We start from the raw sequence: 1,059,657 nt of genomic DNA on the forward strand, positions 1-1,059,657 counted from the left end.
CTTACTGTCATTGAAGAAGGTTGAGGAAACGTGTTTACATGTCACTTTGGTTATAAAGTTTGGTATGAAATGTTTGTTATTTTTAAGATTTGTAATTCCATATTAAGGAATTACATATAACACTTGTCAGATCGGCAATTCTTTATTTGTGGCGCTCAAGAAACTAACTCACTTTATAAATCACATTTGGGTGTTGAATAAGATTCAATACTTGCTTCTTGCTCCTAGCCGGACAGCATTACCAAAAAAAAAAAAAAAAACTGCTGCTAAAGCAAAGATTATTCAGAAAAATAAGACTGAGGAATATTATTTTGTATAACGTCTATATTAAAGTAGTTTCAAGGCAAAGTTTTATCAATTAATTAAAACCACATTATTTTCAAGTACTTGGTAGAACGTAGAAACGATAAATATTTTGAAATTGGAATCATGATAAATTTTACAAAGCGTTTTAGAAAAAATACTAGTTTTTCCCTCTGTCCTAATCACATTTATGTGAAAAAACACAAACTTTACACTATCCATCTCACAAAAAAATTTCAGCATTGGATTTAACTTCATACCGATTTTATAATTCATTGTTTTATTTTTTTACAATAAATCCTTTCATTTCGTAACTAGTAAATTTTGGGACTGTTGGTGTTTGTAGCAGAGTTTTTATATTTTATATTATTTGTATATAAATTAACATATAACGTCTATTTTTATCGATATTAATCTTAGTGATAATTCACATGCTTCATTAAGTGTTGTATGTGTGATTTATTTAATAAAAATATATTACTAACTAAACGTGACATTACTCATTAGGCAGAAGTTTTATTTGACATTACAACGGTGATACACTGTAACAAACTAAAGTAAGAAGTAAGTGTTGAAGTTGTTAAAAACGAAGAGTAAATGAAATTCAGAGGGAAGATAAAGAGTAGAGGAAAAAAGAAAAAATTTATGGTCATACAGTATTTTTCGTTTTTACGATGTGAAGTCCCAGCTGAATTGGCGAATAAGATATTTTAAAATAAGTAAAATTTACTCAGATGGGACATTCACGAGCTAGATACTTTTTTCTGTTGCTTTATTTTAAATAGAAAAACATTATTTAATAAATGTTTATGTAAGCTGAGAAGAAAAAAATTGTCACAGACTTGATTTTTCATTTCTAGTTACAATGTAGAATTGCGGTAGCCACAATAAATGAGATGTTTGAATTTTCTACCTACCAAAAATAATATATCCGTATTTAATTTAAGATAAAAAAATTCAGTCAATGTTTGCTTCATTAACAACGAACAAAATAAAGAATAAGTAGATAAAATTTAATTGAAGAACCGAAACCGAGAAAATTTTCACTTTTAGATCCACTAAAACATAACTTACCGTGTTTTCAATGAACAAATTCATCCTACGAGCAGAAATCGGATAAGAAAGTTAAAAAAAAGCACAATAAATAAAAATATTTTCCTTATCTGGCACTATGATAAGAAGCAGTTTACGATGATTTTATAGACACTAACTATCGTATAATGTCAAGAAAAATACAGTCGTCCAGAATTCATTCGCTCAATGAAATATGTCAACATAATATATGTCCAGCAAATTTTCTTCATATAAGTTTATACCAACGTAATAGTTTAAATTTTGTACAGATCAACGTAATATGTGCATGATTTTCAGCACTGAATTTCACGTTTCTAAGATAACTTTTCCCAATAATATATAGACCGTCATCATGCAGACCAGCAACAATTAGTTCTTTCCGGTTTATAAAGTTAACACATGAATACTTTTTTTTTTTTTCAGTCGGAGAGTGTCCTTTTACTCAAAGGAGACGTCCCCCACCCGCCGGCTATACGTCCGGCACGGCAGGTTGGCCTCCCCGGTCTCGGATCTTTTGTTTTATATTGCCTGCTTCTAATTCCCCGCTTTAGAGCCAAAGTCCGGCTATGCCGTTCCCCAGCCCCTCAGCAGGAACCGGGACTCGGTCTTTACGCCTTTGGCCTCTAATCGACAGCGCCGACCCCACAAAGAGCCTAGGCTCCCGCAGGGACGACCCCGCCGACCGGGACTTGGTCTTTTATTTTAACCCAAACTCAAACTCCCCTGGAGTCCACCCCCTTCACAGGTACCCGCACACCAAGGCGTACGGGCCCTCCATGGAGTGACTGTCCGCCCTACCCTCCTGTTTATACTCCCATTCTTCTGTCTTCATCCTCTTTGGCCCGCAGGACCTCCCCGGCGAACCTACGGAACCATTCCCAGTTCTCATTGTTGTACCCCAACCAGTTTATGAGATTTTCTAGTGTAAGACCATTAATTACTATTTGACCTCTTGGACATATGAACAACGTATGTTCGGCATCGTCGTTCTCTGGACAATAGATGCACTGCGGGGTGGCTCTCTTCCCGATCCTATACAGATACTGACCGAAAGAGCCGTGCCCCGACAGTAACTGTGTCATGTAAAAATTGACATCTCCGAGTCTATTGTTATTCCAGGTTTTAATATTAGGGATTAGACGTCTGGTCCATTCTCCCACTCTGGACCCTGCCCACTCTTCTTGCCATTCTTGTTCTATAATCCCTTCCATCTCTTCTTTCGACATACCGCTGTGTCTGAGGGTTCTGGCTTTTATCTGAAGGTCTATGGGTAGGACCCCGGGCAGTACGCACAGCGCGTAATACAATACCGTACAGTAACTAGCAGCTACACGCAGCAATGCCAGTCTATGGACACTTCTCAACTTATTTTTATTTCGCTGTATGTTCATTGCCGCCCCCCATATGGGAGCCGCATACAGTACCGCCGAAGTGATAGCCGCGGTTATCAATCTTCGAATAACAATTTTAGGTGTGCCGTGGTTTTGGAATAATCCTTTTAATCCCTTTACAGCAGGAGTAACTCTCCCACAAATCATATCAATATGCTTGCTGAACCTTAAACTTTTGTCCAGAAGTACCCCCAAGTATTTTGTTTCTTTTACTTCATCAATTCTCTGTCCTCTGATATTTAGATTCACACTTCTTAACTGTCTTCTACCCGAGAGAACCAGGCAACAGGATTTATTAGGAGCTATTTCTAATTTGTTATCCTCCATCCATTCATCTATTGTTCTTAGCGCTTGGTTTGCCTTGTTCTCCAGTTCATTAATATCTCTCTCTTCTACTAATATTGCGGTATCATCCACGTATCCTACTATCGATACCCCTTCGGGGTAGTTCAGCCTGAAGATTTTATCATAGAAAAAATTCCAAGGACAGATCCCTGCGGCACCCCTCCGAATACCTGAAATATCGCTATCCTTGCTAGGGTTTTGACCTCTATGAAGCTATTTTGCAGATATTGATCTATCTGATTTACTAAGTAATTACTTATTTGCATGGCTTGAAGCGGCTCAATGATGGCTGTCCACGGGACCGTACCAAATGCGTTTCTAACATCAAGCATTATGATCATGGGGATTTTTCTAGTCCTCCATGTACCGCTTCTGCAATTTAATGCCCAGTTTTTTACCTTCTCGATTGCGGTCACCGTGGACCGTCCCTTTCTAAATCCGTATTGTTCCGGATGTAGACATTGTTTCTCCTCTATTTCCTCTCTAAGTTTATTTTCTAACAACTTTTCAACTACTTTTCCCATATTGTTTATGAGCGTGATCGGTTTATATGCTGTGTTCTCTTGAATTTGTCCTGCCTTTGGGAGGAAGACTGTTCTTGCTTCTTTCCAGCATTCAGGGAAGCTTCTATTTTGTAGGCCGTAGCTGGTTGCGTCGACTATTTCCCAAGGTACGATCCTAGCTATTATATTAATGATGGCCGCTGGGATGCCATCTGGGCCGGGGCTTTTCTTATTTTTTAATTTATTTATAGCTTCCATCACCTCTTTTTGTGTAAATCTTCCTCCCTGGCATTCTATCACCTCTCTATTATATTGCTCCTCCGTTCTGGGGAATAACTTTCTGATCTGCAACGCAGCCGTTTCTTCATTCAGTATCGGAGCTTGTCTCCCAAGCCACTTGGTTACTATTTTGAAAGCCTTTCCCCACGGATCAGCATTCATCTCCTGTCATAGTTCTAACCATTTCCTTCTTTTGGCCTGCTTTATGAGGAGGTTAAGCGTCTTTCTCGCTTGTCTATATTGCTCTGTCGCAATGTTACATCCTATTTCCGAACCACCTCTAGCTCGCAATCTCTAGGCCTTTGCATAATTCTTGTGTCTTTGCATAATTCTACGCTGTTCCTCTATCTCCCTGGACCACCAGTAGACCATATTGTGTTTAATATTATTTCTCCTCGGTATGTTCGCCATCTCTTCTTTAACTATATTTTGGAATATTTCAGGTGTTATCTGAGTACTATTTCTAATTCTATTTGCCGCATTATTAGCCACTCTATATATCTGTTGATCAGACAGTCTGATATTGTTATTTATCTGTCTTATTTCTGGCCGTTGTTCTCTGAAGTTAACAAAGATGGCTCTGTGATCGCTGGCTGTTTCGTCATTAAGAACCATGAAATCAGCTGCATCAGTGCGCATCCTTCCATCAATTATATCTAAATCCAGGACCGATTGATGCCCTCTTGCTTGGTAGGTAGCTGTTCCGTCATTAATACATGTCATTCCTGTCGCTGCCAGCAATTCCTCCAGGAGTTTTCCTCTAGCGTTCGAGAAGACCTCTCCAGCTGGAACAGTCCTGCAGTTAAAGTCTCCAAGGACCACTATTCTCTTCCGAGCTCGTATAATGACTTGTTGGAGGTCAAGGAGTCTGCTCTTAAGAGATTCCCTACGGCAGTTAGGGCTGATATATACACCTATTACAATCTTATCGCTTACCTTAACAGCAATGAGCCGTCACCTCTACCATACAGATCACAATCCACATTTCCAACGATCTTTCTAATTGCCACATCACCGTTCCCATCGGTCAGCCACTGTTCTCTGGCCGCCGAATACACATTAGGTTCGGTGGCCACCAGGAAGTCCGCTTCGTATCTAGCTGCTATTTCTATGCTCAAATCACTAGAGAGTAGGCTCCTGTTATTATTAACTAGTATTACTTTAGTCATGACCTTTGTTACAGCACGGGTTCCCGGTCCTATGTGAAGTGGCTCCACAGATATGGTCGCCTCCTTGCAATCTTTAATTACGTGGCCGGTTTACCACAGTTGAAGCAGGGGTTTGAATGGTCCTGGCCTCTGCACTCTCTTCTGCTGTTACCGACATCCCAACATCTATAAAATTTCTCTATATCCGTCCGGATGTATGCCCTGCAACTCACCCACCCTACTCTCAGCCTTGCTGCAATTAATTTCGTTGCATTCCTTTGACTTGTGACCACCGTGGCATTTTTCGTGTTTCCGAATGCCTCCCTTAGTGATGTGACCTGAAAGTTTTCTCCTTGTCCTAGTACGTTCTCTACCGCTTCCCTGACCTCTCGCTCAGTAGTGTCGCCTAGCATGTCTTTTACATGAACGATTGTTCTGTGGTCCCTCTTGTCCTTATATCCACCTGGAGATCCTCTGCTCTGTTCTTCAGCAGGGAGGAAAACTCTCCCGCCTTATGCGCCTCACTAATTTGGACCTCTAGTTGTTGATCCCTTCCCTGTTTAATTGACAGTATTTCGCCGGCCTCCTCAACCTTAACCTTTTCTTTCATGGTTTTCAACAGATCGGCATAAGATTTACCGGGGGCCCTTACACGACCGTTTTACATTCAATGACCGGGGGGGGGGGGGGTTCCCCTTCTTGTTGATAGAGACCTCGACCTTGCCCTCCCTTGTTCACTCAGGCTGGGTAGTAACATCCTCGGCAAGATCTTACCCTTCCTCATCATGTATATTACTATTTTTCTCACTATGATGCCCGTTGGACCACTGGGAACCACAAAGACAGCTGACTCCGGCTTACCTACAGCTCTTCATAAGGACTTTATAATATGAGAGGCCATTATCTTATCTCCTTCTCTAGAGTCATAGATTACCGTGTACCTAGTTCCGGTATTTGTGATCTTTCCATCTTCGAAGATGGTGGAGTCTTGTAAGATCATTGCTCCAGGTGCCGTCCCAGCCTACCGACTGGATGGCTTTAATCCATTCAAATCGATGAAAAAACAGCTGTCATCTCCTGGTCTTAGATCTTTCTCCTGGGTCAGCCTGTTCATTACCCAGGTTGACCATCGTGTGGGTAATCTGTCTATCAGTTGTTCATCTGTCAACTCTACATCTAGAATATCTGACATCTCGTTCCTGCCATGACTTTCTGTTTGCGTACTTTGGTCAATTGTGTCTGGAGTCTCATCATTTATTCGTTGTAGATCTTTATAAATTTCTGTCAGCTCCCTCTTATGAGCCTTGATTACCGTTACACTGGCCTTGCCAGTTAGTTGCCTAAGCTGTAATAGTGCATTACCCAGCCTGTACGTAACCTCCTTCAAATTAAGGGGGGCCTCCTCTTCTTCTGATGAGCCTGCTCTCGGCCGCTTGGCGGTTCTCCCCTCTACTGGCTTCCACTTTGCTTTTCCTTGATTTAATCCTGTAGTGTCCATGTCTTCTGAGACTTCAGAAACACTATCGCTTCTTCCGGCAGTTCCCCTCGAGGGCCCAGCCTCTTGAGAGGCCTTATCGTCTATTGGAAGGGAGCTTCGTCTTCTCATGACACGGATTCGAAATCAGGGGTTGATTCCGAGTCCTATGATACCCCACACGGGCGGGTGCCCTCCATAAACTTTGGTGGGGGTTTGGGGGAAGTAAAATGTATGTGTCCAAATCTGGGGTCAAAATATGGGGGGGGGTCAGAAGGTCAGAAATTTTTAGATTCGGGTAGATGTTTGGGAATTTTGGTTCTATGGTAAAAACTATAGGAGATATGGAGGATAGGAGTTTGCCCGTGTAAAGTATCGCAAACACTTAGAAAAATTTCTAATAGTACAGAGTAAAACTTCTGAAAATTTTACAAGTCCTTGTTTACTTGTATTTCAATGACGTCACAAACAAGCCAGAGCTTGTCGCTTGACTTGCAAAATTTTGTCTCTATATAAGTTAAATATATATACTTAAACACTTAAAAAAACCTTATTCAAAGTATTTTTTAACTCACTCTGTGCGTGTATATCGCCTTGTAGTTGTATTTACTTAAAATCCCACACCCCTTCGGTTCTTAACCGTTCTCCAAAAGGACTGTAGCACTAAAAGTTCTCTACACTTTCCTCAAAATTTTTTATTTTCAAAAAAACACCAATACTTAAAAAAATCCGCGCCCGAAACTCAAAAAATTTTGCACTTGTGTCCATTAACCATACCACTATAATTTCCGATGTCCGTATCCAGTAAAAAATCCAAAAAATCCAATCAAAAAGTAAAATATCGCGGAGCTAGGAAACACGTCTGCACTCGGTGCCGTCCACAACTCGACTTGAATTCATGAATACTTATAAACGTTATGCGTTTCGTAACATTCACAGACTAAAAATGTAATGAAGTAAACTTTTAACTACCTAGAATTAAATGACAGATTAACATAAATTATTTTTCGTGTATATTAACACTGGTTTTAATTAATATTTTCCTTGTTTATTTGAGACAAGACTCAAATATCCGTGGCGGAGTGGTAGCGTCTTGGTCTTTCGTCTGGAGGTCCGGGTTGGAACCCCGGGTAGGCATGGCATTTTTCATACGCTACAAAATTCAATTTCCATATCCCACGCACAAGCTTGAAGTTTGCGGTGTATAGTAAAGCTAAAAAAAATACATAATCAATACACAGTCAATAAAAAATAATTATTTTTCTTCTTTAAGCATAAGGATGCTCCTTATAATTAAGACAAACGTTTTTACTATGTATTGTACTAGAACCAACAATCGAACATAAAAAAATACGTGTAATACGGTAGAGGAATCGTTTCACTACAAATAGAACGCTTTTCTTCGGATTTATTGATATTCAACCTTAGACTTCAGTCAGTATAAAACTTTTCAAAATTTTTAAGGTTATTATTCACTTCATATTTCTCCTGATTAACCATATAAAATATATTATTAATGTACAGCCCTATTATTTAATTAATTCCTAAATGCCTATTAAATACTTATATCTTGATGCAGATTTGTATCTTGATCAAGACTTTAAAACTACCTTTCAAAACTTGAAACTTTGAATCTAAAAAATATAAATAACCATTACTGTACTTTATTTCTTATTTTGAACTGATGAACATTTTAATTTTATTTATTTTCGTGTAAAATTAAATATAAATATTTTCAAATAAACTGCGTTAAGTAAACCATTTCATTGTTTATCGGTAAAAAAAATGAACATCAATACCAGCATTAAATTGTTTTTTTTATTACAAGTTGTAAATATATATCGTAACGAGAAAGATAAAGCATGAAAAAATTTACGAGGACAAAATTTTTCTTATAAATAAATAAACAATTGAAAACAAGGAAAACAAAAATTTACAACTATATCAAGAAAATAATAACACGGTTCTAGGTACAAATTTTGATCAGGGTTGGTATTTTTAACTTCTATATGCTCATCTCTCATAAGCAGCTGTAATCGGGAGATTAGCCTGAGCAACTAAAATAAATATTAAATTACTTGACGGTTAGTGTTTCTAAGCCTGGTTTATTTTGTAGTAAAGTAATTTAAGAAAAAAAAAGACGTAACTAAGTAAATTTAAAAGTAATAATAAAGAAAAAAGAGCCATCACATTAGCACCTGAATATTAGATGATGAATCTTTCAAAGTTTTACTCGATATATTTTTTATAAGAATAACATTTTTTTTTTTATAAAGAAAAAAATATTTTTTATAAGAATAAAAAATATATCGAGTAAAACTTTGAAAGATTCATCATCTAATATTCAGGTGCTAATGTGATGGCTTTTTTTCTTTATTAATAGTAGGCAACAATAAATTATGGAAAAACAAATTTTTGTCTAAAATACTTGCCATAAAAAATATAACATAAATATCCTCTTTTATTTTAATTGAAAATAGCAACGATAAAGTGAGAGATGTCCTTACGAAAACTTAAACAAAGGCATCAAAACTTACTATAGCAAAGCCAATTAATAGTATTTTTAAACCAGATCAACTTCAGCAGTTATTTAAAAAAATATAAATATTATCCCTGCAGAAATTATAAACATTAGAGATAATTACAATGCGTAGAAAGTTGAATTTGTTGAAGTTATCCGTAATTAGTTTTCATTCTCTCTCAAGTTCGGGCAAGAGGAGTTACAACAGAGTTGATCAGACTAAAATTTCCTGGCGTAATCTTATTAAGAATTTAAATTAGCTCAAATTTTTGTTGCGAATTTTATACGGTATAAAGTTACGTTGATTGTAGTGAAAATGGTAACGAGTTTTATTATTTTCTTTATAGGCTACTCTAAACATTAGAAAAAAATAATCCTTTAATTTCACGGATGAGAAACCGTTTTGTTTGGGCAATAGTTGTTTATCGGTAAGGGTTACAAGCCTTCCTAAACTGAAATTTTAATATTGATACTTCATATTTCATTTTTGTAGCATTATGGTTAATATATGTAGCATTATGGTTATAATCTTACTCCACTAAACTACTTATTCTTAAGGACATTTGCGTGAGGTAGTTGTTAATTTAATAAAAATTATTTTATATATGCGAATTAGTTATTAATAAAAAATTCTGTTCTTTTTTTATTATAGCTCAATGAAATTTCCCCATAATTAAAAGAAGATATCTATTTTATCTCAAAAAAATTTTTAAATCATTCTGAAATTCTGTTTTGCATTTTATTCTAAATTATATCAGTTAATATAAATTTCATCAAAATGAAGAACATTATATTTTCGTCGAAATATTTCGCCATATTGTTCTGTTCGTATTATTAATTATTGTGCAGTAATGATCGTTTAATTTACTTTGTCAAACTGATTGTATTATATAATTGTTAACTTTGTATAAAAATAGTATTTTGTGCCTAAAAATGTACTAAAACAATATAATAAACTTAACATTTATATTTTGATTTTTTACTCAATCATGTAAGCTGAAGAATTGGAGGACACAATGTAATGCTTGATTCGAAACATGTAAGCATTATATTCAAGATATTATTGTAGTAATGATGTGATATCGGATATATCTTTTTATTTATGAATATATTTTAATTATTTTAATTGATCCGTCTCTTCCTAGTTTGACATCATCTCGCTGTAACAACAGGGGTAGAGACAGGTAGATCATAAAGTGTGGTCGACATTGGTGGTTGACCTGAGACTGTACAAGACTACAATTCATTTTCATTCTTAAATATCATCCTCTGAAGTCTAATACCTTACGGTGGTTCCAAAGCTAAACAGAAAAAGAAAAGGTGGGCCATAGAAGTAATACAACAGTCTATTTTTCTTTTCGGTATGTTGATACGATTATTATTTTATTATATTTCGTTCCTCAAATTCGGAATAGTTAATGTTTTAGAAGATATCAGGTTACATAGATTATTTATTTAAGTAGCTATACTAAAACTATTCTTTTCGTATAAAATTACAACGATAGCACATCTAAGTGATAAACAGGGATGCATCTTTTTGTTTATTTCCACTCAACAACTTTAACGATCATTTTCATCAGATACAATAAATTCAATAAATGTTTTTAATTAACGAAATAAGATGCAATTATTTAGGTTAATAAAAGGATAAATTATGAAAAGTAAGTCTACTCAAAATTAATTTTATAATTTTATTATTAAGCTTCAAAGTGATCAGCGAAGTCATAAAGCCACCAGTGTTAGGTTTTACTGCCGTTACTTAGAAGTTACCTTTTAAAATACTGTAAATTACTCTTTTGAACTATTAATAACTGTAAAAAAATCATATATATATATATATATATATATATATATAAGACGGTTTAATACTACCTCATTGTTGATCACAATGACATGAAATTTGGTAAGAGTAAATACAAAAAGTAAATTTTAACGGTAGACGAAATAAAAAGTCTTACAGGGTTTTTGTAAGCATTGATCTTGGAATATACAAAAGAAGAGGTCAAGTGATTAAGTAATTATTTTGTATTCTAATTGTCAGTTCATCAGCAACTTAATAATTATTAAGAAAATTAAGAATAAAGATAGTTTTTAAAGATTTTTCCACCGATTCCTTTAGGAATATGAAGAGAAAGTTAAATCTTGGTTCCAAGAAACAGAAATACATATTTTTGTTTATTTACAATTTCAACAATTCCAACGATTGTTTTTATCAGATATATTAAATTCAATAATTTTTTTAAGTAATGGAATAAGCGGGAGTTGTATAAAACATTTTTAGATTGCAAGTATCCCAATCGTTTTTTATAAATGTTTTACGGTGTAGGGATTGATGGTATAGATTGATACTTTAGAGTATGATGATTAAATAAAATAAAATTATAATACTGAGAAGAAAATTAACTTTATTTTAATAGCTTGATTTTATTGAGTTGTAGGAAGAAATTTTTTTTTTACAATTAACATACCTTACTTCGTTTAGGTTTATAAGGTGATTAAGAATTCTTAAACACTTTACACAGAAATAAATTAAAACACAGAATAATAAATCAGTTTAGTAACGAAAGGTTTATTCGGAAAAAGAAAAATATTCCAATGATATATTCTCTCGCTGATAGCGCTTGCCAACTACATCTATTTACACCGTTAAATGAAAAACTCTTCTAGAATGATGTGGTTGATCTGGTTGAATAATGTGATGGTTAACTGGATGTGGATGTCAAAATATTCCTTGAACTACACAACTGAAAGTGATGTGTGCGATTATTTTGTTGAATTTGACCAGCCGATTAAAAAAAAAGTGGCGAATTAATAATACACAGCGTATTTTATTAATGCCTTTATACTAGAAACTTAATTCCATTTTTTGTACATCTTTTTTCAGACCTCATCTAAAATATTTAAATGTCTGGATTGCCACTATTGCACAATAATCCGCTTAAACCGAAAATAAAAACGCCTAGTCATATTAAAGCCTAAAAAACAATTCTGATTCATGGCGGATAAGTTTCTATCCTTTCAATAGCTTTCAATAAAGAGATAAAAGATAATTTTGTAAAGATTCTCACTTCCTAATGAAAATGCTAATAACATCTTTCATTTTGATAAAAGGGTATTGTGCTTTATAAACATGATTATCAGATTATGATAATCATAGCAGATTATTTCAGATTATGACGTCCTAACCATTGTCTAAATTGAAAGCCTCTAAATTAAATTCTACTTTATTAAACAGTCAAAGAATCCTTAAAACTTATTTGAAGACAGATTAAAAATATTGTAGTATCAGTAGCAAAATTCATGAAAAGAGTGAAAAAAGAAACTTTTTAAACAAAAAATATACAGACATTATTAAATTGGGGTTGAAATTAAACTTTTCATGGCATAAAGCTTTTATACATTTAGAAAATTGTTTAAATACACTCATCAAATCATCTGGTTGTCTGCCCTGAGGCAAGTTTCTTGCAATACAACGTCTGTCTCCATTCTTATCTATTCCCTGTTAAACTTTAAAGACCTGGGTAACTCTTTTCTCTTTAGATCAGTAATAGTTACTCTATTCCTGTCTCAGTTTTTGATATTTTCTGGTTCTGTTTTAACCAACCTTTTCTTCTCATGATATGCCTCTGCCAGTTAGCTTTCCTATTCTCAATTTTTCTGGTTTAGCTTCTATTCTCATTGACTCTCCTCATTACTTCATTTTATATTGTAAAAATGTCTGTCTATTTCCTCTTCTCCATTCTAAAAATTTGCAAACCTTACATGATTATTTTATCTTCTTTTGAGGTATTTTTGATTATATCTTCAGTACACATATTAAAGAACGTTGGAGATATGTTTTACCCTTGCCTTCCTCCTCTTCCTAGGTCAAATTTCTAGTTTGAATTTATTTTTAGTCATTTTTTTGATCCAGGCTGACAAAGATGACTGCAATTTCTATATCTATAAAACTTTTACTTATTTGCTATTCCTTTTAACTTTCGTTGCAATCTTTAGACCTCTTACAATAGTTCTTATTAGCCCTGTAGCAACCCTTGTCCTCTTATCTTCCTCAATCCATAATGTTCTTCTGTAAACAACTGTAATACAACGTCTGTCTCCATTCTTATCTATTCCCTGTTAAACTTTAAAGACCTGGGTAACTCTTTTCTCTTTAGATCAGTAATAGTTACTCTATTCCTGTCTCAGTTTTTGATATTTTCTGGTTCTGTTTTAACCAACCTTTTCTTCTCATGATATGCCTCTGCCAGTTAGCTTTCCTATTCTCAATTTTTCTGGTTTAGCTTCTATTCTCATTGACTCTCCTCATTACTTCATTTTATATTGTAAAAATGTCTGTCTATTTCCTCTTCTCCATTCTAAAAATTTGCAAACCTTACATGATTATTTTATCTTCTTTTGAGGTATTTTTGATTATATCTTCAGTACACATATTAAAGAACGTTGGAGATATGTTTTACCCTTGCCTTCCTCCTCTTCCTAGGTCAAATTTCTAGTTTGAATTTATTTTTAGTCATTTTTTTGATCCAGGCTGACAAAGATGACTGCAATTTCTATATCTATAAAACTTTTACTTATTTGCTATTCCTTTTAACTTTCGTTGCAATCTTTAGACCTCTTACAATAGTTCTTATTAGCCCTGTAGCAACCCTTGTCCTCTTATCTTCCTCAATCCATAATGTTCTTCTGTAAACTGTAAACAAATTGTTTACTCGTCTTCTGTTCAGTATTTATAGAAAAATCTTTGCTGAAAGAAAATTTAAATAGGTTGTCCTGTAATCTATACACATTACTGTACCATGGCTTTTTGGGGATTGGAATCACAATTGTTTTAAGAAAGTCAGCTTTTTCCATTTTTGGTTGAATAACTTCTGATTTTACAATAGCAGTTCTTACTTCATTTATTCTATTTTAACCTCAACTTTTGTGGGAATAATAATAATAACATCATGTTTTTTTTTTAGATTGGTATAGTTCCTCCATGCATTACTTCAACCTATTGCTTTCCCAGAATAACAGTTCGACAATTCTACTAGCAGTTCCTTCAGTGCTTACAGTATACTTTTTCTTTAGTTGTCCTAAGTAACTATTTTTAATTATTTTTGTTAGTTGAGCTTTTTATCTTTCTTATCTGTTTCTTCTAAATTTTCTAAATTTGAGCATTTGTCAGTAGTAAGGCATTTCCCATTAGCTTTTTGATTTATTCTACTTATTTACTCTTACCTTCTGCATTCCTGCTTTTCTTGTAATTTCTTCAATCTTCCATTTTTCTAATCATCCCTCTGGTAGCCCATAATGACTTTATTTTTCTTCCCTTAAAAAAGCAGATGTTTGCTGCTGCTGTTTTTGTGACATCTTACATATTCATCTAAAATTCATTTGTATTATTACGGTGTGCATTTCTTCTCTTCAATACTTCATTTAAATTTTCTCATACTACCTCCTTTCCAATTGTTTTAGTTTTTCATCCAGATTTAATTTATTTCCTTTCTTTCCTCTTTTGACCCTACCTCAGTATTAGTTTTATTTCAGCTTTTTGAGGTATAGTTTGGGCACCATTTATATCTGCTCTTAGCAACTAGTATGCCTTCTGTTATTGCATTTGTAAATTTTTCTTCTGCAATTATATGGACAATATGATATCTGTTTTAATATAGTGACTTCCATGTTTACAGTCTTCGTTTATGATTTTTAAACCAAATATTTCTTATGAATATCCTTTTTTAATATCAATTGTGTATTACCAATATTGTATATAATGTACACCTATCAATGCATGCTTTCCTTCTGTAGAGTTTCATGATGTTTACATGTTCTAGTGGTATTTTGTATTGTTGAGATATATTAATTGAATAAATATGTTATTTCTTTTGTTTATTGTTAACAATATAATAGGAAATTTATAATGGATCAGTTTACATGAAAGCTTTTTAATAGGTAAAAAAAAAAATAATTTTAAAAATACAAAAGTTGTATAAAAGATTCTAGTAGGTTTTCTAGTTTGTTAATATTAAACATGAGAAAAATAATAACGAATGTAATCTTAGAAGGCAATTGAAATAGATTACTCTAATTGTGAACAGTATGTAACAGTTGTACAATCTAGTTATATACATTAATAGACAAAATTATTCTTGAAATATTGATTACTGCTATTTAAGAGCGAGTACAATTTTTACTATTTACATGACTGAAAAAGAAAATTTTAACTGTACACAAGAATTGAAAACGGTCTGTATTAGTAAATGCCTGGAGGTGGAATAGTAGAAAAAAAAATTAGAATAATTAAAGTTAACATTCTAGTGATAATGGGCTATATCACTTAAATTAGTGGTCCAGTAATTACTTTAATTAAATTAGTCTGTTATTAAGTTGTTCTACACAGGTTAAGATAACTACTGTTTTAGTTTACTGGACTCTATGTCATTAGTAACTGTGTCCACAGCACTGATGAACTATTTACTCTGCTTCTGACACCAGAGTTATGACTATAATGTACAATCTGTAAGATAAGAAACAATATGAAGATAGTTTATTATTTACATGACTAATAATGGCCATTTATTTTACTTGTGGATCCTTAGTTTTCAATTAATTCTTATACAGTTTTCTTTCTTGTCTTGGCAAATAGTTGTTTTATCTTAAAACTACAAACAGTAAGTTAGTAACTCCATTAAGTAAACAATTTCATCCGCCATTAAATATTTTTTCTTATGAAATAATAATACTTGGTTACTGAAGGAAAACAAAGAATTGTTTATGTAAAGTACTGCTATAAATTACAAACATTATTTGTTTTTAATAATGTTGCAGAATGTAGAAAAATACTGAAATACACTTACTGAGTATAAGAAACTAGGAAAGTTTCTAAACTAGGAAACTAGGAGTATAGGTTAAAAAAGGAAAAATAATAAACAAAACATTTATGAAACTTTTTATTAAAATGAATAAGTGTAGCATGGTATGTTTTAAACTTATAATTGTTTTGCACATTGTAAATGAATAAAATTCATACTTACCTAACATCATGTGAACTGATAATGTGGTTTATCAGCAAATATGCAGTACTTATTTTTTTATCTTTTATGTTGGAAGAAGGAAAATCTCTACCAGCCACTGCCTGCATGTACAGAAAATAGTTTCAGGCTCTCACTGACTAAAACTTGTCCCCCTTAATATAGCATGCCCTGATATCTGTCTTTCAGCATTGCTCAGAAACATGTTGCACTTACCACAGGACTTCAGACTAACTCAGTGAGTCGTAGAAACCTCAACAGTAGCCGACTACCCCTGAGGGCACCCAATCACCTCTTTTTTCAGAATATCTTCTCCCTACTCCTACCCAACAGTGGTAACTTTTCCGATCTTAGTCCTTCTTCACATTTTCTTCTTGAATCTTTGCTTATAGGATGCTCTGAACCAGTTACAAAACAACCTCTATTCAATCTTGCTGTGTAACATAAACTGCATTGCCATCTCCAGGCTAGCATATTCCTCACCATTCTAACTGTCAGCCATCTAGGGCATACAAAAATGCATGCCCAACTGTATCTTCATCGCCACAGCACCTACATTCAGTTGAGAGCCTTCTATCAAACAGGTAACTGTTGAAGGCCCAATGGCTCATAAACAACTGGGTCATGCAAACTTCTATGAATTCATGATTTCATTCTATCCCATTCTTAATGTCTGGAATGAGCGATTATAACCATCTGCCCCTGGTAGCTCACCGCCATCAATTCTGCCACCTCATAAGCAAGATCTCCCTTGCCTCCAACTTGATCATCCCTTCACTTCTCTGACCTTTCCAGGATCACCAAATTTATTGGCAGGGTACCTGTTATAACTAACACAGCTTCTAAGGAAACTGTGTGGTATCTCCTGACCACCCGAAGTTCTACCTTTCACTATAGGCTATCTAACTTCTGCCTACAGCACAGTATTTCCGTCAACCTGTTTCAGACTGGTGATGCATGCAGGAGAACTGAAAAAACAGTGGATGCAATTAACTTCTTTTTCAAAATTCTGGGACCACCCCCACATTTCCCATCAACATTGTTATTGCTGAAGCTGTCCTTTCTGCTTTCATTATCGTTTCATCCATATGCGCTGAGATTTTCTGTTCCTATCCATCTACACTCCAAGATACTTCCCTTTGTAGGATGGCTGGATCTCCAGGTCTGCAACCTTGATAATGAACCACAACATCCTTCTCTTACCTGTCACTTGGGGTACTACCATATTTTCTGCAGCCAACTATAGTTCTCCTCCTAAAATCCACTCCCTAACCATCTCAATAGATGCATTCACTTTTGTCACTACCTCCATCTTGCTATCACAACCAAGGCTAGGTCATCTGCAAAAGTGATAGGCTCCATTCCCTCCAGTCAATCGAGATTCAGCACTCTTTCTTATGTCAAATTCCAAAGTATAGGTCCCAAACAAAACCTTGCAGAACACCCTGCTCCATAGCAACAGCCGCCTCCTCACCACCTGTAGTTGCACAAAGTTTCCTTCCTTTAAAATATTCCTGCAGCAATTATATCAAATAAAGACTAACTCCCTCACCACTAATTTTTCTATGATCATCTTCCAAGACATCTATGAAATGTGTTCTTAACATCTAAGAATATCACTACAGGCAACATCCTTTTGCGTCTGGTTCCACTGATACCTGTATCCACTATATTCATTAACTTCTTTATCATAACAATGGTAGACCTTCCTTCTCTAAATCCAAACTGTTGATCTGAGAGTCCAGTGCAATACTCAGTTTCCCTTTTCAATCTTCTGCACAACATTCTCTTCAGTAATTTCCCAAGAATACTGATAAGGCATATTGGCCTAAAACCTGAGGGATGATCCACCCTTCTTTCTCATTTTTTTAGTAATACTAACCAAACACACTTCCATTCTTCTTTAATCCATGCTTCTATGCAAACTGTGTTCATTATATCACGTACCATAAGTGATGTAACTTGTATGATCATCTCCACTGGTATGCCATCTGGTCCTGAGCTCTTGCCCAGCCTTAATCTTGCCACTGAGTATAGCAGCTATTCCATTGTAAATCTAGGTATATTGTTTGCAACTATTTTTCTCCAATTAACAACATTATCATGCAGGAAGGAAACATCAATCGCATTGGTCAACTGTTTCCGTGTAAGTACAGGCAGTGTACTCTTCTAAATGATCCCATCACTATCTTGTACCCAATCAACCCACGGATTCTTTTCTAGTATTTCACAAACTTCTCTCCACTTGTCTGTTTTGGAATTAAGGATTACCACCTTCAACAATTTGTGGCTAGTCTGTTACCAAGACAGTGCCTCTACCACCGAGATACTATTTCCAATCCCAGGGATGCCACTGCCTCTGTCAAGATTAGTCTCCTCCCATCAGTAATTTGCCCTCCCTACTCCAAGCATTTGACATTAAAATCTCCTTCAATCAAATCACCTGTTCTCTTTCTCCTAACTAGCTGCATCATCTCATCCATTGTGTAAATGAATTCCTCTAAGGGAATATTGGGGAGATGTAACAATTAAACATTCTTGTAGCCCCTACATCAACCCACTAATATAATGGCATTTCCAAAGTTACTTAAAGCGGTTTGAGACCCTCCCTTTTGCACAATCCTGGTTACAATTAGTCATCCACTAATGTCCTCTACACATATGTCCATATGTCCTCATAAATTATCTATACGTCCTCTACCACTAATAGTTTGGATTTCTCACCTATACAAAACCCCCTCCAACTTCCCTTGCTGTAGCCCAGATTAGGTCATGTGGCATTCTACTCCTACTCAAGTTAACTTGAAGAAATTTCATTTTCCAGACTTGTTATATAAGGGACTGCTGTTCTTGTGGCTATCCTTGCCACATTCTAAACATCTTATTGTTTCTTTGCATTGACCCCTAAAATGACTATTATTACCGCAGTTAAAGTATGCATTTGATTTATCAGTTCCATTCATCTAGCTGCGATAAATCCTGTCGACCAACATCTATAGCACCTAACCACTTCAGTGCTTAACACTATTCTACATGCTACCCAGCCAATTTTAAATCTGCTCTTCTTTAACAATATCTCGGAGTACTTGGCTGGAGTCACTACAGTAGTCACCTTTGTGTTACCATAAGCCGGCTTCAGTGACACAACACCCAAAGGATTCATCCTCTGGGTGTTGTGTCACCCCCAGTAATGTGTTGTTGTCCTCATTACCCCCTCCACATCAAACACAGTTATTAAGTTAGTCACCCCTTTTTCAAGGGCACTACCTTTACTAACCCCTGTATGGTTAAGCAACTCATTTGGCCACTTCTTCTGAAGAAGCCCAAACAGGTTCTAATTACTTATACCTTCCATATCCGCCCTGGGGATTCTTCCTTTCTTCTTGCATGCTCGTTCTGTTTAGCTGTGTCTAAACGTTCAGATCCATCCCTATAATGCATGGATTTTCCAGTATACCTCAAGTCCGCAAACACTCTTAATCTTGTTCCACACTCCTTAATTTTTTCTTAGTGTTGGGTTTCTGCACCAGAAGTTTGATAAGTGAACCTACTTCCTTAATCACATTTAGGTAGTCTTTGTGATGCAAAAGAATGTTTGAATATGTATTACCCGCAAATATTTTGGGATATGCAAAAGTGTGTTGGGATAATAATTACAGTTATTTATTATTTATTATTTTTTTAAATTTTTAACCTCCAATATATGTTTTACTACCTACAATATAACTTCAAGATTGTAATATATACATTTTTTTTAGCTTCCGGGACTATCGTTTGGCATTGATTCAGAGGATGAGATGAAATGACAATTTTTTAGCTTGTAAAAGTGCCATGCCTTACCGGGTTATAAACCCGGGACCTCTGGATAATGTAGTAACTAACAAGGTACTAACGGACGTCTATAATAACCATCAGAACTCAAAAAAAAAGTTACCATAGTTACTGTCAAATACATAAATAAAACATAGAGTAACACAAAATAAATTCCTACGGTTTAGTTTTTAATAAAATATAAGTCGAGATTTAACGTATTTGAAATATCCATACATATCACACGCAGTAAAAAAAAAACACGATATAACAATAATAACGCACCCTAACGAAACATGTCTTACTCCAATAATTGTACTGTAAATATGTAGTACTTAAATTGTAGTAGTCTCAAAAACTATTAGAATTCTGTAATTATTTCTGAATCACTCCAACTATAATTAAACCCCTTCAAAGTAGTAAAACGTAAGTTTATTTAGATTATAAATAATATTAAACGTACTCTGTTTATATTTGTATGCTTTTCTGTTACGTGTAAAAATTAAAATAAAAATTTAATATAGGCCAATAATCCAAATTAATTCTGTTAACTAATTTTTGTTTACGTTTCTGCTTAATAAAATTAGACTGATTTAGCTCCTCTTTAAAAGTTAGTTATGTTTTTCATTTTGTACATTCATATGTTACGACCAACTAGAGTTATTATGATCTGATATTAATGGAATTCCGGTTTATTAATTAATGCTTAAGCAATATGCTATTTGATTTAGCAAATGAAAAAAAAAAATTGTTCCTTTTCTCGATCTTTAACTCGAAATAATGAACTCATACAATTTTATAAAATAAATCCTTACTAATATTATAAATGTGAATTTGTTTGTTTGTTACGCTTTCACGCAGAAACTACTCAACCGATCATCATGAAACTTTGTACACATATTCTCAAAGGTATTGCGAAGGACATAGGACACTTTTTACTAAAAAAAAAATAATATTTTTTCGGGAGGGTAAAAAAATTTATATTTTTGATCGTCCGACAAAAAATTGGACCAAATTCAATGCCATCTGGCGTTCCAGTAAGTAAATGAAGTGCCAATCCAACACTGTAATACCGACGGTCAAGTCACTATTCAATTGAGTATAGTGCTTCTGCTGTTTCGAATCCTTCTATATTTATTGTTATTCTTCTGTCACTTCTAAGCAAAACTATAACTTTTCCAGTTTTTGAGGTTAGGTGACTGTTTATTGTTTTACTTCTAACGCTATTTTCAGTTTTTACTCTTTTTTTTCTAAAATGCCTCGGAAGCGCAAATCTAACCTGTCCAGGGATTCATCACGGGCCCGGGCGGGAAAAGTTGCTCGAACTCAAGAATCTTCCGCTCACGCAGAACTAAGACGACAACAACAAGCGAGGCGACAATGTGCTTTGAGGGCTGGTGAAACAACTTCTCAGAGACAAAAAAGGTTAGATGAGCAAGCTGAACGCCGAGCTACCTTAAGAGCAGCTGAAACGCCAATTCAAACACAAATTCGTTTAGAAAGACAACCTGAACAGCAGGCAGCTATAAGAGCGACAGAAACTCCAGAACAATCGCAGGCGAGAAGAATCGTTCATGCAGAAATGCAAATCGCGCCCCGTCGAAAATTTAATGCGTAATAATTGGTCTGTATTTAATAATTCTGGATTTCAATATGATCCTTCTCTTGAATACCATAAGCATTATTTAATTGGTATTGGCTCAATGAATAGAAAATGTCAGCATTGCGATGCTTTGAAATGGAAAGATTAAACTGCTGGAATGTGCTGTTATAGTGGTAAAGTTTCGCTTCCTTTACTTGGTGAACCAGAAGAGCCTTACTCTATATTTAAGTGTTACAGATGAGTCAAAGAAATTTTTAAGTAAAATCAGAAAGTATAACTCTTGCATCCAAATGACATCCTTTGGAGTAGATAAAGTGATAAGAATGCCCGTATTTTCACCAACTTTTACTGTACAAGGACAGATATATCATCAAATTGGATCACTTTTTCCAGCAGATAATGAACAGCATAAATTTTTACAGGTGTATTTTATGGGTAATGAAGAAAATGAAGTAAACCGTCATTGTCAGTATATTGAAGGAGTCGAAAGAGATACAGTATTGAAAATTCAACGAATGTTACCCAGCCACAATTTCCTGGTAAATACCTCTAAAAAGTGCAATAGAAAACTGGCCTCTAGATAATTACATAGTGGTCATTCATGCTGATCGGACACCACGTGGCGAACATGAGAGGCGTTATAATGCGCCGATGATCAGTGAAGTTGCTGTTTTGGTTACTGGTGACCCATGCTCTCCACGAGACATAGTGTTACGGGCACCTGATAATACGCTGAAACGCGTAGCCGATACTCATAAGTTTTATGATGCTTTGCAGTATTCGTTAATTTTCAGTAAAGGTGAGCCAGGATATCATTTCAATATTCCAGTCATTAATCCAACAACAAGACAGCCAGTTCCCAATAAAAAAGTTTCCTGCATGGATTTTTATGCGTATCACATGATGCTTCGAGAGCACGAGTTCAATCTCCTTTCGCGGTCAAGGCAACTCTTTTATCAATTCTTGATAGATATGTATATTAAAGTAGAGAGCGAACGCTTTCGTTACGTTTCTATAAACCAGACGAAATTAGGAGCTGAAAATTACATTCATCTACAAGATGCGATTAGCGCAGTTGGTAATATCAGACCTAACGAAATGGGCAAGATGGTTATTCTGCCTTCTACTTTTGTGAACAGTCCCCGTTATCTGCATGAATGCACTCAAGATGCTTTCACTTATGTACAAACTTACGGCAGGCCTGACCTCTTTGTAAGTTTTACCTGCAATCCTTCGTGGCAGGATGTTACTAAAGAGCGAATGCCCGGGCAAAAAGCCACTGATCCACATGACATAGTTGCTCACGTACTTCGTTTAAAGGTTCACCGCGAGCGAAGCCGCGGGTAAAAGCTAGTATTTAATAATGTAAGAACTAAAGAAGTTGTCTATACAGATTCAAACAAAAAGAAGAAACAAAACTAAAAAAAAAAAAAACAACACAGACTTATTCAGTTTAATGCTTAAAAGTATATATTTTTAAACAAATCGGTAAAAATATTTTCAAAATTAGGTTAAATTAAATTGTTACATTATTTTTTACATTTATATTTAGTAAGGTTAAGTTTTACCATTAATGTTGTCGTAAAGAAAGAATATTTTTCTTCTTTTATTTTCAAAACTATACTGCAAAGAATTACAGCAAAGTCAGATAACGATACCTAATATAACAACAGGTTTTATTACTTTTCAACTGTCCATTAAATTACCGCAGTGGATTAAGTTGCACTGTGGAGCAATTTTTTTGCTGTAACTAATTATTATTTCTCGGATAAGAATATTCTTTTCCACCTTAATTATACTAATAAATAATATTTTTAAATTATTCCTTTAACATGTTAAATGTAGTAAATATCTGGAGATGATTATTTCAGTTAATTATATTTCAATAATTTGTAATAAAGGATAATAAATTATTATTTGAGATAATAATAATTAAAGATTTATTTTTTCATGAAATAGATAAATGTTATGCTCCTTTGTAAATAACTCTAGTGATAATGTAAAAAAAGAGAAGGTTCCTAAGCCGGCCTCCGTGGCGCGAGTGGTAGCGTCTCGGCCTTTCATCCGGAGGTCCTGGGTTCAAATCCCGGTCAGACATGGCATTTTCACACATACAACAAATCATTCACCTCATCCCCAGAAGCAATTCCTAACGGTGGTCCCGGAAGTAAAAAAAAAAATTATTTTCAAATTGTTATACCACTGTAATAGGACGTTAATTTTCTCCACGGTCCAAGGCCGAACCTAGAAGGGAGGGGTTTTGCTGTACCTTACCAACGAAGTTGCTGGCACTAAATTCGTAGATCTGGTACTATAGGAGGGTGTAGGTGGTTGTTCAAGATGGGCGGGTGATTTTTGAAGCGATGCATTCGATTGTAAGTAGATGGAATACGGCTTAACAGAGTCTGTAGAGCTAGATCCAGGCTCTTATCGGTTTATCGTAGTAGAAAACCTGTTAAGGTACGCCATTTTATTTTAAATACATCAAGTTTTTACGATTTTAACTAAATCAGTTGAAAAGTGATTTGATTAATACTATTAATTTATCATAGACTTTAAGCTAAAATGAACTATATTATTAATAATAATAAATCAGTAACCTTCAGTTTTATCTACAGAACTATGTATTTAAAAATTAAAACCACCGTTATCAACTATTAAGAATTCTACTCGTGTATAAGCACCTTTGAAAAAAAAATTAATACATTTCATTTTTAAGATAGCTAAAAATAAAAATAATTTTAGTCGAATAAATGCTTCACTAACCTTAAATCGTTGAGTTCCCAAATTTAAATCGTGTCAGTGCATAAAGGTGAAAGCTTAGATATTACAATACGGTCCGTAGCCAGTTTGACCAATCAGACTGGGTACCAGATGCCACAAGTCGTTAACAAACTAATTCAGGAACTATAACTGCGGTTAATAGTGGTCGACGGATATGAATTCATTCTCATGAATACTAATAGAATATGATGGCAAACACATAATAACAATTTAGTGTAATTGCTGTAATCCATTTCAGAGTATCAATTCTACAATAATATATGTGAAAATAAGATTTCTAATATAGAAGAATATTTTAATATAGAGGAACTTTTATGCAGTATTATTTTTTGCACTAAATTTTCAAATTAAATTATTGTTTTTATTGACGCTTTTCATTTGTTTTAAAAGGTTTGTATTTTTTACATGATATGTATAAAAATCTGTTCAGTTTTATGAATTTTGTTCACCGATTCGACTAAAACTCGTAGTGTGTATAAACAGTAACCTGCTTAACACAGAATGCAAGGAATAGTTTCAATTTTGATTATTACCTTCAATATAAAGTCACAGTGTAACTTTTATTCAATAACCTACCTAGAGAAAGATCTATTATTCGTAATTAACTAAATAAAGTAGTAAAATAGACAATATTTAAAAGATTTTTCTCTGTTTGTATTTACACAAACCGAGAGAAAGTTTTTAATTCTAAGATATAATTTTTTTTTTTTTTTTTTTTTTTTTTTTTGTTAGATAAGTTGTTTTTATTCGGCATTTAATTTTAAGATAATATTTTTAAATGAATATTGCAATATTAATAATATACATTGTGCTGAAAGCTGTTTCATTACGAACTTATTTTATTTTATGACTTACAGATTCTGTTTTAACTTCCTCTATTATTTAAGTAATTTTTATAGCTACGGAATTTATAACTTATCTTGAGTATGTGAGTGTTGTTATATACAGGTGTTTTATTTTACGAGAAAACTACTATTCTAGTAGCTTTCTCGTAAACTACGCTCAAAACAAAAAAATTGACCTAAACGAAAAGTTACTCAGATTGTTGGGGAACAACTCACCTCATCGTGACCTTAAATTTGACCTTGACCGTATTTTAAGGTTAACACGATTTTTTTATACGTAATGACCTATTTTTGACCCCACCAATGAAAAGATCATAAAATTTACATTAAAATATGTGGTCACGAATATGATCTTGGACCTTTTTTGAAGGTCATAGGCTAACCAACAAAGATAGTATTATACGTCAATGTAGTCATTTTTTCGCATATTTTGCGAGATAAATGGCCTGGAAAAACAAATATTCTAGGAATATTGTGTGACCCTCAAAAACGTGAAACTCGTATAACACTATCTCTGATATTTAGCCGTATGACCTTCAAAAAAAGGTCCATGGTCATATCTGTTATCATATATTTCAATGTAAAATTTTCTGCTCTTTTCATTGGTGGGTCAAAAATAGTTCATTCTATTTGAGAAAGAAAACGTGTTAACTTTGAAATTTGGTCTATTTTATGTTTAAGGTCAAATCCAAAGTCTTGATAAGGGTCCCTCTCCAATTTGAGTAACTTTTGTTTAGTTAATTTTTCTGTATTGTATGTAGTTTATGAGAAAATCGCCTTGGACGATTAAAATGAAACACCATGTATTCATATATTTAATACATACCAACTGTCAATAATACGGAGTTACCTAATATACAACATCATTTTTCATGCCGTAATCGGTTTTTACCATTAATCAAAAACAGATTCCAAGTCTTTCTTTGGTACTCCTACATAATTTTCCTGAACTTCTAACTCCTAATATGACATTGTCTAGAGTAAACTTAAAGATTAATTCATTAATACATTAAACTATCTCAACTTGTTTTAACTCTTGGAATATTAAAACTGTTATTTAATCGTTTTCTGCATTATATTCATTAATTGCATCTTTTAATCTCGTTATTTCGTAATCTTTGTTATGCAGATAGGCATTGTTGCCTATATATTAAAAATATGTAAGACCTATTTGCGATAGGTATGTAGAAGTCATTGTATTTTTTATTACACTTCGACAAATCCTAAAATGTCATAAAATGATTGTGGTAGAGGAAATTAGAATAGTTTCATAACGGTATTAATTGGTAATACGGTTTTGTTTATCCGCATTCATTTATAAATTTTATTAATCTTTCTAAAAAATTAATACTTAAGTTGATGTAACAATTTTAAAAACATGTAAATATTTTTGAACTCAAACCATCAGGGTCGAACAATAAACTGAACACGGCGTCTAATTGATAGTAACTAGAATTACTAACATTAAATGAATTACTTTATATTAAATGTGTTTAGCGGCAGATATTCATGTTCTTACCAAAACTGGAAACATCTAATTTCTGATTTTGTTTTATAAATCTCATTTCTTCATGTTAGAAAACAATGTTCGATAATATTACATATTAATTATATTGTAACAAATTTTTAAATTAAACCAAAAATAGTAATATTGTCAGTATCTAACTAGTTTTTGTATACTTTATCACCCGTAATTTTTACTATATTTTCATAGAGGTACTACCGTACCGGGAGTCCGAGAAATATCTGAAGAATTTTGATATCTCATTAGAAAAAAACTAATAGACCTATTAATGAATGGTTGGGTTCTCTTTAACAGGTAACTCATAAAGTTTCCCTCGGCAAATACTAGATAGCGTTGTGATCGCATAAGTAACCGTATATGTCAGTCACCATGAATTTACAGATGAAAGCACAATGCGGAAAGCGGCTTATCGAAACAAAATCAGACGCACAAGTTCGAAGCAATTTTAGAACTCGGTTTAACTTAGAGCCACTCTCTAGAACAAGTATTCGTTCACGGTATGATACCTTTAAAGGAACCGGTAGTGTTAAACATAAGAAGGGAAGGTCTAGATGAAATAATGGAGATCATTTGTCAGTTTTTGTTCGCAGCCCTGGGAAGTCAACTCAGGGTGCAGGACGCGAGTTACATTTTTGCGATCTACCGTTCACAGTATTCGAATCAAAAAAGCAACATGTTACAATCGATGTGTTAGGATTAGCCAAAAAATTATTGTTTGAATCGGACTGCTTCACGATCGCGTGACTGTACCTTTTTTCTTTGCGGAAACAGTAGTTAACACGATAGTATATCTGGACTTGTTAGAAGGGTTTGTTTACCCGAAGCTTAGAGAGATGCAAACCAAAATCATATTCCAACAAGATGGAGCGCCGCTACATTGGGATTTAATAGTGCGTGAATCACTCAACAACACATTTCCAAATAACATATTCCCTCTGGATTGGATGTGATAGACCGATCACATGCTTCGCCACCTCGATCACTGGATTTAACTCCATATGATTTTTTCTATGTAGTTTCTTCAATGATAATGTATACAAAACTCGTATAGTGAATATTGATGACCTTACGGAGCTGATTGTTAACGCATTCAAACTCATAGATGTTTGTTTATATGTTAAAACGAACATCGCATGAAATTGATTACCGGTTGGATATTTTGCAGATTACTAATGGTGCAAACATTGAATATCTTTGATTACAGGAGAAAAAAAAATTCAGTACAACCCGTTTTGTATTTTAATTCCTAATAAATAAATTATTTCCTCAACATCAAAGTATGGGACACCCGATATTATCTGATTTTTTTGCTCAATCCAAGTGGATAAAATTTAATCTTTCAGGATATTTAACCTGCAAGTTTTAAGATTATGTTACTCAAATTCGGTATACTTGAAGAACTCTATCAAACCCTACTGCTGTTACTGTGGTATTGCCAAACCCACAAATACTTTTGTTAATATTTGTTATACGAATTTCATTTTCAACTTTGAATTTTGTGATCGATTTGATAATTGTGTTAGTGTCAGGGCATTTATTTTTCGCAACAAACTTTCTTCATTGCATTTATTTTAGAGGTTCGGTTTCATACCCATTTCTTTGTAAATAATTTTCCTTAGTTATTAATAGTATTAATAAGTTATGATAATATTTGTTTTAATAATATAAAAATAGATAATATATAATAAGTTGCGAACAAAGTTCAAAAATTAAAAAAAAATATTAATAAAATCAAAATTAAGAAAAATATCAATTTAGTTTAAAAAAGTTTAACTTAACTTAGGCCGGTTTTGTTTTTTAACTTTATTAAAAAATCATAATCTACGAAAAAAAAATTCTTGGGTAAAATAAACAATGTTCTTTCGATTCAATAAAGAGTAGAAATAGGATTTTTATTTGAGGAAACAAAAGGCAAATGCATTTAATACAAAGTAAAAGCTAATGCATTTAATGCTCAGCATCCTAATCGTACAATTTCCAGGTCGTAGTCAAAAATTTGGTAGAGAAATTTCAACTCACTAATAGTATTTTTGATGATAAAAAGCCTGGCTACCCGGTAAAGATGAAGTTATTGAGGAAAAATTGTTAGCAGAAATCTGTGTTAATAATCAACAATCTGCAAAAGTGATGGCACGAAATAATAAGTACGAAATGTTTTATGTTTATATCAACGCAATTAGAACCATTTTCTCTTCTATTAAAATCCTTCTAACGTTTGTTAATTGAAACGTTTGTTAATCCGCAAAGAATTGATTTTAAGTAGACTTTTTTCCTAATAAACCCTCATATATGATGGGCATTAATAGTATTTAAACTCTTAAAATATTTTAGAAAATTTTAATCAATTAGTACCGCAATTTGCAACAGAGTTTTAATTTTTCCTTAATTCTGATCGATTCATACAATTCTGACTGCTCATGTTTTCAATTGACTACTAGTTTATGTTCCATTTAATAAATCATGCGAGTAAAATAAAAAATAAGCTGTTAATTAAACATTTCAATTAAGGTTACGGAATAAAATAAAAATTAACTAACTTCACACCAGTGTATTATAGGTTTAAATTTACACAAACAAAAATAACGTATGAAAGTAAGTCAGCTATTATATTTATTTTTACAGTAAAGGTCAAATCTAAAGGTGTCTAGGCACAAACCAGTGTTGAATGAGCGTGCTGTTGACAAACGTTGTCAACACACTCATTCGCACACGCCGTCCTTCACCGACAAGTCAATCTGCGTACTAAATCATTACTATTAATTTTTAAGTAAATTGGCAGAGGAAAATTTTAACTTATTATTGAATTATTGATAATTCCTTTACGGTGAATTTTTAATTATATTAATCTCGCTCGTTAGCTTTTTTTTAGTTTAACGATACGAATCGTAATTTAATAATTTTTATCACTCATTAATGTTTTTTTTTTATTTTTTTATTTATTTATTTATCATTATATGCTTTTTTCCCCGTTAACGAATAGTCCATTCCTTACATAAGCTCGGTGCTTGGAAATATGGAATGAAATGTTTAGTTTATGAAAAATTCCATACCTGCCTGGATTCGAACCCGACATCTTGAAACTGAAAAGTTGAGTAGCTACCATCTGCCTCAGAGATCGTGTTGAAAACAATTGACAGTCTTTACCTACATTTGCTGTTGAACTTAAACGACTGATTTCAAATATTTATTGAACATATACATAATTTTGCCGTTAAAATATAATTTGATTTACTTTAATAATGATTTTCATTTACGGCATAAAAATTAAAATTTTCAATCGTTCAATACATATCATAAAATTGGATTTGTGTATGTTTTAATTTTTTTTTTTATCATTGTTAATCTTTTTTTTTTATTATTCATTTGTTATTTACAATTTTTTGTTTGAATTTTTATGCATTACAGTAGGTCACGTCACGTATTAAATATGTGTAACGTGCCAGCATTAGGAACTACTTGGTAGAGCAATTTATTTTTAATTTGATTATTTCAGGCAATTAAGAAATACATAGAAATTAATCTACCGTATAAAAGTGCTCTTTATTTATAATAAACTTTGGATAAAAAAATATACTTATTTATAACTGGAGGTAATAACTCTTGTACATATCTGAAAATAAAAGATAAAAGGAGAACATTGTACTAAAACTGAAAATTACGTGTATTAATAAAATTTTTCCCTTTAAAAAGCGGTGAAGGGAGTTATAAAGAATAACTATGCAATGATGTGTTATAATACCACTCCGCCGACCACCTTAGTGGAGCGGTAGCGTGCATGCTTTTCAGGTAGAAGGTACTGGGTTTGAATCACGGCTTGTCTTCACATTTTATATAAGCTACAAAATTCATTTCTTATTACAGTAAAAAAGGTAGGATGGTTATAATCGGGCATAAGCCTGCAGTCAACGGCGAAAAAATATATAAACATCTAAATCCCATTTTGTAAAATTAATTTACCGTAGTAATTTACATAAAAAAAAATAAATTTTTAAAGCCGGGAACCGGAGACTGTTTAAAGAAGAATCCCTAGAAGTAATGTTAAAAAATAGATGCATGAAAAATAAATAAGGACGGATTAGCAATTATAAAATTGCGGCAGTAATTATAAAATTATTATATTATTACATGAAGTAAAGATTAAATTAAATTCTTAGAGTATTAGGTATAACAAAATGATGTATCACTACAGATTGTCAATTATTATTTTAATAATTTTAAAAAGCAGTATCTGTGTACAAAATTGTGGAATAAATTAAAAACAAAATGAAATAAAGTTTATTAAGCTATAAAAATGCAGACATAAACTGTTTGATTTATTGTGTTTCGATTAAATTAAAGCCTTTTTTAAATTTAGATAGCCTAGAAAAACTGGAACTAACAATGTGTAGATTCTTAAGACTAATAACTCTCAATCATTCTATCGGTTTCACTTCTCAAAGTTTTGTTAGATGGAGTGCCTATACGTAAAGCGCAAGTGCAATTAGAAATAATAGTAGTATTTTATACATTTTTGGCTATTATAAGAAGTATGAACTAACCTATCCTTCCTCTGTGTTGTTTTAAGTGTACCTTCTTCAAAAACTGCATTAATTTGTTATTTTTTGTAAAATTAACTACTCAGAATTTCAGTAGTTCATCTCTTTCATTGTACACATACAGTTACGATAAGTAATCCTACAGTACCTCACCGCTCGCAATTTTAATAAATATTGATATTAGTTACACTCGTCCAGTAATATTTAATTTATTTGAACCACATCACCTTGGAAAGAGATATATACTAAATTTATCTACAACATCGAGAACCTTATTCATTCCAGTGTAATTTTCAGACTTCTACATCCCATTTTTGTAGTTAATTAATCCTCATAATTACATTACGGTGTAACGATTTTATTGTAGAATTATAGTTATTGTGGTATTTAATTTGAATACTTTTTAATATAGTATATATTTATTCAGTCTATTACAAACATTTAGTTTTTATTTATAGTTATGTCATCTGCTAATTAATACCTCAACACTTGTTAATACAAAATATAAAGTTAAAAATAAAATTGTTTTAATAAACGATTTTATTTTTTATTAAATTATTATTACGCCTCTATTCATCACCCCTGGGTTTGAGGATCACTCATTAATTATGAAATTTCTAAATGAAATATTTAGCGATAATAAGATTTTAGTATATTCAGTGTAACTCACGTTGTAGTCCATTTTCTTTGTAACCGCAGATCATTGGAATCAAAATTTCGAAATGCAAATTAAACTAAAAAATAATGTGGTACTTTTTAAAACATTACAATTAAGATAAATATCTTTATCACAAATTCGTTTAAAGAAATTAGTGTAGTTTTTTACTTTTTTTTAGAAATAATTGTTAAAGAATATATCTAACTAGCTACTAAACTTTGGGTACATCATAACTAAAACTTGTGGGAATGAATAAAATAGAACTATGTCGTTTTAAGCCTACTTAATAAACTTCTAGCAAGAGTTAAATTAAGTTTAAATATCTAAGTATAGAAGTCATAGTTCACGGTAGAAGACTGGGCTAAAATCTGAAATGTATTTGTTGTTCTTACTCTTCTAATTAATGACAAAGTACGACGGTTGGGTAAGTCATTGTTTAGATGGAGGTTAGGAGATCTGGTTGTCACTAGATTAACATTATCGAGTGACAGTTTTAGCTTGTAAATGACTATTACAGGCTTACTGACAGAGAATTTATCCCAGTGCGAGTACTTATAAGTTCTTCTCTTTTGTTAAATAACTTAGTTGGTTAATATTTCAGTATTCAGTTTAACTTCGAGATTAACTGTATGAAATATGTACGCTTGTAACAGCTAATTTTATTAAACTGTGTTAATTTTCAATGTAAAATTATACATTTTAAGACAGTATAAAATCGATTGTTGCTTCGAAGAAAATATCATCTTCTAACATTAAGAATAATTTATGCCAAACAAGTAACTAGAACACTTATTCCACTATTGTTTACTTAAAAACAGCTAACTGTATATAATTTAAATTACATTTCCTTTTCAACTTTATTAAACAAGTGAGCTCTTAAACATAAACAAAAAAATTAAGAAATACTAGAAAAGTCGGCTTTTACCTTCATTAAAAACGCTGTTTTTGTGTAACCATATCCAACAAAAAATAAAAAAACCTATTTCTGTTATGACAGAAGAGACAACCAGCTTAACATGTGGCAAGGCATCGATCGATATTTGTCTTTAACTTATTTGTTAATAACGTATTTATTAACGTAAAATGGTTTCATGACAAGACTCGGCCCCATTTAAGGAAATTTAGGAACACGCACTCATCAATAATAAATAATTTAATTATTAATTAAATTCCTTTTTGTGTCAAGCTGCCTTTAACTAAGTGAATAAAATGGATTCCGAGACTTCGCGTGCGTAAAACCAAATTTACCGTGTTAGTTGAAATCAACGATACGTTATATGATCTACTGCAGTTTAATGAATTTAATAATCGATTTATACTTACTATCATAACACGAAGGTAATTTCTCATGATTTTGGCAAAAGTGTTCAGTTTTTTAAGAAAATTACTGCGGAATATCGTAACTTTATTCGAATAGAAAAGAGGAATACAATGACAATACGTTCGGTGTTCATTCCTATGTACTTCATGAAAAAACTACAAGGAAATATATTATAGGTGATTCCCAATAAATAGTAACACTATTCCTTACGGTGGTTCTGGAGGCTAAAGAGAAAAAGAAAGAAGTATATTTCTCCAGTTAAATATCCTAATTGTTTTCTAAAGTTTTCGTTGAAGGAAGAAAAAGACAACTCATTTAATCACTAAAATACGAACATATGAAGACAGTATGTACACAACACATGGAAGTATGAATTAGGTGTGTGAGATATTCCAAGATCTACCAAAAAGAAGAAAAACCAATCTGTATATGTTAAATCTAGGGAAAGTCATTCTGCCAGCTAACTTAAGTGCACTGCATGCTGCAGCTTTATCATAAACATTATCTAACTCTTATGAACAGCATCATGACGTCTTCTACAACACTTTTATCATAATTTCTATATTGTAGAGTGAAACATTATATATTCTTGTAATAAAAAATCAGTATTACCAGAAAATTCCAACTACTACACCATCAGTTACAAGTTTTTTTTAAGTTGTTAACGCATCTATTACTTAAATATATTATTCTCAGAAACTACACATTTATTTAATTGTGGCTTTGAGTAATCGGATATCCATTCGTCTATGAACCACAGTGCAGCAGCTAGTTACTCCCTCATCTTAAAAAATATTTAAACAAGAAAGAAAGGCAATTATATTCTCTTACCTCACGCAATTTTGATAAATATCTATATTTAGGTACACTCGTCCAGTAATGTTTACTTTATTTGAACCAGATCATCTTGGAAAAAGATATCATATACTAAATCTATTTACAACATCGAGAACCTTCTTCATTCCAATATAGTTTCAGACTTCAAAATCCCATTTTTATACTTAATTAATCCACATAATTATATTACGGTGTAATGATTTTTCATTACATCTAGAGTTAAAGTTATAGTGGTATTTAATTTGAATTTATTTTTATATAGTATATATTTATATATTTATATATTTATAGTATATATTTATATTTATAGTAATATATTTTATAGTATATATTTATTTATGTTTTATAGTACAAGTATATTACAGTAGTAGTGTATTTCTACAGTATATATTATTGATCCTCATACATGGTAATTTAAATTGTACGAGGATTTATTTCTCGTTACAGGTTAAGGTTTATTGTTATTAAGGGTCTTAGTCCCTTTGCATTCTTCATCTCTCAACTACTTTACGCGACTCAAGCATTTATTAATACTAATGGAAAATCTAATGTAAGATTCAATTGTGGTTTTGCCTTTGAGCGCTTATGGTCTGTGAAGACGTAAACTGAACTATTTTACATGACCGACAATTAGAAGCCCCTCATATATTCTTTCCATCTTATTTTCCAGTATCTAATTCTATATAATTAATAATGGAACAACACGGCCTTGTAATACTCTGTTTTCAGGGTGCTTCCGATGGGAAATGAAAAAACTCTGGAAACACAATTCACAGAAGTACGGGTGTAGTAATAAAATTTTCTCTGAAAAATTATCTTTATTTTTGTACTTCTACATACTCATTTAAAGAGTTCATGTTACTGTTAAATAGAAATCTCTTAAATTAGCTTCGTAGTTTATTGCCCATTATAATTTTGAATTGGTTTATATATTCTTAAGGTTTTTTTCCATATGTATAACTATAACTCAATTTATTGCTGGAGATAATTATAATACTAGACTCCTCTTATAGTGTTGAAGATAAATTGTTTAAAATTTACCTTGTACAACGATACATGAGCGATTTTTCTTATATTTCTCCTTCTTACCTGATACTTTGTTCCACTAATACAAAGTTTCCTGTCTTCTTCATCTTTAGTGATTAATTTTATTAAAGTGCTGAATTTTATTTTCCGTATTTTTGGACGATTCTTTTGTTTTCTTAATTTTAGATCTTTTCAAAAATTAATAATTCCAAAAATTCCTAACCATTTCTCATAAATGAAATCGTGAACTAGAGTCGTTACAGAATATTATGAAACGCAAACTTCCTTCGAGAACTCCGTTAAAATCGGAAGATGAAATAAAACATACGGTCAGTTGTTTTAAATATAGTTCAATAAACTACGTAAATTATTCCAAACAGTCATGTCGTCAGTCTAGGTCACAATGACTCGTCTGGTTTTTTGCTCCATAAAACAAACAAAGATTAATCAAACTCTTATACTAATCTTTTATATTAGTTGACTACCAACATGCTGAATTTCTCGCTAGTCCATTTCTATCAGATTCAAACGTAACTGGTAAGCAATACGGAAAAAAATTTGGCAGACAACTTGCAGTCTTATTCGAGTTTTCGCTTCCTAAGTGTTTTTCATCCTGTAAAGTTCATGATTATTAAAAATCTTCCATACAAAAACATTTCCGGCTTTGTTTTATACGTCGGTGAAAATTCTAAGTTAATGCCTTTTTACAACAACGGGTAGGGTTGACAGATGAGTAGCGGAAATACAAAGAATTAACAAAGAGCACAGAAAATTGAAACACAGAAAAACAAATTACTTTAAGCAATTCTTCAAGTAAAACTTTTGAACTGACTACTATACAAATATTGAAGCTTTAAAAATTGTTATTTTACCCTCTATTTGATTGATTTCAAAACATTTTGGTTTTTTTTTTTTTTTGATTAAAGAAAATGACCCAACGTCAATTTTCTTCAAACCATTATAAACCCTGTAAAATTTACGTATAGATGTCAAATAATTTGAACTACTCCATGAAAACCGGTGCAACTGGTCTCGTGTTATGGAGACCTGGTCTCGTATTATTGAGTAGTACAAGGACGTACTTCTCAAACATAATAAATTCATCGGAGCGTCGTTGGACAGAGATCACAATACTTCAGAATTTTGCAAAAGATTTGCCCAGCGATCGAATAATTTTTTTAAAAGCAGTGTTTACGCCGTTTGGCGTAAAGATGTTTTTATTTTCAATAATGTTTTTTGTCTTTATCTTATCTCTTTCAAATATTTTTGATCTAAACTTATTCTATTATATAAATAATTTAATGTTCTGTCAAATTTAGAATATCTTTATATTGTATTGTTTTTAAGCATGTTACTGAAAGTAATGATGTTTTGAAAGTTGTAATTGACAACTACGAGTTACAGTAATTATATGATTACTTATTGTTGGTGATAGTGGAATATAACAAATATTTTATGTATCAATGTTCAGATAAAAAATTTTTTCAAATTTTATATTATTATTGTTGTATAATTAAGTTGTTATTTTAAGAGTGGCATTTCATATTGTATCTAATCTTACTATTTAAATATTTATTGTAATTCTAATGCACAATATGACTCGTGCTCAGGCTACCATTATTTCAGCTAACGCTGCGCTGTTAACCAAAGCGCAGCTTCGGGTTAACAAACTTAAGAGAATGGTCAACTCTCACGGAATTTCTGTAACTAGTAAACAATTTGATGATATCAAAGCCCTCGATCAACAGTTTTATGATATCATTGACCAAGTTCTTATTAATAACTCAGAAATAAAAAACCAGTCCGAAATTTGTGATATAAGTCCTATCACTTCCGAATGGGATTCATTGTTTTGTCCAATTAAACTTATAAAACCAGAAACTCCCGATGTCAAACCGAATATTAAACCAGTTTTTCAATCTTTATTAGAGATCCCGAAATTCAAAATTCCCATTTTCTCGGGCAATTTCCACGACTGGATAAATTTCCACAATCTGTTTAAAGGTTCCGTCCATGAAAATTCACAGCTATCTTCTGAACAAAAACTGTTAACTTCTACGGAAATTGAAAATAAAATTTGTATTGAATCATTTATTTCTATTTAAAATTAATGCTCTTTAATTTTTTTCAGATTAATATATCTATTTTCTATCTATTATAATCGAGTAGAATTTATTAAGTCATACTGGTTTTCTATTATGATAAATAATTATCATTCAGTTATTGTTATGTGCGGATTGTTTAAAATTAACAAAAAATTCGGTTATTAATAATCCATATTTTAATCTATTTAATTATTTTTAAATAAATAAAAAGACTGATCGGCTGGATAAAGTGACGTTTTTGATGCTTCAGAAATGTTTCGATATTTTTAAAGAACTACATAGTAAAAAAAGTTAAAATGTTTGCTGAATTACTGCTTATTGGACTTAGAAGATAGAATTTTTGAAGGATCACTAGGTGGTTGGGCTTGAATTTCCTAGTAATTTTCTTGCCGGATGTTTATGCTTCTGTTTCTTTGATCAGTAAAATATTTGAAAGTGTGTACAACAAGATGTAAAAATTCTACTTAAAACTATAAAAACGTTTCAGAAATGCTACTTACAACTTTAAAAAAGTTTTAAGTAGCATTTCTGAAACGTTGCTAAGGAATATTCGTCATACATTACTATTTTGGTACTTTGTTTTAGATCGTTTTATTGGGTACATTTTTGTAATTACGACTTTATTTTACTGCAATTAATCAGTATTCATTTGTTGGTGATGTATATTGATTTCTTCTTAAAGTGTCATATCAGGTCTAATCTGGCGTGTCCCTCTCTGTTCTGAGCGCTATGAAAAAGCGCTTCTGTGCTTTGGATACCGGTCCAATAGTTAATTTTGTCCAACCAGGAGATTTGTATCCTTCCAACTCTATTACGCCCCTCAATCTTTCAATGAAAACCCAATTTAAAACAGTTGATACCGTCTTTTATAACGTAACCGAAATAAGTCAGCTTCCTGCATTTAGTAGTTATCAGGAGCTTTCTATCAACTCCAGCTCTTCTCAAATCTTCTTCATTACACCTCCAGTCCGTCCATGGGATAATAAACATTCTTCTATTGAGCCATATTTCAAACTCTTCCACTCGGTTAATAGTCGTTGCTTTCAATTCCCAGACCTGGAAATTTGGTGTACATTAACGTACACCAAATGTAACATATCAGCATTATTTGTCTAAGCTTCAAATTCATGTTCTTATTGCAAAACTTGGGTTTCATTCTAAGAAAATTTTTTCTATCTCTATTTTTTATTTCACCTCTTCATCAGGATCCACCTGGTTGGTAATGTAGCAGCCCAAATACTTGAGGGAAGTAACTCTTTCCATTTGATGACCATTACATATAGACTAGCGTCAGAGTGTTGTTCATGTAATACCATGAATATAGTATTTTATGAGTTAACATTTAAACCCAGTCTTCAGTCCCGCTTGATTAATTCAAAAAGTTAAAAATCTTCAAATCTATCACTTATGATGACATTATCATCGACATATCTAATTTTAAAGCTAACCTGTCCGTTCACTCTTACTCCAATATGTTGCCCATATAAAGCTTCCTTAAAGAATTTGTCCGAGTACAAATTGAATAGTAGAAGCCATAGAATACAACTCTGTCTTACACCACTTTGAATACCATATTTGGTACTTGTTTTGTCTCCAAATCTTACTTTCACTCTTTACCCATTACAAATTCTTAATAATTTGGATGTTTGGTGTCAACTTTATCTTCTGTAGCATTTCTACAAGAATGTCACGTCTAAGTTTATCGAATACCTTCTCGTAATCAATAAAATCCACGAAGACATTTCTTTGTTGATTCAAACATTTCTGAAGTAAGTTTATTCAAGGCAAAGAGTACATCACGTGCTCCCAGACGACTTCTAAAACCAAGCTGTGAACAATCAAAACTTTCTTCACACTTTCTCTTATTCCTGCCATGGATGACACGAAGGAAAACCTTCAATATGTGACAATCAGACGATAATGCCTGGAGTATTTTACTCTTTGTTTTATGGGTGTGGTAATGGAAACAAACTTCAGTCAGTCCTAAGGGATGACTCCTGTTGTGTACAGCAAGTTGAAAAGGTTTATGATAATGGCATATTAGTATATTTTCGTCTTCAAGCGCTTTGAGAATTTCCACGGGTATGCTGTCCGGTCCGATATCTTTCCTAGTTTTACCCAATTTAATAGCGTGCAATAGTACCTTAGATCACAGAATGTTAAAACCTTCCACCGTCTGTAGATTCTTCTCAATTATATCAGTTCTGTCATCCTGACATGCTTCGTCCAAGTAAGATGTCTAGGCCTGGCTGAGCTCCTGTTTATCAAAAATAATTCTTTCTGAATCATGGACTAACACACATGGTTGACGTTTTGAACATTCCATCTATCTCTTTGAGCTTTTTAAACAAATTGAAAAATTATATCTCACATTCAGCTACCCAATTTCCTCATAGTTAGTCTTTAACCATTCCCCTTTGCCTCTGTGATTTTGTTCTATATTTGTCTGTTTACTTTTTGGTAAGCATTTTATTATTTTTTACCTTTCTTCTTTTTTCCGTAAGATTCAAAATTCCATCTGTCATCCATATCTTCTTCTTCTCTATCACCTGCAAACTAGATTTGGAGCATGTATCAATCTCATGGTTAATGAATTTTTGTTGCTGTTCCATGTTTCATTCACATCATCTGACTGTCCCACGCTAGGTAACCTTGATTAACCTCTCGTTTCAATATGTTGTAATCTGAAGCAAGAATACATAATGGTTCTTGTTAGTTTTCTGAATAATTTTCTTAAGATAAAATTTACTATGATTAAATTATGCTACGAGCGGATTGTGAACCGATGATACATCGGCCCCGGGATACGCACTGACGCTTTTGACACGGTTCCTGAAGCGACTAGAACGAAATCGATTTGATTCCTTATGGTATATTCAGAATTACCAACAGGGGCCTTTCAAGTATATAAGCGTCTCTTAGGTAATATATACCAAGTTGAGTTTGGATACTCGAGCCGTTCGGACGTGTGTTTGTAGCTCCGCGTTATACTGTGAATTTGGTGGGTTTTTACGGATTTTTTATCGGAAAAGTACATAGGATTATAGTGAAAAGGTTAACGGACAAGTGTTTAAAATTTTGTGAGATTTGGTCAACGGATTACATTTTTATTACGATTTTTTTGTTACGAAGCCATTTGGTCTATAGAAAAATATAAATACTGGTAAAGTGTTTTTTGGACAGTTAATTTTTGGAGCCAGGTTCTGGAAGTTAATAAGTTTTCAAGAGGAAGGGTTCAAGAAACGGTACGTAAAGTTTCATGAGATTTGGTGAACTGGAAAATTATTTATAAATATTTAAAATAATTTATAGGTTAAACATTGGTTATAGCTGTAAGATATACAGCAGAAAATTTTCTAAGTCGATTGGCAGGACAATACAGGCCTGTCAATAGAAGTAAACGACTTAGAAAATATTTCGTTGTTTGCTGTGAGACAAGTGAAAAATCTTTTCTAAGTCAAACTGCTCAGTTATTAGGGAAATTTCAAACCTTAATAACTTTTGAACGGTTGCATTTAGAACGAAATCCTTTCGAATCTAGGCGAATCACGAGTTTGTGCATCTTTTTGTGCCCCCAAAAAATTTGAAAATTTTGAACCCCCTTTGTGGGGGTCTTAAAGTAATAGAAATTGGGCGGAGAACCCAAAAACACCAAAATAGTTGATATCCATCAACCCCATGGAGGAGGGGATGGAGGTAAGTGCCTCAGGGTCTTCAAGGATCCAGGATAAGAAAACTTGGAGGATTGCGGAGACAAAGAGCGTTAAACGGGCCAGGGCGGGCTCGTCCGAGAAGGAGGATGCCCCGCTAACCCTTAACAATATTGCATGCAGACTGGGACACGCCCTACTACAATTACGCCAAGGCCTAGGTAAATCCAGCCCGGGTTTTATGAAAGCAAATGAGCGGGAGTTATCTGAGATTTACAAAGAGCTTCAACTGGTAGAGGAGGAAGTGGCTGGTGATGACAAAAATACGCAGGGGACACAAACAGATAGACCCCACAGGGAGGACGATATTCTAGAACAAGACCTTACTGATGACCAACTATTAGAGGTATTTGTCATACCGCCTGGACCGGAGGGTATATTTATAAGGAAAATAGTTATTTACCTGTTACGGGAGAGAAAATCGCCTCCAAAAATGATCCTTCCTAATTTGGGGGATCAAACACGAGCCAGATCGCGATCGGCTTCTGTGCGTAGGGCCGCCCCACCGGTGATGGAGAGCAAGACAGTGGTGGTGAGAGCACCTGGGAAGTCGTATGCTGACCTCTTAAAAACAGTCAAGGTCAGATTCTCCAGGGTGGAAGCAGGAGAAGTCCTCTCAATTAGAAACGGCCGCAACCAGGCAATGGAGGTCCGAATCCAAGGAACTAAAAAGGCCAGCGAATTTACTAATATATTAAGAGACCGAGCGGCAGATCTACAGGTGGATCTTCGTACGAGAGGCGACAGAAGAACCGTGGTGCATATTAAAGATCTGGAGTATGACACCACGAAAACGAAATAAAGAAGGCGCTAGACAGGGCCCTTGGCAAAGAGGAAAGCTATAGAATAACATCTCTAAGAGGTGCATATGGAGAAACAAAAAATGCTACGGTCATCACTACTCACAGAGGGGCGACCAAGCTGGTTGCCTCCAGGCTTCAGGTGGGGTGGATCCAATGTCGGACGTATATCAGAACAGAAAATGAGTGCTGCTATTGATGTTGGGCTACTGGGCACGGTAGCAAAAATTGCAAGGGTCCTGACCGTGGTAGCTTATGCTAGAATTGTGCCGGTGCGGGCACCTGATTCGAGAATGTCGAGAGGCCACTAGGTGCCTAGACTGTAAGAACTCGACGCACAGGACCGGCAGCCCCGATTGTTGTAAGACATGTTAATAAGGCTGTTATCGAATCACAACCGCAGTCTCCTTGCCAATTATCTGGTGGAGGAGATTGCCAACCGTGGATGTTTTGATTTTATTGTGGCTACCGAGCCAAATATCCTCGCGGCCGTTCACTCGCAGTGGGTGTCTGATATGGCGGGGGACGTCGCGGTGAAGCGGGCAACAGGCAGTAGGGACTTTAATATGTATCACAGAGCGCAGGGTGTGGTAGCCGTGAAACTGGAAGAGCATATTATGTACGGTGTCTACATTAGCCCTAATGTGTCCGGTGAAGAGTACCAACACCAGATGACACAGTTGCTTGGTTATGCAGTCCCCCAAGAGAGCTATTATTTTAGGAGACTTCAACTGTAAAACTGTGGCGGCGGGCGCTGGGACCACGAATAACAGAGGAAGTGTCCTGGAGGACTTCCTTGCAGCTACCTGTACCACATGCCTGAACGACGGAACTCCGACATATCGAGCGAGGGGCCATGAATCCATCCTCGATCTGGTGATCGTGGGTAGGAGAATGGTCACTGATAGAACCGAATTCCGAGTTTTGGAAGAGGAGACCGGGAGTGATCACCTTGCGGTCTCCTTGATAATACACGTCTGTTCGGCGACCCCTGCTGTACGGAACCCGGCAAGAAGACTCACTAGCAAACAGGTGAACATAATTGTGGAGAAAGCGGCAGAAAAAATCTCTGACGGCAGAAGGTTGGATCCGGATGTCCTCCAAGAAATAATCTCAAACGAAATTTCCAGCATACCGGAAACGGAGCATAGATACCACCCTGTGTACTGGTGGAACCAGGAGATCGCCGCACAAAGAATCATACTTCAGCGAAATAAACGAACGGCCCAAAGATTAAGAGCTAGACAGGGATCTGAGGCTCAGACTGAACAAACTATGGAGGCCTATAGGACGGCTCGGAAAACGTTGAACTACCTGATTAAGAACGCCAAGAGATCTAAGTGGAGGGAACTGTGTGGTGAGCTCGATGCTGACCCGTGGGTCGGGCCTTCCAAATAGTAATGAAGCGATTGGGGAGGCGAGTGCCTGCGCTGAAGGGGGACGAAGCGGCGCGCCAGATGTCCGTATTTTTCCCACGGGAGGAGGAGATAAGACGGGAAGCAGTCTTGTGCGAACGTGGCAGGTTCGCACAGGATGAGGTAATTGCCGCAATTAACAAGTTAGATAACAAGAAGAGTCCGGGCCCAGATGGAGTCCTGGCAGTGGTCATTAAAGGCCTGGCTGGAATAGTACCGTGGGAGATGACGGACATTTTGAGTTATGGGCTGCAACACCCCACTTTCCCTCAATGCTGAAAGGAGGCCAGAACGGTTTTTCTTCCCAAACCGAATACAAGTCCAGGCGTTTGTGAGTACCGTCCTATCAGCCTCATAAATAATATGGGTAAGGCTGCTGAGAGTCTTCTTGCTACCAGGATCCAAGAGGAGCTGGACCTAAGCGGAAGCCTACATTTGGAGCAATATGGATTCCGTAAGGGCCGTTCGACGCTGGATGCGATAAACAGGGTGGTTAGCGGGGCGGCGGAGGTACGGAGCGGTACTTGGAGGACCAGAAGGATCCCATTGATGGTCCAGTTAGACATCAAAAATGCGTTTGGCTCGGTACCGTGGACGGCCATTGTAGCGGCGCTCAGAGATATGAATGTTAGCGACCACTTGCTAAATCAGGTTGACTGCTACCTGTCTGATAGATGGACGGAGGTTCGCACTTTGGAGGTGGTGGTGAGATTTCCGGTCTTCGGTGGAGTTCCGCAGGGGTCTGTGTTAGGCCCCTTGCTATGGAATATCTTTTACGACCGGGCGCTCCGGTTGCCTTATCTGGAAGGAGTCAGCGTAGTCACTTACGCTGACGACATTGCACTATTGCTAGAAGATAAGGAAATTGGTGATGCAGATGATAAAGCAAATCGCTCCCTCTAACTCATAGAGTATCTTGGTACCTGTATCTGTACCGCCCTCCGCCTCCGGTACAGGTAAGTCCTAATTGCTCAGTGGCCGGTCAGAAGTAGGATGAGCCAATAACTTAGCTTATCGAATCTCCTTCCGTACATCCCTGATGCACGGAACGAGTCGGTGGGTTCATCAGCCGTTATGAGAGGCGTCCTACCTGACCTGCAACTCAGTAATCATCGCCTCGAATGAGCTTTGACGGTCTACTCCAGCCTTTTCCTGTGGCCAGCCAACTGTTGTGCTGGTACGATCCCAGCAACCACATTACCGCCTCGGTGGACACAGAGTTGTATGCGACCACAACTCACAGAGCAATACGACGTTGTATACCTTCCAACAAACGCCGATTTCGCTCGACCTCCAGTACCCTGTGCCAAATGTGAATACCGTAAAGGAGCATGGAATCTGCAACATGGGCATACAGCTGCCGCTTAGACGTACGTGGTCCTGTCACGTTCCCCGTTAGCCTGCCAAGCAGAGCAGGGCAAGTTAGAAGGGTGATTCGTTACGATGCTGAAAGTTGGAACGTTGACGTTTCTTTATGTGCGGTGTCTATTCTCAGCAAAATTTTTCGGCGTATTCAGATAGCGCTACCTACTTTGAGAGTAATGATGACTGGATATGGTTTTGTGTTTTTTATCTAAAGGTTATGATTGTGTAGGGGTGTATTTTTCATACGCGCTTATGCAATAAATCACGTTGGTGAGCGAGTTGAAAATTAATGCTTGTGTATAGGGTCTGCTGGTTAATCGAACATATGTAGTGCGTTGTACTCTGAAAATCAGTGCATTTCTGACTGCGAAATAGTGAAGGCTTCGTAATTATTAACTTATTATTACTGATTTTCTTATTACATTATATTACAATTTTTTTATTATTATTTTCGTGTTTGTGCATAGTTTTATTGTTTTTTTTTTATTCTTGATTGTTTACATAGTTCTGTTTATTGTTTATTTATTATTTCGTTTTCCTTGTAAAATTTTAGATTAGAATGAGTTGATACCTTTTCAAAAGGAAAAAAAAAATAACGAAAAGGCGGTCTTCTTGCGCAGAACTGCACAAGAGTTTATTTTTTTTGCTTTTTGATTTTGCAGCATAAACTTGAAGATTACCCGTAGGATATGTAAATCTAATTTTGTAGCTTATGAAAAATGCCATGCCTCACCGGAATTCGAATCCGGAACCTCCAGTGAAAGCTCAAGATGCTACCACTTCGCCATAGAGATCGGAAATTGTTTAAGAAGTGGAAAATAACGGTATAAAAAAGTAGATCTTTTTGATTAAAAAATATCGACTTGTTAAATAGCTAAAGTTCCCAGCAACTAGAATCTTGGCACTGTGGCTTTTTGAAATACATTTTGGTTCAAATAATGAGGTTTAAAGTACCTGTTCATAACTAATATTTTTACATATTCATCAGATATTGATATTAATGAGATATTATGAAAAACAATCAGATAATAAGATATAATTCTATAACTCTTTTTAAGAGCAACTAGAAACAATTATATTCAATTTTAATTAAAATTATTTCGATAAAATAGCAACTGGTGTGTAAAATTTAAATGTGTCACTGTATAAAGTGGTCACTGTAAAATGATTATAGGTGATTTAAGGGTAATAAATTTCAGCTTAGTATAATTATTACACTACGAGCACATTACTCCTGCAGCATTATCATGTTTTGCCAGATTAGTTAAAAACAGGTTTTGTTTTTTAAATTTGTCGTACCTAAAGAATTTAAATTTAATATTAAATGACATCAGTTTAAAAGCTTATAATAATTACGATGTTTAATAAATCGTAATAAAATAAATCAATAAAATTAATGGTTTGAACAGTTAAAAGGACATATAATTACTCTTAACTGAATATAAAATATATAAATTTATTTTAAACTACTTGTTTAGGATTATTAATTTTTATTAAATTAATTAATTACCTCGAACTTAATTTTTATTATTGTGATTATTCTTTTTAATTTTGTAAAAGCAGTAAGGAAAAGCATTAAACAATAATATAAAATAATTCTGGGCAAGTATTTGAATAAAGAACCTACACTGAATTTACTCAGATGAAAAGTTTTTGATAATTAACGATTTGATCTAAAAATTATAGTGTGTTTATATCAACTGTTGTAGGTCTTTACGACATGCATTTTTAAGTAAATAAAATGTCCGTATTGTTTTATATAGGTTAATGAATTATTTGAATATTTATCAATCAACTTCTCAAGTACTACCTAGATAGCATAGGGACAACCAAAAGGAAATACGTCATGATATTTAATAAAGCACCGTAATTCATTAAAATTGAATCATAAGTGACATTATAACAGGATATAAGAAAAAGTTAATAAAATGCGAATTAGTTATCTAAAATAATGAAACTAGGTGTAAAACCTTTTAAAAAAATCGATAATTGAATATGAAAACGAAATAATAACTGTTTTTGATAAAGATCAAATTTTTTAGTTAACGGTAATATAATAAAACTTTTTTTAATTAAAAGTGTATTTAGTAAATTTTATAATTTAAGGAAATGCCACAGTTCACAATGCTATGTGGCATTGTCTGTTAAAATCCATAAAAACAGACCTATCTATTCGTGGTATTTATTAATATAACTCATTTTCTAATCATACAATTATTTTGTTAACTTTTATTAAAAATTCTTTACTAACGTAAAGGTTATTTTATTATACATTTTATGTTATCACTGTAGTTTATGTTCACTTCAATATAGCTTAATGAAAAGAGATTATTTAATTTAACTAACTGCAGCAGTTTACTAAACAACGCCTTGTCAGAATTCTTAAACTAAGAATAAAATTTATGTAGCAGGCATGTGACCACTATAAAAGAAATATAAATTTAAAAAAGTAGCTTTTTTCACGACCCGAATTTTTACCGACACACCAAATATTTATTAACTCATTGGGCAATCTATTAATAGAATGTCATTAGATTTTTTTGGCCTTCCATTACATGTTCCATCAGACATGTTTCTACGAGTATAATCAATCAGTTCCTTATATTATCTTAAATGTTCCAGATTCATAACATAACCTTCATTTATATAGATATCACATACAGGAGAAGTGAGGTTTTTCATCCTGAAAACTGTTCTACAAAGCAGTCATGACCCGAAGTCATTCCCTTCCAGTCATGACCCGAAGTCAAGACTGTCGCATATTCCCTTCGATGGTTGTCAGGAATTATATTCTCGCCATTAATTAGAATTTACTCTACTGTTTACCTTCCATCTGAGTTGTTAGATAGATGATTTAGAAACTTTCGTCCTTCAGTTTATAATAATTTTAACGGAGTGGTAGACAAGCTACATTATTATTCGGGTTCCTCACTTTGCCAAAGAGTCAGCCTTCTCATTTCTTTCAATTCCAGGGTGAGATGAATCCACAGAAAGATAACTGAAACGTTACCTTCACCTAATCTACCAAGAGCCTGTTGTTTTCACAGCCCCTCTAATAAATCGGATGGCCAGTAACGGGTCGCAGGACCCGTTCCATCTCAGTCAATTTTCCGAGCTCAGCACCTCACACCTTACAGCAAGAAGGATTTAATGTAAACCTTGTATGTTAAGTTTAATGTTAATAATGAGCATTCCCACTGCTTCCCAGCCAATCTATTAAGTATATTTATTCTATTCCTTACTTTCTCAGATATTTTTTCAACATGCTTCTTCTCCATCATATTCGTATCCAGGAACATACCAAGGTACTTGTGATCGCTAGACTTCTGAAATTTTTCATCGTTGTACACCAAATTAATCTCTGGGAGAGAGTGCACAAGAAAGAATACGTCGTAAAAGATCTTCTCCATATAACCGTTATGCCATTCTCATAGGACCAGTTTGACAGTGGTAAGGGCTGTATTCGTTTTGGTGGATAGTTTACTTGTTTTAATATTCGCTGATGAAATTCACATAATAAGATAGTCTGTTTAAAGTAGTGTCCTGATCCTTTCTATTCCCTGTAAAGTAGTTGATGGTGTTGAACATGGTCGGGTTCAGTGCAGCTACCTGAGGAACACCAACATTTTTATTCCTAAAATCCGATAATGTACCGTCGACTATCGTAGCACAGAACCGTATGCTGATGAACAAGTAAAACCATCTTAGCACATTTCCAGAAATATTACTGTTGCACAGGTTTTCGTATAACTTCATTCTCTAGATAGTCATACGCACCTTTGAAATCCACAAAAACCGTCAGAGTCGATTCAGATTTATCCAGCGAGTCCTTAATTTCCTGGCTAAACCGTAAATTCTGTTGCGTGATCGGTCGATATTTTCTGAAGATTGTTGCTTCTGACAAATAATATTCTTGCTATTCCGGAAATAGGTGAGTCGAGCAGTCATCACCCTCTCCATAATTTTAGTCAAAACGCTGGTTAGAGAAATTGGGCGGAAGCTGGAGAGATAGGCAGGAGATACTTTGGGTTTCAGAATTTATACTGTTATTGCCTTCCTCCAGGATGCTGGGACATCTGATTAAATAAAAACAGCAACCAGCCCGAGGTTTTTGAGGAATTTTGCTGCATATTGCAACAGGCTCCTTTTTGTTTTTCAAGGAGCGAACAATTTGTTTTTCAATTTGCTGCACGGTGAACTCATTATTGAAGATGTCTTGACATTTGTCGTTTCATACTCCTAATATTTGTTCTTTATATACATCTCTTGCCTTTAAGTTCTTTTGGCAGCTGTATGTGTGTGTAAAGTATTTGTTAAGAGCTTTTCAGGTTTTCTCTTCTCAAGGATTAGTGGCCTCTTCTCTTTTCCGGCCACTAATGACTGGTTGCTTCCATGATTCTCGATTGCCACTAAGAAAAATGTATATTTGGAGACTTTTCTGGCCATGTCCCTTTAGTTTATTGTACCCAGAAACTTAGAAAACTATCTTTTTTTAAATTTAACTACCTCTTATTTCATTACTGCTGCCTTATGCATCCACTTAACCCCATCTCGCATCAATTTGCTTCTCTCTGCCTTCATTCTGGCTATTGTTCTTTTGTTCCTGAGTCTTGACAAAGACTCTGTCCAGAAGGGCTTGTAATTGTAGACTTTACGCTTAGGTCTATATTGTGCAGCCGCCTTCAATACAAGGCGTTATAGTTTTGGGCGTTGTTATCAATGGAAGTTACAGTGAAATCAAAGTTGTATGCAGCTAGTATTTCTTCCAGGTCTGTATTAAATTTATTCCAGTTTGCTTTCTTGAAATTCCAGCTGCCCTTAATTTCTCTGAGAGGTCTTTTTCCCTTCCACCCAACCAGCTGTACTACGTAACAAATATAGACTTGTTAAAATTATTGAACACTAATGTAACACAATTGTAATTTATAGCAGTAAAGTCTGCTCATATGAACCCATATATAAATGGGATGATTTGAAAAATAACGTTTTTCAAAGTGGTGGCTGAAAGGAATATTAATACGTAACAAATTATTTATTAAAATGTTGAACACGGAACTACTAAGATTTACACTTTAACGTTGCCACTACTTACCTCAAAATGAACAATCAATATAAGTTTTGAAAAATCTAACTTACCTTTATTTAACTGTGATCAGCTGTTGAAATTCCCAGCTTATAAAATAAAAATTACTTTCTTAAAAGTTTATTATGTAATAAAATTTTATTGTTAAAATATGATTAAATTAACTGTTAATTATTCTTAAATTAAAGACTGTAAGTTTAATTAAAAGAAGTATTTGAAAAATATAATAATTAATTTTTTTCAATTTTTAACGTAATGAAATTTGTGGTCGGCATTTTGGGTTTAAATAGTTACAATTAATTTTTTTTACAGTTTTTCTTGCTTCACAAGGATATTTAAAACAACGCATAAAGTGACTATATTTCCCATTTATTGAGTTAGTTTTTCTTATGGGAGAAGATTTCCAGAAAGAATCGGGATATTTTAAATAACTAAAACGTTGTAGGGGATCATACAACCGTTGTTCTCGTATCAGAAACAAACACATCGTTAGTCGCCATTTTGGATTGGGCGATCAGAATGTAGTTTTAATTATATAATTTTTCTCGTTTCATCAAGCTCTTTAAAATAATATATCAAATGTCCTTTGGCCCCATTTCAGATTTTTCAGTTTCTCCCCGTCGACCAAAAATCAAAAAGAGTGAAATATAGTTTCAATGTTTTTTTTTTTTTTTTTTTTTTTTTTTTTTTTTACCAAGTAGCCCCTTGGTACAAGGAAAAATACCGCAAACCGCATCCAGTTATCTAAACTATAAAAAAAGATGTAAATTACTTTTCAGCCACCCGGTACATAAATTCATATATACTAGTAGACCAGTCGCGGCTTCGCTCGCGTTATATGATTACTTGCGTTTCCCATTGGGGCAGGGGATGTTAATCGGTCAGGGCTTGCTTCACTCGCCCTTTCCATCTAGTCAGGGTACTCTACTCCCTAGAACCCTCTATGTTCATTAAACTTATGCGTGATAAAGCCTGATAAAAACTCAAGTCAATAATAAAGCCTGTGGAATTTATAAAAACTATCAGTGTTTTGATGAAGGGGTGGGTAATTTCTTCACAGCAACAGTTTGTCGGTACAGATCTTATCTTTACCTAAGAAAGTGAGTTTCAAAACCGTCTGCCTCCATTCTAAAAATATTACTTATAACTGGTTACCCGTTCATACGTGTAAAAATATTTTTTGCTCGGCTCTTATCGTTATACCATTAGGAAGGGACCGTACTTCGTTAGTGTTTTTTTTAATTATTTTAATTTTATGTAATTTAGTCAAGTGACCTGAGTCAGATGCAGCCAGATGCGTAGTACATACAGTAACAGTGGCTATCTGGTTAAACCGCTGCATCCCTTCAAAAATCGAAATTCAAAAAACCGAAAATGATTTTTAGATATTTATGTTAAGAATATTTGCAACCCCCAAACTAGTGATTATATCATTTATTATAGTCGGAAATGGGGAAAATTTGCAAGCATTGTTCAAATTTTTTTACCTTTCTTCACGTATTTCAAAGTTGAATTTTGAAAAATCTAGAAATAGAATTTTAGATATTTACATAAAAATTATACATAAAAAATCAAGTTGATATTTTCATTTCTTACCGAGAAATGAAAAAAAAAGTAGTAAATTTCATTTTTACTCTATCTTAACCCTTTAAAGCTCGAAATTAAAAAAAAACATCCTTTCTTATGTGCACTTACACCGTAAAAACATGTATACAAATTTTCATCAATTTATTTTTAGTAGTCTTTGCTTGGTATTAATGAATCAGTCAGTCAGTCATTCAGAATTCAACCCCTAACAAGAAACGTGACTTGTATGCTTGAAACAATCTATAATAGCAAATAATAGTTAAAAGATACAAATTTAATTACAAATCTAGATTTGGAGGTGTAACGCTCTTAAATCTTGCTCGAGAACGATGTGATCATCGAGATCTGCTGGCGGTCCGTTATCGATAGGATTACGCGGATCGAGAAAATTATGACCTGGAAAGTTCATACTTATCAGTCACACAAACCGGGCTGTATTTATATACAGAGCCCTCACCACGTGCCTCACAGCCGCGAACAACAAGCCAGCTTTATACTTGCCCGGATCTGTCGGAGGCAGATCAGACGCATACCAGACGGCAGCGAGTAATATCGGAAGACAAAGCACTTCCGATAGAAAGAGCGATATCGGAATCGACTGGTTTTATAATTATTATTGTAATCGTAATTATTATTATTTATTTAACGTAAACTGAAAGAGAAAAACTTATTATTTATATTATTAATCTATTACGTCTAATTCTGTATTACTATCATTTAATTTTCATGTTAACACAGAACTGATTTTAAAACAAATTTATTAAAATTAAAAAAAAGTCATGTAAATATGTATTCAATAAATTAATAATATGAAATTTAATCAAAACGATATATAATAAAATTATAAGTTTATAAAATTAATTTTTAGTATCAGATTATCAAAGATAAACCAAAATATACGGAAAAAAATTCCTCCATATTAGAGCAAACGCTGAGCGTTAATGTTGTGGTTGTGGTGTCAAGGATAGATCTAAGATTAAGTTTTACCTTACCTTTGGAAAAGCTGGCAAATCGTTCTCTACTATCAAATTGCTATGTTACCGCTACCTTCAGTTATTGGTTTGAAATAAATAGCACATCTTGGTCTATCAAAGCTGGTGTGTAATTCAACAATACATTTTATTCAATTTATCAACAAGAGATATTGTATCAAGAGGTCGTGGACTAATTTAAGCTGGACGAAATATCCCAGAGACTTTTGGATTATGAAATATTAAAATTCATTACCTGTAACGGTTTAATGGATGGAATGAGTCGTTCCGTGATGGGTAGCTTTTTCTTATTGATCGTAGTAGCCAAATTTGTGTTTTCTTCCTAGGAATGCTGCTTCTATACAAGTGTTCCTTTATTATTTCCTTTATATGAAAAGAATAAAATATTTCAAAGAAGGCCTTCGTAGGAATAAAATGTGAGGATTATTTCAACGGTGCTAAAACTGAAAAGTAAAAGGCTATCTATATTGAATAAGCATGTTACCTAAAAAATGTTTATTAACTAAAATATAATAACTTTAATTATAATCATTACATATTATTAAATACATTAAGCCCATGTACCAGGTTTTTTCAGTACCATGTACTGTTTTATTCGTACGATTACTGGCAATAATGGATACGAATTTCTGTTAAATTCATAGATTAAAGGGAAATAATGTAAAGAAAGAGTTGTGCGTTTGATTTTCGGTATAACAGAAAGTAAAAAATAAATCAATGGTTTGAAAAGTAGGCCTGAATTATTCTACTGCTAACTACATTAATACGGAATACTCAACTCTACTCCTTGTCAGTATAAGGAAGCATCATTGTTATCCAACAACACTTGGCTTTCATTTCTTTAAGATTAATGACTGCCAAGATATTTTATAAAATAAACATGATAGAAGCAACGCCCTACGTCCTTTTTAATAAAATGTGACGCAATTTAAAACCCTTTCTTGCCTAAACTTTTAGTTGCTATCACAAGTCACAAGTGTCAGGTTTTGTGTCTTTTTCTGAAAATAAATTATAATTGAATGTTGGTTAAATTTTAATAAAAAAATAAAATCCTAGTGGTTTTAGCAAACCATATACAAAAGAAAAAAAAATCGAAAAAATATTTCTTATTAAACTTTTATGGCTAAATTTAAGTAATAACATTATAAATTTGCTAGTAGTAGAAAAATTACTATCAGATTCTTTGTAATTTATTATGCTAGGAAAATGAAGCTCTGATACTATGATGCCAGGAAAATAAAAATCAAAGAACTGCAATGTGGTATTAATAACAGTTGAATTTTAAAATGTCTTTCCTACCGCAATTTAATTTATAATAGTATATTTAAACTTCTGTAGTTTGTATTTAATGCAAAATTCCAGCATGTGGTTGAAACGGTCAAAATTTGTTAATAACCCCTCACCAAACTTGTATTATTGTATCATTAAACCACAAATGGGTTTCTTTATTATAATTTAGATACCTAACTGCTAAAACAATTATTAAATGTTAGATTATTAGCCCAAAAAAACTACTAACTTATTTAAACTTTTATATTCTGTTATTAATTCCATGAAAATAATTCGTTTAAAACTTTGTTTGTTTAGTTACATTGTAATAGAAAAATTTTTCATCTAGATTTAATGGAGGTAAAACGTTGAACTTTTAAATTCACTAATAATGAGGCTATTATCTATTTATTTTGTTAAATAATTTAAATGATTAAGCTGTTTATTTTGAGTATATTTTTCAGTAATTATGTTAACTCAGTAGAGATTAATTTGTGTTTAAATAATATTTATTTAATTATAATTACAATATCTCTAAACAGGTTTAAGTGGTTGCATTTAATTTTGCATTTAATCTTATTGTCAGGGCAAAGTATTTTTAAGATTGTCGTGTTAGATGAACTCAACTAAATCTGCCAACATGAGGTGGTTTATTGTAATTAAAGCCACTCGAACTAACCGGCTTTGTACCAGCATTCTGTTTCATCTTATTTTAAATTTTACCGCTTATGTTCTCTTAGGAAATATTTCGCAAATTAGTAGAAGTCTCTGGGTCAACATATCTACTAGTCCATTTTTAAAAGCTAAATTAATTAAAAAGCTAATAAAAACGTTTTAATAATAGTTTGTTGAAACGTTCCTAAGCTATAAACTGAGCTTAACATATACACCTTACCAACTGGATAATCATTTACTGAAGATGTTTGCAGATTGCCTTCTCATTCATCTGGCTTTGGGTTAGATTCTCAGCATTAGTTTAATGGTTTTCATCATCATCATTATCGTAACAAAAAATAAAAGGAACTTTCTGTATTTGGAGGTACTCTTGCTGACAGAAAAATCTGTTTCATAGTTCAATTGAAACGGTATTACGTCCAAATGTAAAATTTAGAACTGCTTATCTATTGTTTCTATATTGTTATCTATTTTGTTTCTAATTCTTTTTGCTTTTTTATCAATCCTTCTGCGCTTGAAATATTTATGCAATATTTACTGTCACGTTTGTCAAAATGAGCTCCTCAGGATCCGATACTGATACTCTTTTTCATAATTTTATTACAGGAAAATATTATGTAGACTATTAATTCTTATTTTAAAACGGTTTACATTAATATTTTAAATTTATATAAACTTATTCACATTTTTTGACTGATTTTCTATTAATCATTATTATTATTTTTTTTAAATGAATTAAGATCTATGTACTGTGGAAATATTGTATCATATATATTTATGATATTTTAACAAAAAGAGTATTTTGTAGTCTTCTATTAAGGTTTACTTTAATGTGTACGTACGGGAGGTTTTTTGTTACGGAGTATGTAATTATTTAATTAGTAGGGAATATTGAATAATTTCTCCTACGAATCTTTTTTTTAAAACTAATTTAAGTGAAAAATGAGAGTACAATAATTTTGCCCGTTTTAATTATAAATATAGAATAACTCTGTGGTATGGAGAAAAAGAGAGGGGTATTCAATTTATTCTAAGTTGCTTCTAACTGATTCACAAAAGTTTGAGAACTGAATGTACTGTTTATTTTAATATGTACCGCTCTGAAACTTTCTCGAGGCTCTTTGCAGCAATTTCAATTTAATCCAAACAAACTGACCTAATCAAGTAATTACTACTGTACAACACTGGTTTCCAGCCTTTATGTAGAATAGCAGGACAGTAAGATTTTAACTCGCATCATGTAAAAAATAGTATTGCTTTAGTTATAACTTTCTGCAAAAAAAAACTATACCCTTTCTGAAATCCTTTTGAAACTTTAAAACATTATTCAATTTTCTAAAAAGATTGTTTTCATTTTTTAGTGGTGCAATATTCTTTCACATAAATAAATTACCAAAATATTTTAGCGTAAAAAAAATTAAATGTAATGAAACCTTTCAATGATGGGTTGACATATCATTTTATTTAATTATTTTAATAAAATATTTATTACAGAATAATTGTAGTATTATGGAAATCATTACAGTGTGTTCATTTAGCGTAGACGATCCCGGGTTCGATTTACGCGGTTAGGGACTGGAAAACTTATAACAAATTAAACCCTGAAGAGTTGCTTAGCACGCGACCTTTGTAGATGATATAAAAAATAATAAAAACAATAAATGTTTGCGTTGTGAAAATCACATTGTACATAACATGTCGAAGATAATGGGAGTTTATCCAATAAGATTGAATTTTCAATCTCTTTAAGCGTGTGGATTCCTTTAAACTATTTAAAAAAATTGTAACCGTTATGCAATCTCTAGACATCAATTCTAGTTTCGTTTGATTTTTCGTTTACAATATTCTTTATATGACAATATTTTGGTTGCCGTATGAATATTTGAGTTTAAATATTTATGATTTATTTTTCCTATAAAAACTAGTTAGGTTAAGACATGTCATAATTAAAATTACCGGGAATATAAGCGATACCAATATGCTACCTCCTCAGAAAAAGTGATGAAGAATCAAAGAAAATTGTGGTTATTAATAAAGAAATGATCTACTTAATTTGGGTTTATAAAACCAACCCAACAGTGTACTTTTAGGCCTCTCCAGGTAGCAGTAATCTTCTCCTTAAACAATTCCTGCTGATTTAATTACACCGATTACATAAATAAAAGTATAATTCGTTACCTTCCTTTCAAACGTTTAGAAAAATAAGAGGGGGTTCATTACAACACAACCTATTTTAGTACAGCTGCTGAGTTTTGTCTGACCGTAAATTGAAGAATGCAGTATACGTTTCACAAGGCCACTCTGTTAAATGCTATTGAATAAAGAAACTCCAGAGGAATAATATAAATTTATTAAAGTGTAGACATGAATAATTAAACTTATATTCTTAAAATTTGTATTATGACAGGACTAAATAAAACTCGTTTAGGTTTTCCAAACTTTCTTTTATTTGTTTATTACTTTTTTTATTACGCGAATATTTGTTTGATCATAAACATTAAAGACCATATTAATAATTGTGCCCGAAGGCAATGTATTTAGTTTTGAATGAATTAAGTTTTAATGATAAAACGGATTAGATTTTGTGCGAGTGACAATGTGTTTAAACTGATTTGACTAATTCAAGGCAGAACTGCATATTTTTTAATGCGGCACTCAGAAAGATAATTGGCACGAAGCTCCCGGGCAAATCCCTATCGTTCTGTTACTTTATTTAAAAAATTAAATAATAACGGTAGATCTAAAATTAAATAAAATGAAAAAATTATGTTCCTAAATTACACATACTTTTTCATTTATAATCATTTAATTTACTAGTCAACAGTAATTATATATATATAAAGATCCAAAACTACATATTACAAAGTAAAATTTAATAATCACGTGAAAATAGAATAAAAAAGAAAGGAAATTCAATTTCAACAGTATTATAAACGGTATTGTACAGTTAAAATGGAACAAATATTACTATTATTACAATCATAATTTTTTTTTTTTTTACATATACTTCTGTATATTTTTCTAAATATTAAGTTCCAAGTACCAAAACTTTATGCTTACAAGTGTATTAAGTGTTAAGGTTTTAAAAAAAATTAAATTCTCTCTGCAGTATTATAGATCATTCCTTTTCTCGAAACACAGGCCAATGTTTCGTAAATATTTTTACTGTTAAATAAACAGTATTTTATTATTAACTTGTATTTTTAATATATTTTAAATTTCAGTATCAAGTAAGTTCTTTTAAATAATTTACTGTCGTTGTAATAAAATATTAATTCTCTTATGTTTATAAAATATTCGTTTAAGTGTAATTAAAAACATAAATACTTATACATTATCCATTACGTGGAAGGGTTTAATGTGAAGAAACCCAAAACTTAGAATTCAAAAATCGTCCAGCGATACACACAAACAATTTTAGGGCTGCTAACAGTTGTAAAATTATCGATCGACCTACGTTAAACTATGTTCCTAAAATTATACATACGTTCCAATAAATGTTAGTATCATTTAACAAAGCTTTAATTTATTTACAATGATAATAATGTTACATTCAGCGCTAGTTCTAATTAAAATGTTTAGTGAAGAATAAAATTATTTCAAATCACTATACTTTACACCTCTACAGCTTCCTCTTTAATATCCTTTTTAAAATACATCAGATGTCGCACAAAAATTAGTATCAAAGAATTTAATTTACTCTACATTTATAGTCAATGTTCTTACCATAATTTTCATGTACAATGAAGAAGATAAATATCCTGTACAGTTACTAATATCCTGTTAACTTTACTTAATTTACAACGCATTCTGCTTTAAATCAACTTCCCGCTGGCTAACTTAACAGAAAATAGAACAGAAAAACATTTCTGTATCGCTTTAGTTAGTAGAAGCTTAACAAGAGGGTACGTTTATGGCTACATCTACTCATTTGAAGCCGGAGGCAGTTATTTGGAAGTTCGTTGGCTTCAAACAGCCTATATCCCTTTGAGTTAATCGTTTACGTTTATCCCTTAAGTTCAGCCTTAATTCTGAGTTTCCATATTTCTAATTCCACTGTCTACTCAATATCGACATGTTAAAAAATTTTTAAACGTTTATTATTTCTTTTAATTTTCAAACGGTCAAAATCAGGTTTTATCCACTTTTCTAGAAGTTTGTAATTTAAAGAGATAAATCTGGCCTAGTATATAAAATCCTGGAGTCCTTAGAATTAGACGTTAAATTTTTTAGAAAAGATATCCTCAAAATTTTAAAAAACCTTCTTAAACATCATTGCAAAATTACACTTTTTCCCTGGCTAAATTAAAAATTATATCAAATAAATTCTTTGAAAGAAGAAACTATTTTAAGAGAATATAAATGAGTTACTTAGTAAAGGTTTCTTTAATTTTTTAAACATATGTGTTCATTTGAACATTTTTATGAAATTCAGCCTCCCGTGTAAAACGGAATATTTTGAGGTAACTTTAAATCACATTTCATTGTATGTTAATATGAACCATATTCTTTATTATTAGCAGGAGGATTCAAATCAATTAGCATGCTTACATTCAATTGAGCCTTTGAGAGAACAACTGAACGGTGATTCCGTTGTTTTCGTTATTTCTCCACTAGATGAACGTTCTTAGAAGATTGGATATTTACTATCCGGTACAACTTTATGCGATTCGGTACTCGCCAGATTAGTTATTTTTTCGGTAATTGTAAATTAGTAAGTTGCACAAGGGACTGGTAAAGTATACTTCAAACAAGCTGGTAAGATTTTGCCAGCTTAATGTCGGTTTAAATCCAATTCACTATCGTCAGATTATTATCGTTTGTAGAAATAAGCTCCCTTTCATTGCACTAAAGTTCTCATCGTATTATACATGGGTTTTTCTACAGTACAATTATAATCCGTGGCAGATACTGGTACTACATTATCTTCCTGAGTTAACCTACGTCAAGAAAAAAGAAGAAACGTCCTGATTTTTCCGTCAGACTTTTCCAACTTTTTTACTAAGTTAATCCGGATCGTGATTTACACTTCCAGTTAAGTTGGATGTTTTTTCATAGTAAATAATGAAGGATAAATGATCAGTTTGAATTAGAAACCAGATTATTTACTGATTACTTAAAGTACACCAACAGCCTTACATTACGTCGAGTATGATGGATACGCTGAAAATTTCTGATTAATTTGTTTAATTCAGTAATTCAAGTTAACGCTCAGGACATATTAATTAATTTAAGACTTAGGCTACATATATTGACTTAGAAAAACCACTAACAAATTTAGAAAGGTAACTGTTGTAGTATTTCGAGTATATATTATGAAATTAAAAAAAGTTAACGTAGTTCAAATCTTTAATAAATATAAATATAATAATAATAAATATATATAATATAATAATAAATACAAATTCAGAAATGAAATTAATTTTAGCTACATTAAACACATTATGAATAATAGATTAAAACAAAATTGCTTCAGCACTTGTCTATTTTGTCTTTACAAAATAAAAAAATATAAATAAATAGTAAAGTAGTTGAAAAAATATTTTACATTACTGTAGGAAACGTGATTTTGTTAAATAATAGCGATACATCGACGGAATGGTAAAATATTTAAGAACACGTTAAATGATTACAAAAGATTTTGCTCTTTATTTAACACTATTTTAAAAGAGCAAAGTTCTTTCTAAACGAGAAGAAGTTTTTTATTTATTTTAGATTAATTTTTCAGAAGATCATTTGGATAGTATTTTTCAGTATCTATTAAAATTATATGCTGCAACATAATAAGGCCCTTCATTTATACTGAAATATCATGTTGTAAAATGCGAAAATATTTGTAAGCGAATTTGAAACAAGTGAATAGACTTTTTTATGAATAACTATTTGTTTTAAGTAAATTTTGCACATGCGTGGTCATAAAGTAATGAAAGACGTTTCAATTTATTTAAGATCGATCTATATAAACCATATTTATTAAACCGATTTCTACACGCAATTTTATATTTGAAAATTGCTTCTGACGTTTTGAAGTAACCCTAAGGTGTACTATTATATATTAGACAAAAGTTTTATTGTAGGTATCAAATGTAATAGGGATGCCGTAATTAGCTTTTCATTAAGACGACTCAAACGAATTAATTATCTCTTGATCTTTTTTTGCAAACAAAATCATTTCAACCATCCCGCTTAAATTTATCAGCCCACCAAACTCCAAAACCTTACAAAATTTAATTTAGTTTGTTTAATGGAATAGAAATATTATCGTACTATGTTATAAGTTTCCGACTTAATAACAATCTATTTACATTATTAGTACTTGAGAAGCACACTGCAACAGGTTTTTATATTTATAGTTAGATATTTATTGTAACAACAATAAAAGCTATTTTTAAAGGTTAAAATTAGCTACTTTTAGCATTAATTGAAATACGGTGTTATAATTATTTATACGTTTTATTTTTTAACAGCTTTTGGATCTACTAGACGATGTGAAGGTACGTGAACAAAAATTGCTTTAAAGCTTTCGAATAACAATTCATGCATGAAGAAATAATCCGGAAAGTATAAGCTGATTTTTCCCATTTAACAAACTTTTGGTAACTGAATATTTTTGATGTTTTACCACTTTATTTTTTAAATAAATCAAGTACTTCATTACTTGACATTAAAATAGCAGTACCGCTTACAATATTTAGTTTTAGAATTCAATAATCGGTTGATCTTATGGTAAAATTTCCCGTTTTTAAATTTTAATATATCATGAAATCTTTTTATAACCACAACTTTACTCTTAAAACTAATAAGAGCAGGTGGAATGGTACGGGTATTATCCCACTAGTTAGAACGAGGGCTATGACCGCATCGGTGCGGTCTGAGGTATTTCTGTTTAAACCGATTCTGTTAGTTGACTATCATCTATTGTTTAACTTTTGAATGCTTTATTGTCGCAATTTAGCAATGAAAACCGTTCGTGTTATATTATAATGCAAATTGATTTTTAATTTCGATCTATATATTTCTCAGTTAAGCAAGTTCATTTTCGATTATTTTTCCATGGTTTTACAGTCAAATTTAATTAATTCTTGCAATATTATAAACTCTAATATTATTAATGAACAAAGCTCACCTATTATTTGTGGATTCATTCTTGTTTACATGTACATTTTAAAAATTTCGTTTAATAATACGTATATGTTAAGTAAATTTTCAAATAAGGAAAACTTTTTCTAAAAATTTAGTTATCGAATTTAAAAATAATAAAATCTCAGTAACCGTAATTTAAATGTATATGTTTTATTTATTACCTATGCAAATTTATAATTTCTGACAATTTTTTTAATGAATGAGATGGTACTTCTAGCTTCTCACATTATACACTTTTCACATTAGCTTTTCACTTTTTATACACTTCTACGATTAACATGTTTTCAACATAAAACGTTTTGATAAATTCACCAACAACATATTATTTTTTGGCGTAATTTACAGGAGTTGCACCTTGCCCTTATATTTGATCAGAAAATATTTACCTACTAGTTAGAATACATCCATGTAAGACGATTATCCAAAAAGATAAAGTTTTGTCCAGTTGGAAATAATGCAAATATTTAAAGATAGACTGACTATTTGCGAATTCGATTATCTTATTATTTTTTTAATTGTAATATTACAAGTTGTTTCCCATTATTTAAAAACTTTTTTCCCTAGCAGTTTGTTTATTTACAATCGGTTCCAAGTAAGGAACTGTAAGTAAATCGTATTATAAAAAACACATGATGAGTGTTAGGTAAAGTTAACAAAAATAAAAGAACACACAGCTCGTATTTGCCAAAAGAAATTGGACTTTAATTAGAAAGAAAACAAATGAACTTATGTTAGATCATAACCTTAAAAAATTAAAATGAAATTTTGAAATAAACATAACTTAATTCTATATAAGAAATATCAGCTGAATCAACATATGAACAATGATATTAAATGAGAAAATACATGAATATACATTTTTCAAATACACCTTTTTTAATCTACAATTTAACAAAGCCTGAAAAAAAAGAACATAGAACACCTTATTTACAATTAGATACTTATAAACATAATATCAATAAACATAGTATGACTGGAAAACTGTTGCATTACTGACATATGCTGTAATATTGAAAAATTAGCAATGAACAAATGTCATTAACTTAGAAAAATAAATTACAGTAAATCTTATTATTGGCACTGGCTTTTTCTAATGTATGAACATCAAACTTATCATTAAATAATTAAAACTAGCAATTCTAGTTTAGTGTAGAAAAAAGGCCACAATAATATTCTAGTAAAAAAAGAGTTAATTACAATAATCAAGTTGAAATAAGTAAACATATAAATAGAGTTCATTTTAGTAAACAAGCTTTCTTGAAAAATATAAAATTACAAAGAAGTCCAAAAACGTAACTTCACATCAGGAGTAATTTTCTTTAGGTTAATTTAAGAGAACTAATATGAATACAGTTCATGAGTAGATAAGAATTAATCTCGGCGATTCACAAATAAAATTAAACTGAATGATAGAGTCAAGGACAATAAAAACAAATGGTAATAAGTAAGCACATAAAAATATGTTGCACATGACATAACAACATAACCTTATCTAAGCCACCCGTCGTGACTGCACTTCAGTGAATAAATGTTTTTTAAAACAAACTTGTAATTGAAATGCATAAAGTACGATTAACTGAATGTTTCACAAAATTTACTAATAGCGTAACTGCTTACTATAAAATAATAATGAAGGATTTGAAAATCCCTTAATAACACACGAATATTGGTAAAAAATGAACTCGTAAAATTAAAGTGCACATATACATACAGTTTATCCTTGGTGTAGTCTGTAATGGCGAATCAAAAATAACAGAGGTAACAATTTGTGATTAGAAGTTGAATAATTACGTAGCACCTCAGATATGTAGCAACGAGTTTGGAGAGAATTTGCATCGACGAAAAATGTAATCAGCAGCTGGAGAAGATTCGGCGTCGATAGAATTGTAGATACACAATACCGAATAAAATCTAAAATGATTACAAATTCAAAATTGGGAAACGTAACAAAGTCAAGGTGAATCACTTACTCTACATAAACAATATAAAACTGTATGCAACCATACATACACACATAAAAAGTATTTTTAAATATAGCCAAAGACAAAAAAATTAAGAAACATTGAAAAGGGCTGGTGGAAAAAAGGAAATCAAAAAAAAGGTGGTTGTTGATCAATCAATGAAAAAATGCACAGGTAAATCTATAGTAAGACACGTTTAACTGTTTTATTTGCACATAACGATGCTTTAATTTCATCTTAACGCAATCATCCAAACCATATTGTATTGGCGATTTTAATAAATAAACATGGACTTCATCGTAACATAATTCAGTGCTTCTGAATCCAGCAAAACTTGATTAATATGTTGTTCACTTCCGTTCTTGACTTTCGTAAGCCAATTAAATTTCTTATTGATTTTTTTCCTGTTTAGCCTCCGGTAACTACCGTTTAGATAATTCTTCAGAGGATGATATGTATGAGTGTAAATGAAGTGGTCTTGTACATTCTCAGTTCGACTATTCCTGAGATGTGTGGTTAATTGAAACCCAACCACCAAAGAACACTGGTATCCACGATCTAGTATTCAAATCATGTAAAAATAACTGAACGCTAACACTTGAACGCTGGAACTCTCGACTTCCAAATCTGCTGATTTGTGGAGACGCGTTCACCACTAGACCAACCCGGTGGGTTTCTTATTGATTTTAAGCGACTTTTTTCACACTTTGCATGCTTGAATGTAAAACATACCTTAAGATCTACTACAAATAAAACAACCATAAATAATCAAAAATTCTGACCTAAAGTTCTGCAATTAATACCATTAAAAATTAATAAATGTTAATTTTTTTGTATTGCAAAGCGGCATTTTTTATAACTTTGAAAATTATAGCAAAGCAACTGATTTAAACTGTGCTATAAATTACTCTGAATGCGACTTACTACCGTAGGGTGTAAATAACTGTATAGAAATCAATATTCATTTCTTATAAAAGATTTTAAGTTATCCAGAAGAAAGTGTTTTCAATGTTATTTCGTTTAAAATTAGGAGACTTTTTTAATCCGAATGGGTAGACTTACTGTTTCCACTGAAACTTTAAAAATGGGCATTGTGTGGTAAACTACTTGAAACCACTCACGCTGATAAAAATTACGGTTCAAAAGACCTTATAAAGATGTTAATGCAGAGAACGAGGAGACTCCTTCTTGTTATATATCTTCTTTTTAAGCATTCTTTTAGAATATTTCTATAAGTGCTCTTATTGTAGTGTATGCAGACATACTCGTAGCCACTTGAAAAAGCTATTACCAAACAAGAACTGAAAACAAGAATTACTGTTATGCTGTAATCAATTCAGGCGATTATATATCTTAGTCGGTAAGTTGGCCTTTCACATTTTAAACGTGCTTGCTTTTAGACGTCTTTTTCCGTTAACAATCGCAGATTCCTTCGAACAAATAGCAGTTTTTATCATTATTTTTAACGTTAAATTTCTTCCTTAGCTTACAGAAATTAACATAAATTGGTTTGTATGATTTTTATTACTCGATTATTTTTAATATTCTGTTACACAAAATTATATAAAGAATAAATGAATAACAAATAAGTATGCTGTCTTCAAAATAAAATGAAATCCCGTAAAATCAGTGAATTACGAACTACTATGTACAAATAAAAGGTGATATATTTACATGTACAATATCAGATTTACAAATTATTAAAATTACAACAAAAAAAATTTAAGTGTATATATAACTTATAACAAGGTTATAAATTTCGGTAAAATTTAAAAAATTAGAAATTAGACAATAAAAATAAAATTAGCTTCAGAAGGTCCACAAAAAAATTTTATTCTCAAAAAAAAAAAACATAATATTAATAAGTTTTTGTGTTTTTTTATGGTAAGGGAGGTGGATACGCATTACGCACAGAGTGTCGGACTCCCATTGATTGTATTATCCAATTACCATCAGCAGAGTACCGCCAAAAACCACCCCCCTTTTATACCAGGACTCAATCCGGAACCGTTTAATACATTACTTTTGGATGAGTCCTCCTATCCTAGGCTGAGAAGGCCTACTTAATTTTCATGATTTCCAGGTAACACTTCTTGATCCTGTGAATGCTGCCGACGAAACAGGCACACTCTCCTAGCTGCTCAGGTCACGGAGCATCACCGCAACCACGTTATGGGAACTCAGTGCTCCGAGATCCGTCTCTAGTATCCCTCGATCTGCCCCCCTCAGAGCACATTTGAAAAAGGTGTGCATCATCCCATACACCGGGGCAGTAGACCCGGTGGCAATCGGGGGACGGCGCTTTCCCTGTAACATGGAGATAAGCGAGGAAGTACCTGTGACTCGTTCAAAACTGGGTCAAGTAGTACTCCACTTCTCCATGCCGCCGCTCCGTCCACGGTCAGACCGGAGGGATAAACCTTGCAGTCCATCGTCCTCTGATCTCGTGGTCCCAGGTCTCTTGCCATGCGAGCAACGTGCGAATGCGTTCCTCGTTAGCAATAGTCTCCCGATCTTCGCATGCCCGTCCCCTCCTGTAGGTCACCTGGCACTCCCTTGCCAAAATAGCAATGCGCATGACGCCGGCGACCACCAGTAGTGCAGGCACGGAAACCGTCCGATACGCGGAACGGACTCGCAAGGCTCCCTTGGCAACAAGGCTCGCGCAGGTGCAACGCAAGCTGCGTTGCACCTGCGCGAGCCGCTTCCGGTTTCTTGCAGTTATTAGAGCCTGGGCTCACACTTCCAACCTGTATAACAGGATGGAATGCACCGTGGACATCAGCAATCGCCGTTTGCTGGCCTTCGGTCCACCGACATTTGCCATGAGCCGGCTGAGAGCAGTTACGGCTCCCTTGGCAACAAGGCTCGCGCAGGTGCAACGCAAGCTGCGTTGCACCTGCGCGAGCCGCTTCCGGTTTCTTGCAGTTATTAGAGCCTGGGCTCACACTTCCAACCTGTATAACAGGATGGAATGCACCGTGGACATCAGCAATCGCCGTTTGCTGGCCTTCGGTCCACCGACATTTGCCATGAGCCGGCTGAGAGCAGTTACGGCTCTCGCAGGTTTGTCGGTGGCTCCCCGAAGGTGCTCAGCAAAGCTGAGTTTTCGGTCAATCATCATACCGAGATACTTTGCGGCCGGCAAAATTTTAATTAAAATAATTAAAAAAAGTCATAGAAAATCAGGACGTAAGTGATGAGTGCAGAATATGCAACCAATCTCAGAAGAAATTGATCATTTGATAACTGAATGCTCCAACTTGGCTAACACGGAATATCTGCATCGCCACAATCTTACAGTAAACATTGTTCAGTAGGCATTGGCATTAAAATTAAAACTTATAGAAGACAAGGAACATTGTCCTTACTATGAGTATAAGGCCAGACCTACATTAAAAAATGAGCATTATAGACCGTATTATGAACTTTCCATACATACTGGCAAATCTGTTGCTGCAAATAGGCCAGACGTTGGCCAGACGTTAGCCAGACGTCAGCAAATAGGCCATGTTCTACGCAACATTAGAGAAAAAACTGCTTTTCTCATTGATGTCACTCACCCATCTGCGCAACAATATTAATAACGCTGAAACAGATAAAATAACAAAGTACAACCCTCTGGCAACAGAATATAAAGAAATTTACAAACTAACTTAATAGAAGTCATTCCCAATGTGATAACAGCAAATGTATTATTAACAAAAAATTAAAGAAATACATCGAAAACGTTGGCCTGGATCCTTAAGCCATAATTCCAAAAGCCCAGAAACAGTAATTCAGAAGACGTGCAGGATTGTACGAACTGTGTTTGCTGTGCATTGTAGCAATAAAATAATAATAACCCGTATTGTCCTCCAGCGGGTTAACTGTCCTCCATCGGATGCGCCTATAGATGGTGGATTGGTAGATGCTCGGCAGATATGCTGGGAAGGTGAGAAATAAAATACCATCTGCGGACCAAAAAAGGTAACCGGCAGGAGAGTCAGCAGCTCAACTACCGTGTATAACTTGCTTCTATCACTAGAAGCAAAGCCTCGGGTGTGCCAGTAAATGAGTCTGCAACTCGCCAACTAAGACGACAGATACCTACTGGGGCAGGAACAGCTGCTTTTTTCCTCAATTGCTTGGCGAGCAGCGACCTGACACGTCCAGTGTTGTAGGAAACGTTGTACCTGAACCTAGGGTGCCCGTCCCTACATCCCGGAGCAGAAAGCGGTTTAAATAGACAACGGAAATAATACCTTCCTTTACCACTCCTACCTTCAAATGGAACCAGCAAAAATTCCTACCTAGAAAAATGGAACCAGTTATGTGACCTAACAACTGCACCGCATTATGGTTGAGCGCTTCCTTGAATTGCAGGGCAAGATGGTCCAAAACATCCTTGACCAACGCAGCTCCCTTTTTACATCGCATAGGGTGCCTGCGGATATTGTCAGAGAGATCAGATTGGAGGTTTCGAGAGAGCTCAGTTTGCTGTCCAGCCCATTTTGTGATGTTGGCATGGAGGATGAAGCACTGTTTTTCCAAATCCTATTGCTGACCTGTTTGCGGAGAATTCGCTGCACTACGGTGAAATGGATCCGACAATAAGACACAGGATTTCTGAATTGTAGGAAAAAAGTGGCACGAAAATAATAACAGATCACGTCAATCAGCTTTTAGCTAATAAGGTTACACACGTGACAAAATCCATGACCTTCATGAATTAGTTTACGTCAGTGCTCTCACGGTGTTGGTCGCTTATAGCCAGCGAGTTGAAGGAACTGTGAAGCGAGATAGATCTAGGATGCTGGCTTGGAATTTCGTTTTACTAGGAAAGTAATTAAGTTACAAAGAGAAATTAGTCGTTTGACCAAATTTGTGACAACCCAGAACTCCAGCCAGAAAGTGCAAGCTGCTGCAGAGACCATTGTCAACGTCTATAGGAGCCCGAAAAACAACTCGATTGCTGAAGGTCTGGATTTATTGAAACAACGCCTCGCAGTGCTATCCTGTAGGATGCGCCGTTACAAAATAAGTAATATGCGACGCGAACAGAATCATTTGTTCAGAACCGACCAGCTTGAGTTCTACAACAGGCTGTAAACACCAGCTGTGCAGCAATTCCAGGTTTCAGCAGTTCCTTCTATCACTGACGTTTTGCCTGACTGGACTCCAATCTTGTAGAGCTTGTTACAAATCGTGATGGAGCAGAGTGGATCCGCGATGAGAGGAGGAGAGTAAATCGGGTGCCATCTATGGTTGTCCATATTGTGACTTTGAATGATGTAATTGGGTCTGCTGCTCGAATACACAACTGGAAGGCACCCGGGATCGATGGAGTGCAGAACTTTTGTTCAAGCACTTCTTAGCTGTACATGAGCGACCTGCTGGTTTTATTCGGCGATATTACTGGATGTGAGTCTTGTGTCAAGATTTTTCACCCAAGGAGTTACCTACCTGATTCCCAAGACTGTTCAAGCTGCGGCCGATCCTGAAATCTATAAGATTTTTATATCTATTCTGTTGCCAAAATTTCTGGACATCAAGACTAGCACCAGATTATTGTGGAAGAGCAGAAGGGTTGACGGAAGAACAGCAGAAATTGAAAGAAGCAGTTTGTGGTGGACAGTGTTCTTTCTGCTTCGGCTAAAAAGAGTCGGTGCAATCTATATAAAGATTATACAGACTATAGAAAAGCCTTCTACTCTGTGCCACATTCTTGGCTCGATGAAGTGCTTGTTTTGTATAAGGTTGACTCCTTGGTTGTGGAGTTTATACGACGCGCAATGTATAAATGGCGCACTTGTCTCTAATAGAGAGCTTGCGGCCATCGGTGAGGTAATGATTCGCCAAGCCATATTTCAAGGTGATGATCTTAGTGCGCTCTGGTATTGTATTGTATGGCGTTGAACCCTCTGTCCAATAACCTAAAATCGGCCAATGAAGGTTTGCAATTGGCCAGTACACTTATAGCCACCTCATGTGCTTCGATGATAAAAAATTTCTTTCTGACACTAAGAAGGATGTACAAAATGTTTTTTAAGCTGGTCGAGAAATTCAATGTCGTCATACATAAGAGGTTTGTCTTAGAAAAGTGTAGGGTTAATGTCATGAGAAAAGAATTTGGCTGCAGGTGGATGATTGTAGTGTACCGTTCATGGATCCCTCTTCAGTGATGACAGCTATGCTGCGTGGGGAAACGTACCGGTATCTTGTCTTCATTCAAGATGTGGGAATCAGCTACAGCAACGCGAAAGACGCCTTACACATAGCCTCAAGGCTCGTGTGCATGCTGTCATGAAGTCGCAATTAAATGAGGAGAATAAAGTGGTGGGGATCAGTACAATGACTAATGATTATGCACCCTGAACGAGGTTCCCGATGAGATACAGAAGATGGATCTCATGCACTCATGCATGGTATGCGAGTGATATTTATGGGAGATTTTCCGCCTCCGTGCTGGATGAGGGAGTTGACTTTGCTGCGTCTTTTGTGAGGTTGAAGACCGCCAAATTGTTTGCTGAGACTGAGGGACTTGCGTTTGCAATCCAGGATTCGGTAATCAGCACGCTCAAATTTCGGAGCTACATAGTCAAGGACCCTACCGTACCCGTGGATAATTGCCGTTTGTATGGAAGTACGAGCAAGTCCGTGGAACACGTGATTAGCGGCTACCAGATCATGACCCGAAAAGAATACACGTTCCGCCACAACACGTGGCTTACGAGGATACGAGCCACGTGTGGCTCGCATCCTCCATTAGAGGCTGACCCTGGATCTGGGACTTCTTGATATGTCCGTTCCTTAGTACAAGTATGCTCCTCTGTCCGTGTTGAAAAATCACCATCATAAAATTTATTCCTTATTCCGCGGTCCTCACGGATAAGCCAGTGGGCCACAATCGTCCAGATATTTTTGTGATTAAAAGAACAGGAAAACATCACCTGGATCATCGACATGACGATAACATTCAGGCTTTAACATTCAGAAGAAATATCCCGAGAAAATGTCTAAGTTCAAGGATTTGGTGGGTCAGGTCAGGCAGGTTTGGACCCAGCGAGAGGTTGTAATATTGCTCATCGTCACTGGCGCGCTGGGAGAGATTCCACATTCGCTTCACAGGTCATTCAAACCTATTGGCGTTTCAAATTCGCATCTTCCTGCCTATGCAGAAAGCAGTGATTTTAAACATGTGCACATTGATGAGGAAGTGTATAATCTCCGAACTTGGTGAATGATAAATATGGAGCTCCGACATATGCCAAGTTGCGGTAGTCACAAAAGAACGTGTAAGATGTATTGATTTTTCATATTTATGCAATAGTTTTAACTCCTTGCCTTGTATGCTTGAGTACCGCGGGTCTGTTTATTTTAAGAAAAAAGACCGCGATAATAACAATAATATCTGATGCAAAACATACAAATTTACAATAAAATTTAGTTCTTAGAACACATGTTCACAAATATAATAATGAGGTAACAAATTTGATTTAAAATTATTATATCTTTCCTGTATATTTTGTTTTGGATAAAAGTAAAATTTCTTAAACTATTGTTTGTTTACAATTGCTTTTATTTACAACAATTATTCAGAATTAAATTCTGTTCAATGTTTTTTACAAAGACTTATTAGAAATTCAACAAAGTAAATCTATGCCGAACTTAAAAAAATGTGTTTTCAACTCCCATGTTATGAAATTTTCAACAATTTTCTTAAAAGCTGTTGGAGGTGCAGTTACAGTTTCCTTTTTTCTTTTTGCTACTCAATCAACATTTATAATACCAATTTTGCTTCGAAATACACTTCCCAATTTCTATATGGTTTCATGTTATTCTTGGAACAGATGACAATGTTAAATATGTGAGGAGATGAAACTCGAAAATGAAGGGTTAAGGAAACTATATTTATTTTTTTATCCGCACAAGATATCCAGAAACTGTTTGTTTTTCTTCATCACAAGCTTTATGCATGCTAATTCACTATGATGAACATCTATCTGCACATAATTAACTTACTGAATATATGGTCGATAAAAAACCACAAAATTATTTATTATTTATATTTTATATTTATTACTATTCATCTCTTTTATAATTTTAATTTTCTGGTTACAACTAGCTTTTCTGTATACTCAAGTACTCTAATTGTGTTCATAAAGATGTATTCTATTTTTATAACCATTTGAGTACTTTTATTCATGTTTAACAGAACCAACCGAACTTAACCTATTTTTATAAAAATCTTAGATGTGGTGTCAAGGAATGAAACTACCAGGTAGTTTTTCTTAAAATGACCATGAAAAAATGCTAACCTTTTAAAAAGCACACGAGGAGGTGAATCATTACAAATATTTCGCCGTATAATTAAGTACAGTTGAGAAAGTAAGTGCTTTAGCAGCAAATTTTGGAAGATATCCAAACAATTTTCATAAAATATATAATACATTCCTGGTTACAACTTTGAAAATACGCAAATTTCTTTTTTATCACAAAGTTAATACGTACAATAATTGAGAAAAATATGTACTTAATTTTATATTTTACAGCATACATTAAAATAGCTGACAGTAACTTACATATTGTAGAAAATAATAAAGAAAGGCATAAAGCCTTCAACCCTACTATTTACTTTATATAAAAGTAGTTGATAGTTTGCTTTATATAAAATGAAAATCTATAACGAAAATCTTGCTAAGGGATGGCTGAAATTCCCGTACCACACTTGATACTGATGTCGAGCGCGATATTTTTGATAATAAAACTTTGATTTTATCATGTAGTTTTTTATTTTTTCTGTAAATATCTGAGACAGTATTTTATTCTTTTTCCATTCAAAATATTACTTTCTGACTAGCATAGTTTTTTGTACTAACAGACTGAAATCATCTGTAAAGAATTTATAACTAAAACATTTAAAAAATGTTAATATTACAACGCTTCTAAGAGCAAGCGTTGAGTGAACAGTCTATCAATAACGTTTTATTTATTTAGCAGCTACATAATGCAGTAGGTAAGGAAGTTAATTTAATACTGTGTCATGGTAACCTGTATTTGAAATTCTAATTACCGCAGAACGTAATTCAATACTTATTATCGCTTAATTGTGGAAATACCTACATTTATTTTCATGTTTGTTGTATACATTTAAAAAAAAAGAAGAAATCATGCTTTTAATAAATTTTATGGAGCTTAAAATTAATAAAACCAAGAGTTTTAATGTAATATTACGTAACAATTAAACTATTATTTATCTCATGGACTAGTAAATAAATGCAAAACGTTTTGGTGGTTCTCTCCGTTTGCAACAGCATCATGTGAGAACCAACCTACCGATTGCTTTAAAATTTTCAGTATACATTCTTGTTATCGCAGGAAACGTTTTAAGCCACTGATCAAGGCCATAACTCCTTTGGAGGTGAAGTTGTGAATTTTTCTTCTCGGGCGATGACCTAATACCGTTGTTAATTTCGTTTTTCAACGTAAAATTGATATCTTATGCGTTTTACAACATATTAAATTTTTAGCTCTCTAACTTGACCCCTTCCCAAAATATAGGATATTTTATGGTAATGAAAAGGAGAATAAAAAAGGATATGTTCGTCAGCAGCAGAAGCGTTTATGTTAAGAACGAGGGAAACGCTTTTTTGTCAAGAACGAGGGAGGAACGAGAGGTTTTCAGGCTTTAATGGTTATTTATCAGTATTATTCTCACAAGAATGAGGATAACGAACGCAGCGGAAGTCCAGGGGATGGAGACTCCTGGCTAGGTGAAAAGAGCCAGCGAAGCGAGCCCTTATCGGATGTCATTAATAATATTTCCGTAGATCCATGTGAAAATAAAATTGAGTACTAATTCATATGCAGAATTATTGTTTCCTCTTTACGATTTCCATGACAGAAAATACACTTTAAGATAACGAAAATAGAATTTATATGGGTCCAAAAAAAGTTTTCAAAATCAAGTTTTTGTACTTCTTATCATTCCGTTTTTATACATCTAGATAACTCTGCTTCTTAGAATTAACTGAGGAAAAATATTAAAAGAGGTAAAGTAAAGTATTTAAAAAGTAGAGATTGTACTAAATAAATAAATAAATAAATACATTTATTCATTACGATTTTTCTAAATATTTTATCAGTATCGGTTATTGATAACGTTAAGATATTTTACTATGTTTTTTTTTTTTTTTTACTCTTTAACAAAGTTGTAAACAATAATCGATCTTCATCAACTATAATTTTACCTTGATCAATTACATAAAAACGGCTGAAGCGAATTTCATTAACAGAGTATCAGACTTTCATAGTGTTATGAGTTACATGAGATAGGTAATAATTATTATTTTTCTCTATTCTGAACTCTGAAAACAATGGTTTAATATTTTTTAAGAATTTATATGCTTTTGATCTGTAAAATTCTGCCTTTACTAATTATTCGAAATTCTTCTTCGCTTTTCCTTTCATAATCGATATTCCACAATCGATTTAGGTATATTGTTTGATATAGTAAATTATATCTTTCACGGTGGGGTTTCCTGTAATAGTTATTTAAATAGTTATTTAATTTTTATATATATACATTTACACTTTATACAAAGTGAAATTATTTTTGAAGAAAAAAATTAAAATTATCTTAATATTTAAAGAATTTGCACTCCACAAAAACAATGAAGTCGATATACAAACACCTATTAATTGAATATGGACTTCAGTGGAAAATAGTGACATTTTTGAAAAAAGAATTATTTTAAGAAAGCTTAGAGTCAGTTTTGATTACATAGACACTTTTATGCTCTTTAACCTTAGAAAATCTGTTTCTGCAAATATTTCAGTCATTGATAAGGTAGTCTGTAGGTAACAAAAATAACAAGAGTAAAAACTCAGTACGGAAAGAAGTTTATCTTCGTTTAGTGAAGTAACTGACCTTCAAGTAGACTGGAACAAGACTACTCACAGTACACAAAATCCACAAGTACAGTTAAATACGCTTCATACTGACTAATATGAACCATATAAATTAAACCATTTGAATTATATTTTATTTTACTAATAAAATAATTCATGTTTTCATCTAACAATAAATTATTTAAAATTATTTCTACAAAATTAATTTCACAATTATGTTAACAATCTCTACAATACCGTAAACAAGTTTTTATTTTCTAATATCATTACTGAAATTTTCGTATTAGATTGTAATTTATCATAAGTAATTTAATTTATATCATACAAATTAATAGATCCCGACTTCCGCGTTGATGGTGTAACTATTTAATATTATAACGAGGATCCAGGTTTGATTTCCGGCTTGGGTCAAGAAAGTTTATATCTAATCGACTTCAAGGCACCTGACAATGGTGTAAATAGTTAATGCAACTAAAACTAAACAAAGAAGTAAATCGGAATTAACGAAAGGTAACAAAAACAACGTAGTAGTATGTAATGAATATTAACAGGTGATCATTATTTATCGCAAGTCAAATTATGTTTTACTTAGGCAATTTGTTTGCATATATTAGATAATATAACGGATATGAAAATCGTGTTAGGTCTAGGAAAGAGAGTTTTCCAAAAACCAGCAAGAAAATTTAGTAATATTAAGCGAAGATCTATGAATTAGGAAGGCGTTTTAAAAATATTTATTTGGATTGAAGTTATTTATGGAGACATAAAAAATATGAAATCAGAAATGCAAATAATAGATTTTTTTTAACATGTTCTACGGAAGAATAATGAAAATTAAGTAGCTAGAAATTTGTTCGAATGAGGTTTAACGTAATTTGTAGAGAAAAGAAGTATGAGGTAAACTTTTATTGATACGTCATCTGCTAATGCGTCCAAAATTTATTTATTTAACTATAGAAATCAATGTCCGTAGGATAGGACAAACCGTGGGAGAAAAAATAAAACAACTAAGTATAATTATTTTGGATAATTAGATGGATAATCTAATAAATATATAAAATTTAAGCAGAAGTAAACGGATTGAAAGAGTATGAAAGCGATCGAGTACTGATAAAAAAAATAAATACATAGATTTCTAAAAAAAATGCTATGAGCTCGTTTATTACTCTTAGCATTTGTATTAACAGTTGCACGTATAAAATCACATCTAATAATTGTTTATAAATGGTTCAGTTGAATGTTAACGAATGGTTAACATATCATTTACAACGAGTAAATGTTTAACCTTGACAAGGATCAAGTGTTTCGTTCTTGTGTATTATGTACATATAAATACTATATCTATTAAAATCTAATGCAACTGCATCAATTACAGACTTCACCATCTGTATATATATTGTGGGGAGAATACTCCACAACTCCGAAAATGGTTGCTATAAATATAAACCATAGTTACTTCCACAAAGCTTCTGCTAGTGGAGAATAATTGTTGACCTTATGCTGATATTTTCTATCAATATTTAGATATGATTGAATGAAGAAATGTTTCATGTTAAGACATGTCAGATAACGGGTTATTGTTTTTTTGCTTTTTCAGCAGCACCACAACAGGGCTATCAGACACAACCTGACAATCAGTTTAATCTGTACAACCCAGTTTCACATGTAATTCTCATTCGCAAATGCGACACGAGATTATAAGATTCGAGTACTTTGGATTTCAAAACAAAGTACTGAAACGTAATCCAAATGCTAGTTAATGTAGGTGTCAACGTTACTTGAAATCTTACGTAGAAACATAGCAGTATAAAATACTTAACCACTCTAACGGATGTAGCAACACATTTAATATGCACACACACAGATTAGTATAACAATATAAACATTACATAAAAAAAAAATGCTGAATGTAACGTTCAATTCAGAATAGAGAACAAAAAATATAAATTATTACACAAAAAAACACAATCACTAAATAATTAAATTATGAAACAAATTAATTTATTATTTCGTTTCATAATGTTGGGTGCTGTACAGTTGTTTTCGGTTAACGGTTTTCACATTTGTAGTTATGTTTAAGTCCAAAAGTATTTGGACTTAAACAATTTTTTTAACTTTGGATCCAGATGCAAAGTTAAATTTAAACCTAGGTTTAAATTTTTGATGCGTTGTATGTTTTGGGCAGTTCCATTTATATGTAACTGAATATATAAACTGAGCTTTACCGACTACACGATGTACTACATTCAATACATCGAACCCAAATTCAAAAACCAAAGCGGTAAACATTTAAAAACACTCCATAGAAAAATAGAGTCGATATTTATCAACCACCTTATATGTGCAAAACTTACATCTAGCAGCACTAAAACTAACCATGATATTCTACACCTACAAAAAATAGGACTACAACCTATCGATAAAAAATATGCAAACGTATAAATTTACCAAATAAATATTTCCATTTGAAATCCAGAATACGTTACTACCATACTCTGAATACTCTGTTTATTTGAATGTAAAATAACCCCGCAACATCAACTCACGCCAGGATGGAACAACAACAGAAGTCACTGAATACGGTTGCAAAAGCGATGGGAAGCTTATGAAGTGAGTGAGTTTTTATAACGTTATATTTAATCAGTTGTTTTCGGTTTACAGTTTTCACATTTGTAGTGAATGTCGAGTGGAGCTGTTCTAAACAGAATCTTTAAAAAAACACTAGACGTTAAAACTTCTAATATTTCAATCTATGAAGATTAATACTTTTTTTCCAAACTTCAGATATGTAAAAACTTGTATAACGTAAGATCTACAAATAACGATTATAAAAAGAAACGAAAAAAAAATTAAACGTCTCTACACTTCGAAGAATTAAAAAAATAAAACGAAATAATAAATAACTGAAATTTTTGTATCCAAAGACCTATCAAATTACTGATAATTTTGTAAAATAACTAGAGTTGTTAAAATGTACAGTTTATTTTAAAAATAATTTCTTTATTTCGTATACTTGTGCGTGATGAGTATGGATAAAAAGTTTTTATTATATTAAAAAAATAATTATTCTATATCTATTCCATTAAACCCTGCGACTGTTAACAGGAAAATTTATTCCATGTTATAAAATATAGGTAATATTATCGTGATATTATTACTAATATTATTAATAATATTAATATAATACCGATTATTTAGTATTTTTACATCAATTTGTAAAAATCTTTCAACTAAAACTATGAAAATGTTGTATTTAATTTGAAATTTTATATCAATTGAAGGTATTAAAAAATAGTCATGTTAAGGCTCTAGTGAGGAAATATGTTGGTATGTGACTAATAGTAGTACATTAATTTTAAGATTTACCGCACACCTTTGCATAAATTTGTTCTAGCTCTCAGCAGGAAATCACCTCACGCTCGGATGAACATCATTATACAACTATTAAGGACACAACGCCTCTCATTTTGTGAAAATTAGATCACTTCAGTATACAAACAGTCAAGTGTATAAACGTTATAATTATTGTAATTATTTCCATAATTTATTTATTTATTTCTTTTTTGATTTATTTATTCATTTTCTACAACAGAATAGCTGCTTTAGTCTTTGTGTATTGTACATTGGATACAAAAACTAATATGTACATATACGTTAGCATGTACAAATCAATAACAATTTTACATGTATATGATAATAAATGCAAGTTATGAATCTGTGTGTAACATAAAAATAATAGTAATAAAAGAGTCCAAAACGATTTTAATAATAATAATTATAAATTCAAATACAACAAAACTAATAATTAGAATTTTTATTATGGTAGTTATTAAGTGATAAGTATAATAATAATTTTAAATACATCACATTTCCATATTTACATCTTATCTCCTTCATCCAATTACATTTGTATTATAATTAAAATAGAATTGCTGGTAGTAATAAAACACTATCAATATATAATAAATGTGAAGTTCAAATAATAATCACAAAAGAGATTTATGTTACTATCAAACAATATTGACTGTTTTTAATTATTAACACAATTTCATAATAATTTCACATTTAATAACAATTTATATTTTTACAATTAAACAACTCATAAATGAAAACATATAAAATCAAGAAGACAATATTAATACTAATACATTTTAAACAATAATAATATATTTTACTTTATTAAATTCTGACATTTATAATTTTTTTTCAAGCTAAACTTACTGCATTAAGGAAGATAAAAGGATTGTTATGTTTACATATAAATCTTAAAAATAATTTTAATGTTTACCTGGTAAATAAAAATTTAAAAAAAGAGAAAACAATAATAAAAAACATATATAATAGTAGCATTGAAACATAAGCTAACCAGAAGTATTTCTAGTTTAAAACAGTTACAATTCTTTCTTGGTAATGCGTACTTCGTGGGTTTTGTATATAAAATAATTTTATTACGACAGAAGTTTACAGCTAGAAAATTTGAAAAAGTTTTGTAAATTTCAAGTACGTTATAACAAATAAATATTAGTTAATTTTAGCTTTTGTTAAAAAGTATTACCAAAAGTGGATTTAGTAAAATTAGTACAGGAATGCGCTGAAGTACAAATATGTAATAAAACAACAGTTTTTAGTATTCAAGGCGTAATACCTAAGGAAGAGGTAAAATTTTTTCAAATGTGTCATTATTGTTTTAGGCTAAAAAAAACCAGTATCAATTAAGTAAAATATTTATATTGAATGTAAACAATAAAAAATATTTTAGGAATCGTTAATCCGTTTTAATGAATTATAAATTTTAATTGTATCTCACTTTAATTACAACTGTCTATCCTGAACAAGCAAACTTTTACATAGCTTCCACCGGTTTGAAGTGAGCGTTTATTATTCATACTGATCAGAGTCTCTGTTGAGAAGTGAACGTGAAAGGTTGTGTCAAATAGTGCTCCTGCGTTAGTGTGTGTTACTAGTGCTTGTGTGTTGGTGTTCTGCTTCGTTTCCGGCTACCTGTGTCCATGACCATGTGACGTCGGCAACATCCCGTTAGGACGCCTACCCAGGTCCTCAGCCATATACCAAAGCTATTGTCAACGACCGGATAAGTTTTAAACCTTTGTTTAAAAACGTTCTAATTTTATTCATTTCTATAAATTAATATATTAGTGAATACTATTGAACTTTTACAAGTAATTTTATTCCTAATTCTTAAATTGATTTAATATAAATAATTTATAAATATTAATATTATATTTATAAAATATAATAACTCTGTTATTATATTTTGTTAAATTGATATTACTTAATTTAATTTAACATCATATAAGTTAATTTTAATATAATTAAATTAATTAAGCCATTAAATTGAACTTTATGTAAATTAAATATAATATATAAATAATTTTATTATATTATATTAAATTACTTCTAGTTTTAACCATTTTACTTTTTATTTCAAATATTCTACGACAGACTTTTCATCGAAGTCAAAAATAGTTAAATAACTTAATATTGATTTAAATTGTAGCAGTACTCTTCGGACGATTCTTTCTTAATGGAAAGCTATCTTATCCGAACCTGCCCTCCTCCCACTCATTCATCCCACTCCAAACTTTTCTGATGGTGGAGAGGAAAACAGTGTGGGAGCGAGAATACCTCTAAAGCGTAGGTCTTTCACTCCTTTCAGCTCCAAAAAAATAGGGAGCTCAAAGTGGTTATCCGGGGCATCTCTTATGGGGCCACCCCAAAAAAGGAAAAGAGGAGCTGTCCTCTTACGAGGCAGTTTCAGCTAAAAAGCTGACGACGAGGGTTGGAAGGGGGACTCCCACTTGCCTCGTCGCCTTAAAACGAACGCCAGCCACCAGGGACATTTATGACCTGGAAAACTTATTCTATTGTAGAATTAAGGTGACCGCATTTGTGTCTCGAGGGGGTCCGCTCCAATGCCAAAAGTTGCCAAAACACACCAGGGTCCCAGAAGCCCCACTAAAAAGGCGTTAACGACTGCCGGTCCCTCCAGCGGCAAAATAAATATAACCGCACTCCAGAAGTAGAGTTCCGGCAAGGATTTCTTTTCACAAGTGACAATTAAGGATGTCCTACCGGAAATTTTATCATTATTGCCCCGCCTGCTCGAAGCAAATCTTTGAAGGTTTCAGTCCATCATAAAGTGCCTCATAAATTTAATATCTAAGTATTGTTAGGGACCCTAACCATACCCATAGTATCTGGTTAGATACTCATGGACGACCTCAACGCTAAGCACGAGTCATGGAATAGCAATCTGACAAGTGGAAATGGCAGGTTGCTACACGAAAGGGCACGAGCACGCCGGTTAGTCGTCATAGGGTCCAAGGTGCTTTGTTCATCGAACGTGCAGATAGAGACCTGATATAGTCGACATCGCAATCATGAAGGCGGTAACAACTCCGGTCACGATTAAAAGGATGGAAGACCTCAGCTGGAACCACTCTCTTGTCTTATTGGATTTGGGCCAAGCAGTGGGCGGCCGAGACCCCCCCGACTATACCCCGAAGGTCAGTGAATTGGAAAAGATTCTATGAAACTCTCCAACGGGATTACAGATCAGCGTATCCTGAACTCCTGACCACATCGGAGGAAATCGACAACACAGTCGAACGCGTCACAATGACCGAGGCTCTGTCAAAGAGCCCTACGAAACCACGAGGCCTATTCGTAATAATCTCTCACCTCACTTCTCTGATCATATAGCAGAAAAGCGCCTACTGAGGAGGAGATACTAAATCACCCTGTCCCCCGATGGTAAAAGGGCATTTTATATTCAAACGGACAGAGTGAAACAGCTGCTGGCACAACATCGAGAGGATTCGTGGAAAGAATACCTCGCCTCGGTCTCAGACGACAGCTCCTCGGTGTTCCAGCTAAACAAAAAACTACGAGAAGGAAAGAAGCCCGCCACCCGGTTGTGAGACAACGAGGCCTTCTGGCATATTCGGAGGCGGACAGGGCGAAGGTTTTCGCCGACACCCTGGAGAACCACTTTACTCCAAACCCCCCCCCCCCACTCCACGAACGACGACCACACAACCGAAGTTGAGTCCTTACTCGTAGATTATTTAGCACAGGTGGAGGACGCCCCACTAGAAATAGGCCAAGTCACTGAGGCAGAGGTTTCCGCTGCAATCAAAGCCACAATCCCCGACAAGGGTGTTGTCGTGATCGGTGCTTCCGCTTTCCGGAATGTTTCACCCGCTCTTATAGCGACCATAACCACAATATTCACGTCAATTTTGTACGTTGGATATTTTCCGAATTGCTGGAAAACTGCCAAGGTGGTATGCCTACCCAAACCTGGGAAAAGTCTACTCTTTCTCCAGAATTACAGGCCAATTTCCTTATTACCAGTGTTGTCAAAGCTATTTGAAAGGATTTTCCTGGAGAGACTTAGGCAACATATGGAAAAAGGAGTACGGCCTGAGCAATTTGGGTTCAGGGAGGGCCCTCGACGACCCTCCATGGTTAAAATAATCGACATTCTTGTCGGAGGCTTAGCGGCTTGCTGTATAAACTCGCACATACGACGATTCCCTGTCGCTATGTCAGATTGATATGGTCTTATTTACTAGACCGACAATTTGTTGTACGCGTAGGGGTAATAATCTCTTCCCAGAGACGTAGCCGCTGGAGTCCCCCAAGGAGCAGTGCTTTCGCCGTTCTTGTACACAGCCTACGTCAACGATATGCTGCTATCAGAAGGAATCAAAGCAGCTCTATACGCAACGACACGGCATATTATTATGAATCCGGAAGTGTAGATTACGCGACCAAGAGACTCCAACGGCAATTGGATCTAGTAGAGCCGTGGATCGATATGTGGAAAATCAAAGTCAACGGTGAAAAATCTGTGGCAGTGATGTTCACATACAAAACACGTGCTCCAGCCAGGCAGCTGGAAATCTCAGGAGAGAAATTACCCTTTGGGAAAACATCGAAGTACCTGGGAGTAGTCCTGGACAAACGGCTTACCTTAGGAGACTATGTTAAATATATGACCCAGAGGACAAAAGCCGTCACTGGGCAAAGGCCCATATCCACTGGCGATCAAATTGCACATTTTTCGGCTATACGTCCTGCCGATTCTAACATATGCTTACCCGGGATGGGCAGCTTTGTTGAACTCCACGCTTCAAAAGAAAGAAGCCATAGCATTGGGAACGATATTCAGAGCACCGTGGTTCGTCAGAAACGTCACTCTTCGCTACGATGCGGGATTACACATCGTATCCGAGGTGTTGGTGGCGCAGGCACGCAGACTGGTCGGTAGAGCGGCCGTGTCCGAACACGGCCATCTCCAGGACATCTGCTGAGAGGACCGTACTCCACAGTGTATAAAAAATCCGGCCTCATCTCGTATTAAACGAACCACCGTGAAAAGGCGGTACGAGAGTCAAAAAATGACAAACCAGGTTTAGGAGCCTCTATATCGCGTAACCTATAAATGGAAACCGCGCGAAAATTCCGGCCGCGAAAATGAGCGTTTTCGCAATTAAGTTTTGTTAAAACTATAAAAAGCTAGATAACACCCCACACTGTTTCACGAAGAGACTACTATTTCATTTAGTCAGCATATGCTGACTAAACTGTATTTGACTAACTGGGCGTATATCTCCCTCCAAATAACTAGGGCTCCGGTAGGCGCACTCCTGCTAGCCCATAGGTGCTGGTACCGAAAGGACTTCAGCGGATGGGCTGAAGGGGAATCACACCGGGAAAACTAGGCTCAAAAGCTTAGTCTCTCACGGTCAGAACCAGTAAATAAATTTCACGATGGTCCATACGGATAGGAACGCAAATTACCAAATCCGTCCATAAATAAAACTTAAAATTTATAACCGCCACTAAATAACGAATGGATTCCGCCCGATAATAGAAAGATACAGCAGCAAGGGACATTGTCCAGGCTCTGCGATCTGTAGGGAGAAATATTGAAACTCCCGCCATTTTTGCGTTCCGTTCCATACGGATCAGTCATACAAGAGAAAAATTACAAAATCCAAAATGTAATATTTTGCAGATCAGTATTAAAGTTCTTATACTTTTTAATTATATAACAGAGATATATAACAATTTTATATATATATATATATACACACTATATATTCAGATATATAGACTATTCCCTTCAAAATATAATTTTTAAATATCAGTAGTTAAGCTGAAATGTTAATTTTTTTATGGTTGTGAGTAAAAATAATTTAGTTAGCTAAATCTCAGGCAACAAAAATCAAATCATATTTTATTCTGACTACTCTATTCGTAGTAAAGGAATTTTATTTCTAAATAAATTAACAATTAATATAATCCACCTTACCAGCATTTTGATTCGTTCTCTAGATCTTTCCGCTTACTTGGAAGCCATCATCAGGAGTTAAAATTAATGCATTAAGTCAAAGTTTAAAAATCTTAGATAAAATTTAAATTTATATTTTAACATATTTAAATTTTATTTCTGTATGATAAATTTGCACTTATGAAGCTAACTTTCAATCACATATATTCCTTTAAAGCGATAAGTAAAAAGAATTTCTTTAAAATAATTTTTGACATTTGGTCCACTTATGATAAAGTTACGAGTATGTTTCCTAAAACAATTCAGAACTGTTTTTTTGTATCTCATTTTAAAGTACCAAAAGGTACTTTCAATAAAAGTTTTAAAGGAGATAAAATACAAAGGAGATTTAAATAAAGTATAAAGGAGATTTTGTATTGCTTTATAAAGGCGGTATACCTCCTTTATTAAACAACCGAACAACTCCATTGAAGTAGCTTATATGCCCTTAACAATTTTAATTTTTATTTTATATTTTTATTTTTATTCATGCGAGTGAATATATGTATATATATATATATATATATATATCAATTGATTGGATAGTTGTTGCTGCTCTAATAAAGGCTTTACAACGGTTTTCTTTGTTCAGGCAAATGCTGGAGTACTTTATTTTTTTCTCCGCAAAATAGCACACCTAGTAATCTATACTGTTAATTGTGTAATACATTATTATGCACCGATAGGAGTAATACATTTGTTTACTTATACGTATAACATTCAGTTCTTTAAATCTTCTACAAAATTTACTTCTATTTCTGTTAATTGGTATTAAATATATTTATTTAATGCCTACTGTTTCAAAATTTTGTGTATTTTCTGAAATAATCTCGGTCGTAAAAATTCTGATCTGAATGAAATTCTTGTCAAAAACTAAGTCCCTGTTTGGACTTAAACGACGAAAACAAGACTGCGTCTTGTTTTCGTCGATCCAGCAAATGAAATATAAGCAAGTTTTTGTGTAAAATAACAACGTTAAAATTAATGAAATGTATAAAATCGTACATTAAAGATAACGCCAAAACTTGACTAATTCGATTTTAACTTAAAATGTGTTCGCTAAATTAACAATTTTTAATTCCCTAATGATAACTTTTGTTGTATCGCTATTATTTATTATTTTTAAAATAGAAAGAGTAGAAAGATTGTAATTCTTACATTTTTGACTCCCAGAATACTATGTAAATCACACTTTCCGTCTGATTTTTCGAATAAGTAGATGAGTTGTTGTAAATAATAGACCATTGTGTGTGGTTTATTAAAAATATAGCTTAGAGAATATATAATAGGAATAGATGAAGTCTGGTTGCATAGAATATTAATACATGTCATCACAGTAGACAAGAAGAGCACTTTAAGTAAAATGAAAGAAAAAATAGAGTACAGTATTTATAACGCTAAGAGACCTCGAGCCGTCGGCTATACGATACAACAAAACGTACTGGCTTTTAGATAACTAAGCTGTAATGGAACGCATAGGAGGTAGCTCACCGCCTCTGACGTAAGCAACTAACTTTGAATGACGCTGTAAAATGGATGGGTAGATGTGCAATTCATGAAACTTTTTTATCAGACTATTCACAAGAAAAAAATTTAAATTGTATATTTTCATGATCTTTAAATGTATAAAAAACTTACTAATACAGATGGAGACGTAAAACGTTATAAGCATTTTATGCACGCGTAAAAAAATTTAAGAAATAAAAATATGTAACTATAATTCGTATTTTAATTATGATACACTGACAATTTGCAGGCATATAGACAATTTCGGTTTATAGCATCTGTTACGAGGAAGCATAGGACTGGTAATCCTTAAACTCCTCCGTAAAACAGTCACTCTTACCTTGGGATTGTGCTGTGTTAGGCTAGCTACAGTAGGCTCACAAAGCATATTTTTTGTTACTAGTTGGATCTTTCTGCTCTTCAAAGCAGAAATATATATATATATATATATATATATATGTGTGTGTGTGTGTGTGTATGTGTGTGTCTTAGGTATTTCATTATTTTATAGACATACAGTTCTCTTTTTACATGTATTCGATCGAGGTAAAGAATAATAAAAAAATTTCATGAACAATGTAAATTAATATACCTTTTATAAATTTGCTTAATATAAAAAATACACAGCCTTAATTTTCATTAAAAAAAAAAAAAAAAAAAAATGAATTCTGCTCTTATTTGTGAATTTCCAAGACATTATATTTATGATTATTATTCACTAACTTCATAGCGCTTTCTTCGTTTACCTAATCTCATCTATTAAAACAAGCCAGTTAAAACGTGTTGATCATGATTAGATGTAATTATAGTTATTTGTCAAAAATACCCAAAACTTTTATTTATTTTTAGCTTGTTGACTTTTCCAGATAAGCTTGTAGCTTTTCCGTGGAATATGGAAATGGATCTTTGCAGAGTATAAAAATGTCATGCCTGAACGGAATTCGAGCCCGGGAACTTCGGATGAAACACAATTATTTAAAAATAATAATATTTATTGTTTCTAAACGTTTTAATATGGATGGTTAAGTAATATCTTTCTGCATAAAGCGACATACATCCTTTAAAAAAGAGTGTGAATTTGTATTATATATAAATGTGTTTCTATAAAATCTATAGGAATAAAACGTTATAAATATTTTTCAAGAATAAATGATTAAATCACAAGGAATCTTAAAATTTTCAAATGCTAATACATTGAATAAAATTAATCAAATTAAAAAAACTAACTAATTAGAACAAAAGTAAACTCTGTATTATCTAAATACACTGATAAATTTGCATGTAAGTTACTAAGTCGACAATAAATAAAAATTAATTTCCAATTTAAATAATTTTAATCCATTTTAAATGCCGTGTGAAAGTAAAGAAAATGGAGAAACAATCATAAAGTTAAAAATAAGTAAAAGTTGATAAAGAATTGCAAATCACAGAGTTGTAACCAATACTGAGGTTCAGACTAATAGAATATCAGTCGGTTAGATACTCCCTAACGTTGCATAATTTTCAGGATGAGTGAGGGATTTTCTTAGTATAACTTAACACTATTCTTTGAAGGATTTTTTTAAATCAGGGGAGAAGCATTTAGTTTCAGTAGATACTTAATTGATTGGTGGAAAATCGTTGATCTTTTTCGTTGCTTCTTTTTCTAGTAAAAATATCATTATATGCTACAGAATTTTGAGCATGATGTATGCTCACTAATTGAAAACACCTTGAACCAAATCTTTTGAGCTTTATTTTCCAGTTTAGAATCTCTGTGTAAACTGATAGTTTTGTTCTCTTGTCGACATCTTTTATTTTATATATTCCTTCTTAATTATGGTGTTTCATAGGCTTTGGGTGAACTCTACTTGCTTCATGCTATGTCCTTGACTTTATGGTAGCAGATTCTATGTATCCTACAGTCTAGTGACTCAGCTTACTTACAGATGGCTGTACAAAAAATCTCGACTTGTGACCAACTACTACTTTTCATTTAAGTCGGATTTTGTAATCTTTCCTACTACTGACATACACTACGCATACAGAATTAAATAATTAATACCCTATACAAAAATAGAATAAATACTTAAAAACCTGTCACACATTCTTATATTTTTGTACAATATACAAAAAAAATATTGATTCATTGCACAATAAATTTGAACAGATGAAAATTAATTAATAAAAGCTGATTTATTTATTATTTATGTTAAAATAGCTAAAAAAAGAGGAATACTAAGTTAAATGGTTACAGTAAGGAAAAATGTTACCCTTTATGGAACAGCATATCCAGCTTTTGTATTTTAATTTTTAAGCAAAAAATTTTGTTTTAACCAAATAACCGCAGATTTGTTTTGGGTTGCATAACGATGCCGTTTGGGGCTTCACTATAAGGCATTCAGAGCTAACTCATGATTTACCATTTATTCTGTAAATTGTCGTTAATACTGGTAATTTACGGAAGTAAATGAAAAAGTACTTAAAAAAGATAACTAAAACCTTACAAATGTTAATAGCTCTAAAAAGGAAAATTTAATCAAATGGCGCAATAATAAGAGCAGAAATGATAATATAGCGATTTAAATCCAGCAGTAGTTTATTTTCAAAGTATTCACCCTTGGAAACAAGAGGCAATTTGTAATAAATTATTCTGCATTCCTTACCCTCCCTGCTAAAACCCGTTCTTCTCCACCACTGCTTTGGAACAAAAGAAGTCTTGAGTCTTATGTCATATAAGATATTTTATGTTGACAGCTTTTATTATAGTTTATCATACATCCAAGTATTATACGAGTATGTTGTGTTATGAATAATCGTACACTTATACAAATAACAGATCCCTAATCTTGTAATATTTAAATTTCCTTTTGTCCATTTGATAATTTGTTTTACAATTATTTTAAAATTCACCCTAATAATAATTATAGGATACATAATCCCACAACCGTTAAAATTAAAATTTCAAAACAAATTTTATTTTAACAATCCATTTACAAAATCATATTTATCCATTTGATTTTAGATGACTTGAGATGCTAGAAGAGATAGACTAGCAGTCTCTGTAGCATGTACTTTCAACTTATTATCTGTATTTACTTCGCTTAAGCAGAAATGAATAGTTTCTGCTTAAGATAGTAAATATTTTCCGTTAATTAGATAACATTAATCAGAATAGCTCCCTCTATGAATCTTGACACCTTGTCGTTGATGAGGGGGCTTGAGTGTTCAGTGATGCAGAGTAGCTGGAACGAAGGTGCAACCATATCAGAGAGGTATCTGTAGAGAGCCAGGTTAAGGAATGATTCCTGAAAGAGGGCAGCAGTTCTATCAGTAATTGTTAAGGGCGTAGGTCAGGACAACTTAAACGGGAATATCAACATCACTCAGTCCTCTGAGTACTGCGCAGCTGAAAGCAATGGAAAACTACAGCTGCTTTTTTTCCAAGAAAATGTAGCTCTGCATTTTCATATAGGAATGATGTAAAATATTCCGGAGGTAAACTAGTCCCACATTCGGATCTCCGGGTGGGGATTACTAAGGAAGGGGTCACAGAAAATTAAAAATTAACATTCTACGAGTCAGAGCGTGGAATGTTAGAAGTTTAAAAAAGGTTGGTAGGTTAGAAAATTTAAAGAGGGAAATGAATAGGATAAATGTAGATGTAGTAGGAATTAGTGAGGCTCAGTGGGAAGAGGAAAACGACTTTTGGTCAAGTGATTTTAGAAAAAATAACTCAGCTTCAAATAATGGGCAGGCAGGAGTAGGTTTCATAATGAACAAGAAGATAGGGAAGAGAGTAGAGTATTTCAAAATGAATAGCGACAGAATCATTGTAATAAGAATAAAATCAAAGCTTAAACCGACAGCGATTGTTAAGATCTATATGCTTACAAGCACCCATGATGATGATGAGGTAGAGTGTGTATATGAAGAAATTATTGAAGCAATTAAACAGATAAAAGGAGATGAAAATTTTATAATAGTTGGAGTTGGAGATTGGAATGCAAGCATTGGAAAAGGCAAGGAAGGAAATATAGTGGGTGAATATGAGCTGGGCAAAAGGAATGAAAGGGGGACCGACATATAGAATTTTGCACAAAGTATAATTTAGTAATTGCCAACACCCAGTTTAGAAATCATAATAGAAGAATATACACTAGGTAAAAGCCAGGCGATACTACAAGGTATCAAATAGGTTATATCATGGTTAAGCAAAGTTTTAGAAATCAACTCGTTGACTGTAAACTAACCCTGGAGCAGACATTGATAGCGACCATAATTTAGTGATAATGAAATGTATATTGGGGTTTAAAAACCTGAAGAAAAGGTGTCAGATGAATCGGTGGAATTTAGGGAAGCTTGAGGAAGAGGAGGTAAAGAAGATTTTTGAGGAGGCCATCGCAAGAGGTCTGAGTAAAAAAGATAAGGTAGAAAATGTAGAAGAAGAATGGGAGAATGTTAAAAAGGGAATTCTTAAATCAGCAAGCGAACTTAGGCGGAACAAAGAGAACTGGTAGAAAACTTTGGGTTTCAGACGATGTATTCCAGCTGATGGATGAATGTAGAAAATATAAGAATGTAGTAATGAAGAAAGTAAAAGGAACTATCGACAACTAAGAAATACTATAAACAGGAAATGCAAACTAGTAAAAGAAGAGTGGATTAAAGAAAAATGTTCAGAAGTGGAAAGAGAAATAAGCATTGGTAAAATAGACGGAGCATACAGGAAAGTTAAGGAAAATTTTGGGGTACATAAATTAAAATCTAATAATGTGTTAAACAAAGATGGTACACTGATTTATAATATGAAAGGTAAAGTCAATAGGTGGGTGGAATATATTAAAGCGTTATACGGGAGGAAATGAATTAGAAAATGGAGTTATAGAAGAAGAAAAGGAAGTCGAAGAGGATGAAAGGGGAGAAACAATACCGAGATGTGAATTTAAGAAGGCATTAAAAGATTTAAATAACAGAAGGGCTCCTGGAATAGACAGGAATACCTGTAGAATTACTGTGCAGTGCAGGTCAGGAAGTGATTGATAGATTATACAAACTGGTGTGTAATATTTATGAAAAAGGGGAAGTTTCGTTAAACTTCAAAAAACGGGTTATAGTCATGATACCAAAGAAAGCAGGAGCAGATAAATGTGAAGAATACAGAACAATTAGTTTAACTAGTCATGCATAAAAAATCTTAACTAGAATTCTATACAGAAGAATTGAGAGGAGAGTGGAAGAAGTATTAGGAGAAGACCAATTTGGTTTCAGGAAAAGTATAGTGACAAGGGAAGCAATTTTAGCCCTCAGATTAATAGTAGAAGGAAGATTAAAGAAAAACAAACCAACATACTTGGCATTTATAGACCTAGAAAAGGCATTCAATAATGTAGACTGGAATGAAATGTTCAGCATTTAAAAAAAATTAGGGTTTAAGTGCAGAGATAGAAGAACGATTGCTAACATTTACAGGAACCAAACAGCAACAGTAATAATTGAAGAACATAAGAAAGAAGACATAATAAGAAAGGGAGTCCGACAAGGATGTTCCCTATCCCCGTTACTTTTTAATCTTTACGTGGAACTAGCAGTTAATGATGTTAAAGAACAATTTAAATTTGCAGTAACAGTACAGAAAAGTTGAGGATGCTATGATTTGCTGATGATATTGTAATTCTAGCTGAGAGTAAAAAGGATTTATAAGAAACAATGAATGGCATGGATGAAGTCCTACGCAAGAACTACTACATGAAAATAAACAAGAGCAAAACAAAAGTAATGAAATGAATTAGAAATAACAAAGATGGACCACTGAATGTGAAAATAGGAGGGAAAAGATTATGGAGGTAGATTAATTTTGTTATTTGGGAAGTACAATTACTAAAGATGGACGAAGCCTGAGCGATATAAAATGCCGAATAGCACAGGCGAAACGAGCCTTCATTCAGAAATATAATTTGTTTACATCAAAAATTAATTTAAATGTCAGGAAAAGATTTTTGAAAGTATATGTTTGGAGCATCGCTTTATATGGAAGTGAAACTTGTACGATTGGTGTACCTGAGAAGAAAAGAATAGAAGCTTTTGAAATGTGGTGCTATTTAGGAGAATGTTAAAAATCAGATGGGTGGATAAAGTGACAAATGAAGAGGTGTTGCGGCAAATAGATGAAGAAAGAAGAATTTGAAAAAATATAGATAAAAGAAGAGACAGACTAAGGCATCCTGGAATAGTCGCTTTAATATTGGAGGGACAGGTAGAAGGAAAAAAATTGTGTAGGCAGTCAACTTTTGGAATATGTAAAACAAATTGGTAGGCGTGTGGGATGTAGGGTGTATACCGAAATGAAACAACTAGCACTAGATAGGGAATCTTGGAGAGCTGCATCAAACCAGTCAAATGACTGAAGACAAAGAAAAAAAATGATCATAGTTGTTTATGTTATATCATACGTAACCTACATTAACTGTTACTATTCCTTTATGTAAAGTAATATTTTTAATAAGAGAAATAGCTTACATAAGTTGAAACTATTCACTTCCCTTGCCTGTCAGGTATGAGTTTGTCTGTTGAAGTTGTTACTTCGTTATCAGTTGGTAGTTCTGCAGAGAGAACGTTAGAGAATTTCGATGTCTGTCCACAATTATCTGCTTACGACTGCACACACATATACCCAAGTGTGCACGCGCTTAATGGCGGAGATAATCTTTTATGTACATGGGCAATTGTTACAATTTATTTTATTTAGATTATTTTTTTAGTATAATGAAATCAATGAGAAACGCATTTTAACTGTGTAGAGCAATGAAATGACAAATTACTTAACTACTTTTTAATTATGTTAAACAGATACAAAACCTAAAAAATTCCAAAACATCATTTCGTATTACCAAATTTTTAAATTTTATTTTAATTTCGGGTAAAATTAACATGAAACGTGCAGAGAAATAACTAATCTAAACGCAAAAAAGTAGCTACTACTTACAGTCAACTTAAATGAATTGTAAACGATTACATTAAATGTAATGTATTTATTCTCTTTGTTCTTTTTATTATAATTTCACAGTATTAGGAAACTGTCCTAACAACATGACGCGTAAATTACTTCTATTCTTCAAGCTGCCGACCAAGAATCAGGTATTCTGTGAAAACAAAACTAAGGTTTATTTATCCGTAAACGTGATCATGGCATGAAACTCATACATGTCTCGTAAAAAAACATTTCTATGATAAATGTTTTTTCTCCTAATTCGATGAGACTTATATTATACAATTTTAGTGAATTTGGACTTAGTATCAACTGCGAAGGAGAAAGTTGTATAATTTAATTTTTACCCCCTTAGGTTTATATTTTATATGAATATATCTCTAAAGTAATTCATCCTTTTACTACCTTGTACGAAGTAAAGGAAGTATTGTAATCGCGAAAAATTTCAGTTTTCAGATTTCAACGGAAATATCCATTTTGATCACCCCCTGAATCCGTTTTGACTAGTTTTGAAGTGACGTCTGTACGTACGTATTTACATATGTTATAACTATATTATCTAATTCAAAAACGATTAACCGTAGAATTTTGGAATTTTGTATTTACGACTGTTGTAACGTTTAGTTGTGCACCTCACCTTTTGATTCTAATCAACTGGGCCGGAAATTTGTATACCGTCAGATCTATAAATAAAGCTGGGCTTAAATTTTAAAACATTTGGATTTTGTTCTTAACTGCACTAATAAGCACTCGTTGAGTGCCTTTCAACAATGTATCATAATTGGTACTTACATACATTGATTCCAGAGTTATAACCAAATACAATTTTAAATAATGAAATATTTGCGTCTTACAAGAAGAAGGCATATTGGTCCGAATCAGACTTCATATACATATTTTTTTTAACTTTTGTTGTAATTTAAATTTATTGATTTATTAGTCACTGATAAACATAACTTTTATTTCATAACATGCAATACGTGATTTTAATCTGTTTTTTGATGCTGAAAACCAATATGAACTCAGAATCTTTCTATCACCTACCATTTTTGAAAAATTTGTAAATTTTAATTAAAGGATTTTTTTTCAACGTATAGTTACCATTTTAAGCTTCTATATATTTTTTTGTTAGCTCATTTCTTATTGTTTAAAATAATTTGTAAGCTACATATTAACAATACTACACAAAGAATTAAATCGTATCATGGTCACATATTATGACATCATATCTAATACTGAAGAGTGAGCCTTCATAGACAAGATTAATCATGTCTGTGCAGGTCAAAACATGTAGCTGAAAACACAGTTGTGTTGTTTGTATTAAGCACTGGATTTAGGAATTAATTAATTTTGTTCAATTTTATTGCTGTCTTAAGTTTGTTAATTGTACAGTGTCATAATGTCTTGAAATTTTGCAAATGATGTGAGTGTCTTTTATTATATATGTGGTGAATTGTGTAAATGGTTACGGATCCAATATGTTCTCTCTAACACCGCATATTTGCTTGAGCGACTTGAAACATAATTAATATATAAACTAATAAAATGCTAGGGAAATTTTTAGGGCCATTCTCTTGAGTAAAATTGAATATTGCGTTTGGATTTTGTGATGACACTTTTTTGTTTCGATTTTGCTGATGGTTACACCTTAATAATTTAAAAAAAAAAAAAAAAAACATAATATTAGATAGATATAAGAATTACATTTATTTAAAAAGTAATAAAAGGAACTATTTATCCTAATATTTCAGGTAAGATTGTTGAATTAATAATGATATAAGTATTTGATGTTAATAAAAATAAATATTTTAGCAATTGTGTAACTGTCCACTTAATAAAAGAATTGGAGGATCGTATCTCACTTTCAAATGAAATATGTTTAAATGAAGAGCAGCAAAAATGTATATATGTAATTTAATAGGCGTACAAGGAAATCATGTGGTGTCCACATGAGATTTTTTTTTAAAGATTGTAACATTATTTTTAACTAAGCTATTTAATTATTCCTTCATTTTCTTCTCTCTCCTCTGGTTTACTTTATTTTCTACTTCATATCTTTCTCTCTCTTATCAATTTATCAATATTTTTTATTATAATAATATGAAATTTAATATATGATTATATGCTACCGTGATAATTAATAATTTGGAGGTCTCAATGTAAATTTACACGAATCCTTGAGATCTCTCAGCTTCGATATTCTCTGTTGCTCTCGACAGTAACAGGATTAGTTACCACTGGAGTTCCTTTCCGAACTTCTTCATTAACACGACAAATCCAACTTACATATTAGTCTCTATTATTACATTTCATTCCCTAAATTAGGTTTCATTTTTAACTATTACATTGTACACAAAATTTAATTTACATGACTCTAGGAAGTGTAATTTAATAATGTAATTAAACTGTTCCCACTGTTCTTACAATAAGTAAAATCCGTCTTAATTTATTCAGTTTTAAAGTTACCATATGATATTAATTAGTAAATAAAATCTGGTATGAATAAGTTTATTTTGCTGAAACTATGTAGGTTTTTAGTGTTATAAAATTAAAAACTGGCATCTAAATGTAGCCTACATATATCGAAAACTAATTATTTTTTATTTTGATATATATTCTAATATATCTGGACTAGGTAAAATAAATCGGATGGAGTTTTATACCAAGTATAAATGAAACAGATTTAAAAATAATACGACTGTTAAAATCTATGCAAGATATTATTATATTATCTTCCGCGATTCAAAGGAGTCAAAATTGGTAAATTACCATAATTAAGGGAACTGTTATTATAATTTTTTTTTTCTCCGATTGTTACTAATCCATTATTATTAATATTACACCTAATGTATTTAAAAAAAAATATATAAAAATGTTTTCCTGCCTGGATGAATTGTTTTGTAATGTATTTTCCCGTTTGGAAAAAGTTTAAAATTTAAGCATGAAAAAATAAAGTTTAACTTATTCAGAAACTTTAAAAAGAAAATTTTAGTATAAATTAAATAAACAGAATAAATTTTATTGTAAGCCAATTTTAAACTATAGGATATTATATTTATTAGTATTACGGTTCAGTAAAAGTTGGAAGCAAGTAGGAACTGGCGGTTACCGGTGAAAACCGCTAAATTAGTGAACGTATAAAAATAAAAATTCTGTGTTTTATGTTTTATCTGAAATTCAATCAAGGATATTTTTAGAAAGTAACCAAGCAAAGTTATTAATTGGTTGTTGCATTAATTATTGAATTTATATAAATAGTTATAGTAAAGAACAAACAATTGTAAATAATATAATTGTTTTATAAATTTTTAATGTTTTATCGCTATTTTTATAATTATATTTCACTATATTTTAGTTCTTCATGAATATGGGACGTGTATCCGAATCGAAATTTTTCTGTGCCAAAGGATTAAAATTATTTCAAGATATAGCTGAAAAATTTAGGGAGATTTTCTTTCATTCCCCAGTCACTTTTTCTATTAACCTGTACAATTCATTTCATTAATGAAATATTTTTCCAAAAGACTGACTAATGACATAAATATAATATTTTGACTGCATTTTTACTTTAAGTCGACCTAATACCGGTGTCATTCATTCTCTGAAGTTATACCTTACGGTAGTTCTGGAGGCTAAACAGAAAAAGAAAGATGTCGATGTCAAAAAAAGTGAAATTTTTTTTTTTAATATGCATTTTTTACTTGCTTACATACTACCTGGTTACTGATTTTTTCTTTGCTTTCAGCTCAACGGGTTCTAATTATAGGTACTTTCCAGTAAAAGCTATTTCATACCTACTGAATAAAGAATTGTCTGTTTGATGGTCTAATAAAACAATTGTATAATAAGTAAAAATTGCATTAGGATGATAATATGACACCTAAAACAAAAAATACTTCTCAGATAACTGCAAGATTGATTTCTCTGTTAAGTGAACATTTTTACTTGCCCAAAATGTATTTGAGCCCTTTTATAAACAAAATTAGCAGTTTTTCCTGCAGATGTGATAATTACCACAGAGTTAGGTAAACTCATTCTGAAATAGGTCACGTAAAACTATCCACGAGAGAATCATTCATCTCGTTGGTCAATTCCCGCCACCTTCATTCTACCCTGAGCCATGTTGGTAGTCATGCCGAAACACAGCATTACAGGAAACTGTAGTCTTTCAAATTCGCGGGATAAATACCGTCTACCAGTGGCTACAACCGGTTGGCATTGTAGTCTCGTTCGCATTACTCAAGATCTGGTTTCTTTGCAGAATTTTGGTGGACGGGAATTTAAAAAAAATGGTGAATCAGGTGCCTTTTTCTTTTCAAAAAAAAATTTAAATACCAGTTTTTATGACTAACTTAATATAGCTTAATATAGTTTTATGAAAGATTTTGTCTCCTTATCCCACCAATCTGTATCTTTGAAAAATGAAAAAGTACGTATAATTTTATTTTCAAACAGTGTCCAAATACGTATTTTCGTGACTTTAAAAGCTTTGGTTTCTGTAATATAGATTTTTCATTAAAATATCACCCTATATCCCCTCTTACAGAAGGAGTTCTCCAAAATCCTTCCTTGGCGGGTGCCTAATTTATAAAAAAACCAATATACCCATCCAAAATTCACTTACTTAGGTTAAAAAGTTTGAGCAGCGTGTTGTCAACACGCTGAAAAATTGTGATTTTTTTTTATTTTTCCGTGCTTAAGTACGGAAACTAAGTTTGGAATAATAAAAATAAACGTAATTTTATATTTTTCGATAAATATATATACAGAGGTTTTATATACTACTAAGAAATTTTATGCTTATTAAATGGTTTCTAGGTGTAAGGATATGACACTGTTAATGGAGAAACGGTATTAATCTTTTCTTTATTAGTAAAATGGCCGCAGCTGCTCAATCTATTATTTTCTGAAAATGCTGCTATAGTTTTTAGAAATATTAATAAATTTTGACAATCTTATCTATCAATAATGTAATTATACAAATATCAGAACCAACTCTATGCTGAAAACCTGGCATATGTATTTATTTATTATCTTAATTAAGAAGAAAATAATCTGAATTTTAAAATATTTTAAAATTAATTTTGTAATATATTTGATTTATATATTTATATATATATATATACATATAAAATTTAAAACCTAATATATAATTAATAATATAAGAAATATGTGATATATATGTTCATCAGAAATTTAGTTTTATAATTTTGTGTAAATCTTTCTATACACCTGAATTAGGTAAGTCAGAACTAATTAGATTAAAATTACCCTCATCAATTAAGTTATGTAGATTTTACAGAATGCAATATCAGAATTATATCAGGAAAAAACAATTGTTTTAATTTTATCAGTGTTTAAAAGCAGCCAACAGAATGAGTTAACAAATATATAAATGAACGCGCGAATTTTAGTCAATAAATTACAGAATACAACAAAATAAAAGTTTGTATAACGAAATAAAACAGGTAGATGGAGGTAACATTAACGTTACCAGCTCACTGTACAGTGAGCCGTTTGTAAATTACTGCATTTTTAAGTAAATTAAGGGGAAATTCCGATAAAAAGGTAAATAATAGAAACAACAAATAGCATGAAAAAGGAATTCCTGCAATTAAAGTGAATCTATTAAGCTCCTGTTTCATAAATACAGCGCATTGTATCTATATAATGCCCTTTATTTATTTATGCAATATCACAAAAACGTTTATCAATATCTTTTTAACTAATTTAAACAACAAAATAGATAATAGTGATAAAGATCGAGAGAGGGAGAGAGAGAGAGAGAGAGAATGAGAGAGATAAACCCGAAATCTTATATCACATTTGATATTAACAGTTAATTGCAGTACTCTTACTCGTACTACCTTACGAAATTTTATCATGAACATAACATATTGGTGAAGAAAAGAATGACACAATCACACTCGGTATTTAAAGAAAACGACATCTCAATTATTGACACGGATGATTATTTCTTCTAAGTTGTGTACCTAAGAAATGGTTTCATCAAAAATTCCTCGTTTTTTAGGAAGATATCTGTGGTGGCTTGAGCCATGAATTCCAAACTTTTCGAGATTTTGTTACTCTTAGCTTCTTGCACTGGCACGGAAAACATTTTATTGATTATTTTCAAAAGAAAAATAAATATGTAATTCTTTAGTAAAATATAAATATATTCTTTACAATGCTTATGTTATTGACAATAAAATTTACAAAACTGTGCTTATTACATAGCTTATTTGTCATTATATATTACCGATAATTATTTATCTTGTTAGTATAAGACTACTTTGATGATCGTAACAGTGTTATCTTGTAGTGGCACTGTATCTGGTTATTTATTCACATGCCTGATGTTTCCATCAAGTAAAACCACAAAATAAAACATATCTCCCATTCTGAGTAAGACGTGTTCAAGAAATACGAGGATTTGTTTGCTGCTTCTTGTTAGAGTTGATCAAAGTTTAATTAAGTAACATACATAATCAATTAAACAAGTATAACATATTCAATTAAGCAAGAAATGAAGATACCAAGTTTCCATTCGATACAATTAAGAAAAATAGTTGATCGTAGAAAATAAAATAGATAAATGAAAAAAAACATTGCTAATTTAAACCAGAAGCGGTACGAGTTTTTATTTACTACATTTATACTTATTCAGACCAATTAACCAAGTCCCCAAAAGAATAAATTCGTTAAAAATTAGTTTATAAGATGTTGGCATATGTAAAACTTTTGGACAAGTCACAACATACGTTTAAATAATTTATTTGACAAAGAGAAAATGCAAAAGGCAAAATAATAAAAAGCTGTGAACTACTTTTTTCACATTTTGTTCGATGCCTTTGAACAATTTTTGTGTACATTAAAATGGGAATTTTTATTATTTAGATACTTAACATGGATATCTAAAATAAACCAAATAATTTATGTTATATCCTGTTTCAAAATCATTGCTGCTAAGAGAAAGTAACTTTTACTAAATAATAGATTCTATTATTACTAAATAATAGAATCGTATTAATTTTGCCTCGTTGTCCAGATATGTAAAATTAATAGAATATAATTAAAATAACTAATTTTGTTAAAACTAAAAGGTTTATATCCCTTTGAATGCTTTTCTCCTCATAAGTAGATTAGTAGAAAAAATACAAAAGTGAGAAAGAAGGATCTTGACGAAAATATTCCCACCAGAAAAAACCGAAGGTTGGTAAATGCTCAGTGGGAAAAAATCCCCTCCCAAAAAAGGATGAGCAAGTTTGACTAAATAAAGAAAAGAAAAACATTCAGAAAGAATGAAAATAAAAACGGGAAAACATTAAGTGAAAAAATAAAAGTTAAATGAAAGCTTTACAGTGTTCTTTAGCTGGCTAAAACCGAAATAACGAGCGTCGTTTTCTTATTTTCAAAGTTAATCAATCCATCACCAAAATTAATTGATCATTCTTAAAATTTTATACGTGATGAAAAAATAAGAATATGAAGAACTCACTGCAGTCAAACTAACTAATGAAGATATAAAGTTTTTTATTTAATTAAGTTTATTTTAAACGATGAAGAACATTTTGTTCGTTTTTTTAAATGTATTATTTTTACTCTCTTCTACGTTAGCCACTTCAATTTTTATAATAAAATAAATGATTATCTTATTTCTCAATTATGAGCAAACACTATGAGTATTTATTATTAAGACGATAAATAGACATCGATCGTTTTTATGGTAGATAAACAAGTTCGAAGTACTATCTATCTTTATACATAAATCTCCTAAAAATTAGACAAACGATTTTTAACATATTATTCATTTGATTTCATTTTAAACACAATTATGGCAAAATCTATTGAAAAAATCCGTTTCGTTTTCAATTCTTATTATTTATTTTCCCTTTCAATTCTGTAAGAGGAAATTCCAAAAATTTACATCTAAATACGTCGCGCAGAAATGCAATAACAACGTATGCTTCCTTTTAATGAAATCATTTTTAAACTATTTGAAGTTTGTTTGAATTGCTCTACCTCAAATAAAACGATTATTGAATTAAATTGGCAAACAAGATTAAGCTCTAATACCATGTGCGATGATTTATACAGAAATTAAGCATCGTTTGATATGGTCTTATTACAAAGAAGGTAATATTATTGATAGAGTTGAGTTAAATAATTTTACTAGGAAGACTACCGATATCCCAACCCCGTAGGGCAAAAACACCCACCTTGTGACGTTACCGGTCGCCACACCACCCCTTTCGTTCCAAGCCCTGAGAGGCTTTACCGAAGGTCGTTTTTAGACCCTCTAACTGGTTACATATCACAGTCATTAGCCTGGTCTTGGTCGGGATGCCACCGACATAAACGCCTGAGCAGACATTTGCATCAGTAAAATTCATATCAAATTTCACCTTCAGTAGGCCTCAAACGGACTCCTTCACAGCCAACCTAACATGATTTCCTCAAACTAACTGACCGAAACCGCGGAAGCGCGAACCCCGCGCCTAGTAAAGATTTGACAACACCGTTCATGACTGTGAATGCCTCAGAAAACGAACGAGTTTAAAGTTAAATCATATCTAGCACAAACATATACCAAAATACCAAAATTACTCGTACGTGACAATTGCAATTTTTTAATTTTATTCAAACAAGACAATTTAAATTTAAAACACATTTACGATGATCATGTAAACGTCGATATGCCTTTTGATGATTTTAAATCAATGTGCGATCAAGTTTGGAATACAAACCAATATAATTTTCTAGCCATCGTCAAAGAAAAGGATAAAAATAAAGGTCGATATAGAAACAACATCGATAAATTCATCATTATTGAACGTATCGTATAACGTTAATAAAATGATTGTTTTTAAGTTTTTTTTTTCTTTATAAAGCAATGAAAAAGAGAAACAAATGATTGAAATTGACAAGCTTAGTAAAAATTTTAAACGTAAACATGCAGCCTTTATGATGAGTTTGGCCGAAGAAGAAGCTTTATTTGCTAAACGTTTTAAACCAATAATAGATCCTGTAAATGAAATTAAAGAAAAAGTAAATAGACCCAGACAACTTCCACTTAAAACCGATGGAGAAATTGATGTAGACAGAATATGACGTGAATTGGGTGATAGATTGTCGGCTCATTTAGAAAGACACCAAGATAGATGTGAACAGAGTTTATTGGAACAAGATTCAGAAGAAGAAGAAGATGTAACCTATTCTACAATATTATCGGAACAAACAACATTGCCACTATATTCTGAACAATCTCAAGAAGAACAACCTAGAATATATACAAAATATACGCCTATGTTAGACGACAGTGACACGAAATAATTAAATCATACATGGAAACGTTAAAAACTGGTCCAAAAGTATCTCTAGACCGTGTAGATGATGTAAAGTATGATAAAAATACAGATGTTGTACTTTGGGCGACATTAAATTGAATTTAAAGACGATAAAATTCATTTCGGGGATTTCATTTATTCGGCAACACCAGGTCTTTTAGAATTGTTGGTTTATAAAAATTCACTTGAAAAAAGTTCACACAGAAGATATGAAGGTTTATGGAGAAATGCTGAAATATACTGGTGCTCATTTGATGGAAGGACACGATTCACAAACAGTGAAATCGAATACATCTTTTAAATATAATGAAGTAATTAGAAAATTGTTTCCTATAAAAAGACCCGTTTACCCATTTTATCCCCATATAAAACACCATCACGTCTTTTAGTGGTTCTTGGTTGTTGCACGCACAATTCAATGTTAATCCAGTATATTTATATTGGGACGATCCAAACGAATTGATTGATAAATTGTATACATTTGTGGGTGAATATGATCCGGGAAACAAGACCGTTTCAAATGAAATCATATCCATACTTAAAGAATTGAAAGATGTTGAATTTGAATAAGTTTTTGAATGTTTATTTACATTTTCTTTGTATAGAAAAATGTTGCGAATAAAATTAGGTAAAGGTCGCCGACGTGGAGAACCAGGTATTTCACTCTCACCAGAAGGAAATTTTGATGTAAAACATCATAGATTGTGTAATGTATCCAATCCTATCGATGAAAAGTATGCGTTGAATTTTAAACGATGTAAACTTGTGTTTGAGGATCCCGGTGAAAAGTTTGTTGGTTTAGAACGATTAAATGAAGAAATTACAAATCTTGATGTAAACATTAAAAAATATATAGATGATAAATATTGCCGTTAACCGGCAAAGTAATTAAACAACCTTCATAAGTACAAATTTTAATTGTTTTTTTTTTTTTTTTTTACTTTCACTGAAAGTAATGATGTCCAATTTTAAAATTAATTAAAATTGTTAACCGAGCACATTTTCATTGGATTTTTTTTAAAAATGTGAAAAGGGCGCATCTCGAGAACGGGTGGACTTGGGCGGATGAAACTACCGGCAATCGTTCCCAAATGTTGGAAAGTACCCATTACGTTAAGCCTTTCAAAATCGTGTTAAAAATCGTCTAGGACACACCGTTTTGAGATACGCTCTTTTTTAAAATTTGACAGTATCTTTTTTAATGTAATGAATAATTTACTCGTATACTGAATCAATCTTCTTTAATGAATTTGAATAAGTTACTCGGGTTCTGAATCAATTTATTGAAGACGATGATTGTTAGATTATTGAAAAAAAACTGTTGTTTTTGTAGTAGATAGACGTTTGCGTGGTGAGAATTTAACTGGAAATTGGCGGTGCTCTCCGTGAAAAAAAACCTCGGGTTATAGATCACTGGCTTGTGCTCAGGACTGGTTGGCCTGATCCTAAACCCGAGGTTTAGGCATCTGAAACAGGGCAGAGGGCCACCATAAGTTGTAAAATGCTCCGGATATCACCAGAAAAATCCCTAATACATATTTACATGGACTAGAAGAAGCTACATTTTAGTGTGTCTCGAAAATCGCTATTTCTCCCCTGACACGCCAGTAGTATGAAACCTTACCTACCATATTGTCATCCGTATCCATATTGTCAGCAAATCATTCAACAAAATGTTAAGAACACGGTCCTTATGAATTACCACATCCTCGTGGGTTGACAAGGCTGACAACAGGACATATTTCCTGCGCTTATATCCAAGGGCTCTATACACAGCGCCCCAAGGATCTCAATTCCGTTGCTTCCGTTTCAAAGAAGCGCCAGGAATTACGCTTGGAGGACCTAGTGCTATGAAAGTATCTAGCCCTCGCTCTGCGGTAATCCACAGTTAGGGCCGCACCCCGATCGGGATCACCCTCTCGTTGCGCAGCCCTTCTGAGTCAGTTTTCAGACTTCTTCATTGCTGTCAGATTCCGAGACTACCAACCAGATATACGTTCCCGGCCAGTGCCTCTAGGAATGGCGGCTGCAGCCGCCGCCACCACCGCAAAAGTGATTTTTTCTGCCAGGACATCTAATGGCAGGCCTTCAAGGTCTCGAGAAAAAATCTCCAGTCTGGACGCCAGCAAAGAGGAGAATTTCGGCCAGTCTGCCCTCCTATGCAAGAAGCGTCCCCGGTAAACAAAAAAGTGTCTCTCATGGCCATCGCGCAACTCATCCGCTATTTCAAATAGTATCAACCGATGATCGTTAAAACAGTCTTCGACCGCAGACCAGTCTAGGACCTGGCCAGTGATGTCCCTATCAATAATGATATCAATATTTGTACCTGAAATGGCCCTTCGTCCGTTAACAGTACCGACATTTTAATGTTGCAGACCATTGGTCTGCAACATTAAAAACCTCAAAATTGTGATGCGCGATGAAACTGTCAATTAGGCCACCGCCATGATCAGTGATCCCACTGTTCCAGAAAAGCGACTTCACATTAACATCTTCACTAATAAGGATTGGACCATTACCCACAATACGAAGGATCCTATCTTATCTCGCTAGGTTTTCCTCAGTGGGATCCCTGTGTTGGAAATATGAACTAACAACTGCAAAGTTCTTTCCAAAAGCATACTACCGACAGCTTACAGAAAAAACCTACATAAATTTTGCAGATGCAAACTGCATGTTGTCCTTTGTATAGTAATGTTGTCAAAAAAATGTAAAACAATCACAACTTTAACGTTGCTGGCGATATTTTTATTTTATCTCTAATTTAAGCAACGCTAATGATAAAACAAAGTCCGTTGAAGAGCGGGCAGTTACAATTTGATTTTTGAAGGTAATAATTTCCATTAGGATATTAAAGAAAATAAAAAATAAAAGACTGAAATGAAAATAAACGAAGCATTTGGCCGATTATAAATGTAGTAGACTAGAGAATCCGACTTTAAAGGGTTTGTTGTCTGGAAAACGATCACAAGATTAGGTCATTAGAAATTATTTAATAACAATACGCAAGAAACAGAAATATACTTAGAAGACTTACTTTATCAACAGTGATGCAGAAATTTCATTCTTCAGTAACGGTAAGGAACCGGTAACTAATATCCCTTATCTATTTAAATTTATTAAAAATCTTTTTATCATAACTGATTTCAATCATAAGAAAATGGTTACCGCGTAAAAAAATCACCCACAAAAGGTTTTTGAGGTTATCCGCTTCCCGTAAATTTGTATTCACGAGTGGGACATGTCTTTTTGATTTAAGGCTCATGATTACTTTATTTTTCTTAAGATACGTTTCTTATCTCTCCCACCTACATCAGAAGTTGAAATATTTTTAATCCAAGTTTACGCTTTCTATTGAGATTGATTTATAATTTAAAAATTTAAATATGTTTTGTTTTTTAATTTCTTTCATTAAAGATTTTATCTAAACAAGGAAAGAGATCTGTGTCTCTGTTCATGTTTTATTTTTAATTTGTCTTCAGTGTAGAAATAAACCACAGAAAACTTTAGTAATGAGGTGACAAAGTGCAGAGGGATAAATAATTTTCCTTATTTACGAATGCAAATGAGAATTTTGACTTTTACTTTTCCTAAATGAAATTTAATTAAAATTTTTGTAGTGAATTATTTATAATAAATAATACACAGAAACTCTCTTTAGCAATGTTTCAAAATCCTTGCTAAATATCGGCAATAAAATTTAAACGATTTTAATTTATTAATCTGTTTCTATAAGAGGAAGGTACCGTAAAATATATGGATAGAATATAGTGTATTATAATGTGTATGTATAAAATACACTAATATCTGTATGAATAAAACACCCGTACAAAAGTAATGATCGCAATAAAAAATAAATAACAACGTTGTATGAACTAAATAAGAATACATAAGCTAGTATTCATAACTTTATTTTCCTGTCACTATAATAGTGAAAATGTATGTTTGTAAAATTCTGAAAAGAAATAATAGCTGGATACATAATGTGTAAATAGTGACTTAAGCTATATGTATTTTCAATTTTATAGATGTATATATAAAACTAAAAATTTAACGTTTAATAAACGAATAAAATAAAGATTATGATTCTAACATTTAGTATTCTGTTCGATGGATTTTAAAACTACCGTCTCTTTTCAATTAACTGGTTACAAATTTACATTTGGGTTATTCAAAGATGCAGTCGCTAGATTTTGTTAACTCATTGGTTATAACTAATTAATTATCAGTTGTACGATTATCAATTAGATCAATTCAAAATGTTTGTAGTTTATCTTTCATGGTTAATAAAACTAGATTTACAACAAAATAATTCATAAATAACCTAATGTAAAAAAAAGTAACTTTTATATCAAAATTATTCAATAGAAATTATTTTACTTTGCATTTAACATATATAAATAAACGGTTAAAATTAAAAAGCAAATATCGAATTTTAATGTTTAAGCAGTCACATCAACTAATTCGTCAGTACAAACGAAAAAGTGCTATTCGGCGATTTTTAATGAATCTCTAAATTGATGTCTATGTTTAACAATCTTCTCTTAAAAAAGCTGGACTGAGATTCTATCACGCATTGATAATATTAAACGAAAAAAGCTTAGTATGGTCTTGTATGAAGTAATTTATGAAAGTTAAAACCTTTCAGAGATTAATGATTTCAGAGAAAGATTAAAAATAATTACATGAATTTTTATGTTTTATTGCCACCCATTTGAAAACAAAAAAGCTATTAATAATGACGTAAAATTTTGATGCAAATTTTGACATGAACAGAATTGCTTTTAGAAATAAAATAATATTTATAGGTGCAAGATGAACGTACTGATTTTTATCCGCTTTTGAAGATAATAATATTACACAAATTTGAATTTACCAGCTGTTTACTCCTCTTAATGCACGTCTAAAATTATTTTTCTAACTTTAATAACTACTTATAGTTTTATAGCTTGCAGTTAATATTTTCAGAAAGCCCTACGATTTCAGTTCTAGGAGAGTGCAGTGAAGAAACGGGTAACTTTCTGTCCTATCATAGGTATTATCTAAAGTAAAAAGGATTTTTATTTAATTATTATGTTTATTAGTTGTTCTTTTTACTAATTTAAAATTGCTCATAAAAATATTCATTTAAATTTTTTTATGTATTCTTTCTTAACAAACACAAAACTTAAAATTTTTTAGTTTTCTTTGATCTGATTAATCGATTCTCACACGTACTGAATAAATCATAGGATAGTTACAAAATAATACATTTTTTATAATAATTTAGTTCAGTGTAATATCTGTTGAGTTTAATTATTGTTAATAAAATCTTACTTCTTCCCCAACATCATACTCCGTAAGAAAAAGGATTCTCTATATGATAAAAACTGTTTAAGAACAAATAAAGGTGCACTAATTTGTTCATTTGATCTATCTATTATTATCGTATGCATGGAAAGCCAGAATAACCGGTTTAACTACTTTCTCCGCTTTCTAATGCTGTTCATAATACAGCCAGTCTTTGTTCGGAACAAAGCGAACGTGTACTTGTATGACTAAATATCATGAACATCGTGATAGCTGGCTAGTTGATAAGAAACAGCATATTTAGCTTTGTGAAGAATGTAACGGTTAATCACTTCACTGTTCTACATTTACCTATGGTATTGCAATGAATGTTTTTTATTCTTTAGAATTTCAACGTTGTTTTCAGAAGAGACTTGTGGCTTGCGATAGATCATCTACAGGCTTTACAGTACGGAATTTTGTATTTTAGAAAAGCAAATTGGATTTGATTAAATGTATTACATTAGCCTTAAATAAAAATTGAACACAGTCATATTATAATCAAGTAGAACAATCACGTGGGATCTGCTTTAAAGGCAAATTGAATTAAATTTATTTTATAAACTTTGGACATTTTCTGTAGAACGGATAGAAATCCATAAAACTATAATATATGTAGATAAAATTCTGATTTCCGAGTAAAATAATGATACAATAAAAAGAAATGTGAAAACATAAAAAAGTGAAAATGTAATGTTTGAATTGTTTAGTACAAATAATTATATTTTTATTAATGATTATAAATAATTAACACTGACATTTTTTACTCACTTAAACTCACCAAAACATAAGTTTACCCGATGTCATCTAGTTTTTATAGGCAACATAACCTATTTTTCGGCGAGTATGGACCAGATGCAAGCTTTTCCTAATAACAGCAAAACAATATATTTAAACAATGATCTACAGAGTAATAGAAATCGAGGACTTCTAATGTGCTCAATCAGAGACCCTAGGAAGACGACACGAAATAAACAAATTGGTGAGGATATTATCGAAAATATGATTGACTTCTCGGGGAGTGAGAGTGAAACTGTTAGTACAGATTTACATGCAGACAATTCACCTTGGCAGCCAATACCAATGCAGCGCACCGAAGGTATCACAGCCTCATCTTAAGGACGACTTACCACATTCAATCAGTATGAACATCTAGCAGTGAAAGAGGCCAGCGAGCATATCAAACAAAAATAAGATATTAAACCCCCTCCAATAGGTTTCCATGTCATTGTTGACATAACCGTCTGCGTCTTGGTAGAAACTGTGGTGAACAAAACCGACTGCAGTGTGTAAATTATCAACAATAAAGAGTTTTGACTACTTTCGAAAGACATTATGGCTACAAAATAATCATACAAGTGAAACTGCAGCACAACTTTGTAGGATTTAATTTCACGAGGCGAGACGAGAGACAAATTTGAGTAGTGCTAAAAAAATCGACAGTACTCAATGCCAATAAACGTGATAAAGGACGACACTGATAATTAAGGGTACAGGGTTTGGAGCACTGTCAACGCCCGCCATCAGGCAACGAAAGAACCCTTACCTACTTTTTTGTAAACTTAAAACCACAAAAAAAATCAAGGGATATTTGGATAGAAATACATTGCCAACTGTAGAGTTCATATTAATACCCCGAAGAACCTTCCTGAAATAGTGCAATGTATTCGTTTTCAGAAATACGGAAATACTAAGAACTGTATGCAGCCAGACCGCTGGGTGAATTTCGTGGGCGGCCACAGAATCATTGATTGACAAAAAAAAATGCAAAAGCACTCTGATTACTTGCCTGCGTTATGCCATCTTGATCGCCCCGCTAACAACAAAGGGTGTAGAGTGTATAAAGAAATTCACCAAAGAAATGAGACACAGAAAGAATTACGCTGCGAAAATAAATTCTACGGAGGAAAGGTACTTTGACCTGGAACAAAATAATTTCTCGTCTCTGCGACCGAGAACACCTAGGAATTTGAATGACGGTACCGATACACTTCAATATTCGTTCTAATATTCACCTCGGGGGTTTGGTGAGGCAGCAATGTAAAACAACCATTGTATATTACTGCAGAAAAATTTGAGAAGCTGATGACTAACATTTGGCACAGATCGGGAACCTAGTAGGTCAGTTCAAAAAAGTGATTTCCAAAATCTGTTAGTGAGAAAATACTTAAAAATTGCGACGTGGAACATCAATCGTATTACTTACCAAAGAGAAATATTTGAAACGTTGATCTGTACGAAATTATTTGATGCTATCCTTATCTCCAAAAATCATCTTACTGTCCGCAACTAATTGGATATTTGAGGTTAAATAGTGTACACAATTAATAAGCGGGTGGTAGAAGTTATGAGAATAATGCGATTCTGATAAAAAATGGATTAAGGCATAACCAGTTCTCACCTTCAGAACGGACAACATTTAAATAACCTTTAATTGAGATATTGGAATGGGTTGGACCCCTAAGGTCAGCAGTCTACTTTCTCTTTCTCACATGGTCGCAAGTAATATATTTTGTGAGTACTTCGACACAGTGTATTGCCGGTTTATTGCTGGAATACAAAACATATTTTGGGAATATTGACTCATAATTATTCGTGGAAGGGTCTTAAAAGAGTATACCGAAAAGATTCGGCTCAACGTTACTATGTGGACTACAACAAACTTATTGGCAATCAGATCCAACAAAGGTTCCTGACTTGTTGGATTTTTATATCAGTTCGTGTTTAACACTGATATAAGGAATAATTATTATTCCACGCCCTGTTCTCCTAACTGGATAGCACAATAGTTATAAGGAAGAAAAATTCCTCCATAATTATACGACCTACTGGGGATTCTTTCCAAGCTGGGTAGAAGACGGAGCTGCCCATGGATATACCATTGATGTGCGGAGATCATATCGCTGATGCAACACGACATTTGACCTCAATCATACAGGAGATGGCCTGGTGCTCGGTACCTGAGGCTTCATGGCGTTCGACATGAAGAGCTAGAAGGCAGAGATTACCCTAGGAAGATGGTGGACCTGATTACCAGTAAAAGAAGGATTCGGAGGAGATAACAACGCTGCAGGAGATCTGAGAATAGAACGGCTCTGAACAGGACCAGGTGAAAGAGACTGCTAATCAATAAAAAATTAATCGTTTAAGGGGTACGTTGAAAATCTATCTCCTCTTAGCAGAAATAATTATTCCTTATGGACGGTTGGAAAGAAGACAAATAACATCTACTCTCATTTCCAGCTTTAAGAACATCGAATGAATAGACTTGTAACGGCAGTAAAAAGATCGTTTTTTTGCTGCGCAACTGAGGGAGGTCTTCCAGCCACATGAGAGTGCTGATGAGGAAGACGTTACTGATTTCTTGAATAGCCCGATTCCTTCGTATCTCCCTATAAGTCCCTTCTCATCTGTAGAAATGTAACAAGGATTCAGAAAATAGATAATTTAAAAAAGGCTTCAGGATTTGACTCAATTACTCAGAAATGTTATTTATATTGTCATAAATAACATTTTTTGCCTTTTAAACCATATTATAGATAAGACACATTTTTAATGCAATCCTTCGAACACATATTTCTCACCAGAATGGAAAATTATCACAAAAAACAATGGTCTTGAATCCAGTTAAATCTGTGCAGGAAGTATCTTCTTACAGATCTTCAAGCGTATTTCTGATTAATTCTAAGACTGTATCGAGAGACTTCGAAGATTATGGACTATTTTAGAAAGTAGATTTTTGTACCGACCATCAGTTTGGCTTCAGAAGTGGTCATTCAACTATCTATCGAATTCATAGAATTATTTATCATTAGGTGAATGGAAATAAAGGTATATTGTTCAGTGGCATTTTTGGATATGGAACAGTCCTTTGATCACTGCAGATTTTCCCAGTCCGGACTATATCATTTGCAAATGACACGGCAATTTTCGCGGTTGACGATAACTCTAGTCTCGGGTAAATTGCAATCGATATTTCACATGATGTACCTGGGTTTACACCTGACCGTCATATGATATGGAGATGTCACATAAAAGAGAAAAAAAAACAACTAAACTTTAATTTAAGCGCATATACTAATTGTTGGGTAGGGATCTCAGCTGTTTCATCAAACAAGGTATTTTTTTTATAAGGTATTCTTGAAACCGAAATGAACCTAAGGCATTCAGCTATGAGTTAAAACTTGTAACAGCTACGTCGAGGTCATCCAGCGGTTCCAGAATAACATATTCGTAACACAACAGACCCGTTGTGGTTAGTTAGGAGATTGAACGTCTGAGCCCGAAATATATATCTATTCTAGATACTCATGTAAACCATCTTGGTGTAAATATGTTAGTCAATAACTAGTGCGTTAGACGACTCAAAAGACTCCACGTGTTGGACTGGATGATGCAATCTGGTAAAGATGATGAGTCTGTCGACTAGGATAATATCTGTTAACTTAAGTAAGATGATTTTATGTTTAATGTTAAGACGAGTGTGCTTATTTGAGTTATCCTCAAATAAATTTTCATTGTTTTCATTGTTTTATAACATTTTTCAGTTATTGATTTATTTATCTGTTCCTTAGTTATTGCGTTTATAGAATTTTTTAGTAATTTCTTTATTTGTCGATTGCTTACGTATTGTACTTTTCAGTTGTTTATTGTGTTTTCCAGTTACTTTATTGTAACTTATTTATTTATTCCTTAATTGTTTATACTTATAGTTATTTGTATTCATTAAATAATATCACTTGATGCTCCTCCTTCATGTAAATGTTTATGACACAATTTATTTCTGGTTTCACATAGAAGGAACCGACGGTAAATAAAGCATTATAGCAAATAAAAGTGTACTGCGAAAATGTGTTCTATTGGATGGAAACCGACGATGTGCAACTTATTTACAAAGTGTGTGTTCCCAAAATAGCTCAGACGATTGATCTCATGCAATCGTCATAAATCGATTTTCAAAAGCGAGGATCACTTTATAATCAAGCAATGGAGAAGATTTTTTTTTTTTTAATTTAGCTGATTTTTTTCAGCGTTACAAAGGATTTGGATTAAAAAATAAAGCAGTTACAAAAATATAATTAATTATTTGTCTTCGATTCATGAATCTTCTCAATTAATGTAATTAAAAAAATAAAAATACAACAGTTATTAGAAATGTTTCACATATCAAATGATACATATATACACCCATGAGATAAATGTAACATGTCTGATTCTTGTAAATTATGAATAGATTAAAATGGCTTGTTTTTTTAATATAAGTGCTATGTTTTTATATTAACTGTTTAGCGATTTTAGATAAATTTTCTTGTTTTCTCAAGCTTTGTAACTTTTTGAATGTATTTTAATAAATTTAACAATACGATATGTACTATGCAGTTGTTTCACACTTTATTTTATCGATTCCTTAATCACCAATTTTTTTTTTTCAGAGTTTAATGAATTGTTTATTTTGATAATTGAATGATCCGTTTTTTACAAATATACTTGTTATTTTACATGTATTAAAATAAATTAACTAGGATTATATTGTTTTATCTGGAATTTAAATTTATATTTTTATAATTTTTTGTCGTTTGTTTGAAAATTATCCTTTATGTTGTACATATGATTCATTTGTTAATAAAATTCTTGTTTCCCAAGCATAAAATATTTTAGTCTCTGAAACTTAAATTTATTGCAATGTTTATTTTTGGTAGTGAACTGAATTTTGAATAATTATTACTTAACTTTTAGGGTTTTATATAAATGCTAATTTCTTTTATTTAAATTTATTAAATCCGGATTAACATATGTGTAGATTTTGCTTTTTCATTCAAATCATAAACTCTACAAAACAACTGTATTGGATATCAAGTATATATTCTTGTTAATTTTATTCATTTCTGAAGTTTAAATCTTCATTAGGATAATTTATAAAAAAATTAATTTAAGATATAAATTTAACGCGAAATATATTCATTTAATTTTATTAGCAATTAAAATATTTTGTAGTAAATTTTTAAGATTAGTTGAAGTTTTAACATTATATAGTCATTAATTTTAATTTTTTTTATTTTTATATTTACGCACTAAAGTTTCATCTAGTGCTTGCAAGTTGGAAAAAGTGAATATTATAATTTTTATTTACAAATTATATATAAACCTAGAAGAGGAGAAAATATTCTAACATTTCATTGCTGCGAACGTGATGAGTGAAATCCTTTTTCTATAGAAATAAAATATAATTATTTTTATTAATATCAACTACGGTTAGAGATATCGAAAAATCACATCTAAAAATTATCATATTCAGAAGCATTGAGGTGCACATTTTCAGAATACTAAATTAAGGAATCCTACTGTCATTCAAATTTGAGAGAAATATTTCTCTTTTCTCGCGTTCAGAAGATTTGTTGCAAATCTGAATACAAGACCAGAAGCTAATGTGTTGTCACGGGAAAGCTTCTTGCTGATAACAATAAACCGGACATTCTCCTTCCCTACTAGATTTCTTTGTACGGTATCTAAAAGGTGCCTTCACTTTCAGCCCTTGCGTTTCACAGTAGAATTCCGTTAGCACTCACAGGCCTTCTCAATTCTTACAACAATCTCTCTTTCTATGATTTATTTTTAACGGTCATGAATTTAAAGAAGATAGAAATGCATTTATTTATTCTCTCCATCATTTTACTTTTATAATAATGCTATCTTGTAATAAATGAATTGTTAGAATGTTATTTAATAGAAGTAAAACAATATTTCTTACAAATTACCATAGTCACAATGAGACGTGAATAAATTTCAATAAACACAAATGTATTATGAAATTAATATAAAACAAAAAATCTGTTGATTCATCTGCTAGTCTTTGTATGTTTTTTTATTTATTACTAATATAAGGTGGAATTCTAGGAGATTTCTTACGCAAGAAACTTCTACATAATTTTATACAAGATTAAAATATGCTTGTGATTTTTACATAATTATCTTTATTTATTTTGTAACGGTTGAGCCAAATTTTAAGCTAAAGCTTAAAAATTATTGAACTTTAAACCTAAATTGTAAATTTTTTCCCATATTACATTACCATAATTTTAACTTTTGGCTGCATCGAAACTTTCTTAAATGTTACGACTAAGTCTTTTCATTGAAGTATATTTGTTAATTCTGTATTTTTTTTGTTTTACTGACAAATGTGATTCTTTTATACAAAAATCAACCAATCAGTATTGTACAACGTTTTTTTTTTTTTCAATCGTTTTGTCATTTCAGCTAAAAGGTTGATATATCTCCACTAAACTAATCAATTCTTTATGAAGATGGTGATTTTCTAGCATTTAACAATAACAGATCAACAACGAAGATGAAAAATGAAGTCCAACTTTTGTTATTTAATTAAAACCTCTATTTATACACTATGTGCAGACAGATTATCATATTATTACAGATATCCATAGCAGGCTGTTAGGATCTTCGCCTTTCATTTGGAAAGTACTAAGTCTGAATTCAATTTTAAATGAGATTTTTGCACGTTAATAATTTGTTTGCTATTAATATTTATGTCAGAAAACGCATTCGCCAAATCTCAATAACCTATTAGTAAGTGGAGAAAATTGATCTGAAAGACAAATATATAATGAAATTGATTGTTTTAATCTTAAATAAACTTTTGTTTTCCATGTCTATTATGAAATTTGGTGTACTTTTGAGTAAAAGAATTGTTGCTTTGCAGTTAGGGTAATAATAAATTCAGAGTAAATAAAAAATATTTTCAGTGACGTCAACAATTAGAAATTTTATTTCATTACTACATATAATAATTTATTTTGACTTTGTAACTGATAGAAATATTAATAAAAAGATGTTTAACAGTATTCATTAGTAATATTTTCTAAAAGTCATGATACGCATATAAATATTCGTTTAATGTAACATCTACAAACCAATCCTAAAACTCATTTTACTATGTAAGAATTGTCTGAAGAGAAATATATCAACAGATTTCTGTCCAATTTTTTTCAGAATGTTATTGTTTTAAAGCTTCTTAGAAACAAATACTACCGTTGAAAGTGATATCAAGATAATAGGATTATGGAAGTAGTTCTTATGTCGGAGCAAAGCATGCTTTCATTAGCAGAGCGGAATAATTTAAAAATGATTATGCTTTTCAAGTAAATGTATAACAAAGTGACTTAAGCATCATCAGAAGATAATATCAAGGATTATTTATCATTTAAAAAATAAAATATCACAAAATCTATATTAAAATAAAAAATAAAATATCGGTCGTTATGATTATAGATTTTATGCGGCTAGTACATTAATTACACAACGCTATCAACCACTGTGTGCAGACCAAATTATGTGTCTCTTTGGTATGATACTTTCTTTAACGTTGTCTACTTGCTCTAATCCCTTTTTTTCTTTTTAGTTTCTCAACCACTTCCTCAAAATCTTCTTTCTATCCATTTTTTTTTTCTTTTCTTATTGCGTGTAGGAGTGGTCTATCCTTAATTCTATGTAGATCGTCCTTATTTTTCTTTCAATTCATCCATTTTATTTTCATCGTCTTCCATCATACTCATACTAAAAAGCCTCAATCTTTTCCTTATCTCTTTAGCCCAGGGTGTATTTCACACCTGTACAATTAACAATACTACTCTATTCACTGCATGTTATAAGTTTCTCCTTAGCTTCAAATCTACATGCTATCAGGAAAGAAAAATCTTTCTACATAATAAGTATTTTTTCTCATCGATACAAAAGACTCATATTCTTACTCTTACGTTAACTGAGTTTAGTTTATTTATCATTTGATTGTAATTATCGGTGAGTAATTAGTTAAATAAGTAATCGGAAAAACGATAAAATTATAAATAATTAATATAGGATTGTTGATAAATCTTATTAGGATTTATAAATTGAGATAAAAAAATAAATTGACTAAATTAGGTCATAAACTGATCAAGTGTGATTTAAGTAATTTTCTGCTAAAACAAGTTAGATTTTATTTAAAAATCGCTCGTGAAACAATATTAACCGAACTTGAATTTCTCCCAAACCCCAAAAATATTTTTCACAATCTTGATGCACTTATCCGAATATACCGATGGAGTAAGTGAGCAACAATATCGATGTTGACAATAATTTCCTATTCACCATTATTCATTGCTTTTAGTTATACATATATTTGTTACACCACCCGTTAACTGTGAATACTTTTCATGTGTTTAGAACTCATCTAGTACCTGTGTATTTTTATATGTATAAACAAATAGAAAATAGCAAATTGAGTAGCTACCATGTTGTAATATTATTTATCTCTATTATAACTAAGCGAAATTGAAAGGGTAGATAATATAAAATTATTCGTCTTCATTGGATTTAACAATTTAAAAAAAAAATAAAATAATTACGAAGAATACTCAATTTGAAGGTATTCTCTAAAAAAAACCTGATTTACTGCTGAATAGTAAGTTTTTTTTTATTATTACATTTATTACTTTTTCTATTAGTTCAATGCAAAAGTGTTGCATTCCAAAAGTTCGGATTTCCGCTCTGTTACACATTTTTTTTTTGTACTTTCTCTGTTTTTTTGTTTAACTGAAAATGTTAGCTTGAGAAAACATCCAATGATAAATTGATATACAAATTATAAACTGATATTTTTATTTATATTATAATGAATAAAAAAAAGAAAATCTCAGTTTTTAAACATAAATAATTTTACAAGAAGCTGAAGATATTAAAAAACTCTGATTGCTGCATTTGACTTATGCTTGGATGGTTCTTATATTCATTCTGTTTCTTAGACTGTGGCCCAGCGCAGTTTGGACTTATGTAATTCCGGTTTATTTATTATTATTCTTAATTTTTTATACTAAAGTCAGAAATAATGATTTTGCTAGGAGGGGGTTATTTTCATGTTAAATAAGTTGTACAGATTAAAGAGTAAATGGTTCTCATATTGAAGATATTCTTATTAAATACACTCGTACTGACAAAAATTTAACAACTAATTAAATGTCATAGCATTTCGTCATTTTCGGCCACGTAATTATTTAGAATAATGCTGATTCAACGTACTAGTTTGAAATTCTGTAACTAAGCAGGATAGTTCATATGTATATAAGTGGCTGTTCATTATATGAACAGCCACGATGAGCAAAAATGTGAATTCATACTCTGAAGAATGAATAATACGTTCTATTTATCGTCAAATATCACAAAATAATTTTGGGAACAAGAATAATTTACATTTCTGTAATATTTTAGCAACACCACTTGTTCTCTAGTAAGAATTTAATTTTAATCTCTTCTTTCATGTCTTTTAATCTTACATTACAATAATTATGTTACATCCTACGTTGTAAATCTTCTGTTACAAATTTCAGCACTTGTGTGTTTGTCTTCTCTCGCTGTTAAACTAACTTAATCTTAACCGCTGAAGTTGTAAGCTACTAATCAGTTTCTTCGCACGTCAGTTAGATGCTAACTAATTTTCAACAGTAGGTTTCGATTACATCGGGAAAATGTCGACATTTTTCTACAATACATCAATCTAGATTTCCTGAATTCCTTGTATAAAAAGTTTGTATAAAGGCTTGTAAAAGCTTGTATAAAGCCTCTATCAATTTTATAGTTTTCATTTTCAGCAAAAGTACTCTTTGCTTATCCTAACTCATTTCCTCCAAAAATTTAGTTATAACATCCCCTGTAAATTATTTTCAGTATTTATTGTATTATCATATATTTTTCTGAATGGTTATTGTTTATTAATCCTATGTATAAAACACATTTCTTTTCCGACTACAGTTTCAATTATTATGAAGACGCTTATCGTTATTCAGTTGACTGCTTTTATCACGTTACTAACATTTTTTATTGTGTGTTAATCAATTAAAAAAAGTAGTTTACTAAACATATTTTACCGCATAACCTGCACACATATGCGCGCGCGTGGAGTGCATAGTCAAATTTTCTTTAAAGATTTATGATTTTGGTTAAGAACTATAAACTATATTATTGTGTGCCTCAGCAAAAATGTTCATATCTACATGTTCATAAGTAGACATAAGCCCTATACGAGAGGTTGGTTATATTTTTTTTTTTATATCACGAGTTTTATTATCGTCATATAAAATATTCGAATTAAAAATCGATTAAAATGATACAAAATAATAACACGATAAACTATCGTACAACTGAACAAAATCCTAGCATAACTTAATAAAAGCGTGCCAGTTGTGTTATAAACAAAACATAACTACCGAGTGATGTTGGACATGCGCTAATTACGGATACTATCCTAGTTACGAAAAAAGTCCTAAATTATTTCCTCTCAAACTTCATCGGTTCATTAAATACTTCTTGTAATTCATTTTTTAATGTATTTATATAACATTTTTCAATTTAAAAATTTAAAACGTTTTTATCCACTTTTCTCTTAAATCCTTCGTAGAATTTTTTATAAGTAAATTAGAAATCAAAAGAGTTAGATTAAGTTCTTGTCTCATGTCGTTTCATATTGAAATTAGCCTTCTATAAACATACGAGTGGACTAACCATATCCATAAGAGTTTAATTAAATGCTATTTCTCTCTAAATTTCCATCCCATATTTTTAGTAATTTTATATATATTATTCTACTGTAGATTACCGAATGCATTCACAGGAGCCAGAAACTTTGTTTTTAATTAACCAGCCGTACATTAATAATTGAGAGCTAAAATTTCTGTTTTTCTCCCATTCTTTTTTTTTGAAAAATAAAGAAAATATCATTATCACCAAGTGGTGATAAGCGGGGTCCTTGATTTAGCGTTTGATTCGTAATCCGACCTTACGATCAACTAGTTATAAATGCGTGTACAAATACTTATTCATTTTTTTCGTACAATAGATGACTGTCGTCTACGGTATAGAGATTAAATCAAACCACATGTAAACTGGTCATCCCAACCTCGTAGGGGAAGACATCCGCCTACTGACATTCCGGTCAAACCCCCCCCCCCCCCCACCGGCACGATACTAAATCATATTGGGTTTTAACGAGAGTCGTTTATCGCTCTCTGACTTCTTATATCTCATAATAATAAGCCTGACCTCGTTGGAATGCCACCAATGTAAATGCCTGGGTAGACATTTGCATCGGTGATTTATTAACTCAGCTTTTGCCTTCGCTGTAGGCCTTGTCTTCATCTTGAATGTCCTACATCGTATCCCTCTGAACTAGCTAACCAAGTTCGCGGAAGCACAATCCCACGCCTAGTTCTACTTATATTGACGCAATTTCTCAATTTCAAGGCAAATTTAAACACATCATAAAAACAAAAATATAGACTACAGACTATTTATGCGGTGGTACAAGACCTTCTCGAAAACCTTACCTACTACAGGCAAGAGTATCAAAGGACGGTAAGAAGTACTTACAGTAGGATCCTTGTCGGCACCTTTGAAGAGCAATTTCAACACATCACGTTTCCAACATGCTGGGAAGTACCCAGAAAAATGCAACCTATTAAAAACCCTAGCCAGAGGACCAGCAATCACGGGAAATGTGCGAACAAGGAGCTCCAGTGTGATACCACCATATCCGGGGGCTTTATTCCTAGCCAGGCTACAAACTTCTTGACAGATATCCGCCTCAGTAATTTATGACGACAAAATCTCAGAATGAAAACCAACAAATTCCCTGCGGATACATCGATGATACGAGGTCTTACCAACCTCGGTATCATCTTTAAATAGATCGTCCATCAAATGAGTGAGGACACTATCTTTATCTATAACAACACCATCCTGGGTCGAGAGAGCTAACAGAAGAATTTATTTTTTCCGATTATGACAAATTACTCGATAAACAACACCCCATGGGACTTTTTTTCCTGCTCTTGTACGAAAGAGCGCCAGGAATCACGTTTAAAAGTCCTAATCTAGTGAAAATACTCGGTCCTCTTTCGACGACAATCCGGAATCAAGACTGATCAGGTTCATCCTCACGCTGTGCAGCTCTACTGAGCCGGCCCACAGTCCGCTTCATCGCAGTCAATTCCCGAATCCACCATCCAGCTATTCTCTCTTGACCCGTACTTCTGGGAATCGAGTGTTCAGCGGCTTCAATTACCGCAGAAGAAAAACTCTCTTGGCCGCAAGAATATTCAAAAGGTTGGGTCAATCCGCCCGCCTGTGCAGGAAGCGCCCCTGCTGAACAGGAACGTCACCCATAAAGACGTCGCACAGCCCGCCTACCCAATCAAAAACTATAAGCCGGTGATCGCTTTTGCAATAATCGACTACTGACCAATTCAGTATCCTATCGGAAATATCCTTTCCAATGGTAACATCAATGTTGGTAGAAGCCCCTCTGCAAACCAACTACACCCGCTGAACGTCTACATTGAAAACATCAAACTGATGCTGCACGATGAAATCTTCGATTAATTTACCACCATCGTCCGTGATCCCAGTGTGCCAAAGAAGCGATTTGGCGTTCGCATCAACTCCTATAAGAATATCACGACCCATTACCAGCCTAACAATTCTATCCCATTTTTCCAAATGCTGTTTAGTGTGTTCTCTGTACTGAAAATACGAACTAATAACGACCAGGTCCAAATCATTGACCTGGATTTTTAAGCTTCGATGGTTTGGATTATAATGTTGTCTTACATATCATTATTACGTTATCCTTGTTAATATGTTTTAAAATTCTGTCAAATTCTAATCTTTCAAAAATAATTATCTATTCCTTTTTCTTTTATCATAACCACATGAGGTTTTTGTTTGTGTAGTTCTTCTATTTTGAATTCTTGCCATTTGTCTTAACTTTCTTAATTCTATTACTTTGTTTGTTGTTTCTTTAGGGTTTTTAATTTTTTGTTTTATTTCACAATCTTCTTTCGCATTCTTCTATTTTGTTCAACATTTTATATTTTGAAATTAAAACCAATCAAAATAGAATTTCTCTTAGATCATCCCGTAACGTTTGACTTCTTTAATCCTCCACAGTAAATATATTTTATACATTATTTTTATTTCTATAGAATTTTTGTATTCTCTACACGTGGCGTGGTTTATACTATCCATTATTGTCCCTAAATATTGTCCAATATTATCCACAGATGTATGATTTTAACTTGACACTGCTAAAAATAGATTAAGTATTAGTCTACATTTATCCCTGGTACCTGTTTTAAGATTTATAATCAGAATTTATAATAAAAAAATTGAGGTATATTATTCAACCTCATTTTACACTATTGCAATACCCTATAGATTAAATGAAGATGCTTTTAAAACAGGTTTTTAGCGTTATATGCTCAGAACTACACAGTTACTTACGAGTACGTTCTCATAATGTATTACCATCTGAAAGCATTTATGGAGATTTACTTAAGGATGATAAAACTTATAACAGTATTAGCCAATTATATGCAGAAATATTACGATTTTCTTAGCAATTCTCTAAACTACTTGATTTTTAAAATTCGAGAAATAATTTGAAATACACAAACTACCTTAAAATGTTTGATCTGTAGTGAACTAAATAATTTTACATTTATATCTTAAGTTATTCGTCGTTTCGAGTTTGGTAGGAATTTAGTTCTTGCCACAGAAGTAAATTATTAATGCAGCTTGTTTTGTTAAGTGATATAATATATTTTAAACCATATACTCTCTTTTATGTATTACATTCACGGTGAAATTTTTGATGAAATATTTTTCTGTCCGTAACTGAATTACATCTTAGCCAGATAAAGTGATTTTAAAATTATTTTACAGAATAATAATATCATAATTCTCAAGTAGATGGGTGAAATATGAGATTTATAATAAAGATTTAGTTACAGGCTTAATCAAATGCCGTCAAAAATTGATTTTTCCAGGAATGTTGGTTAATATAATATAATGTAATTTATATAACGAATAATATAATGAAGTAATATATATATATATATATATATATATATATATATATATATATATATATGTAATGAAAATAAGGTTATGAAGTAACATACAGTATTATAAATGGTATCTTTCTATTATAAATCTTTGTTGAGTATGAAGCAGGATTTTATAAAAGGTAACATATATCTTTTACTAAATAACTAGAATGGAAAACAATAAATTAAACTTTGTACTTTGTTCAAAGACATATTTACACCGCATAGGACAAGGTTTATTTAAAGGAATAAAAACAGAAAGAATTGTGTTAAAAAACTACGTTACTTGGTTATAATAAACTTTTCTATGAATAGAACCTATTCTATTCTCCTCCTATTCTAACCTCCTATTCTAACCTCCTATTCTAACCTCCTCTATGAATCATGAGACCTTGCCGTTGGTGAGGGGGCTTGAGTGCTCAGGGATACAGAGTAGCTGGACCGAAGGTGCAACCATATCGGAGAGGTATCTGTTGAGAGCCAGACTAAGGAATGATTCCTGAAAGAGGGCAGCAGCTCTTTCAGTAGTTGTTAGGGGCGTGAGTCAGGACGACTTAAACGGCCGTATCAACATCACTCAGTCCTCTGAGTACTGCGCAGCTGAAAGCAATGGAAAACTACAGCTGCTTTTTTTCCAAGAAAATGTGGCTCTGCATTTTCACATATACAATAATGGAGGCGCCTTCCTTGGTAAAATATTCCGGAGGTAAAATAGTCCCCCGTTCGGATCTCCGGGTGGGGACTACTAAGGAAGGGGTCACCAGAAAATTAAAAAATAACATTCTACGAGTCGGAGCGTGGAATGTTAGAAGCTTAAAAAAGGTTGGTAGGCTAGAGAATTTAAAAAGGGAAATGGATAGGGTAAACGTGGATATAGTAGGAATTAGTGAGGTTCGGTGGGAAGAGGAAGGCGACTTTTGGTCGGGTGACTTTAGAGTATACTAAGGCATCCTGGAATAGTCGCTTTAATTTTGGAAGGACAGGTAGAAGGGAAAAATTGTGTAGGCAGGCCACGTTTGGAATATGTAAAACAAATTGTTAGGGATGTAGGATGTAGAGGGTATACTGAAATGAAACGACTAGCACTAGATAGGGAATCTTGGAGAGCTGCATCAAACCAGTCAAGTGACTGAAGACAAAAAAAAAAAAAAAAAAAAAATAAACTTTTTAAGAAAAAAGAAAAACAAGTAATGGTTCCAATTTTCTTATCATCGAAACTAAATATAACAATAAAATTTATATTGTAAGTTATTATTATCTAATTTGAGTATTGATCACAAAAATAACCGATTTAAATAGGTGAATGTGATAAAGTTAAAAAAGAGTTTAACCTTTTTCTTTAAAAATAGTAATATATTAAATAATTACTTCCTTATGTAATAAAATTTACTAGAGGATTTTGATATTTTACCAATATAAAATTATTAATATATTAAAATTACTAATAAAATACAGAATTATTCAATTTAAAAATAGTAAATATTATTGCAATACTGAATATTGATGTGAAGGAAAGGAAAATGTGTAGAAACAATGTACTACTTCATGTAGATGCTGAATAGACTAGCTAAGAAAGAAAACACCTGAGTTTAAGCTCCTTAAATTTTGTAATAAAAATTTAAGAAATGTTACCCATTATCCTGTTTATCTAATTTTATAAAGAAGTCCTTTAAACAGCAATACACTGGTCGTTTATATTAAGGAAAAAGCGTGAAAACGTGCTTTTCATACCTTATTTTTGTATATACAATTTTCAAGCTCTGTGATTTGGATAAAAATAATTTATTCATTGGGATTGTCTGTTATGATATAATTTGGGACATAGCTCAGTTTTGTAAATTTTCAGTAAAAAGAAGATACAGAAAGTTCTTTATGCGTATGTACACAACTTTATACAACATGACCATAAACTTTTTATGTAATAAAAAATAAATAACTTTACCTGTAAAAATGTAATAACATAAATAATTACAATAATCATGATAATGAAAGTAATGGTAGACTTGTAGGTTAAACATAATAGTCCAATTCTGTAATTTATTCTCTGATTTAACTATAACTTATAAATTAAACGCGAAACTACAATATGTGTTATTATAGTACAAACTTTGTTAAAGATTTCGAAGCAATTAAATGATAGAGATAAGAACTTTTATTAACTCTTGTATCCTAAATGTTATTTATTAAACAGGGGAAAACAGTAAAATTCTACTAATATAAAAAAAAAATATTTTAGTTTTCGGTTATTATGTTTAAAATACAGAATTACTAAATACAGCTACTGGTTTAAGTTTGAAGAATTCATAAACCTTTATTCTAACAGACTTTACAACTTACTTTTTATTTAATTGCAAATCCAGAAATTACTATTTAATTTTCAGTTTAGCAGAATTTCACTGCAATCGTAATCAGGAATTTCTCAATAAACTTGAATTATTGTAAAAAAAAAAAAAAAAAAATCACTTGTTAGCCTAAGTTATATGGTATATGTTTTAGTAACAATTTCTAAACTCAACCTCTTTCAATATCAGATAAAAAAAAAATTATTATGAAATGCAAATAACATCATGATTAAAAACGTAAAAATTTGCATTTTTCTGAAATATATTAGTCGTTTATGGTAGAATTATTTCATCTCATTTTTGCTAATGGTTTTTATTACATCTTTTTTTATCTAACTTTTCTACTGTTATTATTAACCTTTAAATTACGTTTGCGAACTTTTATATAGAGGACCATTATCAAAGTTTTATCACTGACATACACAACATGCTTTAGTTGCTGTAGAGGAAAAATGAAATACACATATTTTTTCCTTTTTTGAAATATAAACTCATTTAAGATCAAAATAAAACTATTTATCTTTGTGAATTTTTCTCATTTGGTGGTTCTGTCCTGCGTATATCTATAATTCTTTCTAATAATCCATCCATAGCCTTGATACATTCCTCCCCCTCCTCGGAGTGTTCTGTAGATTTTTTTCGATACAGACACTGGACCTACTAAGGATTGGACCTGGGAAGGATATTAAATAATACGATAATTACATCCTTGTTATTTTCTGGGGTTCCTTGCTTTTTTGTAGATTGGTCTGCCTACAGGCTTGACTGGGAATGGCTTTCTAACTTTAATTTTACAATCTCCTACGTGATGCATAACAGGTAATATTGGCTTTCATAATTCTGTATAAAGGGAATTCTCTCGAGTATTATCAGTTTCACTTAAAATGTGAATCTGATATTTTGAACCATATCAATTTTGAACCAAATCAAAAATTTTGTACGATATTGTAATTTTCTATATTACTACTTTCTTTTTTGCTTTAATTTATTGCATTTATCACATTTTTGCTGGCAGTGCCAGATTATAAAAACAAAGAAAACTGGAAACAAGGTAAAACTGCTGATGTCACAGAATGATTAAGATAGTGGTGATTACTCTCTACTAAGAAAATGTTTTTTGATAGCTCACCGATAATAAAGTTCAGTATACCGCAGAAAAATGGACTGTGCCTCGATAAACTTTTCCCAACGGTGAACAGGACTGAGCAATCATTGTTAAAGCGGTGCTGATTGGATTTAACACCTCGAAATCTATTTCATGGTGGTTGGTTAATAATACTATATTCCTTCCCCTCCACACCATTGTGATTTACGGAACTTTAAAATCGTATATCTCTTTTCCTGTACAGATCGATTATTTCATTCTCCAAGAGAATAAAGGAAAATAGAACAATTGAAATATGTTTGAGGTGCTTAAGTAAAGCTTTAAGAATCATCCTCTCCTTTAATCTAATCTATTTAAAAATGTTATTTGTATTTTTTTAACTAATTTAAATGTTTCAAAAACTTATGAATAATTTGTTAAACTTGTACTTTAACCGCTTGTTGGATAAAAATTCAATATAAGGCATGTTATGATTTTATCTGAGACTTGAAAAAAAAGGTCTGTGTAGTGCCTATATCGGTATTTTAACATATTAAATTTAGAATTGTTAAATCGTCGGAAATATTGCTATCTGATGAAATTACTGAGAAGCGACAGTGTATAATGCAATATTTTACCCAGAAAGATGTTTTTTCCACTATTTCTCTATCAAATTGCTCTACATGTAAAGTACCTGAGATACATGAGAACTAATGAAAACCTCTCTTACTCAGACTAATAATGCTTACTATTAAGCCATTTCTATTAAAAAGTTGATATAAAACAATATACTTTATTCATTTAAGAATTAAAAGGATAACTAATCACTTCCTGTAAAAAATATTATAAGCCAGAAATGAAGTGTTTGTTCACATGCTTGGGAATTGGAAATGTGCATGTTACGAGTATTTTTGTAAATGACGCGTCTCGTTTCTGGTTGCCAAGAGCAGACATCACCTGTAAAAAAAAAAAATACAAAAAAAAGAAAGCTCATTTTGTTGGTTACTTGGAAAGCCAAGTTTCTTCTCTTTTGATGTAAATAATAAAAAAATTGTTTAAAATTCATCCTAATATATCCAAAACAAAATTTATAATTAATTTAAGAAATTATATCCGTCTACGTGAACTTCCTATCTAAACTTTCTATATCTACTAACTTTTAACGGGTTTCAGAACTCTGTCCCATCCTCAGAAAATCACTCATCGGAGGTCATCCTCACATCAAGATAAAATTAAAAAAACGCAAAAACAAACACGTGCGTATACACACAAAATCATAACACAATCAACAACACATAAAACCTCGCACAAACGTGACATAGGCTCACTACTGTCCACGTAGAGCAACTGAGAACTCATGCAGTGCAGACACTGCTATTGCCTGCCACCATCCCCTGATTTTATCTCCTTATAAATCGAATAGAATAAAATGAGAGTGAAATTTAAACTAGATCTAGTGATAGAATTTTAAAGTAGAAGCTGGTCAAGCAGGAGTTGCATTAAAACACCAAAATGTTACGATATTACCCAAAACATTAGTGTTTTGGGTAAAATGACATATAAAGTTTAACAAAAATTGTTTAATTAAAAAATAGCAAAGTACACTACAATTAAACAATACATAAACAGTATATCGAGGGCTATGAAAATTACTAAAGAAAAAGCACAAATAATTTGAATGAAAGTGGTAATAAAATTTTTACATTCAGAAAAAACCAAACTAAATAAATCGTTGTTTAAGGCCCATTTTGAATTACTTAATAATCTGTAATATATAACGAGATCAGCATGCAAATGCAAACATTAATGGTGTCCTACAACGAATACGCAATAAATAAGATATAAGATATTTAATTTTAAAAGTAAACAGCCGGTTAAGATTAATTGTCAGCAATCTTTTATGAAAAATTTTCTAATTTAACGTCTATGAAATCGAGTGATATCAAATTGAAAACGCTTAATAAAGGTTTTAATTACAACTTCCTTAACAAAACAGAAATAAATAATTTCAAAAAAAATATTTAATACAGAAGCAGTAATAAAATCACTATCTGAACTCAGATTAAAAAATAATATGCGTGTTTTAATTAATGGCAAAATTAAAATGTACATAAAACAAGAGATAAATATTAAAAATTAAAAAACATGACTCCCACATAAAACATTGCTTTTTATAAAATTATGGAGCAAAACGGACCAATGGTGGTGTGCCGGACGGCTGCACACGGCTCCCTCCACGACTCTCTCTGGCTAGAAGCACTCCGTTCTCAATTAATTTACATTATTTACATTATTACATTGTTTTATTTTATTTCTAAGCGCAGATAATTTTTATTTATATTTTATTTTTGTATTTTTATTTACATATTATTATTTATTTATTTTATTTAATTAGTTTTATTAATAAAATAAATGAAAGGGATTATTAGTTAATATTTAGCAATAAAGAACATTTTTTTTTAATGTTTATAAACAATAAATAACAAAGTAATAATAATTATAAAATTAATAATTATAAAATAAATTAATAGATTTTTACTACCGTAATTCATTCATCTGATATCGTAGCAGATCTTAAAACAATTATTTTCGACACAAATAAATCGATACTGAAAATACATTTGATTATCCATTTAGAATAGTAATGATGACTATTCTTTGGCCTTGTAGTTAAAAGTAAACGTAAATATATACATATTTATATAGCATACGACAGTCCCCGTAACGTACGTTCCAACGCGGAGTCATACATCTAAATCGGTTCAGCCGTTGAGCTGCTACGGTGGAACAAACATACACACGTACAAATATGCATACCTATATACATACACCCTAATATTACACTCCTTTTTGGGGAGTAGTGTAAAAAAATGAGTTAATACTATCATAAAACTAGTAAAAAAAATAATAAGTGGATGAAAGAAATAAAAACCTTAAAATAATTCACAAATAAAATCAACGAAAATAATGGAATCATTACTAAAGCCGACAAAGGTAATACCCTAGTTGTAATGAATGTGGATGATACAAACTGAAGGTTGACAAATTTAAGATTAATAATAATATTAATTTATTACTTAAAGATCTCACTAATGAATGTGTTAAAGCCCTGATGAAGCCCATCAATATCTGCTCTCATCTATATAGCGTTAACACAGACACAAATTAAAACCTGTCAACTCTCAAGCGCCCCGGATTTTCCAAATTTCCACAAAAGAGAACATTTAAGACCTTTAAAAATTTTACGACGGCTTCAGGATACAAAACAGCTAAAATCCTGAGAACCAGTATAAAGAATAGCATCATTGTCGAACATAACCACTGTTTAAAGAATCGAAGTGATTTTAATAATAGAGTTAAAGATATTAAATTGCATTCCTTCTAAAAGACCGCATCTTTTGATTTATTTAACCTTTATACTAACTTCTCCGTCGAAGAAACCGTAGCCATCCTGCGGAATCGACTAGTTAAAGCTAAATTATTGGAGTCCTATGCCTTAAAAAACTGATATTGTTACTGTAGGTCACACTTAGTCAGAACTATTTTATATTTGATAACAATCTTTACATCCAGGAGGAAGGACTACCAATGGGATCGTCACTGTCAGGATTAGTAGCGGATAGCTATTTAAATGAATTTGAAAATAAACATCTGCTATCTAAAGAAAATAGATGATACAAGAATATAATACGTACTCTTGTTACGTAGACGATATTATCATTATTGTAAGTGTTATCAATAAATATTAACATATTTAATGGGACCAATCGACAAGTAGAAAATTTAAAAACTACACAAATAGTATATAGCCATAGGGAATGGTTGTAATAGTTCCATTCTAGATAGGATCCTCAAGAAACATATGAAAAACTGACAAAACCACCAAAAGCGAAGATTAGAGAAACATTCCGATATACAGAATATGGTGACATTCTACTCAGCATCCTAATCAATGCATTTAAGAAATTAAATATAAGGACCTTTTTCTGTATGACTAACAATGTACAGAGACCGCTAAATCTAAAGAATAGCACTTATACGGTTAAAATTAGGGATTTACAAGATTAAATGTAGTGATTGCAAATATTTTTATTTAGGGTAAATAGGAAGACGTTTTATAAATTGATTCAAAGAAAATCTGCCCTATCACAACGTTGTTTCTAATAGATCTAACTACGTGCGCTAGATTTATGGTCATAGGTACTCATTGTGAAACCAATTTCCTACCAGGCATATTTGTAAAATAGGTAGATGCGCTCGAGGAATATGAAATTTATAAAGCACGTAAAATTAGTACATGTATTGAACGATCATTTAAACTACTATTCTAATTTGATTTACGATGCGGCGATAGAATCATAGGATAACGGCAGGCAATAGCAGTGACTGCACTGCATGAGTTCTTCAGTCACTCTAAATGTTAACTCTAAATGCCGCATTTGTGCGAAGTTTCATGCGTTGTTGTTTGTTATGAATTTGTGTGTATAATGTGTTTGTTTTTTGCGTTTTTCATTTTATTTTTTGTGAAAAAGACCTCTGGTGAGTGATTTTCTGGTGATGGAACAGAGTTTCGAAACGCGTTAAAAATAAGTAGATGCTACATAGAAAGAATAGATGGTTGTAATTTATTAAATTTATAAAAATTATTTCTTACGTAATATATATTTTTATGTGTTCTGTGTTTTTATAACTAATATTTTATTCACTCTCTGAAGGAGAAAACAATTTTAATTAAAATAACCAAATTCTAATCCGTGCTAATACCGTTATCCTAAAGAATAATGATAACTTTGCGTCAATAAAGGGGATTACTGTTGAAATTATTTCTTTTTGTAATTTAATTACTATGATCCTAAATTAAACATTAATATGTAATGTTTTCATCTTTGATTCCAACTTTTCCCTTTTTCATATTGTATCACAATTTTTTTGTTACTTTCTTTTTCTACTTCTAAAACTGAAAAGTTGCTTAGAGATTAAACTAAAGAACTTAAAATTTGGAATATGTTTGTTAAATACGATGTCCAGTTGGATTAATTCCGAAGGTAACTATAATGTAAGAAATATTTTTGCAATGATAAGAAAATTTTTCCTTATCAAACACGTAAAAAAGAAAGTAAGCCTAAATAATATTTATTTATTTTTTAAAATAAAATATCCTGTTCAGAGGCAAAATTATTTAATTATTTAATCCGCATTAGATACTTTATAGCAGTAATGCATACCTCAAATACTTCTCGGTCTTATATTGTACTATATTTTTATTTCTTAAGCAATTAGTAATGTAATTTGTTATCCACCGATTTTATAATATAATTTGATATATATGTTGATGATATTTTAAGAAAACGGATTAATAAAGTGTCGAAATATACTTTTGATTTTAACTCTAAAGAATTTGCTTTGTCATGTTTTTTGCTGACTATCTACAACGAACACTATTTTGAATTACAAAAGTCTTGTGACTATGAAAATATAGCCTGCTAAGACAAAAGATTCTTGATAAGCAATTAGTCAAATCAAAAGTAATAATCGGCAACAATTGATTAAGAAGTGTCATGCATTCAATATTTAGGATGTAAAACTTTGGTGTGGGATAGTAAAATTGAGCAGTTTAATTATTTAAATGGAAACATTAGACGAGCCCTAAAAAATAAGGTGCATAAAAGACTTTAAAGTTTTATAAAACTGCTTCGGTTCCTACTTTTGTGTATGGAGCACAGACTTTGTATTTAACAAAAAGATGGGAAGAGAATTCAGGAGGTGGAAATGTATTTTTTTTAGAAGTGTTGCAGGATATTGCTTATTGGGTTAGAAACTAAATTCAGATATTCGCACCGAATTGGTTATATTTAATTTGAATAAGCGTATTATAGAACATAAAAGTTGGGGCAAACATCGGGTGAGAACGAATGACGTTAGAATACCGAAGTGTTTATATAATTATGAAAAAATTGGGGGAAGAGGTTTAGGTCAATTGGGTTCGGAAAACGATGAAGTATCAGCTTGTATTGTCGTAAATGGCTATAGTTTAAGTCTGAGGAACAAGAAGAAAAAGAAAAATTTATTATCCAAGTAATTCATTGAAATAATCTATACATCAAAGTGGGTATGCATCACAGAAAATTCTGAAACAATAGTTTAAATTTTTTTCGCTGACAAATAATCAAATTTTTTAATAAATTAATTTTGTTATCGCTTACTAACCAAGAATGGTTATTATCATTATTCTGCAATATAATTAATTATTAAAGTACAGAACAATAGGAGAAATCAACTTTCAGTAAACCAAGGATAAATTATGAACATGTATTTTACATTGCACTTGAAGTCTATAAGTATGTTATATATGTAACTGCACATGACATAATTCGTTAATTAACAGAGAACTAAAGCAAAATTCATATTATTTTTATATTGTATATGTGAGTATTAAGGTTTGAGGTAGACATATTTTTGTTATTTGAATATGCAAGGTAGTTGTTATAGCTTTACTTCGGACATGCCCTTTATTTCATAAACATTTTCTAATTTATTACGAGTACAATCAATTCCCATTTTATAGTTGTATAAAATTTTTAATTAATTCTACATTTCATTATCAGGATTAATTTTTGTTCGCTGTCCTTGAAATCACTTAAGAATTTGCTAAAATGTCCATGATTTATTGTTTTGTCCTTTTTCAAGGAAGACATTAAGTACATTAGCTATTTTGAGCTAGATCATGATAAAATTTACGTTCAGTTTTGTATACTTTATATAAAATATTCCATGTTCTGCAATCCCCTGTAACGTACTTGAACGTTTTTGTTTACCCTTAAACCTTTAAGCAGCTGTAATCCTGTCACCGTTCAGTATAACTGAGTAATGGTATCGGCTGTATATTTTTTTAGTATAATTTTATAACCGAATCATAATGCTGAAAATAATGCTAAAAAAAGTCTGCCGACTCAAGATTTAACTCGTTTTTGAACTAATTATGTCTATGAGGACACAAAAACTTGCGTTTATCGTTATTTCAAAATCATGAACATGAACATGTTCTATGAGTTTTGTCATATCATTTATGACCTTCTTGAGTATGAAATATGTAGTACTTTTTCTTACACCATTTGCAATTTTATTTATGTTACTTTGTAGCTTCATCTTTCCAATAAGTCATTCTATAATTTTAGGCCCTTAAAGGTGATTTGGAGATTTTTTCTCTACAAATATCGTTATTAAAGAGAATATATGGTAGAAATCCTAAATAAATTCTTAGAAACAACAGAAGTAATGAAATAATAACTTGGTAGAACACGTACTATTACATACGTATTAATACGTCCAGTAGTCATCGATCCCATGACATGATATTTACATCTTTAATAGAATCCCATAAAGGATTGTATCAAACCCTATTTAAAAATTGAAGTATACGGATCAACCTGCTCTTTACTATTAACAGTTAGTCCAATGAATTTGACACATCCATTAAGTTTCTGAAAATTGGTTCTCTAGATTAAAAACCGTGCGGTCAAAGTAAAGTGAGGGTACAGCTTACTCCAATCACAAATAAGCCTTACACATTTGATTTAACATTGATTTTTATATAGCTCGAATTTCGTTTTCCCGTTCGCTTTTAGAGAAAGAGATTTTTTAAATAAAGATTTACTGGATAATTGTTCTGCAGTTCTACTTAGATTAATATTATCAGCAAGTGTACTACCAAAAACCTTTACTTAAGCCAATTATTTCTGCTTATATCAGCTGCCCAAGAAGATTCTGTCTCTGTATTTGAAGTATTATGCAAAAAAAAGAGTCAGCAGAACTGTTTTGTTCATCTGGAGAACGTTGCTGCGTAATTAACTTTTTTATTAGTATTTATTCGGATAACCACTGACGTCACGCTTGTTGGTAGTCGTATTCCTCAGAAAATTATTCATCTTTTTTAATTAATATATTCCGTTAGTAGTCATTGATAGTAAGGAGCGAGTGTGCCATCAATTAATCCCGGGTCCAGATAAAACGTTTCCAGCTTTACTGTGTACAGTATTGATTGGAAATGTTTCAAATAAAAATGGAATGTTTCTAATAAAAACTTTAGTGACGGTTCCCTGGTTACTGTTCGGTTTCAGTTTAGTGTTTTCTAAAAAATATTTAAAACATTTGCCTGAGGTTTTAGGATTAAAGTGAAAATGGAAGAGCTAATAATGAAAATAAGAGAGGAAATTAATCTATTGCCGGGTAATGTTTATTTTAACCTTGAAATTGTTTGGCTTTATTTTAGTAATATTTTATTTCGCTAGCCAACCAAATTGATATAAATTTAACCAAAAATGTTGTGTTAAGATGATAAATCATAACGTACATAATGCACAGAAAGAAAAGGTCATCATGTATAGCAGATCCTTTTATCTATATCTTTGGAAATAACCTAAATGTTATGATGACCACTATGCCATCATAAAGTAAAACCTGTTATTTTTCGAGAAAGTGCCATTAGAAAATTTGATGTTTTTATTTCAAATAAAAATTAAATAGATAATTTAGGCTTGATTTTCTTCTTTGCCAATCTAAACTTCTTCTTTGCAGACGGTCGAAACCGTCTCCACTGATTACTTTATTTAGTTAAGCGACCGGGATGATTGCTACCATCAGGGTGATTGGTATTTTAGATCAAATACTCGCCAAGATGAATGAAATTACGTTCTGTGATATACGACTTTGAAAGCAAGGAATCATCTAATGATTCGGCAAGCAGTAAAGCCTTTAGTTCCTATATTCTTCCAACGAGACAGTTGACAATCCAAGTAGAGTAGATACCTTCAGAGATCTAGGCATTAATAAACTTTGCTAGAAACCTTGGTAAGAAGCCCGTTTGGTTACCTATTTGTTGTTACAGAAGTAAAATTTTGTCAGTTTTGTCCTTAGCAGTAATACGGTCACCATGCACAACAGCCGCAGCGTAAGACCGTGGACAAGCAGTGGGATAAGGGTCCTAATCAGGATGAAAATATTGATGTATCTAGTGAAAGTAAGGCTGGGCGCGCCGGCTATTTTGTTTTAATCAGATATTTCAAGTTGTGTTCCGCTAGAGTGCAACTCCTGAAATTCATAACCTCTTTAATACGTATCTTCATTATTTAGATCAAGCTTGCCTGCAATTTCAAGTTCATCTTATATATTTGATGCTTTCTAAGCTATGTTTGATGATCAAATCATCAACATACTTCTAGACAGTACTAATATGTACATAAAATACATCAACCACAGATACTGTAGAGAAAGGGATGCGAAAAATGTTAACAGAGAGGAAACATTTTTGGGGTCGATAATTCTGGCAGGTCTTAATTGATCTGTTCATGTAAATTACGAGGATTTGTGGGAATTAATTCGGTTCTAATATTTATCATTTTCTTCCTCTTTAGGAAGAAAATATTTAAACCAAAGAAAGAATTAAAAGGAAGAAAATGTTCCAAATAAAAAAAAATAAATAAACAGGGAAAAATGTTACAAAGAAAGAAATAATAAAAATATTAAGAGACGATGATAAATGCAAAGAGGAAGAAAAAGGTAAAACCAAAGAAACTATAAAACGATTAAGAGAAAATGATAAATATAAAGAGGAAGAAAACGTTAAGAGCAAGAAAAGAATTAAAAGATAAGGATAGGATGATGAATACAAAAAGAGAGAAAATTTGAAAACTAGAAAACCTGTACACAAATTAAGATCAGAAGAATTATATCAAACCAAAGAGCGATTAAATGATTGACAACAAAAAACAAATAAACGAAATGATGATCATTTCCGACTTAGGGAGAATATTGTGCGACAATAATCAGAAGATTAATGAACTAAAAGATAAAAATTTTTGCACTTCATCAAAGATCCATTTTAGTTGTTCTTGTGATAGTCTATTTTTCAGTCAATCTGTTGTTAACATTAAAAGGGATAAAATTAAATAAAATTTCCAGAATAATTATATAAAATTATAATTAAACTAGAAAATAAAAAAAAAAATGCGATTCTAAATTATAATTTTCAATTAATATTAAATATTCAGATGTTTAACCAAATCTATTACATATACACATATGTAGTAATGTCTATTAAATTACATATACAAATTTTTAAACTTAAAAACTTTTATTTCACTAATAACTTCAGATTTTTTTTCATACTTTTTTTTATTTTTATTATTGAATTATTTATTGTATAAACTTTTTTTAGAATCAAGAGTGAATAATTATTAATAAATCCATATATTTAAATTAAAAGAAGTTAAAAAAAAAAAAAGAAAAGAAGGAAAAAAAGAGGAAGTCTGATTCGAACCGATTTGTCTTCCCTTGTAAGATCCAAGTATTTTATTAATTAAAATTTATTTGGCTATAATTCTGGAGCCAATGAAAATACGTACCACTTATCATATATTGTTGAAAAGCTTTGAAAGAGGGCTTATTACTGCAGTTAAGAAAAAATCGAATATCCAAGTTTTTTTTTGGATTTTGGACTTTTTTGGACATTTTTGCTTCAGTTGATTGCAATCAAAAGGGAAGTGCACAATTAGATGTTACAACATTTCTAAATCCAAAATTTTAACATTCTACGTCTAATCGTTTTTGAATTATGCGAGATACGAACATACATACGTACGTACGTACAAATGTCACGCCGAAACTAGTCATAATTGATTCAGGGATGGTCTCAATGGATGTTTCCGTTTAAATCTGAAAACTTTTTCGCGATCACAATTCTTCCTTTACTTCCTACAAGGAAGTAAAAAGGTGGCAGAATGTCACTTTAAGGAATTTTAAATGTAATTATTATTTTTGTATTATACTTTTTAAGAAGTTTCTCAGAATTTTAAAGTCATAACTAAAACTCTGAGGGTGATGAAGAAAAACCATTTCTTTTTAAGATTCAGCATAAAAATTCCATTCTAATTTACCTATTTTTATCTCAGTTCCAATTTTTGTTTTTGTTTTGACCTGTTTTATTTTTGAGAATAAAATTATATAACTTTTTTGTATATTTTTAGTCTAAACTGTACCTACATTTTTCCAATTGAATCTCATTTTAAAAAAGTGAAATTTTGTCTTGAATTCTTTGTTTGTGACTGCCGCGTCTGTTTGCTCATGAAGAATATGGCGACATGATTTTTGTGTACTATCACGATGAAATGTTTCAGCTGCAGTTGAAGAATACTGACGTAGGAATCTGAAGAGTAATACCAAACCGTAAAATATTTTGAAATATTTTTAATAATCTTCGTTAGAATGGTACACTTCCCAGCGCTCTTGTTTCATCTCAATATCAACCGGCACATGATGATGAAAGGTAAATTATTCTTCAGACGGTAGCCTTAGTGCTGCATCGAGCATGCGAGAAATTTCTAGACAACTCAATATGCCACAAAGTGCAGTATGAAGGACATTACGTGCTCACGGACTGCGTTCATATCATGTTCAGAAATTTCAACACCTCCAGCATGGTGACCGTGCCAGATGAGAGCAATTTTGTGAGTGGGTTAACAATAATTACCGCTTAATTCCGTCCCTACTATTTTAGGACGATCTACTTTTATACCTAATCAAATAAACAACAAGGAATTCATATCGATGGTCTAAAGAAAACCCACGTGCTTTAGTTGAATGGTAAAACAAGTGTTATGGGAAGAAATTACATGTAATTTTTAAAAACTTTAATTCCTACAGTGCTTGACATTTTTTCATTGATGAAACGAATTGAAATGTACTATCAACTTGGTTGATCAACAACGTATTTCACGAATGAAGAAAGATATTTTTCTTGGATGAAAATTTACTGGTAAATTGATTGAACCTAGGCCAGTAAATTGACCATGTAGATCACCGAACCTTATTCTCTTAAATTACTATTTATGAAGATGAATGAAATGCAAGTCTATACAGTAGACACAAGTGATGAACTGATCTCTCGTATTCTCAATGCTGCTGCTCTCATCAAGGAATGAGATGATATCATTAGGTTGGTTGCAGAAAATGCAAGAAAGTAGTTAAAATTCATCCATGTCAATGGTGGAATTTTCAAACATTATAAATTAATACAGTACAAACCAGTGTGAAATTAAATTTTTTTAATGTAAATTTAGAGCATTTTAATTTTTCAAAGGTAAAAATTTATTGAAATAAAAACAGCTTTTTTAAATTTTTATGGATTCATAATATTCTTCTATAAACTTTGTCCTGATCGTTTTTAATATTAAAAGTTGGATTTTTTTTTTTAATAAAATTTATTGCATAATTTTTTTATGAATTAAATTCTCTAAGTTTTACACGTTTAAAAAATCGACACATCTAAAATTTACACATTTATAATCAGTTAACAAAATTATTATATTTCAAAGGTAAAATATATCATGATATTCTTCAACGAACTTTTTTGTTTTACGTTACATATCATGTAAAATACGGGGGATACACTTCTGGGGCCAGTTTATTCGATTTTTCTGATCAAAAAATGTAAGAAACCACTAAGTATTGCCCTTATAGAACGCCTTAAAAATTTCAGTATGACTTTATTTCACAGGTGAAACTGAAATCCAGACGGAGTTTTTTGCTAGCGAAAACTTGATAAAACAAGAAGATAAGTTTTTAAAGAAATTAAGTTTTTAGAAACCATTTTCCTCTTTCAAGCTCTAGAACCAATTCTCAAATTATTTTCCTTTCCTCCTGAATATAAACTATTCAAGAATTTTATAAAAATTTAATTAAATTACTGAACACAACCAAAAGTATTTCATAAAAAAATTACTTTTCAAGAATAAAACGTTAAACATTTTATTTTAACTCTACGTGATATAATCGCTGTCATTAATGAAAAATAAAAAAATCGAGATAGTTCATCATGGAGCACAGTTATTGATTTTTTGAACGGACAAAATTAAAACACCAGTATACAGTTTGGTAATAAAATTTTGTCTTCGGCTGTTTTAAGAGTTTAATTATTTTAATCTCTATTTATTTTTAGCATGTTTGGCATGTTACTAGGGAATTAAAATATTTAATAAATTTATTTTTCATTTATTTATTTTTACTTTCTTGTACGAAATAAAGGAAGTATTGTAATCGCAAAAAATTTCGGTTTTCAGATTCAACGGAAATATCCATTTTGACTAGTTTTGGCGTGACGTCTGTATGTGCGTATGTATCTCTCATAACTCAAAAACGATTAGCAGCAGTAGAATGTTGAAATTTTGGATTTAAGACTGCTGTAACATTTAATTGTGAACCTCCCCTTTTGGCTGCAAACAGCTTGACCAAAAATGTCCAAAAAAGCCCAAAATCAAAAAAAATCGATTTAGGACTTGTTTAAACAGTTTTTCACTAAAACAAATATTCATTATCCCGTCATATAGTAAGAATTTCATCGGAATATATCAGTTCCTCCAGGCAATCGTCGAACCTATTATCATCACGTCTCTTTTACATACATAAATATCATCAGTTTAATGTACAAATTGGTTACAAGCTGTAAAATATTTTTCAATAATCATGTATTTTTAGTTAAGACAAAGTAAGCTCCTTTTCTTGTCATATAATTATTAATAAACAATTTTATTTTGAAAAAAAATATTAATAGACAATTTAACCAATAGCGATTTTAATAATTTTTCTTGTGGATGAATGTCCTTGCCAACACAATAGAAAAGTATGATGAATTAATAAATTTTGATATGTTAATACTCATTGAAAACCAAAATAAGAGTACAGAGATGCTGAGATATTAATTTTACGATCCAAAAGTGGTTCTGAGTGTAAAATGAAATTATATCCATTATTATTTCTTATGATTTTAATGTATGTTTTCAACGTAAAAATCTTAACCGTTTTATTTAGCAATATTTATAACTGGATATTAATCTATTGCACTTAAATTTTTCCTATAAATGTTTTATGCCTCTGTAAATTTGTATTGCATATTAGGTAGCTAATGGTAAATTATCAGTTACTGAAGTATTTAATTTTCGTTCAGACATTGTTTTATTGAAACTAGAAAAAAATTTGAATCGATTTTTAAATTTTTTTCAGCAGCAGATGTAAACTTTACTACACATTTTGTATTTGAATACACCATTAGAAATGAATGAGTGAAGAATATAAAGTTTATTAAAAAATTCAGCTTTGCTTTGCACAGGAACCAGCACCAGCACCATGTTAGAATTTTTATTTACTCTTCTGATAGATGTACTGATATCGTTTTTGTTAAGATCGACTTTAAGAAAGTATTTAAAACTTTTTATCCAAAATGTTAAAATTTAATAATGTGTTAAATTTTAGTTAAATTCAGTATAATAATAATTAGTTAAAATTGTTAAATAATTAAAAATAAGATAAATTATTAAAAATTGTTGAATTTTTATCATCTTGGTTAGAAGTACGTATTTTGCATTAATATTTATTAAACTTGTTTTCAAGTTAATTGACTTTTTTAATTACTTCTATCTCTGAGAATTAAATCATTTTGCTGTAAATTCATTAAATCTCACAAATCTAAGAAATAAATATGATTTTTCAAAATACATTAAACATTATTTTAATAATAGAGTAATAAAAATAATAATGATGATTTAAAGAATGAATTCGGTTATATAACTCAAAACGTTGAGGTTACTTAATAAGTTAGTTATATTTAAATTTGGATTATTTTCTTTTAAATCAAATATATAATGCTGAGAAGTTGATGAAATGTTATATTAGTTATGAACAGAGGTCGATATCAACATTTGAAGTATTATTGTTTCTTGTTGAAAGGAAGGTGTAAAAGAACAGTGACTGTGAAATATGTGTTGAGATGAACATTGCTAGCAGCACGTACCATGCAAGTTGTAATTTTGTGCACGAGCTGGCTGCTTCTGCTCCCCAGATCCCTACTGTACGGCGCCTACTCATACCACAACCTCCCACTGCAACGCATCAGTGCCCTGGGGAGGCCTGGGGTGATTCTCCAGCAGAGCGCGCACAGCACGCTTACAGCGCTTACAGGGGTTTCTCGTGCTCATTTTCGCAACACGCACAAATTATTCAAAGAAATAAAAATAGAGATAATTTAAAGACATGTCAAAGAAACAAAATATAATCAACTTTTTTAAGATCGACAAAATTTGACTTCATAAATGCCAAGGTTATTGCTCTTGTGTATTTTATTAGTAGAATAAATATATAAATACTTTACGTCTCATTACTGAAAACATATGTTTTTAAATAATTTGTATTATTATTCACGGTTCAAATGTTTTGTAATTAAAAATTACAAATTTTGCAACAAATTTATTATTGGTTGACTAAATATTGTGTATGAACGAGGAAGGCGTTTATTCTAATTTTTAATGTTTGTCTGTTGGTTATAAAAATTTTAAGGGAAATCTTTACAAATATAAATATTTTAGTAGTTTAATAATATTTTTTGTTTCATTTTTAAATATAAATATAAATCATTTCCTTTAACACTCAGTTTTTTTTTGGCGTAATAAAACTAAGAGCAGCTAACTCCCTCTTATAGTTGGTTTTCAAAAAGAATGAGTGCCGTATATTCCACCACAAATAACATTCTTAATCAGAACTTGAGGATTCTTGCTTTCTAAGGGTATACTCTTTAGCGTATATTCAATGGACAAAGAAATGAAATACAGACCATGAGTAAAGAAATTAGGATTGATACACAAACTTTTACTAGTTTTTCATCTAAACAAGTCATGGTAATAGTTCATATAAGTATTATTACGAAAAACCTAAAAAATACATAACAAATTAGAATCTTAAATCATCTATAAAAATATTAAAAATAAGTAACCAATTGGGCAATTCTAAATATATAACGGCAATAACACATTTTCAATTCCTCTTGTTAACTATAGTTCCGGTATTGTAAAGTAAACAAAAACGGATCTCGGCAGACTAAATCGTACCATGATCGTGATGTTTATAAAGAATCTTAAACATCAATCACGTAGCTCATTTTAGCGGTTTCATTTATCCAGGAAGAAAGGGGAGAGGAGGTCATTGATTTCCTTAAACTAGGTGCAAAACAGCTGCAGGACCTTAAATATTTTTTTACAGCAAGGAATATCCTTAATTAGACAGTTAGTAGAAGGTGACAGTCCCTCATTTCCATTAAAGCTGAAAGATGTTGATTTCTGAGACTGAGGCCTCTAAGGTCGATGCAAAGATGGATGGATAAAAGGGAAAAGGGTTACATTGTAGAGTTTTGTTGACTATGAGAGGTTGACTATGATGTTTCCTTTCGATGGCTGAGGAGAGTTAGGCTACTTGCTATAAATTTTAGGACCTATATCCATACTGAATAGGGTCATCAGGAACCTCCGTTATGGGCAATATAGGTAAAATATAATCAAATAATCTATGGTTGCCTCCAACTTGTGCCGTCTCTGTGGCAAAAGCAATGAATCCATTGAAAAATAAATTAGAGGTATCAGGTTTTGGCCCCGGGAATCTAATAAAAAATCGTGGTTCATATAGCTCTGGGCCTGAAAACAATTGAGGATTCTGATCCCTACTTTCGGTACACTACTCTCTCTATATTGAAAACCCAACGTTCGTTGTTTATTATGATCATACGATTCTCACATTAAAGTCAGTTGGATATAACAGACCTGAAAGTGTATGACCAGACGAGCACAAAAATATCACCTGATTTCTAGTTGTCGCTATTCCACTGCCAAACCACTTGTGGAAGAAGTATTATAAAAAAAAAATGGCAAGTACAGAGATTTGATTAGGTGAGGCTCTTCCTGACATAAAATTACCGATAGATGAATTTACAAAGAAAAGATGAAATCAAAGCGGAAGGTAACAGCATTCTTTACCCGCTGATCTCACGTGTATAGATGCAATAAAATCTTTTTACGTCTGTCTACGACGGTTGGCAAAAAATAACAAATGTTATTAAAAAAACAAAAATTCAATAACAGGGATTTATTTTTTTTTATTTTCCATCAACATAATTCATTAAATATATTCTGTATCATAGCCGTATTCATTCTGTATTCGTTAAAATGTATCGTTAAAATAGTATTCTGATACAATTAAATAATAATTAAAGTATCTATCTACGTGATGAAGGTTTGTTGCGAAAAGACGAAATATAAAATGATTCGTGTGGAAGAAAATAACAAAAGGAGTGAACATATTAAAAGAAGAGGCTGGAAGAAGACGCTGAGATTCAATATCCGCCCTAGTAAAATGGTGATTTTCTTTTGAAAACTATTACACTAGATTTTCGAAAACATCTACAACAGCTGTGAACTAATTGTTGTTGTAATAACCTTACAAAAGGGTATTTTCAAACAAGGTAATTGAACAACAAATATAACTACCGAACAACTGCTTATTACATTTGCTATTAACCAACCAATTTACTCAACAGTATTATTATAATGTTTTTTCTTCTTCCTCGCGTAATTGTAGTCTTAATCTGCACTGACGGGCTATGCCAAGTCAGTACGAATACTATTATGATTCTGTACTACAGAAAGATCTGACAATGTCGTATGTTTTGAATACGAATGATTTCTAGAAATTTCTCTATATGTGTGTATTGAGTCCTAACTCTGCTAGATGCGGTGTGGATGTGTGAGGTGTGAGATCCGTAACTAACATATTGAGGGGGATTATTATTATTTTTATTGTGATGATGATGATTGTTACTGAATGATGATTATAAACAAAGAAGAGAACAAACAATTATTTGACAGACATCATAAGTTTAATAATTTTTTTTTAAATTAATACAAATTGATACTATTATTTTTTAACGTTCTTCGTGTTAAATCTTCATATTTATTAGTTCTTTAAATGATTTAAAATATCTTTAACTAATTTTATTTTAAATTTTTAAAAAATTATTATAATAAATCATGATTGTGTGTTTTCTACTTTATACCTATATTTTTTAATACGCTTTAAGAAACTTGTAAGCATTTCTTTTTCTTTTTAAACCAGGTTTTCCCAAAAATGTTTGCTAATGAAATAGAATAAATAGTATTACAGTTAATAACAGTTATTGTGCTAATAACAGATTTCAATTGAAGAAAAATTAAATTAATCATAATAATCGCCGATCTATATTCCAGCGGGTTCTTTTCTGAAGTAGAAAGGTGCGTAAAAAGACAATAGAAAATGAACAAGGAAAATTTCGTTTCTGATAGATATAAGAATTTCTCAGGCAAACATTTCTGAAGTTAAAATCTAATTTGACTACAAGGATAAAGCAAGAAAAACAACATTTTTTGTGAAAAAGTAAACATTATTATATTATAAAGTAAAATTATAAAAATACTGTAACTATTTGTTTTCATTACGGATTCGCAATAATGAAAAAATATCATACAAAAAAAAAATCTCTTTCAGCACGCCGAAAAGCGGAGATAGATTTCACCGGTGCTAATAGGGGATAAAAAAGACTTCCACCTTAGTTAAGAAAAATTTCAAATTTACTCAATACGAAAATGGTTACATGTGAAAAAAGCTTCATATGTTTAGCATACGTCAAGCCCCATCTTCTTCCGATTCCAGCAACATTTTAGTCATCCCTTGCCGTAAGGGTTGGTCATATCAGAAATTGTTTACACAAAAGTTTTAGATAATGTTTAGATAACAGACGACCACTTTATACCTATTCAATACTATGCCTATTAAAAGAGATATGATATTTTTTGTCTTCAAAACCCGATTTTTTCCACCTCTTGGGCCAATAGTAGGTGATATCAGAAACTTTTACTTACATAAGTTTTAGGCCCTTATCCAAAGAATAGTAGTAACTTTATACGAATTAGATTTTTTACCTAATAAGAAGTTATAGCGATATTTTGTTTTTTTGAGAAAGCTCCCCCTATTTCCACCCCGATGGTTCGATTTGGCCGTTAACAAACTCGACCGAGATTTTTGGACGAGATTCGTATTTTTAAGGAACAATACGAAAGTGAATGGCAAAAAATTATGTCAGTTATCGTGGCCACAACAAAGTGAAATATATATATATATAAAAGTAGGAATAAACTTTTAGCTGACGTTGGTTTTGGGGTCTGGGGTATGTGAAACGCAAAGATATTTCGTCATTTTCCGGAATTCAAATCATGGTACCCATTACAATAGGTAGCTTTCTTATGAAATCTTCCTAAAAGTTATTCACTCTCCCAGGTACATCTTGTATTTTGTGTTCTCGTTGAAGAAAATTTATATCTAGTAAATTTCAGTTTTATGAAAATTATACCATTAGTTAATTTACACAAAAAACCTGACGATTTTTTTCACTTTAAAATTTCTTGTAATATCTAATTTTAATAATTATAGTAATTATGCACAAAATTGTATTAAAAAATAAATTATTGAATAAAACGATGGTTTTCATTTTTCCTGATTTATTTGGGAATTATGTCAAATTGTTACAACCGATTTAGTTATGATACTTCATTTTTCAGTGATAAAACTACTAGTAATTTTCGTTTCAGTTATGATACTACAAACATTCTAAGTAAATATAAAAGGATAATTTAATGATTATCCACAATTTTTGGATTTTATATACTTTAATAATTAGTTAATATAGTGAATTGATAGTTTTAGATATAATCGATTTCTACAGCTAAGAAAAATGCTTTATAGTCGTGGATTAGCAAATAGAAACTTTTCTAAAAAAATTGAAGTTGAAAACAAAAAAGAAACACATCTGAATCGTACGGTACGGGAAATATTTCTGTGAGTGCGCTCGTGTGTAAATATCCGCTCACATAATAATAGTTTTACAACGGTTTTTGATAACGATTTGTTTAATGGAGTACTGCAAATCCAACTTGATATAATATCGATACGATGATGACCCAATCATTATTTGGAAATTGGCAGTATATAATTAGAAGTTTCTTAAAATTGAATTTCTATTTTTCAATTACTGTAGAAAAAGTTTTGCGTATTAAAATTGTTTTACAAATGTACTACTGCAAACAAGGATAAAATATAAAATATAATTAATTCTTTTAGGGTTACTCAGTTGCAAATATACATTGCAAAGTTAGTACCATTAGTTATTTATTTCAATCGGATAAGATTATTACATTATAAACATATTTATTAATAAAAATCAGTGATAAATAATGCAGATGTAATTTTTTTATTAACATCAGAGAACAAGTATACGATATTTTTTCAGCCCGTGAAAGTATTTTAGAAGAACAAAAAAGTTCTATCTTTCAGACGGTAATTAAAAATGAAACAGCTTGCATTTCACGAGCTGTCGAGGGTTGTAGTTACCGAGAGTGGAATTTATTAAAATACAGCGTGTGAAACAGTAGTACTGTATTATATGTTGCAGTCACCTGATAGTTGGCATACTTTTGTTTTGTTTTCTCTTGTTGAAAGCTTTAAGCTTTGTTAAAATGTTTCTCCTTTCTTAATCTTTTCAAGCTAATTTTTATTTTATAATAACGCATGAAATAAATTTACTGTCGCATTTAGTAATGAATTCCTTTTCATGACCAATTTTTTTTTTTTAATTTTCATTACTTTGTAAAAATATTTAAAATTATATTTTATATCTCGTTTTCTACATTCCAACTTATCTTGAAATTTACTTTATTTAATTTGTTACGTTACAAAAAAAGTGTTAAAGAATTGGGTGGTGTAGTTATTTTATTCCTTGTTTAAATATTATTAAAATATTTAAATGATTTTCTTTATAATTCGGTAAAGAGAAAAATATTAAGTGTAGTTTCGGTTTTATGTAAGTATTATGTACTTAATACTTACATAAAATCAAAATCATATGTGAAACGAAACAAAAGCAAGGTCTTCATTATTTAAATACTCTTTTTAAATGTTGAAAATTTCAACATATATGACGGCCTTAAAAATTATTTAAAATCAGTTTACCATAATAGTTTTTAAAATCTTTGTTCTTGTATTTGTTTATTAATAACTTATGGTTTGATGCTTTCCCAACAATTGCAGTATTTTTATTTATTTAGAAAAAAATTACAATCACAGGTTAATTAATGATATTAATAAATCAATATGTTTAAATTAAAAAAAAAAAGATTAAAAAAGGCAATGAAGTAAAATTCGAAACGATGTGCCTTCCTTTATAAGATCAAAATATTTCATTAATTGAAAGTTTATTTGGTTATATCTCTAAAACCAATGAAAGTAAGTAATATTTATGATATATAGTTGAAATGCTATCAATGAAGGTTATTACTGCAGTTAACAAAAAGTCCAGAATCTAATTTTGTTGGATTTTGGGCTATTTTGGACATTTTAGGAAAAACGTTTTGTAAAGGTCGATCGCAATACTTTCTTTACTTCGTACAAGGAAGTAAAAAACGAATTCTTTGGTTTAAAAAAAACATTAACTGGAATAAAATTTTATTTCAACATATCTTTTAATACTCTAAATAACGTATTTGATTTGATAAGTGGTTGAAAAGACTACTTGCCTCTATTTGTGAGACGCAACATTCTTATCCAGAAATTACAAAATGAGTTACACGAATATTAAATGTTTTTATTGATGATTAATGATTTTTTTTTTACAGTAGAATATTTATCGAGTCAAGAACAAAGCACAGATCAGAACAAAGTGACACGCAATTAAAACAGTTTGAAACAGGCCTTTTAGGTATCGTAGAAACTTTAACTTCATCCTAAGGATGTTTGTAACCTTAAGAACCCTAAAACACTAAATAGTTTCCAAAAGCCTTTAGAAGGCCGAAGAAAAAGTTTTGAAAAAGGTCTCTCAGAATCTAATACAACGAAATGCTGTCGAACAGTTTCAATTCACAATAACTCCTGAATTATTCGATTAATAAATCTATGTAATATATAAATCCAAACTATCCAAAGCGAACTATCCCATTGTAACTAAATAGAAATGTAGAATTTTCTCTGAATTTCATTTGCTACACTGTGTAGATATCTACGACGGATTCCAATTTGGCTGTATTCCAAAAATTTCACTTCATAAAAATGTGGACAATTTGTTTAAAATTAACATCTAAATAAAAAATGATAATTTCGAAACTAACACTGCATCTAAGAAATGAAATTAAATACAAAAAAAAGGCTAGAATGACTGCTCATCAGTTCTTTGTGTTAGTTTTGTGTCATTGATTTGTGTAAAAAGACCAGCCTGTTATAAATAAAAAATCAAACAAAATGTTACAATTTTAATCATCTTATCAACTAAAGCAAGCGCCTTTTCCAACTGATCTTTTCTGCCTATCATTAACTAAATTAAATATTTAAAACACTTTCAGGTTAATGTAAATTGGTTATGGAATACTAATTTACATCTGACTAGCTTCAAGATTGCTTTGTGAGGAATAATTCTGAGAACTTCCACATCATTATCGATTACAAGAGACAACATACTGACAAGATCGACTTTTGTTTAACGTTGATGAAATTAGTAACATTCATATGACATAAAGAGTTTGGCACGTTATTTATAAAATTTAAAAATCGTTTGTGTTGTAATATTAATATTCCATGAATATTTTTTTTTTTTTTTTGAGGTTTTTTAGGGGCATTGACTACTTTGGTCATTAGCCCCATCCCACTTCAAAAAAAAAAAAAAAAAAAAGGGTTCAATATTTCACATTTTCATGTGTCAAAAATTTATCAAAATTTTACTTTTTCTTATAATTTCTGATCCAATAAAACTACTTTCTAGGCTTTCCTTTCGGCCATCCTTTTTTACACCGTTTTTCCATTCTGCGAACGGCCTCAACTTCCGACGACAGTGTGTCTGAGGCTTCGGACATGGCATCGTCTTCTCTTTCTGACGCCAATGACGTTCGCCGGCTTACATCAGGTGATGAAAGCTTCAATGGTGCTGTGAGCATCGTTGCAATTGAATCTAAACTTGCAACCGATGCACTTTCGGCGGCTGATGAACTTGATTCAATGTCTAAGGCTGTGCTTGGGCCGGCTGATACAGATGCTCTCGCCACAGTTGTTCTTTGAGCTTTTGGGGCCTCTGTACGTACAGTTTTATTATCGTCTGTGTCTGGTGCTTTTTCGATAGTTACTTGCACCTCCATTTTTGTTGACGCAGATTTTTCCTGTACTCTTGTCACAGTATACTTAGCTATATGACTCGTCATCGGGGTGATCTTTTAATCTTTGTCGGATAAATCAAGATTTTTCTTCATTACGTCTATTGATGGAGATATAATCGAAGATTTTGCCGGTTTTTTAAACTGCGCTGGTACGGTCTTCTGTCAGCGACGTCAGTCCGGGAATGAGCCTGCTCATGTTTACTTTGTTTTGTCTGATGAGTCGACTCGATCTTGGAATCAATGATTCTTTCTATCATTGTCGCGAGACTTGGTGCCATCGTATTAAGCAACTGCTCCACGTTGATTTTAGGTGTGGGGGGAGCAGCAGCTGCTTCTGCGTATGTAGTCGATGGTCTAGGTGTACGTAGGTTTACAATCTTCTTCGCCTCAGGGTAGCTGACTTTTTGAAGCGTTTTAACTTCCTGAATGGCTGTTTCTGATTTGTATACTGGGCAGTTCCTAGATCGACAGTTATGGTGCCCTTTACAATTAATGCAGACTCCATGTAAAGACCCTCCCGTCTTTACATGGATCACCCTCATTATCTTCATTCCGCATATACAAATTTCCTGCGCTTCACATCTAGCTGCAGTGTGTCCGAAACGTTGACACCTAAAACATCTCATCGGCTGCGGAATAAATGCCCGTACATCAAGCCGATGGATGCAGGCTCGTACCTTTTAAGGAAGATTTGGCCTATTGAATGTCAAAACATGAGAGGCCGAAGGAAGAATCTCACCATTTCGTCTCATAGTAAGTCTGCGACAATGTGTCACTCCTTGACTAGACATTTCCTGCACTATTTCTTCTTCAGTACAGTTAAGAAGATCACGGCAAACAACAACTCCTCTGGATGAATTAAGTGTACTATGCGGTTGGACAGTAACCGCAAATTCACCGATCTTCTTCAACGCCTGGACTTTCTGGCTTTGCATGTCGTTGATAGTTTCGACATGTAATCCATTAAACATCTTACGGATTTCCTTGACAGGACCACCAGCACAATTTGTAATCTCTCTAGCAATTAAAAATGGACTTACCTTTTGGAAGTTACCATTCTCTTTCGTAATGACCAAAAATCTTGGTTTGGGAACATTATTTCCAAACAAAGCTCTTCTTAAATCTTTACTGATTTTTCAGCATCTTTTCTCATGTTATCGCTCTCCTTACTTTTTCCTCTTCGGTTGTGGCGAATCGTCGGTTTCTAAACGAGGGTGTTTACGTGCACCCTCTGCCACGTTAGTTTGTTCAGGAATATTCATGAACATTGATCCCTTCTGTAGCAAGGCTAGCCGCCGGGGTACACCCCCACTCCAGGGCTACTAACCTTGGAGGTCCGATCCGGTACTCCGGTGGAACCGGCATACGTTCTGGCAGAGAGCGGATGCGCAGTCTCTGCACTGACTCCAGGCTCCTACTCATCGAAGCTTTCAGAGCTCCCATGCACCGACATACATGGGCACCATTGATACATACTTGCCATCGCAGAGGGCATGTGGACAACGGAAGGGTCTCCGTTACACCTGCAATAACATTGACCCTGGCCGCCACACCGCTAGCTCTAAGAGTGGTATGAATCCATTTCCAAAATCGTTTGTTATTCCATTTCCTGCAGGTAGCCAAAAATCCAGTCCGTTTAGTGACCTGAAGTTGGAACCAGGTCAACCTTAACAAAGCATATCCGAGAAACAACACTCGGAACCCCGTTAGCCAGCTATATGTAATGTACTTCAGTACAGCTGTTGCCGCCCTGGACGTGGAACGTAGATGTTGTGTTCCGGACGTGGGGAATATCTACCTCAGGGCAACGAGGTATCTACCTCGATGAATATTTATTTATTATTTTAGTTTATAACATACTGGCTTTATTCTTTTACATCTTAGTATCAATTGTTTTTAGTTTGAAATACCTATCTTAAGACTAATATTTTTGCTATTTATTCACTTACATTAGACTATCGGTAATTAACAAAAAAACCAGCTACGGTTGCAGACGATACAGGTTTCTTATAAAAAAAGTGATTTTTCTTTTACATATTTTATCATTTTGTTTTCTTCTTTCTCTTCTTTATTTTATATATATATTTCAGTCAGTTTTTCCTTTTCAGTATATGCTGAATTTCTTGACTTATTGTATTAAGCCGACTATCGTTGTGCACAAATGAAATTTTATAGAGAGTGATTTTTTAGTCCTGTTACCCAATTTTAAATGTAATTTAAGAAAGGACATTTAGGTGGAACAAAAAATGTATTTGTTGCTTCCAAAAGAGATTTAATAAAAAGCTATTACTTACATAATTTTTAAAGAATATGTTCAAAATGCCCACCCCTTGCCGTTATACACGCGCGGACTCTTTTCAACATATTAGCAGAAAACCTTTTAAGAGTTGCATTGAAAATATTCGTGATTAAGTCTGTAATATTGACTTTAAGTTCGTCAATAGTGTGAGGATTGTTTTTGAAGACCTCGGATTTAATATAGACCCACAAAACGTTGTCAGGAGATGTGAGGTTGCTCGCTTATTATTCGATCATCAAAGAACTCTTGCAGAAAATCCATGGTTTCTCGAGACGTGTGGCATGTAGCGCAGTCTTGCTGAAACCAGCAATACCGTTCTTGAGGTTCCAGGAGGGACACAAATTGGCGCAGAATTTCCTGTATACTTCACCATTTACTGTCTGTTCGAAGAATATGGGTCCGACTATACGATGGCGAGATATCGCACACCTCACACCAATTTTTTAGGATGCAAAGATTTGTCTTGTAAAGTGTTAGGATTTTCAACCGCCCAAATTCGACAGTTTTGACTGTTCACATAACCATCGAGATGGATCCAAGCTTCATCACTAAAGAACACTGTGTTTAAAAATTCGATTCCGTTATCGTTTACGAGAGACCTAAACCAACGGCAATATTGCAATCGCTTGTTTAAATCTGAAGGCTGAAGTACTTGGACTAATCGTACGCGATACGGATACAATTTCAATTTTTTAGCAGTTTTCTGAACACTCGAATATGACAAACCAACTTGCGTGGAAAGTTTTCGTAAACTTTTCCGTAGAGAATTGAGCAATCTTGTTTTCACATTCTCTAAACAGACATTCTGTTCGTAACACGACCGCAAACGGCACAAAATTTTACACAGCTTAAGGAGAATCAACTCACACTGCCGTATCTATACCGGTTGAGTAGCGCTACCAACATCGTATCACAAAACAAAATTTCCCTTTCTTAGAAGAAAATTACCTGACATTAACAATTGGGCAACAAGACTAAATAATTACCCTGTATTTCTCGGTATAGTAAGATAATCGTTGATATTTCTTATATTATATTTTGAAATTTTTTCGTTTGGAAGTGAAATATTAGAATTTCAATATTAGTTGCCCGATTTACTTCAGATTGAACTCATAATGTGGCAAAAGGTTTTAAAAAGGGCTTTTATACATTCAACCTAGATTTATTTCATATTTGAAGCCGTTTTGTAATCAACCATTGTAGTCTTACCGTCAATTCCAGTTGCTTCATTAAATTTTTAATGGTTTCTTCCACATAATAAGACGATCAATAAGCATTAGCGAATACTTGACATACTTTGATTTTGCTAACCACACGTTATTAAGTACTCGAAAAGACACACTTATTTAGCAATTAATATATTTTTTTATTTATTAATAGATTTATGGGATAAATTCTGTAATAATCCACTACATTTCTTCTTTTCCGTAGTGGTATTATTATAATAATGATATTTTTTGCAAATAATTTGAATTTGAATGAACCTGTTTGCAGCGCTTACATTATGCGCTATTAGTTTATTGAAATTAATGAATGTAAATTACAGTTTAACATCTTTGAACTATGTTCAGCATAGTTGAATTGTAATCTAGTAAAATAACTGATATGGAATGCAAGTTTAGAATACTAGGAACCTGGTTTTGTAAGCAACAGAAAAAATCAGGAATGAATTTAATTAAATTTATCATGAATAAATAAGAAATAAGAATTCCGGATAAACATAATCATTAAAGTTAATTATAATTCATTCAGCCTTAACAAGTCATTAGGTAAACTGAATAATAAAATAAAATGTACAATAAAGCTAATTGAGAAAAATAATTAGAACTCATTTTATCAAAATCAATCCTTTCGTTGAATATTTTATGAGTATATGAAATAAATTAAAGTACTCTTACTAATGTGTGTATCTCCAATCTTATATGCACGTTTTTAATTGGTATCAGCAATTAATTGTGTATAGCTAAATACTGAAGCCCTGTAACAAATCAGTAAAGCTCTTAAAGGAGTTATAATCTCCATTATAAAAGATTTCATATTAAAATTTTTAAATATTACTTTTTTCAGTTTTATTTATTTTTAATTATAATAAAAATTGAATCAGACGTTGATATGATTTAGGAAACGACTGGTGTAGTTTATAACCTTGAAATTCTGAATCTAGTGATACTTCTACATAGATCTGTCTATACGAGCCTCTTCACTTGTTCTTCGAAATGTTTCTTGTTTTGATGAGAAAAAAAATTATTTTCTGTAATTTTGTTTATTGACGAAAAAGTGTATTACTGTAGCATACTAGCGTCAAAAAATTATAGAACAGAATTTTTAGTAACAGAAAATTATTTTACTGCAATAATGAATTCTGTCAAATTTGAAATATGATTGTCTTTAGTTTTTATTTGTTTACATTGGCGAACAGTAAATCATTCGATCTTTATATGTCTTTAACAAAAATTTTGTGTTTCAATTCTTGTTAAGGTTAGCGTTTTTCATATGCTAAAATTTTTCCTATCATATTCCAAAACACAAGTTTGTATTCCATTACATGACTTCAATCGTAAAAATTGTACATCACAAGATTTTTTTTTTTAAACAAGGGAAGTTGTGTCAGCGCTCTTTATACATTAAAAGATTGTTAAAATTAGCCAAATAAACATAGGTATCTTAATTTTAATAAAAATATAATGATTTATTTAACTGCACTAATAAATCAGAAATTTATTTAAGGGAAAGCTCATATCAGTAACCGAAAGGTACTACAGGATTCTGTTTAAAAGCTTAAAATAAGTGGATTATTAAACTCTTATTGAATAAAAATCAGGGCAGTATTCACTTCCTTCTGTAGCTACGGTTTTAACATCCTGTAAGCTAGTGTTTCATATCGCAGCAGAAGCCGATATGAAACTCAAGTCGTGTCCAAATTGTGTAGTAGTAAGCTTCGTTAATAAGAATCGCCGCATCGCTTCGCTTAATAGAGAAAGTGAAGAGTGATTTATTACTACCCTTTGCTTACTTGAGTACATCAGTTTATCAAGCCAACCAGAACTAAAATAATATCAAGCCTAAAATTGACACATTCACCCTGTTCATCACAGACAATAGTTTTAATGTAAAATTATTTTCTCGGAGATAGCATCTGTGAGGCTCTACATTATTTGGATCCCAGCCTTAAAAACAAAAATATATCGTGCAAAACGGCAAAATCACAATAGAAGAAAAACTTAAATAATCGACATTTGTTTTCCGAGTACAGTAAATAGTGCATATATACAAAATAAGATGGAAAAACTAAAATTCATAGGATTACTTAGTTATTACTCCGCAAACAATCAGCTGTGAATCCACCTAAAATATTGCTTTTAACTTTATTGTATTCATCAGACGTTAATTATACTAGATTACTGTAGTCTGAGTAGTTATTATTCTTATTAGATAAGATGGACTTCGGTCGTGTATTATTTTGAAATTAGCAATAAAGTAGAAAATCAACCACAGTATATAAATTAAATCCAGTTTTGTATTATATAGAACTTTGTTAAGAACTCTTTATGCAGCAAGTAATGTGTAGTTTACTCTTTTAGAGATACGCAGAAAATGTAGTTTTCTCGCCTTTTTGTACATGTAATTCCAAATCCTGTAACTTTGACAAAACAATCCTGTATAATATTTAACTGAAACACATTATTTTACTGATCTGTGTTTTTACTTTCATTAAATCTCAGATCTCTTCGGTGAGATTTTGGCTAGAATGAATCTTCAAACTATAATATCTCCACTTCGAGTCTATAAAATTTCATAATTAAATATTAAGATAGAAAATGTATTTTATAGATGTTTATGTAAATCCTAGGATTATTCAAATGAGGAAGAAAATCAAGTCACCCAAATACATAAGTAATCTATAATCTACCAGTAAAAGTATCAATAATTTAGGGTTACAACAGAATAATATATTTGAAAAAAAAAATTTTTCTAACTTACTATTAAGAAATGCGATAGGAAAATATTTCATAAAGTAGTATACAAAAATATAAATGCGGTACTAACTTACAATGACAAGTTCGTGAAAAAAATGGTAAGGATTAAATCGACATTTATTACGTTAGTTTACGTTACTAATGTTACTTAAAGAAGTACAACACTTTAAAACTCAACGATCTTTTTGTGAGCAAAATTGCAAAACCGTAAGTTATTGTTATAGTTATTTTTATATAGGAGTATTTAAATAGGAAAATGTTTTTCACCTAGCGAAGTTTCAGGGTTGTTGGTAAACTAATTATTCTGCTACACCTTTTAATGTTAATTATTATTTCACTCAAAAACCTACACTCACTTATAACCCCTGAAATTGCGTTTTTTGGCCTCCTTGACCACCTTAGGTATTGCTTCAGAGGATGAGATGAAATGACAATTTTTAGCGTGTAAAAATGCCATACCTGATCGGGATTCGAACTCGGGAGCTCCGGATGAAAGGCCGAGACTCTGCCACACGCGCCACAGAGGCCGACCATGAAATTATTTTTTTCTCCTTTTTTCCCCCGTCCCACCCGGGCCGGATCCGCAAGTAAACAAACTCGGCTCGAGGGGTGCCATAGTCTCTATCTTGTCGGGAACAAAGTTCCCGCCAGATAGCCGGGACTGGTCGTTTAGGCGCCATCCCTCTAATGAGGAACCCCAAAGGATCCCCCCACCGGGTCTTGGTCTTTATGCCCTGCCTTTAATGGGGAACTCTCGAAAGGATCCCCCACCGGGACTAGGTCTTATTTCCCCCAACGGTACTGCAAGGGATTCTCCACCCGATCATCATAAGCGGGAGACCGAGGCTTCTCACCCCCTCCTGGATGGGGCTGTTCCTCAAAGACACCATGATATTCCTAAAAAGAAGAAGTTCCAGATGCCGATGAAGTCATCTTACATCTCCTACCTCCAGGTGCACGACCATGTTGTGACTTGCAAGATAAGCACCTAGGGTTCTGCTGGCAGTCCTTGTGTAAACAGCCAGCCTTACCACATGTAAAACAGTGGCCGCTTCTGTCTGCGCCAGAACAGAACTTGGCGCTATGGCCATTCAAACATCTGAAGCAAAGGCCGTCGGATGTTCGCCGCACCACTCGACAGGCCACCCACCCAATCCGAACTCGCCCATCAGATAGTAGTTTTTCGGTCAGGATTGGCGGCACTGCTAGTGTAACCACCTGAGTGAAATTACTTGTAATTGAATAAGCATACTCCTTCCGAAACTTCTTTGAGATTAGGGAAAGAACCTTGCTCTTCATTAACTGTATCGTAAACGATTGTACATCACTTTTTATAAATTATATTTCTATTTTGTATATATTTCTTTAATATTTTAACTTTAAGTCAAAAAGTACAAAGCTCCATACATTTTTCTTTAATAAAATTCAAGTAATCCTTTGTTTCTACAAAGTTTTTAAATGGATGTATCTCTTGAAGGGGGACTAATTTTCAATATTTTAAATTTTCTTTTTCTTATAAAATAATGTACTATTGTGCAGTTAAATTGTCAAATTTGTAATTTTTAGGAATTGCAAATTTTTGTGTGGGAAAAACAATAATTTATTACGGCATGATTTATTGGACTGCTTTTTTCCATTGGACTAATAACTTGCCGAGTGTGATTTTAGGCTTTATATCTCTTGAAAGTGCTGTTAATTCTAAATAAGATTCTTTATAGTCTTTATATCATCTTTACAAATATTCAAACTTAAACAGCTTATATATAATTTTAAAATAGCTACCAAATTCCAGTTTGATTTCCTGGAGCGCTTTCAGCTATTCTGCCATCTTCAACAAGAGTATAATTATGGTTAACGTAGATAAAATTATAATCTTACATATTTAAATTACATATAGATATATATAAAACAATTGACTGACATTTTGACAAAATTCGTAAAAAATTAAAGTTTAAGTCTAAGTGACTACGTCCGTATTGTAATTGTTTCGCAATTGTTATAAGCTCTATAAATTATGGAATCAGTTTAGCCAACTTAATTATTATTGTTTATTATCTGGTTATACAAAATATAATCATCGAACTTAACTTGTTCATTCATTAATTTGTTATTATTATTCTATAAATGGAATTTTTCGAGATTAAAAGTGTAACAATAGTTATTAGAGTAATGAATAATTTCATAAATTTATTTGGATCATAATTATACTTATTTTCCTATATATGATTAGCAAAATTTGAACGGTCTTTATATTTCTTTGTTATACAAACAAGATGTTTGTCATAAAAAACTAAAATTAAATATCTTAATACACTTATAGACAAATAAAAATTTTTTTAATGTTTCTCAAGTGTGATACCATTTCTTGAATTGTTTTTTTTTTTACGTAAATTACAGATCTGTAAATACAATTTTTTATCTCCCTTAGTTTTAAATAAATTATGCTTCCAAAAAAAATTAAGGGAAAATATAATTAAAATCTGTAAAATTTATAATTTTGCATGGACATATCTATGTTAGAATGATTTCGCTAATGCTTTTCTTTTATAAATAATCACAGGCACATCCCGAATTAATCTCCAACAGTAATCGGCTAGCATGTTAATATTCTATTTCCATTTATAGCGGCTTTCCATCACTGAAATATCTTGGTGGAAACGTTCGCCGTGTCTGTCACTTACGTCTCCGAGGTTCTCCGGAAAAAATCCAAAAATGTATTTTCAAAGATATATTACATCCCATAGCTCTGTAAGAAGTAAGAAGTTGATTAATAATATCGTGGTAATTGTCGGCTTTTTGTTTGCCGTGAAAACATTTGCAATCGTCTTTAAATAAAGCCCAAGATGCACTTTCCACATTATTTAACGTTTAGTTACGTATATAATCTTTGACCAACTCTCTTATTTGCGAACCAACAAATATTCCGTCTTTGATTTTTTCTTCACTTACTTTCGAAAATTTCTGCCTGATGTACAAAAATCTGGGACTATCCTTCTTCATTTCTTTTACAAAATGTTTCATAAGTCCTAGCTTGATACGGAGAGGTGGTAAAAATATTTCTTTGGGTACAACTAAGGGCTCATGAATAATATTTTTCCCATTTCGAGTTGAGTTAAAATTTATTGTATTTAAAATTATTTTTGATTAATTAGATCTTTGATTTTCAATTTTTTATAAGTTCAAATTTTTATATATGATAATAATTGGTTAAATTAGATAAAAAGATGGTTAGAGTGTATATTTTTTTTTTGATATCAATATTTAGGTCTTCACTAGTGGTATCAGTAATGTAGAGCGACAGTCTGACTTTCTGAATCATCAATAAGCAGTACGATTTTTAATTTGCTATTATTTTTATACCTTATAAAAAATAATAGTCTGCTAGATAGCGAATAATATTATCCAAAATGGGAATTGTGATGGAAGTTTAGAAAGTTTATCTCTCCCTGTTTCCAATTTGAATAATGTAATTTAATATTTTAAATACGAGAGTTGTGCAATTTTCGTAAATCCTCTAACTTCCTGAGATATTTTAGGAAATTCTTTCCTTTATTTAAGAAGTCCGGCTGCTATCTAAGGCAGTTCATCAGTCCCGCCGTAGCCAAGTAATGAAGTTGGCAATCTAACACTAACCACTACACAACGAAGTTTTGCAGTCTAATACCATTTGTTAGATTTCTCCTGTTCGATGCGAGTAATTTAAAATTTCAGGGTTAATTTTTTAAAAATAAATTTCAAAAAATAACAAAATTTTTTGTAGTACAGCTTTTATTAGTATTCTTTAAATATGTATAAAAGTATCGGAGATGAAATATTAAATCTTATTAACTTAAATTAAAATAATTAAAAATAGTTCTTTATTTTTATACTAAGAAAAAAATTTTTTATACTATATGCTACAAAAAATAATTACTCTTTGCTAAAACTTGTTATTATTATTATTTTTTTAATAATAAAAGTAATAGTTGAAGTCAGATATTTTGTACTTAGTTTAGTGACAGCACCAGAAGTCTCACAAAACGAACTCCACGCTCTTTCGAGTTAGATTGTTTACCTTTTCTTTACGTTAAAATATTAGTATTTTGTTTTATTCTAATTAGAACAAAAGAGGACCTTCAATGACAATTCCACAGTGAAACAATATTTAACAAATTTGGTCAAACTGTCAGTCCATTATTCCTCAGCTGATATCTCATCTGTAAAGATCATCCCATTTGCGTGCTGAAGTTTTCACTGAAGTCATCTGATACATAAACTTCATTATCAATGTTCCGGTTCTTTACAATCAATAAATTTAAATTATGGTGACGTTTTATTGCTGAATATTTTATACTTTCCAAAAGCTTCAACATCTGTTTTACATAACAACTCCTATTGCATTTACTGGGCCCTCTTATGTAATTTTTGACAACCTTCTCTAAATAATCTTTCTATACAAGTTTTTCAAAATGTTCAGTTGTGTGATCGGTATAACACCAAAAATAACATAAAAAAAAACAACGGGTATTAAATCAATTCATTTTTTAATTTATTCAAATCATTCAGGTACACATATAATTAAGCTTGGATGAGATAACGACCTAACATGTAAATAACAATTGTAAATATTGTATTTATGCCAACAAAAATTTAATGTTCCAGTTGACTTCATGAGACAGTATTGTTTTTTAAAATTCATATTCCCAGAGATATTTCTTTAACATATATATAAAAACTTACGATAAAATATAACCAGAAATCTGGGAAAATTCTGAACTGATATCCAAACTTGCCTAATCATACAGCGTAAAGCAGTTCATAATTAGAGCAATCATTTTTAATATAACAAAGCAGCAATGAGCGAATTAAAGTCACAACAAAGTCGAGTTAATCTTTATGACTAACAGCTATTTAACTCTACAACACAGATACAAATTAGCTGTATAATACTATTCTGGTCGTAGTAGTTGTAAACTTAATACTTGGTGACATTTTTCAACAGTACTAGGTTAGATTTAAAATCTACTTATCCCATGTTGTTTATTCATATTTGAGATCAATTAATTTTTACTACTTCCATCGATTTTTCTTTTAGCTTCTTTGACCACTGTTTAATTTCTTGATGTTTTCAATTATCAACAGTAAAACTACTTCCTTTATTGTATGAATATAAATAATACAACTAATTAATTTCTTAAATGGTTTCATGAATTAACCTTTTCAAAAAAAAAAGTTACATTTACTAAATTCATGAACAGTAAATTTACGTATTAAAAATTACTGTTACCCTTTAAAACCTCTAAATGTATTTTTATTTTATTTTTAAAATAACAAAAATGAAGTGTATAAAATTTAATATCTTCTTTTTTTGTAATTTAGAACCATCCTACTTCTCTTAAAGAAAAGAGAAAATCATCTAAGAAAACAGGAAGAAAGGAAAATAGCATTTGAGGCTTCAGATAAATTAAAATTAATAACAATAATTTTGGCTAATATGGTTAACGTATTATGCATAAAGATAAACGTTCATAATCTAACAAACGTTAACGAATAATATTTTGTATATTAGTAAAATGTATAAATATTTTATAAATTTATGTATAAATAAATGAAAAAAAAATATATATACATTAAATACCTACATATTTTATAAAGAACTTATAAGTAGAATACACCAGAAAGAGTGTTTCACCAAAAATGTTTTTTCGTGTGTTATTGTTGTGTAATATATATATATATATTTTAATTTGAACGATGTTTAAATAAGATAACAGTGAATATAATAGCTACTTTAATTTGAGTTGATGTTTTTTGTTCTAGTTCAAACTCAGTTTTGTTTCTTTTCATAACCGCTTTAGAAATTCTATAAAAATTCATAAAAGCTAAACATTAGTTCTGCAATTGACATAGGTTTAGTTTCCAATTGTTAAAACATGACAGCAACCGAAGGCTAATTCGTTCAACGGAGCCAACACAATTACGTTTTGAGAGGAATAGCTGAAAACAAAAAGATGTCAATCCAATAACATTAAAAATCAACAAAAAAAATGTAATACTTTATTTCGTAGTTTCAATTTACAACAAACATTTTTCTCATAGCACGTTAGAGTTGAAATATTTATTTATTAAATAAATTACTCTTATTTCTTCTCAAGGTATTTTTTTTATTTTTTGGATAAGTTCTATGTAAATTCTTTACGTTTCATTTCTAGTGATGAAAATTGCAACAACCCTTAAGCTATAATTTAAAAACAATTTTCAGATAATGTCAAATATTCGATAAAATTACGAATATTAAACACAGACACAATTTAACGTTCCAATGACAGAATATTATGTTCATAGAATATTATGTTTAGGAACCGATGATAAACGTTGTTTGGAATGATAGGAAACTGAAACGCCACATCGCTTGTTAGTTCGTTCACCAAACATTCAGTAATATCAGATATGACTTTATTTACCTGCGTGTTTGGTATAACGTGTTTAAGCATTGTTTGACCTACACCGGATGTAGGACGTACCCAAAAACTGACGCGTTCTTAATTAGGAAATCATTCTTGATAATGGAATCTTAAACATTTTCTTACAAAGCAGTTTATTCGTGGAAAATATGGTGCACAGGAGACAATAATATTAACAATTATTAAGTAAAGCTTAAACGAAAAAGAAATTTCCCTTTAATCTCTTATTTTTAAATTTTGGCGAAAAGAAATACACTTAGACATTACATTATCGAGGTACAACATACCTCAAATTACAAACATAGGTTTACAGAAGTCTATTTTCTTATTTTTATTTCCTTGTAGGAAATACAAGGTATCTACGCCTACATAAGGTAAGTACGTATATATCTAGCATAATTAAAAATCGATTAGGTGAAAAGTGTTGAAAGTTTGAATTTAGGACTGTTATAACATCTAATTGTGCACCTCCTCTTTTAATTTCAATCGACTGGACCAAAAGTGTCCAAAAAAGCCCAAAATCTAAAAAAAAAATTATTTAAAATAAAATTTTAATTAATGAAACATTTGGATCTTACAAGGAAAGGGCACATCGGTTCAAATTCGACTTCATTTATTTTTAATTTAAACATATTGATTTATTAATAATTATTAACCTCTGATTGTAAAAAAAATTACAATAAATAATAATTCAATAATAACAATTCAAAAAAATATGAAAAAAATCAGAAGTTATTAGTGAAATAAATATTTTTTACTATTAATGTACTTTAATGAAAGTTTATGTACTTTTATGTGTACATGCAATCTAATAGGCGTACAAGGAAGTCATGTAGTGTCAACATCAGATTTTTGAAGTATATTTACTGAATTGACGTATTCTTTTTTATGATGTTTGGGGTTAGTATGGTTTGATGGACTTAGTGATTTCCAGCAGCTGGTTACCAATTCAAAATAGCCATATGATTATTAGAAATGCATAAGGATAATTCATAGGAACGGCAAATTATACTGGATTTATGTGAAAGTTTGAAAAAAATATTTCTTATAAATTAGGACTTAATTTACAAAAACATTGTTTTCCTTAAAAATCGTAAAGAAAGGAATCAGATAATGACTTTTATGTTTGATAAATTTATTTTTAAGCTACGTAGAATATTTTTCATTTCAATTCATAAAAGAGTAAATTCATATTGCTAATGTTCGAATCAATTTTAACAATTAAAATTAATCTTTTCTTGAAAGTTAAAATGAAGAACATGAAATTGTTATAACGATAACGATAGACAAATAAGTATATTATGAACAAGTAATATAAATCTAGTTAAATTTTAAACAAATATATATTTAATCTGTCAAATACTTTTATTCGAATGAATGATTATGCTTTTCTAATGAAACCGCTCATGTGGTATACTGCAAGAACAAAATTACATAGAAAATAATTTCACTTTCAACAAAGAGAAGAGGTTTTGTTGTTAGAAAGAGAAAAACAGAATTCAGTCAAGTACGAACAACGGAGGAACAGAAGAACATCTCATTAAATACAGACATGTGTGTCAAGAGGATTCTTTTTTACTCATATTCAGGTATACTTTCAGAGAAACGCAGAATAAGAGACTTGTTTATAGGTACGGAAATTGTCAGACGTATCCTTTTTATTTTAACGTAATTGACTATTAAAACAGTAAAATTTAATTGGCTGTTTTTGTGGGTTAGTACTGTACTTCTTCGTGTTATTATTATTTCTTCAAAGTAATTTAATAATATGGTTTTTATTATAAGGTCAATAATACAATTATTAATTTTAACTAACATTTATAAAATATAAAGCAGTTATTGGAAGAGGTTTCTTCAAGTTAACTATACAACAAATAGGGAATATTATACAGTTTATCATACATTTTTTTTCTGAATTTTTACGGGCATCGACTGCTAGGGTCATTAGCCCTCGTCACATCTTTAAAAGAAATTAGTATCACCATCAGGATCGTCATATGTAAGGGTGTAAAGGGCCCTTACATTTTATTTAAAAGTACAACCAACATAAAAAACATTAAGACACAACAACAAGAAAAAACAACACTTACGTGGTGTAAAGGGCCTCGATATTAATATTTGATATAAGGTTCTCAAAAAGACAATGAAATTAAAAATACAACTTGTCAATACCATTTCTTTCTTCTACCTGTCTCGTTTATAGTTTGTTTAAGCACCCTCGGGGCGACAAGAACCGCCGTGAAGCAGTATATTAGTCGTGCCAGAATGCCGTGGCAGTTGGCTCCTTATAAACAGGCTACAGGCATCCATTGCGCTTACCCATAGCCTCGCGGCCTCAGTTTACCCTTAAGGGTCCCCTATGCCATCATTGGACACACCCCGACTCACTGCTCTTGAATGCAGACGAGCCAGGATGATCTAGGCAAGAGGGCTACCTCCCGTCACTACATGTGCACGCTTCGAGACTCCCATATACATAAAGAATTCCACTTAGAGATTCTTTAACACAGCTTTAAAAATTTTTCAACTTTTACAGACTTCTAAGAAGTCCACTGGCGTGTAAAAATGCAACTATCTTTTCTTCATTTCCATTATCCAGATCAGCAGTAATGTCACTTCTTAGACGGTCCTCATATATTGTACATTCTTCTATTAGATGCTTAATTGTAAGTGTTTTATTGCAAACACCGCACATTGGTCTCTCTTCGCCGGTTAACAAATATGAATTTGTTAATCGCGCGAGACCGATTCTAAGTCTGGTCACAGTACTTGTTCACAGCGAGTCAACTTAAAGTCGCTTTTCCATTTATATGGAGAAGTTTTCACTGAGTTTAATTTTATATTTAAACTCCTCCAGTCAGTATTCCATTTGATTCTTACTATGTTCGTTAGACAGTTTTTAACATCTGCCACTCTTACAGGAAATGCATCCAAATGATCGCAGACTGTTGCCTTTCTGGCAGCTTCGTCTGCGCTTTCATTACCTGTAATCCCAGAATGCCCTGGAGTCCATACAAATACGCATCGCTGACCTCGTTGGTTAAGAACATACAAATTGAACAGGATGTTTGAAATTAGGACATCCTTAATGTTTTTGTTCCGAATTGCAACAAGTGCACTTAGAGAATCGGAACATATTAGCACTCTCTCTTCGCAATAGTGTTCTGTGTAGCAAAGAACTTGTTGAATGGCAGTAAGTTCTGGCGTATAAACACTGGCCAAATCTGGCAGTTTCCAAGAATGGGCTTCTCCATTTATATATATGGAGCATCCAACACCATGCTCGGTTTTAGAACCGTCAGTATAAATTCTAATATATTCTTCATAACTACTGACGGATGCCAAAAATTCCTGCTGGATGGTCACTGCTGGTTTCTTTTTTATTTCTCCCTGAGAGAGATCCGACCTTGTATTTACCGCTGGCAAGAGCCACGGCGGTATTTCTCTGGTGGAAATTTCTAGAGTCTCCGGAATAGCAATTTCGTATTTTCTTCTTAATTCGTGGTACCTAATACCGGATGGTCTGAAATAGGTAGCACGATGTTCGTATAATGCAGCCATAGGATGATTATTAAGAAGTTTGTTATTTATATGGGCAGGAAAAGCCTACATATTTGCTGTGTATCTTAGCAAAAGGATCTCTCTTCTTTAATGTAGTGGGAGTATTCCGGCTTCAGACATTAGACTAGTCGCTGGACTTGTGCGGAAAGCGCCTGTTGCATATCTTATTCCGCTATTGTGAATAACGTCTAACTTTCTTAAATGCGACTTCCTAGCGGATGAATATACAACACATCCGTAGTCTAGTTTTGATTGGACCAATGCCTTATACAATCTCAATAATATCTCTTTATCAGAGCCCCAATTAATGTTCGATAAACATTTAATAATGTTTAGGGCTTTTTTGCATCTAACACTCAAGTCTTGTATGTGTAGTCCCCACGTAAGGGATTTATCCAATACTAGTCCTAAAAATCTCACGTTGTCTTTATATTGTATTGGATCATTGCCAATTCTCAACATAGGACTTTGATGAGGAATTCTCTTCCTACAGAAGTGTACACAGCACGTTTTTTCTGGTGAAAATTGGAATCCATTATTTCTCGCAACTTCATTTAGAGCGTTGATCGCCCGTCGCAATTTGTACTTCACCATAGCAGTTTTGTTGCTGGCATACACAATTGCCAAATCATCAACATAAACGCTTTTGCTGATTTCTACTGGAATGGCTAATATCAATTTATTAATGGCGATGGTAAACAAGGTACCGCTCAACGGCGATCCTTGTGTTATGCCATTTTCCAACATTCTTTCAGATGAATATTCATTGTTGACACGTACTTGGAAAGTACGGTCATTCATATAGTTGCTGAGCAATACTGGCAGATTGCCACGAATGCCCCATTCATGTATCGGGAGCATTACTCCATGTCACTAGGTCATATCGAAAGCCATCTGAAGATCAAAGAAGACTCCGACACAATGTTTTCTTGTAATAAAGCTGTTATATATAATATTCTCTAAGTTGATCATTTTATCGGTGGTAGAGTGGTATTGTCGAAAACCTGCTTGATATGGTGATATCAGGTTTTCTTTTTCTAAAACACAGACGAGTCGATTATTAATCATTTTTTCGAGTATTTATCCCATAGAGCACGTCAAGGAAATAGGACGATAGCTATTGGGATCTGTTAAATTTTTATTTTTCTTCGGTACTGGAACAACATGAGCTTTTTTCCACTGCTGCGGGTACATTCCATCCCGCCATATTTGATTACACAGTTCTAATAGCCTGCGTTTTGCAGTGGTATTCAGCTGCCTGATCATATTATAATAGATTTCATCCGGACCAGCAACTGTGTTGCCTGCTTTCTCCAACGCTTTCATGAATTCTTTTATTTTAAATGGTACATTATATGAGTAATTATACTCAGTACGAAAATTTAGTACACCTTCAAGTTCTTTTTTCGCTCGAAAATCTTCTTCGTAGTTAGCCGTTTTGCTGGTTTTCTCGAAGTGAACGGATAATAACTCTGCGATTTCGTTTGGAGTGTTCTTAATTTCGTCTTCATCTTGAAGGCTAGTTATGGGTGCAACATTTTTACGCCCACAAATCGCCTTCACTTTCCTCCAAACATCTGATGCAGTAGTGGTTCTGTCGATGGATGACACGTATTGCTGCCAGGATCGTTTCTTCGAGTCTATCATGAGACGTTTTGCATACGCCCTGTATTTTTTATAGGCAATAAGATTTTCTAGGGTAGTACGTGTATTTTAGAATTAGGTGGATAAGAGCAATTGTAGAATCTGAAAAGTCTTAGAAAAAAATAACTGTTTTTCCTAGTGTTTCCTAGTGAGAAATTTGAAATACGTTTGTACCTCGAGAAAGTCGTGAGTCGGTTAATTTCATTAACAATATCAGTCATAAGTATTTTTAACACTATTTCACTCAGAAAAACCGTCAAAGTTTAACTTGTTTAGTTTACAGAATTGAATGAATTCATAGCCGTAAAGGAAGTGAAGTAGAATACAAATATTACCCTATCGAATACGGCGTAAAGAATATGTTATATTTTAGGCTTCATATTTATAATCTTTGCTTTTATGAATTATTCACAAAAAAATTAATTAAATTTTAAATATTGAAGTTTGAAAAATGTACATTAGTAAGCGGTGTTACAAAGTAAAATAAGTTTCAGGACTTTTATAAGAAATGAATCACATCCAGATAAACGAGGGAGTAAATTTGTTTAAAAAAATGCTCTTAAATAGATTTATATTGATTAAAAATACATTTTTGTACCTAAAATTTACCAATTTTATCTTACTTTGTCGTTAGGGAAAGCGATGCTCTTATTTAATAACACTAAAATCTCGCTATTTGCGGTATACTTTTAGCGGTAATTGCTGAAATATATTACCGCGAACCGTAAGGGATTACTGTAGAGAGATAAATTTCTGAAGAATAAAACGGCCTTTAATGGGATACATCTATCTCTAACGGTTTTGGTGTATGGGGAAATTTTGTACGAGGAGTGTAATAAAACGTTAAAAATGACTACTTTAACATCCTTTCACGTTTTAAACATAGTATATAGAGGGATCATATTTACTCTACGCTCTTTTATTCGTTGCTTAAAACCTTTTTTAGGAAATTTTGTTACTTTGCTGTTGTGAACTTTTGTATATTTATTAGTAGTTTTTCCTATTTTTTGCTTTTCGTAAAAAGTGGTTCGAAAGTGGTAACTCACTCTGATCTGATACACGTTTATTACTCAGCCTATATGTGATAACAATCGTATCATTCTGAGAGTCTGACACCTTCAAATGTAGAATTTTCGTTTATCTAAAAAAAAATACAAAATGTTTGCGCAGTATCTGGCTGTATCATTCTCAAACTGAGAAACAACGTTTGTATATGTTTTAAACATGTTCTCTTTTATATTTTTCTTACAATTTTAATTAAATTTAAGACAAATGAATTTGGTCAAAATAAAAGTTTCTATAAAGAAAGGCCTGATAGTTTTCTTTTTCGAAAAACAGAACATTATTTTTTACTAAAAACAGTAATAATTTGATAGATAAATTAAAAAAAAATTACTTAAACGTAAATTTTTGACATTTAATTAATTGTTTTACAATAACCAGCAAGACTTCGCGCATCAAATTATCATTAGAATTTAAATAGATTTTGCCGAAAATCTAAGAAAATCCGCTATTTTTATTTTAAATTTAACGCTTTATTAATCTCTTTCGAAATGGTAAACGAAAACAAAATTAATTTATAGGAGAGATATGGAAAATTGTCCCCTACTGATTAAATTGTATTTCCCAGTTTCCAACATATAAGTTAACATAATAAACAGAAAAAACTACATAATTGTTTAGGAATCTTTATTAACGACATTAAAATGGATGTTATTTTAACTGATCTCTCGAAATTAAAGACACTATCCACAGAATGATATAATATATTAATAATAATTCTTTAAGTTACATGGGAATTTTGAGTATTCAATAACTTCGAAGATTAAAATTGTCTCTCAAGAGGCGGTGCTTGATATTTCTGGTATTAAGCCCATTGATATCCTTGCGACTGAGTGCCAATTACATTATGATGCCATGAAGGTGCCAACTTACCTCTGAGCGCGTAACAGAGATTGACGTAAAATGGTGGACTGAATCGTTGGATGACCATTACACGAATGGTCATCACTAATACCATACACAATGGTATTTTCTCTGATGTGAGAAATATGCAGTAGTTAGGTGGATCTTTCCCAATCGGCATATTGCACAGTTTATTCTGAACATGGCGCTTTTCAAGATAGGTTAGTCAGATTTGGTTTGATTAATTCAGGATTGTTTCCGGAGTATAGGGCCATTAATGATGCGTGCCATGTCTTATATGTCTGCCCCAGATACGAACCTGAATTTACCAAAGTAGCAAGACTAGTAAATCAAACTTGCGAAGATCAAGTTTGATTTTGACCAAATCAAGTTCTTAAAACTTTTTTTGTAAGTTAATTGAAAAACCGAAAGAAAATTGAATATAGTTGCTGGATTCCTTAGATTCTTAGCCCTGCGGAGAATGGCTGAGGGGATCTGATGATAATATGAATGAATAGTTAGAATAGCAGCCCAGGTGGCTAGGAGCTCGACAAGGTGTATACCTAGCCAAGATAGGCGTTTTGGTATCAAGCCCCGGTTAGCTCAGAAATTCGCTGTTAGGATGAGAATGGATGTATGGGAAACTGTGTGAAGGAGTTTCAATGTGGAAGAGTGCTGGCACCTCCATTCCAAAAGTGAACCACAGCAGATAGAAAAAGCGTATAATTTCATTAGAAGGTTATTGAATTTGTGAATCTGTTTCTTGATTTTTAATTAAATTACGAGGATTTTGAGCAAATTAAATTGTAGGATAAAATTGTCGTTGCTGCAATCAACACTTGTTTTTTTGGTATGAGGATAATATTTTTGGTGATTAAAGACTTGGTCAAGTAATGATCTTAACGCATAGTCTAACTGAAGATATATATGGGAAGAGTTTTGTGTCAAAACTTCGGTGTTAGAGGAAGACGTGGAGATCGTGCTTCCGCGAATCAGTTAATTTGATAGGTGAGCGTTGTAAGTTATGGTAGGTGGTCGTGGTTGGAAGAGGACATAGGAAGACGACAGTAGGTTATACACTGATGGAAATATCTGCCGATCATTTGCTTCGATGACATCCTGACAGAGGCTAAACTGATGACTGACTGTATTGTGTATCAAGTTTAGAGGGTCAAAAAGATGATCTCCGTTAAAACCCATCATGGCTCGGAACGGTGGGTGCTGTGGTGACCGGGATCATCACTAGGAGAGTGTATTCCCCTTCGGGGTCAGGATGTTCTATAGTTTAAAGGGTCACGCATGAGGTTTGAATTTCCTGCCTACCACAAAAACCTTTTACCTTTATTAGTAAACTTTTACATTTTTTTACTTTTGTAATGTTTCATATTATATAAATTATCTTTTTTGGGGGATGAATTCAGTGAAGTTGATATTTTTAAAGTTTACCTGTAAAATAAATTTTTACATGTAATTCAAATGCAACTGAAAGTTTTCCAATCTTTTCTCCGATGTATATTTTTGACTACTTCGATTATATTACTATACAATATAAATTATTTTAATTTAATTGTCTCTCATCATTCCGGTACTTTAAAATCAAGGATAAATGAATTTTACTCAACAATGAAATGTTAGAAATTTAATTTTTTCGGAATGAAAGCTTCTAAATTAAAAAAAAAATTCTTGAAAAAATAAATTGAAACGATATTTTTAATGTTAAATTTCATAAATAAAACAACAGCAAAGTTTTGTTTTATTAATTAGATAGAACAATAAAGTCATATATACGACTAGATAAAGTTAAAAAAGACTTTTATTTAATGATCAGAATATTGTGGTTGTGGTACTGCAAATGGAATTGTTAAAGTTTTAATTGTAAGAATGTTTTCGAGATTGCAACTTTCCCACAGAACATATTTCTATAAGAGAAGGTAACGTATTATAAGTCACAATAAAAAACAAAAAAAAAAAATTTGTTCTAATTATTGACAGCAGGAGAAAAAGCATTATTTAGTAATTAGAAAATTACTAAAGGAACCACTGAATAACATGATGATAACACCAATAAATTGTTTTTTTCAGAAAACTAAAAATTTATTTTTAGTGTAATTTTTATTTTGTACAGGTAAATTAAATATTGTTGCAACTAATATTTCTTTCGTACTATATATAGTATTAGAAAAATAAATTATATTGATAAAATAATAGATAGAGAAACTTTAACTTCAAAAACGCAAATACCTGAAAGAAATAACTTCTGTATGAATTAAAATAATTTGTTACAGTCTAAAATTTATTAACCACCAACCTCAGTAATGGCGAATTCCTGATCAACACATATAATTTAGACATAAATACACAAATTACTTTTAAACTCGCCCATTATTTTTTTTTTTTTTATAAAACTAGATTTATTTACTTATATTTCGCGTAAATTTTGAGTTTCATAGCGCGTTAATATTTTAAAGATTACATTTTTGTTAAAGATTTACTTGTTTTTCAAAAAATTTTTATCTTTTTGTTCTTTCTTAGCATTAGAGTTTACTACTACGTACTTTTTTATTGTATGTTTTAGGATAAACTGTACCCGGTGACAGTTCATTTGAAGAAATGTAAATAACTTGCTCACAATGAAATTAGATTAATCAATGAAATAGGCTCAATCCAACGTTGAAGCATATACTAAATCTTTCTGTCAAAATATTTTTATTTATTTATTTATTTTGTTGATAGCCTAACTATAACTTTTCAGTATTATTGAATTATTTTATTCTTTGTATGTTTCTAATTCACTGTATTTTGTAAAATTTGTTTTTAATCAATAATGGGAATAAAAGTAGTATTAGAACTGAAAACAAGTTATTAAAAGTAACTATTTACAGTTACAGAGATATCACAATAAATAAAAAATTAATTAATCAATAAAAAGGAATATAAATGAAAAAGACACAAGTTCAGCAAACGTGAATGATTTTGATAGAGAATGATCCAGAATGACATCCAAAGAATCTTCAAAATCATTCACGTTTACCGTCCTGCTAATCAGGATGTTAAATCTTTTTCCACTCCGTTAACAACTTTTCAGGAGAGTGATTCGTCTTTTCCTTTCTTATGATTTTTATTGTACCCTCTGATACTTTACCGTATTACGTGGCTGTAAACATTGATTTAGCTACAGGAAAAATTAAATACTTGTTCTTTATTTCCTTTTCACAACAATTACCCTACCAGTTTTTTTCTTTTCTTACTGTGTATTGTTTTAAAAGATTTACGTTCAGAACTCATTTCATATTTTAATAAATAATCATAATAGTAAAAATATAAACAATAATATTAAAAATACAAAAACAATTTATTCAAACTATATTATACACATTTACAAAATAAACCAATTAAAAAAAACTTAACGACCTTAAGAAGATCTTACGAAACTAAAATCCTATTATATTGTCATCTATATTTGCAGTGTAGAATAGTATAGAGTGATTATTTATAATATTAAATCATTTTGACCAGAGGTTATGTAAACTCTCGATGCGTTCGGACGTGTTTTTCCCGCTCCGTATTTCTGCAGTTTCCTTCCGATTTTGTATTATAATTTAATTGTTTTCCCGTTTTTGAGTTACTTTTGTTGTTTTACGTTATTGTTTAACGTTTTGTTTGTTTTAAATTTTATTTTTTGGTGTTTGCTTGGTTATACAGCTGTTAATATTAATTTATTCAGTTTGTTTACATTCGTTTCTTCGTTTTGTTTCATTTTAGATTACCTTTTATTAATTTACTAAATTTTTTGTTGGACTATGACCGAGCCAGATTGGTTCGGGGGTGCATCACGACCTGCTGTAGGGGATTTTGGTGCTTCTCGGTTATGGTGCGTGCGGTTCCCACGGACAGAAGCTGATAGTGCGGCGGAAATGGAAATTGCGGAATTTCGGCGTGAGGAGCAATTGATGAAAAGACGCAGAGAAACCAAGAATAAAGGTACGTCGGCTTGGCGGTGGAGGCAGGCTGTCCTTTCGCCGGGTTTAGCTGCTGCGGGTTTCGCAGGAGGTAGCGGCCTTGAGAAGGACTCCCCGCTCCTTCTAATATGATCTGACGACGATATGGAAGTGGGGCAGAGAATTCCGAAGACATCTGGTTAACGGAGATTGCATCTTTCCCCACCGGTTGCTGAAGAATCAAAGAAATCCAAGCCAAGGCAGGTGGTAGGGGTTCCTTGTACTCCTAAGGAAAGGCCTCTGAATTGGAGAAGTGTGGGTCATTCCAGGACATCTCCTGCATGAAGGAGGGGATGACAGAGGGGAAGAGAATTTCAGGGGGTGCAAAGAGCTTTATATTTCGGAAGTGTTATTTTATTAGTAACAAGACTTTTTGTTTAACCACGTTAGGGAGTCAAGCTCGTTTGTGCGGCAGCACACAAATACAAAAGTAGAAATCAAGGAGAGTTTCAAACGTACAGATGACTCTGTTCGTGTGATATGATGTTTCAAGTTGTTCTTAAAAATAATCGTAGAGCCTCAGGAGGGACAATCAACTCGGCCGGGTACGGTGAAAGAGGCCACCCAGATATTTGTCATTGTCATGGACATGGCTTCCCAGACTCCAGCCGCGGGTCTTTACCGGACTGCTTCCTGTTCAGATGCGGAGCTCCATCGAGTGACTGATGATGGTGTTGCTGACGAAGACCTTGGGATACTGGTACTTCAGGGTTGGCCTGAAGATGTTTTTCAATCTTCACTCCTGGTGGAGGGCATCGCTGGGGTAGAAGATTTGCATAGATAATTGATCTGGCGGATGAGGTGGACCACCCAGATCACACTCCAATATTTCGAAAAGCACCATGGATGAGGGCCTGACTCGTTCGGGTAAATTGGTGGCGGGCAAGTGCTTGTTGTACAGTCATCTGCTCGAGACCTGTCCGGAAATGGAGGTGGTTAAAAAATTTACCTTGTTCGTACTGATTACGCCCTAATAATTAACTCGGCGGCTGGGGACCGTGAGGTGACCTCCATTGACTGCCGGTCGGTTCCTCAGCTGATGAAGGATGGGCACAGTCGAGAGGTGTGTTTTTCAGGGCTGTCGGGGCGTTTTGGGCAACTTCTGCGCCGCACAGCTGAATATTACATCCCAACCCCGTAGGGAAAGACACCCGCCTAGTGACGTTCCGGTCGCCACACTACCATCCCTGACGGGATGTTTGAAGCCCTGACGGGCCGTAACGGAAGTCTATCGCCCTCTGACTTTCTTCACCTCATAGTAATAAGTCTGGCATCGTTGGGATGCCACCGATTCAAATGCCTCGTTATACTTTTGCATCGGTGATTTAATAACTCAGCTTATTGCCTTCACTGCGAGCACGGGCAGCCGGAGAACTTAAATATTCTCCTATCACACTATGCACCTCTTCACCACTACTGGATCAATTAAATGCAATACGTAAACGTATGGCAAGAAATCACGGATTACTGCCCTCGTTTTTAAAAGAACGTGATTAGAACTAAGGGCATACCCTTACTCGTAACGGGGACTTACGACCAAGAGTCGTTGCCACCTTATCGCCGCGCTGAGGCGGGTGCCCGAACAAATTTTCGCCTTGCACTGCGTGAATAAATTAAGATTAACGGGTCTAAGTTTAAGTGATGCTACCTTTGCTAAAGCACTCAATTCAAATCGCTCAGAACTGCAAAAGGACACGACTACAGCTCAAACACAGATAGAGAGACTCAAACACAACGTAACTTTGTCCATATCAAAGGGCTAAAGTAGCTGAATATTACAGTCTACGGATCGGGAAGAAATACGTGTGCACCAGTTAGTGTCGATGCAGAAGTATGTCGGCAGGAAACGGTCGGTAGGCCCGCCGCCGATGACAGTGGTAGTTAAAGCGGAGGGGAAAACATATGCTGACTTCTTGCGCTCAGTGAAAGGAACTGTATCACCAGATGAATTCGGGCTTCTCTCCGCGCGTAAGGGACAAGGTGAGGGCCTCCACATCCGGGTGGGGGCCGATAATGGTGCTGCTGAACGGATAAAAAAGGATATTTTGCTAAGGTTGAGGGCATCACTACGGCTCTGACAGGGAGGTGTGTCACATACTTATTAAGGATGTGGACCTTTCGGAACATCCGGGTGGCGGGGTAAAGGAAGAGTAACAAAAAAGAATTCTTTTGATTATAGTTGTAACATAATTTCTATATAGAACTTTCAACATAATAATGTTTAAATTATAAAACAATACTTGCATTAACGATTCCAGCAATAATTAGTAATTGTTGATTATTATTTTTGCGGTATAATCTTATTTAATTAAATTTTTTTAGTATTTTGTACGCAAAAAATTTGCAACTCATAGCCTGCTAACGGATATGGTAGCATTCATTCTGCCTGAGAGTTGAGGGCTATTCTCTTGCCTTGTCAACAACATGAGTAGAATTTAAGTAGTTTTCATTATTTTGTTAAATTTTAACAAAATTTTAAATATGTAATCAGTGACAACTCCAAGGGTCTTTTGGTATTTAGCAATTTCAGTTGCGGTCTTTTGAAATTGGCTGAATATTCTGCCGCTTCGATTTCTTACTTTATAGTTTCCGTGAAGATTTATCATTTTAATTTTGGTTAAATTTAGCAAAGTCAATGAAAATGAAAATTAAACTGCTTAAAAGGTTTAATTTTCATTTCCTTGGCTAAGGGCTTCCTCAAACTAAGTCCTTCGATTATAAACTGCTGAAGTATTATTTGTGAACACGATTCTTTTAGAAAAGAGGATATTACCTTTAACGTCATTTTTAAAGATAAGAAACTAGGATGAAACTGCTGCTCACTATTAACTAAAACCATATCTGAATTTTATTTTTACCTATCAGAACCACTTGGAACCAATATTTTAAATAACTCGTATATCAAGATTTTGTAACAGTCTAATATTTTTAAAAAAATGGGAGAAAATCCCAACCGTAAGAAACAACTAATATGTTGTTTCTTACGGTTTCTAACTTATTGTTTCTAACTTATTGGCTGCATGTAAAGCCATGCAGCCAATTTTTCGCAAGAGGAGCGGGTGCATTTTATACCAGCTACAACAAAAAGATGTCTACTGCTAAAATTATGATAAAACTTCTGCCTTTGTGACACAATTGAGGTTTTTTTATATTATTTTATTTTAAAATAATGTAAAAATTTGTAAACAAGAGATTCATCACGACTTAATGATAAATTCAGGATTTTGCCGGCATTATTAAAACAATGTTTTAAAGCTTTTTATTTTATTTGTTCTAATGTTAAAGAATTTGCTATTATATGAAATTTTATCATTTAAAAAACGATTTTTTTATGGATTTGTATTTTTAAACACAATAAAAAATCTATATCAGGAAAATGTTTCATTAATTCCTGCATCTAATTTCAGATATTTTGATACGGTTAGTTATTCACAAATTACCAATTAAGAGGTTTATCATAAATCGGACGCTTATTTTACGAAATTGTATCTGAAACTGATTATATCTAATATTAAAATGATATATTTTACCAATGTTAAGATAATTTCTTGATAAGATATTCTCGATAATTGCTTGAGAAATTATTTCCATACTAAAATTTGCAGTCTTAATAGTTTTAATAGATAGAATACTGAACTTTACAACTATTTCCACTAAATGATGAGTTAAGTGGGATACTATCACTGATAGTATAAAATAGATTTTTGTACACTCATAGAATTTTTGCACGTCTCTTTGTTTAAACAGATTTTAAAAAAAGCTGCTAAATCAAAGATCTAAACAATAATCTTTTTTGTCTTTGTTTCTATTTTTTTCTTGCACATTGTTATGACGTTTGCTACTAGTCTTTAGAATTTAAAAAAAATAAAATCAAAATAGGAAATATATTATTTTACCCTGCGATTTAAACAACTATTATATATGTAAGCTAATTTGTGATGTAGTTTTGATGATATTGATTGAAAATAAATGTTCTAGCGATAATAGGAAGCTTGGTTAAATTCCGCTCGAGTTTAAATTATTCTACTGCTTGGGTAAGGTAAAACCCATGTTGAGATCACTTCAAGCCAATGTACGGTATACTTCCACATAGCTGGGATTCCAATTGATCAATTCTCTAACTAAAAATATTCTCCTCTATCTACCATCTACACTTCTTATTGATGTTCGTGCTGTAAATAAATATCCTAATTAAAATTTAATATCGTATATAACGTATCACATAATCTTTTAACAAGTAAATGTTTAGATAAATAAATCGACCGACATGAATAATGAGTTGGATTTTTAATGAGTTTTTGTTTTAATAACACATTCAACAGAAATTACTCTAAGATTTGTTGTCAAAATTTACGTGATTCATCCCAGTTTAAATAGTTGTTTTTTTTCCACTAATTACTCCTCAGTAATGTTTCAGCCCTCATTTTGTTATTATTTTTTATTTAACAACTGTCCTGATCAGCCGTGGATGTAACAAGCTGCACTTATCCTCATTACACAGACAAAGGAATTTAACTCCCTATAAATCATGAATAAGGAAAGCTGCACTAAATAACCGAAGACTTTACAAATAAAACACAATTAATTAATTAATAGTTGAATTTGCAAAATGAATTAGTACTTTAAAATTATTATAAGAAAAACGGTATTTAACTCACTTAGATACGTGTAAAAGTTTTTTTAATTACTTCCGAAGTTGATTCAAGACGTTAAAAAAACAATATTTCATCATAGATGTATTTCATTGTTGCCCGTTTATTATCTATTATTTAAAGTGACTGTTTATGATTTTATATGCACATTTATAACAAAGCTGGCTTGAGCTATCTCTTATTATATATATTTTTTACTACAAAGTTCGCTGATAAATAAAAAAATCTGTTGTAAATTTTAAAATTTCCCATCTATATTCACCTCTCTACTGGCCAGAACCACGGCACGCGTACTGCCGACCACCACTTGGCCCATTCGCAGTGAGCACGCCGAAGCAACGGCCCCACCCAGGGCATCTTCTCCAATAACATTGAGGTGGTCCAACAGTCCGCACTCCGTGCCAGATCAACCATCCATGATAATCCGTCATAACCTCTGACGTCCTCAAGCACTTCCGTAGACGTAAACACCTCTTTACCACCTCTTTAGACCACCTTTGAGTGACCAGTCGGTGTAGGTAACCACTATCCACCACACTATCAAGTGCCTGCCACACATCCATGAGAGGCCTCGGCTCTAAGTTGACACCGCTGTCCTCCGTCTGCGAGGCCACATCAGAAACAATAAAATATGTCTGTGTGGCCTCCTCCACTACGCTTACAGCCGTCATAGGCGCTAGCTTAGTCTTAACTGGCTGTTCATCCAAAACATCACGAACATCTCCACCATTCTAGCTAGTCCTCCATGTTCCGAGAGCAATCTTTAATGTCAGTTTTCGTGTTCATGTACTTACGAACCAACTCATCTCTCTTACTCATCTCTTTGATGAATCTGAAAAGACAAGAAACATTGAAGGCAAGACATTTTCCCGCTTCACCCTCCTCGCCAGTTGTTCCTCTTCTGCACCGGGCACCATGTTTGTTGCCACCTCCATCGAGACTTATCCACTGAAACCTCGGCCAGACTTCCCAATCACGGAAGAGCCCACAGTCATCGCTCAAGGCTTTTTTGTTCCTTCGTGATCGGGGGAGAGGGAGAGCTGCAGCCATCGCTTAGATGTTTTCGCCTTACTGGTATACTCTCTATCTCGTCGACAGCAGAAACCGCCGAGAGAGGAGGAAAGTCAACTTCACACTCGCTGAGGTCATCACCATTATCACTAAGTTCCATACATAGGGCCTCGGCTCGTTGCCGACGACGCTCAGACACATCCACCTGCATAGTTTTCCCTTCTAGATTCTCCATTTGCCTAGCAACCAACCGCCGGTGTGCTTCACGTTCGGTGCTTGTTGCACTGTCGGTTTCACTATGTCCTGAGGAAAACTTGCGTACAATTCTAACACCCTGCGACCAAACGGATCGCCGTCTTCCCACTGGAGTGAAACTCTCCCCGTAGGCGGGAGAGTACCCCTGGACGTCATAAGTTCAAAACGACAACAGAAAAAAGAAAAAAAAAGTAAGTAAATTAAATTACGTACAAATAAACAAGAGAATTCGTATTAGAATCTCTACAATTCGAATGTAAACTGCTAAATTAAATAAATAAATCAGCGGTAGTTGCCAAGGAAATAATCCTTGGTGACCGTAGGCTAATCAATATGAAATCGAAAAATAACACAGTAATTAATATAAAATAACAGCAAAACGTAATAAATACCAACAAAACGTTAAATTAATGTAAGGAAAACAGAAACTTATAGTAAATAAAGTCACAAGTAACGAAAGATTAGCTCAAAAACCGATTAAAAACCAATATATTACTAACTTAAATGAACGACCTAAAACAAAAACACAAAAACTCAAGAAAACTGAACGAAACACGAACAAAAAAAAAAACGAAAATAAACAACAAAACTGAAAGTAAATATGCAACGTTAATATGAAAACAGACAGTGCTAACGACACGTTTTCCCTAGCTCAGATCTGCCAACAGAACTCCAATTTAAAATATTTAAAATTATGAAACCACACGAATAATCTAAATTCATAACTAACTGAAGTTTCTTACGGTTTAAAAAATATAATAAAAATAAAATAATAGAATTGTGTAGAACAAATGTGTACACATGCTTTCAACTGTAAATAAAAATTTCATAAATTTTGAATTAGTTTTCTGACATATTTCATATTTACTGACTTAAATAGGCTGAAATTTTATGTAATATAAATTATTATCTAACCGCTCAAAACTTTCACCTTAATTAAACTGAATACAAAAAAAAAACATACAATACACATTTTTTAATTCATTCTTTCTACATTTTTATAATAGATATTTTTCATAAAAGCTCAATTATTTACTCTTCTACTTGCAATTTGAAAAGGTACAATAAAAAAACAATAAAATTTATTATTTTAAGTGTATTAAAATTAAAAATATTATTATTTATTGATTACGCTAATTATTATACAATTAATCACATTTATTATATGTAATTTAAACATTGTAAAATAAAACAGAAAATTAATTCATAAAATAATGTAATATCCTTGTACCGATACATATAAAACATCCGTTTGTATGTATTAATTTTTATCTTTTATTACGTTTTTTTTTTTTTAATTCGTCATGTAAATTCAAAATAATTTATATTTGATTAGTGGAGAATAAAGGAATACAATAACAAATTAAACAAAAAGTAAAAAGCAAAATAAAAGCAGAATTATTAATATTTTAAAATAAAATCATTTCTTTATTATTCGTAACGCGCGCACGCGCGCTCGAATAGAAACTGTCACACACAACATTAGGTATCATATTTATATACTCGCTTAAACGTATTTATATGAATGAAAATTTTTTTCTTTCTTTCTTTTTCATGATTAGCCTCCGGTAATTATCTTTTAGATAATATTTCAGAGGATTAATTGGGATGATATGTATGAGTGTAAATGAAGTACAGTCTTGTACAGTCTCAGTTCGACCATTCCTGAGACGTGTGGTTAATTGAAACCCAACCACCAAAGAACACCGGTATCCACGATATAGTTTTCAAATCCGTGTAAAAAATAACTGACTTTACTAGGACTTGAACACTAGAACTCTCGACATCCAAATCAGCTGGTTTAGGAAGACGCGTTCACCACTAGACCCACCCGGTGGGTTTATGAATGAAAACAAAAGATTAAATTACTTACGTCCATAAATAATGACACATAAAAATTCGTATACTTATAAAACGTAAAAGTAAAACAAGTAAACTTTAACAAGGAAATAAACGTAAACAAATATTAAAATTACATCAAACTATTAGAGATACAGTAAAGAGAATTCCATATTAAAAACAAAATAAAAATAGATCATTCTTTTATATTCAGTAATATTTCCCTCATACTCGGATTTTAGTAACACATCATTGTAGACATCAATGTAACACCTAATTGAAATATTTTTTTTTAATAATATCACAAATAATAATTAAATTTTGAGTACCAAATAGAGAGTTACGTGAAGTTTAGTTAAGACAAAATTAATACATAACTGTGATTCACGTTAAGTTGATTTTTATATGATGGTGTATTTACTAATTTTTGAATTGAAATCGGTAAAATATATCTATAATTTATTTTACTGATTAATAAAAATTTAATAAGGGTTTATTTTTTGTGTATCATGTTGGTTTAGTAGCTGAGGAAATTACATAATACATTTACTAAACTATTATAAAGAAAAGAACAGATATTCCATGGATATGAAAGCAGACTTGGTTTGAAATATAGCGTTCTTTGTAAGAGTGTTTGTGAATACCGGCACATTATTAGCAATTTTTTATGTGTCTATTCATCAAAAATGTGATAAAAATCCAAAATTCTCTAAATCTTAAATGTGAATTGATAAAGATGAATATTTTCTGTTACCTTTTATTGGCGTTACCTAAGTCACATGATATTCCAGTTCTCTTTGATGAGTTATGACTCTTAAATTTTTATTCAGATAATTTTTTCTACTTTTTGAAGGAGGATGAAAACTGTATAAATTATTATTCTTTATTTAATATAAAAGAGGTGTAGATATTATATTCTTTATGATATATAATTTTAACTTCAAAGATACGATTTTCATAACTGATGATGTCTTAATATTATCCTTGCTTAATCTATGAACCAAAGGATTTCCACTTTGTAAGAAACAACATTTCAATCTAATAAAGATAAGTTTATTCTGGTAACTTTGCAAAAATCTGATTGGCATTTCTTACATAATTATTTTTTTGGAACAACATTATTAATTAAAATAATGCCATAAATTAGTTTAAAAAATTAATTTCCTGAAGTGACTTGATATTAAATTGTTCAAAAGAAGGGTCAAGAAGGGATTTATTTACATAATAACGTCCTTAAACAATTTAAAAAAATGTGTTAAATATAATCAGCATTTTACAGCAACTTACGAGACTTATGGATGATAAGTTAAAATTATTTCATTTTAAACCGATTAATGACTCATATGCATTCAAATATTTTAACATATTTGACTATTTTTAAATAAATTTTTAAAATGTACAAACAAAACAGTAACTTTGATTAAATTGCTCTGAAAATGAAAGCTTACGATCAAAATGATTGAACTTTGTAGAAAACCGGAGCATATTATAATCAGAAAAAATTATTATTTTTAATAATTTCAAATAATTAGGGCAATATCACTGGAAATAAAATGTAATACTTCAAAATATATGATACAGAAAATATTCCTTCAATAAAAATCAATAGCAACGAATGTATATAGTAAAACAAAATTAATAATATTATTATTATTATTATATAGTACACCTACTATAGATACATTGTAGGTGTTAACCATATGAGTTTTAATAAGCCGTGATTCCATACCACTACCAATCTCCCAAATATACATTCTTAAGTAGAGTTATAAATTTGATCGATAATTCTAGTTCAAAACTTCTGTAATTTAAAAAATAATACATAATTATTTTATCAACAGCAGACTAAAAATCTACAAAAAAAGCCAAACATTTTTTGACCTTTCGTACTTAGATTATGTATGACATTTATTAATGTAAGTTATAAAGTTACAAATGCACTTTTGTAAAACCGTCTAATACATTTTATTTTCTGTTCACGAAGTTATCCTATTTAATAACATATCAAATAATATTTTTCCAATACTACCGTAAAATATTCTTCGGAAATTAGTTAATTTGTTTATATTCCCTTTTTGAAAAATCAAAATGATTGTTACCTTTCTAATTTAAAAAATTATTCGAATTCATACCGACTTCGAATTTTTTTTCAAAACCTAACAGTAGCACTAAAAGAATTCATAAACTACTACCTTACACCCAAGCGCTTTTTTATTGTTTACTTACTTAGAATATTGTTTCAGATCTTCCATTGAGAAGACAGCATTCTAACTTGTTTTTCCATATTAGTCTCTACGTATTACAGTCTGTTATGAGGTTTATGTGGATTTAATAACTTCTTATTTTACGGCACCCAATCTTCCTAAGGAATAATATAAACTAATAAAAATTTACCCTTTCCGAAACGCCTTACGAATTTTAGAAATTATCTTTCTCGTATTTCTTCCTGTACCTCATTCTATCCAATACTTAATTTTCTTCTATTTTTTTAAGTAATCAATTTTTTTAGCTACACTTAATTATTGTGTTCTGATCATTCTATAATTATTTTTCCTTAATAAATATATGCAATTATGTAGTTTATTTGTTAGACGAGAATATTTTATATTGTTAGGATTTGGTGAAAAAGCATAAATTATACTTAGTAGTTGCATTCATTTTAGTGAAACTATTAGTTAATTTTAGCCTGTCAACTAGGTTATACATTTGACTTTGAAACTAATCTGTTAGTCAGGTTCGTTATACCGGTCTTGTTACAATATGAATGAGTACAAAATTATTTTATACATAATTGAAACTGATTTTTTAAATCTAAAAATATTCACATTGCTTTAAGTGTCTATATACATATAAAAGTCGTTTCTGCTTTGAAACAAAATGAACCTGTATTTTTAATAATTATGAATATAATGCAAGTTAAAAGAAGGAACTTCAATGATTGAATCATATTTTTTCATACAATAAATTATACTGTTATAAACGTATAAGATCACACAGCTGCACAAACAGCTACATTATACTCCTCGTAGAGTAATCGACACTGAAACCCACTTGCATCCATACACACGGACGTGCTACACACACAGTCTTCTAGTTACGTACAAAGTTATGTATAATAAAATATAAATTTAAGTAAATTTCCACATCCAGACAACAATATGAATTAATATAGGCCACATTCAGACTTTTATAATTAACCGCAAACGAGTCAATCAACCACCGTTTTCACGAAGACTCTTCAATCGGTCGGCCTTTAACAGAACTCATCTGGGGTCCATCCGAGACGTCTGCGACAAGAGAAGAAATTCCCTCCTCAAATCATTCTCACTGCCGTCTTCAACCTCGGACAAACTATCGACTGCAGACTTGGCGATCACCACTCCGCGCCTGCTACTCCGTAAACCCATCCTAGAGGTCATCCTCTCTTGAGCAACCGTTTCTCCCCGGTCTGGGGCCGAGTAAGGTCACCGCCAGAACAACTTTGCCCAGTACCAGACATCTCAAAACAAACAAAAATACAAAATAAATAAACAGAGTTCGTAAAACATACAAAACATGCAATTACCAGGAAAACGTCCGCTACAACCACAGAGAAATGTTAAAACAAAAACCAGTAGTGCAGAACAATCTGTGTCCAAAGCACACCAGAAAAATCAGTAAGTTCACAAAATCGAAAACTTTTCACAGGCCAAACATAAACAACGAACAGCTGATAAAAACAAATCCTTCCTTCCACTAATTTTCAAAGAAAATCAAACGAAAAGTACAAAAATATATCAACAATAATTATGAAAGTAACAAAATAGATGAAAATACCATCCACACCCACGCAAATGCACTACTTTGGCGGAAAATTGCTAAAAACCGTAGTTAGCCTACGGTTGCTAGGCACGAGTTTTGGTCTGATGAAATCGTTAAAAAGAAACTCTCAAGCCTTTAAAACGACACGAAATGGGTCGGAAGGTGACCGAATGGCCGTAAAATTGTCCAGAGGCACCAATTTCAGTAAAAATAGCCCAACATCAAAAAATAAACTCCTAGCTCACCGTTGGTAAGGCAAGCATAGCCTAGCTAATTTAAGGAGGCTTCAAATATAAGATATAAATAACAGGGAAAACTAAACGGATAACACAAAAAAAAACTGCAGGAAACAAACATAAGTCAATAAAACGGAAAGAAGAAAGAAAAAAAGAGAAAATAGAAAACACTGAAAGCGAGTTGTCGCAGACTCGTCTAGACTCCACGACGTCTCAGCTGTGTTTAATGTCTGTTCTTTAACCGGAAAATTTTCACTCACAAAACAGTATTAATATCAACTAAGCTTACTTTTATATTTCATATTCTCTATTTGTGAATTAGTTTATTAAACTAAATGCAATTATTACTTCAAATTCTTCATAGGTATACCATAAACATAATAAAGTGTAAGGAGCTTCCTTGCGATCTGGGAATAAAACAATAAAAATAATTAAAAAAAAACATTAATTCATGTAAGTTAATAGTCAGTTGACCTATCATACACATAAGAAAACTTCAGAGGTAATAACTATTTTAATAAGGAAATGTGATTTTAATCATTTAAAACACACGAAAGATACTCATAATTAAAATTAATAATTTAAGAAATGTATTTTCATTTTTAAAAGAAAAAAATTTAGCTGAGTTTATGGAAAAGCATAGAAAATTTATGTAGTAGGCTACAAATAAATCATTTTAATAAAATTATTAATTTTTAACAAATTGAATCTTCCAAATAAAATTAATTTTAACACTTTCTGTTTTTCGTAGAATGATTATAGTATTATCATTTAATATTTCATTAAATGATAGATACTATTTTATTTAAAACATTTTCCAGTGGAGTTTAATTTTATTAAAATAGATTACAATTGGACTAAGAATAGACCGGCACAGTGAACGTAGAACATGGTCATTGTACCTATAAACTGACATGTTTGGCTGTCACATTGTACATGCAAAGCCACTCAGTGTCTTCTCTGTACATGAATAACTAATATTCCCCCGCTCATAAAGACTGACCTGTTGAATAACCTACGAGTAGTCTAAATATATCCACACCATAGGCAGTCCAATCACGGGATTTATGACATAATTAACTACTGCTAACGAAATGACTGATTATTGTAATAGATAGCTAACGGAAGGATCATATTTAATATTTCTTGGTTCTCTTCCGTAATTTATTTTCTCTATCTATGATGCTAATTTTTTTCTAATTACAAAATTACCTGTTATTCACTTTCATTCATTTTACAATACATATCAGTATTTTCCTATCATAATCGTTTAAATTGAATGGAATTTATTTACTAGTAGGTATGTGTACCAATAAGTTAATAACTTAAGAATCGCGTCGATTTCAAATTAGGATTGTATAAATTACATGTAAAGAATAAAGAACATATATATGTATATATATATATATATATATATATTTATTTATTTTAGAAATCTGTAATCTGTAACATGTTGATTATTTTATTGAATGCATTATATTCACACACATATCTATATTTATATAAAAGAACATAATCAATGCCTGACTGTTAATCAACAACGCCGATCTAAAACTGCTGAAAATAAATTCATGAAAATTTGGATGACGTTTTTCTCACGTCATAAGTGCACACTAAGTTTTGAAATTCCGAGTCTAAAGGGGTAAAATAGAGTAAGAATGTTTTTTCTTTAAAATTTCCTTGTAATAGATGAAGATATCAACCTGATTTTTGGTATGTGTAATCGTCATGTGAGTATCCAAAATGTAATTTCTAGATTTTTGAAATCCCGAGTTTAAAGGGTTAAATGGGGTAACATTAACCCCAAATGGAAGGGCGAACGAAGCGAGCCCTGATCGGGGACGGCAGTATGTATGTATATATGCGCGCGCGCGTGTTTATATATATATGTAGGTGTAACTTTAACATGCAGGTATCACACTGAAAAAAATGGAAGTAAATATCCAAGAATAAGTGAATTATAGATTTAACTGCGACGTAACTTTGTAAACAGTTGTTTTTATTGTATTTATCTTAGCCACTCCTTCAATTGAGTAAATTTATACGGGTATGAGAATATCAATCAAACTGTAAGAACTCTATTTAGCAGCATGCTAAAAATTCAAAACTTCCTTTAATTCAATCCTGTTACTTTGTCATTTTTGTTTTACACTGTGTTTCCTTTCGTTCAGATGGTATCGAACAAAAAAAAATATTGATTTTAATACTAATTAAATCATGCCGGCATGATTTATTTAGTTTTTTATTTATCTTTTATAACCGTTGTCACGGTTTGTTTTCCGGTGACATAATACACTCGTAAAATTCTCTTAGTGGTACTCATTTAGAAAATGATTGTATCATGATTATTTATTGTCTTTAATCAGACATTAATTTAAGACAAACTAAATAACTTAAGACAATAATTTTATTGTCATTAAAATAATTTTGGTTTTTCTGTCTTTTTTCGTATATCTATTGGAATGATTTAGAAATAAAATTTAAAAAAGAAATAAAATGACAGTATCTAAGTATATAAACTATATGTATTTTTACGTTGAAGAAATTGTTATTGTTATTGAAATTGAAATTGTTACAAAGGATGTGTATAATTAACAATAGTTGCTGATCAAAAATACATTTTATTTTTATCTTTTTACTATTGAATTAACAGCTCTTTTAAATCATTACAAAAAGTATGATTAGCTACTTCTTTTTAAACTTTTGTTAACTTATTTGATTTTTTAAGTTTTCCAGACTAATTATAAACTTTTGCTAACAATTGAGGTGGATTTGTGAAGTGAATCCTTTGTTTAGTCTCAAGATGTAATGTAATGTACGTTTCAGATTAGAAAATATTATTATCATACCCATTCTCATAATTTTTTATTCATAAACGCCATCACCAGTTCCAATAATTAAGTATTTGGAAATGGAAGCAACTGGTTCTCACAAAAAAATATCGAAATATTAGTAGTTTTCCAAAATAATTATTGCGATTACTTTTTATTTACCCTTGAAACAGACGAGTAGTCAAAAGTTAGCATCCAAAATATTATACAATATCTTATGATTGACTCTACTTGGGCATACACAAATTTCAAAGCACCCTTTCCATAAAACTGGAAGTCTTTAAATAAAAATCCTCTCTTTATTCATTTTTCAGTTTACTGTTGTGTAATTATCTAAACAAGAGTTTTCCTCTTTCTCAATAATATTAATCGCAGTTATGATTCATATTATTGATGGAAGGATTTAAGGCATCTAAAATAGATTATTGTGGTATAAATCATACTCGCTAGCCAGCTGTCAAGGCTGTCAGATGATCGTTTTTTAAGTTTTGGGCAGATGAGAATTTACTTATATCTTTAGTTATAAAAAGGTAAAAGTTTAAATATTTTACTCAATGCCCAAATATTATGGTTAAATATGGAAGTCAGTATGTTTCCCTAAGTATGATAGACTAATAAGTTAATATTCCTGAAATTCCTTAGCAAGATAAAAATAATTTAATAAAGTATAATTTTGTTTTATTTTTTTAACCTTCGGGACCATCGTTTAGGCATTTCATTTGAGATGAATTAAAATTTTGGAGCGTGTTAAAAGTGCCATGCTTGACCGGGATTCGAACCCGGGACCCAGAAAAGTATAAATTACAATTTTTTAATAGCACGCTTACCAATTTCTGGCCAAAAGGAATCAACGAACTTTTCCTAAATGAATATTTACTCGCTCAAATCCAGAACTTAAGTAATGATTTCTGAAAAATCACTCGCTACCAGAAGTTTATCGATAAGCAATTTGTAAATTTACAAACCTTCAATAATTCTCTTAGGTATTTAAATTATTTAAAACAGTAACATTTTTTCTCACCTGTCAGTAAAATAAATATAATTTATGAGAAATAAACGGGTTTGTTTGTTAAATATTAATATTATTTTTATTCTGCCAGAAATTTAATGACATATGACTTACATTTTTATATCCTTCTTGAGAGCTGATGAGAAAAAGTAAGCAATTTTACTAAATTTGGCTCACAAAGTTATAGTAAGATAAATTCATGATTTATCTTGGTTTCTTTCCAAACAACAAATTGAATTAATCTCATGAACTTAGACTATAATAGCCTCTAAACCGGAAAATTGTGAATGATATCCAACATTACATACCTTCGAAAATAATTCATCCTTTTTTACATTTTTTCAGTTTAATTCAAATGAAGAATTAACAAGCTGGACAGATTTAACTTTTATTTTATTTCCTTTTGGGGGTCTCTTCAAAAATAAAGAATGCGACTTCGTTTGGAAAATTTACGAGGTTGAATGCAGCCACCCAGGGTCGATCTTTATGTATGGAACTGTTGACTTATGGCTTTCTGTTGACTTTAACTGTTGGCTTTCCTCATTAATTTTCGTCTACAAACAGCTAATTTCTTTACTCGATAAGCACTAGTTACTTAATTTTGCAGTTATTCCATGAATATTCAAAATAACTATTGTACTTCAAATTACAATTTCCTACTTTTAAAAAGACATACTGGATGGTATGCCCCGCGTTTTTTCAATCTTCACAAGCAGATCATTTGCAAGATGATTTTTTCCAAATAGTCCTTTTTGTTTCGTAATGCTACTAAATTAATTGCTTTGAATTTCTTAATTTTTGAAGATAGAATTATAACTAAAGTGTCCCTAATAATTTAGAAACTAACTCCCACATAAGAAATGAATTTGATGATCTCAATTCGCAAATACAAAAGTGTCTTGGTGTAATCACATTTAGTTTTGTAAGACTTTGTTATCCACCTTAAACTAAAAAAGGAAAATATTTTTACATTTCATGTGTACTTTATGTTAAAACCTTTAAAGATAATTAAAATCTCACAAAATATTAATAATTTCTTAAGATTGTTATCAATTGTTTGATAAAGTAATAAATACAGTAATTAAAATGGCATGGAACTTTCAATCTCACATGTATTTAGATTATATACAAAAGTTTTATTTTGTGACAATTATGGCAATTAATTATTAACTACAATAGAAAAAACTAGGTAAAATCTCTATGAATTGTGAAAAACTGTTTTATGAGTTACTCATTCAATTTGTTTTTAATATATATAATTTTTTTTTATCAGATTAAGTTTTGCAGCTGCCTCATTTATTATAAAAAATGGATGTAAGTAAGATAGATGTAAGAGTGACTACTCGTGCTGATGGCGGAATAAGAAAAGATTACTTTTGTTTGGATTGTAAAGTTTAATTGGATTTATCTATCCCTCTACTTTCTACTTAGCAAACAAACAACTTAAGTATTCCATCCACAAAATGTACTCGTTACTTCTGCTTGATAACACAAAGAAATTTATTTTTGACAAAATTTTACTGAATTGGTATTCAACATAATTTAATAGGAAATTTTCTTGTGATAAATCGTGTGTAATTTATTTTGTAGAACCTCTATAAACAGATCATGTTTTATAATTCTCTTGTACAAAGGCATTTCATTTTAATGTTAGATAAGCACTCTTATGAATTAATTTAATCTAAAAAAATCACCTTATAAAACAGCACTAAACTTTAAAAATAATAATTTTTCTAGACTCCTTCAAATTTCATCGTTTAGAAGTCGTCACCCAGTTTAATAACAGATTTTTAAAAATGTATTGTTTTGTTGCCGCTAAATTACGCAACTTTAAAAATTGTTAGCGCAGTGTTTTAAGACGGTTATTTTTTTTAAATGTTTAATTTAAATTTTATTATTCCACTTAAGTTACTTGCAAAAGACTTACTATGGCATTACCAAAAATATTAAAACCCACCGGTTTGATCTAGTGGTAAAATCGTCGTCGTAAATCAGCTGATTTCGAAATCGAAGTTCTCAGGTTCAAATCCTAACAAAGGTAGTTACTTTTATTTGGATTTGAATACCAGATCGTAGATGCCGGTGTTCTTTAGAGGCTGTGAAACCCAGCCTCCACACATCTCAGGAGTAGTCAACCTGATTTTGTTCAAGACTACAAATTTTCCAGTACAGTTACATTACACTGATAAGTGCCTATACTTCCAGCAGCATCAAGGCTTCGCTGATTATCAGACTGTGGACACAGTTAGTGCTTGATCATTTTAGGGTTATTATTTCTTACTTCTACGGAAGTAAAAGGGTTCCATTTATACGACGCGTACCCGCCTCATCGCGGCTGAAAGGTGGCAACGACTCCTGGTCGTAAGACCCTGTAACAAGCAAGGGATTTTCCTCATTTCTGATTGCGCTCTTTTCAGAGCGGGAGCCGTAATCTGTGGTTTAGTACCGTACGTTTACGTCTTGTACCCAATCGATCTAATAGCAGCTAAGAGGTATTAAGAGTGACAGGGGAATACAGAAGGTCCCCAGCTACCTGTGCTAGCTGCAGGCAGTCGTCGCATTTGTGGGCTTGCCCAGTGTTTCAGTTAGGAAAAAGACAGCAAGAGTTTTGTAAGGTCTCGTCAGGTTAGGGAACTTCGGCCATGACCAGGTTCCTAGAAGTTAGAAAGTCCAGGGGGAAGAGGAAGCCTGAGCCTGTGCCATCGACGAGATCCTCTGAGGACAAGGTCAGCGAAATGGACACGGGTGCACCCACCCAGGTAAAACCCACCCCGGCAGTAGAAGCATTTAAAAAAGCGAAGGGCAGCCTGGCAGTTCAGCCTCGCTGGCTAAAGTAGTCCAGGAGGACCTGTACTACTTGTATGAGTTCTTGGTACATCCCGACGGCGTCAGCGTGGGAACGAGGAAGACGGTTATTCCCCGTCTCGCCAAACTCAAAGAGGCGTTTTCAGCGATGGTAGAAGGTTTTGAGGCTTTGGCCTCTAAGCCCCGCGAGGTCAAAGTTCAACCCAAGGTGGTCCAGGCCCCAGCTCAGACCAGGCGCTACGCTGACGTGCTGAAGACCAAGCGCGAGGTCAGCAAGGCGGCTGACAAGCTGGATGTCCTATTTGTAAACCGTGCAGAGGGCTCGAAAACCACGAGCCAAGAACTAAAGAGTGATTTCCGGGATGCCCTTCGTGGCGACCGGAATCAACTAAAGATAAGGGACATAAAGGAGACCCGCAAAGGAATGGTAGTTGTCGCAGAAAACCAGAATACGGTTCGTGTCATTAAGGAGTCTCCTGCAATCAAGAAGCGTGAGATGAAGGGAGACCCCAAGCGTCTAAGAAGGCCCAATGTCATCGTGTATGACATCGAACGGATCCTCTGCGATGACGAGGATCTGTCTATCATCAGAGCCGAACACTGAATTGGATGAGGCTTCTTTCAAGGATCAGTGTAGGTTTGTCTTCGAGACTGATAAGCGTGATGCCCCACGGTATCACGGAGTGTTTGCGTAAGGGGTTGGTCTCCACCAAAAGTTCGTGTCGGAGAGACGAATCTTCGTAGATTTCACGGCCTGGCGCGTCAAGGAGTACCTTGACGTGCAGCAATGTTTCAATTATTGTAGGTTTGAGCATAGGGCCAAGTTCTGTAAATATGCGTCGATCTGCGGGCATTGTGGCGAGAAGGGCTTTAAGCGTGACGACTATCCGCAAAAGAAAGAGGCTTTCTGGCGTTGACTGCAATGGGTTGCGCAAAAGTCATCGGCACTAGGTTAATAGTAAGGAGTGTGGTTGTTACGTAAGAGCAGTTGAAATGTACTTTAACTCTCTCGATGGTTATGTTGGGTAAACCAAATGCCCAGGGAGCCTATGCAGTCGGCAGAGTAGAGTTACAGGAGATTGTTGAGAAACAAAGCCTCGATGTTCTTCTTCTTCAACACCCGTATGTGGTCAAGAGGATCTGCCAGGTTTGTCAGGCTAGAATAACTTTTTCGTAGGTAACAGTCAATCCACCGTACTGTGCAGGAAGTCTATAGATAGTGTCTTCATACGTCGGGCCTCTGACACGCATCATGTTAAGCTTTCCGTGAATGGTTTGGACCTGGTTGTAATTAGTTCGTACTTTCAGTACAGGAATCCCACTGAACAGCACTTGGAAAGATGGGATGGAATTTTTAGGTTGGTCATCCTATTTTTAAAGGAGTTGATGCGAAAGCCAAATCACAGTGGGATCACGGACGATGGCGGTGAATTAATCAAAGGTTTCATCGCGCAGCATCAGTTAGATGTTTTCAATGTAGCCGACAAATTACCTTCGCCGGTGCAGTTGGTTTGCGGAGGGCTTTCCATGGTAAAAACATTAATGTTACCATTCGTAAGACATTTCCGGTAGGATTCTGAATTGTTCTGTAGTCGATAATTGCGAAAGCGATCACCGGCTAATTGTTATTGACTGGGAATGTGGGCTACGCGAGGTCTTTAGGGGTGACGTTCCTGTTCAGCAGGGGCGCTTCCTGCACAGGCGGGCAGATGGCCCAAGTTTTCGAACATTCCTGCGGCCAGGCTAAGAGTTTTTACACAAATTCTGGACGAGGTCACATTTGACAAACTGGCAGAGATTTTCTTTTCTACGGTATTTGAAGCCGTTAAACATTCTATTCCCGGAAGTACCGGTCGAGAGAGAGTAGCTGGATGGTAGACTCGGAAATTTACTGCGATGAAGCGGACAGTGGCTCGACTCAGGAGAGCCGCACAGCTTGCGGATGATTCTGATCGGCATGCGGTCTTGATTGCGGATTTTCGTCGGAAGAGGACCGAGTATTTTCATAAGGTTAGGTCTTCTAAACGTGATTCCTGGCGCTGTTACGTTCAACAGCAGGGGAATAAAGACCCCCGGGATAAACAACACCCGTAGGGTGTTGTTTATCGAGTTCTTGGTCATAAGCGGAAAAAAGACATTCTTCTGTCGGCTCGCTCGACCCAGGATGGTGTAATTATAGATAAATATCGTGTCCTCACTCATCTGATGGATGATCTGCTCACAGATGATACCGAGGTTGGTGAGACCTGGTATCAATGACGTGTCCGAATGGAAGTTCTTGGTTTTCGCTCTGAGATTTTGTCTTCAGAATTACTGAGGCGGAAGTCCGTCAAGAAAGCTGTAACCTGGCTAGGAATAAAGCCCCGGGATATGATGGTATGACAGTAGAGCTTCTTGTTCTTGTTCGCACATTAGCCGTGATTGTTGGTCCTCTGACTAGAGTCTTCAACAGGTTGTTTTTTGCTGGGCACTTCTCAGCGTTTGGAAAATTGGTGTGTTGAAAATCCCCTTCAAAGGTGGCGATAAGGATCCCACTGTAATTTTCTCTTACCGTTCTCTGACTCTCTTGTCTGTAGTAGGTAAGGTTTTCGAGAAGGTCTTGTACCTCCGCATTAACAGTAGGTTAACTTCTAACCATATGCTAATGGACGACCCCAGTAAGGTTTCCGTCCCGGCAAAGCCACAGAGGACGCAATTCTTAGGATCATAGATTTCGCTTCGGCCAGTGAGTACAATTCTCGGTGTCTTTTTTGACATATCCAGGGCATTCAAAAACTTGTGATGGCCCTCTGCCTTGTTTCAACTGCAGCAGCGTGGTTGCACGCTAAATATGATCAGAACTCTCTCGGGCTACTGCAGCGACAGAACTGCCGTCGAGGCATGTAAAGTATTAAAGTTGTGAAGTCTTCAGCATAAGATGGTTTCCAGTGGTGTCGAAAAAACCACTATGATGTACTTGAAGGGTCACCTAGCCACAATTCGTCACCGGTGGGTTGTGATGGACAGGCTTCCAATTATTATGTTACCGTTCAGAAGTATCTGGGTGTTATCCTTGATGAGAAGCTTCTCTTCAAGGAGCAACTCCATTTTGTAGCGAAGAAAGCCATCGATGCTTTCTTCTGTGTCCGTAGGGTCATTCATCCCGATTGGGGGTTGAATTACCGTACCATGCGTATTTTTTACAAAGGTGTCTGTAAGGCCATATTGCTGTACGATGCGCCCGTCTGGGATTATCGTTTACAATTCCAGTGTTATAAAGATATTCTTTTGCGAGCGCAGCGTCTATTGTTAGCTATTGTCGGTGGCTAAGGAACTATTACGCGAGAGGCAGTCACTGTGATCGCCGGAATAAAACCCATTAACATTTTGGCTACGGAATGTAGCCAGAGGTACATTTCCAAAAATGAAGGCCTTCTAACGTCATGGCGTATGCGAGAAATTGTAGATCAAGATATTGACTCTTGGCAAGCTAGGTGAAACGATTCTTCTACTGGTCGATACACGCATGGTATTTTTCCAAATGTTAGGGAGTTGCAAGCGATTACCTTGGATTCCCTCAATCGGCATATTACTTAATTTCTTTCGGGATATGGATGCTTTTAGGGATAGTTTGGCTAGGTTTAGGTTGGTTGACTCCAGCTTATGTCCGGACTGTAGGGTCGATGACACTTTGGACCGTGGTCCCCGGTACGAAGCTAAGTGTACCTGAGTTGTTATGGAACACGAGAGAGTAAACTTCTTGTTTGATCTGCGAGTCAACTGAAGAACCCGCAGAGATTGGGCAATTGTTGCTGGCTTTCTTCGATTCCTCGACCTGCGCAGGACGGCTGAGCGGATCTAGTAGAGTAGGAACCTGGGTTGATTGGCCGAAGGTAGGCGCTTGGGTAGCGAGCCACTTTTAGTTAGACAAGAGTTGATTATAATTGCAAAAGCTGTCGGCGGAACGGCGAGCGCAGAGCCGATGGGCAAGAGATACCATGCAGCCGTGAGGTGTAGCGACATCTCGACGATGGTTTATGAGGTGAATGTCACGTGGGACTCTACGTTGGAGCCGAGTTGGAGTGGGAGTGGGAGGAGGTGTGTTCACCTCTCCCTATTGGACCATACCGGAGTCCATAATTTAACCTAAGTCTGAGGTTTGAAATAAAGTTGATTTCACTAAGGGAACTAGGACTACATTTCGTTGTTGCGATCAACAACTTTGGTGGTATGTTGTGTTTAATTTGCCTCGAATTTTGAGACATTCACGACATTGGCTCATAATAAGTAGAACTAGGCGCGGGGTTCGCGCTTCGGAGCTTGGTTAACTAGTTCAGAGGGATAAGATGTAGGACATTCAAGATGTCATTACGAGGCCTACAGCGAAGGCAAAAGCTGAGTTAATAAATCACTGATACAAATGTCTACCCAGGCATTTACATCGGCGGCATTGAACGAGGCCAGGCTTTTTACTATGTGATGTAAAAAGTCAGAGGGTGATAGACGACTCCGTTAAAGCACAACAGGACTAAGAATGGGGGGTTGGTGTGGCGACCGGAACCTCACTAGACGGGTGTCTTCCCATAAGGGTTTGGGATGATAAGTGCCTAATGACTTTCATTGTTGATGCGACTATAATTAAACGTATTAAAAAAAATTAAATTAAAATAAAGCAGTATAAACTTACCTCTCAATAGTGACTAAAGATTCTTGCAAAGAAAACGTAAACAACAAATAATAAATTCCAGGATTTCAAAATAAGTAACATTCGACAACTATAATTACCATTCAAAGTTTTCCGAGAGTACTAATAATTCATATTAAATGTCGCTCACCAGGCTGGTCTAGAGATAATTTCGTTTTCGCAAACTCACCTGCTTTACAGTTGGTTCCGAGGGTCGAATCGTAATAAATTTTAGCTGCACTTATACGGATTTGAATACTAGCCAGTGGTTACCGGACTACTTTTGTGGTTGGGGTTCATTTAACCACCCAACTAAGGAACGGTAGTCCTGAGTCTGTAAAATACTTCACCTCATTTACATGCCATATATATCATCCTCACCTCAATGGGTCATGGAAGGAGTTGCTAATTGTTCACTAATTAAACATATTGCAACGTAGATATTAGGAATAAATATAAAATATTGCATGTAATTATAATAGATTTAATATGAATTAGTATATAATTACTATTATTATTATTACATAATTTATATTTATTACATTGCATGTACTGTATTTTGATCTAACAACCATAAAAACCATAAGACTGTTCCATTCCACGCCGAGCCGTCCGGTTCTGCGATCTAGTGGGTGCTAGCGCTCGCCGGAGAGTTCCGCTCGTAGTAGCTTTCGGCGCTCGAATCTGATCCGAGGCGGTCACATCATCCTCTTAGTCCAGATGGACTCCATTCTTTGTTCGGATGAACATCTTAAATGTTCTTTAATTTTTAATGTTTTATTCAATTTTATATTTTTTTTTTTTATATGTCAAGTTATACGTTATGTTACAATTCATTTCATTAACTGTCAAGACGACAATTCATTATATATATCATTCATATATAGTTCTGAATTTTTACCTACCCATCTAGCGCTATATTAGAGCTATAGCTGCAGAAAGGAAAGTATTGTAATTGGTGCAATTTGGGTGTATGGGGTTTTCACCAGATCTTGACGTTTTGACACCTAAGGAACTCAAAAAGCCGGGTGGAAATTTTTCGGATGTTCATATGTACGAGTGTTCGGTGTCACACTCTAAACGACGTTATATCACCAGAACTACTGGACCGGTTTTGACCAAATAAAACTTGATTACTTCTATATTTGGCGCGTTGATGCCATTATACTTTCAACCTAATAGGACAACGAGGTGAGATTGTAGAACAAGGTTACCCTTAGTATCTCTAGATTTCTCCAAATTAACGTCTTATTTTTCTTAGGCACATTTTTTAACAAATATAAAATAATAATATTTGCAAAAAACTTTTCCAAAATCGCACCCCATCCAAAAAAATACTCAAAACATGTGGCTAACTGGGTATACTGCGTCAATAGTACCCCCCGTCAACACAAGGAGCGCTAGTGTAGCACTGACGTGCTAAATTATGTTGCATGTGTATGCGAGTGTAAACCGCGTGACGGGAAATTCCTACAACTGTGTTGTCAGTTTTTTAAGAAATCTTGCAATATTGCTGTTAAAGTTCCTCAAAGTTTAGAAACAGTATAAAAAGCGATAAAATTCCATTTGAAATCCGTGGGCTATATACTTCTTGAGACGCCTTTTTTTAAAAAGGTATGTAAGTAATTTAAAGAATAATAAATATAAGAAATATTAATAATATATAATTTATTATAATCACTTAATTTAATTTTAACATACATATTTTTTAATTAAGTTTATGACTATTTTTTTTCTTATAACAGTACGTTAACAAAGGCAAAATTATTTATAATGGATCATCCATACGGATTTAGATATTCGCTACCGGAAACAAAATGGTATAATATTTTAAAACTTCTTAATACTTACTTTATACAAAACATCTCAGTTACCTTCAATTTATTGCGTCGATGTATGTACAGGAGAAAATGTTCAATTAATTCATTATAAAATATACTGTTCCCAAAGGAAAACAATACTCAATAAAAATTATAAACAATAAATTTACCGATTTAAGAATGATTTTATTGTTTTTATATGATTTTTTCATGAACAATCTCCAAAAAGCTCCAAAAAAAAAAAAAAAATAAGAGTAGCATTAATCATTTTTGTAACTTGTAAAATGGATGTGCATGTTATAATTGTTTCAGTGCAGTTATGAATTTTAGTGTTAACATTTATTACATTTGCTGATTTTCTCTGTTAAATAATATTCTAAAAGTTATAAAAATTAAAATATACTATAAAAGTTTTATTATTGTGCAATAATTCTTATTTTTTCATGTAAGATGCAAATTTATACCATTATTTGTTTAAAGTCTGTAATATTGAAGAAGGATTATATTCAAATAGATCAGTATTACGTATAACAACGCGTAGAATAAACTTTTAACTAAGGAGACTTTACTGATTTATACGATAATTTGTTTCTTCTATTGCAATGCGATAAAACACAACAATAAAATCTCTAAAATAGGCAATAAGACTTCAGTTGACATACTAGCTTTATATTGTCTCCACTCTCCATCATTCGTTTTTACTATGAAAAAAGTCGAAAGAAAAATGTTTTCTCAGAAAAATAAAATCGTATAAGATTTGTTATATTGATCGAAATAAAAGAATAACATCACTTGTAAGAAGCACCGACCTGTTTATTCTTCTTTATGTTTTCTGTTAAAACATAAGTAAAAAAAATCGTTGTATAATCCAATATGTAAATCAAATATTATGTTTATGTTAGAAGAAAAAAACACAGATCTGTTTTTGATCGAAATATTTTGATCTGTTTACAACATACTGAAAAACCTAATAGAGGAAGTGATATGTGTATGTATCATTTAAAATTTTTTTCAACAGTAATAGAGTATTGTAGTTTTCTTTTAATACAGTGCGCGAATATTACTTCATTATTTATAGAATATAAAATCTTTACGGATTTCCAAAAAAAATTTTGAAATCGCTATTGCGCCCGGTGATGTTTAAATACATATGTATGGATGTATAAGATTTCTTCGTCAGCGACAACAAACGCAAATCTTAACCGATTTTGAAAAATTTGGCGAGATGATGTAAACTTAGTGAGATTAGAGCAATATTGATTTTCAAGTTTAAAGGAATCGGTTAGAGCCAATAAAAGTGGATTTTTTGGTAGATTTTCATTTTTATTCGTTCTACTATTTTGCACTATTAAGTCATGGACTTAAACTAATGCTTTCATCAATCTACAGCTCCATTTAAGTATACATCCAATATTAGGCTAATTATTTAAAAATACATTGTATAATAAATTATTTTTAAAATTACAAAAATAACAATACAGACTAAACTGTTTTACTTTGGTAAAACGTACATCAATAAAACAATATTTACTGCGATCTAGCGTATTTGATGTATATTTAAATAAAGCTGTAGTTTTTTAGAAGTCATTAGTTTAAGTTCATGATTGAATTCAGGGGTACCGATAACTGAGAAGATCTTTTATTGACGTTAAATTGAGTGTATCTCAAGAACTCAAGCACTCATCATAAAATTTTCACATGCACAACTTCAGGTACACTACTACGGTACAACTAAATTTCAATAAAATTAATTTCATAGTTTTTGAGATTTTCGAGCACAAAATTTTATAATAGGTATAATACCTGAACGATATTTTCGTACTCCTGATATCTCAAAATGTAAAGAAAATACATTTTATATCCCTACTCCCACCATGCAACTAATATAATAATATATAAAATATATATTACTTTTCTTCGAAAAGTCGGTAAAATAGACGTAATTGCATAAAAAATATCTAGTATTCTAATCATCAAAATTGTTATATACCGGTGTCTTCGTGGTAAATATGTTCATGTCAACAAGGAAGCCAGGCTCAAATGCTGGCACGTCTCCATGAATGGGTTGCAGGGAAACCCCTGGCAGCTCGCAAAATCATGTTACCTGCCCAAACCATTGCACGTCATATCCAGTGCTCAATGCGGCTTTGTTAGAAGAGACCACACTTTAACACCTGTGGCAACTTACCAGGCGTTGCTTGATACTCTGTTTCCAGATGCTCCGGAGGATGAAGGAGAAATCGACTTCCCTGGCATGCGGGCTGCGGATTCTGTAGACATTTACCGAGTGGATTCTCCAATGGCACTGAAAAAGGCACCGGGCTTTGATCAACTTTTGACCCGGATATTTTTTACCATCTGCTGCCTGTCATACGAGAGTTGGAACTTAGAGCCGAAGGGGATAATTAGCCACTCATAAGCGACGAGTCAATCTGGTGTAAGGCCAGTTACTTGCTGGCATACAGCGACTAAGGCGCAGCAGTGAATTGCTCTCTTTATTTAGTTAAATCGACGAGTTAGATTTTTAATTTATGACAAAATATATTGTAATATATCTTATTATATGACGGGGTGCGCCTACCCACTTAGAAAATATATGACATGTGGATGGCTGGACACAAAAGTAATAGTGTAAAAGTAATGGTGTAATAGACCGTGCTTATAACGTTCACGCAATTAGGTTAGTTCCAGGAACTAGGTCGCTTAAATTGTTTCAAGGTACAGTACAGACCTTTGAGGCACGGACATTCGGTCTCAGCTTTAGAGCGATCGAATGGGGTGATGGCGGGAGTAATGCCAGTAAATCCAATCATAATCCAGAGTGTGGTCTGGTATAAAGGAAAGGTGTTAGTGTCAAAAACATCAGTTTTGAAATTTTAATCATTTTGAACGCACGATACTCTAACATAACATGAAGTAAAAAAAAAAATAAAAAACTCTGAAAGCAATGTTATTTTAAAAAATCATTACAACAGTGTAACATAATTTTTTCTTAACTAAAACCGGAAATCCACTTTTCCGACGCACTTCCTGCGACATTTTTTTTTGTAATCGTAAAACACACGTACAAAGATTTATTCAGCTTGATTTTAATGAGAATAAATCGCCGGTACTGTGGTAAAAATTGTTGATTTATTATAAATTATACTATCTCTTCAGATCATCCATATTATATTATCTTCTAGTTTAAATTTCTAAGATTTGAAAATTGAAGCGATGTTCTTAAACGTATCTCAAGACCCTTTGAACGGATTTATTTTTCAGATATAAGACTCATGAACAGGGAAAATATTTAAAGTATTAATTTAGATATTGCAGAAATAATACGAGTATGTATATATATGTCTGATAAAAAAATTATTCTAATAATAAACAACTTAAATTTTAGAATGGGAATTTTTTCCGGTATCATTATTTTACCCTAACATCATTTTACAACCAATATTCTATAAAATATATTTTATGGCCGTAACTATCCGTCATTGGAACTTAGTTCAGCGTTTCTAAGCGATATGACTAAAGTAAAAATTATTTGTTTTTGCCTCAATTCGAATTTTCTGCGATCGATAACAATCTTTTGGACATTATAACTCTTCAAGGTTAAAAAGAAATATTAAAAATGATTAATAATTATTAAAAAAAAAAACCCAAAAAACAGTATTTTTATAGTTCTTTTTACCTCAGTAATTTTAAAAATCTCCGTTAACCGGAAATTAATAGTTTTATTTTATTAGATTATTTTATAATTTATATGTTCTAATTTGAAAAGTCATTGAGAAATATTTTTATTGTAAACCTCTTATCATTACAGTTAAAAAATCGATAAAATATAGTTTACTAGAGATTAGCTCTTTATGTGTAGTTGATTTTTAAATAATAATTCACACCTAAAAAAATGTTGAGGCAACTTAATAGAATTTATTTTACATTTTAAACCAATATTCTCCGCCAAATTTATTAATATAGATTTTATACATCTACAATGTAAGAAATTGAAACTAATCACGTAAATAATTAGTCCTTTAATCCGAGAATATTATTTTAATAAAATTATTTATATTATTATCTTATGTATGGATTTTGTTAAAAATTAAAAGTTTGTAAATATCACATTTTCTCAAATATGATATGAAATTCTTTAGTATGGCTGAAAGTGTTTGAGCGAGTTGATTCAGAAATTTCAATGCTTCAAAATAATTCAGTGTGAACAGATAATATGGTTTCGACAAGTTTTGTTTCCTAAAAAGGTAAAAATATTATTTCAGTTAAACAAAACAGGATCTATACATTTCAAGGAAACGTTTATAAGAAGTTTACAAATAATTTGTAACTAAGTTTAATGCCATCATTATAAATAAATACAGTAAATCGTACTACTGCCAAGGTGCCAAAGTTCTGGTGGTCAGTAGTGTTTTAATCATAAATTGCCTGTATAAAATTAATTTTTATGGGGAATTTAACAAAATTTTAATTTTTTTTTAAAGAGAAAGATTAGAGTGCTACTATACAAAAAATTAATAATTTTAAATCAATTCGTCAGGCTGATTAATTAAAAGAGCACTCAGCTTAATGTAAAATTAATCTCTTATGGTTATTTTTTAACAACTATTCATTCTATCATTTTTTTTTTTTTGGCGCAATATTTGATTTACAATCATTTCTAGTTTACCGGTACCATATGTAAATTTGAATTGAAAAAATGACATGCACAGACAGGTTTCAGTTGAAATCTCTCAAAAAAACATTGATGAAAGTCCAAAATTCAGAACACAAGAAGCAAAGAAAACACCAAAAAACAGTCTTATCAATCACACAAAGAATAAATAATCAAACAAAAAAACAAATCAAAGAACCGACAAATGAAGTGGCAAAACGAAATAATGAATTTTAACGATGCACAACACCTTAAGGTAGAACTTACAGATCTAATATATACAGTCGCTTTAGGCGCCTACGTCCTCGCTGTTATCCAGGAGGTTAACCGCGAGCCTGTTAATATGTTTGTTTAGTCTCATTTTTTATCTTGTACTTAATCGTCATATCTCTTCTCAAATGGGTAGCAATCCCAGATAATCGTGTATTTGAGTGATTTTGTAAATCACGGCGTTTCTGTTATATTTCTCAAAAGCTTGTTTCGGAATCGCTGTATAACTTCGATGTTACTCTCGCTTTTCATACCCTAGAGTTAAATTCCTTAGTTCCAAGTTCCAAATCGGTTACAGCAATTGCTTGTAAATGATAATTGTGAACCTCTTGATTGGTTGTTAAGCTGTGTCCTTCTCTGCCTGACATGACTCTACCAAGTCAGCCAGTGATCCAGATCAGTTCTAGGTATCGGACTCTGTTAGCATGTGAAATGAAAACGTCATTAAGTTGAACTCGCGTGCAGTTATCTTTTCCCATTGTAAATGTAATATGCGTAGACTTCACCACATAATTCTTTATCTTCCATTTAGCTATCCACTCCTTAATTAGATCCAGTACAGTTTGTAGTTTAGCAGAAGCAACGATAGGATCAGCATCCACAGCCAAGATTACTGGGTCATCCGCATACTATGCAACTGTGATTTCCTCTGGAGTCGGGAAGTCCACATTGAAGACCGAGTATAGAACCGGCCCCAGAATTAGCCCTGAGGAGCATTCGACCCAGTATCAAAGAATACAGACAAGTCTTAATTGTACTTCATCTGGGAAAAACATCCGTCTTGATAGCTGTATAGGATCAAGTAATACGGTTGAGGAAGTTTCTTTTTCAACTTATAAGGTCTGCTACATATCCAAAATATCTGATGTGGACACCACATTACTTATTTGTACGCCTATTAAATTACATATACACTTTTATTTAAATGAAAAATACATAAAATTTTATTTCAATAATAACTTGTGATACTTTCTCAGTTTTATTTTTATTGTTACATTGAATTATTACTTATCGTTAATTTTTTCTATAATCAGAGGTTAACAATTATTAATAAATCAATATATTTAAATTAAAAAAAAAAGTTAAAACAAAAAAATGGAGATGAAGTCTGATTCGAACCGATCCCTTCCCTTGTAAGATCCAAATATTTCATAAATTAAAATTTTATTTGGTTATATCAATGTTATACCAATGTTATATATCAAGATTATACCAATGAAAATAAGTACCACTTATGCTATATCGTTGAAAAGCTCTCAATGAGGCCTTATTAGTACAGTTAAGAAAAGATCCAAAATCCAGATTGTTTTAGATTTTGGACTTTTTTTGGCACTTTTGATTCAGTCGATTGCAATCAAAAGGGAGGTGCACAACTAGATATTACACCAGTCCTAAAATCCAAACTTTCAGCATTCTACGATTAATTGTTTTTTAATTGTTTACAGACGTCATGCCAAAACTAGTCAAAATGGATTTAGGGATCCAAATTGGAAATTTTTTCGATCACAATACTTCCTTTAGTTCGTACAAGTAAGTAAAAACAGCCGAGCAATAGAGTTTCTCTTCCAGGTACTTGCTGACAATCCTGTGTTTTTGTTGAATTGTTGAGTGATCACGTCTGAAGCCGAACTGATGGTCCCTTCCTTTCTTCAAAATCGGCCATAGACTCAAAAGAGCTTTCAAATACCTTCGATAGAATAGGTATCAGATGTACCGGCCTGTATAAGCTAAATCATGAGTCGGCTTACTCGGTTTCGAGGCTATTACCATCTGTGACACCTTTCATCTCTTGGGTAGTTAGTATTTTGAAGAATATCATTAATGATATGTGTTACATACTGGATGGCCTTGAATGGAAGGATAAAAAGCATATTATTAGTTATTATTTTTTAAAGAAGTTTACCTAATTGAACGATAAATTTTAAAGAAAGGTGAAAACATATCTTACGCAAAAAGGTTCTAATTAACTTCAGAATTTTTTTTTAAGTACTTTGAAATTTGAGTTATCTTTGTTCAGTAATTATTGAAGTGTTTGACCCGAATAAATAAAATTAAGAATTATATGAATAGTAATTTCATAGATAAAAGAATTGAAACTCAAATAATGGACTAGATCAAAAAAGATTTTTTTCTCCAGAATAAAAAATAGTTAAATACAAATATTAAATATCAAAGATTATGGATTTCATGTTCATGACAACAGCAAACAAATTTAAAAATATCTAAAATTTGAATTTTCAAAATCGATTGGTAAGTTGAAGGCTTATATGCTTTAAAATTAATGCTTGTTTATTAATACTAAGAAATAATTATTTATCCTAATCGAATTAAACAAGACATCATATAAATATTTTGGTTGATTTCAAAAAATCTTAATGGAAAGATCAAACCAAAATAAGAATTACTAAAGAGAAAATGGCATAAAATGTAACACTGCAGAAAAAAAACAAAAAAAAAAAACAATCTATAAATTCATAATAAATCTAATAATAAATTCATAAACAATCTAAAAAATTATAATTTATATTACTTTTACCTAAGAAAAAAAATACTGAAACTAATCTATGTATTTGAAAAAGGCTGACAACACAGTTGTAGGAGGGTTGTTTCTGATGCACGGCTCACACAGCTAACGAATAATTCCTAGAATAATACACAGCATAATTCCTCTAAAAACTGTAAACTCACTAATTCAATGAATGTAAATGTAATCTTATGTATTTTATTAAATATTGGTCGCACAATAATTAAACTCGAATTACATTTAAAAAATTTTTATTGATGGAAATTAGGATGAAAAATTTATGAAAATCTAAATGTAAAAAAAGTAATGGGGACAAATGAGCAGTCCCGGGGCAAAGTGCGAGAGTTGGCGTTGACAGAGTCCAGTTTTTCTGATGAAAAGATAAACTATGTGAATAGTATTTTCTCTGCACAGCTTATTACCCTTAAAATGTACACTAGATTAATTTAAAAATAAAATAAAGAATTTAAAAAAAAATGGTTATCTAATATGAAATTATTTACTTGAAATAGTGATATGTTAGGTAATCGAAATATACACATATATATATATTTTTTTTCAATCCATTTAAAAAACTCAGTGCAGACAGGAAAAACGCTAAGAACATATTGCTTTTATATGTTGTTTTTTTTTGTATGTAATATAGGAATTTCATTTTATTCATGGATAATTTATGAATATATTAGTGACTTTGCTCTAAAAATGACTAACAAAACAGGTATTTACAATTACTTGCAGGCAAAGAAAAGGAAGACAGTCGGCAATTTTCAGTAATTTCGTAAGGAAAACGTTGTCAATTGCATGGTTATTCTGAAATACAAGAACGTTCTCAAAAGTTCACAAAAATAATCTGGACAAATAAAAATTTCAAGCGTTACTGTATTAAAAACATTTTGTATTATGAAGTTAAATCGTTCAACGTGCCTATCATCTTGAAGAAGATGATTGATTATCGGTATTTAATTATTGATAACGGTTTGTAGAGCAAAATTCTCCCAAATCTTAAAAAAAGAATTTTATTATAACTTGGATAACATAATTAAGGTTATTTTTCAGCAATTCTTATAAAGAACATGATGAAAATAATGCAGTTTCAAAAACGATACAGGTGCTGGAAAGCTATACAAATATTAGGAAAAATAAAAATATTTTTTAAAAATTCCTTAAATAAAGTACTAAATGACCAGAAATACTTTACGGATGCGAAACCATATTTGGACCGTACCAGACAAGGTTTACCGACAAACTGGAAAAGATTGAAAGGCAGATTCTACGACGATGCATCGGGAAAAACATTAAAAAAGACGGGATTGGAGAATTATTCCAAACGAAAATATTTACAAAACTATCATCCCGATAACTAATAAATTTAGAAAGAAGAGAATTTCCTTTCTAGGACATATTTTCAGAATGGAAGAGACCAGACTTATCAGACGGATAATCGAACTTTTCTGGAACAAGAAAAGCAGACCGAACTGGTTATACGAAGTTCAGAAAGACATGGAGGAATAGGAGGACATGGAGGATTTCACAACCCGTGAAAACCTAAAAACGAAAACCGGAAACTATGAGAAATTAAAAAATAAAGAAACAAGATTCCTATCAAACCCAAGAAAACAATAAGCCGGGTGTACTCTGAACAAGAAAGGGCAAGAAGATATGAACCCTTAGAAATTACTGGCAAAAAATAAAAGCTGAAAAACAACAAATCAGCAAGAAAAGAAAGAACTTGCCAAAAAAAAAAATGAACTAAAGTGATCCTTTATGGTCTTAAAAGTAATAAAAAAAAGTATTAAATGGTGGCCATTCAACTTATAATAAAACTAATTGAATATTAAGTAAGGCATAAACGTTTTTGTAAACAATATGAACTCTAGTATAAAATTATTGACTCAGCCTTAATTCAAACAGTTCGAGCTCGTGATTGCAGTACATCAACCGTAATTTAACTGCTTGAAAGATAAATTAAAAAACTTAAAAATCTTAAATGCTTTAAAAAAATTATTTATTTTTAATTACATTAACAAACGTTTAGTTTAAATCTTCACTCTGTGTTGTTTATTTTTTAATATTTTTTGTAAGATATGTAAAAGAATTAAACAGTAAATTGTAAGTAAATTAGATAGGTAAGGTATATTCGGTCCCGAATTTTATAATAAAAAAAAATTCTTTACTTCAACGATGTTCTGCCTACAAAAAATGTTGTTTCTACATTTATGTTACGTGAAATAATTCAGTTTTTTCGTATGTAAATAACGTTAAAATTTCTGGATTGATTTACATGGGGTAAATTAGTCGGTGAGTTTCATGTAATAAACTTTAATTGATTTGGTTTAATGGATAAACTTTGATGGGTTATGCTATTAATTTTAACACAAACAACTAAAGGACATAGCAAACTGGTTTTAAAATCGTTATTTCTGAAATTTTGTAAAAACGTTTAATAATATGAAATTAATCTTTTTCTAGGATTAATGTATAGCCGAAATAAATATTTTCTATTGTTTTTCTTCACTGGATTTTCATCGAGGTTTCTATACTCTTGTTTAACTTTTTTCATAAACGAAATTCTTTATCTGCCTAAGTAGATGAATAAAAACGTTGTTAAATCGGCTACGATCTGCCATCCATTTCCAGCTGAGAGCAGCTACCAAATGGTGACAGTAAAATTTGTGAATGCTGTCTTTCAAAATATGTTTTTCTAATTGAGTTAGTCGATTAATTTTAAGTTATACTAATTTTTTAGAATTGGTCTTCCGGTGTTTTCAAAAACTTGTTTAGAAAAAACATATTTGAACGTTAGAATTTTTATATTTCCGTTTTTGTTTATTTTTGTATTTTAGATCTAAATGCTATTAAACCTACAGTCAAAACAAAGGATTTTATTTTTATAAACCATTTACATTTTTTCCATCTAGCCATTTGCAGCCATCTTTGATTGTGTTGGAAAGTTCAAATCTACTGCATTTGCACAAATAAAAGTCCATTTCACCTCTAACGAACCACCATTATTTGCCCCTCATTTAATAAAATTTAACTTTTGTTTTAACATCAATATATTCGCAGATGTATTTCTTCTTTACTAAACACACTATCATAAAAAATGGGAACAAAATTTTCTTCGTATTGTTTATTCTTTTAATCATTTTTGTTGCTTTGATACACTATGGAATTTCAAAAGATTTCTTTCTTAAATATTTATTTCTTATTTGCTCCTTAATTAAAAATTTCTCATCAAAAATGTTAGGATGTATATATATATATATTTTAATAGTTTTCACAACCGCTAATTGAATGAAATAACTTACCTTTATGGTAGAATCATAGTGTTCAAATTAATAATTTTGTTATCGACTGGAATACTTTAAAAATCAACTTTCCTGTATGATTTTTTTATTTGAATTGTTTTAAATAAAATCAGCGTGGAATAGCAAAAAAAATAAGGGCAAATATATTGTAAACTTTGACTCAAAATTAGAAATAAAGATGGCTGATTTCTTATACAAATTTAGAAAATGTGTTAGGGGAAATAAACGACAACCTAGATGGGAAAAGTGTTATTATCTGATGGGTTTTTTGATTAATATTAATATATATTTATTTTGATTAATATTTTACAATAATAAGGAAATAAATAAAGATTTTCATTCTAGTATTACTTCATATTGAAATTATTCGGATTTGTAATTAGAGAAACTGGGTACTGAAATACTGAAAAAATCATTTTAATATAATTTTGTAATAAATTAAGTTAGCTCCAAAAAAAGATTTAGAAATGAAACTTTTAAATCCTTGGGGGACCTTCTGATAGAGTTATCTTGTGGACAAAAATATTGTGAGAAAAAAGTTGGTCGTAAACACACGTATATTGTAAAAAGAACCCTGGAAATCCCAATTGACGCTGTGTGTCAATAGAGTTTTGTCCTCTTTTTACGTACATTGTTACACTTTCATGAATACAGAATAAAACTTACACTCAATTTTATAAGAGAAAGAACCTCTGACAATCCTAAATGATGGAGCGTTATCTAAAAGGGATCTGATGAAAGAGACCTATAGGAAAAAGTTGAGAATTCTTATATCTTTGGGAGAAATTGAGAAAAATTTTTTTAATAAAAATATTTTTTTTACGGTGGTATGTACATACGATGATATTTCGGATTTTGCAAGTAACTTCATTTTAGATGTATTAATTTTCTTGATTTTTTATAATTTTTTTATTTTTAGTTTTGTGATATTAATGCAAAAAAATTCACCACTGAAAATGTGTTAAGTCAAGAATACAGAAATAAAAGTTAGTACTTAGCATCCTTAAATATATAACATAAGTCACAAAAGATTTTTTCTTAAAAAGGACATAATTCTTTAACATTGTATTACAATTATTATAATATATGTAATAGACCGCCAATCGTCATTTCATCAGCAAACGAAGCAACAGTCTGGAGATGGAAGTTTGCAGTGAATAAAAAATCGGTCCCAAAACTGAGACTTGACGAACACCGGACTGACTGTCAGAAAAACTCAGACATCTCCTGATCATACTTGGGAAAAAAGGCAAGCTCGTTTTCAGCTTATAAAATAAACTAGGCAATCACACCTTCTCGAAGGTCTGCTGGACATTCCAAAAGACTACGGAATATTTCTTCCCTTCCAAACACCTGTTGACGTCACTAACAATCCTACGTGTTTGTCCAATAGTTGAAGAAACTCTTCGGAAGCCAACCCGAAGGTCAGGAATAACATGTCCTCGCTCTAAAATTTTAGAGTGAGGGTGTATAGTCTTTGAAGAAAGTGATTGTCAAAAATCTTAGAGAGAATAGGTAATAGGCTTGTTGGCGTTTACGAAGACAACGTGCACTGGTTTATCCGGTATCGGGATGATTACTGTTTGCGACATTTCTACTCTGACGGGGAAGTACATTGTGTAAAAGATGTCATTAAAAAGGAGCGTTATATCCTTGAATGGTAATATAAGTAGCATTTTGTGAGAAACTAAATCAAAACCAGGAGCCTTTTTTAGATTTCTCTTCTTCTTGATCTCTTGAGATACTTCTGTTAGTGAAAACGGCCTTCTGTGTCTTTACAGAAGGCACAGAAGAATTGGGCTGATGAAAAGTTCAAGAATTTCATTTTCATCAGCTCCCATTATATTTTATAGTTGTAAATCCTTGCTTAGATGTGCAGAAAATAGGTCTGACTTTTAGCCAACGCTTTGCGTCCATGACCCATGCGATGCTTTTAAATGTGGAAACGAAATTGGAGGTCAGTAAAACTTCTTTTCTAGTTTTCCACAGTGGTTAGTCATCTCTACTCAAAAGAGAAATGTTTTCAAGGTAATTCTTACATTTTTCGTTTTTAATTGATTTTAGTAACCACTTCAACCTACGAACAGCCCTGTTCAAAGCTGTACTATCTTCAGGTCTCCTATAACATTGCCATATCCTTCAAAGTCTCTTTGCCAATTAAAGGAAACAGTGTTTTTTTAAAGTATTTATTATAAAAGAAGTGTTAGAAGTGCTTCTAACAACTTCTGGCGTAAAGAGTTGCAAAAAAGCAGATAAAATTATTTTCTTCTTCTTCTTCTTCATTCATGAAATTTTTTTTAATTTTTTCGAAAGATATTTTTGAATTATTTAGTCAAGGTAAAAATTTTCATGGTCGAATATTATTGTTATTTTTTAACATCAAACTTGTTACATCAAGCTTGATGTACTGGTAAGAGATCACAACTTTCTTTGTCCAACAAGGTTCTGCTCTAAACCGATATGGACGTACGGGATTAAACTCTGTGGAATGGCCAGTGACAGCAATCTGGAGGTCATTCAACGGTTTCAGAACAAACTTCTACGGAACATAACTCACGCGCCGTAGGTCGCGGAGAATGCTGAAATCCTCGAATACGTAGGCATTCTATACGTTCGAAAGGAAGTTGGACGTATAGTTTCTAGGTATGTATCCAGGTTGCATAAGCATATTAATCACCCCGCTTTGAATCTGCTAGACTACAGCGCGGACGTTAGGAGACTAAAAGGGCTCCATGTGTTCATGTGTCCATGTGCTGGTGCTCAAGTTTTTTGTTTCTTGGCTGCTTCAAAGTTACTATTTCGTTTACTGTTATATTTAAAGTTATTTATTTAGTTGTTTTAAGGTTAATGTTGGTTGGACATTCAAAGACACTATCAAATGTTATATTATTATGTTATACTATTGTTTCTTATGTTATATTATTGTTTTTGTACGAGTATTACTTGAGGATTATCATTGGGTGGTGTTCTTTCAAGTAATGGTCTGTCATACGACTTTTAGCTACATTGTAGAAGCTGATTATAAGTAATTAAAGAAATTCAGCAAAAAAAGAATTGTATTTGTTTGTTTAGTTTAAAATACACATAACAGTAAACTATAAAATTAAAATCTTATCACTTAAAAATAAAATGAAATCTCTGTTAATGAGGCTATTTTAACTATGAAAATGAGATAGAAAATGATGTACACTAAAATTGAAAGAAATGATAAAGTTATATTTTTTATGGCATTGGATTAATTACGTTATTAATTTGTTAATTATATTATTTGAAATCTAAGTGATTTTTATTAAACAAATGTTTTTTTTACAACTATCCACATTTATTTACAATAAGTTTTCATTCGGTAGAATAAAATATTTATTACTATGATTACTTTACTTAAAATTCAATGATTACTGGAGATTATTTTTATACTGAACGATTTTCCTGAGGAAAACAGTTGTTAATTTTTTGTTAAGGTCGTATATTCGCTTCCTAAACTGCTATTTTAAGTAACATCATAAACCAACTATGTAGAGTTTTCCTGTGTTCTTGTTTCTTTTTTCTGTGTACTCCATAATTATTTTTTCTACCAACAACCATTATTTTTCTCAAATTATATAATGTATTACAAAAGTCACCAGTCATCTGAAAATCTTCTAAAACTTTTGGTAAATATCTAAAATACTGGTTTATATTTTTATTTATTTATTTATTTTTTTTTTATTTTTGGTTTTCTTTCGAAATATCAGAAATACACTGAGAGGGAATAAAACTAGGATGTTAAAAGACAGTTGGAGAACATTTCTGTTTTCTTACTTAACATAACCTCACACATTAATTGGCCACTAGTTCAGTGTCGTACTTTTGAAGTCACTTGATATCTAAAGTTTAATGATTAAGGGAATTGGAATATCATATTTTCTTATTGTAAATGTAACAGTGCAATGAGAAACTTCTTGTTCCCACCAAAACAATTAACTAAATATTATGCAGTCTTTCTACATTGCGAATATTGTTATTAAGCAGTATAGTAGAAATATCGGATTCAAAATATATCAATTGAATTCAGTCGGTAGAAAAAAAGCTGACTGAAATAAAACAATCCAAAAAAAAAGGTTTATAAGAAAATTTCAAGGAAGAGAAACCTTTCCTACATCTTAGCACAAGAAAAATATCTGTTTCGTGTTGCCAAACTTTCCTTTACATATAATATTTAGTCCTAAGGTATTATAATTTTATCAAAAGTACTTCATATGATTTAAGCTATGTGAATTGAAAATTAATAAAAAAAACATAGATTCATTTCTGTCCACTCCTGCAACAAAAGTTGAAAATAATTTCCCCTAAGAAACAAATAATTCTAAGAAAAATAGTAAAATAATCTCAAGCCGACTGTAACAGTAAAAAGTTAGACAAACAAATAAAATTAACATTTTTTAGATATGAGGCGTTTCATTTTTTTTTTTATATTTACCATATTAAATGTTTTCAGCTGTGTTATTTTCACATCTAGTTTCTCAATATTTTTTGAAATTTTTAACCTCAAACACATCACATTATATTGTGATAAGAATCTTTTACTGGGCACGTGTAGCGCTCCGAAGTATGGATTCGAGGTATCTTTCCAACGGTTATTAAAGATTTATCTTCATATATTATATTCATTTTTTCACGTCTCATTCACAGGTAGCTTCTTTTATAACAATTCTAAATGCGTTTTTGTAGTAAGTATATTGTACTTTGTAAAATATTTTAAAGCATGTCTTCTCTCTCATTTCTTTGAACATTTTCACACATTTCCATTACTTTTCCTTGTTGTCCTTCTATTACGGAATTCTATTTTCCAGTTACTACCAAACTATCGCCTCTTTTTAAAACATTTTTAGGTCACTTAGTTCGTTTTATATGTTTTTCTTTGAATTCTTTTTTCATCGAAGAGGTCGGATTGTAAATCTGAACTGTTACTCTAGGCTTCTAATACATCCTGACAAAAAATAATTATTACTGATGATAATATTTTCTTTGCCTACGTATATCCTCATTCAACATTATTCCTGCTCCACCAATCCAGCATTTTCTACTGTATTAATTAACTTATAAATCCTTGATCAATCATCTTGTTAATCCGTTCTGATTGAAATATTATTCATCATACTTTTTCATTTTTTTATTTTGGTGGTTCGGAGAACCACATTTACGAGCGAACTATCGGACTCGCTAACAGGTTTCGCAAGATGTTATTAGAAGTGTGTATATATGCCTGTGTTCTACCGACTGAACTCCTATCTCACTAACCTTTCCTCCCAGGGCCTAACCAGAAATTAAGCATTATCACGGTTCTCGGATGTACCATCGCCTCTAACTACCAGGAAGGAGCAGTGCCCCGCCCGGCTATGCCGTTCCCAGCTGCCCTGCTACCGTAGCCGGGACTCGGTCTTTCATTGTCATCGCCTCTGACAGAGGCACCCCGTAGAGGACGATCCCGCCGGGTCTCGATCTTTTCAACTCAGGGATCAAGAGTGTCCCTGTTTCATCATCTCCCCCCACCCGAGCAAGCCCGGACGAACAGTGACTTCAAGAGGGCTGTCCCTCAACCCTTCGCTCCCCAGTCTTTTTGTTGCATTACATTTTGTTACAACGTCATAACGTGAGATAGTAGAGATTCAGTGTTTACTCTTTAACATCTTGCTGACAATGTTGTCAGTATTCAACAGAACCACCAGCAACTCGCATGCCTGACGTTGATCACGGGAACACCGTAAAGGAGTATGGAATCTACCCCGCGGGCATACAGCCGCCGCATAGATATTCGTGGTCTTGTAATGTTCCCCATTAGCCTGCCAAGCCCCGTCACTGCACGTTCAGCCTGGTGACGCATCTCTTTCATATGCGTAGTAAATGACCTTCGGGTGTCCATCCATATTCCTAGATACTTAATTGCAACTTGCATATCCACTCGCTATTCCCCCACCCAAAGGTCAATCTGAAAAAGTCTCCGCCGTCTCGTGAACGACACCGCTCCCGTCTTCTCTTGACACAGGCGCAGGCCCCTCCTCCCGAACCAGTCCTGTACCCGTCTGATGGCAATCGTAGATAGATATTTTTCCGTCTTGGCCGTGATCAATATGACAAGGTCATCTGCGAAAGCCAACGGGGTAACCTCCGGAGATAATTCTATGCCGAATGCCCCATCATAAGGCAGGTTCCATAGAAGAGGACTCAACACACAGACCCCTGAGGAAAGCCGCACGTAACATCGAAGCGCAACGCCCTTACCCCGAGATTTGTTGAGGACCTGTCAGCCAGATAATCGTTAAGAAGCCGACGCAGGATGCCCCGGATCCCCCGATCCCCAACTGCAAAAATCGATTCCCAGCGAAGAGAATTAAACACGTTTTAGACATCGAAGTGACCAGCACCGGAATCAACCTCGTCTGCCTGGTCCCAGCCGCCGCTGGAATCAGCACGTCCAATGATCTCTGCCGTCGCATCCACTGTGGATCTCACTCTCGGAATCCAAATTGGTGATCATGGAAACTCCCCGTACCCGGAACATCCTCAACATGCGGCACGTTAACTTACTCTCCAGTAGTTTGTTGAAGTTGTTTTTTAATGCAGATAGGCCGATGGAATTCGGTTACATCCGTCGTGTTTGGCTTACGCGACAACGCTAATCTTGTCTCCCTCCAAGAGGAAGGAATATGACCGCTCAGCAAAATCGAATTCATCACGTCTAACACTGCCACCGGAACCACATCCAGCATGATCTTCACCACCTCAACAGGAAGACCATCCGGTCCTGTACTCTTGCGGAGCCTCATCCGTGGCCCAGTCGTCAGCAATTTCTCCATCCGAAATGAGACAACTTCTTCCACCGCAATCGCTTTCCTTACCGGAACTGGAGAGACTGGAAACAGGACTCTCATACATGCCCTCACATTCTCCTCCGGCAGTAGTGGCAACCGTCGACCGAAGTTCTTAGTAATAACTCTGTATCCTTTCTCTCACGGTCATTATCTACCGCCGTCTCCAATGTCTTCCAAGCCCTTCTCTTCTTCTCCTTTGTCCTGAAGCGATAATTTTGTAGCGACAATAGCTCATGTGGTAGAAAATTAATACCCTACCAAAGAATAAACCTTGTCATTACTTTTTCGTTTGTAATATGAACTGCCGTTAGTAGGTGCCGGGTTTTTTGGTGCGGCAGAACTCAGGCATACGTTTGTTATGTAACCATGTAACAGACAAGTGCATAAAATTCTTGTAATAAACCTTATCATCCTGAAAATGAATGAATTTTGTGAACTGAGGAGAGATTTTGAACTGAACATTTATCTAATAATAAGCAACGGCTGGTGCAGTTTAGTAATGATTTTCGAATATGTAAACGAGTTTAAAAACAGATTAAGTGAAGTGCAACATCACTACAGTAAAGGTTATATCAGGAAGATTGTCATAAATACTTGTGTGATATAATGTGTAGTTTCTCACGGTTTCGTGCTACAAAGTTTTGAAGTCCTTTTTTCAAGACTTAACTAAGCAAATTTCCAAAGAAATTTTATTAAATACGGTTTATGCACTTATGCAATTAAGATTATTTAAACAAGAATATATTCTTTCATGGCATTAACAACTCTGACATAATATAACATGTCAGTCACACTAGAAGCTAGGGTTTTTCTTGTTAATAAGGTAAAATAAAATAAAAAAATTATTATTTATTCATTAATAATATTAATACTGTTGGACCTTAAATTCTAATGTGTAATGTAGACTTTGCAAATGCTCTTTCTTTTAATACAATATTATGAAGTATATTGATAAATGTGAACGACCAAAGTTAAAAATACGTATTATAAATGTTAAATATTAAGTAGTACAGAAATTAATTTAAAAAAATTTAAAACACAACTTTACATCAGAACGTAAAGTTCTATTAGTGTATTGTTTATACACTCTTTTACTTTTGATCCTACTAATAATAAACTGCAATTTTAATTGATAAAGCAAAGCCCTATTTAATTACATTATATATTTTTTTAAATGTTTTAACTTAAAAGGAAAAAACTATCTCTTGCAATAAAAATCAATATGCGATTGCAGTTAAAATCTTTTACCTTTTAGTAAATTATGGTTGGGGTATAATGATAATTAATCTGGTTTTTTCTAACTGATACGTTTTGGGTATCTTCTATATACTCATTAAAGGAGTTAAACTTAATTTGACGAGGTGCAAGTCCAATGTTCCGTGTATTTTTCGCCGTGAAATGACATGCGATACAAGCTACTTCTTTTCGAAGTAATTTTATTTTAGGGTATAGACTTTTCTTTCGTAAGATTTTATGTGTTTTAATAAAACTTACCCTTTGTATTTCATTTGAATGTCTAGGAAGCCCACTGGTTTACCGAGCCCGCTATTGGCCCTGAAAAACAGTTCCACACTTTGGAAATTTTTTAAGTGAAAATTGAAAGAAAAATTAAAATTCATAATATTTATTAATAATACTAAATTTACCCATTTGATGGAAGTTTGTTCCATAAATATTATTCCATTTCTTTACAGAATAATTATATATATAATCGTTATCATCGATCGGTCACCTTAATTAATTACGGACTACCTCAATTCTTTTTCTTTAAGCTGAAAATAAATAATTATTTTCTGTAAATAAAATCGAATTTTAGGTCACAAGTGTCTTGAATCTCTGGAAGTGTTATAAATAAAAATGTATTCCCAAAAATGAATATTTGATGCAAATTACTGGAAAAATGTATGTTTTATGTAAGTAATATTTTAGTTGTATTGAAAATGAAATATAACACTCTAATTATCCCGTGCACATAACATAATGCTTTATCCCGGTCAGGCTGACAATTTTCATACTCTACAAATTTCTAACGGGTTAATGATCAAAGCAGTCGATTCCCGTAATCTCAAAAGAAAAAGAAAAAAACAATACGTAATAATAACAAAATTAGATCATTCATACCACCGCTATTACAATTTACTTTTTTGTAATCAAGTGCGTAAACATTCTTGTTAATTTACGAATTGAGAGTAGGAAAAATTCTTTGATAAATTTGATAAGATTTTCTCCGTTCAACTATACTTACGAGATAGGATGATGAGATTCCGGAAATTATATTCCCTTAGGGCATTTAAATTGGTTTCCACTCGACTTGCTTAGAGCAGTTATTTTTCTTTGCACTGTACTACGTTTGCTATAAAATTTAAGTTATATGAATTTCAAGCAAAATAATTTTTAGAAGATTTTCCCTATTTTATTTATTTTCAATCCATGCATAATTAATATTTATAATCTTAATAACAATAAAGAAAATAAAATAAATTAAAAATTTTCAATGTTTTAGTTATTAAACGTTAAATTTTATATTTCAATTAATAAAATGTCATATTCTAATAACTTCTTAAATTTTTGCTTTGCAGTAAAAAATTTCAGTTTTTAAATTACAGATTTTTCTTTCATTAAAAATCTAACAGAATTAACTTACAGCAGTTTGAAAAGGCCGTAAAACTTCTTTCAACATATTTTGTAAGATTTGGTTGAATTATTTTATATGAAATACATTTGACGAGAGTCAGAGATTAAATTATCTTGAATAGGGTATCATCTATACTTTTTACTGTCTATGATTAATTAACTTAAAGAGAAAACTTACTTTGAATATTTTTCTTAACTGATGCCTTTTTTTATACGAGACAAGCAACTTGTATAAAGTGAGACATTGTCTCACTGGAAAAGGTCTGCCTCGATCGGCAATTGTATTCCATTTAAAATGTGATAAAAATAGTCATTCGGAGGTTCTCGTTTGTCCAGCGGTATTAAGTGAAAATAGAAAGAAAAACTAAAATTAATAACATTTATTAATAATACTAAATTTCCCCATTTGATGGAAGTTCTGTTCCATGAATATTATTCCATTTGCTTATAGAATAATTATATATATATATATATATATATATATATATATATATATCGTTATCACTGAAGGGGAGCAGTTTTAAGTTTTCTACCGATTGATTTAAGATGTTAACAGTATATTTTTAATGGATTAGTATTTAGTTACAAAACATTTTTGTTATTTGTTTTATAACCTTGTAATTGAAATCTGCAGCGAGTGTTAGGTGTAGCTGACATTAAAACGTAGATCCAAAATTCAGAGTAGTAAGAACACATCTACATAATGGATTGAAATATCTAATTGATTGAAACATAATTTCCAAAATAAACTATTAAATATCAGCAGCTAAATGTTTACAGTTCGTTTACGATTTTTAGGAGAGTAACTGAAAGGAATAGTTTCTTTTAATGAAATCTATTTTTAACAGTCGATACTACAACGACAATATCAATACCCGCGTAGTCTTCAGATAAAAGCACTTTTTTCCGTGCTGAAGTTTGATTTCAAACCTTTTTTGTTGCGTGCCACTTTACGGAGGAAAATGTTTTGTAAAATTTTAAAACAAAGAATTTGTAAAAGAAATTTTAAAAATCACATTTACCATTAAACTAACAAAAGGATATTAATAAGAGACACTAGTTAACATTTGCTAACTACTGACACAGTTAATAACTATTAACATTTATAAAATCAAAGTATTAGACAAAATAAAATTGTAATAATTTTATTTTAGTGTGTTTACTTAAATGAGAAGCGAATATATTAAATTTTATTTCATTATTTTTGTAATTTAAACAAAGGATTAAGTGAACAATAGGATTATGAATTGCGTGAAAGTTAATCAAAAATATAAATATTCTCCAGTATAAAATTTTTAAGATCCTATAGTTTAATCTTTTTATCTCTGGTGACCATTTCAAAAATACTTTATTATTTCTATCTATATTTCACTTTCCTGTATGTAAATTACTGCATAGAGTGCTTCTTACTATAAAAAAACTCTGATATAAATGTTAAATACAGATAAATTTGAGTAAAAAACGATTTTATATAATAATCCAACAATATCAAGATTTATTTTTTGTATATGCGTGCGCGTGTGCTATTCACACACACACACACACACACACATATATATATATATATATATACATACATACAAAAAAGAAGTCTTCTTCTTTATTTATATTGTTATTTTAGTGGTTTATAATATTGTTTGGCGTACTAAAGTTGATTGACGTATAATTCCGTCAGCGATTTATGCTATAGCGTATGAATAATTCGTAGGTGACAGTTATGAAACAGAAGCAAGAAAACAGGAAATTCTGTTCAGTTGGAAGTAAAGATAAACTTTAATAATAACAAGTTATTATAATTCAAAATCTAATTTAGTATCAAATAATGACAAGAGTAAAGTTATTGTCGACAACGGAGTCATTCATAAAAGTTAATTCGAATAATTTAACAATTGCTTAAAGAAGTGTTTTTCGAAATCAAACGATTTTTTACAGGAGTAACTCTTTAACTTCAAAAGAATTGCATCCAGTATATACATTAAAAGGTATTTCCGTAAACAGAAAGTGTAGGTGTTAAAATTACAATTAAACTTTTATTGTAATAACGTAACGTATTATATCACAGAAAGTTTTACAAGCATTAAATTTATCACAGTTATTTCAGGTACAGACTTTATCACGTAATATTAAAAAATATTTTATTTTGATTAAAAATGCTAACAAAGGACATTTATTATTATTATTATTATTATTTTTATAGCAATTAACAGCTGTTTCGAATAGGTGTTTAATGAATGATATTGATTTAAAAAAAAGCTTCGACAAAGCCTCGGAGAAGACAGAGGTTTACGGAATAACAACTGAACATTTACTGGAAACGCCTTAACATGAAACGATTCGGGAAATAATAAAAATTGCAACATGGAGTGTGCAATGGTTAGCTGTGGAAGAGCAGGCTCTGGTGAGGAAGGTGGAAATCGAGAATGAGGATATTTATATATTGACAGAGACCAAGAAAAAAATTAAGTGGCACGAAAGATTTGAATAAAGGTGCTCTGATCTACAGCACAGGATAAACGTACTGCAGCAGGATGGCTGTTTTTGTGAGCCAGAGATGGCTCACAAAAACCTGACTAGGTTGATGTAACTTGATATAATGAGTACTAGGTTTAAACTTGACAGAGGTTATCTCACCTTCATATCGGTGAATGCTCAAGAAGAGAGAAAGGGGGAGTTATCAAAGGAATTCTATTTGTCCCTTTAGTGAATTGTTGGTATTAACAAGAGCGCTTGTTTGTTTATTGGAGAAAATTTTAATGTTAAATTTGGGAATAGTTCTATCCATAATGTTACGTGTTCATATCGGGAATCAGTCTGGAATGTGAATGAGAGAAAACTCATAAATTTTGTTGCTTTGCATCATGTACGACTTATGAATTCTTCTATCAATCACAAGAACATACATAGATACACATGGACTGCTAGAGGAGTCTGTCATTAATTTCTTTGAGGCAAAGGAAAAGTTTGCAAAGTGATTTAGAGATGTGAGGGTCTTTAGCAACTATGAAATCGGCTCGGATCATTATATCCTGATCGATGACTTTTACTTCTTTAATAAGTGACCAATCAGAGTTACATAAATACTGCCAATAGCTGCGTTAAAAACATTCATGTTCACAAGTATTGGTAATTAAAGTATAATTTTTATTTGCAAAACTGAAGAGATAAACTAGTTAATTATCAAAGAAATTGAGTATTTACTTTGCAGCGTGTTGAAAAATTACTTTTTAAAATGAACTCAGATATAAAGTTACAATTAACGAGAAAGACTTCGTGTTGTGTGTTTATTTTTCAAATGAAGCATCTTCACAAGATACGATCAACTACGTCTAAATACTATTATAATATAAATATTTAAATTCTTAAAATTATACTAAAAAACACATCTTGATGTATTTTCAGAAACAATTCTTTTATGCAGGGATTTATAAGGTCATTGATTAAACATCACGTTTGTCATTAAGATGTAGGTAATCGATATGACGTTTGTATATTTCTTTACCCTACATAATTTTGATTAATACTTAAGCCTGTTTAAGCATGCAATTTTTCTCCTTACGGCTTATAAAGTCATGAACTATTGATTTTATACACCTCCATTAAGCATGAAATGAGTGAATGACCTTATAAATTAAATGATAAAATTTCATTACGTGATTTATAAAAGATCGAGCGCATAGCAGGGCAAAGTACCTACATTTGTAAATGTTGTACTAAAAGATGTTCAGAAACATTTTAAGTATTAAGTGTTGTGTAATTTAGATTAGTATGTGGGTTACGGTAAATTTTATTTTCATTCAACATCTCTCTTCTTATTATTTAATTTTAAAAAAATTTGATGTGGACATCACATGACTTCCTTTTACGCCTATTAAATTATATATACACATTTTTTTAAATGAAAGTACATAAAATTTAATTTCATTAATAACTTCTGATATTTTTTCATATTTGTTTTTTTTTTTTACATCCTTGTACGACAAGGAAGTAGTCCCTCATTGAGTGATTTTCAACTGTATATCATAAGTGGTATTTATTTTCATTGGTTCCAGAGTTATAGCCCAATAAAATTTTAATTAATGAAATATTTGGATGTTGCAAGGGGATGCCTTCCCCTTGCCGAACCGATGTGCCTCATCGGTTTGACTTCATTTCCTTTTTTTAACTTTTTTTATTTTAATTTAAATATATTGTTCTGTAAATAATTATTAACTTCTGATTGTAAAAAAAATATAATAAATAATAATTCAATAATAATAATAATAAATAAAATATAAAAAGTTATCAGAAGTTATTATGAGAAAATTTTTATACTTTTAGAAAAGTGTATACGTAATTTAATAGATATACAAGGAAGTCATGTGGTGTACACACCGGTTTTTTTTTATTGTCCATTCAGATTTTTTATGGTCCAGTCAATTACAATAAAAAGTGGAGACGCACAACTAGATGTTACAGCAGTCTTAAATACAAAATTTCAACATCCTACGACCAATTTTTTTTGAGTTACGCGAGATTTTTGAGTGACGTCTGTTCGTACGTACATACATACGTACGTACGTACGTACAGATGTCACGTTGAAAGTAGTCAAAAAGGATTCAGAGATGGTCAAAATGGATATTTCCGTTGAAATCTGAAAACCGAAATTTTTTTGCGATCACAATACTTCCTTTACTTCAAACAAGAAAGTAAAAAGACTTGATTTTGTAATTACCATTAGTTTTAGCACAAGTAGAGTGTTTTTACATTAAATATCAAAAGGTTAAACGAAATACGAATGTTATATACCGATGACGTCGCATTGTTGGCTGCTCCATCAATGACTTAAATAAATGTGTTTGGCACTTCAATTGTACAGCGTATTAAGTAAACAAATGTTCAGTGTAAGCTCCTGCAGTTATAAAGTAATAACAGCTTATTTACCTTGTTTAGAAAAAAAAGTAGTTCGCTCATAAATCTGATGATTTGTCACTAAACAATTATGATCTGAAAATGATTGTTGAGATTTATCGTTATTTTAATTACTTGTTTTTAATTTTCCTAAAAATTAAAAAATATTGACATCATTAATAATAATGATTTGCTACCTTACAATAATCGTTAAGAAAAATTTAGTTTCGACACTCCTTATATTCTAAGATTCCTCTGTGGTATTTTTTCTGTTTGTAAATCTAATTATGAGTTAGGAACTGAATTTTTATTTATTGGAACCGCAGTGTACTGCGGTTTCGCTTTTATTTTACACAAAATTACTTCTATTTTACTTCTATCTTAAGAAAAGATCACAAAGCTAATCATTGTACATATAGAACCTCACAAATAGAAAAAGAAAGTTATTTATTTGAGATACGGTCACTTTTCAGAATAAGCAACAAATTTTGTTCTTGAATTACTTATTACTTTTTTAGAATAATGAGCAATATAAAATTAATTATTAGAAATGACTATCGATCATAAATACTTTTTTCAGATAATTTTGCAATTACAGAACTCAGAGAGCACGATCTGTGAAACGAGAAAGTTTAAACGTACAAGCACCGTAACAGAAAAATATTTTAGCTTCAGGGATATTATTCAACCTAATGCCACTCAACAAATACATTCTTTTGTTACAACATTGTAGAAATATATTATAATCTATAGTATTTATTACATACGCATCTAACTGAAGGATCATATACTTCTTTATTGTACAATTATTTAACTTACGTAGATAATATGAAATTTTCTAAAAGGATCTTCTTCAAAAACCGTATTCAAGCACCTGAAAGAAGTTAAATTGTTGTAATAAGAAAAATTATTCTTAAAAATTATACTATTAAGAGTTTTCGCTTGTTTCTAATGGTACATTTTTTTTTAGAACTTTCGAAATATTTCATTATGTGTAATCCCTTTCAGTGGAAGAGATGAGTTTTACCAATGTATTGTATAGTTCTACGAACGGTACTCTACAGTTAAATAACTGTCTAGGTTTCTCCTTACCTTCGGTTTTCATTTGAATAACTCTTACTCATAACCGTATTTTGGTATCGATTGTTGAGATTGTAGTATTGCGGTTACAAAGTAACTGGTGAACATTACCGTGTTCACACCGCATACTACAAAAATAGTACCGACCTCCCTCATTCTCTTAGATTTTAACAGAATTTGTAATGCATAGTGGTAGAGGGAAGAAGTTGCACCGAATTTGTAATGCGCGCAGAGGTAAAGGAAAAAAGTTCCACCACTTAACTTTCTCTCCCTTGATAAATAGACTCTGTAACTTATGTCTGCCTGAAGCGAGAACGGGGATGGATGGTGAAGAAGTAAGGAAGGGAGAAGAAAAGAAAAGCCCTTGCTAGCTTCTACTCTCTCTTCCCTTCGCAATCGTATGAACCCGTTTCTCCGCCTACTCACTTCTCAACTAAAGCTTGCATGTCAGAGATAAGATCCTGGATAAAAATTGCCTCAACATTATTAAAGCGTACCGTACTCGAGGTAGCGCTATTCTCAGCAAAATATAAAAGAAAAATTAGCCCTGCAGTCGGGGTTACGTTATTGCAACTAAAAATTATTAAATTTATACAATATAAAATTTTGCTAGTAATAAACATATAATAATCTAATATTTCGTAGATTTACAGGTTTATTATTTTCTGTAAGTTTTAATTAATCAAGAAACAGTGAAAAGTGTTATGTTAATGTGGAACTTTTTTCAATTTAAAAAAATATATGAATCTATATTTAGTCTGTTTCTGGTGGCTACGTCGCACGTAGCCACGTGCGACGTAGCTACGTTTTTTAATGAAATATTACTATTGATGTTATTTCAAAAGTTTCTTCACAACCTTATACAGTATGTTTTTAGTCGTTGCTTCCTTTAAACCAAAAAGGTCAACGATAGGGATCTCTTCAAGGTACCAAGAGGACGCGTGCTATGGATGAACAAATTTTTCCAATATTCATGTGCTGAACCAAATTCTAGCTCACCAACACAAGAAGACACCCAGATGTTTTGAATTTATTTTATTAAAAAGGGTGTGTAAGACGCATACACCTAAATCAAATACAGTTACTACGTTTCATCGGACCACTCACCAATTATTCTATCACTTTCTTCGACTTTCTTCAGTTCCCATCACCTCAAGCTTTAAAGAATAAATTTACTGACAAATTAATGATTACTTCAGAGAAATTTTAAACGATAAACCTGCAACATCAAACTGAACGATGGGACCGATATCAATAATTCTGTAAACTATCTAATCAGGACCATTCAAGATACAGAAAGACTTCTAACATCCGACAAAATTCCTTCTAATACAGTATTATATATTCCAGTTAACATTAAAATTTCAGTCAATGAAAACATAGGCGAAGGAGAGTATGGTTAATTTCAGGAAACCCTTTTGACAAACGAAGTTATAATAATATATAACAATGCTGCTTTTAATTTTAAATAAATATGCAGAATTTTAACAATGAATGATTACAAAAATATCTGGAGCAACAGTGTCCAAACGACAACGTTTTCTGTGGAGGCCGCTAAAACGGATGAAAGGAATTAGTGGCACTATTGAGCATTCAAACTTTCAAATGGCAATTGGGCAAGAAGTGAAAAAAATAGAATAATTTCCCACTTTTCAGTGTTTTTTCTTTCTTTACTACCTTCTAGTGAAAATAATGAGGATGATAATTTTATTCGTCTCCTCTGTTAAAAATATTCTCTTTTAACGAAATTTTTGAGATCATTACTAAAAACGTACATCTTAAAAACTCTCCGGGTAAGACTTAATTACTGGAACTAGATTGAATGAAATATCGCAAAAATTATTTAAACTTATTACTTTGATTTTTAATGCCAGTCTCAGAATTAATCTTTTTTAAAATTCGAGACCCCCTTGAAGTAAATGCGCATATAGGTTTTAACGGTGTTGAGCTTTTCTTCAACAAATTTACGATAATTCATCTCCTCTATTCAATGTTCTAACCGAACAAATTATAGATGTCTAAGTGTATTGAAAATATTATTAGAGAATTGTTTAAAGTAGGTGCGTTTATGTTTACGTAAAGATTTGCAGTTAAACTAGGTAGAGGTTAATGAAAGATAGATAAATTATAATAACGATTCTATTTATCTTTTTATTTTAGTTATTTTCCTTTTAATGTGAAATTAAATAACTTCCAACTAAATCTATTCTTACTAACCTATTTGAATAAGGCATATAAAAGCAACAGTATTATTTATATATTATCTTCTTTTTATAATATTTATTTAATATTTCTTTATTACCAAGAAAATATTTATTTTTTTTAACAGAAAACACGCCTACTTCCCGTCATAAAAAAAGCTACAGAATAATGATTTTCTTTAGCGTTCTTAATAGCCCAAAACTAATTTTTTACTGCATCACATGAATAAGAATATTCTGAAAAAAAATGCACACCTGTATTGCAAGGAAGAATTATTGTTGTGTATTTAAAATTGTTATTAATATTTACTTTCGGTTTCATAAAATTAATCAGAACCCTTGCATAGGAATTGTCTTCACCTAGGCATATTAAAAGGTTATTTCATAGATTTTAATTTATAGATTACACTTAAATATTTGAATATTTATATCTTCTTGAAGGACGAAAACTAGTGATTGCAGAAACGAAGCTATACGATGCTTTTATATATATATATTTATATATACAATCATAATGGTAATTACAGAAAATAATGTAATAAGATCTGAATTCTATTACAATTCACGAATTTATAATCCATTTATTCTAAACGCAAGGGAATTTAATGTTGTCGGATTCAAATGTAACTTTGTGTGCGAATAACCATAATGTATTAGCAAGCAAACTGACGTGAAATTAGGTAACACAGTCGCAGGGACAAGCCACATGACTGGATTAATGGATAGCTTGCGAAATCCTAAACTGTCTCTCACTATACACTCAGAAGATAAGCCCACCTTACATCACGAAGCTTAGCAATTTTCCATTAGTAATTATTTTGCTGAATTGCTTACAAATTCAAAATGTTTTTGATTTTATTATTATACAATATTATGTTATGGGAAAAAACTATTGATTGGTAAAGAGATGTTTTATTTTTTATATTAATTTTTTAAATAGCTGAACATTCCATAGTTAGTGAATGATCAAATTACAACAGAAGTAGAGTCATTTAGTGTTACTCATTTATTTTTTCATTCGTATATCTCCGTTCTTAATAAAAAAGAATTAAACACAAGAAGATAGATAAGCCAACAGGGCTAATCCTACTGGTAAATTCGTCGTTGCGAATCATTTGTTTAACAGATCCATTTTAGTATTCAAAGTTTCTGAGGTTCAAATCCTAGTAAATTTTAGTCACTTTTAAACGGATTTGAGTACTAGACAATGGATACCAGTGCATCGGTGGATACAGTGGTTGGGGTTCAATCAACCACACATCTCAGGTATAGTCGGCAGGAGTCTTTATAACACTACATACCATTTACATGTCATCCATATTGGGCCTTGGAGGTGTAGGGGGGGGGGGGTTGCTTATTGTTCACTACTTGGAGCAGATTATAACGTACGTACTAGAAAAATATAAATTGATAAAACGTTAAAATAATTTTTTCTTCAAATTTCTTAAATACGCTTTTATTTAGTCTGAATCTTTTCTACTTAAAAAAGTAAGATTAATATTCTTTCACCAAAATGTTAGTAGAACCACGTATTTTTAAAGCGTTCTACTAAACCAGTTTAACCCGAATTTAACTCGATTGCTTGAGTGTTAGGTATACGGTAATTGATATAAATAGTTATAATATAAACCAACTCAAGTAAAACTACTTAAATTTTTTTACTGGGATACTTTTAAAAAAATAATTTTACATCAGTTTCGACAAAATTAAATGGATATGCTTTAAAGTAATTAATTTTCAATAAAAAAATATTTAATTTTTGCTTTATTTTGTGGGTTATAAAAATCAGATCCTATCATCGCGTATGATAATGTTTTTGAGAACTGTATGCGATTGCATCTATATAGAATGGAGAAAAACTGTATGCGATTGCATCTATATAGAATGGAGAAAAACTGTATGCGATTGCATCTATATAGAATGGAGAAAAAGTTTAAAAGTTATTAAAAAAACTGTTTTTGTATTATTGATGCCTGTAAAGCAGGTTCAGAGAATCATTCGTAAATCAGTTACACTTTCTGTAAATATACTCATGTGATTATGATGATAAAGTATATGGTAAGCCTACTATAATTGTATCGTCTAATTTCAGCAAGACAATATTAATTAATTTTGCAAAAAAATACTTAAAGTAAAATAATTTGGAAAATACTGACTAAACAGTTTTCTCTGTAGTAATACTTTAATTTTTTTTTTTAAATGGCAAGATCACCGTTTTTAAAATAAAATTTAGATACAAGTACACGATTTGAAATTTTATTTCCTATTGTGGCTATCAATTTAATATTGTTGTCTAAAAATGACTACAAAAATTGATTAACTTAAAAACAAAATGTGGCAGTCACGGGACTGGCTGACAGAAGTGAAAACTTGCCGTTTTAGAAATACTCTTGGCCGAATAATACCAGCTCTGATGATATTAACAGATTCTTCATCTGTTTGTATACCATTTTTTCATTAAAATCATTCATATCAAAATAATTTAAATTTTCTAAATTGTTTCGAACTATAGTATATTTTTTTCTTATAATGTGCAAATCCATCCTCAGTATTCTTAATTGGTGTTAAAATCATTGTTTTTTTGGACGGCATAAAAGGAGCATCAAATCACATTTTTGTTTTTGTTTGGATGTAATTCTTTTACAACACGTGAAAGTATGTTTACCTGTTTGCAATTTAAAATAACCAGATGATTCTGATTCTGAAATGGATGTTAGACAACCTATAAGTTCTATAATTATATCTATAAGTTCATTAATTTATCTTTAGGAGCGTTATCAAGCCACCCTAAAATGTGAGCATGAGGGATTTCCTTATGTTGGAATTCAATTCTTTTAAAATAGTGAATTACTCTGTGTTTTTTGAAAGGACTTGACCGTTTTGATTGCAATATTTTGAGAATTACATTAACTAATTTGTTAAAATAAATTGCACATATAACTGCATCCTCATTAATTAAGGTACTTTTTACCATATAATGTAAATTTGCAACAGCTTCAAGAGATATTTCTTCTTTATTTTTTAGTTTATACAAAAGTTAAAGTAAATTTGGCCATTCTATTTCATTAGCACTTATTGCGAAAAAACTGTGGGCTTTCCTAATTGTCTGATCGTAGCAAAAAGGCCTTTTTTTCCTTTCAGACCAATACCAAGTTGAATTTGGAATAGAACGTAAAATATCCAAATTACTTTCAATCCTTGAATGTAATTTTCATTTTCAATCTGTTCTTTTGTAATGTCTGTATCTTTACCAACGTGCTTAAATGCAATTGTTAGTGAATCATTACTCTTATTCTTATTATTTTCATAGCCATATATAAAAGGTGACGAGGGATAACTCCCCTTCTATCTGAGCGTCTTAATTCACTAGTTGCCATCATAAATGGCGTAACATTAACGCCATTTCTAAAATTGCGGGATTGCCCATAGTATATTTGTGGAAATGATAATTCCTATGCATGTTCGTCAAACAAAATACTGATTGGAACGTTATTTTCTCCAGGAGCTATTCGTAAATACATCTCATCATTGTACATTATTGTCTGTTGTGAAATTAAACTTTCTTCAATTGGAATCCTTTCAATAATTTCATGTTCAGTAACTGCTGGATAATTTTCTTCCAAAAATTTTTCATTAATACTAATGTTGTAGACTTCATAAAGAGGAGTTGTTATTAAATATTTTAACCATTCTGTAATTTCTCTTTTGTTAACCAATCCATATGCATAACTTGACTTTTGGATTTTTTTTTATATAAACAGTAATAGAATGGTCATCGTCAAAATTTCTTGGTAACTGATTGACCATTGTATTAAATTCTATAGGAACATTAATAACGTATCCATAGATGCCAAATTGTCCCTGAACATACCGTAATTTTCTAATCTGCATGAATGGTATTCTTGGTGAAATAAGTCTTTCTGATACTAAATTTAATAATTTTTTTCCAATTTTCTGGAATAGGAGGATATTTGAATCCATTGTAAACAGATAAGGGTGGTATTCGTTGTTTATTAATTGGAGATAGACAAGTTGAGCTAATCTTAATTTGTGGTATCTTACCATTAGTGAGTAGCGTTCTTATAAATTGAATATTATTATTTGATGTAAATTCATTTTTGAATATTTTTAAATCATAATCTATCACAAATATCACAAACATGACCAAAATCATTTTGAAGAAATTGCTTATGGAACTCAAGATGTGCACTGTATGATAAGAATAGAAATTTTGATTATTTTTATAACAAAATTGTTAATATTTTGCGTAAACGAGTCGGAATCACTGTCTGAATTGAATGTTGAAGATTCTGGATTCGTGAATGCTTAACGTTTTTTTTGTATTTTCTGAAATAAATGGAACATTAACGTTAACGTGTGATGGACCTGCTATCTGTGATGTATGTTTGTTTGCAATTTTGTATTTTATGAAATAACTGGAACATCAAAGTTTGATGGACCAGCAATATGCGAAGTATGAATTGTTAGTAATTTTTTATATTTGGTTTTATCTCGAAATCTTTGAGATTTTTTTTTTAATGATTCTTTTCTCTAAATATTTTGTTTTTGATCAAGAGTTTTTTTTTTGTTATCTCGAAATCTTTTGGGACGCAATTTCAATAACACTTTTTGTCTGGTTTTATCATTGCACATGTCTGTTTCTGAAAATTTTCTCTTTTGGCTTTCCCTATATCGCTGCTTACGTAATCTTCGTAATTCTTTTGTACGTTCATATTTTTTAATCATTTTATAAATATCATCATCGCTTTCTTCATCTGTATTTCTTTTCTGAATGTGAACTGATTTCTGCCAACTATCTTCATTATCCTACATAATTGAATTATCCTAATAAAAATATATAGTAAAATTTAGTAAATCAACTATAAGTAAATTATTAGGAAATGTAAATGTAAAAAAATATTGTTATTTGTTCTTTTGAATAACCCGAATGGCGTATATTTATCTACCGCGTTGAGTGTACTACTACGCCTATATATATATCATACTTCTATAAAGAAGTATAATTTATTGCATTCTTTTTAGAATGTAGTGTATTGCATGTATTTAGAATTTTAGAATGTACAATATATATAATGCTGGTCTTGGTTAGTTCTATTAAATTGATGTGAGATTATTTGAATAGAGTTAAAAATAATTAAGGAATTTTTTTAATTATAATAAATTATTACTGCTAAAAATAAATATTTTATCAATTCAAAACAATTTTTAATGGTTAAAAATTATTTAATTTCTAAATTAGCTAAAACCAACAATTTTTAAAAAACCTTTATTAAACTATTTTAAAATACGCGGTCATACATCAGCGCCATCTGTGTATTTTCTGAGAACTAACCCATTTATAATATATATAGCTCTAGCGTCTCGTGACGATTTTTTATTACGAGTCAGGCTTTTTTTCCCATGCAAAAGTCTATCCCAAAATCTCCGCACAACGCGCCTAAAGAAGTTTTCACTTCAAAAAAGACAAAAATAAAAGAAACTATACACCTTTTAAAAGAAAGGAAATGAAGAATAATCCTGATAAGAAATATTTAATAACAATTTAATATTGTTATAATAATAAAATATTTTTATTGAAATAACATAGATAATCATAAAGCCTTTATAGAATTATTAATTTGTAAAAATTAATAATTCCATTAATTTACGTAAACCAACATAACAGCCACATAATGGCTGTTATGTGGGTTAATTATTCAGGTTAAACGTTAATCATCAGAAACTACACCTCTTAAATCTGTAAATCCAATTTAAGTGTGTTCATAATCTCTCCAACGTGTTTTCAAAGCAGTAATAATTTTTTTTTATATAAATTGCATTGGTAATACTTATCTGTTAGAAATAATTATTATCTATAAATTTTATTTATAACAAAATGAATTCTTTATCAACATATGATGAACAATATATTTTTTTATCAAATACACAACATGCATATCTATTTTAGAAATAGGCAATTAAGTTATTTCAATGAAAAATTACTCAACTTAAAGACCCAAATCTAATTTGATTTACTGCAATTGTTGGCAATACATGAAGGTTCTGAGAGCGTGATTGATCTTTAAAATGTTTTGTTTCTTCAAATCTCTTCTCATTTTTTAAAACGCGGACTTCTAATGAAACGAAGGTTAGAAAATTCATTACTGAATAATTTGCTGTAATCCCTCATCATCTTTATTATTATGCTTTACCTTCCATTTAACAATGAAAAGAAATGAATTAAAATGTTCTAATTTACGTATGCTACAAAATAATAATCGGAAATGCAATAATTTAGGCCACGCCAGAAATATTATCCTAATAAGCTACCTTGAAATAGTCCTCGAAGGAGCCTACTTTGAAAGGCAATAATCTAAACCAAAAGGATCTTTCCTCGCTCACTACCTAAGCTGGTGGAAATAGGAACAAACTGGTTTTTCAAAATCAGTCAATCTCCCTATAGTTAATATACAACGTTAAAATTTATCACCAATAATAACTTTGAGATTATTTTGAGGAACTCTTCATACTTAGAAATTAAAGATTCTGCACTCCTCGGTTAAAGTGAGAAGTACTATCATAATTAAATCACTTTTTTCAAAAATTATTTTGTAATATTTTTAGATAAATGTTGCTAAGTTTTCTGTTACAATAAAATATTATTTTTCGTTCAATTGTATCAACCAGACTTCAGAAAGTGTTTTAGGAGGTTGTTTATGAATATTACCCAACCTCCACTCGGAATTTTCATAGGCCCAATAACGGCTCTGTTAAGTTGAGCAACGTAACAGTAATTCCTTTAAAATTATGCCTACGAAAGAAAATTGTGTTAAAATTAGCATTCGCTGATATTCTTATGTCTTCATACAATTATGAAAAAAAGTTTAGTGAAAATTTAGTTTGATCTTAATACCATATTTATATTGAGTTTGATATTTTATGTATATTTTTTAACATTAAATCTAGTAAAATTCTGAATTTTATGCAATTTTTTAACAATAATTATATTTCTGGAATTTTTAAGAGTTAATTTTTACCTAATAAAAAAACAATGAAAATATCAATAAATTATCTTTTTATTATGATTTTATTGTTATAATTAGATAAATTATTATGATTTTTTAATCTATACCGATTGGATTTCATGAATACCATTTAAGCAGTTTCGGTAATTCAATCTTTGCACTTAAACTTTATTGCATTGTAAGTGTTTCTCGTTTCAGTCTAATGGTGTGACAAGATAACTCGATATACTTATTTACAATTATTTAAATTATTTAATGTTTAATTGTTTAATAATAAAAATAATAAAGCAATACTTTCTATTTATTAAATTAATGTAAAGTAACTTTGTATATGACTATTAAAACAAATACTATAATCTATAAAAGCTGCAAAAAAAATACTTATATTGAAATAAAATTTTTAACAAATTTTATCGACTTTCCAAGAAAAGTACACTATTATTTTCGGTTGCATGGTGTGAATAGGGAGTGAAAATTAATTTTCTCTTTGTCTTTAGTTATGAGGAGTACGAAAATACCATTTACTTAAAATCGATTTTTCTTATATACAAAGTGTATCACGAAGTTTTTCCCGACACTTTCATAACCTATTTTACTAGTGAAGACAATGGAAAAAGTTAATACAAACATATGTTCTAAAATGATTCCTTTGCGAGTTACGACTAGTGAAATATATTGCTCAGATTTCAGCTAGCCTGGTGAAATAAAGTCTTTCTGAAATTTCTAGGATGTTAAGAGGCAGAATTAGTGATTTCTTATGTTTATTGACCTGAAATTTTTTTTTAGCCCAAGTTATTGGTTTTCGCCAGATTTACCAAAAACTACTGCAGATATAGTTCTAAGACCTATTTATTCGATTTTCAGGACAATAACGATAAGAAATCCCTAATTGCGCCCCTTAACGTCCGGAAATTTCATTACGACCTCATTTCACCGGGGTAGCTGTAATCCGAGCAATATATTTTAGTGGCCGTAACTCGCAAACGAATAATTGTATGACATATGTTTATATGAACTTTTTTCATCATTCTCATCGGTTGAATATATTATGAAAGTCTTCAAAATTTCCATACCTACTCCACCAATTTCATTGAAAATTAGTACGCTGTAGCAATGCATCTGACGTTGGGCGTGTCAGTTTATGAAGATTGGTTGAGTCGTTCTTGAATAACGCTCAATTTAGTGTTGGAAAAATTTCATGTTATATTGACTGTGAGGTGGTGATATTTTTGATATGCACTTATGCAGTGAGTCACAGAGGTGACTAAATTAAACCTTGTTTATTTTTATATTTTTATTATAGTTTTTTTTTTTTTGGAGTGAAACTATTTTTTATGGATTAAAGGCTTTTTTGTAAGATTTTAGATTAGAATGAGTTGATACATTTTCAAAAGGAAACAAAACAAAATAAAGAAAGTCAATCTTATTGCGTTTTTTTGAATTTTTTTACGTTATCTTTGAAATTTAGGAAGAAATAAAATTTTGATTTTAAACTTTATTTTTAACCTAGCTAGTCACTAAATAAAAGTGTTCTATTCTGTTTTAGTAGTATTATTTAGTTTATAACAATTCAACTGGTAATCTTAGCAGATTAAACTTTTCAGTCTAAAAAGTGTGGGGTTAAGATTAAAATTGATACGATCATTTTAATTCGCGCGTCGTTTATCGAAATCCTTACATTTATAGAATACACTGAGAATACGTTGAAAACATTTATTAAATTGTATTTCTAATATATTTTTTCAGAAAATAATTTTAAAAATTATACAAAAAAATATTCAGCGAAGAAATGAAAACTATTTTTAAAAAAATTATTACCTACTATAATAAAATTTTAAAAATAACAACTGATGCTAAGTGGTATCACTGTGCTGCAAAGAATAAAAATGAACTCCTTTTGATTTTAAAATTGTATATTTTAAACAATAACCAATAAATAATGAACCGGTTAAATGTTTTTAATTATCTTTCCAGAATCCTTTATTAACATCTATTCTGACCAGTAATTACAATTTACATTCATAATTAAATGACTAGTTGTTATTTTTTTCTTGTCATAAAAAACTAAGGTTTATAGGAAAGTTGTTTATCAATCGTAAGAAAAAATAATTTTGTTTTTATATATGTACATAACTATATAACATGTAAAGGAAAGGAAATGAGATAAAATCGACTAATGTGTAACGTTTAGTTGAATGAATGGGTATATGTGCGTGTAACTTTGTAGGTTTATATTTGATCTTATAATAAAATTCATTTTAAAAAGTTTACTAATAATAAATGTAATTCGTGAAAACATGCACACATATATACTAACATTAAAAGATGAAACAATACGACAATATTTAAAACTGTCTTTGATATTTGTTAATAAACTGTCCTCAAGAGCAATATAAGAGAGTAGGCCTTGTGAAGAGTAATTTGGATCCGATGGACTTCTGCCAAGTATTGTGGCCAACTGGAGCGATACAGTTATGTGCCAACTCTTATAGTAGTATCTACTGGCATGGTAGTCGAATAAGTGTGAGGCAACTTCGACTTGGAATGTTTAATACTTTGTATTACATCTTTGCTTCTGGAAAGTTTCATCGTAATATCTTCCCCTACTGTATTTACTTCTTTTGCATGCAATCAAGTGTTTTCTATATATTCTCTTCAGTAAACATAAAACATTTAATACATGGGAGAGGTTTTAAGAGAGAATTAATTCTACCAGTGAAAAATAAAATTATCTATTTTATATTTACCTTTTATTATTACTATTTTACATTAAAATGCATAAGTTTGCTCCATTATTTGATATTTTTTTTAAATAGCTGTAATTGAAAATGTAACGAATTGGTTTGGATAGAATTATATTAAAACTTGCTACGAAATAGAAAAATTATGGAATTCCATAAATTTGAGATAAGTTTATGATACAAATGAAAAATAATATCATACTCTTCCTTACTGGTGTCTCAACAGATTTAAAATTTTGTCTAACTTTCAAAAAAGAAAAAACTGTTAATAAATGTCCTATTCTGTGCAAACATTCATACTTATATGAATGCTGCAATACAATATTACGAATATAATTGAGATACACTTTGAATAATGAATTTACGGAAAATAATATTCTTCTATTCATAAAATAAATGGTTTCTACTGAACTAGAACGACCAGAAAAGATCTCTCTGGTTTCTTCAGTCTCTCCATCATGAAGTTGATCGTGGAGACACGATATGAACTTCATAAAGCTAACTACAAACCAAATCCATTAATATTGTACAAAAAATTAATCACCTTGCACAAGTACAAGATGTCTGCATATTAACGTTATATTATATAAAAAAGATAATCCAATTTTTTTTTTTTATATATATTTGCGAACAATACGTTGGAACGATCCTATAAAACGGTCGATGTTATAACAGTGTTAATCTTTCGATTAATTTAACGAGTAACGATGCTAGATCTGATCATCTAGAATCAACTAGAAGGATACTTGAACCTTTGTTTGGTATTCAAAAGTTAGTATATTTCCCTGTGATGTTTTTGAGTTATTATTTATTGTTGCAGATTTAGTTTTAGTTGTATTAATTACAGTTATCTTTTAGTATTCTACTATTTTTCAGTTGAAATATCTCCTTGTTACGGGGCGTTGAAGATGAGAATTTCAAAAATCAATTAGTTAACAAATGAGGCTTTGTAATTTGCCAAAAATATATAAATCTTGAAAATGTTAGTATATCAAAATACAGAAAAATATTAAAGAATATTTGATCGTCTACTGCCAAAGATTTCTGAATATCAGAACTATTATTAGGTCAGGTGTAAGGGCTGATGTCTACAAGCTATTCTTAGGAAACAAACGATGGATTTATGAGGAATTTTTTTTACGGCGGAATCTTCGTTTCATTAAATTTTCTTTTACTTCTTTACAAAACACTAAACAAATACCTTTAATGACATCCAAAAGATAATCTTAAATTTTTATTCGATAGGGAACAACCTCATTTCTTTTTTCCTTTATTTTCTTATCCCTTCCAAAATAATTGAATAATTGAGATTTTTTCACAGACGGCAAACGAATTTTTGTTATTTTTATATTATAATTACTATACAAAATTACTATACTCATACTATTATTAATCTTTTTAGACATGAAAAGAGAAATGAACCATAACCCTCCTGTTTTTTATTCGATAATTTAATAAGGTATTTTACCGATTAACTTTTTTATCCGTACATTATTTACTATTGGAAATATCTGAATTTCATTCGTTACTATTTTAATTTCCATACTTATTTCTTTGTGATAAGTTAATGCAAATAAAATTATTCTTAGTGGTGCTTGGTCCAAGTTCTGCTCTTTTCACTCAGCAGCCAGGTAATACCAATACAGATTAATGAAATGAAAATAAAAATTCAGAGATTAATATCTAAATGCATATTTCCGTCATCCGTCAAACTGGTTTTCGTTTTTATTCTAACAATTTCAAAATTAATGCTACAATTTCATTATATAATCCTTACCTATTACTGGCTCGATGAGCAGTCACATGGTTTTTGTCTTACAATGATCTTTCAATAACAACATATTTTTTACATGACAAGTTTCCTGTTCTCATTTAGTAAAAAATAGTAAATCATTCATTTCATTTACATTTCTTTTTATTTATCACAGTTTAACCACATACTTTTTAACAAAATTAATTTCATTTACAGACTTTGGATTTATCTCGTTTCAAACCTGAATAAGATTTAATTAAGATTTTTAAATTCATTTTTTTAATACTGCTCACAGTGTATCTCGAGACAAACTTTGATTTTCATTATTCATTTTGTTTATAATTTAGTCATCAACCGTTAAGAAAGTCCCACAACATTACATTTTATATTACCGTTTTATTTATTGCCACCCTCTACCACAATTTAGCATTTTTATTATGTCGCGTTTGGCAATTCTGCAGGTTTGTGGTGGGGTTACTCTAACTTTGTCCTTACTGTTAATAAAGAGACAGCATTTTTTCAGAGCAGTTAGATGTTATTTTAAATAAAATTTACTTTCAAAATGTTAAGTTTTCTGCACATATCTTGGAATTCACCAGATAAGATTTGATACGTTTATGAAGGTTTTGTATTAAAGCCTCAAGGTAAATCTTCATTTATAGAAGTGAAGAAATCTGTTTTTTTTATTTTGATAATTAATTATGGATGAAGATAAAAATTGAGCTCCTTATGTTTACTTTTCAGGCTGTAATATGACTTTAGTTCTTTAAACGAAAGGCAACAGAATATGAATCGCATATTCATATTAAATGACTGTGCCATTTTATTGCCCCTCTGATTTGGTGCGAGCTTAAAACCAACTTCATGATAGCTACTTTATTCCTAAGAACACAGAAGTATATTGAAAAAAAAAAAAAAAATGTAATTAAATATCAGTATGTGACATCTACTCCCTATGACACCTTCTTCTCAGGTAGAAAGCTTACTGATACCGATTTTTCCTTTGTAGTGGAATGATATTAAGATTTCAGAACTTAATGACAGTGATGATACACAAACTGATGAAAATGTAGATCCTTCTGTAAACCCTTTTGATCTCACCTATAATCCTCAAATATCCATTGAACTCCATCCTAACCGACAAACTAAATAAGTGATTTGGTACATAACTCGGACCTATCAAGATAGCAAGCTGATCATCTAGTCTCTAGCTAACAAGAGTGGAACAAGATGGTAGGAAACTTCAAATTTAGAAATTATGCTTTCTTAGTGTTTTATAAAATGTAGCTTTTTTGTGCATGTCTTGATATCGATGGATTAATGACTAGTGAAAAAATAAATTATTAACCTACAGAATAGAACCTGTTTATAAATTCATCTAAATATAGCCTAAAATTAATTTTACTCCTCACTAGAAATAAGGATTCGTCTAGCATTTGCTTATTCAGTTTCAATGAAAAAATCATGTGGTAACATGGTTACTTTTCCAAATGCGATTACTGGTATTATATTATCTGATTATGATATTAATGCTTCTTCAAAATAGGTAAATATAGCTGTTTTTTATGTTTATGAGATAATAGAGTAGTATAGCAGCATTTAGTAAAAATAAAAATTAATCAAAGCAAAATTCTTTTAAAACTATGTTAAAATGTCTCTAATGCCATCAGGTTAAACAAGAGGATTCTTCTTCTTTCGCTCACATCAAGTTATGGTTTATAAAAAGTTTTGTGAATATCATTGATGAAGAAAATGGAGGCTACAAATATTTAATAAAACTTTCCCACAGTTAGGTGAAACCAACCTTAAAGAGAAAATATTTACTGAATCTTATATTAAAAAAATGTTTTGCAACCCTGAGTGAATTTTGAAGAAAGCTGCGGGATACAAATCTCCCCAAATATACATTTTCTGCATTCACATATCGACTTTCATTAGGGGAAATCTTGGTAAACTTAACGACAAAAAAGGAGAAACATTCCACAAGACATTAACAGTACGAGGATCTGTTATCAAGGCTGTTGGGATCCAGCAGTGATTAGTGATTACTGTTGATTTGTTAAAAAAGATTTAACGCCGCATAAAATGAAAAAAAAATATAAGAACATGTTTTCATAAAAAGGGTATGTCAAATTTATTTTATTTTATTTATTTTTACGTAGCCTAACAAATTCTTATTTAGTAGAATAAAATGTTATTTCATGATAAATATAAAAATTCATAATAAAATAAGTATTCAGATCATTGTTTATTGTAATTTTTTTGGTAGGCGTGCAATATTGCACAAAAAAATTGAAGAAAAAGTGCATTATTTTTTATAATTTTCAGCAGCGAATTCAATTAGAAATAAATGTTTCATTTTTAAATCAATTATTGTTTGAATTAATTAAATATTATTATATAAATTAGGATAATTTTATTGATGCTACGAAACAAAGTTTTTTCTTGTAGACGAGTGTTATCATAGGTACTTTTAAAAAATAGTAGATTAAAAAAGCTGTTTGAAGGAATTATGATTATAGTTCACTCTTTATAATTCTAAGACGTAATTCTAATTGAACAGTATTTGTTGGAAAGATATTATAAACATTTTGTTCCGTTAACTTTAGGTATCAGTTTTGATTTCTTTTAGTAACTTTCAGAAACTGGAAAGCGCGTAACAACTACATTTAAGGAAAGAAATTGCCAAAAATATAAAATTAAAATTTATGAATTAAAAATAAAAATATATGCATTGGTCACGGAATTACTTTTATAAAAGTTATAACTCTAATTTTAATGTAATTTGTAAAATTTTACAAATAAAATTTTGTAAAAGAAACCAAGGTTTCCTCAAAACATTTCTTTATAATATAAATCTTTAAATTCCGTAACAAAAATGTTTTATTGAATAAATTATAAAATTTTAAATCTTTCTTTTACTTTAGTTTAAGTAAAAGAAGTTACCGGATCAGAGTTAAAGGTGGTTCTATACCAAAGTTTTCCTGTGAGATTAATGAAATAAACGTGAGACCAAACTCTTTTAGCAGGGTGATTCTTCCTCAACGCATTACTGTAACCTTTAAACTCTTTCAAGCAATGTGATTATTTTATTTATATTTTTGTTAAAGTTTTGTTAACTTCTCGAAAAGAAAACAATGGATTTCGTGAAAAATAACTCCAACAAAAGATTTCGTTAATGAAATTGTGCGTATTATTCTCATTTCTGCTATATTATCATCAAACAGAAAGATACATTTGTTTTTCTGAAGTATAAAGATTATTTACCGTAGTTTTATGTTTTATACATAACGTATAACTGAGTAAGAGAAGTATATTTTTAGAAAAGCTTACGGCAAATGACTTAAAGGAAAAGTTTAGTTAACACTGAAACACTATTCTCAATCTAAACACTGTCGTCTCATTCAAAAAATTTACAAAAGTTCTTTCAACTGATCATAATGACTATCTCAAAATGTTCAAACGTATGCTAATGTTATTATAACATTGATTATACATGCAAATTCAATGGAAAGATGTATATTACGGGTTAAAATTTCTGCCACTTAAATCTTTAACGTTTATTTTATTAAAAAAATGTTCCCTTTGTGTAAAAAGAAAAATACCTAAAACAAAGTTAATAGTTAAAGTTTACCCAAAAAAACCTTGCTTGAAAACAACTGGAATAATTTGTGAAATTTACATTTTAGTTATTCTACTCTGACCTTAACATGAAAGGATAGTACGTCATTGGTGGAATTTTTTTCGCCCATCGCCTTGCGAGTTCAAATTCGTCAGACTTACTATTTTCAAAGAAAAAATTTTGTATATCACTATTCTACTCACAATATTTTAAGCATTCTGCTGAGAATAATACCTGTAAAAAATAACAATCAGTATAAATAAATAACACCTAAAAATGATTTAATTTCTATCAAAAAATTATACTTAAAACTCACCTCTACCACATCTCTTCTTAAGATTTTTTTTTTTTTTTTTTTGTCTTCAGTCATTTGACTGGTTTGATGCAGCTCTCCAAGATTCCCTATCTAGTGCTAGTCGTTTCATTTCAGTATACCCTCTACATCCTACATCCCCAACAATTTGTTTTACATACTCCAAACGTGGCCTGCCTACACAATTTTTCCCTTCTACCTGTCCTTCCAATATTAAAGCGACTATTCCAGGATGCCTTAGTATGTGGCCTATAAGTCTGTCTCTTCTTTTAACTATATTTTTCCAAATGCTTCTTTCTTCATCTATTTGCCGCAATACCTCTTCATTTGTCACTTTATCCACCCATCTGATTTTTAACATTCTCCTATAGCACCACATTTCAAAAGCTTCTAATCTTTTCTTCTCAGCTACTCCGATTGTCCAAGTTTCACTTCCATATAAAGCGACACTCCAAACATACACTTTCAAAAATCTTTTCCTGACATTTAAATTCATTTTTGATGTAAACAAATTATATTTCTTACTGAAGGCTCGTTTAGCTTGTGCTATTCGGTATTTTATATCGCTCCTGCTTCGTCCATCTTTAGTAATTTTACTTCCCAAATAACAAAATTCTTCTACCTCCATAATCTTTTCTCCTCCTATTTTCACATTCAGTGGTCCATCTTTGTTATTTCTACTACATTTCATTACTTTTGTTTTGTTCTTGTTTATTTTCATGCGATAGTTCTTGCGTAGGACTTCATCTATGCCGTTCATTGTTTCTTCTAAATCCTTTTTACTCTCGGCTAGAATTACTATATCATCAGCAAATCGTAGCATCTTTATCTTTTCACCTTGTACTGTTACTCCGAATCTAAATTGTTCTTTAACATCATTAACTGCTAGTTCCATGTAAAGATTAAAAAGTAACGGAGATAGGGAACATCCTTGTCGGACTCCCTTTTAAGATATAAACTTTATTAATATACTCATTTTCAGTAGGTTTTTTTAAATATATAGAAACTTATTAAAATAATTCAACTAATATTTTTTGTTAATCTGTTTATGTATGAATATATTTTATCGTACATATTATAAACGAAATTTTAAATTAGAAAAGAAAGCTGAGATTGATACATTAATAACATATAGTTCATTATTTCTTATTAGTCATATATTGAAAACATTAATTTATTCAAATTTCTCTAGGTTACGTTCTCAGAATAATTAATATAAGTTACTTTTCTTTTTTTTTTAAGACAGGCTAATTAATAAAATATTCGACATGGAAACAACTTGATTTTCAAAAATATATCATTGATATTCCTTACTGACTGAACTAGCAGTGGTCATCCACCTCATCTTAATCGGTTAGTTGGAGAATAATTGGTCCCATTACAAACTTCGTATATTCAACATACAATTACGAACTAATATGGTAAATGCTATACTATACAAAATGTGAATTAAGTGATATAAAAATTTATAATGATAATTTTTTCTTTTTTTTTGTAAATTATAAGGTACTTTCAAATTTATCTTTATAATTACCATTACAAAAGATATGAAACCATTTAAATTCTGAATTATAACGCTGAAATATTTCTCACAATTATTAAATAAATTTATTCCAGTATTAACGTTCAGGAAACTTGTTGAGTAAAGTTTGCTTTGTTCATAAATAACGTTACGGTTACTTATGAAAATCATTTATTTTTCTTTCCTAACTTTTTAGACTTTGTTTCATAATTCGTAAACTTATGTAAAAGCTCTATAAAATATTTAGTAATGTAATTAATTCACTGTACATTATACGTAAAACATAAATCTTTTTAAATTAAACTTTTAATGTGCCCTTTATTCATTTTTGTTCCACAAATTTTAATTCTTTTCAAACTTCATCTGCAGCAGGCTACTTAAACTGAGTTGCAGTTACTCTTCAGTTTATGGCGTTGCATAAAATTATCGATAAATATTAAGGTATGTCTACGACATACCTTAATACTTGAGTTTTTAATTGTATCTGTAAAAATGTTACTGTACAAATACATTATTTTTATTGTTAAATACGCGTAATTTAATTATAAGTATCTTACAATAACGGAAACAATGGTTTCATGTGTTTCTCCATTACATTCTGTTAATCTTGCTAATCTGTTAACTTTATCATAATTACTATTTAGTAATTCTTATAGTTCTACAGTTCTCTATATAGTTCTTTTCCTTTCTGCTTTACCTGTTAACTTTTATAACCATAAATCACTATACTTCACATAATTATTTTTAAGAATCTTTCTGATACTTGATTCATGCTTAATATTAGCATATTTCTTATTTTCATGGCAGCTTACCTATCTTGGTACTTGTGCTTTTGTTCTCTACCACGGTTGGTCCATCCTATCTAATAAACAACATTTTTCACTTCTAATACGTTATGATTAGCTATCATAACAATTAATTCTTTGGTATACTTCTTTCTATCCATATTATTTCTGTCTTATTATATAATTATTTCCTTAATTATGTACTATTATTTATAATTAATTCTATATTTTTGTTCCTGCCAAATGAACAATTCATCATCAAACCTTAACTTCTTATCCTTACTTCTTGAACAGTTATTCCAGTCTCAAAATTTCCTTCAATTCTTGTATTGCTTCTCAAATATGCAAGGTAATGGAGATGATTATGACACACTAAGCATACATCAAGCAAATTGGATTTTCGTCTTAATTCTTTCAGAATTAAGCGCAAATTTCATGTTCCATTCCTATCACTGCTTTTTGATTCTTGTACAAATTGCACGTCTTCTTTCCCTATACTAAGTCTTATTCCTTTAAATAAAAAAAAATTATATTAGCAATAACCACTTCCAGATCTGTGAATGCCTTGCAGGTGGTTTTTATCAGTCTTAATCCTTCTAAGATTAACGTGAGGGCTAGAATTACCTTCCATGTTCTCATCCTCTTTTTGAAGTCGAAGAAGATAGTATCTATCCATGTTCCAGTACATATTCTATTTACATTTTAATTATCTTTTTAGTATTTTCAGTAGATCTGAAAAACATTGCGTTAATTCTCACATAATGTGCTCCTGCATTCTATGGTGTGGTAAAAACCTATGGTTAGATTGTTTCTTCTAAAATCTATTCATAATTTACCAGTATTATAAATTTTTACATGTTTCTCATTAACACAACGAATATTATAACGGTGTATCTCTTCTGCTGATGACTTTATTTATTTTTGTTTAGATTTTTTAAAGCTTTACCGTAAGTTAATCCCAAAATAAGTGTCTCCACTGATATTATCATCAAATCTTTTTTCTTTCTATAAACTTAATCTGATATAATTTACCCGGTTGTTCATCTGTAAGATCATTCTCTACTCCTTACATAATAATTTAGACCTACTTACTTATACTTACTTGCATAAATAATTTGCTTCTGTACTTGTGATAACGGTTTATTTTGGCAGTATTTTTCAATGTACCTACATTTTTAATAATCACTCAATTTTTTCTTCGTTATTAAAATTCAGCATCAATCAGTTTTCCTTTTCCATTTTCCAAGATTTATTATTTTATCTATGACATGTCTGCAGCGTTTCCTTCCCTCAAGTTCTTCAGAATTTTACACTTTATTTGTTTATACATCGGTTGAATTTTATCCATATTGCTGTCTTCTTTTCTGCAGATTGTCTACTCTTCTCTATTAATAAAACTTTTTTTTTGACATTATCCAGTTGTTGCTGACTGAATCTCTTTTTGTAGTAATTTTTAGTCCCGATCTATGATTTGCTGAAATTTTCCTTTTGTCCCCAATTTTTACTTTAATATCTTAAACTTCAACTTACTCTCTTTTTTACTAAATCTTGTCAGAACCGGTCATAATGCATTTATCAGTCGAAAATACGGTTCAGAAATCTGAACCAGAATGTATTTTTTTTCCAAATTATACTGCACAGTCCTATGTCCTACAAAGATCATCGATATCAAAAATACCATCTCATACATAACACCATGATTTTTGAGAATAATCCTATTATTTTTTATGCTACACACAAACAGGTTTCGGCTAAATGTATGATTAATAAAAAATTGACGGTATCGCATTCATCACGGTATTAATTTCTACTTTTAAATATTTTATTATAAACCAGTGAATAGTGATAATAAATTTTGATTAATTTATCCAAATTATTAGTTCTGTATTACTACTAATTGTAATTTTTGCAACCTTCAATTCTCTAAGCATTATTAGCGTGAGTGAACGAAGCGCTTTGGAAAATAAACGACCGGTTCAGAAAATAAAACTATTCAAATAATACAATAAAGTAAAAATATTGAATTTTCCCTACCTTTATGAGCTTAACTAATCAAAAAAATCTTTGTGTTTTTTAAAGAAAAATCATTAATTTCTCGCTGTGAATTTTTTTAGTTCATTTCATTAGCCTACCACTTCATTACAAATACCAGATAAAAACAAATTCCCTAATTTTAAGTTCGTTAACCGAGACAGGATTAGAAATTTTAAATAACATTAATTTATTTTTTGACAATTCTATTAAACTTTTTTGTATCTTTGGATTACTGTTCAAAAAAAAAAAAAATTTTGGTCTTCTAGAAATTGGAAAAAATATCATTGAACTCTTTATTAATTAGTGATTTGGTTATTTTCTCATTAACTAAAAAAGGTTTTCGTGTAATATTGAGTAACTGCAAATGGGAAATAACTGTAATTGCCGATGATGATGATTCTTCATAATGAACATTTACCTTATGAAAAATGGTAAGTCTGTTCTGGTTACAAAACGAGAAACGTGAAATTCTAATTCAGTTACTGTATGGTAACAGAATTCCTGCATCATTAATATTTTTTATAAATAACAGATATCTACCAGTGTTCTTCGTGCAGAAAAAATTGTTTAATTTTATAAATTTTTCCTTCCTTGAATTCATTCAATTAAGAAGATTCTTTTTACTTAAATTAGAGGTTTAATAAAACAAGGCTGTTTGTTTTAATTATACTCAGTGCAGATTTTTATCGATAGGCTAACTATTTCGATTTTCTCAAAATTTTGCTTTACTGAATTACTTTGAAAAAATTATTAAGAATTTACAATTATAAATTTGAATTTAAAGGTTTATTCCTTATTATTTCGTGTATATATATATATATATATATATATATTACGATTAGTCCAATTCGTACTCTTTTGCATTTAAATAGTCGTAAAAAACTTATGAATTGTGTGACGTGATATGTCACGTTATGATATTATATGATAGCATGTACTTATTATATAAATGTGCTTATACCGTTTATTAATTATTGGGTTTTGTGAACAAAAGCTTTCTATAAATCTTTGTCTGGTTTTTCTTAATTATTATTGATATTTTAGATATCAAAAATTGTCTAAAAAAACACAAAATTCGTAACTTTTCGTTTAAATATTATCAAATTTTCTGTCATACTAACTTTTTGGTTAAACATTTACTTTATTTAAACTATGTTGATACTAACTTTGGTGAAAAAATGTTAAATAAATTAAATTAGTAGAAACATACGAATACATATAAGTGAACACTTATTTTTTTTAATTTTGCGGCACACGTATGATACTTATCTAAAAGTGACTGTAAAAATTGATATAAAAATTAAAAAAAAAAAATGTTCATTAACAATTAGAAAAAATGAATATTTGTTGGTCATTATTAATATATTATACATTTAATAAATAATGTATTATATGTATATGTTTTTAATGTATATAATAAAATATTTTATCGCACGTACGATTACTAAAAAAAAAATTTTTTATGTGATATAAAGCTATATTCTGCAGGCTGAAAACATATTTAACGAGGAAAATTCATATTTGTGAACGGTAAAGCCTGAGAAACGCTTTGATTTCTGTCAATTGCCCACGTCCTAGGCAACCAATATGCACCAAATGACGTCACCTATTGTGGAAACTCTATTGTGTCATGTTGATAATATGAAACAATGTCCCCTATCACCTGGACTGTGTTATATTATCTGGCTTGACTACATTAAAATCATCTCTCGTATTTACTGTAACAAATGAATGGACGTTGCAAGAACATTATAACCTTTAATTACTACCGTTCCGGATTTATATTGTTCGCTTTAACAAAAGGTTTAGACGATTATAACAATTTACTTTCATGATTGTGGCTATTATTTTTACTTATAAGATTATGTTATCGTTAATTTGAGGAATATCTTAAAAATAATACTTTTAGGCTTGCTGGAATACTTATGATATTTGTACGTAACAAAATTAGAACAGAAAATAAATGAGACATTTTCCTCAGGATTTATTTTACAAATCTTGTTCAACGCGATTTTATCTCTGCGTAGTGACTTTGAATTTTGGTCACAAAAACATTGATTATGCGACAATTTTGCAAAACGGTAATAATATATTTGTTCCTCCTTAGGTGCTTATTACGCATAGTTAAAAAATGTAAGGTCAAACATATATATATATAGGTTTGTAAGTTCCGTGTGTGCGCGTGTAAGTATATACCGATACCTAAATACTGTAAATACCCAACAAGTAAGTTAAGGAACACCGACTATCTTTGCCTACTACACAATTTGAAAATACAGGATTGTCACTTATTCATTATTCCAAATGTTTTCGTTGAACATCATCATATGAATTACATGTAATCTGAAACTCCTAGATAGTTTGGTAATGACCATAATATATCATGAGTTTTTCATTAGTAAGTAATACTCACTCGTCTACCAAGATGACAAATTTTTCACTTCACGTAATAGAAGGTACGAGTATGGGGGTTTGCCTAATTTTACTTTTAAGAATAAGCGCTGTAGCCTACTTTTTTAAATCGGATAAAATCAGCAGGCAATATTTTATGTAAAAACCGCTTGTTTTAATTTAACATGTCACACGTTTTCTATAACCGAGTACAAAAATTTTCAGCTCAGTCCTCGTGTTTAAAAGTACTTAAAAATAAATTCTCGTTGTAGTTGGTCATTAATTTCTTTAATTAAAACAGCTGTTTAGATTTATAAAATATGATATATATTCCTTATCGTTGTATAAAAGGATTTTTTGCACGCAGTATGCTTCAGAACTTCTTAGGAGAATATTAATATAAATACCGGAATGCTATCACATTTCATGTAACAGTAAAAATTCCCTGATTTGCCGTGATAAAAACTCAAAGAAGAATGCTACCATCATCAAACGTATCATAAAAAAATTTCAATAGAATTTCTATCAGATTGCTTACTGACCTTTAGTGTAATATAGAATCCTTGTATAGATTTTCGTTAGTGGATATGTCAAGTCACACTTATCCTACCCTACTAAACGGAATTTGCATTTCTATCTGCGTGTGCGTCCCCCTTAGTTTAGCACCTGAATGTACTGATCACTAACGGAAAATCCCGATTCATTGGTACATGTCTCGTGGTGGTCAGGTGTGTAGTTGTTATTGTACTTCAATATACCGTACATATATCGATATACATAAGAAATATATATATACATATATATCAAAGTTTTGGGAAACTTTAGTACTTCTTAACCGAATCTAAATTTTAGGACGAAAATGGCAAATATCTCGAAAACGGTCGGTCCTAGCGCTCTGAAAAATATTTTCAACCCCCTTGACAAAGCATCCGCTCCCAGTGGTACTAGTGGATGACAATAATTTCAAGTTTTCAAGTGCCCCCTGGGCGCCATTCAGAAATTGGAGAGGGGGTGCGATGGGGTGCCACCGTAATATCTCGGCAACCGCTCTTCCGATTTTCACGATTCTAATAGTGTATGTATCAGCAGGTAAAGCGCTAACCGTGTAACTCTTTGGGTAGACGCTTCATCGACCGGATATTGGTTATCCGGAAATTAAATCATTTAGACCTATGTTTATATTGCACTCACCCACCGTAAAACGAACCGATCCGATCTTTTGCTATGTAAACACAAACCTTGCGCTAGCGCAGCTGTAAAATATAAACTTATGAAGACAAAAAATATAAAATAAACGATATATATAAAAAAAACTTTTTAAAAACCACTGTTATACTAAATAGAAAATTTAATTTTATATAATTTTCATAGTTTATGAATCAAATAGGAATATGTTAACGTATTATGATCTACAGATTGAAAAAATTCATCTTCGCATTTTTATTTCAGTGTTTGAAAGTTGTACGAGTTTGAAAGTACGAAAGTATCCGTACTTCAAATAAATTTATTAAAAAAATGCACGCTTATCAGCGGAAAACACACATAGTTAACACAAAATAAAATGAATGGATACTGAAATAATACTATGCATAACACAAAGTTATTAAAGTGCAGGAAACAATAAATGGAGTATTGCCACATTGTCAAATAACGTGACGTAAAATTTACCCATTTCTACGTTATACACCTTTATTCTAAGGGTTATGGCTTTTTGTAAACAATCTGTTACAAATTAGATCGGGGATAAAAATAAAAAAGATTCTAGTTTAAACTAATTTGTAGTATAAAATGTTGAATTATGATTTATGCATTGAAGAATTACGTATAGTATTTCGTAATTTTTGTCTTTCAATTTATAATAATTTTACCAAATATAATTCATATATAATAGATACAAATTTGCACCAATATCTTTTCTCCTCAAAAAATATCCATTTTTACTTCCTTGTACGAAGTAAAGGAAGTATTGTAATCACGAAAAATTTTACATATATACATATATACGAGATACATACGTACGTATATATCTCGCATAACTCAAATCGATTAGACAGTGGGTTGTTGAAATTTTGTATTTAGGACTGTTGTATCATCTAGTTGGGCACTATATTGAAATCAATTGAACCAAAAGTGTTCAAAAACGCCCAAAATTAAAAAAAATCTGAATTTTGGACTTTTATTTAACTGCTGTTTTAGGCTATTGAGAATTGTTCAACAATAAATCATAAGTACTACTTATTCTCATTGGTTCAAGGGTTATAGCCAAATAAAAGTTTAACTAATTAAATATTTGGATCTTACAAGGGTAAGGCACATCGGTTCGAATCAGACTTTATCTTTTACTGTAACTTTTTTTAAAAATTAAATACATTGATTTATTAATAATTATTAACTTCTCATTGTAAAAAAAAAACTACGATGAATAATAATTCAATCACAAACAAAATATGAAAAAATATCAGAGAGACGTTCTTAATGAAATAAAATTTATGTACTTTTCATTTTAAAAAAAAAGTACAAATGTAATTTAGTAATTGTACAAATAAGTCATGTGTTGTCCACATCAGATTTTTATGGATAGTGATACGTAAAATGTAGTCCAGGAATCAAAATACGTAGCCTATATACATACATACATACATACATATATATATATATATATATATATATATATATATATATATATATATATATTTAATTTTAAAGAAGTACATACAGTTAATTACATACTTGTAATAATATAAGATATTTTTTTATTAAAATATATCATATGTTAATAAAAAAAATATCTTTATGAAAAAAAATTATACAATTTGTTTATTTATATATAACCAAAGAATATTCAAATTCATCAGAACTGCTATGATAAGAAAGAAAAAAAAGTTTAACTGATATCTGTACACTTCAACATGATTAAGAAAAGACCTAGGAATAATGTCACAAATTATTCTGTACTGTGGTACAGAATTCATAATAAGCTGTAATTATACTTTGCCCAAATAAAAACACTAATAATAATCGATTATTCATTAAATTACATTCTATTATAAGTGATCTAATACAATTGACCATTTATTTTTGTACTTGCCATTTTAAACTTAAATAAATAATTTCACCATACAATTATTTATTTCATGTTTTAATTATTATCAAACATAATTAAGGAGAAATAATCCGAAATTAGGCTAACGTTACATAATACGATATAAGAACTTCCGGTCAGAATTAAGAAATTGTGATATTTAAAATAGAAAAAAAATCGACAGATAAAATGTTACTCGATTAATTAAAAATAAAAAGGTAAATAAGTAACTACCTTTAAAAAATTAATAAACTACGGTACATTATAATCAAGAACTAAAAACTGTACACCTGCTAAGCCAGTTACACTCAATCGATATTATTAATAAAACGCAGAGAAACAGCGGAACTGTTAGGTGAAATGCGTGCGATAGAGTGAGAGTACGCTGCACGAGAGGAGCTGATATAGATCAAGGTAGGAAATGAGTCTACTGAACTACTTTCGCGTGGACGAAATTATTTTGTCATATTTTCACAATACCTGCTGCTGCAATACACTAGCCTTAATTGTTTAACAATATCGTTAATAAATAAAAAGCGCCAAACTAACAGAAGATAAAAACACGTGTTAATAAATAGCCAGTAACAAAAATTAATTTATGCTAGAAGCGAAAAATAATTTTAAATCAATTAAAAAAAAATATATATATATATATTTACATACATACTCGTGTAATAATTATTTACTTATACATTAATAATTTCTGGTTTATGATAATGAACTTTGTAGCAGGTAAAAAGAACTAATACTGGCCTTGAACCCAGAACCTCCAGGTAAAAGGCAGAGTCGCTACCAGTCCGCCACTAAGATCCACATAATAATAAATAATAATAATGAGCATACATTTAAATCTGAGATGAAACTTCTTTTGCAGCAAGCTTCTATCATGTCCACTATTCTCAAGAAGATCGAGTCAGTTTTAGCCAGGCTGCGGCAGCGCATTATTGATCATTAATTTTACATCAACCAGGTAAAATACATAGTAAAAAAAATCTGATGTGGACATCACATGACTTCCTTGTATGCCTATTAAATTACATTTACACATTTTTTTAAAAATGAAAAGTACATAAAAAATTATTTTATTAAAAACGTCTGATATTTGTTCATTTTTTTTTTGTCATTGAATTATTTATTATTGATAGTAAAATTTTTTTTATAATGAGAGGTTAATAATTACTAATAAATCAATGTATTTAATTTAAAAAAAAGGAGATGAAGTCTGATTCGAACCGATGTGCCTTACCCTTGTAAACTCCAAATATTTCATTAATTAAACTTTTATTTGACTATAACTCTTGAACCAATGTACTAAGTACTACTTAGGATTTATCGTTGAAAAGCCCTCAATGAGGGCTTATTACTGTAGATAAGAAAAAGTCCAAATTCCAAAGTTTTTGGGCTACTTTGGACAATTTTGGTCCAATTGCAATCAGAAGGAGAGATGTACTAGATGTTACAACAGTCCTAAATCCAAAATTTAAACGGACTACTGCTAATAGTTTTTGAGTTATGCGAGATACATACGTACGTACAGAAGTCACGCCGAAACTAGTCAAAATGGATTCATAGATGATCAAAATGAATATTTCCGTTGAAGTCTGAAAACCTACATTTTTCGCTATCACAATACTTTCTTTACTTCGTACAAGCAAGCAAAAATTGATTTTGCTTCAAGTAATAAATATTTAGAACAGAAGAAAAACTCATTTCTTTACAGAATACCTTGTTTTATCCCTTGAATTGCATGGCATGAAGTAGTAGTATTCAACCAAAGCACATTCATTCAGCACTGCACAAGTAATTGTAGCGTTTCATTCTGAAGGAGAAATAAATAGGCGCCCATAAACAGCGGTAATAAAATGGTCATATACATATTTTTACACCAGGTAGATGCTTTACATAACAGCTTACTATAACCCGTTCACAGGAGTTCAAATTTGTGTTACATAATTTTCAGCTAATAATTTGTAAAAATAATTGCAAAAAAGCCTTTTACAAAAGAAAATAACGTAATTGGATATGACAAGTAAATAAATTACGATAATATAACATGAAATCGACAAACAAATAAAAAATACATACAAAATTCAGTTCTATTTAGATTTAGAAATTAAAGAAAAACATATCTTTTTTTAACAAATCATACTAAGGTTATAAAGGTGAAAAAACAGAAGGTTAAATAACACATTAAAAGATAAAAAAAGAAAAGAAAACGATGAAAAAACATTAATGATACAAAAAACAGAAAAAACAATATTATAAAGTCCTAATATTCGTACTAATACTGTTCCGAACTTGAAGAAAGAACTAATACCAGCACTCCAACAACTTTGGCTTGAAGATAATAATTTGATCAGAGAGTTTAAACGCAATATTGACAATACACCTTTGTGTAACGCGGAGTATTTTAAATTAATAATTCGTGCTGATCGTATACTTGTTAATCAGCATAGGCATCGCTATAATACTCCAGCTACTAATGAAATTGCTGTTTTACTGGTCGATGAAGAAAATGGACCTAGAGATATAATCCTACGTTTTCGTGACGGTCAAATGCAACGTGTGTCTGATCTTCATCGCTCTTATGATCCTTTACAATATCCCATTATGTTTTTGAAGTATGACAATGGTTATTATCTAACTACTCAGATAAATAATAATGAACAAAATAGAATTCAGTTTCCTGCATGTAATTTTATGCTTATCGACTTCGAGATAACACTGGCAACTATTCACATTATTACAGAAACTTATTTAATCATTATTGTATTGACAAGATGGCCAAAATTGTCACTGAAAAATGAGCCTTCATCCGTAATAACAAAAAAATTACGTGCTGATGATTACATTTATCTTCAAGATACTGTGTAACAAGACACCAATTTTAATGCTAACAACATGGGTCAAATTGTCACACTTGCCTCATCTTTCACTGTTTTACCACTGTATATGCATGAGAAATCTCAAGATGCAGACATACATGCGTAAACATGAGGGGTCCAGATTTATTTATAACTTTTACGTTCAATCCTGAATGGCCAGAAATAAAAAACCAACTATTCACCGGTCAAAAATCTACTGATAGACGATATTATATCCAGCTTTCCATTTGAAAATGAAAAAACTTCTAGACCTTATTAACAAAAAATAAATATTTGGTTCGGTCAACTGCTATGCGCTAGGTTTTGAGTGGCAAAAACTAAACTAGGTTTACCTCATTGTCACATTGGTATGGTTAGTAACTAAAATGCGACCTAACTAAATTGATCATATCATATCTGCTTAGCTCCCTCATAAAAATACTGATTCATTATTATATGACATTGTTTTTAAACATATTGGTCATAGTCCATGTGGTGATAAAAGTAGATCATCACCATGCATGATAAATGTATAAAAAAAAGTATCCTCGATTGTAAATTTGCAACACTCAAACTGCAGATGACGGTTACACGACTTACCGCGTCCTCTGGACTTTCCGTCCAGAGGACGGAAATCATACAACTTTAAAAATGCAAGTTAAGATAATTGATATTGATAATAAATGGATCGTCCCACATTGTCCACAATTGTCACGTTGCACCAGTAAAGCATATGTTGAAATAATTCACATAAATGTTGAATTTCGTGCAAGCAATTCGATGTCTCTGTAAATATATTACCAAAGGTTCAGATCAAGTGACTTTCTCGGTTGAAAATCAAAGAGATGAATGGAATCAGTATATTAATGTTAGATATATATGTACATCTGAGGCTGATTTGTGATTTTTTAACGTTCCAATATATCTACGGTATCCCACTATTCCTTGTCCACAGAAGACCACTCTTATATCTTTTTTTGAGCTTTGTCAGTCCGATGACTTCGCTAAGACGCTGTTATACCCTGAAGTTTCTACATACTATACCTATAATAATAAGTTTAACATGATTTAAAGAAAAGTCAAAAGTGATCTCTCAAGAAAAAAAATAAAGTAACACTCACTATAAATCTAAAAATGAAGATCTAAGTTAACTCTGAGGCTTGACTGTAATTCAATCTTGCAAATAACTATTAATAACAGACTTAAACACGCTTGAATATGGATCAACATATAAAAGTTAACAAACATTCTGTTGAACAAACTAAATTATCTGTTTACTGACAAGTTACAGTCAAATTTATGCTGTTGAATAAAAGGAAGGAAACATAATTTCTTAATGTAAATACTTTTATTACTGATTTAATTTGTAACTTAACACAAAATTATTAAAAGTGGAAGATTTCTTCGTGATTTAAAAATGAGAGGTTAAATATCAATACCATATGGATTTATGAACAAACTGAATTCAGGGACGTTTTAATCATTACCAAATTATTTAAAATATAAATATAATAAACAATTATTCATAACCATTTCAGAGTATAGAATACTGTGACTTCACAGATTTTAATTCATCCAAATAACGTAATTATATAGTTCGAAGAAATTATTTTATTCAGAATATGAAATTAAACTTCCTTTATATAACCTAAAACAAACCCCAAAAATATGATTAACGTGAATTGAAAAAAAAAATCTTTCCGCGAAAAGTTAAAATGAAACAATAATACTTTTTTAAAGATCTTATTATTAACTCATTAGTATTACTTAATTATTTTCTTATTTAAATTTAATACCAAATTACGCCTTTTTTTAGTATCTAATCTGAGAAAATAATAGAAAAGTTTATTATTAAACCAAATACTTTTCATCATTTCTAAATTTAATTTTTATCCTCAACTGAAGGCGTTTTTTTCTTTCTTATCGAGTTTTGGATATATAAAAACTACAGTAACCATATCGCAATTGTTTAGACATTATAAATACATTTACTGTGATTTTTTCTTTAATTTATCGTATTTTCATTCTGTTTTTAATGTGATCGAAAAATGTACATATTGTTAAAATAAATTAGAAATAAAAAAGTTCTAGTAAAACAAACATGTAAAATATTAAACCAGGTATGTAAATGAGAAAAACTTATGAAAAATACATATTTTATATTTGAATGATTGTAAAAGGATTTTAATGAATTCATCAGTAGAGCACTAATTTAACTCATTTAAGTTCTGCTTTTGTCTATTGTGTATCTCATATAACGCGGTTTCCAGCATGAAGACCGTATCAACTACTCATGAATAATCCGATCCGACATATGCTAATTTACTCACAACTTGTACCGTACTGTTACTGTGTATTGCATCATCATTCTGTTAGTGTGGGATGAGTGAGCGGATAAGCAACTAAGCAATTTCTATGCAACGTCTACATTCGCAAATTAAATCACAATAATTACTGTCGTTTTTTTTATTTAGATCCTAGATTTATAAAAAATGTAACTCACAAGTTTATGTATGATAAATCTTGTTTTGATATTTATAGAAATTTATATTTTCAAAATAAATCAAGGTCCTTTTTGAAATTTGGAACAACAAAATACTTAACGAAAGATTTGATATTCCAGTTCTTAGTATTAATGGCTTTGTATTAATGTCCGGTTTAGTATTAATGTCAGTCATTGATAAAAAAAAACTGTATAATTAGTTTTCCAATTAATTTATTTTTACATATGGACTCCATGTTTAGCACTGTACTCGTGTATAAATAGATGAAGGAAATAGTCCTTCCGTTTATTTGATTTGACAAAAATATTCAGATGTATTAAAAGCTAAGAAACTCGTAATTAAATGATTCTATAATAGAAATTTCAACAGGTAATTTGTGTTGGCATTAAGCTTTAATTTTTTTTTTTTGAAGTAAGTAATTGATTGCTTCGTTTTAGTAATTTTATGAATTTTGATACAGACTTCATAAATTTTATTACAGTACACTATTTCTTCATATCAAAGCGTAATAATTTCTTTTAGAGAAGAAAAAGAAATTGTATTGTTACTTATGGATGGGTGTGTAAGCCGAAAGTGTGTAGGAGTTTATCGATTAGATGAAATACTGAAAGAATATTCAAGCTGGGTAAATAACTGACACCCGAGACCGATACCAAGCGGAGATCAGGTCTATGCAGGCAAATAAATTTGAAATTCACTCTTCTTTACCGAAATATTTTGACAGTTTAAAGATGAATATTACCGAAGGATTTTGTTTTCGCATCGATGACCGTTGAGCAGCTAATATAAAATTATCACCCGTATAATTATACATTATGTACATTAAATTTAAAAAAAAATTATTATTACGCATTATATGCTATTAATGTAATGGTAAAAAAGACATTCGTGGTGAAGAAATGGGAGCTTCTACATGGATAGTATCTTTCTTACTTGCTGAACTGATCACAAACCTGAAACACCTGAAAGATATTTTATATAGGCTGTATTAAAATTTGATAATCAAAGAGTGTGACACTACCCGGTACCCTACTGTTGATTATATCGTATCTTGCGCACATATGTGATGATGTAAAAGCGATGTTGTCGAGCGTAATCGACTTGACTGTGGTAAGGGAATTCGATATTAGTCTATTTTTGAGTAATAAAACCGAAAAACTCGGAATCTACGAGATGTATAGTGCGTTAAACTATTACAAAGGCGTGTTATTTTGTGTAAAAACCTTATCAGATTTTTAATAATTTGTCTACAAAACTTTTACCTGATTGATTAACGAATTGTGGTTGGTGTGACATCATATCTACTCGACTTAGTGTCTGCGTAACAGTTTGAAATCTAACACCGTCAACTTTAGTGGTGTCGTATCTAATTTCTTGTTACTTCTCTTTCTTTTTCTTTTTTATTTGTTATTAACGTTTGTTTTGTGGACTATATGGTGCTGAAATTGTTGGTTTGTGATTTATGACTGAGCTTGAAATTTCATATTTGACTTTAAGTTTGCTTGCAACTGTTTATTATGTTTTATTTATTTTGGGGGTTCCTTAAGGACCTTCTTATCACGCGCTTTTGTCAGGAAACTTACTTATGGCTCCGCAGGAGAACCGATTGTAATTATAATTGTTATTGAGCAAAAAAAAAAAAAGTTATCCATTCAATCTACTAGGAAGGTCATGCTACAGATTGTAATATACGGCACCGGCTTGTCTGAGAAGTGTTCACGAGATGATTTTCGAAAAAAAACGATGGTGCGTGCATCAACTTGAGGTAGAATTGTTATGGGAAAGCCCAAACACGTGTTAAGTCATCGAGGAAGATTACAATTACCCATTATTGTGTAATGACGTAGGAGGATGACTTAAACAACTAAACACCCTCCTGAGACTGCGTCATTTAGTCGTGTGTAAGTTGAAAATTGTAAAACATTATCCGACGCACTGACTAATTACGGATTGAAAACTTATAGTATTCACAACGTAAGATAGGTTTCTAAAAGTCTTCAATTCTTTTCAAGATTTCCTCCGTCGAGTGTTCTTTGGCATACTCTGGAGAAATTTTACTTGTTAATAAAACAAGTTTCAACAAGCCGTGGTTGCTAAAACAAAAAATTATATTTCTATTATGGTGTGAAAACGCAACCGTATCTTATGAAATTTTTATAAAGTATACCTCTAACCAATTTTCTTTACCAAAATTTGTAGGACGACACATTCTCTGATAGATCCGGTAAAATATCTGGAAAGAATTTTTTATATTTTTTTTTCTGAAAAAACAAAAGAAAATCCCGTATTTGTTTAAATTTAACAAAAATATATATCTTTGTTCGGGTAGTAAAGATTCTGCTTAGAAGGATCCTACTCATTACCTCTCACGACGTTGACATATCTTTATGAAGCTTCAGAACTGGAATAATCACAACCTTAGGCAAATATATTTTTTATTGTAGTTCATAGTAAAAGTGTTTTTATTATTATTTTTTCTTTATTCATCGACGGTTGTGAAAATTTCTTAATGTTTCAATATTGCCAGCAATTTGAGTAAATTATTAGCATCGTTGTTCTCGTTATTGTTGTTATCGAAAATATTTAACATTAATTTTTCGTTAGTAGTTACATCTATTACAGTAAATGATCACAGTAGGCAAAGCTCCTCAATTAAATATAAAATAATACTAACCACAATGTTAACCTGATAGTATGTTTAAAGTTATTAAAAATGTAATTATGTTACAAAAATGTAAATTTTGATCTCCCACCATCCCACGTATGTATCGACGGAAGCTACATCTATATTGACTCTGTCTTATTTAATTTTTAATACAATAAGATATCTAACTCAAACGGATGTGGGTTCCTGTTCATTATTTTATTTAATTTTAAATATATAATTTAAACGAAAGTGACTTCCTATTGATAGGAAACCCAAAAGTTGTAAAAAAGATGGGATATTAAATGTTTATATAAAATGATAATCGGATGTTTTAGACAAAGAAAAATAGAGCTGTATATAAAAGGAAATAGTGTGAAAAGATGAAAAAATTTCTGTCAGAGCTCTACAGAATAAAAACAAAGAAAAAGGAAATACAGCAATATAAATAGTTATGAAGAAAAATATGTGATAAAATGTTTATTATTACAAGTAAGACAATGAGAGAATAATTTTAATAAGAACAGATACAGAGCCGTAGCAGTGGCAGTTACAAGAGTAAAAGATGAAGAAAGACCAGTTCTAATTACGAACGGAATAAGGCAAAGATGTAATCTGTTCCCATTGATTTTTAATTTGTATACTGAAGAATTGGTGAAAGAATTGCGGTAGTATTTTCATGAGTGGAATCCAAGAAGAAAGAATAGAAATACTGAAATTTGTTAACGGCTTTGTCTTTTTCGGAAGGTACTAAAATTGAATTAGTAAGAATATTAATAAAAAAATTATATGGACTTATGAATGTTGTAGAACTTGAGATTTTTTTAGACTTAGTAATCGATTACACGATAAACTTATTTTTTCACCGAAAAAAAATTCTGAAAAGATATTGATGAAAAGGTTTATTCTAGAAGTGTATACTGGCAAAAAGAATGATTTTTACAACATGTGATAAAATTTCAAGTAATTTTTAAATATTAGTAATATCAAGTTAAAAATAATATAACGGAATTAAAGAGCCTCAAGTTGACCTTATTGAATAAGTATTACATAATCATAAATATTGTTTCAATTAATATATGGTATTATTATGTCTGATATCATAAGATTTGATATTCAGGATGGCTGTTCTAGTTCTCCAGCCATCTAACCTTCAGTCTTTCTTCTAGTAGAATTGAACATGTTTTCATCTTTAACGGTTCTGATTTAACATCCTACTTCAATAGCAGTGGTGAAAAGAATTCCCCCTCCCTAACTAGAACATTTAATGTTTACCTAAATACCTGCTTTATTTACATTATTTATAATCAATAACATACGTATCTTTTAAGCTTCTTTCTTCTTTTTTCAGCGTAAATAATTTGATTATGTGTACATTATTGTTTATTTACTCACATTCTTTTATAACTTTGTACCTTTATTGTCGAAATGGTATCTCATATATAATGGAAATTTTTATTTATAATTAAATAATAGAAAAGTGGTGATTTAAAATATTTATTTTATATACGGTGTTTAAAGACAGTGGAATCTAGAATTCCATTAGAAAAAAAATCGATTTATTTGCTAATGTCTTGTTAACGTAAAATAAGTGTACCTTTTTATAATAGAAATATCTCCGTTATTAAACGTCTGTTACTTCGCATATAAGTTCGTGTAGCTTTACATTTTTCTTTAAAAATATCTAAACATTTTGTGAAGGGTGTACAAAGAAGACATTTTCACAATCTTGGTAGAAGTGAGTAGGGTGGGTCAAGAGCAGCTGACAGGTTGTGACGTCACTAGAACACTCAACCCTATACACATTTAAGCCCTGATCTTTATCTGGAACACCTCTATTGTTCTAACCTCCGCCACTCATTAGCCTATTTTTAATTGTCTTTCAATACACTTCCTTCCTTCTTACTTTCCTTCCTTTCTTACATCCATCCTCACGATAAGAACAATAGACTGTGTGACATTGTCGTGACTGGTACGTTGCCAGATAAATGAGTCCCCTCTATTCACTTATGCAGCTTACAAATTCAAGTACTGTCGTCTTTAAAACGTATTTTAATATTGCTTCTAATTAAAAAAAAAATAAAGTATTTAGATTTTATTACGCGGCAGTTTATTAATGAAATTACAAACAACATCGTTACGAATAAACAATTCGCATAAATACGTAATAATATAAACAGTTCTAAAATAAAAAATAGTCTTTATTTAATCGTTTACTGGTAAAAATGTCTCCAGTTAAACAAGGGAAAATATATTAACCCCGAAAAGCTTGTAATTTTCAAGATAGAAGAAGATCTGTATCGTTTTCCGTAACAATGAAGACAAACACGTTTGCACTTCCGTACACTCTTTCTCACAAAACAAGTTCTGTCATAATAGTGCATGTATGTTACTTAGTTTAATACACCAGATATACAAACTAAATATCGTCTGATATTAATATCTTCCTGCATATATTTATAGTTTCTAGCAATTCAAGGATGAATCCTGTAGAAAATTTTATTCTTTATTAAAATTCTACATTATTTTTAGGTTCTGAGAGCTCAATGTCTAGTTAGAAACCACAAACCACATCGTAGACTTTTTTCTATTTGCGAACTCATAATGAAATATCTGGCCCAAATATCATCCTTTTCTATATTTATAGCCACTAGTAATTGATGACGCTACATTACAAACTCAACCAATTTAATTTATTTACATTCTTTAAGGGTGAATTTATTTACATTCTTTAAGGGTGAAATTATTTACCCTTTATAACAGGGTGTTGTACCCTTAACAAGACAGTTGGATGTCTGTGGAAATTTCCCAATATCAATTGTTCAGATCCCAAATATTTCAAAGTTCACTTAATATTCTATTATTACATCAACCGTCAATTATAATTTCAAAAAAACCGCTTAAAATGTTTCAAATAAAATTTCAGGTAATTCTATTATGTTTATATTAGTAATTTTGTTTTAGTTCCTAGCTTATGCAATGTATTCTTAACCTAATTATCTTGATACATTACAATTTTAAAATCTTCTGTTCTTTTACTCTTAACTATTCTATTTTTTACGAATAGATTACATTTTGCATACCCTCTCGATCTAAGAGATCACAGTTATTTGGAAATATATATATATATGGGTGTGTGCACAAAATTTGTCTGTTTGTTTGTTATTGCATCACCCAAGAACCAACCAACTGATTACGTCCAAATTTTCAGGATACGTTGGTGTTATCCCAGAGAAGGTTTTAAGCCATCGACCGAGGCTCTAGCTCCCTAGAAAGTTAATATATTAAAACTATTCATTATTTATCGCCCCACGAAGGATGAAGTTGAGTTGAATATATTAAGAAAAAATAGATTAATACTTTTACTTCATTATTGTATTTCTGCCACCATGACAAAGAAATAAGTAATGAATTTTTCGTCGTCAAAGGTTTGAGTACTTCAGTTACCATAGTTTTATTTTACCTTTTGTAATTTAGTTTCTGTTTCAGGCTTCTATAAAACCTGAATATAATAATTATTATTTATCAGTATTATTCTCACAACCATGTGGATAACGCATAGTGCTGGGATCCAGGGGGCGGAATCCTCTGGGTTGGTGGGACGGCGACCGACGCAAGCTCTGCGGATGTCAAGGGCGCCGGTCCGCCTAGCAAATTGGGAATGGCGAGCTCTGCTGTTATGGAGTAGGCTCCTTGGCCCCCGAGGAGTCCTTGAATTTTCTCCGGAATTCGTCTGGACTGACCTGAGCTCCGAGGATCCAGGTTCTGGCTAGACGGGCCGGCTAGTATATGTGTATAATAACATACGTAAAAAAAAATTGCCTATAACACATTAATTTGTACTTAATAATACTAATGCACCTGAAGCTAACTGCCTAAATAGATGAGAATTTGTGATTTCCCGGGTATACCGTTTAGCAATCAAAGTGCCTTCATTTATATATCTGTTAACACAAAAGGATTTTAAAAGAAAAAAGATATATATAATTCCACTGAAAAATTAATCTAAATTCTGAAGGGTTTCTCATTGGATAACCAATGGATTCTCTCTCATTGGATAAGCTTGGTTAATTAAAAAAACCTCGTCTTTGAGCTGATATAATAATAAAATAAAACTAATTTTTTTTTTTTTTAACAGTAAATGATCTTACTGCATATCAAATTAAATCCTGTTCTATTTTAATTATTACTAGAATAATAATTAATGTGTAGTTTAAATTTTAAACTACACATTTTAACTTTTTATAAAATTAGAAAAGCCTATTTCAAAGTTTTTGTAGTATATCTATAAAATTGCACTGCCTTTCGACCATTGTTTCAATAAAGAAAGCTGTTTAAAATAATTTGAATTCTCTATCCTCAGGTACCGTACAAAAAAAAAAAATTTGTAATAAATAGTTTCACCATAGAAATTTAGAATGCATCCGTTTACAAACTTAACTGATGATTAAAAAGAATGTGGTAATATAATAATTGTAAAAATTAAATTGAACAAGGTTATAATAATAATAATAGCTGATAATTTAATTATTTTATGTAATGTAATTTTTCTAAAACATTTGACAAATTTGTACAGCAAGTCTTTTTTTTCTTTGTTCTTTTTAGTTCATATGAATTATTTATTTTTTTTAATTTTATTGTCATTACATATTTTGCTAACTACATTCATTAGAGTTGCAATGTTATTAAGATGTCCTTTTTTTCAATTTAATAAATTTTGTTTATACTAAACCTATTGGAATAAGTATTTGAATGCTGATTTGTGAAATACTATTGCAGATTTAGCTGTCTGATTCCATTTTTAGATAATTCAGTAAAGATTAAATAAACATTCACAGGTTTTTCTCAATTGTTTCATCAAACACGATACGGTTATCTGACCTGAGACACGACCGTTGTTACACATCCGTCTCCATTTTTCTCTCCTCCCAGCTAAAATTTTGAGTTTTTCATAAAACCCATTTAATCTCAAATTACATGTAATTTTTTGGCGTTCCTTTTTCCACTTTCAATTAATATTTGTAACACTCTTTTTTCGTTACTTCTCCTCTGATAGTGACGTACAATCGGCTTTCCTATTCTGAATTTTTCTCCTTAAGTTTCTATTTTCGTTCACTCTTCTCGTTTACTTTTCCTTTTTCAGTCTGTCCATTTAATCTTCTCCATTTTGGAGTTTTCAATTTATGAAAAATCTGTCAACACATTACAAATGCATTTGGTCTTTCTACTTCCCTTTTGCTTTCTGTCCAAATTTTATATCAGTAAAGAAACATTTCTCCTTGTACATAAAGACACAAAACTGCAGAAGATGCTTATTTACGTCTAAACTTAAACTCATTACATATTAACACTTTCTTTTGATTAAATGCTTTCTTAGCCATTAATACTTTCGCTTTTATTTCGGTTTCGTTTTTGTCAATATATGCTTATCTTTCCAAGTATCTGTACCGTATTGGTTCCAATCGTTATTGATTCTGTATCCTTAACATTCTTTTTCATACCGTATCCATGAATTTCTATAATTCTGAAATCATCTCTTTAACTTTTTGCGTTTCTTCTCCTAAAAACTAAACCATCTGTGAACAATTTATCCTCCTTCTTCTATTACTGATCTGTTCATCCTTGTCTTCAGCCATTTTGTTTACATCCTAAATATAGGTAATAAACGAGGTTAGGTATAACGCAGTATCCTTTTTTATTCTTCTTGCTATGTAAGAAGGCTCAGTTTTCAAATCATTTATTTTCATTTCGATTTACCTGTTCCAAACAATATTATTCGATTAACTTTCTAGATTTACTGTCTAATCTGTGATTTTTCAATATTTTCATGAGTTTTTCTCATTAGACATGACCAACCTTTATATATGTAATATATAAATATTTCTGTAAACCTTTAATCAATGGTTCTTGTTTACTCAATCACATTACTTGTGAATCCTCCCATCCTGAATCAGTACTATATTCTATTATCATTTACTAAATTGTTTTACTCAATTTTTTGTTTATTATTCACAGTAGAATCTTTGCTGAATGTGATATTAAACTAATTGTATGATTTTTACACTTCATCACACCTGGCTTTTTAAGAGTAGAAATCCAGGTAGTTTTTGAAGTCCAAGGTTTTGTCCGCGTCTTGTTGTTATACAACAAAACAACTTGTAATCCATTTTCATTAAGATATTCTATTCTATAGAACAATCAATTTAATAGTAAAATTATGCTGGGTATTCTGCTACCATCTCTTATGATTTACACATGTACAAATAAAGTATTCTTTTAAGATCTTTAAATCGAATAAATATTATGAGCGCTTCATTTTGCTTGCAAAACTCTATAAACCTTTCTCCCCTTTCATTCTGTATAGTAGGTTCACACTTTCCTGCTATTAGTATTCATGCCCTTCCCCTACCATAAGATTCCAATCCTGCTTTGATTTTCTTTCAACAGTCTTTACTTTCTCTTCCATACTCTTCTCTATCTATATATATATATATATATATAATGTTATTGACACTAACTTCATTTTGAAGCTGTAAATATAATAAGAGCAAATTGTTTTGGGTACATTTCTATCCTAACAACCAATCTGACATTACTAAAACATAGTCTTTGTATACAAATTTTGCTGTTTCCTTATTCTACAATGATTTCTAAGCCAGTAAGCATATAACATTATAAGGTCATTGCAACCTTTTTCTTACCACTTCACTTCAGTTACTACAATTATACCCATTCTGTTTATATTCAAAAACTCCTTATCTGTTTAGTCTAAGTTACTTGTTTGCAAAAGTCCTCTTACATTCATGCGCCTACTCATATGTTTTTCCATCTCATGCTATTTCCTTTTTAATAAATGATTGTCAAATCATCTTATGTGACTTTCTCTAGAAAACCAAAAGGAAAGGATTTTGTCTCTGGAAATTTTAACTAAAGAAGATTATGCCTGATGCTAAAATTTGGAGAATCATTGGAATTAGTATTCTTTTGCATTTGATCTATATATCAGCTGCTCCTAATATGAGAAATAGAAAGTTTTCTTTTAGTAACTATTAAATAGAGAACAGATATTGTTGTGAAGTGGCCTCTAGAATGAGAACAGAAGGTTCTAAGTAACAATTTCTTAGTCTGACTTTTAAGGTTTTACCTGTCCGGCTTGGGTAGGCCTCATGTAACTGATTCATCATCGAAATAGCTCTCAGGATTAATTAAGTCCCACCACTAATATCAAGGTCCTATACTCCCAGGTGAGTGTTCAATTACAATATAAATCTAGTATCATGTTGCTATATATTTTAAGCTTAAAAACTATTTATTTTTTTTACTTTGAGATGTATACATTATGTGTGTGGGTACAATCCAGTTACAAGGGAATTATTAAGTAGGAGTTGTCAGTGAAATTACAATTGAGTAACTCAAAACAACATTAAACTAGTTTTTATTGCATTCCATAACTTAATGAAAGGTTTCACACAATATATTCTGAAACGTTGTTGAGTCGTTTGTAGATTAATGTGCATTGACGCTACTAAGTAAATTTTTACTGCAGGCTGGCCAGTTATCTTTATTTTAACACTATCTTTCTAGTATGTTCCACTTAATCAAATCCTCTGGAAAAATAATCTTATATAAAAACCAGCGTGAATAACGTTCAAAAGATCTTATTATCTTACAAAAATCTTGGCCTCAGAAGTCAATCAAGATCTGAGGAAGGAATCGCTTAATGAGAAGTGTGTTTGTAGTACATAACTGGCCGCTTTTTGAGTAAAATTCTATAAATTTCATTAAGAATAAATAATTAATACCAATTAATAATACGTATTCAAAAAGAAGCTAAAGTCAAAAATTAATTAATAAACACTGATCACTGTAATTTAAATATTGGAAGATAAATTAGTTAATATAGTTTGTACACTCATAATTAGGGTAATCAATGGAAGTTAGTAAATTATAACATGTAAAATTACACATTAAATGATTGGCGAACAAAACTGCTTGTCGGATATAAATATTGTAATTATTAACGTACAGTTAATAATACTATTTAACGTAGTATATATTTAAAAGCAATAATTTTTTAATTAATTAATATTTGTAAAAGTACGATTTTAGTCGTAAAAACGTTTAGATAAAACTTTATTATATAAGTTTTAATAAAATAAAAGGAAATTTAATAAAATCGAACTCATTACGATTTTTCTGTATAATTTGTTTTTATTTGCTCCTGTTTTCTCCGAAAACCGCTAAATTATCACAATTATAACTAAAATTCAGCGATAAATAACTTCGTAGTTATTAGTTTTGTGTTGATATCACGGCCCAGCCACTGAACATTCTATCGGTAAAAGTTCTTGTAATTACGTACAGAAATCGTTAAGCGTTCTACAGCTGACTCCCATATTACAGGTTTGTAAACCCATGTTTGCTATGAAAACACTATTTGGTAACTTATGTTTATTTAGTTAACTAAACCTAAACACGCCTTATCTAAAATTTAGCCAGTCTATTTAGATTCATAATAGATGACGTAAAAGTAACAATATTGTAATTTATATAAAGTATATAAACATACACTATAAACTATAATACGATATAGATGATATAAACTATACTGTAATATATATATATATATATATATATACATTTTTATGATTATATTAGTTAATAAAATTTATTACTTACAAAAGTGATTTAACATTTGTAATCAACGTTTAAAATATTTCTATCTGTAATTATAATCAATCTAAAAGTAATTAATGAAAATATTTCAAAATGATTATTATGTATCATAAGGAAGAAACCATGATTAATAAAATAGAGTGAGCGAAATTAAAATATTATTCTTGTTTACCGATTCATTTATCATAAAATGGAAAAGGATGAAATTTCAGCTATAATATCTGAAAACCAATTCTTCATAACTTCTGTTAGAATACTACTTATTTGTTAGGTGAATTGTTAAACGAGTTGAAATGAATGAATTGTTAAATGAATAAAATTAAGTGAATTGTTTTGTTGGTTAAATGAACTGAGTTATATTTAATGTCTTAAAAGGTTTACGGTTACAAATATTGAGAACTTATCATTTCAAATAAAAGGTAATAAATTAATTTTGAGAAAGGAATTCAAAATTTTGTCATTATTATTTTCATGGATGTAAAACTGATGAAGTGTAGGAATAATTCTTTAACAGACTGATAAGACTTATCAGTCTATTTAACTCACTTCTAATAAGACTCACTTCTTCTTAATAAAGTCACATTAATTAAATCTTCCAACCTAATAAAATACAATAAAACATAGGTAGTTTTTTAAAAGAAAATCTTTTGCCTTACAAACTGAAAGGACTTAGCGGTTTTATGAATTTTCTATTCGTGTGATAAATCTATTAAATAAATAAATGTATATTCTCAAGAAAATACAATCACAAAATGTAAAATAATTTAAACTTTCATGTTATCAAAAAATAAAAATAAAAATAAAATAATAAAAATTTGCAAGGCTGACATTAATCATATTTTACGAGAATTTGCATTAACTTCTAAATTTATTAAGATATAAAGTTAAAGGTAAAATGCAATTAAACCAAAAACAACGAAAAAAATAGACAATCAAGGATAAAAATATATCATGGGATTTTAAACAGTTGTAATTCAGTCCGTTTTACAATTTTGACTCAGTTTCGACTTAGTCAATTGTGACTAAAGTTTTCTAATGATCAAGAACAACACGTAATTGAAAATTTTAACATAAACTTAATATGGCCTAATAAAATTATTCTTTAACACAATATGATTAGGTGATGATTCTTTTGCAGTATTTAATTAGAAATATCACGCTTTTTAATAGAAATTCTTAAATATTTTTAGCCATGATAATTGTAAAAATGTCACTATTTCTGATAAAGGACTTGATAAAACCTATCGATTTAACTTCAGGAACAAATAAAACCACTGCAAAAGTATTTTAAAGCATTTAAATGATCTATCATGGAAAATGTTGATTTAATTTGAAAATGTTTTCAAAGGTATCGAGAAATTTTAAAATTATTATCAAATTAGTAAGATATAATTTTGAAGCTTTCTGGCCTGATCACGTTACTTATTCAAGTAAGTCGTTTATTTACATACGAAATGACAAGTTAAACTAAATTTTTCCCTCGGCAGAAAAACATCATTTTCAGTATCAAAATATTTACTACATAATGTTATAAATGATTTTTTTCCAAGAAAAAATCACTGCAGCATCCTATAATCAAACCAATAAAATGATTACAAACCATTCAAATGATTTCAATGTGATAATAATTAATCTCTACCAGAATCATGGTTAATTTCACTAATCTTATTAACGCTTGCTATGATGAATAATACTGATTGTATTTTTTACGGATGGGTCTGCTACTTTAAAAACCTAGAATTCAACAAAATTCCCTCACCTGATTCCAACATCTGACAACTATTGTTTTCAACTTAAATTGTTATTCTCGCAGGAATACATATCTATTTCTTAACAAATGATTGTTGGATTCAAGTGCCAATGAATATCAGTAATTTTTTATTTTTCTCTTTGGACAGGAAATTGTATGTAGACTTACCAACAATTAAAAGATTACAATTTTAATTAAATTTTCCTCAAAAAAGATTTAAAAACTGCCCCTTTATTAAATGTTAATTAATCAAATATATCATCTTAACAAAAAAATGTTTATATACAAACTTCACCCAAATAGAATTTTTTTTTTAAATTTAAATAAAACAAGAAACTAAAGATATAACTTGAACCTGATGTATAACCGCAAATGCTGATAGAACATATTTTATTTTTAAAAAATATAACTTTTATTACCCAAATAGGTTTTTAAAAAAATTAGCCCTGAAATAAAAATTTAAATCACTAAAAATTAAACACCTAACAAAAATCTACTTTCATTATAAATCTAAGGCCATATTAAAAAACAAAAATCAAAGTTAAAAAACTGGGTAACCGAAAGCGATTTTCACAAATTCTAGCTAACTGAAAACGTAAAGTTTTTTATATTCGTTTAACATTGAAAATATAATAGCCAGCCATTGCTCTTTGATTGACAAAAAGTAATATTTTAAAGATGTTCATGGATTTATTGTTTTCCTTAAAACTGCAAATTTTGTAGGAAATTGTTTTTACTGGTAACTGGAAAAAAATAAATTTTACGTTATACATTTTCTCCACGAAATAGTCTTTTTTTCTGAAGAGCAATTTTTGTATATTTTGTGTGAAATGTATTTAATTTAACAAATGTGTAATGATAAAAAAATGAAGTCAAACCTGTGAAATTTAATTTATCAAACATATGTCTGTTATTTTTTAAATTAATTTTTTGTAGTGTTTGAAAGTGAAATGTACGAGTATATTAAAATTCTGGCAAAAAAGAAGAAATTTGCTTTGCATTTAAATTTGTAAGTGGGGGTGTTAAATGAGTGTTTTTACGACGCGATTTTTGGCAATGCAAATGAATTTCAGCTAGTGTTGAATTACGCTTCACTGTCATTTTGTTTCCATACTATCGGGCACAGCAATGTATAAAACGATGTAGGAGATGAAATGTAGCGGACAGGGGTGAAAAAAGCTCACTATCTAGCTATCAGCGGGGTATTCTGTTGCAAGATTCATAACAACAAATTTTACAATGAACAACAAACACTGCTTCATGACTATAATAGATTAAATAAATATTGCATATATACGATAATTAATGTCTTTTTATTTACATTATCAGATGGAACTGTAGTACCGCATCATCATTTACGGTTATAAATTATCAACAAAGAATTTAGAACACACGAGATTACCGAGCAGTAGTATTTATTAAAATTGAATTTACCGTGTCTTTTTATTAGATTGTTTGATATATTTATATATTTTCTTACAAAGAGAATGTGTTCCATTTTGTAAAATTTAGTCTGAAATATAGAGTGGGCCCAGTGTTACTAATTAATGTATCCTATTTTTTTTTTTTTTCATTAGTATAATATTAATTATATTTTAATAGTAACACAAAGAATAATACAAAAAATTGCGTTAAACTTTAAAAGTTGTCTATTAAGGTATCATAGTGAAATTAAAACGTTATAATAAAAAATTTTGATATTTACTTTGACTTATTGATTTATTTCACGATATGGTGTGCTTTTTGAGATAGATTGGCCAGATCTGGTTTGATTAATTCAGGCTTGTGTCTGGAGTGTAGCGTCATTGATGAAGTGAGTCATGTCTTGTATGTCTGTCCCAGGTGAGAAACATACCAAAGTTGTTAGAGAGCCTTTGAGGATCAATTCTGGGTTTAATCTGCAAGTTAACTGAAAATCCGAAAGAGAATGGAACGAAGTTACTGGCTTTCTGAGATTTTTAACCCTGCGGGGATGGCTGAGGGGGTCTGAAGTTGTTATGGATGTACAGGTAAAATAGCCATCCGCGACTAGTGACTCGCCTCGGTACTTACTTCGCCAAGATAGGTATTTTAGAACTGAGCCCACGTTCTCTGAGATAATCGCTGTTAGGAAGAGAATGAATATGTGGATAACTCTTAGATGGAGCTGTAGTGAAAGAGAATGCCTACATAAGGCATTAACCTCACTTCCGAAAGCGGGCCAGAGCACAGAGATATAGGGTATGTTTTCATTAGAAGTTTATTAAATTGTGAATTTATTTAATGCTCTTTAAGTAAATCCAGAGGACTTTGAGAATTTATGGTGTTTAAAGTTTCGATTAAGTAATGAAGATGAGTACAAGTATGTTAGTTCTTAATATCGATCTTACATAGGTTACCATAAACGTTGGCGGAGCTACTTTTACGTGACCCATTTGTATAATCGAAACCAGTATGTTCTTTCCAACCCATGTGCTACAATCATCAACCATTCTGCTGTTTCCGTAATATGTCATGCAATTCTATATGGTTGTATACTTTAATGACTATACTTTCACTTACGGATTCTGTGTTGAGAAGTGAACGTGAAAGGTTGTGTCAAATAGTGTTCCTGCGTTTGTGTGTTGATGTTCTGCTTTGTTTCCGGCTACCTGTGTCCATGACCATGTGACGTCAGCAACATCCCGTTAGGACGCCTACCCAGACCCTCAGCCACATACCAAAGCTATTTTCAACGACCGGATAAGTTTTAAACCTTTGTTTCATATTTTTCTAATTTTATTTATTTCTATAAGTAATAATATAATATAATTAATAATATAGGTATTAAGTAAAAATATATTAGTGAATACTATTGAACTTTTACAAGTAATTCAAGTTCAATAGAAACTCCACTCTGGAATAAATTCCTGACTTGTACAGTAGTCTGTAAATTTCTTTTCGTAACGTAACCATATGGTATTACTTCAGAGGATAAATGAGGATATCTCATTCTTTTCTTAACGAAAAGAGAATTCTGTTCTTTCAGTTTCTACGATTTCATATACCTTTTAAATCTAGCTGCCTTAACAGTATATTTCTGTTTTTCTTCTTTTTATGATTCTCTGATGTAATGATTTTCATTAAATTTATCTCTTTGCAAATTGATAAATACTGGCTGCAATTTCTTGTGTCACTTTCATGATTTATTGTTAATGTTTTGCACTGGAGGATATGCGCTACTTAATCCCTGAGACGTGTATATCAAGCTCAATGTTCTCCTCCACGCTGGTTTGGCTGTAGTGTTCAATTTCCGTTTTGAAATATTTCTCCACATCCATATTTCTCTCTCATCGTGTGTCCAAGTGAACTGACTACAGTCAATACACATCAATAAACCCACCACGTTGGTCTAATGGTGAACTCATCATCGCGAATCAGCTGATTTCGAAGTCGAGAGTTCTAAGGTTCAAATCCTTGTAAAGGCAGTTACTTTTATACGGATTTGAATACTAGATCATGGATGGTGTTCGTTGTTGGTTGGGTATCACTTAACCACACATCACAGGAATGGTCGACCTGAGACTAAAGAAGACTACACTTCATTTACATTCATACATATCATCCTCATTTACCCTCTGAAGTAATACCATACGGTTGTTCCAGAGGCTAAACAGAAAAAAGAACCAGACATCAATAAACCAAAATGTGGAAATCAGTAATCAGGAAGTATATTACACTCATAAAATTAGTGTTTTTCGCAAGTCTGATCAGTGCAATTATTTTAGGCCGCCTAGGCTTCTTTATATGATCCATTCCATTTTTAGTTAGTATAATAAACTACAATTTCCTTCTCAGGTCTTTCCTTTGCCCTCCTCTTCATTAGCATTGGTATTAATCACATGTTAATTTTGTTATGTGACAAAGCTCCTAAAAATACTTCTGCAGTAAAATTTTGCCTTGTATTCTGGCTCTTGATTTTCTTGAGATGTTTATGGTTCAACATTTCTAGACATCTCAGCTTGCAACTGTGCTGTCATATTTTCCCTATTTTGAAATAAAATTTAAATTCAAAAAAACTATTCCGGTTGGAAATACAATTTAGGGGCTTTTAGTAATTTAAGTTATTTTTAAATTTTCAATTTCTTTATTGTTTAGCGCCTTTAAGAAAACTTTTCATAAGCCCAAATTTTATGTGAAGATGTTTGAGCATGAGACTGAACGAATTTTAACACTTTACATTATTTTTCACCATGTATAAAGTACTTCCGCAGAGGCTCGCTAGTTATTTACTATGTAATGACTAATTTGTATCACGATTATCCCGTACATAAAAAAGAAAAAATCATACTTAATAGATCTACCTAGTAAATCACAAATTAAATCAACAACTTTCAGATCACCTCAAAATATCCACATTTAATCTTTATATTTGATTGATTTTAATACTAAATCCAAGCCTTCATATTGACTACACCATCTAATGAAATTGATGACTATTGGTTACATAATGTAGTAAAACTGATTCTCAATTACTTTCTATGAGTCTATAAAAATATATCATTATTCAGGAATATTCTGCATAATAAGCTCTTACATTACACTCACAGTCTCACGCGCATACACAAACTCATACAAAATTAATATTCAATTCTAAGATAAGGTAAATTGTTTTATGTTTCTAAACATAAATGAAACAATTTTTTTTTTCTTTCCTGCTTAAATGTTCCATTGTTGTACACCTTCTATCAGTTCAGCTTACTCTTTTAATAACTTTAAAGCGCTAAGTAAATGAATAAGTTCACCTTGTTGAATGAAATGAGGGGATTTCTCACCCGAAGTATTAATAAATTCTTCTAAGCCATTACTTCATCTACTTAGCTATCAGATATTTCTTGTAGTAACTCTTCTCCATCCGGTACCGTCTTTAGATTGGGACTGCATTTGTGTATTTTATTGTGTTTTAACTTTATAACGAGAACTCTTCTGCTCATGGGCTCGTTGATCGGCCCCCAACTAAAAAGGAATTTTTTGAAACCTTCTTTATTTTAAAATGATTTCAGCCTACAAACACGAAAATAAATCAATTTATCCTAGGAGATTAAGGTGAGCATCCATTTGGATTTATTAACGAATTTTAATAGTAAAAAATTTAATTAATTATTAAGTACTAATCAGCAGTGAGTGCGTAATTCATATACTTCATAACTAGGGATATTAAAACAAGTCACTTTTTCATGCTTTATACTTAAGCTAAGCGTAAACCCTATATTTATTTTTTTAAATTTTATTGTCATTTATTCGATTAAATAATCATGGTACTTTATTTTTAAGCTCAATTTTTTGACCTTAATTTTTAAGTCCTTAAATATTTCTTAATGGGGCACACCTGTTAAAATTAATTTGCTCTCAGCAAAGGGACTTATTATATTTTCTTTTATTTTTCTCATCTTTTATTTTTTTTTAGCAACTTTTTTTTAATTTGGTTTATTACACTGCAATTTTATCACGCTTCAAATTTAGTATTTCACAAACATATGACAAGTGCATGTGTATAAAAATTCAATTATATTTTGTCCCTTGTATGTTTTATACTGTATTTATTTATACTTGTATTTTTTAATCTGTATTAAGCCATTATGCTGTACGTATTAATCTTAAATTAAATAAAATCATAGCTACTGCTATTAATATTTTTCGTAATAATTAATACTCATCATGAAACGAGCAATATTAATTAATAGAGAAATTTAATGTAAAAGTATGGTGGAATACAACTATGCATGTCTAGGCAGTTCTCATGCTTAAAGTCGTACTAGAAGATTCGATGTTAAACATTTATTATTAAATTACAAGTTTCAAGAACATTCTTCATGTTGTCAGAACTCCGAATATAAGCCCCGTCAGTTGCCACAAGCTAGATTCTCTCGTGACTTTCATGACTCATGACTCTCAATCTACCTTAGTCACTCAGCTAGACAGTCGTGGTCATTAGGGATTTGAAACACCTAGGGCTCTAGGGTATCCGAGGTCTTCCATCTACACCACTCCAGTGTCCTTCTTGACGTGGTTCGACCAGCGGCTACGGACGCCGACTCCAGCTTGACAAGATTTAAATCGATACAAATAATTATATTTTTATCAAAAAGTTCCTTTCACAAGTATAATTAAACGCTAGTATTATCACAACCCTGGGAACTGTATTATCCGCTCAACCACCAAGGGCTAGCAACCTGTAATACTTTTATCAATCTACCTTTTTTAAATTTAAAACTTAAGATTTTTTTACTTTCAGTATTAAAGATCACAAATTCATCTTTTTTTTCCTTTTACAGATTTAACTACTTTTATTTATAACCTATTTTCATCAGTTCAAAAATTAGTGTACTTAGTATTTTATTTCAACATAATATTTTTTTAATTAAACTATTTTAATACTATATTATAACTATCTAATACTATATTTTAACACCATCATTAATGTTATAAATAATATAACCTCTTATTCATCTACGGGTTGATAAAAATCATACGATTACGATATTACATGTCCACGTGAGCACAAGCGCGGATGTGTGAAATAAAACTGACTAGTTTTGACATTAAAGAGATTTAAAAAATCGTGATTGTAGCAACTGTCCACAATGGATAATTATAAATAAACAAATGTATGTTTTAGAAAACAAAAATTTTGAGAAAGAATAAACCACAAACGTCACTGAGATTTATTTAAGTTGTCTTCTAAAACAATTCTGTTGTTTTATATTTTACTATTGTGATCCGTTTCCGTGAAGAGAATATGTTTAAGAAATTTTCATTCTAATAATAATTTTTCTTTTTCCAAGAAATCCTACTTTTTCTATCGGCCTTTATCTCATATATTGATTAGTATTTTACTGGAACACCAACAAACCCATTTCCACACCATAATTTACGCACGATGTTTTAGGATTAAAAGTAGACGAAAATCTTCATTCTTCATAATGAAATAAACACGGTAAAAAACTGAGTGATTAAAGATGTTTATAAAAATTATGAATACTTCTCAAGTAAGTATCTAGTAATATATTTACCTGTCACTGTAATTCCTACTAACGTACTACTAGTAGTTGGAGTTGAATCGTTAAATAAATAGTTACAACAACTTTTTCCATGAAATAAATTAACGAGTCAATTAACTTAAAATACTTTTATTACAAAATTATTTTAAAAATATAATTAAGTTTTTGGTTTAAGTAATAAAATAATAAAATTATCCTTAACTACGGTATTTTCCCTTTATAAGAATTATTATATAATATAATTATAACATTATACTAAAAGCCTGGGCCGGAAAAGTTTTCAGCAGAATAAAAAGCCAACAGTAAGGTTCCCTGTTATTAACCACTAGTATGAGCCAGCATGTAATACAACGTGCAATAAAATTAGCGTTTGTTCTTTGAATTATCCAGTTAGGGAAATTTTTTATTTTAAATCAGAAAAATTATTGTTCATAAATGTGATGTAGTAATATAAAATTATTTCCGTCTATTTTTTCGCGGTAGCAAAGAGCTACGTAATATTACTCATACAGTCTAACATATATGAAGAACATATTAGATATTCTAAATCTTTAACACTTTAAAATATCTACTGATTGTGGGACTTCTGTGTTACAATGTTTAAAAATCATTTTGTTTATTAATTATAGGAATTTTACTAAATCTATTTCTGTTTTTAGAATAGAGGTGAGGGAACGTTTTTTTTAAATTCCAGTTCGTGCAAAAATGTTATCGAGTGGTCTATTAGTATTTCCAAATATTTACTATACAATATATTCTCATTGGGTATTCTTTTAATGTAAATATTCCTTTTTTTAAATTATTTCCCTTCAAAAGATTAAAAGAATATGTTTCAATATATGTAAATTAAATTTTAAATCGGATTATACAATTTGTTTATTTTAATCCATTTTTAATATAGAAATCTATGTAGAAATACATACGTAGATGAATACGTGAATGGATATACATTCATAATTAATCAAATTTTATTAAATTCTGGGATTCTGAAAACTGATGTTTTTTTTATTTAAAGAGATTTGTCTAGAGTCTTTAAAAATATTCAATATTTAAATCCACGTCTGACTGAAGACCTTGTACGCTCCATCTGTACAACAGTAACTACATATATATATATATTTTAATTTATATTTCATAGCTATATTATCCTCATATATTATACAATTTTTAAGTGTGATTCATATGAATTAAGACTACTTCAAATTCCAAAGAATAATGATGATGTAATTCCACCTGATTAAATTGTTAATTTGACCTTGAATTCCATGACTATCACAGAATAAAGGCAAATTTAAAAAAAAAAGAATAAAAGTTACTTATTAATTTGTTACAACACCATACTACTATTAGTCGGAGTTTAAATTATAGGTTATTACCAAATGGGAGTTCGAGAGAATCATTTCCATCCTGCATTTATACTAATTATTTACAATTTACAAGACTATTACAGAACAAATGTATAAAAGTTTTAATATCGGTTGGAAAAGTTGATGTTTGTATATAGGCTGGCGAATCTAATCAAATTAGCATATCTACTTAAGCGTTGTTATTTAACTAACGTTATTAATTGATCTAAAGTTAATAAAAGATATTACTTTAATATTAGACCAATATTTTCTATTTTGTAATATCTAAGATTTTTTTTTCATTCTTAGATCAGAGGTTTTCCTTCAGCTATAATTTGAAATATCTAAAAATGTAGAAATAAGTGAATAGTTTTCCCTAAGTATAGATTTATTTTCCTATTTGAAAGGATTTTTTCTAACTTTCTACGAAATTTCCTTATTTTACTAAATCTTTCCATACATTTCTAAACTTTTTTCACTACACATTCGAAATAAAATTCAAACTTTTTTGTAATGTAATGGTTATCTGTTATCTTGGTTATCTTGGATTTTGTTTATTTATATTTATTATTAAAATCTTTCACATATTTTTTAACTCTTTAACGATATCTATCTCTGTGTAGTTATTTTATCCTGTGAATTTTTTATGCTAAATTAACAATAAATCAATTAATTGTAGGTAAGTATTCAACAGTTTTACCACGTAAAAGTAATTTATTGACTTGTAAAATCCTATCCTCCAAACAAAACCTTTTTCTTTTATTTAATTTATCCACTTCGTTTACTCTATTTTACTTTCATCCTGTTTTTCTACAACCGTTTATCTGATTATTTAAAACTACTTGATTCTAAATTTATTTTAAATTCACTAATTATCTGTGGTAGTAGAAAATCTTCTCTTCTATTATTTTACTTAGTATTCCTAGATATTTGATTGATCTGACATTCTTAATTGAACTTGTCCACATATGTTTGTAAAAAAAAAACTGGTACTAAATGTATTTAGCAGAATATTTTTATTACGTGAATAAAATGGATCTGAAAAGTTGTGTTGAGTTTAATTCGTAGAAGGAAAATTATATTAGTGCTTAGAAGTTATGGTTTAAGAACCCTGCTGAGATTCTACGACCCGAAATCCTGCAGGGTGAAATGGTTTTAATATAGTTTTTATTGGAAGTAAAAGACGTTATATGTATTCTCTACATAGCCTATGTTAAATACGTAGTTATCTATATCAGAGAGTATTTTACGGTTTGGTTTTCCGATTGAGCGATTTTATCTAGATTTATTTCGTAAGGTTTTATCTTATTTAACTTTTTCCAGGAAATAAGCATCTAACATTCGCAACTCTTTTCGAGATCCAGAGGCACAAACAAATATACATTCCAAATAGATTTCTCCTGGATTTGACGGGTAATATAATCGAATATAATACAAATAAACTTGTCCTGTCAATAAATACGATGGATTAGGTGAAATATTTTCTTTGCTTTAACAGATTTTAACCGATCTGGGTTGCATTAGAATCGGTTATATTTAAATACGCAAGCCTTTCTTTATCGTACTACTGTAATAATCCTTGCGCTTGAATAGTTAAAATTTGTTCAATAATAGAACAAACGCACTGGATGATGATTTTGAGATATTAACATTTTAGCTAACTTTGTTAACATATTCTTATTATATAAGCTGAAAGAATAAACAATCATCGATAATTGGTGAGTTGTCACAGAAAAATATTTACAGTATTATTTTAATAACGCAGTAATACATATGGAACACTTAAAATAATTCACTATATTTTGAATAAAATTAGTCTTTAAAAATTATGCTTTTAAAGCAAGGAAATATAATATATAGGTCTAATGTATAGCGGCTCATCAGTTAATTGACTTGCTACATCTCTTCAAATTGTCTATTACTTATAACAGATTTAAATAATACAGAAAACTTCTATCCTTACTTAGTCGTAATTTTGTTTTAACAGAAACAAATATACCCCTCATATAATTTCCGTTGGGTTTACTGAAGTTCATATGATAATTTGAAAATCCGGAGTTGCACGGTTACAGTGGAATATTACTAGTGTAGTATCTGAAAAATCAAAGTTTGTGGAATGTTAAATATTTAACAATTTTTATAACGATATAAATTAAAAACTGAAATTTTCTTTGATGAAAGAGCTTTTCTTTGATGTTCATATTTATAGGTGAAAAACAAAGCTCCCCATCAAAAAATCACAATCGTTGTACACTAACATAAATAATTTAACTTTGACCGGTTGTGACCTACTTTTACTACATCTTATCTTAAATGAACATCTTACCTTAATGCAGTTTAAGCACTCCCTAAAAACAAATGTTTGAATAAATAATATAGATCCAGAGTAAAATACTATGAATCTTATAAACAGAAACCAGTTTCAGGAAATGAAAAAAATATAACTTGAATCAAGAAGTAGTTCGTTCTATTTATAACAAAAAGGGATTGTTGTAAACAGCAAAATATTCAGACTTAATACTGTATTATTACATGACTACCTTTAATAAAAAATAGATATGATATCATGTTCATCATTTAATTAAGTTGATAAAGTTAAAAAACTTAAAGGAAAATTTCCCAGATGAGTACATGAAGTTTCAGTTCATACGTTTTAATTCTTTAGAGTAAAATAAAGTGAAAAAGTTAATATTTTTTATGTCTCACTGAAAGAATTATTACTAACCCAGTTAAAAAGCATAAACTATTAAGATGGATAAAAAGTTGTTTTCTTACACCAATTAGGAAAAAATTCATGACCGAAGAAAAATAACTAATTTAATAATTTTTCTTCAGATAAAAATTAATTAGCTTCATATTCGGAGCTGTAATCAATTAATATAAACTACAATGAAATTAATTTTTATGATCTGATTTTTATGATTTCATTGCTTGATAAAACGATAAATAATTGTTTAATTAGCAACTAAATGACATTTTTTTAAGTACTTAAACGATTTATATTAGATATATTCCTGATATTTTACTAACACTTGTTACATTTTTTTTTTTTTTAATTGTTTCAGATAGTTTAGTATTGTCTACGTGGAAAGAATTGCCCTACTTCTTGGCTTATCCATATTTCCGCAAGCGATATTACTTACTTTGCTGTATTCATGAATACACTATTGCTGTATTCATTAGTAACGCGATTATTCATCTGTGTGATGCGTTTGTATACACTTTCATTACTATTCTCCCAGTGTAAAATCTTTCCCATAAAAAAGAATGGTGCGTGGGTTTGTTTGTTTCTTCATACATGTGCTCACATTTTTATTTTAGCTACTACTGGCGCAGAGCGGACTAATAGTGGTGAGCCCCGGGCGGCTGCGAGCAGTGCACGAACGATTCAATCGTTCAAACGATTTATACTTCTTGATACAAACGATATCTAAAATTTTAAGTGTTTTGGAGATTAAAACGAGATTGTGGTTACGCCTGTGTTAAACAATCATAACTCAAAAAACAACAAAAAATGTTCAGGATTTTGAAACTTTTATTTGTAAAAGTTTTTTTTGTTAGTACGCTAAATTCATGAATGTTATTTATTTACACTTAGCAAAAAAAATTAACAAAATCATGCTAATTAACTATAAATCATGCAACATTTTCGCGGGGGCAGTAGGCTTGTTTTTTTCATACTTTTGATTATATTTAATTAATTTATAATTGTCATTAAAATTATAAAAATTAAAATTAAACTTTGTATATGCACATTAACCAATTTAAAAAATATATATATAAATAAGCTACTGCCGAGAAAAAACTCATAATACAAAAGTAATAATAATCGTCATAAAAATTAAGCTCGGTACAAATCCAATCTCAAGTTCATCCAATTACATCTACACAATTGTCTAGGGCTGGAAACGACGTGGTACTTCAATACTTTCACTTATGTGGAATAATGAGACAATGGTATTTTTCAGGAGCTTCTGTATGAAATAGGCTATTTCATTGGTGGTCCCCAGCTGTCCGACCTCGTCGGCGGTGTGCTTCTCGGTTTTGCTGCTTGCAGCGGTGTCAAGAGATAAGTCTGTTTTCGCAGACTTCGTAATGCGGACGGGGAGTGCTTATCCCTCCTTCCAATGTTAGAGACCGGGTTAAGGCTGATCTGACATGAACTAACTCTGCAGAAGTCTTGCGCCGCTCACCGTGAATCAGCACTACAGCTCTTGGCAGGGATTTTTCCAGGGTAAGGTTGTTGGAGCCCTTATTGCTACGTGCGAGCCCTGGGATGTCGGTATTGCGGTTCAGATAATACCTTACTCTCTAACCCAAGCTAAATCTATGTAGGCTGCTGATTAGGTGAATTTAGGTAGGATCAGTGATACGGGGCATACCCAAATGTCTCTCCAACCGCACCTTCTGACATATTCACTGGCGTCACTTCCATTCATGGAAATTTAAATTTCCACAATTTCCGTGGCAGGGGGTTCACGTAGATACTCTCGTCCAGGAGAGCCTGAAAGAGAAGGAAGAGCGTTAAGTTTAGTGATGTTAAAAAGAAGGATAGAACTAAGTTCCGAAAAAATCGCAAATATTTGAACATACTGAGGAACGATGCACTAGGAAAGATCTGGCCTTGTTGTTCACTAAATCCGGATGACACGTGCAGGGACTCGCGGGTTTGTATCAACTGCTCTGCGCATCACTCTGCGAGATCGCGAAATTATCTGGTTACGGATTACGAAGTATCAATCCAGGAGGTAAAGATCATTCAAAAGGTAAGCTACTTTGAAACTAGAAAACCGAAGGTTGAATCTTATTCTCAGATTGTTGCTGCAGCTTCCTTTAGACCAAAGGAAAAACTGAAATTGCACCAGGTCTAGAAGAATCATATCGAACGAACAACAAAATGGAAATTCGACCAATTAGAAAAACTAGTTCAAAGTCGACGCAGAAACAAGTAGATGTTCAAAACAAAAGATTGTTGCAAACCACAGAAACGAGATTTATACTCAAGCCCAATACTATTTGATTGATTCTATCGTAAAATAAAAATTAGATCGTTAAACATACGTAAAAATAAGCGTAATAATATTGTTAGCTAGTCAAAAGGATGTAAAAGAAATCATTTTAAAAGTTGTTTAGACAAATAGCAGTTGAAGTTATTTGTGTTATGGTTGGAAGTTACTCTTCTAAGCTAGAAGATATTTTCACTCAAGTGAAGTAATAAACAATTTATAAATTTGCTTGACTATTTATATTTGCTTTCCTGATGTTATTCATCTAAGAAAAAAAATGACAAAGGTGAAGTATGATTGCAATTTTTTTACCATCAATGCAATTTTTGCGATTGTTAAAGAGAAGGTTGCTGCTTAGATCCGTAGAAATAAATAAATTTTACTAAAAGTTGTAGAAGCAATTCAATCCAATCAAAACACATAGTAAGAATTATTTTACCAAGTGTTTATATTACATAACTGGAATAAGGAATGCGACAAAATTTTCTTAGATTAGTGGGTATATAAAAACAAATTTTACAAAAAATATCAATATTGAACACCAAAAAAATTGAATTATATTGTAAAATAAAACACCGAAATTGTTACTATCGCGGAAAATAATATTAATTATCGATGGCCTTTCTCCTTATTCCTAACAAACCCTAATTGTGAATAAAGAAAGATAAATACAACACCTGAACTAAATACATCACTACCCACATACACTTTCATTCGACTTTTTGTGAAGTATAAATTTTTGTAAAATATCAGCTAACTACTGTGTGTTGTGTATCACTAGTTAGTATATTTTTCGAACTAACTATTTATCATGAATCCATTTTTTTTTTTTTATTGCTATATATATACAAAATGAGAAAGGCTTGGAAGTTTAGTTAGGAAGTTTGACGCCAGGAATCTATTGGTTTTTTACACGGACTTGAATACTAGATCGTGGATACCGGTGTTCTTTGGTGGTTGGGTTTCAATTAACCACACATCTCAGGTATGGTCGAACTGAGAATGTACAAGACTACACTTCATTCACACTCATACATATCATCCTCATTCATCCTCTGAAGTATTATCTAAACGGTAGTTACCGGAGGCTAAACAGGAAAAAGAAAAAGGAATCTATTGGTCACATCGACACAGCTGTTAGAAGAATAAGTTTCTACGTTGTTTGCATTTCATGTAACTGTTTTTGAATATTTTTGCTATCCGCTCTTTTATAAATAAAAACTTTTTTTCCCCGATGCGTCTGAGGAACCCAATTTACAGGCTTCGTTTTGTACTCGCTAACAGGTTCCGCTAGATGTTCTTAAGAGAGCATACGTGTGCCTGCGCCCGACTGACTAAACCTCATATTTCACCGATCCGCCTCTCCCGTGTTCGGGTTCATTATTAAGCACTGCACGTCTTAGCTTCACCAGCCATATCTTTTATTCTCAGTTTGAGAATCCCAGGACCGGGATACCTATTCTAATATCCAGCCGACCCACCACACCCCTGGTCGGGCGCTTCAACCCCTCTAACCTCCGTTGGCGACCTCGAGCCCCGGTCAGCCGACCGCAACTTCTTCAAGTCCTCTTCATTAGGAGAAGAGCTCAACCTCCGTTTCCGCTCTTCTTGAAATTGTCCCTCAAACATGTCTATGTGGAAGTTCCCATGTGACGCCTCTGGCAAAGGTGGAAATTCGAAATAACAGTAACAGAACAGAGAAAAGTAATTACAAACAGGAAAATAAGCGTTCAATTTTCTTCGAGTTTGAGGACGAGATTATGGTGGTGAATGCAAAAGTTTAAACTTATATCTAACGCAATAAAAATTACCTTTCTGGATCAGATCAATCAGATTAAAATTTGGTAGACTTTCTCGCTAATAAATTTAATAAGTGATTTTCTCGCTAATAAATTTTATTATTTATTCATGTATCTTTAATAAAATTATTTATATTGGTAATATGAGTTAAATTCAAGCAAGGGAAATAACATGAACAGAACTGATTTAATTACTTTGTATTTAGGCTTAGCCTTTGTCATTAAAAATGTTATACAGCTTTTCAAATCGGTTAAGAAAATGAAGGTTCCTTTACACAAAATAGCAAATGTTGACTCGTATAAAGATAGCATATAAATAATAATAATAATAATAATAATAATAATAATAATAATAATATGGAAAGAGACGAGTGATCTCTACAGTTAACTATATTTATTTTTTCGCGAAAAATTGTAGGTGTATATATTTGCAGTGCAATTCACAATTTATTTCACTCCTGTTAGTATAATAAAAGTGGTTGCCTGCCAGTAATGTAGAAGTTAAACTTTCATCTTTTTTTTTTTTAATTTGTATTAGTGTAAGTTTATTATTTTTGTACATTCTTCAAAATTTCTACCTATATTTTAAAGAAATTTATTGCGAAGAAAATAATACAAATAAAACAATTACATTTCTCTGAGTACGTTCCAAGGTATTTTTCTTGACTTTTAATTTAGATATTTTAATTGTAAATAAAACTTAAAAACAAAAATCAAAACTTAAATAACAAAAATCTTAAAAACTATTTCGATTATTAAATAATCATTATTAGATAAAAATTAATAAATTAATGTAGTTACAAATTAAAAAAAAAAATGCAACATAAGAATTAGTAAAATCATATGAATATAATAATAATAATGCCCCGGACAAAATCCAAGGTATCTGCACATTTCTGCAGAAACCACTACGCACACGACCAAGGTGGGCAATGACTTGTTACTTCTGTACTTTCATTTACGTCGGAGAACGGGACATTGGTACTGATCAGGAGCTCCTCTCTACGGAGTACGGTATTTGCAGTCCCAAGTTGTCGGAGCTGGTCGTATTTATGCTTCTCGGTTTTGCTGCTTGCGGTGGGGTTGGTAGGCATGATTGTGGTCTGTTTTTGCAAATGTTGAGCGAAGTACGGACGAGGAATGTTTATCCCGCTCTCAAAGTTGAAAACCGAATTGGGGGTGAGTTGATGTGAGCTTTCTCTCCGAACTCTTGTGCCGTTCATCGTGAGTCAGTTACTTAGGCTCTTGGCAGAAATTAACTCTCTGGTTAGGGTTTCGGAGCCCTTACTGCTAAGTGCGGGCACTGGGATGTTGGTACTGCGAGTCAGGCATTACCTGACTTCCTGGCCCGGGTTATATCTGCGAGAGGCAGCTGACTGATGACACTCAGGTAGGTTCAATGATCAAGAGCGTATCCAACAGCCTCTCCGCCCACACCTTGCTTTTTTTATGAAAATATGTTTCCAGAAATTCTATAGCAAAGGGTTTATGAAAAACCCTCGTTTTTAAGAGTCTTTGCCTTCGCAAGCGAAGTAAAGGAAGAGCGTATAGTTTTACAGTTTACAAAAGTATAAAAGATGGATCGAACCAATTTTCGAACGAAAGGAAGCGTAGCGATACAAAAACTTTTTGTTATCAAAAGAAAATAAGGAGATTTTGGCAAGATTAGTCTATTCCTAATAAAGATATTGCACGAAGCATCGCTGAAGCTGCTGGAAGAACGGTAAAGGAAGTTAGATAATTAGACACTTTTAAGACGGGTTATTGAATGTTTGTTGAAACCTTCAACGATTTACTATCTTCACGGTTACTCAAGGCAAAGAAAATATTAATGTTGTACATTGAGGTTACGCTGTACGGTAAGTAAGATACCTCAAAGGATGTCGTTATGTGCTGGAACTTGCTGAACTACACCAAATAGGAAATCGTCGAAGAGCTACATGAACAAAGAGTTGTTGTGTGACAATGATTAAAAACACGAAGAAACGGAGAAACTATTCAAAACAACTAGAAAACCATGTCAAAGGATATGCCACCTTCCGAAGAATATGTCGCATGTATGTAGGAATCCACCTGTTTGTGTAAATCGTCATAGCCATCACCTAGCAGGATCACGAAGCTGTCCAACGTATACTGAAGAATTGCTAATTTAAAAGGTAAAGACCATTAAAAAATTAACTACTTCGAAGTGATAAAAATTGGTCAAAGTAGTTCGTTGAAGGTAATGTCTTATGCACCGTTTGTTTAAATTAAATTATATTAAATAAACTGAAACAGATTGGCTAAGGGTAAACCTACGCATTAGATAACATAAAAGAAGCTAGTTTTTGTAGGTTTTCTGACGAAATTTAATTAAAAATGTGCTTTTAAAAATTGCGAGATTAATAAACCCGTTGTTTATAGATATGACCACATTTCTTTAGAAATGGATATATGTTTTAAAATGGCAAGGGTCTTATATATTTTGTCATCTTGTGTTTTTTTTTTAGGTAGTTAATGTTTTACGACAAGCCTAGTTTTGGATTACCTAGTTTTTTAACTATGTCACTATTTTCTTTTTATTAGGTGAAAATTATTATCTTTTTTTTTTTTTTTGATTGAGACGAGGGCTAATGGCCGTAGCCGTCGATTCTCGTAATATCAAGAAAAGAAGTATCACAATAATAATTTTTACGAAACAATTAAAAAAAAAATTATAATTATTATTATCTATTTCCCTTTGTCTATTAATTACGATTGTTTAATAATTAATATATATGTGTATACTTTAATTTTCCAGTGGGTTGTTTTTCAGCATTATATATTTAAATAAAACGTAAATTTATTTCAATAACTATTCAGCAGAGCACTTTTTTATGTTTGTTTTATTAAAGTAATGTAGGAATTGGCAAAATGCTCCTTCACTATGTCTGTACTAATATTTCCTTGGAATGAACAATTCACATAAAGTTCTACTCGTATCTAAGCGCACCGTAAAAGCTAGGATCAAAGAAGTGTTTAGCAAAGAGATAAACACTAGAGAAAACAACAAATAATTATTCTACGAATGTTATTGAAAGTGTTTCAAAATGGTTAACGTTTAAAGCCCTTTCAACACATATAGTTAGAAAAATTTTTAAGACAAAAGATAATAATACCAGAAATCTAAAAATATATCATGGAATATTTTTATTATTATTATTTTTATTATTAAAAATAATAATTTAATAATATTTATTAAATAAATATTATTTAATCCGTTTGAATTAGTTTAATTAAGCTAACTAACCTATTGTTTGGCGTCTTGTTATCGTTCAGCTGCTAGCTGTTCCTAACAGTAACAGCAATATGAAATAAATAACATTAATCTACAGGCTACCAGAAAGCGAGGACTTCTAATGAGTTCAAGCAGAGACCCTAGCAAAAGAACAGAACGTAAAATAACTAGAGATATTACTATAAAGAATAAAACTGCTGTCTCGAGGAATGAGAGTACAACTGACATTATAGATTCTTATAGTACAATCTACCATGAAAGAATATACTAATATTGCATACACCGAAGGTGTCGAAAACTCATCTTATGAATGATTTACAATTATCCAATTAGTACGAACATCTACCGATGGAGGATACTAGTGAAGAAATCAAACAAAAGGGAATTAATAAAATCCCTCCAATAGCACTATATAGCATTACTGATATAATAAAATTTTGAATCGCTACAAACTGTGGTGACTCGAACCGACTGTAATGTATGGATAATTAATAATAAACAGCTACGAATAATTTTGAAAGACATTGATGCTTACAAAAGAATTCTTCATGTGTCTGGAACCACCAGGTGTTCTTATAGGATACACTTTTATTACAAGGCAAGATTATAGAGCATTTTGGTAGGGCTAAAATTCATTACCCAATACTAATCAAGGAAGCTATTGAAAATCAAGGGTACAGAGTTTGGAGCATTGTTAACGTTAGCCCCCTGGTAATGAAAGAACCGTTACCTACTTTTTTTTGTAAAATTAAAACCTCAGGGAAACAACAGAGATATTAGGTTTGAAATATATTGCCAAATGTCATGTTAGGCGTGATCCCAACAGATCCTTTGGGATAGTGCAATGTACGCGTTGCTAATACGGTCTTACCAAGAACAACTGTTTGCAGACATACTGCTACGTGACATGTGTGGGTGGCCACAGAACCGCAGATTGCCGAAAGACGGACAGAAATACCTGGAAAGGAAGGAATATCGTTCAACGGAATTTTTGTATGTGCAGCAAGGCTTTGACAAGGTTTGGTTGCCTGGTCTTCTTTACATGCTGAATATGAGCCTACCCCAACCATTCTATTTAATCCTACTTTGGTACCTGTATGATCGCTTTTCGCAAGTTAGATATAATCAGGAACATTTTGGACATAAGTCAGGAGTTCCACAAGGTTTAGTTCTGAGACCGATTTTATACTTGATCTTCCCTGCATACCTTTCTAGCCCGTACTAGTATTAGTTGCATAATTTGCAGATGACACAGCAATTTTGGTGGTTGACGATAACCCTACTATAGCCTCGGGTAAACTATAATCAGCGTTGGATCCTATCAGAGTGCGGTTACGTAAATTGAAGATAAAGGCCAAGTTCAATTACGTGACTTTTTCGATGAGGAGAGGAGACTGCTCACAAGTCCACCTGGAAAATATCGGCTTTCCAAAATTTTACGTTATCTTGGATCGAACCAGGATCGTCATATGACATGTAGAGGTCAAGTAAAAATAAGAAGAAAGCAACTAAATATTAAGTTTAAGCGGATGTACTGGTTTCTAGGCAGAAGATCTCAGCTGTCTTTGTCAAACTATTGTTGTACAAGGTATTCTTGAAACCGATAAACAACTACAACATTAAAATATGGGGAATAAATTTAACAGTCATGAGTACGTGTTGATCCCGTACATTCGTGACGAGATTCAACGACTAAGCTTGAAGTATATCTGTAAGCTAGATACATATGTGAACCATCTTGCAGTAAATTTGTAAGAAAATAGCTACTATGCTAAACAACTTAAAACGTTCCTTGTATTGTACCTGAATGATGTAACGTTATTGCTGAGATGATGGAACTCTCAGCTAAGATTATACCATAACAACTAAGAATGTGTTAATGATAAGATGATTGCGTTTAATTCAGTTATCCCATTTATCTACTCTTTTATTGTTTTGTAGTATTCTTTTTAATTGTTTTATTTATATACTGTTTAATTGTCTTATTGTATTTTCCAATTATTTTATTTTAATTTATTTTTCTATTGTTTAATTTGTTTTATTGTATTTTCCAATTATTTTATTTTAATTTATTTCACTATTGTTTAATTTGTTTTATTGTATTTTCCAGACATATAATGCATACTAAAATTTATTTGTGTTCTTTGTGGAGTATCATAGGATGCTCGTCTTTCATGTAATTATTCATTATTTATTCATTTATAATTTACTTATTGTTTACGCCAATGCGTAAAGTAGCTTTTAATCTAATAAATTCAAGGTTATGGTTGAGTCTTGTGTTACTACAGGCTTGGTAAATTTATTTTGCACTTTTGTAAGGCTTATCTTATGTGTACTTTTAGAATAGGTTGTTTTGACTTGTTTTCTTTATCAACTCTCTCGGCTCCAGTCTGACTGACTGTTGAGTCATCTTAATAGTGTCAGCGTATTTCTATTATTTATTGCTGTTTAGTCTTAACATTAGTCTTAACTGTTTTTTGTTATTCTCAATTTTAATATTGTCATAGTTCCTGCAAGTCTAATTTTCTTTGTTAGCCATGATGTCATTCTTCAACTTGTTCGTATTCAGCAACTATTTTATCAGTTTTACGTAATTTTTTTAATGGTCTGCTTGCTTGTAAATATTTTTGTTTTGACTTCGTTCCTGAATTCCACACGTTTTTCTTATCGTTCTCACACTAACACTTGCATACTACCCGTTGTCGTTAACACGGTCACACACACACACACACACACACACACACACACACACACACACACACACTCTTCTGTCCATTGCCTAATTCGCTTCCCCTACTTCTCACCACGCCACCTTTTGGGAGTCCAGTTCAGACTTTCACGATGTGTTGGTCACTCTCGTTTCGCTCTCTCTCGTATAGTGCAGGATAGACTACCACGATGTGTGGGTCGCTCTCGTTTCTCTCTCTCTCTCTCGTATAGTGCAGGTCAAATTTGCACGGTGTGTGGACCTGCGACTCGGTCACGTTTTCTCTCTCGTTTAGTTTTGTAATACTCGGTCCCCATTTCGTCTTGTTGTACTCCTCAGTGTTTCGTGATTTCACAAATTTCTATGATTGTTTTTGCCTCGTTTTTTTGATAAGTTAATTTTGTTAAATTCAGTAGATAATGTGTAGTGTTGAAAGTGGTCAGTTACTACAAACCAACCAAATTTATCGATGCAAACTTTAATCTTTCCAAACTGATTATTACAAATTTGTGATGCTCCGTATTATTCAATTTCTAGTAACAAAATGCTATCTCTGTATTTTCTGATACACCACTGTAGATTACGCCAAGGATAAACTGTATGTATATATGTGTACTTTAATTCACATGTTCATTTTTTACAAAATATTATGTGTGATTAAGGGCAATTAAAATTATTCATTATTTATTATATTAAACAGTTATGTTACTAGTAAAATCAGTGAAATACTCAATTAATTGTAAATTACGAATTTGAAATTCAAGATTGGCTTAAAAAAACCATTTCTTCACCCAAGTATAGTCATGAAAGGTGGCTTAGAAAAGGTTATGTTATTATTTTTTCATGTGTAACATACTTTATGTGCTATTAATGCTAACTATTGTTATTATAAAATCGACTTGTAATTAAACAGTACATCAGAATTATAAAAAAAATGTGTATGACACAAACATTCATGAACATGAATGTGTTGTTTGATAATATTTTATATACATTTTAGTTACTTCCAGGAATGTTTTCTATTGTATTTCATTGACTCATGTAACTGCACAAATTTTTGATTTCATTTGGAAAATAACAGTTTTAATGAGACAGTTATAGTCATTTGACAATAATTATTTATAATTTTGTTTCTTTGTCTTATTTAAGTACTAAAATTTGTTATTCGAAATTCTTCTATTTTGCATAATTTTAATGTGTTAGATTATTGTTGTTAATATTTTTAATCAATGTTAAATATTGTTTTGCTCAATCAAGTATTATATTATTTTTATCAATTAGAAAAAAAAGAAGTCATTAACATGAGAATGGCTACGAAACTTAATTATTTTCAAGACAGTTTGCTTACTAAATGAACTCTATTTATATGATTACTTATTACAATTTGATTATATTGTAATTCATTTTCTTTTTTATACTGGAATATTATCGTGGCCTTATTTCTATAGCAAACTAGAAATGCAAGTTTTAATTATTTAATGATAAGTATGAAGATGTTCATAAATCAGAAAAGGCCAGTGCCAATGATAAGAATTATTGTAGTTTATTTTTCTAAGTTAATGACACTTGTTCATTGCTAATTTTTATTATTGCAGAATGTGTCAGTAATGCAACACTTTTACAGTTACACTATGTTTATTGATGTTATATTTATAAGTATACGATTGTAAAAAAGGATGATTTACGCTCTTTTGTTTTCAGGCTTTGTTAAATTGCAGATTTTCATATTATTAGCCTATATGCAGTTTATTTGTATGATAAATTAAAAGTCCAATTCTTTTGGCAAAAACTAGCTATGTGTCATTTTATTTTGTAATTTTTCCCAAAACTTATGGTTTCACTGTAGGAAGAACCGATTATAAATAAACCATTACAGCAAAACAAAAATCATAGCTATATGATTCTAGCTGATTCTAAGATCACAATACATTTTAATGTGTTGTGGCTTATCTACTAAGTGCTGCTAAAAATTATATTAATATTTATCGAAAAATAATGAAATTTGAACCTGTTATTTTTTTCAGTTGTAGGTAAAAGAAAACTGCCGTGGTATTAAATTAAAGGTCGAATGATTAAAAAAACGTTTAATCAAACATACAATTAAATTTCTTTAATATATTCTTCCTTCATGTATTTTATGATAAATTGAGTTAATATTAATAGTAAAGTAATTATTGTTTTGTTTTAGATTTGGTAGATAGTATTATTCTTTTGCAAAGACGACAAAAAAAAAAATATTATCTCCCAAATCGAAACTTTTTCAAACTCATTTTTATGAACTTATTTTTTAATTTATTCTCAATTTTTTTGAACTTATTTTTTATGAACTCCGTAACATAAAAATAAAAATAAAAAATATTTATAATATTTCCTAACAACTTACTGTGAAGTTGTAAATTTATAGACAAATTACTCATTCAGGCAAGAGCAGTGGCTCATTCTGTAGCATCACTGGCAGCTAAACTGATCCGTATGGAATATCGACAAGTGGTTGGATGTTTCAGTGGGATAGAATTACTATTAAGGGCCTCTCATCTTTAAATTAATTACAGTAATTAATCATAAGTCTAAAAAGTCCGTAAAGAGACTGAAATACTTACAGAAATTTCTGGATCATTTAAATCGTACCGCCTGATTATTTTTTTATTTTAAAAATGATAATGTTATAAATAATTATCTTACGTAGATACTAGTTATTATTCAACTTATTTTCATTGCAGGATTACTATTACTGTGAAATTTTTATATTAAAAATAGTACAAATTATATATTATTATTAATTTTTATTTAAGATTTTTTTTTGTTATCAGATGAATAATAAACGAAATCTTGTCTTAAATTTATCAAGCAAGTTTACATATACATTGATTACGAATTATATTCATGTAAAAAAATACTTAAAAGGAAAAGATAAGTTTTCTTTAGCATGCTTTGTAAATCCTTTTATAAACAGATTTAGATGCATGGATTTCAAATCCAGCGGTGCTAAAAGGGTAATTTAAAATCCATTAAAATCTTCCAATCAAAATTTCTTTATAACCACCAATTTTCCGAATTTTGTATTAGTAATGTATATTTTAATACACTGTATCTAAAATTTCCTTTCAAATACATTTCTTTTAATGAACTTTGCTCAAAGTAATACATATTCACAAAAATAAACTAGGCAGACGTTAGGCAATACAAAAAAATGTTATCAAAAGATAAGTCAGGAATCTTCTCTATTGACAATTCTTTTAATACTCATTCATTCTTAAATACCTGACATTAATAAAAGCAGTAAAGTTTCAATTTGATCTTTCTTTTCTATTCCTTTTTAAAATATTATTGAGTTTTCCATTCATATCTGTAGTTAACAGTTTTATTGTATGATATTGTTGTTATACTCAGAAGTACAATTGTAATTTAAGAGTAAATGGTGGAAAAAATTATTCATTACAAAAATTATTCAATACACTATTAATGAGAGATTTAATATCTTTAGTTAATTTTCCATGAATATGTGTAAGATGTAAGCGCAATTTACAATACTTAACATGAAAATTAATACTATCAATTCCGAAAAAATGAGTACAGGTTTTATTTTTTTTTATTTTTAAAAAGCAAATATTAATTGGAGAACAATTGAAAGTACAGCATTTCCAATGGTGTTTATAATTGACACTAAAAATTCCATTTTGAAACCTTCTTCTACACTCAGTGGCATGATTAAATAACAATAACTAAATTACTGTAAAATATTTATTAACATGACATATAACAATTTCTTTGTTGTTATTCTATTTAAAAGATGTGGCACTAGTCTGTATTAGATAATCCTCACAGAAATAAATATATAAATCGTATAATTTAAAAGTTTATCAATAAATGTAATTTTTTTATTAAATGGTTTAATTTAACATTAACGAACCCATTAGAGAATATAAGATATAGGAATTTAAGCATTTGTACATATAAGATTTTTGGCTATTGAGTTTACGTGATATACTTCAAACGGTGGAATTCACTTCGTTTAACAGCACAATTAAACATAAAAAAGCAAAAACATTATTATTAACTTTTAAACTACTCACTTTCAAAACAGTAATTTTTTTTCAAAATATTTCTTGGTGGTAGTTATTAATACTTTCTTCAGTACACAAATGCCGGTAGAACTGCTATTAATGTCGTCTATTTTTAAAAGATTTCAATACCAATTAAGTGTATAATCTATTGTTAATAAACGAATATAGGTGACGTATTTTCATTTCTTCATTTAATATGTTGTTTTTAAATAAGATATTGATTATTTTGTGTTTTTAAATTTGATATTAGCCCTTGAAAAACAACATAGACCGAATGGTCTATTAAGACCATTCAAAGTATTAAGTATTAAAAGCCATTTAATACTTAAATGGCTTTTAAGATAGGAACCATTAATAACAATGCTACTTACGAAGCTGTTCCTAATTACCTCCAAATTCCCTTTAAAAATATCAATTATTTTAATAGTGAGTAATAATAATTAACAATTTTAAATTGAAACTGAAATGAGCAGTACTGTCGCGTTGTTTAGAACTGTTTTCGTGTAAGATATTCCTAGTTAACTAAAGACTTTAATTACACCATTCCGTGGGATTGATGTTAACGATTCTTATACACAATATCATTAATAGAAAAATTAATAAATTTCTGCCGAATAATAGATTGCATTAAATGAATTCTTACAATGCTGTTTGTTTTAATTGTTAAATTTTGTGTTAAAATCGTCAAAATATGTTACGAATTTATATACAGCTCAAAAAAACTGTGGGTAAGCTATTATAACCGCTTAAAAATATGAATTTATTGATTACACTCTCGACATTATATATGTTGGGATAGAAAACATTAGTTTTACCATACGGTTCAATTTTTAACATTTGATGTATGTATATTCCTGCTAATTTAAGTGGCAGAGGAGTATTGTGCCTTTCATGTGCCTCAGCTCTTCATCCGGAAAGATCTGAATGCAATACCAGTCATGTTGGGGTAATTTTATTCACAGTAAAGTTTCTGTTATGTATTCCAAAATAATTTTCATCCTTATGTAATGAAATAATAAAATCCCCAAAAAATTAAAAGTTCTAAATTAAAATATAAAAAATATAAAAAGTTAACGAATGAGGAGAGACTCAGGTCTGAGAGAAATTAAAGTTATTTATTAGGATTAGTCAAAAATATGTTTATTAAAATTCTGACAAACAAAAATAGAGATTTTTAGAATTAACCGGTTCTGATGTTGGGTTTTTTATTTTTTATATATAAAATAACTTTTTTTCATATTTTACTAAGTTTCTACCAGTTTCTGATTTGCTTATCTGCTTAATTTTGACTAATTTAATGAATAATTTTAATTTATAAAATATATGTATATATATATAAACAAGTTATTGATTTAAAAATTTATTACACACACTTAAAATCATAATTTCAACAATTTATATATTTTTATTTCCTTTCTCCTACTTTTTAAACATTTAATAAAGTCTAAGAAACTAGTAGACTATCGGTCTGGTTGATTTTTATTGTTCACTGTCATTATTCCAAAACACATATTAGTTTTCATTTTTCATAAGCGGTCCTAAAGTGAATGTGTAACAGTCGGTGATGAGTCTAGGTGTTGGAGGACGAGACTGTAAAGGTAGGAGGGAGGTACTACACAGTAGAGAGCTTGGGGTTGCTTGGTGGTTGGCTGGTCCGCTGCCCGGGCCTAGCGTCGCGGCGCCCAGTCGAGCGTCGAACCTTGACGACGCCGCATGACGCGCGTCTGGTCGGATAGTTTCGGTATTCATCGCTCGTATCACTCACGACCCGAACGAAATAAATATGTGCTAACTTTGTGCAGCTAACTGAAAAATTTTACAGAATTATTGTATTAACAAAAAATCTTATCAAAAGCTTGGAGATTTGCAAGTTTTACTTTAACAAAAATTTCTTTTTTTTTAAGCAGTAACTAATTAAAAGTATTATGAAACTATCATGAACTCGTTTGTGTGAAGTAAAAATCATTTTGCAGATTTTTAATTTCTACGTAAGTGACATATCTATTAACTTTTCCAGTTTTTTTTTTTTGTTTTCAATGTTGCTAGACAAAAATTTATTTTTAATATCCATATGTTAATAAAGTCGCGCTACGAATTCATCGAGTAGTGAGGTAACTGAATTTTTAATTGTTTTTGTACCCAAGAGTTTTACTGGTGTTACCAGTTGTTATTTGTTTTGTGAAACTAATAATAAAGAATTGTGTTAGTGCGTAATTCTAAAAGTAAAACATTGTTATGATTTGAAATTTAAATATTGTCACTTTTTACGCAACTGCAGTATTACAGAAAGTTTGCTTTACAAAATAAATTAAAGTATTTATTTTGCAGTGGTAAGTGATATTAAAATACCTATATAAATACACATTATTGTCTTTTATTTTGATATAAAAGGACTAAAATCTTCTTTTTTTACTTTTTTCTATTATAAAAAAGAACTAAAATTATTTTTTTTTCGTTTTAATGAATCAAAAAACTACTAAAAATTATTTTTTCACATCAAAGGGTCTTTATAAAACATATAAAATGAGTTTTATTATATTACAGATATTTCATTGTTTTGTGAGTGTATATGTGTTTTATTCTTTTTTAATTGATCCGAAAATAACTACTTACATTTTTTAAATACTTGCGCACATATTAATCGAAAATTATCAATGAAAAAAATAATTTCAAGACTTATTTGGCTGTAGTAGCCTACTTATTACAAACGTATAAATTGAAAGTAATTTTTAATTTTGGTATTATTTAGTTAGAGAAAAAAATGTTATATTTTTTAATATTTCATATTTTATTATCTTTTATTTGTATTTTTTTCTCTCGCAGTGAAATTTCTCTTTTAGTTTTGTTGATGCGTTATGTTAAGTTCATATTTTTTTTAAGACAATACCCTTATTTCTGAAACTAATTTAACAAGGAAGCAGCTTGTAGCATATTTACGTTAGAAATCAATAGATAGAACAGGTATTTTTATCTCTTTCGTGTAGTATGCCTAGAACTATTGATTTAAAAGTTAAATAAATATTTCCTTTTTTTTACTTTTAAAAAATAGAACAAAAGTTATCAAATAAGAATTACATAAAAAATCTATTTAAAAAATACCGAAATATCTTTTAATTTATTATTATTGTTATTATTATTATTATTATTATTATTATTATTATTATTATTATTATTATTATTATTATTAGTTTTATTACATAGCATATTATTATTTCTTTTAGGAAGGTAAAAAATAATTTACCTTATATCGTAGTTACAATGCGTAGTACAATATGTATCCTTTACAATACTGCCTGAATTTGTGTCTACTGCTGAATGTTAGCGTTATTAGAGCGTTCAGCTATTGAGAATACTCATTTATTTTACTCAGTTTTTATTATTGAAGTGATTGTGATACAGAAAATTCGGTAATAATATAAAATCAAATTCATACCTGTTGAATGTGTGTGATATGTTATTCAAATACTTTTTTAGTTATTTACTGAATTTAACCGAAGGTAGTTTGAGAAAAAACCTATTATCTTTAAGAAAAGTAGCTGGTTTTTGCGGTATTGCGGATGAAGACTTGAAAAAACGATAAAAGGAAAAACCGATGTGAAGAATTATTTGCTACAAGTTTTATAGCAGATACGTTCATGTTATTAATCGTTGCATCTAATTTTATATTCATCTTACTAAATAATAACTCGTAGCTATCAAGCTTTCAGTTTTACATTTTTTGACTGAAACAAAACTGACTGAAGCGTCTGGCTTTTTTTGTATCAACTATTATCTAACTATGGATTTTAATAAAAATAAGTCAACATGTTTTGTACATTCACCTAAAATGTTTGCTTTTAACTTAGATTTTACCTAAATCTATACGTTTTAAATCAACTGCCTATTAATTTACTTGAAACGAGCTATCTATTAAAGAGTAACTAAAAAAAGAGAAAACCAATCTAAGAGTCGATATATTTATAATTCTTTCTCTGAGTGTATGAAAAAGAAACATTTACCATTGGAAATTATCACATTTTAAAAATCCTTCCTGGTGTAACACTAAGTTTCATTTTGTTCATTAGTTATGTAATTAAAGCTATTAGAAAGACATTTTTTTTATAAATATCAATCAAATTCATTACACTTTCAAATGTTATTCATAAAGGCAGGAATTTTAATTTTATAAATGTTTCATTTCATCCTGATACAAATATTTCCAACAGATTTAAAATTATACTCGTGAAGGTGAATTATGTCAGTTCAAAACTGAAAATACTGGGCTCCATATTGCACGGTTAGGGGTTTACAGTAAGGGAGTAACTTTTGGGGTCTATTGTGCACTGATCTGATTTAATTTTGATCAAATTTTTACTGAAGTATAATTTTTCTAAATACGTATAACACAAATTATTCGTACTTTCTATATTATGTTGAGCAAAATATAAATTCATCTTTCAATGATAATACTAGTTTTATAAATACGTTTAATATATTTATTTCCAAGTAAATTTTTATAAATTATTAAATACTTTATTAGTTTATTGTTAACTAACTCTAAAGATATAAATTGTAAACAGTGTATTTGAATTCTTTTAAAATTAAATTTTATTCTGCAAGCATTTTTATTAGTTGAGTAAAAAAAGATTTTCTAGGATGATGACTAAATAACTGTCACCAACCATAACGTCATCATTATGAATACATAAATACAAGCTACAAATAGCTTTGTGTAAGATTAACAGAGATTTTTTTTTTTAAGTTCCGTCTAAAAACAAAGGTTTTCAATCGTCAAATTCAGTGATATTATAGAATCTACTTTTATTTTTACTCTACAGATTTATAAGAATAAAAACAAGAGAGAAAAAATATATGAAAATCGAGAAATTTTCTTTTTAAAATAAATATGAATAATTACGGATTTATAAATTTTGATTAACATAATTCTGTGTAATTTTTAATTTTAATTTTCGTATTATCTTTAATTAATTATATAATTCTATATAATTATAAATATTCTTATTCATAATTTTAACATATATTTTTTTAATTAATACGTTTAAATTCTAAAAGCGAATTTAGAAAACTAAGTGCAACACATTTTTACAACAATTGTGGATAAACATTATTTTATAATTTTAATAAATAAAAAGAAATTATTATTATTAAAGAGAATTTTGCATGACCCTTTTACGAGTTACATTAACAGATTATTTTATAATTTAGATTACGTTTTATCTGTTCTTTTTCGTGGTTAATTTCATAATTTATATAAGCTAACTTTACTGTTAACATAAAAAATTCCTACAACCAAAAAATCCACACGGTTAAGTGGAATTTTTAATAATATTTTGAATTCTAAAATGAATCGTCCGACTTTAGTAGTCACCTAGACCTTGTTAAAAACAACATCTGGTCGGTTTGTTCGTTAACATGTAATTTAAATAAAATAGTGACTGGAGTACGTTTAAGTACCGTTTACAAAAATTAAAAATCAGAACTTTTCAATTCTTGAACGATCATTTTCATTATATACGACGGAATTTTAAAGATTATAATGAGAATATTTCCGTACTTTAACCATCGAAATGCATAGCTTATTTTGTTCTTGAATCTTAAGTTTTATAGACACATAATTTGAATAAATCAGACATAGCTCAATAACTGATTGCATATTATTTAAATTACTAGTAAAATATTGTAGCAGACATTCGTTTTGCGTATTTAATTTAAATCGTTTTCTTGTTAATCAATTAGTAAAGCACAGTGACAGTTTTGAATATTTTAAAAATGAAATGATCATATAACATTTTTGTTTTAATTTTATTTAAATTTTTAATTTCGAGATGCATTTTCTTAATTTTTTTTTTTTTTTTAATAATTAAGCTCCTTGGTGATATTTTTAAAATTAGAAGCATTTTACATTCTGTTAATACTAATAATTACGTTTGCCTAATGTATTTTTTTTTAATTAAATAATTCATCAGTTCACCCTAGTAAAAATATATTTGCGTATGTGTGTGTGTGCGCGCGCGTGTAAAATTGCTTAAGAGCCTGTATTTTAAGACACTGTTTGCGCTTCTGTCATATAAACCTACATGTCGTATATTGCAAACTGTAATTTCCTGAAGGAAATTCAATTCGACCGAATCAAAATAGGAGTCACATTTGTTGACTGTAATTTTATTATGAGAATATTGTTGTTTTTGGTAATATACAAATTTGATTCGTAATTGAAAATATAGTGCCAAATTTAAAATGTAGCGTGAATTTTAATTACATAAATGAAGAAAAGATAAATAATTTATAAAAATAACTTGCTGCTAGTATTAGGGTTATGATAAAACCTTAGATGTTTCTAATTATTACATTAATATTAATTTTATTGACCATATTTAGAGTTCTGTAGCACATTTGCTGCTTTTATATGCTTTTACATAAGAACAGACTTAATAAGTTAAGTTAAAAAAAAAAGAGATAGTTTGTTAATCTCCAAATGGGGGATTTGGTAACGTCTCCACCTTGATTCAATTATTTACGGGTTTCATTTTCATTCATGCTTACTAATACTCATACATAATAGATTTTGTGCATCATTCCCTTACGAAAAAGCGAATTTTAAAAAACAAATAACTTTCTCCTAAATGAAAAATGAATATAGATTTATTCAAATTAATAAATTTTCTTGTAACTTTCATTTTACAGAAACATATAATCTAGGTAATTGATACTTCCTTATCAGGCAATATATCTGGAAATTGTGAACTGAAACTGTGCACATTTATTATCATCATTTGCTTTCAAATACAATGTGAATTATAGCACAAGTTCTCTTTTATAGATTATGCACCAATTTTATCTTTCTCTGTTCAACTCTCTAGTCTTCAATTTTCGAGCATTGCATTTTTAATTGATTTTGAATTTTTTTGTTTTTTACGGGATCCTATAAACTAGTGTGACTGCAGTTAAAATAAACAGAGATTAATTAAGTTATCAATTAATATTTGTTAAATAAGAAATAATGACAAATTGATAACATATCAAAACTAATAATTTAGTTGACTTTGTGATGTTGATGTTTTATTGGTATAAAATAAAAAAAGAGATTTTACATAACACACGGAGTAACAATGTATCCCGTAAAATTCCTTAATACTTTATTAATCGTGAAATTAAATGTTTATACCTATACTTGATAACAGTAATTGATATTAATATTAAAGAATTACAACTTGTATAGCTTGAATGCAAAAACTTTCTTTTATCTTTTAATTGTAGGATATGTATTTCAAATAGTGATCCGGATTCAGAAGCATGATTTTTAGCTTAAAAATTAAATTGTAAATAATTTTGAGAAATTTAAAATATTAGAACAATTTACTGTGATTTTGTTCATGACGATGAGTGATGATATTAATTTTAAAATATTTGATTATAAAACTTGGTTCGTTTCTGGTAAAAGTTTACATTTTTAATATTTAGCAAGATCTTTTCGGTTAATAACAAGATTTTACGCATATCGTATTTAATTGTTATCATTTAATTGATCATTATATCAAAATAACTTGTGGCTTGTTTATTGTTTGTATGTTTATTTAGAAGAGGCATAAACATTACTGTTTTATTTTAACCTCGAAATCATATTGTCTAATAATATTTTTAAGAAACAAATCATCAATCAGGTGTTCTTGTTCATTCATAATCTAATTTTTCTGAGACTCTACCATAATTGAATTCCGATGCCTAAATACATTATTAATGGAATTATCCAAATTGATTTAAATTACTAATTTAACTCAATCTTTGGTTTAAACCCCTGCCTAGCAACATCATAATTTTAAATAGCTGATACCACTTCACCCTCTGCAATAAATTTAGAAACTACTTTAATTGTTTTTAAATATACAGTATTTTCAAATTTTACACTGAAGCTTTACTTTATTTTCCTTTTCAAACATTTAAAATTTTTATTTTAAATATTTTTCAAATATAAATATCAAACACTGACTTTCCATGGAGATTTTGTAAATAAATTGCATAACAAGCGTGCAATGACTTACATTAAAATATTTTTTTTTAAATCCATTCATTATGTAATATTTTTAAAATAATCTACCTGTCCTATGAAAAGAAGTAAAACATTTTTATTAAATATGGTTATATCAGAAAAATATATTCAATTATAAAATTACAACATAAAAATTATAGATCGTTTATATAAAACATAAATCTTGTGGAGTAATGGAAAATTATAGAAAAATAATAATTACTAACGTTACTATTGAATAAAATCACAAATCTAAATTATAAAGACGTTAAAAAAAACGAAAACTTGTAAGTCAATACAGATTTATTATGGCTCCACTATCATCATCATTTGGTACATCAATAGATTACTGTAATTTGTTCCATATATTTATTATAAGTGTTATTATTATTATTGAAGAAATAGTACTCTACAAATCTTTAGAAAATGAAAGCAATATGTTTTCATTAAATTGTTTATTACTATTTTGTTAAAATGAAGCTAGAATGTGATATCCAGCCTCTGTCGGGTTACGTGCTTATATAAAACTATGTAAATATATATAATCCTGTAGATTAACTTTTAACAATCGCTCTTTTTTAAATATATTTCCTTCTAAAAAGCTCCTTAAGACTATCTTTTTACCAGCAGTTATTTGTTTATAAACTAAATAATTTACTACTCTTTTCTCTTATTTTATATATTTTTATAGAACATCAGCGATAGTGAATGAGGATATATCCGTTTATGAACACGTCTATTACTATAAAAAAGTATGTCGATACGTTCTTGTTGGCAATCAATCCACAGTTTTCATCTTATTCAAGTGAACATCCATTAAACAGTATTCTTCCTGATCAACGCCTAGCTGTTTCCATGTTACTTGTAATTTTTACTATGAATTCCTCTTGTACACTGAAATAATCTGGTCGGTAATAAGCGAATGTAATTACAGATTCATAACTCTTTCATCGCGTAGAGTTTATACATAGGAGTAAAACATATATATAGTATAGCTGGAATTCTTTTTTATTTTGTAAAAGATTTTTGGTGCTGCAGCTTACTATTTAAAACGTTTACATACATCTTTTAGAATATATAAAACGTCTGTAAAGTGAACAATTAAAGATATAATTTGATAAATCTGATAAGACACAATTTTTTGAGAAATATAAAATACACTAGTATATTTATAAAAAATTCCTTGTCAGTCAATATTTATTTTATAATACAATAAATTATGTATTGAAAAATAAATTATTAAAATAAAAACACTTTTGAACACTACTGTTTTTTTTTTTTTATTCTTTCAAAGCTTATTTACAACCGTTTACATTTAATTAAACCTTTAGTAAATTGGATCACATCCCAAATCACATGATAAGGAGTTCTCGGCGAACTCCTCAAAATTACACAAGAAGTATAATTACAAAAAAAGTATATGTAAAAAAAATTGAAATTAAGAGTTGAATAGATAATGCGCATTACTCATATCCGAGGTTACTATAGATATACTATTCCAATATGGGGACACCTAATTCTAGAACGTGCAGTCCGTTCACCTTCTAATCTTCCCTATTATATAGTTATTTCACTGCCAGGTGATTTATGTAATAGTTATGCCGAAGTTTTTAATTTCAGCTCAGAAGCTGTAATTTCTTTCACACGGACAGTATTTCTAAACAATCCTGGATCTTATTGCTCCTTGTAAACCAAGGTGTTATACACCTCGCTAGCGTATTCTGAAAGCACTGTAAGATAACATTGCCTGTGTTCGCGGTACCCCATAAATCCAGATAAGTTTTACAATTGTTCAGTAAACCAACAGCTTATTATTATAAAAGGACAAACGAGAACGTCTGCCCAATAAACAAAACATCTCCTTGAAATTTATATCAAGTAGCCATCTCTTACCTCTTATATGAACTCTCAACGTTAGGCGATGATCGAGGTATCAATCTAGGTACCTGACTTTTTAGATCTGTAGAATTACAACGCCATCAAGGTGCGCCAATGGGCAGTCAACTCTTCTCATCGTGAATGTCACATGGTTCGATTTTGCTTGCCTAACGCGTATTCTCCATGAACTTAACCATCTGTTGATTAAATCCAACTCAGATTGTAGGTTATTTGATATAGGTTGGGCAGAAGTCACAGTAACCTCGTCTATAGTTAAAAGGTCTGCAGTAAATATGGAATTAATACCGGCGCGTTGTAATTAAATTTAAAAATATTGACATCTTTTTAAAAAAATGTATTTGTTTTATATTTCTCACGCTCTATCTATTTGTATTCCTTATGGCCTAAAAAAATGTGCATCTTAATGCACATAATGGAATAATGGAAACTTCCAGATTCCTTATTCGCCCGGTAGTGCTTAATCAGTAATGAAGTAATCTATTTAACTTGTCTAGGCAAAGAAATAAGACTAAATTTTTAATAATATGCTTGTCTGATTGTAGTAACATAAAACCTGCATCAAATAAAACTAAAAATTAGTTAACCTTACAAAAATAAATCTGATGTGGGCACCACATTACTTCCTTGTACGCCTGTTAAATTACATATACACATTTTTTTAAAATGAAAAGTACATACAATTTTATTTCATTAATAACTTCTGATATTTTTCATAGTTTTTTGTTACGGTTATTAATGAATTATTATTTATTGTAAAATTTTTATAATTAGAGGTTAATAAATATTAATAAATTAATATAATTAATTTAAAAAATAAAAAGGTGATGAAGTCGGATTCGAACCGATGTGCCTTCTTGTAACATCCAAATATTTCATTAATTAAAATTTCATTTGCCTCTGGAACCAATGAAAATAAATTCTATTTATGATAGATCACTTAAAAGCTCTCAAGGAGGGCTTATTACTTCAGTTAAGTAAAAGTCGGTTAAGTTCATTCGATTGCAATCAAAAAGGGAGGTGCACAATTAGTACAACAGCCCTAAATCCAAAATATCAACATCCTTCGGCTAATCGTTATGCGAGATACATAAGTACGTACATACATACATAGTACGTACAGACGTCACGCCAAAACTAGTCAAAATGGATTCAGGTATGGTCAAAATAGATATTTCCGTTGAATTCTGAAAACCGAAATTTTTCGTGATAACAATACTTCCTTTACTTCGTACAAGGAAGTAAAAATGTGTAATTTGATATACGAATGCCGTTTAAATTCTATTTTTTGGCTATATGTGTATTTTGATGCTAAACTAAGATGCAGAAATTGAACTCTAACTATTAGTTTAAATAAGCGCTCTAAAGAAACTAAAATATTTTGATTTATTTAGAACATTTGAATCATTAGAGTTACTTTAAATTTTTTTCCTGTATTTAAATATATTAAAAAACAAATTTAAATACTTAGGAATACAATAGTCATATTAATTTTTAGCGTCTGGATTTGATTCCACCGGGTTGGCTTGACATTTTTCATACTCAAAAAAATCCATTTTTTGCAAGTAATTGTAATAAAGGGATTAGCCTGTAACTGCTAAAATAAATAAAATAAAATAAAATCAAGCGATAAGTTGTATTTTAGTATATTTTATTTTTTAAGTAAATATTAGTTCACAGTAATTTTAGTCTTTTGTTGAGCTATAAGTATTTTTTTATGTTTATAATTTACGAGTCTCCATTCAGCTACAAGTTTAATATCGGTTACGTTAATAATTGACGGCGGTGGAACTCCAGTCGCATGACAAGAGTTAATTCAGCTTGGATAATCAAGCAATCTGGATTTTCGGTACATTTTATAAGTAATTTTCAAATCGCATTTAACAGAAAAATCGAAAATAAATAAATTGAATAAATTAATGTATACAATGAGACAGAATTAAATGTACTTTAATACTTAAAAATTAAACTGAAAAATACATCGGTCGGTTAATGTCTCCTGTTTTAGTTCATCGCCTAAAAAATTGATTGTGTATACCTTTATAAAAGAATTACTAATATAAGAAACCAAAATAAATACACATTTTTTTTTAAAGAAAAAGATAACAATAATTGTGGTAGCTAAAATCATATATTTATTATGGAGTTTACATGTCCAATTTTGTGCGTAGTGAGAAATTGAGAGAGCGTTCGGGTAAGCGGACTTATTTTTGGTAATGTTAGTTTACGACCGTATTAGTTTGTATATTTGCACGTACAAAATATTATTCTGATATCAGGTACTGCATGAATGAGTCTAGAAATACTGAATTAAATTGTTTTGAAAATAAACAAGCGACAGCCAAACACAGGTAGTGTTTCATGTTTGAAAGAGCCTGACAGATACAAAACACAGCTTACAATCAAAAGTATATTCATGCAATGGCTTCAAGCGTTATCTAGTATCCGATGTGGTGTGTGGTGGAGCTTTATTGTAAACCTTTTAATGCAGTTATAGGTGAAATGTAAAGCTTGCGGGATTTAACTGATAACGAATACCTGATATATTACATTCTGTCATCATTTTACTCTACGATATGTATTTATATAAATATAATTTCCAAATCCTATACTTGGCTGATGTTTACTAAGTAGGTAAGTGTGTGTGAATTGTAATGGTGTGTGTGAAATCCCGGACTTATTTTAGCTTTATAAACATACTGCGTTTTAGAAAATTTTTGTAGCCACTTTATTAACAATAACTGTACATTTATAAAATTAGTTTTAATAATATGACTTACCTAACGGTATGAAATAAAACACACTTTCCATCGAGATGTTAAATTAGCATATTTATTGTATATTTTACAATATAAAATATATATATTTTATATTTAATATAAATATATTAAATATAAAATTTATATTTTGTAATTTTATTTATTGTATATTTTACTTAGTCGCTCAAATAGTTTTGTTACTCAGATATTTGCAATATTAAATGCACTTTTATTTTAATCAGATAATTTTTGTTTTTAGAATTAATAAACTGTTAAGAAAGAAAATTTATAACTGCAGATTTAAAACTTGGAGTTTCAGACAGAATAATACTGAGTGGGCATTCTAATGTGTTAGAATATATTACTAACACCAATTAGAATCTAACACATTTTAATTTACATTTTGGGTTTACGCAGTACCATATTATATGACGAACAGAATGATCGAATAGCTGCAGCAAGCTCTACCAATCCGCACAACCAGTTCACACAACAATAATTCTTACTCCATTTAATATTAGCAAGCAAATATCACACGGAATGGATGAATTATTTCCTCTAAAACAGTTGTATTTTTTCTAAAGTTCCTATGCTCTAGAATTAATATTTCAACCTTGTAAATTTATCATGTTTCTGTAAAAATGTGATAAATATAAAGAAAACTTATTTTACTCCAGTCATTCAAATTTTTAAGCAATACCACAGATTACGGATTCACAGAAAACGTTCCTGATCGATCTCCTTGAGGTGATGAAAACGCGCTGGAATTTTGTGAAATGTCATATTAAAATATTGCTATTTTATCAAACGGTATTCCTTTTATGGTTTTAAATGTTCAGATAAATAGGACGGAGATTCTTTAATATTGTCTAAGAGATAAACTGCTGTTTATATTTACATCTGTTTATAGATACTTTTTACATCTAAGGTATTTTTTCCAATTTTCCGTGGTAATTAACTTGTAATCTTTAACCATTAAACACTTAACGCCGCCATTGTTTTTTAATGATGTATTATGGTACAACTTTGTGTTAAATCGATCCAAACCATTTTTATGTGATTAAAATAGCAATAGTATGGTGCGAAGATATTATTGAAGAAAAAGTGGTTACCGTAATACTTAAACACGTTTTTCTGCATCGCTTTTTATATTTGCATTTTTTTATATGTCCCATTTTTTTTTTATTGAATTTATTAAAAAAAAAGATCAAATAAATTGAGGATTATTTCCCTATTTAGTGAATCACGTGTAGCATCCTTTTTTCTTCCTGTATACAACCTTTTATTTTTAAGCCAAGTACATGTGTACCTTATTATAGATATAAGAGGCAAAGTTTCTGCTTTCCTGTTGTGATACTTTGCATTGACAATCACGCTTTGTTGTTTTCCTATGCTCCCATATTTACCTAACTATTATACGTAAAAAACAGAATCGTGGCAAAGCTTTGACATTATGTTAATTAAAATAAATTATTCTAATGTTTGCGCACTACAAAGATATCAGCATAAATCAGTACTATAAATAACATGTTTGTCATTATATATGTTACCGTTTTCCACTTGATCATTCGGGTATTTGTAAGTATTGAAAGGACGAAATATGATAATTATATTGGGAAATTTTAGTTAATGAATTTAAGAATGTTTTTGTTTATACGTTTTATTAATAACTAATAAGAGACCAAATAAAATTGTTTAAAAATAAAAAAGAGCCAACCCGAAATCCTTTAATGATTTAAGAAACAAAGAACAAATAATTTAAATGTCAACCCTCGAAAATATAAAAACATTGTCTCCGATAATTATATTGACGTTTCTTACGTATTTCTTCATATGAATACCATCAACCAATTAACTACTTGTGATTAAGGAGAAGATATTTATTATTTTGAGCTTTTTAAAAATGTTTTTATTTATACAACATCTACGTTTCTGATAGCGAACACCATTTTTAAAAGAACGAATTTTTCAATGCTCAAACAAAAATTCAGAAGTAAATGTTTTCTGTTTGATTTTCATGAAATAAGATTTGTTCGTAAAATACAGATTTACTTCCAGATTGTATTGAATTTTCTTAAAAAAAGCCCCATTTAAATAAACTTCCTAGCTAGAGATCTTACCAGATGATTTCGATCACTATGGAAAGTAAAAATTATAATATTCTTGATGAATTTCACGTAATCATATATAACGTATGATCATATGTCCATGTAGTATATGGTTTCCGACCTTAAGGGCCATTTCTTTATATTTTTTTATATAAGGGCCATTTTTTTTATATTCGTTCACTCTAAACAGCGTTGATGAATGATATAAACAAATATACAGTTATGCTAAACAATTATTAAAAAACGACTAAACGATTATTGAAATAAATTAAAAAATCATCATTATATTTTTCGTGTTAGATTTTCAGTAAGATGCTCTTGAGGGTAATTAGGTAATAATTTTTTTGTTTGTTGAAATATATTTACTATAACGCCTATAGACTGAATAATAACAGAAAACATCTGGGTACGAATTGTTATAATTTTTAATTTCTAAACCATCAATGCAATCAAACTAAACAGTAATATGTTTTATGTTAGTTTTAAGAATTCGTTTAAATAGAAATAACTCGTAATTTTCACTTAAAGAAAACCGCGGAAAATAAGATTTTTGCATTCAGTTTATATTTAAATCTTTGAAAATCTATAACATTGTAAAAAATAAATAAAATTCACTGTGCAATGTAAATTGTAATAACGACTGCTAAAATATTACTTATAATTAATTAAAGTTATTTTTTATTTATTATTTTTTTTTTTTTTTTCATTCCGTAGGGGAGGAAAAAGCTCTGCCAGCCGCCGTCAGGCCCGCACTGACGGCAGTGCGGGGCTCTCATCCGCTAAAAAACCTCCCCTCCTAGCCGCAGGGACCGGATCCAAGCCATATGGTATGTACCCCTGCATGATCACCCAGGCACTCTACTATCCGAATCCGTGTGACCGGAAGGGGTCTCCAGGGGGCGATCGACGACTCCGAGGGGCCCCGCCGCCCACCCCAGAAGCTGGCCTCCCTTGATCGTCATCGTCATCGAACTTCAAGTCTACATAGATTCTCATCTGCTCAGCCTGCCGTCGCCTCTCTTCATTGGCCTTCTCTTGTATCATTGATGCGATCGTAGTCGAGACACACTCCCACTTGTTGCTATTGCTGAGCATCACCTCGATTATATTGTTGGCCCCCTCCACAACCTGATCCTCGAGCACAACGCGGAAGTTGCGCCATCTAGGGCAAAAAAATACTACATGCTCTGTTGTATCCAGTCCGCCGCAATCGTGACAGCGACTTGTATGGCATCTGCCCATCCTGTACAGGTAGTCCCGAAAATATCTCAGACAGGAACTGAGTGAATTCGTAGCCTGTGTTACCATGCTTTCGCTCCACCCAGTTTCTGACGTCTCTTATGAGCCCGTAGGTCCACCTTCCTTTGTCCTAATCTCGCCATCTGTCACGCCAAGCCATGTAGAGTCAAGTTCCTCCTTTCTGTCCCCTCCATTCACTATTGAAGCTCTCATTTGCGCTTGTAAGTCTATAGGCGGTACTCCAGCTATAACCGAAGCCGCCTCGGCGCTGGTCGTACGATACCCTGCGATGACACGTATGTTTAGCCTACGTTGTTGCATAACCAAACGCCTCACGTTCCTGGCCCTCGAAAACGCTTCCAGTCATACAGGAACTCCATAATAACACCACCGAAGAGTACACACGTGGCCAACAGTTTCCTCTTACTCGTTTGAGGACCGCCAATTAAAGATATTGAGAATATTAAATAATTTATTTGTTTAAAAACAAACAAAAAGATAATAATTCCAGTTTTAAATTATGATAAATATTGTTACATACTATTTAAATAGTTATATCGTATTATAAGAAAAAGTGAATAACTTAATTTGTAAACGATGGTTTAAAATATTTACGAATAACAAAACGATCAAGCGTATTGTTAACGGCTTTCATTAAACGTTATCTCCCAACAAAAATAAAAAATCAAGATAGAGCGCTGAAAAAAACGGAATAACTTTCGTGCATCCTGCATATCTATTACAAATAGGTTTTATATGTAACTAAAGTTAAAGTTCAACATGTAATTATATTTAAATTTTATATATTGAATAATTTTTTAAAGTGGCAGATTTTCTAAACGAAGAGGAAAGAGAATCAAGTAACATTAGTACTCATAATTAATATTTTATAAAATTACAACTAGATTGTAAAATTTATTCAAATGTTAAATAAATAGAACTATAAATACTTCTTTATTAAAGGTGGATTTATTAATAGATAATTAATTTAAAACGCCATTAACAAATAATGCTAATATGCATGTTGAATTACATGTTTTCAATAATATTAGTACAAAGCTGACAATCATGCTATTTCAAAGCTCGTGAATTGTTGGCGCACTCTATACATCCTTTCTGTAACTCATGTTTTTTAAATTATAGTACTGTATTCATGCCTTTAAATTAAGTTTTATTTTTTTCGACTTTTATTACAATGAGCGTTTGAAACAAGCTAAATACATCGCATATTGTAACGCTGCTAAAGATATTATAACAAACGCGTTCTCTATAATCTATTATTAACAATGATATAAGTTATCCTTTACTTTAGGCTAAATGTAACAATGTATAAACCGCAATAGTCAATCCGAAAAAAAATTTTAATTTGCGTAAAAGTCGATTTTGTTTTTGGAGTTTATAAAATATTACACTTAAAAGACATGCGTTATCATTCGTGATATAATTATAAACGGCGTAATAACTTAGTTATACATATTATTATTAGAAATACACTATTCAAACGGTTTTAAATGTTAGATACCCAGTTATTAAAACAATTTCGTTTACTTTCAAAACTTAGTAAAGAAATAATGTTACGAAATATTTATATAACTTTTTTTTATATAATATTCTGAGTTATTTTAATTACAAATTTGGAATTCTACTGATACAGTAGATTTTTTCGTTTTTTACCGCTGGGACCACGGTTAGGTATTGCTTCAGAGGATGAGATAAATGAAAATTTTTTTAGAACGTGAAAATAACATACCTGACCGGGATTCGAACCCGGGACCTCCGGATGAAAAACCGAGACGCTACCACTCACATCACGGAGGCCGGCGATACACTAGTCTTAATTTGTTTAATGTATACAGCTTTTTTGTCCCTTACGAATGCTAGAAAACATATATGCACAGTACATATATGAAGGAACAATAATATTATTATTTACAAATAAATGTTAACAAATAAATTTATTTTATCTAGTTTATATAAATATTTATTACGTGTATTGTAATAGTTTATTTTTAATTTGAGTTTCTTTTTTGTAACTTCATTTCCTCGATAGTAGGTAATAGATGGCAGCACTTATTTTAACAAATGAAGAGCCTTAGTTATTCGTTAATTTTGTGTACTTATGAACACAATCTTTATAAAATTATGTAATACTAAAAATACATTTTGCAGTTTTTTAACTTTTTTAAAACATTACAATCAGATAAATCGTCAATTTGTTAAATTATATTTCTTCACGTAAAATACTGTAAAGACTACATGGTTAAGTAACCGATTAATTAAATTGAACATCTATTCGGCATTCAATCACAATGGATAATTTCCTGGCCAGTATTAAAATATATTCCTGGTAATTTTAGATTAACCATTAAAGTATTTACAAATGGAAAAATTAATTACTGTATAATAAATATCATTATAAACAACCTCTTTCACATTCCAAATCTGAAACTACTAACGAGACTTGATTTAAAAAAAAAAAACGTTTTGTTAAAGAATTTAATGAGAAATTAATAAACTAAAACAGTTAATGAGAAAGTCGGCGTCCGTTCGTACTTGTGTGGGTGGACGCAAATGATGAAACGCGGGGACTCTGGCACCTCGGAGAAGTTATGACCGAGTTCCGGCGGAGGAACTTTTGGGAAGTTTCTGTTAGAGGCAGGCATTTGAGAAAGTCCGAATCTAGGCGCGGTCTTTCCCAGTAGTGGTGGCTGTTGGGTTGCCTCCGTTTGTAGCAGGCACTAAAAGACCGAGACAATATTCAAACTGGCACCGGACATTCTGAAAGTTAAGAATGAGGAATATAGGGAATGACAGGCAGACAAGGAAGACTCATTTGAAGTTAGATCGGTAGAGATAACCTCCAGTGTCTGAGGTGAAGAAAACGGACCGGTGAGTGAGGGGCTGACGGGCAGTCCCATGCGGAGCCGTCGTTCGAACCCGTGCCGCGGATGGGCGACAGTGATGAAGCACTGTCGCCCATCTCCTCCGCGCCCGAAGGAACCTCCCGGGGCTGCGTACCACCTACACTAACGGATGTATTTGGAACAAGAACCAGCTACACCAAAGGATGTTGGACGTAGGAAAATAAGTAACTAATACTAGAGAACAACCTACTCCAACACTAATAAAGATGTAATAAAGATTTCCGTAATCCACACTTATTGAAATTATAAATATCAGAGCAACCGTGTAGACAAATAAGTATACTACCAGATATGATCAATGAATCGGTCATTAATTTTATACTACTCGAAGACTGTGAACACGGTGAAGCTGAATGTAATAGAGTCTGCTGTGGAAATAAAGTTCAACAGTGTATTGGGTGGTTTACTCCTGTAACATTTTAACAAATGAAAAGCCTTAGTTATTCGTTAATTTTGTGTACTTATGAACACAATCTTTATAAAATTATGTAATACTAAAAATACATTTGCAGTTTTTTAACTTTTTTAAAACATTACAAGCAGATAAATCGTCAATTTGTTAAATTATATTTCTTCTGGTAAAATACTGTAAAGACTACATGGTTAAGTAACCGATTAATTAAATTGAACATCTATTCGGCGTTCAATCACAATGGATAATTTCCTGGCCAGTATTAAAATATTGTAACAACTGCAAACAATCCGATAAGACTGGCATACGACGAACTAGAAAAAGAACAAGACAGAAGACTACTACAGCGGATAGAATCGAAAATAAAACAAATTGAAGAATATAGAGAGACTGTTCATAAAAATAATGACAACACTAGAAATACTGACGAAACCACGGCCGTGCCGAACAAAGTTCACGAGAAACAAGACTATTTGACAATAACGAACAAAAACTTACATTGCACCGAGAAGATATGTAACACGGCTGACATTTAAACGAGACGAAATAACTCTAACGGACCAACAGATTTAAGACATAAAACAGATAGTGAAAAATACATACATGCAGCTTTGCGCTGAATCCGCTGAGGGATCTGGTTTCCATTTTCCAGCTCCTGGTAGAAAGGAATGGGATTGAGGTATATATACTTAGCGATTGTGAATACGTTGAGTCAGGTTATAAGAAAGATGATATGGTCAAGTATATTAACGATTTTAAATCAAAATTACAAACTGACAATGACATGGATACAACACAAAAAAAAAAAACGCAGGGATTCCATCTTACGACACGACAACGGAGGAGGAAGAGGTAGTCGCGATAACCATATCAAAGACAAAAACGATAAAACAATTACAGATGGTCAATGCACCTTCTCTATGGAGATTTGTATACAGAACAATAATAACACATACAATGACGGACAGGGAGAAGACAGCACAAGAACCACAACGTCTCATTCCACCACCAAAAAGAAAAAGGGAACTAAACGCACGAGAAAAAACGATAAAAAAAATCGAAAACTGAACATACAAGAAAACGAAATAAGAAACACAACAGAGACGACACAGACGGACATACATGATTTAATGACTACCACTACAATTTTGGTAATTTCGGAATTCATTTCACTTTCTGAAAAGATACTGTTTATTGAGATTATTATTGAACGAAACATTTGTTTCTTTTTAACCTTTCTCAAAGGAAACTAAGAAATGATTTCATAAATACCAATTGCAAAAAATGTAAAATAGTTTCCTTTGACTTTGGGTGTGTTACTATATTTAACTACACATTATACGCATAAAACATTATATTGTAATACTTTTTAAATTTTAAATGTAATTTCGAAGGACTTTATTAGGTAGTCTGGATTTATTATATAGCTGTAACAAGAAGAGATCCCAGGAATTCTATTCCGGAAATATATTTAAATAAATGAAAATTCTTGTTTTATATAAAAATTAAAATTTGTAAATGTAATTATTTTACTCTACCGTGAATGGGGAGCAAACATTAAACAAAACCTTTCTTCAAATAAGAACAGTCATCAAGCCAAAAAATGAAACATTATGAGTGGAATGCATCCATTTTATTAAATTAGTTCTTAAATAACAAAAATGTTGAAAAATATGTGAATATACTTCTTTAGAATCCCGTATGAAAGCTTTGGAAGCCTTTAAATAGTAGCGAAGGAATAAAAGGTACATTAAAAATTTCGTTGTGTTAAATAATATACTCTACGCTTAAAAAAAGGAAAATTTCAATTAACACTCGACTACTCCATGTACGTTAATTTATTGAATGAGTTCTAAACCTAAATGTTAAAGATATTCAGGCACACTTTTCTTAATAATAGCTATTCAAAGTTGTTTTCCGATTCTTGACAAATTCAATTAGTAAACAAATAAGTTAATAATGGACCTACTCAACTCAAAATTTTCTTCAATATTTAATTAAACAGAGATACGCTAACAAAGAACAACAATTAACTGTATAAAATATAGATAAGAATTTGTAATAATTAATTCTTAAATTCACAAGCGATATTTTAATTAAATAGGCATAATTTCATAGAGATCGAATGAAAAGAATTTCAAATCCCGATTTTCATAAGATCTGTTAAGTATTTACTGATCCAAGTTCTTAGCAATAGATAAATATTGTTAAAGTTTGCGAATTTTCCTCTTACGCTGCATTAAGGAGTTAATATTCTAAAATCTTGGATTGCCAACCACCGAAAATAAATTGAAAAAATACCAACCCAATAATAGTTTAAAATAAAAACATCTTACAAAGAAAGAAAAATACTCGGATGATAATTTGAAAGAATTCTTCTTAGGTGTTCAAGAATAATCTAATCATCAAAGACAGTTGTTTATTTTAATTTTAGTTACTTATGTTCTTTAAAAAGAAAATATATTACTCTAAAATTCAGATGCAGAATTAGTTCCGGCAATGAAGTTTTTGAATAATATTGTTAATGGTATCAGACTGAAAAGAATTATTTATAGCATTTATCAGAATAAAATGGGAATAATTTTCTGTGAAAACAAAAAATGAAGAACCAAACATTAAAAAAGGGGTGCTACAAGGCTGTTCATTGTCTTCATATTTGTTCAACTTATATATACAAGAAGCCATCGATAGAGTTAGAGGGGAAGTGAATGAAGGTTTAAAGATTCAGTGAGAAAGAGTTGACAAGTTGTGATTTGCAGATGATATAGCTGTAATTGCAGAAAGCAAAGAGGACTTGCAACGAATTTAAATGTTTTGGAAAAAGTATTGAAAGAAGAATTTCACATGTGTATTAACAGTCATAAGACCAAAATACTAGTATACACTAAGAACAGGACGATTAAACAACAATAAAACTGAGAGGTGAGACTATTCAGGAAGTGGAAGAGTTTAAATATTTGGAAAGTAAAGTAACAGGTGATGGAAGACTCAACAAAGAAATAGTGAGTAGAATAAAGCAGACAAAGGACACTTTAACAAAAATAAAAATATTTTTACAGCAATAATATAAGTCATGAGGTGAGAAATCAGTTACTGAGAATATTTGTATAGAATATTGCATTGTATGGAAGCGAGTTATGGACAATTGCAGGAGAGAAAAAGAGGAGATTTCTGGCTTTTGAAATATGGCGTTACAGAAGGATGATGAAGATAAGTTGAATGGAAAACGAAGAAGCACTTAAAAGAGTTAACGAAGAGAGAAGCTTTTTGAAACAATTAAAAAGAAGAAAAGCTCAGCTAATAGGACAAATTCGTAGGTACTAAGGTCTAATTAATAGGGTGATAGAATGACAGATAGACGGGAAAAATTGTAGGGGAAGCCCTCGGTTGGAGTTCATAAAACAGATAATGGACGGTATGATTTGTGATACTTACTTGGAGCTAAAGAAAAACGCTGATAAGTGAAAAAAGTGGCGAGCTGCTGCCAACCAACTTAAGGCCTGTTAACTAAAGATCAGCTGCTTGGTAGATTTTTAAAAAAATATGAATAATTTCCTTTTTTATATAGATTCACGTGACTGTATTTCATTTAATAATATGTGAACTATTGCTGATAAATTCTTTTCTTTCAGTTCATTCATTTAGGAAATTTCTGAACATAAAATCTGTGCAAGATACTACTGCATCTCTTCCTTATCGTATTTTTCATTTTAATCATATTGAATTATTATATATTCCTTAAACCTGAAAAATGCACAAATTAAGATACGATTGACATACGCAAGGTTATCTTAATTAACATTTTACAAAAAATACTTTCAAAAGCATTGTTCACCGAATGAAATAATCATCGTTTACTTTTTAATCGGTTAAATCTTTCATTCTCAAAGTGGGCGATAACGCCCCCTTTTAGACGCTGAAGGTCTTCAGGGAGGGCGTAGAAGGCCCACAGAAAATTAGGGACGTTCAGGCGGTCTAGAAAGGTGATGGCCGATTAAAAAAATTATGTTTTTTTGATATTTCAAACTAAACTTAAGTACCTACACACTAGTACAAAAAACTATGTATATTTTATGATAAAGAATGATTGAATTCAAACTACTTTAACTTTACAACCAAGAGGCTTAGAGAGAAATAAAAAAAACAATAATGGATTTAGTGCTGTAGCATAGTTGTTAACCAAAAAGAGAAATCGGCTGCATGTTACTGTATGCGAAGACTTACGGCTGTTTTTAAGTAAATTCAACCCCGATATTAACAAACTCGTTAAAACACATCAGATTCATCCTTCACATTAATGTAAGTGTAATTTTTTAATTGAAAGTTTTGTTTTAATTATTGTATTGTTGTATCGAATATAGTATCACTATTTTGGTTTTTTAATTAGTTAGATACAATTCTTACTTTTTTTGAAAGCAATTTTAACAAAAATACTTCCAAATATGATTAAATTTGCGTTTTAATTGCTTTCATTTAAAATGTAAATTTCTACTCAGAAATAGGATATGCCACTTTTAAAAACAATAATTGCAATTGCTGTTTTTAAGAGCGCGTCTTAAAAACAACAATTGCAATTATTATTTTGTAACACATAGTATGTTTAAACATTTTGGGGCGTTAGGAAATTTTTTATTCTCAATATAGGTGGTAGGCGAAAACCTTTGAGAATCAATGTGTTAAAGTTTCCTTCAAAATCTCTTAAGAATCATTTCAGAGTAATCCTTTTCTTCTAAAAATCCTTTCTTCGTATGATACCTATTTTACGCACTGTGTTGTTTTTTTTTCTTTTCGTTCACCGATTAAATTTATATTCCCATAGGAATAAGTAGGAATCATTTCCTATAGGGATTTAAGATTTTCCTCTACTGTCATCTAACATTCCCTACATCTGTCTACATAAAATAAGATATGTATTTGATATCGGCCTCTGAACTTTCCTTTTCATTTCTGAAACGGTCAGAAATGCCACTTCACATTTTTTCGGTGCCTGACAGCCTAGAAGTCTGATTTTTTTCACATTCTTTCAGAGCGCATAATTCTCCCAAGTATGTTTTTGTCAAAAGCTATTATCGGATTTAATTATTAAACACTTGTTGTCAACGTGGTAAAATCAATGCTACAATTCCGCAATATTACGATTTTTTTTCTTTTGCTTGATATGGCCACATAAGATTGAAGCTTGTGCGTTAACTAGTTAAAAAATTAACTACTTGTAAAATGCAAATGTAAAAAAATTAAGACCAAGTTAAATGTTATAAGATTTAAAATTAGAAAAGAGTATACTATATTGTAACTTTATTATTTTTCAGGACCCAGGACAGTAATTTTTTCGTTGAATTAAACTTTACATTTTCTTTCACTCATTACGTTTTCAAGAATATCAGTGAAAAATTAAAGTTAGATAACTACGATATTTAGGAAATTGTTCATTACAAATTCAATAATTAAAACTTTAAGAACGTATACAAAGTTGCAAATTCATTAATGACGTTATACTTCCTTTAGAATGAAATCGTTTAAAAATATTTTTTCATTGGAAATTTGTAATAAACATATATACACCATAGAATAATTTAAGAGTCTGAATAATTGGTTCATAAGACTGCAAAGTCTTTACTAGCAAAAATTTGTACAGTTAAATAGAACTGAGTTAATAAATTTCACTTCTTCCACAAGTTTAAAAATGTTACTACTTATTAATTTATAAATAGCAAAAAAAGTATTTTAAGATAGCTTCCAACTGGTAGAATTTCAGCATCATTGGATGCTCTTTTAATACTGAATTGTAAAACCGAGATCCGGAAAAATGAAATCTGACATACATAACACTGTTTTACAGTTAAAAAAAAAACAATTTGAAATCGATGCATAAGATTAAAATTTTTTATTGATTTAATTAAATTTGATTTTATTCTATGAAGTAAGGGAAGTGTACGAATTTATTGAAGATAAAATTGAACTTTTTAAAATTTCCTAATTTATATACATCCATACGATAATCACTTAAATTTTCTATAAAAAGAGATTTACAAGGGTAAAAATAATAAAAGCGTAATTGAAATACTAAAAAAAAAATAATTTGTGGAAGGACTTGCTAATTTTGTGTAAGACTCTCCATTAGATTAATACCAGAGCTTTACATATCCTGTTTTTTGTTTTTGTACAAGCATTTAAAATGTTGCTCAGAATAAAAAATGTAATATTCAACTTTTTTAAAACTGTAAATATTTTAATTAATGTAAATATTCAGGTTTTTATTGTTTTATATTCTAAAATTTCATAATTTAAAATTTTTAAATTGAAAGAAAAAAATTAGTTTTTCTCTTTATTACAAGCCAATTTGAAGTGACGTAATGTAATAGTACCTTACAAAGACAGAATTTTCAATAGAGCACTCCTTAACGACAACTTTCAGCTGCAGTTAGCGGAGATTTAAAAAAATATTCTACCTAATTTGGGCACTAAATAAGAACTACACAATTTCCTAGATCACATAAAACATTAAATTTAATTTATTCAAGTAACTGTTTTGAATAATAAGTTTAATTTAATGATGGAGATATTAATTTATATATTTTGTATTAATTTTTTTATTACTTGTTAAGTTACCAGTACGAAAGGAATAGCTGATGATAATAGACTAGAAATAAGAATAACTCTATGAAAAATGAAGAACTCCCTCCTCTGGCCGTTGTTGAAAATTAGCTTATTGAACTACTTAAAAACATCTCCATTGGTGTTGAAAGATTAATTTTTATTTATCGTAAAAGGTTACTATTAAAATTCAAAACGTTCCGTGAAAAGTCATACATACATCACAATAGAGAAACCAAAAAAATTTTTGGACAGAGAAAGTCGTTATGAAATTTTTGAGTGAATACACGCACACGGATGACATGTCATCTGATAAGCGGAACAAAAGATACTCAACAAAGTAAGAAAGGATATGGATGATTCAGGTTTTATAGTCAATGCGAATAAGAATGTTTAAAAAATATGAAAAGGAATACTTTGAAAATTTCAGTAATAAGAGGTGAAAAGAATGGCCATTTCAGATCACCAAAAATTGGCATTAAATATTACGGGAACGAATATTCGGAGACAGTGGGACAAGTTACGTTTTGCGAAAACGGATAATGATACATGTAATGAAAAAAAAGGATATCGGTGACAGAACTATTTAACGATGTTAATGAAAAGAGATATTTGCATATTTACGGCCGACTGAAAAGATTAAAAACGAAAGGTTTTATTCTGATACCGTATAATGCTGGCCTCCACAGCATTACAAGAAAATGTGTACCCAAGAGACATTGAAGTGAGCAGTTATATGGTTTCATAAATAAAAGAATATGCACGATGTTTGCTGACTTGTTTCGAATGTGAGATTCTGCTTAGAATCACTAAACCATTTGCCGTAAAGAATGGAAGTAATAGAATGATTCAAATTTTTATTTATAATAATATGTCTGAATAAGAAATTTTCAGCTTACCTGAGTCCTTTACGGCATAGGAAAAAATCCACGTATGTCTTTTTTTGTAGGCTTCCCCACCATACAAATACACAGTCCTACAATCTGCATTAATTGTTTAATATAGTTTTAACTAATACGTTTCTGTAAAATTGTTTTGTTTAGATGAGGAATTCTAATTCTTCATCGAAAAAAAATTTCCTTCATTAGACTTAAAAATTGAAAAAATAATTACTCTATTTTTGATCACAAAACAGATTTAATTTATAGATTCAGTTACATTAAACAATTTTTTTTATAACAAAATTTCCTGTCACTAATTAATGGCCGATCGATGTACTACTTTAAGCAATAGTTTTCAGTAATGCGCTTGAACTGCAGCTTCAATAGTTGGAGGAAAATACTTTAGAATTAAATATACTAGTATTATTCACAACATTTTTTATTTATAATAAAATTTCTTTTGAATAATGGTTCTACATTTATAAACTCTCTATAGAAATCATTTCTCTCTTTTTTTATTGGAAGTTATCACTTGCATGTGTTCACCCAAGGGAGCCTGTATTGTTGTACGGTACTACTGTTTTGTTTCCTTGCGGGTAATATCTTCTCATAGGGTGATCTAGTGGGTTTTGTTTATCCACCTTTTTTTTCTTTTTTTTTTAAGTAAACTGTAAGTTTAAATCTACCACCGATCTAATGCCGGTAATATTATGTAATAAAAAAGAAAAACTTATCCATGATAGTACTATAGTATATTTAACATTAAAATTGTTATTTTTTATATATAATATGCAATCTGCTTTTAATGATGAAACTAGATTGAGACAATACTTTTTTGATCACCATTAAAAATTAAATTTAAAAATTGTCGAAATTATATTTTTATATAAATTATAATTTATTTTCTAGTGTTAGTTTTTCATTTCTGTGCTCAGTATTCCTTTTTTATGTATGGGTAAAAATTCATATGTTACAATATAAGACAAAACATTAAAACCAAATATTTTACAATTATCTTTACAATGAAATATATTTGTACAAATTTTATTATCTGTAGTGTCGAAATCATGTTTTAAGTTTTCAATATGTCTTATGTTCATATGAATCATACGGTTTGAATGATACAGTTTGGTTACATGTTTAATTTTGTACACCAAAAGAATAACGTAATAAAAATCATAACATGTTCAGAAGCTTATAATTTATCATTTGATAATAAAATCTGTGATCAGAATTAAGAAAGGGGACTCAAGTGCTATTTGTTTAAATAAGAATGACTCACCACTCTCAAACACTCAAATACTCAAACAGTGTTTCTACTATTTGGAATAAACCAAAAGACCATTTAAACGACTAATGTTTCTGTTTATTTTTGTATCCGATTTGATTAATAAGAGATATAAAGTTAAAGAAATGTTCTAAAAAAGTAAACTTTCTTCATTGCGAAAATCAAATAAAGGTCATTTGAAAAAATATCACTTCATTATTTATATTAACCCTGCATACAGTCTATGTTAATCTAGTACGTAAAGATCTATGTAAACAAGCTCTACGCTCAATCGAAACAAAGCTTTAAAACACATTCTGATGAAAGATGAATTGAATAACACCAGTTACCGCTCATCTTATGCAATTATTAATCTTTTCTTTGTCGAGAAAACTAAACACAGAATCTTTACATTATTTTTTTTTTGTATTAATATGGAACTGAAGATAGTATTATGACTATCGCCAAAGTTTTTGCAAAGAGAAATCAGTTGATATCAAAATATGAGTACCATTGTTCTCCAAACTTATCTTTTATAACATATTTTATTCAGTTATCTAGTAGAGTTCAAGTAAACTAACTGCGTGTACGAGTGTTCAGACGGCCGATTTACAAGCATCTCTTGTAAATCCTGATGAATATAAAAGAAACTGCACGACGTTAGTATTTAGTAACCAGATCTATTATAATATTTTTATTTTAAATAAATTAAAGCATTTTATTGAGATTTTTAAGAGTTATGAAATTGTCAATTGTTGACAAAAAGTGAAACTTCTCTAATATCTTGGAATAAATTTCTATGATAATCAGCAAATAATAAATTCAATTCAGTTTTCGTCATATGTTACGTCAAACCCGTAGTGCTGTCATTACTAAGAGATACAACGGGAAGCTCAATTTTGTTTTCTATTACATTATCCAATTCTCAATAATTTAGTTCAATAGTTACATGTTTTATACAATTTTTCCATTCCTGCTGGCCTGTTTTATCGATGGCTTTTAAATATAAATTTTTAACGTCAGATAGTTTAAAAGCAGTATTTTCTGACGCTACGTAACTTTTGATTTGTCGCCGATTGATTCAATTGGGTTTAGTACACAATGATACGGAGGTAATCGAAGCAGGGTTTTGCCGTTGGATCTTGTTAACTCATCAATTTTATACTCGTTAAGATTACTTTTAATACATGAAACCCTTTGCATTAATCGGACCTTATGATCATTCTCTTCAAACATCACTCCTTTTGAACTAAGCAGAATTTTAGCATCATTGTTTTTTTAAGGCTGTAATTCTTTCCTTTTTACATGAATGATAAGGGGCATTGTCTAAGACAATAACCAAATTATCCTCCAGAGGAGGTAACACATCTCTAAACCATTTTAATAAATAAAACTCGTGTACTTTTTACAAATCGCGTTTTTATCGAAATCGTTAACTTTTTCTTCATTTGATCAGCGGGGTTTTGTTTTTTTAGGAAACCGTAATTCATTAGTAAATTCAAATACTCCAGAAACACATTGTACACTGAATTAGCACAACTTCTACTTATGTTAGCAGTTTATGAAGGACAATTGAAATCAACGCCGTTGAACTATTCTGTAATTCGCTTTTGTAAGCATTTAAAATTATGTGATTTTCCGTATAACTTTAGGTCTTTTCTTGCGGCCTTTTTTTGGAGGAAATATTAGTAATCGTGCTCTACTGTCAGTTGAATAGTATCATATATGGTGCCAAAGTAACGACATAACTAAAGTCGTACAGACAGAAATCTAGGAGTAAAATACATACACATTCCAATAAACTTAAAAAAAAATTGCGTTATATTAACTTAAACTAACATTCGATTAAATAAGTATTAGAAACACAAAATATGAACAAGGGAACAGACGAGTGATCATATGAAAAGATCGAGGGTTTAAATAGAACTGAGAAGATATAACATTATATAAACTCTTGATATTGGCTAAAATGCTTAAAATGATAAAATGCTATTGGCTAAAATATAAATAAATATTACTATATGAAAAATTACTTATACGGTGACTATATATAATTAATGACTGCATTGTTGTATGTAGATATGGCCGCATTGTGAATTGGCAGTGATGCAAGGTATGTGACTCGCCAGAATCATGACGAACTTTTTTTTTTCTTCTTTTTTTTTTCCCCCACTCTACTCCCCTGGGCCGGTCCGACTGGTTGGTATTACGCCACCCAGGGGAGTGTCTGGTAAACTCTAACGAGCCTCTCCGCCTACCGGCTGAACATCCGGCATGACAGGTCGGCTCGCCGGTGTCAGCTCTTTTGAGTGATTTTCTGTTTGCCCATTTGGAAACCACGACATACCTCAAATAGCCGTAACGTGGCACCAGGTCTTTTCTTACTCTTCTTCTTCATCGGAACCTATCTAAACCCTTGGAGTCCTCAGTGGATCATTGAGAACGACACACCTCAGCGTGCCGTCTCTCATCACTGAGGCTGTCCACCCTACCCTATTCTACACTAGTAACCTAGTCGCCTTTCATCTATATCCTTCTCTGTTAATACTGCTACTATAAATTCCGTAACCTTCTTCCAGTTTATTTCGCTCCTCAACATGTGCTCTAGGACCTCTGCTGGGCTCATACCTATTATGCCACAGTTCCTCCTTTTAATTGCCCACCTCTCGCAGCAGAAAAATGTGTGTTCTGCATTGTCAATTCTCTCACAGTACATACATTCTGGACCTGGCCTTCTTCCAACACGATGGAGGTACTCATTGAAATTGCCATGATCTGTAAAAAACTGCATGATATGATAATTTAACTCACCATGTTCCCTGTCTAACCATAGTGCAAGATCTCGAATCAGCTCCTTGGTGCGTCTGGCTGGTCCATCCTCCTGCCATCTATGTCAAGTCTATCTTTTGCTTCATTTGCTTCGAGGCCTTGCGCCCTCTCGACTCTAGAATCATGACGAACTAACGCACACAAAGGCAACGTTTGTTTATTCTTCACTCTATAAGCTAACTGAATACAGTTTATTTTACAGTATAAGGATATTACTTTGTGCACTCCGGAATAATAACTGGAGTGGTATTTAAATAGGAAATATAGTTATGTTTACTTTGCAGTAATCAAATTCACAGTTTAAGTTGCTATTCTCTTTTACTGTGTACTGATTATTGAAAATTACTGATAATTGTTTATTACCAAGTTCATTATTTTTATGTGTATTATGCAAGAGTGTTTTGTACAAAGTTCGAATGAGAAGTTTCAACAAATGTAGATAGTGGAAATGATAGTTTATTAATATACAGAGAATGATTATATATAATAAGAATAGATAATATATAGAGAATGTAATTAAATATTACACGCACACATAAGTGAGCTTAATCACAAAAGCAAAACTATTAATAAGAGGGAAAAAATATTAATAAATAAAAAGTAGATATTTCATCCATTAATCTTCATTTCATAATGTTAAAGCAAATTTATAACATGATTTTTTTTTCATTAGTGGGTTTTCATTCAGATTAAAAAAAATATATAAAATACTAAAGAAATTATTCTTTAGTATAATTTGGGTTTCTCTGAAAAGAAACCCAAAGCTATGAAATGGAAGAAAGGAAATAAATATTTATTCATCAAAATGATTTTATTATCCATTTCAGCAATCAATAGATACGTCCATTCGTACACACATAAATAACTCCAAACAAGCTGGAGAATTTGTTCTCTTTTAAAATCAAAAGAACATTCTTCAGAACGATCTTTACATTCTGATGATACAAATTCAAAAATATAAAAAAGGAATGTTGCAATACAAAATCTCATTTTACAAAATATCGGTACTGTAAATACTGGTGTAAAATATCACTTTTTTCCTTTTAATAGTTATTATAAAAGGCCTGAAACAATATTTATGTGACAGAATAAAATTATCATAGAATAAAATTAATCATAATTATCATAATAAAATTAATCAATGAATGCAAATTAGCGATGCAGGCGTCAATGAATGTTTTTAACAAACGGCATCGGAATGAGGCAACCTTTTTCGAATATAAAAACCGACGCTCGAAGGCTAGAAGGACATTTAAAGATAGTAAACGTCTAGCGTGCTGCAATTTCCTTGCCTCGCTTAATAGAGACACTCATATGAGTGAGATATGGAACAAGATCAACAAAATCAAGGGAACGTATAAGATCGATCATGATCATGATCTGGTGAGAATAGTCACGAAATTCACAACCCTTTCGACATTGCGATTATTCTGGGTGACAGGTTTTCACGGAACTCGAGCGACTCAAACCTTGATAACAATTTTCTGAGGATTAGAAGCAGCCCTGAATTCAGTTTAGAGGACATACTTCGACGGAATAATTTGAACGCTCTTCTCACCTTGAGTGAATTACGAGATGTACTTGTACGTCTAAAGTCTTCTACCCTGGACCTGATGGAATATTGTATGTCTTCATACGGTAAGTCTCTTCTTAGGGTTTTTAGCACCTTTTAAACCTATTCAACAATATCTGGGAGGAAGGAGTGTTTCCGGACATCTGGAGGGAGCCTGTAGTCATCTCGTGGGTAAGTCCAATCGTGAAATCACTTCAGCAGAGAACTACCGTCCGATTGCTCTAACGTGCATCTTTTGCAAGGTGATGGAGAAGATGATAAATGACAGACTGAAATGGCATCTAGAGAGAATCTAATTCTTCTCCCAATACCAATACGGATTCAGACAAAAAATCTACCATGGACCACCTCCTAATATCTATACAGTCAGATGTGTGTGAGGCATCTCACACACATCATCAAGGAACATCTCCTTGCTGTGACCTTAGACATTGAAAAGGCTTATGAAATGGCTTGGAGAGAGAGGATAATTGCTACGTTGTTGTAGAACGATGTTAACGGGAATATGTTGCGCTTTATAGCTAATTTTCTAAGTAAACGGACAATCAGTGTTAGAGCTAATGAAGTCCTTTCAAGGATCTTCAAAATTGAAAACGAAATCCCACAGAGATCTGTCGTAAGTATATTAGTGCTCTTCTTTGTTGCTACCAATGGGGTGGCTGATGTTATCACTCTGCCAGTTAAGAAATGTATCTTCGCTGATGATATCACTGTTACCTGCAGAGGTAAGGAAATTGGAACTACGAGGGAAATAATAGCGAATTCGTTGAATTCGGTGCACAGATGGGCACAATGTAGTGGTTTCAAATTTTCGGTAACCAAGTATAAATTTATTTTTTTTCTCTATGCAACCAGTCGGATGCAAAGACTTGGTGAGACCTCACTTAGTTGAAGACGAGATGTAGGGAACAAACAAGATTAGGCTTCTTGCTGTAACGTTTGATGAGAAACTGATCTTTTTGAGCTACTTTAAGTATACCAAGGTTGAATGTCTCAGGAAAATGAATGTCCTTAAACTCATTTCATATTACAACTGAAGTGCGGGTAAATCCATCATTCTGAACACGTACAGAAGCATTGTTCTTTCGAAGTTAGAATACGGGTCTGTACTATATGACCCTGCGAAAGAGATAATCAAGGGCAAACTTGACCCCTTGCAAAACAACTTCATTCGCATGTTAATAGGGCATTTGCCACTTACCCTTTACCAAGCTTACAGGTGGAATCCGATGAACGTCCATTGCGTTACAGGAAGAAATACAGGACTATCAATCACGCGATCAACTGCTCACACCAAACCACCAGAAACGCTCACACTTCACTACTTGAAGGAAGGATGTCCTTACCGCAGTCTTTTAGCCTCAGGCTGCTTTGCTGTCTCCAAGAACTAGATTTGCCTGCCGCAAAGATTCTTGAAAAGGGAATAGGATGCGCTGCCCCTTGGTTACGCACGTCTCCAGAGATCGTATAACTACAATATGGAAAACGGAAACGGGACCCAGTTTCCATTCTGCTAGAGACCAATTTAACAACATGGCAAAGAAGTACAATGGGTACACTTTCATCTACACAGACGGCTCTGTCTCGGCCGATGGATGTAGCTGTTTTATTGTACTTCCTGACACCAAGGTATTACATAAACTTAATGCCTGTTCTGTGTTCTTTCGCGAGGCCTATGCAAATAACTCCGCCTTGAAAGTTATTGAAACCTGTAGTGATGATAGCTTCCTAGTAATTACCGACTCTAGGAGTGTACTTGAGAGCTTGAGCTGCAGACGTTCTGAATCCATCGTCCAGATTATTCATGATATCCTTTCAAGGATAAAGAAAACTGTGGTACTGGTATGGGTTCTTGGCCATTGTGCCATCCTCGGCAACGAATGGGCCGATGAGAGAGCCAAGAAAGCTGCAATAAATGGCATCCGAGTACAATCGACATGTGAGAGAGACTTCATGAGATCAGTCCGTGTAAAATTGCGGACTCAGTGGTACAGTTTCTGGCTGCTGAGTCCTCCCACGGCATTACATAACTCCGGGAGAATGTGCTCGAGAAACCTCCTTCCCCGAGCTACAGAAGAGACCACCAAGTCATCTTAACTCGGCTAAGGATTGGACACACCAGACTTACCCATACTCATCTATTTGGCTTTCCTCAAAAGATCTGTGAGGCTTTCAAGTTCAAATTGTCCGTGAACCATCTGCTCTCTGACTGCTCAATCTTTGGAACCATCCGAAAAAACTTAGACCTGGGTTCAGATATGAAATTTCTATTAAACCAGAAAGAAGGTATAAAACATCTGTTGCGGTTCCTCTCCTACAGCGCAATGAAGAAAACGATTTAGTGATTTTTGCCTGATTTATGTATTTTAGTTTGTATTTGTTGTTGTTACTTGTCTATATTTTTTCTTTGTTTTTCCTGTTTTTTTGTTGTATATGATTTTTTGTTGTTTAATGTAACACTATATGATAGTGTTAATTTAGTCGCTAATGACTATAATTGTTGATGCAACTGTAAATAAAAGTATTAAAAACAAAAAAAAATTGATGAAGAATTGTATTCATGAAGATATGAATTCTTATGATAATAAAATAAAAAAAAACATTTGTCGGCCACATCATAGAAAATAATTACAAATAAATATCATCAATATTTTTCACGTGCGCAAAAACAAAACACATCAGGGACATAATTAAACGTATAAACACACAATATTCAATTACTAAATTAATAGTAAAAATACAAAGTTATACATTTCTCAACCGAATCACTACTACATTACACTCTAACTCCAGAAATAAAACCAAGCTGATATTGCTACGTTAATTTCACTGAAAATGATTACAGGAATACCTGTATTAATATTTTTTTTATATATATATATTTTTTTTATTTGTTCCTAAAAAGAATTAAAGTAAATATATTCTGCTTTTTATTAAAAATTAATGATTAGTTTTGTATTTTTTTTTTAATAATAACAAAAATAATTGTAAAGACATTATAGCCAAAGTTTACAAAAACGTTTTACTGAATTTATAATTTATAATCACCATAATCATAATAATGTAAATTAACAAAATATAAAAAGTATAAAATACAAAAAATTAGCAAAAATATAAAAAAGAAATATTGCAATACAAAATCTCATTTTAATATATATATTTTAAAATATATATTCTGCTGCTTATTCAACAGGATCCAGAGAATTAGCATTGTTCACAATAATACTGACAGATTAATCTTAGAATGCAGGTTTCTCTCCACATTATTTCTGTGATAATGAAGATTAAAAATGGTCTGCAGATCGTTATTATAATTCTACTTTTTAGTTTTAATAGCCGACTCAAGTCGGCTATTAAAACCATAAGACTAACCATAAAACTCGGCTACTAAACCATAAGACTAAAGTGAGTCTTTAGACTTGAAATTGTGATGTTTACATTATCATTCCATTATTTTCAACCTCTATTTCACTATGTTTCTATATCAGTTTCAGTATCTTCAAACAGAAGTTTTGAACTGGAAGGAAATTGTTTTTTGCATTACAAAATAATAATTGTAATGGATATTTTAGCATAATATGAAATGTAATTAGGTTAACTTAGTGTTATCAAGTTTAAATTACGATTGTCCCTTACTGCAAACTGATTAACGAGAACATTCTAAATTTAACGAAAAGTTTTATAATAGTTAAAATACAGTAAGATGTAGTAAATAAGAAGTGATTAAAAAGTGGAATTATCTTAATAATAGTTTCAACCGTTAGGTAACCGATCACTTAAAAAAGTAGTACATGCAAGGGACTAAGGAATAATTTCATTCGAACTATACTGAAGATAATATTGTTATTCAACCAGTGTATTCGTGCCGGTATGGGATATACGTACTGAATAGAGTATACTTTAGGGAAATATTACCTTTCGGCAATTTCTGATGAATGAAAGGTGTAAATAAAAACTGAATATCTTCTTGTAATGAATGCCAAGTTAAACTTAATTTTATTTTGGCTTCATTAAAACTTTTCTCCGTAAAATATAAAAGTGTTTTCGACATTTCCTTTGTAATTAACCATTAAATTTGAATCTCAATTATCTATTATGAATACTTTGTTAGTTACTACATAATTGTCATCACATAAATAAACGGTCCTGAACTATAAATTTCCATGTAACTATAGCATTTTCATATTTCAATATTTCTTTCTTTCCTTGAGCTTGTGTGTTTACGCAAACATTCGATCATCATTAACGCATCTCTCCTGATTTATAAAAGAAATATTATTCTTTTGATTTTAATATTATACATTTATAAATGTGTGATAAAGAGTCAGTAAATTAAAAAAAAAGTTCAAAATTCATATTAAAAAGTTATATTATTAAGTTGTTCAAATAGTCTCGCTTAATTTATTCCTTCTGAATATTGATTTTTACCTTTTTTTTTAAGTATATTTCGACATTAAAATCGAAAAATATCAGTGTAGCTTAAAAATGCAGACAATAAGTTATGATTTCTGAATTAAAATCGTTTTTAATTTTTTAAATTCAATAATTTTACGGGTTCAGTGTATGAATATTATTTGGCTAGGCGATTAATTTATAAATATCACTGATAATAATTACTGGCGGTAGTAATTTCACTGTACTCGATTGTAAAATGTTATAATGTCAGCGAATACGTGTACGTACAAAGGATTTTATGGATTTACAAATACGTAACACATAGTGCAGTTTGTAGTAAGCTTGTCAGATCGGTAACTGAATGTGTTAATGAACTTAATAATGGATGGTTTGGATAATGATCTGAACACTGCTGTACATTGGCCGGAGATGTAATGTCCAATCTATAAATAGGGTAGTAGATGTTTAGAACGGGGTTGATTGAGGTTGGTCATGCTTCACCGGGAGGAACTGTTTAGTCAGTCATGGTCCTGCAACGAACAACGAAAATATAACTTCTATGTCAATCCTGCACTCTATTAAATATCAGCAATACCCGCATAAAAATTGTTCTAGCATCGTTCTTCAATAGTTGTGTATAAATAATCAAAATAATAATGTACCGAAATCATTCAACGTAAAGTTAATATGTGGATATTTGATTATTTTTTTGTTTGATTTTTAAATAATATTCATTATTTAAATTGCAATAAACTCATTGATTATCATTATTAACGTAGCAGAATATTAGTTTTTAATTTTATAGTTGCATATCGCATTTCAGTAGCAAGCATAACTCGGTTAAAATAAGTCGACAGTTAATCGAATAAATTCGGTAACTTATTACATCGCGTCAAGACCTGCTGATTTTTCGTTAATTATCAGTTTACGCATAAAATATATTATTTCAAAATATAATTCAACAAAGAGTATTAAAATTCAATTACAAATATGTAATGTGTAAAAAAAGGTTTTCCCCAGATTATTGCTCACTGAATTGTAGTTGTTGTCGTTAGTTATTTTATAAATAAACGTTTAAATGGAACATGTCTACACCTGTATTTATAAAGTAAATCACGTGTATTTACGTATTGCATTTACAAAAGCCCTAAGCTACACCTGTAAATACACGTCACCAGAATGTTTATTTTAATTTTGCAGAGATTACATTAAGTAGCAAAATACTAGGAAACCTCACTTCTATTATTAACGATACGTATTTTACAGTTAGATAATCAAGTATTCCAGAAACTGATAAAACTACTCGCATATATTTTCATATATTCTATGAAAGTTTTTCATGGAATCAGTGAGTATCAATTGATTACAGTTATAAAAGTGAAAGAAAGACTTTCCCTGATTAAGCTTTTTATTAAACGTTCTGAAAACCTTCTGAAAAAAAAAATGTGACACCGATTTAGAAACTTTTAATGAGAATGTATAATAGAAAATAATCAATATATGAAATATTAGTTTTCACTTACACGCATTTGAGATCTAATTAACTAGTACACGAGGTATTGTAATGTACGTATTATTAAGATACTATTAACTTCTGTTTAATAATATTTCTTTTGTTGTAATTGAAAATTTTAATTCTGTCGACACAAACTAGAACACAGCGATTATTTCATATACTAGTTTTTGAAATATTCTTTATAGTTTTATCCATTCATATTACTCGTAATTTTTACCTCCTTAGAGTAAATTTTAAAAAAGAAAATGTTGATTTCCTACTGCTGAAATTTGAGATTTTATAACAGAAGCATGAAATGAAGGAGATATGTTTATTCGGTTTAAGAATTGTGGGATTTCTAAAAGAAATCCTATCCTATAATTCTAGGATCCGATCTGAATTCAGATAAACTTATACGTTAATCTGATTTATCAAATGTATAATTTGTAACTATTTTAAATCTTATCTATTGTAGTTATGTTCACTTTTCATATTAATTCAATTAGGTAATTCTTGTTTTCTAGGGAAATCGATAAATAAAATGATTTAATATTAAATGGACTGCAACTGTTATTACTTGGTATCGCATCCAAATTCTGCCTAAAAGAAGAATGTAAAGTAAAGGAATAATTCAATGAATGATGAAGAGGACAAATTAATAAATTTATAATTTTATCCACCACTTAAGCACGCAGTTAGAATAACACAAAAAGTAATTCAGTGTAATTTTATTGGTTTTATCCCCCCGGAGGTCGTAAAGATTGTAGCCGATACGGTGCGGTATTGCATGCAATGAATATGATATTGGAGATGTAATGGATACCAGAACGGTGGAGGAGTGCGAGATTTGTGATGCTGACGAAGAATGCTCTGGACCTACGGGAGCACAGATATCGTTTAGACCACTTAGCTTATTAAATTGCTTCGCGCAGTTATTTGAAAGACTGGTTCTCCGGAGATTAAACGTAGAGATCGCAGGGGGACTTCATAAGAACCAATTTTGTTTTCGGTTCGGTCGCTCGGCGATTGATGCGATCGGGCGAGTGATGAATATTATTCGATCAGCTACGCAGAGAACGTGGAGGTTAGAGAGAGATAGAAGCGGCCATGATGTTACATATACGCAATGCGTTTAATGAGCTGCCATGAGAAGTTGTATTTCCTGACGAATAAAAGCCAGACGAATCCCGGCATACCTGCGAAGGGTGTTTCATGAATATTTTAAGGACAGATTCGTGGTGGACAGGTAAGAAGGTGGTGAAACGAAATTTCCGGTTGAGAGGTGTGTTCCTCAGATATCGGTGCTGGGTCCGGCCTTGTGGAGCATTGCTTTCGATAATGTTCTAATCAGCACTACCCGGCGGACGTAACTCCGGGCGTCACTCATCGATGTTCGCCAATGATATAGCACTTGTGATTGTGCGCAAAACAGAATATGAACTGATGGCGGCCGGTGAAGAAGCGGCTGTCATGGTTAGGAGGTGGCTAATGGCTAATGGTATACGGCTCGCTGAAGACAAGGTGAAAGTGGTTGTTATGGCTAGGAGACGGAGACTATATCCATTGAATTTTAGAGTGGGAAACACGATGGTCTACTCTAGCCTAGCCGCAAAGTATTTAGGCATGTGGATGGACAAGCACCGGTCCTTTACTATACATGTTAATGAGGCGGCGAGAACGGACGAAAATGTGGTGCAGGCGCTCAGCAAAATCATGAGGAGTAAGGGTGTCCTCAGACGGGAAGAGGAAACTGTTGGCCATTAAGCACACTCTTATAGTAAGAGTGTTATATGGTAGTGTTATATGGAGTTACTGTATGATTGGGAGCCTTGTCGGGGGCCAGGATCGTGAGACGTTTGGTTATGCAACAACGTAGGCTAAGTATACGTATCATCGCGGGGTATCCTACGATCAGCGCCAAGGCGGCACCGGTTATAGCTGGGGTGCTGCCGATAGACTTACAAGCGCAAATGTCAACTTCAATAGTTTCCGGATGGGACAGAAAGGAAGCAACTGACAGTCTCTACATGGCTTGACGTGACAGATAGCGGGATTCTGACAAAAACGAAGTTGAATCTATGGGCTTATAAGCGATGCCAGGAACTGGGTGAAGCCAAACTGTGGTAATAGAGGCTACAAATTCACCTAGTTCCTCTCTCTACGTGGATGTTTCCAGGACTATCTGTACAGGATGGGCAAGTTCAATACAAGACACTGTCATGATTTCGGCGGGCTGGATACTGTAGAGCATGGGGTGTTCTTTTGCCCTAGGTGGCGCGAGTAGCGCTTGCGGATCAGGGTGTGGGTGGGGCCAACAACATAATCGAGGTGATGCTCAGCAATAGCGATAGATGGGAATGTGTCTCGACTGGTATCGCAACAATGGTAGGGGAGAAGGCCAATGTGGAGAGGTGACAGGTTGAGGAGATGCGGATAAATAGAGAGACGGTTCGATGACGGATGATCAAGCGGGGCCAGCTTCTGCGGGGGTTCCTCTGAATCGTCGTTCCAGGGGACGCCTTCTGGTCATTCAGATTCGGATAGTGGAGTGCCTGGGTGATCATACAGGGGCTGTACATACCATATGGTTTAGATCCGGCCCCTGGATGTTAAGAGGGGGAGGGTTTTTAGCGGGTAAGAACCCCGCATTTTTTTTTAAATATTTTATTAGGGTTCCGAAAACTATGTGTTTCATATAATACGAATTTTGCTTAAAACTGAGTAGGTTAATTTAATGAAATTTAGTTTTTATTAAATTTTCTCAAAATTATAATTCTATTTCTTCATCATAGGTTGTAATATTTGGCTAAAATATGTATATTTTAATGGTATAAGTAATAAAATATTTTGCGAAAAGGTGAAATTAGTTTTTCTGTTTGATTAATTTTTTCTTGAGTTAAGCGCATCCTGTCTGAGGAAATATTAAAAATTATTTGATCAAGAAAACTGGCTCATCTATAAACAAAATGTCCAGTAAAGAATAGATAAAATTTCCATATTATAAACGAGTGGCTTTTAAAAATCTGATTGTTCTAAATTTTACAAATTAACAATTTTTTATTAAACAGAAATAAATTACCAAAATAATTTTTTTTCTAAATTTCAGTTATGAAAATTTTCTTTTAAAAAATGTGATTTAATCAGCGGCTCAAAATATTAATAAACGAAGAACACGTTCCCTGTTTAAACTTTTCTAGTAACCTGATTACGGATTTTACTGCAAATTTCAATAAATATTTGTACGATGGTAAAAGAAAGAGTCAAATAATCACAGTTGTTCGTAAGTACTTAATTTAATCATTTAAAATTTTTTGTTAATAAAGTATTTTTTTTTAATTTAATAATTAAATTATAATTTATAAATATTATTTTAAGTACTATTGTATATGATTCTTATCTTAACTGATCCATAAAAAAGTTTTATAAATAGCTACATTTGTTCTCCAAATTATATGTTTTCTCAAATAAAATGGAGAGAAATTAATTAAGGGGAATTAATTATTTAAGAAAACACAATTACTTCTAAATAACGACATGGATAAGATTTAAATCCTAAGATATAAATATAACCTATAATTATGATTTACTACTACGAGGTTTGGTATGTAAATAAAACGAGCAGTATATTAAACTAGAGTCAATGACATTAGTCATTGACTCTAGTTCTGCTTATAGATAAAATAATTATATATAAATAATAATTATAGATAAAAATAATTTGAACAAACAAAAATAAAAATATTGGTGGCAGTTGTGGGATAATTGAATCGACTTAAAATTAACCTTGTGAAGTGTTAAGTGACATATAAGCGCGCGTTTATGTAAAGGTGTGTGGATATAACAATACCAAATCAGTCGATCTTATGGTTAACTATAATAATTAAACGTAACATGACAGTAGTGATTTATGATTTAATAAACTGACTTAAGTCAACAACCTGTTAAGCCTACCCTGTTAGCCTTGTGTTTAGGTGTTTAACTATAAAACATATTTATTTAGTTGCCTTTCACTGCACTAAATAACATATATCCTGAATCTAATTGATCCAGTTATTTGATGAAATTTAATAGATATTTAAATTTACTCGTGTTATTAATTAAGTGAATAACTGTTTTGGAATATCCGTATCTACAACCAGTTCCAAAAGAGAAAAGAAGAAATTTAGGCGATCTTTGCTAATCTACGAGAAAAAAGAGTTAGCCCAGTTTTTTGACATTGCTTCTGAAACAATATACAAGCTATGTAAACAAACGTTCAATGCTTTGTTACGGTTTTTTAAAAAAATATAAGACAAAGTATATAAAAATAAAAATACACAAATGACTTTTAGTTTTCTAGCTGGCTGTTTCTATTTTGCAAATTCATATTAATAAATCAAGAACAGATTAAATAAAGTTAATAAAATTTGGTACACTGTCAAATCTACATTATAAATAATATTAAAATTTTATTCCGGCGATCACAGAGACTGCCTCTCTTGAGAAAGTTCTGTAGCCACCGACAACAGCTAACAAAAGAAGACGCTGGGTTCGCAATAAAATGTCCTTATAACTTCGGAATTGTAAACGATGAGCCCAGACAGGAGCAGCGTACAACATTATGGCCTCACAGACACCTTTGTAAAGAATACGTATGGTAAGATAATTCAACCATCAAACGGGATGGATATCTCAACCAACACCAAAGAAGGCATCAATAGCCCTCCTTGCAACAAACTGAAGGTGCTCCTTGAACTGAAGCCTTTCATCAAGGAAGAGAGCCAGATACTTCTAAACGATGACATATTATCGGAAGGCTGTCCATTACGACCCGCGGTTGAAGGGTCGTAGCTAGACGACCTTCAAGAAACAACATAATGGTTTTCTCTACACTGAAACCTATCTTATGCTAAAAACTCACCTTGTATGCCCGCATCGCTCTGAGCTCTATCTCCGCACGCGAGTTACCCTCGACCAGCAGCAACCCATCGCCGGCATACGCCACAATGCGGCAACCACTAAGCATCCGCAACCGCATGAGAGAGCGAACTCAACGACCCAGACGAGTTGATTTAACACACTGCCCTGTGGACAAGCTTTAGACAGGGTCTTACCTACTTCCGAAGCGCCGTCGTGAAGGAAGACGATTCTACCAATGAAATAATTCGAGAGAGTTCTAATCTCATTTATGGTGCACTTAAACTGGTGAAGATGAAACAAGGCAGAGAGCCACCACAAGTTATTGAAGGCCCCAGACATGTCCAAAAAGACGCCTAGTGCGTATTGGCACTCGCTGGTCGAAGCCAAATCCATTACCCTAAGAATTGCATCTTCAGTCCACTTGACGGGGCGTAAACCATACTGGTCGTCCATCAGCAAATGGTTAGAAGTCAATCTATTATTGATGTGAAGGTACAAAGCCTTCTCGAAAACCTTACGTATTACAAGCAAGAGGGTCAGAGGTTGGTAAGCACTTACAGTGGGATCCTTCTCGCCACGTTTGAAGAGCAATTTCAACACGCTGGAAAATGTGCAGCAAAAATCATCCTATTGAAAACCCTAGTCAGAGGACCACGAATCACTGTCAACGTGCAAACAAGGAGCTCCATTGTGATACCATCATATTTCGGGGCTTTATTCTTAGCCAGAATACAAATTTCTTGGCGGACTTCCACCAAATTAATCTTAAAAGAAAAATTCTCAGAGCGAAAACCTACGACTTCCCTATGGACACATCGATGATACGAGATCTCACCAACCTCGCTATCATCTGGAATGAGATCGTCCATCAGATGAGTGTGGACACGATCTTTATCTATAACAACAACATCCTTTGGTCGAGAGAGCCGGCAGATGAATGTCTTTTTTCCGCTTCGGACCAAGTACTCGATAAACAACACCCCATGGTCTTTATTTCCTTGCTCTTGCACAAAAGAGCGTCAGGAATCACGTTTAGAAGACCTACCCTTATGAAAATAATCGGTCCTCTACCGACAATAATCCGCAAACAAGACTGCACACCGATCAGGATCACCCGCACGTTGTGCGGCTCTCCTGAGCCGGCCCACAGTCCGCTTCATTGCAGTCAATTCCCGTATCAACCTTCCAGCTACTCTCTTCCAACCCTTGCTTCTGGGAATGGAGTGTTCAGCGGCTTCAACTACTGCAGAAGAAAAATTCTCTGCCAGGTTGTCTAATAGTAAAGTCCTAGTAAATCTAGTTATTTTTACACGGATTTTAATACTAGATCGTGGATACCGGAGTTCTTTGGTAGTTGGGTTTCAATTAATCACACATCTCAGGAATGGTCGAACTGAGAATGTACAAGACTACACTTCATTTACATTCATACATATCATCCTCATTCATCCTCTGAAGAATTATCTAAATGGTAGTTACCGGAGGCTAAACAGGAAAAAGAAAGAAAGGTTGTCTAATAGGACTACGTCCAGACTTCGAGCAAAAACTCATGGCCTGGCGATTTGGCGATCGCATCAACTCCTACAAGAATAGAACGACCTGCAACCAACTTATCAATTCTATCCCATCTTCCCAAGTGCTGTTCAATGGGATTCCTGTACTGAAAGTACGAACTAACTACGACCAGATCCAAACCATTTACGGCAAGCTCAACAACGACATGATGCGTGTCAGAGGCTTGCGGTAGGAATACACTATCTACCTACTTGCACTCTACGGCGGATTTGCTATCACTAACGAAAAACATATCCCAGCCTGAAAAACCTGGAAGATCACCCTTCATCGCATACGGGTGCTGTAGAAGAAGAACATCGAGGTTCCTTTTCTCAATAACCTCATCTACCTCAACTTGGACGGCATAGGCTCCCTGCGCATTAAGTTGGTCGAATCTAACCATCGTGAGAGGTCTACATCTCAACTGCTCTCAGATAGCAACCTTACTCCTTACTATTAACTGATTGTCTATGACTCTTGCGCAACCTTTTGCAGTTAACGCAAGACGGAGCCTCTTTCTTTGCGGACAGTCGTCACGCTTAATCCCTCCTCGCCACAATGTGCGCAGACCGACGCATTCTTGAAGAACTTGGCCCTGTTGCTAAACCTACAACACTTAAAGCATCGCTGCGTGTCAAGGTATTCCTTGACGCGACAGAACCCAAAAAGAGCTCTGTGAAATACATTTATAAATTTTTTTTTTTCTAAAATTATCAGCACATCTTTCTTCTACAGCACATTATCAGATAATTTTTCCTATTTATTCAGTCCTTTTACGTATTCCCACCACCTATCAACTTTTTCCCTAATATGTTGGTCTTCCTTCTAAATTTAGTAGTTAAGTTATGCCTTAATTCTTCGTAATTTTTAATACTTTACACCATATTTCGTCTAATTGTTTTATTTGTTTACAACCCCATCTTCCTCTCAGCTCCATTTTTTTTATGTTTTGCACTACCTTCTTATTTTTAAATATATTTATTTGTATTTTAAGTCTTCCGATTTGCTGTGTAATACGTAATAAAATATTTTTAAACCCTATTTACTCTTTCAATTTCGTGACCTTGTCTATAATCTCAAACTCCAGAGAGACCTTAGCTCAAGTTTGACAGCAATCTTTTGGGCCACCTTGTTTCTCTACATTACTTCGATATTTTTACCTAGATTTATCTTAAATTCTGTCATTTTGAAGACGGCAACAAGTTAATAGTTAGCAATGTATCATATTTTGTTTTTAATTTAGTATCGACTTCCAAAAGTTTAGATTTATAAAATAGGTTGAAATTCATATTGCACACTTCAGCGAAAATGGTTCAATGAAAGTCTATTTTATTTATGTTTATTAATTATAACATAAATTACTTTTAATAATTTGTACTGATTATATAGTTATTACTCAAATTGCACTTTATTATTATTTTTAATATTTTTATTTCATTTTTATTGCTATTAATCCAGTATTTACGATATACATTACATTTTATTCCGTTAATGAAGTGACAAAGTACATTTTTATAAATTGTTTTTAAGAATTTTATTTTACATTGTTCACAAAATCGATGAGAATTTTTTTTTCAGATAGAATGCTTTACATTTCGCTTATACTTTCCAGCTCATTTGGGTTTGTGGTATACATGTTCCTTTCATTCATTTTTTCGTTTTTTGCTTGCGGAAACAATTCACCTCAGAAGCTCACAGAGAACGTGGGAATGTGGAAAAATGGAATTTCGTAGCGTATGAAAAATTCCTTTCTTGTTTCGAACCCGAGACCACTGGATGAAAGGCTAAGAAGCTATCACTCCGCTACGAGGATTGGCGGATATTATTTGTAAATATAATTTTTCAACCCTTTGTTTAACTTTTTAGGCATTATATACGGTAGTACATAATTATGTATATCTGAATTAAACGCTTTTTTGTTGTATGTGTAATACCGAGCAATTTACTGAAGCTTCTAATCGGAATATTAGCCGATAATTAAATTAAAACGTATAACTAACACAATAGTAGCAATTATACTGGTAAAACCTAAAAAAAAAACTTTGTAAATGAATCAGAATTATAAAAAAGATATTAGTCTCTTAAGAGCCGTAGCCAAATTGTTTTTGGCGACTTGATAAGAGACACTTGCCACTCGGTCATAGTTAATAATTATAAATTATAAGTCATTGTTACAGTCATCATCAGGACAAGTATCTCATTCTAGATTACTATCATCCGATAAATGCTTCTAAGCATATCTACAAGATTCTATCTTATGTTCTAATAATTGCCTTTTATGCGTCGTAACTAAAGTAATAATACACTTACTTTAGTAGAAAGACAAAAAAAAAATAGAATGTATTAAACAAGTAAAGAAATACATAAACTACAATGTCAATTTTTATTTAAAATGTTTAGTTTTACCCATTTATTAACATTTTGAAGTTCGTGTGAATAAGTGGGTCTACTGATGATTGGTACGGTAAAAAGGGTATAAAATAAGATTTGAGAATATATATAATAAAGTACTGATTTATCAAAAAATCATATAGAGGGTAAAAACTTTTTTTATAATAAATAAATAATCTGAAGTGGTAGCGAGTAAAAATAATCTAAAGAATATAAAGTAATATTTTTGTTTCATCACCTCCACTGTTTATTTATTTATTTTTTTACAGTTTAAACGACGATTGAGCTTAGTCCTTTTACCACGAGAAATAACAAACACCAAAGCGAATAATAACTTCTTTGTTTTCAAAATATTCAATGTTAAAATATCTAACAAAAGATCTTAATTATATTGAAAAGAATATATTTCAACAAAAAGACAAAATAATTATATATAAATATATATATATATATATGTGTGTGTGTGTGTGTGTGCAGCTGATTTATAGAAGTTATGTTTACATAATATTTCGTGAGTTATGTGGGAAGATAAACTGTGCATCGTTTGTATAGATTGATATCTTCCGAACTTAACGGGTATTGCATTATATAATTTTTTTACTGCTTTACAGGAATTTCTTTTAGTCTGTTTTTAAAACAATTGTATAGTTAACCTCTAGCCTGCACTGGCGAGTACAATCAACTGTCAACTATTCCAGGCGATGGAACCAAGACTTCTAGCAGTACTGGATTCTTATTTAACAAAAAGCGAGGTCCTTTGGTACCATCGGAAAGGGACCCCAGGAAGTTTTCTCGTCGAAAGCTGATCAGAGATAGTTTAACGTTCGATATGGATGACATATCTAAAAGCCAATACGGGTGACATTCCTACCGTCTCCGCTTGTCGAGAGTAGGAATTAGAAGCTTCGGTGCATACCAATCGCTTATTAGTATATTAACATATATATTATATTAGTATAAACGCATTTTACTGACCGAGATTATTCCCGTCTTTGAGGATACTCGTTTTAGATGACTAATCACCCAGATAGTACGGCCCATGTGAATACAGAGATATTCATAAAAAATATTGTAAAGCCTTATTAAATGAGTTATTGCCGGAGTATAGGACCGAACATATACAGACAACCTTATTTGATATTCTCAAGTTTCTTGATTGGCTTTGACATTTTATGTTATTTGCATTCTTCTGTCCTCTATCCGTCATGTGATTAGGAATGGCTTGTTCTCTTATTTCCTTTCAACGCAGGATACCCGTTTTATACAAGGAGGTGACTGGGATGAAAAGCATCGGTTCTGGAGCTTTCAGTTCAAAACTGATTGCTCCAGAAGGGGGAGGGGGCCTGAATATCATCTCTGGGATTCAACCCAATTACTGGCCGTCGGATCTGACAAACGTCCCAGACTTCTTAGACTTTGTTGCCCCCTCGGATATTTTGCCGATGTACACTGAAGTTAGGAATATCCTTGATTCGTCGTCTGATCATTCAGCTATATTTCTTACCATCGGTACGGTAATCAGGAAAAGAAAAAAAATCTGTTCTATATAATAATAGAAAAGACAGGAACGCTTATCAAAACTGTATCTACATCAACGGCGAGCTACATCTGTTCGTTTAAACAGTAGTGCTGATATAGATAATGCAGTGCAGTACTTGACCGCGTACTGCAAGAGGCGGCTTGGTCGTTGACACCAGAGAGAATATACGTAGAGGGCAAGGAGGTTCGACCTGCCCGAGAGAGGAAAGAAATCTTATTTATAACATGAGAAGACTTACGGTCTTGTCAATGTTATAGAAAGCCTGATGACAGGAGGTCTTTTAACTGGGCTGCTCGTCTCTATTTATGAAGTATAGTATTTCAATCTAGTGAATGGACTCAAGTTTTTATTTTTAATTCTTTACCTAATAGTAGGCCTACATAGGATATTCCCTTAATTTAATACTACTATGTAGATTTGCTAATAGCAGTTACAGAAAAGTTCCCTTTTAAAAAAAAAAATTGTGAATTATTTTTGTGAACTCGATCGCAGCACTTATTCTTTTTTCTAAGTGGCACGAAAGGAAACATAAACTACTAGAAACCTTCCATTCACATATTCATTACAGAATCTTTTTTTTGTATAGGAATAAGTGATCCAGGTAATTTGAAAACAGCTAATTTAAGACCGACTGAAAATTCTATTTTAAAAGAACGGTTGTCCATGATTCAAATCTTGGTTGTCAAAAATTCAAAAATATTAAATATTGTCTATAAACAAATAAAAAAGCCAATATCTTAGAAAAATAATCCTTTTCAAACCTCATAATATTATCTAACCAGAAAAAGAAAAATCGCCAAACATAATAAATTCCGGTCTTTTAACATCTAGTATGTTGTTAACAAGTTGTTTGTATTACTTGTATGTGCAATAGTTATTTTTTATGGATTTTGTTTTTGTCTTCAGTCATTTGACTGGTTTGATGCAGCTCTCCAAGATTCCCTATCTAGTGCTAGTCGTTTCATTTCAGTATACCCTCTACATCCTACATCCCTAACAATTTGTTTTACATATTCCAAACGTGGCCAGCCTACACAATTTTTTCCTTCTACCTGTCCTTCCAATATTTTTTTATGGATAATTACTGATATTTTTATTATCATTAGTTATCAAGTTATAACTTTATACTTTATACTTATAAATTTTACTTGAGTAAAATTGTTTTTTTTTTTGTATTTTTATAAAACAAACCATGGTAAGAGTTATTTTAAGATATTAAATCCTCTAATGAATTAAATAAATAATTCATTTAATATAATTAATACTGCTTGTAATGCAGTAAATATTATTACTCTTACTATCCTAAAATAAAATAAAACAAACAGAACATGCTTCATAATAGGTACTTCTAAATTTTGAATTTACTGAGAAAGTAACAATTTAAAAGTCATCTGTTAAATATCTTAGTTATAAACAAATATTTTTGTCATTTTACATGCAGAGTAGGATAAAAATATACTTATCATACATCAAAACATAATCGTAAAATCTTTATTAAAAAGGGTTGTGAATTCCTGTTTATAATTTACAAGCTGAATAAGCTGGTGTTCCTCCTGGTACCAAATTTATCTCTAGGAAATAACCCCTCAAAAGGTAATTCAAAAGTCACAAAAGCTAATTCGAAAGATTTTTTTCAAATTGTATTTGCTTTTATTTTTGGTTTTTATAATTATTTAAAAAAATTATTCATAGTGAGTAAATCAGGAAAATAACTGGACTCGCATTTTGGGAGAAAAAACCTCCGTTTTAATTAGAAAATATTTACTGTAAACGTTCTGTTTTTATATTTTTTTTTATTGTTTTTATACTTTTGATGGCATCAACAATTGAAGCCATTAGTGAGTTATCACTGTAATGTAATTGTAATTGTAAAAGTGTAGTGTTGAAAGTGTTGAACAAACACTCAAGCCGACCATCCCTGAGACGTGAGCTTACTATTAAAGAATACCGGTATCCACGATCTTTATGCCATGTATCTTTAAAAGTTTGTGTTAAGGTGCATCCTAAATGTCCAAATTAAAAATAGCTTTACCAAAAGAGAACATGTTTTCCAATTGCTTTTATTTGAATGCATCCTGAGTGAATAGATTTTTTTTCATGACATACTTCAGTCCTTGGGGAATATTTCAACAACATAATAACACACACTGCCAACATATTAATGGTATTTGTTACTATGTGTAACTCAAGAATAACTTAATTCTTAATTTTGATTTAAAATAGAAGCATTCAAGTGTAATCGGTTAAAAAACTGAGATAAGGGGCACAACTGAAAGAAAGAACTGAAAGCTATTCTGCTTTAGTAATGTATGGAATGTAAAGATAATATGAAAATAAAATGGCAGCTTTCCAAATTTTTTGGCATAAGTACACATGCAATAACTGGATAGCGTTTGCCACAAAAAATTAATTATATTAACTACATCAGGAAAATCGTGATGAATTTTTTTTTTAATTTCTTACATTATGACAAAAATTTTCCCGATTTTTACATATAAAAATGATAAAAAACTGTCTTATTTTTTAACTTACACTTTCAGTAATCGTATGAATTTACATTTCAGAACTTATTTTAGAAACAGCTAAATTAATATAGATTCATAACTTTTGTCCAAAATTCTCCAGTTTTTCGGAATAAATTTTAATCCATTACTATCCTCTAAGTTAAAGAATAATAAGCATTTGTAAAATAGTTATTTTGAAAGTTACAGCGACTGGTGAGTTTTAAAGCGAAGATCGTTGCATACTTGTTATGCATGGGTATCTGATAAAATATGTATGACAATGAATAATTTGAACAAACATAAATATCTATTAAAATGAAGCACTAATATTAATAAATAATAACCAAATAATGTTAATTTATTTAATAACTTTATATTTAAATCAAATTAAATTATTAAAGTGGAAACAAAATTATTCGCATTATAAATAATATCAAGAAAGCATTTCATCTTTAATTCCCTATTTTGTTGATTGAGCAGAGAATCTAAACGTAATTTCACATACATATTCTATTTGTTCAGTATTATGAAAACATTATTTATTAAAGAATAGAAGGTATGTCAAATTAGTTTTATTAACAATAATATTTTTTCTGGGAAATTATTGTCTCTCAATTATTTTGGTTGAATTTACTTAGAATGAAGTACGTTTTCAATTCCCTGATACGTGTACAGATATGCAAACATTACATTCACCACCACATTACTGCACGCAGTTCTCCCACCTCATGGAGTATTAGCTTGCACTAGACCGAAAAATTAAAAACCTAGTTAAAAAATGATATTAAGTTCAGGATTACTGATCATAATTGATACATTGTTGTACCGACTGTCAGATTTATTTGAATGCACGATTATAATATAACTTTCTAAGTAATAACTTTTTTATTTGCAATTTTAAGTGATTAGATTGGTTCATGTGAACGGAATTTTGAGTTACAATTACTCATGTAACTTTCTCCATAGCCGTTTTTAAACTAGAAATCTAACTTATTTTGGTTTTTAATGATAATCATGTAATGATATATATATATATATATATATATAGTATATGTATATAGTATAGGTTTTTTAATGATAATCATGTTTTGATATATATATATATATATATATATACGGTATATATAGAGGGATGAGAAAAACTTTTGTAACGTTTTTACTTTTCATAGTTCAAGTCTTTCGGGTTAACCTTAAAAATTTTCTTTCTTGATAAATAAGGATAACTGTATAAAGAGGGCATAAGCTGTTATAGATATTCAAATCATGAAATCTAGGAATACCCATAACCATTTTCACATCAATAACACTAAATATAGTTGAAATTTAGTCACAAAAAAGCCAGTACGCTACTGGTATGGTGGTTTTCTTATTTAAAAATTAGAATTCCAAAAAAAAAGCGTTCAGCAGATACATGTAAAACTATTATTATTAAATAACTCATTGAGATAACGAATAAACTTGATTCGATAACGAGACTGACTACGTTATGACGTACAAAAATGAGCAGACATCAAAATTAATTGAGTCTGGATCCCGTCGAGAAATATTTTTACTCAAGTTTTTCCACATACAAATCGACGTAAAACAGCATTATTACAAAAATAGCAAATTTCGCTGATGACGAAGTTATTCATACAGAACCTCTATTAGCATTAGATCCTCCACAGTATTTACACCATTTTACAGGATTGGCATAAATGGACAATGTATTTAATTACGAATATACAAAAGTATCTACTTTTCAATCTTACAATTACATAGTTCACATGTGCTTCATTATTTATAAGCAATATAAAAATCCAGAATCTAACAGGAATAAATATCTATGTCTACATTTACTTGGTTAACAGAAATATGAGTCAAACATGTGCCAGATATATATTTTATTTTTTATTCAACAATAATCAAAGTTATCTTTGAGTAAAAAATTATTAATGTTTAAACTTTAAATTATTACTGCTTCCAGTCTAAACATAAGGCATACAACTATTTGTTACATAAAGTCATACTGTACTCTTAATACTTCAGATTCTAGTCTGAAACGGTTCGCGCTACTAAAAAAAAAAAAAACATCAACCAAGTGTGCACCCGTTAGATTTATGGGAAAGATTAAGGATAGATCTAAGAACGCTTCCCATAATAAATTAAAAAATTCAGTAACTACTTAAAAAAGAAAACCAGAAATTATGTAAATTCAGAAGCTATTAATTTTCAATACCACTGTAAAATACCTAGAAACAACTATGTCCTACGGACTTACTTTAACAACTACCACTCACATCTGTGGATCATTTTCACGTAGAGACCCGAGGAATACAATTGAATATCTTAATAACCAAAAAAAAAGAAGAAATTTATTAATTGTTTTACGAGTAGATCATACATTTTTTATATACATATAAAAATTATTTACAAAACAACAAATATAATCTTTTACTTTATCTACGTTTTTTCAATTGAAAACACCAATCACAATTGAAAAAGATTTTAATGTTGTACACATACACAACAACTCAGGATTTCCAGGTAGTTAATTTTAAATCTGCTGCAAGTGGGAAAGGTAAGAAAAATCTCTTTCTGAAGTATCGTTCATACCTTTCAAAATGATAACCATTACGATGGAAAATTATTTTACTACTTAGTCCAGGGGTTCCTTGATATGATGAAATTTTGTCATTTTAATTATTTAGTATGACATTAATAGTAAGATGCTGCATCCATTAAGTCAAAAAATGTTCGAATCATCTCTACGTTCCATAATAAAAATTATGTTTTGTATGTATTTGATCTTATAATTTTTGGGAGCTGGTTTAGAGGAAACATTTACCGCTTTTATGAGTTAATATAACATCTCAGCAACAACTGGGAAAACTGAATACTTTTGTAAATTTTTTTGTGTATAAATATGCATATAAATATACATAAATTACGTGTATATATAAAACAAAAAAAAAAAATGATGGACAAACAATACAAACCTTATACTTGTAACATATCATATAAGAATAAACATCATCATACTAGAGAAAAAAATTATAATTTGAAGATATTTTAGTACACAGAAATATTTTTAAAAAATAAAGAAAAATTAGGAAAAACATTAAGGTAATAAGGAGCGGTTATTTGAAATAAACTAAATCGATAAAAGTTCTTCAAATTTAAAAGCAAAAGAAAGTGACACGTATTGTAGATTATATTATTATTTTATTTAATATTTATTTACAAAAGTTACAATTTTCACGATTTAGGTAGAAAATAATTCGTCCGTATCCTGTGAGTGACGTTGAATACATGTTGAAAACTTATAAAATATGTTTTGTATTCAAGCCCGAAAGATCATTAACGATCGAGAGACTCTCGCCATCATAAATCATGTGTTTTCCTTCTTCCCCTTTTATCAAAATAAATTATTTATTTACTTTTTCAATGTTGGTGTTGACATATATTATGAAGATCGACGGCAATATGTTGTTTTTCCGTCATATATTTCGTAAATATAACACTGAGTCTAGTTTGTTTTATTATGGTCGGTGGTGGGTATGGGAAAAGGGAAAATCAAACAATTACAGAACAGTTGTTTGACAGCAGAATACACATCAGTGTTATAGTTACAGTTTTCCAGAAATTTTTATAAAATAACATTTTAGAGTCTAAAAGCAAGTAAAAATAAATCTGTATGCAATATAAAACTTCGTTATACTAAACAAAAGTAAAATAAATATAAATGCATTATTATTATATTTATTATTATTATTATTTTTGGAACTAATTTTTGTGAATCTTCGACTTACCTTTACACTCGGTGCTTCTGTAAATCTTTTTAAATACAGAATGTACAAAAAAAATGTTTAAAGCTACTTAATAGCTTTTAACTTTGATTTGCATTAATTAATCACAAATAAAAACGAACAGTAAGTCTTACAGTTTTCTTTGCAATTGATCAATGTATTCACCTGTTCACCTTTCGTCATGTGGCACACATCCGTTCGATAGGAGAGTTGGTCCAATACTTAAAGTAACATGTCAGGAGCAATGAAAGTGGTAGCTGCTTCAATTGTGTGCCACAAATCGGTTAGATCATTAAGTAGCGGAGGCAAGATCCTTTATTCTAAAGGAAACAATTTGTTGGATTAAAGTGAATGACCTGGGAGGTCACCTCAAACAAGCTCTCTCAATCGAGTAACGAGGGAACCAGTTCTTCTAAAGGGTCCCATCGTACCATAACGAGGGTACGAGACTATAGCTGGTTCGAGAACCATTCGAGAATATCGATGGTTTTCGAACCAGTTCGAAATGAATCATGGGGCACCATTTTATTGCCAAATAAAATTCTCTGGTCTATCTTACAATTGCGGAAAGTTCCATGTAAACAACATATACTCGTACAAAGCAGCAACTCCTGTTATACTTACTTCAGTGAAAAAGAACGTCCCGTAAACTTGCCATCAGAATATGTCATAGAAAACGTTCATTTTGGGGAATTTCTTTCGCATTTTAAGAGTTCTTGGGAATTTTCTGACCAGCAAATACGGACATTAAGTGTGTTAACCTTTCCTTTAAGATTAAATGTAAACACATCACTAAACACACAACTATCAATGAAGTTATAAATAATCTTATTCGATCAATGCCACCAGATTTTTTTTAGGATTTCTCAGGAAAGACTCCAATAAGTTCAAAATTTTCTTCAGACGTCCTTATGTTCATCACGTACATTTCCCTTTATCGAGACATCTGGTAATTTAAAGAGATTGTGCCTTCATCAAACGTTATAATCATTTACAGGATCATAATTAAACTTTCTGTGAAACCCATGTTGAACTGTAAATATAGATTCACATTTACCAAACTGCAAAATACAGAAATGGCTTCTGTTCAGGAGTCACCATCTTTGACATTGTTAAGGGGAAATATAAGGAATTATGACCATATGTGCTGCTAAACTGTCCTTTTATCTCTTTGATTCTAGCCTTAAATAAACTCATCCATGAGATATTATAACGACAGAAAAACTCTAAAAATTTTTTTGCACACACGGTGCAAAATTTCATTTATATGAATTTTAATTCTGCTATTACGAATAACAGTTTCAATTTTGAAGTGGTAAAAGGAAAAAAATACTACTTTATAACGAATTCAGCTAAAACTAAATCATTAATTAAATGAAAATTGAAACTGGACCGAACATAAATTAATTTTATGAAAAAATATTGTACTTTTTATTTTCATAATTAAGATACTCCCTTATTTGATTATTGCAATTTTTTTTTCTTAAAGTTAAAATAAACAGAGGTTAACGGAGGTTAATGAACATCAGCGAGCAGGCTATAAAATCTGTGGATGTGTGTTATCTGTAGAAAGGTGACCACCGAACTTATGAGTGCACTGGTAGGAGGTGCAATTATTTCCCGGCAATGCGGGGAGGAGCTGGAGACCGTCGGTTCTTCGTGGAGTGTTGTCTTTTACCAGTCTCCGGATTTCCTTTTTCCTTCGGGGATGTTATAGAACATCTTCAGTACGCTTGCGGAAGGCGAGTAGTGAAGTAGTGTAAAACAGTCTTCTGTGGAGTTTACGTCCGTCCATACTTGTGCGGGTAAGCGTCGATGATGAAGCACAAGAACTCTAGCACCCTGGGGCGGTAAATACCGACTCCCAGCGGGGGCGACTTTGGGTCGCTTCCATTAAAGGCAGGCATTGGAAAAATCGATTCCCATCCGAGGTGACTTTCGAGTTGCCTCCGTTAGAGGCATGCATCAAACAACTGAGTCCCGGAGGCGGCGGGGGCGATTCTCGGGTTGTTGCTGTTAGAGGCAGTCATCAAAAGCACAACGAATTATGGATCCTCTGAGATCAAAGGCATTTCCCGGAGCTGAGTAATGCTTAATTGCGGGTCCAGCCCCGGGAGGAAAGTAGGTGTGATAGAAGGTTTATTCACTAGGGCGCAGGCACACATACGCATTTTTATTAACATCTTGCGGAACTTGTTAGCGTGTCCGACACTCAGCTCGTAAATGGGGTTCCTCCGACTCGCCACAACAAAAAAATAATAAAAAACATAATTGTCAATAAACTGTGTTTACTATCTATCCGTGTTGCGTATCAAGCACATGTTTTTGACCTGATTCAAATTTCATCCTATCCGTATCTACTTTGATAACCGATAGAAGCTAGTAGCTTTATTTTTCAGAGTGGATAGCTAATAATATGGAAATTGCATAAACTGTTTTATAAATTAACAAAATTTAGGTGAATAGTCATCGTTAAGACAATTTGCATATTCAGTCGCTACAAGGATCTTAAAACCAAACTGATACGATCAGTCATTTCCAACAAAGTGTTGACTCCGTCTGCTTTGTCGATAGAAATCTCCGGAACATTGTATGTACAAGGAATAAATTAATTTTGAATAGCCAAACAAAATTCTTTATTTTCCGCATATAGAAAAACGTTTTACATCAGAAGACCAACCAAATCGTTAAGTATCAACACATAAGTGGGAGAAGATGAATATTATTTTCCGTTTAATACCTTTTTACTCACTTACATATTTATTATTATTATTATCATCAGTTATTATTGTTTTATTGTAAAAATAAAAATAAAAAAACATTTGTTTCAAGGAATACCAGATAATTTAATGATAATTATCTTGTAACTTTTTATCTGTGTAATCTCCATGTGAATAACTAAAAGCCAATTTCTAGATTTTCCGAAATTCGATCAATGATTGCAAATTTTTCTCAAATCTCTCTATACTAAACAAAATATTCAGTAGATTTGGACTTCAAATATTTATCTTCAGATAAATATTTAAAAAGGTTTTTTAATTTCGATTTTTTACGACGGCGTACAGCGCGGTGACTCAACCAACACAGCCACTTCACTGTAACTGTTATGTGCAACGCGACTGGGAGCACCTGCCTCCAGTTACTTCACTAAAAAACATAAAATAAAAAAAAATTGACCGCGACGGGAAATGCAAGTAACCATGTAGAACCGGGAAAGCCGCGACGAAGATGCTGTTATATTATTTACACCGTAATTAGTCGTGTATTCACACACCTGAATTTTTAAGTAGTACATTTATTATTCAGAAATAAAATAATCACTCAAATAAATATAATTTTCTTACTGATTTTCGCACTTCATTTTCATTATAAACCCATATAGAATTTTTCCTCGCATAAATAACTCACCTTCTTTTTTTGATATAAAATATTGCTCAAAAAAGTGCGTGAATAAAAAATAAGTGGTAGTAAAAAATAGTAACTATTGTTTTAAGCTTATTTTTGCTGTTTTAACGTTATTACTGTTTATTTATAAGAAATTAACGCTGTTTTCATTCGTAAGTTTATCTACTCGTGTTTATTTTATGTTTGAAAACATCGCGTACGAGTTGAATGTGTTGGATACATGTGGTTCATAGAGTAGACAAGTTACAGATCCCAGTGATGATAGTGGTTTTAACATAAATAGTGTTTATTAGATCTAAGTTGTTGCAAAAATATGTTTATTAACATGAACATTTACGTTATTATAATCTTTTACTGGTTGCTTTCGTGGAGGAGTCATCGTTGGATGGCCCTCTGTCATGTGATATTTTAACAAACTTGTGTCAAGAGAAACATACATATTTTTCTCCTTACACATGTTAAAATATATATATATAAATAAGTACTATATGGATATAAACATAAACAAGTTTCACATGAAAATTATTGATCTGCTTCTTGTCATTTTAGCGGCAGTCCTTTCTATAATTAAAACTCTATTTTGCAATGATACATAACATCCTACAAGCAGAAAAGTCTTGAGAAGAATATGTAAAGATATTGAGATACTTACAACCACGTAGAAGACAAAGTTCATTGGGTAAAAGTGAATTTTATGAAAGGGCTTGGTGACAGAATTATTGGCATCGAAACTTATGTTACTTATTTTAATATCCTCCCAAATTGTTTGGGAAAGCAAACAAGAAAGTTAAGATAGCAATGCGAATAGCTGAAATATATTGAAAATTAGTTGATTTCAACTAGAATTTCCAGTTACTCCGATTTCCAGTTATTTTTAAATTCAAAATTATTTATCTATCACATAAAACATCTTTAGAAATAACACTGATAAATTAGTCGAATTTACTTTGGTGATACAAAATAATATAATATTCGTTATTTTTGAAACTAAATAAAAATGGGGTTGATGATAATGCAAATACTTTCCCAACATGAATGGTGACTACTACACTAATTGCGCTGCTGGGATGTTAATTTTCTCAACTACATGAATTTTCCGATGTATGTCCGGTTATAAATTATTATTCATAACCCGGAGTGGAACAGACTAACTCTCATCAAAGTTGTAGAAAATGTTTTCTGTGAAGGTTTTTAATTGCTTTAATTTGTTTCCTCTAATATTTATGCTAAATTATTTCCAAGCTAGTAAATACAAAAAAAAAAAATTGTTTTAAAAAATGCAAACACTCAGACTGAGTGTATTATTTCTGAGAGGTGTTTAAATTTTTTTTTTTTTGTTAAATGTTGTAGTAAATTCCATTGAATTTTGTATTCTTTTTCTATTTAGCCTCCAGTACTACCGTAACGTTTTACTTCGAACAAGGATGATATGTATGAATGTAAATGAAATATAGTCTTCTACAGTCTCACGTCGACCATTCCTGAGATGTTTGGTTGTTTTAAATCCAACCACCAAAAACACCGATATCCACGATCCAGTATTCAAACCCTTATAAAAGTAATCGCAATTACTAGGATTTGAACCTTAGAACTCTCTCGACTTCGAAATTTGCTGGGTTGCGATGACAAGTTCACCATTAGATCAATTCGGTGGGTTAAATTCCGTTGAATTATTTTACTCAAATATGTCCTCAAGGAGCCATAAAAAAAGACATACGAGTACATGTTTGAAACTACGTTTAACATTTAAGGACAGTAGAATATTTTCAGTATTATTTTAATTTATTTTTGAAATATTTTGGTAAATTTTTCTTTCTGAAGGGTAAAATTTAAAAAAATAATCAAATGAATTCAGATGAAGAATCACGTTTGAAATTACAAAATATTATATCTGAAACTGTTTTATTTAATCGGTTACAATGTTTTTCTTGTAAAACTTTTGCTAAAATACATCCTCTGAAAATAAGTCAAATAGACAATTTTTCCGCTAGGAAAGACTTAGAACCCACGGCTTAAATCTATTTACTAACGTCGCTGAAAATGCTTTTAAATATAACTTCGTCTAACTATCATTATTTTAATAGTAAATCTTTAAGATTTTCTTATTTGAAAATATACCACAACAAAAAATTATTTTTTTCTGGAAGAGGGTGGGCCTGTAATGAATACATAGCTAGGTTTAAAGAGCTAACATTACAATAATGGTTATGCTTATACAAAGCATAACGAAATATTTTCGTTATGCTTTGTAGCATAACGAAAATATTTCCTAGATTTCATCAAATTTCCTCCCAGACACGCAAAGAAGTCAGTGGTTGGGTGAAGAGTGATTCTAAAAAATCGGAACTATTTGCTTCATATCTTTTTCCGTAATTAGTGAAATAACATTTACATAATTCCAAACAACGTTTTCAATAACCTTCATTATAAAGTTGAATAATTTATACCTTTCTTTATCGTCTCTTTTGTTCAGTATGCTTCATGTATCAAAAGAGATAACGAATTTAATTTGATAATTTTTATTTCACTCGACAAACTTGAAATATATAGAACCAATCAGTAGTTAAAATTAAAATGTATACTCAGTAACAATACATTTATAAAATATTACATTTACATACAAATCAAATTCCATGAGTTAAACAAAAATAATTAATTGATTCGTTAAAAATTTAATTTCCTTTTATTATTGTATTCTATTTTTCTCATATATACTGCTAGTTATAATTATTATAGTGTAATTTCCTATTTCTATTAATTCATGGGAGGGAAATTAGGTAACCTGTTTAAAAAACAAGGTTTAACTTGTTTTGAGTATTCCATTATGAAATACGACAGAAAGTCAAATCAGTGACTACTAACAGTTACTACGATGTTACACGTTGTGATTGCAGTTATATTTCAAATAAAAAAATATCCTATTCATAGTACACTATAACATTTATTTTGTTATAAGGCTAATAATTACAACATATACTGATCAATTTAAAACTCTGTATTAAAAAGAATTTAACCTATTAAAATAGATGTCTTAAACTATTTGATAAATTGCTTCTTGTTGGCCTCGACAGAGGTTTCTCAAGCGGCCTTTTAAAGACCTGTATGTCTGGAACACTTCTGTTTCTACTAAATATTTTTAAAAAAATATAAGCAATTTAAATATAAGTAGACAGCTAACTGACAAAATAAGTAATTCTTAAAATAAGAGTAGAGATAGCAAAATATTCCATAACAAACTTCAATCTTGAATGATTAAATTCAACTTTTAACGGAGACAGTCTCCATGTTCTGTAAATTTTCTTTATATGACATCTAATTTCGAAATTCTATAATGTCATACTTCATGTTAAACATTCGATCAAGGGTAATACAAAATATTTTACACAAATATTATATTTTATTACCACACAATCGTAATTTTCTATTTTATTAAATCTCGACTTAATTGTATACCATATTGTTGATCATTATTATACTAAATTTTCTAGTCTAAATAGTCATTCATCAGTCTAAATAGTTCTTAATAACTCTAAATATTATTATGAACTTAAAATGGAAAAAATATTGTTGAAAATCACACAACGTTTGAACATTTTCATTCACTGCCTCTATTAGTTGTTGATCAGGTACAGATTGATACACTGCTACATCGCACGCAATTGATATACCATTAAATCTTTCCTGTTAAAGATCGTAAATGTGGATAAAAAAATAAGATAGGACTCAATACAGAACTCTAAGAGACACCATATTGCACTGGTCTACTTTTAGACCCAAAAGCACTGAATCTTGACACCAAAATTGCTTTTGGTGTCATGCTCCTCGTACTTCAGCTTTCTACAATTTATCTAACACATATACTTTTGGAATAAATTTTTTTTTTATTCACTAATAAAATATTTTCTTTGAGTTTTCTAATAACTTAAAAAAGCTCATATCAGTAGAATGGGCTACCTATTCTTTGTAGTTTTATTTTTATATAACGGTAATGTTACTGCCTTTTCAAGTTTTTTTCAGCAAATTCCAATTAATAAAGTTTATTAAATATTAATGAAGAGGTATTGCGGCAAATAGATTAAGAAAGAAGCATTTGGAAAAATATAGTTAAAAGAAGAGACAGACTTATAGGCCACGTACTAAGGCATCCTGGAATAGTCGCTTTAATATTGGAAGGACAGGTAGAAGGAAAAAATTGTGTAGGCAGGCCACGTTTGGAATATGTAAAACAAATTGTTAGGGATGTAGGATGTAGAGGGTATACTGAAATGAAACGACTAGCACTAGATAGGGAATCTGGGAGAGCTGCATTAAACCACTCAAATGACTGAAGAAAAAAAAATTAAATATATGTACATGCTAATGGCTAAGAAATAATTTCACTTATTCTTAATACTACTAATGACATAACATCCACGCCAGGTGAGTTTTTTAATTAAAACTCGAAAACTCGAAACTTTACATTTATCAATTTTAAAAGACATTAAAAATAATTAATATTTGCAATTGGTGCCTTTGACCTTTCTCTTCTTACAATACTTGCTACATTTACAAAATGATTATTTAATTTTTCATCTATTTCTTTAGCACCTGTTTATAGTCGCATACAGTCATTTTATATCATCAGTCTGCAGACATTTTATATCATCTATTAAAAGAGTAATACGAATGATTTAGTTAATTAAATAATTTTATATTAACCAATTTCCTTCAGATTTATAATACTACTGATATTTTTTACTATAAGGCTGTTTTGTACATTTTATATATAGATTATATATTTTCTCATTTCTAGAACAAAGTTCTATTGTTATCCATAGTTTAAGTTTAATGTATTTTATTCTTAAAGTTTACTTCTACCATTGACATGTTAATTAAATTTTTAATAATATTAATTATTAAATTTAAAAATTCGGTAAATAGTGATCTTCTAAATTTTCCTGTTTTAGGAACTCATAAAATTTTCATGATTAGAGATATCATGATGAAGATAAGTTATACCAAAATACTTTAATCTGCTATTACTCTAATGTGAACATTATCTATATATATGTTTTCAGAATTTAGACATACCCTAATTACAATATTAGTATAAGACATATTGTAAAGGTTATAAAAGATTTGTATAAATCCATTACTTGACACTAACAATTCGTCCTCACCATGCTAAGTAACGAATGTAAAAAACTCAACTTATTGAAACTTTTGAAACAACAGTTTCGATGTTAAATTGTAAATAGGAAAGCATATTTGTAAAACTGAAAAGGTTTAAACTTGCCTTCCTAAAAGAGATACGCATTGCAAAAATTTGCCGGAAGATGCAGGACGTTCAGATTAGTCGTGAACTAATGAATCAGCAAAATGCAATTTTTCACATCCGTTACTTTAGCATGGTGGTGACGAATTAAAATGAATAAACTATATCAGTATGATTTTTTAGTATGTTTGCTTTCAGATTTCCCATAATTAACATATTGCTGTTTGTATTACTCATAAAATATTCTCATAATTCAGAAATAAAAACATTTACCTGACTTCCTTGTTACTTACAAACAGGTAATACTAGAACATCAAAATGCTTATTAGAAATTCTAATATACAAACTTCTGCCGACGTCATATTAATGGAATGTGCAATATGGAAGTAAAAATTCCTAACAAATATATTTCTCCTCGTACTATTAGTAAGTCTTTACACTTAGCATAAATATATATATAATAATCAAATGAATTATTCATTGAGTATTTCATCTTCTTCTGTCCTATATTACATCGTTCTTTTGATGGAACACAACATCTCAGCCACAAACAATTCAAAATCTCCTCTTACACTACAAATATTTTACATTATAGATGGTAACTTATCGCTATCAGAATCCCTAGAAGATACATACATTTCAATAATAGACCTCTGAATGTGTTACTATTAGTACTATAAATTAGTACTATTAGTACATTTGATAGCAAAATAAAAACAAAATGTAAAAAAATTATTTATTCATATTTTCAATTCTAATTAAAATTATTTTCCCTTAATCCCTACATAGTAAAAGTTTTTCTACATTTTCCATTGAATATAGCTTTATTTCTGGAAAACCATTTTCTTTTCTAGTGAGAATATTTTCATTTAGAATCCAGATATACTTGTAGCCGTTCTCACTCTTTGCCACACTTGCTGCCGAAAACGTACGCCAGCATCCTGGACAAAAGGTTTCTTTTATATATTTGGGCAGATTTAGTTCATCCCAATATGCACTGCAGAAAAATCTCCCTCTTTTTTATTTACAAAGGATGTAATAGACACCTATACTTTCTTAATTTATTTCAACTCACAACCTTTTACTCACCAGCTGAACAACTTCAACAACATTTTCATGTTAACTACATTTTCAACTTAATCTTAATTATATAATCAACTTCAACTCAATTACATTTTTAGTTCTAGGAATACCGGCTACGGTAGATATTTACGGTATTTTTCCTTTAATATCTTTCTGCATTATCTGGAGGATTCGAATTTCTTATTAAAATTTTATTTTTAACGGTACGTTTCATAAATCTCTTTAAACAAGTGTCCGCTTTCAAATTTTTTCTCTTATATTGTTTTATTTCATTCACTGATTATCTCATAAGGGCAATCAAGTGGGGTAGGTCGACTTTCCTGGATTATTAACATCATTTGTTAATGTCAATACGTAACTTGATAATTAGATTTACTATATGGACATTAGTCGGTAGGAGCGTCAGTAGATAATGCCGCTTTAAAAGTAGCTGTTAATTTTCTTCTATCAATTTTTCATGCACTGAATACCGATTGTTTGCCGTCATCACTTTTTCATTCGCTTTTCATTATCCGATTTCATATTTGTACATGCATTACATGTCATCATTATTGCTGGATGCAGATCAGTACCTTTAACTTGATTAAAACCGCAAACAAAATATTTATTTTTATCTTTATTTCTAAAAGTTACTAAGAAAATGATAAACAATAATATTTATATGTTGGAGATATTGTTATTATTTTCAAAGCAAGGAAATTTTAAATCTAAATTTTTTTTGTCTTTAGTCATTTGACTGGTTTAATGCAGCTCTCCAAGATTCCCTATCTAGTGCTAGTCGTTTCATTTCAGTATATCCCCTACATTCTACATATCTAACAATTTGTTTCATGTATTCCAAACGTTGCCTGCCTGCACAATTTTTTCCTTCTACCTGTCCCTGCAATATTAAAGCGACTATTCCACGATGTCTTAATATGTGGCCTATAAGTCTGTCTCTTCTTTTAACTATATTTTTTCAAATGCTTCTATCTTCATCAATTTGCCGCAACACCTCTTCATTTGTCACTTTATCCACCATCTGATCTTTAAAATTCTTCTAAACACCACATTTCAAAAGTTTCTAATTCTTTTCAGGTCGTCCAAGTTTCACATCTATATAAAGCTACCCTCCAAACTTATACTTTCAAAAATCTTATTCATCAAAAATTTTATTGTTAATTTTTGATGTAAACAAATTATATTTCTGGATGAAGGCTCATTTCGCCTGTGCTATTCGGCATTTTATACCGTCCTGATTTGTCCATATTTAGTAATTCTACGTCCAAAATAACAAAATTCTTCTACCTCCGTAATATTTTCTCTTCCTATTTTTATATTCAGTGGTTCATCTACATTATTTCTACTACATTTCATTACTTTCGATTTGATCTTATTTACTTTCATTCACTAGTTTTCTCGTAGGACTTCATCCTTGCCGTTCATTGTTTGTTATAAATCTTTTTTACTCTCAGCTAGAATTACTATATCATCAGCAAATCGTACATCTTTATCTTTTCACCTTATACTGTTACTCCGGATCTAAACTATTCTTTAACATCATGAACTGCTAATTATATGTAAAGTTTAAAAAGTAATAGGGATAGGGAACATCCTTTTCGTGCTCTCTTTTTATTACGGCTTCTTTCTTATGTTCTTCAATTATTACTGTTGCTATTTGGTTCCTGTAAATGTTAGTAACTGTTCTTCTATCTCTATACTTTGAACCCTAATAATTTTTTAAATGCAGAATATTTTTTAAAAAAATTTTGATGTTTGGTTCGATCGATTTTGTTTTGACTATGAACTTTTATTTATCTCTAAACTCAACACTTTTCCTCCTCTTCGCATCAGCAGAAATAGGTTCTCCAAGGTTTTTACGACCTTCTGCAACGTAAGATGTGGATGAAAAGTTGTCCATAATCTATAATTATGCCAGTCATGATGTCACATGTTGCGCGAGTAGAGACGGTTGGGCATACCTCAGATCTCTTAACCTGCCTGGGTTCCCCCATTCAGCCGCCTCCCACAAATTTAACCGCACCATGGAGTCAGGTACTGCCTGAACCATCGACATCCAGGGTTGCATGTAATGTAAGTGTAACTAACTATACCCTTACCCATGGGACAATCTTTGTCAAGGGCCAAAGTGACTGACTCACGCTGGACGGTGCAAGACTTCGGCAGAGCAAGCAGCCACAGTAGCCCACCCTCAACTCGGCTCCAGAACCGAGAAAAAAGATGAGCACTGTCCGTCCGCACTACGCTCAGCGTCGGCAAACAGATCACGGTCATGCCTCCCATCCACGCTGCAAAATCAGCAAAACCGAGAAGTACAACCACAACCAGTTCGGACAGCTTGAGACCGCCAATCCCGCACTCCACAGGGAGCTCCTGAGAAGACTATTTTCCCATTGGCTGACATAAGTGAAGGTACTGAAGAAGCAAGTCGTTGCCCGTCCCGGATGTGTGTGTAGATGTTATTTCACAGACGTGGGGTTGGATTAATCCGGTACATTATTGTTATTGTTGTTGTTGCCGTTGTTATTATTATTTAATTAAAATTTGCTTTATATGTCCAGTTATTGTGCAAGTTTACCTTCTTTTCTGTCTTCATCGGAACAGTGACTTTCACTACTACTGACTGGATGTATGATATATTTATCCGTTATTTTGTTGATTAGCTCTTCCATATTCTTATCTACAATTTTAGTTTTTATTGCATGTTCCACCATCTTTGTTGCATGGTTTACATCAGCATTATTCGATTCATTCAATTCTTCCTAAGCTAATTTTTTAATATCTAATATTAAAAAATGTTATGCCATTACTACCAACATATCTTCTCAGAGCCGACCATTCCATCTCAATCGGATTTAAATCGGGATGGTATGGTAGAGTCGCAGAACCTGACTCTGTGTTTTCTCTGTAGTTCCTCAAAATGGTACTTTATTTCTGAATTTCTATGTGATTTAATTATGTCACGTAATTATGGTTTTAACATTACTTTATTAAACGGAATATTGTTCTTTTCTAACCAATTAATCATGCCAATTTTCTTATCATTTGAATTGAGAGGCTTTTCTAGAAGTGAATTGAAGTAAATTTTCGACAATAACCACTTACTGAAGGGAGTAGTTTAGGAATTCATTTTCCAGATGCCCACTTCATGAAATTTTTGTTGACGCTTTTGTGATAGCTGCCACTTTTTGAACTCGTTTTCCAAATTAACATCGCGTTTGGAATGAACTCCATTTTTCTTCCAGCGTGGATTTTGATTAACCGGTCACCTTTATTAATCGGCACTTTTACTCCTGCAGCACCATCATCCGACCGCGACTTTGCCGTCGAATAAGACGTTAAAATATACTTACTATTCGTTCACATAAACAACTGAAAACTTTTCTGTTTTGCAGTCGGTCATTTTTATTGATTATTCTATCCTCTTCCACCAGATGTCTTCTTTTTTAATCAAAAGTATCCTACTATTATCAGTTTTACCCATCATAAACTCTACCTCTTTCAGGACAGCTGTTAGTGTATTGCTAGAACTTTTAAATTGAGTACTCTTTTGAAGTTGACTATTCTTCTTACAACTCCTTGATCAAAATTGTCTAATCCGTTAACTGGTTTTGAACGATGTTTATAATTTTTTGTTGTGCTGATTGAGCACGACTGCGATTTACATCTAAGAAGACCCTGGATTTTTCGGAGTTTTTTAATTTGTGATCTTGAAATCCCACAAGTTGCAGCGGTTTTTTCTTACATTTTTGAATACGTATTAAATATTTGTCATCTTCTAATTTTCCTAACTTTATAACTTTTTTCTACATAAAGTCGTATACATTACTAACTATTTCACGAACTTGACTATGGAGCTTTTTATGCTTAATTATGGATTTTAATACTGCTCCTACTAAAACAAAAATTTCACAAACAAAAAAAGTAAGCCATACGAATTCATTAATACACACAAAACATTAACTAACACGCTACACATTACAAAAGGAAAAACTATATCATTCGTATCGGACACGCCAAGTATTGAACTAAATCAGTGTATTGAAAATAAAAAGTAAATATTGTTATTGAATATCAGTCAACAATGAGAAAAAAATTACTTTGCTGTTTTATGAATACGTATACAATTACCAAGATATTAATAATTTATTACAAATTGTAGAGTACAATTGTAGAGTATTACACAGTGGTTGTCTGCCTCGTGCAAGCAAGCTGTTATTTTAATATTGAACGATTTTGAAGGAATATATCAGCATTGATATTGTAAATCCAAGCGAAATAAAGAAAGAAATATTTCGTTATAAATCTGCCATTTAGTTATCTTTAACAAACTACCCGATTTAAAAAACATTTCCTATTACCTGCATTTGCAGCTGAATATTCTCCTTTAAATCTCCTGTTGACAGTTTCATATGTCTGAGTCTGAAATTAATATCTTTTTCTTTTACTTCAAATTATCTTGCTATTAAAACTGCCTTAAACATCTCAATCAGAAGTACATAGGAATAGTAATTAGAATCTATTATTATTATATCGTTAGAATCAGCATATTTAACTCTCTAAGAATACAAAATATAATACTGGAAGGAAGGACGTTTAAAGTGAATATAAATTCGTGTAATCTCTTTTTCTCCTTTAGTGTAAGCGTTATTGGAAAGCGACAATTAAAAGAGTAAGAAAAAGATTGAAAGACTTGTAACAGATAAGTTACAAATTCGTGAAGCGAAAATAATAGTGATGATTATTAAAATCTTTTATAAAGCCAGAAATAATATTTTACTGAAATCATTAAACGGTATTACAATAAAATTAAATATCTATATGGAATTAAAAAATATGTTACTTTTAATTTTTTAATACTCATAATTATAGTAAACTTTTACTATTACGTATCGAATAAAAAAATAACTTAATAATAGCTGAATTAAGTGAATCTTTGTTAGGAAATATTTTATTGAAGCAAGTAATTTAGAACAAAACATTTTGATTTTTATTGTTTACGGTTGATTGCAATGCATGTTATCATTTTTAACTTTATATGTGTCATTTTATAAATGTAAGAAAAGGTTTATTAATGTTCAATTGTTAAAAAGAAAGCTTACATTGCATGGTACCATTACTATAATAAATAAAAACTTCATCCGGTATACAAAACATTTGTCTTACAAGAGTAGCATCTGCATTGCAATGGGCTTGTTGTACTGAAATGCAACTGTATATTTAACGTTGTGTACAAGTCAGAAAAAACCGCTTCATTCCTCACCTTCCCTAGTAAACCTAGCATGGAATCTTTTTATGCACGCAAGTAGATAAAAATCAATGCTAGGTATATTAAAGTTGCTTTACAAGCTACAATTCAATAAGTTAATATGATTTTATAAACATTTTTTTTTTCAGTTTTTAAGAAAGTATCTTTCATAGTAACGTGATTTTTATTATTTATAATGTTTATATCAGTTTGGAGATGTTTTTCGTACAACATCTATTCCGAAAAAGACAGACTAATCTGAGACCAGTCTGCAGTTAACTATTTTGGTGTCTAGATCTTACAGAAAGATTACGTTGGTAATTTAAAAAAATATAATATACCAGAACGTATGTGATTTGTAACGATACGATTAAGTTGACGGTTTTGAACTTGTCATTGTAATAATAATTTTTCCATCGACTTAAGACATTTAAAACAGTATTATTTTCTTTTGAAGAAGAGAATAGTTAAAAATAATGATAAAGGACAGAGATGCATTTAATTAGTTGTTAATTTTTTTTTAAATGTTGCTACCAATTTTAATAAATAAACTGATAATTGCCATTTCTACTAATATCATCAAATTAAATTAAATTCATTTTGTTATAACAAATACAGATAAAATATTATAAATATGCTTTAAAGGTGTCTGGCGGATTTTTAATATTATATATGCATATCGCTACATGTTTTTTTTTTTTAATTTCGTTATCTCTTTTTATTGTAATGTCATTATCAAGCGTAAATGCTTTCAGAAAATATATGGTATATAGTCATTTCACTTACATCCCCACGACAAGTAAGATGGTATCATTAATTCCTTATGCATAGAAGTATATTAGTATATTACTGTATTTTACTAATGATTACTATTAAAATAATCGTGTAGTGATTGAAAATAATAAAAGATCTAGATAATATTTAAGGTATAATCTGGTTAAGCGATTAAAATACGAATGCGTGATCGTAATCAACAAAATATTTCTTTTGCTTACCACTTTTTGAAAAAAAGGACTTAAATTTAGGCTGTTTTTAATTCAGAGCTGTACTTTACTTTCTTTTGAAGCGAATCAAAAATCTACAAAATTAAATGGCCAAGAGTATTTTTTGTATCCTACGGTTTCTGTAGTTCAAAGAAACTAACAATTTAGTGCTGTTTTACTCAGTAAATGAATATAACAGCTCAGTTCTCTGTTAAGAGGAAACAAAGAGTTTTTCCGACGAAAAAAGAATCTCGTTTTTTTACTGTTTATTGTTTGCAGAAGTTATGCATTTTAATAAATAACACTGAAGTGATATATAAAAAGGAGCAAGGGTAGGCGGATCAATAATGTACCATGAACCAGACCGAAAAACACGTCGTAAAATATTTAAATTTTTTATGTTACACTTAGCAAACTTTTCATGCAAACATAATATAAAAAGTTTATAAAATACATATTTGATTCTGTTATTGAAAAATAATCTGAAAAATTAATTATTTTTTATTTCTGCAATGCGTACGTTACAATCTGTTCCAACTACTGAACAATAAGCAACCCCACCCGTGGCTCAATGAAATGGGAATGATCTGTATTACATGTAAATGAAGTGCAGTCTTATACAATCAGACCGACCATTCACAAGAAGAATGATTAATTGAACCCCAATCACAAAACTACATAGGTAACAAATGTGTAGTAATCAAATCCGTATAAAAGTAATTATATTTTACTAGGGGATTTGAACCTCGGTACCTTCAACTTCAAAAATCAGTTCTTAAACAACTTATTTGCGATGACGAATTAACTACTACACCAGGCCGGTGGGCCTGAAAAATCAATTAATGGAATGTTGAATATCACGATTAACATAATTATATGAAATTAAAATAAAATATAAATTGTTTGCTATATTTTTTTTCTCCCTTATTCCATAAAACAGAGTATTTACGATATATCTTTTCAAAAATTCTGGAAATTACTCCTGCCTTAACGATTGTTAACGTTTATATGCCTACAAGCGCCCATGATGATGATGAGGTAGAGTGTGTATACGAAGAGATTGATGAAGCAATTAAACACGTAAAAGGAGATGAAAATTTAATAATAGTTGGAGATTGGAATGCAAGCATTGGAAAAGGCAAGGAAGGAAATATAGTGGGTGAATACGGGCTGGGCAAAAGGAATGAAAGAGGGGACCGACTTATAGAGTTTTGCACGAAGTATAATTTAGTAATTGCCAACACCCAATTTAAAAATCATAATAGAAGAATATACACTTGGAAAAAGCCAGGCGATACTGGAAGGTATCAGATAGATTATATCATGGTTAAGCAAAGATTTAGAAATCAACTCGTTGACTGCAAAACTTACCCTGGAGCAGACATTGATAGCGACCATAATTTGGTGATAATGAAATGTAGATTGGGGTTTAAAAACCTGAAGAAAAGTTGTCAGATGAATCGGTGGAATTTAGAGAAGCTTGAGGAAGAGGAGGTAAAGAAGATTTTTGAGGAGGACATCGCAAGAGGTCTGAGTAAAAAAGATATGGTAGAAAATGTAGAAGAAGAATGGGAGAATGTTAAAAAGGAAATTCTTAAATCAGCAGAAGCAAACTTAGGCGGAATAAAGAGAACTGGTAGAAAACCTTGGGTTTCAGACGATATATTGCAGCTGATGGATGAACGTAGAAAATATAAGAATGCTAATGATGAAGAAAGTAAAAAGAACTATCGGCAATTAAGAAATGCTATAAATAGGAAATGCAAACTGGCGAAAGAAGAGTGGATTAAAGAAAAGTGTTCAGAAGTGGAAAGAGAAATGAACATTGGTAAAATTGACGGAGCATACAGGAAAGTTAAGGAAAATTTTGGGGTACATAAATTAAAATCTAATAATGTGTTAAACAAAGATGGTATACCAATATATAATACGAAAGGTAAAGTCGATAGATGGGTGGAATATATTGAAGAGTTATACGGAGGAAATGAATTAGAAAATGGTGTTATAGAGGAAGAAGAAGAAGTTGAGGAGGATGAAATGGGAGAAACAATACTGAGATCTGAATTTAAGAGAGCATTAAAAGATTTAAATGGCAGAAAGGCTCCTGGAATAGACGGAATACCTGTAGAATTACTGCGCAGTGCAGGTGAGGAAGCGATTGATAGATTATACAAACTGGTGTGTAATATTTATGAAAAAGGGGAATTTCCGTCAGACTTCAAAAAAAGTGTTATAGTTATGATACCAAAGAAAGCAGGGGCAGATAAATGTGAAGAATACAGAACAATTAGTTTAACTAGTCATGCATCAAAAATCTTAACTAGAATTTTATACAGAAGAATTGAGAGGAGAGTGGAAGAAGTGTTAGGAGAAGACCAATTTGGTTTCAGGAAAAGTATAGGGACAAGGGAAGCAATTTTAGGCCTCAGATTAATAGTAGAAGGAAGATTAAAGAAAAACAAACCAACATACTTGGCGTTTATAGACCTAGAAAAGGCTTTCGATAACGTAGATTGGAATAAAATGTTCAGCATTTTAAAAAAATTAGGGTTCAAATACAGAGATAGAAGAACAATTGCTAACATGTACAGGAACCAAACAGCAACAATAACAATTGAAGAACATAAGAAAGAAGCCCTAATAAGAAAGGGAGTCCGACAAGGATGTTCCCTATCTCCGTTACTTTTTAATCTTTACATGGAACTAGCAGTTAATGATGTTAAAGAACAATTTAGATTCGGAGTAACAGTACAAGGTGAAAAGATAAAGATGCTACGATTTGCTGATGATATAGTAATTCTAGCCGAGAGTAAAAAGGATTTAGAAGAAACAATGAACGGCATAGATGAAGTCCTACGCAAGAACTATCGCATGAAAATAAACAAGAACAAAACAAAAGTAATGAAATGTAGTAGAAATAACAAAGATGGACCACTGAATGTGAAAATAGGAGGAGAAAAGATTATGGAGGTAGAAGAATTTTGTTATTTGGGAAGTAAAATTACTAAAGATGGACGAAGCAGGAGCGATATAAAAAGCCGAATAGCCCAAGCTAAACGAGCCTTCAGTAAGAAATATAATTTGTTTACATCAAAAATTAATTTAAATCTCAGGAAAAGATTTTTGAAAGTGTATGTTTGGAGTGTCGCTTTATATGGAAGTGAAACTTGGACAATCGGAGTATCTGAGAAGAAAAGATTAGAAGCTTTTGAAATGTGGTGCTATAGGAGAATGTTAAAAATCAGATGGGTGGATAAAGTGACAAATGAAGAGGTATTGCGGCAAATAGATGAAGAAAGAAGCATTTGGAAGAATATAGTTAAAAGAAGAGACAGACTTATAGGCCACATACTAAGGCATCCTGGAATAGTCGCTTTAATATTGGAAGGACAGGTAGAAGGGAAAAATTGTGTAGGCAGGCCACGTTTGGAGTATGTAAAACAAATTGTTGGGGATGTAGGATGTAGAGGGTATACTGAAATGAAACGACTAGCACTAGATAGGGAATCTTGGAGAGCTGCATCAAACCAGTCAAATGACTGAAGACAAAAAAAAAAAAAAACTCCTGCCTTCATTCGTTTTTCCTCTAAGTGTACGAGAAGTGATTTCTTGAGTTTTGAAATACTAGAATTTTGAATATTAAACAAAAGATTTGGAGCTTTGTAAAAATAATGAAGCTATTATGAACGATTTTAAATCTGCAAAATCAAGGTAAAAACAAACAAAACGACTTTATTAAATGAAAAAAATAATAAATAAATAAAAAAGCGTCCTGATTTCTAGAACCCCTTCAGTTTATATAGCGGTGATTCTTAATAGCGTCTGGAAAAATAATTATCTTAAAAACTAATATCAAGGAATCGTGAGAAGAAAATTGGTGAGTGTAGGGAAAGATTAATGGTAGCAAAAGATTGAGCGTGGTGACCTAGTTTCAAATCAAATGTGCTTTACTTTCTAATAATATTTTTTAAAATTGATCAAAGATTTTCAATTATTAAAATTTTTTATAACGCGATCGGTTTTGAATTACTGTAAAACAAAAAAAATATTATCGTGTGCAATAAAGAAATGATAATAATTGTGTTATTTATTATTTTTTGTTGTTTCAGTGTTTAACAAAGAAAAATATAAAAACCACCGTTAATCAAGTATTACGATACAATTTGTATGTTTCCAATAATTTCTTGATAAACAATCAGTGCAAGTAAAGCAATAAAAAATTATTTTATTAATTCAAAATAAAGAAAACTAAACTATTAAAAGATAGAATATTCTGTTTCAGTAAGAGATAAAAAAAACTCGTTTTGTTGATTAGAAGTCAAAACCGTTTATTTCATTTCCATAAAATAAACATGTTTTTCTTGAATTACACAATTTCATTTCAGTAGATTTTTTATAGAAAAACATTGAAGAAAAAATAAAGAAATATACACTTTTTTTGGTAAATATTTAATGTAATTCAAATTCACATCAAAGTGACAAATCACATTAGAATAATAATACATTAATTAGTTTGCAATTAATCGATACTCATTGTTCTATCAGAATTTGGACAACAGTTTTACGATTATCAAACACTTATTAAATCATACCTGATTCAATTATGAATGATTAAATTTGTTTTAAATTAAGAAATAAAAATGTTTTTTTTTTTTTTAAAGCTGAAAAAGCAAATGCATATTACATAATCAATTATAAACGTTATTACAATCTCAATGGAGTTGGACTATATACTGAAATTTTATTAAATTACTATTTCTATTACTATTGAACCGGTTCAATAAAATTTTATATTTATAAAAACGCAAAATATCCTAATAAATCATGATTTTAAAATCATGCCCTAGAAGTTGGTTTTTCCTTGAATTTATCACTGAAAACACTAATTTAAAATTTTAAGAAGTGCTTTAAATTATTCAAATTGGGCACGATTTAAAAAAAAAATTGCAAACAGTCATAACATAATATCCATATTTATATCTATCATATTATTCTGTTGCATATAATTTTCAAAATAAAAAACCTAGAAAAGCAGTCTGTTCTATCAATAGCACTGTTTGTATTTTTCTGGAGTGCTATGAAAATAAGTTCAATCTGACTACGCTTCTATTCATTAGTTTTAATCAAGAGCCAAACCACATAAATCTGCTTCAAACGGTAACAAGTACGGTAGCAAATAGTTGCTTATTACTTCGTTATCCGGCAGACGTTGCAAAGTATTTAACTCGATAGAGGTAATACTCCTCGAAAAAAACTAACTTTCTTTTCGATTTTTAAACGTTATAATGAAAAAATATTATTTTTATCCAATTAAAATACATATTTTATGATAATGTGTAATTGATTTAACATCATCTTGACCCGCTAGGGGAAGACACCCACCATGTGATGGGTTCGACCGTCACCCCATCCCCTCCGTACGTAGCCCTTAGGGGCTTTACCGGAAGTCATATTCATGGCCTCAAGACATATCTAATCTGACCGCTGACAAGATACCACCGATGCAAATGCCATAAGCGACATTCGCATTGGTGTACAGCGCCTATCTCGGAACCTACAATGATAAATATTTTTATCAGGTTCTAAACAGGACCACCCGACTGAGCTGATGCAACCACTATCCTACCCAGTGTTAGGGATAAGTTCAGCACACAACTGAAGCATCCAACTTACCCGTAAAATAATAAACAACAAACTAAATTAACTGAACGTATAAATAAAAACTAAATTATCCATAATAAAAAACACTATCTGAATAAACAACAATAAATACCAAACAAAAATAATACCTCAAGAACACATTAAAAAAAAAATAAGAATTCCTTAAAAATAAAATATTAATAAAAATAAAATATTAAAAATTAACTATTAATAAAACTACCCTAGAAAACAAACCTATTAACCCTAATAAACAAAGCATATACTTAAAATCTAATAAATCACAAACGAGAAACAAGAAGTGTGGACAGTCATAGACATAAACTAAAAAAATCACATAAAAATAACAAAATACCTATAAATAACTAAAACCTATAAATTTAAAGACCATATAGACCATATATTTCTCTTGTATTCTTTTTTGTTGATGTTTTGTTATTAATTATGTTTTTGTTGTTGTATTTGTCCATTGTTTTGTTTCAATGTTACTGTGTTGTTATTGCTCCGTGAAATATTTCTGTTTCGTGTTGTGTGTTGAACTCACATTTACCTTCTACGGGTAGGAAGTTGTTTGTTTAGTTAGGTATTTTCAGTCTTACTTAAGATTCGACAATATGTGTTTTGTTCTGATTTCATTAAATAGTAGTGCATTGACGGGAATGCCACTCGTGGCATTCGCATCAGTGGCATACTGGCCGAGGCGGACTGAAATATGTCAAAAGCTGAGGTTTCGAAGATGACCTGGTAAAGCCCATAATGGTTAGGAACGGAGTAGATGGCGGAGGGTGTCTTTTCCTACGGGGGTCAGGATGTACGTTTAAATAGAGAACAAGGGTTATGATTAGTTGATTCTAATGATAGGAGTTAGTGTAGATTTCTTTTTTTTTTATTCTTGTTTTGGTTAGTTTAATTTTGCGTTTAGTGTTTAGTTACAAGTTTACTGTATAGTTTTTTGTAAGGTTTTAGTTATTTATAGGTTATTTTGTTATTTTTATGTGATTTTTTTAGTTTATGTCTATGACTGTCCACACTTCTTGTTTCTCGTTTGTGATTTATTAGATTTTAAGTATATGCTTTGTTTATTAGGGTTAATAGGTTTGTTTTCTAGGGTAGTTTTATTAATAGTTAATTTTTAATATTTTATTTTTATTAATATTTTATTTTCGTTTTATTCTCGGTGTAGTTAATCATAGACTATAAATGACGAATAGATTAAATTATTAATTTCAGTCAATGGGAAGGATATTCATCTGATCGACCTAATTAAATTGAGCATGGCAGTAGATAGAAACAAAGTTTATTTCACAATAGCTGGCTTATTGCAAATAAAAAATTGGCAAAATTGGCTATTGTAAAAATTTCGGTTTTCAGATTTCAACGCAAATATCTATTTTGACCATCCCTGCATCCATTTTAACTAATTTCGGCGTGACGTTTGTACGTACAATGTATACGCACATGGGAGTACGTATATGCGTACGTACGCATATATCTCGCATAATTCAAAAACGATTAGCCGTAGGATGTTGAAATTTTGGATTTAGAATTATTGTAATATCTAGTTGCGCACCTCACTTATTGAATGCAATCGACTGAACCAAAAGTGTCCAGAAAAGCACAAAATCCAAACTAATTTTGATTTTCAACTTTTTTTTAATTGCAGTAATAAGCCCTCATTACTTTTTCAACGATATATCATGTGATACTTATTTTCATTGATTCCAGAGTTATAGCCAAATAAAATTTTAATTAATGAAATGTTTGGATCTCACAGGAAAAAGCACATCGGTTCGAATCAGACTTCATGTCCCCTTTTTTTTAAACATATTAATTTATTAATAATTGATTATTAACCTATGATAGTAAAAAAAAAAAAAATTACGATACATAACAACTCAATAACAACAATAAAAAAATATATGAAAAAATATCAGAAGTTATTAATAAAATAAAATTTTATGTACTTTTCGTTTTAAAAAAATATGTATACATAATGTAATAGGCGTACAAGGAAGTTTTGTGGTGCCTATATCAGATGTTTTTTCTACAATATTCCTTTCTTAAACAAGAGTTTTAAAGAAAAAAAAAAAATTTTACTTATTCTATGGAGATGCTAATTTTGAAAGAATTATTTGTTTAAAAAATACATAAATTAAAAGAACAAATAAATCCGTCAATATTGAGTATTATTATGGCTATACTTGGCATGTCTTGAATTATTTTAACATTCCATTCAACAATAATTTTTGGTTGATTTGAGTTTTTTTAGCTAATAGATAAATGGATTAATAAAATTCAATGATTGTAATAAGTTTTCTTAATAGAAGTTAAAAATGAAAAGAGTGATTTCTTTTCAGAAATTTTCTAATTATATCCGTTTTTTTATAATTTCACCTTATACTTTGCAAATTTCACTTCGTTAATTAGTGATCGTGTTACTGATTTCGTGCACTGTTAGATTAAATCTATTAAAAATTTAGTTTCCTAAATTCTATCTAAAAAGTTTCATACGTAAACAGTAGTATACAGACTACATACTAACACATCTAGAAGGAATCTGTACTCAACTTCTCTATGGACATTATGATAAGTCCTTTGGTAACATAGAAAGCAGTGGCAGGGATAAAACTACACTACCAACCCCTCCGATACTAATACTTACTCCTTCACCATCTGTCGTCCAGCAACCACACTTTGTACAAAATTTCAATTACGTCCTACTTTTTACACAGTATAAACCACGTTATTTGGCGTTCATCTTATAATCTTGTAACGCTTGAGTCTTTCTTCTAGCTAACTTTATAAATCGTGTTATTAGTTCATCTAATCAGAATAGAGCATAGGAAATATTTTAAAATGCAATTATCAATGAAGATTAACAATACAGATTTTAAAATGCAGGTAGAATATGAAATAAAAATACGCAATCGGCGGATGAATAATATTTGTTGACAAAACTAAACAAGGAAAAATACTAACATAAAGTACTAACACATAAAATACTAACACTACTTTGCTAATAGTTTGCATCATATTTATTATATTAAAATATTTAATACGCAATATGAGAATACTTGGGTCCAAGCAAGGTATTTTTAATGCTTGAATGCATCAAGATAAATTAAATTAAAACATTTTGAAAAAAATAAAAATAACAATTTAATGGAAATTAATAGCCGATATTAAAAACATAAAGTTTGTATCAACTTCGTTGTTTAACAATAACGATCGTTATAATAAAACGATTACATATAAAATTGAATATTTATTATAAACAAATTTCATCGTCAAAATTATTGAAATGAAATGAGAAAAAACTTTAAAAAGGCGTTCTAAAAATTCAATTAAATATATTTTATATTTAATTTCACGGTCCTATAGAAGCTAAAATTTTTCAAAGGACGGTATTTCCAACTTTTATAGATTCTCCATAAGCAGTATTTTATAATTTATCGATAACAATATTTCAAACACAAAGAGTGAATTAATGTCATGCAAAATTAATACAAAAAAAAAACATAATAAAATGGAACTGATTGATCTCCGTTCTAAAAAAGGTTTTTAATGAATATAATGATAAATATTTTATAAAAAACATGAAGGGAGCTCATTCTATCAGTAACAAATTTTATAAACTTCTTTAATACTTATTAGAATAAATTAATTTTATTAGATTAACAAATTGTGTTAAAATTTCTATAATGAATGTATATTAAATTAATTCAGAAAATGACTTATTATTATCTGTTATGAATCTCGATAATTAATTTAAATATGAAGAGACACGGGTAAGGATGGCCCTCGGGATTACTTTTTGATCATTTCCACTAGTGAATCATGAATACGTTACTTGTTTTCTTCTAGATTATCTGTGTTTGGAATTCGTTAACTAAAATTCTTTTATCAGACATTCTTCCTAACACACTTTAGTCATGTCAACGCATGCTGATGAAATAAGCATAATAAGTTAGGTAAATGTTTCTTTATTATCATTATATGTATTATAATTGAATAATTTTATTGACGGATACTAAAACGAAAATTTTTTAAGGGGCCAATAATATTGATTGTTTTAAGACGCCTTAGGATTTCTGTGTTTTTTCTTCTGACATTTCATTTATGGAGGAATTAAAATATTCATCAAATTTTAAATAAAATCTTTAAAACTAAAAATAATATATCATGTTGCTTATTACACTTAATATCAGTTTTACGTGGTAAACATTCATTATACAATTAACATTAATTTTCTCCTTTAATTAATATTGCAAGAGTAAGTATATTGTTCATAAATTAATCATACTTTATACACATACTGCATTAAATAAAAAAGTCAAAAAATTAATATGGAAATTTTCTTGAAACTTAAGATGTTTAGTTTAAATAACACCAATTATCTAAATTAAAGAGTAATCGAGGTAAATATATATTTTTCTATGTATATTATTGTAATTTTCAGCATTTAATCGTTCCATTTCTTTTGAACGATAAAATATATAAATGTGTACTAAAATACCATTACAAAATTATATAAAATTATATTATTAAAATTTATATATATAAATATGCGTGTGTCTATGTGCGTGTGTGTTTTTAAATATTTAAAGTTCATCGTCAAAATATAACGTAAGGTATATAATGTTAATTTTATATTTCCTTTCTGAATTTCTAATCCCAGAAAAGCCAACTTCCAGTATGTTCAATGATTTTATTATGCACAATTACATTTTTGTACTCAACTTCGTACTTCTTATGTAAAGTATGTATTCCATGCAGTATTTACATTTTATAATTTCATGATTATTTACTGGCTGTACAAGAACCTGAATTTTCTTATATGATTTCTTTTATTGTTTTAAGTCTAAATACTTTTAATTTTTTTTTTAATAACTATCATTACCTTGCATTCTGGTGGCTCTTCTTTTCTATTTTATATTCATTGTTAATTCGCAAGGAAATTGTTGTTGTGTTATAAATTTTGGATATTTCTACGACCAATCTAAATTTCAGAATGGTAAAATTGCAGAAATTTATAGAAACTTTGTTTTGTTGTTATGAAGGTACTGAAAGTAGTAATGATATTGATTTTACAAGCACTAAAATTTACAACAGGATAAATGATATAGCAGTGAACTCACACCAAAACTCAACTCTAAAACACTAACTCTTGCCACTAAGTGAACTTAGATCCATCTAACCGATAACTCGACATGGTATTGTTTAAAACATTTTCGGCCTTTCCAGAAATCAGATGAATTGAAAGTAAACAGAATTCGTGACAGAAAGGTGTAAAAATTAAAAATGTGTTCGTATTCCTTATTTTAGGGTCTCAAGATTAGATAAATTGGTAATAAATTGATTTTCTGAATAAGGGAATATTATTTGGCAATAAGGGAATAATAAGGGAATAATAATAAGGGAATAATTCGGCAAGCATTTCAATGCTGCCGATTATTGCGAAGGGTTCAAATACTATAATTGTGATGTGGTCGGTGAAACCATGTCATAAGTCGGCACGCGTTATTTTGCAGTAGAACAAAAATTAAAAAGAACTGTAAAAAAACACGATTTTTAGGTTTAACGGAATCTGTTGAATGAATTGACTAACTAAACATTCAACTAAATTAAAATATTGCCAACAGCTTTTAAAATACCGAAAACGGATCTTGAAATACTCACGACGCATTTTAGAAACCGTGTCATAAGTCAGTAATGTTAAAACTCCATTGCGACTTAGGGCACGGTTTCTAAAATGCGTAGTCCATTGCGAGTTAAGGCATGGTTTCTTCAGAACTTACTGCGATGAAAATACTGAAATATTTATTATGTTCGTCCTTTTTTACGAGGCTTAGGAAATTATTTTTTAAATAAAAAATATTAATTAAAAGTTTCAGTCAATTATTTTGCACAAATTTTACTACTATTTTCGTAAAGTTGGTAATGACATTCATATGTCTCCATTTCTTGTTTACGGTATGTATAGTGATGTTCGTGATTTTCTATGTCCGCATTGTTATTTGTGAACAACAAAAAATTTATATTGATTATATCGTTATCATATGGCATCTGCTCAAAAGGTGATTTCATACTTTTTTATTATATGTAGATATTTTAAATTCATGCCCATTAAGCGCTAATTTAAATGCAGAACTGCAAGAAGTATACAATGACTATTATAATCCTTTTTCACTTTCCGACTCGGAAGATTCGAGTGAAAGTGATGACGAAGCTGGACTTGAGGTTGAAATATTAGCTGGAATTCCAACTTATGAAGGACTGTAAAGTAAATTTGTAGTAATTTGTACTACTGTTCTGTTTAACTAATATAAGTTCTGTACCGACAAAAAAAATCAAAAATATATTTGAGTCAGTGAATTCCCATGATTCATTAATATTATTGGTAACAAACATTATACAGTCAGCACAAAGTACAAAATTTGGACAGCCATTTGGAGTTATTTTTTCTGATTGTTTTTTTTTTTTTGTTATTTATCAGAACACATAATGCTGAGGTTCAACATATTGCCATAAATATTTACGTAGACCTAAATACTGATGAAGCTGATGCGATTTGTAATTTACTTGATTTTAACGAAGAATGCAGGCCTGTTGTTCCGGCTGACCCAGTGATATGTCATAAATGGAACACAAGCTCGTTAGAAACTTTATTGTTTCATGATGTGGCTGTAAGCAAGCTCAAGACTCTAGTGTAGTGGGTTATTTTCAGAAAATGAGTACCTGGAAATGAGAACTGAGAGATTGAGCTTCAATTATTATGAGAGCCATGTAAATAAGTAAGATTTTTTAGTTCTTGTCCAGTTAGGTACTCTGTGCTGCACTGGAGAAAAAACTGTTGGGCAAAAAAGAAAACAGGCAGTACGTTAACGATTAAGAACAAGATTTATGATGCGTGGCTACGACGTCTGTGAAAAACCTTTCTTGTTCTATTATTGATTTTCACGGGAAAGGTTTAAAATGCTTAAAAAAAGTGTTCTTTCTGAAGCCGTTGTAGGTAAACTCGACGGTAATATATCCAAAATACACTGCATCCTCTGATGCAGTAAATGATGTCAATTTTATTCATAATTATGCAGAACAAAATGTTCTTTTTCTTCCTAGACGGCAGGCAACCCGGTTCAACCGATTAGTTAAACTGCTGCCTACCAGTGATACAAAGACTGGAAATTATCGTTTGAATCAAAAGTGTTGCTCAACTAAGAACATTAGTATGCTATTGATCGTTCTTTCAGAAGGTTCTGGCAACAATTTTGTCCCGATATTGTTGTACAAATAACCAAAACTGACTTATGGAAGACCTGTCAATCAAATTACACTACCCTTCGCCTAAATAAAAGTAGAATTTCTTCAGAAGCTAAAAAAATGGAGTAGTTCGTAACTGTGAATGCCTCAGAAAACGAAAGAGTTTAAAGTTAAATCAGTGCTACAGTCGTACCAATCAAAATTGTGTTTTACCCAACATAGAAATTCAGACCTACACCCAAATAATTCGACCAGTTTAGGTCACCTAAAAAGGGGAAATCAACCTCATTCCTGTCCGCGCAGGAGCCGGGGACAAACTCCCCCCCCCCCGGTCCATTCATGGTGTATCGCGTGGCATTACCAAGTCACGATCAGGACCGCCACCGGCGAAGGGAAGCTAGTCACACCCCCGGTCTCACGGGCTACCATACCCCGGCAGCCACCCTCACCAGCGGGATCCCCAAATCAAATCACAAATAATACCAATATAACCGTTGCACGATGCCAATGCGCCTACCTCCACCTAATCCAGAAACATGTAATTTAAGCAGTAACCTAGTTCTTAAGCTAAAAAGTAATTTAAGTTTGTAATTTTCAGCTTTTTAAGTTTCATTACATGATTAATCTTCAGCCCTCATACATTGTAATTTCTTTATAATAAGCTGTTTTAAATTTCTTTTGTTTAGGTCTTAATAGTGTTATTAAATCTCTTACTAGTCAGTATAATGATGTAGTTTTTTTTAACTGAATAGTGTTTGAATATTTATGCTTGTATGTTAGAATTAATGGATAGTCGATAATAATTTGCCAATTTAATTTTCTATATTATGTTGCATGGTTTGGTTATTCATTTTGTTTCACGTTATTCATAACAGTTCTTTCACTTTGTATTATTAGTAATTATTATTTATTTCTTTGGGTTCAGTAAATGAACTGCCAATGAAATTGTAAATTCTAGAGTATTATGGAATTCTTGATGTGAGAATAATATAATTTCTTCAGTTCTTTCTATGATTATTCTTTATAAAAAATGATAAAATGACTCTATTTATTTTTTTTAAATATATAACATAATTCTACACGAAATTCTAAAAATTTTAATATAATATTCTCATGGAAACAATCTTTCCTTCTTCAGCTATTGAATTTTACCTCTCAAAAATTTTGAATGCATTTTCCCGAAAATCAACAATTCACTAAAACGGATTGAAAAATCAGTTAAAAATTCTATGTTTATGATAGAAGATTGATTTTAGTGTCAAAATGTTCAAAATTTTGTGTTCTATTAGAAACAGTGAAAACCAGAAAATTGATTTTTCCTACTTATGGAAAACACGCTTTTACAATAAGCTCGAAAGCACGCTTTCACAGAAAACATCACAATTAATTATTTTGTTAATTATTAACAACTAATGGCAAATATTATCACATTCATAGAATGAATAAGCAAAATAAAGAATAATATATGAATAAAATAGCCTACATAAGAAAAACTAATTAAACAAAATATTGAATTAATTAAGCTCATTTCACAGCAACGACGTTAATAGTATTGGCTATGATATCACTTCAAAACTTGTGTGAGTGCGTTCCAATTGTAAGTTTAATTATTTACAGTAATAAGTCATAAGTATAGTAATTGTCAGTAAAATATAAATAATAAAAATTATAACAATTAATACAGTTGAATTAATAAATAATATATACGAGCTCCCTATCGCAGCCTCGCCTGCACTATATGGTTACTTGGGTTTCCCGTAGCGATCAATTCTTTTATTTTACGTTCTTTAGTAAAGTAACCAGAGATATTTGCAGCCGGTCTTCACATATAATTACGGGGGTAGTGGCTGTGTTGGTTCAGCCACAGCGCCGTATACCTTCGTATCCCTTAAAAAATCGGAATAAAAAAACCCTAAAATGGTTTTTAATATTTACCTGAAGATTTGCAGCCCAAATCTACTGAATATCTAGTTTAGTTAGGAGTGGGAAAATTTACAATCATTGTTCAAATTTTTTTTTACCTTTCTTCATCCCCTTACAAGGTCGAATTTCAAAAATCTAGAAATTGGTTTATTGACATGAAGATTACAATGACCAAAAATCAGGTTGGTTTCTTCATTTGTTAATTGAAGTTAAAAAATAACAGGGTTAAAAAAAAATTAAAAATCCATTTTTACACTTCTGAATTTCAAAAAAGATCTCTGAACTTCAAAAATCTCTGAATTTCAAAAAATTTGAAAAATAAATTTTTAGATATTCATATTAAGATTAATCACACCAAAAATTAGGTTGATATCTATGTCTGTTACCGAGAAATCGAAAAAGATAATAATAATTTCATTGTTATTCCATTTTAACGCATTAAGATCGGAATTTCAAAGTGGATTTTCTTAGTATGCACTTACATCGTAAGGAGAAAGTGTATACAAATTTTCATCAATTTAACTTCAGCTGTTTTTTCTAGGCGTTGATCACTCATGACATGATATTTTATACATATATATTTAGCATCCCCCGTCTCGGCTTCGCCGGAGATTATAATACAACTAAACTATTTCCTTACAGTATTAAATTGATAGAACTTGCGGGTATATGATATTTTTTACGGCGTTTTGCCAGAAAATATTTTTTCTGGTAGCAGAATATATTTACTTTCAGAATTATCAGTACTGGAAAGTCCAACATATAATTGTTCATGATGAAAATAGTCTAATCGTTAATTAATACTAATGTGTTTAAATTTCTGGTTTTACTCTTTACTAATTGTTATAGCAAACGAAAGTTTTGTAGGGAATTGCAACCTCTTGAATTGGAATGGTAAATCTGTTTGGATCATTGGGATGAGGAGTATAAGCTCTGCTGTAGCAGAGCTTGCTCTGCTGCAGCTAGACCTGTCAAAATAGTAACCTCAACAATGTGATTTTGCATCGTTTTGATTTGCAACCTTGTCCCGTTACATAATTTTGGAGGGTTAAGTTTTCGTAGTAAAATAATCGGAACTCCCATTTTAAGATTGAGAATAAGAGCTGGAAAACCTGTAGGATTAAAAGAATTTAAAAATGCTGCAGACTAGTGGACTGCATTCTCATTATTGATTACAGAATCTACAGATCAATATTCCTTGCTTTGCCCTTCAACTTTTTCTAAAATCATATTATTATTCAAATAAAGAAATATTTCGAGAAGTTATGATAGATATTTTGCAAAGCCACTCTTACGGTTTTTGTAAAAGCTTACTGATTTCTGGATAAATATTGGAAATGAGATCATCCATTATATGCACAACGGTACCAATGTTTTCATCGACAGAAATATAGCTATCATTGTGAGGAAGACTCCCATTTCCAATTAAGGGAAAGTTAGCATCGCCATCCCCAAGATGATATCTCACATTTGTTTTTAAGTTAATAGTGAGGACATATTTTAATAAGGATGATGATTTAAAGCACGCCTGAACATCCCTAGTTCCTCCCGCGATCACAGGCAATGTTTGCTGAAAGTCTCCAGCAAACACAAAAGTTATACCACCCATTAATTTACCACATAATATAATATCTCGCAGGGTTCGATCAATGACTTTAATACAAGCTCGATGACTCATCGTGCATTCATTCCACACTATAAGAATCCTGCAAAATTTGTCCAAGAGGACCATTTTTATGAATTGAAAAAAACAGATTCTTTTCCACATGCAACATTTAACGGTAACTTAAAAGTGGAATGTGCCCTTCTCCCACCGTTTATAATGTAGCAGCTATTCCTGATGATGCCAAACCGATTGCAACGTCTCTAGTTAGCTAATTTGAGCAGAATCAGATTGATTAAGAAAGTTTTCCCGGTGCCTCCAGGAGCATCTAAGAAAAAATCTTTGGGTTGTTACTAACAACATTGTCATTTATATCATTAAACGCCTGACGTTGATCTGGTACTAATTTAGGAAGACTAATACTAACAAATTCTTTCATTAATAACTTCTTGATTATCACGTGTTGGTAAACCGAAATCGCATAAGTATTTCTCACTTAACCTAACGACAATATCTTCAATCTCAATGAGACCTGTATTCGATTTTTCATCTGAAAACTGTAATCTCAACGTTATTGGTTTGACGTCGAAGTTGGTGTAAAATATCTTTACAAAAATCATTTTGGATCATTTCCCACAATACTTTCGATTGGACAGGATGACCAAAAACTAATATAATTGCAAATAATTATCTCAATTTAGGCGAAGACTGACAGATAGGAGCATCAGCAAGCGTGTCTTTCCAGTGATTATCATTTTCAACCAAGAGCAGCGCAGGCACCTGTAAACGTATAAGTTTGGTGTACATTATCATTTTTCAAGTAATAAAAAGATATAGGTTCTTTAACATTATGTAATAACATACATAGTAATTACTTGGTTTGGATGAATTCTATACACTCTATCCAGAGCAACATCCTTTTTGATTCTAGGAAATCCTTCGACGTCAGTTCCGCGCTTTCTTCAGTTAAACTTTTTATTATTATAAGTATAGTAGCAACTTCAGGATGTAACAGTGCCTTAGCGAAGTTATCGTACTGGCAAAGTTCAAAAAAAGCAATAAGAGGTTTTCTGTGGACTTTTAAGGACTCATTGGAGATTTTGTTCAGTGAAATAAATACATTGATAGTTTTCTAAGTGAACAATAGCGGGATAAAGTAGATATATTGGAAAGTCAAAAAATCGCCAATCGGTCTCAGATGTACATATATATCTACCATTAATATACTGACTGATTCAATTCATCTTTGATTTTCAACCGAAAAAGTTGCTTGATCTGAACCTTTGGTAATATATTTCCAGACATGTCGAATAGCTTGCACGGAGTTGAAAAATTCACCATTTATGTGAGCATTAAAGCAACGTAGTAGTAGTGGGCAATGTGGGACAATCCATTTATTATCAATGTCATTTACGAGGTCATACGACAACTTTAAACATGAAAGGTAAAAGTTTATCTTGTAAAAGTTTAAGTTGTATGTTTAAAGTTGTCGTATGACCTCCGTCTTCCGGACTTCTCCTGGAGTTAAAAAATTCACCATTTATGTGAGCATTAAAGCAACGTAGTAGTAGTGGGCAATGTGGGACAATCCATTTATTATCAATGTCATTTACGAGGTCATACGACAACTTTAAACATGAAAGGTAAAAGTTTACCTTGTAAAAGTTTAAGTTGTATGTTTAAAGTTGTCGTATGACCTCCGTCTTCCGGACTTCTCCTGGAATAAATCGAGTAATCGTGATCAGCAGTTGAATGTTGCAAATGTACATTCCAGGATATTTTTTTAAACATTTGCCATTTATCATGGATGATGATAACCTATTTATATCACCACATGGTTCGTGACACATGTGTTTACGAATAATGTCATATAATAATGGGTCAGTATTTTTATCAGGAAGTTCAGCAGATATAAGATGAATTCCGTCTGGTCGTATTTTACTTACTAACCATACCAATATGTGACAATGAGATAAGCCTCGTTTTTGCCACTCGACACTTAGTGCATAGCGGGTGACCGAGCCAAATATTTCTTTTTTATTAATAAGGTATAGAAGTTTTTTTAATTTTCAAATAGAAAACTCTGGATACAATATCGTGTCTATCAGTAGATTTTTGAATAATAAATAGATCGTTTTTTATTTTTGGTCATTTAGGATTGCACATAAAAGTTATAAATAAATCTGGACGACCATGTTTACGCACGTATGTCATAGTATCTTGAGATTTCTCATACGTTGGTAAACCAGTGAAAGATGAGGAAAGTATGACATTTTGACCCATGTTGTAAGCATTAACACTGGAATCTTGTTTCACAATACCTCGAAGATGAATGTAGTCATCAGCACGTAATTTTTTTTTTTTTTTGTTAATAACGAATAAAGACTAATTTTTCAGTGATCATTTTGGTCATCATAACAACAGAATATTAATTAAATAAGTTTCTGTAATAATGTAAAAAACTGTCAATGTCTCGAATCATAAGTCGATAAGCATAAAATTGCATGCAGGAAACTGTTTTATTTTGTTCATTGTTATTTAGAGGAATCGTTAGATAATAACCATCTTTTTTTAGTTAGATAAAAACAGTTGTATAATTTTTTTAAATTAACACTTTATATAGAAACACTATATAGCTATTGTTGTAATAACTGGAAAATTAAACTCAAGAAGTTTAAAAAAGTTAAAAATATTTAATATTTCGCACTTACTCTTAACTTCATGAACAGTTACTCTTACTAAAATTTCAAAATTTTTTAAATTTTTATTTTTTTAACATTAATAGTAAACAAATCCTTAAGTTTATTTAGGGATTGATGACTACTTATAAATATTTATAAAATTACAGAATGATATATATATATATATATATTTTATCTTTATGTTTTAATTTATGTATATAAAATTAAATATATTACATATATACATATTACTAAAACATAAATGGTTTCTATTTTTATAACCTTTGCAATAAAGTTAACCGAGTTTTCTGAAGGTTCTTTAGACTAAACCTATCGCAATATAATTTTATCTTTAGCTAATTGGAGAACGACTTGTCAAGAAACAATATATATGCAGTTCAAGAACTGATTGACGCAAAGAAAATAATAGCAGATAAGATAAGTTGTATATTTTTGATTTTACTTAAATAAATAGATTACGCATCCTGTCATTAAAACAGGAAAGAAACAAAGATCTGAATTCAGAAAGTATACAAAATAGCCATTTGCCCAGCAGTTTTTACAAAATATCTAGTACTTGATCGATCACACAAACATGTAGACAACTGCCTTCAACTTCTTCCGACGGTTTTGGCGGGCAGTTTCAGCGAAATAATACCTTTCGTCACGACTTTGTTGTTGCTTTCCTGAACAGGATTATAAAAAACAAAAATCGGTGTTTTTATTGTTTCATAAAAAGTATTTTTGCGGGATTATTTACAGTGAATACTTACAAAGAGAATAATGGGATGAAAATATGCCTTTTATTCATATGATAAACAGAAGCGGATTTTATAATGGCAGGTTTCACACATTGTATATTACTTTAAATTAGAATGAAGATAATTTTTTCAAAGATTATGATTACCCTCATTTATTTAATTGAACAATACTGGCCTTCTACATAGAAATAAAGCGTGTAAAAGACATTTTTTAAGACTTAACGCAAGACCAAACAAGTGCCAATCTCGATAGCACGTGTGTTACTGATGCCATGAACATGCCTAAATAAGCCTAAATATAAAACCCTTAATAAAATATGAGAAAATAGCTAATTTCTATTTAAAATATGTATTCTAGTATTTGACTAGTAAATTAAATGTTATTAAGTACCTGGTAGACCAGGGTTCTCTATTCTGTAACAGAGGGTAGGTAGAACGATATAATTACTAAAGGTTGAAAAGTTAAAAAATCTCAGATTTCCTCCAAAACTATACATAAGTAATAAACTATTCTAATGCTATTTTAGTTATTTTAAACTATCCAATAACCCAGAAAAAATTATATTACTCAGTAAGAGAAAAGCACGATCATCTGTGAAATACATTCAGTGCGCCGGACGAATACAAAAACTTTATTATATGTGCCAGGTACTAGCTGTGGCATGAATTGTACTACTTTTTTTTAACCTCCAGAACCATCGTTACGTATTACTTCAGAGGATGAGATGAATGACAACTTGTGAAAATTTCATGCCTAACTGGGATTCGAACCCAGGACCTCCGGATAAAAGGCCGAAACACTACCACTCGCGCCACGTAGGCCGGCAGTACTTTTATCGTAACTGATAAAAGTACTAAGCTTAGGAGTCACTACACCAACTGAGTTACAGTTTTACCAATTGTTACTCATTTTAGCATAAGGGTAAAAATTCAAATAGAAATAATTACGTGGTTAAAATTATATGGTCTCCTTTTATTCTTTATTTATTCGGTGTAAAGTCAAACTGGGATAAATAGTAGAGAAAATGAGACACTTTTCTTTGCTTTTCCAACAGTTTTCAGCAGAGAATAAAATCAGTTCACCTTTTAAAATTATGAGACCATTATTTGAGTTACCAAGCTCAAAATAATTCAGGAAAGAAACAACGAGATTGATCATCAAGAACAATTTTAAAAAAGGAGTAAACTAAAAAACTGTATACTTTTTAGATTATTTTGGAATTTTTTTAATAACACAATGGACTTGACCAGAAAGTAAAGGAGAATAAAATAAGACTAAATAATTTTAACTTCATTATAATTATATTAACATTATATTTATCCTTATTGTAAAGCGAATAACTAATCATTAAACTCATTGGCAAAGTAAAATAAAAAATTTTTACATACAAATATGCATGGTTGAATATGTACAATGAAGCATATTTTTATTGTAGCATTTACTCTTATTTTTGTTAGTAGAACTCAAATCACATATACAATAAAACGTAATGGTAAAAGAAATAAACAATAGTGAAATAAAAATAGTATACTAAAATAAAATGTAGATTTTACTGCACTACCTAGCAAATTTCAATTCACTACATCAGTTATTTATTTATTTATATTTATTTTTATGCTGTACTGATCCAAGGTACACAGCACGTTAAAAGATTAGTATGAAATAGAAGACGACCGGAGTGAACAGAATATATTCTTCGTTTTCAAGTAAAATCTACCAGTAAACATTATATACTTCACCGGTCCAAACCTCATAAAAATGATACAATGGACTTTGTGACGCACCTACACCCCTAAAGTGGGAAGCCTAAAAACTGTTAGTGATATAACAAATCTTGTCAGTGTTTGCATATGCAACGTGTGTTCTTCGAATTCAGGTCCCCCCTCCTGACCTTGTCTTGGACCTGGACTTCAAGACGTCTCCGAATTAAACGTTTATAAACTAAACTAATATTAAACGTTTGTGATCATACGAATTTATTAATTTTGAACTAGATTTTTATACGAAGAGAAATTATATAAACCCATCATTTTATTTACTTTCTAATATCAAGTTAAGTTGAATATTTTAGTTAACCTTCCGTTGTTTTATGTCGGGTATACATTTTGTAATTATTTATTGCATAATACTTTACTGAAAATTGATATTACCAGCTTTTTCTTGTAATGATAAAATAAGTTGAACCAAAATAAAGTGAAATAGTATTTAAAAAAAAAAATAAAATCTTTAAATTGTTTTCAATAAATTTACAACTTAAAACCTGCAGTGATATGGAATCTTAAGAGATTTTCTTTCTAAAAACTAGTGACCAAATAACTTGTCATGCTATCAGTATCAATTTGAAAAGTTTTAACTTATTACTTTCTGGTATTATACGCAAGTTACATATGTGACTTTTTATACAGAAAATTAAGTTATTTATGTATAGTACTTAATCTGTTGAGAAATTACAGAATGATGAAATTTTAAATGCTTAAAATCATCTAGTACAATGGATTATATCGTAAATGTGTTTTAAAGCCCATTTTCTACAATCATTATTAACGGATTTGTCGGTCATTAACTGTTGGATAAAATTTCTATTTATAACCCAGATAATAATATAAAATTATTTTTAACACTATTCTTAAAGCTATAATAACGTACATAAAGAAAGCGATAAAAAAATACTATCAAAATATCCTTTTTGATTTTTGTGTTTTTTCGTTTTACGTTTATATTTATAATTTATAATTTTTTTTTTCACGTTGCTTGATCTTCGTGATAAGCTAAATTTTAATTTCATTAATTCACTTGGATGGAAGTAATGGTAGTTATGATGGATATTTGTATTATTTCATGTAAATTTAAATAATGGCGAATAATTAATTAATAGTCATTCAGCGTTCATCTTTTAATACACAATATAAGCAACTCAACTATGGCGGAAAAAGTGGACTGTCAAATAGAAGTTTAATAGACAAACTTGGCCTACATTCTAGACTACTTCCATAATGATTTCAACCGTAGACGTTACCCATTAGGTAACAAAGGAAAGCTAATTGCTATTTTTAACGAGATAAAGTGAAACTTCTTAAAAATAATTCATTATTACATGTAGGCAACTACTAACACTGGCAAAATAAAAAAATATCACATGGAAGCAAAATAAAGTCTTACAGTCAACAAGTATTACTAACTTTTTATTTTTATCTATTACGTTTATTTTTGGTTTCATAAACAATCTTACGTCTTCAGCGACTACGTTGTTAGTAGAAATCTCAAAATTATTAAAGTTAGAGGAGAATAAAATCCAGTAATAAAGTTTGATAAAAGGTTAAAATTTTATGTATTGAAAAATAACGGAGAAATCTTTTATGAAATTTAAATTATAATTCAGAAAATCTAATAGGTAATTAAAGTTACTAGTGATTAAATTTTAAACCTTTTCTAATATAAAACAGATTTAAGCAATTTCCAATTAGGAAACAATAAATATAGCAACTGATAAATAACATAGAAACAAACATATCACTGAAAGTTATTACACGTACTAATATCTTATCAAAAATTATAATAAATAGATATTCCTTTAACTTAATTTTTTTTTGGACATGTGTTCCCTGATTAATATTATCTTCATGTTTCGATATTTTCTTCTAATGCTGTTGGAATGGAATAAATCAGAAATTTAAATAATCGCTATGTATTAGGCTTTAAAAGATCAAAATGATTTTCTACCATTTTTACTTCCTTGTTCGAAGTAAAGGAAGTATTGTGATCGCGAAAATTTCGGTTTCCAGTTTTCAACGGAAATATCCATATTGACCATTCTTGAATCCATTTTGTCTAGTTTTGGCGTGATGTCTGTACGTACATACGTATGATGTATGTACTCGTATGTTCGTATGCATATCGCATAACTCAAAAACGATTAGACGAGGGATGTTGAAATTTTCGATTTAGGACTGTTGTAACATCTAGTTGTGTACCTCCCCTTTTGATTGCAATCGACTGAACCAAAAGTATCCAAAAAAGCCTAAAATCTAAAAAAAATTGGATTTCGGACTTTCTCTTAACTGCAATAATAAGCACTCATTGAGAGCTTTTCAACGATGTATCATAATTGGTACTTATTTTGATTGGTTTCAGAGTTATAGCCAAATAAAATTTTAATTTATGAAATATTTGGATCTTACGGAGGAAAGGCACATTGGTTCGAATCAGACTTCATCTACTTTCTTTTTAACTTTTTTTAATTTAATATACTGATTTATTAATAATTATTAACCTCTAAATGTAAAACAAAATTACGAGAATAATAATTCAATAACAACAAAAAAAAAAATCTGAAGTTTTTAATGAAATAGAATGTTACGTACTTTTCATTAAAAAAAAAAAAAAAAAAACACAGTGTAAATGTAATTTAATAGGCGTACAAGGAAGTCATGTATTGTCCACATCAGATTTTTTCTATAAAATGAATGTTAGTACTATAATAAACTAATTGTAATGAAAAATAAAGAAAACTCATTATAATAATCTCCTTTTTTACATTCGGGTTAACCAGAGCGCATCTCCTCAGCAGTTTGTGTTTTCGGATGATATTAACAATACGAATATTCGGCATAGGGATTAAATGTTGGTTATCTGTAATCATTACATAATACATTAAATAGATCATTTGTAGCAACGGTCTGTCGACGATTAATCAGATTGTTTAATAATATAAAATAAACTTATGACAGTAAAAGAAAATAATTAGTAAACATAAATAGTTTTTGGAGTAACAGAGCCAGAATTTTGTCCTATTCAGTCGTGCGAAATTTATCTCTGTTGGTATTTTCTTTGGTTGTGCTTTTAACTTGTGTTTTAGTGTGTGCCTCCACATCTGTGTGCCTTTTCTTCATTGTATCTTTTATGTATTTGAAAATTTGTCAATCTGCAAACCTGCGTGCGTAAAGTTCTGCTTTCAAATGTCAGGAGTTTCTTTTTTACTTCGTAGTACGAAGTAAACGAAGCATTGTAATCGCGAAAAATTTTGGTTTTCAGATTTCAAGAGAAATATTCATTTTGACCATCTGTGAGTCCATTTTGACTAGTTTCGGCATTACGTCTACACATATGTACGTATGTATCTCGCACAACTCAAAAATAATTAGCCGCTTAAACAAAAACAATTAATTTAAATTTATTGATTGAATAATAATTAATCTTTGATTGTAAAAAAAAATACAGTAAATAATTATTCTTTAATTACAATAAAAAAACAGAAAAAAATGAAAAATATCAGACGTTATGAATAAAATAAAATTTTATGTACTTTACATTTTAAGAAAAATGTGTATATGTAATTTAATAGGCGTACAAGGAAGTCATGTGATGTCCACATCAGACTTTTTTTTAATACATTATATTTTAATTAATACATATTGTCGCCAAATTGCTCCGACGGAATGTGGAATCTTAGAACTTTGTGATAACCCTAAAAAGGCTGTTAGGGTTTTTGTAGTGGTGGCTCGGAAAAGGACAGTTTCTGTGATTGGTAGAATAAGTCTGGGAAGAGCTGTTGAATTCGGTCGCTGGTCTCCGAAGATGTTGACTAGGCTGCAGAAGATGAGTTGTGGCTCGTTCACTGGAATCGGACCAAGCTTCTCTAGATCCCCGCAATGACGTGTTGGCATCGGTCGTATTACGCTGGTGCTGACGAGGCGATTCACCCCAAGCCAACCGACGTTGTGCTGGCTCGTAATGGTAAGCCCGTTGGACGGATCGCCGGCCAAGGTGCTTCAAGTCCGTTAACTCTGGCGGGAAGGTGGCGTTCGCGCTCAGAGGCTCCCTTGGCAGCCAACCAGGCCTGTTGCTCCAGCGGTGATGTTGGCATCCGCCGGGAGGTCCCACGTTCTGTAAGCCAAGGAACGTTTTCCTTTCTCTTCCATGTTCTTCTTCTTAGTCTGTTCCTAGCGGTGGTTTGCGAGAAAATGCTCTTGCAGCATTCAACTCTTGATTATAAAGCTGGGCCTCTCGTGAAAAGGCGCAGCGCGACTGTGGCAGAAGTTGCGCAGTCAGCTGGGTTGACGGAAGGAACGCGTGTACAGCCTAGTAGGTAAACTGCAAGTTCCTCCGACATCTACTGTCTAGCAAGTTATAACAACCATTTTTTCCCCCTACACTCCTGAGCTGGTCATCCAATTAAGTATACACAGCCCAGGAGCATATCCAAGCCGCATCGGAGCCTCCCCGCCTACCGGTTGTATGTCCGCCGTGGCAGGTTATCCCGGCGCAGCTAGCTCTTTTGAATTATAATTTTTCTTACTTCCCTCACCCTTTTTCCCGTGCAGGATATCGTGCGATATCCTGCAATAACACCGAGTAGCGACCTTCGATGTATTTTGATGAGCCTAGTCAGATTTCTTTTGGTGTTAATTGCGTTAGTCCATGCAGGCGCCGCATATATCAACATAGACAATATCACCGTCATGATTTTTCTATTTTTAGAGGTTCTAGGTGCTGGATGAGAAGATATCAATCTGCTTAACTTCGCCAACCTATTCTCGGCTCTTCCGCAAGCTTTAACTACATGCTCAGGGAAAGAACAACGCCTGTCATGGGTAACCCCCAGATATCTGACCGTAGCTATCTCCTGAATCAGTTGGTTACCACCCTTCAACCTAATGGGGCGCAATTTACGTCTACCAGTCAATAATATGTATTGTTATTGTTCAAGTGATAGCTCAAGACCATTTTGCCTGGGCCATTGATCAACGGATCGTAGGGCCTCGTTTCCTCTTGCACAAACCTCGTCCTCGGATATACCTGCCACCATCCCCGCCAAATCATCCTCATAGGCTATGGCCGCCGATTGCTCCGGATAGGATTCGAAGTATTTCGTCGAAGAGGATAATCCATAGAAGGGGTCCCAGAACAGAGCCCTATGGAACCCCTCCAAACAACTGTTGTAGAAACCCTCCTTCCAAAGTCTCAACAGAGACCCACCTTTCCCGAAAATATTGACCGATCTGGCGGATCTGGTAGTCGACCCTCGTCCCGATTGATTGATATCTCTGTGGCGAGTTGCTGAAGGTTGTCATTGTCACCGGCGGATATGCAGCATGGGTTCAATCCCCGCAATGAGCTGATCAATTTTGTTGGGCGCCTGGTGTGTTTGTTGTCTAACACGTAGACGGCAGAGGCGTGGATAGGTCTAATCTTCTCTTCCAGACAACCTTCACCCCATGTTGGGTGCCACTTTTCTTCGAATGGCTGTAATGCCACATAACACTTTGTACCTTTTAGTAGCCCCAAACAGGGCTGTTTGATATTTTGTTGTGGTAACTATAATAAGGTTCATTTGTGAGATGAGGTAGTCCTGAAAAGGGCAGTTAAGTCAGGTCGCTGGTCTGCGGTAAAGTCGGCTCAACTGGTGATAGTCGGGGAGTGGCAGCTTATCCACTGGAATCGGATAAAGCTTTTTTTCAACGGCAATTGGGTCCCCCTGCAGCGTCCACTGTAGTGGTAGTCCCCAGTATCGGGTCGACATCGGTCGTATACCGCCGACACGGCAAAGGTGGTTCTTGTCCGGCTCCGTCTTCAATGCTATGCCTCGTAGCGCTTGAGGGCTTTGTATGGCGCGGAAGGCCCATACTAAAGCTCCAGCTAAGATGTCGTCATCCACTATGAGATCCCACTTTGGGCCGGCCAGGTTACTTCTTCCTTCTTGTTCTGCTCTTGGTCTGCCTGCATGACTCGCAGTACTGGAATCTTGCTTATAAAGCCGGCTAGTGCCTTGAGGGGGGCCGTGTCATTGTACTGAGATATTGGGTGGTCAACTGGCTTGCATCGAGGATGGATTGATCTAAAAATCTCCTTATTTTGAGTTGCTTCAGTCTTAACTGAAGTGCTGTTTGAGTATTTACGGGGACCTGGTAGAGAATAATTTCTCTGCAGTTTTTACTGCTGTATTTTTGGCAATTTTACTTGGCTAGCTTACTTCTCCTCACATCTTGCACTGGCGATTACAGGTTCATGTAGTGTTAGTTACCCGGGTAGCTAGGGTGCAGCTCAAACAGTTTGATTGGCCGGAGATAGGATGCTTAGCATAGAATATTTCAGGTATCAATGGTGGTCATGCTTAAGAGCATGATTTTCACTCTCCTGGGTACGGTTTCATTAACTTTAGCATGGAGATTCGTTGAACTGGAGTGCATTAAGGGGAAAAATGTAAATGTAAGTTCCGTTCGATTTAGCATTAAATTCAAGTGGTCCTCAAAGTTGGAGCTGAAGGGAGAGACTAGAGGTTATACTCAGCTCCCAAACAGACTTGACCTGAGGTCCTCTGGGACATCTCATTTCAATTGTTAGCACTTCTGTTACTAAATTTATTAAATTATGCTGTTGTGGCATTGGAAATTACCGAAACAATAGTATTGTAAAATAGGTACATATGATTTTATGTGGTGGTAGAATGGTAATTTAGTTAGGCATGCGGGGTCTTTGATCTTCTGTGGGAAGGCATATAGTTTTAGCAGTTCCTGAGGGCTACATTTTAGGCTTAGGTATCTGATGTCCTTTTAGAAGGCAAATCTTGACTAGGGTGGAATTTACTGATGTGAATGTCTGTTGAGGCATTTGCATCAGTAGCATCTCACTGAGGCCGTTTGATGACTGTAGAATGTGATCAGTTTAAGGGCAAGAAGATGTCCTCCGATTAATCAACTAATGCCTGTGAATGGAGGGGGTGGGTGTTCTTCTCCCTGGGGGAGGAATTGAGATGGTCGGCTGGCTTGGAGGGAGTGATAGTGTACTGTAACCCCCACTGATATGTGAACGGCTAGCGGAAACACACCATGCAGCAACAATATATAATTTTTTTAGGTATACACAACATAGGTTTGCTTAAGATTTAGTTTATACGTTTTTAAGTATTATAAGTTTTGCAAATAGTTTAAATCTAAAATCTATCTTAAATTCGCTCTCATTTTATGGTTCTAACTTTGCCTTTGGTTGTGTATGTATTTTTTAATGCACCAAGGACAACATTCAGTTCCATCACTAGTTGACTGTTCAAACAATTTATATTTTGATTCTCAATGCTAACATTATCACGCATTAAAAGAAACTTTAATAAGTATTACGATATTCTTTCTAAAAATATTTCATGTCACAAATAGGAGAACATAAAATAACTAAGTGTAAAAAATAGAGCTAGAACTAGAATATGGAAATAATGCATCAGATTTAGATTAATATTTATATCAATGCCATTAAATATTTTTCATCAGACAGCAAAGTAGGTATAATAAAACTCTTTAAACATTATATTGAATCAAGAGTTTTTTGACTAAAGGTAATATTTAAAATAAATATTACCTATAAATTTAACAACTCACAACAGAATCACGTACCACAATTACAGATTTCAGATGAGTTTCTGGAATGTGACCTGAGTCTTTCTGAACACCAAGTAATATTTTTTTCCCTTCAAGTTTGGTGTTGGTAGTAGTACCATTATGGAAGTATTGAATAATAAAAATTATATTAGAATTTATATGAATAAATTTGTAAATTGTTCTAGAGAAAGTTTGAAAATGAACTGAATGGACATTTGAAAGTAGTTGATCATAATATAAATTAAAAGATAAATTAAAAGATAAACTCGATTTTTTGTGAATAAATTTCATGAAATATTTCTTAAAAAATGAAATAAAAAAGATATAAATCCTTCAAAAAACATCCAAGTAAATAATTTATCCAGTCACCACAAATAAAATTATACATAGTATTGGAAATACAAAAATCATGGTATAAAAGATAAAAATAAAAAAAGTAGAATAAAGTATATTCTAAAAATGTTTTACAAGGGGAAAGAAAATATGTAATAATGCAAATAATATAATAGGATGAGTTTATATAATGTGCCAAAACTAGAAAGTTTGTAGGCCATTTGACAAATGATATGAGTCACACCTAAAACTAACATTAACATTCTCAACTTATTAAACATTATTTGGTAAACTTGAAATGAGTAATTAAGTGACTTTCCAGTGCTTTCTTCGCTAAGCTAAAATATAGTGTCACGTATTGCCATTTCATGTCACTGATGGCATGTTCAGCTCTACAAATTACTTCATACTGTTCACCTCTGGTGCTAGCTGTATAGTGAACATTATTATCTCAGAGAAGTAATTCTGGCTATTGCATCAAGTATCTCAGGTGTTTTACATACACCTCAGCAATAGAAACAATGTAAAGGAACAATTTATTGTTGACTAATTCAATTCATTTCAATAACTTTATTGAGAGGTTCATACAGAGAATTAATGTTACACATTTAAGAAAATACACAACCATACTTATTTTAGAGGTACTTGCAAATTTAAATATAAAGTAATGTAATTTCAACCAGAATGAAAATAGTCTTGTTTGACAAACAAAGTAATAAAAATTACTGTCAACTCATAAGTAATATTCAGTAATCAGCAAATTTTGTTTAGCTTATAAGCTTAAAAAAAAAAAAATTAATTCTGTTCATTAAATTTTTTCAATAAATTCAATAACATTTACTTAATGCATTTAAACAAAGTTCACACTAACACCCTTTATTAACTGTAAATACAATTAAAAACTTTCCCTTAAACTAATTGATTATACATTCCATAGTTATACAGCAATACTATGATAGCAAAATAGCATAAAATCAATTCCAAACATGCGTTGCCTACAATAATAACATTTTTACAAATCACTATTAATTTTTATTTTAGTTAATTTTTTCTATTAATCAATATTATTAAAAGTTCGGTATACGAATTATTAATGCATTGGGGATAAATGAAATGTTGTTTACCTAAAATAATAAATTTATTAAAATTTAGATACAATAGAATTATTAAGACCAACGGGTTATTAAGATAAAGATTAACAATAATTTAGTAAGATAAAACCAAAATTCAAAGTAAGGTATAGCTCTAGTAAATCATTTTCGAATTTAATAACATCCGTAATTTAGTAAATACGATATAACAAAACTTTTATCATATTTAAGTATGAAAATAAAAATCATTTACCGGTATATAACAGTTAATAAGACAATAATTTTAATAAAATTACTAATAAAATAAATGCACTTAAAATCTCCTGGGGTGTAAAAACTTTCAACACAAAAATGTAAAACTCAATAATTAGTATAGAATGAATGCAACATAAAAATTATAATTTGTACTCATAAAAACATTTCAAAATCCATTTAAAAAGGCTGCAGAAAAAATAAGTAACTATGGTGTACCAAATTACTTTATTAATTATAAAAGTTGCTGCAATCTTCTAATACTTTTTCACTTTGATAAAGTTTTAACAATTGCTCTAAATGTGCTGATAATAAATCTATTACATCGATTTTAAAATCTACCCTTATATCAAGGTTTTGTAAATAATGATCATTAAGAGGTTTAAAAATTGGACAATAGATTAATAAACTTAAAAATTTTTCATTTATGTATATATATATATATCATATATTATAATTATAAATAGTTCTTAATACATAACTTTATACAATACTAACTAGAAGTTTTCAATTGTGCAAATGAATTAATTGTAAATTAGGACAATTTGATTTTTAGTAACTCCTGTAGAAAATTCCTTCAAAGAAGTTGTAAATTGAAAATCGGCTAGAGCAGATTAATATCTAAACATCCAGCTTCATTAGCTGCTGATAATTCGATATCAACACATACTTCATTTTAAATTTAATGACAGAGGAACAATATAAATTCCACTGATCCTCAGACCAAAATTTAAGAACAACCTTTTTTTCTTAGATTTATATCTGCAGGACCCAGTTATAGTAATAAGAGTAACGTGACTCACCAAATATTGTAGCCTCTTAAAGAAATTATCTGTGCCTTCACAAATAAATGTTTTACCTAAATCACCAAAAAGGTGTCCCATATAATAATACAGTACACTCCTCTATAAACTGTTGAATAATTTTAACTGTGAATCCTAAGTATCACATTTCATGGAAAACAGAATGCTTAAAACACAATACCAAACGCAGTGTTCATTGTACTAACAGCATAATTTGATATCACAAAAAAGAGTCCTCCAGAGTTATTAAGTAATTCACATTGTATAATAATATGTAATTCCCACCATCGGCATTAAGATAGATGCTTCTTTTTCTCTAAAAAAATGATGAGATAAGTACATGGATAACAGCAGTGGATTATGAATTCCCCTCGTTCCACCCTCTCAGAGAGAAGAATACCCTAGGTAAACTTTCCATCAACTTAGAAGGAGGCACAACTATACAAACTATGCAAAAGGTGGAAATATTTAGTCCTCAAACCCAATGAAAATAACTTTAAATTTTAATCAAGAGAGATTATGATTCATGGAATAAAGGCTTGTCTGAAATCAATGAAAGCCACAAAAAATTCCTTTTTGGGAATGGTGTAGTTGAACGTGAACAGCAAAGCAAAGGACAAAAACATTGAAATATCTTTTGTGCAAAATTTGAGAATAAACTTGTAAAATATAAAAAGCCAACTCAATACCTCTGTAACCAGCTAGATTATTTTAGTTGTCTTTCTTATACACATTATTATCATAAAATTTGAACACATTTTTTAAAACCATTTTGTCTCTAATATTTTATTACAAAGAATGTCTAAGTAAAACAACCAACATTGAAGCAAATATTGAAGAAATTTTACTGACTTCCTGTTTTTCACTTTAGAACACTTAGCACATCTTCCACTATGATAAAAAACAAGCTTAATCACCATTTACATGAACTGAGCAGAAACAGTGTTCCCAACATTCTATCGATATTGCTTTATAACAATTTGTTAATTAAAATATTTTGTACCTGCCTCGCACTGAGTTTTAGCCAGTTTATAATCCTTCAAAATTTTAATTGGAAAATTTAATGTAAGGTTAACAGGAAAGTAGTCCGAACTCAGAGAAAATCTGTACCAACTCCTTAACAATATTTAAATAACAAAATGGTCATCAAGTAAAATCTATGTTACTCTGTTCTGATTTAAAATATATTTAAATAAGGCAGGGCTATCACTATAACCTCTGACATTAATCACCATTAAGAAATTGACCCCATAAACTCTGCAACAGCCTATTTTTAGTATTCAAAATATTATCACTAGAAGAGGACCTAGGTTGGATATTAGTTCCAGAGAAATAAAAATCATTCGGGAGAAGGAAGTCAATCTAGGCATTTAAAAATACCACAAATAAACGTAGTAAATTAAATTTTATAAATATAAATGCAGTATTTTAAATGCTTTTCAAGCTTCTCTAATACGAAACATATATATATATATATATATATATATATCTGGTACAAAAGTAAACATAGATTAAAACTGTACAAGTAGACCTATATAGAAGAACAGTATTGAATCTAAAAGTTATCCATGAATGACGTGTATCAATTACACCCAGAAAATCATGACTATAAATTTTTCTTTTGATACCATAAGTCCACCAATGGCTTTTCCTCTTGATTTATCATTTCAAGCTTTTAAAATAGCTATAATTTAAAAACATTTTTAAGAAAAAGGCAGTGTTCTTACAGTTTTTCCCAACCAGGTTTAAAGTAAAGGTTTTAGGTTTTAAAATAAACCCACCGGGTTTGGCCTAATGGTGAACACGTGTTTGCAAATCAGATGATTTCAAAGTTTAGAGTCCTAAGGTTCAACGCCTAGTAAAAACAGTTACTTTTCTATGAATTTGAAAACTAGATCGTGGATATTGGTGTTTTTTTGTGGTTGGGTATCAATTAACCAGGAATCTCGGAAATGGTCTACCTGAGACTGTACAAGACTACACTTCATTTACACTTATACATATCATCCTCATTAATCCTCTGAAGTAATCCTGACAGTGATTCCAGAGGCTAAACAGAAAAAGAAGAAAAAGTTTTAAAATAAAACAATCATGGAATAAAAAAAAATTATAATAATAAAATTAATATAAATAATAATTAAAACAAATACATATTTGTTTTTTTGTGTGTGTCTGTATCTTAAAAAAATTCTTGATAAGCGAAAACTTGACCTCAGAACTGTAACATAGGATTTCAACCAATCACTAAACATAGGTGCAATGACTTTCAATGCATTACTCTCCTGACTACAAACTTGTAAAGAGGAAATTAATTATATTTTGTCATCAGTTCTCCTATCCCACTTTTCATTTTGAAATTCTGCTTTTTTATTGAATGCAGCTGAATATTTTCATCATGAACAAGTAAATACCAACAGTATATTGCGTCAGAATATGCAACAACTTGCATAGAAATTTGTGGTTATTTCAACGATTACATTTCATTTATATTTTACATAAGTAAACAAAATAATTGCTTTTTTAAAAGTTTCCACACAGCTACAAATATAGACAATGTAGTAATATAAAAATTTTCTTTTACAGATTTAAAAGTTATGAAGCAAAGGTTTACCAAGAAATTCAGCCTCCTAGCTGCAAGGCAGTAAGCTGTAAAGTAAGCAGAATTATTAACTAATATATTAAAAATAAATAAATATTTTATCGGGTTTAAGAATTTAACGTAGAACGTAAAAAATATTGAATTTACAAGTAAGCCTATGTAGAAGAACTGTATTGAATCTAAACGTTATCCACCAGAGACAGGTATCAGTCACACCCAGAAAATCATTACTATAAATTTTTCTCAACAATACCATAAGTCTACCAATTGCTTATCCTCTACATTTATCTTTTAGGGCTTTTAGAATAGCTATAATTTAAAAACCTTTTTAAAATAAGTCAGAGTTCTTACATTTTTTCCCAACCAGGTTTCACATAAACAAATAATATCTGACAGACTAATAAAACAGCAAGATGCTTAACACTATGAACATTCCAAAGTATTATTATTAAATCCTGTCACACACTGTTCAATGTCATATGATCACCAGTTTCTGAAATTAATTGTTATTGTTGGTTTTCCACCGCATTCCATTTTTTCTTTCAGTATCTTACCACTGCCAACAATCGGAAAAAAGACCATTTCCCCTGATCCAATTCAGCATAGGACCTACATCTAAATGAGTGTGTAGATGTTTTGCTAATCCCAGATGATTGCGCCTTCCTATCTGACTCTTCCAGTTCTGATGCAGTATCTGAGCCCATAACTGCCCCTTTTTCTGAAGCCTATTGCTGAATAAAATAAATTATTCTGCTTATTTTTGTTATTTTCAACCTGTGTCATAAGAACTTTAATATTCACTTCCATTAAGGTTCTTAACTTTTTTCAACAGATCAAGTTTTAGTGCATATGAAATAAAGTGGACCAGAACAGGACGATTCATTCTCTGCTCATTACAGCTTAAACATTTTATTAATATCATTCAAATTAATTTCAGTTTTAAATAATTCAAATAAACGAGCCAACAAAAATATTTTTAACTCCTCATAGCCAATCTTTGAGCTCTGTTTTGGATTATAATTTTTAATATTATTTTGTTTTCTAAATTTTATAAATCCATACTGATTTAATTTTTTCTCTACAAAACACCTTGATTAAATTCTGTATTATCTGTTTGCCAATTACATTTTCCGTTTTTGTTTGATAATTATTTACTTCAATTTCAACATATCTCATATCCCATTATAAACTACAATTAACAATAAATTATTTAAGCTTATTATTAATAATTAATTAAGCTTTACCATTTTGACTAAAATCATAGGGATTGTAAAATATTAATATCTTGTTTTTATTAATATATATAATATAATATTATATTAATATTAGATTATAATATGACATATATATATATATATATATATATATAATGTAATATATCTCCCTCTATGAATCATGAGACCTTGCTGATGGTGAGGGGGCTCGAGTGCTCAATGATATAGAGTAGCTGGACCGAAGGTGCAGCCATATCGGACAGGTATCTGTTGAGAGCCAGACTAAGGAATGATTTCTGAAAGAGGGCAGCAGCAGCTCTTTCAGTGGTTGTTAAGGGCCCGTAGGTCAGGAGGACTTAAACGATCACGTCAAGATCACTCATTCTTCTGAGTATTGTGCAGCTGAAAGCAATGGAAAACTAAAACTAAAGCTGCTTTTTTTTTCAAGAAAATGAAACTCTGCATTTTCATGTAACAAAGATGGAAGCGCCCTCCTTGGTAAAATATTCCAGAGGTAAACTAGTCCCCGTTTGGATTTCTGGGTGGGGACTGCTAATGAAGAGGTCACTAGAAAATTAAGAGATAATATTCTACAAGTCGGACCATGGATTAGAAGCCTAAAAAAGGTTGGTTGGTGAGAAAATTTAGAGAGAAATGGATAGATTAAATGTAGATGCAGTAGGAATTAATGAGGTTCGATGGGAAGAGAAAAACGACCATTGGTCAGATGATTTTTGAATAATTAATTCAGCATCAAATAAAGGGCAGGCAGGAGAAGATAGGGAAGAGTGTAGAGTATTTCAGAATGCATAGCGACAAATTCATTGTAATAAGGATAAAAACAAAACCTAAGCCAACAACGATTGTTAACGCCTATATGCCTGCAAGTGCCCACAATTATGATGAGGTAGAGTGTGTATATGAAGGAATTGACATATCAATTAAACACATAAAAGGGGATGAAAATTAAATAATAGTTGGATATTGAAATGCAAGCACTGGAAAAGGCAAGGAAGGAAATATTGTGAGTGAATATGGGCTGGGCAAAAGGAATGAAAGATGGGACTAACTTATAGAGTTTTGCATGAAGTATAATATACTAATTGCCAACACCCAGTTTAAAAATCATAATAGAAGAATATGCACATGGAAAAAGTATACTGCAAGGTATCAGATAGATTATATCATGGTTAAGCAAAGATCTAGAAATCAAGTCGTCCACTGCAAAGCTTACCCTTGAGTAGAAATTGATAGCAACCACATAATTTAATGATAATAAAATGTAGACTGGGGCTTAAAATCCTGAATAAATTGTGTCAGATGAATCGGAGGAATTTAGAGAAGCTTGACGAAGAGGAGGTAAAGAAGATTTTTGAGGACATAGCAAGAGGTCTGAGTAAAAAAGACTAGGTAGAAAATATAGAACTAGAATGGAAAAATGTTAAAAAGGAGATTCTTAAGTCAGTAGAAGCTAACATAGGCAGAACAAAGAAAACTGGGAGAAACCTTGGATGTCAGAGGATATATTGCAGCTGATGGATGAATGTAGAAAATATAAGAATGCTAGTGATGAAGAAAGTAAAAGGAACTATCAACAATTAAGAAATATTATAAACAAGAACTGTAAAATAGCAAAAGAAGAATGGATTAAAGAAAAGTGTTCAGAAGTGGAAGGAGAAATGAATATTGGTAAAATAATGGAGCATACAGGAAAGTTAAGGAAAATTTTTTGGTACATAAATTAAAATCTAATAATGTGTTAAACAAAGATGGTACACTGATTTATAATATGAAAGGAAAGTTTGATAGGTGGGTGGAATATATTTAAGAGCTATATGGAGTAATTAATTAGAAAATGGTGTTATAGAGAAAGAAGAGAAAGTTGAAGAGGATAAAATAGGAGAAAAAATACTGAGATCTGAATTTAAGAGAGCATTAAAGATTTGAATGGCAGAAAGGCTCCTGGAATAGACGTAATACCTGCATAATTACTGTGCAGTGCAGGTGAGGAAGCGATAGATTGATTATACAAACTGGTGTGTAATAGTTACGAAAAAGGGGAAGTTCTGTCAGACTTCAAAAAGAGTATTACAATCATGATACCAAAGAAAACAGGAATAGATAAATGTGAAGAACACAGAATAATTAGCTTAACTACTCATGCATAATAAATCTTAACTAGAATTCTGTACAGAAGAATTGAGAAGAAAGTGGAAGAAGTATTAGGAGAAGACCAATTTGCTTTCAGGAAAACTATAGGGACAAGGGAAGCAATTTTAGCACTCAGATTATTCGTAGAAGGAAGATTAAAGAAGAAAAATAACATACATGGCATTTATAGACCTAGAAAAGGCATTTGACAATGTAGACTTAAATAAAATGTTCAACATTTTTTTAAAAATTAGGGTTCAAATTCAGAGGTTGAAGAACAATTGCTAACATAAGATAGAAGCCATAATAAAAAAGGGAGTCCAACAAAGATGTTCTCTATTCCCGTTACTTTTTAACCTTTACATAGAACTAGCAGTTAATGATGTTAAAGAACAATTTAGATTCGGAGTAACAGTACAAGGTGAAAAGATAAAGTTGCTATAATTTGCTGATCATATAGTAATTCTAGCTGAGAGTAAAAAAGATTTAAAAGAAAAAATGAACAGCATGGATGAAGTCCTATGCGAGAAATAGTCCACGATAATAAACAAGCTCAAAACGAAAGTAATGAAATGTAGTAGAAATAATGAAGATGGACCACTGAATGTAAAAGTAGGAAGAGAAACGATTATGGAGGTTGAAGAACTTTCTTGTTTGGGAAGTAAAATTACTAAAGATGGATGAAGCAGGAGCGATGTAAAATTCCAAATAGCACAGGTAAATGAGCCTTCAGTCAGAAATATAATTTGTTTACATAAAAAATTAATTTAAATGTTAGGGAAAAGTTTTGAAAATATATGTTTGTAGTGTCGCTTTATATGGAAGTGAAGCTTGGACAATCGGAGTATCTGAGAAGAAAAGATTAGATGCTTTTGAAATGTGGTGCTATAGGAGAATGTTAAAAATCAGATGGGTGGATAAAGTGATAAATGAAGAGGTATTGCGGCAAATAGATGAAGAAAGAAGCATTTGGAAAAATATAGTTAAAAGAAGAGACAGACTTTTAGGCCACATACTAAGACATCCTGGAATAGTCGCTTTAATATTGGAAGGACAGGTAGAAGGAAAAAATTGTGTAGGCAGGCCACGTTTGGAATATGTAAAACAAATTGTTAGGGATGTAGGATGTAGAGGGTATACTGAAATGAAACGACTAGCACTAGATAGGGAATCTTGGAGAGCTGCATCAAACCAGTCAAATGACTGAAGACAAAAAAAATAAATAAAAATAATATATATACAGGCATTCGTCCATGCTATATGATTACTTACGTTTCCCGACGCAGTCGGGGGATATTTAGTATTTATTCAGAAGGCTTTGGCCCTTGGACCCTGTGGTGTTCATTTAAGTCATACTTTTGAGATTAATAATGATAAATAAAAATTAAAGCATGTTCAATTTATAAAAAACTATTATTGTATTGCAATATCATCACAGCAATATTTTGTTCAGAACTGGCCTCAGAAATTTGAGCTATCCAAGAATGTAGGTTTCAAAACAGTCGAACTCCAACTTAAAAGTATTACTTAAACATGAATATCTCGTTTAATATAGTCGGGAATGTGGAAAATTTGTAAGCATTTTTCAAAATATTTTTAAATTTCTTCACTTCTTTCAAGGCTGATTCTTGAAAAACCAAGAAATTCTTTTTAAGATAACTACATGAAAATTACACACCAATAATTAATTGATATCTTCATTTGTTACCAAGAAATTAAAAAAAGCCAGATTTAAAAAAAAATTCAAAATCCATTTTAAATTTAATACATTTTTGACTTATTTATTTAATTATCGTTAAAATCGTTTTAACAAATTTTTTCTCTTATCAGGACTCCCCGATTGGGATTCGAGTGAATCTCCGCCAAAAGTGGAAAAAGAATAAACATGAAAAACATGACAAACGGGAGTTATTTACAGTAATGGTTAAGCTTCTTCTTATGAAAGGACACAATATTTCATACACTAAAAAAATACACAAACATGTTATCATTTTCAATATTAAATATTCATTAATTGACTCGTTTGTATATTTTCAATCTTTTGTAATCACGAAAAATAATAATAATAATAAAATTTAAAAAAACTAATATAAATAATTAAATAAAACAAATATATTTATATTATGTGTGTGTGTGTGTGTGTGTGTGTGTGTGTGTGTGTGTGTGTGTCTGTCTGTCTGTCTTAAAAAAACTCTTGTTAAACGAGAACTTGACCTCAGAACTGCAACCTAGGATTGCACCGATCACTAGACATAGGGCGAAGACTTTGCCAATGCATTATTCTTCTGACTGCAAACTTGTAAGGAGGAAATTAATTATATTTTTGTCATCAGTTCTCCTAAGCCACTTTTTGTTCTGAAATTCCGCTTTTGTATCGAATGCAGGAAAGGATTTCTCTGTTTTCAGAATAAACAAGTTAATACCAACAGATTATTGCGTCAGAACATGTAACAACTTACACAGAAAATTGTGGGTAATTCAACAATTACATTTCATTTATATTTTACACAATAAGTTAACGAAATAATTAATTTTTAAACGTTTCTACACAGCTACAAATAAAGACAATGTAGTAATATAAAAATTTTCTTTTACAGATTTAAAAAGTTATGAAGTAAACATTTACCAAGAAAGTCGGTCTCCAAGCTGCAAGGCAGTAAACTTCAAAGTAAGCACAATTATTAAAAAATATATTAAAATAAGTAAATATCTTGTCGGGTTAAGTATTAAACGTAGAACGTAAAAAACATTGAATTTTTAAAAAGTAAGAATTTTAAATTTAAAAGAAGCTCCAAATAAATTTAATTTTAACTTATATTGAAAGAAATTTGACTAATAGAAAAAAGAAATCTTTAAAAACATTTTTTTAAATGAATGTTAAAAATTGTTCAAATAATATTACATTTTTAATATATGTTTCATAAGTAAAATTTTGATGATTAGTTTTAAATATTTTTCTTTTTTTACGAAATTTTGTTATTTTTTTCTGGGCGATTTACGGATATTGATCACATCATAACATATTCCGTTAAGATATGAGGTGAAGCAAATTAATCAATTTTGTGGTTAGAAATTATCAAATAGAAGAGAAAAATCAGAGTGAGAGGAGAACGTAAAATAAAGGTCTACCAAGATCAATGGTCACCACGCACCCCGTATTCAAACGGGTACACAATGGAAAAAGATTCTATTTAAAATGCAGTACAAAAACACATTTTTAAAAGCCTTTAAACCTTTTTAAAAGAAACAAACGTTATTAAGAAAACAGTTGAATTTATCACTTTTTGTTGAATTCTTTGCAAAAAGACGTCATTTAGTAAGATTTCACTTACTGAAACCGCAATGTAGACAGAAAAAACATTCTATTAAATTTTATCATTTTGAGAAATGTAGTTTAATAGTTTAAATACTGAAATTAGATTCAGTCTGTTTTCTGATTTCCATTTTTGATATCTTGTAGCTGTTTCTACTGGATATGATTTAATTTGAGATATTATTACACGAAAAATTAACTATGCAAAATACAACAGACTTTCGGTATATGTCTTACTGTTTACCTAATATTAGAGTTACCCGGGTAAAATTTTCCTTTAAACCGGCTGCAAAAATTAAAAATGTTTTAATAAAATGTGACCAACAGCATTATAAACAAATTCGCGGACTTTCTGATTAAAGCCTGATTCATCTAAAAAAGTCTAAAAGCTTGTGAAAATTACGGTGCATGAAATATTACCTGATCATGAGTGTAACAAACTATTAATTATTTAATAAAATAAATCACTTTTTTTTAATGTTAGTCTAAGCAGTAAATCGTGCTTGATGTTAACTTAATTCGGGTCAAATTTCTTGATCAAGTGATCTTGGCTTCTAAATCAAATGTCAGAAAATTTCCTCGACAAAAAACGTAACTAGTATTTTTCTGAATGTCTAAAAGTTTTACTTTGATAATTTTTTCAAGAGTACTTTAATTAATTTTGTTCCACTGGTTGTGTAAGAAATACTTTAATCGAAATCAAATGAGTATTTGTTAAATCTCCATTATGTTTCAGTAAACATAAATTTTAAACTTTCTAATGTAATTTAGAAGCAAACGCATAAGATCATAGAACAAAGTTTCACTCTAATTACACCATTGGGAAACCTACTATAAGTTGAAGCCAACTAAACTAAATTTCTGTTAATTAAAATATTAATCATAAAACTATGTCATGAACTATCAGGAAGGTTCCCATACCACTTACAATTTTGACTACTTTGCTTTCCACGGATATAACAACTCTTCGTCGATTTTTGAAATATTTTTTTTATGTTTGATTAAAAGCAATGGTATGTCTCGTAACGACATATAGCATGTCATTATTACCACTGGTAAGAAGATACGATAATACTCTTTTACGACATGTTATTACTTCTAACTAATGTCTGAAAAAAATAAAATGTCTAAAAGGTTCATTGTTGTGTAAGTGAACCTTTTAAACTGGTAAATTGTTCCCATTCAGAAATGTAGGTTATCATTAAATTATTTTATACTTTTAGACGTAGTAGATTCATTTATGATTTTTCCATTTATTTTTAAAATGTATAATACCGGAAGGAAGAAAAATTGCTTTGTATTCAGATGCAGTACTATTGAAAATGTGAATATCGGACAAAGGACAGTTGATTTACTCTGATACTATTACTTCCTTGAAAGAAGTAAAGGAAGTATTGTGATTGCGAAAAATGTCTGTTTCCAGATTTCAACGGAAATATCCATTTTAATTATTTTCGGCGTGGCGTATGTATGTATGTACTCGCATACATGTACGTATGTATCTCGCATAACTCAAAAAAGATTAGCCTTAGGATGTTGAAATTTTGGATTTAGAACTGTTGTAACATCTAGTTGTGCACTTTCCCTTTTCATTGCAATCGACTAAAACAAAAGTGACCAAAAAAGCCCAAAATCTAAACAAATTTGAATTTTGGACTTTTTCTTAACCGTACTAATAAGTTCTCATTGAGAGCTTTTCAACGATATATGATTAGTGGATGTTATAACCACAAAAAATTTTAAGTAATGAAATATTTGGATCATAGGGGAAGGCACGTCGGTTCGAACAGACAACTCCTTTTTTATAAATTTAAATATATTGATTTAAAATCTACGATGAGTAATAGTAACAAAACATAAATATTAAAAAATATCAGAAGTTTTTTATGAAATAAGATTTTATGTACTTTTCATTTTTTTTAAATGTGTAAATGTAATTTAATAGATGAACAAAAAATTCATGTGTTGTCCATATAAAATTTTTTGTAATAATAAACGTTTTGATGAACATCAGTACAAATAGTGGCATACTCTTATAATCTCGATTCCGATTCCTCTTGTACATCGATATTACTGTATGTAATAGTCGATTTTTTTTTTTAATGTAGGTTAAAGGCTCTTAATGTACGAACTAACAAACATTTTGTTTTAGTGTGTGTTTTTCGTTTCTTTTGGTTAAAAATATATTATAATTCTTTAATTAAAAGTCTAATCCTTGGAAAATATCTCAGGAAATATAGGATAAAATTAATAAACAAAACAGAGTGTAAGAGTGAACAGTTTTATATGTATACATACAGGCACTTTATTTATTCTTGTGTTTATAGTAATAGTATAAACATGAAATTATTATTATGTTACTACATAGAATGCAAAGATTTATTGAGTAACATTAATTGTCAGATCACACACCCTACACATAAAATGGGATCTACTAATCTGTAAAAGGTGTTTCTTTAAGGAAATATTGTTATAAAGAGTCCTTCTTAACATATTAAGGTAGGTCATACAATCGATGATTGGATTTAAAAACGAACTTGTTTATTCGTTGTCGTTTTCGGAATTTCCAATTCATTTGGAGTTCTGTGAGGATATTCAGTGATGAAATTCTAGCAAAGATAAAAATTAATTGTAGACCGCTAAATCGAAACCGTGATTTTCTATAGAAGAGATTTTTTGGATTATATTAAAAAAAAAAAGCTTGAAATCAGTACACAGTTTTTCTTAGGTAACCGAAACATAGACATTTTATTTCTTACAGTATTAACATACAAAATATTTACGGAAAACAAGATATTTTAAAAATATCTTAAATTTCCCCGGTCTTCTTATTTCCATCAACATGTAATTTCAGGGAAGCCACTCCTAAATAGTAGTGTCATACTAATACCAACTGTTACTGGAAAAAATTTCTTAGCTTAGTTTTAAAAAAAAAACTAAATTATTTAGTAAGTATATCTAACTGAAGGTCTTCAAAATAGATTTGATATTTCCTAATTGCATTTTTACATCAATTGAGGGTAAAAAAAATACTAATACCAACTGTTACTGGAAAAAATTTCTTAGCTTAGTTTTAAAAAAAAAACTAAATTATTTAGTAAGTATATCTAACTGAAGGTCTTCAAAATAGATTTGATATTTCCTAATTGCATTTTTACATCAATTGAGGGTAAAAAAAATAGTCATTAAAGTTTGTAGGTAAAGTTTTATATTAATATAGAGAAACGTGGATAAAATTATTATAAATAAATTAACGTTATAAGTCTATTCCAGCCTTCCAGTACACACTATTTATGGATATCTATGATTATCATAAATATCACATAAAGTAAGTAACTACAAATGTAAATTAATAATATTTACAACATTTTTTGCAGAAGGTGACACAGATTATAGTATTATAGCATATAGTATTATATGTGTAATAATACAGTACTAATACACTATAGTATTATGGTATTGCAGACAATACCATATGTACTTAAGTTGACAGAGATTATGTGCTTCAAGTGATATAAACATAACTTTGGATTTTAATGAGAAAAACTTGATTTGTCTATTTTTTCACTAAGAAGAAATTTCGCCAACAATAATACAAAGCAAAAACTACTGCAGTTTGGTTTCCGAACTGCAGTAGTTTTTGCTTTAATATATCCGACTGCAGTTCGGTTTCCGAACTGCAGTCGGATATATTACGGATTCATTTTCAGAACATTACAAAATCTAAAACTTTTTTCAACACGCATGTAAAAGAAATAATTTAGTGATTAGTATTTATGTAAATATTTATAAACTCACATTAATATTGCGAGACCAGCTAAGCATTACGTACGGAAAAAATAAACTAATTCTACCTCTCAGTACCATGAATACCTGTGTTAATATAAGCTTTAATACCAAGTACAAATAATGTCGTCTGCTACTTGCACAACAAGGATTATGGAAGATTATGAATTAAAATTCTATTGCGTTTCCATTCACATCAGTGACTAATATAAACATTGCAGAAACGTAGGATGTGAATTATTTTAGCCTAAATTGTCACACATTATTTCAATAATAATTTAAATATCTGCTCTGCTCCTTTCTATCCTTTCCATCAACGGCCGAAATCATGGAAATGAATAAACATTTCGAAAATGAAGAAGAGATGTAACTAAAAAGATATTAAACGTTGTTCTAACTCTTCTTACAAAATTAAGAGTTTTTAACTATTAAACTCGTAAAATCAAAGGTTCGGGAGAACATACGATAATAATTTCATATGAAGGATAAATAAAGAACAAATTGTTAGTTTTATCCAAATGTTTTAGTAATTTTCCATAAATCTAGATATCGTTCCTAAAATTGCAGTTAGCTGTAAAGAATGAAAATGTTTTTGATAAATATATCGAGCTAGCAACATTTTTATTGCATACTTAATATTAAAAAAAAAATATTTTAAAATTTAATTTACTTACGTTTCAATGGCATGCTTGATACTGAGATTACACGTGCGTGCGCTCATACAAGCAAGTAGGTGTGTTTATTTCATTTTTATGTAGCGTTCAATTTCTTTTTCATTTGCCCATATTTATATTGGCATTGTTGATTATAGTAAATCGTTTAATGAACAGGGAGTATTACGGTTGACATACGAACATGTACTGGTTTTGCTTTTAAAACAAATATGAAAAAAATGAAGATGTTTGCAAGTGTTCTAGTGATGGAATTCTGTCGGTCGTTGCAAGAGAAATTAGGTAGTTGGAAGGAGCCAGCATCCGTGGCGCGAGTGGTAGCGTCTCGCCCTTTCATCCGGAGGTCCCGTTTTCGAATCCTGGTCAGGCATGGCATTTTCACACGCTACAAAAATTGTTATTCATCTCATCCTCTGAAGTAATACCTAACGGTGGTCCTGGAGGTTAAAAAAAGGGTAGTTGGAGGGAGGTGCGCGAGAACGTCTTACAATCGACATTAATGCATTCAAGGATTTCTACAGATTTGTCTAACTATTATAAACCTTTTTATGTATTTACATTGGTTTTCCTTTTGTTAAGTTTATCTAATTACTTTCATTATCTCATTAATATAAAATATTATTTAGGAATCTTATTAACACTTGTATTTTCTGCTGATAATTATTAAACCGACTTACTTTAGTTCAGTCTTTTAAAAGTCTTCTAATTTCTTCTTCTGTATTTATTATTTTTTTAATTGGGTTTGAACAACATTAGACCTTTAATTCATTGTGAAGGTAAAGTTGTAATTAGCAATGTAATAAATAATTTTAGAAAATAGAAATAACTAATCGATAACTCCATCTCACCAATTGCTCTATTCAAAATCTATTGCAAAATTAGATTGGAAAGTCTGAAAAAATCAGAAAGAAACAAAAATTAGCTGGCTATTCTTACTCTCGCGTAAATATAGAATATCAGCTCTTGATAAAATATAAACCGGAGAAATAGATTATTACTATCGCTAACTTTTTATATTGGGGAGATTACAACTGTTCACAGTTTCTAGGAGATAAAGAAGACCTCTTAAATATAAAGAAAAAAACGTTTTAGTGAAAAATATATTTATTTCTGGTTGGTAGAAACTGTCAAACTTCTACTACGAACCGATTATAAATTTATGAAATGTAACGATAAGTGATGAAGTTTTAGGGGAAAAAATCACTTGAAAACTTGAAACTTGAAAAAAATGTGGTAGGCGAAACTGTGATTGCGACTGAAAACAGTATGCTAACCCACAAAGAGATAACTTTAAGTTGAATTTTTATGCCTTACATTTCACTTTTTACATGTACGAATACAAATTTATTTATAACTAAGCAACAAATGAAGCCGATTTTATCAAAAGTATGCGGGCTGTTTTTTTTACTGTCATCATTGTTAAGTAGAAAATTATTATTATAATAAAAATCATTTGTTAAGCCTTAGTGACTATTAGAATTTATATTTGGAGTTATTTAATTACTTTCTACTACAATTTTTTTTTTACTTCATTGGTAGCATAGCAGTTTGGTACTTAATAATAGAAAGGATAAAAAAAAATTAATTCAATTATTAAAGAGTTTAATTTAAAAAAGCCCATTCAAGAGATTTTACAGCCAATAACATAAACGTTGTAATAGTTTCAAATCTAAATACCAACTTTACATTTCATGCTATGTATAGAAACTAAAACAGTTTTGAAAGCTATGCTAAAATCGAGAACAGGATTCAAAAATTATTATTGAAAATGCAATTGATCCCGTGTAACTGTTGATCCTCTTTTAGAGAGTGAATACGAAATAAATGTTATTTTTACAATAATTCAACTGCTATATAATACCGTACACCGTACCGCATGAATGATTGAAGTTAAAATAAGAAAAAAAAAATCATGGAATAAATTATATTTAATTATAAGTACATAGTACATGCTATACTGTATTCAGTAAGCTTAAGTGAAGAATAAACAAACATTGATTTCATCATGTTTCTGCGAATCAGTGTGTCGATTAACAATAATATAGATATCGACCATATCTATATGCAACACAATAATCATTACTAATATTAGTCACCGTATAATTTATTAGTCATATAGTACTCGTGTAATCAATAATTATAAATTTATTTATAATATAATATTTATAAATTTATTATGTCTTTCAGTTCTATTAAAACCCTTGTTCTTTACACATAACTCTTTTGTTCTCGCGTTCAATTTTGAGATGCTTCTGAATCGGCCGCCTGAACTTTCAAACGTGCAATTTTTTGTACTTCAACCCTACAAGCTTTCTTTTTCTGTTTGGCCTCCGAAACCACCGTAAGGTATTGCTTCAGAGGATGAATGAGGATGATATGTGTGAATATGGGTTTCAATTAACCACACATCTAAGGAATGGTCGAACTTAGACTGTACAAGACTACATTTTATTTACACTCGTACATATCATCCTCATTCATCCTCTGAAGTATTACCTGAAAGGTAATTACTGGAGGCTAAACAGGATAAAGAAAGATATGTATGAATGTAAATGAAGTGTAGTCTTGCACAGTCTCAGGTCGACCATTCCTGAGATGTGTGGTTAATTGAAACCCAACCACCAAAGAACACCGGTATCCACGATCTAATATTCAAATCCGTGTAAAAGTAATTGCCTTTACAAGGATTTGAACCTTAAAACTCTCGACTTCGAGATCAGCTGATTTGCGATGACGAGTTAACCATCAGATCAGCTCGGTGGGCTCAACTCTATAAGCTAACTGAAGTTTTTTATAGTACATACAATACATAGTAACACATCAGTATTTAGACAAAATACTCTAGTAAGTCAAAAATAACACTACTATAAATTATGCCACCACTTGAATCAGTATCAAGCAACAAAACGTTGGAGTTGTTTATTCACAAAAAAAACTGAGATGGATGATTCTATCCGTTTGTTGGCATCATACCTATCATTACGACTAAGTGATTGTAAACGATGTGTGATGATCTAACAATCATCCCTACCACGATAAGCGGTTAGTTACTTCAATAAGATGCAGATAAAAGTATGGATGCAGCTTTGTATCTAATCGTTAGAAAAAATTATTTTATCCAAACTATTACCGCAGTGTACATTTGTGTTGTTTTGGTTTTTTTCTAAAGAATTCCCTGCATCATAGCTATAACTATGAAAAAAGAGAAGAATGAACAACGAGTACCCTGAATAGGTACTCACAAATAGATTAATTTTTTCCTATGCGGTTACTTTCCTATCCGTATTTTTCTAAAAATTTTGGATAACTAATTTAATGTGGGAAATAAATGTTGATTGAAAATTATTTTTTTTAATCACATTTTACTCAATATTCGATTAACTTAAAGATTTGTTTAATTCGAGCTTAGCTATATAAAATTACGAGAAAAATAATAATAGAAATTAATTTTTTTTTTAACCGACGTCGAGATGAAAGAGGTTTTCAACGTAACCCGTATGTATTTCTATTTATGTTCAAGTATTCTTCAATTGGATAGTTTTCGAAGCTTCGTTTTTATATTGTGGAGGAAGTTCTAGTGTTGATTCCGTTGTGAATTTTTTTAAATTACTGAAGTAGACAATTTTTTAAAAGAAAGATTTCATCGCCTACTTCAACAATTTAAAGAATTGCTTTTGTCATTATAATTGATTAGTATTAAATCTTTGCAGAATATTTATATTTAGCTTGATTTTTCTGACATTAAAAGTATTTTCTCACTAAAATTAAGACATTAGTTGTGAAGCTTATTAAAAAAATAATTCATTACAATGAGTCTTAGCTAGCACTCTGTAGCAGTTTTTCTGATATGGTTTTAAAATCTATTTTAAATGTCGATATTATGAAAACTCATTTTCAAGTTTCACAATTTAAGTTACTTAATTCGCCAGCAAATGAGGTACTCAATTCGACCGATACACATCAGTTTGTTATCTTTTGAATATGAATTCAGTGCTTACGTTTGTCGAAATTAAACGATTTCGATGGATCTGGTTTTATGTTTAAGACGAATTTTCTTTACTGGTACTGTTTATATATTTTTATTTACTGATAATGTAGTAAAAGTTTTTTTACAAAAAATTACATTGTTTAAAAATTTCCAATTTTAAGTTTTTAATTTTTTATTTTCTGTTGTTTCGTATAAGAAATAACAACAGAAAACATATCTAACAGATTAGTTGGGATCGTTTTTTCGCATTAGTTCTACGTTTTGTTTGATAATGAAGAGTTTTTGTATTTTAAAGGACTGTTCATAATTCAAATAAAAATTTAATAGTAATGAGAAAATGGAAACAATGAAAACAATGAAAAAATAGAATGAAAACAAAATTAAAACAATAACATTTTTTAAATAATAAAATTTAAAAAGTTATCTAAAGACAAACTTTAAACGTAAATAAATAAAATCGTTATCATATTTAAATTTTAACTTTTTAAGTCATAGCAAATTCAAGTGTTCGTATGTATTAGGTAACTGTTTGTAATTTAGACCCGACAAGTTAAATTTTACATTAAAAAAAATGAGAAAACAACATTTTTTTCATGATTTTTATATAATAGATGTTATTAATTTTCAAGAAACAAGTGATTACATCCTCAAATCCTTAGATAATTAATTCAATAAATTTAATTTCAAGACAGTAAAATTCTTGTCGATTATAATTTCAAGATTAGTACTTTGAAGAATATCGTAACAATATAAATATATTGTAATAAATTATGATATAATTAATAAATTATAATGTAATAATATATAGTTATAAATTTTAATTCTATAATAATCTTTGTTATGCAATAAATTATTTAAAATGATAGCTTTAAAATTTAAATGACCAGTAATACAAATATTACGGTACAAACTTCTTCAGTTATACGCTGTACGAAACACTAAACTCAATTAATGAATCCTCATTTTTTATTGTTATTTATAATAGAATCAGAATTCCACATTAGTTCGATTCTCCTTGAATAAATAAGCTGTATAATTTACTTAGAAGTACGAAGAAAGTATTCGTACATGTTAATATTAACAATCGCAATCTTGCTTTTGTTCTTCTCATAAGACGAACAATTAAGTATTTCTTAGTGGAGTCCCAACAAACTTGGGTTTTACCTTGCTTCAGTTAAGTATACCCTTGAGTCTTTTATAAGTCAGTGTATTAAATTTTCATTTTCTGCTTCTGAAGTAGCGTAGTAATGTGCAATAGATGTCATTATCTTAGCACGCTTTCTTCCGTCACCTAACAGAATTGAGAACTTTAAATTACTACCAACTGCAACAATTAATATGAATGAAAACTTTCGCTGTCATTTAAAATTAAAATAATGGAAATATCTTTAACCAGTGAATACGTATTTTATCAATATAAATTTTAATATTACAAGCAGTATTTTTTTTTGTTTTCTTTTTAAGTAAAAAGAATTTTTTATTTTCTTTAAAATAAAAACAATGAAAGTACATAAATGAAAATAATCTTCTGTTACTACTGACAAAAGATTAAAACATTAAGAATTAAATTTCCTTTAACAAATATTGAAACTTAAACTTCGTATTCTGTTGGTTGCAAACAAATTACATTAAAAATTGAAACTGGATCAAGGATTACTTGATTCAAAGAGAAAATACCAATGAGTTGTGTACATTGTATTGTATTTTTAAACGATATTAACACATTTTAGTAAAAATCTTGTAATATGGAAGATAGACTTTGCCTTAAATAGATGTGAATAGCTGATTATAATTTTTGTTTAAATTATGTTTTTTGTTTTCTACGCATCGGTATTTTAGTATTTAAAATGTAACTAGATTCTCTACGTGTTCGCATTAGATAGGCTATCCACTAATTAGACTAATTAGTCTTTAGGGAGTCACCTTTTTAGAAGTTCAATATCCGTAATGTACTTTATTATTATCAAATCCCGGAGATATTTTAATATCATGCACAGAACTGGAAAACGTAACTACTCAAGTAAAATAATAATGCAAAAACATAACCTTTAATATTCTTAGTGAAATTTATTACATTCGTTTTTATGGTATTATATTTCCCCACGATCGTATGTAAGCTTAATTACAAGTTCATTTGAATGCTACTAAATTTTTATCGACGGACCCAGAATCATTCTTTCGATCTTCAGTACCCAAAATACTTTTACCGGTTTTAAGAAATACCAGAATAAGTAAGCTCAACTTGAATAAAACAAGCATGAGTATACAAAATTATTTAAACCTGTAAATGTACGAACTCTATTTCTCCAGTGTAAATGATTTGAGAAATAATGAATACCGTAGAAAACAGTTGACAAACTAAGTACAACTAAATATGACTCACTTGCTCAGAAAAAAAGATTATACAATAAATAGTGCAAGATTTTAAGCGTATCGGTAGGAAAATGCCATAATCCTTAAACGTAGGGAAACACAAGCTCAAAATGTTTTCTTGAAGATATAGTAAAAGGAAAATATCATCACTAAAGATATAGATTGTCATTATACTTTCAATAAATTCATCTAAAATGACTGAAAAATGATCGGCCTAAAAAGTAATGTTAATGAAGGAGGGTTTAGTAAATGGTACGAAGAATTGTACCGTAATAATTTTAATAAATTCTGTAAAATTAATAAACTGACTAACGATTTTCATTTAATACTGGTATCCTCTGAAATCAGTTACTAAATCCCTTCAATCTAAAACTACAAAAACGGGGAAAAGATTAAAGATATTTTTCTGCAATGTGCCAGAAAGTCAGAAGTGATGCACAGATGAAGAAAGTAATTTAAAAGATTAAAATCGAATTTAAAGAATAGAAAAGGACTTGCATGGACTTAACCTGCTAGAGTTTACTACATGAATAATTGCGCAAAATGAGGTAAGGAAGAAACAAATCATACAAATGGATTAAATAGAGGTGACAAAACGTATTTAAAAGAGCGATAAAGCATATTTACCGCTTATGAACTGTAAAACAGAACACGGTCAAGTGGAAAAAATAGAAAAACGACATTAAAATAAATCAACGAATGACTGAAGGGATAGGAAAATAAAAATGAAAATCAATGGGAGTTATTAATCTACTATCGGATTTATAAATCTGGTGATGATTTTATGAGTTTACGCCTTCTGTATAATGTCACTTCCCGTAAAAAATATTGAAAATAATGTATCATTTTTGTTTTATTCAGTCTTAGAACAATTGTTAAACCGAATAAAACAGTTTGTTCTTCTATCCAATCTTTCAACAGTATTCTGATAAAATGTTATTTCTTAAAAAGAAATTACTAATAGATTTTCAATAGCTATAATTAACAGTTTTTACTCATTTTTATTGGTTTAACTATTCTAAATGGTAAAATGCGAAAAAAAGTGTTTCTTTTTTCAAAGTATCCAAGGTATCTTTTCTAATTTATCTTAGAATATGCTACAACTAAACTAAATTATGAAATTCTAAAACCTACGAAAGTAGACGTCTTTCATATAATATTATTCTTTATTATTGGGCAGAGAATGTGCGCAGCTGCTAAAGGGTACAACAAGCTGCTAAGGATCCGGTTAAATATACATTCTCGCTCCGATCCAGAAAGGGGCGCTGAAATTTTTTTACTACACCTACAATTTAATTACTTTCTTATTAATACATATGTATTAAATATATATATATATATTCCCAGCAATATGATGTAAAACAAAGTTTCAATTTAAAATGATGAAGCCGCTCCTCTTGGCGGAGTGATAACATTATGCCTTTCAACTGGAGATTCTGAGTTCGAGTCTCAGACATAACAAACTTCAAAAAATCCATTTATCATTACCTTCAATTTGCAGTAAGTTCAGGGTGTGCCGTTCTATAACTAAGTAAATGGAATAGGGGAGTAAATAGCTACTAGGCTTTCCCTCTTTTAAGTCAGTTTTAATCATTCAGTATATTATTCATTGTTCTGAGAAAACAGATTATAGATATTCAATTATGTTAAAAGAGAAGAACGAAATAGTAGTTTAAATTAAATATAGAGAAACGAGAGAAATGCTTTGGGTCATGTTACTTTGTGTTTAAAAATGTATATCAGTTCGATCCACAAATTGAGAAGTTAATTTAAACGTAATTAATAATAACCAATACCGATAATGAATCCTAAGAAAATGTCGCTGTTATAAATTTCCTAGCTCCACGGTTTAATATTTCTTCTGATCTTATTCGTTATGCATTTTATTATTTCAGTTTGTTAAGTCAATCCCAATAACTGTTATAACTGTCAAATTTTCAATAAATTACTGTAAAATTATGGAATCCTTTGACAGAATCTTGTGAAACTAAACTCACAATTAACTGTTTTGTCGTATTGTATTCCCTCGAAAAAATGACGGCGTGAAAACGTTTTAGCAATTACGTAAAAACCATATTAAACAAAAATACGAGTTTTACTGTGTATTTAATTTATTTTTGATTATAATTATATCATATTTTATTTATTTTGTAATCCTAACACATACCCAATAATTTATGTTAATTTCAGTTATCTCTATTTAAAATTATATTGTTTTACTTTTAATATACTTTTATACTTATTTAAAATTCTAATGTCTAAGTTAATAGGGAGTGTAATACATAGTGCGTAATTCTTTAAAGTATATACTTGCCCATTATAGTAGTTGTATTATTTAATGGATAATTAAATTTTATTTAATCAAAATTATCTACAGTACATCTTACTTGCCCAGTATAAATTAATGCGCTCTCTGAATTAATCTCTTCTCTTTGTTCTCAAGTAAATATTTGTTCAAATTATACTCGCTATTATTGCTGAATTATAATGAAATCCTTAACTATGTGTATTGTGTCACCACAATTCGTGCCGTAGTTTTTGCAATTAAAAACCAGATCATTATCTTTAAAGGGTTGTGTATTCTTTGTTACAAAGATATTATGAAAATTGGGTTTTGCGAACAAGCACTAATTGTTACATTTAAAGATAATAAAGTACAATTAGCAAAGCTTGGAACTTACGTTTAGTAAACATTTTAATTCTCCGTATTCCGCTTTAATTCCTACAATTTGTAACTCAACAGTAAGTTGTAGACATTAAAATATTCCTGAGATCTTATGCCTTTAAATTATCGGAAGAAGAGATATGTAATTGTTAATTTACTTTATTTAACAGAGAGTAAATCGATAAATTTAGCATAGGATAGTAAGTCCAATTTTAATGATATAAATTAGTATTTGAGTATGAGAAAAAATCATACCTCTGAACAAATTTATTTTTTCTATGATGTACTGAAAATAAAATTAATTTTGAATTTATTTATGTATACTAAGTCACAGAGTAACAGCACAGTGACATGATGTCAACAATACTCTGCAGAGATGCCAAGGCATCTGTGGGCAGCCTGGCGTGTAATTGTAAATGTAAAGGGTAAATGTATAGTCAGATTCAGGCCGACCATTCCTGAGACTGGTAGTTCATTGAAACCTAACCACCAAAGAACACCGGTTTCCATAGTCTACCATTCAAATTCATATAAAAGCAACTGCCTCAAACTTTAGAATTCTCAACTTCAAAAATCAGCTGATTTTGCGAAGAAGAATTTAACCACTAGACTAACCCGGCGGGACTTAAAATGAAATCCTAATCTACAGGCCAAAAAAAAAAACCATAGCGATCCAAAACCTACATTTGCTTTCTAATAACTGAAAAGTTACTTAAAATAGTACATTATATTATATCAATATTCTATTTTTTATCAGTGACATCTATTTTGTAGTTGAACATTCATTTACGAAGCTATTAAGAAATTCTGATATCAATGCAGTTTAGTGTTGTCAATAAAACTATTTTTAATTTTTTACATATTTTTATCCTATTGTGATTTTTCTTGTTGTGTAGAAGTTCAGTTTCAGTAATTTTTTTTAAGAAGGTATTTCTAATTTCATACATATATAAAATAGTTAATATATATATTTATAATAATTTTTTTTATCTGTATTATCTCCGTTTCCGGACAGAGACAAAGTAATAATAAGTTGATTAAAAAATTGTTTTAATAATAATAATAATAATAATATAGAAGTAATTTTTCTCTCAATTCACAAAGAATTCCTACTCAAAATATTAGAAGAATTTAAATGTTGACAATAAAACATTATATATTATTAAGAAATGCTAACAAGATAGTTTCAAATATTAATTTTTTTTTTTAAGAAATATCAAAACTGAAATTAAAAGAGATGCAAGACAAGGAGACGGTCTATTACCAATAACTTTTAGCTGTGTCCAAGCGTAAGTTATCAGAGTGAAATAAAGAATTTTAAAATTTAATAATTGATGAATAAATCAAAATGGGAAGCAAATTTCAATTTCTGAATGTTAACCCGCTTCTTCAGTCGCCTCTAGTTATCCTTGCTAAAGATACAGATGAAGTGAAAATCAAAATTCATATCAAAAGTTAAAAAAAATTATAGATGAATTTGATTTTCCTGAAGAAAAAAACAGCAAAGTTGTAAGTGGAGTGATGAGATGAAAAGAAAGATGAAAGGTTTTTTGGAAAAGAAAGAAGTCTGAGCTATGTAAACGCAATCGTTAGATGTCAGAACGAAAGAAAAAGAACACTGAAACAAATGCCTCAGAATAAATATTTTAAAGGAAGTTTTAGTTATTAATCAATAAAAGTTCTAGACTTTGGCTTTTAGAGCTAACTGAAGAGTTAAAATTAACTGGTTACCGTTTTATTATAAAAATAAATAATAAAAATTAAGATGTAAAGTTTAATGAGTTAGTGTAATTTGATTGATAAAATTTTCAGGCTTCACTTCGCATTAAAGTTATTAAATTTAGCTGATAATCAATATTTAACATTACTGTGCCTCCGTAAAATTGATTACGTTCTTTTATTTAAATCTTTTAACAGCAATTCATTTGAGAATCAATCTGTTTTGAGTTAGTCTATTTCTAAATAAACTATTTCTAAAACAGTAATTCTCAGTATCTGATTTAATTTTTAATGAAAAAAAAATATTTAGACATTACATGACTTCCTCGTACGCCTATTAAATTACATATACATTTTTTTTTTAATGAAAAGAACGTACAAATTGATTTCATTAATAATTTCAGATATATTTCTTTCTTTTTTTATTTATTGTTATTATTGAATTTATTGTTATATTTATTGTAATTTTTTTTTACAATCAGAGATTAATTATTATTAATAAATGAATATATTTAAATTAAAAAAGAAAGTTAAAAAAAGATATAAAGTCGAATCGAACCGATGTGCCTTCCCCTTGTAAGAACCAAGTACTTCATTAATTAAAATTATATGTGGCTATAACTCTGGAATCAATGAAAATAAGTACAACTTATGATAAATCGTTGAAAAGCTCTCAATGAGGGTTTATTAGTGCAGTTGAAAAAAGTACAAAATCCAAATTTTTTTTGGGTTAAATTCAAAAATTCAATATCCTAGGGCTAATCGTTTTTGAGTTACGTGAGATACATACATAAAATCCTTTTACTAACACTACCAGTGTTGCTATCTTTGGTTTTAAGATTCTAGTAACATACTTTTCTGCAGAATCTAATTTATTACTTCCTTGTACGATATTGTTATCGCGAAAAATGTCTGTTTTCTGATTTCAACGGAAATATCAATTTTGATCATCCCTGAATCCATTTTGTATAGTTACGGCATGACGACTGTACGTGATCCCTGAATCCAGGGATGGCAAATATTTATATACATACGTACGCATGTATAGTCATCACGCCGAAACTATCAGAATGGATTCAGGGATGGTCAAAATTGATATTTCCGTTGAAATCAGAAAAAGACACTTTTCGCGATTTAAATATCGTAAAAGGAAGTAATAAATTAGATTCTGCAGAAAAGTATGTTACAAGAATCTTAAAAACAAACAATGATAGCTACACTCGTAGTATTAGTAAAAGGATTTTCTTAATTTTAAAATACACCTACCTGGTTTTTGTAGACATATTTCTTGAAGTTCGATAATTTGATTTAACAAAGTTCTTTTTTAATAGATTTTTCTTTTTAATTATTCAGTACTTAGAATTTTTACGAACATTTCAGAACACAAAACACTTGAAATCCACACTATGTGCTTACGATTGAATTTTTTATGTCATCTGCATGCGAAGGGATTTTTAAATGCTCACAATATACTAATGTTTAATAGAATAATCTATTTAACGATGTCATTATCTTTGTGATCAAAGATTTCGGTTATCATACAACCTATTACGTAAGCTAGCAAGTTATTAGGAATTTTTACTTACAATAAATTGAAAATATTTTTCAGCCGGTAAACTCTACTATTTTTGTGTAAATGATATGTAGATAAATCAGCTGATAGTTACTTAGTTGTAAAAGTGAATTTTTTTATAAATTCCATTTGTATAAATATTGTCTTCAATATTAAGCACATCAGCATTACTGCGGATGACAGAAAAATCGAATCATAATAAAGGACATTCAGCTGTTAACGGAAACCATATGGCTAATTTCAATAACTTGAAAATGTGCGTTTACAAGTGAATAAAATGCTTCAGAAATATTTATATGTTTTAACAGGAAAATAAATTAAGTCCCGTACCTGAATCAGTGTAATTTAAAGTTTTTTTTTCTGATTTAATATATTATATTTTTATGCAAAATAACGGTTATTTTTTACCCACATTTACCCCTGACTTCATTCTTATTATAGTTACTTCTAGAGTTGACCTTCTAATCTGCTTGCGCGCGCGCGTGTACATGTTTGTATGTGTATACAAATTGCACGGCCACAAACAGTTCTTACCTATAGTATAAGTTCACACCCATAACATCCATAGATAATGAATTGGCTACAGAATATATCTATATCTTTCGTATTACACAGGCTTATCTTTGGTACTTTACGAGTTTAAAGCCTTACACTTAACTGGTCTGCAATGATTCCATTCATTATGAATTTTAATAATTGTAAAATAACTTAGTTGAATACATCTGATGATGTTAAAGAATAATTACAAGTTTATTTATTCTATTCCTCTGGTAAAATAGTTCTCACCTTTTTTCAGATGGTTTTTTCAAAAAAAAAAAATATATATATATATAATATTTTGTAATATCTACAATGAATCTCAACCTACTTCATTCACATTGACTTTGACTAAACCAGTGGAGCATATTTAAACAACAGAATCACGTACATTTTGACATTATGATCGTGAATGATTATTTTCAACAGACCTATGCCTGTAACTAGTTAAGCTGACGTATGTTTACAGTCTGGTGTAGCTATAACAAGCAACCACATTAGTTTTGCCGAGTGATGCTACAAATAACTCTTTTCTATTAACAGACAAAGGTCAATAATGTTTAGTATTAAGCAAAATTAAATGAGATTATAAATGAAGACTATCTGCTAGTAATTTATCTAATTTATCTCCTAGTAATTTTGTAAAATTTTTATTATCTGTGGGCCCAGGACTTCAAATTTTAATAAATTTCTATAGGCATAACCTTGTAAACAAAAGATAGATTTATGTTAATGCCTAAAAATTAAGACCAGTATGATTTTTAAAATAAAAAATGTTGATTTATTATATTTGACAAATTATTTTTTTATATAATTTTTTTACACGTGAAATATCTTTGACATTTGAAAATTTATTTAAATTTAGTTTCATGAAATTTTGTATTTAAAATTCAATCTTAGTTAATAAGGATATCGTTAAAACAACAGCTGTAAACTTTTGAAACAATGAAAAACTACAAAACTTTACTGCCAACTACTGTTTATTTTTTTTTCTTAGTCGTAATAGTTTTTTTTCTTCTTCTAATATTAAAATATTCTTGAAAAAAGCTGTTTTTTTTTTCAAAATTTCTCATTAAATTGTTTTGAATAGTATTAAACAAGCATGTTCTTTTCCAATAACTGTGTACTCTAACAAAAATAAATAAACGTGATTACATTTCTTTGTGTCTGTAAAAAAAATTACAACTCTAATGCAATCAGTTAGAACATATTTACCATTAACCGTAACCGGAAACTAATATGTATTTTATAATCTATTTTTAAACTTAATATTTTCTGGCGATTAAGGAATATTTAGAAATTAATAAGATTCTTTCTTAAATATATTTCACTGGAAGAAATAGGTAAACCGACTGACGTTGTATTAAAATTGTAATGGCATTATTTATGAAATTATATTGTAAGAAGGGTAAACGTATTGTAACGTAATATATTATTATTATTTCCATTAATAATAAAATATACATTTATAAAATCGGGTTATCGTTAGTATATTATTAAAGTAAATTTAATATTAGTATACTGAGCTGGAAAATGTTAAATATTTGATGTAGGAGCGCAAAAAGAAATCATTACAGATTTGTAACGTTTCAATATTTTATTGCTCTGTCTGTGCGTTAGTGTCTACTGCGGACAATTAGCATTCATTGCCCATCTAGTGACTGTGCATGTAAGTTAAGATGAAACCGAATTTGAAGTAATAGAGATATTACAATTATATGTGATTTTTTTTTATGAAATACAAAATACATTTTTTTAAAATAATTCTTGTCTTCAGGTATTATATATTTTATTTCATAATAAAAATTTACTACAGTCGTCTAAACAAATTTTGCAATTTCTGCATCGTTGAAATTAAATTACTATTACAAGTCGTACCGTAATTTTACACTGAGCACTATTTAGATAAAGTTGTTCATATTTTTACACTCAGCATTTGTATAAAATTCATTGTATAGTCTACAAATTTTAACAATATGATGGAATTATATATTTAACCTACAGCTCACAGATTATTTTATTGATCTTTATCTTTCACGCTAAGAAATATATCATTATAAAAAACGCACTGTGTTTCGAAGTAGACATCAATCTTAAATTTAATGTAATCAGCTCGTAGCAGAAAGACATAAAAATTGTATCGAAATTAATCGATCAACATTGTAATTCTGGAAAAGAACAATACATTTTCTATGACGGAAATTATTCGTAATACGAGTATGAAGATAACGGCAGTATTTAATTTTCAAATTTTATTTTGTAAATTACATTATGTTAGTTCACTACTAACCCATTTCCAAAATAAATAGCTCACGAGAATATAGATCATCTGGTATTCCTTGAAATAAATTTTTTTAAATTTTTTACCGTAACAATGAAAATGGTAATAATAAATAGGCAAGGGCGTAGAAAGATATTAAATGGAAAAATATCAAGCTACTCCCATCATTGAGTTGACACTTGCGGTTTGGTGGCTCCACTGCTGCAAAACGTTCTTCTATATGCGGAAACTAAAGAATTTTGCTTAGTTATTCAAAATTAATTTATTCGTTGTACAATGTTTTGGAAATTTTTATCGGCAAAGCAGATAGAGTCAACACTTTGATGGAAATCACTGATCTTATAAATTTGGTTTTAAGATCCTTGAAGCGACTGAATATAAAATTTCTCATAACAATATGTACAGATTATTCCTCTGAATTTTTTGAATATCCATCAACTTACAAACCGGAAGTTTATGCAATTTTCATATAATTAGCTATCCATTCTGATGAAAAGATAAAGCTACTAACTTTTAATGGTTATCACTGTAGTAGATACGGACAGGATGAAATTTTAATCAGGCCAGAAACATATATACGATAAACACGGATATACACAGTGTTTTTAAAATGGTGGATCGGATATACTTACTCGGATTCTAATTTTAAAACTAAACAAAAAATATTCTTAGGAAAAAAAGCAACTTCAACTTCGTTCTCCCGCTGTCGACCATTTTGTTATCTTTTTATAAAAATTTATATCTCAAATTCGGATAGAGGAATCACATTAATATTTGGTAATCGTCTTTATAACAAAGTTTTAAAATTAGCAAAAAATCAGGACTTAAATAACTTCGCCATTAGCAAAATGGTGGCCATGTTTATTTTTCAATCCGTTACATCTTTATAAATATTAGTTTTATCAAAATGTATGTTTTTGCTAAAATATTGAGCCTTTTATTTTGAAAAAAATTACAATTTATTTTTTTAAATCGGTTAACAATATTTCAGTTATGGCAGAAAATTGATGTAATTTTGTGTCTGTTTCATGTCTTTCGTTTTACGTTCAATTCGGTTAAATGTTAATTGCTTTTATTTATTGTTAATTCTAGTTTTGTAAATTAGTATCAAATTAAGTAATAATTTTCTTACATTAAAATTTTATGTTAAATAATAATAAAACAACCGATATTAATTTTTACATTTGATTATTAGCTGACCATTGCAATGCACATTATTTAAAATAAAACCATATGATTTTAAAATAATTTAAAGTCATTGTTTACTTGTGACTGTTTAATATTCAGTGTCAATGGATTATTTTTTAAGTTTTGTTGTTTCATCATCATGGAGTTTGAATATACTTCTGCGGAAGTTTGTGTGACATGCATTTAATGTGTGCTTTAACAAATTGCAACAGACCAAAAGCAAAAAGACTGTATGAAGACAGGTTTTCTAATAGATGTGCCAAATGAAAGAACCTTTGAAAGACTTCACATACCGCTTAGGAAAACAGATTCATTTACACCATGGAATCATGACCGTTGTAGACCAAGGAGAAATAGGACTATTGAATTAGAAAAAAGTGTTCTAAATCTTGTGGAAGGATCCCCTTATAAAAATATGCTTCTCTGGGAGTACAAGAAGGTGTGGGCAATGTGACTATGTGGCGGATTTTAAATGGTAACTGTCTTTACCTTTATCACTTGTAGCGTGTACAGGAGCTGACTGCCGATGATTTTCCACGTCAATTGGCTTTCTGTTACTGCTTTCGAAGAACATTAATTGAAGACCCTGTATTTTGATCAAAGATTCTGTTCAGGATGAAGCTTCTTTCTACAGGAATACTGGTCAAAACTATCACAACCAGCATATTTGGAGCGACAAGAATCATCATGGATTTAGTACCTTCCGAAGTAGCCATAAACAAAGATTTTCCCTAAACATATGGGCAGACATTTTAACGACTGTCTTTTGGATCCTGTCATTCTACCACATCATTTAAATGGAGAAAGTTATCTTGCTCATTTGACCGAAAATCTTCCACATTTGTTGGAAGACCTACCTCTACAATTAAGAGGAAATATATGGTTTCACCACGATGGAGCTCCAGCACACTTCAGTCAGTTGATATCAGATTTCCTGCATGAAACTTTCAATGAAAGATGGATAGGCTGTGGAGGGCTAGTGCTCTGGCCTCCCCGATCACTTGTCTTAACCCATCTTGACTTCTACTTGTGGGGCCATTTGAAATGCATTATTTATTCGATTCCAATACCCAACATTGAGGATCTTCAACAAAGGTTCCAAACTGGATTTCAAGAAATTAGGAATACTCCCGGAATTTTTGAACGGTTAAGACAATTTCCTCGAGAAAGACTGGAGACTTGTGTAATTTCTAATGATGGGCACTTTGAACATCTCTTTTAAATTATAATAATTGGTAACTGTTTATTTTTTTTTAAATATACACCTAACGTTCTTCAAAAATGAACGTAAAATTATCACAGGTAGTTGTTTTATTTATTTAATTATTAGGTTTACTACTGTGAGAAAATTATTACTTAATTTGATGCTAATTTACAATACTAGAATTAACAATAAATAAAAACAATTAATATTTAATCTAATTGAACATGAAAACGGACACAAAATTACATCAATTTTCTACCATAACTCGGCTATTTCCTAACCTATTTAAAAAAATAAAATGTCATTTTATTCAAAATAAAAGGCTTAATATTTTAGCAACATATATTTTGATAAAAGTAATATTTATAGAGATATAACGGATTGAAAAATAAATATGGCCGCCATTTTGTAATTTGCGAAGGTATTTAAATCCTGATTTTTTTGCTAATTTTAAAACTTTATTGTCAAGACGCTTACCAAAAATATTCATGTGATTTCTCTATTCGAACTTGGGATATAAAATTTTTATATAAAAACAACCAAATGGCCGATTGTGGGAGAACGAAGGAGAACTTGCCATTTTTCCTACGGATATATTTTGTTTAGTTTTACAAGCAGAATTCGAAAAAGTATAGGCCGCCCACCATTTTAGAAATACTCTGTATAGTAACAATTTATCGACTTATCTATCCCGAGTGAAAACTACATACGTTGAACTATCAAGAAAAGACCGAGAAGAAACTGGTACCAACAGAAATATGCATCGTTTCTATTACTTATCCGTCAATCTGATTATATCCAAGTCAACCATTAAATATTTAAATAAACCACGTTTAACGACTATTGTATTGTACGTTTTTAGAATTGAACTTAAACTTTTTGGTCGACGTGAACAATTGCTTCTTAACTTCGCATTGGTCCGTTCCAATGTTAGTCACAATCATATCCTATAATTAATTACGCATGGAAAATTTCTGTAAATTCTATAATAAATCTTATAATTCTACACACTACATTATACCTAGTATGTAGGTACTATTCGTAATAATAACTTTTTAATTTGTATATACTACAGTTATAACTTATTAGATAACTTTTTTAATGTTCTTTATTTTTTTATGAAAAACACAGCAGGATAATATGAAAAATAAATTATTTATTTATTTTTCCTTGTGTTTACATTTAACTAAATTTAATTGTTTTAAATCTAAGTACTTTACTTGTATGTAGGCCTATGGAAATACTCCGTAATTCAAAAAGTTTTTTAAACGTTCCCTCCTTCTACTTTTGTTATTGTTTCTGGATAAGAGTAGAGGGTAGACTAAATTCATTTTTTTTCTTCTTTCATTGTTAATAATTTTTTTCGTGTTTGAATATAATTAATACGGTAGAAAAAAATGAAATTAAAATTAAAAATGTTATTCCAACAAAATATTACCTTAAACAAATTAAGTTAATAGTAAAATTCTGAATTAATTTATTTCTCACATTTATTATTACTGTTATTTAATTTTAGTTTATAAAAATGTATTGTGTCATAATTATATATATATATATATATATATATATATATATATATATATTTATACTATCTTCCCCGTTGCGGCTTCACCTGCGCTGTATGATAATATGCGTTTTCAATTGCGGTGAACTTCTTTTTATTTTATATATTTTATTCAAGTAACCGGAGGCAGGTGCAGTCAGTCGTGTCGCGTATATCCTAAAAGTGCAAGTTGCTGTCTTTATTGAGCCGCCCGCCATTCACCGTCGAACACCTTAAAACTGTGTGTGTGTATGTGTTTGTGTATGTATGTGTGTTTGTCCGCGCGCGCATTGGTATGTATGTGTGTGGAGAATCATGAATATAATTATTTTATGAAGTATTTCATATGAGTAAAAGAAGTTTTACATTACTTTATTTTCTTTTGGTAACGCATTTAATTATGTATGATATTTTTCTTTGTTGAAGGATTAATATTAAAGTTTTTTAAACTTTCATTTTACTTTTATGAGTATAATTTTCGCTTAGTTATTTATATTGTAGTTTATGTGGGTGAAATTTTTCTTCATTTTTTTATTTTCTTATTTTTTAATTAAAACCATCTTAAGTGTAGAAAGAAATAATGTACAGAGTGTTTTATATATATATATATATATATATATATATATAATAATAATAATAATAAAAGTAATTTCATACGTGATGCACAAGCAAAAACTGATTGACTAAGCAGACACTGTAACTGCCCTCTAGATAGCCAATATAGATATCAGAGAAATATAATTTACCCTCAAATTTAAACTAGACTGGTTAAGGAAAATGAAAGATTTTGAATTGAAATAAACATTTTTACGGAAAGAAGGATCTGGATGATTGAACTGATTCTTTTATCTAGAATTTAAAGCTACTATGATGTTCTAGTGAAGATACTTGTACTCGAATTCCACCAGTGGTGTCGAACGAGTCGTACTATATTATAACCATATCTTCTTATCACATATTTTTTAAGACAAAGTAATTTGTTTTTGTTTTCGTTTCTTGACATTAGAATAATCATATCTATTTTGTGTAACATACTTATTTCTCACATTTTATAAATTCAGATGAAACCGTTAAGTCAAACTATTAACATTCTTCATCTTCTATAAGAAGTTCGGAATAGCTGCTATTCCTCAAGCTAGATACATCAGGCTTTGTCCCATTAAGCTTGCTACTTCCTGTTTTAGGGAATATTAATTCTTAGGTGCTCTGCTATGGTATCCAAATTAAACTTGAAACAGCGTTTGGAAGGCCTTCACGACAAATGAGCAGCAGGGTGCTGCTAGATTCCCGGAGGAGGTGAGGGAAAATATAACGAATAGAAATTATTAAAGCAAGAGAGAAATACTTTATTAGTAAAAAATTCGGTTATTAAATTTTTAAGAACAATAGTAGAATATAGGACATCTTTTAAAGTAGTGACAAAAAAGTCAATACTAAATGACTATTTACGCTTTTCATTCAGTCTACCAGTAGCTTAAATTTCACGGTCATTGGGTTCACCGCAAATGAAAATATTTATCAATGAAACCATTGAAGGTGAATTGCCTTTATTGAAGGGTTATTATTGTTAGAAAAGCAGAAAAAGATGTATTAAATCACTTTCTCGGACAAGTTGGGAAGATGTGATAACAGATGAAAAGTTCTTTGGGATTTTTTGTAGGATTGTTGAGATTTATGTTCAATTGTTTTTCACTTCTTATACCTACTTCCCACGTAGGTTTTAAAACTTGTAATACATGTGAATTATAATTACATAGTCATTTTTATTATGAATAGATTTTATCTAAATCCGTTTATAATGATTAATATAATTTTAAAAGTTGAAAGATAAAGTACATTACATTAGCGTAAAATTAGGTTTAGCTTGGAGCTAGATTTTCCTTAGCTTAGAATTAGAAATAAGTAGAACAAAACCTTTGAACTAAGTAAAACTAACGCTTTCCTTAGTTTAAAATTAGCTTTACCAATTTATCTGGTGATGATGATTTTTCTAATTATAAAAATTTTAAATTAAATTATTAATTAATAAAAATAATATGTAATTTCTAACTTCTTACGAAGTTGTATAGTGTTGTGAGAAATTGTTTAGTTTTGTGAACAATTGAGTTCAGCTTTTACAGTAAGCCGATTAAACAGATTACAAATTTATTGAGGTGTAAGATTTAAAATTATATCAATTTCCTGTCTCATTTTTATCTGCGTTGTTTTGAATTAAAATCAAATTCCTGAACTTTTCTTGTTTCTGTTGATTTTATTTACATTAATTTTCTCAATGAAATTTTCTACAAATTCTGTCGGACATTGTTTTTTCGCTATTTAACAAAATTAAGTCAAACCTTAAAACACGTTTTTCTTTTTTCAATTTTTTGGGGTTTGCAAAAGTATTTGCGGAAACTATGAAAGATACACTTGACACGATTCTAGTACTTGTTTAATTAGATGAAATTCATTTTTTTTATCAAAATAAATATAAAAGCAACAATTTTTTTCAAATTAACTTGGGTCATAAAAATTTCAGTCTTAATTTTATCCTTAGAGCAAACATCAGAATGAAATATTTCACTAGCAACGACTCAAAAATAAAGATTTATGGACATACATTTATTACATTTTTACTTACGATAATGCTCAAAATCAGCTTTCGAATTTCTATGCAGAATTCTAAAATGTCCTATGTGTAACACGAAGTTCTCCCAGGGCTTTCATAACATATTCTACTCATGAAAATAATGGAAAAAGATCGTATCACCATATGTTCTAAAATGTTTAGTTTGCGAGTTACGGCTTGTGAAAGATTTCGCACGGATTTCAAGTACCCCTGTAATATGAAATCGTACTAAAATCTTTAGGTTATTAGGGGCATAATTAGTGATTCCTTATAGATTTGACTTGCAAAATTGAATAAAGGAGGGCTCAGAACCGTAAAAGCAGCAGTTTTGAAATATCTGGGGTGAAAACCAATAAATTAGGGTAAAAAACCCTACTTATTATGTTTGACGTACAATAACTTTGTTAAATGGGTAGTAACTCGTAAAAATTAAAAAAAAAAATGTAGAAATTAAATTCTAAAAAAAATGGTTAAAATAAGTTGAATAAAACAAAAAAATAGACAAATTCGTATTTTATTTAGAAACAGTATACTAGATCAAAGGGCGTTATACGTACAGTATATTATAAATGTTCAAAAGTGAGCCTGCCATGTTCAACACAGTTCTTGGCACACTTCTGTACTGCTATTGTCTCTCACTTTAGTTCTTCAGGGCTGTCCTTAATTTACTAAGCCGCATTCATAACCCGAACAATTAATTTCTCATGAGAATGTATTTTTATTTTGTATATAATATTTTTCATCCATCCCTAGACACAAAAATCTGAAGATCAGATGATTTTGGTGGTCAGGAATGTAGACCTCCCCGACCGATCCGTTTCTCAGGGAAATGAGGATTTAAGTGAGCGGACACGGCACTAGAGAAGTGGGGAGGCGCGGCATCGTACCGGAAGTATTATACTTTAATAGCTGGTACGAATACTAGGTAGTGAACCTGTTTTCCGAAGATTGGGAAAAGTCATTCTAATTGTTTTGGGATATGGAATCCTGCGATTCAAAGAACATATTTCATATTCTACTACAGCAACAGTTACATTACCATTAGACACACTTACAATGAATATCTTATCAGCGTACTCCTTTGTTGTAAATAAGTACTTAGGCTTTACTTCAATGACAAACCGATCACATTTCTACTAAAATTCACAGAAAACCTTCAGTAACGACAGCACAGTTCACAGTACCTGTTATACTTAATTATATCGCATTGTTGATCAGCTGTTATTATTTTATTGCCAACTACGAAATAATCATTTTTCAAATAATTTATTTTATTTCTGACGTTAATAAAAAAAAAAATTTATCAAGTAATTTTCATTTATTTTTTTTATTTTACAATAGTTGTGTAATTTACTTTTTTACATTTTTAACAACAAATTTATTTTACAAATTTTTCACATCTCAAAAAAAAATTTGGTTTTTGGTTACATTAAATAAGTAATTTTTTGATAAATGTGGTAATGTACAGTTTGTAAATAAAATTCAAATTTTTCTAACATTTCTTTATTTTATTAAACTTATTTTACAAATATTTGCTCAAAATTGAATTTTCTACAAGTTTTTTTTTAAAAAGTATTATGTGTTCATTATCCATTTAACAAAGTTGCTGTACGTCAAACATAAAAAAACGGTGTTTTTACTCCAATTTATTGGTTTTTCACCAAATTCCTCAAAACCTGCTGCAGGTACGGTCCTAAAACTTACTTTATTCGATTTTACAGGTGAAACCCCATAAGAAATCACTAATTCTACTCCTAATTAACGTTCTAAAAATTTCAGAACTACCTATTTTCACCACGATAGCTGAAATCCGAGCGAATTCTTTCACTAACCTTAGCTCGCAAACGATACATTATGGACATACGCTTATATAAACTATGTCCATTATTTTCATGAAAAAAAGGTTGTGAAAGTCCCGGAGAACTTTGTGATACACTTTATATATATATAAGTATACTAATATTTTTTTATAAAAAGTTCATTAATCGAAACAAATACCATTTCATTTACCATTAGGCAATATGGTATATATATAAGTAAATAAATGTTTTGTACCTTAAAAAATAAAAATAAAGAAAATTATTTTCAAAAGGATTAGAATTTGCAAAGGCTTTATGAATGGTGGAAAGGTTAGATGGATGTTAAGTTTTGTACTTTAAACTGAACTGCTTTGAATTTTACATTACTGCTAAAGATATTACCAGACCTGTTGTGAGTAGTAAATATTGTTTAAAAAACTCACTTCAACTCACCGAAAAAGTAGCTAAACAAGCCTGTTGTGAGTAGTAAAAATAAATAAAATCAATTTCTAAAGGAGTAAATTTTACGTAGGCTTTAGGTGGAAAGTTTTGATTGATGGTAGTTTTGTACATTAAAATGAATAGCTTTGGATTTTAACTTACTGCTAAAGACATTACCAGACTTGTTGTGAGTAGTTGAATTAAATGTAGAGACAACTCTCTGTAGAGACAGGTGGAATGCTTTTGTTCAACGACTGTTTTATCTGACCATAATTCTATTGTCTATTTCAATGCTTTATTACAGTAAAATATGAAGTAAGTTCAATATATTCTTTCATAAATAGTTGTGTTGTCTACTATTACCATAACATTATATTACTGAGAAATATGACTATAACGTAACATTAAATTTCTTTTATTGAACAAGATAATGGCAGACATATACAGGCTGGAATGATTAATTTTGGTAAGTAAATTTTAATAATGTTAAACATTTGGATATGAAATCTGGAAAGGTCTTAATTATTACTAAAAAAAATGAATTTTAGACATTTATTTAGATACTCAGTATTTTTTCTGTACTACGTTAGCAACGCAATTAAAAATTCAAATTCTTTACTGTTCCTAATGAAAGTGTTACTCAATTAAATTGTAACCGGAAAACTGTTTCTACTAATTAATGTAACTAACCGTTTATATCAAACCATAGTTAATTGTCAATTGAGTCGAAGATTCTTTCAATACATTATTCTATATGTATATCTAATTCCATTACACATAAAAATAGAATAAAAGAAAAAAAATAACATTAATAACATATATCTTTCCAAAACTGGTAACAGAACAGGAAATTTCAAACAAAATAAAACTTAAAATTAGATACAGATAATGGTTTAGATAACATCCCCGTCACAGTTGTTAAAATTCTAGAAGAACATTTATGTAACCCTTTAGCATACTCTTTTACTGTACATCTTGAAGAAGATGTATATTTTAAAGAATTAAATAAGTCACAAAAAAAGTCCAATTTATAACGGTAAAGGCGATAAATATGATACAAGTTATTACCGACCCATATCTTTGTTGCCTGTATTTAATAAAATGTATGAAAAATAACTTACGTTAAGTTAAAAAATTAACTAACGTTAAATTATAATTTTTATAGCAAAACACGAAATTCTCTTCAAATTTCCATTCGGTTTTAAGCAAAATCAAACTCAAAAGATTCTATTTCTAAATTAATTTAAAAAGTCGATACTAACGCGCTTGTAGTCTTTTTAGATCTCTAAAAATCATTTTATACAGTCAACTTATAATATTGGATAAACTGGAAAGGATAAATTTTAGAGGAATCGCTTGGAATTTATGTAATCCTTATTTAAAAGAACAATATTGTAATATTAGAGTTAAAAATAAGGTTCATAATGGGAAAACATAATCAGCGGAACTCCACAGCGATCCTGTTTAAGCCTATTGTTATTTAATGCAGTGAAAGTCGTTTATAACGAGATTCGAGAGACTGGCAGTATGTACTCGTTTTACCCGGATGCTCGTTATAATCGAACGAGCCTCTTCATACCAGAAAAAATCTTTCCTTCTAAACACAGAGTAAATAACTGTTCCTCAGCGTTAAATAATGCAACATTATATAATTAATTTTCCTAAACTTAACAACAAAAATTAAACTCATATTGCATTAAATTGTAAGCAAATACGTATAAAAAGTATGCATGCATAAAATGTTGTAAATTTACCTAAAATTGGTGAGGAAGTTCCTTCAAAATAAAATACTGTACCTTGTACATAAGGTTATAACTTACACTTAAGACTGTAATTAAACATAATGAAAAATTATGATCGGTACACAAAGTACTGTAGACTTACAGCGATAAAATGTTAAATATTTTACCCCAACTTAACAAATTGTCTATAGTTGTTTACTTTTATTTTTATAGTTGAAATCCTCAAAACAATCTTTTAACCCGTTTATTTGTTTTTAAACTTATCGCTGACATTGTTTCTTTCATAAACTTTTGTAAGAAATTCTAAATTTTCTTTAGCTGCACGGACGGAAATGACTTGATTGTCAGTCATCGTGTCATCTTCATTTTCGCTTTCGTTTTCAATTTCTTTGATTTGCCTGTGTTCCAAATCATTAATTATTTTTTTCATCTATTCGACTATCGGTTATTAACACATCGTCGTAAGCAGGAAAGCAATCATCCATATTACATTCCTTAAATACATTTCTGAAATAAGTGTTCTAAATCCACTCAGAGAGTCGTAGTTTGTCTTTTGATTCATAATCTTCTTCAGTTGCAACTGTAGCACGACTGGATTTTTGATCCACTTTTTTTTTTAATCAGTTTATACAATTTTATCTACTACAAGCTATTAAAATACAAGGAAAAGCAAATTTATTGCAATTATTACAACTGCATAAAATTTACGATGTTTTTATTTTAAAAGCATTTAAAATAAAAAGTAGATAAATTATATTATATATTATAAAAAAGAGCAAACATAAAACAAATGAAAATAGCGAATATTTTTACACCAAAACTATATTAAATTTTAGGAAAATTCTTTATGTATGATTTAATTAAATATTTTTGTCAGGAATAAAAAAAGAAAAGAAAAAAAGTCTATTGAAATAAAAATTACCGGCATGACAAATGTTCGTTATTAAAACGTAAAATGACATAAAAATTTCTCTTTGTAGAACGTAATCGAACGTTTAAAAACGCAAATTAACGTTTCACTTCTTTATTAAAACGTTTATCAAACGTCAAAAGGAGGTAAAATGAATCTTCAAACCGTAATCAAAGATTTAAGAAACGTCTGACGTTCTTGATCGATCATTTATAAAGTAATTGTCAGACGTTAAAGTTACAAAAAAAAGTAAAAAAATTTTATTTTTAATAATAAAAAAGAAGGAAACTTGAGTCTTAACGTAAATAATAAAAGCGAGCTGTTATATAATATTAGCGAGCTGTTTGTCAATCTGGAAAAACTGACTCAAGCGACAGATGATCGAAGGGGTGAATTCAGAGAATTTCTAAATAAAACTTATTTACCAATAATAGAAAATTATATAGAAAAAAAAAACAAGGAAAGGAAAACATCGAACGTTTAAGCAAAAATCTCGTCACCCCAAGTTCTCTTGCTACACTCAAACATACATAGAGAATAAAATGAAGAAATTTATTGACGACAGTAAAATGTATGTACCGTAAATAATTCGTGAGCATGATAAAAATAAACTGAAGGTTAAAATTAACGCTATAAAATTGCGTAACATTGACCAATGTGATAGGCGGCTTTTTTAACAAGTCAGTCGATTATCTACCGGTAAAGGCTCATTTGCCGGGCTACCAGTACTGCGGCCCCGGGACTAAGCTTTTAAAAAAGATTGAAAAGAGGGGGATCCCAGTATAAATAAATTATATCACGTCTTTAAACTCCACGATATCGCATATGCAACATAAAAAGACGGTAGCTCAAGAGCTTAGGCGGACAAAGGGTTGGCCGAAATGGCTTGGAAGAGTGATACGGCTTCTGATTCGAGTGCGGCGGAAAAGGCAGCATAGTGGGCAGTAACCAACGCGATGAAAGTCAAATCGAAATTGGATACACGATTTAAGAAAAAAGCTACTCCAAAAAAGAAATAGGGCTGAAGATTACATCTAAAGAAAAGCGGTCGTTTGATATTGAAACGCGGTAGCGGTTGCGCTAATAAAAAAAGTCCTAGATTCAATACCGTTACATCCGTCCGCTTTACGATGACGAACTATTAAGAGTACGCTAAACAATTTAAAAATTCCACGCTTCAGCGGAGTTTCCATGCGAGACAAGTTGCCAAAAAAGCCGTGGAACAACGAAGCAGGTGCAGTAAAAATGGACTTTTTAGAGAGTCGGGTACTCACTGAGTTTGCTATATGAAACGCGACGATAAAGATAATTTCTTAGAAACGAAAACATGTCTCCACCGAACGAATTGTTATAATACTGCCAACAACGATATAGAATTCAATTTTAATCGTCATCAAGCCAAGGACGACGTGGTGTGCGATCACTTGTGTATACGTTTTTGTGTGGAATGATAAAGGATGAAATATGAAAAAGCTTATTGCACTTGTGTTTATTTTTTACTTATTTGAACGAAGTAAAGGAAGTACTTAGATCGCGAAAAAAATTGGTTTTCAGATTTCAACAGAAATATCCATTTTGACCATTTCTGCATCCATTTTGACCAGTTTTGGCGTGACGTCTGTACGAACGTACGTATGTATCTCGCATAACTCAAAAACGGTTAGCCGAAGGATGTTGAAATTTTGGATTTAGGACTGTTTTAACATCTAGTTGTGCACCTTCCCTTTTTATTGCAATCGTCTGGACTAGAATTGTCCAAGAAAGCACAAAATCCAAAAAGTTTGGAAGTTGGACCTTTCCTTAATTGCAGTAATAAACCCTCATCGAGAGCTTTTCGATAATATATCATAAGCTATACTTATTTTCAATGGTTCCAGGGTTATAGCCAAAAAAAGTTTAAATTAATGACATTTAAGATCTTACCAGGGAAGGCACTTCGGTTCGAATCCGCCTTTATTTCCTTTTTTTTACTTTAAATACATTGATTTATTAATAACTATTAACCCTTGATTCTAAAAAAAAAAAATTATTATAAATAATAATGAAAAAAATATGGAAAAATATCAGAAGTTATTAATGAAATAAAATTTTATGTACTTTTCATTTAAAATAAATTGTGTACACGTAATTTAACAGGCGTACAAGGAAGTCATGGGGTGTCCATATCAGATTTGTTTCTAATTGTAGGAAGCCATGTCGATCTCTTTACCTTTCGGCGGCGTCGGTTCGAAAATCACCTATACATTCTTTCCGGAATTATAATTGTCAATGGAAACTGGGTTTGAAGAACATAATGACGGGCAACAGCATTCCGAAAGTTGAGAATTTTGAAAGTTGAAGATAAATAAAAATGTAATAATAAATAAACATACCGTAGCAATACCTACCAGCTTTTACAAGTTTGAAGATATAGCCGAATATATTCAAATGAAACTGAAAGAAGTAGGCGGATTCGTGTCGCTAAATGTCAACAAGTACACCCTAAGTCCAAACTGAAATCTACTGTTTAGGTGGACATTACTGATAAACGCAGTATAAAAACACTTCTCGGCTTTAAAAAGAAACTAATGGCACTGGATATACAGTAGTACACAGTTCGAGAACCCGGCGAATATATAGAGCCCATGAACTGTGATCAGCGTCAAGTGCAGCATCATACGCGGCACTTACGCCAGTTGCAAATAGGATCGTATACTGCACGAATTTCTCCGTCGGCGGATCCAGGCGATATGATTGAAGAAATGCCATCGAATCCGATATATTTGCCGGTTACCGAGCGTTCTGTCGGCGAGATAGAAATACAATTGACCGATGAGAACGATCGCCCGTTGAATTTACGCGATGAACAAATAAGCTTGCGGCTGGAATTAGGAGGGTGGGATCATGAACAAAAAGGAAGCGTAAACGAATTTTTGCAATTATGAATAGAGTTTTATTGTTTTTTTATTGCTTCAAAAATATAAAGATTTTGATTTAAGAAATAAAGATGTAGAGATGTTAAGGCATGAGGATATAGAGATGTTGAATGTAAGATGTAAATATTCGATCACTACAAATCCGCATAATTAAAGAGAAAACGTTCTCGTCAAACGGAAGATAGAATAGCCGCGTTACGGTCTAAGCGTTATAAAATTAAATCGGTGGAAAATAAAAAGTAATACCAATATCCTCTACTTATAAACCACTGCTATTAGCTCTTAACTAAACATATGTAGTACGATATTAATCGAATGGTGTGAATACCAGTGTAGATCAACTTGTTAAAATCGAAACGCCATTGAACGCAAGGGGATTCGCGGATGTTTTACGATTTGGCAGTAGGCGATTTAGAAAGAAGCTTCTCATAATTTAAATCATTAATTAACAAATCAATAAAGTTAAATAAACAATAGTTTATTTAACTTTAACAAACTATAACATCACCGTTTGTAAATATAGGTACCACCTAGATTTGTTAGCGTTTGAAGGTACTACTATCAGCTCTAAACTAAACAAGAATGCAATACGGTACTAACGTTACTCCAACCTTACACTGGTCTTTTTTCGTTGCAACCGAGCTGGGTCAAAGGTCAATTTTGTTAAAGAAGGAACACATGCTAACCTCGTGAACCATTTCGCTGTTAATCTTTTGGACAATGGTAAAGATGTTAGGCGGTTAAACGGCTGCATCTATTAGACCTAGGAAACTGAAAGTGATACTCCAGACGAGGTTTCTATTCTTAAGTTACGCATATTCTATTTATGTTTATATTTCTGGTCTCATTTGTTTTTACATTACATTTTCTTTTACATTGTGGTTTTATTCGTATTACTGCAATTTTTATTGATTGTACTGCCTAGTTTTCTAGACTTTATCATTGCATATTTTATGTAGGTATCTCTAGGAAGCTCCTTTCCACTTGGTTATTGTGATGAATTGGTTTCTAGTTATTATGATTTATACCTACGAAACCGATTGTACAGATTGTACTTGAGATACAAAAAAAGATTCCTGTCCTCTTATCCTCTGCTAAAGCGATGATTACATATCCGCAGTATTTTGTTATTGTTACAGATCTGTGCTTTGAATAAATATTTACCAAAATAATTATTTAATTGCAGTTTGTAATAATAAAACTTTTGTTCTACATTCTTATTGACTTTTATTGCTATTCATTTTTTCCCTATTATTATTTATTTCTTATTTAATTTTTTCAATTTGTATTAAAGATCCTATAATTTCCTGACAAAAGTAATTTCTTCCTTTAAATTTTATCAATAAGTAAAATTAAAATTTTCATTATTAGTTGGTTTTTTATAAAATAATAAGTAAAATATTTAATTTAATAAGCACCACTTACTTGGAGTAGGTCATTCGGTGCTTCATTTTTAGTTAGATTATATTATTTCTAAATAAGGGTATGTGAGATTCATCAAGTACTGCTATGTAATAGATAGGATGAAATTTTTAAATAACTTAAGTATCGTTGAAATTATTTTAAACCTTTTATAAAATCTAGAAGAGAAATTAATGCTGAACACAGTTTAGTTATAATGAAATGGAAATTGAAGTATAAGAAATTAAGAACAGACGAAAAAGTGATATTCAGAAATATTAGGGTGATTCATGTGAAGTTATTTTAAGTATCCATAAGTAGAGGCTTAGATTTAATTTAAAGAATACGGTATATTCGGTAAAAAAGAGAGTGATAAATTAAAAAAAAAAAATGACATGAAAAAAATTTATTTAGAACAATAACAGCAGAAAATATAACGGTAAAATTTCTTTTTATTGAAGTTATTGATGGCAATCACGTTTTATCAGTTTTAAAATGAAATTTAATGTGAACATCATAGTACCGGTAATTCATTGAACTAATATTATACGGTTGACTAATATTGTGTTTTGTATAGTAAATTTTTTTTGTTAATATTTTCCATTCCACTTTTTTATCTTTTAGTAAAAGTGATTTTTTTTTGGCTTTTTCTTATTCTCAATTAGAACTAATTTTTTTTTGTCTTCAGTTATTTGACTGGTTTGATGCAGCTCTCCAAGATTCCCTATCTAGTGCTAGTCATTTCATTTCAGTATACCCCTTACATCCTACATCCCTAACAATTTGTTTTACATATTCCAAACGTGGCCTGCCTACACAATTTTTCCCTTCTACCTGTCCTTCCAATATTAATGCGACTATTCCAGGATGCCTTAGTATGTGGCCTATAAGTCTGTCTCTTCTTTTAACTATATTTTTCCAAATGCTTCTTTCTTCATCTATTTGCCGCAATACCTCTTCATTTGTCACTTTATCCACCCATCTGATTTTTAACATTCTCCTATAGCACCACATTTCAAAAGCTTCTAATCTTTTCTTCTCAGATACTCCGATTGTCCAAGTTTCACTTCCATATAAAGCGACACTCCAAACATACACTTTCAAAAATCTTTTCCTGACGTTTAAATTAATTTTTGATGTAAACAAATTATATTTCTTACTGAAGGCTCGTTTAGCTTGTGCTATTCGGCATTTTATATCGCTCCTGCTTCATCCATCTTTAGTAATTTTACTTCCCAAATAACAAAATTCGTCTACCTCCATAATCTTTTCTCCTCCTATTTTCACATTCAGTGGTCCATCTTTGTTATTTCTACTACATTTCATTACTTTTGTTTTGTTCTTGTTTATTTTCATGCGATAGTTCTTGCGTAGGACTTCATCTATGCCGTTCACTGTTTCTTCTAAATCCTTTTTACTCTCGGCTAGAATTACTATATCATCAGCAAATCGTAGCATCTTTATCTTTTCACCTTGTACTGTTACTCTGAATCTAAATTGTTCTTTAACATCATTAACTGCTAGTTCCATGTAAAGATTAAAAAGTAACGGAGATAGGGAACATCCTTGTCGGACTCCCTTTCTTATTAGGGCTTCTTTCTTATGTTCTTCAATTGTTATTGTTGCTGTTTGGTTCCTGTACATGTTAGCAATTGTTCTTCTATCTCTGTATTTGAACCCTTATTTTTTTTAATGCTGAACATTTTATTCCAGTCTACGTTATCGAATGACTTTTCTAGGTCTATAAACGCCAAGTATGTTGGTTTGTTTTTCTTTAATCTTCCTTCTACTATTAATCTGAGGCCTAAAATTGCTTCCCTTGTCCCAATACTTTTCCTGAAACCAAATTGGTCTTCTCGTAACACTTCTTCCACTCTCCTCTCAATTCTTCTGTATAAAATTCTAGTTAAGATTTTTGATGCATGACTAGTTAAATTAATTGTTCTGTATTCTTCACATTTATCTGCCCCTGCTTTCTTTGGTATCATAACTATAACACTTTTTTTGAAGTCTGATGAAAATTCCCCATTTTCATAAATATTACACACCAGTTTGTATAATCTATCAATCGCTTCCTCACCGGCACTGCGCAGTAATTCTACAGGTATTCCGTCTATTCCAGGAGCCTTTCTGCCATTTAAATCTTTTAATGCTCTCTTAAATTCAGATCTCAGTATTGTTTCTCCCATTTCATCCTCCTCAACTTCCTCTTCTTCCTCTATAACACCATTTTCTAATTCATTTCCTCCGTATAACTCTTCAATATATTCCACCCATCTATCGACTTTACCTTTCTTATTATATATTGGTGTACCATCTTTGTTTAACACATTATTAGATTTTAATTTATGTACCCCAAAATTTTCCTTAACTTTCCTGTATGCTCCGTCTATTTTACCAATGTTCATTTCTCTTTCCACTTCTGAACACTTTTCTTTAATCCACTCTTCTTTCACCAGTTTGCACTTCCTGTTTATAGCATTTCTTAATTGCCGATAGTTCCTTTTACTTTCTTCATCACTAGCATTCTTATATTTTCTACGTTCATCCATCAGCTGCAATATATCGTCTGAAACCCAAGGTTTTCTACCAGTTCTCTTTATTCCGCCTAAGTTTGCTTCTGCTGATTTAAGAATTTCCTTTTTAACATTCTCCCATTCTTCTTCTACATTTTCTACCTTATCTTTTTTACTCAGATCTCTTGCGATGTCCTCCTCAAAAATCTTCTTTACCTCCTCTTCCTCAAGCTTCTCTAAATTCCACCGAAATCTGACACCTTTTCTTCAGGTTTTTAAACCCCAATCTACATTTCATTATCACCAAATTATGGTCGCTATCAATGTCTGCTCCAGGGTAAGTTTTGCAGTCAACGAGTTGATTTCTAAATCTTTGCTTAACCATGATATAATCTATCTGATACCTTGCAGTATCTCCTGGCTTTTTTCAAGTGTATATTCTTCTATTATGATTTTTATTTTGGGTGTTGGCAATTACTAAATTGTATTTCGTGCAAAATTCTATAAGTCGGTCCCCTCTTTCATTCCTTTTGCCCAGCCCGTATTCACCCACGATATTTCCTTCCTTGCCTTTTCCAATGCTTGCATTCCAATCTCCAACTATTATTAAATTTTCATCTCCTTTTACGTGTTTAATTACTTCATCAATCTCTTCGTATACACACTCTACCTCATCATCATCATGGGCGCTTGTAGCCATATAGACGTTAACAATCGTTGTCGGTTTAGGTTTTGATTTTATCCTTATTACAATGATTCTATCGCTATGCGTTTTGAAATACTCCACTCTCCTCCCTATCTTCTTGTTCATCACGAAACCTACTCCTGACTTCCCATTATTTAACGCTGAGTTAATTACTCTAAAATCACCTGACCAACAGTCGCCTTCCTCTTCCCACCGAACCTCACTAATTCCTACTATAACCACATTTGTCCTACCCATCTCCCTTTTTAAATTTTCTAGCCTACCAACCTTTTTAAGCTTCTAACATTCCACGCTCCGACTCGTAGAATGTTATTTTTTAATTTTCTGGTGACCCCTTCCTTAGTTTTCCCCACCCGGAGATCCGAACGGGGGACTATTTTACCTCCGGAATATTTTACCAAGGAAGGCGCCTCCATTATTGCTATGTGAAAATGCAGAGAGCCACATTTTCTTGGAAAAAAAGCAGCTGTAGTTTTCCATTGCTTTCAGCTGCTCAGTACTCACAGGACTGAGTGATGTTGATACGGCCGTTTAAGTCGTCCTGACTCACGCCCCTAACAACTACTGAAAGAGCTGCTGCCCTCTTTCAGGAATCATTCCTTAGTCTGGCTCTCAACAGATACCTCTCCGATATGGTTGCACCTTCGGTCCAGCTACTCTGTATCCCTGAGCACTCAAGCCCCCTTACCAACGGCAAGGTCTCATGATTCATAGAGGAGGAAGCCCTATGTATCAAACATCATAGACAGCATTACTTAACGTTACAACATTAGAACAGTCGATAGTAGTGACAAAAAAAATAACAGCAAACGATAAACAAGATTAACACACAGTTAAAGTTAAGATGATATTAAGAGAGGAATTGTAATAATAAATGAGTCACAAATAGGATAATAATAACATTAATACGAGTAAGCACTGGCAGCCAATATCGGAATGTCAGAATAATAGCAATGTCAATAGATATGGCACAACACTGTGTAAAGAACGAGCTAATAAGACGCATAACTTTTATTATCAAAGAAAATTTTATCGTGAGTCTCATCAATAATCGGTAAGGTCCAAACGTGAAGCCTCTTCAACCATCTAAAATCCCCTTTGTTATCCAATAGGTTTATAACTAAATGATTATCATGTCTGTTTAGCCGGGATTTGTGATTCCTACTTAATCGCCTTATTTCTTCCTTTTTTTTTTCCCCCTACTCTCCCCGACCGGATATCCAATTAAGTATACTCAATCGGGGAGAGTGTCCTTTTACTCTCAAAGGAGGCGTCCCCCACCCGTCGGCTATACGTCCGGCACGGCAGGTTGGCCTCCCCGGTCTCGGATCTTTTGTTTTACATTGCCTGCCTCTAATCCCCCGCTTTAGAGCCAAGGTCCGGCTATGCCGTCCCCCAGCGCTTCAGCAGGGAACCGGGACTAGGTCTTTACGCTTTTGGCCTCTACTCGACAGCGCGGACCCCAAAAAGAGCCTAGGCTCCCGTAGGGACGACCCCGCCGACCGGGACTTGGTCTTTTATTTTAACCCAAACTCAAACTCCCCTGGAGTTCACCCCCTTCTCAGGTACCCGCACACCAAGGCGTACGGGCTCTCCATGGAGTGACTGTCCGCCCTACCCTACTGTTTATACTCCCATTCTTCTGTCTTCATCCTCTTTGGCCCGCAGGACCTCCCCGGCTAACCTGCGGAACCATTCCCAGTTCTCATTGTTGTACCCCAACCAGTTTATGAGATTTTGTGGTGTAAGACCATTAATTACTATTTGACCTCTGTTAACGGCCCATCTTGGACATATGAACAACGTATGTTCGGCATCGACGTTCTCTGGACAATAGATGCACTGCGGGTTGGCTCTCTTCCCGATCCTATACAGATACTGACCGAAAGAGCCGTGCCCCAACAGTAACTGTGTCATGTAAAAATTGACATCTCCGAGTCTATTGTATTTCTTCCTTTACGTAGGATATCTGTAGTCAGTCGTGAATTTCGTTGTTTGTTGCAAACCACGTAGCCTTCTTTATAATCCTCAGTACCTTGTTGAAATATTTTGATTTGAAATGTAATTTGAAAGTAATAAATATTATATATTATTTTGAATTAATTCTTATCACATTTCTACATTGTTTAAAGAAGTAATTTATCTATTTTATTTATTTATTTTTTTTTTTTTTATCGTATTATCTGCACATTAATCTTATTCGTCTCATATTAATGCCCAATTTTTACATCACCAAAAGAATTTAATAAACCAATTAAAAAGATTTCAATTACTATAATCAATTTGTAATGACAATTTATTCAGTGGATATCCAACTTTGGAAATATACTTTTTAATAAACTATTAATTTTAAAAAATATACTATTAATGACATAATGTTCACAGATATTATTTTTCTACCGATAAATATCTGAATTTTTTTATATTTAAATTACATTTTTAGGTATATTTCTTAAGAATTATTTTTAATTTATCTATCTTGTAAAAATAAAATATTAATTTTGTTAAATACTAAATTTAATTGTAAAACACAATTAAAACAAAATTTATTGCTGTATATCTTCCACTAAGAGACGTATGATTAGTGTCATGTCTCATTTATTCTGTGTCTTCGCATGCTAATGGTAAAGTTTTACTTGGAACCATCTGTATTTATCATTTCACCATTCAATAAAGTTTTGTAATTAGTCTCGCCTTTGTGACTAAAATAATACCTAATACAACAAAAGCTGGCTTACATGCTAGTCTGCGCATATTATCCTTACGGAATAGCAGTTATTAACTTAAATCATGACAACCCTACCTTATCTTTCAATAGCAAACCACTTAAATTATCAAAACAATTATAATAATGAAGAATCCTAAAATAGCAACAGTAGACTGTTTAATTGTTATTATACAGTTAATTAAAGAAAAAGTTACAATTTATTCTGTTCTAAATGTGTATTATAGTAACATTAAAAGAACTCTTTTTATGAAGACGTTACGAAAAAACTAATTATTTTAAGTAGATGGAAATTATATGACGATTTCAAAGCAGTAATTCTTCTGCTAATTATGCATTCTGATTATAGGAAGTAATGTTCTTTTGATTGCAACTATTAAGAGCGGAATGAAGATTTTGTTATAAAAAGGTGGAAAATAAATTAAAACAGCAGGCAAAAAACCATGGATCCCTAATTGTATAGTATATATATATATATATATATATATATATATATATATACGTATGTATTTGGAAGTGAATGGCTGGAATGGTAAGGTAGAAAAAGGATGAGAAGATCAATTAGTGAGAAAAATTAATTTTGAACACAGGTTGAAAGAAAAAATAATTATTGAATTTTTTAAGGGACAACACCTAAAATTTAAATACAACAAAAGAAAAATTCCTATTAAATCAGCAAAAGTTGAAAACATTTGACTGCAAAAATTCTGAAAGAAAAGTTCAGAAATGTTATAAAAAAGAAAATTGAATAACGAATTAAAAGGAAGACAATAAGTAAAGAACTGGTTTAAAGACAAATACTCAGAGATATAATATTTAAAAAAAGAAAAGTAAACTAATATACAACAAGGTTTTAAAAATGTAAGTAATATGCAGATGTAATAAGTAGGCAGATTTTTATAAAAGAGGAAAAAATACTTGAAAGTTGGAAGGAATAATAAAACAACTAAACCAATCTAATAAAAAGCAAAACCATTTTCCTGTATGAAATCAGGGTGAAGTGGAAGACAATAAGAAGATAAGATAAGAAATAGAAGCAGCCGTACTAAAATCGAAAACAATACAAGATAAGAAGAACGGAAAAGCTATGGAAGTAGATGAGCTACCAATAAAAGGGAATTAAGAAACTTAATGGAAAAGGATTAAAAGAAGTTGTATAACTTGATCTACAGTGATTCGATATGAGAAAGTAATTTATGTAAACAATCATGATTCCAATTTCCAAGAACAATTTTGTGATAAGTGTCATGATTACAACACAACTGGTTAAATTTTTCTGAGAAAGAAAAATCAAAAACTTGTCTTCTCTTTTGTTTAAATTTTTCTGAAAATTATAAATGGAAGATTAGAAAATTAAAAAAATGGTTACAGGATCAGTAATTTAGGAAGAGTGCTGCATAAGGGATGAATTAAACTTATAAGAATAGTTGATGAGGAGTATAAAAGACAAAGATAGTAATAACCATCCATTTTATAATAGAAAAATTCATTATCGTGTGAAGCCATTTGAACTAATAGAGTTATCAAAAATATGAAAGAGTAGATTGGAAAAATAGATGGTTACTTAATGAACAGTACTTGAATTAAAATTGGCTTTGAAAATAAAGGATGTACAAAATGAGTGTTTTGACTAAGAGAAGGAGTCCAACCAGATTTCTATTTATTCCCAACCTTATTTAAGATGTGTGTTGAAGATAATAAAAAGGCTTCAGAAGAGAACAAAATCAGTATTGAAGGTTGAAAATAAATTTGTATATGTTGGCAAATATGGATTTTAGGTGATGAAAAACAAGATATTTAACGGATGGCATCAAAATTTGACGATTATTTAAAAAAATGTTGTGAAATGAAAATAGATGTTTGGAAACCAAAATTATTGAAACAGAAACCAGGAAATAATAGGTTTTTGCAGAAATACTTGAACTGAAGGCCTAATTTCTCCACTAGATTTGGCAATTAAGCTGTATGATGGGATCTCCAAAGGAAGATTATAAAATTTTAAAACATACGCAGAAAACTACACGGACGAATCATATAACTTAGTTCAGACAGGTACCAATGTTTTATTAGTTAAATAATATCGACTTCAAAGAAGATGGTACTTGAATACTTTCTCAAAGGAATATGGAATCCAAAATGTTACTGAGGGAATGAAACATCTGGAGATCCAGACATCGCTTCTAAATTAATAGGTACTTTAGAGAGCCAAACTCTGGAAAATAATCTGTATTATGAATCATACAAAAAATTTAATATACAGTCCAACTATCCTTACATTTACTTTGAGACAGTTTGGATAAAGTCGCAAACTGGCAAATGTGAAAGTTGCAAATAAAAGAAATAGCCATAAAAAATATTGATTGTCATTTTAAAAATATCATCAGCTGAAACATACAAAAGAAAGTCTCAAGGGTTAAAATTGAGATGAGAAATATTGTTCCTAATAATCACGCAACTTGTGAATTGATGAACACACTGCCTCTCTTTAAGAAATTTAAAATATAATAATGAATGTCAAAAATGATGAATCTATCAGAGTTAATGAAATGGATTCCTGAAGAATGTAGGAAAGAGAGACACCTTCTCCAGGAAGTTACAAGGCAGTGACATTAATTGAAGGTGTATTTTGAAAGCCAAATAAAAAGCCAGACAAACCAAATACTTTAGTCCAGTTTCTTTTTTTAATTTTTATTTCCTACAAGATATTTGAATGAATGCTGATTAATCGTGTACTCCCAAAAGTAAATTATTTTTCCAAAGGAACAGATTACCTTCGACAAAAATGATGTTAGATAGATCACATAAGTACAGGGGTACTACACATACCGCCCAAATTGAACAAGGCCTTCAAACCCATAAGAAAGTAACAGTTATTTTAACTAACTTAACACTAGCTTTTGATGCTACAGAGAAGAAAAGTTTACTGTTAAAACGCTTTAAGCTTTTCAAATGTCATAAAACACTTACAAGTTTTTAAAAGATGACATTTAAATTGTGTCTGGATAGTGCTCTAAAAACAACATAATATTTTAAATAATGGAGTATCCCGGGGCTCTTTTTTGCAGCCAACATTCTATTTAGCATTTATATCCGTGAAACTTCGTAAAAAAAGAGGTTAAATTTATGCTCACTAACTACGTAACACTGACTATTCAATTTAAAATCTTTAAAGAGTTGAAGCAGTTGGTTGAAAGTAATTTACTAAATACTAATATCACCTCAAAAATCTTCGAAAATGTTTTTCAACATAAGAGATTTAACCTTTCTTTCTTTCTTTTTTTTCCCTGTTTAGCCTCCGGTAACTACCGTTTAGATAATTCTTCAGAGGATGAATGAGGATGATATGTATGAGTGTAAATGAAGTGTAGTCTTGTACATTCTCAGTTCGACCGTACCTGAGATGTGTGGTTAATTGAAACCCAACCACCAAAGAACACCGGAATCCACGATCTAGTATTCAAATCCACGTAAAAATATCTGGCTTTACTAGGACTTGAACGCTGTAACTCTCGACTTCCAAATCAGCTGATTTGGGAAGACGCGTTAACCACTAGACCAACCTGGTGGGTTAAGAGATTTAACCTGAAACCAGTGAAGTCTACGTGAGTATTTTCAAACCAACAATCATAAATAAAGTTGCTATTCCAAGATGCAATATTATGGAGAAGTACATTTATACATTTTATATTCCATCACCAACTGTCATCCTAACCCGGTAGGGGAAGACACCGCCTAGTGACGTTCCGGTCGCCACACCACTCCCTTCTTAGCCATGTTGGGCTTTAACGGGAGTCGTCTATCGCCGTCTGACTTTCTTCATCTCATAGTAAAAAGCCTGGCCTCGTTGGGATACCACCGATGTAAATGCCTCAGTATAGATTTGCATCAGTGATTTATTAACTCAGGTTTTACCTTCGCTGCAGGCCTTGTCCGGACATCTAGAATGTCCTACATCGTATTCCTCTGAACTAGCTAACCGAGTTCGCGGAAGCACGAACTCCGTGCCTAGTTCTACTTATATTGAGCCAATTTCTCGAATGTCTCGTAATTCGAGGCAAATTTAAACAAAACATACCACCAAAAATGTTGATCGCAACAACGAAATTTAGTCCTAAATTGCCTTACTGAACTTTAGTTCATACCCCAGACTTAGGATAACTTATGGACTCTGGTCAAGTTCACAAGGGAGAGGCGGACAGACCTCCTACTCCCACTCAGCTCCATCGCAGAGTCCTGCGTGATGTTCACCTCATAAACCATCGTCGAGATGCCGCTACACCTCACGGCTGCATGGGATTCATTCCCATCGGCAGTGTAGTCGTCGTTCCGCTGACTCCTTATACAATTTATAATCATCTCAGATCTAACTAACCGTGGCTCGCCGCCAAAGCGCCAACCTCCGCCAATTAACTGTCCAGGCGGTCCCTAATCACCCGGGTTCCTAGTCTACTAGATCCCTTCGGCCGTCCTGCGCATGGCGAGGAATCGAAGGAAGGCAGCCACAATTGCCCAATCTCAGTGAGTCCTCCAGTTGACTCTCAGATCAAAGAAGAAGTTTACTTTCTCAAGTTCCCTAACAACTCTGTTACGCTCAGCTTCGTACCGGGGAAAGACATACAGGACATGGTTCACAGTGTCATCGACCCTACAGTCCGGACACAAGCCGGAGTCAACCAACCAAATCCTAGCCAAACTATCCCTAAAAGCACCATATCCTGAAAGAAATTAAGTTATATGCCGATTGGGGGAAACCCAGCAATAGAAGACGCTAGGATCGCAAAAGAATATCCTTATAACACTGGAATTGTAAACAATGAGCCCAGACGGGCGCAGCACACGACATTATGACTTCACAGATACCTTTGTAAAGAATACGCATGGTACGATAATTCAACCCCCAGTCGGGATGAATACGAAGAACGAACAACGAAGAAGGCATCGATGGCCTTCTTCGCTAGAAACTGTTGGTGCTCCTTGAATTGAAGTTTCTCATCAAGGATAGCACCCAGATACTTCTGAACGGTAACATACCTAATCAGAAGGCCGTCCATCAATACCCGGGGATGACGGGTTGCGGCTAGACGACCCTTCAAGAACATCATAGTGGTTTTCTCCGCACCGAAAACCATCTTATGCTGGAGACTCCACAACCTTAATACCTTACATGCATGTATCGCTCTAAGCTCCATCTCGGCACGAGACTTGCCCTCAACCAGCAGCAGGCCATCGTCGGCATAAGCCATGATGCGACAGCCATTGGGCATCCGCAATCGCATGAGAGAATGAAACTCAACGACCCGGATGAATGGACCTAGAACACTGCCCTGTGGACAACCTTCAGACAGGGTCTTTCCTACCTCCGAACTGCCGTCACAAAGGATGACAGTTCTGTCGTTGAAGTAACTCTCTAGAGAGAGTTCTTATCTCATTTAGCGTGCCACCACACGCTGTATTTGAAATAAGGAAGAGGACCACCACAAGTTATTGAACACCCCAGATATGTCCAAAACGATGCCAAGTACATACTTGTACTCGTTGGTTGAAGCCAAATCCATGACCCTAGAAGCGCCCTTGCCCTTGCCGGGACGGAAGCCCGGCAAGTCATCCATCAGCATATGATTAGAAGGTAACCTACTTTTAATGCAGATGTACAAGACCTTCTCGAAAACCTTACTTACTACAGACAAGAGCGTCAGAGGACAGTAAGAAGAACGTACAGTGGGATCTTTGTTGCCACCTTTGAAGACCAATTTCATCACACCAGATTTCCCACACGCTGAGAAGTACCCAGCAAAAAGCAACCTACTAAAAACCCTAGTTAGAAGACCATCAATTACGGGCAATTTGCGAACAAGGAGTTCCAGTGTGATACCATAATATCCGGGGGCTTTATTCCTAGCCAGGCTACAAATTACTTGACGGACTTCCGCCTGAGTTATTTCTGAAGACAAAAACTCAGAGGGAAAATCTACTACTTTCCTGCGGACAGTTCGATGATATGTATGAGGTCTCACCAACCTCGGTATCATCTGGAAGAAGATCGCCCATCAGATGAGTGAAGACATGATATTTATCTAAAACAACACCATCCTGGGTCTAGAAAGGCGACAGAAGAATGTATTTTTTCTTATTTATGAAAATACTAGTTCCTCTTCCGACAATAATCCGCAATCAAGTCTGCACGCCGATCAGGAACACCTGCACGTTGTGCGGCTCTCCTGAGCCGGCCCACAGTCCGCTTCGTTGCATTCAATTTCCGAGTCCACCATTCAGCTACTCTTTCCCGACCCATGCTTCTGGGTATGGAATATTCAGCGGTTTCAGCTACCGCAGACAAAAAATTCTCTGCCAGGTTGTCTAACGGGACCTCGTCCATACTTTGAGTGAAAACTCATAGCCTGGCCGCAAGAATATTTAAAAACTTAGACCAATCCGCACGCCTGTGCAGGAAGCGCCCCTGCTGAACAGGAACGTAACTCCTTAAGGCATCGCGCAGCCCCCGTATCCAATCAAAACTATTAGCCGGTGATCGCTTTCGCTATTATCGACTATCGACCAATTTAGAATCGTACCGGGGATATTCTTACCAATGGTAATATCTGTATTGGTCCCATGGAAGGCCCTCCGCAAACCGACTGCACCGGCGACTGTAGTCAATTCGCCGGCTACATTGAAACCTTTGAAAACTCATTCCAACCTGAAAAACCTGGCAGATCACCCTTGACCACGTACGGGTGCTGCAGAAGAAGAACATCGAGGTTCCGTTTCTCAACAACCTCACCTAACTCAACTTGGACTGCATAGGCTTCCTAGGCATTAAATTGACCGAACCTAACCATCGAGAGAGTTGAAGTACATCTCAACTGCTCGCAAGTAGCAACCACACTTCTTACTATTGACTGAGTCCCTACGACTTTTTGCGTTAACGCAAGACCTTTTTGAGTTAAAATGAGTTAACACAAGTCGGAGTCTCCTTCTTTTGCGAACAGTCGTCTCGCTTATGGGGGCCTCCTTGCCACAATGCGCGCTGACCGGCGCATACTTACAGAACTTGACTCTGTGACCAAACCTACAACACCTAAAGTGTCGCTGCACACCAAGGTATTCCTTGACGCGACAGGATGCGAAATCAACGAAGATTCGACCCTCCGACACGAACTTCTGATGGAGACCAGCCCCTATCTCAAATACTCCGTGATACCGAGGATCATCAAGCCTACACTGTTCCTTAAACGAGGCCAAGTCAGTATTCTGCTCTCGGATGAGAGACAGAACCTCGCCATCGGAGAGGATCTATTCGATGTCATACACAATGACACGAGGCCTTCTTAGACGCTTTGTCTATCTTCACCTCAACTTCTGGACAGCAGGAGACTCTTTGATGACGCAGACCGTCTCCTTGTTTTCAGCAACAATTACCAGCCATTTGCTGGTCTCCTTGATGTCCCTGATCTTTAGCTGATTCTGGTCGCCACGAAGGGCAGCCCGGAAATCACGCTTGAGGACTTGGCTCGTGGTCTTCAAGCCCTCTACCCTGTTAACAAAAACGATCGCGCTTGGTCTTCAGCACGTCAGCGTAGCGCCCGGACTGCGCTGTGGCTTGGACCACTTTAGGCTGGAATTTCACCTTCTGGGGCTTGGAGGCAAAGCCTTCAAACCATCTATTACCACCGAAAACACCTCTTTCATTTTTACGAGACGGGGAAGAACCATCTTTGTCGTCCCCACACTGACACTGCCGGAGCGCTAAAAACTCAAAGAAGTAATCCAGATCCTCCTGGACTACTTTAACCAGCGGGGCAGAACTACCAAGTTTGCCCTTCGCTTTACAAAATTCCTCGACTGCCGGGGTTGCTTTAGCCTGGGTGGGTGCGCACGTATCCATCTCACTAACCTCGCCCTCAGAAGTGCTTGTTGATGGCACGTGCCAGGCTTCCGCCTGGACTTCTTCACCTCCTGGAATTTTGCCATGACCGGAGTGTCCCTACTATCCTTCCTGACTAACGATATTCTCATCGTCTTCCTCCTATCCACTAGGATGGGCAAGCCCACAAACGTGACAATGGCCCGCACCGAGCACGGGCAGCCGGAGACGTTAAATATTCTCCTGTCAAATTATGCACCTCTTCGCCGCTACTGGATCGATTAAGTGCAATACGTACAGTACGTACGGCAAGAAACCACTGATTACTGCCCTTGTTCTTAAAAGAACGCGAGTAAGACTAAGAGCGCTACCCTTTACTCGTAACGGGGACTTACGACCAGGAGACGTTGCCACATTATCACCACGCTGAGGCGGGTGCCCGAACAAATATTCGCCTTGCACTGCGTGCGCAAGTAGTGATTGACGGGTCTAAATTTATACGATGCTACCGTTGCTAAAGCACTCAAATCGAATTCGCTCAGAACTGTAAAAGGTACACACAGCTCAAAACACACAGAAGAGAGTCTCAGACGCAACGTCACTTTGTCCGCATCAAAGGGCCATAGTCATCACCAACTGAAAGCGGATTGACAACTAACTGAGTCCAAAGTTACAAACACGATCTTCTAAAGTGAAAAAAATTACTTTCTTGAGTAATTTTTATTCGCTGTAGATACGTAGATAAAGTAAAATAAAAATAACTTTACCATCAATAAAATTAAGATTTTATCCTTAAGCAGAAAAACGTAATTAATAGTTCAGTTTAATTAAGATAAAAACCTAAGAAACAATATCAAAGTAATTATCTATTAAACTTTTTAATACTTACAATGGATATTATCTAATTTTCCTAAATTAATCATAATATTTTGATTTTCAATAGATAGATTTTTTGATTTTCAATAGTATAAAATAACATATTTCATGTTTCACATGTAATTCTAAATAAAAAATAACTATTTTCAAAAATTATGATGGCTTCATTAAGGACAACCCGGACGTAATTCCGTAAGTACAAAAAAAACTATGAGTTTTTTTGTACTTACAGAATATTACTTACGTGATATTAGTAAGGTAATTGAGTAAAACTTAAGAAATTTGGTCAAAGTAGTTCATTTGACAACATTGTACTATTATCTAACTACATTTTTTGCATTAGATATCTGCTAAACTATTATTTATTACCATTCGTAATGACTACATATGTTAGAAATAAATTATATATCATAAAAAAGTGATAATTACGTCCAAAAGAAAATTACCTCCAGTTTTTTATGAAATATTCTGTGAAATAACACAAAAAAAAGATTTTATTTTCTCTTTCATATGAATATTAGGGTTTTGAACGATTTTTAATATATCATTTATATTATTTTTAAATTTAATTTCAAAGTGATTAACAGATAAAAGTTTTAAGACAAATATATTTTCTATAAATAATTAACTCTGTGAAGTAAGGATGTACAGTAAATAAATGTTGTAGGTCAGTAAATTAAAAACCGGATCTGTAGGCGTTTGAGAAGGGTAATTGTTTGGAATAGGACTGTTTTATGTATGTTGAGATCGTTCTATTAGAGGGTAGGAGTGGAAGTCATCGTATGCGGAAAGTACACAGTAGCGTAACAACGGTTTGCCCAAGTTTGCCTGAAGTGAAATATAGTGGGGAAATGAAAGTCGGTGTGCGGTTAAGATAGTGTCCAGTCGATATTAGCTTGCGGCGGTATTACATTTGGGACTGCCTTAGAAATGATTCCTCAGCCAAAGATATAGGTAGAAAGTTTTGTTAGTTTACATCTGTCGCAGGGGAATTGAAAATTCAGGCTTACATTTGCCCAACTAATCGGAAAATGAAATATAATATAATTGCATTATTGCTTATAATTATTTTTTTTCTCCCTACACCCCTGTGCCGGATTTATAATCAAGTATAACTCTGCCCAGGGGAGTGTCAATGTAACTCTAACGACCTTCCCATCTACCGGCAGTATTCCGACATGGCAGGTCGACCCACCGTCGGATCTTACTTGGTGCCTCCCTCAAGCCGTTAGGGCAAGGTGACCAGGCCCGGCTATGCCGTTGCTGGGCCCCCTCCCAGCAGCCGGGACTCGGTCTTGAAGCCAATGCCTCAAACAGGGGCACCCCAGAAGAGGCTTCCTCGCCGGGACTCGGTATTTTTCGACACCGGAACGAAGGAGTCCCTGTGCACCCGGTGCATCGCTACCGCCCGGACGGCAACTCCGCAGGGGGCTGCCCCTTATTCCAAATCCCCCCGTGATGTCTCAATCTTCCCCCTATTCTTGATATTCAATCTCCTTTTGGTTTAAGATGACTTCCTTCGAGGTAGCATCTAGCTCCAGATCTTTAACATAATACGTTACATTTTCAGTAAGGGTGCTATGATAAGGAAGAGGTCCACCCCACCATATCACCTTCCACGTGAGAGCCAAGGCGTTTCATAACATCATCCAGTTTGTTGAAAGAGTTCTTTTCATGAAATTTCATTGTGTCTGCGCGTTCCTTTCCCACAGACAAGATGTAGGCCGTTAGATCCTTCCCTATTCCTCCTTTTACTTGCTAGAGCAAATCAGCATAAGGAACCACCGCCTTTCAGATCGTCCCCATCCATGAGGCAGATCCCCGAGGCTCTTTCTTCCTATCGTTCATATCAATCAGATGGAGCAGCCGCTTTTCAGCCGCCGGATTTTGTCGTTTGTTCCAAAATTTGAGGACCCTGCTAAATTTGTCACCAAAACTGTCGTTAGGAGCGAAGAATAAACTATTACCCATATCAATGCTTCGGACTCGGGTAAGCGCGCTGATACCACGTCGAGACTACTCTACACTGTCCTCATCAACTACTATCACAAAGACAGTGAACTTCTTGGGATCCTCGTCCTCGGGATAAAAGACCTCGGTGCTTCTAGATTCCCGGAACACGATCCCATACGGTATAATCGCCTTTCCATCCAGTTGTCTACTAGCTGTTGGTACCAGATGTCTAATGGCATCTACGAACGGGGATTTCTTCCCCGTTCCCCAGATGAACTCTGGGGACAAGGAATGCCTGGGATTCCTCATCATACACGTCCGGGAAACCCCGTGAGACAACTATCTTCTCAAAGGCCTCCTACCGCCAGCTTATTGGGATTTCCTCCAGGTCTACAATATCCCCTGAACTCAAAACGCTCTGCCCTTCCTACTGATCTTTCTCCATCGTATGCGTCGCTTTCTTCACCATGACAATGTTCTTATGCGTCAGTCTACAGACCACACCAACCACCTCCCTGGCCCTCTCCCTACGTGCTTTAGCCAGCCCCTTCACCTTGTTTTCGGTCATTACGTCACTCTCTGCGAGCAATAGCAGGCTGTTGACTACACCTAATAATTTTTCACAGCTATTCAAGGCTGTTGAACTACCGCCAGCTTCAGAACACACTGAGCTCCCCTCTTCTTAACCGAGGGACTGACCGCCGTGGAAGGCGCTGCCTTCATCATTGTCAGGCCGCTTACATCGGCTACAACCTGCCACTCCGCAGACTTGGACACAATAGCCCTTTTGACCGAGAACTCAATCAGTTTCATCTCCTCTCCACCGCGTCCAGGGAGGACACCGACTAGCCCGTCTCCTACTCGGGCTGGCCAAGGAATTCCGCGGGATTCCATAGACCCCGCTCTCATTTCCTGCAGCATCCATATAGCTTCGATTTCATCACGAGACGCCCCTCCGTAACTCATCTCCAGATTAGGAGACCGGCTTCTCCTAGGCTCCCAGGTCAACGAGACCAATTTCCCCAATTGTTCATTCTTTTCCTTAATCCAAAAAAGGAGCATAATCCAAAAAAGGAGACAAAAGTCCACATGTAAATATAAAAATAAATCCAAGTTACAAAGTTTAGTACTGCAAGAAATTTTTTCAAAAAATCTACCTTCTAGAACAGAAAATTAACTCCTGGTTTTGTACGTAAATAAAACACACCATAAACGTTAATATTTCCGAGAATCAAGTCAAAAACATTAAATTCACTAAATTCCGTATAAAACAAAGTTAATAAGACAGTTTCACGTCACCTACAATAGTTTTAATTTACAAAAGCACAATAAGATAATGTAAAAAGGTTTTGTTTAAATTAGTAAACAAGCCTTGGTTACACCTAAAGACTTTCAAAAAGCACTTCCAAACTAAAAATAGTCACGAAAACAGTGAATAAAATGTTCAGTTCCACTAAGGACTGTGTCGGTACGTCTATAAAAACACCGACCGACACTCGAAAACTACCAGAAAAATCAAAGACATAAAAATAACGATTGCTAGAGTAGAGCAAGATGGCCACTCATTAAAAACATAAAGCAAAAATTTAATTAACTAAATAAAAACTAAAAACAACAAACCCTCCAAAAATAACGTAACGAAACACAGAACGATTAACTGGTAACAAAAATAGAACAAGAAACAAAACGAAACTTTGAAAAAGATTTCGTTTATCACTGATAGCATTCGGAACCAACCCGTACTACCATAATACATGGTAGTATTGTACATACTACCATAATTATAAATATAATTCAAACCAAACGTAACCTACGCTCGCTTCGTTCGCTAACCTAACTAATGAGCGTAGGTTAAATTTGGTTAGATTGTATTTATAATTTCCAATTGGCTGGTAATTTTTCAGTAAGCCGGACGGTTTACAATAAGCCTGATTTTTCAATTCCCATACGACATAACCACTGTAGAAAAAGAAAAAAACAAAGAGTTTTACTGTTTTTATACAAGTTATGATTAAACACAACCATGTTCTCTTTTTTAAAAACGGAACATTTATTTATTTTAATTAATATTTTACAAATAATACGCATTTACTTGATTAATATTAATTGTACAATTATTCAATATTCAGAGTACATACTAATAATGTAAAATAATTTAACGAATGTGTACAATAAAAATAAATCCTTACATAGAGAAATCTTTAGTAGTACTAAATAATTATTATTACCGTTATAATAAAGACACAAAGGCGGCAGCTGAATTACATTCTTTCATATGGTGCGTTTTCCTGTAAACTAGCGACGATAGGCAACAAACGTGGGTTATGGAATGTAATGCATCATCAGGCTATTCTCGGTAATATCACACCTCCCACCCACAAGATAAAAATTTGGGGGTTGATCAGAGGCCCCAGCTGTTTTTATTTTTTTAATATTTTAAAATACAATAAAACAATAATTATAGATACAAGCAATATACAATAAAATATCATGACCCAAATTGATATATACCTGTGGCACCATTATGTTTCATGAGCTTTAAACCAATATTTATATTTGTATTTTCTAATCCCAAAGTCTTTAGATCAATCGATAGGTCTGAATGCTGCACCTTCTCTATATTTAATTCAGTTGTATGAGTAAAATATTTATTACATATTATTACCTAATACAATTATTCTTATTCTAATATACATTTTATTTCATCACATAATTGCAGGATTTTAAATTTCATATAGTTGTGTGTGTTATTCTATTTCATAGTATGTTTGTTGTGATATAAACTTAGTAATGTTATCTTTCACGTATTATGATATGAGAATTGTTTACTGTACAGTTCTACAAATGTTCAACAAAATATTTTTATACCTAGTCTCATTCATTTTTTAAATATAATATACAATTTTTTTTTTAATATATCACGTAAATATTATTTCCATAAAACATAAAATTATATCTAAGTTAAGTATTTCATAATTACATTTTCTAAATGTTAGAGTTGCAGCTAAATTGTTTCATTTCAATCTAGTCCTTTAAATAACATTGATAAGCATAATTTTGTTTCCTAACATGCGATTCATGATTTTAATCTGGCTTTTGATAGTTAAAACGAATATGAACTCAGAATCTTTCTATCACTCACCATTTTCGAAAGATTTTTAAATTTTAATTAAAGGATTTTTTTTTCATTTTCAGCGTATAGTTATCATTTTAAGCTCCAATATTGTATTTTTGTAGCCCATTTTTCACTGTTTAACTTTGTTAACATAATTTGTAACCTACAAATAAACAATACTAGAAAAATAATTAAATCATACCATAGTTACATAATATGACATCATATCTAATACTGAAGCGTGAGCCTTCATGGACAAGGTTAATCATGTCTGTGCAGGTCAAAACATGTAGCTGTAAAACAAAGTTGTGTTGTTTGTATTAAGCACTAGATTTAGGAATTAATTAATTTTGTTCTGTCTTAAGTTTGGTAACAGTGTAGTGTCATAGTGCCTCAAAACTATGCAAATGATGTGGATGCCTCTTGTTATGTATGTGGTGAGTTTACCGTAAAATCAAGTAAAAAAAAAAAAAATTACACCTTTAATTAAAAAAGCATATAATTTGTAATTTCAGTTTAAAATTGATGATCAGGATAAGACGTGGGCTCCTCATATAGTATAGACTAATTGTTCTGTATATTTAAGAGTATGATTGAAAGGTACACGGACGGCTTTGCCATTTGGTGTACCTATGGTTTGGCGTGAACCAAAGGATCATGTAACCAATTGTTACTTTTGTTTAACAAGTGTATTTGGAATTTTTTTTAAATTTAAGAATACTGTAAAATATTCTTCATTGAATTCTGAAATCAGGCCTGTACCTCACAGTGAAATTATTCCAGTTTCTGAGCCAAATGTGAATTTATGTTACGATCAAGAATCAGGCAGTATTGAAAAAGACAACAATTTTTATGATTTTAAATCATCTTCCACTATGCCACATCTTATATCACTAGGTGAATTAAATGACTCGGTTAGGGATTTACATTTATCAAAAAATCAAGCTTAACTGCTCGGATTAAGACTGCAAGGTTCGAATTTACTTCAAAAAATACAAAAATTTCGGGCTTTCGAAGCCGACAAAAAGAACTTTATCAATACTTTATTTATGAAAATAATTTGGTTTATTGGACAAATATTGATGAGCTTATGTTGCACTTAGGACTACTTCATAAACCGGAGGACTGGCGCCTTTTCATAGATTCGTCCAAGTATAGTTTAAAAGTGGTTCTACTAAACAACGGTAACAAATATCCTTCGATACCAATCGTTTGTGGTATTAATTTGAAAGAGACATACGATGGATGAAAGACGTTCCTGGAAACATAAATTATAGAAAATATAGCTGGAATATATGTGGTGATTTGAAAGTTATAGCTATTTTATTAAGCATGCAGTTTGCCAATACTAAACACATATGATTTCTTTGCGAATGGGAAAGCCCGAGCTAAAGATAAACATTATGTTGCCAAAGAGTGGAAAAAACGAGACAAGTTATCTCCAAATTGGAAAAATATTATTCATGAGCCCTTAGCTAAACGCAAAAAAAAAAGTACTCCCTCTGCATATCAGGCTAGGACTAATGACAAATTTTGTAAAATCAATGAAAAAAATATAGTCCCGGATTTTTGTACGTCAGGCAGAAATTTCCGAATATAAGTGAAGAAAAAATTAAAGAAGAAATATTTGTTGGTTCTCAAATAAGAGAGTTGATCAAATATTATTTAACTCAGTGTTAAATTATGAAGAATGTGCAGCTTGGACTTCATTTAAATGTATTCAAACATTTCCTCGGCAAACAATCATCCGACTATTATCACGATGTTGTTAATCAACTTTTTCATTCATACAGAGGTATGGGATATAATATGTCTTTGAAAATACATTTTCTCCACTCATATCTGGATTTTTTTCCCGGACAACTTCGGAGACGTAAGTGACGAACACGGTGAATGTTTCCACCAAGACATTTCGGTGGTGGAAAACCGCTATAAAGGGAAATGGAATACTAACATGCTAGCCGATTACTGTTGGACATTAATTCTTGGCTACTGTAATTCATTAATTCTAATAAATAGGCCTTAGCCTATTTATAAAAAAAAAGTAAAAGCGAATTTATTCTAACGCAGGTTGGGCCATGCAAAATTATATATTTTACAGATTTTTAAATATATTTTCCCTTATTTTTTTTTGAAGCATAATTTATTTAAAATTAAGAGCTATAGAAAAATTGTATTTACAGATCAGTAATGTACGAAAAAATGAATTCAAGAAATGATATCAGACTTAGAGAAACATGGTTTTTGTCTATCAGTGTTATAATTCATTTAATAGTTTATTTTACAATTAGTAACATTTGAATCATTTAATATATCTATCCAATAATTTAATTTTATATTTAATCAATTGTTATTCGTTAATTTTAAAATATTCGGCTATAACAGTTGTAGATATTTCATAAAAATAATTTTTGAAAACCAACTCTATTTTACATTAGGTAACAAATATTCTTTAATAAAATTAATTATACTATCAACAAAATTATTTTCAGCTATTTCTACATTTATTATTGTGTTAGTATTTTCAAATAACGTCTGTATTTTACCTTTTTTTGAATTATATTAAGTAATTTTAATATTAATTGATTTTTACTATAATTAGATGCTGACAGTATTTGAAGAATCTGCCATTGGTGATTTTATTCTTCTTTCCTTTTTATACACTATTTTGTAATCAAATTCTTATAATTTTAATCTTCTAAAAATTATTTATTTTTATCATAATTAGTGTTATTTTTATTTTAATTTATCTAGTTATTTAGGACTAATTATTACAATGGAGATTCATAACACTTACTGGGTTCACGGGTGGTCAAAATGGATATTTTCGTTGAAATCTGAAAACCGAGATTTATCGCGATCACATACTTCCTTTACTTCGTACAAGGAAGTAAAAATTTTAATTCTTTATTACAATAAATCTAATTTTAAAACCTACATTTACAATTAAACGTTCAAATAAAGCGGATAGTGATTATCAAATATCTTTTGTCTTTTCAAACGTAAGTATTTTAACAACCCATTTGTTTCATTAGTCATGCAAGTTTTATTGTCCGTTTGAAGCTGGCGTGCTTTTTTTTTTTAAAAAAAAGAGGTATTTCTCAATGTTTAGAATTCATAATATCCCCTAAAGAGTTTTGAGGTTCTGATAAAAGATACAGAATTGTGTATTTTTTCGTTCAAATTAAATAATTTAGAAATAAAATCTAACTTCTTCCAGCATCTTTTTTTCAATAAATGTTCTATTTATTTAAAGTTTTGACTAACATTTGAAGAGTCCATAAGAATTTAGAAAGCGTTTTACAAAATCTTGATTTAAGAAAAAAAAAATAGTTCAATAATACGTTAAAAAGCGTTCTTTAAAAAAATAACACATTTCTTTTTCTTTTATTTTTATTGGGTTGTAAAGATTTCTAAATTTCTGGAGGGTTTTAAAAAGTGTTCTGAATTATTTTAAAAGAGATTAAAAGCTGTTATAATTAAAAAGAAATTTATTTAAACATTCTAAAGGTATTCTATTAAAAATATATACAAATAACTTAATAAAATAGAGAATAGTCTTTAATTACATTATTTAACATTCAAACTCAAATTACATATTTACAGTCAATTTCTCTTAATTATTAATTTTTCTATCTGTTAGCATTTTTCAATCGGTACCTCATAGGGGGCCATAATTAAACTTGAGAAAGGATATTCACGGAACAGACATCCCCAACGAAACCCCTCATAAAAGGAAGAGGTTTCTTGTTCGGGATAACCAAAAAACTACATCAATCGCTACCAACTTTTTACCCATGTTTCTTGACATGCCTGAGAAGGTTTAGAGATATATTTCATCCCTAAAAATCTCGAAAACAAAAATATTAGTAGAAATTTTCCGGTTAAAGCACAAACTATAATGAACTGGATTAATGAACTGTGAATCTCTATCACTGTGTGAGCTGGGTTTGAACTGAATGGTTCCAATCATTCGAATGAATAATATTAGATAATTAATAGAATTAAATTTACATTAAATAGAATAATATTAAATAATTTTTTTATTTATTTAATATGCGTGTAAGTCTAGAGTGGTGTGGTATGCGAGCACCACATGAGTCTAGTTTAATCATCACCACCAACTGGCAAACAACGGATTGCCCCTGGGGCGCTGTTTTGTGAGTTGCAATAGGGAGCTCTTATATCTCTGTAAACAATCGTCCGATTTTCAAAATTCAAACTGGATATTTGTTAGTAGGTTGAAGGCTAACTTTTTCATTCATCAGATACACTTTCATTTTAACAGGTCACGGTTATAGGAAAAAAAAAAATATATACAAAGCCTTCAAATTAGACAGCATACTACCCAAATACACAAGACAGAGATTGTAAAAGAGGAGTATGCAAATTAAACAGTAGTGACTGTATTAATCTGAGAGATCGGACGCATATTAAAGCACATATACAAGAACACGTATAGGAACTAAACACAACAGAATACATTTTTTTTAATTTCCTCATAAAAACAACGATCTGCAAAAGATGTTGCATGCAGATTTTTTAAGTAAGATTTCAACACACCATGTGTAATATAAAAACATATAGAATTTGACAAAACCATGGTAACGAGAAAACACGTTTTAAAGATTATATATACTCGTGTATATATATATATATATATATATTATATTAAGACATATCCTAATTTTTTAAGATTATTATTTTATACCGTATCTTTATGCAGTTCAATAAAAAGTCATTGATGTCAAAGAAAGAATATTACGTATCGAGGACGCTTTTACAAAAGCAACTGCTCTCTATTTCTATTAGAAAATAAATTATAAAACTAAAAACGAAGCCTGATTTAGAAGCCACGTATCTCGTTAAAGAGAAGTAAAAACAAAGTTGAACTGTAAAACTACGTGAATTAAATAGAAATTAAATAGAAATAAATAGAAATTAATTAGGTAATAAACGCCTAGTTTTTTTCTGTCTAGGAAGTTCTTTTTTCCCCTTTTGCGTTACATAGTAAAATAAAATTATACCTTCTTCATATTCCTGTCTATTACAAGTAGGCATAATGTCTGAAATTTATATCCATTTACGGAAAATATAAATAACTGTTGGACAACCGATACTTATAATGAGAGATAAAATAATTTATTAACGTTATATCAATAATATTTTAATAGAATATACCCAATACACAAAAATGGAGGTAATATAATTTTACAAAAATTAATTTCCTTTAGTCGTAATTTAAATCGTAGATAATAAACAGATCCAACAATAAAGCTCAATTGCTACTAATATTTGTATTGCAAAACAATATTATGGTAATTAGTGCTTAATGCAAACATAAATCCAGCCTATTTTTGACCCAGATATCAGAAAACATATTTAAGCCAAAATTATCTTACTACCGCTGTGAGAAAACCAGTATTTCAACCTTGGCCGCCCCTTACTATAACCCACACCTGAAAATTGAAATTAAGATATTAGAATTAGTTCATTATGAATAGCTCGTTTGTAATCACTTTCTGGTAAAATAACAGAAACAAAGACGGTTTTAGTATTCCTGAAAACGTTTTTATATATATGTGTGTGTATCAAATACTGAGAGCACTCTAATGAAGTAAGATATTGATACCCTGGAGCTAGAAGAACCAGCCTCTCTTTAGCGTTTTTTTTTTTTTTAATTTTTATAGGAAAATACATTCGAATTGGAAGAAAAGACTAATTGGATGATCTGAACATCACAAAACATCGTTATTTGGTTCAAAATCTTTCTTTTCTAGTAACTTAAAAACAATAAAAATGTGAAAATAGTTTAATAAATTATGTAGAATAGAACTTTTGTTACTATTACTACATTCAAAGACCACGGAAGGAAACAGTATGCCAGACATATTAACATTATCCGATTATCATTCAACCATAGAGTAAAATAAAAACATACTGATAATCTCAGGATACCGATCAACGTTATTGAAAAATAAATGTTTTTTATAACTGAACCATTTATGAGAACTAGTAGGTCATGACTTCTTCATGGAACATCTGGATAATATGTACGTCTCTAATTTGGATCACTTGTAATAAAATTTCGATATTGAATTTATATATTAAAAAATACAAAATATTTTTAAATTTAGAAAAAAAATAAAATTAATAAATATTGTCTGTTACATACATTTCAATTTATTAATGCTTAAGAAATATTACGTTAAAAAAAAATATTTTGTGGTGTTTGAACTCGCTGTAGCCACTTTTTTGCTTGATACCAACATCATAAGTAGCAAATAATTTTTCTCTTTTTTATTATAATAAAAATAGTTTATTTAATTAATGTGTTTAAATAACTCAGTAACGGTTGACTAATATTGTGTTTTGTATAGTAAATTTTTTTTGTTAATATTTTCCATTCCACTTTTTTATCTTTTAGTAAAAGTGATTTTTTTTTGGCTTTTTCTTATTCTCAATTAGAACTAATTTTTTTTTGTCTTCAGTTATTTGACTGGTTTGATGCAGCTCTCCAAGATTCCCTATCTAGTGCTAGTCATTTCATTTCAGTATACCCCTTACATCCTACATCCCTAACAATTTGTTTTACATATTCCAAACGTGGCCTGCCTACACAATTTTTCCCTTCTACCTGTCCTTCCAATATTAAAGCGACTATTCAAGGATGCCTTAGTATGTGACCTATAAGTCTGTCTATTCTTTTAACTATATTTTTCCAAATGCTTCTTTCTTCATCTATTTGCCGCAATACCTCTTCATTTGTCACTTTATCCACCCATCTGATTTTTAACATTCTCCTATAGCACCACATTTCAAAAGCTTCTAATCTTTTCTTCTCAGATACTCCGATTGTCCAAGCTTCACTTCCATATAAAGCGACACTCCAAACATATACTTTCAAAACTTTTTTCCTGACATTTAAATTAATTTTTTATGTTAACAAATTATATTTCTTACTGAAGGCTCGTTTCGCTTGTGCTATTCGGCATTTTATATCGCTCCTGCTTCGTCCATCTTTAGTAATTCTACTTCCCAAATAACAAAATTCTTCTACCTCCATAATATTTTCTCCTCCTATTTTCACATTGGTCCATCTTTGTTATTTCTAATATATTTCATTACTTTTGTTTTGTATTTGTGCTTATTTGTATTTGTATTTATTTTCATGCGATAGTTCTTGCGTAGGACTTCATCCATGCCATTCATTGTTTCTTCTAAATCCTTTTTATTCTCAGCTAGAATTACTTTATCATCAGCAAATCGTAGCATCTTTTTTTTTTTCACCTTGTACTGTTACTCCGAATCTAAATTATTCTTTAACATCATTAACTGCTAGTTCCATGTAAAGATTAAAAAGTAACGGGGATAGGGAACACCCTTGTCGGACTCCCTTTCTTATTACGGCTTCTTTCTTATGTGATTATTAGAACTAATATTTTTATAGATGTTTATTTTAATTTAAATTACTTTCTAATATTAATTTTCTTTTTTATTAATTAATTAATCTGAAAATACATCAAATTTCCAATCGTACTATTTGGATATATATCAGATATGTTAATTTAATTAATAGAATTTTTATTATCAGTAAAGGTTATCAGATAAAGATTAATTATCGGTAAAAAATATTTAAATATACTGAGATTTAACTAATTTGTTAATATTTATGGAAATCACATACATTTTTATGATTCACATTAGCTTAAAGCACAGTGGTGTTTCATTTTATAACAACATTGTAACCATAAAATATTAGATCAGTATAATAAATTTATTTTGGTAGGAGAAAAATAAACGTGTTCACCATTGATTTTTCAATTTGGAAAAAGGTACCTACGGTTCGCCTTTTCGGTTATTTTTACTCGTCATTTACAAAATTTCAATTGTGGAATCAAATTCTATTATTTTAATCAAAATCTATAAAAAAGAAGTAGCCGAGAATAGTAAATATTAGATATATATATATGTATAAGAGTTTATTAAATACATTTAGTATTATTTTACAGTTGGGTAAAATTACGTTTATTATTAGTCGATTGGGAAGCACATATAATAATAATTAGCGGCATCATGAATATCTTTAGATTTATTGTAAAATGTATATTCTCTATCAGAACATGATATAAACTAAAAAATTTGTTATAAATTCTGAGCTGCCGTCTGTCATAAAGGCAAAGAAATATTTTGCCACCAAAGTATTTTAAATCTATGCTTGCAAACCATCCTCCGTTTATTTAATTTATACAATCAATTATGATGAATATTTTTCTACCAATTGCGACAGTTGGAACTAAATTTTATACAATTTAAAATGTTAGAAATAAAGGGTACAATAAAATAGAGCCTTTTAGTTCTGATTTGCTGAAAAAGTTTATTATGTACTAAAAGTACGTTTAGAAATACAAAATTAAAATACTAATATATCTCTTTGTATTTCGCCTTCTTATTTTTATGTTACATTAAATGTTCAATATTTAGTCCTTTAATAAAAAATTTCTTTCTCGATTAACTTTACTTATAATCATTATACTGTTGAACTTTTAAAAGTTTGTATTTATCTGCATCGTGTGCTTCAAATAGAAAATTAGAATATTAAAGTTTCTGATTGTCTTACATGTAGTCTCTGAAATAGTAATTAAGAGATAACTAAAACTATTATTTCAATCGACAACTAATTTATTTTTTAACTTATGAATTACAACAGGGCATGTGATACAATGTGAGACTAACAATTTTTATTTATCCAAAGTTTCTTAAAACGAATAAAACAATTAATTATTATATCAGATATTTCAAAGAGGTAACACGCCGCCTTACTTTATGCATTTGTTATCTTTTAATTAAGTGGTAAATAGCTTAGTGAACGATCACTATCACGCTTTCAAAAAGATTTGTTGTTTTAGTTTAGAGATATTAATAATAATAATAATAATAATAAAGTTATATTACTTCTATTAACTTTTGACTAACAGATAAAAGTATTAGAATATATTTTCAACTTCCTTTTTTTCGTTTAGCAGTTATACAAAGAGAACATTACATCCTGCTATATTCTGTTGTTTTTACTCGTGCAGCCTACAAATATAAAATTTATATAATTTAAAAATTGTATCCGAATTTCTTTTTACTGATAACTGCCTTCAGTTATATCTGATTATTACTAAAAGTGTATCAACAAAGCACAAATAGGGAGTTGCCATGGGTACCACAACGCAATCAACTGTACGTCAAACTGATGTAAGTGATATAGACTATCGCAAACTGGGGCAAGAGAAGGCTGACGTAAAAACTTACACTTGCATTGTGAGCGCAAAATGTTAAAGGAATGAAAATTAATTTTTTAGCCTGCACATAAAAATGAAAAACAAGAAAATTTCTGATAAAATGTAATTAAAATACTCATCAGTGGTTTATTTTTTGACGTTACAGGAAATAAATGTTAAAATATTTTTCATATGCGACATACAACTCACTGCATGATAGTAGTTAAATTTATATTCAAATAACGTACAGTTTGTAGCTAATGTTAGCTCGTGTGAATCGCCCTCGTATTTATGAAGACATAAAAATAGGTACCTTTTTCGCTTTTGAATTTAATAACTGCTAACATAACCATAGTTGTTAATATTTTCAAAAATAATTTTAAGTAAACAATAAAAGTAAAGAAGAATTAAAAACTTTGGTGTACGATTGTGTGGTACTTGTAATATGTTTTCCCAACAACTCAAAACTTTACTTCATTAATAAAATATTTAATTGAAAATTACAAATCTTATAGTTGTAAAACGAAAATGTCTGTTTAAAAATTCCGCAAATAGTTAATTCAGCAAATTTTAACCGTGTATTACTACAAATTATACACGCAGTAATTTTTAGAAAGAGAGAGAGCGAGTGATTGCTATGCAAGTGTTTATGTGTTTGTCGGCATCTTTATAGGTTTATATATATATTATATAAACACACTCACAATTTGGACAAATTAGTGCAAATAATACAAGCTCGTGTTTGAATTTGTCGTTAATGCTACATGTAACCTTACGTAATATGACTTCTTTATAGTCTTACGGCCGAGAAATGATGTGCAAAAGTTACCAGCCTCTTATCAATATTAAATATTCTAACTATTACATGTACTAAGATTATCTTTTTTTTATTAATGTCGTTATCTGTCTTTTTACATCTAAAAGAAAAAGTATAAATTAAACAGGAAAATCGCCGTAGCGCAGTTTATAAGTAGAAACTTGAAATTTTAAGGGAACCTTCATATCTTTAAGTAGGCGTGCACTAAGAAAGGATTTTGCAAAATCTTGATTTAAAGGGTTCAAATTCAAAAAAAAAACTAAATTTCGTGTTAACAGCGTTATCTGTTGGACGTAAAAGTAGCATACGCTATACTAAATATTTTACGATTCCATTGCAATGTTTCCGATATGTGTGTTCGCTATAGACTAAAAAACTACTGGACCGATTTACGCGCGGAAAAGAGGGGGAAAGGGAAATGGAAAATATAGAAAAAGGTAAAAGGGAAGATGGTAAAAAGGGAAGAAGGGGAAAATGGAAAAAGAAAAAAGGAGAAAACGGGGAAAAGGAAATGGAAAGGGAAAAGAGAAAAAATAAAAGAGAAAAGAGGAAGGGGGATAGGGAATTGGGGCGACGAGGAAGAGGATTAAATAAATTTAATTAAAATTAAAAATTAAATAGAATAATATTAAAATAAATAATTTAATTAAAATGGAATTAAAACATTAGAATATGAAAAACAAATAATTGAAGATGTCAGATGCATAAAGTTGGTTGAGATTAAAAGCGCAGGTAAAACATGGAAATGAAGTAATTCATTACATGTGTCAAATAAGTAATATTAATACATTGTGTGCGCGCGCAGAGCGACTGAATGAGTGTGTGAGTGCTCCAGAAGAATGCCGTTAAATTTTACAGCGGTATTTATCTGTTTAAAATAATGAAAAAAGTTCATAATAAACATGTGTTCGGAAAAGGCTTTGTTTTGAAATTAGGACTAAGAAAAAATTTTACCGTGATTTTTGCTTAGCGGCAAAATGAACCTATACCGAAATTAATCGAAAACCAACTGGAATCGAAAACCGGGGAAGAAGGGAGAAAGAGAAAAATCGGAAAAGGGAAATAGGAAAAAATCGAAAAAGGTAAAAGGGAAGAGGGTAAAAAGGGAAGAAGGGGAAAATGCAAAAAGAAAAAAATGGGAAATGGGGAAAAGGACAAGATAAAAAATAAAAGAGGAAGGGGAAAGGGAAGTAAGGGAAAGAGAAACGGGAAGGAAAGGGAAACGGAAGAAAACGGGAAGGGAGAGCGAAGCGAGCCATGACCCTCTGATCGTGACAGGAAGCGCAAGTAACCATAGAGCACGGGCGAAGCCGCGATGGGAATGCTAGATTTGGGATTAGTAGTTTTTTAGTCTATAGCGAACACATATATCGGAAACATTACAATGGAATCGTAAAATATTTAGTAAAGCGTATGTTGCTTTTATGTGCAACAGATAGCGCTGTTAACACGAAATTAGTTTTTTATTGATTTGAACCCCTGAAAATCAAAACTTCGCAAAATCCTTTCTTAGTGCACGTCTACTTAAAGATACAAAGGTACGCTGAAAATTTGAAGTCTCTACCACTAGTAGTTTTGGTTGTACGTTGATTATAAGTCAGTGAATCAGTCAGGACATTCTCTTTTATATAAGAGACAAGTCCATTTAAACTCATGTCAAACATTGAAGCAAATATGTAAATATTTAAACTAACTGATCATAAGATAGACATAAGCTCAATATTTCATTACAATTATCCTAAAATGAATGTTTGTTCAGACGAATGCTTTATCTAAATTAACTGATCAAAAATATTTACGTAGATAATTTTTTGCATACGAGTCTTGCTTAATTTTACTTTACTTAGAAGAATGAAATGAATTGACTAGAATTTCTGTAGCAGCTGTGTCAACAGTAAAACTAATTAATTCACTGTAATAATACTGGTTTATACTTCATTAACATATATAGGGAATGACAAAGATACTAACTAATATTGTCCTGCCATTATTAAGTATATACAGAGTATACGGTTGATGACTAAATAATTACTATATCAAATAAAGTTTACGAAAATTATATATTATTTACTAACGTTTTGAAATAACTGATGAAACTTTAGCCAGTTCTGAAGTTGTAATGGTTTCTTATGTCTAAACTTAGCGTTTGATCTCGATCAAACTGTTGAATCTAAACATAATTAATCCTTTCCGATATTCAATAAGAATTTAAATGTTTCATGGTTTTTTTTTAATAAATTAACAGCTTTATGGTTTTTATCTTTATGAAGCATTTTTTAATTATTTTTTTTCCTAGTCTTTTCTTAAAAACATTCTTTCACAATAAGCAGATTTTGATTAAATGCTTGTAATGGAGCAAAATATCGGAATTTCTGAAAAACATAACAAAAAAAAACCAATAAACAACTTACTTCTTAGTTATGAAGATTTTTTTCTTACTTTTGTAATCCGGTTACTTCATGCATATGGTACTTCTTTATGATCTGAACAGCAGCATTAGATGAAATGTACCGCTTCAATTTTAAGAATCTTCAGCCTAACAAAATTCTTCAGTATAGTAAAATTATACTCTGATTCTTTGATTCTTAAGTTCTTGTGCATCGTATTTTTTTTACATACATTCAAATTTTTAACTTTCACTGTTTTTTTACTTTTCATTTCGGTAGTCAGCTGACTTAGCCGATCTCTGTTTGATTACCTGTAATTTTATAACTTTATTTACCTAATAAAATTATTTAAAGTCTGCAGTTTGTTCACCTGCATTTTATCCACTTATGTGCTTTAAAATATTTGTATATGTAATTTTGATTATGTTATTGAAATGATTATCGATGTAAGAAAAAAAGTTAAACTTTTAAACCCAAAAGTATTTATATTGAATTTAATGTTCAATCTGTTTAATCCATTTTAATTAATTTCCTTTTAAAGTTTCCAATAAAATTATTAATTAACCATCAGTTATTTTTAAGATCAACATTACCGCGTTGTTACTTATTTATAAAAAACTGTACAACAGCAAAACGTTATGCGTCAGGAAATATCATAAATCGTATTACCATCATTAATAAGGAAAGTTTAATTAGCTACTTAAAATATGCAGCGTTAAATTCTTTAAAATTTGAAAAATACAGCGGATCATTTTAATTCTGCTAATCGAACGGCTCCAATATTCGACAATGTTTATGACGATGAATGTAAATCCCTTTAATTTTTATGATAAAAAATGATTACGGGACTGTAGAACCACACAATACATCGAGCCGTATTTATAAATTTAATATAATTCTTTTAAAAATTTAGTTGAAAAATTCATAAAGTTAAGTGAATTGAGGGATTTAATAAATTTATACAATACTTTGTGAACTAAGAATAACAACGTACAATAAAATAACACATTATTTACGATAAAATAAAAAAAATTTTCTTACAGAAAATTTCCTACCCACAATGGAAGAGAGATAACCGTCAAAAAAGCTGAAGAGATATTCTCACTTTTGTAAAGATAAGCGTGGCACCTCCTCATTTCTTGTGTGACGAGATAGGTAGCTTAAACGTATGGCATACAACTTTCAATTTACAAACAGTTTATCACTCTTTTCTTACACTTCAAAAGTCTGATAAGGGCGTCTTAATAATAATGACACGATAAAGTAAATTGTTATTTGCAACCCTTCCACATTTTTTGTTTCTTTTGACTAAGTCTAAATCTTGGTTTTGTGATTTAATATATATATATATATATATATGTGTGTGTTTCTTTCTCACTCTTTTTATCTGTGTGTGCGTGTGTGCTTTTCCCTTGATAATGATGATAGTGAATAATTCAGAAAAGGAAGCAAAGCTTCAAACCTAGATAGAATCTTCTTAAAGAAAAAAAAGTCATGATGCAACCAATGTAATCTCGTTTGTATTCATATTTTCATATATATATATGATTATATAAAATCACCAGCAGAGTCTGTACTTTCTGTCAGTAATTAGAGTTTTTTTTTTTTTTTTTTTTTTTTTTTTTTGTTTTCACTTTACTCCAAGTATATTAGCATTTATCCAAAAGTGGCAAAATTTCAAAGAAAGGATTTTTTTCTTATAGAATTTGTAATGGATATATTACTTTCAGTTATTCTTTAAAATTAATTTTAAAACCTTTAAAAACGGCGGCAACTAAATTTTTTCTCGTCTTACGTGATCAAGATGCAATTTGTTAATATTATTAATATTTAATACTTTAAATTGAATTCAGAAACTAATGTTAGCTTAATAAACAAACAAATATACATCACCACTTTTGCGGTGACGTACATTTATAATATATGAAATGGCTATTGCAGCCATTTATCTGATCCCAATCTCCCTTTATTTTTTTTTTTATCAAAACCTGTCTCACCGTTTAGTTTTCTTCTGTATTGTTTCATTCACTTCCCCCTGCTACCTACCTCTTGCCCTTATTTTCTCTCCGCAAATGAGATGTCCACAGCTAAAAAATTTCGCTCTAGATACCTCAGCTAAATGATTTTAGGCATCTTTTACGGGTCGACCATTTGCAATCTGGTCATGAGTCCGTGACGTACAAGTCGTTTGTTTTCAGTGGAGTACTCTAATGATGAGTCTACTCCCATTTCTTTCCTAATCCTTTGATTACTTACTCAATCTATAAGAATCCTCTGATAATATCTCCTGCAAAATATTTAGATATTAGAACAAACGGTAACGTAAAATGATTCGCAAGAGTGCATCTGAACTACTTTAATAGTTTTCGTCACGAAAGGAAAATCTATCTTTCAAGTGTACATGTTACTTGTCTTTTAATCCAAATGTCTTAAGTTTTACATCATGTTAAACATTCTTCATAATTGTTTTTCTTAGGAATTTTAATGTATTGGAATAAAATGTGGAATAATTTCGTAAAGAACTAGCACAAGAAGCTTCTCAAGTTTTATATTTATTAAACAGGCTGTTATTTTTGAAGAAAAATATTTTACCTTTCTTATATTTGTTTTTATTGTTCCCTGCGAGATCTCTTATAATGCGACAACTATTAAAAAAGAAAAGTTGTTATTTCGGCTCTTGATATATATACGTCTTTTTACTGTGAATTGTGTTTTACAGACAATATTAGATTATGTGTATAATTTAATAATTTAAATTAACAACGGGATGGGAAAAAGACTATGATGAAAAGAAAAACTTCAATTAAAACTGTTTGCAATCTCTGCTTTCTACTAGAAAAGAAAACAGTCGCTATACACTATTATACCAAGAACAATGACTGCATTGTATTTCATAACTTACATAAGCGTCTGTATCTTTTCCTAACATTCAGTGGAAATGTATTCTAATGTAAGAAATTTTCATAGATTTTTAAAATAATAACAATAAAAAAATAGTTATTTATATTTAGAATATTAACATTTTTTTTTTATATTTTGTAATTTAATACATGGTTATTATTATTTTTTATTCATTTTTCAATTAAATTTAAAGGTGTAAAAGAACTCTAACAAGATAGATTGAGAGAGAAAGAAATTAACTTTGAAGAAATTAAGAAATTAAAGTGTAACCTTTGCTTTTACTTTTACACTAAACATTTTCAGAAAACAAAAGAGCGAGATTTGTACGTTCTCTATTAGAAATACATACTCTTGTATTTCCTCTTCTAAACAGAATACCCAAGTTTTGTACTCTATCATGAATTATGTTTTCTTATCTACACCTATCCATTACTCAAAACCATTATTAAATTTATCTACAACCATTAATCTCCATCTTCAACCATTACTTGAGATAAATTGAACATATCAATAAATATTCAGAATCAACGGGACCGACTAACAACTTCGCAACTCAAGCTTCAATACTTATGAATTTTATATTCACATTGTTACAATTTACTTGCGACTATCATGAAATAATTCTTAAGAAAATAATCATTCAAGTATTAACATTAAAATTTTTTTTATTTGAATAATTTTTTAGTTCATAACCTATAAAAACCAGTGTATGAGCTAAAATAAAAATAAATAAGTAAAAGAAATGTCTCTCTGATTAATTTTATTAAGAATTTAAAGACTTTATAAAAAATCTGGAACTGAGGATATCGAATGAAAAGTTTAAGACTATACATATTTGATAATTTAGTAATTCTAATAGTCGCATACCAAAAACATATTGCCTATAATTTTTTTCTCTTTCAGAGAAATATATATATATATATATATAATATATTTGAAAAGAATTGATAAACTGACAATTATATATACGAATATTTTATAAGTAATGTATTTTATATGTATTTGTACAGAACATTTTGTGATTATTTGATTTTATGTACTTGAATTTTTATTTACATAAAGGATGAACGTGCGGGTAAATAGTATTTACGTAGTACTTGATTGCACTGGTAAACATAATTATTGTTTCATAACATATGATACATGATTTTTATCTGTTTTTTATGCTAAAAACGAATGAACTCAGAATCTTTCTATCACTCACCGTTTTTGAAAAATTACTAAATTTTAATTAAAGGATTTTTTTTCATTTTTCAACGTGTTATCATTTTAAGCTCCTACATTTTGTTTTGCTACCTAATCTTTTATTGTTTACGCTTGATAATATAATTTGTAAGCTATAAATAAACAATACTAGACAAACAATTAAATCGTATCATAGTCACATATTATGACATCATATCTAATACTGAAGTGAGCCTTCATAGAGAAGATTAATCATGTCTGTACAATCAAAACATGTAACTAAAAACAAAGTTGTGTTGTTTGTATTAAGCAATGGATTTAGGAATGAATTAATATTTTTCAGTCTTGTTGCTGTTTTATGTTTGTTAGTGCAGTACCATAATGCCTCGAAATTGTGTAAATCATATGGATGTCTTTGTTATGTATGTGGTGAGTTTATGGTAAAATCAAACAGATAAAGCATTACACCTTTAATTAAAAAAGCATATCATTTGTACTTTGAGTGTGAAATTGATGATCAGGATAAGTGGCTCCTACGTGGGCTCCTCATATAGTATGCAGTAATTGTTCTGTATATTTATGAGAATCGCTGAAAGATACACGGAAGGCTTTGCCATTTGGTATACCTGTGGTTTTGCGTGAACCAAAGGATCATGTAACCAACTGTTACTTTTTCTAAAATTTCTAAAAAATCTAGACATACTGTAAAACATCCTTCATTGTAATCTACAATCAGGCCTGTACCTCACAGTGAAAGCATTCCAGTTCCGAGCCAAATGTGAATGAATGTTTTGAAAGCAGCGATCAAGAATCATTAAATGACTTGGTTAGGGATTTAAATTTATTAAAAAATCAAGCTTAACTGTTATGATTAAGACCGCAATGTTGTAATTTACTTTTAAAAAAAATACAAAAACTTCGGGCTTTCGAAGCCGACAAAAAGAGCATTCTCAGTAGTTTATTGATGAAAATATTTTGGTTTATTGCACAAATATTGATGAGTTTATGTTGCAAGTTCATAAACCTGAGGACTGGCGCCTTTTTCCTTAGATTCGTCCAAGTATATTTTTAAAGTGGTTCTACTACACAACGGTAACAAATATCCTTCGATACCAATCCCTATGGTATTAATTTGAAAGAGACATAAAATGTGATGTGATTGATTCGTTCCTAAAATCATAAATTATAGAAGGAACATATGTGGTGATGTGAAAGTTATAGTTAGGCATGCAGTTAGGCTATATTAAGTACATGTGTTTTCTTTGCGAATGGGACAGCCGAGCTAGGCATAAACATTATGTTACCAAAGATTGGAACAAACGAGACAACTTAACTCCAAATGGGAAAAATATTATTCATGAGCCGTTAGTTGAACCAAAAAAATATTTTTACTCCCTCTCCATATCAAGGTAGGACTAATGAAAAATTTTGTAAAAGCAATGAAAAAATATAGTCACGGATTTTTGTTTATCAGTCAGAAATTTCCGAATGTGAATGAGGGAAAATTTAATGAAGGAATACCTGTTGGTCCTCAAGTAAGAGAGTTAGCCAAAGTAGATGTATTTAACTCAGTGTTAAATTATGAAGAAAGTGCAGCTTGGACTTCATTTAAATGTTTTCAAACATGTTCTCGGCAAACAATCATCCGATAATTACTACCATGTTGTTAATCAACATTTTCCTTCATACAGAGCTATGGGATGTAGTATGTCGTTGAAAATACTTCCCTCCACTCACATCTGGATTTTTTCCCGGACAACCTCGGAGACGTAAGTGGCGATCACGGTAAACGTTTCCAACAAGAAATTTCGTTGATGGAAAGGCGGTATGAAGGAAATGGATATTCTAGCCGATTACTGTTGACGTACTGTTGACGGACATTAATTTAGGATGAGCCTGAGGATATTTATAAAAGAAAAGCATTAGAAAAATCATTGTAACACAGGTTTGGCCATGCAAAATTATAAATTTTAACTATATTTTTTCTTAATTTTCTTTGAAGCGTAATTTATTTAAAATTTAGGATGATAGAAAAATTGTATTTATAGATCTGTAATGCACGAAAAAAAGCAATTCAAGAAATGGTATCACACTTAGAGAAACATTAAAATATTTTTTTTTTATCTATCAGTGTTTTGTTATATTAAGTAATTCGTATCTTTTTAAAATTCACTTAGCATTAATAAAATAATAATAATAATTTAATATATGTGTTATAATGACTTGGAAAATTTCTGAAGTTTTTAAGAATGCTCATTGTATTATTGTCTAAAATAAATTTACGTAAAGAGAATAGTAAAAGGTTTCTTACACCAGATTTTTATAATTGTAAAATTTACGAAGTAAAAATATTTATTTTTAAAAGGATAAATACTAAAAAATTATTTACTATTTATTTACATTCCAGATTGAATGCCAATTATATGTAACATATTATTTAAATAATTTTAAAAAGCAGTATTTAGGAATTCAGATGTGAACAGAGTTAAGGAAAATTCAAAAAAATTATTGGTTAAGAATAATAAATAAAATGCAGTGTTAGGTTTGTTGTATTTAGATTATATTAAGGATATATACTAAGTAAAACAAGGTAGATAAGCCCTACTCATTGTGTAAGATGTTGACTGTAGTCCGGTTATTGATTTATTAAAGGAGGAACTCGATCGTTGTGTGCGTGGGTTAGTTGTTGAAATCAAGTTTACCATATGGATTGCCTATAGTTTAAGGACGAGCGAATTCAAAGTAGACCTAGAAATGATTCTGTGTTTTTATGTTGTTATTTAGGATAAATAAGATCGAAGGGAATATATTAAATTTAATTATAAATTCTTGAAAGTCATTTAATATTTTGAATTTAAGTATCCGCATCGCTTTCATCGCTGGCATTCAGCTACTGTAATCATTCTGCTACTTCATACGTAGCAGAACTTAAATGTTTTTATTCCTTAAATATTTTCCCAAATTAATCTGAGTTATCTTCAACTGAGTGAAAAGATCACCACGGAAAATAATTATAGTAAAATTAATCTCTGACATTCATCAAGAGTCAGGTAAATTCAGTTTTATATTTTTAAATCTTTCACAAATACCGATAAATCTGAAAACAAAATAAATGATTGTAATTACTTTTAACATTAAGGAGAATTGTAGTATTTTTATGGATATTTTAAAATATATTTGTGTCATAAATAAAATCGTTTTTAGTTAATTTATCACAAACACATCCAAAAAAAAAAAACAGAGAACATTGAACTCAATGATACTGATGAGAATACCATAATGCATAATTTCTATTTTAAAACACTTCAGGGATTGTAACATCTACAGTATCTCAAGTCCTTTCGTCTTGTCATGGTAGATGTACTGTTTTACCTCCTTACCTTATGTTAGCGTTATAATTAAAAACTAAAATTAAAACATATATGCTGTTTAGAAACCTGAAATCTGAAGATTTCTCTAAATGTAAATACATATTACTGTTATTGCTGAAGTCAACGAATTATTTTCAACAAAGAATAATACATTAAGTAAAATGATAAATTAAATTAAATGGACATCAGTATTAAGTTTTTCCGCATTTATTTTCTGTTACTATTAAAATTCAAACGTTTTATTTTTATTGGCAGTAGGGTATATAGAAACACTTTTTTCAATTGAGTTATGTAATATCTTAAGACAACCAAGTACTCTCAAAAAATGAAAAATGAAAAGATGATCTGATTATATAAAAATACTGTATAAATGACCTAGGTCCGATTATTTCTGTATCTTGAGATGTGCGTGCGTGTGCACAAGTTCATCTGTATCCAAGGGTTGATGAACATCCCCATAATACCTGATGATGATCGCTAAGTCGTTTTATTATTAATAAGATGCAAATATTTCTACATATCTGGTAAACAAGATAATATATGTGAATTAGCTCTTAAAAATTATAATTTTTTCCTATGTAGTAGCAAATGATGCAAATAATGTTGTCTGATTTCTTAAGGCCTCCTAACCTTTGACACTGAGAAATGAAACATGTTCGCTCTCATTCAACAGTTTGAGAATATGATCGGCTGCTAACTATTCAAACCTCTTACGTCAGCATTTACATTATGCAGATTCAGTGCAATTTGCAGGGTTTACGCTAATAGACTTTTCTTGTAAGGTTTCAAGACATTGCCGATACATTTTTATTTTCAGACATTTTGTCGGATTCCACAAGCAGTATCATAAGATGAAATTTCAAAGAACTACTGGGTTTCTTTATTAAGAACAAACTGTAGTGCACCAAAAAATTTAATATATTCATTTGTAACTGAAAGAACAATGCAAATCACATTTTTTTGTAGTCTTTAGATAAAAAAATTCATTCAAATATTACCACTTATTTTTTACTAGGTATAATCAAATAACCACTAGGAAAGTTAGTTAACAGTTTAACTCTTAAGAGTAAACTTGACTGCCACTTTACCTATTGCGAAGAGACTTTTAAGCTGTGCGTATATCAAAACGTATTCCTTTAAATATACGTTTGTACGGTCATTTGACATCTTTCCTATTTTGCAGCTGTAAAATGATTATTATCCTTCAACAAAATTTTATTCTTCAACGAATATTTATGCTCACCAATTTCTTAAATTTAGTAATGAAATATACGTTTTTACTGTTGTTACGTAAAAAAATTAGTAGATTGTTTTGTGTTTTTTTTTACCGAAAACGAGATTACAACTACTGTAATTTCTTGTTGAATCCCGGTAAAAAAGTTTTGCGGTTGCAAAGACCTTCTTACAAGTGTTTGCGCAGGCTGATTGACAGAATGTTGAATCATAGAGTGATGTGTTGTTTAAACACCATACTTCTTCTATACACAAGAACAGTGCAAATTAGGATGAGTTCTGTCTCTCACCGATCGCCTAATCGGGATGGTAACAATTGAATATTATTGTTAGTATCAACGCCTTGATGTTTTCTTTTTTGGAAGAATGTCATATAACAACACGGCTTGGCAAAGAAATATGTTGCACGATTTTAAGAAATTTTTTGATCCACTGAACGAGGGTAGACGACTTAACTAGGCTTTGTAGCAGCATTCCTCAAGAATCAAATTTTTTGTATTTGAATAATGAAGGTTGACTTCAGAGCGATTAAGCTGGAAAACAGAGTTGGAAAGAACATTGTTCTTTTTGGGTAATTATTTCATGTCGCTGTAAATAACATTGTGGAGTAGAATTAAAAGTCCTATCATCTGTATATTATGTGTAAATTTTTTTCGATCTGAATCAACACACAAATTAACAACTACTGAGCATTTATTTCAAAAGTCAATTCTTTGATTAGTAAGTTGAGAGACGAATACTGATTTAAATTTTTATTTTCAAAATCATCATATGTGTGTGTGTGTGTTTTATTCTTAAATCAACAAAGAACCAAGATATTGAATCACAGGATATTGTTAGACGTTTATTTTTATGGAAACTTTGCGGTTGGTTAGCACCTACGAGAATTGAAAGTTCATGACTTTAAAAGTGATATTAGTAACAAATGTAGGGTTGCTTTAATACATGCTACAATTTTACATCGCATAAGTATTTCTTTTTTTATATTTTTATATTGATGTATTACGGTTATGTTGATAATAATTTACCAACCAATGGCAATCAAAAAGTTTGAAACCGACCATTATAGATTTTTTAACTTGTTTCTGGTCTAATCTAGTCTTGCCATTAGTAAGCTTTTGGTGGAGAGCAAGAATCTTGTCTTTGAAAGTGGTGCGATCAGTTTAGTAATGATATATACGTTCTGTTCTAAAGTACGATCTCATCATCCTGTATAGGTGGTTATTCACAGGAGTGACTTTTTGAGTATTTCTTACAGCATTTCAACTTGACAATCCCAATGGGAGTTTGAGATCAGATTATATTTTTTAAACGAGTCTTTCACCCACTTTCGATATGAACCGCCTATCAGTTCCCTTTTCCACTATGGCTTCAATCATTGAATTGGTAATATTTTGAGTGAACTTTCATATTTTTAAAGTCAGTTGGACATTTTTGCTGAATTTTTACATTTCTTTTTTCACATTTTCGGGGAGCCCTGTTCATCCCTTCCAAATGTTTTGAAGATTTGTATATGTATTTTACTTGATTCATTTACTTTTAAAATACTTTTTATGAAATTTTAAGGATGAATATATATTTTAACAGAAGCCATTTCACGTCGCTTCAACTTTTACAAAATCGTTTAGTAATCGGTGGTCTCATAACAATTTCTACGTAGATAACTTCAGTTATATTCCTTGCATTACGCAGTATTTTAAGGTACTAGCTTCAGTTTGATAATAAATTAAATACTGCGGTTTGTTGTTGATGTACTTCATTTTGCAGTTATTTTTTTTTAAATGTTGTTAAATATTTTAGATTCTCGTAGCCTGAAACAGTTTAGAATTCTACATATTACTTGTGTTTCTCAGCCGACAATAGCTCCTTGATTGGAAGTGAATTACTGCACTGTTTTTTTTTAATTTTCAAGTATTTAGTAATATTCAATAATAAACCCGTTCGTATAATTTTGAAACTTAATTTTTTTTTAAATTAATAGATCTTGTGTTACTAAATAGACGGGTAATAAAATCGTACAAACTTAAAATTAATAAAATCTTATAATTAATTAATAAAATCTTATAAACTATTGTTTTAACTTTGTTGACAATTTTACAAATATAATGAAATCAACTCTGAAATATAAAGTCGGCCATATAAAAAATATAACTCCATGTAGAAATAAATGATGTGGAATATTTCTCTTTCTCTCAGTCCCGTAAAAGCGTTAGAGTCAGGGTGGAATTAATGTAAACAACGGGAGAAATTCCATCCTTCCAGGAAAGAAACGATTCTCTCATTTTAATCTAGTCACCAATCAGGCACGAACTGAAGGGCTTCAGGCTAATAATCTAATTAATTTACTCAAACAATCAGAAAGAAAAATACGAATACAAATAGTTAGCATTTTAACAGGTCAGTAAACTTTTACAGAGTCATTCCGGGTAGTAAATTAAACAACGCAGATACAAACAAGTGCTAAAAACAAATTTACTTTGAATATTTTTACATTTTAAAAACACTTTTATGAATAATAATAAAGTGAAATAAACATATTTTGCAACGTAAAATAAAGAAACTGTTAGTCTGATAGTCTTTTAGATTATAATATTCTGTGCAATTTGTAATGCTATAACATGATAACATGTACTAATGATAAAAAATTCCAGTCACGACTTTAAAGCAAACAAATTTAAAAATCAGCATTCTGACAAAAATATCAGCTAACTGCTTGGTATGAATTTATCATACTATTGGATAACGAGTAGTAGGTCATAGAAAAGCGTAACAAGTTTTGTACACACATCCTTTTCAAGTGTGTATTGTCTCCCTAATTAATAAACCACGTTTAAAATCATACCTTAATAATATTAAATTTAAAAGAGGACACAGGTGGTTAAGCTTACTGTTTATATTATTTTAATACTTATATTTTTTTAAAAGTTTTATAAACTTAAAAGGAATAATAAATAATAAAATAATAACTAAAATTTACAACTTTTCAGTTGTAAACTAATGAAAAACGTATATACAAAAAAAAATTGAATTTGTTAACTTAATATAAACTTAGGTTGTGAGAGTCAACCTGAAATATTTTACAATTTTAACTGTGTTGAGTGGAAGATTTGAAGTAAACCAATATAAAACAATGAAAAATTTAAACGTCATTAAAATATTTTGATGTGGTACAAATATATTCCTTATTTTATTTTATTAAAAAAATAAACAATTTTTATCTTCCATAGCTCAAGCTATAAGACATAACATTTCTCTCCATTGCTTTCATTATGGTTATGGTAAATTATTTAATTTATAATGTAACTTATGCATTTATATTTGCACAAATTTAAGGACAAGTACATCATGATTCACCCTATATCTGTACGTATCTCCGTAAGTAATTTTTCATTTTCATGGGAATTTTTTTTTACGAAAATGAGTATTAGAAGGCTGATGATTTTGATTAAAACCTTTATGAATGTCATTAAAATCTTTTGTAAAAATTATTCTTGCTGGTATTCCCACAACAACCAGTGAATGAATATTCAGTGTAGATAGCTCACAAGTCAGAAAACTTTAAATTTATTTACTCTGAGTTTTGATATGATGACTGTTCAGAGCCTGTGGTAACTCTTCTTTTGTAATTTAAACTTGGGAAATAGTCGCATTTCTCGAGCAAGGGTTAATTTTTTCAGTTTTAAAATGAAGTAGTGCATTTTTTAGTATTTGTCATGATAATATTAACTGTAGTACTATTATTTTTATAATTAATTTGTAAAAATAACAACGATTATTTTATATTTTTTATTTTTATAAAAACTCAGTTTTTTATTTTCCGTGAACCAGAAGCATGAATGCTAACACGATTTTTTATGTGAAGAAAATAAATGTTTTGTTGTCTAAGAGCATTTGTATGTTATAAATTACGATTGTTTCTATATAGTTAGAATGAACCGTATGGATGTGGCTACAGCTCAAGGTTACTTGATAAAATTGATTTTTTGTGATGTTGTAAACACAAGCTTAAAGAAATTATTTGTGTGTGTGTGTATGTATATTTCTACGGACACTCAACGTCCCGCTGTGTGTATATTTTGTTATAAAAGCTCAAGTCGTGGGACATTAAATTGGTAATGTTCTAACTTTTTAAAGTTTATTTTGATGAAATCGCTTTCTTTTTTTCCATTCCGCTTAGGTAAGTAAGAATTTTTGAACTTCTACAAATACAACAAGAGATCTCCAATTAAGCTGATTCTATCCGGTGTAACCACGACCTACTTTTGTCTTTAAAGATTATGAAAGTTTTATTTCAAGAGTATTTTTAACACTTTTGTAAATGATATTTTTCTTCGACGTACTAAAAATGAAAATTCCTGTACTTTTATCCATTTTTAAAAGTTATCCCCAACGTTATAGTAATACGAATCATCGCTGTGCTATATACGTAACTAATACTATGTAAGTTAAAATAAATAATTACGGTTTCTTAATAATTACTGGATTATTTTAAATTTTACTTATAAATTATTTTTAAAAAATTGTAAAAATAAAACATTCACGGTCTGACAGATTCAATTTTGAAAAAAATCATTATATTATAGAAGAATTAGCTGCAGACCGGATAATTTTGAATAACGGTGTTGGGGCGCTAACATGGAAAATGATGCTAGAAATAAATTGCAAAGAGTTTTGCTGTAGATATATGATTATATTAACTAATAAAACGGAAAAAAGTTTAAAAAAATTAAATTTCTGAAACATGGTTTCCGTTAATATATTTTAAAAATAAAAAATTTTAATATTTTTACCACCTGACCAGCAACCTTACCAGCACCTTATAATACATCACTTTCTTACTTCAAGTGTTTTGTAAACGATAAAGTACAGAAAAACTCCTGTTAATCGGCTTGGCTGGGACCGACAAACAGTCATCTTGCTGTGAAATAATAAAATAGATTGTTATGTATTAACCACTAAATGAGCTTTATATTCCCCAATACATAGCGGTCAATCTCATTACACAGCAACCTCCAGGAGTCCCTCTTGGCCCTCTTGATCGCGGATTTGCAGCCGTTACGGCCAGTTTAGTACTCTTCACGTACAAGATCGGTTTGTTGTGGATCACCGGGTCTAGCTCTTTGATTGGCCCGACGAAAGACCAGACATCTTCCTCCGAGCGTATTCAGATGTGGGGATCACCAATATAAGCACTGTCTAGTACTGTCGCGTATGCGACATTGTTATGCCATGTATGTGGTATTGTCCTTGTACGCCTATTCAATTCCTAGATGTTACAACTAAATTCAAAATTTCAACATCCTAAGGCTAGTCGTTTTTTAATAATGCGAGATACATACGAACGTACATATGTACGTACAGACGTCATGCTGAAACTAATCAAAATGGATTCAGGAATGGTCATAATAAATAATTCCGTTGAAACCTGAAAACCGAAATTTTTCGCGATCACAATATTTCCTTTACTTCGTACAAGGAAGTAAAAATATAAATATTTACTCCAAATAAAATTTTAAATATTTACTTCTAATATTATTTATTCAAACTAAATTGTTACTTTATACATAAATAAATATATATATATTAAATATTTATATAATATGCATAATTTTTTTATATAAAAACGTGACAAAATATTTTTTACATCATTATGGTAATGTACTGAAAATTTTTGTTGAAAATCATCCTAGTCGCAATGTTTTGTTACAATCAGTCTAAAATTACACGTAGTTAGTGTTATTACAATTTGGTTATATTGCTTTCCTCTGCAGTTAATAAAGAACTTACAATTTTTTTTTACATATACTACTTCATTTCACTTAGTAAAAATAGCAAAATTTAAATTTCAGTTCAAATTATCATATTCAGTTTTCAGAAACAAATATTCAACTGCTTTTTTTTTAATTTGTAATAACTACATTTTTAACTGAAGAGGCTGTTGAAAAAAAATTGGTCAAACTTCCAAACTGAATGTGGTAAATTATTTAAGAAGAAAGATAGACAACAAAATATTTTTGGAAGTTTTTTCCTCACGTTTCACAAGAAATTAGTCATTGTTTAATATTTAACGAGACTACCATAAGAACGCTTAACAACTCACAATAATGAGCAATAAACTATATTATTAATGAATAGATAATTTTAAATTTCACTCTAACATTACCTAAGGAGAAAAAAATAAAAAATACTTTGCCACTAGACAACCTTCTTGTACGTGTACAAATTTTCAGTTATTTGTAATGGTTGATTTTTATGAAATATAGGGACGATTTGTTTTTTATGAACATTCTGGTTTTAAAAATCCTAAAAAAAAAACATTTTAATTATACATATTTGTTTTAATTACTTCTAAGGGAAAAAATATTGAAATGACTATAACGAAATATTTGCGCGTTTAACGACTTGTTTAGAAATAAAAATTGATCATTATTATTTTCAAAACCGTTGGTACTTTCCAAATGTACTTTTTTATATTAATATCTGAAAATTTGATAGTTAAATCGATTTCCAATGAAGGAGGGTGTCCTGAATTTCACCGTAAAAATATTTTCTAGCTTTACCCTTCAGAAAATTTGCAAATATCGATAATTGCTTTTTTATTTTGTTAAGACAAAACCTCCTGTGGTTTCTAAATCTGTTACAAAATAAATTGCTGTTAAGGTTTTTAAACAAAAGCCTACATGACAAACGATTTGAAGCTATGTTTTAGGAAATAAAGATTAAAAATCTAATAGGATAATTTTTTTTTATATAAATAAATGAATTCAAACATACCGTTTTAAAAATATCCTTTTTTACTCAAAATCAAGTTAAAAGCCAGTCTCTACACTGATTTATACATCAGTTGATCTACGATTCGATTTCTGACAAAATGTTTTTCCGCCGATTATTTCATCTTTCTTAAAATAATATCGGTACTGAAAAATGTCATAAATCACAGTGTTTGGGGTTAATAAAAACCGTTAATAAATACAAATTCTATATTTTCGTAATTTTTAATGATTTTGTGGGATAATACTTTAAACCACCATGGCTTTAACTTTGCTTACTGTGCATATTACTTACTCGTATCTTCAAACGTAATCTGATTACGTTTGAGCTGAATCAATGATTTGTATATTTCCATCTAAAATAAAGACTGCAAACTAAAGTAGCTAGCTATCAAGATTATCCGAATTATTATTGATATCTAATACATTTAGTCATTATTGAAACATACATTCAGCCGGTTGATTAATTGAAATGTATTTAATCTTTTATCAACTGTTCTGATATATAAATCCAAGAGTATGTGGCGGGTTTTGTCTGTCCATTTGCAACAGCATTATACGAGAACCAACCGGTCAATTGCTTTCAAATTTTCAAGATACATTTATCACAGTGAAGGGTTTAGTCATAGATCGAGGCCCTAGCCCGCTTGCGGGTTAAGCTTTCCTCGTCAAAAATCTGTGTACTTCAATTACTATTCAATCTTTTGTAATTTAGTTTCTTTTCAAGTATTTGTAAAGTCTGTTAGCAGTGTTAAACCCAAAAATAACAATGAAAATTGTAGGTTGGAATGCAAAGAAGATTCATTTGAAATGAATAATGTCTTCTAATTAGGATATCCTACTACAATAGCTGAGTATGCACACATCAACTGCAAATTAATTAGAAACAATAAAATTACCTGCCCAATACAAGAGTTAATAGCAAAAAGTGAATCCTTAGATAATCTCTCAGTGAATAAATTGCCCCGTTCGTTGTAGAATCTACTCTTCGACATTAGGGTAGACTTCAGGGTGTAAGTAATTATGGCCATTTTTATCCTATGATATGCTGGGATAAGCAGAACGTCTGGCTTTAACGATTTTGGCAAAATTGTTAGAATATGATGCTGATAAATAAAGTTTCTAATGAAAATCCTACCGATTCCCCCCAAAAGACGCTTAAATAGACTTCCGTTTCTGTAAAATATTTTAAGATTTTGATAGCGTGGGATACAGTGAGGATGGATGATCAAGATAAAAAAAAGAAGATTATGTATCAAAAAATATAATATTTAAAAAGGCAAGGTGTATAAATCAGTGGTAATACGGTAATGACTGATAGAAAATGAGAAAGAAATGGAACAAATAAATTAGACTTAAAAGAAATGGTATTTACTTTTTTCAGATTCAGATGACAGGGTAGGGAAGGCGTGCTTCAGTAAAAATAAAAAAACTTTGGAAAAGCCTTAGAACACGTAATTAGAGTAATTTTTCCATGATATCGAGACTTAAAAAGACGTGAAGACTAAATTGGAGACTTTTTAAATGACGCAAAGGAAAAGAAAACGGCAAAGATATGATCGGTAGGATAAAGAAATCGTAGAATGCTTTGTCAGTTATGTGTAAGAGAGAAGACAAAGTTGAAGTGATATTAAGATCTTATGGTGAAATTAAATTTTATCACAAAATTTGTGTATTTACATTTCAGAACTTTCTTTAATATAAACTGAAGGAAAGGTGTAATAATTTTGGGCTGTATGAGATAAATAAATTTCTATATTAATGTTTGTAATATTAAATAAAAATTAATTCAGTTTATGATTAGATTATGACGCAACTGTAATATTCTAATCACTGTACAGGTTAAATTAGTTGTATTATGAACTTATTTATTTTTAAAACTTTTTTAATTTCATTTTTTTATTTCTTTTTTATCTAAATCAGTTAAGTTGTAGCGTTTACGTATTTTATTGAATTGTTTTAGTTCTTAAAGAGATAAAATAAAAAATCAACATTAAGAAAAATGCAAGTTTTAATTAGAGAAAGAAAAATTATTAAAACCGATGGTAAGTGGAAAATTGAAAAAAAATTAAGCGTTTGCTTTTGTAAAACAAACAAAAGTTTAATGAAGTTACTTCTGACGCGGCTTTTCAGGTAAAATTTTGTCGTGAGAGAAGTCAATTCAACCCTAGATGTGCCATTTGGAGTGTTGTGTAAGCTTTGTTGGTTTCAAGTAGAAAAACAGTTCCCTCATTCAAACCTTTTAAGGAAGAAATATAAAATAAATGAATGAATGTATAAATAAGCGTAGTAAACTGCGCTTTATTTATTCTTGATAAATTTAAGTGTGCAAAAATTATTTCATGCTGGTTCAGTATGTTTTATTTACCTAAACTATTACTAAAATTGTATAACTATTTATTCTATACGTATTTATTTATAGTTATTTATTCTCGTCTGTTTTAAAAATATTAAGAAAATGTTGTATTGTAAATAATCTGCAGTCTGAGTGTAGTTGATTGTATATGTTTCCCATTTTAAAAAGATGGAATTTCAATTTGGTACATTCGTTTTCAAGTAAAAGAAATTTATTGTTTGCTTTTCTTACATAAATTCATAGATAACGGACCTCTCTATAAAGTTATGTCTATAAAGTTGATATTAAAATGAAAACAATAAATAAACACAAAATACAAAATGAGAAACAAATGTCTTCAGAATACCAAAATTACTAAAAAATGTCCATACACATAAAACTAAACTACTTCACTTAGAGATTCCTTAACACAACTTGAATTTGCTTATAGTCTTGTTAATAGTCCACTTTTTTCTTTTTCCTGTTTAGCCTCCGGTAATTACCTTTCGATAATACTTCATAGGATGAATGAGAATGATATGTATGAATGCAAATGAATTTGTACAATCTCATTTCGACCATTCCTGAGATGCGTAGTTAATTGAAACCCAACCGACAAAGAACACCGATATCCACAATCTAGTATTCAAATCCATGTAAAAATAACTGAATTTACTAGGACTTGAACGCTGGAACCCTCGACTTTCAAATCAGCTGATTTGGGAAGACGCGTTCTCCACTAGACCAACCCGGTGAGTTTTGTCAGTAGTCCACTGGCGTGCAGATGCGCAACTACGTTTTCTTCATTTCCATTTACTAAATCAGCAGAAATACCATTTCGTATACCGACCCTCTTTTTGAGGTCCTCATATATGGCACACTCTTCCATTAGATACTTGACTGTAAGTACTTTATTACAAACCCCGCACATTGGTCTTTCTCCGCCGGTTACAAAATATATTGTTATTCGCGTATTAACGATTCTTAGTCTGGTTATCGCCACTTGTACTCGGCGAGTCAGCTTTACGTCGTTCTTCCATTTATATTGAGAAAATTTAACTGCGTTTAGTTTGGTATTTAATCTTCTCCAATCATTACTCCACCAGTTTCTTATTGTATTAGACAACTTTTAACATCGGCCACTCGTACAGAAGTGCTATCCTGATTATTACATATTGTTGCCTTTCTGGCAGCTTTGTCTGCGCTTTCGTTTCCTGCAATACCAGCATGCCCTGGAATCAATACAAATAATCAACGCTGTTCTTGTCCGTTTAAAACGTACAAAATGAATAGGATGTTTGCGATAAGGACGTCCTTATTCATCTTCCGATTTGCAGTAAATGGGCTTCTCCATTTACACATATGGACCATCCAACAACGTGTTCGGTTTTGGAACCATTAATATAAATTTTAATATATTCTTTATAACTACTGATGGTTGATAAAAGTCCCTGTTTGATATTACTGTTGGTTTCTCTTTTATTTTTCCACAGACGAGATTCAATCTTGTATTTACCGCTGGTAAGAGCCAAGGCGAAATTTCTCTTGAAGAAACTGCTAGTGTCTCTGGAAGAGCAATTTCATATTTTCTTATCAATTCGTGATACCGTATTCCGGCTGGTCTGGAATAGGCAGTACGACGTTCGTATAATGTAGCCAAAGAATGATTGTTAAATATTTTATTATTTATATGGGTAGGAAAGGCCCATATATTTGCCGCATATCTTAGCAATAGCATCTTTCTTCTATAATGTAGTGGCATTATTCCTCCTTCTGACATTATACTAGTCGCCGGATTTGTACGGAAAGCGCCGGTGGCATATCTTATTCCGCTGTTATGTATTACATATAACTTTCGGAAATGCGACTTTCTAGCGATTGAATATACAATACATCAGTAGTCAAGCTTCGATTGAACCAAGGCTTTTTACAGCCTGGGTAGTATTTCTTTCTCTGAGCTCCAATTGATGTTGAATAAACATTTTATAATATTTAGGGATTTTTTGTATCTAACGATCAATTTCTCTATATGAAATCCCCATGTAAGGGATTTATCTAGTAATAAACCTAGATATCGCACATTATCTTTGTATTTTACTGGAGGGTCGTTCGGTGAGGAATTTTCTTCCTACAGAAGTGTACACAGCACGTTTTCTGTGGTGAAAATTTGAAACCATTATTCCTCGCAACTTCATTGAAGGCGTTTCTCGCTCGTTGCAATTTGTACTCCATCATAGCTGAAGTCTTGCTGGCATACGCAATTGCCAGAACATCGTCGTAAACACTTTTGCTGATTTCTGCTGGAGTGACTAATATTAGTTTATTGGTGGTGATCGGGAACAAGGTAACGCTCAACGGCGAGCCGTGTGGTATGTCATTTTCTAATCTTTATTCTGATGAATATTCATTGTTGACGCATGTTTGGAAAGTACAGTCGTTCATATAGTTGCTGAGTAATTTTGAATGTCATGATGCCCTAGCGGTCTAAGGCTCCAGACTCAAGGGAAACTTTATCGGGCATAACCCGATTCGTAGTTGCTGAGTAATTCCGGCAGAATGCCGCAAAAGCCCCATTCATGCAATTGAAACATTATTCCATAATGCCAGGTCATATCTTATGCCTTCTTCAGGTCAGAGAAGATTCCCATACAATGTTTTCTTGTGATGAAGCTGTTATATATTATTTTCTCTAAATCATTCGATCAGTAGTTTGGAATTGCCTGAAACCCGTTTGATGTGAGGATAACAGATTTTCTTTTGTAAAATCCAAATGTGTCAATTATTTATCATTTTCTCAAATATTTTCCCCATAGCGCACGTCAAAGAAATAGGACGGTAACTATTGGTATCTGCCAGATTATCTTTGGCATTGGAACAATGTTTTTTTTTCCACTTCTGATGGTACATTACATCCTGCAATATCTGATTCAGCTGCCTGATCATCTTCTAATGAATTTTATCCGTACTAGCAGCTGTGTTGCTGGCTTTCTCCAACGCTTTCACAAGTTCTCCTATTTTGAAAAGTATATCATAAGAATAATTTACTTCAGTTCTGAAATTTAGTAGACAGCCAACATCTGTTCGTCCTAGAATATTCATCGTACTTGGCCGTTTTGCTGGCTTTTTCGAAATATTGGCTAGTAACAGTGTAATTTCGTTTCGAGTATCTATAACTTCATCTTCATATTAAAGGCTAAGGAGTGCAGTTTGTACGCCCACAAATCGCCTTTTCATTCTTTCAAAGTCTAATCCAGTCGTGTTTGTGTTAATGGATGACACATGTTGCTGCCAGGATCACTTTTTAGATTTTATGGTAAGTCTTTTTGCATACGCCCTGTGATTTTTAAAGACAATCAGATTTTTCGATGATGGACGTTTCTAAAAGTGTTATACGCAATTTCGTTTCTTATCATACAAGTGAGTAGCTTCACTGATTTCATCGTTCCACCACGGAACGGAGCGGTTCTTCTGTTTCCCAGGAGTTCTGGGAGTATATCCTGATGCCGAGTCAAATATGGCGTTAAATATAGCGTCGACATTGGCTTCGATAACACCAGTTGTTTCCGGAGTGCCATACCAGCTATGAATCTCGTCCAATCTATCTTATAAAACATCCATCTTTTGCAGATGGGTAATATTTTCCTTGTAAAGTCAGTTACATTTTGCACCGAGAAATGATCGCTTCTGAACAGATGTTGTTGCTCTCTACTGAAATTAACTTCAGCTAAGTTTCCAACTCTTCATTCCAAAGGATAATTCCATCAATAGTTACTTTGTCAAGTGCAGCATTCGATCCTAGTACAACTTTTTTGATTCTTATATTCGTCTAGGTGACCTATTCTTGAAGAAAGCTCTGTCCAGACTCGTCACATCATGTCGAATTTTCCTAATTCATGTTCTTCTTCCATTTCGCCCCAGACGACAAGGCTGGTTCTAAACGAGGGTGTTTACGTGAACCCTCTACCCCGATAGATTATTCAAACTGCATGATGAGTTAATCCCTTCTATAACAAGGTTAGTTACCGGGGTACAACCTCACTCCAGGGGCTGCAAACACTAGAGGTCCCGCCCGGACCCTAACAATAGAAACCGGGGTGTACCTAGCCGGGGTACCGGGGTACACCCTCACCGTTAGGGCAACAACAGCAGAGGTTTGGCTAGGTAAACGTTTTGAGTGAAACCGACATATATCCTGGCTGACAGAGGATGCGCAATCTCTGAACTGACTTCAGCGAAACCGAAAGTTACGCACCGATATACACCGGCACCTTACTATATGCTTGCCATCGCAGGGGGCATGAGAAGAATGGAAGATTCTCTGTTTCACCTGCTATCACATCAATCCTAGCGGCAGATCATCAGCTCAAAAAGTGGTATAAGTCCATTTCCAAAATCGTTTTCAACTGCATGATCTACAAGTGGCCGAAAAGTCCAGTCCTTTAAGTGTAGGTTGAAATCAGGTCAAAAGAATGATTACTTTTCCGAGGAAAGTAATCGGTGCCCGGTTATTCCGCTATATGTATTGTACTTATGTACAACTGTTACTGCCCTGGAACTCTATAATTTTTTTATTATTATCTTATCACAACTATAGTTACTAAGTTATATTTTATGGGATTATTATCTATGCAAAATAGGTTAATTTAATATTTAGATGTCAAAAGAGGTGCAAATTTCAAGAATTTAACTGACCTTGATAAAAAGTCCCGCAGTAATTTCATTTATAACGTGTCAGTAAGTAAAATTTTGTGTTTGAAACTTCCCTGTTATTGGGAAATCACATCGACACGATATGATTTTTTTTTAGTTCTCTGGGAAAGAGATGCAGTTATTTCTGAAAATCTGCAGCCAAGAAGATAATGAACAAAACGGTTTAAAAATTAATATACAGAAAAATTCTATATTTAATCTATGTTTCTTTTATTAATTCTACGTTACAAAGCTTGGAATATTCATATATTAAAACATATCATAAATTAATTTTCTTTTGTAATTTATAATCTTCTAGTATTTTTTTTTAATCGGTTCTAAACAAAATAATTTAGATGAAATCAGGTTTCAGTTTGCTGTGAAATATAATGTTCAAGCAGTGATTATACTTAAAATTATACAAAATCATAAACAAAAACGTAGATTAAACATAGGCGATTTTTACATTTTTGCCATATTATTACTGTTACTTGTACATGACTGCTGAATACTACCTTTTAAACTTCAAACAGTTGAAATAATTGGATAATCCACATTATGTAGTCTTTTATTAAACATAATTTTAAAAACAGGTTACCAAAAGAAATAAAAATTCAGAGTGCTTTCAGTTTCAGTATACAAAAAAGCGTTTTTATTTACTTCCATGTGTTCTGATAACTCCAGAAATACATAACTTGTCGAATTACACTGGCAGGTTAAGTTTTTCATCTTACCAAGAAAAAACAATGAGACTAAAATCACAACGCTAATTTGTTTAAATTCTAAAACGTAGTTAATTGTTCTCAGATGTAATTTTGTTGGTCTAGTCCTGCAAATTCAACAAAATAGCAATATATAGTCAGTCCGCTTTCAGTAATTTCAGAGTACAAAGTTGTGAAACAAAGGGTATTGCCTCAAATATTCATCAGATTCCGGCTGATCCTTTGCTCTAATATCTTATGCCTTTGTGCTCAGTATGAGTACTATTTTATTTCTCAGTAAGTGTGTCTCTCTCTCTCACTCTCTCTCTCTCTGTATGTGTGTGTGTGTGTGTGTGTGTGCAGCCATAATTTATATTACCGTAGTAAAATGATAAAAAAGTTATTTATTTTGCTAATAACGTTAATATAGAAAAATTTTAAATCTTTGCAAGAGTTATAAAAAATTAATGTAATAGTGCTAGAGTGCTATTATGTAATGTGCAGGGGGAGAGAAAGGGAGAGAGAGTGAAAGAGAAGCATACGTATCTTCATAGGAATAATCTATAAAAATATATTACAATTTTTCCGTTGAAAATATTATTTCTTCCCTTTACTCCTTGTAGTAGCTATCATAAAAAAAAAGTTTTGAGAGTAAAATATTAAAATAATATGTAAAATTATATAAATTATACCCAATTTAAATAATTCAATTACGGGAGAAGGAAGATGCCTTTAAGAGCATGAAACTAATTTTTAAAAAAACAATTGCCACCATTGATTAAATAATGGTTAGTACTGGCTGTTTTGTGTTAATAATTTTCATATTACGAGCATTAAAACTGTCTATTAAATCTGAAATGTTAAATAACTTTTCTGAAAGGGGTATAATTACTGTATTATTTCTCTATAAAATACGTGTTTCAGTAAATTTACTTATTTTATTTAAGCTACCTCAGATTAATTAAATCTCCATAGTACTTAAATTAATTACTTAAAAAATTAACTTCAAAAGAATTTCTCAGTTTTCTTTACATTAAAATATTATTACTTTCGTAAAAGAATATTGCAGCGTTAAGTCACATGTTTACATACGGACTAGATAAAAAGTCATTTCACTTTGGTAGACCAGTAACATAACATTAAACGTTAAGTAAAACAACCAAAAGAGCAAAACAGCAGCGTACCGCGACGATTTAATAATTACATCGGATTTAAATAGATTTCAAATTTGATCGACACAGTTTACTAATGAAAATCAGTATTTAATAATCTAACATTCCGCAATCAAAGTTATTGAAACAAAGGCAGGATAAGTTAGCATAAAATACCACACTTGTTCAATTTTTCTTCTATGAACACATATATTTATAAAATCAAGCTTTTCATGCATGGTATATATTAACTTGGTATAGCTAACTAAATTCACCTAATTACATTTTTTAATAAAACTTTGAAGAATCGAATTGATAAAATCGTAACCTGAAACTTCAATAACAGTATCCACTTAGCTATAGACAAGCCCGAATGGAATATATAAGAAATCCCACTAAATTTATTTCAAAACTTCTATTTTTTAACACATTGACAAAAGTTTAGTGTAGTAGCAAATACAGAAGAAAATAAAATATCTTACGTTTGGAAAAGTCTAAATAAGTTAGAAATATTGTAAAACCTTGGGATGGTCAAAATCCATAAACTAAATGGAATCACTCTCTAAATGTTTCAAAAGGAACATTATGCAAATATGTTAAAATTTCATAACAATTTCACTATATTTGTTTTCTTATCAGATTATGCTATTTGTGTTCATTAATTCTTTTGTTAAATCGGTGTTTATTTTTATACTTTACTTTAAGAAGACATTTAAAACCAGCAAAATTTGTGAGCGAAAAAGGTAAAAAACGTTTCATAGCTGTTAACTTATATATCTCTATCATGTTTCAAAATATATATGACAAGGAGTAGTGCAACTACATCTATAGTCTCATAATTATTATCCAAAATAAGATTATGGATAACAACCTTATGATTTAGATTTGTAAAACAAGTACCATATGATAAAGTACAATATTCTTGTAAAATTAGAATGTTACAAAAATATTCTCATTGTTTTCTTTGAATGTATTACGTTTGCAATTCTCTTTATGAGTTTTATGTATGCTACAAAAAGTAACTGAAAGATAAAGACATTGCTCTGAAAAGAAACATTTCATAAACTTTTATATTGTATAAAATAAATTTGGCCTTTCCAAATAATTCCTTTTTTCTTAAGATAAGTTTACGCTTTAAATTTAAATTTAGAGATGAATAAATAATTAACAGTATCTGTAAACGTGTACAATCGACTGAATCAATTAAAAAGTTTAATTAATTTTATTAAGAAAAATCTGACCTGTTTCATAAGCAACAACCTTAATTATGGCTTAATAAAGTTATTTTAGTTTTTATTTTATTTATTTTCTCAAGCAGAAATACTAGAAATATTCACTACTTAAAAAAAAAAAGACTTCAAAACAGAAATATTTATTTCAATAATGAAATTAGTTAAATGAACAGGTAAGTGATTTTGTTGGAACTTACCAACTTCTTCTGGTATTTTTAAAGGAACTTTTGTTACGCATAAATTAGTTAAAGTGTGAAATTTATTTTTGTAAATACTAATTTAGTTAAAAACACATTCACTGTTTAAAAGCGAAAATAAAATATGCTGATATACAAATTCGATATTATGTCCAAACATTATCATCGTAGAGTTACTGGAATTAAATAATCATTTATTCAATGTAGTTTATAAATCTGGTAGCCTAGTGAGAACCACCCGTATGTAGATTAGTACTGCCTCTAGTAATGATGACAAACTTAATGACAAATTATTGTATGTTTTAAACATTTTTTTTTTGTATCGTTACGTATATTATTATTACTTTTTTCACTCTAGGTTTGAAAAATAGGCTTCTTTCTAAGGAAAGTAAATGATTTGAATTTTTCACCAGTGTTGCTTACATTTTTCTTTAGTTAATGTATATTTTCACTATTTTTTTAAATATTTGAACCACGATCTTACATTTTTAGATTAATAAAAGGTAATCAGGAATATGTACGTGAATGAGTATATATATTTATTTATGCTGGATGAGTGTTATATTGGTTATAACATTTATTATATGAGATGTCATATTCTTTATTACTTTACAACCGTAGAAATTCTCTGTTTGTAATTTAAAACTGACTTTTCGTTTTTTATTGAAGTTAATTTGATTTTTTACAGCCCGTGTCTGCGGCATAAAAATTTTAGTAGGTTTAAGGTGTTTTTTTTTTGTTTTGTGAATTCGGTTTCTTTTACATGTGTTATTCAGTATACATCATGTAGTTGAAATTTTCTTTACAATAGCATTGAAGAAGAATGGTTTCACTAGAATATTATTTGCGCTTTATTGTATAAAATAAACGTTTTAAAGTAACTGAAGTCAGCGATAAACTTTCAGCTTTATTTCATTTTCTTAGGATTACATTTCCGATGATCTAGCACTATCACTGAGCTCTGTGGAAAGAGAAGTGGTGGGACGTGAGATGAAAATACCTCTTGTAATTTAGTAGGGTTTGCCTGGCGGGTTTGCTAAGATAAAAGAAAATAATGGTAAGATTGTAGATATTACAAAATAGCTCTCCAGTACTTTATATTCTGCTGTATCGGGTGGTAGATCGTGATGGAGAGACCTTTGTATACTTGAAATATGCTGTAAAATCTGCTGCATACCGCAGTGTTCAGAATATTGTAATATTATAATCGCTTTTAATTAAATAATAATTCTTTAAAATAGTTCGATTAAAAATAAACAAAGATAAAATATCTTTTCAACTTGGTTTTGAGAATTGCTGTCTTATAATTACCTAAAATACTACAAATATTGACATTTAATTTTATTAAAAAAATATTCTTTTCATGTAATAAGGGTCGAATTTTTTAACAAGAAAAAATACGGTAGGATTGAATTATTAAACAATTAAATTAACGCCCTGAAGTCAAAAGTGAGCCCCGAAAAAAATTTCATCAAACTACATCCAAATAAACCTTAGAAATCACAATCTGCAATGATCCTTCTAGGGAAATTAAAATTCTGAAAATGTTTATTCATTTTTTTATGCTGACTAATTTATTTTAATTTTCTCTTAAACTAAAGCAATGTAAATTTTTCATCAGCTAATTAATTAGAAATAACTATATAACAGTTGGTTTGATCCAGATATTAGTTAAAGAAAATATTTATTTCGTGTTCAGTGAGAAAATTTAAGTTAAATTGTATCTATTAATTTTAAAAGAAGTATTTGTATGTAAAAGGTTTTTCCATTCTATATACCAGGATTTATTGTTTTATAGTTATGAATCGGGTGATTTTGCTGCACTATTTTTTATAAATAGAGTTGAGTAGCGTTGAAACCGCTGCAGCAATATTGTCATTTACTGAAAATCGTTTAGTTGTAATGGAACAGCGAAGAGGAGAAGGACGTGCCTTTGTGGTGAAAATATTTTACAAAAACGGTGACAGTTTCGTAATCACTCAGCGTGAATTTCTAAAACATTACGCAATTGATCGCAATCGTGCTGTGCCATCAGCTCATGCTACCAATATTTGGGTTCGAAACATTGAGGCCACTGGTTCCACGCTAAAGAAGAAAGGTGATAGTATAAAAATAGTACGTCCACCCGAGAATAAAGCGATTGTGAGACAGGCATTTAAGCGAAGTCTAAGCAGGCCAGCGCTTCGCCATTCTGTGTCACTCGGACTGTCTGACCGCAGTATACGATGAATTTTACACGGTGATCTCAAACTTCTCCCGTATAAAATTCAAAATAACTCATACAATAAACGAACGTGACTATGGAAGCAGGGTAAATTTCTGTCAAACTTAATTCATGTTAATTAATGCAGTTAACGAAAGGCAAGACCTTGTTAACAATTTACTGATGAGTGATATGGTTCATTTTCATTTGTCAGGATTTGTTAACAAGCAAAGTTTACAATACTCGGCTTCAAAAACACTAGAATTTCGCTAGAAATGCTGCAAAGAATAATGGGTAGCTTTAAGAGGAAACTTACTGAGTATATACTGTGGAAATGTGGCCATCTGCAAAATATCATTTTTAGGCGACAAATTTCTCTTTTCGATAACTTAGAATAAAAAATATTAAATACTTTCATGTCTTTGTTCATACTTGTTAAAAACAAATAAAATTAATAATTTATTCTTCCTAACTTTTTTAAAATCGCTCAGTTCACTGCCGTTCCTGTGATAACTGCAGTTACATATACCCCGTTTAAAATCTTAGAAAGAAGTTTTTAGGTCTGTAACAAACAAAATTAATAATCTCAATTTAATTTCTTAATAATAGTATAGGTCTACATTTACATATTCTGCATTTTTAAATTGATATGCGTAATCTGATTTTAATGGTTCGGCATATTTGGAACATAATTAAATATTAATTAACAAATTAGTTCTAATTTTCAGTTGTGATTATGTACAAACCTGGTCATTACTTTTAAAGAAAGTGATACTTACCTAAAAACATTTAGAGTCCTGTTTCTTTTTCTGTCTTGCAATTTCCCAATTCAGAAAAACTGATTTGTTAAATAATAAACGTGATAAAATATATTATGTTAATTTTTTTGTCTAAATTTTACTTAAGTTATAATGTCATTTACGATTGGTTCTAATAATTATTCACCTACAAAATTATTAATGATATTTTTTTCTACTTCATATTTATTTCTATACATGTAGGAAATATCTTCTAAATGGGATAACCTGATTAATAAGGGGAAAAGAAAAACGTACGAACAAATGTAGAGTCTGCTGTTACTTCGTTATAACTGTCACTTGCTATAAAACACTTCTCGACAATTACCGCCAAGTATGAAATCTCACGCCTAATAAAGATACGATTCGGTCTTTCTGTAAAAAAGGAGTTGTAATTAAACTTCAAAATTGTTTATAAAATGCTTGGTATTTAAGTTTCAAAATTAATTTTATTGTTTTAAATGTTGTTTAAGAAGAATTTAACACTCTATAACAGTTTAAATTATGTAGATTTATTTTATGTTTAACTTGAATAAAATATGTTTATTTTTTTCAGTCAACTCTTGTTTCTCTCAAATGTATTTTTATTCTTGTTTTTGAATTTCTTAATAAGATACTATAACAATATTTTATAACACCATAACGTAAAAAAAAAACTGTATCAATATTAAATTCTTTGATAATTTATGTATATTTCCTTAAAAAGTAGATCTAATACGTATTTTTCTTATAAGAGTATTATATTACACATTAAGGTATATTTATTTTATATTCACATGCGTATTTCATTTCCGAAAAATTTATTGCAATAATTCGTTCTTGCATTTCTGATCTGTATAGTTTTTATTTACTTCATTTAATAGCATATGATGACAGAATAATTAAAAAGTAAAAACAAATAAACGAAGCAGAATGTGCATTTTTTTCAGACCTTAACAACTGAACTACTGCAGGCTAATGAGAATAATGTTTTTTTTTATAATGATGTTATGTTATGTTATTACTATATAGTAACAATGGAACGTGTCCCATTATTAGGCAAATTATTAGGTAATACAAATATATGAAAGCACACAAATATGAAACAAATGTGTTTCTTTTTAAAGAAATATGAAACTCTTAAATTATAATTTAATATTTCTCTTGAAAATTTTTATTATATTGTTTATGTACTGAGTAAAGTTATTTTTAAAAATGGTTGAAGGATATACTAAAAATACCTAGATATATTTTTAACAACGAAACAAATTTTAACAAAGAATGTATATTCTTACATTAACGAGGTCACTTTTTTCAGGTAATTTTATTAATGGTTTTATTTATGAAAATATCTACTCTAATTAAACTTTAGGTTAATTTAATTTTATGCTATGTAACTGTTGTAAGTATCTACGTCCAGGTTTTGTTGCAGAAAACATTCTTAAGTTTTTCTCTCTCTTTATCTTCTTTCTTACTATGTTAATACAAATGAATTATTTTTTTCTGTGCGTTTATAATATTTAATAATGAAATTTCAGGCATAAGGAATTTAGAATAATAATCCGCAAACTGGAATCAATTAAGTTGTAAAATAATTTTTTTATAAATTTGACTGTTTTGTATATTTTAAAAAATTTGGGAATGGCTTAAACTGAAAACAATTAATTAACTATAAATAAGTAATTTGTTACAAAATAAGATACTTACTGTACAATCTAATGAGCCGTTCGTTCATTACGAGTACTAAGTAGTACTCGTATTTAGTATTTAATTTGAGATTTAGTACTCGTTTATTATTATTTGTATTTCATTGGCTATTCTAAAAACAAACCATAACACTTTTGAGTCTCAATAAAATTTAATATATGTTTAATTCTTTATTGGTAACATTTATACGGCAATCATTTTAGTATGGTTAAATAGTCAGGAATTCCTTTATCAACATTATGTTAAGTACTTTCATGAATTTCATTTGATATATTTTACTTAGTTTTCTTTATTATGTGAGCATATCAATTTATTATTAAACAGCTTAACACATATTTTAAAAAATAACAGAGGTAACAATTTGTGATTAGAAGTTAAACAAGACGTGGCGTCTCAGATTTGTAGTAATGAGTTTGGAGAGATTCTGCATCGATGAAAATGTAAACAGCACCTGGAGAAGATTCGGCGTCAATAGAGTTGGCTGGTTTGTAGTAATTGAACCACTTTCAACAGAGACGTTATCTATTGAATTTGCAAATTAACTTATCGAAGAAACGAGGCAAAAACGAATATAGAAATTTGTAAAATCACAAAACACTGATGAGTAGAACAAGAAAATATTTTAATAGAGAAATGCCACAACGTTTATGAGAGTATGAAAATGACGAAAGTATTAACATTAAGTGAGAGAGAGAGAACCGCAAGCTCGTCCCCGCCCGGGGACCAGCCTATACATCCAAAAAACATGAAATACTGAACTGGAATGAACAAAGCTGGCCTGGTGAGAAGTACGGGGAGCGAACAAAGCAATGAACAGAAGAGTGCGTGTATGTGTGTTAACATCAAGAGTAGTGTCGAAGTGTTAGTATGAGAACGATTAGAGAAAACATGTGGAATTCGGGAACGAAGACAAAACAAAAATAATTTACAAGCAAGCAGACCACTAAAGAATTACGTAAGACTGATAAAAATAATTTCTGAATACGCAAGTTGAAGAAATGACATCATGGCAGACAAAGAGAAATAGAATTCTAGGAGCTATGACAATATTGAAATTTACCCCCACAAAAGTTATCGCTAAAGTCACCGCCTTAGGCAGAGGAAAAAAAAGCCCCCCTGTATGGTTTTTTGTGGTCTCTGTGGTTTGAAGACCCGCTTAGTTGAAGGAGGCTTGGGAGAATCCTTAGAATAATTCCAAAGTAACCATCGTTTTTGCACCATCATCTAAAATGTCGGGCAGATTCACTGGAACCGCTGGTTTAGCAACTTTACTTTTCTGTTCAGATGCGGTTTTGCTTATAATTGGTGTACTATATGGAGGTTGTAGTTTTATCAAAGGTTTTTTAAAAGACTTATGAGTGATAGACCTCATTCTGTTGTCTAATACTTTCTCACTCATGATCGACAATGTGGGCTCAAGATTGCCTAGAAGCTTGTCTGTATCAACATGAGTTGAAGTAAGAAATGCAGCCGCAGCCTGAGCATAAGTTGCTGTTGCTTTTGGCTTGCATGCGCTTACAATCTTCTTTGTTTCGAACTAGCTGACCTTCTGCAGGGATTTTACTTCCTGCACAGCCCCCTCGTCTTTGCAAACAGGACAATTTCTTGGTCTACATGGATGCTGTTTTTGCAGTTTACACAAGAAGGAGGATAATTGCACGGTTGTTCTTCATGAATCTCCTCACCATACATTCATATTTTTTTGCCTTTCCCAACGAGCAGCGGTGTGCGCAAAACTTTGACACCTGAAACATCTCATTCGTTGCGGCACGAAAGCCCGCACATCCAATCTGTGTATCCCTTCACGCAGTTTCTCCGGCAGGGTTGGTTTGTTAAAAGTAAGGACATGAGAGGCAGACGGAAGAACTTCGCCGTTCCTTCTCATGTTCAGCCTTCAGCATTCAATAACTCCTTGAATTATCAACTCTTGTACAATCTACTGCTCCTTCCAATTGAGTTGATCCCGACAAACCGCAACACCCTTTGAGATATTGAGGGTGCTGTGTGGATTGACCCGTATAGCAAATTTACCTATCTTCTTTAGTCCAAGGATCTTCTGCGACTGGTTGTCATTAGTCGTCTCTACATGGAGTTTTACGGATTTCCTTTACTGGGCTTCCAGCACAATTATTTATCTCTCGAGCAATAAGGAAAGGGTTTATCCTCGAAAAATTACCATCCTCTACTAATAACCATATATTTTGGTTTACAAAAACTAGTAAAAAGCACTGTGGGGATTCTTAGCACTTTCTCTAACCTTGCGGTCTCAACTCTTCCTCCCATTTGCTTCAGGCGAAACGGGTGATTTAAGACGAAGGTGTTTACGTTAACCCTCTGTCAGGTTTGGAGACTTGCATGGTTTTCTGTTCTTCTGTAGCAAGGCTAGCCGCCGGGATACAACCCCACTCTAGGTCTACCAACCCTGGAGGTCCAATCCGGTACTTCAGTGGAATTGGCATATGTCCTGGCATACGGATCAGCAGTCTCTGCACTAACTCCAGGCCCCTACACACCAAAGTTTTCAGGGCTCCCATGCACCGAGATTCATGGGCACCTTATGCTACATGCTAACCATCACGCGAGGCATGAGGATAGCGGGCCTCCGTTACACCTGCAATAACCTCAATCCTGGCCATACATCGCCATCTTTAAAGTTGGTGTAAATCCATTTCCTTGATCATTAAATTTCTTCATATCTGTAGGTGGCCGAAAATCCAGTCCATGTATTACAACCCTAGGTGGAATCAGGCCGAAGAATTTTTCATCTCCAAGGGAAAACACTCGGAGCTCCGTTAGCCAGCAATATAAATAGTACATATGTACAGCTGTTTTCGCCCTGGACGTGGAATGTACATATTATGTTCCGGACCTTGGGATTATCTACCTCAGAGCATTATTATTATTATTTATATATACTGAAAATATGTAAATGGTTGAATAAAAATAAATCATACACTTTATAACTATAAATATATCTCTGCATATCAAATCACCTGCTGTAATACAACGTACTGCGATATTATTTGTTTAAATTATATTTTACATCGCATGTGTTACATTCTGTACTTATAATTTAATTAAAAATAATAAAATTTTATCTTTCTCTGAAATTTTATTCTTTCTACGTATAATAACGAATAATTACGCAGTACTTCCTGAAATAAACATAATTATGATAAAATTACAAACTTGAGTTATACATTATACGAGTTTAGTCATGTGAACATTCATTCTCTTGTCTATACTACACTGTTACAGAAAAGTCTACTTTTAGACTTTTTGTAATAAATCTTTCGATTTATTACATAGATATTATTATTATTTTTATTATTATTATTATTATTATTATTATTATTATTATTATTATCATTAAAAGAATTCTGATATACAGAATTCATAGCAGGTTGAGGTAAGGTTCTATCATATCAATTTTTGAAGAAAATAAATTAAAAAAAAAATTTTATCCTTATTGAAAAATGATTTAACCAGTAATTCTATTTTTAATAAAATTGCGAAATATAACTAAGAACAAGTAGTTTTTACCCACCGGGTTGGTCCAGTGGTAAATTCGTCGTCGTAAATCAGCTGATTTCAAAGTCGGAGTTCTCAGGTTCAAATCCTAATAAAGGTTATTCGGTCTTTTATTTGGATTTGAATACTAGATCGTAGATACCGGTGTTCTTTAGTGGTTGGGTTTCAATTAACCACATGTCTCAGGAGTAGTCGACCTGAGTTTGTTCAAGTCTATAAATTTACCGGTACAGTTAAATTACACTGATTGACTTTAATTGTTGATGCGACTATAAATAAAAGTATTAAAAAAAATATTTTTTTATAACGTGTTTCATAGCAAGTTTATCTTTCTATGTATGTTATTTATTATCGTCATATTTTATTCAGTATATTCCAAATTTTTAGGAAGAATTATTAGATTTTGGGTTTTGTTTTGGAAATCTCTCTAATATATTTTAGGTAGAAAATAAAAACAAATAAAAGTAATTGTATTCAAGTTTTCATTCAGAAAATGTTAGTCTTTATCTTATAAACCCAATGTTGATATAATTTAACGAGCATTTACTTTTGCTATATTGTTTGAAACAAGCAAATATCTCAGTAGTAAAACTTGATAATAATTATAAAAACATTTCATCACCTCGTTTCTTTCCTTCTGCGCAGTAAACAAATAAAGGATCTAAAAGAGTTAAATTACGACAATGTCATACAGAATTATTAATCAGTTTAAATACTAAAGATACTGACAGAAACTAGGTAACTTTAATTTTTGGGTAAAAATAGGGTTTTTCTTTTAAATATATTGATAAGGAACCTGCTGAAAAAGTTATGGAAATTTTGAATTAAAACACAAAGTATTTATAAATAAAGGTATGTTGTCATTACACCGTTACATCTTTCTTCTGCTAAAATTTAGTGTTTAAATGCTAATATCTGTAAGATAGAAAGTATCGAAAGATAATAAACAATAATTTATTATATATAAATATAAATAAAGAGGACTCTTGTCAACAAATATCAATAAATATTAATTTAGGAGAGAGAGAGAGATAAAGAGGATTTGGGAGAAGAAGGAATTGCGCTTTGTTAAGTTAAATATAACGCTTATGGTTAGCTGTGAAGTGAAGACTTGTGATAGATGCTCAGTGAATAATTCTTCCGTTTTGGCTATCTTTTCTAAGTATCACCAAAAGCGTTATGGATAATTTTTTTTCTTAACTGTTTTTAGAAAAGCATAATCAATTGACATTCAGATAACAAATCACGAATTACACATATGGAGCTGGATTCTTCTCTCTCCTGTTTACAGTTAAATCATCTTTCTTTTAAGATTTTCCATTTTCTTGAGTAAAGCCGGATCTGCCTTTCAAACACCAGGAAAATTAGGGTATGTCAGTTTGTAATGTTTTAGCGTTCCCAAAATGGAACACACTGCTGTCTAAGAGGATTTAATGTTAACTTATTCAGTTTCTTAACTTAAACTTAAGTTAAAAAAACTATTTATATAATTCAGATGCTCAAATCGAATGTTATAAAGTACTGTTTTAATGTAAGTAACTGCTCAAAACTAATTAAAATATTAGAGGAATAATGAAAATTTATTAATTTCAAAAATCTTTTGCTGTCATTGCAAACTGATCAACGGCTACTAATCTCATCTGTTAACTAGAGATGTTCTTTATTGCTTCAGAGAAAGGATAATATTCAGCTAATGTTATTCTAATGGAAGTGGCAGTTCATTTCACTGAAGAGTATTACTGTAATGGGTTTAATTAACGGAGCTGTTTTGAGAGTAATACAAAAGTTATTCGTAAAGGAACGAATCGCTGTAATGTAATAGAGGTTATAATTTTACTGAAAAATGTGAAAAAAAAAATGGAAATATATATCATAAGTTCTTTCCTATTGTTCCAGTAAGAAGAACTTATTCACTATTGTGAAATAAATATGATTTACTTTCTCAACCCCTTATATTTACTAATTATTTTTTTAATGTTAAAATTTATATATAGTAAGAATTTGGTGCAAAAAAGATTAAACCAAAACAAAATAATATTTGCTAAGTTTTGTCTAATATACAAAAAATTATTTTTATTTCATTATAAAACTATTACTCCATTTCTCATTGTATTTCACCATATCGATAACTCCATGAATTAATAACTATAAAATTTACATGCTATACTTTTATTGTATAGCAAATTTATATATTTCTAGAATCAATTAGATTTTTGTAACTGAAATGAGTAATTTCCGATCTGTTCTCCTTTGAATACATTCATCTACAACAATAAAAGATTTTCACGGTAAACAGTACAAAAATGGTTTCATTTTCAAAGTTATTCGTTGAAATTTACTCATTTACCAAAAATGTTCCCATTTACTTTACAGAACGCTGCAACATTTTAAAGTTAAACATTTTTAAGTTCTCTTTTAATTTGATAAATTAATAATTACGGTAATATATATTTTCATAAAATGATACAAATATCTAAATTTTATATCTTCAGAATAACATCAAAAGTATAAAATAATGTTAATAATAAATTACTGAAAATAAAAAAACCAGAACAATCGCTTCATAATAAATTATTTATTTATGTATACGTACATTTAAGTTTCTGTATTATGTTGTAGAAAATGGAACATCAGATTATAAAACGAATTATCCGTCTATTATTCAATTTATGTTGTATTTGGTTAATATAATATAATCCTACGCGCATAATCCTACGAATATAATATATATGCTGTCATTAAATCTAATATATTTAGTTTAGATCTAGGCTTACAAATTTTATTAAAAATTGTTTCCTAATGTTTAAAAAAAAACGTTGAAAATTATGATTATTTGGGAAACTGTAATGGATATTTATAAAGTATGTACGTATTTAAATCACCTTTCATAAAAATAATCACCAATATACTGGCTACCTGGTAACAATCTCTGTGGTTCAGATTATAATACTCATAAGATACTTAAAATTCATTAAAATAATGAATGCTTTTATTTCATTATCTGAACTCAAATAGGTAAAACCTGGTATAAATTAACTCACATGAGTAAACTAAGTTAACTTTTCTTCTGTTAATTATAAAAATACTCTACTATTTATCGTATTTAAGTAATAAACAAAGACTACTTAATAATTAGATTTTATTTAACAATGTATGACCCAACGAAAATAAATCAGGGAGTTAAACTCCTGTAACGCTGACTTTTCTCATTTCGATTTCAACTAATCCCTAAACCTTTCAACCCAATAAAATTCACTGGGTCACAAACTCTGTAACTTCCCTGACAATTGACAACTTGACAGGTTCAACCTAACTGACGTAATTCTTTATTCACGCTTGTACTGAACTGAACCAATGCGTTTATCAATGGTGTATTGATTGCCACTGATTTCAATCAGTACGTGTTAATATTACTGCTTTCTGCTAAAAAAAAGCTTGGAAAAAATTAATTAGCATAACTAATAGTTTTTTCAACTAATTCCAGTATTATTTTTTTCTCTGTCAACTTTACCTCTCCTAAATCTTTTCAGCACTACTACATCTTTTCTGGCTCTAAGGAAAAGAGATCAAATTAGAATCTATTTTTATCTTCCACACTAATTACATGGTGGCTGCTTTGCATTGCACATAGGCTTTACTTTATTTTGAAGTCTTTCAAAGAAATTAACCTTGTTCTTGATTGGTATGTTTACTGTTACTAAATTCAATTTTTTTATCAAATTGTGTATTTTTCCTTATAAGAAAATATTCACTTATTTTCCATTTAACACATTATGTATAGTGAATTTTTAATTTAAGTTTAGTCACAACTGCAATAATAATCATGTTAAATCTCTTTACTTTAATTTACCTATCAAATAAAATAGTTTTAATAGACGGGCTATTAACAATCAATGAAAACCATTTACCCTCGAATCATGTAATGATCTACATTTTCAGTAGATTCGGTGAACTAATTAAATTTTTCTTTTAGAGTTTGCAATCACAATGTTTTCTGAATAAATTATGTATTTGGTTGAACAATAGTAACAAATAAATAAAAGATACACTTTTGATAATGATGAACAGTTGATAGGATGAAAAATGCAATATTAATATATCATTTTTTGACTTGCAATAAACAAATTTGTACATATAAACATACTAATTTATATTGTGCATAGATGCATGTAGTTAACCACATGAAAATATCCCAACAGCTTCATTTTGTAGGCAAACTGTTGATAGTTCAGAATACTGGCTTATATGCCAGTATATATAAATAAATATATATATATATATATTTATTTATTTATAATCTATTTATTTACATAATCACAACAGGCTTACGCCCTTTTACAGTTACTGAATGATAAATTAATTTTGTAGCTTGTGAAAAATGCCACGCCTGACCAGTTTTCAAAACCGGGATCTCCGGCAGAGTCGTTATCACTTCGCCTTGGCCGGAAAAGAGGAGTACGGAAATCGGGAAAAATGTACATGAATGTTACAAATTACTGAACCATGAATATACGATTATTTGATCTTTTAAATCATTCAAATATAATATAAGCTAGAGAATTTATTAGTTACTCTTTTTTTTTAAAAAAATCATTACCTCTTAAAGGTAACGAATCTCTCATATAATACGTTTGATCTCATCTAATACATTTGACTGTTGTTCATATCTATCTGATCTAACGTAACACAATTTCCTTGTGTAAAATATTAAATATAATTAATATTATTGCGATTTAATAACTTAAACATGTATACACTGCAAAAAAACACCTTTAATTTACCACTAAATTAGTGCTACCAAAAATTCAATTAGCTTCGAATAACTTAAACCAATATAATTTTAATTTTTCGTTAAAAAATATAAAAAATATGCTTTTATTTTTGATAACAGTTTATTTTATTAACAAAAATTTGTTAAAAATTATACAAAATTTTTGTTAAAATTGACAAAATTTCGTAAAGAAAGAAGTAAATAGTATGAAAGATGAAAGGTATGATTTTATAAAAACTTTAATAATAATCATTCCACGGGAAAAATGGTATAATTAGATAGCATCTAATTAAATATATTTACATGCAAATACACTCGCATATATATATACAAATTAGGAACAGTTAATCCATTTATGAATTCATATATTTCTAAATGTGTAATAACAGTAGTGCACTATCTGTAAGTCTAGAGTAAAATATGCAGTTTAAATTAATATTTGTATATTTCAGTTCACGAAACGTTCTATAAAATTAATTATCAAAACTATATTCGATGTCAGGACTCCATCCGATTCCCGGTGTTTTGCAGTTTTTATAGAAATGTTTCTTATTTGAAAATATATGAAAAACTTCAACCATCTGGGGTTGTAGATAACTTCATTTTAATTTTTTAAAAATGGAAATCCTTCCTTAAAATTACTTTTTTTTTTCTACCATATATGGCGATGAATAATTAATGCATTGACTCAAACTACAAAAACAATAACAGCCAAGATGGTTAAAAAAATTTAGATGTTTCAAAAATATTTCTACAAATCATTAATAGAGCACATTAACTTGAACACTAAAAGTCAAAATTCAGTTTGAATATTTTCTAATTGTAAAAGAATATCAGGAATGCATAGAAAATAATAATAATAACTCGTTTTAATTATATAAAATAAACATATTCTTTTATTGTGCGAACAAAATTTTAAGATATGTTTTTTAAAATATGTTTCTAAAAACAGTATTATGATAAAAAGTAATATTTATTCACTACATGCACATGATTCTCCCAAAAAGTTTTAATTGTTCAAATCGTATGATAAATCCCAAACTTATAAATAATTATTCCACAATAAAATACAGATTAAGATAGATCTTCACTATTCGGGAAAAAAAAATAAATTTAAAAAATTAATTAACCCTGATACAAAAGGTACTAAAAAAAATTATTATTCTAAAATAAAATTTAATTATCCAACACTGTACAATTAACTAAATTAAAAAAAATCAAATAAAAAAAAAGAAAGACACAAAAAAAATTAATCGTAATAAACATTATTTTCCACAGTCTCTTTTGCAGACAATCAAACAAGCAATTCCAAGGATATCACATGAGCAAGAAAATTTATCAAATTTGATGTGTATGGAACAGGATCATTAAGTCATATTATCACAAAAATAAAGAATAAGATTGTACGAGAACAAAAATAAAAACCGATTAGAGTAAATAAATCGTGAAATGGTCCCCGTACAAAATACAAATAACTAAAATAAAAATGGAATTCAATGAAAAATATGATGAAATATATTTAAGAAAATGTGTGTCTAACCTTGGGTAACCAGAAGTAAAGAACATTTAGCGACTCATTAACTCAGCTCCAGGAAGATAATATAACAAAAAACAGAAGTTTCTTTTGAGGTTGCTTGACTGAAAAATTAATATTCCTCATTATCACGATATTACTCTAATTAATAGCAAAATAATATTGGTTTTACTTTAAAATCTTATTTCATACTTTCATGCACTTAACTTTACTTTGAAAAAAAGTTAAAAGCTTATACCCAACCTTTTATGAAAGGTATATACCTTTGTGATAATATTATCACACGTAGTATTTCAACAAAGAAATTTACCAAGAAATACAGCAACAAAAATTAAATCATGCAATGGGATTAATTATAAAATGAATATAAAATTTTAAATAAATGTTAATAATAGTTTTTTGAGTGTTTCAGAGTTTAATTTGAAGAACTACTACACATTTCAATCTCAGATTTATTTGGCAGAATTGTACTTTAATAAGTTCATTATAACTTTCCAACTAGTTGGTTGATAAAAGTCGTTTCATTAAATTTAAAGGATACACTTTCAAATTCATAGGTTAATTTATGAATTAATGGATAATACCTACAAGATTTTTTTTCTTCACAAAAATCATTCTTCATTTTTTTTTTAATTCCGTAGCTTTTTCTCACTATAATAGCTTCAGTTTTTCATATTCTAAAAAAACAGCTCACAACTTTGAGTTGTTTATGATGCATGGCTTACGCATACCTACTCAACTTAATTTAAAATATTTATTATATTATTTAAATATAATATTTTTCGTTTATTTAATTCAATGAGTCTAACTAAAGCGCGTGCGCATACCTTATTTAATTCGCGTAGGTTTGGCAGTACTAGCGACGAAGATCCCCACTAACTAAACTATTGTAATTTTACAACTTACACAGAATAAATTTTTCCTGTACGGACGGCAGACTGGTGTATTCGCGAGGCTTAACGCACCGGGTACCGAGTCAACCGGGCGATCGAATTGGAGACCCAACCAAACCGAGTTACTTTTTTACATTTTAAATATTATACATTTATCCAATTCTACAGGTCACCTGTGACATCACAAAAGCAGACGTCTGCAACAGCTTTTTCTGAGGTGGGGAGGATTTCGAAAACTCTTTTTGCAAATATTGTTTATTTATTTAATCGTTAACAAATTTTCGTAACACAAATATGACCTTAACTAAGCGAAATCTCGTGATACTGAGGGTCCACCTCACTTCCACAGCCTCATCTCCTAGACTTTTTAAGTTGAAAATTTAGTAGCATTAATGCCTCATAATAGAAGTAATCTGACCAAGTTTAGTAAAAACGATCCAGTATTTCTGGAGATATAAGGTGATTAAGAGGCCAACACTCAACACACGTACATACTACCATTAACATTCGGAAAGTTTTTATCCGGTTTTTTGGGTTCCTTAGATGTCAAAACGTCTAGATCCGGTGAAAACTGCGTATGCCCAAATTAGACCGATTACAATATTTTCGCTTCTAGAGCTAGAGCTACCTAGACGGGAAGTAAAAATTGACTGGAGACAAAAACATAACCAAAATATCGTTATTTTATTTTTATCTTATTTATCAAATTAAGTAAACCAAAAATATTTTGCTTTACTTTTAAAACAATAAATTACAAAAATAATTTAGATATTTATTAATTTTTTTTTTAAATATTCATAAAACCTCTACTTTAGGTCCCTAAGTTAACACTAATTTTACTGTAGATGAGATTTTCGATATACATTACACTTGTTTTTTATAGCCTACAGTATCAAATAACAGAGCTCAGGCTCTGAGGTAGATAATCCCCACGTCCTGATCACAACATCTACGTTCCACGTCCAGGGCGGTAACAGCCGTACTTATGTACAATACATATAGCTGGCTAACGGGACTCCGAGTAAATTCCTCGGATATGCTTTTCTTTTGACCTGTTTCCACCTTCAGGTCCTCACATGGATTGGATTTTTCGGCTACCTGCAGGATATGAACAATTTATTGATTAGGAAGTGGACATATACCAAACTTAGAGCTGGCGATGTGGCGGCCAGGGTCAATGTTATTGCAGGTGTAACGGAGACCCTTCCGTTGTCCACATGCCCCCTGCGATGGCAGGGGGCATGTGTAGCAATGGTGCCCATGTATGTCGGTGCATGGGAGCTCTGAAAGCTTCGGTGAGTAGGAGCTTGGAGTCAGTGCAGAGACTGCGCATCCGCTCTCTGCCAGGACATATGGCGGTTCCGCCGGAGTACCGGATCGGACCTCCAAGGTTAGTAGCCCTGGAGTGGGTGTGTACCCCGGCGGCTAGCCTTGCTACAGAAGGGATCAATGTTCATGAATATTCCTGAACAAACTAACGTGGCAGAGGGTGCACGTAAACACCCTCGTTTAGAAACCGCCGATTCGCCACAAGCGAAGAGGAAAAAAGTAAGGAGAGTGATAAGATGAGAAAAGATGCTGATAAAATCAGTAAAGATTTAAGAAGAGCTTTGTTTGGAAATAATTTTCCCAAACCAATATTTTTAGTCATTACGAAAGAGAATGGTAACTTCCAAAAGGTAAGTCCATTCTTAATTGCTAGAGAGATTACAAATTGTGCTGGTGGTCCTGTCAAGGAAATCCGTAAGACGTTTAATGGATTACATGTCGAAAATATTAACGACATGCAAAGCCAGAAAGTCCAGGCGTTGAAGAAGATCGGTGAATTTGCGGTTACTGTCCAACCGCATAGTACACTTAATTCATCCAGAGGAGTTGTTGTTTGCCGTGATCTTCTTAACTGTACTGAAGAAGAAATACTGCAGGAAATGTCTAGTCAGGGAGTGACACATTGTCGCAGACTTACTATGAGACGAAATGGTGAGATTCTTCCTTCGGCCTCTCATGTTTTGACATTCAATAGGCCAAATCTTCCTGAAAAGGTACGAGCTGGCATCCATCGGCTTGATGTACGGGCATTTATTCCGCAGCCGATGAGATGTTTTAAGTGTCAACGTTTCGGACACACTGCAGCTAGATGTGAAGCGCAGGAAATTTGTATATGCGAAATGAAGATACATGAGGGTGATCCATGTAAAGACCCTCCAGTCTGCATTAATTGTAACTGTCGATCTAGGAACTGCCCAGTATACAAATCAGAAACAGCCATTCAGTAAGTTAAAACGCTTCAAAAAGTCAGCTATCCTGAAGCGAAGAAGATTGTCAACCTACGTACACCTAGACCATCGACTACATACGCAGAAGCAGCTGCTGCTCCCCCACATCTAAAATTAACGTGGAGCAGTTGTTTAATACGATAGCACCAAGTCTCGCGACAATGATAGAAAGAATCATTTTAAAAAACCGGCAAAATCTTCGATTATAACTCCATCAATAGACGTAATGAATAAAAATCTTGATTTATCCGACAAAGATCAAAAGAACACCCTGATGACGAGTCATATAGCTAAGGATACTGTGACAAGAGTACAGGAAAAATCTGCGTCAACAAAAATGGAGGTGCAAGTAACTATCGAAAAAGCACCAGACACAGACGATAATAAAACTGTACGTACAGAGGCCCCAAAAGCTCAGAGAACAACTGTGGCGAGAGCATCTGTATCAGCCGGCCCAAGCACTGCCTTAGATATTGAATCAAGTTCATCAGCCGCCGAAAGTGCATCGCTTGCAAGTTTAGATTCAATTGCAACGATGCTCAAGCACCATTGAAGCTTTCTTCACCTGATGTAAGCCGGCGAACGTCATTGGCATCAGAAAGAGAAGACGATGCCATGTCTGAGGCCTCAGATACGTTGTCATCAGAGGTTGAGGCCGTCAGAAGAATGGAGAAACGGTGCAAGAAAGGATGGCCGAAAGGAAAGCCTAGAAAATAATTTTATTGGATCAGAAGTTATAAGAAAAAGTAAAATTTTGATCATTTTTTGACACATGAAAATGTGAAATATTGAACCCTTTTTTTTTTTGAAGTGGGATGGGGCTAATGACCAAAGTAGTCGATTCCCTTAAAAACCACAAAAAAAAAAAAAAAAAACAGAGCTCAGATTCACAGATCTCCAGATATGTTTCTTATGAGTAAATCAAACAATACTACTTGCTTTTTTTCACAAATATTTATTAATTAAAATTTCCTTTCACTAATACAGAATATTACATTAGAATTTTAGCTAGAGAATTAAAAAAGAGAATCAAAGAAGAAAATTTTAGTTATAAAAGTAATTCAACAGATTAAATTTTATATGAACTATAACGAAAAAGAAAAAATAATAAACTGTAATAAGATAGAATAAAATTAATTTAGAAAAAACCCGAATAACGTTTTTGGATTTTAATCACTTGATTATTTTTTTGTTTTTTCTTTCTTATGAAGTAAATGAAAGTACTGTTAATGTTATAGATTAGCTTATTTATGTGCATTATTCAGGTGTGTTATAGTATATGATATGGGTTTTTCTTATTTCATTTCAGCTATATAAATTTTATATTTACTTAAGTTTTGTTGCATTATGGATTTCAGATCACTGAAAAGAGTAATTTAACCAATTCGTCTGTTCTATGGCAACAAAGTAATATTTACACTGATATTATTGAATCAGCAATTTCTAATAAGTTACTAACAAAAGACCTACTTCACAGATTTATCCAAAATATTTAGTATAATTAAGCAGCCAGTTCTCTATTGTCAGAAAGGAAATAGAACCTTTTTTAAAAATTAGAATTGATTTACCGTTATATTACTTTTATATGCGTTTTAATTTATTTCATAATCTTATGAAGGTTATCTTATTTCAGTTAATTTTTAATAAGCTAGCTATTGTTGAATACATAAAGGGAAAATATAATTTTGTTTTTAATATTCATTCTGTAATATAAATATATTATCATTTAATAATTTTATCACTTTTAAATATAAAGTGATACAAATATAGTAAATATTGGTAAGAATATTTTATGTCAAAATATTTTAATTTTGGATTAATGATTAGATAAATGTATAACCTATTTAATTTTGCCTGAATTGATACCATATTTTCAGTAATTTTATCACTAAATTTATATCAGTATATATTTTGAGTATATTGACTGGTATGATTAACAATTTTCTTAATCATTTTTTTTAATTACCGTATCACAAAATTATGTCATTAAGGTTAATAGAATTAAAACAATAAAAGTTACAAATTATAAAATATTAGCGTACAATAAATAGTAATAAATCTGGAATATTAACAACAAAATAATGTAAAGTATATTGAATCATTAAGTAGAAATAGCACAATTTGATAAACAAAATAAAATTGAAACAGCATGGTAAACGAATTCGTTATTATTAAATGTAATAATTTTAACTAAGAATGGTACATTACGATAATTTTGACATTTCAATAAACTCAGTAGCTTACATTACTCTGAAAATTGTTCAATAGAGTGAACAATTCGATTCGACTTAATTCGGATCAAATGGTAACACGGCCGGCAGTGGGTAACTAAACAAGTCAATGAATATAAATTTAAAAGATGCTAAAAATCAAAATTTACGTAATATACCTCATCCGACACCTTATTATTCAGATAATGTTGAAGTAATTGCCAGGATCATGCAGTAGCATTAAATATAGAACGATTTCAGTGACTATGGAAAAAAAGTAATCCATTAAAGAAAAAGAAACTTAAAAGTGCTCAGTTTAGGTGAACGATTACCACCTAAATCCAAATACGGGTTAATCCAAACAACAAAGAAAATGGGAATAATAAAACAAGATAGTATTATTTTACATATTAATAGTTAAAATTAAAAAAATCAAAAAAAATTGGTTGGAATCAGGATATTGCCATTCTGAAAAGTGCGATCTCCGCGGCCAGGTGCAAGCTGCAATGTGTGCACAGAACCGTCCGGAAGTGATCAAAAGAACGGAGTTCCAATATAAGAATGTCCGTAACGATTGTTGTACAGTGATAAAACAGACAAAAGGGTGGCCTGATTTAAATTGCTAGAAGACCTAAACGATGATCCGTGAGGGAAAGGGTGTTAATGAAGAGATTTGGTGCATCCCTCCCCCTATTATCCAGTGGTGAAGGATTACTTGCTGTTCAAGAACTCTTCCAAATGGAGGAGACGGAACATGTAAATGTCATAAATCAGGAGGTGAGAAGATATGCAATAGCCAAGCTCTGCTGGGCAACATTAAGGATTAGTACTACAAAAATCCCGGGCTCGGACGAAGTATCAGGTGCATTACTCAGGGGATTGGCAGTTGCACATCCGTGGCTGATTTTGGCAGCATTAAACAAGTCCCTGAGCACGGGAGGTTTCCCCGTGTCTTGGTAAATTGGTAGACTGTTGCTTATACCCAAACCAGTGACTACGGGCGTAGCTCAGGCTTACCGATAGATTTCTTAGTAAATCTCATGTTAGTAAATGATACGAGAGGCTCCTAGCGGAGAGTCTTTGGACGGAAGTGGAAGCGGCAGGCGGTTTATCCCAGTCGCAATACGGTTTTATGCAAGAAAGATCTACCATTGAAGCCCTTTGCCGGATAGCGGAATGTACTAATCCACGCAGGGCGGGTACCAGAAAAACCAGAAGGATTCCGTTGATGGTCCTTCTGGATGTCCGCAATGCTTTTAACAGCATCCCGTGGGCGAATATTATGGAAGAATTAAGAAACAGAAATATTAGTTCTTACTTGAGAGTTGCTATAAGTGAATTTCTCTACGGCAAGGAGCTGATAGCACCAAAGAAAGATGGTGATGTAAGTATCCAGATGATGGGAGGAGTGCCGCAGGGGTTCGCCTTAACCCCCTTATTTGGGACATGACCTTCGACCTTCGGGTGCTGCGAATGGGATTCCTGGAGGATGGATCCTTGTTCGCGTATGCGGACGATTTAGCGATGCTAGTGTCGGGCTACTCGGAAGAAGATATTGAGAGAACAGCTAACACAGCGATCCTACGAGTGAGTGTTTGGCTGGGGAATAAAGACTGAAGTTAGCGCCTCAAAAGAGGTCATAGCGGTAGTCGGCTGGAGAAAAATCCGACAAATCAACATCAACGTAGATGAGGTCCGAGTGCGGCCATGCAGCTCCATGTCAAGAATCTTGGCTTATGGTTTGAACAAGCAGGATTATTCAATAAACATATTAAAGAAGTGTCGGGCAAGGCGGAGCGTGTGATTGGAACCTTGAGCCGATTAATGGAGACCAGATGGGCCCTCGAGTAGCAAAAGGAAGACTGCTCATGTCTGCTGCATCATAGTTGTTATATGCGATACCGGCGTGGTTTGCTTCCATTGACAGAAAGAAATACGTTAGATGTTTGACATCGATATAGCAAAGACCCGCGCTAAAATAACATGTGTATACGGAACCGTGTCTGCAGAGACGGTGGGGGTCCCAGCGATTCGTCTCAGAAATTTGCTGAGAAAAAGGCAATATGAGAGAATGACCAAAGAAATTGCGACGGCACTATTATCTCAAGAATGGCAGGAGGCATAGGAAACGGTGAGGAATGGCGCCTGGACGCGCAGACTCATATCTCTACCGATTTGCTAGAAGGATGTTCTAGAAATGCATATATTGCGGGCTGCAGGACACTCTCTACCGTTCTTTCCCTGAATGTTCTCGGTAGGATGGGGCCAAGTTAAATTGTAATCTCGAATGGGTAACACCTGAAACCGCTGTTCCATACATGTTGAAGGGTTTAAGGGAAAGGCTAAACATGGGGAAGCAGATTGCAAACATTTTCAAGAGGAAGGAAACGGATTAGAGAGAATGAGTTGCAGACTGAAGCCCGAGAAGGACAGCATGTGGCTGTTCTTTTCGGAGTGTGTCCGAGAAGGACGGCCCCCCATGCTCAGCTGTCATTCATCAGTCCTTGCATGGGTTGGTGTGGCAGTGAGGAGGATGGAGAATCCCAACCCCCTGGGTTAAAAAAAAAATTGGAGAAAAGACCGAGTCTCGGCGGATAGGGCGGGGTCCCGGGAATGTCATAGCCGGGCCCTGCTACCCCCGCCTCTGAAGTTAGAGGCAGGCAAATTAAAATAAGAAGATCCAGAACCGGCGGGCCCACCTGCTATGCCAGACCTACTGCAGGTAGGCGGGGAGGCCCGTTAGAGTCACAAAGACACTCTTCTGGGCATGCTTGACTGCAGCATCCGATCCATGGAGTAGGGGAAAAAATGTAAAAAATGAGATGAAATGAGACTAAAAGAAAATTGTTTACTATTTTCTGGCTGAAGAAATATATTTCTTAAATAAAACAAAACAGTGAGAAAAAGAAAACAAAAAGATATAGGTATTTGTATAAATTGATAAAGCATTATTAATAATGACAATTTTAAACACCAAATAATAAAATAAAGAAACACGTTAATAAATCTTTCAAGTTAACAGAGTCAAAATGTCGAGACTAAAGAATAATTTACCAGTTCTAAACGAAAGAAAAATTTATTATCAGGAAAGGTGGCTGTAAATTCAGAAAATGCCTAATCTTTAATTATTTAAGAAATAAGTTACTTCTGAACACGCTTGTATGTTACGATTAAATTATAAGATCTTAACTAGCTCATTAATTTCTCTTAGCATGTACATTTTTTAAATACATTTCGAATATTTGTAATTTTCTCTTAATGATATATTTGTAATCAATTTAGAGTTCTGAGTACTTCTCAAGTCTTAATAAGACCTTTTTATTGATTAATCAGCTAAAATAGTTTACAATATATTATTATTTAATTTCCAATATACATTAAAAATGAGGGTGGTTTACATGCAGCTCCAGGTTACAGGACTTAGAAATATGAGTGTGAAATAATGACGCGAATAATTTTACAACAAATTCATAATTTTTTTAACGGTGTAGTTATCATACAGTAATTCACTGAAATAAAAGCTACCAACTATTCAAATTACCGTAGATAGCAAACGGTTACAAATTTTTACGGCAAGGGAATAATTATATCAATCTTTTTAACGTTAGTTCGTAGTTTTAGATTTGATATTTTATGTTTTTCCAGAAAATATATTTACAGTTTCTCTACTTGCCAAAATTCATTTTGTTTAAATATTTGCAGAAATATAAGAAATATGATATTTATTTATAGGTTTAAAAACGTAATATCTCTGATTTCAACAGATATCTAGGTTATGTAAAATTTGATTTATCGTAAACAGCGAAATATTTTTTATATTAATTAACTGTACGATTATTCTAGAAAAAAGAGGTCATCCTCTTTTCGAATTTCTCAGTTTTAACCTTAGTGACGAATACTTGTTACCATAATCTAGAACAACCCATTATTTACATTTAAGTAAATAGTAGCGGTCAAATATTTGCTCAGTTACTAAATGTATTTAATTTCTAAACCATAGTTTACGTTGCTTAAATGGACAATAGTTACTAATTTTACAATTAATTACTACAATATCCTGGAATTTAATTCAAATTTAACAATCAGCAAGAGAATAGGAAGGAAACACCGGTGTCATATTTATCTTTATTAATTAAAGTAATCAATTAAAATAGTATTAATATTAATAATTTTCATTGTAACTACTTCCCTACGTACATTTCCCGGTAATTTATTTCAGGTATACTTAGTTATAAACAGTTAATCCCTGTAAAATATATATAATTAACACATTATGTACCTTTTAGTAACTGAATAAAATGAATTTTTTTGCCGAAAAAAAAATTTTTTTAATGGGAGTTGTAAAATTTAGTTTTCACCTTCAAACAGAAACAATGAGAGAAGAATAGAGACTGATTTTATGTTAATTTAAAATTCTATTGAAGATTTACCTGAAAATTAATGCAGCAAAATCAAAGAACTGAAAATACGTGATTGTTTAATATGAAAAGAATAATAAAATAAAACAAAACAAGATAAAATTAATTACTAGATGGGAAAAAATACTGATTTAAAAAATATGAAAGTAATCTGATTTCTGAAATTTTTTTAATGACATTATTTAGCAACAAACTATTTCTCACTGATGATGATATTTCTCACTTAAGCGAGAACTTATTTTTAACCAACCTGTAAAATAAGGTATTGTGTTACTCAAAGTAGATTTATTTAGATTATTGAAGTTCTCTAGGTATTAATATTGTGTAATTATGTAAAAACATAGTACTAAACAAGGATGTCAGCAAAGTTTTACTTTAAAATAATCCAATTTCCGAATTTTGAAGAGTATCAGTAATATATGAGTTCATGTCGGAAAATTACAAAATAGTTCCATTATATTTTTTACAGTCTGCATTAAAATTACTCGTATTTATTTTAACCTATACTTCTTTTTTGAGATATATAATTAAAAAGATAAAATTAAGATCTCCAATCACGACTAGATGGTGTTAACTATGTCTTGATGGAAAATTTCAGTTTGTAACCGACTATTAAAAAAATAATAATTAATTAATACTGTGTACCACATCCTTCCAAGTATGTAACAATCAGAAAAAAATGAATAAATTGTATAAAACAGTTATTGGCTACAAAACAAGAGACATGAGAAAAGAAAATAAGATCAATGATAAAACATTACAAAATCTGGAAATATTTTTTTTAAATTTATTATAAAGCAGAATTACTAAAGAAATGAAGGTAAGTCTATAAAATATCAAAGACTTTTTTGTATCTGATGTTTCAAAATGCAGCCTTTTTTATACGAGTATATAATAAAATTTTTCATTAAATCTTGATTTTAACGTAATACCTTCAGGAAATAATAATATTGAATTGATTTATCTAAAAAGAAACTGTATAACTTAAATTTATTATTATTCAGTAAAAAATGAATTGACCAAGACTAAGGTAAGAAAATTTACCTCAATCGCCCCGTTATTTTTAATATAAGCAATTATTTTAATGATATTTATAAATGTACATAAATAACAATTAATAACCGCTATAACAAATAATTATCAAACGTATTAAGTACTTAAATAATCAGTTAAAAAAAAATTAATTCTTTAACTAGAAAAACTATTTTAAAGTAGGTATATAAATTAAATAACTGCTTTGTATTTCAGTGCATAAAATACTTTTCGTTCAGAAAAGATTTTACGGTAATTCTTCATGCAAGGTCTTCAAGCAAAAGCTTCTTCAGTTTAGAAGCTTTTAAAACTCTTTTGTTCTTTACTCGTACCTCAGATATTAATCACCGGAAGGGTGATTCTTTTCTTTATTTTGTGCTATCAATCCTGAGCCAGAATGGCGATTGTGTAGCAGGTTAAAATGAACTAGCTTGAAAAGATAAATCTTTCATTTATATTAAAGAGAATAAAACTGAGTTCTAAAAAAAATTTGTATGATGATTAATATAGACAAATCTTGTGAAATAATTTACTAAGACTACTATTATAAAAGTTTTTTTTAAGTAATGTAAAAGTAAATATAAGTTCTTTAACAGTTCATTCTAAATTTTCTTTGTAATAAGTCAAGCTAAAAAACAACCCGATATGCATGTAAATTAATATGATGTAATTGGTAAATATTAATCTTATAATAACTTTGAAACTCATATCTGTAATCATACTACTTACTGGGAATGAATAAATTTCTTAAGAAATCAAAAACAAATTTCCATATAAAAATTTTAACATCACAATTTGACTTTTAAAAAAATACAAGGAGCTATACAATTTAGCCGCAAAACGTTGAACTAATCGTAAAGCAGTTAGTAATCAAAATCAGTATACTTAACTATTTGAGGTACAGTATTGTTTTAATAGTAAGAAGCCTAACATTTACATTTAATCTTTTTTTTTACCAGTATTATCTGTGGAAATACATCATGAATAAAGATGGATTTCAATGATGAAACAGTACGGTGTACTTTATAAATTATATTGAATTTCAGTTATCTCAACTGTTATCTTAAATGTTACAAACTACTCTTAAATTTCGTCTTAACATACTTCTCTAAAGTTCACTACATTTCATTCAAAAGTGTTAATTTTGTACTGTTAGAAACAAGAATTTTAATTAAAAAATGTTTCATATAAAATGTTATGGAATTAAATAATGATGACAATTTTTAACTCTTCACGTATAACAATTGATTTAAGTAGCAAGTTTGTTTTCATGTTGCTACTGAATTTTTGGGGCATTTTAGTTTCAGTGTATTGTTCTAAGAAATGTAACTTATTGGATTTCACAATTTATAAGGCTATTATTTCATATCTTAGATTGATAACTTGAGATAAAGTTCAAGAAAATATTCTGGTTGTTGGGCAGAAGTTGTCGTTTGTCCTTGTCCAATATCTGCTGGTATACTCTACAATTCTAAAATCCTTCTGGACCTATTGGATCGAACTACGGGGCACCACGAACTGAAGCAATGATTTTATCTGCATACGATATTTTTTTTTTCTATTGTTCTAGTGGTGTTGAGTGTCATTCATAATTGTTAATTGTATGTAATTGGCATGAAACCTTTTTAATATTATTGTGTAATATTTGTGAAGATTCGCTGAGAACTTCTTTTGTGATTTGGGATGTGATTCAATTTACTAAATTTTTATATGTTAATGTAACCGATATTTAAATATGTTTTTAAAAGATTCTAAACTCATTTTTTTAAGAATTTATTTAATGAACTATATACAAATGGATGAAAGCCTTAAGAATATGCATTTCGATCTGAAAAGTTTCTAGATATTCATTTAATCATAAAAAATGGACTTAAATATTTCATGATCACAATAAAAACAAGGATAACAATAGTGTATAAATATTAGCCTCTCAGTTGAAAGATTAACATAGAATTTTGAGAATGGGGTCAAAACACTGAATACGCATAATTGTGGTTAGAATATTGGATTTATGAATGTTCAACAAAACTAATACTATCCAGGCGCTTATAACTAAACAGAGAACGTTGTATTTTAGTAAATAGTCTGCCCAGTAAAATAAATCACCGGAATCTCTTCTTAGTGTTGTTAAATATGTGTAATACATTTTTAATGAATTAGTTCAAATCAAGTCTCCGAAGCATTATTTTTTCATAACCTGAAAATATACCGAAGTACAATTTTCGTAAAAATTTCATTTATTTTGGTGTATTGAAATCCGCTAGATATCTCCTGACTTTCTAATCTGATTTTTTTTTTCCAAAATTTCGTAAATGCATTTCTTCAAACGCACAATTTTTATACCAGATTTCATGAATGTACATTTAACCGCAATGTGAGATATATGTGAAACTGGCCGCTTCCTCTGCTAGAGAAAGTTTCCAATATATCAATGTACGGCTCTTGTACCATTTTAACAAATATTTCGAGAATAATATTTCATTAAAGTTTTCAAAACGTAACCATAATATCAATTCTGCTCTTTTCTGGTTCAGTAAAGCTTTTATATAAATTATTTACTTATCAAGATCATGAGATATTGCTTAATTGATGTTTAATATAATTTTCCGAGTACATAGTAATTTTCTAACGACTAGTGTAAAATATATTTAATGGTTTTTGAAGGTGTTGTTTAAAGTGTTCAGAAACTACACCTAAAATATATATTGTTAAAGATAGATTGAATTATGTTTTTAGTTATTTTTGTAAAAACGTTTCAAGTTTTCTAGATGTAAATGAATGTCACTCGATCGTTATTATTAAAATGCATTATTTTGAAAACAAAAAATAAGAAATCCACAAAACATAAGCTGACGGTTTTCTTATCGGTATTCAGACTAGTCTGAGGTATTTATTTCCAACTCGGGAATGAGTAGTTAAATTTTAATGATTTTTTTAACGAAAATATATATATTTAGATTTTTCCAATAATTTACCATCAGCATGTTTTTACTCTATAGGCTGAAAATATTTTCCACAAGTCTCATTCAGCAATTTAAAAATTTTATTCACTGAAGTAAATGAACAGCAATTGATATGTTGTAAATTTTACTCAAAGTAATAAATTACTCCTTTCTGAAAATCATAGACTATTTTAATTTTATTTTGTAATAAACACTAACCTACACACTGTAATTATATTAAATAGATTATTATTAATTAAATCAGAAGAAAGGTCATCAGTATTTGTATATAAGTACTTCATAGAAATTAATAAATAATACAATAAACTCTTGTGTTTTAAAATTTATGAACTTTTACAGATTAATTTCTACATTTATTATTTCTACTATATAAATTTCTATTTATTTTTTCGTATCTTTTTTGTTGACAGGCCAGGAACTAGAATGATCATATTTTTATTTAACAGATTTCTCAATTTCAAAATGTAAGTTGAGCTTAAAAGATGGAAAAAATTGAGTCTCAAAGAATAATTATAGTGTACCACTTAAATTCTGAATTTAATTAGCTAAAATAAATTGAATTAGCAACGAAAAATATTTAAAATGCTACTACAGTTATTATTTAGATTTTAGAAGAAAAGTTTATGAACTAGCCATAGATCAATCTTATCTTTCTAGACAATCTACCAATTTATAACAGTAATGTATACGTTGTCAAAATTAAAAAAAAAATTATTTATTTGCGCGCGCGCAAATATGAGTTTTTAATCTCGATTTTTCATAAATTCTATTTCATGCATTCTCTCTTAATTGAACAGATGAGATTGGGCACTTGGTGGGGACCAATTGTGCTTGTTAGAAGAAAGTGTTTTTATTATCATTATTATTATTATTATTATTATTATTATTATTATTATTATTATTATTATTTTTGTTAAAATATTATTATTGCAAAACATGAATACTAAAATATGAGTTTATGATGATATCCGCCGTGCGGCGGATGTGTGCTTCAGAACATAAACAAGGATTAACTTAATTTCTAATATTAATATATTTTATATGAGGTTAACTTTATGTGCAGTTTACCCTTCACAGTAAGTAGCAAACTCCCCCTAGTTTCTTGTTACGTTTTTATTCTCATTTGATTAATTTCTTTTACATCAAAATCAGCGCATTTTTATTTTTTCACTGAACTGGTCTCACGAAATAATCTGCAGCATGGGATATATTTTATTCGGTCTGATTTTTAATTCTTTGATAAACTTCTATTTCTGTCGTTAGTGGTCTAACTAGTATAATGTAACAGGCGTTCAATTTCATTTGATTGGTCACCACTGTCTTTACCTGATGTGGTCGATGGTGAAGAAGAATTAATTTTCAACCTTCTACTATTTTTTTTTTCTTACTTACCAATTTAGAATTTTTTGACTTCACAGACATTTTGCTTTTTCTTTTGCTATTTCCATCTTTTTAAATATTTTTCATTTTATTTCTTTTGCTGTTTATTCACTTCAGATTAACAATGTTTGTTGCATTCTGCTTCCTCCTTTGCTTTTTATTTTTAACTGTTAGGATGAGTGAAATTCAGTGTAAAACCTTTGTTGGTGTGATTTGATCTTATGTAGGTGTTGACTCCTGGCAACTTTGTTAGATATCTAAAGATATTTCATATTTGAAAATGAAAGAACCATTGATGCGATTGGTGTACCTTTAATGATACAGGAATTTGACTAAGTATGGTTATTACAGGTCACAGAGGAGAGTGAGCTGTGATTTAATATTTTCTAGAAACATCAGATTGTTCATTGCTTCCTTGTTGGGAGTCTGCACATCACAGGATTACAAATAAACATATTGGAGAATGTATCTATCTTGAGAGGATAGTCCCCAGTGACAAGTTGTAGGTTAATAGAGTGAGACAATGCTGATTTTAAAGTTCTCCCACATCCATTTTTATAATTCTATTACTCCCCTGTTGAGCTATGACCAGTATCCCATATTGTTCTGATATGTGATTTGGAAAACTTAAACTTAATCTTAGCCAAAGGTTCAGGTCGATCAAAGAATCTGCGTCATGTGATTTAGCAGCCAAAGTACGTCGTTATCTATGCGAGAGTGATGGCATCAAATGTCAAAAAAACTTTACCTTCCGGTTTTTGTAGAATCAAGTGCATATTTATCCAGTTCATAAATAATTTTTGGTGAAATAAGTCATCGCCCTCCTCATCTTGACTACTGTACCTGGTGGTGGTGGTGGCCTCTCAAAAAAAAGAAAGAAATAGCTATGGCCGTTTATGTAAATTAGTGGTCATTATGTAATAGAAACATTACATACGGAAATTATCTAAACATTATTTCTAAACAAATTATTATTTCTTAAATCATTAATCCATTAATATAACCTAATAAAATTATTTCATCATTACATTAATTAATTTTAAATTAAAACTATAAGAAATTTTTTTTTAATAAAATGACCTAATTTGTTTTGATCGGATTTAAATTTACTGTTAAAGCTTCAAGCTTATTCTTGGATATATGGAATGGAAATTCGGTAGTGTATGAAAATGCTATACCTGACCGAGTTTCAAATTTAGGAACTTCTGGATGAAAGGCTGACACTACAGCTCCGCCACGGAGTTCGCTTACCTTTTACCCTTTCTTATTAGGGATTTCCTATTTTTTTTTAATTTAGTTAGCTCATTAAAGCAAATTTCTAAAAATAGCACTCTTGACTGAAAAAAAAGATTGTTTGAAACTAATATATTACCAGAAAAAGGCTCGTTTAAACATGTTTATTCTGAGTAAGGACTGACAGATACATTACACTGTATTTCTTACTAAGATATTTTTATATTTTTTGGCATTGTTATTTGAAATAGGCGAAACATCAATTTTTCTAAAATTATTCTCTGTTATAATTATTACCATTGCCTAATGCAGAGATTTCCTTTAAAAATTTGTATGTCAGCATTGTACAGTAAAAATATTAATTTAGCAAAGACAAATAAGAGAGTGGCATAATAAATAGTACATGGATGCAAATTTACGTGCCTTCAATCATAAAGAAAATGGAAGATACACATCTGTAGATATGAGGTTGAATGGAAAATTACATTCTTTACAAAAAAAAAAGTTTAAACCACATTCTCACAAACAATACTGCAGACTTAATAAAAATACAATACTTAATAAAAACCTTTCTCTATTTGAAGGGGATATATCTAATCTATATCAGTGGAAAACGTAGTTTTATACATTCTCATGCTGACTTATGCCGTTCATTGAAACCCAGTGAAATAATCCCTATAATCACAGTTCATTCAAATCCGAATAAAATATTTTTCATAATGTTAGAATTTAAATCGAGTATCTATAATTTTAAGCACTTAAGAACAGCTTAGTGGTGGGAACGTTAACAATTGAACTACTACATAATTCTTCTAGCATTTCTCATATATGGTGATCTGTTTAAACAGAGGAAATTCCATTGTAATCTCATTTTTTCCTAAGTCTAACATCTCCATTTATTATAATTAAACCAGAATTCCAAACGTAATGTAAGTAAGTCCTATAATTCTCAAGTTTGAACTGAATTTATCGGCTGAAAACTCGGGTTAAATTTTGTTGTGAAGGTTAGACACTTTGCTAAACTAGAACACGAATAAACTTCAAGAAGATATTAGCAGCATTATAGTAAACAAACAAATACCTACGAACATAACTCAAAAAACAGGTGATTTTAAGTTAGTCTGTCTTTCATGTGTTACAATTTGGTTTTGTAAATAATGCTTTAAGAAAAAAAAAAATTATCTTTTTTCTTCAATTGATAACTTCGAAACTAAATTCTTATTTACACCAAAGCTTCGATACCAGACCAAACTTTATACCTGAAACGATTATCAGGATCTCGTGGAACACATCGCATTTTTAATAGTTATTTATCCATTCCAAACGAAGGGCGTAATAAAATTAAATCTGAACAATGACTTAAATAATAGGTTCGTGATAACAAGTTTACCGGAAAACTTCCAATCGCTTTTAACGAAAATTGAAAATCAATTTGCTCTTTAGAAAGATAGAACCTTTTTAAAATATGAAATTAAAAAACCATTTCATGGTGTAATAGCTTTATGTTTATCTACTCCTTTCACTTTTTTCTTTTTTTCATATTCTCGTTCTTTTTTATTTAATTTTCAATTTTTACTCTATAATCTTCAAAACAAATGAAAAATGTAATTGACTTTACTCAATTTGTGTACATCTTGATGAAGTCGTACATTCCTCGTTCTTTTTATTAAAGCTGCATCATAATCTGTTGTAGCTCGTATTTCATTATTATTTTTATAAAATTTCACGAAGACAAAATTTTTATTTTTTATACTTAATTCTTAAGAAGACAAATTGTATTATTTACGTAAATAAATAGTGGTATTTCAGTCAAATAATATTTTATAATGTTATTTTGTACGCTAAACGTTTTGTTTTTCCTTCATTCAAGTAAAAATTGCCATATGTCTATTTAATAAATTTAATAAATATTTGTTGTAATTCGTGTTCTACTAAGAAACTGCTAGTCTTGTTTAAAGTATATTGAACGTGTTTTTGGTTTTTTTACTGTTCGTTGTTTTGACCTAATATTTTTCTTTTTTTAACATGTAATATTCTTACAGATATTGATCAGTGCTGTTATGAAAGAAAGGTTTGTTGCGAACATGATGAATTCTGTAAACATTCTTAGTAGAACTAAAACCGTGGTTGTTCGAGTGAGTTCTACGCAGTTACACGGTGAAGGACGTTTTTTGTTACTTTGAATGAATTATGGAAAAACGTATTCTATAGCCAAAATATAATTTGGTTACCTTCCGAATTAAAAAAATATGATGATTATCATGCGCTTTAGAAATATGTAAATAAATTTTTCTGTCATTTTACATCACATCATTTTTATTTTATTTTTAATTTACATCTAGTAAATATTTAATTAATCAATTCAATGGTTTAAATAAGAAAATACGTGAAGAGAGAGAAAATTTTAATACATTACTATAATTATTAATACATTAATAAAATTGTAATACATACTAAACCATATTTTTATAAATGAAGCACTATAATGAAGATAATTTCAAAGAGTCTAGGATATGTATCTGTTTCTGTGTCAACCTCCCATTCATTTACACCTTACATCGAAATTACTGTATATTTATCTGCGAATAGAATTTAAATCGATTAGAAATTTCTATCGCATAATTAGAAATCGAGAAATTCGGAAAGAATTTCCAACTTAACGCGTTGCAAATAAACATTTTCAAGAATGTGCGACCCTTTTCAACTTTTAGCAACCATCTATGATTCGTGATCATCACCTATAGACAATGAAATACAGTTATTTGTACAGTGCGACAAACAAAAATACAAAAAAAAAACCTGTTGTTAGAGGTAGCGCCTACCTCTCACAGGAATACATATCACAAGTATAATGTGTATCACAACAAGAGCCTAGGCGCTTGTTGTTGAAAGGTGAGCTCCAATGTGTGAGTTCTTACTTGTGATAATGTTACTGAATTTTACCACATAAGTAGAAGCTATGTATGATGCTCACCCGTCTTCGCGAACCTACGGTAATAAAATAGTGTAATTTCAGCTTAGGATTTCTTTACACTGCAAAATGTCTTTATCTACTTTTATAAGACGAGTGAGGCGTGATACTACCTTGCGGTCCAAAATCATGCAGAGAGTCTTCGTACCTATTTTGTTTCCCTTCCCTACCGAAGTGAACGCTTAAAATTATAAATGTATGGTCTACGATTAAAACCCTATTCATCCACGCAAGCCTATATCAGTGTATAGATACGTACGTAATTGATCTACCGACAACAAAAAGGTGAATTAAAACGAGTCTATATGGGCACTTCGTAAAAAGATTATATTTATAAAGCGTGAAAAATCCCCACTCGTCTTCGCGAATATAACTTGTTTGTATTATGTTTGTGGCATACTAACCAAATTGGAGGGGAAGTATCCTCAGTAAAATCAACTTAAAATTCAATACAAAGACAAAAGCCGTTCTACATACGTCATCTGTAACTCGTATTTCAGGAATAAGAATTTATTAACAAACTTTCTGCAGCAACAAACAAATAAAAATTATTTTTTGTTGAGAAATTTTTGAATTATTTTATTTCGATAAGTTACATGTAGAATTAAAATTTGGTAATTTATCAGTCCTGTATTTTCCTTTCTCAAACCAAAATCAGAATTAGTATTATTAACATGTTGGTTTTTTAAGTTTTGTATTTTTAAGTAAAATAAACGACTGCTATACAGCTTTTTTTTAGAAAAGATGGCTTTGTGGGTACGTGCATGCACTGGATACGTTTGTGTATAATCGCCTATATCCCTCCGATCACACGCACTCACACACACATACTGACACTATATATTCATATAAGTAAGTGACGAATAAGAAAAAATTTTTGTAAGATTTGGATTACAAAAAATTCACTCAAGTTATTTCCCCAAACATATTTTTACACGGGTAATTTAACAGTGATAATTTTTTTTTCAAGTTAAAAAATTATGGACCGATTCACCTCGATTTATTCTGTACAAGAAAATGAAAAAGTAATAGCACAATTCCTTCGTAAACTATCGTGAATAAATGAACTTAGTTTCATTTTTAGGTTCTATAAGGGTATTTGTGCTGTTAAAAAAAGTATAATAGATACCTAATACCCTTTCTTACATTTCGTAATTTGTTACCATTTTTTTCTGTTTTAAACGCTAAAGTGTACTCACAAATTCTTGGTTTTGTATTTTATTATTATTATCAATATTTTTGTTTTTACCTCGTTTTTTTTTGTTTTCATAGGAGGAGGAAAAACCTTTGCCATCCGCCGTCAGGCCCGCACTAATGTTGGTGCGGGGCTCTACCCGCTAAAAAACCTCTCCTCTTTCCATGCAAGGGCCGGATCTAAACTATATGGTATGTACAGCCCTTGCATGATCACCCAGGCACTCAACTATCCGAATCTGGATGCCGGAAGGCTCCAAGGAGCCCCCGACGCCCACCCCCAGAAGCTGATCTCCCTTGATCACCCATCATCGAACTCCTTGTTTCTAACTATCCGCATCTCCTCAGCATATCGTTGCTTCTCCTCATTGCCCTTCTTTTCTATCACTGTTGTGATCATAGTCGAGACACATTCCCATTTGTCGCTATTGCTGAGCATCACCTCTATTATATTGTTGGCCCCCTCCACACCCTAATCCTAAAGCACTACTCTTAAGTGGCGCCATCTACAGAAAAAAAAACACCGCATGCTCTGCTGTATCCAGCCTGCCGCAATCAGAGACTTGTATGGCATCTGCCCATCCTGTACAGATAATCCCGGAAACATCCATGTCCTGAAAGGAACTGGGTGAATACGTAGCCTGGATTACCATACTTTCGCTCACCCTGTTCCTGACGTCACTGATGAGCCCATAGGTTCACCTTACTTTGTCCGAATCCCGCCACCTGTTACGCCAAGCCGTGTAGAGATCGTCAGTTGCTTCCTTTCTATCCCGTCCGGCCACTATTGAAGACTCTTATTTGCGCTTGTAAGTCTATGGGCGGCACCCCAGCTATAACCGATGCCGCCTCAACGCTGATCGTACGATACCCAGCAATGATAGGTATATTTAGCCTACGTTGTTGCCTAACCAAAACGCCTCACGTTACTGCATCTCGACAAGGCACCCAGACATACAGGAACTCCATATAATACTACCGAAGAGTGCACACTGGCCAACAGTTTCCTCTTCCCCGTCTGAAGACCGCCCTTATTCCTAATGATTTTGCTGAGTGCCTGTACCACATCTTCGCCCTTTCTCGCCGCCTCCTCAACATGTACAGTAGAGAACCGGGGCTTGTCCAGCCACACGCCTAAATACTTCGTGGCTGGGCTACGGTGGACCATCGTGTTTCCCACTCTAAATTGCACTGGATCTAATCTGCGTCCCTCAGCCATAACAACGACTTTCGCTTTGTCATCAGCGAGCCGTAGACCATAAGCTATTAACCTCTTCCTAATCTTATCAGCCGCTTTTTTACCGGCCGTTATCAGTTCCTCTTCTGTTCTGCGTACAATCATAAGTGCTAAATCACTGGCGAACGCTACCGGAGTGACGTCCGCCAGAACATTATCAAAACTAATGCTTTACAGGGCCGAACCCAGCACCAAACTCTAAGGGGTGTTCCTATTCCTGAAGGACACCCCTCTCCACCGGAAATTTTGTTTCTCCACCTTCTGACCTGCCTACCTGTTTTTACCTTGTTGGTAAATGGCTGAATTTAAATCTGTAATTAAAATCCAAAAACTTAATAATCAGGCACGTGAAATTATCAGTAATATTTATGATTAATTAAAGACGAAATTTTGAGAAATGGGATCTGAAAAATGAATTTCCAATCATCCTACTCAGAAAAAAGGTAGTTAATTTTAATGCCACATATCATAACTGATTAGCTGATAAAGCTCCAAATTCTAATTAAAAAATATTTTTGGAAAAACGATGTGATGTCTGTTGTTAAAGCGGTTTTTGACAATTCTTGGTTAGTATTTTAACTGGTCAGCAACATTTTCTTTCTGAATTTTCAAAATAGGTTCATTTATGGGAGCGTTTTCAGTCCTATTCAATTTAAACCACATAATAGAAGCTTCGTCCAAATAATTTTTTTTCACATAGTCTTTTCTTTACCTGTGACTGATTTTTTTCGAAAGCTACCCTTAACTAATCACGGTTCTCTAAAATATTGAAACACTGGTAGTAGAAATCCCACGAGTATTACACACATCAGATTTAGATCGCCCGTTTTCTAATTTCCTAATAACTTTTAATTTGACGCAAATTGATAAAATGTTTATTTTAACTCCTGTCATTACTGTGCCGTAAAAGTCAATCAAAAAACACCACAACACGCTTGCAGAAAATACACTGACTTCAGCCCAAGTTAAACACACGAATGCACTGTACAAAGCAGCAACAAACCCGTTTAAGAATCCACTATCTGAACACAACTGTAAATAACTCACACCTCCCACCGACATACTATCTGTTTATAATTCAAAAAATAGCCAGTAAAAAAATGTAAATAGCTTACTACTACATCTGGTTGTTTGTAATTAACCAATTTCTCGTATTGTGAAGAGATCATTGCCTCCCCACTAGTCTAACTGAACAACGTTGTCATAAAATTAAATATTGAAATATACAGTAATTACGAATTTAACACTTAATTACTGTACCGGCATTTTAAAATCATTCACTTTTTTAATTACGCAGGAAACAGATTTATTATTCGAAACAAAATAATTGTCTTGTTATAATCAACTTCTAACTTCGCTATTAGCTCGTTAAAACAAACTTTACTATACATTAATAATATAGGACCAAACAATTTTGTATTTTTTTAGTACCATTGATAAGTAAAAAGAATTGCAATTCTATTGTTTTATGTAATTACAGTTCAATTTTTAATAAACAAATATTTTTAAGGACTAATTTATCTCTAATTTCTCTTTAAGTCATTTACCTTTAAATGTCCTCAAGACATTTAAAAAAAAAAAATATTAATTCATAATTTTAGATTTTAAATAAATAATGTGTGTATTAAGAATTAACTTGGAGACTGTTTCTGTTGTAAAATTTGGTTAATTTTTTGTTGCTATTAAAACTATAAGTCACAATGTAATAATTATTAAAAGGTTTATAATTTTTTTTTTTAAATTAGGAGTAAATTTATTTCGTACAGGATTCCATTTTAAATATGCAAGAAATGTACACTTTGTTACCGAAAATCTGCCGTTGTAATAGATCATATTCCAATTTGATTATCGAAGTGTTAAGTACATATTTTGTTACGTATTCACGATAGAAAAAAAAATTTTAATAACCGTAGTACACATTCTTCTGGAAGATTTATTCCCATTTGTTAATACTGCTTAATTAAAACAATCCCTCTCATTTCTTTATTAGTTATTAAGATAACGATATTTTTATTCTGACTTAAAATATTTTATTCTATATTAAACATCTGTAATAGAATATTTTTATTCTGACTTAATAGTTAAATCTTAGTAGTTTAATCACAATTAAACCTCAGTATTCTACATTCTTAGTGTTACTTTAATCAGTGAAATGTAGTGACAAGAGCGTTTACGTAATTTTATTTTGCCGATAACCAAAGGATATTAATGTTTACCCCTTATATAGCGCTTTATTTATACACGAAAATTCGAAACCAACCTTAACCTGACTGAAGTAGGCCCATGTTCTGAAGTAGTACGTTCTTATAAGCCTAGTTTAATAAATAAATTGTTGTGAGTCACGCAAATACATTTGTTAACTCTCATCTACCGATACTAAATAAAGTGTTAATATAGCCAAGGAGTGAATTATATGAAAATACATTACAAAGAATTCTGCCTGGAGTGAAGATTCAAGAGGTGTACAAATGATAGCCGATGATAAAATGTGCTAAAATTAAAAATACAAATGTTTCTCTTTATTCTTAGGATACCGTAAATTATCTGAAAGATTAATCAATTATTGTATTTATAGGAAATATAAATTTACTGCTAATGAATTAAAATTTTTCACGGTAAAAAAATTTTTAGAACACTACATGATACTTGGAACACAATTTTAATTGAGATATACTGCTGTTCAATGAGATTAATAAAATTCAAAAATCATATGAAGAATATCGGGGAATAACCAAAAATCATATATCTGTTGATTTATTTGAAATTTAACAAGTAGTTATAGGCTTATCCAAATTGTACTACAGTTCTAATACGTACCCAAAATGTTCAAAATATAAAGAAATGGATTTACTAAATTTAACCTTTTTTAGAGTACAAGGAAATAATGAATGTTAAATGTGAATATAATAAGGTGGCATTTAAGTGGCTTATATAAGTTATAATTCAAAACACATTATTATCTGTGCAAAATTACACTTTTTATTATTATAATCTCCAACTGTATTTGTTGTATGTCATGTATCTGCCAGAATTGTTTATTGTCAAACTAACTTCTTTATTAACTTGATGTAATATCTAAATTTTGTAGATGTTTTTAATGGAAAATAGCTTTTAACATCGTTTAAGAGTGAAAGAGTTTTTTTAAATTTTATATTTACATTACACCTAGCTTTGCGGTATGTTTATGACCTAATATTATGATTATTCTAAACTAATTGCTTATTAAAACATTTACACTCTGTGAAAACATCAATAAATTCGAATTTAAATGGTTACTTGGAAAAATGTTAAACAGAGCAGATTGGCTGACAGATATATTAATTAAGACTATTTTTTTGGACGATTTAAATGAATAGTAAAAAACTTACTTTTAGTTATGCCTTGAAATTTTTGTAAATTACGTGAACGGTATTTTTCGATAAGCGACCTTATTGCCGCTTTGTAAAGCTACCTTTTCATCAAAAACAATTATTTTTGGAACTCTGGTAGTTCCTTTTGGACGTAAAGAAATTCAAATTCACGCATCATAAAATCATTAACATAAATATTTTGAATAAGTATGTGGTCATTTTCATAAGGTTTATGTTCAGTACTTCATGATCTTTCATGCGTCGCATATATTCTACTGTGGCCAAACTCCACAGCAGATGTGTTCATTAGTCACTCTCACTCAACCCTACCACTCTATCTCTCTCTTTATCTGTTTAGCCTCCGGAACCACGGGACGGTACTACTTCAGAGGATGATATGTATAAATGTAAATGAAGTTAGTCTTGTACACTCTCAGGTCAGGTCAACCATTTCTGAGATGTGAGGTCAAGCCTACCTGTTTTTCAGAAAACATTGCGTTAACAATATTATTCACCGATATATCTCATCCATAGAGTATGGTTTAATATTCCTATAGCAGACAATTTGTCCATATTTTCTAATAAGTCTGAAAAGGAATACTTATTATTCCTTAGAAGGGTTTTGTCACTCTGGGGAGCGATTGATGTTTCTTGTTATGTCGCCGACAACCATTTAGCCAGCATCCGAAACATATAAATACAGTAAAAGTTGTTTTTATTAAGCTAATATGAACGACTAAGTTTTGTATTATTTCATTTATTCAAAGTTAAAAAAAATAATATTATGCAATTAAATATTCTTTTTATACTATGATAGCTAACAGAATGCTCGTTGCTAAGTTGAAGCAAGATAAATAAGTTATACTTTCACAAGAAAAAATATTACTGTTAAAAACCTCGCAATACTTAACTCGGTGAAGTAGACGATGGAAAATCTTAATTTTTTATTTTAAGTATTTGGAATGCTTGTTCTTTCTGAGAACCGCTGTCATTTTCAGAAATAAGTAGTGACTTGATATCAGTCACTTAATATGTATACAGCTATCATAAATATGTCTTCATTCTAAGCCAACAATAAATTATTTATAATCGGAGCAGTCACAAACTGATTACTTTATGCCGCTGAAGAAAACAATGCGAAGTAAATGTTCTTATGAACCTGTCCACAAGTTAAGAAATCTCGTTGGCAATACCCTCACCTAAACATTCCGTAAATCTGAATTCTACACACACCAAGCTAAATTCTACTCATGTTTTCGCCAAGACATTCCATAATCGTAATATTTTTTAGATATATCAATTCCATAATTCATTCTGCTCAGTAATTTCTAGTCTGCCGATTAGACTATGAAGTATCTGTAAATAAACCCCTGGTTCAAAAACACAAAAATTAAATTTCTAGGATATTTTTACAGATAGGCAGAGAAATTTTATTAATAATAACTTTTTTTTGTTAGAATTAATAAACTTTATGGAGTTTTCTTACTTTTTGTTTACAGTAAGGAAATATCAAAATATAACTTTTAATGAAGTAAAATATTTTGTGTTTTTCAAATTGCGTTTGAAGAATTTATGTACTACTGTAAACTGAGTTTAACACGTGGCATGAAAACTTTAAAACGTGTAATTGATTATAATATTAATTAAATGTTACTAAACTAAGGCTGAAATAAATTTACTTACATGAATTTACTTGTACATTTATGTTATTTAGATCATGTAAATAAAATGAAATCATATGGCCGTTTAGACATCTATAATACTTTAAAATCTAATTTCTCTTAATATCTATATTATAGCCTTTGAGTTCAATTAATAACAGGTGTTTCAAAAACGATGCATCCTAAGATTAAGAAGGTAGAAGTCAGCATAGGTAAATTTTATATCTTCGACTTGTCAGTTGGCAACTCTGTATTCAAGGTATGTAGCTTAAACAGTTGAAATGTCCTTCTTACGCGGTAATGCTATACCAGTATAAATTCCTCTCTACTGTATTAACTAAGTCATTTTCCAAGGACGAACGTGTGTTTATTATTGAGACTTACTTATTGCGCGTATAAATCTTACGAACGAGTGAAAAATGAGTTTCGTATAAAATTTCCCAATTTTTAATTTAGTAATAAGTCGACAATATTGCGTTTGATTTCGTGAAACTGTCAGTGTATATGATCGGAAAAGCACAGGTCGACCATCATTGTTAACAGTATAAGTTCTGGAGGATATGACTCGCTCACTCAGAAAATCGCTCAGAAAGTTATCTTCACAGGTTGGGCTTTCACTAACTACAGCTTTCAGGGCTACTGAAAAATTGCAATTGCATCGCTTATCGCATCGGTGCCGTTCAAGAACTGAAAGAAGTAGACCACGGAAATCGTTTACTGTATTGTCGTTGGTTTTTTTCTCTTGTTGATGGCAACGGTATTGAAAATTTGGATCGTGTTTATCACAGAGACGAGGCATGTGATAAGACTCAGGTTTCATTTCCTCCTTTTTATTTGTAAAAATAAAAATTTTCACTTTTTTCTTACTCTTTTTAAATTTTTACTCTTGCTTTTATTCTTTATAAATTCTCATTTTTTTGTTATTTTTATTAAATGAATTTGTCTAATGCTCTGTTGTTAGTCAGTCATGTTCCATCATTCAAAGATTGAACGTGTGTTTATTACGAATGTATAGTTAATTAATACAATAATGTTTTATATATTTGAATTACAAGTTAAAAGATCACAATAAAAATAATTTATATTATAAATGAAATAAAGATTTATTTATTTGAATGGGCCAGCGAATAGTAAAATGTTTAAAATAATTAAACCTAACCGAGGTAACGAACCAAGGCAGAATATTATTCGGCAGCATGATTTCACTTGGATTAATACATTAACAGCCAAAACTGCCGAATATGAGGCACTGAAAGTCCTCACGCGTTTCATAAACGACCATTATACGCTGGTAAAATTGGTGCGATTTCCCGGCGTTGTGAAATAGAGCCTTAACTTTTTGACAAATCTGTAGATGGTGTGGTTTATCGCAACTTAATCGAACAGTTTTTGCCATGTTAGATTTACGTGAACAAGAATGTTGGTTCCAGCAGGATAACGCAACGTGTCATACTGCTAATGAAACGTTAGATATGTTACGGGAATTTTTTAGCCATCGTTTGATATCAAAAGGGTTGTGGTCTCAAAGAGTCCCAGATCTTACACCAGCCTTTAATTTGGAGGTATTTAAAAAGTGTAGCTTTTATTTAAGCAATCCTCACACACTTGACGAACTGAAGGCTAACATTGAAAATAAAATTTCAAACATTACTAAGCAAGCATTACGAAAAGTGGCAAATGTTATGAAATGTGTACAATCCTTCATCGGGATCACAGGAAATCATTTTGAACATCTTTTGTAAAGTTACTAAAGATAATTTGAATATTATTGTATAAGTATTTTATTAACGTTAATATTTTTGTAATAAATTCATGTTGTCAAACAAATGGGTTCCTTCATTTTTAAACATCTGTTTTTAAACACCTGAGTTATAAAAATAAAATTTTTTAGTAGAACAAAATTGTTTCATCATATAATGCGTTTTTCTTTTCAATTATACCAATATATTAGGAAAGAAAAGTAGTTTCTAGTGTCGATAATATGAGTGAGGGATTTTCTCTTTCGAGGAACAGAAATAAATAGCTACGTTTTGTACAATGATGTTACTAAAATTATATCAGCAAACGCACCGATATTTCCTTTACAAAGATCAAAGATTGAGATTTATTTTAATAGAAACTAATATTATGAATTCTACATTCACATCAAATAATTAAAATACAATATTTCCATTCACTAGAAGTACATTCGATTATATTTACAAAAGAAAACCGAATACCTTCAAGCTACAAGGTTTGAAGGTTACTTTATTCATAAGCTAAAAAATTAGTAATCCTCTCTCTCTTTGAAATTATATCTTAAAAATTATCGCCAAATGAAGATGAAAGAAAGTGATTGACTATAATTATTCCAAAGGTTGCACATGGTAATCGATGAATTAGATAAATAAATGAATAAAATTAATATTAATGTATTCAAACGGAAAAAGATTTAATTTAGTTTTCAATAGAAAACTTGCGCTAAAACATCGACCATTCCGGAGTGAGCATTTTTTTTAATTAGGGAACTCCTTGAAAATCCATTTTAATTAGCCTTATACAGTATTTCGAGTACTAAAAAGTTAAGTGTACATTCACAGCTTACGAATAACTTGTATAAAATTAATTGTACTTTATTTATAAGTGCAAAAAATATGTAGAATATAAGACAATAGAGCAGTGTGCAATAGATTTTCTTAGCGGTTCTGAATTGTACCGGCTGTACTTCTGTCAGACATTGAAGACATATTCTGGGAGCTAAACAAAAAAACATGAAATTAGTTTTAAAAAATTGAATCGACAATGTAATCCACACCGTTACTCGATTTATTTTCAACCGAAAACACACGGGACTTTGACCATACTTGACCAGTCCACCGAAAGAGATTTCAGAGCAAGTTATATTCTTACTTGTAAATAATTGGGCTACTAGGACATGTAACATTTTTGTATTATAGTATGTCTTTAGAATTCTTGTATATATTTATATTTATATTTCTTCTGTGGTGTGTATGTCACTAAACTTCTCCTAAATGGCTGGACTGATTTTGATGAAATTTTGTGTGTGTGATTAAGTTGATTCGAGAATGGTTTAGATTCACAATTTGATCCGATAGAAAATAATTTTTTAATTTATTTATTTATTTATGTGTCGTTGTTGATCTTGCGTTGGTTAAGGTTCACAATTAAATCCGGTAGGCAGCGCTGCGATCGCATTTTAGAATTTTTTTTTAATTTTTGGCATACAGTCAGAACCGGTAGTTGGTGGTTTCTAGAAATTTTTTTTATTTTGTTGTTTTTTCGCATATCAGTTATTTGTGTCGTAGCTTAATGTTGTTATTACATTAAAATTCGTATTTTTAACAGTCTACTGTGTTTAGAGAGTAGTTTGAATTAAATCCCATAGGTAGTGCTGTTCTGACAATTGGATTTATTTACATTCTGACTTTTATAAAGTGAAAAGTTAAATTTTATGAAGTTCCGTAATGTTTTGTAAGTTTCTTAATGTTGAGTATTAATTGTAATGATTTTGCAGCCACAACCCTTTTCGTTAAAAAATTATTTTCCACCGAATACTGTGATTAAAGAGTGGTGTGAATTAAATCCGATAGGTAGTGCTGATGTTTTGTCATTTGGATTTATTTACCTCTGACTTTTATAAAGTGAAAGGTTAAATTTTGTGAAGTTCCTAATGTTCATTGTTTTTAAGGTTTTATGAAACTTTCAATTGTGTTCATTTAATTTGTATGTATACTCAAATCTAGCAATAGCGAAGCATTGCCGAGTCTGCTAGAATTGCACGCTTATTGAGAATATTATTTATTTCAATAACGTTTTAAAGTGTAATTAAAAAATATACATTGTGCAAATTTGTAAGATGCAGTATTGACGTGAGTATTTTACATGATTTTTCATGAATTTTAATGATGTATACAACTGCATTCAATAACAATCTACTTAACCTACAAATTTAAATTGTCAGTTCTCATTTGATTCTATGCAACTTATGAAATATTGAACAGCTCTTTGAAAATAAAAATGTCAGTTTGTAAAATAAATTATAACATTTATAAAATTAAAATATAATTTACGTATAATAATTATAGTTTAAAGTATATTTTAAAAATTGAAGTTATAATTTTTGTAGCTAATTAATTTTATAAAAAAATTTCTAAAATTGTTTTTAATTTACAATTACCTAAAATTTGGTAAAATAGATGTTAAAATAAAGAATGAGAAATATGATAAAAAATTCTACTAAAATTTTAACAACGTTGCTTCTTTTACAGTGCTTTAATTTTTTATTAATTGATTAATTAAGCTATCATATGGTTATGAAACTTCAAAATTATTAAATTAAAAAAAAAAAAAATGCAGGAGGTATTTTTTTAAAATGATCTTAAGTGAAAATTAGAAGTAACGTGGATGAAAATTTAGGCACTTACGTATTAACGCCACCGCAGCTACAGCTTTATTTAAAAACGAAGTAGTTAATCGGATTTCAGTGGAAAATGAACAGTCTCTTTATTAATTTTAATAAATGGTTATTTATATTTATTTATTTTATAAATATAATTTAACCAAACTTAACCTACGCTCGCCAAACTTGACTAATTAATACCGTAATTTTTTGAGTATTTATTTAATAAATTCAGTAATTATTGCAATTATTTAATATTTAAATAATCAAAACACTCCTGTTAATTAGACAAGGTTAGCGAGCGAAGTGAGCGTAGGTTAAGTTTGATTAAATTATATTTATAAAATAAATAAATAAATAACCATTATTAAAATTAATAAAGAGACTGTTTTGAATCTATGTTAAACTCTATATCGACCCATTTTTCACCGAAATCCGATTGACTACTTTGTTTTTAAATAAAGCTGTAGTTGCGGTGGCGTTAATACATAAGTACCAAAATTTATTAATTACACTAATTATTAATTTTACGACGTTTCGATTTTTGTCAGATATCTCAATATTTAGTGAAAATAAATATTAACCATACTACACATAATTAATCAATAAACCCATTACAATAATACAACAATCACAAACTGATAATAGTCATACTAATAGTGATATTAATGAAATTTAGTCCACATTCCTGCTAATTTTAACTTAAATAAGTTACTTATATTTATAAGTTCTGCATTTATTACAGAACAATGCCACGTCAGGGCAACGTCTGCCGGGTCCGCTAGTACTTTATATTTTCATTTAACAATGTAACTTATAAACGTGGAAAAAATTAAATTCAAATCATTTCTAATATGGTAACTACTCCGAGCTGACACCGTTTTTATCACATCTGCTAATATAACTTCAGATATTGTGAAAATTCGTGTATTCCCGGTTTGTCTTCCCCGACGGGGAGTCTTATTCTTTAAGACTTTGGGGGTTGGCTTTCCCACGGGCCTAGCCTCTGCAGCTTTTCTTTCCACTACACACTTAGCTGCAGAATACTTTACACTATACACATATACTACACCAAGAACACTACACAAATTACAACATATACATTTACTCGACTACAGAACAACATCCAACACTATTTTCTCTTTCATTTACACTCGATAGTTTACATCTTACGAAACGATACCGTTACCTAAGGTGGGAACTATCGTGCCGATGGGGGAATGGCTCTACGAAGTGAGTCTCAAACGATGTCCTCTGGGCACCGGAGCAAACCCAGTTGTATTTAGCTCTAGCTCCAGTACGCCTGCGCTCTGCTGGAATGGTCTATTATATCGCTGGTTCTCGTGGGACCAAAATTTCAGTTCCTTCAGAAAATTCTACGATGGTTGGTGGCCCATCTGAAAAAACCACCAATTTTAGTCTAGTGAAACGAGTTATTTTACCCTTTTATTAATAAAAATTCCGGGCGATGATAACGCTCAGGCGTTTTTCGCCCCCAAACAAACAAAAAAAGATTTGTCTTTCCTTTAACTTCAGGTCGCTCTAGCTCCATTTAAAATGCACAGCATGCTGAGCAACCTAATTATCCGAGTAAAAAGCATTTTTTCCATGAACTCATTTCTAGTAAAGAGCCTCAATCTTCTAAAAAGATACTGAAAAAGTACTGAAGCGGTGTTAATGGGAGAACTCATCTAATCCGGTTATCTATAAAATTTAAACTATTCAAATGAAAAGATAAAAGTGAAAATTAGTAATTCGTTAAACCTCTTGGCAAAGTTGGATAAAGTTATATTTTTTAGATGCTTCAATCTCTTTCGCCAGACCGGTCAAGTATGGTAAAGTCCCTAGCGTTTGGGGATGAAAATAAATCGAGTAATGATGTGGGCTACTTGGTCGATTCCATTTTTTCTATAAGAATTCCATTTTAATACGTGACAAATTGTTTTTATCCTACAACGATTTCTACAGATGAATACAGTAAGATACGAAACACTATTAAGAATACTACTTAAAGATAAGTTGTGATACATTTTGTTCATCATCTCTTTCGTTGAAATCTTGTATATAAATGGTTTGTAAAAAACCATTAGCTCAATATAGATATCTTTAGGCGTAGAGGTATATGTAGAAAAAATGCCATGCTGAAATATAAAAGAAACTTCATGTAGTAGAAAATGATCGAATGAAAGTTTAAGCTTGACAAAATATGTTTTCATTTTTTGCAGAGTGTAAGATGTAGATGAATATAATAAAAATTATCTTGTATTGAAATAAAAATGAAACTATCTAGAAGAAAATGATCAAATGAAAGTTTATGTCTGACAGAATGTGTTTTGATTTCATTTTTATATAAAGCTGAAGATGGAATTGTCCATAGAGTTCCATGTAAATTTAATAAAAAAACAGTTTTATATTGAAATGAAAAATAAATATTATGTAGATGGAAAATTATCGGATGAAAGTTTAATCCACTAACTAATGCAGTCCATAAAGTCATTCTTGCTCCTAAATAATTTTTTTGTAAAAGTAAAGAATGATCACTAATTTTGAAAAACGTAGTTGTATGCCGTGAACTGTGCTCAATAAAAATATTAAATAAATCATGATAAATACTTGATAGGATGTGTTTTGATTTCATTTTTATCATAGTGTTGTATTTGAAAGTGAACTGCAAATCAGTCACTGAATTTTATGGAGCATCAATAGTTTCAGGTAAAGCATACTCGACCTCAGAGACATGGCTGAATACCACATGTTGGTTATATGGACGTTTTATTTACATAAATTCTAAGGAAATACGGCTATTAATATAGATATAAATACAGCTGTTAACACCTAGATTAGCCTGTTTTATGTTATATTAATAGTTGTGAAGAACTCCTACGAGTGCACATTACATTTTAACAATGCATAGTTATGTATATCAAATTTTAATTTGCAAACAAAGAACACCTTGCGCAATGAATTCATTAGATGATAAAGAGATTGAGTCTGAAATGAGTAGGACTGGCTAATATGTGACGTTTCGAAATGAGAGCAGTTGATTTTGCTCAACTCATTTTTAATCTGAAAGTTGTCATTCACTTGTAATTTTCTACAGGTTGTGTTTTCACAGTTTTGACAATATCTACGTAATAGATGTTTCATCGCTACACGTTCCAAGAATAGTAAATATACACGTCTTTTGAAGATCATGGCCATGGTTTTTTTGTACATTTTGATCATTTACTCGAACCTGTGCTTGATTATATGTAACATATTTATGTAATGGCCGAAAGTCAAGTCGCTCTCATGTGAAATATAACTCCGATAAATCTAAATTTTTTGTTCCGAAATGTAGCAATTGTTTTAGGTACACCGTTATTTTTTTTTGGAATAATTTCTAAACTACTTAATTTATTCTCTTTATCATCAAAACTCAAAAGTGTTATAATTAAAATAGTATTCAATAATTCAATATCATATCCTTGCAGTTGTTGATATCTACATGTGTTTCAGCAGGTACTATGTACTGATGGCCACTATTCTATATTATAATCAAAAATTTCTTGCAGTGTATAAGAATTTTCATCAGTCGGTAAAGATAGCTGCAATACGCAGTTTGATTCGCACATTGTAACAGTTCTCTCATCACATGCTGGGCATCTTAACAATACACTCAATTTATGTTATCAATTGATTGGCGAAATTCAGCATCATACTGGAATCGTAATGAATATTTTGTGTCGACAAATTATTTCAAGTTTTTGATACTCACTTTTTCTTTAGATACATAGGAAACAAATATTCTTTTTTAAAAGAAATTCATCTTTGGTTTCTGAGAAGATATGCCTAAGAGCTTTACAATGAAACAAACTTTTTAAAGTTGCGTTTACATAACAAGAAAAAATCTTCATTTATTAAACCGTTAACATTTCACTCCACAGCAGCATTTATGCATGAATTACTTTGAATTGAAACATTAATACATGCCGCAATTTTTAATATTCACAATATGGTTTTAACTGTACTGAAAAAAACATTATTTCAACGTGTTAAAAACCGATGATCTAAATACTGTTTCCTTCACAAAGAAACAGAGAAAAACCATTGTAAAACTGAATTTGCAAAACAGGATACACAATCAATATTCTGGAAACCTTCAACACTACAGATATTATTCACCGGAAATAATAATAACAATGTACTTTTTTCTTGATATGATACTTATAAAATGTGGCACCTAATAACCGAGAACTTTGAATGTTCAAACTTATATACATCATACAATCTGTCACACAAGTTAATTATTATAATTATTTATAATTAAATAATTATTAAAGAAATATTTTTATATATTAATATTAATCGATTAATCTGATCATGATATTTGTGTCAGCTGATAGTTGTAGGACCACTCGCGAGTCTGAATATTTTTAGACTAGTAGTTACTGTGGTACTTTGTTGCGCTCTATTGAAAAATCAAAAAACTGTTTTGCCCATAAGATTACATTTTTATTCAGGATTCTTAAACACAATTCATATTTCCAAAATAATTCTAATTTATTTAATAAAATGAATTTGTAGTACGGAAGGTCTCGAAAAACCCTATTTTAAAGAATATAGAGGTAGCGTCACCGTTTCTCTGGCATTGCCATACTTGCCAGAAGGACCGTTAACGACTCTCCTGGATACAGAATTTATTTATTTTAGTACTGTGTAGTACTAAAAAATTACTTTTAATATATTTTTCATTAAAATATTTTTTATTTTATTTTATTTGATAATATAAAGTTTTCTTGACTTATAAAACAAACATTGACATTTTTTTAAACGCTAATGTATTTTTGGTATTCGCCTATTTAGCATTTATTTATACTACAGCATATTTTAGTAATTATTTTCCACACTTGTTAAAATGAAGATTTTTTTTATGTAAAAATACTGCATGTCAGAAGTTGACAACATAAAAGCACCTTAACGTTAAAATTATTACAAGAACTCATACATAAAATATACTTTCAAACATCTATCACATTTTTACAACTTGCATTAGTCGCGGGATGGATATATTGCCCTTCTTTGCCGAGAATATTTTAGACACATAACAATTTATTACATCTTGAAATATTGCATTTTTATTTAAATTCTTCTTGTACACCTATTGAAAACAAAGCATTCATGAGTTAAATTTTGTTTAAACGTTTTATTCGGGTGAAATAATTGACAATATTTTTCGGATTCACTCCAAAAAGTTGTTTGTTAATCTGATACAGTAAAGAACGGTTTTACTCGTTTTGGACAAGTATTTTTTTTAATTATGTAATTCTGCGATAATTCTTCTTTATGATTTCGTCAATTAAAAAAATGATTCAAAGAATAATTAAAAGTTAAATGTAAGAGTAAAATCTCGTCTAAAGAAAAACGAAACATTCTATTTCTACGCCAGTCAATCTTTGTTCTAATTTTTAGCAAATAAATCCAGTTAATGGTAATTAAAAAATATTTATTATAAAAGACAATCTTGTATCTAATTTTTATATTGGAATTGGCTGCAGGAACATTATTAGTATTCCTATTCATTATTTTTTTTTTTGTTTATCTTTTTATACCTCCCCTGTAACGGATACACACAATTACGTATATTGCAGGCCAAAGGGGTGTCCTTTAACTCCTAGCCTGCACGGGCCTTCCCACCCACCAGCTGGACATCCGGCAAGGAAGGTCGGCCCGCCGGTTGGATCTTTTACTTTATGCCTGCCTCTAACCCCCAGCAAAGAGACTCCAGATCCAGCAATGCCGTAATCTTCATCCCGATGTCAGGGACCGGGTCTTTTTAGTGCCTTATGCCTCAAATGAGAAGTCCCCAAGAAGATCCCCCACCGGGGCTCTGGTCTTGATTCCCTCCTAAAAAACGTCAGTCAGGTCAGATGATCGTCGCCACAGCAGAAAGGGTCACACGTTTTACATGAAGTCTCCAGCTGATCACCGGATCCAGAACACCAGGATATACCGGCCCTTACAGCTGGGACTGTCCAACACCTCCCGCTAGAAACCCTTCCTCATTATCTTTGGCTCGAAGCGATGTCCGAAAAAATAGGCTGAACGCATCTAAGCAAGCTGCAAAAGCGATGATATGAAGTAGCAGGGACGCAGGTTACAACCCAGTAATCTCCGCACGAGACCTTTCTTCCTCCCACTCAGGGCACTGAAAAAGGTTGCATTCGACGGTGTCACATTCCGTGCAGTGCATATAATTGGGAATTTCGTGCCTCCCAGTACGATGAAGATAATTATTGCCAAAGTTGCTATGGCCTGTGAACAGTTGCGTGGTGTATTGTCAAGGTAACCTTGTTTTCTCAAACACCACGATCGCTGATCCGGTATTACCACTCTCGTTCAGGCAGCAGTTTCCACGGCCAGCCGCTGATTTTTCCAGCCGTTAAAAGTTGAGTCTTGTACCAATGCAGTCGATATCCCGGCGTACCTTTCCTTGGCGTCCGTTCCTTTACGAATAGATCGATGGGGGGAACACCCATTAGCACGCAAACGGCATCATATGAGGTCCGATATGCGGCAATGATCCGCAGCAACGAACGTCTGTGCACACTCCGAAGCCTGGTAAGGTTCCTTTAAATCAACAACGTAGAGGCCCAAACCAGAGCAGCATACATAGTAATAGATGCGACAGTAGACTCAATGACTCTCCGTTTCGATGCTCAAGGCACCATCTGGGTAGAGAGAAGTCGTCTATGAGCAGCAGGAGTGTTCTCTGTCCGTTCACAGACCACGATGATGTAGTTGCTGAATCTATACGATTTGTCAATCTATCTATTTATCTATCTATCTATACGATAGTCACCCCTAAATATGGGACAATATGTTTTGACGGAATCAGGTATCCTCCAATGCGTAGGTCTATTTGATACACCCTCCTCCGACCGGCAAGGAAGATATACATTCACTCTTCTGAGGCGATAAACGCAGACCGTAATCCGTGAACCATACATTTATTCGAGTAAGTGCCTCATTAGCCCGAACGCGAAGGTCCTACCTCCAATAAGGATAGCCAAAATGTCGGCATATGCAATTGTTTCCGTCTGCTCCTGAAAGTCAAGATGTGTCCTGGTGAACACAACGTTCCTGAGGAGGGGCTAAGCACGGAGCACTGCGGGATCCCCCTGAAATCTGAAAACGTAGATCACCTTGCTGCGTCTCGACGGAGACCCAATTCTGCCGAAAATATTCCCATATTTGCTAAAGAAGATATGAACTGATACCCTTCCGCCGTAAAGCGTCTAGGATGACATCCCATGGGACCGGGCAGAAGCCATTGCTGGCGTCCAACAAGATGATCAATGGCAGTCCTATCGTCCGCCAAGTGTCCCTTCAGTTGTAACCTTCAGGAGGGCTTGTATGGCAACCTCATACCGGTCCGTGCAGGAGCCCGGGACAATATCCGCACCGCCACCCGGCCCCATCAAGGTGTCTTGCGTGGCATTACCAATCGTCACGATCAGGACTGCCACCGGCGGAGGGAAGCCACGCCACCGGTCGCACGGGTAAACATACCCCAGCGGGGCGGCCACCCCCACCAACGGAAGCCCCAAAGCGAATCACAAACAATGCCAATATAACCGTGGCACGATGCCAATGCGCCTACCTCTAACCAAGCCTAAGCTGGAACTCGTATGAAAAGGTCTTGCCTTTTATACTCGTATGAACGACGCCACTGGTAGCATCTACCTCCTGTTACTTGAATAAAAAATATAAAATACTAACCAGTAGCAGAGCACTCTGGCTAGATGGAAAACGGGATGTAACCATATAGTGCTGGCTATATGAATAAAGCTGGCATTTTGGATGTATGAATAAAAATAGCTGACAAAGCATACACATACCATTTTTTTTAAAATCATTTTTCCTTTGTCTTTTTTTTTCTTTTTTTCAATGAACACCTTTTTTTCAACTCATGCACACTTTTTATTACTTGTGTTCTTTTCGCTTTAAGATACTGTTTACTTTTGAATAATTACTCATTTTTTTGTAATGCAAAATATAAAATAAAATAAAACTTACTTATTACGTTGTTCTTCAAAGCTACCTGAATGGGCGTTTCTCCCAGGTAAAATATAATCAAGAATTATCTGTATTCTTTGACACTAAGTCGGAGGTTCCGCAGGTCAGTTTTCTTATTCTGTATCTTCACTGCCGTCTTTCCGGTTTTAAAAAGTGTCTCTTTTGCTTCTTTTGTCGATGACACTGTTATTTTGGCTATTGATGATAACTATCTGGGGTCTCAACTAATCTACAATCCGAATTAAATTTAATCAGCAAGTTGCTAAGCACATGGAAAATAAGGGTTAATCAAACTAAGTCGAGCGAAGTGATATTCGCAATGAGGAGAGGAGACTACTGTCCATCGTTCAACCTTGATGGCATTTTTATCCCGCATACTGAAAGTGTAAGGTACCTTAGTCAACACCTGAATCGTCGTTTGACGTGGAAGGTTTATGTGATAAAGAAGAGAAAGCAACTTAACATGAAGTTCAAGGGAATGTATTGGTTGCTGGGCAGGAGTTATCTTTGTTTAATAAACTACTTTTATACTCAGAAATTCTGAAACCAGTACCATTTATGGCGTCCAAATATGGAGCACGGCAAGCAAGACAAATAGCTAAATATACTCGTACAGTAGTTTCAGAACAAACTGGCGAGGTGTATAGGTGAGGCTATGTGGTTTGCTAAAACTAGTGAAATCCATGAATATTTGGGTCTATTGTACGTTAAGGAAGAAATACAACGTTTCAGTTTGAACTTCGGCTAAATGACCACGTTACCCACTTGGTCGTAAACCTCCTAAACAACGATGAGGATGTAAGAAGACTTAAGAGGCTACAAGTCCTGGAGCTAGAAACACTAAAGTGTAGTTGAACCCGCTGAGTGTCATATTAAGCAATCCTTCATTTCCTTATTTCTGTTTTCACTTTCATTTTTAGTTAATTTTTTCTCTTTTAGGTGTTCATACATTTTATTGTTTTTATGACTGTTGTTGTTATTGTTTTCTACTATACTACTGATCGTAATATTTTTCAAAATTATATTTTGTACGTTCTACGTTCTACTTACAGGAGTGCTATATGTACCAGCATGTAAGTTTTGAGGAATTTCAATCGGGATTCCTTTTTAATGTGAATACATGAGATATAATTTACTTAAGGTTCCTACAGAAATCTAATTGATTATAAATAAAAATTTTAAACAAAACAAAAATAACTAAGCTTAGCGCTGAGGAACCAATTTTAGAATTCATGTTCAAATTATGATTATGTATTTCGTTAGCGAAGTTGCGACGGAATATATATATGTGTGTGTGTGCTTACTATCGGTGAGCGCGACGGTAGCCGGTAGATGTTGGGGAAATTGCAGTCCACCTACGCGATTGCACACTCGTTCTTCCCCACCTAGCAAGTTGACCACGCAACTCTCCTTCTACAGCGGCGCTGCGCCCCTACCACTCTCAGGCGCCTATAAAAAGAGCCAAACGGCAAAGGGAGGATTATTCCATCGTTGATCTTCATCAGGAGAAGAAGAATATAGAACACCAAGAAGAAGGAAGAAGAAGTTCCCTGGCCGGCCCAACGTGGGACCTCCCAGCGGAAGCCAACATTACTGCCAGTGCAGTAGGCCTGGCCGGCCCGCCGAGGGAGACGCTGGCCGTAGACGCTACCTTCCCACCCCAGTTTGCCGGACTTCAAGCACTCTGACTGGTCTGGCACGAAGTACTGTAGCACCAAGAAGCTTAGCAACCGCCTCCACCGCGCCGGCAGAAGAGGACCGACGCTGACCCGACATTGTGGGGCTGTGGGGGTCACCATTACCACGCTGTAGTGGGGGATCCAACTGCTGCTAAGGGGAATCTCGGTTCAATTCCAACGGACGATTCACAACTCCCCGATTACTAACCATCGGGCCGAACTGACATCGCTGGAGGCCAGCTTCCGGACCCGACAGTCCTTCACAGGACTACCACGCCAACAACCAAACGGCCCTTTTCAGTGCTACCAAAGGTTCTAAGGCGTCACATGCCGTCAAAGCCATTCGGTGATATATATATATATATATATATATATGTGTGTGTGTGTGTGTGTGTGTGTGTTTTTTAATATAAGTAGCAGAGTTATAGCTACAATAATAAAAAAATATTACTTTTTTGCAACTATACGTAGTTCAATAATAATGTTAATATCATTCTGTCCGCACTTTTCCTATTTATAACAATTTTTAAAATTTTAGGTGTGGGGCTGTGAAAAATTAAAACTTATACGAATCATTCTGTAAAACTTTTATCTGACTGTAGCTATTAGCAAATAAACGGTGGTGAATTTTCAAGTTTGTTTTCAAGCTATCTAAGTCCAGATATCTTTGTTTTCAGTGATCACCCAAATCGTAGATATAAAGAGTAGTAACTATTGGGCTGCGCCCATAACAAACAATGTTGAATTAATTAACTGGATCGATCACGTCGTGCATATCATTACTTAGTTTACCATGCATGTGCTAATGCTCTCATATACTCATTAGCTAAACAATACCATCCTTATTCTGTGTAGTTCATCCATCCCATCCAGTAATTAACATTTTAGCTTTTCTTGATAAACTAGCCGGATTATTATCTTTCATGATTTTTATTTCATATTTTTCATCGCTTCTGTTTAACTAAGAAAAACAATAATAAAAATAATAATAATAATAATAATGCTTTATTTTTATCTTGAAATACATATACAGGGAAATAAAACAACAAATTAAACAGCTTGATTTACCATCGCATCAACTAAGTCACAGTATTACTTTAATAAATTCCATTTCTAAAAATAAAAATGTAAGTAATAAATATAAATTTAATAAATAATAAAAATAAATCCATTTATAAATAGAAATAATAGATAATTTTATCAAACTGCACAAGGAAAATGTAACTAAACCATTATGAACCTAATTCTGTATAGCGTAGATGCTTCATGAAAATGTTTATAATATTTTTATTTTAGTATTTTGGCCACATAAATTGGTTTGTATAATTTTTTACTAATTAAAATATTAAGAAAGTAATAATACTAAAGAAAGATTACAAATAATATTCCAGAAATGTTAAATGTTCGGAAAAGTTAATTAATGTTAGGGATGTGATTTACTACTTTTTAATGTTTCTTCCAAAAAATAGACTCCTTATATGATTTTATAAATTGATAAATTTGTGAATGTTTGTGACAATGAAGAAGAATGAATGAAAATCACGAAAATATCAAGACTGATAATTAAACACTGATTATAAAATCACTAGAACAATTTCTTCTTTATGTCTGTTTATATAACTTCCATCTGTTATAAGTTAATAAATTGTAATTAATTTTTTTCGTTTGAGAGAAATTATTTTATTTCACTAGTTAATTACCATCAGTTTAACATTTAGTTATCATCAGCATTAATAATTTAATAATGATCCGATTCTTATGAAAATTTCAGTTGTTTCAAAATCTATTCAGATTAATTGTTTCTGTTTCACTGAATTAAATTTGAAGGGAAAGGATCATAAGTTTATCCTTGTTGTACACGATTTATGATTCCTTTATTCTTTGTACGTAGCATTAGCTACAAGGAATCCACTGCTTGTAAATTTTCGACCTACCTTCCATTCTTTCTCAGATTGCTGCCGAATTACATTTCATTCTGACTAATCTTATTATTCCACTTATTTATTATTTTTTTACATTATTTATTTCATGCGATAACATAGGTGGATTTTATAAAAGCTAAACCGTATCGTATCACATAAGTTTTTAAATTACTTTTAATATTATGATAGACAAAATACTGAAATGGATGTGCAGGGGAACAATTACATAGAAGAATATATTAATTAAAGGTTAAATAAATTTATTAACTTTTGACATTCGATTCTCTTAATCGATCGTTATACTCCAAATAATTACAGATGATAAAAGGAACTAAGTACTGTTTATAACTGTTAAACAATTAAAATCTCTACGGCTGTATAAACTAAACTATTTTGGAGCTTAAATCTCTAGTTGTATAAAAGAAAATAATAAACAGCGTGGTTGAAATTTCATTACTAGCTGAAAAATATACACAAGCACAAAGTATAAAAATGAGATTGGTGTAACAACAGTTACTTTTCTTTCTTTTTTTTAAATCATCCCTTATCCTATTTTATCTATGATAATTTGTATCTCGTGTCATACATCTTCAACCATTGCGATTATGGCAACAATCGTGAGGCAGTCACTGTAATAAACTGTTACATTTCTATTGTAATAGTATTTGATTAGTAAGCTATATTCCTTTTATTTTTTCAATATTTTATAACCAGTGAAAATTTTCCAGAGTAACCCGTATTAATATCAAGTTTTGATAATGCTAGTAGCATACAACTTAAGCAGTACAATTTTTTCATCATGTTTCTAATTTATTAATTCACAAGACACAACAATCATATTGTCAAAAAAGGAATATAATTCTTTACGTACTGTTCGCATTTTTTATTATAATACAACAATGGAAGTTAAGTTTCGTCTCTTTCTTCTTACATTTTGTAAATGAATAGATTGAATTGATGCTCAATACAATTATTCGAGTGAATAATGATTACTAAAAATATGTAAAAATGTGGATAATTAATACGTTGTACTAGTTATGTTATTTTTAACTATTTAATGCGATTTTTTTTAATTTGAGAATGTATCGATTTTAAAGCTAAAAATTAACCTTCTCCCGTTATTTAATATATAAATAGGGTAACAAAAAAATATTTATTCAGACTTATTTTAATTTAATGAATTCAGGATAAAAGTAATTCATCAAATTCAATACCGGTTGTGAACGAGATGGTTGTACATAGTGAGTGCGAATGAAACTTTATTTTGTGGTGCTATTGTAAAGTTTTTATTTTATTGTAAACCATATAATTCAATGTAATATTATTTATTATTTCCATGTCCAAGGTAATTTTTTTCAGCCGCTATTATCTCTTAAGTGAATAGCATAACCTTTGTTGACACGTTGTTATGGACCACCTTCAGGTCCTGCTTAGGTTCTTAAAACCGGTTTGGACCTAAGGGATTCAGTTATGGGACACTACCTGTAACAGCAAAATCGATGTGATTTAGGGGTTTCAGAGTGAGGTAAAGGACAATAACACAGCCGCCATAGTTTGTAAGGAACAGTGAGATTCACGACCATCACGAAAACAAATGGGATACGCATTTGTCCGGTAGGAGATTGGGCACCTTGACTCAAAATGTACATAGTCACTAGATTTACATACTAATCATCTTGCTTTCACTCTACTGGACAACGGAGGAGATATCAGACGGCTGAAAAAGCTCCATGTACTAGACCTAGGTGACGGATATTGATGATTGGAATGATGTGCCTCCTGGGGTTACTATTATTGTTATTGTTTTATTGTCCTATCTTGTGGATACTGTTTATTTATGGTTCGCTTAACTTAGCTAATCGGCCCTGACGATTTTTGCGTTCTTTGATGAATAGGCGTTAGGATGATAGGATGATAGGCGTTGCCTGTGAGGCAAATGATAATCGTGAGTTGTGGAATCTAGGAGAGAGGAAGATATGTATCTCAAACTGAATTTTCTTAATGTGTTTTACTGTTTACCACCATTCCTTTTTTTTTTTGCGTTACTTACAGACTGGGCTCTTTTTAAATTACTATCTTCAATTTAATTTGTTATTAGTTATGTATGTATCATCTGTTTTCCTTTTTACATGTTGTTTAATATCAAGTTACGACACCTTCCATATCAAGTTACGATGATCACCTTTCATGCCATAGTGTGTCATTTGATTTACTTATAGTAACAATTTGGAAAGCGATTGTATATTACAGTCGTTAATTTTGTAAGTTACAAAAAGAGCTGACAACACAGTTGTAGGACTTTCCCGTCACGCGACTTTTTTCTTACGCACCGCTTACACACCCATATATACATTACTTAATTTAAAATCAAATTTTATTTAAAAAATAATATTCTTTATTTATTTAATTCAATGATTCTCATTAAAGCGCGCACGCATACTGTATTTCACATTTGCGCGGTTTTAGCGGTAATAGCAGCTAATTTGAATACTTTTTTACACTTTAAATATTATTCATTTATTTAATCCTATCGCTCACCTGCGACGTCAAAACATAGAACTAACGACTACAGCAGCTGTATGTCAGTACTACACCAGCGCTCTTTGTGGGGAGAGGGGGTACTATTGGCGCAGTATACTCACTTAGTCACTTGTTTATTTACAGCATTTTTTGGGGTGGGGTACGATTTTGCAAAAGTGTTTTTTGGAAATACTATTTTTTAATTGTTAACAAATGGGCCTATGAAAAATAAAACCTCAATTAGACGAAATTTCAAAATGCTGAGGGTGACCTTATCTACAGCCTCACCCCTTGGCCTTTTAAGTTGAAAATTTAATGGCATCAATGTCCCGTATAAAGAAGTAATCTGGCGATGTTTTATCAAAATCGGTAGTTCTGGAAATATAAGGTGATTTAGACGGCAAAACCGAAATACACACGTAAATACGAATTTCCGGAAAATTTCCATCCGGTTTTTGGGTTTTTTGGATTTATTAGTGTCAAAAAGTAAAGATCTGATGAAACCGCATATACCCAAATTGGACTGATTATAATATTTTCCCTTCTAAAGCTATAGCACTAGCAGGGAAAGAAAAAAATTCATATATCATATTTATCGTTCCATGCCGCAAATATCATTCCATTATTAGCGTAAAATATTTCGATAAGTCAATCTTTGAAACGATGTCAAGAATATTAAAGTACGCCAATAATTAACATAAAATTATTACTGTTACCAATTATTAATATTAACTAGAAAGTCCAAAAATATTTCTGAAATCCTGTGTCTATAACTGGATCAAAGGTGAAAATTGTATGTCAATATTCATTGGCAGAATAGGATTTAAAAGAATAACTTGTTTTAAGTAAATCATTTGAAAGAACGCAGTGTACTGAAAATCAACGGAAGTAGATACTTCTGAATAATACATTAAATTTTATATGAAAAAAGGTTTCAGCTGTAATTTGGCAAGATTTTTTAAAGCTTTAATAAAATATTCTTTAAAATATTTATTTACATTTTATCCCTACATGTTGATAAATTATGTTTTTAATTTATATTTTTAACATTATTCCTAAAGAACAGGAATTTTTTTTAAATTGTTGATTCACTTTTAAATAATTATGAATGCAATATGAATCTTTGGTTATAAAAAAAAAAAAATGTAATAAAAAGACGCAATAACATTTTTGTTTTACCTTATCTATATGTTTACACAAAGAAAAATATTATTCACTAATTTTTCTATTCTTATTGGAATAATAAAGAAGATATATATATATATATGTCGGAGAATAAAGTACAGTGGAGTATCTTCCGACAAAACGATGAGAATATTCTTTAGAATATCGGTATTTTTAGTAGTTTTAAGAAATGTACTATTACTTGTAATATTTTGTAAAATAAGGTTTAAATTGTTTTATTGCGGTAGGCTTAGGCCTAGGTAGGCACATGGTTGTCAACGTAGTCGGGATCCCAGGACGATAGGGGTATCATAAAATTAATAAGGAAAAGGAAATATGCAGTAGGTATATTATTTGAGAATATGGAGAAAGAGTAGTCTTGCTTTGGAACCCAGATCGAACAGACGTCCTGGTGATCGCGAATTCGTTATTTCCCTGAGCCTCGATCTATCGCAAGTTGTTTTAATATTATTTGAATTCTAAATTGAATTAATCTTATATTGTAATTCGTGTGCTACTGAGTTATTGATAAGTGATAATTATCATTTGTAATTATTTCATTGTACGAGTTATCTACTCATTTTTATTAATTGAACTTTATTGTAATCTTATATATTCTCCACTTGTAATGGTGGGAATGAGTGAAGCACAAAACGTTGAATCCCTGACAAATCTCTTCGCGTCTCCGACATATATATATATATATATCTTCTAAAATAAAACTTTTAATATGATTTCTAGTAAAACAAAATATTAAAAATTAACAAGATAAAATAAGAATATATATAAATATATTATATTAATATTAAATATATCACATATATTTTTAAAAAAAAACTTAATTACACCGTCGACCGATGTTTCACTGAACGGTTTGTACCAAGTAATTTGATTATTTGATTCAAGGCTATCATCATCCTTCTTTCACCTTTACCTAATCTGATAAGTTGTATCTGAATATCTAAATTTTTAATGGTTATTCTACCGATTAAAATTAACTTTCTTTGACATCGATAATGCATTGCTATTTATATACAGATTAAAACTAAATCGATGTGCCTATCAATAATATTATATAAATATAGTTTAATAAATAAGTAGTTGATAAATATTAATAATAATCTATATAATTATTAATTAGCTATCATAAGGTCTACTAAAACTATTAAATTATAACTATACTACAGGCAGAATTAATTTATATAGGTCATATTTTCGTCGGGTCTAATTGTAGTATTATCAGAAATATGTTCAGTTTTTATTACTGTAACATACAACTATAAGTAAAAAATATTACAGATGTACTTAATAATTGCCAGTTCAAGAATATGTTATCTATTTGAATAATATAATTATTTTTATTCTGGAAAAAATCTCAAAACTGTTTATAAAATTATTAAACCTTATGCAGGACCTTTTTTTGATTCCACAACGACTATTATTAAACTAATTTTTTAATTTATTAAATATTAATGGAATCAATTGGTTCTTTAAATGTGGTAATGTTTTTATTTTCATTATTCCGTTAATGTTGAATAGGTTTTGATGTATTTTGACAGTACTAAACAGTTTCCTACAGATTCTTAATATTATTTTTTTGGGGAATATTGACTTGAATAGCTGGAATAAGCTGAGCCTTCAGCTTCTAATACAAAACAGCTCTCTAATATAATAAACTGTCAGAATTTAGATTTTTTACCTAAACAATAAATGAACTGAATGAAAATAAATATATTTTTTTTATTATTCAATCTACGTAAATATGTAATACTAACGTTTGATTTTTTCCTAGCTGAAATGGAAATCCTGTTTCATGTTTACTTGATAAGAAATAAAGGAGTACTCTTTATTACTTCCCTGTTTAAATATTTCGTGTGTCTACTTAATAAAAATAATATATATATATATATATATATATATATATATATATATAAATGCAGTTAGGTGAAGAGAAATTTTTTTAAAAAATTCAGTAGTTTGATAGTAATAATAAAATATATATATTTAAAAATGTATTTTTTATTACGCATCTTTTAATTCGGTTAATTATTTTAATTATACGAATATCTTGTAAATTAAATAAGATTATTATAGCATGCTTTCTTGAAACTAGAATGCCATTATATTACATTAGATTTACAATCTAAACTTCCAGTAATGAATAATAAAATATTATAATTTAGAACTATTCATTGTAATAGAAATGCCCAAAATAACAGCACCAAAAATGAAATTTAAAAGGCGATGTAGTTTTCAGTTTAAGAAAACATTTCATATGGAACACGTAACTGTCTATCCTACTAAACCATCTAAGGAATGTAGAGTATTTCACACATCCTATTTTGGGTTTAGTCGTAAATTTCAATTGCTTTCATTATGTTGAAATGCAGACAAGAGAACAGCTGCGAAAGGAAGGGGTTGTTGTGTGTTGTAAATGCTCGCCTGACACTATTACTATCATGCTTTATTGCTGAATTTTTATTATTGTATTATTATTATTATTATTATTGTAGTCTTTTATTATTAAATTCTGTGTAAATATTTTTTTATACTTTTTTTTCAGATATATTGGATAAGAAAAAAAGGGGAGACTAATTCTTATCAACTTTAAATGCATTCATGTAAGTATCTTTTTTTATATAAAATCTGAAATAAAATATTTTTCTTACCGGTTCGTCGCAATATTATAAAAATTGTTTTTAATTTGTTTTAGCATTATACAAATACTCTTTTGCAATAAAAATTTATTTCACAAATTACTAAGTAATTAAATGAAATGGTTTACTTAATTTTTTTTACTGAATTCCCTTCAGGACATTCACTTTCAAAGAGTTTTTTGATTAACAGAATATATGTAAATATTTATACATGTTATAACTGTGTAATAAATGTTTTGATATCGAAACAAATTTTTAAAAATGAGGAATTATTTACTGTACAAAAATTTGTTTAGCAACATTTTAATTTAAAATCATATAATTTCTTGAAAACAATTAATTGGTGTTGTCAGTACTGTAAAAATTAATTTATTAGCATGCGTAATATTTTAAAAATAAATGGCAATCCGTGTCTTTCAGACCAGTGTTGCAAATATAACGTAACTTACTACTGTGTTAATATAACGTAGTATACAGATCATTAAAAATCCTTCTTCTGGAACAGTACTTGTAAAAATTAATACTGTATATAAATTTGCAAACTGAAGTTGTAAACTATCTGCCTTTTAATTTAGTGTATATAAATTAATATATTAGTAAGTACTCTTAAAATATAAGAATCATCAATATTTCTAGTAAATATATTTTTACGCTGTCGATCTTTAAACATCATTTCCTCGCCAGAAATGATTCTTCAATGGTAGAAAGTCACCCAAGAATAAGCATTATATAAACGCTGTAAATGTCCTTTTAATTTTTGTGCGGAAATCGACTGCTATGATCATCTAGCCGGAATGGAAATGTTTACCGTATGAAAAATTCCTTTCTGACTGGGATTCGTACCCAGGACCTCTAGGAGAAAAGCTGAGACGCAACCACTCGCGCCACGGAGGCCGGCTTTTGTATCACTGTTGCTTGATATAATTGATGTAATAGCATATTTTCTTTGCCCAACAAATTTTATACTTCTAGCAAATCTAAAATTGAGATGTTTATTAGATTATTTACTTCAGAGTAACTAACCTTTTTTTCGGGTAGGAGAAAGGAAAACCTAAAGCCAGACGCCCTGCAGCCCGCAATACTGGGTGTTTGGGGTTTCCCACATAATGCGGTGACCCACTAAAAACCTCCCCTATACAGCAGCCCGGATACCTGCCTTGCGGCCCTAACTCTCAGACTGTTATTCTACCTACGGGTCTTCATTGGATGGATTGGGGAATCTAGGGGATCTCATTGGCAGCTGACTTAAGCCCTCAACTTCCTCCTTGCCCAGACTGTGTTCTCATCATTCACGCATGTTGGCTATGATACTCATGTCCTTTCTTCCTCTAATTTCTTTCTTAGGATACTCTCCGACAAAGTGGCTATTGCTTTCCAGGCAGCATCGCTGGATAACAACGTTTCCATTTGAATGGCCGGGCTTAACTGGTCTACAGCCTCATGACAAAGCTGCCTTTCTTCCACCCGTCTTCCGCATACGAAGAAAGTGTTCTCAACTGTGTCTTCCTCGTCACAATAGACACACTTAGGTGCGTCCCTTCTCTTTCGTTGGTATAGGTAACATTTGAAGGCATTATGGCCCGTCAGAAGCTGGGTAAGCCAAAGTTTTGTCTCCCCAAACTCCCGACAAGTCCACTTTCTGATGTTTGTAATGATACGGAAGATCCACCTGCCTAGCCACTTTAATAACAAGTATTAATTTAATAACAAGCTTCGAGACTCCATTGCTTCTGTCCACTCGTTCTTCTACCCAGAATTCTGCGGGCGGCAAACCTGCTATGACGAAGGCAGCCTCTGCAAACACTGTGTTGCAGGCAGATGTAATGCGGAGGGCCATTTTCCTCGTGACTAGCAGTCAGTAGAGTGCTAGTTTGCACTTCTCAAACTTCAGACCACGTTGTCATATCGGTGCCGCATATAAAACAATAGGCAACACCGTCTTGGCCAGCAGTTTTCTCTTCGATGACCTAGGCCCCCCCACATTGGCCATCAGTCTCGTCAGGTCACTAGTCACCCTATCTACGTTGGTGGACCACTTCGTCTACGTATCTGGTGAAGTTGTGCTCGTGGTCGATCCAGTCGATACAGACACCCAGATATTTCACCTGGCTCTACCAACGCATTACCTAAATTTACTTGTATTGGCGGAAGTCTCCTCCTTCCCGCCGGGACTAACACATCTTTCTTCTCGTCCGCGAGTGCCAATCCCTTATCCTCTAGCCATACCTTCGCCATTATTATGGCCGCATTCGCTTTATAAACTTGTCTTTCTGGGTCTTAATCGACAACGACTAGGACAACTTCATCAGCGAAAGCTACCGCCTCAACTCCATCTGGCCAATCAAGCTCAAGTATGCCTTTGTATACGAGATTCCCCAGTAGCGGACCCAAAAATGACCCCTGAGGTACCCCATGCTTCATGTAAAATTCAATTCTACATTCGGAGGAAAACCAAGGATCTTCCTGTCCAACATATAGTCATTTATCAGTCTTTTCAATTAAGGGGATATGTTTCTTGTTTTAGTTTTTCTGTTATAGCTTTCCATTTAACGCTGTTAAAGCGTTCCGGAGATCAAAGAAGACTAATACCGATATATTCCTATGTCTGGAACCGTGCGCAGCCGTTTCAACAATGTAGTTGACTCTTTTATGTCCATCGATTGTTGATTTCCCCTCCCTAAAGCCCGATTGGTGAACTGAGAGACCACCAGCCACCTCAAATTCCTTCTTAAGTCTATTCAATAGGAGTGCCTCAAAAATTTTCCCCAATGTGTTTAATAGACACAGCGGTCTAAACCTGCTGGGTTCATGTCAACTCTACCAGGTTTCTTCAGCAAGACTAACTTGGCACACTTCCAGTCAGTGGGATAAACCCGCTGCTGGCGACGTGGTTGACTGCTTGCAACACTGCCATTGAGTCAACTTCTAATAGGGCCTTCACTGCTTCTACCGGAATCCCTTCTAGCCCAGGGCTTTTACCGGCTCGTAAATTATGACTAGTTTCATGAAGCTCTCCAACTGTGAATAGAGGGATTTCCATCGCCACCATTTCATTCTGAAGCTGTACTTCACTCTTGGGGAACAGCTCCTAATTATGTCTTGTAATAACTCCCTGGGCAAAACGGGTAACTTCTGCCAAATCGTCCCATAACGATTTTAAATCTGTTTACAGAGTATCGAACTAACAGTTTAAAAGTTTTATTGATTTCAAATAATTATTTTATTATTAATTTACTATAGCCAGTTTGTATCATCAAAAATTAGGGGTGGATTAATGTTGTCATGTTATAACTTTAAATCGGCATTATTTTGAAAAAGGATTGTAGTGTATGAAGCAATATGTACATTTTAAAAAATTTTCTTGTTAAAGAATCAAATTTCCACATTATTTGTACAGTTCTACGCTTTTAGAAAATAAATATAATTTTTTTTAAATTCTTTATTTCGTTAAAATCATTCGTAGTCTCAAACTAGTATTTAATTTAAGTTTATACTAATTAAAATTACTTGTAAATTAATATTAATTTACCACCGATAATTTTTATAATCTATTTTTAAAAAAAACATAAGCTTCATCTGAAAAAATACTAGAGTTTTTGCATCAGTTTCTATTAAAGCAATCTAGTATATAAAAATATTAAAGTCAGGAATGTGTAAAATAGTAATTAAATTGTGGGATTTTCCTAATTTTTGTTTTGTAATATTTTTTTGAACTCAAACTTTCCTAAAATATTCATTGTTATGTTACCGGTAAAGTAACTTGATTTCTTATGGATCTAGCTTCAGTCAAGTCAAGAGTTTATGAATCTGCTTACTGTAAAAAAATAATCTGTTAATATTAGAAAACTGGAAATAATAATTCTTGATTAGAGAGGAAGTAGTACGACTAGTTTTTCTTTTTTTTGATTTTTAGGAAAATACCGTTACGGCATCCGCACGAAGAGAATCTGTTACATAATTATTACAATAACAATAAGATTACACTGATATCTATAAAATTATTTGACAACAGCAGGAAAACATTCAAAGTTTGGAGTGATTTAATGGATCTAGGGTTGTAACGAGGAGCATTATTTACTACCACATTGTTTAACTAGCCCGATTAACATGATTTTACATATTTCATTCCGAAAATTTTATTAATATCCTTTACATTTATTTTCTTCTACTGTTACTTTGTTCTTCTCCACACTATTCTATACTTTACTTTTTTCTGTTTACGGCCGTGTGAGTGACTTAGATAGATTGGAAATAGTATTTTTTTTTTTTAAATATAACAGAAAAAGAACCTTATAATGAGAGAATTTTTTATTCTTTTAAAGGTAAAAGGGTTTCTTTACATTAAAGCGGCAAGGTAAGGCTATAACAAAATGGGAAATTTGAAAGTTGCAGAACGCCTCCCTTCTCGTTTTTCATATAAAAGAACAACGAATAGAATAAATCGCACTTAAAAGTTTGAAAAATGTAAATAAGATCCACATAATGTAAAGGAATCCCTGTTAACCTTCAAGATAAAAAATTATGTAATAAAATTTTATTATGAACTCTTGCAAATCCATTCAGTCATTCTATGAAATAACGAATTTCAAAAATCAAAGAACATACATGAGCAACCACTCCTAAAAAATAAATTATATATTATATCAGTCTATATTTCTCAATATATTATCCAAAATATATGATATAATACCTGAACATCAGATGCATATTTTACTTATTCATACACACACTACTACATACTACTGTCGTTACTTCTGTTGAATTTTCTTGAAGACAGCCAATGTGATTTCTTTACGTAGCATCTACATACAAACTGATTACGTTGTTATTTTGTACTACAAAAAAGGAATTTTTACAAATAATTCAACATGGGAACTGTTACATATTCAAAAATTGTATAAATACTATGCATTAAATAAGAGAAACAAATTTAATTCAACAATCAACAGTGTAAATCCGTTTACATTTATTGTGCGGGCATCATGCCTCTAAAAAGTAAGAATTTGACACCATATGAAAAAGAGTACTTCAAATAATCCGCTCTTAAATTCCCCCTCAATCAAACAAACACATATTTCACACGCGCGTCCTCCCCCCTCCACCAATCTCTCTCTCTCTCTCTCTCTCTCTCTCTCTCTCTCTCTCTCTCTGTGTGTGTGTGTGTGTGTGTGTGTGTGTGTGTGTGTGTGTGTGTGTGTGTGTGTGTGTGTGTGTGTGAAATAATGTGTGAAATAAAGCATGACAGTTCTGTGATTTGATTGCTTATTCAATGTGGACACATCCTTGGTGAAAAAAATAACTATTCTTCGTTTGAGTATATTAAACGTAAATATGAAAAAAAAAGTGCTTACAAATTTGGAAATCAGTTTCAAAATGCCATCATGTAAAAGTAAGTAAAATGGATAGATAGATAATTAAAGTGAAAACATCCATGGATGTGTTTATATAATTATATGTATATAAATATTTCAGGCTCCAAACAAAAGTAATAGTCCTATCACATTTATTATTTGCAACTAAATTTATTCATGAACATTCTTAGGAATACAAGTTTTTTTTTAACTTAGCTGTTTTTCTTTTCAATAAATATATTCAAAATGGCTGATACCAGGCCACTCATAAAAAAGAAACACAGCTCTTTTAAAAGAAAAAGATATCTTATTATATTGTATGATTAGGATGTTCGAAAATAAGTTATTAAATTATTTTAAATAAAAAAAAGAATAGTTACCTTTCTTCGTTCCCTGGTATTTTTATATTTTTAATTTCTTAAAACTTCTCTTGAAATGCGTATACACTTTTTAATATTAAAATTAGTTAAAGAGATATGACGGTTTTTTCCATTGTGATTAGAATCGTTTATTTATTAAGGCAACATTAGCAACGGTGGCTAATAGAATCATTTGAAGACAACTTCATTCCTTACGAAAAAGCTTCCTGAACGGTCTTTAGGATCAGCTTTTATCGGAAAACTGTGGTCAAGTTAAAATATCTTATTAAATGGAGAAAGCATGATTTTCAGTCATTGAAATTTGCGTTTTGACTTGATAACTTTGATATTTGTTAATTGTTAATTTTAGCAGAATGATAATTTCTTTTCCGTAATTGCTAACGACAACGGGGAGAAAAGAATGATTTGCAAATGAATTTCTCCTGTCAAAAATATAACACAGAAGACTATTTGTTTTAATGTCTCAATAATTATTATTTTGTTTATCATAGTAATACTATTAATGTACCTATCTTATTTGATTAGCCGTTATTTTTCATTTAGCTTTAAATTTGTAAAAAAGGAAGATTTAAAGGTATTTAAAGTCATTAATAATTTATAAAAATTGTAAAAACCGACTTAAAAATAACAGTACTTAAAAGTTACAAATAATTGTATTTTTATCTATTAACTAAAATAAAAATATTTACTACAAATAATTAATTTTGAAGCTGGTGCCGGCCATCACAGATGTATACTATTTTATAAAGGAGAAGAAAGGTTTTCTTTGTTCGAGATAAAAAAAAACTACTCGATCAATCTCAACCAAATTTCTATCCATGTTTCTTCGTATAACTGAGAAGGATTTTAGATATATTTCACGTCGATAAAATCTCGAAAAGACATATGTAAATACATATAGTGGAGATTTGCTGACTGAAGCACAAAATTTAATGAATTAAATTAATAATGTGGACTATGAGTCTCTGTCACTGTGTGGGCTGGGTTTGAACTGAAATATTCGAATAATTCAAAATAATAATATTAAAAAAATAATATAATTAAATTTACGTTAAATAAAATAATATTACATAAATTTAAAAAGATTCTATTTAGCAATAATGGGGAGTGCGTGTGAGACTAGAGTGGTGAGGTATGCGAGCATCCCATGGGAGTCTAGACCAATGATCCCAATCAACTGGTAAAAAACGGTGTGCCCCTGGGGCGCTGTTTTGGGAGTTGCAATGGGGTTCTCTTATATTATTTCAGCAAACTGATTTTTAAAATTCAAATGGGGTGTTTGTACGAATAAATATTCCGTTGAAGGCTAACTTTTGCATGCATCAGATACATTCTCGCTCTAACAGATCACGATTATTCGAAAATGTTGTTAGATCATCGCAACCAATCTTTCGATTTTCAAAATTTAAACGGGGTATTTTTGGATGGAGGCATTTTTAATAAATATGTGAATATATATATATATATATATATATAAATAAATAAAGTTTGTTTGTATTTATTTTAATTCTAGCGTCGCGTGAGAATTAACCAACGGCTCATATTTGTAGGATACAGACGTGTTAACCCAGGAAAAGGTTTTAAGCTATAGACTGTGGTCCTAGTCCCCTTGGGAATAAAGTTAAGAATTAAAGATTAAGAAAAAAAAGATTAATTCGTTTACTTCATTATTATATTTCTGCCACCGTGGAAAAAGAATAAGTTATGAATTTTTCCTCGTCAAAGTTAATGTATACCTTTAGTTGCTATCATTCTGTCTTTGGTAATTTAGATTCATTTTCAGGTTTCTAAAAACTTAACAATTTAATTGTTATTTATCAGAATTATTCTCACAACCATAAGGATAACGAACAGTGCAGAGAACCTAGGGGCGGAACCCTCTGAGTAGACGGGAATGGCAACCGAAGCAAGTTATGCGGGTGTCCAGGGCTCCGGTTCCCTTGCCAACACGGCAATGGCAAGCAAAGCAAACTCTGCGGTCCTGGAGCAAGTCCCATAACCCCGAGAATCGCTGAGAAGACCCTGAGTTGGCTTCTGGGTTTGCCGGTGCTGACCTGTGCCCCGAGGGTCCAGGTTTTGGCAAGACGAGCCGGCTAGTAAACAAGCATTTACGTAAAGTTAATGCGTCTACCGGCCGTTAGATGCCAAACAGGATTCCCACATGTAAAATGGGATCTCAGAGCATACAAGATGAGGTATGATCTCACGATCATACCTCATCTTAAGATTGCTTAGGCATATATACTTGGTGATAATATATGTACCTATGCATCTATAAAGTATTCTTATATCGTATTTTTGGTGCATTATATTTTTGTAGATTTCATTTAATTGTAGTAAAACTTCTATTACTAATTTTGCATTGCTTGAAGTAGAATTCGTATTATATAGAGCATAGGTTTTTTTTTGTTTAACTTGTGTTGGCTGGCACCGATTCAAAAATAGTTATTTGCTGCAAATCCGTTTACGTTAGATAATAAATTGGTCATATAAAACTTTTAGTACTATTGTTTTTGGAAATTAGTTTTAATTTTTATTTTTATAAATTATTTTATTTCACAATTCTTAGTGATACCTAATATATATATATATATATATATATATATATATATATATTATTTTTAATATATTTAATATATATAATTTTGTATAATTAAGATGCGGGTAGGGCTACTAAACGCGCTGCTCAAATGAGATAGCGACGTTAAAAGGAAAGTTGCCAAGAAAGGTATGATAGTTTAAAGAAAAATAGATAAAAAAATGCCATGAATACTTTTGCAGAGGGTTCTCAACAGCAAGAATTTAGACTCTCACAAATAACAATGTAAAACAATCGATTCTTACGGAATGAAAGTCTATAGAGTCATGCTCATCGTGTAAGTTTAACACATAGAACGTTTATGTAAAACGTTTACATAGAGCAACATTCTCACCACCTCGGCCTGATATAAGAAGAAGGAGAGTTACCGGAAACTGTACTCATAAAATTTGATAACGAAAATATTGGTCTAAGAGTGAAAGATATTGATGGTTGTGTAGCCATTTTAACAGTTTTTACAGCATTCTATGTAACAAAGGGATATGGAGATGTTGAGCTCAAAATGGTACCTCTAATATTAAGCTGAGCTGTTACTGTTCACAAACTGCAGGATACAATGACTTGACAGGGCAGTGACAGACCTCGGCAAGTTAAAGTTTGCCAGGGGTAGATTTATGTCGCTCTTAGTCGATTTAAAACTTCAGAGGGCATCGCCTTGTCTAATTTGGACCCAAATAAGTTATAAAATAAACCACATGATGAGAGAGCTCTGACAGAAATGATAAGGTACGTAATATATCAAATTTATAGGTTTCATTATTGCGAGTACATCTGACAAACCGTTTGCAAGTACCCGCTTAAAAACAAGTGTTTATAATAACTATAGAATATTATTTATTGCAGTATTATAATATTTAACTCGCTTAATTAAATAATTTTATAATATAAATATTTATATTATAATTTTACAGTAAGGTATAATACACTTTTTCACTATGTTATATGGTGCGAGCGGTCAGCGGCTATAGATGTCGAGCTATACGGTTTTTTTTTTGTATTTTTCCTAAGATTATCATCAGGTTTGGTTAAAATTTATACAGAATAATTCCGAAATTATACTCTTTCGATTAATAAAATAATATGAAAATCGGTTTACTAACGTCGGAGATATTGCGTAAAATACATTTAAAAAAAAATCCCTTTCGGCACACCGGAAGGCGGAAGTATATTTCGCCGGTGCTAAGTAGGGAATAAAAAAGATTTCCACCTTAAAGTTAAGAAAAACTTAAAATTTACTCAATACAATGGTTGCATGTAAAAAATTTTAGCATATTTAGCATACGACAAGCCTCATCTTAAAATTTCTTACGGTAAGTATTGGTCATATAAAAAATTGTTTCAAACAATAGTTTTAGGTAATGTTTAAAGAATTATCGACTACCTTAAACCGATTCGATAATGTGCGTATTAAGGGAGGTATGAATTTTGTCTTTGAAACACCATTTTTTCCACCCCTTGGGTCAATAGTTGATATCAAAAACTTTACTTAAATAAGTTTTATGCACTTATAAAAAGAATAGCAGGAACTTTAACCGAATTCGATATTTTACTTAATAAGAAAGTTATAGTGATATTTTTTTCGAAACAGCCACCCCATTTCCACCCCATGGTTCAATTTTGGCTGTTAACGACTCAACTGAGATTTTGGGTCGAGTTATTTTTAGGAAACAATTTGAAAGTGATTGGCGCAAAATTACCGCAGTTATTTTGTCCACAAGAAAGTGAAAAATATATATATAAACTTTTGAGCTGACGGTGGTTTTGGGATCTGGAGAATGTGAAACGAGAAGATATGTCGTGAGTTTCCGGAGTAGAATCATAGTACCCATTACAATAGGTAGCTTTCTTACGAAATATAATTGAAAACCTCCTCCCTTTTTGAAGTTTGTTAATAAAATGAGTTTAATTCTTATTAAATTATTTAGCAGTCTATTGTTTCCTTCCCACCAATAATTATGCTAGTATTTTCTAATAATAATTTATATAATATTATGTTATATGTTAATAAGTTATGTAAGTTACCAAATATTTGTTCAATAATGATCTACAAAATTTCAAAAATGAAACTTCGAACAAATTTGTTGATTTTCAAGTAGCCTTATTCATGTAAAATCCTCTAATTAGTTGTATTATAACACCCTAAAGTAATCAAATTCTCACTAATGCGTAAAATTGAATAGTATACATAAATTAATGCATTGCTTCTTGACCGAAAGGAAGAATATATTAATGTCATTTAGAAGCATTTAACAATTTTCGAAATTCGTTTTTCTATTTTAACTGAAGAAAGTTATTATTTACAAATTTCCAATATATTTTGCTTCATATATATACACACACACACACACACATATATATATATATATATATATATATATATATATATTTGGGTGTGGGCGCGCGCGCACGTTGTGATCAGGTACTTGATTTGTTTTTCGTGTAAAATCGTTAAATAAGTTAAATATGAATTTTATGTGTTTCTTTCCCTATGAATTATATCCTAAGAAACAATTTACGTCAGTTTATATTAAAGTTTTTTTAACTTTTATAAAAATAATATTAACTTTTTTGGAAATAGAAGTTTACTTCGTAGAAAATATAATAGAATTGTACATAAAATTTTGTAGGTAATTTTCGATGCCGATTTCTTTAACTTGTACCTTTGTGTGCGGTAGTATTAGATATTTAAATCAATTGAATGGTGACATATTTCTATTTTATAATCATAGACAATTAAAAAAAAACTTATTACATAATCATATCATATTTCAGTTTTTTCTATTCATATGAGATCCCACAAAATAAGAAAAGTTTAAGTAACAGAAAGGGAAGTAATGCATTTTCTCTTAAGTAAAAACAGCTTTGCAGGAATTAAAAATTGCGTGATTATAATCTTCATTGATCATTATCATTAACACTAATAATATTGACAACAATAGCAATAATAATCACAAATAAATAAATAGCAATAAAATCAAAAAAATTAAGATGACGAGAAAAAATTCACCATTTGATTGTGAATTTTCTAAAATATCCTCATCATGTCAATCATTTTCCACCCACTTCTTCTTAATTGCAACAATCTTCTTAATATTCAGATAAAAAAGCAAATAAAGTCATTATGAATGTAATGGCTTTGGGACCCTTTTGGTTTACAAATTTTCCATATTTACAAAATTCAAAAGTAGCACGTAATATAATTTAAGTCTGTGCCCCTTCATTCAAATCATAGCGAAATTCGACCATCTACTCACCACTGTGAACGATCTTCCGTGTTTCTCATTGACTTACATTAAAATTTCTCTTCATTTTACTTGTTTATAATTGTTTATCAAAATACTATACTCCGGAAAATATATTCTATTGTACTATTGTTTCTAAGAAATAGAGCGTTAATAATATGCAGTTTTAGAGTCAGAATGTACTCAATTGAATTTTAAATATTAGAATCTTGAGTGAAAATGGCATATTTTCTATTCAAAAAATTTGATGTGCGAGTTTAATAAACAAAGTTAATTAAACCAGAAAAAGATCAACTTATTGAAAAATGTTTTGTCTTTATTTATTTCTTAACCGAGATAAATTACTCTTAGATCTCTTTTATTTCATTCTAACTATATTACTTTCTTAAATAACATTTAAACTGTTTATTTCAATGAAGAATATTTAAGTAACTGATGGCAATGTTCAGGTAATTAAAGTATCGTAATACAAATATATCTTTTTTGCTTATTTTAAACAATTTTAATGATTTTTTTTTTAAATTCAGTTCAAGTACAATAAATAAAAAGGCCTTTTATTTGTGCGCTACTAAAATCAATGTTCCGACCATCATTTTGCATGATTTTAATAGGAAAAGCACATATTTTTCAGATGAAAATAAGACATAACATTTCCACTCAAGCAGTTTCCAGTCGTTCCAGCTAATTAATGTAGCACTAAATATTTAGAATATTAATGAATTTCATAAATATTCTATTACGTAATATTAATATTTAATATTATTATTCCATAATTTAAAAGCTAGGATAATTAAAAATGGTCCATGGCAGTTAAAACAAATATTACATGCATATATATAAGTTGACCCATTTTTTGTAGAGTACCTCCTAGACCTTATTATTTTATAAATCTGTCAAAACATTTACAATTAAAATAATATGTTCAGGCAAATCTATAGATATGTACTTTTAATGAAGTGAACAACGTATGGATACTTAAAACTCAAACTAAACTTGACCTCCAATTAAAAAGTTTAGTAAGTTGTAGTTGTACCAGCTCTAACGTACAGAAGAAAAACTAGAATAATTGGCATAAAAGAAAAGGAATACCCTTTGTACGCGCTAACTAAAATTACACACGACTAAACGTTTTACAAGATCAAAGCATTTAACAGAGTCAGGGTATTTTCTTTGATAATAAGATCAGCAGTTAGAAAATCAGCTGGTATGCACAGTATGCAATATGAATAACTCTCGGTTACATGTTGAAGCTTACGCTCCGTATCTTAAAGCGACTAGTAACAAAAGTAAAGGAGGATCACTAACAGTCAGGCACCGGATCAGAACTTCAGAGGTTCGTTTGCGGAAAGTAACTGTAAAGTTTGTTTTTGTTATTTTTTTTTTTTAAGTTTATTTACAATCGGTTACATTAATATAATAAGCCTTCAGTGTCCTCACTTCTCAAAAATTACACACTAGTAATATAAAGAACGTTTGTGGAAAACAGCACACATACATAAGTAATTATGAACAACATTTGGTAGCTAATAGTATAACAAGAGAAAGCAGAATTAAATAATTCATAAATAGAAAAAAAAATGATGGAATAATGAGAAGAACAAAAAACAGAATTTTCAATAAATTTTTTAAAAAAACGAAGAAATAATGCACTGCACTCATAGATGAAGATACACTGAAGACACTACAGTCATTAAGATCCTGAACGTGTAGCCGTTTTAATCTTCTAACATCATTCCCGTTGTCTTGGAGGTTCATAGCTAAGTGATTCATGCGGTTGTTAAATCGCAGATCGTACTTTGAACTGAAAAGTTGTACTTCCTCCCAGACGTATCGTAAATATTCGTGTACTTCACTATATTTTTTTGCAAACCATGAAGCTTCTGTTATAAACCTCGCTAGTTTATTTTAAAACCGCTTCGACATTGGGCTTCCCCGCAGTATCCCAAATTTCGATCCTATAGGTTCAGATCGGTTTTAGAATTGTTGAGTACACAATCGGTTAATTAGTTAAAAGTAATTAAGAACCTCTGCCCAACAACCAGAACATTTCCTTGCACTTTAATTCAAGTTGCTTTCTCTTAAATGAACTTTCCACGTTAGTTGACGGTCGACGAGGTGTAGGCCTAGGTTCCTCACACTCTCAATTTGCCAAATTATAATGCCATTCAGGTGGGCTCGCGAACGGTCACCCTTTGTGAATGTTAGATGGTTTGATTTTGCTATGTTAACGCGAATTCTCCATGAACTCAACCACCTGATGATTATATCCATCTCAAATTGTAGGCTATTCGGTGCTATAATTGGGCTGACATCAACAACGAGAACAGGTGTATCATCCGTAAATGAAGCGACAGTAATCTAGTCTGTACTCGGAAGGTTTGCAGTAAGATGGAGCCGCAAGACAAAACCATGAGACGAATGTAGCGATAAGTGCTTATTTATTATCTTACATCTACTCAAGTAAGAGCATTCAAGACAAATAATTTACTTGATTTACAACCACGTATTTATTTTAATTTCCGAAAACAACTATTTTATTTATGTCACAATACATTTTCAAATAAGTTATAATAAATATATAATTAAATTTTTAAACTGTATTAGAAGGAAAGGTTGTTGTTTATTTTATATTTTTATTCCTTACGGAGGCATAGCCAGCTTGTCGCAAAATACCTTCTTGTATGCTTTACTTCTTAAAAAAATGTATAACGTTTCAAGGAATAAAAAGTTAAACCAAACAAAATATTTGTTGAATGTATTATAAGATAATTTTCACTATTATTGGTCCACTCTGTTCTCGGAACGTTATTATTATGGATAAAAATGAATAAGAAATTTATTAAAACTTTGAAGAGACCAAAAGATGTTTAAATAAAATTTTGCAATAATTGAACCGGCATCTTCAGTTCTGGTAATAGATGAAATTTTTATTTAATGATCGCCAGATAATACAGGTATTAAAAAATACTTAAAACCTACATAAAAGTAGGTCTTGCCGCCTGCCTTCTCAGGAAGCAAAAATTAGTTTCATCTGTTACTAATAATTGCAGATCGTAAATTTTATGTGTGCGGGTGTGTGTGTACGTATATATATATATATATACGTACACACATATACGTACATATATATATGTACATTATATTATTTTTCTTGTAGTAAAATATTACTTATTTCACATCTTGAATGTGATATAATTTGCAAAAAGCCTATGTTATGCAGAGTGAGCAAAATAAAACCTAACCAATAATGAAACCGCTATCCAACACTATTTATGAGAGACTCTTAAATAACTAGCGCGACTAGTGGACGTATATGTTACTAATGATTGTTGCTGACGTTTGTCAGGTGGTTATGTGTCAGTGCAGTATAGTTTTGTTGCAGTCCAGTATTCTGAGTGCAGCTGTGCTTGTGTAAAATCCCTTATTCAGTCCAGGAGAGAATAGCTAGCCGTCAAGTATTTGTAGAAAAATTTCCGAATCCTGTATCCGAAGAGTAGGATATAGATTTAGTTAAAAAATGGCGTACAACAGGTTCGGTTTCAGATACAAACGAAATAGGTAACCTTCCGTTAGGACTTTACAGGCCATTGCCGATATTGAAAGGAGTATTACTTCCAGTTTAAAAAAATCACGACTTAAGTTATCCCAACAATCTGGTGTTAAATACACATCTTGTAAAATTCTTCTTGAATTAAAATTAAACCATACTGCGTTACAACTGTACAACAACTGAAGGAGACAGACAACGAGCTGTCAGAAGAGGATGGTGGCCTCCATGTTCCCCAGAGTTGTCTACTTGCGATTTTATCTTTGAAGGCTAATTAAAGGAGAGAGTTCATAAATATTGTGTATTGATGAACTGAAGCTGACCATTCAACGAGAAATCAACGCAATTGACACACATTTTGTGTCGGACAACTCTCAATATGATGAATTGAGTACAAAAGTACATTGATGACCATGGTGGTCATTTTGAACATCTTTTGTAACAATGCAACATTTAGATTACATTTTGTGTGTTTCTTACTTATTTAATTTATCCGTATCATTCATAAAATTTCATTCCAACATAACCTATCGATTCTGCAATGGTTACGTTATCGGTTTGGTTTTATGTTGCTCATCCTGTATAAAAGAAAGACAAATATGTTAGTAATAAAGACATTTTAAAAGTTTATGTAACAGCTATTCTTCTTTTAAGAAAGACTGAAAATTTTACAAACTAATTCAGGTATCTGAAACTGGGTTAATATGATTTTATTTAAATAACAACATAGCGTTTTGGCCATTCATCCGGAGGTCCCGGGTTCGAATCTCGGTCAGTCATGGTATTTTCACACGCTATATCATCATCCATCTCATTCTCTGAAGCAATACCTGATGGTGCACCCGGGGGTTAAAAAAAAAGAATGAGATAACATATTGAAAATCTAATCCCTAAGCTATTATTTCAAAATTTTAACATTGTTCCACTAAAAATATGATTCAAAGGATGCGCATTCTTGAGATATTTTAAATTACATTACGAATTTTTTAATGAAAAAGCATTAAGAAGAACCTCAGTGAAAAAAAAAGGTTATTTTTACTGCAAATGTTAAATTAAGTATGAAATCAAATTAAACAAAACTGTAAAGTCTGACAAAACAATTTGAAATGTTTGTAACAAATCGAAATTTATAGCAACCTGATGTAATATTTTTGTTAAGAGAGAAGAAACCAATAACAGCATACTAATTTCTGCAATAGTTTACTTATTAGAATTTTCACAGAAATATTTTATATTGCGCTCAGGTACCCTCTTCTACTGACACAGTACCTATGTGAAATCTCGTCGCCCCTTCAGTGACAAAAAAATTAGGAATATTGTTATGTATGTTTTGTTTCTATAATCACGAACTCATTAGAAAAAAAATTCCAACTGAAAAAGAACACATCTGTCTCGCTCTAACCGAACATATTCTTCTGGGAAACAATTTTGTATAAGGTAGAAATATTTTTATTTAGTGATATAAAATATACCCACCGGGTTGCTCTAGTGGTGCACGCGTCTTCCCAAATCAGCTGATTTGGAAGTCGAGAGTTCCAGCGTTCAAGTCCTAGTAAGACCAGTTATTTTTACACGGATTTGAATACTAGACCGTGGTTACCGGTGTTCTTTGGTGGTTGGGTTCAATTAACCACACATCTCAGGAATGGTCGAACTGAGACTGTACAAGACTACACTTCTCTTACACTCATACAATATCATCCTCTGAAGTATTATCTGAACGGTAGTTGCCGGAGGCTAAACAGGAAAAGAAGAGAAGAAGAAGAGAGGGATATAAAATATGATTAACATTTTAACAAAAATTATCATTAATTTCTTTTGCATATTAAGGCTGATAAAATATTTCGGTTCAAGAAAATTTATTTGGTAAACATGCTGAATAACTCTAGGAATTATTCGATACTGACTGATGATTTGTTATTTATAGAGAATGAGGTTAAAAGGAGACTGATGAAGTTACCCAATCATAAAATTGTCTCTTAAATTTATAAGTATTTTAAATTATTTAGAAAGAGTAGTTACGAGTATAAAGACGATGTTATATAGTGTACTTTTTCCGTTGAAAAATATTATAAAAGAAACCTACGTCAAATTATGATTTAATTTCCTCATATTCTTTGTTTAATGCAATTCTTTATAAACATTTGAGATGAGGTTGAAAAAAACTAACGTATTATATTTCCAAAGATTGAAGGAAGAGATTTTACAGCCAACAGTTTCAATTTCCTTTGTAGTACTTCCGTGACAATTGGATGTTTACCTAGTCTTAATATAAACGATAACTTTTTTTGACCGTGTTCTAGTGAATAGCCACACAGCTTTCTTTGTTGTAAAATTCTATACGTATTCTCGTAGCTGAGTATTGTGCGGTATCGGAATTCCAGCTATTCAATAACCATCTATCCTAGCATCAGTTCTTGAATTCTTCAAATTTTTCATCTCATAGTAGCATTTTATTCTAAAGAAAATGTTTAAAAATACTGTGTTATTATTAATTTATTTTTGGCAGCAATCTTCCAGTGTCCCTCTAGTTAATTAGATAAAATTTATTTTATTTATTGAAACAAAGCACCTTTTCCTTTAACTTTTTCCAGTGTTTACCTTTATTAAATATACACATAATTAGAAAAAAATAATCCTATATCATTAAATTACAAAAAAATTGGCGGGAAATATACATAATGTAAATTACTTATTGATTATAATTGATTCAGTAGATAATATAATAAAAATGAAATATATTATCACTAAAAGAGAAAAATAAAATGAAATTTAACTTATAAGATTCATCGCAGAAGGTACCACCATCGGGTAGATTTGACCAAGTAACCTAACTGTGATCGGAAAGTTCAATCGTAACCCCTAATAAAATGGAGCAGCCGACCATTTAAATACGCTTGTTATGATTGCGATGCCTTTATAAAAGCGTTTTTTAGAGTGTTCGGAAAGTCGCTGTGCAGTATACTTTAGAATTACGTGGTTCATCTTGTTCTTTCGGCGTTAAGCTGGTTCCCCTGTGGGTTCGTTTGGCGTTCCTCAGTAATAAACTAAGACATCAGTTGTTGAGTTGTGACTGAACGTGTTTTGTTTTGTCTTGGGTTATTTCGTTTATTGGAATCAATAGTTCGAAAAATGTAATGTAATGTAAATAGTTCTCTCGGTAAAGGAACGCATTTTTCTCGTTGAACACGTTTTTCGTGGAGGGGACAGTTATGCTGATTTGATGGAGCACAATTTTTTCTAAAACGTTTCGAAATAATCCTGTTCCTCATCGTAATGCTATTCGAACTCTTAAGGAAAAATTTCGGGCAATAGGCTCTGTTGAAGTCGGCGATCGGAGTGAAAGACCACCTAAACTAAACAAACAGAACCTGCCTGATATTTCGGATGGTATGGCCAAAAATCATGCGTAGGTTAACACAGCAGTAAGACATCGGACTTGCTACCGCACATAAAGCTGTAAGTAAAGAACTGAAACTTATTCCCTACATGTAATGTGTGTTCAAGAATTGAAACCTGCAGATAATGCCAAAAGAATAAATTATGGGCAATGGTTTAAACGTTATATTGACCAAAATTCCGTATGTACCCTCGACATTATGTTTTTTTTACAGATGAAGCACGGTTTCACCTGAGAGGGTATATTAATTCATAATTACACGACTGTGGTCGACAACTAACCCTCATGAATTACACGAACAATTTTTACACGAGGTGAAAATTGGTGTCTGGGTCGGTGGGAGTAGAACCTACATATTGTGGGTTCAAAAGTCAGTTAATAGTGATCGTTATTGTGCTATGTTAACAAACTTCATTAGTCAATTAACAGTTGTGGGAATAAATAACGATTGGTTCAAAAAAGATGGCGCCAGAGCTCACGCAGCTAACAGATTAATGACGTTTTTACAAAATGTCTTGGTGAAGGAATCATTTCGACGAGTTTGTGGCCTGCAAGATCAGCCGATCTGAGTAACCCAGATTATTTTCTATGGGGGGCAGCGAAACAAGCTCAGTATCGGTACAAATCACCTATGATTGACGAACTAAAAACGTCATCCAGTACATCAGCTAGTTAAAGTGTTTGAAAACAAATTGAAACGTATGTAGCGTTCTACTGATTTGGAAGAGGTTATTTTCAACACCTTTTATAAACTATTCCAGTTATTATCAACATCCGTTTCTATAGAATAATGAATTAAAAATGCAAAGTAATATTTAAGAAAATTTTGTAATCCTATTTCCACCATACATGTGAACAGCAACTTTCCGAACTTATAAACTGAATATTAAATAGTATAATTACAAGTTGTCTACTGAAGTAAGACAAATATTTTATTATGAGCGCGGTTGCTGGTGGGAGGACATTTTTAAAGTCAATCAAAAAATTTATTTGACTTGAAGTGTTTGTTTGTGAAGGACATAACTGTCTAGCATTTTTACAAATTGAGTAGGGTGAAGTTTTAAGACCTACAGGTGTTAACTTAACAAAAGCTTTTAAATAATGATGATTATAAAATTGGAGGGATGCTTGGATGTTAACGATGTATCTGTTGCATTTTCCAGCTTTGGATGATTCTGGAGAAGACTGTGTTAAGGATTTTTATTTAAATACCATATTGTATAAAAAATAAAGGTAGCTAAGAACATATATTCTAATAAAATATATACAGACTTAGATAAGATATCTGAAACTCGATTTGATATTACTGGAGAATTTTTTAACGTCACATAACTCATAGAATGGCTATTAATTGTTTTCCTAATGAAACAGCAAAACAGATTTTTAGCTGGAGTAATGTTCTGTTAACAATTAAAACCTGCACTTTGTATATTATTTTATCAAAAAGTTTTTGAAAAGCAAAAAATTGTCATTTTATTAGCAGAAAACTACTGGAAACACAGTTTTTCCTTGCTTTTTTTTGTATATGTAACTTCTAAGGCCTATAACTTCAACCAGATAATTCTGTAAAATACAGTAAAAAAGGTACAGTGTTATCTTTAGGCTAATTGAATTTCAGTTCCTTTCGATAATAGTTTCGGCTACAATCGCCGTTTTAAAAATAAGTTATTTCCATTAGCTTTGTCAAAACAATTTTTTGACTATAATAAACATTTTTATAAGAAAAATTTTAAAGACGTAATTTTTGTAAAATTACAATCATTTTTATAAAAAAAAGATTAAAACAATAGCATTAAAATTTGTTTCCGTCGATCATTCTCTAGGAAACAATCGTGCACACTACCGTAAATTGAAGTTTCGCAATATCACAAATATCAACAGTACAATGCAATCAGCTATTGTTAGGAGTAAGAAATATTTTGTTTCTATAAGTGAACAATTTAAAATTTTCTTATAGAAATATAAAGACAGTTATTATCTATGACAATAATATTTGCTTTTTAATGTCGAGAAATAAATAGATTTTCAACTTAAAGTAGACAAAAAACATTTATATCTGTATCATTAGGAAGAAGTTGTACTTTGGTCATGAGTATGCTGGACCGGCACAAAGAAAAGTGAATTTTTTTAACTAGATTTCCGGTTTTATAAATTTCTTACTTATTTCCTGTCAACCACTTATTAAAATTTAGCATTATTATTGATGGCATAAAATTTTTTACTATTTTCAAAAAATTATTACGATAAGATTACTGCAGACAGAGATTAAATATTTCTTTAAAATACCCACTATTGCCGAAATAATTACAGAAACGGACTGAAATGAGATGAAGGTAAATAGAAAAGCTCATGTTTTAATAAAATTTTAACTACGTAGAATTTAAAACTACGTTTTTTACAGTTGTTTTATCCAAGATACACAGCTCGGAAATTTAATACAAATAAGTGAGCAAAGTCGTGTTTTTCTGTGAAATGTACAAATGTGAATGAGAAAGTTGTTTCTGTAAAACAAGATTTTAGTAAAATAATGTAATGCAAAACAGGGTTTATATTATGACTTTTTTTTAGCAAATTAATAACTGCTAAAACTCAGATTTTTTTTTAAATACTTATTTCCATTTATAATATGATGTAATAATGTCGAAGCCTCTGGCAAGCAACAAAAAATTACGAGCGTACCTTAGAAAATAATCCATTCTCTTTTTATGAGTTATAAAATAAAATTATATAACTTCAAATAAAATGTAAAATAATAGTTTATTAACAAAAATAAAATAGATTAGAACAACCCCAATAGGTCAGTATAATATTATAATCCAGGAAATTTTTATACAACTATAATATAGTTCTAGATTTCATTAAATTGAAAACAAAATTTAATTTATAGAATTCTAACAAAAAATAGGATATTGGTGGCTGAACCTAGGGAAACAGTGGTTCACATTCCAGTTCTACTGCTAATGCAACGCTACCCAGAAAATTTCATTTCGATCAGATGTGCATATTATGAATTATCGTTTAGACGGACGGAATGGAGAACATGCATATTTGGTATCTATAATATTCAACTTTTAAACACAAAAAATGCATTTATATATAAAATTTAAGAGTTACCAACTTCAATTTTAACTGGTTATGACCAGTTAAAATAAGTTACTATATCTAGCGTAGCGTATTTATAAATAAATACATGTTTTTGATTAAACACCAGAAAATGTTAAACTCACCTTTTTATAGAAAATAATGATTTTCATTTAATTCCCATAGATTTTTAAGTAGTGTATCTGAATGTAATGCAGATTGTTAAATAAACCACTGGTTAATAGGTATGGTATACGCAGTGAATTTGTAATTGGTTTGGCTGTTTCCAAAGCACAGCTCACTGTTTATTTTGTAAGAATTACTTGGCTTATATATCACAAATTTATTATGTATAAACCACATTTACCACCTACTAATAGTCACTTAAAACCACAAAATTGTTATTTTTAGTATAGTGTCGTGAATCTTTTTTTTATTCGCTATGCTAAGCATTATATTTATTCCGATGTAATAAATAGGACACTTACATATAAAGGTAGGTAGATTTTAAACTAATACGATTGAAATAGTAAAAAACTCTTCTGAAATAATATACTCCGAATCAAAACAAAACTTTTAGATTTTAGCTAGAAATAGAAATGAGTATTTTGACAATCTAATAATGAGAGCTGTTGCTTATAACTGTTACATCAATACTTTGTTATTCAGAAATGTAATTTAAAATATAACCTTTTAAAGTAATTTTTATGGGAAGGGATATTGCCAATTATAGTTTCTATTGTAATTGATGTTATTTTAATAATCAATTATTCAGAGCTCCAAAATAAATGGAACAAACAATTATAAAGAAACGAAAAAATCTCAACGGGTTAAACTGAGCTAAACTGCAATATGCTGAATCTAATTAACGAATGGCTAGCTACATGGAAGATGAAGGTTACAAGTCTGCACATTTACGTTTGTACAACAGGAATAACTGCTCGCGAGTTCAACTTAAAGTCGTTTTCATCCCGCATGCTAACAGCTTGCGTTATTTAGGACTGCATGTGGATCGCCATCTGACGTGGAGAATTCATGTCAAGGAGAAAAAGACGCAGCTTAACATTAAGTCTAAGGAGATGTACTGGTTTTTAGGCAGCGGGTCGCAACCATCATTACCTAACAAACAACTGATGTACTCACAGGTCCTGAAACCAATACGGACCTACGGAATCCAACTGTTGAATACAAGTCAGAGTAACATCGAAGTCTACAACGATTTCAGAACAAACCGTTTAAAGATATAACAGAAGCGCCGTGGTGTACGAAAAACACTGAAATATACGATTATCTGGGATCGCCAACCGTTTGACAGGAGATACGTCAATTCTGTACAAGATACAAAACGAGACTGAACAGTTATGTGAACCGATTCATGGATAACAGCGAGGACACCACTGTTATTGGACTCCACCTTACTTGAGGACAGTAAGGCGCCTAAAGTGACTGCACATCTGTAAGTTCTCCGAGATTTGAGGTGAATCAGTTAACCTATGGTTTGTGCATCGTCAAAATTGTTCATTCCGTTTCGCCACTTACATTTGTCGGTTCTTTTATGTGTTTCACTACATTACTGTTTCTACGCTTTAGTTGTTTTGATTAGTTGTTTTTTTGTCATAATAAGACTACTACATATTTTTTGTGTGTTTTATTTGGTTTTTATGTTCTGAATTTTATCGGTGTTTCTTGGACTAATGTTTGTATATACTTATTAATGTTTATTATATATTTACGTATACCGTATAAGATATATATATATATATACAGTTCTTCGAGAGATTTCATAGGAAACATTTATTGCATGTAATTTTTTTTTTATTTAAATCTATTTACGATTCCGGTAAATTGGAACAGATCGTAAATTAAACCTTGTGGCAAAAAACAAAATTCATATGTATTTCCGAAATATAATTTAAAAAAGTATTGTTGTAATTATCAGTATGCGTCACTTAATTTTTTTTCTTTAAAAATGTATATTTTTTAAATTATTCGATGAAACAAAATAGTTTTGCACCCTATTAGAACGTGGTTTTTTTCTGCGTTGGTTTTCAACTTACAAAACTTTAAGGGAATACAAAAAAAAATTAATATTTAATTTCATTTAAGTATGCAGTTGTAACTGCCACTAAGTATTTTTAAAACCTTTTTCAGAGATCGGTTTCAATATGATTTACATAAATAGTTATTTCGGCTCTTATAAAAGACTGAGATTTTTTCAGAGTCATGATTTTAGCATTATTACACAACGTTCATATATTTATAATTTCAACCGACAACGGGATGGATAAAGGATTAAGAAAGGAAAAGAATTTCTATTAAAACGGCTGGAAATCTCCCCATCTCTTAAAAATGAATACAATCCCTTCATTCACAGAAAAATAACGATGCAAACGTTAACAAAAAGATTTACTTTCCTGATGGTATTTTAATAACCGAGATTATTTAAAATCGAGCTTTTCAAACCTTGTTCTACATGAAATGTATTCTTAATCGATAATATATAAATATTAGCAAGAATTAAATTAGATTATTAAACTGTAATTGGAAAGATAATAATTTAATTTTCTAAGTAATTAGATAAAAAGAAGGGAAAAGGACGGTTTATAAAATTACACTTTAAAAATTAGAGTTGACTCAAATTAAACTATTTTAGACAGGATTAAACTTAAATCATCTAGTGCGATTATCTCAATCTACCGACTATTATTATAGAATTAGTTCTTAGAATTTAAATGAATATTGTAAACGTAATATTTACTAAACCCTCATCGACCCATGACAGTAACTATTTTGTTAGGATCTCTCCTGTTTTCTATGAAGAAATGAAGTATTTTCCTTTGACCTTACTTTTACATTTTAGATCTTGTTATTTCATTTATTTGTTTATAAATGTATAAACCAAAGTAATTATCACCGTTTCTCTTTATTGTGGAGGCTGATACGCTGTTATGTCTGCCAGTATTTGTTTAAATAAATCGTCATCGCAATATCGGTGCCGCCACATAAAGTCAGTTGTAGAAAGTTTACAAATACTGTGCTTGTTCATCACTCCAATTTATTGAGATGTTTAGTTGCGTTTACTGGTGTTTTATATCATTTCCTTATTATCACCGGTTACAACGTCGACAAAAATTTCCATATCTGTCTTTGTTCGGTAAACTTATTATCCCGGTATGCCCTACATCGATGGGAAATAATCATGGCCTCTGTGTTTCATATGTTGCTAAATGATCAGCAGAAAAGTTTTGTAGGCAATGATTTCTACGCGCCTAAAAACACTCTTTATTCTTTCTAAAAATCCCCCGAACATCCAATTCTGAGGCAGACTCACCCGGCATCGTTTTTCCTGCGCGAGAAAAGATTTTCGTTCACTGTAACAGTTAATCTGGGTCACCGTAATCAAATTATTATCTAATACGGAATGGACACACACTTTTTAGACATAATTCGCTCCTTGTATCTTTATTAATTTTTTACTCGGCAATTTTTTCAATAACAGAATTTTCTACCTACTAAAATAAACACTATTTTAGGGGAAAGCAGATTCATCTGGTGAGGAAGGTATCTTTCTATAACTTCTTAAATTTATAAAATCCGTTTTTAGTGCAAGTTCATGGACACCGGCATGCAGTTCGTAAAATATTTTGATCTGCGAACATATCTCCTAAGATTACGTAACATATTACACAATTGCAAAAGTACGATAGCCTCATTTTCATCTTTCAATTGTTCCATGACTCCAAACATTCTTCTGAATTCAAAACGAATAATTTTTCTGTAAAAGATCGAGTAAACTCAAATAGAATTAACTTTACTTGTACACAGGAAGATATACACAACCCATTTGCCAACTTTTCTACGTTCTACGTTTTACTTACACGTTCTTCCCTACAGTATTATAAAGCAAAGCAATAGAGCTTCAGTAAATCGATACAAAGTGCTTTCTTTTCAACCCGCTTAAACAAATCGAGCAGGATTATTTTCTGAATAATATTTTTCAGGAATAAAATTATTGCTACATTTATTTAGTAGCGGCTTCCTATTGGAAAATTACTCAGTTTACATCTGCATCATTAGAATTTTTTTTTCTAATCGTTTGGATCTTTAAAATCCTTTTTGATCTTTTAATTATTTAATTTTAGAAGTAAAATTGCAAAAATTTGTTTTTTTGTTAAACAACAGCAGTTTATTAACAGAAGTCCTTCCCTCTGATTACGAAAAGATACTCATATCGAAAAAAAACTACAAATGGTATCAGTCGATGCTTTTTGCAATAATTTTTTGTAATAATTTTTATTTCTGTTTTATTAAATTTTTCATTTCCTTAGTTTAAAGTATTTTCCTGCAAGTTATTAGGTACGTTCTTACCATGCGTGAATATACAGTATGTACGAGTACATTCTTCAATTTCTATTATGTAGTTACAACTCTCATAGTTTATCTTGCTAAGTCCTGCCCGTTTATTAATCATCCTTATTAACAATTGTAATGTCCCTTTTCAAATAACTCTAAATTTATACTTGTTATGTAATCTATAATGTTATTATTTAACTATAAAATAAATAAATGCATACCTTTCCCAACAAAAAAATAAATTCTCACACTTTATCTTATGTAGCTGTATCAATGTAGATATTGTCTTGACGTTTGTGTGCCAATTTTCTTTATTGTTATATATTCTTTAATTTAATTTTTTTCTCTCTCTTTAAGCTCTGTTGGTCTGTCAATGTGTATTTTATTTAATGCATGTTTAATATATTCATATATATTATTTAGTTTAAGTTGTGTTTTTTTTAACTTTTTAAATTGATAGCCAATAAATAATTAACAAATCAGATAACTTAAAATACTTATCAACCAAAAGACAATAATTATAAATACAGCATATTTACGTACAATCTCAAAGTAAGTAAATAGAAATTTTATATTAAAACAGCTTTCATAACAAACTGAAGATAATTTTTGAAATATAAAATAGAAAAGAAGGAAACAAAAAACTTGAACTAAAAGTTGTATATGAAATTTTAGTAACATTAATAGGTTACGTTCATTAATATGGAATTAATATGTTAATTTCATATTAATTATTCACCACCGAGTGAATATTACCGTTACTTCCGCATATTTTGAACCATTACTTCTCTTCTAGACGTTTTACTTTTTATAACAGTCCAAAGAAAGTTGTCTTACCGAAAGGTGATCTGTGTTTTACGGTAACTTATGTTTATCATTCGGTGAACTTCATTTTCGTTAAGTTTAAAATTTGTGATATGTAATCTTGAAACAAAATTTTCATGACTACATTTAGACTTTTGTAAGAATGGTAAATGTACGCTTATCGCGCTGTTTTTTAAAACGTGTTTTTGCTATACTTCTTACACTGTTACCCTCAAAAAATATTAGCTGCAAGAGGTATAAAACTAGCTGAAGTTTTTCTACAAGCTGCGGGTGGACTTCTATTGAATTTTTACTGCCGGATTAACAAGTAGATGGTTTTCATTTATATCTCATAATTATTGAAATACCTTTGATTATTTAGAGTAGGTAATTTATTGTATTTTTTTGAGTAATTTTTTTCACAGTAATTTTTCAGGTCAGAAATCTAATTACAAAAAAATATATATAAAAATGAAATATACAAAAAATATTTTCATTCAAATATTGTTTATAGTATTTGTATGTGAGGGAATATTATACGAAATACTTATAGCGGATGAAAAATCCCAACTCAACCGGGATTCAAACCAGAAAATTCTGTATGAAAAACGAAGACGCCACCATTGCACTATTATCGGTCGTCAGTTATTATTTTTACTTTCATTTTTCTTGAAAATTCTCTTTAAAATTAAATAGATTTGAAGAAAAGAAATTCAAGCACTGTTTTGTGGTTATTAAAAAATAACACTAATTAATTTCCATTTAGTACATAAAAATAACAAATAAGTGAAATTCAAAAGGGAAACTGCGTTTAATTCAAGGTAGGCATTTAACTGAAGACTAAGCCAGCCTTTTAAAAAAAGTGTCTTTATTCGACTCAGTTTGAAGTTCATTAATCGTTTGTCATAAGGGAATTATCACATTAGAATGTAACAATGTTGTCGAAGCCTGAATAAACCTCTTTAAATAAAAAGCCAAAAGTAATGTTTTAAAATCTTCAGCTTTTTATTGTAGACACGTTACGCTCTGATGTAGCGTTCTTATTGTTCTACCATCGTTGAATTTTGTCATACAAATATCTAAAAAGTTCTTTTATTTGCATCCTTTGTAGTTTTAAACAGCATTGCTTATTTAGAACTCTATTTGTTATTATTAATCTAAATTATCTTGAGAGGTTCATGTGCATTACTGCTACTATCTTTATTATAGATTCCGTTTTTATTTTCACAATAAAATTTCACACTGATTTTTTACTGTTATTCCTCTTATCAGGAGTTATACTTGAATAGCTAGCATCTAAAGCCCTCCACTTGTGTAGAAATATAATTTGGGGAGGTATGCCTCACCTGTACGATCAGTCGCTAATCCGTGTTCAAAATCTGACTACAGTTTCAAGGTAGAGTTACATTAAATAGAGGTAGGACCAAAGCATGGATTCTGCTACCAGTCGATAGAATGTGTGGACTCATAGGGCCAGGAAGTGGGCCTTACGATAGGATAGCTAAAATGGCTTAAGCTGAATAATGACGTACAATTGCGGTATAGTACGAATAACAGTTGTTAATCTTCTTCTTTATTAACTGCGCTTCTCTGTGATATAATGATAAGAATTTATTCACAGGAACACCTAACATCTTTGTTTTGTGGTAATCCAAAGAATCTCTGCCCCATAAAATTAAAATCATGGCAAGTAGTTTAATTATGGATTTTAAAATGCATGTAAATTAATTTAGACAAATTTATACACAGTTTAATAAATTTTAGCTCACTGAACTATTTTAAAAATAGCAGCTTCATTCCCTTCATTACAATCTCATTATTACTTAATGAAATCAAGAAATTCTCGTCACTAGCAAAAAAACGTAAATGAGTAATCTAACATCATTAGGAACTTCATAGATAATCACAACAAATAGACGTAATCCCACGATAAAGTTTCCTCCGAGTAACATTATACTTGAAATAAAATTCTTGTTCATTTTTGACTCATAAGGTAAACTTGAGCTCAATATTTTTTTTTTCTAATAGCCAAATAAGACTTCAAAGGTTCTAACCTCATAGTCGTAAAGCTAAAATTTAGATGTTAAAATTATACTAGTTATCAAATTCCTTGCTTAAATCAAAAAATCTGATCTGGGGACCACATGACTTTCTTGTACGCCTATTAAATTATATATACACATTTTTTGTAAATGAAAAATACAAAAATTTCATTTTTGGAAAATTTTGTAAAAGTCTATTTCATTAATAAATTCTGATATTTTTTCATATATTTGTCTTTTTTTTGTTATTACTGAACTATTATTTATTGTTTTTTTTTTTTTTTTTTTACAGTGAGAGGTTAATTATTATTAATAAATCAATATATTTAAATAAAAAAAAAAAAAAACGTTAAAAAAGGGAGATGAAACCTGATTCGAACCGATGTGCCTTTCCCTTATAAGATCCAAATATTTCATTAATTAACGTTTCTCTAGAACCAATGAAAATAAGTACTACTTATGATATATCGTTGAAAAGCTCTCACTGAAGGCTTATTACTGCAGTTAAGAAAAAGTCCAAAATCTATATATTTTTGGATTTTGGGTTTTTTGGACACTTTTGGTTCAGTCGATTGCAATCAAAAGGGAAAGTGCACAACTAGATGTTACAATAGTCTTAAATCCAAAATTTCAACATCTTACGGCTAATCGTTTTTTAGTTATGAGATACATACGTACGTATGTACAGACATCATGACAAAACTATTCAAAATGGATTCAGGGATGGTCAAAATTGAAACTTCCGTTGAAACCTGAAAATTGAAATTTTTCGCGATACAATACTTCCTTTATTTGTACAAGGAAGTAACAAACTAACGGCTTTATCATATTCATTACTGATCAAGAAATTTAGAGTTAAAAGTTGACCTTTCCGGTTGTAATCCACACTGTTGATGACAAAGTATGTTAATTTCTACTAAATGATTATTTATAAGCGAGAGATTACATAATTTTTAAAATATATAAATGAGAAAATTATTGGTCTAAAATTTTGAATGAAGCTCTTTTGCGACTTGGTCTGAATTTGTAAACCTTGAAAGAAGATGAATGAACTCCTTCACTTCATAGAAGCTTTTCTTGTTAAAATAAAAATATTTTACACTAGATACACTGAAAAACATTTGACACCCCGTTTCAACATCTCTTAAATCCTTTCATGGACTTATTATCAGTTATCGTTTTTCACGAGAAACAGTAAAACTATGTGGCGTAATTATCAACGTTTTTCATTGAATCAAAGAAAAGAGAAGTAACCAAATGGCATCCGCAGTTAATCTAAAGAAGAGCAAACAAGTCATAGAATCGGATAGATTTCTGAATTTTCATATATCCTACTTTCTCCATTAATTATGTCTCATTCAGTTTTTACCTTGTTATTTTTAAAGAACTTCTGGTGAAACCCAAAGTAGGAAAAACAATCGATAGCATTTTACTCTATCACTGTATTTGTTAATTAGAAACTAGGGGAAACCTAAGAGCATAAAGAGAAATAGGTCTTTAAATTCTTTTTTACACTGTCTTTTTAATTTAAGCAGAACACAGATTTAAAATATTTCCTGAACGTAAAATAAATTTTAGAAAAAAATTGTTCTTACACCATAATATTTCAATATTTGTGAATTGAGTTTGACTAGAAAGACATAAAACTTTAAGAAGCATGAAGGTCTAAATCAGTTATTTCTTTTTTTTGATAACTTTCTTTCTGAAGGTAAAACACATTTTTACCAAAGTTAAGCCTGAATATCACAAATTAAAACTTGTATTAAGGGAATTTCGGAGCATAAATTTTATCCGGAAATTAAAGAGTGCACCTCTTTTTCCCCTGTTTCATTTTAAAATTTTTAATGTGGAACACATCTTGAAAAATAAAAATGTTGGAGTATTCCAGTACATCAGTTTTTTATTAGGGTTTGATGGCAGAAGAGGTCACCGAACCATTTCTTTTTCTGTACAATAGTTTTATTTTTTCTTATGGTGGAACCCATTTTTGAAAATAAATTGTGCTACACTATGAATTGTGATTTCTACAAAGCAGTACTCTTTCACTTCTAACTTATAGAATATCTTTCTGGAACAGTCAGGTTCGCTATTAGCCAAATCAGATTAAGCTGGTTAGTAGGCCTAACACTGTTTAACTCTTTCCTGTAGATTCCAGGTAAGAAAACTCATTCTGAAAAAGTAAACTTCAGATGTATACTTTTATTACATTGTTTCTTTTTCCTAATTCTTAGATAGATTCGATGCATTCCAAGCTTCATTCTATATATAGTAGGTCAACTCATATTATATCAATAAATGAAATATTTAAATCGATTAATAAAAAACTTTAATAAGTATTAAATTTGCTACTAATTATTAAAAGACCTTAAAAGAATTTTTTATTTTTTTATTTTTATCTGTTGTTAACAGCAGCAGCATACACTGGTACAAATATTATTAACAAAAGAGTTTTAGCCCGTATTGGCTTTTAAATGATATTTCTACGAGACCATTGAAAATAAAGTATCTTTATTTCGAATAACGAAAGCGATTCAAGCGTGACAGGATCATAGTACAATTATAACTAAAAAGCAGTGGAAGTTGAAGTAATTGAACATGGCTGTAAATGAACAGTTGTTTGAGCTCGTCATCCACTGGGCTTACACAAATTTTCATCAGTGCTGTCTATACTGTATTTTTTACCCATCCTTTGATTTTGTTTGTTCTTAAAAATCTTAATTTATTCAGCACATTTATCAACCTCGGACTGTTAAAACGTACGTGAAAACACATTTGAATAGTTCAATGTTGTACTAATATAACCGTTTATTTTCAATAATGATTCTATTAAAAAACAATTGTTTTATATTTCATCTCGAGTAATATTTTATTTAATTTTCTACTATGTATGGAGATGAAAATTTTAACTTTCTCAATTTACTTATCACACAATTTATATATATATATATATATATATATATGTATATATACAGAGAGAGAGAGAGGGAGATTTAATTGTATTTTTAATTCTCTTAGTGTATTAGTATAATTATGAAATTTAATCCATAATACAAGGTACTTCAGAAGAAAATTTAAATAACATCTAAAATTTTGTGAAACGCTACGTCAAAAAATTAATGGTATTCATAACAATTTATAGCATAAATATAATCATAAGAGAAACACATCAATTTTATCGTAATAAGTTCCCCTTAATTAAGTTTCTAAAAGAAAAGTAATAATACTAATGATTTAAACAACATTAATGAACGTTTTTGTATCATAATATAGAAAACATTTTCATTGAAGGCTGTCTACAGATTCGATCCAAATTTTTAATTACTCAGCATGCACTCGGTAGTCGACGGAAAATAATATTGTGTATTGTCAAAAGTTTCCCTCGTTTTTATGTAACAAGATTGTAATTGTCAAAGTAAAAAACATAATTCAATTTACTCTCGCTCTGAAACAGCATTACAGTGTAAAAACAGTGTACTAAATAATCCCGTTTGTGACCTCTTTGTACCAACAAACTCTATCTAACTAGTAAATAATATTTCCCTTATATGACCGAAACCAGAGTGTTAATGAAACTGAAACTTTTTAGATTTCTCATTAATATCTACAAAGCAAATGCTTTTAATAAAAATTCAAGATTTTAATGAGACTAATAAAACGCAAAATATAGTTTTATTCAAAAGTTATCTCATTTTAAGTAAAACTTATTGAATGATAACTGATTAATTTACTTTTAATAATATTAGCGTATCGATACGTTAGCACATATAAGTTAATTAAAAACAAAACTCCATTACAGAACTTACAGAATTACTATACTAAAAATATTAGTAACTCTTTTTTTGTTAAAAGCAACGAACTGCTAGGAAATAAAAATCATAATTAAAGTATGACTTTTTTATCGTTTTAATGACTTTTAACAGCATTCATATGACTTTACATATACTTTAGTTTTACGTATGACTTTTAATAGCGTACATCCTCTTTAAACTACTTAAACCTAATTTCCATAAAAGTGTAACACTCATCAACAGTGAACAGTGAGTAAAGATTTTTTTTGTAAATAATAAATCGGTAAAAAAAAAATATTACTTTGTTATGCACTGCATCTACAGTACTTTTTAATTTTAATTTTAACATTTGTTTAATCCTGATTATGATTAAAAAACTATTTAAGTCAATATTCAATAAAAATAAACTGTAATTATGTAAATTATTCGTACAGGATGATTAAAAACAAAACAAATTTCTTAGTTAATGATTCAGTTTTAATATTTTTCTCGTTCTTGAAAAATACAAGTTCTTCTAACGCTAAACCGTAATTTTTACGTATTTTTAATTCCTTAGAGAATTAAAATAATTATGATGTAATAATAATGTTATAATTTTGGTATTATTTTGTGAGAAAAGAAGTAAAATAAAATCAGGACAATAGTCATACGGAAATTCCAGAGGGATCAATAATCCTGGAATAGATGTGCAGCGAGAACGAGCCCAGTCAGCACCTTCTCCAGCGATTCCTGCTCTCATCTCTGTTTTCCTTTTGTATAATCTGCTTACAAGGAATCGCACTGTTATGCCTCATTGTTTCATATGCGCACACAAAATGACACATACTATTTTATATTTGTATACACGTATGCATGAATACGTTTTTTTTTTTATTATAAGTTTATTAACTTGTTCTTTACAGGTATGGATTCGTAAGTTAATAAGATTATTAATAAGTTAGTTCATAGTAAGAGTCTACACGTGTTCTTTACACATGTAGAAATTTAAAACTGAACAAATATACGTTCATATAAAATGTTCAAGTTGACTGATGCACATCGGTCGCTGGAATATAACCGAGGACAGAATTTCTTGTGAATAACTACCTTCAATTAATTTCAGTGAAGAAAGAAATCTTTAAACTGAATTTGTATTTTAACCGGTGAAAATAATTGTGAAACATGTTTACAAGCTAATAATTAATTTTCATTCAAGAAAATAATTATTTAATGTTTAATTTGCATATCATGCAGATAAAAATTATTGGTCTTTTTAAACTTATTTGTTGCCATACAACAACAAATACCAGACTCCAACAAAGAAGGATGACTCAAGTTGTACCAGTGATCAATGAAAATAAATGAACTAGGCGATCATAACGTGGGTGTTTAAGTCCAAATCAACTTTACTTGGATTAAACGACATTCTTCATCGTCATACGGTAGCTATCTTAAAAACTTATAAATATTATTATTAACAATCGTCAAACCCTTGAGTATGAATGCGTGAACCCTTAAATTTGAATGCTCAAGGTTTATAAATTATTCACCAGTTTTTGGGTAAAATTTTTTCTTAGTGATCTGCTTGAATCACAGTATTGTTATAAAACTAATCTTGTAATAATTAAATTTATTTTACATTTTACAATAACGCCTTTAAAAAAAAAATAATAATAATAATTTCCTCATATTTTAACCAGGAAATCAATAAAATAATAGTATTCTCCTTTTCTTAAAGTAAAATAATTTTTTAACCTTTACCTTTAACCTTTTTACAATAACGCCTTTAAAAAAAAAATAATAATAATAATTTCCTCATATTTTAACCAGGAAATCAATAAAATAATAGTATTCTCCTTTTCTTAAAGTAAAATAATTTTTTAACCTTTACTTATCTATCACTGTATTACGGCTCACATCAAGATACAAAAATAAAACCAATATTAAACAATACATTGTTTAATAGATCATAATTTAAAGATAACATTTTGAAAAGGAATCAAAAAAAATATTTTATATTAAAATATTCAATACAATGAAAAAGCATTAAACATTGAAACAGTTTTTAAACTGTTAATGCTGCTGACATCTGCTCCATCTTCTGTAAAATCTTCTAAAATCGTTTGATAGAATCGCCTGACATCTGAACAATTGATTTTTGTGAACCAAAATATTAGAAGTAATTCCTTTACATCATCTTCTCCGAAAAATCTTTCAGACTAAAATATTATCTTTAATTTCATTTGTAATGTGGAGATCTGGAAATCAGAGTTGAATTATTGTATATTACTTTTTTTTAACGTCACCGTAAACGTAAAAGAAGTCGATCTAAACACGGGTTTAAAAGGTTTGTATCGAAAATTTTAAAATTTAGATTAATCAGTGATTAAAGGATGGAATATATACTTTTTCTTTATAGAAATAAAAAAAAAACTCATATACTGGCATAAAACAAATTTCAATAAATCCTCTGAAGCGTAGAAGCCTATATTAAGAATTTTAAATAAGTTTCTAAATAATGTATATTCATTCCTTTTATGAAAAGTATGAAAATTTAATTTTTATAAGATTGAAATTAATTGACGGGTTTTTATATTAAAAAATAAATTAGTATTAGAAAGATATTAGAGCGATTTCAACAATAGCTTTTCATTAAATACTGTTTTTACTTCCTTTTAGGATGTAAAATTTGTTCAGGATTTGTTTTATAGTCTTTATTATTTCCGATTCAGAATTTTTCAGCTACAATTCATGAACATTCAACTTTAATTTTCTTTTCCCACTACACATTGTTTTAATGGTTTGTACTGTTAAGTATACGGAATTTGATTTCAGGACAATAATTAGATGACTGAGTTAATCAAAAGGGAATAGAAAAGTTCTTTTAATAAAATTATTTAATACTAAACCTCTAATTTTGGGAAACCGTGATTCCAGCAGATCTCATCGGAGCTACTATTCAATTTCTTTTTGGGCGGCGGTGTAGAGGGTTTAAGTTCGTTATGATGCAATCAGAAATTCTTTAAATGTTCGATTATATAGTGTTTTATGAGTTCTAAATTTATTTATCATACTTATTTTTCAAATTTAATAGTGTTCATATGAGTTATATTCATGGCTTTTATACGTTTATTTATTATTTCATTATTTAAGATACAATCATTTAGGAGGAACAGATATATCCAAAACTGCTCTCTTGATACATACCCTGTTAATTTACTAGTACATCACTCAACCCCTTAACATAAACTACTAGAACTGTAAATTTATAAGTAGTATTATCAATTAAATATATTATTATTAATTAATTTAGTGTTCAAATACTTAAAGCTACTTAGTTTCTAATATTTTATAACTATTTTATAATTTTACTGTTACAAGAATTAATAGCGAAAAATAATAAAGAAGTTGAGAGTGTTTTGTGAAACGTTGTAGCTATATTATATATATATATATATATATATATATATATATGTCCTTTTTCTATGATGTAAGAAAGTTTTTCTTAATCCTTTTAACATAGGCAAAATAAACAACAATGTTATTTTATAATCCCTAGAAGACAAACCAAATAATACAATCTTAAAGATTATACTATTTATTTTGAAATATATAGATTTTTGATAGTTTTGGAAGCAAAACATTCCGAACATTTTGAAGATTCTTATACGTTTTCATTTTTGTTTAAAAAGAAAAATCAATATATCTTAGTTTTTCTCGTGCGGTTCAACGAACATACATAAAAGACGATTTTTTTTTTAAAAAAACTGTGACTTAATTTTAATCAATATTAATGCATTATGCATTAATAATCAATATTATTATTTATGCATAACTCCTGAACAGTAATATATAATTATTTTACAAAGCTTCACGTACTTGCATAACTGAAGTTATGTAGGTTATATAAATGCGATTTGCAAGTATAAATATAACATAAACATTCAAGTTTACTGTTTATTATTCCACGAAATTCATATTCAGTGCATAATTTTAAATGAATACATACACAAATTATTTTTGTTGTCATCGTGCTATTTATTATTAATACATGATAATATAATTAATTATGTACAATAGCCAAAATTTATATTTTCTGGTGTATCATGTTATATATTTTAAGTTTACGATACGCAAGCAGCTGCTTTCAGTTTATAAGATGAAAGAAGATATGAATCGACTTTCTATTACGCACAATCGGATTGTACTGCCAAAATCCTGTCTGCTTACTGCCGGTTGAGCACAAAGAGATTTTCTTCCTGCTATCTATATTCAGCAAAAAACTAAAACCGATAAGAAAAAAGTCTACTTTTCTTAAATAAGTGTGAAACCCTAACCAAATATAACTTTTTAAATAAAAATTTCCAACCGTATTATTTATATACTTAAAATTAAATTTACTTATTTTTAATTTAGTATTTCTTGCTAACCTAAAAGAAGAAATTAATAAACATTGGAAACATTAACAAACTCTTGAAAAACTAATAGATATTAATTATACTGGCAGCATCCGAACACGGATAATATCTAATTCGATCGGCTTAATTCTACTTTACTTGAACCAACTACATTATTTAATAATCTTTATCGGTTACGAATGTTTAAATGGTTCATGAATTTTTTAACTAAGGGAATTATTATCTACTGATATGCTGCTAAATATTAGTCTAATTATGGCCACATTTATGCTTTATTATTGCTCTCTGTATATAAAACTTTTCAAAATGTTGTTTGAAGTTCACATAATTTTACGATATCGCTTCAATAATTTTGATTTTATTATATTTACAATTTAATTTACTAAAGTTTTTTGAGTTTTTATTAGTTATTAGGGATTTTTTCTAACCTTTATCTATGATTTTTTTTTTAATTTTGTATGTTTGAAAATACAACATTATGTATTCGTAATACCTCTCTCTAGTAATCATTTTAATGAGTAATAAAAATCATTAAAAGTAATACTTTTCAGAATTATGTTTAGTGAAAATTAAATTTAAACAGCATTTTCAGTAATTAAAATAAATGAATTACATAAATGATGGTAAGCCTAATTTTTATTTTTGATTAATTCTCGTTTTTACACTTACGATTTTCTTTTCAATATTCGCCTTCCCTAACCGACTAACTCAGAGAAATTTTTTATTTATTTCACTCCCAAAGACAGGCATTTTTTGTTTATTTTTAGTAATTATTACGATTATGATGAAATATTTGATTAAAAAACACTATAATTTCTGAAATGTCTACTATAAAGCAAACTAAAGAGAATTAGAATAATGACAACTTAAAACTGGAGAACAGTGATAACTAATCTAATCTTTAAGAATTACAACTTTTATTTTGCTCTCCTGTTTCGTTAATTAGCATTACACAAATACACACACATATTTATATATATATATATATATATATTATATATATATATATATATATATATATATATATATATATATATATATATACAAATAAACCACAAAATAATATGTATATATACACATATTTTAGGGGTTTAACGATTAATAACCAGAAGGTCATTTATATTCAGCAGACGTGCCTTCCTAATAATTGTACGCTCCTCACCAGTCCGTTGTGATTGATTACAATAAATATTTTCTTCTCTGGCCGGTCTCCGTGGCGCGAGTGGTAGCGTCTCGCCATTTCATCCGAAGGTTCCAGGTTCGAATCGATCAGGCATGGCATTTTCCACACACGCTACAAATCATTCATCTTCATCCTCTGAAGAATGCCTAACAGTGGATTAAAAAAAAAAAAATTTCTCTGTTTCATAAATTTAATTACTTTATGTGATTTAATTATTATTTGATATAGATATAACATTTTTCTCATTAATCTGTACTATTCTAAAAATGACTGCTTGAGGACTGTTTTCATTAATGTTCATGAACCGTTTCAAAAGCATCTTTGGTTACAAATCTATCCCGGGATGATTTCATCTTCATCATCAGAAAAAGTATAATTATTGAATATGAGGCTCTAGAGGGAAAGAGTTTCCATTAAAACCCTTAGTGCCTCTCTTTCGAGAATGTGGGTATTTATAACATGACTAGAAATGTATCGGCTTAAGGTACGTAGAACGGGACTAGCTAATCTTTTGCGAGTGCAAAATATCTGAATTATCTTTAGGGCTCTCGCCGTTCTTTTTTCAGTATAATAAAGAGATAAAATAACGAATGCGTGTGCTTCTTTCAGGTAACATTAATTTGTCTTGTTCTAAGAGGAACTTGTTTCACGTGAATAATTTGACTTGCTGTGTTTATCCAATAAACACAGCAAAACTGCGATTAAAGAAGATGAAATTTAGATGTTAAACCCTTCTTATATAATTTTACATTTATGAAAATTGTTTTAAGATATGTGAGCATAATTTAGCTTTTCGGAAACCTGTTAATAAAACCTATCTGAATCATTTTAATCATCTAAAACACATCTCCATTTCTGCTTTTCATTAAAATTAATACTACAGTCTCAGAGGTGTTTTTTAGAAGAGTATTCCATATTATTGAAGTACTATTCTGTTATAAAATATGGAATTTGTTACTGATTTATTAATTTGTTACTGTACTTTACTAATTTAATTTTTTTACTAATTTTCTAGTTTATTTGGTTACCAGATATGCAAAGAAATTATTTTTTAAAAACATACTGGAATTAACATCAGGATGACAAGAAGAATAAGATAAAAAGATTCTTAAATAATTAAGTATTTTTCTTTTCTCTTTTTATTTCTTAATTTCTTCGATTTTGATTTTTTGTTCGAACTGCATATTTCTCCGAGAGTAAAATTGTTTAATTTATAAATTGGCATTTGTTTATTACTGTTAGTGGAATAATCAGCCAAAAGAAATCACTATATAAAATATTTCATAAATAATATTCCCACGATTTTTACGAATATAATTATTTTTAGTTTAAAACAATTTGTATTATTAAGCAGCTTATATTAATTAAATTTGTATTTTGTATTGTATTTTATGCTCCAAATACTTAAGCTACAAAGATACTGGTTACCGCGTACTAAAAGGTAAACGTGTCTATTAATGATTATATTGTATTATAATAGTAATAAACAAATTTATTTTTTTTAACGCTGAAAGGAATTCTGAAAATATTACATTTTCTCACTTAACTGAATGACGTTAAAGAGTTTACCCTCTGAGGAAAAACAATGAAAAATTAATTCTCCGCCAGGAAACGTATACGTAATCAAATGAGATTCTATCTGTAAATGAGGAATGGAGCGGCAAAGTGAGCAGTCTTCGCTAGAGTATCGTTTCTGGCGGTCGTTGTTGTATCGTTTCTCTTCTCTTCGCTTCCGTGGCAAACGAGTAACAGAAGCGAAGAGGCAAAGTATTTGACTTTGTCATCCTTTGTTCATTCTGAAGTACTATCGACTGAAGGTCTTCTACTCTACCTCTCGGTTGAAAATTAATCACGTGTTCGCACAAGCTGCAATCACGTACATTGAAAATTAAAAATAATTATTAGTTTAGCTGTCGAGTTTTTTCTGAAACTTTTATTAGACGATTTTATTACTGGAAAATAATTTAAGTAGTACTAAATATGAATTAATCGTTTTAATTTTTTAGATTTAACTTAATATTTTATTAAATAATTAATAACTTTCCTTAATGATGAAGTAAATAAGAAAAAAGGTTATAAAATTAAGTGAAATCAAATACATTTTTGACCTTCAATTAACTAAGTGCTATTTACGAAGAACAAATAAAAACAAAGATTTTTAATTATTTTATATACCATTTTTTCTCTCTAAAAACATGTACATTTTAACGTCAAACCTTTTTGCTAATCAACAAGTATGTACACTTGAGATTAAAATATTAAAAAAATTAAGAATAAAAGTGTTTTACGGAATCACTTTTAACTTGCTAGGTTATTTAGTTTCCTGATGAAAATAAAAGAATGTTCATGGGCTACACAGTCATGTGTATCATGCCCACACATCATGCCAATAACACAATCATGTGTTTTTTCTCGCCCCTAACAATTCATTCATTCCCTAACAATTTAGGTGATCCTGTCCCAAATCTCAGCAAATAATTTCAAAAACCTGATAATAAAACCTGTTTGAATCGTCTAAAACACATCTCCCTTTCTGCTTTTCATTGAAATCATACAAGTCTTTACAAATCTAGTTAAATTTCATCGATTTTCATATGTAAGTATATATATATATATAAAGAGTTTTGATGGATGAGAATATTATAACATTTGTATACGCTAAATTTTTTTAATAAAATTAAAAAGATTTTTCTAAAAATACTTGAAAAATGTGTTTTATTGCATGTGTTAGTAAATCTTTATTAGGGCTCCATCTCTAGCCTTTCAGACATCCTTTTTTGTTTCTGTCTGTGTTCGCTTGGTCATTTCCGATTCGGCATAATTCTACCCTCCAGTTTCTACTGTGATTTCACATAAATGGTCTTAGTCATGAAATTTACAGAAACGATTTTCTTTTTATGACACCATAAAATACCATCGGTGTTGGCCAGAAATATGATCTCTTCTACCGAACCATCGATTAGGAAACCTTTTCCTTTGTTCGATGGAATCAAGCATTTGGAAGTGAGAGATATTTAATCTCAAAATGTGAAGATTTTACAAAACCTAAACGTTTACTCGACTTGCAACGTTTATTCGACAGCTGAAGCGCTCCAATAGTTTGTGAATCTTTCGGAAAACGTTGAACTATTATCAATTAACTGCTAAATTTTGTTGCTCTTAACTCTATATTCGGTAGTCGCACCGAATCTCTCAACCCCTGCGTTAGAAAATCTGATCTGGACACCAAATGACTTCCTTGTACGCCTATTAAATTAAATATACAAATTATTAAACGTAAATAAAATGTTATTTCACTAATAACTTTTGAACTTTTTTGATTTTTTTTCTTTTTATTTTTAAATTGTCATTTATTGTAATTTTTTTTACAATCAGAGGTTAATTATTATTAATAATCAATATATTTAAATAAAAAAATGAAAATGTTGCAAACTAAAAAAATTAAACAGGAAGAAAATGTTGCGAGAGGAGATGACAAATATAAAGATGAAGAAAACATTAAAAATAAGGAAAGATAAAAAGATTAAGAGAGGATGATGAATATAAAGAGAAAGAAAATTTGAAAACTATAGAACGTGTACACAAATTAAGATAAGCAGAATTAAACCACACCAAAGAGCGATTAAATGATTGGCAACAAAAAATAAATAAACGAAATTATTATCAACTCCGACTTAGGGAGAATATTGTCCGACAATGTCAGAGGAATAATGAACTAAAAGATAAGAATTTTTGCAATTTGTTAAAGATCGGGTATATATGCCTCAGTGTATATGTTGTTCTTGTAAGAATCTATTTTTCAGTCTCTCGGTAGTTAACTTTAATGTAGATAAAATTTAACAGAAATTCCAGAATAATTAAATAAAATTAAACAGAAATAAGACTAGAAAATTCAAAAGTAATACAATTTTAGATTATAATTTTCAATTAATATTAAATAATGTGATGTTTCACCAAATCTGTATATTCGCATATGTAATAATGCCTATTAAATTACGTACATACATTTCAGAAGTACATAAAATTTTATTTCCCTTATAACTTCGGATTTTTTCATTTTATTTTTAATTGTTATTATTGGATAATTATTTACAGTATTTATTTATTTTTTTATAATCACGTGCAATTATTAATAAATCAATATTTTTATATTAAAAAAAAGTTAAAAAAAAACAGATGAAGTTTAATTCGAACCGATGTATCTACCTTTGTAAGATCCAAATATTTCATTAATTAAAATTTTATTGAAATTAAGTAAAAAATATTAATTAAAAAAAATTATAATAAAATAAGCTTTTATTTACCTTTTTATTTTAGCTTTTATTTAATTTACATTTTATTTTAATTAAAATTTTAATATAATCGTTGTAAAACTCCCAATGACTTATTATTACAGCTGAGAAAGTCCAAAATCAAAATTTTGGGCTTTTTTGGACATTTTTGGTTCAGTCGATTGCAATCAAAAGGAGAGGTCCACAACTAGATGTTACAACAGTCCTAAATCCAAAATTTCAATATACTACGGCTAATCGTTTTTAGTTATGCGAGATACATATGTATATACAGACGTCACGCGAAACTAGTCAAAATGGATTCATGAATGGTTAAAATGGATATTTCCGTTGAAATCTGAAAACCAAAATTTTTCGCGATCATAATTCTTACTTTACTTCGTACAAGGAAGTAGAAATTTCTTACCTAAAAATGAAATGTTTTAAGAAGGTTTCATTTTCTACTTTGTCTAGTTGACATCTGAAATTTCGAGCAGTTTGGGATGATCATCCGAAAAGTCATCCGACTTTTTATTTTTTTAAGAACCCGTGCATTTAAAAATTAACTAATGGCCATTTATTCGTCTTCATCTATTGTGACTAAACTTTAAATTGACAGTCACTTCAAATTTATTGCTCCAAATTTACGATAAATTTATTTATTTCGTATTTAAAATGAGGGTTCCTTTTGAATTTAAAATTTAAAACAATTGATACACATATTTTAAAGTACTAAACTGAACAATAAAAACCCATTAATTTTTGCAAATAATTGGAAAATGATGGGAGTAGTCGGAGTGTACAATGAAACGTCAGCCTGAAGAGGACTTTTTTTAGGCGAGTATTATAATGTTGATCTATTATTTAACTTTCCTTGTCACCTGTTAAGGACGGATGAGCAAAAATTGTGATCTCCTTATACTGTTGGAGAACGTAAATTCAGTTAAACCTCTCGATTAATAGACTTTTCATACTCTGTTTTTAGACCTTTTATTTTATTATAATGTGTACCTTATTGGTAGTAAAATTACATATTTTTTTTTTATGTTTTTAAATATATAAAGAATCTTATTCTGATGCGTACAAGAAAAATAAAATAATCATGTACAAAACGAAAGAGCACTAAAGGTTTAATAAAATACACAAAAAATAAAACCTAATAATAGTAATCATTTTTACTTAATGAATAATGTTTATCAAGTAATAACAATAGTTAGTTATTTTTGGGCATTGAATCTTGAGATGGAATTTTATGGAATGACTAAAATTAGTAGTGATAAATGGCTTATCATGAAAAATTATAGAACGATACAGGTGCAGGCAGTTAATGCGCTTACAAATTCTTTAAGCAAATATAAAGTTTTTTTTTTCATTATGCCTAAGAAAAAAATACACTTATAAAATTGATGTTGAAATAATTTACTTTTACTGCTTCAATTTTATTTTTAAAACTTTAATGTAAGTTTTTTCTTAAAATTCAATTGGGAATTAGAGTAGAAAATTAGTTTCAGGATTAGTTATTATATATTTGCAATTTTATTTTACGTATTCAATTATTCTGTTAATTAATTGTTCTATTAACTGGGGAAAATTGATTGTTCTGATCTTTTTGCTCTGTTTTTCATATTGTTCTTTATATTTTGTTTTGTAAAATTATCTGATTAGAGGTTGCGATGATCTGTTGACTATGTTAAATAAACGCATTACTGTAATCACAAAATTACATACACATGAACAAATTTTAAAACAAGTGAGATTAGAAAAAGATAGCTTCCAGATTTTAGGGTTGTTTATTCGATACAAAAAAAAATGATTCTATACTTTAATACAGTGAATAATTTTAAGAAGAAATTGCTGCTTTAAATGTATAATAATTTTCTTTATGATCATTTAATTAATCATTTTATTTTTAACGATAATAGTATGCATTATAATTCTTTCTTTTTTTCAGGTTGGCGGGCAGCTAGCGAAAGCTAATGGAAGAATAAAATTATACTGCAAGATTTTAAAACAGCGATTACATGTCTCAGTTTTTTAAAAAATTAATTACTATAATGGAGTCTAAAATTTGTGTATCGTGAAATCGTTGTCGAATGGGGTCAGAAATAAATCAGAAATTCACCGAGTTACTTGCTAGATGAACAATTTTAAAGCACCCGGCTGTCCTATTAGCCGCATTATTTTGTAACGTAAGTGAGCAAACTTCTGTATTCGGGGATAACTATTTTATTAATCGGCTTCATTACTGAACATTAACTTATTTAAAAAATTATGCTGTAATTTTTATGAATTTGCTCACGACTGAAATTAAACAAATAATTAATAGGCAAAAGTTACAATTTTTTTTATAAAAAGAAGAACATTAATCGAAAACATGTTAGATAGATATAAATATTCTTTTTCTAATACAATTCGATGTATAAAAACTGTCTCTATACCTAAAACTTACCGACCTATTTACTTCAAATGCTTTGTTTTTTGTACTGTTGGATGAGAAATATTTTCTTTATAGCTTGTTAAACTTTTACTCCTTTTTTTTCTTTATATTTTATATCGTATCAATTTTATGAATTGTGTTCTACTTTATCTGATTATACTTCCGATCTGACAGAGGTAAACTTTTTCAAAAGAAATACGAAATTTTAAACGAGTAATGTGCACTAAGAAGAAGATATAGATGAAAAACAATCAGAACTATGTTCACTCCTAATTTCTTCAACTGTATATATATTTTTATTAACTAAATTTTACATCTCCGCATTTCTTCCTTAATAATTACCATTTATATACATCAACTTTTACTAAATGACATTTACATTAAAATATTACATAAATAATAATACATGTACAATAATCGATGTTGAATCCAAATACTTTATCTAATTTCAAAGTTTTCTCACCTGTTATACGATAGACAAACTCGTTAATTTTATATATCTATAAGAAGTATAAGCGACACAGATAATAAAAAGAAATGTACCTGCCGCATACTAACATCGGTTTAAATGTAGATACGAATACAAAAATACAAAATATACTGGTCTTTATTTGTGATAATATATTGATATAGTTTTAACTGAAAGTTATTATAATAGGAATAAACTAAGATCAGTGCTTTATATTAGCGTAATATTAATGACGATTGTAATTTATTGAGTTAGTTTTAGTTTTGATTTTAAAAAGATCGGAATTTGTAAGAAAACTTTAGATTCGGATGTTTTATTCGAATGAATAAATGTAATTTGTAAATTCATTTACTAATGATCGAGAGATATATAAGAATGTTATATGTTCAGCTGTGCCTACTAATGAAAAAAATATAATTGTAAATGTCGTCAGACGGAAGGATAAAATAGAACTGCATAATAAATGACAATTCAAAGAAATAAATATTCGAGTACGAAAACCCGCAACTAAAGCAGTAACAGTTTCAAAAAGAGCAGTGTAAGCAGTATCAGTACAGTTACACAAATTTTTATATTTGAAATATGTTTTTTTAAGTTACTAATTTGTAATTTATTTTTTTAAATTTTATATTTATGTCAATTAATTATATCAACCTTCAATAATTAAAACACAGGGAACAAACAGACTAAATTAGCAAATTGCTACTATTTCCATATTTAAAAGTAGGTAGGAAAATATTTAAGTGTTTCAGATCATCTTTATAAAGAATAATCGTAAATTACTTTCAGTCAAATCGTAAATCATCCATTTATGTGTTTATCGGATTTTAAGATACGGACTTTCTTACGAAGAGATTGAATATCACTATTATAATTTAAATGTACTCGTAATATTAAAAATAAATGAATATTTTATTTCAGTAAACGAAGGGAATTAAAACTTGTTGAAAGTAACTCGTAAAATAACAATAAATAACTTCATAAGAATAATAAATTATTGTCCCTTCGATCTGTTACAGAGGATAAATATCATCTATTTATTTCTAAATAAAAATGAGCGTTACATATTGAAGTTAACCTCGTAGCTGTAGATAGAGAACAATTGTAAATGAAGAGAACTTATTAACTTTTTGCACGAAACAATTTCGTTAAAGTGTACTATCAGTGAAATTAAAATAGTTAGTTATTTGATCAGGATAGTTTAACTCGGAGTGAATGTCAAAGTTCATATAAGATGGATGGACTGAGATGAACAGCACTGTCTGCGCTAACCTGATCGCGGGGGTCGACTGGAGGAATCCTCGACTGCTGACCGCCCTGGGATTTCTTGCACTGATTGATCTCATGGTCGTTCTTGGCAACTGCCTTGTTATCGCTGCTGTCTGTCTATCATCGAAGTTGCGTTCAGTCACCAATTTCTTAGTCGTTAGTCTCGCTCTCGCTGACCTTATGGTCGGTGTCGCAGTTCTTCCGTTCAGCGCCACATGGGAAGTATTCAAGGTAATAGAATTAATTTTATATTTATTACTTAAGTAATTATTCAAACAAAATAAAACATTAAGGTTTGTTCTTACCGATTTAAAAAAGTCCTCGACTAAAGAATCTTTTACTGTCCATTCAAAATTTCGTGTGTTAGTCATTAGAAATCACAAAGATAAGAGCTATATTATTTTTAGTTAATTAAATAAATTGTGATATTTATACTAAGCTCAAGAATAAATATTGTATTTCCGACGTCAAAACGCAATTCAGTAAGAAATTTAACCTTGAAATCAAGTCAAGAACCAACAAAAAGCTTACTTAAATTAAAAAAAGAAATAAACAACTTTTCATTATTTTTTATCAAAAATATTTCGAATAGCCTGTTGACACTAATGAGATAAATATATAATTCTGATAAGTGAATTGTTTCTGTTTGGAATGATTTTAACCGATCTCAGTTTTATTACGAAACTGATCTTCCGAAAAAAGATAGGTTAATGCAGGAATAACATACACATTAATTAATTTTCTTTACCAAAAGTGGTGAAAATACGATAATTTTGAATTTAAAAGTTTATTAATTAAACTTTGAACTTCAGATAAAACAAATGGCATAATTTAACTTAAAGGAGTAACAATGTTCATCTACTGCATTCGTAAGAAAGATATTAAGGATAGTAATTATTAGTTATTAGATTAAAATTACATTGATTTAGAGCTTCAACATTGTATGCTTTTGACTCTTATCAAAACTTTATCTCGCATAGGCTTATTACATAGAATATATAGAAATATTATGAAAAATTATCACAGCTTCATTGCTGTTATGAAAATTATCATTGCTGTTATAAATTTAAAGTCAATTTTCCTTACTCATTTCAAATACTGGTTTTAACTTTATCTTTCTGCTATTTGGGCAATCTGATATTCTGATATGTAAATGATAAACAAAGTACTTTACATTTGCCTACAACAACATTAACATCAGAAAAATATTAACTAACGATAAATAGAATAAATGATAAGTATTAAATAACTTATGATTAAAGAAGTAAACTGATTAACTCGTGTATCAGGGTTTATATTATTTTCCAATCCGATATTTTAAAACATTTGTGAGTATTTATCAGCGAAATAATTTGATACATTTACAATTAGACGGAAATACTTATTCGGATCACTATTTCATTTCTAATACGACTCAGTAATTCTATATCAAGAAAATTAACCGCCTCCACTGCATATTGCGAGAGTTCATATTTAAAAGCCTTCCTACAGAATGAATTAAAGATTATTTTTAACTGTCTTCTTGAATAAAAAAGCGAGAATTTAGTAAATAATAATAGCAAAATTTTGAGTGTAATTTAGAATATTCCTTTTAATTAGTAACAAAATACAAAGACAAATAAGAGAGAAACCATCTCTTTCAAAAGAAAAATAGTCTCTTATCTTTTAACAAAGAAAAAATATAACCGATGAAATGGATTGGAGAAACTTCTCGAAACATTACGAACTCAAAGCGTTCTGAGACCAATAATTGTTGTCTGCGCCTCATTGAGCTCACATGCTTTTGTAAACTTTAATTATTATGTTCCGTTCCACTAAAATTCTAAAACCATTCTAGACATCTAGATTTCAAGTCAACAGTTACACATAAGTTTTCTAAAAAATTATAAAGAGTCTCTAATCAAGTTATTAATTTTTCTTTTAAAGTTTAGTTCTATAAAGTAAGAATCTTATTAGGTTACTGCTCTCTCCTAAAAGCAGCAGCATAAAAAATGTTTCTGTAACGGCCATAAACGTATAAATACTCCCTTATAACATTTTATCATTGAGTAACTATTTCTACCAAAGTAAAAATATTTAGGCATTTCAAAAAGAGGAATTTTATTAATAATAAAATGAAGACTAATAAAATTAAAATAATAATAGTAACTAAAGAAAGAATTTTATTAAAAATAATGTTTAAAGTACGATAAAACGTCTTATTTTTATTTTTTTTCAAGAAAAAGGCTTTAATATTAATTATTTTTCCATTCTCAAATAAATTGTTTCTGAAACATTTCAACCAAAAACTTGTCTACCTTATATTTTATTGAGGTTTAATTCACCCAAAATCCTTTCAAAAAATCACTAAATGATATATCAAATATAAATAAATAAATAACTGATTCATCATCTATTATTCAACAGCAATGTTACAGGGTAGTATAATACTGTAGCAATTTTTCTAACAATATTCCAAATCCGGACGAATTTTAAAAGCCAAAATGTGGCTAAAAGGTTGAATTTTTCAATCTCTGACTTAAAACGTAGGAAACCTCAACCTGGCGTGACGCTACGGTTGCGTGAAAACGCCTGACAGTTAGTGAAAATTAATTAAACCGAAATATCTTTTATGTAACATCTCGGCACTATCAAAATATTCGCTTTCATGCATAAAAATGTTTTATTTAATGTGAAGTCGTAAAGGTACAGCAAATTTTAAAACACATTTTTGCACCATTTTGCCTTTCACGATTACAGAAAATCTGTTTTCTATTATGAAGTTATGCGCAAAGTTCTCAGTACTATTTAAACTTTTGATTTATTCTTAGTCTTTTGTTTCGTTGAGATATTTAGTTTTGTAATTAAATTATAGATCTTAAAATACAGTCAAATAATATAGCCAAATAATAAAAAAACTCTTCGTAGAAAATTTAACATGAGATTTTAAGCTGCTTATTCTAGGTACATTACCTAAAAAACTTACTTTGTTCCTTAGGTAATCAACAGATTATATAATTTAGCTGTGAGATTTATTTTTAATTCTTAATTTTTGCATACTTTTTGAGTGAAATGGATAATTATGTTTTATTTACTTATAGATTTAAGTCCATTTATGGACTTAAATTAGGAAAAATTTAAGTCCATAAAAAAAATGTCTTTGCATTATATTATTTAAAAGAATATCTGTGCAACAGTTACAATAATCATTACTACGTACGTTGTAGTACCAAAACCTCATTCTTCTGCCTTTCGGGTTAATTTACTTGAAACATTCACTTCGATATTTATAAAATGTATATTACAACTATATTTTATTTTATGTAAATGTATAAATTCGAATATGAACAATATATTATATACGTAATATATAAATATGATATTATGATATATATGTGGTTCGTTTTATCTTCAGACATCTAAGGTAAAAATTATCACAATTTTCGAAAAATAAGGCGTGTTGGTTGGAGTGCTAGTAACTAAAATAAAAATTCCTGAAGAAATTCTTTTCGTTTTCATAAAATAATCGAATATCTACACTTCCTTGTTTATTAAATTATACAGATGTATAGGTCATGGACAAGAATAAATTTTTGATATATTATTCATAGATTCGTTTATTTTCGACTGATAAAATAATAGAATAAACATTTCACAACAGACCAGTATTTTCCTCTCTTGTATTTAAGATATTATAAGCATACAGAAGTTTTACTTTGAGTTGCTGGTCAAATACTAAACTCCTCATCTCAGTCGTTTTTACAGCTGGAACTACCCAATCTACACATTTTTTTTCTAGTTTTAAGTGCTGCTTTCATGTATGGATTCTAAAACGCTTTTTAATCGTAGTTAAAAAATTATAACGAAAAGTAATTTAAAATTAATAATTAGATAACAAAATATTTGAAACCTCTTTTCGTATATTTTTATAAATAAAGAGATTTAATGATTTTACTCGTGAAAGTACGAGAAAAACTTAAATAAAGTTTTTAAGTATTTATGATTGCATATTGGGTGGAATTTAAAATGGTTCGGCTAAATCATCATCACCTTTTCCTTTTCTCCCGACATCGTCATAAAAATTATTCATATATCTTTACGAGTTATTAATGTATCAGTCGTCTATAAAAATTACCTTCTTTTTTTTTTATTACCGGTTTGTTGTAATTACGAGTGTTTTTTTGCTGATATTTGCTAACATTTCTCTAATTGTATTTACTTTTTCTAAAAATATATATATTACACCGCCCATATTTTTGCTGAAATCGTTTGTTGCTATGTATTTCTTCTCTGTACCTCACAACTCTGTACGTTTTCTTTTAAATGATACAGAGAAATTCTTAGAAACTGCGACCAATTATTTTTAAAAATATATCAAATTAAAATTTTTCCAATGGCATATTTTCTTATAACTGAAATCAGTTATCCTTAAAGATCGGTTCTGTCAGCCATTTAACTATTTTTTTCTTTTTTAGAATTTTACTTTATCTTTCTCAACATTAAAGGATAGAATGTCTGATCAAGGATCATTTTAGACTTCTTGAACTGTAATAGAAAAATTCATTACAACACACATTAAATCAATCATTTAAATTTTTACCGCATTTTCTTAAAGTAATACTTTTCAGACAATCGAAAAAACTTTCAGCCGCATGAGAATTAATATTTTAGTTTTCTTCGCATGTAACTTGTACGGTTCTGAACCTAAAGTTAACAACTACTTTTTCTAATCTCAACTTATAATTCAAGAGGTCAGTTTGAGCATTCTTCTTTCAGCATTCATCGACTCATATAATTTATCGAACTCATTAAAATATACAGTCAATAATAAATATTAATTACAAATAAAGGAGCTACCATTCCTTTTTGTTATTACTGATGTGATATCGTAGGATGATATTATTGTCATAAATTTGAAACTAGCCAAATGATAAACCACAATAATCCATAATAAATAAAAGCTTCTACTATGAGGGTAACTGTGAAACTTTGATATATTATTTTCGGTATAGATTTTCTTCTTTAATGAAGTCGAAGCAAAATTATTTATTACAATAAAGAATAAACATCATTTTTCTTAACAAGAATATTAATTTAAAAAACATCTATCTGCACAGTACATTATGATTAATTAACGCACACAAAATAACCAACCACATTAAGAAAATAAAGAATTAAACTAAGTAAAAATTGCAAGTTTTAGGATTTCTGCGTACAAGAAACTACCATAACAAATATAGTAGTTTGTATTATATGGAAAGATTTATTAATTACTAAATAACCTCATAGTAATATAATTTTCAGTTATTCCGCAGCGTAAGATAGAATTAAAATAATCCAATTCCACTATAATTCCGATACGATTTATTTATTTCTACTTTACATAAGAATTATTATTATTATAGGTTTAATTGTTTAATAAATGTTTTTATCATGTACTAAACTTCAGTAAACTAACTTAGCGGCTGTCAACTGGATTGCAAACGTTAGGGAAAAAATGTCTATAAATTGAAATGAAGAGAAAACATTTTGACAAGATGGAGAGCATAATACGGTTCTGCACATGAGATGAAAAGTAGAGTAAGTCGGACTGCAGTGCTGCATTTACTAGAAAAAGTCATTACTTTATATCAACGGGACAGACTATGAATAACAATGCTCGGGCTGACAGCTACCTATCGATAATAATGAGTTTTTGTAAACTGTGAAAAATGCCATACCTGACCAGGACCCGAACCCAAAATCTCCGGATGAACGACAAAGACGCTACACTCCACCACGGATTTCGGAGAAATGGTGACCAATATTATAACAATACTGGTTGATGTACTATTAAAAATACCTAAATCAGATTTAAAGAGGTATCCACAATTAAATGAATAGCAACTACAAAGGTGAAATTAATTATATAATTATAAATTAAAACTGGGCAGCAACTACTGGGGAAACATTTTGTTAGAAATATCAGCGCTACATTACGTTCGTTAACGTTTATCGAACATTACGCTCGATAATGTTACTTAACAAAAATGAGTAATAATTAAGTGATTCAATGATCGAATTTCTTTTAATAATCTTCTGAAACTCTGTGTATATCGCGATAATTCCTGTTACTGAATATTAGTATCCCATACAATTTCTTAGTTACCGCTCGTTGAGAATGGTTGTATTTGTTATACTGTTAATTTGTGTTCTTTATCGTACAGTCGGCCTAAGTAATCAAGAAATAAAAGTAATTTTATTCCTTAACAACGTGTTAGTAACAGTAAAAAGAGAATATTAGCACTATTTTTTTTCTTCCAAATAAAATTATTCAAACAAAATATTTTATACCATCGGAGAAAAACGTAGAACCAAAGTATCTTCTCAAGAAAAAATTGATAGAGATAATCTGTAAAATTTCGTTTCTTAGGAAATAATTATATTAGGAAAAACTTGGATTTACAGATATAAGCATACAACAAAAGATATTGCCACTTAATTTTATATTATATATCATTTATTAGTTTATCATTTGTTGAGGGTTAGGATTTTCCATTAACTTAAATGCTAATTTTAAAATAAAGTGATGGGAAAATATGTCTGGCAGAAAATAATTTTTAATAGAATTAAGTTTTCAATGTTATACATCTATTATTTTAGGTACTTAATCAATAACGTCAAGACGTTAAAGAGATAAAATTGTTTTGTCTGTGGATTTAAAAGTAAAAATTGTATTTAAAATAATAATAATGTTATAAATAATAATTCTGATATCAAAGAGAAATAAAAAATATTTATTTACAAGTATGAAAGATTTGAAAAAATAAATTTTCTTCATTTGAATGCTGAATTAAAGAACGTATTAAAAGAAAATAGATGTAACAGATGTAAAATTCATTTCATTAAAAATAAATTAATCAACAGTATTATTCAAATGAATTATTTTTTATCCAACCTATTTTTAATAATGATAATGAAAAATTCTACCTTGCTAATTCATCTTTAACATATTGGCTTAGTGTATCCATTAAGGTGGATCCACCTTCTAAGGAGTTGTTTATTTGTAATCAATTAAAAACACTCAGTAAAATTTATATATATACGTATTCAGCCATTTTTGTTGAAACTATTACTGATCAATAAATTTTTATTGCGGTTGCTACCAGTACAGACAGCCGGAACGGTGTTGAGCAAAGTATTACTTTTTAAATCTATATTTTAATTAATATCTTTATTTTTGAATAATTTAAATATTCATTTAATTAAACATTCTGAATTTCACGTTTGATTTTTTTTCTCATTTTTCTATTATTTCTTAATATGTATTATTTCAAACGGCCAGTTAGTTACTTTTATTTCATGAGAATAAATTACCGTTAATTATTGAAGTAATATCCGGAAGAAAAAACATACAAAAAATTAAATCAGTAAACTAAATCATAATGCCTACTGATTAACGATTAATTTTCCAAGAATGAGGTCTGAGAGTAACACCCAAATTATGGCACCGAAGCACCTAAAATAACGCCTCGCAAAGGGATAATAATGCGATACTAAATCCAGCTATAATAATTATTAAAAAGGTGATATTGTTTCTTCATTCACCTTGCTATGATATTAAATTTCGTTTAGTGATTAACTATAACGTTAAATACTAAATCTTTTAGTAAAAAATACATTCTGGTGAACATGAATTAGCATTATCTCAATTAATTATTTTATTTATTATGCATTTATTGATTAGTTTATTATTTTTATTAGAGCACTTATGTTAATTAAAAACAGGGTATAATATTGTGTGAATTATTGAGTAGGTAATTTAATACTGAATTTTTTTTAGATAAACTTTTATAAGGCCAGACAACTATAAGTATAACGCTGTAGTTTCTGCCAACATAATTTTTTAGATTATTTCGCAATTATCTTTATTAAAAATTCAACTAATTAACTGAATGACTTTACTTATTTAAATTATATTCTACAGTTAAAAAGTGTACACAGAACAGATGCAAAAAATATTCTCCTTAATCAAAATGGGAGAAAATTTTAAAATGAGAAGTTAATAAAAATACTCTGAAGAGGAGTAAATGATATTAAACAGAGAGATTAGATTTCATATTTTGTGTCATAATATCGTACTAATTGAAACGATAGTGAAATATTATCTATCATTTTCCGAAAGTAAAACCTGATCTATCCTTAATGGATAGGAATACGTTATGTGAGCTAGATGAAGTTTACATAAAAGCTAGTATGAGTTAATTTTAATTTATCAGAAAAGAGAATAACTTAGTTCAAAAATTTTTTAATTAGTAAGTAATTAGAAACATCAAATATTAAAAAGATAATAATAATAATAATAAAGATCAAATTTATTATTCGGTTTCTTTAATTAACATGAAGGTTTTTTTAATTTAAATAAGCATCTTTATTGATTTTTATACATTGGAAAGCTAACATAGCCTATATACTATAAGTACTTCTCATACGGAAGGTGCGAGCTTGCGGTCATCACTTGGTTAATACCAGAGTGACAAAATAAAATATTAAAAAACCAGTCAGCATTTCGTATCTCATGTAACTGAGTTTATATCAATATGAAGGAGCATTTGCTTTTAGAATGTTTATTAGTAATATAGGCTAGTTATTCTATAATTAGTATAATATAATAATAGTAGAGAATAAGAATTATAATATTGTATAATTATAATATAATATAACTAGATTTTATATGATTATTGTTTTTTCATACATTCTTAATTACATAATTTATAAAAATCTTTTTATCTAAAAGGTAAGAAAAATACAAAGATTTATTAAAATGTAGAGATGAAATATAAAAATTAGTGAATATATATATATATAGTGTATTTACTCGATCTAAGCCACACTTTTTCTCATTTTTTTAATATTCAAAAAATCAAATTCGGCTTAGATTCAGACTTTTTTTTTAATTTGAAAAAATATATAGATTAGATATATTTAGAATATATATAGATTTTTTAAATGTTCTTGGTTCTTATTTTCCAGTACCTTAAATATTGTACATTATTACGATCTAACATTAACATTAAAAAGAAAATAACAATTGAAAATAAAATCATCCTCTCCAGAGTTAATAAAATGATTTCATTGAAAATTGGTATTTTTAACTTATATTCTTAGTCAAGTAGTTTTAGACTGCTATCGGAATCATTAGTGCAAGAAAGGACAACAATGAGTCCTTTCAGTTTATTTAGAGGTTAACAATCCTTTAGTATTTAATAATGACCCAAATACCATCCACTGTGGTGAACTTCAGTTGGTATTTAGTTTATATTTCAACTTGATTGTGTGTACTTACCTACTTATTTTCGACGATCTTATCGTCAGTGTACTAGCAATGGTCAAGCAGAGTTCACTACGAAACCAGTAAAAAACTAAGGTGATTTCATACGCGGAAAAAAATGGGAATAGATCAGCTGCCAGAAAGTTTAACATTGAAGAAACAAATGCTCGTGGATGGCGTGAAAAACGTGATTTAATTTTTATTTGCAAATTTACGACAAAGGGTTTCTCAACAAACAAATTTCCCCCAGCTGATTATTATTATGTTGCTCAGTTTATAAAAAATGCTCGATCTAAAGCACTGCAAGTAACAATACAAATGTTATAATTAAAGGCAAGAGAAGTCATTGATAAATTTAAAACTGAGATTTTAATGCATTAAGAGGCGTGGAAAGTTTATAAAAAGAGAGGGATTTTCTCTTAGACGAATTTCACACTCGCAAAAAAACGTCATGCAGATTTTGAAGATAAACTAATTCAACTTCAGCGACATATCACTTGACTTCATGCAAAATACACATATGAGGTTAGGAATGCATGAATTGTAGATAAAACCCAACTTTAGTATGACATACCTCATAATTACTCAGTAATTTCAAATGGTGAAAAAGAAGTTAAAATAGGTTAATACAGGAAACAAAAATCAGCGTGTCGTGTAATTCTATATATTACGGCAGACGGCCAGAAATTTCTGCCATTTTTAATATTAAATTAGTAATAAATGTCCAAAAACAAGAAATTTTCCAAAGATGTGACTATTGCGTTCCCACAAGAATGTTGATGACCTTCAAAATTATGGAAGATTGGGTAAATGCCACTGAAATAGATGACCGACCAGAAACTCTCCGAAAACCTAAAAATATGCTTTTAATTTATGGTTTAAAGGACATTCAGCTGATTCAGTGAAGAATAAATTAAAGAAAGAAAACTGTGACTTGCTGATAATCCCGGGCGGTATGACCAGCTAACTCAGCCACTCGATGTCAGTAGACTATGAACCCTTTGAAAGACCACTTCTCTCCCACTAAAACAGGGTGTGACAATAACTAAGAAAGATGTACTTCTTCATCAGTACTTTCAGTAAGTATAATAATACTAATTGTTATATCTTATATAATAGGCAATTTAATGCTTATATCGTGCAACGCATCAACCTTTATGATATCTAAATTAATTGTGTAAATAATTCTTAGACCATTGCACACCTGTATGTTTATCGTAAGTAAGTTAGTAATACTAGCGGCAATATATTCGTTATGATGAGTTAGGGGAAACACAGAGAGTTAGTGAAAAATTAGTAAAACGTCGTTATTTACAACATATTTAAAAAATATTAATGAACCAGTAAAAATTGGATATACTTCAGTATTGAAAGAGAGTGTTAATAATTTTTGATAAAAAATTTACTTGGGTGAAAAAGTAAATATTAAGAGGAACTGTCGTAGTTTTTCTAGACTGGTCTTCTTCATTTGAAGGCTAGAGGATAAAGATTATAGAGAACCGTATTACGACTTACCACCTTTTCACTCGATAAGAAATAAATGAATTTTTAATTTATTTGGAATTCTTCAATTATATACTGTACACAAGCAGTATACAATGTCTTAGCTTGGGTTTTTAATTACAAAATGAGTCAGGAAGGACCGACAAGAACTGAACATAATCACATTATTATATCTTTAAATTTATAAGTAAGTTTATGGAAATCTTAAGATTTGCTGACCTCAATCTTTGTGTTAAATAATAACTTCTTAAAATTAAATCAAATTTTTCTTTTTTGGATTAGATTGCATTGTTCTTCTACAAAAGCTACATTGTTCTTAATACCAAAATTGGAACTCTAAAAATCTTTTCATCGACTGTAATCAAACTCGGAAAAAAGCTTGGAAAATCTGTAACAGCTTGAGCTGTTACAGATTTTTAATAAAGAGTTAAGTAAAAAAATAACACACATCATATTAAATCCTATTCTGTTTATCATTAATTATTAAGAACACTTACAACAGAAAGAAACACGTCACGTACATTTGCAGAAAATCGCAGAAAAACAAACGATTTTTGCCCTGCGTTTTGATACATACAACTACAGTGTACCGAGCTTTGGAGTTTACAAAAAAAAAAAAATTTAATGTAATTAACATAGTATTGCAAAATATAGCCTTTTTTCTTTAACTTCACTGAATTTCAAGTCGATTTGATGAATATTTCGGTCGTGTTTTAAAATTTATTCTCATCTCCACTAATCGTATCGAAATAACTTTATTCAACATCAAACCTTCTTCTTTTTTAAGTAATGCTGTAGCAAACAGCTATGTGAGAATTTGCTCCTTTAAAATCTGATATCTAATATGTATGTGTGTGTATATTTATATAAATCTAGTGGTTTCTATGAGTCTGTTATTCTTTCATGCAAAAACCGCTCATCCGATGGAGCTGAAATTTTTTATGAACATAGTTTTTATACCTAGAAAGAATATATGATAATTGCCATTACGAAGTGTTTCATTGTTTCAAAAAGGTGGCCGTTGTAATGGCTAGAGTTAACAAATGAATTATGTTCCTTGCCAATATTCAACTCTACTTTGACCAAACCGTTGGTGAAATAGAGTCCTAAGATTATTTGCAGTATTTGAAATTAAATTTTCTCCAAAAAAAATGTTTCTTTAGGTTATCGATAAAAGTAGATTTAAAGATACGCCGGTGTACGGCGCAGCGGCTCAACCAACACAGCTGAGTGCCATCTGTCTCCGGTTACTTACATAAAATACCTTTTATGTAAAGTATGGCCACTCCTCAAGATGTTTGTCGCTTAACGCTAAGAACTGTGCTAAAATACCTTTTTACCCGTACGAAGGACGGCTTCAGAACATTCATAGTTTCGAGTATAAAGAAACTATAATCTACTGATAGTTTTTATCAACCGAATAGGATTTAATCGTTACTTATCAGTATTATTCTCACAAGGATGAGGATGAACACAATGGGGGTCCTAGTTTGACGAAAGTATTTATAATTGTTTACATTTAGAATCTAAGATTCAAATATGTCATCATTAATAAACTTGAGCAGTAGTTCTAAAATATAGTAAAATTAATGTAATGTAAAACCAATTAAAAACTTTCAGTATTAACTTACTGTGAGAGTAACCTATTCATGATGAAATAGTAGTCAGTTTCTAAAATAAATAATGCAAAATTTCAACTTCTTTTGTTGAATAGAATCACTTTACTTTCTTTGTAAATTAATCCTTTCTATTTCGCGCAATTTTAGTGCAAACAACATTTTTTTCTGCTTGCACGCGTGTGTGGATATAAATTGGTAGTTTATATATGTAAATTGCGTCTTCTTTTTGCACTGATATTAGAAATTATGTTAAAATTTAAGGCAATCTTGTGCATAACGTACCTGTTTAATAGCATACTTCCACGATTTATTTTCCATCTCATTGGATGGTGTCACATATAATAATTCCGAAACCGGGTAAGGCAGTGCACTAGCTGACATCTCACAGGTCAATAAGCCTGTTACCTATTCTCTCTAAGGTCTTCAAAAGACTTTTTCTTCAAAGATTGAAGCCTATTTTAGTAGAAGAACATATTATACATGACCATCAGTTTGGCTTCCGGAGTACTATTTCAGCTATAGAATAAACTCAGAATTGGTAATGTCATCTCAAAGTGTTTAGAAGGAAAGAAATATTGTTCATCAACGTTTTTGGATTTCCAGCAGGCCTTCGACAAGGTCTGTTTGCCTGGTTTACTTTATAAACTGAAATTGAGTTTACCTAATCTATTTTACCTTTATCTGCGTAACTGTGTGATCTTTTCTTCCAAGTTAAATAAAATCAAGAACCGAGATTTTGTCTTTCAGTCTAGTGTTTCTCAAGGCTCGGTTCCGAAATCAACTTTATACTCTATCTACACTACGAATCTTCTATTTTGCGACGATGTCGCTGTTGCACCATTTGATGATGACGAAGCGTTCTTGGCGTCGACGATGACCCAATTCTAGCTTCAGATAAATTAGTCAGAATTAAATAAATTAACGGGTGGTTAACTATGTAGAAAACTTAAGTTAATCCAGCAAATTCTAGTCAAGTAATATTTACAATGTGTAAAGAAGACTGCCCACCAGTCTAACTGGATGGCAATTTTAATCCCCATTTTTAACCATATAAAGTATCCAGGTCTACAACTGGATCGTCATCTGCCGTGGAAACATCATCTAAGAGAAAAAAAGAAGTAGCTGAACGTTAAGTTTAAAGAGATGACCACACAGGCACCGTGGTTGGTTAGGAACAGCGAGGTGCATGAATATAACACGAGTTGCCATATGTATGAGGTCCAAGGTAGGAATTTTTTCCCACAATTTTTGTTTTCTTTGTCTCATCTCTATATATTCAGAATTATTGATTATGATTTGTTGTATTCTTTCATAGAGTACTATTTTTTTTACTTTTTCTCACCGTATAATAATAAATTTTCCTTGCATATAACGTACATCTTTGCTTACATGGATTCTTTTTTATAAGTTTCACTAGAAACTTTCTCATTCAAGGCATTTAATTTACTTATACTTTCTGTAAATAAAATTGATTGTAAGTAAAACTTTGCAAAAAAATATATATTTATATGAATAAAAATGTAAATGGTTTGTTCAAAACCTTAAATCTCCGAAAGTTGTTCATCGATTGCTTTGAAATTTTGACAGAACGCTGCATTCGAATACTCGCGTGTTTTTATATACCTAAGATGTCACACCTGTGAGAGGTAAAAAGGTGCTTTTTTGAAAAACAGCGCTATCTATTGGACTTAAAAGCAACACACGCTATGCTAAATATTTTACGATTCCATTTCAACGATCCGATATGTGTGTCCGCTATAGACTAAAAAACTACTGGACCGATTTACGCGCGGGGGAAAGGGAAAAAGAGTAAAAGGAAAAAATTGAAAGGTTAAATTTTGTAAAGTTCCGTAATGTTAATTTTTTAAATGTTTTATCAAACTTTCAATTGTGTTCATTTAATCTATATATATATATATATATACTTACATAGCAATAGCTAAGCATCGCCGAGTCTGCTAGTATATATATTTAATTCTCATGCTTTAAATTAAACTTTACATATACCAACATTGGCTAATTTATATTAATTTGTTATGTAAAATTAAACTTAGTATAAGAGTCTAAAAACATTTAATCGCTTTTTTCAAATATATTTTTTATTTAATTTATAATTAAATAGTTTTACATCATTTTGCGTACAAGCTAATGATGAATTAAATAAGACGATAATGTACATCGAACGAGTCTGCTATGAGAACTTTCCATCACGAAAGTCTGTAGAACTGAATAATTATGCTTTACACTTGACAAAGGATGCAGCTGCATTGCATTCCATCACACGGTGGATTTCTTAGTATTCATTGATATAAAGCACAAGTGGTCAATGAAATGAACGTAGTTAATAACTTATAAATATTATTAACTACGTTAATTAAATATAGTTATAATGTATTTTGTAACTCTATGAATTTTAAAAATATAATATAAAAATATGTCTTAATTTATATAATAGAGACTTTTAAAGGAAAATAATAAGTTATTAAATGTTGTTAACGATAACTAATCACGTATAAAATCATATCCTATCCAAAATCTAACTGAAATTGTATGTACTGTTTTTCACTTATTAAAGTTAATATTATATTACGGTTAGAATTAACTGAGGAAGTTCTTGGAAGAAAATTTTGAAATTTGTAACACATACATAGTGTTTGAATATTCATGATTTGTACAGGCTGCTACATTCAGATTTGTAATTTGTGAATAATAACTATCAAAAACGTAATCATGATTTCATACTGTTATTTTTTCATTTTTTATGTCTTTGCAGTTTGAAAATTTGAATTTAAAAATAGATTGTGATTAAATGAAGAAGGCCAAGTAAGGGCAGCTTAATAAGATAATATTATTATACTTTCTTTCAATATTTCCTCTCTCCTACTCTCTTACAGCGGAAGCAAAGAAAATATATGATTATTATGAAATATATTATTCATCATCATACAACCAGAGCTCAGAAAATTTTGTTTATTATTCTGAAAGAATTAGGATTTATATTTAATGCATTTTGAACGAGAAAAATTGATAGAATTTTTACAAACGGTATTCTACATCACTGTAACTTTTTTCTAAATAAACATATTTATAATTTTTTTTCTGTGTAATAGAACTTTAATTATTTATACTATCATCTTCTTTTAAACAGCTTTATAATTTTTTTATTTAAATAGAAAATAAAATATATTGATAATTGATATCAAAATCTTTCTTTTAAAAAATCTTATTAAAAATAATGATAAAAAGCAAAAATAATATGATTTTCGTTTTAATATTAATTATATATTTTTTAGATATTATAAAAGGTTTGATACTTGTTTAGAAAAATTATTATAATCTATTATAATAATATTAATTATTATTAGTCCAATTTGTTTTTCTGATATTTGTGGAGTATATAAAATTCATTTACAATAATGCATGCGCAGTGCATTCAAAGTTACTGATCTGAAAAAAACTTGACTAAGTTTTTGAATAAAAAATAAAACGCGGTTGCAGTTTGATTAGTTCACAGACCCATTTATTCAGTTAAGTTACTTAGAGCTGTGACGACCTTGTCAGAGGCCTGAACAGGAAACGGGTGACTGCAGCCGTTTTTCTGGATGTGGCCAAGGCCTTTGACAAAGTTTGGCATAGTGGGCTGCTTTATAAGCTAGCGCGATCGGCGATCCCATACCGCTTGTCAGACTGATGCAGTAATATCTGCTAGACCGACATTTTGTCGTGCGCGTAGGGGAAACGATTTCCTCTACCAGAGAAATAGCCGCTGGGGTTCCCCAAGGAGCAGTACTTTCCCCGTTCTTGTACACTTTGTACGTGAACGATATGCCGCTGTCGGAAGGGGTCAAAACGGCCCTTTACGCAGACGACACGGCATATTTCTACGAATCCGCAAATGTGGATTACGCGGTCCGGAGGCTCCAAAGGCAGCTGGACTTAGTGGAACCGTGGCTCGACATGTGGAGAATCAGGGTCAACGGTGAAAAATCGGTGGCCGTGATGTTCACATGCAAGACACGAAAACCGACCAGAGAGCTGGAAATCTCAGGGGAGAAAATCCCTTTTGAGAAAACAGTTAAGTACCTGGGGGTGGTGTTGGACAGGCGGCTTACCTTCGGCAAACATGTAAATTATGCGACCCGGAGGGCTAAGGCCGCCAGAGCCTCGCTATACCCAGTGCTGAACAGTGCCAGCCCGTACCCACTGGCAACTAAGCTCCTCATTTTTCGGCTGTACGTACTGCCGATTCTAACATATGCTTACCCGGCATGGGGGGCAGTGTTGAGCTCCTCGCTTCAAAAGAAGATCGAGGCCGTCCAAAACATCGCGTTGCGGACGATCTTTGGAGCTCCGTGGTTCGTCAGGAACGCCACTCTCCGATCTGATGCGAGATTTCAATCCGTGTCCGAGGTGGGGGTGGCGCAGGTGCGCAGACTGTTCGGGAGAGCGGCTGTGTCCGAACACAGTCATCTTCGGGACATCTGCCGAGAGGACCCAACTCCGACAGTTGTAAGGAAGCGGCCTCACGCCGTACTGGACGAACCACCGTGATGGTGCGGTGCGGTAGCCGAAAATCGACAAACCAGGCTTAGGGGCCTCCATATCGCATGAGCCATAAACGGAATAGTGCGTCAGACGCGTTTCCGGGGTCGCGAGTGAAAAGTTTTCGCGAGTTATATAGTTTGAAGACGTCAAACACGGTAAGTCGCGCATAAAACAAAAACGCGGTCTAAATTTAAAAAAACTTACAGTAAAACAAAATATCCCAGCAATTGCGACTCCTCCGGAAAAGGGGACGCATTGCTCCCTCCTTATAGCTAGTGCCCCGTTGTGGCGTATTCCTGCTAGCCTATTAAAGAGTTAGCACCGAAAGGACTTCAGTAGACGGTCTGAAGGGGAATTACGTCGGGAGGACAGGCTTTATAAGCCTAGCCTTCCGCGGTCGGCCCATGAAATGGGTTCGATAACGCTGGTTTAACAACGGATTGGAATGCAATTAAATCCGTCTTAAATTCACTAAAATAATAATAGACAAAACTTGAAAAATTAGATCCGAGATTAAAAAATAACCCTTTTAAAAACAAGCCCGATTAGAATGATCCAGCAGCAAGGGACTCTGTCCAGGTTCTGCGATAAAGTAGGGAGTAATAGACTCCTGCCAACTTTGCATTCCATTCCATTAGAGCTGAGTGCATGCAATACGCCTAAATTTCGAGAACCGAGCATTTTTTGGGGATTATGGAAGACTTTACAATTAGATTTTTTTTAGACGTTACATTTTTTTAGACTGCAGAAGAATTTTTTTTTAATTTTCTTAAAATAGAATTTTTTTCGTTTTCAGTCATTTGACTGGTTTGATGCAGCTCTCTAAGATTCCCTATCTAGTGCTAGTCGTTTCATTTCGGTATACCTCCTACATCCTACATACCTAACAATTTGTTTTACATATTCCAAGAATTGCCTGCCTGTACAATTTTTCCCTTCTACCTGTCCCTGTAATATTAAAGCGATTTTGCCAGGATGCCTAATATGTGGCCTATAAGTCTGTCTCTTCTTTTAACTATATTTTTCCAAATGCTTCTTTCTTCATTGATTTGCCGCAACACCTCTTCATTTGACACTTTATCCACCCATCTGATTTTTGACATTCTCCTATAGCACCACATTTCAAAAGCTTCTAATCTTTTCTTCTCAGGTACTCCGATCGTCCGAGTTTCACTACCATATAAAGCTACGCTCCAAACATCTGCGGTCCATCTTCATTATTTCTACTACATTTCATTACTTTCGTTTTGCTCGTGTTTATTTTCATGTAGTAGTTCTTGCGTAGGACTTCATCCATGCCATTCATTGTTTCTTCTAAATCCTTTTTACTCTCAGCTAGAATTACTATATCATCAGCAAATCATAGCATCCTCAACTTTTCACCTTGTACTGTTACTCCGAATCTAAATTGTTCTTTAACATCATTAACTGCTAGTTCCATGTAAAGATTAAAACGTAACGGGGAGAGGGAACATACTTGTCGGACTCTCTTTCTAATTACAGCTTCTTTCTTATGTTCTTCAATTATTACTGTTGCTGTTTGGTTCCTGTAAATGTTAGCAATTGTTCTTCTATCTGCATTTAAACCCTAATTTTTTAAAAATTCTGAAAATTTTATTCCAGTCTACATTGTCGAATGCCTTTTCTAGGTCTATAAATGCCAAGTATGTTAGTTTGTTTTTCTTTAATCTTCCTTCTACTATTAATCTTAGTGCTAATATTGCTTCCCTTGTCCCTATACTTTTCCTGAAACCAAATTGGTCTTCTCCTAACACTTCCTCCACTCTCCTCTCAATTCTTCTGTATAGAATTCTAGTTAAGATTTTTGATGCATGACTAGTTAAACTAATTGTTCTGTATTTTTCACATTTATCTTCTCCTACTTTCTTTGGTATCATGACTATAACACTCTTTTTGAAGTCTGACGGAACTTCCCCTTTTTCGTAAATATTACAACCAGGTTGTATAATCTGTCAAACGCTTCCTCACCTGCACTGCGCAGTAATTCTACAGGTATTCCGTCTATTCCAGTAGCCTCTGTCATTCAAATCTTTTAATGCTCTCTTAAATTCAGATCTCAATATTGTTCTTCCCCTTTCATCCTCTTCGACTTCCTCTTCTTCTTCTATAACACCATTTTCTAATTCATTACCTCCGTATAACTCTTAAATATATTCCACCCACCTATCGACTTTGCCTTTCGTATTATAATTCGGTGTACCATCTTTGTTTAACACATTATTAGATTTTAATTTATGTACCCCAAAGTTTTCCTTAATTTTCTTGTTTGCTCCTTCTATTTTACCAATGGTCATTTCTCTTTCCACTTCTGAACACCTTTCTTTAATACACTCTTCTTTCGCTATTTTGCATTTCCTGTTTATAGTATTTCTTAATTCTCGATAGTTCCTTTTACTTTCTTCATCACTAGCATTTTTATATTTTCTACTTTCAGCAATCAGCTGCAATATATCTTCTGAAATCCAAGGTTTTCTACTAGTTCTCTTTGTTCCGCCTAAGTTTGCTTCTGCTGATTTAAGAATTTCCTTTTTAACATTCTCCCATTTTTCTTCTAAATTTCCTACCTTATCTTTTTTACTTAGACCTCTTGCGATGTTCTCCTCAAAAATCTTCTTTTCCTCAAGCTTCTCTAAATTCCACCGATTCATCTGACTCCTTTTTTTCAGATTTTTAAATCCCAATCTACATTTCATTATCACTAAATTTAAAATAGAATATTTCCTTTTAATTTTTCTTCCGGTTAATAAAGTAATGAATAATATGTGATTATAACCACAATAATTGCAACCAAGATTTTAAAAAAAATTAAAATGCTACTTTTAGACCATATTCTTATACTAACTCTATTTTCCTCAACTATTCACAATTAGTTGCTGGGTTTACAAATTTACTCGAATATAAAATTTTAATGGGTAAATTATACTCGTAATTTAAAAAAAAATCACACTAAACTCAAGACAATTGACGGTGAGTTCTCAGAAATACAGAGAGGTATTCTTATAGTGACATGGATTTTAAAAGTTTATGCAACCAAAGTGACAGCCACTAATAAGGGCGGCTTCGATGCTTCATCGTTGGTAGAAAAATAATATTAGAAATATAATAAATTTTATCCCTATGAAATCAGATTTCAATGCTCTTTTTCTTAAACATAATTTGATAAATAACTCTGCAAACACTTCTTACAATAATTATTCGTGTGCTGGTTTTATAGAAAATTTAAAGTAAATAATTAATCGGGATAATTTTATTTGTTTCAATTCATATCAAAATTTGGCAACTCGATACTAGTCAATAATTACTCGATTAAGAAAGGAAAAGACGATAGTTTATTTTAAAAAAAGCATATATAGTTGATATTAAAAGAAAATACAAAACTTCACATTAACTCGTATTCATTAAATTATAACACTATTAAAAGTAACTTTTATATCAGCCTTTAGTTGTTTTTTTTTTTAATTGTTTTTAATTAATTTAGATCCGACTTAGTATTTAATTTTCTTTCTCCATCTTGTTATTTAATCTTCTTCTGAACGGATGATAGAACTACAGCAAACAACTTTACTAAATGAAGAAAACTTGTCACATTCCGAACATGTCATACAGTCCTTCATATTTCTACTCCTCCTTTCCAAAAACTCCGCTTCAGTCTTGTATTAAATTGATTGTTTCACTTTACACTTTCGCTCTTATTAATTTATTTTTAAATCCCTGTCAGAAGAGGAAAATATTATCTATGATGCAAGTTCTAGAACAACCTGTTGTCAACAGGTGTTACCGACTTGAAGCAGTTAAAACCATGACGGGGGTAATGAAATTAATTATCATTAGTGATAATTAAATTTCACACCTTTTCGCTTTATAATTGAAATTTATTCAGATGAATTTCAGTTAATTACTTCATACTGTCAAAACTTCCATAAATTAAAAAAAATATATAAAATATTGCGTTTGTTTCATAAATAAACAGACACACAATCCGAAAATTGTTTTCGATCAATTTCAGTATAAATAACACCAATATAGGCTACACATTTTCATATTCTCCCCTGTTTAATGACAATAATTTTAATTTCAGTATAACCTACAAAGACTTAACTCATTGGTGCTAAGACTATATGTTAATAACTTTTAAGGATCTTAAGTTTATATTTATTGTATCTTCCTTAGTTTTATAAAGGCGAGAAAAGGTCTCGAGAGGAGAAAATCAGAGCAAATCTTTTTGGGGAAATGAGTGAATTTTGCCTCAAACCAAAGATCTATTGTGTTATTGGTATCTGTCTTAGAACATAAAAATTAAATCAGATCGCCGATTAATTTTGCTTTACAATTTTTAACGCTCTAAGCATAAACGTTTTGTTTAATTTATTCACCTATTCAATTTTTGATTAAAACTACCGCAGGGCATTACTTAATTAATCAAAATCTTCTCAGTGCACTTAAAGAAATCCATAAAGCTAAGATAATGTAAAATTTTAAACGTTGAATATATCTTAAACTCTGAAATCTGTTCCACAATTTTTTTTAAATTCAACATTTATCTAAATTTTATGAAGTATCCAGATTTATAATAACGTTTTTCCTAAGATATCTTAATATCATAATAAAAAAGAATCAATCAAATATAAAGAAATGTAAAAAATAGCAATAATAAAATAAAGACCTCCTTCAAGAAAATTTACTAGTAAAGTAAAATAAATGGAAAATAAATATGCATTTAAAAAACAAAAATTAACTATCATGTATTTCTTCATTACTTACGATTTTTGTTTAAAACCAAAATAAAAAATAAAGAATTTTTTATTTAATAGTAGTATTTTTTTATTCTTCTTTAAATCTACTTTTTATAATAATACACTTAAAATAGATAAAACTTCAAAACTTGCGTAATTGGTTAAAATATTTAGCCCGTCATTTAGTGCCGTTAGTAGCATTGCACCACAGACAAGTGGTCTAATCCTGTGTTATACCCATACGCTACTTAAGATTGGAAAAGGTATAAGATGGATAAACAGCCCGATCTACATTAGAAAATAAAATAAAATAAATAAAATATAAATTGTATTACCGTATTTTAAAATTTTACAAATCATAATGTTCATACATCAAAATAATAATTTTGAAATAAAGTTAAACAATAGAGATGGAGCCCGTATATCATGTATAAATTACAAATTTGAATAAATTCAAATGTCAAATCAAAAAAAAAAAAATGAATGAAGCACGATACAGGAAAATAATTGAAATTATTGAAAATAATATTAATTTAAAATCATAATTTATTTCAAGAGAATCAGTGGGCGAAGTGACAGGCTGGTACTCCTTCCGTACTCATAATCCCCTTACAGCTTTCCAAATCCAGTACGTATTCTTATTATGTATTTTTTTTTTACAAAGACTATAATTAACAAAAAAGAATGTATCACGGTTTAAAATTTAATTTATTTTATAATTCCAGTTAATACAAAATTTAATCTCCCGTTTTAAAATGATTAAAAATGCATTACTACGGCTAATATTATATAAAGATTACTTTCCACACAAAGTTCATTTCTAACAGGATGTTTATTTTGCATAAAACAATAGTAGAGTTTTCTGTCGTTTACTAAGTATCGGTATACATAAAAATTAAATATAAAATATTTATTTCATTTGTAGAAATGATATTTTTTTCGCTTCACAATTTGTTTACTTACAATCGGTTCCGAGTAAGGAACCATATGTAAATCATACTACAAAAAGCACGTGATGAGGGCTTTCTAACAAACACCTTCAGAAAAACTTACATAGACGTAAAGTTCTGTTAAGGACTATATTTAGACCGGGTAACACAGCAATCTGCTTGCGTGCTTGTTGTAAATATATACTTTAATGTGTAATAATGTGGTGTGATGTTATGTGTTTTTTATTTAAGCCTGACGAATCGTAATTGTTTACATTTTTTATTCCCAGATGATGTTATACATTGATGCGGCGAAACATGTAGGAAATTCCTATGACAAATGTATGGCAGAACGATAATTAAAATCCTGTATGTTTTAAAAAAAATATATTTTTTTGTATATGATAGTAAAATATATATACACCATTCGATAAAAAATGCTGATCAAAAAGTTAATACTAAAAAATGTATAAAGACATGCATATATAAAAACACACTCGCCCTGAATAAGGTTACTTAAAAAAAGAGTTCGCAAAGTTTAATGAAAAACAAAAAAAAAGAATTTCTATCATTAAAAAATATATATAAGCAAATAACAAACATAACAAGCTCATGGATTTATATGGGAAGAGGCTAGGCTTCTCATTAAGGCAGAGAAAGATGCTCATCACATATATGATCCAACCACCTTAAAGGTCACTCAGATTCACTCAAGTCCAGTACATGTAGATATTTCAATCGTCGGACATCCTTGCTGACATGATTATAATTTGAACCGAACTAAAAAATTATAATTTGAAATTATAAAAAATTATAATTTGAACCGAACCGTTTGACTTCTTTGCGAACATAAGGTAATTCTAGGTAGTCGTGAATCTCTTCATTCCACGTAAACCACGGTCCCTCTGCAATGGATCTCACCAAATTATTCTGGAAACGTTCCATAATCTCAATTGTTCTCTTATGGCTGGTCGTAGCTTAATGCCGTACGTCCAAATCGGTTTTAGAATCACCTTGTATATTAAAATTTGTTGGGACAGCGACAAGTGTGAATTCCTGCCTAACAAATAATAAAGCTTCTTATGTATTTAACTGTTTCCTTTTTTCTTCCGCGTCAAACTACGATCAAGGTGGAGCTCAAGGTATAATACGAGGTCAGAGGGTGGGAAATTTACATTTAGAGAAATGTAAACATAAAAATTAATATAAGACAATGATGGAAAATATGTTAATAATAAATAAATTGAGAATGTGTTAATTTGTCTAACTATATATTTAAAAACATACAAATAAATTTTGTTATAGGTAAAAGAAAAAAATTATAAACGAGCCTGTTTTAAATGGGGTTTAGGTATCGGTAAAATATTTCTTTTACCAGCTTTTAATAAATTTTTCTATTTTTTTAAATTAGTGAAGTAATATATAATTGATATTTTAAAAAACTATTATTTTCAACGGACAAAATCAATAAAAAGATAATTGGTTATTTTTTAATTAATTTTCTGCTCTTGCAAAATTATATTTGCTTTCAGTTTTTTTTGTAACATATTAAGATTACTTTTAGTATTCCAAAATAGAATAAAAATACTCTTAATAATTAAAATTATTATAATATTTTAAATAGTCTTATAAATACATAAAGAAATCAGTTATTAAAAAAATGTATGCAATCCGTGTAATTTGTTAAGCCCGTTTTTACCTTCCAGATGAGAAAAAATAATTGTAATAAATTCATTTTTTTGTATTTGTTCAAAAAAAAATAAATAAATATATATATATATATACAGACAATAAGAAAATGTAAAAAATAACAGTAAAATGAATTTCTTTTCCCTTTCGAGAAAATTTACTAATAAAATAAGTGGAAAAAATAAAATATGAAATTAAAAATCAAAATTAACTCTTATCTCATTCTTCACTACTTGCGCTTAAAATTGATCATTTCGTTCATACTCATTTGATCATTTCGCTCTCAACCCTGTCAGTTTCGCATATATTTATCTCAATCCACCGCAGATTTAGTTAGTGAAATCCTATATTAATCTGATTTTTTTTTTTTGTTGCTATAATTCAATCAAAGGGCACTTCACTGCTTGCCAGTTTTATTATAAACTCTCCATACTAGATCTGAACGTGAGGCTACCGTCACTTCTGGTGTTGTAGAAAGCACTTCTTCGAAAGTAACATAAGGTTACTTTCGAAGTAACCTTATGTAACCTTACTCTGAACAAGTTTCAATAAACGCTAATAAACAGAATTATTTTCCTTTAGATTGGCACCAAACATATGGACTACTTACAAACGCAGACGTTTATCTCAAAACTGTATGGTGAAACCGCAGATTACAGGCCGATCAATATTAATATAAAGTCACTCTGAGTGAAGTTTTTTCTATTTAATGCGTTGATCGTAGTAGTAAACGTAACAAATAATTTTGTAAAACCATGAAAATTTGTCAAAATGATACATAAGCTGCAAAAATAATATTCCTGCAATCTGTTTAAGATTATCTGTTGTGTTGTTGCTAATTTTGATAATAAACGAAAAACTTGCATATCAAATGGAATCCATTATCATTTTATTTCGCATTATATTTTACTCTCCTGATACAAAAAAATAACTTCGTTACTTATCATATGTTAAATTTAATATGTTAATTACTGTAAAATTCAATCTTATCTTGTACTTAAACCTACATCTCTTGCAAAACTTGACTGTGAGATTTGAACCGACCGCTTCGTAAATGATCAACGATAAAAATTAATAATTTTTTTTTTGCAATGAACAAACGTTTAGATCAGAAAAATGAACTGTTACTAATGACAATACAAAGCTATTTATAATCAAGAGTAAGATGCATGGCAATATGAATAACCCGGATCGGTAGCGAAAGGTGGGAGAGATATCTAGATTAGGAAAGAACTTTAACAACCGATTGACTAAGGAAGTATTCATTAGAGACACATGCACTGAAAACAACAAAACTGCTTCTACTAGTAACAGGATTATATTTATATGAAAAATATTTATTTATTTTTTCATTCGTTCATTATTACCAAGCAATATTTAAACAGCTTTCAGACTCACTTAGAGTATGATGTGGAGTTGTAACACAAAAAAATCAATTATATTGATATGAAAAGTGTATCGTTATTAGGAAAAATGAAATACTGTATATAGGTAAACAGTATATTTAGTTACAACATTAGGGTTATAAACTTGCAATGTCCACTCATCGGTATATACATTTTTTTACCAAAATAAGAAGAAAGGAAACTTAAAATTGTCGATCATCGATCCCTACATTTTATGAAAAACTACAGATAGAAAAATTCTTGCAATAAGAAATATCAATAAAATGATTGTAAAGATGCTTTTTTTGATGATAAAAAAAAGAGATGAAATTTTAAAAATATAAATCTATATTGAACGATTGAAAATGACATATGAGATGGTTACTTATATACAAAATAATATATTTTTTTTACTTTCATTGTTTCTATTTGGCAAATAAAGTTTAAATAGCCTAACTTTTCATTACGAGTACTCGATATATATCATACTTTGGTTTAAGATTTTAAAAAAAATTCTATGAAAACTAGTTAGCCGCAACCAAACACTAATATTTGAAACTCGTTGAAAAATTATTGCTAACCAAAATTTTAAATCTTAATACAACATTAGTTAAATAATTTTTTCATTAAATAGATATAACCTAGATGAGAGTCATTACAGCTGGAGAAGCATACAATTACAATTTTGTGTTTCTCACAGTTACTCAACGAGGCGGATTAAATTGAGTTATTGATGATCTTTATAAGGTGGATCTGGCAGATATGATTCCTTATTCGAAATTCAGTATTGGATACAGGTATATTTTAACATCAGTCGATCGTTTTTCTAGATTATTATTCCGTTGTCACTGAAAACTGTGTTTGGAATCTTTAAATCATTACTAAAATAGAAACATGAATTTCATTTGGACTGTTAACGTTAAAGAATTTTACAATCTATAAATAAATGATTTAGTAAAGCCGCACGGTACCAATCAGTATTTCACGCGTTATCATTTTAGAATGTTGCTATTGCTACGATTCAGTAAAACGTACATTTACAAAAAGTACTAGTAAATTTACAGCAATGATAATTATATAAATGGGTGGATATAGTGCTGAAACGTATAAGCAAGGCCAATAATACATTGAGTAATAAAGATGAAACCGAAAGATGCAGGTCGCACAACATCATAAAATGTATGCTTCGTATATTGAATATAAAATTAAATACCAAATTACCAAGATCCCAACCACGAAGATTAACGAAATCGTATCTCAGTGATCATGAGTATACGTAAATACGTAGTATAACCGTTCTAGAAAGGTTATTTACTCAACTGAACCAATGAGATCATTAAAGTCCACGCATACTAAACGAATCCAGACAGTAACTCAGGAATATATCAGCAGTCAAAACGAAATTTAAAAAAGCAACTTTTACAAAAAAAAAAACTATTTATTTGAAAGTAGATAAAAATATTGTATCTGACTGAAAAATTGTTGTTAAGTAAAGCCAATTGAGTTTACATAAAATTGTTTATCCCATTATACGTACAAATCGTAGACGGATTTGTAAGATATAATGCATTCATAATATAAAAATCTACTTTTATTTTCAAATCTTTATATAATCCAAAATATAACATTTTGAAAAGAATATGGAATTGATTATTGTCAATATATAGAAAATGAAGACGTCATTTCATGGGAGGCAGATTTGTTTTATATTACGACCTTTTGTTGATATGACTGAAGAAAACTACCAAATATTTTAGGCTATTTCTGCACAATAATATCGGTTGTTTTTATTGTCACACAAGTTCCAGTAAACTTCCGAATGGAGTTAATTAATAAATAACTTAAACAAAGTGAACTATTCTACAACACAATTATACAGATTTTGTAGTTTATAATTTCGTTTGCAGATTTTAATTATACAGGCGATAGATCGTGGAATGATAATATATTAGATTTTACAATGTAACTAACGATAGTAAATTAAAAAATGGGAGATTCAAGGCCGGTTTTAATAGATTTTGTTTTAATAGATTAAAGCAAAATTATATTTAACCCCGAACAAAACGTAACGTAAGCCCCGACACTCGTCAATGTCATGATAATAATTTAATGCCATCAGTTATTGCAAAACGTAACGTATTTTTATTGTTGTAGTTTTAATTTGATCACCTAAAATCCTAAAAGGTGAATAAGTTTCATTAATGTATAATAAATTGTAGATATTTTAATCTCATGAATTTTTGGTGTAACGTGTTGAAGCCATCAATTTCAACCGATTAATAAGCTGTAATGACTGGAGAGACATCAATCTTAATAAGAACTATTGCTTAAATTTTGTTAGCCCGTTTTCAAGGCATGAAAGCGTGTTACAAACATTAATAGTGCTAACTTTCTTTTAATTTTCAATTGTAGCTTAAGATGCCTTTGAATCGTAAACAAAGTAATAACGAAAAATTACCGTAAAAAACTGATAATATATTTAACGTAACAGTGAATTTTATGTAAAGGGGTTTGTAATAAATTGTAGATCATAGCAGTACTTATAAACAAAAGATGGATATTCAAGCTGTTGGACAACGATGGAATTACAGAGTCGCAAAACTTATAGATAAAAAAACATGTTAATATTATTTAAAAAATAAAATAATTATTATTGCAAACATGTTTAACGGCGGTGTATAATGAAATAATACAGAGAATATGAAAAAAAAACGAAGATGATATGATATGAAGGCTATATATTTGTTATTAGAAGATTTCGCTAAAACTGACAGATGAATTTATAATAGTACAATCCCCACCATCCTCACCATTACACTAAACACCGATTCATCCTACCATGAAGACAATAATTTATTAGAAACCCAACTTTCTCCCACATTAGCATGTGCTACTATAGAATCGAACCTCCCATTCCACGGATTACACTTTAAAAAAATTAGAATCTGATCGGCTTTACTTGCAAAACCTTTATTAGGAATCCTTGTCCTCGTTACAAAAAACGTAATTGAATCACGTACAGCCATAAAAACTAACAAATAAAAAGATGGAACTTTCTTGTTGGTTGATAAAAAAAACGATTCATAAACGACAATATTTATATAACAAGCAATTATACAAAGCCACCGCCGGAGTTGTGGAACAAAGTATATAAAACTTCCAGTGTGAGTATCCCATAAACAATTAATTACAAAATTTTAAAAGAACTATTGGTAACAAAACTAAGCATATCTACCATCATCTGGTGTTATAAAAACAATAAAAATTTTTTAAGTGCAACAACTTCCACCAGGAAGTGTAGTTAGGTCGTTATCTTCATCTAAGACCAAACAAATACCTCTCTTGTTAACTCTTCCCATTTATCTGACAATACCGATATTATCTTTACATACTGTAATATGACGTGGTCTCTTTGTCATGGAAAGGCAAATATCGAACTTTCTTTTATTCCCAACTCAACTTAGTTACAATTTAATTAGATTTCCTTAATTAGAAAATAAGTAATTATTAGAAACAAATTTAAAAAAGTTAATTAAAAATTGAATTTAATTAAATTATTTTATTTTAATAAAAATGTATAAGTACTTTTACCTAAAATACATAAAAATTTATCTTCTTTTTTGGCCATAGTTTCAAGCCCTTTCTTCTACATTGTAATGGTACTTAGAGTACAATATTTTTAAGATTACAAAAATACGTGTATATAAATCCTTGCAAACTTTGTGCTATAGTTACAAATACCGAAGTCACAAACAGTGACTATTAGTGATAATAGTGACATTTATTTGCTACTACTAAAATTATGCAAGCGTTGGTATCGAGAAAGAAAATCAGATTGTTAAATATTAAGTTTTTGTATCACTGTACGAGTATATTAAGCGTGACAACGTTAGCAGAAGTACTGATAAGAAACACAGATCAGTCTGAAAAAGATCAGATCCATTGTCATCAACAACTTTTATGACAGGCTAGTAGAAAAGATAAAAAAGGACAGAAATTGTATCCTACTACCTTCTACACCGATCCGAAAATTCTGCTGTACATCAGAACTTATTTTACCATTATTATTATTATTATTATTCATATCAGCACGCTAACTGTACTGAAATACAGAAACTACTTATATTTCAGTTCATCACAGGTCTGACTGTAGAGTGGTCATCATTATTCTCAGATTAATCAGTTGTACTGAAGCTTCTTGCATCTCAGGTAATTTACGTATGTCAAGCCATAAGAGATACTGGAACAGTTAGGGTAAACTCTCAAACAAATATATCGTTTCTGTTAGAAACAAAAAGTTTTTTACATTACTTGAACTCGTCGAGATATTTATAATACTAACTACACGAAAATTTATTTATAGTGTATTAAAATATTCAATTCAATCCGAAAAATCTACCTTTAAACAAATATTATTACTAACATACACCTGAATACTACTCAATACTTTTAATTTAATATGACTTAACGTTATTAATGAAAAAACTTAAGTTTAATTAAATAGTTCGAGAAAGATTTACATTTTCATTTTCGTATATGTTACCAGGAAAATGTTATGAATGTTGCAGACAAAATGTGTATCTTATATTCCAGAGTAAACAAAATCAAAATGTATTTTTGTCATAACACCAAGTCAGCACTTGCAACACCTTATCGCTACTTCTATGTTCGTTATTAAAAAAAGATTTATTATACTACGAATTTTTATGTATTTTTAGAAAAAGATTTTTTTTTTTCTTTAAAAAAGAAGAAATTTTATTGTTCAACAAAAGCAGCTTTCCATACCAATTTATTTTATGTTATTCTCTATTCTAGTGAAGTTTATCTAAATTTCTATTTCAAAATAATTACTTCATCTTAAATCCTGAATTACCTTCTTCGTTTATTCTATTACTATCTTTCCTTACAGTTCATTTCTCACTTTTTTTTTCATTCCCACATCTATATTCTTCTGTAGTGAGCAATTATAATTGTAATTGCTAGAAAGCTTCTTCGTAGAAAACCCTCCTCTCTAAAGTTTTCTTTTAAATCTTTCTTGGTTTATTCCCGATTTTTTAAGAACAGAATTTCTATTCCTGCTTTATTTAAATCTTTCTAAACTTTATCCCAACATACTACTTTTCTTTCTAAATAAAAGAGGAGGTTTTTAGAATTTTATTATCACTCATCCTTAAAATGTTAGCTATGAAAGGGGAGGTGTTTATATACTAAATATCCCTTACTTAGTTACTTACTAAGTTACTTAAATAAAATTTTTCCCATAAAAATCCCTTTTCTTTCTTTGAAACTTTTTAAACCTCTATTGGTCGTCAAACTTTCTGCAGAATACAACGATTTGGACGAATTGCCTTATTCAAATGTCTTAATTTTGGATTTATAGCGATAAATATTTTGTTGCATACGTGTTTTGTTAGACAATAGGCCAAATTGACTCTATTTATACATTTACTATGGGTAATTTTGTCTTGGCCGTTCCATTCAATATTTTCTCTGAGGCATTCAAACTGTTTTTACTTTTATATTTTCCATTCCTATTTTAGGATCGTTTGAAAATGTAACCGAATCATCTACGAAGGCGAGAAAGTCAACAACCAGGTGTCATCTTCCTATGGCAATTTTGAAGGGACTACTTGTTTGCTCTTCAATTTTGTTACACCACTCGCGAATAATTTTCTAAAGATCAAATTGAAAATATTGGTGAAAGAGGATAAGAAGTTTTATAGAAAAAATTTCTTCTGGACAAGATCTAGACTTCTAAATCCAAAGTTAATATTTTGTAGGAAAAGGGTAACAAGGATATTCTTTTTTTATGGAGAGGACTAATTATCGTAGCTGATCTCCATTCATCGATTATTTTTTTCCAATTCAAATATTTCTTGTAATTGTTATTCTAAATTTTGGAACACTTCTTTTGAAGCATATTTTAAAAGTTCCGCTGTTGTGGAATCCTCTCTGTGTACCTTATTATTTTATTGTTTAATAAGGCTTTTAATTGTCTCTTTAATTTCACATCTTTACGATATGATGGAATCTGGTAAAGCCTCTTTATTATGATTTTTTTTTTACTTTTTCTTTTAAGAAGTCGGAATTTAATCATTTCTTAAAGTACTTTGCCAAAAATTCAGAATTCATTTTGTTATTACGAATTAATTTCTCATTTTCATTTTTAAAACTTAGACTGCCGAGGAAAGTATCCTTTTAATTTGCATTTAAACCTTTGGGTAAAGTCTTGAATGTTATTTTTTTAAAGTATCAATTTTCTTATTTGTTTCTGTTTATACTGATTATTTGACGTATTTCAAAAGGGGGAAGTCAGTGTTTTAAGTAATGTTTACTTGTTTGTATATATCTAATTGTAATTCTTCTACTTTAGGTTTTTGTATTCTTCCAGGAATTGATCATTTCCACTTTTTCTTCTTACCTTTCCTATCTGGAATAAACTTTATTATTATTCTTATTAAGTAATCATTCTAATCTACGTTAATTTTTCTTTGGACTTTAACATTGATTATTTCTTTAAAATTTTTACGAGAGATGATAACATTTTCCTACTTTAACGATTAACTTATTAATAAATAATTTATTTTTTAATGTTAAGTTGATATCTATAAATAATTTAATTATTAATGTTAACTTTAACTAAACTGATGTCTTTTTTCAATCCCTCATTAAAATTTATTTTATTCTAACTGGAAAGCAAAATTAATTTCTCTGTTAGCATTAGGTTTTCACCTTTTTTCATTACTTCCAACGTATTCTTAGATTTTACTAAGAAATACATCTTCGTGAAATCTTAGAATATTTTATTTTGTTCTAGAATTTTTAATCCACTGAATTTTCTCAAAACACAATACCTTTTTTTTGTCTTAATAGCCGTTTTTCTTTATGGAATTCGCTATAATTTGTTCTAACATTCCGTAAAAATTTATTTTATTATAAATCAAAATTTATTCTATTACCAGTAATTCCTTCTTCTGTTGGAACAACATACTAGAAGGATTGAAGGGAATTTCATAAATCCAGGATTCACTTCGTTATATCAGTACGATATATCAATCGCCTGTAGAATTTATTTACGCACCTGGATTTTCTTCCGTAGTCCTTTTTAAAAAGCCAGACATTTTTTGAATTAGTTATTTTAAAATTATTATTAGTATTATCATTTTGATTTTCTATAAGTAATGTATTACAGTAATAAATTTAAATTTAGAATTCTAATTTTATGATATTTGCTAAATCATCATTTTCAGCTATATATTGTCATATAAATTATTCCCTCCGAATATCTGTCCAGTTTTCCATGATTTTCCGCTATTCCTTACTTTCTATCTAATGTTTTCCAGATTTTTTTGAACTTCAGAACCTTTCATTATTTTCATCTCAGTATCACATAAAAAATAAACAAAACCTACTCCACATCAGTTTGGGATTACTATTATATTGATAAAAACCAAATCCACCCGTATAATCTACTCGTAGTCATTTAAAAAGGCTCTCTTAGACGCTTCACCAGCCTGTTCCTTTTCATCAATGCCGAAATGACTTTAAATCCAAATAAATACCACCTTCTTGTTTATATTTTAACGAGTATCGTAAATGATTGGAATGACTGGCTCTGAGTTCCTGAAGTCAAACTTTGGAGTCTGTTATAATTAGAAATTTGGCTTTACAGTCTGAATAATCATTAAAACAGACTACATTGCGTAAGCTTCACAGAAGAATATGGAAGAATAGGCATTGAGTTAATGCAGCTAGCAGGAAATGTAATGGAACAGCCATACCCTTCAACAGAGATAGAATCGTCTGTATAGACGTGTATATATGTATGTAATCTTTGTACATCTGTGTTACTCATTGAACTGGTTTCTGATTCAAACTTTGTTAATAGGTAGTAACTAATGATTATTCACCCTTCGAAGGTGAATGAAGCCATTGCAATACAATCCTTCTCTTTTTTGAAAAATTCTGGAACAGTTAAATTTAACTCTTGTAGGTAAATATTCAGTCTTTCACTAAAATATCGGGGCAAGGATTTATTCTTTCCAAATAGATGTGCGTGCGCCGTTCTAGCTATTCGTCTTGAATATTTAGGAAGATATGATCTTCTGACTGCATATGTAATAACCTGATATTTCCTCCAAAACCATTAAGGGAGTTCTTAGGATTCCGCTAGTACTCTGGATATTGGGCTTCTTACAAATTCATGCCTCCCAATCGAATACAAGTATAGTCGAATGCAAGTACTTTGTACGCAGTTTAATGAATCTCCAATCTTTTCCTTTGCTGAATCGTACAATATTAATTTGTAATCTAACTTCGGCAGTATCATGCTATTGTAGGTATTGAATATCGCATTTGCTCGCACCCCAGTCATAGGAATATGTAAGTTTGAAGATCTTATTTCTCCTCAAACATTCAGCCTTAATATGTTTAAAATGGCTCAACCAATTCAATTTTTTACCAAAAATCATTCCTAGAATTTTAATTTTGTATGTATTTATCTCATTCTCTTCTAAATATAATTCCAAATTTTTTTTTAGCTTCATTTTGTTGTCATGAAAAAGCAATTTATTTTTATTTAGTCACTGATAATTTAAATGCGTGGTTAAGCGTCCATATTTGTAACAAGTTTAACGAAGTCTGTAATGCCTCAGCAGTGTTAATTTTCTTACTCCTACAGATGATAGTGAGATCATCGCCAAAATTACATTTTTTTACTGGCAAATTAATTACATCAGCTATCCAATTTACAGCAAACAAAAGAGCATTACGCTAACAAAGGATCCCTAAGGCACTCAATTCTTTGTCTCGGATACATCTGAAAATACCTCATTTACTGTAACATGAACTTTTCGTTTACTTTGAAAATTTACTACAAAGTGTAATATTCTCATTAACTCCTCTTTGGAGCAAAATTAGTATTATTCTCTCCCTCCGAATCACTTCATAAACTTTTGTAATATTTAAGGTTACTGTAAGAAGATGTTCTTTAGAGATGAATGCTTCGCAGATCCGTCTGTATAGATACCAGGTTTCCATAGTACATCTTTTTCTCTAAATTCGTATCGATACAGGGAGGGAAATTTATTTTCTTCTAGATATCATTCTAATCCATTGTTTATTATCTTTTCCGTTATATTTTATAGAGTTCATGCTAAAGCAACTGGACGCAGCTCTCTGCTGAAGTACAATCCAGACAAGGCTTCTCTAAAGGAGTAAAAATAGCTTCCCTCCAGCAATCTGGAAATAAATTTTTAGTTAAACTATGTCAAATAGATTTACAAGTTTTGGAGACCTTCTCTTAATAATTGTTGTATGAATATATATATATATATATATATATAGGATTTCATCAGGCCCAGATCTTGATGATTTTAGTATTTGCACTATATCTTGTAGTTCGTTTAAAGTTAAAAGAGCACTTAGCTGCTGGTCAAAATCAGTATTCAGTTTAAATATAGAGTCAACGCTAAACTCAGGGCTATTTATAACCTTCAGAAAGCTGTCATGATAGTTAAAATCACTCGATTTTTTTTCAAAAATCCCCAAGTACGTTTGCTATCTCATAAGAGTCGTGTACAGTTACATTGATTTTATTAATTTTACCTCATACTTCAGTCATGGATGTAGTTATTATGTGAGAAGAGGTAATTGTACCATGTTTAACGTTTTCTTTCTTTATTTCTCTTCTAGATTTTGAACGACGTTTATTATATTCCACAAATGCGGCCTCATCTCGATGACGTTTATATATATTTATTGAATGCACTTTTGGAAGCCTGTATTTCTTTTTCCGCCAAGGGATAGGATTTTTACAAATAAATCCGATTGTTTTGGTATACTGATTTCAGCAGTATATGTTATAAGATCCGTGAAATTTGTAATAATTTCATTTATCTCTTTTCCATTACTTAACTGATGTAAATCATCATTCCCATCAGAAATGAGTTTCTTGAATTTATCCCAGTCGTCATGCTGTAATAACAATCTAGGGTTTATTCTTTCCCAAATACTGGACCCTTTGTCATACTTAATTGCTACTTTAATGGAGAAATGATCACTACCATGGAGTTCCTGTATCCCTTCCTTTTCGAAAAGGTGGGCTGTTGAGGTACTGCATATAGCGAGGTCGATAGCAATAAAGTTCTTGCATGAGTTGCAAAGTTTGTATATTTGTTATAGTTTAAGAAAACAAGTTCCGGATTTTCAAGAAGCCTTTCTATGATTTTCCCCTAACGTGCAGTTTGTTGGAACCCTAACTGATGCTACGAGCATTAAAATTGCCCACGATTAGAAATGATTTAGGTAGTTGCCTTAACTATATTGATTAATTCCTCACATGTAATTTTCCGACTATTAGGGAAGTAAATATTAGAAAGAATAATTTTTTGTATTTTATTTTTTTTTTAGGAAGACTAAAGTACAAAATTTCAGAACAATCGATAGAAACTTTTAGAGTGCATTAAAAATAAAAATGTTTATTTACCATGCTCATAAGTCTGCATTCGTTACAGTCTGAGTCCCGTTTCAATAATATATTCCTTAGGGATGTTTGTTGAGCTCTCTATATTCATTTGCATAATTGCGCTACGGCTGATGAGTAGACTACATGATTCAGTTTTATGAAACTATATAAAAGGAAGGAAGTGTTTTATATTTTATTATTTTAATAACAATTTTTCTAAAAACAATTCAAGTATGTATGCCTACTGCAATGTGTGTTTGTTTGTGTGTGTATATGTGTGGGTACGTGTGCTTGCGCGTGCTAGAAAGAGAGATTTCGCGTGCGCGCGTATGTCTATATAATTGTACAAAACCTTAAATTACTCTAAATTACTTTGAATCAAAACCCAAATTTAATTATAGGTAAAAAATATTTTTTTCACATTCGTTTCTACAATAGTTGTACTGTCAAATAACAGATTTACTTAGATATTTACAAAATATAATTGAAAAATTGTTTCCTAATCCATATTATACACCACAGATTCATATTACAAAGCACAGATTAAACATAAACAAAACTTACTAAAGAATAAAGCCTGCTTTAAGAACCGAAACTAAAAACTATATTTTTTTTTAATTTTCAAAATATGACTAACGTTTGTACTTGTACATCATGAAACCATTTGAAAATAAATAAATATACATCATTCCAACTTTGTCAACAAATATTATTGAAAAATTTTTGTTTGAATTCGGAGATTTTACAATATGAACAACTATATTGTACTAAACGATAATAGTACTACAGCGTCTGAATACTTTCTGCCGGCATGGCATTTTTCATACTCTTATGATATTGTTTAAATAGGCGTCAACTTACATAATTTTGTTACTTATACTTTTTTCTAACTGATTTGTCACATCAAACGAAATAGAAAGGTTTAATACATGTTGGATATGTATACAAACATTTATGATACTAAGTATGAAGAAAAGTTAAAAACTTTTAATAGTCTAAACTATTAAAACTTAATACAGAAATCTAGTAATTTTTCTAGTAGCCCAAAAGCTCGTTCATTAAACCAAGAGTAATATAATCCAGTAAACATTCCATAGATTAAGATTATTTCATTCGAATAAAAAATACTATATTTTCATAATTGTTTTTAATTTTCTTCTAAAGAAAATAAATCAAAAAACGTTTTATAATGCTATTAAATACGTCGGATAATTTTATCATAAACTATTTAAAAAGTAAAAATTATTATCAACAGTTAACAAAAAGAGAGACTGATTATTCTGTGCACAATTCTAAGTTTGTTAGGATTATTGACACTTTTGGAAACCAGCGTAGCAAATACCTTTCTTGTAAAGCTTTCATCCCTTTTTTATTTTGTTACGTTCCCCTCTTTTCCTACTTTCCTTATTTGGGCTTCAAATGCGGATATCATTCTTCCCTAATCCTACACGTATGTCTGTTCTATTTCGAGTATAAGTTGAAACCTAATTTGGTATTGTCGAGACAATTTCTATGTAAATCAGGTGAATACCAAAACTATCTACTGCTTTTCTTAAATTTCATTATTATAATTCACCCAGATAATTATAACGTTGAATTTTTTATTTTAAGTTCTCTGTCTATATTTTTAGTTTATCTTATTTTCTCTTTATTGTAATTTATTTTAAATGTAGAATTATTTCCCGACATCTGATATTTTTTGTGCATTGCTGCTAAACAAAATAGTCATGCAATTAAATATTATTTAACTGATGGCTTATCATGTATAAATCTTCCGTTTGTTGGGTAGAGATATAAAATACGGTAGAATACGTTTTTAAACAGCTAACTGTCAATATCACTTAGTTAGATTTGACTCACTTTTACGTCAAGGAATCATTATTATCAGTTCATATATGAAATAAAAAATAATAAATAAATGAATTATGAAAAAATAAAACCAACAACGTTAATTTTTATTACGCTTTTATCATAGACTTTGTGTCGGCTGAAAAATGTACAAAAAAATACTGCTAGTTTCAAAGGATTAATTTACGCTCAGACTAATTACCAGACTTAGGAGTAACAAACAGTACATATATCAAAATTCTCTCTTTGATATTATTGTTGATTACTAGTTTATAAGTTAATTCAATTGAATATAACTGCGTTGTAAGTTTTACGTCATGTACATGTAGTAATTCCTGTTGTAAATTAGGTTGAGATATTGCTTGTACTTTTTCACCTTTATCAAAATTTAAAATGTCATTTTAATGCCTCTCTCCATAATTGCCTTTACTTTCTGCTTTGTAGGAATAAATAAAGATGAAAAGTAGAATAATTCACTGACATCTTAATAATATCAAACTAAATTATTTTATCCAAAATCAAGCTTAAACTACGATTTCGTTATATCTGCACAAACCATAGAATTTATGTTCTCCCACACATTAAAACAACACTTATAAACATATATATGCCCTAAGTCATATCATTTGAGCTTATTTCTGGTGTTCTGTTCAACTGATTTTAACAATTTCTTCAACGATATTTTAGAGCATGTCATAATACAAACTTTCTAACCACTTAATAAAATTTTGTTTGACAGTTGGCTACCTGTCAATACAATAAAATGTATTGCGCAGCTATACATTTTTTTTTTATGTTTTGGACATTTTTATGTTTGTTATGACATTTGTTTTTTTTATATTTTTATGTTTTGAACATCATCCAAAACATGCAGCTATGCTTTGAATCTTCTACTTCATCGTATTCTTTCTGCCGGTTTTTATTATAATAAAAAATGCGTTTTTATTAAAGCTTCCATCTCTCTTTGCTTGCTTCTCCAAGACTAGCTTTTAGCAGTGAAACTATTATAGAAATAAATAAATGATGCATTTCAACTACTATTTATCTAAGTTCAACTAATTTATTGCTTTAACAGGAATGAATTATTAACCGATTCCATATATCAAAATTTTGTAAAAGAATCCACCCGCTGCTCTCTTAATGGACAATTCTCTTTGATAAATTTTCCTAGCATTTCATTAAAAAAAATTCCGGAAATATGTTGAAGAAAATATTTTAGGAAAAGGGGACATGCTCATTCTGCTGTACATACATCAAAAATGTTTGAATATGTAATTAATTTAGATATTAAACTATCAATTAAGGTAACAAAATCAGAACAGAAAGCGAGTGAATTATTCCAGACCAAATAAATCAGGAACAAAAGGTTAAATTATTAGCTTGGATAAATAGAAAAATGTAACCTCAGATGATCTATGCCAGTTAGTCGTTCCGTACAAACTGGTAGGTCGTAAGAGTTAGTACAGAAAAGGATAAAATCTTTTTACCACAAAATCATTTTGAGATAGAAGTTTCCAACTTAATTCTGTAAAATTAAAGTCTCTTAATCATCGTACCTGGCAAATTGTAAAATCATAACATTTGAAAAAATAAACATAATAATAATCGCTAAAACATCTTTAAAAAAATGAAATACATCAGCGGAAATTGAGATTGACTGATGATGAAATTGAGATCAATGTCATCATCAGTCTTATGGAAAGCTGGACAGCGAAAACTGTGAGTAAAAGGAAAGAGTTATGAAATGGATGACGTTTTGTCCTCAGAAGCGATACAAGATAACGAGAGATGAATCTACCCAACTGAAGTATTATTTATATATATTCGTCAAGAATAATATACCCTCAAGGTTTTCTAACAATTATTTTTTTTTAGACCTGGAACTAGAATCCTGAAAGGAAATTACTAAATTCTTCCAAAAGTCAACCAGATTTAATTCAATCTACATATAAACCAAATTATTATTATTATAAGCAATAAATAATAATTTAACGTAAAATGTCACAACATTACTTTACTATTATACCAATAATGATAAATATAAATTTATTTACTCCATATATTAATCTCTGGAAGTCGTGTTAAGATATTCCTTCATCAATTAATTACTCTTAGTTTAATTCAACCCCGTAAACGTCAATGCAATAAGAAAGTTTTTAATTATTGCACAAATATATCCATGACTCCAGAACAATAATTTACAAAAATATTTGTTATCTATAACTAAATGTTGCTGATTCAAATAAAATATTTTTTGACAAACTTCTTATACGCAGTAACATTAATTTCTGCCTTTTCCAGAATCCATATGCTGAACTTAAAAACAAAAAAGAATTATCAAACAATCGGAATTGTAATAATTCAACCCTATGTCTGTAAAAATAAATTCGAGTTGTAAAATAAGATGACTGTAAAAAGTTTTAAATATCTTTTAACTAAATTAAACTAGAGAAAAAGTATGGATTAACTATAATTTTCTTGACTTTTTTAAATTTATTCTACTTTTAATACAGTTTGAATTACTTAATTAAGGACAACCAAAAAAAAAAAAAAAATAGGGGTAAATACCCAATAAAATTAGGGGTATCTAAAAAATATCATAAATCCTTCTTTATTTTGTTACTTCCATACGTCGCTGATGTGTAACAATGCGGACGTGTTTTTCTTCAGGTCCTTAATAAGTTTTCGTTTTTGGTTTTCGTGTTCTTGTTCTTGTTTTGTTTTGTGTTCTTTTCGTGTTGTGTGTTCTTTTTAGTTTCTTAAGTGTTTCATTTAGACTTATTTTATTTATTTCACTAACGCGTTGCTAGAGACCCTAGCTCTTACCCATAGCAACGACAGTTCATCAAATGTATTTGTCAACTCCTACCCTATCAAGTAACGGAATACGCGGGCTAAGATGTTCAGACAGGGACTTTAGAAAGCCGGGGCGGCATAAGTTGATTAGAGATGCATTGTCGAAAAAATGGGTGACGTGTCAGGAACTGACAGTGAAGGTGATATTACAGACATTAGGCGAACCCTCCCTGCCACGCAGTACCATGCATCCAAACCAGAAGGATCAGTTGGCAGGCCGCTGAAATTCCGTTGGTGAAAAATCGCCAACGAATTCATTATACAGAACCTACTACTCGTGTTTCATCGGCCGGCCAATCTAGTTTTACAGTACCTACATCTAACAAATTTAGTTTTCTTGAAAACATTGTAAAACAAGTTGTTAGGGATGTAGGATGTAGAGGGTATACTGAAATGAAACGACTAGCACTAGATAGGGAAACTTGGAGAGCTGCATCAAACCAGTCAAATGACTGAAGACAAAAAAAAAATGAAAACATTGTGGTAAATGGAGATTTCATGAGAAAATATTGAAACCAGAACCTATATTTTTCTGACAGGCGTTAACTTAACGGAATTGAAAACTTTTTTAGCACGCTTATTTCCTACTACTACTGTGACGAAATACACTTTGACGTCGATGAGATCGGGCCACACGATGAATGAGACATATAAAGTCATCAGGTCGAAAATGCTTGAAAGCAATGTCAGCCATTATACATATCAGCTTAACCATGAGAGAGCATGAGTGGTCGTGTGGGGCATGCATCACTCGGAAGACAAGACGGTAATCATTGATGAGTTGGCTAAATTAAGCCTCGAGGTTAGAAATGTCACTAACTTTCTCCATCGCCAGACGAAGGGACCGCTGCCACTTTATTTCGTGGATTTAGAGCCGAAACCTAATAATAAGGAAATCTTTACCGTGAAATCTCTGAATTATACAATTGTAAGCTTTAAGACTCCGTATGTCAAAAAAGAGGTAGTCCAATGTAAACGTTGTCAACTCTTTGGGCATACCAAGAATCAATGTAATCGTCCACACCGTTGTGTGAAATGTGGTGCAGATCATGCGACTACGGACTGTTCTAAGGAACCACAGGTTCCAGCTTCCTGCGTTCTGCGGCGACCAGCATCCGGCGAGTTACAAAGGGTGTAAGGTTTATCAACGATATAAGACTAAGGTTTTTCCATCCCTCCCGGCCCTGTCTTCCGAAGTTGCAACTACTGGCAATTCTAATGGCAATTATGCTAATACTGCAGTCAATAAAACACCTCGCATGCCAAAACAGGAGATGTATGGGTGTCTGGTTCGGGTGGCAATGATTCTCATGTTTGTGAAAGTTGTAATGTTGATGGTAGCAATAATGATGACTTTAATCATGAGCTGAATATTTCTGGTCCTACCTACTCTGAGAAAGTTACAACGTGTGGACCCGCTTGTAGTAATGATAATGGATATAAGAATGGGCTGAATACTTTTGGTCCTACATACACTGAATGAGTTAAAATGGGTGGTTCCTATGGTCAGCAAGCTACTGATAACTAAAATTTTCAAAGGCTTATACATATCGTAGACCAAATGGTTCAAATATTTGTTCGCATGATGGGGATTATGATAGACAGGATGATCGGACTATTACTGAGTCATATTGACGGAAAATGAATAACTTTCTCGGACTAGTAATCTGGAATTCTAACGGGTTTTTTAACAAAAAACTGGATTTGGAAGCGTTTATAAATATTAATTAGATGATGTAATGCTTGTGACTGAAAGACGTTTCACTGATAGACATTTTCCCAAGTTTCATGGCTATAAAACGTATTGCAACAACCACCCATCAGAGAATGTGCACGGCGATATTATTAGAAGCACGTTTTTTATCACTTTTTATCTGTTTTAACTCAAACAGGATTTTTTACAGGCCACCATCGCGGTTGTTAACGGGGGATGATCAGAGTTTCCTGTCTCCGTTTATTCCCCACCACGGCATACTGTGCAGACCGATCAGTTTCAGACGGACCCAAAGATCCCGAAACTGAAAAGGATGCCGTACACTGGGCATCCTTTAGATCTTTGGGTCCAAGATTCATCTATGGTGGTGATTCAAATTCTAATAACCTAAAATGGGGTTCGCGACTGACATCACCAACAGGCAGATATCTTTTCCGATGAATGGCTGATAATAATTTGGGGTGTTTGTCATCGAGGCGACCAACCTACTGGCCTACGAATCTAATTAAAATTCCCGATCTCCTAGATTTTTCGTTTTCAAGGGTATTTCTAGGAACTAATTGAACCACATTTTGACTTGTCATCAGACCATGCACTGGTTGTACTTACAATATCTATTAATGTTTTGCTAACTGCTAGGTCTCCCACTTTGTTTAATAATTTTACCAACAAACTACCTTTTCAAGATTTTTGGAAGATAATATACGATTGGACGTGCCTTTGAAATCATGGGCCGATGTGGACAATGCAGTAGACGGATTGTTCAAATTGATTCAATCAGCGTCGTGGGCCTCCACGCCCAATTTGGATTTTGCTCCCCCAGCTCAAAATAATTACCCGGTCTACTTCAGAGAGAGGATAAAAGAACGCCAGAGATTACGATGCGTATGGCAGAGAACTTGTTACCCTGCTGATAAGGGAAGATTTAACAGGGCTTCTCAAAAACTACAAAGGTTAATTCGAGCATTTAAGAACACTTCGTTTCAATCCTAAATTGAGAATATTTCTGATGGGCAGACTGCTGAGTACACTTTATGGATAGCTGCAAAGTCGATCAAGACCCCTGCAGTCTTTTCCTCCTCTCTTACTATTGACAGAATGTGGATGAGAAGTTTTCAGGAGAAGGCGACCTTATTCGCTCAACACTTTTCCGACGTATTCCAGCCCAATGTTCTCGAGACAGATCCGGAGATGGTCAGAGAAATCTCCGATTATTTGGCTTCTCCTTTCAAAATGTCCTTGCCGATTATGCGATTTATAGTACACGAGATCTCTTCAGTGATTAACGATGAAATCCATCCAGCGAAGGCATCACCAGTCAAGTTCCCCATGTACTACCTTGGCATGCGATACGTTTGGTTACTTTGATTTTCAATACTATTATCCGAATTGGTCATTTTCCTGGTCCGTGGAAAATTTCAAAGTTAATTGTTATAGCAAAACAGGTGAATACCGGTTTTTGACTAAAATTTATGCTTTAGGGTGACCGAATAGGGTGGTGGCGGGAGAAATACCAAGCAAACCAATAGCAAAACCGAGTAAAGACCCCACAAATGTAACTTCTTATAGACCTATCAGACAGCTTCCGTGCTCAAAGTTCTTTGAAAAGCTCTTTTTGAAAAGACAAGCGGTTCGTGGACGATCACATTCTGGCTCACCAATTTGGGTTTAGGGAGCAACATACTCCTGTGGAGCAGGTAAACAGGATTTTAAACGTTATAAATCATGTTCTAGGCGAGAAACAGTATTTTTCAGTAATATTCCTTGATGTCAGTCAGGTTTTTATCAAGACTTGCCATGTGGGATTGCTCTATAAACTGAAAAAGGTTTACCACATGTTTTCTATGTGGTAGTAAAATCTTACCTAGAATACTTGTGCTTTCAAGTTAAACATGGAAAGGTTTTGACGAATTTTTTCCTTATATAATCGGGGGAAGCGTTCTCGTACCCATCTTGTATGTTCTGTTTATGGCTGACTTCCCAATTACGGCAGATACCACAGTTGCAGCGTTTGCTGACGATACTGCAATTCTTCCTGTCCACGAAAATCAGACAACTGCGTCTCGTTTTATTCAAGATTGTATCACTCTCCTCGAATCATGGCTTACATGTTGGAAAATAAAAAAAAAACGAGACAAAATTAAAGCACGTCACGTTCATTCTTCGTAAGAAACACTTTCCTCCTGTTTCTATTTTCAATGTTTCGATTCCGAGATCTCAAGCCTGTAAATATTTGGGTTTTCATCTTGATCGACGACTTACTTGGGCGAAACGTATCACTTCTTAGTGAAGACAGTTGGATCCAAAGTTTAAACACATGAAACCTGTTTGGACTTACGGACTTGAATTGTGGGGTACAGCGTGCATTTCCACTATTGACATACTTGAAGGCTTCCAAACAAAAACACTGCGAAAAATGCTCAACATACCCTGGTACATAAGTAATACCCTTATACATAATGACTTTAAGTTGCGAACTGTTCGGCAGGAAATCTCTCTTGTCAGCCTACGGTATCAAAAACATTTGGATCAGCATCCGAATTATTTAGCGATCAATTTATTAGATAACACGGTCAGTGATTTTTCAAGATTGCTGAGGAACACTATTCTTGGTTTGCCTTTTCGCTTCAATTAGGTGACTTTATGATCTGACCGTACAGAGTGCTTTTCTATTCCATTATTAAGTCACAAGCCGCTGGGTCAGTGGCAACTCAGCGTTTATTCAAATACATCTTATTTATTTATTGTTCTAGGAACACATTGTAAAGTCGCTGTTTCGTTAAAAAAAAAACTTACTTCATACATACTTATTTACTTTATTTACTTATTTATCCAAAAAAAAGAGGTAACTTATGTGATCACATTTGACAATTTAATAAAATATTAAAAATATTCTCTGCATCTTCATCAATACACTACGTAAAAGTTTAATTTTTAATACCACCCATTCATCTATCGTATTCTGTTGTAGTTCAATTTTTTTTAAACGTCTTTATAGAATTTGTTATTGTCTTTAAGGCATGTTAAATTTCATTTAAGAGTAGATTTTACCTATAGAATTTCAAAAAATGTACTATGAATTTTATCAGATTTCCTAGGTTAAATTTCAGATAAATTCTATTTTTACTATTAAAAAACGCTCTGTATTTTTCCATTGCGTCAATATTAAATTTTTCATTTACATTTCATTCATTTTATTATTGTACTTTAATAATTTTACTACTAGAAAAGTCTGATTATATTAAAGATAGTTAATCTGGAAGCCTACAATGGTTTATTACGAAGAAAACAAAATTAATTTTTAGGAGATAATAATGTTTAGTTCTACTTGATTCCAACACGGTAGCTCTTACTTCAATGTTATTAACTCTAATTAAATTCATCTCTTTTTATGTATATTATGAAAATAGCCGTAAAATAGTTTTACAGATTAGTTGATAATAAAAGAAAGACTTCAGTATTAACAAAAAGTGTTTTGTTAAACTCGTAAAATAAATAATGATATAGTACTCTAAAAATTTTTAAGTTATTCACAAAGAAATAAAAATAGTAAGAACGTATGGAAAATCTGTTTATTAATGTCCACGGCTCGAATTTTATTACTGCTTGGTTATTTCATCCTCGCCTTTTGCGTGCGCGCATGAAATTCGATTGGAAACAAATCGGACAAAAATAACTCCTCATTCCGCACAGCTCTCATGTCATCCAAAAATCAAATATTACAGAGATTTCGCATAACTTCATTTTGTGTACGGTTCTCCACTGCGATTATATAAATTGTACAAAATTATTTACATAATAAAAAAATTAACAATTTTTGTGTTCAAAATACTTCAATAATATTACAAAAAAAAAAAAAAAAAAAAAAAAAACAATTTTAGTTTCGAAATATTTATATATAAAACACAAATCATAGCCAATATAAAATATGATCAACATTATTTATTGCTTAAAAAGTGGTTGCGTACATTTATATTTATTATATAATTATGTGTGTGTACATATATTTCAGTAATAAACAGAAATTACTTTAAATTATTCCTTCCTTCATCATGTTACAGTTTTATAAAATATATAATTTTGTTCAAATTTTATTTAATTTTAATTTCGGAATGCTGTTGTTTAATTTTAATACAACGAAATTATCATAATTTTCCAGTACACGTAAAACCCTAAAAAAATGTTTAATTAAAATAAAATTAAAAATTGAAAATTAAAAAAATCATTTTACTCAGTGCAACACAATCCAGCTAATTAGATGGTCAGAACTGCTTTATATTTTTCTGGACTGTTCAAAATATGTCGTTTATTTTGGGTTTCGTTTCGATGGCGTCACAAATATTCGTAAGATGAAATCTAAGATTAGATATAGATATATTAATCTAATCTATATTCGTAAGGTGCTTGGTAGCAAATAAGCCGCACGTAGGAGCGGAGCGGAGCGCGTTCAATTATTGGTGGTATTCTGAAGCGACAAAGTAATGGCATAGTTAATGCAAATAATTTATAATCTGACCCAGTATCTTCTGATGAAGAAGGTGCTTTAACTGTTTGAAAATCTCCGTTTTATGGAAGATTAGAGACTTCGAGCATTTATTGTGTTCAAACAATCAAATTATACGGCCTAAGAATTAAATTATTCTATAGAATGAAATAAATGAAAAATAAAACCACTTAATATTTTAATTGTAATCTTATTTTCTGAAAATGTTCAGAAAGATTCAAACTGGAAACATTTTGTAACGTCAGTAGAATATATCTTGAAAATATTAAGGTAAGTTAATTGTAAAAACCCGCTGCCACTTTTGTGGATAACTTACGGTGCCGATCTTGCATATATACTTCTCTATTTCAACACTACAACCGCCCACACTTAGTCCACTGTCTGGGTGTGTACACCCAGATAAGGTGTATTATTATCATCAGATAATTTCTTTGCATTTTGCATGAAAATGTATCAACTTGTTAGGTCTTAAGGAAAATGTTCCTTAACTGATCATTTTAAATAACCTTTCATTCATTAAGCACTCTATACAATAAACTTTTGATTTCTTTAAAAAAAAATGTTTTTTTAAACATTTTTTGGCGCAACCAAGTACGAACTTCAGCAGTACATTCAACCAGTTAGTGTGTCTTCTTCCGGGGCATCACAACCACCTTCAAACAGTAAAACCTTCCGAAAAGCATCAGTAGAAGATCTACCCTGCTCATTCTGACAATACAAACAGTCCAAAACCATTTCCTTTATCTGATTCTCGAGAACGTCATAAATCATAATCTTTGGGTTTAAAGCCTCAGGTCAGGACTAGACGAGACCACTCTCACGTAAAGCAGTACATTCTAGAATTTTTCTAGCACCATCACTGTCGTCAGTCTCTAGACCGACGCCACCCTGCTTGATCGGTCTAAGATTCCAAATCCCAATACGGTCCTGTTGTAGCCGAATAACCTTCTTCAGAGGCGCCACTGCCGCCTCAGAGCTAAGCAGTGGTTCACCAGCATCGTCCCGCTCAAAATGCACTAAAATCACCTTTCCATGGGTAGGAACCAGTCGAACCTGCGAAGTAGAAATGATATTAAGTACAAGAAGACCCAGTGGATCTCCACGAACCACAGCGGCATAACGTGAATCAGACTTCGGAGGTAATTTCTCAGACACTACGTCCTCCACCAAAAATCGGAGACATCCCGCTCCCGAAGACGGTCTAACAAATAAGAGCGGCCAACCACACAACGGTCGATATCCTCCCGCATACCCTACAGCAAACCATCCAAATCTGCCAATCTATCTCCCCTCTCCCGATTACCACCCCGTTTTGCCCAATCACACAAGGTTAAATGGCACGCTGCAAGCTTGAAAGACTATCAGCGTATCAATCACCAATTCCAGTAACCTGGAATCTCAGTAGCTCCAAGGAATCTCCAATTCCAGTAATCTCAGAAGCAGGCTCGGCAGCAGTCGAGCCAATTATAACAACACCAGGATGAGATCCACCTTTTCTTGTTTTAGCTCTTCCTTTCAACATCGGCGGCGACCTGGTCCTCCGCAACACTCCCTTTAATGGGGACAGCATCAGCAAACTGCTGAGAGACTGAAGCCCCTTTTGCCTACAACTCACCAACAAAATTCATACCTGACGGTCCGTGAACCATAACTTCACCGCGACCCATAGAGCAAACTGGAGCCTTCTCTTCAATATCTGAGTCAGAAGACCCGGAATTTCCTCCTCGATCGGAAAGGGCTATAAAGACCAGAACGTTGGGAACCTACTGGACGAGACCTTGTCAAATCATCTACGTAATAATCATCTAAGTAGTAAACCAAATAAGTACGTAGCAACCGAATAGGTATATACAATAAACTAATAAACCAAACTAAACCACTTGGACTAACAGAATCATAAAAGGAACTGTTCGCAGTTTATAAATACAAAGGAAGCCAAAGAAAGTAAATAAACAGTAATTAAACGAAAAAAGCAACAAAAAAATAATAGTCAAAACGTAAACAAACCGAATAAACAAGTTAGTAGGGACCATATAATAATACTTTAAAAAATCCAATACAAACTTTATAAATTAACAGAGTCCCAAAAAAGAAGTTCACAGAACCCAACAAGACCACAAGCCGACAAAAGTCACAAAAAGTTCTGGCAGCAAACAAGTAACAGGCCCGAAAAAAAGTAGTCTAGACTACCTAGGTTACCTGTAAGTTCTTTCCAAAAAAAAAAAAACAATATCAACACAGAATAATTTCTGAATTGATTTCGTTATTTTTTTGAAATCAGTGACTATAACATTAAACACAAAATACACAAGAATTAAAAAACATAGTTAACACAAAAACAAAGAAAAAATAGCATTAAAATAGTAATTTTACAGGAGCGATATAAAGGGCAGGATATTTAAGGGCATATTAAAGGGAGATATTTTTAACGGCAGGAAGCTGCCCTTAAAAATTGCGTAAACAAATATTTTAATTTTTTATGCATAAATTTCTAAGTTTTAATTTTAATCAAATAAAATAAGGTAATTTATGTAGATATTACATGAATTAGTTATTTTAGAAATACATGTAAAATGTGTGTACAGTATAGCTCGATTCGTTTGGGAGATTTAAATTTTAATTAAAAAACACAAAATGGCTGAACACCGGATAAAAAGCATTTAAAGCATTTATATTTTGTTAGGTCTTTTTTAGAATTTTTGTACAATTCAGCTTGTATGCTGAAGTGCATATATAAACGTACAATAAATAATTTCAAATATATATATTCCATTAATATTAACATCGACGAATTAAGTTATTTATTGACAATAAAATAAAGTTTTTTTTGAATGTTTTTCAAATTCTTTATAAGCTTGGATTTTTTTTAGCAATTCTGGATATAGACAACAGAGAGAATAATGCATTTACCTGAAGTATTATTTGTCCTCTTTATAAATTATTCAAACATCGCGTTACAATGATAAAAATTATAATAATAATAATAACATCCCTTATCCCCGTGTTGTGTAGATTAAGTTAATATCCTACGGTTTAAATCTTTTCCCAGTATATTTACATTAAAATTTATAAATAATTCAGTAGTACTGCGCTAGCCTAATATAAATGACTTTATATGTTTTAGGGTGGCAGTTAGACGAATGACATAAAAAACAAGCCCTCATGAAGAAAAACGCTCACGTATTAAATTTCTCGGTAGTACTCACACAACAATGAAATGTCTCATTTTACTTATTTACATAAAGCGCTTTAAAATAAATTGTTACATCTAACTATATTTTAGAAATTTAGTTTCATTATTATTACGACTTCATTCAACTTAATGAAGTTTTGTTTTTAGCGATCATTAATTTTTCTTTTTCCTTAAGGGGATGATCTTGCACATTGCATGGAAGATAAAAATAAATGATTATTTAAAACCGTTTAAAACTTTTGTACTTTCCTAATAAGGAAAAGGAAGCATTGCACTACATAATTAACAAAACAATAATTTTAGTATTCTAAAGTATTAAAAGCTGCATTCAAAAACCAAAATTAATACGTTTAGTGAGATTTTTCAAAGCTTGAATGCAAATTCACTATAAAAGGAATTTTTTAACCATTATAATTTTGTTATTGTAATGTAAAGGAAGTTTTGACTCTGATATGCTTAGTGTAAAACGTATTCACAGTTATCAACATAATTCACTCAAAAATACAAATATTAAATTCTAGCGCTATGTAGTATTCCTAAAATGTAAATTGATAATTTTTTTTTATAATTTAGATTTAGGGAATAATTACACTGTAAACTTAATGATGAACAAAAATTAATTTATATTTAATGGATTAGTTTAACCCATTAGTTTTTAAAAATAATTAACTCATCAACCTTAGCGATATGAAAAGACATCTAACGACTTACTAACACAATTGATAGCTAAGAGAAATCGATTCAATAAAAGCAATTTCGGATTGTTGATTGTGTGAATAGCAAAACGTTGTGTAGGCAAGGGTAGAGGGGAAACACTAACCGAGCTTTTCATTACGCCGCCCCTGCAGAACAGCTGAAGAGTAAAATCGGCTCCTGTTCCTATGATCTATTTTACTTTTGAGCCGTCTGTCTGACCGTAAGTCTGTTTATCTGCCGCCTATTTCTGTTAGGCATTCTCTAGGTGTTTATTTTGACTTTCCAAAGGTGCGTATGAACCTCACAAAGCAACTACTGTTTGATAACCTTGGTTTTGATTAAAACAACCGTTCAGTCTGTTTCACTCAGTAATTACCTCCTTAAGTGATTTCCGAATTATTTCAATAGCTTTATAATAAAAATGTTACATCTTATCAAAATTGTATTCATAATTCTTTCTTACTAACCTTCGATCTTTAAACTAATGTAATTGCTAACAATGATGATTTTTATAATTCCGGGTAAAAACTAAAATAATAATGTGTCTCATAGTAATTAAAATTTTATTATTAAAACGTAGGAATTTAAATTAAAAAAGAATCAATAAAATCTTGAATTTATCCTATTTTTATTTCAAACTCAAAAATCTATTTTGGGTAAATAATTGCTTATTTTTTTAAAATGATGACCTCTCTTTGAACCGAATGAAAACTTATGTAAATATTTTCCCCTTCAGTGCTCATCTAAACCATTTAAATTAACATATCTAATTTATATATGGATTTTATTAAAATCTGTTTGAATGTATTTCCGTTATGATCAGTCTGGCAATCAGTCACAGAACTATATAATGAGCTACTTTGCTTCAGTTATTATTGAAATGTAAAGATAACCTAAAAATAGTTTTCTAAGCGATAAAAATCCGGTGTTTTTTATCTAAAATTTTTATTCTCGTCGGTTTAACGACACAACTAATGAGCTATATTTCAATTATTAATAAATTTTAAAAGGGAATGGAATGTCTACTTTATAGTAATTATTAACTTAGAAGTAAAATATTTTACAGAAGATTGCTGGTACCTGAAGAACAAGAAAGCCGATTCTAGTGTGTCGATCACAAAATACAGACTATTTTTTTAAAATGTTGAACTGATAGACTATATTCCTGCAACATACAGAATTCTACTTTTACAAGAGTTGAAAGTATAATTTCACAAAAATTTTAAATTATTTGACTTTTTCTTAAATGAAAATTAAACTGATTTTTATCATGTTTAAACTGGAATTTGCAAAACTAAGAACTAAGGTAATATTTTTTAAATCTGATATTGACAGCAAAAAAAGAAATTTAAACAAAATTAGTTTATTTTGTATTTTAATTTCAATTATAAATGACTGAGAAACGACTGATGTTTAAAAGGAATTGAAATAGGGTATATCCCCTCCACATTATTCTAAATCGATAGAACGCTTCTCTTTTGATACAACGATCAGCGATGAATAGCCACATCTTTCTTATCTTTGTTTTCCTTCATATTTTTTATGTTTGACGACATCCATAGTGATTAGGTAGCAGGAGAATACCAAAACAGAAAAACATAAATCAATGAATGACAAAAATATATTACCTAAATTGGTTTTAAATCAAGGCTTGAATTTTACTTTTTACTGCCTATTTACTTACCCCGTAATTTAATTTTTTTTTTTTTTTGTTGCAAGTTCATAAGCAATAGGATACCATATTAGTTAACTTGTTAACCCTTGCATTATTGAAATTCATATAGCATAATAGTAACTGGGTTACGTGATGATTGATATATTATATATATACAATACACATATCTAACATGTTATATACACACATATAATGTATTAGTTGACGATCCATATTCTAACCTACATGGAGGTTCTTGAATTTTACAAATAAAGGTTTCCACAAACGTTATTTTTAGTTTTTCTATGAAATAAAAATTTATTTTCCACTAGTAACGCACCAATGAATTAATAACAAAAACTAACCTTATCATCGTGCAAGATTATATATATCGTTCTAAATAAAAAAATCTCATTCTGGAAATTAACCTGGAAAAGCTGTTTTGAGTTTTTTAGTCAAATAAAGAGTAATTTTTACATAAAAACTTCGTATTTACTTCACATAATAATAATTTTGTAATTATTATAATGTAAGAGTTTGTTAAAAAGTAATGAATATTTATTTACAAATACAGTACGATCTCTCTAAAACGCGGTTCAAAATAACGTAGATATGGTTGTAACAGGGATGAAGGATATCCCCACAAAAGAACTGTTTTGAACTGTATTCAAAAGAATAAATAAATTCGCTAATATATTAAACTCTGTAAAATTACACGTAGTTGTAAAAAAATATGAACTCTAAACCAACAAAAATAGTTTTCTAATTTTCCAAATGACTAATTTTCTTAAATCTAACTGTTAAGTTATTGCATTCACATATGCTATGTCGCAGGCCTCCGTGACGCGAGTGGTAGCATTTCGGCCTTTCATCCGAAGGTTCCGAGTTCGAATCCCCATCAGGCATGGCATTTCACAAGCTACAAAAATAGTCATTCATTCATCCTCTGAAGTAATACCTAACGGATGATCCCGGAGGTTAAAAAAAAATGCTGTGATTATATAGATAATGTGTTCTAATAAAGCAGTATTGTACATTAATTTACGGTATGTTGAATTTAAAACAGTTGCTACAGTAATGTATTCTCAATTAGGCTAAAAGAGGCATTGCTTAGGCTAAAAGATTCGGTTACCGTAGTTTACCATTCCGATAAAAACGATGAGAAAAAGAAATTCAGCTAAAAAAGTTCAATTACTCCTAAAAAATACATACTTAATACTGTATTTTTATCTTTCTACATTTTATTTTATCCCTTAATATTTTCATTTTTACTAGTAACATTCGGTAATGTTAACTGAATTGCCTTTTTTCCATTTATCACTCTATCTACCAAATAACGCAGTTAGCCTATAACGCGGGTATAATATTGTCTCTAGATGACTGCGTTCTAGCGGGGTCTTACGTATTAAGATTAAAATCTACCGTACTTTAAAAATATTATTGTGAATGCATATTTGAAAATATGTATGTATTAATTAAACTAATTACGGTTATAGTCATGCTGTTTACGTGAAATAAGTTTTTAAAAAGTGTATGTAATGAAATATTTAATTTTTAAGTGAGTAATTGCATGAAAGAACTAAATTGTACTCTGAAATGGGACTTGAAAAGCTTGGAACGCAGAATACCGATAGCGAGTAATAAATGATTGATTACCAGATTATTTAACCAAATTTTAATTGATAATTAACTTTGGAGGGAAAAAATACAACAAAACAGAATTTTTAAATGAACAGGAACTGTTAGTAAGTAAGGCTGACCAACCACGCCCCCACCCACATGTATTACAACCGACACCCACACAATTTAACGTAGAAGTTCTACTTTCTTCCGTAAGTTATAAATTATAAATGGAGAGATGTTATCTATGACATTTTTCCATATATTATAAACCAGAATAGACCTGAGGTCACTTGACAGAAATTAGATTTAATAGGACACTCGAGTTTAAAAGAGTCAAATGTAGATAATTTTCATCAATCGAAGTCTAATCGATATTATTTTTATAAACTAAAAGCTTTATACAGTATGACCTCGATAACACATAAATGACAAATAATATTACAGTTACCTTTAACAGAGAAATATTACGACCAGTAAGCCTAGTAGCTAGTAATTAGTCGGAGATGAAAAGTAAACAGACCTTCATTTTTTCCCATAATATTCATAAACTGGCTGTTGAAATCGGTGTGGTTCTGTAATGACAAAAGCTGTATAAAATCTCCGCTAAAACAGTCAGTTATTTTTGCACTGAAAATATAAAATAATATCTCGATCTTTGTTTACTTTTCTCCCTCCTTGTAAAAAAATATTGTTTTTGAATAGATTTTTGAAAAATAAACTTTAATGACCACAAAATATGTAGCTAATATAAAAATGTTTAATTTCACAATGTCGTTTGTCTTACCTTTCTTTAAAATCTTTCGAAAGAGCAAATCGACTAGACGAATTTTTTAATAAGTTTGGCCTGTTTTTATAAGCACAGAGATCATTCTGAAAAGTAATCGATTTTTTGTCTTTGAAATCCTAAGAAATATATAACTTTGATCGTAGTAGTATGCAATACAAAAATAAAATGATGGAATCGAAAAATGGAGCCTGTTTGGTTTTTGCTCATCCCGGTGATTTTGTATTATTTATAATTTTTTTTTTTTTGTTTTTAGTTGCATTGCGTACATCGTAACCTGCTGCAAGCAAATACGATGCATTTAATGTAAAAGAGACCTTTGTATTCTTATTTGTATAATTTGTGTACTAAGTTCTTTATTTATCATTTTTTGTATACTACGTAATATTCTTTTTACTTACCAGGGACGAATGAAAAACCACATAATAACAGTTATATATGCGGTGGAAATTAGCACTTACATTTGCCTTTTTTTATCATAATATCTAATGTGGTTTTGTTTTCTTTAATATTTGAATAAAATATAAGGTATATTTCTAAAACACACGATCTATTTTAGAAAATAAAAAATAAAATATTAATTTACAGCCTATACAACTTGGATATGTGTACGAAGCATAGATTACTACTTCTTAACAGTCAGTACATTTAGGCGATCATGCACAGTGACAGTTCCTCCTCATATTTTTGACAATTCACACATCCTGTTTGAGCGTAACAAAATATGAGACAAAAACCTGTTCTGTCGTTCAATTTTATTAAAAAGTTATGTATTACAAACAATTATATATATATATAAAATTATATACACAGTACGTACAATTTAAATATAAACTACTAACATACGTAAAAAAAATTAATGTTAATAAAAAACCTTTAGGAAACCATTATTCTGTATAAAATTTCATTTTTCAGTTGACGATAGTGTTAATACGTAGTACGATTATTTTTTTACTAATGGTTTATTTAAGCATAAAATATTGACTAAATTATGTAAATCAATGTATCAATGTATCCGAATTTGTGCTGTTCCTTTTCATCTTGTAACAACGGATATCCTTCACTTTTAATTAAGTTTCTTGTTGAAACATTTTTCCCGACTGAGTTACTCTTTTTGTAACAAAATTTTCCAAGTCACAATAATCAAGGAGTCGTAATTTCGATTCGTACTCAATCTTTCCCAACTATATAACGATAATTTAATTATCATAATCTCAGTTTTCTTTATTTACTAGTAACATTGTTGAAATTATTATAAAATTTTATTAATAATAAATAAAGGTTAAAAAATTAAATTATTAAAATTAAACGAATTCCCTAACATTAACATAAACTGCGCTTCCTCTGAATTCACTGATATTTTTATGTCTCTCAATCATCTGCACCACATATTTTCGCACGCGCGTGAGAACACACACACACAATCGGTAAGTAATGGTTTCATGGTGGTCTACCGAGTGCACTGAATTGAGCGTAATCGAACGTGACTGGATGGATTCATTGCGTGCTTGTAACAGTTACCCCCCCTTTTCAACCACTATGCCTTTACTCATACTTTAGTTTGTGGCTACCTTGTAAGTCGGAAGCCTGGCTGAATTACTCGCTCACGAAATAAACGTGTGTACGTATAATGGCTTATATCCATGAATAATAGAAAAATTACACTTTAGCTACAAGATATGGTGAGTTTGTGATATTTCTTAGGACAAAGAAACTGAAATTTGTCAAAGAGATTATGTTACCACCAAATTTTCTCTCACCAAGTCTGTTTCACTGCTTTAATATTTTACTCTAATTTTTTTAGTGAAAATAAAATATCACATTACCTACGTTTTAACAATATTATGTAGGCTGTTATTAAATACAAAGTATGCTTTGTTGTGGGACTTCATACATTACAGTCAACAGAATTACAACTAAAACTTAACACTCGTTTCTTGTAGTTAATATAATTACATATTTTGTAAAAATATTTAAGTTTTATTATACTTGAAATATTTTTCTATTTGCTGTGGTAATTTTACAACAACGACTAAAGAAAATTAGGAGCTAAGAAGAAAGAACGTATTTTAACTTATGAAAAAAAGTACCAAAGATTTAAATTTTGTGCTTCTAGATAAATATGAGATCCGAAAAATAACTATAATAAAATATTTATTTCTATTATGGTGGAATCATCAGAATAATTATACACAAATTATTTTTTAGGCCTAAGGTTATCAGCACGATGACAGAAAGTAACAAATTTCTTATAAGTTAATGGCATTTCCAAATAAAGAATAAATATATAATTGTTCAAAATACAATTTTTTGGAAAATTTTTTTTCCAAAAATTTGTTTGCGATTTGTTAAATTATGAAACATTTAAATAATAATAATTTATTAACCAGCCAAATTAAAAAGAAATAATTTTCTACATATTAAGAATCTGATATTTCGATACAAAAAACTTAGATACAGCAAAAGAAAACAAAAAAAAAAGATAAAGATACAGCATTAGATACGTCATGAATTTTGAAAAGGATTTATTTATTTATCTGGACTATCTTGTTTTTTCATGCCTAATTTATTGTACGACGTTTTTTATCGAATTCTAAGACAACTTTACTGATCAAGGGATCAAGTAAAGTAGATTAAATGTTTAATATAAACAAGATCAGAAATATTGATAAAATTTACCATCATTTCCAGTTGGCTGGTTTTTTCTAAAGAGAAATCTCTCTCATCCCCTCTCACACACTCACACTCTCTCTCTCTTTCTATTTCTAATGTAAATTCTCATACTCGTGAAATTTTGTATCATACAAACGTATGTGCTAAACCAACTTCAAACTAATGATGAATATGTACATACATACACACATGCATTACACACTCGAACTCTCTCCCCCCCCCGCACAATCCCTCTCTCTCTTTTACTCACTTACTCACTCATAAACGTATATGAATAAACTGGATTATCAATTAAAAATACAAAGCAGTGGAGAAACACAAAACTGAGTTAAGGTATTCTATGGACGAATTTCAAAACACATTTCATAAAGTTAATTAATAAATATGATTTGAATATTGTTTTACAATATTATTCAAGCAGAATATTTAAATTTAAAAACCCTAACGTTTAACAAAAATAAACATGCTTCTATTAACAAAAATTAATTGAATTTTTTCGTAGATTAATAATAGAAATTATTTAAAATAGTAAATTTAATAAACATGACTCGAGAAAATATTTATTCTACAAAACTTAAAAATAACTCCATGATAAAGTATCAAACTTCTTTCATGTCCTTTGAGTAATTCTGACCTCTAGCAAAAATATAATAAAAGTTGTTTTTGACTTTCTAGTTAGCACAGGAGGTAGAGAGCATAACTGATAACCCCAAAGTTCTCGGGTCCGACTTCCTAGCTAGGCTCAAAAAAAAACAACCCCATCGTAGTCAATCGTGATTTTAATGGTTGGTGTAAGTTAAAAAAAAAAAATTATTATTATTATAAAAAAACATTATTTATCTAGAGTCTTTTTTTTAATGAATTCTTTAATAAAACATTTAAAATTCAGAAATACAGTTTTATTTCTCTTCTTCAAAATAAATATAATTTATTCACATATTTCATAAATTTCACTCTAGATAAATTTTTACATATTGAGTATACTCGATGTGCAAAAATGTGAGTTTTTCTATAAATCTGGATCTTTATTGAGCATATAGTCTTTATTGTCCAGTCCATTGCTTTAATAAAGTACAGCACTCAATTAGCATAAACAATATATAGTTTAATACAGTTTAATATGTTTATGTAAAAAACCTGAGTTAGTAAAAGAGTTCTGTGTCTCATTATCTCATTCACACACACACACACGCACACATCCATAAGTCCATATGGAGTCAGAGTAAGTAAGAGAGTGGAATGATATAAACCACTTTTTGTGTGTCTGTGCGCGCGCGCGCGCGCTCGTCGCTTAGATCATTATTGTAATTTAATTTTTTAAATTTAAAATTTGTTTTCTTCAATTAACGATTATTATATTCGTTAACTCATTAACGATTATACCTTAACAATTATAGGCAAAATCAATATTATGAAATTTTATTTAATTATATTTAAAAATGTTTAAACAGGATCATTTAGCTGAAGTCCAACGATTCATATTTTTATACACAAGGACTTCTTTCCAATTTGGTACTTAATGATCACTTCAGAGCATAAAAGAAAAATCAGAATTTAAAAAATATAACAATTTAAAATTTCAAAAGATAAATTATAGTATAAAGAATTATAAAACACGGCAGAGTCTATGGCAACTGGTGACCCTAGGCTAAACTTAGTGTTTTTTTTAATACTTTTATAGTAGACATTTTTAGATTTCGTCGTTAATATGTAGTGCTTTATTTAATAGTAGTTGTTACAGATAAAATCCTGCACCGTAATCTAACATATATGAAGTTAGATTTTATATATATATATATATACATCTCACAAAAATAGGATGATGCGTGGGTTTGTTTTTTGGTTGTGTGTGCTCACATTTTTACTTAGCTACTATTGGCGCAAAGCGGACCAATGATGGTGCCCCGGGCAGCTGCGCGCGTACACTAACGACTCATTCGTTGGAACGATTTATATTAATTGATACGAACGATTTATCTAAACTTATATTTGTGTTTTGGGGATAAAAAGGAAAACATTGGGGTTAAAGCTGTGTTAAATATCACAACTCAATAAACAGCTAAAAGTTTTCATGATTTTGAAACTCTTCGTAATAAAAGTTTTTGTTGTTGTTAGTATGCTAAATTCATGAACCTATTAAGTTACAATTTGAAAAAAAATCTTGAGTAAAGAAACATAAATCATGTAACATTTTCGCTGCGGGCCTCAGACCCGCCTTTTTTCTAGTATATATATCTATATACACATACTACATACACATACGAGTATATACATGGTGATTTAGGAGTAAAGAAAATAATTTGGGAATTAATTCTAGACCTTGAAATAATGAAAAAAGTTGATACAAACACATCTCCGAAAACGCTTTGTTATCGATTTACGGCTAACGAAAAATTTCGCCAAATTTTTAGTTCACCCGGTAAAATGAGTTTATACTCAAATTTTTAAGGCGTTATATAAGATATAAACTTTGGTTTCTTATATTCATTGATCTGAAAAGTCGAATAAAACTGGTCCCAGACCTGTATCTTCCGGAATTTTTATGATATCCAACGTAAAACACAAACATATGGTGACGAAAAGCACGTATTTTTAAGTTTGAAATACAATAGCTTTGTTAAATGACTAATAAATGCGTATATTTTATTTTCGAATCATAAAGAGAATTTAATTCTGAGGAAATTTATGTAATAGATTCCATGAAAAAAAATCAATTTTTATTATAAACTTAAAAATGTTGTGAATATGTAAAACGTAAAAACAGCTGAATATAGAACAATAAATGAAATTCTTTTCTGAATTCTTTTTTTTTAAATCCTGCGTCCCTTCACTCAGGCAGAATATGCTGATATGATTTTTGTGTATGACTTTTGCGATGAAAGTGCTCCAACTGCGGGGAAATAATATCGACGTAGGTATAATGGATCTGCCGCCTCCGTGGCGCGAGTGGTAGTATCTCGGCCTTTCGTCCGGAGAACCCGAGTTTGAATCCCGGTCAGGCATGGAATTTTCACACACGCTACAAATCATTCATCTCATCCTCTGAAGCAATACCTAACGGTGGTCTCGGAGGTTAAACAAAAAAAAAAAAGGTATCGTGGACCTGTAGTTCCAAACCGTAAGTATTTCGTAGAATTTTTAACAATCTTCGTGAAAATGTTCACTTTCCAGCGCTCATGTTTCATTTGAACGACAACCGATACTTGGTGATGAAAGATAAACCATTCTTCAGGTGGTACAGCTTTGTTCTACAACGAACACGCGAAAAATTTCAACATTACTATAAACTGCACTAAGTGCAGTATAGAGGATAGTACAGCTTAGTTAGAGCTTATCATATTTACAATATTCAATCCCTCCATATTAGTGACCACGCCAGACAACCGCAGTTTTGTCAATGGGTTAACAATAATCACCTAATTACCTTCATGCTATTTTCGGATCAAGCTTATATTCCCATAATGGCATAAATAACACACAGAATTTCCATCATTGATCTGAAGGTAATCCACATGTTGTAGCTGAATCAAATTAACTATTTTTGATGAACGTTTAGTGGGCTATAATCGAAAACCAATTAATAGGCTCTTTTATACTAGGAGAACGTGTCAAGCGGAGAAATTGAAACAATTAATTTCTTACAATGCTTAAAAATCTTTCTTTGTTGAAACAATTTAAATACGTATACTATAAACTAGATGAAGCACCAGCCTGACCCCTTAAGGAAAGATACCCTCCCCCAGCCCCTTCCCTTTAGACCCCTTATGGGCTTTACCGGAGGTTATCTTCGAAACCTCGGCTTTTGACATATTCTAGTCCGCCTCGTCCCGGATGCCACCGATGCGAATTCCACGAGTGACATTCCCATCGACGTACTACTATTTAATTGTATGTACCATACTTTCTCTTAGATTACTGTTTATTAGAATGGATGAGATGCGAGGTATACTAGCAAAAAGTAAGGACGCGTGATGACTGATCGCTCGCATTCTCAGTGCTCCTGTCCTCATCAAAGAACGGAAAGATATCAATAGTTTGGCAACAGAAAATGTAAAGAAACTAGTAAAAGTCCATCGATGTCAGTGGTGGCATTTTCAAACATTTATTGTAAATCAATTCAGTTAAATAACAATGAGTATTTTTTTGAACAAATTAAAAGAATTTTAATTTTTTGAATGTCAAAATTTATTACATTAAAAATAGCTGTTTTTAATCTTTACAAATTCAAACATCTTTCTATTAAGTTCTGTTCTGTTTTGTTTTTAATAGTAAAAGTTGATGCTTTCCTGTTTTTCATTCTTTTTATTACATCAATTTTCTCAGAATTAAATTTTTTATTACATTAAAAATAGCTGTTTTTAATCTTTACAAATTCAAACATCTTTCTATTAAGTTCTGTTCTGTTTTGTTTTTAATAGTAAAAGTTGATGCTTTCCTGTTTTTCATTCTTTTTATTACATCAATTTTCTCAGAATTAAATTTTTTACAAGTTTAGATAAACAAAATTTATGTAATTATTAGGCATTTAACAAAGTTATTGTACTTAAAACCTTACAAAAGTGTTTTTCATCACTGGATATTTGTATTTTATGATGAATATCACGAAAACTGCGGAAGGTACAGTTCTGGGACCTGTTTTATTCGACTTTTCAGATCACTAAACATAAGAAATCATGAAGTTTACCTCTTACATAACGATCTCTTAATAAAGTCATACTGAACATTTTCAGAATGACCTCATTTCACAGGGGAATGAAAATCTGAGCGAAATTTTTCGCTAGCCGTAACTCAATCACAAAGCATTTTCGGAGATATGTTTTTAAGGACCTTTTTCTTTATTTCAAGCTCTAGAATCAGTTCCCTAATTATTTCCCTTTCTTCATATATCACTTCGTATAAAAATGTTTTTTTTAAGACCCCGACTTAAATTTTCCAACGAAGCGATGCCATATACTTCAACGGTTAGTACAAGTTGCTTTTTATTAAATTATTTTTATTTTTTCCTTTTTTTTTGCATATGTTTCATTTCATTTTTTCTCTTATACAGTATTCTTACTCTAAGGTTAGTTGTAATTTCTCATTTGGTTCTATTTTTTTATGTATTCATCACTTTTATTCTATCGTCTGATCGTAATTGAATTACTTAATATTAGTTATTACGTGTTTCAAATATGAAATCATGTGGATGCTTTCCTTTTAATGTAAAGAGTTCTGTAAACCCGTAAACTTTTCTTATTATTCTTGTAAGCAATTATTTAACGAATATATTATTTCCATTTTAATCTTATTTAAATATTTAATGACTTAACATTAATTTGTATTCTAAATTATAATCAAATTAAAATGAATCTAAATCTGTTTTATAAACAGTGTATTAAGTAATCGAAGTTAAAATAATAGTGAGATACATAAATTTACTTAAAATTATATTACAATAAAATATTAAATAAATTAAACTGCAGTAAAATACTAATAAATGACTATTATTTGTTGGCAACAGGCGTATAGTACAAGGAATTAGCGAAGCAATGAAAGTATGAGTCACGATTTGTACATTACATACTGCTTATTAAAGGGTTTTCCCTGTGTATTTGTGAGCTATTTTTTTGAAAAGAAATATTTATATCTCGCCTAAAAGACATTAGATTTACCTAACACTATGATAAAATAATTTCTAACATGCATGTGTTGTCCTTTATGGGATGGTAGGCGGTTCTCGCTATGGTAACCTGTTTGAGATAAATATCAGAATATGACTGTTCTGAATGTTAACCATAAATAAATTGATACGTTATTTTAGTTTAGACACTAAATATCACATTAATAAATCTTTATAAAAAAAAAATAATGTTAGTAACAATAATAATAATACTATCTTTAAATGATTTGTCTGTAACCACATTTTAGTTCCTCATTTATAAATTCTAACTGATCTCATGTAATTAAATTACATCAATAATCTTAAATTTCGCGTAAACCCGTAAAAATGTACAAGCTGATAAGAGACAAGTAGTACGCACATCATAAAGTGTTAACATAATGATAGACCAAAGGCTCGGTCTTAAATGATTAATTTTTAATACCTACTTTTTCTTGTTCCATCAACACAGCTATAAATTAAGATATATGTGAATAAAATTTTTTTATCATTATGTTGTATAAATATTATGTTTTTAAAGTGAATTTAAATATACATTTATATACTATAAATTTTACCAATAGTGGTTCTGCAGATAATAATTCTATAATTACAGAAGGTAACATATATATATTTATATATATATATGTATAAATATGTGTATATATATATATATGTATATATGTATAAAATTTGAAACTATATACCTTGGATATAGGCTTTAAAACCTATAAACATTTTCCAGAGCGCTACGCTATTTTTTAATTACCTATTTTATCGATAAATAGATTCTACAACCGCAAAACTGACTCATTATTATAACATAACAGATGTATAGTTATTGCCGAACTGTTTTCAGTTTTTTAAATTACAAATTTAAAATTTTTTAAATTAAATATAATTAATGGTTCTCATTTACACCCTCCTGTTTCACTATTCTTTGCAGGATAGTTTGTAAAAAATTTATTACTAGTAGCTTTAAAAATATATTTTAATCTTCTGATTCTGTTAGAAATATACTTTATTTTGTTCACCTTAATTCACATACAGTTCGTAATTACTTGAAATTATGCAGTTGCTAAATATTACCCTATTCTATTTTTATTGAATGTAATTAATACATAATTTATATTAAAAAATGTGTTTGAACGGTTTTATTTTCAGCATTTTGTTAATTAAGTAAATAGAAAATTGTTTGTTTATGTAGGTTTAATATTGTTTTTACACACGTTTTGATTTTTCCCCTTTTTTTATTGATCCATTTATAAATTAAAGAAGAAAATGCTTTTTTATGATAAACTGAAATTTATTTTTCCACAATTAATTTTTTTGATAAAACCAATGTAAAATACAATCTATACCATCTCTTTGATAATTAGACATCCAGCCTCACTAGGGTTAAAAGAAAAAAAAATATATAAGAAATCGTAAGAATGCCCACGAATAACTGCTTGGGAAAAATAAATTTAAAGTTAAGATGACAGTCCATGTTTATACTTGCGTTAAATTATTATTAATAGTTCTGTAAATGGTAGACCTCACTCATTTTGTACTGAATTTTCCATTTGAGCCCTAAAAGGAAACTGAATTAATTAGATGTAAATTGAAATAAAGTACAAAATAGATTTAACGTTCGTAGTGATTTTGTAATTTTCAGCTTAATAAAAATAACAGTCATTAGTATGAAACAGAAAATTTTATAAAAACACTTACACACCTGTTGATCTGCAAAATATAAAGGAATTTTATAGCAAAATATCATACATTTCGTAAATAGATTTGGCATTGATGCAGTTAATGCCAAAAACGAAGCTCTTAAACGAAGTGTGAAAAAGATCGAATTAAAACAGAGTTCGCTTTGCTGTATCAGTTAATCTATTACAATAGATTACGCATGTACGTAATATTTATCAAGAGATCAGTTATCGTCTACTTTTTGACTAAATTCAATTCAAAGTCATGTGGTTTTTATAACAGAGTTATTCCGCATTGACGACCATGATGATTTTTAACTTTAATATATGAGATTACATTTACCACCGAAAAGTGAATCATTATCAATAAAAAGTATAACAGTAAGTCAATAAAAGATTATTTTTTTCGATTCTTTTGCAAAATCTGTTTCCCCTTTTTTTGAGTAATATAAACGTAATATAAAATTGTGTAATTACATGATAATTTTCATATTAATTTTTAAAGTAATTTTTATTTTATTCTATTCATTTAACCTAAAATTAAGATTTTTTTTATTATTTTTAAACGTGTAAGGAAATTCTTTTATTAAAACATTGTTGTTAAAAGAATATGGCAAAACTTCTGCTTTTCCCAAAAATCTCTCGTACCTCTTAAATCGAGCTTAAATTCCCAAAACTATTGTGCACTATGGTTAGAAGAATGGTAAACAAGGGTAACTACACCTCATAACTCAAACATGGTTTTCATAAATATTGCAGCTGAAATTCTCGTCTTTGTGCTTGCTTCTGCACCAAAATAATGGAAAACATGACGCAAAAATAAAAATCAATTTTTTGAACTCATATTTAGAAATTATTTTCTTCTTCCTTTGATTCGACCTTTTAATTTTTTTTTTCATTTCCTTCCTCCTGTTCATCTTCTTTATGTCGTTTCCACTACTTCTTCATTTTTCCGAAAGTTGTTTTTGCTCTTCTATAAATTTTTTGGAGCTGTTCTTTTGTTTTCCCTTTTCATCTAGTTTGAAATCAACTGTTTTTGAAACTTAATTCTATCTTATTATTTTTTCCAATTTTTATTTAGTTTTTCTGGGTCTTGGTTTAATTTCCAGCGCCACGCTATTTTTTGTTTTTCTATATTTATTAAAGATAAGTAATTGTTTTGTAAGTCTATTATCATCTCATTCTATAAATATAGCCAAAAAATGTGATATTTCTTTATTTTATTTGAAGATGGATTAATAAATTAAGTCTACCCATTCAGAAAGTAATGTAGATAGAAGTTTTGTATATCTTTCTTAAATGAAATCGTTATTTTTTAAATAAGTTTTAATAAAGTAATGTTTAAAACAATAGGGTTTAATTGGAAATATAATTTTTTAAACTATTTTTTTCAAGTTATAACGCTATTCCCCGGAAAATTTTTAACGACATTTAATTATCTACCAAAATGTTCCAATGTATTACATTTCTTTTGGAAAAAATTAGAGCAATTACTGTATTGATAAACCATTTAGGTTAGCCTAAGCTTTAATCCCCTTATGTTTCTTGCCTGAACAGTACAGTATACCCGTAAAACAAAAATCTCATTTACTATATAATCGTAAACTACCTATCATGGTGTAATCGTCTACTATGGAATATCTCATACAATATATTCCACGATATTTACAAAATCTAAATAAGTAAAAATTCTCTGTTTTAATTTTATGCCATATATATCTGTGATAAGCTCTTTATATTTAATATGTTACCGTGAAATAATTTTTTCACGATAACATATAATCAAACCGTGAGAAGATGAAACTGAAATTAAAATTTGAGACTTTTTATTTGAGAATATCTCTTTCTAATAATTACTTTATTTTTTCAGATTAATTATTATGGTTATTCCTTTTATGTAGATCATACAATTATTTTCTTTTAATAACCTTTCTCAATCAATGAAACATACATACGTAGTTGTATAATACAGGAAAATTGTGAAAGATTAAGTTTTGTTGCAATTTTTCTTTTTAATATTTTAAACCTTATACTCTGAAATATCTACTTTAATAGCGACAATCCGCTGTTTTCGAGGATATTTTAAGATTAATCTAGAAACATTACTATCGTTGATCTTCAAGTAATTGTAGTTTAGGTCTTGAGATACAAACAGACAATGCTGTGGCACGGAGGATGGATTGCACAGCTCCATTATCGAGAAGCGCTTCTGCTATTTTCTCAGACACCTGCAGTTTTTTATTTTCAGAAACATTTACTCGAGTAATTTTTCTTGTGTTAGAATGTTTTATGAACTGTACACAGAGTTATCTTTTTTTCATGGAATTCAACAGCTTTGTTAACAGATCATTACTTTCACAAAGTTATTTGACACTAGATAACCGTCATAGTATTATCTTTAACGAGATACCTTAATGAAATATTTATTAAATTCTAATCTCATAAAGATTCTAGATACATAATTAAAAAATAAGTCTGTTATATAAAAAAATAATTATAAACCAACATATATATTTAGACTGTGATGACTTAAAAACTTAAAAATAAATATTCTGATTTAGCAAAAAATAATGTTGTTTTACACATTATTTCAATTTTACCCAATTCACTTTTACCCAATTCACTTTTATCTCAAAATTCTACCGACTGCTGTTATTATCTATTTATTTTTTTATGTAAAATAAATATTTTTAAACGTATCACTAGAAATGTTTGTGGCAGTGAATTGTGAATAAATATGCTAGTACAGCATTATATGGGAAATTAAAAAATATTATGGTAAGCTAATTCACAAATGGTTTTAGGTTATATAGAATAAAACAAATACGTTCATGATTTTATTGAATTAATAGGTTAAATATCTAAATCTGTAGAACCACAAGAGCTTGTGATTTAACTACAGGAGTAGTTGTAATAATTCAGTGCATTATACTAAAATAAGGATAAATTTCACTTCTTGCTGATAAAATGATAATGTAATCAGGTAAACAGTTAACCCGAACCAAACCGCATACGATCTTAGTTGATAGTTATTCGTCAAATCATAAAACAAATGAATACATATGAATACTCGGACTTGATTCCGTACACCTAGTCGTGAAGTCTAAATGAATTTGTTTGAGATTAAAAAGAGGATTTTTATCTCATCAAACATGTCTTGAAAAGTGTGCTACGATTCAGAATGAAGTATGAAAACATTCATTAAAACACACATAGACTGAAGACGTATAATGAAACAAAAGAAGACAAAAGAAAAAATAAAATCCAAGAGAACAGCAATAAGTCTACTGTCGGGATAAAAGAAAATCCTTTACTAAGAAAAAACTTACAGAATTTGACCATATTTCTTCCTTACAGTAGTACAAATTAAGAGCCATCTAATATTTATTATCCTGTTCCAGCAGAAAACCGATGTCGCAATAATGTTTTATTCTCCGATAACAATCGCAATTAGAAGGAAAATTTTAATACAATTTATAACTAAAAATAATTATCTGTTTTTGTAAGTTGTTCATTTACTATAGGAGCTCATTGAATAGATTGAGACTAGAAATGCTTAAAATTTGTTAATATTTTAATAAAAGATACCAATTTAGAAAACATAATAAAAACAGTAAATATTCTTTTTGATTTTTTTTAGAATTTATTCAGGTTCTTATTCAATCATAAATAAATAATTCTGAGGAAAGCAATATTTGTATAAAATTGTAGATGAATGGGTTTTACCAGACATTAGATAAAGACGTTATTATTAACATAATTTTAAGCAACTCAGGTAAAAATACAAACTTTATAAAATAAGATTAAACTAAACTCTAAAAAAAATTAACTTGAATTTCATGTATAACCGTAAATGCTGGCACATTTTTTTCCTTAAATGTAGAATGTTTGAGCTTTAAACTGAAGTTTAATGCTGAACTGTATGAGCATTAAATTTCAGTCTAATTCACTTATAATGCCCTGCTATAATTATATATTTCGGTAATAAATTGCTGTTGTTTATTAAAATATGTGAATTTAAATTTGTACTTTAGAGTTAAAAAGTAACCTGCAAAGTTAAGAATGAAATTATAGTAGCGTCTACTTTGCTGGCTAAGAAAGATTTTGCGTTAATTGTATTTCTAAATTTTGGAAATAGAATTTGTTACTGAGATGGCCAATAGATTTGTGACTAGCATGCTGAGTTCAATAATAATAGTTGGTCGTCTGTTCGACCTGTGGAATGGTTTTGTTATTTTCTGACCTTATTTACCAATTTATCAATTTCTTCTTTCCTTATTTATCAATTTAAAATAATATAAAACCTTTGAGGTCCTAATACTAAATAAAAAAATTATTATAATAATTGTAATTCTCACTTATTTCTATAGTCATCCCAATCATAAAAGAAATTTACGTTTATAAAAGATAAAGAAATAAATACTAAAACTTCTTAGTCTTTTAATATTTTCAGAGAGGAGAAACAAATAATTTTTCAGATAGAAAAATTAATAAAGAAATCATTTTAAAAAACTTTCTCTGAACGCTAGACAACTTTAAATACAAAGCAGTGCATAAGTGAGGGCTGAAAACATTCACTACAAAACTGATTACAAATTCACAATAGAACCCCGTTTCAATCGAAAACAAAGGAACTGTATTGTACGCACAGTTACCCAAGACTACTGCATTACCATACGAAGTACTTCATTTGTTCTCCTTTATAGTTCAAATAACTATTAAGAAACAATTAATCTAACAATCGATTAGGTAATTTTTTGTATAAACAATTCTAGCGATTATATTTTTACATAAAAACTAAAAAAAAATAAATATAAAAAACCATTATCCCAAATAAAACCTTACACCGTGGAAATGAATTTTTTAATGACAATAAGTCTGCATTTTACTGAAAAATAACTTCTCAACATGTCATAAAACGGGTAAAAAGACCGATTTCATGAAATGGTTTAATACAAATTACAAAATAATAATAACAAATTATAAACCGTAAAAGAGCCACCTCATAACACTAACTGAATGTATATGGAGAGGGAGAATATTAACCTCGAGCACGATAATAAGCGCTTTACTCCACACTAGCTTTTTGCAAACACTCTGTGACAGGGTACCTAGCTGGAGAGATCGCAACCAGATTAGCTAATGAAACACGTACATGTATATGTTTTTGCACTGTGGTGTGTGGGACGTACGAAACCTAGTGCTGAAGTAAACTCTCACCGCTGGTGATATAAAACAAATATCTTATGACGAAGGCTACATTTTGTTTGCAAGAATAAACTAACATAAAAATAAATTATTTAACCGGACTGTTGTAACAAAACTGATTTTATTCACTTAATTTTGTAATTACGATCTCGAGCATGTTTTTACACTAATTATAACGAAGATGATATACTCATATAAAAGACAGATGAAAAAATAAGTATCAGACGCTTCATGCGAACTGAATCCAAAACCTGCTGATCTAGAAACCAGTATGCTAGCCACTACACCTCCCGGATGGCAAATTTTGAACCTTTTTTCATTTGAACTAAGTTATTTCATAGATTTTGTATAGAATAGTCGTTAGCTTGATTACATTTAATTATAAATCATTTCTTATATAGTAAAACAAGGGTTACCTATACCCAAAGAATTTTTTTTATAATCTGTATTTAAACAAATACAGATTTTATTCATTAGCTTATATAAAATGCAATTTAGAATTTTTTATTAGCTTCTGTAGTTTACTGTTTTGTAAACTATAAAAGTTTATTGTGACTAATTTTCTTCATTTAATTTTTTATTGGTTTTCTAAGTATTAAGTGTTGGAGAAATATGTAAACATGTATAATGTTTACTTACTTATAATGTTATAAACTTATAAACTTATAATGTTTACTGATGCTCACTTCATCGCTGCTGGGTTGATAAATTTTAAGTTATAAATGAAGAAACATATTGTAAGAAAAAAAATATAATGTATTAACATTGAATCTTCACGCTAAAAATATTCCATTATGTTGAAGCTAGCAACCACTAATAACGAAAAATGTTTTGAAAAAAACAGATATTTCTTTTATTTTTTTTATTATTTGGTTGCTAAACAGCTTATTTATTTAACTAATTTGACAGTAGCGTTATCCCCAACAAAGATAATTATTTATGCTAAAATCACCTATAATAATCTGGAATACAAGTATGTTCGGAATTTTTCATTCAAGAAAAATTGATAGGATGTAGCAATTTATATGCAAAATTATTGACTCTGAGGCTAATTAAAATTAACATTGTGACGTTAAATAATTTCTTTGTTAATATGAAAAAATTACTTTTTTTAGAATATTTTTTTTAACCGGTAAATTTACTTCTAATGTTATCTGTCATGTACAGTTTAATCCTGAGTATAAATTTCTTTGAAAAGATCATAATCATAAACCGGGAAGAAATTAAAAACATTATACTACCTTCAAACATTTCTACCGTTATTGTAACAACAATTTTAGGAGCGAAAGTAATGTTTATTGTAAATCGTGATCTGTTTGAAGGGGGTTAAAATTTTCATTTAAGAAAATATTTAAATCATAATGCAGTTGTGATAAGTAACTTTGTTAGTTACTGCATATATATTAATTTTAAGACCATAGAAAAAGTAAAATGTCATTAATTTCATTAATTAGTAATGCTTACTTTTTTAATAATTCACAAGCAAAGATTTTGTGTAGTTAATTCCTAACAACATGCATTCATTTCAACGTAAAAGATTGCGTAAAAGTAGTGATAAAATCTTTTTTTCTAATGAGTTAGCCTAACGTATTATTCTGTGCATTGTTATATTATATCCTGTTTCAATGGAATTCTGCTTTTCCGGAAAAAATAAGTAAATTTTAACATAAACTAAAAATAATAACTACTTATATATTAAATAGAAAAAGAACAGAAAAATCTTCTTTTGTCTGTATTTTCTTAGAAAATTCTCTAGTAGAAATTTCATTTACATAGTACAACAGATTTTTCATATAGCACAATAATGTACTAAGCCTTTATATTGCAACAAAGTTTTCAAATAATTTTTCAGGAAAACAATTTTTCTTTATGTGAAATTTTTTCAGTCATTAGTCAGTTGACTGGTTTAATGCATAAATCTATTCCAAGCGCTCCACTAACGTTTGTAATATAAATTCATTATTACATCATACATTTTTAGACTTTTTTTTTCGTTTATTCAAAATGTGTTCCTAATATATTAGCCTTTGTCTCTAATCATTACTTAGGTTAATTACTTGACCTCTTTACCTGTTAGGCTTGCTTGTCTGACAACCCACCGAAAAGATTTCATTAGAGTTTACAGTTGACTTTTTTGTGGGTCAATGTGAAACCTTTTCATTTCGGATCATCTTGCCTAATATTTATTGACGTTCTCTTGTAACAGTTAATTTTTAAACCTGTATCCTTAGTCTTCTCTCATGCCTATTACTCTTTGTTTGCTAAAGAATTGCATTATATTTTTTAAAAATATTTTTAAAATCTTTTGAAGAAAGCAGCCGTTTGATACTATTTGATTTCTTTTGTACAAGTAAGCTGTAGTGTATGCTAATATCTTTCCCATCCGGAGCAATTTTACTTTTTAAATTGCAAAATTCTTTAAATATTGTTGTACTGCGTTTCTTGTTATTATGTAATATTATTATTTTTTCTGTCGCACTTTATTATTTTTTTTTATTACTACTTTTAAATTGAATTTCCTTCTTAACAAATAAGTACATTTCGTTCGATATTTCATCAAACCTACTTTTAATTCTCTCTAAAAAAAACTCTGGAATATAACAATTTTAAATAAGGAATTCTTAATTTTCTTATTCTCTCTCCTTGGATCATAACTTAATAAGTAAATATTTTCTTCAATCCCTTTATTTCTTCTCCTATAAAGAATTTAAAATGCTATGATAAACAAAATCCTGGTCTCAAATTTTTTCCTTAACTAGTCCTTTATTTGTTTTCTTCTCGTAGTGCTTTCTTGGTTCTCGAACAAATTTTAACCTTTTGTTAAGTTAAAACTTCTTAAAAGTCTTCGCATATTGCAACCAGACCGTAACGTCTCTGTAATTAGTCATCTTTTCAACCCGCCTTTTAAGTTTTAACCTCGAAATATAAACTTCTCAAAATTAAATTGTCTTCATTTAACAACCTTCCATTTCAGATAGAAGATTTATAAAATTAGTAGAAGATCTGTTCATTTATTAAATATCGTAGAATTTTCAGGCGCAACATGAAAAACTGAACATCTTGTAAATAATTCTCTTTTCTTTGAAATACAATTATAGACTAATTTCTCCAATTTTGTCAATTTTTCAATTTACACTTCTACCGTCACACTCTGGGTAAGATTGGACCTATTATTATTAGTAATTACTCACTAAATTATTACTTCATTGCTGTAATAATTCCAAACATCATTAGAAAATCAGCTTTCTTGGTTTTATTTATTTTTATTTTTTTATTACGCTAATACTCTCTTTCTACTAATCGTCAATTTCTTCCCCCCAACAATCTTAGAATAATTTTTCCTCTGTACGGCTCTTTTCAGTATTTCTGCTGTCTTATTCACCTACAGTTGTTTCACGTTTACGTTTTTTTACGGATGCATTTAGGTTTCATTTCGCTTAACTGAGTTCTTGTTTTTCTGAATAAAGCACTTTCATTTCTTGTAATTATTTTCCCTCCAATTCACTGTATTTTCCTTACCACAATCTTCTTTTTAGTCTTCATGGCTATTTATTGGATTTTACAGCAGTCTATAATTTATTATTTCATTTTGAAATGTTCAAATTTAATTCAGATTAAAATCGCATCGATATACTTCTAACTTCTTCACATATCCTCCATCACTATTAACTTCTTCACCATTCCTTAATAAATTTTTGACTAACATTTTTTACACATACACTTTACATTTATTTTAAAACTTCAAAAAGTTTAAAAATACTCTTAATTAATAATAAAAAAAAAAACAATTTAAGGTACACCTCACTGTAAGGAATATTTAAAATATCTCGTTTTTATTTCTGATTCTTTCAATAAAAATTAAAACTACAATTCAAGTCACCTTATTTTATGCAAAATTATAAGTTTACAGGATAATAATATTAAGTAGCATCTTTACATTTTATTTAGTAACTTCAGCACAATTCATCAAATAAATACGAGTCTTAAATAACACGAAACAGTAATTATCGTCAAAAACCGAGAGCATAAACCTCATCTTAACTTTCGATGTCACTGCTGCTAAAGTCTTATTAAAATTAATGGATTGAAAATTTTTATCTCGTAAGCTTTCAACACAAAATGTTTTTCCGTGGAACTCTTTCAGGAATATATACCCTACCAGTTCGTTAATCGTACCAAAGTTTCCATTAAAAATAGTAAATAAATCAGTTTCACATCATGCAACTGAATCGCATCATCTACAACTGAATCTATGGCCTCATCTCCTGGGTATTGACATCTCATAGGTTTGTTTTTAATATCATTTAATAGACCTTCTTACTTAATAATAGTTACAACAGAACTCCTTTTCAGAATGTTCTATTTAAATAGTAATATTTAAACAATATAATTTAAATAATAGCATTTATTTCCTAAATGTAGTATTTTTAAAACTACTATTAAATAGTGAAACTTAATATTTTTAGTAATATGGCTAAAAATTTTCTCCGGAAAAATTTTCTTTTTTTGTTATATTTTCTATTAAGTCTTATAATAAACATGACGAACAGTAACAAAATGCATAACAAATACGCGAACATAATCTATGTTATCGGTCCATTTATGTGGTCAAGATAAGATTCAGGGAATGTTCTTTTGTTTTTTAAGATCACCATATACGCGTCCATAAATAACTAATATAGCTATCATTATTGCTTGTGTAATAGACAAAATAATGTTTTATATATACCGTGATTGCATATTTCGAGACATTTTTGGCGATGACTATGAATTTAGGCGATTGTTGGTTGATGTGTAACAGTACCACGTACTTTCTGTCACTAGGAGTTATTTTAGTCAAAGTTTAAAACATACTATACATATAATAATGACTTTTAAAACGACAACATACTCGTACGTATATCAAAATTAACTATTTGGCTACATACTAAAATAAGTAGACACGCGCGCGCGCACTTACACACACACACACACACACACACACACACATATATATATATATATATGTATGTATACACACACACGCATCACACGAGAGAGAGAGAAAGAGAGAAAAGAATGAGAAAGAGGAGCATCTATTACCCAGAACAGATATTGGTATATTTTTCTGTTCCAAGGCGTTTATTCTTTTCACATTGTACGGATTCTAGCCTTATATTACGTAATTTTCCTTACTTTCTACAGGCTTTCTTCAAAAAATTTCAATTCCTTAGAACATGCGTAAAAAGCAAGTTTCAAAATCCCCTAAAGCTTAACTTCTTTCCATCAAGCAGTTTTAAAGTTACAACTCTCACAGGCAAGCTTTTACTTTTGTAACGAGAACTAAAAATCAGTATAAGATCGTAAATTTGGTAAAGGTAATTTTACCTTTACGGAAGGGATTCATTCCATAGTACCGTATTAAAATACATGGAGAAGTGTTCTTTTAAATGCAGTTGCTTCGTACTATAAATAGTTCTACGCCACACGGTATTAATAACTCAATTAATTTAAATTAAAAAAGATCCAAGAGTGAGTTATGATAGAAATGAAGAATAATTAAAGTAAACATCAAAACCTTTAAAGTATTGCGTCAATACTACTTTCGAAAATACCATAAATTTGTGCAATGGATAAGCACTACTAAAGGGCTGGTTCTTCTATCAAAAAGAGATGACTTCATTATTTTGTAGTCAGATATTTTTTCTCCTCCGAAACAGAAATTAAATTTTAATCTGTTCGTTCTTCTCTTGGGGTAAAGATAAACTCTTTAATCGCAAGAGTTTATCTTTACCGCCGCTAAACCTTAACATTGGTTCTCTCGATCCGGCAGGGGATGCTCAATAAGTTTAATGGGATTAACCTTCTTTAACCCACCTCAGCACCTCAGCAATTTCTCTACTTATAGGGAGAAAAAAGGAAGTGCTTTGGTTTTATTTAAGTCGTGTGTTAATTTCGGGTAATTCTACCCCCACTTCCCTCTCCAAACTAAATAATGCGCATTCCCTCTAAAATAAATATGAACATCTCTATATATGTATATCTATATAAGAAAGTAAGAAATAGGTTGAAAATAAAGAATATTAAGTACTTTAGTAATTTCCCTTTAGTAGTTTCGAAAAAAAATCGAAAAGTATTCACTAAACATTGACAGTCATACGCAAGAACAAATATTCGTATAAAGAATGAAAAGTTGATAAGTTTAATGAAAATAAACTTCAGAAAAGGGAATACATTGCGGAAAAATACCATTTAATGACAGAGCTTACATTCTTTGTTATTGTGAGTGATTAATTATGAAGCAAGCGGCATGAATAAATTTAAGAAATAGAAACGTGATTAAATTACCAGGTAAAGATGTCAAGACTTTGTCCAATTATAAATGATATTTTAACTCGTTTTTAATTTTGTAAATTTCCGAAAAATTTGGAAATCGCTACTGTGCTCGGTCATTTATATACCTTTGTATACAAAACTTTTTTTCTCCGCTCTACCGGACGCAATTCTAAACCAATTTTCATGAAACTTGTTGGGATGGTGTAAACTAATTGCGAATAGATCCTTATTGATTTCCAAACAAATCGGTTCACAAATCCGGAGTTAGAACCAAAAAATTTGAGTTTTTGGGAACATTTACAGCTTTTTTTGTTCTACAATTATGCGCTAATAAATTATACACCAAACTGTTTTCTTTCATCAAAACTACAACTTCATTTAAGTACACGCAAATATAAAGTACACATCAGATATTTAAAAATATATAATAAACATTTTCTTTTAATTATAATACAACTAGTATTCCCCAGTCCGGGGGAATATATTGCGACTTTGTCTGCACTATGTGGTTACTTGCGTTTTCCGTCGCGGTAAATTTTTTTTCATTTTATGTTTTTTAGTCAAGTAACCGGAGGCAGACACAGCCAGTCGCGTCGCACAGAAAGTAACTGCGGCAGCGGCTGTGTTGGTTGAGCCGCCGCACATCATCGCACACCTTAAAAATTGAAATTCAAAATACAGTTTTTAGATATTTATCTGAAGAGTATTCCCAAGCCCCGATCTATAAAATATCTAGTTTAGTATATTATGAAACGGGGGAAACCTGCAGTCATTGTTAAAATGGTTTTTATCTTTCTTCACTCCTTTCAAGGTTGAATTTAAAAAATCTAAAAAATGTTTTTTTTAGAATTACCACACCCAAAATCAAATTATATTTTCATTTGCTACCGAGAAATTAAAAAAAATAGCCGATTATCAGAAAAGATTCCATTTTAACTCTTTAACCTCGGAAATTCAAAAAATTTAGAAATTATTTTTTTTGATATTCACATGGAAATTAAATAAGCCTACCAAAAATCAAGTTGATATCTCCATTTGTTGCAGAGAAATTAAAATAAAAAGAACTAAAAAAATCCTTTTTTAGTTTACACTTACTCCGTGTATTTGTATACATGTTTAAAAACATGTATATAAATGTTCATCACTTTAACTTCAGTAGTTCGTTCTGAGCGTTGATGAATAAGTCAGTCAGTCGGTCAGAACAAGTTACTTTATAGATACAGACGATACAGAAAAAATTCAAAATATTTATAATAATAATTAAAATAAAAGTATAATTTAAAATAAAATGTACTTTCAATAAAACTGTATGTACTACGATCTAGCGAGTTTATTTATACATAAAAGTCTGTAGTTTTCATGAAAGCATTTGTTTTAAATGCATGATTTAATTCAGTGATGACAGATAAAGGAGAATATACTTTTTTCGACCGGAAATTGAGCGTAACTTAAGAACGATTAAACCAATCTTCACCACATTTTAACATGCACAACTTCACATACACCGCTTCAGCACATATAAATTTCAATGAAGTTGATCTAGTAGTTTTGAAGAAATTTTAGCCCTAAAATTTTATTTATAAGCCTATACATGTATTGAAACTCTAATCTAAGTGAATGGTATTTTTGTACTCTACTTACCTCAAAACAAAAGAAAACTATTATTCATCCCCCACTTCCACCACGTGGCCGAATGTAACCCTGTAATTTACTTCGGAAGGTCAGTAAAAAACGCAATTACATAAAAAAATTTAGTTACGCAATAATCAAAACGTGATCTGGTATCAAGGAAAGGGGTTGCTGTCCAAAAAATCTGTTTTGAAGTTTTAATCGTTTTGAACACATGATACTAGCATAACATGAAGTATAAAAAAACATCGAAAGCAATAATATTTTCAATCATAACTGCAGTGGAACATCCTTTCTTTCTTAACAAAAAGTGGAAATCCGCCTATTCTGACGCATTTAGTACGATAGGGTTTTTTTTCACATTTTATGCATTATATTGAGAATTTTCTTTGTTGAGTGGAATTTTTTTAAATTATAATATTAATAAGGCATTCAGAAAATATAACTAAAATTCTTATTATAGAAAAAAAAGAAATAAACATCTTTTCATTTCGAAAGCAGGATGCGGATTGAGGAAACTGAAATAAGAGATGAAAATTAGAAATTGAAGAAGGTGGGGTCTTATCATAGTAAGAGTGACTGTTAGAGGATGCTAAGCCTCAATTCCTCTTTAGCCGACACGGCGCCTGCTTCCAGTTTGTTACAATTCATCCTCAGTGAATAAAAAATAAATAAAACAGCTTTGCAAAGGTTGTAGAATCTTGTGCCCTTGAATGAATTGAAAAAATTTGATGTGGACAATATATGACTTCCTTGTACGCCTATTACTTACATTTACACATTTTTTTTAAAATGAAAAGTACATAATACTTTATTTCATTAAAAACTTCTCATATTTTTGTCATAATTCTATTTTTTATTATTACTGAATTATTATTTACCGTATTTTTTTTTTTACAAAGAGAAGTTAGTAATTATTAATAAATTAATATAATTAAATTTAAAAAAAAGGAGATGAAGTCAAATTCGAACCTATGTACCTTCTCCTAAGATCCAAATATTTCATTAATTAAAATTTTATTTGGCTATAACTCTCGAACCAATGATTATATGTCGTTGAAAATCTCTCAATTAGGGCTTATTACTGCAGTTAAGAAAAGGCTCAAAATCGAATTTTTTTTGGATTTTGGGCTTTTTTGGACACTTTTGGTTCAGTCGATTGCAATCAAAAAGGGAGGTGCCCAACTAGATGTTATAATAATCCTAAATCAATAATTTCAACATACTACGGCTAATCGGTTTTGAGTTATGCGAGGTACGTACATACATACATACGTACGTACAGACGTCACGCCGAAACTAGTCAAAATGATCAGTGATGGTCAAAATGGTTATTTCCGTTGGTATCTGGGAACCGAAATTTTTCGCGATCACAATACTTCCTTTCCTTCGTACAAAAAAGTAAAAAATTTCTCAGGAATTTGTTTTAATTTTTACCTCTGTCCATTGAATCATACGTCTAAATCAGTTCAGCCGTTGAGCTGCTACGGTGGAACAGACTTACATACATACCCTAAACGCATTAAACTCCTTTTTGGGCAGCCCTGTAATTATAATAATTTTAGGTTTATTCTGTTATTATGAAGAATCTTTTTTTAATAAATTCTCTATTTACTCTTTGAGCCTGCTAATTGTAATTGTTGGCTAGATCTCTGTTAGATATCTTTACAGAATTCTCAGCGTGTGGAGTTATGGTCAGTTGCCCCCTCGGGAAACAATTTACGTTTCTATTCCACCTACCTCTATTTATTTTATTAATATCACTTTTTAAGTTTACTTTTTTAATTTAATTTGTTAATTCCTTTTTTTATTTTATGAAAATTAACTTTAAATTTATTATCACCATCATAAATTTGTATTTTTTGTAGCTTTTTACGATTTACAAGACTGTTTACTTATACATATTACGATTACAATTTCTCACAACTAACTACTGCACTTATTTAGATTTTTATACACCGATTAGGGAAGCTATAATACCTAAATACTTTCAAAACAAATTATTATATTAGTACTTTCGCTCATAAATTTAAGTAATTTAAGAATCAATAATTTCTCGGCATATAGTACATATTGCATATTATACTGCATAAGATACGTACGATTTTATCGAAAAAAAGAAGTTAATCCTAAAGAGTGAGAGTAAAAAGTGTGGGAATTACTTCACACTTCATTTGTTACCTTTTTTCTCAAAGTATTATATTATTGGTTTTTGACGTTTCTTAATATTTTTTGTCGTAAAAAGTCCTTTTCATTTATAGAAGTAACTAACTTGATCCAGAGATCGAGAGAAGAAAGTAGGCGAGAACAACTTACGGTGTGATCAAAAAATACGGTGAATAATTTTTTATTAAAAAAAGTAATAAGGTTACATAGAATTCGATTTAATCTCCTTCAAAGTACTGTCCTTGGCTAGCAATGCACTTATCCCAACGTTGACTCCATGACTGGAGGCATATCTGGAAGGCGTCTTTCGGAAGGGCTTTCAGCTGCTCGGTGTGGACCTCTCAATGTCAGCAATGGTGTCAAAACGTTTTCCTTTAAGCACAGTTTTAATTTTTGGGAAGAGCCAAGAGGTGCTAAATCCGGTGAGTATGGCGGATGTGGACAGACAGGAACACTTTTTTCGGGCAAAAACTCGCGAAGGAGAAGCGAGGTGTGACACGGCGCGTTGTCGTGGTGAAGAAGGAAGCCATTGGTCCATTTTTCTGGTCGCTTTCTTCGTACGTCGTTTCGCAAACGTTGCAGTACACCCTTATAAAATTCAGAGTTTACAGTTGTTCCCCTTGGAACGAACTCTGATCGCACTATGCCCTCACTATCGAAAAAAACAACGAGCATGACCTTGATGTTGGATTTTGACTGACGTGCCTTTTTAGAGCGAGAAGATGAACTGGTTTTCCATTGGGAACTCTGAATTTTGGTCTCAGGGTTATAGCCACAGACCCAAATTTCATCTCCAGTTTCAATTGTGGTCATGAAGTCCGGATCTGCATGAAAACGACCCTTCAACCCCGTGCAAATTGACACAAGATTTTCCTTCTGTTCATCACTCAAAAGTCTGGGAAGAAATTTTGCATTCACTTTTCTCATTTGCAATTCATTAGTTAAAATGCTTTGAACGGATCCGTACGAGATGTTAAGGTCTTCCGATAGCTCTCGAATAGTCATTCGCCTGTTTGAACGAACCATTGTTTTCCACTTTTTGCACATTTTCAACTGTTTTTGAGGTTACTAGACGTCCCACACGCTGCTCGTCTTCAACAGACTCATTTCCGTTTTTAAATCGGTCATACCACTTGTACACACTCTTCAAAGTTACCACATTATCGCCGTACACCGATTCTAACATTTCGTGAGCTTCTTTGGCACTCTTTTGCAACTTAAAACAAAACTTAATGTTCATGCGTTGTTAAAAATCCATGTTGCGTGACAGACACGATAAACACAACCTCACTCTAGCGGCTCTGGCAGCTGATTGGCAAGCTCGAACGTGTTACAACTTGTCCCTGCCTGTCTCAGTTGATCACCCTATTGGACAAATTACAGCATATGCATGTAGCGTCGGCAGTCGCCGCTATAAAAATTCATTCACCGTATTTTTTGATCACCTTTAAGTGCCACTCTTTTTAAATGATTCTTGGAAGTTAAATTTTCATCAACTATTAAACTATAATTTATTTACAAGAGATAACCAGCAGGAATTATGCTGGTTGTTGTTATTTGTAAACTCAACGCTAAATTGAACCATTTTTTTTAGCTTCATTGTACTTCAAGTATTTAAGCCAATTATTATTATTATTTTTTTTTTTTTTTTTTTTTTTTTTATTGGAATGCTAAACTGAATATATTTTACTAAATAGCAGTACTCATGTATCATCTGTTAAAAAACTAGCATAAATAAATTAAAATTACGAGTAGTTTTATCTTTGATTTGATAATGACAAAAAATAGGTTAACTGTAATCGGTAGTTACCATGTTTTTCCAATACAAAAAAAAAATTATTAATTTTAAATACTACTAAAAAATTATTATTAAATTATTAATTTTGTAAAACTACTGTGACTTCAAAGAGATCATTCATAAAAATAAGTACCACCAAAATGTTAGAAAGTAAGCTTCGCATTATTACATTCTATATTTAAGGATAAATTTAACTTACATCATCCATAAGCTCTGTAATAACAATGTTTAGTTGAACAGCATGAAGAAATATGAAGCACTAACAAAACTAAAAATTGTCCGTGACTACTTTTCATATTAATAAAACTTACTCTTTTAATGTCGTTTGGGTAAAGCCTTATTCATTTTTCTTAGTTTCCGGTAGAAATGTTATTAACGGCTTCCGCCTTATAAAAAAGCTGACAACACAGTCGTAGGACTTTCCCACCACGCACCTTTTTTCTGATGCACGGCTCACACACACACAACTTAATCTAGAATATTTATCATTTCATTTAAATATAATATTTTTTGTTTGTTTAATTCAATGATTCTAACTAAAGCGCGCGCTTATACCGTATTTCATTCGCGCAGGTGTGGCGGTACTTTAAATACTTCTTTACACTTAAAACATTATTCATTTATTTAACTCTACCGCTCATATTTGACGTTACAACATAGAGGATAACTACAGCATCGATACGTCAGTGCTACACTAGCGCTCATTGTGATGAGAAAATATATCAATTACATACTGTACCCTTTTATCCACTAGTTTATTTAGAGAATTTTTTGGGGTGAGATTGCGATTTTGCAAAACGTATTTTTGAAATATTATTTTTTAATTGTTAAAAAATATGCCTATTAAAAATAAGACCTTAATTAGGCGAAATCTCGAGATACTGAGGGTAACTTTGTCCCCTTGACCATTTAAGTTGAAAATTTAATGGCATCAATATATAATGACATATACAGAAATAATCCGCTGAAGTTCGGCCAAAATCAGTCGAGTAGTTCTGGAGATATAAGGTGATTTAGGGTGCCACACCTAACACCGAACACACACGTGCATATGAACATCCGGAAAATTTCCATCCGGATTTTTGGGTTCCTTAGGTGTCAAAACGTAAAGTCCAATGAAAACCGCATATGTCCAAATTGGGCGGACTATTATAGACTAAAAAACCGCCTAAGTACTTAATCGAATAATACCTTTGATTTATATTGAGTTTATTCGTTTAATTACTTGCTTTTGTCTAATGTAGTGTTTGTAAACTTCATATTCCTCAGTAAACTGAGGAATTGTTTTCTGTTCGTTTTATGTAGGGTTTTATATGTTAGTTTTCTTTGTATGTAAGTACTTTTATTTAGGTGAACGAAAATTCTGTTGCAGTATCCGTATGCATGGTGGTGGTTTAGTCGGTAGTGCGCAGATCTACATACGCATATTAATATCACCTTGCGGCACCTGTTAGCAAGCCGGATACTGCTTATGTTCCGTAAATGGGATTCCCCACCTCTTTAATAAACAAACAAAAAAAAAAACGGTATGGTCCTAGTACCTTTGGATTTTTCTGTTATAACTTTGAGCGTCCTTCTAGACTAAACTATACAGTGCTCAGTGTAATTAAATCAGCTTTTAAATTGTTAAATGGTCTGTCTATTTTCTTTGTCAGTGTCTGTTTATTTTTAGTTTAAAATTTATGAAAACTTGAAATACACACCCATTTCTCACAGAACGCATTATTATAGACAGAAGAAAGAGCCGTAGATTTAATTTTATTATGTTTTTTAATATATGAATACCATCTCATAAAGAGAATCTTTTATTCAGTATATACAGGTCACTGTTTTAATTAATATTCACCGCAAGCAGGTTTTAAAAAAAATGACTTCATATTGTATTTTAAGAATGTTAAGGTAACGTGACACCAGCAATCAAGAAAGTTAAGTATATTTTAACTCCTCAAAACACTCTTGATCATGAGTAACTGACCTATCAATCTGATTTATTGACTACTGTTTTAATTTTAATTTTTTTGCTATCAAGAATTAAAATAAAAGTTAAATAAAATATAATTAAAGGAAAGTAGTCAAAAATAATATTTATTTTGCAAATAATTAGTATTGAAATAGAATCAATCATTCATTCCTATCATACTCGTACTATTTACGTATTATTTGCTCTAGTTTAATTGTAAAAACTTCTATCCTTCTCCATGTGTTCGAACAAAGAGATAATAATTATAGTTTTGAGTTTTAATTTACAACAGAATTTATTATTCTCAAGAGCCTTCGACAATTGTTAAAAGCTCTTAATCAAACTTTCCAACTCATATAACTTATTTCCTCGTCTGGATTATTTTCTTAAATAGTGATAAAAACTTAAAATAAATATTATTGAAATAAATTGAAATAATACTCCTTTATTAAAACTAAAAAACTTTCACTCACATTTTTTTTATAAAACTAAACGTTTGCAACAATAAAATTCATGAAAAAATTTACAACCTTTCATAATCTCAAATATTTTATTGATAATTTAACTATTATAGCATTAAATTTAACAAATATAATTAATTTAATGAAACTCTCTACTATATTTGAATAATAACACACAGTATTAGTATTAAAACGGAATTTCAAGTTTGTAACTTTTGTACGAAATAAAGGTAGGGAAAAGAAAATATCACAAACTAAATCTTTTTTGTTATTGTTCTCAGTTAATTGCATGTTATATATTTTATTTACGTTAAAGAAAATATCTTTCTATTTCAGTAAAGAAGAACGATATAGTTTTAAAATTCTACCCCATTCATGTTTATACCTATCATAAATTAAATTCCTTCCATATTTTAGTTGTTTTAGCAATCATTGTTGAACTCAGAATGTTTTATTATTATTATTATTAACCTACTAATATTTATTTTATTATTTAATTACTATTAGCATAATATAATTATATATTAAATTTTTAGGTAAATAATTACTGTTGATTACCCGAACTATTTCAACACAATTTACAACTTTACAGTTACTCATGTTTTAATGTTAGAGAGAGTTTAAAAGTCCTTGAAATGTATTAATTATTACCAACTCCTTTGTGGTCCTGTTCGGTGGTCTCAGGGTAGTTCAAATTATTATGGTGGGAATGAGTAGAATAAGTCAATTTACTGAATACACAGCCTTGGAACCCCAAGGCGGCTGGACTTCCGTCCAGTAATTTATCATAATTTACCTCAGCGTTCTCTGCAGCAGCCAGTTACAGACATCGGACGTACAATAAGAGCTTGATCAAAGAACAAAAAGTTCGTCCAGTTATGAAAAACGTTTTAGTTATGTTCATATAATTTCTTCCATTTAAAGTATTTAAAATGAACAAAAATTACATTTAAACGTTTTAAAGATTATTATACTTTTAAATTACATAATATACATTTATATATGTATATACAAATTACAATTACACTGTTATTGTGTTATTTCTTAGCTCTTATAGAAAATTTTTGTGTCAAGGAATACTATTTTTTTTATAATTTCTTACGAAATTCAGTATTCCTATTACATTAACCTTAACTAGTTATTTAGTTTATTTATTTTGGTTTAATTTTAACTAAAAAAAATTGTTCCTTAGGGATTTCCTACGGTCATTTTTCTAAGTGTAATATCAAACTAAAAAGGGTATAATTTAAAAACTCCCATTTAACTACGATAAATTTTTTGTTAAAATTCCAGCCTGGCTAAGTGTAAGAGATAAATTAACTTTTGTAAAGTTTTATTACACTTTTTATTTGAACGACCAAAAAAGAAAAAAACCAAGAGTAATTTTTTTCTTTTAATGATTTTATTAAACTTTTCTTTTGATTTTATTAATCTATACAGATTAATAATATAATTATTATACCTAATGTTTTTTTAACAACGATAAATAGACTTACAAATCACATTGTGTAGACTTCAGGTTTAAAGAATTTACATCGTTTCATGAACTAGCTCAGTTATTGTTGTATGTAACAAAATACTACATACCTGCAACGTACTACAATGTTTTCTAGAGAAAAATTTGTCATAGAGAATCCAGAAAAATAAAATAATTACGCTAATCTTAACAATTACACTTACTAACTCAATAAAATTGATTGATTTTAAACAACTGAAATAAATAGAATCATAAAAATTATCCTCGATTCAATTTGCATAAAATTTTACAAACATAAAGAAATGTTAGATGTTTAATATTTAGCATAATATTTTACGGGAAGCCGAGATTTTTATTTATTTTTCTTACGATAGTGCAAGTTGTTAACGAATATAGTTTTAAAGATATAACTTTACAGTGAAGACTGGCAGCTTGTTTTACCCTTAAATACATGCACTGCTAGATAATAATTTATATAAATATTACAATCTAACTCAAATAACGAAGTAAATTATAATTAATAATTACAGCAATGACAGAATTTCCAGAAATAAAATTTAAGTAAGGCCGTAAGCGCCTGAAAACATGTTCCTTTTCAAACGCGTTGCCGTCTCACTTATTACGGAGCATTACCTTATGTACAAGCTGTCTTCAACATCGTCTGCAGAAACAAAGATACATTTCCGATTGCAACGAGCTTTACTTCCTGTCTACCTTGTCTTTTCAGTTTAGAGTTTCCTTGAACTCAGCATGTACCTCTCTTGTTTCATTCGTTTAAGAAAACTTTATATAACTACCTTTATATCTTTACTTGTATAACTTTATATCTTTAAATGTTTTTAAAAGTTTCAAAAACATATAATCACATATTTATTTTTAAATAATTTTAATCGATTTATATAAGTAAGAATAAATTGTATTATTAATTGGCTATTACGTACTTGGTATATAAAACATACCTAAATAATTGCAAGTAATACAATCATAAAAATTAAATATCATCATTTAATTAACATAAAAGTTTTCAGACATAAAATATGTCTGATGTTTAATATTTAGCATAATATTATATTTTACGGTGTGTCGAGGTAATATAAAAACACTCCATAAAATACGGTTTTTTTTTTTAAATTACTTTAACTTTATAACTTGCCCCAAAATACACCATTTTATAAATCCAATCACATTTATATCCAGGGACAAATATTTCTTGATTGACTCTTCTGCAAGACTAACCCCTCATAACCTACTCACTATAACCTCATAGCCTACAAGTCCAAACGATGAGTTATAAACTTATTCATAAAATCAAAAGTTATTATAACCATTCGTTTTATTTAAAGTTTTTTTATTGGCTTATTATATAACCTTTAGCTTTACTTATATTAATTCTGTTATAATTTGATCATTATCTCTTACAATATTTTATAAACTTTTTTAATTATTTCTTAATTCGTATTATTATTATTATTATTATCTGATCAGATATTGACTTAAAGAAGGAAGTTAAATATTTTTATGAAAGTAATATTAAGCTCAAGGAGACTGTCACTGAACTAATGAATGTTTTGAGATGTTCTCCAGATGATGGTAATGTTTTTGACTCCGGTAAATACATTTCTGGGACACCGTCTGTTATTCCATCTAACTCTACTCTTGCGGGTCATCCCTCAGATGGTACGAGTAAGATTCATGCGGAATCCACTCAATTACCGTGGTCTATGGTTGTACAACGGGGTAGGCGGGACAGACCGCAGGTGTTGTGCACTTCAGATGATTGCGGCAAGGCGGAGGTTTCAGGTGAAAGTGTCAAGAATGTGAAGTCTATCAAATTGCAGAAAAGAATGGTTGTTGGGTCTGCGCCTGACAACTCTGGGTTGGTATCCCAACGACGTAGAATGAAGGACAGGGCGATTTTCGTTACTAGGTTTGCACCAATGTGTCTGAAGTGGATAATGTCAAAATCTTGGGTAATTATAAATTGTCTACCTGTGTTTGTACTAGGCTTAAGACTAAACATAGTACATATAACTCCTTACATATTCTTGTCTCAGGTGATGATTTTGATTTAGTTAATAAACCTGAGGTTTGGCCGCCTGGTATTCTCCCTTTTATGAGGAGCTTAAGGATGAATTTAAATTTAGTAGTTCTACGTCTACGGAGGAGGATGTTATACCTGTAGTCCAGTAATGAACCTACACCTTTATTATCAAAATGTAAGAGGCTTACGCACCAAGTCTGATAAGGTGTTTTCACAGCTCAGTGACTGTTCTTATGACGTTGTCTATTTAACTGAAACTTGGCTAAGCGATACACACGTGAATGCTGATTTTTTCCCAGATGGTTTAATTGTTATAGGGCTGACCGTCCTTACACTGCTTCGGGTGTGAGTAGGGTGGTGGATGGTGGTGCGTTGATTGCACTCATGAATTGTTTTCCGAGCCATAGAATTGTTTTCCAGGCCGTAGAAGGCCTGATTTAGAGACTTGTGCAGAATGTGTTTGGGTAAAGTTGGAAAAACTGGGAGGGGAGAATCTTCTGGTATTATGTTGTTACTTTTCCCGTAGTAATTCTCCAAGGTATATCAACGATTATCTTATATCTTTGGTGGCCAAGATTGATGTCAAAAACACATGAAATTATCAAAAGATTTTAACGCAAATGGTTATGGCTGGCACAATGGTACATTCTTCAGTAGTTGTCATTATTACAACAGACAAAATCTCGTCAATTTTAACATTTCTTCATGACACCAACTTGGATCATGTTCACAAGCTTTCTGCCGGTTCGAGCGTTTTAGACCTTGTCATGACAAACGTCGAGGATATTGGAATCAGTCATGAGGACATTGCTTTAATTTCTGCAGACTTGCACCACCCACCCGTTGTTGTGAATGTCGTTTCCAAATTCGATAAGCAGCACCTTTGCTATATCTACTTCTTTTGATTTTGCACGGGGGGATTATCTGGGTCTGTACAATGAGCTTCTTCAGTGTAATTGGTCTGATCTCCTGCTATCTCCGATCATTGAACAAGTTGCTATTGCTTTTAATGAGGCCATTGTTAATGTAATGAAGGATAGCATTCCTGTTAAGAAGCGTAAGTTATCTAAATATCCGATTTGGTTTTCGCCGGTTCTTATTGATGAAATAAAGGAAAAAATAAAGGCTCATTCACTGTGTAAAAAGACGAATTCTCAGGAAGATTATGCTGTATTTTCTGCCTTCGAACCCGAGTGAAAAGTCTTATAAAGCGCAATAGAAATGTGCTTGTTGCGGTCGTTCAGGAGGATCTCAAACGGAAACCAGATAACTTTTGGAAGTACGTCAACGTCGCTTTGTTTCTCCGTCTGTTTCCATTGATGGCGTCGATCAGTCTGATCCTGCGGTGATTTGTCACAAGTTTGGAAAGTATTTCCAGTCCATCTACTAGTCTTTTAGTAATAACCCGATTACAGAGAGTATGTGTTACCATGCTGGTATTGCTTTTTCTCTTCCCTCTACCTCTGTTGATAATGTTGAGGTGGCTATTAAGGAGCTCAGGATCAGATCTGCGAGTGGACTTGATGGCATTCCGTCTTTTATAATTAAATGGGTTTCTGAGATAATTTTTCCAATACTAACATCGATTTTCAATTGAAGTTTAAATTGTTCTTCTTTCCCTAACATCTGGAAACGAACTGCTGTAACTCCTGTTCCGAAGAAAGGACCGAGTGACCTAAAGAACTTCCGTCCTACATCTGTTCTTGGAGTTATTCCTAAAGTTTTTGAGAAAGTAATATTCAAATATATTTATCATAAAGTTCAACATCTTATAAATTCTCATCAGCACAGTTTCCTGCCCGGTCGTTCCGTTACCTCAAATTTGAGTTCCTTTCTTTCCACGGTCGGTCCTATCGTTGAAAATCAAGGCCAGGTCGACGCTTTGTATTTAGATTTTGAAAAGGCCTTTGATAAGCTTCCTCATTATGTCTTTCTTCGAAAATTACCATCTTTCGGCTTTCTTCCAAATTTTATCGCCTGGATTGCTTCTTATCTTAGCCATCTTCGTTTCAGAGTAAGATATGGTAGAACAGTGTCTAATGATTTCTCCATAACATCTGGTGTGTCACAAGGCTCGAATTTGAGTCCTCTTTTCTTCGTCTTATTTATCGATGGCATTTCTTGTAGTTTAGATTGCCGGTATGAGATATTTGCTGATGATGTAAAGATTTTCTTTCCGATATGCAAATATGAGGATTATTTGCGACTTCAGAAGTGTCTTGATGTGGTCATCTCTTGGTCCATGAATAATCATATGTCTCTGAATATTAATACGACATCGCTGTTATCCATCTCAAAGACCAATCAGCCTTTGTTTAGGTACAGCGTTAATGATATTCCTGTTAGTCAAGTGAACAGTGTACTAGATCTTGGGGTTTTACTTGTTGACAAGTTGTTACTATTTGGATATTTTGACAGTATTGTGTCAAAGGCACGGAGGAATCTGGGATTAATAAAGTGGATCTGCCGGTGGTTTTCTTCTGTTGATGCATGTGTGGCTCTGTACAAATGATTAATTAGGTCATACCGTGAATATTACACAGTTATTTGGATCAGAGGGCGTGCCTACACCGATAATATGATTGAGGATGTTCAGAGGAATTTTATTTCCTGGATGTCTTTTAAGTTCCCTTTCCTTGGAAATGTAGGCGATATATTTCAAATGTTGAGGCTGGAGCCTTTAAATTTGAGAAGAAAGAGAGTTGATCTCTTAGTCTTTTATGGATTTCTACATGGTCGCATTAGTATAAATTTTGAAATCGTGTTAAGAATATTCTTTAAGAACAGTTAACGTCTTTTTTTCATCCGGCGGATAATTCTATTGCACCCGACTCCAGATGTCTCAAAATTGCCAATTGCTTTGTACACGAGCTGGATTTCTTTGCAGGAGAGAAGAGTTTCAGTAAGATGATAAAGGTGGGGGTTTGATTTTCTTGCCGCAAGTTCGTTTCTTGAATTATGTATTTTTTTTTAATTTTTGTGATTTGTGACTTGAAATTCTAATTATTATTTCCATTGTTGTGAATTTATAATTATTATTAGTATTGTATTCCGAGTCTTATGTATTTTAAACTTTGTATTTTTAATTTATATGTGAATTATTGACTTATAACTATCTTAGTGATATTGTACTTATGGTATATGTTTTTGTGTAATATTGTGGAACATACAAAGGTTTAATATAACTGTTCTGTTGGACGAATACAAAATAAACAAATAGTTATTATTATTGTTATTATTATTATTATTATTATTCGTATCATTTTTTTATCATGCTCCTGTATACCTATAATCTGATCTTATTTTCTAAGCAATAAATAGGTATATTGTTTTATAAAATAATGTTTTGCTTATTGTGAGGCATCTTGATGAAAGGTTACACATTGAGCTACCTTTTTTCACCTCTTATATGTTGTATATGTCCTATAATTAAAAGTGCTTTATTTGAGAATAGAACGGCTGTATCAGTTTTATTTGTTTATTTTTTTATTGTTTGAAAGGAATACCAAGTTCTTATATTGTACTTTGAAGCAGTTCTGTTTGATACTCCGTTAAAAGATTTCTTTGCCTTAGAGAAAATTGGCGTCTACCCACCGCCATCTCATTTAATTAAAATCGTATACTCATTATTATCGCTCAGATGAATTAAGTAAATTCTTTGATACACAATTCTAAAAATCGAACCAGCCGTTTTGAAATTAATTACAAACTATTCCACTTCTGGAATAGTCGTGAAAAGTATAAATAATTATTTTCCTCCAGTATCATAAATATCCCGCGGAAAGCAAACAGAACTATACTTATCTGCCTGAGGAAAAATCAAGAATAACAAAAACCAGAGTAATACTGTAATCTAGGTTAACTGAATAGACTTAATATTGGTTGTTACATTTACGTAAATATTATTCCCACTAATCTATTACCAATTTACTATCAACAAGAATTATAAAAGGTTATATTTGAGCGATTTAATTATTAAATTAAAAATACATACACGATTAAAGTATTAATTTAAAAACCTTTAAATTAAATTTATCTTATAAAATGGAATAGAATGATTGTACTGCAGGTTAATAAAATTAAATTAAAAAATTGTGGCTAAGAATCTACAGAATACTTTTGATTTATTTTTAAAACACAATTAAGCAAAAAATGTGTATTTGAATGTAGGTAATACTTTTACACTCCTTTACGTTCTTTGTCTATTTTACAGGTAGCCTATAAAATCTTTATTTTCCTACCAATCACATCTTCAACCTCCATTAACATTAATTTTACGGTAAAGTACAATCAATTACAACTTAAATTTACTCACAAGTAATCGTTTAACAGATCAGGTAAACAACTAAACATGTTAGTTTAAGCACTCGAGTAACAACAGGTTTATGGAAAATATATTCAATATGTAACATTACATGATTGAAATATATCTAGCTTTATGAACTTAATACAGTACCTTGTTTATTTTTTTAAATCTTTCATTTTCAGTATAAAATTAATAAAAAGAAGACAAATTGGTTCGGTTTAAATCGAGCACATATTGCATATATTAGTAAAGTTTCCACCGGATGAAAAATGATGTTCGCGTATTCTAAAGTGAGATCGAGTGGATATCAATATAAGCGAGAAATGAGGTAAACAGAAACGCTTTGCGAAAGGAAGAACGAGGGCGTGCAAATTGACTTGTAAATTGAATAAAAAACACCCTTTTAATTTTCTAGCTTTATATAAACAGTATTAATGATTTTATATTACATAAATCATCATTATTGAAGTTTTCTTCAGTTTTATCTATCACTTATTTCATAAGTAAATTAATCTTTAACTCGGAAGTTTTTTTTTTGTTTTTTTTTGTAATATGGTTTGATTTTTTCATGGCTTTTTTGTGTTTCGCGAAATAGGTTTCATATTATAAACAATTTCGAACAGCACCGACGTAAATTTTTACATTTGTGTATATATCTATATATATATATTCAAGATACGAAAGCTATATTATATATGTGTATATTTTATATGCAGCTCGCAGTCGTATAATACACCACCCGCCACGACCTGGCTGCTAAGATCACACATCAAAAAGTAGCTATGAAGTACAGACTATCTCACGTAAAAATGCATTACTTGAAATATGAATCGGATCTGGTAATTGAAAACAAAAGAGTAATGCTGAACTGAAACAGAGAAGTAACGCGATTGAACTATTACGCACAATAAACCAGACATCACACTACTTGAGGAAACAATGAAAGAAACATCCCTTATTGAAATCTCAATACAGAACATCCCAACCACCTCAGAAGACACCTTGTGACGATTCCGGTCGGCGCACCACCCCTTCCGTTACAAGCCCTGATGGGTTTTAACGAGGTCGTATTTTAACCCTCTAACTGATTATAAATCTCACAGTAATTATCTAGGCCTCGTTGGGATGCCACCAATGTAAATGCCTCGGTAGGCATTTACACCAGTGAATTTCAACTCAGCCTTTGCCATCGGTGTAGGCTTCTTTCAGACATCTAGAATGTCCTACTTCGTTGCCCTTTGAACTAGCTGACCGAGTTCACGAAAGCAGAACCCCGCCTCTAGTTATGCATTTTAAGTAAGCTACTTGTGAATAAATTTCTCAAAATATTCTAGGCAAAATCAGTAAGGTAGAACATACCACAAGAAAATGTTGTTCGGAACAATGGTATTTATACCTAGTTTCCTTAGTAAATCCTTACAACTACGGATATCGGTCTGGTCTATTCCGAAGAATAGAACAGACCTCCTACTCCCATTCAGCTTCATCGCAGAGGTCCGCGTGATATTTACTTCATCAATAACTACCATCGTCGAGATGGTGCTACCCCTCATGGCTGCCAAGGGCAGCCAAGAAAACCATGCCCTTGGAAGTGCAGTCAGAATCACCCCGACTGCGAGACTTTATTCATTCATTAACTGTCCTCGTCAAAGGGCGCTACACTTTTCGGCTGCATGGATAACCACACCCTCGGTACTGCAGTCGTCGTACCGCCGACAACAAGTCTGCTTTAATCAACGTATGAATTTCTAACTAACCTTGGTTCGATGCCAAACACATCTACCTCCAGCCAATTATCTGTCCAGGCAGTCTCTAGCCACTCGGGGTACTGCAGCTATACCCGCTCAGCGATTCTGCTCAGGGCAAGAAACGGAGGAAGACAGGCATTATAGTCGATTCTGTTCGGTTGACCCGCAGATCAAGAAAGGAATTTACTCTCCCTAACAGCTCTGATACGTTCAGCCTCTTACCGGGGTCAAACATAAAGTACATGGTCCACAGTCTCATCGATCCAACAGTCCGGGCAGAAGCCCAAATCGCCCAAACCAAACCTAGACAAACTTTCCCTAAAGACACCGTGACCCGAGAGGAATTGTGTTATATACCGATTGAGGACAACCCACCTAATCTCTCGCAAACCCCAAACAAATTTAATAGTTGTATTTAATAATTGACGGGGTGCGCCTACCGCACCCTGTCAACGACTAAAAACATATATGATATACATAAATTAAAATTTACTTTGTCTAGATAGCAATTCGCTGCCACGCCTAGGTCGCTGAATGCCAGCAACTACCTGTCCACTACAGTAAAGGGCAAAGAGTCTTAACTGGCTGGTGGTCAGCTATATATATCTCTAGGTTAAATTCCCACAGCAGTGCGTAGGAGTCTTTACCCTTAGGTAAACTACTGATGTCGGTTGAACAAAGCAACCGCATCAAGGAACTCCTACACGGTCCGACAATGCGGCTCTTGCCACATTGACTCGCCGCTTCTGAGTAGCCAATTTCCACTTTGACCTCTAAGTTCCAGGGTGGCCGGGACTCTAGTCACCCCCAAGAGCAGGGCAGTCAAACATCAGGTGTTCATTTGACTGGACCACCTCGCAGATACACAACTCACCAGGTGCCAGGTGGAACCGAAACAGATATTGGTTTAAATTAACATGGTTGGTGAGCACCCAGGAACCCGTTGCCCTAGTCTAGTGCCTATAGTGCCCTAGTGCCTATAGTCTTTCATAGCAATTCTCCTAAGTTTGTGCATCACTAAGACGGCGTCCTCTACTACTTGCTTAATGTGGTTGCTAAACAGTAACTTTTCAGCAAACAAAACACCAAGGTACTTATGGGCTCAAACTCGGCTGATTACACAGCCTTTATATTTAATATGGGGGTTATGACTGTAAAACCGTTAACATATGGAAATATACCATGCGTGTATTGACCAGTAAACGATTCATTCCATCTACCTGGCAAGAGTCAAAACCTTTGTCTTCATTCTCTTGCATACGCCCAAAAGTAAGAAGGCCCTCCTTCTTAAAGATATAACGCTTGCTACGTTCCGTAACTAGGATATCAACTGGTTTCATGCTGGCTATAACAGAAACTGCCAGTAGCGAAAGAGTTCTTTAGCCCCCGACAACAGCTAACAAAAGAAGACGCTAGGCTCGTAATAAAATATCCTTATAACACTGGAAATGTAGACGATGAGCCGAGATGGGCGCAGCGTATAACGTTATCGCCTCACAAGCACCTTTGTATAGGATACGCGTGGTACGAAAATTCAACAATTCAACCCCCAATCGAAATGAATGACTCTACAAACCCCAACAAAATTTCAATAGCCTTCCTTGTGACAAACTGAAAGTGCTCCATGAATTGAAGCTTCTCATCAAGGATTACAACCTGATACTTCTAAATGGTAACATACCTAATAGGAAGGATCCCATCACGATCCGCGGATGACGGGTCGCAGCTAAATGACCTTTGAGAAACATCATAGTTGTTTTCTCCGCACTGAATACCATCTTGTGCTGAAGACTTCACATCCTTAGTATCTTACATGCCTGGGTCTCTCTGTATTCTATCCCAACCCATGAGTTTGCCTCGACAAGCACAACCCATCTTCGGCATAAGCAACGATATAGAAGCCACTGGGCAACCTCAACTACATCAGAGAGTCGAATTCAATGATCCAGACGAGAAGATCTAGAATATTTCCCTACGGACAATCTTTTGACAGGGTCTTTCCTACTTCCGAACCGCCATCACGAAGAACAACTGTTCTATTGCTGAAAGAGCTTGAGAGATTCTCAATTTCATTTTTCGTGCAACTACGCTGCATCAGGAATCAGATCGTTCATCAGAAGATTTTGGACACGATCATTATCTACTACAACTCCATCCCGGATCGAGAGAGCCAACTGATTAACGTTTTCTTTTTCTTCTTATGCTCAAGAACTCTACAAACGACAATCCGTGGATCCTTATACAAGGTTCCACAGGTAGGCACGGGCCCTTTTGTACAAGAGCAAGGGCGTCCCTGCTCTTGTACAAAAGAGCGTCAGGAATCACGCTTAGAAGACGTAATCTTATGAAAATACTTGGTTCTATCTCAACGATAGTTCGCAAGCAAGGCTGCATGCCTATCAGGATCACCCTCACTTTGTGCGGCTCATCTGAGCCGGTCCACAATCCGTTTCATCGTAGGTAAGTCCGAAGACCACTATCCAGCTACTATCTCCCGACCCGCACCTCTGGGAATTGAATAGTCAGCGCCTTCAACTGCCACAGAAGAAAGATCCTCTACCAGGTCTTCTAACGAGAGCTCGTCCAGTCTCCGAGCAAAAACCCGAAGCCTGGCCGCAAGAATATTAGAAAACATGGGCCAATCCGCAGAAAGCAGATTCCTTTTTGTTTTTAATGTTCCCTGTGCAGAAAGCGCTCTGCTGAACAGGGATCCTATAGACATCGCGCACCACACCAACCAAATCAAACACTATTACTCGATGATCGCTAGCGCCATCAACGACTAGAGACAGTTCTGAATCCTACCAGGCATGTTCTTTCTAATGGTAACATCAATGTTGGTACCATGGAAGGCCCTCCGCCCTTCGACCGCGCCGGCGAAAGAAGCCAATTCACCTGAAACATTAAAAACGTCAAAGTTATGCTGCGTGATAAAACTTTCGATCAACGTGCCGCCATGATTCGTGATTCCACTGTGCCAAAGAGGCGATTTGTCATTCGCATCAGACCCTATCAGAATCGGGCAACCAGCTACCAGCCTAACAATTCTACCTCATCTCTCCAAATGGTGTGCAGTTAGATCGCTGTACTGAAAGTACGAACTAACAACGACTAGGTCCAAACTATCCAAAGCAAGTTGAAAACGATATGATGCGTATCAGAGGCCTGCTGTATGTAGACACTGTCTAACGATTTCCTGCACAGAACAGCGGATTTACTGTCACAAACGAAAATCGTCTTCCATACTAGGAAACCTGGCAGATCACCTTTATTCACGTGTAGGTGTCGTAGAAGAAAAACTTCGAAACTCCATTTATCTACAAAGTCACCTAACTCAACTTGGACAACATGGACACCCGGATATTTAGTTGACCGACCTAACCATCGAGAGAGCTGAAGTATTTCTCAACTGCTCTCAAGTAGCAACTACACTTCTTGCTGTTTACAGAGTGCCTATGACTCTTGCACAACCTTTTACAGTTGACGCAAGTGGCCCGCCTCGCCACAATGCGCTCTGACCGACGCATACTTGCAGAATTTGGCCCTGTGGTCAAAGCGACAACACTTAAAGCATTGTTGCACGTCAAGGTATTTCTTGACGCAATAAGATGTAAAGTAAACGAAGATCCTACCCTCAGACACGAATTTCTGGTGGAGACCATCCCCCCAGTAGTGGAAGACACACGCCTTGTGACGCTTCCTATCCACTGATGAAGTTTAACGGGATTCTTCGTACGCCGAGGTCGCTTCTTGAGTTTTCCAGATGTTTTAGGAATATATCTTGATGCCCTGTCAAGAATGACGTTATTTATAGCATCAACATCGGCTTCGATAACTCCAGATGTATCAGAGAGTATCATCTTAGCTGTGAAGCTCATTCAGTCAGCCTTATCAATCAGCCATCTTTTAGACATGGGATATATTTTTCTTGTAACGTCAGTTACAATATGCTCCAGAAATTTATTGCTTTCATATAGATACTCTAAAACATGAAAGTGTACCTCAATGCTATCGCTCCACATATAAGTGTTAGTTCTATACCGGACGTCGATCCATCTTTGACATTGAAAAAATTCCTGAACCATAATTTAAAATAATGAAACCAAAATTCAGTAGAAACTTTTCCAATTCTCTTCCTCGGGGATCTACTCGATCCAACCCCAAAAGAGAATTATTTGTATTGAAGTCACCCACCAGTAATATGGGTGAGCAATTAATCGTGATATGTCACCTTCCTTTCAATCCAAGTTCAGTAAGTATATGCTGCATATAGTGATCTGCAGTGGACACTTCATTCTGATTCCGCCCGCTTGCAGATTAGTGTTTATTTCAAACGCTTTGGTGGTAGCTCTAGTCGATGTTAATATGGCTACTTCACCTCTAACTCTTATATTTGGCGGTTGATCTCGCCGAAATGTATTGTATCTTCTTAATTGGAAATTTTCATTTCGGCAGAAATGTATTTCTTGCTGACATATACAAATTGGGTTTATATCATGTACCAAGCGTCGTGGATGTTTGATAAACATCCATTAATGCTCCACTGAAGAATCGACTCGCTAATATTTAATTAATTTATTGTCTGGGTTTGCCTTTCAACTATCGTTTTTTCCTCTTCTTTTCCATTTTACGAACAGATTCGAGTTCGTTAAGTGTATCACCGCCCGTATAACTCCAGCCTCCGAATTGGAGACCATCGAAGCCGCGGATGACGAAGGACATGGATCGGCACCAAATGTGATGCGGGAACCTGGGAGACCCCCGCAACAGGAACCGCACCAGTCTCCACAACAGGCATGAAGGAAAACGGCCCCCACTTTGTGGTTTTCGGCGGTCTCTGTGGTTTAGAGACCACCTCGGTTGTAGGAGGCTTGAAAAGCCTCCATAGAAGTCACTTTTCTTGCACCATCATCTAATACGTCACTCAGACGAACTTGGACGTCCGCCTTAGTATCTGTCTTTTTCTGAGCGGCTGCATTTTTGATCCTATTCGAGATATCATCAGGAGGCTGTAGTTTTATCAACGGCTTTGTGATTTCTATATAACTGAGAGACTTCATGTGAGTTTCTACAATTCTCTCAATCATATCAGCCAAAATCGGACGCTAGTTTTCCAATAAGCTGGTTTCCACTGACAGCAGCTGGAGCAGGAGCAGGAACAGTAGCTGCAGCCTGAGCATAAGTTACTGCTGCTCTAGCTTGCGGGCGTTTACAATTTTCTTTGCCTCAAGGTAGACTTTCTGCAGGGTTTTTGACTTCCTACAGAGCTACTTCATCTTTGTAAACAAGACAGTTTCTTTATCTGCACGAATGCTGTTCCTTGCCGTTTACACATGAAGGAGGATTCTTACGTGACTCCGTGAGTCCCCTTAATGAACCTCTTCACCACACACGTATATCTGCGGTCTCTCCCATCGAGCAGCGGTGTGGCCAACACTTTGGCACTTGAAACACTGCATTGATTATAGTACAAAAGCCCGCACCGAATTAGCTTTTGGTGCGAAAATATTTTTTAAGCACCTAATTCGGTGCTTATGTACACTTGTTGCCGCCCTGGACGTGGAATGTAGATGTTATGTTTCGGACGTTGGAATTATCTACCTCAGGACATTATTATTATTTCTTGTAACGACAATGAGACCAATTTTGTGAATGCTTTTGTCAATTCAACATTTTTTGAATGTTGAGTCGCTTCATATATTTTTACACGACTACCACTAGGAAAAGAAAGAGTTCGAGTCGGAAATCCTTCCCGTTAAAAATCTCTCCATTTGGCGAGGGTGGGATGAGGTCATGGAGAACAACATCGGCGATGCTATATGTGGTTTGTGCTCATAAAGTTGAGACATAACGGAAAAATATATATATAAACAGGGAGTTGGCTAAAAAAATTATGAAGCCAGAGGGGTCGAAGCGCGGAACCGTACAGGTCCAGGGAGGTAGCCTTTTTGCTGAGGACGTGTCGGCTCGGTCACACACAAGAGTGACTGAGTCGGGACGCTCTGATGACGCATGAAGGACCCTCAAGGTTTGGAAGGAAGTCGCGCGAGGATCGGGGGGATATGCACGGGAGCATACTCGGACTCCGACTGGGAGTAGAGAAGAGGAGGGTAGCCCTCTGGGAAGAGGTATCACGGCATCCAGAAGCGGAGGTCGTATTGCCTCAGTGAACCAGGAGGAATCCCGTTGGGAAGTCCGAAGGGTGGACAAGAAAGGGTGGGTGCTTAGTCGCCCCCGCGTCACTTGGGGCCAACCTAGGCAATGTCTTTTAGCCGGTTACCTTTGCACCTGTGTAGTTAAAAAAAGTTTTAAAAAAGACATTATTATCATTATTTTTTTTTTATTATTATTATTATATTTACAGAGATAAAAAAATAGAAAAGCACAGGATTTATTCAAATTAATGAAAGGTTTTAAAGTATATGTTTTGGTGTAGCATAACTCTTTTATGATATGAAAAACCGGTAGTAAAACATAAAAATGTTTGAAATTTAATATGGTGTTAAATAGATTTTCAAAATTCTGGGGGTCTGTTAAATACTGAAATAGATACAAGTAACTTCTAAGTTGAATGTGAGAAGAAAAGTATTATTTTTTTTTAATTCACTAATTCTTCAAAAATTAAGATTTAGGTCATTGTAGTTGGTTAACATTCTAAAAATTTATGATTAATATTGATATTTATTAATTTCTTTGAAGTCAAGCTTAGAAAGAAGAATACTATTCGAAAAGTAAACAAAATTTGTTTCTTAAATTCGTAGGGAAGGAGATAAATAATAATTTTATTGTAAATATTGATTCAGTATGAAAAGAACGAACTGTATCAGAACATTATAACCAACAAAACAATTTAATATCTGCTGTTTAATATGTGTTTTTATAACTTTAGGATAAGACGTCAAGATAGGATAGATAAATCCCGTAACTAGAAGAAGAAAAGAATATAAAAACTCAAGTATACGTGATGTGATTTTAACACAAGATTTCTACTACAATATTTCAGACACACATTCATCAACACACACAAAGATAACGCTCTAATTTTATAATTTATCTTACCATCCCACTTATCCTCTCTGATCTGGTAGTAGATCTCCCACTTCATCCCTGTTAAGATAATTATGTGAAGCAGGTTTTAAGAAGCCAATATTAATCAGATTAAGCTTGTTTCTACAACATATTATAACCAAAATTTTCTCTATGATGAAGTTCATTATAAAGAAAGGGTGAGGTGAAACTCTAAGGCTGAGGTGGAGTTTACTTCTAATCCAAATAGCACTAAACCTTTAGTTCACAACTTAGAAAAAAAAACACAGGCTGTGATTCATTATATTTCACGTGTCATGTTAAGAATCTGATGGGAGTAACCAACATAATTAATTTTAAGTTTTTTTTTTTTTTTTTGTTTTGCAAGTTTTTCCATTGTCATATTAAATAAATCAAGTATACCGCTTTAATAAACACTTTTTTCCTTGAATGAAATAGTTTAAGTTCATAAAAAGATATTTTAAAATTTATAAGCTGGGATTGGTATTTATAAGTGGGCACGTATTTCTTTTTGCCTTATATTTTTTTATAAACTTTTTAAATAATACTTACAATAGTTGCTAATAATAAAACCCCACCTGTGTATTTTTTAATTATTGTATTTTTAAAAAAAAATTATTTAAAAAGGTTAGACTTCCCAGAAATATGTAGTATATTTTTCTCTAAATTTGAAAGAAAAAGGTTTAGAGATAATTAAATAATATATCTAGCGAAGATACGCTAAACATGTATGAGATTTATAAAAAGGGCGTCTTGATTGACGCTCAGTTATCTGAGGAACTATGTCTTATCAGAGACATAGTTTAATCAATGATAATTTAGTAAAACTGTATCTTCTAAATTAACTTCTTCAATAGAATTTTATAAACCAAAGGAGGAAAAGCCTTTGTTAACAAATAATTTAATAATTAGATGATTTTCCCTCCCCGTTATGATGCAGGAGGTGATGGTTTGCCACACCCCGGTTTCATCCCCATTTAGCAAAATCCAGGAAATCCTAATCGTTTAAATTCAATTAAGTGCGAACCGTATTAAATTTTTAAAAAAATGTATACAGTGTAACTGTATCTTTTCAAATGTTAATTTTAAGAAATATATTTTTGGTAGCTTAGATTCTCACAAATGAAAATATCCAAAGGAGTGTTTATATTTCTCCGTCTCACGGTCTTCAGCAAAATTTGAATGTACTTACGTCGAAGTATCCACCTAAACTATATTTACTTAAAAAAACTTTCTCTTGAAAGATACCTTCTTGTGTGAATTTTTTGTTTTACTAACTGAAAGCAGGACCAATTTTCAGAGCAATTTTTATCTTTTAAAAATATTAATTAGTTTCTGCATTCTTAAATGCCTTCTCCAGATCTACCAAATGACTTTGTTCAGTTAGTTTTGCCTAACGACTCCGGTTTACTTGTGCTCTTTCAGAAACTGGACTGATCCATCAATCATTTTAGAATGTATTTACAATAATAAAATGTTAACTAATTTTTCTATAGTTCTGACACTTACTTACGCCTGTTGTCTTTGTTATCTTAAAAATTACTTCGTTATTAAATACGTTGGTATTTTCTACATAAACTCTCTCCCTCAGAAACTCTTTGTATACATTTATATACTCCATTCAATCCATCTTCCTCTAAACAAGATGATGATTCGTACGTATATTGTATCGCCTATCCCGACTTTCTTAGATGCTTATTTCTTTTAAGGATTATATCAAATTCTGATTTCAAAATAATCTCCTTTGATATCATAATAAACATTTTCCTCCACAAAAACTCGTCTGATAATATTTTTCTGTCTTACATCCCAGACTATTTTCTCTCTTATATCCTTGATAGTTCTTTCTTCTTTTTTAACAATAACTTCCCATACGTATCTGTGTCACTTTTAATATTAAATAAATAAACGATTTATTTTCATTACCTCAAAATAATACAGTGAAATTCGTATTTCAAATGAAACATTATTAAATTACAAAAAATTATTATAATTTGTAACATGCACGCTAACTTAAATAAAAACGATAATATTATGTTAAACAGAAAGTGAGTTTATCTCACCTAGATGAGATAAAGCTCATCAAAGCCCTATTTGCTAGGGTCCAATTTAGTGAGATGACACAAATCTATGCAGACGGCTCTGTCTCCGCTGACGGACGTGGCTAATCAATATTACTCCCTGACAACGAGATAGTATAAACCTTAGTGCCTATTCCTCTGTGTTTTTTTGCGAGGCCCGCTACGCAATTCACTCCATCTTACGAGCTACTGAGATCCGTAGTGATGACAGCTTTCTGGTAATAACTGACTCTATGACTGTACTTGAGGGCTTATGTGCTGATGGACGATCAGTATGGGTTCCGTCCTGGTAAGGACACAGAGGACGCGATAATTAGTGTAATGAATTTGGCGTTAGACAGCGAGTGAAAATATGTGCTCGGTGTCTTCTTGGACATATCCGGGGCGTTCAACAACTTGTGGTGGCCCTCAGCCTTGTTACAGCTGCAAAAACGTGGTTGCACGCGAGACGAGATTAGAACTCTCTCAAGTTACTTCAGCGGTAGAACTGTCGTTCTTCGGGACGGCAGTTCTGAGGTAGGAAAGACCCAGTCTAAAGGATGTCCACAGTGCAGTGTGCTAGGTCCACTCGTTTGGGTCGTTGTTCGATTCTCTCATGCGATTGCGGATGCCCGGCGGCTTTCGCATTGTGGCTTATGCCGACGATGGGCTGCTGCTGATCGATGGCAATTCGCGTGCCGAGTTCGAGCTCAGGGCGACACAAGAATGTAGGGTATTGGAGTTGTGGAGTCTTCAGCATAAGATGGTTTTCAGCACGGAGAAAACCACTATGATGTTCTTGAAAGGCCGGCTCGCTGCAACCCGTCATCCACGGGTTGTGATGGGCGGCCTTCCAATTAGGTATGTGTCAGTTCAGAAATATCTAGGTGATATCCTTGATGAGAGGCTTCTCTTCAAGGAGCACCTTCAGTTTGTGGCGAAGAGGGCTATAGATGCCTTCTTCGGCGTCCGTAAGATAATCCATCCCGATTGGGGGTTGAATTACCGTACCATGCGTATTCTTTATAAAGGTGTCTGCGAGGTCATAATGTTGTACGCTGCGCCCGTCTGGGCTCATCGTTTGCGGTTTCAATGTTATAGGGACATCCTGTTACGAGCCCAGCGTCTTCTGCTGTTAGCTGTTGTCGGCGGTTACAGGACTGTCTCGCGAGAGGCAGTTACTGTGATCGCTGGCATTAAGCCAGTGGATATTTTGGCTACAGAGCGTAGCCAGCGGTTTATTTCAAAGAAATACCTCCGGGCGTATGCCGGAAATTGAAGACCAAGGTTTTGATTCTTGGCAAGCTAGGTGGGCTGACTCTTCTATTAATCGATATACGCATGATATCTTTCCAAACGTTAGGGACTTGCGTGCAATTAGTTGGGTTTCCCCCAATCGGTACACAACTCAATTTCTGTCGGGACATGGTGCGTTTAGGGGCAGTCTGCCGAGGTTTAGGTTGGTTGATTCCGGGTTGTGCCCGGAATGCGGAGTCGATGATACAGTGGACCATGTCCTATATATTTGTCCCTGGTACGAAGCTGAGCGTACCAGAGTTGGTAGGGAACTTGAGATAGTGCACTCCTTTTTGGATCTGCGAGTCAACCGGAGAACTCGTAGTGAGTGAACGATTGTGGCCAGCTTCCTGAAATTCCTCGCCCAGAGCAGGGCGGCTGAAGGGATTTAGGGTAGGAACCCGGGTGGCTAGGTTCCGTCTGGGCAGTCGATTGACTGAAGGTAGGCGCTTTGGCAGCGTGCCTCGGTTAGATTTAAGAGGTGTCATTTTGATTTGAAATTAAGCTGTCGGCGGAGTTGCGGCCGCTGCCAACGGGCATGGTTATCCTTGTCCCGGGGGGGTGCGGTCGCGTTTCGACGGGGTCGTTTTGTGAGCTAACGACACTGTCGGTGAGGCGTCGCTGTGTGCCGCTTCGGTGGTATGCAGCGGCGTTTCGACGGCGGTTTACGAGTGATGGTGGATGTCACGCGGGACTCTGCAATGGAGCTGTGTGGGAGTAGGCGTTCATTCTCCTCTCCCGGGCAGACCGGAGCGGAGTCAGTTAGGTTACTCATTTCGAGTAATAAGCGGGTTTTTTTTTAAGGAAACTAGGACTAAATTTTGCTGTGTTAAAACGTTTTAGTGGGAAAGTTTTGTTATAGTGGTTGTTTGCTCGGATCTGTGACATTCAATAAATTGGTTCATCAATAGTTAGAGCTAGCCGCGGGGTCTTCATTCCGCGGTTAGGCTTCTAGCTTAGTTCCTGGGGCGACGTGGTAGCTGCAGGTGTCCGTTGTCTTCTTCTGAAGGCATAAACACAAAACTATCTCGGGGTGAATTTTACCGATGCAGATGTCCCTCGGGGCATCTGCATCGGTGGCATCTCTGCGGGGCCTGAACTGAAAGCTGTGGTGCGCAATCAATTTGATGACGAGAAGATGTCCTCCGTTAAAGTCACTACTGGCTAGGAACGGAGGGGGTGGTGTAGCGACCGGACACGCTACGAGGTGGGATCTTCTCTCCTCGGGGGGGAATCGAGATGTACTTGAGGGCTTGAGCTGCAGACGATCTGAATCCATCGTTCAAATAATCTATGATACCCTCTAAGAATAAACAAGTCAGTGGTATTTGTATGGATCCCGGGTCATTGGGGCATCCACGGGAATAAACAGACTCATGAGACTGCCAAGAGAGCGGCAAAAATTGGACACATAAAGTTAACCCACGCCCATCTATTTGGCTCTCCTCAGCAGAACTGTGAGACGTATAATGTAAAATGATCCGTGAACTATTTACTCATAGATTGCCCAATGTTCGGGTCTATTCTACAACAATTAAACCTGGGTTCAGATGCGAAATACTTATTCAACCAAAAGAAATGTATCAAAAGACTGTTGCGGTTTCTCTCTGACAGTGGGGTCAAGAACTTAATTTAGCGGTTTTGCTTAGGCGAGATCCCTTACAGAATACTGTTGCGCAGTGGAAATACACTAATTATGATGTTCCAATATTTACATCTCGTTTATTATTCGTGTTCTAATTTCTGCTTTATTGTTTATTATGTTTGGTGTTTATTATGTAAATTATTTATGATAATATAGTTATATTTAAGTGCTAACAACTATTATCGTTGTTGCGCTTATAAAAAAAACGATGGAAAAAAGTGAACACAATTAAATTTTAAAAAAATAAATTCTAATGTAATTCAAATTCTCTGTTATAATTTAGTCTCATTTCTCCTAAATTTTCTCTGATTTTTTACGTGTTATGTTTACCTTTTTTACCTTTCCTGTACTCATATCTTTCTCCCCTTTTATATCGACCAAATTACTTTGTAATATTGCATTTGCTAACAAATTTATTTTTAAATAATCTGTTCAACATCGTTTTCATCTGTGGAATTGATTTACTGTTTATGTTTATCCATTAATTCTAATATATTTTTTGCAATAAGTGGTTCCTGATAACTCTTACCTTACTACATAAAGTCCCTTCTTCTACTTTAACTATTTCTTTGTATTAACTATTTTATTTCATTTTCATTTAAAGTTTTGTGTAATTATTTCTAAGGTTATGATTTGTTTAGTTATTAATACATCCTAATTACAACATTTCTTAATTTTGATCATAATCAATGTCTGGATACCTTTGGCAGTCCATAATTTAATTTGAAAATTCTGTCTATTAATATAAAGTCAAATTATTGCAAACCATACTCTATTTTATAGCCTTGTTTAAAGTAATGTAGTCTAAATAAGAATTAACCTCCTAGTTTCCTATTCTGAGAAAGTACCTAGCTTAAAAATAGAATAATAGGTAATATAAAGCAGTAGTAGTAGAAATAACTAAGTAAAATAAATAAAACAATTAAAAAAATCTTATATTTCTTCTTGCTACTTTACGTATTATCTTAATAATCTTTGTTTTAAGAGTTTCACATCAGATTCATTATACATCAAACTTTCCAAAACTTCTGATCTCAACCATATATATTGTTTTACATGTTATTTAGAAAGAATATCTGCCACTTTGGAGAAATATGTATTTTATACGTATTGAAAAATTCTGAAAGCCTAGATGCTCTTTTATTTTTCCAGCCTAGCCCATAATCTCCAAACATTTTCCTCTTTGTATGGAAGTTCAGTTTTCATTATAAACTAATTACATCGTTAAATATATAGTATGCCTCAAAAGCTATATTTTTCTTTTACGTATTTAGTTCATTAATTTTTTTATATATCCTCTCTACTGTTGATCTTCCGCTGAAAAGGTTAGGATATAAATCTGCACTATTGATGTATATTTATACTTAAAACTAACCTGATGAAGATAGTTCTTTTACTCTCTTCTTTTAACAATTTCCTATTGCTGGTCAAGTATTTTTTTTTTTTTATTTTAAATTAATTATCTTATCCCATTACCAAAAATTTCATTCACCTTTCCAACTTATTTCATTAATTCTTTCTACATCTAGTTCTAAATTAAACATTTTTATTTGAACATTTAATTGTAAATAATTAACAACTGGCCTGTCACTCTCATTAATTTTATTGTATTCCATACTGTGATTTAAAGAACGCTTTGGTTTTTATACCTAGTGATGACCTTCTTTAAAGCAACACTCATCCAGGGGTTAATTTCTCCTTCAGAATATTTTAACCAAGAGCTTACGTTGTATTGATGTTAAACATATAAAAATTATGATGAAAAAACACTCCCATTTCAGGAAAACGTAGCTGTAGCTTTCCTTAGCTTACAGGTACGCAGTCCTTAAAGCCTGAAACACCTTACTTCAATTTTTTTGTGGAACCATACAAACCAGCAATAGTTGTAGTCCTCTTTTAGGAATCATTCCTTTGCTTGGCCTACATAGACACATCCACACGTTCAGGTGCTTCTTAGAGGTATGAAAAGCTTTTGTGTGGGTAATTCATAAGAGGTGCTATAAAACAATAAAAAGGAAACTTATTTTTCATATAAGACACTTTAAGAGATATTGTTCAAATGGACTCGTTCTATATTTTTATAAATTATTTATATTTTATAAAAAAAAATCAAAGGTAATTTTATTTCAGACAATATAACTACACTTATTAAGAATATGTGCCAAAATAGACGCTTATGTGTATGACGAATATAGGGTCGCATATTCGGCAGTAGTATCACTTAAATATGATCAGATTTACTAAAAGTTAATATCTGAGATTAATAATAATTGATCAGCCTAAAAAATGGCTTACATGGATCAACATTTGCAAATGAATATTTCAGCCATCTCTCATTCTAAATTCAAGTTGTATGTTTCGCCGAATGAGACCTCACCGACTAGAATTCACCAAAAATCTCATAAAACATCGTTTTAGGTAGCAATAATTGACCACTGATTTTAGGATACTTAATTCAAACTCTTATATAAGGCAGATTATTTTAAAGAATAATTAAACTGTGGAAAGTTTATTTTCCCAACTATTGTTGTGTGCTATTGTTTCCGATAGTTAAATAATGAATGTATTAAACATTTACTAAATTAAATAATCATATTTTAATCAACTTTCTTTTTAACAAAACATGCAATTACAATTTCTTACAATTTTAACGACTTCTTTTAAAAGATGTTATCAAACTTTTAATCCATTTTTTTAAGAAAATTCGCTATTTTTTATTAAATAATGGGGTTTTCATTCTTTTAGTTTGAAATAAGTAAGAAACAGACTTTTTCTTTCCAGTTAGTCTATGATGTAGAAAATCCCATATAGAATAAATTTCGTGTAATACTTACCCTAATATGTTTTTCAGCATTCAAATTTTAAGAAAGATGGCCGTAAGAATAATAAAGCCCTAATAAGGCTGTAATAAATGCTAATAATAATAACTGGTAATAATACTAATAATAATAATGCTAATAACACTTCGATTATTACTTCAAGCTCTATATCCCATTTTTTATGCCTATAACTTTCTTCATTGGTGATAAATGGTATCATCTTTAGCTGTCCACTTGATGAAAATAACTATCAAAAAGTTTCTTTCCAGGTCTATATTGAATTTTTAGCCAAAAATCCATACTTTTCTAAGTATGATTTGTTTGGATTAGTTTATTCGATAAACTATCAGTCAGAGAGAAATGAAAGCCACAAAGTATTTGTAAATAAATAAAATGTAAATAAATAAACACAAGGATATTCATATAAATAACAAACAGAAATAAAGTTAAATTAAACGGTACATATGTAACTGTACGTATAACTTTATTATTGTATATTGAGATTGGTACCGAAATAAGTAAAGAAATTTGGAAGCTACCTCAGTCTATGAAAGTTGTCTGCTACAAAGACCGAAACAGTTAGCAATGACATACCAGATGTTCTGCTTTCTGTATTAAAGCATTCAGCCGAGAGTCAACTTAAAAATCTAACGTGAACACGACATAACTTCCTTATACCACTATTAAATTACATATTACACATTTAAAAAAAATGAAAAATACATAGTTTTATTTCATTAATAACTTATTGAATTATAATTTATCGTAAACTTTTTTTACAATCAGAGGTTAATTAATATATCAAACATGAACTTTATTTATACAATTAACATTATTACAATTGGTATACATTAACTGTAAATAATTAACGTTTAACATCATTTTGCGTATATGTTAATGATTACTTAAACAGGACGTTGAAGTGCATCGAACTAGTACTGCAATAGAACTTTATTCGATGAGAGTCTATTCAGAACTGAATAATTATTCTATTCACATTATACAGGACGCAGCTGCATTGCATTCCATCATACAGTAGATTTCTAAATACTAAGTGATATGAAACACACGTGCCTTGTCGAATGCAATGCGTCAGGATTTTACTGTAACATAACTCCCCCACTCCCAAATAAAGCACCGTGGGGTTGATTATTAGGCACAAGCGTATATTCCTATAAATATTTCAATATATAATACAATAATAATAATTACAATTAATATACAATATAATATTATTACTCAAATCTATATATCATCTGTGGCCATATTATTTTTCTGAACATAGACAAATTGTTTAAGTTTCTTTTTTTTAAATTCTAACGTCTTAAGGTCTATTGATAATCCAGAGTGTTGCACTTCATCCACATTTAATTCATATTCACTTACATCAATAAATTAGGGATACCCATAACTTTTAATCGTATACTGTAGTGGGCTATCCTTATACAATATTTGAAAAATATTTGAATTTATTAAATATATCTGTCTTTTACCACTTTAGTTACACTTTCTTTTTCCTTTACAATCGTTAACTTTTCTTTCCAATAATTTTCAATTAATATTAAATAATCAGATGTTTACCAAATCTACTACTTATACACATATGAAAAAATGCCTATTAAATTACATATACACATTTTTAAAAGTGCATAAAATTTTATTCCGCTAATAACTTCTGATTTTTTTCATATTATTATTTTTTTTTTTATTGAATAATTATTTATTGTAAAACTTTTTTTACAATTACGAGTTAGTAATTATTAATAAACAATATATTTAAATCAAAAAATTAAAAAAAGAGATGAAATCTGATTTGAACCGATGTATCTTCTCTTGAAAGATCCAAATATTTTATTAATTAAAATTTTATTTGGCTGTATATAACTCTGGAATCAATGAAACTAAGCAACGCTTATGATATGTAGTTGAAAAGCCAATGAAGGCTTATTATTGCAGTTAAGAAAAAGGCGAAAATCCACATTTTTGGAGTTTTTCGGCTTTTTTGGTCACTTTTGTTTCAGTCGATTGCAATCAAAAGGGAAGGTACACAACTAGATGTTACAACAGTCCTAAATCCAAAATTTTAACATACTACGGCTAATCGTTTTTGAGTTATGTGAGACACGTACGTACATACATACATACGTATGTACGTACAGACGTCATGCCGAATTTAGTCAAAATAGATTCAGGGATGTTCAAAATGGATATTTCCGTTGAAATCAGAAAATCTAAATTTTTCGCGATCACAATACTTCCTTTACTTCGCACAAGGAAGTAAAAATGTGTAAACTTACTATTGTATTAATTCAAACTACTCTGAAAGAAAATAATATTAATTTAATGCACTTTTGAATGAATATTTTGGGAGAAATACCTTCCAGAAACAAAAAGTAAGAAGATTAAAAACAGAATTGTTCTAGAAGGTCTACGGAACAAAAAGTTACAATTATTATGCTGAAATGAAACTCACTATTTAATGTCATTTTTCATTAATGGCAGTTCTTATGAACACTGGGTAATTCAATAAACTCAGTATATTCACCTCACAATTAGTGTAGATCACACATGAATAAAAATAATGACAAGTACTTACCTGTATAATTAGAATGATCGCGGTATTTTTATGTTACTAAATGTGAAATTCATGATTTAAAATTATATTTAAATAAGAAACAATCAAACTAAATTTAATATCAAACTGTGTAATTTTATTAATTACATACTGCGATTCGAAGAACCCCTTGTGCTGATGATTTATCAGCAAATATACTTCCTGATGATCGTATTTTTAATATAATTTAAAAATTAAACTGGTAGACTCTATTTTTTATCGAATAGATTCAATAAATATATACAACAATCGTTGAATAGACAAAAACTCAACAGAGGTCAGTCTGAATATGATAATTTAAATTATTCTTTATAACAATAATTATTCTTTATATTGAAATGAAAATATTTAGATACTTTATGAGTTTTTGTCAAATTAGTGTTTCCTTTTTTTCCAATAAATGTAATATTTTTTATGTATTAGTCTCTAAACGTCATTAAAAAGGTAAAACTTTTAGCATTGATTTAAATCATTCTTACTACTTTAGATAGAATAGTTTTACGTAGAGAGTCATGTTTACCCCGTTTTACTATGAGGTAATAACTACTCTAAAGGGATTAAGGGTCGTTAAAGCAGCTAAAGTAACCAACTGTAATCCCCATTTTAAGGCGGTAGGGTTGTTTGAGATCTTAGCAAGAGTAGGAGAGGAATAATTTCAATAATTAGGTCCCAGGAGTAGAGGACCTCAACCCTGGATTGATTTTTAGACCCACTAGGAAAGCACGCACTCGTCAGAAATTGATTTTCCTTTCTATTTCGTTCTTACTTATTTCTTCGTGTTCATTATATTTGCATTTCTATTATAAGTTTTATTTCTGTATTTTTTGCTCAAAGAATCTATTTATGTACTATTCTGTATTTATTTTATTTTTAAAATGAAGAAATGAATGCGTAATTAATCAAGAGACAAATTTTTTAATTGTTCAGTTCTCATTCAAATCATTAGCTCTTATTTACTTCAGTCTTACAGAACTAACTTAGCCCACATAAGAAACTGAATTCGATGACTTCTACGAAGGTATTATGTTCTCATCGAAGTAAAAACTAAACGTATAATTTTCAATCATTGACAGATTTATCAGACTAGTATCTTTCTCCAGAATGTCTTTCATGGATAGAATGACAAAAGAATCGTCTAGTATTCTAATTTACCATGAAAATCAAAACTTTTGGAAGGAACCGATCTTTATTGACACTACTAACAAAATCTCCATTGCGATTAAATATGGTTACACTGTTTTAAATCAAATTAGAATCATATTCCATAAAATGTAACTTATAAAGCTGAAAAACTTTATGAAAAATTACAATACTACTCAGTATTCCTTCGGGTTCCCAGTCTTATTTATTATATTTTAATAAAATATATCCACAGAGTATCTTCGTCAATAACAAACAAAGTTTTCTTGCAAGAAAAAGAAACCCAAATTAGAGAAAAATTCATCTGCTCATAAGGATCAAAAATTACCTTTTGTTAAACTTTTTCCTTCCTTGTACAAGCTAATAAAAGTATTGTGATCGCGAAAAATTTCGGTTTTCAGATTTCAACGGAATATACATTATGACCATCCGTAAATTCATTTTGACTAGTTTCGACGGGACGTCTGTACGTACGTATGTATATAGGTACGTACGTATCTCGCATAACTCAAAAACGATTAGCCGTAGTATGTTGAAATTTTTGATTTAGAACTGTTGTAACATTTAGTTGCGCAACTTCCCTTTTGATTGCAATCGACTGAAACAAAACTGTCCAAAAAAAAACCAAAATCCCAAAATATTTGGATTTTGGACTTTTTCTTAACTGCAGTAAGAAGCCCTCACTGAGAGCTTTTCAACTGCATAAGTGTTACTTAGTTTCATTGGTTCCAGAGTTATATATAGCTAAATAAAATTTTAATTAATGAAATATTTGGATCTTACAAGAGAAGACACGTCGGTTCCAATCAGACTTCATTTGCTTTTTTAATTTATTTTTATAACTTAATTTTTAACTTAAATATATTGTTTATTAATAATTACTCAACCATAATTATAAAAAAAATTTTACAATAAATAATTATTTAATAGTAACAATAAAAAAAAAAATCTGAAACAATCAGAAGTTATTAGTGAAAAAAAATGTTATGTACTTTTAAAAATGTGTATATGTATTTTAACAGGCATTATTACATATGTGTATAAGTAGTAGATTTGGTAAAACATCTGATTATTTAATATTTATTGAAAATTATAATTTAGAATCGTATTATTTTTGATTTTATAGTTTAATTTCCGTTTAATTTTATTTAATTATCCTGGAATTTCTGTTAAATTTAATTCACACTAAAATTAACTACAGAGTGACTGAAAAATATACCCTCACAGGAACATCATATACACTGAGGCATTCATGCCCGATCTTTAATCAATTTTTTATATAAAAATAAATTAAATAAATAAATAAATTCTTTAATAAAAATTCTAATCTTTTAGTTCATTACTCCTCTGATATTGTCGGATAATGTTCTTCCTAAGTTGGAGTTGACGAAAAGGAAATGATGTATTCCATAAATTGATTTTGTTGCCAATCATTTAACGGCTCTTTGGTTTGTATAATTCAACTGATCTTAATTTGTGTACACGTTGTCTAGTTTTCAAATTTTCTCTTCCTTTATATTCATCATCCTCTCTTAATCTTATCTTTTCTTTTTCTTAACGTTTTCTTCCTCTTTAATAATTGTACAAGTATTTGATGTTAATAAAAACTAATATTTCAGTAATCGTGTAACTGTCCGCTTTATTAAAGAATTGGAGGATCGTATCTCACTTTCAAATACAATATATTTAAATGAAGTGCAACAAATAAACGTGTACATGTATTTTAATAGGCATACAAGAAAGTCATGTGGCGTCCACATCAGTTATAATAATCAGAATAATAATAAAATAAAAAAATTACATTTTTTTTTCACGAATATCATTTTCCGTATTCAATATGTATTTAGCCGCATTTGCATCCATAACCAAATGTGAAATCGAACTAATATTTCTTCTCATATAACCGTTAACTTTCCTTTTGGTTGTTTTAAACACCGAATCGGAGAAGAATGCAAGTTAATTCAGCAGGCCAAACTGTAAGTTAACTCTTATTTGATTGAGAGAGTTCCGTTTTTGTACAAATAATTTAGCTTTATATCATTCAATTAAAGGGGGTTTCATTTTTTCTGTTATTTTTTTACGGATGGCCTACATTTAACGTGATTAAACTGTGTTGTTGACTACTACATAAGATCCTAGGCCTGATAGAAAATTTAGCATAGAATGTAAGAAAAGATGTATTGAATCCCAACAGATTTGGGTTACCGAGAACAACCGAGGTTTATACTTTAATTTCACAATCGCTCAAACTGGCTCAAAGCGAGAAGTTTTGAAGCTCACTAGTCAAGAGGAAGGTTTTAAATAAAAAGCACTCTAGATTTCTAAAGACGTTCTTTACATTATATTTTTAAATTTATTCATTTCGTCGATATTAATTTTTCCTTGTGTTGTTGGATGAATATTTTACCGAAAGCGAAATTTCTAAATTAATTATTTTATTACTGTTTCATTTTATTCCTGAAGAGGAATATTAAAAGACTCTTTCTTATAACTCTTAAATTCTTGGATGAATTATTCAAAAACTAAATCGTAGTTTCAATCCACATGTATATTAGTAAAAAGTGGTATAAAATTCTACCTTTATAATTTTTGTATAATTTAAACAGTGACATCTCTCATCATAAACTGAAAAGTAAAATTAATTTTAGGACTTAATTAACATTATAAATTATTTAATTACTCTATTTATTATAAGTTGACGTATGTTGTTTTGTACGACAGAATCTTAGCAACTAAATACATATTGAATACGGAAAATGATATTCGTGAAAAAAAAGGGTAATTTTTTTATTATTTTATTATTATTCTACTTAGAATCATCAAAAAAATTAAAATAAAGGTCATTGAAACTTTTTCTTAAATTGAATCAACTAAAAAATTATCACTATTTCAATATTTTAATAGAACATTATTATAATCTTATTTTCTATTAATATTTAAAAAATTATCTTCCTCAAACATCTATTATAAAAAACTGATGTAGACGCCACATGACTTCCTTGTACGCCTATTAAAATGCATGTACACGTTTTTTGTTGCACTTCATTTAAATATATTGCATTTGAAAGTGAGATACGATTCTGCAATTCTTTAATAAAGCGGACAGTTACACGATTACTGAAATATTAGTTTTTATTAACATCAAATATTTTTGCAGTTATTAATTCATTAATCTTACCTGAAATATTAGGATAGAATAAAAATCCCTTTATTACTCCTTAAATAAACGTAAGTCTTATATCTACCTATACTATGTATTTTTGTATTTTTTTTTTTTTTAGTTATTGTGATGTAATCATCAATATTATGAAAACAAAAACGAATAATCAGATGTTTCACCAAATCTAATGTGGACACCACATGACTTACATATATGCCTACTAAAATTACATATACATATTTTTTTAAATGAAAAGTACATAAAATTTTAATTACTTCTATTTATTTTTTTTTTTTATTATTATTATTATTTATTGAATTATTATTTATTATAATTTTTTTTTTACAATCAGAGGTTAGTAATTATTAGTAAATGAATACATTTAAATTTAAGAATTTAAATGTATTTATGAATACATTTTAAAAAAAGTTAAAAAAAGGGAGATGAAGTCTGATTCGAACCGATGTGCCTTATAAGATACAAATATTTCATTAAGTAAAATTTCATTTGGCTATAACTCTGGAACTAATAAAAATAAGTACCACTTATTTTTATTATATATCGTTGAAAAATTTTCAATGAGAGCTTATTACTGTAGTTAAGAAAAGTCCAAAATCCAAATTTGTTTGATTTTGGGCGTTTTTTGACACTTTTCGTTCTGTCGATTACAATCAAAAAGGGAGGTTCACAACTGGATGTTAAAAAAATCCAAAATTTCAGCGTACTACGGCTAATTGTTTTTGAGTTGTGCGTGTTACATAAGACGTACAGACGTCACGCCGAAACTCGTCAGAATGGATTCACGGGTGGTCAAAATTAATATTTCCGTTGAAATCAGAAAACCAAACTTTTTCGCGATCACAATACTTTTATTAGCTTGTACAAGGAAGGAAAAAGTTTAACAAAAGGTAATTTTTTATCCTTATGAGCAGATGAATTTTTCTCTAATACCTTTACCTTAGTATTAATATTAATACCTTCCTTTACTTAGTCTAGGAAGTAAAAAAGTAGACAGATGTTACAAATTTGTCAGTCATCTGCAGCCAGTATAAAATATGAAGAAGAATAAATAAATACATTCAAATCCATGTTAACAACCAACGCTGTAACTCCAAATGATTTTTGAAGAAAAACGATGTTATAAACAATCGTTAAATAATATTTTAAAAGGTAATATTCCGTAATATAACCCTCGAATAATATTTTTACGCTTTCATGTAAGTAGTATGAAAACCTGAGGTTCTGCATCAGTACCTGGTACGTTAAGCCTCAGTATTCTTTAATGATTTTTTTTTTATTGTATTTTTTGCATCCAAGTTATTTTTTTTCATTATGCATTTTTTCAGTAAATTTACTTTTTACTATGTAAATTTAACAATAATGCATATCATCATGGAAAATATACCGTGAGGTTCTGCAACAGTTGCCGTAGTTCGATATTTAATGTATTTTATTATAACATACTGTAGACTGTTGATGACGTCATCATCATTAGTTGGGGATTCCCTAGCTGCAATCTTAATGATTCTTTAATGTATCTAAATTTGATAGCTAGAATTCCAGCCACCTAAATATCTAATATAAAGCAACAAATACAGTAAATTTATCGACGAAACAGTTTATTTTGCAGGTCGATCATAGTAATATTTTACGCATACGCAGAACTTATAGATATAGTGTTATATATGAAAAAAATCATTCTTAATCAGAGAGTAAAAAAATGATGAATTTTGAATGAGTAAAATGATCAAGGGATTTTGATCTATCTTCCCCCAACAGTATAGTATTCTTTTATAAAAATTTATTTCATAACAAATACGATTTAATTACATTCTTAGATAACATACAAGATGTTATTGACACTATATATAACGAACTACTGCATTTACTACTGAATTAAACTGTGAATATGATAAATCTATTTCTGTTTCTACCGTTAAAAGACTTTTTACAAATGACAAAGCAGAAAAAATAAAATTTTTTGTTCAAAATAAATCGTCTAAAAATAGCGTTTTTAAAAATATAAGTGAACAGTGTTTTAAATTGAAAAACAAGCTAAAAAAAATATATCTATCTCTGGTTTGTTGTTGTGTATAACACAACTGAAAGTAATCAACAAGCTGTAGGTGGATCTGTATTTAAACAAACATGGAATATCGCCGATAAAAATCTTATAGATATTTATGAATGTTTAGTGGATATGAAAATAAGGTATTCAATGCCATAAGATTTTTACTCCAAAAAAATATAAAGGAAACACTGTTAATTATTATATTGTTGTTGTTGTTGCCGAAATGAAGAAATGAGTAAGTCATAAATGCGATTTCATTGTTGTGTGTTAACAAAGCAGTACCCGGTATGCGCTTAATCTTTGTGAAAATCAACCTGACCTGGAGCAACAATATTTACAAGCATATGATAAAATTAGCAAATCTTTCGAAAGGTTTATGGAAATGGGTAGCGGTTGAGTGATGAATAAAATATTAAGATTGAATCTTTCAGTATCCGAATTAGATCCGCTTTATGGTGGACGCAGTTCATATTCGCCGTTACCATTCATGCTTAGAGTAAGAAAAAAGCTGAAATCAATGTAAAAAACGATGATCAAAAATGTTTCTTATGGTGCATTTTAGCCCAACTAATCGATAGTGTAAAGAATTATCGAGTTTCAGTTTATAAAAAAATTTAAAATCGTTCAAACATGAAAGGAATCGAGTATCTTGTTTGTGTTAAAGATATCGATAAATTAGAAGCTCAAAACACCGTAAATGTGTTGTGTTATGATATCGAAGATTATGATGAAACATTTAATTCTAAAAATGTATATTTAAAACGTGCGAATAATAATTGAAAAATCGTGGTGGATTGTTATTATCAACCGATCTTACACTAAATCGTTCTCATTATACTTTAATAAATGAAATATGGATATAACGGCTTATCAAGATATGATTTATTCATGTTGCCCAACATGAATAAAAGTAAAAAAAAATATGAATATTGCCCCTATTGCATGTACTGTTTAAATCTTGGAGTCGTGAAACGGAAGCGAAAAAAGACTCGAAATACATATTAAAGGTTGTAAAGAGGGAAAGGTTCAGAGAATCAGAATGCCAAATGAATGGATTAGCAAGCGAGAGGAAAAGAAACGCGGTAATATGTTACCGTATAAAAATCATTCTTTAACGCTACGTTTGCCTTTTGTTATATACGCTGATCTTGAATCATTTATTATTCCAAAACATATCGCAAATCCTAAGCCTGGCATTAGTTATACATCTAAAACAGATATCCATGGTTCATAAACCATCCATTGTTATGTTGTAATCAATGAAAACGGTACGGTTGTAGAACAAAACTGTATAGAGGTCATACGGACGACGATAAAATAGTTGAAAAATTCCTCGATTATTTATGTAAAAAAAAAAACAACTATTTTGAAAAGGAATTGTTAACTGAAAAAGTCTTACATATGACCGCAGAAGATGATAAAAAATTTCAACGAGACTGAATGCCTTATATATGGCGGCGAGTTCGGCACCGAGAATCATGTAAGACACCATTCTCATACTACCAGTAAATTTATGGGAGTGGCGCATAAAAATTACAACTTAAACTGTAAACGCGTAACGCATGTACAAGTTGTATTTCACAACCTACGGGAATACGATTCACATCACATTGTATTGCGATAAACAGTTGAAAAAAAAAAATTTGAAATTTCTTGTATAGGAAACAATAGTGAAAAACTTATGTTGAAAACACTCAAGAATAAAATATCATATCAATTTATAGATTCATATCAATTTTTGTCTTATAGTCTGGATGAATTGGTGCAAAGTTTATTTTTTACTAGTTATTCAATGACATTTCCACAAATAAAGAAGACATTGTTTAAAACATAACTACAGTTTCGAATTGATATACTAAAAAATCGTAATAAAAGAAATATATATATATATATATATATATATGTTGAACTTGTTAATTCAACAAAAAGGTGTTTATCCCTATACATTGTATATATTAAATCGACGGCTGTTTTCAATGAAACACAACTGCCACCCATCGAAGCGTTTTGCGATGATTTAAAGAAATAAGACATCGCGAATCAGATTATGAACATACGAAAACGTTTGGAATAGTTTTAAATTAACACGCTCAGTGAATATCATGATTTCTTTATGAAATTGGATGTTGTGTTGTTAGCTGATGTATTTGGGAGTTTTCGTAACAAAATAATAAAAATAAACGAATTAGATCCGTTTCATTATCTTTCTGCGGCGCTTTAACAGCCGCTAACGTGCAAATAGAATTGGTTACAGATCCTGATACGTATTTTTTTTTTTGAAAAATGTATTCGTGAAGGCGTGCGATGATTCCCAATCGTTACGCTCTGGCTAACCATTTGCAAATAAGTAATTACGATGAAAACAAACTAATCAAAATAACTAAATATTATGATTTTATGATTATCCTAAACATTTATACGAATCGCATAAAAATTATCCACTCGCACCAGAGAAAAAATTCATTCCCAATACTATGATTTCTCCGTTTTTTAATGATGAAAAACGTGTGGTGTGTAAAAGATTTATTGTGCACGTTGGAAGATAAAAGCAAATACGTCCTACATTATAGAACTTTAAAATTACACCTTCAACAGGGGTTGGTGCTGTTGAAAATACAAAGAGCTGTTTGTTTTAATTAATCTACGTATATGAAAGATTATGCTGAGAAAAAGTTGAACACGTAGTGTAGTACAAACGATCCGATTGAAAAAAAACTATATAAACTACTAATCAACAGTGTATATAAAAAAAACTATTGAAAATGTAAGAAAGCGAATCGATATTTGTTTAATTAATAACAAATATACGTTTAAAAAACTAATTATTACATTACATTACTAATTATTACATTTATGGAATCAAGATGGTTGGAGTATCAATGTTGAATAAAATATATATTCAAACAAACCCATATATGTAGGTTTAACCGCAAAGGATTTGGCTAAATTAATCATGTATTATTTATTATCACCAACTACCTTTTACCTAGATACGGCTATGAAAACATAAAACTACTAATGACCGATTATACCAAAAGATGAACATCTCAAAGAATTCGGGAATGTAAAATACTTGAATCAAAGATATGAAGATGCTTACGGGTCGAGTAAATACGATATAAATTGTTTAAAAGATGAAATGGAGGAACTGGTTCCTATTTACGAATGTTTTGGTTTAACAGTGAAAATGTATTCTATACTTTGGGGAACTGATTTATTTAAACCAAAAAAAAAAAAAAAAAAAAAAAAAAAACAGCCAAAGGAATTAAAAAAGGTTCTCTTATATTTGATTTTGATTATAGTTGTTCGAAAGCATTAAATCATGAAATTTATAAAAATTGTTTCTTTAATAAAAATGCCACATATTGCGTATCAAAATCATTACGTAGTTTTAATTATCAATTTTACTCACTTGAACAATGTAAAAAAGCTCTATCATCCTATGATGATAAAGACTTATAATGGAAAACAATATACACACTCCCCTACGGTCATGAAAAAGCCATTGAATATATGGTGAAGAAAGAAAAGTGGTTTAATAGTTGGGATTCCGGAATTACATTTTTTACAAACTACTACATCATGAATATGCGCATGATACTAAAATGAAAAAAAAATGGTGGAATAGTTGTTTACGCCAATTTTTTTTTTCTTTAAAGCAATTGCAAGTATGTAAGATATTTTGTCAACTAAATTACTAGTATAATAGTTATTTATTCCGCGATGACGCTCAGCGACCGTTGTGAACCAAAAAGTGAATTATTTGTGTTTTTCAAATTTTCTCCAGCTTTTTGTTTGTTATTATGAAATTCAATTAATGCATCGGTACCGTTCAAAAACTTAAAATCATCGGTTATTTCTTTTCTTCCATTATATACAATATAAATATTATTGTGATTGAATTCATCCAAATCCGATTGTATAAATCTCTAAATATTGATAAATCTCTTCGGTAAAAATATACCACCAAAATCTTCAATTTTTGCAATAACCGCAGCATCAAATTTAGTGTCTATAAACTTTAATTTTATATATTGTATTAAGCTGTAATTCATTAGTTTTGTTACATGATTTAATACCATTTGTGTGATTACAAATGTTATCAATTTTAGACATCTCTTACACGCTTATATAAAAAATTATCTACTTGTAAAATTAATATTTTATTGTTGGTAAAAAACTTTAGAACATTTATAGATTTATAACAATGAGTCTAATCAATACATGTAATGAACAAATAAAAGATGAATGAAAAAATGAATTCTTATCGATAAAAATACGGGGATTTTGAACGCTAAAATGTTATATCAAGATTTAAAAAATGGTTAGAAAATAAACGATCTAAAGAGTTATTAAATATCTTTTATTGGTCCGAATTCAGGCAGATGCATCAGCTGAGATCCCAGCCTACGCACCAGCTCTGATCCCAACCGATGGAATAATGTTTACATTTACCACTGGTAATTGTGAAATCATAAAAGGAAACTATGTTTGTGATGATTTAATATTAGCAATAGCTTCTTCGATATCTCCAAACTTTTATGTCAAGTGTTGTATGATAGTTAAAGAGTATTTCAGCAAAGATTTTCAGGAATATACAAATAGTAATAATGTACAGTTGCAATTGAAATTTCAATTCGTAGAAAATAATCAAGAAGAATTGCAACAATAAAATAATAAACTTGTACATATAGATTCAAATCATATATTTTAAAATGGTCAATTAAAAAATAAAGTAAAGAGACTGAAAACTACAACCATATGCGGATGATGAAAGAACCAATTGTCTTGTAATTTTAGAAAAAATCAACCGGATGATTATAAATATTACGCTATCCACGTCCAATGTAGAAATCTATAGGATGCATTATTTAAATTTAAAAAAAGATATCCCAATTCTGAATAGTTTATAAAAAAAAATAAAAGATCCGAACAGTGTAAAAACTTACAAACTTATTCACCGCGAGCTTAAATTTTTAAAAAATAACAATTCTGATACATTCATGAATATTGATACTTTAAAACAAGAATTAGATAGTTTATATGATAAATACTTTTAATAATGTATAATATGCATAAAAAATAATGCAAATTTTATCGTTTTTTAATCGGGTTAAATTCGCGAATAACATATATTTTATTATGATAATTTTTCTCTTATAGTAGAATAATGTCAATTAAAGCTGATTTATCAAAATACATACGGTAAACGCTGAATCTCATCCCATTACAAATGAATTGATTGATAGCAAAAATGAAATGTTTAAAGGTCGTTTTTATCAACACGAATTACAAAAAACTAAACATAATAATTTATACCAAATTGAGAAAATAATCAAATGAAAAGGCGACAAGGCTTATATAAAATCGCTAGGATTCAATAAAAGTTACAATTCGTGGATAAATTTAAGTGATGTTTAATGAATATTTTATCGATTTTCTTTTATTTATTTTTTTATATATACAAATGTTGAAATTGATTCAAGTTAAATGTTCTATACCTACGTGTTATTTGACCTTGAAAATATATTACGCGAGCAAAATACTTGTTAAAAAATCTGGTGAAAATTGTATTAAATAAGTTAGTTGCTATTTAAATTAAAACCAATACATATTGGAATCATTATTTATCTTTTTTATATACACAATGGAGCTTTTTGAAAAACCTGAATATAATCTTCATACATTTAATATTAAATATCTATTTCTTTCACTATCTAAAAGCAAAAAAAAAACGTGTAATTGAAGATTTTATTGAAAATGTTGCATGTGTTATTCATGAAAATTATTTTTGGGATAGAATATATATAAAAATAACTCTTCATGGTGATGGTTTAGCGATTTCGTTGCAATAGTTGAAGTTTATATTGATACTGACTTATTTTATTATCATTTATCAAAAAGTCCTTATCATTTACTTCCAATTAGTAAAGTCAATGTAAACACATCAACTAACTTATAAATACTGATTTGATATTTTTACTTGAGAGTTGATGAACTTATGTATATTGTAATATCGTAAAAAAGTAATCGTTTTTTAATAAGTCTCTATATAATCTTTGTATATAAAAAGATAAATAATATGAAGATTCCTAATAATAAAACTGTTGCGGGAGAAGAACAATGTAAAAACATGTTAAACACTCACATATTCTATCATCTAAACTACTGACCAAATGTGAAATTGTAAATATTTAGGATTTTATAACTTTTATTTATAAAAATTATTGTGGTGGAAACCATATAAAAATAACTTTTCACTGTGATTTTGGCGAATTCAATGTAGTAGATAAATTCTATACTATACGGATCCTGACTTATTTACAGAGAATCTGTAAAAATGGCCTTATGATTTACTTCCAGTCAGTAAATTTGTAAATATATTATATTAGTTTTCAATTTCAATATTTCCATAATTAGAGACATAATGAAGGAAATACAACAAAAAACAAAGTTCCCTGTAATGAATGCAATTTCAAATTTTGAATGCGGCAATTGTAAACGAAATAAACACGGTTCTTTGTTACCAGACACTGTTAGATATATTATATGTGGACCATCAAACTGTATAAAAATAAATATAATGTTTACTCTTTTAATTCAACCAAATGGATTACGGTTTAAAAATTTGTACATTTTTGCAAATTGTTACATAAACTGCTGTATAGAACGTTATCGGAAATGATGATGTTAAACCCAGAAGTCGATTACTATGAATATACTGAAAATTTTCAAATTCCCCCCCCCCCCAGACACAACCGCATTCGATAATGTTTTCGACGATGTGATCAAAGAAAAAGAAAGTAGTATCGATGAATATTTTCCTAGAGGTCGCTATAACAAAATCGATTGTTTTTATTTGACGTAAACATATTCTAAAAATAATTTCAAAAATAACTGATATGAAACAATTGTAAATTTTTTATTTTATCAGACAATACGAATTAAATTTGACAAAGAACACGTAAATTTCATGTCGTTTGATGATTTTAAATCTTTATGCGACCACGTTTGTAACAAAAGCAATTTCCTACTTATCGATAAAGATTCTGATAAAAATAAGGGTCGTTATAGAAACGGTACCGATAAATTTTTAATCGTTTATTGAACGCTGCACAACGCGAATAAACTAATCGTTTGAATGAAATCTAATCATTTACTTTAAATGAAATAGTTTGTCATTAATCTCATAAAAAGCCGCGGATCAGTTCCCCCTTGGTTTTTTCCTAATTCAAACCCGATCCACCGTAACCAATAATGTATTTGAATAAAAATAAAGTTTTATATGAAGAAAAAGAAGAATACGAAAAAGGGGCGTGGTATTATCTGTTCTGTAGTCAATAAAGCTGTAGATGCATTACCATTTGAGGTGTATATTCCAGATTACAATTATTTCGGCCCGAGTAAGAAATTAAATAAGAGGCTGAAGTGTGGCAACAAAGATATCAGTAAATTGGATGAGGCTTCTAAACTGCATAATACACCTTATTCGAAATATTCAGATAATAAAACCAGATCTGAAGCCGATAAAGTACTGGCTGAAAGAGCTTGGAACGTGTGATCACGCCAAATAGCAGTTTAACTGAAATAGCAGCGGCTTATTCTGTAACTAATGCGATGAAACTTAAATCTAAATTTGGTGATAGATTGAGACTAAAAACGGGTGGCAGATTAAAATTAAAAAAAGACGGCGGTACTATTAAGAAAAAAGTTTCCAAGAAAAAGCTTAGTAGTGAAAGTAAAAAAAAAAAAATAATAATAGATTCAATACTGAAACGCGCTTTGTATGATTACGAATTGGTTGAACGTGAAAAACAGTTGAAAATCCCACATTTTAGAGGCGTTTTAATGTGAGATGTTTTACTTAAAAAAAAAAAATAGAAAAAATGGACGCGCTATATCAATTTAGATTCTTTAAATGGACTCAGTACACAGTGGGTTTTTTTGATAGTATCGGTGGTGTAGAACCCCGTACAGAATTGATGAGTTATTTTGGAGAATCTAATTTAACATACAATAATACTAGATATCAAGCCGATGACGATGTATTTGCGGTCGATTATGTTTAGAGTTTTTATGCGGATTATTGCGAATAGTATATTTTTTTTTTTTTTCTTTCTACTAGAGATATGACGCTTCTATTATCATTAATACTAATGGTTCCGTGATTAAAAATACATATTTCCCGCTAATCGATCTTTCAAAAGGACAATATAAAATGGTTTACAACAATTGATGACGGGGAATTGTATTCCGAATGTCGAAGAAAATAAAAATAATAAACTGTTTTGCGTTTGATGAGGACTTAAAAAAAGATGAAAACAATAATAATTATGAGCTAACCAAAAAACATTGCATAACCATCCCGACGGGCAGTATGAGGTTGAAGATGTCGGTGAATATATACAAGCTGAAATAAGATACTTTAAACAAACCGTTTCCATTAAAGCGAACAATACATTACAGACCGAAATTAAAAGCATAGTATGGATAGATTTTCCAGATGAAGATTGCAGTATCGGTAGTCTAATGGGTTATGGATCGAGACTACTCAAACCGAATCTAACACACATATCGGATCAACCGATGAATAAAGCCCCTGTAAATATAATACGTGTAAAATGTAATATAATTACGGGTAGTTTCAAAGATGGTAATCGAGACAATATTTTGTATTCGTTTTCATTAGTCGTTGACGCCGGTGATATGATTGAAGAATATCCATTGAATATTATATTTTTACCGGTAGATGTAATAGAAATTAGCAATTTAAAGATACAATTGCCCTTTCAAAATTACAATTTATTAAATTTACGCGGTGAAAAAGTCAGCGTGTTGTTGGTAATTCAACCTTTGTAAAAATAAACTATTGCAATTGAATTTTTTTTATTTTTAATAGATAGGTAAAATATGCCTCTTATATTCAATAGTGATGATAATGTTGTTAAAAAAGTTGCAAACTGAGTAAAGAAAGTATTAAAATGTTAATATCTATCTCTAGGTCTTGAAATCATAAATGGAAAATTAAAATCTGTAATGGCTAAAAGCAATACAGTATTGAAATTGAAAATTAATTTTTTTCTTATATTGATTCTGAAATGAATTATTTAAGTTTTGAAAAATATAAACCTCCAGACGAATCATTAACGTATAAACAATACCACGAACATTATCCGTTTGTAAATAAATTCCACGTGGGTGCGGAAATTAGAATCGTTGTAAATCAACCAGATGTATATACTGTTCCCGGCGATAGTGTTTTGATTGTTTGTGGGAAACTTGGTGGAAAAACGGGAGAAAATCAACATCAGATTTAGTCAATTTTGCGGGTACATTTCTATTCGATGAGATTAAGTATCTTATAAATGGACAAGAAGTAGCCAGCACTAGAAATATGGGTATAATAACGATTTTAAAGAATGCGATTTCAATGACAAAATCTTTACATTCATCGGCTGAAAGTGCCGGGACGGATGAATGGTGGAAATAATAAAATTTATATGGACAATGATGGTAACTTTAATTTGTATGTACCATTATCAATGGTGACGAATTTTACTGAAAATTATAAAAAATAGGGAAGAATTAGTACTGAAACGTAGTAATAACGACGTACACGCGATAAGCGCTGCAATTTCTGATCATAAATCTAGTTGGAAATAATAGAAATCGTAAGACCTGTATCACACTTAAAAGCGGCGTCCGAATATCAGTTGGAATTGGTTAAATTGAGAGATAAAAATAAAGAGGTGAGTATGGAATTTAGAAATTGGGAACTTCACGAATATCCAACAGTTCCTCAAAGAAATTCTATAACGTGGTATGTAAAAACATGATCGCAGTTAGACAAATCGCGTTATGTTATTGTAGGTTTTCAAACCACCGATAGGAAAGCTAACGCTGTTAAAGATATGTCGAAATGTGATTCTTGTATCGTGAGAAATGTTTAAGTGATGATAAATTCAACCCCATATCTAGATGAAGATTTACGAAGGAGACAATGTTGATGTATAAACTGTTTACAGTATTTCAAAAGTAATATTATCAAAATATCGAGTCGCCGTCCAAATTTTCAGATTACAAAAATAATTATCCGTTATACGTGATTGATTTTTCGCGACAAAATGAATCTATAAAAATAGCTGTTGTTTATATGAGACTTAAAATTGAAACCGAAGAAAATTTCAAGTCCAACACAACAGCATATTGCTTATTAATATACTATGACAACGCAGCCATGTGAATACACATTCACCATTAACCGGTAAAGTGGTAAAACAAGATAGTTGATTAGCTTTATTTTTTTACTATTGCTGTAAATTGGAAAGATTCTAATGGATTAAAGGTCAACTTCGCCCGAAAATAATTACAGTTATTGTATTATTACATTTTTTAAGACTCGTACGCTATTTTCGCTTTTATATAACAAGAAAATAATTAGCATTTTATTTAATAAAAATTAAATTATATAAAATAAAAAAAGGGGGAAATTGTATATATATATATAGTGTGTATTTGTATATGTATGTATATATGTAGTAGCGGTTACATGAAAAAATTAACCGCATGCTCCACCGTCAGAATTGTGTTCAAGCTGCCGCTGTACAGCGGCTCACAAGATCACGTAACGAAGCCTCTAAGCGATCACATGGTTAGAGGATTCTGACCTAAACGTTCTTTGCGTTTCAATTGCCCCACTCTTTCCTCGGCCGTCCTGCGATTCATTCAGTCCCAGAAAGCATTTTATTATTTTTGTAAATAAATAAGCGAACCCGATTCGAACAACGCAATTGGCTGTCTGAACACTCTTTCTTTTCGCCCCGAGACCGTGTAGTCAAAATGACACGTCGTGTCATGTGCGCTTTGTACCACATCTAATATAATGAATTGTCGATTATAATAAACATAACTTACAGTTGTTAGCTTTTAATGTATATAATAGGCGTATAGATAACATGGTTTTTTTTTTCATTTCTATTGATTAAAATCTATCAGAGGTCACATTTGAATAATACTATAAGTTAATTTATAAAAACAACTATATTATTTTAATTGACAGCTGGGCAATCCCCAACTAATGACTGACATCATCAACAGGCTGCAGTATGTTGTAATAAAATACAAATAGTGTAATAGATACAGAGTGTCCCAGATAAAACTCAACCCATCAATCACTCATCCATGAAATTTAAAAAGTCAAGCTTACTCCCCTACTCAACTGAAATGGACTCGTCCAGCATCTGAACATCGCGGCGACGCAGTAGAACACTACCGACAGTAACAACAATGCAATCATAACGTTCAGTGTATTGCTAGAGACAAGATGGTGTTTTCGCTAGATGAACGTGTTTTCATTGTTAAGTCGTGTTTCAGTACGAAATCAGTGGTTCCAGTGCAAGATTTGTTTCGCCATAAGTACCCAGATAAACCAGCTCCTAACAAAACATCGGTATTAAGGTTAGTTGCAAAATTTAGAGAGACCGGTTCTGTTAGTAACAAGGAACACAAAAGATCTGCGTCAGTGTTGAATACAGATACAGTCACTGAAATCAAAGACCGATTATTCGCCTCGCCAAATAAATCGATTAGACGTTTGTCTGCTGAAATTAATTTGTCTAAATCAACTGTTAGTTGGTTAGTTGAACCCTAATCATCAAAGTAAACCGATATCTACTGACTACTATTCAACCTGTATTCAAGCAATTAGCTTTTACTAGGATTCGAACCTCAAATCGGGCGACCAAACAATTACAATTACGACCTTATCGCATTCAAACGGTTCATTAACTTCTTGAGCCCGACAAAGAAAAACGGCTAAAATATTTTCAATGGTTCCGTCGATTTCTGCGCGAGGGAATTAATGTTATGGATTCGTTACTTTTCACAGATGAAGCTCGGTTTCATTTGGATGGCTACGTATAGAGCCAAAACAGTAAAATTTGGATTGCTGAAAATCTCCACGTTTATCACGAAAAACAATTACACCCGCACAAGTTGGACGCGTGGTGCGCGATATCGCAGAAGAAAATAATCGGTCCTATTTTTTTCGAGTACACCATTAATGCAGAACGATATCAGGATATTTTATTTCAGTTCATCGCAGTCTTGGAAGAGGAAGACAGATACTGCTGGCTACAACATGACGGTGCGACATCGCACTACGCAGGTTCAACTTCTGATTTCGTTGAGGAATTCTTTGGTAATCGTGTTATCGGTCGAGGCTTGTGGCCACCAAGATCTCCAGATTTGACTGCGGCGGATTTTTTTCTATGGAGTTACTTCAAAGAAAAAGCCTACAGCAATAAACCACGAACACTTGAACAAATGAAAGTCAATACTGAACAAGCTGTATTAAATATCCAGCCACAAACTTTGAAAAAAGTTGCAAGAAACGCTGTAAAAAGAATTGAAGCTTGTATTCAAGAAGATGGCGGCCACTTCCAACATTTACTCTAAATGTAATTGGTAGTGAAATTATTAACCGTGCGGTAAAAGATAGTGAAACTAAAAGGATAAGACAAAAAGGAGGAAGTGGGTAAGCCATGCGAAACACGATGATGTAATTTTGTCATGAAACGCTGGGATTGACCGGTTAGTAAAAACGGTACATCATCACCTAAAGTCCAACCACTGTTGCCACGGATTCAAAAGGGAATCTTCAGAAAAACGAAATAAATAAAACTAATTTATAAATTTTTAATAAGAAAAAGATTCGTACATAAAGTGTGTTTATAAATTTCATTAAGAAAAAATTATTTATAAAGGAAAATTCAGAGATAAAAGTTCTTTGTAATTATCGTAATTACAGAATTTAACAGAATATTTTAACGTCTAGTGAATTATTTAAGTTTAACAAAACTTTCTGTAAAAAAAATCCACTGTTTAATGTATGCTTTATTTCTGTTGTACTCTAGAAATGCTGCAAAATAAATTACGAATTTATTATACAATATTGCACCAAATACTAGTATTCAATGTAATACGGTTGTATTATTTAAGATAAGATTTCATTGACAAAACGAATTCATATATTCATACGAAGATTACACTTAACATAGAGGAAATTATTTTTTCATTCGTTACAGTCGTGTTTAGTATTTAATGAAAGAACGTGTTATTCCTTTTATGTAGTGCTGAATTACAGCTTTAATCAATGCGTACTTATTTCACGGGAAATTTGTTTTATTCAACACGGTTTAACATTTTTATTATTATTGGACAATAGATAAAAATAAAATTAAAATTTTTTTACACGGATTAATTTTTAATTACTTATATTGTTGGCCTAGCAATTACATTTTTCGAAATTAATCTTGACCTACAATATTTCCATGAAACAGTAAACTTAATATTCCATGAGAATGTATGTTACCTTAAAACTTAATAACTTATCTTTCTTCTTTTTCTTATTCTTCATTGAATATGAGAAATTAGAAAAATTGACTGTTCATAATAAAAATGGAGAATAATACTTGTTAAAAACCTTTTGTTTATTTATTCCTTTCTTGATACATACTAATTATTTTAGGAAATCTCTGTTATATGCCTTTTCAAATTTAATGAAAAATTATTGGATTAATAGTGTTGTCTGCAATTATCTGACGAGTGACTTTACAAGTCGTAAAAACCAGTTAAACGTTTAAAACGTAATCTTGTATTATTTAAGACTTTTTTTTTTTTTTTTAATTTTCCCTAATGTATCAGAAAAAAAATAAGAACAGCAATTAATCTAATTTTATTTAGCGTTTCTTATAGCGTCTAATAGAAGGTTGTTTCCTATCCTCCTCCATTTACCCACAATCAGTTTCAAATCGGTTATAGTTAAGTATCCTATTGAATTGACGCCTTGACTGGTGAGCGAAAGTTAAAAGCCGGTTTTTGGCTACCAAACTGATGCAAAAATTGTAAAAAAAATCCATACACTTGCACATTTATGCCTATGACAGGCCCTCTGCCAACGAAAGAAAAATGTAAAACAGTTTACGAGATCTGCTATAAATCATAGAATTATTTTGTTTATGTAATTTTTTTGTATTTAAGAGCTTATGGAATCAAAACGAAGATTTTTTATTTAAAAATGCATTAAGTACAATTGCGAATCAGTAGAGATGTTGCATCAGTTTTGTTAATAAAAAGCCACAACACATAAAAGTTTATATATGCCGTACCAAGGGCACGTATATTGAGGTTAGTTTCAGCTCTATACCGATACGATTGCGTTTTTGTATGTTCCGTACTTCCGCTGTTTTATCGTGGTTTTTAACTATTTAATTGTTTCTTTTCGTTGTGAGTTCGTTGTTTTATTTTCTGTTGTTTGTTTACTTATTTCATTGTTTTATTTTCTGTAAAATAAATACTTTATATTCATTTTTAGGTTTTGGGCCTAGGGTAACTAAGGCCTGTTTACCTAGTTACACAGCTGTTATAAACTATTTACATTCGAGTTGAAGGATTCCTACGTTGAAGTTCACTTTTTATTTACTTATATTAATTTTTCTTTAATTTATTTTTCGTTCGAGTAATTATTTTTTTTTTATTATTAATTTTGTTTCAATATTGTTATTACTCTTGACTGACCCTCATCAGTCAGAAGGAGTGCCTCCACCAGACGAAAAGAGTTTCTCTAATGTGGTGAGGTGATGTTCAATTAGGACGGAGTCATTTAGATTTCACGTGAGACGTTCTATTGGACAACAGTGACAGTGATAGCTTGACGAAAGCGGTGATGAAAGAACTTCGGCGCTCGGTTCGGTTGTTGACGAAGCGTAAAGAGAATGAAATGGGTGAAAAGATGATTCGGAGGGAGCACAGAGCTGTCGGTCTGATTGCGTCGACGTTCAAGGATGTCTAGTAGGACTTTCCGGCTCTTCCGATCCGGGCGGACGACGTCATGGTTGACGGAAAGCGTCCTTTGAAACCTTTGGGGAAGCGAAGACTCCGTGGGACTGCCTGGACAGTTGATTGGTTGGAGGTAGGCGTTTTGGTATCGACCAACCGTTAGTCAGTAAAAGTAATGGTGATTATTTTTTAAATGTTAGCTAACGACTGCACTGCCGAGGGTATGGGTGACCATGCAGCCGTGAGGTGTAACGGTATCTCGACAATGGTAGTAAGTGAAAGTAAATGTCCGCGGGACTCAGCGATGAAGCTGAATGGGAGTAGGAGGTCTGCCCACCTCGCCCTGGTAGATCAGACCGGAGTCCATAACGAAACAAGTCAGGGGTATGAACTGAAGCTGAGTTCACTAAGGGAACTGGGAATAAATTTCGATGTTGCAAATAACATTTTTGATGGTATGTTATTATTCAATTGCTTCGTATTTGAGTCATTTACACACAATTTGCTCTATTAAATTTAGAACGAGGTACGGGGTTCGTGCTTCCGTGAATTCTGTTAGCTATTTCAGAGGGCAACGATCTAGGATATTCAATATGTCCGGATGTGGCTTGCAGCGAAGGCAAAAGCTGAGTTTATAAATCACTGATGTAAATGTCTACCGAGGCATTTAAAACAGTGACATCTCTACGAAGGCGCGGCTTATTACTATGAGATGTAAAAAGTTAGAGGGGGAAAGACGATTCCCGTTAAAGCCCATCAGGGCTAGGGAACGGGAGTGATGGTGTGGCGACCGGAAGCGTCACAAGGCGGGTGTCTTTCCCTACAGTGTTGGGATCTTGTTAAGGTCGTGGACATACTTAACTGCGAAGGACGAGGTTACAGGAGAGTCGGTCTCACGAGAAATATTATCCATGCGTCCGGTATTTGGGGCGATGCAAGTGGTCACCTTGGCAGTGCCACCCATCTTTGCGGAAAAGCTTCTGTTCGATGGGCGAATTCGAATTGGGTGGGTGGCCTGCCGGGTGATGAGGCGCACCTTTAATGACTTATGTTTTTGGTGCTGTAAGCCAGGCCTCAGGACCAAATTTTCTTGGACCAGATTGCAACGACCAATGCTTTACCTGTGGCGAGCCTGGCCACTTACGAAAAGACGTTATGAATCCGCTGGAGTTTGCACAATGAAGCTGTGGTGTCAATAGGGGACAGCCCCATCCGGGAAGGGTGGGAGGCTCCGGCGTCCCACGTCCAATGATCGGGTGGCAACTCTCTTTCAGACACCATTGGGGGGAATGCAAGACCGTAGTTACGGCTGGGAAACTCTCCGGGGGTTCGCCATTATAGGCTAGGCGTCAAGACCGGAGTCTCGTGAGGAGGGGAATCCCTTGAGGTTCCCTCGCTAGAGGCATGGCGTGTAGCACAAGACTTAAGTCCCGGCTACCTGGGTTGGATCTAGCGCCCTACCGAGGTAGCTTGAGGCGAAGGTACCCCTCGGAGCTGAGTTTATACGTAATTGAGGATTCGGCTCAGGCGGGCAGAGAAATTACAGACTGAAAAAGAAATAAAAAAGGGCACGTACATTAATAGACTCGAATGACAATATGGCATGATATAGTTTGTCATATTCCTACGTAAGAGTTTCGTACACATATCAATACTGTATTACAAGAATTTTTATTACAAGAATATTAATGAAAAATGTTGAGGATAAAATACTTTTTATTTATAAATTCGCATATAGTAAATAACTTATTAATGGACTGGAAAACTAAAAACACTAGATGAAATGATTAATTCACTTTGAATTTTTCATTTGTTGTTTCCAGTAGAACTGCAGATGGATGAAACATGAGGAGCTTCAAGCAGTCGATTAGTAAACCCCCAAAATGAGCAGTTCCATAAATGTTGACAAATATTTATGAATAACAAATAGTTTGATTAATATTTGTTTTATTTTAATTAGGATATTGATTTAAAAAAAATTGTATTATTTTTTCAAAGCCACTGAGTGAATTTTATGTAAAAGAATGATTAAAAAACTATTTATGTGTTATATATTAGAGTACGTAGTAAATTGACATTATTGTAGATTCTATTGACATAAGAAATCTCTGTAAAACTTCATTGAAAAAATTATCACTAAAATTGACAGTACTTTTACATATTGATATATAATTTGTATAAATGAAACCAAATTAGCTTCCAAAAGCCAATTACCTTATTACCTCGTTACCCTATTAGTATTGATGCTAAACAAACCTAACAAAAATCCTTAGAATGTTTTTCTTAAAAATGTATACTTAAAAAATTATGATAAGTTGTTTTATTTTTTCCCTATCATCCAGGCGCCGTGATTTTTAAATTATAGATCAGTAATTAAAACCTTTCTAGTTGTTTTCTCAACAAGTTCTCGTATATATAGGACTGAGAAAAAGTCTATTGAAATGCGATATTTTGGAAAAAAGTCATTGCATAAACAAATAAAGAACAGGCTACAAAGACACATTAATGGTGTAGTAGTTAGTTGAGTTGATGATATTAATTAAACCCCAACAACTAGAATGTAACGGCAACATGACCATCCAACATCTCTGTTCTTCTATTTCATACAAAACTTGAGATTACGCCAAATCAGCCATAACGCCAATGACTCTCTTAAGTTATATGATTGGTTTTTCTATTACAGAATTTTAAAAAAATATTCACGAGCTTCAAAATAGTTTTAGAAAGTTAGAAATTTCTAAGGTTTACAGGTTAAAAAACTCTGATTTACGTACCTGAATCCAAAAATAAATTTCCTTATTTAAATGGTATTTGAAAACAACACTCTTAGCTTTTGACTTTTTATCATCGTAACCCAATCTAGACTCATTTAAAACTCAGATTAAAAGTGATAAATTAAACTCAGTATCAGAGACTTAATTTATCAGTATGCTTCGTGAAGCTAAATATTATAAGGCTCCAGGAACGGACGGAATTCCAATCCAATATTTTAAAAGCGCATCAGAGGAATTAATTCTTAGTTTCTTTAAAATATATATATGAATTAAAACAGGTGCTATCTAGTTTCTCTATTTTAAAAACTATAAAATTGGATTATCTTTAAACTTTTTTTGTACTGTACGTGATTTATGTGAAAACACCACGGCAGAAAGTATGGTGTCACAGAGAATTAACAGAAGATTTTGGCATCTGCTTTGACCTAAGACAAGTCTTAGGTCTATACTCCTGTCTATATACATATTATTTATTGTCTCCTGTTCTATACTCATTATTTATTAATGGAATAATTGAAGATGTGTGGGCTAGTGTTTGTGGTTTAGTAATATTAACGTAAGATTCTGTGCTTTTACCCTTCTACACCAAAATGTTTTCACCAAAATGATAAATAATTTGAAAAATTACTCTGAGAAATGAGGGATTAGTATAAATACGGATACATAGAAAATATGGTATTCAGGAAAGGGGATACGTTGGTGGATCATGAGAGGTAGTTTTGGGAAAATTAATGAATAAGAAACTAAATAAATATAAAAGTTTGGGAGTAATGCTTACATTTTTTATGCTATTTGGAACGCATATGAGGGACCGACCACGTGTCGGTAGCTAAATCTGCTTTGAATAAAGTATGAAGTGGATCGATATATACTTGAAGACTAAGTACGATGTGTTTGATACAGTATTTAGTACTATTGCAAAATACGAGATTTGCCAAAAGATATGTTGCGTTAAAAGATATATGAAGATTTGGAAATTTTACAAACGTTTTTTATCAAACTATTATTCGTATTACCGTGGAATTCTCCAAATTATGAACTATATTTGGAAATGGAAGGGGTACTCTATATTTTTCTAAATTTAAATTGCATTTTAATTCTAGTATATAAGTACTAAAATTCCTCGAATTTTGTTTGCTAAGTCTGCTGGCTGCAGTAATAATGAAAAGAAAGGAGGGTGGTATAAGTAATGTTTCTTAGGTTTGGACGCTTGTAAAGGGAAGGTGTGAATGCGTTTTGTACAATGAAAGAGCGCAACTAAATGTTTTGTTACAATGCATGGTAAAAGTTTTTTGGGATAAGTGCAAAGAAAGAGCTAAGACAGCGCGTTTTCGCAACCGTCTTTCCACGTCTAAGTTTAAAGTCAAGGATAGGAATTATTTTGAGGGTAATTTTTGTGGATATGAAATTAGTGTAACTTTTAAATCGAGTTTGCTTTACGGTGTTCCAGTGTTATGGCGGCTAGAGAGGGACAACAGTTATAATGTTCTTGTGCAATTTCACAGAGATCGAGGATGTAATACACTTTGTTATTGTTGCTGCTGCTGTTGCTTTAGTGTTACAAGTTATTACTTTAATGATATTTCATGTGTTTGTATTTTATGTTCAATTATATATATTGTGATGCTGTACTGATGAATGTTTTACCACAATTTCCGACGATAAATCCAGGAAAATAGGCAATTCATTTTTTATCCATTGAACAGCATATCTATCCGTTCCTGAAGTAACCTGTATAATGTACTATTTATTATGTACCGATCAGAATAAACGATTTATTATTAATGACTTTGTCTACGTATCTGCGATAAAGTTTCCCCCTAAAAAATGCTGAAATCTAACTAAACAATAAATATAAACTTATATTGATTATTCTATATGCTTATACCTTATTTTTGTTTATTAAACTTTTTTTTATAGAGCACTTTAAAAATCTAAGTATGGCGAAAAACCTCTTGTTTTTCAGTTTTTAAGATTTTGATTTTACTCGAACTTAAAACCAAAGACCTTGAGGAGACTCAGACAAAATTAGACATAATTCAGGATTGATCCTCACAGAAAAACGTTATTTTATTTGTTGTACACTATTAAAATAAAAATATACTACGTTAATTAATTAATTATTATTGTGCGTCGTAACAAATTATATCTAAATGTAACTCTTATTTTAAAAGAACGTAAATTAAGATGTTTAATCTTGAATATGGCGTCCAAAAATATCTACTCGCCCTGAGGTAGATAATCCCCACGTCCGGAACACAACATCTACGTTCCACGTCCAGGGCGGCAACAGCTGTACCTTCGTACATTACATATAGCTGGCTAACGGGGTTCCGAGTAAATTCCTCGGTTATGCTTTGTTAAGTTTGACCTGGTTCCAACTTCAGGTCACTAAACGGACTGCATTTTTGGCTACCTGCAGGAAATGGAATAAGAAACGATTTTGGAAATGGATTCATACCACTCTTAGAGCTGGAGATGTGGCGGCCAGGGTCAATGTTATTGCAGGTGTAACGGAGACCCTTCCGTTGTCCACATGCCCCCTGCGATGGCAAGCGTGTAGCAATGGTGCCCATGTATGTCGGTGCATGGGAGCTCTGAAAGCTTCGGTGAGTAGGAGCCTGGAGTCAGTGCAGAGACTGCGCATCTGCTCTCTGCCAGGACATATGCCGGTTCCACCGGAGTACCGGATCGGACCTCCAAGGTTAGTAGCCCTGGAGTGGGGGGGTACCCCGGCGGCTAGCCTTGCTACAGAAGGGATCAATGTTCATGAATAAAGAGCATGTTCATGTCCGTGTAAAGAGCCCCCTACATGCATCAATTGCAAGGGACAGCATTCATGTAGATCCAGGAATTGTCCTGTCTACAAAGAAGAAGTAGCTGTGCAGGAAGTTAAAACTCTGCAGAAAGTCAGCTACATCGAACCCAAAAAGATTGTTAACGCCCGCAAACCCAGAGCAACAACATCTTATGCTCAAGCTGCGGCTACTGTTCCTGCTCCTGCTCCAATTGCTGTAGATGAAAGTCAGCTCATCAGTAAACTTGTTCCGACCTTGGCCAACATGATTGAAAGAATTATTGACAATAAAATGAAATCTTTCAATAGTAAAGATCCTGTAAAGCCAAAGATATTAGTACAGCCTCCTCCCGAAGATAAAACACCGAAAGCTGCTCCTGTTCTGAAGAAAACGGACGCCAAAGCAGAATGCCAAGTCCGACTCAGTGAGATTCTTGATGACAAGGAAAAAGTGATACCTACAGAAACTATTATGGGGGCTCCCAATACCTCCTGTAACTGAAGTGGCCTCTAAGCCTCCGAGGCCACAAAAAATCACACAAGGGGGGCGAGTGTCCCCCCTCCAACAGGCGGTGACCGGTGCGACCCCAGTGTTGGGGAGCGGCCAGGTTGCCGCCTCTCAATCGGCGCCTGGAACCGGCGCCGATCCATGCCCGTCGTCGTCGGCGGCTTCGGTGGTCTCCGACACGGAGACCGGAAGCCTTACAGGCGACGACCTTCTCCGCGAACACGATGCTGTTCGTAGGATGGAGAAGAAAAGGAAAAAAGTATGGCCGAAAGGAAAACCCAGACAATAATTTAATTAAAAATTAGCGAGTCGATTGTACAATGGAACATCAATGGATGTTTTTCAAATATCCATGAGCTCCAATGCTTGGTACATGACGTAGACCCGATTTGTATATGTCTGCAAGAAATGCATTTCCGCCGAAATGAAAATTTTTAATTAAAAGGATTCGATATATTTCTGCGAGATCAACCGCCAAATGTAAGAGTTAGAGGTGGAGTAGCTATATTAACATCGACTAGAGCTACCACCGAAGCGGTTGTTCTAAACACAAAAACTGCAAGCGGTCGCCGTTAGAATGAAGCGTCCGCTCCAGGTCAATGTCTGCAGCATATACTTGCCGTATTTTCATTGGAATAAGGATGACATAGCAAGACTAATTTCCGAGCTTCCCCCACCTGTTTTACTGGTGGGTGACTTTAAGCTCATAATTCTCTTTGGGGATCAGATCGAGTAGATCCCCGTGGAAGAGAACTGGAAGGGTACCTGATGAATTCAGAACTTATTATTTTAAACGACGGATCAGGAACCTTTTTCAATGCCAGAGATGGATCGACGTCCTGTATAGATCTTGCACTTATAAGCAGATCGATAGCACCGAGGTACAGCTTCCATGTCATAGACGATCTGCATGGAAGTGATCATTTCCCGGTGCAAATTGTAACTGATGTTACAAGAACAATATATCCCATCCCTAAAAGATAGTTATTTGAAAAGGCAGACTGGACGAGCTTCACAGCTAGAACGATACTCCCGGAAACAACTGGAGTTATCGGAGACGATGTCGACGCCATAACAAATGCAATAATTGAGACGGCATCGAGATATATTCCCAAAACATCTGGGAAACTTACGAAAAAACCCGTTCCATGGTGGAACGATGAAATAAGTGAAGCTATAAAAAGAAAGAAAAGGGCGTATAACGCCTTTAAGAAGCGTCCTAGCATAGAAAATCTTGTTGCCTTTAAGAAATACAGGGCGTATGCAAAACGTCTTATGATTGACTCGAAAAAACGATCCTGGCAGCAATACGTGTCATCCATCGACAAAACTACTACTGCATCAGATGTTTGGAGGAAAGTGAAGGCGATTTGAGGGCGTAATGATTTTGCTCCCATAACTAGCCTTCGAGATGAAGATGAAATAAAAGACACTCCATATGAAATTGCAGAGCTGTTATCCAGTCACTTCGAAAAAGCCAGCAGAACGGCCAACTACGAGGAAGGTTTTCGAACCAAAAAAGAAGAACTCGAAGGTCTACTAAATTTTAGAACTGAGTATAATTACTCATATAATGTACCATTTAAAATGGAAGAATTCGCGAAAGCGTTGGAAAAAGCAGGTAACACAGCTGCTGGTCCGGATGAAATCCATTATAATATGATCAGGCAGCTGAATACCACTGCAAAACGCAGATTGTTAGAACTTTATAATAAAATATGGCGGGATGGAACGTACCTGCAGCAGTGGAAAAAAGCTCATGTTGTTCCAGTAACAAAGAAAAATAAAAATTTAACAGACCCTAATAACTATCGTCCTATTTCTTTGACGTGTGCTATGAGAAAAATACTGGAAAAAATTATTAATAATCGACTCGTCTGGGTTTTGAAAAAAGAAAACCTCACATCACCGTATCAAGCAGGTTTTCGGCAATACCATTCTACCACTGATCAAATGATCAGCTTAGAGGACATTATATATAAAGCTTTATTAAAAGGAAACATTGTGTCGGAGTCTTCTTTGATCTTCAGAAGGCTTTCGATATGACCTGGCGTCATGGTATAATGCTCCAGATACATGAATGGGGCATTCGTGGCAATCTGCCTATACTGCTCAGCAACTACATGAATGACCGTACCTTCCAAGTACGCGTCAACAATGAATATTCATGTGAAAGAATCTTGGAAAATGGCATACCGCAGGGTTCGCCGTTGAGCGGTACCTTGTTTACCATTGCCATTAATAAATTGATACTTGCCATTCCAGTAGAAATCAGCAAAAGCGTCTATGTTGATGATCTGGCAATTGTGTATGCCAGCAACAAGACTGCTATGGTGAGGTACAAATTGCAACGAGCGATCAATGCTCTAAATGAAGTTGCAAGGAATAACGGATTCCAATTCTCACCAGAGAAAACGTGCTGTGTACACTTTTGTAGGAAGAGAATTCCTCATCAAAGTCCTGCGTTGACAATTGACAATAATCCAATACAATACAAAGATAGCGTAAGATATTTAGAACTAGTATTGGATAAATCCCTTACATGGGGATTACATATACAGGACTTGAGTGATAGATGCAAAAGAGCCCTAAACATTATAAAATGTTTATCGAATTTAAATTGGGGCTCAGACAAAGAGACATTATTGAGATTGTATAAAGCATTGGTTCAATCTAAACTAGACTACGGATGTATCGTATATTCATCCGCTAGAAAGTCGCACTTAAGAAAGTTAGACGTAGTTCATAATAGCGGAATAAGATATGCAAGTCCGGCGGCTAGTCTGATGTCTGAAGCCGGAATAATGCCACTACATTATAGAAGAGAGATCCTTTTGTTAAGATATGCAGCAAATGTATGGGCTTTCCCTGCTCATATAAATAATAAATTGTTTACGAATCATCCTATGGCTGCAGTATATGAACATCGTGCTACCTATTCCAGATCAACCGGAATTAGGTACCACGAATTAAGAAGAAAATATGAAATTGCTATACCAGAGACACTAGCAATTTCTACTAGAGAAATACCGCCATGGCTCTTGCCAGCGGTAAATACAAGTTTAGATCTCTCTCAAGGAGAAATAAAAAAGAAACCAGCAGTGATCATCCAGCAGGAATTTTTAGCAACAGTCAGTAGTTACGAAGAACATATTAGAATTTATACTGACGGTTCTAAAACCGAACATGGTGTTGGATGCTCGATATATGTAAATGAAGAAGCCCACTTTTGGAGACTGCCAGATGTGGCCAGTGTCTACACGGCAGAACTCACTGCAATTCAGCAAGCTCTTCGCTACACTGAACACTATTGCGAAGAGAGAGTGCTAATATGTTCCGATTCATTAAGTGCACTCGTCGCAATTCGGAACAAGAACATTAAGGATGTCCTAATTGCAAACATCCTGTCCATTTTATACGTACTAAAACAACGAGGACAGCGATGCGTATTTGTATGGACTCCAGGGCATGCTGGTATTACAGGTAATGAAATCGCAGACGAAGCTGCCAGAAAGGCAACAGTCTGCGATGATTTGGATGCATTTCCTGTAAAGTGGCAGATGTTAAAAACCGTCTAACAAACATAGTAAGAAACAAGTGGAACGCTGAATGGAGGAGTTTAAATACAAAATTAAACTCGGTTAAAACTTCTCCTTATAAATGGAAAAGCGACTTTAAGTTGACTCGCCGTGAACAAGTAGCGGTGACCAGACTTAGAATCGGTCACATGCGATTAACAAATTTATATTTGTTAACCGGCGAAGTGAGACCAATGTGCGGTGTTTGTAATAAAACACTGACAATCAAGCATCTAATAGAAGAGTGTACCATATATGAGGACCTCAGAAAGAGGTTCCGTCTTACAAATAATATTAGTGCTGATCTGGATAATGGAAATGAAGAAAATATAGTTGCATTTTTACACGCCAGTGGACTTCTTAAAAGTCTATAAAATGGAAGTTTAAAGCTGTGGTAAAGATGCTCTAAGCGGTAGTTTTATATATACATATAAGGGAGTCTCGAAGCGTGGCACGTATAGTGTCGGGAGGTAGCCCTCTTGCCTAGGCCATTTTAGCTCACCTGCATTCAAGAGCAGTGAGTCGGGGTGTGTCCGATGATGGCATTGGGGACCCTCAAGGGTGGATTGAGGACGCAAGGCTATGGGTGTACGCCGTGCATGCCTATGGCCTGATATAAGAAGGTTCAAACTGCCACGGCACCCTGGCACGACTGATATACTGCTCAATGGCGGTTCTGGTCGCCCCGAGGGTGCTTAAACAAACTATAAATGAGACTCGTAGAAGAAAGAAAGAAAGATATGGTATTGATAAGTTTAATTTTAATTTTAATTTCATGGTCTTTTGAGAACCTATCTCAAATTTTAATATTGGGACCCTTTACACCCCGTAAGTGTTTGTGATTGTCCTTGTCTTTTATGTTTTAATGTTTATTGTGAAGTTTGTGTTTTTAAATAAAATGTAAGGGCCCTTTACACCCTTACATTTGACGATCCTGATGGAGATAATAATTTCTTTTAAAGAATCTGACGAGGGCCATTACCTTAGCAGTCGATGCCGAAAATATTCAGTTAAAAAAAAAAAAAAAAAAAAATCTACTCTCGTTAAGACTTTATAAATAAAGACTTTATAATTAATATTGATTTATTTATCTTATTCAAACAGAATTAAAGTAAAATTAACTCAAAAAGATTTTTACACTTACTTTCTTCGTAAAGTTAGTTAACATTTTAAATATTAAATTTACAAATTTTAAAGTTTAGTTTAACATTAATTCAAAGATTCAAAGTTAGATTTTAAAAAAAAAGTAGAACGGTTACAGAATATAAATTTTAAAGTTTTTTTTAACATTAATTCTAAGATTCAAAGTTAGATTTAAAAAAAAAAAGTAGAACGGTTACCGAATTTCAATTTAATTACTTGTTTAAGAAAAAATAATTGATAATGATAAAGGACACCGAGTGTTAAAATCAGAATTTGATTGTACTGTAATCTGAAGGTCTTAAAGTCTTATACAGGCACTTATAATACAGTAGGATGACGTAACAGTAAATCTGAATCGAATAGAAAGGCTCATCTAAATTGGAGAATTGGCGGAAATATTGTATCACCACAGTATAATGTCACTGAAAAAACCTTTCGTTACAAAAGCTGACCTATAAATATAAATAAAAAAAAATCAATGCGTTAAAACAAAGAACATAAATTTCACCCAGCTTCAGCATTTTGTTTTTTGTTTAAAAAAGTAAATAAATCTGTTTTAAAATCAAAATGGATACTGGAAATTCACGGGTGTATTATGTTTGATTAATAATATTACTGAAAAAAATTCATTGAACGTTATTTTTTACTTTTTAAATAAAAGTTAATTTTGAATAAAATATTTTATTTTACTTTATTTCAATTTTAGTTTATGAGGCTAGAATATAAAAATATTGAAAATTTTGAAACATGCATAACTGTTACCCAAAACATATCTTCTCCCTTAGTTATATGCCTAATATTTAACATTTAAATATTGTTTTTTCTGCGAAATAAAAAATAACTTATGTTACCATATACTACAGACTTAATTCGATCAGTTTAAACTTAAAAATCATTAATGGACGCTATTAAATATTAAAAGAATAAAAAAATTAGCTAAACTATTTTGTTATTAAATATTTTTCAATTGGGTCAGATAAATCTAAGTAAATTTTGCTATATTCTTTTCGTTGTAGTTATAAACAGGTCATATTAAAGTGATACTAAATGATACGTAGAAGCGTGAAGTACAAAAATTTGTGATAAAGCTATCACAAAGAAGTAAAATTTGACATTAAGGCTTGTTTTTAGGTCGATTGTATTGACACATCTATGATATAATAAGTAAGATTGGGATAAACAAATTAAAATTAACATTATAAAAAATAAGATTAGACAAGATATTTGGATAGTGTAGCACTTAGCAGCCATACTAATTAAAAATTAATCATTTTACAAGAAAATGGGTATCAAACAAGGAGAAATTGGTAATATCTGAAGAGATATACAGCTTTTTTCCTGAAGCAGATGTAAGCTTTTAGACAATTTTAATCTTTTTTCAGCTAGGTCATTAGATTCACTAGTTCTGAGTTTACTGGCAAACAATCTCGATCTTAAAATAATGAAAAATTACCTCTGTTAAATAAAGATACTCATAATAAATCAATAAATAGGTTCTGGTTGAAGCCTTATCCTTCAATTACTTGCTGTTAAATTTAATTATACGCTAGGATGTTCTAATGACTGCGTATTTTATACTGTATGCCTCTTTATCTCTCACTCTCTCTCTCTGTGTGTGTGTGTGTGTGCGCGCGCGCGCGCGCCCATATGTATTTCCTTCTTTCTTTATTGCAAACCCACTTTTAAATTTCTCAACAATAAAATTACAAAATATATCATTTAAATTACGCTACGTACTAGGATGCTTTAAACTCTGTTGAAGTTTCGTAAGAGCTATTCCATTCATTTCTGAAAAAGTATTGGAAATACTTCATTGAGCTATCTAAGTACTTTACGCAAAATTTTCTAGACTTAACTACACTTAGAAAATGCTAATAAAATGTATAGCTATAATCGATAACACTATTAGTTGAGGGTTATGTGTACTTAATGGCATGGAATATTTTAATCACCGTTAAATCCGGACGTCTATATATTTATAGGTTTTTTATTCTGAACCCATACTAGTGCGAAGTCGTGGTGGAGCAGATAATCAGTGTTTGGTTTCCCATGTTGAAGATGAAGAGTTCGAAACCCAATGGTACCGTCTCTCGGCCACTTTTCTGTTATCAGATTCTCATTAACAACACCAGACCTGGACATTCAGGGATGTAGCAAAGCCACAGATTCAAGAAATCATGCTTACATGTCTTGAGTCAACAATATTGTTATAGTCGGGCTAGAAACATAAAATGTCATAAAAGTAATTAATAATCTCTCTTCGTAAAATCCTGGCTTTCTGATCTGAAGGCATTTTTCCATTCCTAAACTACTAATAAATTGTTCACATTATAATTTACAATATCAGTCTATTTTACTTCCTATTACTCATTTTAAGTTAAAAATTGTACATATATTCACTGCAAACTGGCATGAAATATTTTCTTTTACAAGGAAATTATTCCAAATTTCAAGCTTTTTCCCATTTAAAGATTAATGAAGATTTTTTCTTTATTACTTCTTTCATAAATCGATAATCAATATTATGTAGACAAGTTTTTAAAAAATTAATTCACATTTATAACGCAAGAAGTGGTACAAGTAGATTTGGTAGAACTACATAACTAATCTTTTGGATATAATTTTGAATATCAATTTCTTGTGTATGTCGGGTAGCGTAATTTAAAATTTGTTGCCCACTAACAAGACACAACTCGCTCATGAAAATAACATAGCTCGTTTTACAATAATTACGAGCATACCAGTTCAGGCTTATTAATAAAGTGAGGAATGAAGTAGTTTTCGATTGCTCTCTTCACGGGCTCAATATGCAGTTTTTTCTGATTTTTTTTCATCACAATTCTGTAGTCAGAGGTGCTTTTCAAAAAAGTAACATCGGCTAGTACCGCTTATGCTGCGCTCATTTAGTCTACTTTTGTGCTATTCCGTTCGTTTACAAAATATATAGAAAATCAGAATTAGAAATCTTATAAAAACACGTTTTTAATATCGGAAAAATTAATATTTACTACAATTTCTACACATCATTAAACGTTTTTCTTTTCTTTTGCACATAATTATATATTTTCTGTCTTTATCTTACTATAAAAAGCTGATGCAAATAAATTTATTTGTATCCGCCGTTTATTTTTAATTTTTATTTAATTAATTTTAATCGTTCTAAGTTCATTTAACAAACAATTAAAACTGTAAGAACAAAAAAAAAAGTTGTAGTAACAACGGTAGAGATGTTTTTGAAAATTAAACGGGTCCCTGCTATAGCATAAAGGTAAATATTTATTTTTGTGCTTTTAGAGTTCATTAAAGAAACAAACGACTCTACTGCAAACTCCTGAATAACAAAATGTCAAAATGACTACTTCAGAACGCTTTCAATCTGCAATAACGGCATTTACGATGAAATAATAATAACCTGCAAGTATGAGAAACAAAGCGATTGGATCATGTTTACAAAAGGATCTTCAACTCAAAATGCAAAGTTTAGATATATGTTCACCTATTTTTATTTTAAAAGTACAAGATAATTTATCCATTATAAAACTTAAATTTTCCACTCAGAAAACACGATTTCCAAAACTAGTGTTTATAATAATGACATAACAGTAAATTTATAATAATGATAATATTCTCTGGGTGTGCCTGAACAAATAAGAATTTGCTGTTTGTTTACTCATGAAAGTTTGGTATTATTATTTATTTTGATGATAAAATTGCTATTTATAACATTAGTACATTTCTTTTAAAAACTTCAAATGAGCATGTGATTTATTAAACAGATTTCCTATTGGTAGTTATAAGATTTTTTTTTAATTTCATTATTTTTCTTTTTAATTTTGCAAGCTACTCTCACGGGTAAGCAGCAAACTGAATTCATTAAGTAATGAGGCACGTTTTAAATTGTTAAGATTCTTTAATTCTGTCTTTTTACATCATTAAAATGGTACCTACTAATTCTGACTCCATGCTGTCTTGAAAAGAAACTGAATTATACACATGTAAGTTTTATGAAATAGTATGAATGTTTTGCATACATACGTACACAGTTTGCCAAAAATGCGCGCCCGCACGCGTACACACACACACACACACACACACACACACACACACACACACACATACTAAGAGCTTTTTAACAGATTTACTCGTACATTTGAGTTTTATATAATACATAAAACCAATAACAATATCAAACCGAACGAGTCAGAAGTAGTGCAACTACTTTTTATTTTGATGCTGTTTATGATGAAGGCTCTTAAAACGTTCAGAACAGTTTATCGGCCAATTACTTTATTTTTTGGCGATAATTAAGTTTTCTTCTTGTTGGTGAATGAGGGTGCAACATAAAGTTTTTAAACAGAACTTCCATCAACTGGGGTTCCATTTCTCTGCTCTGATCTAGTCGAAAAACTTATGTAAAGATCAACACTCTCTCTCTCTCTCTCTCTCTCTCTCTTTTCAATCCAAAATGGTAGAGACAAAAATTATATTTTCCCGATTTTCAAAGCATTCAAAATCCAGTTGAATATTCATTTGGAGATACGATAGTGAGGGATGGTTTATTACTTCCTTGTTTGAAGTAATGGAAGTATTGTGATAGCGAAAAATTTCGGTGACTAGTTTCGGCGTATGTATGTTTCAGTGTATGTATGTGCGTATGTATCTCGCATAACTCAAAAACGATTAGCCGTAGGATGTTGATATTTTGGATTTAGGACTGTTGTAACATCTATTTGTGCACCTTCCCTTTTGATTGCAATCTAATGGACCAAAAGTGTCCAAAAAAGCCCAAAATTCAAAATATTTGAATTTTGGACTCTTTCTTAACTGCAGTAATAAGCCCCCACTGAGAGCATTTCAACGATACATCTTAAGTGGTACTTATTTTCATTGGTTCCAGAGTTATTGGAAAATAAAATTTTAATTAATGTAATATTTGGATCTTACAAGGGGAAGGCACATCGGTTCAAATCCGACTTCATCTCATTTTTTTAACTTTTTTTAAAAATTAAATATATTGATTTAATTATAATTAACCTCTGATTGTAAAGAAACTTTTACAATGAATAATAATTCAATAATAACAATAAAAATATATGAAAAATATTGCTACTGTTAGTTATTACTATGTTTGTGGGTGATAATATGATTGTTGTGGTGGGAGCCCGGCGTACAGTCTCAGTGTGCGTTGTGATTTCATGGATATGGTGGTATGCCGTCTTAATGCAACATTGTCATTCAGTCATTTCGTTATATACAGTCCATTTTTTCTTTATTCAATGTTTTTAAATAAATGTTGTTTACTTCCATGTATAATAATTCAGTTTTTTTGTGTCTGTGAATAATCCCAAACATTATTTGGTCCTCCGGGCCGGATCGTAGGAATTTAGCGTGTATTTGTTGGTGATCTCGAAGAAATTAAACAGTTCAGTAAAACTATGAAAATTCGTTTCCATATTTGTTGCGAACTTAAGCGTAAGAGTAGTACGGTATTTACCTTAGGTTATTAGTTTTATTTTAACTGTGATCTATTTTCATTACATGTGAACTGTGAAATATCTGAACGGTGAATATATTAAATGTAAGACGGTAAAAGAAATATTTTAAATATAACTTGTATAAGAAGCAGTATTATCAGCAAGGTCAGATTGGCGTACGTCACCCGTAATGATGTCAGCGTCGCCGGCTCATGAGTAATCAGGTAGTTATGCATGCTGTTTAATTAAATAATCAAATAACATCACATCACCAATCAATCCAAAAATATTGTTCCGTAATTGCTATGAATACCTATAGAAGTCGTATTCAAACATTCCTTTAAAACCAATTAATTATCCGATAAGCAAGTTATCTTAATGTTAGTGATCAGTATCGATAAAAATAATTCTAGTACTATTTTCATATGATATCGTTAACCATTCATTTCATATACTCCTAAAAAACGTACTATTTTTATTGTGTATTTTCTTTGTGTATTTGTGTTTTTCGTCGTGTGTATAGTTTATAAAAATATGTCAGAATCAAAAACGAAACAAAAACAGACAACATTTGATGGTTCTAAAATCTCTCTGGAGGCTAGAATTTAAAAATCTACAAGTCTGCGGAGTTAATAGAAAAAACATAATTAAAAACTATATTGACGAACAATCCCAGTTTAGGGAATTAAAATTACAAGATTAGCCGTCAAGTCGATCAATATGTTGAGTAGAAATCGTTGACAACAATATAATCGTTTTAAACCATACTGTAAAACTAATATTTACACTTTGATGTATTGTAAAAAAAAAGGTAAATCAGAAACAAAATATGAAACCAAAAAACGTAGTTAATAAATGAAAACCGGGAATTCGATATCTTAAAGCTTATTCCACTTTGCATTTTTTCATTCCTATATAGATGATACATATCGAATTGAAATATTTTAGACAATATGATGTTAACTTATTGTTAAAACGTTTTGGTAAAAACATATCTCCAAAACCGCTTAGTGCCACTAAGATCAATTCATTGTCTGTCTCCACTCGTAATTTATTAATTGAATAATTTTATTTAGTCCAATTTCTTCAAGGTTTCTATAGTTTTTATTTTTGTTTAAAAGTTCCATTAATAACAATCGGTATAGATATAACATTTTTTTAAATTTCTGTTTTGACTTTTTTAAATATTATTTTTAACATTTTTATTTTAATTTTACGATAATCATTATCCATCATTCATTATTTAACGGCGTGTTCAGCAAATACATGTATTTACAATGAGTTAGACAAATTAATGATTATCTTCGAAACAGTATTCATGGCTATTTTAAATTGATAATCGATAAAGATACTGGTTATTTTAGTTTAACAAACATTCTGATGAAAAACCTTTTCATTTTTGAAAAAGTTCAAACATTTGTCAGAATATACACAACCTAAAAATTAAAAGTATTTACTGCTTCAGCTGGAATCTGGCCGATGCAATAAATAATACGCTGTTTACAAAAACTAGTGAAATTATTCATCTATATGGGTTATGTTTAATAGTAACTATTGCATCACAGATACCATCAAAACTTTATAATATCCTTTTTAAAGGAAAATTAAAGATAAAAAAATTATTAAAAAACATTTTATTCAAGATTTTAACGAAATAAAGTCAATAACGAACAATTAAAATTACAAAAACTGACTAAAAATCAAAAGAATTTAAGAAAGAACAAATTGTATCTATTTCATTAACATTTTTAAAACTTTAAATATGTGATCTAAAGAAAAATGTAGATTATCTTAATCCTGTAGCTGCACTTATAATAGTTATTCACAAAAGATAATTATCAAGCGACTTTCAGTTAAATTAAGTTAGCTGAATTATACAAAAATATTAACCATTCTCTGTCAGAATAGAAATCTACTAAAGAAGTTGAGCAACAAAAAATTATCCCAATTTGAGAATTATTTTTAAAAAAATTGATGACCCAATGCAGAAAAACTCTCTGGTCAAGAAAAAATTAAATTTACAATAATGCGTCAATTATATTCAAGCCAACGTGACCGTTGAATATTTTATACGAGATATGGAAAATAAATAAAATGAAATGCTGGAGTTTAATCGAAAAGTGAATATTATTTTTTTTCAATTACTTGTTAATTTTTCCTAAACTTGATACCTGGGGTAAACTGTTTATCGGTAGCATACATATTAAATAATAACATAAAATCAATGAAATTAAAATTGCAAAATACTAATCACCATAATAAAAAATGTAAATAATAAAAATAGCGATTTAATATGGTAATCTGGTAAAAAGAATTAGAAAATATAATTACTCGATTAACAGATTTCAAATTCTCTAAATTTTTTTAATGATTAAACTGAAGAAATAAGGTAAATTCACTTTACGTTTACCGAATAAATGAGTCTAGCAACAACAAACATATTTGTACACCGTTCGATAATACCATACATCACCTAGCGATGAATCAGAAAACTAATAGCGCCTTGATAACTTTGTAAAAATTAATTTTAATTAATAACAAAATAACAATTTTGTTTTTTATTAATAATTTTTATTTTTATAAATAACAATTTCTATTAATCATATTCAGGAATAGAGACGAAATCGGTATTGGAATAAAAAATTCTATCGATAAATATGATAATAATATAGATATAAGTTATTATTGACCAGTGATGCAATTTTTATTTTCCATTTTATAAGCGCATTAGCATTATAATTATTAAGTTTTGAATCTCACAACCGTTCACGTTTAATTTCAATAAATCATTAATGTATATTAAAAGTAGGACAGTAGACAATGCAGTTTCATGGGGAAGATCAGATTCAGTAATGTTTTCCATACTGGTTTTGCTAAGAGTAAAAAATTGTGATTTATTTTTTACGTAGTAAATAGTGTAAGGCGGAAGCCGCGAATACTAGTGAATCCATTTTCCACAGAAGAGTAATATTTTAGATGGTATCAAAGGCATTGGCCAAATCCAGGAAAACTGACAGAGTCTTTGTTTTATGATTGAAATCTTTTGTGATGATATCTATTAAACGAGTAATAGCATTTTGGATACTTTTGTTTTCCCGAAAGCCATATTAATCAATATGAATTAGTTTGTGTTTACTTAAAAGTTAATTAGTGAGGATTAGAACGGCAAAGTCCTGGAAATGTTAAATTATTATTGAAATAGGTTTTGCTAAGCAGGATAAGATTTTTTAATACTGGTGTTACTTCAGCTGCTGAGTTGTTTTTTGAGATTTCATTGAAACCATAATTTCATTTTTATCGGAACGAGTGAGAGGATGATAGTACAGAATCAAAATGCTTATCACGATCTAAGATATTACCATTTTCATTCACTAACTTTTTCATATAAACGCGTATTTTACCTACTTCCGAAAAATGTTTATTTAAGGTATGTGGATTTATTTCAGTATTAAGTCCTTATGTTTAACATTCAAAATTTCATTTATACATTCCCTTTTTTTTTACTGCTTCCTTTAGATTGCGAAATTTTTTTATTAAAGTATTCATATTTACATTGTTTTAAATATCAACATTAAATACTGATATAAAAGTGCTTTAACACTTTAAGTTTATTTATAAGTTTTTTATACTCTGTTTTTAAAACAGTCTTAAACTGTTCTTTAGCGAATTTCTTTTTCTACATTAGATCACGCTTTCCTATAGACTTAATAACCCAATTGTTATGAAATTTTTCAAAGGTTTACATTTATAAGGTGTTATGTTTTTAACAGTTCATTTTTTATATGATGGAATAGTTTATTTGAAAAAGAATCAATTAGATCTTTATAGTTGTCTTAACACTTGACATTCCATCCCAATTTTCATTTTTACGATTTGTTAATATGTCGGTAAAATTAATTTTCTCAGTAAGCTTTGTATGAATTAATTTTATCTTATTTATCTCGTTAAAACCAAAAAGGAAACTTAAGCAATGATGATCTGTGGCAATGGTGTTGACTATTGAACCCAAAATCCTGTCAGATTCAATATTTGTATTTTTTTTTTTATTTATTTTATTTTTTTTTTTTTTTAATATGTTCAATCGTACTTTGACGGTCATTTCGATTTCTGGTAGGCTTATTAATGTGTAATTTAAAGCTATGTACGGCCAGGCATTTGCTGAAATATTAATTCGCGATATTGGTATTGATATGCAAATGCATGTTAAATCGCGAATCATGACAGTATTATTACATCTTTCAAAATTGTATAAACACTTAATAAGATAATTTAATAATTTTGTATTTAACTGCGAGCCAGTTCACATGTCTGTTCAGTTTCATTTTGTACAAGCCGAAAGAGAACGATGAAGTGCGATATAAGTAATGTCGTCATTTTCCTGTTTATAGACGTTTATTATTATCGAATTAAGTGCATACAATGATGTAGCCGAAAGAACATTGATCCAAGTACAGAACATAAAATAAGAACCCAAGAAAATGCTAAGTAGTAATCCTATTCATCACACAAAGAACACAAAAAAAGAAAGCAAACGAAGAAACAGGAAAATAAAAATAAATAAAGAGAACTAACAAAAATAAATAGCGAAACGAAATTAAGCATTTTAAGCGAAGCATAACATCCTAAGGTAACTGATTTTTCCCCAAATCTCGAAGATCCTCACAGATCTAATATGTACAGACGCTTTAGGTGCCTAATGTCCTCGCTGTTATCCAGAAGGTTAACAGCGAGCCAGTTCGCATGTCTGCTCAGTCTCATTTTGTATTTAGAAGCGAATCAGCATATCTCCTCGGTTAGCACGCCCAGATAAATATGTATCTTAGTATTTTTCGCAAACCATGGCGCTTCGGTTATACCTCTCAATAATTTGTTCTGGAATCATTGTACACTGTTCTGTAATCGGTTTTAGGAACGTTGTCTACAGCAACTGTTTGTTTGATAATGATAAATGCAACCCCCTGCCTAGCAACCAGTACATCTCTCTGAACTTAATGTTAAGTCGTTTCCGTTTCTCTCTGACGTGAATCCTCCATGTTAGTCGGCGATCTGCATCTCTATTTCGACTATGAGCTTCGTGTCGGAATAGAAGGTATCAAAATAGTAATGGTTTTGAAACCCAGTAAAACAGCCTACAATCTGTGTATGCAAGCTGATAAGACTATTGCCTATTTTACTGAAGATATTTGAAGACTACTTCTTCGTAGGTTATGACCGATTCTGGAGGAAGAACGTGTTACTCTTAAACACCAGTTCGGCTTCAATGGTGGTTACTCAACGATCGAACAAATACATGATGGTCAAGGTTATCAGCAAATACCTAGAAGAGAAGATGTATTTCTTGGCTGTTTTTTTAGATGACCAGCAGGCCTTTGATAAGGTCTTCCTTGTCTACTGTATAAATTGAAAAGGAACCTTTCTCAAACGTGTGTAATCATGCACAGCTACCTGGACGCATGTTTCTCCCAAGTGTATTACAGTCAGAAGTTATAGGTATTATTTGATACTGAGTCAGTGCTAGTCAAGTATTGGTTCTAGAGCCTATTTTATTCTCAATCTTCACGGTAGACGTCCCGACCAGAGGACATTACAGCATCTGCTGTTGACACGGCATTCCTGGCTGTGAATGCTGACTATCATAGCTTCTACTGAACTGCAAACTATGTTTTATCTGATTACTGAATGGCTATCTAAATGGAACATGATGGAACAAATGGAACATAAATGGAAAGTGAAAACCTTCTCAAAAGGTTTTCATGTTCCATTCTGGTGGGCAGAAGGTACTGCCCACCAACTCCACTGAATGGCGTTTTCATCTCGCATGGTAACATAGTGGGATAAGTGGGACTGCATCTAAAGCAGATTAAATTTATTTTTTTAGTTTTTTATTGTTGTCTTACATATTTACCGTTTTATTTTATATTTATTTATTTATCTACCGTTGCTTTAATATTCACCATTGTTCTTCTGAAAAGGTTTTTTAAACTCAATGTATACGACTGCCCAAAAAAGGGATGTAATTTATTTAGGGTGTATGTATGTATGTATATATGTATTTGTTCCACCGTAGCAGCTGAACCGATTTAGATGTATGACCCCGCGTTGGAGCGTTGGAATCCTTACGTTATTAGGAGTGTCATAGGCTATATATATAATATATATATATATATATATATATATATATATATATATACATAATTTAGTAGTGGAGATTAGGCTGTTGAAGCACAAACTTTAATGAATTGGATTAATAAACTGTGAATTACGAGCCTCTATCACCGTGTGAGCTGGATTTGAACTGAATGATTCGATTCAAGCGAATGAATAATATTACAAAAATAATAGAACTAATTTACATTAAATAAAATAAAATAATATCAAATAAATATAAAAAATTCTGTTCAATTATAATGCGCTTCCCGTGGGGACTGCGTGTGAGGCTAGAGGCTGAGGTGATGCGAGCACCTCGTGCGAGGTTAGATCAATCATCACCATTAACTGGTAACAAACGGGGTACCCATGGGACGCTGTTTTGGGAAGTGCAATAGAGTGCACGTATAATAATATCCCTGCAACCAATCTTCCGATTTTAAAAATTCAAACAAGGTAGGCCTATTTACTAGAACCAGAACAAAAAGAGAAATTTTTTTTCGGCAATCGTGGTTTTTAGTTTTTAATATTTGTTTCTTGTTTATATAAATGATATAAATGTACACCACGTTCAGTATTAGTATCAATAAATATATTTTATCTCTATAAACACACACTCACACACACAAACACATATATATATATATATATATATATATATATATATATATATATATATTAATGCTTTAAGCCAACATAAATTCAATGAACGATGTAATTTCACTTCTTTCATTGTTTAATGCTCATTTTAACTCTGTAATTTTCTGATAATTATGTTAATGATTCCATAGTAGCAATTTCCTTGGCAGTAATATTTGTTCATGAAAATATTTTTTAACTTTTGTGTGTTTTAAAACGGCAGTGATTCTAAATGTGCATGTTCTACAAAATAATTCACTCCAATAAGCTGTATACAACCGTTCCTCTCTTTTTACATGAAACCGTGTAGATAAATAAAACCGTGAAAAAAACATTTAGCCAAAGGGAGTAATTTTGTATAAAATACTGAATAAGTGAGTAAATAATCTATAAGAAGAAAAAGTTAAAAGAAATTCGTTATGAAAATTTAATTTCTTTCGTTACTAAAAAAAAAATTAAACTACATTACGTTTTCTTATTATGCAATATGATTCTCTTGTGCCCAATAAACAGATGCATGATCTTATAATAAAGTAACAACATAGTCATTCTTCCTTGTTGTGTGTGTGTGTGTGTGTATGTGTGCGCGTTTATATAAATTTATACCACACATATATAATTCATAGGCGGATACATTGAAGTAGGGAACAGCTCCATCCATACCCCAACTGTATCTACCTTACTAACCAAAACAACATTCGTGTTTTTCCTTGAAATATTTTCTTTTTTTCCATTTAATATTTTCACGTAGCATAATTACAAAAGGCCATAATCAGATAAGAGTCTAAAATTTATTATCATACGGGAGAAATATCACAAGTGAACTCGCGTGGATGTCAATTAGTGGTTTTCAGTTAGAGGTGAAACAACAAATGCAAAAATAAATTCATTACTTCCTTACTATCGTAACTACGTCCTCCTTTTTAATGCTGATCCAAAATGAAGACCTAAAGACGTTTGAAACAAATATCACTTTTAATTATGTACCTGACAAATAATGCTCACCACTTTAATACTTGATTTATAAACCTCATAAATTTAATGATCGCATGAAATAATAAGTTTTTTTATATCTATATGGAGACAAATCATTCTTTTGATCAACTATAAATCATTTAAAAATACTGAAATCTTTCTAAATTTGACGAATTAACATTATAAATCTGCCGTCTATTGACAGAGTTCAAAATATCACTGCACTAAAAATAATTTGATTTCTAATAAAGTTTTGTTTTAAACTCGATATTAAAAAAAATACATGATGTTACAAGTCGACAAAGTGAAGGTCATATTCGGAGAGTTTACGTACTACTGATGTATACAGTCACACTCCAGTGGTACTAGTAAAGTAATTGCTACTTCTGCTGTGAGATTAGATTCCTGTTTCAAAATTTATTATCTGTGTATGGAAGCATGCACAGGCATTAGGCTTTATTTATATTAATTTCATATTGATCAATTAATTGATATCATCATTTTAATTTCAACGTTTACTAAAAAACATCACTTTTACTTCTGCTTAATTACGGCTATTTTTGTATAAATAATGAATTCTATCTTTTGCCCTTTTATTTTGTAATAAGAGCTTTTTTTCTTAATCGGTGTACTTTAAAACACAAGGACGATGAAAATACATCGTACTAAATAAAGTATACACAAGTAAATAAAGTATAAATTTCTTACATCAAACGTTTTGGTTTAACTAATAATATTATGATGAAAAGAAATGCGTGAGTCATAGAATTTTGGATTAAAAGTTTAAAATAGTCGTTAAGTTATAAGAATTAAGCCATTTGTAGCCATTTTATTACTAATAAAAACAAATAAAATACAGTAACCTATCTTAAATGGACAACATTTCTTGTTTAGAACGGATTGACAAGCATGTCACTTTGTTCAGTAAGACTAAGTCCAGACTGTACGGTTGTGTTATATCTACATCTCTGTCCATAGGCAAACAAAATAGCAGTGCTGCACTCCACGAATATCAACTTCGCTTTGTCGAATTGTAAGTAAAGTTTTTGTAAGTAAGTTTAAAAAAAAACCCAAGTAAAATAAAAACCAAAAGTTGAAAAGTAAGTTTCTATTGTATTTATTAGATAATGGTCATTTATATTTAAGAGGTTTTGGAATCAATACCTCCTTTAAGCTTGTCAAGAGCTATCTAATATTTCTACATTGTTGTACAATTTCAAAGAATAATAAGCCAGAAATCTCTGTTTTCGTGTTTGAGTTCGTATTTATGTTCATTTGCGTTTGATAGTCAGTACCTTATAAGGAATCTTAAGATTAAACACACATAGGTGCAATGATGTATAATGAAAATAGGGTAAGATAAACAAGTGTAACTCACTTGCATTAACTGACATGTAATTGATCTACTGTTATACATACTAAAATTATAATCTTCGTACATATTTCGTTAGTTTAATTATTTTCCTGCTTAAGCTAGAGATTAATTATGAGGCCGGTTCTTTTTTCTCGCACAGATGCGTTGGCAAGTGAATATTTAATAAAGCGCCTGTTCAGTTGGCAGCATGGGATGAGTAATAGATAGATTCGTCGGGTAAGAACAGGAAGTGGGTAATCATCTCGGCTTTGTATGCTGATTGAATTAAATCCAGCCGCACTAATTTACCAATGTATCTTGTAGCTTTTGTGTACCTATCATTATAATGTTTATGATAAAGAACGGTTCGGAAAAGGAAAGACGTACATCGATAAGTAATAATGAAAGATAACTTAAGTGGTGCGTAACTATATTTAAAAACTATGTAATCGTTATATTACAGCGTAAAGTATCATCTCCAGCTAATTTAAATTTGATGTTTTTTTGTTTTTTTTTATAACGGATTTGTAATGGAAAGAAATGATAGCTTTTCAGTACATTATTAAACCATTATTAAAACCAGCTACCATACTGATCGGACGCACTTCTTTTAAAAGGCACCTTTTTGATATTGAAGCTAAACAATCAGATGTTTCATGTTAACTATCGAAGTAACCAAACATAAATCATAATGAGCTACACCTACTTCTTCACAAAATATTCGAGTTATTCAGTAAAACAAACCTGTTGTAGTTTTTAAAGAGAAAGTGTCAGTGAATAATACAAAAAAGGAGGAAGTTGTTTCACCGATAGAAGAGAAGAAAATGACATAAAAAGGTTATTAGATGATGCCACAAATAGCTTAACAATAGATTATTGGAGAAAATGAATTAGACTTGCAGAAACCCTTCTCAAAAAGGATTGCAGGACAACCACCAATAACGCAAAATTAGATTGTTTCCAAAGATGGGAACTGTATGTTACCATTTTAACTTATACGCTTACACAGTTAAAATAACGTAATTTTCAGTCAAAGAAACTGCACGTCCAACTGATATAAAACCCTTACAACTATTAACGAGGTTTTTAATTCCACACAGGAAGTGACCGCAACCATGTGTTCTGTATCAGTGCGTACTGTACAAAATGTTTGTCACATGAAGGTAATGAAACTGCATCAGCTCATTGCGGTTAAGGTAACCATTACTACAGTAATAATGTAAATTATAATTATACCAATTTTTATTTAACAAAAGATTCTTCTCTGCACGGGAATGCTACAAAATAACAACAGAAAAGTAATGAAGTAGTTCGATCGTGAATTACATGGGAAAACACAATTTTTCAGAATGAGACAATATTACTTTGTACGTAAATTGCCTTAAGCGGTTATTGAAAAATTTGATTTCAATTTTTGTGATTTGGTTATCTACTGAAAATACTATATTTGCTTATTAGATTTATGATGTATAGTTAATGATGAATGTGGTGATATATTGGAGGTTATTTTTAGGGATTATATACAAATATACATACTGCCGGTAATGCTGTGATTATATATTTATTAGATGTGAAATCATTTTGCGAGTGAAGGTCACGCGCTCTTTCCCTTTCCTTTGCCTAAGGTTTCTCCTCGTTCCGCCTACACCACAGTAATAATACAATACTGAATTTTTCCTTTTTTCTTTACAGACCAACGTTTCATCAACTATTAGTCAATTATTTCGCCAACGTTACGTATTATTAGCAACATATTTATAGTATTACTCTTGTGCGCTTAAGAAGTTTCAATCTCACAACTGAAACGTTTAATTTTACATAGAATATTTCCCTAATTTTCCGACATGTTCAGAAATTTGGTAATGGTATGGATAAATTTAATTATGGATTTTAAAACGGAAAAATTGGTAAAACTTTACTCATAATCTAAATAAATTATAATCTGAAAGTCAACATCACCTGAAATAAATTATAATTCTTCATCACCTGTTAAATCTGTCGTATTTTCGTCACTGTCATATTCTTGTAAGTTTCCGCAATGCATTGTAAATGGTCATCCCGCAACCCTTCTCAAAAAGAAGGGTTTCTGCGTGTCTAACTCATTTTCTGCAGTCGTCTATTGTTACACTGTTTATGGCGTCTTCCGGTAACCTTTTTATGTCATTTATTTGAAATACTCAAATTATCTCGATTGCTTTATACTGGCAGTAATAGTGGCATTTGAACGATTTCATGCCCCATTTCTGTTGCAATGTCGTCAAGCTCATACCATTTTTATTTCTCTCTGTGTTCATTAATAATAGACAGTTATTCAAAAGTTGTGTGCGAAAGATTGTGTGGTATTTTCTTCTCTTCTAACCATGAATAAAATTAATATAAATAACCATGAATAAATAATATAAATAACTTAATAGATTTTTCCGAAGATGGGCACTATATGCTGCCGTTTTAACTTATACGCTTACACCATTAAAATAATGTAATTTTCACAATGAAAGATCAGGCAAAGAGACTGCACGTCCAATTGATATAAATTCCTAATCTGAACTGGTTCAAATTGTATTACAAAAGTTGCGTATGCGGTGACAAACATGATGTAAAAACGTCTTGAAATAGACTATTTAAAACAAAAATTAAATTGAATAATATAAATGATAATTATGCCAGTTTTTTATTTAACAAAATATTCTTCACTGTGCGTGACAATAACAATACAAAAAGTAATGAGGTAGTTCGATCGTGAAATATATGGGAAAACAAAACTTTTCAGAATGAGATATTATTGTGTACGTAAAATGTCTTAAGCCGGTTATTGAAAAATTTGATTTTAATTTTGACATTTGAATATCTGCTGAAAGTACTGTACTTGCTTATTAGATTTCTGGAGCGTAGTTAGTGATGAATGTGGTGATCTGACCACACACGCTCCACGCTGCTGCAGAACGCGACGAGGGGGGAGTGGCAAAATGAGGAAGTCGAGTGACCTTGACCCGCAAGATGATTTCAAATCTATTATAGTTATCAATGATTAATATAGATAACTCTTTATGAAAATAATTTTATAATAACTGAAAACATACTAAACCTTCAAATAAAAATATCACGGGTCTGCAAAAAAATTCTTTCTGTTACATCCATTAAATAAGATGTGTCTTATAGTATATTTTGTGCTGATTTCAAATCTGCAAATTAAATGGAATACAGAGCAAGTTTTTATAACATGAATTTAAAGAAATCCTAGGTTTTTGTCTAATTATACAGCCTATAGTATAATATTATTTTACTTAATATTTTAATAATAGTTTTATTTTTCTCCTGTATTCACCCTCTAAAATCGCTTTTCAGTCTCTCGTAATAATCGGCAAGCATATTTCGGTTCCATTTTTCCTGGTAGCCGGTTTCCATTATTGATATATCCTGATGAAAGCGTTACAACGTTCATCACTTACATTGCCAAGTTTAAGTAAAAAAGATCCAAATGTGAATGCAATATAAATCTGTGCATTATAATGTAAATGTGAGACAAATGTGTGATGCAATGAATGTGTAAATGAATGCAATGAAAATGTGTATATTTTTGTAGACACAATGTATCCCAGTTTTTTATAGTTTCAAAAAATTCAATCATCTATTTTCCATAACTCTCAGCCTTCATGTTGTCCATGGATGATTACTATATTTTGAAACATTATCCATGCTGCTTTCTTAGATTCATTCAAATTCATCCAAAATATTCATTAACTTATAATGTGTAGTCCAATAGATATTTCTTCTTTTTTAAGGTTTCTTCTTTTCTCTTAAAGTACAAAACCTTGGCTATTACGATTCATTGCTTTGACAAACGTTTCATGAAACCAAGTTTTTTGTGTCATAGTGGAAGATGCACACAATTCGGATTCACAACAGCTTGACAAATGAGATTATCAGCAAAAATTTCATATCGTCATATAAGTTCCATTCATTTGTGATCCATAAGCTAGAGTAATTGATGATTTCTCATTTCCATTGAGAAGAAGGACGACTTTCAAACTCGTTTTAGAGGAATCTATAAACAAGCCCCAATCCGTTGGATAATGATGCTGTCCTTGTAAATTCAATAAAGAATTCCCATCAATGCAGTACGCTACATTATCTTATGAGAATAACAGGCACTTAGATTTTTGCTCCCTAACATTGAAAAAAAATGTTTTAGCGAAACTTTTGAGGAGGTTCCAGTCTCTTACCGTTAGGTCAGTAACTTTGACTACATTTTAGACAAATTATGATCACTTTGCTTGAGTAATTTTGTGGGGTCCACTCTTTTCACCTTGGAAATCTGGATCCACTTTTTAATTACTGTCTAAATTACCATAGGCTTCTTCATCGTCAACAATTTCTTCTTAAATCCATGTTTCTGACCGTGAATTATTGGATGGAACCACTTCTACCGTCCAGTAGAATAGATTATCTATTCCAATGAAATAGGTCTTGTGGTTGAAGGAAGAATAGTATATGCAACAGATTTCTTGAATGTTCTTGTGGTATGTTTGACCTTTGTGATTCAAAAGTACAGTCTGTTCAATCATCCTTATGCTCTTTCCAAAGAACAGAAATATGAAAAAGGCATACTCTTCTCACTAAGGCAGCTGCTTAATAAAGTTACATAAAAACAGCAGATATATGGGGCCCAAGACTTGTCCTGATTACCTGTTTTACACCCAGAATAGAGTTCGCATGATTATTTAACCAAAGATGTAATATTTCTTCTTTGAAATGTTACTTCTTTAATGTAAAAGATGTAAGATTAAGTCTTCACCGCAGACTTAACAAAAATTGAAAGAATGATTTATATAAACTATAAGGCATTTTATGTAATCTCTAATAATACACAAGCACAATAAATAAACGTCTATCAAAAATAGTTGGAACAAAAGACGAAACTCTCGATGGTTTACACGTAAAAATCAGAATTTCATAGCCTTTCATGTATAGAGATCCAGAATGAAACTAATTCTCTGTTCTGAGATATCCCACAGTTAAGTAGTAATTGAAATGGCTGTATCAACTATATCATTAATAAAGGCTATTATTTCGATCATATTATTATGATAAATTTATTTTTCTACGAAGTTTAGAGTCATAGTAAACAGTTAATATTGTTTACTATTGTTTATTTTCTATGAAGTAACATCATATAAGTCACTCCTCGAAATTATTCCTTTCTGTTAATATGTTCAGGCAATTCATATTTCATTATTAAAACGTTGATTCAAAACAAATCTTTACAAGTCTTAATAGAGAAAATAAATCGTTTTAATGATTGTAATTTTTTTTTAAAGTGGCAATTACAAACAAAAGAAGCCCTTAGGATAAATTTTGAGGTGATATTTGTATTCAGTTTTAAAAAATATATTAGAATACACCAAAATTATCTGTGTAAAAAAATTCTGGTAGATCTCTGTAATCTCTGTAAACATTAAAACGAGTCATTAAACTCGGACGATAGCGTAGCAAACAGACAGATACTCTCATGAAATTTCTAAAAATGGTGTAAACCATATTTTAGGGGTAAGATTATGAAAAACCCCATTAAAACCGTAAAATTTTTATTGCAAACAATATTCTTCTCGTAAACTTTATTCTTGTTAAGAGATCCGATTGTGTGAAAAATAAATGTTAAAACTATTTTTTAGATTGTTTACTGGGGATCGTTCTAGACTAGTAGAAAAGATTTATGAAAATAATTAAAGGAAATACTCTATTAAAAGTGTACTTTAAAGGAAATATTCTATTAAAAGTGTACTTAAAAGATAATAACTGTTTTTTTTTTGTTTTTTTATATTAAAATATTTTTTTTCATTTAACTTTTAATAAAATATCTAATCATGTATAATGTCTTCTTTAAAGTTTGGATCTGTGAGTGATTTAAAAAATAATTCAGACCAAAGGGCTAATCTTTTTAAACTAATTCCTTTTATTAAATGTTATTCCTTATGTTAAAAATAAAAACAGAAAATAATAATAAAAGAAACAAAGTTTGTTTCTTTAATAAACTAAATTATGTACATGAATTAAATCTTTACTCTTTTTTCATCATAATCCATAAAGCAAACATAAAATTCTTCTAGTTAACTAGAAGAAAAGTTTTATTTTATAAATTAAATTAATTTATCCGTGAGCACTTAAATCATCTCTCACTGAGGTATAGCTTAAGCTGACAGGGACACATTCTTTTCATTCTGAAATTTAATTTCACTTCATTTCATCTTTTTAAATTATTCTGATAAAACATTATTTAAATTATTAGCTTCATTAGTCTAATTTTACATTTTATACCTTCATAAAAATTCTGCTGATAAGAATAATTATATTTTGAGATTCATTAGGTGAATTTATTACAATACTCCTTTTAATATTACTATATTTGTCACTTTTATATGGTTTCTCTTGAGAATTTTAACCACAGATAATCCTAAAGAGAAATTTTACCTCGGGATAAAACACCAAACTCTTATCAAGAATCAAGGAATCAAACTTCAATAAAAAATTAGTTTCGAGGTTATAACTCGAAAAATAAGTATTTGAGTTATTAATAGCTATTATTTACTGTGGCTAGAATTTTACACAGCAATGATTTTAGAAAACGTTGTGATGACGGTATTGGAGTATATCGTACGGGTGCCACAATCCTTGTAAAGTACTATTATTAAGTATCCTAAAGTATTATTATTATTAATCCTTGTATTAAATATTATTAATAATTCTAATAGAAATGCTTGATAAAAGTTATTTCATTTTGAAGGAAGAAAATATAAAAAGAATTCAAATATAACTTCATGAAGAATCAGAGAACAAATATAAGTAGTCAGATCAGATATGTGAGCTGTGAAAAATCTTTACTCGCTCTTAGAATATGAAGTAACAACACTGTTTTTCATCAGAAAAACATTAGCAATAAGATACAATATAGTGCCGAAGATGTGCTGCAACTGTGTTTTACAATAACTCAGTTAATCATGAAGACGACAGTTGGTACTAAATAAGTACTGATTATTGAGATTTATGATTTTAGGATTATTTTGTTATACTTAAACACGCACACCAGCCCGGGTACTAACATTTGAAATTCTCGTTTGATTTCAGTTTCTTTGAAATTTATAAGACTTAAACGTATTATTTTTATTTTCTCAATGTTATATTTCCTCGTAAATACTGGACTAGAACACATGCGGTCTTGTAGATCATTAACACTTCTAAAGTAGAAAAGTTGAAAATATCCAGACGGTATTTTCTGCGTTCAAACTTCAGTGCCAGGAAATAAATTTAATCGAAGTCTTATGACAAAAATAGAGTGAATGTGTGATTAAATTAAAAGTAACAATAAAGCTCTGAGTATATGTGAATATACATTTAAATATTAACAAATATTGTTAAATGTTGATCGATTTGCATAGTGAACTGCACCATCATTTGAACCTAAAAGGTTGAGCTAAACCCAACCTTCCAGAGAGCAACAAATGAACTATATACTGCCCGTTAGGTGTCATAACTACAGTACCGTAAACTATCGAATGTGCGCACTAAACACACTCGAATTTGACGCTGCCATTCTCAAGAATGAAAAGCATTTGATGCCGGAAGTACAAGAAAAAAATAAGAAGTGAAGTGACCTTCGTTGTATTTTTTACCGTGAAGAATATATTGTTGCATATCAGTTTGCCATAAAACTAGCCGTATAATAAACATCAATATCTACAGAAGGTTATACAATAATATTGATTTTTAATGACAAACCGATTCAAATATGTTTTAAAATTAAAATCATAACGCTTAATTCGATTTTGCATCTTCAACATTGAGGATGCTGTTACGTTTTCTGTCATCAGCAAACGTTACTGCAGGGGGTTTACTGTAGTAAGAAAGACATGAATTCAGGATGCCATCGAAAAGTGCTATCGAAATATCTAAACTAAGTTCGTTCATTAAGAGTAAGCCGTGTTAAAAAGCAATTGTAACCGATTTTCCAAGTACCACAAATGTTTTTCATGCGGCCAATCTCCAAAAAAAAAATTGGGGCAGGTAATGTAAAACAACAAATGAATGTACCCTTTTATGTGAGAAGCGTGAGTTACATAAAGTTTACCAACTCGGTAGGCGATGATGTATAGTACCATCTCAGTTCAGTGCACATCGCATTCAGCTCTACATAGTAACGAAAACTAGCGTATTGTTACATATTTGTTGTTAAGAATTAATATTTTTAATTATGAGTCCCAAAAAAAAGGCACAGGTATTTCCAATAATAATAAACATCCCATTCTAGGTTTTCTAAGAAAATTAGGGAATAAAATGGTTTCCTGTTGTCTATTCCACCGATTCAAAGTCCTTTTGCGTATCAACATATGAAACCTATTTCATTGCAGACGACATTCAGCCCTACAAGTTATCATTTATTAACTAGCAAGTCATTTATTGACTAGTAGTCATTTATTAACCACAGGAACTAGATGTCTAGCGAAGACAATTATGATTAACTCCGCATGTACTTCAGAAGCTTTATATGCGTCTGTCATAGGAAAGACTAAAGAAATAGTGCTCCTTCCTGTGGAGAAACAATTTTTTAATACAATTTCTTCAATCAGTAGGTTTTTTTTTTAATTACTGTAAAATTACTCCTCAATCCTTTTTACTTATTGTATTATGAATATTACGAATCTAACTGTTCTTTTACATTTAACACCTTGATATATACTTTATTCTTCAGTGGTCCTAAACATTTTATTTCGCTTATCGCTAACCTGATCATGGCGAACTGTGCTTAATTTAAACTGATATTGAATGCAATGCTGTCCAATTCCAATACACATTTAATAAACTAAAATTTACATTAAAAATATTAATACGTATATCTGACAATAGTTAGCAAAATAAAAACAAAAAAACAAAAACAATATTTGGCAAAATAAAAATTTTATACTGATGTCAATGTTGTTTGCAAAAAATAAATTACCATCAAATTTAAAATTCTGCGTAAAAGGTGTAAATATTAGCGTTGTATTAGGTACTGCTAATAAAATATCATTTAAGAATTAACCCGCTTTGTCACTAACTGTAAACATAATTATATTTTCCTCATCCGAAATAACAAGATAGATAAATCAAGTGTACGAAATGTCATGACTGTTAGAATAGTCTATAACATCACTCACAAAAAATTTGGTTTAAATATTACTGATTAATTTATTGAAGTTTAAACAAATAGTAACAGTTTTTTTATGATGATTAGTAAAATGATCTGTTCCTTGCAAAAAACTTAAAACGTTTAAAGGATAATTACTACAGAGTTTTACTTTCGAGAGAATTACGAAACATATTAAAAATCTGTAAGGGAATCATCGTCAGTGTAAAATAAAGTTTTTAACCTATTTAATTAGGATAAAACATGTGTTCTACCAAACAACATATACTGTATGAAAACGAAAATATGAAATAGAATTAATAATTTTCAGCGCTGGAACAGCCTTAGGGATCATTCCTAGTCTATTACTCCGCAAGGAACTTTCTGTACTAAATGTTATCTGATGGCCATGAATCATAACTAGCAGAATAGGTTTCATAGTAAATAGCCTGATATGGATTTGAACGCCCAAGTACACCCTTTGAATTTTTAGATTTTAGCTTTAATGAAGTGTGTTATCACTATTAAATTAAGAAAAAGTTTAAAACGATGAATTCATAATATTTTTACGAATTTATAATATACCAGTTATAATAATAAAGAGGTTAGGCTTCATTGTTATTTACGTGTTATAAAAATTAAGCATACAGAAAAAGATTAGCATCAAAATACAAAATGATATCTCGTAAATTTACTCATGAAAAAATCAAAGTGTGTAAGAAACACTATTAACGCATGCAGACCACACCCAGCCATCAGCGTTATAGCGGTCACCTACAAATTTAATTTATTTATAGGGTAAATCTTAACAAACAGGCTTTTAACCAAAAAAAAACACGAAATTTTAAATTGAAATACATTAAAATAAAACACATAAAAAATACACAGTTTGGTACCTGAAGGAAATTAATTAAATGTATGATAAAAGTAAAGGATTAATGATTGAAAATTGTATTAATTATAAAAAATAAAACGATATTTTTTTTTCAGTTTTGCTGTTTTAATTGCATTTCATCGCCTTCCATACGTAGATAGGGGATGAAACTTAGCTCTTACTACCAAATGGTGGTAAGGATTGTTACAAATTGCAGTAGAGAACCGATTAGGAAATCATTGGCTTAACCAGTTGACCTAATAGTACTTACTGCTTAATTTTCCACAAACTACACTAACAAGTAATCATTCTAAACTTACGTAATTACACTCCCCATCACTGAAAATGTTTTGGGCTCAAAAATAGCTTACTCTTAAGTATTTCTATCTACTGAATTCAAAAATCACCATAAAAATGACCGATTAGCTCTTGGTTTGGAGTTACAATGACATGTCATTTTTTACCCCTGATCTACATTTTTAGTTTGGGGGTAATTTTGTCTTTGGAGTTGTCACAACTGTTAAATGATAAAATAACGTTCTCCAGGTGTTTGTACGTTATCAACATTATTAATGTTGCTGTGACTATGAGTTTCATACTGTTCGTGTTGTAATTGGTGCAGAATTTCTGGTTTTCGAGTGCTTTTAAAGTGAAAAATTCATTAAATCAAAATGCCACGAAAATGTGTAAATTCAGTGAGTAATTTTTGTTACATTTGTGGTGAAATAACATTTTCGTCACAGAAACGCAATCTGTCACCTCTTGTGAAGACTACCTATCACCATTATTTTAGTATGAAGGTAGGGGACCAGGATAAGTCATGGGCTCCACTTATATGTTCCAACTCTTGTTCAGTTATTCTACGTGATTGCCTGAAAAATAAAAAGCGATCTATGACTTTTTCTGTGCCCATGGTTTGGCGTGAGCCTACAAACCATACAGAATAACTGCTATTTCTTCTTGACTCCACCTATAAAGGCAGGATTGTCAATGAAGAAGAGAGGAACAGTTAAATACCCTAGCGAGAAAAATGTCGTTGCCGAGCCTCTCGTGGACCCAGAAGATATGCTTCTTTCACCATATAAAGCTGGGTTTGATGAAAGATTTTGTCAAAAAGAAACGAGAAAGACAGGCTTTTAGGTACTAAAGAGACAAATTCCCTACATTAAATGATGCAAAAGTTAAGGAAGGTATTTTTGTTGGGTTACAATTTTAATAACTTGTAAAAGATCCTGCATTTGACCGAATTTTGGAGAGGAAAGAAGAAGAAGCTTGGGAAGCCTTAAAGGTAGCCATTCTTGGATTTCCAGGCACAAAAGAGATGAAAGTTACAATCAGTTGGTGACAGCACCTTTGCAAAAATACCATCAACACGGATGCAACATGTCCCTTAAAATTAATTTTCTCCAGTCACACCTGAACTTTTTCGCTCGTAGTTGTGAAGTTGTCAGTGACGAACACGGAGATAGATTCCATCCGGATATTTCTGTAATGAAACAAAGATATCAAGGCCGTTGTAATGAAGCACTGTTTGCGGATTAGCGCTGGTCTGTGTGTAGGGATGCTCTGTAACTCACTTACAAGAGGAAAACCAAAAGACAACGATCTCATCAAGCCACCACATGATTCTTTTCAGACCCAACCAACTGCCAGATATTCTTCCATCAATTAAGAACTCTTGGAATGTAACTGTCGTTATGAAAATGTCAAATGGACTTTCTATGTTGGTATATGTAATTAAAATGTATCGTCTGTTAAAATAAAATACTTCCACCTATTGTATATCACAGAAACTAAATCTAATAAGAATTTTTCTTTGTCATATTCGTTTTTCTCAACCAAAAATTAGTAAGATTTGATTCATAAAGTGAAGTAAACATTCAAAAAAACATTTTTTGTTGGGCAGTGTTATTTTTGCTTCTACAGAACTCGAAGATTATTTCGCATAAAATTAAAATCCTCAGATTTTCCTATTCAACAATTAAGAAATAAAAATAATGAAATTTATGTGATACTGGATAATATTAGGTATAAAACGAACTTAGAATTATTTCGTAAATTATTTGTTGTTTAAATGTAAAGCATTTCCTGAACTAATATTTCTTAACTCTGCTCTGATATTTAGAAACAATGGCAATGTGATGAACGTTACTGACGGCATTAAATACTGGCTTTGTCTTAACGTCAGCAAAATAAAATACAAAATTACTTGCATTTTATTGTTGCATTTTCTTTCAATCAAGCATAATGTTTTCTCAATTTTACTAAAGATGTTGAAGTTTTCTATAAATTATTTTTCTTGAAGATATATTATTTTCTACTTTATCGGGTTTTTTTTTCTTTAAGGTCATCATGCATTTGACTGATTTAATGTTATTTGACGTTCCTTCACCTTCTGAGCTGATCTATTAAACTTAACATTTACTACATACTCATCGACAGTTATATATATTCCAGTCTTTCTAGTACACTGTATAAAGGAAAGAATTATCTGAGAAGTATAGAAGAAGTAAATTAAACAAAGTAATCAATATCATGAAACGGAGTTAGATATATTAATAATTATTCTGTAAATGTGTTCTTTTTTGACAGGCGTTTTTCAAACAAAATAAAAAATAATGTTATTGATTATATACATTTACGTTCTTTTTTTATAACACCTATTCTTTTAATTTGGTAAAAGTAAATATTGGTAGTTATTATTTGCAGGCAAAGTAAATATTTGCAGTTTTTATTTGCACCGACTGTTTTTGTTTCTGTTAACATTTATTTAATAAGGAATAGAGTAGAATAATAAAATAGACCATAATAATCGTTCTTTCTAGTAGAATGAGAAAATATATTTGGTATTTAGCCAGAAAAACTATTAATCTAAAAAAAATTCATGACATTTAAAATATTATTGATGTTCTACCGTATATTGTGCACTAGATAAATTCTGAACTTGAGTGTCCCACGCTGATAAGAACAAGACGGGTCTTTTGTCATTTGAATTCTATTGAAGTCACGCAACTGCATTTTTTCACTTCTTACTTATTTCAATTAAACGCCCTTTTATTGATTTTCATTATTTAGAAAGTAAAAATAACTGTTATTTTATACTGCTTGAAATTACTATATTTTTATTATATAACTATATTTATTGAAATTGTTTTATTTTAGTAAAACAAAATATTGGTTTTCAAAATTTACATAACTTATTAAAATCTTGACTTCCTTTTCATGAATTAAAAATATTCTAGAATAAGCTAAAATTTGATATAAAAATACTTATAGTATGTTGTACGTTTTCTGTTTTAATCTAAAATAGTAAAAATGAAATAAATGATGTTTGTAAAAATTAGAGTATATATAAAAAGGTCTTCCGATATTATCAGTATCAAAAAAACGTTCTAAAAAATAAGTCAGAAAACTCTTGTTTACCTGCCTGCCGCTGTTTAGTGTTTTTAAATAGAGATTTTTATCTCCAGAATTGATTGTGTATTTTGAAATCATTCGTACCGAATGTACAACATTTCTATGCAAAAACACAAAATGGAGGCAGACCGATAAAAATGAGTTACCTGGCTTATAAATACTGGCTACAAGTATTTTCTTGAAATGATAGTAGGAAAGCATACCAAATTAACGAACTATCTATTTTTCTACCCCTGAAATTGTATAGACTATAGTTTTAGAAACATCAAATTACAGTTACTATTTCTTTGACATCAGTTGTTTTCCAGTTTGATGATATCTCTTTTTCATCGTGCGACGGTCATTAATTTCAAAGTATTTACTGCATTCGTGATATCTGCTTCACATTTATTTTCTCTTTTATCCGCTTCACATTTATTTTCTCTTTCATCCGCTTCACATCCATAGAGCAAAGGAGGAACACATCCATTGTAAAGGGAATCTCTTGTTGTACCCGTCTATCTTGCCGTACTTACTGCGGTAAGGTTACAATAGCAGTATTCTTTCTTTTTGAGAACAATTATTTCCCTTAAAAATTAAGCTACATACCCTAGTTCCAGATAGATCGTTTTGGTCATAATTTTCCCCTACACACGCGCGCGCACACACACACACATATATGTATGAAACTCAGCATCTTAAAGCAGCATCCTTCCATTATTAAGTTTACTAAAATTTTGTAAATGCGTTTAATATCGCCCTTCAATCTGGTTTTGAAAGATTTCGTCACAGATTTCTCTCTTCATTTATCTTAGATCCTAGCAACTATAATTTTTTTTTTCTAATATGTCTAGTTTTAACAGAAAGATCATTTAATTGGTGAGTTGTAACGCCACTAACAAATTTTCCTTCCATTTCTTCATTGTTTCTTATACACAATAATAACAGAAATACAACCCTTCTTTCCTTATTTATCGATGTAGAATTAATTCCAAAATTAAATTAAAGACACATCGGTCTAAAATAAGAACTAAAAATGTTAAGATAAAAAAACATGTAAAAATACATAACATTTAACATAAATAAACGAATATATTTTTTCCTTACCAAGAGATAAACATGGAATAACAAAACCACTTTTAAAATTATGAATATAAAGTCAAGTAAATCCAAGTGAATTTATTTAAATTTTTAAATTGGATGCGTGAACTGTTGAATTATAAATGTATTAGTTTTTCTATTCATATATAGCCAAAAAATTCACTGAATTTTTTGGCTCTGCAAATAACTTATTTAGTATTAATTTTCTCCTGTTTATAGTCCTACCAACTCCTACTAGCTATTTACTCTTACTTTCTCCGTAACAGTTATCCCGTAAGCATATTAATATTAATTCATTTTTCCTAATTTACCGCCAATATTCTCCATTATTTTTCCTTTAAACACTTCACCATATTCCTTCTTCAACCGTTCGTTGTTTCTATTAGCTACGTATATTAATTTCGTTTCATAAAAGTGTACAGGTTTTGGTTTCATTATATTTCATATTTTAGTTTACCGTCTGCTTTTATCTATCATTTAACATATATATTTACCGCTCTACTAATTCGATTTTTTTTTCATGAAAATAGAATAACCGTAATGGTTTTGAATAGTGTCAGAGAAATTCTGATTACTTGTTTGTTCAAGGTATTCATTAATTTCGTTTATATCTGCGTTTGTAATAAATAATTTCTAAACATTTATCTATATATACCTTTGACTATAACGTTTCAACGTTACCTTTCAATCACTTATATCTTACCTCTTTGTGTCCAGGTTTGCTTCAGTCATCAGTCATACTATAGTTGTAAAAGGTAAAATAGATTCCCTGGGGTCACTAATATATCTGTTTCAGAGTAGATCTCAAAATCCATTAACTGGTTTGGAATTTCATTGAAACTATGTTTTAGCTGAAACCTTTCCGTATCTCCAAGCTTCACACATCAGTCAAAATTGCTCGCGATTATTAATTCACTCTTTCTTCTTAAATGATTTAATTATATAATTAAGTTATTATTGTGAAATTTTAATTAATTAAATAAATAAAGGTTATATACAAGATTTCCAAAAAAGAATTCCGCGGTTTTAAATTAAATTCACTTTATTATATTTATAATTATAAATGTATATGTTTTATTTCATGAAAGTACAAAGTCTGCTTTTTTTCTTTTACCTCATTCGTAGCTAACTCAGACATTTCAAGCAATGACAAAACCACTTTAAGTAAGGATGAAGGAAAATGGGATGAAAATAAATGCGAGAAAAACAAAAGTAACGAAGGTGAATAAGAGAGAAGATTTGGATGTTGCAGTAGCAGAGGTAGAAATTGAACTACTAAAAATATACAGATATTTCGGCACAGCACTAACTGAAGACTGGAGGAGTAAGAACGAGATTAAGGCAAGAATTGCAATGATGAAGAAAGCCTTTTTTAGAAAGAAAAACCTACTCTGAAGTAACCTGGTTCACACCAGGTTGGTTCAAACCTGGTTTCAAAAACCTGGCTCTGAACCTGAGGAAGAGATTGGTAAAATTCTACATTTGGAGTATAATTTTGTACAGTATGAAATATGGACAATGAGAAAAAAGGAAAAAGATAAGATCGAGACTTTTGTGGGTTTGTAGGATATATAAGACAAAGTGGGTGGACAGATAAAGTAAAATAGAAGTATTAAGAAGAATAAATAAAGATAGACAATATTGGCAACTACCAAAAGGAGGAAAGGAAACTGGATCAGATATATGATTAGTGGAAAAGGAATGATAAATACAGTTTTTGAAGTTTCCGTTGAAGGTGAAAAAAATAGAGGAAGGAAGAGGTTAAAGATAAGAGGTTAACGATATAAAAAGAGTAATAAAGGTTATGATGAGATGAAAAGAAAAGCACGGAACAGACACAGATGGAGATAACAGTAGTGACATGGTCCTGCCAACAAGCAGAAGAGCACATGATGATGAATGTAGCTCAAGACAAGTACTCTTTATATCCCTGAAGAAGTCAAATCAAAATAATCCACCTCATTCCACACTTCAGCAAGCATGTTTGCAGGAATCGCTTCCACGGCTGCTGTTATTCTTCGGCGCAGATGGTCAAGCGACTGCATTTTACTTGGTATACGATGTTTTACGTAATTCCAAAGGAAAAAATCCATCGACGTCAAATCAGAACTTCGCGGTGGTGAAGTGATGGGTATGGCTGCCTACCCAGCCTCCTGGGAACCTTTCATTAAGCGCAGTCCACACAACTTCTGCATGATGTGGTGGAACCCCATCCGGTTACAAAATTAGCCCCGCTGTATTTTCAGCTTGCGAAAACAAACTTCTCTAACATTTTCAAGTACGGTATGCCCGTAATAGTTTCCTTATAGAAACAAATGAACCAAAAATTTGATTACGCATGACATAACACCATACATTCAGTTTCACACATTTGAGGACGAATTCCACCAATTCGTGTTCATTTTCTATGATTCGAAGAGCTCTACACTCGACAATTATGGCAATTCATGGCTCCACGAACATGAAACGTTGCTTTATCAGAAAATAAATGCACGGGAGGTATAATTCATCAGCAGTAATGAAATCTAACATGGCTGATACAAATTGAACACTTTTTGGCTTATCGTTAAGTTTAATTTCACGAAATAACTGCAATTTATAAGCATGACATTTCAATCGCTTGCGAACATCATGGACAATGTTTTTAAGAATGTTTAGTTGATATCTAACACTACAAACTGATTATGTTGAACTTCGTTGGAAAGGCAATATATTTTTTTCTGTATTCGGCACTTGTTTTAGACCTACCTGATGAATGTCCTTTGAAAACGCTTCGAGTTCAAAAATTATTCACTAACTTACGTATGTTTTTTCACTGGAGAATTTCTACGATAAACTAGCGTATAATTTCTTTGTACAACAGTACTGATTTTTTTTTTCAACGAACCAGTGCACCCAACGCCATGGTACTGAAACTCGGACTCATAAAAGCTTGGCCTGTGCGACAGTCTAACACAGCTACTACCTGACAGAGAATGTGTAAACCAAAACGTAATTGTTGTTGGTTCCAAATTACGCATAAAACACTATTGAGTACTACCAGTTAAAATCTATACTTTTTCTTGAAATCCCGGAGTCCTTTTTCGGACAGCCGGTATAAATACACACAGGATCAATGAACGCGCCCAGACACACATACACATATATGTATATATTTAAATTAATTAGTATTTCAATACTAATTCATATTTAAATTTAAATTATTTATTAATATTAAATTAGTATATATAATTTATTTAAATTTATTAGTATATCAAATAATACATATAAAGTTATCCTTCCATTACCACTTGAAGGTGGTTGATTTTTCAAACTACCATAATTGAACTTTTAAAAAGTAAAATAATGTTTCTTGAATAGTTTTTCTTATTCCACTTACAGTTAGTTAAAATTCTAGAGGGAAGCTTCGTCTATAGTGCAAAAACGAGACTGAATTAAACAAAAATTCAACCTCTCCCTTCGGGAATTGAAAAATTATTTGAAACTCTGTGGTTTGATTTATAACATAATAAAAGTCAGGAAATGAATTCTACCTGTAAAGTTGAAATCTTAAATCTAGCTATGAAATAAAAGGAATATTTAAGTTCGACATGGAGGGTGTGTCTACGTGCCTCGACTCGGATAACATCTTTCAAATAAATTTATTGGTCTTAACGCAGCTGTAACTTGGATTCTTTGTACTTTATAAAAGAAACCCTCTAAAAAATTTAGTTCCTGAAAATGAATTTTTCTTTACAAGTAGATGCTATTAATATGTAAAAATATGTTCCACTTTTTAACGATTGAATTCAACTTATTTTGACTTATTGATCAATACTTCTCTAACTTTTAATATATTCACATAACATTTCCCGTGAAATATTATTAATTATAATCCAATAATAACACAGAAATTTTCTAGTTTATTACAAAAATACCTTGATTTAACGTTTTTATTCAGTCTATTAAAATTCATATTCATATTTGGGAGAAGATTCTGGCATTGAACCTTTATACAGTATTTGAAATTATCCATTGTTTACGTATTTGCAATTATCGTGGTTTTTTGAACTAGCGATTAAGCCTAAGCTTAGTGTTTATTTTTTACTTATTTAAATTTTTATCATTAATCATCTAAAAAAAAAATATAATAATCTAAAGACTCAATAAAGAATTAACTTAATAATAACTATTTAAGACATATTGTAACATACGCACATTTACGTACGTACGTACATATATATACATGAATGGGTATAGCCGAAAGTTTGTGGCGGGTTCTGTCTACCTATCTGTTTCCATCATCATCACGCGAGAACCAACTGACCGATTGCTTCCAAATTTTCAGGATATTCTTGTATAACCCCAGGGAAGGTTGTTTTAAGACATATATCGAGCCTCCTTGGGGGTAAATATATTAAAGGTTTTCATTAAAGAAACAAAATTTAATCCTTTATTTCATTATATTTCTGACACCACGGCAAGAGAAATATAATGAGGTGAAATTACTAATTCTTTTTTCTTTAATGACTATCTGTAAAACGTTTAATATTCTCACAACTATGAAGATAACGGACGCATCGGGGAGTTCCATTTGCGTCGGCAAGTGGAACTTAATAACCTTGTAGCAGCTCTGAGAAGGGCTGTTGTTGTCGTCGTTTGGCTTCGTCGACTCGTTGTAACTAATAACTTTGTGGCAGCCCTGAAAAGGGCCGTTTTTGTCGTCGATCGGCTTCGACGGCTCGTTGTAATTTATAACCATATGGTAACCCTGGGAATGGCTGTTGTCGTCGAATGGCTTCGACGGCTTTTAATTTATAACCTTGTAGTAAAGCCCTGAAAAGGGCCGTTTTTTGCGTTACTCTGAAAAGAGCTGTTAGGTCTGGAAGCTGGTCTCCAGCGAATTCGGGGAGTTGCGGCTAGTCTATTGAAATCAGACCGGGCTTCCCCCTCAGCGGCAGTTGGGTTCCCACTACATCGTGGCAGTGGTGACCCCCAGATCGCCGCAGTAGGGGGTCGGCATCGGTCATCTTTTGCCTGCGCGGACGAGGCAGTTCTCCCCGAGTGATTCCACACTGGACTGGCTCCTGCTGCTGAGTCCGCCAGCCAGGGCGATTGAAGCCCGGCCAGCTGGAGCGGGAAGGTAGCGTCCGCATCCAGCTGCTCCGTCGGCGGGCCGGCCAGGCCTGCTGCTCCGGCGGAGATCTTGGCATCCGCCGGGAGGTCTCACGTTGAGGCGGCCAGGGAACTTCTGTTTTCTTCCATCTTCTTCTTCTTCTTGGTCTTCTCCGGGTAGTAGTCGACGATAAATTAAAAATCAACTCTCACGCATGCACTTTTACTGGAGCCTGAGAGTGGTAAGGCCGCAGCACCACTATGGTTGGAGAACTGCGTGGCGGGAGTGACGCTTGTACTAGCGCGTACTTATACTGTGCTCCAGATGACATCTAAGCTGCTAAGCTGCTAATTTATTATCAGCGGATGACAACCTTGTCGTCCGCTGATATTAAATTAGGCATATATATGGTAAAAATATATATATGTATATGAATATATATAAATCAAATTGTAATTTAAAATGAATCTAGCTAGATTTTTTTATTTTAAGTATTTTTTCTGTAGAAATAATGTGTTTACTTTCTCAGTAAAAAAACATTAGTGAAAATTCAATTGTAATAAATTTAGACAAGCCAAAAAATTTGTGATTTTTACTCATTCAATATCCGAGTTTACAATTAACTACAACTCTTAAATATTACTGTGGCAATTTTGACCTCTTACAGTTACAGATTTCAATAATTGATTTCTCAATATTTCAATTGGTAACTGTAATCAAATTCTAGTTTCGAAATACACGTTGTCAAAATCGATGCGGTTTTTCAAATTTAGGTATTACCTGAGCTGACTGCCACATTTCAAACAGTATCATGTTCTGTCCTACGGTTTAGATATAGAATGTATAATAATATCAATATAATTCAGATTGTAAAATTTAATTTCAACATGCATCCATTCTTATTCAAAATAGAGTTCGTGAAGATAGTAACAGATGAAAGTGAGATTACAATCTTCTTAAAAAAATATTAAATATCACAAATAACGATACTTTTAAATTATTCACACTGAATTATCTGCTGTAGACAACTTATAACCCTTTATTTAAAAAAATAACTATTAGAAAACTTCCGGAAATCCATGTACTGAACACTAACCCGCACCCCTCGGAGCATGGAATTCATGCCCATTGGCAGCGGCCGCAACTCCGCCGACAGCTTAATTCAATTCAAAATGACACCTCTTATAAATCTAACCGTGGCTCGCGCCTACCTTCAGCCAGTCAACTGCCCAGGCGTACCCTAGCCACCCAGATTCCTACTACCTACTAATCCCTTCGGCAGTCCTGCGCAGGGCGAGGAAGCGAAGGAAGCCAACAACAATCACCCAGTCACTGCGAGTCCTACAGTTGACTCGCAGATCCAAGAAGGAGTTAACTCTCTCGAGTTCCCTACTAACTCTGCTCAGCTTCGTACCGGTGACACATATAGGACATGGTCCACCGTGTCATCGAACCTAATTCCGGACATAAGCCGGAGTCAACCAACCTAAACCTAGCCAAACTTTCCCTAAACGCACCATGTCCCGAGAGAAACTGCGTCGTATGCCGATTGGGGGATACCCAGCTAATTGCTCGCAACTCTCTAACATTAGGAAAGATCCCATGCGTGTAACGACCAATAGAAGAATCGTTCCACCTAGCTTGCCAAGAGTCAAAACCTTGGTCTTCAATCTACCGCTTATGCCCTGATGTAAGAAGGCTCCCCTTCTTTGCATTATATCGCTGGCTATCTTCCGCTTGTCCTCCAAGCCCCAAGAGGCGAAAGTCCAGCCCAAGGTGGTTCAGGCCGCAGCGAAACCCAGGCGCTACGCTGACGTGCTGATGACCAAGCCCAAGGCCAGTAAGGCAGCTAAAAAGCAAGAAGACCTTTTTGTAAACCGGGTAGAGGGCATGAACACGACGAGCCAAGAACTGAAGCGTGATTTCCGGGTTGTCCATCGTGGCGACAAGAAACAGCTGAAGATCAGGGATATAAAGGAGACCAGCAAAGGGCTGGTTGTTGTCGCTGAGAACAAGAAGACGGTCCACGTCATCAAGAAGTCTCCTGCAGTACAGAAGCTTGAGGTGAAGGTAGACCCCAAGCGTCTAACAAGACCCCGTGTCATCGTGTATGACATTCAACGGAGCCTCTCCGACGACAAGGTTCGGTCTCTCATCCGACAGACGAACACCGACTTGGATGAAACTTCGTTTAAGGAACAGTGCAGGCTTGTCCTCAATACTGGTAACCGTGATGCCCCACAGTATAACGGAGTGTTTGAGTTAAGGGCTGGTCTACATCAGAAATTCGTGTCGGATGGACGAATCTTCGTTGATTTCGCATCCTGTCACGTCAAGGAATAACTTGACGTGCAACGATGGTTTAAGTGTTATAGGTTTGGCTACAGGGCCAAGATCTGTAAGTATGTGTCGGTCTGCGCGTATTGTGGCGAGGAGAGCTATAAGTATGACGACTGTCCGGAAAAGAAAGAGGCTCCGTCTTGCGTTAACTGCAAAAGGTTGCGCAAAATTCATAAGCAATCAGTCAAAAGCAAGGAGTGTGGTTGCTACTTGAGAGCAGTTAAGATGTACTTCAACTCTCTCGATAATTAGGTTCGGTCAACTTAATGCCCAGGGAGCCTATGCAAGTTTTGTTAGGTGAAGTTGTTGAGAAACGGAGCCTCGATGTTCTTCATCTACAGCACTCGTATGTGATGAAGGGTAATCTGCCAGGTTTTTCAGGCTGGAATAAGTTTTGCGAAGATGACAGCAAATCCGCCGGGCTGTGTAGGAAGTCTATAGAAACTGGCTTCACACGGCAGGCCTCTGACAACCAAACACGTCGTGTTAAGCTTGCCGTGAATGGTTTGGACCTGGTTGTAGTTAGTTCGTAGTTTCAGTACAGGGATCACACTTAACAACACCTGGAAAGATGGGATAGAATTGTAAGGTTGGTCGTCCTATTCTTATAAGTGTTGATGCGAATGCCAAATCGCTTCTTTAGCTGAGTGGGATCACGGAAGATAGCGGGGAATTAATCGAAGGTTTCATCGCGCAGCATCAGTTTGATGTTTTCAATGTAGCCGGCGAATTGACTACCTTCGCCGGTGTAGTTGGTTTGCGGAGGGACATCCATGGTTCCAACATTGATGTTACCATTGGTAAGGATATCACCGGTAGGATTCTGAATTGGTCGGCAGTCGAAGATTGCGAAAGCGATCACCAGCTAATAGTTTTGATTGGATAGGTGGACTGGTGGATAGGTGGACGATGTCTTTAGGGGTGACGATCCTATTTAGCAGGGGCGCCTCCTGCACAGGCGAGCGGATTGGCCCATGTTTTTGGACATACTTGTGACCAGGCTAAGAGTTTTTACTCGAAGTCTGGACGAGGTCCCTTTAGACGACCTGGGAGAGAATTTCTCTTCTGCGGTAGTTGAAGCCGCTGAACATTCTATTCCCAGAAGTACAGGTCGGGAGAGAGCAGCTCGATGGTAGACTTGAGAATTGACTGCGATGAAGCGGACTGTGGGCCGGCTCAGGAGAGCTGCACATCGTGCGGATGATCCTGATCGGTGTGCAGTCTTGATGGAGGATTATCGTCGGAAGAAGATCGAGTATTTTCAGAAGGTTAGGTTTTCTGAACGTGATTCCTGGCGCTCTTTTGTGCAAGAGAAGGGAAATAAAAACCCATGGGGTGTTGTTCAACGAGTACTTGGTCATAAGCGGAAAAAAGACATTCTTCTGTCGGCTGTCTCGACCCAGGATGGTGTTGTTATAGTTAAAGATCGTGTCTACACTCATCTGATGGACGATCTGCTTCCAGATGATACAGAGGTCGGGGAGACCTCGTATCATCGACGTGTCCGCAGGGAAGTTGTAGGTTTTCGCTATGAGATTTTGTCTTCAGAAATTACTGAGTCGGAAATACGTCAAGTAGTTTGTAGCCTGGCTAGGAATAAAGCCCCCAGATATGATTGTATCAGAATGGAGCTCCTTGTTAGCATATTGCGCGTGATTTTTGGACCTCTGACTAGGGGTTTTAATAGGTTGCTTTTTGCTGGGCACTTCTCAGCGTGTTGGAAATGTGGTGTGGTTGGAAATTGTTCTTCAAAGGTGGCAACAAGGATCCCACTGTAAGTTCATCTCGTGCCCAGCGTCTTCTGTTGTTAGCTGTTTTCGGTGGCTACAGAACTTTCTCGCAAGAGGCAGTCACTGTGATCGTAGGCATAAAACCCGTTGACATTTTAGCTACGGTACGTAGCCAGCGGTATAGTTCCATGAACGGAGGCCTTCTAACCTCAGGGCGTTTGCGAGAAATTGAAGACCAAGCTTTTGACTCTAGGTGGACGATTCTTGTACTAGCCGATACACGCATGGTATTTTTCAAATGTAAGGAAGTTGCGAACGATTATCTGGGTTTTCCCCAATCGGAATATTACTCAATTTCTTTCGGGACATGGTGCTTTTAGGGATAGTTAGGCTAGATTTAGGTTGTTTGATTCCAGCTTGTGTCCGGGCTGTAGGGTTGATGACACTGTGGATGATTTTCTGTATGTCTGTCCACGGTACGAAGCAGAGCGTACCAGAGTTATTAGGGAACGAGAGAGTAAACTCCTTCTTTGATCTACAAGTCAACTGGAGGACTCGCAGACATTGAGGAATTGTTGCTGGCTTCCTTCGATTCCTCGCCCTGCGAAGGACGGCCGAGTGGATCTAGTAGAGTAGGAACCTGGGTGGCTAGGGACCGCCTGGACAATTGATTGACTGAAGGTAGGCGCTTTGGCGGCGAGCCACGTTTAGTTTGATTGAGGTGATTATAAATTGCAAAATGCTGTCGACGGATTGGCGACTGCACTGCCGATGGCAAGAATCCCATGCAGCCGTGAGGTGTAGCGGCATCTCGACGATGGTTTATGAGGTGAATGTCACACGGGGCTCTCGATGGAGGCGAATAAGAGTAGGAAGTCTGCCCGCCTCTCACTAGTGAACCAGACCGGAGTCCATAATTTAACCTAAGTCTGGGGTTTGAATTAAAGTTGAGTTCAGTAAGGCAATTTAAAAATAAATTTCATTGTTGCGATCAACATCTTTGGTGGTATGTTGTATTCAATTTGCCGCGAATTACGAGGTATTCGCAAAATTGGCACCCAATATATGTAGAATTAGGCGCGGGGTTCGTGCTTCCGCGAACTCGGTTAGCTAGTTCAGAGGAATACGATGTAGAACATTCAAGATGTCCGGACGTTGCCTACAGCGAAGGTTAATAAATCAGAGAGCGGTAGACGACTCCCGTTAAAGTCCAGTAGGTCTTGCAACTGGGGAGGTGGTTTGGCGACCGGAACGTCACTAGGCGGGTATCTTCCTCTACGGTGTTGTGATGTACTCGAATTCGGGCCACCGCTTCCATTTAGCTCTTCACTTTTTAAACTCAGCATCATCCAAATTTCGTAAAATTCGAATGTGCATAAAATTGTCATTTTCTTTTCCCAGATAACTTCAGTTATCTGGAAATTATATATATATTATTATTATTATTATTATCATCGTCATTATCATTATCACTACCATTAACATTATTATTATGATTTTTTGTTTTAAGTTTTAGTGGCATCGACTGCTATGGCCATTAGCCCCTCCGCACAAAAAAATAAAAATTTTTTCCTTCCCAAAACAAAGCACAGGTGACGGTCAAAGACTAGTCTTGTCAAAAAGAGCATCTAAAGATAAACGTGTCAGTGGTTATTACAACCCCAAAGGCACAACATAACAAGGGTGTAAAGGACCTTGCCCTTTTAAAAACCTTCTAGCCATTTCTTAAAAAATTTCATCAAAGCTGTCAAAACAAAATTTTCTATGGTGCAAAGGCTCTTGCCATTTAACACACAAAACACTCACAATAAAGCATCAAGAAATACATATCAAAATTATCATATTAATAAAAATTTAAAAATAACTTTACGCAAAAATTAAAATATTCATTCATTCGTTAAAATTTATCAAGGCATGTAAAACGAACTTCATCTTAATGTCTCTCGCCTAGGTTTTCCCTTAGGCCATCCCTTTTTGTTCCTCTTCTCCATTTTTCTGAAACGACTTAATGTCAAATTCTGAAGAATCTGAGGCCTCTGAGATCGATCCTTCAGTTCCTCCGGTGGAAATCGCGGAGGATCTCCTACTGCCGGCATCAGACGTCACTGGCCCCTATGGCGCCATGAGAAGCACGTCACAGTCCAAATTGGATGCAATCACCTCCAGAACATGTTGGGCGTCCTCCAAAGTTCTCGTCCTCTCTACTAAAGAGAAATCTGAGATTTTGGGGGCTCCATTTTTGGTTTTTCCAAATCTTCTTTTCCCAAGATTTTCACCTGTATCTTACAACTTTCCTGCACAGGGATTTTAATAATTTCGATTTTTTATTCAGGCTTCTTTTCTTGCTTGCATTCACTGTCCTTCGTATTCAAAGGTTCATTTCTCAAAGGAGTAGAACAATTTTCTTAACAGCTGATTTTTTCTTCTCTCGGTCAAAGCTACCCTCCCTAGTACGATTTCTAAGTTTGTTAACGACGATAAGTTCAACCATACTTGCTAACGCTGGAGCCAGTTCAACAATCAAGTCCCTCCAAACTAGTACACCCTTTGACGTATTTGAGGTTCGATGTGGTGATACTTCAACGTCTAATATTCCAATCATCTTTGTTTTTAACAACAGTGAGTATTGTAGGTCACTAACCGTTTCAACGAGCAGTCCTCCTACAGTCTTCCTTACATCCTTTACCGGTCCGCCAGCAGCATCCGTGATGCCACAAGCTATCACGAAAGGGCTAGTTTTTGAAAACGGGGGAACTGCCCGTTCGCACACTGCCCAGCCTCGGCAAACAGATCACGGTCATGCTTCCCACCGCCTCTGCAAGTAGCGAAACCGAGAACCACAACCGCAACCAGCTTAGACAGCTCGGCACCGCCAATCCCATACTTCACAGGGCACTCCTGAGCAAGAACATTTCCCCGTTGGCCGAAATAAGTGAAGGTACTGAAATACCACGTCCTTGCCCGCCACGGAGATCTTATTGCACGAACGCAAGATCTTATGATCTTATGCAAGATCTTATGCGTAGATCTTATTGCACGAACGCGGGGTTGGATTTATCCGGGGCATCATCATCCGGCTAAAAATAACTAGCGACATAGTCAATAAAGATCATATCAAACACAAAGGTCAAAGGTCAATAAAGTCTTGTCAATAAAGATCATCTAATAAACAGACTTGTCGTGGAATTAAAACCCCAAAAGAAACAAAAATCGCAAGGGTGTAAATGGTCCTTGCCACTTAAAACCAAAAACCATTTCTCACGATACGTTGTCAAAAATCAAATTTACATCATGTAAACACCGTAAAAATCACCATTACAAAATACTACAAAACAATAATATAAAAATGTAGTATCAAACACATAATGACAAGAGTGTAAAGAGCCCTTGCCACTTAATATCACACATCACTTATAATAGAAGAAGTTCAGAGAACATCAAAAAGGCATATCTTAAAAACACTCATGTTATACAAAATAAAAACACAAATTATATAAAAATAAATTTTTCAAAGAAATATAAAATCGATCTCGATCGAATATAAATTCTATCGCCTCGGTTTCCCTGTCGGCTATCCTTTTTTAGTCCTTTTCTCCATCTTCCGAAGGGCCTCGATGTCGATATGTCGGATGAAGCATGTGCTTGAACACCGAGCTCCACTGCTTGCCGGTCAGGGACATCCGCCGATTGTCATTGCTGATCAAGGTGCTCTGCTACTTTTTTTATATTTTCCCTCTCTAATATTCCTAATCTGTTGTTGTTTATGATGACTCCCTTCTGATCCGTTAATCTCTGTTCCGTAACATTTGTGTATTCCGGAAATCTCTGCAAAATGTGTTGTCTTAATTCGGGCCAGTAAACGGGTTGTGTTTCCAATTTTGAAATAAGGTAGTACCACATGATGTGTCTATTCATTTCATCCGACCATGCCATGCGTTGTCTAGGTTTCCCTGCTTTGGTGGCTACTTGGTCACCGCCAAGCAGAACATCCGCAGCTAGGTATTATGTTGCCATTTCCGGTTCCTGTGCTTCTATCCTCGGTTCGGGGCTCGGTTTCTTCCCGCCCCAGACGAGGACTGTCCACTAATCGCATCGGCTGCAGTCTCGTTGGCCGATGAGTTTGAGGTTTGATTTCCTTTTCTAGGAACCAGATTATCACTTAGTGGAGGTGGTTAGTCTGTTACTGGGTTTCTGTTTTGACTCGCGGGTGGTATTTTATTTCCCACCTACCCCCCATAAATATGGAGCGTTCCCCAATCCGCAACCTGGGGACGCACCCGATGGGGGACAGAAAACCCACACGGGTTATTTTTATTATTATTATTATTATTAATGTGAGCTATTTGTTTGTTAAGCGTAAAATAATAAAATGTATAAGCATACGTTTAATCATTATTCAAACAAAGCACTATATTTACCCATTCATTATGATAACTTAATTACAATTATTCATTGTTAATTTTTCCTGAATAAACTGTTTTCTGATGTTGCATGAATATGAATTTTACTATTTCTTTTCCGTAAGAATCTAGTTCCATTTAGTTGAAAATGTGAAGATAGAGGCTGAGTTTACAGATATTTAACTGGTGTGTGTGTGTTTTGTGTGTGTGTGTGTGTGTGTGTTTACCGAAATTATGACTATAGTACTTAAATAATGGTTTAGTTAGTTGCATAAAATACACAAAAAATGCTAGGTTTTGGTCTATAGGTTACTTAAGCTTACATTGTAATAATTCTTTTTACAAAAAAAAGAATACAGTAAGCCTAGTTAGTACTTGTACTAATCCATTTCGTTGTTTTTCTTAACAAATTAGATAAAACATAATCACTTTGACTTTGGACTCTCTGCAACTAACCTTCAAGCAAGCCATCTCATGAACGAGATTTGACAGTTAACTCTCGTATACGGCGATCGAGCGCCTTCCGATTACAGATTTTAAAATCCTGATTCAGACTAAGTGAAACAAAAAACCCATTCTTACAAGTTAGGTTCTTCAGTACATACCCGTCTTGTACGTTAAACGGCCTTAGTTTCTTCAGGCACAATAATCTAATAACTGTATTTTATTTGTTATTCCTCCATCAATAAACTTTCATTCCAGTTTACTTATTTCCACCCTATCTAAGTTTAGTTAAAATTATTTACGCAATACATTATATGTAATTGGCAATGTATAAAGGTGTATAACTTTTAAATAATCAAATCTTTCCGAAGCACTTCAAACGAAAACGTAATCTTTTTGTATAGTTGCATAATGATACAAATCTGTTACCATTTTCTTGTATATATACCTATGTATATTTAAAATATAATCATAATGGACATATACTAAAACCTGTAAACGTTTTCCAGATCAGTATTTATTTAATTAAAATTGCGGTAAATGTAATTAAAACGTATTCAATTTACTTTTTACAGTACCATAAACTGCCTACTATTTGTACTATCTTCATCCTTTTTAAAATTTAAGTTACCTTACAAATATAATTTTCCATTTTTAATATTACGCCCTATTGTTTTTTTTTCATACAGAAATATATAATTAAAAATATTTATTACAGTTTAATTTTTTTTAGTTTTCAAATTCAATTGGAAATTAACGGTTGATTAATTTCTGTATACTTCTTAATTTTCTGAAAATATAAATTTAAGATAAATAATTATACTCTCTCAGAGCTTCATACTGGCGCGTTAAATTAATTTTTATTATTTTTAAATTAATTAAATAAAAATTATGATAATTTATTTTATTTCATTACTATTATGGTCAGCTTTACTACTGCTATATAAGCTAATATACTTCCTTGAAGAAAGGGCAAAATCTAATAAAAGCGCAAGTATCGTTTATTTTCATTGCTTTATTACGATTTAGAAACTTTCTTCGGCTCATTATTGCAAAAGTTGTAAGAAAGCGGATTAGCTTTAATGGCAGTTTAGGAAAGTTGCTGTAGCAAACAAGAAAAACCTGTGTGCTGCAATGAACTTGTATGTTGGCGTCATATTTTCATATTTATGTCTTAGTTTTATTAACTTAATTTAATATTTTGCATAACAAGCGATGAACCAAATTAATCTGCAACCTTTCATCATCTTTATATATATATTTATAAGATGCAAAATATTTTCTAAGTAGTAATAATAATGACTCATCGTTTCTTATGACTGCTGACTAAACAATCGTTTTCAAAACTTTAATAACGTAATTCTAAAAGAATTTAGAGGAAAAAAATTTGTTATTCTTACTTCTACCACATTTACTTATATTAAATCACTAAAGGCAGGGTATCAAGTAACCTGTGCTCCTGAAAATATTAAAGTCATGAATTACGACTGTACTGTATAATCTTTTATTTTGTTAGTGTTGTTGACTTACAGTAATAAGGTGATTTAGTGAATTGTTTATGTTTTTTTTTACGAAATTACACAGCGTGACGTAGTATAACGGATTTACGGTAAACTATCTATCAATTTTACAAATCCTTGGTTTACTTAACTACTAATTGGTATTTTTTCTTCAGGCTCAACAAAAGTTTTGTTATAACTCAAACCACTGTAAAACAATAATTGTTACTATTTGACAGTTGGTGTTGATCAGTTTTGGGTAGAAATTCTAGAGAAAAGACCCTTAAATCTCAGCAATCAAAATGTACCGGCAGCATGGCGTTCAAATTTGTCTAAAAAGAATTATTCTTTGCATTATATATACCAAGGGATGAGAGGACCGAGTTGCCCAGATTTTATGTTCAGTCATCCCTTTTTAGCATTTTAACTGTTTACCTACAAAGATGGCATGTTGTAGGCCAGTATGACATGTCAATAGTTAGTAAATCCTCCACCGGTCGTCCTCGCCGTCATTTCGGAGTAGAATCTTAACGCGTCTGTAACAAGTTGGTGTTGAATTCCAAAATACATCTTCAAGGTAAGTCAGAAAAAATTACTCGTGAATACTATTTTTATCATACTCTTAGAACATAAGGGTACATCATAAAGGACCGTCTTTTGTACTGTGCAACTTTTGGGTTATCAACTTCAGAATAACAGATGTTGTACCATCGTCCATTAGCTTTCTACTCATCGACACGAAACCGATCAGCGCACCGTAGTTCTTTGATATCTATCTATCATTAAGTTACCCACTATATTCACTAAAATCTACAACACCGAAATTTCACGAAAGCCTATAGAAACACCATAATCAGTCTTGTTAATTTTAATTATGATATGATCTTTACAGAATTACTTATCGGTGAGTCTGTATGCTGTTAGAATATGAACATTTTCTTACACTCTTTATGTTTGTACATTTATCTATTTCTGCTTACAGACATCCTAAAACATTATCCTGTTGGGACGTAGTCTTAATATGCAGTACCAGCCGCATTTTTTTAAATATAAAAATCTGATGTAGACCCTACATGACTTCCTTGTACATCTATTAAATTACATATACATTTTTTGCAACACTTCATTTAAAAGTTAGATACGATCCTCCAATTCTTAAATAAAGTGGACAGTTCGCAGTTGCTGAGATATTAATTTTTATTAACATCAAATATTTATACAATTATTAATTCAAAAATCGTACATGAAATATTAGGATAGAGTAAAAGTCCCTTTATTACTCGTATTACTAGATCAGTATTATTCGTACCTTCGTGAGTTGCTGATTAACAAAAGTTCCAGATTTCTGGTGTGTCGTATAAATAAAAGTTAATAATAATTAAACTATTCCGTTTAGTGAACTCCTGTAAACTGGTTACAAATGTTAATTTCGACCTTACGGTGTAAACTATTCACTTTTTATTATTGGATTATTTGGAGAATAATCAAAAATGAAAAAGAAACAAGTATACAGGAAAAAGGAAGATAATATGAAGAAATATATCAACAAAAAAAGAAAGAAGATGAATATGAAGAGGAAGAAAATGTAAGAATAAGGATAGAATAAAAAGATTAATAGAAAATAAAAAATATAAAAAGGAAAAAATGTTAAAACCAAAGAAATAATAAAAAGATTAAGAGAAGATGATAAATATAAAGAGGAAGAAAACGTTAAAAACAAGGAAAGATAAAAAGATTAAAAGAGGATGATGAATATAAAGAGAGAGAAAATTTGAAAACTTGAGAACGAGTACACAAATTAAGACCAGAAAAATTATATCCAAAGAGGTATTAAATGATTGGCAACAAAAAACAAGTAAACAAAATGATTACAACTCCGACTTAGGGAGAATATTGTCCGGCAATATCATAGGAGTAAAGAACTAAAAGCAATTTATTAATGAATTTTATGCAATTTATTAAAGAACGGGCATGTATGCCTCAATGTACACGTTTTTCTTGTGATGGTCTATTTTCAGTCACTCTGTAGTTAACTTTAATGTAGATAAAATTAAACAGAAATTCCAGAATAATTAAATAAAATTAAACTAGAAAAAAAAATAAAATACGATTCTAAATATTAATTTTCAATTAATTTAAATAATCAGATGCCTCACCAAATCTATTACATATACACATATGTAATAATGCCTATAAAATTACATATACACATTTTAAAAGTACATAAAATTTTATTTCACTAATAACTTCTGATTTTTTTCATATTATTATTTTTTTTTTTTTTAATTGCTATTATTGAATAATTATTTATTGTCAATTTTTTTTACAATCACGGGTTAATAATTATTAATAAATCAATAAATTTTAATTAAAAAAAAAAAAAATCCCTTCGGGGATTTTCAATATTTTGGTCATCCCTTGCCGTAAGGGATCATATCAAAACATTTTTTAGGAAAACGTTTTAGGTAATGATTAGAGGGCTGACAACCACTTTAAACCGACTCAATGCTGTGCTTATTAAGGGAGATATGATTTGTTTTGTCTTCGAAACCCCATTTTTTCCACCCCGTGGGCAAAGAGTTAGTGATATCAACAAACTTTACTTACATAAGTTGTAGGCCCTTATCCAAAGAATAGCAGGAATTCGATATTTTACTTAATAAGAAAATTATAGCGATATTTTTTTCGAAAAAGCCCCCATTTCCACCCCCATGGTGGACTTTGCCCATTAACAAAAACAACCGAGATTTTGGGTCTTCATATTTTATGTATCAATTGGTCCAAAAACTGTAAACTGTATGTAAACTGATTGGCGCAAAATTACGGCAGTTATCGTGTCCACAAGAAAGTGAAATATATATGTGTGTTTGTGTTTATATATAAACTTTTGAACCCGGCGGTTTTGGGGTCGACGAATGTGAAACGGGAAGATATGTCGAAATTTTCCGGAAGTCGAATCATGGTACCTATTAAAACAGGTATTACAATAGGTTCTTATGAAATTTACCTAAAAACAAAAGGAGATGAGTCTGATTCGAACCATTGTGCCTTCCCCTTATAGATTCAAATATTTCATTAATCAAAATTTCATTTGGCTATAACTTTGAAACTAGTGAAAGTAAGTACAACTTATATGCGGCAAGTCCAGTGAAACACAGTTGATATTTAGCTCTACAAATGACATCTTCATTTTATTATTCTATGTAGCACACCAATAACTAGCTGTATGGCGAATTTCATTCGCCTATTCTCAGAGAAAGAAACAAGTCAACCCCACTAGTCGCCTGTTGTATCTCAGATGATTTAAATGTAGAGTTGTAAGAAGAAGGTTGTAAGATAACATGCTTAAACCTTGTAAGAAAGGGACAAATAGAATAAAACAAAAGATTAGTTTACCCCTTCCTCATCAGAATATTTTATAGTCTCATCATTTTAATATAGTCTAACCAGTAAGGGATTACACCAGATAAAATTACAATATTTTGAAAAGAATTATTTTTCGGAATAAATTTATCATTTCTTATTTTTCTAGTTCTAATACCTTTACTTATCCAAAAATTTTATTTTAAACCAAACAGTAATGTATACGAACGTAATCATATTCCTTTAAAATGTTCAATACAGCAAAGAATATTACACAGCAAAGTTGATCAGTGTCATATTTATAAGTATATCTGTATATTTAAGTATAAGTATTTTACAGTTCATGTATTGGGTACTATCTCAAATTTAAACTGTTTTAACAATAAAAAAACACAAATAATTTACCAAAAGATAGAATATAAAGCTGATAAATTTGTTAAATGTTGTACCTAAGAAACGGTAAACAAGCTAATGGTTAGAGGTATTTTAACAATATAGCCAACCTGCAGGTATATCAAAGATAAGAATAAAGAGGAGACCGCATACATAATCAGATCAACGGATTATTACGAAACTGCAATGAAAGCACAGGCTTTATTGTTCAAAACTTCACAGTACTATCTCGGTATTAGTGTAAATATAAATGTAAGGTATTACAAGACATTTTATCGAGTAGAGAAAAAATTATTTTAAAAGCTGTAATGGTTCTTCATCCAGACGCTGTAAAATTTCAGCGGTTACTCCTGAAGTTCTTTCAGCTCTAGTGACTGTGAAATACAATTCCAAATTTACAGTTAATATATAATAGTTCATGGCGTTTAAATCTACCCTACAACCTAGACTATTCATTTTTCTCAAGTTGTTTATTTATTATTATCTAATTACGAGCCAATTTCGTCTTTTTCACAATCTACTCAAAGTGATTTTTTTTATGATTACTATCTACTTTTCGTAGAATTACGATATTAGAAAGAAATATATAAAAAATATCCTTGAACATATTTCTCTTAAAGAGTAATAAATACTTAACAAAATGATAGTTTAAAAACAATGATTGTTGAAATATTCTATTTATCAGTAAACTGTATTTTTACATTATCATGAAACTGTGTCTGTACCTTGTTAGAAGTGTACTAGATATAATTTAAAAGTAGCAATATATCGCCTTAATAGTTTTTAAGAAATAACTTATTTCAACCCTATTAAAAATTACAATGTAATTAAGAATGTTAATTTCAAAAACGCATTTAAAAGAATTAAAGATACAACATATAATTGGTTTTAGTATTACAAATTCATAATGCCGCAGGGGAAGCCGCAGGATTGTACAATTATACATTAATGAAAGGCCACCCAAATTATTGTACTTAAGTAATTATAAATAAATTTAAATAAAAAATTAATTGAAAAACCATTGATTCAAGAATACTTTCATTTAGGACCCACAGAAATTACCTTTATTCTGAAGTATTACATTTTAAACAGCCGTTCCTAAACAATGATTTCTAGATTAAAAAATTTCAAACAATAAAACAATATTGTTATAAAACAATTTTATAACTTTCACACATATATTAAGCAGTTACGAAACTATTTCCTTTCCTCCATTACACTTCGTTCGTAGCCTACTTACAATAAAGTTACTTACAATTAATTATTAAAAGAAAATTTTTAGTTACGTATGCCAACCTTTTTTTCTTTTATTTAACAAAGAAAAGATTCTGTTCATCAAATTTTACATTTTAAAGAAAAAAGGAAAGAAAACTTCACAGACAGAACCTAGGAGTTGAGAATAAAAGCAAAACTTTTGAAAGAGAACTAACTTCTCCTATAAAATTTAACGATGGTGTTTATAAAGCCAAGAAAGAAGTGTTAATCTAGGACAAGAATTTCAAACGTTTATAAAACAAAAAACATCTGATTAAGGTGTAAATAAACTTAAAATAAACATAAATAGTCGCGTAAAATAGACGGATTTCTGTATTCGAATGTAATGTAGAAATTTTAAGAAAATTAATTAGAACAGCTAGCGTTATAAACAGTAACGAATGAATAGAAGGAGGAGTTCAAGCTAAGTTTGCACAATATCCTTTGAAACATCCGAGTAAAAATGATCAAAACTCAACTACTGTAACTGAAAACGCAAAAAACCACAAACCAAAATTAATTGTTACTAATCTTTTCACTTCTATTTAATTTCCATTGAATAACAAAAGTTAAATAATAAACAAATAGCTTGCATTTAATTTACTATGTACTTAATTAAAATTACAGAAAAAATATTCCATTCAAAACAAGTTTTAAAAAGGAAACCCCATAACTATTACTTACGTCCACGAATATTCACTGAATTTTTTGGCAATAAAAATTGCAATAAGGGCTAGAAAATTTTGGAGTTAAAATTTATCTTCGATTGCAATTGTTCTTTTTTACATTTAATTGTTATTTACAATGCATTGCCAATTAAGGAAATAAAACACCGCTCTCGTTCTAATTTTCTATCTAGAAACCAAAGTGGCAGTATTCGTTTAGATTCCCTTATTACGAAATCCCATCATAAAAAATCCGATGTTTTTCTACTTCTCTAATGAATTTATTAATTTCATTAATCGTTATGGTATGATTGTGTTCTCTACCTAGAATTTGTTTTTATGTTATATTGAGTTGTGTTCGTTCTGTTTTATAATTATGGTTGTGTTTTGGAAGTTAATTATCATTAGGTGTAAGTTTTATTTTTTATTTTTTATTTCATATAAACTAGGAGGTTCATTCGTTCAGCCGCTCCATGCTAAGGAGTGTTACTAATGCTTATTTTTTTTTGTTTACTTTTTATGGTTTCAATTTCATGCTTATGTACTCTTAGTTCTTGCACGATATGGATCAACTGCCTTCCGCACATATGGTAGGCGAAGGGTCATCTGATATCGTAGATTACCGTGTACCGTCCAGGAAACGTGGTCCGCTGCCGTCGTTGGATAGGAACCCGAGGAGGGCTGCGCGCAGGAAGGCTTATTAGAGACGACTTGGCGAACAATCTGTCAGGTGCGTCGAGTGATAACGAGAGTGTAACCATGGAGTCCCAGCCTACTACTAGTCACTAGTCAGTGGAGGACGATACCTGTGCCAAGGAGGAAAACAGTGAGTCGAAGTCAGTCCTGGCAATGGCAACTTACCACTATCGAATAAGTTTAATGACCTTCCACTAGAGGATACGGAAATTGTCAACAAACCTGAGTCAAGCCTCCTCCGATTGTGCTTTACGGAATAAACGACGTGCTGAATTTGTATGAGCTGCTAGAAGCGGCCGAGTGCAAGAGTGATTACAGCGTTTGACTGGTTGGAGGTAAGCAGCTGAGAATAATCTCTAGGGACAGCGAGGCGTACAAGAAGATTATACATGTTGTTTGAGAGCACGGTCTGGTAGGTCATACTTTCACAAGGAAGGATCAACGAGCCTTTCGTGTTGTAATCAGAAATCTGCACCACTCTATTCCACTGGAGAGGATAAAGGACGAAATCGAAGGCTATGGGAATCGGGTGAAGGACTTGATAAATGCATGCCACAGGATAGCTAAGGAGCCCACATCAAATTTCTTCGTTAACCTGGAGCCACAGTAGAACAATAAGACCATTTTTGAATTGGAGTACATTGCTAATTGCAGGGTGTTATTCGAGACACCACGGAAGCCTACAGACCTCGTGCAATGCATGAGGTGTCAGCAATATGGGTCCACTAAGAACAATTGTATCAGGCCTTTCCGCTGCGTGAAATGTGGGGAGGGCCATCGAACAACTGACTGTCCCAGAAAAGACAGGAGCACTCCTGCAACCTGCGCCTTGTGTCAGTCCGACCATCCGGCAAATTACCGAAGCTGTAGAGTATATCAAGAGATATTGGAGAGGAAGCTTAGGCGAAAGGTGAATTGGAACTCGCAAATTGCTCCGAGGATCGAACCCGCTAGCCGCAAGGTGGCCGGCCCAGCGCTTGATGATAAGAACTTCCCTTCGTTAGGTAGTGGGCTGCCGAGGACAGTCAACGCGGAGCCTGAATCTCTCCGTCGACGGAGAGATTCAGGCTGCCCTCACTAGCACGCCCAGCGTGCTAGTGAGGGCAGTGTGGACAAGCTGGACAGGCTTTCATCAAATATAGACTTCCTGGTTCAACAGATTGAGAATCTGATAGCATTGCTCACCCAGGTGCTCTCCAAAATCTGTTGATGTACAGATTTTTACGAATCGCTGCATGAAACATTAACGGTCTAGCGTGAGGAGCGAGGAGTTATGGGGTTTGAGTTTCAAATTCCCTGGACGTCATTGTGATACGCACTTTACTGACCGCAACTACCTCAGGCTTCACGGTTATTCTGTGTATGTGACGAATCACCCAGATGGGAGGGCCCATGAAGGAACCGCGATTCTGATTCGGAGTTCTCTGCGGCATCATCAACTTCCGGGCTTCTGCACTGACCGGATTCAGGCAACCACAGTTGAAGTTACAGACTAGTTGGGACCTATTAGGCTTTCCGCTGTGTACTGCCCTCCACGGCATACTGTAACTGATGAGTTGTTTTCTGAATTCTTTGCGACTATTGGTTCTAAATTTATTGCCGAAGGATACTGGAACGCAAAATATCCATTGTGGGGTTCCCGGTTGACAGTAGAGGTCCAGTCCAGTAGGGGTAGATCGCTGAAGAGATGTGTTCAAATCTGCACCTGGACGTGATATCGGGATTCCAGCCGACATACTGGCCTACGGATCTGACGAAGATCCCGGATTTGCTTGACTTTTTTGTTACCTTGGGTATATCATCTGCATACACTTTGGTGAAGAACAACTATGATTCATCGTCGGGCCACTCGCCCGTTCTACTTACATTGAACACGACGGTGCTAAGGAAGAAAGAGAGGCCTATTCTTCATACGAGACGAACGTATTGGGTTTCTTACCAGGATTGGATCGAAGAGAAACTGACTGACCCGTTTCCACTCGATACCTCTGGGAATTATGCGACGTACTTTTAGACGTCGGTCATGCAGGAGGGAGCATGACAATCACTTAATACCAATAAAGTTAGGGGGACTTCAAGGAATGATATAATATTTATAATTTAACAAAATATAAGTCACATATTTACTTAATAACTCTGTTCAGCAAACAAATTACTACTCTTGACTTTTGTTATTAATGGTAACATAGGAATCATAGGATTTGTTCATCAAATCCTCGGAATATTAAAAAAAAATGAATTTACATTAAGGTCACAATTTAAGCAGTTTAAAAAACACAAGTTCGAATGAGTATGCAAAATTTATAGAACTACACTCTTTGGTTACAAAAGAGAAAATTATATATTATCAAAGACACCACAAACGGAAAAATAGGATAACTAACCCGACTGAACAAAGACCGTCCATGTAATAAAAATTCAGGATTGTTATAGACAAGTAGAGAAAGAAGAATACGTTAAAATGAATTTGTAAGTGAATAAGTTGAAGTATTTTATTACTTAATAAAAGTTATAAAAAATGGTCGAAGTAGAGAATATTCAAAATCATATTAGCACGGGAGAGAATATTATGCATTAAAGAAATTTCTTTGTATGCTTCTCTCTTTTAAAGGAATTAGAAGGAATCCTTCAAGATACTGTAACGGACTATAATATCCTTGAAGTAGCACGGCCAATATTATGAAATTCAGAAAGAAGAGGAATAGATGGACTTGATATCCATTGTTACAAGAAATAATTTAAAATGAATATAGGTAGACAAAGTTCACCCACCAGGTTGGTTTAATGGTGAACGCGTCTTCGCAAATCGGCTGATTTGGAAGTCAAGAGTTCTAGAATTCAAGTCCTAGTAAAGGCAGTTATAGTTATACGGATTTGAATACTAGATCGTGGATTCCGGTGTTCTTTGGTAGTTGGGTTTCAATTAACCACATGTTTCAGAAACGGTCGACCTGAGAGTGTACAAAACTACACTTCACTCATGCATATCATCCTCTGAAGTAATACCTGACAGTAATTACCAGAGGCTAAACAAGAAAAAGAAAGGAAGAAAGGTAGACAAAATTCAAAATAGAACAGTTTGAAGACAGTATTTTTTTATAAAATCATTTTAAAAGAGGTAGAGGATAGAATTTAAAGATACTTAGTAAATTAACGCGTCGAAGGAAATCCTAAATGCTATTTGTTTTGAGGAAAAAATTATAATTTAAGCAGATGATTTAGTATACAGAAAAACTTTTAAATAAAATACTGAACCAAGAAGGGAGAATAGCAGCATTAAATAACCACGTGACTAAAAAATGTCTTTTTAATTGCAACTTTCATCTTACGTCATTGATTAATCCGTATCTTAACAATGAAAACAAAAAGTTGAAATAGAAAATGGTTTCAGAGGCAATAATGTACTCACGAACGTGTTGGAGTAATAATACATATCCTTTAAAAATGTTCGAATCTCTTATAGTTATCTTCCTCTAAAAAAAGTGTATCAATATACAGTAAAATCTAATATAATACATTTAAACCTCCTTATATATTCTTACGAGCACATGATAATATAGAGAAGTGAAAGCATCGTGATATATATAAACATTTCATTTGTTTAACTTAACTTGGGATAGCAAATAAGGTCCACTGTATTCCGGCTACCCGGTCAAATATTTGTAGCTATTATAAACGGCAGTATTATCAAGCAACACTGAACAAATATTATTTTGCGATTTACGATTCTGACTGTAATTATCTCAAGGATCCCGATTCAGTACCTTCCTCAACACAAATATTTCAAAGTAGCTGTAACTGAAACGAAAACGGACTGCTAAATAAGTTGAGAGAATTCATTCAAACAAAGAACGATCTATAAACTATACATTTACAGACCTGTACAGCATTCCATGTATTTGTGTACCGTCCTGTGCTACCAGTACTAAAGTACGGATACAGTACAGTATATTCCGATTCACAAAGAGAATCTTAAAACAGCTAAACTCGGACAACTGATTTTAAAATATTGTTATAGCACTCGGAAATGTTATGTTCAAAAATTATTATTTTGTTAAATGTGACCTGTCCTTTTTTGGAAGATTTCATAAGTAATGAAGTCAAATAAAAAATGTTGCAACGACAACATTTTGTTATCAGCTGCTAGTATATACGTAAAATAAAAATACTTGACAGTCAGTTATCGTTATGAGAAAAAAATTAATTATAATGATTATGTCAAATTAATAAATTAAAGGCCTAGATTTTCCATTGATATTTTGGTAAAAATAAAGAAATACACGTTGTAAAGAAATACATTATTAAAACTGTATTTTGTATATAATTTATCAAACGATACTAAAATTTGCATAGGTTTAAACCGGTGACGCCAAAAATAAGGAAAAATTTTACGTGTATAATATGAATAAAATGCACGGTTTCCATTGACGAGTTGAAGTCTATGTAAAAATTGTTTCATAAGAGAAAGGGATATAGTAATCTGTTTAAAACATCCGAATTACAAATAGACACAATTCAGGGTTACTTTCTCTGAGAGTATTGGTTTTAATTATGCAACTGTGGGAAGTAGAGTCAAGGTGTCACTTAATAGGGCACCTTCTTTTATTTTTCTCGGAATCGGAGGAACCGCATTTATGGACAGCGTGTCGGGCTCGCTAACAGGTTCCGCAAGATGTTACTAAGACTGCTTCTATATACATGCGCCCTACCGACTAAGACTCCTATCTCATCGGACTCCCCTCCCGGGACCGAACAAGTAATTAAGCATTATAAGCCCCGGGAGGTGTGTCGATCTCGAGGGATTCAGAGTACCCGTGCATCATCACCGTCATCCATTCATAAAAACACGCGACAGCTCTGCAGGAGGCTGTTCTTTACCCCCTTGCCAACCCTTCCTTATCTTCTCCGTCTTCGCCGGTTTTCATCTTTTTAGCCTCTGTCTTGATCCACATCATATAATAAACTCTCACTAGAACCTCTCCAGCTAAAAGCCTCTTCTCCGCTTCTCGATATCCTTAGCTTATAGAATAGACTCCGAGTAGCCATTAAACGCAATCCAACGAGCTGTAGTAGTTACTATGTATGATAGCAGGGTCGCTGATGTTAAGCTGGCGATCCCTGCGCGAGCTCTCCCTGTATTCAGAGCATTGGAACAGTGTATATTCAACAGTATTATTCTTAACATGATGACTAGCCTTTGCACTTCCGGCCTCCAGTGAGTGTCCCGTGATGTCAAAATCAAGGCATCTCCTGGTTTCTGTGTAGTCGTTGGCCTTGTGTCCGGGTCCCCTACAATTAAAGCAGAGGGCCGATCTGTCCTGCCCTCGACACTCCGTTCCACTGTGGCCAATTCCCCAACATCTATAGCATTTGTCCTGTCTACCTATCAACTCCAGTCTTCTGGAATGCCAGCCGATCTTCACACGTGCCTTATTGGCCAGGCGCTTGCCTCCCGCTGTGGGAGCCGGAAAGTGGCTTGGAAAGTGTTCCCGTTCGCCGGCCGCAGGAGGAGTCCTGAATAGGAATGTCGGAGCCCACCTCCTTCCTTATGGCCTATTCCACCTTCTCCCAGGTCGTGTCAAGGTCCAGGTCCTTGAGACACAGAGATTGTAGTCTGTAATACCTGTTCCGCTCGCCAACCGTCACACCTTGGGACGTTTTCTCCCAGCCTCTTCTTTATGTCCTCTTATTTCGAATCAATATCCCGGACTCTAATCTCTAAGGTCTCAGCGCAGCCTTTTTGAATTGACAGTATGTCTCGGCTAAGTCATCTCCAATCCTACTTTTGACATGCTTAAGTAAATCAGCAAAACTGTTAACTTCATGACTAACAGTTACGACAGCCGTCTTCAGGCCTCTGGGAAAGTCACCGTCGGCGTAGGAACTTCAATAACGTGCAAAAGAAGAGCTTCGGGGGTTGTAGTCTCTCTCCTAGCCCAAAACTCTAAACTTTTATAGAAACGGTCGACAGAGTTATTAGGCGTAAGAATGTCTAGTTTGCCAATCTTTGCCCGTCTAATCTTTGTGAGGGACGTTACCATGTGTCTTAATAAATCAGTATCATCATCGTCAACCACCAAAATCGACGATTATGAGTACGTCTGAGTCCTCATAAAAAAAAAAAATCGGTGCTCTGGGAGTCCCTTAGTACTGTGACCCTGGGGACGTCAATCTTCGAGTTTAGTCTTCTACGCACACCAGGCGCACGGTTGAAGACCAGGATGACATAAGAGCTCTGTTTGGCTATAGACCTGTTGAAGAGGTAAACATGATATCCTTCCACGCCTTCCTCAGAGAGACTTCTTCTGACAACCACCGTGGTAAAGGCTTCCTTGCGCTAATGAGAGACGATCACCCCAGCCAAATCGTCAACATCGCCGGACTCAAGGACACGCACAACCACTTCACAGTTAACTTTGGATATTTGAACCTCCTTATCACACTTATCAGCACCACCATTGATCAGTTCCTGACTCAGGTCAACAAATTTTTGTTCCAGGAATCGCACATTTTGGGCCAGCCTGCCAATTGTCTTAGCCGGTATCTGCTCGTTAGCACAGCTCCAAAGGAGCTCGTCAATTGCATCCAAATCAGCAAGCCTTCTTCCTCAACTTTATCTTATTATCGATTATAGAGCCAGTACTCCCATTCCTCTTCTTTATCGAAGCACTAGTCAGTTTGACTGGCGCAGGCAGTAGACGGCCCCTCCCGCTCTTCGTCACAGCACATCTCATGATCAGTGGCCTTTGATTCCGCAATGGCCCGCTTAATAATAGCAGCCAACAGATTCACTTTTTCCATAGAATCTTTGCATGAAGAGCTCGTCGACCCGTCTTTATGTGCGTCAAAACTAGACATCATCCGTTGTCCATGGGAGGCTTTCCTCAGCACTTTAAGCACTTTCACATCTTCATTAGAAGGTTTCCCATCCACACTTCCATTCTTAACGTCTCGCGTCAGACCGCTCCTTGTCTCTTAACATTTCTCGACGAGCCATTAGGTTTTTTAATCACCTTACCTGAATCAGAGACCGACATTTCAAAATATATGATGTTGAACGATCCAAATTAACCAAAATCATGGAAAAAACACAAACATGTAAAAGCATCGAAAAAACACAAAGTCAAAAAATAACAAGTGTCACACGGCTGGAGGGAAAATTTCTTCAAAATTTCCCTACGCTAAACAGCTAATACTAAAATTAATTAGAAAAATTTTCTAAGTCCAAGAACAATAAATTCGAATTAGAGGATTCAGTAAGTCAAACATAAACAAAACGAAAATAAACAGTTAAAAAAATGAGAATTAATAATAAAATAACGAGATGTCTAGTTCTTGATCGGTACGGTCGGATTTTACTTGGTCCGTGTATTTGTTGTTGTTATAGCGTCTTTTTTTTATAATTTTATATTTTTATGGTTTTTTTGTTCGTTTTTCATTGTTTTGTGTTCTTTCCAGTTGTTTTTTCCAGTTTTTATTGAGTTTTTGTGTTTCGAAACAGTTTGTTTTGTTAACGTTAACTTATATTTGGTTGTGCGAAATTTTTTCGCATTCCGTGTATTTTAGTTATGTCTAGTATTGTTATATTACCCACCGGGTTGGTCTAGTGGTTAACGCGTCTTCCCAAATCAGCTGATTTGGAAGTCGAGAGTTACAGCGTTCAAGTCCTAGTAAAGCCAGATATTTTTACGTGGATTTGAATACTAGATCGTGGATACCGGTGTTCTTTGGTGGTTGGGTTTCAATTAACCACACATCTCAGGAATGGTCGAACTGAGAATGTACAAGACTACACTTCATTTACACTCATACATATCATCCTCATTCATCCTCTGAAGAATTATCTAAACGGTAGATGCCGGAGGCTAAACAGGAAAAAGAAAGAAAGAAAGAAGAATTGTTATATTACATTAATTATTGTTTACGGTGTTTAATTTCTGTTTTGTCATTTTATTTAAACAAAATAAAGTGTTTTATCTTTATTTTGTGTTTGCCTTCGGGAACTAAGGCCAAACAGGTTAGTTAGCATAGCAACCGTCGAATCTTTTTGTTTATATCGACTTTGATTTTTTTTTGTTTTGACTAAGGAAATGTTTGGTACTTCTCTCGTCATGTCGCATCCTGGGGGGTCAAAGGGTGCGGGCCCGCCTCCCGGCATGATGAGTGTCACTTATCAGACAGAATGAGAACACAAAAACTGAGATCAAAAAATGTTCCCTACACTTAAACAGGCTCACTTAAATGATAGAGATGTTCAAGGACGTTTTCGAAGTGATTGGTACAGAGCCTCATGCGAAGCAGCCCAATCGGCTGGAAATGATGGGAAAAGCTACACAGACGCGTGTGAGATCTGAGGGGCTAGTTAGTGAAGGTGGTCTGCAGGCAGGACAAGTGCTTGTCGAGACAAGTGCTAAGTCGAGCAAACAGTGAAGGGCAACGTATCGCCGGGCGAGTGGTATCCTCTCAGCCCGTCAGGGTAAGTGGGAAGACCTTCTCCTTCGTGTACGGACCAAAGAAGACGATGCTGAGCGGCTCCGTAGGGAGATTGCAGAGAAGGTAGATGATGTTACAACGGTGTTGGGAGTTAGGAGAAATAGGCTAGTCCATGTCCTTATTAAGGATGTGAATGCCTTCGCCACAAAAGAAGAGTTCATGAGAGATCTTCGTCGTGTTACCGGTGACTTTGTTACGATTGATGTGCTTTCAATGAGACCTGCCTAAGGGAACACTCAGGTAGTGTCGCTAGTTCTGCCACTCATCCAGGCGGATAGATTGCTGCACTGGATCCAATTCGCCGGGAGCGAATAAGATGGGTGGCCTGCAGAGTAATTCGACGGTCACTGGAAGAGAGGTGCTTCCGTTGTTGGGATGCGGGGCACCGGGCGAAGCTGTTCAGTAGTCCTGACAGTACCGGCCAATGTTATAACTGCGATAAAGTTGGCCATGCCAAGATGAATTGCCAGAAGGAAGCCTGCTGCGCTTCCTGCATAACCTCCGACCACGCTCTGCGGGGCCAGAGGTTGCAGAAATGTATGCGGAAGTAAGATGTGCTCGCTGGGGCGTGGAATTATGGTGGCTCCGTCGCGGGGTAGCCTCGTCCAGAAGGGGTGGGACACTCCGGCGTCTCATCACCGATGAATGGACAGGGACTCCTGGTGGAGCCATGGAGGGGGGATAAATCAGATCGTAGTTCTGGTGGGGGGATCCCTTCGAAGATTTCCCATTAGTGGTAAGGCGGGGAGAATATAAGACCGTAGTTTCGGCGGGAGATTCCTCTGGGAGTTCCTCACTAGAGGGAAGGCGTAAAGATCGGAGTCCCGGTGTGGGATCCCTTCGTGGTTCCCTCATTTGAGGAGTGGGACTAATCAAAGACCGGGTCCTGGCTACCTGGATAGGCCCTTGAGTTCTACCTAGGTAGTTTGAGGCATGGCATCCCCCGAGAGCTATAGTTGTGCTTAATTCCGGGTCCGGCTCTTGTGGAGCGGGGTAAACGAGAAAAAAGTTAAAATTAAAATATAACAAAATAACAGCCACTAAACAAAGAGGAGCACAAACGATAAACAAACAAACAAGAAACCTGAGGCGAGTTTAGAAGAACCCGTCTAACCAAACATATATCATATGATGGACATCACCTGCAATTCGGTAGGCTTGACATGTTGATTTTGGCTCGGTGAGGAAGGCAAGAGGAAAAATTTTACTCTTCACTTTTCTTAGTAAGCGTGGAACGGTATAGTATTAATTCTTGAGAACGTCTGTATTTTTTTACAGGAAAGATTTTTTACTCGCGTCAGGTCGTATATAAGAGTTACAGTTACTGCACTTAACTTACCCATACACATACAAGCTGCCTTTTATCTCACTAGGTCATTTATATAATTTACTTTGCATTTCATCGATACATCATGTTTGGTTTATCTCATAGCGTTGTAGATATCCATAAATAAGCTTTTTGTAATATTTTTTAATACTTATGTTAACATCTATCTTATCGCAACTAAAAAAATATTTTGTCACTATTATTAATTATCTAAAGAAATTTTTAATGCATGAATGATCATAATAAATACCACACAGTAATGAAAAAAATTAATTTAAAAAAATGTGACATTTCTATGCAATTTTGGGTAAACATAATGCAGAATATTATTTTGAGTTCACAGCATGATTAATTACTTAAAAAGTAGCTAAACAATAATTCATAAACAGATATGTCTCGTAAATTATTCAATTCGTATTTTTAATCTATGTAGTACTAATACTATAGAATAAAAGAGCAGTAATTATTTTCGGATATAGTTCATATTATTAATCGGAAGTTATCTTTTGATCTTTCCGAATCATATTCGGGAATAATTAAATTTAATTGCGAAAGAGAAAACCACTATTACCTAGATTATTGAACCGTAAATTATGTGGAAAGTTAGAAGGCTCCGATTAAATTACGTAGGATAAACTTATGAAAAATTAAAAGAGGAAAGTGTAGGCCAAAAGGACAGAAGATTATCGTAAAGAATTTTCTTTTCTTCAGAAAGCAACTGTTATTGAAATGGAGTTGATCGTGTCTTGCTTTATTTGGTATATAAAATAACCCAACAATAATTCGATTGACAATGATAATATAATATATTCGTTGTATGACTTTTTGTCAAAAAATGTTTAACACATCGTTTAGACATGACATCGATATTAGTCAAGTACATCTTTTTACAGCGGAAGCGTGTAGTAAAAGCAAACCACTAATCAACAAAATAAAGACTGGAAGAGGAAGAAGAAAAATTATTTTCCACTTCAGCGAAGCAAAGAAAATGGAGGGATTTTAATAACAACGTTATTCCTCAATTAGTACATTCTTTTATGGCGATAATGAATTTCCTATTCTTGGAGAAATAAATGTTTTATTTCTGAACAATTAAGCATTAGTATCAGAACCGACTTTACATTCGCTATTAAAACTATAAACTTCAAATATAAAGAATTAATAGGAAGATTACTCTTTTATTGAATGCAATTACACAACATGGTATCATTTAGGACATAACTTTTAAGGAAGATAAGCTGACTAATGCCAATTAATTAGAATGATCCAGTCGGTGAATTCGGATGAGTTTATTCCTTGAATGAAACCCTACCTCTTTTTTTGCATAAACCCTACCTATAGTTAGGTTTGGCATAACACTTAAAAAAAAAACATTGTAAAATAAAACTACTTGGTGGAAGTGGAGAAAATTTTCTATTTTTTTGTTTTTAGCAATTATCGTATGTATGGCAGAAAAGGGTCTTATCGAGTAATACAATTTTTTTAGTAAATAAAAAAACGGAAACTATCACGCTGAAATAAATAGCGATAGTTTTAAAGAGTAGTTTATTGATTTTTTTAATTAATCATAAATCGATGGTTTTATTGTTTTAGAGAATGCCTGTTATCTTTCCATAGTAATACGTAAACTACCGGCAGTGATATGTCAAAAGAAAGCTTTCAACAAGGATAGCAAGAAAATAGTATCGCATTTACTAACGAAGAAATAGTCAAACCTAATATTTAAAATAGCACACTTCAGAACAAAAAAATATATATACGAATTACTCAGAGAGCTTTGCGAATGGTCACGCAATGATCGGATCACCACTTTGATACAGAAAATAATCCAGTTTAGTTAATCTAGCTCAGATTAAAAAAAATGTAAAATCCAAATACAACTTTCTTTTAATTGGCGTTACTTTATTTAGTTGAATTAGAAAAATTAATTAACAAAAATGACATTTAGAATAAATGTAATGGACGTGTAGAAGAAATAATGAAATGCGATTTTAAAAATTAAACAGTGAAAAAATTTATCATTAATTAAAAACTTCGCGATAATGATTCTGATTCGTGCGACGACTTTGATAACGAAAATATTGACAATGATGTAACAGGTTAGTTAGTATCTTGTAAATTATTACCTTTTTTTATTAGATTTCATTGTTATTATCCTTATAATTAGCGAAGCGATGTCGTAGCAGAAGTTTATATTATTTGTACGATTAATTTGTCGATTACTTTTAAGTTAGATATTTTAACATACATTATTATTATATTTTTGGTAGTTTCTAAGAGCTGGAAAATGTATAAAGAATCTTAAAGAGCAGGAAATGTATCCTCAAGAGCATAATGGGATTTAAAGACTGATTTATACAATTATAATTTAAAAACTGCAATCAATTCACCTTTAGATACTTAAATATAAAAAAGTCTTAGTTGTAAATTGTCATTTTTTTAATATTTAGAGAAGGAAGATGGTAGTAGAATAATGTATCAGAATGAAGGTAGCTGAAAAATAAAATTATAAGGTGGATTTGCCTACATTTTGAAAACGATTCTTTAAAATCAGAGGAGAAAAATAACGTTATAAATGCGGAAAATAAAAAGAGATAATCTTAAAAAGAAAAGGGATTGAGAGTTAAGACCCGTTAAAAACCCAAAGAAACAGAGTAAAGTGCGTTGTGGAACATATTTAGAAACTTCAAATATTCTTCATATAGCATCCCGTACACTCTTAAATCAGAGTTATAAAATGGATACGAAATTCATTTTAGAGAGAAAAGTGATTCCAAAAAGCTAGATGCAAAACCGGAGCTAAGCGGTGTAAAAGAAAATGGAAGATAGAACAGGGGAAAAGCAGGAAGGCATTAAGTCTGTAAACTTCACAAAGGGGATTGTTGTATATTATTATACAGTATAAATAAAAGCTTTTAAAAGATAAAATATTGAAGTACTTTAAACGAAGAAGGTGGTCGAAACTTTTATAAGATTAGTAAAGATTTTGGGCGATTAAGGGGCAAAACGTTAAATTTGTGTAATACACGTTATCATTAAAGCTAACAGAGAACGATTTAAGATTTACAATTACAAACGATTGATTATCTATTAGAAAACGTCCGGTGCCTGTATCATTTGCGAGAACTATAAAGAAGTTGGATTGGAGATGCTTCATAAGTGAATTAAGTTAAAAGGAAATAGTGTTTATGTAACTCCAGATTGTGATTGTGATACTCAAGCTAAGCTTAAAAAAATAATTCAAATGAAGACGCATCTGATTAGGACCTGAAAAAATACTAAATTGAGAGGTAATAAATTTTTTATAATAATAAAGTTAGTACGCACAAAAAAGATGATTAAAAAGTATCCGAAAGCTGATGTTATAGAATTTTTAGGAACAGAATAAGAAAAGAAAATTTTTTGTGTACAGACAAATGTAAAGGATAGGTTTCTCTTCTTTTTTCGTTCACGATGTTTTTAATATTTTCCAGTAAATCAGCCAGGCTCGAAGCAGAATTGGATTTTGAAACTAAATATTCTCTCTAAATATTGTAGCAAATAACGTGTATGGTCTTAAATGTATGTGCAATTTGTCTGTGTTATTTTTTTAAGAAAGATTGAAATACTTTTATTGTCTGAAATTTTTGTAGAAAATGAATCTGATTTTATTGAATTTAGTAATAGGAATTATTTTGGATACTTGCAGTGAAATTCTATAATCTGGAGGAGCTAGTGGAGGATTTATTTTTTTGGATAAAAGTGAAGATTAAGGGGTTTATATCCAAATTAGAAGCATTAGATTTTGATTTCATCGGATTAATTATTAATTCCAGAATTTTTACAGTTTTATCACTTTATTTAAATTAGGTGAACTTGTAATTTCTCGGAACAAGATTTTTAACAGATTGTATAATTTTTTCATTGACCGTAATGAAAAATTTTTTATGCTGACGACATGAATGACTGGATCGGCAGAGGTCAGTTTTTCCAATAGAATCCGTGAATCTAAATTTTATTGTCTGGTTTATCTGAAAAGGAATTCTAAGAATTTGTAACTCAGACATAATGGAACAATAGTAATAGATTTTTTTATTGTTTTAAAAACTTTAAAATGATTTTACTAATGATTATACTAAGCAAGATAATAATGGTGTTATCATTTTGTTATAATAACGGTAATTTTGTTATAATACCATGTTTATCACAATAATAGATAAAACCGTAGTATTATCACTATTGTATTATTTACATTTTATATATATATATATATATATATATATATATATACTTTTAGCAGTCATGAGAATTGATCTGTATTTGATATTTTTGCTACATCTGAGTAGTTTTTGGCTATTCTGGAGAAGTTCCAAATATTCCCTAATATTCTTATAAACTTCCAGTAGCTATGAGATTTCAAATTAATAATGATAAAAAGTAATTCAGATAAAATACTTGATTTGGTTCGTAAATTGGAATGGAATAATGTTATGTCGAGTCCATAAACTAAATGTATCAACGCATTTTGGGAGAACGCTTGTGGATGAATAACCCTACAGTTGAAGTGACTTTGTAAATTGAGATCGCTAAATGTAGTGAGCCAAACGTTTCATTTTAAAAAATATATCATATTAATGTTACAAGATATTTTTCTTATAAACAAGTGCGATTTGATTCTGAATGTTTGAACCTTAGAAAAGGTATTTTTAACAAATTAAAATATTACAGAAAAACTAACTTACGCTGAAGTATACGTTAAAGCAATACTTCCTTTTAAATAAGACTTCCGTTTAAACAAGAAAGATAATAAATTGAGTGCAAAAAAAAATTTCTACTGGGAAAAGTGAGATAAATTTTTCAATGATGTTATGAACTCCGCAGACGTTTGGAAATTGTTCTAAACACATCTTTCCGAAAGACAAATTCCGATGTCAGCGTGGGTAGCGTACTTACAGAATTTGCTAAATTCAGCTATAACGGGGAAGTAAAGTAAGTTACGCCGAACTGTAACTGGTAAATGAGGTCTTGGATGCACCTTTTTCTACTGAATAATTAAAATATGTTCTACAAAAAGTTAAAGACAACAAAGCTCCTGAGAATGATTACTTATCCTACGAGTCCCTAAAAAGGGCGGGCCATCTAAATTTTTTGATAAATTATTGCATATTTTTGACAGGGTTTATGAATCAGAAATAGTACCAAAGAGTTTTAAGCGGCTACTAATTTACTGCTTTATAGAAAATGAGATCACAGCGATATATGAAACTAAAAAGGCATCTTTTACGGCAATTTTATAGTAAACTGCTTCCTAGTGTTTTGTTAAATAGATTACAATCCTTGGTTGATGGGAAAAATACTTTCATTGGATTTCAGGGTGGATTTAGGTAATCGTAGTCAACGACTACTATTTTTAATTTATTTCATTTAATTAAATAAAAAAGGGAAAGAACCTTTCACCATTTTGTAGATTTCTCTGAGGCATTCGACCTACAGGCACTATTTCATAAGTCACATAAAATTGAGATTTCAAGTAAGATGATTCCGGTCTTGAAAATTTGTATTCTAACACTACAACAGCTGTTACTGTTGTAACAGCCATGGATTGTTAAATAGTTTTAAACCCCGTAATGGCTGTTTATTAAGTTATTTTTCGTGTTTATGAGTAACACTTCGGTCGCTTAAATGGTAGAATTATTATTGACGTTGAAACTACTATCATATGTGGACAAAATTGTTTTCCTAGTCTCGGATAAACCTTCCTTGCAGAGTAAGTAAACGGTTTTTGCTGAATATTCTAGTAAGCAAAATTTATAATTAAATCTTTAAAAATCCAAAACTTTTATCTCAGAAATTAAATTATCAAAGAAAGAAAGATAATGGAACTGCATGAAACAATTGAAGTTGTAACAGTTACAAGTAAATGGAAGAAAATGCATATGCATACAAATTGAGACATCAATGATGTCTTTCAATTTATATTTCCCTAGAAAAGACTTCCTATGGCAGATTCGTGATTAATTAATAATATTTCGAGATGTTAATATTCAGTATAATACAAAACTGAAAATACAAATTTATTGCTGTTTCAAAAGCAATATTGTGTTATGTAGCCCTTGAGAAGGAATCTAAAAAATATGAAAACGTACAGAATTTTCTGCGTTTTTTTCATTAAAACCGTTTTCAGCCTGCCCAGAAATTCTCTTAACTCTTTTCTTCATTTGGAAATAGGATATTTTCCCACTTTCTTGCATACGCTCTCATTGCACCTAAAATGCATTCAACGAATCACGACTGGGCCAAACAGGTATCCGAATATTTTATTGAAGGAGATAGTTAACAGGAGAATATTTTTTTATAAATATTAGACAAGTTGAGCGAACTTATTCAAATAGAAATATTACAGTATTAGACGATGGATTTTAGTATCAGTAGCTTGATCGACAAGAACAAAAGAATTCTTTTTAGTGAATATAAACTGGCAGCCAAGTAAAGTCAACAGCGTTTATTGTAAAAGAACTCACCTTTATTTGATTTATGGGAATAATAATGTTATCTGATAATTTGGTTATTTAAAGCTGCAGCGAAACTAATTTACTTATTCTCCTAGCTTCTGAATAATAATTACTCATAAACAACAATATCACTTCTACGATGCAATGTGTAATAATAAAGAAGGGTTAGATGTTTTACATTTTATTGGTGTCTGTACTGTGTCGAAAGATATTCATTTAAAAACCCTTGGGAAAATTATATAGAGTCGAAACGAGGTAACAGATGTATTAAATGGTAATGACTGCACCTCGCTGGCAGAGTTTCGTCGGGTAGCCTGGAGGTTAATATGAACTTATTCAAGAATTTAACTACTTGAAATATTTCTCAAGATAAAATAATATTATTTGGTTTTGGAATTTAATCAGTGCAGGGGTCTTAAAGTAATTACACAAGTTTTTATTAGTTCTTCTGTATTGCTTTCTTTTTCTCACTTTTTAACTTTTATGTGTAGATATGAACTATTTCGAAAATTTGGTTGGTTTCAATTTTTACCTTATTTTATTGTCTGCATTTTTAACTAATAATTTTAAGTAGAAATTTTATTAAATATGCAACTCAATTACTGAAACACATTTTTCAATATATTGGAAAACATATACAAGTAATAATTAAAGTGGTTTTTGAGATTTTATCAGTACCAGAGAATTTAAAATAATTTCTTATATTTTTTTATCTTTCTTCTTTAATAACTTTTGTCGCAACTCCTTAAATTATCACACAACAATGAGAAGTGTTCTTATGTGCAAAATTTGTTTTTCCTTTATCATTTAAAATTTCTTTTGTATGATTTAAAATTTAATAAACCACTTTTATTATTATTAATGGTAAAATAAAAGTTCTCTAAGAATGTATTACGCATGCCAAAAAATGTATTAAATTTACGATTGTTAGAGATTCTATAATTTTTTTTTCTGATCTTATCTTCTTTTCCACTTATGAATAAATAAAATTGACTTTTTTTCTTATACGCATAAAAGGATTTCGCTACCCTAATATTTTCTCTTTGGCCAAGTCCTTTATTTGGGGTTGGGATCAACAGTAAGTCGTAAAGGGATGGCGCAAAGTCCTTTTGGTCTCAGTATCCCCTCGTAAATATAGTGTGTCTTCTGAACCCAATCGCCTTTTACCATGCAGGTTTACGGAGTCTTCAGACAGCACCAGTGACATTTTTAAGATAACGAATTTTTTTGGCCATTCCTTCATCTCACTCCTACTGAGGACCACAAACGTACAAGAGATCTATAAAAAAAAAACTGCAACAAGAATTCAGCCAAATAGAGGCTCTATTCTGAAAACAACCTGATACGTACAGGTGAGCCAAAATTCTTACAGTCGTTAGAGGTCTGCTATCAAGTTGACAGTTTTTGCTTTAGTCCATTAAAACTTTTAACTATGTCACGGTGATTAGACATAAGATTTACACAATTCCGTGAAAATGCCATACATTTATTTTATATTAGCTTATGACATGCGTTAGATAAGATAAGGTTACTGATATTTGCTTACGTTATGACAGATTATAAAACGCATAACTCGGTATAGGTTGGGGCATCACTCTAAGACACGAAATCAGTTTCCAACGAAATTCAAATTTTTTTGTGCTTCTAAGAAAACGTTGATTAATACACTACATTTTATTTATTTCATACTTATTTTGACAGTATATAAATTAAATAATTTTGATAATTAACTTTTGTTAGGATAGCTGGTATTTTACAAAAAGGGAGATTCTAAGCATTCTTTGTTACTATATCCAATACCGTTCTAATTAAATCTTATTAAACCATTTTATTTTAAATTTCGATAATGACTGATGATTTTACGGTAAAAATAAAGGTTTCTGAAGAAGTTCTCTCTTTTCATTGCATTTTTTTTAGGAGCTGGGTTTTTAGTTTACGGCTTAGATTTTTACTACACGGCTTTACTTTCAGTTACACTACAGAGTTCATCACACGCATATGTACACACTTATTTTCAATCGTCTTTACCAAAAAAACCTCACATCATGGAAAAATACAAAATTCCTGCTGATGGTTATTTTTTAAATTTTAAATGATATGTTAAACTTTCTATTATATGTTAAAACTTCTGGGAAAGTAAAAACATTTATTATATAATTCAAAAACCTCCCTTGAGAAGGGAACTTCTGTTCAAAAAATAATTAATATATATTTGTAAGAAAATACTTGAACAAACTAGTACAAACTTTAATTCACTTAAGTTTTAAAAAAATTGAAACAAATATTCTAATCATTGGCGGACTCCGTTCTTGAGGTCTCTGACAATTATTTTTAGCGTGTAATAACCTGATTCTATATAATTAAATTAAATCGGGTTATACACGCTAAAAATTTAGCGTGTGATAACACTTTTTATCACACTTTTTAAGTTTCTTGTAGATTAATTATTGATTTTTTTGTTGTTGATTGCTGATCGAATCAGAATGTGTCAGTCGATTAATCAAAAATTGTCCGCCACATTAGGAGTAGTTACTAGCTCAACCTTTTGCCAAAACGGCTTATTTACATAAAAGAAATGGATTTATGTGCATTCTAGTTGCGCATTAAGTACTCACAGCAGAACACATTTATAGCAAAACATAACGCGAGTACCGATCCGACATCAACTAGGCATTAATGAATTGAAGCCAGAATTCGGTGAACGATAAAATTGGTAGCAGTTTGTGTAATCACAGCAGATATAATAGCAGGAAAAGTCTGCCTTCCTGCTATGAAGAGCTATGAACTCATTATTTCTTTTATGAATATTGGAGTAAATATAAAAAGGTTTTTTCAAATATAGTTTTTTTGTTTTTTTTTTAAATAAATGAAAATGTTTTCAGTCCGTCAAAAATTAAAATGTGTAAAACTTTGCTCTAATAATACAAAAAAAAAAATAATAGTTTTGTGAATTGTTAAAAAATATGTATGTTAAATATAGGCTTAATTGTAATTACATAAATCACAGTAATAAATAAAAGAAAAATGATGGAATAAATAAAATAAATTTTCAAACATTATTTTAGAAAATAAAGTCAATACAAGTTATTCATTTTCACCTAAAATGAGTGAACTACATGTGTTTTTAGTGATATAAGTACAAAAAAAGGATATTTTTAAAAAAACACTTCAAGTAAACTTTAGTTCAAAAGATAATTTTTTTCTTTTCTTTCAATTATTAATTTGAAGTGGATGACAACTTAAAAAAAAATTCAACTACTACCCTCTTACTAACCCTTAAAATAATACCAACTTCAAACGTTGAAATAGAAGAATTGGAAAAGTTTATTTATGTTTTTCAGTTTTAGTTGTACTTAAAATTAGGTTAACCTTACACACGCTACCAGTATAAACATAAACGCATATCAAATCCAAAGCGAGAAACGTGCGCCTTGATAATTATAAAAACAGTAACTGTAACTCAGAGAAAAGATGCAAAAAAATGTTTCTATCGACCTCAAAAAGATTTCAGAGATCATAAGGTCTGTGGAATATATATCTTTTACCCTAAATTTTTCAAATAATCTTTTTTTTTTAATTTCCCTTGAAAATTATTTATATTTAGAAAAAAATATCAGCCTTTGTAATATCCAATTTCATAAAATTATAACGATAAAAATTAAAAATGTCCAATCTGTATGTGCACAAAATTTCTTATATGTACCCTGGTTTTAATCTTTCGATTAAAACCTCTTCGACGTAAGTTATTTAGAAAAAATTACCATGACACCATCAAAGGAACTTACTCTACAGAATGAAAAATAATTATCGAAAATGTTCTATTTTATTAACAATAAGGCTTGAAATATATTTTGAAAACAGAACACAAAAAATGCACAGATGAACTAAAAACCTTCTCCTTATACCGATTCGATTAACAAGTTGAATAAGAAAGGGTTATAAAATTCAATAACGTGTTAATGCACTATACCTGCACTGAGTATAAGCCTTTCGAATCTTATTGCGACACAGCAATATATTTAAACAGACGCGGCTATTAAGGTAAAACAATCATATTAGCTGCCGTTCAACATAATTTGGTTTAACGTGTTTCTCTACTTCCTTAATAATACAAGAATAACAACTTTATATCGTTTGGCTAAATGCTTTGGGAACGGATATAAAATATTTTATTTCCTCAGGAATACCTTTTCCAAAAAAAAATTATTTCGTCATATATTTTATCAGCTACCTGATCACAAATTCGTCCACTGAGAAAAATGTATTAAAAAATTAGGTGCCTACTTTTCTTTATTAATAGTTGGAAAGTGACCCGATCTCTTTTATTATAAACGTTTGTTTTTTATTAAACGAATAAAAACAAACGAACGAAAAAGAACAAACTTTAAATCGAGCTGTGAACCCAGCTTTCTCCACTTTTCTATGATGAAATACGTGACTTTAATGGAATATTATCTATAGTATATGAAATGTTACTTATTTTAAGAAGCCAAAGTTCAAGCAAGTAACGTAATTTTTTATATATGTGTTCTTTTAGTAATTTGATTTGTTCACTTAGTATTAGCTTAACAGTGTCCTAAAAAGTGCTAAACGTTTCCTTTCTTTTTTTTGCTTTTCTATGAAATAAATATATTATTGAATAATTCCGAAAGAAAAACTACAGAGAGTTTGAAATATGTTACAGTTTTCCTGAAGCTACAAATGGTAAATAAGAAATTTGAGAAATATGTTCCTACAATAAATAAAAAATATTTTGAAGTAAAATGATAGGTTAAAAGTTAAAAATATTTTGTACAAAAGACGCAGCTGAAACGATCCGTTAGAGAATGAACTATGAATTTTTGTTCATAAATCAAGACTGTATTAGAGCCAGAGATGGAATCATAGCTGCAATGTCGTCAGTAGAGAAGTATGGAGTAAATGTACGAACAGTATTACCACGTCATAAATTCATCAGATTTTTTTTTTAATCGTTATGAAGAATTAAATCTTTAATTATTAATTTAATTAAATCTCTAACTCAAGTCATCTTTCGAATGCATCCGTTTTAACTAAATGTATTATTTTTACAGTTATATTAACTGGGGCGCAATCAGTTACGGCTGAATCTCCTAAAATCACAAATAAAAGCTCGTTACAAGATATATAACGGTAGCAAAATTACTACTGAATGTAATTTTTAAAAGTATATTGACATTTTTCTTTGTAGATAATATAAATAAGAGGATATTTTTTACTGTCTGTGTTATCTTCACTGAAATTCTAATAAAATATTTAACAGCATTGCCGCAAAAGTAATACCAAATATAAATACAGATTTGAAAGTTCTATTATTAACAGCATGTACATCTTGTTTGGAAAGTTTCATATGTAGAATACAACTTACCAACAGAATGTAAAATATAATCAGAATATAGGTATATTCTTGTTTATTTCAATCTACATTAATCGCTTATTTATTCTTTGCCGATGAAGTGAAATTTTTATAAAAATTTCGCTTCAAAGGTTTTCCCTAAAAGGAATTCCCATAAAAATAACGATAAAAAATCGAGGAGGATTCTTTAATACCTTTCCTGCTTACTATTCAAATTCAATTTACTATTAAAATACTTATTTTAAAGTCTAAAGCAAAGTACCATTTTTTAATCCGAGTTAATTCTATGGTGAAATCGACAAAATTCTAAATATTTCCTATTAACTGTTCTGTTACTAATATCTTCCTATTGATCTCGCTGTATTTGAGGGCTTTTGGTTCAACGGTAATCCAATAACATCCCAACCCGTAGGGGAAGACACCCGCCTAGTGACGTTCCCGTCGCCTACATCGTATCCCACTGAACTAGCTAATCGAGTTCACGGAAGCACGAACCCCGCGCCTAATTCTACTTATATTTAGCCAACTTCGTGAATGTCTCGTAATTCAAGGCAAATTAAACAATATACTACCAAAGATGTTGATCGCAACCACGAAATTTAGTCTTAAATTCCCTTACTGAACTCAACTTTAATTCAAACCCCAGACTTAGGTTAAATTATAGATTCCGGTCTGGTCCACTAGGGAGAGGCGGACAGACCTCCTACATCCACTCGGCTCCATGGCAGAGCCCCGGGTGACATTCATCTCATAAACTATCATTGAGATGAGGCTACACATCACGGCTGCATGGGATCCATGCCCTCGGCAGTGCAGTCGCCATCGCGCCGACGGTGTCATACGCTCATCCTAATCTGCTCTCGTCAAAATGCCGCTACACCTCACGGCTGCATGGTAAACCATGCCCATAGGCAGTGCAGTCGGCGTTCCGCCGACAGCTTTTACAACTTATAATCAGCTTAATCTAACTAACCGTGACTCGCCGCCAAAGCGCCTACCTTCGGCCAATCAACCGTCCAGGCGGTCCCTAGCCACCCAGGTTCCTGGGTGGCTAGGATACTCTCATCCGTCCTAAGCAGGGCTAGGAATCGAAGAAAGCCAGCAACAATTGCGAGTCGCTGAGAAGTGCCTAGCAAAACGCAACCTATTAAAAACCCTAGTCAGAGGACCAACAATCACGGGCAATGAGCGAACAAGGAGCTCCACTGTAATACCATCATATCCGGGGTCTTTATTCCTAGCCAGGCTACAAATTTCTTGCCTTGCTTTGCTACAAACTTCCGCCTCAGTAATTTCTGAAGACAAAATCTCAGAGCAAAAACCTACAACTTCCCTACGGACATGTCGATGATGCCGAGGTCGGTAAGTCCTCGAAGCAGATCGATGATTCGAGTTGAATTCGAATCATCTGCTTCGAATTCATCTCGAAGCAGATGATTCGAGGTCTCACCGACCTCGGTATTATCTGGAAGCAGATCGTCCATCAGATGAGTGAGGTCACGATCTTTATCTATAACAACACGATCCTGGATCAAGAGAACCAACAGACGAATGTATTTTTTCCGCTTATGAACAAGTACTCGATAAACAACACCTACAGGTCTTTATTTCCCTTCTCTTGCACAAAAGAGCGCCAGGAATCACGTTTAGAAGATCTAACCTTATGAAAATACTCGGTCCTCTTCCGACGATATCCGCAATCAAGACTGCACGCCGATCAGTATCATCCGCACGCTGTGCGGCTCTCCTGAGCGGGCCCACAGTCCACTTCATCGCGTCAATTTCCGAGTCTACCATCCAGCTACTCTCTCCCGACCTGTACTTCTGGGAATAGAATGTTCAGCTGCTTCAACCACCGCAGAAGAAATTCTCTGCCATGTCGCCTAATGGGACCTCGTCCAGACTTCGAGTAAAAGGTCTCAGCCCTTAGCCTGGAAGCAAGAATGTTTGAAAATTGTGTCAATCCGCCCGTCTGTGCAGAAAGCGCCCCTGCTGAACAGGAACGTCACCCCTAAAGACATCGCACAGCCCACTTAACCAATCATAAACTATTAGCCGGTGATCGCTTTTCCAATCAACTACTACCGATCATTTCAGAATCCTACCGGAGATATCCTTATCAATGTTGGTACCATGGAAGGCCCTCCGCAAACCAACTGCACCGGTGAAGGTAATCAATTCGCCGGCTACATTGAAAACATCAAACTGATGCTGCGGGATGAAACCTTTGATTAATTCGCCGCCATCGTCCGTGATCCTACAGTTCCAAAAAAGCGATTTGGCATTCGCATATAAGAATAGGACGACCCGCTGCCAAACTAACAATTCTATCCCATTTTTCCAAGTGCTGTTATGTGGGATCCCTGTACTGAAATTATGAACTAACTACAACCAGGTCCGGACAGTTCACGGCAAGCTTAACAACGACGTGATGCGTGTCAGAGGCCTGCCGTATGAAGACACTATCTATAGACTTCCTTACCAGCACGGCGGATTTGCTGTCACCTACGAAAAACTTATTCCAGCCTGACAAACTTGGCAGATTACCCTTGACCATATACGGGTGCTGCAGAAAAAGAACATCGAGGCTCCGTTTCTCAACAACCTCACCTAACTCAACTTGGACTGCATAGGCTCCCTGGGCATTACGTTGACAGAACCTAACCATCGAGATATTTGAAGTATATCTCAACTGTTCTCAAGTAACAACCACACTCCTTACTATTGACTGATTGCGTATGACTTTGCGCAACCTTTTGCAGTTAACGCAAGACGGAGCCTCTTTGTTTTGCGGACAGTCGTCACGCTTAGCCACAATGCGCGCAGTCCGATGCACACTTACATAACTTGACCCTGTAGCCAAACCTACAACACTTAAAACATCGCTGCACATCAAGGTATTCCTTGACGCGACAGGATGCGAAATCAACGAAGATTCGTCCTTCCGACACGAACTTCTGATGGAGATCAGCGCCTACCTCAAACACTCCGTGATACCATGGGGAATCATGCTTACTAGTCTTGAAGACAAGCCTAAACTGAACCTTAAACGAGGCCTCGTCCAAGTCAGTGTTCTGCTGTCAGATGAGAGACCGAACCTCGTCATCGGAGAGGCTCCGTTCGACGTCATACACGATGACACGGGGCCTTCTTAGACACTTGGGGTCTAACTTCACCTCAAGCTTCTGGAATGCAGGAGACTCCTTAATGACGCAGACGGTCTCCTTGTCTCAGTGACAAGGAGACCTTTGTTGTTCTCTTTTATGTCCCTAATCTTCAAAACTGAAGCGGAAATCACGCTTCAGTTCTTGGCTCCTGGTCTTCGAGCCCTCTACCCTGTTGAGAAATAGAACCTCCGGCTTTTTAGCCGCCTTGCTGGTTTCACGTTTGGTTCGCAGCACGTCAGCGTAGCGCCTGGGTTGCGTTGGGGCCTGAACCACCTTGGGCTGGACTTTCGCCTCTTGGGGCTTGGAGGCCAAAGCCTCGAAACCATCTACCACCGCCGAAAACGCCTCTTTGATCTTTGCGAGACGGGAAAGAACCGTCTTCCTCTTAACGCCGCCGGGAAGCGCTAAAAATTAAAACAAGTAGTCCAAGTCCTCCTGGACTACTTCAGCCACTGGAGCAGAACTGCTAGGTCTGCCTTTCTCTTTGTGAAATTCCTTGACTGCCAGGGTCGCCTTAGCCTGGGTGGGTGAGCTCGTATCCGTCTAACTCACCGTGTCCTCAGAAAAGCTTGTTGATGGCACGGGCTCCGGCTTCTTCACCTCCTGGAACCCTTCCATGGCCGAAGATTCTCTAATCCTGCCTGACTAAATGAGATTCTCGCTGTCTTCCTCCTATTCACTAGGTTGGGCAAGCCCACAAACGTGACAACTGCCCGCAGCGAGACGGGCAGCCGGAGACCTTAAATATTTTCCTGTCACACTATGCACCTCTTCGCCGCTACTGAATCGATTAAGTGCAACACACACAGTACGTACGGCAAGAAACCACGGATTACTGCCCTCGTTCTTAAAAGAACACGAGTAGGACTAAGGGCGCTACCCTTTACTCGTTACGGGGACTTACGACCAGGAATCGTTGCCACCTCATCGCCACGCTGAGGCGGTTACCCAAACAAATATTCATCTTGCACTGCATGTACAAGCGGTGATTGACGAGTCTTAATTTAAATAACGCTACCGTTGCTAAAGCACTCAAATAGAATTTGCTCAGAACTGTCGAAGGTACACACACGACGAACAGCTCAAAACACACAAAAAGAGAGACTCAAACTCAACGTCACTTTGTCCGCATCAAAGGGACAAAGTGGTATTCCAATCAAAATTAATTTTTAAAAAAATAAATATTTTAATCAGGAATAATAATTAAAAAAAAAAATTACTGAAGTCATTTTGATAAGCCGATTAAGAAAAATACGTTCATTAATTACAGTGATAAAAATTAGTCATTATGATAAGCATAAAGTGGTATTTTGAAAAAATAATTTTAATTTTCTTCAGAAATAGCTACTATATTAAGTTCTGCTGAGTACTGTATCGATCTCGTAATAATATGAATTACATTGTTGCTATTGTAGGTAGCTACTAGTAAGTCAATACGATATCTTTTGTGAGCTTTAGTAGCTATGATGCAACATATTTAAACAGATTTTTATAAACATTACAAGTATATAAATACAAAGCACATTTTACTCACATGACTTCATCCGTAACGTGACTTGACTATTTTTATTATAAATCATTATTTTTTAACTCATCTTATCAAAAAAAAACATAACTGTGATTTTTAAACCTTCAAAATAATGATTCTTCTACTTGAAAGATATCCAATAATTCCAATTTGATTGAATAACACGCAAATTTGAAGAGAATAGTGTGAAAAGATCTGGAATTTAATCGGGTAAATCGTTAGAATTTTATCATATTTTTTAGCTAGATGAAAAGCAGTTAAATGAGGGTGTACCTTCCTTTGGTTTTACTAACTTCTTTAAGAAAAATTTCATAAATAAAATTATCTAGTTTGACAGAAAAAAGGATAGCGAAAAAATTAAAATTACCTTCAATCTTTACTTCCTTGGACGAAGTTAGTATTGTAATCGCGAAAAAATTTCAGTTTTCAACGGAAATATCCATTTTGACCATCTCTGGATCCATTTTGGCTTGTTTCGGCGTGATGTCTGTACGTACGTACGTATCTTGCATAACTCAAAATCGATTAGTAGCAGGATGTTGAAATTTTGTATTTAGGACTGTTGTAACGTCTGGTTGTGCACCTCCCCTTTTGATTGCAATCGACTGAACCAAAAGTGTCCAAAAAAGACCAAAATCCATAATAATTTGAATTTTTTACTTTTTTAAGAGCATTTATAAGCCCTCATTGAGAGCTTTTCAACAATATATCATAAGTGGTACTTATTTCCATTGGTTCCAGAGTTATAGTCAAATAAAATTTTAATTAATGAAACATTTGGATCTTACAAAGGAAGGCACATCGGTTCAAATCAGACTTCATTTTTTAACTATTTTTTAAAATACATCGATTTAATAATAATTATTACCTTGTAATTGTAAAAAATTTGAAGCAATAAATTGTAAATTTTTTTTTAAAAAATCATTTCAAAAGTTATTATTGAAATAAAATTTTACGTACTTTTAAAAATGTGTCGATGTAATATCCTAGGCATTATTATGTATGTGCATATGTCATAGATTTGGTGAAGCATCTGATTATTTTATATTTATTGAAAATTATTTTAAAAAATACCTCCAATTTTGTTAGGCAACGTTTTCTTTCCATTTGATGAACTGCAGGACTGGAATATGTCATTTTATTCATTTTTTTAATGTACCTTTACGAATCACGCCGCTAGATAGCAGTACTTGATATAACTAGTTAGCGTAAAAAAACTTGATAATGCACTTGAAATAATAAAATTTAAAAGAACATATACTACAGCTTGTTTTAATAGTAAATGCTCTTATGTAAATGAAAGTACTGAAGATGAAGCAATTTTTTTAATTCCCATTACTTCTTAAAAAAAAAAAGTACTAGTTTACAAGAGATTATACTAATTTTATTAAAAAAGTAATAAATAAAACAGAAATAAATTTTACTGATAAAAATCGAATTTAACGATAAAAATCGAGGGTTACACTTGCAAACTAATAAGTGCAATATTACATCACGGTAAAGGTCATTATACTAGTTTTATTACAAATGGAAAAATATGGTACGAAGTAAATGATCAACTATTAACAAAAAAAATTGGCCGTGAAATTCAATTTGTTTTTTCTAGAAAGGCAATAGATTCTAATAATAAATCCATAAGACAAAAATCAGTAATTAATAAAAAATAAAAGAATAATCTAACAAAACGGAGTGATATCCAAAAAAAATTATAATGATATTGTAAACCGTACGGTAAGAGTCTTGCAGATTCATCTCTTCCGCTCAAAAAAACTAAAATTTCTGTAATATAAATAAAACTGTTTTTAACAGAACGATACTGATGTCAATAAAGGTAAGACACTACATTTCTATTAGCAAATTCTGTAATTAATTTAGATTCTTCTTTAAAAAAAAATACATGTTAAAAATATGCAATAGACAATAGATATACAATAATAGATAATAAACAATGTTTAAGTGTTCCATATAATAAGAAAGGAAAAGAGAAATTTGTTACAAAACTCTTACCGACCCGATTTCATTTATTAAACAACGAATAATCATAAGAATTGTACTATTTCTGTGAATGTGATATGTATTCTTTGTTTAATAATGAAATCGGACCGGTAAAAGTTTTGTAACAACTTTTTTCTTTTTTTTGCTTGTTATATGGAGCACTTAAACATTGTTTATTATCTATTATTGTATACCAATTGTCTATTACATATATTCAACATACATTTTTTTTAAAGAAAATTCTGGTAAATAAAAAAATGTATAATGTATTGTTGAAGAAATAATTAATTGAGCGTATAATAGAATTATTATTGACAATAAGACATACATGCGTACCCTCACGATATTTATCTTTATTCATCTGCAGTAAAACAGAAATTCAAAAAATAGCACGAATACACTCCGATTAAGATGATAATTGCACTGGTATAGGTAAAGGAGAGGTAATATTATATAAACATTTGCTAATATTTCATAATTAATCGCAATGTACAATATAAATATTTTATAATTTTGATTTAGTGTTCATTTTTTAATAATTTTTCGTAATCATTTTTTATTTAACTTTTGATATCTAACTACAATTATAATTTAAAATATTTTTGCTGTTAAATTTAAAAAATTACGTATGATAATTGAAATTCAATTAGAGTCGATTTTATTAAAAACTCCCGTCATCATGCCCAGTGATCTTGAAAGATTATTCAACAGGTGGGTGTAAAATCCTTTCATGGCTAAAGAAACTACTATTTAATTTTTTTTTTTAACTTTGTACTGAGAGATTACAAAGATTGAATTTAACTGAAATTTGCTCTTATTTAAAAATAAACTGAAGTTCTAAAGGAATATTTTAACGTATCTTTTTCTTAAAATTTAGTAATATTTATTCCAGCATTTAGTTACTAAACATAAATATCTGGGTGTTTGTATATTCTTCGATATTCAACAAATTTTATTCACACATATACCTTAAGAATTTTTATTTGAAAAAATTTTACAACTTCAATTAACTAATTTTTGAATCCAGAAATTTCTCTGTCGGCAACTCAACCAACTCGACTAAACGGTTGACTTTATACGTCTTTCTGCATCATCGTAAATCTTGCTGATCACCTTTATCTTCTCGATACACCATTAATATGTGTATCGATAGAAGAAATAATTAAACAATTTAGAGAGTTTTTGAAATTTTGTTTAACTATATAATAATATTTTTATTTTTTTATTTTTTTTTTGCGGAGGGAGGTGGAAATGCATTTACGCACGGAGTGTCGGGCTCCCGCTGATGGTATTATCCAATCACTATCAGCAGACTACCGACTAAAACCACGCCCCTTTCAACCAGGACTCGACCCGTAACCGTTTAACACATTACTTCCGGTCGAGTCCTCCTATACTAGCCTGATTAGGTGCTACCTAATTTTCAGGACTATCCAGGTCAACCTTTTTTGCCCTGAGAATGTTGCCGACGAATCGGGCTACACTTTCCCAGCTGCTCAGGTCACGGAGCATCATCCCAACCACCTTGTGGGGATTCAGTGCTCCGAGATTTGCCTCTAGTGTGCCTCGATCTGCCGCCCACCGAGCACATTTGAAAAATGTGTGCTCAGCGTCGTCCCGTACACCGGGGCAATACAGGCAGTCGGGGGACGGCGCTTTCCCTGTGACATGGAGATAAGCGCGGAAGTACCCGTGACCCGTTAAAAATTGGGTCATGTAGTACTCCACCTCTCCATGCCGTCGCTCCGTCCACGGTCTGACCAGAGGGATAAGCCTTGCGGTCCATCGTCATCTCGTCTCGTGGTCCCAGGTCTCTTGCCATGCGAGGAACGTACGAGTGCGTTCCTCGTTGGCAATGGTCACCCGGTCTTCGTCTGCCCGTCGCCTCCTGTAGATCACCTGGCGCTCCCTTACTAAAGTAGCAATGGGTATGACGCCGGCGACCACAAGTACTGCAGGTCGGAGACCGTCCGATACGCGGAAGCGACTCGCAAGCCTGCGGTGCGTTGCACCTGCCCGAGCCGCTTCCGGTTTCTCGCAACTCTTAATGCCTGGGCCCACACTTCCGACTCGTATAATAGGATGGAATGCATCGTGCATCGTGGACATCAGCAATTGCCGTCTGCTGGCCTTCGGTCCACCGACATTCGCCATAAGCCGGCTGAAAGCAGTTACGGCTCTTGCAGCTTTGTCGGTGGCTGTACTAAGCTGCTCAGCAAAGCTGAGCTTCCGGTCAATCATCATACCGAGGTACTTTGCGGCCGGCTTGGTCTCGACAACCTTTACCCCGACCCGCAGAGAGAGAAGGGTGTCGCTACGCTTCTTCGTGAGAACTACAATCTCCGTTTTGCTGAGGGCTAGAGACAATCCATGATCGTCCAGCCAGGCACCGACTCTGTGCATGGCTCGACTGAGCCTCAGTTGGGCGCGCTCCACGTCGCGGTCTGCGACAAGTAGCGCAACGTCGTCAGCGTACCCAATCAAGGCAGATTCTTCAGGCATCTTCAGCCTCAGCAAGCCATCGTAGACCCGGCGTTCCAAAAGTCTGGGCCGAGAATCAACCCCTGCGCCGCCCCTGACGTGATCGTAGTCCTACGCCAGCCTGCCGCAGTCTCGTAAATGAGACCGCGGTTCCTCAGGTATGCGTCCACCATTTTGAGAAGGTATTGAGGCACATGGAACGAATGTTCCAGGACCCGAATCATATCGCTCCATCATGCGGAGTTGAAAGCATTTTTTTACGTCCAACATAACAAGAAGGACCACACGTCACGAAAAATAATTGTGGTCCTCAGCTCGCCGCACTGCCACAACAACCTCCAGAATTGCTTCTAGGGTCAACCGACCCTACCGGAAACCCTACTGGTTAGGTGACAGGCCACCTTCCTGATTCATCGCCGCAACCAGTCTTTTCTTTAAAATAATAATAATTTATTTATTTTGCTTTTTTGTGCAACAGAACAGCTTTACAAAGCCTTCGTATGTTGCACAGTATTACATAAAAATATATACAATAGTTATAAGTAACAGTTCACATATAAATTGAAAATACAATATGTAAATACATAAATCTCGGAATACAATACTAATAATAAATTATAAATTCACAACAATGGAAACAATAATTAAAGTTTCAAGTCACAATGCACAAAAGTTTACAAAAATACATAACTTAAGAAACGAACTTGCGGCAAGAAAATCAGACCATCGCCTTTACCATCTTATAAATCAATAGTAAATTTACATACATATAATAATAAATGCAAGTTATGAGTCTGTCCATAATCATAAAAATAATATTAATAAAATGGTCCAAAACAATTTTAATAATAATAACAGATCCAGTAATAATAATTATAATTACAAAGAATAACAATTTAGTATTTTACAATTCAAAATTTATAATATACAAAATCAGAACATAATTTTATAATAATATATTTTAAAACAGTAAGAAATGCAAAGTAATAAAAAAGAATAAAACCAGAGAAATAATTAATTGTGATTATTATTAAGCAATAAATAATTTCTATAAGCAGAAAATAATTCTGAATAAAACTATTTTAACTAATATAAAGTTATAATATTATTTTATAAGGTGAATTAAATGGAAAAGGTTAATAGTTAGACACTGAAATAAGAATGAAAATGGATTCAAACATATATACATATATATATATATATATTCATATACTCCATCTAGCATAACCTAGTCAGTGTCACCAACTATAACTCGATGTATTTCATCAATAGATGGACGAGCAAAATGATCTAATAGATCAGCGAAACTATTTGCCAGACCAAAGTATCTTAATACTGGAGAACACTCAGAAACTCTTCTAATAATAATAATAATAATAATAGTAACTATATAACTAATATAATTACACCTACTTACTTTACAAGGGAATAATATTTATACCTCAAATGTTTTTCATTATTATTCAAAATAAATATATTTCAAGCTAGCTGCCTCTAGCTTGTAGGGGAGACCCGCCTTTAGATTTTACTTATACTATAATTTATTTTCTTTCGATTGAAACTGAGAAGTAGCCCACATCCGATGTTTGGAGATTATAAAACTGCATAACCAAATAGTATAGTTTAAAACTTCTATCAATGAAAACGCATCGTTCTTAAATTGCAGGTTTTGATGCTCTTGTGATATCAAAACGCAAGATTATTCTAACTTTTTTAACATAATTTAATTTAACATAATTTTTGTAGCTTACTACAAACTCTCGTCATCCTCTTCCGTCTTTCTCCGGTGATCTGTTTAATCTTCCTAATTACTTCGATATTCTTTTGCCTGAATTACTGTTATTCGTAATTACTTATTAGAAAAGAAGTTCTAACGATTTTAACCATAAAACTCCAATCATTTTATTCGCTCAAGTAACGATTTCAAATCCTTAATTTTCTATATGTTAAAAATAATTAGGCATCATTTTTATATAGCTGTCATCCCTTTTGGATACCGCTTTTACTTACCTTATTCAAAATAGAATTTTTTCATACCAAAGTCAGAAAATCTGATAATTTGCTGAGAGTTGAATAACTTGATAATTGATATCAAGTTGTATAGTTGATAATTTGTAGTTTGAGTTGAGAGTTTGCTGAGAATCGCATATCATTTGTACGGGCAGAAAGTTACATACCTAAAACATATATTTGAAAGAATTACAAAATATATCGGAAGATGAATCTATTGATGGGGGATCAAATTTATTTGACAGTTTATTTCTTGCCACTCAATAAAACTATTAGTTGTTCAAACCTTCAAAATGTTAACATATACAACGTAACGAGTCTTCTTCTTCTTCTTCTTCTAGGTGGTATATTTATTTTTTTAAATGGAAGTCAACTGATACTAGTATTCTCAGTCGCTAGTGGGCATTCAGCTAAAAATAATTTGAAGCATTAAAGATAGTTATTGCTCACAGAGAAATGAAAACAAAGTAAAAAAGTATTGGACACTTCATAAAATTCTAATTTTTTTCTGTGACGAGACTGAACTGTTTAAAATTTCTCAGTTCATAATAATACCTGCGATTTTGGGAATTTTAACTCAAAGTAACTAGGAAACACTTCTTAAACAAATTAAATATCTCAATTAAACATTTGTTAAAATATACGTTAGATTCTCTAAATCAATGATTCATTTATTACAAAATTTTATTTTCAGTAAAATTACACTGAATTTTTCTAAGAAAGTATCACCAGCAAATAAGTTTTTTTTTTTTTAAGTGAAGAGAATTTTATATAAACTTTAAGAATACGTAGGCTAAGCTCCAGTAATATCAGAGCCACTTGCCGAGAAATCCACTCGAGCGAACTACATTTTCCGATAAGTTTCGTTCTTCCTACAAACTGCCAATATCATTGGCCTAAAAAAATAAGGACAAAATAAATAGAAAATATATTGTCCATTTCCACAAGAATTGATATGAACAAATCTTCACAGGTAAATTATTACAATACCTGTGATACAATTCTATTGAATCGTATTTCTTATCCTTTTCATATACTTTAATTTACAGGGTACATGAAATTGCGCTTATATCTTTTATTGGAAAGATATTAACGCTCAAAATCATCACACACTCAAATATACCATATAACTTAGTTCTAAATAGTGTGCTAATATTTATAAGTATGAACAAATTACTAGACTATCGCAGTATTTTCAATAGCAAAAAGATACGGATAAAAGATTTTTTTTTTTAATTAATTCTAATTCCTGTAATGAAAAAATAATGAATTTAAGATTATTTGTCTCAAATTAGCGTACTTCATTTAAAAAATTAGTTTTTACTTAAGCTTTTTAAATATTGAAAATTACATTTTCTGCGATTTAAATTTTGTGTGTGGGGGATGTGAAAAATGATACTCGGCAGGATTATTTCTTCATATATTCTGGGAAATTCTTTTTTTGACAAATGGAGCTCTAATTTCCGTCGCTCTTTTATTTTTTATTTTTTTTTGCTTACATCCTCTTTCCCATCTATTTTGTATTAAACAGTTAACAAGAAACTTACAGCTGAGTTCGGTTGTCGACATTAAAAAAATATAACAATAAGATGGTCATTTATTTCTGTTATTTCAGACTTGAAATTATTTCAAGTATTACAAGCTTTTAATATTACTGATAGTGTAAATATTAGATTTATTATCTATAATTTTATTTTAGGTTGGACTAATTCAAATTGGATTATTATTTCATTTTCTGTATAAAAAGTAACTTATATTTAAATACAAATTACAATTTCATTTAAATTTTACAATAAAATTATATTTTAAATTACTGATCCAGACTTGTCAGATTTTACTACCTAAAATTTTCCACACTCTAATCCCATTCACAAGTTTCAGACAATACACCAGAGCATACATTTTCATATCAAATTACAAAATATTTTATTATCTAAACAATTTTTTAACAATTCCATTCCATTCAGAAAAATATATTGTTATTATTATTATTTTTTTTTATATACAAAATTTCTGAATCTTCGATATATTAAATTTATTGAAGCATTATGGAATATGTCATTTATCTCGGATTTTGGCGACGTCAGTTGATTGAACCCATCAAAAAATGTCACATTAAAAATGTATCTTCTTTCTAAAACCGAAGGAGACAACATCCTCTTAAAAATAAATTATAAAGCCGTAAAAGGTTTGTGACGTATTAATTTGATTATTCACCAATTGATTATTAATGAAATGAAGATCTACCGAATTTAATTCGTATTTTTTGTCTCTTAAACATGACTTAGAATTCAAAACTTTACAAAACAAAACGTAATGATGAGAATATAATTCGAGTTCCGGTCTGGATTCAGTCTTCCACATGTTGCAAAATCCCGAAAGATATTTTTAGGACCTTATTATAGGATTATTTTTATTATTATAGGATTATTTTTATTATTATAGGATATTTTTTAGGATATTTTAGGAGTGGTCCTAAAAATATCTCCATATTCAAGCCTACAAGCTGATATAGTGAATTAAATCATATAAAAAACACATACAAATAAAAAAATACGTATTGCTATAAATAAAGATCTGGTTATTAGGTTGTTAGTTACAACAATTAGATTTTTTAGAATAAGTTGTATTTATATGATTTTTACCAGTATAGTAATTACTTTTATTTTTTACTCCAAAAATGGTGTTGTAAAGTAAAAAGGTAATCATTTTATTTTTGTAAGGTTACCCCGTGTGGCATTTTTTTAAAAATAACATGAGAAGTATGTTATTTAAAAAAATATAATAACATATATAATATATATATATATAATAACATCCCATGTTATTGTTTACACTGCCCAACAATGAAAATATTTCGGACTCAAGAATAACTTATTCTTATGTATTTCTATCTACTGAATTCAAAAATCACCATAAAGATGACCGATAGCTCTTGGTTTGGAGTTACAATGACATGTCATTTTTTACCCCTGATCTACATTTTCAGTTTGGGGGTAATTTTGTTTTTGGAGTTGTCACAACTCTTAAATGACAAAACACAACGTTCTCCAGGTGTTTGTAGGTTATCAACATTATTAATGTTACTGTAACTGTAAGTTTCATATTGTTCGTGTTGTAATTGGTGAAGAATTTCTGGTTTTCGAGTGCTTTTAAAGTGAAAAATTCGTTAAATCAAAATGCCATGAAAATGTGTAAATTCAGTGAGTAATTTTTGTTACATTTGTGGTAAAATAACATTTTCGTCACAGAAACGCAATCTGTCACCTCTTGTGATAGGTATCTGTCTTTATGGTGATAGGTAGTCTTACCTATCACCATTATTTTAGTATGAAGGTAGGGGACTAGGATAAGCCATGGGCTCCACTTATATGTTCCAACTCTTGTTCAGTTATACTACGTGAATGCCTGAAAAATAAAAAGCGATCTATGACTTTTGCTGTGCCCATAGTTTGGCGTGAGCCTACAAACCATACAGATAACTGCTATTTTTTCATGACTCCACCTATAAAGGCAGGATTGTCAATGAAGAAGAGAGGAACAGTTCAGTACCCTAATCTTCCATCTGCCCTATTCGACCTATTCTACATTCAGATAGTTTACCAGTTTCTACTCCACCCCAAAATTATGAAAAAAAGTAGAAAATGAAAACAGTATGGAAGAAGAAGAAGAAGAACCCAACATGCATTTTCACATACCATGACTCTGATTTTGACGAAAAAGATGATAAACCTCACATACCGACTCAAGCAGAATTGAGTGATCTCATTCGAAACCTTGATTTTTCTTGACTTCTAGGGTCAAGACTACAGCAATGGAATCTTCTCCAACGTGATGTCAGGGTCTCACACCACAGACATCATAGGGATCTGTTTTATTTTTTTTTGAGAAGGAAAACAATCTTATTGTTTGCTGTGACGATAATGACTTGATGAAATCTTTTAATTTGAATCATGATCCAACTGATTGGAAGCTATTCATAGACTCCTCCAAGCTTACTTTGAAATCTGTATTACTTCACAACGGCAACCGTCTTCCTTCTATTCCTGTTGGTCATGCAGTTCATATAAAGAATTATCGCTTCTCGGTCTCTTGGCTAAAATCAAAGTGTAGTTCACATGAAGGAGACTTATGCAAATATGGCGATCCTCCTAGACTCAATCAAATATGGTGAACACAAGTGGAAAATGAGTGGCGATCTAAAAGTCATCGCTGTACTCTTAGGAATACAAGTGGGGTATACTAAATATTGCTGCTTTTTACGTATGTGGGACAGAAGAGATAGGAAATCACATTGTACTGAAGCAGACTGGCCTGCAATAAATTTAACTCTAGCAAGAAAAATGTCGTTGCCGAGCCTCTCGTGGACCCAAAAGAGGTTATTCTTCTACCAGTTCATATAAAGCTGGGTTTGATGAAAATTTTGTCAAAAGCATGAACCAAGAAGGACAGGCCTTTAAGTACGTAAAAGACAAATTTCCTACATTAAGTGATGCAAAAGTTAAGGAAGGTATTTTTGTTAGGTATTTTTGAAGATTTTTTTTCACTGCAGTAAAAACGAAATTAATAATGATCTAGTTCACATCAATCAGTTTTTCTAGTCGATATCTAGTCACCCATTAGTATGAGTTTTTATTTTCACTGATTGGAGCAATTGCAATAATAATGTGAAAACAGTTCAGCATTATTAAAAAAAATAGTGTTGACACAAAATTATCAAAAAATACAGGTATCAAAAATGTAAAAAAGTTGGATATTAATTCTAAATAAATATAAAGTAATGAATTATTAAAATATGTTTGTATAGACATATATATGTATACATTTGTATGTATGTGTAATGTATATATATATATATATATATATATATATATATATATATATATGTGTGAGTGTGTGTATATTCATTATATGTACAATTTTTCGAAATATCACGACCCCAGCGCCACCTAACGGATCCATTTTTTGCAAAAATATTTCATTTCACAACTAATATATATATATATTCTGAATATGAGTCAAATCGGACCATAAATATAATTTTTCGAAATATCACGACCCCATCGCCACCAAATACTTCTAATTGTAGAACAAAGATTTTACCAATTTATTTCTGTTTTATTTATTCCTTTTTTAATGAAATTAGTGTAATCTCTTGTAAACTAATACTTTTATTTTTTGTAATGAAGTGATGGGACTTAAAGAAATTGTTTCATCTTCAGTACTTTCATTTACATAAGAGTATTTATTATTAAAACAAGCTGTAGTATATTTTCTTTTAAATTTTATTATTTCAAGTATGAATTTCAAGTTTTTGTACGCTACCTAGTACTATCGATACAGTTATCTAGCGGCGCGATTCGTAAACGGATTTAGAGAAAAAAAATCAGGGTTACAAGATCAAAGATTTCATATTTTCAAATTAGAAAACGCGAAATTACGGAGATTATCACATATTTATCGAAAATAAACCTATATTCATTTAGAACATCTATATCTGCGATGATATGTAGCTTTATTTTATCAAAATTATTATTTTTTTATATTTAAAAACAATTTTACAAATTTTGAAATGTCGATTTGCGAGTTAGTCAGAGTAAACAAGTCGGTGTGGACAAACTCTCACCGGCGTCATTCTACCGAATGAGTTGATAAAATATAGCCTATCCATACAAATTAACAACACACTGCTGTATTAATAAGTAGGTTCGGCGTTACTTTAGTAGAACGGTGATAGGCTACTTCAATTTTTATGTGAACCGCTACAATAGATTGCGTCATATGATGTAATTATTTTATTAATTAAAATTAATTTAGAAAATAAATCTGAATTAGACCTGTACCACTTCCTGTATAAATAAAACTAAATTACATATCAAAGTAAAATCTCGTTTGAATTCGGTTATTTATCACAAACAATCCTTGAACTAATCAATTAGTTTTAATTAAGAGTAATTGCTCTTCCAACGGTTGACTACGTTAGCTGAATGAGTCGCGCAGCCAATCAGTGCAGGCTATCCTACATCGGATTATTTTACACAATATAAATTATGACTTAAAAGAAAAGTATGTACTTCTTTATAAATAATTACGTGTGAGAAATTTACTTTTAATAATTTTTTTTTAACTAATGTTTTATAAATTAATTTTGTCACGTATATTAAAAAAAATTATTTCAAGGTTAAAAACTTTACTGTACAAAAAAAACAGCATTTTCTTAGACTCAACATTTGCAAAAAGTAATTTCAACTTATTAGACATTTTCAATGAAAATTACAGTTTCCAAAGATATAAATCGCCAAATACGTATTTTGTGAGGTAACAAATCCAAAATTTCGTTCTGTCAAAAACCTTTTTTTATCTTTGGAGAAGATTAACGTTATTAATTTATCGATACGTTTAAAAACTTAACAATAAAATTTTCAGAGAATTTAATTTAGAGAAAATTGTAAATTAAGTAAATAAAATTCAAGTAAACATTTTTTTTAAAGTCAATATTTATTGAAACGTGATGAAATTATTCAAGCAGCATTTTAAAAAATATATATTTGTCTGCACTATTATTTACACTGTTACTTAGTCAATAACTAAAAGAATACCAAGAGAATAAAGAAAGAAATCATGTAAATTTTATACTTAGTTTTAGACGTCAACCACTAAAATAAGATTTTGAACACGTTATCTTGTATATGTTTGTAGTATGGTTACAAACTTCTCATGAAAAAATGCAAATATACTTTCCAAACCGATTGTGAAAACGGTTTTCTGTTCATGTAAGGCGTGTTTTAACGAAAATTGGATCGTTTTTTTTTCAATAAACAACCTTAAAAGACGGATATGCAGAATTTCTAAGAATTTTCACTTAACAAATTGTTAGAAGTCGCACCGCTTGAAAAAACTGAAATTTTTTTTTAACCTTAAGATACGTAGTTTAATTTCTTTTTGAAATTATACAGCTCACTTAAATTTAATTTATCCTAACAGATGGATCGGAGAAGCATGCCCAATTAATGATTGCTAGCTGAGGGGTACAGAAAAAGTATCGTTTATGAAGTAGAAATTAACTTACAATATATGTATATTGTGAATATAAGTACAATACTGCGTATATATTTATAAGTGTGTGTGTTTGTGTGTTGGCTTATATGCACATAAGCAAGTAGGATCTAAGTAATAGCTCTGTAATAGTTCTTTAACAAAACAAAAAAAAAAAACAATTTTCCTGGTTTTTTTCTTCAAAAGAAAACAAAAGCATAAGCAATAAAATAATTTTACTTTTATTGTTGAAATTACTAACATTAAATTTAAATTAATCAATCACAATTATAATTAACGATGGTTGTGCTATGTTGTACATTATTATTTTCTTCACAAAAATATATCCTCCCTCAAACCGGTAACTCGTGAATCTTTTTTTTTTGTTTAACCTCCGGACTACCGTTAGGTATTGCTTTAGAGGATGAGATGAATGATTTGTAGCGCGTGTGAAAATGCCATGCCTGATCGGGATTCGAACCCGGGATTTCGGGATGAAAGGCCGAGACGTTACCACTCGCGCCACAGAGGCCGGTAGCTCGTGAATCTAGTTGTTCACTTTAATTTATTTGAATCATTCAGCCATCCTCATACACGCTGTCTTTATAATATAATATGTTTATGCAGTTAAGTTCGGTCGTAAGTGCAAATTCAAAATTATTTGAAATGAATTGGTGAATTGGTATTAAAAATAATACATTTAAAGCTCTCGGAATAGAACGGAACGCAAGGATGTCGAGGATGTTTTATCCCCCTATTTATTGCAGAGTCTGGATATCAGTCCTTTGCTACTGGGTCTTTCTGTCTATCTTGCGGTTATTTAATTTTAACGACAGTTATACGAGTATATTTTTTTAGTTTGTTTTGGGCGGAGTTTGGTATCGCGTTACGATCCTTTGTAGATGTTGGGATAATAATATTTTTACTCGGGTGATTAGCAAAATATTTTCATCCTTTTCCCGACGTGAATTCCTTCTAGCCCGTCCATTGAGGACCTTTCGGTGCTAATATCTTTCATTCTAGCATGAAAGCGCCTGATAGGGCTCTAGTTTTTTTTGTTTTTTTTTTGAGCGCTCAATGCACTCTCTTTGCAAAGGGAGTCGCGCATATGGTGACTAATTAGGCAGGCGATTACCTGACTAATTATTGTAAGATAAAAAAAAGTTAAACCTCACTTAAGCAAAATTAATTAGGAAATAAATCGTTATATTTATAAGTTTAAAGAGAATAACGATCAAACAATAAATTCATTCTGAAGTAATGTATTAGCAGTAATAAAGTTATGGGTTCGAAAATAATTGTAAGCGTAAAGAAAAATACGAGAGTTATTAGTAAATGGTGTGCAATTACGTGTAAATTAATTGATGTAATCAAAACTAATTAATGTTTAAATAATTGCAAGTATATCAAAGTAATAATATCTGTGATTTGCATTACTTTAATGTTCCAGCATATAACATGTAAAATGAAATGCTTTGGCAAGTAAAAGGATCCGATAAAAAGTTTTAAACAAATATGTATTTCAATGAATATGGATGTAACTGATTAAGGATATTTCCAGCAAGAGAACTATATGGAAAGCTGAAACTCTGAGCAGAAGATTCAGCACCTCACATGATATCGCTTTTAAAGATTGTTCACCTAACATCCCTCTTCATCCTTCAGTAGCTGGCTTTAGTAACCATAAATGTCTATAGTTTTCTATTTCTCTTTCTGTTATTCCTTCTACGATTTCCTCCGTTACTTCTTTTAGTAGATAGTTTCTTCTCAACTACGTTCAGTCCAATTTATTTTTCTATCTGTAATTTTTTTAGTATCCGTCTTTCTTCTATTTTCTCTGGTTCTTCCTTTCTTTATTCCCGAAGTTAGTTTTTGAAACCCAGATCTCATGTTTCAGTTTCTATTTTTCTTTCTTCCTTAATAATCTTCACATGTTCATCTCTTCGTTCCGTACAACGCTTTACTCCACGCAACGTGTATAGCCAAACGTTTTCATCACTCTCTATCGAGTCTGCTATTTAGCTCTTTTGGTCGAACGTTTCTATCACTTTCTCAATTATAGTTTTTTCAACGTCGGAGCTACGCATGTCTTCACTTCATTACTAGCTTCACTCTGAGGAACTACCCCTACTTCAAAGATCCTAAGAGAAATAATCCTAAAAAGGAAGAAGTTTTCATTCGACTATATTTGATTCAGTAGGAAGAAGATACCGTTCCATTCTCCACCTTTACTAAAATGCTTGGCTTTCCACGATCTAATCGTAGGAATGGTTATGCCATTTTCTCCTGTTACTTGTTTGCAGTTCAGGTCATCTACAAAAGTTAGGTTACGGCACTCGCTACTCAACATACTGTTTTACATTAGTTGTTTAATTTTAAAACTCATCATTAGATTTTACCATCATTATTCCTTTGCTTTAATTTTTTTATATATACTCCAAAATAACAATCTTTATACTTCGAGAATTGTCTTATCCAATTTCAGGCCTACAACTGTAACCTGTAAACGAACTCTAATGAATGTTATGGTTCACGGACACTCAAACTCGCGTAAAATTAGTACCCCTTTTGTACTCAAATGCGGCATCAGAGAAGACCTGTGGTGACAGCTTACCTTTTAATAAATGAATATATTGTTAATGAAAAAATTACAAGAGCGATACCAAGAGATTATTTAAGACAAGCATATTGTTATAAAAGTAAGGATTTATTTTAATTAAAAATACCCAATTTAAAATGTGATTTGTCCAGTCTTACGTCAATTCATATTTTTTAACAGCTACAATACTAGCTGGATTATATTATTTTATTTTGTCAGAATATGAACTTAGTAATCTGTATTCATTATTTTATGTTACATTCATTACCTTTATGTTACAGGTTTGGATTTTTGGTGATCTCTGGTGTTCGGTGTGGTTAGCTGTTGACGTTTGGATGTGTACCGCATCCATCCTCAATTTGTGTGCAATCTCACTCGACCGATACGTAGCTGTTACAAGGCCGGTAACATACCCGAGCATCATGTCAATGGGTCGAGCGAAAATTCTTATCGCTGCAGTCTGGGTCCTCAGTTTCGTCATCTGTTTTCCTCCACTTGTCGGCTGGAAAGACTCTGAAAACGTAGAACCAACCGCTTTTCCAGAAGATCCTCCTTGTCCGTGGGTATGCGAATTGACGAATGAAACCGGTTATGTAGTTTATTCTGCCATGGGATCTTTTTACATTCCCATGTTCGTCATGTTGTTTTTCTACTGGAGAATTTATAGAGCTGCAGTTCAAACTACTAGAGCCATCAATCAAGGTTTTAGAACGACGAAAGGCTCAAAACTGATGGGAAGCAGGTTTGACGAGCAACGCCTGACTCTGAGAATTCATCGAGGAAGAGGATCTGTAATGCAAGGAAGCAGCGGGAATAACAGTAATGCCACTACCACTACAAACAGCACTGTAAATAGTGCTACGAACTCTCCGGGTCGATCACCGGGGAACTGTCGAAGACCACACGAAAAGATTAAAATAAGTGTCAGTTATCCCAGTACTGATGCAATCAGTGCAGTAGCTAACAGCTCTCCACCCGGAGGATCATTCTCTTCTTCCTCTCCACCGTCATGCAGCTCCAGTGGTGGAGGTTTGTATGCCGTTCATTACTCCGGTTCGGACACCAGTACAATCTACCGATCGCGTGATCCGAATTGCCACTTAAGAGTTACCGGCTCACGTCTCTCTACTTCGCATCGAAGGGGTCGCCGTGCTAGTAGCAGCCCAGAGTCTTCAAGACCTCGTCTTCTTGGTGATCCTCTTAGTGTTACTCTAGCGAAAGATCTTTCTCCCTCTCCGACAAATGAGGATAGCAACATACCGGGCAATAAGCCAAAACTAATATCACGCATGGGAAAGAGAAATATTAAAGCGCAAGTCAAAAGGTTTCGAATGGAAACGAAAGCCGCCAAAACTTTAGGAATAATTGTAGGAGGTTTTATATTTTGCTGGCTTCCTTTCTTTACTATGTATCTAATTAGGGCATTTTGTGTCGAATGTATTAATCCGGTTCTATTTTCGGTAATGTTCTGGCTGGGATATTGTAATTCAGCGATCAATCCGTGTATTTATGCGCTGTTCAGTAAGGACTTTAGATTTGCCTTTAAAAGAATTATCTGCAGATGTTTTTGTGTAAAGGAAACTCGTCATAGTTCTCAGTATAATCGTCGTGGCTCTGACGGCTCCCAACTAGGTAGAAGGTACAATCACGACGCATCTAATCAGCCTGCCAAAAATTCTCTTGGAGAAGACAGTGATGCTAATAATGAAGCCGGTTCAGACTCCAGATGACCCTCGCAAAACTCTCGCACACTGGCCGACCTCGTTTTAGGGTTGGTGTCGTGGTCGGCCATTCCCTCAAAGGTCTGACTCCTTCTTCCGACTAGAACTTCCAAATCAGAAAACACTTTTATAATACTAACTTCAGATGAGTTACTACTGCGAACTTTACATTTTTATATTACCTTCCTAACAATTAATCAGTCGTGTTAACCCGATAGTCTACATTGTATTTAGACTCAACACGAGTAGTTGTAAATAAAATTAGTGACGCATTAGTTATCTGAATTAATGAAAACAATGTTGTTAAAACTAAATTTATATTTTTTTAATAAAAGGTATTTATTCTATAATGTATAAATGTATATACGATGAAAAATAAATATATGCGGGTATCTAAGTAAATCATATAATTTCTTACAAAATTAATTATAATATAAAAATGTGTTACATCAAGTGATCAGTGGCTATGCTTTAGATGTTAATCTTAACGATTTGTAAATTATTATATAAATTATTTTTAAATAAAAAATTTGCAATTAACTTACTTGAATATTTTAGAGGAAGAAAGTACAAAAGTTTTCGTAAAATATCCGAGTCTAGTTCGCATGAACTCTCAGTTTGAGAGTATTGTACGAATGGTATCAGTAAGAAAGGATAAAATTATCTGAAGGTGGACTAGTTCTTAAATAGAAATTGCCATCGCAAATGGCACTAGCTTTTATAAATGTTTAATCAATTTAGATTACCAAATTTTAAAATATAAAATTCCCATTTAGTTAAGTACAGTATATTCATCTGACCTCCATTTTAAGAAGATGAAAATATTAAATGAATGTTAATTTTACTTATCAAATCTCCTATATTCTTAAGGATTTTTTGTGACTAAAATAAGTTAATGTATTCAGGAAAATTCAACTTTGCAGTTAAATATTTTAATATTTTCTGCTGTTGCTCATAATGGCTGTGGCATCAAACTGTAATTTTATAAAGAAGTAATTACTACGTAAAATACATAAATAATGCAAATTATTAAAAACAAAATTTCATATTACAAATATGAAAGACTTAGATTTTTCACATTAAATCTTGCCAGATCTTTCTTATTTGTTTTTTCCATTAATTAGCAACAATAATGATAGCAGCAGCGGGTGTTAATAAGTCTTATATTAATTATTCAGATTCCCTTGTTGTTAAAATGCGGTTATAGTTACTTATTATTTAACAGTAAGAAAGTTAGAAGTTATTTATTTTTTATTTAATTTTATCCGACAAAATTAATTATTTTTAATGCTGCAACGCAATAACAGTCCAAATTATTATACATTTACAGTTGCCGAATTTTAATTAAGGCGAAGGTATTCAAGTGTAAAGCTTAATAACTCGTTTCACAGGAGCGCTAAAAAACTAAATAATTATTTTTCAATTAATTTTCTGCTAATACCGTTTTAATTATACCTTATCAATTTTCTTACATAAAAAAATTAAATGAAAATGAAAGAATGATTACACTTTAATCTACTTTTGGCTACACTGTAACAGGCTCGAGTTTACGCCCGTTCAAAATACACCAAAAAAAGATTCTAAGGATACTTCTTATTGATCCATTATGGTCATTAGACTATTTGAAGGTTTTTGGTTTGAGGTTATTTTCCTGATAAACTGATTTACTACTATTGGTCATGATAGTTATTTTTCAATTTAAAAAAAAACGTAATTTCTCTTCACCGAGTTGAGAAAGGAAATTCAAATAAAATTGTAAGAACACAATTGTTATAATACGGGAACGAAGATATATTTGAAAAGACAGATGTAACTGGAAAACAAAAAAATTCTCTCTTGTTTTTAGGGCTTCAATGAAACGATCTGGTTTTAAATTCCTCAAAAAAGTTAAAATCGATTATCAATCGTTTTAGTCTCCTGCTAAATAAAAAATTTCAAAAAAGTTAATAATTTTAGCTTACAAGCTAAAATCTGATATGATGTAAGAGTATTTATTCGTATTATTCGTACAGTGACGGAATTAAGCTCAAAGATATTCTACATTAAAATTTATATGAGTACTGCTTTTCTTTTCCATTTTCTAGATCTTTGGTTCGTTTGAATTTTTTTTATTTTATAGTAAATAAACTTTATAAAAGTTTCCTTAGATTTTCCGCAAATATTTTCCAATATTTTCAGTTTGTTCATCAAATGAAAAACCATGTTTTACGATAGTCAGAAGAGGAATGTTTGAAGTTATTTCGATGCATAAATGTGTCAATGGAGTTTACATAAACGGATCTGACAGATTTGGGAAACAGATCTCGTCCGTATTGTTCTTTAAAACTCTCAATTTTTTGTTTTACTTTTTTTTTTTATTATTATTGCTTTTTTGTGGCTAAACATATTTACCTGCTTTAGATTAAGCAAATAAAACTTTTTCACATGCAAGCTATTCAAATCTGCTTCGATTTATATACAGAAATCTCTAGCTCTATATACGCATTTCTAACTATTCGAAAATATATACATCTCTCTAATTTAAATATTATAATAAACAGATGTTTAACTTTTCAGTAATTACTTTACACTTTTAATTTAATTTTTTTTTATGAGTACAAATTACACATTACTCTTTGAAGAATCATCAATTCAATTTGTATTTGACAGCATACCACATATAATGCCACGTTCAGAAGAATTAAGCGTTTTAGAAAATCATTCTATTTAAAATGATACATTTAGGTCACACAAATAAATATGCAGTCCCTTACCTGTTTTACTTGCCTCTCACAAGAGATTTGTAAGTAAACAAACATATTTATAATGGCTTAGTAGGTATTTCAATTTTAACGAAAAGAGATTGTCTGAATTACAGATTAATTATGAATATCGTTGTTAAATTTAAAACGAATTATTAACAAAATTTATTTTATTTTACTTTTTTATAGTGTAGTTAATGTCACTTAATCACCACTCAATGTTTTACTGGATTAGAACTTACAGTGTAATGAAATTATATTTTATCAAATTTTATTAATGAAAGATTTTTAACTATACTTAATTTTCTATTCTAAAAATATCAAAATTTTTTATTCTTACCCAAATACTGAATGTCGTTTTGCAGCTGGTAGATCCTACAGTACACGTTCAATAACCACTTGGTACCTTTTGGTAAAATAAACCGAGCTCATTCAGCAAGATTAGCAATAATCGAGCAAACAATGAGTATTGTAGAACATACATTAAACAAAAACAAAAAAGCCAATAATTCAATAATTTTTTAATTAAAATGAATCAATAATTATTAATTAAACAATCGGCAGTGTTAAATTAATACGTACTCATTATCAATAGTCAGTACATCAAGGACCTGTCTGATTACAACTAAAGTGCTCCTCACATATTTAAATTTTCATTCCAAATGTATACAGTGATTTTATTATGAACGAAGGCAATTTACTACTTAATATCAAATATTTTTAAACACTCACTTCCAAAACTTCTGTACTCTCTCTCTCTCTCTCTCTCTCTCTCTCTCTCTCTCTCTCTCTCTCTCTCTCTCTCTCTCTCTCTCTCTCTCTTCTCTCTTTCTTTCTTTCTTTCTTTCTCTTTCCGAAAATCCTAGGTTTTATCTTAATCGTCAGTGAAATATTTTATAAATTCTAAGCTTTACCTTAATCGTCAGTTAATCGTTGGAAGAAGCATTACACATTATTCGATTCTATTCTGGTCGAAGTAAAACAATAAAATACTTCTACATTAGCGCATAATTTCAAAGTTTTTTTTTAAAGTTATTTACAACACCCCATAATATAAAATAATGAAAAGTTATTAAAAGTTATTCGTCCTTTATAGAGAAGCCGTTTATGAGTTATCTACATAAATTTTAATATCAATGTTTCAGCAGCTGAAAAATTTGAAGGACTTTTAACATGATAATCTGTATATATAATTACTTTTTAATCCCTCGTTTTTTACCTAAATGTTCAATCTTTTTTCACTACACAAAGCTAATTTTCTGAGGAATCGGTACATTTCTATCTTTCTCAACGACCTAAACTTTTATTAACAAACACAGACAAGAACGCTACGACCAAAGCAGGGCTAATATTTTTAAATTGTTTAAATTATATTTACTGCAACTGTCAGCCGGCCATACCGGTTGATGATGATTAGCATTCTAGTAAGTTTCGTTAAGTTACCTGACATTACATTGATAATTGACATCAGTATTAACATAAACACGTTATACCTATTTTCTCATTTAGATCTCTTCAAATCAATTAACAGCTTTGTGTCTTAGTCTACTATTTTTCATCTGTGGTTACTTTATCGAATATTCTTATAAAAGCACACTAACATGTTATATAAATGCATTGTAAAGAAGTGAAAGTTATAAAAATTACTAAATGGAAAAGTAAGTGATCCTCAGTTTTCCTTAAACACTTTATGCGATGACATTTCGTGATTTTCTTATTTAAATTATTTTACAACTTACATAAATATTAAAAATATAATTTGACTACGTATAATATAACTTATCACCTCAGATTTTAGAGCATTTTTAACACGAAACTATTCAAAAGCTGTTAGCAATAACGATTATAATTTGTCAACGAGTGTAGTTTAACGATACACGTTAATCTATTACTGGAAATATTAAACTTAGGAATCAAATAATGTAAGACATTTTTTAGTTATAAAATGTCTAATAAAGATTACAAAAATGTGTTTTTTAACTTATCAAAACCTCCAAAATTTATCACAGCTATAAATAACGATAAGCTAAGAAATAAATAAAAAAGGACTCCTTATTTATTGTATTATTAAGTTCTGACCTGAATAATTGTTCTATTGCAAATCATATTTACAATTAAATTACACTTACCAAATATTTTAAATAGTTTTTCTTTACAAGTTAATTAGTAAAACTTTACTTAACAAAAACATCTACCAACATAACTTAAAGAAGTTGAATGTAACTGCATGTTTGTTACGAATAAAATGAAAGTACCTTCGAGATCGGAAAGAAACAAGGTAACATTAAAAATTCAGTGGTATTCGTATTTGAAAAAGACGAAAAATGCTTTTTTTACAAATTTAGCTGTGAACTGTTTAGCGGTACCGAAAGATGAAGTTTCTTTGGAATATTACGCAGTTATTTTAAAATGAAAAATTTACACCTCGTTAAAAAATTTATTTTCACACCGGACCGTTATGCGAATAAATGACAACAAAAGGGGATGGAAAAACAGAACAAGGTTAGGCGATAGCTACCGACCCACAAAGCCGGCTTAATATTTCAAGCAAAGGTTGTCCCACTAGCACAATGCAGACCGTAATCTCCGCCTTTGTACAACTTTGACATTTTAATGTTAATTTACAGAACGAACAAAATATTAAAAGACTTATATAAGAAATTGTTACACTTTCTAATGTTTATTTGTGTTGATAAAGTTTTCAAGGGAAAAGTATGTGTGATTTCACAACATTCTTGCACAACATCAATATTTTTACTTGCTCAGTAAATTACATTAAATTAATACTAAGAGTAAATACGTATAATACGTAATATTCGGTTAGTAATATACGAAGAATCGGTGAAAAACGTTTTGCAAAAGTCTATTTAAAAAGTATAATAATTGATGTAGATCAAAGAATATACAAAAAAAAAGTTTGTCCACTTCATGGCCGTTACCTTCTTTTATAATACAGCGGGTTTTTTCTGAAACATTTTTTTTTCCGAAATCGGTTGTCTTCCAAATAACTTGTTAAAAAACAATTGAGCAATCCTAATCAATAGTTTATACAAAAATGTGTACAAACTTAGTTTCAAAATTTGGATCGGAGAAATAATACCGATCCGTTATCGATCCTACTTAAACAAAAGTTCAACTCCGATCAGATGTTGAATAAACAAAGAATTCCTTTTGTGTTTTATGTTTGTATTTTCAGCGACAACTTTTTTTTCCTTTAATAATCCCTTACCTCCCAACACTGTCCCCGCCATCACGCACTACTCAGTCTTGGCGTGGTACCTTGTAGCCTCTAACATCACAGGTGCCCAAACTAGGCCTGGCTATGCTGTTCCCAGCAGTAATACCTGATCTAACGGGTCTAGGTCCTTTAATTGCCATACCTCAAATGGGGTGTTTCAAAGGGCCTCCCTACCGGGACTCCGGTCATAACAAACCCTCTCTATCCTCCCCAGGATTCCCCGTTCACTCATCGGAAATGAGACGCCGGAGAATCTCACCCCTCCTGAAGGAGACTGTCCGTCCAAGCCTAATCTGTCATCCCCACAGTTCCTTCAGTTCCCCACATCCTGAACTTCTTCCGGTGTCTTCTTCTAAATTAATTGTTTATCATCTCACTAACCACCCTTAAATTATTTTCCCCGTGAAGCACTGCTTCTACTATATTACCTGGAATAACCATACCCACTTTACGATTAACATCCCGCCTCTCTTCATCCCATCTCGGGCAATAAAAAACTGTATGCTCTACTGTATCCTCTTCAGTACAGTAAAGACATACATTAGCCTTCCTCCTCTTCCTTTTAAATAAGTAACTATTAAAACAGCCGTGGGCCGTCAAAAATTGGGTGAGCTGAAATGACAGCTCCCCATGTCTCCTTCTACACCACAACTTAATGGACGGGATCAACCTCCGCGTTCACTGCCCGACCTCTGCTCTCTCTCTCATCGATTTTTCCACCTCTCTAACAATACTTCTCTTGCAATCTTCTTACTCTTCCCCTTCGACCTCTCCATTCTCTCCATAGCCAATAACTCAAGAGGAGGCAACGATCCCACAACCAAAACAGCCTCCGTAGAGAACGTTCGATATTCACAAGCAATCCCAATAGCCAGCCGCCTCTGCCGCCCCTCCAACTTCCTGACTGCCTTCTTTTTCTCTAAGGCTCTACTCTATACAGAGAACGCATACAGGCTGACGGACCGCACCACCGCAGCTAACATCCTACGCTTGGATCTACTAGGCTTGCAACCCTACTCATAAGCCTATTCCAATCATCACCCTATTCGTAAAATAATTCTGGAATATTATCACCAAATAGGAACTGATTTCTCTTCTCAGTAATTCTTCCAGAACACATCCAAACCGCAGCGCGTTGACTGCAGTACGTACATCCAACAATGCCAGCAGCGGAACAAAAACTTCGTCCGCCACGTGACGCCGCAGTCCGATCCACCAAGCTCTCCACCGCATACATCATGGTATGCCCTTCCTGAACTCGTACAGGAGGTCATTAAGACCTCCTTTCAAACCAACCTCCTCCAACAGTCTCTTCACAATCATCCTTTCAAGCAATTTACTTAGCAACTGAGAAGGCACAGTGGTCGAAAGTTGCTTGCATCTTCCACCATACCCTCTCCCTTCCGGAGCAGCAACACCTTGGCCCTCTTCCACTCATCCGGTACATTTCTATCAATCAATATTCGATTAAACGCTCGCAAGACCTGGCCCGGCATCGCCTCAACCGTAGCCGCAACTGCCTCATTTGGGATGCTGTCCAGTCCCTGACTCTTCTTTCTAGTCAACTGCCTTACAGCCCTCCACATCTCCTCCAAAGAAAATAATGGGATCTCCACCGCAGCCACCTCCACCTAACTCTACCCTTTGTGCCTGGGAAATAACACCTTAATATATTCCTTTGTTACTTCCGCCGAGTGAATGAGTAGCGCTCTACCGAATTTCCCGGTCACAAACCTGTAGGCACTACCGAAAATATCCTCCTCTAAATTAGGACAAAGTTCTTTCCATTTCTCCTTCTTCTGTCTCAAAATGGCATTTCTATACACCTTCCTCTACCTTCCAACACCACTCTACATTGTCTAGCCTCCTCATTTTCACCACCTCTCCTCCTTGCTCTCTGCAGACCACATCGGCCCCTTGCCTCTGTCACCGCTGCTGACCACCAGAAAACCTTTTTATTATGCCGATCACCACTGTCTAATGACTCCTCTACCTCTCTTGACACCACAACTGTTAAATACCCAGACATCACCTACTCTATATGCCCAAGACTTTCCAGCATCTTACTCTTGAATTTGCAGAGTCCTTTTTCAGAAATCACCTTTCTCTCCTGCACACCAACCTGACACACTGAGTCTCCCACTTCAAAGAAAACAACTTCATGGTCACTAAAACTCTCCTCCTTCCTCATCACTCGCCAACTTCTCATCTTTGTGCCAACCTTGGTAAACAAAAATTACTTCAACAAAGGAACATCCATTATACCTCACCAAGGTAGGCACTTCCCCATCATTCAAACACACCAGTCCTTTACTCGCAATCATTTCTTCCAAAATAATACTTCTAGGGTTAGTAATATTATTATTTCCTCGAACTCTTGCTAACTGCAATTGTAAGAGATATACCCAATAACCACCATCTTATCAGAGAACTCCATAAATACAAAGCCCCTACCCTCACCTCTTGAAAGTAGAGGACTAACTCTAACTATGAACAGTGCAGCATTCTTCTCCCTATCTGCCATCCATCCCTGCCTCCACTCACCTCCAATTGGGCTCTGGCACCAATAATACGTCAATGCCCAACCTTCTACCTAATTCTAGAAGGACACCATGTGCTGCCCTACTCTTATTTATGTTCAACTGAAGGAATCTAACCACTTTTGGGTTTGCAGAAGGCGCTACCCATCCGATACCCCTGCTCACCACACTTCAAACACCTCATTTGCATCTTACAGTACACCAACCTGTGCCCAACTTTGCCAGAGTTAAAACACAAAGCAGTTCTATCTATTCCACTACATCTAGCAGCCATGTACACACTCTCCTGACACTTATAGCACCTAGGCTCATTTCTCTGTTGGGACACCCGACAGTGCATCCAACTCACTCTCACTCTCCCCATAGCAACTAACCCTGCAGCCGTCACTGCCAACATAGTAACTACTGCAATTTTCGTACTCCCATAGGCCAGTCGAAGCGAAACCTCCTTCATCTCACCATGAAAATCTCCAGAATCCTCCATAATGGAGGCTCCATAATTTCCTCTTCTGACACCTCCATCTCCAGGTCTCTTATGTACAGGAATCCCTGCTTCTGAAATCCACAGGTGTCACTTACTCCTGCTAATTTATTCTTAATTGCCTTTGATACCACCTCACACTCACTCTAGGGAGCCTTTACTCTAATACGTAGTGATTCCTTGCCTTCATTGACAAAAATCCTTCTTCATCGACAAAATCTCACTGAAATCGCTCTGACTAACTCCCTCTTTCATCTTCTTGTTGACTAAGTCAGCATAGGAGGCAATATCTGCCCTAAGCAAAATCATACCAGAGCTCCCTCATTTTGTTGGGCTCTCACCACTCCTCTAGCCCCCTCCTTAGCCTCTTCCACATAAATCTCAAATTTCCTATTCGCCCTCTTACCACAATACTCAAGCAACATTTTGAATATCATGCCACACTTGTCAGCCGCCATACCATATTTAATCGCCACGTTTAATTCCATCAGCTTCCTCAGCGACCTATACACATCCTCAATTACCACCTTCTCTTGAGTCAACAACAACAGTAAAGACCCAACCTTGTCTTTCCTCAACCAAACCTTCTAATATCAACTACGCCTGTCTAACCTCCAACACAAGTTGACCCCACTTTAGTTTACCTTTGCTTAGCCAACCTCCTCACCACAGGTGCCTTTTCCCATACCTTTCTTTCAAATTGTGCCTTGCTCGCTATGTCATACAAAAACCACAATATCCTCTCCACCAACATCAAAAATTAATTCTTTAACATACTCATACTGCGAGAAGGCCTCCAAGGCCACCTCTTACTTATTAATGCCAGGATGTCCTCTTCCAACACTCCCTCCTGGAGTTGTTCCAACAACCGCCTTTCCTGTCCGTGCATCATTTACATAGCCTACTCCACCAACTTCTTGCTCAGCACCAGTCCACAAGAATAACTCGCACTCTTCAACTACTACTTTTGCTTCATTAATTCAGTCAGCCACGATGAGCACTTCTCAATTTCCACTTTAGTATTGTGTTAGCCGCCACCAACTTAGCCAACTTTCCACCTGCATGCTGATCTTGTCCAACAATTGTTCAAAAGCATATAACCCCAGCGGCTGCACTACTTCTTCCTCCGCTCTCCTACACTTTAACATATAGTCCAAAGACCCTGTCCTTCTTGGCAACTTGACCAAAACTCTAACAGCACCTGACTTCTCCACCACAAAAGCACTGACTTCTCCACCTTTCTCCTTTTTTGACAGCGGCCTCTCCTCTCCTCTAACCAGAGAACTAGAAAGGCTCTTCCTAGGTCTAAAATTGTTTTCCTCCATTTCGTTCCTTATTCACCAATACAGTCTATCTTCTAACCCCAAAAATTGAACTCTCCGCCATATTCCATGTATTTTTAGCATCCATAAGCAGTTTTTTGTGGGATTGCTGGTGGATGGTTTGGGGGGGGTGTCGTGGCAAAGTAAAATGTATAAGTCCAAAAATAGGGTTAAAAATTTTGTGGTGGGTGACAGCGAATACTTGAGAACGATAAAACGATAAACTTTAAATTTAATTTTGGAAAACATTCTTTTATTGAAGGTTGAAGAATTCGTATAAGAATATTTTAACTTTTCCCCTACTCATTTGCTAATTTTCAAAATAATGAAAAATCTCAAAATTTAACTCACTCGATAAGTATCTGAATTGAACCATTCGTCGAAATGAAAAATGAAAATGTTTTGAAGAAATTAATTTTTTTTTGTTTTATTACATCAAACGACATTCAACATTTGGATTTTCAATAAAACATAACATTCCAATTAGGATTTTTTTAATAATTAAGGTATATTTTAGCAATGAGAATACAATATTCAACTCAATTATAACAAATTAGACTTTCAAATTATTATATTTGTAATTACATTAGACTAAAAATAATTATACAATTACTTTCTAATGTTCACTTCCATTTAAAATAATGAGTCATACACAGTTTTGCAGGTTTTTCTTATGACGAATCCACCATTTTAATTACTAATAGCAGAATCTTTTGATTCTGCTGTTTCACTCATATTCTTTTTAGAATTTGAGTGAAAATTTAAATGTGTTATCAAAACCTCATTTCATAAAATGGTTATAATATTGTAAACTAATAAATATTTCAATCAACAAAGGGAAAAATTAATAGTTGGAGATTTATTATTATATTATAAAACCGAATTCGAGACCCAAAATAATAGAAATAGAAAATATAAAATAAGGAATATTTCAGAATAATTTTGTATTCCAGTATAGAATCTCATTGAGTTGCAAATAAATTACTGTTAAGTAAAGTTAACTCGTTTACTTTACAACTAAATGTGGTAGTTTTGTTTACAAATTTCAAATGGTGACTAAATCAATTTTTAAATTGTTTGTATCTCAGTAATCTTTATTTTCAGAAAATTTTTGAAATGTTGAAGCAATAACAATATTATGTTGCCAAAGTGATGACTGCTGTGTGGTATGTAGGAGAATTAGAGGGTAAATAATATGACCTCCAATAAAACTTCAGTGCTAGATACAAAGGGGATGGTGTAGCAACTGGAATCATCATAAGGTGGGTGTCTTTGACAATATGGGTGTCATGATGTAGAACAATATGGATATTTGTTACAATATTCTTTCAAACAACAAACTTATGGTTAAAGCAAAAGTCTACATAGAATTACAAATATTTGTTACAGTTTTATTTATCCAGTATAAAATAAATTAATATATTTTATCAATTACATTATTTTCCTTTATTGAGTGTAGACAGTATAAATAATGGATTTTTTCCCAAATAAAGATATGCGTTAATCTATTTCTTTGTATTATCCATCTCATTATTATATGATTAAAATAGTATCACTATATTAATAATTATCAATATATGGTTAGTACATGTAAAACACCAAGTTGCAAGTGGCTTACAGTCATATTTTCTTTGTTTATACAGACAACTCTAGAAATGTTAATTCTGTTACTTATGTTTTTGTGGTTGGCAATAGAACATACATGTTTGGCCTTCCCAGCATCACCAGTATTTTTGTTGCAGAGCTGTATGCTATTTATTAAAAAGGCCTTACATATGATTGGCCTAACATTTCAACATGTTCTTGTTTGCTCAGATTACATGAGTACCTTACAGGCAATTAATGACGTGCACTCCAGACACCCTGTTGTCTGTGAGATTCAGTATGTTATTTTGCAAATTAATCACTGTAATACAACTGTGAGCTTCTGCTGGATCCAGCCAGATTGGAATTTCAGGCGATGAGCGCACTAATGGTATGGCAAAGGAGGCTTTTATCCAGCTTCTTTCCACCAACCACGTCCCTTCAAACAATCTTCTTTTTTTTTCTAAAAAAAGTGGTTTGTGATGAGTAGCAAATGGAATGCTAATATTTACAATAAACTTCATCCAATAAGAACACTGTGTCACCGTGGAGCTCCACATGCAGAATTAACCATTGAGAGGAGGTTATTATTTGTCGTTTGCAAATAGGGCACATTAGACTCACTCATGGATATCTGATGACATAAACAGATGCACCTGTTTGGGCATGCTGTGACTGCCAACTATCAGAGCACCACATCCTTGTGGATTGTATCAGCATTGTGTTGTAAGCTTACACTTGGTTCTGACATACAAAGTATATTGCCCCTACATGCAATGGCGTTAATGAATCTCTTGCGATTTATAAAAGCTGTGCATCTTGATTCAAAAATTTAATCTTTTATACCGTCCTTATTGTCGATGTATATCATTTGGTATATGCTGGATGTTAATTTTGTTCTTTGAAGTTTCTTTTTTTAATACATCATGGAATCTTTCCATTTATGGAAAGAGTCATTTTTATTACCTTGATTAAGATTATTAATGTGATATATATTTTTGTTTTTATCTCTTTTTTAGTATACATTACAGGCATTTTCTTTTTAAGATGTATTTTTATGTTGCAAGGTTTTAATTTTTAATTCTCAGTTTTTAAATTTATTTATTTACACCTAATATATCATCTCTGGGTGCTGGTAACGCAAAAGGGTTTTGTCACCCAAAAAAAAACCAAAAACTTTGTTTTAAAGTATTGATGATCATTTTATATAGTATAACAAAGTGAAAATGACACTTGTAAGTTTGAACACCTTTGCTCATAACCAACATTATACCTGTATAAATTATTAATTTTACAAGATCAGTTTTCTTCTAGTTCAGTAAGTATATAATGAAAGTATGACTCATATTTGTATTTAAATAGCAGAGATGTGTTCTTTTAAGACAAGTATCACACACACACACACACCTCATGTATATTTGTTTTATTCTGCATTATGTGATATAATCCATCTTAAACAAACTAGAAATAGAATAATATAAATCTAAACATTTACAAAATCACAAAATAGAATGCAATGATTACTTTAGCTATAACAGGATTATTATTATTAGAAGACAATTTTTTTTTTAGCAGAAGTAAATGTTTTTTTCTAAGTCTTCCTTAACAAAATAAAAAAGAGATCAAAATAACATTTTTATTAGCATGATAAAAATGTGTCTGTGTATGGTGGAGATACTTTCATCTGTTTTCATGTTTTTCTTACTGTTGATATAATTTTTACTACCTTTATGTCTTCCGGGTTGTTAATGACTAAAACAAGTTTAAAGCAATTCACAAGATGATTGATTTTCTTTTATTTTAGTCAGGATTAAACACATCTAATTCACATGTAAAAATATGACATTTACTAAATCAGGTTGTCTGGGGTCAATTACCAAAAAACATCTAGCATTTTTTCATCCATCTCATATTCTTACACAAATGCTAAAATTCAATAGATAAGTATTAAAATATTGAACATTTATGTATTGGGACTAGAGAATTTAAAAAAAATAAAAACTAATTAAATTATGTTAAAATATATTATATTATTTATGTTATTTTATTTAATTACATTATTTATTTTAGGTATCAGAAAAAATAAGTTTAATTATGTTTTAAGAAACAGTTAAATAACCAAAGAAAATTAAAAAATTTCTTAGATATCAAGTAATGATATTGTATATGATTATTTAAGTGTATAGAACTTACCATCTATTGGAAGTAGAAGGTTGTTTCATGCTATTATTTTTATGGTTCATTACTACATGGATAAAAAAAATTATTAAATTATTATTATTAAATTATTTTTATTTTATACACAGTTGAATATCATTATCAATATATTGAAGGTGTACGAACAAATGACAGTATAATGGTTGTCTATACAATGCCATTGTCTACTCTGTATAATGGAACAAAATAGACAGTTGTGTCTGTTTTAAGTAATTCATATTTACCAATTTTAATCATTAAAAGTAATTAAAGAAATGGAAAACACCTATAAAATGATATTTAGATGTACTTATTGAAAAATATGTGATTTTTTACATACTTTTTTTTGCTTTATTGCAGAAACTTGGAAAATATGAATAAAAATTAACTTACTTAACATCATGTTTATCCTTATCAGAATTTCCTCCTCTTTGTTTCATATGGCTTACATAAATTAGCTAATTTCTTGATGATAGGTTGGCTATCATTATTAGGCTACATTCATTATCAGTTGGCTAATAATTTTAAAGGTAGATCATCATGAAATTCATCATAGTCAGCTAATCAAATATAATCATTTTCATTACACCATAAAATTCAGCAGTATCTTTTAAAACAGCCACAGAATAAAAGAAAAATTCTAATGTGATAGCTAAGGTTTTTGTACATGCCACCTCTATGATTGTTTTTCTAAAAATATTGGTTAAAACAGCTTGGTTTCATGGCCAAATAATCTAAGGTTAAAAATGTAAATGAAATGTCATTTATTACACTAGTTACATTACAGATTGATAAATGAAGATTGATGATCTACTTTGACTTTAAAAATGATTTTGACACAATTCCCATGATATCCTATTGTCCTATTGTGTAAGTTAGAATTTTGACATGAGATGCTGCGATGGACCGATTCATATTTGTATGGTATGGTTTTCCAAGTCAAAGTGTCTGGTGAAATCTGCAGTGAGTATATTTCCATGTCTTGTGAGTCACAGGGGAGAAATTTGGGACCAGTTTTATTTACTTTATTTACAAAAGATATCAGAAATGATATTAAATCTAAAAACATTAAATTTGCAGATGATATCAAAATATGAAGAAAAGTTAATTCTTTGAAATGAAACGAAGATTGCTATGAAATTTAATTTTTACAAATACAGAAGTGCAATTTTAAGTACTGCCATTGATCCGCAGGAAGTTAATATTTTTTTGAAAAATCAAATATTAAAACAAACTATTGTGAGGTTTTATGGAGACTCATTTTCATTTTTTACCTCTTTAGGGTCTCTGAGTGCGAGAGTCTTTAACAGTTAATTTTAATTTTCTGTCTATGTATCTGTTTTCATAATGGAGTATTGCCTATCCTTGGAGACTAAACCATCTGATCAGTTTTGTTTTTTTGTACATGCTATTTATTGAACTACCTGTGTACTATATCTAACCAAAAGTTTCTTAATGAAAGTAAAAATGTGTCCAATTACTTTCATTAATAAAAATGAAAATTTTTATATCATATTAATGAAAATAAATAAATAAAAAATGCATTCTAACACTACTACTAAAAATTATTGTGACAACCTCAATATTATTTATCTTTGCAATAAATCTGGTGATTATAATTCGTGGGGATCATTATTTGATGTTTTTTTATTAAATCTACTTTGAGATAAATTTTGGTTAATTATTTTACATTTTTCATAATGGTAAATTATATAGAACAGGAAAAAGAATTTATATATAAAAAATTTATCTTTGCTATAAATCTGGTGAATATAATTATTGGACATCATTATTTGATTTTTTGTTATTTTTTGACCTACTTTGAGATAAATTTTGGTTAATTGCTTTGTATAATTTACTATTGTAAATTAATAAGTATAAATGAATAATTTGATAATACCTTAGATAATATAAATTTGATTGTTTCAGAACCAGTAATAATTGTAAAACATAGATTATAATAAATATCACACTGAATAATAACTAAATACATAAATGAGGGCTTGATGTACCCAAGATACAGTATTTATACTTCTTACATACTGTGTAACATATATTGTGATAAAATTATTGCATTAGGCAATACAATTATTAAAATAAAATCATCTGAAAAATGTTACTTCAATATTATTTAACTGAATGCTTGCTGTATATTTTCATATTACTGGCTAACAAATATAACAGAACTGTGTGTAATAAATACTTACAAAATTGTTCACTGATAACATAGTAATATATATATATGTGTGTGTGTGTGTGTGTGTGTGTGTGTGTGTGTGTGTGTGTGTGTGTGTGTGTGTGTGTGTGTGTGTGTGTGTTGGAGGGAAGTTGTTTTTAACAGTATTATATTTTTATTTTAAAAGCATACACTTAATAACTTATCTCATGTACCTGTATGCTAGTCTAATGGATGCAATTGTAAAATTGTTATTATACTCATTAAGAAACAAAATTATATAAAAAAAATATGTACTTAATTAGAATTTATTTATATGAAGTATTGTATATGCTAGTACAATATACATACATATATAAAAATGAGTGTCTTATACTTTGTAAATTAATTACATTACTTTATGTAATTTACAGAAAAGAAAGAGATTATTGTATAAAACTCAGTTATTGATTGATTGATTTGTGAGTCAAATAAAATATATTTTATTGTTTAATTTTAATTTAATTTAAAAATTTAATATTACCAAGATGTTGAATTATGTTTAAATTTTTATCACTGTTTAATCCTAAAAGATCTTTTTTTCTAACAGGAATTATTAGACAGATTATTAGACAGCTTAGTTCATTAAAGTTCAAAATTTACAAAATGTTTTTTAGGATTTGGACTTATGGAAGGTTGTAAAAAAAGTTTTATAAAGAAACTAGTTTCACTGATCATTGATAATTACTTCAAAATCATAAAAAAAGAATTGTTAACATTACAAATCATAAGTGTAAAAATACTTGCACCTCTAGAAAAAAGATTTCCACAATACAAATTCTCATTGATAATGTCTATTCTCATTCTTCTCTGCAACTGGGGGTTGGTGATTGGTTTTTTAATTTAGCAGATATTAAATTCTATATAATTCTGGAGATGAGCAAGAGTTTTCTTTAATAAAATCTGAGCCTGATTTCAGAATCAGGAACAGAAAAAGTATATTGAAGCACATATTTCAGCCAGTCATTACAAATTCATTGATCTTTAATGAGTTGCTCTCATTATGAACAAAAGTATTCTGATTTTTTTGAGGGATCATGAGCAAGATCCATGTTGACCATTTTCTGAAGGAGGCCTAGAATCACTACTTGGGTTATCCTGCTTGTCTTTTTACAGCCCTTTTGATGGTAGATAATCCCTTTATCATTATTTTCCCTTTCCCTTATCCTTGATCCCTTCCTCACCAATGGTGATGTTGCATGGGTTTTGACTAAATGCTCACTGGATCAGATCCTACTATAAACATAACCTTTTAACCTTATAAGTTACCTTATAACCTTTTAAATTATTACATCTAATATGTTTGTAAGTATGTCCATTTCGTATTCCATTGGCACATTGATTTAGGTTTGCTTAAAAATTGTAATATGCCTGATTATGGTTATACAGAAGTATATATGTACTCTGAAAAAATATATAATCAATAGATTCTCAATAATAATGTTTTTTCTCAATTTCACAAAACACAGTTTTTCTGCTGAACCTAAAAAGAGCTGAATAATGTGGATTTGAATAATTTTTATGCAATGATTAACTTATTAATTTTATTGCAAACATAAAATATTGCCAAATATAAATGAATGGAATAGCTAGGATTACACTCTTGTATTCTACGAGGGGTGTAATTTTTGACAAGTATGACTAATTTGTAACATTGTGGTTTGTTATCTTTATACAAGAGTATAATCAAAAAAGTACCAGTACACAGCAAAAAGAATATAGAGTTTTAAAATAACTCTTATAAAATTGAGTCTAATCTAGTCTTATAAAATTTATGAATCACAAATAAAATAAAAGGGTAAATCTTACAATTTTTCCCCCCAAGGGTTCAATGACAACACCTTTCATCATGCACCACACACATCCAACGTTAGAAAAGTTTGTCTCATACTTTAACAAGCATGTCTGGAGTAATGGAGATGACAGCTGCTTCAATCCTGTTCCTGAAATCAGGTAGACCAGTCAGTAGCAGAAAAAGGCACATACACAAGACCCTTCAGAAAATTCCAAAGGAAAGAAATCCCATGGGGTCAGATGAGTGACCTTGGAGGCCACCACAAACAGGCACTTTCATCATGCCGACTGACACAGCAGCCAAGTAAAACCCCATACTGAGTTATGCCAGCGAGGAGGTGTGCCATTTTGTTGTCAAATAAAATTCTGGCCATCTTGCAATTGAGGAAAAAGGCATATACACACCACATCTAAATAAGAACTGTTACACTTGTTTCAGAAATAAAACTACTCGCAAACTTACTATTGGGATATTGCATAGAAAACTTTAATTTTAGGAAGTCCCTTCAACATTGTAAGAGTTCATGGGAATTTTCTGACCCCCAAATAGAACATTATGTGTGTTAATACCATAAACAGAATCTGGCATATCAGTACATAAATATCACGGAGAATCTAAAGTATCACTTAACAATGATCAAATTACAAAAATTAAAAACTTAACAGAAATTCAATTTCTTTTTTTTAATTAATTTATTTAGTTATTTTCTTTACATAGACACTGTGTAATTAGCAAAGTCATAACAAAGTATAATCTGATGAGGTTTTATAAATTATATTATGATTATTTAAATAATAATTATAGACTAAATTCATAAAAACACAAATTACTATTTTCATGTTCATAGATTTCCAATCATAGAAATCCATTTCTTAGATATACATTTATATCTTTAGATGTATAAATTTATCACTTCAAATAAGAGTCCATCTTATAGTTTAGTTAAGTATTTTGTCGCACCATGTAATTCTAAGGACAATTAGATTTGTTTTTATTACCACTGCATCTGTCCTTGGTAGTCTTTAATATTTAGAGAAAAATCAGTTTTGTTACAGTACATAATGGCCAGTAATGTGCTTCTTCCATTTTGGTAAAAATGCCCTAATCTATCAAAGGATTGTAGATGAGATGGGTTTCCTTTCATAACACCCACCTGTGTTTCTTATCCTTAATCCTTTCTTCCCCATTTTTGGTTTTGTGTATGTAGGTGAGACTTGCTTAGCTTCATACTAAGGATGATGGAACTTGTGGAACCAGAAAGTCCTAGATTTCATCTGGTACAGTAGATGTAGATGTAGATGTAGATGGCCAGTGGATACTTTTATAGAATCTGTTTTGTGGTCAGTTACTGCAAGATTACCTTAATTTACTAGAGTGTCTATCAGGTAAATTTGGATCTCCTTAAATCAAATATAATAAATGCATGTCTTAATTTCAAAAATGATACAGCTCACATTACACTTTTACCTTGAAATTATAGTACATACAAGTTTTGTTTTGTTACAAAACAGAATATTTCTAATATCCCCTAATAGATAGTTCTTCTCCAAACTTTTCATTGAAATGATTCTAGGAATACAATTTCAAGCAACTCTTGATTTGGTAAGTGTGTATAGACTTAGCAGAAATACTACAAAGAAATAAACCCAGAATAATGTAATATAATAATTATTTCCCCCTTTTTTACTTATTATAGAAAATGAAAGAAAGTGCTTATTTCTATAATCCCATTATAAACAGCATAATAAATAAAATTTACATTTTAAAGGATTAATAAAGTTTAATAAAGATTACAATTTAATATAAATCATAAATTATTGTTCATATTGACAATTAATGTCTTACAAGATTAATCTAATTGATTTTGAGTTGTTCTTGTTACATCACTTTAAAATTACAGCTTTTATTGAACAGGAGAAAATCTAACAATAAGCTTGAGTATTCTAGCTTTTTTTTTCTTTTGTTTAACCTACAGGACTATCATTAGGTATTGCTTCAGAGGATGATGATTTGTAGCTGTGTGAAAATGCCATGCCTGACCTTAATTCAAACTCGGGACATCCGGATGTAAAGCCAAGACGCTACCACTCACCATTGAGGCCGCATATTCTAGACTTGGAATCCCATATGATATTACCCTTTTAATTCATTTACAGTTACTTACATAACTTTTTTGTATTATTCTCATATTTCAAGATAATTATTGTTTATTAAATATATGATAAATCCGTTTCTTAATTTTACTATCACAATATCAAGAGCCAGAGGTTACCCATCATTATGAACAATAGATAATAAATAGTACACAGTCCACATTAAACACCACTAAAAATTTTAGTACCTTCTATAAAATCACTTATCTTATATTAATAGTAATAATCATTTTCAAAAAAGCAAGCATTAAGTTGAGAACTTGCTTAATTTTTGTTTTGAATTATCTACAGAGTAAATGATTACAGAAAATTAATTATACCAAAATACAAGCAAACTTTCACAAAGGTTTTTAGTTTAACTTGAAAATATTGAAATCTAAACATATTATCACATTTTGATTTCAAAAGATCATAAAAAAATGGCATTTATAATAATTGTTTTACGTAATAATGGTGAGTGCTTTAAAACAATAACATTAAAATAATCAATGGTGTTTGCTGTTAACAACAAAATACTGAGAACATTATTGCAAATAAGCTAATAGCAGAAGGTGTTACAGCTAGGCTTTAAGCATTACTTCCATCAGTTTCAAAAGCACAGTAAGATGAACAGTCTCCTTGATAGCCTTCTGAATGAAGGTTGTGATTTTTACTGTTATTTAATCTTGTATAAAATTGTACCATTAGCACAAGTTATATTTGTTTACAATATTCTACTGTAAATAACATTTTCTCTTAGAAAATGTTTACCGAAACTATTTATTTGCTGAAACTTTCATAACCTATTCTACTCATAAAAATAATGGAAAAGTTATCATTTAGTCCTAAAAGTTTTAATATCCTAACATGCTTTGCTTGCAAGTTATGGCTAGTGAAAATTTTGCTTGGATTTTATCTACCCTGGTGAAATGAGTGTGCAGAAATTTTTAGGACATTAAGGTACAGAATTAGTGATTTATTTTGTTTTTTCACCTGAAAAATCGAATAAAATTTGTTTCAGAACTGTATCTACAGTAGTTTTTGAGAAATCTGGGGTGAAGAAATCCAGTAAGAGGAATCCAATAAAATGGGGTATAGAATCCTGTTATTTATGTTTGACATACAATAAATTTGTTGAATGAGTTTTAAACAAAACTTAATTAGAACAGAATTTAATTCTGAAAAAAATGGTGTAAGGAAAATTGAAAAGAGCAAATAAAACTTAGAAAGATTCTAATTTGACTTATTCTAAATTCGAATAGTACACTAGACTAAAGTGCATTATGTACCTACTAGTTAATAATACGTAAATGTTCCAAAAAGAGGCTGCCAATTTTCAACACATTTCTTGGCACACTTCTGTATTGCTTTTGTAAAAAATATAAATTATGTGCTGCGATTCATATTCCACTGGTAAAAATAAATCACCTGTTGCTTCTACTGGTAAAAATAAACCTATCTACAAGTACGTAGGTTTGAAAACGCTTTGTTATAGAGTATTGGCTGGTGGAAGATTTCGCCCTGATTTTTTCATCTTCAGTAAAATTAAGCCAGACAGCAGGAGCTCTAAAGTTTTTATGTCAAAAAAATTATTACTGGCCCACCCCGTAAATAAAAAAATGAGTTATCTTCACCATTGGTCCCCCTTCCAAAAAGGTTTGTCATTATTTTTTAGCCCTTAATAAAATTTTTGGCTCTATCCCCAATTTGGAGATTTGGGGGTTGGTCCAAATTTTATATTTATAAAAATTTAAACAACTTATAAATAAATACTTTAAACAATTTATAAATTTAAGTTGTTCTAAATGCACCAAAAATTCATAAAGATGAACAGATTTGAGTCAACTTTTTATTACATATAATACAACATTTTGTTATTTTATTTATATATATATATATATATATTTTTTTTTAAATATTATATTATAAATTTAAAGTGAAGAAGTAGAACATAACATATCTCATCAGAATCATGTTTTTTGTCGTTTTAAATACTATATCTGACTTTACTTTAAAAGTATTACTAATTACTTTTTTAATTTTGTTTATTACAAGTTTTTTTTTTGAGGGCTAAAATATAATTACTAGGAAACGGAAAAAACCGGGGTTTGGTAATTTACTTTAAAAAAGACGTTAAAACAGGGTAAAAACCCGTTTTTTCCGATCCCTAATAACACGTTTTTCTGTTTATAATAAAGATATTCAAAATACAACATTGACAAAAATTACAATAGGCACAAGTATATAACATTAATTTTTCATTTAGAAGTTTGCTTTGTTGAACAATAATATTAATGATATAATCAGAATCTATTTCATTAGAAATATCCTTCTCCACTGACATTAACTTCTAAAGACAGGCTTCTAGATTTTCCTGCAGGATACTTGATCTTGTCCGTTTTTAATGAATTTTAACGTAAAAAAGATCCGTTCACAGGAAACTTGTTACAGACAGATAGTAAATATTTTTGTACGCATGACCAAGTATAGAATAAGCGCCTGTTAACATGTTATCCAAATAATATATTAACAAATAGGGAAATTTTTGCAAGTTTTGCAGTAAGAGTAAAAGGAAGCTTTATCATTTTCTACTCGATCATCAGTAGAATGTTCATTTTTGTTTAATTTTACAAAAGTTTCACTGATATTTTCCTTAAAATATTCCCTGAAGATTTAAAATATAGCAATTCTGAAATAATATTGTTTGGAGTCGGTTGTGGATTAAACTGTATTAAAATACAGTTTATACATTTTTTATATATTTTTTCAGGAATATTTTCAGAAAAAACATTTTGGATCCAAATATGCGAAATTATAAAGTAATTGGTTTTTGAAAAACGATTTTCGATGCTTTGAATTGTAGTATCTAGTATATGGTTGTTAATTATTTATTTAATACTTCTTGAATGAATCTCTTTTGCTTTCTTTTGTGTGTGTAATATCAGGTAATTTATGTTCAACTTCGATATCACATTGAATTTCATTCAGTTTATTTACATAATTACCAAACACATCAGCAGAGTTCTTTACATCCTTAAGATTTTCGCGATACATCCTTTAACAATCTGATCGTATTCACAACGATACGATGAGGTTTGATGAAATTAACAAGTCATTCTTGCAAATAATTTGAAATCGTGTTGAGATATTTGTAAGAAGGTTGGGCTGTTAAAACTCTTTCATATTTTATTAAGAATTCTAGAAAAACATTTGCTTTTATTCGTATGTTTGGCTGAATGTTTATCGATGTAGCAAAATACTGTAATTTTAAAATCAATTTAACATATAAGCCATCCTCGGGATTAGAAAAATTACCAAACACTTCGTCATGACCACATCCTTTTCCCACCATCGCGTTACTCCTATCCTATTTAATTATTTAAACCTAGTATCTATACCAAAAGAAATCCACACGTTCATTCATAGGAATTAAGGTTCCTATTAAATTTAATAATTAAATAATGAAGCTACAGCCACCGATAACCGAGTAACATCAGAAATAACTAAATTCATAACACGGGCATAGCACCATACATGAATATGCTCCGGGATAGCTTCTAGCATCATGTGAGCACAAAACCCACGATATTATATTTCCCCTGCATATTACTAGCACCATCCGTAGAACTTCCGACACATTTGGTAATGTCCAAATTATTTTTCCTAGTATTACTTTTATAATATTGTAAAAAGCTCCACCGGTTGATGATTCCACACTGACGATGGGTAAAAGTCTCTCATTTATGTATTTATTTACATACCTCACTATAATTGCATATTAATCTTGAACACTTATATATTTTGTGGTGTCAGTCTGAATAATTTCACTAACAATTATTTCTTTCTAAATTTTGTATTTAATTAGATTCGATATCGCTTGAAGTATGTAGTCTTTTTAGGCTTGAAGTATGTACAGTAGTCTTTTTATAAAAACGTAATAAAGTTGCCACGTACTTGTAATGCTCAAAAGTAATATTTCTAAAATGTTTTCCGTAATCTACATTGACATCGTTCAACCTGTAAAGAGACCCTCATTACGTTTTCTTCTATAACTTAACTCTCTTTTGCCGATCAATTTAATAATATCAGTTACTAGTTTTAAAACATTACGATTAAAAAGTAATTTTCATTCGTGTGGAATTCAATTGTGTAGTAACGCATGAACAGTTTTTCATGCGCATGAAATAGGGAACAGTATTTTCGTCACGAAACCTGCTCTTCTCATGCCTTTCGACATATTGATAAACATAATGCCAGCTACAAAAAAAAACCTTTGAAAAAAAATGTTGTCTTCTGAATCTTGTCCGTATGCTAAGCAGATCGAACAGTACAATTTGTTATTTGTTCACAAAATATCAGCCATTAATTAGTTAACCATAAATTTTAGTATTAAACGGTATTTTTTTGGAAAGTTGATCGGATACTCAAAGAAATCATCTATATTACTATAATGCTGCTTTATGAAAAATGTATTAGACCTCTGGAAACGGAATACTGACTTCCATTGCTTGCAAAATTTCTTAATTTTTTCTTCCTCAAATTTGTTTTGATCAGTTTGATCATTATCAATATTACCTACGTCGTTTGAAAGGTAGGTAGATACGTTATTTTCACTTTCTTGAATATTAATACTTTTTTCTATATTTCTCCACTAATCCATATCGTCGTTGCTAGGACACATTTCCAGACTGGCATATTAAGTTTTTATTAAACATTCTATATTGTCCAGCTACCAAATCAAAAAAAAAATCACTTTTTAGTCTCAACTTTTCTTGACCTACCTTTGTTTTTTTTTCTCACGCTGTGGTTCCATTCTGCAAATTAAAAATTATTAGGGGCCAAACCAAACCATTTATAAACCAAGTATATTTGTGATATTGCAAACCTAAACCTATTTTTTACTAACCTCAAAGGAAAAAATAAACTTTTTCAAATTTATTACCAAATTTGCAAAATCCTAGCTGTCCGAACTTATAAAATAGATTATATTTAATTAATTTATTTGTAATATGAAGAAAATAATTAACAAAAACATGTTCTACTTACAGTAAATAAATAAAATAATTGTAATTGGCAGTTCGTACAGTTTAAACCGTTTTTGCATTATATTACAATCATCGCCATCGTTGGCGATTGACAACTAATTTTTACTTACCTAAAATAAAGAAGAAATATAATTCCCATTAAATCTGTTATTAGGATCAGCGATTTGGTGGCTGGGTGGAAAATTAATCGTGTTTCCAAAGTTTAGTATTTGGATTCATAGGGGAGGTAAATAGTTTCTAGCAACGTAAACAAATGGCCAATTTGGTCTCTTTTTCTCTCTTTCTGTTTATCCTCCGGGACCACTTCAGAGGATGACTGAGGATCATATGTATGAATGTAAATCAAGTTTAGTCTTGTACAGTCTCAGGTTAACCATTCCTAGAGGTGTAGTTAATTGAAACCAAACTACCAAAGAACACCGGTATCCACGAACTATAATTCAAATCCGAATAAAAGTAACTGACTACTAATTTGGTCAGTTTAGAAGGTAGTTTTGATTATTTATCTACCAGAATGCTTTGTGTTCGGGCCGAGTCGGCCAATGTAGTGTTGGACTCAGTTCGGTTGGACCAATTTAACTTTGGATAGGGCCGGGTAAAATGATAAAGGCCTATATTAGGCCTATATTACAAAGGCCTATTATATATACCTATATTACGCCTAAAAATAATATTTACCTTACTTAACGAAAGAAAAATAAGTAATTTTTTTTAAAATAAAACTGAACAAAACGATATATAAAAAACCGCCAAAATTGTACACGGCCCATGTGGAATTTTCCTCATCTTCCACATGGCCAGTCCGCCCCTACCAGACAGTAATTTTAGGGGTAAATCTACTACTGGTTTTATATGAAATCTGACCTGAAAAATTTTTCAAAAAAAGGTTCCAAAACAGTATTTTTAGTAGTTGGTCAAGAAATCTGGGGTAAAAGGCAAAATATGTCTTTAACAAAAGTTAAATGGGTTGTGTTAATTTTAATACAAAAATTTTTCCACAAAAACATCAGAACATACCAACATGAAGCATAATTATGATGGACAATCAGCTCTTTTTGTTTTAAATTCCTAACAAAATCTTCTACACTGTTTCAGTCTTCAAACTATCGATCTCCAATATGGAGGTTGTAATTTTACGTTGAAGTTTTTTATATTTTAGTTAGATTACAAAACTACTTCAATACTGATTTAATCAGTGATTAGAAAAGGTACAGAATAGTACTAATCGACTGAAAGTGTCCACATCCAAAAAATTATCTAAGATTCCTACACGCTTTGGAGGTAATGTTAACATGTATAAACAAATGCTTAGAACTGAATGAAGGAAACTTCTAAATCACAGATTGATTCTACTCAATATGTTGCTATTTAATTTTTAATGTCTTCCTAGTATAAGCCAGGCTTCATTTTATCGACTATACATGGATAATATGCATGTCCCTCTGAAGAACCAAAAAGTCTCTATATGAGAATATAACTTTTCCAATAGAGCTTAACGAGAAAATGTGTCAACTGCATTCCTAAAGTCAAAGTAGACGGCATGGATTTTCAACTTCTGTTGCAATAAATGTCCAAGTAGATGTCTTTAGTTTCAACCTCTTTTATAATAAATGAACAATTTTTACATTTTATAATAAAAGTATGTTAACTATATTACAATCGCATATGTAATCTAATTATAAATATACCAGGTGACTGAAAAGTAATTGAATTACAGGATGTGGTTTGCAGCGGAGGTTTTCCTTTTACCGAGGTGCTACTTCAGTGAACTATAATTCATTATTTTTTATTTTTGGACGGTGAGGAGTGTGGGACATCTCAAAAATTTTAAATGCAACTTTCATTATTCAGAACTTTACCGCTGGATCATCAATATATATATATATATATTAATATATATTTTATTTATATTTAAAACACATTCAGATACATTTTTACTTATTTAAATATTATATAATTAGTAAATTATTTCACACTGGTAAGTTTAAAATGGTGAACAAGTACAATATTAATGTTTAAAAAGTATTAACGTACTTATATTTATAGTTTCACATTTTAAGTTACGACTTAACAATACCATTAGAAAAGAAAAAAATATAGAAAACAGTATTGAAGTAAACTAGGATAATAAATTTATATGCTTTACATAATTATGCATGCATATCGCCTATCCATAATTTCAAATTATGTTCATCACATCGGTTTGTTTATAGTAAAATAATAAATAATAATGAATAATAATCATAGAACTTTGATATATAAGTTGCTTTATCAGCAATACTTTCTTTGTAACAAGTACATATAAATCTTTTATCTTAAACTCGCATAGATTACGATTTCTTTAACAATGCTGTTCGTGACTCCTTGAAAATTTAGTATTAATCTGGTATTCCATACCACTTATTGAACCTAACTCGTATAAATTAGGATTTCTTTAAAACTGTTGTTCATGAATCCTTATGATGTAATCATTGGGCAAGCATTTTGTTCCAATGTAGATTTAATGTAAATAATGCATATAATAAATATGCAAATAATTCCGTTTGGGATTGTCAATCTGCTACAAATGAATATATGTATATGTTGTATGTACGTACAAGTTTTGTGTTGATACACACAAACATGTATGTGTAGAGCAATATGAAAGTGATGTAATAATTACTTTAATATGCATTTAGTCTGTAAAAATAATACATTAATCAACAGATTTAATCATAACATGAGATTACAATTATAACATGAAATCACAATAACAAAGTATAAACATTAAATCAAATAATATATCTTGAAAATATTATTTAAATTATTTATCTAAATAATAAAATTTATGTTAATCTAACATAATTTATGTAAAGGTATCTTAGTGAACCATTAGCTGTGTGTACATCAACAACTCTTATCTGTCAGAACCTGGATAAACCTGGGTTACAACTCATTGGGTGACATGATCAGAACATTGGGTGACTGGTTGGTGATCAGAACTAGATCTCCAATCGAAAGGTTTCATGTGCGAAAATGCCAAAGTTAAAAATGTTAAAATGGGAAGGTAATGCAGATAGTCCTTTGACCATCGTCTCCAAATGGATTTTATAAATTTTTGGAGTAGTTGCCATCGACATAATCATGTAATTTCAACCCTTTGATAATTGGTTCAGGTGAAGGTGTGAGAGGACATCAGAAAATTTCCCAGTGGTACTGGGTCTCTATGGTCTGTGAAAATAGCAAAGATTGGGCGAGAATTAAGACAAGCCTCAATTTGTGTCAACACTGTATAAAATTCCTCAAAGATGAGAATAGTTTTTCTTTTTACACGGCATATGGATGATATTTTGACAATTTTGATTGCACTTCTACACAAACCACCAAAACAGGGAGATGGAAAAATAAATGACCAAGTAATCCCTTGTGATGTTGAAAAAGTTTGAATATTTGTTTTAAATTTGTCTGACTTAAAAAGATGGTACAAATTGTACAAAATATTTTTAGCAAAATGAAAGTTAGCAAAGTTATCATTAAATATTTTAGCAGGTATACCTCTGCGTGAAACGAATCTTTGAAGGCAGAAATAAATGATTATGAAGTCAGTTTCCGATTTAACTCTAAATGAATAGCCTTAGTGACTAAACATATAAAAAAGTTATATAATAAGCTTTACTCAATGTTTTAGATCTCTGCCCACCATGACGAATTAGAATTGGGTCACTATAATCTACTGCACAAATAGAGAATGTTCAGGAAGGAATCAGTCGTAAAAGGCGGTATAACTGATCAAGTTGTTGGGATTGGATTTTTGCATCAAACCTAAAGCAAGTTAAATACTCATGAATGATTGACGAAATGATTCTTTTTGCATTTATTATCCAGTATCTCTATTGCAATGAATGATATGTTAATTGTGCAACAGAATCTAAGTCTTACTATAAGTGTTCAGATTTGATAATTTTGTAATGTTCGTACTAGGGTATAAAATGATAGTTCACATAATATTGAAGAAACGTTGAAGTCTGCCTCCTACACAGATTAGACGTAAATCATCCAAGAATATACCTAGAGAACTAAGCTTACTTTATTATCAATAACCTGATTCTTTATTATTGAATTACATGGAAAGAGTATGATCTAATTTCTTAGTGGTTAGAGTACCAAAGTTACATTCAGACGGTTTAGATTTAATATTGTGAATGAATCTAAAATAGAAGCTAAATGTTTGTAATAAAGCACATTGAGATGAAAACCATTGTATGTAATCACATACAACATTAGATACACATGAAATTAACATAGTTTTACGCCTTTCTGATAAGCATTCAGGATTTAAATTACTATCATTAAACATAATATTACGATCCATTGGCCAATGAGAAGAAGATTGTAATAGCCAAGGAGAACCATGCCACCACAGTGACATATCAAGTAATTTGCTTGGTGAGCAACCTCTATACAATGCAGTCTGCTGGATTATCAGAGGATTTGATGTAATGCCAATTGGTAATTGAAGTGCTCTGCTGAATTTCAGAAACTATTACCTTCCAACACGAAGAAAGTTCATGAATCCAGCAAAGTGCTATTGCGGAATCCATATCTAGCTGTATCTTGTCAAATTTTATCGTAACACATTAGATATCTTCACGAACAAATGTGTAAGTAGTAAACAACCACAGAGTTCATGTCTGGGTAATGTGATTTGTTTTAAGGGAGCTAGTTTTGATTTAGAACATAGTAAATTAGATGTAATTATATGGTTGGCGAATAAGTTGGGTATATAAAGGCAACAACAACCATAGCCCTTAATAGAGGCATCAGAAATCCATGCCCTGAATGGAATGAAATTTAATATTATTGTAAAAATTAATGGATCTATTGATCTTAAGTACTCAATTAAATGTAATTGATTATAGAATGAAAGCCATTGTATTATTAATGGTTTGGGTAATATTTCATCTCAGTCAATTTTGAGTTGCCATAATGACTGCATAAACTGTTTGTATAAAAATATAATTTGTATAAATTTTAGAATTATTGAAATGAGTGATTTGGAAATTTGGTGTATCTGAATCGTTGTTCCATAGAACTGTATAGATGAATTATGATTAGACATAAAACTACTGCAATTATTAGAATACCATGTGTGGAGTGAAAAATACTGTTGTAATAATTTAGTGATATCGTCCTTTAGCTGATAACTTCATTTAGGTTATCTGAACCAGTAATGAGATCACTAACATAGAAATCATTATTAATAGCTTTAGAAGCTTGTGAAAAATTATTTTCATTTTCATTTGATTTTTGAATAAGATATCTTGTGGTTAATATGGTGCAAAAGAGGTTCCCATAAGTTACGATTCATAGTGCATAATGTTACATCATCTCTTGTTTTGGAGAATTACGCCAAAGAATCCGTTGTAAATTAGAATCACTGGATTTAACTAGTACCTATCTATACATTTTTATATATCTTAAGTAATGATAATTATGAATCCGGAATCTTAATATAGAAAATAAATCTTGTTGGATAACAGGTCCGACTAGTAGGGTATTGTTAAGGGAGAAACCGTTATTGGTTTTAGTTAAACCGTCAAAAACTATATTTCAGAGGTTATCAGTACTGTTGACTGTAAACGAATTTAAGAAAACGCTTAAAGAGAGGCGATCCAGGTTGGACGCCGTTTGTAAAAACACGACATCGTATACGATACGTATTTGTTATTGGTTAACTGGCATTTCTCCCGCCACCACCCATTCGGTCGCCCTAGAGCATAGACCAAATGTCAGTGCCAAGAAACGGCTACTGTGCGTCTAAAAACGGTTTAGCGACCCAATTCCTAAAAGCTCCTAGTGAGCTACCTATCAGCGTGAGCAGTTTAAGCAGGGTGCTATTCACCACCCGCTTATCTGCCCCAGCCGCTCGCTTGTCAAAACTAAAACTAAATCGGGGAGGCGCATCCCTTGTTACTAATAAAACAAATATAGTTATACGATACGTATTTGGTTAACTGGCATTTCTCCCGCCACCACCCCATTCGGTCGCCCTAGAGCATAGACCAAATGTCAGTGCCAACATACGGCTACTGTGCCTCTAAAACAGTTTAGCGACCTCGTTACCTAAAAGCCCCTAATGAGCCACCTATCAGCGTGAGCGGATTAAGCAGGGTGCTATTCACCACCAGCTTATGTGTCCCAACCGCTCACTTGTTAAACTAAATCTAGATCGGAGAGGCGCACCCCTTGTTACTAATTGCTAATAGTCATTTAAGTTAATAAAATAAAAGACAGCAATTTAGGCTGTCACGCCTCGGTCGCTGTATGCCAGCTAGTGCCTGTCGACCATTTAAAGCGCTTGGAGCTTGGAGCTTGTATCTGGCTGGTGGCCAGCCATTATCTCAGGAAAAACTTCCCACATCGGCGCTATAGGGATCAGTATAACCCAGATTAATTAAAAAACTCTACCGATGACGGTTGAACATAGCAACCTCATCGAGGAACTCCCACACGGTCCGACAATGCGGCTCTCGCCACATTGACTCGCCGTTTGTGAGCGGCCAAGTTTCCCCCTGACCTCTAAGTTACAGGGTGGCTCGGTCTCTGGCCCCCCCAAGAGCAGGGCAATCGAACATCATATGCACGTTCGACTGGACCTCCCCGCAGACACACAACTCATCAGCCACCAGGCGAAACCGAAACAGATATTGGTTCAGGTTTACATAGTTGGCGAGCACCTGGGCACCCGTCGCACTTAAAAACGAACTGAGGCATACCCTCCCCCAGATCCTGTATAAAACTATACAAGGATCTTCCCTTAGTCGTAATGTGCCATTCAAACTGCCATGTTTCTATCGCGAGGCTCCATAGCCTCTTCCGCAGACGGGAGAAGGGGAACTGTACGAAATTTTGTTCCGGTGCATTGTGATCACCGTTCCACTCCGGTTCTGGCCCGGCTCGAAACCGCATCCCAAATGCCTCGGCCTCCCGACCTCTTCGCAACTTCCACATGACTGCTCGAACTTTCACCACTAAATTGACTGGGAGAGCCTTTCCCAATACGGTAGTAGCCTCGTAGGAGGTTGTTTTAAATACACCAGTGCATACTATCATGGCTCTGCGCTGGGCACTCCTTAAATTTTGAAGCAGTGCTCGATTTCTTTCCAACATATGCGCCCAAACTGGCACCGCGTATGCGATCATACTTTCGAAAACGCCTAGGTACACCAAGTACCTTTGGCGGCCCAACGCCCCGTAATCCTTCCGAGCAATCCTCCTAAGCTTGTGCATCACAGAGACAGCGTCCGCCGCAACTTGCTTAATATGGTTACTAAAAAGCAACTTATCATCAAACAAAACACCTAGGTACTTATGAACTCTCACTCGTCTGATTACACAGCCTTTATATTTAATATGGGGGTTTCGACTGCATGATAATTTGTCTGCACCCTTCAGAAGCATGAACTTCGTCTTGGGCACAGAACTCTTTAAATTTTGAATGTCCATCCAGCCTTCGGCGGTTGATAAAGCCGCCTGCGCTCTACTTTCCAGCTGCGGTCGTGAATTTCCACGAACTAAAAGGAGACAGTCATCGGCGAAAGCCTGTGCCGTGACTCCTTCTGCGAATGTCAACCCCAGAAATCCGTCAAACACCAGGTTCCACAGCAGGGGACCGAGAACGGAACCCTGCGGGCTTCCCCTGGTGACGGACTTTTCCACAATTAGGTGCGCATCTTTAAACAGAGCCGTACGGTTAGACAAGTAGTCTCTTACCACGGCCTGCAGGACTTCGGGAACATTGCGGCGTTCCAAAGCATAGAGGACAGAACTCCAACACAAGGAAGCAAATGCTGCCTCTATATCAATAAAAATAGCCAAAACATATTTGCAGTCGGCGCTTTCCACCTCGGTAAGAGCATTTGAAATGCAATCCTCGGTGCCAACCCCTTTAATGGTTTTGGCCTCGATTTCGAGGCCAACAGCTCATATCGATGTTATCCTCGAGCCGTTCCACAACCAGTCTTTCAAGCAACTTGGCGAGAACCGGCAAGAGGCTGATGGATCGATAACTGCCGACCTCACCAGGATCCTTTCCAGATTTCAGGAGTAACCTCACCAACGAAATCTTCCAGCAAGCCGGAAAGCAGCCCCAGCTTAGGCATCCCGTGAACAGTCTGCCAAGCGGCTCCCTTATGACAGGCAATAGATGGTGAAAAATATCCGGGTCAAGTTGGTCAATCCCCGGTGCCTTCTTTAATGCCATTCGAGAAACCACTCGGTCTATATCTTCGGGGTCCACGGTCCGAACGTCAGGGAATGGTGTTTCACCCGCCCTAACGCCGATTTCCGCTTCACCCTCCGGAGCATCTGGAAACAGAGTATCCAGGAACGCCCGGTAAGTCGCCACGGATGTTACAGTGTGGTCACGACCACCTAACCCGCATCGGACACTGGACAACACGTGCAATGGCTTTGGCCTGTAACACGTCTTTGCGAGCTGCCAAGGATCGCGCTGCAACTCGCGCATGGAGTCTTTCCAAAAATTGAGTTTGGCTTCTTTGATGGCGTGAACATATTCGTTACGGGCACGCCGGTAGATTTGAAGATGCTCAGCGCGCACGTTGTTGACGATGGTCCCCGTTAGAGGGCAGCGCTGGTACCTTATCCGCGCGGATCTCGCTCTTGCGCGCAGCACATTTAGGTCAGAGGACCACCATTTCTTGCCGGGCCTCCGTCTGCGTTCCACAGACGAATCCGGAAAAAGGGGTCATGACGGCTTCAGCCACGCTCAGATCAGCGGACTGGCTGTCTATGACGGGTCCATCCATTGGCCTAGGCCGCCGTAGGACCTCGTCACAGCCAGTCTTGATGGCCCGGCCGATTAGCTCCGCCATCAAGTCCACCTCCTCCCTACACTCCATGCGCCACTGCAATCCTTGCACGGCAGCATCGCATACACGCCTCAGCCTGTGTCGATCCAGGCCTCTTAGGTTATAGCGACCTGGATTTGGTCGCTATAACCTAAGACCGCCTTAGTAAGCAATATCATAGGTTATAAACCTATGATCGCTCACACTGGCCTCGGGCCAGACAGTCCAACTACCTATCCTTCGAAGCAAGTCACCCGTCACCAAAGTGACGTCTATGTAACTTTCCCCCAGTTCGCTGGAGAAAGTTGGCGGCTGCTCCGCATCATTAATAAGGTAGAGGTTCCTGGCTTCTGCGAACTGTTCGAGACCAGCGCCTCTGGGGTCTGTGAGTGGTGAACCCCAGGCGGTAGACTTGGCGTTAGCATCCAGGGCAACCAACACTCTGGTGCCCGGGAGACTGTCCAGAATCCCGCCCAACTTCGCCAGTAAGTCATCGATACTCCATCCAAGCTGGAAGTATCCCGACACGAGTACGACATCGAGCGTACCCCTCGTGATTCGCACGACAGTGAATCGCTCATCAGACCAATGGGGCATCCAGAATACACCCAAATCGTCAGAGCCAACCACAACCGCAGAGAGTGGCCGTCCCCCACGAGAATGAATAACCTTCACCCCGTGGAAGCCGACCACCCTATCCGCGACCGCGTACGGCTCCTGGACCAACAGGACCTCAAGGTTGTACTCCTCAAGGAGCCTCATGGCCTCGCTTGTGGCTGCCCGGGAATGAAGCAGATTAATCTGCCCCAGGCGTAAGCGTTCTAAGTGAAAGATGTCCCCAAGGGCTTCTGACCGTTCAAGCGTCGCCATAAGCTGTGTTGTTTACAGCTCGAGCCCGTGCTATATCGTACGCCTTACATAACCGGCCCCCTACCCGGTGTCCAGCATTACTGCCCTTCACCTGAGAGCAGGCGGCACACTTCGGTGGCGACGATTTGGCAGGGCAGTTGGTTACCTTGTGTCCCAGAGCGGTACAGTGGCCACACATCTCCTTCTGCGCTCGGCATCGGAGAGCGGTGTGCCCAAATCCCTGACATTTAAAACATCGGGCTACTTGGATATGGTCGACAACTCTACAGGCCGTCCACCCAAAGAACAATCTTCCACTGGCCACTAAGACCTGCCGGATCTTTGGCGAGGTCTAGAGTACCCAGTGACTCTTCAGGGACTCCTTTCTCCCCAGCTGTCGGATCACCTTAGTTTCTCTAAGGAAGTCCTGGATGGTCATATCCAACATAGGATTTTGACCGTGTATCGCCTTGAGGATTTCGGGCTCCTCCACCCGTTTTTTTTTTTTTTTTTTTTTTTTTGTAGGGCGAAAAACGATTGGTCGTTATCATCGCCCGGAAAATAAATAAATAAATAAAAGTAAAAGTAATTAAAACTTAAAACTACTATCACAGGAAGCAAAATCCGGAATGGATGTAAAAGGCCCATTCTCGGATAACAAAAACACTAACATGTAACTTAAAACTACGTTAAAAACTATCATATTAAAACTAAATAAAACTTAAAACTAAAAAAAGAGATAAAACTTACAACTAATATCACAAAAATCTTACAACTACAACTCTCCACCCGTGTTGCCCTTGGCATATCATACACCAATATCAGCTGTTAACCGAGCGGCTTCCGCTCGGTTAACTAGCTTCAGCCAGTTCTAAGAACGGGCTGAAGCTAGAACTTCGGCCTCCAGCAGTTGCATTGCCTGCTGCTCGTTTATGACCTCCATGACTACACCGTGATCCCTGGTTTTCGTGACCCGGGAAACCTGGAACTTTTCTTTCCTCGGGTCCAGGATCTTTTTAAGGGTTAGCTCAGTCATAGCCGACGAAGCCCCCTGACCAGGCTTAATTGGGACCACCTTTACAGTAGCCCGCTTGCTTTTGGCCGGCGCCTGTGCTGGCGGCGGCGGACCTACCCGCTTAGGCACAGCCGCGGCAGTTACACAGGCGAAGGAGATAGTCTTTTTCACCTTCTCCTCCACTCTCCTAATCGATTTGTGGAGCTCGCCCAAAGCTTCACCCGTTACAGGTTTGAAGCTTCGAACTCCCTCCACCACCTGGTCAACCTTGCCAGATAGTCGACTAACGGCTGAGTCCAATGCAAGGTTTACACCCTGGAGGCCTTCGCACTTTAAAGCCATTAACGTACCCATTAACGTACATTCACTCAAATAAGAGTCCACCAATTGGCGCAACTCTAGAGCTACACGAGATTCCTTTTGGCCCACTCGGCCCTCATCTCCTCAATCCGCCCTATACTTCCAGCTCCCGAATTGCGAGCAATTAGTTGTCCCCCTATCGGTATATAACACTTTCGGGATATGGTGCCTTTAGGAATAGTTTGGCTAGGTTTGGTTTGGTTGACACTGGCTTGTGTCCGGACTGTAGAGTCGATGGACTTGTGATGGACCATGTCCTACAGGTCTGTCCCTGGTATGAAGATGACCATACCAGAGTTGTTAGGAAACTTGAGAGTAAACTCCTTCTTTGATCTGCGATTCTTCCAGCTGAGATTTTGTGGCTAACTTCCTCAGTTTCCTCACCCTGCAAAGGACGGCCAAGGGGATTTAGTAGAGTAGCACTCCGGGTGGCAAGGAGTGGTCTATAGTGGCTGGTTTTCTTCGCGCCCTTGCATTGTGTAGTCTACTGAGAGAGCTTAATCGATGTACTTGGTTGTGGTAGGATCCTGGGTGGCTAGGGTTCCGGCTTAGGTATTGGATTGGTTGGAGATAGGCGCACTGGAATCGTGCCACGGTAATATTGTATTGTTTGTGATTTGATTTGGGGCTCCCGCTTGTGGGGGTGGCCATGCCACCGAGTTATGTTAATCTGTGCGACCGAGGCTGTGGCTTCCCTACACCAGTGGCAGCCCTGATCGTGACTTGGTGATGCCACGCCAAACACCATGATTGACTGGGTGGAGGTGCAGGGTATGTCCCCAGCTCCTGCGCATTCCCTTAGCAAATGAGGTTGCGTTCCCCTTGTTAGGTGAACTAACTTGGTCTAAATCAACTTATTTGGGTGTAGGTCTTAATTTCTATGTTGCGTAAGACAATTTTGAACTAGTTCAGCATTCACAGTCACGAACGGTGTTGTCAAATCTTTACTAGGCACGGGGTTTGGGCTTCTGCGGTTTCGGTTAGATAATTTTAGGGAAACTCAAACATAGGCCTCATAGTTTGAGGCCTGGCTGATGAATGAGATGTAATCAGTTAGAGGATCTAAAGACGACCTCCAGTATAGTCCCTCAGGGCTTGGAACAGAGGGGGTGGTGTGGCGACCGACAATATCACAAGGTGAGTGTCTCCCCTACGGGGTTGGAATGTATGTCCAGCTCAGGGGAGAAGGGAAAAAGTAACATACACACCACACTTGAGTTTACATTTCTGTTTTGAGTTTACATTAAATTTTAGAATTTGAAGATTTCTGTATATCGAAGCATTAGACTGCCCCATAAAACATTCAGTATGGTGAGAATCACCATACCAAACAAACATGTTAAGATTCTCTTAACAGGTTCATTTAGAAATCTAATTGGAAACCACTTTGAGATCAAGAACTGACACTACTTTTGCAAATAAGTGACAAACTTTATCTTACAATGGAAAATATTGAAAAGATGTTAACATTAGATATCCAATACAAAATCAAAACTGTTTTTATAGTTCTTTTTTCATTTGTTAAATTTTTTTTCATTTTCCTAAGTAGAGTATTTCTTTCTTATAATGTTTGGTCTCAGACACAAGAATCCAAAGCAGAAATTAAAACTAAACATACTGTTTTACTTCAGAGCTACTTAAAAAAAGACAGTATTTACTTATGTGATTTACAATTTTTAATGAAACTGCAGACAGAAGTTAAAGAAAATAATGAAGAAATAATACAATCACAATTTATAATAATTTAATTCATAAAAAATCTTCAAGAAACTTAATACAAAAAATTACAACAAATAACAAACAAAGATAAAAAATCAAGTTATAATAAACCACATTGATACTTACACTTTATCTTCAAAAAGTGTAGTATGAGCACAATTAGCACGCATAACAGTGCAACAATGCACGATAGTGCATAATTATTATACCAACTGCACAATGATGCAGCTGTTTTTAAAAAATAATGTCAACAACTGCCTGTAAAGTTCAAATTATCTAAACATGAAACAAAGTCTCAAACATGCTAATGTGTACACATATTTTAATTTAATGCTGCACTCTAGCAGGGAACTGAACTCAATACTGGTCGATCTAGAATCCAACATGCAAATCACTACACCAATAGTCCTATGTAGATCCATTTATGCAGTACTAAACACATTACCATTAATAATGGCAGGATGCGCGTGCAGCATAGTCCCCACTGTAGGATCTCAGTTCATACACACATTCTCTCTCACACACACGGGCTGTTTACAATGTTTTGTTCACTATGTAATTTCTGTAGAGTTCATAGCATACACATTCTCTGCACAGTGAAAGCATGGCACTGTGGCACTGTTTTCAGAGTAACTTGTACATAGTCTGCGGAGTAGGAGAGTTGGGTCATAGGGGGGATGAAAAGGCTACAAGTAGAAGACACGGCTACAAGTAGAAGACACGGCTACAAATAGATGACACAGCTACTAGCAGATGACAAGGGGGTGACAAGCAGATGCTACTGACAGGCGGTAGGAAAAACCGCCAACATAAATGAAGTACACACATTGTTAAAAAAAAAAAGTTTACATAAAAAAAAAAAAAAAAATAGAAAAGTTTAATACTTCTGAAATTAATGTATTAAGTGTGTATTACATCTAGTCCACCGTCATTACCTTTCTATTTCATTTTTAAATATGGATAGCCTGAAAAAAGCTATAATTATCAAACATTTTTTCCACTTTTTTTACTTTTACTATATTAATAATTAATAGAATATAACATCAAATACATAATACTATCTAAATCTATTAAAATAAAAGTATTTTAAATAGAAATTTCAATAACAGATCTTTCCAATTGATTTTGAAATTTGTTATAAAAGTTTTACATACTGAAAATTTACATCAATTTTTAACTTTTAATTTTATTATCATATGGTTTCCCTTGGGCAAACAATAAACAACAAACATTGTCATATTAGTCTGACTAATATGACATGTTTTTTTGTGCTGATTAATGAATTACTTTTTTTAGCCAATATATTTATAAATAAATCATAAAATTACTTAACTGACTGATGATTAATTTTTTCCGAATGAAAAAGTTTTGATGACAATCAATGTAAATGTTTTTATGTTAAAAACATTAGTTTTTGATAAATATATTTTTACGTTAAAAACATTTGTTTTTAATATAAAAAATACATACTTCTTGAAAAATAAAAATAAACAACATATAATAAAAAAATCGAAATTAATCAAGATTATGGTTTACTAAACCAGTTATGTATTCATATATAAATCATCAATCATGACAAACAAAAGTATATAAATACACATTCAAGCACATTTTTTCAGACAGGCTGCTCAAAAGCTAACTGAACATTACTTACATGTTGTTAACAGATGATCAAACAAAACTGCACCAAAACCAATAAAACTTAACCCAAATGTTCAGTAGTTATAGTTTATTACAGTATTTATACTTACACCATGACTGAAAATAAAAATCTCAAGTTGACTAATATTGAGAATACTTATATGTTCTTATCTCTATTGTAGATGTTATTTGGTATTTCTAAATTCATTAATCCTACGGATTGCATCATATGTATTCCAGTTTCCTTTAAGTCAACTTTCATCACATGAAAAACAACTGATAAATATCCATACAGTTGAGTAGAATAATGTTTTAATTATGCTTTTTCACAGCACCCTAAACCCTTTCTATTCAACTGTTATAAACACAATCAAGCAACATTGTCTTAATTTTATAGAAACAATGAAAATCCAGACTTAGAATTGAACACACTTGAGATTATTTTTCTATTTGAAAAAAAAATGTAAACCAATTCTAAGAGTTGCATTGGAACAATTGATTTTATCTTGTGAACTTTATTCTCATTTAATTACTTCTCTCTTGCCATTTTATCACATATACCAAAATTTACTGATTTATCAAAATCAGAACTCTGATCTTAAATACTAACAAAATCAAATACATACTTCTCTTTTGAGCACATAATACAAATCGAATGTACAAGATATCTTATGGTTCACACCATGAGATATTTACTTTATTATTATTATTATTGTAAGTCCCAGAGATGAGTACACTTCATCTATCATTTAGACAAATTTTATTATGCTTTCATGTATTTCTTGTATTATTCTTATCATTTAGGATTAATTATTCTTACTCTAGTACCAGTTAAAATATGTAGTAAATGTTTCCTTCATATTTAAATTAAACATTAATAATTTTTATGTTAAAAATTTTTTTTAAATAATTACAACCATTCAATATTTAGTAGTATTTCTTTTAAAAACAACAAATTAATTCATTTTATTCTACCCCTACACATTCAATAAACAATTTTATTACCTATTGTTTATTTTTACTAATTTCTTTATCACATTTTCTCTCAATGTATCAAATTCCAAACTATAATATTTTTCACATGCCTAACTGCAAATTCAAACAAATACCTCCCTCTATAGCTTTTTGTGCTGTCAACCACATATATCGATTCTAATCATGCATGTGCTTTTAATTAACATTACAGTGTCATTTTTGCTTAATTATACTCTAGAATCCATTCATAAATGCATGGTTGGACTAAGATCTTTGATACAGATGTGTTGTATCCTGTGCTCCATAAGTACTCAATGCTCTTCTGCTTGCTCTAGAAAAGACACAATTTTGAAGAGACATTATTTAGACCTGTATATTACAACATATCAACACTCTGCTCTATAGTTACAGTATATGAACTAATTCAATAAAATCATTATGGTAAATTGTAATGCTTAATGATTAGCTATCCTCTGGATAATCATGAACTTATGAATATTATCAACATTATAATTTTGTGCTTACATTTGTATTACTAAGTACTGGTTCTCATAAGCTAGAATTTAAATCTTAACTATTTGTGTCATAATACTTAAGTTAATTAGTTTTCTCCATGATACCTTTGTTAACTGAAAAACTATATCCATTCTCTTACACGTAGAACTTAATTAAAAAAACTATACATTAGAATTTTAATGTATGGTAATAACATTATTTACTCTTAATGTGATTTTTATTATATTTTATTTTTATTATACATTATTTTTTATTTTTATTTTTTTCTGTTATTTTTTTATATGGTAATAATAACACTATTATCATACATGCAATTAATAATTAAATCTGCTGATATAACACTAAGTATTGGATCCCCAAATTAATTAACCAGGATCTTACTTTCAAGTATTAAATGTTTAGTGAATTAATATATAAACAGAGCAAAACTTCAGAAATTTAAGCACAATATAATTTATCAGATGGCAGAAAATTGCTGACAGGAGATTCCAACCATCATTCTATCATGGCAGAAACACAGAAGAGGTCATAATCCTCCAATAAGACTTACTGTACAAATTTACAGTATATATAATTAATGATTAATAGGGCAAGTAAGGAATTGAACAGAAGGTATAGGTTTTACAGTGAGAAGAGGTGTTTAATACCTACCACATACTTAAATTTTTTTTTGTTGATTCTGATAGAAAATACGGAAATTTGAACTTGAAACCAAAGTCAAGTCTGGAACAGAACAGACTTGGCTTAGTCTAAACACAGCAAGTTTAATGAACTTGAAAAAAGGTTACACCTTGTTAAGCCAAAAAACAACAGCTTATTCTGCAACAATACACTTTCTTGTAATGGTTAAAATAGATGACAAGAGCTCCAATTTAACTGAAAATAAAAGATATTTTTTCAACAGCTATCCAGATATTAACTACCATCCCAAGAACACATAATATGTAATATCTTGATTCCATGATAAAACGCTATTGAACAGAACAAACTGTAGATGAAGGAGTCTGGATATTCGAAACTGCTTGGTTTGGATTTGCTACTATTTCAGCTTTAACAAGATTCTGCTGCTCTTCTTGATCTGCTCGACTAAGACGAAGTCCAAGCAATTCAGCACAAATTCGCTGGAAGCAAACAGAAACCTGTAAAAGTAAAGGCTTTAATCAATATAATGGTAAAATCAAACATTTTTCAAATGTTTAAGAAACTTATAAATGTTAAACAACAATATTCTGCCGAACGATATTCCAAAGTAGTTTAAAAATGGTTTTTGAAAACAGACAGATTGTAAATTGAAAAGAACAATAATTATTACGGATAAGCATAATGTCGCTTTAGAGCATACAATGAACCATTGTTATAATTTTTTAAGATATCATGGGCATAAACCAGCAACAGTTTTTTAAAAATGATAAAATTTCAAAAAACAAAAATCAGTTTAAACTGGTTTTGAAATTAGTAAATAGTTCTAATCTATTATTTTTATTATTTTATTTACTTTTATTATTATAAATAACAGAAATATTAAAGAACTATCAAAATAACTTATATAAGAACAATTTAAGTAAAAGTGATGAAAGTACTGAATAACTATTATACAATAGTTATTATCTCTATTATACAATCTCTAAATTGTTTGTACTGGTAACACTCATTTTTTTCACCAAGAAAAATTCTGTTTTCCCCCGGAACATACATGAGTCAGCAACCCAGCAAATAATTTACAGATATACACCCGCTTATCCAAACACCCAAACATTTAGTAATACAACAATCTCCAACTGGTTCATACTGCTAGGGTTATATTATAATATCAAAGTTTATAAAATGAGCTAAGATTTTTTAACAAATCAACAATAAAATCTACAATTGCCAAAGATATAAATAAAATAATATCGGAGCGGGGTAGTTTTTTACTGTAAAATTCATTTAATTTTTTTTTATAAATGAATAACTTTGGAACCTTTATTAAATATGTATACAGAGCAAATCCTAAGGAACGGAATTGTTGAGAAATTTCAGGCAAGAAATCATTTACAAACATCTCCTGCCCCACTCCACTACAAACTTATTTTCTTAAAAACCAGTAGCATTATACAGCAAATAAATTATTTGTCTTACTGGATTATTTTTTATTGCATTATTTGCATATCTGTCTTATTAACTGTCTTATTGCATTAAATTTAGTATCATGGAACTTGCAATAAATTTTTTTATTCTGCAGAGGTCAAAATATAATATTTATCTTTAGAAAAGTTTGAAGATTAAGTTATTACTTTTGTTTTTAAATATAACTTGGGTAATTAATTAATAATACTATGTCTCATTCATAAATTATAAATTTGATATAAATCTTATTGTATATATAAAAGGAAAGTAATATATTGTTCCATTCCACATCGAGCCGTACAGTGCTGCCATCTAGTAGGTGTTAGCACTCGTCGGAAAGTTAGCTTGTACTAGCATTCTACATTAAAATCCCACTCAGTGCGATCGTATTTTTCATTTCGTCCGCATGAACAATTAATGTTACTCATAGTTACTACTACTCTGTGCTCGAATCTGATCCAAGGCGGTCACATCATACTCTTAGTCTGGATGGACTCCATTCTTTGTTTGGATGAACATTAGCTTTAATGTTGTATTTAATTTTATATTTTTTATTTTTATATGTCAAGTTATATGTTGTGTTACAATTCATTTCATTAACTGTCAAGACGACAATTCATTAAACCATTATTCAAGCAATAAGGCGTAGTCTTCATTCACCACCTATTAAAATACAGTCCAACCTCACTCTAAAACCTACCACATGTTTCATGGTCCTCATGGGCAGGATCTATCATATATATATTAAAGGCTAGTGATATGATCTTAAGGTATTCTACCTTATAAAATTGATATATATATATTTGACATAAGTAATGAGACTAGTTTTTTTTTTACTAAGTGGCAGCACTAAAGTTACTGGTAAATACATGGTTATATGAACAGCTGGTTTATTGAAGGTATTAATATTTTTAGTCTATTGCTGCCACATGAGACGTAAACAAACTTTTTGTTTGAGCAACATTGTGCAATCAAGTTTTGTGTTGAAACTGTGAAAATGCTACTGAAATTTTTTTCAAAATTGAAAAGGGCGTATGGAGATGACTCTCCAATCCACACTCTGCAAGACTGTTAAGATCAAAAACTGACAACAAAGTTGAGCGAATCAAACAAAGACTTGATATGGTATGACCGGTGATTAACTATCAGAATGATTGCAAAACAATTGAATTTGAACCATACCACAGTCCATCAAATTTTGACAGAAATTTGGACATGGAAAAAGTATGTGCAAAATTGGTCCCAAAAACCTCACTGTTGAACAGAAAAACAACAGGGTGGAAGTGTGCTGCGACTTCTAGGATGAATTGAAACTAATCCTAATTTTCTAAAAAATGTTATTACTGGTGATGAATCTTGGATATATTTGAGTACAACCCAGAAACAACATGCCAGAGCAAGGAGTGGCAGACTTCAAAACTCACCACGTCCCAAAAAAGCAAAAATTAGCAAATCAAAACCATGCTAATTTGTTTCTTCGCTAGTAATGGCATTATCCTTAAGTTGATTTTTGCCTACAGCAGGACAGACTGTAAATCAATATGTTTACAGAGAAATTCTTGAAGACTGCAGAAAAGAGTTGCCCATGTTAGACCAGCCATTAAAGACAACTGGATGCTGCATCATGACAATGCACCTTGTCACACTGCACTCTCAATTAATGAGTTTTTGGTAAATGAAAACATTCCTGCAGTTCTTCAACCACCTTATTCACCTGACTTGAGTCCCTGCAACTTTTTCCTGTTCCCAACTTTAAAAACCCCTCAAAGGACACCCCATTTTGGAACAATAGAAAACATTTTAAAAAATGTAACCAACCATGTGAATGGTATTCTGGTTTCTGCATTCCAACATTGCTATTAAGAGGGAGAGAACCGTTTGAAGCGTTGCGTGGCTTCCCAAAGAAACTATTTTGAACATGATAAGAGTCCATGTATAATTGGATTGTAAATAAAAAGTTAGTAATAAAAAATAATAAGTGTGTTCACAAACATTTTATAAAAATACAATCAAATGAAATTAAAGAAAACAAGTGTAAGAAATATTTAAATTGATCAAAAATATTACAAAAAAAAGATATTTGAATTAATCATCTGTTCTTGGTAACAGGCATAATTTGTGAATAGGTCTTCTTATTGGACAAAATCAACAACTCTTGCAAGACTGCCAGGGCCCGAATAAACCTGGGAGACAATTCCTGGTAATCAGGATCAGGTAAGGAAGTGAGTAGACATCTAATAAGAAAGTGTCCCGGTGATAGTGGTTCTAAGTCTCTGTAATCATTTGAAATAGGGAATATGTGACAGGAATTGAGCAGGCTTCAATTTGTGTTGGGAATTTTATACAATTCTTCAAAATTAAGAATGATTTGTCCTACTACATAATGCATATGATATTTAACACTTTTGATTATGCTTTCGCATAAACCACCAAAATGGGGTGAAGAGGGAGGAATGAAAGACCAAGTAATACCTTGTAGCATATTAATGCTCCAATGTCAGATTTTACGTTTTCTGAATTTAAAAATTGATAAAAATTATATAGTAGAGTTTTGGCAGAATGGAAATTGGAACTGCGTTATCAGAAAGGATTTGAGTGGGAATGCCCCTACGTGATATGAATCTTTAAGTGCTGCTATAAAAGACTGAGGTGAAATCAGAAACTAATTCTAAACGAATAGCTTTAGAGGTGATACATATGAAAAATGTTATATATGATTTGCTTAATGTTTTACATCTCTGCTTGCAAAGACGAATCATAATTGGACCACCGTAGTCTACTGCGCAAGTAGAAAATGGTTGGGTAGGAATTACTCTGGAGGGTGGTAGTAGTTGACCAAGCTGTTGTATTTTGTTTTTTCATTATATCAAAAGCATACCGTACATTTCATTTGTAAATGTATGATATGTTTCTTGCCGTTTATTAACAATATTTCTGTCATAACGAAAGATGAATAAGTTGAATACCAGCATGCAAGCATCGAAAGTGTTCAGCATTAATGCTTAGTTTTGTGATGTTAGTATTAGGATGTAAAACAGTAGGTTGTTTTGCTTGGTAATATAACAGTGTTACAGTCTGCCACCTATGCCTATTAAGCCTGAATTATCCAGAAATGGATCAACTGATATAAGTTTGCTTTGTTTAGAAATAGTTTGACTGTTTTAAGGTTATCTAATTCGTTACTAAAATGTATGTGTTGTGATTTTTCAATAAAAAAAAGGTTAAGTGTGGTTTAGTTCCTGAGTAGTTAATGGACCAAAAATTCATTCTGACTGTTTTGATTTGGCATTATGAATAAATTGGAAACAAAAACTAAAAGTGCGAATAAAAGTAGTGATGAGAATCATTCTGTGTAATCAAATACAACATTAGATATAAATGATGTTACATTATGTTTGTGTTTTTCTATTAGACATTCATCACTTACATTACAGTTATTACAGGTAATAATAATACCTTTCGACAAATGGGCAGCAGTTTGTGAAAGCCAATAAGGACCATGCCACCAAAGTGACATGTCAATTAACTTACTTGGTAAACAACCTCTAGACAATACTTTTGCTGGACTTTCAGAGGAAATAATGCCAGTTAGAATTTGTGGTATTTTTTTGAATCGCAGAAATTCTATTGTTGACAAGTACTTTCCAATTAGATGGTTGTCCATGAATCCAATGTAGTACTACCATACAATTTGTGCATAAATGTATTTCGTCAAACTGTATGTTTAAGGCATTAATTACCTCTAATAATAAATGACAAAGTAGTAAACCGCTACAAAGTTCGAGTCTTGGAAGTGTAATTTTTTTATGGGTGCCAATTTTTACTTATAACAAGTAAATTAGAGGAAATTGTATTATTAATATACACAGTTTGTATATACATATGGAGGCATCTGAGAATCCATGTATTTGAATAGAATCAATTCTACTGTCAATGTTGGGTTTGATGAAATGATCTACTTTAGGATTCAATCAAATGCAACGGGTAGTATCAACTGAGCCATTGGGTAATGTTTCATCCCAATTAATTTTAAGTTGCCACAATGATTGCATAAAATGTTTATGTGAGAAAACAGGACCAGTGAGTTTTAAAGAGTCACCACTTGCACCTGCTATGATGGACAGAATCTTTCATTTAGTGTGTTTTTTAGAATCATTAACATGAGTAGTTTGGAAAAGTAGCTTATCTCTATCTAAGGAATCATTCCATAGAACTCTTAAAAGTATGTAAATTCTGTTTTTATGGAGTGAAAAACCATATTGGTGTAATAATTTGGAAATATCAATTTTTAACTGAATAACTTCATCAAAGTTGTCTGAACCGGTTATGAGATCATCATCATAATCATTTCAAATGAAACTTACATGCAAGTGGAAATTCATTTTCACTTTCATTTGCAATTTGAATTAAACACTGTATGGCCAAATGTGGTGCACAAGCGGTCCCATACGTTAACATGTAGTGATTTATCTCCTGCTCTGGAGATAATCACACCAAAGTATACGTTGTAAATTGGCATCACTAGATATAACTAATACTTGATGATACATTTTAGCTATGTTAGAAGTAATGACGTAAGTATTAATTCTGAATCTAAGCAATATGGAAATTAAATCTTGTTGAACTACACGTCCAACTAAAAGAGTATCATTGAGGGATAAACCGTTAGTGGTTTTTGCTAAACTGTCAAAGACACCTAGAATTTTAGTAGGTACTCTTATGGTTTAAATACTGGATGGTGAGGTAGTAAACACCCATTTGATTTGTTAATTAACAAATCATCGGAGTTGAGTTATAAACTATGACCTAAATCTAAATATTCCTGTATGAAAGCAGAATAGTCTTTTTTAAGGATGGAATTGTTGCTTAGCTATCTTTCTAAAGATGAACAATTATTTTTAGCATCGACAATCCTTTTTCACCTAGTTGAATATTATCAGCCTTGTGTGATAATGACACAATAAATTTTCCCTGACTGTTTTGAGTAGTATTAGTTTGAAAATGTTCTTCACATGTTGAGGTTTCATTGCCTAAAGCATCAGTATTAATTTCTTCAAGTTTTCAGAAATTCTCAAGTACGGTAGATAGATTTTTATGAACATTATATATAAAAAAATATGCGACATTATTGTTGCCCACAATGTTATTAGGAAGACAACCAATAATTACATATCCTAATTTAGTTTCCTGTATAAATTATGAATGAATTTCCCAGGAAGGATAAGAGTAAAGTAGAATATAATAGAGAATATAATAGAATATGAGATAATTTGAAATGGAAAATGTTAAATGCAGATGAAAGGAGGCTGTCTGTAATATCTTGTAAAACAGTGCTTTTTACCTTGAATGAAAAGTTTTTATAATGTGAGTGCAATGTAAGTATAACACTGTATTTGAATTGAACTAATGAATTATTTATGCCTGAAATGGTGTAGATTATTTTTATTAAGTTTAAGACCTAATTTGTAGACAAAACTTAATGTACAAAAATTTAACCAGAATCAATTACTATTCTACATGAATACATATTATTTATATATATATATAGTAGTATTACATACAGCTGTTGACAGAATGATATTTTCATTTGACTGATTTTTTATTCTGGGTATAAATATTATTCTTTTTAAATATTATATTCATTTTCAGCACACCTCAAAAAAATATTTTTTTTCAATATTTATGAAATACAATTTTGAAATGGCCTGGCAAAATTTAAACCAGACTAAATAATCTAGCTTTTTAATTTTTTTATTTCATTAAATACAAATTTGAAGGTATTAAAATTTCAAAATGCCTCAAGCATATTTTTTGCAAATAAAATTTCTGGAAGTTAAAAGTTGTTCAAGGATTGGCTAGGCAGCCCACTACCCTTCAACCAGGTCTTCGATTTTATATTCAGACATTACAAAAGAAGTGTTACACAAATCTTCACAGTGCCTCAAATACCTACCCTAAAATGTTTAACAGCTTTCCTACTATATAGTGCAAGTATATATATGCTAACATTGAATTATATAAAGAGATGTACAAGAGTATTGAATTCATAATAAAATCTGAAGAGGACTACTGTAAGGTACTGATGGGGAGCATGGAATGCTGTGGTTGGAGAAAGTGAAAAAGGAAGAGCAGTACAAAAATTTTCTTAATGATAAGGAATGGAAAGGGGAACAGATAGTAAAATCTTTCCAACTGAAACTATTATAACAAGCGCTTTATTCATGAATCATAAAAAGAGGAAATATACTTGGGAATACCCTGGAGAAAAGCTCACTATCTGTACTATACCTTGAAAGGTATAGAAAATGCTTTTAAGAAAGTCAGTGGACTACCAGGTGCAGGTAACAATAATGATCACGTGCTACTTATAATAGAAATAGAATAAGGTAGAGAAAGCAAAGGTAGTTAAGAAATGAAGCTGAAAAAATTTGAAGAAATTGGATAAGAAACTACCGGAGAAAAACTAGCTAAGACAATTAGCGAACAAAAAGGAGAATGAGAACAGTAGGAAGATCTGCCTATGAATAAAAATGCCATAGTAAGAACAGTAGAGGATGAAGTTTGCTTTTACATAAAAATGAAAAAGCATTGCCTCAGAGATTAAAGAATGAATGAAGGAGAGGAACATGAAAAGGAAGAGAAAGGAGGTTGAGGGAAGAACACTATGATGTTGATGTATAAGGTGAAGAGCATTATATGGAGTAAAGGAAAAGTAATTGTAAAATCAGAGAAACTAAGAATAATGATGGTAAAATGCTACTTGAGAAGAAAGAAGTTGGAGAAAGCTAGCACTCTTTACCAATCAGTTTTATCTGAAAAAACAAGTGCAATTCAATGTCAATAAAAAAGAAACAATTTGAAGAAATATTTAACTTATACAGATTGGCTGAATAAGCTAAAATTTTTTTGAATTCCACTTTGGATGATTTAAATCTGATGAAATTAACTTTAACAGGAATTAAAACTTTTAGCATAAACTTACTTTTTCGGAGAAAATAATTGCAGTGAATTAGATAACAATATGTTGATATCTACATCTGTAACAATTTGCTGAAAAGATTAAAAATTGGAAACCTCATGGTGAAAGGTTAACATGAATATTGACTGAACGGAATCCTGTCAAATGTCAATGACAAGGTAGTTGTCAAGGGGGTAGTTCATCGAGATGAACTAGAGATCCCCCTTAAAATAATTAAGACAATACAAGGCAAATGGCAAAGAACTAGCCATAGACTTTTAAAAGTAAAAGCCATCTTTGTAAAAGTAAAGATAAGTAAAATATATAGTTAGTGGAATGTTAGAGCATTTTAACAAAATTCTACTAAATAAATAGAAATTTATAAAAAAATAATAATCCTAAACTAATTTATTTTACTTAGTGACTATTTTGCTTAAGGATTAGGCTATTTCCATTGCTGATCATAGATTTTTTTTCACTTTAGTAGAATGATAGCTATGTATAACACTACAGAGTATATGCATTCCTGATTAATGCACTCTACTGAGCAGTAGATAGCAAGTAAAAACACTAGAATTAAAAAGTAAAAAGGCGTCAGTAGCAAGGACAAGAAAGGGTCGGTGGAGACAAATTAGGAAGAAGATAAATATGGATGCTGATTGAGGAAAAACGCCCAAATAATTTTTTCATGTCAGAATAAAATAAAAGCAGGTTGGTGAAAGTGGTTGATGGAAAAAGCAGTAGATGCCTGAGGTAAGGTGGATAAATTATATAAATCACAAGTGAAACAGAAAAGAGGAATATCCATGGTGAAAATTAAAAGGCTGGCAAATGATAAAGATGGAAAAGAACCACAGCTAGCCATTAATTTTGTGATTGGTAAAAGGAGAAAGGGATAAAAGGAGAAAGTATAACAGATTGGAATACTTAAATTATATAATTATAATTTCAAAACAGAAAACATTGTTTATAAAAGCAATAGAACTTTTAACAGCTTTAACACAAAATTACCATAAATACTCTTTTAAAATAATCTAACACCACATCATAAAAATAATTTCATATAACACAAATAATATATTAATATTAGTACAAAAGTACTAATAAAATTCAATTTAAAATTGATATAAATATGTTTTCACTTACATTTTCTCCTGTTCTAGCAGATATTGAATGTGTTGAAATACCATTTTCATTAGCAAATCTAACTTGTTTTTCAAATGGAATGGCCCTCTGATGTTCCATGTCACCTGCAAAATTGAAATTCATATTGTAGTTAAGTTACCTTGAACTAGATAATGTACGTTATTATTATACTGAATAACAGCCAGCATACATAAATGAATCTGCCAGTAGCTTACTTACAAGACACAATAAACATGGTACAATCAAGTTACTTGTTTGCATATTCAACTGTATCTTAGGTTTCGTTCATTTTATGCTACAAATATTTGATAACTACAGCATTATTTCTTTAGAATCATTATAAATTGCACAAATAAAATAGAGGAAATTATAATTATTTAGATTAAACATATTTTAGTTAACTTTAGTTAAAAAAAAAATACTACTGAAAAACAATATAATTAAAATAAATTTGATCAAGATAATCACAATTTTAATATTTTCAAAGTGCCAGATTCAGTTTTGTTATTTAAACTTTAAAAAAATAAGTAGATAGGTTTTATCTTTATATGAATTCATAAAAATATAATTGATAATATGTACATACAGAAGTTGTATCTTAAAACTCATCTCGCATAATTTTTGTACATATAACCATTCTTTCTTTCTCCTTTTCTATTGACATTTTGACCTTCACTGATGTTTTGTTGCTCAACAGGTTGCTCCACAAATCAATGTTCACAGTAAAACAACAAATGTAGACATACACAGGCAAACTGTTAAGTAGATGTGCATTGAAATGGCAGAATAATGTAAGAGATACAAATGGACACCATATTAAGTCACTAAATTTATAGGTCGTCAAATAGCGCAGAAGAAAGATAAATTTGAAAAAAATATTTAAATTTAATCACTGATCAATATGTGATTACCGAACAATTTGTTTATTATACTATTAGTCATATTACAATGTTTTTAACTCTAGCAAAATATAATAAGTTTGACAGTACATTTCAACAGTTTGTGACATTTTCTACTAAACAGAAATGAGCAGTTGTAACTGCCATACCAAACTGTTTAAGGTATATAACCTATATTGGGCTCACAGTTTTATTTTATACAAACATAGGTTTATAATAACAACAGAGAACATAACAATGTGGCATTTATATTGTACAACAAAGTTATAAAAATAATTATAAAATTTTCTTATAAAACGTATGTACCAAATTGCTGTAGAAACTATTTTTTTTTTTTTTTTTTGTTATAGGTAAATATGTTTACAACAGTCAATTTTATTATAAAGATCATTCAACCCTAAGAGTGTTCATTACTAAAATTATATTCAAATGCAAGAATACTTGTCATAATGCAGTTACATATAAAATAATTAAAGAAATTAAAAGTAAATTGATTATTGTCTCTGTTTATTTACTTTGCACTACATACATAGATTAACTTTAAAACAGTGGCAACACTAGCAGAGGTCAATAATTCAGAATAGTGCTCAATCAGCAAGATAAAATGACTCAAAAATTATTCATCCAATTAAAATCATTTAACCTAATAACAGGGCCAAAAAACTATAATTTCATATTTTCAATCATTATTTCTGCATCAAAGGGGTTAGAAACCTACAGTTTACTTTCTACTTTGTTCAATTATATGGTAATCCATAATTCATAAAAAATAAAGTAATCTTAAGAGATTTTTAGAACTTTGAAAACTTTTAATGCTCAAAGAGATTTTTTTTTAATCAGACTTAGATGTTAGAACTGTAAGTTTTTTGGTTACAATATTTCGTAACTTGTTTTTACTAATAATAAACTTGTTTTACCTTTGCAATATAAAACATTTAGAAATCATCTTTTCTGGTTCTGTTGTCCAAGGTGTGTTTTTAGTAAAAGTATAGTCATTTTTATCTTATCTTTACTTCACATCAACTAGTGATTTTCACTCATTTATGACAAAAATTTAGAATGATAGTTAAAGATACAAAAGTACTTAATAATATGATACACAGTGATGATATATTTCAATCATGATTTAAAGCTCCAGTAAGATAAAAATGTTTACTCCAGAATTTAAGTCCTAAAATAATGCATTTTAATTAAAATTTCAGTAAAAAATACAAATGATGTTAAATGTATTTTCCCCGACATAGCAGACATACATTTTTAAATTCCTCTTTATGGGTTAGGTTCAGAAAAAAAGCATCAGAGTGGTTCTTTCGACCCAAAAGTATCATAAAGTGGTTAAATGATATTTTTAAAAAACATTAGGTCAGTTGTCATACTGGAAAAATTAAAGTCTATCATATTTTTAATACATTCAAAAAAATAGGGAATAGTCCCCATTTAAAGTTTGTTGTAGTTGTTACAATTTCTAAAATGACTTAGGTAGTCTTCTTGAAATGAGCACTACAAACTGTTATTTATCTTCTATAAACTAAATTTTATTTATTTGTACTTAATTATTGTTATTTGTTTCATTATTGAACGAAATCAAGAATCCCAGGAAAATAATTTGTTACATAGAGGTTTTTGTTATTTATATGCAATAAGAATTCCCAGTCTAATATTTTTATACGAACGTTTTATCTCATTTTATGATGAATTAAAATTAGTTATTTTTCTTAATAGCGCTACAGAAAAAATGTAAATATATTTTTGTATGTCATGCATTACAAATTAATCTAATACATTATACGTATTGTATAAAAAGTATATATCTCAAGTAAGGATTTACCTAGTACTTAGAATGTATGTTGACTATACTTAAAAGCAGGTTATACTCAGTTGTAGGTTAACATATTATTTTTATATCTAGAACATAATTTTTTCATAATAACACAGAAAATGAATATACTAACTTTTTTTTAAATTAATTAAAAAACACTAATCCTAATGTATCCAGTTTTTGATAGATATTGATAGGTAATGTTTACAGTATACAATTTTTAATACAGTATTAATTTATTACTTGAAAAAGTGAATCATTTTCTGTTGCTTTTCTGTGTGAATAAGGTACTACGTTCAAAAAATGTTTCACATTTATTTAAATACTCAAAAATACTATCAGGTACTTCATTCTTGAGCTGCAGTCCAAACCTAATTGTTTTAAATGACTGTCAAAACTCATCGTCATTTCCTCTCCTCCTGCTAGTCTTAGCAATTTTCATCATCTTCTTCTTTCAGAGGACTTAATAACACCATGAAGTATGTCATCATCATCCGGAAAATCAGAAACTGTTCATCAGCAGTGATGAAATCTTCCAGTGTAACTTCGTTACTGACATTTCCAGTGACTTTTTGACTGTACTAGTGTCATATCATCTTCTTCATTACTGAAACCAGATTTACAAAAACAATGGAATATTTTTTTCATCACTATCATCACTGGTCAATACTTTTGATTATTCAGAAATGCACTCCCGAAGGTCAACAATATTAACAGGGACAGTCTGATTGTTCTCTACAGTGGTTATAATTTTTTTAATGATTGTTTTACGGTAGTGAAATTTAAGATTTTTAATTACCCCCTGATCGATAACATAAAACTTGCTTTCCCACCAAACTTGTCACTGACTAAGTTTGGTGGAATCAAAATTACGACTTTACATTTTTTAATACAGAATTAATGTCTTGAGGATGTTCCGTACAATTATCAATAAAAAGTACAATTTTTTTTTTCTTCGTGGTAATCAGCTTGTCCAGCTTTTTTACCCATGTGTAAAAACATCAGTAGTCATCCACACCTTTTTGTTAAATGTGTAGTCTACTTTTAGAGATTTTACTCCTCTAAAACAACATTTTACTTTTGCCAATTACCAAGATTTTAAGTCTTTCAATCTCTAGCATGTTTGCAGCCACAACACAGTAATTCTTAGTTTACTTTATTTACATCAAAGCACAGATAATTTTTAAAACTTGTTTTTATGTTTTTTGGGGTAAACATTTGAAAAATAGACAGTCTCATCCGCATTGAAAATGTCTTTTTGCAGATATTCTTTTAAAATTGGTGTCAACACAGTCTACTTCCAAGTTTCACAGTCACTTATGCTGGCGCTTGAACTTTCTCCAGAAATTGCTTTATGAATAACTGCCATCTGTTTTCTTTCATGTTCTTTGCCATCCATTTTAAAATTGCTTCATCGATATCATTATATATGCTATCTTTTAATTTTTTCTCACTATTTTCTTTATGCTGGTCTAATTCTTACAATAACACATTCCAATTTTTTAGAATTGTAGACAATGAACTTTGTCAGATTCCAAATTTTTGCACAATATCTTTTTTTAATACCTTTGTCAGCTTTGTGTATAACATTAATTTTTTCCGAAACATTAAGGCACTTCTGTTTTGACATTGTACGAAGGCAAGTCGAAAAGTAAAATGAAATTCAAAAAATCAGTATATTTTTATTAGTACGTACATAAATGATACATGCATTATTTTTTTAACATAATCCGCTCCTATTTCCATGCACTTTTAACAAGCTTTTGAATTCCTTCCTGGAAGAAAGCTTTCGGTCTGGTGTGCACCACTTCTAGGGTCTCTTCCTAAGATCGATAATGATTCCCTCACAACTCTTCTTTTAATGGGTTAAAAAGATGAAAATCACTAGGAGCCAGGTCCAGACTGTAGGGGGGGGGGGGGGTCCAGCAACCCAAAACAGATTTTTTTTGTTATTGATGAGTCTGAGAAATGCCATTCACACCCCCCCCCCCCTATATAAATGGAGGTGTCAGGCTTGCACGGGTTTGGCTAGATATTATTAAGAGCCTATGTGTACCCGCATCCTACTGATTAAAACTCCAATCTCACTGTTTCTCCCCCTCCAGGGCCAGTCCTGCAGTTAACAATTACACAGCCCAGACGATGGCGTTAGGGTCCAGGTCCACACTCCCCATACTTCATCACCATCATCCATCCGCAAAAGTGCAGACACATGGGGCTGTCCTTTACACCTTCCCCCTCAGGTCACTTTCTTCACCTCAGTCTCTATACCCAACTTTGATTCCTTAGCGAGTGATCTTCAATCCTCTTACTGATTTGGATTCTAAAACAGGCTCCATTCCATTCTCTAATTTTTCACACTTTAGTTTTCAGGATACTTGTTGGTAGCTGTACTACATTCCACTCTTCCTGTCAACATTTATTGAACTGTTTTTTCCAGAGAAAGCCAGCTTAACCAGAGGTCTTGTCTGATCACGTCCCACCGCTGGAACTGGTAGATGCTGTGGTCAATGGTATCTTCAAGATTGCAATACCTGCATACTGGACATGTTCTCCTGCCAAATCAATGAAGGTTGGCTTCAAACTCGCCGTGTCTAGAAAGGAGCTGCGTGATATAGAAATCTACCTCACCCAGTCCTCTCTGCAACCATACATCTGTCCTCAGAATTAATTCACGTGTCCATCCATCATTAGGTGAAGTGTTCCAGGTCTCCTGCCACTCAGCCAGAAGTAAGTCCTTAGCCTCGGTCTTAGTCATACTAAGATAAACCTGTCGGAGCATCAATGCATGCAGCCGCACTGATGGAATCCCAGAGATGACCTCAATAGCATTTCGTGAAACCATCCAGTATGCCGCCACAATGTCAACGCAGCACATCTTTGAAGCAAGGATATTTTACCAATGTTCCTTTTCTTTTCAAGAGCCTCTACCCACGCAGGAACGGCATAAAATATGATTGAAGAAGCCCCCATCAGTATTACACATTGTCTAGAAGCAGTGGTTACGCATAAGCTTATCAAGATTAACAACTGTCTCAGCATGTGCCAAGGTTTGCTGAAGGTGGATGTTGTTGTTTCGGCTTCTCTCCAATCATGCGTCGAGATACTTAATGCATCCCAATGTGGGAATACTGGTCCCAACAACATTAATTTGCATTTCTCGCAGTCATTTTCTCCGACCAATGCTACTACAGAGGTTTTATTAAGCGCTAACTGTAGACCTCTCACCTCAAGCCAGCAACTTATTCGCCAAATTCCATTACTGGCAACCTTCTATTTCAGTACGTCCAGCCATGAGGAGGGTCAAATCAACTGCATATGCAGCAAGTTCAACATCTCTATCAAACTCAAGTCTCAAAAACCCATCAAAAGCAAGATCCCAGAGGAGTGGACCAACCCCCCCCCTGAACCCCACCGAACACGTCAAAAACCAACTCTCCATCTTCTGTGGGGGTTTTAAGCCTTCTGCCGTGTAAGTAACTTAATTATGTCAAGAAGACACCCACTTCTTGAGAGAATTCTTCTTTCTCAGCACGTCAATAATCATCAGCCATTGGAGAGTACCAAAGGCGTTCCTGACATCTAGGAGGACCAATAACAGGATCCTCCATCGATGCCCTGGTGCCATTACTATGATCTCTAGTCCATTCAGTTATGCGTTTCAACCCATTAATTGTGGACTTCCCACTACCAAAGCCATATTAATGAGAGGAAAGCCCACGCTTCGCTTCCAACTCGCACCAGAGCCTGTCAAGTCTAACAGTTTGCCTAGGGTGCTGAGCAAGTATATCAGATGATGTGCGGATACCTCTCCCAAGCATATCACCCTTTGGCAGCAGGACTAACCTCAATTCCAACAGGAAGGAAAGCAACAGCCCTCCAGAGCTGTATTATAGGCAGCCAATACAACCCAAGGATGTCTTGTCACAATTAATTTAACAAGAGATCCAGGGACCTCGTCCGGCCCCAGACTCTTATCTGCACTAATTCTCTTGGCAGCCAGTCTCAGATCCTCAATGGAGAATCTTTGCTCGTGTACCAGGGCTTACAATTGCAGCTGCTCTCCTCGTAGCAATCTCATCAATCCACCAGTGGACTCTTCTCTTTGCTGGTTCCTTCGGTCATCCACCACAACTGCACTCATCACACACCTCCATAAGCCCTTCAGGTGTGATCGCCCAAGCAGGGTCCAACCAATCTGCCACCCTGTTCCCAACACATTTGGCCTGAAATTCTGATAGCCACCACCTTTGTCTACAGTCAGGGATTCCTGACCTCCCACACTCCACCATGAACATAATAACCAAGTGGTCACTCGCCAATTCTTACTCACAAATCCATCAGTCCTTGATCCAATGGGCAATACTATCAGAGGATGCAGTAACATCCACAACTGAGCCTCGCCTCCTGCCAACGAAGGTGTGCGAGGACCCAGTATATTATGCATCATAAGGCCGCATTAAACGTAGCAGCAAGTATGTAGCCTTGCAGAGTAGATCTCATACTGCCTAACTCTCAATATTCGGAGTCGTAAGTGCCACAGGAATCCTAAAACTACGTATCCATACCTCCAAGTCATCAATAAATTGCTGAAACCTCTCATTTCCTGAAATCATGGAGATGAAGTCTGAGACTAGGTTGAAGTCCACAAGTTCTACAATCACAAAACCATCACATCTAGTAATATGGGATGTCACATATCTGCCAGACACATTGAGAACTGCCGCATCCGCAACTATGTCCACTATCCATTGTAGCGCAGCCACTCTTCTCAGATTGGGTTCAGTCACCGTAAGGCAGTATCTTGGTCCAGCAATGACCTCCAAATGAGATCACGAGCTATGGTACTCCTGATGGTGTTAATCTGCATTATTTTCATTTGTGAGTGCCAGCAGTCTCTGCTGCTAATCCAATGACCGACCACACCATAAGCAACATTTAGAGGGCAGACTAGTTTGCTCTTTGATGGCCCTGACCTCCACAATTATAACATTTATTACTCCTGTCAGGCCCTTTGCACTGAGAGGCGATGTGGCCACCCACCCAGCATTGATAGCAATGGGTAGCAAGCTCCTGCAAATCAACTCGGCAGGATTGCCAGCCTACCAAGATATGGCAACCAGGTCCTGCCAAAGGCAGATCTCAGTGAGGCAACCCTCACAGTAGAGTCACCACCCAATGCCTTATTCACAGCCAGTAGTACTTCCTCTTCGGTCGCCTCAGCGTCCGAAAAGATTTAGTACACCTAAATCGTTGACATGTACTATCGCCCTCCTGGCAACATCAATGAACTTGACATCAGAAGTCTTTGAGTAGAAATATTTTCCTTAAGGCTAGTAGTCGCCTTGTGTCCTTCAACCAGCCGGATTTCAATATATTCACCCTGTCCTTGGCATACTAAGAGTATACTCTTAGCCATAGTATCCCCAACAGAAGTTTTGACCTTGCATAATAAATCACCATAAGTCATTCCTTCCTGTCGTACAACCACAGTGGTAGCTCTAGGTTGATCACATCTAGCAGACATATCTGATTCTCTGGTGATACTCCAATTTCTTCTTAACAACTCCCCTTAGTTTCCCTTTAGTTGTAGAGAAAACCAGCGGGCAATTCTCCACATCTAAATTCCACTCTGAGGGAGAACACCTGCCTCGTGAAATGTCTTGTTGCCACACCACCCCCTCTATTCCTAGCCATTGGTGGCTTAATCAGAGGAAATCTTGCCCTCAAACTGATCACATTCCACAGTCATCAGTTGGCCTCATGAGATGCCAATGATAAAATGCCTCTAAAGACATTCACATCAGTAAATTCCGCCCTAGTCAAGTTTTCCTTCTAATAGTTAGGTGTCCTTCAGATAAACATAACTCCACCACATAGCCCTCAGGAAATACTAAACAAACAGCCTAGCTATAGAAGATCAAAGATCCTGTGCTCTATTACCATTCTACCATCACCTAAACTGTATGTACCCACTTCACAATATGATCATTTCAGTAATTCCATGCCACAACCACATGTTAATAAATTTAGAGATGGAGTGCTAACCTCCAAAAGAAATGTCGCAGAGGACCTCAGGTCTGATCCATTTGGGGGGCGATTCTTCACATCCCACCTGTAGGAGAAAACACCTTGCCTTGTGACGCTTCCGGACACCACTTCCCCCCTTGTTCGTAGCCCTGATAGGGCAATTCTCCACATCACCATTCCCCCGATGGGATAAGATCCCTCCACGTAGCGTGTCTGGTCGCTACACCACCCCCTCCGTAACTTGCCAGTTGTGGCTTTAACAGAGGTAATCTTCTTGTCCTCTAACTGATCACATTCCAATTTGCTGAGTCCCGCCTCGTGAGATGCCACCAATGCAGATGCCGCAAAGGACATCTACATCAGTAATTCCGCCCCAGTAAAATTTTGCCTTCCGAAGAAGACTTCAGACACCAAACACTACCTCGTAACCCTCAAGAACTAAGCTAAGAGCCTAAATGCGGAAGCGCGAACCCCGCGCCCAGTTTCAATTATTAATGAGCCAATTCCGTGAACGTCTCGTAATTCGAGGCAAATAAACAACAACTTCCCACCAAAAGTGTTGATCGCAACAACAAAATTTAGACCTAGTTCCCTTTGAGAAATCAGCTATCTCTTAATAAACCCTGACTTGGGTTAATTTAAATAAATGAAGTTAACTACGGGCTCTGGTCTGGTCGACCAGGAAGAGGCGAATGAACGCCTACTCCCACTCAGCTCCATCGCAGAGTCCCGCGTGACATTCACCACCATAAACCGCCGTCAAAACGCCGCTTCATACCATGGCGTGAAGCCGCGTTCCGCCGACGGTGTCGTTTGTTCATTCAAAATGCCCTCGTCAAAGCGCCACCGCACCCCCCCAGCTGCATCGAATTCCACGACCATTGGCAGAGGCCGCAACTCCGCCGACAATTTAACAATTCAAATTGACACCTCTTATTAAATAACCGTGGTTCGTTGCCGAAGCGCCTACCTTCGGTCAATCAAACTGTCCAGACGGACCCTAGACACCTCGGTTCCTACTCTGCTAAATTCCCTCGGCCGCCCTGCGTTGGACGAGGAATTTTAGGAAGCCAGCCACAATTGTCCGTTCTCTGCGAGCCTTCCAGTTGACTTGCAGACTTAAGAAGGAGTTTACTCTCTCAAGTTCCCTACTAACTCTGGTACGCTCAGCTTCGTACCGCGGACAAATGTATAGGACATGGTCCATCATGTCATCGACCCTACATTCCGGACAAAAGCCAGAGTTAACCAACCTAAACCTAGCCAAACAAAAAAAATGGTTCCCTAAAGGCACCATGTCCCAAAAGAAATTTATTAGTATACAGATTGGGGGAAACCCAACTAATAGCACGCAACTCCCTAACATTTGGAAAGATATCATGCGTATATCGACCAATAGAAGAATTGTTCCACCTAGCTTGCCAAGAGTCAAAACCTTGGTCTTCCCCGCATACGCCCTGCTGTAAGGCCTCCCTTCTTTGAGATATATCGCTGGCTACGTTCCGTAGCCAAAATATCACCAGGTTTCATGCCAGCAATCACAGTGACTGCCTCTCGCGAAACAGTCCTGTAGCCGCCAACAGCTAACAAAAGAAGACGTTGAGCTCGTAAAAGAATGAAATGATAGACTATAAGCCCAGACGGGCGCAGCGTACAACATTATGGCATCACAGACACCTTTATAAAGAATACACATGGTGCGGTAATTCAACCCCCATTCGGGATGATGACTCTAAGAACACCGAAGAAAGCATCAATAGCATTCTTCGCTACAAACTGGAGGTGCTCCTTGAAAAGAAACCTCTCATCAAGGATAACACGCAGATACTTTTGAACGGTGAAATACCTAATTGGAAGGCCGTCCAATACAACCCGCGGATGGCGAGTTGCGGCTAGCCGGGCCCTTCAAAATCATCATAGTGGGTTTCTCCGCACTGAAAAGCATCTTGTGCTTAAGACTCCACAACCTTAGCACCCTACATGCTTGTGTTGCTCTGAGCTCGATCTCGGCACGCGAATTGCGTCCATCAGCATATGGTTAGAAGTTAACCTACTATTGATTCGAAGGTACAGGGCCTTCTCGAAAACCTTACCTACTACAGGCAAGAGCATCGGAGGACAGTAAGAGGAGCTGACAGTGGGATCCTTGTCGCCACCCTTGAAAAGCATGCTCGTTTCCAACATGCTGGGAAGTGCCCAGCAAACAGCAACCTATTGAAAACCCTAGTCAATACACCAAGAATCACAGACAGCGTGCGAACAAGGAGTTCCACCGTGATACCATTATTCCGGAGGCTTTGTTCCTAGCCAGGCTGAAAATTACTTCACGGACTTCCGCCTCAGTAATTTCAGAAGACACAATGTCAGGATGAAAACCTGCAACTTCCTCCCGGACACGTCGATGATACGAGGTCTTAGCAACCTCAGTATCATCTGGAAGTAGTTCGTCCATTAGATTTGTAAGGACACGATCTTTATCAACAACACCATCTCGGGTCGAGAGAGCCGACAGAAGAATGTCCTTTTTTCGCTTATGACCAAGAACTCTATAGGCAACATCCCGTGGATCCTTATTTCCCTGCTCTTGAACAAAGAGCGCCAGTAATCACGCTTAGAAGACAAATCTTACGAAAATACTCTGTCCTCTTCCGCCGATAATCCGCAAACAAGACTGCACGGCGATCAGGATCGCCCGCACGCTGTGCGGCTCTCCTGAGACGGCCCACAGTCCGCTTTATCGCAGTCAATTCCCGAGTCCACCATCCAGCTACTCTCTCTCGACCAGTACTTCGAGGGATAGAGCGTTCAGCGGCTTCAACCACCGCAGAAGAAAAATTCTCTGCCAGGTCATCTAATGGGACCTCGTCCAGGGTGCGAGCGAAAACCCGCAGCCTGGCCGAGAGAATGTTAGAAAACTTGGGCCAATCCGCCCACCTGTGCAGAAAGCGCCCCAGCTGAACAGGAACGTCCGCTCTAAAGACATCAAGCAGCCCACCTACCCAATCAAAAACTATTAGCCGATGATCGCTTTCGCAATCATCGACTACTGACCAACTGAGAATCCTACCAGGGATGTCCTTACCCATGGTAACATCAATGTTGGTACCATTAAAGGCCCTGCGCAAACCGACTGCACCGGCGAAGGTAGACAACTCGCCTACTACATTGAAAACATCAAACTGATGCTGCGCAATGAAACCTTCGATTAATTCACCGCTGTCGTCCGAGATCCCACTGTACCAAAGAAGCGATTTGGCGTTCGCAACAACTCCTATACGAATAGGACGACCCGCTACCAGCCTAACAATTCTATCCCATCTAGTCAAGTGTTGTTCAGTGGGATCCCTGTACTGAAAGTACAAACTTACAACAACCAGGTCCAGATCATCCACGGCAAGCTTAACAACGACGTGATGCGTGTCAGAGGCCTGCCGTACTATCTATCAATATCTAGACACTATCTATAGACTTGCTGCACAAAACGGCGGATTTACTATCACCAACGTAAAACTTATTCCAGCCTGAAAAACCTGGCAGATCACCCTTGACCTTGGGTGTTGTAGAAGAACATCGAGGCTCCGTTTCTCAACAACCTCACCTAACTCTACTTGGACTGCATAGGCTCCCCGGGCATTGATTGAACGAACCTCAACATCAAGAGAGTTGAAATAAATCTCAACTACTCTGAAGTAAAAACTACACTCCTTGCTGTTAACTGAGTGCCTATGACTTTTGCGCAACCTTTTACAGTTCACGCAAGACGGAGCTTCCTTCTTTTGCAAAACTTGGCCCTGTGGCCGAAGCGACAACAATTAAAGCACCTCTGGACGTCAAGGTACTCTTAACGCGACAGGATGCGAAGTCCAAGAAGATTCGTCCCTCCGACACGAAAATCTGGTGGAGACCAGCGCTTAGTTCAAAAACCTCGTGATACCATGGGGCATCACGCTTTCCAGTATTGAAGACTTGCCTGCACTCGTTTTTGAACGAAGCCTCATCCAAATCGGTGTTTTGTTTTCAAATGAGAGAGAATACCCACTCAGTTCTATCCAGATCAGTTCTCAACATTTGCATATATTTGTCAGACATATTTTTCATGACCTTCAAATCCTCATTGACTCCCCTAACTAACTTCCAAATCCTGACAAATATATGTTCACTGTTCCAAATACTCTGTTCACTGACAGAGTAATAATCTTCTTAGTCATGGAATGACTTTTACATAAATACTGAAGTCCCTTTATCTCCTTTCAATTAATGTTTCAATCTCCAACGATCACCTGAATCACTACCAGGCACCATTCATTGTTTTTTAGGCTTCTCCCTGGGCCCCTTATCAGGCACACCAGCCTTAAGACACATCAGCGGTACCAGTTGACAGCGTAATGACAGGTGATCTGGCAGTTGCCTTAAATCTTCTAAAGGAAGCCTCAAATTCCATTTCCTCATGAGGTTCCTCCTAGGAAGGGGAGTTCACCAGATAATGAGATTTGATAATGAAATGATTTAACAAAGTTACTGTACATCAAACTTAAAATACAGAGTTTTTTACCCAATTTATTGGTTTTCACCCCAGATTTCTCAAAAACTACTGCAGATAGAGTTCTGGGAAGAAATTAATTTTTCAGGTCAAAACTATAACAAATCACTAATTCTGCTAATTAATTAATGTCCTAAGAATTTCAGTATGACCTCATTTCACCAGAGTAGTTGAAATCCGAGTGAAATGTTTCACTACCCATAACTTGCAAATGAATTTTTGAACATATGAACTTTTTCTATTATATTCATGAGCAGAATAGGTTATGAAAGTTCTGGGAGAACTGTATGTGTGTGTGTGTGTGAGTGTATGTATATACATATATATATATATATATGTATGTGTGTGTGTGTGTGAGTATATATATATATATATGTGTGTGTGTGTGTGTTTGCTGTGTATATGTGTGTATGTGTGTGTGTGTGTATGCATGTGTGTATGGGTATGTGTAAGGGTGTGTGTATGTGTAGGGTATGTATATGAGTGTGTGTGATCACATTAAAAATTTAATTTAATCATGAATTTTTAAAAAAAAAGCTTGAAAAAAGTCACAATTCATCATTTTCATTAAAAATACTACGAGATAATTTGGAGATTCTGAAGAAATAGAATTTTGAATAATGATAATAATGTCACTCTGTGCAAACAGGAAAATCGTTCCTTGGTATTGCTAGTTAGTTATCTCAAAGTAAAATGTTTACAATAGTTTTCTGAAAAGAAATTACACTGAAGTTTGGTGTACTAAATTTATATAACAATTGGTTATTAATTTTTATTACTATTAGCTTATAAATGTTTTATAATAATGTTCAAATAGCAGATTAACTAGCCCTTTCCACAGAAAACTTGGCCGAATTAAAGCAGTTATTGACAAATGCTATTATGGAGGGAAAGGTACATACTAAGACCAAGATTATCTTTCTCTAGGTGCATGACATGGAGAGCGGCATACAGCCGGTTGAAGTCCAACAAGTGCTGTCTGAGGCCTTTATTAATATCAGGAAATATTTTTTAATAATATAAAAAAATAAATATTTATTAATATCAGGAAATATTTTTTAATAATATAAAAAAATAAATATTTATTAATATCAGGAAATATTTTTTAATAATATAAAAAAATAAATATTTATTAATATCAGGAAATATTTTTTAATAATATAAAAAAATAAATATTTATTAATATCAGGAAATGCCGGAAGATATCAGTGACAGTCAAACCTGGATTCAGAGAAACTAGTTACAAGGCGTCTGCTTCCTGCACTAATGGTCTCATCCCTGCTGCAGAGAGGTAGGGTCAAGATAGGGCTTGTGTCATGCAGAGTAGATCTACCTACGAGGTGCTAATGCCTGGAGTCTAACCATACAGCCAGAACCTGCAAAGGTGCTGATAGGTCGGCTGCATGCTTCAACTGCAGTGGTGAGGGGCACTGCGCTGCAGAGTGCAGGACTACTGCAATATGCCTCAGGTGTAGCTTAGAAGGGCACCACACCAGAGCGGCAGCATGCCCTGGAGAGGCTAATACGGAGAGACATAGTAGGAGCCAGGGGAGGACTGGACACACTTTAATCTGTCGATGAGGATACTGCAGGTGAACCTGAACCATGCAGTGCTGGCACAGGACCTTCTGGTCAGTTATGCAGTGAAGGTGGACACATATGTCATGCTCATTGCCAAACTGCACGCTTCTTGACCGCATCCTGGTTGGCTCAAGTCTGAGGAAGAGACTGCTGTGATCTGGTGCTGTACGGGAGTCCCTGCCTGTTACCTACAACTAGGACAGAGCTGTGTAAGGACAAGGATGAGAGGGGTGACCCCTACTTCTGTGAGACCAGGGACATTCTGCTCATGGGATCTGATGGTAGCCACTGATAAGTGATGTGACTGTTTAGAGTGCTGGTGTGGCTGAGGTTTCTGTCTTGACTGCTGTGCAAGTGTGTACCACGTGGGTGTGAGAAGCTTTATCCTGTTTCCTGCATGGATCTTATGCAATATATTGTTGTCAGTTTGTGTATTTGATGTGTTGTATGTGTTGATTTAAGTGGTGTTTGTGTGGTGTGCGACATCTTGTTGGTTTGTTATGACTGTGTGTGCAGGTGTGTATGGGCAATTCCCCCTTCATTATGAAATAATTTATTACCTAGGAACCAGGAAAGTACCAGGAAGGGGGAAAACCAGGGATGGAGGTTTTGGTTTTGGTTTGCTTCGAATTTCTCTTGCCACCACCCCATTCGGTCACCCTAAAGCATAAGACCGAATGTCTGTGCCACAAACAGCTACTGAGCCTCAAAACAGTTTAGCGACCAGTGTCCTAACAAGCTCCTAAAGCTAACCTAAACGCATGAGCAGAATAAGCATGGTACCATACACCACTTGCCTCATGTCCCACCACCCAGTTGTCATATCACTAAAATGGTTAGGCGCACCCCATCAACTACTAAAACATATATGATCAAAGACAGCAATTCGCTGCCATGCCTACACCACTGAATGTCAGCAAGTACCTGTCCACCATTAAAACGCTTTGACCCTTAATATGCCTGGTAGCCAGCCATATATATATCAGTTAGCTTCCCACAGCAGTGAGGTAGGACGAGTCTTTCCCCTTAGGTAAACTACTGATGTCGGTTGAACAAAGCAACCGCATCAAGGAACTCCCACATAACCCGACAATGTGGCTCTCACCACATTGACTCGCCGCTTGTGAGTGGCCAATTTCCCCCTTGACCTCTAAGTTCCAGGGTAGCCAGAGTTCTGACCCCCCCCCCCCCCACCCACCCAGAGCATAAATTAAGGCTCTGCGCTGGGCACTCCTTAAATTTTGAACAAGTGCTCGATTTCTTTCCAACCTTTGCGCTCAGACGGACGCTGCGTAATAGGTCATACTTTCAAAGACACCTCGGTACACCATGTACAAATGATGCCCAACAGCCTGTAATCCTTTAAAGCAATCCTCCTAAGCTTGAGCATCACAGAGATGGCATCTGCCGCTACTTGCCCAATGTGGTTGCTAAACAGCAACTTCTCATCAAACAAAAACCTATGTACTTATGAACTCTTAACTCGGCTGATTACACAGCCTTTATACTTAATACAGGGGTTACAACTATGATAATTTGTCTGCACCCTTGAGAAGCATAAACCTCATCTTGGGCACAGAAATCTTTACATTTTGAATGTCCATCCAGCCCTCTGTGGTTGACAAAGCCACCTGCGCTCGGTCTTCCAGCTGCAGTTGTGAGTTATCACGAACTAACAGGAGACGGTCATCAGCAAAAGGCTGAGCCGTGATCCCTTCCAGGAATGTCAGTCCCAAAAATCCGTTGAATATCAGATTCCACAGCAAGGGACCGAGAATGGAGCCCTGCAGCCTTGCCCTGGTGACGGACTTTTCCACAACTAGGTGCCCGTCCTTAAACAGAGCCGTGCAATCAGACAAGTTGTCATGTAATACGGCCTGCAGGGCTACAGGAACATTGCGGCGTTCCAACTCATAGAGGACAGAACACCAACACAAGGAAGAAAATGCTGCTATGTCAATAAAAATTGCCAAAACATATTTAGTCTGCGCTTTCCACCTCAGCAAGAGCATTTACGATGTAATCCTCGGTGCCAACCCCTTTCATGTAACCAAACTGGCCTCGATTTAGAAGCAAGTTCATATCAATGCTTTTCAAGAGCCGTTCCTCAACCAGACTTTCAAGCAACTTGCCAATTACCGGCAAGAGGCTGAAGGGGCAATTAACTGCTTACCTCACTCGGATCCTTTGCTAATTTTAAGAGCACCGTCACCAAAGCCACCTTCCAAAGTCGGGAAGCAGCCCCAGCAGCCCCTCTGAGAACAGCCTGCCAAGCAGCTCTCTTATGCCAAGTGGTTCTCTTATGAGATGATAAAACATATCTAGGTCAAGTTGGTAAATCCCCGATGCCTTTCTCAGTGCCATTCGAGAAACCACTCCGCCTATATTCACAGGATCCACAGTCCATATGTCTGGAAATAGTGTCTCCGCCCTAACACAAACTTCTGCTTCACCCTTCAGAGCATCTGGAAACAGAGTATCCAGGAAGCCTGGTAAGTCGTCACAGATGTTAGAGTGCGGTCACAACCATCAAACCTGCATCGAACACTGGAAAGCACATGCAGAGGCTTTGGCCGGTAACATGACTTCACAGGCTGCCAGGGTTGCACTGCAACTCGCACATGGAGTCTTGCCAAAACTTGAGTTTGACTTCCTTGATGGCATGAACGTACTCATTACAGGCACACCGGAAGATTCCCAGACCCTCAGTGCGCACATCATCAACAATAATCCCCATTAGGTGGTGACGCTGGTATCTTCTCCTAGCAGACCTAATTCTTGCGCACAGCATGCTAAGGTCAAACGACCACCACTTTTTCCCAGTAGGGGCAGAGGTTTAGTCAGTAGTGCGCAGGTAGTATGAGAAGTATGGAGAAATGTTAACTGAACAATAAGAATGTTTATTAGGTAGTATCTGGTAATTGCACAAAAACATAGCACTACTATTTTGCCATTACTTCAACAAGAGAGCTAACATGAATTGGAATAGTATATTTTATTATACTGCTTTCAGCTCTGCTTGAAGTCTGCTGTTTAGTTAACTTCTGTAACAAAGTACAAATATGAAATGTGAAGTAGTGAACTGTAATTACCTTCTCTAGAACAATATTCTCACTGCGCATCACTTTATTGACACCTTACAAATTAACATCAAATATGTGACAGGCACCACTATTACTTAATCTTACAGTTACAGATTGCTACCTAATTAAGTATGCTAATCACAACATCAATGTTAATGTAAAAAATTTCTATTCTATATATATTGATGCCATTGCTTTTTTCTACCAAAGAGTATAGTACTGATCTTACAAACCAGAAGAAATTAAAATTTGTGTCAAGGTAGTTGTTTCTATGGAGCATTTTAGTGAATATTGTCAATAAAAATTTTAATGAATATTGTGAATTAAAACTTTTGACTGGTTAGTTGGACTATTCAATTAAGAAATAATTTACTGGTATAAAAATTACAAACCCTTAAACCATCCAGGTTTTTATAAAAAAGAAAGACATAGTATTTTTATTTATTTTTTTTTTAATTGTTTAACTTCATGTTAAGTAAAAGTTTTTATGTTCAGTTTGTAATTATTAAAAGTATATGAATTATATAAAAGTTGTTTACCAGATGAGCAGCCAAGCACGTTACTAATGCCAGTAGTGGACTGAGGTGTCGTTTATAGCAGTGAATATCATCTGCATTTTGTTGGATTAACATACTAGTCAAATAGCATATTCCACACACTGAGCAAGAAACTACTTTGGCTACCATTCTGTTAAGTATGCATGATATGAAGGTTTGTAGTTTCTGAGCATGTCTGTATACTTTCAGGAGTGTCCTGTGTCCCATATCAAGTCACACATAACTAAATGCTCCTACAACAAATGTCAGGCCAACAACTGTAGGCAACTATATCAAATAAGAATAGAGTCAATTACTATACCCTAAAATAACTTAAGAGAAATTTCAGAATTTCTACTTTAAACAAGCTTAATAAACCTACACAGTTGCAGCTGATTTCCAACATCTGTAACCAACATCATTAATTATACAACCAAAACCTATCTCAAGTGAAGAAAGATATTTTTAACAACTATTAAATATACATACCTTTATTAGCAACTAGAGCTAATACTGGCTTCTTGTCTCGAAACATTCGCCGTATGGCCTCAATCCAATCAATCAATCTTGTGAAACTGTTGCTGTTCGTAATATCAAAAACAAGCATTACAACCTATAAAAAAACAACTTAATAAAAACATCTATAAAGAACAAGCTATAACCATACAAAAAAGTGTATTTCAATGAAAAATATAATTAAATTTCAACAAATGAAATCAGCTAAAAAATTCTACAATATAAAACTAACCCCACAATATAAAAATAAAATTGCAGTTAGAAGAGAGAGCAACCATGCACATGCACACATATGTGAGCACCCACACATCTACAATTTTTTGAAGTACCAAAGGAGTTATGCAATAAGATGCAAGAATTATGCAAGAATACCACAAATTTTTACTTTTTTATTTTCCTTTTACGAATCATTAAAAAAATTATTTTTCATCACATGTTACTTGTTTAAATATCTGAAAAGTTTTTTTACTGGTAGTTAACATATTAAATGAGAAAGTTTTGTTTTCTCTTCACATATGTGTCCATAAGTAAAATGTTAAAAAAGAAGTTATTTACAGATCCCAACCTTTCAGTTTACAAGCACAATTTATTTATGCACACTGATGTTGAAATTTTTATAAACAAAGGGCAATTCTTTTATCTTGCTTTAACTATTTTTTTTTAAAAAGGAGACTAATCATTAAACATCCTCATTCATTCAAATACAATGTAACAGGAATTTTTTCATTAAAAATAAAGATATTAGATAACATAAGTATTTCTAAAAAATCACTCAAGGAAAACAGATTTAAAAAAGAGAATAAAATAATACTTTAAATTCTTGCCTACTTTCTGTCGCCATTAGAGAAAAATATGCAAACTCAAGTTTCATTCTGTTTAATTCAAACAATATTTTGTTTTTAAATATTTACTCTGTTTTTGGACAATAAAAATCATTAAGAATAAATTAAAGTACTAAATTAAATCATTAAATAAATTAAGAAAGGTTGACTTGACTGTTATTTTCTATCCTTCCTAGCAATGACACTAACATTTGACGCATTTCAAGTACCTCCATTCTCAAAACAACTTTTAGCACTCTGCGGCAATGCTAGGAAGGGTATAAATAGCACTCAAATCGATTATGATAATCCTAGTGGAAATATAAAATATTGTGAAAATTTGAGAAAGATTTTTTTTAAATATGGTAAGGGGTCACGTCAAATTTATAATACCTCCAACCTATAAATTAAAAATGCAATTCCACGCATGAAAAAATTTAAAAGATATTTTTTTAAACTTTCAAACTAGTGCATATTTTCTGAATTTTAGAAGTGAAAAAAGATATATTTTGATCGGAGTGATGAGATAGTTCTAGCCACTAGACTCAAATGTGGGCAATAAAGTTTAGAAATCTTGACTGAAAGAAATTAAATAATTTTGTAAACATTTTTTTATGATAAATAAATAAATTGACAATTTCCAAGCAGTTCCTTTCATAGTTTTAGAACTCAAAAAAATTTATTTTTACAAAACCAGAAGTAAAAACATATTTAAATCTAATAAATCTCATATCATTTATATTTATTTTTCTTGTAAGTATTATATCTCTTAATTTGTTTATTTGTTATTGCATAAAAACTAAAAAAATATTTCTTCTCTTTATCAAACACAGTAAAAGTTAAATATTTAAATTCTTACAATAGCAATAAGCTAACCCCCAATAATTTTTACTATGAAGGATGATATTGAATTTTGTAGTGAGTAAAAACACCATGCCTGACCAGGATTCATATCCAGAACCTCAAGATTAAAGGATACTGCAACCACTTGGTTAAGGAAATTTGATAAAATAGAAAATTAAAAGTGAATATAACAATTGTATTCTGTCATTTAATTTATGACCAATCTAAAGTGTTGATACCGATTGAAAGCATTAATGCACAATATTATCAAAAGTAAAAAAATATCTTTTAAATCCACCTCACTAATTCACAAAATATGTATTGAATATTCACTAAAAATTGTTCCAATTAATTACTTTAAATCATTTAATAATAAATCCAGCTATAAAAATGTAGATATCTAAAAAACAGTACTTTTTGTAATAATACAATATTACTTTCATTTGGTTTCACCAAATAATAACTAAATAGAAAAGGAATAATGAACGCAAATAAGATTCTACCTACAATTATAAATGTTTGTAAACCAGACACAAATGACCATCAGATATACAACTCATAAGTAATAGCATTATTTTATGATTATTCATAATTTATGTTTATAATAAACCACAAAACTTCTTAAATTAATAAATGTGAACTTTTACCTGAGCACCAAATAGATATTTATCAAACATACTACCACCCAATGCCTGGCCACTAATATCCCATATAACAAGTCTGAGTGGCCTATTTCCTTGCAAAATAGTTCGCTTTAAATAAAAATCAACACCAGCAGTTGGGTAGTACTGTCGACTGAAATCCTCATAACAGTAACGTGAAGCCAAAGCAGTCTGAAACAAAATTTTAATGTTATAACATTCCATAAGGATTATTAAACATACACAAATTGTTAAGAGATTGGTGGAGGAGAAAAAATGAAAAACAAAAGTGGTGATGAAATTGCTCTCTGTTCAGGTTGTATTTTTTAAGGTACAATATTTAAGGTACTTCTTTAGTTAAAATGAAATTGAACAATTTTTAAAAATTTTGTCTAATACTGGAGAGATGGAAAAATAAAACAATATTAATTAAAATATTCAAAATAACAGATTTTTGGTTAGAGGATTTGAAACAGTATGGAATGCTACGCAAAACTGACAACATTCAAAACAGTTTCAAGGGATAAAAAATGATATTGTACATATAACAGTGTAGTCCTAAAATGGTACTTCACTATTATAATTTAGAATAACAACCTGTTTGAGATTAATGTAATAAGTCAGGAATAACAACAATTGACAGTACAGAGTATTAAGTGAATACTATAGTATTTTACTGTTTTCAAAACTAAGTTCCAAAGGCTTATTATTATATCTTTATTATTATAATACTACAGCCACTAAAAGTAAATATTAATAAACTTAATTGGTTCAGAATTCACATCAGAATCTCACATAAATTATAAATATCTATGAAACATAATATTTATGATAAGATTTCAACCAGTGCAATCTGAAAAATCACAGTATGGACAATTAAAACAACACAGGAAAGTAGTAGTAATTAGTAATTTATTGGCTGTCATACCTCTCAAAAATTATATTGCCTAATAGGATGTCTGAGGCAGTTCTATAAATAGAACTGACAAATCAATCACAATTTTACAACTTACTTTATCTAATCTGTTAGTAAATGTTACATGTTGCTCATACAGTAAATTTATGAAATACAGATTATTTTTGGATCTAATACAGTACCTTCCCCAATGGTGTAGCATATTGTATTGTTGATACTGTTTTTTTTAGTACTTAGCAAATCCATTTAGTAATGTTCAAATAGTACACCAGTTACTATTAAAATTAAAATAATATGTTATTATACACATAGGATTTTTGTTGAATTTGTTTAATATCTTAATTTTGTAAAATGTAAGCAGTTAATATGCGTGTAGTTGAAATCTGTTCAATTGTAAAATGTCACTTTGTTCAATGCTTTTGCATGTCATTTGTAAAATGTGCACATTGTGCAGCAACCTGTGAAATTTTATAGACATTTATCTACACTTGTTTTTTTGAAAATCAAAAACATAAAACAAAATCCGACACTAACCTTTCCTGAAGAAGGTTCTCCAACAATCACAATTTTTATTTGTTTTTCCAGATGTTCGTTACCCATAACTGACATCACATACAAGAACGGTTAATGTACTCACAAATGTCACAATAACTTACTTTCAAATTTTACTGATATAACCATCCAGAGACTATAAACAAATAAACACTGAGAACTCAACATAATTTGTTTTAACACAGAGATAATTTTCAAAAAGAAAGCTACTTATTCCTCAGTTTATTTTATTATACGAAACACATTATCAGTGTGAGAACATATTTTCTCCTACATTAATAACAACCATAACCTCTCAAAAAAATTTTGACGAATGGAAAAACAGTCAAATTTATCTTGGCCTTCCAACTTTTGCCTTTGTCATTAAGAAATATACAGTTCACTAATTTTGTCTCTGTAAAATTTGCTATATTCATTGTCACACTAAACTTGTGAAAATATTGTAAAATCAATTCAATTCACTTGTAAATTTATTATTTATAACTGTCGATAAAAAAAACTAGTCACTAATAATGCTAAATTACTTTTGCGAAGGTTATGGATCAATTGTTGTAATAATAAAAATAATACATAGCCACAAGTGATTTTGTTTTTTTTAAATATCTCTTGTGTTTATCTTATCGAGGAAATCGTTGGACAATTATATATAATGGTCTTATTTTTTTAGTGTGAACAAATTCGAAAATTTGTTGAGTAATCACGATTGACCACCTGCTTTGCTATCAGTTTTTCGATGTTCTTCCTTTAAACATTAAATTCTAGTGCCTTTGTACTAAAGCTGATTCGCTTTTAATCGGTTTCTGCAGTCCAATATAAAATTATACGGATACCACTTTTTACCTGATTACTTGACTACAAACAACTGGATAGTCTCTAGAACTGATAGGAACTATCGTGAAACTAACAAAACTCGAGGAGACTCCTTGGCAGCACTTTGCAACAGAATATAAAGTTTTACAGGAAATGGCTTGGAACTGTGTTTTGGTTGAGATGTGAATGAAGGATGCTTATAACATTTTAATTTGATTCATCCCTGAAGTGCTAATTTGATATTTTAATCAGTTGTGCAGTGAACTTTATTTTAAGCGACACAGAATTATGATAAGCAATTTTACCCTGCCAGGAATTGATTTGACTGATTGCTTCCTCAAGCCCAGCATTCAATACTATGTGAAGAAAAAGCTTCTTTTTACTTCCTTGTACGAAATAAAGGAAGTATTGAGATCGCGAAATATTTCGGTTTTCAAATTTCAACGGAAATAATCATTTTGACTAATTTCGGTGTGACATGTACGTACGACATGTACGTATCTTGCATAACTCAAAAACGATTAGCCGTAGGATGTTGAAATTATGGATTTCGGATTGTTGTAATATCTAGTTGTGCATTTCCCCTTTTGAATGCAATCAACTAAACCAAAATCCAAAACAAATTTGTATTTTGGATTTTTTTCTTAATTACAATAATAAGCCCTCATTGAGAGCTGTTCAAAGATGTCATAAGTGATACTTATTTTTATTGCTTCCAAAGTTATAGTGAAATAAAACTTTAATTACTGGAATATTTAGATCTTACAAGTGGAAGGCACATTGGTTAGAATCAGATTTCATCTCCTTTTTTTATCTTTTTTTTTAATTTAAATATATTGATTTAGTAATAATTATTAATCACTGATTGTAAAAAAAATTTACAATAAATAATAAGGAACTTTCTTATTAAACCGGAGGCCACCTGTTTTCAGAAGGAAGAATTTTTTAAAAAACTCAAACATTTGGTTAGATTACATTAATCTTAAGTTTTTTTAACCTCGGGACCACCGTTAGGTATTACTTCAGAGGATGAGATGAATGACAATTTTTGTAGCGAGTGAAAATCCCATGCCTCACCGGGATTCAAACCCGGGACCTCCGGATAAAAGGCAAAGACGTTACCACTCGCGCCATGGAGGCCGGCTAGATTATGTTCTTTCTTTTTCCCGTCTAGCCTCCGGTAACTACCGTTTAGATAATTTTTCAGAGGATGATATGTATGAGTGTAAATGAAGTGTTAGTCTTGTACATTCTCAGTTCGACCATTCCTGAGATGTGTGGTTAATTGAAACCCAACCACCAAAGAACACCGGTATCCACGATCTAGTATTCAAATCCATGTAAAAATATCTGACTTTACTAGGACTTGAACGCTGTAACTCTCGACTTCCAAATCAGCTGATTTGGGAAGACGCGTTAACCACTAGACCAACCCGGTGGGTTCGGCTAGATTATGTTAATCTAGCCAAACTCAACCTACGCTCGCTAGTCAAGGTTAGTGAGCGAATCGAGTGTAGGTTAAGTTTCGTTAATTATATTTACTTATTATATAAAAAACTCAAACATGAGCATACTGTATAGGCCTTTATTTATATCCTCAACCTAACAGTCGCAGCGCGATGTGTTAGAATGGCCTCCGTTTAATCAGAAATTACCAATAATAACACTTAAGTAAGGGTTTTTATTAAAATTGTGGTAACTTAAGTTGAGTTCATTTAGGGAACTAGGACTAAATTTCGTTGTTGCGATCAACACTTTTGGTGGGATGTTGTTGCTTATTTGCCTCGTATTACGAGACATTCACGAAATTGGCTCATTAAATAAGTAGAATTAGGCGTGGGGTTCGCGCTTCTGCGAGTAGTCTTCTAGCTTAGTTCCTGAGGGCTACATGGTAGTATTAGGTGTCTGTTGTCTTCTTCGGAAGGCAAAATTTTACTGGGGCGGAATTACTGTTGTAGATGTCCCTCGGGACATCTGCATCGGTGGCATCTCACGAGGCCGGACTCAGCACTGTGGAATGTGATCAGTTAGAGGGCAAGATGACTTCCGTTAAAGCCACAACTGGCAATGAACGGAGGGGGTGGTGTAGCAAACAGACACGCTACGATGATCTTTTCCCCTCGGGGGGGGAATAGGGATATGTTCTAGCTATATTATTTATTTTTTCAAGAACATCTTTCATCACATCATATGTCTCTTTCAAATTAATACCATAAGCAATTGGTAACGGATATTTGTTATCATTGTGTAGTACAACCACTTTTAAACTATACTTGGACAAATCTATGAAAAGGCATCAGTCCTCAGGATTAAGAACTTTCCCTAAATGCAACATTAGCTCATCAATATTTGTGCAATAAACCAAATTATTTTCATCAATAAAGTAATGAAAATGTAATTTTTCATTACAACCTTGCAGTCTTGATCCTTACAGTTCAGCTTGATTTTATGATAAATTTAAATTCCTAACCAAGTCATTTAATGCATCATGTGATGTAAGATGTGGCTTATTGGAAGATAATTCAAAATTAAAATCATTGTTGTCTTCTTCAGTACTGCCTGATTCTTCATCGCTGCTTTCAAAACATACATTCACAGGTGGCTCAGGAACTGGAATAATTTCACTGTGAGGTACAGGCCTGATTGCAGATTGCAATGAAGGATATTTTACCGTATGTTAAGATTTTTTTAGAAATTCCAGCCACACTTGTTAAACAACAGTAACTATCGGTTACATGATCCTTTGGTTCATGCCAAACCATAGGCCATTATTTTGCCATTAAGATTAAGAGCCCTTGATGGCAACTTTGAAAGAAGAAAGTGATTTATAGAAAGAAAATCATGTGTAGTAGTCAGGTTGACTTTAACCAACTTAAGAACTCCTTTTCCTGACCTGTTACTGCACAATAAGCATAATGACTGTGAACTGTCTGTTTAATTAAATTTAAGTCAGGATTCCTGATTTCCCTAAAAAAGAAAGAAAGGTAGAAAATACATTCTTTCATATGTTGTGGTTACAAGAGGTTTCAGGCAGGAATGTACTTTTTCCCAATTCTAAATAAAATATTTATTGGAGTGGTACTGCAAGGCTGGACAAAAAATACAGTGGGCTTGAGACTAATAAGCACTCTCAATACTGAATGTACAAAAATACTATTTATTTTTCATAAATGGTCATGTGATCCTAAATTAGGATGAGTTTATTACCACAAACAAAAAATAGCATTTAACAAATTAATTTAAGGTATACATAACAAAGTATTAAGAGGGTTAAGTTATGATAGAGACGATGATTCAAGTGAGCACATACATCAGGAAATGACATATTGGGTTTGATTTACTTAATTTCATTCAGCTTATCTTTCTTCTTAAAATACATCCATAAGCATGCTTAAAATCAATATTAAAACAGAAATAGGGGGAGATATCATAGAGGTTGTCAAGGAGAGTAGGCAGAATATTAAAGATAAATAAACTATTAAAAGGCAAACAGGTGATATGACAGAAAAACTCAATGTTATGGTCTGAAAAAAAAGAATCACAATTTACCAGATTTACTGTAGTACAGTTATATATTTATCCAAAACGTGAGATTATCCAAAGGAATGACAAAAGGTATAAGCAGTTGAGAACAATAGGGTTTCTTTTTCAGAGCTTGTAATAAGAGATAAGATGAAAATGAATGAAAATGGAAAGTATTACAATGGTTAAAATAAGAAGTAAACACTGAGTACGTTGGACTCATGAACAGGTTGGTTATAACAGCCTAACACAGTATTGGATTGTAAGGAAGAAGAGAAGGAGATTACACAGAAGTTAGTGTTGTTCAGCTTCCACAGCAGAAAGATTTTATAGAACAGAGATTTGAGACAGTTAGTTTTCAGTAATAATGTAAAGAAAAAATTAGAGAAATATTGTTACTATTTGTTTTAGGAAGATACTATTCTAATCTAAATAAAGTTAATTATATCATCATTCTAACTGGAATATTCATTCTTATGATACTAATTTACTTACTGGGTTAAGTAATTTCAAAACTGCCTCAAGAATGGTCGGCTGACAACTTTTAAAACCAACTCTAAAACTATAATCTTGTTTACAGTATGTTAGCATTATCCATGATTGACAAGTATATTGCTTCTTAACATACTGCAACTACAATAATATTTCGATAAGAGGATTGGTTTTACCAGTCTACATCTCATTTCTGGATGTTGCAACACATGGAAATTAAAGTGATTTCTTTAGGATTGGCACATCATTAATCGTGCGCAGGTGAAACATAACCTCATTTAGTAATATGATTTATTTTGTAGAAATTTATTAAAATAGCCTTACGTTAAAGTTTGTTTATTTTTAAAAAACTATTACAAAATCCTGATGACTTATCAGTTACACACTAGTAATAAAAGTTTGTTGTCGACTTCTTTTCACGTTGTAAATATTGTCACATTAATTTAATTCGGATATCATTTACTTTTGAAGTGAAAGTACAATGACTTTAGACGGAATATGGATTCGCACGCAATAACAATAGATGATTTACCAGATGAAATATTACTACGTATTATTAGATATTGTCATTTAAAAGATTTAATAAATCTAAGAATCGTCAGCAAACGATGGTCATTAATTTGTGGGGATAATGCTTTATTCCGGAGTATATTGTTGTCGAATGATTTAGATTTTAAAGAAATTAAAATAATTCTTGAAATGTTGAATACTTTTCCAATACAAATGAAAATTTTGGATCGAGAGGATTTAAAGTATATTCTTAAGTGTTTTACGGGGTTATCAGTTCGCAGAGGAATATTATCAGAATTTAGTAATGAGCATAATAAAAATATGACCTTGGCCTCTTTTTATTTTGAAAATTGTAAATGTGGTGTAGGAAAAATTGAACATAATGTAAAAGTTACTGGTACTGTAGATTCATGTTCACGAGAGCCTGTCTTCACAAAATGTAGCAAAAATTTTCTTAAAATAAAAAAATGTTGCTGCTATGGTACTTCATTAATATTATTGTTTTTTACTACAGAAATTTCAAATGCTCTTAGGAAAGTATTTTTTAAGAATTTAGAAGAAATAGATATAAGTTACTCTCAGATTTGTTCATCTTGTATCCCATTTTGTTTATGTTATAATATTAAAAAGGTTGTTGAAGGTTGTCCAAATTTAATCAGTTTTAAGTTGAAGAATAACATGCATAGAAATAAAACATTTTGTAAGAGAAATATTAGCTTAATTTATCGTACGCTTTGTCATTCTGCTTCCAGTATGGCTATTTTAAAACTGAGTGCTGAATTTTTGTATGATGTAGATATAGTGTTTACAATATACTTGTGTAATCTTCAGACTTTGCATTTATATTCTGCTAGAAACATTACTTCACTTGAGCCATTTAAGTGTCTTAAACTTTCATCTTTTGTTATAACTGAAAATATTATCATAAGTCCATCAGAATGGGTGGAATTTTTAGGGCGTCCAGAAATGGTGTTAATTGAACGTTTAGGTTTTGATGAGTGTCTTATTGATGATACTGTTTTGTACTGTGTAAGTAGAATGTGTAAAAATTTAACAAAGCTTACTTTAAGTGGTTGTCGTAATGATGGATGTGAGCTGACAAGTGCTAGTTTGCTTGCAGTTTTTAATTCATGTAAAAAGCTTGAAAAAGTTAATATGAATTATGTAGACAGAGAGCTGCAGACAGCAGTCAATTTTTCACCAGATAATATTAAAAGTATAGATTTTGTTGCTATTAATTAGGTTATAATTTTTATTAAAATTGCTTTATTTAAATTTGTGTGTTATATGAATTTCTACCTGTTCTTTGTTTATCCCAGGTTCATTGAAGTTTATTCAAGTACAAGTACATCAACAAAATTTATCATACTTTAATAATTGAATCTGTAATGAGTTAACTGATGATCATTATCCCCAGCTACATTAACTGATTATTTGCAAAATTAATTGCAAGAATCAATGTTTAACTGTGAAATTTTTACCCTAAATTGGAAAAAAAAGAAGTATCAATATTATACAATCTTGAACACAAATAAAATATATCATTATCACATCTACATAAAGATAATTGTAAAGCTCTCAGAATTCATTCGTCATTAATTCTTACCTTCCTTGTTAAGGAATCTGGGAATCTGACATTTTCCAAGTGACATCAGTTTAATGATCAACAATTTCTTTTCAAATAAGAAAAACAATTTTGTAACAAATTCTTTCTCTTATGATTTTAAAAACTGTAAGTGACCTTTTATAGCCAATTCTTTTTTGGCTTCCCTGAAAACTAGATTTAAAGATGGCATCAGTTAAATAGGAAATGCCTAAAGCACCAGCTAAGAGAATTTTTACTGATCTAAGAGTGTAAACATTAATTTTAATATTAATTTGTTATTTATAGTATTTTTTTTTAATAATTTATATAAATATACATTATATGCAGACAGTTTCAGGAAGTTTCTGCTATAGTACTCCTCTTGTCAAAATAATGAAAAAAGTTTATATAAACATAGATCTGGAAACACTTTTTCCCAGAGTTTTCTTGGTCTTCATCTTTCCCTAGTCTGGCAAAAGTTTTCTTATATTTCTGTTCTAAAGATCAAATAATGCTCTACTAAAACTACAAAGATCCAAATAATTGAGTAACATTAATGGCTCTATGTGCAATTTTACATGAGAAATTGAAAAAAAAGTTTCAGTATAGTATCTCCAGTAGTTTTAAAGAAAACTGAAGTAAACCAAAAATTGTCAAAAAGTTTTGATGTAAATTCTGTTGAACTGTTAGTAATCAAATGAAACTTTTAACACATATTTTTTGGGGAATTTAATTCCGGGAAAATATGTAAAATTTTCAAAAGTCCATTTTTATTGCAAACCAAACGATAAAAAATGTTGAAAAGCTTACTGTTAAAATGTAGGGCTACTTCTCAAAATATTATAACAAAAACTACTTACAGTTCCTCCCTCTATGAATCATGAAACCTTGCCATTGGTAAGGGAGCTTGAGAGCTCAGTAATACAGAGTAGCTGGAATGAAGGTGCAACTATATCGGAGAGGTATCTATTGAGAGCCAGAATAAGGAATGATTCCTGAAAGAGGGCAGCAGCTCTTTCAGTAGTAGTTAAGGGTGTGGGTGCCTTGATATGGCAGTTTAAGACGACTTAAACTGCCATATCAACATCACTCAGTCCTCTGAGTGATAGTTTTCCATTGCTTTCAGCTGCACGCTGAAAGCAATGGAAAACTACAGCTGCTTTTCCCAGGAAAATGTAGCTATCAGCATTTTCATATAGCAATGATGAAGGCACTTCCTTGGTGAAATATTCCAGATGTAAACTATTCTCCTGTTCCGATCTCCGGGTGGGGACTACTAAGGAAGGGGTCACTAGAAATTAAAAAATAACATTCTACGAGTCAGAGCGTGGAATGTTAGAAGTCTAAAAAAGGTTGGTAGGTTAAAAAATTTGAAGAGGGAAATGGATAGGAAAAATGCAGATGTAGTAGGAATTAGTGAGGTTTGGTGGGAAGAGGAAAATGATTCTTGGTCAGGTGATTTTAACTCAGCTTCAAATAACGGGCAGGCAGGAGTAGGTTTCGTAATGACCAAGAAAATAGGGAAGAGAGCAGAGTATTTCAAAATACATAGCAATAAAATCATTGTAATAAGTATAAAATCAAAACCTAAACAGATAATGATTGTTATCATGTATATGCTTACAAGCGCCCATGATGATGATGAGATAGAGTGTGTATATGAAGAAATTAAACATAAAACGAGATGAAAATTTAATAATAGTTGGAGATTGGAATGCAGACACTGGAAAAGGCAAGGAAGGAAGTATAGTGAGTGAATACGGGCTGGGCAAAAGGAATGAAAGAGGGGACCGACTTACAGAGTTTTGCACAAAGTATAATTTAGTAATTCCCAACACCCAATTTAAAAATCATAATAGAAGAATATACACCTGGAAAAAGCCAGGCGATACCGCAAGTATCAGATTATATCATGGTTAAGCAAAGATTTAAAAATCAACTTGTCGACTGCAAAACTTACCCTGGAGCAGATATTGATAGCGACCATAATTTAGTGATAATGAAATGTAAATTGGGGTTTAAAAACCTGAAGAAAAGGTCTCAGATGAATCGGTGGAATTTAGAGAAACTTAATGAAGAGAAGGAAAAAAAGATTTTTGAGAAGGACATCGCAAGAGGTCTGAGTAAAAATAGTAGAAAATGTAGAAGAAGAATGGGAGAATGTTAAAAAGGAAATTCTTAAATCAGCAGAAGCAAACTTAGGCGGAACTAAGAGAACTGGTAGAAAACCTTGGATTTCAGACGATATATTGCAGCTGATGGATGAACGTAGAAAATATAAGAATGCTAGTGATGAAAAAAGTAAAAGGAACTATAGACAATTAAGAAATACTATAAACAGGAAGTGAAAACTAGCGAAAGAAGAGTAGATTAAAGAAAAGTGTTCAGAAGTGGAAAGAGAAATGAACATTGGTAAAATAGACGGAGCATACAGGAAAGTTAAGGAAAATTTTGGAGTACATAAATTAAAATCTAGTAATGTGTTAAACAAAGATGGTACACCGATTTATAATATAAACGGCAAAGTCGATAGGTGGGTGGAATATATTGAAGAGTTATACGGAGGAAATGAATTAGAAAATGGTGTTATAGAGGAGAAGAGGAATTTGAAGAGGATGAAATGGGAGTAACAATACTGAGATCTGAATTGAGCATTAAAAGATTTAAATGGCAGAAAGGCTCCTGGAATAGACGGAATACCTGTAGAATTACTGCGCAGTGCAGGTGAGGAAGCGATTGATAGATTATACAAACTAGTGTGTAATATTTATGAAAAAGGGGAAGTTCCATCAGACTTCAAAAAGGGTGTTATAGTCGTGATACCAAAGAAAGCAGGAGCAGATAAATGTGAAGAATACAGAACAATTAGCTTAACTAGCCATGCATTAAAAATCTTAACTAGAATTCTGTACAGAAATTGAGAGGAGAGTGGAAGAAGTGTTAGGAGAAGACCAATTTGATTTCAGAAAAAGTGTAGGGACAAGGGAAGCAATTTTAGTCCTCAGATTAATAGTAGAAGGAAGATTAAAGAAAAACAAACCAACATACTTGGCATTTATAGACCTAGAAAAGGCATTCGATAACGTAGACTGGAATAAAATGTTCAGCATTTTAAAAAAATTAGGGTTCAAATACAGAGATAGAAGAACGATTGCTAACATTTACAAGAACCAAACAGCAACAGTAATAATTGAAGAACATAAGAAAGAAGCCATAATAAGAAAGGGAGTCCGACAAGGATGTTCCCTATCCCCATTACTTTTTAATCTTTACATAGAACTAGCAGTTAATGATGTTAAAGAACAATTTAGATCCAGAGTAACAGTACAATGTGAAAAGATAAAGATGCTACGATTTGCTGATGATATAGTAATTCTAGCTGAGAATAAAAAGGATTTAGAAGAAACAATGAATGGCATGGATGAAGTCCCTTTCAAGAACTACCGTATGAAAATAAACAAGAACAAAACAAAAGTAATGAAATGTAGTAGAAATAATGAAGATGGACCACTGAATGTGAAAATAGGACGAGAAAAGATTATGGGAGGTAGGAGAATTTTGTTATTTGGGAAGTAAAATTACTAAAGATGGGCGAAGCAGGAGCGATATAAATGCCGAATAGCGTAGGTTAAATGAGCCTTCAGTCAAAAATATAATTTGTTTACATCAAAAATTAATTTATATGTCAGGAAAAATTTTTGAAAGTATATGTTTGGAGTGCCGCTTTATATGGAAGTGAAACTTGAACGATCGGAGTATCTGAGAAGAAAAGATTAGAAGCTTTTGAAATGTGGTGCTATAGGAAAATGTTAAAAATCATATGGGTGGATAAAGTGACAGATGAAGAGGTGTTGCAGCAAATCGAAGAAGAAAGAAGCATTTGAAAAAATGTAGTTAAAAGAAGAGACATACTTATAGGCCACATATTGAGGAAGGCATCCTGGAATAGCTGCTTTAATATTAGACGGTCAGGTAGAAGGAAAAATTGTGCAAGCAGGCAATGTTTGGAATATGTAAAACACATTTGTAGGGATGTAGAATGTAGAGGGGTATACAGAAATGAAACGACTAGCACTAGATAGGGAATCTTGAACAGCTGCATCAACCCAGTCAAATGACTGAAGACAAAAAAAAACTTGCAGTTCAGTTGACTTACAGTGATATTAATAAATTAGCTGCTTAAAATCTCCACCTCCATTGTCAATGCAGATTTCAGAAAAACAATTCATGGATGCAACTGCTTTCACCAAAATTCTTTACAGGCAACATTATTCCTTGTAAGAGTTCACTTTCATTATTACATCTTTGAGCATTCACTAACACCTTCAAATGTTCGTATTTAAAGAAAGGCTACAGGATTTAAATTGGGGAATCTGGCCATATTTATGATCCTCCTTATAATGTTTCATTGAATGCTGAATTACATAGAGATCAACCGAGTTGGCCCTTTGTCTAGTTGCAGATATGTGTATTGACAATATCAGAAGGATATCCTCTTAATGCTAAGTAAGCTCATTTTGAAGAAAATTTAGATACACAGTCCCTTAGTCAACAATTACGGACATCAGAACAGTTATTACACTGCACCATGTTATTAAAAACATTGGAAGCCTGATTCAGAGGTTGCATGAGGATTGGCATCATTTTAAACATAGGTGTTTCTTGTATTGTTAATACCATTACACATAAATATTTCATCAATAAAATGTTGTTGTTGCATGGCTAATGCATTATTATTTTCCAATAACCACTGGCAATAAATGATTTCTGATCACAATCTTGTTCTTCCAGATGTTGTATATATTGAAGATTGTATGGAGGAAGAGACCTTTGCAACTTAACATTCCATATCCTAACATAAGGAATTTGCAAACATATGGATAGTAATTGTGATTTGTTGAAGGACTTGATTATAGGTAACATATGTTCACACCTGATACTCTCCAGTTCTAAATTTCAATGAATGACCAACTTTTCTTTCAGTTTTCTGTGAGTACCTGTAAATACATGACTATTAGGATAATTACTTTAGGAAATTGTCTATGCTTTTTCTCAACTGCTTGCCATTGCAGTACTGGGGTAAATAAAATGTATATCTGTATATTCCTCTTTATGAATATTTATACAGCACGTTTCATTATTTAAAAAATTACTAGCAGTAATTTTAATAATTAAAAAAATAATAATGTATGAATGATTAATAACTAGAATAAATAATAAAAGTTTGTATTCTTCTCACTTCTATTTTACATTAAACTTTAAACCAAGATATATATGTTGGATGCAATAATGTTTCATATGCCTAGCTTTTGCACAGGTTGGAAGGAGTTTCTAGATACAGATGAGGGAACTATACTGCTGTAGTGTCAGAATGGGGCAAAACACACACTTTCACACATCTAAGTGCATCCATGCAAATATGATTGAAGACTGAACAGTGTCATACTACCACATAATGGTTCACTCCCCTCTCCATACTGTATATTCCCACTACACCTACTCACCAACACATACCCAGAGGCAAGCAAAATAAACTACATCACATCAACCATCTATGCTTACAAAACTAGCCTTACTGTACAACAATGTTTTTGAAGATATGGAATATTTTGAAATGGAACATAGAACATTAATATTATGTAGGTAAGTGCTCATAGAGCAAAAACAATGCATTAAAAGACAAAAAAACTAAATACTGACTGATAATAGAAAGAAGTTTTAACAATTTATAGCGCAAGACTTTCAGAAATGTTTTATTCTCTTTGGTTTTCAATAAAAATTGAATTTTATATGGTTTTTATCAACTTTAAAATTAGGCTTTGTTCTCTACAATTTGTCTCTTTAAAAAAAAGTTTTATTCAGTTAGTAGCAGTTGTTTAACAAGCCAACTTTGCACCAAACCTTTTGAACAATTTTGGGCTTAAAATGTTTTTCAGAACTACTGATGCTACAATTCTGGAACCCATCTTTTTAATACTTGATGTTAGATTGCACATAAACCGCCAATTATGGTCAATAATTTGCATCTGTAGAGTCTTACTTTAGCATTCTTTGATGTTTAGAGCAACTTTTTCACTAATTTTAACTTGAAAACAAAAGGATTTCCAGACCTTTGTTTATATAAACATTCTCTATTATTTTCATGAGAAGAATAAATCTATAAAGATTGGTAGAAAATTTACTGACGTCAATTTCAGTGTGATTACATTTATTTTCCCATCTAGATAGCTGTAGAAGAGAAAGTATTATAATTGGTCCAATTTGGGAAAATGCGTTTTCACCGGATCTTGACTTGTTTTTATAGTTACAAAAACTGTAGGTAGCAATTGCTTCTGAGCTATAACTTTTTATTTTTTTATTAGATTTTACAGCTCTAAAATTGTAAATATTATCAAAATGAATGTGAAATATTGAAGAAGTAACACATATCTTTTTATGTATTTTTAACCATGTGTGGTGTGTGGAGATAACTGATGTTGACATAAATTACATTTACTACAGATTTCTAAGATCTGGCCTCACCTGCCATAAGGACAATCAAAATTGATTTTAGAGGTAGATAGAGTAGTAAAATTCAAGTCGATATCTATTAAAAATATACAAAAAAAATTTATAGAAGCTGATAAAAAATGCTCATTCACTTCAATTAAATTATTGGGACAAGTGATATCATTCATTTGAAATTGATACTTCATGCCTAAGTCATGACAGATTTTAAATTTTCTGTTGTGAGTAAAAAATTCACATGATTTCTGAAGAGCTATTATTCAGTCCTATTGTTGTTCATTGGGCCAACTTGCAAAACAGTTATGGTGTTCCTACTCTTAAGAAAAGTTGGAAATGAATTTACACTAATCCCCTGATTAATGACATAAGAAAACATTCTATATTTAGAAATCAATGGGCTAGTTGTACAGTCACATCAAATTGAAATTTGATCTGTAAATGCAGTATATGTACCCATAAACAGTTAAAAAATATTTAATTCCTATACACAGTAGGAAAATAAAGATGTCTCCTCTGATTTCTGCTTTAAATTATAAAAATTTACTCAATGTATATATATATATATATAAATATATAAAATTATATATTTATTTAAATTTGAGATTTTATTTATATAAGACACACAATTCTAATTTAGTTGTGGTATAATCTATACTTTTTTTGCAAGCAGTCTATCAGTGAATATTCTTCATTTACAACACATGTTCTTTGGAACACATTGCAAAAAAGGTATAGATTATGCCACAACTGAATTAGAACTGTATGCCTTTAAAAAAAGTAAAGTTACATAAATTTACAATGTAGTAAAAATTTAATTTAAAAAAAGTTACTTTTTTGTTGACAAATGTTATTATAATTTTTAATTGTATTTATTCAATAAATCATTTGAATGATAAAATAACATTTCAATTTTCTTTAACAAAATTATATTACTTTGAAATATACTCAATGTATCAACTAGATTACAGATTGTAACAGAAATATATATAAATATATAACTAATAATTACAAATAAACTCTTAATAGTTGTGCAAATGAAATTTGACACAAAGAGTTACCTCCAAATTTGAATAGAATCCCAAATTTAAATAAATATATAAATTTTTACATATACACTGAGTAAATTCTTTTAACAGTAAAGTAGAAAGCAGGGGAGACATTTTTATTTTCCTACTGTATATAGGAATTAAATATTTTTTAACTGTTTATGACTTCTTTACATAAAAGAACAGAACTATCATACATTACACTAGCCCACTGATTTCCAAATATGGGATGTTTTCTTGAACTTGAAAGTCCAAAGAAACATAACACAATAAAATTTTAGTATTTGTTTTTATCAAAGAATAACTCCAGTTTCAGTATTTGTATTTTGGGTATCTTAATTATCTCAGGAATAGCAACAATTCCACTAAGTCTTAGTGGAAAAGTAAGGAGTTAAGAGGTTTCCTGTTGTTTTCTTCACTTAGCCACACTTACATATAGTTTCCTATCACTATCCAACTTCTACTCTTTTTAACCTAGGATGTAAAAGTCAATCATTAAAAGCAATTTTGATTTGTAAGGAAAAGCAACTTTTAAGCCTCATTAAAAGCAACTCATTAGTTCTCTTATATTTTAGGTGCTCTTTGGAGCATTTAAGATATAGGTCTTGATTATGCATTACAGACATAATAAAAACTGGAAAAGACAGCTAATGCTGTCTTTCCCAGCAGTGGAAATAAAAAGTGATATCATTCACTGATAAATTAAGATAATGAATTTTATTTAGAACATCCTTTTCTGTTTAGAAAACTATATGCACATCTACTTGCAGGAAAAATTTGATCACATTCTAAAGGAAACATTTTTTTAAATTTATTTTATTTTTAATGAAAAAAGTACCGAGTTTTTAAAAAAAAAATATTTTTAGCATTGCAGGAAAATTCAAGTAACATGTCTTCATTTTTAGCATGTCTGTATTTATTGAGTGTTAGGTTTAGAAGGAATTTCTAACTTTTTTTGTTCAGATATAAACTTCATACAGTTGGTGTATGCGAGTAGGTTTTGTTTAAAGAACATACTATTTTTTTATTTTTTTTAAACAAATTATTTTTGAGACTTCTTAAATAAATGGAAGTACACTTCTATGGGTTATTTTTTCATGCTATTTGTGATGTTGCAGATGAGACATATTAATGTCGTAAATTTTGCTGTAAGGAAACTTCTTTTAATTTGAAATAAATACATTAATCTACGTTGTGTTGGTTGTTATTTTCATTAAATTCATAATAAATTTACTAATTCAATGCAGTTTCAATGAATTTACCCAATTCTTCTGAAGTGATATATAAAGGTTGATCCTGTTGTTTTCGTAAAGCAGTTGTCACTGAATTTTAAGTTTCTGTGCTTATACATATGTCCACCTTCTCTGTGCTATGTAATATTTGGTGCAATTAGTGAAATAGGTATTGCATCTTAACATATTGACAATTTCGAATGTATTAATGTAGACCATTGATTCCCAAAGTGGTCCACGGGAGACTCGACGGGGGTCTACGTTGGCGTGACAAAAAAATGGGGGTTCACAATTCGTAAGCGGGGGTCCACGAAAATTCATCTGGTTTCGATAGTGAAGAACTAAAATGTTGGCTTGACTTTGCGTATCAATCTAGGCAGATAATGTTTTGAGATGCTCAGCGAATGTTACTTGTAAAAACTTGCATATTCCATATTCAGTACAACGAACGTGTCGAGATTTGCAAAGCGCCGCCGCTGCCGTCCGTAACGCTTGTTCAGACGTGCAAAGGGACGAAATACGACTTGTGGTGTGTGTGCTAGCGATCTTGCATGAACTTGTTTGATTCTTCACTAATATAAATACAATTGCCAAGGATAAACGTTACGGGCCTCCTCCACCCCGTTCTCCCACCCCGGAACTATCCGACGGTGGAGAGGAAAGCGGGTCTGGCGCTAGGAAGCGCCAGAAACGCCGGGACTCCGCGCCTCCTATGGAGACGGAGCCCGTTGCGGGCTGCAGCAAGGCTGCAGCAGCCGCCAACCCGCAGGCTGATGATGGGGCCCCATCACAGCCTGCTACCGTCAGGCGGGAGAAAATCCCGCCAATTATGCTGGACTGCCCGAAGGAGTGGCCAGCATTAGCGCGCGACATTAAGTCGCGTATCGGGGGACGCCTGGTGGCGAAAAGCACCGGGCTTTCAATCAGGCTGCAGCTGGGCAGCGAGGCGGATTACCGGGCGGTGCAGAGTTTCCTGCACTCCAAGGGAATCGCCTTCCACTCCTTCCAGCTCCCGAAGGATAGGGAGCTGAAGGTGGTTATACGGGGGATCCCCTATGGGGCTGCCCCGGAGGAAATAAGGGAGGAACTGACCTCCCTTGGCTATGAGGTGGTTTCGGTTAAGAAGCTCCTCACGAGGGACGGTCGGGAAACCCCGACCTGCCTAGTGGCCCTTAAGAGGACTCCTTCGGCCCGGACCATATATGACCTTGGCAGTATTTTTTACTGCAAGGTCGCAGTGACTGCGTTTGTGTCACGAGGGGGGCCACCCCAGTGCCACAGATGCCAGAAATTTGGGCACTCTTCGAATTATTGCCAGAGGGCCCAGCAATGCGTGAAGTGTGGTGGAAACCACGACACTTCTGCCTGCGTCAAGCCGCGTGAGGAACCAGCCTCATGCGTCAACTGTAAGGGGCCACATCCGGCCAATTACAGGGGCTGCCCCTATTATAAGGAGCAGACAAATAAAGTCAAGGGACTTAAAAAGCCCGCGACTTTAGACGGCCGCAGCTGGGCCCGTGTTGCCGGTGGGGGAATATCAGCCCCCAAACCGGAGGTGCCGGCACCTGTGGCCAAGGCGGTCGTGAAAAAAGGGGAGGTACCCTCCCCAACACCCGCCAAGCCAAAACCGGCGGCGACCACCAAGAAGGTGGTGAAACAGAAGGCGGCGACAAAGCCGGCCCCGGCGAAGAAGGCCAAAAGACACCCCCAGCGGCAATCCGAAACCGGCTACCCCGTTGGAGACCACTGGCATGGACTTCCTGTCGCAGATGACAGTGAAGGATATCCTGCCAGATATCATGATGGTTTTGCCACGCCTGCTCCAGGCAAAATCTCTCAAGGACTGTATTCAGTCCTTAATAGAGTGCCTCATGACTGTACTGTCCAGGTATGGTTAGGCCCACCCTCAGACTCTTGCAGTGGAACGCCAACTCAGTAGTAGGCCGGACGGAGGAACTATGCCGTCTGGCCGAGGATCTACTGATAGACGTGATACTGTTGTCTGAGACGTGCTTGAACCCAAACAAGCAACTGACCCTTCGGAACTATTTTACATATAGGACGGATAGGCCAGTTCGACCCGGATCTTGCACCTCTGGTGGAACTGCGGTTTTAGCCCACAGACGCCACATGCATACGCGCGTTGTTCTTCATACAAACGTGATGGAGCAAACGTGTGTGCATGTGGAGCATCTGGGCACGGTGTATCGGCTGGTTTCGGCTTATAGCAAGCCGAACGACGCGGTAACCGGCGCAGATCTGGATGCCGTGCTGGAAAATTGGGATGGGCCCATGATACTCATGGGCGACCTCAATGCCAAACACGTGTCATGGAACAGCAGTCTGACAAATCCGAATGGCAGATTGCTGTACGAAAGGGCGAGAGCCCGCCGCTTGGTCGTAGGCCCTGAGGTGCCCACGTTCGTGCATCGCTCAGGCAGATCTAGGCCTGACGTGCTGGATATCGCAATCATGAAGGGGGGTACCCTCCCATTCATGATTGAAACGATAGAAGAGCTCAGTTCGGACCATTCCCCTGTCCTGTTGGAACTAGGTCAGGCAGGGGGTGGCCGAGATCCCCCGCCTATACCCCGAAGGTCAGTTAACTGGAAAAGGTTCTACGAGACCCTCCAGCGGGAGTACAGGTCGGTAAATCCTGAGCTCCTGAACACCCCGGAGGAAATCGACGACACTATCGGGCGCGTCACGTCGTCAATGACCGAGGCCCTGGCAGGCAGCTCATCGGCCAAGACTCGAGCAGTTGTTCGAAACGACCTCCCTCCTCATATCTCCGAAGCCATAACGGAGAAACGACGACTGAGGAGGAGATATCGAATCACCCTGTCCCCCGCTGATAAGCGGGCCTTTTATAATCAAACGGACAGGGTAAAACAACTGCTGACAAGCCATCGAGAGGATTCGTGGAACGAATACCTCGCCTCGGTCTCTGACGACATCTCCTCGGTGTTCAGGCTGAACAGGAGACTGCGAGAAGGGAAGAAGCCTCGCCATCCGGTTGTGGGGCAGCGAGGTTTTCTTGCATACTCGGAGGCGGAGAGGGCCGAGGTATTCGCCGATACCTTGGAGGAGCAGTTCACTCCAAACCCCCCTCCCTCCCCGAACGACGAGCACACAACCGAGGTGGAATCCTTTCTTGTAGATTATTTCTCACAGGTGGAGGACGCCCCTCTAGAGATTGACCAAGTCACTGAAGCGGAAGTTTCCGCAGCCATTAAGGCCACAAGCCCCGACAAGGCCCCGGGTGTCGACGGGATCAGCGCCCGTGCATTCCGGAACATACCGGCCTCCGTGATTACAGCAATTTCGGTGATATTCACGTCCATTTTGTACGTTGGATATTTCCCGAATTGTTGGAAAACGGCCAAAGTCGTATGTTTACCCAAACCGGGGAAAAGCTTACTTTTCCCACGGAATTATAGGCCAATCTCCCTGTTACCGGTATTGTCTAAGTTGTTCGAGAGGATTTTTCTCGAAAAACTGAGGCGATACATGGAGGGAGAAGTGCGGCCCGAGCAATTTGGGTTCAGGGAGGGTCACTCAACTACCCTCCAACTGGTAAAAATAATAGACGACCTTGTCGGAGGCCTGAACAGGAAACGGGTGACTGCAGCCGTTTTTCTGGATGTGGCCTTTGAAAAAGTTTGGCATAGCGGGCTGCTTTATAAGCTAGCGCGATCGGCGATCCCGTACCGCTATGTCAGACTGATGCGGTCATATCTGCTAGACCGACATTTTGTCGTGCGCGTAGGGGAAACGATTTCCTCTACCAGAGAAATAGCCGCTGGGGTTCCCCAAGGAGTAGTACTTTCCCCGTTCTTGTACACTTTGTACGTGAACGATATGCCGCTGTCGGAAGGGGTCAAAACGGCCCTTTACGCAGACGACACGGCATATTTCTACGAATCCGCAAATGTGGATTACGCGGTCCGGAGGTTCCAAAGACAGCTGGACTTAGTGGAACCGTGGCTCGACATGTGGAGAATCAGGGTCAACGGTGAAAAATCGGTGGCCGTGATGTTCACATGCAAGACACGAAAACCGACCAGAGAGCTGGAAATCTCAGGGGAGAAAATCCCTTTTGAGAAAACAGTTAAGTACTTGGGGGTGGTGTTGGACAGGCGGCTTACCTTCGGCGAACATGTAAATTATGCGACCCGGAGGGCTAAGGCAGCCAGAGCCTCGCTATACCCAGTGCTGAACAGTGCCAGCCCGTACCCACTGGCAACTAAGCTTCTCATTTTTCGGCTGTACGTACTGCCGATTCTAACATATGCTTACCCGGCATGGGGGGCAGTGTTGAGCTCCTCGCTTCAAAAGAAGATCGAGGCCGTCCAAAACATCGCGTTGCGGACGATCTTTGGAGCTCCGTGGTTCGTCAGGAACGCCACTCTCCGATCTGATGCGAGATTTCAATCCGTGTCCGAGGTGGGGGTGGCGCAGGCGCGCAGACTGTTCGGGAGAGCGGCTGTGTCCGAACACAGTCATCTTCGGGACATCTGCAGAGAGGACCCAACTCCGACAGTTGTAAGGAAGCGGCCTCACGCCGTACTGGACGAACCACCGTGATGGTGCGGTGCGGTAGCCGAAAATCGACAAACCAGGCTTAGGGGCCTCCATATCGCATGAGCCATAAACGGAATAGTGCGTCAGACGCGTTTCCGGGGTCGCGAGTGAATAGTTTTTCGCGAGTTATATAGTTTGAAGACTTCAAATACGGTAAGTCGCGCATACAACAAAAACGCGGTCTAAAATTAAATTTTTTTTTTTTTTTTTTTTTCTCCGCGTGTGTTTTGTTCTGTTTCTCTTGTTTCAGAAACGGGAGAAACGTGGATGTGGAACGACTCGACGTGCCGTCTCATCCTGCCAGCCGAAAGAAAAGTAATAATTAAATTTTTTTTTTTTTTTTTTTTTTCTTTTTTTTCGTTTGTGTGTTCTGCTTCTTTTGTTGCAGATTCCAACAGCCACCACAAAAAAAAACAAATGGTTTCTTCACTGCGGCCACGCGGTCCCCCCAACCCCTTCTCAGACACACGTGTGTCTGAAGGTTAATAATTACGTGGAGTGAATAATTACTGTTTACTTCTTCCACAAAAATCGCCGCCCCAAAACCGCGATCGCGAATAGGTATCACCATTTGTAAGTTCCCCATTACCTTCCTTTCCTTTCGAGAAAGAAGAAAAAGGGAACGAGCCCAGCAGCCATCAGCCCAGCAGTCGCAAGCCCAGCAGCCACCTGCCCAGCAGTCACCTGCCCAGCAGCCACTGACAGCACAGAAGAGCGAAGAAACCTGCACTTTCCCCCGTTCAGCCCTTCGGGGCTTCGGGAATTACAAGGTTAATGGTATGTAACTTCAGTTACTACCAATTCTTGGAAAGTGCAGGCCAAAGAAGAACGAAGAGGTCTTCGGGAGAAGAAGAGGGAGAAGATGAAGATGAAGAAGAAGGAAGACCAGCCACTCGTCTCAACATCACGGACTGGAGTCCGGATCAGAGCCCAGCAGAGATGCGTCCTGAAGGGCAGCCATACCAGAAGCGGATGAAGAGCTTCTAAACATCCTCTCCTTTTCAAAACTTACAATAAGATAAAATAACCCAGCAATTGCGACTCCTCCGGAAAAGGGGACGCATTGCTCCCTCCTTACAGGTAGTGCCCCGTTGTGGCGTATTCCTGCTAGCCTATTAAAGAGTTAGCACCGAAAGGACTTCAGTGGACGGTCTGAAGGGGAATTACGTCGGGAGGACAGGCTTTATAAGCCTAGCCTTCCGCGGTCGGCCCATGAAATGGGTTCGATAACGCTGGTTTAACAACGGATTGGAATGCAATTAAATCCGTCTTAAATTCACTAAAATAATAATAGACAAAAATTGAAAAATTAGATCCGAGATTAAAAATAACCTTTTAAAAAAAACAACCCCGATTAGAATGATCCAGCAGCAAGGGACTCTGTCCAGGTTCTGCGATAAAGTAGGGAGTAATAGACTCCTGCCAACTTTGCATTCCATTCCATTCCCATAAACGTTACTCATTTGTTTCCAGAATTTCGAAAAGAAAAGTAAAGTGAATAGATGTTAGCGTTTGCCAGTGTGGGAAAAAATAGTAAGTACTTACCTGCTTTTTTGTTATACTTACTTTTATTTTATTTATTGTTTATTTATTTATTTGACAATTTATTGTACACGTCAGTAAACAAAAAATACGTAAGTACAAAAGGCGAGGCTTATTTCTAAAAGAAATCTCTTCCAACCCACCTGCGATAAAGATATATTTATGTTGTAATAAGTATATTTGTAATGTTTGCGTGTAGTAGGTTCGTATTAAAACAATGGGCGGATACTGCTGATGGGGGATGGTTAGTCTTCGCCGCGTCACATTAGGTCAACCGATGCAACGTCTTACAGGCGGTTACCGGTTGCCCTAGTCTGGTTAAAAAAAGGATTAAAAAAAAAAAGGTACGTATTAAAAATTAAATACTGAACAGAGCCATTATTAGAGACTTCCCTAAAAGAACAGAAAACCGAGAAAGGTTGGACTTTTTGTCCCTACTTTATTAGTAATATTTTTTTTACCCGACTGTGTGGTGGTTCACTAATAATTACATACATCTATACAACGTGTTAGAATAAGGGTTACAACCGGGAAATGTTATGTTCAGGATCAGTTTTTAAGTCGATTCTAATAGTTTGTTTTTATATATCTGAAAAAAAATTTAGACCAAAAATTAATAAAAAATCAGTAAAAAGTGGTCAAATCACAATATTGAAACGTCGCGCGCGGCGCGGTCAAAGCCGCGGGGCTACGCTACCTACGCGACATCACAATATTGTAATGTGACCACTTTTTACTGTCTCCGTTTAAAGATTTATTAATTTTTGGTCTAAATTTTTTTTCAGATATATAAAAAAAACTATTGGAATCGACTTAAAAACTGATCCTGAACATACCATTTCCCGGTTGTAACCCTTATTCTGTAACACGTTGTATATTTTCATAAATTTACATACTCGTAACGTGCATCAAAGTAATAAATAAATGATTAAAATTGTAGAGTTGTGATATCAAAATATTGGTTATTTAAAAGTATTTTCTATAGAATTTACAGAAATATATCAAAATATAATTAATGAAAAAATGTTTTACATCACATTAAAATCGGTTCAGCCATTTTCATAAAACTTTATTATGGATCTTACCGATTTATTGCTTTTAATAATTAGAATCAGTTTGCCGCTGGTACTTTATTTCATTGCAATAATTAATTAATCCTATTCTGTTAAAATAGTCATATCCTGTTAAGCAAGACCGCCTTGAGATAACTAAAACAAAGTTTTTTTTTTTATTTACCGGTAGGTAACTGATACGAAACATGGCTGAATCTAAGAAGAAATGTCGACTGTACAGTGTTGATTATTTAAAATTTGGATTTCTTCCATCAAGGCAGACAAGCGATTGGCTATATGCCTTTTGTGCAATGACTCTATGAAACCATCGAAGCTCGAAGATCATCTAAGAAGAAGGTGTCATCCTGATAAAATAGGTAAAGATTTGAAATATTTTCAAACATTGAAGGAAAAATATTAAAAGAGACCTACCGCGCACAGTATGTTCGCTTCAACGTCTGAAAGTAACGATGATGGCTTGCGGGCATCGTACAATATTTCATTACTTACAGCGAAATCTGGAAAACCGCACACCATTGGAGAACAGTTAATTTTACCCGCTGTTGAAGAGGTTTTAAAAACTGTTCTGGACAAATCTCCATTTGACATACTCAAAAGAATTCCTTTGAATAACAACACTGTACAAAGACGTACTGATGAAATGAGCTCAGATATTGAAAGTTTCTTGTGTAATTATCTGCAAACAACTCATTTTTCTATTCAACTGGACGAGTCAACTTTACCTGGTAATGAAACATTATTATTGGCATATGTTCGATTTGTTATGGACGAAGAAATTCATGAAGAGCTACTATTCGCGAAAACTTTGGAGACGGACACTAAAGGTGAATCAATAATGTCCTGAGTGATTTTTTAACGAAAAATCAATTCCATTCACATATTCACATCATTTCGGTGGCAACAGATGGAGCTCCTGCCATGGTCGGGCGATATCGTGGGTTTATAAGCCATCTTAAAAGAATTATACCAGAGGTAACTGCAATTCACTGTGTCATCCACCGACAACACCTAGTAGCGAAAAATCTTAGTGATAGATTGCACCAATCGCTTCAACTTGTAATCAATGCTGTTAACAAGATAAGAAGCAATGCATTGAATACGAGTTTATTTGCCCAATTGTGCGATGAAAATGATGAAGACTTCCAACGATTGCTCTTACATACTGAAGTACGCTGGTTGTCGAAAGGTGCATGTTTAACAAGATTTTACTCACTTTTTGAATCAGTTTTAGAGTTTCTGGAAGGTAAAGATTCAGATTTAAAAGAAAACCTGATCACTTTGAAAGCTGACATCGCGTATTTGACAGATTTGTTCAAAAAATTTAATGACATTAACTTACAATTACAAGGGGACAGTCTCAATTTAATAAAAACAAAGGGGGTAATTTCAGCTTTTCTTGGAAAATTGAAATTTATGAAGCAAAATATTAGTCGGCGTGTATTTTCCCAGTTTTCAAACTTGTCACAGGTAGAATACCTTGATGAGGATATTCAGACATACGTTCAACATTTAATTGCCCTGCATGATGACTTCAAAATCAGATTTGAAGATATTCTGATGATGGAAATACCACCATGGATCATAAATCCATTTGATGAAACGGAAGTGAAGAATGTGATATTACAAGAGGAGCTACTCGATCTTAGCACTAATAAAGAGCTGAAGGTGAAATTTAAAAGAGTGTAACAAACATTTTGGCTGCAGGCAGAAATACCAGAAAAATATCCTGGACTGTGGGGAATTGCGAGAAAGCTTTTGATAGCGTTTCCGTCGTCATATCTTGTTGAAAAAAGTTTTAGTGTCGTTACAAACCTCTTATCAAAAAAAAGGAGCAGATTCAATATCACAGAACGGGGAGATTTGCGCTTATTCCTAACAAAACTGAAGCCAAATATTGATAATTTGCTATCAATCCATCAAGTACATCCATCCCATTAAAATTGTAACTATTATGTGATTGTCATTGTAGAAGTTACATTACATTATTAATGTTTAATTTTAATTATATTACGACAATTTTATTATATTACATTGCAATATAACAATAATAATTAATAGTGTAATGATTACATATTTGAATAAATGCAACACAAAAAATATACTATTTTTCTTTTGCTTTTTACCACTCTGAATGGGAAGTTTTCTAAATAAAATATATGAGAATTGATTGCTTTCTTGTGCTGTGAGTAGATGTCAAAAATGTAAAGTTGGATGGAAGCATTTTTTTTTTGACTGGCCAACTTTACTTTTTTGACATCCACTCACAGCACAGTCAATCAAAAATTAACCAATCAATTCTCACTTTTTTTTCGGAAGCTGTTAGTTCATGGAACTCAGCTGTAACGCAAATTTTCATAGTTAGAACTAATCTTCACATTTTCCGTCGACTGGAAATATGGTAGAAATGTAGCTGCAGGGGTCCACCGGAACCAGCAAAATTTTGAAAGTGGTCTATGAGAAAAATAAGTTTGGGAACCTCTAATGTAGATAATTGTGTTAATCAATGTATGCTTGCTTATGATGGTGTGCAGAGGATCGAGTACCCGGAAGGGGACACTGCAGTCTGTTTTGCTGATGATGTGACACTGGTTGTTGTTAACAAAACAGAAACGTAAACTTGACCCCGTCACATTATGTGCCGGTGCGACCGAAGTCCTGACCTCACGTAAGGTAAAATATCTTGGAGTGTAGCTTGACCACCAAAGGTTGTTCCAGGAGCATGTCCAAGACACAGTAAGCAAGGCTAGGAGAACGGCTGATGCCCTAGACAAGCTGATGTGGAATCGGAGTGGCCCGTCCACCAGAAGAAGGAGCCTTCTTGCTTCTGTCAGTCTGCCTGTTTGGGGTACGATTTGGGCTAGGGCTCTTAGTACTAGGTGAGCCAGGGAGCTCCTGGATGGCTTGCAGCGGGTACTGGCTTTGCAGATCGCATGTGCCTATAGAACGATTTCCAGCGAGGCCATGTTTGTCATTGTCGAGGTGCCGCTCCTGAGTCTCATGGTGAAGAAAAGGGCGATGAGAGAATGGGGTGCTTTGCCAAGTGTTGCTCATGATTGACTTATCGGGCAGTGGCAAGAAAGGTGGCAGGCATTGCAGACAGGTGGATGGATGAGATCCCTCATCCCAGACATCAATACCTGAATAGGGAGGAAGTCCACAAACCTGTTGTATGAACTCACCCAGTTTCTGTGTGGCCACAGGTGCTTTGGCGTTTATCTGCATAAGATTGGGAAAAGAACTTCTCCCCTATGTAGGTTTTGAGCGGTTCTATGTAGGTTTTGAGCGGTTGTCTACTCCCCAGAACATGTGGTGTTCGGGTGTGGGTACTGGTATGATGTACGGTGCCCAGTAGTCAAGGATTTCAGAGAGTAAGTGACTGAAAGCGTGATTACCAAGATGCTTGAGTTGGAGGCTGCATGAAAAGCCATAGCTGCGATGATGGAGGCCATTGTTCATGGTAGGGAGGCGACTGAGGATGAGTAGAGGTTATCTGATCCCAATTCATTCCCCTGCATGTTTGTTTGTGTTTGCAGAGGAGGTAACCTCTTGCAGGGTGGGAAAATGTTGGTTTTAAGATTTCAATAGAAATATCCACTTTGACCATCCCTGAATCCATTTTGACTAGTTACGGCAAAACATCTGTATGTATATACAAACAACTCCAAAAATTTGGATTAAATCCAAAAAATTTGGATTTTAAACTTTTTCTTAACTGCAGTAATAAGCCCTCATTGAGTGCTTCTCAACAATATATCATCAGGGATACTTATTTTAATTGGTTCCAGAGTTATAGCCAAATAAAATTTTAATTAATGAAATATTTGGATCTACAAAGAGAAGGTAATTGGTTTCTTTTTTAACTTTTTTTACATTTAAATATATGTATTTAATAATTATTAACCTGATTGTAAAAAAAAATTATGATAATTCAATAAGAAAAAAAAAATTAAAAATATCATTAGTTATTAATGAAATAAAATTTTATGTACTTTTCATTTAAAAATAATGTGTATATTAAATTTAATAGGTGTACAAGAAAGTCATGTGGTGTCCACATCAGATTTGTTTGTAACACACTTTCTGAAATTTGAACATATGGTCACTAACATAGCTAGACCACCACTATTGATGAAGCACCTACATAAATCTTTGAAAACTCTTCTGGAAGTAGTCTCTACACATTTTGAAAACGTTTTTATTTTTTTCTATTATGTAAGCAACCATTTTCAATAAAATTAATTGAAATTTCTGTACATATTTGATGATTCCAATATTTTAAGCACTCCTCTTATTTGTAGACAGTATTAATATCTAAGTATCAAGCAAATCAGTGAAAAAGTTACAAAATGCTAAACATAAGAAAGCAGTTAATTTGCAATTAATTTATACTTAGTAAATTTTTCATTTATTAATGTACAAAATAATTTGTATTTATTATTTAATTTACATTAGATATATAGATAAAATTAAAATAAAAAATTTTGCTACAGTTGTGTTCAACCCTTGGCGATTCCAATTCCTCGGAATTTTCCTGGCAGGTTTTACAGATTGTGTGCCATTGCCTTCCCAATGTGTGGGAGGGCCAACCTCCAAAGAGCATCGGTATCCAGTTTAGTATTCAAATCTATATAAAAGCAAATGCCTTTACAAGGAATCAAACCTTAGAATTCTCAACTTCAAAAATCAGCTGATTTTGTAATGTCGAGTTTAACCACGGGGATATATATATATATATTTGTGTGTGTGTGTGTATTATTTTTAGTAGATATTTATTTATAGATATTTTTATAATTACTTCTGTGTTCCAATGAGTGTCAAGTTGAGTTACTAATTAAAGTAGTCAGAAGGATAATTTTCTTTAATTTTTCTTCAGTCATTTTGAAAAAAGATTTTAATAATGAACCTGATTATGCATTAACACAACAAAAATCTGGGAATGCAGTAAGACTATCTTTGATTTTTTACCATAATTATAAAATCAGTTATTTACTTTTCAACTCATCAGAAGTGTAACATCAAAAAATAAATTAAAATTGTATCGCATACATATAATGTAATTAATTTTAAAAATCTAAGATAATGTGTGATCCAGACTTCTTCCATTTACAGAAAATCACCTTTTAATAAAACCATTCAGTCCTAATTATATTACTAGCATGTTATTTTCTTGCATGTGTACTTTTAATGTTGACAAAAAGAAAGAGTTGTTATGAAAAGAAATACTTGATATTTTTTTCATGGGGTATAAAATGTTATATCTATATTTTTCATTTGAAAATAAACATTTTAATCTAATGATTGTTCACATCTTAGCATGTACATAAATGTGTTTTTAGTAAAAAAAAAAAAGTCTAAAAATGCTACAAAATTCCATTCACATATGCCCACATATATCACATTAATTCTTCTGTGATGAATTAATTCATCATTATAAAAATAAAAAATATAGTAACAGATGTAAATGAAAAATAAAAAAAGTCATTTTATACGTTTTTCTATTCAAAATCAAATTGGTTTCAGCTTCTGTTGAAAAAAGTATTAATTATACAAACCTGTTTCAGATATGTAGATATAAGATAGACTGACACTCAACATAGTAATATAGATATTAATAACCGGCACACTGTTAGAAGTCATTCTAAATGAACATCTAACACGATTAATAATAAAAACTCTAGAACCAAACAGTATCTCATATTTTAGTATGATAAAAATTATTTTCTTTAATGATATATTATATTTAATAAACACTTTCTACTAAATAAAACGCATTGTTAATACTAAAACAATTACACAAAGCGAGTAGCAATAGCTAATATCTTGGTATAATCCGTCCCTTTAGCAAATGTTCTTTGTTTCAATAATGTTCTTAATAGCAAAGGTATTGGAACGTGTATTCTATTTCCAAGAGGAGTACCAGTGTCATCAATTAAAACAACATTATTGCTATCAAATTTTGGAATTCTTGGTGCTTGATGCTTTTTAACACCAACTACTACACCTTTCTTCTTTTCTCCTTTTATTGCAACCAATACTTTGTCTCCTGTAATGATAAAGTAAATTTTAATAAATACTCAGTCTGAATAAAGCAACATAATACAAATTAACAAGAGCTAGATTTTGATATAAATAGGTAGAACACTTCTATTAACAATCAATAGAATTTATAATCTGATCAAGGCTGACCAAGAAAATCTAGAGACAACTATTTTTATCAGAAAAAATGTATGAGTTGAAATTTACACTCCTCAGATAAGAACTGATTTTTAATTTGCCAGCCACATCATACTTTTTCCACCCTGTCTCAGGAAGGAACAAAGGTGACCACATTTTGAAATATATTGACCAAATATATGACCATATTTTGAGATCTCTATGAGATCTCATAACAGGTTAACCTTAGCCTAAAAAAATATTAGTATAATGAGTCTAACATGAAAACAGATTATTTAAAATCAATGTATCATTAACAGTAGAACTTTCTTTTATTTCTGTAGTACCAGGCAGTCCTCTCTTTTTTCCTGTTTAGCCTCCGGTAACTACCGTTTAGATAATTCTTCAGAGGATGAATGAGGATATGTATGAGTGTAAATGAAGTGTAGTCTTGTACATTCTCAGTTCGACCATTCCTGAGATGTGTGGTTAATTGAAACCCAACCACCAAAGAACACCGGTATCCACGATCTAGTATTCAAATCCGTGTAAAAATAACTGGCTTTACTAGGACTTGAACGCTGTAACTCTCGACTTTCCAAATCAGCTGATTTGGGAAGACGCGTTAACCACTAGACCAACCCAGTGGGTTGTACCAGGCAGTCCAAGTACAATCATTCATAACTTAAAAATTTTAATTGTTCAAATAACTAAAACAAAAACATCATATGAATAATTTTGTTTGAAAAGATATGGTTGAAACTGGTTTAATACTGACAAAAAATTATTGGCTTTAAAAAATCATTTTCAAGGAAATGAAAAATGTTTAATTTTTAAAAAATCTTTTTACTTCACAAATGTGTATCAGATTCTTAAATATTACAAATTCAGAATTGTGTGTATTGTCTTCATTCATATACAGTAAAACCACGGTTTAAGCGATTTGATTTACAGGATTTTGAATTGCACAGTTGATTTTATAACACTGTCCCTTGACTTAACTTGGTCTGGTTTTGAATTATCGCAGTCAGAATTACTGTACATAAGGTATAAAATAGTATTCCTGAAAGAATTTTTAAAAAGGTTTTTCGATAAACAATACACATAGACTTATATACACATGTAACCCAATAAATAATGAAACAGATTTTCTCTTTCAATAATAGCATACTGAAGCTTGGTAACACTGAAGTGTTTGGTTTATAAACATTTTAATGATCACAGTCAGTCAGCCATCACCTTTTTAAAGAATATATTGTGTTGAGTTATTTTATCTTACATTATTTACTGTGCAGCATATAATTCTGATCGGTTTGTGTTCAAGGCATGATACACAAGCTACAGTAGGTAAAATATTTGTAATTTAATGCGAAATATTTTAGGATTATATTGTGAATTATTTACATTCTACCTTCTTATTTTATACTTTTCGTGTTTTTAACTATGTCTGACCCTAAACGTACAGAAAAGAAAAGAAAAACTGTCACTTTTGAGACAAAGTTGGAGGTGATACAAAAAAACATGATATGATGGTTTACTTAACATTGATATGGCCTTGTCGAATCAACAGTTTGTTCAATAATAAAAAATAATGATACAATTATGGTTGCTGGAAAAAATGCTGTTCCTCTTCAGGCTTCACGAATATCTTATTCCTTTTCAGATAATTTAGTCTTTGAACTGATTAAGTACGGTGTCAGTTTTAAAACGCTGTTACAAAATCATTTTATATGGCATCTAAGTCAGTTATTTTGTTTTATATTCACAAAGGAATCAGTTTTATTACACAATTTGAACGACGTTTATACGATTTAAAATGTTTTATTTTGACTAGAAAGAATATGACCATTTTTTCTCAGAAATGTGCTTCTGTGTCTGTATCTGTGTGTGTGTTTGTGTATTATATTTGCTATGACGATTATGGATTTATTTATTATTTACAAAAATAGCTTATCTTAGTAGCAACATATCGATGTATTGAAACATAATAAATTATGATATACGGCACACACAAAAAAAAGGAATTTGTGGTCATAAATACGTCACTTTTACTTGAGGTCTATAAATATCTTTTTTGACAAATGGTATCGGTAAACATGTAACACATAACGATTCGTAATGAATAACAGTATACAGTAAAAATGTTTTTTGTCAATTTGAATAGCCTTTTCAGTGGTGGGGATTTTTATAAAACGTAGTTTTCTGAATCTACTTTCACTTATACTAACATATGTTACTAATCTGTGATTTACACGGGTTTTTCATCATATTTTGCCAAATTTTCAACCGATTTGCTTGAAAGTATTATTTTTTAAATTGGCAAACTATGTTTCATAAACACAAAGCAAAAAGAAAAAAATTTTGCTAATAAAAAACGTGGTAGAATGTGCAAAAAAAATTCTGCAATTAAATTATCGTAATTTTTGTACTGTTTCAATTTTTTTGTTGTTACAGGCATAAAAAATATCCAATCGTAATGTTTTTTTTTGTCAGAATCTGTTAAAACTCTGTAATTTTTTGAAATTTTTTCACAAGAGGTTAGCATAAGACTATGAAGGGAGGGAATCAGGTACCAACATATTTTCACGGAGCACTAATCAAGCACAGATCATTGTGATGGGAGAAGGTTAGATCTCCCTTAACGGTTGAACTTCAACAACTTTTGAACATTTTCTTAGAAGATTGTACTCAATGTCGTATTCCTGTGACAACTATTATTATTCGTAAAAGAGCGTTAAGTTTGCGTGAACTATTAAGACCTAAATACCATGCTGAAGATATCAACCCATTCAATGCAAGCAAAGGATGGTTTGAAAATTTTAAAAAACGTTCAAACCTGCATAACATTTTCATTCAAGATGAATCAGCCAGTGCAAATGAAGAAGCTGAAAAATTCAAAAAAGATCTGCAAATTACAATGAAGAAAGAAGACGTGTATCCACAAGTCACAGCAACTATTTAATGTTGATGAAACAATATCACACACAAAGCCGTTCTATTGCTCGATAACGCTCCTGGACATCCAAGCTCCGTGGAATTGGAAGCAATTAATTCAAATGTAAAAGACATTTATATGCCTGTAAATATGACATCACTGATATAGTCATGTGATAAAGGATTGATAGCCGCATTTAATGCTTACTATCTTAAAAAAACATTTTCTCAAATGGTTTCTGTGACTAACAATTTAAGCAATGAGATCTGTGATTTGTGAACATTCTGGAAAAAATATAACATCCTTCATGCTGTACACATGTACAGCATGAAGGATGGTCCTTCATGTTGGTGAAGCTTGGAAAAAATATCAAAGACAGACGCTTTGTAAAGTATGGCACAAGCTATATCAAGATGATTATCAAAATTAAACTGCACTTGATGATATCGGACAAGGAATTACAGGTACTATTAATAATGAAGTTATGCAACTCACCAGCAGAGTAGGGCTCGAAGTCAATACTGAAGATATAAATGAACTTGTGGAATGACATAAACAACTTTTAGAAAACGAAGACTTGTTAGCGCTAGTTGAGTTGCCAAATGAGCAGCTAGAAGACAATTTGAATAGCAGTGACACATTTAAATCAGGGTCATCAAAAATTGCAAGAAGTGATCCTTGAATCTCATCCTCCCCTTTTTCAGCCACAATTAACAGTAAAAGGATTGCAGGATGCATTAGAATACATCAACAAATTTTGTAATTATATAACTGAAAATGATTCTTATCGAGAACGAAGTACAAAAATTGTAAATGGACTGTTAAATGATACAAGATGCTGCTAGATCAGTTGCAATTATCAGAAAAGCAGCGTAAACTGGACACTTTTTTTAAGAAACCAAAGCTGAATTAAATCACAAGTTTTTTTTTTTTTTTAATATTCATTACTGTATTTAGGCCTATATACATTTATTTTAAGATAACTATTTTTATAATAATACTGTACTGTATTATGATTTTTCTTTTGTACTTTATTATTCTTATATTTTTTATTTTGTTTCTTCAACACTGTACAATATGTAATCATATTTACTGTTCTGGATTCAATTTGCATTCTATTAATTAAAGCACATTTAGCCATATTGTTTAAAAATCTTCTACATACGAAAAGAATTACAGATTTAGTCTACTAAATATGTACACATACAGATACTATATTGTACAGTAATACAGTACTGTACTGTATACCTTTCTTGAGAAAACAGTTTTGATTTACACGACAATGGTTTTAATTTATATGACAATTTTCTGGGATGAATTAGCCATGTAAATCAACTGATACCCCCTGTATATAGTTTTTTAATAAATGTTTACCAATAAATAAATGGAAATACAACTGCAAATTAGCTATAACTCAATGCCCAAAACTTAAAACTCAATGCCAAAATCGCAGCAAACTTTGTGTTACTGCAATGATTAATAAAATTATAAAATTGATAATCTGTAATATGTAAAATAAAGAACAACAGAATGTGTTCTAGATTGGTATAGAAATCATTACAATTAAAGATAAAATTATTGATTATTAAGTTTGCATTAAAAACTTTACGCCACACCTCTTCTAACAAAGGATAAATAATGAAGTTATATACCCCAAACTCCAACTTTATTAATTAATTAATAACATAAATAAGAAAATCAATTCAAATGCATGTTTGAGCTAGTAGTTTTGCTTATGCATGATGAATGGCCTAAAGAGAGGGATGCAAACACACATAAGAAAAGATTGGCAAAAACATCAAATTTTTTAATTTGAAGCTATGATTTTCACATAATCTTACATATCACCATCAAAACTTTTCAAAACCATTCTGATATACTGTCCTAAAATTAATTTTTACCTTTTAGTGTGTTTAATTTAAAAGTGGTGTTATAAAATTTTTTTTACATGTTTTTATTTATTTACGTGATTGTTTTTCTTCATAAAATAATGAACTATAACCAAAAAGTAGGCACTAGAATGTACCGATCACTAACGGAAAATCTCGATTTGTTAGTATCAAATTCTAGAGTTGAATTTCTAATTTAACTTTCGTTATATCAATTTTCATCATTCAAAAAAAATATTTTAACACAAAAAGTAATCAATTTTCGACACCTAATAATCCTATTCCAAGACACCGCCTGCCAGGGCAACCCATCTGGAGGGCCTAGCTGTGGAGGCGTGCCACAGGTATGCCCTGCTTTTGCAGTTTTCTACAAAGAGTTGGGCCACCAGTGTTTAAATTCAATAATATCAATATTTTCACTGACATAATATCAAAAGTATGCTGTTTCTTTTTTGAAGTTTTTATGATGTCATTATATTGCAGAGGAGAATATATCCTGTCAGATCGACATACAACCTTTTTCTTTGTCGCAAAATTTCAGTCACACGGTAAGAAGCGATGATTTATAGGATATTGATTGAATAAACAAACCTGTCATTGTTAGAGATAGAAAAAATCTTGAAACTGTATAATTTTTATTCTGGTCGGTGGCCTCATCACTAAAAACATAGAGAACTTTTATTTTATGAGATATATCCTTGTTAATATAATCATTAATGAAAGAACACACTTCATTGGGGCCCTAGTTTGCTACTCCTTCACGATAAAAGTGTAAAATACAGCTTTCCTATTGATAATATTGCGGATACAGAAGACAATGCCAAAGTTTTCTTAAATGAAACATCTCTTGGACTAGTATGAAAAGTAAAGGGAGGTTCTGCATAAAATCACACAATACTCTAACCACATCATTTTAATTTTTATTCTGGTCGGTGGCCTCATCACTAAAAACATAGAGAACTTTTATTTTATGAGATATATCCTTGTTAATATAATCATTAATGAAAGAACACACTTCATTGGGGCCCTAGTTTGCTACTCCTTCACGATAAAAGTGTAAAATACAGCTTTCCCATTGATAATATTGCGGATACAGAAGACAATGCCAAAGTTTTCTTAAATGAAACATCTCTTGGACTAGTATGAAAAGTAAAGGGAGGTTACTCTAACCACATCATTTTAATGTTTGCTAATTTCAATATGTTGAAGCTTTGCATACAACGTTCTAGTTCTTTGTTTATGCACTAATAACAGAGCACTAGCAACTTGTTTTGCATTATCATGAAGTGTAGTAGATTTTAATGGCATGCCTAAATTCTTATATTCGGAACATACATAATTACCTAGAGGTAACGATGAAGAGCTTTATACAACCTGAGCTCTTATGAAAAATTCCAGATAGCCTGAGGTCATCCAAAGTGGTACTTGTAATTTTCTTTAAAAAGTTGTAAATAATATTCATATTTCACAACATTTTGAAAAAAATGTTGAAGAAGACGTGCATCTTCTTACAGATTAATCCAGATTCTAAATATGTATCAAGCGTTTTAGTATAGTGAAAAATCCTAGTAGGAAAAGATGATACATGTAGATTAATTTTTATACATGTATATCTTTATTTATATATATCTTTTGAAATATATATGTGGTTATTATACTTAGCCCTTACATCCATTGGGGTTCAACCTTCAGAAAAAATTATACAGCCAGAAAAGAGTTTTACTAAAAAATGCAAGCAAACTTAAGAATGATTTGCTGCAAACTTCAACACAATGAAAAGTGCTTAGAATGTTCAATTGCGGGCCAGTGCCTTCAAACATTACACATTTTCTTTTTTTTTACACCTATTAGAGAGGTGTCCCTTTCAATTTTTGGTCTTCCATTATATTGCATGATATTTCCTTTTCCCAAATTACTAAAGCTGTTAGTGTACTTTTTTCTACATCCACAATCAAGTCCAGTTTCTCTATCTGCTACCAAGATATCTTCATCAGTAACAAACTCGTCAGTTCTATCTCTGGCTGATTTCATTAAAACATGAATTTTGCCACATCCATTTTTTTTTGGTTTGGGACTACCTTCATCTGAATTTCCAACAACTCACTTAAAACTTTAACCTCAAAATCTTTACTGAATAACAAATTATTTTAAATGCATGATGTGAATAACAGAGCACTCTATAGTCACAAATATTGAGAGTTATTTAAAAATAAAGTACAAGAAGGGAAACATTCCAGGAATATTTTATGCATCATTCTGATATTACTAATTTGTTTTAATACATTACAAAAAAAGGAATGTTTTCCTTTTTCACTGCATCTGATGCAGCTTGGAATATAAGACCAAAAAAACCATTAATCATAAAAAAATCATTTCTACAATTATATTTTTTATTAAAAGTAGTAAAACCACTTAAGTCAGCTTGATATGTACAGCTAACTATTCACTTCTGAATCCAGAGTTCTTCTAAAATACAAGTTTTCTGCAAAATTCCTACACCAATGACCTCATAAATATACATTTTTTTTTTTAAATCCAATACGTTTCTTTCATATTTTTCAGGGTTATGTTAACTAATCTTAAAAGCATGCAATTACAGTTTCACAATTCTTTGTTTTAGTGAATTTATCAATACAGTGAACAATCAAACCAGGAGGAGAAATAAACTTTATATTTACCTAGTGTTGCATTAATTTTAAGCCAGTTTCAACTGCATCCAAAGTTTGTATACCTACATTTCTATACTTTCATAGAATTCAGATTTATGATTGAAATAACAAAAACATAAATAATCAGGAAAATGGGAAGGATATTAAGATCTGAAATCATAGAATACAAAAATCATCCTCACTAAGAATTCATATTATCACTGACCTATTGTTCCATACTTCTTTTTGGTGTAAATATGAATAACACGAGGAGGCTTCCCTTCAGCCATAGCCTGTTTCCCTATTTCACTATTATCAACAACACGCAATCTAGTAAGCTTTATAATTTGCTGGCACATAGGAGATGTATGAATATATCGAGACAGTACACTAGAAAACATTCTGCAGAACTGCAACAAAATAAATAAGATAACTAAAATTAAAAATAAAAATTATAGTAAATTTTAAAGAAGATTTTTTTTTCTTATGCTGTTAAAAATGAGCAACTAACTAAACTAACAGAATTAGGAATTAGTGAAACTTAGTTCATTGTGGATACTGAGAATGGTAAAAAAATAAAATATTTTGGATGTAAAAACAAAAATTAGGGAAAAATTAATAGTTGTAATGATAAAAGTAGCATAACTGTACATAAAATTCAAATCATCCACAAAATGATTACTTATTACTTTATTATAATTAATACAATTTTACATTTCTGCACACAAATATAAATCACAAATGAATAGAGAATTATTAAGGAGTTAACTAAACAAATTATTTATAGAAGTAATACAGAGTTTTTTATAAAATACATAACTAAACGCGCAAAATTTCATGTATTGGTCCATTATCAAATAGTGAAAAAGTAGATCAGTCATATTTGAAAGTGTTTTGTCTACACATATACTAATACTAATAATTACAAAATTGTTAACATAAACCATACAAAAAAGAAATGTGCGAAATAAAACAAAAAAATATTGATAAATTAATGGAATGAACTTCAAGAGAATTTTAAAGCCATTTTAATTGTCTTCATAAATATACTCAAACCAGCATATGTTTGGATACTGACGCAATAAAGGTTGAGGTAAGATTAAAATTTGAGGGAAGTTAATTAAAAAAAATACTTTTAATTCCTTTGCTGTATTATAATTGTCGTAAGTTACCTATATAATTAATATAACTTCTTTATTTCTTTCTATATTGTAACAAGCTGTTAGCCTCAATTTACCTCTTAATGTTCTTTCTAATCATCTACTACATATGTAGTCTTTCTTTTTGGTTTTTAATTCTACACTCCCTTCCAGAGCCAAATTCAGTAAGCTTTAATCCCCACCAATGTTCTTTGTAAAAAGAAAAGAGAGAGCAATGTAATAATTTTTTTATATCAAATAATTATTTCAAACAAAGCCATTCACCTAGAATAGTTTTACTGATGAATCTGTATTTTTTTAAATCTCCTATCCCAAAAAGCTAACTTATATTTTGATTACAAAGAGTAAACATTAAATAAACAGATATGTTAATAGCTACTATTGAAATGAATTTGCTGAAATTGTTGAATTTTCATTTTTCATAAAACAAACTTATAACATGCAGGTCCTCACTTCATTCTTATAATTTCAAATTATTCATTGTCCTCTTCTCAAATGAATGCTATCTATATATGAAGGTAATTATTTAAACTAAAAAATTCTTAATCCTTTATTGCTCACCAGGTCATTAATGACCCAAGAGATTTTTTTTTTCTGTGCAAAACCATGCATGTTTATGAAATATTTTCTATTTGCCTTTGAGAATGAACTTCTTTGACAACACTGATTTTTCTTGTCTTCAAACTGCAGCATTCCATGAAGCTATCTAAGATTTTTTTCCTATAAAATACTGGATCGTGCTGTGTACTTCAATGACTGTGGTTGCATCATTGAAGAATGGAAGTAAATATTTATGTATTACTTGGTTTGTTCAATGGTTCACGATTATCTAACCCACAATGAATCTAAATAACAATATCTATAAATAATATTACAATGTTTCATCATATGTGCATAACGTATTTATGACAAACGTATTTTACCCCAGGTTGCTAATGACCTGGAGGTTATTATCATAGCAGTTATTCAAATTCAGTGTTGGTCATTAATGACCTGGAGGGCAAATGTCCACAAAGAATTAACAACTTTATTCACTATGCAATACTTTGGATGTTGTCTAATATTGTTGTTATATTATTGGTAGCATTAAAGTTTGATTACATTAGTGTAATAGATGTTCTTGTATTGTACACATTACTGAAGCAATAACTACTAAAATATAAAATTTATTACACGCATTATTTTTTGTAAAGATTCTTTCTTATAAAAGTTATTCATATATATTTTTATTACTGTAGGCCTACTGCATTAATTATATGATTTATTACATTATTATTTGTATTTTTATGTTCAGGAGTTTGAGATCGGACTACATTTGAGATACTTGAGTTGTAGATATTAGCTGAACAAGTGGGTTATATAATTAAAATTTTCAATAAACTTCTAGAGGATGTTGGTAATGAAACTGAATATGATTCAGAAGAGGACTGCAATGACCAGATAGACTAAGTCATTGATAACTGAATGTTGGAATACATACTGTTGTAAACCAATCTGAGGAAGACACAGTTCTAATAATCTGTCAGCAGCTGAGTTATAATTTTGATAAACAATTATCAACAGTACCTACAGTACAAAAGTCCTGCAGTCTGTAATAAAAGACCAACAAATAAAAAATGATGATGTCATATAAAAATAGATCATATGTCTCTACAGAACGGGTTCATACAGAGGAGTTCAATATTTATTTACCAAAATGGGTGAAACCACCTGCAAGATATATTTGGATCTTTGATAATGCTATAAATTATATATATTTTTTTGAAAATGCATTGTATTTTTCATAATGGTCCTTAAATTTCATTGAGATTGATAAAAGTCTACTGATGATCCATGGTACGTAAAAACAATTATAAAGACCAAACGGAATTTTGAAAACTTTTTGTTCCAAAATCCATTGCACATAGATGTATTCTATATTTATTCTGCTCAATCTGGTCATTTTTTTTGTAATAATCAACTTATCACAAAAGTTGGGGAGTTAATTTGATGCTTCAACCACATGACCTGATGGAACAGGTAATTTTTTGTTAAAGGTTTTTTTCTCCTATCTTTGGATAAACCAACTCCCAAACTACAAGGCAGCAGCAATAGTTATCTCCTGTACCCATCATATCTGCTGAGCAATCCTCTATCTACTGCAGGGGAAGGTACATGAGAGACTGAAACTCCAAGCAGGATTATCAGAAAATTTATAATCAATTTAAAATTAAAAGATTAATCAAGCAGCAATGAGGATAAGATTTTATCATGGGTGTGGAAGAACCAGGCCTGCACACACTTATAAAAAATAAAATATTACAAATATTACAATACAAAAATACAAACGAACATAAGAGTAGTGTTTAACATTAATAATAATAATAATATTAACTTTATTTCTATTCTTTATTTTACGGGTAATATTGGTTAAACTTTGTATGTAACAGCTCATAATAATTTTTAAATATCATTTTTATAATTAAATATTACATATGTTTAAAATGATAGTAATACCTGTCACAATACTATAAATTATAGTGACACACCAACTTCACAATATTTGTAACCTATACCGTACCACTTATGTACTAAATTCTTTTTTACAAGTCATTAATACATATGAAATTAATTATTATAGTATATAAAAAGTTCAACTACTAGATCTATAGCAACTACTTCTAGAACTACAGTTGCATATTACAATGTTCAAATATCGTAGTGTGTAGACCAAGCCAGTGGATAAGATAAATGGTAAAATTGGTCATCATAAATCAACTGATTTTGAAGTTGATAGTTCTCAGGTTTGAATTCTAATAAAAAGGCAGTTGCTTTTATTGGCACTTGAATACTAGATCGTGGTCACCAGTGTTTTTTGGTGGTCGGGTTTCAATTAACCACATGTCTCTGATATTTTGGTCAAAGTCTGTGAGAGGAACATTAGCTGCCTATGGATCCCAAACCCAGGAAGCTGCATGGGATATCTGCATATATTCATAACATAATAATAATGTGTGTGTGTGTGTGTGTGTATATATATATATATATATATATTAACTTTATATATAATAGCTATTGCCTTTTTCATTGTAAAATTTACAAAACAAATGAATGGATTTATTTTAAAAATATAAAAATATTTGTACAATTTATTGTAAAATGTGTTTCAAAAACTTAGTGACATAGCTATAAAATAAAAAATATATATATAATTACGCGATTAAAAATATACCAGGCAATAGTACATAAAAAAAATGAATTACACAGTAATACAATATAAAAACAAAATAATTATATTCTAAGTTAAATTTAAATTAAATAAATCACAGTTAATTTCCATTTGAATTTATTATCAATTACAATAAATTTGACTATTTGTTATAGTAAAATACTGGAAAGTGAGATCATATCTGTGACTAAATTTAATCTCTTAATTCTAATGATTAATACATTAAATGATAATACATAAGACGATTTCAGTTCCATTCTAATGAAAGGTTATACCATCATTTAAAAATAACTGTGATTTATTAAAGACAACAGATAATAAATGTATAACTCAGATGTGTATTCACCTGCTCTGATATACAGTACAATCAGTGTAGATAATCTAGTAATAATGATAGTAAATGAAATCTGAGATCACATTAGGACCTAAGCTCTGCAGAAGTACAATTGATAATTTATCTGTGAAGCTGTTGAATTTTATTTAGATCAATAGCTAAAAAATGCTTTAAGCATTGACTCCAATGATAAAAAAACATAATTACGTTACGTACTGGATTTGACGTATAGTGTTTATTCATAGTATACTACAAACAACCTTTTTTGTTAGGTTAACAAAAATCTTAGTTCTTGTAATGTTGCAGTTGCTGTGTTCTTTAACTAAGAAGAATAAAAATTAAACTTTGCAAACATTATCTCAGACATTTAATTCCATTTTTATATCACACTCAATACACCTAGCCTTGGAAATTGCCTCATAGAAACTGATTCATACACAAATATTTAATCTTTCCACATTGCACATAATGCCATCGTCATAATACAAAATCATTAAACTTAATGAAAATAACAGCTTAAAAAAAAATCCATAATTAAAATATACAATTTGAGCACAAATTAAGATTATTAACTACTTCAGGACAAGAAACTGTTAGCACTAACTACAACATCACTGATTACAGGACATCAATGATGTATTCAAAATTAAATCATTCATATTTTTTAAGTTTAAATAATGCTATTTCAGAAAATATTTTTTTTTGAAGACCAAGAGATTATGGTGCCTAGCCCTTGATGATGATTTAATCAAATTTTGTCAGGCTAAAGTGTCTTAATATCTCGTATTTTAGTAAAAATTTGTATTTTGTACTTAATTTGTATAAGATTTACCACAGATACATCAGCTAAGCTAACTATACAGCCACTAAAGAGGATTAGGAAAAGGAATGAATGACACTAATAATAGATTAATTGCAGCATAAAATATATCCAACCGGAGGGTAGTTTAAATCTTTGTAATGATGTGCGTCAATTATGTCTACAATTACTCAAGTTAAGGCATATTAAAAAGCCATATGACCTAGTTGCGGGTTAGCAATTAAAGAACTACTAGTTACAAAAATTTATGATTTCCCATATTTTTAATGTTTCTGGAAAGAAAATACTAATAAAAAAAAAAACAGAAGTTATATACAGTACACATTATTTAACTTACAGAAATGGAACGCTTCAGTAAAGAAAATGTATCAAAAAATACTTTAAAGAACAATTAGTAAATACCAGCGGACCTTTTCCATTTCCTAACCTTACAATTAGAATCCGGGTAACTAGTTCCCCTGCTAATCGTTCCAATTTATCTTTAAAAGCAGCAGTTGTAAAATATTGTCGGTAGCATTTGAATTTTTACTTCAGTTATACCTAAATTTTTACTGCCGCAGTGTATTTAAATGTCCTTTAAAATAACATTAAAATTTAAGTACATATCCATTTAGTATCCTAAATTTATTCATGTAAAATTAAAAATTCTAGTCAAATAAAACTCGATATGCTCCATTCTTGATACGTAGAGATATTTTATTTGTTAACTAACATCTCAAACTGATCAGACATTATTTAAATTTTATCTTTACGGGGTTAATAGATAATTGATAATCATTTGTGATAAGTAGTGTAACTAATATTATAATTGCCTCTAAAAAATTAACTAAAACTTCTGGCTTTTATGAAACAGTAGTAAAAAGATGAAGATGGCGTTAGAGTAGACTTTGCAGGTATCATATAAAATGCGATTCCATTATGATAAAATAGAATTAGAATATAAAAGTATTACTTGTCAAGATAAACGTTTGTTAGAAAGCATAAACACATAGAAGCAGAGTAGACCTACTTGGTGTCTGAAGTAGTGTTGTAAGAAGTAGTGGGTGTCAAAGTCGTCGATCTAGAAATCCATCCCCATCATGAGGGCAAAATGAGCTTACTGAACTTTGACGAGTAGTAATTCCCACAATATCTGTAAAAGCTTCTATTTAACTTTCTTAAAAGGGTTGTTTTTCATGTCGGAAAGGAACATTGCTAATAATACACTAAGATTTCATCAATTTGGGAGTGAGGAATTGAGATCCAGAAAATATCTCTTCATTAGTTATAGTTGTAAGTATTTAGATTGAAGAAAAGTTTATAAATTTGTTCACAGACATCTGATGAATTGTAGAACACATTTGTTCTTGCGAAATGACTTGCAAATTAAATCGTGATGTAAATGAAAGTTTAAATTACCGACGAATTTTAGAATGAGATCTTCAAACGAAGAAATCAGTGTAATGGTGAGTAGATATTTAAAATATAAATGTGCAATAAGCTTAAAAAAATAACTGTGGTTGTATGAATGCATACAAGTTATGTGTTATAAGTTGTATTATATAATACGATTCTATATAAATTTTACTATCCTATCTATATTCATTTCACATTCAAGTTAAAGTTAAATTTGAGGGATCCTACATTGAACAGTAACAATAAATAAATGCGTGACAAAGGGAAGGAGCGAAATGAGTTGAGATAAACCAACAGTTTGGAAGACAATCTTAATTATGCAAAGAAATCTTTGCATAATTATTGAGAGCTCATTTCTAATACAGTTGAAAAATTAAGCATGAATTTCTCAATTCCTGTGGATATTTTTAATACGTTGAAGCTGATGAAAAAATAAAACTTCCTCAAAAATTCTGACTACTAATATTTTTTTGCGTCGGAGGGGAAAGCTTTACCAGCCACCGTACGCACATGCAGTCGGATTCTCACCGACAGAAACGTTTCTTTCTAACACAGCATGCCCTGATACCTGCCTTTTCGTCATTACTCTGGGGCATGCTGTCCGGTACAGGATAATTATTAGGATTTCCCAAGTTTCTTTTCTTAAATCATTCCCTTCGGGGTATTTATAAGATTTTCCCGTGCTTCTCTCTAACAGTTAATGTGATTTTCCTCAAAATCGGGATAATATGCAGGAGTTCCCGTGCCTTTTTCGGCATGATTGTTAGGATTTGCTGAGCTTCCCTTGGAATTTGGGTTAATTGGAAACTTTTTCCCGTGCTTTCTTATATAACTCCTTACTTCATCTCCATACACAGTTGACTATCTACCCTGTGGCCTTTGTTACACTTTACGCATGTAGATACCTGCCTCCACTGCTCCTTGAAATTTCCGTCCTGACCATCGAGCTTTTGAAAGATCTGGCCCTTTACACCTTGAGGCAATGTGTCTAAAAAACAAACACCTCCAGCACCTCTTCTCCCCAGAACTTAATACAGTTCTGCCAGAAACCCATCCTATACGAACTCTTCCTTTCCTTATAAAGCATCTGAATACTTCAACGGAAGAGCCACTGTGGCCACCTACCTATTGCGGTAGGCCGGTCACATTAAAACGACTCGCAGTTCACTATCTTCTATTAAAGCTTTTGAGACTGAACTTCGCTTCAACCGTCCGCTGTAGTAAAGTCATGTATATCTTTAATTTTAATATACACTTTCTCATTTTGTTTCCCTCTAAGGGATATATCGACGCCTTGTACCTTATTTTGTCTCGTCTTTTAAATTTTCATCTCCCTCGTCCGCTCCCCTCGCTCTAATTTGCACATCTTCCTTCGTCTGCTTCCTCACAGAAAGAATCTCAGAAACATCCTGAGGTGCTACGCTACTCTTGAGTTGCTTCAATAGGTTGGCCTAAGTCATCATCTTGTCAACTATGACCACTACTGTGTTTGTGGGCTCACTGGGAATCGTAGCTCTTTTCCTTTGACTTTGTGTCTTTCTTTCTGTAGTAAAAACTGATCTTCTTACTATTTTGTCTTCCTAAATACTTCAAGAGCTTCATCAAATAGACGCCCTGTTTCTTGTCAGCTACTCAAAAAATATATGCTCCATTCTTTTCTGCGTGGAGAGTTTGTTCAAACATCCTCTGAATACACAAGTCTACTCATTACCCTGTAATGAGTCAAAGATCATTTTGTAAATGATGCAATCTGGAACATCTACATCATCACTTGTTAGCAAACAGGTGAATATCTTTCGGCCAGTAAGTACCCACCTTTCTGCTTTTTTTCCTTAGACGCGCTCTTTAATATTAGGACCAAGTCTACATACCTTTTTTGGAAAAGCTCCTAACTCGGATTCTAGGTCACACAATAGAGCAATGTTTACTTTATACTAATTAAAGGATAATTCACTTATTCGAGTATTCTGAAAATATTATTCAGCTATTTCTATTACATACCCAGCGCATTTCTATTACATCATCTTGATGGTAAATCCCATTCTTCAATAGGTCAAGAATTGGTTCATAACCTAAGTCCTTAATGGTCTGACAGTATAATTGTTAAAGTAAGCATGAATTTTCTAATTCTTGTGGATATTTTTAACACGTTCAAGCTGATGGAAAAATAAATCTTTTGCAAAAACGCTAACCAACTACTTAAAATTAAAATGTATTTCGGGAACTCCGATCGTTAAGAGGATAAAATCAGAAACATTTTTTTAAATTTAAAAACCATAAAAAAATATTTAACTAAACTCCAATACAGTTTTGATTTTATAGACCAATAGAGCATAATTTTAAAATTGGATAGCCATTTACAGATCGAAATTTCAATTAACTACTTTTAAATTCTGAAATAATTTTCAAAAACAGAATATTTTCTTTAATTAATTAATAGGTAAAGAAATGACAAAAAGAAAATTTTAAAAACGATTTGGTTCTAAGAATTAGTGATTTAGCTCGCAAGTGTAATTTAACAGTTCTCATGAGCGACCAGAAAATCAAGGAACAGTTCATTAATTTTTTATTTGATTTTTACTTACAATTATTTATTTGTAATTTTAGAACCTTAATTAATAATACTCTGCGAGGAAATTTAGGTTATGATTACAATTTCTACTACTAATTTCGTAATTTCTACTAGGAAATAGCAAGTTTCAATCCTGTTCAATTAAAGTACGTAGAAAATGATTTGAGCACATTTTTGTCGCGTTTTTTCAGATTTTGTTCTCTGTAATGTTGCAATTAATTTTGAAATTTTAGATCTCATGATTCATTGCAGTCTTTTTCATATTATTTTATTAGTGTTGGAGAGATTACGATAGAGTTATTTTTTTTTATTCTGGCATAGTTTTACTGCAGCAGTTATGCTCGCCATCCGCCAAATTTGGAGAGGTTAGTTACTAGCTAAAACTATTTATTTATACAATGAAATGAACTTTGATCACTTACATTTCGCATCTTTCGACTCTTAACCTTTTTAAAACTTTATTATTTTTTTAATAGTATTGTTGACGAAACTTGGCTGTACCACTAAGTTTCATCAACTGTCAGTACTGTTCACTTAAGAGAGATTCCCCATTTTCAAACTTTTTCAGCATTTCACTACACCATGAAACACAACTTCCCATATAATCGTCAGTCTAGTTATACAGCACGTAAAAGAGTAGTTAGCTTTCTAACTTGAAGGTGATCTTGCAGAATAGCACAAACTGTTGCAGTAATGCCCACAGATACCTTTCTGGTGGTAGGCCACACACCTGGCTGTCTAAAGCATTTTTCGCACCAGAACAATGTTTCCTTCAGTCATAGATGAAGATGATCAATCTGGATGTGGCATGTCAAGGCCAAAATTTCTTTCAAACTTTCATTACTGTCTAAATATTGTTGTACAATTAGGACGGTCTTTTCCAAGCACAGCAGTCATTTCCTCTAAACACTGATTCACACTTAACCCATTTGCAAGATTGTAACATAACATTGCCTGGCATTCAGTTTTCCACCATGACATTATTGCCACTTTTCATGAACACAGCTAAAAAGCAGATGGCACTGAGACAGTAACTAGAATGGCTACAGTACAGGTTGGGACTAGTCTAAACATGCGCTAATTTGTAACCATCTGTGATGACTAGTTCTGTTGTGTTGCATGACTTTTTTTTGTGTCCTTTGTATACATTTCTGTATTTAATTTACTGTTATTATTTAACATTTTAATTCATTCTGTTAAGTGGTCTTTAAATTTGCTAATGCTGAGGGTTAGTTTAATAGTATTGCTACAGATGTAATTTTAAAAAAGAACAAAGTTCATATTACATTTTAAAATTCTGATTAAACCATTAATTGTCATTTTATATCTGAATTAACATTTTTTAATGTTAATTATTTTAAGATAGATGGAGTTGAAGATTGCATTCTGTTCCTTTGTAGATCGATTTGTGAAATGTTCTTGCTTGGGTTATTCCTTGGGAGATAAGCAAGATATTTGTGCCTTTCTGCAGATGTGATTCCCACTGAATCTGACCACTGAATTTCCTTTCCGTTTAGTAGAAATGCATCTGATGAGGCCCTGGTTTTTGGAGGGTGCAATGCACTCCCTTCACAGAAGGAGTCGAATGTGTTATCTGAGGCTAATAATTGTAGGCTGAATTCTTTCTCTTCACATTTTTAAATTAGTGAGTTCACTGTAATGGAATATGCTTCTTGCTTCTTTTTTATTTTTGCCTGAATTTCTGTGTTGATTGTAAGTATTTACAACCGTAATCTTAGAAAAACCTGTGAGCTCTGAAAAGGGTATCACTGGGAAGAGTGGGGCTGTTGTTCTCTCTGCTGGATTTCTTCTCTGTTGTTCATTGTTGTCTTCTAGTGGTCTTCATTATTTTTTCTGTTAGTAAAATAAAGGATTGGGGGAGGACTTTCAATTAATATTAAGTTTATATGTGTGAGGGTGGCAGTGATCACTTTTTGAATTTCTGCAGAAAATACCAGCAAAATTCTCTTCTAGACACTAGAGGAAGGGGTTGGGGAGACCATGAGGCCAAGAAGGTTTGCTTGTTGGTGTAATCCATATTGTCGTATCTGCAGTACCTCTGACAGACCTGAAACAAAAGAGAGAGAGAGGTACCATATCTGCTGTTGATTTTTGTGACATTACGTATACCCTAATCCACAGCACTTATCTGTACTTGGACCATAGTGCTGGAAGGGAATGATGGATGTGATCGACAACACAAACCTCAAATTTTACCTTCTGACTGTAAGACTTTTCTGTTAATTTCAGTCAGTGTTATTCCCTTACAAAAAGTTAGATCTTACCTTCTGACTTAGTCTTGTAGCGATTTCTGTCTGTGTTATTCCCATACATCTAGAGAGTAAAAAATTCCCATGTTACAATCGGTTCTTAAAATTTAATGTGACAGGGGTAATGGTGTTTTTGAACTAGGTAACTGGTGATAAAAAACTTTGTTTTATTTATTGTGCCATTTTTCAGGTTAACCAACTGCAGAAGGTTTATAGCAGTGATAAATTATGTGGTCCTCGGACAGGATTGTTTGATCCTATAACAGTTAATTGAATCAGTTTATGGTTAGATTACATTTAGATTTTTTTCAAAGTTAAAAAAAAACAAACTGTTAATAAGAATTTAATAAATTATGTGTTTATTGCTTAAGTTTGGAGGTATTATTTTTTAATTACATAATTGAGGTTTTAATTTAAGTAAATATGGTGGATTATTTATTTATTTTGAAGGTTTTAAAAATATTGTCATTTGCAATGACATACCAAGTAAACTTTTATTTAAAAAAAGTGTTTTCAGTGATCTTTGTGACCATTTTCAGTTACTGGTACTGCTGTTCTCAAATTGGTGTCAGCTGATGTTATAGCTGGCAGTTATTGTTTCTTTTAATTAAGCTAATTTAATTGATTAAGATAGTTAAAAAAAATTAAAATGTTTTTAAATATATTGTTTAAGGCTTTAAAATTTTTGGTATTGTTTGTAATTCGCTTTGGGGCTTCTGTTGGTGGGGGTGGCCGTGCTGCTGGGGTATGTTAACCCATGTGACCGGGGGCGTGGCCTCCCGCTATTGGTGGCAGTCGTGATCGTGACTTGGTAATGCTATGCAAGACACCATGATGGGACTGGGTGGGGATGCAGGGTTTGTCCCCGGCTCCTATGCAGACCGGAATAAGGTTGCGTTCCCCTTGTTAGGTGACCTAAATTGGTCGACTTAATTTGGTGTAGGTCTGAATCTCTAAGTTGCGTAAGACATAATTTTGATTGGTATGAGTGTAGCACTGATTTAACTTTAAACTCGTTCATTTTCTGAGGCATCCACAGTCATAAATGGTGTTGTCAAAGATGGACTAGGCACAGGGTTCGCGCTTCCGTGGTTTTTGGTCAGTTAGTTTGAGGGAATCATGTTAGGTTGGATATGAAGATGTCTGTTTGAGGCCTACGTGAAGGTGAAATTTGATTTGTATTTTACTGATGCAAATGTCTGCTGAGGTATTTACATCAGTGGCATCCTGACTGAAGCCTGGCGATGACTGTGAGATGTAATCAGTTAGAGGATCTAAAGACGACCTTCGGTAAATCCCCTCAGGGCTTGTTCTGTTTCTCTTGTTTCAGAAACGGGAGAAACGTGGATGTGGAACGACTCGACGTGCCGTCTCATCCTGCCAGCCGAAAGAAAAGTAATAATTAAATTTTTTTTTTTTTTTTTTTTTTCTTTTTTTTCGTTTGTGTGTTCTGCTTCTTTTGTTGCAGATTCCAACAGCCACCACAAAAAAAAACAAATGGTTTCTTCACTGCGGCCACGCGGTCCCCCCAACCCCTTCTCAGACACACGTGTGTCTGAAGGTTAATAATTACGTGGAGTGAATAATTACTGTTTACTTCTTCCACAAAAATCGCCGCCCCAAAACCGCGATCGCGAATAGGTATCACCATTTGTAAGTTCCCCATTACCTTCCTTTCCTTTCGAGAAAGAAGAAAAAGGGAACGAGCCCAGCAGCCATCAGCCCAGCAGTCGCAAGCCCAGCAGCCACCTGCCCAGCAGTCACCTGCCCAGCAGCCACTGACAGCACAGAAGAGCGAAGAAACCTGCACTTTCCCCCGTTCAGCCCTTCGGGGCTTCGGGAATTACAAGGTTAATGGTATGTAACTTCAGTTACTACCAATTCTTGGAAAGTGCAGGCCAAAGAAGAACGAAGAGGTCTTCGGGAGAAGAAGAGGGAGAAGATGAAGATGAAGAAGAAGGAAGACCAGCCACTCGTCTCAACATCACGGACTGGAGTCCGGATCAGAGCCCAGCAGAGATGCGTCCTGAAGGGCAGCCATACCAGAAGCGGATGAAGAGCTTCTAAACATCCTCTCCTTTTCAAAACTTACAATAAGATAAAATAACCCAGCAATTGCGACTCCTCCGGAAAAGGGGACGCATTGCTCCCTCCTTACAGGTAGTGCCCCGTTGTGGCGTATTCCTGCTAGCCTATTAAAGAGTTAGCACCGAAAGGACTTCAGTGGACGGTCTGAAGGGGAATTACGTCGGGAGGACAGGCTTTATAAGCCTAGCCTTCCGCGGTCGGCCCATGAAATGGGTTCGATAACGCTGGTTTAACAACGGATTGGAATGCAATTAAATCCGTCTTAAATTCACTAAAATAATAATAGACAAAAATTGAAAAATTAGATCCGAGATTAAAAATAACCTTTTAAAAAAAACAACCCCGATTAGAATGATCCAGCAGCAAGGGACTCTGTCCAGGTTCTGCGATAAAGTAGGGAGTAATAGACTCCTGCCAACTTTGCATTCCATTCCATTCCCATAAACGTTACTCATTTGTTTCCAGAATTTCGAAAAGAAAAGTAAAGTGAATAGATGTTAGCGTTTGCCAGTGTGGGAAAAAATAGTAAGTACTTACCTGCTTTTTTGTTATACTTACTTTTATTTTATTTATTGTTTATTTATTTATTTGACAATTTATTGTACACGTCAGTAAACAAAAAATACGTAAGTACAAAAGGCGAGGCTTATTTCTAAAAGAAATCTCTTCCAACCCACCTGCGATAAAGATATATTTATGTTGTAATAAGTATATTTGTAATGTTTGCGTGTAGTAGGTTCGTATTAAAACAATGGGCGGATACTGCTGATGGGGGATGGTTAGTCTTCGCCGCGTCACATTAGGTCAACCGATGCAACGTCTTACAGGCGGTTACCGGTTGCCCTAGTCTGGTTAAAAAAAGGATTAAAAAAAAAAAGGTACGTATTAAAAATTAAATACTGAACAGAGCCATTATTAGAGACTTCCCTAAAAGAACAGAAAACCGAGAAAGGTTGGACTTTTTGTCCCTACTTTATTAGTAATATTTTTTTTACCCGACTGTGTGGTGGTTCACTAATAATTACATACATCTATACAACGTGTTAGAATAAGGGTTACAACCGGGAAATGTTATGTTCAGGATCAGTTTTTAAGTCGATTCTAATAGTTTGTTTTTATATATCTGAAAAAAAATTTAGACCAAAAATTAATAAAAAATCAGTAAAAAGTGGTCAAATCACAATATTGAAACGTCGCGCGCGGCGCGGTCAAAGCCGCGGGGCTACGCTACCTACGCGACATCACAATATTGTAATGTGACCACTTTTTACTGTCTCCGTTTAAAGATTTATTAATTTTTGGTCTAAATTTTTTTTCAGATATATAAAAAAAACTATTGGAATCGACTTAAAAACTGATCCTGAACATACCATTTCCCGGTTGTAACCCTTATTCTGTAACACGTTGTATATTTTCATAAATTTACATACTCGTAACGTGCATCAAAGTAATAAATAAATGATTAAAATTGTAGAGTTGTGATATCAAAATATTGGTTATTTAAAAGTATTTTCTATAGAATTTACAGAAATATATCAAAATATAATTAATGAAAAAATGTTTTACATCACATTAAAATCGGTTCAGCCATTTTCATAAAACTTTATTATGGATCTTACCGATTTATTGCTTTTAATAATTAGAATCAGTTTGCCGCTGGTACTTTATTTCATTGCAATAATTAATTAATCCTATTCTGTTAAAATAGTCATATCCTGTTAAGCAAGACCGCCTTGAGATAACTAAAACAAAGTTTTTTTTTTTATTTACCGGTAGGTAACTGATACGAAACATGGCTGAATCTAAGAAGAAATGTCGACTGTACAGTGTTGATTATTTAAAATTTGGATTTCTTCCATCAAGGCAGACAAGCGATTGGCTATATGCCTTTTGTGCAATGACTCTATGAAACCATCGAAGCTCGAAGATCATCTAAGAAGAAGGTGTCATCCTGATAAAATAGGTAAAGATTTGAAATATTTTCAAACATTGAAGGAAAAATATTAAAAGAGACCTACCGCGCACAGTATGTTCGCTTCAACGTCTGAAAGTAACGATGATGGCTTGCGGGCATCGTACAATATTTCATTACTTACAGCGAAATCTGGAAAACCGCACACCATTGGAGAACAGTTAATTTTACCCGCTGTTGAAGAGGTTTTAAAAACTGTTCTGGACAAATCTCCATTTGACATACTCAAAAGAATTCCTTTGAATAACAACACTGTACAAAGACGTACTGATGAAATGAGCTCAGATATTGAAAGTTTCTTGTGTAATTATCTGCAAACAACTCATTTTTCTATTCAACTGGACGAGTCAACTTTACCTGGTAATGAAACATTATTATTGGCATATGTTCGATTTGTTATGGACGAAGAAATTCATGAAGAGCTACTATTCGCGAAAACTTTGGAGACGGACACTAAAGGTGAATCAATAATGTCCTGAGTGATTTTTTAACGAAAAATCAATTCCATTCACATATTCACATCATTTCGGTGGCAACAGATGGAGCTCCTGCCATGGTCGGGCGATATCGTGGGTTTATAAGCCATCTTAAAAGAATTATACCAGAGGTAACTGCAATTCACTGTGTCATCCACCGACAACACCTAGTAGCGAAAAATCTTAGTGATAGATTGCACCAATCGCTTCAACTTGTAATCAATGCTGTTAACAAGATAAGAAGCAATGCATTGAATACGAGTTTATTTGCCCAATTGTGCGATGAAAATGATGAAGACTTCCAACGATTGCTCTTACATACTGAAGTACGCTGGTTGTCGAAAGGTGCATGTTTAACAAGATTTTACTCACTTTTTGAATCAGTTTTAGAGTTTCTGGAAGGTAAAGATTCAGATTTAAAAGAAAACCTGATCACTTTGAAAGCTGACATCGCGTATTTGACAGATTTGTTCAAAAAATTTAATGACATTAACTTACAATTACAAGGGGACAGTCTCAATTTAATAAAAACAAAGGGGGTAATTTCAGCTTTTCTTGGAAAATTGAAATTTATGAAGCAAAATATTAGTCGGCGTGTATTTTCCCAGTTTTCAAACTTGTCACAGGTAGAATACCTTGATGAGGATATTCAGACATACGTTCAACATTTAATTGCCCTGCATGATGACTTCAAAATCAGATTTGAAGATATTCTGATGATGGAAATACCACCATGGATCATAAATCCATTTGATGAAACGGAAGTGAAGAATGTGATATTACAAGAGGAGCTACTCGATCTTAGCACTAATAAAGAGCTGAAGGTGAAATTTAAAAGAGTGTAACAAACATTTTGGCTGCAGGCAGAAATACCAGAAAAATATCCTGGACTGTGGGGAATTGCGAGAAAGCTTTTGATAGCGTTTCCGTCGTCATATCTTGTTGAAAAAAGTTTTAGTGTCGTTACAAACCTCTTATCAAAAAAAAGGAGCAGATTCAATATCACAGAACGGGGAGATTTGCGCTTATTCCTAACAAAACTGAAGCCAAATATTGATAATTTGCTATCAATCCATCAAGTACATCCATCCCATTAAAATTGTAACTATTATGTGATTGTCATTGTAGAAGTTACATTACATTATTAATGTTTAATTTTAATTATATTACGACAATTTTATTATATTACATTGCAATATAACAATAATAATTAATAGTGTAATGATTACATATTTGAATAAATGCAACACAAAAAATATACTATTTTTCTTTTGCTTTTTACCACTCTGAATGGGAAGTTTTCTAAATAAAATATATGAGAATTGATTGCTTTCTTGTGCTGTGAGTAGATGTCAAAAATGTAAAGTTGGATGGAAGCATTTTTTTTTTGACTGGCCAACTTTACTTTTTTGACATCCACTCACAGCACAGTCAATCAAAAATTAACCAATCAATTCTCACTTTTTTTTCGGAAGCTGTTAGTTCATGGAACTCAGCTGTAACGCAAATTTTCATAGTTAGAACTAATCTTCACATTTTCCGTCGACTGGAAATATGGTAGAAATGTAGCTGCAGGGGTCCACCGGAACCAGCAAAATTTTGAAAGTGGTCTATGAGAAAAATAAGTTTGGGAACCTCTAATGTAGATAATTGTGTTAATCAATGTATGCTTGCTTATGATGGTGTGCAGAGGATCGAGTACCCGGAAGGGGACACTGCAGTCTGTTTTGCTGATGATGTGACACTGGTTGTTGTTAACAAAACAGAAACGTAAACTTGACCCCGTCACATTATGTGCCGGTGCGACCGAAGTCCTGACCTCACGTAAGGTAAAATATCTTGGAGTGTAGCTTGACCACCAAAGGTTGTTCCAGGAGCATGTCCAAGACACAGTAAGCAAGGCTAGGAGAACGGCTGATGCCCTAGACAAGCTGATGTGGAATCGGAGTGGCCCGTCCACCAGAAGAAGGAGCCTTCTTGCTTCTGTCAGTCTGCCTGTTTGGGGTACGATTTGGGCTAGGGCTCTTAGTACTAGGTGAGCCAGGGAGCTCCTGGATGGCTTGCAGCGGGTACTGGCTTTGCAGATCGCATGTGCCTATAGAACGATTTCCAGCGAGGCCATGTTTGTCATTGTCGAGGTGCCGCTCCTGAGTCTCATGGTGAAGAAAAGGGCGATGAGAGAATGGGGTGCTTTGCCAAGTGTTGCTCATGATTGACTTATCGGGCAGTGGCAAGAAAGGTGGCAGGCATTGCAGACAGGTGGATGGATGAGATCCCTCATCCCAGACATCAATACCTGAATAGGGAGGAAGTCCACAAACCTGTTGTATGAACTCACCCAGTTTCTGTGTGGCCACAGGTGCTTTGGCGTTTATCTGCATAAGATTGGGAAAAGAACTTCTCCCCTATGTAGGTTTTGAGCGGTTCTATGTAGGTTTTGAGCGGTTGTCTACTCCCCAGAACATGTGGTGTTCGGGTGTGGGTACTGGTATGATGTACGGTGCCCAGTAGTCAAGGATTTCAGAGAGTAAGTGACTGAAAGCGTGATTACCAAGATGCTTGAGTTGGAGGCTGCATGAAAAGCCATAGCTGCGATGATGGAGGCCATTGTTCATGGTAGGGAGGCGACTGAGGATGAGTAGAGGTTATCTGATCCCAATTCATTCCCCTGCATGTTTGTTTGTGTTTGCAGAGGAGGTAACCTCTTGCAGGGTGGGAAAATGTTGGTTTTAAGATTTCAATAGAAATATCCACTTTGACCATCCCTGAATCCATTTTGACTAGTTACGGCAAAACATCTGTATGTATATACAAACAACTCCAAAAATTTGGATTAAATCCAAAAAATTTGGATTTTAAACTTTTTCTTAACTGCAGTAATAAGCCCTCATTGAGTGCTTCTCAACAATATATCATCAGGGATACTTATTTTAATTGGTTCCAGAGTTATAGCCAAATAAAATTTTAATTAATGAAATATTTGGATCTACAAAGAGAAGGTAATTGGTTTCTTTTTTAACTTTTTTTACATTTAAATATATGTATTTAATAATTATTAACCTGATTGTAAAAAAAAATTATGATAATTCAATAAGAAAAAAAAAATTAAAAATATCATTAGTTATTAATGAAATAAAATTTTATGTACTTTTCATTTAAAAATAATGTGTATATTAAATTTAATAGGTGTACAAGAAAGTCATGTGGTGTCCACATCAGATTTGTTTGTAACACACTTTCTGAAATTTGAACATATGGTCACTAACATAGCTAGACCACCACTATTGATGAAGCACCTACATAAATCTTTGAAAACTCTTCTGGAAGTAGTCTCTACACATTTTGAAAACGTTTTTATTTTTTTCTATTATGTAAGCAACCATTTTCAATAAAATTAATTGAAATTTCTGTACATATTTGATGATTCCAATATTTTAAGCACTCCTCTTATTTGTAGACAGTATTAATATCTAAGTATCAAGCAAATCAGTGAAAAAGTTACAAAATGCTAAACATAAGAAAGCAGTTAATTTGCAATTAATTTATACTTAGTAAATTTTTCATTTATTAATGTACAAAATAATTTGTATTTATTATTTAATTTACATTAGATATATAGATAAAATTAAAATAAAAAATTTTGCTACAGTTGTGTTCAACCCTTGGCGATTCCAATTCCTCGGAATTTTCCTGGCAGGTTTTACAGATTGTGTGCCATTGCCTTCCCAATGTGTGGGAGGGCCAACCTCCAAAGAGCATCGGTATCCAGTTTAGTATTCAAATCTATATAAAAGCAAATGCCTTTACAAGGAATCAAACCTTAGAATTCTCAACTTCAAAAATCAGCTGATTTTGTAATGTCGAGTTTAACCACGGGGATATATATATATATATTTGTGTGTGTGTGTGTATTATTTTTAGTAGATATTTATTTATAGATATTTTTATAATTACTTCTGTGTTCCAATGAGTGTCAAGTTGAGTTACTAATTAAAGTAGTCAGAAGGATAATTTTCTTTAATTTTTCTTCAGTCATTTTGAAAAAAGATTTTAATAATGAACCTGATTATGCATTAACACAACAAAAATCTGGGAATGCAGTAAGACTATCTTTGATTTTTTACCATAATTATAAAATCAGTTATTTACTTTTCAACTCATCAGAAGTGTAACATCAAAAAATAAATTAAAATTGTATCGCATACATATAATGTAATTAATTTTAAAAATCTAAGATAATGTGTGATCCAGACTTCTTCCATTTACAGAAAATCACCTTTTAATAAAACCATTCAGTCCTAATTATATTACTAGCATGTTATTTTCTTGCATGTGTACTTTTAATGTTGACAAAAAGAAAGAGTTGTTATGAAAAGAAATACTTGATATTTTTTTCATGGGGTATAAAATGTTATATCTATATTTTTCATTTGAAAATAAACATTTTAATCTAATGATTGTTCACATCTTAGCATGTACATAAATGTGTTTTTAGTAAAAAAAAAAAAGTCTAAAAATGCTACAAAATTCCATTCACATATGCCCACATATATCACATTAATTCTTCTGTGATGAATTAATTCATCATTATAAAAATAAAAAATATAGTAACAGATGTAAATGAAAAATAAAAAAAGTCATTTTATACGTTTTTCTATTCAAAATCAAATTGGTTTCAGCTTCTGTTGAAAAAAGTATTAATTATACAAACCTGTTTCAGATATGTAGATATAAGATAGACTGACACTCAACATAGTAATATAGATATTAATAACCGGCACACTGTTAGAAGTCATTCTAAATGAACATCTAACACGATTAATAATAAAAACTCTAGAACCAAACAGTATCTCATATTTTAGTATGATAAAAATTATTTTCTTTAATGATATATTATATTTAATAAACACTTTCTACTAAATAAAACGCATTGTTAATACTAAAACAATTACACAAAGCGAGTAGCAATAGCTAATATCTTGGTATAATCCGTCCCTTTAGCAAATGTTCTTTGTTTCAATAATGTTCTTAATAGCAAAGGTATTGGAACGTGTATTCTATTTCCAAGAGGAGTACCAGTGTCATCAATTAAAACAACATTATTGCTATCAAATTTTGGAATTCTTGGTGCTTGATGCTTTTTAACACCAACTACTACACCTTTCTTCTTTTCTCCTTTTATTGCAACCAATACTTTGTCTCCTGTAATGATAAAGTAAATTTTAATAAATACTCAGTCTGAATAAAGCAACATAATACAAATTAACAAGAGCTAGATTTTGATATAAATAGGTAGAACACTTCTATTAACAATCAATAGAATTTATAATCTGATCAAGGCTGACCAAGAAAATCTAGAGACAACTATTTTTATCAGAAAAAATGTATGAGTTGAAATTTACACTCCTCAGATAAGAACTGATTTTTAATTTGCCAGCCACATCATACTTTTTCCACCCTGTCTCAGGAAGGAACAAAGGTGACCACATTTTGAAATATATTGACCAAATATATGACCATATTTTGAGATCTCTATGAGATCTCATAACAGGTTAACCTTAGCCTAAAAAAATATTAGTATAATGAGTCTAACATGAAAACAGATTATTTAAAATCAATGTATCATTAACAGTAGAACTTTCTTTTATTTCTGTAGTACCAGGCAGTCCTCTCTTTTTTCCTGTTTAGCCTCCGGTAACTACCGTTTAGATAATTCTTCAGAGGATGAATGAGGATATGTATGAGTGTAAATGAAGTGTAGTCTTGTACATTCTCAGTTCGACCATTCCTGAGATGTGTGGTTAATTGAAACCCAACCACCAAAGAACACCGGTATCCACGATCTAGTATTCAAATCCGTGTAAAAATAACTGGCTTTACTAGGACTTGAACGCTGTAACTCTCGACTTTCCAAATCAGCTGATTTGGGAAGACGCGTTAACCACTAGACCAACCCAGTGGGTTGTACCAGGCAGTCCAAGTACAATCATTCATAACTTAAAAATTTTAATTGTTCAAATAACTAAAACAAAAACATCATATGAATAATTTTGTTTGAAAAGATATGGTTGAAACTGGTTTAATACTGACAAAAAATTATTGGCTTTAAAAAATCATTTTCAAGGAAATGAAAAATGTTTAATTTTTAAAAAATCTTTTTACTTCACAAATGTGTATCAGATTCTTAAATATTACAAATTCAGAATTGTGTGTATTGTCTTCATTCATATACAGTAAAACCACGGTTTAAGCGATTTGATTTACAGGATTTTGAATTGCACAGTTGATTTTATAACACTGTCCCTTGACTTAACTTGGTCTGGTTTTGAATTATCGCAGTCAGAATTACTGTACATAAGGTATAAAATAGTATTCCTGAAAGAATTTTTAAAAAGGTTTTTCGATAAACAATACACATAGACTTATATACACATGTAACCCAATAAATAATGAAACAGATTTTCTCTTTCAATAATAGCATACTGAAGCTTGGTAACACTGAAGTGTTTGGTTTATAAACATTTTAATGATCACAGTCAGTCAGCCATCACCTTTTTAAAGAATATATTGTGTTGAGTTATTTTATCTTACATTATTTACTGTGCAGCATATAATTCTGATCGGTTTGTGTTCAAGGCATGATACACAAGCTACAGTAGGTAAAATATTTGTAATTTAATGCGAAATATTTTAGGATTATATTGTGAATTATTTACATTCTACCTTCTTATTTTATACTTTTCGTGTTTTTAACTATGTCTGACCCTAAACGTACAGAAAAGAAAAGAAAAACTGTCACTTTTGAGACAAAGTTGGAGGTGATACAAAAAAACATGATATGATGGTTTACTTAACATTGATATGGCCTTGTCGAATCAACAGTTTGTTCAATAATAAAAAATAATGATACAATTATGGTTGCTGGAAAAAATGCTGTTCCTCTTCAGGCTTCACGAATATCTTATTCCTTTTCAGATAATTTAGTCTTTGAACTGATTAAGTACGGTGTCAGTTTTAAAACGCTGTTACAAAATCATTTTATATGGCATCTAAGTCAGTTATTTTGTTTTATATTCACAAAGGAATCAGTTTTATTACACAATTTGAACGACGTTTATACGATTTAAAATGTTTTATTTTGACTAGAAAGAATATGACCATTTTTTCTCAGAAATGTGCTTCTGTGTCTGTATCTGTGTGTGTGTTTGTGTATTATATTTGCTATGACGATTATGGATTTATTTATTATTTACAAAAATAGCTTATCTTAGTAGCAACATATCGATGTATTGAAACATAATAAATTATGATATACGGCACACACAAAAAAAAGGAATTTGTGGTCATAAATACGTCACTTTTACTTGAGGTCTATAAATATCTTTTTTGACAAATGGTATCGGTAAACATGTAACACATAACGATTCGTAATGAATAACAGTATACAGTAAAAATGTTTTTTGTCAATTTGAATAGCCTTTTCAGTGGTGGGGATTTTTATAAAACGTAGTTTTCTGAATCTACTTTCACTTATACTAACATATGTTACTAATCTGTGATTTACACGGGTTTTTCATCATATTTTGCCAAATTTTCAACCGATTTGCTTGAAAGTATTATTTTTTAAATTGGCAAACTATGTTTCATAAACACAAAGCAAAAAGAAAAAAATTTTGCTAATAAAAAACGTGGTAGAATGTGCAAAAAAAATTCTGCAATTAAATTATCGTAATTTTTGTACTGTTTCAATTTTTTTGTTGTTACAGGCATAAAAAATATCCAATCGTAATGTTTTTTTTTGTCAGAATCTGTTAAAACTCTGTAATTTTTTGAAATTTTTTCACAAGAGGTTAGCATAAGACTATGAAGGGAGGGAATCAGGTACCAACATATTTTCACGGAGCACTAATCAAGCACAGATCATTGTGATGGGAGAAGGTTAGATCTCCCTTAACGGTTGAACTTCAACAACTTTTGAACATTTTCTTAGAAGATTGTACTCAATGTCGTATTCCTGTGACAACTATTATTATTCGTAAAAGAGCGTTAAGTTTGCGTGAACTATTAAGACCTAAATACCATGCTGAAGATATCAACCCATTCAATGCAAGCAAAGGATGGTTTGAAAATTTTAAAAAACGTTCAAACCTGCATAACATTTTCATTCAAGATGAATCAGCCAGTGCAAATGAAGAAGCTGAAAAATTCAAAAAAGATCTGCAAATTACAATGAAGAAAGAAGACGTGTATCCACAAGTCACAGCAACTATTTAATGTTGATGAAACAATATCACACACAAAGCCGTTCTATTGCTCGATAACGCTCCTGGACATCCAAGCTCCGTGGAATTGGAAGCAATTAATTCAAATGTAAAAGACATTTATATGCCTGTAAATATGACATCACTGATATAGTCATGTGATAAAGGATTGATAGCCGCATTTAATGCTTACTATCTTAAAAAAACATTTTCTCAAATGGTTTCTGTGACTAACAATTTAAGCAATGAGATCTGTGATTTGTGAACATTCTGGAAAAAATATAACATCCTTCATGCTGTACACATGTACAGCATGAAGGATGGTCCTTCATGTTGGTGAAGCTTGGAAAAAATATCAAAGACAGACGCTTTGTAAAGTATGGCACAAGCTATATCAAGATGATTATCAAAATTAAACTGCACTTGATGATATCGGACAAGGAATTACAGGTACTATTAATAATGAAGTTATGCAACTCACCAGCAGAGTAGGGCTCGAAGTCAATACTGAAGATATAAATGAACTTGTGGAATGACATAAACAACTTTTAGAAAACGAAGACTTGTTAGCGCTAGTTGAGTTGCCAAATGAGCAGCTAGAAGACAATTTGAATAGCAGTGACACATTTAAATCAGGGTCATCAAAAATTGCAAGAAGTGATCCTTGAATCTCATCCTCCCCTTTTTCAGCCACAATTAACAGTAAAAGGATTGCAGGATGCATTAGAATACATCAACAAATTTTGTAATTATATAACTGAAAATGATTCTTATCGAGAACGAAGTACAAAAATTGTAAATGGACTGTTAAATGATACAAGATGCTGCTAGATCAGTTGCAATTATCAGAAAAGCAGCGTAAACTGGACACTTTTTTTAAGAAACCAAAGCTGAATTAAATCACAAGTTTTTTTTTTTTTTTAATATTCATTACTGTATTTAGGCCTATATACATTTATTTTAAGATAACTATTTTTATAATAATACTGTACTGTATTATGATTTTTCTTTTGTACTTTATTATTCTTATATTTTTTATTTTGTTTCTTCAACACTGTACAATATGTAATCATATTTACTGTTCTGGATTCAATTTGCATTCTATTAATTAAAGCACATTTAGCCATATTGTTTAAAAATCTTCTACATACGAAAAGAATTACAGATTTAGTCTACTAAATATGTACACATACAGATACTATATTGTACAGTAATACAGTACTGTACTGTATACCTTTCTTGAGAAAACAGTTTTGATTTACACGACAATGGTTTTAATTTATATGACAATTTTCTGGGATGAATTAGCCATGTAAATCAACTGATACCCCCTGTATATAGTTTTTTAATAAATGTTTACCAATAAATAAATGGAAATACAACTGCAAATTAGCTATAACTCAATGCCCAAAACTTAAAACTCAATGCCAAAATCGCAGCAAACTTTGTGTTACTGCAATGATTAATAAAATTATAAAATTGATAATCTGTAATATGTAAAATAAAGAACAACAGAATGTGTTCTAGATTGGTATAGAAATCATTACAATTAAAGATAAAATTATTGATTATTAAGTTTGCATTAAAAACTTTACGCCACACCTCTTCTAACAAAGGATAAATAATGAAGTTATATACCCCAAACTCCAACTTTATTAATTAATTAATAACATAAATAAGAAAATCAATTCAAATGCATGTTTGAGCTAGTAGTTTTGCTTATGCATGATGAATGGCCTAAAGAGAGGGATGCAAACACACATAAGAAAAGATTGGCAAAAACATCAAATTTTTTAATTTGAAGCTATGATTTTCACATAATCTTACATATCACCATCAAAACTTTTCAAAACCATTCTGATATACTGTCCTAAAATTAATTTTTACCTTTTAGTGTGTTTAATTTAAAAGTGGTGTTATAAAATTTTTTTTACATGTTTTTATTTATTTACGTGATTGTTTTTCTTCATAAAATAATGAACTATAACCAAAAAGTAGGCACTAGAATGTACCGATCACTAACGGAAAATCTCGATTTGTTAGTATCAAATTCTAGAGTTGAATTTCTAATTTAACTTTCGTTATATCAATTTTCATCATTCAAAAAAAATATTTTAACACAAAAAGTAATCAATTTTCGACACCTAATAATCCTATTCCAAGACACCGCCTGCCAGGGCAACCCATCTGGAGGGCCTAGCTGTGGAGGCGTGCCACAGGTATGCCCTGCTTTTGCAGTTTTCTACAAAGAGTTGGGCCACCAGTGTTTAAATTCAATAATATCAATATTTTCACTGACATAATATCAAAAGTATGCTGTTTCTTTTTTGAAGTTTTTATGATGTCATTATATTGCAGAGGAGAATATATCCTGTCAGATCGACATACAACCTTTTTCTTTGTCGCAAAATTTCAGTCACACGGTAAGAAGCGATGATTTATAGGATATTGATTGAATAAACAAACCTGTCATTGTTAGAGATAGAAAAAATCTTGAAACTGTATAATTTTTATTCTGGTCGGTGGCCTCATCACTAAAAACATAGAGAACTTTTATTTTATGAGATATATCCTTGTTAATATAATCATTAATGAAAGAACACACTTCATTGGGGCCCTAGTTTGCTACTCCTTCACGATAAAAGTGTAAAATACAGCTTTCCTATTGATAATATTGCGGATACAGAAGACAATGCCAAAGTTTTCTTAAATGAAACATCTCTTGGACTAGTATGAAAAGTAAAGGGAGGTTCTGCATAAAATCACACAATACTCTAACCACATCATTTTAATTTTTATTCTGGTCGGTGGCCTCATCACTAAAAACATAGAGAACTTTTATTTTATGAGATATATCCTTGTTAATATAATCATTAATGAAAGAACACACTTCATTGGGGCCCTAGTTTGCTACTCCTTCACGATAAAAGTGTAAAATACAGCTTTCCCATTGATAATATTGCGGATACAGAAGACAATGCCAAAGTTTTCTTAAATGAAACATCTCTTGGACTAGTATGAAAAGTAAAGGGAGGTTACTCTAACCACATCATTTTAATGTTTGCTAATTTCAATATGTTGAAGCTTTGCATACAACGTTCTAGTTCTTTGTTTATGCACTAATAACAGAGCACTAGCAACTTGTTTTGCATTATCATGAAGTGTAGTAGATTTTAATGGCATGCCTAAATTCTTATATTCGGAACATACATAATTACCTAGAGGTAACGATGAAGAGCTTTATACAACCTGAGCTCTTATGAAAAATTCCAGATAGCCTGAGGTCATCCAAAGTGGTACTTGTAATTTTCTTTAAAAAGTTGTAAATAATATTCATATTTCACAACATTTTGAAAAAAATGTTGAAGAAGACGTGCATCTTCTTACAGATTAATCCAGATTCTAAATATGTATCAAGCGTTTTAGTATAGTGAAAAATCCTAGTAGGAAAAGATGATACATGTAGATTAATTTTTATACATGTATATCTTTATTTATATATATCTTTTGAAATATATATGTGGTTATTATACTTAGCCCTTACATCCATTGGGGTTCAACCTTCAGAAAAAATTATACAGCCAGAAAAGAGTTTTACTAAAAAATGCAAGCAAACTTAAGAATGATTTGCTGCAAACTTCAACACAATGAAAAGTGCTTAGAATGTTCAATTGCGGGCCAGTGCCTTCAAACATTACACATTTTCTTTTTTTTTACACCTATTAGAGAGGTGTCCCTTTCAATTTTTGGTCTTCCATTATATTGCATGATATTTCCTTTTCCCAAATTACTAAAGCTGTTAGTGTACTTTTTTCTACATCCACAATCAAGTCCAGTTTCTCTATCTGCTACCAAGATATCTTCATCAGTAACAAACTCGTCAGTTCTATCTCTGGCTGATTTCATTAAAACATGAATTTTGCCACATCCATTTTTTTTTGGTTTGGGACTACCTTCATCTGAATTTCCAACAACTCACTTAAAACTTTAACCTCAAAATCTTTACTGAATAACAAATTATTTTAAATGCATGATGTGAATAACAGAGCACTCTATAGTCACAAATATTGAGAGTTATTTAAAAATAAAGTACAAGAAGGGAAACATTCCAGGAATATTTTATGCATCATTCTGATATTACTAATTTGTTTTAATACATTACAAAAAAAGGAATGTTTTCCTTTTTCACTGCATCTGATGCAGCTTGGAATATAAGACCAAAAAAACCATTAATCATAAAAAAATCATTTCTACAATTATATTTTTTATTAAAAGTAGTAAAACCACTTAAGTCAGCTTGATATGTACAGCTAACTATTCACTTCTGAATCCAGAGTTCTTCTAAAATACAAGTTTTCTGCAAAATTCCTACACCAATGACCTCATAAATATACATTTTTTTTTTTAAATCCAATACGTTTCTTTCATATTTTTCAGGGTTATGTTAACTAATCTTAAAAGCATGCAATTACAGTTTCACAATTCTTTGTTTTAGTGAATTTATCAATACAGTGAACAATCAAACCAGGAGGAGAAATAAACTTTATATTTACCTAGTGTTGCATTAATTTTAAGCCAGTTTCAACTGCATCCAAAGTTTGTATACCTACATTTCTATACTTTCATAGAATTCAGATTTATGATTGAAATAACAAAAACATAAATAATCAGGAAAATGGGAAGGATATTAAGATCTGAAATCATAGAATACAAAAATCATCCTCACTAAGAATTCATATTATCACTGACCTATTGTTCCATACTTCTTTTTGGTGTAAATATGAATAACACGAGGAGGCTTCCCTTCAGCCATAGCCTGTTTCCCTATTTCACTATTATCAACAACACGCAATCTAGTAAGCTTTATAATTTGCTGGCACATAGGAGATGTATGAATATATCGAGACAGTACACTAGAAAACATTCTGCAGAACTGCAACAAAATAAATAAGATAACTAAAATTAAAAATAAAAATTATAGTAAATTTTAAAGAAGATTTTTTTTTCTTATGCTGTTAAAAATGAGCAACTAACTAAACTAACAGAATTAGGAATTAGTGAAACTTAGTTCATTGTGGATACTGAGAATGGTAAAAAAATAAAATATTTTGGATGTAAAAACAAAAATTAGGGAAAAATTAATAGTTGTAATGATAAAAGTAGCATAACTGTACATAAAATTCAAATCATCCACAAAATGATTACTTATTACTTTATTATAATTAATACAATTTTACATTTCTGCACACAAATATAAATCACAAATGAATAGAGAATTATTAAGGAGTTAACTAAACAAATTATTTATAGAAGTAATACAGAGTTTTTTATAAAATACATAACTAAACGCGCAAAATTTCATGTATTGGTCCATTATCAAATAGTGAAAAAGTAGATCAGTCATATTTGAAAGTGTTTTGTCTACACATATACTAATACTAATAATTACAAAATTGTTAACATAAACCATACAAAAAAGAAATGTGCGAAATAAAACAAAAAAATATTGATAAATTAATGGAATGAACTTCAAGAGAATTTTAAAGCCATTTTAATTGTCTTCATAAATATACTCAAACCAGCATATGTTTGGATACTGACGCAATAAAGGTTGAGGTAAGATTAAAATTTGAGGGAAGTTAATTAAAAAAAATACTTTTAATTCCTTTGCTGTATTATAATTGTCGTAAGTTACCTATATAATTAATATAACTTCTTTATTTCTTTCTATATTGTAACAAGCTGTTAGCCTCAATTTACCTCTTAATGTTCTTTCTAATCATCTACTACATATGTAGTCTTTCTTTTTGGTTTTTAATTCTACACTCCCTTCCAGAGCCAAATTCAGTAAGCTTTAATCCCCACCAATGTTCTTTGTAAAAAGAAAAGAGAGAGCAATGTAATAATTTTTTTATATCAAATAATTATTTCAAACAAAGCCATTCACCTAGAATAGTTTTACTGATGAATCTGTATTTTTTTAAATCTCCTATCCCAAAAAGCTAACTTATATTTTGATTACAAAGAGTAAACATTAAATAAACAGATATGTTAATAGCTACTATTGAAATGAATTTGCTGAAATTGTTGAATTTTCATTTTTCATAAAACAAACTTATAACATGCAGGTCCTCACTTCATTCTTATAATTTCAAATTATTCATTGTCCTCTTCTCAAATGAATGCTATCTATATATGAAGGTAATTATTTAAACTAAAAAATTCTTAATCCTTTATTGCTCACCAGGTCATTAATGACCCAAGAGATTTTTTTTTTCTGTGCAAAACCATGCATGTTTATGAAATATTTTCTATTTGCCTTTGAGAATGAACTTCTTTGACAACACTGATTTTTCTTGTCTTCAAACTGCAGCATTCCATGAAGCTATCTAAGATTTTTTTCCTATAAAATACTGGATCGTGCTGTGTACTTCAATGACTGTGGTTGCATCATTGAAGAATGGAAGTAAATATTTATGTATTACTTGGTTTGTTCAATGGTTCACGATTATCTAACCCACAATGAATCTAAATAACAATATCTATAAATAATATTACAATGTTTCATCATATGTGCATAACGTATTTATGACAAACGTATTTTACCCCAGGTTGCTAATGACCTGGAGGTTATTATCATAGCAGTTATTCAAATTCAGTGTTGGTCATTAATGACCTGGAGGGCAAATGTCCACAAAGAATTAACAACTTTATTCACTATGCAATACTTTGGATGTTGTCTAATATTGTTGTTATATTATTGGTAGCATTAAAGTTTGATTACATTAGTGTAATAGATGTTCTTGTATTGTACACATTACTGAAGCAATAACTACTAAAATATAAAATTTATTACACGCATTATTTTTTGTAAAGATTCTTTCTTATAAAAGTTATTCATATATATTTTTATTACTGTAGGCCTACTGCATTAATTATATGATTTATTACATTATTATTTGTATTTTTATGTTCAGGAGTTTGAGATCGGACTACATTTGAGATACTTGAGTTGTAGATATTAGCTGAACAAGTGGGTTATATAATTAAAATTTTCAATAAACTTCTAGAGGATGTTGGTAATGAAACTGAATATGATTCAGAAGAGGACTGCAATGACCAGATAGACTAAGTCATTGATAACTGAATGTTGGAATACATACTGTTGTAAACCAATCTGAGGAAGACACAGTTCTAATAATCTGTCAGCAGCTGAGTTATAATTTTGATAAACAATTATCAACAGTACCTACAGTACAAAAGTCCTGCAGTCTGTAATAAAAGACCAACAAATAAAAAATGATGATGTCATATAAAAATAGATCATATGTCTCTACAGAACGGGTTCATACAGAGGAGTTCAATATTTATTTACCAAAATGGGTGAAACCACCTGCAAGATATATTTGGATCTTTGATAATGCTATAAATTATATATATTTTTTTGAAAATGCATTGTATTTTTCATAATGGTCCTTAAATTTCATTGAGATTGATAAAAGTCTACTGATGATCCATGGTACGTAAAAACAATTATAAAGACCAAACGGAATTTTGAAAACTTTTTGTTCCAAAATCCATTGCACATAGATGTATTCTATATTTATTCTGCTCAATCTGGTCATTTTTTTTGTAATAATCAACTTATCACAAAAGTTGGGGAGTTAATTTGATGCTTCAACCACATGACCTGATGGAACAGGTAATTTTTTGTTAAAGGTTTTTTTCTCCTATCTTTGGATAAACCAACTCCCAAACTACAAGGCAGCAGCAATAGTTATCTCCTGTACCCATCATATCTGCTGAGCAATCCTCTATCTACTGCAGGGGAAGGTACATGAGAGACTGAAACTCCAAGCAGGATTATCAGAAAATTTATAATCAATTTAAAATTAAAAGATTAATCAAGCAGCAATGAGGATAAGATTTTATCATGGGTGTGGAAGAACCAGGCCTGCACACACTTATAAAAAATAAAATATTACAAATATTACAATACAAAAATACAAACGAACATAAGAGTAGTGTTTAACATTAATAATAATAATAATATTAACTTTATTTCTATTCTTTATTTTACGGGTAATATTGGTTAAACTTTGTATGTAACAGCTCATAATAATTTTTAAATATCATTTTTATAATTAAATATTACATATGTTTAAAATGATAGTAATACCTGTCACAATACTATAAATTATAGTGACACACCAACTTCACAATATTTGTAACCTATACCGTACCACTTATGTACTAAATTCTTTTTTACAAGTCATTAATACATATGAAATTAATTATTATAGTATATAAAAAGTTCAACTACTAGATCTATAGCAACTACTTCTAGAACTACAGTTGCATATTACAATGTTCAAATATCGTAGTGTGTAGACCAAGCCAGTGGATAAGATAAATGGTAAAATTGGTCATCATAAATCAACTGATTTTGAAGTTGATAGTTCTCAGGTTTGAATTCTAATAAAAAGGCAGTTGCTTTTATTGGCACTTGAATACTAGATCGTGGTCACCAGTGTTTTTTGGTGGTCGGGTTTCAATTAACCACATGTCTCTGATATTTTGGTCAAAGTCTGTGAGAGGAACATTAGCTGCCTATGGATCCCAAACCCAGGAAGCTGCATGGGATATCTGCATATATTCATAACATAATAATAATGTGTGTGTGTGTGTGTGTGTATATATATATATATATATATATATATATATATATATTAACTTTATATATAATAGCTATTGCCTTTTTCATTGTAAAATTTACAAAACAAATGAATGGATTTATTTTAAAAATATAAAAATATTTGTACAATTTATTGTAAAATGTGTTTCAAAAACTTAGTGACATAGCTATAAAATAAAAAATATATATATAATTACGCGATTAAAAATATACCAGGCAATAGTACATAAAAAAAATGAATTACACAGTAATACAATATAAAAACAAAATAATTATATTCTAAGTTAAATTTAAATTAAATAAATCACAGTTAATTTCCATTTGAATTTATTATCAATTACAATAAATTTGACTATTTGTTATAGTAAAATACTGGAAAGTGAGATCATATCTGTGACTAAATTTAATCTCTTAATTCTAATGATTAATACATTAAATGATAATACATAAGACGATTTCAGTTCCATTCTAATGAAAGGTTATACCATCATTTAAAAATAACTGTGATTTATTAAAGACAACAGATAATAAATGTATAACTCAGATGTGTATTCACCTGCTCTGATATACAGTACAATCAGTGTAGATAATCTAGTAATAATGATAGTAAATGAAATCTGAGATCACATTAGGACCTAAGCTCTGCAGAAGTACAATTGATAATTTATCTGTGAAGCTGTTGAATTTTATTTAGATCAATAGCTAAAAAATGCTTTAAGCATTGACTCCAATGATAAAAAAACATAATTACGTTACGTACTGGATTTGACGTATAGTGTTTATTCATAGTATACTACAAACAACCTTTTTTGTTAGGTTAACAAAAATCTTAGTTCTTGTAATGTTGCAGTTGCTGTGTTCTTTAACTAAGAAGAATAAAAATTAAACTTTGCAAACATTATCTCAGACATTTAATTCCATTTTTATATCACACTCAATACACCTAGCCTTGGAAATTGCCTCATAGAAACTGATTCATACACAAATATTTAATCTTTCCACATTGCACATAATGCCATCGTCATAATACAAAATCATTAAACTTAATGAAAATAACAGCTTAAAAAAAAATCCATAATTAAAATATACAATTTGAGCACAAATTAAGATTATTAACTACTTCAGGACAAGAAACTGTTAGCACTAACTACAACATCACTGATTACAGGACATCAATGATGTATTCAAAATTAAATCATTCATATTTTTTAAGTTTAAATAATGCTATTTCAGAAAATATTTTTTTTTGAAGACCAAGAGATTATGGTGCCTAGCCCTTGATGATGATTTAATCAAATTTTGTCAGGCTAAAGTGTCTTAATATCTCGTATTTTAGTAAAAATTTGTATTTTGTACTTAATTTGTATAAGATTTACCACAGATACATCAGCTAAGCTAACTATACAGCCACTAAAGAGGATTAGGAAAAGGAATGAATGACACTAATAATAGATTAATTGCAGCATAAAATATATCCAACCAGAGGGTAGTTTAAATCTTTGTAATGATGTGCGTCAATTATGTCTACAATTACTCAAGTTAAGGCATATTAAAAAGCCATATGACCTAGTTGCGGGTTAGCAATTAAAGAACTACTAGTTACAAAAATTTATGATTTCCCATATTTTTAATGTTTCTGGAAAGAAAATACTAATAAAAAAAAAAACAGAAGTTATATACAGTACACATTATTTAACTTACAGAAATGGAACGCTTCAGTAAAGAAAATGTATCAAAAAATACTTTAAAGAACAATTAGTAAATACCAGCGGACCTTTTCCATTTCCTAACCTTACAATTAGAATCCGGGTAACTAGTTCCCCTGCTAATCGTTCCAATTTATCTTTAAAAGCAGCAGTTGTAAAATATTGTCGGTAGCATTTGAATTTTTACTTCAGTTATACCTAAATTTTTACTGCCGCAGTGTATTTAAATGTCCTTTAAAATAACATTAAAATTTAAGTACATATCCATTTAGTATCCTAAATTTATTCATGTAAAATTAAAAATTCTAGTCAAATAAAACTCGATATGCTCCATTCTTGATACGTAGAGATATTTTATTTGTTAACTAACATCTCAAACTGATCAGACATTATTTAAATTTTATCTTTACGGGGTTAATAGATAATTGATAATCATTTGTGATAAGTAGTGTAACTAATATTATAATTGCCTCTAAAAAATTAACTAAAACTTCTGGCTTTTATGAAACAGTAGTAAAAAGATGAAGATGGCGTTAGAGTAGACTTTGCAGGTATCATATAAAATGCGATTCCATTATGATAAAATAGAATTAGAATATAAAAGTATTACTTGTCAAGATAAACGTTTGTTAGAAAGCATAAACACATAGAAGCAGAGTAGACCTACTTGGTGTCTGAAGTAGTGTTGTAAGAAGTAGTGGGTGTCAAAGTCGTCGATCTAGAAATCCATCCCCATCATGAGGGCAAAATGAGCTTACTGAACTTTGACGAGTAGTAATTCCCACAATATCTGTAAAAGCTTCTATTTAACTTTCTTAAAAGGGTTGTTTTTCATGTCGGAAAGGAACATTGCTAATAATACACTAAGATTTCATCAATTTGGGAGTGAGGAATTGAGATCCAGAAAATATCTCTTCATTAGTTATAGTTGTAAGTATTTAGATTGAAGAAAAGTTTATAAATTTGTTCACAGACATCTGATGAATTGTAGAACACATTTGTTCTTGCGAAATGACTTGCAAATTAAATCGTGATGTAAATGAAAGTTTAAATTACCGACGAATTTTAGAATGAGATCTTCAAACGAAGAAATCAGTGTAATGGTGAGTAGATATTTAAAATATAAATGTGCAATAAGCTTAAAAAAATAACTGTGGTTGTATGAATGCATACAAGTTATGTGTTATAAGTTGTATTATATAATACGATTCTATATAAATTTTACTATCCTATCTATATTCATTTCACATTCAAGTTAAAGTTAAATTTGAGGGATCCTACATTGAACAGTAACAATAAATAAATGCGTGACAAAGGGAAGGAGCGAAATGAGTTGAGATAAACCAACAGTTTGGAAGACAATCTTAATTATGCAAAGAAATCTTTGCATAATTATTGAGAGCTCATTTCTAATACAGTTGAAAAATTAAGCATGAATTTCTCAATTCCTGTGGATATTTTTAATACGTTGAAGCTGATGAAAAAATAAAACTTCCTCAAAAATTCTGACTACTAATATTTTTTTGCGTCGGAGGGGAAAGCTTTACCAGCCACCGTACGCACATGCAGTCGGATTCTCACCGACAGAAACGTTTCTTTCTAACACAGCATGCCCTGATACCTGCCTTTTCGTCATTACTCTGGGGCATGCTGTCCGGTACAGGATAATTATTAGGATTTCCCAAGTTTCTTTTCTTAAATCATTCCCTTCGGGGTATTTATAAGATTTTCCCGTGCTTCTCTCTAACAGTTAATGTGATTTTCCTCAAAATCGGGATAATATGCAGGAGTTCCCGTGCCTTTTTCGGCATGATTGTTAGGATTTGCTGAGCTTCCCTTGGAATTTGGGTTAATTGGAAACTTTTTCCCGTGCTTTCTTATATAACTCCTTACTTCATCTCCATACACAGTTGACTATCTACCCTGTGGCCTTTGTTACACTTTACGCATGTAGATACCTGCCTCCACTGCTCCTTGAAATTTCCGTCCTGACCATCGAGCTTTTGAAAGATCTGGCCCTTTACACCTTGAGGCAATGTGTCTAAAAAACAAACACCTCCAGCACCTCTTCTCCCCAGAACTTAATACAGTTCTGCCAGAAACCCATCCTATACGAACTCTTCCTTTCCTTATAAAGCATCTGAATACTTCAACGGAAGAGCCACTGTGGCCACCTACCTATTGCGGTAGGCCGGTCACATTAAAACGACTCGCAGTTCACTATCTTCTATTAAAGCTTTTGAGACTGAACTTCGCTTCAACCGTCCGCTGTAGTAAAGTCATGTATATCTTTAATTTTAATATACACTTTCTCATTTTGTTTCCCTCTAAGGGATATATCGACGCCTTGTACCTTATTTTGTCTCGTCTTTTAAATTTTCATCTCCCTCGTCCGCTCCCCTCGCTCTAATTTGCACATCTTCCTTCGTCTGCTTCCTCACAGAAAGAATCTCAGAAACATCCTGAGGTGCTACGCTACTCTTGAGTTGCTTCAATAGGTTGGCCTAAGTCATCATCTTGTCAACTATGACCACTACTGTGTTTGTGGGCTCACTGGGAATCGTAGCTCTTTTCCTTTGACTTTGTGTCTTTCTTTCTGTAGTAAAAACTGATCTTCTTACTATTTTGTCTTCCTAAATACTTCAAGAGCTTCATCAAATAGACGCCCTGTTTCTTGTCAGCTACTCAAAAAATATATGCTCCATTCTTTTCTGCGTGGAGAGTTTGTTCAAACATCCTCTGAATACACAAGTCTACTCATTACCCTGTAATGAGTCAAAGATCATTTTGTAAATGATGCAATCTGGAACATCTACATCATCACTTGTTAGCAAACAGGTGAATATCTTTCGGCCAGTAAGTACCCACCTTTCTGCTTTTTTTCCTTAGACGCGCTCTTTAATATTAGGACCAAGTCTACATACCTTTTTTGGAAAAGCTCCTAACTCGGATTCTAGGTCACACAATAGAGCAATGTTTACTTTATACTAATTAAAGGATAATTCACTTATTCGAGTATTCTGAAAATATTATTCAGCTATTTCTATTACATACCCAGCGCATTTCTATTACATCATCTTGATGGTAAATCCCATTCTTCAATAGGTCAAGAATTGGTTCATAACCTAAGTCCTTAATGGTCTGACAGTATAATTGTTAAAGTAAGCATGAATTTTCTAATTCTTGTGGATATTTTTAACACGTTCAAGCTGATGGAAAAATAAATCTTTTGCAAAAACGCTAACCAACTACTTAAAATTAAAATGTATTTCGGGAACTCCGATCGTTAAGAGGATAAAATCAGAAACATTTTTTTAAATTTAAAAACCATAAAAAAATATTTAACTAAACTCCAATACAGTTTTGATTTTATAGACCAATAGAGCATAATTTTAAAATTGGATAGCCATTTACAGATCGAAATTTCAATTAACTACTTTTAAATTCTGAAATAATTTTCAAAAACAGAATATTTTCTTTAATTAATTAATAGGTAAAGAAATGACAAAAAGAAAATTTTAAAAACGATTTGGTTCTAAGAATTAGTGATTTAGCTCGCAAGTGTAATTTAACAGTTCTCATGAGCGACCAGAAAATCAAGGAACAGTTCATTAATTTTTTATTTGATTTTTACTTACAATTATTTATTTGTAATTTTAGAACCTTAATTAATAATACTCTGCGAGGAAATTTAGGTTATGATTACAATTTCTACTACTAATTTCGTAATTTCTACTAGGAAATAGCAAGTTTCAATCCTGTTCAATTAAAGTACGTAGAAAATGATTTGAGCACATTTTTGTCGCGTTTTTTCAGATTTTGTTCTCTGTAATGTTGCAATTAATTTTGAAATTTTAGATCTCATGATTCATTGCAGTCTTTTTCATATTATTTTATTAGTGTTGGAGAGATTACGATAGAGTTATTTTTTTTTATTCTGGCATAGTTTTACTGCAGCAGTTATGCTCGCCATCCGCCAAATTTGGAGAGGTTAGTTACTAGCTAAAACTATTTATTTATACAATGAAATGAACTTTGATCACTTACATTTCGCATCTTTCGACTCTTAACCTTTTTAAAACTTTATTATTTTTTTAATAGTATTGTTGACGAAACTTGGCTGTACCACTAAGTTTCATCAACTGTCAGTACTGTTCACTTAAGAGAGATTCCCCATTTTCAAACTTTTTCAGCATTTCACTACACCATGAAACACAACTTCCCATATAATCGTCAGTCTAGTTATACAGCACGTAAAAGAGTAGTTAGCTTTCTAACTTGAAGGTGATCTTGCAGAATAGCACAAACTGTTGCAGTAATGCCCACAGATACCTTTCTGGTGGTAGGCCACACACCTGGCTGTCTAAAGCATTTTTCGCACCAGAACAATGTTTCCTTCAGTCATAGATGAAGATGATCAATCTGGATGTGGCATGTCAAGGCCAAAATTTCTTTCAAACTTTCATTACTGTCTAAATATTGTTGTACAATTAGGACGGTCTTTTCCAAGCACAGCAGTCATTTCCTCTAAACACTGATTCACACTTAACCCATTTGCAAGATTGTAACATAACATTGCCTGGCATTCAGTTTTCCACCATGACATTATTGCCACTTTTCATGAACACAGCTAAAAAGCAGATGGCACTGAGACAGTAACTAGAATGGCTACAGTACAGGTTGGGACTAGTCTAAACATGCGCTAATTTGTAACCATCTGTGATGACTAGTTCTGTTGTGTTGCATGACTTTTTTTTGTGTCCTTTGTATACATTTCTGTATTTAATTTACTGTTATTATTTAACATTTTAATTCATTCTGTTAAGTGGTCTTTAAATTTGCTAATGCTGAGGGTTAGTTTAATAGTATTGCTACAGATGTAATTTTAAAAAAGAACAAAGTTCATATTACATTTTAAAATTCTGATTAAACCATTAATTGTCATTTTATATCTGAATTAACATTTTTTAATGTTAATTATTTTAAGATAGATGGAGTTGAAGATTGCATTCTGTTCCTTTGTAGATCGATTTGTGAAATGTTCTTGCTTGGGTTATTCCTTGGGAGATAAGCAAGATATTTGTGCCTTTCTGCAGATGTGATTCCCACTGAATCTGACCACTGAATTTCCTTTCCGTTTAGTAGAAATGCATCTGATGAGGCCCTGGTTTTTGGAGGGTGCAATGCACTCCCTTCACAGAAGGAGTCGAATGTGTTATCTGAGGCTAATAATTGTAGGCTGAATTCTTTCTCTTCACATTTTTAAATTAGTGAGTTCACTGTAATGGAATATGCTTCTTGCTTCTTTTTTATTTTTGCCTGAATTTCTGTGTTGATTGTAAGTATTTACAACCGTAATCTTAGAAAAACCTGTGAGCTCTGAAAAGGGTATCACTGGGAAGAGTGGGGCTGTTGTTCTCTCTGCTGGATTTCTTCTCTGTTGTTCATTGTTGTCTTCTAGTGGTCTTCATTATTTTTTCTGTTAGTAAAATAAAGGATTGGGGGAGGACTTTCAATTAATATTAAGTTTATATGTGTGAGGGTGGCAGTGATCACTTTTTGAATTTCTGCAGAAAATACCAGCAAAATTCTCTTCTAGACACTAGAGGAAGGGGTTGGGGAGACCATGAGGCCAAGAAGGTTTGCTTGTTGGTGTAATCCATATTGTCGTATCTGCAGTACCTCTGACAGACCTGAAACAAAAGAGAGAGAGAGGTACCATATCTGCTGTTGATTTTTGTGACATTACGTATACCCTAATCCACAGCACTTATCTGTACTTGGACCATAGTGCTGGAAGGGAATGATGGATGTGATCGACAACACAAACCTCAAATTTTACCTTCTGACTGTAAGACTTTTCTGTTAATTTCAGTCAGTGTTATTCCCTTACAAAAAGTTAGATCTTACCTTCTGACTTAGTCTTGTAGCGATTTCTGTCTGTGTTATTCCCATACATCTAGAGAGTAAAAAATTCCCATGTTACAATCGGTTCTTAAAATTTAATGTGACAGGGGTAATGGTGTTTTTGAACTAGGTAACTGGTGATAAAAAACTTTGTTTTATTTATTGTGCCATTTTTCAGGTTAACCAACTGCAGAAGGTTTATAGCAGTGATAAATTATGTGGTCCTCGGACAGGATTGTTTGATCCTATAACAGTTAATTGAATCAGTTTATGGTTAGATTACATTTAGATTTTTTTCAAAGTTAAAAAAAAACAAACTGTTAATAAGAATTTAATAAATTATGTGTTTATTGCTTAAGTTTGGAGGTATTATTTTTTAATTACATAATTGAGGTTTTAATTTAAGTAAATATGGTGGATTATTTATTTATTTTGAAGGTTTTAAAAATATTGTCATTTGCAATGACATACCAAGTAAACTTTTATTTAAAAAAAGTGTTTTCAGTGATCTTTGTGACCATTTTCAGTTACTGGTACTGCTGTTCTCAAATTGGTGTCAGCTGATGTTATAGCTGGCAGTTATTGTTTCTTTTAATTAAGCTAATTTAATTGATTAAGATAGTTAAAAAAAATTAAAATGTTTTTAAATATATTGTTTAAGGCTTTAAAATTTTTGGTATTGTTTGTAATTCGCTTTGGGGCTTCTGTTGGTGGGGGTGGCCGTGCTGCTGGGGTATGTTAACCCATGTGACCGGGGGCGTGGCCTCCCGCTATTGGTGGCAGTCGTGATCGTGACTTGGTAATGCTATGCAAGACACCATGATGGGACTGGGTGGGGATGCAGGGTTTGTCCCCGGCTCCTATGCAGACCGGAATAAGGTTGCGTTCCCCTTGTTAGGTGACCTAAATTGGTCGACTTAATTTGGTGTAGGTCTGAATCTCTAAGTTGCGTAAGACATAATTTTGATTGGTATGAGTGTAGCACTGATTTAACTTTAAACTCGTTCATTTTCTGAGGCATCCACAGTCATAAATGGTGTTGTCAAAGATGGACTAGGCACAGGGTTCGCGCTTCCGTGGTTTTTGGTCAGTTAGTTTGAGGGAATCATGTTAGGTTGGATATGAAGATGTCTGTTTGAGGCCTACGTGAAGGTGAAATTTGATTTGTATTTTACTGATGCAAATGTCTGCTGAGGTATTTACATCAGTGGCATCCTGACTGAAGCCTGGCGATGACTGTGAGATGTAATCAGTTAGAGGATCTAAAGACGACCTTCGGTAAATCCCCTCAGGGCTTGGAACAGGGGGCAACCGGTAATGTCACAAGGTGGGTGTCTTCCCCCCTATGGGGTTTGGAGGCCTTTTAATTTATCTATTTGTATTGACAATATTAGAAAACAATGGATTATTCTTGGTAATTTTGGTTTTTAGTGGCAACATCCAGAGGTGATTTTTATAAAACTTTATAATAAAAGTGAAAGTGCACTGCAAAATTATTATGCTTGAGATACTCCCCTTAGAAGTTGTATGATAATAGTAACTTTGGGTTATACTGATATCATGATTTTGATGAAACTTGAAGATTTCTTTGTTATATCAAAATAGAATAAGAAAAGTGAAATTAGCCACTGCTAAAGGATTATGCCCAAGGTAGTCTTCATGAAGACTTCATGGATTGCTGTTGGTAGAGAAGGGAAAGTCATTTTGAGTGTGTTGACATATATGCATACTTGGAAATAGTTATTGGGTGATATAATAATATGTAAACTATACTTGTTTCTTTTTTAAGAGTTAGCGCTTTTAAAAATCATATAAATTATATAAATTCAATTTGAAATCAATTTAATTAAAAAATTTCATTCTAATTCAATCAAATTTAATTACCAAATTTAATCAAATTCTAACTTAATTTAAAATCAATAAATTATTCTTCATCTGGAATTATATATCACAGTAGTAGCAAAGCTGTTGCATAAGGTTGTTGTCATATATATTCGAGAGTCTCTTATCAGTTTGGTAGTTACTTGCACTGATTCTACATTGGCTTTTAGAGTTAGCTTTTCTCTTCTGCGTAGTGTTGGTTGACATTTTTCACAAATTGAGTCAGCCATGGTCCAAGAGTACTTGGACAACAAGAATTTCAGTTTGTAAACTGTAATCCCGCTATTTGTACCAGCATAAATATCAAGCAGACCCCCAGAAGGAAAAATTAATTATTTAGTGGAAGTAGGCAGAGTAGTTTTTTATACCAGCAACCCAATTCTAACCAGGAATGCACTAGATTACAACTAGGATGAACAGTTATGCCGGCCTCTGTGGCGCAAGTGATAGCATCTCGGCCTTTCACCCGGTGGTCCTGGGTTCAAATCCCGGTCAGGCATGGCATTTTTCACACATGCTACAAAACATTCATCTTTCATCTAATAGTTGCGCAAATTTTCTATTTTACGAGCAACAGTGTCGCAATTGATATTTTATCATAATTTTTTAACCATTTATTTTCGATTTGTAATGAAAATTATTCCATTTACATATTTCCAAAATGAAGTGTTGGTTTGATTAGATTCTAACTGTCCTTATTGTTAACTGGACTTAACAAAGGCATCAGTTCTGGCAGAGTGACAAGAGTTTCCTCAAAGAGAAAATGTCCAAATTGGGAATCTGAACAAAGTGATATCAAAGTCACTAATTTAACTTTGCTTCCACTTTTATTAAAAATGTATTAAATTCCTCACTCATTGAAATATGGAAAGTGATAGCAGCCTTTAATCCCTTTACTTGCAATATGTCTGTTCATATCAGCATTGAAATGTTTTAATGTTATAAATACAAGCAACTGCAGTATTCCACTACTAGCTCAAAGGAAATTTGTTTTACAATTGTGTACACATTTTCTGTAGTGTTATAACTCTTTCAATAGCAATCAAGAAGACATGCTAAAAGGACATTTCCCGAAGTTGTGTACTGTAAGCCTTGAACAAAAGCACCCCATGCATTTACTGCATTGGTGTACTTTTGAGGAGCATGCTTAAGAATTTAGCATGGTAAATTCTTAAGCATGCTCCTCGAGAGCTTGTAAATTAGAGGGATATGGTTGTAAGTGCATTTTTGGAAGTAATTTCAAATATGCATTACTTACTACCTTTAAAGTAGTAACAGATGCTTCCTATCAAAGGAAACTTGTAAATTTCCAATTTTCTTCAAATGGATTACATCCCTTCAAAATGAAGTAAAGGATTTCAGCAATGAATTGTGATACCAATTTTCTTTTTCTTATTTCAAGGCTGGCAGAATATAAAGTGGATTTAAAATTTGCTGATGCTGGTTGGTTGGTTGAATGTCATTTCATGCTTGATTACCTCATGTGTAATTTCAAAAAAGAAATGTAATATAATCTATATAATATTTTATCATATGTTTAAAGTTTGAATTAAACCCAGCAACAATGCTTTACGTATTACTACTTAATTAACTCTCTATGGAACATATTTAGTGTACCAGATGTACCATTGGTTCTTGGGAATTTAGTACACCTGAGCTAATGCCATTTTCAATGCAGTAGTCAGACATTACTTTATTTTCTATTGTGTAATTTTTCATTTCCATCTCTGGGAGGTTTGTGACATGACAAATTATATGGACTGCTTGTAATTATTAGCAGTCATAATTATATGATTATGAGATCCAGTAGTAATAATTGATTTCTAATGCAATGCGATTTGTATTTAGTTTTAACACAATAAGTACCTAGCCTCATATATCTGAAATATCATCATGGAGAGTTAAAAGAAAAAAAAAAACTTTTCATTTGAGTAACTCCAGAGTTAGTTTGTTATTCTTATATAATTAAGCAAGAAGATGCAGAAAACAACACATTTTTAATTATTGTGGTTAAACTGCATGAAAGTCCTATGGCAACATTGGCATACCAGCTTATGATTTAGATTTAAAATCGGTAGAATTAATACTGATGTACATAAGAAGTTTATGAAGATCAAAGAATTTTCTTTAAGCTTTAAGTTGATATAATTAAATTATGTGAAAAGATATTTTTTAGATTTTGCCCTATTGTCAGGACCAAAATGTATTAACTAAATACATTATAGAATTTTGGCCATTAATACTTTATTTATAAATATAATATTTTTTAAACATAGTCGTTAAGTTTAAACTTAGTTCTATAATTTCATAATATCTGTTCATTTTTTAGAATGTCTCATTTAATTAAGTATAATTTGTGAAATAACTCTATATTTTTAGCTGCTTTCTCAGATGTTATTCATAAGCAGAATTATGCTATTTTGAATTCCCAGTGTCTGCTTGGGAAACAGGGCACATATTCGACAAATTTGTTTAATTTTGCCAGAAGTTTTATAAATCCAGTGAATAATAGTATATCTTATTTTAGGTAAGTAAATTTACTACTTATGTATTTTTGTAATTCTTTTCCTTACTTGTATATCATATTTAGATGAATAAATGAGGTTATGAGTAGATTTTAATTTTTTCACTGCAAAATATAATTAAATTTGTGTAATTGTAACTTAATATTTTATTTGTTATTTCTTTGGCGGGATGAACATAGAAAGAATTCAAAGTGAAGAGGTTTTAAGGCAAATAAGGGATACATTATGACATACTTTGAAGAGAAAAACTAGGTTGTTGGGTTTAAAATGTTTATGTATTAATAATAATCATTAAATGTTGAATTATAAGGCTGTGGCTCAAGGTAATATCATCATTACTTACTTAAGAGCATTTGCTAGCAGATTTGGTTTTCCTTGAATCCTTATTACCGTCTTATGAAACTTCTAGATTGATAATGTAGGTAATTAGTCTTCTAGATTATAACCAATATTAATCAGTAGTTGCCATATTTTAATTTAAATTTATTTTTATTTAAATTTATTGTATTTGTTTACTTAAATGTCAAGAATTACCACAGGTAGTTGTTATGCTTGGATGCTTCTGTGATTTCAGGTATAACTAATACTTTTCCTTCGTGTAATTTTTTGTTAAATGAAAGCATCTAAAAATGAAATAAAACAATTAAAAAATTAAAACTAATACAACAATTTCTCCTAAAAAAATAAAAACTCTATTCATTTTGAAACTTATTATAATTTTTTAATAAAAATCTCAGTATTTTGAAATATTCTTTAAAACAAAAAATGACTTTTGAGTGCCTCATTACTGCTGAAAAGTAATATCTATGCCCCAATATCTGATAAAACAAAATTGAACAAAATGTTTCAAGTAACCATCAATGACATTTGCAATAGTGTTATCAGTAGAAGACTAAGGGAACCATTCTCTTAGTAGTGTCACTGAACATAATTTAAACGTTATAGACATAGCATACACCTAAGATTTGTAGAATGCTTGTTGCACCCTTAAGGATATTTATGTCTAAGTCATTGTGGGTTAAGGTAATAATTTAACAGTAGTGGAATTCAGATCTTTCTGAAAACATTTCTGAGTTATTTGTTCATGGATTTTATGTAAACTAACAAAAACACGTACACTTGCCATCCCAATTATTCCAGTCAAAAAAAAAAGTATTCACTTGTTCAAATCAGACAACACAGCTATTTTTATGTTACACAGCATATACTTTAGTCTACCAGAAAGGACCTGATTATGCTGTAGTTTCTATTTTTAACCAGTTATCTAATAATCAAAAATATCTTCCATTCGATTTATTTAAAATTACATTAGACTACTTCGCTTTATACAAACAGTATTGCTGTCTTGATGAATTTCTGTATAATTTTGATAAATCTTGAATTTTTGCATATATTTAAAAATAACTAGTATATTTACATCTACTTAAATATATATCTAGTAATTAATATTTTTTAAATTGTTATTTTATTGTTTTGTGATTTTTATTTACTTATTCATTTACAGTTTTATCACAATTATTTCATAAAATTATTATTCATAGACATTAATTGGATTGTTACCACTTCTTTTTTATTTATAATGTTTCCTTGATCAAAGTTTTTCCACAGTTTTCTTTGGTATTTCCTGGTAGATGTTGAAGTAGTTTCTTTTTTTTTTACACACAAATATTTTGAGATAGTACACTTATCATTCTTGATGTGATATTTATGATTATGTTTTCATCTGATTAAATATTTATTTTTATCATTCCTTAATTTAAAATCATGCCCTTTCTTATTTGTAAATTAGTTCTACCTTTGCATTTGGGAGCACTACAAAATACTGATCCTACTTTATAATTTGAAAAATGCATAGAATTTATTCATTACCCTTAGTTATTGGTTTTAAGATAGCCCAACAATAACTGGCCTTCAATATTTTTAAAACAGTTTTAATACCATTTATTTTGCTCATAAAACCTTGAATATTAGCATTAAATATCAACATATGGATCCTGATTAATTCATTTTATTGCAGTCATTTAAATAGCTATCTTTTTTTTTTTTTTGTCTTCAATCATTTGACTGGTTTGATGCAGCTCTCCAAGATTCCCTATCTAGTGCTAGTCGTTTCATTTCAGTATACCCTCTACATCCTACATCCCCAACAATTTGTTTTACATATTCCAAACGTGGCCTGCCTACACAATTTTTCCCTTCTACCTGCCCTTCCAAAATTAAAGCGACTATTCCAGGATGCCTTAGTATGTGGCCTATAAGTCTGTCTCTTCTTTTAACTATATTTTTCCAAATGCTTCTTTCTTCATCTATTTGCCGCAATACCTCCTCATTTGTCACTTTATCCACCCATCTGATTTTTAACATTCTCCTATAGCACCACATTTCAAAAGCTTCTAACCTTTTCTTCTCAGATACTCCGATTGTCCAAGTTTCACTTCCATATAAAGCGACACTCCAAACATACACTTTCAAAAATCTTTTCCTGACATTTAAATTAATTTTTGATGTAAACAACTTATATTTCTTACTGAAGGCTCGTTTAGCTTGTGCTATTCGGCATTTTATATCGCTCCTGCTTCGTCCATCTTTAGTAATTCTACTTCCCAAATAACAAAATTCTTCTACCTCCATAATCTTTTCTCCTCCTATTTTCACATTCAGTGGTCCATCTTTGTTATTTCTACTACATTTCATTACTTTTGTTTTGTTCTTGTTTATTTTCATGCGATAGTTCTTGCGTAGGACTTCATCTATGCCGTTCATTGTTTCTTCTAAATCCTTTTTATTCTCGGCTAGAATTACTATATCATCAGCAAATCGTAGCATCTTTATCTTTTCACCTTGTACTGTTACTCCGAATCTAAATTGTTCTTTAACATCATTAACTGCTAGTTCCATGTAAAGATTAAAAAGTAACGGAGATAGAGAACATCCTTGTCGGACTCCCTTTCTTATTATGGCTTCTTTCTTATGTTCTTCAATTGCTACTGTTGCTGTTTGGTTCCTGTACATGTTAGCAATTGTTCTTCTATCTCTGTATTTGAACCCTAATTTTTTTAAAATGCTGAACATTTTATTCCAGTCTACGTTATCGAATGCCTTTTCTAGGTCTATAAACGCCAAGTATGTTGGTTTGTTTTTCTTTAATCTTCCTTCTACTATTAATCTGAGGCCTAAAATTGCTTCCCGTGTCCCTATACTTTTCCTGAAACCAAATTGGTCTTCTCCTAACACTTCCTCCACTCTCCTCTCAATTCTTCTGTATAGAATTCTAGTTAAGATTTTTGATGCATGACTAGTTAAACTAATTGTTCTGTATTCTTCACATTTATCTGCCCCTGATTTCTTTGGTATCATTACTATAACACTTTTTTTGAAGTCTGACGGAAATTCCCCTTTTTCATAAATATTACACACCAGTTTGTATAATCTATCAATCGCCTCCTCCCCTGCACTGCGCAGTAATTCTACAGGTATTCCGTCTATTCCAGGAGCCTTTCTGCCATTTAAATCTTTTAATGCTCTCTTAAATTCAGATCTCAGTATTGTTTCTCCCATTTCATCCTCCTCAACTTCCTCTTCTTCCTCTATAAAACCATTTTCTAATTCATTTCCTCCGTATAACTCTTCAATATATTCCACCCATCTATCGACTTTACCTTTCGTATTATATATAGGTGTACCATCTTTGTTTAACACATTATTAGATTTTAATTTATGTACCCCAAAATTTTCTTTAACTTTCCTGTATGCTCCGTCTATTTTACCAATGTTCATTTCTCTTTCCACTTCTGAACACTTTTCTTTAATCCACTCTTCTTTCGCCAGTTTGCACTTCCTGTTTATAGCATTTCTTAATTGCCGATAGTTCCTTTTACTTTCTTCATCACTAGCATTCTTATATTTTCTACGTTCATCCATCAGCTGCAATATATCGTCTGAAACCCAAGGTTTTCTACCAGTTCTCTTTATTCCGCCTAAGTTTGCTTCTGCTGATTTAAGAATTTCCTTTTTAACATTCTCCCATTCTTCTTCTACATTTTCTATCTTATCTTTTTTACTCAGACCTCTTGCGATGTCCTCCTCAAAAATCTTCTTTACCTCCTCTTCCTCAAGCTTCTCTAAATTCCACCGATTCATCTGACACCTTTTCTTCAGGTTTTTAAACCCCAATCTACATTTCATTATCACCAAATTATGGTCGCTATCAATGTCTGCTCCAGGGTAAGTTTTGCAGTCCACGAGTTGATTTCTAAATCTTTGCTTAACCATGATATAATCTATCTGATACCTTGCAGTATCGCCTGGCTTTTTCCAAGTGTATATTCTTCTATTATGATTTTTAAATTGGGTGTTGGCAATTACTAAATTATACTTCGTGCAAAACTCTATAAGTCGGTCCCCTCTTTCATTCCTTTTGCCCAGCCCGTATTCACCCACTATATTTCCTTCCTTGCCTTTTCCAATGCTTGCATTCCAATCTCCAACTATTATTAAATTTTCATCTCCTTTTACGTGTTTAATTGCTTCATCAATCTCTTTGTATACACATTCTACCTCATCATCATCATGGGCGCTTGTAGGTATATAGACGTTAACAATCGTTGTCGGTTTAGGTTTTGAATTTATCCTTATTACTATGACTCTATCGCTATGCGTCTTGAAATACTCCACTCTCCTCCCTATTTTCTTGTTCATCACGAAACCTACTCCTGCCTGCCCATTATTTGACGCTGAGTTAATTACTCTAAAGTCACCCGACCAAAAGTCGCCTTCCTCTTCCCACCGAACCTCACTAATTCCTACTATATCCACGTTTACCCTATCCATTTCCCTTTTTAAATTCTCTAGCCTACCAACCTTTTTTAAGCTTCTAACATTCCACGCTCCGACTCGTAGAATGTTATTTTTTACTTTTCTGGTGACCCCTTCCTTAGTAGTCCCCACCCGGAGATCCGAACGGGGGACTATTTTACCTCCGGAATATTTTACCAAGGAAGGCGCCTCCATTATTGCTTTTGAAAATGCAGAGCCACATTTTCTTGGAAAAAAAAAACAGCTGTAGTTTTCCATTGCTTTCAGCTCCAAATAGCTATCAATCAATCTTATCAAGAGTCTTCATTTTGATGTGAATTTGACAAATTCTTATTCAGCACTTTTACATTATAATCTTGTATAGTTTTGTTTTTATTAAATGTATTTGAAGTTGATATTATAAGTAACTTCCAAGGTATTATCCTACTATTTTATAATGAGTCAATGGTCAGACTAGGGCCTGACATTTTTTTATTGTAATGTTTCCAGCAATTTAATGATGTGAGACGTGAATAATGTATATATATTATGTATATTAGTGTTCATTCAGTATGGTGGTTTTAACCCACCGGGTAGGTCTAGTGGTGCATTCACCACTAGATACTGATTCATTTATAATGATTGGGTTTTTTTGTGTAATAATTAATATTTTTTACACTTACGTTCCTTATACCTAATTTCTTTTCTAATTGTGTTTCCTAATTTTGAAGGCAATGTCTATTTGGAAAATATAAAAATTATAAACATTCAATAACCTCATAAAATATTTTATAAAGTTATAAGGACAGTTATGGTAAACCCTCCAGGTTGGTCTAGTGGTGAACGCGTCTTCCCAAATCAGCTGATTTGGAAGTCGAGAGTTCCAGCGTTCCAAGTCCTAGTGAAGGCAGTTACTTTTATATGGATTTGAATACTAGATCATGGTTACCGGTGTACTTTGGTGGTTGGGTTTCAATTAACCACTCATCTCAGGAATGGTCAAACTAAGATTGTACAAGACTACACTTCATTTACACTCATATGTATCATCCTCATTCATCCTCTGAAGTAATACCTGGACGGTAATTCCTGGAGGCTAAAGAAGAAAATAAAGTATGGTGGTTTTAAAGAGAATTAAGAAGGATCAGACATAATATCAGACTGTTGGTATGTAATCATAATAAATAAGATAGAGGAAACCAGATATATGCACTACAAAATTAATCACAAATTACACTTTTATAGATTCTGTTAAGGATACTTGGAACCAAACAGTTGAGATGCTTTCTAAGTGGCACAATTAAAGAATTGTGGAACCGTGTGACATTACATTAAAAATTAAAAAATTAATTTTAAATGATACGTAATGTAACCTGCCAGATTAGTCTAGTAGTTATACTCGCAATCACAAAATCAGCTGATTTTAGAAGTCAAGTGTTCTAAAGTTTGAGTCCTTTTACTTGGATTTGAATGTTAGACTGTGGATACCAGTGTTCTTTCTGGTGATTGGGTTTCATTTAACCACATATCTTCAGTAGAGGTTGACGTGAGTCTGTTCAACACTATTTGTTTACCAGTATGTTTACATTTACTTTGTGTTACTTAGGCCTGGCAAGCTGGTAGCAGTAATTGCTTTTCTCTATACACACACCCAGACCTGGCAGTAGCTGAAAAACTGGTTGGAGAAAACAATAGTACATAATGTGTAATTTTGTCGTTATCTAAATAAAAAATTTTGTATAATCAGAATTTGGAACATCATTAGAGACTTAGAAAATTCATTATTTGATACTGAAAATTTTATAAAGATCATGATGGTGGATAGATGTAGAGGTTTTATTATGAGATTCAATATTTTCAGAATTTTATTTTAATGGAATATTTTTTCTGTAAATGTTGTTCATTAATTTAGCATTATATAGTAAGTTTTAAATACTTTTGTTCTTTCATAATTATATTTTTAAGAGCTGCAAATTCCCAATTAGGAGTAATTTAATTAATTATCAAGAGATTTGATTTTGTAACATATTTTATTTGAGAGTTCAGATTAATCAAATAGAGCAGTATAACAGAAATAATATAGAATTGATAACACAGGTCTTTTGCTGAATATTTTTGAATTTATTATGTAAGTCTGGGTTCTGATAACTAAATATAGTCTACTTAAAGAAAGTTTATTGTTATGTTGTGTTTGTTTTTATATAAATATAGTGAGTATAAATAATTATTAAAACTGTAGATCATTATAGGAAAATAATTATGTTTAGTATAGACTGTATGAGTTGCATTTTGTATTGAAATGTTTATTCATAAGAGCATGTGTATAGCTATCTGCTCAATCAAGCACTATTCCTATTTCTCTAGTTTATTGGTTATTTTTAAAATTTGTTTATATATTTTTTGACTGGGCTATTAATGAAATTTGAAACCTATTTATATCTGTGGGATAGGATAGAAAACCACATTGTTAGCAGTTTGGCTTGTTCAGCCTCATTCAATGTTTCAGCTGTCATTATTACAGTTTCTAGTTTGTAAATGCAGGATGTGTATAGTTAGTGGAAATGAAGGTTAAACTGCAAATTAAAAAGAATTTAGTAGTAGCTTTCACTAACTCATTGTTCTTCAATATAGTACTCCATATATTTTTCTAATATGATATGTAATATTTTGTAATTTCACAAATTTAATGTGTGTAGTGGCCATTTAAGCTTCTGTTGTACAATGAGCTCTTTTGTAATTTAAATATAGTCAACTTTCCTTTTCTTTTTTTAATATATTAATGTGAATACCTTCTTATTTATATGTAATGTAAAAAAGGCTGATATCAGTCACATACTTCTTTTAATTTTTATAATAGTATTTGTAGCATTGTTATAATTATCAGTTTTTTGTAGGTATGTGCTCTTGGTTTATACTAGAATTCAGAAATGTGATTCTGATGATCAAAAGCTTCACATTTATTACCCAGCTCCCTAAACTAATTAAAAGTTTCTTGTTGAATGTCTTTAAAGAAGTTGTTGCATTTTTACTGTAAATTTTGTAGGTACTTTTGCTTATTTTGTAGTATGGTACATCTGTAGTCATCATAATTCTCTTTGTGTCATGATCACGTTTTACGCAAATTGTATTTGAAAGATTCATAAAATTTTTAAATAATTCAATTTAAACTCATCTACAACTTAGTTCTTTCAGTCAAATGATAAGTTTCAGGAATAAGTTGCTGTCATTTAGGTGTAAAAATAAATATAATTCATTTGATTTGATTGTACGTATAAGATAGAATACATAGAATGTAATAAAGATATTGAAATAATGTGACAATAAAAATACTTCTTAATTGTATATGTTTACTGCAGCAGTTATTACAGCTGCTCTATGATTGCATATCAGTGGATTATATTATTTTTATTACTCTTTATGTTCTGACTATCTACAAATTACTATATTATATAATGTTGTTCTTGAATGCTAGTTGGTTGTTAAGCTCTTTACTGTTCAGCTGAATTTTAGATGCTTGTATGTATTTCAAATACCTCACTTTCATTCAATATATTAATCCAAATGTAAGATACACAGGTATCAAATTTTTGAGAAGTTGTTATAAACATTATTATTTAACATGTTCAATGCATAACTTGATTTTATTGTTGTAATATTTTTAGTTAAATATTTCTTCAGTTTATAAATGTATATTCCAGTGTCAATATAGAATTTGTTGAATTCATTGGATTTAGATCTTAAATTGCAAATTTCCGTGATTTGGAAGATCATTAGAAACATGGAAAATTCATTATTTGATACCTCAAATTTATAAAGATCTTGGAGAGATGAAGAGGTTTTACTATGAAATTCAGTATTGTCATAATTTTATTTTAATGGGATATTTTTTATGTAAACATTTTCCATTAATTTAGTATTATGTAGTAAGTTTTAAATGTTTGGTTCTTTCATTGTATATCTTAAGTGTTTCAAATTTCCAATTACGGAAGTAATTTAATTGATTATCAAGATATTTGATTTTCTAATATTTTTTATTTAAGAGTTCAGATTAATCAATTAGAGCAGAATAGTAGAAATAATTTATTATCCATTATCATAGGTCTACTGAATTTTTTTTATATTTATTTATTTAGGGCTGGGTTCTGATAACTAAACTAAATGTAGCCTACTTAAAAGTGAAAGTGTTATTGGTTTCAATAAGTTTTTATATTTTTGTTTTTAATATAAACCACTGTATAGATAACAGAAAATTTCCATTGTGTAGAAATTTATTAATGACAGTTTCTAATAAAGAATAGCAATTTTTTTTATTGATTCATTTATTCATTGTGTAAGCATTTGTCCAATTCCAGAGATTATTATTTTTCATTTATGGTGATGGGAATATGATCAAGATATGCCAGACTCTTTCTGGCATATCAAATCCAGTTAAATGAGAAACCTTTATGGTGATTACTACATCACTTTTGCTCAGTCTGATCAAAAAAACATTAGTAACTAATCATGAGGAGCCTAACAACACACATTAGGCTCTACATAGAGAGAAAGACTCCTTAGTTGTACCAATTGGATGGGAATTAATTCCCTATTGAAAATTTTTTATAACTTTTTTAATGCTTAACCAATTTTCATTAAACAAAAAGCATTTTGTACAATGGTAGAATTTATTATTTATGCAAATTTATAAAGATCAATTCTCATTTATGCCATTGCAGGTATCAATGATGCAATGTCTAACCTTATGTGAGCGGACTCAGGTGGCATACGAAGTATGGCGGTTCATGGTACAAGTACAGAAATGGTGGCAAAGTGTGAAAGGACCTCATGCCTCAGTAGATTCAAAGACCATAAGGAATTGCCACCTGAAGCTAATGGACACAGGTTCTGTATCTGATGTTAGTTGACACGGTCATCCTTCAACATCCAGGATGGAGGAAAATGTCCAAGTGGTTCATGAAATGTTCACTCTGAAGTCCTCGGAAATCACAGTGATAGGCATCTTGCAAGTGGTTTAACCCAGTACACAATCTGAACCGTTTTGAAGAAAGTGTTGAATTTTCATCCATGGAACATTACTGCCAGGAATTATCGCTGAAAGACTGTGATCATCGATTGGAATATGAAGAAAGGATGCTTGGTATGAAGACTGGTCCGATATTTTTGGTAATATACTGTGGTGAGGTGAAGCTGTGTTTCATGTTGGGTGTTTGTTAATCGACACAATTGTTATTATTGGGCAACAGAGGATCCGAGAGGGTGGTTGTTGAAAAAAACATCGCCCAAAGGTCACATTGTCGTGCGGCATGACATCCAAAAAAGTTGTGGGTCCATATCTCATTCAGGACACAATGAATGCAGAACAGTATCTTGATATGCTTGAAGATTATGTTCACGGTATTGTATCCACATGGCACAATTACTATGACCTAATCTTTATGCAAGATGGGGTCGCACCTCACTTCACAAGTCCTGTCTGTGCGTGGCTCGACACCCATTTTCCAGGACGCTGGTTGGGACATCGTGGCCCTCTTGAATGGCCAGCAAGGACTCCTGACCTAATGCCCTGTGACTTATTCTCGTGAGGGTGGGCGAAAGAGGAAGTTCATCACACAAACCAAAAACTCTTGATAAATTGGAGGAGCAAATTTGCCAAGTTCTTGGAAATGTACCGTGGAATGATCTGCAGAAGTCTGTCACAAACATTCCCAACTGTTTATGGAAACTAGTAGATAATAGTGGTGCTTATTTGGAATTTTAGCATAACAATTCTACCATTCTAAGGAACAAAATGTTTTTGTTTCATGAAAATTAGTTAAGTTAAAAAAGTTATAAACAATTTTCAATAGGTAGTTTATTCCCACCCACTCTGTGCATTAATATATATTTATTTTATATGAATCTTATAAGACTAGTTGATTAACTAAGCTCAGGTATTAAAAGCTCAGCCAATATGTGAAATTGGCTGACTGAAAAGTGCACTAGTCAAGTTATGACATGATAAAATGTGATCAGTTATCTCAACAAGATCACTTAAAAATTTCAGTGATGTCCTAATATATACTTTACAGTAAATGTGGCTCTGTGTGTTGTCATTGTATCACAATTGATGTCTACAAAGCAAGCTTTTTTCTGTTGTTCCTCTATTTTGGTATATTGAGAGACTCATTTCTTTACATTATTAGTGTTTATTTTTTGAGTTACAATGTTTATTCTCACTTTATAACAGTTTAAAAAAATTCAGTATCATCAAGTATAATTTGCATCCTTAGAAAAATATTTTCTGATTATTTAATATTAAACAAATATTTATATTTATCTATTATGTGTGAAGAGATTTACATAATATTTCATTTTATTGTCTTATGTTTTATTTTGTCATTTTCAGTAAAAAAAACATTCTTTGTATTACTTTACTTAAAAATAGAGATATAAAAATATTTCTGCAGGATATTTTAGATATTTAAAAAAAAAATGTAATACTTTATATTTCTGTAAATTATCTGAAATGTCATGATTTGCAGTCCACAGTGATCACATTAATCAGAAAATCATTTAGAATAAATTGCATTATAAATACAATTTTTTTAGTTGTAGCTAAAGGAGAAAGAAGTATACCCCCACACTTCAAGAACTACTTGAAGTAGTACTGATCCTGCTTTGGATCAAGGTGGTCTTTCAGTTTTTTCTTTTGTTGGAGAATATAAAGTACAAATAGTTACTTCTAAGTTAGAAGATAATTTTAGTTTGTTTTTATTTTTATCCTTTTGACATAATTCTGTTTTTATAAAAATTAACTTATTATTATTACTGTTATCCAAGGGACTGCAGTTGTGACAGTTAATTTTTTTTTTTCTACAGTCGTGACAGTTAATAATTTTTTTGTCTGCTTTTTTTTCAGTATTCTACATTATATTTTTTAATTTATCCCGTAGATTATAAATAATTTTCTATATCTGCTGTGTTTTTTAAGGAAGTATTTTGAGCATAAGTTTACAAATAAAGAATACTAAAACAACTCCATTAATTGGAAGAGTAATTGTTTAACCAAAAAGTAAAAGCAATATCTACTTATTAAAAAAATCATTGTTATAAAAGATTAATCAAGAAAAGTTAATTAATTGATCTAAGTAAAAAATTAACAGATGCTTTAACATGTCTGATGGCAGCACGTAACAAACAACATAACATATTGTGCTACTAACATGTTACAATAATGCCATTCTTTTAATAGCATTTACTGTTATTTCAAACAAAAACTATCTTAAAATAATTATTATATAAAAACTTAATAGTCACTAGCACAAGGGTCAGTTTTTGGCTGAAATGGCACAGTGAAAGTGTTAGTGGTGTATGCAGAAAAATATAAATATTCCCTTATCTTTCTTCTATACTTTATATTTTGCATCACTTTTCAGTTTAGATTTTTTCTATTTTAACAGACTGAGTAAAGGTTGTTTGTTTTAGAAAAATGCTCCTTTTATAAATACAGAATAATTTATGATTTTTTACTTAAAAGTATTTTGTATAAAAAAAAAATAGTGAATTTATGTTAGTGATTAAAATTTGTAATGATTTTTTAACAGGCCACAGTTGCTTGAAAGGAATTGTCAAACTGAAATTATACAGCAAAGAAATGTTACACAGTATAGTAAGCGTTCAGGGAAGAGGACTACAGTAAAAGCAGTTCTAAAACGTTTTTACAGACTTGATTGGTAAGTGAGTGATTGTTTTGGATTAATATTTGTATAAATAGTTGGCAGTATATTTTCCTATCATTGATACAACTTCTATGGCATCTCTTTTTTACTGAGAGTCTATGACATGCTTTGTGAAGATGCATGGTAATCATCTGACAGGTTTACTAGTTTTCAACATTTTCTTAGGTAAATTAAATATTGTGATTTACATTAACAGATCTAAACAAAGTGAATAAGTTGGGTGGAAGTTTATGGTAAATTATCATATACATGTTTGGTTTCTCTGAACAAACATATTTACTGCTGAACTGTACTTGTGGTTTTACTACTCAAATTAAATATTACTCACTAAAGTTCAGATGATTACTCTCATATTCTGGAGTTCTGAGATTCAGGAAGTGTATTTCATAAGGTAATAGGAGATTTTCACTGCAAATCTATTAATTATTAGAAACTTTTGTGTGTCATATCTATTCTAAACACAATACATGTGTCAGTTTCTACTTTGTTTCAAGTCGTTGAGGAATTTCAAGTAATGTTGATATAATGTAGCTGCCAAGAAAGGGTGCTGAGGTTCATTTAATTGAATAAGAAATGTGAAAGATTGAAACCTTTTATTGATAGATTGAAATTGTTCATAAGCATTATTGTCCATAAAATTAGTTACTAATTATTATGTGTCAGTTGCAGTGGGAATAGCCATTCCCCATCAAAATATACTATATTGTAAAATAGATTAAGCTAGACCATACTTGTAAGAGTATGTATTGTTTCACATTTTTTCAACCTTTAAAACTGTTATAGCAACCATTTAACTTCTTTATAAATTATTAAATGTTCATCCTTCATCAAATAATGATCAGTGTGGATTAGTGTTGTAAGTACTGATGAGTTGTGGAGGGTACCTAAATAACTAGAATTCAATCTTTTAAATTTTGTTACATTACTTGCAGATGGCACTTTTACATACCCAGATCATATGTTTAGGCTAGACTTATTGATTGACTGACTGAATTTAGAGAAAAAAATGTTAAGTGTATTTTAATCTTCAAAGCAAAACCATTTCAATCAAGCCAACGTTTTACCACTGAAGACCCTCAGCCCAGTCATACAGCCCATCCTTGGATGATCCCGATACATAGAGGATTGTGTATCTGCAGTTCCACATGGCCATTGGAATCAAATCATTAATGTAGATAATAAAAACAATATTGTCCATAGAACAAAGTACCTATAAAACTATTCTTAAAGAAATGATTATTTTATCATTACTCAAAAAATTCTTAACCCTTTTCTTGAACTTTTAAATGTTTTGAACCAGTTCATTTGTTACTTAGTTTATATAATTTATTTAAAAGATTTTTATAAATTCAAAAATTTTTGTAAGATCAAGAAATAAGATAATAAGCACATTCTTCTTATCTAAATTGTTGTACAATTTATGAAGTAAAATCAGCTATTGCATATTCAGCAGTTACATTGCCCAAAAATCCGGGGCTGGTTTGTTTACTCAAGTAATGCTAAAGACTTTTTTTAAATGTTTTAGATTATTTTAGAAAATTTTAACTCAAGAGAAATGTTAACAGATTTGTTCCTTTCCCTTATAATTTGATATAAATAATAGAATTTTTTTAATTTATTTGGAAATACCCGTTGATTTATACTCTAATTCATTATTGTTTCACTGAATTAATGATTTTGAATTTTATATATATATTTTTTTTTTTAAAGGTCTCTTCCCTTGTCTATTACCATGTTTTAGTAATTAGATCTTATCCTTATTAAAAATTGGAAAGGAAACTGTTCAGAATTTTGAAATATCCTAGAGAAATTCTGTTTCTGAATTTGCTCTATAGTACTTGCTTGTAAAGTTTACTATAGAGTAAATGTATGGTCTTATATATTTCTCATAAGTAAATCAGATGCCACCCTCTAAAACTATAATGTCTGAGAAGATTAAAGTATATTATTATTAGTATATTATTATTTTTTGGGCACTACATGACTTCTTGTATTATTATACATGTATTAAATAGCATATAACAACATTTTTTGCCTGCACTTTATTTAAACTTATTTCATTTGAAAGTGAGATATGATCCTATAGTTCTTTAATAAAGCTACACAAAATGATAAAGTTACATACACAATTGCTAAAATATTAGATTTTATTAACATGAAATATTTATACAATTATTAATTCAACAATCTGACCTGAAATATTAGAATAGAGTATAAGTATTACTCTTTAAATAAATGTAAGTCTTATATCTATTTAATATGTTTTTAAAAAAATTATGATGTAACCATTAACAAAATGAAACAGGAGAAGTTACTAAATTTTTTAGTGTTATTTATTATCAAGTAGACTGAAACAAATTCATAAATAAAAAAAACAGATGTATTTATACAGGAGAAATGGAGAACCAAGTAAATGTTACCTATTCACGCATATCATATTTCATAATTTTTTATATATATATATATATATAGAATTATATATGTTTTTTTTTTCAATAAATTCAATGAAAATAAAAACAAAACTGGAAAAGATTACTAAATTCCTAGTTTACATTTTTAACATGTTTACTTGGTTTAAAATGAGTATGGTGTGTTAGGGTTTTTATCTTTGTATATTTATTCTGAATTTATAACACTTGTTACTACAGTTTGTGAATTTTTATTAATTTATAATATTAATTTTGTTTTACATTACTCAAGTAGGTGTGTGGTGTAAGTGAGAACATGTCGGACTCATAACCATGCACATATTGGTTCGAATCTGACTTCATATACATATATCTTTTTTAACTTTTTTTTTGTTTTAATTTAAATATATTTATTTATTAATTAACCTCTGATTGCACAAATTTTTTGATTAAAATGAAAAGTACATAAAATTTTATTTCACTAATAACTAATGATTTTTTTTCATTTTTTTTTGTTTTGTTATTATTTATTGGTAACATTTTTTTTTACAGTCAGAAGTTAATAATTATTAATAAATCAGTATATTTAAATTAAAAAAAAAAAAAGTTAAAAAAATACATATGTAAATGAAGTTTGATTTAAACTGAGTGCCTTCTCCTTGTTTTTCTTTTTCAGTCATTTGACTGTTTTGATGCAGCTCTCCAAGTTCCCTATCTAGCGCTAGTCGTTTCATTTTGGTATACCCCCTACATCCTACAAAACTAACAATTTGTTTTACATATTCCAAATGTTGCCTGCCTACACAATTTTTTCCTTCTACCTCTCCCTCCAATATTAAAGTGACTATTCCAGGATGCCTTAATATGTGGCCTATAAGTCTGTCTCTTCTTTTAGCTATTTTTTACCAAATGCTTCTTTCTTCTTCTATTTGCCGCAACACCTCTTCATTTGTCACTTATCAACCCATTTGATTTTTAACATTCTTCTATAGCACCACATTTCAAAGGCTTCTAATCTTTTCTTCTCAGATACTTTGATCGTCCAAGTTTCACTTCCATATAAAGCGACACTCCAAATGTATACTTTAAAAAATCTTTTCCTGACATTTAAATTAAGTTTTGATGTAAACAAATTATATTTATGACTGAAGGCTCGTTTCTCCTGTGCTATTCAGCATTTTATGTCGCTCCTGCTTCGTCCATCTTTAGTAATTTTACTTCCCAAATAACAAAATTCTTCTACCTCCATAATCTTTTCTCCTCCTATTTGCACATTCAGTTGTCCATCTACTACATTTCTATATTTCTACATTTTCTACATTATTACATTTTCTATATTTCTACTACATTTCATTACTTTCATTTTGTTCTTTTTTATTTTCGTGTAGTAGTTTTGCGTAGGACTTCATCCATGCCGTTCATTGTTTCCTCTAAATCCTTTTTACTCTCAGCTAGAATTACTATATCATCAACAAATCGTAGCATCTTTATCTTTTCACCTTGTACTGTTACTCCGAATCTAAATTGTTCTTTAACATCATTAACTGCTAGTTCTATGTAAAGATTAAAAAGTAATGGGGATAGGGAACACCCTTGTTGGACTCCCTTTCTTATTACGGCTTCTTTCTTATGTTCTTCAATTTTTTACTGTTGCTGTTTGGTTCCTGTAAATGTTAGCAATTGTTCTTCTATCTCTTTATTGGAACCCTAATTTTTTAAAAATGCTGATCATTTTATTCCAGTCTACGTTATTGAATGCCTTTTCTAGGTCTATAAATTTCAAGTATGTTGGTTTGTTTTTCTTTAATCTTCCTTCTACTATTAATCTGAGGCCTAAAATAACTTCCCTTGTCCCATCCTATACTTTTCCTGAAACCAAATTGGTCTTCTCCTAACACTTCTTCCATTCTCCTCTCAATTCTTCTGTACAGAATTCTAGTTAAGATTTTTTATGCATGATTAGTTAAGCTAATTGTTCTGTACTCTTCACATATATCTGCTCCTGCTTTCTTTGGTCATGACTATTACACTTTTTTTGAAGTCTGATGGAACTTCCCCTTTTTCATAAATATTACACACCAGTGTGTATAATCTGTCAATCGCTTCCTCACCTGCACTGCGCAGTAATACTATTCCAGGACCGTTTCTACCATTCAAATCTTTTAATGCTCTCTTAAATTCAGATCTCAGTATTGTTACTCCCATTTCATCCTCTTCAAATTCCTCTTCTTCCTCTATAACACCATTTTCTAATTCATTTCCTCCGCATAACTCACCAACATATTCCACCCACCTATCGACTTTACCTTTCGTATTATAGATCAGTATACCATCTTTGTTTAACACATTATTGGATTTTAATTTATGTAACCCAAAATTTACCGTAACTTTCCTATATGCTCCGTCTATTGTACCAATGTTCATTTCTCTTTCTACTTCTGAACACTGTTCTTTAATCCACTCTTCTTTCGCTAGTTTGCACTTCCTGTTTATAGTATTTCTTAATTGTCGATAGTTCCTTTTACTTTCTTCATCACTAGTATTCTTAAATTTTCTACGTTCATGCATCAGCTGCAATATATCGTCTGAAACCCAAGGTTTTCTACCCGTTCTCTTTGTTCCACCTAAGTTCACTTCTGCTGATTTAAGAATTTCCTTTTTAACATTCTCTCATTCTTCTTTCTACATTCTACATTTTCTACCTTATCTTTTTTACTGAGACGTCTTGTGATGTCCTTCTGAAAAATCTTCTGTACCTCCTCTTCCTCAAGTTTCTCTAAATTCCACCGATTCATCTGATATCTTTTCTTCAGGCTTTTAAACCCCAATCTACATTTCATTATCACCAAATTATGGTCGCTATCAATGTCTGCTCCAGGGTAAGTTTTGCAGTCAATGAGTTGTTTTCTAAATCTTTGCTTAACCATGATGTAATCTATCTGATACCTTGCAATAGAGGCCTGGCTTTTTCCACGTGTATATTCTTCTATTGCTTCTCCTTATAAGATCCAAATATTTCATTAATTAAAATTTTATTTGGCTATAACTCTGGAACCAAAGAAAATACATACTATTTATTATATATCATTGAAAAGCTCTCAATGAGGACTTATTACTACAGTTAAGAAAAAGTCCAAAATTGAAACGCTGCTTTATTTAGAGGTCTGACTGTATACACATTTTTGGCCCAGTCGATTGCAATCAAAAGGGAAGGTGCACAACTAGATGTTACAACAGTCCTGAATACAAAATTTCAACATTCTATGGCTGATCGCTTTTGAGTTATGAGAGATATATACATAGAGATGTCATGCCAAAACTAGTCAAAATGGATTCAGTGATGGTCAAAATGGATATTTCCATTGAAATCGGAAAACTGATTTTTTTTTGCGATTACAATACTCCCTTTATTTCGTACAAGGAAGGAAATGTATGAATCAGTTTATCTTCAAAACATAAAAAAATTAAATGGCAGATTAAAAATTCTTGTAATACGAGGTGCGACAATAAAGTAATGAGACTGATGTGAAAAAAAATGTTGCTTACCGTTTTAGTCATGTTTAGTGGTGTCTCCTTCAAAGTAGTTCCCCTTTGATTGCACACACTTATTCCAGCGCTTCTGCCATTGATGGTAACATTTCTGGAACTCATCTTCTGTAATATCCTCCAAGACCCACGTCACAGCTTTTTGGACATCTTGTGTTGTTTGAAAATGGTGTCCCTTGACCGCCATTTTGACTCTTGGAAATAGAAAAAAGTCGCACGGAGTGATATCTGGTGAATAAGGTGGCTGTGGTAGTACTGAAATTTGTTTTGAGGTTAAAAATTGCTGTACTGACAGAGCAGTATGGGATGGCGCATTATTGTGATGCAGAATCCAATTATCACTAATGTTGGCACGGACACAAAGAACTCGTTTACGAAGTCTTTCTAAAATTTCTTTGTAGAAATATTGGTTAACTGTTTGTCCAGGAGGCACCCACTCTTTATGAACAATTCCCTTGGAATCGAAGAAGCACACAAGCATGCATTTCACTTTTGACTTTTTTGGTCTGTGTGATCCCTTTGAGCACCATTGCAAACATTGGCGTTTTGTCTCTGGATCGTATTGAAAAAACCAACCTTCATCACCTGTGATAACACGGCTCAACAAATCTGGATTGATTTCCGTTTGTTCTTATAGATCGGCTGCCATATTTTTCTGTGTTTCTCGCTGTTGTGTGAGATTTTTGGGGACCATTTTTGCACAAGTCTTTCTCATACCAAGATCTTCAGTTAATATTAGACGAACTGTTTCTCGATTGATGTTGAGTTCTTATGCAATCATTTTCATGGATAATCTTCGATCAGATCGTATGATTTCACGCACCCTGGTCAAGTTGACATCTGTCCGTGTGGTTGATGGTCGTCCACTGCGGTCTTCATTTTCAACATTCGTTCTGCCTTCACTAAAAATTTTATGCCACCAAAAAACTTGAGCTCTTGACATAACCTCCTCTCCAAAAGTCTTTTGAAGCTTACCATAAGTTGTCGTCGCGTTTTCACCCAATTTAACGCAAAAAGAAATGGCATACCGTTGCGCAATATTTTGCGGTTTCATTTCTGTGATGAGAGACACAAACACGTGTTCACTTATTACAGCACAACTCACGACTGAGCAGTTGCATCAATCTGCCGCTTGGACTAGAAGTAGCTTATAGACCAAGGTCAAAGATGGTGTGCCTACGCAAGCTGCAGGGTTGCCACATCTTGTAAAGAAAAATCAGTCTCATTACTTTATTGTCGCACCTCGTAGTTTATCTCAAAAACATCACTATTCTAGTTACATTTTCAAGATTATCATTGACAGATACAAATTTCATCAAATTACTGCATATATATACTACAGCCAACAATAAACAACTGCCTACGTCAGAGTTTTCAGCCACTCGCAGTCCTATTAATTCTCTTAATCCACTTGTTTGATTGTGTTCAACTACTGCTATTTTGACCACTCCCATAATTGATTAGTTTAATAAACCATACAAAAATTACATTGCTGCTGAATGTGTTAAGTAATTAGTAATTCTTATTAATATAAATAAGTTTGTAGTGTTATTGTTTCAGAGGGTAATTTAAAAAAAAAAAAACTTGAGACATCTATTCCATTATGGTAATCAGTTCAACATATTATACAATTTATTCTTTGTACTTATTTTCTTTCATGTTTGAGATGTGATACAAGTTTTGAGCATGCTTTGCTCTCAATTTGTCTGTTAACCACAGAATTTATATCCTATTGTACGGGTGAAATATAAATTATGAAATTCATAACGATCTGTGAACTTTTAAGTATATGGGATTCTTGTGGGAATGTGAATTCTGTAATTTCAGGTTATAGCTATTTGCTTGACGATTCTTTTTTCTCCAGGAATTCATATTTATTTATCTATAAATTAATTATATTTAGTTATTAAATCTATATCTTTCATGAAAGTTGCCTTATTTCATGTTAGTAACCTTACTTTCAGAATGTTAGTGCCTAAAAAGTTATTCATCCTCCTGTCATCTAGCCTTTCAAGGTTTTTTAAAAAATTACAAGCTTAGTATATCTCACAAGTATTGAGTTTTTTGATTGACCAGTTGATTAAAAGAGATCTTTGTTTGTTAGATAAAGTACCTACCTCAAAATGTTTTGATAATTAGGACATTAACATTCTAGATTATGAAGAGGTCAATTATTCACTTTCATATTTTTAAAGGAAACCTATTAATTTATGAAGTTAGTGAGATTTTCTTATGCAGAAACACTTTTAGAAAATGCCAATGCAATCCTTATAATTGTTGCACTGGGGCACAGCAAAAATTGTACAATTCAGTTAAGTTTCTAAGATTTTGATTTTTCTCATTTGCTTTTGCAACTCTCATTCAGTGAAAAAATTAGAAATAATTGCATTGGTATAGTTAATAAATTCATTGGCAATTAGAAATAAATCCACAGTGTAAGTAGTTTTGGAAGGGTTTTGTGGATATCTTCTACACAAGAAAAATTTGTTACTTGGGCTCGACTACACCAACACCATGGGGTTGTCAAACCTACTCCTTGTTTCTACTTGATATTTAGCTTTTGATGAAAACTATAGTAATCACAACACACACACGCGCACGCGCGTGTTTATATGGGTTGCACTTTTTATGTAAAGGATTTTAAACAAATTGTAAATTGTTAGCTGAGATGTTTACAAGTGTAATATGAGTTGATTCTTATGTTTGCTGCATTAAAGTGTTTTGCAATTTGCAGTTAAAAATAAATAAATATATTTATTTTCAAGGAACCAATTCTTCCCTTAGAGAATATATCCACAAAACTCTTCTGGAACTATCTGTGCTGTGGATTTATTTCTACTTGCCAATGAATTTATTAATTATTTCCCAGTGTAATTATTTCTGTTTAAATTACTGAGTTGTTGTACTGTAATTAACTATTTTATGGGAAAAAACAATGTACGTAACAATTCTATAATGTAAGAGAAAGTATAACAAATTATTTAATTGTATAACCTCGCATTTAAAAAAAGATTATACTCAAATTCAGCTGGAATATTATTTTTACTGCATCCTCATTGGCTAATAAATTTCATCTGTTTTTTACAAATAAAATTTCAGTATATTTTAAATTGGTTAAACCTTACTTGTAAAGAAACCTCTTCAAAATGTATTCCATGAAACTGCAATTGTGTATTTGACACTTTGTAATATCAGATCTCTTGTGTTTGTTTATATTTTATGCCTAGTATGATATATTTCCTGGTATTTTGTTTTATATTGTTTTCTCAACTTTTTAATTATAATAAAATAGGAAAACAGATGAAAGGGATGATAAATCCAATGAAGGACTGTTTCTGATGAATAGTTTAATATCTTGTCCAAGACTACAGTTTTATTTAATTAAAGTAATTACTGATATCATTTTATCATTGCCATTATTTTAAATTGTTTGGATGATTGGTGTGAAGGTCAGCAAGCTAACATCTCAACTAGCAACACTTCCTAGCAAGGGTCTTTAATATTTTCACCAATTCTTTATTTATGTTCTCTATGTTAAATTACCAGTATAAAAGCATACCCAAGGTTCTTTTTACAGCAAAAAAAATAAAAATGTAACAAAGTAATAATTAGTAAATCACAATATGTTTTGCTCTTTATATATTATGTTACTAGCTGTCAGATTGTAGAAGTTTCTAAGCTGTAAAATGAATTGTCACCAATTCCATTGCTATGTTGGACTGATTCTTTTGCATTAGGAATTATTGTTAGCTTAATAAGAGTGAAGGTTCTCAAATCATAAAATAACTTCCAACATAGCATTCACTGAATTATTTTTTTCTGGAATTAATTTTACAATTTCATTCCCTTTTTTCTGATTTTAATTGTTTAAATAAATAATATTTCTATATTGCTTAATGAAGTTTTAGATTCTTGAGAAAAGTTGTGCATTGGTATTAATATTGGTAATTAATAAGGTTATCAATTAATTTTAGCTTGAATGCTATGATATTACATTAATAGTAAATCTAATATTTTTGGTCGTTTAGGGGAATCTGGATCAGAACGAAATGTGGACGACACAAAAAATTATATAAGAAGTCTTCAGCACGGAAAAGGAGATTGAGGGAACATGTATTCTGTAACGCGCAGCAGAGCAATTTACTTGACAAAATGGTTACAAAGTTTTGGAAGCGCCCCAAGTATTACGTAGATGACCCCTATGAACCTTACCATAAGCGAGAAGAGTTCTTATTGACACGTAAACAGCCACTGGTAAAAAATGTTGAGTAGCTCACAAAATTTTTTGTTTGAATTTTTCTAGTATAATATTTATTGTTAATAAAATGTTTGTTCAAATGTTAATACAATGATTAGTTGTTTCTGTGTATTCCATTTCAAAATAAATAAACCAGTGAAGTGTGCTAGTACAATAGTTGTTAAATTTAGTCTAGGCTTTACTGAAAGTTTTTTGATGACATAATCAGAAATAATGAAATTGTTTTTTCTTAAACTGCATGGAAGTTATAGAAACATGCAATGGTTTACTTGTTTTCAACTAAAATAGTTCATTTGAATAAGAAGGTGCAAGTTAGGACAATGGATGACCAGTGTTGGGCAAAAGTGCCTCTCTTTTTCTGTTATCTACAAGAACCCCTGTAAGGTGTTACGTCAGAGGATGAATGAGAATGGTATGTGTGAATGTAAATGAACTGTAGTCTTGTACAGTCTCAGGTCGACCATTCCTGAAATGTGTGGAATTGAAACCCAACCACCAAAGAACATCAGTATCCATGATCCAGTATTCAAATCCATACAAATTTATGGATTTGTTAAGATTTGAACCTTTATTAAGATTTATTAAGATTAATTAAGATTTATTAAGATATTTATTAAGCCTTTATTAAGATTTGAACCTTAGAACTCTCGACTTCAAGATCAGCTAATTTGTGATGATGAGTTTATCACTAGACCAACCCAACTGGTCTTGTGCCTACCTATTCTATTGCTTCCATTATAAAATGAAGTATTGTCTATTACTCAGATCAAGAATGGTTATTATAATACTTTGAAAGTTGTTGAACTTTATATGTGTATGTCGCATGGTATTATTACAGGAAATGATTTGGAACATTATGACAAGCAAAAATATTCTAATAAACATAGGTCTGGAAATGTTTTATGAACAAATGAACAAAAATTTATAATTGATTCTTCTTGAATGCAAATTGAATCCATGCTGAAAATTAAGCCAAATTAATGTATTCAAATTAAAGGGGAAATTTAGTAATCTTTTAACATGGAATATTGAATAAAACAGATATCAGAATTGTATCACAAGTAGTTTTCCTATAAATTGCTGCTAAGCTCAAAAAATTGAGAGTTGAGAAAAAATCCCTTTTTAGGTTTGTTGTAAAGTAACTTTGTTAAATTACATTAAACCTATGAAAATTTCTAACAAAATTTATAGAGCATTTACTCCAAGAAAATTAACGTAAATAAAGTAAATAGAAATAAAATACTAGTTTCAGAAATTTGACTTCAATTCAAAAGTAAACATAATTAACTTTAGCAGAAAAACATTGAAATTTTAAACAGAGCAAAAATCTTCATTGTTAAACTAAAAAATTGAAGAAATTTAACTACTGATCTAAAAATGCATAAAACAGAGTAAAAAATTAATCTTGAAGAAATCAAGAACTACACTCCCTAATAACATGTATATCAGAATTAAATATATACTTTTTTAGTACTATATCCGGCAAAAATATTCAAAAGATTTGTCATAACAAAAAAAATGTTTGCTCTTCCGATATAAGTTGACTGATCCCATTTCGGTTTAGTTAAATCAACACGGGGACCCCAAAAAAAATAAAAAATCGCGCTGTCTTTTCATATGTATTAAAGCATACAGAGAAATATACACATTTTTCAAAAGTCATAAACTATTGTAAACAACATTGATTTTTTAAAAGTTGAACTACTGTCGGCAGCCTGTCAGTGCCATAACAATCGCAGTTCAAAGTTTAGAGATACTTCTATGGATAATAGTATTTAGATATTCTTGTTCAGCAAGTAATGAAAAATAATTTTTCCTCTCCAACTCTATCCACATTTGTTAACTATTAATCGATAATGTGTTCCGAGCTAGAGCTGGGGGCTTTCTGTTTGGAAAGTTGGTTGACACTTAGGGATATTATGTGGGTGTAACTTATACCTAGATATGAAAGACTGCAGTTGTAACAAATGAATTTCGCTGAAATTTATAAATGATTTTTTTAAAAATTAATCATATTTGTAATTTAACCCTTAATCCTGACATTTTTTTTTTCAATTGTAACTACTGACATATAGTCCCAGGGACCATCCTAATTTAAAATTGTATAAATATTAAAGATTATATTTTTTTGAATAAACATTATTTTTTATTACTTACATAGACCCTCTTGAACAGTTCTGCAACACTAATTTCATGAAATTTTTTTAATTTAATTTCCAAAATAAATAAGTAGCATATAATAGCTTTAAAAAAAATAACAACAACATATTTAAAAAAAGCGTATATTTAGTCGTAATTATTAAAAAATACATTGCTTATCAAACAAACCAATTAAAAACTGTCATTTAAAAGAAAAAAGTATTCACAAGTGAAATTTTTTCCTCTGCGTAATTAATACACTTTTTTAGTGCACACAATAGTCTCCTTTTGCTTCTTGTAAGTTTATCCACTTCATTGGAAGGAGTAATTTCTTTGACTCATAATAAATCTGCAATGTTCACTGGAATAGCCTTAGGAATGTGGGTATTACACATCCGGTTTTCTAAAGCCGCTCAACGAATTGGCGACCCAATGTGTTCATAAAAATATTTCCTTCTATAATTAAAATATTCTTACTCGATTGGTCGGGATAAAGGCATTGATAGTGCTCATGCCAAGGATTCTAAAATACATTGCCACTGGCCATCTATGACTGCGGCTTCCTTATCGTATCAACTCCACTTTCAGTGTTATTATAATATACATAATGATTTCTGGTTTCCCGATTTCTTCATCATTTTCCTCACTGTGATGCATTCAAGACAAAAGAACTGCCCTTCCTTTTTTAGGCACGAATGAAAGTATTGTAATATCTTTCGTGAAACCATGTATTGATGAACTCACCGTACTCTTCCTAAATGGTATAAGGTGTTCAGGGATTTCTTTTTTTCAGAGTGCCTACAGTTGTTAGCCCATTATTTTAGTAAGAAAGAGGTCAACTCAATTGATGTGTTCCAATTATCAGCGGTAACATTTTTGTTGCTTCCAAAAATTAGCTTGCAAAATTTTGTAACTGGTTGGGTGGGGTGCTATTTTTTTTCTTCCATTATTTGCTTTCTTTACCGCTATACGAGTATGCATTGTATATATAATTTGGTCATGCATCGGTTGAACTTGCACTTTCAACCCTTCTTCTAATAAATATGTTCATTACCACAAATATTTTCACCACTCATTTTGATATTTTTACAAAATATTTTTGTTAATTTTGCATTAAAATATGTACATTTCACAGTAATTTCAAAGCTGTAGAATAGAAAAATAGAAAAAAATTAAACAAGGATTATTAAAACTAGAAATTCGAAAAGTTAAAATCTGTTTAGTATTTCTAGGTTAATTTAACAGTACTTGCAGACTAAGAGTAAAGCCTAAATTTTTTTTTTAATTTCATGCATTAAATTAATAAAATTTTTTATATAGGAGTCAGACAACATGATGACTTCCTTGTATACCTGCTCAGCCACTGAAAATATGTGATATATGATGCAGTACTTATTCATTATATGATCATTAATATAAAGTATTTTCTACTTTTTTTAAAATTTGTCTACTTTATTATAGTTTCAATGTCGCATCTCAATGGTTTTTTATTTCTTAAGATGTATAAATATTTCATGCCAGTTGTAAAAGTTTAAATCATAAGCTCAGTTTTACACGATGGATCATTAAAAACTATTTCTTGTGAATGGGTATTATGAATATCTGAAATACTTAAGCAAAAGTCAAATTCCCAGGATCAGGAGTTGAGAAATGGTGATGTTGAAGTAGTTGAGTTTAACATTAATATAAAATAGTATACATCCAGAGTAATTTCATGCCCTAGAAGTCTGGAACCTAGCTGCAGGGACATACTAGTCTGCAAGTAGTAGCAAGCACATACGAGTGATGGATAGGTGTAAGTGAGGAAAACTGCAAATAAGATTCCATGTGGATATAAAGAGAGGCAGTGTGACAAAGGACTACGTGATATCAGATCATCTGATAATACGTGAACTGTTGTTTGAGTTTTTGGAATGTTAAAAGTTGAAAAAGCAGCAACCTAAAAAAATGGATAAATTAAATATAGAGATACATTAGGAATTACTAATAAATATGAGAAATAATCAAGATCATTTATATTATTACAGTGTTATGCAATAATTAACATAGATTTAAAAAATGCAGTAATAATATATAAATTTTGACCCACTGGGGTTGGTCTAGTGATGAACAGGTTTTCCCAAATCAGCTGATTTGGAAGTCGAGAGTTCCAGTGTTGAAGTCCTAGTAAAGGCAGTTACTGGTATATGGATTTGAATACTAGATAGTGGATATCGATGTTTTTTTGTTGTTGGGTTTCAATTACCCACACATCTCAGGAATGGTCGAACAGACTGTACAAGACTACACTTCATTTACACTCACATATCATCCTCATTCATCCTCTGAAGTAATACCTGAATGGCAATTTCGAGAGGCTAAACAGGATACAGAAAAGTAATAATTAATAAGAATACAGGACAATGTTTGATTTTGAATACACCAGTCTTTTAGAAGTCTGGATAAATGATGGAAATAGCTTTAGTTAATTTCACCTTATAATAAAAAAATAGATGATTTAGGTAATTGAAGTCGTTAAGATTTTATATTATTCCAAGGAAGCAATGAAAAATATCACATAAATTACTACTACTAAATATCTTATAAGTTTGATTACAATTGTAAAAAATATTACAGCATATCTGAAAACATAGTTATTGATGAAATGCTTGCTGCATTAAGATTGTGGTGGGGGGGGGAGTGTTTTTTATTTTTCCAGTGTCTGAAATATGTCACAAACACATGTCAAAGTGTAATAAATAAAATAGATGTTTTCAGAAGGGAAATCATCATTTACTGACAGACTGATATCTTTAATATTAGGAAGTGGGTGAAATATATGTAATAATTGGTTCTTCATAGTTTCACTTGGCAATGACTTACTGCATTAAACAATTTTAATTGCACCCCGGTGGGGTTTCCCAGGGTGCGTGGTTTCTTTTACTGAAAAAAGGTGATCAAAAAGGTATTTATACGAAATTTGCTAAATTTAATTTTTCTGGTTTACAGTTTACGAGTTATTTAATGTTTTCCATACTCATGGAAATTCTATCTGCCATTGGATCATTTTATCCATCAATGGATAGAAAATGAAATTAAAATCTATTATGACAAGAAACCAAATGAAAAGATTAGAATTTTTTATTGTAAAAAAAATGATCGTAAAAAAATTAAAAATCTAATCTGATAATGAAGAATTAACTTCATATTTAATCATTAGGATAAAGTGTAAATATTTTTTATCTGATAAGATGAATTTGAATAATAACATTGTTACAAATGATTTATTTTTTTATAATTTTATTAATAGACATGTAACTAACTGTTTAAACTATATCATTTTTAAAATAATATTTTCTAATTTTCACCTCTTCCAAAAAATAAAATAAGATTTTTTATTTAATCCTATGAAGAATGTATAGATAAGATTAATATTACAGGTAAGATTAATTAACTATATGCATATGTTACATGCATATGTATGCATATGTTGGCCTTTGTGGAGCGAGTGGTAGCGTCTTTGCCTTTCATATGGAGGTCCAAGGCTCGAATCCTGGTCAGGTATGGTATTTTCACACTCTACAAAGTCATTTATCTCATCCTCTGAAGCAATACCTAACGGTGGTCCAGGAGGTTAAAAAAAGAAACAAAAAAACCTTTATGTATACATGAAATACATTTTTTTTTAAACCAGATAATTTCACCGAAGACTTCACAAAAAAAAAAGTTAACAGGCTAAAGCAGCTGCCATTCACTTTTTAATAAAATTTATTTATATTTTTAATTTTTACTTTCCCAGCTATAGCAAGAAATTACAGAATATAATTGGTGTAAAAATAAATTGTTCTTTTTTAAGTTTCGTGCCCCAAGGATAAAAAAAAATAAATAAATTATAAATAATCTGAGAAAAGGTTTTATTCCATGCTCCCAAGCCCAAAAAATTTGTCAGACGGACGTTTGTGTATATGTACATATGAACAACCACCAAAAACACCTAAAAAGGTGCTAAAAAAAATAGAAAACCTTAAAATAATGAACAAAAATAAAACAATATATATATAACAATATAATTAAAAATATAAACACCTTAAAAAATACAAAAATTAAAAACAGGTAAATAACTCCTCCAATATAAATATATCTACTTACCATAATGATACCAAGGGAAATAAATTTTCTTTTTTTTGTTAAACAATGTGCTTTTATTGGTGATTTCTTTTTTATTTAAAAAAAATCTTATTTGTATTTGGTTTTATAACTCTGGACCCTGCCAACCAATTTTCTTTAATCTTGTAGTCAGGTACTAACTTTGGTGGGAAGGAATGTAGTACAACTTTGCAAAAATTGGAAAAAGGGTGAGGGTGTTTTGGCCAGAATAAAATTTCAAATCTTTACTAGGAACTCTAGCAAAAGGTTTTTCTTAGAAGTTTTTTTTATCAAGATCATAAATTGCCAAAAATTTCACTTTATATTCATCCTCCTCCGTAAATTTTTAATTAAATTTTTTTTAAATTAATTTTAAATTTAAATCCATTTCGCAATTTACCTATTGCATTTAAAATATGAAATTCCTAATTTTTTAATAGCCCTTACTCTGTAGTCTAATTTCTTGAAAAAAAAAAAATTAGTCAAAAATGTTCACCTTCTTCCTAGAAAATTACAACTTGGTTACTTAGAATTATTACCTTTGTATTTTCTTAACACTTAAAAGTAACTTTTTTAAATTTTTTATCACTTGTGGATTATTTTCTTAAAATCTAATTTTATCCCAATGCTTCCACTTGAGTATGGGAATCCCCAAAATGAAAAAGAAAATTTTTTATTTTATCTTCTTTCAAGCAAGAAGATGAATTGCCTAGTTGACCAGCGTAGCTGAAAAAAGTAAATTCATGATTTTTTTTTACTGTCGTCTTTTTTTTACTGTGTATTCATACAGCAGCAGAAATAATTTTTTTTTGGAGATAAACAAAAAAAAATCCTTTTTCTTCATAAAACAAAAAATTTGGGTTATAAGCAGAGTGGTAACCACACTCTTTTTTCTAACAAACTAACAAATGTATAGTGTTACTTACCAAATTTAGTTGCATATTAATAGTAGGTGATCAATATTTTGGAATATTATCAAACAGGCTTATTTCTTAACAAACTAACAAATGTATAGTTTTACTTACCAAATTTAGTTGCATATTAATAGTAGGTGATCAATATTTTGGAATATTATCAAACAGGCTTATGTCTTTTATTAGCCACCACTACATGAATTCTGCAAAACAGTGTAGCAGGATCCAAAACACCCAGATCTGGATCTATGAATTTTTTTGTCACAGTTTTGTTTCATGACTTAACACCTTGAAACACAACTGTTAGGAGTAGCTTGTTCAGAATGGTATTTACAACTGGAGTTTCATCACTTTCTTCTATTATAATTTTCCTGCCTATTAACAGTAGGACCTTGAGCAGCTTCAATACATATTTCTAGTATGTAGTTGTTATACTATCTGTTACAGTATGTGTTGCTAGCTTGAGTTCATTATTACACCATTAAAAAGAAAACAACTTATATATTCAATTGTAAATAAAACAAATAATAGTGTATGGTACTCATGTATTTTGTAAGTGACTTTTGACATGCACATATGGTTTTATTATGACACAAAACACAGTCAGTATAATGTAGTGTTATTAGATATTTTATGATAAAAGAATTTGTTGGTCTTAGGGGGAAATAAACGGCATCCTCTTCAGTTTGAAGCAAATCCCAAATTTTATATTCCAATTATTATTGTATAAAAAAAGGTAGTAATGAACATGTCAGTTGTGTTTTTTAATTAAAGGAGGTAATTAAACAGGCTATTTAGCATAAAACCCTCAGGTTTAAAATAACCAATATTTTATTTAAAATATTTTATATATTTATTTATTCCTTTATATTACATATACAAATTTTCAGGTGATTTCTTATATATATATTTATACGTCTTTCTATATATGTGTATACGATTGGTGTGCCGTCCTTTAAACATTTGACATTACTGCCCCAACACATCAAAGGACCAGCCGTAACTGGATTTGCTTTCTTTTTACAATTAGCTAAAAACTGACAGGGCCGCCATTCATATTTCCTGAACCTGATGGCAAATCCCCGGTCTTCAGGAAACACCGTCCTATTGCTTAATACAATAAGCGGTGTCTTTTCCAATATTCGGGGCGGGTGATTTTTCACCTGGACCTCTAACTGGTCGCCGGCCATAATTTGTTTTATGTCTTCGACATAATACTGGTCTAGTCGGGCCTCGTTCCAGATATTTACGCGTCGGGCGAGTCCGCCCATAAAAGGGAACCTCTCGTGCAGGCTGGGGTTGATTATGTAGCCTGCGTTTAAGAAAAACGATGCTACGCAATCAAAAAAGTAATTTTTACCAGAGTTTGGCGGCCCGTATATATACATTGTGTTGCATTTATTATAATCTTTGTCACATATTTTATATAGAGTGTTAAGAAACACTTTCATCTCGATTACGTTCATATTAAACTGAAACAATAACAATCAGACAAGTGCGTAGACGCTGTCTACAGCGTCGTAATAGCATTTGTCGAACTCTCGTTTCGAGGGACAGTTAAACAATGGGGAATTGTTACTAAATAAATGCATAAAATCGAGTATTTCAAACCCGTTATATATATGGTTAAGCTTTCTAAGGGCTAATTTCACGATTCTATCCGAATCATCTAGTTCTTCTGTCAATGTAGAATCGAGCCAATAAGAACTTGTCAGCAGACGTTCGGGCGAGGACATACTGTAATTTACGATAAAACTTACCAGTTCCTCGAGGGTTATTTTTTTCTTTTTCTATCATTTCTATTCCGTCCATCACGGTATTCAAGAAATGGGACATCATCTGGGTTCCCTCGTTCAATATTATCTTGCCTCTCGCGGTGGCAGTCCGCCACCATTCCCACGATGGTATCGACTGTATTCTGTCCATCGGATACAAGTCGAATTTTAGGAGGTGAGATCCAGTGATCGTCTCAGACGACCAAGAATACGACTGTCCGACACTCTGAAGATAGATACTGGACGATATTGATCCAGTTCTTTGCTTTGAGCTGGCAGCACAGAACAGTGTGTCGATTCATAATATTTGCGGATTGAACATCGACAACTGGATCTCTGAAAGCTGCAGATATGGAGGACGTGGAGGTGGTCCCAGTCAGGATCATCTGCGACGTGCTTGCTGACGAGCACGAAGATATCGTCGCCGGGCCTGTACTTTCGGATACGGGCGAGCTGATTTCGAATTCCCGAAAGAATTCGATCGCACTCAAGCATCGCTTCGTACCGATACAATTTCTGAGAGCAGAAATGGCCTGGATGATCCTGAGGCAAGTCGTTCAATAACATTGTACCAAGGGGTACTGGTTTGATCGACTGACAGGAGGTCAATATTTGGTATATTATCTGGCCGGTTTCGAATGATATCTTCTTCATTCGGGCCACGTACACGTTTTTGATTTTTGTAATCAGTGAGTACGGTATTTGGGGCAGTTTCCAGTTTTCCATGTTTCCAGTACCAATTGTTTGTTATGCTGATTTTGAGTGTATACTTAAGCCTGTTTCAACATGTTACCCCAACAACCAAAAACGATTTATAGTTTCTACTGAGCACCATATTCCAATGATTTTTTGTTTATATTTTGTTATTAGTCCATCGGTTCCAGATTTTATACGTAGTGCTATACCTTCGGCTCCTTTTTTATACAGAGGAAAAGGCGCTCCCCAAAAATTTATGTCAGTGCTTACAAATATTTGTGCAAAAATTGAAAAGTATTCTAAACTTAATAAAATGATTATTTTTACTGAGGAAAGTAGAATAGCATTTGAATCTGCAATTTCTTGTCAAATGTGTGGAGTTAGGTTTAGTTCGCAAATAAAACCTGTTCGAGATCATTGTCATTTAACAGGTCATTATAGGGCTGCATTATGTAACAAATGCAATTTGCAAAGGCGAAATCAAACGTTTCTTCCGGGTTTTCTTCATAACAGTTCAAATTATAATTCGCATTTTATTCTTAAGGAGCTAGGGTTTGATGAGAAAAAAATTAATTTAATTCCTAGCACTACTGAAAAGTATATTTCATTTACAAAAACTGTTGGAGCAAATATGTCCATACGTTTTGTTGATTCAATTCGTTTTATGTCATTTAGTTTAGATTATTTTGTTAAAACATTACCAACTGAAAAATTTATTCATTAAAATTTTTTTTTTAAACAAGAAGATCTTAATTTTGTAACTCGAAAAGGAATTTATCCTTATGAGTACACTAACTCATGGGAAGTTTTAGAAGAGACTGAATTACCACCAAAAGAGAAATTCTTCAGCTCTCTTACAGGGTAAGATATTGATGAAAATGATTATATTTATGCCAAAACCGTATGGGATCATTTTAAATTTAAAAACTTAGGAGAATATAGCGATCTTTATCCAAAATGTGATGTTATTCTTTTAGCTGATCTATTCGAAAATTTTCGTATACTTCGTTTAAGAGAGTATGGATTAGATTGCGCATATTACTACACACTTCCCGGTTTTTCGTTTGATTCTATGCTTTATAAAACGCGAGTTTCACTTGAATTGATTACAGATTATGATATTTATTTGTTTTTAGAAAAGGGTATTAGAGGAGGAATATCTGTTTGCGTTAAAAAGTATAAGAAGGCAAATAATCCTTATATACTTGATGAATATGACAATAAATTACCAAACAAGTATTTAACTTACTTAGACGCCAATAATTTATACGGTTGGGCCATGAGTAGGCATTTGCCAAAACAGGATTTTCGATGGGTTAAAAAAGAGATACAACAATCAATAGTTGATAATATCTTATCTATTAATGATGATGGAATGATAGGTTTTATTCTTGAAGTTGATGTGGAGTATCCTGAAGTTCTTCATAATCCACACAGCGATCTTCCATTTCTACCGATAAATGAAGTTCCCCCTTTTTCATTTCACACTAAATTAGTAACTATTTGAAAAATAAAAATAATTACATTTGTCATTATATAAATTTGAAACAGGCTATTCGTAACGGGCTAAGAGTAACAAAAGTACATAACATGCTTCAATTTACGCAGTCTCCTTGGCTGAAGAGTTATATAAATTTAAATACAATAAATCGTCAGTCGGCTACTAATGACTTTGAAAAAGATCTTTTTAAATTGATGAATAATGGCGTATTCGGTAAGTATATGGAAAATGTTAGAAAACGTATCAATTTAGAATTGGTTTCGTCAGAAAAGAGGTTGATGAAACTCATCGCGAAACCATCATTTAAAGATAGAATTATATATGGAGAAAATCTTTGTGTAGTTCAGTGCGCCAAAGAAAAAATCAAATTGGATAAACCTCTTTATGTAGGATTATCAGTGCTAGAACTTAGTAAAACATTGTTGTATAATTTTCATTATGATGTGATGAAGAAAAAATATGGGTCAAAGATTAATCTTCTTTACATGGATACTGATAGTTTTTTTATGAAATAGAAACCTTTGATTTTTATCAAGATTTGCAGCATGAAAATTTTATTGAGTACTTTGATATGTCCGATTTTCCTGTTTCGCATCCTGTTTATTCTATTAAAAATAAAAAAGTTTTAGATAAATTTAAGGATGAATGTAACGGTATTACTATTAAAGAATTCGTCGGATTGAGAGCAAAATTATATATTTTTTCAACAACAAAGGGGATCACGAAAAAAGCAAAAGGCATTAAAAAAAATGTTGTGAAAAAGAAATTAGATATTAAACATTATAAAAAGTGTTTAGAGAAAGAAGGCGACGAAACTTATAAAGACCTGTATGGGAAAATGAAATTGATTCGTTCAAAATAACACATGGTAGAAACTGTAACTGTAAACAAACTTGCATTAAGTAGTTATGGTGATAAACTGGTTTCAATTAATAAAGTAATAACTCTTCCTTGGGGTCATGTTGATATACCTTTATAACTTAAACGCTTATTTGATACAATGAAAATTACTTAATTCATTTTCAATTTTGTTTTTCTTTTCAGTTACGATGATGATTAAATCTAATTTTTTTATTCTTTCGTCAAAGCAACCATTGTCTTTGATGGCGTACGCGTCATTAGGGGTGGTAAAAATATAATTAGTAACAAAACAGTGATTGTCGATGAATTAAAACACATTATTTCATTATTAGATAAAAGTAAATTAAATTTTAATGTGAATGTTTTTTGCAAATTTAATTATAAGAAGGTGTTAAATCCAACAATTTGTTATAGTTGTTTTAAAAATTTTTTTTTTCATTTAACAGTCACTTTAAAAGAAATGGTGGATGAATATGAATATACTTGTAACGATCTATTTAGTATCAATTCGATTGATGAAGAAGAGAGTTGTATATTTTTTCTTAGATCTACTGAAAATTTTTTTGACATTTTTTCGATTTTATTCAATAAGAAACATGAAAATCTGTTAAAATATATTTTATTACATCAAGCCTTAAAGAATGGTATGATTATTTATTTAGTAATGAATATAATTCAATAGTATTTAAAATTAAATTAAAACATACCTAAATATTTACTATAACTTATACCTTTGTGTGCGTTGAAAATTGTACTTATTTTAAGAAATTAATTGTAGTTTTGGTTTTTTTTCAGTTAAAATGAATTATAAAATGAATTTAAAAAAAAAATTGTAATCAAAACACCTTTAACATTAATGGCGTACAGCTGTTTGATTGTAATTAAAAAATATTATTAAGTCGTAAAATAGAAATGGACGATGAATTGAAACATTTTCTTTGATTATTTGATGATAGTAAGTTAGATTTTAAGATATAAGATTTTATAATAAACATAGAAATCCTTCAATATGTTTACGCTGCTTAAAAGAAATATTTTTAAATTCAATAGCATAAATTTAAAAGATATGATTGATGGGTAAGTTTGTGCCGACTCGTCATCATTTTTTAAAACAAAGCATGATGATGGGTCGAGCTTATTCTGCTTACAATCAACGGAAAAGTTTAAAGACATATATTGTCAATTTTATTAAATGATCGCCATAAAATTTTGGTAACAATTAATTTGTTAACGAATCGTACTGACGAGTGGTACGATTATTTAACGGGTTGAATAATATTAAAATATTTTTCATTTTCTAAATTTAAAAATCATGCGGGATTATTGTATTTGTATTGAGGGATTATTAGTTAATATGTAATGTATTTATGTAAATTTATATTTATGTAGTTTAATAAATTAAATATTTATATAAAATGTAATCTTATTAAATATTTCTTTTTACTTATTTTTTTAATTTTTAAAATCATTATTGTATTTGTATTGAGGGATTAGAGGATTAGAGTTTATATATAATATATTTATGTAGATTAATAAATTAAATATTTTTAACTGAAAAAAGGTTTTCATTTTTCGTCTTCCAATTTCTTTTATAATAATGATAAAGGAATATGAAATAAAAAACTGATTAAATAAAAATACGTTTATTATTTTACAACATATTTGTACTATTACATTATTTCAATCATATATACATATATAACAATTAACATATGATAATTGATTTAATTATGTTGCTAAAGGTATTTCTCGTTGAAGAAAATCCTTGAGTTCCTTGTTAGAGTTTATTTCCATATAATTTATTACAACAGCACCACCAACAATTACATTTAACGTATAATATCTTATATATACTTAAAAATCTTTTAATTTGTAAAATTAAATTGCGTATCAATTCACAAGTACAATTCGCATCAATGCTTAAACTATCGGGGACATCAAACGATTTGCAATGTTTGGTATGGCCAACATAACCTTGAAGAGGTTATGTTGGCCATAACCAACATTACGTTTCTTCCGTCTCAGGTGGAACGGCTACTTAAGCTGAAGTGCGTGCTATATCTCGCTCAGTTAGCTCTAACACTTCAGTTAATAACCGATCCCATCCATCAGCAGCCCAATTGGGTTCATCACCGTCATCAGCAGTCCAATTGGGTTCAACGCCATCATCAGCAATATTATTATCAGATTCGGAGAAGCATTTTATTCCTCCATTAATACGTCACTTATTAACGCTTCTTCAATAGGTGAATTATACATTAAATTAAAAACTCTTGGAGAAAAAATACTATGAGATTCATCACTACCTGAAGGAGATGTTAAGGGGGAATGTGGTCGATAACTATTTGTTACTGGTAGGTTTTGTGAATCTGGTACGTTCATTTGCTGGTGCGGTTGTTGATTTTGTGAAGTTGACTGAAATTCTGAATCTGTAGAGGATTCATCGAACATGTTTTCAACAACTTCGCCCAACTGCTCATTTGGTATTGGCGGGAACATATCTTGAGACATCTGTAAAATAATAAACTAAACTAGTAATGTATAATTAGACGTAAGTAGAAATCATTTGACTATGCAAAAAATAAAAAAAAACATAAAATATTGATAATTATAATAAACTTACTTTATAAGAGGTGATTTCAAAAAGATAGTTGAATTAAATTGTAAATTTAATTATATTGTATATATCCTGGAAAAAAAAAGAAAAAAATAATTCTTTAATATTTTGCTGAAAATAAATTGTTAAATAAAAAAAATATATAATATTTTTAATCTAATAACAAAGAGTTAGTATTGAAATATAAAGAAAAAATTAATTCTTTAATATTTTGCTGAAAATAAATAGTTAAATAAAAAAATATATAATATTTTTAATCTAATAACAAAGAGTTAGTATTAAAATATAAAAGTAGTCTTAAACAGATACTTACTTTCAGTCGGATGAACCAGTACTGAAGTAACCTCTGTATTTATAAGGAATATATCCTGCAAAAGAAAAAAAATATTTAACTTTCTAATACTTGCTTGAAATACGATAAAATATTTTAAATGCATATTAAATTAATAATTTGATTTATTTATATGTAACTATTTACAATAGTCAGAATAAAATAAAACTGTTTGAAATAAAATACAGTATTTAAACTAGACAGAATAAAATAAATTTCATATCACTATGTGAAATAGATTATATTATTTAAAATAAAAGTTAAATAATTCGTGGGTAACCATTTAAATGGTTACCCACGAATTATTTAACTTCTAGTTTAAACTAGACAGAATAAAGTAAAATAAATATATATGTATTTAAACTTTATAAATATATTTTACTATTATTCGTAAATTTTAAAATTGGTATTATTTTATTTTTATTATTTAAAACGAATAATTAATATTATTTTACTATATATATATATAATCATCATTAGAATTAATAAAATTAATTTAATTTAATTATTTAATACGAATAATAAACATTAAATTATTTAAACGAATAATCAACATTATTTTACTATTATATATAATCATAACTAGAATTAATAAAATTAATTTTTATTTAATTATTTAAAATGAATAATCAATATTATTTTTATTTAATTATTTAAAACGAATAATCAACATTATTTTACTATTATATTTATATTTATCACTGGAATTAATAAAATTATTTTATTTAATTATTTAAATTAATTTTTCCCTTACCGGATAAAAATAATAAAGATGACGAAGAGAAAACTGGCACAGAGTAACACTAGCACAGTAAGAACGTAATAAAAACGGGTGAAAATTTAACAAGCTTTTATACAAAACCGTTAGCCTTGTCATTAAGATAACTTTGAAATAAACAAGTAAAGTATTGACGCAAATGCATTATCACTAGATGACTTTCAAACTAGTAAATAAGGTCGAGGCAAAGTCAGCACTCACGTGTACTGTGCAACGTGATCATTGTTATTATTTTCGTTGAAGGGGGGTATGCCGGAGCAGTGACGTTGGAGGGAGGGTATGACGGTGCAGTGACGTTGGAGGGAGGGTATGACGATACAGTGACGTTCGTTGGAGGGGGATATGACGATACAGTGACGAAAAAGGAGGGGCATGACGATAGTGAAGGGAGGGTATGACGTCAGAGGGGGTGTGACGGCAGAGGTTAAGGTTGTCCTAGAACCGGCATTTTTACAGTACTGTTATTAAAGTGATTTTGTTCCTGCCATGAACTACGGTCAAACGCAGTTGTTTCATATGAAGATTATAACAGTAAGTATAGGATGCCGTCTCGCGGCTCGGTCATTTATAGTGAGAGATTGACGTCAAAGAGGCAATAACAGAGATAAAAGAGAGCACGAATAAATTGTATAAAGATACAGAGTGGTAACGAGAAAATCGACACTCTTTCATAACAAACTCGTCCCGCTTTTCTCGGTTCTACCGCCCCATCGCTAAACGGTCGGGAACTGGTCTCTTGTTCGGATCTTTCCGAGAAAGATCCAGCCTCGCGCCTCACTACCACGCAGCCGCGATAGTTATTTCCACTCTGTTACAATAACTGTATCTACAGTTATTGAGCTAACGGCTTACTATAAAGCCTATAAAGTAGAATAAAAAGCTTCGTGCGTTTAAAAAAAGTTTAAACGGCCGATAATAATAACGGTAACTGCGGCTCCGACTTTATCTACGCCTCGTGTTTATAATCAGTCAGTCTCCTCGGCAAAAGAGTCTTGCCCGTACGTTTCGAACTTCCTATACATCGACGGCTGTGCAGCTCGGTCGTTTGGCGCGAGGCTAGATCTTTCTCTCGGAAAAATCCGAACAAGTGACCAGTTCCCGACCGTTTAGCGGTGGGGCGGTGGAACAGAAAGAAGCGGGGGAAACTAAGGCGTTGCACCGCTAACGCTGGGCAGTGTTTTTATGAATTTTCCCGGACATAATTATCTCGGCCCTTTCTTTTTCCTGTTTAGCCTCCGGTAACTACCGTTTTAGATAATACTTCAGAGGATGATATGTAAGCGTGTGAATGAAGTGTAGTCTTGTACATTCTCAGTTCGACCATACCTGAGATGTGTGGTTAATTAAAACCCAACCACCAAAGAACACCGGTATCCACAATCTAGTATTCAAGTCCGTGTAAAAATAGCTGGCTTTACTAGGACTTGAATGCTGGAACTCTCGACTTCCAAATCAGCTGATTTGGGAAGACGCGTTCACCACTAGACCAACCCGGTGGGTTAATTATCTCGGCCCTGGAAACCTGGAAACCCAATTGATAACGGGCCCCCGGTCGATCAGATCGCGCTTGAGCACGACCTCCGATACGAGTCGGCCACAGATCATCATCATATACGTGCAGCTGATAGACGGGGGATCAGGGATTTCGCTAGGACTGGCAATTGGCACAGTCTTGTCGGTGCCGCAGGTCTTTCGATCAAGTACGGATACGGAGTGGAGTCCGTTACTGGAGTACTATATCCACGTATGTCGGGAAGCCGGACAGCAGACGTAGAGATGGCTGATGGACCTCCACCATCTAAGGTAGCCAGGACAGAAGCAGAGTCGTCGCACAATTCTGGGGCTTCAGGAACGGATTTCATCCATCGTCCTGTTTCAAATTTCAAAAAGGGCAAGCTGCTGTTCAACCACCATCGCTTCATGTGGACCTGCGGTTACCAGTTCAAACATATGACCGACAAGGCGCAATGGACGGCGGCCGTAGCAGCGTCAGGAAAGATTCCGGCGAAGTCTGCGCGGTACAAATCCATTGGATTCGTTACCACACCGATAGCCTACGTTCCAGTGGACATCATCCCATGGTACCTGTCGAAAGCCGAATTCAAGAACTTGCCCATATCGTCGGAAGTGAAATTGGTGAAGTGCAATGTTACACCTGTGGCGTTTAGATTGCCTTTTGTTACAAACAGTGCTCAGTTAAGTAACGCTAATAGCTAACAGTTTTTGTTGCATAGTGTAGGTTACGGGCTGTGCAATAAATCTGAAGGCGTAAATTGCAAGTACAGCTACACAGTGGACAACCCTATGTTGCCCACCAAATTACATTTTCATAATCCGTACGATGAGGTGCCGAACTGGTACGGCAGCACGGCTACCGGGTCCAGTATAGACTATTCCAGTATTCACTGCTCGTTCGGTAATCAGATATCGTTGCAGCAATATTATGTACATATTATTATAATAAGTCCGAGGTGGACACCTTACCTGAAATTATGAAAGATATACAAATCTTTCCTATAACAAACAGCAACCGGCCTCACCAATGTTATATGAATACAGACCACAAGTTTGATATATTACTTTATTTCTGACGGACTTACTTATGATTAAAGTACTTATTTATGATTGCAAATTAGTTATTTGATGTTACCAACATTTTGTTGAATGCAGCATTCACATGACAAATCCATATATCTTGATATCTTATATTGGCAGGACTATTTTTAATAGTCACTCTGTAGCTTCTACAGTGCAATCTCTTAGTTCTTGTGTGTTAATATTTGTTGAATAAACCACTGATTTCATTTTAATCCCAAATGAGATTACCATTCGGTAATTATGGAACCAGTTTACAATGGTAGTCTTGAGTTCCTCATCGTTTTCAAACTGTTGTCCACCAAGCCTCTTTTCAAATACAAGAAGAGGAAGTAGTCGCTAGGTGCAAGATCAGAACTATGTGGAGGGTGGTCAAAAAATTCCCAATGAAAATCTTGAACGTTCTTGGTTAAGGCAGTAGTGTGAGGACACATGTTGTCGTGAAGGAGGATTACACTGGATAACAGTTTTCTGCATCGTCAATTTTGGATCACATGTCTTGGTTTGGTGAGCATTTTACAGTACATGTCAGCTGTAATTGTTGATCCACATTTATGATATCACCCAAAATGACGCCCTTTTCGTTCCAAAAAATGGTAGCCAACATTTTCGACTAGAGTACGGAGATTGCTTAAGCTTTTTCAATGTTGGGGAACTTGAATGACGACACTGCATTGACTATTGTTTTGATTCTGCGTTGGTGTAGGATATCCAAGTCTTATCGCCTGTAAAATGTGGGAAAACAAATCATTTCATCTTGTTGATAGTGATCCAAAAACGCTCGTATACTGCACATTCTTTGCTCTATTTATTGGTCAGTGAGCATTTTCTGTACCCACCTTACACACAATTTGTGATACCCCAGCTTTTCTGTGAAAATCGTGCAGATAGAGGTGCGTCAAACATGCAGAAATTCATCAGCCAAAGCACCAATCGCCAATCACATTGCAGTTTTCGGTTCACTTGTTCAGTGATTTCATTGGTCTGAGTACTGGGCCTGCCACTCCACTCTTGGTTATGCGCATTTGTGCGGCCATTTTTAAAGTTTCGACACCATTTTCTAACCTTTCCTTCACTCATTACTGTAAGTCCATACACTAGGCACAACTCCCGATGAATTTCAGCAGCTGAAGTTCCTTTTGCACACAAAAATCGAAACACAGTGAGCATTTCACAACTGGCAAGAGAAACAATTTTTGCAGACATTGCAATCAGCATTCACCGGCAGGTAAACAACAACTGCAGTGGCTTCATAAATAGCCTGTAGATAGCCCTGCATGCATTAAAATCTGTGTTCAGACCGACTAATATTTAAATATAAGCTGACGGCTCTTACTTTATGAATATGCCTCATAAATAATCTCTAACGAGAGAATTGAGGAAAAAATGATCTCTTACAAGAAAAGTGAGTTACTTTATCATCATGGGTTATTGTACACACATTCTTATCTGTAGTTATCTTCAAGAGTTCATTCAGATTTACCAGCAACATATTTAACTGCTGTGTTCACAAAGCCTTGGTGTTGGAAATGCATTGTGGCAGTCTGATATGATTTTCTTTTGACCATGTACGGGTGTTAAATCTTGTGTGTTTAACCTTCTCCCATCACAATGATTAGCGCTCTGTGAAAATATGTTGGTATCTGATTGCCTCCCTTCATAATCTTATGCTACCCTCCTGTGAAAAAAATTTCAAAAATTACAGTATATTAAAGAGATTTAACAGATTCTGACAAAAAAAAACGTTACGATTGGGTATTTTTTATCCCTGTAACAACAAAATTGAAACGGTACAAAAATTGCGATAATTTAATTGCCGGATTTTTTTGGCGCATTTCTACCGCGTTTTTTATTAGCAAAATTATTTTTTTTTGCTTTGTGTTTATGAAATATAGTTTGCTGATTTTGGGTCATTTAATTGTTAAGACCCTTGGGTCTTAACAATTGTGACAAGGCAGATTAACTTCCCTTCAATATTGTGATGGGAGATAAAACTTTTATGAATCATTACAATCCAGATAAAAAGTGGCAGGGCATGAAATACTGCCACTGTGGTTCGCTACAATAAAAACAATGTCAAAAAATTTCTCTTGAAATTATTGAAGAATTTCAAATACATGTACATAATTGACTACCTGGAAGCTGGATTGACTGTAAACTGTGTGCAACACATTTAAACACAATGGAGATGTGTGGGTCATGTTCGACAATAAATGGAGCCAGTAATGCTGCAACACGATAATGCCACACCTATTACATGCAACCAAAGAGGCTCTTGTGAAGTTGAAATTTATACCTATCTCTTATGCTCCATACTCACCAGATTTTTTGCCTTGTGATTTTCACTTTTTTGCGATTAAAGAGGAATGTTAAGGCATTCATTTTACTAAACAGAATGAACTGAAGGATGCAGGGAAATCGTGGATTAAGAAAAGACCATCAGCATTCTTCATTGACAGAATGAGAAAACTCATTCACTATTGGGAGGAATTGTATCTATAAATGATGATTATGTGGAAAAATAAATGTAAATTTTTTGATAAATAAAAAGTACTTTTGTCATATTTTTTCTGTTTGACTATCTCTTTTCATTTACAAGTTAAAAATGATTTCATTACATTTCAGCTACCCTTTGTTGCTACCCCTATATTACTATTTCATAAATATAATTACTAAACTTTGTAAATTATATTTTGAAATATGTTACACGTTTTATGTAAATGAATTTAATATTAATAAAAATTAATTTGATACATAATTTTACTTTTTTTTCAATTAGAAATTAATTAAAATTAAAATTTCTACAAACTAGGTTAGTACAGTCAATTTGTAATTTTATTTGAAAATCCTTACCTACCTATTGATGTCTTTTCCATATGTTAGGGGTGTGATGAGGGAAGCTTAATTACCGATTTTTAACATCCAAATCCCATAGATTTTTGAAAAATTCAAAAAGTTTTTGAAATGTGTTTTTCTCTAATCTATGCATTTTAGGGGAAAGTTTTTCAAACAAAAAATGTAGAGGACATTCTCCTCTACAATTAATGTCTTTGACGTTATGCCGTATAATTTGAAATTGAAATACTAGGTGGCGCTGAAGTTGTAAAAAACGTGTTTTTTTGTTTTTTTCACCGGAAAAATTGTTTTTTGTCTGTATTGCATTTGGAAAAATTGTTAATTAAAAAAAAACAGACAACTTTTATTTAAACAATTTTCTTGTACGACTTACCGTTTTGGAGCTGTAGCTTGTGAAAGTGTTGTGAATTGGGCACGTATTCCAAACCGGTCTAGTCGTTTACTCCTTCGTTTACAACGTTTACTGGGTAATGCCTTCTTCGGAATTCGACGTGTGGTCAATCCTGATTGGGGTCTTAATTTTAAGACTATGAATATCTTGTGTAGGGGTCTCTGCGAGACAATTATGCTATACGCGACGCCTGATAGGCTAACATTTAAAAGCTATCGGGATATTTTGTTACGGGCTCAACGCCTTATATTACTAACGGTAACGTGTGGTTACAGTACAATTTCACGGGAGGCGATCTTGGTGATCGCAGGTATGAAACCGATAGACTTGATTGCATCTGAGAGGCAACAGCGTTATGTTGCCTCTCAGATGCAATTATTTAATTGTTACAATTTTTTAATTTTCTGTTCTTTAAACATAATAAGTTTAACATAGGATAGAATTCCACTTTATTATCATGGAAGGTGAAAGTAGTGGCATATACAAGAAAAAAATTGGGAGACCTAAACTTATCCATAGCCAGACGAGAGAAGTTAACCCACCGAGTTGGTCTAGTGGTGAACGCGTCTTTCTAAATCGGCTGATTTTGAAGTCGAGAGTTCCAGCGTTCAAGTTTTAGTAAAGTCAGTTATTTTTACATGGATTTGAATACTAGTTCGTGGATACCGGTGCTCTTTGGTGGTTGGGTTTCAATTAACCACACTTCTCAGGAACGGTCAAACTGAGACTGTACAAGACTACACTTCTTTTACACTCGTACATATCATCCTCATTCATCCTCTGAAGTATTATCTGAACGGTAATTACCGCAGGCTAAGCAGGAAAAAGAAAGAAGATGAGAGAAGTTGTGTTTTATTGCTTTTAATTTTATGATAAAGTTGGCACAAGGTCAACTTGATGTTTAGGAAGAATTGTACCAATCCTTTTTAAATAAATTAAGAAACGTCCCAAACTACGGGAATTTTAATCAGTAGTATTCAAAAAATCTAAACGAAGCTAAAACTATTTCCAATAAAGACTTTAGAGATCCTAAAAAAAATTACACTAATAGACAAAAAAAGGTTTTTTAATGTTTCCCTAAGTGTGATACCATTTCTTGAATTGCTTTTTTGTGTACATTTCAGATCTGTGAATACAATTTTTCTATCACCCTTAGTTTTAAATAAATTACGCTTAAAAAAAAATTAAGCGAAAATGTAATTATAATCTGTAAAATTTATAATTCTGCATGCCCATACCTGTGTTAGAATGATTTCACTGATGCTTTTCTTTTATAATTAGCCTCAGGCACATCCTGAATAGTGTCTAACAGTAATCGGCTAGCATGTTAATACTCCATTTTTCTTTATAGCGGCTTTCCATCACCGAAATGTCTTGGTGGAAACGTTCACCGTCACTTACGTCTACGAGGTTGTCCGGGAGTTAATTCCAGATGTGAGTGGAGGAAATGTATTTTCAAAGACATATTACAGCCCATAATAGCTCTGTATGAAGCAAGAAGTTGATTAACAATGTTTTGATAATTGCCGGATTTTTGTTTGCCGAGAAAATTTTGCAAACGACTTTAAATGAAGCCCAAGCTAGACTTTCTACATTATTAACATTGAGTTAAATACATCATATTTGACCAACTCTCTTATTTGAGGACCAACAAATATTCCTTCTTTAATTTTTCCTTCACTTACACTCGGAAATTTTTACCTATCCTTCATCATCGCTTTTACAAAAGTTTTCATTAGTCCTAGCTTGATATGGAGAGGGGGTAAAAATATTTTTTTGGGTTCAGCTAAGGGCCCATGAATAATATATTTCCCATTTGAGTTAAGTTGTCTTGTTTCTAACACTCTTTGGTAACATAATACTTATCCCTAGCGCGGCTGTACCATTGGCAAAGAAAACGCATGTACTTAATATAGCCTAACTGCATGTCTAACAAAATAGTTATAACTTTCAAATCACCACATATATTCCAGCTATGTTGTTTATAATTTATTTTTTCAAGAACGTTTTTCATCACATCGTATGTCTCTTTTAAATTAATACCATAAGCGACTGGTATCGAAGGATATTTTTTACCCTTGTGTAGAACCACTTTTAAAGTATACTTGAACTAATCTGTGAAAAGGCATCAGTTTTCAGGTTTAAGAACTTGCCCTAAATGCAACATAAGCTCTTCAATATTTGTGGAATAAACAAAATTATTTCCATCAATAAATTACTGAGAAAGTTCTTTTTGTCGGCTTCGAAAGCCCGAAATTTTTGTATTTTTTTAAAGTAAATTTCAACCTTGCACTCTTGATCCTAACAGTTCAGCTTGATTTTTTGATAAATTTAAATCCGTAACCAAATCATTTAATCCGCCTTGTAATATAAGATGTGGATTATTGGAAGATAATTCAAAACCAAAAATCATTGTTGTCTTCTTCAGTACTGCCTGATTCTTCATCGCTGCTTTCGAAACATACATTCACAGGTGGCTTAGGAATTGAAATAATTTCATTGTGAGGTACAGGCCTGATTGCAGATTGCAATGAAGGATATTTTACAGTATGTTTACATTTTTTTTAGAAATTCCAGACACACTTGTTAAACAAAAGTAACAATCGGTTACATGATCCTTTGGTTCACGCCAAACCATAGGTACACCAAATGGTACCTTTCAGTAATCCTCTTAAATATCCAGAACAATTAGTGCATACTACGTGAGGAGCCCACGTCTTATCCTGATCACCAATTTTACACTGAAAGTTCGAATGATATTCTTTTTTAATTAAAGTTGTAATATTTTTTCTATTTGATTTTACGGTAAACTCACCACATACTCATCAAAAGACATTCACATCATATACACAATGTCACGGCATTATGACATTGCACTGTTTACAAACTTACGACAGCAATAAGAATGAACAAAATTAATTCATTCCTAAATCCAGTGCTTAATACAAACAACACAGCTGTGTTTTCAGCTATATTTATTGACCTGCACAGACATGATTAATCTTGTCCATGAAGGCTCACTCTTCAGTATTAGACATGATATCATAATGTGTGACTATATGATTTAATTCTTTGTCTAGTATTGTTTATTTATAGCTTACAAATTATGTTAGTAAAACAATAAAAAATCAGCTAACAAAATGCAGTATAGGAACTTAAAATGATAACTATACGTTGAAAAATGAAAAAAAATTCTTTAATTAAAACATTTTTCAAAAATGGCGGGTAATAAAAAGATTCTAAGTTGATATTCGTTTCAGCATCAAAAAACAGATTAAAATCATGTATGGCATGTTAGGAAATAAAAATAATATTTATCAGTGTTATTAGAACACTAAAAAAATTAAGATAACTTTGACAAAAGTGTCTTTCGTTAAACGATTTATAATTTTCACGTTGCTAAAGTTGAACGCGTTACTCATCGACTGCTACTAACGTGGGTAAAAGAGAAAATCAATTTTCATGGATGATTTTGGTCTTTATAGTACATTATTTAATACATGAGAAAACTACAGATAGTAGAAAAATTAGAAAATCAGGACTAAGGCTATATTACTTAAGAATTACGACCTATTAAAGAGTACCGTTACCAAAAAAGACCTATAATTTACAAGGACGAATCCTATTTATTGATGCGAGCTGGAATGATTGCTAGTTTCAGGTGTGGCGGGGAACTCACCGGGTTGGTCTAGTGGTGAACGCGTCTTCCCAATTCAGCTGATTTGGAAGTCGAGAGTTCCAGCGTTCAAGTCCTAGTAAAGCCAGTTATTTTTACACGGATTTGAATACTTGATCGTGGATACCGGTGTTCTTTGGTGGTTGGGTTTCAATTAACCACACATCTCAGGAATGGTCGAACTGAGAATGTACAAGGACTACACTTCATTTACACTCATACATATCGTCCTCATTCATCCTCTGAAGAATTATCTAAACGGTAGTTACCGGAGGCTAAACAGGAAAAAGAAAGAAAGAAAAGGTGTGGCGGGGAGAAGACGGTGTAAACAAGAAATTTCAAGAATTACGCTGTACTAATCAAACAATAAACATACGAGGTCTTTTTCTTTTCATTCACTTCTCGCACTTCCTTGACGACACTTGTGGCGTTCAGGTGGGTATAATAGTTTGCATCTGCGTTTTATTTCTACTGCAGTATCAATTACAATTATAATCGTTTAATTAAATATAATTCTTATCGTCTCGATTATAATTGTATTCTTTATTTCTTATATTCTTTGTCCTTAGGGGAAAAATTTTTTATATAGTAATTACGGTCTTTTGTGTTTAAATTTATCATTTATTTTAAATTAGATTATGTTATTGCATTAGTTGAAAACTAATAAATACAATTACGAGTGCAGAATGAAAATCGAGGTGCAACTATGTTAAGAAAACAGAAACATCTTATTGTTTCGGGAACTTTTAATTGATAATGCTAATAATGTCGTGATTAACATAAATGACGATAGCGATGGTTGTAATTTAAATATTAGGGGTAACGAGTTATCAGGAATTGAAAATTATGATTTGATTTGGTAAGCAACAGCTCAGATCAATATTTGTAGGTAGTATAGTTCAATAGTATAGTTGTATATTTGTAGGTAGGTAGTATAGAATTGGCTCAATAAAAATAGATCTAGGCACGGGGTTCGTGCTTCCGCGAACTCGGTTAGCTAGTTCAGAGGAAAACGATGTAGGACATTGAAGATGTCCGCATGAGGCCTGCAGTGAAGGCAAGAAGCTGGGTTTAAAAATCACCGATGTAAATGTCTACCGAGGCATTTACATCAGTGGCATCCCAACGAGGCTTGGCTTATTACTATGAGATCTAAAAAGTTGAAGAGCTAATGACGACTCCCGCTAAAGCCCATCAGGGCAGGAACGGGAGGGGGTGGCGACCGGAAGCGTCAAAAGGCGATTGTCTTATCCTACGAGGTTGGGATGTGCTGCATGAATACGTAATATATTGTGATCCATCCGCTCTTCGATGCAGAGGGTACTTGATTTTAGGTTTTTACGCGATTACCAAATCACTTCTTTAACAAAAGTTAGTCCACAAGTCATCACGACTTGTGGACTGATGACTCTGTTCGCATGGTCGTTTTTGCATTGTAATCGAATGGATCTTTGTCTGTAGTTGCGTTAGACTCAGTGCTGTTGTTTAGTAATAGAAGACCTGGTAGAGTTTTATTTCCTTGCGGTTTCTACCGCTGTGATTTCACAACTGATTCTTGGCTAGCTTACTTCTCATAACCTGCACTAATGTCTGAGGTTTTTTTATAATGTTAGTATTCCTGGTGGCTAGGGTTCCGCCTGAGCAGTTTGAATGGCCAGAGGTAGAGCTGCCCTGGTTAGAGTAGTTCAAGTTTCAATGGAGGTCGTACTCGAGAGTGTGATTTTCATTCTCCCGGGTATGATTTACTGATTTAGCATGGCGATTTGTTGAATTGGAGTGCGCTTATTAAGGGGCAAACAAGTAAATGTTAGTTGCAATCAACTTAGCTGTAAATCCAAACGGTCAAAGTTGGAGGTTTAAGTGGGACACTAGAGGTTATATTCAGCTCCCAAACAGACCAGATCTGAGGTCTGCTGGGATATTTTATTCTAGCTGTTAGCACTCCAATATTAATGTTGGTTAATTACAGTATTAATGTTGTCATGAAATGGTTGACTGAATTTATTAATATGCTGTCGTGTCATAAATTACTGAAATGATCGTACTGTAAAGTAGGTACATATGGTTTAGGTGATGATAGAATGTATAGAGTTAGGCACGCAGGGTCTTTGATCTTCTGTGGGTAGGCTGTTAGTTCAGCAGTTTCTGAGAGCTACATGGTAGAGTTAGGTCTCTGATGTCTTCTTTGAAGGCAAAACTTGACTAGGGCAGAATTTACTGACGTGAATATCTTTCGAGGCATTTACATCAGTGGCATCTTACGAGGCTGACTGATGACTGTGGAATGTGATCAGTTTGAGGGCAACAAGATGTCCTCCAATTAAACCATTCGTGGCTAGAAATGGAGGGGATGGTGTGATGACCAGACATGTCACAAGGTGGGTGTTCTTCTCCCTCGTGGGGAAATTGAGATATCTTGCATGAATTAACAAAACCTAACAAGCAAAAAAAAAAAATTGTTGTTTGCAGAGTGGTCGGAAGGAAATGATGATGTTCTGTTCAACAATTGTGTTTTCAGATGAGACCTATTTTAATATTGATGGGACTATTAACAAACAAAATGTTCGCTTTTGGGCAACAGCAGCACCACATATGCATGAAAAACAACATAGAACTGAAGTAACCGTTAGGGCTGCTTTATCCAGTCTCGGATTGGTAGGGTCAATGTTTTTCAATGATGCAGTTAATTCTTAATGCTATTTAATTATGTTAAGAAATGATTTTCCACCCAAACTGCTTGTGACTGAGTTGCCTATAGATACTCAATAATTCATGCAAGATGGTGCAATCTTTCACACTGCTGATGTTGTATTGCATTTTTTAAATTCACTTTTTGGTAATCGCATAATTTCAAATCACTGTCTGGGCTGCCACAATGCATGTTTCTTTTAGCCACCTTTGAGCCTGGATCTAAATCCTTGTGACTTTTATTTTATTGTAAAAGAGAAACTTTTCCCGTTAAGACCTGCAAAACATATGGAAATGCGTGTGTGGTTAGTTCAGTTGTGTGCAGAGTTTCAACAGGACTTGCATCGCAGTCATTAGAAACATACCCATTCGCCTTGAACAGGTAGCTAGGCATAAAGGCAGCCATATTGAATATGTCATGCAGTAAAAGAATTTTCCACAAAAAATGTATTCGGAATGCAAAGTTGTAATCATATTAAATTTAAAAATAAATATGAAATCCAAAATTAAAAAATATCAACTTATTGTGCACCACTCTGTAGAATCTGTTCTAGTTTTGAAAACTACTCTTTGACAAATAATATTTGTTTACAAAACATTTTTCTGTTACTAATAAAGCAATTTAAAGTTGGAAAATTAACATGTTGGTAATCAAATTACCAAAACCTTTGCATGACATGAAGGTAACATACTGTAATTACACTTGCCAACAATATTTTTTTGTGTATCTGTAATAAATGCATATACTGTGAAATCAATATTTAAAAAAAAAAATATTATTTACGTGTTTTCATTTAAAATTTGTTTAAATCCAGTAAATTTTTATTTATTCAAACATAGATAAATTGAAATACATTAATACAATTTTAAAATAAGTTTCTAAAAGTCTATAAAATAAACTTTTTTAAAAGCTTAAATCATTAGAATTGTCTTACCTTTAATTTTTAAAATATGTTGACAAACCTTTTCACTTGAACGATGTTTGATCAGTTTTTCTAAACAAAAACCAACAATAGTCACCTATCACTCCAGGATCCCAACTTCCTTGGTACCAATGGTCCATGATCAAAATATCCTGATGGAAACGCTCTCCTTGCTCATCGTTGACAGAACACAAACTTTAAAAAAAAAGTAGGTGGGAGTGTAGGAAATGAATTTTTAATGATATTCTACATCCTAAATATTTGCAGTTTTTAAAAAGCTTAATTAGTCCATCTTTGTCTAGTGCCTTTACATTATTTTTCACGATTCCAAGTTTTATGTGAGGTGTTGGCAATATGTTTTACCACTTTCAATTAATGATATATGCTTTACATTTTTTCTTCACCAGCCACAGAGTTCTGCAGCAATTCCCAGTTCTTTACTTTTTATATCACCACTATCCCAAAGACAAAGAAAGCAACAATATTTTGTAATTCCACCTTCTAAACCAAGAAGTAATGCATCAACTTTCAGATCACTGTGAACTTGCCACATATGTATTTTATTGCTTCTAATATTAATACCATAGTTGCATACATTCTTTCATGTCAAATGCATCAGCTAATGGAATGGATGGCTGTTTGTGACCATTATGCAATAAAACTGCCTTCATGCTACCTTTGGAAGAATCAATAAAAATACACCATTCTTCAGGAATATGCTGAATTCCAAGCTCTTTCTTCAGGCCACTGACATCAGTTCAAACGCACAATCAATTTTTTATAGTAAAAGAAGTTGAAAGAGTTTTATATCATGTTCTAAACATAATAACTTTTGTTTTTTCTGCCAAAAGATTCCACTGTTGCATTCTAGATCCGAGAAGTTCAGCTTTCTGCTTTTATAACTTTAAATCATGAACTAATTCATGTTATTGGAATTAAATGAGGAGGTTTCTCATCAGATACAGGAAGAAATTCTTCAACATCATCTGCATTACTTGCTTCATTTTCAGATTGTTTTTCTAGCAATTTCAGATACCATTAGGTAGTACATTAATGTACTACCATAATATACTACCATTAGGTAGTACAGGTACAGGCACCTCTCTCCGAGTGGTACTGGCTTTAGAACTGAGGATACATCTGCATATTTTATGAACCTTCTATTTTTGAATGAAAATCCAAATATATTTGTCATACAAAAGTAGCAATTGGTGAAGTGGTCCTTTGGTTCACGCCAAACCACCGGTACAGCAAATGGCATGCCTCAACATTTCCTCTTCAACTATTCAGTTAGATCTCATGAGAACGGTATGCAAATAACATGAGGCGCCCAGATTTTATATTGATCCCTGAGTGTACAATGAAAATAAAATTATAAACTGTTTTTATCAATTCAGAAATTGTCTTTCCTTGAGATTTAGGTGTAAATTTACCATTTACCACAGACATAAAAGCTGTGTGTATGATTTAAACATCCACAAATGTTTGCAGAAGCCATGATGTAGCAAATAAAAACGAGAAAAATCAATTTTGTATTATAAAGAATTGATGAAAATCTAGCAAAACACTAACAACTCTGTGAAACACAACACACAGTATAGACAATTGAAGCTAGACTGAATGAGATTTTAAGCTCTGCAGTAGACAACAACAGATGTCTATATGATGTAATCATACAGACATGCTTGTACATATCTACTCATGATACAGTGTATACATATATATATAATTTTTCTTTTTCTTTATTAATCATGTATGCATATTGTTTAAAAGTAAAAATACAGAAACTATTCTTAATTATAACCAGTAGTTGATCAAAATGAGTTTATTATAAATTTTTTTACAAATTTACGATTTACATAAAACCTTTATGTGGTAATACAATTTCAGTAGCATATTTGAAACAAACTACAGTTTATATCAACCAGATTATAGTGAGAAAAGTCATGTAACATTTTAGATACAAATTTTGTATTGACTAGTGTCACTTATTTAAACTTAAGATTTAAGGTTAAGGTCTTTCTTATTAACTGAATAATTCTTTAGAATATTTCTACTTTGCTCTTTGAAAGAAAGCATGGATATTCATAAATTTCTTCCAGTGAAACTTAGCTGGAGTTAAAGAGATATAAGTCCTTTTCACATGTGATGATAAAGTGAAGAGGGATAATCAGGCCAATGAATAATAAAATGGCAGACAGATAAACATTTACCCAATAAAAAATGAGTGTAATCATTAAATCAATTGCTTCTGTTTTCTTCCAATTGGCCTTCAAAGCTAATTATTAGAACAACATTCCTCAATAATGTATCCATGTAAAATGTGTCATATAATTAACATTTTATCAAATTTCTTACTGATGAACTCAATATTGGCTTTTATTTAATTGATTTTTCAGTCTAAATAAACTAGATCACGCAGTAGAATTAATATTCTACAGTGAATTCTATTGTCAATTATCAGTAAAATTCACATCTATATGATTTCTCAAAGCCAGATTGTTTGCTGGTCATAAATAAAATAGGTAACACAAATCAGTAATAAATTTGCAAAATTTAATAATCATTGGATTTCATCATGATATCATCTTGAACTTACTTAAAAGTGTACATAACATACATATATACATACCTTGAGACTTGTAAATAAAAAAAGAAATAAAGAAAGGTTAAGTACTTTCAGAAAAACCAATGATATACTGTAACATTTATTAGCAACATCATTTCTTAACAATATTTTCAAGTATTAAAAAAAATAATAAATTACCTATATTGTGTTATGCAAATTTATAACATGCAAACATAAATTTCACCAATATTTATTCAATGCAAATACTCATGCCATTCAGTAAATGAGAAAATCAATCTAAAATCAATAAATATCTGATTAAGAAAGAAGCATTTATGGTAAAACAATTCTCTTATTCTAGTAATTAAGATAATGAACATACGCTTAGTGTAAAATCTAATTAATTTTCTTGCAGTAATTATCTTTCCTCATACCACCAACATAGAATATTACATAATATAAAAAATTTCTTTGATGTATATAAAATATTTTTTTAAATAACTGGTACAATCAATTCTCTTCTGAGATTATCTAAAAACTTTTTTTTTCACTTCTTTCTTTCCAGATTTATGATAAAGGATTCTAAGTTAAGACAACATTAGTAAATAAATAAGTAAATGCATCTACAGTCTTATATACGTTAAATTGCTTCATTTCTACAAATTTTCTACAAAAATTACTTATATCACAGTAAAAATGAATAGGCCAAGACTAGATTACTTGAAAAGTTATACAGTCTAATAAAAACATGAATTAGAAAAATTAAGTGGAACCAATTTATTTTATGCAATTAACTAAATACCACTTTTATAAATAACACATAAGTGATATAAATAATACTGATGAATTTGAATTATTTGATTAAT

General features: G+C 31.8%; 6 protein-coding genes and 1 long non-coding RNA gene across 11 annotated transcripts; 3 read left to right on the forward strand and 4 right to left on the reverse strand.

Moving 5' to 3' along the window:
• The first annotated feature begins 295,655 nt into the window (after positions 1 to 295,655).
• Positions 295,656 to 849,174, forward strand: Oamb (Octopamine receptor in mushroom bodies). Of its 5 annotated transcripts, XM_075375839.1 has the most exons (7): positions 295,656 to 296,346; positions 399,381 to 399,450; positions 405,359 to 405,429; positions 563,057 to 563,114; positions 607,540 to 607,777; positions 609,514 to 609,994; positions 847,195 to 849,174. In XM_075375839.1, exons 6-7 carry the CDS (start codon positions 609,743 to 609,745, stop codon positions 848,641 to 848,643), a joined length of 1,701 nt encoding a protein of 566 aa, XP_075231954.1. In that variant the 5' UTR covers positions 295,656 to 296,346; positions 399,381 to 399,450; positions 405,359 to 405,429; positions 563,057 to 563,114; positions 607,540 to 607,777; positions 609,514 to 609,742; the 3' UTR covers positions 848,644 to 849,174. The 5 variants fall into 5 exon arrangements, with proteins under 5 accessions (XP_075231954.1, XP_075231930.1, XP_075231938.1 ...); XM_075375815.1 differs by having other exon boundaries at positions 607,540 to 609,994; XM_075375823.1 differs by having other exon boundaries at positions 295,656 to 296,004; positions 607,540 to 609,994.
• Positions 849,175 to 886,723: 37,549 nt separating this feature from the next.
• On the reverse strand, positions 886,724 to 923,778 carry LOC142330522 (ras-related protein Rab-28-like). Its single transcript, XM_075375859.1, has 5 exons — positions 922,817 to 923,778; positions 921,373 to 921,558; positions 919,035 to 919,158; positions 900,058 to 900,161; positions 886,724 to 890,986 (listed from the first exon to the last, which is right to left on the reverse strand). The coding sequence occupies exons 1-5, from the start codon at positions 922,889 to 922,891 to the stop codon at positions 890,819 to 890,821; spliced, it is 657 nt and encodes a 218-aa protein (XP_075231974.1). The 5' UTR covers positions 922,892 to 923,778; the 3' UTR covers positions 886,724 to 890,818.
• A 3,917-nt stretch (positions 923,779 to 927,695) lies between these two features.
• Positions 927,696 to 949,988, forward strand: LOC142330539 (uncharacterized). The gene is made up of 3 exons (XR_012757800.1): positions 927,696 to 927,919; positions 934,545 to 934,742; positions 949,765 to 949,988. It is a non-coding gene; the product is annotated as an uncharacterized LOC142330539 (long non-coding RNA).
• A 1,227-nt stretch (positions 949,989 to 951,215) lies between these two features.
• On the reverse strand, positions 951,216 to 965,353 carry LOC142330531 (large ribosomal subunit protein uL14m-like). The gene is made up of 3 exons (XM_075375870.1): positions 965,222 to 965,353; positions 959,589 to 959,772; positions 951,216 to 951,780 (listed from the first exon to the last, which is right to left on the reverse strand). Exons 2-3 carry the CDS (start codon positions 959,761 to 959,763, stop codon positions 951,527 to 951,529), a joined length of 429 nt encoding a protein of 142 aa, XP_075231985.1. The 5' UTR covers positions 959,764 to 959,772; positions 965,222 to 965,353; the 3' UTR covers positions 951,216 to 951,526.
• A 14,941-nt stretch (positions 965,354 to 980,294) lies between these two features.
• LOC142330545 (large ribosomal subunit protein uL14m-like) lies at positions 980,295 to 994,446 on the reverse strand. The gene is made up of 3 exons (XM_075375890.1): positions 994,315 to 994,446; positions 988,668 to 988,851; positions 980,295 to 980,859 (listed from the first exon to the last, which is right to left on the reverse strand). Exons 2-3 carry the CDS (start codon positions 988,840 to 988,842, stop codon positions 980,606 to 980,608), a joined length of 429 nt encoding a protein of 142 aa, XP_075232005.1. The 5' UTR covers positions 988,843 to 988,851; positions 994,315 to 994,446; the 3' UTR covers positions 980,295 to 980,605.
• A 3,644-nt stretch (positions 994,447 to 998,090) lies between these two features.
• Positions 998,091 to 1,027,447, forward strand: mRpL35 (mitochondrial ribosomal protein L35). Its single transcript, XM_075375902.1, has 4 exons — positions 998,091 to 998,309; positions 1,004,487 to 1,004,634; positions 1,017,010 to 1,017,138; positions 1,027,127 to 1,027,447. The coding sequence occupies exons 1-4, from the start codon at positions 998,282 to 998,284 to the stop codon at positions 1,027,368 to 1,027,370; spliced, it is 549 nt and encodes a 182-aa protein (XP_075232017.1). The 5' UTR covers positions 998,091 to 998,281; the 3' UTR covers positions 1,027,371 to 1,027,447.
• Positions 1,027,448 to 1,041,126: 13,679 nt separating this feature from the next.
• LOC142318294 (uncharacterized) lies at positions 1,041,127 to 1,042,051 on the reverse strand. Its single transcript, XM_075354866.1, has 2 exons — positions 1,041,991 to 1,042,051; positions 1,041,127 to 1,041,878 (listed from the first exon to the last, which is right to left on the reverse strand). Exon 2 carries the CDS (start codon positions 1,041,876 to 1,041,878, stop codon positions 1,041,570 to 1,041,572), a length of 309 nt encoding a protein of 102 aa, XP_075210981.1. The 5' UTR covers positions 1,041,991 to 1,042,051; the 3' UTR covers positions 1,041,127 to 1,041,569.
• Between the last annotated feature and the right edge of the window lie 17,606 nt (positions 1,042,052 to 1,059,657).

This window comes from Lycorma delicatula, chromosome 1 (assembly GCF_047948215.1).
Source record: "Lycorma delicatula isolate Av1 chromosome 1, ASM4794821v1, whole genome shotgun sequence".
NCBI lineage: Eukaryota > Metazoa > Arthropoda > Insecta > Hemiptera > Fulgoridae > Lycorma > Lycorma delicatula.

Coding starts and splice junctions, on each gene's coding strand:
- LOC142330545 (XM_075375890.1), bottom strand. CDS start 988,842: ATGTTTTCTAGTGTACTGTCTCGATATATTCATACATCTCCTATGTGC. Junction 980,860..988,667: donor AAAGAAGTATGGAACAATAG/GTCAGTGATAAT, acceptor TTATCATTACAG/GAGACAAAGTATTGGTTGCA.
- Oamb (XM_075375815.1), top strand. CDS start 609,743: ATGAACAGCACTGTCTGCGCTAACCTGATCGCGGGGGTCGACTGGAGG. Junction 609,995..847,194: donor CCACATGGGAAGTATTCAAG/GTAATAGAATTA, acceptor TTTATGTTACAG/GTTTGGATTTTTGGTGATCT.
- LOC142330522 (XM_075375859.1), bottom strand. CDS start 922,891: ATGTCAGTTATGGGTAACGAACATCTGGAAAAACAAATAAAAATTGTG. Junction 919,159..921,372: donor AATATCTATTTGGTGCTCAG/GTAAAAGTTCAC, acceptor GTTTTTTTATAG/GTTGTAATGCTTGTTTTTGA. Junction 900,162..919,034: donor AGCTCTAGTTGCTAATAAAG/GTATGTATATTT, acceptor TCAATTTTGCAG/GTGACATGGAACATCAGAGG.
- mRpL35 (XM_075375902.1), top strand. CDS start 998,282: ATGCTCGCCATCCGCCAAATTTGGAGAG. Junction 1,004,635..1,017,009: donor AATAGTATATCTTATTTTAG/GTAAGTAAATTT, acceptor ATTTTTTAACAG/GCCACAGTTGCTTGAAAGGA. Junction 1,017,139..1,027,126: donor CGTTTTTACAGACTTGATTG/GTAAGTGAGTGA, acceptor TTGGTCGTTTAG/GGGAATCTGGATCAGAACGA.
- LOC142330531 (XM_075375870.1), bottom strand. CDS start 959,763: ATGTTTTCTAGTGTACTGTCTCGATATATTCATACATCTCCTATGTGC. Junction 951,781..959,588: donor AAAGAAGTATGGAACAATAG/GTCAGTGATAAT, acceptor TTATCATTACAG/GAGACAAAGTATTGGTTGCA.
- LOC142318294 (XM_075354866.1), bottom strand. CDS start 1,041,878: ATGTCTCAAGATATGTTCCCGCCAATACCAAATGAGCAGTTGGGCGAA.